Source organism: Anabrus simplex, chromosome 2, assembly GCF_040414725.1.
Source record: "Anabrus simplex isolate iqAnaSimp1 chromosome 2, ASM4041472v1, whole genome shotgun sequence".
In the NCBI taxonomy this organism is placed as follows: domain Eukaryota; kingdom Metazoa; phylum Arthropoda; class Insecta; order Orthoptera; family Tettigoniidae; genus Anabrus; species Anabrus simplex.
Genome location: NC_090266.1, coordinates 655,825,993 through 656,791,783, shown reverse-complemented (window position 1 = coordinate 656,791,783; position 965,791 = coordinate 655,825,993). Strand labels below are relative to the sequence as shown.

General features: G+C 40.2%; 1 protein-coding gene across 3 annotated transcripts; it reads left to right on the top strand.

The window, feature by feature from the left end:
* The first annotated feature begins 202,764 nt into the window (after positions 1–202,764).
* Positions 202,765–847,685, top strand: LOC136864326 (A disintegrin and metalloproteinase with thrombospondin motifs 4). Of its 3 annotated transcripts, none has more exons than XM_067141158.2 (22): positions 202,765–203,039; positions 204,042–204,222; positions 435,151–435,336; positions 506,962–507,116; positions 531,355–531,483; positions 532,298–532,457; positions 575,841–576,049; positions 607,716–607,948; positions 615,873–616,025; positions 625,182–625,331; positions 630,685–630,835; positions 677,359–677,543; positions 709,915–710,165; positions 729,261–729,437; positions 747,271–747,441; positions 765,833–766,002; positions 781,040–781,145; positions 797,431–797,557; positions 798,238–798,445; positions 807,333–807,497; positions 834,260–834,424; positions 846,184–847,685. In XM_067141158.2, the coding sequence occupies exons 2-22, from the start codon at positions 204,048–204,050 to the stop codon at positions 846,208–846,210; spliced, it is 3,453 nt and encodes a 1,150-aa protein (XP_066997259.2). In that variant the 5' UTR covers positions 202,765–203,039; positions 204,042–204,047; the 3' UTR covers positions 846,211–847,685. The 3 variants fall into 3 exon arrangements, with proteins under 3 accessions (XP_066997259.2, XP_066997258.2, XP_066997260.2); XM_067141157.2 differs by having other exon boundaries at positions 575,838–576,049; XM_067141159.2 differs by lacking the exons at positions 781,040–781,145; positions 807,333–807,497; positions 834,260–834,424; positions 846,184–847,685 and having other exon boundaries at positions 575,838–576,049; positions 798,238–798,374.
* Positions 847,686–965,791: the final 118,106 nt, after the last annotated feature.

The following is a 965,791-nucleotide window of genomic DNA, read 5'->3' as shown; positions in this document are numbered from 1 at the left end:
TTTTAAACATTAGTAAGGCAGAAATTTACAACAAACTGATATCCCTGGAATTAAAGAAAACTGTAGGACCTGATGGTGTTTCAACTTACCTGCTCAAGTACTGCTCATTTATTTTATGTGAAGCACTCTTTTATCTGTTCAACTTATCATTAAACCAAGGCGTTTTTCCAGTGGAATGGAAGAAACGATTTGTTAGTCCAGTTTTCAAAAATGGTGTAAAAACTGACATAAAACAATATAGACCAGTTATAATTTCTTCTCATATTTCCAAAATTTTTGGCTCAATAATTCTTGACAAAATCACACCTCTCTTTAGAAACATCATCATTGATGAACAACATGGATTCTTTTTAGGACGGTCAACCTGTAGCAGTCTTCTGTTATTCTATCAGTTCCTCTTGGATGCAATAGAGAACCACTCCCAAGTGGACTGCATTGATACAGACTTCTCAAAAGCATTTGACACTGTCGACCATGATATCTTGCTGCAAAAACTAACGGGCTATTGAATTAATGGGTCTCTCCTCTCATGGTTTGAATCGTATGTTAAAAATCGCCTACAGATTGTTAAAATAAGAAATCATTTTTCTGCCCCTATTATTGTTACCAGTGGAGTTCCTCAAGGGTCTCAACTTCCGCCCTTACTTTCTACTCTCTACATAAATGACATTAAAATATACTTAAGAATTCTGAATTGCTGTTGTTTGCTGACGATGCAAATATTTTTATGCAAATTAATTGTCCACATGATTGTTTAAAACTTCAAGAAGATTTACATCACCTGGAAAAGTACTGTATCCAAAATGGGTTGAAACTTAATCATGAGAAATGTAAAAAGAATATAATTTTTTTAAACAAGAAGAAAATATCATTTCAGTACAAATTTAGTAATTACAACATTCTAACTCCTGTTTTACAAGTTAATGACCTTGGTGTTTTATTCAGTTATAACCTATCGTTTAATGAACATATTGAAAATATATGTAAGAAAGCATTTCAAAGATTGGGTTGCATTACTAGATATTCTAGAGAATTTTCAAACTTAGCTACCTATCCATTGCTGTATGTGTCTATGGTACGCCCTGTTTTGTACGTAAATCACTCACTTAATTTAAATAACAACATTTATTACACTTACGATACTTAAAACACATTATTAATACATAATACTGAGTACTAATGGGCTGATGCCCTCGGTAACAGTCAGTCACATGTTCTCGTGTCCTCTCGCACGAGGCACCCAAGCGTAACAGTCTCTCATCCCCTTCCATCCACACCACTTCCGGCTGGGTGCTGAAGGGTGCTGCTATCTGTCCTAGGAAGTGGTAGCGAGCAACTAGGTGGTCTAGCCATAGCCAGGCCGGAACACGCCCTATACTAGAATACTGCACACCTGTTTGGAACCCTTCTCATCAGATCTCTATCCATAGATTAGATTCAGTACAACATAAATGTCTTCGTCTACATTCATTTAGAGCAGGATTCTCATATGATAATGTTGATTATACATCCCTACAACAGTCCTTAAATCTGCATAGCCTGTCACAACGCAGTGAATTATTGGATACACTCTTCATTTTAAATTGCTTCATTTCTTGGTGAATTGCCCACAACTCCTTCCAAAAATTAACGTACATGTACCAGACAGACGCACAAGGTTCAAGAATACATTGTCTACAAATTGGCATAGAACTAACTACGCATTCAATGGGCCAATTGAACGAATGAGGCTCTAAACAAATGAGGTTCTAAACAAAGTGGATATTGATGTATTTAACTGCTCATTGTCAAAATTTATAAATCACTCACATAATCTCCAGAATTGACTATTACTTTCCTGTGATTACTTGTAATATAACCTGTGTATATATCTGTACGTATTTTCCTACTTATACTCCATTGAACTTTCTTTTTAGTGTGTTTTGTTTCATTTATTCTTCTCTACTGTTATGTAAAATTGTATTACCGATAATAACATATTATAATTTTTAAAATATTTACACAGTCTATTAATTCTCATATTTATATACTCCACAGCCTGGTTCACACATGAGTTCTTTACAATATCATGCCTATATGTTACATTAACTACAGTTAATTAGAAATCAGGTAATTTAGAAATCTTACCTCTGAGGTTCGTGACTAATTGTCCACCTTTATATACAGCAATATAATTTGTCCCACTGTACATAGTTGTCCTTCTCTAAAAGAGAATCACAATCCTTAAGAATATCTTGTATTCTAGCACCCGGTTTTACTGATCCATACACCTCTATCCCTGGATTCTGCAGATGAGGCTTGACGTTTTCTGCCACCCCTCGTCCCTGATTGTTCGCATATGGATGGAGTTTCGGCGATGTTATTCGTAAATTAGTTTTATTCTTCCGCTGGTATTCTTGACTGCATTTCAACTTATTGTCTGAAACACTTACAATTGGGTCATCTGGATCTTGTCGCAGGAAATGGAACTTATTTTCGCACTGTAGAGTTTGTATCTGATTTTGAGATGTTCCACTTTTCTACCATTTGTTTTTTTAATCAGGCCTAAAATGTCGGTTCACCACTTGAGTCCAATGCATTTCTTCCTCACCATGCTCTTCTCTGTTTTCCAGTTTCTTGATTCTGTCTTTCAGGAATTCATTTTCGGCTTTTAGAGCAGCTAAATCTTCTTGTAGAACACCTAAAATTTTAAATATTGTCTCGTAATAGTCTTTTGCTTCTTGTCTTGCTTCACTAAGTATATCAGTTTGTTTACACTGAGGACATAGCCGCTTAGTTATTTGGATATCGGTCTTATTTGTGATATTAGCACAACGAAAATGATACCATTCATCACATTTCTTACAGTAATACCACTTTTACCACTCTGTTACATTTACCACATTTTTCCTCGCACCACTTTCTATTAGAGATACCGCCGACTCACACATAGTACAGTAGTAGCCGTCATATTGTCGACCTCATATCTTGTACTTATGAATACAGTGACAGGTTGTGTGTAATATATGTACTGTCACACAAGCATATATACAGGTATAAATGGTTTTCTACTGATCTTGAAAAATCAATAATACATATTTATATTGTACTAATCATTAAGTTTTTCCTTTTGCACAATTTTGCTTTACTTCGCACCGACACACGCAGGTCTTGTGGAGATGATGCGATAGGAAAGGGCTAGGAGTGGGAAGTAAGCGTTCGTAGCCTTAATTAAGTAAAGCTCCGGCATTTGCTTGGTGGGAAAATAGGAAACCATGGGAAACCATTTCAGGGCTGCCGACAGTGGGGTTCGAACCCACTATCTCCCGAATGCAAGGTCACAGCTGCGTGACTCCAACCGCACGGCTAACTCCGTAGTCATTAAGTTTTTTAAACTAGTGGAAAACGAAACACGAACGACCCGTACACAAGCTTTGTGATTACATAGAAACTTGGTGGCGCTTATTCAAAATGTTTGAAGTCATATCTGGCCATTTACTCGTGGTTGAAAAATTATCGAATAGGACTAATATCGTTCTTCTTGGTGGTGGTGGTGGTGGTGGTGGTGGTGGTGGTTCTAGTATAGAACAAGAAAAATAGTCTTGCATTAGAAGACCAGCAGTAATACTGAAGAAGTCAGTGACTAGATTTATCGGTGTAATATTCGTAAGTATTACTTTATGTCAGAAAGGTAACTTCCAGCATGGGGATATTTGTCCCATTGAATAACGAACCCTTTGACTCCACGTCCATAGAAGTCTCTTAGCTTTTGCGACCAGTGAGTGCAATTGTCTTATGATAATTTTATTGACTGAACCCCAACTGGTCTCTTAACGGTTACTGTCAACTTAGAATACAGATAAGTCTCTACATTAGCTCACCAGACTACGATGTGTTGACTACAGCCTTAAGAAAACTATGTCGTATAAAGGGCACACTATTCTCGTTAACGACAGACAAGATTTTGATAATAACAAGTGACAAATCTTAACGGGGTAGCGGAACCTATACTACCACAGCACACCAATAAGTTGCCTTCATTTGCCTCATTCTCCACTAGTAGGGATGAAACAGCATACTGGCATTTGTATCTTTGCTGCACGTGGAGTGAGCGTTGCAATATTTCAGAGTCACTGAGGAGCTTACACCAGTGTTCGCAACAACTGCTGCTTGTAGTCCATTTTTATTTCTGGTTAACAACAACCATATGATCACATGAACATATAAGGAAAAGTGGCAATAACGCATTCTTCGGAAATCTGTCGGTGACGTGGTATCGCTTTATGTGCTGCTATTTCACGAGAAAACTACCGCACCATTAGTTTAGTATCTCATGTCTGCAAAATTTTAACACGTATTATTTACAGAAGAATGGAAAAACAAGATGAAGCTGAGTTGGGAGAAGATCAATTTGGCTTCAGAAGAAATGTAGGAACACGTGAAGCAATCCTGACTTTACGTCTGATAGAGAATAGAACCAAGAAGAACAAGCCCACGTATATGGCATTGGTAGATCTAGAAAAGGCATTCGACAACGTTGATTGGACCAAGCTATTTAAGATTGTGAAGGTGATTGGGATCAGATACCGAGAACGAAGAATTATCTAAAATCTGTATAAAAATCAGTATATAATGATAAGAATCAAGGGCTTTGAAAAAGAAGCAGCAATCCAGAAAGGAGTGAGGCAAGGCTGCAGTTTGTCTCCCCTCCTTTTCAATGTTTACATAGAACAGGCAGTCAAGAAAATCAAAGAATAATTTGGAAAGGGAATTACAATCCAAGGAGAGGAAATCAAAACCTTGAGATTTGCCGATGAAATTATTATTTTATCTGAGACTGCAGAAGATCTCGAGAAGCTGCTGAATGGTATGGACGAAGTCTTGGGTAAGGAAAATAAATAAGTCCAAAACAAAAGTAATGGAGTGTAGTCGAACGAAGGCAGGTGATGTAGGAAATATTAGATTAGGAAACGAAGTCTTAAAGGAAGTAGATGAATATTGTTACTTGGGTAGTAAAATAACTAACGATGGCAGAAGTAAGGAGGACATAAAATGCAGACTAGCACAAGCAAGGAAGAGCTTTCTTAAGAAAAGAAATTTGCTCACTTCAAACATTGATATCGGAATCAGAAAGATGTTTTAGAAGAATTTCGTCTGGAGCGTGGCATTGTATGAAAGAGAAACATGGACGATAACTAGCTCAGAAAGAAAGAGATTAGAAGTTTTTGTTATGTGGTGTTACAGAAGAATGCTGAAGGTGAGATGGATAGATCGAATCACGAATGAAGAGATACTGAATCGAATTGGCGAGAGGAGATCGATTTGGCTAAATCTGACGAGAAGAAGAGATAGAATGATAGGACATATCTTAAGACACCCAGGACTTGTTCAGTTGGTTTTTGAAGAAAGTGTAGGTGGTAAGAACGGTAGGGGTAGACCAAAGTATGAATATGACAAGCAGATTAGAGCAGATGTAGGATGCAATAGTTACGTAGAAATGAAAAGGTTAGCACAGCACAGGATGGCATGGGCTGCTGCATCAAACTATCAAACAACAAAATTTCACGAGGAAAGTGCGTGAGTAATACAGATACACGGCAGGTTCAGGGAAGGTTAGCTCGCCTGTATAGTGACCAAGGACCTACAGTAGCTGAGTGCAAGATACGGCTCGCACAGCTGTAATCTTGCATTACGGACATGATGCTATCAAATCTGATTTGTTTAATCTGTACGTGTATAGGATTGGGAACTGTAAATACTAATATTTCCGGTATATTGGAACATTTTAAAAATTATTTTTAAACATATTAGCAAAATGTCTCACTATTCTGGATTTCAAAGTATATCTGCAATATTTACAAAAGCACAAGGAACAAAATAATAAAAATAATAGTTTTATGCAATATCTTAGTGGTTTTCATGTGAAATGTTTTATTACAACATAAACGTAATTGTGATAAGGAACATGGCACACTGATTTGCAGTAAGTTACAGCGCCTGGCAGACGGTTCACGGTCCGCTGACGTCACACGCTCCTGGCCGGCTGCGCGTGACACCTACCGTCTCTTTTTAGCTACCGTGGTAAAAACTGTAAGGAACGGAGCTACACATTTTTTGATATCACGCCTGATACCTTTCCATCCTTAGCCCTTGTCTAGTCCTTCGTTGCTGAAAATGGATACTAAGTTAGCTATTTGTTTTTCTACTATTGGTTTTACGTCACACTGATTCAGACAGATCTTATAGCGACGTTGGGAGAGGACAGGGAGGAAGCACCTCGGTCTTAATTAAAGCAGAGCCTGGCCATGGAAAAGTATCCTCAGAGCTGCCGACATCGGGGTATGAGTACATCATTTCCAGAATGCAAGGTAACAGGTACGTGACACAAACCGCGCAGCCAATACACCCGGTGTTAGAGCGACGTTAAGCACAAAGGAAAAGTGTAGTAGAGTACCAGGTCATCTGTTCACACGAACAGTTCGATTTTCATATGAAATTTTGAAGTAAAAGTGATGTCTGATGAGACTAATTGGAACTGTAAAGTTCAGATTGTGATTGGACATTTGACTTGTAGTCGAAGAACGCCAAGAGGTTTGTGTGAAGCACACACTATTATACGCCCATATTATATGTGGGGAAATTGCGGTGATCGTAGTCACTTTATCTGTCTTCCGAGAAGCACAACCTACGGCTCACTTAATCAGCGGAAGACATAACGCAGACAAAGCCCCTCAGTTCCCAGAAAGATGAGCTATTGGTTTGTACGTTGTCACTGAAAAGGCATGTCCTGGGTCCAAATATACGGGATCTGGTTCTCTATATAGATCATAGTCAGACAATGAAGTAAATACAAAAGGTGAAAAAAACAACAAAGGAGGGAAATAGGAAACAATATATGCTCGATACAATCAATTTTCATTCTTCTCTCACTAGGCAGGATATTTCACGAGAAAGTGTGGACTGCCTGGCTTACAGGATCGAACTGAATGAGGTTTATATTGAAGGTGCGTAAATGCAGCGTCCTATGTAAGAAGTGAATTTCGGCGTTTTAATTTATTCATTTCTAGGTCTAAGTTCATGTTCCTCTACCCATAGGTCGGATCCTGAAAATTATATCGAGCACGTATTGTATTCAAACAATGAGGCGTACCATACAAAATGTGGAAAGATGTGTAGTTTGCCATTGTTTTCCTCACTGGGACAGAAAGTGATGTTGCGACACTACAAGACCATGAATAACATCGAGACGCTCCTGCATTACCCAGCATCATACATAATCCAACGCTTCCATGAAGTAACCGGCATACAGACTGAGACTTTAGTGGAAGCAACATTTTGCTCTAGCCTGAGCCAAGAGACAGATATAAGAATACTGCATCTATCCACAAATAACTACAGACCGAGTTTAACACATAACAGAATTATAATAACTGGAAATGTGTACATTCGTTGAGCATTCACTTCACCACTTAATTGTCCGACTCGTTGGCTGAACGGTCAGCGTACTGGCCTTCGGTTCAGAGGGTCCCGGGTTCGATTCGCGCCGGGTCGGGAATTTTAACCTTAATTGGTTAATTCCAATGGCACGGCGGCTGGGTGTATGTGTTGTCTTTATCATCATTTCGTCCTCATCACGACGCGCAGGTTGCCTACAGGTGTCAAATAGAAAAACCTGCACCTGGCGAGCCAAACCCATCCTGGGATATCCCGGCACTAAAAGCCATACGACATTTCATTTACCACTTAATTCTGAAGAGAACAAGCCGACTTGAGTGGCTCAGGGTGGGAAAGTTCGCTTTATGAGCCCCAGGTACCAGATTCCATCCTGGCTCAGTCCGGTGGTATTTCAAGTTGCACAAATACGCCAGCTTCATGTCAGTAAATTTACCTTAAAAGAACTTAAAGGAACACCAGTAGGGTCAAACTTCAGTACCTCGGCACCTCAGAAAATCGTAAAATTACTTCAAGAGACGTAAAACAATACCGTACTACTGTATTATTATTGATTGTTGGTTTTTTTTGCGAGGTGTGGATTACTGTAGTCACGTCCTAGTTCTTGAACCAAAGTCAAAGTGTCGGTGGCCCACTAAGTGGTCCTGAGAGTCGGGATACCTGTCTCTATGGAATGGGAGTAAGCATCTCGGCAATTTTCTGAGTCACCCCCCCCCCCCCCTCCCCACTTGTGCTCCAGCGGCCAGGAATGTAGAGTCCACCGATAGTCACTAACCCGTTTTTGTAAATTTGTTTTACCTCGCAAGTAGATATAATTGGCGGTTCGGCGGCCACCTCCACCTCCGGCCTCTGGGAGAGGCCTTCGCCTCACGGAACAGCCTGACTAAGAGTGCATGCTTAACCTCACATGACCTCACTTGAAAAGTAGGGCGGTTCGTTAAGAGCGCGCTCTTAACATCATATGACTTTACGGTGGCTACGTGTCCAGGCTTAACCTCGCAGACCTCGGGTTCGACCCAAAGCCTAAGGGCATTAACCTTACAGACCATAAGTTCAACACCCAGGCTAACCCCATAAGAGTGGACGCTTAACATAACAGACTTCAAATTCGATACCCCGGGCTAACTGCATAAAAGTGCAAGTCTAACGTTACGCTGACCACGCGTTAAACGAACGTGACAAGCTAACCGCATAAGAGTGTAAGCTTAACTCAACAGACTTTAACTTCGATACCCAAGTTAACTGCATAAAAGTGCAGGTCTAACGTTACGCTGACAACGCTTTACCTAACCTAACACACACCCTGGCAAAAATGCAGACTTAACCTAACGCTGACACCGCGTTAACCTAACTTAACCTCCCCGGACTTGGAGCTGAGCTTGGAACAAGATGGCGGATATAAGGCTTTTTTTGCTACGGGCTTTACGTTGCACCGACACAGATAGGCCTTATGGCGACGATGGGATAGGAAAGGCCTTCGAGTTGGAAGGAAGCGGCCGTGGCCTTAAGGTACAGCCCCAGCATTTGCCTGGTGTGAAAATGGGAAACCATGGAAAACCATCTTCAGGGCTGCCGACAGTGGGATTCGAACCCACGATCTCCCGGGTGCAAGCTCACAGCCGCGGATATAAGGCATAATACGTATGTTTAGTCATAGGGGTGTAATGTCGGAAGGTGACTTCGGAAGCTCAGAGCTAAACTAGGAACAAGATGGCGGTATAAGGCTTAATATGTATGCTTTGTTCATAGGGGCGTAATGTCGGAATGTGACTTCGGGGGCTCAAAACTGAACTAGGAGCAAGATGGCGGCTGCATATGGGAGTGGGGAGATGGTGTAAGGCTTAATGCACGCACTTTATTCATAGGGGGCGTAACATTTGGGAAGCTTCCTTGGGGCTCGAAGCTGAACCTAACCTCCCAGGCTAACCACAAAAGAGTTTGAACTTAACATAATTTAAGTTCGATACCCGAACTAACCGCATAAAAGTGCAGGCTTAACCTTACGTTGACCAGGTGTAAACCTAACCGGTTGCCCTTCCCTACTCCGGCTCGGGCGTAACTTTACATCCTAGCTATTTGTGCAGGCTTAACCTCACGCTGACCAGGCACTAACCTAACCGGAAGCCCTTCCCTACACTAGCTTAGCGGCTACACGTTGAATTAATAGGACAACGGAGATGGCGTAAGAGTTAATACATATGATTTATTCGTAGGGGGCTCAGTATTGAAAGGCACCCTCAGGGGCTTGGAGCTGAACTCTGAACAAGGTGGCGGTATGGGACTAGGGAGCTTAATGCATATACTTTATTCACAGAGGGCGTAACGTTCGAAAGCGACTTAAGGGAGCTTGGAGCTGAACTTGGAACAAGATGGCGCCTGTGGTGACGCGTAACGTGCTGTTCGTTTTTCAATGTCTGGAACACTCCAGTTTCGATTTGAACTTTAGAGCTTATACATTTGAAATCTAAAGACGTACAGAGGCTTACAATATAGTTGATATCACCCGGAGACTAAACCCTTGTGTTCAGATCCGAAAATTGTTTGCGCTACTTACCGGGTACCTAACAGGAGTAGTTAAGACTTACCTGATATAGACTGACAACATTTCCAAGACATGTAACTGGAACATAATCTTTTTTTTTGCTAGTTGCTTTACGTCGCACCGACACAGATAGGTCTTATGGCGACGATGGGACAGGGAAGGGCTAGGAGTGGGAAGGAAGCGGCCGTGGCCTTAATTAAGGTACAGTCCCAGCATTTGCCCGGTGTGAAAATGGGAAACCACGGAAAACCATTTTCAGGGCTGCCGACAGTGGGGTTCGAACCTACCATCTCCCGAATACTGGATACTGGCCGCACTTAAGCGACTGCAGCTGTCGAGCTCGGTAACATAATCTTTTAAGACGTATGCATAAAATAATACTTATCCGTAGCACGATGCAAAAATATTATACTGGATAGCTGTGCATACGTTCATTGATGAAAGTAGAAATTAGATTACGGCATTAGGAATGGCGAATAAACGGATAGGTTTATTGAAATAAATAAATAACGTTTTCTAGTTTATCACTTACATTAACACATCTGAGATACAGTCCGGCTCCATCGCTAAATGGTTAGAGTGCTGGCCTTTGGTCACGGGAGTCCCGGGTTCGATTCCCTGCGGGGTCGGGAATTTTAACCATAACTGGTTAATTTCGCTGACACGGGGGCTGGGTATATGTGTCGTCTTCATCATAATTTCATCTTCATCACGATGCGCAGGTTGCCTATGGGAGTCAAATCAAAAGACCTCCATCTGGCGAGCTGGACTTGTCCTCGGACACTCCCGCCACTAAAAGCTATACTCTATTTCATTTCATTTTCCATCTGAGATACAGCTTTAGAAGTATATAGCTTTAAAGTGCATTGCTTAATTTACGCACACACAGTCTATATTCCTTAATCATTGTATTTAATCCATCCCAATTGGTATTACTGTTTACCTCCATTCTAGTAGTGTTGATGGTGATGTCTGCATGTGGCTACTTCTAATGATATCATACATTGCAAAGGTAGCATTTCCCAAATGAAATGTACACTGACTTAGCAAATGTCATGGGATAGTCACCTAATAGTGTGTGGGGCCTCCTCTGCCCCTGCGAACTGCAGCGAGATGCCGTGGAAGTGAGTCGACGAGTCTCTGGTAGTCCTCTGGACGCAGCTGACACCAAATCGTTTGCAGAGCGGCCGCCAATGCTGGTCTGTTCGTGGGTGCAGGATCCATGGCACGGGGCCTGCGTTCCAGGACATCCCAGATATGCTCGATAGGGTTCATATCGGGGCTCCTGGGTGGCCATGGCAGTCGTTGGACCTCCGCTGCTTGTTCCTAGAACCATTCCCGGCGGGGTCGGGAATTTTAACCAAAACTGGTTAATTTCGCTGACACGGGGGCTGGGTGTATGTGTCGTCTTCATCATCATTTCATCTTCATCGTTTCAGCGTTATCATCTTGAAACACCGCAGAACCGTCTGAGCGCTGGAAGGCCAAAAATGGGTGGAGATGGTCTCCGAGCAGCTCAACATACCGCGTACCATTCAAAGTCTCTTCCAGAACAACTAGGGGGCCCATTCCATTCCAGAAAAATGCACCCCAGACCATAACGGAGACACCAGCGCAATGGGCCACACCTTCCAGGCAGGCGGGATCCATCGCTTCATGTGGTCTGCGCCATACACGGTGCCTCCCATCGGCATGGTGCAGTTGAAATCGTGATTCGTCCGACAATATCACGTTACGCCATGGTTCCAGTGTCCATCCCTGGTGACTGGCGACAAATGTGCGTCGTTGTGCCCGATGACGTTGGGTTAACAGTGGCACCCGTGTGCGGCGCCGGCTCCCATACCCCATAGAACCCATGTTCCTACGGATTGTCCACTGGGAGACGTGTCTAGCACGGCCTGTGTTGAATTGAGCCGTGATTTGTTGCATGGTTGCCCGTCTGTCACTATTGACAATCCGTCTCAGATGTCGCCGGTCACGGTCATCAAGGTTGGCTGGACGGCCGGTCGTTCGTCTGTTGGGGACGGTGACACACGCATTCAACCAATCACGATACACTCTGGACACGGTTGATCGTGTGAAGCCGAATTCCCGCACCACTTCCGAAATCGCACTTCCCATCCGTCGGGCACCGACCACCATACCTCATTCGAACGGTGTCAGCTCACGACGACGTTCCATGTTACACCTGTCACATGCACAGTCACTGCTCACAAGGTCTCCTATATAAGTGCCGCTGGTGCAGGGGGCGTGTGGTGCTCAGACAACACACCTGCGCATCAGTGCTTCGCTATCCCATGACATTTCTTCAGTCAGTGTATATCGTAAGCAGCGTACGTTGATAGAAAAACAGATGGTAAATACATGATCAAATGCTATGGCATACAGCGTAAGCGTTTATGTTTATAGAAAGCTGTAATAGCCTTACTTACTAGTGCATCATTAGGTTCAATGCAAGATTTGCCCAAACAAGTTTTTCGTACTTCATGGTCTCTGCTTTCTTCTTTCCTGTCCATGATCCTCGATGTAGAACCACACAAACAGACACACTAATAATAATGAAGTAGAAATATTATTTTTGTAGTCTTGTGACGATATTCGATAATGGGTGGTAAGTGACATCAGTCTTGTGAATAATAAGACAATAGGCTGTAGAGTTATCAGGAATATTTTCAGATGTCTCAAATTCTAGACGAATATCGATAGGAGACTCTTTCATGGACTATTCACGGTAAGTAGTCTAGTAGTAGTCTTTTATTTTTGCTAGTGGCTTTACGTTGCACCGACACATATAGGTCTTATGGCGACGATGGGGTAGGAAAGGCCTAGGAGTTGGAAGGAGGTGGCCGTTGCCTTAATTAAGGTACAGCCCCAGCATTCGCTTGGTATGAAAATGGAAAACCACGGAAAACCATCTTCAGGGCTGCCGACAGTGGGATTCGATCCCACTATCTCCGGGATTTAAGCTCATAGCCGTGCTCCCCTAACCGCACGGCCAACTCGCCCGGTGAAGTAGTAGTCGTAGTAGTAGTCTATAAGGACATTCGTTCCTTTATTTTTAAATTCTTCAGTAGAAAACAGCAGGTGATCCTTTTTCTGGTAATAAGATGATTGAAATTTACAAAACATGTCATAGAGCAAGCCAAATCACTTTTTCTCAAAATTAATATCCATGTTTTCGTAGGTTTAAGCAAGGTTTAGTCTGATATTTCTTAATTTTCAGTCATCAAACTGAGAGCTATCATTTTCATGATTGAATTTACGATCCGTTTGAAATCCATAAATAATGCACAGAGGTTACCGTTAGTGGTTTCACGGCCCGTACTTATACACGTGGTATAGGCGTTTGTGCGTATGAGGTGTCAATAAAATAAGGAGAAATTCTTTACGTTTCGCAGAGAAGTTTGCTCTGCGTCTTGAGAAAAAAAAATCTCGACTGTTCACGAGGAAGACTTCTCAAGAATGACGTTTGAATTTAGGCGTTATAATAGAAGTGGAAATGACATGTTCATTCGTCACGAGATGGCTCACTGGACGCGGTACAGCGCTAGCGTTCGAAGCGGAAGCTCACAGAACCATCAGAATCAGTCTGAGAGGGAGTCACATATGAATGTATGACATAGACACAAGCCTGGAATGAAACATCTGGCGATGAGGTACGTATGAATTTGAAAAACATCGAAACCAAATAAAAATAGTGAAGGGACAGGGAAGGGAACTACGAACGTATATACTTAATGGCTGGCAACCACGTATTAAATTGATAGCCAGTGTCCCTGTTGAAATTGTTAGGATTTCTACGTATTTCCACAGCCTCCCGTATAATCCTGGATCTGTAGTGTCTAGTGTGGGTAAGAGATCAAGATCTTGGAACACGACACCATGAACCGACGATAGAGCGTGCTCAGCTATTGCTGATTTGTCTGGGTGGTTGAGACAAATATTTCGTTCATGTTTCTTGATACGAGTACCAATGGACCGGCATGTTTGGCCAATGTATACCTTGCCGCAAATACAAGGAATTTCGTATACCCCTGGACGTAAAAGTGGGGACAATTTGTCCTTGGTTGCACCCAGACTATGAGCAATTTTAGTGACGGTACCAAACATGGTTTTTATATTGTATTTGTGGAGGACCTTCTAAATTCAGATAGATAAGGCTGATGGGAGTGGGCCGTGTCAAGAAAACAAGGTGAGATTCTTTACGTTTCGCAGAGAACTTTGCTCTGCGTCTTCAGAAGAATTTCTCGACTGTTTACGAGAAAGGCTTCTGAAGAATAGGGTTTGAATTTAGATGCATCATCTGACGTCCCACAGGAATCAGTGTTTGAGCCTCTTCTATTTATTTTGTTTCTAAATTATATTACTACTGTCGTTGATAGCAATGTATGTCTCTTGTACGCTAACAACTTGAAACTATACAAAAGTCATAGAGTGATGGCGATTATCTACAAGAAGATTTGAAGCAAATATGCGAATTATGTAATAAGTGGTCCCTTAGAGTTAATAAAATTAAGTGCGGTGCCATGTCATTTACTGGAATATTAACACCTGTCTTTTATAGATATAAAATCATTGACGCATGTTTAAAACGTGTGGAGGGGTTTCATGTTTTAAATTTAATTCTTAGTGACAGGAATGGCTTATCCTTCGAGAAACACATCGATAAAATTATAAAGAAATATTTCAGACTACTCGGATTTGTCAAAAGAAATTGTAAAGGTTTCAGTAATATAGTATGAGCCAAAACGCTGTTTTTTTCCGCTGCTGAGACACTCCCTCGAGTATGGTTGTGAGCTGTGGCTCCCGTATCAGAAAGTCCACATAGAACACATATACCATCTCAAGAGAGTTCAGGTAAGGTTCATGAAATGGATTAGTTTTGGATTCCTGGGCATGCCACGTTCTTCAAACAGGTATGAAGAATTTGTAAATACGCTGGCAACGCGCCGAAAATGTGCGAACGCAATGTTAGCAACTAAATGCTTGAAGAGTAAAGCGGACTGTCCGGTTATACTGGGGTTGACTCCACTTCATGTTGCAAGCAGGCGAACAAGGCAGAAATGTACATTCCACCTGCCCAAATGTAGGACGGCTGCACACGAAAATTATTGGTTCATAAACCAGCTGGAAGGGTCACGCGACGTTTTCCATCACCCTTCCACTGCAATTCGAAATGCTCTTCCCAAGTGTGGAACGTGATAATTTTGTAAATTATGTGAATTATTATGTGGATAGTCTTCGGAGAATATGTGAAGATGTATATTTGTATATATATGTATACACTGGCGGAAATGAATATCCTAACACCAACAAGGGGTTATGCTAGATTAACGAACGTTGGTAGGCGTGTTTATACATCTGAAAGATGACGTTGATTCAAATTTCCCGCAAATCGCATTAGCGTGGCGCTAGTAGCGGCCCAGTGACTTTGCACATCAGATTTGCTTTAATACGGCTGTACTGTGCGAGAGCGTTAGTTTCCTGTGAGATTGGACGCAGTGACTGAGAGTGGGTCAAGAATGCCTTTACCATGACGAAGAGGCCAGTATCTACAACTCATTGCGGTTGAACGAAGCCGTATAATAGGGCTTGGTCAAGATAGATTTTCTTTCCGCGCTAATGCAGAACAACTTGGCAGGAATGTCTCTACCGTGCATGTGTGCTGGCAGCATTGGTCGCGAGAAGGTACGCTCGCAAGACGACCGGGCTCCGGACGTCCCTGTGGCACCACCAAGAAGGACGACCGCCGTATTCGGCGTATGGCTGAGGCGCAGCGGACTGCGTCTGAAGTAGCAATTCGAGCGGCAGTTGGCACCACAGTGACGCAACGAACTGTTCGAAATAGGTTACTTGAAGGAAAGCTCCGAGCCAGACGCCCTGCGGCGTGCATTCCACTTACCCCAAACCACCGCAGTCTGCGACTTCAGTGGTATCAAGCGAGAGCTCATTGAGGTTGGAGTGGAGTTCCGTTGTGCTTTCCGCTGAAAGCCGATTCTGCATTGGTGCCAGTGATGGCTGTGTGTTGGTTAGGAAGCCAGGTGAGCGCCTGCATACCACCTGCCTGCAGCGTCGACACACTGAACCTACACCGGGAGTTCTGGTCTGGGGAGCAATTTCCTATGACAGCAGGAGCACTCTCGTGGTTATCCCACGCACCCTGACTGGAGATGTGTACGTCCGGCTGGTGAATCGTCTCGTTGTGCTGCCATTCATGAATAGCATTCCCGGGAATGTTTTCCAACAGGAAAATACACACTCCTATGTAACTGTTGTAACCCAACGTGCTCTAAAGAGTGTCGACATGTTGCCTTGGCTTGCTCGATCCCCCGATCTGTCCCCAATCAAGCACGTAAGGGACATAATTGGCGAAAACTCCAACGTCATCTAGAACCGGCATTAACCATCCCTCTATTGACCGACCAAGTGCAACAGGCATGGAACTCCATCCTACAAGCTGACATACGGCGCCTGTACGGCACAGTGCATGCACGTTTGCATGCCTGCATTCAACAGTCAGGCGATTACACCGGTTATTAATGCACCAGCATGGCACATTGGCAATGGCTTTTCTCGCGCGTATATTACACTGTAGTCTTGTACTTTTAATCAATTAAATATATTGCCTCGACAAATATATTGCCAAAATTTCCGTATTCTTTCTTTCTCTCTTTCTTTCTTTCTTTGTTTCTTTTTTTTCTTTCTTAATCTGCTTACCCTCCAGGGTTAGTTTTTCCCTCGGACTCAGCGAAGGATCCCACCTCTACCACTTCAGTGGCAGTGTCCTGGAGCTTGAGACATTTGGTCGGGGGAATAAAACTGGGAGGAGGACCAGTACCTCGCCCAGGCGGCCTAACCTTATATGCTGATCAAAGGCCTTGTGGGGGATGGGAAGATTGGAAGGGCAAGGAAGAGGGAAGGAAGCGGCCGTGGCCTTAAGTTAGGTACAATCCTGGCATTTGCCCGGAGGAGAAGTGGGAAATCACGAAAAACCACTTCGAGGATGGCTGAGATGGGAATCGAACCCTCCTCTACTCAGTTGGCCCCACGAGGCTGAGTGGACCAGGTTTCAGCCGTCGTACCACTTTTCAAATTTCGTGGCAGAGCCGGGAATCGGACCAGGGTCTCCGGGGGTGGCAGCTAATCACGCTAACCAGGCTTGTAGTTGTTTGTGTTTAAATAATCGGATAGACTCACCAACAATGGAGTCATGCTTACCGGGAATAAAGACAGTTAGGTTATTTATTCGAAGTCATACTGTATATCCATTTGGTACTGTTGTTGTACTTTAATCTTGGATAATTGGCACGTGGGCTGGGTGTATGTGTTGTCTTTATCATCATTTCATCCTCATCACGACGCGCAGGTCGCCTACGAGCGTCTAATAGAAAGACCTGCACCTGGCGAGCCGAACCCGTCCTGGGATATCCCGGCACTAAAAGCCATACGACCGAGCACGATAGCTGCAGTCAATTAAGTGCGGCCAGTATCCAGTATTCGGAAGATAGTAGGTTCGAACCCGACTGTCGGCAGCCCTGAAGATGGTTTTCCGTGGTTTCCCATTTTCACGCCAGGCAAATGCTGGGCCTGTACCTTAATTTAGGCGACGGCCGCTTCGTTCCCACTTCTAGCCCCTTCCTGTCCCATCGTCGCCGCAAGACCTATCTGTGTCGGTGCGACGTAAAGCAACTTGCAAAAAAAAAAAGCCATACGACATTTCATTTCAATCTTGGAAAGTAAATATCACGTAAACTTGTTGAATTGTGTAATTACAATACATTTTGCTGAATGAATAAGAGGAATTTGAAAATTGGAAATACAGCCATTTCCATTCAAGGAATTGGAAATCGTAGCTTGCATGTTTAAACCCTGTACCTTTGTAGATTGTAAACGTCAGTTTTCTTTGAATAATTATAAGAAAATTAAACTGACTGTTTATATTGAACGCAAAATAAATCAAACCGGAATATCTCGAAAAGGTCAGCATTTTTTAACGATTATATTATTTCCTTTTTAATACTGTACCCCAATCAACATTTCGCATCTCCCAATTACAGATGAAGTAATAGAAAATTAATTTTTTTGCTAGTGGCCTCACGTCGCGCCGACAGAGATAGGTCTCATGGCGACGATGGGATAGGAAAGGCCTAGAAGTTGGAAGGAATCGGCCGTGGCCTTAATTAAGGTACAGCCCCAGCATTTACCTGGTGTGAAAATGGGAAACCACAGAAAACCATGTTCAGGGCTGATGACAGTGGGATTCGAACCCACTATCTCCCGGATGTACGAGTAAACTCACAGCCGCGTGCCCATAACCGTACGGCCAACTCGTCCGGTAGAAAATTAAATAATATATATACTGTGTGATTCAGCCATCCCTTCCAATGTAGTTTTATGCAACCCGCAATATTAATTTAGTCCTGAAAACAATTGCCCTGCTGGTATGCTCAGCAGTGTTGCCAACTTAGCGGATTTTCCGCTAAATTTGGTGGAATTAGAAGACAGTCGGCGGAGAAATATATCATTTAGCGGACAGCGAAATTTTTGGCGGAATTCTTGATTTATTATAGCGGAATTTAGTGGTTTATCCATTTTACGTTTAAAAAAAAATTGTACTCTAGTCTGACTCTGAGCTATTCCGTATTTCTTGGATGTGATGTTATGAGATCATGGTATCATAAACTTCTAATGCGTGGGAAAAGGGTACTTATCTCTTAGCTGACGAATGACGACAGCTAATGAAACTGTGAGAGAGCAGCTTTTATATTTATGCTATGAAGGAAAACCGTTTAATGAATTGGCCTGTTCTGTGTGTGGCCCTTGAGGTAGGGGATTCACCTGGTTTGCACCCGGCACTAAAACGCCTACAAGTTTTAGCTCGCCGGCTCGCAGGCAAAGGGTTTATCCCAGTGAAACTCACAGATCAGGTGAGTGCAGACATTTACATTTATTATTATTATTATTATTATTATTATTGCTCATTTTTATTGCTCATTATTTGAGATCGGATTTCATGGCGGAATTTTAGCGGATTTTAGTAGTATTTAGCGGATCTTGAAAATATAAGTTGGCAACACTGATCTACACAGCCAAACTATCGCTTTAATAACGTCCAATATCTCATCCCACATTGTTTCCGATTTCATGATAAATTATCGTCTCATAATATATGAAATTTACTGAGTGGAAATTTCTTATAACAGTCAAATAACACCAACCGTGTATTTAGAATGCTCTTTTACCCTTGAGGTCGCCTACTATAATATTCACTATGCTGACTTTACATAAATCGTCACTTGGACTTAACTGCCAAGAGCTACAATCTTCTACAGAATTGTTTTTCACAGGGAGATCTTGACTTGAAATCTTAATGTGCATCACAAAGTACTCATTTCGAACCAACCTTCACCCGGTCAGCTGTTCCGGATTGTTAGCAGAATTTCACTACAGCCTGCCTCAGAAATATCACATTTAATATACAGCCTGTCTCAAAAATTCTTCGCCATCAACAAAATATATAGCCTGCCTCAAAAATTCATCTTCATCGCCTATCACGGCGGCATTACTCATTAAATACAGGCTTCCTCTGCCTTCAGCATCTATACAACTATTATCTCAACAAATCATTCCGGCACAATCCATTTCTTCCTGTTTCACAACTTTTCACCTCAATACTCCCGTGACGAACAACTTTATAAGAAACCTTTGCATTCATTTTCATTTTTACTACAACTTTCGGACCTCAAGAATACAATAACACACCGTGATTTTCTATATCACCGACATACACGATGTCACAAAATTACCTTCCCACGAAAAAACATAACTTTATCAGACTTCACTGGATTTCGAGACAAACGCAAATCTTACTGAACATATCTATTAAATACACTTATAACATAGAAAAATTTTATCCCGCGGTAAATATTATTATTATTATTATTATTATTATTATTATTCCGACAAAATTTTCCGAACTCATACGATATTCGAAATGAAGGCATTCACCACGACTACATTATCGTTGTCGCCTTTCTAACTTTACTCAGTTTGAACACTTTCTCAAAGAATGTTAACACATTATTTAAACTTCGCATTTTATGGTTTCTCGACGTGAATTTTACTGCCCTGAAGAGTTTTACACGACGACCAGAAATATAACACATTCGCCTGATCATTATTAAATATTAATTCGACACACGCATGGAAAAATGTATTGGGACAAACAAATTCTATACTACAATATTAATGTAAATATAGTCACAGACCTGTAATCGTAGTCATCCTGGAGATTCTGGCCACATTTAGCCAGCTGTCCTCTTATTTAGCCTTTCATGGCTACAATATATATCATCTTCTTATATATATAACTTAAACTAAATAGATTTTACACTTGGTATCGATTAACACCGCAAATACCGCACTTTCTTCGCGTTTAATATGCTATGAGCACCCTTCTCAACCTGTGACTGCCGCTGCTTTCCCAGGACTCTGCTTTCGTAACTCTAATGCTGTCCAAGTGTTTCAAATATAAAACAAAAGAATCAGCCCTCACCGGCTAGCCTCCAGACTGCCTTTGACAAAATTGAAACACACACAATTGGAATACGGAGAGAAACTGAACTACGTATTTTAAACATATTATCTATGCCTTCACAGTTTTCATCGGTGGAAGCTCAGGAAACTTTCTATCACCTTCCATTTAATATTCTACTTGAACCATTGACACGAAGATATATGACATGTTATTTTGAGAATTAAACCCCGCACTTTCTTGCAGACGGGCGACGTGGGTTTCACCGTCCAGACCTTCATATAGCACTGAAAAAAGTATGTAGATGTGGTTTCTTATATACCCTCTGGGAGGACGCCACACTCTCCACGAAGCTCGGTTGTGCAATCTGCTAATTCCGCATCCACTGGACCAATTTCCTTGAAATTTCTTCCATAAATTCAGACAGACTTATAATTCATCATGGTGGTAATTGTATATTTTTCCCGCACTTGCAACGGGCGTAATGAATTTATTTCTGACATGTAATTTCGCAGTCTTTCTTCAGGAAAATGACCTCGGCACGTGTCGCAAATCCGTTAGTAGGACGCCAACTTTCCTCCAGGCTTAACTGCACTTATATTTACCCTGGGAATTCTATCTTCACGTAAGGTTTATTAATAATTTAGATCCTTTATTCATGGATTTACTATGTCGCCAAAGTCTCTCGTTATGAAGGATTTTTCGAAATTGATACATTATTCAATACTCGAAGTCAACCGAAGTATCCCGGCATTTCACGAGCTCGCGGCTCGCTTGTCACGGTGAGTTCGTTCCCACGAGATAGCGAGGTTCTTGAAATAAAAACATGGCTACTCACAAAAAAGTTGTTTGTAGCTGAAATAAATATCTGGAATTATTTTTCATCGTAGAATTATGGGTTCAGTACAGTAGCCCAATGGTTTTCTGATTAAACATCTTTTTATTTAAGCTATTGCATCAGTCGGCTCAATTACTCACTGTCCAAGTACACCGGTGATCTCATGATTCGATTATTGAGCGTTGTGCAATGATGCGACATACGAAATGAGAGAATACCGAGCGGTTCTTCCCAATATAAAACAGACAATTTCGAGTGGTCATGAGCATGACTCATAGTCATAGGGTAGGCTAGGTAATAATGTTATTGGCTTTACGTCCCACTGACTACTATTACGGTTATCGGAGACGCCGAGGTACCGGAATTTAGTCCCGCAGGAGTTCTTTTACTTGCCGGTAAATCTACCGACACGAGGTTGACGTATTTGAGCACCTTCAAATACCACTGGACTGAGCAAGGATCGAACCTGCTAAGTAGGGTTCTGAAGACCAGGCCTCAACCGTCTGAGCCACTCAGTCAGACGGGTAGGCTAGAGAGCTTAGTTTAATTAATTCTCGAATGTCAACTAGTTATAAAAATACGGATTGATTAAACTAATACGGTAAATAGAATAACCTAATAGCCTACCTGCTTACAAGCTAGGTACGTTGGAATTATATTTTGACTACCTTTTTGACATTGCTAATAAATACGTCTATTATTTAGTGGATATTATTTCCAAATGAGCTGAGCGCGAGAGTCCGTTATAGCGAACGATTCTTTCAGTGTGCCATGACTCTGTATGTATCGCTGCAGTGGAAGTTCTACTCCCTGCCAATGTCCAGTGGCGTTCCCATTATTGTGGAAGCGCGATTCGTCCGAAAACAAGATGCGCGACACAAATGCTGCATCATTTTCCAGCCTGCCTAACAGCCACTGACAGAACTCCATTCGAGCTTCAAAATCCTGCCCATGGAGCTCTTGGTATAGCTCAAGATGGTATGGGTGAAATTTATGTTCATGTGTGTGTTGTGTCTCACTGATCCGTGACTGCGTACGATTCTTTCAGTGTGCCATGGCTCTGTATGTCTCGCTGCAGCGAAAGCTCTGCTCACAGTCAATGTCCAGTGTCCCGCTAGTGAGCCGTGTGTGTATTGTGTCTCACTGATCCGTGAGTGCGCCACTTACCACTGTCTGCTGCGAGTCAGCTGATTCGTGTGCCGTGAAGCTCGCCGTTGCTGTGAATCGCTTCACTCGGACACTTGAATGAATCGATACACTGCTTTGTATCATACACTCAGTAGCTAACACTACTCAGTACACAAGGGAAGAAGTGGGCTTGATACCCCGCTAGGAAGTTGGAATGTTTAGGAACAAGACTTCAGTTTCTGGAAAGCCACATGGCTCCGTGGTTCATTATATCACTAATTCTCAAACATTGACAAGTTTACACAACGTAAACTATATTGTACATATAAGCGCAAGATTTAAGGTGATTTTATAAAATCTGAAGATGTTATTGTAGAACGAAACATGTCATTGATAGTTTAGTAGTGTTTATTTGTTTACAGATATGTTGCGGTACTATATGTGTTTTCGAAAGACTGAAATTTTTTTAAGTTGCATCAAATGCAAGTCACAAATCCAGCCAGAGGAACGAGAGGAACGTCTATTGGGAAGTCAAACATAACATACTTTACTCAGAATTTATCTTCACGTCTCACATAGCCTGTAGACTGTTTAACCTATTCCCAATTAAATCAAGGGCAATAGAGCACACATAGCACACATTAGGAGCTTAAATTTTAAGACCATCATACTCACAACGATATACAAAAGTGTAGACCTTCCTTACTAAATGTCACTAGATGAAATTCGACCTCGGCTTAGGGCATGATTTAACAACAAACTTCCGACAAAATAACTCAATTCTGACACTACTTGACATGGGAAAAGAAACAGGAATCCCAACGTCACAACCTACATTATCCTATTCAGAAAATATCTGATGCTATTTAAATCTACCACTTATAACAAAACAAGTGCAGATTATCTTTGCACTACTGAAAATAAGCATTCGCTTATCGGCTGCGCACAGCCGTTGCAACTGTTCACTTTGCCAAAATATCTCCCAAACTCGGAATGAAGTTATGAACAGTTTATAAGACAACTGAACTCCATGAGGCGTACTTTATTGTCACTCAGACCAATTTAATGAAATGTTAGTGGAAAACACGCACTTGAAATACAAGTTATGAGATTAGCATTGAAGACTATGAAAATCTGACCAAGTTCGTTTTACCTCTTTCTTGAAATAAACAAAGTCCATTTCAACTCTGTAGACTCAAAATAATCAGAGTCCCGATTTTCCCTTCACGAAACGTGATACTGTCAACGATCATAAACAGTGACTGATCACTGACCAATGACAAATAAGAGAACGACTCCTTTTCCCACCGTAGCTCTTTTATAATAATCCAAGTGACTCCTTAAGATGGCTTGTAAACACTAAAAAAATCACTACTCCGCATAGCTCGTAACTCCTGAAATGCAGGGTCCCACAACTTCTCTTCAGTTACGAAGTGTAGATAAAAAATAAAGTTAGTCCATACCACTGAAGATTATGATGACATCAACAGCCTTATGAATTAATTTACGACAAGTATCCGCAGGACTACATCTCTTTCCCCTTCTACGTGTTTTGTGTGCGAAGTTCCCACTCAGTGTCGTAATATTTTTATACAATCCACGAACTTTTATGTCTCATGCACATAAATTATTATAAGATATTCTTGAATATCTAACGTGATAACTTGACTTAAATTTATTTAAATTATATTTAAAAGCGCTCTCCTGAGGAAGACATAGTTTCCTACGCGGACAAAATTGCACGAGGAATGCTGCCATTGGTTATAGTCCAGGCAAAGAAAGCAGAATCTTCGATTAATTGGTTAGTCTGAATGAGAGTAAGAATTGTCTATCTTCCTCTTGCAGTTCCATAGAGCTTTGTGAAATTACGCTCTCCCTTGCTTGCAGCCCAGAAACAATGGGTTCAGTATGTACGTATGCATGTATTAAATATAAATGTTAATAATAATAATAATAACGTGTGATCAGTGTACCAGAGATTAGAAGACTTGCGTCTGTTATTTTATTTTACGTTGTTTCTGTTTATTTTATGTCGCACCGACTCAGACACGTCTTTTTGGCGACGGTAGGAAAGGACAGTGCTAGGAGTAGGAAAGGAGCAATCGCGGAGTTAAGTAACGTAGAGCTCCAACATTTTTCTGGTGTGAAAATTGGAAACAACAGATAATTGCCATTAGGGCTCACGACAGGGGGTTTCGAACCCACCATCCCCTGAATACAAGCTCACAGCTATGTGACCACGTGCACAGCCAACTCGTTTGGTCCATGCTGCCTGTCAGGTATGAGATTAAAATTTCTCCTTTACCTAATGCAAGGTAGGCTTACATAGATCGCAGTGAAGACGGGGGTTATGCACGTTATGTGGTCACGAGCTGGCGTACATTATACAATGTAAAGCACACGTGCTTGTTTTAACAAAATAGAGCTGAGAGAACTGGCCGTGGCTAGGAGTACCATGTATGGAAACTGCCGGTGGATGGGAGTGCACATTTACGGATTTACCTGTGCTACTTTGGAATCAGTTCCATAGAGGGAATGAGCTACCACATTTCTTTTGGATGATGTGACATTTGTTGTAGGCCTACATTCTACAGCTCTCTCACAAAACGAAGTGTAAGATAGTGCAGGATTCAGACTTATACTTTCTTGTTTTAAGAGGCAGGGGATGGGGGAGAAATTGCCCATGTTTTGTTTTTAAAGTACTCGTAGGAAGCATCTAGAGTTGAATAAACGTAATAATACATTGTTGCTACATAAAACAACCAAAGACAACAACTGATGAGTAAATTACAGAAAAATGCCCAGGAATGATAAAACACTGGCATCCAATAGCAAATTAAGTATAGAAATGGCTAATCATCACTAATCCCTTCAAATCACTTTCACAGTTCTTGCAGATTACTCTCTATGCGGCACATTCATTTACCATTTCCCATCTTCTGTCATCTTCACGTGGTTCATACGATCATCAATCAATCAATCAATCAATCAATCAATCAATCAATCAATCAATCAATCAATCAATCAATCAATCAATCAATCGGTGTACTCATTGCTGAGCGTCGTGACCTCATTTCTTCACTTCGTTAGTGACTGCATCCTTAACGAGAATTTTCCATCCTGAGCGGTCTTCAGCTCTTCTTAAGATATTGTGAAGAGGTAGACCGGTGATCTTCATTGCTTGGTCTAACCATCTACTTGTTGTTCTGCCTTTCGGTCTGGTGCCTTCAATTTTGCCTTGCAGAATGGTATTTTCTAAATTGTCTCCTTCTCTCCTCAAAATGTGGCCCAGGAACTGGAGGTAACTTTCACTAACGCGGGAAGATAAACGTTTTGTGATGCTCAGTTCTTCTATAATGGAGGCATTTGTTCTTCTTTCTGTCCATGGTATACGGAGCATTCTCCGCCAACACCACATCTCAAAGGCATCTATTCGGTTCTTGTCACTAGCCTTCACAGTCCAGGTCTCACAACCGTACAGGAAAACAGAGAATACCAGTGATTCTACCAGTCTTATTTTCACTGTTTTGGATAATGCCCGGTTCTGCCAGAACTTTGTGAGTTTAACCATTGCGGCACGACCTAGGACAATCCGTCGTTTTATTTCTTTATCACAATTTCCCGTGTTGCTGATTATGGAGCCTATACATTTTCACAAACTAATCTCCAACTAGAACAAAGAAACCGTTAACGTTTCAATGCAACAATTAGGAAATAATTCGATATAAATTTTGCTCTTCCAGGAGTCCCAACATAGTTCAATAACTTCCATATAAAATTACTGAGCTCTTGAAAACTGACCTTCATAGTCTTGCTAACTTACAGGCCTACAACTCACAAAAAATGTAAAACGTTTAAGCTTTTAGCCCTTTTCAATCTTAAAATTACGAGCGTTTTACCCCAGAGGGTTCGTCAGCTGGAGATTGCTGCACTTTTCCAAAGCGATAGCGGCTAGTGCGTCGTCGAGACTAGGACAGATGACGGGGCACTCATAATTCAGTACCTGAGTATCTGGGTACCCGTTACGGCGGTTAACCGAAACGAAAATAGCCGGATACCCGTTATATCGTGTGTGGATACGGAAACCTGGGCACGTGTTACTCATAGTATCAGCAAGGCCCCACACCGCTGGCTGCACGAAGTGTGTGACTGGGGAAGGTATGTCTATGCGCGTACCGCCATGTCGTAGGGGCTCCTCAGCTTGTCGAGGAGATCGTGTGGAATTCATACATTAACTTACATTTCGCACATTTGAAAACACCCGCCTTAGTAAATTAATGACAAACTACACCGACTACCGTGTAGCCTACACACACAATAAATATACATAATATCAAGACTGTGGTAATATTAAAAGATACCTCTGCATAAAAACTGAACAATCTATACAAATCATTCGTATAGTCCATAGGGGGCGCACATAAAAAAATAAATAAAAAACCTTTAGAAGACTGAAAAATACACCACTACAAAAATAAATATGTATAAATAAACACATATTTAAATTTCAGTCCCTGAAAACAGAAAAAAACGGTATATAGGCCTAGCGGAACCTCAAAAATAATCATGCCACTCACTTTAATATAAGGGTCATGTTGTAACTGATTTGTTTGAACATTCGGAACAGATACATGTAATTAAAACCTAGGCTCTACATTTTTGCTGTATTGAAAATACGAAGACACTGACTGCTGTCATTTCTTGATGGATGCAGTACTTTTGCATTCATCTCTTGGCACAGGCCAGAGTAAAGTGTAGCTTCCACCGAAGTCCCAGTCTCATCCATGGCTGTGACAATATGGAAGCTGCTGGGGTATGAGTGGTGCTGAGTAACGACATTCAGAGCACGGCTAGTGCGTTTGAGTGTTATGAAAGGTGCTGTTCATGGGATCAGTCGTGCTGCAATAGCACTTTCTGGTCCAGTAGAGAAAGCAATGGCAAACTACCTCCACATTTAGTCCATGTCGTGCATTTTTCAATTGTGTGGTTTGTCAATACTTGCACAATACAGAAGATTTCAAATGCGGTAGTATCTGAAAGCTCAATTTCTGGAAGTCAGGGATAAAATATCGTAAATGTAAAAATAATGATTTTGAGGTTTTGACGTATGTGACTTGTTTTGGTCGTGTGTTCTTATGGATACACTATTGTATGTCCGGCTCCATGGCTAAATGGTTAGCGTGCTGGCCTTTGGCCACAGGGGTTCCGGGTTCGATTCCCGGTAGGGTCGGGAATTTTAACCATCATTGGTTAATTTCGCTGGCACGAGGACTGGGTGTATGTGTCGTCTTCGTCATCATTTCATCTTCATTCCGACGCGCAGGTCGCCTACGGGAGTCAAATCAAAAAACCTGCACTTGGCGAGCCGAACATGTCCTCGGACACTCCCGGCACTAAAAGCCAAACGCCATTTCATTTACTATTGTATGTTTCTCAGGAATGGAGTTAAGCTAAGTGATACTATCGCATGTGTATGAACACAGCTATAAAGAATGGTAAGTGATCATACAACAGTTCAACCTTATGCCGCTCGCCATACTTCTTAATATTGTATATAATTTGCCTTGTCGATTCGACCTGCCTTAAGGGCAGCAAGATATCCGCTTCAGTAGCTTCTTTCTGCTCTCCTGTAAAGTTAATGAAATGTCACTTACTAGTCTATAGACTAGTTTAACTTTGACGTACAGATTTATTGAAAGTTTGAAATGGACTAAACAACAATTGCAGTACTGTATACCTACATGTTGATCCCATAGTTTATAAGCCACCAGTAACATGAATGCGTCATTACGCATTGTCTCGAGAGCGCCATTACTTATTGTATCTGAGCTGCCAGCGAAAGGTAGCATAAATTCTTCCTGTCAATATATGTGTGTAGAACTGTAAGATAGAGACAGAAGATCCCTATTTTCGTTCGGAGGGACTAATCATCCAGAATTCTGATATCCTTGTACGAACCGCAGCCAATGGTAGCAGTCATGAGGAGCTTTGTGACGTAGCAAACTATACTTTCCTCAAAAAAGCTCTACTAAATACAACGTCAGAAAATCCGGAATATTTTGTGATAATCTCCGAGCATAAGAGCTAAACACGTAATAGATTATAGAAGGTGACAATGTTGCAACCCGAACACCGCGTGTCAACGACATGAACTAATTCTACGGAAGAAGGAGAAGTAGTAGTTTCGGGCACGCTTATGGTTAACTAATTGCCATAATTTTCAGTACCATGTGTTGGCTATAATTTTATCCACATTTGAAACTGAAGGCAAGGTGTGAAACGCTGTGGTTCACGAGTTTGGTATTATGTTGATGTGCAATTGGCGGGAGACACGTTCAGCAAAGTGCAAATCGGGACTTTGATATTTTTGGTTTTCGAGTTAAACGCACTCAGTATAACGGAAGGCTCTTTTGGACAGAGCGAGGGCGTAACCCTCTAGGAGGCCCGCCCCACCCCTTCAGAGTGGAGAATGAAAACATTGATAGATAGATAGATAGATAGATAGATAGATAGATAGATAGATAGATAGATAGATAGATAGATAGATAGATAGATAGATAGATAGACCCGCACAGGTCGGTAGATGCAGAGTGGGTCTCGGCCCACAAGTAGCCACGGCTGGTCCGTGGTCAAACAGCTCTGCACTCTGACCGGCCAACCGAGCAGAGAAGGGGTGGCCACGGCTCTACCGTGGCTCTACGCCTCTACATTCGGGGGACGGGACGTGAGTGGACCTCACGGTTGTCCCTAACCGTCGGCTGTCCTGAGAATGGTTTTCCGTGGTTTACCATTCTCCTGCACTAAGGCGAATGCCGCGACAGTACCTAGTATAGGCCACGGCCGCCAACCCCCTCAACTTCACCGAGCATTTCCTTTCACCGTAACAAATCTCCCGGCCTGAGAGACGGCGTTACCGTCTATGAGGCCCGCCTCCCCCTTCAGGGGAGGAATTAAAACATTTTAGTAGTAGTTGTAGGTGGATGACTGCCGATTAAGGGACGAACGTGCTGGCTGAACCATTCAATGTTAGAATAAGAAGAGTATTTGTATATGAAATTGTTACTTATTTCTGTACGTGCGGTTAGGCGTGTGTATTTTTAAGTGTTAAAAGTGTTCTCACATCTTAAAAGAATGGATCAATTGGTGTCCAGCATAATGGTGTGCTAACCAGAGCCTGATGGCTGACTGAGAAGAATGGTGCGTTTTTTCGAAATTTTATCATAACCCAGTGTTAATATTGTGCATTTATCTTCATGTAAAGGGTAATTGTACGTGTTGGCGATAGGTGGTAAAGTTTAAACACCACTAGGCTTTCTGCATAAGGTCACGTAACAATACAATCAGTATGGTGTTATATTGCATTGTAGAAGTCAAATAGGGTCAGGGTTGAGTTATTGTATCATCTAATATCGTCCTAAGTTGAAGTTGAAAATAATCCATAATAATAATAATAATAATAATAATAATAATAATAATAATAATAATAATAATAATAATAATAATAATAAACATTTCCCATTGTTTCTCGTCGAGATTTATTCCGGCAAGTTTTGGTAAATTTCCAGTAGAGAAATCAAGAGGCTATGTCATTATGAGTAGTACAGTCTTTAAAATGTTAACTCATAATATGAGCTACGTGTGTTCCAGTTCTGTCAATTAAATTTGAGGAAAGATTGAATGTTTGTGTGCTACGGGAAGTCGTCAATGTTGTTTAAAAGCATGTGATATCTGACCGCATTGAGTTGTGTAGGCTCGTATGTTTGAGTTTTGTGATTTGCGCTTGAGGCAAAGTTTTTCTATCCCATTTCAGTCGCCATGAAATGGACGGAAGTTTTATCAAGGGTGTTGCTGTGAGCCACCTTCCCTTTTCAGACTATCAGTCGACTAGTTTTGAGTTTGTGGTGTTGTCATTATGGATAAGATCCAATGATCACTTATACAGAATCAAGTCAGAATGTTTATGATAGAAGGAATACCACATTTCAACGTAAACTCTAGGAGTTATCTGAGATATTTTGAATGGAACCCGAATGATATTGTAAGGTCATCCAGTGAAACGAGTTTATTCTAATAGATTTTCTTGACGGGGAAAGCGTGTTTAATCTTCATTGGATTTTAATGTCTTCTTACAGGCATATCAAATGTCACCATGTACACATTTTCCTCAATAGGATTATTTGTGCATGTCAAGTTGTAATGAGTCTTTATTTAGAATTTTTGTGGTGTTCCACCTATTGGCAACCCAATTTGTCAAATGCTAGGATATATGAGTGATCATCGTTTCGTTTTCCTTCTTAGTTCATGGGGACTGCGCCTTAGATCAATCTGATCGTCACATGGTTTTTGTTCTTTGTTCACTTAAAAATGATGTTTGTGATCACCTGAAACGATAGGATTCTAGTTAAACAATTTCTCATATATTACCGAAGTGAAGTGTTGTACGTTATGATGTTATGAGTTCTTTTACTATTTTATGATGATGATGATGATGATGATGATGATGATGATGATGATGATGATGATGATGATGATGATGATGATGATGTTTGTTGTTTAAAGGGGCCTAACATCTAAGATCATCGGCCTCTACTTTTACTATTTCTGGGGTAATGAAACTCCATTATAGTTAAGCTCACTTTAAACAGCGGTGTATTTTACTACTAAAATGGAAGGTTGGTGCTAGCTAGGATTCTACAGTCGCTGAGTTCATCTGTGAAGCCTGAGCATAGTGGTCGTAAGTAACTGGAATCACAACTGACCAGTTATTAGTGCGGTATCATTGCAACCAAGCGTGAAGTGTTAATTTTCAGACAGTGTTGCAAATGGTGTTGTTTAGATCTTTACACCAGTGTTAATCTTTTAGGGTTAGGTTGTAATTACTACAGCTAACATACTTATCGATGTTTCGATAAACCAAAGTTTAGAAGTTTTTCTTAATCAAATCAACCCCAACGCAGATTTCATGGAAAGCGTTTCAAATAAAATGTAAACTAGGGAGTGTCTAATTTCTTTTAAATGTTCATTTTGGTAATTATTGGTCTCTAGAAGCGCTTAACTACCAGAAAGGTTGTGTTAATAAATTCATTGTTGCGAGGTGAAACTCTGTCTCCTGCGCATGTATGTAATAGGGTACTGTGCAGGTGGAGTGGAGCTGGAGGAACGGTTGATAATCAGTGATCAACGATCGTACAGTGATATTATCTCCTACTGTACAAAGGAAATTGTTAAATGTTTAATCCATAATGATGGATATTAATTAATTTCTGCTTTTTCGCTTTTATTTTAACGTAAGAATATTTTTAATTTAGTTCCAAACGTCAAGTTCTTTTATTTCAATCAATGCTAACATTTCCCTACCCGAGAAATTGTAAAATGCCCGAGATTTGCAAGAGTTCGTAAGTATTTAGCTGGATTGCTGAGGAAGAGGACCTCTCTAAGGGTACAATATATAAGATTGAAATAATTACGGTAATATATTGGAATGCCAAGTGCATGCGTGGTTTTAAATCAATCAATACTGATCTGCATTTAGGGCAGTCGCCCAGGTGGCAGATTTCCTATCTGTTGTTTTCCTAGCATTTTCTTAAATGATTTCAGATAAATTGGAAATTTATTGAACATCGCCCTTGGTAAGTTATTCCAATCCCTAACTCCCCTTCCTATAAATGAATATTTGCCCCAATGTGTCCTCTTGAATTCCAACTTTATCTTCATATTGTGATTTTTCCTACTTTTAAAGACGCCACTCAAACGTATTCGACTACTAATGTCATTCCACGCCATCTCTCCGCTGACAGCTCGGAACATACCACTTAGTCGAGCAGCTCGTCTCCTTTCTCTCAGTTCTTCCCAGCCCAAACTTTCCAAAATTTTTGTAATGTTACCCTTTTGTCGGAAATCACCCAGAACAAATCGAGCTGCTTTTCGTTGGATTTTTTCCAGTTCTAGAATCAAGTAATCCTGGTGAGGGTCCCATACACTGGAACCAAACTATAGTTGGGGTCTTACCAGAGACTTGTATGCCCTCTCCTTTACGTTCTTACTACAACCCCTAAACACCCTCAAAACCATGTGCAGAGATCTGTACCCTTTATTTACAATCCCATTTATGTGATTACCCCAATAAAGATCTTTCCTTACATTAACACCTAGATACTTACAGTGATCCCCAAAAGGAACTTTCACCCCATCAACGCAGTAATTAAAATTGAGAGGACTTTTCCTATTTGAGAATCTGACAACCTGACTTTTAACCCCGTTTATCAACATACCATTGCCTGCTGTCCATCTTACAACATTATCGACGTCACGTTGCAGTTGCTCACAATCTTGTAACTTATTTATTACTCTATACAGAATAACATCATCCGCAAAAAGCCTTACCTCTGATTCCACTTCTTTACTCATATCATTTATATATATATATAAGAAAACATAAAGGTCCAATAATAATGGACTATATTATCATTGCACTTTTAAGACGTGGTTGGAAATTACTAGAAACAATAGTGGATAGCTTTTATACATTGTTGGATAGCAATTGCTTTCAATAAAGACAGGCATACACACTTGAATTTTAACACAATTTTAATTCACATCTCCATATAAACTATAACAATTTACAGTACGTTGTTGTTTATATTGTCATTGGTATTATAAAACAAAATAAAATAAAAGGGATTAATTGCAATAGGAGAAAATGGGTGAATTTGAAGTGGACGAAATGCGTGGACATATTGCCGGTGAACGGGACAAAATGGTTGAAATATCCTGTTCTCGGCTAACTCTCATGGGCGAAATATCACTGTGCGCGAAAGGTCAGGAACCGAGGAAGTAGGGGGTGAACGTCTTGGAAGTGGCAGCAAACGATAAAGTGAGCAGTATGTGCTAATTTATGTTCTTCTTTATTTATGATGCTCAGGTCACTGTGGTCGGCAGTGTTGTTGTTGTTGTTGTTGTTGTTGTTGTTGTTGTTGTTGTTGTTGTTGTTGTTGTTGTTGTTGTTGTTGTTGTTGTTGTTGTTGTTGTTGTGGTTGTGGTTGTGGTTCCATAAACTAAGCTAACCTCACCATTTCCTTCAGAACTACTGCAACCTACATCTACTCTAACCTGTTCGTCATATTCATGTTTTTACGTCTCCTACCAATTTTATTCCGGCGTTTTCCATGAAAAATAACGTAGGGTCGATACTGTAGGTATGTACATTATAAGGATTGTTCAATTGAAACAAAGGTACAGTTGCAACCAGTTGCGGCTCGAGTCGAAATATGTTGACGGTTCTGCTCTGTGACGCCCAGTCCATTGCAGTAACTGTCATAGACAAATATAAATTCGTATTCCGTACAGGTGAGCTCATGTGCATCCGTCCACCAACCCCACACAAACATCTTACTAATGTCTTATCAGCTTTGAAGTTCCCGAAAATTTACAGAAAACATACAGGTAAACGTGCTTCTGAATTTGTAAGACCCCAATTTCGAGGGATTTCGACGATATAAATCATTTATTTGTACAAGAAAACAGTTAAAAAGTTACAAAAAATAAAATACTTTCTTCCGCTTATCGAAAAATTATGTGTTTGATGATTATGTTTGTTGTTTAACAGGACCTAACAGCTAGGTCATCGGCCCAGGAAAAATTTTAGATCTAGTATCGCCACACTCATATTTACAGAGGTTTCGAGACCTGCATACAACTTTGGGAGCCGGCTGTTTTAATGGAGGGGAAACATCATCTGATAATATATATCTCTTATTATGGCCTTCGTCCTTAGGACATATCGCCGTCAACAATGTACAATGAATAAAAAGTTACAGAAAAGAGAAAAACAATTGGACAACAAGGTCAAGTGCATATATGGAATGACATAAAGTGTCTAGAACAGAGCAAATAAGAAAAAAGTTAAGCACACATGAAATGAACACACTTGTTTCTTTAGATATTTACATTACACTGAGTGGCCAAAGTCATGAGAAGTAACGAGTTGCTCCTTCGCGAGCTTTCAAAATGGCAGTAATACGGCGACGCATCGACTCTACAAGGTGTTGGAATCGTTCTGGAGGGATCTGGATCCACGCATCATGCACTGTTGGTGCGGGGTTCGTGGAGCGTACACCAGCATCGACAGCAACCCATAAATGCTCGATTACATTAAGATCGGGGATCTGGACGGCCAGTCGATGATCGTAACCTCATTGGAGTGCTCCTTCTACCACCTGCATGTCGTCACAGAGCTGTGACATGGCGCATTGTCCTGCTGAAGCATGGCATCTCCCTCGGGGTACTCTAGGGCCATAAAGGGGTGCAGATGGTCTGAAACAATGTCCACATAACGTGCACCTGTCAGCGCTCCCTGAAGCCGGAAAATGGGACCAGTTTGCGACCACGAGAACGCCACCCAGACCAGAACTGACTCACCTCCCGCCTGGACACAACCTTGTTGACACGCTGGATCCATAGCTTCATTGGGCATACACCACACTCTCACGCGCCCATTAGCTCCATACAACTGGAACCGGGAATCATCGGACCATAACACACGCCGCACACTTCCATGGCCCATTCACGTCGTTGAGCTCTGTGTCGAGGTGTCAGCAAAGGGACACGAGTTTGTCGTCGCCTGGTGAAGCCTATACTGTGCAGTTGCCTCCTTACAGTCCTGGTAGAAATGGGTTCCTGACTCCCAACATTCAATTGGGCGGTGATCTGACTCACAGTATCCCATCGGTTCTGCGGAGGCGACGTGATGTCCGTTCGTTAAGCATCTGTGGTCGTCCCGTGCGGCGGTTTACCCGAATGGTAACATTCTCTCTGCGATACTGAAGATCCACCCTCGACACTGTCGAACTGGGAAACACGGATTCGTGTGTAATCTCCGCAGTGCGACCCATTCACACCGGGCTAGTTGGCCGTGCGTTTAGGGGCGCGCAGCTGTGTGCATCCGGGAGGTACTGGGTTCGAACCCCATTGTTAGCAGCCCTGAAGATGGTTTTCCGTGTTTGCCCATTTTCACACCACACCAATGCTGGGGTTGTACCTTAATTCAGGCCACGGCCGCTTCCTTCCCACTACTAGCCCTTTCCTAACCTATCGTCGCCACAAGACCTATCTGTGTCGGTGTGACGTAAAGCAAATTGCAATTGGCCCATGCGTCGTGCGCCGATGATCATCCCACGTTCAATGTCGGTTTAAACACGATGCATTGCCATCTTCACGACACTGGTATATGTAACAGACTGTTCAGCTAGCCGCAACGCTCAGGGGTCATACATGGCACTTTTTCTAATGCGACACCCCTTCCGGTGACTTTTGGCTACTCAGTGTAGTTTTCGTCAAGTATTTGATCTCCGGTTGCCAGTAACAGCCAGGTATATGTTGGAAAGGGAATACGAAGGTGCTCGACGATCAGGTGATTCACATCTCCTGGGTTTCTTGTTGAGGTGAGCGGGGAATGAAGCATGATTGAATCTCATCCGGATGATGGTATTTACTTGGCCTCTGGTCAATCTGACGTATTGATACCATGGCTTGTGTGGGATATCTGGCTGAATGGAGGGATAGTAATGTCCCCTGTGTTGAGTAGTCCTGTTCCACAGAGCTGTCCATCCAACGAAACTTTTCCTTCTGGTATTTACATAAAAATCAGTGCAGGAGAATGCGTGATGAAAGGAATAAGCCAGTGCGTGCACCTTGTTTGGCCAGATTGTCAACCAGATCGTTGTAAGGATGTCCTGAGTGTCCTTTCACCCATAAAATTTACCCACTCTTTCCGAGCTATTGCATGCCGGATGATAATTATAATATTTCACAGATGTAGGAGTGTGTTCGTATGTTTCTTCGAGGGTGTCCCAATTTCCTGGTAGCACTTTAAGAGTCTGAAGTAATGAGTGTGTTATGAACATTTCTTGATTGTGAGTAATACAATACTATGTACATACATGCTTCAATGGGAATAGAAAAAATGGCCATATTCCTGTGTTTGCACGCAAAAGTATGCAAGGCCAACTGAATCTGTAAACTTTGCACCGTCTGTATAGACGTGGGTGTAATCTGACCAGGCAGATATCTGATAATACTCATGTTCCTGTATTCATTTTCATGACTGTCTAACTTCGAAGAATTCGCTACCATTTCGGAGTAACATCTTCATAAGTACTTGTAGAATGTTCATTCAGTTACTGATGTAATTAATTTTACAGCTTATCTCATCTTGCCGGCTGTATTACGAAGAGTGAAATACTACCTATTAAAACCTTTGTAGAAAGGAGGTTAGTTTAAACCCTTGAAATAATTCTCCGCCACAGTGTTATCTAATAGCAAAGCGCCAATCCGGTGCAGTGACATTTCATCGCCTTTCTTTCCTTTCACATCCAATAAGACAAGTTCGTCCCAAAGAGGGTGATAAATACAAAGACAAAGACACCTCCGTACAGGCAATGAAGGCCCTTGGAGGAGTGGAAGGTAAAGGTTTCCACCATTGTTAACCGCGGACGTGATGGGGTAGAGTGGTTAGCTCTACGCCCGGGCGCCTTAGCCCCCAGGAATGAACCTGGTACTCATTGTTGGGGTATGCTGAGTGAACCTCAAGGGCCATATGCACCTCCGGAATTGGAAATCTCGTTTCTTAAATTGTACGACTTCCTGACGGGGATTCGAACCCACGTCCTTCCGGGCGAACCGAGCACACCTTTACCGCCTCGGCCAGGCAGCCCCTAAAGAGGGTGATAGTCCAAGAAAAGAGAGCGTGTGATTTACAGCGGAGCGTGGGGATGAAGTGTCAACGATTCCGAGAATTGGGACGTCTCAGAGACACAGCTCCTCCAAGACACGCGAACTTACAGGCCAGCCGTGCTGCACGGTATGCAGATCGTACGATACATCATACAGAACTTTATGGGTAACTCTTAGCACCTATCGCAGAAAGCTGTAGTTAAGTGTGTTCTCGTGCTTTTAATCTAATTTCTGTCGTTCACAGATCCAGGCAAGGTTGCCAGATCACCAGTATCTGAATGGGTATCGATCTTTGGGTCGAAAACAACACACAATATGAAGGATGGGATCGCTCGACGCTGTATATTGTATCTTTCATTCTAGTGGTTCTGTAGCTCTGCAGATCGTATTATGAAGCCGCACCAGGTGACAATACAGAAAATAACTGACGGGAGAGCCAATAGGTGGTAGCACTGCATTGTTTGGTGTTTGTAGTACCAAGATGTATAAGAATAGTGCTTTGACCGTAAAAACTGTCACGAAGTGTACTTGTGCTCCACATAACGTACGTCAACACGCTGCCAACGTAACAATGGATAGTTAGCCTTGTTTCCACTGGGGTCTTATGGATCACCCGCCTTACAGCCAAAATATTTCTTCCTTGCGACAGTTCCGTCTTTGGTCCGCCGAAGAGTAAGCGATTCACCACCAATCAAGTAGTGCCCTTCATCATGGAAGGTTTAGAGAAACTTATTCACCGTTGGTATGGGTGCCTTTTCTTCCCTCAAACTAGTCCTAGGTGTCTTAAGATGAGTCATATCAATCTTCTCTTCTAGTCAAATTTCAAATTCCCCTCTCACCAATTCAGTTCAGGATATCTTCATGATCTATAGACTCTCTCGAACTGTCATCAGTATGCTGTAGTTTTCTTATAGTGTAAGTTTCTAGACACCAGTCTATGTTTCAATTGAATAACCCTTATATGAAGAATGGTTGTACCATCCAATGTAATAGAAATCCTCATAAGTTAATCACCGAAGGGGCATGTTAACGAAATGACAATGTTGTAGTTTCTGTAGTTTCCCGTTGCTCTCGTCACTGAGCCAGAAGGTGCTATTACCAGTCCGGTAGACCTGCTGAAACGTACCACGTGTATCCATTAGTCTTTGCCCGTTTCACTAAGAGATGGCGCCAGCGAACAGTACGCAGCATATAAATTTGATGCATACGTCACTTTGTTCCTCTGATATTAACCTACCAACACACACAAGTTGAGTCCGCCAAACACTAGCGTCGGTGTTGCATCGTTCAGTGGTCATGTCGACGTTTGTACCTGAACAAGAACATATGCGGCACGCATTGCTTTTCTTATTTAATCAACAGAAAAAGGCTGTGGAAAGTCATCGTTTGCTGGTAGAAACACGCTCCATCGATTAGAACATGTCAGACATGGTTTCAACAATTTAAACGTGGTGTCCTGACCACACAACACCTCGTAATCTGTAGGCCATCCGGCTGAGCAGCGGTTGCTTGGAAGGCCATTGCCCTTCGGGGCGGTTGCGCCATGGGTTTTTTGTTTTTGTTTTGGATTTCAATGTGAAAGACAATGGGCGCTATTGTGTATTATGAACTCTCGAAGCCCGGCGAAACTGTTAATGCGCCGCCAACAAATGATTAATTTAAATCATGCATTCATTGAAAGACGACCGGAATGGGCCAGAAGACATGGCAAAGTGATTTTGTTACACGACAATGCGCCGTCCCACACAGCAAAAGCAGTGAAAGACACCTTGAAATCGCTCGGGTGGGACATTTTTCGCACCCGCCGTACTGCCCCGACCTGGCACCATCTGACCGAAATGGCTCGACGAATGGTTTGCCGCAAAGGACAAGCAGATTTTCTGGCAGGATATTCATAACTTACCTGAAAGATGGGCGAAGTGTGTAAAAGCCGATGGTCAATATTTTGAATAAACAAAAAAATGAATTTGCCTTGAAAATTACGTATATTCTTTACCACGAAAACCGGCAAAAACTTATGCATACACCAGGTACACACGAACCAATCGTACAAACAACACTTTCACAGTAATCATCTCGGAGACTGGAAGAGACGTTATTAGCATCGCTCGCATCTCGGCCTCTTTCATATTGTCGAAGTCAAAGAACAAGACTCAGACAGGTTGGTACCAGCTCAAACCAGGGTCTCAGCAGAGATGTAGCAAAAGTTGTATGGACATTAAGGTTAATCACTCCTTCACCAAATCTGTTATTCGTCTATTTGTATGAATACATTTTTACAATTTGTTTTACGTCGCACCGACACAGAAAGTTCTTACTGCGACGATAAGACAGAAAAGGGCTAGGAGTGGGAAGGAAGCGGCCGTGCCCGTAGTTAAAGTGCAGCCCCAACATTTGCCTGGTGTAAAAATTGGAAACCACGGAAAACTATCTTCAGGGCAGACGATAGTGGGATTCGAACCCACTACCTCTCGAATACTGGATACTGGCCGCACTTAAGCGACTGCAGCTATCGAGCTCAGTGTGTTGATTAATAAATAAATAAATAAATAAATAAATAAATAAATAAATAAATAAATAAATAAATAAATAAATAAATAAATAAATAAAAATATTAAATAAATAAATGCATAACTAATGTTAATAAAAGTATTGTTTGCTGTTGCATCTGGTTTCTAATTAACGGTATCAGAAAACATACTGTATGTTCCTGTAATGAGAACATTTTATAGCAGATCTGAGACATCGCAATTTACGTACACAAACTATTCATAGATCCTTTTCTTTATTAAATGTGACCAGGGTCATATTTCAGAAGATGTTACGAATGTATTTCCAGAGATCATGTTCGATTACGAGGATGAAGTCAGTTGAGCCTTCGTTAAAACTTTCTATGGATTGCAAGCATATCAAATGGTGAAGTCTGTTCCTTGGGCACTACGAGACTGGAAAAAATGATTGTGCAACAAGCAGAAGCCCTTGGGGGTCCGAAAGAATACAATTTTACACGAAGGCTTATATGTTCTAGGAACACGAAAGCATGAGGTAGTTTTATGAAAACAATACAGAAATTATCCAATATCCATGTCAGCAAGCGCAACGTAAAATAGTAATAGTGTTGTCGAGAGCATCAATGTCTGGAGAATATATTTCTAAACTATCTTATGAATATCCGGGAAGAAACTTATTGAGCTATTCGGTCGACCACAAAATGTACAGCTCAGTGCATGAGTAATTCTTGTCTCCCACTTTCTATCGACTACTAACCAGGGTATGGATTTCACTTGAACAACCGGTATGCGGTAATATTCTCCCGAAACATAACAAAATACGATAGGATTATTTTTCTCAGAAATAAAATGTCAGTTGGATGTGGAAAATTTTGTCATTTGATGATTTATCAACTGCTCACACAATTCTAGATAATGTTATTGATGATGATGATGATAATAATAAGAAGAAGAAGAAGAAGAAGAAGAAGAACCGGGTAAGTTGGCTACACGGTGCAAGTTATGAAGTTATAAGCTTACATTCGCGAGATGCAAGGTTAGGTTCGAACCCTAGTGTCAGCAGCCATGACTATGGTTTTCCGCTTTTTTTCATTTTCACACCAGTCAAACGCTAGGGCTGTACTCAATTTAAAACAATGGCGGCTTCCTTCTCAGACTTATCCAGCGTCTGTGAAAACCTATCATCGTTAGTGCGACGCTAAGAGAACAGCAAAGATACCGTTGGCAAATATTGCTAAGAAGAAGAAAGAAGAAGAAGGTCTCTTCAACTACAGAGAATGTAACTCGTATAAAAGCATATTTAGGCCTAGGCAGACTAGGCAGCTGTGTAAGGTGGCGGAATTTAAACTTTTACTATTTATTTTTTATTTTTATTTCTATTCACTACTCTAGAAAAGAGAACACGAACTTAACTTGCAATGAAAATAATGGTTATGAATAACGTTTGGCAACAGTCAGCTCAAATTTAATGAACCGTCTGACAATAGTAAGAGGTAAAAAGAAGACACGCTCGATGAAGAAAGAACTCCATAAACCACTCGTTCGTCTGACTTGAGTTTGGTGAGTTCAATATGCATGTAATAATAATAATAATAATAATAATAATAATAATAATAATAATTATAATTATAATAATATATAATATATAATATATAATATAATATAATATATAATATAATATAATATAATATAATATATAATATATAATATATAATAATATATAATATATATATAATAATATATAATAATATAATAATAATATAATTATAATAATTATAATAATATTATAATAATAATAATAATTATTATTATTATTATTATTATTGTTACGTCGTCACAATGCGATCATCAGCACAGTTTTCAGTGTGATAACCTAAAAATCTTTTTTAATCTGTTTACCCTCCAGGTTTGGTTTTTCCCTCGGAGTCAGCGAGGGATCCCACCTCTACCGCCTCAAGGGCAGTCTCCTGGAGCATGAGACCTTGGGTGGGGGATACAACTGGGGAGGATGACCAGTAACTCGCCCAGGCGGCCTCACCTGCTATGCTGAACAGGGGCCTTGCGGGGGGGATGGGAAGTTTGAAAGGGATAGTTAAGGAAGAGGAAAGGAAGCGGCCGTAGCCTTCAGTTAGGTACCATCTCGGCATTTGCCTGGAGGAGAAGTGGGAAAGCACGGGAAACCACTTCCAGGATGGCTGAGGTGGGAATCGAACCCACCTCTACTCAGTTGACCTCCCGAGGCTGAGTGGACCCCGTTCCAGCCCTCGTACCACTTTTCAAATTTCGTGGCAGTGCCGGGAATCGAACCCGGGTCTCCGGGGGTGGCAGCTAATCACACTAACCACTACACCACCTTAAATTACGTATTAAAATGTGCTAGAAAACTGCTAGACTTGAAAGACTTTTTGAGTGGGAGTAACGCTCATTTTAAACCATACATTACGCGCAACGAAATCAAACTTCCTCGTTAAATGCACTCTATAGTGTTACTTGAAAACAACGTTCAAGAACTGTTTCCTAATTTACACTTGAAAACAACGTTCAAGAACTGTTTCCTAATTTACACTTGAAAACAACGTTCAAGTTCTGTTTCCTAATTTACACTTGAAAACAACGTTCAAGAACTGTTTCCTAATTTATACTTGAAAACAACGTTCAAGTTCTGTTTCCTAATTTACACTTGAAAACAACGTTCAAGAACTGTTTCCTAATTTACACTTGAAAACAACGTTCAAGAATTGTTTCCTAATTTACACTTGAAAACAAGAACTGTTTCCTAATTTACACTTGAAAACAACGTTCAAGAACTGTTTCCTAATTTACACTTGAAAACAACGTTCAAGGACTGTTTCCTAATTTACACTTGAAAACAACGTTCAAGAACAGTTTCCTAATTTACACTTGAAAACAACGTTCAAGAACTGTTTCCTAATTTACATATTGCATTATGAATATTTTTGTCAACCATTACAAACAATAGTTTTTTGGCCGAGCGCTCTTTCTCACTCCTCCAAAGACTCCAGAAATATTTACGATAATTCATATTGCGAGATAGAGTTATCAGTCTTGCCATCACCTCCATGAATTCTGACATAACACAGCAAGTCGACTACAGAATGAAGATCTGATCGACGAAATTGTAACAAAGAAAGCAGTTCATAAATCATTCGGTGCTTGACTTGAGTATGGCGAGTTCAGTGTGCATTTATTACTATTAATTATTATTATTATTATTATTATTATTATTATTATTATTATTATTATTATTATTATTATTAAACCTACGTACAGATGTAAGCTACTCTGTGGCACATTCATATCGAAATAAGGGGTAGAAATATTTTTCTCTGCCTAGGAGAGCTAAATCGCTAAATTCTCCGTTGAAGGCGTGGCGAGATGAATGCACATAATGTTGTTTCAATGAAATACGGGAAAGCAAGCCTAGAAATAGTAATAAACAGTCCTCCGGCGGTGAAATGTTATAAATTGCCAGAGCGTTGACGTAAACTTTTACAGGCATCGTGTGCAGTTACGGTTGACAAGTAATGGATCACAGTGTGAAATATAGCATTGTAAAGAGCTGCTGTCTTTATGCTGATTCCTCTTTCATATAAATGAAATATAATTCCACATTCGCTACCTAATAGTCTGTACGTGCCTCAGTGCTTATGAAGTGAATGTTTTTTTAGCATTAAAAGATATTTTTTTCTTCCTTGACTATCAGCACTTAACTCAATTGGACTGGGCGGTTCTCGGACGGCGCGTAAGAAACCTCTCTATATTACATGGAAATCAGAGTCCGTTGTGTTTAAATTCGACAAAGATCTCATGCTGTACTCGAATTTCATGGGGAAGGAGCCCTGAATAGAACGAACGTGTCCATTACGCCCGACCTCGCGTTTATTTATGTGGGAATGGAAGAGAAATCGCCACACTAGTTCGAGTAAAGACGGCTGCTAGGTGCTGCCTCTTTGTGTTTCAACTGGGAGCAATGGATTTGCGGTAGAATTTTTCTTTACCAGGGATAACCTAACCAATAAAGAAAATTATGAGAATGGTTTCGAAGCGCTCCTGTTTGACTCCACAAGAGTTTTCCTTTTTCTTTGTTGAGAGAATTTTTAAGTTGGTAGTGTCCTTAGGTTTTGTTTTCTTGCAGGTACAGGAACCGGTGGTTGGTGTAGTCATGGAGGTCGTTATTTTTACAAGGTGCTTTACGTCACACCGACACACATAGGTCTTATTGTGACGATGGGACAGGAAAGGGCTAGGAGTGTGAAGGAAGCAGCCGTGGCCTTAAGTAAGGTACAGCCCCAGCATGTACCTGGTGTGAAAATGGGACACCACGGAAAACCATCTTCAGGGCTGCCAACAGTGGGGTTCGAACCCACTATCTCCGGAACACTGGATACTGGCTGCACTTAAGCGACTGTAGCTACTGACCTCGGTAGGCCGTTGGATGAGGTAACGATTGCGGAAAGGACTTATAGATCACAGATGAAGAAAAGTTTAGGAAATTGTATACATACTTAAATGGGAATGTTAGATGGTGGTGTACCAGAAGATAGCGTCCGACAGAAAATAACATTAAATGCGAACTATGAGACGTACTTAAGTGAGAGTGTTGGATGGTAGTGTACAAAGGGAATGTGTCCGGCAAAAAAATAATAGGCTATTAAATACAAAAATGACATTACAGGGTACAAGTGTGACAGCAAGAGTAGTAGGGCTATACGGGCTCTGGGACGATGAGAGCTGCGTCAGCATTTTCCCCACGAGGTCATTGAACCCGGCCAAGGTCATAGACCTCATGACATCATGGCCATGTGGCCGGCCACGTGCTATTGTTTGTAAACAAAGCCACATGCTTTTGACAGGTGTCAAGGTCATCTTGACAGATCCAAAACTCACTTCTTAAGCACGTGGGCGTGACTAACCTCACTGCTGCCATTTTAACAGGTCCTAACCTTACTTTTTTGCCACGTGGGGGCACGGAATATGATCAAGTGAACGTGGCTAATCTAACAGCTGTTATCTTGACAGGTCCTAACCTGATGCATTTGTTTTGGCGCGGAATTTCGAATGAGTGTGCATGGCTAAACTCATTGCTATCATCTTGACAGGTCCTAACCACGTGCACTTGTTTTGGCGCGGATTTTGAACAAGTGAACTTTGCTAACCTCACTGCAGCCATCTTGACAGGTCCTAACCCCACCGCTGCCACGTTAACCATGTGGGGGCGCGGAATTCGAATAATTAACAGCTGTTAAGATGGCATGTGCTAACCATGTGCAATTGTTGAACAAGTGAACGCGGCTAACCTCACTGCTGCCATCTTAACAGGGCCTAATCTCACTGCTGCCATCTTAACCACGTGGGGCGCGCCGAATTTGAAGAGTTGACAAGATGACATCTGCCATCTTGACAGGACCTAACCTCAATGCTGCCATCTTAACTACGTGGGGCGCGGAATTTGAAATTTGATACCTTGATGGGTCTTAGCCGCGTGCTTTTGACAAGCGGAATTTTTGAACGACCCTAACCTCACAGCTGTTATTTTGACGGGACATAGCCATGTGCGACACCATTTTAGAGGGGCGTAACCTCACTGGGTTCTAGTTTCAAGGCTAGCTGCCCTTCTCAACACCATCTTAGAGGGGTCTAACCTCAGAGGATTATAGTTTTAAGGCTAGCTGCCCTTTTCGACACACCCCTTCCCAACACTATCTTAGAGGGGGCCTAACATCAGATGATTATAGTTTTAAGGCTAGCTGCCCTTCTCGACATGACCATTCCCCAACACCATCTTGAAGGGATCCTAACCTCTCCCTAAACCATTTGGAGGGTTACTAATGACCCAAGTTCTAGGCAACATGCCCTTCTCGACACCATCTTAGAGTAGGGGGTCAAAGGACACTAGTTTAAGGCTAGCTGCCCTTCTCAACATTATATTGTAGGGGACTAACTTCAGAGGACCCAATTTTTAACGCCAGATGGCCCTTCTCGACACCATCTTAGAGTGGGGGCCTAAGGACTCTAGTTTAAGTGTAGCTTCCTTTCTCGACAGCGTGACGTTACGGAGGTTAGCTCAATCCTTCCTTCCCCTCCTCCTCACAGTTTCACAGAGAGATGCCCTCCTGCGCTAGATACCCCTCCCATCCTCGGAGGAAGCCTAACTACACCATCGCTAAGGCTTTACGTCTCCATCCGACGCGTGACCTATCCTTCTGAACAAGATAAAACATGTTGTTAATCAATCCTGTTACAGAGGGACGAAAATGATGTGCCTTACTAAGAGCATCAATTTTTGTGTGTGTTTAGAACATATATGTATATAGTCTGTTGTTATCTTACAGTAAAGATTTGAATAGTTTTGAACAGAAAAAACTCACCTTGATTATATGATAGGAGGAGGGCGCGCGGTATCTTGTTGATAAAAACAAGATAAAATTAACACGCAGGCAGACGATGATGATTGCATGGAATAAAATTAACTCTCTCTCTCTCTCTCTCTCTCTCTCTCTCTCTCTCTCTCCTTATTTCGCGAATATAGCATTAACTTTATGACGCAAACAGAATAAAAATCATGGATTCGAACTCAGGTCTCTCTCTGTTCATCATTGGAATAAAAATCTGTAATACAAGCACCACATGGATTTCGAACCTTGAAAAAATCATAGATTCGAACCCTGTTCTCTCAGTTTATCGTCAGAATAAAAATCTCTCTAATACATGGAATCGACCGAGCTCGATAGCTGCAGTCGCTTAAGTGCGGCCAGTGTCCAGTATTCGGGAGATAGTAGGTTCGAACCCCACTGTCGGCAGCCCTGAAAATGGTTTTCCGTGGTTTCCCATTTTCACACCAGGCAAATGCTGGGGCTGTACCTTAATTAATGCCACGGCCGCTTCCTTCCCACTCCTAGCCCTTTCCTGTCCCATCGTCGCCATAAGACCTATGTGTGTCGGTGTGACGTAAAACAACTAGCAAAAAAATTCAGGGAATCGAACCCTGTTCTCGCTGGATTAATGAATGAATAAAAATACCTCACTCCTTATTTCGTATGCTGTCTACACATGATTCATAACACAGTTACCGTAAAAAATACATACATGGAATAGAGCACTGAAACTCTCTGATGTGTAAGATAACAACAGACTATACATGCAAACAAACACATTATTTCTTCAATGTTATACGCACCCCAACACTCTCCATCGTAAACCCGAACACACGCAAAAATACAGAATTGATTGCAGGACAAGCAAATTCTGTGAGGTAGCCCATAGACACACACCTTTAATCACTACGCGCAAACACACACTTCATTTAGCAATTATATTTTGATTACCTGAGATATTTATATGTGGAAAAGGAAGGGAGATACCTCCTTTTTCTACAGAATAGCATTGTGAGGTTTCTCCATCCGAGAAACAAAATAACTGTGAACAGCGTCCTCTCGCTACGGGGATGATTTTTTACACACACGCACACACACACACACACACACACACACACACATAATGGTAGAATGGTATATACTTACTCTGTTACGCTGAATGGCTTGGACGGCGCTGTCCTTCTTGTCGCAAAAATCTGGTTCAATCCTGTTTTCAGCTGTGGATGGAGGGAGAGGGCGAGTGGAACTGGAAATGAATTCATATTGCCCCCTTCTTACCTGGCTAACCCAGCCACTGAGCGAGTGATCCCAAGGGGGAACGTTCGCTCAAGGCTGACCGAATTTTAGAAGCCTTTGAGGAAACAAGATTGACGACCAAGCAAAAAGAATAAATTTTCAAAACAATATTTCTGACATTTATTCAATATAAGCATTTGCAGAAAAACACAAAATTATTCTTGCTGTGACAAAATTTTAAATTATTATTTCATGTTGTCGAGTTTCCTCCAGTAGTGAGTGCACAAAATTAAATTAATCTTCGTCGGTGCAAAAAAAAAAAAGGTTAGGCTCTGAAAAATAACAAACTCAAATTAGGCCTCCATCGGCTTCAGAAATTGACATTAAAAAATTGACTGAACCTCTCCTAATTCACAGTAACATTTGCAAATCAACTGGCATTTAACTTTCTCTTATTATTACAATAACAAAATTTAACTCAAAAATCCCACTTGTCCATGTGGTGAATCTGTGATTGAAATTTTAATTAATAATTATTTACACTATTCCAAGGTAGGTAACGCTAGCTTATTCAATTTATAAAAATCCTCGTGTCAATCATGAGTCTACTTCCAATGTCACAATTAATTGACACTGCTGTTGATTAACATCGAACTATTTCATTACATTTCCTTTAATAATCACAGGATCGTGTTCACAAAGTTAAATTATTCCACCTATTAAATTCTTAATTCAATCATGACTCATCCGATAATCGAATTAATTAATTAATTAATTAATATTTATTATTATTGCCTCCTTGATTTACATGTTAGATATGCAACCTAGTGCAAATTAATTTTTATCCGCGCAGTATTTGAAATCTTTGCCTTTGCCGTTTTTTAACTACATGATCTTTCGTCTGAATCAACTTTCAAAAGAAAAGAAATGTAAATCTAGTCTTTACGTTGTTATAATCTCAATAAATATTCATTAAGCACTTCCACTGAACCAACACTTTGACAAAAACAACGCAGGAGTAATCTAGGTCATCGCGGTGAATGCATGACTAGATTAAAACACAATGTGAAAAATGAACATCTGAAAATATTGCTAACTACTCTATTCATTCATTTCATTCACACGAGGGGAACACGAATTTCATATACATTATTTTACACTCGAATCCTTACTTAATTTTATCAAATCATTATTTTTACACATGGTCGGGTCATTAAAGTCAAGTAGATGAACCTAAGTCTGTTAACACACTCGACTTAGCCTATGATCAGTGTTCGAATTAGAGTTATCACTTTTAATGAGTAAATCATTTAAGAACGACGACGATCTCTCCTAATTTCAGAATAGTATTCGAGGATTTGATAGAAATATATACCGGGCGAGTTGGCCGTGCGCGTAGAGGCGCGCGGCTGTGAGCTTGCATCCGGGAGATAGTAGGTTCGAATCCCACTATCGGCAGCCCTGAAGATGGTTTTCCGTGGTTTCCCATTTTCATACCAGGCAAATGCTAGGGCTGTACCTTAATTAAGGCCACGGCCGCATCCTTCCAACTCCTTGGCCTTTCCTATCCCATCGTCGCCATAAGACGTATCTGTGTCGGTGCGACGTAAAGCCCCTAGCAAAAAAGAAATATATAATCATCGCCATTAGGTGGGTCATCAGGTTGTTAACACAGAGTCCGTGAGCCTCAATTAATTATTATTAATTCCTACATATAAGATATGCATTCAACACGTGCTCCAGATTATACTAACTCACTGTGTTCCAAAGACACCAACTACAAATTATAATAATTATATCCCTCGGGATCACCAATATTCCAGGCGCACACACTAATAGAGCACATTAAATATCTTATTCGAGAACAATTTAACACTATTTATTGCTCATGACCGTTAAGTCACTGTTTAACCCGATCTCATATTTAAATTTTATTATTATTATTATTATTATTATTATTATTATTATTATTATTATTATTATTATTATTATTATTATTATTATTATTAAATCTATCAGCCATCTCGAAATTATCTTTAAAATGGATGACACGATCCTAAAGAATTGTAGGATAATGCATGGATGACATTCAATTCAACTCTACTCGTTGAAATCACAAGCAGTTCCATCTCACAGTATCTCAAATATCACACGTAATTTAAGTTAAATTTTAACGTGAGGTCAATTATTTTTATATGTAAACCTGCAATTGAGAATCCATTCAAAAGAACAACTATAGCTAACTACTCTAATAGGGTTCACAAACTTCGATCACACAGGTAACTCGTCCACCTCGCCACCTTTAAGAATGGAAGTTTGAAATAAATCTAAATACAGCAAATACTAACAGAACTACTAACTAGAGAAGAAATATCATCTAGTTATTACACAGATGAGAAAGATATTGTGCAATAAATGGGTACTTAAATGTTTGATGCTGTTCGATTCCTGGTTGATGTCTTCACCATTCCGACACTTCCGTCTCATTCACCTTCTCCATGCCAGAATCTCCTTTACATATCTAGAAATTCACGGTGACAACGCAGTTGACGTCCCTCGGTGAGAATTATGTATTTCTTGACAACACAGGATCCATTTTGGAGTTGTCGACGATATCCGTTGAGCTGGGTCTTCGCCACGTGTAAGTTGAGTTTAGCTGTAACTGACACAACAGGCATTAAAATGTGCACGAACCAGTTGAAATTCCATCAACGCGTTGAGTATTACACTTAACTTGTGTCTATAAACTCGAGTTACCATGCAGTGAAGTTCTATTCTCAATGACTAAAGCGTCAAGTAACAGAGTAGGCTGCTGTCCGTAAAATTAAGACAAGTACGACGTAGTTCACTACACATTCAGCTGTCCATGTGACGAGTAAGTCAGTAAGGAAGGAAGTAAGTAAGAGAGTGATTTAATGTGCGCACGAAGTCTTTTACTTTCTGGCTCGAGGGTGTGTCGTTTTGAATGACGATTATTGGTTCACCAGTATCTCCTTTCATTGGCTACGACTATTCTACAATTCTGTAGAATGTACTTGCTCGCTGTGCACACGCGCTGCTGGCCTCGGGATACCTGTTAGTTACGTGGCCTCCCCCTTTCGATCGAACATCGAATAATACTTGCTGTGCTCAGAACTGGTAAAAATCCAGCTTATGCACACAGAAAATAGCTCGCTGGTGACAGAATCTAGCCCTTGACAAATAATAAAACCTCTTAAGGCTGGCCTGTAACTTTGAGCTTATTATTGACCAAATGTGACGGGGATAATATATTGTCTGTTGTTAACTTACCTTGTTTATAAAATGAATCTACACCTTTTATTGTAAGAATAAAGAAACGGAGAAGTACAGTTGTACTTTCTCTTAAAACAATAATCACTACTATTAATGATAATATAAGATAAATGTATAGTTGTTCTTCTGTCCACGGTTTCACATTTTTACTCTACGCAAATAGAAGTTTTAATCGTAGATTATATTGAAGAAAATATACATACGCTTACCTTTGAAGAAAACAATAATCACTACCACCATTAATAGTGGGTAGATGTAAGCTCGAACGTGAACACACATCACAGTACTTACTTCAAAACGTAATTGAATGTCATATTGTAAGAATAAAGAAACGGAGAAGTACAATTGTACTTCATCTTAAAACATTAATCACTACAATTAATGATAATAGACGATGGATGTATAGTTGTACTTCCGTCCGTGGTTTCACATTTTTAAACTACGCAAATAGAAGTTACGAATGAACCATCAAAAACAATAATCACTACTATTAATGATAATAGAAACTGGATGTATAGTTGTACTTCCGGTAACCTGGATAGGAATCGAACCCGGCCTCACGAACTAGCCCATAGTAAATACCAAGCAAATGCTAGGACTGCATGTGTCAGCACCCGACAATATTGTTCCGTCACAATAATGGTAATAATAATGTTATTGGCTTTTATCCCACTAACTACTTTTACGGATTTTGGCGGATGCCGAGGTGCCAAAATACAAAACAAATGCTAGGACTGTGTGGCACATCACCCAACAACATTGATCCGTCTCCTCGGTAAAATGATTAGCGATGTTACTATGCAAATGCTGGGGAGGTTTGTCTGTAAAAGATAAGGAGCTCAATCACAGAACCTTATACTCTCTTTGACTAATCTTCAACTGTCCTACGCTGTTTTGAAGGGATTGGAGCTTTTCTCATTTTTATTAACTTTATAGGGAATGTTGTCTTCAATGGTTGGATAACCATGTATATTGTGTCCCTGGGGAAGTTAATGCATGGTATTTTTATAAGGTCCTAGACTTTATTAAATGTAAAGCAATGTAATAAGGGAATTAGTGTTCATTAGATTATTTTCAGTCATCATCAAGTTACAGAATGCTATGTGTCGTCAAAAGGTCTTAAAGTTATTCCTTAAATGCTTCACATGTAAATTAGGTGACCTCCCATTTGTAGTTTTAAGATCGGGGACCAGATGATGTGGACACGACAGCGGGGTGCGAACCATGAGTGATTTAGTACGCGAGTGTTATGATTAATGTAAACACCCGATGGATAGAATCTTCCAAATAAATATGCATCTGTTTGAGATATAAGTGTGAGGGTAGGAAATCCTCTCAAATGACAATGTTCTTAAGGCTAGACCGAATATAGAAATGTGAATCTCAAATGATTATACAGTGTGTTAGTGCGAAGTAATATACCGCACCATATGTTCGTGCGAGGTATCATGCAGCACCGTGAGTAATGATGTCGAGGCTGATAAGAGCCGGATTAATAAAGAAGAAATATATTCTTTCTGTGATGATGATGATGATGATGATGATAATAATAATAATAATAATAATAATAATAATAATAATAATAATAATAATAATAATAATAGAAAGCAGCGCGCACAGAGTGCGTGACATGAAAGTGAGAGTGGCCTACAGCTAAGAGCTACTTGACGTATGTATGGCATCTTTTTCAGAGAGAGGGAGATGGTTGTAACGGAGGCCTGGCTGGCCAGCGTTTTGGAACATTAGGCGAGAAGTTTATTCTGTCTTACCACGATATAACATTCACATGCAGAATCATAGTTTACTGTCGTCGTAGTAGAATCAATATTTTACGAGATGAAAGAATTCCTCCAATTTTATTTTTTATTAAATTAAATCGACTTAGGGAATTTCAGGGAAATAATGTCGGAACGACATAGTGGAAAATATTCATTTTACTTGTACTTTCCAAAATTCTCTACGTTCCTATATACAACGATCTCGCATGTTTCTTGGGCTGCAGAACAAAATATTGGTAGGATAACGTTATTCATGTGGTATATATACGAGGTACATTATATAAAATAATATAGATTAAACATCTAAACATTTTACATCTCACTCCCCTCAAATTCTGGGATAGCTGCTTGTTATCAAGGATCCAGTCACTTATCTCCACTACACAGTCACAGAAACAGAAACTACCACCGATCGAACAATAACATACAGATTCTACATAATTAGTTCATGGCCCTGTTGAGCAAAGGTGTTTCATTTGTTATTAAGCAAGCCATACATTTTCAGTGTCGATTTCAAACACTAAGTATGCCACATATAACACAATAACATACCTGTAAATAACACACTAAAAACAAAGAATGGCATGTTTCGTTCTACATTATACCTTCCTATTCGAAAGTTTTCTACTTCGACCCTTGTATGAGCTACTTCAGTTTCTCTGCAACTTTTTAAATATATCATATAGAACTGAAGCTATAGGTCAAATTACACAATTGGCTATTTCATATATATATTAAACCTAAGTATGACGTGCGCTCAATGCACATTGGACGACCTATTATATAAACAGTTTACTTTGGAGTTAGTCCTATAAAATCAGTAGTCATCTAAGATGTTGATCTACTTTAATTAGTATACGAATATATGCATACACACAGTTATATTCAACCATGAAAGACCACACCCCACTAATTGCTACCTATTTACAAGTCTTTCACAGTAGGACTCCAGCTGAGCAGTCTTTACCTGGAACGGGCTATAATTCATCTTGACTTCGCCTCACACACCCATTCACCCCTCACAGGATACGCACGCAGACAGGCTCGAACACATGACTGCTGACCACCACAACACAGGACGACTGTTCCTTGTCTCCACTCCAGTTAGGCCCGTTAATTCACACAGTCAACACAGCCAATTTATGAGTCCACTCCACACAGTGAACTACCAATAGTGAAAAATATATAGCGCTTACATAACAGCAACAACTCAACAGTGCTACCCGGCATTACAACAACGAAAATTAACACTGCTCCAAATGAGAAGTGTCTGTTCAAAAGGTGCTACTTCCACTTCCAAAAAATAAATCAGTGGTTTATCCACATGCATTACAGTAATTGAATATTATCGATTGCCATGAACAATCCAGACCAGAAATATATAATTTCTTAAGAGTTGTACCAAAACTTATCATAGGACGTTCCATTTGTCTCTTGTTTTACATGTCTTTCTCTTTTCCCACAACTTTCTATATACCACAAAGAAATGAAGCTATAGGTCAAATTTTACCATTAGCTATTTCATTGTCTACATGAATACGGATATATATTAAACCTAAGTAGGACGTGCGCTCAATGCATGCACATTAGACGACCACACACAGACTCCACGTCGGTCTACAGTCCAGTACTCCAACACGACGCTACCCAGACACTGACTCTGGTGAACACCCACCACACACTCGACACTCCAACACAGCAACACTGACAACAGCCAGCACTACTGCCGTCCAGCTTCATCTGCTCACTCTGTGTTCACCGCTAGCCTCCTTTTATATCGTTGGTGATGGAGTACTAGAATCTTCGGGGCTCGACTTGAGATGGAATATTCTCATTTCGCTTTTGAGAAAGCACACGGAGAACCAGACAAAGAGGATAACAGAAGGGGGGAGACTGCCACTAAGCCGTTCGGCTGGGAGCTCCAAGCTGACTCACTAGTTCCTTCCCGGAAATACCGAAAGGGGGCTAAGTACAGAGGGATGGCACGTAATCATATATTTCATTTATTTGTGCGTTTCTTGTATGCGTGTTCCTCAAATTTTCCGACTTGCACATCAAAGGTAGTGAAATTTTGACAAGGCCGTAGCCAAATTTTGAATTCTTTGAAATGACAGCACCAGTTAGAATATTTGTGTTAGGAATTTCTCGCTTAGACAAAACCAGCAGTGTTGATTCATGATTATAGCATTTTAATATGTTTCTCGAATCCTCAATAGGTTTTTCTAAAATTTTAGTAAAGGAATTTCCATTTTATCTAGTATAGGTGATACATATAGGAAGAAAATAAGAACAGGAAGATGAATAGGTACAATATAATAAGAGTAAAAATAAGCAATAAGCATAGGAGCAGAAATATGGACAAGAATAGCAATAAAACAATCAGAGGAAGAATAGATTATTTTTATTAATGATAAGGATGTCCGGCTCCATGGCTAAATGGTTATCGTGCTGTCCTTCGGTCACAGGGGTCCCGAGTTCGATTCCCGGCAGGGTCGGGAATTTTAACTATAATTGGTTAATTTCGCTGACCCGGCGGTTGGGTGTAAGGTAAATCCGGGACAGATGCCGTCCCGGTAGAGATGCCGCATACACTGTAGCTAAAGGTTCCCATCGTTACAGCTAGATGCCAATATGTGTGGTTTTTCAGTTCCTAAGGAAGAACTGCTGTCTGCGAGTGTGACGAAATTTCCTCGTATATTACGCCAATTATAGCCGATATCATGAGGCGAGTTTTTGCGTGTGATTAAGTTGGCTTCAAATGCTTAAATCAGACGTTTTTAGTACAGTAGACGTCAGAAACATAACTGTAGTTGAGAGTAAGCTAATTTTGGGCCTTGATAGCCTTGAGGTATGAAAACAAGAGGGTGCGGCGTCTCTCCCTGATAGTTGGGAGAGTTGCCGCACAACAATCCGGCTGGGATGCCTCATTGCTATCAGGTTCTACAAGCGAACTGGAAACATTCAATACTTTTCAGAGTGTGCCGGTATTTTATTCGAATATTTTATCGTCTCACGATTCTTGATATACATAATCTATTTTTATTAATTTCATTGGTAACATTATTTTATTATATAAAATTATATTATTTTCAGCAAGAAAAATTTGCGACATGCCTGCTCAGTATAAAAGTAAGGGCACTGTTAAAAGACCTCAATGGACACAGGAAAATTTAAGAGAGGCAGTTAAAAGACTGAAAGCCAAGGAAATACTGATCAGGGAGGCAGAATGATACTACAGAATTCCGGAACGAACACTGAAACTTAGAATGCAGTCACGAAATCTGGAAAAGGGCTCTCTGGGTCCAGCAGGTATAGCTACTTCAATAATCACCGAAGTCAAAATGATATCCAAAAAAGGATTACTGTATCCAGTGTTTGAGTTACAAACAGTGACTGCATGAATCTTGCTCTACATATAACGACTGTTGCAGCAAAATTGCTAGAGAACAAAGTTTTAAGAAACAATCTGTAAAAACTTGTAAGAGGATAAACATCAGTTTTTGATTCAAGAATCCCGCCTTAGACATGTTTCCAAATTACTGTGTCAGGACAGAATTATATTCATTATGATTTTGATGTTTCCATTATATAACACGAGGGTCCCGTGGTGTAGGGATAGCGTACCTGCCTTTCGCCCGGAGGCTCCGGGTTCGATTCCCGGCCAGGTCAGGGTTTTTTATCTCGACCTGAGGGCTGGTTCGAGGTCCACTCAGCCTACTTGATTGGAACTGAGAATCTATCTGAGGGTGACATGGCGGCCCCGGTCTCGGAAGCCCAGAATAACGGCCGGGAGGATGCGTCGTGCTGACCACACGGCTCCTCGTAATCTGCAGGCCTTCGGGCTGAGCAGCGGTCGCTGTGCAGGCCAGAGCCCTTTCAAGGGTGTTAAGTGCCGTGGGGTTTTATATAACACAGTGAAGAATCCATTGCACATGCACATTTATAGTAAATCGAAATTAAAATAAGATTAATTTAATGTTGTAAATTATCAGATAGATTTTTTCCATTGAATGATTATATTATGTGGATATAATTGTCTTGTAGTACGTTATAGTGTTCGGTTATATTAAAGTTGAAGAAATTGGCTTAAATTTGATTTTGTCATTAATTATTTTACTTGCGGCATCTCTCCCGAGCAAAGTCGGCATCTATACCGGGATCCAGGGAGAGACGCCGCAGATGCAACAATTCCTTTGTTCCCTCCTTTCTCCCATTTACTTTCAATTGCCAATATTTTGTTCATCCCTGATCAAATGTACATGTTTTCAAATTATGCTCGATGAATTTGCAACAATTTTTAAAGTAAATATACCGAGATATAACAAAAGACATAAAAAGTGCGGCAACTCTCACGGAATTACCCTATGTGTCGTCTTCATCATCATTTCATCCTCATCACGATGCGCATGTCGCCTACAGGAGTCAAATCAAAAGTCCTGCATCTGGCGAACCGAACTTGTCCTCGGACACTCCCGGCACTAAAAGCCATATGCCATTTCATTTTTTCCAATGATAAGAATACTGAATGAGTTGATTACATGGTTTCGATCTTGTGGCTATGATCTAGCATTTGGGTAATGGTGGGTTTGAGCCCCAATATCGACAGCCCTGAATAATGATTTTCTGTGATTTGCCTCTTTCACGCCAGACAAATTCTGGGGCCGTACTTTAATGAAGTCCACGGTCGCTTCGTTGCAAGTTCTAGCCCTGTCCTATCCCACGATCACCATAAGACCTAAGTCGGTGGGACATAAAACCAATAATAATAATAATAATAATAATAATAATAATAATAATAATAATAATAATAATAATAATAATAATAATAATAATAATAATAATAATACGTCAGACTTGTGTCGATAGATTTACTGCCACATAAAATAAAACCCGCGGGGCAAAATTTCGGCACCTTGGGTATCTGAAAATTATAGAAGTAGTTAGTAGGACGTAAAATATTATTATATAATATAATAATAATAATGAATATAAGAATAGAAGAATATATTATTATTATTATTATTATTATTATTATTATTATTATTATTATTATTATTATTATTATTATTATTATTATTATTTTACGTCCTACTAACTACTTCTACGGTTTTCAGATACCCAACGTGTCGAAATGTTGTCCCGCAGGTTTTCCTTTAAGTGCCAGTAATCTATCGACTCAAGGTTGACGTAATTGAGCACCTTCAAAGACCACCGGAATGAGGCAGGTTTGAACGTGACAACATTGGCTCAGAATTCTTGCGCTCTAATATGTGAGCCACTCAGCCCGGCCCATAAGAATAGAAAAGAGAATGAGAGTAGCAATCTGAACAACAATAGGAATAAGAATAGTAAGAACGATCCTCATAACAGCAGCGGCAGTGGTATTGAGATTCAGGTTGCATCTCCTCTCCACAGAGCGCAGAAAGAACGCGAAGTTTTATAATTTCTTCCTAGAACCAACCAGTATTTCAAGTCTGTCCACACATTGTGTAAAAATATCTGATGGACGTGCGTGATAAATGATATCTTCAGCCACAAAATGTGTTTGTCACATGGCTGTATATTGCTCAAGGTATCCGAGTAACACTAATGAAGGCTTTCTCTTCTTTATACATAGTTTTGCAACTGAAGCACAGGTGAATATGTTGCCTAACAGAATGTGCTTTACAAACTGACTGACGGAATACGATACTCTTAACTTGGAATAACTACAGCCATCATTTGATTGTTCACTGATCCGTTTGGCTGGCACGCAGCCAAACGGGGTGTCCAGGGAATTCGGTTCCTCCTCGACATTTCTCCCAATTGTTTAAGAGTAGGCCTGTAAGTTCTACTTTCCTCGAACAATAATTTCGGAAATAGAGTGTTTCTATTATCAATTGTAGTCCTACCGCCCATAAATGCTTCGTTCTGTGTTTGTACAAAGAAACTACCTAAAATGAAGTTTTTAAAGACAAAACATGAAAGTCAGCAGTGACATCACAGTATCTTGAAGAGTGGAAAGCAGCAAATGAAAATCCATCTGGAATGCTAACTGCTTTGGACAAGCGTGACAGGAACTGTTATCCCAGTATCTATAAACTTATTGTGTATAGTAACAGCCCTGCCCTTTTTAATAATTGAATTCTTCATTGAAAGGAATACAGAGCTTTTTGTGGAATAAAATTGACAGTGAACGTTTAAGTGGACTTGCTGTTATGTCTATCCGCAACCCAGTGCCATTTATAGTTGAGGAGGTTGAGAGCCAATAAAAGTACGAAGTTACTTCATAAAAGTACATATCTTTCAAATTAAAATTTTAATTGACCAAACAGTGTGAATATTTGATTTGGTGTTATATTGAATATTACAATACTCAGTTAATACCTTAAATGTCTTATAAAATAATAAATATAATAAATAATTATTTATTATAGGAATTCTTATGTCTTTTTACATATAATAGAAAATAAATGTCAGTTTCTAATTTGATTCTCATATCGGCCTAGACCAAGAAGGTCTAGAAACAAGCCGGCCAATAATACTCTATCTTGAACCAGGCTCGCCTTCATAACACGATCTGCAAAGCTGCGGAACCAACAGGATAAAAGATATAATATACAGCGATGAGCAATCCCATTCTTCATAATGTGTGTTGTTATCGACCCAAAAATCGATGCCCATTCAGATACTGGTGATCTGGCAACCTTGCTTGGATCTGCGAACGACAGAACATTAGGTTAGAAGCATGAGGGCACACTTAACCTCCAGGCGCTCGCGCCTACTAAAGTCCCGAAAGCGCTCGCACTGCGGCAATTGGACCGCATAAGGAAAGTTGGCATTTTTTTCGTGTTAAAACTTTTCATTACGGTGTAAATTGGATAGATGGAAAAAGCATGTTTAATTAGTTCCTGAACTAGAAACAGTAAAATGAAAACAAAATAATAGAACCAGAATAAAGAAGGGACAATTTCCGTAGCGAGACCATATATCTTTGCCCTATTCTTCAAGTTTTCCTCCATCAAGCTCATAGCTTATTTGTAGAGGTATTCCATTCTCCGGCATAACTCCTTTGAGCAATTTTAAAGGAATTTTTTAAATTAATTGATGGCTACAATATCATGTTTACGGAAAAAAATGTCATTGGCCATCTTTTTGTTTTTCTAAAGGTGTTATATGTTGACCAAAGCAAGTCAACAGTGCCAGCACCTCCCTTTGTTGAATTGTACACAGGGATCTGCAAGGGTTTGTTTGTGTCATGGTCCATCTTATTAGTATCCTGCACTGAAGACAGTAAAAACACTGCCTTCTTCTTCTTGGTGAGGAAAGACACTAAACTGGAAGCCAAATATACCCGACTCAACTTCACGCGATTTGTCCTGGAGGAATTTGGTATCTATTTTTTTCTTTTCTTCAAGGTTCTTAAGGAAATCAGCCCGTTTTCCAACAGGTGTTCGGCCAAGGGATAGCTGCTGAAGTAGTTATCCGTGGTAACATTGCTGAAATTAGCACGAAGAATCGTCATACTGCCGGTCCCATCAGAGCCTAAATAATCTAGGCTATTAGTACGGATGCCTTTCTTGACAGATATCAAAATCATGTTAAGAGTATCGTCCAATATTTCCGCATCCCACTCTTCATCTGACAGCTCTTGGAGAGTCCGAAATATTGCATCAGGATTTGATGATAGTTCCTGTAAAGATGGACCAATGCTATTTTTAAACCCTTCCCCCTCTATGACCTACTACAAATATACTTTTCGTCCAAACCGCAAACTGATAAGAACAAAAAACACAGAGGAACAATAATTAGAAAGTAAAATATATATAATTACATTGTCAATAGCATTGCGGTTTGTAGAACAATTGCACTCGCGCAGCGGCTTCCGGACTGCACTTAGCGTCCACCCATGAGACCACTCATTTTCACACTAAACGCTGAAAGGACACAGATTCGCCAATTGTGCGATCAGATGGCGCAAATCATAGTTGAAAGTTAGCAGTAGCCGTGAAGCTGCAGTATCAAAAATTTAAAGTCCAAATGCCGCATGCGCGAGCGCCTGGAGGTTAACTACAGCTTCCTGAGATAGGTGTCTAAAGAATTGCCCATAAAGTTCTGTATGATGTACGATCTGCACGCCTTGCAGCACGGCTGGCCTGTCCGCGTGTATTGGAGGATCTGTGTCGCTGAGACGTCCCAATTCTCGGAATCATTGACACTTCCTCCCAAATCATATCCTCTCTTCTCTGGGACTTTCACCCTCTCTGGGACGACCTTGTCTTGCTGGATGTGAAAGGAAGTAAAGGCGATTTGTACTGAAATGTCACTGCTCCGGCTTGGCACCTTGCTGTTAGGTAACACTGTGGCGGAAAACTGTTTCAGTGTTTAAATTAACCTCCTTTCTACAAAGATTTTAATAGATAGTTTTTCACTCTTCGTAATACAGCTAGTAAGATCAGACAAGTCGTAAAATTAATTACATCAATACCTGAATAAACATTATACAAGTAGAGGTTAATCATGAAGATGTTTCTCCGCAATGGAAGTAAATTCTTCGAAGTTAGATAAACATGAAAATTAAAACAGGAAAGTGAGTTTTATCATAAGATGTTCTCTCTTCCTTTAAGAAAGATGACTCCCAGAGTTGTATGCAGATTTCGGAACCTCTGTAAATATCAGTGCGTCGATACTAGATCAACATTGTTTTCGATAAGCGTAAGAAGGATTTTATCTTTGTAACCTTTTTTACTGTTCATTTTTGTACAAGTCATTTATTTATATGGTCGAAGTCCCTCGAAATCGGGGTCTGACAAATTGAGATTTATTTTTCCTGTTAATTTTCGAGAACTTCAAAGCTGATAGGACATGTATTTAGGCGTTTTGACGGGGTTGGAGGACGGACGGATGCACACAAGCTCAGCTGGCACTTCCCGTATGCAATACAGATTTAGATTGGTCAATTATACTTACTGCATTGGACTGGGCGTCACAGAGCAGAACCACCAACATAGTTGAACACGAACCGTCTCTGCTTTGAACCCCTCCGATAAGAAATCCTCGTTACGCTGGCAATTGGCTTATTTACCTTTGACAAGTTAGATGCTTCTATTATATACTGTATATGCATTTTTATGAAGATTGTCCCATAGTTCACTTTTAGTTTGGATTAGCAAAGGAATGTCTAAAATAGGTTCAGTTACACTTTCAATAGTTAGTTAGTTAGTTAGTTAGTTAGTTAGTTAGTAAGCTGTACCTTCATTAAAGCCACAGTCGCTTCCTTCTCATTGTCAGCATAAGACCTAGCCGAGTCGGTGTGCCGTTAAACCAGTAGCAAAGAACGACAAGCAAACAGCATCAAAGTACCAACACTGGCTGCCTCACTTCAGATAGACGTGAAAAAAGAACACCGGTCTGTTATTCTGTTTTTGAGTTGTGAAGGTGTGAAACCTATTTATCGGACGGTTGCATATTTGTATTTTTATAGTGATAATCACCAGAAACCATACATTTTCAACCATACCTACAATATGTGGGCAGTCCTAAGTCTGTGGTAAACGGGAAAGAAAATGTAGTGGCTCCACACCATGTTATTCATTGGAGCGTCAGGGAATCATTTCGGATGCAGCCAGACTGCAAAACTAGAACTGAGCATGCAGGATGTGGTGGGTAGTGGACGTTCTTGTTAGTCTATGTGCACATTTGGGCAAAAGGCAGTACAGAGTGTGCCTACCTGGTGATGCAATATGTTTCCGAAGGAGTCAGTAAGGTCTTAGATAACTTCCTGCAGAATTGCGGCCCATTCTTGCTGAACCGCGAGGGGTCGCTGACAAGGCAAGAATTGCACAATTCATGTCGGAATTTAGCTTGAAACTTTGATCAAATTACCGATGTGCTGCAAGAAGCAGACAATTAGCTGGCTGCTACCACTGCAGGTGCCAAAGTCGAAACGGAAATCCTACGTGGCCAGAAGATAACGCGGAACAGTTGGAAATTTCCGCCTCACTGGCGAACTGTGTTTCTGTTCGCAGCTCCACTGCTGGCAGGGCTGTACAATCCTACTTATACATGGCATTCTTAAATCTAGAAAAGGCATTCGATAAAATTGACAGGACCAAGCTATTTGAAGGTGATCGGAATCAGTCTGCACTGATAAGAACTGAGGGCTATGGAAAAGATGCAGCTATCCATAAAGGAGTGAGGCAGGGCTGCAGTTTGACCCCTATCCTTCCCAATGTTTATATATAACGGGCAGTATAGAGAATCAAAGAGGAATTTGGAAATGAATCAGAATACAAAGAGAGGATATCAAAGCTCTGAGATTTGCCGATGATATTATTATTTTATCTGAGTTTGCAGAAGCTCTGGAGAAATTGTTGAATGGTATGGACACAGACTTGGAAAAGAAGTACAAGATGAAAATAAATAAATCCAAAACAAAAGTAATGGAGTGCAGTCGAACGAAGTCGGGTGATGCAGGAAATATTAGACTAGGAAATGAAGTCTTAAGTGAAGTAGATGATTGTTACTTTTACACTAGAATAACTAATCATGGCAGAAGTAAGGAGGACATGAAATGCAGACTAGCACGAGCATTGAAGGCCTTTTTCATGAAAAGAAATTTGCTCACTTCGAACATTGATTTAGGATTGGAAAGATGTTTTTGAAGACTTTCGTCTGGAGCGTGGCATTGTATGGAAGTGACACATGCACGATAATTAGCTCAAAACAAAGATAATGTAAGCTTTGTAAATGGGGTGTTACAGAAAAATGCTGAAGGTGAGATGGGTAGATCCAATCACGAACAAAAAGGTAAGAGGAGAGCGGTTTGGCGAATATTTGACCAGAAGAAGAGACAGAATGATAGGACACATATTGAGACACGTAGGACTATTTCAGTCAGTTCTTGAGGGAAGTGTGGGCGATTAGAATGGTAGGTGTAGACAAAGGCATGAATGTAACAAACAGACTGGGGGTAGATGTAGGATGTATTAGTTACATAGAAATGAAAACTTTAGCAAGGATAGGATGGCGTGGAGAGCTGCATCAGACCAATCTATGGTGTGATGGCCCCAACAACAACAGTGGCTAGTAGCACGTTTCCCTTGCTTATATGCATAATGCCGGGGTTTATTTCAGGGTCATGTAGTGGAGACAGGCTGCTAATTTGTGTGCACCTTCTCTTCTCACATCCGTCATGCACCGAAGTTCGAAGATAGCTTTCGACATGAAGGGTGTGAGAAGTTGGTCAGTAGTCTGCCTATAACTTCCCACACATGTGCAATAGGTCTTAGGTTCAAAGACTTGGCAGATCAGTGTCATGAATGGCTTCTTTAGAGATGAGTGCAGTGTGAATACCGTCAGTTTCCTCATTTAAAAAACCTGATTTGCAACGTTCGCCTTCTGAGAGTCAGCCACTGGATTCAATGATGTAGTCTCAAAATATCCGAACATGGAAATGACAGAAAATATCCACACTAAATATGTAGGCGAATGAAAAAGTTAATGTCTCTAAATATCCGGGAAGTGTAGGTGACAGGGATTTTAAAAACAAATAATTATTAAGTTTACTAGCTCGGTGCCTGTACTTCGCTACGTTGAGGTTGAATATTTTATTATTAAGTTATTCATTTCATTGGAAAGAATTTTTTGACTACTCCAACGGCCAGTGGCTGGACAAACTAAAACTGCCACATGGACTGAGTAATTTTTATGAAAAACGACACAAACAAACAATGCCTGTGAAAGATAGTATTCTATGTTCAACCGTTTGATTAAAAGACCTCAGCCCCGCTTCAAGGTGTTGGTATCTTGTTTGAAAAAGGAAGCTGGAGCATATGATTTTGAAATAGCTTGGATGGATACGAATCTTGAAGGTTCGAAGAGAAAAAAGAAATGTTGCATTTTAGATTAAAGAAGACATGGAACTTTTTCAGAATAAATTTTTACGTCATCAAAATGGACTGAAACCTATACCAACATCCTGACGAAAATGTCACAAATATTTTCACAACTCGTGGAGTCCGTGGGCGTACCGACCCCTGTCGTATATGATTGTGCGAGGCTATACGGCAGGCACACCACAAGATTGAGGTACCATTTTTTTGAAAAAGGTACGCAGCCCCAGCTGGTGCTAATAATGAAAATCTTCGCAACTTTTTGTATCACTTTATGCTTATTATGATAATACAGTATGCACGCGGGATGTTTTGAAAGAGTACCACCCTTAGAAATTCGGATATTTTGATACTCGTCATCCAGGTAGCAAAAGGGCTTGTTAAACTGTCGTCTGGAATTCGGACATTTTGAGAATATGTTTTGAGACTTGGATATTTTGAGATGACACGGATTGAATACACTGTCATCACACGGGCTAGTAGACATTTTACCCTCACAGAAATGCTGCTTTACATGAAAGCAAATACCTTCTTAAATTATAATTGCTGATGTTGGTCGCGTGTATCTCTCTGATTTCTCTAGTCGGTATGTCGTTAGACACGATAGCGACGAATACAGCAGCCAACACAAAATACCACTTCATCACTAAAGATCATTACTCTGGCATTCACCAGCATCCCTGGGTGATCTTTTCCAACACCAGGCCAGATTTACACCCCGATGCTGTCAATGGACCATTTACTACAGGGACGAAGGCTCAAGAAACTGTTGCAATTACAAACTACTAATTACCAAATACCAATCGATTATCGCGCAACGTTGGATACCACATATGCTCGAGTATATTGCTTACCATCATCAATATCAAGTGTAATAATAATAATGATAATAATAATAATAATAATAATAATAATAATAATTTATATTTTAATATTAACACAGTAATTTAAATGGCGTATGGCTTTTAGTACCGGGAGTGTCCGAAGACATGTTCGGCTCGCCAGGTGCAGGTCTTCTGATTTTATTTGACGGCCGTAGGCGACCTGCGCGTCCTGATGAGGATGAAATGATGATGATGACGACACATACACCCCCAGCCCCCGTGCCAGAGAAATTAACCAATGATGGTGAGGCCTCACTCTATTCACCACGAGAGGGTGGAGATGAGGATGAAGTTGATAAGTTTTATGAAGCACTGAGCAGCATCGTAGTCAGGGTGAAAAGCAATGACAGTATAGTGCTAATGGGCGATTTCGATGCCAGAGTTGGAAATAGAACTGAACGGTATGGGAAGGTGATTGGTAAATGTGGGAAATGTATGTAAGCTGATAGAAATGGGAAGCGTTTACTGGACTTTTGTGCTAGTATGGGATTAACAGTTACGAGTATGAATACGAATACATTCCTCAACACATGGGATGATAGGGTCACCAGATCCATTATAGACTACATCATAATCGGCATTGAATTCAGGAATTCTGTTAGGAATATGCGGGTATTCCATGGGAATTTTTTATGATATAGACCACTATCTGATCTGTAATGAATTAAGTACCTCTAGTCTTAGGCTAGAGGAGGTAAAATCTGTCAGCAGAGGAATAAGAATAGAACATTTCCCGGACGAGGACTTAGAAGTACATGGGCAGGTTTAGTGAAAATTTCCAAACCATGGACAAAAGGGGGTGCAGGATATAGAAAGAGAATGGGTGGCATACAGGAATACCGTAGATGAAACAGCAAGGGAATTCCTAGAAACAACTGTGTGTAAAGATGGGAAAAAGCGAACGAGTTTGTGGAATGATGAAGTCAGAGCAGCTTGTAAACGTAAAAAGAAGGCGTATCACAAGTGGCTCCAAACAAGGATTGATGCAGACAGGGAACTGTAGGTAGATGAAAGAAACAGAGTGAAACAAATAATTGTGAATCCAAGAAGCAGTCGTGGGAATATTTCGGTAATAGCCTGGAAAGGCTAGGTCAAGTGACAGGGAAACCTTTCTGGTCAGTAACAAAATATTCCCTACGTAAAAGGAAGACTTTCTTATGAGTCACGAACAAACGAGCTCATGGCGAGGATGACAATGATGTTACTGAAATTACGCTTGAGGAAGTGAAAAAGATGGTAAATAACTCCATCGTCATAAAGCAGCAGGAATAGATGAAATTAGACCTGAAATGGTGAAATATAGTGGGAAGATAAGGATGAAAGGTCTTCATAGAGTAATAAGATTAGCATGGAATGTTAGTGAGGCGCCTTCTGATTGGACGAAAGCAACAATTCCACCTATCTATAAGCAAGGATTGCAACAAGTATCAGTATACCAGGCAATTTGTTCACTGGCATTTTGGAGGAGAGGGTGCGATTAGTGGTTGAGAGTTAGTTGGATGAAAACCAGTGTGGTGTCAGACCACAAAGGAGCTGTCAAGATCAGATTTTCAGTATCGCAGATCTAGAGAAGGCATACGACAGTGTAAAGAGGGAAAAGCTGTTCGCCGTTCTGGGGGACAATAGGATTAAGCGTGTATTATTTAAAGCAATAAAAGGTGTATAATAAATCCATATTATGCTTACAATTAGGCTGTGGTAATAAATTGATTACACCTGTCTCTTTTCAGACCAACTTTGCTTTATAAGAGTGAAAGCTGGATGGACACAAGTAACAGACATGAAAGTAGCGAGAATGATCGCTGGTAAAACATGTGGGAACAATGGCAGGAGGGTATTCAGAATGAGAAGACGAAGCCTTATTAGGAATGAACTCGACGGATGAAACTGTACACATAAACCGGCTTTGGTGATGGAGTCACGTGAGGCGAATGGAGGAGGACAGGTTAGACAAAGACAAAGACACCTCCGTACAGGCCATGAAGGCCCTTGGAGGAGTGGAAGGTAAAGGCTTTCACCATTGATAACCGCGGCACCTTTGCCCCCACGAATTAGCCTGGTACTCCTTTTTGGTGTAGGATGAGTGAACCTCAGGGCCATATGCACCTCCGGAAGTGGATATCTCGTTTCTTAAATTTTACGACTTCCTGACGGGGATTCGAACCCACGTCCTTCCGGGCGGATCGAGCACGCCTTTACCGCCTCGGCCAGGCAGGGAGGACAGGTTACCTACTAGAATAATGGAATCCGTCATGGAAGATAAGAGGAGTAGAGGGAGAACAAGCCGTCGATCACTAGACTCATTTTCTAATGATTTAAAGCTAGGAGGTGATGAGGCCACAGAAATAGTTATAAATACAGGATTGCTGCGGCGTTTTTTAAATTCATAGAGGCGTGCAGGCTGAACGCTGAAAGACATAACACTCTATAATAAAGATGTATGTCTGCCTCTGTGGTGTAGTGGTTAGTGTAATTAGCTGCCACCCCCGGAGGCCTGGGTTCGATTCCCGGCTCTACCACGAAAATTTGAAAAGTGGTACGTGGGCTGGAACGGGGTCCTCTCAGCCTCGGGAGGTCAATTGAGTAGAGGTGGGTTCGATTCCCACCTCAGCCATCCTGGAAGTGGTTTTCCGTGGTTTCCCACTTCTCCTCCAGGCAAATGCCGGGATGGTACCTAACTTAAGGCCACGGCCGCTTCCTTCCCTCTTCCTTGTCCATCCCTTCCAATCTTCCCATCCCCCGCAAAGCCCCTGTTCAGCATAGCAGGTGAGGCCGCCTGGGCGAGGTATTGGTCATTCTCCCCAGTTGTAGCCTCCGACCAAGAGTCTGAAGCTCCAGGACACTGCCCTTGAGGCGGTAGAGGCGGGATCCCTCGCTGAGTCCGAGGAAAAAACCGAACCTGGAGGGTAAACAGATGATGATGATGATGATGAATAAAGATGTATATTTGCATAATAATAATAATAATAATAATAATAATAATAATAATAATAATAATAATAATAATAATAATCTAAATGTGTTGTTCGGACACAAAATAGCTATTTTTAAAAATAAAATGCAGTATTTATCTTACGTCTGTTCGTCGTCCTCGTCATTGTCTGCTAGGCGAATTACAAATATATCTTGGTTGCTGTCGTAGCATGTTTCATTTACTTCTCTTCTATCATAATGGTGTATCGAATAAAATCAAACCAGCTTTCGGTATCGATTGTTCCAGCTCTTTCACGCAGAAATTGACACACACTAGCACTCAAAGTTGGGGTAACATTATTATTTCCTAACATATGAATTTAGTTGAACCCAGACCTTTACTATTGGGTTTAAATAGAGCTGTCGATCGATTAAAATATTGATTGGTTAGCCGAATGTCTTTAATCGATTAATCGGCCTATTAATTGAATTTAAATCGGGCTCACTGTGTGGAAGTTCGAGAAAAACACCTGGCATAATATATTTTTATAATTCGATATGGTATAAAGAAGAAGATAGCCTATATTTTTAAATTTTTAATTCTAATTTTGTTACGTGCAACTAATACAAAATTAAAACGCAGTTAAGTTAATGTTTTAAATATATTTCAATGCTGATGATTTGAAATAAAAGTTTGAAAGTGTGAAGTTGACAGTTACTTACAGTCACACCTCTTTGTTCCAGGACATCAGACATGTCAGCACGTTGACAATTTTAGAACTAAGGGCCGCCCTTCTCGTAGTAACAATATTTCTAGCATCACTGAACTCTCTCACACAGGCAACCAAAGTAGTTGGAATGCAAAGCAATTTTTTCGCTATGCGCGTGAGATGTGGAAGCTGGACTGAATTTATTTTCCACCATTACAGAGGGTCTGCGAAATTGTCTTCTAGTTTCACCAATGACTTGTAGACTGCAATATCCACCTCAAATGGTGCCGAACTCGGAAACCTTAATGGCATGACCAGAATCCTGTTCGTCTTCGTCGATTTCAACATTCAGATTCATCTTATTGCTGCATGGTTTTACTGGAACATGCATTCCTTCCGCTTCTCTCTCCGAAATTATTTTCCACTCGGATTTCCGGTCTTTTTCTTTTTAAATACATCTAAGATATTTCAATCTAGAACCGAAGGCAGTAGCTTCGTAGTTTGTCTTCAGATTACACCGATCATTTACCCTAAATCTTCAAGGAGAGTCATTTTAAATCTAGCTATGTACCCAGGATAGACATTGGAGCAACGTAAAGATAATTTCAGGTGTGTTACTGCAGGCATTACAACACTACATGTCACATGTTCCCTACCACCACGGAGGTCTCATATTTATAAACAGGGCTTAAGACACACAATCATTCAATTTTTGTTAGAGGTCTGATATTAGAAGAGTGGGTCAATAGGACGTCTATAATGCCCCTTATAGCTTTCATAAGGCTCTCGAATATGAAATATGTTCTATTCCATCCAGTAACTACGTCCTGTTCTAATTTACTTGCAACAAGAACTTGTTCTTGAAGTTTCTTATCAAGCTGATTTTCGAGATAAGGGCTGAGTTTATAGTATCCTTATATTATTCTGTACTTTGAAAATAATGTTTACCGGGCGAGTTGGCCTTGCGGGAGATAGTGCGTTCGAACCCTAATGTCGGCAGCCCTGAAGATTATTTCCCATTTTGACATCAGGCAAATGCTGGGACTGTATCTTAATTAAGGCCACGACCGCTTCCTTCCCACTCCTAGGCCTTTCCTATCCCATCGTCGCCGTAAGACCTATGTGTATCGGTGCGACGTAAAGCCAATTGTAACAGAAGTGATAAAGTAATGTTTCGATAGCAGCTTTATTAGAACTTAATTGTGGAGTGTGGGCTGCACACCGAGAAGTGCCATACTTTGTTCTTTCAACTCCTAGAACAATATTTCTTGCATTGTCAGTAAAAACAGCGACATCTTTATCCTCTAACTCCCGTTCACGAACTACATCTTCGAACTGTTCGGTGCAGTTAGCGGCATTGTGGTTTTCTCTGATATGTTTCACTTGTAGGCCTAATGTTGAATTACGATATTCCCAATTTGAACCAATTCAATGAGCTGTAACCCCCAAGTAGGTACGGTTAAATATGGAAGACCAAAAATCCCCCACCACACTAACAAATTCTGCTTGTTTCAGTTCATTTAATAATATTTTTTTCCTCTCTACCTCATACAACTTGTCATTTATTTTTATCATGTCTCTAGAGGGAAGACGGCAAATATGAAAACTAAGAGCTTCCTGTAAAACTTCTTCAAGACCACGATCAGTGACAATGTTGATCCGCCTACTATCCTGCACAATCCACTTCACTAATTTATTCGTAATTTCAGTTTCCGTAATAGAGGGCACATGTTTCACTATTAGGTGCTGCAACGTTGACTAAGAAAATGAACTAGTAGTGACGTTGATAGACGCAGTAGGCCTACACTTGTTAAAGGATGGATAGTAAGCAAAGTCATCTCCGTACAGGCCATGAAGGCCCTTGGAAGAGTGGAAGGTAAAGGCTTCCACTATCCGTAACCTCGGCACTTGATGGGGTAGAGTGGTTAGCTCTACGCCCGGCCGCCATTTCCCCCAGGAATTAACCTGGTATTTTTGGTGTAGGCTGAGTGAACCACAGGCCGATGTGCACCTCCGGAATTGGAAATCTCGTTTCTTAAATTTTACGACTTCCTGACAGGGAATTGAACCCACGTCCTTCCGGGCGAGCCAAGCACGTCTTTGCCGCCTCGGCCAGGCAGCCTCTAAGGATGAATAGTACAAGATAATATTTAAGACTACTTGTGTTTCCGGTATAACTGAACGATTTTCTGTATTTAGTGCAAAATACTGTTATTCTATCTGTCACCTTACCACAGTCGTTTAGTTTAAATCCGAAATTCGCACCATGTTTTCCTCGTATTGGTTCATAAGCTATATTTGTAACCGAAATTCACAAACACTGAATGCCAATATATACTGTCTTCTGAATAACAATCACACACGAACTGACGTTTAAGTTGTCACATTATCTACTGTGTCTTTCTAGCAAATGATATCTGTCCATTCGCACATTACCTGGAAGTTCATGGAAATTCCTTAGCGAGAGTAGCTTCAAGTCTGCAAATATATTGCAATGGCCTGTCCTTTCCAATAGTTTGTAGAAGCAATGGTCATAACCATCGTTTTAAAAGCAGTTAAAGAGGTATTGTTGCTTTTTTGTTTCTAAAAGAAATAGATGAAATTTGGCTTACTTCAATGACAATACAACAGCTGAGGCTAGCACACCAAATGACAAATAATAATATAATACACAGGTTTTATGCCAAGCAAAACTTATTTTTCCTTCACCACAATACAGTTTAATCGGTTCAATTAATCGGCTAAGGCACGTTGATCAGTTAATCGGAGTTTTATATTAATCCGTTAATCGGTTCGATTAATGGATTTAATCGGCAGCTTTAGTTTAAAATACAGTGATAGGGAGGGTGTCCAAAAATTTTTGGTCCGTATAAGGCTGCGGCCTCCTCTGTAGCTTACCTTTTACTGATACAGGCTGATTTCATTTCCTGCAACGCAACTGCCTTGATCCACACCACGCACTACTGCCCTCACCATGAATATTGTACCCCGGTCTGGCAACGTAGCGCTCATACTAGGGAGATCGACGTCCATTTGAACGAATGTATGAGAACCATAACAGGCACACATACGCGAGTGGAAAAAGTTACACCATACTGATCTTCCACAGAATCCCCCATTCCATGAGGTCGTTACTGACTTATCTCCTTCTCGTCTTAAATCAAGGAACCCAATATGGCATGGCACAACTAGCTTCAATATCCAGGAAAAAATGGCGTCAAAGCTGGAGCTCTGCATGTGTGAAACACCAAGGCATCCAAGACCCCACAACTGGACTCCCATGATTTCACCTGAAGAGACACCAATGGTCTAAACTCAACCGATTATGAACAGGCCACGCTAGATATAATGCAATGCTACATAAGTGGGGAATTCGAGAATCCCCTGCCTGTGATTGCGGAGCCCCTTTCCAGTCAGTGCAGCACATTATTGAGGAGTGCCCTCTGAGTAAGTATGATGGACCAGCCCAAGATGTCATCAGTGCTACACACCCCCCCCCCGCCCTTTCTTAGAATGGCTAGAGCAACTGGACATTGATTTGTAAATGTGAACGTTACCAACATTCTTGTTCTTGTATATAGTGTAAATTTTCTTTTTCTTTTGTATACTTGCCGTACGAAAAAATAAATAAATGTATAATAATAATACTGCCTTGATCGGTATAGGTTTTGGCACGGGAATATTATTGTATTCCATAAACTTAATAATGCCCTAAACTTTTCTGTTCATGGAAGGAAACCGAATCACCTTTCGCGAATGATTCCTGTCCATCACGATTGCACATATTCGGTCATGTGGTAGGTTCTCCACAAGATGGGGCCTAAACCAGTTTTCGATAACTTAAGCTCTCATTTCGTCATGGCCATCACCTTTGCATTTTCCAATGTTTTCAGCCGACAAATATAAACTATCTTCTACCCAGCCCTCACTGCCTCACAGCATGCAGCACTATTATATGCTTGCCTCGCGATGTTGGTGCCTTCAAGTTTCATCACCTCATCGGTTCTTCACAATGTCATGAGTGTCGTACCAAGTTTAACTAACAAGGGAACATCGGCAATGGGTAAGTCGCCGATCGCGATGAAACTTGGAAAACACATTGAGGTACACGTAAAAATGATGTCGGCATCAATTTTGGGTGCCAACATTCATTAGAGCGTTAACTACGGGGCCTAAAGGTTGCGACATTTCAAATTCCGCGCAATCAGCGATGAATACCTGCCGGCCAATGCTAAGGTGGCACACTGCGTACTTAGAGACACGGCTCTGCACCTCCTCCCCTCCACGCGCCAATTGGTACGCCACCGCACGTTTCCCTTCGCCCCGCGCTTACCGGCTGCGGTGGCGAACCAATTGGAGCGGGGAGGGGAGGAGGTGCAGAGCCGTGTCTCTAAGTACGCAGTGTGCCACCTTAGCATTGGCCGGCAGGTATTCATCGCTGATTGCGTGGAATTTGAAATGTCGCAACCTTTAGGCCCCGTAGTTAACGCTCTAATGAATGTTGGCACCCAAAATTGATGCCGACATCATTTTTACGTGTACCTCAATGTGTTTTCCAAGTTTCATCGCGATCGGCGACTTACCCATTGCCGATGTTCCCTTGTTAGATAGACTACTCCGAACCCCTCGGAATGCAACTTCCGAAGACGGTCTATGAATTTACATCGCCAAGCTACTATGCTAGCAGATTTCATTACAGTCTGTTTTTCTCAGAATGCGGAAACAAAACCCAAGTCTTATTAATAGCTATCGTAGAGTAGTTTTTCCACAAGCAAAGTCACGCACACTTTTCAAATATTTTAACAATTCCTGTACGGTTGGTGACTTACCTGTAGAAAATAATTTATACACCTCGCGTCTCATCAAGTTGCAGGAAAAATACAGTAATCAATTTTGTTAAAAGTAACTCTATTATTACCAACTTTTTCGGAGTTGTGGGACCTTTCTGATAGATTTTCCTAATAGCTTTCCTGTCAAGTATAAAAATTTTAGCTATTTCCGGAACATGATCCTTGGCCTAAATTGTCTTTTTAACGTATTTGCATACGTTACATACCAGACGTTGACTTTGCTTACGTAAAGTTTTAGTCGCCTTTCGTTTCTTCGCAGAACTACTACTCGATTGAGCATCGCTCGTAGGTAAGGAACCACTGCTACTCGGTCGAGTATCAATGCTACTGGTGCTCGGTTGAGGATCGTTTGCGTGCGCTGGTGGATTTAATGTAGGATTTTCTTGTGCGATAATTTCCGCGTTTGTTCCCCAAGGCTTCTGCATTATTACATGAATCTAATTGCAAAACAATGCACTTTACAAACATTAAATAATGAAGTAAATATTACAAGTCTTTCGTACAGCGAACAAAAGCGAAGTCATCTCCGTACAGGCCATGAAGGCCTTTGGAGGGTGGAAGGTAAAGGCTTCCACTATCCGTAACCTCGGCACTTGATGGGGTAGAGTGGTTAGCTTTACGCCCGGCCGCCTTTGCCTCCAGGAATTAACCTGGTACTCATTTTTTATATAGGCTGAGTGAACCTCAGGGCCATATGAACCTCCGGAAGTGGAAATCTCGTTTCTTAAATTTTACGACTTCCTGACGGGGATACGAACCCACGTCCTTCCGCGCGAACCGAGTCCGCCTTTACCGCCTCGGCCAGGCAGCCCCTACAGCGAACAAAGCACGTGTGAATTGTCTGAGCTGAAAAAGAGACTGGCATATATTATAAAAAGAGTTGTATTGGCAACATCCTTCCAATCAGGTGGGTGGTCTGTTTTAGACCTATTACTTCACCATCACAATCTTTTGATCTCATCAGCTAGGATATCCTTCTTTTTATTCTTCTTCTTATGTGTGTACGCTACTGCCGTAAAAAGCGAGGAGTGAGTAGCGGTGATTATGAGGGGGCGAGGGCATTCCATTTTAGCCGGCTGAAACTAGGAATTATAGGAAGTATTTATAAAAAACAATTTATAGAAGCCCTGGTCCGCCTCTGTGGTGTAGTGGTTAGTGTGATTAGTTGCCACCCCCGGAGGTTCGGGTTCGATTCCCGGCTCTGCCACGAAATTTGAAAAGTGGTGCGAAGGCTGGTACGGGGTCCATTCAGCATCGTGAGGTCAACTGAGTAGAGGTGGGTTCGATTCCCTTCTCAGCCATCCTCGAAGGTTTTTCCGTGGTTCCCCACTTCTCCTCCAGGCAAATGCCGGGATGGTACCTAACTTAAGGCCACGGCCGCTTCCTTCCCTCTTCCTTGCCTATCCCATCCAATCCAATCTTCCCATCCCTGCACAAGGCCCCTGTTCAGCATAGCAGGTGAGGCCGCCCGGGCGAGGTACTAGACATTCTCCCCAGTTGTATCTCCCGACCCAAAGTCTGAAGCTCCAGGACACTGCCCTTGTGGCGGTCGAGGTGGGATCCCTCGCTGAGTCCGAGGAAAAAACCGAACCTGGAGGATAAACAGATTAAGAAGAAGAAGAAGAAGCCCTGTTGTCTTATCAACTAATTCTTTCCCTTGTTTTCTTTAATTAGTAACGAAATTATTAGCGGAAATACGCACAATATATCCTTTGTAGCGGCTAACCGATTTGTATAGCACCACAGATTTTGCTGCCAACGGCCGTATCCGTGTTGAAACACCGGATCCCGTGAGATCTCCGAAGTTAAGCAACATTGGGCGTGGTCAAGATAGGGATGGGTTGCCATGCGCTGTTGGTGGGGGGTAAGGGAATGGAGGAGCGAAATGGAATTGGCCACCCTCCCGCATGTAAACTCCGGCTCAGGCACACTTCTTCGGAGGTTCGGACCTGCCTTCGGGCAGAATACACCCTTACCTTACAGACTTTGCATGTGCTGTGAGGAAGGGTCATGGACATTGAGCTGTGCCTCACCCGCTTGCCCCGCTCATTTGTCAGTCTGGCAGTCTCTTTAGAGTCTGTTAGTTTCTGTTTTAGTTTGTCAGTGTGTTAGTCAAACGCTAAATGGTTTTTAATTGTACAATCACACCGTACTTCCATTTAATTGTAATACATGTGTAATTGTTGCTCCTTTGGTGAATGATTTATTGTAAGGTACTGAATCAAAATCTCAAAAATCTATTATTACCGCACTTAAGTTGGTAAACTGTCAACCTTAACTTCTCAGTTGAAATTCGCTCAGAAAGCATCAAGAAACTTACAATTTTGTAGCTTTTTTCCTCAGTTTTGATGTTATCCCCCCTCCGACCGCTATATCCCACAAACTCGAGTACTTTATGTTGTCTGCACATTTCTCCCCCCCCCCCCCCACCACCACCACCACACACAATTTCCAATCACCGCTACTGACGAGGAGGACCTGAGGAATAGGCTTGAGGCCTCAGAGGACACTATGTGATTCCCCTGGAATCTTCAATAGGGCCTAAGTCCGATAGTTGTACGCATGGTTGACAAGAAACTACTCTCTCTAGTGCGATGATGTAATTTATGCAACGCCTACAGTGGCAACGGCGTGATGCCGACATCATGCTGTCTCGCAAAATAAGTTCGTTTAGGGCCTATTTTGCCCCTCTTGGAATTAATGATCGGGCTCTTGAATAATCCTGTATGTGGATATAATCCCTATACCTCTGAATAGATCTCAAACTACTCTACCATCTAAATTGCGGATATCGATTCTGTTTTACTCATGGTGAGTTATACAACACCGGCAAGGCTTTGTATGTTGTGCGGGATGGCGGACTGATCGGTTTTCAAGAAGGAGCCCCTGTCCGGAAATGCACGATTTGGACGCTGGAGAGCGTCGAAGTCTGAGAACGGTTGTGACAATTTGTTCCGATTTGGTGTCTTAATACGGAAGGTATGCAACCCTTTAGCCACCTGTGTACTGCGGATGAACCACACAGTCCTTGGTGCGCATCCTACTGCGTTATTTGTGTACTGTCGAATGCCAGTGCAGTAACGTTTTTAACAACAGTGCGATATGTACCAGTACACAGCTGCGGAAATGACCGACATGGTGCTTGCACACAACAAAGTGGATTGAAATGATAGAGCAGTTGCAAGATTGTATGCGGATTTTTTTCCAAACAGACGTACTCCATATCATCCCACGTTCGCGGCCATCGAGAGACGAATAAGAAAGGCCGGACAGTTCCACGTAGGTACTTTCTGCCTGAGTTGTGTCCATAGTACAGTAAAGTAGTAGCACTTTGTGCTTGTTACTTGCGAATATGTACTATCCCCATTCTACTGTTTGTCCTCTGTTAGATGCCAAAACGTGATGCGCGTCGCCACCCTCGGCTAGAACACTACATTTTGAGGAGGACGTGGTGACAATATCCGAAGAAGATCCATCCACCAGCACTCGGCAAGTGGCACATGCGCTACGCACAGGTAAAAGCGACGTGTGGTGTGTTGTCCATGAACAGCAACTCTATCCATACCATCTGCAGGAAGTCCAGGCATTACGGGCGGAGGACTACCCACGACGAGTGCAGTTTGCGCAGTGGTATTTACAACAATGCATACTCCAGCCACAATTCCCGAGCTTGGTGCTATTCACGGATGAATGCACTCTTACTAGAGACGGCGTATTAAACTAGCACAACATGCATGTTTGGGCAGACCGAAAATCCGTGTGCGCAGGTGATTCGAAATCACCAACACAGGTTCCATCTAATTGGACCATATCTATTGCCAAACAGACTGACGAGACAGATCTACCTCACATTTATTTGAGATGTTTTGCTTACCCTATTGGATGAAGTGCCACTAAATGTTCGGCAGTTAACGTGGCTGCAACACGACGGAGCTCCAGCACACTTTGGTGTAAATGTGCGGAATCTCTTCAACGACGCATATCCAAATCGATGGATTGGTAGAGGTGGACCAGTTCCATGGCCAGCACAATCGCCAGATTTAACACCTCTCGACTACTTTCTGTGGGGTGGTATGAAGAGTATGGTGTATGACACTCCTGTGGCGTTAGTGGAGGACCTTATTGCTCGAGTCAACGCAGAGACTGAAATTCTTCAAAGACAGTGACGTAGGAGGTACACAGTTCGAACCCCGTTTGTAATGTGCCCGATGCACTACTCATGTTGGGTTTATTGACGGCATGTGGAATGCACACCCATCTCACACTTCCATGCGCTAAGTGTAAGTACTGTTAATTCTCTGTGGGTGAGCTAGGTCCACTTCAGCTGTGGCTAGGCCTACTGTATTGCGTGACGGACTCATGAGCTCTTCTTGGGAAAATAAGTCTCTAGACTGCAGATTTCCTTATCATGCAGTCTCACTGGGTCAAGTAATTCCCTGCCTCCCACGTTAACCTCTTAATTGCTGCCTAGGCCTAATGGGCTTCACATTTTTATAACCCGATGCGTGTACAGTCTGTCGTTAGTTTACACTTCCTGGTGTATAACCTAGCTCAATAGCCGAGGAGTTGCAATCCAAAGTCGAATAGTTTGATCCCAGTCTAAGCTGAATTTTCTGAGCGAAGTTTTTCCCATTGTATCCAAACAGTGATATAGTATTTTGTCAAGTACCACAATACATGTCGAATTCCTTACCTTATACGAACACTTTAACATAAACTAGCGCTCTCAGAAACATCCACCGGTGGGTTTCGCTCATATTTTGCCACAAGCATGTTCCCATACATCTTCGTGCCCAGAGCTCGAAGGTCAGTCCTGTAAGATGGCAGTGACTGGGGTTAACACTGTGAATAATGACTGCGTCTCAAACTGTGGCTATGAGTCAGGCGGAATTTCTTACTTTGCGTGAGAATTTTAAATCTTAGATGGAGAATTTATTCCTGTGCATAGTAGCAGGAAATAATATATAATGTTTAATGCGCAAACAGTATTTTATTATGAAAAAGTTCAACGAATATAAAACGGCATTATGAAATAAATCACCCGCCAAAGAAAAGAGTCCAGTTCATCGTAATGGACTTCAATTCAAAGGAACCCGGGTTCATTTCTCAGCCAGGCCAAGGCTTTTAGCTGCATTCGGTTAATTCCTCTAGCTCGGGGATGAATGTTTGTGATCGTCTTAACACACGTCTTCATTTACATACAGCACATTACAAACCACCACCACAGAAACACGCAATAGCGAATGCATCCCTCGGTATAGATGTGGCGCCAGGAAGGGCATCCGGTCGTAAAACTGGGGTTAACCACGATATTGCCTATCGCAGATAACTGGGAAATGCATAGGAAAAAGAAGAATACTATACAGAACCTAAAAAATTACTTGTTTTCACTGGAGAGATGTCCTCTTGAAAATATTTCGTTTCAGTGCAGCGGACTGTTTCAGAATGTGTAATACTGAACTAATATGTTTCAATAGGTACCCCACTCTCATAATAAGGTACCATTCTAGCATTTGTGCGGTGTGAGTGTCATAATCAGCGGCTCACACTGAGTTATTGAAGGGGCACAATATCGACAGTCATGTAAAACTAAACGCTTGCTTAAATTATTGAATAGGGGCCCAGTACTTCGATAATTGTCTCCTTAAAGCAGCAATAATCAAGATTATTATTATCACCATCATCATCATCCACAGCAGCTACAACAAAAACAACAGCATTGAATTAATTAACTTCATCTTCCTGGTAGTTCTGTGGCACGCACTTACAAGTGCATCCAAAACATATTTTCAAACCAAACCCCATGGCGCAACAGCCCCGAAGGGCCATGGACTACCAAGTGACCGCTGTTCAGTCCGAAGGTGTCGTGTGGTCAGCACGACGGATCCTCCCGGCCGTTATTTTTGGCTTTCTAGACCGGAGTCGCTATCTCACCGTCAATTGTAAACAAGTAGGCTGAGTGGACCTCGAACTTGCCCTCAGATCCAGGTAAAAGTCCCTGCCCTGGCCGGGAACCGAACCCGGGTCCTCCGGGTAAGAGGCAGGCACGCTACCCCTATGCTGCGGGGCGGGCCCAAAAAGCACTTTACCCTATTAAAAAGGGCTCTTAAGAAGAAAATATTTTCCCTTACAAAAATTTGGAGGTGGTTACTGCCATACTATTTATATTTTACAGAAAAATATACTTTTTGTAAACCTTCCTTATAGCATTAAGTAAATTAAAGAAGTGCAGATAGATGTTACGGTTTCTTAGAGAAGTGTACTTAATGTCACTTTCAGAAATGTAACGTGAACTGACAGCTGAGAGGAACCACTTAAATACACTTCTGTTACAGGAATATACGCATATTATATACCTTCGTATTCAGGAATGCTTACTCCATTCAAAGAAATGACAAACCGAAAAGAGAAATCTTTGTTGATTTGTCACGTCCTTAAGCATCCTCAGATGCCATCGACTTCAGCCGTTCTTGGGAAACTAAATATTTACTAATAGAAACTGAACGTGGAATCTATCTCTGATGTTATTTTGTGTATACTAAATGTATGCCACTGAGGTCACGTGACGATTATTAAGATATGCACCGAGTGAGTTGGCCGTGCGGTTAGAGACGCGCAGCTGTGAGCTTGCATTCGGGAGATAGTGGGTTCGAACCCACTGTCGGCAGTCCTGAAGATGGTCTTCCGTGGTGTCCCATTTTCACACCAGGAAAATTCTACGGCTGTACCTTAATTAAAGCCACGGCCGCTTCCTTTCTACTCTTAGCAATTTCCTATCTCATCGTCGCCATAAGACCTATCTGTGTCGATGCGATATAAATCAACTTCTAAATATATATATGCAAATGTTTTAGTGGTTATGAACATTGAAGAACATCTCCAGTAGCCTCAGTTACTGCCAGGTAGTTCTTGTATGTATCCAGGCATGACCCTGGATCCTTCGTAGAGGAAGCAGCTATGAAAGGTCTGCTCCCACCAGAAGAAGTATAAGCTGGTATACCCGCTGGGCAGGTCGGGCTGGGCTGATTCATCCAGCTTGTTCTCGTCCGCGTAAAAAACAAAACAGGAATGCATGGAATGTGAAGTAACAGGTGAGCTGGTAAGAGAAACAAGTTAAACTTTAAAATGTGCTCGCAAGGAAACGACGTCCTATGGAATGCTCACTTCGCCGGACACGGCATCGTAGGGTGGACGACTTCTCTTACATCTGATGTCAATGGTTATACTATTCCTCTTGGAGTTTGTGACACAAAAATAAATGTATGAAAATGCCAACATTGTTTCGAAACGACATAGGCTATAGAAAAAACTAGATATTTACTTATAAAAATTGAATATGTAAATCGATGTTCGATGTTCTTAAGTGTATACTGTACTAACATTTTAATAATACCAAACTTACTTATCTCTTGTAATTGTAATAATAATTGGTATCCCACCTTGGAGACCTGTGCATATTATAAATGTGGATCAGATGACAAACAGAAAAGGGAACTTCGAAAGTATATATAGTCCATTTCAATCCGTGTATGCACAATTGTGTGGGTTAGATGTTCATTTATTTCTGAGCGTGTTCGATGCCTTCTCCGCACTAGACCGGGCTGCATCATTGGTGTGGGTTGCGTGGAGCGTTCTTCGCATGCTTTTTCGGTGAGCCCCTGATTTATCATTCTAGTAGGCAATGTACAGTACTTTCTCTTTTCTGCTTGCCATCTGATCCAAATTTATAAAATACAGAAGTCTCCAAGGCAAGATGTCAGTTGAACTGTATATTCACTCCAGATCATGATAATGGACAGTCACAACCAGTACTGAAAACACAGCAGTTTCTCGCACCAGAAACACACATTAAATGCAGTCTTCACACTGTGGAAATTACCGGGAAGTTGATTTGCAGTACATTGTGAAACCTGTCTGTATTTGTACTTGATGGGAAATCGGATGCTGAATAACACACAGTACATAATATAGCCTACTTCTTCGTTTTCTACTTTCCCTTAGATACGATTGCAAATCGCAGAATTTCAGGCAATTTTCTAATGTAACATGTATATATTATTAATAATATATTTATCATCTGTGAGCATTTCATCAAAATCCTAAGTGGGAACTTCATGCACTTTCATCGCAAGTACTTGTATTCACGATATAATAAGGTATATATTGTACCCTACCGCATCTGCGTGCAATTATCATTTATTGTATAACTCATGCATGTATTAAAATTAACGCGGGGATGTGAACGAAGGGAAGCGCGCTAGAACTAGGCCACCACGCACGACGGGGACGGGTAGACCAGTGAAGGGAGTACACGAGCGGGATTTCACACATTAAACTCCAACTCTGCTAACCGAGCCATATAGATGCCAACAGCAGGTATAAAAAAAGCGGGAAGAAGCAGTAGTGGAATGCTTGCGAGATTAACGGATAATTACGCCTAGCAGCCGCATGACAGAAAATTGGAACGACAAAGCATATTGATTGGATTTATCTAGTGTCTTGAATTGATAATATCCATTAAGTTATGTCCAATATTCAAAATTTGTCATTATATAACATACCGTGGGAACCGAAGCCGATTCAACACAAAGAGTTAGCGCGGTTCTATCAGCGATTCCCCTAGCTGTGCGTCGTCCAATGGATATGATATAAGGGGGCAGGATGAGGGTACATGGAGGCTATTCTGAAGTAGTTGTAGAAAGAAGAGGTAGTCTCTGTGTTACGGTGCGCGAATCAAGAGGTACTGAAAGTGTAAGGCAGTGCGCTAGAAACATAGTTAGTACTATTTAGACTTTCGGAAAGGACTGCGGGAATACTGAATCACTTTAAAATCAAAGAAAAAGTGCAAGGACATTAATACTGTTAGAACAAGGCGTGTAAAGTAATGAGGGAACGACACTGTAAAATATGAATAATTAGAGCGCTAAAGAATGGACTAGCTCATTAATGTAACAGGGAATACCTTTCCAACTTGTTACGTGATACTGCAATCAATGACAGTATTAAAAACGCCCAGGTAACAGCAAATACTTCTAGGCTGATTACAGTGACCAACAGCGCCCAATCTAGAAGAACGAGTTGAACCGGAAGAACGAGTTGAACGAATTGAACAAGTTAATCCAGAGGAACAAGTTGAACGTATCAAACGAGGTGTACGAGTGAGAGCAGAATCGACTGAGGAGAACGAGACCATTCAACTTCATTTCGACCGAGTAGACGACATCGCCATGGATTGCAGTGGCGGGCGTGCCAGAGAAATTCGAACCATGGCCTCCCAGGGTGCAATGATTCGCTAAGTATCGTCGAAATCTAAGCGATTGAGCCGGCCTACAACACCTGAATATGATACGTCTGAACAGATATAAGCACGGGATAGAATAGCGATGTTTATGAATTTCTAATGCAAATAAACCATTCATCTGTCTAAGGCAAACCATGTGTTAGTTTAGATAGGTTCAAGACAGTTGCATGTGTAATTTTAGTGTATATAGCTTTGCTTGGGTTGTAGTTGGTTAAATGAGGGATAGGCGTTAGAGAGGTTTGATTCACTGCATATTACAACTGTTATACGTAGGTGGATCAAAAGGTTAGTTGCACTAACGCGCCGCAACAGCGCGCTGTGTGTCGCAAACGTGGGCACAGCGGAGAAAGGGACAGACACTGCCCACACGTCTTTTAGGCAAGTCGCTGTGGTGTCTCGTCTAGTATTGTGTGAATAGCGGCCAAATGTAATGGCGCGTCAACTGGACGTTCACTCCAAATATGAGGTGCGTGCGACAATCCGATTCCTATGGGCCAAAAGGAAGAATTGCACTGACATTCATCGTGAAATTAGTGCTGTGTACGGGGAGCGGGTCATTTCCCGGCAAGGTATCGTAAAGTGGTGTCAGCAATTCGAAGCCGGACGCACGGATATCACGGACAACCATCGCGAAGGCAGGCCCGCAACGTCCAGGACCCGTGCAAATGTCAACAGTGTGAATGCGATCATTGGATAGAACCGGCGCATTAAACTGAGAGAAATCGCGACGCAGCTGAACATGTCGTATGGCAGTGTGTTCGTCATTGTTCACGAGGTCCTTGGATATCGTAAGCTGTATCAAAGATGTGTGCCACGTCGTCTCACCGATGAGCACAAGGGACAACGTTTCCTATTCTCCCTGTCATTTTTGCAACGCTATGCCGCAGACAGCAACGGGTTTCTGCTGCGAATCGTCACAGACGACGAAACGTGGGTCCACCACTTCAACCCCGAAACGAAGCGAACATCAATGGAATGGGTGCACCCATCATCACCACAACGAAAGAAGGCCAAAGTTCAACCTTCAGCCGGTAATTGTTCTTTGACATGGAGGGTTTGCTGCACGTGGAATTCACGCCGAAAGGAACGACGATCAACGCGGCGTCGTATTGTTAAACGTTGCACCGGTTGCGTAAAGCGATTAAAGAGAAGTACCGGGGGAAATTGAACGCCGGTGTGATTTTGTTGCACGCTAAATCAACACCTCACAAGGCCCGCCAAACGAGAGAACTGCTGCAGCGTTTCAAGTGGCAGGTCTGGCAACATCCACCTTACAGTCTCGACCTAGCGCCATGTGACTTTCATCTGTTCGGTAAGCTCAAAACGGAGCTCGGTGGTCGACGTTTCCAGACCGATGAGGAGGTGAAGGCCGCTATCTCCGGGTGGTTGCAGAACGCTGGAGGAAATTTCTATGCATCCGACATCGACAAGTTGGTTGTGCGTTCGCAGAAATGCTTGGAGTCTCTTGGAAACTATGTGGAAAAGTGACGTTACAGTGTATGTCGTTATAGTCGTGTTGCTGTTGTATAGGTGGTGTAATAAATGGCCATAACTGGGAAGTGCAATTCTTTTTCTGATCTGCCCTCGTACTTGTCTTGTCTGGAGTGACAGTATTTTAAGAGCTAAGATCATCCAGATGATAAGGACGAAACATCTTAAAAATAATGGAATTGGGAGAAGATCCCTGAGAGGTCTAGCCAACCTAAAGAGTAGGATGTGCATGGTAGATAAATGATAAGCATATTTCAGAGGTCCAAAGAAGGGTGTGGGCGAAGTGTCACAAACGTTGTTGAATTAGAGTTTTCAGTGAAATACCGACAGGCGACGGACACAGCACCGCGAGAGGAACGATCCAGGGCCTGTTAGATGCGAGTTACTGAGAGATGTGAATAATGTAAATGTGCAACTCTGCGAGATAAGACCACGTGGCGTACTTGTTGCTACTCGTTGATCTGGGGAAAAGTTAATGTAATGAAATATTGAGCGTTATGAGGTAGGCTGTGAATGCCAAGAGAAATTGAAGCTGCGAGTTCACAGAAAAGAGCGGAATTTGCTGAGTGCTTAAGTTTCCCCCAGAAAGGGATGGCCACGGAGGTAAAATGAAGGTCGCTGTGTGAAATCTCGCCGTGTTAGGAAAGGGAGTTGTTTATGTTTCATGTAAAGAGCCAGGGTAGCAATGTACAAGCTCGGTGAATGCCTAGCCTCTCTGTATTCTTGCTGGAAGCCAATGACCGCATTCCCAAGGGATGACTGAACGACTAAGATGTTACCTACTTCATCAAGATAAGTGCGTTTTCTTTCATGTGTATTTAAAGGTGCAGCGTTTAATTTGTATATTTATTTGCTGTGTTTTGTTTTGATAATTGTTGTCATAGTAGTGTCTTTGTTACAAGAGAATTAAGCCCGTATGCTTAGAGAAGGGCTGCGAGTTTCTGAACTCATTCATTTGCATATTGGAAATCGTGCCAATAGTAGAGGCAGTGAATAATTTGGGGGATAAATTTACGGTTCTGGACGAGTGTTTATGTATTTTTTCCCCTAATTCTAAGGGAAATTTTTTAGCGCGAACTTTGGTAATCTTTGCCCATGTTTAAGGAACGTTTACGAACGAATGTTTTCATATCTGTTCAGACTAGGAAGTTCACAATTCCACAAGAGAAATAAGGTACCTCACGTCACCGAAAACCTTGTACTGAACCATATTTGTGTGGGTAACAGACCCACCATTTGATACATTTTTGCAGTGATTATTTCGGTACCAAGATTATGATTCTAAAAAAAAGGAAATTCTTTGTTTTTCGTAATAAATTTTGTCCAACTGTAACACGCTGATTCATCGTTCACAAGTCGGTCTCTTAGTTCCTCTCCTGCCTTGATCTCGTTAGTATAGTTAATGAGTTTTTATTTGACCCACTGAAGAACCGAAGAAGAATCTCTACCGTTGAGTAGCCGGATGAAGAAAGCAGGATGGCAGAAAGGTTCATTATCTGGATATGAGATAAATGAGGGTGAAGGTCAGGCGTCAGAATACAACGAATCGCTAAACATCACTGTCGGATCTTAATGCTCTTCCAAGTTGATGCTTCTAAAATAGCCCAATGGGGTTGATATAAATCGATATCATATTTGGACAGGATGTCCCAAAACCTTCCGATGGCAGTACCATAGCAACTCATGTGTGTGGTTGACAGAGTGTGACCTAGTGTTGTCGTGCACCAATACAACACCTATTCACAACACATTTCCATATCTAAGACATTTTAAGGTGTTGATGTCGACTTTAAATGGGAAAGTAGGACCACATTATGGATCTCAGCGATTGACCGCATTTCCATTAGCTCCAATACCTAAGAACTGATGTGAGCGATATAACAGTTAATCTGCCCGGTTTTCTGGTGGTGAAGAGAGGTAGTGATATTTCTGCTCTCTTTTGGTGTGGAATTCTAACAAAACTGAGAACAATTCACCTATGAGTGTCCTTATTTCTTTACTTATTGAAATAAAAAGCAAGCAGTCTGTTAATCTTAGGTGATTATTGATAACGTGATCACGCCCACAGGTTCTGCAGCTACACGTGAAATCCGAACCACAGGGGCATGAATTTTCATTTCAAAAATCCCACATGCTTAGTATGGGATTCGAACATCGGCCGCTTTAGTGAGATGACAGTGATGAAGTCACTCGTCTATCACGCTCCACTTACTGAACCACTTTCGTAGAAAATATTTATATACTGCTGAACAAGTTAGAGCAACAGTTATGTTTTTTAAGTAATTGCAATTTGGTGATCCCGAAAAATGTTATACGAGGGCTGTAAATATAGAATGAACTAACTAGTACAATACATGGCTGATGCCGCCACTCTCGTTGGGGGTCTACTTTACAAGGGCTGCGCCAGGCTAGAAATAGCCACATGAAATTATTATAGAGACTCGGTTCCCGGAGCCCAGTGTGAGAGGTGCTTTTTGTGCAAAATCTATTTTCCTTCGCATATAGACTATCCCGACATCTCATGAAGCAATTTGCCTACGCGATACGAGTCGTGTAGCCGTAAGCTTACATTTGAGAGATAGTGAATTCGAAACGCACCGCCGGAAGCACTGAAGGTAGTTTTCCGTGATTTACCACTTTCACGCCAGACGAAGCCGGAGAATGTACTCAAATTAAGGCTACGGTTTACACCGTCCAAGTCCCAGCAACTTTCTGTGCCAAGGTCGTCGAAAATTTACCGGAGTTCGTGGGACGTCCAAGAGCCAACTAGTAAGGAATTATATTGACATCATATCAATCAATTCTGTTCCTGAAAGTAATTATTAGCTTGAAATTTGAAAGCTCATCCTCTATCTAAAGCTTCATTGAATAGTAGATTTAGTACTTGATGTTGAAAATTACTGAAATTACTTTGGAAGACCTTTGTGTCTTCTACCTAGTGTAAATGTTAATGATTTTTCTTCAACCTTGTATATTTATGCACTAAACTGTGCATAGCCTTTGAATTGTTTCATTAGACGGAGTCCTTGAATTCCTTTATTAGTCGGAACGATTTATGTATTCCACAGACACGCCCATAGTTATAACACTTAAAGAGGCATTTTATAGAACACAGCAGCTAAACATTCCATTAGCTTTAATATTTCCTTTCTGCAATAAATATTATGAACATAGGGTCCAGTATATTGAGATAACGTTTAATGTAGCCTCTTCCGTTCTAAAGGTCAACAAGATTTCTCGAAATGGAAAGTATGAAGTAAAGACTGCCATCACCTTACATACAATGTCAAATAAGAAACAGAACATATGTAAACAAGCAAAGCAATGTCAAGAAAAAATAAACTGCTGATTATCAGCTTCTTTCATCATCACTTACTTCGTATCCACGTTCAGATTAACGCAACCGACTTCAACGTTCCTTTTCAGGAAACATCATTGGGGAGAGAATTGTACAATCGGCTAGTGTCTTTGTGAGATTTCCTGCCATTGCCAATATCACATACGATATGATACCACAATTTAATTTACTTTCAATATGGTTTTCAAATGCTCTACAATTTTAATTATATCAACTTTTCGTATATGGAGGGACGATCATATCTAGTGCTCTGAAACTTATCTACATTTCATCTCAGATAAACAGCTGTTGTATTCGATGCTGAAACCTTTCGCAGACCAGGAATTTTTAAAAAAAGACTAACACATAATGATATGGGAAACGAAACAATTTCCTGCAATATGCAGTCAGCATACCTTCCCGTAGTCCCATTGGACAGGTTCCATTTAACATGATCCCATTATGCATTATGTTTCTAACGAAACTAATTCCTTAAAGACAAATATGGTCTCCCGTATTTCTACACTGCAGGGACGTGCAACACACCCCTTAGAATGAGAGATGAAAAAGAGCAGTGTTTGATCCCATTAGAAACAGAAGTTGAAATCCATCCTAAAATGATAACAGTCCAAAACGGGCCAACAAAAAGCAAGACATTGCCTTGACTACCTCTTATGTGTTATTCCCCTCCTCGAACTTACATGAATTTCATTACATATTTTAATTTACATTAACACCGGTCACTGATACTGAAAATTTTAACAAGGATGGAGATAATCATAAAAGAAATGGAACGATTTAAATAAAATGCAGGATCAAAACCCACCACTATTTCCGTGAGTGATTGTTCCACTAACTTGATTCCATTCAGCAACGTACAGTTTTCTGAGATATTACTACTTACGGAATGTCACGTATGCTACATAATCATTAATTTGTCCTTGCCCAGAAAGTGAGTACCAGAAAGAAGCATTTCTTGCTACATAGCGTCAAGTGAGAAACACCGTGTGATAACAATAGACTTCACCAGAAAGAAGCACTTTCTGCTACATCATGTCACGTGAGAAACACTGTGTGATAACAATAGACTTCACCAGAAAGAAGCACTCTCTGCTACATCATGTCACGTGAGAAACACCGTGTGATAACAATAGACTTCACCAGGAAGAAGCACTCTCTGCTACATCATGTCACGTGAGAAACACCGTGTGATAACAATAGACTTCACCAGAAAGAAGCACTTTCTGCTACGAAACGTCAAGAAACGCTGTGTGATACCAATAGACTTCACCAGAGAGAAGCACTCTCTGCTACATAACGTCAAGAAGGGAACTCTGTGTGATACCAAAAGATTTCACCAGAAAGAAGCATCCTCTGCTACATAAAGTCAAGAAACACTGTGTGATACCAATAGACCTCACCACAAAGAAGCACTTTCTGCTACATAAAGACAAGAAAGGAACACTGTGTGATACCAATAGACTTCACCAGAAAGAATCACTCTCTGCTACATAAAGTCAAGGTATATTTTTTTGTTAGGGGCTTTACGTCGCACCGACACAGATAGGTCTTATGGCGACGATGGGATGGGAAAGGCCTAGGAGTTGGAAGGAAGCGGCCGTGGCCTTAATTAAGGTACAGCCCCAGCATTTGCCTAGTCAAGGTATAAACACTGTGTGATACCAGTAGACTTCACTAGAAAGAAGCACTCTCTGCTACATAACGTCAACTTAGAAACACTGTCTCATACCAATAGACTTCACCAGAAAGAAGCACACTCTGCTATTTAACGTCAAGAAAGAAACACTGTGTGATACCAATAGACTTCACCAGAGAGAAGCACTCTCTGTGATATAACGTCAAGAAAGAAACACTGTCTGACATACAGTATAACGTGTGGTGAAGAACAGTGACCTATTCGAACCCTCCAAGTCCCGAATGAAAGCTGAGATCGCTCGGAGCAGTTTCGTTAAAGGTTTCCGATGTTCACACCAAGCGAATGCATTGGCTGTGGCTATGGTCGCTTCCTTCCCAATCCTAGCCCTTCCGTATTCTTGCGTCACCGATAACCGTCGATGAGTTTGTGTGACACTAAACCACTGACAAGGAAATCAAATTTCTACAGAAATGTTACGAACGGACTGCAGCACAACGTCCTTAAAACGAACTCGCTTAAGAAGAATACTCGACTTGCATTAACACAATTTTGGTCCCGGCGGACATGGTACACTTCCTTATGGAAAGTACAATCGGTTAACACGAATTTCGAGTAAAAACTAACTGTTTTCTAGTCCCTCGCTTCATTACATATCACTTAACGCGAACTTCTGACATTTTCCATATTGTATATATGTACTGTACGAAAGTTGTTTCTCTGCTAAATATCAATAAATACTAACATATTTTCCATTCTAAGTTGAATTTTGGCTGAAATACAAGGGTACAAAACCTTCCTCCGAATATCAATGAGGTAAACAAGCGATTGCTGAAGTGTCGAATACCTATCACTGAAAAGAGTTTAAAAATAACAAATTATTTTAAAAATATTGTCAATGAAAATTCAAGGACAAACATACTGCCTGTACCTTAACATTGTACTACTACCGGGCGAGTTGGCCGTGCGGTTATGGCCTCGAAACTGTGAGCTTGCAACCGGGAGATAGTGGGTTCGAACTCCACTGTTGGCAGTCCTGAAGATGGTTTTCAGTGGTTTCCCATTTCCACACAAGACAAATGCTGGGGCTGTGCCTTAATTAAGGCCACGGCTGCTTACTTTCCACTCCTAGGCCTTTCCTATCCCATCGTCGCCATAAGACCTATCTGCATCGGGAGACCAGACTAACGAATGGTTCAACGAAAGGGTGGGGTGGGGGTGGGGCGGAGAAGCCTTTCAGAGCGGCAGTCTGTATGATTGACATATATGGCATTGTAATAATATTTAACATGGCTTAGCTGTGTTGATGCAGGTACATGGCAGAAATCAGCGGAAAACTACAGCCGAAACCAACTCCTGAGGACACGCAGCTCTCTCCGTATGAATGATGTACCGATGATGGATTCCACCCGGGTAAAATATTACCCAGGTAAAATAGTTCCCCATTCGGATCTCCGGGTGGGCAGTACACGAGAGGGAGCAATCATCAGAAAGATGTATACTGACTTTCTGCGAGTCGGAGCGTGGAATATTATAAGTTCGAATCTCTCTGGTAGGTTAGAAATCATGAAAAGTGAGATGGATAGACTAAAATTAGATGTATTGGTGTAAGTGAAATACGTTGGCAGGAAGAGCAATATTTTTTGGTCAGGCGACTACAGAATTATCAATACAAAACCAAACAGGGGAAATACAGCAGTAGGTTTAATAGTGAATAAGAAAATAGGGCAGTGGGTAAGTTACTACGAACAAAATAGTGAAAGGATTATTGTTGTCAAGATGCACCAAGCCAATCCCCACCACAATAGTGCAGCTCTTTATACCCACTAGTTCAGTGAATGATGAAGAAATAGAAAGAATATGTGAAGAGATAGAAGATCTAACATAATATGTAAAAGGTGACGAGAATCTAATTGTGATGGGAGACTGGAATTAAGTAGTAGACCAAGGAAGAGAAGGTAATACTTTTGGAGAATTCGAACTGGGGCAAAGAAATGAAAGAGGAAATCGGCTGGTTAAATTCGCCACCGACAATAATTTAGTCCTTGCTAATACTTTGTTCAAACGACGGCTGTATACGTGGACGAGACCTGGAGACACTGAAAGGTGTCAAATAGACTTCATTACGACTAGACACAGATACAGAAACCAGGTGTTTGGATTGCAAGACTTTCCCAGGAGCAGACCACAACTTGTAGGTCATAAAAGGTCGCCTGCAATTGACAAAAATGAAGAAATGCAAGGAGATGGGATCTAGAAAAGTTGAAAGAAAAGAGTATGAGGGATTGTTTCACTGATAATATTGTTCAAGAAGTAAATGAAAGAGCTGAAGGAAACACAGTAGAAGAATAGAGGAATGAGCTAAGGCTCCTGAAGAAAGGTTATGAATGAAGAAGAGATCAACTAAAAATCAATGGATAACTCAGGAGATACTAGCCCTGATTGACGAACGATGGAAGTAGCTGAATTCAAAAACTGAGGAGGGCAAAAAGGAATACAGGCGATGAAAGAATGAAATAGTCATAAAGTGCAGGACAGCTAAGGAAGAATGTCTGAAAGAGGAGTGCAAGATTGTTGAACGTTGTATTGTTGTAGGAAAGGTAGTTGTCGCATACAGGAAAATCAAGGAAACCCTTGGAGAAATAGGTGTGTGGATATTAAGAGCTGAGGTGGAAGCCATTTCTAGGGAATAAGACAAGGGAGAAATATGTCAGGAACATATCCGACAGTTGTGTCAAAATAAACAAGTAGATGATAGGGTTCTGGAACAAGAACCTCTTGATACTTATGAAATGGGAGACCCAATTTTGATGACAGAATTTGACAGAGATTTGAAAGACCTAAGTAGGAACAAGGCACTGGGAATTGATGATACAGCCCCAGAATTACTAACTGCCTTAGAAGAAACCATCATGACGAGGTTACTCCGTTTAATACGTAAGATGTATGATACTGGAGAAGTGTCATCCGATTTTCGGCAGAATGTTGTTATACCTATTCCCAGGAAAGCCGGTGCTGACAAGTGTGAAAATTGCACCATTAGTTCAGTATCTAACGCATGCAAAATTTTAACACGTATTATTTACAGATGAATGGAAATACAAGTTGAAACTGAGTTGGGAGATCAACGTGGCTTCAGAAGAAATGTAGGAACACGTGAAGCAATCCTGACTTTACGTCTGATCTTAAAGGACCGATTTAAGAAGAACAAGCCCACGTAAGTGATGTTCGTAGATCTAGAAAAGGCATTCGATTATGTTGATTGGAGCAAGCTATTTGAGATTCGGAAGGTGATTGGGATCAGATACCGAGAAAGAAGAATTATCTACAATTTCTACAAAAGTCAGTCTGCAGTGATAAGAATCGTGGGCTTTGGAAAAGCAGCTATCCAGAAAGGAGCGAGGCATGGCTTCAGTTTGTCCCCCTCCTTTTCAGTTTTATATAGAACAGGCGGTAAGAGAAGTCATAAAGGAATTTGAAAAGGGAACCTCAATCCAAAGAGAGGAAATCAAAACACTGAAATATGCAGGTGATATCGCTCATTAAATACAACAACGTCATAACTAAAAAACAGCCTGTTTTGAGTTATGCATACCAGTGTATGTGTTATCGCATGCACTTTTAAATGGCAGAACGTCATAATCTGAAGTTCAATGACGCGGCCAGAGAGAGCAGTTGTGTCGTTATTTCCCCTTCTTGCTTTGGTCCTTGAGCACGCAGCAATAACGGACCATTTGAGTTGCGACCTTGGCACTGTGTGGAAGGCATGCGCTTGTGGTTGTGCAAGAGTGACATATTTGGAGTTGTGACACCCTTGCTGTGAGGAAGGTTAGTATATTACGCTATATAATTTCCCATGCATAATGTATTATTTAGACTTAATGCAGTGTGCACTGCAAATCAACCCAGGTTATGTGTGTATTATAATGAAATATGACCATCTTGTCGTTCTTGCTACGAAGACTGTCTCTTTTTTTAAGAAACGACATCCGATTATTTTCAGTTATGCCGTTATTGTTAGAATAAGTTGTAACCAGTGCTCAGATAGGTCAAGGTAATTCTTATATAATCTCCACTGAAGCACTTCCTTTTTCCATCTCTGTAGACCATGACTTCTCGCGGTAAAGTGCTCGTTCAGCTAGCCCTCGCTGATATGGAATGGATTGAAACAAAGGGACCGGATGGGACAAAGTAGTGTTTAATGTATAATGAGCCTGTCGTTCCGACGTCCTCAGCGAAACCAGGTATACATTGCTCTTAATAAGCATCATCATAGTAGTTATAGAGCAGTGTTCATATTTTGTAGAGTTATTAATTAGCAAACTTTTAAAGTAATTAGTAGTACAGTTATTCGTTTCCCTGTTTTGATCCAGGAACTTCGAGTTGCCCGATTCGTGCATCTGAAGTTTCGACAAGGAAGTCAAGATCTCGTACCAGATCTTCATCTGCCTGTACTTCGTCATCAAATACATCAAGTAGCACATATTCTGAAGACTACGATGACGTGTTTAATGACAAAGCGAATTCTCCCAAGGATGATGGTGGACGTGATAGTGTGGACAGTTCTGATACTGCTATTTCTAGTGTGCCTGAAATCCCTGTAAATCTCAGCTGAAATATCTCCAGTAACAAACACTACGTCCCCTTCCACTGACATTAACAGTGGTTCAATAACCGGCGTGCAGGTAACATCGACCACCATATTAGCGAGTCCTTCAAAGAAAGGTGTAAAACTGCAGAGAAATGTTGCGAAGTGGAAGAGGAGCCTTTTGAAGGAAGCAATAAATACTGGACAGGCATATGAAATCCCTACACAAAGTAAAAAGGTACGATCCCAGAGGCAGATGAAGGCAGGGTGTAAGGAAAATTGCAAGCTTCAATGCTCATTTAAGTTCAGTACAGTAATGAGCGTCGACTGCAACTGTTTTCGGCCTACTGGTCATTAGGTGATGTAGATCTCCAGCGGCAATTGAAGCCTATTGTTCCTGGGTATCGCTATACTCGTGTTGGAGGCAGCAGACCTCCACGGTAACATGAATATGCATTTTATTTTTGCCTGAATGATGAAGAAGTTCCTGTTTGTAAAAAACAATTAAGATCACTCTAGATATTAATGATCGGCCAATCAGAACAGTTCTGGAGAAAGGTAATAAGGTCGCAGAGACTCTACATGTGGACACGGGAAACAGAAAACACTGGATCAATGTATACATGCTGGTATTCGGCAACATATTGAAAGTATACCTAAAATTGAAAGCCATTACACGCGGGCGAACATTTCAAGGCAATTTATAGATGGAAGCAGGTCACTTGCTGATATTCACAGAGATTATGTTGCCGTCTGCGAAACAAAAAATTGAACCTCAAGCAAACTATGCAGTGTTTCATCGTGTGCTCACGCAAGAATACAATTTATCTTTTATGCCTAACAAGGATTTATGTGTAACATGCGTTGCCTACGAAAACTCTTATGATCAAGAAAAGGGACATCTGAAAGCGAAATATGATGAACATTCGGTTGAGAAAAATTTGTCCAAGGCAGAAAATACCTGAAGTGTATGTGACATATATGGACTACAATTTGCCAAAGGGTGATGTTTCCACATTTCATTATAAATCAAAACTGAATGCCTTAAACTTTACTGTATATGACCTCAAGAGAAATTAATGTGATTCCTATGTGTGGGATGAGTCAAACGGTAATGGGGGAGTGAATGAATTAGGTCCATGCGTGTTAATGCATTTAAAGCTGAAACATACTTAACTGATGATACCCTGATAACTGTGCCGGCAAGCAAAAGAAAACATTATGTTGGGCCTGTATGTTTATGCTGTTCGTTCTCTTGGAATACATTTCATAACCCATAAATATCTCATAAAAGGACGCACTCAGATAAAAGGAGACTCGGCTCATTCTCTGATTGAGAGACAGATCAAACGCCAATTGAGAGGTGGACCTATCTATACCAATGAACGGTTTATAGCTGCTATTCGAGCTGGAAAGAAACAGGGTGAACCTTTTCATGTGCACGAATCGTGCAATGAAGATTTCTCTGATGTGAAAATCATTGCTTCTACGATTAGTCTTCTTAATCTGACTGCAGTGAAACTGACAGATGTGAAAGTTGTCAATGTTATGAGTGATTCTCCATATTCTAAATCTGCGAAGAAGTTCTACAGTGAGGATTTTCAAGAAGTGTAATTAAGGAAAGGGAGATAATTGCAGACTCTCTCCTAAAACCAGCATTTCTTTGCAAACCAGGCCTAGATCCTAAGAAGAAAGAAGACCTTAAAGATTTACAGGAAAAGAATTTCATTCAAATGGCTTAAACACATTTTTATATGTCTTTATAATCTAAGTGATAATACAAAAGCACTAACATCATCTTCATTTCACTTCTGATGACGCTCAGCAGATGCCTATTTTTCGTCGTACTGCATGATACTATTTCAGTATGCTAGGAGACATGTACGCTGGTGACATAACTATCGCCAATATGATTCCAGTTTCTGTCAAGAATGTCACATTTTGATTTATGTCGTACTTTAAGCTTAATGTTTGTAGCAACAGTGACATAAGTGCGCATGGAGTCTACTCTGAGGCTAATATTGTATTTTTTGGTAACAGTTAAAAGTTAATCTGATACACTCATAATTACAGTACTTTTGCATCCATCTCTTGGCACAGGCCAGAGTAAAGTGTAGCTTCCACCGAAGTCCCAGTCAACATCCATGGCTGTGACAATATGGAAGTTGCTGGGGTATGGGTAGTGCTGAGTAATGGCATTCAGAGCATGACTAGTGCGTTTGAGTGTTATGAAAGGTGCTGCTCATAGGGTCAGTCGTGCTGCAATAGTACTTTCTGACCCAGTGAGGAAAGCAATGGCAAACTATCTCACTCCTCATCTTGCCTAGTAGCCTCATTTTGGTGCTGCCATTGGTTTTTGGGGTTTCCTTATAACCGCATAATCTTTGGTGGTGCTATCTGAGGATCCAACCAGCCTCTGGGCTGATGACCTAACAGACACACACTCATAATTATTGCAATCGTTTACTTTGTCACATATTCAAACATGTTTGTAAATATATTTGCCTTGAAATGGCAGCCCATTAAATCTTTCAAATGCTCCCCCTGAAAAGTAACTGTTTTTGAATTACGACGTTGTTGTATTTAACGAGCGATATTGTTATTTTATCTGAGACTGCAGAAGGTCTGGATAAATTGCTGAATGGTATGAACAGGGTCTTGAGGAAAGAGTACAAGATGAAAATAAATAAGTCCCAAACTAAATTAATGGATTGCAGTCAAGCGAAGTCAGGTGATCCAGGAAATATTAGACTGGGACATGAAGTCTTCAAGGAAGTAGATGAATATTGTTACTTGGGTAGTAAAATAACTAACGATGGCAGAAGTAAGGAGGACATAAAATCCAGACTAGCACAAGAAAGGAAGGCCTTGCATAAGAAAAGCAATTTGCTCAGTTCGAGCATTGATATAGGAATTAGAAATATGTTTCCGAAGACTTTCGTCAGGAACGTGGCATTGTATGGAAGTATAACATGGATGATAACTAGCTCAGAAAGAAAGAGAATAGAAGGTTTTGAAATGTGGTGTTATAGAAGAATGCTGGAGGGGAGATGGGTTGATCGAATCACGAATGAAGTGATACTGAATCGAATTGGTGCGAGGAGATCGATTTGGCTAAATATGACAGGAAGAAGAGATAGAATTATACGACACATCTTAAGACAACCAGAACTTATTCAGTCGATTTTTGAGGGAAGTGTAGGTGGAAGAAACGCTGTGGGTAGATCAAGGTGACTATAACAAGCAGATTAGTGCAGATGTAGGATGTAGCGGTGCGTAGAAATAAAAAGACCAGCACCGGACAGGGTGGCATTGACAGCTGCATCAAATCAGTGTGTGATCTGATGACTCAAACAACAACAACTGCTATGTACAGCTGTGTGATCGACCACAACTGCGTCATTTGTGAAGTTGTTCAGAGTTCGATTGTAACTCAGTACTTCAGACAGGTGAATTTCAGATCTTCAACATCCTCCTTATTTGCAGATATTTAGTGAATTCCTGTACTACATCTGTAAGAGTTCCTCCAGGAACTGACTTCCTCTTTAACACTTGGAATTAATTGAAGTCTGCATTGTAGGTCTCCTTGCATTTCTTTTTTACAGAAGAATACGATGTTCCCCCGTCAAGAATGGAAAATACGAGCTATCCCGTACGTATGCGTATTCGACTTAGCAGAGTCTGGAAGACATCACGGCCTGACTTAGTACAGTTTTGGAAAAAAATACGATTCCCAACCCCACATAGTGCGATGACATAGGGAGTTCTGGAATAATTATTATTAGCGACACAAATAGGTCTACACATTACAAACAAGACCCAACGGATCTCTCAGTTTCATCAAAAATTGGCTTAGTAAGTTTGGAAACGAGCTCTTGCATCCGCGTGTATATATTTGGGTGTGCGTTAATTTAGACCATACTAGAATTAAAATAGGTCGGTAAAACACACAGTGATTTATTCGTAACAGTATTTTATAAACAAACCTGGCGGTTGTGATTATTGTGACGGTACTAGCGTAGTTATTGTATTTATGCCATTAAAAAAAGCAACCAGTGAGACTCCGACATAGATCTCCAGATAAAAAGTCAAGATTGTGGAGGAAGTAACATCTGGGTCAACGGAAGCTTTCAATACAACTAAGTTACTACCCGTGAGCAACAACAAACCTTTCGTGAATTCTCTAGAAATTGACGAGTGAGTATCTTTAGATTATATTTTAAGTACAATCCTTCAATAAAGCAATGGGCGCATGACACTGTATGTCATTTTATAATTGAACAACTTAATTTGAATTCTTTTTTTTCTTTGCTAAAGGTTTTACGTCACATTAACGTATCAAAGATTATCGGTGGTGCAAGGATGCGTAAGGGCAAAAGGACTGGGAAGGTAGTTGCCTTCGCCTTAAGTACACCCCCACCATTTTCCTAGAAACGGTAAACCACGGAAAACCATCATCAGGGCTGACGACGGTGGGATTCGTACTAACCATCTCCCTAATGCAAGCTCACAGCTACGCGATTATAAACCGCAGTCAGCTCACTCGATAATGTATAATTCATTTCCCATGTAGATATAAACCCTGTGGACACTCACAACAAACATAATATCTATATATCCAATTGTTTCTGAGAACAGTTAACCTGCGAGGAACTCATACGAGTGCCCAATCTTTCTTTCACTGGCTGTACATGTACAGTAGGTATTCTCTTACAGTTTAGTACAGTAATACTAAATTAATGCTGTAAATATAAACTTTGTGTCTCGTTTAGCAGGGATTCTATAAACACGAATGTTAGATTCTTGGGTCCTTTGAAATTTGTGATGATGATGATGATGATGATGATGATGCTTGTTGTTTAGAGGGGCCTAACATCTAGGTCATCAGCCCCTATGGTACGAAATGAGACGAAATGCGGTTACAATTTAAAAATAATAAAAAATTCATCCACTGACCAAAATTCAAAACGTGATGATGAGGAATGAACTGATGAATATGAATTTAAAACAATCAGTGGATAAGGCGCGCAGTGCCTCACATTCCCAGAAACAATATTACTGACCAAGGAACTGCTTCCAAAGCCCAATCCTGAATCGATTATGCTTGTCTAAATGGGCCAATACCTATGTCAACGATCCCGCATAATGGCCCTTATCGCTAGTAAAGGAGAACCATGGTATTTCTCAAGTTGCGGTACTAATCAAAGATAGCGTAAACTCACGGTGTTCCAAACATTATGGTACAACTCACAAGTATTGTACTTCGTACAGGTAACGCAGACCTATGGTGTTTCTCACACAATGGCGCCACTCGCAGCCAACGCAAACCGATGAGGCTCCTCACCTAGGTGTACTAATCACGGGCGCCGATCTTCCCGTGTGTTCCTCACATAGTGGGTACAATCACAGGCAACGCAGACCCACGGTGCCGCTCATATAGCGGTACAACTCACAGGCTACGCCCAGACCCGCGGTGTTGCTCACATGGGTACGACGCGCGGGTACTGGAAACCCCCAGGCCAGCCTCTTTACTGCTACGAATCACAAACCTATTTCGTACCTAATTTAGTGGTACTACTCGCAAGTACAGGCAACCCATGGTGTTCCCCGCAGGATGGTACTAATCAAAAGTAGTTTCATGGTTCTCTGACAATCATCCCTTGGTCGTCCCGTTTAGTCGCCTCTCACGACAGGCAGGGGATACCGTGGGTGTATTTTTCGTCTGCGTCCTCACCCACAGGGGTCTGAAATTTGTCTTAACAAGCTTTTGCTGTAGGCCTACTAAAGAGAGGACCTTCATTTCTTTACAATTGTAGAGATAATATTATATAGAATACAATAATGTTAATGGCGGACAGTGCATAGACGCAGAATTCGAGGCTCGTGGCGAACGTGAATTTAGCAGGCGAATTTTCGTAGTATGGCAGCTCAGAGTTTATTACACTATCTCTACCAGTGCAGTAGTTCCGTGTGAGTGTTAGTGAAGTGATTGGTGAAAGCGTAAGGCAAAAATTCAGTAAATTAATTATGCCACGCAAGGTGAAGCAAGTGCCAATGGAAGCCATAGTTAAGCAGGCCGTACAAGAAGCACTGAGCAGCAAGGAGACGCTTGGCACGCTTGCCAACCTTATCCAGGACCAGGTAACAAAGTTAGTTGTTGATCAATTAAAGGAGACTATTAATTTTAATACGAGTGTAATTGAAGAACTTAGGAGGGCCCTGGAGGAGCGGGACAAAACAATCAGTGATCTAAAAACTGAACTGCAGGATAAAACTGACTGTTTGGAACAATACCAAAGAAGGCAGTGCCTACGTGTGTTCGGTATACCGGAAACTGCGGACGAGAACACTGACAACTTAGTTCTAGACATTGCGAAGGAAATCGGGGTCAGTCTTTCCGTGGATGACATTGATAGGTCTCACAGGGTTGGGAAAATCCAGAACGGGCGTCCGCGACCTATAATTGTCAAGTTTGTATCATACCGTAAGAGAAACGCTGTGTTCACGAACAAAAAGAAACTTAAGGGCACGAATAAAACCATCCGCGAGGACCTAACTCCAGCAAGACTCCGACTTCTTCAGGACGCAGTCGCAAAATTTACCGTCCAAAACGTATGGTCTAGAGATGGGATCATATATGTAAAACATGGGAACCGAAAAATAGCCATTACTAATCGTTCAGATTTGAACAGTATTCACTAGCCATGAGCAGACTCCCTGCAATATAAGGATATATAGATGTTTTAGTTCACTTAAGTTAATTTTCTACATAGTTGTAGTGTTGATTTAGGTGCTAATCTTATAGTTGTAGTAGGTACTTCTTACTATCAGAGTTGTCATAACGTTCAAGTTGGCAGCATTAAGCAACCAGAAAACAAATGTCTCTAATTTCAGCCTCCTTTCACCACTGTCCCAGGCAGGTCATTACCCCGTCGTGCCAGCCCCCTCGAAGAATACCGCTAACCGTCTCAAAGACATTCTTGCGCCCTACCCTACTTCTCTACAAATAGCACATGTCAATGCACAGAGCATTGTCCCACATTTCTCAGAATTCTCCGAAATATTTTCATCCTGTAATCTGCATGCTATAATGATTTCAGAATCATGGCTGCGTCAGTCTATCCCTTCAGCACTGGTTAAAATGAGTGGATACGCTTTAATTAGGAACGATAGAGAAGGAAAGCCTGGAGGATGAGTCGGAATGTTCATACGTGACGATTTGAAATACAAGGTAATATTAAAATCGCCAAGCGAATACTCTCACAGGCTGGAGTTCTTGTTCGTAGAAATTGAAATTCGTTGTACGAAGTGTTTACTCGGTGTAGTGTATCGCCCACCGAAGACCGGAAACACAACGGATCTAGTGGAAGCCCTACAGGATTTAATATCCAGGTATGAACACATGGTTTTAATGGGAGATTTTAACAGTGACCTGACAAATGCAACTACTGAAACTAGGCGACTAACATGCATGTTTGAATCCATTCATATGACAATTCTGCCCTTACAACCCACACACCATGTTGCAACATCGCACACACTCCTTGACCTAATCGTTGTAAACAATAAAGACCGTATATTGTCACCTGGACATTTGCCTGTGCCAGGGCTTTCCCGCCATGATATGATTTACGCTGCATACTCTTTGAAGTGTCCAAAATACAAGCCTAAGATAATCACATACAGAGATTTCAAAAATTTGAACGAAGAAGCCCTCATTGAGGACGCTCTGAGCACACCATGGCACACAGTTCAGTACATAAAGGACATTGACGACAAAGTATCTCATTTTAACGAACTTCTCTTAACTTTATATGACAGACATGCCCCATTACGTACTGCTCGAGTAAAGTGACCCTCTAGCTCTTGGCTCAAGAAATTCGTGATCAAATGAAAGACAGAGACGAAGCTTATAGCTACTATGTGAAATATCCAACACAGGACAATTTTGAGAAATATAAAAGACTCCGAAATAAAACAACGCAGATGATAAAAAACGCTGAAATACGCTACTCGTACGAAGTTTTAAATACACATAACTCTGCAGCTGTATGGAAAACTCCCCGCGATAGAGGTCTAAATAAAACAAAGACTGTAATGTACCTTTGGACGATCTGAATGATTATTTTAGCTCAAGAAACGTCCAGACGAATGGAAATACCAAGAGAGCCACTATTGACAAAATATCTTCAAAGAGAAAGCATGGTGGAGAAACATTCTACTTCTCTCATGTGACTCCAGGTGATGTAAAGAGCGCCCTCAATGACATAAAATAAGGGTCTACCGGACACGACGGAATAAACCTGTCCCTTTTAAGAAAAATTCTAGACATCATTCTTCCTACAATAACGCACATTATTAACACCTCTCTTATGACGGGAATCTTTCCTGAGAACTGGAAAAATGCCATCATCAGAGCCTTGCCGAAAAATAGTACCCCTATAGCCTTTGACGATTACCGGCCTGTTAGTATCCTCCCTGTACTAGGAAAAGTACTGGAAAAACTAGTACACAAACAAATGACCGACTATCTCTTACATCATAACTTACTCGACAGATATCAATCAGGGTTCAGATCGAATTACAGTACCAACACAGCATTGGTAAAAGTAACTAACGACATTCAGCTAGCAATGGATAACGGACAAATGACAATTCTAATTCTTCTCGACCTTACAAAAGCATTTGACTGCGTAGACAAAAACATTTTACTAGCCAAATTAGAAGCGATGAAATTTTCTAATAATGTATTATGCTGGGTACGTTCCTATCTCAGTGGACGTAAACAATGTGTGTCAGTAGGAGACAATATGTCTAGATGGCTAAATACTGAGATGGGGGTAGCACAGGGTGGGGTGTTATCACCGCTTCTGTTCTCCCTATACATGAATGACCTATCAGAACAACTGACGAACTGTAAATATCACTTATATGCTGACGATATCCAATTGTATATTCATACCAAGCCGAATAACATACAAGAAGCAACCATGAAACTAAACGAAGACCTATTTAACATTAACGAATGGTCTAGTAGCCACTGCCTGAAGGTAAACCCATTAAAATCTCAATCCATCATAATAGGATCTAAAAAAGCGCATGCCAAGTTAGAAAGTATCAATATACCGGTTATCAAGATCAATGAAACACCTATAACACTGAAAGACTCCGTTAAGAACCTTGGAATAGTTTTTGATAAGTATTTAAGTTGGCCAGAGCACGTAACAAAAATTTGTCAACGTGTATTCGGTTCATTACACTTACTGCACAAACTGAGGGACTTTCTTCCTGTCAAAACCAGGAAACTGCTCGTTCAAGGACTAATACTATCAATATTTGATTATGGTGACGTAGTCTATAATAACATAAGTTATTCACTTGGTTCCAAACTTCAACGGGCGCATAATGCCTGCATTCGATTCATTCTAAATGTTCCGCTCCATTCACAAATCAGCCCATTCCTCCATCAGCTGTCCTGGTTAAGATTAAGCGATAGACGCAAGCACCATACTGTTTCTCTTCTGCACAAAATATTGCGAACAGGTAAACCAGATTACCTGAGAATAGACTTCAGTTACCTCCCTCCCTCAGGTAGAACACACGCAAGGTCATCAACACGATCCCTGTTGTCCATCCCCATTCACCACAGTAGGATGTATAACAACTCATTTGTACCGGGGACCATACGTTCCTGGAATTCCCTCCCGGCTGAAATTAGAGACATAAGCAACCTAAAGGTTTTCAAAAGAATGTGCTGGAACTTTTATCTACAATCAGAATAATTTACACCAAGAAGTACCCTCAAATGTTAGATTAAGTAAAATGAATTAAATGTAAATGTAAGATTAGTAACATTGAAAATTTTCGAGGTATAGTTTTAATAATAGTAAATACTATAAATTCATTTTTAAATGTTAAAAACAAGTTATGATACTTTACATTTTCAGTTAAATTACATTTCACGTTAATTTTAAATTATATTAAACTTATTTTTAATTTTAAGTAGTTATAATGTTCTGTTTACACAGGTGTACAATTATTTGGTTTGGCATAATAGCAGGCTTCATAGCCTGAGCCCCGCCATGTACAGAAAGACATTAATAAATAAATAAATAAATAAATAATAGCTATCTTAGAAATATAGCCATTTATTAATATGTTCTGAAAGCAAATTCATTAAATTCGGCCGACTTCCCCACATTAAAACGATATTTTGAATTTATTTATTCAGTTTTCGAAACTCGCACCTGAAATTTACGCTACCACGAACAGCAATCTGCGAAATTCAATTAAACACGCGCTGCATTGTTACTCGCTTGTTGAGTAACTGCGTGCTTCTTGTGAGAGCTCAATCTCACTGTAGTAATTCCTTATTAATGTTGTCTTTGTATATCATTCAAGGCCCCATGAAGTTTACAACACAAGTGCATTCAACTGCCGAAACTAAATGCATTGATGTATGCAGATGTTTTTTCCGTTGAGGTCAATAAATGTAACATTTTAGTTATTTTCTCAATAATATCGTGAATAACCCTTGTGTTTTATATGTCATTAAATATGTAGAAAAAACCTCATTCAATTTTCTGTCTCTAAGGATAATTCTGGATGTCAGAGGTAAACTATCGTTAAGTGACATTTCACTTTTACAGAAAAGCAGAAGAAAGATGCTGATGCGCGTATGTTATTACATTTAAGACACGTCGAATCGACAGTTCTGACCATGGTAAACTATCGTAAGAGCCAATACAATAACGAGTGCGGCGGACAGCATACGGCCGAACAGTTGCACAATCATTTACAATTGTTTATCGCTGGATTCGTTGTTTGATGGGCCACGTTTTGGAAGTATTCCTAAAGGTCTTGCATTCGAGAATTTATCATAAATGTGAGGAAATATCGGAACCTCGCAGTCTGGCTTCAGATGGGTTTGGTAGTAGAGAGACATTATTCAGTCCAACAATGCCGAGATGTCAATGTCGATATTTTTGCTTATTTCATCGACTACAAAAATGCCTTCGATATAATCCGCCATGACGATCTTATGAACATTCTTCGAGAATTAGAATTGATGGGTGGGACATCCGCATTATTGGTAATCTCTACTGCAATCAGAGTGCTGACATAAGAGTGGTTGGTCGTGTCTCGGAAGAAGTCTCAATTATGAAAGGTGTTCGCCAAGGCTGTATTCTTTCACCTATGCTTTTCAACATCTATTCAGAAAAGATTGTTCGAGATGCTCTTTACGGAAAGACTCAGGGAGTTGTGGTTAAGGGTTTCATCATAAATAACATCAGGTATGCCGATGACACTGTGCTACTTGCAACCAATCTCCAGCATCTACAGGAACTATTTAATGCTGTCACTGAAGCCAGCAGCGCCATGGGCTTGAGGCTTAATGTAAAGAAGACCAAGTGGATGGTTATAAGCAAGGAAGAAGATGGCATTCGAGTTAATCTCACAGCAGCAAAAGACCAGATCGCAAGAGTGGCAACATTTAAATACCTGGGATGTCATATCAGTGATGACTGGGATCTTGCTCATGAGATCCGATGTAGAATTGAGCAGGCCAAAACTTCTTTCCAGAGACTTAGAAAATGTTTGACAAGCCGTGACCTTTTCAATACACTACGGGCACTACTACACCGGTGCTACGATTTCAGCATTCTGTTATACGGTGTTGAGGCATGGACCCTAACTGAGACCATGTGCAAGAAGTTGCAAGCATTTGAAATGTGTACGTACCGAAGGATGGTTATAAGCAGGGAAGAAGATGGCATTCGAGGTAATCTCACAGCAGCAAAGGACCAGATCGCAAGAGTGGCAACATTTAAATACCTGGGATATCACATCAGTGATGACTGGGACCTTGCTTATGAGATCCGATCCAGAATTGAGCAGATAAAATGAACGATATAGAAGTTTTGCATTGTATGAACAAAGAACCAGAAATTGTCACTACCATCAAGAGAAGGAAGGTAGAATGTTTCGGTCATATGATGCGGAACAGTAAATACCACCTTCTGCAAGTAATACTCCAAGGAAAAATTAAAGGAAAAGGTGGTCCGGGGAGAAGTAGGACATCGTGGCTCGGTAACTTGAGCCAGTGGTTTCGGGTGACAAAACTTCCTCTGTTCAGAACACCCATGGACAAACAACAGATCATGCTACTGATCGCCAACGTTCTGTGAGGACATGTCACATGAAGAAGAAGAAGATGGCTTGATTCTCCTTGCACGTACGATAGTATCATATAGCTTATCTTCATTCCTGCGAAACATACACATACAATATTTTACCCGTAAGAAGACGCGACCAAAACAAGTCTCATACGATAAAAACCTCACAATCGTCGTTTTTGCACTGACTATAATTTACCTCTGACGTCCAGAATTGAGACATGGGCCTCGGGAGTCACGAAAATGCGATAAATTTAACGACTTGACGTGGAATATCCTATATTGGAGTAAAATTATCAGGGAAACCACAATCCCACTTACATTTCAGATTCAGCCATAATTTTAAAAAAACTGAAAGAGAATAATGTTGAAATGTACTCACATATGTGTTTTTACAATATCTAATTCCTTTACGTCGAAGTGCGTATGTTGATTTGATAATCTTGACAATTGAAACATAGAACACCAATAACTCAACTGAATAAGTCCCGCATGTCTCAAGACCTTTTATCCTATCAATTTATCTCTTCCTCTGGTCGAATTTCACCCAGAGGTTCTCATTTATCTATTTTCATAAAATACTGTACATAGTATATCTTGAGTGGCTCCGTGGCTCAGGCGACAGTGCGCCGGCCACTCACCGCTGGCTTCCGTGGTTCAAATCCTGGTCACTCAATGCGAGATTTGTGCTGGACAAAGCGGAGGTGGGACTGGTTTTTCTCCGGTTACTCCGGTTTTCCCTGTCATCTTTCATCCCAGGGGCGCCGAACTGAGTGCCTCAGACGGTTGAGGTACTGACTTTCTTACCCCTACTTGCAGCTTCGATCCTGGCTCAGTCCGGTGGTATTTGAAGGTGCTCAAATACGTCAACTTCGTGTCGGTAGATTTACTGGTACGTAAAAGAACTCCTGCGGGACAAAATCTCGGCACATCGGCGCCTCCGGAAACCGTAAAATTAGTTAGTGCGACGTAAAGACAATAACATAATTATTACATTCCAGCGGCACTCTCCAATATCGTCTTAGCACACGTCCTTATTTACATACAACATATCAGACTGCTATCCTCCGCAGAAACAAGCAGTAATGTTGGCGTCGAGAAGGCATCCAGTCGTAAAAGTGGACTTAATCAGCACTTTTCCGATCTCAAGTGATTGGGATAAAACTATGAGAAGAAGAAGACTCTTCGTTAAGGAATATAGCAATGGAAATCCAATGTCAATCGATCAGTCACACCTGATCTGTATTTAGGGCTGTCGCCTAGTTGGCAGGTTCTCTATCAGTTGTTTATCTAGTCTCTTCTTAAAATAAGTTGGGAATTTATTAATATTGAGCATCTCCCTTTGTAAATTATTCCAGTCCCTAATTCCTCTTCCTATAAATGAATATTTGCTTCACTACTTTATCTTCATATTATGAACTTTCCTACATTTAAAAACTCCATTCACCGGACAAATTGGCCGTGCGGTTAGGGGCGCGCGGCTGTGAGCTTCATCCGGGAGATAGTGGGTTCGAATCCCACTGTCGGCAGCCGTGAAGGTGGTTTTCCGTGGTTTCCCATTTTCACACCAGGCAAATGCTGGGGATATACCTTAATTAAGAGCACGGCCGCTTCCTCCCAACTCCTAGGCCTTTCCTATCCCATCGTCGTCATAAGACCCATCTGTGTCGGTGCTATGTAAAGCCACTAGCAAAAAAAATAACTCCATTCAAGCTTCTTAGAGGTGAACCTTCCACGGCCTGTTAAATCACTAGTTATTTCTTTTTCCAGGTTGAACCGTGTTATTGTTTTACGTACCTTAAGTATAGGTTGCCGACATTTCGAACACATTTCAGTATTCTTTATCAAGGCGACTGATATACTCTACTCAATCCGAGGTAGTCATCCCAGGAAGCAAAAATCAGGGTTATTCGTCGTCTGCTAATGCCATTTCACGCCATGCCTTCACTAACAGCTCGAAACATGGCTCTTTATCGAGCAATTCAACTTCTTGCTCCTAAGTCTTCCCAGCCCAAAGTTTGCAAAATTTTCGTAACGTTCCTCGTTTGTCGGAAATCACGCAGAACGCCTCGTGGTGTTTTCCATTGGATTTTTTGCAGTTCTGGTGAAGGTCCCATACACTGAATAGGGTATGGTTCCAGGGTATGGGAACCTCACCAGGATTACTTGATTCGAGACGAAAGCCCTAAATGTAGTTAGTAGGGCGTAAAATTGTTATTATTATTATTATTATTATTATTATTATTATTATTATTATTATTATTATTATTATTATCTCAGGGTGACAGAATTTGTGGACTATTTCGAAGAAAGAAAGAAAAAAGAAAGAAAGAAAGAAAGAAAGAAAGAAAGAAGATTATAAGTACCTTCACTGTGTATGCCACAGGGCAGGGAGAACTGGAGTTTGTCCTTCTGACGTACCGTAGAATTTACTTCAATCTAGTTAAGCAGATTATTTGAATAATATGTATGTTTCAGGGTCTTACAGCAATCTTGCACATTTCACCAGTCTACGTATCTGCAATATGGACAGAGACTTAGGGAGCAAGTGGTTATGGACACAATGATATTAGCATTTGTCTGGAGTTAAATTGATAGTCATGAGAGACCACTCCAAATGCAGACTATGGTGAGGCTCGAAAATGACTGTTTTATGAATGCCCTGCGCTATTCTGGTAAGCACAGTTCAAGGAAATTCCCAAAATGACAAGAGATTATGATGTAATACAAATAATTTGATGTCCTATAATTTCACCAAGTTTTAGGGAATTCTGTTTATCATTTAAAATAAGTTATCTTTTTTAATTGAGTGGCTCAGTAGAAAAGGAACGCATCCCACAAAACTATGTTTACAGGAAAGAGGAGTTTGTGTAAGACTTTTTGTTTTGTATGGAATTGAAATTATTGAAACTCGTTCGTGAAAGGAACAACATTACAGACAATCTGTTAAACATTGGCTAGACTATGATCACATACTAGGCATTTACTATACATTTTAGTGAAAAGAAGAGCAGTGAGTCTGTGGAACCTGCCCATTACGTATACAATATTCCGTTCTCAAAAGGAAAGGTTTTTGGGAATACAGCATCATTTTAAATGACTAGGTGTTGGGTCAAGTTTCGCTGACGAACTAAAGGTTATATTATTACAAGAACTAGTGAACAGAGCACTACAGTATATCCAGTTCCTCATACATGCTTTCCAGTACGAGTCTTCCTGTACTGATAAATGATGAAAAGAAACATGTTATAGAGGTGATGCAAACTGCAGTAGACTGTTTCAACTCCCTAAGTTCTGCACAGCCTTTAGTTCGGTCATATTGACGAACAAGAAACGTTTACTTATATGGCCCGGGCGTCTATCACTAGGATACCCGAAGAACATAAACAAAATATTTTGTTCCCATTAATTGCCGAGTATGGGTAGGAGCAACATGGTTGTAATTCATAATTATAACAAACGAAGGAACGGGCTGCCTGATGATAAAAATATCTCAACATCACCAGCGTGTGGCATGTGCATCTTTCCCACTAGGCCCTTCAATTTTAGAAATAGCTCCGACAGAATAGCACTGCATGAACACGAAATGTTAATACTCCAATTCAGACTACTGCAATACTTTTTAACCTGGTAAGGAAATGAACTGCATGTACCGATTAAGATCCTCTCCCCCAGAGCGTGACCTGTTCCATTCTGATACATTGCGTTAAACAGGAAGGGATTTAACGACATCATTAAATAATGTTTTATTAGCTTCATTATCGCCGGAGACACAATAATTCCCGGGCATTGAACTTCGCCGCTATTGAAAAATGTCACCATATACTTAATAATTCAATTGTAACCACGGGAGAACAGGAGAACTGAATCAAACGAGTTTGTGGACTGTTGTCCTAAACAACATATATGCGTAGCAATATCAAAGGAACCAATACTAGAAATATCAAGTTTCTCACTTAATGTAAGGCATATCGATTAACTGCGTAGGATGAAAGTTGTGTGATATTTTCGTTACCACGCGATTTTACCCTGCGAGGAATACTAACGGACTTTTTGTACTATAACGGTGTAGGTCTACATAACATCTTTACATCCTCTACTGCTTTTTCCACACCATGGGTTCGCGGGTGCGAACTGCGTCGCACAATTGGATTTGGCCCTGTTTTACGGCCGGATGCCCTTCCTGACGCCAACATTATGGAGGGGTGTAATCACTATTGCGTGTTCCTGTGGTGGTTGATCGTGTTGTGTGTTGTCTTCATATGAAGAGGAAAGTGTTGGGTCAAACACAAACACCCAGTCCCCGAAACAGAAGAATTAATCAGACACGGTTAAAATCCCCTTCCCGGTCGTAAATCGAACCCGGGACACTTTGAACCTAAGGCCTCAACGCTGACTATTCACCCATGGAGTCGGACTAGGCCTTCATAGCATAAAATATAGAAAATCCTATTTTTAGTCTTCCATACCCGAAGTAACGAAAATGTTCACAAATTTAGGTTTATATTGTCAAATCTATCAATGGCGAGCATCACTTGCATGGAAATATTGATGAGTCTTCGTTGTAACGAACTAAATTGTGATCATGGTAGTTGTTTCCATGACTGCTGTTATAAGCTGTAAAACCGCGTGACCATTATCCGCTATTACATAAAATAAATTTCATTGTAAAGCCCGTATTGTCGTTACGTATACTTTTTGAGGTTAAATCAATATTCCACCTTTACAATACCAAAATACCAAAATACCAAATTTTGGTATTGCAAAGGTGGAATATTGATTTAACCTCAAAAAGCATTATCCGCTATTGATCAGAAAAATAATGAAAATTACTTTCGAAATGAGGAGAAAAACGTTAAGGAACGATCACCCTAAAATTGAGCGAAAATGGAATCATAAATTGGGAGGTTACTTGGGGGGAGGGGGTGGAGGAGGAGAAAGCTTAAAAACCTACGCCCCAAATGCCGTAACATGGCCGAGCCGGAAGCAATGAAGCCTGCAATTTCTTAAGCTCTTATCAACAATAATATTAGCCCGCCTCGTGGCAATGGTCGATAAGGTGTGACAGCGTGGTTTACCTGTTCCAGTCCCGACATCAGAATGGCGGCCAGCACTGTCGGAGAGGTGAAAAATGAAAATCCGCAGCCTGTTTACAGTCAATGAATGGAATGAATGAAGCCCCATCTAGCGACTAGGATAGGCATTGTGCCGGCTGCCGAAGCCTGTCGCACTCCTCTGGGGCAATGATTAATGACTTAAATGTGAAATGAAGTGATACTGGAGACTGTTGCTGGAATGAATGATGACAGGAAAAATCGGAGTACCCGGAGAAAATCCTGCCCCGCCTCCCCTTTGTCCAGCACAAATCTCACATAGAGTGGACGGGATTTGAACCCAGTGGTGTGATGCCGGCTCGCTGCCGCCTGATCCGCGGAGGCTCTTTTCAAAGTGGTGGTGGAATGCAAATTATTTCTAATTACTGGATTTCTTGCCAAATCCTAGATTCAATTACAAATCTCTCTGCAGTGTTCATATGGAACGGGGGCATAGGACGCTGTTGATGGTGATTCGTCCGTCTGATGGAGACGTTAAGGCTTGGGCAGATACCTGGGTGTTATTCGACAGGAATAGGCTGCGTGCCGAAATTGGGTTTCACGCTCTCCTTACCTCATTATCATCATTACTTTATATCCTGACACGCAAGTCGTCCATTTGCGTCAAATAAAAAAGAACTGCACCAGGTGAGCGGAACATGTCCTCGGACACTGCTGTCACTAAAAGACAGACGATAAATAAATAAATAAATAAATAAATAAATAAATAAATAAATAAATAAATAAATAAATAAATAAATAAACAAATAAATAAATACATAAAAAATAACAATAATATTTAACTGACTGAAGTGTACTCTGTCTCCGATGCTGGCACTCGCCTCCAATAGATGACATTACTGCTGCAATTATAAAAATTAACCCGTCAACGACGGATATAAGTAAAATACCGGTATCTACTGTAGTTTCTCTATAAGCTACTAGTTAATGATATGTTTACTGTGTCCGGCTCCTTGGCTGAATGGTCAGTATACTGGTCATGGGTTCAGAGAGCCCTGGTTACGATTCCCGGCTGGGCGGGGAAGTTAAAAACGTAAGGTTAATTCCTCCGGCTCGGGGACTGGGTGTTTGTATTCGTCTTAATACATCTCTTCATCTACACAACACAACACAACACACTACCAACCACCACAAAAACACGTAATAATGAATACATCCCTCTACATAGAGTTGGATTCAGGGAGGGTATCCCACCATAAAACTGGGTCAAATACACATCATGTGCTGACCATAATTAACTCGAAGTAAGACCAGCAAGAAGAAGAATGATAGGCTTACTTAGTTTGTGAAGAGCTCAGGGCAGTACAATGCAGCACTTCCATAGGACAGGTCACATCAAAATACTAGAAATATAGTTCAAAATTACAATTGAATACATCTGGGAATACTGAAGAAGGGCTGATCCTATGGTTGTCGGCGACGATAGGACGGAAAGCTCTATGATTGGGAAGGTAGCTACAGTCGCTGTGGGAAACCACGGAAAAATATATCCAGGATTGCCGACGTGACGGCGGAGTTCGAACCCACTGTCCCCCGAATTAAACCTTACAGTTATGCGACACAAAGCGTGTGACCAGTTCGCGCGGAAAGTACTTCTCAAAACGTGGGCGTGCTGAAAGTGTTTTGCTTCTGCTCAGGGAGCTGATGTGCGATTGACCCTCACTGGAACGCACCAATAGTCAGGCATTGCAGTTTTCCTCGTTTTCTTTCTAGTGGCTATTTTGTACTAAAAATCAAACTGGGCAAAACTTCGTCTGTCAACTAAGCCACGCACATTAAAATGTGCACCAGTGCGTTGGAGCACGGCCAACTATCCTTTAAAAGTCCTCTGTCGAAAATATGTCGACATTACGGATTGGAGTGGCAGCTCCGATGTACACAAATTGTCGACGTTGTTTTCTACTGGCGTTCTCTGCAGTCAGATGGATTACTTATGAACAATATATTGGTTGGATAGTTGCTACATTATTCTCCTTAGATAGCAACGACCTACTTCCCTTTTAAAACATGCGTTCACTCCCTATCATAATGTTTCTTGGAAATTGGAAATTTACTGAACACCTCCCTTGGTAAGTTATTCCAATCCCTAGCTCCCCTTCCTATAAATGAATATTTGCCCCAATTTGTCCTCTTGAATTCCAACTTTATCTTCATATTGTTATCTTTCCTGCTTTTAAAGACGCCACTCAAACTTATTCGTCTACTAATGTCATTCCACGCCATCTCTCCGCTGACAGCTCGGAACATACCACTTAGTCGAGCAGCTCGTCATCTCTCTCTCAGTTCTTCCCAGCCCTAACTTCGCAACATTTTTGTAACGCTACTCCTTTGTCGGAAATCGCCCAGAACAAATCGAGCTGCTTTTCTTTGGATTTTTTCCAGTTCTTGAACAAAGTAATCCTGGTGAGGGTCCCATACACTGCCCTCTCCTTTACATCCTTAATACAACCCCTGAACACCCTCATAACCATGTGCAGAGTTGTGTACCCTTTATTTACAATCCCATTTATGTGATTACCCCAATGAAGATCTTTCCCTATATTAACACCTAGATACTTACAGTGATCCCCAAAAGGAACTTTCACCCCATCAACGCAGTAATTAAAATTGAGAGGACTTTTCCTATTTGTGAATCTCACAACCTGACTTTTAACCCCGTTTATCAACATACCATTGCCTGCTGTCCATCTCACAACATTATCAAGGTCACGTTGCAGTTGCTCACAGTCTTGTAACTTATTTATTACTCTATACAGAATATCATCTGCAAAAAGCCTTACCTCTGATTCCACTCCTTTACTCATATCATTTATATATATAAGAAAATATAAAGGTCCAATAATACTGCCTTGAGGAATTCCCCTCTTAATTATTACAGGGACAGATAAAGCTTCACTTACTCTAATTCTCTGAGTCATATTTTCTAAAAATATAGCCACCCATTCAGTCACTATTTTTTTCTAGTCCAATTGCACTCATTTTTGCCAGTAGTCTCTCATGATCCACCCTATCAAATGCTTTAGAGAGGTCTATCGCGATACAGTCCATTTGACCTGAATCCAAGATATCTGCTATATCTTGCTTCAATCCTACAAGTTGAGCTTCAGTGGAATAACCTTTCCTAAGATCGAACTGCCTCCTATCGAATCATTTATTAATTTCGCAAACATGTCTAATATAATCAGAAAGTATGCCTTCCCAAAGCTTACTTGCAGCGCATGTCAAACTTACTGGCCTGTAATTTTCGGCTTTATGTCTACCACCCTTTCCTTTATACACCGGGGTTACTATAGCAACTCTCCATTCATTTGGTAGAGCTCCTTCAACCAAGCAACAATCAAATAAGTACTTCAGATATGGTACTATATCCCAACCAATTGTCTTTAGTATACCCCCAGAAATCTTATCAATTCCAGTCGCTTTTCTTGTTTTCAACTTTTGTATCTTATTGTAAATGTCATTGTTATCATGTGTAAATTGTAATACTTCTTCATTAGTCTCCTCCTCTATCTGGACATTTTCCTTGTAACCAACAATCTTTACAAACTGCTGACCGAATACTTCTGCATTTTGAAGATCCTCACATACACACTCCCCTTGTTCATTAATTATTCCTGGAATGCCCTTCTTGGAACCTGTTTCTGCCTTAAAATACCTATATATTACCTTCCATTTTTCACTAATATTTGTATGACTGGCAATTATGCTTGCCTTCATGTTATCCTTGGTTGCATTCTTTGCTAGATTCAATTTCCTAGTAAGTTCCTTCAATTTCTCCTTACATCCACAGCCATTTCTATCTCTATTTCTTTCCAATCTGCACCTCCTTGTTAGTCTCTTTATTTCTCTATTATAATAAGGTGAGCCTTTACCGTTCCTTACCACCTTTAAAGATACAAACCTATTTTCACATTCTTCAACAATTGTTTTAAACCCATCCCAGAGTCTGTTTACATTTTTATTTACCGTTTTCCACCGATCATGGTTACTTTTTAGAAACTGCCTCATGCCTGCTTTATCAGCCATATGGTAGTGCCTAATAGTCCTACTTTTAAGACATTCCTTTCTATCACATTTTTATTTAACTATTACTTCGGTTTCTCTATAGAGCTCATCTGGTTTTACCAGAACCACATCCAGGATATTTTTCCCTCTAGTTGGTTCCATCACTTTCTGAATCAACTGTCCTTCACATATTAGCTTATTTGCCACTTGTTGGTCATGCTTCTTGTCGTCCGCATTTCCTTCCCAATTGACATTTGGTAAATTCAGATCTCCCACTAAAATCACATTTCTTTCCATGTCGTTTCCCACATAGCTGATTATCTCATCAAATAATTCTGAATCCGTGTCAGCGCTACCCTTTCCCGGTCTGTACACTCCAAAGACATCAAGTGACATCAACTGAAGTGCAGTAAGTGTTTTAAAGTATATATTCCATTCGTTATATTTGAACCTCCATAAGTATGAATATGGAACTAAGAGAACAAGAAATAAGCACGTATTCGGATGAACGGAGTTCATCTGATGATTATCCATTGCTCCTGAAGATGAATTGCGCCATTTATGTAGCAATATTGAAGACGAAATGTCGGAGAACGAGTAACAATTCAACACACGATCCCGAAAAGAAGGAAAAGGTGTTGTATACTAGGCCCATCTGCATTATATGACAAAATTCTGACAGTGGCAGTAGTCAAGTTGCGCGTCCTTATAAACCAGAGGTGCTCAGCTGGGCGCCAGTTGAGGCTAGCCCAGTGCGGCCAGGCTGGCTTGACGTGAATGCGGGCAGCTTACATAGTATTGAAATGTTATAAATAACAATTATAATAATAATGAATAACCACTGGTCCACTTTTCAGTGCAAATGACATATGATTAAAATAATAAAATATGAATAAAATAAAACACTTAATCGCCTCACGCTTGGGCGTCATTTGTAAAGACATCTGAATAAATAACATTAATAAAAATAATTAATAGTTATCGCAATAAAATAAATTAATAAGGTATATAATCAAAATGTCCGTAGTTTGGGCGCCAGAGTTCACCCGAATCGATCCCTCAAGTTTTAATAAAGCATGATAATTCTCTCTCTTCCAGGGCGTGTACATATAACTGCGTACTGGTACATCTGCCTCAGGCCTTACCTAACCTTCTGAAAACGACTAAATAGGTAGGAACTGCACCTACGTTCATAAATAACTCCACTGATTCTAAAATAACTAACTACATTTTGAATAATATCCGTGCATGAGCACCTCATCAACACACCAAAATATACATAAAATACACTCGCAGTATACTGCTGGAAGACTCCATATTTACAAAAATAAAAAAAAACAACAAAAAGGTGGGAAACAAAAGCGAGGACCAAGCTTCTGTTTGCAGTCAGTCCGTTGAACTTTAATTACAAAGCACATATATGTAGATAAATACCCTTCACGGTCTCTGTGTATCAACACAACTTGCATATTCTCACAACTGGCACTTGTTATATCACACAGATACTAAACCTTTATAATTCTGTGTTCACCGATTCTAACACTACAATACTTTTAAAGATACATCCACTTGAGCAACACACGCTTGTTGTTTCAGAAAATAAATTATGGAAAGTCTGAAATACAGCGCCCCATAGCTCTCGCTAACATACAAGACACCAATCCGCCACAAGTGATAAAAATACCAAGTGCCTAAGCACACCACAGTTTGTAGGTCAGTACCCTCACATCACATTCCACAAAATTTCACGTCATCAACGTTCCACAAAAGTTTCATCTCCTCTCTTCATCTGTTTTAAGTCAAGTCTGTTTTACAAAAGTCACATCTCCTCTCACGTTCCACCAGCATGTTTCACAAAAATTACATCTCCTCTCACGTTCCACCAAAGATTCAAATCAAGCATGTTTCACCAAAGTTATATCTCCTCTACGTAACCAAAATGTTTAAATCAACTCCTCCGCTGTTCTCAGTTATGCCTCCTCCGTCGTTTTCTCACGTCTAAATAGACCTCAGCTTCCCCCTTCTCCTTCGTGTTAGGTCTAGGTCGATCCTGGCCATCCAATCACGAGTGGAAGATCCTCTTGCAATACCACGACCACGCCCCGAACCTCTTCCGGGCTCCAATAAAATAACAAAGCCAAGTCATCGGACTCTGGGCCTTTCCACATGACTCACAGAAACTTTCCGAGTTGTAGAAAGCACTGTTTTTCCATCCGCTTGTATAAATATACAAATGAAATAATAATGATGATAATAATAATACGAATAATAACAATATCTCTAACGTCTGAATACAGTGCGAGGGTGTGATATATGTACTATCACATAACGTTGGTGAATCGACAATATCACACATTATGATTCACCACAAAGCAGACCTTCATAAACAATCGTAGAATGACATAACTGAACACATAAATTACTGTGATAAAGATATATACATTGCGTCTACTTCATTGTATTCGCACACACGAATTACAAAGCACATATATGTAGATAAATACCCTTCACTAGCTCTGTGCATCAACACAACTTGCATATTCTCATAACTGGCAGTTGTTATATCACACAGATACAATAATTTTATAATTCTGTGTTCACTGATTCTAACACTTGCTTTAAAGATGCTTTCACTCGAACTACTGTACAAACAAACAATAAAAATATTTTTTTGCAATTGGTTTTACGTCGCACCGACACAGATAGGTCTTATGGCCACGAAGGGATAGGAAAGGCCTAGGATTGGGAAGGAAGCGGCCGTGGCCTTAATGAAGGTACAGCTCCAGCATTTGCCAGATGTGAAAATGGGAAACCACGGAAAACCATCTTCAGGGCTGCAGACAGTGGGGTTCGAATCCACTATCTCCCGGATGCCAGCTCACAGCCATGCGCTCCTATCCGCGCGGCCAACTCGCCCTGTAATAATAATAATAATAATAATAATAATAATAATAATAATAATAATAATAATAATAATAATAATAATAATAATACCGAGCTCGATAGCTGCAGTCGCTTAATTGCGGCCAGTATCCAGTATTCGGGAGATAGTAGGTTCGAATCCCACTGTCGGCAGCCCTGAAAATGGTTTTCCGTGGTTTCCCATTTTCACACCAGGCAAATCCTGGGGCTGTGCCTTAATTAAGGCCACGGCCGCTTCCTTCCCACTCCTAGCCCTTTCCTGTACCATCGTCGCCATAAGACCTATCTGTGTCGGTGCGACGTAAAGCAACTAAAAAAATAATAATAATAATCCTTTCATGTATTAGTCCTATAGAAGAACTGTTACGGTCTATACAAAAGATTTGCATTTTCACGCCATCTCTTCGTGGGGCGTCCCAGAGATGATAATAACAATAATACGAATATTACGAATATGACTGCTTTGGGGATTCAGCTTCTGCCCATCCTGTTTAGGTGTTCTAGCCAATTTCTCTGGTATTGACAGATGTATTCCAACATAGGTCTGCTTTTAAGATTATTCAGCATAATAATATTATTATTAATAATAATAATAATAGTAATAATGTGCAACTAGTAATAATAATAATAATAATAATAATAATAATAATAATAATAATAATAATAATAATAATAATAATAATATGGCTATATACAAACACTCTGATTGTTTCATACATCATTGAAGAAAGTCCCTTCAGACTACTGAACACTGGCTCAAAATTGATAATATTTACATCCAAAGTGAAGATCCTCCCTCTTATATCTGCGAAGACTATGGATATTATATGTCCCAAGGACCTTACCGTCATAGGTTAGAAGCTGATTAGCAATCTTGCCTATTCTACTGTTCACAGTATACGGACCCTGATATAAATGAAATAACTATACATAAACTTAATAGGTTATCAGCATCAAAAGATGGAGAATACCTAATAAAACCTGACTATATCTAGAATCCAATCTGTCTTACACATAAATATTCATCCCATCCAGTCACGCAAGAATCATACAAAATTTCATTCAGAACATTCATACCAAATTTCACATTCAAAAAATCCCTATTTCTGAAATGCGCAGGAATCTCACTATATTTTCTTTTCCACAAACCCATAACTAATTCAGGCAAACATATCACATTCTTTATCTCACATCTCAGATCGATATTATTCGACACGTCGTTCAAATCATTCACGCAACTCCCAGCATTAAATAGAACATCACACACTCGCTTAAATAGACTCTCCTTCATCTCACGCACATTTTCGTTCTCACTTTCCTCAAACATTTCCAACACACCCACATAATCTCTGACACAATCATTTCTCACAAAATCAAACCCTGAATCAGCACACAATTTACCACCCTTCCGATGAATCGCCTTAAGCACAATATATGACGTTCAATCCGCTTTAAACAACCCTTCACAAAGAACGGCCATAGTTAACTCACACTTATCAAACGTACCTACATTAATTACCTCAAGCTCATTCACACCACACTTAGCACACGTTCCCTCACTCACCCTCGCCCTATTACTGAAATCATTACCATAATTCCCTTCGAAATCATCCTTACTACTCAATGCCCCAACAATTAATCCACTTTCACCACCTTCCATATCGGCTCCTACTTCCACTACGTTCATGCCAACAACACTGCCACTCCCAACCCTCTTACCAGAAGTTTCATTATTATCAGTCACCATTTTCACACATAATCGACCTAACCTCAATCTTCTCTCGTACACTTAAATCAAGAAAGCATCCTCATTTTGACGTATACTCCGTAAACACTCTTTACTCATTAAACAACCTTCATCATCTTCACGAAAAATCTTCACTTTCAAATTCAGAAACTTCCATTAGAAAATCAATCGTAATTATGCTGTTACCATCACCACTAGCACGAAGTAAATCATCCGACACATCTCCCTTAATTTCAACATGCCCCTATTCTCAAAATCTTTCTGATGATTGGTTTCCCTCCCCACTTTATACATTGCTTTAATTGCCTCGCTTAACTCTTTACACCTCTCATCGATCTTACTGGAAAATTCATCAAATAGCAATTGAAGCAAACTGAGAATTGAAGCCTCCCCTTGAACCCATACATGCAGAGTTTGAGACGGGTTACTCGATTCCTCACCTATCGTCACCGATTGATCATTACTGCTATTAGCCATTTCGCTACTCTCACTTAAATTGGATAGGCTCGATGTGGTGGAATTCTTTTGACGTCCCTTATCTTGATTCATAGTACAATAAACCTTAACAAAATCTGTAATTCTCAGTTTTATAATACTCGACTCGCTGAAATATTTATCATACTCCAAAATACACATCACGTACATATAAAACAATATTCACTGACATAGTTTTTAGAATCCCATCCACACATGACAAGTATACCTACGCTTATAAGCCTCACGTTGGGCAACCAATTGTAGTCTTATTATTATGTAAAAAATAGAAATAAATGAATAAAATCATTAAAATTAAATAAATTAATAAAAATAATTAATGGAAATGTCCGTAGTATTGGCGCCAGAGTTCACCAGAATGGATCCCTCAAATTTTAGTAAAGCATGATAATTCTCCCTTTCCCAGGGCGTATACACAAAACTGCGTACCTACTGGTACATCTTTTTCAGGCCTTAACTAACCTTCTTAAAACGACTGAATAGGTAGGAACTGCACCTAGGTTCATCAATAACTCCACTGATTCTAAAATAACCAACTATATTCTGAGTAATATCCGTGCATGAGCACCTCATCAACACACTAAATATACATAAAATACACTCACAAAATACTGCTGGAAGACTCCATTTTTACAACAACAAAACAGTGGGCAACCGAAAGCGAGGACCAAGATACCATTTGCAGTCAGTCCGTTGAACATGAATTACAAAGCACGTATATGTCGATAAATACCCTTCACTGTTTCTGTGTACCAACACAACTTGCATATTCTCATAACTGGCACTTGTTATATCACACAGATACTGTACGTTTATAATTCTCCGTTCACTGATTCTAACACTCGGCTTTAAGATACATTCACTCGAGCAACACACGCTTGTTGTTCTAGAACATAAATGATGTAATATCCGAAATACACATCACATCACGTACATATAAAACAATATTCACTGACATAGCTCTCACTAGCATATGAGACACCAAGCCGCCACAAGTGATAAAATTCCAAGTGCCTAAGCACTCCACAGTTTGTAGGTCAGTACCCCACGTCACATTTCACAAAATTTTATACCAACAACGTTCCACAAGAGTTACATCCTCTCTTCCACTGTTTTAAGTCAAGTCTCTTTCACAAAGGTTACATCGCCTCTACGTGCACCAAAGTTTTTAAATCAACTCCTCCGCGTTTTCTCACATCTATATAGACCTCAGCTTCGCCCTTTTCTCTCATGTTACGTCTAGATTGATCCTGGCTATCCAATCACGAATGGAAGAGCCTCTTGCAATACCACGACCACGCCCCGAACCTCTTTCGGGTCCCAAGACAATAACAAAGCCAAGTCATCGGACTCTGGGCGTTCCACATGACTCACAGAAACTTTCCGATTTGTAAATAACACTGGTTTCCCATCCGCTTGTACAAAAGGAATGACTCATATCACATATGAAGACCTTCCAGCTTAAGATAGTACGAAGAAATATACAAATGAAATAATAACGATGATAATAATACGAATAATGACAATAATATCTCAAACTTTTGAACACAGTGCAAGGGTGTGATAAATGTACTATCACAATATTCATACGTCATAGTGAAGCGAGAGAGTGAACACACTTTGCAGGAAAGCAAGGGAGCATTGACGTTCGATTGTGATTATGAAACTCTCCTCCACTACTCAGCGAAGTGCTGATTGGAATACTGTAACCGTATCGGCAATAGATATAATTAACTGTAAACTGATTGAGGAAATTGAGGCATCTTTCTAGCCTTCTTTGTCCGTATGGAAGTTAGGTTGCATTGGATTGCGCAACAGCTCCGACTTCGTGGCGCCGACTCAAGTATTCCATAGCTTGAAAAATCCCCGGAGAAATAACGCTAGCTAAGGAAAGAACGAGCAGGCAAGACACATTCTAATAACCCCGCCCACTATAAATGGCCGAAATACGGTAATGCCAACTTGCTAACTTGATTTGAGACTGGATATTTCGAGATAATTGCATTACTTATTAACGGAAACATCGGCATACCATATGTGAACATATTAGACCTCTGCCAAAATTATAAAGGGTTCTAAATACTCAGCGTTAGTCAAAATGCGTTGCATGAGGGTGATGTAAACGTTAGAAGCGTACCCACGCCAGCTGTGAACCCAGACTCCAGACGGGAATTCCCCGAAGAAGCGTCTTATTTGATTGAAGATATCTGCTAAATTACCGATCTAATTACTTTCCGCATACAATCAGATGTCATAGAATTATGAGCTACACGCTTAGACCGCATCACCGATGTCGGAGGACTCGTAGAACGCGTGATATGAAAATTGTAGTGGGAACAGTCTGCAATCCATTCTAAGAGCTTGGGTGAGTTTATTTAAGAGACCACTCTGTTGAGAGGAGAGGACTTGCCGTGAAGTGTTGACAGGAGACAGACGGTCCGGACGTGTCGCGGCTCAGCAAATCTATTTTCTTTCTGCGGGAGTGAAAAATCGAATTGTGTCGTTCCGCTTGTCTTACACACAATTTCGAGTTAAATATATAAGTAATCTACACGTTGGTCACGGACACGTATGTAAAATTCCCGGTGAGGTGGAAATAATGCGAAAATTCGAGCGGGTAAAAGACGATTGTATCGTTGAATAAACAGTGTTGGTGAAAATTTAAATTAGATTTCACCATAAGTCGCTTTAATAAACAGTGTTGGTGAAAATTTAAAGTAGACTCCACCAAAAGTCGCTTTGTTAAACACTGTTGGTGAAAATTTAAATAATATTCCACCATAAATTGATTTCCCAAACAGTGTCGAACGAAGACATGGTTAATTGAACGTCCTTTGTAGTAGCCAGTTCCAGTGGATCCGTTTTCAGGACCATGCAGGTGCCGACGGTGATCGCAACAGGAGACTTCGAACCAGTGATCCGTGTCAGCATCATGCAGGCGTAAACATTCACCAGGGGCCTCTTCGAGGCTCGAGCCATGGATATCCCAACATGACGATAAGTACAATGATTTGAAATATTATGTAGTATTGTAAATGCGGGGTTTAATTTCTTGTAAATATATAAATTACGCAGGATAGGATTGTAACAGTAATATGGATTTGTTATGAAACTTGGGAAGAATATTGAGTCGGTCTTTCTATTTATTAAGTAAGATAATTTAGATGGGGAAATACTTTGGAATATGATATAAATTTCAAATGTACATAACTTAAATCGAGAGTAACGCATGAGCATGAATTAAAGGGTAGATATCCAAAAGATTTAGAGTGCTTTAGATAATATGAGTAAAGTGTAATTTTGTTTTATGATTCCAAACGTATATTTGTTTTTCTTTTCTTTCTCCATATGGGGATATTCAGTATATATATACATAATGCATGACGGTAGGGTCATCCATATACCTTTGCTGAGGTTTTAATCGTTTGAATAGCAATGCACTCTGGTTTTAAAGAAATGTTTCGTGCTCATAATATAGAGAAATGGCTGTAGAAATGTATGTGATGTGTGACATGCCTGGGGCTAGACTACATGTCCTCCCAATTTAGATAGGATATTTTTCTTTTCTGTTAAGTAAATAATAATTTCTATAGACTGTTATTAATGGCCACGTTCATATCCATGAGAATGTTTGTTTGAGTATAAGTTAGAAGAAAACCGTAGGTTATTTTCTGAGCGAATGTTGAGTCGTGAACCCGGGTCATTTATGATAAAATTCTGTAGAAGTGTTAGGAGGAATAACGGTTTGACGTGACATAAGAGAGGCAAATGTTCAGAGTACGTATAAATGAATGAAACTTTGGAATGTGATATATTTAATTGTGGTTGAAATTAGATTGACCACGATATTTCCTGAGAAGACAGCATGATTCGCTGTTAAGAGGATTTTAAAAAAGCAGAGTCACTAGCCTGGCAAGATTGAGGCAGGACTATGTGGTGAGAGATTTATGGTCGTAGGACGGAGCGCCCCCCGACCGTGTTTGTTTAAGGGAGATCTCTGAAAAGTAAATATGTTAAGTCTGCACACAGAATGGAGAAATGCCGTGGCTTACGAAATAAGTTCGCACGAGTAAATTTCCAAATTGCTTTATGTTCATTTCTGTAAAGGATATGAGTTACTGGAACGCCAGATTAGAATGTTTGTTCCTCTTTTATGATTATCACAGATAGCGATTTTCAGTGACCCAACCTCGATGGCGGACAATGGATCTTCGGTTCGAGTCCCAAGGCAGATCCATGATTTTTCGTCACACACAATTTTTCCCATGAAATACAGTCATTCGCCTTATTTTATTTTATGTTTTTCCAGTGGAGTTTTATAGTGTGTGTATATATTTTTATTGAACGTTGTTCTTTGATGGTTATTTTATGTTGTGTACTTCGAGAGCGGGTTCTGCCCCGTGTTTCGGTCTCTTTGTTCAATGCGATGTGGGTTCGATGCCAAAACCGACAACTTTTTACTTTGTGTTGTTTGTTGTGTCGTGTCCACAAGATTAATTTTATGTTTGGTGTCAATTAGTATTTTGTTTACTTAATTAGGCGACCACTCAAAGTTGTCTCCGAAATTCGGGAGTGTTTTATTTTGTTCCGATAGAGAAGAATTAGCCTCTCACTGCTGGATACCGTGGTTCAAATCCCGGTCTCTCCATGTGAGATTTGTGCTGGACAAAGCGGAGGCGGGACAGGTTTTTCTCCGGTTTTCCCTGTCATCTTTGATTCCAGCAACACTCTCCATTCTCATTTCATAGCATCTATCAATCATTAATAAATCACTTTGGGAGTGGCGACCCCATCGTACTAATAGCCTATATATGCGTCATTCATTCCATCCCTGACCCGGTCAATGACTGGAAAACAGGTTGTAGGTTTTCATTTGCAGAGAAGAAATAGATTAATGAAAAACTGTCGCATTTACAAACAAAATACATGTATTAGGGTATATTTCAAATTAGTGTTCAAAGAATCGGTGTGCTTATCGTGAGGTCCAGAAATAGAAAGAATGTTCACATCGACGACAAAATCTTAAAATGGAATGGAGTAATATCTCCGATATATTTTGTTCAGTTCATCCGACATGTATAGTTTCCTTTGCATTATTATTCAGGGTTACATTTGATAAAATGTGTTTTAACAAGAGGAATTAAAATTGTTGAAAAGATTTTCTGCTATTATCATTTGCCGTAGTTAATGCATCCTGGTTTCCTCCGTTCTATTATTCCTGTAAGTTAGTTTTTAGAAGTTTCGTTATTATGCCGCGAACGCACCATGGCCCTGGGAGGCCGGATGTTGTGTTATAGGAACAGAGGGATGCGTGGTCGATCATCACACGGTCGGAAGGGCATTTGTTCACCCATCAGCTTAGATTTGTTTTCTCCTGATGAGGTGAGTAGTATAATAGGCGGGTTCGGCGGCCACCTCCACCTCAGGCTCCCAGTGGCCACCTCCACCTCCACCTCAGCCAGAGGCCTCCCAGATGCCTCCTCCACCTCCACCTCAGCCAGAGGCCTCCCAGAGGTCTCCTCCACCTCCCGCGGGAAATTTGAATTTGTAAACAAAGCCACGTGCTTTTTGACAGCTGTCATCGACAACAACGCATCGCTAACCTCAGTACTGCCATCTTGACGGGCCTAAACCTCAGTAGTGCCAACTTAACCTCACTAGCGCGTGGTAAACAAAGCCACGTGCTTTTTGACAGCCACGTGCTTTTTTGACAGCTGTCATCCGCCATCTTTAAACCACAAAGCACTGTGCCGCCCTCTATATCGCAGTAGCTGCAAAATTCGTCACCTGTCATCGGCAGTGCTGCCATCTTGACGGGTCTAAACCTTAGTGCTACCAACTTAACCTAACTAGCGCGAGGTAAACAAAGCCACGTGTTTTTTGACAGCTGTCATCCGCCATCTTTAATCCATAGAGCACAGTGCTGCCCTCTTTAGCTACTTACCTTTGAAATGTGGTGGCGGATAATTTGAAAAATGCTTTTTGACAGCAGCCATCTTGCATCGCAAACCTCAGTGCTGCCCTCTTTAGCTAGATACCTGTGGTAGCAGACAATTCCACGTGACAGCAGCCATCTTTAATCAAGAGAGCACCGTGCTGCCCTCTATGTGGTGGCGGCAAATTGAAAAATTCCACGTGCTCTTGTTTGGAAACAAACTCACGTGCTTTTTTTGACAGCTACCATCCACCATCTTTAATCAACAGAGCACAGTGCTGTACTCTTTAGCTAGATACCTTTGAAATGTGGTGGCGGCAATTTGAAAAATTCTATGTGCTCTTGTTGGGAAACAAAGCCACGTGCTTTTTTGACAGCTGTCATCCGCCATCTTTAATCAATAGAGCACTGTGCTGCTATCATGCGGGCAATTTCGTTAGCTGTCATCCGCCATCTTTAATCCAGAGAGAACAGTGCTGCACTCTATGTGGTGGCGGTAAATTCTATGTGCTCTTGTTTGGAAACAAATTCACGTGCTATTTTCTGACAGCTGTCATCCGCCATCTTTAATCCAGAGAGAACAGTGCTGCCCTCTATGTGGTGACGGCAAATTCCACGTAGAAACAAAGCCATGTGCTTTTTTGACAGCTGTCATCCGCTATCTTTAATCACCGTGCTGCCCGGTGGCGGCAAATTCCACGTGCTCTTGTTTGGAAACAAAGCCATGTGCAGCTTTTGACAGCTGTCATCGACAACAACGAATCGCTAACCTCAGTACTGCCATCTTGACGGGCCTAAACCTCAGTAGTGCCAACTTAACCTAACTAGCATGAGGTAAACAAAGCCACGTGTTTTTTGACAGCCACGTGCTTTTTGACAGATTTGTAAACAAAGCCACGTGCTTTTTGACAGACAACAACGCATCGCTAACCTCAGTACTGCCATCTTGACGGACCTAAACCTTAGTGGTACCAACTTAACCTCACTAGCGCGAGGTAAACAAAGCCACGTGCTTTTTGACAGCCACGTGCTTTTTTGACAGCTGTCATCCGCCATCTTTAAACCACAAAGCACTGTGCTGCCCTTTATATCGCAGTAGCTGCAAAATTCGTCACCTGTCATCGGCAGTGCTACCATCTTGACGGGTCTAAACCTTAGTGCTACCAACTTAACCTCACTAGCGCGAGATAAACAAAGCCACGTGTTTTTTGACAGCTGTCATCCGCCATCTTTAATCCAGAGAGCACAGTGCTGCCCTCTTTAGCTACTTACCTTTGAAATGTGGTGGCGGATAATTTGAAAAATGCTTTTCGACAAGCAGCCATCTTTAATCCAGAGAGAACAGTGCTGCCCTCTATGTGGTAGCGGCAAATTTCACGTGCTCTTGTTTGAAAACAAACTCACGTGCTTTTTTGACAGCTGTCATCTGCCATCTTGAATCTATAGAGCACAGTGCTGCCCTCTTTAGTTTGAAATGTGGTGGCGGTAAATTCTACGTGCTCTTGTTTGGAAACAAAGCCACGTGCAGCTGTCATCCGCCATCTTTAATCAACAGAGCACCGTGCTGCTATCATGCGGGCAATTTCATCACCTGTCATCCGCCATCTTTAATCCACAGAACACCGTGCTGCCCTCTTTACGGCTACTACCTTAAGCATGTAGTAGCGGGCAATTTGAAAAGTTCTGTTAGCTGTCAGCCGCAATCTTTAATCAAGAGTGCACCGTGCTGCCATCTTTAGTTGAAATGTGGTGGCGGCAAATTCCGCGTGCTCTTGTTTAGTAAACAAACTCACGTGCTTTTTTGACAGCTACCATCCGCCATCTTTAATCAACAGAGCATAGTGCTGCCCTCTTTAGTTTGAAATGTGGTGGCGGCAAATTCCACGTGCTCTTGCTTGGTAAACATAGCCACGTGCAGCTGTCATCCGCCATCTTTAATCCAGAGAGCACCGTGCTGCCCTCTTTATCGTAGTAGATGTAAATTCGTCACCGGCGCTAATTGCATAAGATGGCGGCTATACATAACTCCTTAAGTGTGCTTACGCAAGATGGCTGCTATACACAGGTTCTTATGAGACGCCCTTGGGATGCTTGCGCAAGATGGCAGTTATACATGGCTCCTTATGAGATGCCCTAGGGATGCTTGCGCAAGATGGCGGTTGCTCTTATGAGGCGGCTTAAGGGTCCTTGTACAAGATGGCTTGAGACGCCCTAAGGATGCTTGCGCAAGATGGCGGACACAAGATGGCGGCTATACACAACTCCTTATGAGACGCTTTAAGGGTGCTTGCGCAAGATGGTTGCTACTCTTAGCTTAGAGGCTAACGTGTCGTGCTAGTTCGATTCATTAAATTTAGGGCTTAAATGCAAAATGTTAAATATATCGAAAACGGTGCACCGTAGAGCAAAACGGACAAAATTTTTCTGCCTAATACCTAGGTTCGCAGTATGAGGAACAAGTAAAACATAGTCTAATGATGGGATCAACGGTTCGGTTCCTACTTAGGCCCTTTGGCATTTCCTCTGTTTTAGCTTGTATTGAAGCGAGTCTTCGTAACATGATCAGGTCTAGCTATGGTAGAGAGTATAACGTACCGTGCTGGTTCGATTCATTAAATTTGGAGGCTTAAATGCAAAATGTTAAATATCTCGAAAACGGACAAAATTTTTCCGCCTAATACGTAGGTTCGTAGTATCAGGAACAAGAAAAAACATAGTCTAATGATGAGATCAACGGTTCGATTCCTACTTAAGCCCTTTGGCATTGGCAGCTATCTATTTCTACAAGATAGTGGCTGCTCTTATGAGACACAAGATGGCTTGAGACGTCCTAGGGATGCTTACGCAAGATGGCGGACACAAAATGGTGACTATACATAGCTCCTTATGAGACGGCCTAGGGGTGCTCGCACAAGATGGCGGCTACTCTGATGAAGAAAGCTAGCTTAGAGGCTACTGCGCAAGATAACAGCTGCTGTTATGCATGCGGTGGAGGGCAATTTGAAATTATATGTGCTTAATCAACAGAGCACCCTGCTGCCCTCTTTAGCTGAAATGTGGTGGTGGATAATTTGAAAAATTCTTTTGACAGCTATCATCTTTAAAAACAATGGCGACTATACATAGGCTGTTAAGGCCTTATCATTCTCCTCCTCCTCCTCCTCCTCCCCCTTCTCTACCTCCTCCTCCGCCTCTTATGTCAAGGCATAGCTTTATATCGAACAAGTTTAAACCTGCATCGCGAAGGCAAGCGTGTGCAGCGATAACATTATTGTACATGTTTAGACTTTCGAAACATAAGAAGAGTAGAATCAAACGCTGTACTCGATACGACATGTGATCAGAACATTGATTGATGCGTTCAGAAAACAAAATAAGTGATCAAGACTAGAATCGAACACTGTACTCAATACATCATGTGTTTAGAATATGTCATGGGATACCCTTGTTCTAAGAAGATCAGATTGAAACATAACAAGACTAGAATAGAACACTGTAATCGATGTTGTTAACTTCAACATGTGATCAGAACATTGATTGATGTGTTCAGAACACAAAATAAGTGATCATGACTAGAATCGAACACTGTACTCGATACAACATGTGATCAGAACATTGATCGATGTGTTCAGAACACAAAATAAGTGATCAAGACTAGAATCGAACACTGTACTCAATACAACATGTGTTTAGAACATGTTAGGGGGTACCCTTGTTCTAAGAAGATCAGAATGAAACATAACAAGACTAGAATCGAACACTGTAATCGATGTTGTTAACCTCAACATATGATCAGAACATTGTTTGATGTGTTCAGAGCAAAAGTACAATTTTGATGATTTGCTTAGTGTAAAATCAAAAACTATGGAAACACACTGTGCACATATCGCGTAGCTAACTCGCTCAGTAAGCAATATTGCAAAACTACAACTTCAATGATTTGCATAGTGTAAAAATCAAAAACACACTGTACCCATACTGCGCAGCTAACTCGCTCGGTAAACGATATAGCCAAAGTATAACTTCAAATTATTTACCTTCCATCATTCGTCTTGTGTGTGATAATCAGTCGAACAAGTTATCGCATAAACATGGCTGAAAAAAAAATCGTGATAGGGTATGGAACCCAGGGGTTACATCTTATCAGAAGGGGCAAAAAGGATGAAAGGACTCTTCCTCCTCCTTACCGCACATTCCTTGTAGGGCTAATTGGCTGAAGGGCTAATGGGCAAAAGGGCTAATGGGCTAAAGGGCTAATGGGCTAATGGGCAAAAGGGCTAATGGGCTAAAGGGCTAAAGGGCTGAAGGAGCAACAACCTCATCGATCGCTATCAGCAAGAACGCTTGTACTTTGTTAAGCGTAGAAAATTAATCTTTATTTGTAAATGGTTTCATGTTCATAACAAGGAATGGAAAATCCCCGAGGTGCGACGAGTTTCGTTTTTTTAACTAGTGTTTGGAACACTGAACTTTTCAAGATGGCAAGAGTGAGGTTAGCAATGTTCTGTTGTTGGATTATAAATTCCGCGCTACAACATGCATAAGGTGGCAGCCTTGAGGTTTACTGCCGTAAAGATGACAAGAGTGAGGTTAACAATGTTCTGTTGTTGGATTTTAAATTCCGCGCTCTAACATGCGTAAGGTGGCAGCCTTGAGGTTTACCGCCGTAAAGATGGCAGCAGTGAGGTTAGCGACGCTCTATTGTCCTTCAAGTGAGGTTAGGGTTCGTCAAGAAGACAGCTGTCAAAAAAGCACGTGGCTATGTTTACCAAACAAGAGCACGTAGCCGTGACGTCACGGTCACGTAATCAATCCTTAGCTCGACGTCGTTAAGAGCAGTATTAGGGTTAGCTATGCTTAAAAGTCTTGGGAACAGAGCAGCAGTATGAATTGCTATGTTTCAAAGCGTGTACACATGACCTATCGATTTTACATGCATCGACCATCGAACTAAACTTCATCCGCTAGATTGTGCTGCTATCTTAGCATAACCTTAAAGTACAAAGAATAGCCATGTTTCAAAGCGTGTACACATTACCTATCGACTTTGCATGCAACAAATATCGTACTAAACTTCTTCCGCTAGGTTGTGCTGCTATCTTAGCATAACTTATACACATGAACTTAATGTACAAAGAATAGCCATGTTTCAAAGCGTGTACACATTACTTATGGATTTGGCATGCATCAAATATCGTACTAAATTTCTTCCGCTAGATTGTGCTGCTATCTTAGCATAACCTATACCCATGAACTTAAAGTACAATGAATAGTCATGTTTCAAAGCGTGTACACATCAACTATCGAATTTGCATGTATCGACTCTCGTACTAAACTTCTGCAGGTAGATTGTGCTGCTATCTCAGCATAACTAAGACGCATGAACTTAAAGAACAAAGAATAGCTATGTCTCAAAACGTGTACACATTACCTATCGATTTTGCAAGCATCGACTCTCATACTAAACTTCTTCCGCTAGATTGTTCTGCTATCTTAGCGTAACCTATACGCATGACCTTATGGTACAAAGAATAGCCATGTTTCAAAGCGTGTACACATTACCTATCGACTTTGCATGCAACAAATATCGTACTAAACTTCTTCCGCTAGGTTGTGCTGCTATCTTAGCATAACTTATACACATGAACTTAAAGTATGAAGAATAGCCATGTTTCAAAGCGTGTACACATTACTTATTGATTTTGCATTCATCGAATCTCGTACTAAATTTCTTCCGCTAGATTGTGCTGCTATCTTAGCATAACCTATACCCATGAACTTAAAGTACAATGAATAGTCATGTTTCAAAGCGTGTACACATCAACTATCGATTTTGCATGTATCGACTCTCGTGCAAAACTTCTTCAGGTAGATTGTGCTGCTATCTTAGCATAACTAAGACGCATGAACTTAAAGTACAAAGAATAGCCTTGTTTTCAAAGCGTGTACACATTACCTATCGATAATGTATGTATCGAATATCGTACTAAACATCTTCCGCTAGATTGTGCTGCTATCTAAGCATAACCTATACGCATGACTTTAAGGTACAAAGAATAGCCATGTTTCAAAGCGTGTACACATTACCTATCGACTTTGCATGTATCGACTCTCGTACAAAACATCTTCCGCTAGGTTGTGCTGCTATCTTAGCATAACTCATACACATGAACTTAAAGTACAAAGAATAGCTATGTTTCAAAGTGTGTACACATCACCTATCGATTTTGCATGCATCGAATCTCGTACTAAACTTCTTCCGCTAGATTGTGCTGGTATCTTAGCATAACCTATACCCATGAACTTAAAGTACAAAGAATAGCCATGCTTCAAAGCGTGTACACGTCACCTATCGATTTTGCATGCATCAAAAATCGTACTAAACTTCTTGCGCTAGATTGTGCTGCTATCTTAGCATAACATGTACGCATGAACTTAGAGTACAAAGAATAGCCTTGTTTCAAAGCGTGTACACATTACTTAATGATTTTCCATGAAACGACTATCGTACTAGACTTCTTCCGCTAGAGCATGTAGCAATCGCTTTTGTGTATCCCTAATCCAGCCATCTTGAAAAGTTCAGTGTTCCAAACACTAGTTAAAAAAACGAAACTCGTCGCACCTCGGGGATTTTCCATTCCTTGTTATGAACATGAAACCATTTACAAATAAAGATTAATTTTCTACGCTTAACAAAGTACAAGCGTTCTTGCTGATAGCGATCGATGAGGTTGTTGCTCCTTCAGCCCTTTAGCCCTTTAGCCCATTAGCCCTTTTGCCCATTAGCCCATTAGCCCTTTAGCCCATTAGCCCTTTTGCCCATTAGCCCTTCAGCCAATTAGCCCTACAAGGAATGTGCGGTAAGGAGGAGGAAGAGTCCTTTCATCCTTTTTGCCCCTTCTGATAAGATGTAACCCCTGGGTTCCATACCCTATCACGATTTTTTTTTTCAGCCATGTTTATGCGATAACTTGTTCGACTGATTTTCACACACAAGACGAATGATGGAAGGTAAATAATTTGAAGTTATACTTTGGCTATATCGTTTACCGAGCGAGTTAGCTGCGCAGTATGGGTACAGTGTGTTTTTGATTTTTACACTATGCAAATCATTGAAGTTGTAGTTTTGCAATATTGCTTACTGAGCGAGTTAGCTACGCGATATGTGCACAGTGTGTTTCCATAGTTTTTGATTTTACACTAAGCAAATCATCAAAATTGTACTTTTGCTCTGAACACATCAAACAATGTTCTGATCATATGTTGAGGTTAACAACATCGATTACAGTGTTCGATTCTAGTCTTGTTATGTTTCATTCTGATCTTCTTAGAACAAGGGTACCCCCTAACATGTTCTAAACACATGTTGTATTGAGTACAGTGTTCGATTCTAGTCTTGATCACTTATTTTGTGTTCTGAACACATCGATCAATGTTCTGATCACATGTTGTATCGAGTACAGTGTTCGATTCTAGTCATGATCACTTATTTTGTGTTCTGAACACATCAATCAATGTTCTGATCACATGTTGAAGTTAACAACATCGATTACAGTGTTCTATTCTAGTCTTGTTATGTTTCAATCTGATCTTCTTAGAACAAGGGTATCCCATGACATATTCTAAACACATGATGTATTGAGTACAGTGTTCGATTCTAGTCTTGATCACTTATTTTGTTTTCTGAACGCATCAATCAATGTTCTGATCACATGTCGTATCGAGTACAGCGTTTGATTCTACTCTTCTTATGTTTCGAAAGTCTAAACATGTACAATAATGTTATCGCTGCACACGCTTGCCTTCGCGATGCAGGTTTAAACTTGTTCGATATAAAGCTATGCCTTGACATAAGAGGCGGAGGAGGAGGTAGAGAAGGGGGAGGAGGAGGAGGAGGAGGAGGAGAATGATAAGGCCTTAACAGCCTATGTATAGTCGCCATTGTTTTTAAAGATGATAGCTGTCAAAAGAATTTTTCAAATTATCCACCACCACATTTCAGCTAAAGAGGGCAGCAGGGTGCTCTGTTGATTAAGCACATATAATTTCAAATTGCCCTCCACCGCATGCATAACAGCAGCTGTTATCTTGCGCAGTAGCCTCTAAGCTAGCTTTCTTCATCAGAGTAGCCGCCATCTTGTGCGAGCACCCCTAGGCCGTCTCATAAGGAGCTATGTATAGTCACCATTTTGTGTCCGCCATCTTGCGTAAGCATCCCTAGGACGTCTCAAGCCATCTTGTGTCTCATAAGAGCAGCCACTATCTTGTAGAAATAGATAGCTGCCAATGCCAAAGGGCTTAAGTAGGAATCGAACCGTTGATCTCATCATTAGACTATGTTTTTTCTTGTTCCTGATACTACGAACCTACGTATTAGGCGGAAAAATTTTGTCCGTTTTCGAGATATTTAACATTTTGCATTTAAGCCTCCAAATTTAATGAATCGAACCAGCACGGTACGTTATACTCTCTACCATAGCTAGACCTGATCATGTTACGAAGACTCGCTTCAATACAAGCTAAAACAGAGGAAATGCCAAAGGGCCTAAGTAGGAACCGAACCGTTGATCCCATCATTAGACTATGTTTTACTTGTTCCTCATACTGCGAACCTAGGTATTAGGCAGAAAAATTTTGTCCGTTTTGCTCTACGGTGCACCGTTTTCGATATATTTAACATTTTGCATTTAAGCCCTAAATTTAATGAATCGAACTAGCACGACACGTTAGCCTCTAAGCTAAGAGTAGCAACCATCTTGCGCAAGCACCCTTAAAGCGTCTCATAAGGAGTTGTGTATAGCCGCCATCTTGTGTCCGCCATCTTGCGCAAGCATCCTTAGGGCGTCTCAAGCCATCTTGTACAAGGACCCTTAAGCCGCCTCATAAGAGCAACCGCCATCTTGCGCAAGCATCCCTAGGGCATCTCATAAGGAGCCATGTATAACTGCCATCTTGCGCAAGCATCCCAAGGGCGTCTCATAAGAACCTGTGTATAGCAGCCATCTTGCGTAAGCACACTTAAGGAGTTATGTATAGCCGCCATCTTATGCAATTAGCGCCGAGAGATGGCTGCTGTAGAATTTTTCTTTTTAAATTATCCACCACCACATTTCAAAGGTATCTAGCTAAAGATGACAGCACTGCGGATGACAGGTGACGAATTTACATCTACTACGATAAAGAGGGCAGCACGGTGCTCTCTGGATTAAAGATGGCGGATGACAGCTGCACGTGGCTATGTTTACCAAGCAAGAGCACGTGGAATTTGCCGCCACCACATTTCAAACTAAAGAGGGCAGCACTATGCTCTGTTGATTAAAGATGGCGGATGGTAGCTGTCAAAAAGCACGTGAGTTTGTTTACTAAACAAGAGCACGCGGAATTTGCCGCCACCACATTTCAACTAAAGATGGCAGCACGGTGCACTCTTGATTAAAGATGGCGGCTGACAGCTAACAGAACTTTTCAAATTGCCCGCTACTACATGCTTAAGGTAGTAGCCGTAAAGAGGGCAGCACGGTGTTCTGTGGATTAAAGATGGCGGATGACAGGTGATGAAATTGCCCGCATGATAGCAGCACGGTGCTCTGTTGATTAAAGATGGCGGATGACAGCTGCACGTGGCTTTGTTTCCAAACAAGAGCACGTAGAATTTACCGCCACCACATTTCAAACTAAAGAGGGCAGCACTGTGCTCTATAGATTCAAGATGGCAGATGACAGCTGTCAAAAAAGCACGTGAGTTTGTTTTCAAACAAGAGCACGTGGAATTTGCCGCTACCACATAGAGTGCAGCACTGTTCTCTCTGGATTAAAGATGGCTGCTTGTCGAAAAGCATTTTTCAAATTATCCGCCACCACATTTCAAAGGTAAGTAGCTAAAGAGGGCAGCACTGTGCTCTCTGGATTAAAGATGGCGGATGACAGCTGTCAAAAAACACGTGGCTTTGTTTATCTCGCGCTAGTGAGGTTAAGTTGGTAGCACTAAGGTTTAGACCCGTCAAGATGGTAGCACTGCCGATGACAGGTGACGAATTTTGCAGCTACTGCGATATAGAGGGCAGCACAGTGCTTTGTGGTTTAAAGATGGCGGATGACAGCTGTCAAAAAAGCACGTGGCTGTCAAAAAGCACGTGGCTTTGTTTACCTCGCGCTAGTGAGGTTAAGTTGGTACCACTAAGGTTTAGGTCCGTCAAGATGGCAGTACTGAGGTTAGCGATGCGTTGTTGTCTGTCAAAAAGCACGTGGCTTTGTTTACAAATCTGTCAAAAAGCACGTGGCTGTCAAAAAACACGTGGCTTTGTTTACCTCATGCTAGTTAGGTTAAGTTGGCACTACTGAGGTTTAGGCCCGTCAAGATGGCAGTACTGAGGTTAGCGATTCGTTGTTGTCGATGACAGCTGTCAAAAGCTGCACATGGCTTTGTTTCCAAACAAGAGCACGTGGAATTTGCCGCCACCGGGCAGCACGGTGATTAAAGATAGCGGATGACAGCTGTCAAAAAAGCACATGGCTTTGTTTCTACGTGGAATTTGCCGTCACCACATAGAGGGCAGCACTGTTCTCTCTGGATTAAAGATGGCGGATGACAGCTGTCAGAAAATAGCACGTGAATTTGTTTCCAAACAAGAGCACATAGAATTTACCGCCACCACATAGAGTGCAGCACTGTTCTCTCTGGATTAAAGATGGCGGATGACAGCTAACGAAATTGCCCGCATGATAGCAGCACAGTGCTCTATTGATTAAAGATGGCGGATGACAGCTGTCAAAAAAGCACGTGGCTTTGTTTCCCAACAAGAGCACATAGAATTTTTCAAATTGCCGCCACCACATTTCAAAGGTATCTAGCTAAAGAGTACAGCACTGTGCTCTGTTGATTAAAGATGGTGGATGGTAGCTGTCAAAAAAAGCACGTGAGTTTGTTTCCAAACAAGAGCACGTGGAATTTTTCAATTTGCCGCCACCACATAGAGGGCAGCACGGTGCTCTCTTGATTAAAGATGGCTGCTGTCACGTGGAATTGTCTGCTACCACAGGTATCTAGCTAAAGAGGGCAGCACTGAGGTTTGCGATGCAAGATGGCTGCTGTCAAAAAGCATTTTTCAAATTATCCGCCACCACATTTCAAAGGTAAGTAGCTAAAGAGGGCAGCACTGTGCTCTATGGATTAAAGATGGCGGATGACAGCTGTCAAAAAACACGTGGCTTTGTTTACCTCGCGCTAGTTAGGTTAAGTTGGTAGCACTAAGGTTTAGACCCGTCAAGATGGCAGCACTGCCGATGACAGGTGACGAATTTTGCAGCTACTGCGATATAGAGGGCGGCACAGTGCTTTGTGGTTTAAAGATGGCGGATGACAGCTGTCAAAAAAGCACGTGGCTGTCAAAAAGCACGTGGCTTTGTTTACCACGCGCTAGTGAGGTTAAGTTGGCACTACTGAGGTTTAGGCCCGTCAAGATGGCAGTACTGAGGTTAGCGATGCGTTGTTGTCGATGACAGCTGTCAAAAAGCACGTGGCTTTGTTTACAAATTCAAATTTCCCGCGGGAGGTGGAGGAGACCTCTGGGAGGCCTCTGGCTGAGGTGGAGGTGGAGGAGGCATCTGGGAGGCCTCTGGCTGAGGTGGAGGTGGAGGTGGCCACTGGGAGCCTGAGGTGGAGGTGGCCGCCGAACCCGCCTATTATACTACTGAGGTGGCATTTGACTCTTGACCAAAAAAATGTCTCATACCATTTAGCAATTTGTCGGCGTGGTGGTATGGTTCCAATACATTATTTAAAATAAAACTCCATAATCGAAACAAAATAAGAACTGACTTTTTCAAGATATTCCAGTTTGATTTATACTGCGCTCGATATAGAAACAGTCAGTTTTATTTTCTTAAATTTATTCATTCAAATAAAACTAGCACGTTATGATATTACCGTTCCGAAGTGTTGCACCCATCGCTACAGACCTCACTTCAACGTCCAACAAAACGGTGAGTATGCAAACTATAAGGAACGTATTTCTCAGTGCGAACTGCGGTGTGGTTGTCAACGAAAGAAGCCACTTATAAGTGAAATAAATAAGCAGAAGCTCCTACAGTTCGCGAATGAGTATTCTGGAAAGTCATTAGACTTTTGGAACATCATTATTTTTTCTGATCGAGCGAAGTTTACACAGTTTGGAACTGGTAGAACAGGAAGGTATGGCGCAAGCCAAACATCAAACTTGCACCTCAATACGTAATCCCCACGGGAAAGCACGGAGGAGCGAATGTGATGATTTGGGGCTGCATGGCTGTGAATAGAGTGGGAAACCTGGCATTTATTGCATGCCAGGAAGTACATAGATGTGTTGCATCATAATTTAAACAGCAGCGCACACAAGATTCATCTGGAAGGAGTCTTCCCCTTCCAACAGGACAATGATACTAAGCACCGTGCAATGATAAGCCGTTAATGGTGGTTGTAGAATGCCCGAAAAAACTTCTCACTACATCGCAGAGTCCAGATCTCAATCCCAGAGTGAACCTGTGGGATCATCTAGGCAAAGAAGTGAAAAAACGCCATCCTACTAATAGAGAACATCTTAAAGAGATACTCTCAGATGCACGGTCCAACATATCTGAAGAGTACACAAAACATTTAGTTAACTCAATGCCAAAACGTCTGGAACAGGTCATCGAAGCTAAAGGCATGCATACAAAGTATTAAGACTGTTTGAACAAAGACTTCGGCAAGTGTTTCAATTATCTAGTAGTGTACGAATACTTTTTATTGTGTTAAAAGACGGGTTTATTTGTTTGTTATGTTGAGTGCTGTAAATCTCATAGCAAATGTAAAGCGAGGTTTTTTTCTTTATACATATGTCTCACTGGATGTGTTTATATTAGTTCATGGTTCTTAATGTACGAGCTATACGTTAAAATGTTGGTGTACGATTACTTTCTGTGGCTATTTTACCTAGTCTTTAGAGAGCCCTAACGGCACACGCTCATCGCCTGCCTGCCCGCTGACAGTGCTGGGCGCCCGCGGGACGGAGTGCCCACCGTGAGCACCTCTGTTATAAACGTACCATGAACAGAAATTCGGTAAAAATGAATGTCGTATGGCTTTCAGTGCCGGGATATCCCAGGAAGGGTTCGGCTCGCCAGGTGCAGATCTTTCTATTTGACGCCCGTAGGCGACCTGCGGGTCGTGATGAGGATGAAATGATGATGAAGACAACACATACACCCAGCCCCCGTGCCATTAGAATTAACCATTTAAGGTTAAAATCCCCGACCCGGCCGGGAATCGAATCCGGGACCCCTGAACCAAAGGCCAGTACGCTGACCGTTCAGCCCACGAGTCGGACATAAATTCGGTGACCATTGACAACTTTAACCTCTCCAACCATCCGCGTGTATATAAGAGCGACAAGAAAATAAAGGTTTTAATAGTGCCAAAGAGGGCAGTAATACAGAAATGAGCAATATTCATTCCAACTACACGCGATTAATATCCCCGACCCGGCTGGAAATCGAACCTGGGACATTCTGAACTGAACGTCTCGACGCTGACTATTCAGCCAAGGAGCCGGAATATGCCCGAATGAATTACAGTACATAAATATGCCCTAAAGATATTTAAACAATGTTTTATTGATTAAATTATACTTTCATTTCAACATGTTAAGAGCATTTTGTTCATTATTTGGGAAAAATCTATTGTGTTACAAATTAGGCAATTTCCTCATGAAAGTGCAGAAATAAATCAGAGTGGACTATAAGCAATATAGAAAAGATATTGAAGTGCAAAGGGTCAAAACTTCGTTCGTCAACTAAGCCACGCCCATTAAAAAACGCACCAGTGCATTGCAGCACGGCCGGTTATGGCTGCTAGCCCTCTACTCGGGAGACAGGTGGGTTTTAACCCACCGTCGGCTATCCTCGAAAGGGTTTTCCGTGGTTTCGTATTTCACTCCAGGCAAATGCCGGGTTGCCACTCTTATCAAGGTTACGGCCGCTTCCTTCCCTTACAACTACACCTGACGTGCTGACCCCAGTTATTTGGGAAGAAAGCCGGAAACAAAAGGCAGAAGAAGAATGATAGGCTTATGGAGTTTGCTAAGAGTTCAGTATAGTCCAGTGCAACAGTTATATAGGACAGGCCACGTCAGACAACACCTTCACAAAGCGGTACATGAGGTGCACCGGAGAAATCACCTATAGAACTGGCGAACGGAACATATCCACGGACACTCCCGGAGCAAAGAAGGCCACTCACTATTTAAAAAATACCAAACAAAAGCATATGACAAACGAGATGCGCATACCGTCATCTACACGTGAGACACCTGTCGACGGTAATATTTCAGTACATATTTCTTTCTTAACTACTGACTTTCTTTCGCGTCGCACCGACACAGACGACGTTGGTATGGGAAAGTGCTAGGACTGGGTAGGAAGCGACCGTGGCCTTAATTAGGTTACATCCACAGCAATTACCTGATGTTAAAATGGTAAACCATGGAAAAACATATTCAGGGCTTTCGACAGTGGAGTTCGAACCCACTATCTCTCGAATGCAAGCTGACAGCCACGTGATGCAAAACGCACAGCCACCCGTTCGGTTGTCTTTTTTTTGTATAACCCTTCTTCTGCTGCTTCTTCACCCTGGTAAGTTTGCGTGTGCGAACTGTGTCGCACATGTGGACTTGGCTCTGTTTTCTAGCCCGATTGCCCTTCCTAACGCGAACCCTATGTGGAGGGATGTGTTCACTCTTGAGTGTTCTCTGCGGCGATTCGTACTGTAATGTGTTGTGAGTATGTGGGATGAATACAAACTCCCAGTCTTAGGGACAGATGAAATAACCCTATGTGATCAAAATGGCGACCCCGCAGGGAATCGAACCCGGCACCTTTTGAACCAAAGGCCTCGAAGCTGACCACTCAGCCAAGGAGCTGCACTGTTCACGTCCACCCGCACTGCAGGCAGATACCGGGATGGTTCTGAACATGTAGGCCGCAACTGCTTCCCATCTAACGCTGGCCGCATTTCACGCAGTAAGGACATCTTAGTCACACAAATTATATACACGCAAAATACGCGGAGCTCTTCACTATGATGACTGAATGTTTCCTATGAATTATCTTTTCATCTACAGTCCTATGTTATGTCTTCCGCAATCCAAGATTTTTCTTACACATCTCCCAAGCAAGTCTTAATCAACAGAACTAGACTTGTCCGCCCCCTCCATACTATTTTTCTGCATATCTACTTTCCTACTTTCGTCACAATTCTGGCTGAGGTCGGTAGACGGTTTCTGTAGACAAACTCTTGTCATTGATTTCAAGGCGTTTGCAGCCTCCTGCGGGACATCATTCCGACAAAACAGTGAGCGTTAAAGTCGTTGGATTTTAGAAATAAACAAAACAAGGAAATAAGAGAAGTTATTATTATTATTATTATTATTATTATTATTATTATTATTATTATTATTATTATCCGCCTCTGCGGTGTAGTTGTTAGTGTGATTAGGTACCACCCCTGGAGGCCCGGGATCGGTCCCCGGCTCTGCCACGAAATTTAAAAAGTGGTATTAGGGTTGGAACGGGGTCCACTCAGCCTCGGGAAGTCAACTGAGTAGAGGGGGTTTCGATTCCCACTTCCGACATCCTCGAAGTGATTTTCAGTGGTTTTCCCATTCCCCCTCCAGGCAAATGCCACGATGGTACTTAACTTAATCCCACGGCCGCTTCCTTCCGTCCCTCCATTCTTCCCATCCCCCGACAAGGCTCCTGTTCAGCACAGCAGGTGAGGCCGCCTTTGCGAGGTACTGGTGCTCCTCCCTGTTGTATCCCCGACCCAAAGTCGCACAGTCTCACGCTCCAGGCCACTGCCCTTGAGTCGGTAGAGGTGGGATCCCTCGCTGAGTGCGAGGGCTAAACCAACCCTGGAGGGTAAACGGATTAAGAAAGAAAGAAAGAAAGATTTATTATTATTATTATTATTATTATTATTATTATTATTATTATTATTATTATTATTATTATTATTATTATTATTATTTCGTAATCTGCTTACCCTCCAGGGTTGGTTTTCCCTCGGACTCAGCGAAGGATCCCACCTCTACCGTCTCAAGGGCAGTGTCCTGGAGCGTGAGACATTGGGTCGGAGATACAACTGGGGTGGATGACCAGTACCTCGCCCAGGCAGTCTCACATGCTATGCTGAACAGGGCCCTTGCGGGGGTATGGGAAGATTGGAATGGATAGACAAGGAAGAGGGAAGGAAGCGGCCGTGGACGTAAGTTAGGTGCCATCCCGACATTTGCCTGGAGGAGAAGTGGGAAACCACGGAAAACCACTTCCAGGATGGCTGAGGTGGGAATCGAACCCACCTCTACTCAGTTGACCTCACGAGGCTGAGTGGACCCCGTTCCAGCCCTCGTCCCACTTTTCGAATTTCGTGGCAGAGCCGGGAGTCGAACCCGGGCCTCCGGGGTGGCAGTTAATCACACTAACCACTACACCGCAGAGGCGGACATTATTATTATTATTATTATTATTATTATTATTATTATTATTATTATTATTATTATTACTATTGTTGTTGTGAGTAAGTCACCAGCTGGAGCTCTTATATTCCCTTTCATTTAATTAAAAGTCAGTATATATTTCTTATATTTTCAGCCTATCCTCTGCTGCGGCTTCGTCCTCGGACTGAGCCTAGGATTATTCATCCAGCATCCAAACACACAGTAGATTAATACAGGTGAAGAGAGAGTATCAGCCTATCGCCCAGATGACCTCGAACTGGATGTTTAGATGGGATAGAATTCTATGAACTCAATGCCATTTCAGAAAAGTACCATACCAGCTTTGAAAATGTGAAACGAGGGAGAACTACAGTTGGCAAGCCTGGCAACATGAATATTGCTACCAAGATCAGTACAAAAATTCTAACGTTACAAAAACTGTTTTCGCGTTTTACTTCCGGGTGGTCATGATATGGCGAGTCCCATCACCAGGGTCATTTTCAAGATAAGGAAATGGTGAGGAACGTAAACTGCTACAGTGTGTTGTTTGTTGCAAAGGTCATGGGAAAACACAATGACACGAACGTCCCGCATTGATCTGGGGCAAGGTCACTCTCAGCCTACAATGGGTTTGACTTTGCTCTCTTTATATCCATTTATTGCAACATCTTCCCTAACCTATAACAATGGTACCGAGCAAGTTGGATGCGCTGCTCGGCTGCCGTAGCTCGGAATTTGCATTCCGGAGATGGCGGCACCTCCTTAACCTTTTCCCATCCTCTTAGTGAGCTACTGCAATTATTATTATTATTATTATTATTATTATTATTATTATTATTATTATTATTATTATTATTATTATTATTAAAGTATGAAGGCTTTCACGGCCGGTGTCAATATAATAAAAATCTTCCGGGCTGTTATGCCGTGGTCCACTCCTCTCGCTTTTCCTAGACGTTTCGACTACTGCTGCGGTAGTCATCTTCTGTGGCATCGTGTAGATACGCTCTCCTGTATCCCGCTGGCGACTTTATCCTCCCGCATTTTCCAGACCGCGAACTGTGTCATACATGTGGATTTGACCCTATTTTACGGCCGGATGCACTTCCCGATGCCAACCCTAAATTATATGGAGGGATGTAATCACTATTGTGTGTTTCTGTGGGGGTTGGTAGTGTTATGTGTTGTCTGAATACGAAGAGGAGAGTGTTGGGATAAACAATATCACCCCCGTTCCCGAGACAGAAGAATTAATCAAACGGGATTAAAATCCCCGACCCGGCAGGGAAATGAACCCGGGACCCGCGAAACCATAGACCTCAACAATGACCATTCGGACAAGGAGTCTAATAATAATAATAATAATAATAATAATAATAATAATAATAATAATAATAATAATAATGAAATGTCGTATGGGTTTTAGTGCCGGGATATCCCAGGACGGGTTCGGCTCGCCAGGTGCAGGTCTTTCTATTTGACTCCTGTAGGCGACCTGCGCGTCGTAATGAGGATGAAATTATGATGAGGACAACACAAACCAATTGGAATTAACCAATTAAGGTTAAAATCCCCGACCCGGCCGAGAATCGAACCCGGGACCCTCTGAACCGAAGGCCAGTACGCTGACCGTTCAGCCAACGAGTCGGACGTAATAATAATTAATTAATTAGTTGCGTATGGACCCTGTTGGATCACGCATTACATTTATGATTCGCCTTTCTAACAGACCATATTGCTTTCATTCTTTCGCTGTGTGCTGTTTTCTTTCTTCTGACCACTTAGTCCCCGATCTTTTAGGGACTTCATTCTCTGGCTTTACTACCCATCTATGTATCTTGTGACGGTAAATGTTTCTGTCCACTATTTCTGATGGTTCTATCTGGGCCTTTTCCAGATCATTTTTGACATCTTGTATCCATGGTACGTTCTTCAGTTTTTCGGTGTATGTCAAAATCTTGTGGGTTAGCCTTGAAGACGATAGTCTGTGAACGTGTCCATAGAATTTCAGTCTTCGTTTCCTGACGTCTGCGGCAAGGTTAGACAGTCTTTCCGTAGCTTTGCGTGATTTGAGCCTATACCCTTCTTCCTTTTTATCTGGACCCAGAATTTTCCACAAGATCTTCCTTTCCTCCTTCAAGATGTTTTCCAGATCACCTTTATTATTAAGAACCAAGATTTCACTTGCATACAGCACTTCAGGTTTAATCACCGTATTATAATGTTTGATTTTTGTATGTATGGACATGCACTTCTTGTTGTAGATGTCACGGGTTCTCCAATATGCTCTTTTGAGTTTTTGTAACCGAACTTTCTGTGCTTCCTTTTCCAACCCTGTTGGTTCTAGGATCTCACCGAGATATTTAAAGTATGGAACTCGTTTGATGTGTCCATATTTTGTTTGTAATTCCTGAATGTCGAATTTAGTGCAAATAAACTTGGTCTTTTCGAATGAGATTTTAAGTCCAGTTTTCTCAGCGCATTCCTTGAGGATTTCAATCTGTTTGATCGCTGAAATTTCACTGTCTGTTAGTATCGCTAGGTCGTCTGCGAAAGCTAAACAACTGACCTTAATGTCATCGTTCTTTCGGCCAAGTTGAATGGGTTTCCAGTGCTTCTGAACTTTTAATTCCTTCTCCCATTCCCGAATGACTTTGTCTAGAACAAGATTGAAAAGCAGTGGTGACAGTCCGTCACCCTGTCGCACGCCGGTCTTAATGGCAAAGGGCTCCGATACTTCACCCATGAATTTAACTTTTGACTTTGTGTCCGTGAGTGTTTCCTTGACGAGTCTTAATGTCTTTGGGTCAAGCCCTTGTTCTTCTAAGATGTTAAAGAGAGACTGTCGATCGACCGAATCGTACGCTTTCTTGAAGTCGACGAAACTACAAATAATCGGGGAGTTTCGGGTTGCTCTATATTTCAATATCGTCTTCAAGTTAAAAATGTGTTCAACACAGGACCGCCCAGGTCGGAAACCGGCTTGATATTCTCCAATTTTGTGTTCAAGCTCGGCGAGGGATCCCACCTCTACCGCCTCAAGGGCAGTGTCCTGGAGCGTGAGACTGCGTTGTGGGGATAAAACTGGGGAGGAGGACCAGCACCTCGGCCAGGCGACCTCACTGCTATGCAGAACAGGGACCTTGTGGGAGGATGGGAAAATTGGAAGGGATAGACAAGGAAGAGGGAAGGAAGTTGCCGTGGCCCGTATGTTAGGTACCATCCCGCCATTTAACTGCAGAAGTGGGAAACCACGGAAAACCACTTCAAGGATGGCTGAGGTGGGAATCGAACCCCGCTCTAATCAACTGACCTCCCGAGACCGTGTGGACCTCGTTCCAGCCCTCGTACCCTTTTTCAAATTTCGTGGCATAGCCGGGAATTGAACCCAGACCTCCCGGAGTGGCAGCTAAACACACTAACTATTGCAACACAGAGGCGGACATAGCCAAGGCCAACTAGTGCGGCCTTGACACAGCCTAATAATAATAATAATAATAATAAGAATAATAATAGGCGTGTCTTCTCCTTAGTCCCTCTCTTGATACGGGGTCGGGTACGAGAGGAGATTAAATTATGACATGGTTTGAGGCAGATGCCCTTCCTGACGCTATGGAGCTAATGAAGATAAAATAACTGATGGTGAATGAAATTGGACAACAAGGAGGTGGAAGGAATAGGTTGTTGTCTACGAATTGGAACCGTCCCGACATTAGCCTGGAAGTGAAAATGAGAAAACACAGAAAACCATTCTCAGGACAGCTGACAGTGGAGGATCGAACCCAAGTGTCACCCGACTGCAGAGCATGGGCTCCATGGCCGTAGCGTGTTGACACAAACGGCCATTTCGCTCGGTATAATAATAATAATAATAATAATAATAATAATAATAATAATAATAATAAAACAAAGTTGATAATAATTATTTTCATGTTACAGTTTCCCGCAAAACAAACGATGTGGCTTACTTTATTATTATTATTATTATTATTATTATTATTATTATTATTATTATTATTATTATTATTATTATTATTATTATTATTATTATTATTATTTAAATACAGCATACGTTTAAATATATCAAATACTAGCTTTTGTCATTTATCTCGTCCTATGATTTCATTTCTCTCTTTCTTAATCCGCTTACCGTCGAGGGTTAGCTTTTTCCCTGGTACTCAGTGAGGGATCCCACCTCATGGGCAGATTTTGGGTCGGTGTTACAACTGGAAAGGAGGACCAGTATCTCGCCCACGTGGACTCACCTGCTATCCTGAACAGGGGCCTTGTTGGGGGATGGGAAGATTGGAAGGGATAGACAAGAAAGAGGGAAGGAAGCGGCCGTGGCCTTGAGTTAGGTACCATCCCGGCATTTTCCTGGAGGAGAAGTGGGAAACCACGGAAAACCACTTCGAGGATGGCTAAGGTAGGATTCGAACACCCTCTGCTCAGGTGACCTCCCGAGGCTAAGTGGATCCTGTTCCAGTCCCAGCACCACTTTTCAAATTTCATGGCAAAACCGGGAATCGAATCCGGGCCTTCAGGGGTGGCAGCTAATCACACTAACCACTACACCACAAAGTATGATTGCTTTTATTAAATAAAAACATTTAGAAGAGAGTGAGGTTTTACTTTTGAAGGTAAGAATGTGATCACTCAGCTATGCTTTGTCTCTACTCTTTGATTCTACTGCTGTTGCATCATCTGGTCTGAAATTTCAGTCTGCAGTTTCTGGACTAGGAGATCATTCACTCTCGAACACAGCCTCTATCTAAATACAGTTGAACAATAAAAATTTGACGCAAGAAAATTTGTGAAGTCCTGTATCGGGTATCATCGTCCGCGGGTGAGGCGGTACAGCTACAGTAAAAAGTGATGCAACTCCCTTACTTATAAACAACGCGTTACTAATGTAATAAAACTGTCGGTACACAATGCAACTGCCCAATAACATGAACGAATACAGTGAAATGGACGAGAAACTACCATAACGGTTAAATTAAGATGTGAAGTGAGGAACACGCCTGGCAACTAAAGGTCGATGTGAAGCGCTTCACGGCGTTTTAGTGTAGGGAAAAAGTCCTTGGTTTTTACCAGGTGCTCCGGGTTCGAATAGTGTTATCGGCACGTTTTCTTTTACTGGATTCCGTTACTCTATTGTGTAACTGCACTGCATCATACTAATAGTCGTTGCATTTCAACTCCGAATGCTTGCAAGAATCGCGTAGTTTATTGTTACTGTTCCCTCGAAGGATTGTTATAGAGGTGCAAATATGCTACGTGCCATTAAGGGTGTTCATGCGAGTGCCAGTTAGCTGCAAGGAAGCGCACCCGCTTGTCAAGGTGAGAAACAGGGGTCGAGTCTTACTCTACGCCTTATGTCTTATTCTATTTTATTTCTAGAGCGTTGCGTTAACCAAATACTTGTGTATCTCCAATCATTGTGAAATCTGGTATTTTACATTTAATTGCTTTAGTCCTTAAGACGATTATCATAGACACGACGTAATACCTCGTCCAGTACTCATCGGCTTGAACAACTTGTCGGAGCCGACGTGGCGTTGACTCAACAAGCTTCTTAAAGCATCCCTATCGAGGACGATCGCCTCCCATGCGTCCAGCACAACGTCCCACAATGCACCATGCGAACGCGGGGAATGGTGGGGCCAGTATTCTTTTATATGGTGTTTCCACCTTGCCCATACATGTTCAATGGGGTTAAAGTCTGGAGTTTGAGGAACCTACTTGAGCAGTTCAATGGAGTCTTGTTCAGAAGATCAGCCCTGAATACCATCGCTAGTGTGGATTGTTAAGTTGTCGTGCACGAACCAAATTACGAGCTCATCTGGATAGTGCTCTCCCACACTCTGAACCATAATATTCTGCAGAAGGTCCAAATATTGGTCCGATAGGAGACGGTCATCTATTCGACGAACACTCCAGCCCCACTTGTAGACATCCACCCTCAAAACGACAGATATGCGGCCACTGCTTGAACGCTCGGCTATACTTTTATTTTGTAGTATCGCGTTCCTCATTGTCTGTAAACATTAATCGGCCCGTCTTCCCCGAACTGAAAGAAATATCGTCAGAGATGTTCACATGATCCCAATTACGATTTAACTCCGTCTCGACAAAGGCGTACCGATCAACAATCTCATCACTGGAGGGAGACTTTTCGAGAGCAGCTTTTCTGCATTGGAGCCCGGGTTTTCGTAATCGTTTGCGGACAATGAACATCCAAGAAAATTGGTCGCCTGCATGAGCTCCTCCGAGTTTAATAATGGGTTCAACTCTGAAGTTTCAACTACCCTGTTGCCTTCTCCTCCAGTAGAAACTCGCTTTAAACTAGTGCCCCGTAGACGTCCACTGTCCCCTGATATCCAGATATCTTTCAGTGCTGTATCCATCTCTGAGCAGACCTAGGCGAAACGCCAAAGTTGATCGTGGCCTCACGAATGCTAAAATTGCCGTGTTGGACTAGAGCCAGCTATTTCTTTCTTGAGGAATGACAATAATATGATATGTCAGTATGGAGTGAAGCATTCAGTATCGAAGTTAGCTCGTCCTGACGTCATGGCGGTGTATTCTTTCGGGAACCAGAGATTGGTTCATTCCCGGATTGGAACTTTAGCTGTTACGGTGGGCACGAATTTTGTAGCCTACAGCTGACCCACTGTGATACATGACGGAATAGCATGAACTTATAATTTCATAGTGCTCTTTTGCAAGTGCATGTCTCGAGGAGGAGAGACAGAGAAGGAAAAAGGGAGAGGGTAGAATGAGAGTGACTGCCTCGATGAGTGATGACTACGAGCCGCGTTGCAAAATGCATCCTGCTGACTGTACAAAGCCGATCATAGCCGAAGTGGATTTTCTTATATTTCACGTCTCAAGAGATCTGACATTTTTTTAAATTGTTCTGTACACACAATATGTGACCGTGTAAAGTCACGTATAATTAAGGTTGTCCGAATCTACTGTTGTTGTTATAGTGAACCATATCATATACGCTTCAGTTAATTTATTGCAACAGTGTGGCATAATTTTATTCAAGCGCTCAATATAGTCGCGGGGAATGAAGGAAGGAACCCTGGATGACCGTGCCATTGGCTGTGAGAACTCTATAGCGCTCCGGTAGGAACGAATTCCTCTAGTTGGAACTGAGCCGAAAGCCGTGATCTCGATCATGTAGACCCCATAGCTGCGTACCCACGCGAATAGCAAACTTTGGAGGGGTGAGATTTGAACGAGGGGATACATCGAACATTTGTCACAGGTTGAAAAACTTTTTTCCAGGGCTGGAATCACCTGAATTTTAATCAATTAATCCGCCACTAAGCTAAATTCTACAGATCTGACACCACACGTAGTTAAGATGATAATTATAGAGTAACAGAAGCTGATAAAACTATTTACTTGTGCCAAACTGAGATATATGCGTATTACCGCGAGCAGCCGTTAGCATCTGGCGATCTCTTGCAAAGGAAGATAGTTTGTTTGTTCGCACTTCCCCTTGGAGCCGGCGACCTTGTGAGACTATAAAGGCTGAATAGACGAGTGAAGCGTTCTCCTTTTTGCATTTTGAACGGCGACAGTGAGATGTCGTGACCGCGAGCCGATAAGACAATAACTATGAGAAGTTTCTTTTAGACTTGAACTTAAATCGTTGTGATTTAGCTCACAAGAGCTAGTGACGGTCTGCACTTATAAGTACTATACGACACACACGCGAAGTGTGAAATTTACGTGTGCTATTCGTTAATACATAACCGCCAACAAGGCCAGATAGCAATCGGGCCCAGTTTCCTTAATTTAGTACCGGGTAGATTGGACTCAAATCTAAGCGGAGGAGATGGTCAGTTATTAGCCAATACTAAGTTTTCAATCGTGCATTCGAGCACACTAAGCGGAGAAGTTGATGGTTCTAATTTAATTCAACTGTTCCAGATGCGGCCGACGTCAAGGAGACTGCAGCCATGAGCTATCCAGGAGTCGACAAGAGGACCTTCATCCCTGTGCTGTGTATCGTAGTCAGCGGCTGAGCCTGTATGACACAGCGGGATGTGATTCGCCACTGATGGAGAGGTCGTCGCCAAATGTTCTTTACGCATGTGAAGTGATGGCTAGATTCACTAGTTTAGGCTATACCAGGCGTACCGGCAATTACTGGTACATGTAAACAAAGGTCAAGAGATAGCAAATATCCTTTTTTCAAAGAAAAACTTAGGAGGAAAACAGCAAATACTCACCAAATAGTCAAGTAACAAGCCATAAACCAGAGGCAACTTAGATCCAACCAAAAGATTTGCACGGTAGAAAATATCAGAAACCATGAAAGAAAAACGCTGTGAGTTTTTCAAAAAGAACTAAATCATTTAATTACTGTCATAAGAGAAAGTTACATATGATAGTAAAGCAAAAAACCCTTGAGATTAACAGGTGCACCTTTACAAAGATTATCAGATTAACTACTTAAAATGGTAAATTGATTAATTAAATAAACTCTGAATTAAGATAACGAATTAATAACTTGGTTAATTAAATAAATCTGAATTGAAAACAAATGTATACCTAGATTCAAGGGACGCCCTCTAATCTAAAACAAGGTAATTGGTTATCAAAAATGTCCATGGACTAATTTTACTGCCTGCCTGAAGGGCTCAAAGCAAGTACCTTAACCTTTCAAACGTTTACTTGTATAATAATAAATTTAAAAAGACATCCTTTCACGAGGAATTATTTTGTACATTAGGTGAAAATATGCTAAGGTGAGGCCGCGAGATCCTCCCAGGAACCGGATCACAATAGGCAAGACAGGAAAGTTAATTAACGTGCACAGAAAGCACCCAAAACCGAAGGCGCTCACCAAAATAGAGAGACATAAGACAGGTCACTAAACGACCCCAAAAATTCACCACGCATCGAAATGGAAGAACAAGATAGCACCAAGGATGTTAACGCGCCCACCAAAAATTAGAATTAGATCATTAATTATCAAAGCAAGCAGCACTAATCATTACAGAGCGTTCACACATAAAATCAAATCAGCATGAAGCGCAATGCAGCTCAAACCACCAGGAAAAACTCCCACATTCAAATCATAAATCAATAAAGGTGAAGAATTAAGAGCCAATAGCTCCCAACTTAAAGAGACGCTCATACAAAATTTATTACTTCTCAAACATCGTTAATTCTATTTATATATTCCAAAACAACCGTTCCCATGGGCGATGGTTGCCATGGAGACGACAACAAGAGTGAGCGTTAACGAAGCATAAAAGAAAAATTTACATTAAGAAAAGGAAGTCAGAAAATAAAAAAATTAAAGAAAGAAATAGAATCCGATCCACGGAGACAATCTCGCGATCTCAATCCTTTTAATGGATGACTTTATATTATTAAATATTTCACTTCAAACCTCTTTAACATAATCCAAACTCCAAATATCTTTTATCGCCAAGAAAGTTCGTGCCCAAAAGGTTTTCTTCCACTCATAGTATGTTTAAACCGTGCAGTCAATAATTGAGAATTCCAAAACATGTTACAAAATTTTAAAATTTATCAGAACAGAAGAATCATCAATTTGGTATTTTTACAGCATGCAAAAGATAAATTAAATAAGCGTCCAAGACGAATTCATCCAGCTCCAGGAGCGAAGGAAAATAACAATAATCTTCAAAGCAACTTACGAGTTCCATAATCCATGGGCAGAAATTAAAGTTTAGCGTCGGCTGGGAACCCCAAATACTTACAATTACGAAGAGATAAAATTAGGTAGAATAATGAGCGGACGTCCACTCCAGGTCAGAAAAAATAGTAAGCAAAACACTTTAGGTCTTTAGCCCTGATCCTTTACATGTTATCCAGGCATGTTGAGGTGGGTAGATGCTCTTACAAGGAGCCACCACATAAAGCTTCCAACCATCATGGTGCTCGACAATTAACTAACATTACGCTACAAAAGCGATATTCAGCAGGAGAAAGTAGGACAGCGAGTGAGCCAAACATGAGACTCGCTCTCCGGCTGGCCCGACGGCAGACCAGTAGATAACAGGAAATAATAGTGAATCACATCGTATTTAAACGATGGAAAGTTACTCCGCTGACGGAGAAGATAAAATTACAATAAGCGACATAAGTTGCACAGGATATAAAATTAAAAGCGAGTTGGAATAGAATTCTAAAGCGATACAAATTTCAATGGTGAATCACCCAGGCCAAAAAGATGGTGGAGAGAGGCTTGAAAACGTGTCCCCACTGGGACAAGACCGTCTTTAATAAGTACATTAATCTGTAAATGTAAGCCAGAGTGGCATTTGTATTGCTCATTTCAGTAAATATAAATACCTTCAGGGCTGCTTGCATACCGAGTCCCCGAGCTGTGTGTTGTAAATATTTAGATGGGAAATAAGAGAAAGAGTAGGTTAGATATAGGTGTGTGTTTTTGGTTATTTGTATTTTATTCCAGTTTATGTTAAGATAGAGTTTTATGGGTAGATTCTTCATGGAAAATCTAATAGGCTGTACGCCACCGGTGTTGAACCGGTAGAGAAGATTACACTAGAGACAGTATATGCTAGGATGTTTTATTGCATGATGCGTGAATTTCAGCTGTGAGAAGGCACATGGGGAGACTTTCCAACGTCGAAAGTAGAGAGTAGGGTGTTTAAGTGTGGTGGCAAGCAAAATTATGAAAAGGTACCGAGGATTATTTATATGTGAGAATGGAGAATTGCCTGTGGATATTTACGGGGCTGCGATGCTAAGAGCTAGGCTATGAAGGCCATGACGTTATATTTGGAACTATGATGATGCTGAGTTAATGAACCGGCCTGTTATATATGAGACTATATAAGGCTGTGAGCCGTACTTTTGCTGGCCAGAATTTTGTGCTTATCTGTAGCACTGGGAATGGTGTCAAGGCCCGATGCACCAATTGTTCTTGCCCTAGTTAGCCACCCCTGTGACTCAGATGTACGCTGGTCAGAGAAGAGTAGTGAAAGTTTTTACAAACAGTCCCGTTATGCTCGTGAATCGCCTGTCCACAAAGACCTAGTTAGTTGTTATATTGCCAATCAGCTGGTTTCCCTGCCGTGTCAAATGCTACTGCTATGCTACATCTACATGAGATATTTGATGTCCAGTGCCTAGATATTTTGGGTTCCTGACCCGACAGCTCTAAAAATTTCAGTGTTTATATTCTGTGTGCTTGCTTTTACAGGTTTCGTTTATTATATTGTGTTTTGTATCTTGTGCCCAGTGTGCTATTTTTGTTGTTGTGATGTTGTCATTTATTTGATAATGAGGAGACATAGTCCGATGGCTATCTTTGAGAAGAAATGTTCTGACTTTATCTGTGATCATGGGTTCGGACCCATATAAGTAGAATCTGTGACCATTTTGGAAGGGTGATTCAAATGCAGTCCTGAACAAGTGTTTTATATTTTTGTGTCCGAGTGATCGGAATGTGTATGTAATTTAGGCCATTAGTAGTGGATCGGGTATTACTATCACATATCATGAACGGTTTACAAATCGAGCCCTCGGGCAAAGAACTAGGGACTTAACATAGCACGCAACTAAAAAAATGTGAACTACAATTATTCCATGCAACAATAAATTCTTCTTAATATCTCTGGTTCGTTACCCGCTTTGTTCGTAAAAGATTTGTTTAATAATGTTAATTTATTTAAAAATTCGTGTAATTTTTATTTGATTGACACAAAGTGTGTTTATTGATATCATTTTTTGTTTACTTTGATTTCTTTTTTATGTTTTTAGTTTAATAAATCCATTTTACCCGATTTAACGAGTTCTCATTCACTAGATTTACATAATGTACGTATCACCTCTCCATACACTTCGGTGTATTTTCTAAGTTATATTTTTCTTTTATTTGCTTTTTGACCTTATTCGGACGTACCACGCACTTCTACCCCTGAGCTAGGCTGAAATTAGGACACGATACGGTACAGTAGGGAGCATAATGAACAACATCAGTTCCTCTTTTACTTAGGGTAGATTTGCAAGGAAGAAACGCCTGGCTGGCTGAGATGGTGAACTCGTGTCTGGGTCAATCAGTAGGACGCGGATTCGTTTCCCTCTCACAAAGTCAAAAGAAAATAGATATGAGACTTCCACTCCTAGAGAGGCACAGAGGCTTATAGACTGAAAGCTGAAAGGCATAAAAGTCCGTAATGAAGAGTAGGTATGTATTGATTTAAAAAAGTATTGTGAGAACAATATACTCATCAACACTGCGTAAGTCGTGTGTGCCATTATGGTGATGATACATCGTTTACGGAGTGGGATACATCAGCCTCTTGTGTGTTTGTTTGTTTGTGTGTGTGTGTGTGTGTGTGTGTGTGTGTGTGTGTGTGTGTGCGTGCGAATTCTGGCTCGGCCTATCTATTTTCCCTGTGAGCGCCAATAATACCATCTTATGAGCGAATAAGGAATACCACAATAAGGCTACGCTTAAAATGGATGCATATTCTGACGAACAGTTTCTTTTACGACCACGTCCGACTCTTTCATTAAAACAATTAAAAGTTATTAGTTTCAGAGCATGCGTACTGTCCGTCCGTAGACGTATGCGCTAGTTAGAGCTGAGCTCAAATTGGCGGATACGATACCAGCTCAGTCCGGTGATATTTGGAGGTTCTGGAATACGTCAGCCTCGTGTCTGTAGATTATTTCTTAGCTCGTAAAGGAACTCCCGCGGGATAACATTCCAGCATTTCGGCGCCTCCGAAATCCGTAAGAATAGATTAGTGAGACGGGAAATTATTATTATTATTATTATTATTATTATTATTATTATTATTATTATTATTATTATTATTATTATTATATTTGCCGGGATGTGTGGCTCCGACGGTTAAGGTGCTGGTGTTCTGACCCTAGGTTGGTGAATTCGATCCTGGCTCCGGCCGGTGGTGTTAGAAGGTGCTCATATACGTCAGACTCTTGCCGTTAGATTTACCGGCACATATAAGAACTCCTGTGAGATAAAATTCCGTCACCTCAGCGTCTCCGAAAACCGTAAATATAGTAGGACGTAAAAGCATTATTATTATTATTATTATTATTATTATTATTATTATTATTATTATTATTATTGTACCGGAAGTACACCTTCTCCGTGCATTTGAACTGAGCGCCTGTTAGAAGGCCATCTGTGATGCAAACCCTGAACTGTGAATTAGAAGAAGTTTGGAAGTTTAATCTTCAAATGTCTCCACTGAATGTTAATTTAAGTGCCGATATAAATAGGTCAAATGAGGCCATGGATGTTAGGATTAAAGACTTGAAAGATGAATTTCAGCAAGGACAGATTGAGTACAGGGAGGAAACGTAAAGTAAATGGAAAACCAGGCAAATTTTATTGACGATTTTAATAAATCATTAGAGAGTATCAGGGTCGATATGACCAAATCTAGTGAGAATCTTAAACTTGACGTAAATAAACTATTACAGGAAAATCAGACAGATGTAAGGACTGAGATATGCAATTCAAATAAAGACTTAAGGGAGGACTTTTATAAACAGTTTGCTGAGGTTCACTCTAACTTACAAGTAGACACTGATCAACGATTGTGCGAGAACCGTAAGATGTATGAACATTTGTATAGCAATCAGGATAAAATGAAAAAGGAGTTAGACCAACATTTGATAGCTAGTCAAGAGGCACATAGACGTGAGAACCAAGTAGAGATTAAAACCGATTTAATTAAACAGCTAGAGGGAGACTTGTGTCGATGTCTAATAGACAGGAAAAGACCATGAAAATAATTGATGAGCAGAGGGAACGTCTATCAATTGACATTAAAGCGTTAGATTCTAAGATGGAGAGTATGTGCGCAGATATTGAAAATTCAGTAGTTCAGAAAGTGGAATCTATTGAGAAAAATATACTTCAGGGTAATGAAAATACCTTGAATAGTTTGAAAATATCTTAGGATGACACAGGCAAGAATGTTAAGGAGATGGCAGACTTGAGGAATGATTTGGGGGAATAGTAGGCAGGAAGAGTCAGGACAAGTCCAGGAGACGAAAAATAGGATCACTTCTATAGATGACAAGCTGTATGGGATAAAATGGATGCATGGTGATATAAAGAAAAAGGTCGGTTTCATCAAGAGTGAGGTTGAAGACAATGAACGGGAATTCAACAGTTGGGTATCCAGTTTTGCAGAGATGAAAAAGATTAATAGCTTGTCAGCAACAGTCCCTGATTGCAATATTAGCGACCAGATGTCAACTAATCATAAAGTATACATTAATGGTCATGGGAATAATGAAAATGTTACGATCTCAAGGACCGGCAGTTACTAACGTAATTAATACGATCAAGATGCACGAGGACCATTCTGAAAGTTCAATAGTAGTCCTAGATTAACACCAACGGATTTTTGAAAGGTTTAAGGGAGTACGTTAAGGAGGCAAAGATTCCAGAAGATAGAAAGTTGAGAGTGGCGAAAGGGTATTTTTAAGCTGCACCGTAGCAGTTGTTTACTGGGTTCAGATATCACTTCGACACATTCGACGAGTTCCAGAAAGCATTTTTGGACAAATTTTGGAACACGGAAGTGCAACAGAGTTTGCGATTGGAGTTGTATTGTCGTAGGTGTACGGCCGTTGGTCCTACGAGGTACGCAGAATTTTTTACCGCTCAATTGGTAAAGATGCGCGAATTCGAACCCCCGCCGTCACAACAAGAGCTTGTTCAGGCAGTCCAGAAGCTACTGCCTCCTGAAGTTCAGAGAATATTACTCGCGTCGAAAGCAGATACACTAATCCAAGCAGAAATGATTCTGAGACAACTAGATCATACTCATAATCAGACCGTTACGAGAGGCGGGAGATCACATTAACATCACGTAGACGTAATTGACAGCGTCCCAGAGAATAACGAAAAGGTCGGGATAGTCCAAATTAGTGTAGGCCACAGCATCAGGGGCATCAATCTGATTTCCGGATAAATTGGGAGCCACCACGTCACAGAGATGATGAATGGGAGCGCGGTATGAATAATTGGGATAGAAGACAGAAAATAAACCAAAACTGGCAAGGTTACGAAGGCCATGGTGGAAACCGTAGATTTTATAGAGGAAACAGCTATGATAATAGGCAGGACCAGAGAAACAACAGGCAGCCTTATTCTCAATATAGACCAGAGAATAGATATCGGGATGAAGCTCAAAATACAAGCGGGTTGGGAAAACAGAGGGAGGATAAGGAGAAATTGAAGGATGCCATACAGCACAAAAACATTAATACAGATTGTATTGGGGCTGAAAATTTGGCCTATCAGCAGAGCCATGATTAAGGTATAAATTTGAACCCTTCAGCTAATAGTTTTGATGGTAGCAGGAATTCGCGGGTTGTAAACAAAAATGCCAATTTACGGTGAATAACTGAAGCCACATGTATGTCTGCGGAGGGTAAAAACATGACGATTGGGTGGTCACGCAGATTGATTCGTGGATCTTAGAATCAGGTGATTTAGTTGAAGACCACCTCAAACAGGAAATCAATAAAGTCAAGAAGTTGTCTATCATTACTGTCCGCATTGGTAATATCATTGTCAAATGTTTGGTAGATATTGGCGATAGCATCAGAATTACTTCGCAAGCTTTTTCGATGACCTCGAGCTAAGGTTAAAACTGCCAGTCATATCAGTTTTGAACATTAAGATACGAGGAATCATGCCTGAAAAAAACAGTTGTTTGTAGGGAGCAGATTTATCTCGAACTACGTATTAGGAACTCCACAGGTTTTCACACCCATTCGCACCAATGTCAAAAATCCATTATAACGTCATCTTAGGATCTGATTTCATCAGAGAAACTCACGCCGTAATATATCTGGGACAAAGTCCATAAAGATTAGGATTGATGGAGGAGCGGAACTTTTCCAGATTAATGAGGATGTTTGTAATGACGAGGATGAAAGGGCATTAGAAAATGGCGAAGAGGATCTACTACACTTCAAAGTGATAAATGAACAACATTTTTCAAATGAGGTTGATCGTAATGGTGAGGATGATTTATCTCGAGAGCCGATGGCCTAGATGTTAGACCCCTTTAAACAACAAGCATCAATCAATCAATCAAGATTTATCTCGAACTACGCATTGGGGACTCCACGTTTTCATACCCATTCGTAGTAATGTCGAAAATCCACTATAACGTCATCTTAGGATCTAATTTCATAAGAGAATCTGACGCTGTAGAGGTATATTTTGAGGCCATGGGAGAGAAGAAGGTACCAGAAGTTGATGCAGCACTACAGGACAAGGAACAGCTGGGAGATTTATTGAGGAAATATATTACAGTATTCGATTCAAAGCCAGGACGAATACCAAATTTCACTTATTCTTTGGCAGTCACAGATTGGACTCCATTTAAAAGGAAGCCTTATCCCATTCGTGATAAGTATCATCCTCATGTCGGAGTTATAATAAAGGAAATGGAAGAGAATGGACTGATATCCAAGATGCCAACTCCATTCACGAAACCGCTCGTGGTGGTTCAGAAGCCAGGCGGTTCTTTACGTGTGTCCTTAGACGCCCGGGCTCTAAATGAGAAGTTCATTCCTGAGTATGACCAAGCTACCGCAATTAAAGATGTAACCGAAGGTTCAGAAACATGCCTCGTTTTACCAGCATCGATCTTACATCCTTCTATCACTACATAGAGTTGGAAGGTAAATCCAAGTTATTCACCAGATTTATCTTCGATCAACTAATCTATGTTTTTAATAATTTGGCTTTTGCACTTAAAAAATTCTGGCGCAGCCTTAATTCGTGCCTTAGAAAGAAATCTGACAGACGAAGACAAGGCGGTGACAACGCGTTATGTAGACGACACCTTACTAGCGTTGAAGAGTTTTCAGGACAACGTCAATAACTTGGAGAAGTTGTTAGAAAATCTCAGTTCGTCAGACTTCAAGATAAACCTCTAAAAACCCCATTTTTGTAAGAGGGAAGTTTTGTTTCTACGACATTTGATAGATGGTGACGGTGTCCGTCCAAATCCAGTTAACATCTAAGCCATTGAGAAATGTCCCGGTCCCATCAGATTAAAAACTTGAGACAATTCTTAGGTATGTGCGATTTTTTTGCGGACTATTTTTCTCATTATACGGAGCTGCACAAAAACAATAAATGGCGTTGGAATGTTGAGTGTGAGGAATCCTTTAGACGCACGAAGGAAATATTGTCGAACAGCGTGAAGCTTGGCTATCCTTATTTTGGAAGGGTATTCATTTTGCAGGCGGGCGCATCTACAGTAGGCATCGGAGCGATCTTACGTCAGTAATCTACGGATCAACCGGTGAAGAAAAACTACCTAGCTTTTTTCAGTCGTAAGTTGAGATCTCACGAGATAAGATACAGCGTGATAGAGTTAGGAATGCTCGCCATCGTTCCAGTAGTTTACATAATTTCAGTACGACGACGAATCCGTGATATAAGCCACGATATAAAATGAAATATAAAATAAAATGAGATCAATATGGGCCACATAAAATTGTGTAAGAAATTACTCTGGGATAAAATATAAATCCAATATCCATGATAAGGAAAACACGAACCCGTAAAGACAGTGTGAAATAAATGAGTGGAGTTGAATTCCGGGATGATAAAAATATTTAATGGATTCCGAGACGGTGTGATGCAACAGCTATCGACGTATCTCATTGATCAGTATACCACGCAAAGTGTTCACTGACATCTTATAAGGAAGGGTGCGATCTGTGGTTGACAGGAAGCTAGATGTAAACCAGTTTGGTTTCAGACCACAGAGGGGCTGTCAAGATCGGATTTTCAGTATGCGGCAGAAAATTGAAAAATGTTACGAGAGGAATAGAGAGTTGTGTTTATGTTTCCTAGATCTAGAGAAGCATATGCCAGAGTACCGAGACAAATGATGTTCGCAATACTGGAGGACTATGGGATTAAGGGTAGATTATTAAAATCAATGAAAGGCATTTATGTTGACAATTGGGATGCAGTGACAGTAGAATGAGTTCTTGGTCAAGATAATTACAGGGGTTTACAAGGCTCTTATCTCTCACCTTTATTGTTCATAGTTTACATGGATCATCTGCTGAAAGATGTAAAGTGGCAGGGAGGGATTCAGTTGGGTGAAAATGTAGTAAGCAGTCTAGCAAATGCTGACGACCTGGTCTTAATGGCCGATTGTGCAGAAAGCTTGCCGTCTAATATATTCGAACTTAAAAATAGGTGCATTGAGTATGGTATGAAAATGAGCATTTCTAAGACTAAATTGATGTCAGTAGGTAAGAAGTTCAACAGAATTGAATCTCAGATTGGGAATACAAAGCTGGAACTGGTAATTTCATGTATTTAGGACGTGAGTTCTCCCAGGATGGTGGTATAGTATGTGATATTGATTCAAGGTGCAGTAAAGCTAATGCAGTGAGCTCACAATAGGGATGTATCACGTAAAAATTGTCCGCTAGGCAGCGTAATGGTAATACCCGGTATGCGCTTTCCGCTGCTCGATTGTTTTACATGAGACTTATATGGAGTATTCCTACATTTGCGATCATCGAAACGAAACTTTTGCTTTAAATGCATTAAAATGGAGTTACCATATTCTGCTAATGTTTTCAACAAGGCGGGAAATGGTATAGGTGCAATGACGATTGCGGATTTGGAAGCAGAATTAAAGAAAAGGGGCGAAAAATTATGCGGGAAAATGCAAGAGTTGATTGAAAGGTACCAGTAAGGGATAAATGCAGCAACTCCTTCTTTTAGCATCTTTGTTAAGATTGAATTCTTAAAGTACAAATAGCATTTTGAAAACATTCCTAATACGGTATTTTTCTTTTCTTTGCCGGTTATAGGCGTACATAAGGCACGACACTGGTGTGACAGCAGTGCCTGGGGCTACATCCAGTACGACTGAACTTCCTTTCCGTGTAGCCCACGAGTTTCAGGATCTTGTTTCGGACCATAAGACAAATACCGGTATAAAAATTTCAAATTTTGAAGTAATGACTTATTTCCTGTTCAGGAAGTCTGAAATTGATGGTGCTCCAGTGTCAAATTATAGGTCACTGTGTGATTCATGGTACCGTACCACACACGGTGTTATGGCTGTTTTCCTACTTCTATATCTTCTTCCTCTCGGAGTTATTTCCAAGGTACCGGTGCCACACCATGAAAATATCGAAGGTACAGCGTTCTCTTTTAGTCTTCGTCTTTCGCCTAAAATTATTGAAATAGGTCATATTAACTTTTAAGAATGTACTACCTTATTATAAAATTATTTCTTAATTAGTACTAATTAGCTTACTTACCAGTTTCAGTAATGACATAATCTTCAACTGTAAAATGTTTCGAGCAGACTTTGATATTAGGAGTCATATATTTATTTCGTAGGTCTTGCCTACGAATCGCATGCAACCACATTTTACGGAAAGCATCATGCTTAGGAAATTGATGGTATGAATAGGGTCGACCTTGATTTTGGGACATTGGGACACAGCAATAGTCAGGCATCACAATTTTCTTGTCGTCTTTGTTGTCGTAACGATATATTAAATCTTTAACTTCAGCATTTAACTAGGTAACTTCCATTAAAAAGCATACAAACAAATGACGATCGACAAGCGCATACCGGGTACTACACGTGAGACATCTATCGGTAGTGTTTCAGTACATCCCTATTGCGATCAACAGTATTCTGTAAGAAGGACGTCAGCTGTCGAACTAAACTACGCTTACATCGGTCTGTTTTCAGACCAACTTAGCTTTATGAAAGTGAAAGCTGGGTGGACTCAGGATATCTTATTCATAAGTTAGAAATAACAGACATGAAAGTAGCGAGAATGATTGCAGGTAAAAACAGGTGAGAACAATGGCAGGAGGGTACTCGGAATGAGAAAATAAAGTCTAAGTTAGGAATTAACTCGATGGATGAAGCTGTACGCATAAACTGGCGTCGGTGGTGGCGTCATGTGTGGGGAATGGAGGAGGATAGGTTACCTAGGAAAATAATGGACTCTGTTATAGAAGGGTAAGAGAAGTAGAGGGAGACCAAGACGACGATGTTTACACTCAGTTTCCAACGATTTAACGATAAGAGATATAGAACTAAACGAGGCCACAGAACCAGTTACAAATAGAGAATTGCGGCGGCGATTAGTTGATTCACAGAGATTTGCAGACTGAACGCTGAAGGGCACAACAGTCTCTAATGAAGATGTACGGTATTATTATTATTATTATTATTATTATTATTATTATTATTATTATTATTCCGGGGTTACCCGTGGAGCAGAAAGAGGTCAAAGAAGGTGCCGGCGTGAATGGATATATATACAATATCAAAATTGAATTAAAACTTTCAAAGGTTATATTTCTTTTCGAAAAACAAACTTTACAACATATCATGTACAAGAGCAATCTTGAAACAAGATTGGGAAAGTCCAAGATTAGTGATTTTTACAAATTCTGGGCTTCAAGCCCCTAGTTTTACAATTTTACAAAAGGAAGAGGTATTATTTAGTGAGGGGCAGAAATCCCCTAATTCAAGAGCACTTGCTCCCTAAATCACAATAGAGGCACACTTTACAGTTACAAAACTTGAAGAAGAGCTAACAGACTCTCAGGTTTCCAAGCCTACTCAAGGCAACATCAACTTACAATCACTGGCCTCTCAAGGCACAACTCACAATTTAAAAATGATTTATACAGGGTATTTAATACCCAACTTACGGGGCCTTCATGAAAAAGAACAGGTTAAATAACTGGCCCAAACACAAAATGAACGGGGGCGTACACTGAGCTCCATGATAATGAAAACTTAAAAACCTACAGGGCTCTAGGCCGATGAAACAGGAGCTATTCCCAAACTACTGAGGTGACTGGCATAGAAATTATTTTAACACATTACAGGAGGAAAAACAGTTACAAAATGTAGTCACTTCAAACCAAGATGAAGGGGAGCTCGAGAGGGTAACTCACAGTCTATCTCCGATTTATAATCAAAGATTTTATGATGCCAAAAGAAAAGTTACATTTTTAAAAAGTAGGTTCATGGTTAAAGATTCGGACCTTCCCCTTGGAATAATTTGCGGAGGTAGCAAGAAAGAATATGGTTATGTGGCCATTACCTTATAGATGTTCTGCTGCCGAGGAAAGAGGCCGCCCGCCTCCTGCTTAAACACACACACTCAGATAGACGACGATCAATTGGCCAAGAAACGTGAAAAGCCGCAGTTTTTAAACCCTCAGGGAAGGTTCGAGATCATTCAAGACTAAACCAGCCACACCCTCTCAATTTAATTGGTTAATCTCAAAGTTGCACTCAGAATCGAACAAGAAGCATGTGATAGGTTGTGCATTAATTATAGAAATTTTTCATTGGCCAGATTGAAAACTGGCGTAAAGAAAAGGAAGTATTGCCAACCCAAAAATAAATGAACATAGATCAGTTATGGAAAACCTAGGAATTTGAAACTTCCTTAAACTATAAGTTCTTTCACCTTGCACCAGGGTGCATGATCATAGTTTTTAGTTGTGTCATCTGTAGAAGAATGTCCAAACTTCTTGATGAATGGAAAATAAAACAAGAAGAAATTCACTCAGTTTAGGAAACTGCACAATAACAAAATTACTTAATATTTCAGTGGAGACATCTTCTGATTAAAGTTCTAAGTTCCTGTTGTAGTAGTTTCCACTTTAGTTCGATAGAGGAGTTCATTTAGGCGCTAATTTTGAATGCGCGGCGTTGAGGTGTACCTCCCGGTACAATTATTATTATTATTATTATTATTATTATTCAACTTTGCTAATCGGCCAACTAGGGACCACGATAATCCTCACTTTACATTCGGGCATTTGTTCATTTTCCGCTTGATCCACATCGTCTTCATTAGCTCACTTATTTAGCACGACGTTCTTCTGTCCATTTAGCACCAGCTGCCCGTTTTTCGTCCCGTAAAGTCCAAAACGTCTTGATGGCTGCTCTGAAAAGATTTCAGTCTTGTGCATCCTCTGCTTGTAGGCCCAGTTCTTTAAGATTTTTCTTGACATTAACGTACCATGGCATTGCCGTTTTCGGTTTTGAGTCCAATATACTGAAGATACGTTTCGTCCATCGAGAGTCGATCATCCGTCGTATATGACCGTATTATTATTATTATTACTATTACTATTATTTAGAAATATCGTGGAACAGAGAGGCGTAAAAGGTGCCACGGTGAATGAGTGGACATGGAAATGACCAGAGCATAAGTTAAAGCACTAAATTTTGAAATTTTATTTTTTTCGTACTTTTTTATTTTAGAATTTGAGATTTGGAACAAACTGCAAATGAGTTCAACAGCCCTGATAACAACAGCGGACTATAAGTCCAAAAATCAGGTATAATAACAAGATTATATAATTATAAGGTATGAGCATTATAGTTCTGAATTTGTACACTACTATAAGAGCATAGTTGTTCCAGCAATTTTCATCCCAGGAGTCTGAGCTCCAAAAGTTACTACAGTCCAGCCTCTTAGGGGCACAAGCTTCTTAGAAAAGTATGCCTGATAATCTTAAAATACTGATTTTACAGTCACTTCTGCTTAATAGTCTTTTACACACTCGTCTGTCAATAATTACAATTTAAACTGGCGCAATGGGTTCCCAGAATGAATGGCCTTAATGTGAAAATAAAAGATTTAACACGATCGACCATGAACACAGGCTGGGAGGCGGAATACATGCACTCCCTATATAGAAACACTCAAAACCCTAAAGGGCTTACGGCCCGAAGTCGCAGAAACTAAGCCTATACTACAGATTGGTGACTAAACGAGAAATATTACATGCCAAAAGTGTTAAGAATTTAGAGTGTTAGAAAATTTTAGTCACCTCATTCCAAGTTGAACGGGAATCAAGAGAGGGTGATCACTCTTTGTTCCCTTAATTTACGCGTTTCCCAGCAGGAATTTGAAGAGAGTCCTCAGACTTGCCCAAAATCTACATTTAAACTATGACTCTAGAACATTACATTAAGAAAAGAAGTTTGAAACCTTCCTCTCAAGTTATCACATGTTAAGAAATGTCTGCCATTACCTTGAGTTGTTGGGCCTGCCACACACCGGCTTGCAGCCCTTGCCTCCTAATCACGTCACACGCACTAGACCGGAGCGATGAAGATGCCAATACGGCCCTAAAGCGCCCAGCGTTTATACCACTTCCGAGGGGAAGTTTCCAGAATTCGTTGCAGATAGGCAGGATGCCTGTACACGCCCGCAAGTTTAATTGGCTAGAGAAATATACACAAAATTCCTGATTGGTTAATAAGTAAGGAAGAAGGAAGCCATAGGAGTGTTGACAACTTTGACACATGATAAAAACGATCTTCACAAACTTAAGGTTTGACACCTTCAAAAAATTGAAATTCCCTTAAGAATGAATTGTCCTTAATCCCGCCAGATGGTAGAGACATCTAATGGTTGAAGGTCCAAATACCTTGTATTACATTAGTTTAAGATTCATAGCACATATGACCTTCTAGAAGGCGCGCAGTTCAACGGGACGGAGGTGTACCCCAGTACAATTATTATTATTATTATTATTATTATTATTATTATTATTAGTATTATTGTACCGGAGGTACACCCGCCCCATTCATTTTAATTAAGTGACTTCGATAAGGCTCTCTGTAAAGTAAAGTTTGAAACGACTATGACAAGAAGTTTGAACGTTTCTCAACAGCTGTCGCTACTATAAACTTATGTTGTGCCCTCTGGTGTGAAGATGAACTAATAAAATTCTAGAGTAATTTGCTATGTTAAGGTTTCCTAAACTGAATTTTTTATACTTTGTTTTCGGTGTGTCAACGTTTACAACACTTCTATCTCTTCCCGCCAACTGAAGATGTTGGTCAATGAAACATTTTGTACATTTATTTTTCTACCAATCGAAATTTTCTGGTATTTATTTGATTATCCAATAAGAATTGGGGGTGTGTCTGGCCTTGGCCCAGAGTTTTCTGGAACTTTCCCCTCTACTATAAATGCAGGCAATTTTTGGACCAAGTTGTCTTTGTGATCGCTCCAGTCTACAGAGTGTGTGTTAGTAACGGAAGCGGAGGCGCCTCATCCATATTCGGGAGGTCTGCCAGCTCAAGGTAATGGCAGTTTCCGTATAACCATGTGATAGTCTTTGAAGGCTACTTCGAGGGGAAGCTTTCAAGTCTTTAGTAATGTAACTTTATTTCCTAAAATGTAAATTTCAAACAAGTCGAAAGAACTTAAGAGAAATCAGGGAATAGAGAGTGAGGTACCCTCTCGTATTCTCTCCCAATTGATTTTGAGGCGACTATGGTTTTGTAAACTTTTCTATGTTGTAATTTCTGAAACTTAAATATTTTTCTCCATCTAGTCACCTCAGTAGTATAGGCTTAGCCTCTGTAATGCCGGGCCATGAGCCCAAACAGGCTTTTATGCATTTAATGTAAACTTTAAAGAGTGCAAGTCGTCGCCTCCTCATGATTTTGGTTTTTGGGCCAGTAATTTAACCTTTTGTTATTACCAAAGGCTTGGTATTATGGGTACGTGTTGCCCCTGTTACAATTGATGTCCTTATTTTTTTGTTAAAGCTATCAGACTGTTGAGCCTTTAAGACAGTGAAATTTTGTTAAATGTAGGTTGTGTCCATCCATTCATGCCCGCACCTTCTTCCACCTCTGTGAACCACGGTATCCCCGGAACAATTATTGGCTAGTTGCTGCTAATTGCTTTACGTCACACCGACACAGATAGGTCTTATAGCGACGATGGGACAGGAAAGTCCTAGGAAGAGGAAGGGAGCGGCCTTGGCCTTAATTAAGGTACAGCCCCAACATTTGCCTGGTGTGAAAATGGGAAACCATTGAAAACCATCTTCAGGGCTGCCGACAGTGGGGTTCGAACCCACTATCTCCTGGATGCGAGCTCACAGCTGCGCGCTCCTAACCGCACGGCCCACTTGCCCTGTAACAATTATTATTATTATTATTATTATTATTATTATTATTATTATTATTATTATTATTATTATTATTATTATTTAGACTATGGTTTCTTCAAATTTTGTAAGGAAGACATTATTGAAAATGTTTACCTCCTACATGTATTGCTTGACAACAAAGTACAGAGTAAGAACCAGCTGACCAAAATTCAACTTCATATCAAAACTTCGGACTCAAACTTCTGTGATGTGTAGAAAATGCGAAGGACAAATTCTTTAGATCAAAAATTGATTTTACTATGTGTATGTTCAGTCTTCAGCCCTAAGGCTGGTTGGATCCTCAACAGCTCTGCCATCAGCTGTCATAGATTGCCTAGGCATAACTGAAGAGGCATACTAGGGAAATGAGGAGTGAGGTAGTTTCCCGTTGCTTATTTTCAAATATTTGTATGGTGATTCCTTATAAGGCGGTGTATTAGAGGATAAATTTTTGTGGTGTTAGGTACAAAACTAAAGAAGTTCAAAATTTCAGTCATAATTCAGGAATACTTTCAGGAAAGGACTATCCAAAAATACTAATTACCTTCATTTTTGTATAAAGCTATAAATAACCTTTGTGAAAATACGCATTCAATACATGCGCAGAATTCTGACGAACACTAGCTACCGCGATATGGAGTGTACTATCGTCTATCGCCTATCTCTACGTCTGGCGAATAGTGTGCGCGCAAGTACTGCGGCAGTACAACGACCTTGAGCCCACGGCATACAAGGACAGTGGCCTTCTCAGACGGATGACGGAGTCATGTAGAAGCCTCGATCGTCCCACGATTCGATGAGGTCTTGCCCTGAACACGGGATCACACAGCTTGTGTGAAGTTTACCTGGCCTCCTGTATTCTGTCTGCCAGGTTACGGGCACCCTTTCTTCTCCATCCCGGCCTCTCTCCCCATTATTTGGGATCGGCAACCATGTGGATTAAGCCCAGTTTTACGGCCGGTTGCCCTTCGTGAGGCCATCCTTATACAGAGAGGTGTATTCACAATTACGTTTTTCCGTCGTGGTTGTTAATGTGATGTGTTGCATTTATATGAGGATGTGTGTTGAGACGACACGAACACCCAACCCCCGAACTAGACGAACTACCTAAATGAGGTTACATTCACCAGCCCATCCGGAAATCGAACCCCGGACCCTGTGAAGCGAAGGCCACAACACTGGCCAATGAGTCAACACCGCCGGACGAAGAGTATTCTTTCTTAAATGGGGTTATTAACGAATTGACAGGTACCTCGATCACCTTCAACTGCTTGTTTATCAATGTTAGGAGCCGGGATGAGTGGCTCAGATAGTAGAGCTCTGACATTCGACGCTCAATATGGTGGGTTCAATCCCGGCTCAGTCTGGGGGTATTTGAAGATGTTCAAGTACATTAGCGAAGAGTCGGTATATTTAGCAGTACACAAAAGAACTTGTGTGGAACGAATTTTCTCGGCCCCTCTGCGTCCCCAAAAACGTAAAAGACCATGTTATTGTCCTGCTCCTTGGCTAAATGGTCGGCGTATTAACGTTCAGTTCAGAGGGCCCTGGGTTCGATTACCGGTTGGGTAGTTTTTTTAACTGAGTATAGTTAATTCGCCTGGTTCGGACTGGGTGGCTGTATCTCTCTCAGTACACATCACACTTCAGAAACACGTAATAGTGAATACATGCCTCCATATAAGGTTGGTGTCAGAAAAGGCGACCGATCCTAAAACTGGACTGAACATTTTATTTTATAATTTTGCTACACGTCGCACCGACACACATAAGTCTTTTGGCGACGATGGGATAGGAATGGCCTAGGAGTGGAAAGGAAGTGATCGTGGCCCCAATTAAAGTACAACCCCAGCATTTGCCTGGTGTGGAAAACATATTCAGGACTGCCGACAGTGGGGTTCGAACCAGCTATCTCCCGAATGCAAACTCACAGCTACATGACCCCAAACACACGGCCAACTCACTTGGTGAACTCATACAAAGTGCTGACCCCAGGTAACTGGGGAAATGGCAGAAAGAAGAAGAAAGTTATCATTTTTAACATGAAATGTTTAACATCTTTAAAACTACGGCCAAGCTGATGTGATGCCGACTTTACAACTTAGAAAGCAAGCCTGTGAAAGGCTGTGTACGTGCCCGCCAATATGGTAGTTCTAATGTTTTACGTATAGTTCGAATCACAAGGACGTACATTCCATTTCCTACATACAGTTCGTTAGCTAGAATTCGAACCGCGGCCGCCTAGATGAGAAGCCAGAAATGACTTCATTGCGGCTAAGAGGCCCTGTTTGTCCGTTCTTTCCTGGAACCAGACACATCACTGATCGATCATCAACACCACCTGGGTACTGACAGAAAAACTCGACCACAATCGCGCCTGTAGTAGTGAATGGTGTCTGTTAAGATTAGGCTATGTAATTGGCGGCGAACGAGAGCGGGTTCTAAATACAAAGATGAGGGCAGCCAATCTGGCGGTGAACTTAGCTTCCAACTTGATGGAAATAAAATTTTCTCGCTGCCAACTTAATAGGAAGCGGCAGCATGGGACACTGCCGAAGAGTAGGTTCTAATCGTCAGCTTTCTGCCTCTGCAACATAGTTTTGAAGATGCCATCGATTGCAATTGAAAAATGAATATAGTGATGTTGGTAGGAGGTGGAATAAGGAGAAATGATAGAAAATATATAAGCTAAACTTATTTATTGCTGACAAATACTATGTACAAGAATGAATTACCAAAATTACTAGATATTATTTTAAGAAGTATACACACAAAGATGAGGAAAGCAATGGCAAACTACCTCACTCCTCATCTTGCCTAGTACGCCTCATTTTGGTACTGCCATTGGTTTTTGTGGTTTCCCTATAACTGCATAGCCTTTGGTGATGCTATTTGAGGATCCAATCAGCCTCTGGGCTGATGACCTAACAGACAGACATACACAAAGATTACAACAACAATAAAAGTGGCCATTAATAAGTTTTGAAAAAATGCTGTAACTTTCACACAGCGATTACAAATTTAGTAAACTTTTCATAAAAGTGCTGGTTACTTTCTAAACAAAGTATTACAAACATACTGGACATTATATACAAGAAGTACAGTAGATGTAAGCTTGGATTCGGGAGATAGTAGGTTCGAATCCCACTGTCGCCAGCTTTGAATATGGTTTTCCGTGGTTTCCCATTTTCACACAAGGCTGTACTTTAACCAAGGCCACGGTCGATTCCTTACCACTCCCAACCCTCTCCTGCCCCATCGTCCCTATAAGGCCTATCTGTGGTGGCGAGACGAAAAGCACATTGTAAAAAAGAGGAGTGTTTATTCTTGGTGCACCTACGCGGTAATGACCCCATGGTAAGTCCTGCTTCATCGCTTATTATCGTTAGCTGATAAAGCGAGCTTATTTTGATCAACGCTATGTATGTTGTGTAGGTGTGATTGTAGGCTGAATTGAGGTTTGTAAATGGGTGTACGGTCGGGTAAACCTGCTGCATAGTCTTTCATTTCGAGTTCAACACCTTTCACTTTATTCTAGTACGACTCTTCTGTTTCAAAAGCATATATTATGACTCTGAGTCCTACAAATTTAGTGAGAACTTTACCTTTGAGCTCGTCTTGCATGTACCTTTTTTATTGCACTGGTCAATACCATAAGGATTGTAGAGAGAATAATCGCCTGTATCAAACCAACGAAAGATATCGGCTTTAATGTCATGTTAAAAGTCAGTAGAATAAATCTTGTAGGCAAGACTGTCAGTGCAGCTGCCCTTGTGAGAATACTTAACTTTCATCTAACTTACTCATAATGGAAGGAGACTAGATGTATTTTCGCTGAATCAAGAATAACCATGTCGACATAGATGAGCATATCCATCTTGATTTGTAATCGACTCATTTCAATAGCATTACAGCTTTCATTAAAAATTACATGACGTTTGAAACTCGGTTTTGCTACTCAACGCTTTGCACCATATAACTCTTGCAATTTGATTTGTCAGGATACGATAGTCATTTTCTTATCGAAGCTTTATGCGAGTGGCATGTTGTAGTCGATCATGTAAATAGCACTGGCACTGTAAGTCTCCTTTCATCGACCATGTGGCGCCACAAAGAGTTTGCACAATATGTCCCTCACGCTCCTTCACGGCACTTCATTGAATCTTTCAACTTTTTGCTTTGCTCACTTGAAGAATATGCGCCCTGTCTAAATAAAGTCAGCATGCACATCTCTAGAAACTATTTTCCAGATCCACAGCATTTTAAGCTTGTATCACAGAAGGGGCTATTCCCTTATGAGTATGCCACTCATATCGATGTTCTTAATGACCAACCCGGCTATAAGATTTACACTGTCTTCTACCATGACGTTAAAGCCGATATGCCTCGATGTTTTGATACAGGCGATCATGCTACTATAAGTGATGAAGCATTCCAGGGAGCCCAACGTACATGGGACACATTTGAAGGGGGCGGCTAAGAACGATCATAGTCACATCTTGTTTTTTTTTCAGAAATTAAAATTTTCTCTTTCAAATCGATTATCTAATATTATAATATTGAGAGGAACATAATAATTGAACTCATTGCGAAGCATAACTTATTATATTAGGCATTACGTAAATGAAATAGTTGAAATGTATACTGAAACGAAAAAAATTGATTTCATTATAAACAAGTACAGGATATTGATCTGTTTTGTCCGTTAAACAGGGGGGATCGTCCACAAACCCCACATCACTGTCATTTTCTCCCTGCACATTGTCAGGAACTAATGCCTGGTAAAATGCTTGAGCATCAGGATTGACCAAAATCCGTGTTAAATGTATAAAGTCCTTCAACTTTTTACACTTGATTGGTAATGGTCCACTGTACAAATTCTTCAGTTCACCGGGATCCATAATTCTCATCTTTTTCCCTGTGTCTCTGTTAGGAACTACAACAGCTTGGTACCGGGCGAGTTGGCCGTGCGCGTAGAGGCGCGCGGCTGTGAGCTTGCATCCGGGAGATAGTAGGTTCGAATCCCACTATCGGCAGCCCTGAAAATGGTTTTCCGTGGTTTCCCATTTTCACACCAGGCAAATGCTGGGGCTGTACCTTAATTAAGGCCACGGCCGCTTCCTTCCAACTCCTAGGCATTTCCTATCCCATCGTCGCCATAAGACCTATCTGTGTCGGTGCGACGTAAAGCCCCTAGCAAAAAAAAAAAACAACAGCTTGATTGTAACACCCACAATAATTACTCTTGTGAAAAATTAACATTGGATGTTTTTTGTCAATGTTCATTACTCTCATTGGTCTGGTATGCACAGCGCATTTCGGAATGTACATCCCTCAAAGAAACTCTGTCCTGGCTGGAAAGTTGACTTCAGTAGCGCAGTTGATTACTTTGAAAGGTGAAGGTTTGATTCGACATTTTTTAAGCACATCCCTCCAGTCATCTGGTGTTTCAGTGTAGGATTTCTGATTAACAAGGCTCACATCCTTGTCACTCTCCATAAACGAATGCCCGCGTATCGGGAACACAACTTTCGCACTGTCGAAACGGATTTTCTTGTGGACAGTGTAATGTAGGAAGCGCAAAACTATGTAATTCTTGTTTTGGCTGGAGAAATAATCACAAAAAATTACTAAATGTCTTACTTCTGGGCTAAGCACATTGTTAACAAAGTGATCCAACATTGAGCATACATCATCTGCCACTTTTCGAGGAATACTCTCATCATACGTGTAAAAATCTGATGTACAGTTTGACAAAACATGAATATTGAATGAAATGTTAAGTTGGCGGCGATAATAAACATCACTTGTAATATTCGGTGTAGGTAAGTTCCTCTGAAAGTCCATTGTTATCGCCTCCAGTTCTAAACGCTTCCTTGACGCCTTCCTGTACTTCCTTTTCACAAGGTAAAACTTTTCACTTTGCACCAAGTGATTTTCCTGTTCTTTCTCTTTATTTTTCAGTTCGTTACACAATGATTGTTTAGTTCTTTCATCCTGACAAGTAGCTACAATTTTTCCAACACTGAAATCGTCGATTTATTCATATCACAGTGTAATGTAGGAAGCGCAAAACTGTGTAATTCTTGTTTTGGCCGGAGCAAGAATCACAAAAAATTATTAAATGCACGAGTCTTTTCGTGGGTAACCAAAAGTTATGTTAAAATTACCCACAAAAATTTCGTGGAACGTTGTATAACCTACTTGGTTATCCTTGTTGGACTCACTATACATCCCATGAAGTTTGGCTACATCTGGTTCCTCAGACAGGTACAATCGAGAAGTATCTTGTAAGGAATAGTGGGATTTTCTACCTCAGAGTGATCTGATGAAACATGTAACTTTAGATTGCGCTTCATTAAATAATTTATTAGGTCTGTTGCTATGTTTTCCTCGGCCATCTATTTTAGCTTCACCATATTTTAATACCAATATAACTGGTCCGTTATTGGACATTATAAATTACCAGCTAACTCATTCCTGGTTGCCAGCGTTTCGCCCTCGTGTGATAGGTTGGGCTCATCAGTTGGTACCTAGCACACCTACCAAGACGCTGGCTAGTGCATACCGTGGAGGCCATTGCGTAGGCTACTTGGAGCCACCGGCAGTGCCAATGCACTATGAGAGACTTTGTCCCTTTACCAACCTAGCACATAAGGGCGAAACGCTGGCAACCAGGAATGAGTTAGCTGGAAAATGTATAATGTCCAATAACGGACCATTTATATTGGTATTATAAATTTACTCATTCGCGACAAATATTTCAGGTTCGCTATGGGAATCAACATCTATATCACCATAATGTTTCTGAATAGTTTGAGCGCAGCGATTAGAAATACCATGCAGAGATAAAAATGCCTTGCAGCAAACACTAACATCTTGTAGTGTGTCATCTACACGTGCTCTAACATGATAACAGTAAGAGGAGCTATGGAAACTTGCTCCACATTAATCCTTCCGGCTGCGCCGCCACTGAACAGGAACAACAGTAAAAAGTTCACTCAAATATTGACTCTGCTCTAGTAATGGGAAGAAGCAGTTCACCTCTGGGAACTAGTTCATTCACTCTCGCTCCCAACAAAGAACTACTTCACGAACTACTTCGCGAACTGCTTCAAAATGTGTAATTTTCCCGCCAGAGCACTCTGCAACCGCTGAAGTAGTTCGTCCGCGAACAAGTTCTTTCTCATTCCCTTCACACAACGCTTCATCGCTTCGCGAGCTTTCCAGAACGAGGAAGTACACAAAGCGGACAACAGGTAGCACGCAGGTGCACTTCTCTGTAGTAACATTCATAAATGCTATAGAGGTGAACGTTCCTATTACCGGTAATGTCAGTTCACACTCTCCCGCGTCCTCAAACCCTCAGAAATGTAAGTGTAGGGAAAATCTCTTTCTTTTCAAAGATAATCAAAATTTCTGTTAAATATTGTCGACTTGAAAATGGGATGTTTTAAACATGGATTTGCTCTCCAGGAGAACCCTTTTCTTGGTGGTGATTTCATCCCCTGACTGAAACATAAATTTATAACATCTGAGCGTTGGTCAACCTTTTCCTCGCCGGTGGCGCTAAACGTCAGACTCAAACACTCTCGCTCCCAAGAAAGAACTACTTCACGAACTACTTCAAAATGTGTAATTTTCCCACCAGAGCACTCTGCAATCGCTGAAGTAGTTCGTCCGCGAACAAGTTCCTACCTATTCCTTCACACTCGTGAAATCCAACAGTTCGCGAAGTAGTTCTCCAGAGACGAGTAAACACTTCACAGTTCGTGGGAGTGAAGTATTTCCCGAGAACTAGTTCGTTCGCGAACTACCCATCACTACTCTGCTCATTATAGTCCCCCAGTTCATTGAAATGGGAGATGATACGTTTCCGTTCTTCGGAAAAAATTATTTCGAACACTCACAGTCTTTTCCAGTATAATGGGTTGTAGCGCGTAATTTCTTCATAACATCACTCATCTTGCCTGTCTTTTTTTCTTTTCTTTGCACTACGTTGCTCACTATTTGCCTGTTCATTGTCTGTGTCACTAATATCACTCAACATAATTATTACGTACGACAGCAAAGTACAATAAACAAAGAAAACACTGAGCTTGACGCTACTATTCCGCCGGTATTTTGTGAACTGACCAGCTAACGCTGTGCGTCATAATGGCGGAGTGGAGGGGAGCCATACGGACCCTGATTGGTGTTGCTCGGCAGCGCGTCGACCTTAATCCAGTAGCGGCTTTTCAGGTGCATCAGGTACAGCCCGGCTGCACTAACATTTCTCAAAACAATTGTCTATCATTTTCTGTATCCCTACATTTTCTGTTTAAAACATATTCGTTGAAAAAACCGAAGAGTGCGCTCTATATGTTGTGATTACTCAACATGCGTAGCGCTCATAGTTAAGCAACCACCGCTGTTCGCTTCACTTACGAGTGCTGCGGACTGAGTGCAGCCCTCTCAATGCTCAAAGCAGCGCGGGCTGACTTGTGACGTGTAACACAACGGTTGCCATGACAACGCTCAAGACTGTCATGAGTACGCATACGGTTGTATTTGGCGTGGTGCAGCCCAGCGAGTCTCTGGGATATTAGGTTGAACACACATGCGGGCTCCTACAGCATTGCTGCCAATATTGGTATCTCAATCTCACGCTAAAACACAATCAAACAAAGACACATTTACTAGTATATTTTGTCGCGAAAGTTGTGGCTACTGTTACATCAGCTGTAACAAGAAGCTTGTTATAAATTTGAACGTGTGGTGCACGGAGTATTCTTTCATAGTGAAAATAAATGTCCGTTGTTATAATGTGAATCGTGGCCGTGTAGCGGATTAATTGTGAGTGAACTGTAAATAACATAAGCGCATTTGAAGAGCATTTAATAGCACAGATCACACGGTGAGCTCTTGGCGTTTTCATAGTTACTATGTGAAGCGTAGAATAATTATTGTCGTATGGATGTTTGGAGAGGAAGTGCGTTTGAAATTCATTAGGGATATAAATATGTAGTATTATAGTATTTAAATCTTTTCTTATAGTGTGAAAGAATAGTGTTCCTTCCAAAGCGTGCTTTAACATGGAACCCTCCGTGGATTTAGTTCGTATTTTAAGAGAAACTCCGTTTTCGAAATGGAAGGAGTAGGTTGACATATCAGAAAATAACAGGATCCCACGACATTTGACACACACAGGTTAAAAAATGAACTTCAGTTTATCTATTCTGATTCCACCTACAAAAATACCAGTTTGGAGGAAATAATTCTGTCGCTCAATAAAAATGAACTCATGGACGTTTTCAAAGAAGCGTATAAATTATTTTAATTAATACTTACCATACCGTCTACCAGCTCCTCAATAGAAAGAAGTTTTTCGTGCCTTAAGCGGATAAAAACCTACTTAAGGAATTCAACATCGCAGGAGAGGTTGAATGCGCTGGCAACCATATCCCTGGAGAAGTCACTGCTCAGCGACTTGATGGATACAATGCCCTTTTACGATGACATCATTGATAAATTCGTTGCTTCAAAGGACCGAAGGATAGATTTAACGTACAAGCAATAGACGTTACCGAATGTAATATTTGTTTTTTAGTTAATGTTATAGTTACATTGTGCTTTTTAAAGTAGGCCTAATTGCATGAAAATTACACAGCGGATATTTGTAGACCATTATCATACCAAAAAATCTCCCCGATCCCTTATTTCCTCCTAGCTAGATTATCCAACACACCTATTCAAAATGTAGGCTACACATTTACTGCAGATGCGAGTGCTGGGCTGCACCAAATTTACAACCCACGAGCCGCCACTGCCTTAATCGCTATTAGCCGTTACCCCATATCTTTTGACGTTAATTACTGCGAGACTGGAGGGTCGTACCTTGCATTCTGTCTGTATTCAGCTACACGATACCACTCCTCCAGTCTCATGGGTTGTAGCACGTAATTTCTTCATAACATCACTCATCTTGCCTGTCTTTTTTATTTTCTTTGCACTACGCTGCTCACTGCCACTGCTAGCTCAGTTTCGTCTAGGGTTGCCAGATGTACGGTTTTTCCCGGAACAATACGGTTTTTTCTCATTTTGTTCCGCGTACCTTCGAACCATATGCCCAATGTTCCGTGTTTTTTTTAATATCGCGGTTTAGACAATAGTATAGTATCGAAAAAGTGCGCGGTTATGATGAAAATATTCTGTATTCTGATTTCTGACCAATGATCCGCCATCACAGTTGAGAACAGTGCCTCTGGCAGTGTGCTAGCGGTACTAGCGGACATGTTGAGCATGAGTCTCCTGCATTGTGATCGGAAGCAGGACGTGTGCGGTAAATAAGAAATTGCTCTCTCATAGTGTTTCCCATTAGCTGTGAGGTATTTCGACGAAAAACTAGGTATTTGTAACAGACTTATAGACTTCTATGAAGATGCGGATGAAAGTGCTATAAAAATGTCTCAACAAATTTATAACAGAATTTCGGAACATGGTTTAATGTTGTCCCAGATTTCAAGCTATACTGCTGACAACACAATTCTAATTTTGGGAAAAACATTCTGTATATGTACACCTAAAGGCAGAAAATCCAACCTTGGTCAAGTCTTAATTGTTGTGCACATGTTATTTGCAATTCATGTAAAGCTGGGATGAATTCTATGTCAATTGATATTGAAATGTTGATAAGTAAAGCACCGGTATTCGATTACTTTTCAAATTCAGCAAAAAGAGTTTTACACTTAAAATAATTATTTCAGTTTCTTAATATTAAATACACTAATTTGTTAAGACATGTGCCAACAAGATGGCTTTCTATAAAGCCTGTTATTGAAAGACTGCTGAGAAACCTCCCAGCGATAGTATCTTATTTTTCAAGTGTTAAAGACTGCCCAGTATTCATTAAGAAATATTCGTTAGGTTCCTCAGAATCAGATTCTGGTAAGCAAACACTTCTAGTAGAATTGTATCTACATTTTTCGATACATTTAGCAGATGTTTTCAATAAGGCAGTTCTTAGTCTTGAAAAGAGTGATCTGACAATCTGTGAGGTATATACTCTTATTAAAAATTTGAAAATGCAACAGGAACAGAGAATGGGGGAAATACATTTCTGGTTACAAAGTGACTTGCACATTAAGTAAATTGAATTATTTGCTTACTGGGGAAGTTAAGGTCTGTGAAAATGATTTTATAGATGCCTATGAGGTTTGTGTTAAGTATCTATGTAAATGATTTGATTTTAGTGATGATTGTAATGTTTATTCACTGATGAATTGTATAACTCTAAAAAAAAACTCGCCTCAGTTCAGCAATATTTTAAAGTTAGTGGAGACACTAGATTTACAGGAAAAGATGAATATTGATGATATGTGTTCAGAATTTGTAGAAATAGTCAATTTGATTTTCTAGTGAGAGTGGTGTTGGTGAAAAGCTAAAACTAGCTGTCCTAAGTAAAACAATGCCAGATAGGTGGGTGTATATCACCGGTTTAATTGGCCCAGAAAAACTGAAGAACATTTTGATGGTACTTAAGTCTGTCTTAAGTATATTTCTATCGAATGTATATACTGAAAGAGTATTTTCAGTAATGGCAATAAAATGGAGAGATGAGAAAAACAGATGCTCAGTAGATTTAATAAAAAATGAACTTCTTGTGTACTTCAACTATGATGAGAATTGTAAGGAATTTTTCAAGAAAGTTTTGTTGAATAAGAAACTGTTACAAATTGCTTCTTCAAATGACAAGTACTTGTGAAATGTTAATTTCAATGTAAAGACTAACGCATTATTAGTTTGTAATAAATTAAGTACCTACATATTTCACGCTGACGCTGTTATATTATTAGCGGTATTTATTTGTTAATATAACCCTGGTCTCTTCTCTTAATCATGGCTATGGTGCCTTAATTTAGCGCTATATGGCAAGGAGATGGAAGTATTCCTTATTTGCTATCTGGAATCGAGCGACTGTTCCTTATTTACCATCCGGAAATCTGGCAACCCTATTCGTCTAAAAATAGGCTATGATCGTTTTTAGCCGTCACCCTTCATTTTCATTCCACACTCGCGGCTAGTCCTCCAATCTGTACTTGAAAACTCCTTGCTGATGTGTTGAACATTTTCGTCACCTCTGTGGACAAACTATAACCTTGATCCCGTGCATTATTACACAGCTCTAGGTCTCAGTTAGGACGCTATGCTCCCCACGATTGAGTGTCTTTAGAGCTCTTGACCGATGTAGATATGATGCAATTTATGGTAGTCTTCTATCCGTGATGGCGTTGTTTATTGTGCGCACAGGCATGCCACCGCCAATAAGAAGTACCTGAGCACCTATGATTCTACACAACCTGACGCCTATCTTATTTACCTCGATGTCAATAATTTGTATGGTTATGCCCTGCCCACAAGCAACTTTTCTTGGGTTGAAGCTTGAGATAGCATTGATGTGTTGCAAACTGCTGATGATGATCCTGTCGATTACTTACTTGAAGTTGATCTGGAGTATCCTAAAGTCATTCACGATGCGTATATATATTTTCTACTTTGCCCTACGCATGAAGACGCCCACGACGTTAAAACTAAGCAACGGTTAACCACGTTGCACAACAAAGAGCGGTATATCTTGCATTATTATCTTGCATCCTCAGACAATCCCTTCAGTGTGGCTTAGAGTGCACGCGTATCCATCATGCACTGCAGTTTGAGCAACAGGCATGATCAAAGTTCTACATCGACGTTAACACCAACACACACAAGCAAAGCACCTCGATGTTTGAAACGAAGTTGTACAAATTGATGAATAATTCCGTATTTAGTTGGACAGTGATGGATGTCAGAAAATACAGAGATGTTCAATAGCAGCACAATTTTCATTAAAAGTAACATGACGCTTGAAATTCGGTTTTGTTATTCAACGTTTTGCACCATGTAACCAAATGGTCCGGTAGATATGGCGCAGAATGTTTAATAGCACAACCGAATTTCGAACGTCGTTTCCCTTAATGAGAGTTGTGCTGCTATTGAAATGAGACGCTTACAAATCAAGATGTAAGTGCCCATTTATGTCGGCATGGTTATTCTTGATTTAGTGAAAGTACGTCTAGATTCCTACCGTTATGAGTAAGTTACATGATAATTAAGTATCGTCATAATGGCAGTTGCAATTGCTTTACACCGACACTGGCATCTTGTCTATAAAGGTAAGGGTGTATTCTGCCCGAAGACAGGTCCGAACCTCCGTAGAGGTGTGCCTGAGCCGGAGTTTGCGTACAGTAGGGTGGCCAGTTCCTTTCCGCTCCTCCATTCCCTTACTCCCACCAACAGCGCGTGGTAACCCATCCAAATCTTCACCACGCCCAATGTTGCTTAATTTCGGAGATCTCACGGGATCCGGTGTTTCAACACGGCTACGGCCGTTGGCTTCTTGTCTATAAGATGTACAATAATAATGGTATTGATTCTACGTTCCACTAACTACTTTTAAGGTTTTAGGAGACGTCGAGGTGCCGGAATTTTTTCCCGCAGGAGCTCTTTTGCATGTCAGTAAATCTACCAACAGTAGGCTAGCGTATTTCAACACTTTCAAATACCACCGGATTGAGCCAGAATCGAACTTACCCAGCTGGGCTCACAAGGCCTCTGAGCTACTCAGCCCGGCTGTAAGATTTACACTACTGACTTTTACCATGACATTAAAGCCAATATCCCTCGATGGTTAGATAATGGCGATTATACACTCGCCAATCGTTTGTATTAACCAGTGCAATATTAAAGAAATAAGGTGCATGTAAGACGAGCTCAAAGGTAAAGTTCTCACTAAATTTGTAGGACTCAGAGCCAAAATGTATGCTTTTGAAACAGAAGAGTCGTACGAGAATAAAGTGAAAGTTTTCCAAAGTCCGTTGAATTCGGGACGAAAGACTATGAAGCAGGCTTACGCAACCATACACCATTCTACAAACGTAAATTCAGCCTACAATCACATCTGCACATTGTATAAATATAGTCAATCAAAATAAGCTCGCTTTATCAGTTTACGATGTTAAGTGATGCGAGCAGGCAGTTGGTAAAAACCACCTTACCATCGGGTCACTACCAAGTAAATGCACCACCATCATCAAAAGAATAAGCACTCCTTGTATGTAATGTAGGCCTATATAATATGTTTGTAATAATTTGTAATAGTTTGCGTAGAAAGTAACTAAAATGTTTGCGAACTTTTAGATTAAATTTGTATTTACATGTCAGTTATAATAACTTTTGTACAACCTGTCAATGCCCTCTATTATAGTTTTGGTAATCTTTGTGTACATACTTAGAAAAATATTTTTATTTTAAATACAGTAATAATTAGTAAATTTGGTAATTCGTTCTTCGACATAGTTTTGACAGCATTATTAAGTTCAACTAGTTTGTTTTCTCTCATTTCTCCTTATCCCTCATCCTACCAACATCACGTCCTATAAACGAACACAATATTAAATGTTCAATCATAACCGATGACATCATGAAAACTCTGTTGCTGAGGCAGAAAGCTGATGTGTAATTTTAATTAACCATGGCAGGGAAATGCCTTTGCTGGCAGGACCTAGTGTTTACAGTGCACTATGTCTTCTGGTATAGGCTAGAGCAATTTTGTTACTTTCATAGATTTGTCTCTGTCTTATCCTTGGCTTTGACAATATGAAAGTGACTGAGGTATGAGCGATGCTAGTAAAGCCAATCATTATGCAGCCAGTCCCTGCTATGAATGGTGTGAAAATGTTGCTCATAGGGTCGGTTGGTGCTTGCATTTCAGTGGGCTTGGCAGACTGATATGTAATAGCAACTCTAGCTCGGTGAGGAAAGCAACGGGGAACTACCTCACTCCTCATTTCCCTAGTACGCCTCTTCAGTGTTGCCTAGGCAATCTATGACAGCTGATGGCAGAGCTGTTGAGGATCTCACCAGCGGAATCGCTGACGGACTGAACATACATACATAGCAGGGAAGGGCAGCCTTCTGCAAAACTTATGCCACATTCTTGGGGCAAGCAGGGAATGGCAGCCTGCTGTAATACCTCATTCATCAACCCAAGCAGGGAAGGGCAGCCAGCTGTAAAACTATGATTGCTACAAGATGCATTACTTTTATTTTTCTCCTATTGACCGTCGGAAGGGGAGCAGTCGGGTCAGGGTGAGGCTGAGAAGGTATGACTGCAGACGTCACTATCTTGTCGATGAGAATCTGCTCTTCAATAGTGCCCCATGCTGCCGCTACGTGGCACCACCCTCGCCATCTTGCTTCCATGAGAGATAATTTTCGTCCCAGTAAGTTGGCAGCGAGAGTATTTTATTTCCATCAAGTTGGCAGCAATGCTCGCCGACATCTTGGCTGCTGATTTAGTACCCGCTCACTTTAGCCTTACATAGACAGCAGATTTCACAGAGATAACTAGATTCACCACTGGAAATCGAGCTTACGGGCTGAGTGGCTCAGACGATTGAGGCGCTGGCCTTCTGAGCCCAACTTGGCTGGATCGATCCTAGCTCAGTCCGATGGCATTTGAAGGTGCTCAAATACGTCAGCCTCGTGTCGGTGAATTTACTGGCACTTAAAGGAACTCCTGCGGGACTAAATTCCGGCACCTCGGCATCTCCGAAAACCGTAAAAGTAGTTAGTGGAACGTAAAGCAAATAACATTATTATTCAATTGAACTTCTGATCTTCAGACTTTGGAGTTCCCTTATTCTAAAGTAGAGTCCCCTTACACTCTTTTTTTTACAAGTTGCACTGACACAGTTAGGTCTTATGGCTACGATGGGATAGGAAAGGACTGGGAATGGGAAGGAAGAGGCCGTGGCCTTAGTTAAGGTACAGTCCCATCATTTGCCTGGCTTATACTATTGGCTACGATGTTCATACACTCAAGTTTCAATTAGAGGACTGGAACTTACTAGTGAATAGAGATACTCTCATTGTGGTTTGATCAGAGGATTAGCAAAGCCAAACACTCGGTAAGTTCTCGAAAATGCAATCTGTGTTTCTTTCCCTGTAGGTCTGATATTATCGCTAACTTCATTTGACATGACCTTGGTATCCTCTGGTTCTCCTTGTCATTCTGCCAATGGTAGAAGGAATGTGAGTGATGCCCCCCCCCCACACACACACACACAGCCAGTCGCGAACCTCTACAATCACTGCTCGTTATAGAGGGCATTTGCCACCGAAAGATTCTTGCTTACAACTGAATTACCCTTCCATGTTTTAGATTCGTGTTAGGCCTTCAGATATGTGTGTTCACCAGCCCTGTACACTGCCGTTTGAGGATCGTTCTACATACAGTGGTGGACACAGCAGTACAGAATAATGAACAAGCATACATAACATAAAACCTATTGAGCACTGAACATAAAGTGTGTCTTTTGTTTTCCTCACATAGCACCCTGGACATAAGTACAAGCACACAAACGTTCGGGACTAGTTTTTTACACTGTGGTAGTTCTTTAGTATTTTGTCGGGTTTCCTCGTCTACGAATAACCGCCTTCAGTCTCTTTGGCATGGATTGAACTAGGTTTTCAGTTACTTCGGTACCGATGTTCTTTCTCTCCAGCAAAAGTACCTCCTTCAGTTGAGATTTGCTGGAAATAGTGTGTTTTCTTACTCTTTTACGCAATTCCTCCCATAGATGTTCTATTGGATTTATGTCAGGTGATTGGGGAGGGGTATTTAAAGTATGGGGTACGTTGTAGACGATCCACAGACGAACTATTTCAGCAGCGTGTTTCGGGTCGTTATCCTGTTGGAAGTAAAACTTGCCACTTAGCCCGAGAATTACTACACTTTTTTAAAGATTTTGTTGCAGAATATCTTTGTAGACTAATTTGTCCATTATCCCATCAACAAAGACAAGTTCACCAACTCCAGGCGCTGCTATGCACCCCCACACCATAACGCCTCCACACCCCTATTTCACATATTTTGTAGTTCCCATTCTGTATTCTTCTTTCGCCATACCAAAATGCGCCCATCACCCTTAAGAATGTTAATTTGCTCTCATCGGAGAAAATCACCGTTCTCCAAAACTCTGAGTCTTTGGATACGAACGTCTTTGCAAACTGAAGGCGTTTCTTCCTATTAACTTCACTTACATATGACTTCCTTCTGGACACTCTTGAACGGTAACCGCCGCTGTGAAGAACTTTTCGGTTTGTTCGGGGATGGACTTCTTTTTCATGGTATTCTCGCAAATCTGAAGTGATTTGTGTTGCTGCAATCTTGCTGCCTTTTCACACTAAGTGCATTATAGTTCCCTTGTCCCTACTGTCGAGTTTAGATGGTCGCCCTGTTCTGTCTTCGTTTACAACTGATTTATTTTTCTGAAGCCGGCCCCGCGGTGTAGGGGAGCGTGCCTACCTCTTATCCGGAGGCCCCGGGTTCGATTCCCGGCCAGGTCAGGGATTTTTACCTGCACCTGAGAGCTGGTTCAAGATCCACTCAGCCTACGTGATTACAATTGAAGAGCTATCTGACAATAAGATGGAGGCCCCGGTCTGGAAAGCCAAGAATAACGGCCGTGAGGATCCGTCGTGCTGACAACATGACACCTTGTAATCTGCAGGCCTTCGGGCTGAGCAGGTCGCTTGGTAGGTCATGGCCATTCGGGGCTGTTGCCCGATAGGGATTTTGGTTTGTATTTTTCTGAAAGTTCTAATAATGATAATAATGTTATTTGCTTTACGTCCCACTAACTACTTTTTACGGTCTTCGAAGACGCCGAGGTGCCGGAATTTAGTACCGCAGGAGTTCTTTTACGTGCCAGTAAATCTACCGACACGAGGCTGTCGTATTTGAGCACCTTCAAATACCACCGGACTGAGCCAGGATCGAACCTGCCAAGTTGGGGTTAGAAGGCCAGCGCCTTAAACGTCTGAGCCACACAGCCCGGCTCTGAAAGTTATTAATAACAGTTCGTACTGTATAACGACTCCTCCTGACAATGTTTGCAATTTCACTGTACGACTTCTGTTGGCTACGTAAATGCATAATAATTTCTCTTTCCTTCAGAGAGACTTATTTTCCGTTCTGTCCCATTGTACTCACCGATGCCTGCGGTGTATTAAGATGACCTGAGGGTATGAACAACACTGTATCCAGACACATGAGGCATACAGAGTATGGTGTGCCTGTACTTCTGCCCTACAGTGACTTTTTTGTGCTAGTTGCTTTACGTCGCTCCAACACAGACAGGTCTTATGGCGACGATGGGACAGGAAAGGGCTAGGAATGGGAATGAAGCGGCTGTGGCCTTAATTAAGTACAGCCCAAACATTTGCCTGGTGTGAAAATGGGAAACCACGGAAAACCATCTTCAGGGCTGCCGACAGTGGGATTCGACCCCACTATCTCCCGGATGCGAGCTCATAGCTGCGCGCTCCTATCCGCACGGCCAACTCGCCCGGTTACAGTGACTCTATAATATGTACAGTGTGGCCAACGAGTGCTTCATTATGATTGGCTCCGCCATGTTTTAACCAAATGTCCCGGCAGATGATTTAAACGTATGGATTCCGCACTCTTTATGTAATTTGAGTGAGGCACTGTACCCATCCCGGGCATGTTAGGGCAACTATTACATAATTCAGTTTCACAAACAGATGCATAAATGGAATTGTTGGATAAGAACCTTCAGAAGTCATTTCCCGGGCTTGAAGTCTCGTTCTCCCTACTTTCATTGCATCAATGCTAGAGCTCAGAAGCATATGGGCAGTGGATTGTTCGTAAGAAAAAATAGGCACTACATAAAATATAACGAAAGTAGGGTTCTCTATAATTTGAGAGGAATACACTAATATTATTAAATGAGGAGAATCTTTGTTGAAAATGTTTGCTAAACATTTTATTATACTGATAAAATCACTCGGTAAGTACACGAGATCATGCCATGTTACAACACATAAACAAAGAAATAATCAAGACTGAAGCAATAATCATATCTAGTATGCCTTAATGTCCTTTTAGTTTATATACACCGAGCTCGATAGCTGCAGTCGCTTAAGTGCGGCCAGTGTCCAGTATTCGGGAGATAGTAGGTTCGAACCCCACTGTCGGCAGCCCTGAAAATGGTTTTCCGTGGTTTCCCATTTTCACACCAGGCAAATGCTGGGGCTGTACCTTAATTAAGGCCACGGCCGCTTCCTTCCCACTCCTAGCCCTTCCCTGTCCCATCGTCGCCATAAGACCTATCTGTGTCGGTGCGACGTAAAACAACTAGCAAAAAAAAAAAAAAAAAGTTTATATACAGTTGTAGTTGTCACTCGGCATACCTTAAATCATTTGATTAATACACACTGATACGTGGATTTACTTATCTATAACAGTGATACTAAATGGCATCTATTACTTTAATAGGCTGATCAAAAATGGCACCATCTTGTTGAATCATATCGTTTATTAACTATCATGGTTGTGGAATGTATGCATTCTACTGGTACATTTACTTTTACACACGAGATTGCATCGCCGTATATCAACACATGGTCTATTTGACCACAACAATTACATATTACACTGAACACATACGCGTATCCTGGGTTTACCTAACAAATTATATTCAAAGTAAAATCAACCAACGCTGGTATCGAACCCATCACCATAAAACACTTTGGGAATAATAAAACACGTAAACACATCACATAGAAAAATATCAAACATATAGCACACAATACATCTTGGAGATATGGCTTAAACAGGCCATAGTATCAGGTTAAATCCATGGTTTCCACATAAGTCGAACCCATGTACTTCAGCTTCCGAGGTAAAAAATCTGAAACTCCTATCACAAGCTAATTTAATGCATAAAAATCGGGAGGAATCCATCCTTCGCAAAATCATAAAATTATCCACGTTACTCATAATGTATCAGCATGGAATCGATACTGCACTGGCAAATGAAAGAAGGCTTGCAGGTAGACGCTAAGACTGTTGTAAACAACACAATCCCCCCTCAGACCCTGCAAATCCTTACATCGTAAATCCGTCAATCTATGACAATAGCTGTGTGCCTCGCTCTGCGGCTACAAAAATATATTGTATTCTTTCTTTCTTTCTTTTCTTTTCTTTTTTATTTCTGTTATCTCAAGTACGCATTCATTTGAGAGCCACTACTTCTTATTATTTATTATCTGGCTATATATTCAGCCTAATTTAACATATCATGACAGCCATAATTATTATAATCCTTTATTATTCCAACATCTCAAATATCTCACAAGTTTCACCTTCCCACATCATACCACCGCATCTCAAGTCCGTTCTATTAATTTACAGAGAAGACTCCATTCTGACAGTTTATCTAACTAATTAAATTTCACTCGCGTATCTATATAATTCACATATTACCTCGGTTTTAACATCTCATTATTATATAGGATTTATAAATACCTGAATCACCTTGAAGCAAACATATAGTCTATATTCAAATTGCTATGAAAATCTTTACCAGATAGTAACTTACGAAGAAATTATAAATTTAGCTAAAGCGCTATTCTTCTCAAAATATGCGCTTCATATGCACTAAGAATTTATGGGATCTATATACTAATTCATGCAAATAAGCCCACTAAATATCAATGATTATTCTTGAATCATCAAGAAACCCTAATTAAAATAATAAATAATCTTTTCCCAGTCACATGCGTGTAGTGTTCACTACATTTAATATCATTAATTATAACACTTTAATATTTACAAAATAAAAATTGCTACTGGCATGCAAATCTCGTGGTTTAATATATTCAAATTAACTGTACTTATCGAATGCTGGGTATGGTTTGCTGTCATCTCGAGGTACACTTGAGATTTTACACCATCATGATGACTGCTCTTCTTTTTTATAGTCCTTGATTCCTCTTCATCCTAACACGATCCATGTCTCGAACTGTGGTCTTCTTAGTGGAGTCTCTAGACGTTCCCTGTAGAAATGACTGCAGGCACTTAGGCGCGATTCTCGTAGGCTCCAGTTATCGGGTTCGAAGATCACTCACGAACATACAGGCAAAAATGGGAAAATCAGTTACTAAACACTGTTTATGTGCTTTCAACGAATATACTGGTGATTAGATCCGCTAATAACTTTAAATAGGTTAATCCAAATGGTGGCAAGTTTATACAAATCACTATTCATTTCCCCATTAATCACACAGTCTAACTAATTATCACCACAAGTGACCATGGAGTATGCAAACACTAATTTTATGAGGAATATCGTTCTTTAATTTTACTGAACGTCACTCACTCTTAAAATGCTTTAGATCGGTCACTATTAATTACTGAACGTAATTAGCTGTCTCACTACTTCTAAACAACCTGATGCGTTTTCCCTTTCACTAGTGATTGCATCATGAGCCGCAACTGACTGTCGTTGATATTTAAAAGATTAAATGTTGAGATAAGACTTCTATTCATCAACACTGTACATTATCTTGTACCACACGGCTTATTTCGCGATATTTTACATCGCACTGATGTGTTTTTCTTCCTCGACACAACACTTCATACACTGATATCCAAGTTCACTCCTAACGTGTGAGTACTGTGGCTACACAAATTACAATGGGATACTGCATCTAAGTCCAGGTTTTATTTATAGTATCTGGACTCAGTGGTCGGGGAGGAGGTAGACCACGCCCCTGGTCGAAATGGAGCTCCGGTAAACGGAATCTTACAGTGACGTGAAAGCAATCAAATTATAGCTCGTGACCTCTATTTTCTACTAATCTCATTTAAATTTAATACGATCAGCGGGTCATTCACAATCTCAAAAGCGTCCTTTTAGAAATTCACGCGTCATGGTTCATCACGCAAGACCTCCCACTTTTTTTTCACACGTTGTCAGATTTCGGCAATCATCTTTAGTCTGCGTACTACTATATGACAGGCGTCATTACCGATCCACTATTAAAGTATTGCATTTATATGCATCAACAATTAGCATTAAGTATGTCGGTTCGAATGAGACCTGACTCATAAATTTCCAGAGATTATCCCAGATGAAAGTGTTCTTTTTCTTCCTATTTTTAGTTAATTATGGTGAAGTGGCACCAATGAATGCGGTGTTGAATTAGTAAAGGATATTTATTTCTTGGGGGTTAACACACCTTAATTCAGCCCACTCTCCGACAACCTACATTTCCAAGCGTAGCGTCATCTCTCCTCCTCGCTCGCACGAAAGGAGAGCGCGATTTCAAAGTTCAGCAGTAATGCGCTATCCTTTTCTCGATACAGCGCAGAAAACTGCTCCCATCGGCCTGGCGTATCGCAAATCACATCCCGGTTCGGCATGTAGACTGCTAATTACGACATTATATGTCGCAGAATGTTGCGGAAAACGGCATATATGATTGACTAAACCTCCTAACATGCATGTGGCATGGTGATGAACGGTTACGGTACAGGCTACCTGTTTTAACTTTAATACTACCGAATATATGTTTTTGTTAAACAAAGGGAATTATTTAGTATTATTAGTTTCGAAATGTGTGTGAATTTACGTGTATCTGAGGTCTAAGTTTCGAAGAAAATTACACCAGGTCGTTGTGCTTATGGATGCAGAAACAGATCCGGAAAGGGTTTTAAAATGAAATTGGACAAATGCTGTTTTAAGCTTTGAAAGTAGCCCATTATAAGACGCTCCCAGCAACGAGTAGAGTTGTCTCATGCATTATAATGGTAACAATAACAAAATAGGTTAGTAATTTTATGGAGGCCAAGGCAGTATATGTTAGATTTCTCCGTTAATATTCGCCGTATCGAAAACCTGTACATAACGAAAGTTGTTTAGAATATAATTTCCGATCTTTTATGTTTCGTGCGATTTTACTGCGTAAGGAAAAATAACAGAGATTTTCACGATTACATTACATATTTCCAAATATCCCCGATAATATCTCTTTTATCTAAAACATGTATAAAACAAAATTTACAGCAAAGGTCACTCCCGACCACTTATGTCTCATTCATGAGATATGACTGATATATTCTCGAATTCAAGCTTTTGTGGCTATTCATCTCTTAAACAACGTAGTTATAAGTACCGCCTAGTATCAAGTTGAGTTTTCCTATACATTATAATGATAACAATAATAGTCCGACTCCGTGGCTGAATGGTCAGCGCACTGCCCTTCGGTTCAAAGGGTCCCAGGTTCGACTTCCGGCCGGGTGGGTTATTTTAACAGTTCGGGCTTGGGGACTGGGTGCTTGTGTTTGTCCCAACACTCCTTCTTTTTCTACCGCTTTTCCCACACCTGTGGGGTCGCGGGTGCGAACTGCGTAGCACATGTAGACTTGGCCCTGTTTTACGGCCGGATGCTCTTCCTGACGCCAACCCTATATGGAGGGAGGTAATCACTATTGGGTGTTTCTGCGGTGGTTGGTAGTGTGGTATGTTGTCTGAGTATGAAGAGGAGAGTATTGGGACGGACACAAACCCCAACCGAAGGCCAGTACGCTGACCATTCAGCCAACTTGTCAGACGTGTTTGTCCCAATACTCTCCTCTTTATATTCAGACAACACACCACACTACAAACAACCATAGAAACACGAAATAGTGATTACATCCCTCCATATAGGGTTTTCGTCAGGAAGGGCATCCGGCCATTAAACGGGACCAAATGCGCGCGCGCGCCCGTGTGTGTGTGTGTGTGTGTGTGTGTGTGTGTGTGTGTGTGTGTGTGTGTGTGTGTGTGTGTGTGTGTAACGCAGTTCGCTCCTACAAACCCACAGTTGTGGTAGGAGCAGTAGAAAAAGAAGAAGGTAATGATAACAGTAGCAAAACCAATATTAGCAAATAGAATGCTTAAAATACAGCGGATATCTACCAGTACTGACCGAACCGGGGCACAGAATTAGTCGCACATCGCGACCGCTGATCGGTAACCGAGTCCTGAATACAAGTACTCCGAGAAAAGGATAACTGCTTGTTTTCACCGTTTAGCAGGTAGAATTTTCTCAAACTATATTGTATAGTGACCGGTCTAGAAAGCCAAGAATAACGGCCGAGAGGATTCGTCGTGCTGACCACACGACACCTCGTAATCTGCAGGCCTTCGGGCTGAGCAGCGGTCGCTTGGTAGGCCAAGGCCCTTCAAGGGCTGTAGTGCCATGGGGTTTGGTTTTTTTTATTGTATAGTGATACTAATATTGAATTGCTCATTGCAGGGATCAAACCGAAGCCGTCGTTAACAGAGCATTATGCACAACTACCCCGGGGCTATGGCAGTTGCTTGTTTTCACCACTAAATAGTAGCAGGTTTTCGTTATTATTTATATTAGTAGAATTGTACAGTATATTATGTTAACTTATATTATGTTAACGTAAATATAGAGCTAGGTAATACAATTTTGACTACTCATCGGTTAATTAATTATATGTCCGACTCGTTGGCTGAATGGTCAGCGTACTGGCCTTTGGTTCAGAGGATCCCGGGTTCGATTCCCGGCCGGGCCGGGGATTTTAACCTTCATTGGTTAATTCCAACGGCCCGGGGACAGGGTGTTTGTGCTGTTCTCAACATCCCTGCAACTCACACACCACATAATACCATCCTCCGCCACAATAACATGCAGTTACCTACACCCACCCTCATTGGGGGGTCTGTCTTACATGGGCTGCAGTCAGCTAGAAATAGTCACACGAAATTATTATAACTAATCATATTATTTTCTATCTTCTGCGTGTGTTTATGTGTGTACCGATAATTCATACATACATTTCTATGTATACACTGCGTTGTATATTCTGATATCTAAAACCATGTAACCTGGAATATGGTAATGTTAATTTGTTCATTTAAATGCAGGCTAACTTTACAGTCATCACATACATTATTCAAGACAATTACTATACTATTTTATGTCAGATGTATTTTAATATAAATGTTATTATAGGCCTAGTTACCAACCCAGAATTTCTAACCTCTTAAATAATTGTGACTTGTATAAATTTTGAAGTCTTACGTCAGGTAGTCAGACTCTGAATATAACAAATACTGATAGCTCTATATACACACAATATAAGCAAAATAAATGACATCTTAAAACAATGAACTAGTCTATTCTTTATTGAAACAATAATAATATCACTCCCCTTCATCTATCAGCTGATTGAGTACTTGGCTAAAACATTGCGGCTGGACTGGACTTGGCCACACTTTACATTTAGAGTCACTGTATTCTGTTCCATCTGAGAGCACCTCTGGCGGACATATCGGCGTACTATTTTGTAGTCTGTTCGAAATAGGATAATCTCAATAAGCAGGATTATAAAGTATAAAAGGTACGTTGTTCATCAATGTATACCTGCTGGATGAGGTGCCGTTTTTATGCATATATTTATATGTACACTACTTGCAGTTCCCCTCTGCCTACATTTTAGTCCGCTACTGTACATACATCCTCATTATTTCATTATAGACTGTTGGGTAGTGGTGGGGACGGAGCGGTTCGGTTCGGAGCAAGTACTATGACGTCATTACTCGGTTAAACCGAGTACAACTTTTGTAGCGGTAAATTTAAACTTTATATTGACCTTCTAAGCTACAGTTTACATTTATAAAGAAGATTATCAATTATTATCAGTGGTACTATGCTCCGTTTTTTTCTATTATTAGTTACTTGCACATTTTTATAATGTAATATAAATTTAACACATAACATAACAAACAGTGTAATTACAAATGTGTGCTTAATATGATGCATATCAAGTAGACATAAATAAATAAACAAACATACAAATGAGTAAATAAATAAAATAAAAATTAGTTCATATGGATAAACGTACCGTTTTCCATAATGTGATAATTGACGAAACGAACACTAGTTCTCTGAAATGTGTCTAAACTCATATAATCGAAATCTACTTTCAACCTATTAGGTCATGTTACGTATATTTAGTACATGTTGAAGAGGTGTTAAGTACAGAACAAAAATGGCCAACCGGTCACCAGTGGGGATCTTAACCCACAATCTCCCGATTTCTCGTTGGTGGCCTAGGTCAGCTTTGTTCTGTTGGAAAGGATCTAAGATACAGGTTTGGCTCTATACTCTGTCCTCTACAACCCTCACTGACTGCATGTGTTCCCATACAAAAGTAGACAAACTCCTATGCAACTTATTTTTTCCTGCACTGTCTCTTCCATACGTACTGTAGGAATGGAATTACTGTACTTTCACGATGTGCAACTGTATCTTGTACCGTGTCCTTACGATGCGCCCGTTTTATGTGATTCCATAAATTCGACCTTCCTCCACCTGTACAATAGATTTTATTGCAAATTTTACAAGTAACGTATTTTCTACCTGGACTGCTAGTAAAATACTGCCATGCTTGGGAGGACTTTCGTGGCATTATTGCTTCTGTCTTATTACATATATCTATAGAAAATATAGTGCAACAACTTTAAACAAAGATATATAAGGAAACATACAAATAGAACAGACGTCTCAGTCTGGAGTCTGAACAACAGCACAGTGGTGTTGCGAGTGTAGCCTGGCTGGAAGGTTTACTGAAGCTATACGGAGTATTCGAGTTGAATCGGTGCTCCGCTGTGACGTCACGTAACCGAGTTACTCTACAGTTCTACTCGCTCCGTCCCCACCACTGCTGTTGGGCCTTTCAGCGTTCTGTCTGCTTTAAACCTCTGTGAATTGCAATAGCTAAGCTTCTCCACAATATTGTCCGACTCGTTGGCTGAACGGTCAGCGTACTGGCCTTCGGTTCAGAGGGTCCCGGGTTCGATTCCCGGCCGGGTCGGGGATTTTAACCTTAATTGGTTAATTCCAATGGCACGGGGGCTGGGTGTATGTGTTGTCTTCATCATCATTTCATCCTTATCACGACGCGCAGGTCGCCTACGGGTGTCAACTCGAAAGACCTGCACCTGGCGAGCCGAACATGTCTTCGGACACTCCCGGCACTAAAAGCCATACGTCATTTCATTTTTTCACAATATTATATTTGAAACTAGCTCCATGACTTCACTTAGCTCCACACTTCTTTATTACTTTGCTACAACTTTGCTCAATTTCACTTCACATCTTGAACACACATCCTAAGTACTCAATTTCGTATTCGGGTAACGGAGAGGGGCAGCTCCGCTCCGTCAGCTGTCCTGAGAATGGTTTCCCGTGATTTCCCCTTCTCCTGCACTAAGGCGAATGCTGGGACAGTTCCTAGTCAGGCATGTTCATTCCCACTGTCTGTACTTCTTACTACTGCTTGACCGGCCAAGCAGGAAAAGAGTGGTGGAGTACTGCGTTAGAGAAGCCGAGCTGTTTAAGACGGGAATTCCTGTCGTAGTCAAGATGAGATGTCACCGTTTGAGCCTGTAGGCGAGTGCACGGCCAACTCGAAGTCCCTGCCTGCTACACAAGACAGTGAGACGTTTAGTGCATTGGTATGGACGTACGAGTCTTGTTTTCGTGGTGGTTTGGTAGCACGTTGTTGTTATTTCAACGTTATTAGAGGTGTCCGTTCGTTTTTCCAAGCGATAACTGTATGAAAACCTATCAGTAAAAGATGTATTTTCAGCAATAGTATGTGTTAAATACTAAATTATAGCATTGTAATTTCAGCAGCTTAGTGTTAGGAAGTATTGCTAGGTTATGTGATTGGTTAGGTGAACTCACCGGCTATTATGAATTGTCTAAAGTACTCTAAAGTTTAGTATTTATTATGATTATTATTATTATTATTATTATTATTATTATTATTATTATTATTATTATTATTATTATAATGTAGTAGTGTACTGTCTGATCCTTTTTGCAAAATGGGACGAACGTGTAGTATGCCGGATGTACATCCATTTACCGTTCAAATAAGGAGGTGGCTATCTCAACATTTGCGTTTCCTAGCGATAAGGAGACGCGAGCTAAATAGATTCTTGCTATACACCGAGCTAATTTTGATCCCAGTAAATATGTCTGTGTCTGTATCAAACATTTTTCCGAAAATCGCATAATTCGAGTTGACAATGCAAAAAGACCAGACGGTTCGGTTTTAACTGCGCCTAGGGTAAAGCCAAAATGAACTGACAATAATGCTGTAACAACCATATTTCTTGGGCAGCCGTCATATATGTCTCAACCAACACCTGCTAAACGAAAATCGCCAGAAGAAAGGAGAGATAATATTTTGCAGAATGACGAACTAACCTTCAAGACTATATGCTCAAATAAGTATAATATAATGGCATTTTAAAGACAGCAACAGTTTTCCTAGTGACCATTATACTATTTTTCAAATTGTCGTGGAGAGCTACATGTTAATTGAGACCTTGATACCTGATTCAAAGATGCATTTAAAAAAGTAGAAATCGTAGGGATGTTTCTTTCAATGTTTTGATAATGAAAGTTGAAAAACCTGTGAAAAGTTTGGGTATGTTCTGCTGAGTTAATGAGTGTTGTGACCAAGATCCGCCATATTTTGGGAAATACTATTTTTAACCGTTATGCATAAATAATTAACAAAATCATGTGTTCAAACAAGCATAAAAGAATGACATTGTTCTGAGAGAAAACAATTCGCCTAGTCAGCATCAGCGTACAATCCAGGTGAGTACCCTTCAGTCGAACATTTTACAATGTGTAATATAAGTTACTACCTTGAGTGCACATATTTGTGTATTCGTATGTTTTTTCTTGATAGTGTCTCTTCGATGTCATGTGTTTATAGGCTTATTATTGCATTTCCTCTGTCACATTGTGAGAAAAAGTATCGTATCAGCAATATAGGAATTACACGCGACGACGGAGACTGAGCACTATACGCGTGACGTCACAACTATGGACGTAGCGAGTGAGATTTCAGTTGCTTGCGCTATCGATGTTAAAGCAATATAGCAAGTGTGTGTTCCGCTCTTTGAAGTAACACAAAACGCCCTGCCCATTTCTTTTTAATAACAATGATTATATTAAAATTCATTGTGATGTGAGGGAGCGACTCAACTATCTCAACAAGGTAACTGAAGAAATCTCACAACTACTACACTATTATATCAATGTTTTACATAATCAGCACTGACCATACTATCATTCTCTATGTACAAATCATTCTTGTCTATTATATATTTAATTTTCCCTATTATTAAAGAAAAAATAACGTTCTTCAATAGAAAAAGTAATCATGACTCATTTATATTCTCTATAAATTAATAAATATAAATGTATAAATAATAATGTCATTTGCTTTACGTCTCACAAACTACTATTAAGGATTTGGGAGACGCCGAGGTGCCGGAATTTATTCCCTCAGGAGTTATTTTACGTGCCAGTAAATCCACCGACACGAGGCTGACGTATCTGAACACCTTCAAATACCGCCGGACTGAGCTAAGATCGAATCTCCCAAGTTGGGGTCAGAAGGCCAGCGCCTCAACAGTCTGAGCCACTCAGCCCGGCTAACTATACAAATAACTCAATTTAATTTATTATATTGAAAGAAAATATATGAAAATACATTGCAATGTTATGGCGATGCACGCATCCATAGTATATAAAGCAAGTGAAGAGATCTCATAACCCACTGTCGGCAGCGTGGTCTCCCGATTTTCACACCAGACAAATGCCGAGGCTGTGCCTTAATTAAGGCCGCGGCCGCTTCCTCCCTACTCCTAGCCCTTTTCTATCCCATCATCGCCATAATAAATTTATGTGGATGTGGCGAACCTGACCATTCGTTCGACTGACGCTTTAATTCAGGCTCGTACGCACGTCTCATCAATGGCGACAATACGCTGCAGAAAAGCGTCTATTTCGTTGCGGTATCTGTGCAGGTGGATGCCAGCCAGTGCATACCTATGCCATTTCTGTACGTCGGTGAGTTGATGTGGAATCCAACGGGACGTAATTTTCCTCTGTTAAGACATTTCGTCAGTATGTGCCATACCATTTGATGATTGAGACTAACCTCTACGGATAATTCTCGGACAGTCCATCGATCGTCTACGGAAACGAGACCACTCACGATGTCAGTCTGATCTTGAGGAATGGACGGCCGACCTGTGTGGTGCAAATCTGCAGTCTCATTCCGACCCGCACGAAACGCCTTGACCCATCATGCAACCGTCCTACACGGTAATATACTCTCATCACAGGCTTCACGTAATCCTCGATAACATTCTGATTCATTTCTGCCACGGGCAACCTCGATTTTAACCCACGAAAGTTGATCACCTTTTGAAAACATCCTTTAGAGTCGTGAAATGGATACTCTTCACTTCAATTCCACCTAACAACAACACTCCCAACTGGATGCCCGTCAAAAGCACACTACACATCGAACACAGCACCACCTCACCGCTTCCATATCCTATGTTCGCGTACCCGATCTCCTGCGAGTGTCTGGACTACGTTGCCTCTACTTTATTTACAGCCCTCGTATTTCCCTGAGCACCCTTCCTTGCGACAGTGACTTGGATTCTTATGCTCCTATTAACAACGGGTATTAGGTCCGGAACTGCCCACTGCCGCAGAGGGCAGCTTTCTAACGTTTCTGGTTGGTTCATTGTCTTCTTCAAAGGAACCAATATTATGTTCCTTGAATGTGCGACACGCTCTATCAGTTCTTCTGAGAAAAGATTCCTGAATTCGAGAGACTTCTCCTTGATATCTTGCTTCTGTTGTTCATCATTTCCCCAGGGACGTCCTCATTCTTTTTTTTTTTTGCTAGCTTTTTTGCTAGTTGCTTTACGTCGCACAGACACAGATAGGTCTTATGGCGACGATAGGATAGGATAGGATAGGTCTAGGAATGGGAAGGAAGCGGCCGTGCCCTTAATTAAGGTACAGCCCCAGCATTTGCCTGATGTGAAAATGGGAAACAACGGAGAACCATCTTCAGGGCTGCCGACAGTGAGATTCGAACCCATTATCTCCCGGATGCAAGCTCACAGCTGCGCGCCCCTAACAGCACGGCCAACTCACCCGGTATTCTCATTCATTAACAATTAGAGAATATCATCTGAGGTGAATAACCTTTTATATATGAAAATAAAGTATTATCGCTGGATGGCTGCCAGGAGTGTCCTCAGTAGAGTACTGCCGGCTCTAACTCAGTACGTTACAAGAAAAATGAAATCAATGTCCTCAATTGTCCGGCTCCATGACTAAATGGTTAGCGTACTGGTCTTTGGTCACAAGGGTCCCGGGTTCGATTCCCGGCAGGGTCGGGAATTGTAACCATCATTGGTTAATTACGCTGCCAGGGGGACTGGGTGTATGCTTTGTCTTCATCATCATTTCATCCTCATCATGGCGCGCAGGTCGCCTAAGGGAGTCAAATCAGAAGACCTGCACCTGGCGAGCCGAATATGTCCTCGGACACTCCCGGGACTTAAAAGCCATACGCCATTTCAATGTCCTCAATTGAGGAAAAAACGTACAGAGGCCTACCACCTTCTGAGGTCAAGTTGGCGGTTTCGATCCCGATTCAGTCCGGTCGTGTCAAGGGCACGTAAAGGAACTCCTGCGGGACAAAATTCCAGCCCCTTGGCGTCTCCGAAGACCTTAAAAGTCGGCAGTGGGACGTAAAACCAGCATCAATATTATTAGTATAGTAGCTTTCCGCTCAGCTGGCAGTTGATCTTTGTACAGTGGGCCGTGAGGTGCGGGCTTCTAGACCACAAGAATGTTCTTAAATTGAAATGTATCCTCTTCTGGCTGCAAGCACTAAACTCTAGGTATCAGTAATGCTCTGCATATTGAAGAATGTAACTTTTTTTTTTTTTTTTTTTTTTTTTTTTTTTTGCTATTTGCTTTACGTCGCACCGACACAGATAGGTCTTATGGCGACGATGGGAGAGAAAAGGCTAGGAGTGGGAAGGAAGCGGCTGTGACCTTAATTAAAGTACAGCCCCAGCATTTGCCTAGTGTGAAAATGGGAAACTACAGAAAGCCATATTCAGGGCTGCCGACAGTGGGGTTCGAACCCACTGTCTCCCGGATGCAAGCTCACAGCTGCGCGACCCTAACCACACGGCCAACTCGCCCGGTAAGAATGTAACTAACTGTATTATGTTTGCAACGCTTTCGATCGGAACCTCACTGTATACGGTTCACATTTACCATGAATACACAGGGCTTCATTCATACGCTGGATTCGAGAGCATCAGGCTTGATGATAGAATGGACTTTAAATACCTGGGTGCTACGCTGAATGAGCAAGACCACGTCAAGGTAGACGTCCAGAGTCGCATCAGATCTACAGAAGATATATAATTCTCTTACCTGTCTTTGTTCCAGTCGCATCTTCGCTCTTATATCACGAAGATATACCTCTACGAAAATTGTATTCGTCCAGTACTGTTGTAGAGTTCCGAGGCATAGTCCCTGACCAAATTTGACCGACATCAATTTGCAGCTTTTGAGAATAAGGTACTAGGGATAATCTATGGTACTGAATTCATTGACGGAGTCTGGAGACACCGAAGTAACGCGGACATTCATGGTTGTTACGGAAGTCCAAATATCAGCCAAGTCATCAGCGGGAAATGAGTTGAGTGGATTGGACACGTCGATGTCGGATGACAGAGCGGCTAAAGGTATCTGGGAAGGAAGCTTGGTGAAGAAACGCCGTTTGGGAAGACCCGGAAGGCGTTGGAGAAATCATCTGATGGAAGATCTGACATTCGGAGGATTAACAGGAGGTTAACGCATATTGGCACAAGACCGTAACAGCTGGCGAGGTGTTGTGAGTGTGGCGAAAAGTCAACCTGACTGATAGCGCCAGGATAAGTAAGTAATTAAGTAATAAATCCACATCCGTGGTGTAGTGGTTATTGTGATTAGCTGCCACCCCCGGAGGCCCAGGTTAGATTCCCGGCTCTGCCACGACATTTGAAATGTGGTACGAGGGCTGGAACGGGGTTCACTCAGCCTCGGGAAGTCAAATGAGTATAGGGGGATTCGATTCCCACTTCAGCCATCCTCGGAGTGGTTTTCCGTGGTTTCCCACTCTCCTCCAGGGAAATGCCGGGATGGTACCTAACTTAAGGCCATGGCCTATTAATTCCCTCTTTCTTGTCTATCCCTTCCAATCTTCCCATCCCCCACAAGTACTCTGTTCAGCATAGCTGATGTGGCCGCCTGGAGGGGTACTGGTCCTCCGCCCCAGTGGCATCCCCCGTTTCAAAGTCTCACGCTCCATGACAGCGCCCTTGAGGTGGTAGAGGAGGAATCCCTCACTGAGTCCGCGGGAAAAACCAACCCTGGACGGTAAAAGATTAAGAAAGAAGTATAAATATTTACAGTATGCACCTTGTGGCAAATAAAGTGAATTGTCGTGTGTGGCCATCAGCAAGACTCATACATCTGTGGCCTCATTAACTATTCCCCATGGTGCTACAGGCTGCCTCCCATACAATCTTCTTTCACTCCTCTCTATCCGCTGCTCCCCTCCCTCATCCTCTGACTCCCAGCCTGTAGAGATCATCCTCCACATCATCCACCGAATATATCCGTGGTTTGCCCTTCTTTTTTCTTCCTCCCGCGTTGCCTCTGTAGATCTTCGCACCCACTCGGCTACTATACATCCATTCCCCGCGCCCTGGCTATCTCACTCATCCTTGTTTCATTCTGTCAGGATGACTGTACAGTTCTTGATTTTCCAGACTGTCAAAAATTGTTCTCACACACAGGGCCATATATCTTTCTCAGGATCTTTCTTTCCAAGATTAGGAGTATTACTTATTCGAAATATGATTGCACTTGGGTCAGGAGGCGCTGTTTGTATTGAGTAGTCATCACATGCTTCTCGCGTTACCGACAGGACAAGATGAATTTGTGGGTGCAACGAATACAAAAACCACAGAGCAAATAATTACATAAAGTGTAAAAATCTCATGTGCCAGTACGACGTAACGACCATGATATCCGATGCCCTTGACATGAAGCTAAACCAACAGTTGATTGGGGTTCTGTACCTCTCTGAGTTCTGCACTGGCATTACTCGAGGTATTTCTTGCGATAGTACCTGACTTGAAATGCCCCTGGATATCTTTCCTTAACCTACTTCCCAAATGTTATTTCCAAGTACGCACGCTAAAGTAGACACCACTGTAATGATCACGTTTCCTGAACCTCCAATATAAAAAACAATAACAAGCCGCACTCTTCATCGTTCATCCTTGATTCACGTAGGCAAAGTAGACTTCCGTTCTGGTTTTATCACTTTTACTTCTGCAATGTCCATAATTACTCACTGATCATCGCAACAGGTCCCGTCAGCCAGCACGTTCCCGTAACTTGGCGCTGTACTACCTTCAGTATCAAGTTCAGTAAGTCGTTTAACAGGAGACAATACACATGTGGAGGCAATGCATGGTACGCCCTTTCTGAATTTGCTCCTCTAAGAATATACAGTCAGGAAAACATTCTAGGATAGGAGTATGGGAGGAATAATGAAAGAAAAAACACGCCATAGATCATTAACATCCTGAAAACTAACTCTTGTAAAAAGGTGCTGTCTGCATGGTCCAAATAAGGCCATGTTTAAAGGGGAGGGGCTCCTTAGACGCCCAAATGGCCTTGTAGTATGCTATGTTTCCCTCCAGAAAAATACATTATGCACCTTTTTGGAGAAAACATCGTATCGTAGAGTTGTCTTTTATGATCATGAACCCTTACATTACAGTCAAAAGAAAGCCGTGTCATTTAATTGATTCGCGATATTTTCTTTGTCGAGACTGGGAACGAGGAGTCTCGCAGGCGCGGCTGGCTCCGAACTTACCCGATGCTCTACGAGGCTCGCGGCTGGTGAGTTGATGCTGCACTCAGTCAGTCCGCATAGTTGGGACTAGACCGGCTGTGCGGTGTAGCGTGCTAGCGTCTTGGTCTCCGTGCGTCTCGTGGAGTGACCGGAACCTCTCGTGTGTATGTGTGTGTGTGTGAACATGCTTCTCACGTAGTGTTCGCGAACTTGTTCGTATCTCCAGTGATCCGTTTCTTTGGAAAGGAAAAAAAGCTATACTATGCTGAAATTTCCTTGATTTCTGAGAGGAAGTTAGTGTTCAACCCACTGCGAAAGGACAAGAACACTACCTTGTATCCAGTGACACTACTAACCCGTGGTAATTTTTTAGAAATGTATTTTCTCTTCTAAACAAGCTGTAACTTTATCAAACCCTAATGATTTCACGATCCATATAAGGCACCCTGGGACTCGCCTTCCCACTTTTAGTATTCAGTATATGCATCTTTTATAGTTGTACATGCATTAGTGATGCACCGGCAGTACAGTGTTTTTACGGATTCCGGTATTTTAACTGTAAATAACCACCTAGATATTAAATAGCACTTTTGTCACAAATTTTCTATCGAAAACCTATGTTATAATGGCCACTTATATACTTTTTTTCACTCATGATATAGGTAGCGTTCCAGTCTTCTAGTTTCCAGCCAACCTCGAACGTCTTAGTAGTCTAATGGGATGCGTTCTGGGAGAATGCAAAGAATGCACTATTCGCTCGAAGAGAACACGAACGGAGGGGCTCCGCGTGTGTCAAAGTATTCTTGAGCGATTGTTGTGTACAACCTTTCCACTCAAGGACCCCTTAACATTGAACCAAAACAGAATTTTCCTTATTTTCTTTATGAAGTGGCTATTGAGGTGCAAAAGGAAAAGTGCTGAATATCACTTTTATCCTTTGTGTCATTGGTTCATGGATGTCATTAATAACAATCCTTTCATAACTTACTTTCTAACAGCGATAATACATTTGTAACTAAACATGAAAATTGTACATCATTATAAATTATATTAGACACCCGGACTATTGGTTAAACTGTGGAGAATAACCTTAACCTCACCGTTAAGGGCCCTCTCCATGCACATGCTTGCACAGCTGGAAGATAACTTTTTGTTCGCTCGCCTCTTCTATAGCTACAGCTGAATTAATGTTGAAAATAATTTTCTCCGATCAAAATGTGCGCTATTTAAAAACACTCTTCCATTTAACTAACAATGCCGAGGACGACAAATAACTTCAAGACTCGAATTAAATGCTTAGATTAGTTGTACAGTTAATAATACACCTACCTACCTAAGATTTACTGAGCGGTGATTGTTCCAGGCTAATATGACGTCCCGTGTGGGACAGAGGGCGTTAAGTGCAGCCGCCGGTGCAGCCATCCTCCTCCTTGTCATCCTGATAGCTGTGTCGTGGTCCGTAGTGGTGACGAGACGCGGCGCTGACGAGACAGACGTAACCCCCAGCCTTGCCAATAACTCCACCAGACCACAAGCCACCAAGAGTGAGTACTTATTGTCTCTTAAAGCTGTTTGACTAGTCCCTATGCTTGCTTTGCCAATGGACCATTGCCCTCCATTTCCTCAACTTGGTTGGAGTAGTGCCTAATATTTTGTCAGTTATTCTGGGTGACACATCGCTGCAATTAATGCCTAATTTGACCTGTATACGAAGTAACATACGTCAATACAAATGCAAATTATTATTAAATGTATAACAACGCTTCAGTTTCTACATATTTTATGAGACGACAGAATGTCGGAATTCGGTCCCGCAGGAGTTCTTTAACATGTCGCTCTTAAACACCCTCAAATGCCACCAACCTCAGCCAGTATTGAACACTCTATCATAAGAAAAGAAGGAAAACGGCTGAGTAACTCAGACTCCGAGATTGGCAATAATAATAATAATAATAATAATAATAATAATAATAATAATAATAATAATATCATGCTATTTTTAACGACCTCTATAGACTTTAAAAGACGCCAGCCTATCAGAATTTTACCCCGCAGGAGTTCTTTAACGTGCTGGAAGCAATGACATGGAATTGTTGCTTTTTAAACACCACAAAATGCCATCGACTTCAGCCCCTTCAACCCCTCTGTTTTGTAACAGGAGGACAAAGGCTAACTGACTGCGCCCCTGAGGACGGTATTATTATTATTATTATTATTATTATTATTATTATTATTATTATTATTATTATTATTATTATTATTATTATTATTATTTGATACAGCAGAGTTATAGGAAACTCGGCCGTAAAGGGTAAGAGAAACAGAGAGATAGGAAATAATCTATTATTAGATTCGGGATTTAATGAGTTCAGTGTTATAGAAAGTAAGAACGGTGTGATGAGAAACATAGCAGTCCTGAGTGGAAATATATGTAAGCCTATTGTCTTATTTTTCCAGTCCACAATGAAATTGGACACTGCGCCAATGTTGTAAACAGAACCTTACGCACGGCAAAGGCCCTGAGTTAACTACTTCTGCAGTAACCCAGAGGAAATGCTACAATGGTATTTTATTTTATTTATTGCGGTGTTTAGTGTGTTTTTTCGTTTCCTAGCCGCAGAAACGTACTAACCCACACATTTTTCTGCAAACGTTAGCTCTCCCGCCTCACAGAATTTACATGAAGGAGCTACAATAGTCTCCACCACGAGCCAGCTACTACAAATCACGGATGTTAATTGAATCGGTCGTTGGAGAAACGGTCTGCTGAAAACCTACTTTTGAGATAATAAAGGAAAACTACAGTGAATAATGGAATTATATTTTGAACGTCTAAGCGTTTCGTTTCTTTCGGCTGAGAGGTTGCGTTGTGCTGACCACACGACCCCTCGTAATCTGCAGGCCTTCAGACTAAGCAGCGGTCGCTGGGCAGACCAAGGCCCTTTCAAGGGCGTTAAGTGCCGTAGGGTTTGATTTTAAGTGTAACACATTTTTAAGTTATTTTTGTCTGAAATTTTATGTTTATTTCTTTTCACATGCGGCACAGGCAATTTCAAATTTTATTCACATGTGCTATTTCACAATGCAATGAGTATAAACAGTGCTGGGTGTTCATTGCATTTTTCTTATTCGTAAGCACTTTATTTTTAAGACTTCTGTCAATACAAGTGTTATTACAGTTTTCGGAATGGTATAAAAGCGATTATTATTATTATTATTACAAAATATTTGTTTAAGCAAAGATTGTACATTTGTTCATTTTTCAAACTTTTTTTTTTTTGCCTGTCCGCAGACAATGATCAGCGTTGTGGTATTCCTTAGTCCATAAAGTCATCATCCTTGCCAACAGTGGGCCAATTGCAGATTTCACCAAATAATATTTTGATTCCTTCGTATTCTTGCGTCCATGATTTTCTTTGCGTTTTCGAGAACAAAATCTTCCAAGTATTCAGCATCTTGCAGAAGGGAAACCTTTTCTTGTCAATGTGGGAAGTATGGGATACAGGTCGTCCAGTGAAATCTCTAGCAATGACACCACCATACATCTAAAAAATAAGCATATTGCATACATTGCGAGATATTAAAGCTTTGCTTTTCTCTCTTTGGACATTTTCCGTCATGAGACTCTAGCGACAGGACATTTGGCCACCGTGATTTGCAATTTTTACTATTCTTGTGTCCACCATATACAATGCGTGAGGAGTTTCTAAACGCAGACGGTGATTCCGCCCTTAAATCGATGTGGCAATCTTTAGATAACTCAAACATGTGGCAAATTCATTTACCATCAAAAGTGCGGATGTGGGATGTCTCTAATGACCAATTCAATTGTATAAAAAATATGCAGATTTAAATATTTCTGTACTGGTGGTATGATTTTTTGATGTCTGAATTAACAAGTAGTAGTTTGACTTTGAGGTCACCTATGAATTAGGATTACGTTTCTGTTAATGCCTCTTTGATTTGTCAGCGAACATAACCCTGTAGTAAATCATTCCCTGCTAACCAAATCTGTTACCGTGCGGTTAGGGTCACGCAGCTGTGAGCTTGCATCCGGGAGATAGTGGGTTTGAATCCCACTGTCGGCAGCCCTGAAGATGGTTTTCCGTGGTTTCCCATTTTCTCACCAGGCAAATGCTGGGGCTGTACCTTAATTAAGGCCACGGCCACATCCTCCCCACTGCTAGCCCTTTCCCATCCAATCGTCGCCATAAGATCTGTCTGTGTCGCTGCGACATAAAGCCACTAGCAAAATAATTATATTGTATTTACTCTGTGTAGGAGCTAGGGACAACGGGATAATTTGTAATGTATCTATTTTGTGTATCCTGGTCTTGTTTGATTTACTACTGTTAACTTGATATATTTACCAGTGTGTCCATTTGCAAGTACATTGGGAAAAGTGTACCTGTGCTTCAAATAATGTAACATCCAAACATTTTCTGAAGCCGAAATTTGTTGTGAGATCGAACTTTCCTGTTAACGTTCGTATAATGATGGCCACGTGTAATTTGTGCGTGTAGCTGTACTGTGTCAATGGTGAGATTTTGCTGTTGCTGAATGTCGATCCGCAAAGATTCCGTTAATGAACAGTGGAGAACGAGGTTTTGTTCTCACTTTGAGCGAAATTGTTGTGTACTTGATCAAATAGTCGACATATGTGACCAGTTACTGTAAAATAATTATGTTTAAATCATACACAAGGTCCAAACATCACTAAGAAAATTATTTTAAACAACTCTCATGAAAAGTATTTGTCACACAATTCCTTTTAAGTATTTTTTAAGAGTTTCCTGGACTTTTTCCAATCATCTAGGGTCGGCATTAATATGGAATAAGTCCAGGTTTGCGGCCGTATTCCTTTCCTGACGTCAACCCTATGTGGAGGAATATATTCACTATTGCGTGTTCCTGTGGTGGTTGATGGTGTGATGTCCTGTGTGTAGATGTGTATTAAGACGATCGTAAGATCAAGTCCCCGAGCCAGAGTAATTAATTATACGCAGTTAAAATCCTCAGCCCGCCTGGGATTCGATCCAAAGGACCTCTGAACTGAAGACCAATACACTGAAGCCAAGAAACTGGACGCTAATTTCTTTCAAAACGTATCCTAGAAAAATATTAAAGTTAAGAAATATACATCCCCCTCATTATTACCTCGTATTATTTTTCTCTTTCCCCTTCTCAAGCAACAACAACAACAACAACAACGAACCCTAAAAATTTCTGATGTCCCGTTTCAATAATTCGGTGACGAATTATTCGCAACACAATTTATTCATGTTCCACATGTATGTTTGAGCTACCAGTGATCTTTCCTTCTTAGCTCCGATGTCTGATATCTTACCAAATATGCACCTTCCCATATGTACCGGTACTGGAGTGAGGTAAAAGAAGTCATATATGCGTTAATTTGGTTAGGCTTTGAGTCATGAACTCTGAAAAAAATTCGGCAGAATTCATGTTAACATTTCAACATGTTGCTAATCACATCACACAGTACCAATTAAATCAGAATCGAAATATTTAAAATACTCAATCGTTCTTCGCAAGAAAAAACCCTGGGATAAATCCCTCAACTTCGCTGTAATGAGTTCGACTTCGTAAACATCGTCTCTCCTAGATGGATTTGTCTATTCTTAGCCCACAGGAGAACAGAAGTTTGTCTATCACCTTACTTAATATACAGATGGGAGTGATAGTGAGTGACAGTTGTTGGTTTCTCACTAAGGCGATCGCAGTTCGAATCCCAGTCAATGCGCATAGGATGATTGAAATGAAAATGTACATCCCCATTGGAATTCCGTGTAAAACAGGAGGTATCACGATATCAGCTGCCATGTAAGACAAGAAGATTGCTTGTTTGCTTTAACTTGTAAATGACGATTGGTTTGCTCTTTTCGTTGACAAAGAAGTCGTTTACAGAAATCGCCTCAATTGTGCGCGTTAATTAATGCGACTGGGCAAGTACACAGTTCAGAGATCCGTGGATTCAATCCCGGTGATTACAGTAACTTTCAATAGTGTGATTTCCCTACTTCCTGTAAGGAAATGCAGGAATGCACATTATTTCAAGTCGTAAGGCAATTATTTTAATCGTAACATAAAATTATTACAGTGACAGATGTTAGTAAAGATTTCTCAGAAACATAGTTTATCAAAATTCTTTCTCGCCCACAAGTACAAGGAGGTTGTTGATCAAAGGTGTTTTAAGATCCACAAATATATATATATATATGTAAGGAAACTGTGAGATTAATTTCAGGACTGTCGACTCCAAAATGAACAGAGTTCGGTGGCTCAAAATGATCAGAACAATTACGATTTCCCACAGTTATTGAACGTCCTTGAACATGCTCAGGATCGCCATTCCCCACTCCACACAGAGCGTGCCATTGATGAACTGATACGCGGCATTACAGTACCGCCGCAACGGAGTTTTTTTTTTGCTAGTTGTTTTACGTCGCACCGACACAGATAGGTCTTACGGCGACGATGGGACAGGAAAGGGCTAGGAGTGGGAAGGAAACGGCCGTGGCCTTAATTAAGGTACAGCCCCAGATTTGCCTGGTGTGAAAATGGGAAACCACGGAAAACCATTTTCAGGGCTGCCGACAGTGGGGTTCGAACCTACTATCTCCCGAATACCGGATACTGGCCGCACTTAAGTGACTGCAGCTATCGAGCTCGGTACGGAGTCTCTAGAGTAGGGATGGAACAGAAAAAGGTATGAGATACTCCAGGTTTTCAGAAAACAAGAAATTAAATGCGGACGTCTAAATCCTCATAATTGAAAGCAGGGTGTAAGAAAGAAAAATCTAACTTCTTTCATGTTGTAATAGTCTGAATCTATAGGTCACAAGTTCCCTTTCTTCTATGTTGAAAATGGTCAGAAATGCGACAGGCTTGACAAATAAAGCTTGTAATACAATATGCTGATAGCTTTGTAAAACCATCAAGAAAGAAACAAAGGGAAAAGTCGCATATGTCTGGCTCATTAATCCCATGTTACATTCACGGCCCCGGTCATATTAAAATTGACAGTAAGTGAAAGGAGGCTCACTGAATCTCGTGTGGTCAATTTGTCACGAAAAGTCTCCGTCCCTGGTCCCTGAACTGAAGTAGACTGCTGAGACGCAGGGCGATCGAGTTCAGTAGTACATGTGCTTTATTTTTGTGGGAATAGCCTATCATGTACCTCATCTTTCTCTTATTTGTTTAGATAGTTAGTTGAAATTAACCTTCAACTTTTGCGGTTTCAGTCTGCTAGACTACAACTATTCTGAAGTTCAAATATATCCCCTTCTGTCGTTGGTACTCGACTCTCTACCCTCCTAAACCAATTCAACAGGTCAGTACAGCTCTACCTGGTGAGAAATTCGGCTAACTTTTAGGTTACAACAAACCTTTCGCTCGGTATTTCAGACCAAAACTGGCTGCTTTTAACATGGTTATACACATTCATGAATAATATGGCAAATACATTAAACTACCTTCATTAGTAGTTTGTTGTACGTAACTGTCAGTAAGAATCATCCATGTTATTTAGTTTCTGTAGGTCCGACTCTTTGGCTGAATGGCCAGCCTACTGGCCTTCGATTCAGAGGGTCCCGGGTTCGATTCCCCGGCCGGGTCGGGAATTTTATCATTCATTGATTAATTCCAGTGGCCCTGGGGCTGAGTGTTTGTGCTGTCCCCAACATCCCTGCAACTCACACACCACACACACTATCCTCCACCACAACAACAGGCAGTTACCTACCCCTGGCAGATGCCGCCCACCCTCATCGGAGGGTCTGCCTTACAAGGGCTGCACTCGGCTAGAAATAGCCACACGAAATTATTATCAGTTTCTGTAAACAGCATTCTTACTGAAATACGTGTATAGCTTCTTTTTGTAGGTAAAATACTCTGTCAAACAAGTTCTGTTCACCTCCGCATTCTCCTAAAATATAACAAAACAAAGAACTGTGGGGTTGTTTTCTGGGAAGATGCTGGTTACAGCTCATTTTTCTTCCATTTCACTTACTATAGTATGTAGACGCTCGCGACTATTCGAAGTTAAAAAGACTCCCTCGGAAACAAATCACAACGTTACATAGTTATTTCTTTAGCTGTTCAGCTCCTTGGCTGGTCAGTATAGTGGCTTTCGGTTTAGAGAACCCCGGGCTCGATTCCCGGCCGGGTCGGAGATTTTAACCTTAAATGGTTAATTCCCCTGGCTCGGGGAATGGATTTTTGTGCTGTAGCCAACACCGCTGTAACTCATACACAACACATAACACTACCTTACACCCCAGTACCACGCAATCGCCGAGCTCGATAGCTGCAGTCGCTTAAGTGCGGCCAGTATTCGGGAGATAGTAGGTTCGAACCCCACTGTCGGCAGCCCTGAAATGGTTTTCCGTGGTTTCCCATTTTCACACCAGGCAAATGCTGGGGCTGTACCTTAATTAAGGCCACGGCCGCTTCCTTCCCACTCCTAGCCCTTCCCTGTCCCATCGTCGCCGTAAGACCTATCTGTGTCGGTGCGACGTAAAAGCAACTATCAAAAAAGTACCACGCAATCTCCTATTCACGGCAGATGCCGCTCAACCTCATCAGAGTGTCTGCCTTACAGGACTGCACCAGGCTAGCAATAGCCACACGAAATTATAATTTATTCCTTTAGCTATTGTTCATTATTTGAAGATACGCTGTTCATATCGACTGTCATAGATGAGTAGTTTGTACTTTCGTATTTACTTGAAATAAGGAGTGCTAACTTCAGCATCGTGGTTGCTCATTGGCGTTAGGTTTAACACGTAACGTTTTTTGGTGAGGCCGAGGCTCAATAACTTGGCAGTGTTGTGAAGTGAATCCACTCCAAATGAAATGGACAGGAAGCTCCTTAAAGGGTGGGGATACTCAGTGGCCTCGTGTTGATTGACCTAGACCTGGCGTGCTTTAGTGACAGAAGACAATGTGTGTGTGTGTCTGTGTGTGTGTTAGAGCAAGTTTGTTGCTTTCATAGATCTGTCTCAGTAGTCTATCATATTTTTCCTTGACAATATGAAGGTGAATGAGGTATGAGCAATTCCTGATGCAGCCATTGGCCGCGATGAATGGTGTGAAAGTGTCACTCATAGGGGTAGGGTCATTTGGTGTATACATTTCAGTAGACTTGGCAGACTGATGTGTAATAACACGTTCTGCTCTATGAGGAAAGCAACGGGAAACTACCGTACTCCTCATTACCCTAGTACGCCTCTTCAGTTCAGTGACGTCCAGGCTATCAATGATAGCTGATGGGGATCCTCTCGATATGCGTATCTTGGGTGGGTATATCGCATATGACATCAGCAATGTTAGCCATGTATACCATCCACCGTAGGTGAGGTTGGAGTTTGGTTTAGATTTTGAAGCATGTAACTCAGTAATAAGCTGCCCGACTCGTTGGCTGAATGGTCAGCGTACTGGCCTTCGGTTCAGAGGGTCCTGGGTTCGATTCCCGGCCGGATCGGGGATTTTAACCTTCAGTGGTTAATTCCAGTGGGCCGGGGACTGGGAGTTTGTGCTGTCCCCAACATCCCTGCATCTCACACACCACACATAACACTATCCTCTACACACAATAACACGCAGTTACCTACACATGGCAGATGCCGCCCACCCTCATTGGAGGATCTGCCTTACAAGGGCTGCACTCGGCTAGAAATGTATGTATGTTCAGTCCGTCAGCGATTCCGCTGGTGGGATCCTCAACAGCTCTGCCATCAGCTGTCTTAGATGGCCTAGGTATCACTGAAGAGGCGTACTAGGGAAATGAGGAGTGAGGTAGTTTCCCGTTGCTTTCCTCACCGAGCCAGAGTTGCTATTACATATCAGTCTGCCAAGCCCACTGAAATGCATACACCAAACGACCCTATGAGCAACATTTTCACACCCTTCATAGCAGGGACTGGCTGCATAAGGATTGGCATTACTAGCATCGCTCATACCTCAGTCACTTCCACATTGTCAAAGCCAAGGGTAAGACAGAGACAGATCTATGAAAGTAATAAAATTGCTCTAGCCTATACCAGAAGACACAGTGCACTGTAAACACTAGGTCCTGCCAGCAAAGGCATCGGCTAGAAATAGCCACACAAAATTATTATAGTAATAACCTTCTTCCAATCAATCGTGTCACCGAGCAATATCTCTCTATGCACACAAGTACGTGGGACTGATGACTAAGATTTCAGAAATCATCTTCTCGGGCGCGGGATACGGAATTTACGAGGGATTTTTGAATCGTGCGCTTGGACCCCCGGAATAAAGAATACATTTACATAATTATTGAAGGAACTGCCCAAGAGGATGCTATATTTTCCAGTGATAAAATACGAAAGAGAAGTCCTTGTTTATAGAGAGGGAGAGGTGTCATTTAATCTCAGACCCATCATTGGTGATATGTAATACTTATTTTGCACTGTATATTCTGATATGAGTTATTTCAAATTTGTTACTCTCATCTGGCCAAATGGGAGGTCATCAGTTGCGCTGAAAGTAGAAGTATACCTAATCAGATCGCATCAGTTGCACTGTGTTCAAATTTTGGTAGGTACATCAGTTGACCCTGATGGCCAATTTTTGCGCGGCAGAATTTTCCTTCTCAGTTATAAGGACATAGGACTCTCTGTGAAGCAGTTTCCTATCAACAGGGATGGTTAAACTTGCTGTTTACAATAATCGTACCAGTAACTTGGTACTCGTTGAAATATTTAAAATAATTGTACGGATAACTTGCTACCCGTTAAAGGGTATTAAATAAATGGAACAGAATTCGTCTTTAGTGTACAGTAAAAATTCGTGCTTTTGTGGGAAATGTAAAGCACTAATATCTCCTTGTGTATTTTGAGAAATCAGTTCTTGAACATACTGTTTGCGTGTTTTATATTTTGGTCTGACTCTATTAGCATTTTGTATATCATTAAATTTAATATAGGTACTGGTTTGTGTTTGAATCACAGTATCTACAAAATTGTAAATATGTGGATGAACAGTGTTAAAATTAAACAAAAGATCTGTATGAAACGCCTCGCATGCATTTGTAGCGCTTTCAGGAGTAGGCCTACTTGTATTTGAAGTCCAAATCTCGGGAGAAAATAATAATTTCGTGTGGCTATTTCTAGCCCAGTGCAGCCCTTGTAAGGCAGACCCTCCGATGAGGGTGGGCGGCATCTGCCATGTGTAGGTAACTGCGTGTTATTGTGGTGGAGGATAGTGTTGTGTGTGGTGTGTGAGTTGCAGGGATGTTGGGGACAGCACAAACACCCAGCCCCCGGGCCATTGGAATTAACCAATGAAGGTTAAAATCCCTGATCCAGCCGGCAATCGAACCTCTGAACCGAAGGCCAGTACGCTGACCATTCAGCCAACGAGTCGGACGGAGAAAATAATGCTCACATGCTATGAAGTTTGTAACAATAATCGACGAAATCTGTCAGTTTCGGATCGAGTGGTTGGATACTAAACATGTCCAGATTCTGCAGGATAAATGAATGTCAAACCGAATGCCCACTGTAACCGAGCGCAACTGAGTTTTTATGTAGAAATGTTTACCAATTACGTTTTTAATTATTTCGAGCGCAACTATAAAAGTGACTGAGGTATCAGACAGTAATACCATTTCTTACCCAGCCAGCCCCTTTGTTTAAAGATGTGAAGGAGCACGCGGCCGTGAGATTGCATCCGGGAGGTAGAGAGTTCGAATCCCACTGTCGTCAGCCCTGTAGATGGTTTTCCGTGGTTTACCATTTCCACACCAGGGAAATGTTGGGGCTGTACCTTAATTAAGACCACGGCCGCTTCCATCCAACTCCTAGGCCTTTCCTATCCCATCGTCGTCAAAAGACCTATCTGTGTCGGTGCGACGTAAAGCCAATAGCAAAAAAAAAAAAAATGTGAAGGTGTCACTCGGTCACTCGTAGAGTAGGTTGATGTAAGCATTTCGGTGGACTTGGAAGGCTATGTGCAAGAACAATATCTGGCTCTATGAGAAAAGCGAAGGCCAACTACAAAATTCCTCATACCCGTAGTATAACTCTTCGGTTTAATAATTTAATGTGGTCATTGCTAGCCTGATGCAGCCCTTTTAAGGCAGATCATCCGACAAGCATGGGCAGCGTCTGCTGTGTATAAGAAACTGAATTAACCGTTTATGGTTAACAATTCCCCAACCCGGCCGAGAATTAAACCCGGTGCTATGGAGAAGGGCATCTCTTCAGTGATACATAGGCCGCCTATGACAGTTGTGGTAGAGCAGTTGGGATCTAACTAGCCTTCGTTTCGCTAGTGTAAAGAAAAGAATAAAGAATCTCGTTAACCTGTAAAATGAAGCAGTTAATCATTTTACGCACTCGTTTAGCTATTGCTGGTTGGCTGATATTTTTGGGACATAGACTTAACCAAGCTTCTCGAGACAGCGTCGAGAACTAGAAACAATCTCTTAGTGTGTTAAAGTGGCTGACAGCAGAACAAATACTTGTTCTATTAACATCTAATTTAAATATTTCAATAATCTACCTCGTGGCCGATTAATTGAACTACTCTCCTAATTCAGAATCGAAAGATGACTTCTTAGCATTAAACGCTTATTTGTTGTGGAATTTTGCAGCGAAATGCTTTTACAGTACTACAAGCTGCAACGCAGAATCAAAATATAATACCTTGAACCGAGCAAGTGTCTGTGCGGTTTGAGTCACGAAGCTGTCAGCTTGCATTCGAGAGATAGTGGGTCGAATCCCACTACTGTCAGCAGCCCTGAAAAAGGTTTTCCACGGTTTACTATTTTCACACCAGACAAATGTTGGTGCTGTGCCTTAATCAAGCCTGCGTCGGTGTGACGTAAAGCAAATTGCATAATAATAATAATAATAATAATAATAATAATAATAATAATAATAATAATTTTTCATTACAATCTGTTTTACGTCGCACCGACACAGTTAGGACTCACAGCGACGATGGGACATGGAAGTCCTAGGAGTGGGAAGGAATCGGCCCTGGTCTTAATATAAGGTACAACCACAGCATTTGCCTGGTGTAATAATGGGAACCACGGAAAACCATCTTCAGGGCTACCGACACTTGGGTTCGAACCCACTATCTCCCGGATGCAAGCCACAGCTGTGCACCCCTAACCGCACGGCCAACTCGCCGAGTGCATGATAATAATAATAATAATAATAATAATAATAATAATAATAATAACAATAATAATAAATACATTATTATAGACCGTTATGACTTTCAGCGTTCAGTCTGCAAGCCTGTGTGAATTTACTAAATGTCGCCACAATCCTCTGCAACTAGTGCTGTGGCCTCATTTAGTTCTATACCTCTTATCTTGAAATCATTAGAAACTGAGTCTAACGATCGTCGTCTTGGTCTCCATCTACTTCTCATACCCTCCATAACAAAGTCCATTATTCTCCTAGGTAACCTATCCTCCTCCGTTCGCCTCACATGACTCCAATACCGAAGCCGGTTTATGCGTACAGCTTCATCCATCGCGTTCATTCCTAACTTAGCCCTTATCTCCTCATTCCGAGTACCCTCCTGCCTTTGTTCCCACCTGTTTGTACCAGCAATCATTCTCGCAACTTTCATATCTGTTACTTCTAACTTATGAATAAGATAACCTGAGTGCACCCAGCTTTCGCTCCCATAAAGCAAAGTTGGTCTGAAAACAGACCGATGTAAAGATAGTTTCGTCCGGGATTTGACTTCCTTCTTACAGAATACTGTTGATCGCAACTGCGAGCTGGGTTCGAGCCCCACTGTCGGCAGCCCTGAAGATGGTTTTCTGTGGTTTCCCATTTTCACACCAGGCAAATGCCGTGGCTGTACCTTAATTAATTCCACGGCCGCTTCCTTCATCAGTTTAGTCTTCGAAAGGCTAACATTCATACCATATTCATTGCACCTATTTTCAAGTTCCAAGATATTAGACTGCAGGCTTTCAGCACAATCTGCCATTAAGACCAAGTCGTTAGCATAGGCTAGACTGCTTACTACATTTCAACCTAACTGAATTCCTCCCTGGCATTTTATACCTTTCAGCAGATGATTCATGTGAACTACGAACACCAAAGGTGAAAGATTACAGCCTTATCTAACCCCTGTAAGTAACCTGAACCAAGAACTCATTCTACCATCAACTCTCACTGAAGCCCAATTATCAACATAAATGCCTTTGATTGATTTTAATAATCTACCTTTAATTCCACAGTCCGACTCCATGGCTAAGTGGTTAGTGGGCTGGCCTTTGGTCACAGGTGTCCCGGGTTCTATTCCCGGCAGGGTCGGGAATTTTAACCATGATTGGTTAATTCCGCTGGCTTGGGGGCTTGGTGTATGTGTCGTCTTCATCATTATTTCATCCTCATCACGACGCCCCGGTCGCTTACGGGCGTCACATCGAAAGACCTGCATCTGGCGAGCCGAACTTGTCCTCGGACACTCCCGGCACTAAAAGCCATACGCCGTTTCTTTCTTTTTTCCATAGTCCCCCAGTATGGTGAACATCTTTTCCCTCGGTACCCTTCTCATATGCTTTCTTTAGATCTACGAAACATAATCACAGCTGTCTATTCCTCTCGTACCGGGCGAGTTGGCCGTGCGATTAGGGGCCCGCAGCTTTGAGCTTGCATCCGGGAGATAGTGAGTTCGAACCCCACTGTCGGCAGCCCTGAAGATGGTTCTCCTTGGTTTACCATTTTCGCACCAGGCACCTTAATTAAGGCCACGGCCACTTCCTTCCCACTCCTAGCCCTTTCCTATCCCATCGTCGCCGTAAGACCTATCTGCGTCGGTGCGACGTAAAACAAATTCTAAAAAAAAAAATCTATACCTCTCGTAGCATTTTTCAATTACCTGGCGCATTCTGAAAATCTGATCCTGACAGCCCCTCTGTGGTCTGAAACCACACTGGTTATAATCCAACTTCTCAATCACTGATCGCACCCTCCCTTCCAAGATGCCAGTGAATGCTTTACCTGTTCCCTTACTGCTTCTGTCCAATCTGAAGGTACCTTATCAACACTCCATTTTAATCTTACTACTCCATGAAGTCATTTCATCCCTGCCTTCCCACTATACTTCACCACTTCAGGTCTAATTTCATCTATTCCTGCTGCTTTGTGAGAGTGGAGTTTATTTACCATCCTTTCCACATCCTCAAGCGTAATTTCACCAACATAATTTTGCTCCTCCCCATGAGCTTGGCTGTTCGCAACACCATCAGGAAGATTTCCTTTTACGTTGAGATGTTCAAAATATTCCCTCCACCTCTTCAGTGATTTTCCGTGATCAATTATGAGTTCACCTGAATTACCTAAAACACTTGTTCATTTCCTTTTTCCCTCCCTTCCTAAGTTTCTTTATAACTGTCCAGAAAGGGCTCCCTGCTGCTTGACCTAGCCTTTCCAGGTTATTACCAAAATCTTTCCATGACTTCTTTTTGGATTCAACAACTATTTGTTTCGCTCTGTTTCTTTCATCTATGTACAATTCCCTGCCTGAATCGGCCCTTGTTTGGAGCCATTTCTGATAAGCCTTCTTTTTACGTTTACAAGCTGCTCTCACTTCATCACTCCACCAAGTTGTTCGCTTTTTCCCATCTTTACACACAGTTGTTCCTAGGCATTCCCTTGCTGTTTCTACTACAGCTTCCCTGTATGCCACCCATTCTCTTTCTATATCCTGAACCTGCTTATTGTCTACTGTTCGAAAATTCTCACTAATTCTCACTTATCTATAAGCAAGGGAACAGGTAGGATTGCAACAACTATCGAGGTATCTCATTGATTAGTATACCGGGCAAAGTATTCACTGGCATCTTGGAAGGGAGGGTGCGATCAGTCGTTGAGAGGAAGTTGGATGAAAACCAGTGTGGTTTCAGACCACAGAGAGGCTCTCAGGATCAGATTTTCAGTATGCGCCAGGTAACTGAAAAATGCTACGAGAGTAATAGGCAGATGTGTTTGTTTCGTAGATCTAGATAAAACATATGACAGGGTATCGAGGGAAAAGATGTTCGTTACACTGGGGGATTATGGAATTAAAGGTAGATTATTAAAATCAATCAAAGGCATTTATATTGACAATTGGGCTTCAGTGAGAATTGATGGTAGAATGAGTTCTTGGTTCAGGTTACTTACAGGGGTTAGACAAGGCTGTAATCTTTCACCTTTACTGTTCGTAGTTTACATGGATCATCTGCTGAAATTTATAGAATGCCAGGGAGGAATTCAGTTAGGTGGAAATGTAGTAAGCAGTCTAGCCTATGCTGACGACTTGGTCTTAATGGCAGATTGTGCCGAAAGCCTGCAGTCTAATATCTTGGAAGTTGAAAATAGGTGCAATGAGTATGGTATGAAAATTACTCTCTAGAAGACTAAATTGATGTCAGTAGGTAAGAAATTCAACAGAATTGAATGTCAGATTGGTGATACAAAGCTAGAAGAGGTCGATAATTTCAAGTATTTAGGTTGTGTGTTCTCCCAGGAAGGTAATATAGTAAGTGAGATTGAATCAAGCTGTCGTAAAGCTAATGCAGTGAGCACGCAGTTGCGATCAACAGTATTCTGTAAGAAGGAAGTCAGCTCCCAGACGAAACTATCTTTACATCGGTCCGTTTTCAGACCAACTGTGCTTTACGGGAGCGAAAGCTGGGTGGTCCCAGAATATCTTATTCATAAGTTAGAAGTAACAGACATGAAAGTAGCAAGAATGATTGCTGGTACAAGCAGGTGAGAACAATGACAGGAGGGTACTAGGAATGAGGAGATAAAGACTAATTTAGGAATGAACTCGATGGATGAAGCTGTACGCATAAACCGGCTTCGGTGGTGGTGGGGTCATATGAGGCGAATGGAGGAGTACAGGTTACCTAGGAGAATAATGGACTCTGTTATGGAGGGTAAGAGAAGTAGAGGTAGACCAAGACGACGATGGTTAGACTCGGTTTCTAACGAGTTAAAGATAAAGAGGTATAGAACTAAATGAGGCCCCAACACTAGTTGCAAATCGAGGATTGTGGCGACTTTAGTAAATCCACAGAGGCTTACTGACTGAACGCTGAAAGACATAACAGTCTATAATGATAATGTATGTTTGTATGTTGTTATTATTATTATTATTATTATTATTATTATTATTATTATTATTATTATTATTAACTATTTGTTCACTGGTAATGGAGGTAGAGTTAGAAAGGTTCCCCTCTTCCTGAAACGACTTCCCATTTTGCTGTTTTTAATTTTTAGATTGCAGTATTTCTAATTTTCTGTACTATTTGTTTTTAGTTCTCTCTTTCTACTTCTCAAGACGTCGCTATATGTGTGAATAAATATCCCGTTGCTGGGATTTCATTTTATCTTAATTCGTATGTGAAAAATGTAAAATCTTCCCGAGATAGAAAGCGTGTATGAGTGTATTTCTAATCCAACGTTATTGAAGGTTTCTGACAATAGTTTGGCTCACGAGACGTTCAATCTAATATACTTGACACACATCGATGGTTCTATACCCGGTTATAAATCTCAGCTGACTGCTGTTCGCTTCATTATGATTGAAGCTCCAATCGCCGCTATGTTCTCCCAGTGGTTTCTCTGGCTATTGCCAATCATATTCATCTTTAACCGTAGCCTGCATTACAAACCGAAATATTTGTAGTTCCAGTTACAGAGCACACATCCTCAGATTTATTCTTTCGAAAGTAACTATTGTCTGGCTGAGTGGCTCAGCCGGAAGAGTGTGTTTACTGTTAGTAATTCTGTGCTTTTGATTCATGGGATAACGAGGTGGCAGGTAGAAACAACCTTATAATTTTGTGTGCGTTGATACCGTGATCGTAGCCACGGGACTTCTAGTTTTACGCGGTATTTAAACCACAAGGACGTATTATTATTATTATTATCATTATTATTATTATTATTATTATTATTATTATTATTATTAAACCCCATGGCACTACAGCCCTTGAAGGGCCTTGGCCTAACAAGCGACCGCTACTCATCCCGAAGGCCTGCAGATTACGAGGTGTCGTGTGGTCAGCACGATGAATCCTCTCGGCCGTTATTCTTGGCTTCCTAGACCGGTATTATTATTATTATTATTATTATTATTATTATTATTAGTAGTAGTAGTAGTAGTAGTAGTAGTAGTAGTAGTAGTAGTAGTAGTATTGTTATTAAAAATTCATTGAAATTGGAGATATCTCGGTGGCATTGCTTACTTATAGTAGAAAGCAAAGTCATCTCCGTACGGGTCATGAAAGCCTTTGCAGGTGTGGAAAGTAAAGGCTTCCACTTCCCACTCAGTGGGATAGAGTACCTAGCTCTATGCCCGGCCTCCTTTGCTCCCAGGAATTAACCTGCTACTCATTTTTGGTGTAGGCTGAGTGAACCTCGGGGCCATATTCCGCTCCAGAAGAGGAAATCTCGTTTCTTAACTTTTCGACTGCCTAAGGGGGGAACTGAACCCACGTCCTTCCGGGTGAACCAAGCACGCCTTTACCACCTCAGTAGGCAGCCCCCTTTACTTGCAATAACACAACGAAATTAAACCTACACTCGATAACAACGAATACAACAAGATAATTACACGAAAACAAAATATTACAAGAAACTATATCAAAACATGAAGTTATGTGATAACGAAAGACGGGGACTAAAGAATGATGAAATGAATACAAAACAATTCATAAAAATATTATCGACGAGTAGTAAAACATAATTACCCCCATTCGCATAAGAATTCAAACAAAATTAACAAATTATATCTTAAAATGTCCCATTGCAAGTACCGGTAGCGTAACATGATAATTTAAAATCCGTTACGCAGTTATTAATACCATATTTACAGAATATATCATAAAAATATTTCGTTACAAATAATGAGACATAATACTGTAATTACAACGCAATTGGAAAGTAACTCTCACATAACTTACGTGTCTTTTCATTTCAGAAACCACGGCCGGGCTTAGTGGTTTCGACGGTTGAGTCGCAGGCCTTCTGACCCCAACTTGGCAGGTTCGATCCTGGCTCAGCCCGGTGGTATTTGGTATTAATTACGTCAGCCTCGTGTCGGTAGATTTACTGGCACGTAAAAGAACTAATACCGGGCGAGTTGGCCGTGCGCGTAGAGGCGCGCGGCTGTGAGCTTGCATCCGGGAGATAGTAGGTTCGAATCCCACTATCGGCAGCTCTGAAAATGGTTTTCCGTGGTTTCCCATTTTCACACCAGGCAAATGCTGGGGCTGTACCTTAATTAAGGCCACGGCCGCTTCCTTCCAATCCTAGGCCTTTCCTATCCCATCGTCGCCATAAGACCTATCTGTGTCGGTGCGACGTAAAGCCCATAGCAAAAAAAAAAGAACTAATGCGGGATTAAATTAAGGCAACTCGGCGTCTCCGAAAATCTTAAAAGTAGCTAGTGGGACCTAAAGCCAATAACATTGTTATTTATTATTATTCAAAAATCAAATGGTAGGACTTGGTGATAACTCTGTGGTTACACCTCAGCTTAAGAAAGCCGCTCCCGTGGTCCAGCTTTTAGCATAGTAACATGACTCGGTTCTGGATCGAGCATGAATCAACTGAGGAGCTGTTTGATATGAGTGGCCACGGACCCGGTCAGGAAAGCCAAGCATTGCACGGCAATGAGTGCCGTCACACTGATCACGTACTACTCCAATATTCGTGCTGGGCAGAAGTCATCTTGGCAAGCCAAGGCTGTTTGTTCCAAGAGTGGAATGGGGGGCATGAATGGGATGTATTCTGCCCTGATAATACCTCGGACTGGTGAAATAGTTTCTTAATGCCACTCTCGGCGTCTTATAGATAGCGATCCACTTCCATTTCAGTTAAATAACAGGTAGGCCAATTGATTAATCACAAATAATATAGAGGTACGGTCCTCACTTCACTCGCTCGTATATGGAAGATGAGGACCCGACACAACATAAATAACACCGTGATAGCAGTGTCATTGTGTCTGACCATGGTATCCTCGTTTCGATTCTCTGTCAACGCATGTAGAGTTTTTGAAATGATAAAATCACATTCCTATGGCTCTGATTCCAAGTAAAGCTGGACGTCAGCTGGCAAAGATTACGGTATCAACAAACACCAAACACTACGTTTTGAGGTACACATTTTTCTCTTCGTGAGTAAGGCTACTGCACACCACTTTTGACCGTGACTCTGTGTTAACCAGTTCTTAACACAGAATATCGATTAACACCTGATCTTATTAAACGAGGCATTTCATGAACAATAAAGAAATAACTATTACAGTAATTAGGCACAAATGCCATCCGGCCTCGCGGTGTAGGGGGCAACGCGTCATCCGGCCGGGTCAGGGGTTTTTAATTGTAAATGATGAATATTCCTGGCCTGAGGACTGGGTGTTTGTGTCGTTCTTAACCTTCCTTTCCTCACATTCAACACTTCCCCAATTACATTTACATTCAGGTTTCTATCATACGGTGAAAGTAGTGGCAAGAGATCTACAGAGTCGACGCCACGGACAAATATCATTTCTAAAAAAAAGGCACAAACGCCAGTATCATAATGGAACAGTCTTCTGTTCAGAACAGAGGTGTTAAACTCTGCGGTAATCTATGGCACAAATGTGCTCTAGCTTCTGGTCTCTTCAAGGCAAATTTAATTATCTGGAACGTGTAGCCTATGAAGTAAGGACTTACTTTCCAGATTGTGTGGGAAGGATGAAGTCGGTTGAAGAACCCTTACAAGAAAAAATAGTTTGGTCAGTGTCTGTCTGTCTGTCTATCTGTTAGGTCATCAGCCCAGAGGCTGGTTGGATCCTCAAATAGCACCACCAAACGCTATGCAGTTATAGGGAAACTGCAAAAACCAATGGCAGAGCCCAAATGAGGCGTACTAGGCAAGATGAGGAGTGAGGTAGTTTGCCATTGCTTTCCTCACTGGACCAGAAGGTGCTACTGCAGCACGACTGATCCTATGAGCAACACTTTTCATAACACAGACACCAGTTGTGCTCCAAATGTCATTACTCAGCACCATCCATATCTCAGCAGCTTCCATATTGTCACAGCCATGGATGAAACTGGGACTTCGGTGGAAGCTACACTTTGCTCTGGCCTGTGCCAAGAGACGGATACAAAAGTACTGCATCCATCAAGAAATGGCAACAGGCAATTTGGTCAGTGATTAAATGAAATACCCCTGACAGCAAGAATAGTATGCTTACTGGTCAGCTTAGCTTACAGTAGGCGACAAGGCGTTCTCCCTGCAACTGAGCTCCTTCATGGCTGTTGGTCCATGTACAATCTGACGGCATAGGAGTATGCGCTATCCGAAATTGTATGTTCAAAGTATATTTGAGTGCACCTCAGTACGTAAGAAGGTGGTACTGTAATGTATACATAGCTTCTCTCACACGTAAAAAATGAAAGCCGGCGTAGAGTAACTGACCGAACGGACATCGAACCAACTGTCACTTATCTTTACTCCATGAATCCGACTCGGCAGGAGGGGTGTTTTGCCCAAAACGACTATTGCTCTGTTAAGTTACGTTCCGCTTAGTAAAAATCACAAGAGTAATATTGTTGAGTGAGAGTCAAACTTCAGTCAGGGGCGTATTACCTCGAAGTTTTGCCCTTTAAGGACAGCTGTCATCATACTCTGTCATGAGCCCACGATAACATTAATTTTGTATTCGCTGGACATTTATGGAATAAAATACGGCATCTCGAAGGCAATTGAGAAGACCAGGCTAATATTGATTATCTTTACAAGATTGTCATAAGGATGGAGATCAGTGTATACTGATTCTCGAATGGTGCTGTATGCTATCAAGGAAAATAATACCTCTGTGATTTCAAGATTGGAATCGGAAATAAATTGCCGTATGATGGAAATCTCTTCATATAATAAAATTCTTCCGGGCTGTTATGCCGTGGTCCACTCCTCTCGCTTCTCCCAGACGTTTCGACTAGCAGTAGTCGAAACGTGTCGAAACGTCTGGGAGAAGCGAGAGGAGTGGACCACGGCATAACAGCCCGGAAGAATTTTATTATATTGACACCGGCCGTGAAAGCCTTCATACTTTAATAAGGAAATCTCTTCGTCTTCTTCTTATTATTCTTCTTTTCCTAGCGCTTTTTCCCACACCTGTGGGGTCGCGGGTGCGAACTGCGTCCCACATGTGGATTTGGCCCTGTTTTACGGCCGGATGCCCTTCCTGGCGCCAACTCTATATGGAGGTATGTAAACACTATTGCGTGTTTCTGTGGTGGTTGATAGTGTGGTATGTTGTCTGAATATGATGAGAATAGTGTTGGGACGGACACATACACCCAGTCTCCAAGCCAGAAGAATTAATCAGAAGCGATTAAAATCCCCGACCCGGCCGGGAATCGAAGCCGGGACCCTCTGAACCGAAGGCCAGTACGCTGACCATTCATCCAATGAGTCGGATCCGTATGATGGATACTAACCCGTTAAAATGTGTATGTTGGAGTCAAATAGAAGTTTTGACTACAATCTGGCACAAAATAATTAGATCACGTAAACTATTAAATTGTTTTCACCCAATAACCTCTATAAGCCAGAAATTGCTCTCAATTGGAAGACTTCGTGTTTGGCTTGTTGACAAATGAGAACATGCCATGTCATGTCCGACTTCACGCTACTCATTCATTAGATTGGGCTACGGAGTGAGAAGGAACATTATTGCCCTGCGTGCCCCTGTTTAGTAGATTGAGTTGTCATAATTTTTTTAAAAACTAACTCTCCTTAACTTTGAAAAAGAATTCTTCAGCTGAGATCTTGAACCATTATTACCTGTGGTATACAGTTCTCAGCACCCGGACCGTTGACGTTCCACGAGAATGTCCTAAGAACGATCCCACGAGGATCCACTGGTGGCCTTCGCCCGCGTTTTTCCACGAGCCTGCGCCCACAGCTCTTCGCGCCCCGATCTCGAAAGTCAGTCCTCTCGCCACGCCAGTAAGTTGTTAAGACTTCAGTGAGTGGAGGTTGCCACTCTGTGAATAATGGCTGCGTGTTTCGGTTTCACGCACTAAAGATAATATGATTTGCCTTCTATTATTACTGTTATAATAATAACTTACTTATGTAAACCGCAAAAAAAATATATATACATATTTGGAATATCAAGGATGCTTTACAATAATAAAGTTACAGAATGCTGTTTATTGTATCACAGAGAAACACAACCTTTTACAAACTCAAACGTCGTCTTTGCAATATCTAACGCAGATAAACAGTAATAATGAACAGGTTAAATTTGTGTTTCTTGTTTTGTCTTTTGTGAAAGTTGTCCCTTCTTCTTTCTGCCTTAGTACCACGTATCCATGTATGGTCTCTACTGACATTGCCCAGGTCTCTGACACGATGTGGAATGCTTGCGATTACTACAATGACGTCGTGTTGAGAAAGAAGGTCCTATTCCATCTGAGCAACTCTAATGAGGTCTGGGAATGTCTATGGAGGTTGTGGTCGATTAAAAACAGCCGTTTTCAATCTGTCTCATGGTTGCTCAATGCAGTCATGTCCGGTGAATTAGCTAGCCAATTCATACGTTTGATACCCGCCTCCCTCATAAAGTTGCCCACTGGTTCACCTCGATGAGGGCGACCATTATCGTCGACGAAAACGAATTCAACGCCTTATTCATCCCTGAGGGGTTGTACAGATGGTCGAAGAATTTCATCGGTATACCGTTGGGGAGTTCACTTCCCTCGAATTGGTATCAGAGGTGTACGACAGCCATCCATAATCCCACCCCAAAACATTACACCACCTCCTCCAAATGCATGCACTTCTTGAACATGCGGGTTCCTACCAACGAATACTTTACGTCTCCACATATATATATAGTTGTTATTTGCTTTACGTCGCGCCGACACAGATAGGTCTTATGGCGACGATGAGGCAGGAAGGGGCTAGGCGTGGGAAGGAAGCGGCCGTGGCCTTAATTAAGGTACAGCCCCAGCATTTGCCTGGTGTGAAAATGGGAAACCACGGAAAACTATCTTCAGGGCTGCCGATAGTGGGGCTCGAACCCATTATCTCCCGAATACTGGATACTGGCCGCACTTCCACATCTTTTACCGTCGTGTATCTGTCCTAATTGAAATCCGTATTTAATCTGCAACATGACATTACGCCATTCATGCAACCCCAATTGAGATGTTGGAAGGCCCAAATTCTCCTCTGAACACGATGACGATTCTCTAGTGGAACTTGTCGAATTGATCAAAATGGCCTTAATTAGTCACTATGGAGCCGACTACGTACAGTTTGTGCAGATATACGAACCCCGGTTGCCTCCAAGAAGTCATCTCGTAATTGTTTGGCAGTCCAATTTGGTCTCTTCTGCGCTGTTATGCGGGTATACCTCTTCACCCTTGGTCGAACTTCCGTTGGTCTGCCAGTCACAACATTGGTCTTACGGTACCTTTTCCATGTTTTTGACACTGTACTTTGGGCAACCCTGCGTGCGTAATACTGCTTCCTGTGTAGGTCAGTGCCGCAATTCTGGCTCAGTCAAACTGTAAAATACGCACTGCACACGAAACGTGAATACTAGCTGAAGCTCGTACTACCAGTCTTCACCTGGAATGGCATAGTTCACCCCAGACTCAACACAGACCGTAGGCCGTATTATAAACAAGCAACTGCTATTGGCTTTACGTCGCACCAACACAGATAGGTCTTATGGCGACGATGGGATAGGAAACGCCTGGGAATAGGAAGGAAGTGGCCGTGGACTTAATTAACGTACAGCTCTGGCATTTGCCTGGTGTGAAAATGGGAAACCACGGAAAACCATCTTCAGGGGAACCCACTATCTCCCGATTACTGGATACTGGCCGCACTTAAGCGACTGCAGCTATCGAGCTTGGTAACAACAAGCAATTGAATAACTTGCAAATGTACTTACGACAGGACTGCACACGTCCTGCCGCATAACGTGTCTTAACCACAAAATTCCAAACTTTATATTCACGTGTGCTACATGTACACTGTAATTAAAATGTAATTGTTATTTTTTATGATTTTATTTGTACTTCTGAATCCAAGTTGGCGGGTTCGATATCGGCTCCGTTCGGTAGTATTTGAAGATACTTACTTATCGTATGGCTTTTAGTGCTGAGAGTGTCCGAGGACATATCGGCTCGCCTGATGCAGGTCTCTCTATATGACGCCCATGGGCGAAAGCTCAAATACGACTGCCTCGTGCTGATATATTTACCGGTAGGTACGTAAATTATTATTATTATTATTATTATTATTATTATTATTATTATTATTTATACCCGGCTTCATAGCGGAGTGGCCAGTGTCTTGGTTTTCGGTCCTCGGTGTCCCGGTTTCGATTCCCGGCCGGGTCGATGGATTTTAATCTTAAACGGTTCATTTCCTTGGCTTGGGAGCCGGATGTTTGTGCTGTCTCCAAAATTCCTGCAACTCACGTACCAAACACAACACTATCGTCCACCATACTGACATGCAGTTTCCTATAGGCCTACACGGATGACGCTGACCACCCTCATCGGAGGACCTGCCTTACAAGAGCTACATCAGGCTAGTAGTAGCCACACGAATTATTGTTATTTTTATTATTATTATTATTATTATTATTATTGTTATTATCGTCGTCCAGTACATGACGTAGAACCAATTGAGGTTTTGAATACATAAATATCAAATTACGTCAGTTTGCACAGTTTGATGTTGTAACTCCTAGCTTTCTTTTTCTCCTGAGAAGTTGAAAAACGTGATTTGACTCATTTTACCCTAGGGCAATCAATTGTTTTGTTATACAATTTGTATTAATTGATTTCCCAATATTTTGAATAACACAGACCAGGGATTCATTTCACGACTTTAATTCCGATCATTTCCTCATGTGCACACATGCGACCATTCCTCCCTTCGAACTACCCACAAACACCACACAGCCAGTACTGTATTTATCTAGCAGCTAACAAAACTTCCGCTCTTATTCTGCTCTGGCCTGTGTCCCTCCATACGTGTCTTCGTCCAACAAGAATCCTAATGGTTGACTTGTATCGTGCAAGGCAGAATGCAGACGCCGCTGATCGAGGTCCTGTCCAGGTGAAGCACGGGAAAATATGTTCTCCTTTGTCCGAAACTCCCTCTCGTCTTTTTATTTCCTCTGGCTCGAGGACTGGGTGTTTGTGTTCGTCATAAGACACTTTCCATCATCTACATACAATACACCGGCCTCAGTCCCTGGAAGTGAGCTGGAAGCCAGCAGTCAATCATATCCTGCACCCTGCTGAGTTAACGAGTTCTAAGTGATTCTTGTTTGGTGTGGAGAGGTTGCCAAACCTTTTTTCTTCCACACTCTCTTCACCCTTTACCCTTTCCTCGTGTCTAGTACGGTAGACGATTTGGCAACTGCGGCTACAGGAGATGTAGTAAATCCCTATAAAGACCAGGCTGTCGCTGTAGGCGAGGTCGTCATGTTTTGTCCCCAGGTATACTGATCATCACAGAAACACGAATACTGAATACATTCCTCATAGGATTGACGTCAGGAAGGGCATCCTACCGTAAAACTGGACCGAATCTGCTTAAATTTAAAAAGGGCCAAGAAGAAGTAGTATTGTGTGAGTTACAGGAATGTTTGGGGAGGGGGGGAGCACATACTGTACACTCAGTATCCTAACTGTGGGAACTAACCATTCAGGATCAAAATCCCACGACCCAGTCGGGAAAGAAACAGAGAATCGTGAGGCCAAGGTGCTGACGAATGACCTTCGTTGCTGGACAGCCCGCACGTTGAGCGTTGATGATGAACAACTATGCGGTAGTGCTTTTGTGAGGACATGTTGAAGTTCCTTTAAACATTCATGATATTCTACCTGCGAGACGTGTGAAATTCATGATTCATGTTGCCCCTTGACCGAGATCTACGCCGATGGCTGATTTAATGTCCTACCGTGGATATTTTAATTACTATACCGCGGATATGTGGAGTTCTCGTTCCGAAGGCTGGTTGTATCTCCACCAAATCCACCATCAGTTATCATAGAAGGCATACTGGCATAGGTGATATTGAAGAGACGTACTAGGAAAATGAGGAGAGAGGTAGTTTCCCGTTGCTTTCTTCGCCGAACTATAAGGTGGTGCTACTACGCATCAGTCTGCTAAGCCAACTGAAATGAACACACCAACTGACCCTACGAATGAAACTTGTATATCCTGTGTAAAAGATGTTACCATAACGTCCATCTGCGACATGTGGATCACCGGCTACTTTTTTCTTCTTTCTTTCTTTCTTTCTTTCTTTCTTTCTTTCTTGAAATGACGCACTGTTAAGTGATATCACTTTACGGCAATTTTATTCCACTTCTCTGTTTCTCTAGTCTATCGCCATTTGGTCCCCAGTTTCGTGTACTTCCTTTGGTTGAATTCTCTATATTTTGACATCTGTTCAACTAAGTATAACTGAAGTTAGAAACGTCTGGCGTCTGGAGAAAAGGCGTTATTCTCGTGTACGTACAGAACCTCCTCTTCTTTCCCTCCTTGCACCAGTGCACTGAAACTGCTCGAGTCCGACACAAACCATCCTGTTTTCTTAAATAATTGTGACGATGACGGGATACGAAAGAGCTGGGAGTGGAAAAGGTACAGCCTCAGCATTTGTCTGGTGTGAAAATGGGAAACCACGAAAACCATCTTCATGGCTACCGACAGTGGGATTCGAACACACTATCTCCCGAATGCAAGCTGATAACTACTCGATGACAATAAAAACTAAATAAAGGCTTAAAAATAAAGAAGACAGAGGTACGGTGTGGTGGTTAATGGGTATGTACAAGACCAAAGGTCGAAGAGAGAAAGATGAAGAGAATCGTTGCTTGTATGAGTAAACGAAGGAGGAGTCGCAGCTGTTGAGAGTCTGTAGGAGAGAAATTCACTTGGAGTCAAATGACTTTATAGCGAATCTAATGCTAAAGAGAGAAATAATTCCATGGAATTGTCAAATTATTAAATATACGGTGGATCGCACCAGGAAAGGTAGCAAAATTATTTTGTATTATAAAACATATATAGCAAAGGAAAATACATGAACCTAAAATTAGCACTAATGTAATTAATGAAGGGTAGAATACATGCTTGTCCTAAAATATATAATACTGTTTAACCTCCAGGACGAATAAACTGATAATGTGTAAAATGGATGTACAACTCTTCTTAGATCAAATTATGTTTGATGTAGTAGTAGGCAGAGTAACTGTAATTTAATTTCGCGTGGCTATTGCTAGCCCGGTGCAGCCCTTGCGAGGTACACCCTCCGACGAGGATGGGTAGAATTTGCCATGTGTAGGTAACTGCTGTTATTGTGGTGAAGGATAATATTGTGTGAGAGTTACAGTACCAACAACCAGTCCCCGAACCAAGTTACAGGTATAACACCTCGACCCGGCTTCCTCCACCGAAGGCGATTACGCTGACCATTCAGACAAGAAGCCGGAAATTATCTGTAGTAAGGATTATGTGAATGCATATACCAAAACAATTCGTATTACAATGAATAAAGCCCGGATATTTTAAAATGCATATGCACATATACAGATGCATATTTTGAACGTTAGGGCATATATAGATATATTTTTCTCTTAGGTGTGATCAATTATCTTAGGTTTCTGAACGAAATGAAAAATCTAATGAGCTCTATGTATGTTGTGCATCCCTTGGCAACACGAGAAGCCATCCCTGATCAAGGAAAGTGCTTTCATTGTCGCAGGCGGATAATGACCCCTTCCACAACAGCTATTTCATTCTTTCGGACATTCAATCCATAGACAACTACATAAGTGGAATCAGGCAGTCTTCGCCAGAAGAATGTTCTAAGCATTATCCAGCTACGTCCGTCGACGTAAAACGATCATTTTCAGCGTATAAATTAATTCTGTCCGACATCAGAAAGTCGTTGACCCCTGAAAAACTGTTAATAATCTTCTGCTACGCATCATTTTGCAAGGAATCATACATATTTGTCAATTTAACACAGAGTTACATAATGCGTTTGGTAAGTGTATTTTGTTTCATTTTTAGTGCATATTTTGAGCATATTTTCAACATTTTGGTGCATATATGCATGCATATTTTTGGAAGTTTTAGATCATATGAATCCGGGCCTTAACAATAAAGTAATACTCTGTCCTCAGTTCTGAGTGATCCGGAAGTATTCTATTGTAATTATAGATAGACCACGTCACCAACGAGGAGGTGCTCCGTAGTACCGGCAAATCGTGTCAAATCATAACCATCACAAACTGTAGAAAACCTGCCTATTTCGGTCACATTATACTGCCTGATACACGGCAAGACAGAAGGGAATCATGGATATGGTTATCCTGGGTGCTGAACCTCTGCTACACGCTAACAATGATACGAGAAATATGAAATATTACTCCATAGTGGTCGTCAGCCTTCTGCGAGGAGAAGAAGAGCCCAATTATAGCTCACCGTAGCTGCTCGCCCCCTGTCTCGTTCTCTTTATATGAGGTCATTAGCTCTTGCGTCCGGAGAGGCAAGAAATGATGCTGACGGAGGTTTTGCGACATTTTGGTTCAATAGGTGGGACGGTTATTTTGAGAATATTGCAGAAGTTGTAAGGTGACCAGGGTTGGTAATGGTAGGTAATTTTACGCATTGTAGGCTACTGTTAGGTTACTACCAACCTTTATCGTGGAGATCATCGCAATGGTTGTTACCTCCTATTCTCGAACCCTGTACTTCTAGGTGTGCTTCCTCAACCGGTTCTGAAGTAGGGCTACTTAGAGCAACATCGGGTTATTTCTTGACCGTTTTTAAATAAAGCGATGTAACGCAGTCATCCGACGTCTCCTTCTACTTTAAGTATTCGTTGAACTTAATTACTTAGTAAGAAACCGAGTGTGTTGACTACGTGGAAGAGGGTGCGATCGCCGAGTGACATCGTCGCTGGCTTGCTATAAGTTGGCCATGATGCGAGTTTTGGTCAATGCATGGGGGGGCGGGGTTGAAATTAGAAGTCATATCACTATAATTCGGACTCCGTGTAGAATTGGAAGTCCGGCTATTATAAAGCTATGAACAGTCGCGTAGAACTAAAAGCTGCCTTTTAATCTACGTTTATCTTTAAGCTTTCAAACTGGATTTGATTGATGTGAACCCTATCGTCAGCAGCCCTGAAGATTGTTTTGCATAATATGCCATTTTCAGACCAGGAATATACAGGGCTCTGTGTATCAGTGTGACGTTAAGCCAAAAGCTACTTGTTCACTGTTATCTATGTTCTAGCCGAACGTTCCGGCCTTACGAGGAACCCACCAGACTTAGAAATCGCAAAAGCACAATGTAGCTGATATGGTCGGAAGTGCCACACGTCGTCTTGTTCCCACGCACAATATTAGCTGGTCATCCGCAGGCGAACGATGGAAAGTTAATCTTTGAGTGATGTAAAAAGCATCTGCTACTGACTTAGATGATCTGTAGGAAATATGAGTTGTATTTCACGAAATGGTCATCATCAGAAGTCACAAAATGATGGAAGACTTAACCTGTACAATGAACAGCGAGTCTCTCCAGTTAAATCATAAAGGTTCACTCCATCTCAATCGAACGATAACCACTCCTGATAAACGCACATTGAATAACCACGCTACACAAGCTTGTTGATCCTGAATGATTTACCACACCAAAGGAATTTGGTTTCACTCACATAGAGTGAACGTTTGTGATCAGTGTAGTGACTCGTTCTCTGCTCATGATGCTTTGAGCGTTTTGTGAAGTATAACATATTCCTACTCGAAGGCAGTTGTTTCTTACACCACTCAAAGGTAAATTTCCGTCGTTCCCCGATTTTCTCCTAGCACCTAATATTGTTCATATGAACTAGATGCGTGGTGCTTTCAACAATATCAACAATGTTGTACTTACCAGACCTCGAAGTGAGGTATGTTTCTCGTGAGGAGCAGTAATGCTGTGAGATCGGCGTTCCGAATTCCGACGTTGAAAGCGGCTCTCCCGTAGCATATAACTCGCAACTCACTCCGGTATATTATAATGGAGAGGCCTGGTGAAGGTCTTTGAGTTGACGCCTGATAGGCGACCTGCGCTTTTGTGAGAATAGGACCCTACCTCTGATGAATTATAATGCTGAAGACGGCACACACACACACACACACACAGCCTTCGAACCATTGGAATAAACCAATGAAGGTTAAAATCCCCAACTCGGCCAGGATTCGAACCCGGGGCCTCATGGATCAAGAGCCAGCACGCTAACCGTTTAGCCTTGGAGCTGGACACTCACTCCAGTAGGGTAACATCTACTTGAATACTGTCCTAATTCTAGGTCCAAGTAATTAACGTTGTACACATTACCACAGTCCTCGCAATACTTATACATGGCTCATAACTACAGATGCCCATGGCATTATGGGCACCTGGATATAAAATGTCATAAACAACCCGCATCTTGGTTTTTCAATTTTTTTAGTAGTGTAACCTTTCCTGAATACAAATATATAAAATTCGGAGGTCGAGTCATAAGTCATGACAACAATTTGTTTCTCGCAAACAGGAGACTACGCGGAAAATCTAAGATATGCATTTGGAAACGTACGGTATGTACTTGCGTATGGTGCCACTAGATGGTGTATGTAAACAACAGTGTGGGTCTAAGCATGCCCTCAAGTTCAGTGTGTGAGTGAGAGCGTCACAGAATGGAAGTCAACAAGCAGGAGCAACGATCGTATATTAAAATAGCAGTTCTCCGCGGCAGAAATGCACGCCAATGCTATGCAGAGCTGCGGGAAGCAAAGTCAGGAAGCCATTACGTGGACAAAGGTTTGCTAACAAAGAGGACATCGTAACAGCATTTCGGAGAGAGGTGTCACACGTTAGCGATACACATGCAGCGAATGGTATTCAGCGCCTGCCCCACCGCTGGCAGCGCACAGTGGAAACCTTGGGTGATTATTTCGAAGGTCTGTAACCAGTGGAGACCTGTTCTTTGTACGTGGTATTGTGTATTTGCTGTCTGTACCATAACAAAGCAATGTTTACCAATGGCCTGTGTTCTGTCACTTTTCTACGAGAATCTCCTGAAGTCAGAATTTGTCTTCAGGCACTATGCATTAGTACATGCCCTATATTTCCAAATGCATATCTTAGATTTTCCGTCTTGTCTCCTATTCGCGGGGAAAAAAATAGTTGCCATGACTTATGACTCGACCCTCGTATATTGCACGTATGTTCTTTCAACAAAAATACATTTTTAATGGCTATAATTCTATGGTGGCTCCATTGCCACTCCTCAGCTGCCAGCTAACATTACATTTCTGAAACGGATTCTTTTTTGAACTTTGAGTGCACTTTTCTCAGGATTCGTAAGAATGTACAGAGTAAACGCAGCACACGTCTTCAACCACCCAAAAGCTACAAGAAAGATTTGAATGCAATACACTTTTCACTTTGAGGGTGATAATATTTTGTTTCTAAGAACCCATTTAATAGGGTAAAGTACATTTGCAAGTCTCGAGGTTCTTCCGTTATGACGTGCACAAAGAGAATTACGACTCACACAGTAATATTTTCCGCAGAAATTATACCTGAAGTTGTGGCAGAAATTTGAATCTTTAAATGTGATTTGTTGCTATTTACATTCCTGTTCGTGAACTAAGGGAGATAAATAGCTAATGTTTGACAAACGGTCAGTGGTCTTGAAACAAATAGTTTCTTACTTACGAACCGACAAAATGAGTCTGAAGATCTACAGGTTCAACTTCCACGCCCTTAATACGAATCAATAACAACTTGCCTCAAATCCGACGAAAGAGTGCCTCCTTCAAGCATAATAGGCTCACTTTTAGTTTGGAGTGTTAAAAGAAACACATCCCCCATACTTAATTATAATTCCTAAATGCCTATCTGCCACTTGTCAAGAAGCATTTGTCCAAACCCATCCAGTTCCTTTCATCTAAGAATCATTATCTTCTTTAAGGCCGTGGACCTGTCAAGCTTATTGAGTATTCTCTCGTATATCTAGGTAGTTAACTCTTTCTGGCTGAATAACTTCACTGGTGTGCAGAGAATGATTAAACTGGTTTTCTGTCTCAGATACAGTATTTTAGAGCAGAACAAGGCCCACCCTGCAGCAGTGTTGAGTAACCTGTATTATCCCATTCCAGGGCACAGGCTCACGGCGCTCAGGGAAGAGATCAAGCTGCTACACTACCTGTTCTTAGACACTTCTCTCACACTAAAAGTATTTTTTCATGCTACAAAAAATATCTCAGTTCTTAACAGTAAACTCTTATGATTGGAAGCACTGACCGAGTCGTTGGTTATCATAGCCAGAATACATGGGCTCATGAGAAATACGAGTTCGAAAACCTTCACTTATCCCTGAAATTTTTCGAACCCCACTGTCGACAGCTGTTTCCGTTGTTTTCCACACAAGGCAAATGCTAGGGTTGTACCTTTATTAAGGCCACAGTAGCTTCTTTCCCAGTGCTAGACCTGTCCTAACCGATCATCTAAGTCTGTGCGACGTAAAACAAATACCAAGTATACATCCTTGAAATGGCACTCTCCTATTTCCTATTTCATCTTCAGAGGTGCTGGTAATGTACTTGTCACGTTCCTGTCTGCGTCTTCCTAACCCTTGCCTCTGTTAAAAAAGCAAACACACACACACTCCACACGAACATGATAGCCACGATCTAAGTCCCTAAATGCAATTCTAACAAGCGAACTCTTTGGGTTGGACCAGACCGATTGCAATGAAACTTCGTAGGATTATCAATTAAAACACCATTAACAATAATTCTGCCGCAAAATAATATTTACGTAGCCTAGTTAAAGAATTAAACTGAATTGATGCTGCAGTTTAAAATGAAAGCATGGATCGCAATAGCATTTGGTAGGATGATCAATGAAAACATCAGAACATCACTGCACGTCGCCGTTGTTACCTAGGCAGCACACAGAATGACAAAATGAGTGATTCTGAACAGAAATACGGCATTTCCTCGTTTGTGCTTAAAAATACATATAGTAATAGCATGCGAGTTTATAAAATAGATTACCAGGACTTCATACTACGGTACATAATATTATTTTTCTTTATAAACGATACAGGTATATTAAAACCCAAATATTTCGATGTCCTCCCCTGCAAACCATGTGACCTTGCCGCGGTGGGGAGGCTTGCGTGTCCCAATGAAGCAGATAGCCGAGCCGCAGGTGCAACCATATCGGATGGGTATCTGTTGAGATACCAGACTAAGGAATGGTTCATCGAAAGGTGGGTAGCAGCCTTTCGGAAGTTACAAGGGCCGCAGTCCAGATGATTGACTGATACGGCCTTGTAATAATATTCAACATGGCTTAGCTGTGTTGATACTGCTGCACTGCTGAAAGCAACGGGAAACTACAGCCATTAACTAACTCCCGAGGACATGCAGCTCTCTCTGTATGAATGATGTACTGATGATGGCTTCCTCCGGGTAAAATATTCCGGAGTTAAAATAGTACTCCATTCGGATCTACACGAGAGGGGGGCAATAATCAGGAAGATGGATACTGATGTTCTACGAGTCGGAGCGTGGAATGTTAGAAGTTTGATCGTTGTGGTAGGTTAGAGAATCTGAAGAAGGAGATGGATAGACTGAAGTTAGATGTAGTTCTTTTAAGTGATATACGTTGGCAGAAGGAGCAGGAATTTTGGTCAGGCGACTACAGAAATTCAACACAAAATAAAACAGGGGAAATGCAGGAGTTGGTTTAATAATGAATAAGAAAATAGAGCAGTGGGTAAGCTACTACGGCCAGCGTAGTGAAACACCAAACCAATGTCCACCACAATAGTGCAGGTCTATATGCCTACTAGTTCAGCAGATGATGAAGAAATCGAAAGATTACCGGTATATGAAGAGATAGAAGATTTATGACGAGAATGTAATTGTGATAGCAGACTGGAATGCAGTGCTATGCCAAGGAAGAGAAGATAATGCAGTAGGAGAATTTGTATTGGGACAAAGGAATGAAAGATGAAGTCGGCTGGTTGAATTCTGCACCGAACATAATTTAGTCCTTACTAATACTTGGTTCAAAAGACACAAAAGACGTCTATATACGTGGACGAGACCTGGAGACACTGGAAGGTATCAAATAGACTTCATTATGATTAGGCAGAGATTCAGAAACCAGGTGTTGGAATGCAAAACTTTCCCAGGAGCAGACGTGGACTCTGACCACAACTTGAAGAAATTGAAGAGAGGAAGGAATGCAAGGAGATGGGATCTACATAAGTTGAAAGAAAAGAGTGTGAGGGACTGTTTCAAGGAACATGTTCCACAAGGACTAAATGAAAAGGCTGCAGAAAACACAATAGAGGAGGAATGACATTCGTGAAGAATGTGGCCTCTAGAGCTGCTGAAGAAATGAAAGGAAGAAAGGAAAGATCACCTAAGAATCAATGAATAACTCAGGAGATACTAGACCTCACTGATGAACGACGAAAATACAAGAATTCTAGAAATGAGGAGGGCAGAAAAGAATACAGGGGATTAAAGAATGAAGTGGATAGCAAGTGCAAGTTTGCTAAGAAGAATGGCAGAAGGAGAATTGCCGGGATGTCGAAGGTTGTATGATCCTAGGAAAGGTAGATGCTGCATACAGAAAAGTCAAGGAAACCTTTGGAGAAAGGAAAACTAGGTGCATGAATATTCAGAGCTCAGATGGAAAACCACTTCTAAGGAAATCATTATGATTAGGCAGGAACATATCCAGCAGTTGCATCAGGGTAAAGACGTTGATCCTGATGAAATAGGGGACCCAATTTTGAGGCAGGAATTTGATAGAGCTTTGGGACACCTAAATAGGAACAAGGCACCTGGAATTGATGACATTCCCTCAGAACTACTGACTGCCTTAGGATAAAACAGCATGCCGAGGTTATTCCATTTAGTGTGTAAGACGTATGAGACAGGAGAAGTGACATCCGATTTTCGGCAGAATGTTGTTATACTTATTCCTAAGAAATCCGGTGCTGACAAGTGTGAAAACTACCGCACCATTAGTTCAGTATCTCACGCTTGCAAAATTTTAAAACGTATTATTTACATAAGAATGGAAAGACAAGTTGAAACTGAATTGGGAGAAGATCAATTTGGCTTCAGAAGAAATGTAGGTACACGTGAAGCAATCCGGACTTTACGCCTGATCTTAGAGGATCGAATTAAGAAAGACAAGCCCACATACATGGCGTTCGTAGGTCTTCAAAAGGCATTTGATAATGTTGATTGGACCAAGGTGATTCTGAAGGTGATCGGGATCAGATACCGATAAAGAAGAATTATCTACAATCTGTGTAAAAATCAGTCTGCAGTGATAAGAATACAGGACTTTGAAAAATAAGCAGCCACCCAGAAAGGGGTGAGGAAAGGCTGCAGTGTGCCCCTCCCCCTACTTTTCAGTGGTTATATAGAGCAGGCAGTAAAGGAAATCAAAGAGGGATTTGGGAAGAGAATCACAATCCAAGGAGAGGAAATCAAACCCCTGAGATTTGCCGATGATATTGTTATTTTATCTGAGACTGCAGAAGATCTGAACAAATTGCTGCATGGTATGGATGAAGTCTTGGGTAAGGAGTACAAGACGAAAATAAATAAGACCAAAACAAAAGTAATGGAGTGCAGTCGAACGAAGGCAGGTGATGTAGGAAATATTAAATTAGGAAATGATGTCTTAAAGGAAGTAGATGAATATTTTTACTTGGGTAGTAAAATAACTAATAACGATGGCAGAAGTAAGGAGGTTATAAAATTCAGACTAGCACAAGCAAAGAAGGCCTTTCTTAAGAAAAGAAATTTGCTCACTTCAAACATTGATATAGGAACTAGAAAGACATTTTTGAAGACTTTCGTATTGAGCGTGCTATTATATGGAAGTGAAACATGGACGATAACTAGCTCAAAAGAAAGATAATAGAAGCTTTTGAAATTTAATGTTGCAAAAGAATGCTGAAGGTGAGATTGATAGATCGAATCACGAATGAAGTGATACTGAATCGAATTGGTGAGAGGAGATCGATTTGGCTAAATTTGACGAGAAGAAGCGATAGAATGATAGGACACATTTTAAAACACTCAGGACTTGTGCAGTTGGTTTTTGAAGGAAGTGTAGGCGGTAAGAATGGTAGGGGTAGACCAAGGTATGAATATGACAAGCAGATTAGAGCAGATGTAGGATGTAGTAGTTACATAGAAATGAGAAGGTTAGCACAGGATAGCGTGGCATGGAGGGCTGCATCAAACCAGTCTATGGACTGATAACTCAAACAAACAACACATTTTGATGTATTGATAGTAATAGCGTTAGTAAAATAGGTTTTTAAAGCGTGAAATTATGTTCATGTTGTCAAAAGCTCGTTTTCACTAGGTACTGAGCCTTGTGTAACTTTTAAAGGAAGCTATTCGTATTTTTTCTGCAGTACATATGCGACGGCTTTCATTCGACATAATTTAGCTGCTCCGAGGCGCCCAGCTTTATTTCAGCAATAAATTACAACACTGCCGTTGATTTTACGGCAAAATAATACTCATTCCTATTCAATGTAGGATACATTAGTTCACCCAAGTTTCATTGAAAACTAGCAGGTTCAATAAGAACTGTCTTTAAGTCGTGTACTGGGGAGCCAATGACGATAGCGTTCGTTCATATTTAATCCTCATGTTGCCAGTCTCTGTGGCGCAACTGGTTAGTCAATGCTCTTACGCTCCTGGAATAGCAAGTTCGATTCCAGCTGTAGTATGTCCCGTAAGAAGGTGTTCTAAGTGCAACAGCCCTATGTCGTTGGCTTCCTGCGCAAAGTATTTTGACATCCCAGCATCTCTTTAAACCTACAGTAACTGAACGGACAGTAGTATTGGTAGTGCGAATCCATAGAACATGGTACATTTGGTGTTAAAATGAAATACTGGGCTGCAACAATCTACTGTACCTGAATATATAGATAAATGTGTCTAGTTTAATATTCTTTCGATTGAAATGGTTAATTTTCCATTGAATTTGTACTATTCCACTGCAAATATGTGCATTCTTCTTCTTTATCTGTTTACCCTCCAGGGTCGGTTTTTCCCTCGGACTCAGCGAGGGGTCCCACCTCTACCACCTCAAGGGCAGTGTCCTGGAGCTTCAGACTCTGAGTCTGGGGATACAACTGGGGAGGACGACCAGTACCTCACCTACTATGCTGAACAGGGGCCTTGCGGGGGGATGGGAAGATTGGAAGGGATTGACAAGGAAGAGGGAAGGAAGCGGCCGTGGTCTTAAGTTAGGTACCATCGCGGAATTTGCCTGGAGGAGAAGTGGGAAACCATAGAAACCACTCCCAGGATGGCTGAGGTGGTAATCGAACCCACCTCTACTCATTTGAACTCCCGAGGCTGACTGGACCCCGTTACAGCCCTCGTACCACTTTTCAAATTTCATGGCAGAGCCAGGAATCGAACCCCGGCCTCCGGGGGTGGCAGCTAATCACACTAACCACTACACCACAGAGGCAATATGCACTGTTCCTAAAAATATTTCTTGGAAACATTCACAGGTCGGCGGACTTGTCATGGATAGGGAAAATGATTCATTGTCATTAAAATACGTAAAGAGGTCTGAAAACGTTTGTATATATTCCAATGAAATAGCTTGGGAGTCACAACAATCAATTACCCCAATTAAAAGTTCTGAACAGCAGCCAACACATAACATTCAAATAACATATAATGGAAGAACCCTCTTTCTGACATTGCTTTCGAGAAAATGAAAACCTACAACCTGTTTTCCAGTCATTGACCGGGTCAGGGATGGAATTAATGAAACATATATAGGCTGTTATTACAATGGGGTCGCCACTCCCAAGGTGATTTATTAATGAGTGATAAATGCTATGAAATGATAATGGAGAGTGTTGCTGGAATGAAAGATGACAGGGAAAACCGGAGTACCCGGAGAAAAACCTGTCCAGCACAAATCTCACATGGAGTCACCGGGATTTGAACCACGGTATCCAGCGGTGAGAGGCCGACGCGCTGCCGTCTGAGCCACGGGGGCTCCCTTGCTTTCGAGAATGTATTGAAAATAAAATTATATTGGCTAATCACAGAAATCAGGCATTGAACATGACAAACACAAAAGTGAAGTCCTTTCCCTATCACATCCGTAACCATGTGCAATTCATATTTTACTGTTATTAAATCACCGAATGAGTTGGCCGTGCGGTTAGGAACGCGCAGCTGTGAGCTTGCATCCGGGAGAAAGTTGGTTCGAACCCCACTGTCGGTAGCCCTGAATATGGTTTTCCGTTTTTTACCTATTTTCACAGCTGGCAAATGCTGGGGCTGTACCTTAATTAAGTTCACGGCCGTAAGACCTACAGTGACAGCCAGAATATTTTGGACAGAAGAATCTATACATGTAATTAATGCCTCTGTTATTAAAGAAAACACAAGTAAAAAATTCGAAATTACTAAACTCTGAATTGAATACACTTGTAGGTACTGTAATTATCTAAATGCTATTTGTAGATGAGTTTACATGATGGAATAACATGTCTACATATCTCGGATTTGCTGAACATGAAGAAAAGTACTGTTAACGATATTATCTGCCGATACAAATTTCAAGACAGAATTGCTAGGAGAGAAGGAAGGGCAGTAGTAAGAAAAGTGAAAAGGACTTCACTTTTGTGTTTGTCATGTTCAATGCCTGATTTTTGTGATTAGCCAATATAACTTTATTTTCAATACATTCTCGAAAGCAAGGGAGCCTCCGTGGCTCAGACGGCAGCTGAGAGGGAGTTTGGAAAGAAGATCAGTGCAAGTGCAATCCGGAGGGTGTTATATAGGAGGTGATTATCACGGAAGAACTGCAAGAAGGAAGCCCTATATATCAAAATAAATACGATCAAGCGACAGTGATTTGCTAAGGAGCATCTTAGCAAAGACATGAACTGGTGGAAGAATGCCATTTTCTGTGATGAATCGCCATTCAACGTTTCTGGCTCAGATGGGCGCATCATAGTTTGGAAACAACCCAATAAAGAGTTGAAGAAAGAAATATGAAAGTAATGATAAAACGTGGAGGGGACATGTTATGGTTTGGAACTGTATGTCGGCTCAACGAGTAGGTGAGCTGAATTTTATAGACGGAAACATGGACCACCGCCAGTATCTTCAGATTTTAAAAAGACCTGAAGAAAAGTGCAGAAAATATGGGAGTTTGGGACTGTTTTAAATTTTATTAGGACAACAACCCGAAACATACGGCCTATAATGAACGACTATGCTTGTTGTACAACTGTCCTAAAGTTGTGAATCCTCCCCCACAAAGTCCTGACATTAACCCCATAGAGAATTTATGGAATATACTGGAAAACAACATCCGGAAACTTCCTATAAATTCCAAAGCTGATGTGAAGAGACGACTGCAAGAGGAGTGGGAAAAATTGTCCCATTCCACCACAAGAAAACTCGCGGAGAGCACGCTGAGACGCCTAACTGAAGTGCTTTGCAGGAAGGGAAGAATCACGAAGTATTAATACTTGTACATGGACTCCATATTTCATATTTTTGTTGTAATTGCATTTTTGTCCGAATATTGATGAACAGGCAATTTTGGCTGAATGGTCATCGTTGAGGCTTTCGGTTCAGAGGGTCCCGGGTTCGATTCCCGGGCCGGGTCGGAGTTTTAATTGCGTCTGATTAATTCTTCTGGCCCGGGGACTGGGTGTTTGTATTTGTCCCAACACTTTCCTCTTCATATTCAGAGAACACACTACACTACCAACCACCACAGAAACACGCAATAGTAATTCCATCCCTCCAACAAGTGGATCACAGCAGGAAATGTGAACATTAACAACACGCCGTTAGAGAAGGTCAATGAATATATCTGTCTGTGCCAGCTGATGAATATGAAAAGTGATATAAGTGATATAAGACCAGAAATTTTTCGACGCATTAAGCTAGGATGGCAGGTGCATGGAAGAAACTCAACTGTCTTCAGATCAAATATGCCAGTAAATCTGAAGAAAATAGTTTATGATCAGTGCATTCTACCTGTGCTGACTTATGACTGTGAGACCTGGACACTGAACGAACTTATGAAAGGGAAACTTAGGACAGCGCAGAGAGATATGGAAAGGCCAATGCTGGGTTTTACACGGAAAGATAAGAAGAGAGCACATGACATCAAATCAGTCACTAAACTCAATGACATTCGTGAGAGAACAGCCACCTCAAAATGGCAATGGCCTGGACATATTGCTCACAGGGAAGATGACAGATGGACGAAGCTAGTGTTAGAATGGAGTCCAAGAGATCATCAGAGGCCTAGAGGAAGACCGCCAGAGAGATGGGACAAAGACATCAAGAGAATAGCTGATGCTACCTGGCAGAGAACTGCTCGAGACTGTTCCACCTGGAGAGTTCTGCTAAAGGCTTACCTAAGTCCACGACTTAAAGAGGCCACATCATGTAATGATAGAATTGGCTGATGATGTAATAGGGTTGGCGTTAGCAAGGGCATCCGGCCGTAAAACAGGGCCAAATCCACATGTGCGACACAGTTCGCATCCGCTACCCCACAGAAATGGGAAACGCGGTGGAAGTAGTAGAAGAAAAAGACATTCATAAAATTCCAATTTTTTGTGTATCATGAAATGTGCGTATTTATTTTTGGTATATGTATGTATAACTATTCATTCTGGAGTAAGCAAAATTAAACTGTGTGTATGTTTGTTATTAATCTTTTTGTGTTAAATATAAAGAATCTCTGCCTGTCCGAAAAATTATGGCGGTCACTGTACATGTGTCGGAACGATGGAAAGCAAATTGTAATAAAAATATTGATTTTTTGCACATTGAAACTTATTTAGAGATAACTGTGTTTCTCTGGATGCTCTGGTCCGAACAGCCTTCATCTGACATCCGAACTAGAACGGAGTGGAGAGAGAAAGAGAGAGAGCAGATGGCGAGTTGTCACGTTCTTTAGCTGGCTGTCTTGACTCTATACTCTATTGATTCAATTACATACTAAACAATTCTTAGGTCTAGCACGTTTAACGTCAATCTCTTGCAGTCGCTGGGACAAACTACGTTCGTTCCATAACCTCAAGCCATAGGATTGTAAAGTTTCCCTCTAATGACGTCTTCACATTTGGACCAGAGTATCCAGAGAAACAGTTATTTCTAAATAAGACGTTTCAACGTGCAAAAATTAAATACTTTTCTCTTTTATTACAATGTGCTTTACGTCGCACCGATACAGATAAGTCATATGGCAACGACGACGGGATAGGAAAGGGCTAGGCGTAGGAAGGAAGGGGGCACTCGAACTGAGTGAATTCTACCTGCCTCAACTAAACCCAAACACTCGAATTGAGCGACCTGCTGCCCAGGTAAACACACCACTGGTCTTGTCGCAATACTTTCCCCTCCCCTTTCCCTTAACTGACAGTTATTCCTGTCGGGTCACACTTATTTTTATTATTATTATTATTATTATTATTATTATTATTATTATTATTATTATTATTATTATTATTATTATTATTATTATTGGACGTTGCTTTACGTCACACCGACACAGATAAGTCTTATGGTGACCATGGGATAGGAAAGGGCTACGAGTGAGAAGGAAGCGCCCATGGCTTTAATTAAGGTACAACCCCAGCATTTGCCTGGAGTGAAAATGGGGAAACCGCGGAAAACCATCTTCAGGTTTGCCGACAGTGGGATTGGAACCCACTATCTCCCGAATACTGGTTACTTGCCGCACTTAGGCGACTGTAGCTATCGAACTCATACACTTGTTATTGGGTGTCATACCATGAAAGAAGTACCCTACAGTTCAATTAAAGTTGTTCCATTTTTAAAATAATTTGACAGTGTTACAGTTAGTGTTATTTTAACATTTCATATGATGGGAGAACTGGTGTTATCCACTCTATGTTCAGTGAGAGAGAGCAAAACAAATTCTCGTTTACAAATACTTCGAATATACTGTAAGACTTATCCTGTTGTGAAAACTACTAAAAGTAAAAGCAATGTTTTTCACTATAGGAGAAATAATATCTTCTCGAGCTGAAGGCGCCCATAGCCATGAGCAGATGGCTAACGATGTTCTTTGTCAAAAATTAATCTCCAACGCTCTAAAATGAACATCCGAGGGAGACCTAGACGAGGGGCCATCAAAGCCAAATCACAAGGAAACTGAACAACACCTTCAAGTTGTTAACTCGCTTACAAAAAACGGAAATAGTGTGTATTAGAAATAATAACCTAAGCATGATTACACATTTTTTCTAAGCTTCCGAAATCAGAGCAAGATGTCCATGAAGTGCTTAATACAATGACCGTGACAACAAAAGAAGACGAAGACTTTTTAAATCAATAATGGAGTAGAAAAGGGAATCGTGATTTATTTTTTATTTTATTTTTTTGCAATTCAAAAATGGAATTCGTGCACGAGCAGAATGTCGTTTTAATCGATGGTACTTTCGAGCACGCACCCAAGCATTTCCGACAGTTGTTAATCCATGGTCTGGTCTTTCGAATGTTACGAGGCAAGAAGAATCAATCTTATTTTGACATGTTTCAACTGATTAAAGAAGAACGTCACCAGAGGGAAGTGAGTTTCAAACCAAGAGCAGTTTCAGTAGATTCAGAGTGAGCGATCTTTGAAAATATACGTCCAACCTTTCCGGGGAGGGGGGGACTCATTGGTTGCCGATGTCATATTGTCGAGTCGTATTAAAGTACATTTTTGATAAATCTATTTATAAAGCACAAGGGAATCCGTTCCATGTTTGCTTCGCTTACTAGCTAGCCATGTCGTAATACAAATACTGTTGTCTTTTTGTAGGTGGCGGAAAGTAAAACAGTTAGGCCTGTCAACAAAGTATAAAGAATTATTTAGGTCTTCTTCCGAGTTGAACCGTGTTCTTGTATTCTGTACATTACGCACAGTTGCCGACGTTTCTAATACATTGCAGTATTCTTTGTCAAGGCGACTGAAATACCCCTACTCGATCCGAGGTAGTCAGTCTCACAGGCAGCAATCACTGCAATCAACTGAGCTTCGGAACGCGACGAGCCATCTAAATAAGAGATTATTTGTGAAGATTTTATTTTATTTTCCCATTCAATCGACAGGAACTAAAGACAAATATGTTTTAGAATCAACTTTCAAATTATTGTAACTCTGTAAGTATTGAGAATGGCACACGTGTTCATTTGATATTTTTTTTACTCAAAATGTCTTCAGCAGTCAACTCCGTAAGTGGCAGTACCTCTTCATGAATCACCGTGTGTTGTGTAAATCAACTCCAGTCATGTGCTAGATAACTAAATACATTATTATTATTATTATTATTATTATTATTATTATTATTATTATTATTATTATTATTATTATTATTTCTTCTTTCTTAATCCTTTAACATTCCATGGTCGGTTTTTCCCTCGGACTCGGCGAAGGATCCCACCTCTACCGCCTCAAGGGCAGTGTCCTGGAGCGCGAGATTTTGGGTCGTAGATACAACTGGCGAGGAGGACCAGTACCGCACCCAGGTGGCCTCACTTGCTATGCTGAACAGGGGCCTTGTTGAGGGATGGGAAGTTTGGAAGGGACAAACAAGGAAGAGGGAAGGAAGTTGCCGTGGCCTTAAGTTGATACCATCCGGGTATTTGCCTGGAGGAGAAGTGGGAAACCACGGGAAACCACTTTGAGAAAGGCTGAGGTGGGAATCGAAACCATCTCTACTCAGTTGACCTCCCGAGGCTGAGTGGACCCAAATCGAGCCCTCGTACCACTTTTCAAATTTCGTGACAGAACCGGGAATCGAACCCGGACCTCCGGTGGTGGCAGCTAATCACGCTAACCACTACACCACAGAGGCGGACATTATTATTAACTCAAAGATAGTACAAAATGACACTCATATGAGCTTTAACTTTTAGTTCCGAGTATATTTGTTCGATTGTGTATACAGTATAATTCGCATGATAACGTGTGCTGTTGTAGGAGCAACAGTGAGTGTAAAAAGTATTCGTACGACCCCGCATGTTTTAGAAAATAATGAATTTTTCACACGTTGTTTAGGTAGGTTTGTGGATTGAAAAAATCATTCATGCAGTATTCAAGTACCTTTATTCATTTCATAAACAATATGAAAACAAAACATTGTCATAAACTTGTAAAAAAAATCACATATAATAAATTTTCGTTTGAGGACCCGCAAAAAGTATGCGTACGACCCGGTCTTCTGTACATTTCTCTATTAGTCCGTTGAAATCAATATTTTTTAAGGATTGCCCTTGGCGGCTATGATAGCTTGGTTGCGATTGGGCATTGATTTTACTAAATTAGCACAGTAGGAAGGGGGTATTTAATCCCATTCTTCCTTGAGAGCATTTTGTAAATCTCTCTTGTTTGAAATTCGTCTAGACCTCATTTTTGTTGTAAGGTAGTGCCATAAATGTTCAATTGAGTTTAGGTCAGGGGACTGGGGAGGGGTTTCCAAGCGTTTGGAAGTGTTGTACAACAACCAGAGCTGGGTATCTAGCACTGTGTTTCAGACCATTGTCCTGCTGAAAAAAGTAATAACTTCCCAGTCCCATTTTATCTGCACTGGCAGGTAAGTTTTGCTTCAAAATAGTTATGGACATTCGATGGTCCATCTTGCCATCAATGAAATGAAGATTTCTTACTCCCTTAGCACTCATACACCCGCACACAATCACTGAACTACCCCCATGTTTCGGGTTCCGGTTGCCGTCACATTTGGAGACTCCCGTCTGACCAGAAGATGTACGTACTCTCATCAGTCCAGACAGTCTTGTTGAAGACCTCCAGACCTGTGTTTCGGTGCTCCGTAGCAAAGCGTAGCCGTTTCAGACGATTAACCTTGCTCACATAGAACTTCTTAAGTGCCCGACGCCTGTGGAAGTCCATTTGAAGAAGGGTGTTGCGCACTGTCGACTCACTCATACTAATACCTCGCTGTTCCAACTCAGCAGCAATTTTCGGGGCACTGCATCGCGGATTTTTCTTTATTTCTCGGACAGGGCCTGGGTCAAGGCCCGAGAACTTCCAGTTCTAGGCTTATCATTGTAGCATTTTGTCTCGGAAAAGCGGTCAATGATCGACTGCATGGTTGACTTAGGCCTCCCAACTGCTTCTGCGATCCTTTTGAGTGACCCTGTCTTGTTGTGAAGGCGGATGATGAATTTTCGTTCGCTGTGAGTAGTTTCTGGACTCTTTCGCCCCATTCTGACAACGCGTGATTGCACTCGAACGGTGTCCTGTCAACAACTGAGTCGAAATGAGTGAATGGGATACGTCCGAGCCACAGCAGCATGCACAGTGTCATTAGCAGGGAGTGGAGGGCTGATTTTATTCGCGAAAACGGGGGTCGTACGAATAATTTTTGTGGGTCCTCAAACGAAAAAGTATTGTCTGTGATTTTTTACAAGTTTATGACATGTTTTGTTTTCATATTGTTTATGGAATGAATAAAGGTACTTGAATACTACATGAATGATGTTTTTCAATCATAAACCTACCTAAACGTATGAAAAATTCATTATCTTCTAAAATCTGCGGGGTCGTACGAGTACTTTTTATACTCACTTTATATACCGGAACTGAAAACTTTCCAAGGTGTATGTGCTGAGAAAGTAGATATTAAATACAGTATACCTGCTATTCGAACATTGAATCTCCGAAGGGTGAAGTTATCATTCTATATTTCGTAGGATTGCCCTTGGCGGCTATTATAGCTTAAACAAATGAGCGAGGAGACCCTTTAAACCTGGGGTTAGTGTACTCGGGAGACATCTCAGCAGTGGAGAGGCACGGTTGCTGATTTAAGCTCTTCCCAAGGACGGTTGTAATCAGGCAACTGTAGGTGTAGATAAGTGGTTTCAGTGACGGAGAGGCGTGTACGTATCCTTACCTACTGCCATTATATCGCTTTCTCCTCAGTTCCCGACCTCCGTGTCTGCATCGACACGAAAGAAATGTCTCCACACATGTCTTCCTTCCTTCCATTCCTCACCTTATTCACAAAATATCGTTATTTACTATTCTTCAACTAAGCAGGAGTTGGTGTGGCGGGGGTAGGGTGGTGATTTAAAAGTGGTTCAAACACTGGTGAATGCATGTGGGATTGTTGAAGTGAAAAGCCACGCTTGTGATTCGGATTCCACGTAAAAATAGATGTCCCGTGGCAATGGTCATATTATGAGCAATCGCGTAAGAGTACAAGCTTGTTTGGATTGGGAATTGAAATCTGAATACTTGCACGGTGTATGTTACGGAGACTGGATAATCCGCGCTTTACCCGACAACTTCGGATAAAGCATGGAGTTTGATTTCACTTTCATTCCCAGCTCTACTTGGTTAAAACGCAAACTACAGGGAGAGAACCAAGTCCGCTTACTCCCTCTCTATTGTCCTTGTACTCATGTATAATCTTAATATAACGACTTATTCCAGAGTGTCTGTGTGCAAGCACACTATCGCTTTCATAACAGACTATGATTCTCCTCCATGTACAATGCGATATTCTCCTCGACATTGCTGGAGTAATGGCAGTAAATGCATTTACCATTATTTATCGCTGGGTTCTTCTTGCACATACGAAAGTCTCACATAGCTTATCTTCATTCCTGCGAAACATACACATACAGTAGTGTATCCGTAGAACGACGCGACCAAAACAAGTCAAATACGTCAGTTTACAGCTAACGTCCAGACTTGACCTGAACCTAAAATATCTTGCTGGAATCCTACAAGGTGAGCTTCATTGTAATAACTTTTCCTAAATCGGAACTGCTTTCTCTATCAAACTAGTAAGTTGTTTCGCGAACATATCTAATATAATCAGATCAAATGCTCTCCCAAAGTTTACATGCAGCACATGTCAAGCTGACTGGCCTGTAATTATCAGCTTTAAAGCTTATAACCCTTTCTTTATACGCAGGGGCTACTACAGCACCTCCTTGTTCGTTTGGTATAACTCCTTCCTGCAAACAGTAATCAAATATGTACTGCAGATATGGTTCTATATCCCAACCTTTAGCATATCCCCAGAAATGTTATCAATTCGAGCTGCTTTTCTAGTTTTCAATTTGTGTATCTTATTGTATATTTCTTCGTTATCGTAGGTGCATTTCAGTACTTCGTCAGTATTAGTCACCACCTCGACCTGGCCGATATCTTCGTCTTTACATACTGCTGACTGAATAACTCTGCCTTCTGTAAATCCTCGCATATATACTCCCCTCGTTTATTAATGGTTCCTGGAATGTCCTCCTTGGAACCGGTTAATCCCTTAAAGATAAAAAGTTCATTTTTTTCACAATCTGCTATACGCCGCACCGATACAAACAGGTCTTATGGCGACTATGGGATAGAAAAGAGCTGGGAGTGGTATGGAAGCGGTCGTGGTCTAAATGAAGGTACAACCCCAGCATTTGCCTGGTGTGACAATGGTAAACCACGGAAAACCACCTTCAGGGCTGCCGACAGTGTGATCGAACCCACTATCTCCCGCATGCAAGCTCATAGCTACGCGCCCCTAACCGCACGGCTAACTCGCTCGGTCACTAAAATGTTTATGGCATCCGGGAGATACTGGGTTCGAATCCCACTGTCGGCAGCCCTGAATATGGTTTTCCGTGGTTTCCCATTTTCACACCAGGCAAATGCCGGGGCTGTACGTTAATTAAGGCCACGGCCGCTTCCTTCCAACTCCTAGGCCTTTCCTATCCCATCGTCGCCATAAGACCTATCTGTGTCGGTGCAACGTAAAGCCACTGGCAAAAAGAAATTATGACTGCCAATTATATTTGCCATCATGTTATCCTCAGCTGACTTCTTCCCGACATTCACTTTCCTAGTAAGTTTGTTTAATTTCTCCTTATTTCCACAACCATTTCTAACACAATTTCTTTCCAACCTGCACCTCCCCCTTAGTCTCCTGACTTCTCTGTTATAATACACCGGGTCTTTACCTTTCCTTACCACTTTTAAAGGTACATTTCCGTTTTCACATTCCTCGACAATTGCTTTAACCCATCCCACAAACTATTTACATTTTTATTTATCATTTTCCATCAATCATAGTTAATTTCTAAAAACGTCCTCATGCCTGCCTTATCAACCATATGGTACTGCCTAACAGTCCTAAGTTTACGATCTGCCTTTCTATCACATTTATTTCTTAAGTCGACGAAAATAGCTTCGTGATCACTTATACCATCTGGTGATTTGCTTGCGTTTTTCATTTCCTCTTGAAAGGGAATCGAACAATCTTGTTCGGCACTTGATGTGGATTTGGCTCAGTTTTACGACCAGATGCCCTTCCTGTCGCCAAACTTACATATGGAGGGATGTATTAACTATTGCGTGTTTCCGTGGTGCTTGGTAGTGTGGTGCATTCTCTGGTGATGAGAAGTTTATCAAGAAGAACATATTATTATTCATTGTTTTTTATCTGTACTTATTACTCTGTATACGCTATGGGGTACATGCTACTGCGGGTGATTTGTGAAAGGGAGTCCTAGTACTCATTGTCTCAGTCAGCCCACATTAGGCAACGTCCAACATCGGACCCCGAGCTATACCTGTTATGACCAGGTGGATATTGCTTTGGCAGCTTGCTTTAGCTACGGAGGCCCCTGATCGGCCTGGGTGGCATTCTGGGACGATGTTTCCGGGCATGGCTGGAAACAAACGTCTCACGTCTTCCCAGGGTGGTCTACCATCCAAGTCTTTAAATTGTGATTCCCTGAGGGGGGAAGGGGGCAACCCTCTGGGAACAAGCGCAGCGTGTAGGCATGGGATCCAGCTTCCCTAGGTTCCTGCTTGCTACCGGAACCAATAGGCAAGATTCTAAGCTGTGAATTCTATCTTTTGCAGTAGACACATTGAAGGTGTCTTCGGCGAACCTGAACACTTAAAGAAAATGCACAACGGTAGCTCGTTATCGAAGACGCGCATTGCAATTCAGACTGATTAGTTGCTCAAGTGCGACCACTGGCGAAATCCCCGTCAAAATGGAAGAGCACAAATCCTTGAATTTGGTTCGTGGAGTCATCATCCACCGCAATCTCATCTTGAACACTGAGAAAGAGTTGATGGAAGAGAAGATGAACCGTGGCGTGGCACACGTCCGGCGCATTGCGCGTAAAGTTAACGGCGAAGACGTTGCCACGTGTGCATTCATTGTCTCCTTAAGATTGTCAGTGTTACCAGAGAAAGTCAAGGTTACAACTTATCGTTGCGATGCGGGGCCGTACATCCCGCCTCCCATGTGGTGTTATCAATGCCAAAGATTCGGACAGATGATATCTCGTTGTTCGAATCCGTATGTGTGTGGTACATATGGAAGAGAAGCTCATGGCGCGGAAGAGTGCACACCCCCTAACAAGTGCACTAACTGTCCTGGTCTTCATTCTCCTTGAGGTGGAATCTGTCCAGTCTATCTCAGTGAGAAGAAGATCCAGGAGATCTAGACCCTGCGTGGTCTCTTCTACCAGGAAGCGCGCTGTAAGTTTAATTCCATGAATGCTCCTTCAAAAACAGTAGAGTTTAGTGTGATAACACAGAGTGTACTAGGTACGTCGTTTGCTTCGTATACACCTGCGAAGATCGCTGCGTTCAAGGCGGCAGTTGTTGGGGATTCGGTATGAACAGGTAAAGACTATACTACTTTCAAAAGTGACATATCTTTGTACATCCTGCTCTCTGGGCGGTGGCTATCTTGTAAATAATGTAGTTGAATAAAACAGTGTGCAACGCAAGGTATACGTAACTTATTCCCCATCTATTCACAACAGCAGTTGTTCCTGTGAGCAACGCCGCAAAGAATGAAAGCTCGAAGGTGGGGTCTACCCAGCCTTCGACCACACAGGAGGGCGGAGGGGGGAGAGGGCCAAGTCTGTCTTCCCAAGAGGTCGGCGAAAGAGGTGGCATTGTCGATCAGGGTTGGGAATAATTCTCCCAGCCCGTCTAAACAAGAAACAAAAAGCCGGGAAGAGGCACGCCCTTACCAAGCGCTCCCCCAGCCGTCCTGCGAATAGGGAAATAAGCCCTCCATCCGGAGGGCCTGGTTTAGTACCAGGAGATCCACTTGCCGGAAAACTGCGCGCTCCCTTCGTAGGAGGATACCCCGCTCCCGAAAAGCGTCCAAAAAGCTCAAGGCGTACATCAACTTCTCCGGTAACGAGGTGATGCGCGTCGGACATCTATCTCTACCTTCGGATGGTGATGTTAGGGTAGGTTAGAAAGCGCCTCGCCGCTTGAAACCTAACGTTCCACACTACGACACTGTTACAGTGGAATTTTAACGGTTACGACAAGCACGTTACTGAGCTACGCCAGCTAATCAGTCGGTTCTCATTGAGTATAGCCTGTATTCAAGAAACTAATCTCAGAGAAGGTTTTCAAACGGCCCCTATAAATTTTAGGCTATACTCGATGGAATGGGATTATGCCAAGCGGGCTACCGGTGGCGTTGGTATTTTCACTCGTTCTGACATCAACAGCGAAGCCATTCCGTAAAGGACTCAGCTGAAGGCATTAGCGGTATGTGTTTCGTTGCCTGTCATAACGACAGTTTGCAATGTTTATTTTCCACCCGGCCAGCTCCTCACTATCAATGATATAATTGATCTTATAGATTAGCTCCCACCTTCTCTCCTCTTATTGGGTGACATTAACGCCCATCAAACATTATGGGGCTCTGAAATTCCTTGCCACAGAGGAAAGGGAGTTGGAACAGCTAATGGGAGAGCTGGATGTATGCATTTTGAATACAGGTGGACCATCACATTTCAGCGTAGCGCACGGTAACTTCTCCCACATTCACGTTAGTCTATGCAGCCGTGCGCTCGTTCCCCTGCTTCGGTAGGATGTACAAGATGACCTGAGTGACAGTGACCATTTCCCCATCATTCTTACTTTGTTGAAACAGAAATCTATCGATCTCCTCTCTGACGGAATCTTAAAAGTGCTGCTTGACCAAAGTTCACATCACTAGCTGTCTTCGTTATGAATAGCCGAAGCGTAGACGACATTATAACCTTTATCATACAAGTTATTCTTGCTCATCTTATTCTGAGAATCCTTGATGAAAACTCGTTCCTCAGTGGAACAAAGAATTTGCAGCAGCTATGAAACAACTACGTCGCACTCATAAACGCTATCGTAGGAAAACCCACTGTGGCCACCTTGGTAACATTAAAAGAATTTCACGCTAAGGTACGAGTTATTATTCGACAGAGTAAGAAAGCTTTATGGGACATACATGTGTCGTCCATGACGTCACATACACCGTCATCTCATGTGCAGACTAACCTAAGACGCTTTTCGGGTGTACAAGGACCATCCTTAGTTCCGTGAATTTCCATTGCAGACAGTATCGTCACTGATTCGCCCACGCTTGCTAAGCGTCTAGCAAGTCATTTCGCAGATGTGTCTGGTTCCGGGAATTACCATCCTGATATCCTGGCTCTGAAGCTGGAGGCAGAACGTCATCATCTTAGCTTTTCCTCTCTAGCTTCAGAAGACTGTAACGTGCCCTTCAAGGAGTGGGAACTACGCAGCGTCTGGCGCTTTTCAAAGACACAGCTCCCGGGCCAGATAATGTCCGTAACACCTCAGCGAGGATGGCCTGTTATATGTTCTCGGGGCGTTCAATCGAATCTGGATAGAGGGTGAGCTTCCGTCACAGCGGCGAGAGGGAATAGTAAATCCCCTCCTCAAGTCTGGCAACGATCCTGAGTATGCAGGAAGTTACAGACTTATTTGTCTCACTGTCAGTGTAAACTGTTTGAGAGGATGTTTAATCGCAGATTTTTGTGGTGTATGGAGAAGAGAGGACTTTTGTCCGAGTACCAATGTTGTTTACGAGCTGCCCATTCAACCACTGACCACTTGGTGCGCCTGGAAATTTCTATCCAGGATGCATTTCTCCGAAAGCAGCACTTGGCGGATGTTTTCTTTTTTCGAATTGGAAAAGGCAATATGACACCACATGTCGTCATGAGAAACTTTCAGTCCTGCATGAATGGGAAATTCCGAGGTAATTTTCCGGTTTTTATTGTGAAGTTTTTGTCCTTCCGTCTAGTCCTTGTCCGAGTAGGGATGGCATATTCGCAGTATCATATTCAGGAAAACAAGACCACAGGGGTCGGTTCTCATTGTCACTCTTACGACTGCCATAAACGGTATTGTCGCAGCTGTTGGTTCAGGAGTAATACCATCGCTATGTGTGGACGATTTTGCTTTGTTCACAAAGTATAGCAGTCGCAGAGCGACAATTACAACAATCTATTAGGAGAGTGGAACAGTGGACCTATGATCATGGCTTTAGGTTTTCAACTGCGATGACCTCTGTTGTTCACTTCTGCCTGAAGTGCACTCTTCACTCCCATCTTGTGCTTTACTTAGGGGTGTTCGTTCTTCCTATAGATAACACATGCCGATGTCTTAGGCTCCTTTGCGATAGTAAACGATAGGAGCGATAGGAACCACACGTGCGTCAGTTAAAAGTGGAAGGCGATAAGAAACAAAATATTTTGAAGTTTCTTAGCGGCATTACTTGGGGGGGGGGGGGAGGCAGACCGCACGGTGCTCCTAAAATTTTATAGGAAACATACTTTATCCAGGTTAGACTACGGCAGTGCAGCATATGAATCAGAAAGGTGAAGCATCCTTGTGAAACTGAATAGCACCCACCACAGCGGAGTTAGTTTAGCAACGGGATCATTCCGTACAAGCCCCTTTGCTAGCCTGCTCGCTGCATCTGGTGTGCCGCCTTTACACCTGAGGCGCCAAGAAATATTATTGTCCTATTCAGTAAATTTGCGACAGATGCCACTTCACGCAAGCTATCACTACGTATTCAACAATGGAAACCGTCGTCTGTATGCTGCTTATCCACGAGCAACGCAGCCGGCTGGTATACGTTTGGATAGCATTTACAGATCTTCTGATGTAGATTCAGTTCCTTGTTCTGTTGGACGACCAAGTAAGGTACCTCCGTGGTCTATTCGACGACCTGGTATTATCCTGGATCTGCTTACCGGGCCTAACGTAAACACGCGCACATCCATTTATCGGAGGCTCATCCTGTCCGTTATTGTATGGTATTCAAGCTCAGTAGTTATTTCCATGGATGGTTCGAGGACAAAAGCGAAAGTAGGGCTGTGCGTCGTTGTTAATAATGAGCGGTCCCTTATTCCTCTACCGGAAACCTGTAGCGTGTACACAATAAAGCTCTATGCTATACTTGAAGCTTTGCAGTACACCCTGTCAAAAGAACGCCGGCACTTTCTACTGTGTACTGAATCCTTGAGGTAGTTAGTCTGTTGATGCACCTTTCCCTGGGCAGCCTCTGGTGCAGCGGATCCAGGACCTGATGGCCGGGTGTTGGAGTGACAGCACCTGAATCACGTTCTTGTGGCTCCGAAGCCACATGGGTGTAGCGGGAAACGATTTAGCTGATAGGGCTGCCAAGGAGGTGGTGGCATTGCCCCCGGTTGCCTTACAAGTTTCCAGCCAGTGATATTCTTTCTCAGCTGAGATATTAGGTAATGTCCCATTGAGAGGTGGAGTGGCAGGCCACTCCTCTTTCAAATAAGCTGAGAACAATTAAATGAGCTACGTCGGTATGGAAGATTTCCCTTCGGGTTTTTCGAAGAGAAGTAGTGGTATTATATCGTCTTCGGATCGGCCACGGTATAGCAACGCACTCCTACTTACTGAAGGGAGAACCCTTTCACCCCACCCCGGGGTGTACTTGCGGCGGTCATCTTACCATGGTACATATCCTTTGGGATTTCGTGGGCCTGGCCGACTTGCGCCATAGGTTAGAACTTCCGAATACAATCTCCCTCATCCTACAAGATGACGAGCAGTCTGCAGACCTCGTTATCCGTTTTGTGATGGAGAGTGGCCTGTTTTATAGTGTATAAAAGTATATTTATTTGTTATTAATTTTTATTTTATTATTAACTACGTTTTATTATATTCTGCTTTAGTTAGTCTTTGTATATTTTAATGTGTTTTTTAACTTTTAATTTGAATGATATATAATTTTGCTTCAGGGGCAATACCTAAAGCTATTCTATTTTAATATACTTTTATATTATTTCACAAGTTAATAAGGTATTGCGAATTAGATCCACTCATCATCATTTGAAAATTATGTTGCTCTAAACATAAAATTTGAATGAACGGAGATTGTTTTTAGGTTTAATTAGGTTTAATTAGAAACTATGGTTCTCTTCCAGTATATCTTGCAGGTCCTTTTTCTTCTTCGTGACTGGCAGGTCATCTGGATATACAGGAAAGAAGTCAAAGATTGAAAATATCTCACCAGTTCTCACATTTCTTGGCAACAGTGCTGGATAATATTGAAGTGTAATTAGAGTGTTGTGGGTTTTTTGACGTATACACTACGTACATTACTTTTCCTGCATCTGTTTTTCGTAAATGTGTGTATATCACTTGTATACTACGATCACCACTCTTGTCTTTGCATGTCAATTTTGTTCATGACAAATTCAGTGCAATGTTTGTTTGTTTGTTTGTTTGTTTGTTTATCCTTTAACCCCGTTTCTTTATACGGGGTCGGGGATGAGGTAAGATGAATTTATATGGCATGATTTATGGTCGAATTCCCTTCATGTCGCCAACCTCAGTTAAGAGCTAATGAAAATGAAATGAACGATAGTGAATGTAATTGGGTAAGGAGGAGGAAGGAAACGGCTGACGCACATAAATAGGAACTGTCCCGGCATTTTCCGGGAAGTGAAAACGGGAAACCGCGGGAAACCATTCTCAGGACAGCCGACAGCCACGCGTCTTCCGATGGCCCCATATCCACAGCGTGTTAACACGCGTGACCACTCCGCTCAGTTAATGATTTAAATATTTCACAGCTGTAAATATCAGAATAACCTCTTGAGGAAAATAATCATGAACAGTTGTTTTCACTTTGCAACATTGTAGTCATAGCTCATGCGGAAAGGAAGTGTAACTTCTGTTCCGAGGTTTTTATAGTGCATTTCGCTTTCATAATTTCCAAATGTTCTGACTCTCTGTTGTGATTGTTCAAACTAAGTGCAAATATGGATCAAGGACACATCATAGACCTCCTTCCCGTAAATTACTCATTTTTACAAAAATATAACACCGACGTTCGTTCACGAAAACTCATCAAATAATGATGTAATGAAAACCATTGAACTTTCTCTTTAGACACACTAGAATATGTGATATTCTACGAAGAAACTACACTTTATATGTTGTCCCATCTTGGACGATGTTATGACACAACCTTGGCCTAGAATAGTGGTGAAATTACAGGATGATGTGAGTGGTGGCGAATGTATGCGTTTATGCAAATGCTATTGTATGCAAGTGTACCCAGCACCATTTGAATTTGAAGTAAGCGGACTCCATTCAAAATGTTTATTAATTATAAAGGTGTCAGAACAATAGGCATGATTTTAAACATGTTATTTTAAGGAGGAACTTCGAAAACAAAGTTTTCATTGACCTTCAATAACGAAACTAACACGACGTTATTGTTCTTCTACACAATAAATTTAACTTACTTCCACCAAGGCAAATAATTGTTAGAAAGAGGTAGGAATCGTAATCCTTTTAGATATTTACACAATTTTTGGTGGAAGAAATGGCCATTATCAAGTTTTGCGAATTACACTATTCTCCGTATTATTTATAGCTAATTCTTACATGTACTTTTGTACATTTAGTTTTTACATCATTAAATATGGAGTTAGTTACCAGGATTGTAGCCGCCTGTGATGTGATTCGATACACGCCATGGATATTTGAAAGAGGTTCTCCTACGCGGATGTACATGCGTTGATGTTAGCGGCTGTCACATTTTGAGCAACTGTTGCAAGATGCAAAATGGTACGTTAGCTCATGTTTGTCAGTGACATGATACTAAAAATAATCATTCTGTATAAGTTCGTGAAACTATTAAATTGGTATGTATTCGTTATTCTTAGGATACAGTCACACGACATAATTTCCTTAGAATGCCAATTAAAAAACATTCATCACCTAGTAGGTGAGCGAGGTATAGTCACTAGCTTCTCAGTTCTCACCAAGGCGGTTACGGTTCGATTCCCGACCAATGCATGTGGTATTTTTTAAAAATTAAGAAACACCTTCCTTTTGTTCGGATTCCACGTAACACGCTGTCGGCAGTCCTTGAAGATGGATTTCCGTAGTCTCCCATTTTCACACCATGCAAATGCTGGGACTGGACCTTAATTAAGGCCATGGCCCTTTCCTATCCCATCGTTGTCATACGACCTATCTGTGTCGGTGCGACGTAAAGCAATTTAAAAAAATCCACGTAAAACTGCAGGCTTGCTTGCTTTGTTTAGTAGAGATGTACAAACTAGAAGAGCACTTCATTGATTCCACGACTGAAAACATTTGAAATGTAAAATATTGAGTGAGGGAGTGGAGAAAATTCTCCATCACCGGATCCCGACACTGCACCACTCTGAGTGGAAATATGTAAGACAATCTGGTGTATCAAGAAGCTGCGTACTTACAATACATGATCTTCGAGGAACTAATCGGTGGCATACGTTGAAGTCCATCAAGGAGGAAAGGGTTCATTTTTAAGATTGGTAATAATAATGCATTAAAGTATGAAGGCTTTCACGGCCGGTGTCAATATAATAAAAATCTTCCGGGCTATTATGCCGTGGTCCACTCCTCTCGCTTCTCCTAGACGTTTCGACTACTGCTGCGGTCGTCATCTTCTGTGGCGTCGTGTAGATACGCTCTCCTGTATCCAGCTGGCCACTCTACCCCACCGCGTGCAGAGTTTACGGATAGTGGACAACTTTACCTTCCACCCCTCCAAGGGTATTCATGGCCTTTGTGGAGATAACTTTGCTTTTCCTACTAGTGTGCGTCTGAAAAACAGCAATGGATATATTAAAAATAAATTGTTTGAATTAATGGAATGATGAAACTCACTCGGGATAATGAAGAGGTTTTGATGTTTAATTCACATTCAAAGAAGATTTCTAACAATATATTACTCCATTCCACTTTAGTATATTATTGTGTTGAATTTAACTGTTTACAACAATTTCCGGTACTTAAACACGTACACATTATGCATAGGTACATGCCTGTGTCAGGAGCCGATTACATAGATGTTAGGCCCCTTTTTGAAACAAGCATCATCATACTTGTGTCACTTAACATGGAGAATCACAGCGCAATGTCCAAATGGCAGAGGAATTATTTCGAAGGTTGAGGGCAATCTAATCCCGTAGACCTAGTCCGTATTGAATTCTTGACGGTCGGTACCAAGCGTCGGGGCATCCTTCAATTGCAATTACTTTGCACCTAGTCAATGCAAAAATTACAGTTTATCATTGAATGCAGCGTGTATCAAAATTCAATACTCAAACTTCTGGGTATGGTAGAAGAGACCGAACTTTTTGTTGTTGTTGTTGTTGTTGTTGTTGGTGGTGGTGGTGGTGGTGGTGGTGGTGGTGGTGGTGGTGGTGGTGGTGGGGAGGGTAAATGACCATGGGCCTGATACAAATTATTGACAGAGAAAGTCAGAACCTGTACTGTAAATTATAAATTAATTATGACTATTCTTCAAAATCATAAATATGACGTATTGTGTTAAACATGTCATGACGTCAGAATACCATGTCTGTAATGTGACAATACGCAGTACGGTTTCGTTCGTTTAGAGCAGGACAGAATGTACGTATGAGAGTTCGTCGCTGCGTACAACCTATAGCACATGCATGGAGTTTTTGAACGTGTACGACAGGTAATGGGCCATCGTTGTAGATCGTGTATAGCAGCAGGAAGACGCAATTTTTGAACAGTTTTTTTTAAGATTACAATTAAATTGACACGTAATAGTTTTATTATTTAACTAAAGCAAACCAAACCAAACCCCATGGCCCAACAGTCCCGGAGGCCCTTGGCCTACCAAGCGACCGCTGCTCAGCCCGAAGGCGTGCAGATTACGAGTTGTCGTGTGGTCAGCACGGCGAATCCTCTCGGCCGTTATTCTTGGCTTTCTAGACTGGGGCCGCTATCCCACCGTCAGATAGCTTAGGCTGAGTGAACCTCGAACCAGCTCTCAGATCCCTGACGTGGTCGGGAATCGAACCCGGGGCCTCCGAGTAAGAGGCAGGAACGCTACCCCTACACCACGGTGTCGGCTAGATTTTTCTCCACCAGTTCAAAATGTACTTCAGCTGTTGATTTCCGACTTACCTGTTTTAGTCTCCTCTATCATCCCTAGAAGTTAGTACTGAATTTTGATGCATTCTGTATCTGTAAACTACACACATATTTATTGAACATTTACAAGAATTCGTACTTATATTTTCAGCACTCGGAGACACGTGTGTTTGGAATGCTGAAGTTTATTATTATTATTATTATTATTATTATTATTATTATTATTATTATTATTATTATTATTCTTGCTATTGGCTTTACGTCGCACCGACACAGAGAGGTCTTATGGCGACGATGGGAAAGAAAAGGCCTAGGAGTTGGAATGAAGCGGCCGTGGCCTTAATTAAGGTACAGCCCCAGCATTTGCCTGGTGTGAAAATGGGAAACCACGGAAAACCATCTTCAGGGTTGCCGACAGTGGGATGCGAACCCACTATCTCCCGGATGCAAGCTTACAGCCGCGTGTTCCTAACCGTACGGCATCTCGCCCGGTATTATTATTATTATTATTATTATTATTATTATTATTATTATTATTATTATTATTATTATTATTTCTAATTGCATGTGTTACATTAAATGTGAGAAAGTAACAAAGATATTTAATTAATCATATTTGTTATACATTAGAAGCCTCCGTGGCTCAGGCGGCAGCGCGTCGGCCTCCTACCGCTGGGTTCCGTGGTTCAAATTCCGGTCACTCCATGTGAGATTTGTACTGGACAATGTGGAGGCGGGACAGGTTTTCCTTCGGGTACTCCGGTTTTCCCTGTCATCTTTCATTCCAGCAACACTCTCCATTATCATTTCATTTCATATGTCAGTCATTAATCATTGCCCCAGAGGAGTGCGACAGGTCTCGGTAGCCGGCACAATCCCTATCCTCGCCGCAAGATTCACTCCATCCCTGACCCGGCCAATGACTGGAAAACAGGTTGTAGGTTTTCATTTTCATTTGTTATACATTGTTTTATATTTGCATCCGGTTCCTTGGCTGAATGGTCAGTGTACCGGCCTTCGGTTCAGGGGGCCCAGCCTTCGATTCCCGACCAGACCAGGGATTTTAGTCATGTTTGGTTAATTCAACTAACCCTGCCGCAAGGTGATCGTGATCGTCTTAATACACATCTGCATACAACACATAATACTAACATAAACACGCAATAGTGAATTCATCCCTCTGCATGGGGTTGGCGTCAGGATCTGCAGTGGGATACACTCATCCCCGGGAACACAGCTGAGAGGATTGGGTTAAAATCTCACAGGTGGCCATTTGAACTCCTGGAATGGTGAGATGGTACCCAGCTTACTAACTAATCTTAGCCTCAATTAATTTGTGGTATACGTACCAGTATAAATACCACAGCTACACAAACATACATGACATGTTTTCACATGCCCCTTACGTGAATCAGTTCTTTTCCCTAGCTGTTTCCCCCACTTTCTTGGGGTCGGCACTTCGTGTGGATTTGGTCCAGTTTTGCGGCCGGATGCCCTTCCTGGCGCTCATTGTGAAGGGATGTGTTCCTGAAGCCATTAACACTGTGGTGTGTTGTGTGAAGATAGATGTGGACCATATGCAGTTAAAAACTGCCGCCCAGTCTAGAATCGAACCTGGGACCCTCTGAAGCGACCATTCAGCCAAGGAGTCGGACCAGTAACATATTATGCAATATCGATGTATATTTCAGCCTTGAAGCCTGCCAGTATCATGCGAGAGTAGGCGCATGTAATGTGGATTGAAACTTTCCTGTTTGTCAAATGCCTTATCGTGTTACTGCCGTTCAGCATCTGTGTCGGGGGTTGGGCTCTGGAGGAAGGCCAACAACCTCAACCCCAGACAAGGAACAACGAGAGTGAGGTTGACGCACCGAACGAAGTGCCTCAAGGCCTTCACGCAGGGTGTGTCCAAGGAGTTGGACGTGTGCCTGCCTGCACAGTGTAGGCCAGTAGTCCATTATCAGCTGTCTTTGCGACTTGGCTTTCTGTTCTTCACAAAAGGAGATCCTTGGGAGTGGGTTATGAGATGGTTATGAATGCGCTAGGAGAACACAAATACTACTTGTCTCACCCTTAAATGTACTAATTGGTCAATCAAATAGGGCTTTAATAACAAGAATTAAAGGCTGAAATTTAAAAGTGCTAAAAGGAAAGTTTTTCGAGATATTGCTATAGAAATGTCTTCTAGTCTGACTCAATGGCTCAGCGGTGAGCGTATTAGCCCTTTGACTTCGGGATCCCGAGTCGAGATATTTAAATCTTAAATGGTTAATTCCCCTTTCTCGCGGACTGGGTGTTTGTGCTGCCCCCACTCACAAGTAACATGCAGTTTTCTACACATGGCATGTCACCCACCCTCGTCGGCGAGTCGGCCTTAAAGGGCTGCAACCACGCTAGCAACAGCCACACCATTTCTTTAAAAAACTACTACTAAAATGTTTTCATTCCTCCCCTGAAGGGGGAGGCGGGCCTCCGTCTCTCGGGGCGGGAGTTTTGTTATGGTGAAGGAATTATTATTATTATTATTATTATTATTATTATTATTATTATTATTATTATTATTATTATTATTATTATTTGCTATTTGCTTTACGTCACACCGACACAGATAGGTCTTATGGCGACGATGGGACGGGAAAGGCCTAGGGATGAGAAGGAGGTGGCCGTGGCCTTAATTAAGGTACATCCCCAGTATTTGCCTGGTGTGGAAATGGGAAACCACGGAAAACCATCTTCAGGGCTGCCGACAGTGGGGTTCGAACCTACTATCTCCCGGATGCGAGCTCACAGCTGCGCGGCCCTAACCGCACGGCCAACTCGTTCGGTGATGGTGAAGGAGATGCTCGAAGAAGGTGAGGGGGTTGGAGGCCGTGGCCTAGATTAGGAACTGACCCGGCATTCACCTTAGTGCAAGAGAATGGAAAACCATTCTTAGGACAGCTGACGGTTGGGGCCAGCCGTGAGGTCCAGCCCTGTCCCGTCCCCCGAATGCAGAGGCGTAGAGCCACAGTAGACCCATGGCCACCCCTTCTCTGCTCGGTTGGCCGGTGAGAGAGCATGGCTGTTGGACCAGCCGTGGCCACTTACGGGCAGAGACCCACTCTGCATCTACCGACCAAAACAACCCTGTTTAATAGCCTATAACATCCACAGAAAACCACTTTTAGGATGGCTGAGGTGGGAATCGAACCCATCTCTACTCGGTTGACCTCCCGAGGCTGAGTGGACCCCGTTCCAGCCCTCGTACCACTTTTCAAATTTCGTGGCAGAGCCGGGAATCGAACCCGGGCCTCCGGGGTGGCAGCTAATCACACTAACCACTACACCACAGAGGTGGACTGAAGTATATTTATTCTCATTTTACGGTCGGATGTCCTTCCTGATGCCAACCTTATGTGTAGGGATAGATACTGCGTGTATCAGTGGTGATTAGTAGTGTGGTGTGTTGTGGGTTTATGAAGAGGAGTATATTAAGACGAACTCAAACACCCAGTCCCCGAGCTCGAAGAATTGACCCTGTGCGGTTAAAATCACTGGTGCGGTCAGGAATCGAACGCGAGGCCTCTGAACCGAAGTCTGATAAACTGACCATTCAGCAAATAAATTTAATAAACAAAGTTTTTAAATGCCATCGCTATGTTCAGTTAGCCGTTCTTCGCTAGCTTAAATATAAGGAAAGTTTATGATGGTTTGCACTCAACCAAGTTTCACAAAGAAAGTATAATTCCTTCTATTATCGAAAAATACAAATGTGTATCTGTATTCTTTGTATTTCAAAAGCTCCTCTGAAGTTCAGATGAAGTGTAATTGAGGAAGCTGACTTGTCAACCATCTGTTGCAAACTGGTTTGATTAACAATAAGGTCCATCTTACACTCAAGAAAAACTAGCTTTGGGACCTCCATCCAAGCTTCTCTGGAATCTAAAGACATGACGGGCGCCACGGCTGGTTGTCTAGACCAGAAACAAACCAAGGTCAGAGGACCGGGCAGCAGTTCCACTGATTCATTGGCACGCGTGCTTACAAGAATGACCTCTAAATCAGTTTTCCAACGTATTATTATTGCCCAACGATAAAATCTTGACTAATAGTGTTTTGCTACTCTTGAGCTTGACACTTTATCACCTCTTAAACAAAGCAAAGCAAAGGAAATTATATTGCATACATAACAAGTTTTCAAAATGTATCAGATTCAAGTCTACATCTGTATAGTATTTCCTCACTTTGATTTCTATGGCTTTGTATACATGGAGTCAGGGACATTGGAATAGGCCTACATAATGGACTGCAACGAGAGCAGACCGCATGAGTGCAATACATCTGTAACTTAAAGTATTTTGACCATGTAATCCCACTGTTAACTCGACTCACCTGGCTGGATTCGCCTTCGCAAAATACTATACATCTCAACTCATCTATCTGAGAATTTTCTTGAAGTACTTTTCTTCATATCGTGACAGAAATACTTGATCATGCATTACCAACCTCCTAGCCTTACCTGCTCACAGATCGACGTCGTATGACAACTCCTTCACTATTTTCACATTTTATGAATGAAATTAGAGCACAGATTCAATGAAAGAAGCTGTGTGGGAGTACTTGTATGGCTAAACCTGTGGGAACTTAAACATTGTTCTTAGAAATTCACACTTTTACTTTTAAAAATGTCACGATGTTACTGATTCATGCTAATTTGACACTTCCTTATTTGTATCGCATCTTATTGTATCTTAATTATTTCACTGTCATTTCATTATTTTCCGTTGTTTATTTCTTAGTTATCATGTTTTCGTTACAGTGTTGGAATAACTACACACATTCATCTCGTAAGAGAAGACCATCTGGACTTAATCTTGCCAGAATACGTCAATCAATCAATCAATCAATCAATCAATCAATCAATCAATCAATCAATCAATCAATCAATCAATCAATCAATCAATCTACTCGTATCTATCTATCTATCTATCTATCTATCTATCTATCTATCTAAGCTGCATCCTGTACTAAGCATAAACTTTTCGAATATCACCCAGTTCCCTGTCATATTTCATCTTAGTTTACGCTTCATGCGAAAAAGACCCAAATCTGTATCGGCATTCCGTCGGCCAATAGGGAGGAGCTTACATATCACGTACGCGTTTTAAGGGTTGGCTGCTGAATATTTTGAAGTTAAAGTAACTTAAAATTTAAGTAGTAATGTATAACTCAATATATTATTAAACATCTATTTATTAATGGCGGCGTAAGTTCGTAACCTGTTAAGTGTTTCCACCGTAAATGGGCGTTCTTAAAAAAAGTCTTAATCACGTATTGAATTCAGAATATATTTCCTCCTGGATACAATATGATGCAGACATTTAATTTCAACGGGTAACAACCAGCCAGCTAGTGAATTTTAGCTAGACTTTTGCATTCTGCACCTGCCTTTTGTCCAAATAATTACAACCACACACTCTCCTATGGGCACCACGACGGTACACATTATTGGACCCTACCTATGATGAATATTTATGGTGAAGACTGCATACATACCCAGCCCCCGAGCCACTGAAATTAACTAGTGAAGTTTAGAATCTCCGTCCCGGTGGGCAATCGAACCCAGGAACCCTTGGACTGCTGACCAGCTCGCTAATCAAGGAATCAGACAATATTATAAATAAACACATCATTCCCATCCTTTCTTACTATTCAGCCAAAGTTAATTTTGTAAAACTCTGAGATACTATAATTTTTCTCCGTATTTTCTGGTTCTAGCTTAAGCCTATTCCTGCTCTCCGGAGAAATACCCAAATGGGTAGAAACATTCTCTTTAAACATCACAAGACGTAAAGGGGCAACATTTTAAATCGGGCAATAAACTAATGTTAATTAATGTCCACATGAGCAACAGTCTGCACATTGTTGCCAAGATTACTGCCTTACATATCATTTGCTGCATGTTATGCGTTTAATTGAAGTCAAGACAACTCGTAAACGGTATACCCCTCAAGAAACTCTAAATATGCGCTTAGCATTGAAATCTGCACAAAGGTCCAAGATATCGACATATATACAGGAACAAACATGCTTCATTCATCTTAATTGAACACGAAATATGAACAGTAGGTCTACCTAACAAATGTTTACAGTAAGACCACCAGCGAAAATCGGTTAATGAACACCTCGCCTTGCATTTATGGTACGAATTGGTCTGGAAATACTTTTTGACTTATTTGTGTTGATATCCAACGTACGAAAAAGAACCGTTGAAATATCGAGTACCCACTTTTAGGTGTCAAGGCCACCCTGTTCACTAAATTACAGCAGATATTATGGACACTTAATATTTTTCTAAGTATCTATCCAATAGAGTGTATATTTCCGTAAAAGTTTAAACATGAAAGTAGTATCAGGTCGTCTTTCTACATTTTTTCATGACACTTACTTCTTATTTCTGACGGTGATTGTAACCTCAAAAGTTAAGACGCCAGTCGGCGATAATTCTCCATCTGTAACATGTATGGAGCTTTGTGATCTGTTGAGCAAAACCTGTATTGCGTGAGGAGTACAAGTTCGGTGACGGTAGCTCATTCCAAAGATGTTTGAAGCATTTCTTAATACGGTGTTAGTTGTTATTGTTTTAAGTGTGAAATTGTAAAAGGAACATCCCCAGACGGAAACGACCCTATGATACTTTTATCTGTCGGCTTTAATGCCAATATACAGTCTGTTGAATAGTTATTTAGAAAAAGTAAAGTATCCCTGTACCTTCTGTAGTTTAGTGAACAGGATGGCATTTACACCCATAAGTGAGGTATTTTTATAGGTTCTCAAAATGTTTGAAATCTTATAACTCGTAAACTTCATTCGATACTTTAAAGATTGTTTTTCATTAATTGGATATCAACACGAATAAGCCACAAACTATTTTGCAGACCAGTTCGTACAATAAATGTCTGACCAGGAGCTCATTAACTGATTTTCACACTGGCGTTTTAAACTTTTGGTAGCTACTGTAATTACTAAGTTTTATTAAGATATACAAAAAGCAAAGTCACCTCCGTGCAGGCCATGAAGGCCCTGAGAGGGGTAAAAGGTAAAAGCTTCCACTATCCGTAACCTCGGCACTTGATAGGATAGAGACATTAGCTCTACGCCCGGCCGTCTTTGCCCCCAAGAATTTTTTGCTAGGGGCTTTACGTCGCACCGACACTGATAGGTCTTATGGCGACGATGGGATAGGAAAGGCCTAGGAGTTGGAAGGAAGCGCCCCAAAGAATTAACCTGGTACTCATTTTTGGTGTAGGCTGAGTGAACCTTAGGGCCATGTGCACCTCCGGAAGTGGAAATCTTGTTTCTTAAATTTTACGACTTCCTGACGGGGATTCGAACACACGTCCTTCTGGACGCCTCAGCCAGGCAGCCCCTTATTAATATATTCGGACGCATGTGTTACTTACCACACTGACTTCATCCTCGCAAACTATGGTAGACTGCTGAACGGCACTGGCTATCCTGAGTGGTGTCTGTTCCACATCCATTGTAGCAAAACCTTATCTCTAGTGCCAGTTCTCCTTGTAAGCCACACAATGATTGAATTTACCCCTGCTACACTGACACTGACGTAATTGTTCTCCTCTGCCTATACATAAATTGGAATATAGTGCATCATTAGCCTAGTCGAAAACCATTGATGCCTGTCCCTCCTATTCTGTGATTAGATGTGTTGCAAGTGACATGTTCTAGTGTGTGTGTGTGTGTGTGTGTGTGTGTGTGTGTGTGTGTGTGTGTGTGTGTGTGTGTGTGTGTGTGTGTGTGTGTGTGTGTGTGTGTGTGTGTGTGTGTGTGTGTGTGTGTGTGTGTGTGTGTGTGTGTGTGTGTGTGTGTGTGTGTGTGTGTGTGTGTGTGTGTGTGTGTGTGTGTGTGTGTGTGTGTGTGTGTGTGTGTGTGTGTGTGTGTGTGTGTGTGTGTGTGTGTGGTATTCGTTTATATTTTTAGTTCATTTCAAGTGCTTGAGACCCGATGTAAAGTTTGATAACCTGTATGATTGTGGTGTTTATAATAATGTGTAATAACATTGGAGAGCCGGTCCCGTGGTGTAGGGGTAGCGTGCCTGCCTCCTACCCGGAGTCCCCCTGGTTCGATTCCCGGCGAGGTAAGAAATTTTTATCTGAATCTGAAGGCTGGTTCGAGGTCCACTCAGCCTACGTGATTAGAATTGAGGAGCTATCTGACGGTGAGATAGCGGCCCCGGTCTAGAAAGCCAAGAATAACTGCCGAGAGGATTCGTCGTGCTGACCATACGACACCTCGTAATCTGCAGGCCTTCGGGCTGAGTAGCGATCGCTTGGTAAGCCAAAGCCCTTCAGGACTGTAGTGCCATGAGGTTGGTTGGTTGGTGGTTGTTAATAATGGAGAGGAAGTGGTCGTATCCTGTGTGTAGGATCCATCTCGATATCTCTTGGAAACTGAACAAGATAGCTATTTCTATATTGACTGGTGGTGGAATCTTAACCCACGTCTCTTCTCAGTTATCCTCACGAGACTGACTTTCACGCCTGTGTTAAAGTGTTTCGGCAATCAATCCCGAACCTAGTGGCACACGGAAATTCAGTGTGTGGACAGCAATGATTTCATTATGAATTCAAACCATATTTCCTTTTATTCCTTTTTTTAGCATACGGATTAACGTGCCTGGAGTGTCTGAGGATATGTTCGCTCGCCAGTTCTGTAGCTACTTTCCCCGGTACAACCCATGGGATTGAGCTGCCTGAGGGTGTTGGTGTACTTGTACGGGTTAGGAATGGAAAGGAAGCGGCCGTGGTCATAACAAAGGCACCGTCCTTGCATTTGCCTGGAGTTGAAATGGGAAACCACGGAAAACCCTTTGGAGGATGTCCGACGGGGAATTAGATCCCTCCTATCTCCTGAGTACAGAGCTAGCAGCCATAACTGGCAGTGCTGCAATGCACTGAGCTAACCCTCTCGTAGTTCTTCTTCACGATCTTTTCCCAGGTAAGTCTGGGTTAAGCCCTGTTTTACGGCCGGATACCAACTCCAACCCTATGTGGAGTGATGTATTCACTATTACATGTTCCTGTAGCAGTTGGTAGTGTGTTGTATGTTCATGAAGAGATGTGTGTTGAGGCGAAGACAAATACCCAGTTCCTGAGCAAGAGGAATAACCAAAATTTCCAAATTTAGCGTTTAGAGTTCCGGGTCATATTTTATTTTGTTGTTTAATATCAACCCTCCATCTGCTCCGTCTACATTTCCAGTGTATGGCTAGAAGACACCACAACGCGACTCTAGTTGCCCAAACTCTCCGCTTCAATTCTTTTCTCACTCTTATTGAATGTAATTCTAAATGCCTTCCTTCTAAATTTCTTGATGGTCGATCCTAGGATTTTCCATAAAGTTTAACCTCTCATACACTCCTGGAAATATATTTGTGAGCAAATGTGCCTCTGTATATTTTCGATCACATGCTAGAAGGAAACTGTCCTCAGAGGTTGTGTGAGTTGCACGTGCACTTTGTAGACTACTGCGTGACCTGAGTACAGGAGAGCCTTAGATTTCCATGTCAGCTCAATTCAGCTGCAAATCAGTTTGACGAGAAACCTTTCGCTTTGTACGCCACTCCGCTAGTAGAAACGTTGGCTTATGTAACAACTGAAGGCCCATTCATTGCTGTTCCTTGGCGGCCTTCATCTCTTGAACATTCACAGGAAGAAGTTACCATGAATCAATTCAGATAACCTGCATGAAATATCAAGAGAAATTACGCCGTGGATTGACCAATCGATCAGCCATGGCTAGGGCAGTAGCGAGTCAATGTCTTCTTTGTTATGAACTTTTCTGCGTAGAAAAGGATGCGAACTCTGTCCAAAATGTAGCTCTATGGTGTCTCTACAAGGTGATTCAAAAGGTTGCGCAGAAACTGAAGTAGCCCATAGAGGGGTCGAAGTACAATAACTTCTGAATAGGAACGTATAGTGCAGGACGAAACCGCGCACCAGTGAAAGCCTGGGAATACTGAGAACGACATAATGAACAATTTATTTATTTTTCAAGTTGGCAGCCCTGGAGCTGGTTTTCCGTGGTTCCCTCTTTCACACCAGGAAAGTGCTGGGACTGTACCTTAAATAAGGCTACGGTCGCTTCCTTCTCACGCCTAGCCCTTGCCTATATCATCGCCGCCATAAGACCTATCTGTGTCGGTGCGACGCAAAGCAAACTGTAAAAAATATTTATATATATTTTCCAAAATGCTCTATAGACTTTAAAAGTACAGCTGATAATAAAAAATGAACACACATTGAAGCTAGATACTGGACTCTGCTGGACTCTGAATGTTGCTTGCCAATGTGCTCCGAATCGTCACCCGCCACATTTAATAAAGGCATCACATTGGCGTAGTTAACTCGGACGCACTCTGCCATATACACCACACATCGCACGAACATCATCAGCAAACGACTATCACTTCCTTGATTGTCAGTTCCGAATTGATTAGGAATGTAGAGCATTTTGGAAATATAAATAAAATAAATTGTACATTATATTGTTCCTGACATTCCCAGGCTTACCCTGTCGCAGGGTTTCATCTTAGACTACAGTGGTACGAATAAAACACTGACTGTTTTATTGAACTAATTTCCTCAAGGATGACGCAGTCAGTATACACACACAATTATATTCGCCATGAATGATAACACTTCACTAATTACTGGCTATTTACAAAAGTCTCTTGTCCTCACAGCGCGTCTTCACCATGAACGGGCAATCCTCCGTAATCTTGACTGAGGGGTTCCACCATTCACTTTGCTGCACACGTAGCGCAGTTAATTCACACAGCAGTTCCATGTAGCGAGGCTCGAACGCACGTCTGTTGGCTATCACAGTGCACGACTGCTGTACACATGGTCCGACTCCAGACAAGACCGGTAACTTGCACAATCAACTCACGTAACTGCTCCACACACTGAGGGTCGAGCTGTGCGGCAGGTCTAAGGATTTCTCGCCGTATGGCCCGGTGACCGACAAGGCCCGTGCTAGTCACAGCACATGTAACACACCAGGTTTTACCTATAGGCACTGTCTGTTACCGCCTATGGGTTTTGTCTTGATCCTTATTACCAACCTTCAGTACCACGCAACCTAAAACCAAATCTGCCCGCTAGCATGTTTGACAAGGGGACAGACCGATACTTAAATCTTCTCTTCAGTCTCTTTCTTCCTAGATCTAACAGCATGTCGTCGGAGGCGATGTAGATTTGTGCTAATCGGCACGCGGTGGGAGCGGGCTTCGCCCTCACCCCCCACCGAAAAAAAAGAGGGTGTTGTGTTGAGTAGTCAGTTACGAGCCGTGAGTTGAGCGCTCGGTGTGTGCAGCAGCAATGTAAACAATACTGTACATATATAAGCATGTTTCAAGTGATTTGATAGAACCTGAGGATGTTCTTTTAGAACGAAACATGTCATTCTTTGTACAATAGTGTGTATTTTACAGGTATGTTTTAGTGTTAATAATAATGGCGTATGGCTTTTAGTGCCGGGAGTGTCCGAGGACATGTCCGGCTCGCCAAATGCAGGTCTATTGATTTGATCCCCGTAGGCGACCTGCGCGTCGTGATGAGGATGAAATGATGATGAAGGTGACACATACACCCAGCCCCCGTGCCAGGAATCGAACCCGGGACCCCTGTGGTCAAAGGCCAGCACACTAACCATTTAGCCATGGAGCCGGACGTTTTAGTGTTATAATTTATATTGTAATTGCAGTGTCGACACTGAAAAGTATGGCTTCATTCTTATCAAATTTGTGTTAGTGGTCAAATAGCAGTGTTCGCCTGTCACAAGCCAATACACGAGGGCCAGTCCTATCAGGCAAAGTTTGCGAGCAATGTTGCTATTGTATGGGTAGCTACTTCCTTTGTTTTGTTCTTTTCTTATAGGGAGCCAAGAATGGAGTGGGTTTGAGTTGACTGAGATCGGCATTGGCCTCGCTTAGGTACAGCAAAGTAGGAATCTTGAAAAACCTAGCAGATTTCAGTGATACAACGTCGTCCTATTCTAAAGATAAGGTGCTCAATCCCAGTTGAGGTCGGTGGTATTTGAGGGTTTTTCAATGTGACAACTCTGCAGAGTTGGTTTATACCATGTTAACCTTCAAACTACCAAGATCCAACAAGAACAAAACGAACAAACCGCTTGACGCATCCGGCCTGATTCGCCTTGGCCTACTAAGCGACCACTGCTCAATCCCGAAGGCCTGTAGATTACGAGGAGACTCGTGGCCAGCGCGACGAAACCCCTTGGCTATTATTCTTGTGTTCCTAGACCGGGACCGCTATCTCACTGTCAGATAGCTCCTCAATTGCAATCACGTAGACGGAATGGACCTCGAATCAACCCTCATATCCGCGTATAAATCCCTGACTTAGCTGCGAATAGAATCCAGGCTGTTCGGGTAAGGGTCATGCTCACTAACCCTAAACTACAGGATCTGCATTTAAATAATAATAATAATAATAATAATAATAATAATAATAAAGCGAACTGTATTGTCTTTAACACAGGAGAACAAAACACAAAAATAAATACTAATGACTTCTGCTTCGAAAGTGTAATTATAACTTCTCCTTTATTATTATTATTATTATTATTATTATTATATGAGAATAAGCCTATTAAGACTGCGCAAAGTACTTAGAGGCGTACATTTGCCTTCCTCCACCCATATTTCTTTCATTCTTTTACTGTAGGCTTCCTTTCTGTTCTGTCTACATACCAGGTTGTTCCAGTCTTCTTCTTTGGTCTTTCCTCTTGGTCAACTTTCCATTTGCGAATTGTGAGTTATTATTACCTTGCGTGTTTCTAGATCCTTATCTGATAAGATACGGTGTTTGCAGTGTTCTGGTAAGGGCTAGAACAAGTTAGTTAACGTTTATCTACCGAGAGAGCTGGCTGCGCGGTTCGTACCGTGGAACTGTGAGTTTGCACTCTACAGATGATGGGTTCGAACCCCACTGTCAGCAGCCTTGAAGATGGTTTTCAGGGGTTACCTATTTTCACACCGGACAACAGCTATACCTTAATTTAAGGCCAAGGTCGTTTCTTTCCCAGTCCTAGCCGTGTCCTATCCCATCGTTGCCATACGATTTTCCGAGTCGGTGCGACGTAAAACAAACAGAAACAACTACACTTACTAAAATTAAAAACAGTCTACATCAGCACACATTTCAATTTTGATGATGATGCTTGTTGTTTAAAGGGGCTTAACACTTAGGTCGTCGGGCTCCATTTTAATGTTAGTAACCGTATCAAGCCTTTTGCGATGTTTAAAATGGCTTTAATTTTTATGGTGATTATGATTTATTTTATCGACATATCTCTGTTTTACCACTGGGTTTCAAAATACGATATTAAAGTGGCTTAGATATGAGCGACGCTAATATCACCTTTTGCCGAATTCCGTAGCGGACAACGTAGGTTCGTTCACGGCTTGTCCAAGTATCTCAACCTTACCTGAGATTCGGAATCGGGTTCACTCAGTCGTGAATACATTTGAGGAACTGGCTGACATCACAGACAACGAAAACGGTGCTAAATGAGTAGTTGCGTCAAATAATAATAATAATAATAATAATAATAATAATAATAATAATAATAATAATAATAATAATAATATCATATGGTGCAGGTAATTTGATCTGATACCATTTGGCTGCCTGCCTGTCATTTCCGACGTTCTGTTTTTCTTTACCAGCTTGCCATCCGATGGGCGATCTATGGGTGATAAAGTGTACATGTGTCACCACAGATCTTTTACATGCCGACATCGTACAACATGGAATACCGAATGGACTTTTTCCGTCCTTTAAAAATCCAACTACTGTACCTCTGTCGGGGTTGATCCTGCAATCTTGGGATTCAGAGTCCGGCATTAGATCACTGATGCACGCTGTGTACGTGAGTCCCGAGGTCCTTTAGGACACACATGAAGAGCTGACGGGACTGATGTCCCTCTTGCGGAGAAGTGTGCAAGGGGAATGAACTTCTCGAGTGGTACAAGGCGCTCTTTGTGAAGTGCTCTGCCAAGCAGTCTATCACCGAGAGGGGGAGACCTTGACCGCGTCTGGGGTCTGTCTTAGCATGGTCGGGATCGCCTGTAGCAGAGAAAACACTCGATTGCTTTTTTGTTGGTCATCAGTCCGCCTACTTGTGTGAAACTCGTGGTGACGTACGGAGGTGATGGCTGAAGACATTCTGAGCAAACACGTTATACAAACCTGTGTCCTGTTCTCGGTGTTACAACAGTTTTAAAGATGTTTGTAGAAAACGTATGTTTCGTTGTATTGTTGAAATAAAATAAAATGAAAAAATGAAATGAAATAAAATAAACCCTTCATAAATAATCCATTATTTAACTGGCTCCTGTTCTGAAGCACAACCTGTGTTTCGAATTCGTAAATGTGTCTTCCGCCTAATGCTGTATTTTTTCTTCTGTCTCTTGGCACAGGCCAGAGTAAAATGTAGCTTCCACGTAATTCTCAGGTCACATCCATGGTAGTGACTGTATGGAAGATGCTGAGGTATGGATGGTGCAGAGTAAAGACATTCGGAGCACACAACTACTACATCCGAATGTTATGACAAGTGCTTATAGGTCAGTTGTGCTGCTTTATCACTATCTGACCCACTGAGGAAAGTAGTGGCAAACTGCCTCACTCATCGTACCTAATACATCTCATTTTGGCGCCAGCATAGGTTTTTGCGCGGTTTCCCTATAACCACAAACCGAAAAATTGGCTGTGCGGTTTGGGCCACGTAGCTATCAGCTTGCATTCGGGAGATAGCCGCTTCGAACCCCACTGACGGCAGCCCTGCAGATGGTTTCCCGTAGTTTCCCATTTTTAAACTAGGCAAATGTACCTTAATTACGAGTACGGCCGCTTCCATCCCATTCCCAGCCCTTTTCCATCCCATCGTCGCCATAACACTAATTTGTGCCGGGTGCGACGTAAAGCAGACTGTAAAAAAATTAAAATAAAATAAAAATCTATAACCGCATAACCCATTGGTAGTGCTATTCGAGGATCCGACCAGCCTTTGGGCTGATGACCTAACAAACAACGAACTATCGCTTACAGAAATGTAAATCCTCAACTTCAAAAGTACATGTTTCTTCCGAAATTTTAAGCCACTCGATACATGAATTGCTTTTCCATTTACAGTTTGTTTTACGTCGTACCGACTAGGACAGATCTTATGACGACGATGGGATATGAAAGGGCTACGACTGGGAAGGAATTGACCGTACCATTAATTAAAGTACAGCCCCAGCATTTGGATGGTGTAAAGATGAGAATCCACGGAAACCCATCTTCAGGGCCGCCGACAGTGGGGTTCTTCTGAATTACAATTTGCATTATCACCTTATAGTCGCTCAATAGCCAGGCTCGTTAGCTGAATGATCAGAGCACTGGCCTTCTGTTCAGACGGCCCCGGATCCGATTCCCGACTGGGGCGAGGATTTTAACTGTTATACTTCATTCCTATGTTTCAGTTGTGGTTGTCTTAATACACAACTCCATCTGAAGTACTTATTTGATTACTGTTCGCATGATTGAGTTATAGAAATGAATGGAGAGTTGCTATAGTAGCCCCCAGTGTACAAAGGAGAGGGCGATAAGCATAAAGCAGATAATTTCAGGCCAGTCAGCTTGGCATTTGGGAAACCATTCTTTCTGATTATAAAGACACGTTTGCGAAATTACTAACGGGTTGACAGAAGGCAGTTTGGGTTTAGGAAAGATTATTACAGAGGGACTTTGATTTGTAGGATTCCAGCACCCACTGTAGTTGCGGGACCGCAAACGAAGAATACACTCACTGTATCCCCTGCCTGTCGTAAGAGATGACTAAACGGGGCGACCTAGGCGCGGAAATGGATTGTGGCTTTAGTACCTTGTGTTACCTGTGGATGGGAGGGACTGAATACATCTACAGGTAATCGCTGCCTATGTAGAAGGCGACTGAAAGGGTGATGTGGCCGTCGGACCCCTCTTGAGGGTTAGTTGTAAACCGAATCAACATTTTTGATGTGCGTGCTGCTTTGGGAGGGGTTTCTTACGTGTGCGACTAAGCTCGAAAGCCGGACGGTATCCCAATACTCCAGTCGGGTGGGAGTGCCATGTACTTCGCAGTAGTATCCTCCTGACAACGCAGGTCCCCGAACAGCCGAAAGCTAGGACATAGTATTATTATTTTTTTTAATTTTTTTATCTATACCTGTCATTCTGTATACGCTATGGGGTACCAGTTATTGCGGGTAATTTGAGAAAGGGCTCATTGCCTCAGTCAACCCGTATTAGGCATCGTCCAACATCGGACCCCAGACAATACCTACTACGACCAGGTGGGTATTGCCTTGGCTGCTTGGTTCGGCTACAGAGGCCTCTGATAGGAGTGGATGGCATTCGGGGAGGATGTTTCCGGTCATCACTGACAATAACATCTCAAGTCTGCCACGTTTTATTACATTTGGCTACGTTTTGTTCTATTGACTCTGTTTTTAGTTAGCCTTTGTGTATTTTAGTGTGCTATTTTATCTTTATATGACTAGCTGATGTACCCGTGCTTCGCTACGGAATTCTACATTGTATACAGAATTCTGGGTTAGGTAGTGTACACGTTGTGAGCAAGATTGTATTAAATTGCATAGCTCTTAACGTTACCCTAGAAACGCGACGGGGAAGTCATCAAACATCTTTTCTCATATGAAGACTGAGTTAGGGAATTTTCACTGTAATGGTAGACCCGCTTGCATACCATCAGTCACAATCAGGTCGGGGAGTTTTCAGTATAATGGTAGACACTCACTCTCCACCTGCCTTTTTACATCCTCAGAAAGACTGTCTTAGTGGTTTTCCCAACTGGAATGAACATACATAACAATGACGTCAGTAGGAATGGCGCGATGAAAAGCAATGCTTTCATATGAAATACTCGATCAAATGGAAAACCACACATTTTCTCACTTTTAACGAAGAGGACTGCACTGCCGATCTAACAGTCCAAAGTTGCAGAGCTGGAATGACCAAGGCGCAGACTGCCGTGGGCCGTGAACACTCTTTGTCCCTTTTTGATGGGGAGAGGGTCGAATAGTGGTGACTCCCAGGGCAAAAACTATGCCCTTTTACTAATGTTTCCTAGGAGTACCGATGAGTCGGAAAGTATCAATTCACTACACTGACGGCGGAAAAATCTGACTTGGAGGCAAATGTTTCCTCCAAGCCAGAGGAGAAACCACCTCTTCATTGCTGATTTGGAATAAAATGAATGTAGAATTTAATAAAAATGAAGAGGAAGAAGCTTTCCTTTAGTGAATTGTGCTGCTGTAATTTGGAATAGCCTTAATTGTTATTCTAGACCATGCCATACTACTACTACTACTCTACTAAGTGAGACTCTGCCTTAAGTATGCCTACTGCTCATTCAAAACAGCGAGTCAGAGTAGGGATCGAATAGCTAGAATACTATGATGTACCACTGTGTGTGTCGTATCAGCTGTATCAGAAAATGTATGAACCAGAAGAATGGCATGCTAAAGAATAAGTTTTCGAACTCCCTGGCTATTTCCCGCCAATATCCCGTCAGGCTGTTATACTCGGTACGCAGCAGTAATCCCATCTATCGGAGTTGAGAGGCAGCATAAGAGACAAAGAACATCACACCAAACAATGGTCAGTGTAATGATATTGTTGATCAATGTTATGCGCTTTCGATATTGTAGGCCTTCACATTTAGTTTTCTTCCGACTCTGAAATACCACTCTTATCATAGTCGGTACGTTAAAACTGAATAAAACATAAATGACCGGAAATTGTATTCTCTATAACTTTTGTTATGCATTACTTTTCGATAGGACCAATGACATAGGTACTTAAAAATTACATTATAGGCGCCTTCCCCTAAACTACAATTTCACCCAGGGTGAATACAATTGTTTATAGTTTAGACTGTAGTTTCTTATTGGCCGACTCTACATACCGATTTTCATTAAATTCTTGTTTACATATTTCCTCGTGGCTCGGCGTTGATATGGACTTAGCAACAAAAATACAATTTCATGAATATCTGTGTTATCATATCCGGTACGGTAAAAATGTATAAGACATAAATGGTCAGAAATGTAATTTTATATAACTTTGGTTATGAAGTATTTATCGATATGACCGCTAATAATATCTATATTTTTGAGAACTCAATTTTAGGCGTCCCACTAAACTACCATTTCACTAAGCGTTAATTAAATTATTAATAGCCTATATTGTAGTGGCTCATTCTCCGACTTTCGCACACCAATTTTCAATGAGATAGGACCAGTAATAATGCAAATATTTAAGAATTAAGTTTGTTTCTTGCTAGTTGCTTTACGTCGCGCCGACACAGATAGGTCTTATGGCGAAGATGGGACAGGGAAGGGCTGGGAGTGGGAAGGAAGCGACCGTGGCTTTAATTAAGGCACAGCCCCAGCATTTGCCTGGTGTGGAAATGGGAAACCACGGAAAACCATTTTCAGGGCTGCCGACAGTGGGGTTCGAACCTACTATCTCCCGAATACTGGATACTGGCCGCACTTAAGCGACTGCGAATTAAGTTTTAGGCCTTCCCTAAACTACAATGTCACTCAGCGTAAATAAAATTATTTATAGCCTAGATTCTAGCAACTTATTCCCCGACTTTGTATACCAGTTTTTATCAAGATATGACCACTAATAACATAAATATTTGAAAATTAAAGTTTAGGCCTTCCCCTAAACTACCATTTCAATCAGCGTGAATAAAATTATTTATGGCCTAGATTGTAGCGACTTATTCCCCCACATTTCATACTAATTTTCATTAAATTCTCTTTAGCCATTTTCTAGTGATGCGTGTACATACTGTACATACTGTACAGACAGATAGACAGACAGAAATTACGGAAGTAAAAAGTGCATTTTCTTGTTACTGTGGACATGACCGATACATAAATGCCATTCTTTTCAAATTCTGAGCAATGTACAGACAAACCGCTTAATTTTTATATATAGATATCGTGTAAGGCAATGCCTCGTCCTATTTCAATCTATTTTTATAATTTTATAAGGAAATAAGACATTGCGAATTTGATCCACTGATTATTTTAAATTCATATCCATTCACCATCATTTTTATATTCTAGTCAGTGGATGAATTTTAAAATTTTAACTATCATTATATTTTGTTTCATCGTGTACAATTAGAGGCCGATAACCTAGACGTTAGGCCCCTTTAAACAACAAGCATCTTCATCAGGATTCCAACAAGATATAGCAGATGTTTAAGATTCAAGTGGCAAATAGACTACGTAGCTATATACCTATCCAAAGCTTTTGAAAGAGTAGATCATGGCACACTACTGACGTAATGTTGGACTAGACAAAGGTGTGATTCGATATGTGGCTAAATTTTGGAAAACAGATCTCGGTTTTTCTTTTTTTTTTCCTTTTTTTGCTTTACGTCGCACCGACACAGATAGGTCTTAAGGCGACGATGGGACAGGAAGGGGCTAGGAGTGGGAAGGAAGCGGCCGTGGCCTTAATTAAGGTACAGCCCCAGCATTTGCCTGGTGTGAAAATGGGAAACCACGGAAAACCATTTTCAGGGCTGCCGACAGTGGGGCTCGAACCTACTATCTCCCGAATACTGGATACTGGCCGCACTTAAGCGACTGCAGCTATCGAGCTCGGTGGAAAACAGATCTCAGACTATTAAAACCGAACAGGTTAGTTCAAGGCATTGCGTCAGGGTCAGTTATGGTTGCTAGCTCTGTACTCAGGAGACAGATGGGTTGAAATCCCCCGCCGACCTTCCTCGAAATGGTTTTCCGTAGTTTCCAATTTCAACTGCAAGAAAATGCCACGATGGTACCTTTCTCAAGGCCACCAACACCCTCATACAACTGTACATATAGCTCACCCTCATGGCGGGCACCGGGGAAAGCAGCTACAATAATGGCGAGTCGAACATGTCCTAGAACACTCCAGGCACTAAAAATCATACGCTAAAGAAAAGAGAGACAAAGTAAAGTACTGTAGGTGAGGCATTATCTGATCTGGTAATGCTAAAAGAGGGTTACTGCAAGGCAGAATTATTAGACCTTTATGTCTTTTTACTTATATAATATGAGTAAAACAAATGGAATCAGAGATAAGGCTTTATACGGATGGTGTTATATTGTATAGAGTAACGAATAAGATGCAGGATTGTGAGCGACTGCAAGAAGATCTCGAAAATTTTGTGAGATGGTCAGAGGAAAAGTCCTCTGAGTTTTAATTACAGCGTTCATGGAGTGGAAGCACCTCACGGGGATCACTCTTAAGTACTTAGATGTTAATATGAGGAGATCAAAAGTTTTCGGTGACGGAGGGATGGGATGGGAAAGGGATAAGATTTGGAAGATAGCGGCCGTGGCCTTAATTAAAGGTACAGCCCTAGCATTTGTCTGGTGTGTAAAGAAGAAACCACGGAAACCCCTCTTCGGGGCTGCCGACGATGGGATTCGAAGCCACCATCTCCGGAATGCAAGCTCATAGCTACGTGACCCTAACCACACGGCCAACTTGCTAGGTAGGAGAGATCTTTGGGGTAATCACACTGACAGGATTGTAAATGAAGGTTACAGAACTCTTCATATTGTTATGAAGGTATTTAGGGGTTTTAGTAAGGATGTGAAGGAGAGCACCGATCGTAGCTATGAGCTTGCATTCGGGAGGTAGTGGGTTCCAACCCCACTGTCGGCAGCCCTGAAGAGTGTTTCCCGTAGTTTCCTATTTTCACACGAGGCACATGCTGGGGCTGTACCTTAATTAAGGCCACGGTTACTTCCTTCCCACACCTAGCCCTTTCTTATCCCATCGTCAGCATAAGACCTATCTGTGTGGGTGCGTCGTAAAGCAGACTATAAAAAATTGTGAATGGGAGGGTTATATATCACATCAGTTAGAGTATACATTTAGTATATGGTATTCCCACGAGTATTACTTAATTCGACAGTTGGAAAACAACCAAAGGAAATCAGCACTTGTTTCCTTGGCGTTTTTCGATCAGAGGGTAGCATTACGAAAATATTGCAAACTTTGGGCTGGGAAGACCTAGGTCTAAGGAAACGCTCGGAATTGTCAGCGGAGATATGGCCTGGAATGACCTTAGCATGCCTAGACCAATAAACTTCAATGGAGTTTAAAGAAGTATAAATGATCATAACATGAAGATAGTTAGAATTCAAGAGAACAAATTGGTGCAAACATTCGTTTACAGGAATTAGGGATTGGACTAATTTACCAAGGGAAATATTCTATACATTTCCAACTTCTTTGAATTCATTTAAAAATAAAACGACTACCGGTAAGTAAACAACTGATACTGAAGTTGCCACCTCGGCGACAGCCCTTAATGCAGATCAGTGGCGACTGATTGATTCAGTGAGTGAATGAATGTCACTGTCCGCTCCGATACACTTACCTGCATGCTTATGGAGGGTGCGCGTTGCTCTACGTAGCTGTACGATGCAAGTAAGGATTCAAAGCACATTTTGAACTCAGAACACGTACCAGTTGAATAAAGGATTATTTGTGAAGAGTTAATCTTATTTCATTTTATCCTTCATACGACGGGAACTAACAAGAAGTCAGTGTCGGTGCTACGTAAAACGAGTAGCTAGCCAATATGGGAAAAATTAGACACGTGTTATGATAAACCTGGTTGTACTGGACGAAGATGTCGCAACGGCCTAAATCTGTTTAAATATGTATCCGTGATATATCGCATCTTTTAAAGGAGCTTGTCGTTGCCATTCAGAATTTTCTTTTACCAATGTTCGTATTCTTAAGATGCATGGAAATTACGTTGTGGCCATTTTATAGAACTGTTAAACTTTAGAAACCAGTGGCGAAGCGCGAACTAAGAAAGGGGGTAGACAGAGATTTATATTTTTATTTAAACTATTTTAAATATATTATACACGGAATTTTGTTTTCGGCGCATACAGATCTGTATTCAACATTATATTAATGGCTCTGAAACTAAGACAAACCCTATAACAACTTATAACCCTACGTGCATTCGTTTAATTTTTAAATATAGACTAAATAGGCAGCGGGAAATTGTCAAATAATAACATACTTTCAGAATTAAAAAATACCTATACAGTATAATTCATTGTTACGTACATTTAATAAGAGAAATAAGAAATAAATAGAATTTCGTACAAGTCACCTTAAACAATATTCTTGTAAATGAGTTCAATCCGCCTGTCCTTCATTTCAGCAAATGCATCTATTACTCTCATCTTAAAGTCAGGCGTCTTTCTATGATGCCTCAGCAGTTCCTTCTCTATAGCTAGAGTTCCCAAGTTAGACAGTCTGTGGTTGGTCATAGAGTTCCTTAAATAAGTTTTGATTCGTTTCAAGGCACTCATAGTGCATTCACTAGAAATTGACGTTAACGGAATGGACAGCATCAAGTTAAGCAGTTCTGTTGTTTCCGTATTCACACTCTGGAGTTCATTGTTAAGACTGTAAGCCAATAGTTGCTGCATTTATAATACCGTACTAATATTGGTAGGCAAGAAAATGCATGTAATTGAAGGGTTTTGATGCTATCATTCATTTATTAGGTATGCGTTTGTTATAATTCGTATCGGAATGTTACTGTTTTACTTTTAGACGTGTTTTATAATAAAGTAAATTCAAATTAATTGCATTAAAAGCATGCCTGAGATGGTAGCCAATAAGAGCACCTTTATTACCGAGATTCAAATACTAGCCAATGAGAGCAAGAAGAGACGCTGGTAAGTCTGTCTACTGGGCGGAGAAATCTCGCTATAGGGAAGACATAGTTCCACAGTCAGCACCTACAGATAACGTTAGTGTTTCCCTATCTGAAAGCTTTGAAAATCAAAGGAAACATACACAGAATGGACAGCGTCTACTTCCACCTACGTGCTTCGTGTAACTGATGCGAGCCCGGGCATTGCTGAAGTGAGACGAAAATAAGTAAAGCGAGGAATACAATAACGTCATGTATGTGGAAATAATTAATGTTCTAAAAAAGAATTGAATTAACTGTACAATATTTCGTTCACAAAATGTTAAAGTTACACGCTGTCTTCCCTGTCTCCCCTGTCGCTTCGCACCTGGTAGAAATTGTTCCAAAATGGGTTTAATATACTTTCAGTAATGTTGGAACACGGAATATATTTGCTCCTGTTGATTTGTTGATAGAAGTTGAATATATTCAGAAAGAAGGAGTAAAAGTCTTAGTAGGTTCGAATCCCACTATCGGCAGCCCTGAAGATGGTTTTCCGTGGTTTCCCATTTTCACACCAGGCAAATGCTGGGGCTGTACCCTAATTAAGGCCACGGCCGCTTCCTTCCAACTCCTAGGCCTTTCCTATTCCATCGTCGCCATAAGACCTATCTGTGTCGGTGCGACGTAAAACCCCTAGCAAAAATAAAAATTAAAAATAAAACTCTTAGGGGCTGATGATCTTCGATGTTAGGCCCCTTTAAACAAGCATCATCAGCATCGAGTAAAAGTCTAGAGAATCGTATCGAAACACCACAATTGGTAAAAAATTAGTATTAGCGCCTCCAAGTGGTACAAATTTAAAACTGACTTTGGGTTCCACACAGCGAGTTACAATTGAAAATGAGAATGCCTGCACTTCAGCCTGCAACGTAACTACTAGAGGCTCGAAGGGGTGCCACAACTCAAATAAAGTTTCAAAGGTGTGGCGCTAGAATTACCGAAGGTTGGAGTGTAAGGAAATTAAATTCGAAGACCTCACTGAAGCAATAATAAAAACAAAGCCTCTCAGTAAATACATATACGAAGGGTGTTTGAGAGTTTCGTTCGAATGGCTTTGCGTTCCACACAACTACCACAACACGAGCAGAAGGCGATAAATTACCAAACACAACCGCTATTGTTAACAAGAAACCAACAGTGGACCTGGGCGTAGTACCGGTAGCGCGCGTAGAAAGTCGCTGGTGTTTGCTTCTCTCTGACAGAGACGCGGTATTCTCGAGGTTAAACTTTCAACATCATATTCAATACATATCGAAGATGTGTTAAGTACAGAACCAAAATGGCCAACCGGTTACTAGTGGGAGTCGAACCCGCAACCCTCCTATTTCGCGTCAGATGCTCTCACCAGTTGAGCTACGGTGGTCTAAGTCACATTCGTTCTCTTGGCACTGCTGCCATCTAAAATATAGAGTGCGATTATGTCTACCGTTGTGGAGCAGCTCAGAACGAAATGCTACTGAACATGACCAAATATATTGAAAATTTATTTCGAGTACAATGTGGTCGTAAACATTAAATATTCGCTAAAATTGTGGTTTTTTTAACTCCTACCGAACGAACTGATATAAAACTAAGAACTGGGATATTCTTGATATTGAACCCTTGAATTTACCGTTCCATCGTTGGTCGTCTGCCTCGGCTGCTTCAGTAGTGCAATATCGTACTCTCGGATCTTGGGGCCGATGCGAGATTTTTTCTCTCACTTCATCGACCAAACAATAGGATTCAGAGAACATAACTACTTCAAATAAGGAGCAAAAATGAGCTTACTAAAATATTTATTCAATGTAAATCAGGATTATTTATTTATTAAATCGGCAAGAAACGCCACTCAAAATTTTCAAAACATGTTTTAACGCAGTCACAATGCATAACGTGAATGGTAGAGTTTTATTGAAATAATTTATTATTGTCTTTCAAAGACTGAAAACGTAGTGTAAAATTCGGAGACAGAAAAATCCAGAAAACTAAAATAAATCCTGAAAATTGGGCACCATTGATCCAAAAGATAACTGAGAGTTGATCCACACGATCCGTGGAAAATCTGACCTTCAACAAGTAGAATTCCATATATATATTTAATTCAGGTTATCCACCAGTCGACTATCCTAACGGATATTGGAGCACAACCCCGAATGGATACTTAATAGGATCAAATCGACTATCAGTTGCTTTGGATAGGTTGCGAAAAAATTTCTTTAAAACATGGTGTTCATTACAAGTTAACAGCAATTGTCACAATCAAAAAATAAAATTTCACCCTGTATTGTTATCTCGTGACACCCTTAAGTTACAAAGGAACCCCAATGCTGAATATGAATCATCCCAGATAGATGTTCAGAAGGAACCAACAACACTTGATCCGGTGAGATCTTACGTTACATAGTTCTGAAGGAACAAAACTGCGAAATGCAGGAAAACATTAACTCATTATGCATTTAGGAGAAATTCCAAACACCGAAGTTAAAGAAAAGTGATAAATCACTTGAAAATATTCTTAGTAAACCAACTTTCAGGTTATGAAACAGTTACGTTGTTAAATTTGTTAAATACAAGTCCACAATATAAAACAAACAAAAGGTCATCTTTCCTATTTTCTATAACTACGACTGCAATTACAAATCTCTCTACCTGCACTTAATTGACCCATTATACTAAACTACAAGTGATCGGTAGATCAACGTTTCACGTAAAAAATGTGAATAACGAATAATGAAAATAAAATAAATTAACAGCTAACGAATCGAAACCGCATGCGTAGTGTAAATCCTACATAAATGAACTAAGTGTCAACATACGGCACTATCATAATATACCGGTCACCCGAACAATAAATTTTAAAGTAAAGAAAAAGTAAATAAATATGAACAAAAGTTCATCGAACTTGAACACACGCGGCTAAGTAGTAGTGATCTGTCTCCATTAGCTAGCTTTCCACGTGGGACAACCCTTACATTCAGGCCACTACTGATGCAACGCTATTACGGGAGCACCTTCTGGCTAGTAAGAATTATGCCGAAAATATCCTAAATAGTACCTGATAAAATCTTTCACATTCGTATCCACTACTACAAACACTAGCATCGTTCAAGTCGATTCGCAAAAATGCCTCACTTATGACTTGACTATGCACAGACGACGCCCTACTCCTGTCGTTGAGCCCACGTTACAGTGTCTACTCATCCTTAAGTTATATAATACATGCGACATCCTAAATCTATCGTTGAGCCAACATTATGGTACCTACACATCATTCATACTGCCAGGCGAAATCGAAACTTTTAACACAATGTCCGGATATTTAAATCTGATCCTCGTTGAAACTCTAACACATGAAGTGAAATTCGCTGCATTAATGAACTCGAACCTGGAAATATTACTGTGTCTATTTCCTACAATAAAGCGTGAAACCGAAATTAAACAACATGTTGGAATAGTTTAATCTATTCCTCAATACAATCTCAACACACGCAGTCAAGCTCGCTAATTAAAAATAAACTCAACTCTCGTTTGATATTATATAATATCACTGAAAACAATAATCACTACCAGCACGATATTCACGGCATAACTTGAGGCATTGTCACCACTCCAAACATCTATCACCGTGAAATATTCAGTGAAGTAAATTCCCATCGATCTACGCAAGCTAAACTCTAACTTTAATAAAATTCATTTTTCACACCCGCACTGTTTCCAGTCAGCGATATCTTCAACTCGTAAAGATACAGAATAGAATTCAGTTTACAATAATCAAGTATTATCTTGACTGTTTGTAAGAATGTATTTTGTTCGTGAGGTCGGCTATCCCAAAATGCACTTGACTGGTATCAAATGGAACTGTCACTTGCACTTAACTGCCGTTATCTACTGTCTTACATAAAATAGTAATCATGAGAGAACTTCAACTTGTACTTAAAGTAGGCGTTACAACGCGCTCACTTGGATTTGACAACCCTTACATTCATCAATCGTTCTGGATTGCTGCAGGACATCGTTCCTCTTATACAGCCTGTCTCAGAAATATTACACCTCAACCTATACACCATGTCATAAAAATTCCTCTCCATCGAAATACAGGACCTCTTACCCTCGCCTTCCCGCTTATTCTTCATCACTCATGAAATACAACCTTACTCTGCCTTTAACATCTTCCTAACTATTCTCATAATAGTTCATTTCCATTACAATCCATTTCCTTCTTGCTTGAAACTTTTTTAATACAAGCGATCCCATGACCAAACAACTTTATAATGATCTCACAATTAACTTCTCGAAATTTTTCCTGACCTCAGGAGCACATAGCATACCGTGATTTTCTGTATCACAAATACACGGTGTCACAAAGTTTAAGTTTCCAAAAAATGCCAACTTTATCATACTTCACTGGATTTCGATATAAACAGCATATCTCACTTGGCTGCTGAACGCATTATTACCATCATCTCAAATTTATCATGACGAGATTATTTTTATTATTATTTTTATTATTATTATTATTATTATTATTTTGTTGTTGTTGGATACATCGTTATTTGACTTTATCACACTCATAAATGTTATTTTATCGTTATCATTATTTAACTTTCACCGGCCCGAACATTATTTCATTGATTTTCATTGCAATATTTAACTTCACTTTTAATTTTTTTAAAGAAATTTAAACACATTTTAAAGTATCGCGCGCTGACATAAATAATATACAATTCGCCTCCACGCTAGAATAACGACAAGGCATATCCTCGTCGTAACACTTTAATTTTTCACAGGCCACATATACAACGCGATGTTATGATTCATTAATTAATTAATTAATTTAAAGGGACAAGCATTTACATTTCTAACTACAAAACATTATATTTAAATTAGACAGATCTGTAATTTCATCGTTGGCGTGGCGTTATCTCGGCTTCATTTTAAGCCGGCAACCTCGAACTTAGCCTCTCATAATTGCACGACACATTCTTCGCTTAAACACTACCTTATAAATACACTGGTTCTACACTCGGCTTGAAGCAACACACATTATGTTTTTATATAACACTTTACATAAATTTTATTCTGTACACTTATATAACATTTAATCCTCCCCGCTTCTTGTCGAGAACTCAAATAATACAGTTTGTGGAGACCTCCAACTCCTTCCTCTCCAAGTGTTTCACAGGTGTGACCGACTTTGAGACAAAAGCTTATCTCCGCCTGACTACAACAGTCCTCCCTTACCGATTACCAAAATAACATTGACTGCAGTAATTCACAAGAGCTATCTATGAATCTGCTGTCTCCCTACGCAGAAGTTCAGGAATCCTACAATTATTTAGCTTATGATTTTCTTCTCCGACCGGGATGGATATCTTGAATACAATGTTTCAATATCTCATATGTCTCCATTCACCATTTACTACTTGGTAATATTCATCCCTCCAATCAACAGGCTTTAGAGATTCTACAAGTGTATTTCGCACATTTTAAGCCTTCTTCTTAGTGTCGTCTGACGCAGGTTCACACTCTCGGTCAATAATTGAACGATGACTGACGCTCTTGGTTGAGGAGGGGTTATTTATGCATTTTTCTAAGGACGCTCTGCTTTGCGTTAACTACTATTGTGCAATCATTCCATTTGATGGCCACTGGACCGATTTCTTCGAGACTCACCCCAGATATTCCACCTATTTTTCCAGTCATGATGGTGTTGTTTGCTGATTTTTCCTGTTTCTTTAACGGGCGTAATTAATTAATTTCGTGCACGAGGGTTACCGCGCAATTTGACTGTATGTACTTGACACGTGTGTTCCTCTCAGCCAAGGTAGGTGCTACCGTCTCTCCAGGCCTAATTAAATACATCTCCACCCTGTGGACATTAGCTTTATCAAATATTTCCCAAAAGTCTTAATTACTTATTCCTTTGTTAATTACCGAGCTCGATAGCTGCAGTCGCTTAATTGCGGCCAGTATCCAGTATTCGGGAGATAGTAGGTTCGAACCCCACTATCGGCAGCCCTGAAAATGGTTTTCCGTGGTTTCCCATTTTCATACCAGGCAAATGCTGGGGCTGTACCTTAATTAAGGCCACGGCCGCTTCCTTCTCACTCCTAGCCATTTCCTGTCCCATCGTCGCCATAAGACCTATCTGTGTCGGTGCGACGTAAAGCAATTAGCATTAGCCTTTGTTAATGACAGTGCCTAAATCTCTCGCAATGAGGGTTATTATCCAGAATTTCATTATTAATTACCCGAGGTCTTCCAAAATGTTCAGACATCGTTCGAAGTCCGGTGGGCCGCTTCCCGCGTTGAGTTGTCACGCCACAGAACGTGAGATGAGCTTGCAATAAAAATATGGATGTACTCCATCTTGTGGTTGAAATGTCAACAAGGTGGAATTATGGTTTCAATATGCCTATTTTAATATTGGCGAGTTTCTTGGAAAACGAATCTGCACATTTTAAGTTTATTCAAATCAAACCAGAACGATACACAGATAATACTTTCGTCTCCCCATCCCATTATAAGGACAAGAAACGAATGTGAGGACGGACACTACACTGGTTTATGGCGGACAGCTTTTCATTTTCGACATTTCATATTGTTTAATGCTTTTAAAGTCCTGTTTTTAAATATGTGGCTAATTTAGGATCATCTTATTCAATTTTGGTTTTGTAAGTTCTTCTAACCCCCCGAAGGCCCGGGTTCGATTCCCGGCCCTGCCACGATATTTGAAATGTGGTACGAAGCCTGGAACGGGGTCCACTCAGCCTCGGGATGTCAGCTGAGTAGAGGGAGGTTCGATTCCCACCTCAGCCATCCTCGAAGTAGTTTTCCGTGGTTTCCCCCGTCTCCTCCAGGCAAATGCCGGAATGGTACCTAACTTAAGACGGTCACATCATTCTCTCTTCCTTGTATTTCCCTTCCGATCTTCCCATGCCCCACAAGGCCACTGTTCAGCATAGCAGGCGAGGCCGCCTGGGCGAGGTACTGATCCTCCTCCCCAGTTTTATCTCCCGACCCAGAAGTCTCACGCTCCAGGTGGTAGAGGTGGGCATCGCTCGGTGAGTCCGAGGGAAATACCAACCCTCTATGGTAAACGGAGCAATAAACCGAGGAAAAATGAAAGTTCTACTAATTAACATTAATAAACTTTTGGAAACACTTCATTTCCTTAGAAATACTACAGACATACTGAGTGACAAGGGCGCCCATACCCCGGGGCAAGGTGGGGCCGCGGCCCCCCTCTAGCTCTCAGGGAAAGGCAAAAATGTAGTGTAGTCACGTGTTTTCCTTTCAAGAAAATGATTTAAAAGTCAGTATTACGTAAAAGCGGTAGTATCGTCCACCACCAACAGGCAAGGAACACTGTGGGTTATTCTACCGCACCCGCCATTTATCTTCCAAAATATTAAAATGTCATATGGGCGCCCATGCTGAGTGATCAGCTGAAATTCCCAAGTTCCCGAGTACAAGCGTGACTGAAAGGCAAGAGTAAATTATTATAGAGATTTCTTGGTTAGATATAACTACACGTTGTCAATAGAAAAGTGGACTTCTATGGTGAAACGCGATTTCCTCAGGGGCTTCTGCAGCGGATTTTGGCTTAGAATGTCGGTACCATTTACATCACTAGCGGGGACGGATGAATGTGTTCCTTACTCTAGCTCACCGAGTGAGTCGACTACATGGTGCGAGGCGTGTAGCTGTTAGCTTTCATTCGCGAGACTGTGGATTCGAACCCCACTGTCGACACACTTCAATATGGTCTTCCGTGGTTACCTCTTTTCACACCAAGCAAATGCTGAGACTATACCTAGCCCTATCCTATACCATTGTCACCATAAGACAGCAACACAGAGTCATGTTTGTCCTTGAGATTACCCCACGATGTTACGACCCAAGCTTAGTTTACGTGTAGTTTAATGATGAATGTTTTCTCGAGCTGGCCAGGTGCACAGACTGGTTAAGCGAAGGTCAAAAGAAGACAGAGCATCTACTAAGTATTCCCGAGATGGTGCCACACTCTTCAGATAAAAATAGAATATATTAATTCTAGCGTATCAATTTATTGGACATGGTTCCGCTTAAGGCAGACAAAGTGTGTTGACCTCAAGTCATCGTATTTGAGGTGACACGTGCCTTTATCCAGCTCCATTGCATTTCCACCACACCTTCCTTCTTCCAAGGACATTTTGGGTGTTATTCATTATTTCGTATTGATAACCGGAGTTGGGAAGTAATTAAATAATAATAATAATAATAATAATAATAATAATAATAATAATAATAATAATAATAATAATAATATTTTTATACGTCCCTCTAACTGCTTTTATGGTTTTCGGAGACGCCTGGAATAAAAGTAATCTGATTGATGCTTGTTGTATAATGGGGCCTAACATCTTGGTCATCGGCGCAGTAATCGAATCGGGGCCGATGACCTACATGTTAGGCTCCTTTAAAAACAAGCATCAATACATAATAATAATAATGGTTTTAAGTCCCACTAAGTAATTTGACGGTTTTCGGAAACTCTGAGGTGCCGGAATTTTGTCCTGCAGGAGTTCTTTTAAATGCTGGTAAATTCACCGACATGAGGCTGGTGTATTCGATCACCTTCAAGTACCACCGGACTGAGCCAGGATCGAACCCATTACTCAGTCCGGCGCATCAACGAAAATGTGCTTCTTCTTCTTCTTCTTCTTCTTCTTCTTCTTCTTCTTCTTCTTCTTATTATTATTATTATTATTATTATTATTATTACAATGTCGTGTAGTGGTGATATTTCGTCTGCCATTATACGTATTTACCTCGATTGATACGAGAGTTAACAGAGGTGAAAACATATTTCCATGTGTTTATCCTATAATAATAATAATAATAATAATAATAATAATAATAATAATAATAATAATAATAGCTAGTGATTTAAAGTCGCACTCATTCAGATTAGGTTTTCGGTGTCGGTGGTGGGGTTCGGACCCACTACCTCCCGAATCGAAGCTCATAGCTACACGGCATGTACCATGCAGCCAGCTTGCTTGTTATTATTATTATCATCATCATTATTATTATTATTATTATTATTATTATTATTATTATTATTATTATTATTATTATTCACCACTTGGTGTCATAATTTTTTGCTCTGAAACATGTACCCTTGCACGCAGAAACGGCGTATAGAAACGGCGATAGTATATAATTTCATCTGACCTCATCCCCGACCTCAGGAAACAGGACAAAGGGGCATACATTCATACATACGTACTCTATATAAATTTAGGTTGGTAATGAAGTGTCAAACTGACCCGCCTTCTCCAGTGCCAACCTCCTTTCGCTTTTACATAGCCCCACTTGCAGCAATATGATTGACAAGTTATTTGCTTCCCCCCAATGGATGGCCATTTAAAAGCCTTCCCTCTACACGGCCGAGTCTCGAATAATTACATTCGGCTACACTATCCCTCTGCATTTACTCCAGCCATAGCATGTTTCGTTAAAGTAAGTTACAGTGGCTCAAAAAAGTATTGGTCTGTCGAGATATACTACATATGAGGACGAGGAATCTAAGGGAATGATGATAAAAATTGACATATACTAGAATCCCTGATTATTTATCATCTTGTGTAACATGTACATTGTAAGAAAAACATAATTCTTCCATGTCCATATAACTAAAAAGCCATAACTTAAAACAACCATTTTCACTTGCCACCAAAAAAGTATTGGTCTCAATTAACATAACGCAATTTCTTGATCCTTCTTGAACGTTTCAGTACTTGCTAGGTCCTCCTTTCCTCTTTATAATCTCAGCCCACCTATTTGGCATCGATCGTACCAAGGTTTCCGTAGTTTTCTGTGGTATATTATTCCATTCGGCGAGTAAGGCTTCTTTCAGGTCAGCTTTGTTTGATATTGCATACTTTCTCACGTTTTGCTCCAAATAGTGCCACAAATTCTCGATGCGGTTGATGTCGGGAGATTGTGGTGGAGTTTCCATCCAACGCGGTGTATTATATAACAGCCATAGCTTCGTGTGCAGGGCTGTGCGACTGTCTTACATACCTGCATATGTATAATTCCATTATATGCACCATTATTTGTACCATAGAGTTCCGTTCATACCACGGCTATGGGCAGACCAATACTTTTTTGAGCCACTGTATATCTGACCCCCTTTTTCAGTTTACACCCAACATAAACATCATAATTGATTCATTCCTCTCTCCCCGGATTTACTCCAGTCCAGTCGTTGAAGGGAGTCAAGTGTTAGGTAAATGTAAAAACATTACGGAAGAAAAAGCGCCATTGTGATCTACGAGAATGGGCCACATTTTCTGCAGACAAATGTACATGGCTCATATCAGCGTACACTGTACGTACACTAGATTGCCTCTTTCAGGAAGGTAAATCTTTCAAGGGTATAAGTGAAATTATTGGAAGAGCTGTTACAACTGTTAACAATATTGTGTACAGGTACAAACAAATAAAGACAATAGAAAATAGACAAAGAAGTGGCCGTCCCTCAAAGTTATCAGTACAAGACAAACGGCAAATTGCGTAAAGTGGCCCAAAATCCTCAGCTAAGTGCGCCGAAGATAGCAGCTGCTTTATAACGAGATGTAGGAGTGCAAGTGTCATCTGAAACCATCCGAAATGTGCTACGCGAAAGAGGATATGCGAGCAGAAGAGCCCTTAGAAAGCCGTACATTAGTAAGGCTAACAGAAAGAAGAGACTTGCGTACGCTAAAGAGCACAGGAATGACAGCTATGAGGATTGGAAGACAGTCGTTTTTACTGATGAGAGTAAATTTACCCTCTTCAGGTCAGACAGACGAGTGACTGTGTGGAAGAAGACGAATTCTGAACTTGAAGATAAGAACCTGACAGCTACTGTGAATCATGGAGGTGGTTCCCTGATGGTGTGGGGTTGCATGAGTGCGAATGGTGTGAATTAGCCTTTATTGAAGGGTTTATGGATCACAAAGCATATATTGACATCCTCAAGACACATCTTCCATCAAGTGTACAAAAAATGGGACTCTCAGCAAAGTATACGTTTACGCAAGATAACGACCCCAAACACACAGCCCTGCACACGAAGCCCTCCTTTCCACAATTTCCGCCATCGCGGCTTGTCGCGTGTTCCTATTTCGGTAGTTTACACCAAGTAAATTCCATAAAAACTCGTATATTCCACTCAACTCTATCATTTGTAAAGTTTCGTCTTCCACGAATTTCACTTTCACACTTAAAACGAAAATGTAACACTTTGACACAACGTGACTCCAGCCGAAAAACAGTCCTCACTATACTATTATAGCTACTTTTCTACAACAACAACTACTACTAAAAGGTTACATTCCATACCTGAGTTCGATTCGGGCCAGGTCAGGGATCTGAGGGCTGGTTCGAGGTTCACTTAGCCTACGTGATTACAATATAATGTTAATAATGTTATTATTTTTATGTCCGACTAACTACTTTGACGGATTTTCGGAGACGCCGAGGTGGCGGAATTTTGTCCCGCTGGAGTTAGTTTACGTGCAAGCAAATCTACCGACACGAGGCTGACTTATTTGAGCACCATCAAATACCACCAGACTGAGTCAGGATCGAACCTGCCACGTGATTACAATTGAGAAGGTATTGTTGGTCAAGAAAGCCAAGACTGACGGCCGGGAGGAATCGTCGTGCTAACCACTCGACACAGGGCTGTAGTCGAGGGTATGCGCGGGTATACGCCGTATGCCCTCTGCTTAACTACTGATTTCCTGCGTACACTCGTGTACTACTTTGCTTTCTTTCCTTATTCATTTCGCCATTCAGTCAGAGTTTAACCCTCCAGCTTCGCTCGTAATCGTGAACATCGAAGGTTCAGCTTGATGAATGACATTTTCAGCCATCATTTATTTAAGGGAAGAGCATTCGTGGCTCAAGTGGCAGCGCGCCGGCCTCTCACCGCTGGGTTCCGTGGTTCAAATCCCGGTCACTCCATGTGAGATTTGTGCTGGACAAAGCGGAGGCGAGACAGGTTTTTCTCCGGGTACTCCGGTTTCTTCTGTCATATTTCATTCCAGCAACACTCTCCAGTATCATTTCATTTCATCTTTCACTCATTAATCATTGCCCCAGAGGAGTGCGACAGGCTTCGTCAGCCGGCACAATTCCTATCCTCGCCGGATGGGGGCTTCATTCATTCTATTCCTGACCCGGTCGAATGATTGGAAACAGGCTGTGGATTTTCATTTTCATTTATATACGGCTACCACTGTTCGTTGCTTCCGTCTCCAACTTCATGTTTATATATTCAAATGACTGACCTTGCCCGATTTAAGCCTGAGAAATATACGAAGACGTGGCTGCAAAACCACACACTAATTCGAGAGTATGTTCAGTGGAGAGTGTGATCGTAAATCAAAAGACTCGCCTTGGATTACTTTTTAATAAATAACTAAAAGTAGGTCCAGTAGAAAACTACTGAAAATAAAAACCTACAACCTGATTTCCAGTCATTTCCGGGTTAGGGAATGAATGAATGAATGAATCATATATAGCAGGGGTGGCCACTGGCCTCAGTTTTGAGAGCCGCAAATTTACGAGCAAATTTAGGAGACAAAAGTGCGAGCATGTTTACAAAATGGTTTATAAAATGAAGACACGTTTTTCACTTTATAACAAATGAAGGAACATTTATTTTTTACACTACACAGAATATTATTGTTCAGATACACATGAAGGAATGAGATTTTACTTTTGAGAAGTTCTTTTTGAGTGTTCATTTTTGCTGTTAGATTTTTTGAAATCTGGCTGATAATTGGTGGGCGCAGTTTGCACAATTTCACATAAATGTTAATCAGTTAGTTCAGATCGATGTTTAGACTTAATGAATTTAAGCCGCACATCGCTGCTGCTGACTGCCGACGACCGCGAGATATTGTTAGTTTCCAGTAATTATATCAATTAATTTTACTCAAAGCTTGGTATCAAGAGCCGCACGAGACTGACTCAAGAGCCTCATACGGCTCGCGAGCCTCGTTGTGGCCAGCCCAGATATATAGGCTATTAGTACGACGGGGTCGCCATTCCCAAAGTGATTTATTAATGACTGATAAATGCTACGAAATGAGAATGGAGAGTGTTGCTGGAATGAAAGATGACGGGGAAAATCGGAGTACCCAGAGAAAAACCTGTCCCGCCTCCGCTTTGTCCAGCATCAATCTTACATGGAGAGACCGGGGTATGAACCACGGTATCCAGCGATGAGAGGCCGTCGCGCTGCCGTTTGAGCCACAGGGGCTCTAGAAAACTACTGTCTAACCAAATTAAGATTTTCAAACTAGTGAATTAAAATATGACATTTTTTTCTTTGCCATCATAACATGTCTTCTATAACTTATGTCTTATTTATGACAAATTGAGAGAATTGTGTTGTGACTAGCTGTAACCAACTAACTCTAAAAGCCAGTGTGATCTGGCATCCGGGATTTGTCATGCTCTGACCTATACCGTGAGAACATTTTGGGACTACAGTGCTGACTCGACAGCTCTTAATCTGCAGGCTTTCGGGCTGCGCAACGGTCGTTTGGAAGGCCAAGGCCCTTCGGGGCTGTTGCGCCATGGGGTTAGCTTTTGTTTATCTGACAGTGGAGAGTTTGAGATGGATGAAATTAACGTGTAGTGTGAATAATTATCTTATACTTCGTGAGTGAATCGCAGTGCATAAATCATACTGATGTCAAATTCATCAAAATTAAATGTTCCTTTTTTTAGGTTTAACAGTCAAGACATACATACATACATACATACATACATACATACATACACGTTGTTGTTCTCCATACCACCCTATCCTGTGCTAACCTTTTCATTTCTACGTAACTGTTGCATCCTACATCTGCTCTAATCCGCTTGTCATATTCATATCTAGGTTTACCCCTAGCGTTCTTACCGCCTACACTTCCTTCAAAACACAAATGAACAAGTCCTGAGTGTCTTAAGATGTGTCCTATCATTCTATCTCTCCTTCTCGTCATTTTTAGCGAAATCGATCTCCTCTCTCCAATTCGATTCAGTATATTTCATTCGTGATTCGATCTATCCATCTCACCTTCAGCATTCTTCTGTAACACCACATTTCAAAAGCTTCTATTATCTTTCTGTCTGAGCTGGTTACCGTCTATGTTTCACTTCCATACAATGCCACGCTCCAGATGAAAGTCTTCAGAAACATCATTCTAATTCCTACATCAATGTATGAAGTGAGCAAATTTCTTTTCTTAAGAAAGTTCTTCCTTGTTTGTGCTAGTCTGCATTTTATGTCCTACTTAATTCTGCCATAGTTAGTTATTTTACTACCCAAGTAACGATATCCATCTACTTCCATTAAGACTTCATTTCCTAATCTAATATTTCCTGTATCACCTGCCTTCGTTCGACTGCACTCCATTACTTTTGTTTTGGACTTATTTATTTTCATCTTGTACTCCTTACCCAATATTTCATCCATTCAGCAATTTCTCGAGATCTTCTGCAGTCTCAGATAAAATAACAATATCATCGGCAAATCTCAAGGTTTTGATTTCCTTTACTGTCTGTTCTATATAAACATTGAAAAGTAAGGGATGGGGGGGGGGGGGTTGTTGCAAACTGCAGCCTTTCCTCACTCCTTTATGGATTACTGCTTCTTTTTCAAAGCCCTGGATTCTTATCACTGCAGACAGATTTTTATACAGATTGTAGATAATTCTTCGTTCTCGGTATCTGATACCAATCACATTCAGAATCTTAAATAGCTTGGTCCAGTCAACATTATCGAATGCCTTTTCTAGATCTACGAACGCCATGTACGTGAGCTTCTCCTTCTTGATTCGATCCTCTAAGATCAGACGTAAAGTCAGGATTGCTTCACGTGTTCCTAAATTTCTTCTGAAGCCAAATTGATCTTCTCCACCTCAGCTTCAACTTGTCTTTCCATTCTTCTGTAAATAGTACCTGTTAAAATTTTGCAGGCATGAGATACTAAACTAATGGTGGGGTAGTTCTCACACCTGTCACCACCGGCTTTCTTGGGAATAGGTATAACAACATTCTGCCTAAAATCGGATGACACTTCTCCTGTCTCATACAGCTTGCACACAAAATGGAATAACCGTGCCATGTTGGTTTCTCCTAAGGCAATAAGTAATTCAGAAAGAATGTCATTAATTCCAGGTGCCTTGTTCCTATTTAGGTCCCTCACAGCTCTGTCAAACTCTGACCTCAAAATTGGGTCTCCCATTTCATCAGCATCAACAGCCTCTTTTTGTTCCAGAACCAAATCATCTATATTTTTACCCTGATACAACTGTTTGATATGTTCCTGCCATCTTTCTGCTTTGTCTTCTTTCCCTACAAGTGGCTTTCCATCTGAACTCCTAATATTCATACACCTAGTTTTCCTTTCTCCAAAGGTTTCCTTGATTTTCCTGTATGCAGCATCTACCTTTCCTAGGGCCATACAACCTTCCTTATCCTGGCACTTCTCCTCCTGCCGTTCTTCCTTAGCAACCTTGCACTTTCTAACCACTTCATTCCTTAATCGCCTGTATGCTTTTCTGCCCTCTTCATTTCTAGCATTCTTGTATCTTCCTCGTTCATCAATCAGGGCTAGTATCTCATGATGAGTTATCCACTGATTCTTAGTTGATCGTTTCTTCCTTTCTAACATTTCTTCAGCAGCTCTACTGACGTCATTTTTCATGACTATCCACTCTTCTCCTATTGTGTATCCTTCAGCATTTTCATGTAGTCCTTGTGCATCATGTTCATTGAAACAATCCTTCACACTCTTTTCTTTCAACTTATCTAGATCCCATCTCCTTCCATTCCTTCCTTTCTTCAATTTCTTCAACTTCAGATGGCATTTCATGACCAACAAGTTGTGGTAAGAGTCCACGTCTGCTTCTGGGAAAGTTTTGCAATCCAACACCTGATTTCTGAATCTCTGCCTAATCATATTGAGGTCTGTTTGATACCTTCCAGTATCTCCAGGTCTCGTCTACGTATACAGCCGTCGTTTGTGGTGTTTGAACCAAGTATTGGCAAGGACTAAATTATGATCAGTGCATAATTCAACCAGCCGGCTTCCTATTTCGTCCCTTTGTTCCAATTCGAATTCTCCCACTGTATTACCTTCTCTTTCTTGGCATAGCACTGCATTCCAATCTCCCATCACAATTAGATTCTCGTCACCTTTTACATATTGTATTAAATCTATCTCTTCATATATTCTTCTGATTTCCTCATCATCCGCTGAACTAGTAGGCATAGAGATGTGCACTATTGTGGTGGGGGTTGCTTTGGTGTTTATCAGTAGCTTACCTGCTGTCCGATTTTCTTATTCATTACTAAACCAACTCCCGCATTTCCCTTGTTTGATTTTGTGTTGATAATTCTGTACTCGCCTAACCAAAATTCCTGCTCCTTCTGCCAACTTATTTCACTTAAACCAACTACATCTAACTTCAGTCTATCCATCTCCGTCTTCAGATTCTCTAACCTACCACAACGATTCAAACTTCTACCATTCCACGCTCCGACTCGTAGAACATCAGTATCCATCTTCCTGATTATTGCCCCCCTCTCGTGTAGCCCCCACCCGGAGATCCGAATGGAGTACTATTTTAACTCCGGAATATTTTACCCGGGAGGAAGCCATCATCAGTACATCATTCATACAGAGAGAGCTGCATGTCCTCGGGAGTTAGTTAATGGCTGTAGTTTCCCGTTGCTTTCAGCAGTGCAGCAGTATCAATACAGCTAAGCCATGTTGAATATTATTACAAGGCCATATCAGTCAATCATCTGGACTGCGGCCCTTGCATCTTCCGAAAGGCTGCTACCCCCCTTTCGATGAACCATCCGTTAGTCTGATTTCTCCATCCGATATGGTTGCGCCTGCGGCTCGGCTATCTGCTTCATTGGGACACGCCACCCCACCGCGGCAAGGTCACATGGTTCGCAGGGGAGGACCTGCATGCATACATACATATTCATTATAGACCGTTATGCCTTTCAGCGTTCACTCTGCAAGCCTGTGTGAATTTACTAAACGTCGCCACAATTCTCTATTGGTCACTAGTTCTGTAGCCTCATTTAGTTCTATACCTCTTATCTTGAAATCATTAGAAACGGAGTCTAACCATCGTCGTCTTGGTATCCCTCTACTTCTCATACCCTCAATAACAGACGGAGTCCATTAGTCATCCAGGTAACCTATCCTCCTCCATTCGCCTCACATGACCCCAACACTGAAGCCGGTTTTTTTTGCGTACAGCTTCATCCATCGCGTTCATTCCTAACTTAGCCTTTATCTCCTCATTCCGAGTACCCTCCTGCCATTGTTCCCACCTGTTTGTATCAGCAATCATTCTCGCAACTTTCATGTCTGTTACTTCTAACTTATGAATAAGATATCCTGAGTCCACCCAGCTTTCACTTCCATAAAGCAAAGTTGGTCTGAAAACAAACCGATGTAAAGATAGTTTCGTCCGGGAGCTGACTTCCTTCTTACAGAATACTGTTGATCGCAACAGCCAGGTTCTTGCATTAGCTTTACTGCACCCCGATATAATCTCACTTACTATATTACCATCCTGGGAGAACACACATCCTAAATACTTGAAATTATCTACCAGTTCCAGCTTTGTATCACCAATCTGACATTCAACTCCGTTGAATTTCTTACCTACTGACATCAATTTAGTCTTCGAAAGGCTAACTTTCATACCATACTCATTGCACCTATTTTCAACTTCCAAGATATTAGACTGCAGGCTAGTCAGAAAAATTAATAAGTGATATTTTTGACAATTAAATGAAGGGTCGGGGGAAAAAACCAGGCAAGTCACGTTTTCATCGAAATTGAGATATTGTTACAGTCCGCTTCAGAGTGATCATGCGCATCTATTGAGAGGTCGGAAATGGAAAAAAAAATCAGGCAAGTCAGGAGAAATTAGCACTCAAAGTTTCGCTGTTAGGGGAAAGAAATAGGGAATTCAAGCACAAAAGTTGCTTTTTCTCAAGTTGTACAAATATTGACTCTCCTGCTTTTTTCCCCTGACCCTTCAAATTTTATTTCTCAACATTTCTTTTACAATTTTTCCTGTGTTACTTACGCTTTCAGAATGTATACTTTTATGAAATGCTCACACTTTTCTGAATTAGGGAGATATTTTCATTGGAACATGTGTTAAATTATTTGCGGGTTGATTTCTTTAATATTTTGGTTGCAAAATCACAAAAAGTAAGCTGAGCTCCTCCGTGCAGATCTCCGCGGAATGGCTGGCTGCAAGAGGGTTAACTGGAGTGGTTACTAGCCCATGACATTCACTTCCTCTTGGAGTAGTATCGGTCAATGTCCAAGTTCATTAGCTCTGTTCATTGTTCAGCTTTGTTGTACAGATATCTTAAATTTCAGCTGGAGATAACAGACATGACCTGTACCGAGAATAATATTGCTGGTATCGATGTCAGGAGGCTATCATTACAGCTTAGGCTTTCACGGCCGGCGTCACCATCAATATACGAGACATATGGCCTGTGGGTCGCGGTCAAATTAGGTTCCTAGCTCCTAACGCTTGTGCCCGATATTTTCATTGGTCAGTTGAGTTGGTTCTTTGCACCTAACTTTTCACCGGAAGCTGTGCCCGAGATTTTGAATGGTACACTGAGTTGGGTTCGTAGTTCCTAGCGATTCATTCGAAGCTGTGCCCAGCAATTTCAATGGTCCGCTCAGTAGGGTTCCTAGAAACCTAACTGTACCACGGCCTACAAGCCCGAAAGAGCCTTCAATATTCATCAGGTGGCTATTTTTAAAAAGAAAAAATATATTCCGTTTTACAATAGGAAATAATACTGCTTTTCTATATTCATCAGGAGGCTATTTTGCAAAAGGAACTAATAATGACACCTGTTTAACATTCTTTCGATTGGTATGATATTTTAGAGGTAACGAGGTACTGGAAATTTTGTCCAGGGTATTTATTTAACGTGCCAGAAAAGCCACCGACCTGAACCTATGTTGGGAAGACAACGACTAACCGACTGTGTTACTGTGGTCGACTACAGATAAACGAACATGAATGAGGATTATTTGTGGGGTGTAATAGCTGTTTGATATTGTGGTTCTAATACAGGACAATACACGTGGGGTATTTACGAGATGGAATGTCACGTCCCTGTGGTGCGGATTCCATATCAAACTGCAGGTCCCCTGGCTATAACCACGATATGAACAGCCATGCAGCACTGCAAGCTTCTTTGCGATTTGAGCAGATGCAGAAAAAAAATTATCCGCTAGACTGTTGAGAGGTAGAGAAAATCTCAAGGGACGATGATTTCTCTCTGTATTCACTGACGAATCATGTACTTGGATAAGGTTGCAATGCAAGCGTAATATCCTTGAAAAGCAGTTTTATGTGATTTTTAATGTTGTGATCATAGGCTACTGGATAAACTGTTTGATATCAAATTTAGAAATCCAGACAACGGGGACGTGTTTTGCATTTCAGAAATTAATCATGCATTGGCTGGGAGTCGAACCGCAGCCATCATAATGAGAGACCAATGACTATCACGCCCTCCTCTACCCGCCCCCTCCAAAATTCAGACGCAGAGGTGCCAGAATTCTGTCCCGAGAGAATCATTTTTACACACGAGACTGATGTAGCCTATATGAGTACCTGCAAATACCTCCGGACTGCTACATACCGCGAGATCGAGCCCGTTAATTGGAGCTCAGAAGTCAGGTGCTCTACCGTCTGAGCTACTCAGACCCGCACGTGGTGTGTTTGTGTATGTATGTATGTATGTATGTATGTATGTTTATTATTGCTACGGGTCTTATGGCGACGATGGGATAGGATAGGCCTAGGAGTTGGTAGGAAGCGGCCGTGGCCTTAATTAAGGTACAGCCCCAGCATTTGCCTGGTGTGAAAATGGGAAACCACGGAAAACCATCTTCATGGCTGCCGGCAGTGGGATTCGAACCCACGATCTTCCGGATGCAAGCTCACAGCCGCGCGCCTCTACCCGCACGACCAACTCGCCCGGTATGTATGTATGTATGTATGGATGTGTATTCATGTATGTAGCCTATGTATCTATGTATATATGTATCTATACCATGATGCGACACACTTGGTTAAGTTTATTTCCTATCACTCTGCAAGCTGTGGCATATGACACTATTTGTTATTGAGGTTATTTCAATCATTCTATATTTGTAGTGGTGATTTACTGCAGACTATTTCTCCCGTCTGACTGGCGAAAGTCTGAAAACGCAGCCGTCTTCATAGTCCTCGCGAGCTAAAGATAGCCTGTTAAGTAGCAGCTTGGGGGCATGCGCCTCGGCTGACTGCACATCTCTTGAAGCCAAAACCTTACTTACTTTAACGAGTGGTATCTGGTTTCCTAACTCTCGTTCTATATGAGTACAATGCAGTCAGCAGTTGTAAAATTATTTCTACTCTACTCTGTGTTGGTCCGAGAAAGCGTACAGAGGCGTAAGGAGATTAAGAACGCTCTCTGTACTTTATGTTTAAGAAAACGAGTCTCAAGACGTGAGAATGGTGCCCGAACCTGTTGAAAATCTCAGTTGAGATGTCTCATTTATCACTAACAAATTATTCTTTTCCCCGGTTATCTGGAATCGGCACTAATGCGGATTAAGCCCTGTTTAACGGCCGGACGCCCTTCCTCTGTGGAGGGATGTATTCGTTATTGCGTGTGTCTGTAGTAGTTAGTAATGTCGTAAGTTGCGCGTCGGTGATCACAAATACTTAGTCCCCGAGCTGGAGGAATAAATCAAACGTGTTTAAAATACCTTGCTCAGTTGGGAATTGAACTCGGAGCCCCAAGAACCGAGGGCCACTACGCTGAACCTTCAGTCAAGAAGCCGGACGTTAATCCTTAACAATGGACATAGATTATTTACAAAACTTACATCGACGTGAGGTCTCGGTGACCGCTTAATATTATTGCTGCTCTGGAGCGTAAAATACTAACAAAAGGAGTCAAAGCCAGTTATTACGTTTCTAACTCTATTTAAACTGTCAAACATCTCATTATCCTTTGTTCATTTGACAGCTAATGGAGATTTTATGTTCATAAATCCTAATCAACGCAAACAGACGTTTTCAAACTGCAGGCTTTGAAAGAAATAGCTGTCATTTATCATTCTAACTTGAACATTAATGTAGTTCAGATTTTGTTGCCTTTCTGCCAATAGAGCAACATTATTGCGAGTTCTCATTCAACAACCGGGTGAGTTGGCCGTGCGGTTAGGGGCACGCAGCTGTGAGCTTGCATCTGGGAGATAGTGGGTTCGAATCCCACTGTCGGCAGCCCTGAAGATCGTTTTCCGTGGTTTCCCATTTTCACACCAGGCAGATGCTGGGGCTGTACCTTAATTAAGGCCATGGACTCTTCCTTCCCATTCCTAGACCTTTCCTATTCCATCGTCGCCATAAGACCTATCTATGTCGATGCGACGTAAAACAAATCGAAAAAAACTCGATCAACATATCAAGATTATCTGGTGAGTACTAGACGTCGGTCTCTCTCCACTGTGCTCCGTTTCAATGAAAGTGCGGTCACTGGGAACGCTATAAAACGAAACTGCTTATTATGGTGACACTAACAACAGCAATATGAACATGGTAATAAGCCGGGAAGGTATTATAAACGATCACGCTTTGTGAGGGATAAGTGAGGAGGAGAACGACTAGTTTATTTTTCTGCCCCGGTCACACAGATCATGCTTACGGGTCAAACAGTTCTTGTGCGCTTTGTTCAGTTTTTAAGAGTCTTTAGAAAATAGTTGAAATATCGTTAGAGGAAATATTCTAGCTGTTAAGTTTTAGGACTTGGAAGGTGGTGGTCGTTTTATTTATAGGAGTCTCTGACATTGTAGGAATCATCTTTATACACTTCAGCATGTATGGTGTTTGTTCTGATGGATTCATTTCTAATTACAGGAAAACTTCGTTATTATTTTATCATTATAATTAACAAATACATTGCAAATGGGAAATATCCCGGTGGTAATGGTCACTTACAGTAATGTAATAATAAAGTAAATTTAACATAATTACCCAACAACAACAACAACAACAAACAAACAAACAAACAAACAACAAGAGTACAACAAGCAAATATATGGAAAGAAAATATTACAAGAATTACTACCAGTTTAACATTCTAAGGGCCGGCCCCGTGGTGTAGGGGTAGCGTGCCTGCCTCTTACCCGGAGGCCCCGGGTTCGATTCCCGGCCAGGTCAGGGATTTTTACCTGGACCTGAGGGTTGGTCCGAGGTCCACTCAGCCTATGTGATTAGAATTGAGGAGCTATCTGACGGTGAGGTAGCGGCCCAGGTCTAGAAAGCTAGGAATAACGGCCGAGAGGATTCGTCGTGCTGACCACACGACACCTCGTAATCTGCAGGTCTTCGGGCTGAGCAGCGGTCGCTTGGTAGGCCAAGGCCCTTCAAGGGCTGTAGTGCCATGGGGTTTGGTTTGTTTGTTAACATTCTAAATCCAGCATCATGTACAGTTCCATACACAACTTAATTATTTCCAATACTTAAAACCATGGCTTACAAAACTATAGGTTGAGCTTACTACTAGCTTAACGTTACAAATTATACCAAAGTATGGTTAAAAACTAATTACCCAACAACAACAACACCAACAAGAGTACAACAAGCAATTCCATGGAAAGCAAATGTTACAAGAAATACTACTAGTTTAATTTTCTAAGTTTAATTGTCTAAGATGGTTCATGTTTGTGGGTTACTGTAGTCACGTCCTAGTTCGTGAACCATGAGCAACGGCTGAGTGGCCTAGTAAGTGGTCCTGAGAGTCGGGATACCAGTTGCTATGGAATGGGAGTGGGCATCTCGGACATATTCTGAGTCGTGGCCCTCCTTGTGCTCAGGCGGCTAGGACTACACAATTCACCGGTGGTCCATAACCCGTTAGAGGAGAGATCCTCACTTGGACTATGTGCAAGTAGGGCAGCATCCTGCTTCATGAATTTACCGAGCTCAGAACACTTTAAGTAAGCCTCGGACCTATGGGAGTAATGGAGTCCCACTCCCATTTGACAGGCGAGGGATTCCTTGGAAACAACTTGGCGAACGAAATGGAATTCGATGGGGAGCTATCAATATTAATGGGGCTTATGGAAGAAAGAAGGTAGAACTTGCTGAGTCAGCAAAGAGGATGCATCTGGATGTGCTAGGAGTAAGTGATATTCGGGTAAGGGGAGATAAGGAGGAAGAGATAGGAGATTATAAAGTGTACTTGACGGGTGTTAGAAAGGGAAGGGCAGAGTCTGGGGTAGGGCTCTTTATCAGGAATACCATTGCACGCAACATAGTTTCTGTTAGGCACGTAAGTGAGCGAATGATGTGGGTAGATTTGTCAGTGGGAGGAATTAGGACAAGAATTGTGTCCGTGTATTCACCATGTGAGGGTGCAGATGAGGATGAAGTTGACAAGTTTTATGAAGCATTGAGTGACATCGTGGTCAGGGTCAACAGCAAGGATAGAATAGTGCTAATGGGCGATTTCAATGCGAGAGTTGAGAATAGAACTGAAGGATACGAAAGGGTGATTGGTAAATGTGGGGAAGATATGGAAGCTAATGGGAATGGGAAGCGTTTGCTGGACTTCTGTGCTAGTATGGGTTTAGCTGTTACGAATACATTCTTCAAGCATAAGGCTATTCACCGCTACACATGGGAGGCTAGGGGTACCAGATCCATAATAGACTATATCTTAACAGACTTTGAATTCAGGAAATCTTTTAGGAATGTACGAGTTTTTCGGGGATTTTTCGATGATACAGACCATTATCTGATCTGTAGTGAACTAAGTATCTCTAGGCCTAGGGTAGAGAAAGTGAAATCTGTCTGCAAACGAATAAGGGTAGAAAATCTCCAGGACGAGGAAATTAGACAGAAGTACATGGATATGATTAGTGAGAAGTTTCGAACAGTAGACAGTAAGCAGGTTCAGGATATAGAAAGTGAATTGGTGGCATACAGGGATGCTGTAGTAGAAACTGCAAGGGAATGCCTAGGAACAACTGTGTGTAAAGATGGGAAAAGGCGAACATCTTGGTGGAATGATGAAGTGAGAGCAGCCTGTAAACGTAAAAAGAAGGCTTATCAGAAATGGCTCCAAACAAGGGCCGAGGCAGACAGGGATTTGTACGTAGATGAAAGAAACAGAGCGAAACAAATAGTTGTTGAATCCAAACAGAAGTCATGGGAAGATTTTGGTAATAACCTGGAAAGGCTAGGTCAAGCAGCAGGGAAACCTTTCTGGACAGTAATAAAGAATCTTAGGAAGGGAGGGAAAAAAGAAATGAACAGTGTTTTAAGTAATTCAGGTGAACTCATAACAGATCCCAGGGAATCACTGGAGAGGTGGAGGGAATATTTTGAACATCTTCTCAATGTAAAAGGAAATCATTATGGTGGTGTTGCAAACAATCAAGCTCATGGGGAGGAGGAAAATGATGTTGGTGAAATTATGCTTGAGGAAGTGGAAAGGATAGTAAATAAACTCCATTGTCATAAGGCAGCAGGAATAGATGAAATTAGACCTGAAATGGTGAAGTATAGTGGGAAGGCAGGGATGAAATGGCTTCATAGAGTAGTCAAATTAGCGTGGAGTGTTGGTAAGGTACCTTCAGATTGGACAAAAGCAGTAATTGCATCTATCTATAAGCAAGGGAACAGGAAGGATTGCAACAACTATCGAGGTATCTCATTGATTAGTATACCAGGCAAAGTATTCACAGGCATCTTGGAAGGGAGGGTGCGATCAGTCGTTGAGAGGAAGTTGGATGAAAACCAGTGTGGTTTCAGACCACAGAGAGGCTGTCAGGATCAGATTTTCAGTATGCGCCAGGTAATTGAAAAATGCTACGAGAGGAATAAGCAGTTGTATTTATGTTTTGTAGATGTAGAGAAAGGATATGGCAGAGTACCGAGGGAAAAGATGTTCGCCATACTGGGGGACTATGGAATTAATGGTAGATTATTAAAAGCAATCAAAGGCATTTATGTTGACAATTGGGCTTCAGTGAGAATTGATGGTAGAATGAGTTCTTGGTTCAGGGTACTTACAGGAGTTAGACAAGGCTGTAATCTTTCACCTTTGCTGTTTGTTGTTTACATGGATCATATGCTGAAAGGTATAAAATGGCAGGGAGGGATTCAGTTAGGTGGAAATGTAGTAAGCAGCCTGGCCTATGCTGACGACTTGGTCTTAATGGCAGACTGTGCCGAAAGCCTGCAGTCTAACATCTTGGAACTTGAAAATAGGTGCAATGAGTATGGTATGAAAATTAGCCTCTCGAAGACTAAATTGATGTCAGTAGGTAAGAAATCCAACAGAATTGAATGTCAGATTGGTGGTACAAAGCTAGAACAGGTCGATAATTTCAAGTATTTATGTTGTGTGTTTTCCCGGGATGGTAATATAGTGAGATTGAATCAAGGTGTAGTAAAGCTAATGCAGTGAGCTCGCAGTTGCGATCAGCAGTATTCTGTAAGAAGGAAGTCAGCTCCCAGACGGAACTATCTTTACATCGGTCTGTTTTCAGACCAACTTTGCTTTATGGGAGCGAAAGCTGGGTGGACTCAGGATATCTTATTCATAAGTTAGAAGTAACAGACATGAAAGTAGCAAGAATGATTGCTGGTACAAATAGGTGGGAACAATGGCAGGAGGGAACTCGGAATGAGGAGATAAAGGCTAATTTAGGAATGAACTCGATGGATGAAGCTGTACGCATAAACCGGCTTCGGTGGTGGGGTCATGTGAGGCGAATGGAGGAGGATAGGTTACCTAGGAGAATAATGGACTCTGTTATGGAGGGTAAGAGAAGTAGAGGGAGACCAAGACGACAATGATTAGACTCTGTTTCTAACGATTTAAAGATAAGAGGTATAGAACTAAATGAAGCCACAACACTAGTTGCAAATCGAGGATTGTGGCGACGTTTAGTAAATTCTCAGAGGCTTACAGACTGAACGCTGAAAGGCATAACAGTCTATAATGATTATGTATGTATGTATGTATGTATGTATGTATGTATGTATGTATGTATGTATGTAATTGTCTAAGTATTTCCAGTGCTTAACACTACGGCTTACAGTACTATAGGTTGAACTTAACATTACAAGTGATAATAAAGTAATGTTAAAAACTAATTACCCAACAACAACAACACCAACAAGAGTACAACAAGCAATTCCCTGGAAAGAGAATACCTCAAGAAAAAACTCCTAGTTTCACAGTCTGATGCTTATCAAAAATTATAGTAAAGAGATGTGTATTAAGCGGTAAAGCGTGCTATACTGAAACCACCTCTAGCGTTGCGTCATTCCTATAAAATACTTTTTAATTTTAGTGCACGGACACTGTGGCACATTCACTAATGCTCGTAAGTGATGACTAGGAGGATACAGTATAGCATAATCCGAACACTATGTTGTGATTTTGTTGCATACTTTATTTCGATGCTCTGATCCCGCCTTCCTCCCAACGACCTTGCGCCCATTACCTTTCAAACGATGAAAGTCAATGAAAAAACTAATTTAACAAACCTCGTAACCGCAATATTTATCAGACTAAAATATAATTTGTTATAACTGAATTTGCAGTTGCATTTGCCCCACATTACCTGCATATTTGGAATTCGAAACGAATAATTTTCTTCGAGACGACGCATTCCGGAGAATTTCTAAATATTGCTACTAGCTTATCAGAACTTGGACCCTTCTCAGAATACAAAGTATTATTATTATTATTATTATTATTATTATTATTATGATATTATAATTATTAATCATTTCACATGAAAAGTGTGGGAATTTATTTATTTATTTATTTATTTATTTATTTATTTATTTATTTATTTATTTATTTATTTATTTATTTATTTATTTATTTATTTATTTATTTATTTATTTATTTACATGCTTTAATAATTTCTGTTGACTATTACAGCCGGCTGCAGACCTCCAATAAGTGTGGGCGGCGCCTGTCGTGTATGGGAAACTGCATCTTATGAATAAGCGTGCTGTGTGTGGTGTGCGGGTTGTAGGAATGTCGGAGACTGAACAAATCTAGTTCCCGAACCAAGGATATTAACAATCTACGATTGAAATCCCAGGACCCATTCGGGATTCTGAGTTACTCATCCGGGCAGAAGAATGTAATTTTGAAAGTTAAGGGAGGTTTCTGGTTACCAATGTTCGCTAGTACAATGCGTTCGCTGGGTAGTTGTTATTTGATAAAGATGTTGATTCCCATAGGGAACCTGGCAACCAGGAATGAGTTAGCTGAAAAATGTTTAATGTCCAATAACGGACCAACTATATTGGTATTATTCGTTGTTATATGCCTGCAATACTGTATGTGCAACTACTAACCCCCAACGCATACTCAATTCCTGATACAAAATCAACGGTAAAGTTTCGTGATATGCCCTATTGAATCTTATATGTCTGTCCTCCACATCACAAGTAATTGCTGACCATTGGAAAATATTTTGGAACTGTGCCAGTCTCTGTAATTACGATAGGCAGTTTGAAAATACGTACCACTGAGAGGATCAGATTCAAAATCCGTTTAACTTTTCTTTTTTTAAAGTTTTCATTACCCTCCCTGAGGGGGAGGGGCGAGCCCCCTAGAGCGTAACGCGCTCTCTCGGGCCGGGAGAGGTGGAGAGAACAGTGAGATGTGTGGAATGAAGAAGGTGGGAAAGGCTGAGATAGGTTGATAGAGGAGAAAGGGTGGAAATGTTGGGGGGTTTTGTGTGTGAGGAGTGAAGGTTTAATTGAGAGTGCTAGGATGGAGTTGAAGGGTTAGAAGGTGGAGGGTTGCTGTGATATTACATAATGAGTTGGTGAGGAGTCTGAGGAGTTCAAACTGCGGAGGAGGTTGATAGAAGAAATTAGTTGGGGGTAGGGGTGGACGGACGGATTGATTAGGTTGAAATGGAGGAGGGGCTGACCGGGTGCGACGTCGTGTGTTGGTAGGATGGAGAGAAAAAGGTTGGGGTGGGGAGCGAGAGGGTTCTACCTTATGGAGATGGCGGTAGATGTAGGCACCATTGCTGATGAGTCGCTGTACATCTTCGTCGGTGGGCAGATGGAGTCTGACCATATAGGTGGGACCAGAGGCGTTCATGATTCGAAAGGCTCGGCGAGCTGGAACACCTTCTGCCTGTAGTTCGTGTAGTATGTCTCGGTCGGAGAGGTTGGGAACGACTCCGCGTATTACGCAGCTATACATGACTTGAGAAGACGATGGTGTCAACGTTGGTTGTGCGGAGCCAGCTGAAGTGGTGACAGGCGTGGCAGGTCCTGCGTCTGTGGCGGGAGAAGATGGCGGTGGCGGTGATGATATCTGCGGTGGTGCGGTTGCTCCGATGGCGGAAACTGCGTCGAGTGGCTGAAGACTAGGTTGAGCAAGAGTTTGACGGTTAGGGAGAGTGGAAGTATTTGCTGGTGACGGGCGTTGAAAGTAACTGGGCGGGTCAGGGTATGGAGGCAAGGGACATGAAGTCGTAAGGAGAGGCGAAGGATGGGAATACGTTAGAGTCGTGATGGGAGGGTAGGTAAAGTGGAAGATAGAAGTCGTCGTCGTCGTAGTGGTGGTGGTCATAATGGATAGAGAGGTAGGTAAGTTGGGGAGGCTGACTTCCAAGTTTTGGTGTCTGCCGTTTTGCTTTTTTGTAGCCGGTTAGGAACTGAAGTATAGATGTGGAGCCACCCGGTCGGGCAAAAAATCTCAGGCGAATTGTCTGCGAAGAGTCGAGATATCCGCGTCCTGTTGTGAAGCGGTGTGTGTCCTCGAGAAGTGTTGCCGTTTAACTCTTTAAGTGCTACATATATCCAGATGCATAAACGTCTCTTTGCTTGGCGCAATTCTTACACATTATTATTTTATAAACTGCATTCTCACCATAGAGATTGTCAATGTGCTAATGGTTCTATAGACTATCACAAGACAGCAGGTAAATCTACTTTCAAGCGCTTCAAACAGCTCGAAAGTGGAACTAAAAAGGTCCACGCGTAGCGACGAACCGTTTTGTCAATGGCATTATCGCATGGTAGAATTTATGACAGGCCGTTTCGTCAATAGGACTCTCAAGGTTAATGCAGTTTGTCGATGACAGCGTGTACTCCGGAACAAGCATGTAACTATCGGCACCAAAATATACCATATACCCCGATCGAGAAGTTATGGAAGAATGGGCTCCATTGCAAAACCTGCTTAATTCACAGAGGTAGAATGAAAACTCCGGATCCAAATGTAGCTAATCCAAAACCAATATGAATGCAGATCAGAAAATACAAAAAATAGATCAATTATAAACTCATAAATCCTCAGCAGTATACTCAATTGATGACGAAGTTTGGAACAGATGGAGAGATGGGTAAGGAGTAATTTCCTTGCGACTGGAAGGAACAGATCGGCGTAGTCATGAAAAGTTAACCTTTTCGTTTCCGGATCCCGAATCCAAATGAATGTTCCTAACGCTAAAAAGCGGATTCTTTCTTATGGGAGCGGAAAATACGTATTATGCAGAAGTAAATATGATTCAAAATATTTTGGAAAAATAAAGGAAAAGCATGTACCGCTGTACCACTTCAAAGAACACCCATTGGATTTTTCTGTTTCAGAAACAAACGTCCAGGGTGCGAAGATGATTTTGGTCAAACACTTCAGAGATTCATGGAGGAAAGATCCTGTTTTGAAGTATTATAGATATAATGTCCGGCTCCATGGCTAAATGGTTAGTGTGCTGGCCTTTGGCCACGGGGGTCCCGGTTCGATTCCCGGCAGGGTCGGGAATTTTAACCTTAATTGGTTAATTTCGCTGGCATGGGGTATGGGTGTATGTGTCGTCTTCATCATCATCATTTCATCCACATCACGACGCGCAGGTCGCCTACGGGTATCAAATCAAAAGACCTGCATCTGGCGAGCCGAACTTGTCGTCGGACACTCCCGGCACTAAACGCCCTACGCCATTTTTTGTAGATAAAATATTGACCTCGCCAGAAGATGAACTTCAGTAATTTTTTCATGTTGTGTGACCTCCTCGGTTATTCACCACAGCATTTTACTTACTAAACCCATGAGAAATGCGTTCCTTTCTTACTCTAGATTGTACTATTGTAGAAATATGACGGTGTCCTAATAGTGATATTGCGAACTCCAAATAGCCAATTTCAAATGTTGAGAAAGAGTGAATACTGTCGCCTTGACGACAAACGTGACCACCGTGACGTACATGACACGATAAGACAAGCTATGGAAGTTCCTGTCTTGAAAAATACTCCTACCTCTGCCAGGATGGAACCTGCGATTTTGAGTACAAGAAGTTACGGCAGTTCCTTCGTTCTAGCATCAATGAATCTCTATAAATTAAACTGAAATGATGTCTGTCTGCTATACTAAACAACAATACGTCTAAACCTCTGGGCGGAATTTCATGAAATTTTGCACAAGCATTCTCTGACGGAACAGTCATATGACTGTTTTATTTCAAAATATTGGCTTCACAGATGGTTTTCACAGAATCGCGTAGAGGTGGTGAATGTGTATATCTCGCTCAATCGCGTCAACACTACAGGATCAATTGAGCTGAAATTCAGTACGGATACACATGGTGTTTCAGGAGGGATAGTAAATACTTAGGGAAGCAGTAGCATGGGTCACTCCGAAACAATGATCATATAAATATGTGTCCAATTAGCAATATGTGCATTAAAAATGCTCGATAAATCATTTATGTTTAACTGTTTCATATTATGTAAGTTTTTTGCATCAATAAGTAATTTGGGTCGAACTGTTGCATATTATGTAAGTTTTTAGCATCAATAAGTAATTTGGGTCGAACTGTTTCATATTATGTAAGTTTTTTGCATCAATAAGTAATTTGGGTCGAACTGTTGCATATTATGTAAGTTTTTTGCATCAATAAGTAATTTGGGTCGAACTGTTGCATATTATGTAAGTTGTTTGCATCAATAAGTAATTTGGGTCGAACTGTTGCATATTATGTAAGTTTTTTGCATCAATAAGTAATTTGGGTCGAACTGTTGCATATTATGTAAGTTTATTGCATCAATAAGTAATTTGAGTCGATCTGTTGCATATTATGTAAGTTTTTTTCATCAATAAATAATTTGGGTCGAACTGTTGCATATTATGTAATTTTTTGCATCGATTAATACATCAGTAAGTCATTTGTGTGTCTTTAATATCTTTTGTAAGGTGGTTGTACCATACAAAAAGCTGTAATCACACACGCACTGCACATTGGACACACGTTTATAATATGACCGTTCTTACCCGAAGTATTCCACACTGCTGCCTCCCGAAACATTTACAATTCCTCCTGAAACACGCTGTATCTCAGATATTCAGCTCACTCACCAGCCTATTCTGAATGTTCAGTTATTAGCTGTTTCAGAATGGCGGCCATACATACGCAGGTATTTATTGAACGTGCGCATGTTTAATCCGCTTAAAACGAGAACAATGCGCAAATGGTTAGTCCTATCACAAAATAAAGGGCAGCGCTTGTACTTAAAATTCACTTTTCTGCAAATATAAGGTCAAAAACAGTTACTTTGTAAACTTGTTTTCCAGGAAATTACGCTTTTGTGTGTTAAAGTACGCGTTCCAGAGCACCTGCCGGCCGAGCGCTATTAGGCTGGCTGTTTGGCCAATTCCTAGGCACAGGTTATCAGGTAGATTTAATGTACAGTGAGTATACAGGGTTGTTGACCACAATATCTGCAACCTCTCTCATAAAGATCAACTACTTTATTCAGTACCTTTGTCGTCCGACTCGTTGGCTGAATGGCCAGCGTACCGGCGTTCGGTTCAGAGGGTCCCGGGTTCGATTCCCGGCCAGGTCGGGGATTTTAACCTTAAGGGGAGTCGGAAACCAAAACAAGTTTAAAACATGACATTTTTCCAAATGTTGCCTCATTCAATTATTTGGACTCTGCTGATTAAAATGGTCTACAATTTATTTTAATAGGACACATGGAAGCATTTTAAAGATATATTTTAAAAATCAATGCACAAGTGTCAAATTGGGAAACTTAGACATGTTTCAGTCCGCCTCTGTGGTGTAGTGGTTAGTGTGATTAGCTGCCACCCCGGGAGGTCCGGGTTCGATTTCCGGCTCTGCCACGAAATTTGAAAAGTGGTACGAGGGCTGGAACGGGGTTCACTCAACCTCGGGAGGTCAACTGAGTAGAAGTGGGTTCGATTCCTACCTCAGCCATCCTGGAAGTGGTTTTCCAGGCAAATGCCGGGATGGTACCTAACTTAAGGTCACGGCCGCTTCCTTCCCACTTCCTTGTCTATCCCTTCCAGACTTCCCATCCCCCCGCAAGGCCCCTGTTCAGCATAGCAGGTGAGGCCGCCTGGGCGAGGTACTGGTCATCCTCCCCAGTTGTATCCCCGACCCAGAGTTTGAAGCTCCAGTACACTGCCCTTGAGGCGGTAGAGGTGGGATCCCTCGCTGAGTCAGAGGGAAAAGCCAACCCTGAAGGATAAACAGATTAAGAAAGAAAGAAAGACATGTTTCTTTTTGAAAATATAAATATGTGGAACCCTTTACTCCAGAAGGCTGTGGTTTTCACTGTTCTATTCCTGAATGTTATGCGCAGAGGTTTCCGGCACTGGCATAACAAACATTTCAATAGTTTTGATTACCGGGCGAGTTGGCCGTGCGCGTAGAGGGGCGCGGCTGTGAGCTTGCATCCGGGAGATAGTAGGTTCGAATCCCACTATCGGCAGCCCTGAAGATGGTTTTCCGTGGTTTCCCATTTTCACACCAGGCAAATGCTGGGGCTGTACCTTAATTAAGGCCACGGCCGCTTCCTTCCAACTCCTAGGCCTTTCCTATCCTATCGTCGCCATAAGACCTATCTGTGTCGGTGCGACGTAAAACCCCTAGCAAAAAAAAATAGTTTTGATTCAATAGAGTTGGAATTTAGGCACTGTTGTGGGTAAATGTGTGCGTGAACATTCTGTTTTACTTTGAAATCATATTCTGAAAAATAACTTTTTTTCACGCGTTTGACCCATTATCTCAGAAACTACACTGAATAGGCAGTTCATTGTTTGCAGAGAGTCACCTTGTACCATGATAAAGCTACTGAACCAGATAAAAGGACTTCACATGTATGGTTTCTGATTTACATACATTTTTAATTTGGAACGTATTAAACAAATTCATAACTTTACAATTGTTTGCTCCAACCATTCCATCCTGGTTCAGTACTTATGGAAAGGGTGTAAATACAAGTAGTAAAAATATCAATGCTCTAAACTTAATACTTCCTGAGATAACGGGGCATCTTTTCTGTCCAATTAACATTATCAAGATAGGGCTTTCCGACTCCCCTTAATTGGTTAATTCCAATTGCCCGGGGGCTGGGTGTGTTGTCCTCAACATCCCTGCAACTCACACACCACACTATTCTCCACCCACAATAACACGCAGTTACCTACACATGGCAGATGCCGCCCACCCTCATCTGAGGGTCTGCCTTACAAGGGCTGCACTCGGCCAGAAATAGCCACACGAAATTATTATAGTACCTTTGTCGAAATGTAAACATGGATATAAACTCTTACAGAGGAACCCGAGGTCCTGGGTTTAGTTACTCATAGTACTCTGCCTAGGGCGCTGATAGCCGAAGACCATCGATCGTCACTGGATTCTCATAAAGGCGACCACGGTTCGAATCTCAGCCAGGGTGTGTGGGATTTTAGACAGGAGAAGTCACGTCTCTGTGGCCCCCTGGCTATGAATACATCAACCGTCATTTAACACTACAGGCTTGCCGTTTGCTTAGTACTCCTCCTTACTACTGGAACAAACTGAACTCGCTCATCAGAGGCGCGATGGAAGTGTTTTGAAATGTCAAAACTAGCCATTACATTCACAAGTATTACAACTCCGTTTCTCTTGACAAGTGGCCGACCTGTCTACGGTAGCTAATCTTAGGAGTGGAACGACACTGGCGCCATGGCACTTGAACGAGTGACCGCGTGCAGCTGGGTATCGAAGAAAACGGAAGTATGTGAACTCCTCGTTAACATTCTAGTTCTCTTGAGGAGGGAGTACATTGTAATGTATGAATAGAGGATCAAATACCCCGCTACGCTCGTGTGGTGTGGCCTTGCTACCTCGGAGAACTCGTCGCCTTGTTACATATCTCTAACGGCCCAGCACAGATAATGCCAGCCTTGACCCAAAGCCAACAACAGTCTTAGTAATTTATTTGCTTGGCTGTGTCGCGCGGGAAGCAGGTTCTTGGATCGAACACAGACCATCAATTGTCTCCTCCATCCTTCTAAAACCGTCATAGTCCAGCGCTTTAAGACACGTTCCGTGATATGAAGATGAAGTCGAAGATGACAGGTTGGATCTAAAGCCATAGTGAGCTCCTCGGCGTGGGCATTCCCAGGAAATGATTTCATTCATTCCAATTAATTTTATGTGCTGTTAGTTGAATGTGTTAAAAGACAACCCATGGCTATTCTGAAGAGTTACCTCCCCCATCTCCTCCTCTCAACTCACGCTAGGCAAATACTGACATTGTACTTTAATGTTTCGATGCACCTGTCCCAAAGTTAAGCCCAGATAGTAAGTTGCGCACTCTTCTACAAACTTACATTAACATAGAATATACGATTCATGGACACTCAGCAGCAGGCAGCTAATCAACAGAGTTGAGTATTAATTAAGTAAAAAATCGAATTATTGTAACAATTACATTCTTAGTCATTTTTAGTCGTAATCGTTACTTTTTACAAAATGTAACTTTTACATGTAATTTCTTCTTCTTTATATGTTTACCCTCCAGGGTCGGTTTTTCCCTCGGACTCAGCGAAGGATCTTTTTTTTTTCATTAGCTTTACGTCGCACCGACACAGATATGTCTTATGGCGACGATGGGATAGGAAATGCATAGGAAGTGGAAGGGAGCGGCCTTAATTAATGTACAGCCCCAGCATTTGCCTGGTGTGAAAGTGGGAAACCACGGAAAACCATCTTCAGGGCTGCCGACAGTGGGGCTCGAACCCACTATCTCCCGATTACTGGATACTGGCCGCACTTAAGCGACTGCAGCTATCGAGCTCGGTAAGCGAGGGATCAAACCTCTACCCCCTCAAGGGCAGTGTCCTAGAGTGCCAGACTCTGAGTCGGAGGACACAACTGGAAAGGATGACCAGTACCTCGCCCAGGTGGCCTCACCTGCTATGCTGAACAGGGGCCTTGTGTGGGGTTGGAAATATTGGAAGGGATAGACAAGGAAGAGGGAAGGAAGCGGCCGTGGCCGTAAGTTAGGTACCATCCCAGCATTTGCCTAGAGGAGAATTGGGAAACCACGAAAAACCACTTCCAGGATGGCTGAGGTGGGAATCAAACCCACCTCTACTCAGTTGACCTCCCGAGGCTGAGTGGACCCCGTTCCAGCCCTCGTACCACTTTTCAAATTTCGTAGCAGAGCCGAGAATCGAACTCGCATTTAATATTTTATCACAGTTAATTTTAATTACGAGCAGAATATAATTCACCTCCCATGTAGATACAAACCCTGTGGGCATCCGGCCGTAAAACAGGACCAAATCCACATGTGCGACGCAGTTCGCACTCGCGACCCCACAGGTGTGGGAAAAAGCGGTAGCAAAAGAAGAAGAAGAAGAGGAAGAAGACGTAGATACAAACCCTGTGGATACCACAACAAATATTAATTATAGGTTCAATTGTTTCTGATAAAAGTTTACTTGCGAAGAACCTCTACTATTTCATGCCCTCGTTCTTATTCGAGCTATTGTACAAAGTGAATTTAATTTATTGCCATTTCCTGGGAAATAATCAGTTGATCGAAGACGTTTTGTCACAATATTAAAAAAATAATTGAAGAAATTCCGCCAAACAAGGGGCACTACGACAAAAGAAGTCCTGAGAATACTGAAATGTGTATACTTTTGCTAACTCTTTAATGCAGCGCTAACTCAGGATTTCGGCGCCGTTAGGATAACAAGGGAAGGTTGTGACCATATCATTAATTAAGGTCCATCCTGGGCATTTGCCTGGTGGGAAAATGGTAAAATAGAGAAAACCATTTTCAGCGCTGACGATGATGAGGTTCAAACCCACCATCTCCCGAATGCAAACCTACAACTACCTTATTCGACAAGTACCGCGGCTGATAAAACAAAGCGGTACCGTACTTATCAGAGGAGGGATACCATCTTCTGTGACTCCTTAGTGAATAATATTAATGTCAACATTTCGTCCTGATTTTCATTATACAGAATTGTACTTTTAAAATCATTATCAGCCGTTAGGAATCCCTATTAATCCGTCGAATTATTATTTGAAACATACTTATTCCCAATTTATTGGGGCCAGCACTTAATGTGGGTTTACGGCCGGATGACCTTCCTGACGCCAACGCTATCACTATTGCGTATATATGTGGTTATGCATGTATAGTGCCTAGATTAATAATAATTAATTAATTTCGTGTGCTATTTCTAGCCGAGTGCAGCCCTTGTAAGGCAGACCCTCCGATAAGCGTGGGCGGCATCTGTCATGTGTAGGTAACCGCGTGTTATTGTGGTGGAGGATAGTGTTATGTGTGGTGTGTGAGTTGCAGGAATGTTGGGGACAGCACAAACACCCAGTCCCCGACCAAGGGAATTAACCATTTAAGGTTAAAATTTCCTACCCGGCTGGGAGTCGAACCCGGGACCCTCTGAAACAAAGGCCAGCACGCTAACCATTTCGCCATGGAGCCGGACAGTGCCTAGATGAAGAGACATGTATTAACACGAAGGCGTGTACGCTGACCATTCAGTCAAGGAAAATGGTTTCTTTATTAGAGACATAATTCCATATCTTGAAATTGTTTTATACAGCATTCTTTCTGTTATTTGTCACTGCTCATCCCAAATGTCAGCCTATCATGATGTCATAGGCCTTTGTTACGTGGTAGTTGACATTCACTTCATATGAGAGTGGTCATAATGTTAACCATACCATGGAAAGACGTGAAGGATCACGTTACAGTTTTAAGTCCAGAAATATAAGTCAGCAGTGTATCACTGCTCCATTACTACAAGAGACTGCACGTTCACTTGGCCAGAACTGAAGATTTAGTAACTTGTGACCCCGTTCGATCATTTTCGGAGAACCACGAGGCTGGCTTGGGCGAACGAACCTGTCGGAACTTATTTCTAGAAAGGAAGTTGAGTGGCTGCTTAAGGTAATGAAACTATTAGACCAGGCGAGTTGGTCGTGGGGTTAGGAGCATGCGGCTGTGAGCTTGCATCCGGGAGATAGTGGGTTCGAATCCCACTGTCGGCAGTCCTGAATGGTTTTCCGTGGTTTCCCATTTTCACACCAGGCAAATGCTGGGGCTGTACCTTAATTAATGCCACGGCCGCTTCCTTCCCACTCCTAGGCCTTCCCCGTCCCATCATCGCCATAAGACCTATCTGTGTCGGTGCGACTTAAAGTAAATAGCAAAAAAAGTTCATATAATTCACGTTCTTAAGTGTCTAGATGTTTACCAAAGTGAGCGTTAAACTTGATGTAGATATTCAAGTGCAATATAGTAGAAAATAAACTGAAAAAACATATTACTAGTCTTTGTTTAAAAACTCAAAAAGATCCAAGGAAATGTTGCATCAAAAGGTATTCCGCCATCAACACCCAGAACTGTCTTATTTTTTAATGAATTTACAAATTAATGAATTATATGTCCGTGAGGAAATTGTTCCAAATCATCCCAGCGGGCGAGTTGGCCGTGCGGTTAGGGGCGCGCAGCTGTGAACTTGAATCTGGGAGATGGTGGGTTCGAACCCCACTGTCGGCAGCCCTGAAGTTGGTTTTCCGTTTTTTCCCATTTTCACACCAGGCAAATGCTGAGGCTGTACCTTAATTAAGGCCACGGGTGCTTCCTTCCCATTCCTATGCCTTTCCTATCCCATCGTCGCCATAAAACCTACATGTGTCGGTGCGACGTACAGCAAGTAGCCAAAAGAGTCATTCCAATAATACCCCATTAGTAAACGGCTGCCTCGCTGAGTGGCGCAAACGGTTGAGGCGCTGGCCTTCTGACCCCAACTTGGCAGGTTCGATCCTGGCTCAGTCCGGTGGTAAAAGAACCCTTGCGGAACTAAATTTCGGCACCTCGGCGTCTCTGAAAACCGTAGTAGTTAGTGGGACGTAAAGCTAATAACATTATTCTTAGTATAGTAAACCTCTCAGTGAAGACATTCAAACTGAATGATGTTACTAAGCTACAACAGAATATGCGTCAAGGACAAACATGAACGTATTGATAAACTTCGAATTAACCCTCCAAGGAAAACTAGGATTCAGTTGTGATTAGATTTTCAAAATATATTCTTTATTCCTATTTTACTTTTAATGTTGTGATTAAATGTACATAACAATCTTCTTCTCCTTCCACGTTACCCACACTGTGGAGGGGTCGCAGATGGATCTGTGCCACACGTGTAGATTTGGCCCTGTTTCATTACGGCCGGACGTCCTTCCTGACGTCAATCCTATGTGGAGGGATGCACTCACTATTGCGTGTTTCTCTATTGGTTGGTAGTGTTATGTATTGTGTGTGCACGAAGACTACCCCTATACTGAGGCAAAACAGAGGCAGTTAAGGTCTCTGACTCGGCCGGGAATCGAATCGAACGCGGGCCCTCTGAACTAAAGGTCTCGAAGCTGACCATTCAGTCAAGGAGCTGTACTCAAAATACATAACAATATGAGGTTTAATTTATGTTAATTTCAAAAATAGCTTTTAAGTTTAATATATATGGGTACTGTAACTCTCAACCGGCAAATTTCTTTATGAAAGAATGTTTCTGGGATTCAGAATTCAAAATCAAAGGCACGGAACATCTCATTCTACGTGAACTACGAAGCACTGAGATGTGACTTCTTGTTTCATAAATTCCACATGCTTTGACCATGACTCTCGGTCATAACGCCCACCCCCACCCCCACCCCATATAAGCGAAGAAACTTTTCGATCCTAGTGTTTTTATGTACCACAGCAAACCTTGCTTATATTTTATCTTCAACAGTCACATAAAACTACAACCATGTGCACTGAGTGGCTCAAATGGTAGTGCTGGCTTTTTGCTACTTGCTTGCTTTCTTCTTCGCTTATTTTTTCTTAATAGTATTTAATGATTCGACACTGACGGACGCCCTTTCAGATTACTGATAATACATTAAAAATAATTGCAAGTACAGATTAGGCCTGTATGGAACAGACGGCAGTATTCATTCCCATAACTTGAATCCAGTTTACTAATGGGTCCTTCTGTGACGACAAACGTGAACACTTGGAAGGAATACGATACAGTCGTTCATACACAAAATATTCGATTATCACAAGAAGTTTTCTGCAGTAAAATACCTTTAATCAGTAATAATAATAATAATAATAATAATAATAATAATAATAATAATAATAATAATAATAATAATAATAATAATAATAATGTCCGGCTAGTTGGCTGAATGGTCAGCGTACTGGCCTTGGGTTCAGAGGGCCCCGGGTTCGATTCCCGGCCGGGTCGGGGATTTTAACCTTCATAGGTTAATTCCAATGGCCCGGGAGCTGGGTGTTTGTGCTGTCCCCAACATTCCTGCAACTCACACACCACACATAGCACTATCCTCCACCACAATAACACGTAGTTACCTACACATGGCAGATGCCGCCCACCCTCATCGGAGGGTCTGCCTTACAAGGGCTGCACTCGGCTAGAAATAGCCACACGAAATTAATAATAATAATAATAATAATAATAATAATAATAATAATAATAATAATAATAATAATAATAATAATAATAGTTTAATATTATTTTGTTTTAAATACTAACATTCTTGAAATATTGACAGTAAGAGAGATGGATATCAGGATCCAGGGTTTGGGATTTCAGTGCACGCCACTGACACATTTAGAAGTTGTATCGGTATATAAGAAAAGTTTATGATTTAGGGATGCATTAAGGTATCGGAATAAATCGATTGCTGGCTCACGGTTTAGGGGTAGCGAGCTTGGCTCTTACCCAGAAGCCTTACGTTTGATTCTCGGCCAGGTCAGGGTTTTTCCCTGGATCTGAAGGCTGGTTCGAGGTCCACTCAGGCTACGTGATGATTACACTGACGGTGAGATAGGGCCCTGGTCTAGAAAGCCAAAAATAACGGTCGAAGTATTCGTCACGCTGACGTCGCGGTGGCTTGGTACGGGCTGTAGCACCATGTGGAATAAATTGATTAACAGGACGGTAACACAGAGGTTAGACAAATATATCAGTTCACCAGCACATTCACAAATCATCTGATTCTTCAGTCGGTAGGTGCGATAGGTGACATGAAGTTGTTGAACGTTTCACAGGGTAATGAAGGAGGGCACGAGAGATTTTCTACAACTCGTTAAAGAGAGCCCACATGTGTAGAGATGAACTCGTCGCTTCTTAGGAAGCTTGACTGAAACGGAATGTTGAGGTCCCCGGAACACCTGAGGCTGCTGTGCAAGTGATGATGTAATGAGGAACAGAAAGTAATAAGGTCGTCGAGTAATGGCGGGCAATGTGGCATAGATCAGGGATTGTAAGCGCAGCCAAACAAAGAGTTGATTCCGTCACCGCTTCCAATCAGCGAAACTCTTTTCTTTAAACATTTGTTTATCTATTTCGCGCTGTATTACATGAATACATCAAGAAGAATTATAGTAAGGTATCTGTTATTTTCGTTTATTTTTTTATGGAAATCAGTGTTATTTTAAAAATAAAATGAAATGGCGTAGGCCCCCATGACTTTTAGTGCTGGGAGTGTCCGAGGACATGTTCGGCTCGCCGGGTGCAGATCTTTTGATTTGACTCCCTTAGGTGACCTGCACGCCGTGATGAGGATTAAATTATGATGAAGCCTACACATACACCTAGCCCCAGTGCCAGCGAAATTAACCAATGATGGTTCAAATTCCCGACCCTGCCAGGATTCGAACCCAGGACCCCTGTGGCCAAAGGCCAGCACGCTAACCATATCAATCAATCAATCAATCAATCAATCAATCAATCAGTCAATCACTACTGATCTGCATTTAGGGAAGTCGCCCAGGTGGCAGAACCGGACTATTTTAAAAGTACTTCACGTAATTTTTTAAATATAATTTTGCTTCATTTTAAAATTAATTTAAGTCATTTTGAAGGTGATTATGTTTGTCAGTGGTACCATGGCACATTTAAAAGATTTGGGGATTTTCAGGAGTAATTTAACATGTAATTCAGTAATCAATAATCAATAATCTAATTCGATTGCTCTTAAAGAAAACGAAATATATTCTAAATTGGTATCTAAAAGAAAATTTTTACTTCAAACATTTCTTACATTTTGCCATAATTCCTTTATTTTTTCAGACAGGATCATGACATTTGACGTTGGAGTGGTACATATCTTTATACAGATACTACTTCATAAGTTTTACAATATTACAAAAATGTTTGTGAACATGTGCCCTTTTGGTCATTTATTGAATGACAAAATCTCTCGCGGCACTGCTTCCATGGTTATGAAAATGTGACATGTTATAGTTAATAAGCTGAAGAGGAATATTTTTAATAAAAATATGGAAGTGGATTCTCATCAAAGCCGGGCTGAGTGGCTCAGACGGTTGAAGCGCTGGCCTTCTGACCCCAACTTGGCAGATCGCTCCTGGCTCAGTCCGGTAGTGTTTGAAGGTGCTCAAATATGTCAGGCTCGTGTCAGTAGATTTACTGGCACGCGAAAAACTCCTGCAGGACTAAATTCCGGCACCTCGGCTTCTCCAAAAACCGTAAAAGTAGTTAGTGGGGCGTAAAGCCAATAATATTAGACCCTATTATGAATTCTCATCAAATAGGCGAAAAGACTAAAATTGGTATTTTTAAATTACAATACATCTGCTCTGTTCCGGCTCCGTAGCTAAATGGTCAGCGTACTAGCCTTAGCCCTAGAGGCCCGGAGATTATAACAGCGTATGATTAATTTTTCCGGCTGGGGGACTGTGTGTTTATGTTCATTTTAATATACCTCACGTCACCTACATACACCACACTTCCAACTATCATACAAACGTGCAATAGGGAATATATCCTTCCAAATAGGTAGATGTCAGGAAGGTCTCCCGACCGTAAAACTGGGCTACATCTACATCACGTGCCGTCCTGAATAAATTGAGGTAAAAGGCCAGGAAGTAGAACATATACGCTACAGTACCTGCAATGAAGTAAAAATCCACTGATATGTATTTATTTTCCTTAAAGCCTAATGTTTGTACTCTCCACTGACATTATTTCCAGGTCCGGAAAATTGTCGCCACATGCATTTTTAAGTTTTGTAGATCTCCCTGATATATTTGTAGATATTTGAGAAATATTAATAAATGGGAGAAATTTCATATTATTGCTTAGAATAATAAATTGTACTTCTGTACCAAATTTCATTACTCTGAGATGTTTAATAATGGAGAAATGCATGTATTTCTGCAAATTCACTTATTTAGAATTTTAATTTGACAGAACATCTGTCATTTATCCGCTCAATAAAATATGCTGTAGAGTCATAACAACTTCAGATAACATATTGTTTCATTACTACTCATTATCATTGGTGGACAGCACTGTTTATTAAAATATTACTTCTCCGACACACAGGGTGTAGTGTGATCCGTTGCCAAACACTGGGGGCTTTCGGGGGAGACTTCCCTTTCCCACGTGACCCCCAACGGTTGTGCGGGTTGGTATCAAACATTTTGGCGTGCTAACGAATCGCTTTTGCCCGGACTGCAAAGATTGTGCCGGTCTACTACTACTAAAATGTTGTCATTCCTCCCATGAAGGGGGAGGCGGGCCTCTTAGACGGTGACTGTCTCTCAGGCCGGGAGATTTGTTACGGTGAAGGAGATGGACTGTCCCGGCATTCACCTTAGTGCAGGAGAATGGGAAACCACGGAAAACCATTCTTAGGGTAGCCGACGGTTAGGGCAGCCGTGAGGCCCAGTCCTATCCCGTCTCCCGAATGCAGAGGCGTAGAACCACGGTAGAGCCGTGGCCAACCCTCCTCTGCTCGGTTAGCCGCTCAGAGTGCAGAGCTCCTTGACCACGGACCAGCTGTGGTCACTTGTGGGCCGAGACCCACTGCATCTACCGACCTGTGCGGGTCTGTCTATCTATCTATCTATCTATCTATCTATCTATCTATCTATCTATCTATCTATCTATCTATCTATCTATCTATATTTTCGTTTTCCACCCTGAATGGGTGGGGCGGGCCACCTAGAGGGTTACGCCCTCGCTCTCTCCAAGAGATGCAGGTGGGTTGGGGAGATGCGATGGAAGAAGGAGGTAGGTAAAGGGTGTGAAGAAGGAGGAGATGGGAGGGGATTTGGACACTTAGCTAAGGCGTTGGCAACTTTATTTTATTTCATTATTCGTTACAAGGTCGGTTTTCTTTCTCTTTTTTCATGCACATTTATATCTCTCTCTATATATAAAATAACATGTCCTAACTGACTGACTGACTGACTGATTCATTATTGCCCAGCCAAAATTACTGGACATAAAGAAATGAAATTTTGGGGATGCATTTATATTAGAGTATACGCGCTAAGGGAGGATTTTTGTATATTCCGTCGCTAAGAGGGTGGAAAGAGGGGGGGGTGAATTCTTAAAATGAGGGTATCTATATCTCAAAAACTTAAAAGTTTACAGACGTAAAAATTGGTATTTGGAATATCCTTTAAAAATAAAGAAACACATATTTTTTGTTTTCGTAAAATCTCATTAGGGGGGATGAAAAGAGGGGGAAAATGGGTTGAACACCTATTATGAGGAGACTTATATTTCAAAAACATAAGATGATACAGACATGAAATTTGGTATTTGGAATCACCTTTGAAAAGAAAGAATAAAGAAACACGTATTTTTGTGTTTTTGGATAATCCGATGAATAGAGGATGAACAGGAGTGACAAACGGGGTGAAATTTTAAAAAGACTATCTGCAAATTATCTGAGACACGTTACATATTACAGATTTGAAAACTGGTATTTGGAATTTTCTGTAAAATTAAAGAAATAGAATATATTTTTTCGGAAAATCCACTTAAGGGGACTGAAAATTTTTGAAAATTAGCCTATCGACAGTATATCTCAAAAACTTAACATTTTTCAGACGTAAATATTGCTATTTGGAATCTCCTTTAAAAATAAGGAAACACGTATTCTTTTTTTTTTTCGGAAGAAACCATTAACGGGGGTGAAAAACTGAAAAATTAGTTGAATTATTTGTATGAGAATGTACACTATGTATATACCAAAAACTCTAAGGAAGTTACAAACGTGAAAACTGGTATTTTAAATCTCCTTTAAAAATAAACAAACACGCATTTGGGGGGAGGGGCGGAATCAACTTGGTACGGGGGGGGGGGATGAAAACGGAGATGAATTCCTTTTACGAGGATACTTGTATCTCAAAAACTGAAGATGTTAAAGTCGTGGTAATTGGTATTTGGAAGATCTTGTAAAGAAACGGGTACTGTTCGTTTATAGAAAATTCACTTGAATGGAGAGTGTGGAAGGAAGTAAAAAAATCGAATTCATTTTTTGTAGAAACTTATATCTCAAACCTGAACGTTACAGACGTGGAAATTGTTATTTGGAATCTCCTTTAAAAATAAAGAAACATACATTTCTGGGCGAAATCAACTTGGGGCGGGGGCGGTGAAAAGGGAGTTTAATTCCTCTTCATGGGGATACATACACCGGTATCTCAAAACTGAAGATGTTACAGTCGTGATAACTGGCATTTGGAAGCTCCTTTATAAGTAAAAAACAAGTATTTTTGGTTTTCGGAAAATTCACTTAAGGTGGCAGGGTCAAAGGAAGTGAAAGATTTTAATTCGTTTTATGGAGAAAGATCTCAAAAAATTAAGGTTGCACACTTCAAAATTTGGATTTGGGATCCCCTTTAAAAGAGAAACACGCATTTTTGGAGGGGGGAGGGGGAATCAACTTACCGAGCTGGGGTGAAAGAGGAGCTGAATAATTTTTATGAGGATACTTATACCTCAAAAACTGAAGATGTTAGAGGCATGCAATTCTGTATTTGGAATCTTCTTTCAAAGTAAAGAAACACGTGTTCTTTTTTTCTTCGGTAAATCCACTTAAGGGGGGGTGAATGAATTGAAAAAATAGTTTAATTCTTTGTAGGAGGATGCTTATATATAAAAAACTAAAGATGTTAAATACGTGAAAATTGGTATTTGGAATCTCCTTTAAAAGTAAGGAAACACGCACATTTGGGGAGGGGGGAATCAACTTAACGGGTAGGAAAAGGGGGGGGGGAGGTGAAAAAAGAGTTGAATTATTTTTATGAGGATACTTATATCTCAAAAACTGAAGATGTTACAGACGTGAAAATTAGTATTTGGAATCTCCTTTATAAATAAAGAAACACGCATTTGTTTTTGTCGGAAAATGGACGTAAGGGGTGTGAGGTTGAAAATAAGGAGTTGAAATATGTTTATGAGGATACTTTATCTTAAAAACTAAAGCTGTCACAGACGTGAAAGTTGGTATTTTGAATTTCCTTTCAAAATAAAGAAACACGTATTTTTTGTTTTCGGAAAGTCCACTTAAGGCGGGAGATGGGTGGAAGGAAGTAAAGAAGAAGATGAATCATTCTTATGAGTATATATTTATCTAAAAAACTGAAGGTGTTACAGACGTATAGACATGAAAACTGGCATTTGGAATCTCCTTTAAAAAGGATGAAACACGTATTTTCTGATTTTCGGAAAATCCAGTTCCGGGGCTGAAAAGAATTGGAAAAGCGGGTGAATTTTTAAAATGAGTACCGGTATATCTCCATTATATGTCAAAAACTTCACATGTTAGAGACAAGAAACTTGGTATTTGGAAGGTCCTTTAAAAATACAGGACCGGGCTATTTGCCCGTGCGGTTAGGAACGCGCAGCTGTGAGCTCGCATCCGGGAGATAGTGGGTTCGAACCCCACTGTCGGCAGCCCTGAAAATGGTTTTCCGTATTTTCCCATTTTCACACCAGGAAAATGCTGGGTCTGTACCTTAATAAAGGCCAAGGTCGCTTCCTTCCCCACATCTAGGCCTTTCCTATCCCATCGTCGCCATAAGACCTATCTGTGTCGGTGCGACGTAAATCAAATAGCAAAAAAAACGGGAACCTGTACGTTTTTGTTTTCGGAGAAGGCACTTAACAGGAGGTGAAAAGAAGTGAAGAACAGTTGAATTGTTTTTTATGAGGATACTTATATCTTAAAAACTGAATATGTTACAGACGAGAAAATTGGTATTTGGAATCTCCTTTAAAAATAAAGAAACATGTATTTTTGTTTTCGGAAAATACACTTAGATCAAGTGGGGGAAGGACTGATGAAAGGGTTGAATTCTTTTTATTGGGATACTTATGCATATCTCAAAAACTGAAGATGTTACAGATGTGGGAATGGGTATTTGGAATCTCCTATAGAAATAAAGAAACGTGTATTAATTTTTTCGACTTGAGAGAAGACTGTTTCTCACATGTACAGTTCTATGTCGCATGGTCGTCTTAGCATCAAAAGGTAATACCAAAAACATGGTTTACAAAGAATTTATGGGGTAATATAACTCAGTTTTTGGGTGAGTTTTTATATTTCAGGAATTTTCAGATAATGTCTTAGTGCAATGCCGAGGAACGATTACTTTGATCAAATTACGAAATCCACGCAAGCGAAGCCGCGGGTAATTGCTAGTTATATATGAAATAACTTGTCCTGACTGACTGACTGACTGACTGACTGATTCATCATCGCCGAGCCAAAGCTACTGAGCATAAAGAGATGAAATTTTGAGGATACATTTATATTATGCTGTAGGTGCTCACTAAGGAAGGATTTTCGGGTATTCCGTCGCTAAGGGGTTGAAAAGGGGGTGGAAGTTTTAAATGAGGGTATCGGTATCTCAAAAACTTAAAAATTGGTATTGGGAATCTCATTTAAAAATAAATAAACGTGTATTTTTTGTTTTCGGAAAATCCCATTAAGGGGGATTAAAAAGGGGGGAAAATGATTGAATACCTTTTATGAGGATACTTATATCTCAAAAACTGAAGATGTTACAGACATGAAAATTGGCATTCGGAATCTCCTTTAAAAATAAAGAAACACGTATTTTTTGTTTTCTTAAAATCCAATGAATAGGGGTGAACGGAAGTGACAAACGTGGTGAATTTTTAAACAGAATATGTCTAGGCCTACAATATATCTCAGACAAGTAACATTTTACTACAGACTTGAAAGCTGGTTCTTGGAATCTCCTGTAAAAGTAAGGAAACATAGATAATTTGTTTTCGAAAAATCCACTTAATGGAAACTGAAAAAGGGGTGAATTTTTAAAATGGCCATATCTATAGAACATCTCAAAAACCTAACAGGTTTCAGATGTGAAAATTGGTAATTTAATCTCTTTTAAAAATAAAGAAACGTGTATTTTTTGTTTTCGAAAGAAACCACTTTTTGGGGTAAAAAGTACTGAAAAGGGTATTGAATTAATTTTATTAGGACAGTAATATCTCAAAAATTGAAGCTGTCACAGACGTTAAAGTTGGTGTTTTGAATTTCCTTTAAAATTAAAGAAACACGTATTTTGGTTTTCGGAAAGTCCACTTAAGGGAGGAGAGGGGTGGAAAGAAGTGAAGAAGTTGAATTATTTTCGTTAGAATACTTGTATCTCAAAAACTGAAGGTGTTACAGACGTACAGAGGTGAAAACTGGTATTTGGAATCTCCTTTAAAAATAATTAAACACGTATTTTTTTAGTTTTCGGAAAATCCAATTAAGGGGCTGAGAAGAATTTAAAAAAGGGTGAATTTTTAAAATGAGTAGCGTTATATCTACAGTATATGTCAAGAACTTTACATGCTACAGACAAGAAACTTTGTATTTGGTAAGTCCTTTAAAAATACAGGAACATGAACGATTTTGTTTTCGGAAAAAGCACTTAACGGGGTTGAAAGGAAGTGAGAAATGAGTTGATTTATTTTTATGAGGATACTTATATCTAAAAAATGAATGTGTTACAGACGTGGAAATTGGTATTATGAATCTCCTTTTAAAATAAAGAAAGGTGTATTTATTTTCGACTTGAGACAAGACTGTTTCTCACATGTGCTGTTATATGTCGCATGGTCGTCTTAGCCCCAAAAGGCAATACCACAAACGTGGTTTACAAAGAGTTTCTGGGGTAAAGGAAACTCTATCTTTCGGTGAGTGTTTATACTTTAGGGATTTTCAGATAGTGTTTTAGTACAGTGCCGAGGAACGATTACTTTTAACAAATGACGAAATTCACGGGAGCGAAGCCGCGGGTAACTGCTAGTATATATATAATTTTCACTGTTTAACAGTACTTGGGCTATGAACATCAGTTATTTTTTTCATTGTTTCCTTGGTTCCTTCGCCGAGGTGCTCTATTTTGAAGACAGGGTAGCAAATATGTGAAGAATGGCGTTTAATTTCCCTGTTGCACTCACAAACCTACGGTGAATAGAATGTAAGATCGGTCGGTGATTGCAAAGACTGCAGTGGGTGCGATTCTATGGCATAGTTGCTTAGATGCTGGAGCTGAGGGGTCTGTGAATGTGTTCAAACAAGTCCTTCCAATGGTGTAAAGTTGAAGTGCGAATTTAGGCCGGAATGGGTGGTTAAAAAGTGAAGATTCAATGTTTGATTTGCTGAAGCTTGTGAGTGAGAACTAAGGGTCTCTTGTAGGTGTGGATATTTAGTAATGAAGTAGTGACAAAGAGAATTAGAGCCTCGACTGTAGGTGATGGAAAAAGGGAACGCCTAGGTGATGTCAGTGGATCAATTGTTCTGATAGGGGCTATAAGTTCCGGTTGATTTTGAGGAGTTGCAGGACGGCGACGGCAGCGGCGAGAATAAACGGCGTGATTACCTCCACAGGTATGGCAGTGGAGGGTTGATGCGTGTTGGGACACGTGGGTGTAGAGTGAACTCGATTGCAATGGCCATATTTAAGGGTCTTGGCAGTACACTCAATGGTACTATGATTGTTGTAGATGACACAGCGCTCATACCGGATGGCTTGTGGTGGTGGGGTGCGAGATGGTTCCACTTTATGGTGATGCCTATGTGTGGAGACTCCACTGGCTACGACACGGTCGACATCTTCGGGCGATGGCAGAAGAATTCTCACCATATAGGTGGGACCCGTGGAGTTCTTGATTCTGAATGCCTTCTTGACTGGGATGCCTTCCGCGTGGAGTTCGGAGATTATGGTTTCATCTGTGATAGAGGGGTCAGCACCTCGTATTATACAGCTGAGAAGGCGGTAGCGTGGTGGGGAGGGTGGAGTTTTGATGGGATGAGGTGGGATTAGTTGAAAAGGGGTACCTGATCCAAGTTTGTGAGCTCCTCGTGCAATGGTGAGGTGAGTAGCCACGGTGTCCCCATTAACTTGAATGACTGCTATATCCTCACGGCGCATATTAAATCTGAGCAGGGTGGAGAAAATGGCGTTGGGAGGTCGGAACTCGGGAGCAGGGTTGGAGAGTAGATATGAGTGCGTTTCTGAGGGGGTTTGGAGTAAACGAGAATGATTGATGTGCCGGATACAGATGAAAGTTCGAGCGGAGAGGGGGTGATGCAGGTGGTGATGGTGGGAGTAGAATTGGGAGGAATGTGCAGACTGATGGCGTCAGTGGACTGCGGCGGCGCAGACTGTGGAGAAAACTTCTTAAACTGGAATTGAAATCTAGTGTTGCCCCCCAGCGGACTTGGTGTCATGGGAAGAAATCTGACCTGGTGGTCTACTACTACTACTAAAATGCTTTCATTCCTCCCCTCAAGGGGAAGTTTGGGCTCTCAGACGGTTACGCCGTCCCGCAGGCCGGGAGATTTGTTGCGGTGAAGGAGATGCTCGGAGAAGGTGAGGAAGTTGGCGGTCGTGGCCTATACTAGGAACTGACCCGGCATTCGCCTTAGTGCAGGAGAACGGAAAACCATTCTTAAGACAGCCGACGGTTGGGGCCGGCCGTGAGTTCCAGCCCTGTCCCGTCTCCCGAATGCAGAGGCGTAGAGCCACGGTAGAGCCGTGGCCACCCCTCCTCTGCTCGGTTGGCCGGTCAGAGTGAAGAGCTGTTGGACCACCGACCAGCCGTTGACACTTATGAGCCGAGACCCACTCTGCATCTACCGACCGACCTAGTAGAAGACTACGACGAACAGGTGTTTCATTCCCGTCTCCCGGGCCGGATATGTGAAGAGAACTGAGAGGTGCGTTGAATGAGTAAGAGGGGTAAAACGATGTGAAGAATTGAGAGAGGGAGAAGATGGGCCCTCTTGGCTACGGTGATGAGAAAGAGGATGTGCGCTAGGAGTGAAGGTTAGGTGAAGGTTCCAGGGTGGTGATAGAGGGTTAGGAAGTGCAGGTGTGTAATGAGATTGTAGAGGGAAGCGGTTAGGAATCGTAGGATTTCGAGCGTCGAAGGTGGGTGGGGGAAGAAACTAGGTGGAAGAAGGGGTGGACTGACGGGTTGACGAGGTTGAAAAGGAGTGGCTGGCCGGGGGCGACTATGAGTATTATTAGGGGGATGTCAAACAGGTTGGGGTGGGGAGATGGAGGGCTCCACTGTATGGCGGTGGCGATAGATGTATGCTCCGTTACTGATAAGTTGTTGTACATCTTCGGCGATCGGGAGGTTGATGCGAACCATATATGTCGGGCCGGAGCTGTTCTTGATGCGGAAGACGCGACGAACTGGGACGCCGTCAGCTTGGAGTTGATGGAGAGTGGTTCGGTCTAAGAGAGCAGGATGCACACCGCGGATCACATAGCTGTACATGTTGTGGAAAGTTAGTGGTGGCTGCGTTGTCGATGGTGGTACGGCGGCTGCTGCTTCGTCGGCAGGTGAAGGTGGCGAAGGCGGTGGTGCGGCTGTAGACTCGGATATTTCGTCAGGCAGGTACTGGTGTTAAGGTTCGTCAGGGGTAGGGGAGAGAGGGAGGGAAGAAGTCATGAGTGGTGAAGGATGGAATATAACAACAGTTGTGATCGGAACGTGGGAAAAGAGATGGGTGGATGTCGTGGCGGTCGTTGTAACGGTAGTGGCGGTGGTGATGGTGATGGGGGTATGGTAGAAATGAGACGGAAACTGTTGTTGTGGTGTCCACTGTGGTGGTTTGTTTGCTACGTCGTTAAAATACGGAGGACTAGGTTCTACTCGGAATCGTTGGCTGCCAATGTAGATTCCGTTGAGGATGAATAGCTGAGCGGCTTCCGCTGTATGGTGATGAAGAAGGACCCGACGTGTAGGAACGGAGTCTTGCAGTATCCTGGATACGTTCCGAGTCGGGACGCCAGCCAGGCGGAGTTGTTTGAGGATGTCGGGGTCGGAGAGGGCTGGATCAACGTCACGGATCACACAGCTAGACATGTTGTTCGGGGGGGGGGGGCTGACTTCCAACTAGGTGTCAGCCTGTTTGCTTCGTTGAGGTCGGCGAGGTAGCAGAGTTAAAGGTGGTGAGCCACCCGGCCGAGAAAAAACTAAGAGGAGTTGCACAGAGAATTTAGCAGTCCTGCTTAGAGAGGTCGATGAAAGACCGACCTCGTAGTCAGGGGATGTGTTTCTATTGTTTCTGTTACTGTGGTTGGCCAGCAGGTGTCAGGTGCAAAAGCAGAACTAAAATTCGCTGTGTGTCGAGAATGGAAACCACGAAAAACCGTTCTCAGGACAGCCGACGGTTGAGGCCAGCCGTGAGGTCCAGCCCTGTCCCGTCTCCCGAATGCAGAGGCGTAGAACCACGGTAGAGCCGTGGCCACCCCTCCTCTGCTCGGTTGGCCGGTCAGAGTGCAGAGCTGTTGGACCACGGACCAGCCATGGTCACTTACGGGCCGAGACCCACTCTGCATCTACCGACCGACCTGGTAGATGACGACGACGAACAGGCCTGTACCTTTCCAAGGGAAGCAATTATTTTAGAATGTTCCATACATGTGTGTAATGTGAAATTGCGTGCTAGAACGGATTAAATGGAACATCTGACTGAATCTTTCCATATAAGTAGATCCAATTACGTTGAGAATTATCAGCAGTGCAATTTGTTGTTATTATTTGATGTTCTGTCTGAAGCATCAGTGGCTCAGGCGGCAGCGCGTCGCCCTCTCACCATTGGGTTCTGTGGTTCAAATCCCGGTCACTCCATGCGAGACTTTTGCTGGACAAAATGGAGGAGGGACAGGTTTATCTCCGGGTACTCCGGTTTTCCTTGTCCTCCTTCATTCCAGCAACACTCTCCAATATCATTTGATCTGTCAATCATTAATCATTGCCCCAGGGAAGTGAGACAGGCTTCGCATGCCGGCACAGTTCGTATCATCGCCGCTAGACGGGGCTTCATTCATTCAATTCTTTACCCAGTTGAAACGGGAAACAGGCTGTGGATTTTCATTTGGTATTCTCTACTCAAAGAATTAGTTACGAGCCATTTAAAATATTTTACTTTTATAATTATTGTGTGTCAAATAATGTGACAACATTCTTAATAAACGCCCGCTTGTCCTTCTGAGACCATGTTGTCGGATTCGATGACATCTCAGTCCGATGGTATTTGAAGGTGCTGAGGTACGGCAGCCTCGTCTCGATAGATTTACCGGATCGTAAAGGAACTCCACTCCAAAGGGACGAAATTCCGGCATCATGGCGTCTCCAAAAACCGTGAATGTAGTTAGTGGGCTATTATTATTATTATTATTATTATTATTATTATTATTATTATTACTATTATTATTATTATACATTTCGATGTAATTTTTTCTCCTTCTCACACCTTGTACACACACCAGAAAAAAATATGTTTAAAAAAATCCACAACAAATTTTTCAGGTGGGGAAAGGTTTCTAATTCTTCTTCTTTATCGGTTTACCCTCCAGGGTCGGTTTTCCCTCGGACTCAGCGTGGGATCCCACTTATACCGCCTCAAGGGCAGTGTCTTGGAGCTTTAGACTCTGGGTCGGGGGATGCTACTAGGGAAGATGACCAGTACCTCGCCCAGGTGGCCTCACCTGCTATGCTGAACAGGGGCCTTGCGGGGGATGGGAAGATTGGATGGGATAGACAAGGAGGAGGGAAGGAAGCGGCCGTGGCCTTATGTTAGGTACCATCCCGGCATTTTCCTGGAGGAGAAGTGGGAAACCACGGAAAGCCACTTCCAGGATGGCTGAGGTAGGAATCGAACCCACCTCTACTCAGTTGACCTCTCGAGGCTGAGTGGACCCCGTCCCAGCCCTCGTACCACTTTTCAAATTTCGTGGTAGAACCGGGGATCGAACCCGGGCCTCCGGGGGTGGCAGCTAATCACACTAACCACTACACCACAGAGGCGGACAAAGGGTTCTAATTATGGCTTGAAATGGGTAAGGAATAATCTGGTATCCAGACACTTGGAAGATGTTAAGTAACTAGGAAAGCTATTTCAAAGACTGTGGATAGTAAAATTCGAAACCACCTGACTCTTGCGTTACTACTCTCGCTAAGCATTCAGTTCAGTCTTAGATACTGTAGATGTAAATATGAAGGCACATCTGGCAAGAGCTGGTTCGGTGATGAGAAAGGAGATACTAGTCTCACTTGTATTGGAGCCGCGATTCGTATATTTAGCTTCTGAGTCATTACGCACCGCTACTTAATCCACAAATAGTTGCCTTAGTACAAGTGTTTCCGGCTGCTCGCGTGCTGGCTGATCTGGAGTAGCTTTGATAAGCATTCTCAGTGTCCACCTTCCTCGTCATCAGTGGGACAAGGTTTAGGTCGGTTAGCTCGGCGCGTCGTAGCGAGAATCCTTGGGCAATACAGATTTAAAGCCAGAATTCACTCACGCAGAAGGTACAGGTTGCTGGTAACTTACGATGTCCTAAACATCTCTCTTGTAAGAGAGTTGAATTGGTCATCTGAGAAATCTCACCACTCTACATTTTATGGAATGAAAAATTAAATGGCGTTTGGCTTTTAGTGCCGGGAGTGTCCGTGAAAAAGTTTGGCTCGCCAGATGCAGTCTTTTGATTTGACGTCTTTAAGCAACCTGCGAGTCATGATGAGGATGGAACGATGATGAAGACGACGCATACACCCAGTTACCGTGCCAACGGAATTAAACAATGATGGTTAAAATTCCCGACCCTGCCGGGAATCGAACCGGGGACCCCTGTGGCCATTTAGCCATGGAGCCGGACTTTTTTTATAGAATATCACTTTGCCACTTATTTGAATCCTCTGAAGATAGCCACATTGATGCAAGGAGAAACCCCACATGTAATTATAATATTAACGGCAGAGTCGTTGTTTTGACATTGGTAGTGCGTTGAGAAACCGCACATGTACTGTAGATGTGGTGTTTATTTTTAAAAGATATTGTAAGACTTGTCATTTAAACCTGATGGGTGCAAAATGTCCAAAGAAAATGACTCAAATCTGTAATATCTCAATTTTGCTAATAGTTCGTTCCCTTGAGATGCCTGCTGCTGCCATTCCCAGATATATTACTGTAGGAGATGTGTCCCATACTTTCCTCATTGGCAAAACAGAAAGAGCCGGGCCGAGTGGCTCAGGCGGTTCAGGCGCTGGCCTTCTGACCCCAACTTGGCAGGTTCGATCCTGGCTCAGTCCGGTGGCAGAAGGTGCTCAAATACGTCAGCCTCGTGTCGGCAGATATATTGACACGTAAAGGAACTCCCGCGGGATTAAATTCCGGCACTTCGGCTTCTTCGAAAACCGTAAAAGTAGTTAGTGGGACGTAAGGCAGTTCACATTATTGAAAGAGAAAGAAAGCGGAGTCCGTTTTGCAAGATATTGAATACCCGGAATCTTGTGTTTGCGACAACATAAAGAGAATCGTTCACATTAGGAAACTCCCAAATATCGTTTGATAAAATCTGCAATTGGCTCATTGTTGACAAGAATGATAATGTTGATGTTATGGAGGAGACACCACAACACTGAAAACTGTCTGCAGACAGCCGCCAAAATGTGGGAGATTCAGTATCGGTATTCGAGTTTGAAGAATAAACAAACACACCGTCTTTGTTAAAAATATCTTGTAATAATAATCTCCTTTATATTCTTATACAATCTGTAAAAATATTTGTGCTGAGAGAAGTCTTGAAAGTAAAGTGCTTGTGATCTCAAACAAACCGATCTGCGGCCGTGAAAGCCATTTATGATAAACCGAGCGAGTTGGCCGTGCGCTTAGGGTCGCACAGCTGTGAGCTTGTATTCGGGGGACAGTGAGTTCGAACCCCATTTTCGGCAGCCCTAAGGATGATTTTCCGTAGTTTCTCATTTTCATACCAGGCAGCTCTTTTCCAGGACAAAGCTTAACACATCCGATCTGAGAGCACGACTTAAAGACACGCTCTCGATATGCGTGATGGGAATTGCGTCAAGCGTCAAGCCGGAGGATTGTCTCGAAGGCTTACAGCTGGAATTCATGTTAACACCTGACTGAAAGAAGAATATAAAGGAATAGATACCATTGGATTTTTCTTATTTGTTTTATGTTCCATTAACTATTTTTATTGCTTTCGGTGACGCCGAGGTGACGGAATTTTGTCCCGCAGCCGATAAATCCACCGACTACAACTAAGGCCAGGAAACATAATCGATATGGACCTGCTAAATAACGAACGCTATTACCATGCAAAATTAAACAACAGTGTCATCAGCCGTTTTCGCGAGAAAAGACTGTCTATGCCACCAAAAGATAACAAACACCAAAGAGTTTCGCTAATACTCAATGTTCCTTCCGTCTCCGGGACCTGGGCAGCGGTAAGGCGTATTTTGTTCACTATACTCGTGTGATGTATAGGATATTTCCTCGTATAAATGACTAACTTAATACTCTGTAATGGCATCTTGAAGAAGTAAATACGTCACAGATCTCGGGGCTGTCGCGAGAATCTCGAGACCAGTTCTCCTGAGCTGCGATCTGTGATGCAGCGATATTATGTGTTTTTAAGTGCCGGATCATCCCAGAAGTATTTCTGCTGACGTATTTTGTTTCTTTTGAACAAACAGTACAGCGGACTACACTACCGGTGACGGTTGAGAGTAGTTACCTTTCAGCACGTTAAATAACTCCCGAGGAAGGAAATGTCCGCACTCTGGAGTCGCTATGTGGCAGCTCTTCAAAATAATTCCCCACCCACGACTTACGTTGAGTTTCGGACATCGTCTTAAAGTTGTCGCGAACAATTAGCCACATGCACCGTCATATATCTAAGTACCTAATTATGACGCGAATACTCTACAACATTGTAAGGAATTATTTCCTTAGTCACCATACAGTGATGTCGGCAAGCACTGGTCAAATAGATCTTGACTGTGGGGTCTGAAATTATGAGTGATAACAGTGTACACCTAGAACAGTCGTCAGTTCCTGTACTTAGCTTACGCATTCGTGTACTTTATAATTATGTTATACTGCGTCAATAATAGGCACTTAGGCCTAGTCGCTTGTTGACACGTATTTACGGCATGGAGAAGGCCCGTGGTTGGCTAAAACAACATTGAGCTCAGTCTACCTGTAGACCTACAACGCGCTGCTCGTCACACAGTGAGGAGACAACGCTATCGAGATCTCTCAATATTTCTCGCGAGGAACAGGCTTGCGCTAGTCTCAAGAAAACTCGAGATTGCCCATCACTAACGTTTGCGTTTAATTTCATTGTGAATAGGACGTAACACATTCTAAATTGCAAAGATGGTATCTCGCTTTCCTTTTCCGCGCTTGGTCGTCAAAGTTATTCATCCGGTATTTCTGTAGTCTTGTCTCGAAGTTAGTCTTTTCTACTGGGTCGAGCTGTTAACCCCGCACACAACCCCCAACCTAGAGTACCGGGGAACCTGCTGTTGCGGCTGCCATACCTTAGCGAAGATATTCACCTTTAGGCATCCTCCTAGGACAGACACGTCAGTCGCTACGTATTGAAAGAAGTACACGCCGCGCCGTGCGTATGGCTGTGCCGTGTGCGTGTTGTCACTTCCCCTCCTTTCGCGTTTCTGGAGGAGAGGCACGAGAGCGACTCCAGGAGTTTTTGCTGTGCCACTTAGCGTCAAATCGGAGGATTGTCTCGAAGGCTTACAGCTGGAACTCATGTTAACACGTGACTGAAAGAAGAATATAAAGGAATAGATACCATTGGAATTTTCTTATTTGTTTTACGTCCCATTAACTATTTTACTGCTTTCGGTGACGCCGAGGTGACGGGATTTTGTCCCGCAGTCGGTAAATCTACCGACACGAGGCTGACGTATTTGAGCACTTTCAAATATTACCGGACTGAGCCGGGATCGAACCTGCTAGCTTGTACTCAGAAGGTCAGCGCTCTAACGTCTGAACTGCTCAGCCCGACTCATTGGGTTTTACCAGACCATTGGCCCCACTCGCTTCCCGAAATTTCCTAAATTTGCAGCTGATATAATACAATATTCTGAGCCGTATGGCTGTATGCAGCTCTTTTCCAGGACAAAGCTTAACAAATCCGATCTGAGAGCTCGATTGAAAGACACGCTCTTGATATGCGTTATGGAAATTGCTTCGACTCCGAAGTTCACACCTAATTTTAAAAGACTAGTTGTCAAGAAGCATCAAAAATGTTCGACTAAGTATTCCTGAAGTTAGCCGTTACTGTGTTGTAATGGAGGAAGCAATATTAACCATTCCGTGTTGTACACTACCTATTTATTTAACTGTAAGTAATACCATTAGGCATTTTGTGTTTTTATTCTTTCAGTCCATAATATGTCTCTGTTTTCAAAGAGTGAAGCAGCATAACAGGCTTTCTTAGTTACCAGGTAATAAATTACAGAAGTAAAACTACCGTATTATGTAATCACTGCTGTGTACACCCCTCCCGTGCTCAGGCCAGCTAAGCAACAACAATGTAGGTGCGTACAGCAGTCGTCAGCGTGCAAGTGAATTTGACAAGCCTACCCTAAGGGTAGGATTTGCTCATTGCGTGAGTTAGTAAGCCTATCCAAAGGGGTAGGACCTGCTCATTACGTGAATTGGTAAGCAAAGGGTAGGCTTTGTTCATTACGTGAGTTGGTTAGCCTATCCTAAGTTGTAGGATTTGTTCATTACGTGAGTTGGTAAGCCTACCCACTTGAACGAATGTCTACCTCTTAGTCCCGTTTCCTGATACGGGGACGAGATGAGATTAAATTATAAGCGAAATTTTTTGCGGGCGGATGCCAATTTCAGGTGAGGAAGTAGAGAAGATGAAATGAATGTCAGTGAATGAAAAAATGGGTAAGTAGTGTGGCCTATGGATAGAAACCCTCCAGACATTTGCCTGGAAATGAAAATGGGGAAACTGCAGAAAATCATTCTCAGGACTGCCGACGGTAGGGTTCGAACTCACTCGTCTTCCCAATGCAGAGCTTGGCTCTATAGCTGGCTAAGCCCACCCACTTCAGCATTGCCCAATATATGCCAGAGACATTTTAGTTGACATCAGTGCCTCCAGTGGGACTCATTTACCAGCCAATCACCTTCCACATTTACCCGGCTGGGGCCAGCCCAGAGTTGAGTGGCTGGGCTCGGACATCGTAACAAGAAGAAGTATCTCTTACGGACAATGTACGGAAAAGTAGCCAAAATAGTCAACCACAGTGACATACTTGGTCGAATATTCTTATTCGTTCCAAGAAAGCGAATTTGATCCCGGCTGAGGCCAGTGACGGTTGCGTGTTGTTAGCTTTCGGCACGTTAAATAACTCCCGAGGAAGGAAATTTCCACACTCTGGCGTCTCTTAAGGTCTAGAGCAATTGATGGGGGCGTTCCTTTATGTACCTAACAGGCACCATTCCATATCACCTATATTAACACGCATGACTTTGTGGTTTTCAGTTTCCATTTTCCCAAGTTGAACACTTTACAACATTCGCAGTCCATCGGTGCGGCGGCTGTAAGACAAAAGTAAGCCGTTCAAAGTATTCTTGCACTCATTATTCTCTGTATTCGTGGTTTGAGGAGCGCTTTCCTTTCAGCACACTTCCGAATAATTCCAGAAACAGTCAAAGTGAGTGCGGCTCAGTAAGGGGAATACGCTGCGGACCTATTTGAACCTGCCACCCTTCTTGTTTACATCCTGACAGAGAGGGCATTCTCGGAAAACAGACTGAAGCTTTTGAGAGCTCCTTTCAACTTAATTGCACCTAACTTGTGAACAAGACTAATCATATCGAGCGGCGTGAATGTTTCAACACTTACTCAGAATCGCCAGAGCCGGCTAGGACCAGTCTTAATCGTTTGTTACAACCTTTTGTGAATTTTTCATTAGCAGTACAACTTTAATCTTGGCTGACTTGGGCAAGAATTTCCTGAGCGGTGATTTTGAACGTAAACGGTGTCCTAACGTTACTTAATAATGTTACTGATTTTTACGTCCCACTAACTATATTATTATGTTTTTGGAGACACCGAATTGCCGACATTTTGTCCTGCAGATCAAATGTTTCGGTTCGGGCAGCCCCGAGGGTCGCCTAGTGAGATACCAGTTCCTCACCTGGTCTGTTCAGAAAAATAAGTATATGAATAATAAATTTATAATTAATAATAAGAATATAGTGAAATTTGCAACTGTATTATGCGTTACCGTAATATGGTATTTGGCTTAAATCCAACCCTCGCGTGCGTGTTTGACCAGGGTAGGCGTAAGTCTTTCTAAATTGTTTCGTACCAGCGACAAGGGCCAGGAATGGGTGGTCATCCATCCAAACCCTGACCACGCCCGGTGTTGCTTAAGTATAACCGGCCCATGCCGTTGGGTTGTTCGCATGAATATAATCGTATATTCAGGTATGTCGTTGTTTAAGACACGATTTGAATTTAGAGAGGCAGCATGTGTAAATAGCAGCTTTTGTGGTTGCGACCCGTCCCGGTGTCCGGTTAGTTTCGTTATTTTACGTTCCAGTAAATCCACCGACACAATAGGCTGACGTATTAGAATACCTTCAAATACCACCAGACTGAGCAAGGATCGAACCTGCCAAGTTGGGTTCATTAGGCCAGCGCTCTACCTCCTCAACAACTCAGACCGGCTAACGTGACTTAAAATTTAGAAGAGATGAGGAGGGTAGCATAACTTTTAGGAACCCTCAAGTTCTGACTGATACGTGTAGACCGAGCTCGATAGCTGCAGTCGCTTAAATGCGGCCAGTATCCAGTAATCGGGAGATAGTGGGTTCGAGCCCCACTGTCGGCAGCCCTGAAGATGGTTTTCCGTGGTTTCCCATTTTCAGACCAGGCAAATGCCGGGGCTGTACCTTAATTAAGGCCACGGCCGCTTCCTTACACTTCCTAGGCCTTTCCTCTTCCATCGTCGCTATAAGAACTATCTGTGTCGGTGCGACGTAAAACAAAATAGCAAAAAAAAAGATACCTGTAGAGAAATAACCGCAAATCAAACTGATGTGAGGATAATTATTGATGAGAGAGAGATATAGAGAAATTAATTTCGTTCAGCTGAACTGAGTGTATTATTCTCAATTCAATTCTCGGTAGTAACCGAGGCAAATGAACATCCTTATGTGGCACCTCTTAATTGAATAATAATGTTATTGATTTTTACGTTGCACTAACTATATTATTATGGTTTTTCGGAGACACCGAAGTGCCGGAATTTTGTTCCGCAGGAGTTATGATTTCAAAACATTGTGAAAGACAAACTACTGCTGCTGCTGCTATTACTACTACTACTCCCGCATTCTTTTCCAACCCTGGTAGATTCGCATGTGTGACATAATAATAATAATAATAATAATAATAATAATAATAATAATAATAATAATAATACCGGGCGAGTTGGCCGTGCGGTTAGGATTGCGCAGCTGTGAGCTTGTGTCCGGGAGATAGTGGGTTCGAATCCCACTGTCAGCAGCCCTGAAGATGGTTTTCCGTGGGTTCCCATTTTCACACCAGGCAAATGCTGGGGCTGTACCTTAATTAAGGCCACGGCCGCTTCCTCTCCATTCCTAGGCCTTTCCTATCCCATCGTCGCCATAAGACCTATCTGTGTCGGTGCGACGTAAAGCAAAATAGCAAAAATAATTAATAATAACATTTTTTGTTTGCTGTTTAATATCGCACATAACATATTCTCGATGCTGATGACTGATATTTCTTGAGAAATAACTGCCTGTCAAAGTGATATGAGATTAATCGGTGTTTATGGCGTCGCTGGGATGGGAAAGGCAAGGACGCATCCGTGGCCCTAATTGGAACCGTCTTCAGGCCTGCCGATGCTGGGGCTCGGATCAACCATCCATAGAGCAGGCTCACAGCTGCACGACTCGGTGATAGCGATTGAATGGACTTTAAAGAACGGAATTCTTTTCTACTCATGGAATATGGAAAGACAAGTTTTGTAATTTACTGAGATCATGCAATGTCGTATGGCTTTTAGTGCCGGGATATCCCAGGACGGGTTCGGCTCGCCAGGTGCAGGTCTTTCTATTTGACTCCCTTAGGCGACCTGCGCGTCGTAATGAGGATGGAAATGATGATGAAGACAACACATACACCCAGGCCCCGTGCCATTGGAATTAACCAATTAAGGTTAAAATCCCCGACCCGGCCGGGAATCGAACCCGGGACAGTACGCTGACCGTTCAGCCAACGAGTCGGACACTGAGATCATAGCAAAGCAAAGCAAAGCAAAGTCATCTCCCTACAGGCCATGAAGGCCCTTGGAGGGGTGGAAGGTAAAGGCTTCCACTATCCGTAACCTCGGCACTTGATGGGGTAGTGTGGTTAGCTCTACGCCCGGCCGCATTTGCCCCCAGGAATTACCCTGGTACTCATTTTTGGTGTAGGCTGAGTGAACCTCAGGGCCATATGCACCTCCGGAAGTGGAAATCTCATTTATTAAATTTTACGACATCCTGACGGGGATTCGAACCCACGTCCTTCCGGGCGAGCCGAGCACGCCTTTACCACCTCGGCCAGGCAGCCCCTACACTGAGATCATGCTGAGAATAATTCGACGAGACAAACAGTTCTTGTCTTCACATAGGATTCAAGTCAGAGGTGTTCACTTTCCATGACGGAAATATCCCAACAAAGGGATGGTAGAAGACAAGTGGTCAGTTTTCATTATCATCTGGATGACAGTACACGGCTGTCTCTCAGTGATGACGAGGCAGTGTTCAGTGGCGTGAGGCGTAAAGAGAGCTGGGGAAGTTGATGTAAGCACAAAAGATGCTCCTTGTGCATTTTCTTCTACCACCGAGATAATCTCACAGAGGGTACCGAACTCCACGAGCGGATATCGTTATTTTCAGCGACAGACTTCAGTCACGCATTTCTACTGACGTATCTCAGAGATCTGAGGTTCCAATACTGGCACCGACAGCAGCTATCCTGTGTAAGGACATTCCACACTTGACAAATACTGTCCCACACACACTCACCACTGCATACTGGCATATTATCAGATACTCGTTGGCTGAATGGTCAGCGTACTGGCCTTCGGTTCAGAGGGTCCCGGGTACGATTCCTGACCGGGTCGGGGATTTTAACCTTCATTGGTTAATTCCAGTGGCCCGGGGGCTGGGTGTTTGTGCTGTCCCCAACACCCCTGCAACGCACACACCACACACAACACTATCCTCCACCACAATAACACGCAGTTACCTACACGTGGCAGATGCCGCCCACCCTCATCGGAGGGTTTGCCTTACAAGGGCTGCACTCGGCTAGAAATAGCCACACGAAATTAAAAAAAAATTAAAATTAGACAGATACCTGTGACCGATGGCCAGAAAATTGTCAAAAGCTGATATTATCATAATTCTGTCTAATGTTTGGCTTAGTGCCCTGTTACGGTCTCTTACCATCTCTTCCGGGGTCCCTCAGTGGATCTTCCGCTCCATGGTATGTGCGCCTCCGTAGCACTATTAGCTGCCATCATCGGGGGCCCGGGTTTGATTCCCGGTACTGCCAGAGATTTAAAAATGGCACGAGGGCTGGTATGTGGTTAAAATGATACATGCAGCTCACCTCCATAAGAGGTGTGGTCTGAAAAGACCGCACCACTTCGGGATGAGGATAAGGACGTACCCTTTATTGTCTGCCTTAGTGTTCTGGACCTTTCCATTCGATGGATATAAAGTCAGTTCTTTCTGTAGAATTGTATGTAGTCTGATACGGGAGCTATTTTCATTTATTTGGTTATCTAGTCATTCCTTTTTTTGATCTAATCAACGGCAGCCTGCGCTCTTTCTCAGAAATTTCATCTCAGCTGTGCTAAGCCTTCCTGCTTCCAAGAAATAGCCCAAGCCTTGCTGATATGGGTGCAGAATGGTTTCACCACAGCAGAAACACACACACACACAAAATGACCGAGAGGACAGATGAAAACTCTTAGAAATTCCAGCTACTGATGAGCCTCCAAAACTGACAATACTGCAAAACATAAATTATTCAGTAAAAATCTTCTTTTTTTGCTACGGGCTTTACGTCGCACCGACACAGATAGTTCTTATGGCGACGATGGGATAGGAAGGACCTAGGAGTTGGAAGGAAACGGCCGTGGCCTTAATTAAGGCACAGCCCCAGCATTTGCCTGGTGTGAAAATGGGAAACCATGGAAAACCATCTTCAGGGCTGCCGACAGTGGGATTCGAACCCACGATCTCCCAGATGCAAGCTCACAGCCGCGCGCCTCTACGGGCACGGCCAACTCGCCCGGTAAATCAAATTTTAATTGGCTGGGTACAGAAAATACTGAATGGAAAATAATGAATTGTGGTGTACGGCAGGGTTGTCCTCTGTCGCCATTGCTTTTCAACATGTGTTAATCTCAGAGCGACCCAAAGTGGAAACTGACAGTGCATGGCTACATCCTACAGTACTTCGAATTAGTACATTTCTCTGCACCCTCCTTTGTGCAAATGACAAAGTTCTTATTTCCAGTAGTGAAGAGGAATTGCAGTACTAACATGGGATATGTCTAGGTTGGACCAGACACATTCCAATGAAACGTGGGTTAAGGATCAGTTATATCCTCAATTTAATTATGATAATCAGCTGCCGCGAAGTAATTGGTACTGTTGTTATTCATTACTGAAAATTAATAGGGAGTCGCGAAGCAGTTAGCAGATGAACATGCATTTGCGTACGGCGACTGTGGGGTAGGAAAGTGCTACGAGTGAAAAGTAAACAACCGTGGCCTTGTAGTATAAAATCATGGTCAAGTATTTATAAAAGTGCATGCCACAAATTTTCATTAGCACAAACGAGGAAACATTTGCCTTGTGTGAAAATGGGAAACCACGGAAAACCATCACACTATCTCGCTAATGAAAGCTGACAGCTACGTGATCCAAACCGCCTAGCCATTCGCTCGGTTACAAAAATATACGGATAGTTGTATTTCAAAGCAACATAAAACGCTGTCTACTGAAAATGGGATTTTTATCATGCAAACAAAATTTCACGCTCAACAAGCCTATTTTACTAATACGTACGGTTTTTGTTTCTTTTTAGCTTATGGCTTTTAGTGCTGGGAGTGTCCGAGGACATGTTCGGCTCGCCAGTTCTGTATCCGCTTTTCCGGGTGAGCTACTGTACATGTACTACTGTACGAGCGTGACAGTATATGGGTATATAACAATATTAGGGTTATAATACCTCTGTATATTTTTTACAATTTGCTTTACGTCGCACCGACACAGATAGGTCTTATGACGACGATGGGACAGGACGGGGCGAGGAGTGGGACGGAACCGGCCGTTGCCTTAAGTAAGGTACAGCCCCAGCATTTGCCTGGTGTGAAAATGGGAAACCACGAAAAACCATCTCCAGGGCTGCCGACAGTGGGATTCGAACCCACTATCTTCCGAATACTGGATACGGGCCGCACTTAAGCGACTGCAGCTATCGAGCTCGGTCTCTGTATTGTTTATAATAGAAAGTGAAATATTATGTAGTGTAGAATCATGGTCTTGTATTTATAAAAGTGCATGTTACAAATTTTGATTGGCACAAACGAGGAAACAGTTGAATTCCTGTTCAGAATCACTCAATTATTCATTCTGTGGACACCCTGTGAAGGAACGTCAGGCGTTCAGCGATGTTTTCATGTCTTCATTGGTCATCCCACTAAGTTGTATTGCAGTCGATGTCCTCGAAACACCACGTTCCATTTCAAACTCCAGCAACAAATTAGTACTTTATTCGATGCTGTTGCTGGCGAGACGTAGTGTTTACACTCTTGTACATCTTCTCGTATGGCCTAGATCAAATTTGTTACTTTCAGCGACCTGTCTCAGCCCCATTCTTGGCTTTGGCGATATGAAAATGACTGAGGTATATGCGATGCTAGTAACGCCATTCCTTATACAGACGGTCCCTGTTATGAACAGTGTAAAAATGCCACTATACGGTTGTTTGGTGTGTGCATTTCAGTGGCTTAGCAGACTGATAGGTTCCAATAACTTCTGGGTCGGAGAGGAAAGCAACGGAAAACCACCACACTCCTCATTTCGCTAGTGTTCCTCTACATTGACGCGTACGCCATCTACTGCAGCTGATAGGGGAACTGCTTAGGGTCAGTCCAGCCTTCCTACCGCTTTACCCCCACACCTTGTGAGGGTGCGAACTGCGTCGCACATGTGGATTTGGCTCTGTTTTACGGCCGGATGCCTTTCTTGACGCCAACCCTATATGGAGGGGTGTGTTCACTATTGTGTGCGTCGATGGTGGTGGATAGTGTGGTGCTTTGTCTGAATATGAAGAAGATAGTGTTGGGACAAACACGAACAATCAGTCTTCTGCCCCTATGGATGTAATATTAGGCCACACTTCGCACACATGTATTTTATAGACAACCTACAAACAACGCGCCATGCTGGTGTGTACGTACTGCGGATGTTATTGAGTACACTCTGTAGAGCTCTGACGGCCGTTTGCCGTGGATTTGGAAGTAGCAGCGATCCAGAATGAACTCATTAACCATCCGCAACAGCGAATGAAACCTTTATACACGTGGAGGAGTACATTAGGTCTACGCCAGCTTCCTTTTATAGCCCTCGATTATCATGACTAGACGCTGATTTTTGTACATATTGTATAGGTATCTGATCCCGATCAATTTTAGAATCTTAAATAGCTTGGTCCAATGAACATTACTGAACGCTTTTTCTATGTTACGAATGCCATGTACATGGGCTAGTCCTTAATTGTATCCTATAAATTCGGACGTAAAGTCAGGATTGCTTCACGTGCTCCTACATTTCTTATGGAGATAAACTGATCTTCTCACAACTCTGCTTCATCTTGTCTTTCAACCCTTCTGTAAATAATACGTGTTAAAATGTTTCAAGTGAGAGACACTGAACGAATGGTGCGGTAGTTTTCAAACTTGTTAGCACCTGTACTTTCCTGGAAATAGGTATATTTCCCTTTATTCATCTTCAATTTAAGTGCCTAGATGGTAAGTCAATAAGGCCTAAGAACCGACCCTGAGAAGTAAGGATTTTCGCCTTGCCACTCTTTGTAGTCCACCGGGTCATCTGCAAAAATGTAAGCACTACGGAAATTCCTCCGTTGGTGGCCACGGTATGATACTTATCATATCACCCTCATCAAAATATATTTCTCAAGATCCTTTCGCCAATCCTATAAAAACAGTAAATATTTCTAACTGTAACAGATGCAACCACGGATCGTCTGACGAGAGCTTCTTTAATTTTGATTATTACAATCTACATCCGGCTCCATGGATAAATGGTTAGCGTGCTGGCCTTTGGTCACAGGGGTCCTGGGTTCGATTCCCGGCAGGGTCGGGAATTTTAACCATAATTGGTTAATTTCGCTGGCACGGGGGCTGGGTGTATGTGTCGTCTTCATCATCATTTCATTCTCATCACGACGCACAGGTCGCCTACGGGAGTCGAATCAAATGTCCTGCATCTGGCGAGCCGAACTTGTCCCCGGACACTCCCGGCACTAAAAGCCATACGCCATTTCATTTCATTACAGTCTAAAACATTTCAGACTCAAATAAATAATTAAATAGTTATGGAAGAACGAAAACCATTAGAGAAAAATAAAACCTCTGGCCTCCCGGTTGGCCGCTGCTCAGCCCGAAGACCTGAAGAATACGAGGTGACGCGTGACCAGACCGACTAATCCTCTCAGCCGAATTCTTTGCTTTGCTACTGAAACCTGTGATGGCTGAAATGTACAGACATAGAAATATATTTCTGTTTGTACATTTATTGTACGAATGATCGTCAAATAATTATTTTTAATGGTCAATTCCCGGTTTCTGTTTTGTCTAGAGTGACTAAGTTGGTGTCTAAGTTGGTATTTGAGTTGGAAGCAAACTTGAAAGGAAACTAGGCTACATATTCTTAAGCAAGGAGAGGGTTTAGAGGGGTCACTTATTGCACAGCTGTTAATTCTGAGACCTCTCCAGAAGTAGAAATCTCGTTTCTAAAATAATCTTTTTGAAGGGAAATCGTACTCATGCTCATCTGGTTGAATCTAGCACGCCTTTACCACCTCGACTAGCCAGACCCCCAATCGTGTGAGTAGTTCTTTAAAATATGCATCACGTAACGGTTGAAACACAATTCACTTTCGGGAGATAGTGGGTTCGAATCCTGCCGTCGGCAGCCCTGGAGATGGTTTTCGTGGTTTCCCACTTTCATACTAGGCAAATGTCGGTTAGATAACTCTTACTGAATGTAAGATAGATAGTATTTTTTCGTCGCCGTAAGACCTATCTGTATCGGTGCGACGTAAGGCAGATTGTAAAAAAAAAAAAAAAAGTACTTTTGTTTAAATGTTGGCTTACGGTTTTCACCACTTATCCAGCCTATATTTGTAATGCCTCATTATTTGTTGTTTACTATTGCACCCATATCATGATCATCTTCGTGTTATGGGTGCACTATATGTAGGTATATATGAAACAACGTGATGAAATTAAACTCATATTGAAACGACAATTATATTGCTAGGGACAACACACACACACACAGCCCCTGAGCCAGTGGAATTTACCAAATGAGGTTAAAATCCGACCCGGCCGGGAATCGAATCCAGGGCCCCTGAAGCAAAGGCCAGAGCGCTAACCGTAGTTCTTACTGACGTAGCGCGCCTTGCTCCGAGATAGATGCCGAGCTGAAGGACAACAACCTGACAGCTATCTATTAGATGAAATGTTTCGTTGTTGCTTGTAGCTGTGTTGCTCTTGACAGCAAGGCCGCCGTGACTACTGCCATTGCATGACTAGATGAACCCAGTCACGATGCAGAAAATAGCAATCCAATCTATGTAGTATGGCAATTGTCTATACAATTTTATCGGTCGGTTGAGAAAGGAAATAAGTAACTTTCTCTCACTTTTCAGGGGAAGAAAAAAGAACCATATTCCTTGCGTCTTCCTTGTTTTGTCCACATCAAATAATAACTTCCTCTGCAGTGGTCCCAATCTATAAACCACTCGCAATTGTACAAATATTTCTGAATGATAGTATTTTATGGTACGATAAAAGTGAAATTAAGTTAAACAGACAGGTACTGTGTGTGACTATGTGTTACCCTTGTATGAGAACAACCACTTTAAACGCAGTGCTTGTCAGATTCTAAACAGCGCTTGAAGTCACGTTCGCATTTCTAACAAAATTCTAAATTCTGTTTTCGTTGATTTGGGTGCTCATATTTCAGCATCACCACTCTGTTTCATTTGCAGACTGTTCATCTTCTTCACTCGATTCTCTAGCAGCGATCAAATTAAGTACCCACTGTGAATTACTGGCACGTGTATGCACATACGATTAAGTTCCTTAGACTGATACCTTTTTAACTAGCTGATGTACCCGTACCGGCCCCGTGGTGTAGGGGTAGCGTGCCTGCCTCTTACCCGGAGGCCCCGGGTTCGATTCCCGGCCAGGTCAGAGATTTTTACCTGGAATTGAGGGCTGGTTCGAGGTCCACTCAGCCTACGTGATTAGAATTGAGGAGCTACCTGACGGTGAGATAGCGGCCCCGGTCTCGAAAGCCAAGAATAACGGCCGAGAGGATTCGTCGTGCTGACCACAGGACACCTCGTAATCTGCAGGCCTTCGGGCTGAGCAGCGGTCGCTTGGTAGGCCAAGGCCCTTCAAGGGCTGTAGTGCCAAGGGGTTTGGTTTGGTTTGATGTACCCGTGCATCGCTACGGAATTCTATACTGTATACTGCATTCTAGGTTAGGTAGTGTACACGTTGTAAGATTGTATTAAATTTCATAGCTCTTAACGTTACCCTAGAAACGCGACGGGGAACTCACCAAACGTATTTTCTTATGTAAAGACTGGGTGGGCCCTCTTGCCTACCATCAGTCACGATCAAGTTGGGGATTTTTCATTATAATGGCAGACATTCACTCTCCGCCTTCCTTTTCACATCCTCAGAAAGACTGTCTTAGTGGTTTTCCTAACTGAAATCAACATAGGTCATTACAATGGTGCCAGTAGGAATGTCGATATTAAGAGCAATGGTATCATATGAAATACTCGATCAAATGAAAAACCACACATTTTCTCACTTTTAACGAACAGTACTACGCTGCCGATCTAACAGTCCAAAGTTCCAGAGCTGGAATGACCAGGCCGCAGACAGCCGTGAGCCGTGAACATTCCTCTGCTATCATTCCGTTAAGTGTGGACGCTGCTCATTCCAATCAGTGCCTCAGAGTAGGGATCGAATTGCTGGAATACTGTGATGAACCAGTGTGTTACATGCCAGTAGTATCAGATGTATGAACCAGAGGAATGGAATGCTAAAGAAGAAAGTTATCTAACTCCACGGCTATTTCCCGCCAATATTCAGGCAAGCTGTCACATTCGATAAGCAGCAGTAAGCTCATCTATCGGAGATGAGTGGCAGAATAAGAGACAGAGAACATCACGACAAACAATAGTCAATTAATGTTGTTGTTGATCAATTGTATGAGCCTCCGATATTGTAAGCCTTCACATTCAGTTTTCTTCCGACTCTTAAATACCACTCTTCCATAGTCGGTAAGGTTAAACTGAATAAAACATAAATGTTCGGAAATTTTATTCTATATAACTTATGTTATGTAGTAGGCCTACTTTTCGATAGGGCCAATAACATAGGAATTCAAAAATTAAATTTTAGGCGCCTTCCCCTAAACTATCATTTCATTCAGGGTAAATACAATTGTTTATAGCTTAGACTATAGTTTATTATTCTTCGACTCTGTACAGCGATTTTCAATAAATTCTGTTAACCCATTTTCTCGTGGCTCGGCGTTGATCTGCTTTTAGTAAACATTTTTAATATATAGATAATAATTATTACTAAGATATTACTAAAATATTTCGACATTTTTTTAACCTCATGTGGAGGGATGTATTCACTTTTGCGTGCTCCTGTGATGGTAAGTAGTGTGATGGGTTGTGCGTAAAAAAAAAATAATAATATAATAGTAATAATAATAATCAGCGTATTCACCGTCCAGAGACATGAGACTTTCATACTCACGTTAGTTTTTGAGGGGAAGGCGATAACACTGATCGCCAATAATATGACCCTTATAATTATCCCAGTCAGCAACAATTTTTGCAACAGTGTGCACACGCAGTTCACGGTGACGTTTTTCGTTTTGATATTAACAGTTCGAAACTGCTTTAAATAAGCCATTACCATCACCTAGTATAGGCCTTGGTACAATCCTTTGGGTTTCCATAACAGTAAATTAGGTGGACAATATTTATGACAGAAAAGTGAGAGGGAAAAGACCTGTAGGAAGGCCAAAATGTGAAATAGGAAGATGTAGAAGAACAGAAATTCTATCCGAACAAAAAGAAATGGCGAACGCTTGTACACCATACCCGGGAATGTGGGGCTGGAAAATGATGATGATGATGATGATGACGAATGTTGGTGTAGTCGACGTGAAATATTCTCGACAAACCACGAGTGCGCAACTGATCGCTCAGTTATGTAGACTACAGCGAGGAGACATCATACCAGGGCGTGTGCACTCTTTGGAATTCCTATCACGCACATGACCGGCAATGGAGCAGCAGGTGGCCTTGAAGTACTGACGAGCGCTTTGGCCAATCAGAATGCTACATTTTCATTAATAATTTAACAATATACGGCAAGATATGTTTATGATTTTAAAGACAATCTGCAAATCAACATGCTAAGACCTTTCGCCAGAATGCTTTACGTTGTTGATCGGTTCAGCCGTTCTCAGAAACTCGCGTTAACAAATATAAGCCTAGTGTGTTTAATATGTAGATTGCGGAACACGTTTCCAGAAATATAATTTTGAAAAAGTTGGACTTAATTCCTTTCTCCACTCGCTAGCTGTTTTCAAACAATCATTCAGTTATTGTTTTCTTAAATATAAGAATCATACGTAAGTGCGTTATTAGGATATTTGCTAATCAGTTTCTTAATCAAATAGTAAATGAATCACAAATGTGTTCCATTTGCAGGTGGATACCGCTGAATGTAGGAAATGCCGCTAAATAACCAATACTTCCGTTCAGTGCCATGCTCCATAAAAAAAATCTTCAAAACATCCTTCTAATATGCATATTTATGACAATTTGTATTACAATCCTACTGTTATATGGTGTTTCACATAACCAGGCTTAACCTCAGGAGGGGGTAGACGATGAAAACAATGTTCCGCACTTTTTTTTGTTTGTTTGTAGAAGTTGAGCTATTTACTGCCGCTATGTCACGTTTCTAGAGACTGCATATTACTTGAGTGGTGCTGCATTCTGCCAGGAGTTCGTGGGTTTAATTTCCTATCAGAAAGCAGAACAACTTAGAAACGCATTTACCACTTCTGGCGAGGCACGTGATTCTGGGCTTCAGTTAGCCTACAACCGAACTGTGTTCCATGTCAACTCCCCGGGATAAACCACATGGAGCTAATCATACTGTTTCACTGTTTGTGGAGGTTACACGAAGTTTAAGGAAGTCATTACCTTCCACTCAATGACCTGTGAGGAGATAGCCCCAGGTTAACTTTTTTCCTTTTTTTACAATTTGATTTACGTAGCACCGACACAGGTAGGTCTTATGGCGACGATGGGATAGGAAAGGGCTAGGAGTGGGAAGGAGGCGGCCGTGGTCTTAATTAAGGCACAGTCCCAGCATTTGCCTGGTGTGAAAATGGAAAACCACGGAAAACCATCTTCAGGGCTGCCGACAGTGGGGTTCAAAGCCACTATCTCCATAATGCAAGCTGACAGCTACGTAACCCAAACCGCGCAACCACTGGCTCGGTCCCGGCTTAACTCCTGGGAACTAATCGTACTCTCTCACTGTCCGTCACCAGTGTCGTCCAACCTGGCACACTTGACACAGGTCAATAAATGCACAGAAAGTTTGGACAATATTTAACTTCTTGTGCCCCATATTTGTAAGTCTTTGTCATATTTTGATATTTTAGGGCACAAATGCATGCACATTTCGTGAGTTTCTAGGTCACAGAAACCCGACCTTTACAATATTTTATTATTATTTCCAGGTATGGCCGTCTTCCGCGACGTTTCCCCCATGGTTCTTAGTCTATGGGTCATCTCCAAATACAGGTGTTATTAATGACATATGGCGTTTTTAAGTCATACACCCATTTAAATTACAAAAGCACAACTGACACAATTTATTGTTGCTCGTTTATGACAGTAAACTTTTTTCTTTTTTGCTCATGGTTTAAAGTCGCGCTAAAGTAGGTTTTCGACTACAATGATGTAGAGAAGGGTTAAGCAGGAAAAGAAGCGGCAATGACCTAATGAAGGGAAATCCACTATTTGCCTGGTGTAATAATGGTAAACTACGGCAAGCCATCTTGAGGGTTGCCGATGGTGGCGTTCGAACCTACAATCTCCCGAATACAAACTCACAGTTACAGCTCACTCGGTAGTCGTTTATGACTGGTAGAATGACAACGATCGTACCCGCAATGAATTTTTTTTAAATGTACATCCGACTGAAAAAAATATTTTTTCAAGTAACTAAGGAGGGAAGGAGGTATTGTAAAAATTGACAAGTATACAGATTGTAGGACAAATGCCGTCCAATAATAACAGGGCCGTGCTTCGGCCGGGTCGGGGATTTTAACCTTAATTGGTTAATTCCTACGGCACGGGGGCTGGGTTTATGTGTTGTTGTCTTCATCATCATTTCATCCTCATCACGACGCGCAGGTCGCCTACGGGTGTCAAATAGAAAGACCTGCATCTTGGCGAGCCGAACCCGTCCTGGGATATCCCGGCACTAAAAGCCATACATTTCATTTTCATTTCAGGGCCGTGATGAAGGAGATCAGTGCAATTAGAAGGAGGATAGGAACTTACCGCCTAACTCTTAATGTTCTCCCAGATTCAAATGGGGCAAGTAATGCAATGTCGTTTTAGACGAAGTTTTTTGTTATTTGCTTTACGTCGCACCAACACAGATAGGTCTTATGGCGACGATGAGGCAGGAAGTGGCTAGGAGTGGGAAGGAAGCAGCCGTGGCCTTAATTAAGGTACATCCCCAGCATTCGCCTGGTGTGAAAATGGGAAACCACGGAAAACCATCTTCAGGGCTGCCGACAGTGGGGTTCGAACCCACGATCTCCCGAATACTGGATACTGGCCGCACTTAAGCGACTGCAGCTATCGAGCTCGGTTTTAGACGAAGTCTGCGGTCCTAACGAGCCCTCACGATGTCTTGCATCACAGTTATGTTGCGAGACACTCTTTTTCAGTGTCTAGTGATCACTTTTTATCAAAAAATATTTTTGGCGTGTAGCTTTTAGTGCCGGGAGTGTTCGAGGATATGTTCGTCTCGCCAGTTCTGTAGCTGATTTTCCTGGGTGAGCTACAGTACATATATACAGTAGCTGTGCGAGGGTGTTTCCTACGTCATAGGTGTAATTGCACGGGCTAGCAATAGAAAGGAGTGGCACCATCCCGCTATGTGGTTGGAGTTGAAATGGGAAACCACGGAAAACCATTTCGAGAATGGTTGACGGGGGATTCGAACACACCTGCCTCCGTAATTTGACGTGCCGCAACACACTGAACTAACTTGTTCGGTTCTAGTGGTCATGAAAGGTCGAGATCCATTAAAAATCACTGTCGAATTTTTGCACGAATACAATACTCCCTTCACTCACACCGTCCTTCGAAAGTAAAAGATTGGACTGAGAGTATGCAGAACTGCCACCTTACTTTCCCCCAGTTGACTCTAGAGAAAAACTGCGAGTTAGAAGGCTTTTTCCTATCCTCATTTATTTGTCCTTTTTTATCACTATTGGACGGCATTTTTCTGTTTTGTGAACCTAGTTAACTTGGAACACAACGCGGAAACTTCTGATAAAGATTATGGTTTTCTTTCTAGTGGCTTAACGTCACCTTAATTAACGTAGCTGGTGTGAAACTGGGTAACCACGGAAAGCCATTTTCAGGACTTCCGATAGAGGGGTTCGGATCCACCATGGCCGGAACCGCGCAGCCGTTCGCTTGTTGATTATACTGACTGATTTCCTTTACTGTATTAAGATAGATTAGAAGTGAGTTTCATGAGGTTTGAATTCACTACCCATCAAGTGTGATAGGCTACACGTGTGTTGTATGGCGGGGTCACTTACCCTTGAACTTCATAGTACTGTACCTCTGGGCTTCAAGGCCTCAAGAAGGCCATATCAACACGCACCCTAGTTTTTTTCTTTATTTTTCTACTTTGATGAAGTTTGATTTACGCACTCGGTCCTTAAAGAACTCTACGTATTGCATCAGCAACATAAAGCAGCCCATTATACACTAATGTTCATATAAAACAAAACACGTTGAAAGACTAGAGATAGGAAGTTCATATTCACGGGACTTGTTCATTAGAATGTTCTGCAGGAACGATGAGCATTTCAGTCAACCTAGGTTCAGCATGTGTCATGTTGCCTAGTAGGCACTGGGTCCTCCATGGGCACTGATACCTTGTTCCATGCGTGACGGCATCGACGCGTATAAGGCGCGAATGACGTCGTGGATATATAGCCATCCATGCTGCATTCACGTGGTTCCACAGTTCATCTTTGGTGGTTGGCACTGGGTCACAGCGCCGCGCCCGTCGTTTCACCATATCCTAAATATTCTCGATTGGCGACAAGTCCGGTGATCGAGCGGACCAGGGCAACATCTGACATCCTGTGACACCAAGAAGACACGTGTTCGTGCAGCAACATGTGGTCGCACATTGCCCTGCTGAAATATGGCATCTGGGGTGTCGTGCAGAAATAGTATGGCTACGGGTCACAGGATGTCATTCACTTAGGTGAAACTGGTCACAGTGCCCTGGGCACGCACCAACTGTGATTTGTGGTTGTAACCAATAGCACCCCACACCATAAGGCCTTGAGTTGGCGCTGTATGTCTTGTGCGAATGCAGTTAATGTGATGCCTCGTTCCCTGTCTGCGGCGAACCAATATACGGCCATCATTTTCAAACAAACAGAACCTGGATTCGTCCGAAAACACTATCTGCTGCCGTTCCTGTCTCCAGTGACGTCGTTCCATACACAGTTGCAGTCTAGCATGTTTATGCACATTAGTCAAAGGTAGGCGGAGAAATGGACAACGCGCCGGTAACCCAGACCGTAATAAACGGCGACGGACTGTCATTCCTGATAGTGTACGATGTGATACACTGTTCCACTGTTGCGCCAGGGACGAGGAGAACGCAATCTGTCCTGCAATGACATTCGGATGAGGTGTTGGTCTTCTCCGGGAGTGGTCTATGTGGTGCGACCAGACCCATCTCGTCGTCTCCTACAGCCTTCTATGAACCATTCTGTACACACCCGTTGCACTGCCGACGCACTTCGTCCTTCACGAGTAGCAATTTCCCGCATTTCCAGGATGTTCTCTCATGCCAGTAATGCACCCTGTTTCAAACTCGCTCATTTGACGGTATGGTTCTCGCACACGTCTGCGAGGCATCCTGCACGTCTGCTCAAGTCACACTGATCCACTAACTTCGGTTGATAGTGACAACGAGGGCCGCAGGCACATTTTACCAGTCGGTGGTGGTGTGCTGAACATTCTGAGATAGGTCGTTGGGGCGGGGGTGGATTATCATCAAATGGCATTCTCTCTCAGGATTTATCTTATTGTAATAACATAATCCCCTTTCATTTATTCTCTCTCTGCGCGCGCGTGCGTGCGTGCGTGTGTGTGTGTGTGTGTGTGTGTGTGTGTGTGTGTGTGTGTGTGGTGAGAGAGAATCTATTGTGCTGTCTGAATTGACATATCTTTACAAAAACAGACAACTGGGAGGAGGGAATAATGGACTCGACCAAGGAAGGTAAGAGAAGTACAGGGAGGCCAAGACGACAGTGGATGGACTCAGACTCAATTTTAATGATCTAATCACTAAGGGTATGGGGTGTGAAAATAAATGAGGCCACAGAGCTATTTGGAAGTAGGAGATTGTGGAGGTGGTTGCTTAATTCAAAGAGGCTTTGAGACTGAACGTTGAAAGGTATAATGTCTATAACGAGGTATACGTGTATGCAAGTGTGCCGGCTCAGAATCCGGGGGTAATTTTGGCCATTAGCAAGTCCATTCAGATAACATTGGATCGGTGGTAGAGTGCCGATCTTCGGGTCCCAAGATCCGGGGCTCAAACTCGGAATGTTGAATGGTGGAAGGAAGTCCGTTTGGTATTCCATGTCGTACAATGTCGGTACGTAACAGTCGAATGTCGAAATTCACACGCAGGTAGCTTTTTTCTATTATTTGCTTTACGTCGCACGGACTCAGGTATGTCTCATGGCGACGATGGGATGGGAAAGGCCTAGGAGTGGGAAGGAAGCGACCATGGGCTTAATTAAGGTACAGCCCCAGCATTTGCCTGATGTGAAACCACAGAAAATCACCTTTAGGGCTACCGACAATGGGGTTCGAACGCACTATATCCCGGATGCAAGCTCACAGCTGCGCGACGCTAAGCGCACGGCCAACTCGCCCGGTTGCAGGCAGCTTCGATGGTGTCATATCAAAATTCCTGTACAAGGTGACATATACGTTATTATTATTATTATTATTATTATTATTATTATTATTATTATTATTATTATTATTATTATTATTATTAATTTCTTAGAGTATTCATCTAGCGAAAACATTGACTACCAACTGGCAGTGTTGCCCTTGGCTGATCATTTTCGGGCCCGGCAAGTCGTGTTGTCAGAAGCATACAAGAGGGGTAAGGAGGTAGACGCTAGAGAATGCGGGGCTGTTAAGACATTTCATTACCGACTTAATCGCCATTCCTATGTGGGTCACATTTTCTTCACGCTTATAACTACCAGCTTCATTCCAGCGTCATCATTGTGCTGGAATACTGTGCTGGGAAATCTAAAAAAACAAGGTACAGTCGAACCTTGATATCTCGATGCTCCATTACTCGATTTTCCAGTATCTCGAAGTAACTTATTTTATTTATTTTTTTGCTAGTGGCTTTACGTCGCACCGACACAGATAGGTCTTATGGCGACGATGGGATAGGAAAGGCCTAGGAGTTGGAAGGAAACGGCCGTGGCCTTAATTAAGGTACAGCCTCAGCATTTGCCTGGTGTGAAAATGGGAAACCACGGAAAACCATCTTCAGGGCTGCTGACAGTGGAGTTGTTCCTTGTTTCACTACTGTATGTATCTTCTAAAATGTTATTATAATAAGGGTTATAATTAAAGCAATGCCGTAAAATAGAGTTTGTTTGTATATTTTTAAACACTGTTAATTTTTTTTCTTGTAGCTTTACGTCGCACCGACACAGATAGGTCTTATGGCGAGGATGGGATAGGAAAGGCCTTGGAGTTGGAAGGAAGTGGCCGTGGCCTTAATTAAGGTACACCCCCAGTATTTGCCTGGTGTGAAAATGGGAAACCACAGAAAACCATCTTCAGGGCTGCCGACAGTGGAATTCGAACCCACTATCTCCCGGATGCAAGCTCACAGCCGCGCGCTCCTAACCGCACGGCCAACTCACCCGGTGTTAAAAAGAAAATATAATGTATTCAATATAAGCCCTTAGGTACATATGTTTCAGTTATGTGCTATACATGTTCAAAAGCGGTATTCTCGATATCTCGAAATTTCGATAGCTCGAAATAAAATGTAGCTCCCTAGGTGATTCGAGATATCGAGGACCCACTGTTATTAACTTTGGACAACACGCGCGACCAATCCGCTCTGTGATAACGCACTACGGCTGTGAATTCGAAACTCACCGTCGGGTGTCCTGAGAATGGCTTTTCTGTGGTTTCCCATTTTCTCTTTTTACCTTTATTATTTTTACTTCAAATGTATTAGCTCCACTATTGAGCGTGAATTGTAACTCATCAAATTACTTGTCCCACTTATGAGCGTCAATCTTAACATTACGAAAATTGGTAATACCGGTACCGAGCTCGATAGCTGCAGTCGTTTAAGTGCGGTCAGTATGCAGTATTCGGGAGATAGTAGGTTCTAACCCCACTGTCGGCAGCCCTGAACCTGGTTTTCCGTGGTTTCCCATTTTCACACCAGGCAAATGCTGGGGCTGTACCTTAATTAAGGCCACGGCCGCTTCTTTCCATTCCTAGGCCTTCCCTATCCCATCGTCGCCATAAGACCTATCTGTGTCGGTGCGACGTAAAGCCAATAGCAAAAAAAGAAGGTAATACCGGTAATTATAATTCTATTAATTCTTGTACCACAGCTGACTGTAATTATCACTTGGGGTCTTCAAGTGAAATGAAAGTGAAAACAAAACAAATACATGAATATGTAAGTAAATAAATAAATTATGATCATAATTTATCATTTTGTCCGCCTCCGTGGTGTAGTGGTTAGCGTGATTAGCTGCCACCCCTGGAGGTCCGGGTTCGATTCCCGGCTCTGCCACGAAATTTGAAAAGTGGTACGAGGGCTGGAACGGGGTCCACTCAGCCTCGGGAGGTCAACTGAGTAGAGGTGGGTTCGATTCCCACCTCAGCCATCCTAGAAGTGGTTTTCCGTGGTTTCCCACTTCTCCTCCAGGCAAATGCCGGGATGGTACCTAACTGAAGGCCACGGCCGCTTCCTTCCCTCTTCCTTGCCTGTCCCATCCAATCTTCCCATCCCACCGCAAGGCCCCTGTTCAGCATAGCAGGTGAGGCCGCCTGGGCGAGGTACTGGTCATTCTCCCCAGTTGTATCCCCCGACCCAAAGTCTGAAGCTCCAGGACACTGCCCTTGAGGCGGTAGAGGTGGGATCCCACGCTTAGTCCGTGGGAAAAACCGACCCTGGAGGGTAAACAGATGATGATGATGATTTATCATTTGCCGAAAGTGCAGGTCAGAGGTCACCACAGGTTCCCTTAATTTAGAATATTAATAACGATCATAATAATTAATGGTAGAGCTTAAAGGGTTCCTCTCAGGTAGTGTTCTTAAAAGCCGAAAGACTGATACTCTGTTGACTAGGCCTTACCTAATACTCCCTACAAATTATAGAAAATGGTGGGAGCATACAAACAAGGTTAACGTAAATGACTTTAACTATATATATAATAAACAAAACAAAAAGGTACCAATGAGAATTTACAATATTTCTGCATGAATCAGATCAGCCGTAATGAGTATTCTTTTCCATTTACTTTCCTCCTTTTCAATGCGTGGTAACTCTCTCCAGTACATCTCTGCTTCCTTGACAACTTCAGTCACAGCCAATTTCATTAAAGGAAACAATTTCTGACCTTCTCTTCATTTCACACCGAACATAAAATAGTTCATTAGTTCATTCTTGTTTCTCTGAATTTACTTGAAGCCAGTAATAAAGAGAAATAGTAAAGGCTAAGCGGAGTCAAATGTTAGTTGTGTGATGTGGAAACATTACGTAAGAAGAAAAAGCTATTGTGATCTAAGGGAATGGACCAGATTTCCTGCACGGAAGTGTACTCAGTATACCTACTGTAGGTACGGCACGCCAGGCAGCCCCCATGCTTGGCGCAGGACAGTCCCGGGCTCCGAGCGCTGAGAGAGAGCGAGTAATGAGGGCCTTAGACGCCATATCTTACAGCACATAAAAAGAATTCCAGAATTTAAAAAATCGGCAAAAAAATAAAACAGGATAAAGTTGTCCTTTTCTTCTCCATTTACGACGACACCAGACATTTCTCTGATTTCACCAATTTAGTGATTTTTTTTTTTTTGTTATTTGCTTTACGTCGCACCGACGCAGATAGGTCTTATGGTGACGATGAGGCAGGAAGGGGTTAGGAGTGGGAAGGAAGCGGCCGTGGCCTTAATTAAGGTACAGCCCCAGTATTTGCCCGGTGTGAAAATTGGGAAACCACGGAAAACCATCCTCAGGGCTGCCGACAGTGGGGTTCGAACACACGATCTCCCGAATACTGGATACTGGCCGCACTTAAGTGACTGAAGATATCGAGCTCGGTAGAGTAGTGATTGTTTGAGCAGAATGAATGCGTAACCCTGCTTCTAACGTAACACAAGATCCAGTTTTAATCTCATTCGGTTCATGACTAAGAATATATGTTCGCTAAGATATTTAGAGCCAAACATAGTAATTAATTTGGATACCAATGGTGGATGCGCGGAAACTGATTTTGTGTATTAAATATTGTAACAGCCATCCTTCAAAATTGTTCTACATTGAGTCTTTGAAATTTGATAAGTCTGCTCAAAAATTTACAGAAAAATACGTCCAAAAGTATTTAATTCCGGTGACATTTCTTCGATATTTTAATTCATTGTCTAATTGTTTACTAGCTTACTGAGCCAGCTGGTTGCGTAGTTAGGGTCGCGTATCTGTGAGTTTGAGTTCGGTAGGTGGAGGGTTCGAATCCACCGTCGGAAGCCCTGAAGCTGGTTTTCCGTGGTTTCCCCATTTTCACACCAGGCAGTTTCCCGCTCCGTGGCTAAATGGTTAGCGTGCTGGCCTTTGGTCACAGGGATCCCGAGTTCAATTCCCGGCAGGGTCGGGAAGTTTTAATCATAATTGGTTAATTTCGCTGGCACGGGGCTGGGTGTATGTGTCGTCTTCATTATTATTTTATCCTCATCATGAGGCGCAGGTCACCTACGGGAGTCAAATCAAAAGACCTGCATCTGGCGAGCCGAACTTGTCCTCAGACACTCCCGGCACTAAAACCCATACGCCACTTCATTTCCCCAGGCAGTTCAGGCTATGGACACTACTTTCCCATCCTTGCACCATGCTTAGCGTGAGTGGGGCGTTAAACCACTAAAAACCCCATGGCACAACAGCTCCGAAGGACCATGGCCTACCAAACGACCGCTGTTCAGCCCGAAGACCTACAGATTACGAGGTGTCATGTGGTCAGCACGACAGATCCTTTCGGCCGTTATTCTTGGCCTTCTAGACCGGGGCCGCTATCTCACCGTCAGATAGCTCCTCAATTTTAGTCACGTAGGCTGAGCGGACCTCGAACCAGCCCTCAGATGCAGGTAAAAATCCCTTACCTGGCCGGGAATCGTACCTGAGGTCTCCAAGTAAGAGGCAGGCACGCTACCTCTACACCGCGAGGCCGGCTTGTTAAACCACTAGCAATTTAAAAAGTTTACGGGCTTCACAGTAACTAACATTGTTATAGTCGGACAAGTCACATGGTTTTAAAGGATGGAATTCTTCAAACCCTTTCTCCTGTAATTGTTTTTCGAACAATGTAAGTTGTATCTTAAAAGGATGAATAATTCGTTTTCTTTATTATCTTCCACATAGCGCACATTTTTGTCTTGCAAAGAAACATTTAAATCACTCGGATGGTATGTAATGTCGGCTGGGAAGGGAAGTTCAGCAACACAGCTCTTGTGTTCTTCCATGGCGACAGCCGCAGCGAGAGACAGTAGTGGGGTATCAGCCCTGGGCCAACACAGTGCAGCGTCAGGGCTCCCTAGCCCTCGAACGCCGAATTGGATTGGCCTGTGGTGCGTAGCGAGTGCGAAGATTATCTTGGAAAGTTGCACCACTCGGAGTCACAGCAGCTACCCCATGACGAGTTTACACAAGGTTTTCCAACAATCGCTCAGAGAGACTTTTGTCCCAAACTTTGGCAGAAGTCACAGTCGCGTTAAACATACGAGTACACAGGGCTAATGTCCAACATATCCCTACCTGTTACAACAGCCATCTTCAAATTTTTTTTTTTGCTAGTTGCTTTACGTCGCACCGACTCAGATAGGTCTTATGGCGACGATGGGAGAGGATAGGGCTAGGAGTGGGAAGGAAGCGGCCGTGGCCTTAATTAAGGTACAGCCCCAGCATTTGCCTGGTGTGAAAATGGGAAACCACGGAAAACCATTTTCAGGGCTGCCGATAGTGGGGTTCGAACCTACTACCTCCCGAATACTGGATACTGGCCGCAATTAAGCGACTGCAGCTATCGAGCTCGGTCATCTTAAAAATAAAGTATTAGTAATATTCGTCAAAAGAATTTAGCCTAGAGAAAACTACGCCGTCACTTAATTTAAAGAGTGGTTTCTATTTGCTATGTAGCTCAAGGCAAGAAGTTAATATTCAGAGACAAAGTAAGTATGCATCTCATCATAGGATCAAGTTTCTGTGTTTGCAGGCGACCCATATTGGGCGGTACAGTAACCCACATTGAACAACCTTATTGTCACTCTACCATTACAACGTAATCGACGTTCTTCGTTTGACGGTGCTTCAGTTCTCGAAGTACTTAGTCTACACTCTGTGTACTCGAAATTCGTGTTTATTATTATTATTATTATTATTATTATTATTATTATTATTATTATTATTATTATTATTATTATTATTATTATTATTATTATTATTATTATTATTATTATTAGCTGTAATGTACCTGTCATTGATGGGTTCATTTTCACTTAGTGAATAAGTTGGACGTGCTGTAAGGGTTGCGCAGTTGTGAGCTTGCATTCGGGAGATAGTTGAGTTCGAACCCCACTGTCGGCATCCCTGAAGATGATTTTCCGCGGTTTCCCATTTTTCACACCAGGCTATACCTTAATTAACGCCACGGCCATTTCCTTCCCACTGCTAGCCCTTTCCTATCCCATCGTCGCCGAAAGAAGTGTCTGTGTCGGTGCCAGGTAAAGCAAATTGTAAAAAATAATAATAATCATTTTCTATTTCCTTAATGTCGCACCGATACTGAGATGTCCCAAGGCAACGGTGGGTTTGGACAGGGCACCGTAGCCTTAATTAAGGTACAACCCCAGCATTTGCCTGGTGTTGAAACGAAAAACCACGGAAAACCATTTTAAAGGCTGCCAACAATAAAGTTCAAATCCTCTATCTCCCGAGTGCAAACTCACAGCTACGTGACTCAAACCTCGGAGCCAACTAGTTCGGCGTTAACTTTTATAATCGCCGCAATAAGGCCATCTGTGTAGTGTAGTACAGGAGCAGTGGAAGAGACGGAGCACGCCTCAACTAACAACAGTCAGTCAGTTGTTGCTAAGTTTGAGGACCTTAGGGCGTTGTTGTCCATCGTTTCGTTATTTCTTCCGGCTCTGCGATATTAGGAGATTGGAGGCCTAAGCTTTCAGTACCATCTCTACCCCTACCCAAGGCCGCACTAGTTGGCCTTGCCCCACCCCACTTATGATTTCTTGCTCCGTCATTTCTCATTCCTTAACGCTTTTCTCATTTCTACAGATGTCCGACTTGTTGGCTGAATGATTACGTACTGGCCTTCGGTTCATAGGGTTCCGGGTTCGATTCTCGGCCGGGGAATTTAACCTTCAGTGGTTAATTCCAATGGCTCGGGGGTGGGTATTTGTGCTGTCCCCAACATCCCTGCAACTCACACACCACACATAACACTATCCTCCACCACAATAACACGCAGTTACCTATACATGGCAGAGGCCGCCAGCCCTCATCGGAGGGTCTGCCTTACAAGGGCTGCACACGGCTAGAAATAGCCACACGAAATTATTATTATTTATATAGATATCTTCATTATAGTCCTGAACATTACGAGCTAATAGTGACGCGGATTTGCGGCAAAGACAATCACGACAACAACCACCACCACCACCAGTTTGTTCGTAACAATAACAATAAAAAATATGTCCATGTCAACGATGCTCGCCGTTGATAGACTTGGCAGTAAAGGATCTAATTTCATGAATATCTGCATTATAATAAACGAACCACGCTCGATATGCGAGCTCTCTGGGCCGTATGCTCGAAATGCTCCATTAATCTCTAAAAACGTAATTATCTGGCTAAATATTTGAGTTACGAAGAAAATGCATATGAACATTTTTGTACGAAATTCGCAGGAAATGATTTTTTTGATACAACTAACAGCTGTGTAATTTTGTTTTTTATCTGTCAAAGCTTATGCAGAACACTGTAAGATTCTTTTTCCTGGACAACTGCTAGCCTCAGGAAGAATTTGCATTTGAACTTTTTTGTAGAAAATTACATCACAAATAGTCCTAGAGGGCCCCATTTTTAATAGCAGCGTTTTCTCTTTCAAGGATCTTAGATACACATTTTTTTCGGCATGCTTTACTTTTTTAACTAACTGATCCCCTGTTAATCCAGTCACAGTATATGTAGCCTATAACGACCTGGGAGGAATAAGTTCTGTAGGGGTGAAAGAATTACTGAAATCAATTGAGTGGTTCCCGAGGTTACCCTCCAAATACAAACAAACTCACAAACCTTCGCTCTCTATAATATTAGTATAGATACTAGCGTCATTATAAGGAAGTCAGATATGTCAAATATTCATGACGGATGCCTGTCCGAGTACAAAATGAAAATAAAGTAGCGTAACTGAACGAGAATTTCAACCATCTTTGCTTTAAGAAACCAGGTATCTTCTTCTTTATCTGTTTACCCTCCAGGTTCGGTTTCTCCCTCGGACTCAGCGAGGGATTCCACCTCTACCGCCTCAATGGCAGTGTCCTGGAGCTTCAGACTCTGGGTTGGGGATACAACTGGGGAGGCTGACCAGTACCTCGCCCAGGCGGTGCTATGCTGAACAGGGACCTTGCCGGGGATGGGAAGATTGGAAGGGATAGATAAGGAAGACGGAAGGAAGCGGCCGTGGCCTTAAGTTAGGTACCATCCAGGCATTTGGCTCGAGGAAAAGTGGGAAACCACGGAAAAACACTTCCAGGATGGCTGATGTGGGAATCGAACCCACCTCTACATAGTTGACCTCCCGAGGCTGAGTGGGCCCAGTTCCAGCCCTCGTACCACTTTTCAAATTTCTTGGCAGAGCCGGGAATTGAACCCGGCCCTCAGGGGGTGGCAGCTAATCACACTAAACACCACATCACAGAGGCGGACAACTAGGTATCTACCGTATATAATTCTACATGGCTACTTGACACGTGCAGCTTAGTGCACTATAACTCTATTCACTAGAGTCCGAAGTTGACCCTTCAAGAAATTACTTACGTCCCACTAACTACTTTTTCGGTTTTCGGAGACGCCGAGGTGTCGGGATTTAGTCCCGCAGGAGTTCTTTTACGTGCCAGCAAATCTACCGACTCGAGGCTAACGTATTTGAGCACCTTCAAGTACCACCGAACTGAGCCAGGATCGAACCTGCCAAGTTGGGATCAGAGGGCCAGAGCCTCAACCGTCTGAGCCACTCAGCCTGGCATATTACAACATTAAAACCCTTAAACCCTGTTTTAAGCCACTACTGAACGCTTTAATAGAAGTGATTAGGGGCTGCCTGGTCGAGGTGGTAAGGGCATACTTCGTTCATTCGGAAGGACGTAGGTTCGATTTCCCACCAGGACGTCGAAAAATTTCAGAAACGAGAGTTCTACTTCCGGAGGTGCACATGGCCCTGAGGTTCACTCAGTCTACAACAAAAATGAGTACCAGGTTGATTCCTGGAGGCAGAGGTGGCTAGACGTAGTGCTAATCACTCTACCCCACCAAGTACCCAGGTTACGGATTATGGAGGGGTGGAAGGTAAAGGCTTCCAAGGGCCTTCTTGGCCTATACGGAGATGACTTTGCTTTGTTAACAGTAGAAATTAAACGGCATAAGCCAGCCATATCAAGGTCACGGGCTGACTGATAGCTCTTCTTGCATGAGAAAGAGCTGCTACGAGCGCTAGCCCAGAACGTTATCACATAGCGGAATCCTAGAGGGGTGTATATTACACGATCATAACTCGGTACTAGTGGAGTGCGATAGGCTTCGGCAGCCGGCACAATATTCATATCCTCACCGCTAGATAGCAACTTCATTTATTCCATTCCTGACCCGTTCGAATGACAGGAAACAGGCGGTGAATTTTCATTTTCAACTACGGTACTCCGTGCAATACATGTATATATTCTTTCATGCCTTTGCTGGCGGGACCTAGTGTTTACAGTGCACTATGTCTTCTGGTATGGGCTAGAGCAATTTTGTTACTTTCATTGATCTGTCTCAGCTTTATCCTTGGCTTTGACAAAATGAAAGTGACTGAGGTATGAGTGATACTAGTAATGCCATTCTTTCTGCAGTCAGTCCCTGTTATGAATGGTGTGAAAATATTCCTCATAGGGTTGGTTGGTGCATGCATTTCGGTGGGCTTGGCAGACTGATATGTAATAGCAACTTCTGGTTCAGTGAGGAAAGCAACGGAAAACTACCTCACGCCTCATTTCCCTAGTACGCCTCTTCAGTGATGCCTAGGCCATCTATGACAGCTGATGGCGGAGCTGTTGAGGATCCAAACAGCCTTCGGGCTGAAGACTGAACATACACATCAGGACATACATAATTAAATGTGTTCAAAACGGCATTTGTATAAAACAACTTGCTTTGTAATCATCGTGTACTAGAAAAAAATAATTACTTTAAAGTTTGCCCATAAAGTATGAAGTGCGAAATAAAAGGCATTTATTTTTCAGGGGCTTGAGATGCTCAACTCTCCTGTGAACATATATGAAGCAGAATAATGCTGACTACTATGCCGCTTCTGTAGCAAAACATCATGTTTTTATAAATTTAAACAAAGGGAAATAGGCTGCCATAAAAGTAGTATCTCCTCAAGTAACTGTGTTGATGCGAAAGTACATAAATACAAACACACACTAACAAATTACTGTGTTAATCCGTATGCCACAGCCTATGTAGGTGCACATTTCAATTACTACGTGTGGACCAAAACAGGTATCTGGAGTATATCACCGCCAGACGTGCGCAGACCTGAGTCAGCAGCGTGGGGAAGTACAAGCCGAGTGAGTGCCCGCGTGCACGGGCACTGCACTCACGGTGGGCGAGGTTCACACACGTGGCGTAAGCTATCACATCTGCTGTATAGCTTGTACGTGCCATAGCTCATAACATTTTATGAAAAACACGTTTCTATCAATTTCGATGTGGCAATACAGAATGATATGATGATGAATAGGCATATTTGTAATTGGTCGTAACTTATTACGTCTTCTGTGATACCACTCCACCATCTCCTCTCAAAACTAAGTGGCCACTTGGACCAGTCAGATATGCGACTCTCATGCGACAGCTAAAGAGTTTGATATAGCTTGTACAGTACAGTAACATGCCATAAAAGTGAATAGCTAAGTGGTCTCCTCGCTACCTAAGAGGGCACAGGGCTTTTAAGCTGGACCTCATTCACTGCCTCTTACCGCTGTTCGTAAGGTACGCATAAGAACAACCTTACAAAAATGGTTAGAGACACAAATTGCTTATTGGTGTATTAATTGATGCAGAAATCCTGCATAATGTGTAACAGTTCAACATAAATGACTTATCTGTTCATCATCTTATTGATGTACAAACCTATGTCCTTTGGGATAGTTCACGATACATGTTGAAAAAGACCACCACCTACTTCATTGCACTATTTAGCTCTTGGCAATAGTACTTGTTCCTCGTCGGGTTTGTCTCAGTGTTATTTTATGAGGTCAGAAGTAAGAATAACGCGAGCGACCAATTTGTCTCTTGTGTTTACTGTATAGCTAGTGGCTTTACGTCGCACCGACACAGATAGGTCTTAAGGCGACGAAGGGACAGTAAAGGCCTACGAGTTGGAAGGAAGCGGCCGTGGCCTTAATTAAGGTAGGCCCTACAGCCCCAGCATTTTCCTGGTGTGAAAATAGGAAACCACGGAAAACCATATTCAGGGGTGTCGACAGTGGGATTCGAACCCATTATCTCCCGGATGCAAGCTCACAGCCGCGCGCCCCTAACCGCACGGCCAACTCACCCGGTTTTACTGTATAGACTTCGCTTTTCATCCACCCTCAAAGATAAAATTTTCTATGTAGTAAGATCTGGGACCATGGTGCATCAATAAGTTACTTTTGAAATTTTAATTTAATTTTTGCAAGTTTTTGTCTTTTGAGTACTATACACACAGCTGTAATTTCACATACATTGTAAATGTTCACATATTTAAGACAATTTGTACTTTAAATATTCTATACAACTGCTCCCGAAATACACTGACTGACAGACCAAATGCAACACCAAGAAGGAGTGGTCAGAACTTTATGCCAATTGCAGGGTAGACTGACGTCACTGAGGTATGCTCATGATGTGAAATGCGCCGCTGTGCTGCGCACGTAGCGAACGATAAATGGGACACGGCGTTGGCGAATGGCCCACTTCGTACCGTGATTTCTCAGCCGACAGTCATTGTAGAACGTGTTTTCGTGTGCCACAGGACACGTATATAGCTAAGAATGCCAGGCCGCCGTCAACGGAGGCATTTCCAGCAGACAGACGACTTTACGAGGGGTATGGTGATCGGGCTGAGAAGGGCAGGTTGGTCGCTTCGTCAAATCGCAGCCGATACCCATAGGGATGTGTCCACGGTGCAGCGCCTGTGGCGAAGATGGTTGGCGCAGGGACATGTGGCACGTGCGAGGGGTCCAGGCGCAGCCCGAGTGACGTCAGCACGCGAGGATCGGCGCATCTGCCGCCAAGCGGTGGCAGCCCCGCACGCCACGTCAACCGCCATTCTTCAGCATGTGCAAGACACCCTGGCTGTTCCAATATCGACCAGAACAATTTCCCGTCGATTGGTTGAAGGAGGCCTGCACTCCCGGCGTCCGCTCAGAAGACTACCATTGACTCCACAGCATAGACGTGCACGCCTGGCATGGTGCCGGGCTAGAGCGACTTGGATGAGGGAATGGCGGAACGTCGTGTTCTCCGATGAGTCACGCTTCTGTTCTGTCAGTGATAGTCACCGCAGACGAGTGTGGCGTCGGCGTGGAGAAAGGTCAAATCCGGCAGTAACGGTGGAGCGCCCTACCGCTAGACAACGCGGCATCATGGTTTGGGGCGCTATTGCGTATGATTCCACGTCACCTCTAGTGCGTATTCAAGGCACGTTAAATGCCCACCGCTACGTGCAGCATGTGCTGCGGTCGGTGGCACTCCCGTACCTTCAGGGGCTGCCCAATGCTCTGTTTCAGCAGGATAATGCCCGCCCACACACTGCTCGCATCTCCCAACAGGCTCTACGAGGTGTACAGATGCTTCCGTGGCCAGCGTACTCTCCGGATCTCTCACCAATCGAACACGTGTGGGATCTCATTGGACGCCGTTTGCAAACTCTGCCCCAGCCTCGTACGGACGACCAACTGTGGCAAATGGTTGACAGAGAATGGAGAACCATCCCTCAGAACACCATCCGCACTCTTATTGACTCTGTACCTCGACGTGTTTCTGCGTGCATCGCCACTCGCGGTGGTCCTACACCCTACTGAGTCGATGCCGTGCGCATTGTGTAACCTGCATATCGGTTTGAAATAAACATCAATTATTCGTCCGTGCCGTCTCTGTTTTTTCCCCAACTTTCATCCCTTTCGAACCACTCCTTCTTGGTGTTGCATTTGCTCTGTCAGTCAGTGTATTTACTATTCCTCGTAATACATCCTATATATATATTTAAATATCGCAGTGTCTCCGAACACTTCAGGTATTCTCCCCATTTAATACTCCATTTACAAGACCAGCAGTTAACACTGAAATGAAGAGATCGAGATAATCTCTTGCACTAAGGCGACTGCCGGGACAGTTCCTAGTATAGGCTACGGCCGCCAACCCTGTCACCTTCTCCTGGCCTGAGGGGTGGCGTCATCGTTTAAGAGGCCCATCTCCCCCTTCAGGAGAGGAAAGAAAACGTTGAGTAGCGGTACAAGACCAACTACAATATATCAGACCTTAACCGACCTATCGAAACTGTCCATAATGGCGGCAGCTGGAGTGCTAGCATGGGTTTGTTTTAATTTGTGTAAGCCGTGTTGTTACCAAATATTTACGGAAATTTGAATATTATTAATCGTATATTATACTTATTTATAGTCTTAAGAAGGTTACAGATCCTCTTTCAGTGCCGTAAGAAGCTATTTGTTCTCAAAGAGCTTATTTATTCCAACAATATCGGTGGTGATAAGGTTAATGTTGATTCTCGTGTTCTTCTCTGACAGTTTTTTCTTCATTTTTATTTTTTATTTTTATTTTTAGTTTCCTATGCAATATGTTTATAGTTTAATGTGCTGTGTGCCTGGATGTAAGTAAGAGCTTCAGTGTTCCCGTTTCCAAAAGACCTAGTATTAAAACAAAATTGGGTTAAGAGCATTCGTAAGGAAAACTTCAAACCGAATCATAGGACTAAAAATGTTGTGTGGATTAATCATTTTATCATTTTTGAAATCAAATGTATTGTTAGGGAAGACATTATATACCCATAGAAGATGGTGATCTAATTCGAGTGCCGCGCAAACTTCCGAAGTTTAAACTAATGATCCTAGCATTTGCCTTATCAGCCAACGTACCTTACTACAAAGAACATTAAATCAGTCCCAGAATTCATGACTAAAATTTATGATTTAGCGACTAAATTAATCTTAAACGGTGGCGCAAGAATGTAATAAATTTTCAACGTTTTACAATAAACATGCGTAAACTAAACCTAACCTCATTTCCCGTGAGTGAACATGAGGATTGTGTTCTTTTATATAAAATACAATTACGCCATCAATTCTGGTGAGTTTTAAGCTGACGAGTGCTTTAGATGGTCAAGTGTATCATACAAATATCGCTTGTACCTACTCAACAATACAGGTGGATTTTGGAGGGTTGAAATTTTGTTGGAGAAATTTGTTTGCGTGTTTTACATAATGGGCTGTGGTTAATGGTGGTGTGACATCTGTATATCGTATTTGCTGACCGGAGATTCATATGTGAAATATTTTTATACTCTCTGTCTGTTTCAACCTGACGTTGATACAATAATTCTCCCTTCGTTATTTTCCCCTCTGAAATTTCATTTAGACTTACAATACGCTATAACGCTACTTTTGGTGTTTAATTATTCATATTTTGAGTTAGTGAGTTGCATTTCATGACGTTCGACTTGTGATATTTTCTTTAGGTGACTCGAAATAAACATGCATAACCTTTCCCTCAACCTCTCATATCGCACGCCGATGTCCGCCACGTTTATTCTGGATTACGGTCTGATGTCATTGTAGTTGGTCTTGAGCGGTAGTAGGTCGAGATGTTTGGACATGCCAACCTTTCCCATGACTTTCTATATTTGTGTATATTGAGAAATAACATTTGTTTCCGTTTACTTTTAAGACTGAGTTTCAAATTGCATAGTGTTATACGAGGTGAAAACTCATAAACTTCCAAGGACCTCCTTACTCGTTTCTTGTAGGTTGGTATGAAGAAACACAATTCTCCAAGTGTTTCCTTTTTTTTTTGTGTGTATGGTGGAAAATGTATTCATAATCCTTAAAGGAAGGATAAGTAAATACGTTGCTCGTTTAGTTTCATAGACGTTAGGGTCCATGTAAACGTATCGTTATTCGTGTGAATGTGGTAGACTCACGCTATCTGCTTTGGAGTTCTTAGTAATTCTTGCCTTTGAAAAACAGCTTCATTGGAAGTCCCGCTATCAACAGAAATACACATGTGTGCTCTTGGAAGAGATTAACATTTCCAACCTTGGAATAAAACCATAATTTTTGCTCCTAACATATTGCACTCTCTCTCTGTATCGAAACTTTATAAAAAAAGCCATTGTTGTCTAACAAGCAAAATGTTGGAAGTTAAAAACTGCGCTAACCTTCTTCTGGTCTCGTCCTGAAAACCTAGAACTGGTTGAAAGCGCATTTTTTTTTGCTAGTTGCTTTACGTCGCACCGACACAGATAGGTCTTATGGCGACGATGGGACAGGATAGGGCTAGGAGTGGGAAGGAATCGGCCGTGGCCTTAATTAAGGTACAGCCCCAGCATTTGCCTGGTGTGAAAATGGGAAACCACGGAAAACCATCTTCAGGGCTGCTGACAGTGGGGTTCGAACCTACTATCTCCCGAATACTGGATACTGGCCGCACTTAAGCGACTGCAGCTATCGAGCTCGGTGAAAGCGCATTTAGACGTGTAGTAAAACTTCGCACTCGATAAAGATATGCAGCGTATAAACACTGAGTTTATTAACCCGGTTCGCGGTATAGTGGTATTTATATTAGAATAAGAGTTTGTAACGCCATCTCTGGGAAAGAAAAGTTATTCAGCAGACATTGACCCTACCATACAGCCATATTATGTTAACACTTGAAGCCAACATTTGTGTATCTTTTTTTTTTTTTTTTTTTTTTTTTTTTTTTTTTTTTTTTTTTTTTTTTTAATGTTCCAACTATAGCTCGATGATATTGATTCGGATTGTCAGGATCCTTAAAAATAAAATTAGACGGGTAGCGTATAATACTATCGACTAAAAGTATTTCATTATTATTTACACTTATTTACGAAGTGCATTCACGTTCCAGTTTTCCACTTCACACAGTTTGTACTCTCGAACTTCGTAGAACACACAGCCCTCCGGCGCGTCGGGCCCCTGCTTTCTGACAGAGCTTCTCACAGCGCAGCAGTCACTCCGCAACTAATACGTCTTGTTGGAACTCCACATAGCCGTCTGACGAACTCATTCCTCGCTAAAGCATTCCTCAAGGACTCACTCATGCCTCGCTGACTGGTTCGTGACTGCCTCGCATTCACTCGCGACTGGCTCAAGACTGACCGCACCCCTATAGTTACGCTCTTTACACAGGCCAGTGGAAGATTCTCACAGTTTCCACTTCCTGATCATTCCGGTTATCTTCTCCATTGTTCATAGTTTCAAACATCTTCCAAAGGAGTTCCGCCAGCTTCTTTATGGCGTGCCTCAACAATTTGCCGGAGCTGTTGTTTTGCTCGCCGCTGGTCCTGTCCATACAGTCGCCAGCCGCTGGCTCTTGGCCTTCATTGTCGCAAAATCTGTCAACGATGAAGTGGCTGCGTGTTTTCCATAACGACTTTCTCATTACAGGGAAAAATAACATTCTCAATACCATATTTCCTCATTCAATATTGCACGAAGTTCCAAGTACGCCATACTTGCCATAATTCATTTAATTGTTTCTTTATTAATCAAGAGAGTTGCTGTACTTTCGTGAGCAATCTATTCTTCATATAATGGAAGATAAGAAAAGAAAATATTCTCATTAAAATAACTATTTTCGAAGCGCATTTCTGTATAGATCGGCGTGAAGCTAGGAAGCGAAAATAAGCTGAAACCACGAAAAGCAACACTATAGGAAAGATACGAATAATACTGGCTTTACGTCCTGCTAACTACTTCAGACAAGCAGAATTCCTGGAATATTGTCCCGTCACGAGGCTGGTCTATTTGAGCACCTTCAAATACCACCGGACTGAGTCGCCATCGAACCCTCCAACTTGAGCTCAGAAGACCAGCGCTCTAATGTCTGAGCCACTTAGTCTGGTATGAAAGAAACTAAGAATGGCAAATGAACTCTTGCTTTGAAAGTTAAAAGTTATTCCGCTTCCTTTAAGTTGTTCGAAATTCACGTTTCACGCAACAAGGTTTTCATAAGATTATTCCGTTCTTGGAGGTCATGTGTACGCAGACTGTATCACCACCTCATAAGTATTTAAGAGCGAATTGTAAAATTGTGAATACAGTTTTTCGACAATTTAAAATATCGTTTCTGCTGTAGTAGGGAATATGGCATGCAACCTTCACCGTAGAAAGCGAGAACCTGATCAAACACGCTATACAGCCGGCCAGAGAGAAAGTGGAGAGAGAATTGTAATGTTCTATTGGTTTTGACATACCACTATCTACTTGTACGGTTTTCGGAGACGCCGAGGTTCGGAATTTTGTCCGGTAGAAGTTCCTGACGTATTTGAGCACCACTGGACTGAGCGGGAATCTAACCTGTCACCTAGGTTCAGAAGACCAGTCATTAGAGAGATAGAGAAGTGTGGGTCTGCTTGTGAAGAAAGAATGCTCAAAGTGAAGTGAGCTGATTTCTATCCTTCCTTCTTTATCGCCCTTGGCCTCTGGTGATGGTTATAATTTGGTGCGCGTGTTAGCGTGAGAGGCGCTGTTTTCAGCGGAACACGTGTCCACTGTTTATATGTTTCACACGAACTGCCCTCGTGTAGAAATGAAACGTTGCTTTCCATTAAATGGGCAATCACGAATTCGCGCATCTTCTCGAAGGTAAGCAGTTTGGCGTGTGGTTCCTTCACTTGAAGTGTTGTGCTTGTCCTTCTGCTACACGTTCTGTCAGCTGAACGAGCCAGGTGAAGTAACAACCACCTCCGAGATACTCAGAGACGCACGCAAACACACGCTAACGGCGTTTATGCTAATTGCTTTATTATAACTCGCGTTGTGATTTATGTTGCGGACTGCGAATTCTCATTATAGTCGTCCACTGGGAACACCTCCCTCAAGGGCTTCATGGAATATGAGTTAATATTAACAGTAAAATAGCAGACTGCTTAGCGTCCTTGTGCCTTTTAGACGTCCACGCACGATCATTAGAATTTAGGGTGGAAAGGGAATCGTGTAACGTTTGACCGTAGAATTTGGCATCGAGAAAAGACAAGAGGGGCAACGTTACATGTGTTCGTCTTCCATGAGGTGTGACTTACTAAAAAATCACTCCTGCTCGACTCGCATTTTCTCGGGAACTGATTGAGATGTTTCTGTGGTTAAACATTCTGACTTTACTGGCTTTTCCTAATCAAGGAGAACAATTAATTAACTGTAATTTCATCATGAAGAAATGTGGACGATGTATACCGCCCCAATACGTACGGTGTTTGATCATCACAGATAGTAATTCCATAGGAACGGTTTTTCAAGCACCCTTGCGTCTCTGATTATACGTTGCCAGGTTATCTTTACGTTGGTTGCTGCTGATGATGATAATAGCCATAATATGCCATTAGGGAAATAACCTCAACACTCATTTAAAATTCAACGACGTTAAAACGTTGAAAAAATATGATAATAAGCGATATCTTTATATCACATGGTCATTCGTGTAAAGAAAAGACACCGGGCGAGTTGGCCGTGCGGTTAAGGGCACGCAGTTGAGAGCTTGCATCCGGGTGATAGTGAGTTCGAACCCCATTGTCGGTAGCCCTGAAGATTGTTTTCCGTGGTTTCCCATTCTTACACCAGGAAATGCTGGGGCTGTACCTTAAGGCCACGGCTGCTTCCTTCCCACTCCTAGCCCTTTCCTATCCCATTGTCGCCATAAGATGCGACGTAAAACAGATTGTAAAAAAAAAGAAAGGACAAGAAACGACTCATCTACTTCGGACGTTTTCGCCTCTTAAAACTTCTGGACCTATAATGTTTTTGCGGCAATATAGCAGTAACATACAGCACCAAAGCCTCGACCCATTCGAAAACTAATTATTGCATAAATACAGATATCTCACGTAATTCAGTGTTTTCAAAATGCTAAAATATCGGCGTTGCATACAGACGTTGAAATGCTTCAGTAGTCGACGACTATTGTACGTTTTCAGTGCTTTTACTCTGCAGTCTTTCTGTCATCCTTCACAGTCTGGGCGCAAGGGGAAAGGGGTGTGGGAAGACATGGACATAACCGACCGTACGAAAATTGCATGAACACAGAGTAATTCCGCAACGAATGCAAGGTTGAACTAACACTCCCTCCTCTTTCAACTGAATGGAGCGATTGAAACGGTAGAGGGCTGTAAAATCGTCGCTGTATATATTTTACGTATGTTGAGTTGTGTGTTAGCAATCTCTGCCAGTTTTGGGTATTTTTATAAGCGAATATAACACAGCCCATGTTGAAATATAAGTCTTAATACGCAATTTTATCTTTTAGAGTGTGGGGAACATAATTTATTGCGTCACTACCATGCTTTTATTACAACAGGTGGATAGTGTTAGTGAAAGCGTGGCCTTTAAGGGTGGCGAATGTGTTTTCGTTTGTTAGATTGGTGTTACCAACTATGAACTAGCTTATGAACTATTTGGAAGCTTGTCATCTTGTAATACAGCCAGCAGCATGGCTGACTTACAAGACTCATTCGAATTTGCACTGACCTGTAAATGAAAATGCATGAAAACCTACAACCTGTTATCCAGTCATTGGCCGGGTCAGGGATGTAATGATTGAAACATGTATAGGCTGTTATTACAATGGGGTCGCCACTCCCAAGGTGATTTATTAATGACTAATAAATGCTATGAAATGATAATGGAGAGTGTTGCTGGAATGAAAGATGACAGGGAAAACCGGAGTACCCAGAGAAAAACCTGCCCCGCCTCCGCTTTGTCCAACACCAATCTCACATGGAGTGACCGGGATTTGAACCACGGTATCCAGCGGTGAGAGGACGACGTGCTGCCGTCTGAGCCACGGAGGCTCTTGACCTGTAAATATGATTATATTTTACATGCAGTTTAACATTTATTTTGTCAAATAGGATGAAATGAAATGTTTTAACTATCCCTGTATTCTTGTTCTTCTTGCATAGGTCTTTACAGACATACTTTCTGACCAGATTGAAATGCACTGAAAAATTCTAAAATATTACAAGTACGTTTTGAAAAAAGTAATTTAAGTTGCTGCTTGATATTTGTAGACATCCAAAATGAGGGTTGTAACAACTGAGCACCAGATCTGGGATAGGAGTTGGGAATCAGTAGATACTGTAAGACTGAATCCCTATGACATTCCTCCTGCCTTCTATACCAAGGAAAAAGAATACACGCAGAAGTTTTGACGCGTTGATGGTTGGAGAGTGACTTCTTCACAACACATTATAGGAAGAAAAAAAAAAAAAAAAAAAAAAGCAAAATTAAACCCCATCCGAATACAGAAACGTGTATTGTGGCATAGTGATTTTGTGTGTGACAAATGTTCATAAGCAACATTTTTATTGGTGGCCGTATTACAAGACTGTCCTCTGAAAACTGCCTGGTGTGTTCCGTTACACAAGGATTGCAAAGAAACAGGAGAATTTGACTCTCAATGAGTTGACATATTCATCTTCGCTCTTCAGTTGTGTACATGTAAGCCGGTACTGGGCTGCTCTGAGAGCCGTCTATTTACAAGTCTCTCACTCTTCCTTACGGCACAGCAGGCGGTCCGGCCCAATGCTGTACCTGGGGACGCTTAATTCTTACTTTCACTTCCCTAAGTCCAGTCACCTCATACAGCAGCTATGTGTAGACCGCTGGATCTGAACACAGGGCTACGGGCTATCGACACACGATGACCGTTCGTTGGTTCGACTACAGAGACAGTCCTCCGGTAATTCACACAGTGTCACCTGCAGCGAACAACAAAACAGCTCAACAGTATTCAACAGCAGGACGATACTCACAACAGCGAACGTTAACACAGGTTTGTTTACCCTCACACTCATGATAGCAGCTTCCCTCGCTGACTCACGGTGATCCTCAGTCCACAGAAATACACAAACACACAGCACTCTCAGGTAGTACACGTCTTCCGTTCCGTCGTCTCCAGTCCACCTACTCACTGGATTCTCCGAAACCACAACAACCGCAGCACCTAGCGACAGCCAACACCTCTATCGCTCTCAGCCCAGACACCGAACCCCAACACACTGAATCTCACACTGACGCAGTCCGACTCGTTGGCTGAATGGTCAGCGTACTGGCCTTCGGTTCAGAGGGTCCCGGGTTCGATTCCCGGCCGGGTCGGGGATTTTAACCTTAATTGGTTAATTCCAGTGGCCCGGGGGCTGGGTGTTTGTGCTGTCCCCAACATCCCTGCAACTCACACACCACACAAAACACTATCCTCCACCACAATAACACGCAGTTACCTACACATGGCAGATGCCGCCCACCCTCATGGGAGGGTCCGCCTTACAAGGGCTGCACTCGGCTAGAAATAGCCATACGAAATTATTACCTACTAATGGCAGATGCCGCCCACCCTCATCGGAGGGTCTGCCTTACAAGGACTGCACTCGGCTAGAAATAGTCACACGAAAAAAAAAAAGCACTGACACCACCATGAAGTCCAACACTACTCTGAGTCCAGCATGAACACTGACTCCACCACGGAGCTCAGCACTGACTGACCGTCCGTGGCTAGCCTCCCTTTTTATAGCTCAGGTAATGGAAACCAGAAAATTCACGAGGTGGCTAGAGGTGGAACATTCCCGCTCAGTCTCCAAGAAACTCACAGGTAAACCAGCCGACGAGAACAATACACGGAAAGGCCGGCTGGGAGATCCCAGGTCGTCTGAGTCACTAGCCCCTTCCTGGAAGTACAGAAAGGGGTACCACGGGGCTGGTACGTAACAATAGTTTATTAGCACAAACGAGGCAACGGCCTGATTTCCTTGGTTGCTCTTGTTCCTTCCTGGTACATATTCTCCAAAGTACTTGAACTTTTCTACCTTCTGCACGGTCTGTTCTGGTGTTTTCCAATCACGGGTGGTGTTCAGAGTGTTAGTCCTTTCGTAGGCGATCCGCAGCCCTACACTTTTTGCTATCTAGCTCATGTTGTTGAGGTTTTTTTCATTCTCTTCCGTCTCGCTTACTACAGCTATGTCGTCCGCAAAGCCTAAGCAGTCCACATGTGTTCTGTTATCCTCCCCGTCCCCTACATTTTGTTGCTTATCCTCCACTTGAATTACATTTTCACGTTCAGATGCGTAAGTTCGACGTACCTTTTCCCCAGCAGCCTAACAAAGTTCAAAAGATTCATGCCTGTCGTTATCGCGTGCACTTACATATCGTCTAGCTCATACTGCCTGTGCAGCTTTGAAGCAACGCTGACTTTCAGACGGCGCTAGCGGACATACTCGTAATTTTACAGATGAATGGCATTATAAGTGTTGAAACATGCACATCATATTCTAAACATGTTCCCAGTCGTTTGTAGCCATTCAAGCTACGGTATTTCCCTTGTAAGTAGAAGGAAGTATCTCCCGACAGCTAGTTCAGTCAAGAAGCACTTCGCTCAAAACTATGAGTGGTTCCCATTTCCAAATTTGTAGTGAAAGGGGTACATTTTATTCGCTTTAAACCAGTATTAGTTGTCTTCTCTGCTTAAGGATATCGAGTGTGAATTTCGGGGCTTGTCTTTTTATTAAGTTATTGTTCTTTTCGCTTCATTGTTTCGAAAAGCTTTCCACTTATTCATGAGATTACATTTTAATGATTCAACAACGTATTCATTTTTTATAATTTGAATTATTTGGTGTGTTTTCACAGCTAAATTTGCGAGATACGGCGGAATTCATGTTAATTCTGTGTAAGTTAAATCCCCTTGCTGATCCATCTCACGAGATAATCAGTATAGTTGCGACTAGAAGCGCTTACAGGCTTGAGAGGTGATGCTTGAAATGAACAGCATACACACAGTGTGTTCAAATCATTGCCGGGTTGACTGGCACGTAAAAGAACTAAATTCCGGCACCTCAGCGTCTTAGAAAACCGTAAAAGTAGTTAGTGGGACATAAGGCCAATGACATTATTATTATTGTTCAAATTATGGCCACTTTCAGCTTTCGGAGGATTGCTGACTACTCCCACCGAGGCTACTTATATAATTTAGAATATCATTATGGTACGGGAAGATAATTTATAGTGCAGTTTGTTCGTGGCGGTAGCAGTTCGTGGAATAAAGCGCGCACTCTAGGGTACATCAACTGCTGAATTTATTATTCCATATGTTTTCTACTGAATCTTCAGTACACAAGTCAAAGTGTAATAAGTAGTGGGATATTACTACTGTTACGTTCTTTCTTCAGGTTTGATCGTGTCGTTGTTCTATGCACTTTGCCGACGTTTCGAATACACTAGAGTATTCTTTATCAAGATGACCAAGATTGTGAGCAACTGCAAAATTACCTCGATAAAGTTGTGAGATGGACAGTAGGCAATTGTATGGTGATAAACGGGGTTAAAAGTCAGGTTGTCAGTTTCACAAATAGGAAAAGTCCTCTCAGTTTTAATTATTGCGTTGATGGGGTGAACGTTCCTTATGGGGTTCACTGTAAATACCTAGATGTTAATATAAGGAAAGTTCTTCATTGGGGTAATCACATAAATGGGATTGTAAATAAAGGGTACTGATCTCTGCACATAGTTATGAGGGTATTTAGGGGTTGTAGTAAGGATATAAAGGAGAGGACATATAAGTCTCTGGTAAGACTCCTACTTGAATATGGTTCCAGTGTATGGGACCCTCAGCAGGATTACTTGATTCAAGAACTGGAAAAAATCCAAAGAAAAGCAGTTCGATGTGTTCTGGGTGATTTCCGACAAAAGAGTAGCGTTACAGAAATGTTGCAAAGTTTGGATTGGGAAGACTTGCGAGAAAGAAGACGAGCTGCTCGACTAAGTGGTATGTTCCGAGCTGTCACTGGAAAGATGGCGTAGAATGACATTAGTAGACGAATAAGTTTGACTGGTGTCTTTAAAGGTAGGAAATATCACAATATGAAGATAAAATTCGAATTCAAGAGGACGAATTGGAGCAAACATTCGTTTATAGGAAGAGCATTTACGGATTGGAATAACTTACCAAGGGAGATGTTCAATAAATTTGCAATTTCTTTGAAATCATCAAAGAAAAATCTAGGAAGACAACAGATAGGTAATCTGCCACCTGGGCGACTGCCATATATGCAGATCAGGATTGATTGACTGACTGATTGATTAATTGATTGATTGATTGATCGGAGGTAATCAGACGGTCCAGGGAGGTAAAATCAACTAGTGGAGTATTATAATAGATTAAGTCTGATTAAAGTGGCTGTCAAATATTATCAAAGTTTAGTATTAAGGGAAATGGTCACTCTTTTCTAGAACTAAAGTCTCCTTCTCTTCTTTCGTTGTTTCTTTTCACTTCAGGGCGTCTGGGACGTGAAAAGTCATAAAAGAATTCACAGCATGGTTTTTCACTTCTTTGAATAGAGGGAGATTTCCTGAATCCATATAACATGTGTATGTTCCTGCAGCTGAAGTGTATTTAAATGGCTATTTAAATATGGCAGCACACTGCCACTCTTCTCAGCTGTCAGCTAATATAATGTATGTTTTTCCGTAAATGACATTCTCTTTTAACCTTTACGTACGCTCTTGTCATGAACCATACGAGCCAGAGCATTCAAGCTGAGTATACTTCTTTAGTTGAGTAAAAGCTAATTCCAAAAAGGTTTTTTTTTTTCCTTTTGGCACAAATCAGCTACAAAATTTAGAGGGGATACTTACTTTTTGAAAGTCCATTGAGTAAAATACTCTTTTGAATACACTTGTAAGTGTTTATTGTAGATTCCAAAGTTATTAACTTTTACAAAAAGGAATAAATTATGACTCTTAAAGAAGTGTCTTCCGTGACAAGTATACCTAAAACTGTGACAGAAATTTAAATTTGTGAAGGTGATATGTTGCTGTTTGTATCTCGGTTCATGAATTAAGGGCGATAGACAGTTGATACTATGCCCGTACATTTCCCTAGTTATGTTTAATGGTGAACAAAATTTGGTAGTCTGGAAACAAGTAGTTTCTTAGACATGAACCTACAAATTAAACACGTCAAGTTGCCCCTTAATATATCGCCGTTGCGCCTAGAAAATCCGCTATGTGATAATATTTCAGCTTAGAACTCTGACCACGAAGGTTCTGTCATCTAAGCTTCAGTACTGCACGAACTGTATAAAAGTTTCGTTCTAAGTGATACGTGTGCTGCGGGTTAGTATTTCTCCCCTAAACAATGTCACATAAAGGAATGTCGAGGCACAACGATGATATTAGTTTTTCCTTTCTTCTGTATTTAGGTGGACTCTACCCCGCCTCCTTCCTTTGGAGCATCCTTAGTAATGACATATTTTTAATCAAGAAAACAAACCAAACCACATGCCGCAACAGCCTCGAATGGCCTTGACCTACAAAGCGACCGCTGCTCAGCCCAAAGGCCTGCAGATTATGAGGTGTCACATGATCAGCACGACGAATCCTCTCCTTCGTTATTCTTGGCTTTCTAGACCAGTCAAGAAAACAACGGCTTTTGGATACATTAAATGCATCACTGACATTGCCCCAAGGACTATCGTTTGGAATGGCGAGTACTGCAGGAATACGAACGGATAACCTATGAACCATATTATGTTATCACTGACTAACAATAACGTTTTTACAAGCTATGCTAAATAAGCAAAGAAATAAATAATATATTATCTACTGAGCCGATTATATAATTCAAGATTATAAATTACATCCATGATCTTCTGGATGTCAATGTGTTATTACTGCCGTTGGGAACTGAGGACGTTGTGTACAGTCTGTTCTAGCTGATAACATAATATACAGCCTAGTAGAGGCAGAGGTCAGAGTTTCTTAATCTTACTTAGACCACAGCCTGACAATTTCCTGTGGAAATACATCGGTATAGATGTTACTTGACTGAATGGTCAGCGTCAAGACCATTGGTTCATAGGGTCCCAAGTTCGATTCCCTGCCGGGTCGGGATGTTAACTGCGTGTGATTAATTCCCCTGACTCGGGGGGGGGGGGCTGTGTGTTCATACACAGACAATACACTAGTAACCGCCATAGAAACAAGCAATAGTGAATACATACCTTCACATGGGGTTGGCGTCAGGGAGAGTATCCGGTCGTAAAACAGGACGAAATCCACATGCACAGCACAGTTCGTACCTACGATCCCACCGGCTTATGGGAAAAGCAGTGTAAGACGAAGAAGAAGAAGAATTGTATCGACCCGATCAGTTTTCCCAGCTAAACAAACGAATCGCGGATCAGCCATCCTCAGCCTAGTTTACTTGCGGAGGAAAAGCCATTTCCTATCCACTACCCCAAACGAACGGACGGTTAGCGACGAATAACGCTTCTGAGCTTAAGAGATATTATGGGGATATTTGTTCTAGCACAGTTCCGCCAGAGGCTTGATGCAGTCCGAATATTTGGTGATTTCTCATCAAATCTCCTAAATGCTTGCCTAGCGAAGTCTTGCCAATACAATCATCCTGGATTATGAACTGTATTTTAACGTCATTGTGAAGAAAGTTGACAACAGACTCACAACTAAGAAACATCCTCACGCTAAAATGTGTCGAATGCAAATGACGACCTTGATAATATAATTGGCGCTCAACTGATGGCACAGTCATCGGCGATTCCGTTTCTAATGCTCAAAGCTCCTCTGAACCTCCCTCAACTGTGTACACTTCCTTTCACGAAAAAAAAAAAAAAAACACAGTGATCGGCTGAACAGTTTTGGAGTCCCCGGGTACCAGCACGCCCGAAATAAAGCAATTACCGCAGAGATGTCTGAAACCACCTCCAGTAGTATAAGTGCTGCCAACATTTGTACATGCTCAGTCGGAATTTTGCCCTCTGACTCAATTAGTAACAAATTATCTTCATATTTAAACTCTAACTAAACGTATGTATGTTTGTTTGTTTGTTTGTTTGTTTGTATGATTTTAACTCGAGAACAGGTGGACAGAATTTTTATGCGGTTGCCAAGAGAATATCCCGAGGAAGTTTTCCGTGTGAAAAATATTAAACTGTGAAAACAGAAAGCTGAGCAGTAATGGTTTCTACGAACGAACTGGAAGAAAATCACGCAACGCGAACACTTGTTCGGTTTATGCTGCCTAAATCGTTAAGGACCTCCAAAAACTATAACCGTGGACATTGTAGAGTATAATAATGTCTACAAAAAATTCCACGAGGCCACATATATATCCTTAAAAGGTTGCCCACATTAACAGGTTTTATACTTGTTAACAGTAGAAATCCTACGCTAAGTACTGGAAGTGCGTTCCTGAGACTCTGCTTAACGTTGCCTAAACCGTTGAAGATATCCCCAAACTAAGTGTGTAAGTACTATCGTGTAAATTGTTCAACGAAAGAGAACACATACGCACCTTTAAACATAACAGGTTTGATATTGCACTTACAAGGGGACCAACGGATCACAGATATTTTTCATACTTTCAGAAGAACCCTCGAATATGAATGTACTAAAGCTTTTGGGTCCGATATCCAGGCATTCTCGAGAAAATCGACTTTGACGAATTCCAAGTTCTTTATATAAACTAAACGTTCACGGATTGATGAACGAGCGTGCAGCTCAGTGACTGTCGCCCGGGTATCGCTTGTTCAAGTCCCGCTACATCAAAGTTTGTTTTCTTTTATGTTTCATTATACGTATATTCTAACTAAGAATATTTGTTGTGGCCAAGCATATGGCTGCGCGGTTTGGGTCACGTAGCTATCGGTTTCCATTCGTGAGATAGTAGGTTCAAAACCAACTGTCGGTAGACCTGAAGAAGGTTTCTGTGGTTTCCCATTTTCACGCCAGGCAAATGCTCGGGCTGTACCTTAATTAAGGCCATGGCGGCTACCTTCCTAATCCTAGCCTTTTCCCATCCTTCCGTCACCGAAAACTTTCCATGCATTAGTGAGACGTTAAACAACTCGCAAAAAAATTCTCTCCCGCGAATAAAAGCTAGTGTAACATAACATACAAGTTGCTCGTAATTCTGTTACAAGGGGCTTTTAAAGTAAATTTTGTTCAAGTCTCGTTGATATCAATGTTGCCAGCATCACTTAATAATAATAATAATAATAATAATAATAATAATAATAATAATAATAATAATATGTGTTCCTTATAGCGTTTCAGCGTTCAGTCTGCAAGCCTCTATACCTTTACTAAATGCCGCCAAAATCCTCTGCTTGTAACTAGTTCTGTCGTCTCGTTTAATTCCATACTTCCATAGTTCCATAGTGTGGTTTTTAGTGCCGGGAGTGTCCGAGGACAAGTTCGGCTCGCCCGGTGCAGGTCTCTTGATTTGACTCCCGTCGGCGACCTGCGCGTCGTGATGAGGATGAAATGATGATGAAGACGACACATACACACAGCCCCCATGTCAGCGTAATTAACCATTTATGGTTAAAATTCCCGACGCTGCCGGGAATCGAACCCTGGACCCCTGTGACGAAAGGCCAGCACGCTAACCATTTAGCCATGGAGCCGGACGATAGAGTTCATTATTCTCCTAGATAAACTATCCTCATACATTCGCCTCACATGACCCCACCATCGAAGCTGGTTTATGCGCAAGGCTTCATCAATAGCAATCATTCCTAACTTAGCCCTTTATCTCCATATTGTGAGTACCTTCCTGCCATTGTTCCCACCTGTTTGTACCAGCGCTCATTCCCGCTAAATTCATGTCTGTTATTTCTAACTTATGAATAAGTTTTTGTGTTTTCAACGTGACATTCAGTTCTCCTGGGTTTACCGTAAAACAGTTGGTCTGAAAACAGATCGGTATAAATATAGTTTCGTACGGGAGTTGACTTCCTTCTTACAGAATACTGTTGATCGGAATTGCAAACTCACTGCATTAGCTTTGCTACACCTAGATCCACTCTCTCTCACTATACTACCATCTCTGGAAGTTACACATCCTAAATGCTTCAAATGATCTCTGAGTACCATTTTTGTGTTTCCAACCTGACATCCAGTTCTCCTGGGTTTCCTTCCTACTGACATCACTTTATTTTTGGAAATGTTAATGTTCATATTATACATACTGTTTTCGAGTTTCAAGATATTATAATGCAGGCTTTCGGTACAATCTGCCATTAAGAGAAAATCGTCGGCGTAGGTCAAACTGCTTACTATTTTCCACCTAACTGAATCCCTCCCTGCTACTTAATACCTTTCAGTAGATGATCCTTGTGAGCTATGAACAACAAAGGTGAAAGATTACAGCCATGTCTAATTCCTGGAGGTACCTTCAACGAAGAACTCATTTTACCATCAATTCTCACCGCAGCCCAATTGTCAACATAAGGGCTTTTGAATTGCTTTTGGGCCGATGACCTTCAATGTTAGGCCCCTTAAAACTGCAAGCATCATGATAGGTCTTATGGCGACGATGGGATAGGAAAGTCCTAGGAGTTGGAAGGATGCAGCCGTGGCCTTAATTAAGGTACAGCCCCAGCATTTGCCTGGTGTGAAAATGGGAAACCACGGAAAACCATATTCAGGGCTGCCGATAGTGGGATTCGAACCTACTATCTCCCGGATGCAAGCTCACAGCCGCGTGCCTCTACGCGCATGGCCAACTCGCCCGGTGAATTGCTTTTAACAATCTGCCTTTAACCCCATAGTCCCCCAATAAGGCGAACCTCTTTTCCCTCTGTACTTTTTAATTTGCCTACTCTAGATCTATGCAACATAAACACAACTATCTATTCCTCTCGTAGCATTTATTCAATTACCTAACGCATGCTGAAAATCTGATACTGACAACCCCTTTTTCGTTTGAAACCACACTGGTTTTCATCCAACTTACTCTCAACCACTGAATGCACCGTCCCTTTCAACATGTCAGTGACCACCTTGCTTGGTATATTGATCAGTGAAATACCTCGGTACTTGTTGCAATCCTTCCTGTTCTCTTGCATATAGATATGTGCAATCCTATAAACTTCCCACGTGTTTCACCTGGTCAGTGGTCTCCCTTGACCAGAACAGGTGATTTCGTCCAATCAGAAAATACCTTACTGACATTCCATGTTATTCTATGAAGCCGATTCATCCCTGCCTTCCCACTGCATTTCACCATTCCAGGTGTAACGTTCATTCATACCGTTTATGACAATGGAGTTTATTTACCATCCTTTCCACTCCATCAAGCGTAAGTTCACATACATCATTTCATTTCTCTTGCACATAATTCATACCCCTGGATTTTTTCAAGCACTAGTTTCATTTTTTCATTGCATTTAATTGAATTTTAAATTTCATTTTCTCTCTTTTCAGACACGGTTCAAATATATGTATTTACTAGAGAAGAGATACTTAAGCGGTGATGATGAACTGACGATGATTCGAATTGAGAATGGGCAGTAAGATGTAGTGGAAAGTAGGAGAAGTTTCACAAAAAAGGCCGTTAAGACCTAAAAATGGTTAAAAAGGACCAATCAGCCAAAAATTCCGAAAACTGCAAAAAAGACAAATAAAACTCACCATTTTCTGACCTACAATGACCCAGAGTGAACATACATTGTGTTGGGCCTCGTCTTCGGACACTAGAGGGGAAAAAGGATTTTTCCTCAACTTCCGAGCCCTACTCTTCACCTTCTCATATCCTTCCTGTTGACTCAGATAATGATATTACTCAGTGCTTCACAAAACTTCATCCTCCTCATCCTCATCTGCACCCTGGCATGAGCCACTTCTCGTCCTGATTCCTCCAACTGCCAAATCTACCCACATAATTCGCTAATTTACGAGCCTGACGTAAACTATGTTTTGTGCAGAAGTATTCCTGATGAACAGACCTAGCCCATACTCTGCCTTTCTCTTTTTAACACCCGTCAAGTACACTTTATAGAATCTGTTCCCTGTTATCTCCCCTTATCCGAATATCATTAACTCGCGACACATTCAGACGTATCCTTTTGCTGACTCAGGCAGTTTTACTTTCTTCCATAAGACCCATTAATATTGATAGCTCCCTATCGAATTTCATTTCCTTCATTAGGGGCCGATGACCTCGATGTTAGGCCCCTTTAAACAGCAAGCATCATCATCATCATTTCCTTCACCAAGTTGTTTCCACGGAGTCCCTTGCCTGTCAAATGGAACTGGGACTCCGTTACTCCCATAGGTCCGAGGCTTGCTTGAAATGGTCTGAGCTCGGTAAATTCTGTGAAAGAGGATGCTACCCTACTTGCAAATAGTTCCAGTGAGGATCACTCGTCTAACGGGTTAGGGACCACCAGTGGATTCTATAGTCCTAGTCGCCTGAGCACAAGGAAAGCCATGACTCAGAATATGTTCGAGATGCTCACTCCCTTGCCATGGGAAGGGAGTGACTCTCAGGACCATTTACAAGGCCACTAATCCGTTCCCCATGGTTCACGAACTAGGATTTGACTAGAGTAACCCACCCCACAAACCTAATAATAATAATAATAATAATAATAATAATAATAATAATAATAATAATAATAATAATAATAATAATAATATGATCTCGGCTACCAGTTTGCGGACCTTCTGTAGTCGTGCTACTTAGCCTGCCTGCATACGAGTATCAACGTTCCGATGTGCTGCTCTCTCACAGCCAAACATAAATAGGTGTGAGTTTTTTTGTGACTGAGTTTATATTTTCGAGCTGAGGCAGAGTGATCCTACCCTTCAAAGCTAGTCTACCTCCTATAGACTGAGGGTAGGAAAATCAGATCCACTGAGGCAGCCATGAACACGTCATGATAGACGCAACGTAAGAATGAACTAGAGTACGTTACTTCTTAAAAACAAGATTTCTGACGTATCCGGGCGGAGGGAATCAGACAATAAGAGCGCTGGGCGTCTGAGCCCAGGTTTGCGGGTGCGATCGGAGCTCAGTGCTTAAATGCGCCAGCCTCGTGTAGGAATATTTACCAGCAAATGAAGGAACTCTCGCGGGACAATTCCATCACCTCGGTGTCTCCGAAAACCGTAAAAAAAGTTAGGGGTACAATAACATTAATTTTGATGTAGAATGACCGCTCTTGTTTAGTCTGGCACGTCGACATCAGTGGTGTAATAAATTCTTCTTAGTATTTCTCCTTCCCATCCCAAGATGGAGGGTGCGATTCAAACTGAGGTAGGTGGCATTCGACGGTGTCCATGTCATTGGCTCCCGGCACGTTAAAGAACTGTGACAGACAAACTTCGACGTGGTCTTTTAAAATCTACAGAAATGAAGAAACAGCAAGCATATTAATGATACTATTATTGGTTTTACGCCCGAATAATCTACTTGTATGGTTTCTTGGAGGTGCCGAAATGTTGTCCTGCAAAACTTCATTCTCGACGAAAATGGCGTACTTGAGCACGTTAAAATTTCTTGAGGCGCTGGCTTTCTGACCCCAGCTTAGCACGTTCGATGGTGGCTCAGTCCGGTGGTATTTGAAGGTGCTCAAATATGTCAGCCTCGTGTCGGTAGATTTACTGGCACGTAAAATAACTCCTGTGGGACTAAATTCTGGCACCTCGGCGTCTCCGAAAATCGTGAAAGTAGTTAGTGGGAGGTAAAGGCAATGTCATTTTTATTACTTTCTTGCCTCCTGTTTTCTGAGATCACACGAAGCACAACCGTTCCTCCACCCCGCTCTAATTACAGTGTATTCAAGTTAGTGCAGGCTGGCAGTCAGGAAATGAAGGGTCACACACTGACACAGGTAATCCTTCTAGCTGTCTTTTATTTCCATTTTACTATAGATAACGAGGTCTTTAGAATGGGAACTGGCGTCCAATTTTGACAGAAGAAATCACCCTGGAACTCTGCACTTACGCAGTTTTGTTCTTTTATTTTGAACATTTTAATCAGCGCAAACTTTGGACTTAAGGTTATCTCCTGTGGATTTAAAAATGGCAATTTGTATTTAGCATCTGCTAATGTGTTGTGGGTCACTATCAAGCTGGAGCCTATGGATGGATTTATCATGTTTTCAATCATGCGCTTTACAAATAAACTACTGCAGTCTCGCAACAGTGTTCATTGAGAATGCAGACAGCATGATGAAAGAAATGGCACGCCTCTTCTGCGTTACCAGCCACGAGGGCAAAGTTCTTGCGCTGAGAAAGCAGGTTGTCCATTTGCCAGTTTGCACTGGGAAGATCTGAGCAATGTTTTGAAGCCAAGAATTTCAGAGCCGCTTAGTTACAGTCTTCAGACCAGGATAGGCTTCCATTCTGTTAAATGGTTACCACAATGCAATGGAACACATTCAGCCATCTCTGGATTATCCGTCGCCTAAGAAAGTGCTAACGCCACTGCCCTTGGATACATTTGGAATCGTCGTCGGCGGTTGCAGAGTAGCTTTCGTAGGCTACAAGTGGCCACGGCTGGCCCGTGGTCTGAAAGCTCTGCACTTCGAACGACTAACCGAGCCGAGGACGGATGGCCACGGCTCTACACCTCTGCATTCGGTAGACGGAAAGGCCTGGTCCCCACCGTCTGCTCTCCTGAGAACTGTTTTCCGTGGTTTTTCATTCTCCTGCATTAAGGCCCGCATTAATGGCCCGCCTTCCCCTTCAGGGGAGGGATGGACACAATTTAGTAGTAGTCGCCGGAATCGTGTCTGCCATGAGTGCATAAATACCTTCTGCTGGAACTTAGATCTGTAGGAGGATGGGGCCTTGTGCGGCGAAGTGAGGATAGTTTACCTAGGAGAATAATGAACTCGGCTATGGAGGGAGGCCAAAGCGGCTATGATCAGTTTATTTACGATTTCGTAAATGCTGTGAAACTAACCAGGCCACGGATCTAGTTGCAAAACAGAAGACTGTGGAGGCATTTAGTTCATTTATAGAGGCGTGCAGACTGAACGCTTAAAGATGTAACAGCCTATACTATTTTGTCTCTATTTGTTTTACGTCGCACCGACACAGACAGGTCTTATGGCAGTGATGGAATAGGGCAGGGCTAGGACTGAGGCGGACGCGACCATGGCTGTAATTTAGGTACTGCCCCAGCATATGCCTGGTGTGAAAGTGGGAAACCACAGAAAAACATCTTCCCACGAACATAAGCTCACAGCTACGCAACCTAAACCGCGTAACTTACTCCTTCGATTAATGAATACGTACTGTATGTTTTGTACATTTTATATCGAATTGGGCCTACAATGAAGGTATTTTACGGAAGATCTGTTCACCTGATACACATTGCTTAACTGTACGTTATTTCATCAAAATATTAAAGGATCATGAACGGTGCCATGGAGAAATATTAATTCCAGTTTAACATTCAATGGAAAAACACATAAAACAAAATATCAACGTTGTTTACAGAGCGCGTAGTTACATTTTTAAATATAATTATTTGAATATTTGCTGCGTAAAATCACATTGTCCAGAACAGAGGTGATGGGGAGAATAGTATGGTATTGATTACATAATTGCTGAGAAGAACCGAGCTCGATAACTGCAGTCGCTTAAGTGCGGCCAGTATCCAGTATTCGGGAGATAGTGGGTTCGAACCCCACTGTCGGCAGCCCTGAAGATGGTTTTCCGTGGTTTCCCATTTTCACACCAGGCAAATGCTGGGACTGTACCTTAATTAAGGCCACGGCCGCTTCCTTCCCAGTCCTAGCCCTTTCCTGTCCCATCGTTGCCATAAGACATATCTGTGTCGGTGCGACGTAAAGCCAACAGCAAAAAAAAAAAAAAATTGCTGAGAAGATTAAATAGTTCAAGATGCAACTGATTCCATAGATCGTGTGTCGTCATTTTGTGTGTAATAGTAAGAATGCTGAAAAACTTTCTACAGCTTTGACGATTATGTTACAGCCCACAGTTATGCTAATATATACAACTGGAGCAAAGGAAAGTGTAAATACTTGCAAACTCGGCTAGAAAGAGACGGGGGATCTACAATTTCAACAGAAAGAAGGGGAAGGAGAAAAAATAGTAATTCTGTAGTAAATATCAGTGAAAAATATCACGAATCTATGTGGAAATTTCTTTTGTCCAAAGAATTACTTTTTTTTTTTTTTTTTTTTTTTTGGTTTCTCCTTTCAACTAGATAACGGCTCTAATAGTCTATTCGTTTTTCCAGAATTTCTAATATTTAGGTCGATAATAGTATCACTCCCGGTCTAGAAAGCCAGGAATAACGGCCGAGAGGATCCATCGTGCTGACCACACGACACCTCGTAATCTGTAGGCCTTCGGGCTGAGCAGCGGTCGCTTGGTACGCCATGGCTTTCGGGGCTGTTGGGCCATTAGGGGGGGGGGGTGGTAATAGTATCAATAATATCGTATTGTCTGTGTTGCATTATACACATCAGTACCCACATTCCGTTCCTCTTATCACATCACTCCACTGAGCTAGTCACATCAGCTAGCGGGCCTCATTGGCGCAGTCGGTTATTCATTGTTGTTCTGTCCCCAAGATAGCGGGTTCTATTCTACTTGAGGTCGATGGCATTTGAAGGTGTTCAAGTGTGTCCCTAACCCCCGGCACGTTTAAGAACTCACAAGGGTCAAAATTCCGACTCTTATAGCTATTGAAAGGGACCTTAACGAAATACCGGATGTAACACAATTCAATATTCAAATGTTTCCTTTTCTTCTTCTTCTTCTTCTTCTTCTTAATCTGCTTACCCTCCAGGGTTGGCTTTTCCCTCGGACTCAGCGAGAGATCCCACCTCTACCGACTCAAGGGCAGTGTCCTGGAGCATGATACATTGGGTCGGGGGATACAACTGGGGAGGATGACCAGTACCTCGCCCGGGCGGCTTCACCTCCTATGCTGAACAGGGGCCTTTGTGCGGGATGGGAAGATTGGAAGGGACCTTAAGTTAGGTACCATTCCGGCATTTGCCTGGAGGTGAAGTGGGAAACCACGGAAAACCACTTCCAGGATGGCTGAGGTGGGAATAGAACCCACCTCTACTCAGTTGACCTCCCGACGCTGAGTGAACCCAGTTCCATTTTTCAAATTTCATGGCAGAGCCGGGAATCGAACCCGGGCTTCCGGGGATGGCAGCTAATCACACTAACCACTACACCACAGAGGCGGTTCCTTTTTTTACAATTTGCTTTACGTCGCATTGACACTGATAGGTGTTATGTTGATGATGGGGTAGGAAAGTGCTAGGAGTGGGAAGGAAACGAACATGACCTTAATTCAGATACAGCCCCAGCATTTGCCTGGGAAAGCCACGGTAAACCATCTTCAGAACTGCCGACAGTGGGATTCAAACCCAATATCTCCGAAATGCAAGCTGACAGCTTCGTGATCCAAAGCGCATAGCCACTCATACTTCTAGGGATGGTAGAACTGTTACCCACCACATCGAATGCAGGCGTCGAACAACTTTTGTAAACAACAATAATTGTCCAGTGTCTTTCACTGTGTGCACACACGATTATTGCCAGTTCTGAATTGTTTAGGAATGTAGAACATTTCCGGAAAATAAAGAAAGCAAAGTGTCTACCACGTTGCTCTCGACATTCGCAGGCTTGTCCTAGACTATACTGAACGTCCCTGATCGAAAGTTGTTGTACTCAGACCAGTCTGTGGGCAATTTCATTTTCTGCGCAGCCGGGATGAGTGGCTCAGACGGTTGAAGTCTTGGCAGGTTCGATCCTGGCTCAGTCCGGTGATATTTGAAAGTGCTCAAATACGTCAGCCTCGTGTCGGTACATATACTGGTACATAAAAGAAATCCCGCGGGACAAAATTCCAGCACATCGGCGTTTCCGAAATCCGTAAACGTAGTTAGTGGGACGTAAAGCAATTATTATTATTATTATTATTATTATTATTATTATTATTATTATTATTATTATTATTATTATTATTCAAGTTGCTTTATGTCCACCGACACAGATATATCTTATGGTGACGATGGGACAGGAATGGGCTAGAAGTGCGAATGAAGCGGCCGTGGCCTTAAGGTACAGCCGCAGCATTTGTCTGGTGTGAAAATAGGAAACCACGTCAAACCATCTTCAGGGCTGCCGACAGTAGGGTTCGAACCCACTATCTCTCGAATACTGGTTACTGGCCGCACTTAAGCCACTACAGCTATCGAGCTCGGTATTATTATTATTATTATTATTATTATTATTATTATTATTATTATTATTATTATTACAGTTTCTGCGCAACCTTTTGAATCATTCTGTATACTGTACATTTATTGTGGATATGTATGGGCATCTGGAGTATTTCTCGCTTTCTGCGTCGACAGATGGTCTCGAATCCTACAAGCGGTCATTTTTGATACATTTCTTTTTCATTTCAATTTTCCTTTCGCTATAGGTCTACCTTTATTACAGACACTGAGGCATTTCGAGTCATCTGACGTGATAACAGATGATAAACAAGTGGGATTACCGTTCACGGTGTCCGTTAAAAACAGAAATAAGAACAAAAGATCACTCCCAGGGAAATGTAGGAGACTGTCTGATCGTTGGGAGGTAGTTAAATTGCGCCCAGTCCGTGGGAGACAGCACTGGATGGCCTTCAGCCCGCGGCAAGTAGGAAGCGCTTCATCAGCAGGTAACAGCTCGACAGTCGTGCCTTCCTTTACTACGTACAATAGATTGATGAAAATAAGGTATCTGTACACCAGTGGAACGTGGGATCTATTCCCGTCTACATTGTACGTGGAAGACTCTTACTTCCAGTATCCCTGAAGTTAAACAGATAATCATACGTTATAAAACCAGTATAATTCGGGAGATGGTAGATGCAAATTAAACCGTCGGCAGCCCTGAAGATTATATTCCATGGTTTCCCATTTTCACATCAGAAAAATGCTGGGGCTGCACCTTAATTAAAGCCACAGCTGCTAGCTTCGCAATCTTAGCCCTTTCCTATATTTGCGTCGTCAAAAACCTTCAATGTGTTACTGTGACCTTAAACCCTAGGAAAAAGAAGGTACACGTTAACTATGCACACGATACGTTAAAAGAACGGAAGTGAGAATTTAATGTTTACTGTAATTCCAACCTCTATACTTGCCTTAAGACATTAGGAGCACTAAATAGATAGCTAGTATAAGGAGTAATATCGCAGAATTCGCTATAACTTTACCTGTCTCTTTGGCTGAATGGTCAACTTAGAGGCCTCCGATTCTAAGGTTTCTAGGCTCGATTCCTGGAAGGGGAGGGTATTTTAGCCGCGTCTGGCAAATTCCTCTGATTCGGTGACCGGGTGTTTTGTGTTGGTCATAATTTATCACCCAATGTACCGCACTGCCAACCACCACAGAAACATGTGATAGGCATAACTTAATCCCTCGAGGTAATGTTGTCGTCGGGAAGGGCATCTGGCCATAAAACTAGAGAAAGTCCGCAATTATGACACTGACCGTACCCGCGACCCTAGCAGAGTGTAGAAATAGTGAAGAAAGAGTGACAGAAGAAGATTACCAGTTACCATTTCCTTATAAGAGACTACGTTTACTATCGCGTCCGGATGTCTGATGGCAGGAATTGGTGCATTCTTATCATCCTAAAGAATAATATCTTACCTGTAAATATCTGTTGATCTGATGAGGAGAGTTGGGGAGCTGTCACAGGTCTGTTCCAGTGGCGAAGCGTGCTAGTATCCACTGTTACGACTGGTAACAGTTTGAAAATACAAAAATCGAATAATCTTTAATATTAATATTTAATATTTTTGTTTCTTCACCTGGACGTGTCGCGAAAACTCTGTTGCAGCAGTCTGCTACCGTCAAAGCTGAGCGAGAGGCTGTTACCACCCCATGCAGTGGTTACGCTTTGAATCTCTTCTAACAGCTAGGCGAGTATTACTGCTCCTGCGCCGAGCAAAGCCCCTCTCCCCTTGACACTTAGATGTATCCTACTACGTTCTCCGCCCGTTGTTACCACAGTGGAAAGTGGAAACAAAAGCTTATAACGTCGGTGCTGGGCTGTTCCGTCCGTTCGTTCCGCCGCGCTCAACAGTGCATAGTTATATTATTGTTTTATTGTTTTCTATTATAATACGATGTGACTTATCTTGTTAAAGTGTGAATTTTTATTTACTTCATGTTACGTAAGGATAGCCTATAGGATTGCAGAACGTATTAAACATTAAAATGACTGCTGTCGCTTCCGCCTCGAAAATAAGTGAGTTGCCGGGCCCAGAATGTTCATGTATAATAGAAAGCTTAATGAACGCTCCATTTTCGTTAAGAACTTTTGAAGAAAAGAAAAAATGATTGATAAATGTATACCCACGCCTTCTCTTAAAAAATGTTCAAGGAATCGAAAAGAACAGTACGACATTTTCATGACACGTGGTACATAAATCTGGACTGGTTATGTGGTTGTGCAAAAATGATTAAACTGTACTGGCGGTGTGGACAATTTAGACAGTTTCAGAGTTTTAAAGAGACACCATGAGGTGTCTCAAGCACACATCAACGCCGTTGCCGATATGATTCAGTTCGGAAGGTCCAGAATAGAGTTCGGTTTGAGTACAGCTTACAGAAAGAATATTGACGAACATAATAAGCTTTTAAAAATAACAGTTACTAGCATTAATTTCTAAGAAAGATGACGTATTTCGGCACCACTAAGAAACATCTACAGTTTCCTCAGGACTTTCATCTGATATACAAAATGATAACATTGAAGCCATAGCTACTTTCATGACCAGCGAAATTAAAGACGAGGTTAAGAAAGCAAACTTTATTTCCGTTATTTGAATGAAAGTACAGACGTTTCTAACAGAGCACAACCCTCGACTGTATTTAGATATGTTAGCCCGAAGGCGAAATTCAAGAGAGATTGTTGAGATGCAGTGATGTAAGCGGTGACCGTTCTGCTGTTTCTCTCTCTAAACATCTCCCCCTGTAGGTGGAGGCAGTAGAATAACTCCCACGGTATCCCCTGCCTGTCGTAAGAGGCGACTAAAGGGGGCGCCAGGGGCTCTGAACATTGGAGCGAGGGTTGGCGACCGTGGGGCCCTTAGCTGAGTCCTGGCATTGCTTCCACTTACTTGTGCCAGGCTCCTCACTTTCCCTACCCTATCCGACCTCCCTTGGCCAACTCTTGTTCTTTTCCGACCCCGACGCTATTAGGTTTGCGAGGGCTAGGGAGTCTTCCATTTTCACGCCCTTCGTGGCTCTTGTCTTTCTTTTGCCGATACCTTCATTTTTCGGAGTGTCGGCCCTCTTCCATTTTTTCTCTCCTATTAGTGTTATATAGAGGATGGTTGCCTAATTGTACATCCTCTTAAAACAATAATCGCCACCACCAGCTCTCTAAGCATCTCTTTGGAGCGTTACAAGAATTTCAGTGTGGTGAAAAGTTAGTAGCAGAAACATTTGATAGCACAGCAGTGATGGCAGGACAGCACAGTGGGTTGCATAAGTTAGGGATAAACATGACCAGACTCTGTTTGTTCACTGCTATGGCAATAGGCTTAACTTGTTATTACAGCAATCTGTTAACCACGTCAAGGAATGCAAAGTATTTTTTCAGACCTTGTCCGGATTAGCAGGGTTTTCTTCATCATCCCCTAAAAGGGCCACTGCTCTTGACAAAGTAATACAAAGACGATTACCAACAGTAGCGTATACCCGTTGAATATATGCTGGTAGGTGTTGAAGTTGTGTTCTCTCTATACAGATCTCCTTGAATTCTTCAGAGAAATGAAAGATAACGCAGACGAATGGGACGGTGTAACGAGAATTCAAGCTAAGGGTTTCTATGTTACCCTGCAAGACTTTGATTTCTATTTCCTATTAAATTTATTTGCTGAAGTGCTTCCTCAATTTCATGTTTTGTATCAGATCCTTCAGAATAAAATATGTGATATTGCCTTCTGCTCCAAAGGGATCCAGCAATTTAAAGCGTTTTTGCAGGCAACCAGAAATAGTTTTGAAATTATGTGGTCAAAGTTGCAAGACAATGAAAGGAGGCAAGATTAGCCTCAAAAGCGCCAGAGAATTGATTTTATAGGAAGTAATTGTATTTGGAAATAATTGACATCATATCCGTAGAACTATCAGATAGATTTTCTGATACTAACAAGCTGGAGTTCCTTCAGTTAATTGATATTGACCAGTTTAACAATTTCGCGAAGGAGTTCCCGAACAGTGCCTGTCAGTTGTTAGTGAAGACCTATGGACGAAATTTTGACTGCATGAAACTTAAAAGTGAACTGTCTGTCCTCTGCACGAAGCCGGACCTTGTGAAAAATATTGCATATGACCTCTACCAATATTTGCACACCAGTGGTCTTAAAAAAGCATATCGAGAAGCAACGAAATTGATTGACCTCATTCTCACCATCCCGGCAACAAGCGCTTCCGCTGAAAGAAGCTTCACTCCCTTAAAAAGGATACGCACCTTCCAAAGCAATTCACAAGTACAGGACAGGCTCTCTGCACTTTCTTTGACTGCGATTGAGAAGAAATTTCTGCGTGACTTAATGAAGAGGCCTACTTTATACGATGCTGTGATAGATATTTTTGATGCCATAACATGCCGTCGTATCGACCTGAAGTACAAATAGGAAATACTGAGGTAAGCCTTGAAGCTCCGTTGGAAATTAATTTAAAACTTTATGTTTATGAGTACATGAGTAGCCCGCCATATGTTTTTCATGATGCGAAATATTTTTAATTAGTGCATAATCGAGACTGCTAGTTTCTATGATGTTGACGCTCACTAGTGTTCAACATAGTATGTGCCATTTCATCATTTTCAAATGATGTTATCTTATACAAAAGTAATATCAATTATCAAGTCTTTCACTTTTATGAAATGACATCTGTACTGCTCATAAAAATGCTGCGGTGTGAGAGACAGTATATTGTACTCTCAGAAGGAGTGTGGTAACACTTTTCCAAACATCACGCGTGTCCACTGCTCTGTTCCTTGTTGCTCCTCTACGCACTGCTTGTGAAGTTCGGCCCGGGACAACTCTAATTCATGAGTATAGGATCCATTTTAGTTTTTTGAAATTATAGGTAATTCAAATGGCTGATCTCATCCGCCGCCCACGTCCCTGCACTCATCACAACATTTCCAAAGTTGGCTACGCGGTTTGGCCCATGTAGGTGTGAACATGTATTGTTCGACACCTTGCCCGAATGGTCAGCGTTGAGGCCTTCGTTTCAGAGGGTCCCGGGTTCGATTTTCAGCCGGATCGCGGATTTTAATCGCTTCTGATTTTCTGGCTCGGGATTGGCTGTTTGTGATTGTCCCAACACTCTCCTCTTCATATTCAGACAATATGCCACACTACCAACCATCGCAGAAAGACGCAATAGTGATTACATCCCTCCACGCATGATTGGCGTCAGGAAGGGTACCCGGTCATAAAATAGCGTCAAATCCTCATGTGCGACACAGTTCACATCCGCGTCCTCACAGGCGTGGGAAATGCGGTAGAAGAAGAAGAAGAGGAAGAAGCAGAAGAAGAAGAAGAAAAGTTATGAGCTTGTATTAGGGAGATAGTGGGGTCGAACCCCACTGTCGGAAGCCTTGAAGAAGGTTTTCTGTGGTTTCCCATTTTCACCAGGCAAGTTACGGTCACAGCCGCTTCCTTTCCAGCCCTAGCCCTCGTCGCCATAAGACCTATCTGCGTCGGTGAGACGTACAACAGATAGTAAAAATAAAGTACCACACTTCAGAACGACTATATTTGTCCCCGAGAACTCGTATGGTTTACTACGCCGAAGGAGTTCGTTCTTCATTCAGGTGGCGTGGACTTTTGTCATCAGTGCAGTGACTTGTTCTTCATTCGCTGCTCAATGGTGCAAGTGAAAAGTCTGCTTTGATCACGACACTTTGTGAAATGTAACTCCTGTCTCCTGTAGACTATCTTCTTATTCAGAAGCAGATGTCTTCCACACCAGCCAATGGTTAAGTTCCCACCAGACAAGATTTCCCATTATTACTTCACATGTGAACTAGGCATTGTATGGAGCTTTCGAAGATATCAGCGACATTGTATTTAGCCGACCTCGAAGTGCGATAGGTTTCTCGTTTGTACCGCGGTAGCGGATAGTGGAAGCCTTTACCTTCTAGTCATCCAAGGGCCCTCATGTCCTGCATGGAGACGGATTTACTTTTGCTTTTGTGATCTGGCAGGTCCATTGAGACAGAGTGATGCAGTACATTACACTTGAGATTATTGGGTACAACAATGCCAGATAAGATTACTAATGATATACTTATTTATTTTTCATCCAGGATAAAGAGGGGCACCGGTAGGAGGCTGTTACCTTCCCTCCTGGTCTAGATAGATACTTTCAATGAATCCAATAGTTTGTAGTCAAGTTCACATCTTTCCTAGTAAAACGAATCCGCGTATAGATTTCAATACTGTAGGGACGTCAAGCTATTTTCGTGTGGACCAAAGGACTCTCTCTACTGGAGAAGCCTCTTCAACCCCTTCACTTCAGAGGAAACAATGGCTTCTAGAAACTAACCTATGGAAGTTGAATTTAGGATCGTATATGGAATTTAATTTCGGAAGGTGGGGGTGCGGTTGGAAGAGAGCAAGAGACAAACCTGCATAAAATTACGGATCAGAGCTATGAACGAGGCAGAACCAAAATACACTGACATATAACACGATAGTTTCAAGAGTTCTTTTTCAAAACAAATATAATATATGGGTTGTAAGTCAGAAATCTGTTTTGTGTGGATGTTACAAATTTTGCGTAACATTTGTTTATATATTTTGAATATATTTAGAAATATTTTGAATGTTAAATTTCAATCCTCCCTTTATGAAACAAGTATTTTTCGTAGAACTTCGCATTAGGCTGAAGAGACGAAAAAAATCACTGGCCGGCGTCAAAGTCAACCAGAGAAGTCGTATTTTAAGAAAACTTTCCTTATGATAAAATAAAATTTCCCTTTCTGAAGCGGTACTGATTTTAGATTAATGTGTGTGACTTACCTTTCTCATGAAATTATTTCACTTCTGTACGGCAAGGAAAGAAGAAATTTCAGGATGGGTCAGGGCTCCCTTGCAACCACCCCCGCCCCACCCACTGGCTAACGTCGTCTTCGGGTTGCTTGTTGTTATGTGTGTTGCAGCAAACAGTTCAGTAACACAGAAGATCTGACTGAGTTCTTATGAGTACATTCTAAACATTCAAGCTCCTCAATTTCAACTTGGCTTAGGAATATCCATTATGTATCCCCGACACTTTGACAAATTGCGATTCAGATGGCGAGAATGAACCTTCATAACACTGCACAAAACCGGTATGCAGTGCATCATGGATTAATGGTCGGTAAATGCCACTGCCTTGGGGCTTGAAAAACGATTATGATTATCCTTTCGTATGTTTCCAATGAATGACCTTCCTTGTTCTGAGCAACAACATGTACAGTCTGAACAGTATTACGGCCCTCTCAATCCTCCATGTGAATAGCGCATAGCTTGTTGTGTGGCACAGCCCATCATAAATAGCAGTTCAGGATTTAGGTGCTTAAAAATACGAGAGCCTTGTGTTATTAGATTTACTGCATCACGAAGTAACCTCTCTTGGGTCATAATTCTGGCACTGCGACTTCTCTTGAAACCACTGGCAGTTGATAGGACACTGAATGCGTACCGTTTTCATTATAAATATGTGAATTTTTTGTAATGCCCAGGCACTTGGATACGAGTCCATTCCGTGATGATGGCGGTTGTAATGCAGCTAATTACATCTTGTACTTGTTTCTGTCTCCATGTTATTTGTTGATGATGATAACGATATAGGGAGGGATGATAGCTTGCTCATGTCACACACCATCAAGGAATCTGCTCAATGCTTATTTTAAAACGCCCCCATCCACGGACGTCCGAGCTGTCAGCGGAGAGATGGCGTGGAATGACATTAGTAGACGAATAAGTTTGAGTGTGTTTATAAAAGTAGGAAAGATCACAATATGAAGATAAAGTTGGAATTCAAGAGGACAAACTGGGACAAATATTCATTTATAGGAAGGGGAGTTAGGGATTGGAATAACTTACCAAGGGAGATGTTCAATAAATTTCCAATTTCTTTGAAATCATTTAGGAAAAGGCTAGGAAAACAACAGATAGGGAATCTGCCACCTGGGCGACTGCCCTAAATGCAGATCAGTATTGACTGATTGATTGATTGATTGATTGATTGATTGATTGATTGATTGATTGATTGATTGATTGATTGATTGATTGATTGAATCACCATCAAGAACCTCATATTCCCTCACTCCATATCAGCACTGCGGTGAGTTCTGGAATTGAATCCAGGCTTGACTACTACTCCGCTAGATGGTCAGAGAACGAACCTGCTACTAGAAAGAACAGAAAGAATCGTAATTGAACGAGTCTAGACAGTCTCAAACTAGACTCATTACTACCCAGTCACAGTGGGCGATATTTGAACAGTGGACTGTGTGCATCAAACCAAACTTGAAACTCGATAACAGGCTGGGTTTACCAGTCCACTCAGTAGTTCAGTAGTGGTGATCAAACTGAGAGTTTTGACTTGTTTCTGCTTCACATGTGTGCTTAAGGGTATGAACTCACTCAGCTCTCATCACTCTTTCCTCTTTACACAGGAAGCAGAGAGATACAAAACAAACCCATATATTTCAATAGCGGCGTTTATGCTGGCACTTCACTCAAAACTTGTCTCGTCTCTCCGCTCTTGCCTCAAAAATCAAATTGGTTTGATTTTGAAGCAATGGGCTTCTTGAGTGCGGTTCTGTGATTTGTTGGCTCAAGGCCAAGGCCGTCTTCTCACAATATTATCGGCCTATGTTCATTGAAAGTAAAATACCAGGAATAAATTAGTAGGCTACTTATTTGATATTATCTTTATACTCTACAAATTTAATATTTCGATAAAGTACGGATAGAATAATATTACATTACTAATTCTTACGTTATTGTTAATGAACAGGTTTTGTTCCGTGGAAATAGGGCTGACATGATAGTTGCTGTACTTCCGTGGTTTCACATTGCCTTCAGTTCGTTTTAGCAAATATTGAAATGTCTGCATTTTCTTCTTCTACCGCTTTTCCCCACACCTTGTGGGGTCGGGAGTGCGGACTGTGTCGCACATATTGATTTGATCCTGTTTTACGGCCGGATGTCCTTCCTGACGCCAACCTATGTGCAGCGATGTAATCACCATTGCGTGTTTCTGTGATGGTTGACAGTGTGGTGTGTTGTCTGAATACGAAGAGGAGAGTGTTGGCACAAACACGAACAGCCAGTCCCCGAGCCAGAAGAATTAATCAGGCTCAATTTAAATCCACGACCCAGCCGGGAATCGAACCCGGGATCCTCTGAACCGAAGGCTTCAACGCTGACCATTCATCCAAGGAGTGGGGCATTGAAATGTCTGCATTGACGTTCTCAAATAGTTGTGGAATTTCTGTGGTTCTTCCTTCACTTCGTGATGAAAATGAAATAGCGTATGGCTTTTAGTGCCGGGAGTGTCCGAGAAAAAGTTCGGCTCGCCAGACGCAGGTCTTTTGATTTGACTCCCGTAGGCGACCTGCGCGTCGTAATGAGGATGAAATGATGATGAAGACGACACATACACCCAGCCCCCATGTCAGCGAAATTAACCAATTATGGGAATTGAACCCGGAACTCTTGTGATCAAAGGCCAGCACGCTAACCATTTAGCCATGGAGCCGGACAGTTCGTGATATAAATGGTGGAATTCACCAAATTTCTGCCTTCTTTTGTTAATTGGATGCGCGCTGTACCTTCCGTCAGAAATTGAAATCATGTAATGTTTGCTTCCTACCGGAATACTGCTACTGTAAATAACCTAATCCCATGGCACTTCAGCTCTGAAGGGCCTTGGCCTACCAAGCGACTGCTGCTCGTCCCGAAGGCCTGCACATTACGAGGTGACTACTGCTACTGTACTTAACCATAAAAACAAAATTAAATTTAAAGAAGACAACGCGATCGTCTCGTGAAAGCTGCACAATCATAACAGAATGGAAAAGGTTTCCTCGTTAATGAAGAAAGAGGGAGGGTCCCCCACCCGGTATGAGCGTCTTTGAATGATGACTGATGGGCGCTGAGTGAGGAGCAATCCACCCGGCATGTTCGTGCCCTTACGGGTGTTATGTACAGTAATGGAGCAAAGAAGAAGACTGTACAACAGCCCAGCACCAGTGCGCCATTGATTGAGACTTTTGAACATCCGAGCTTCTGAGCTGCTCGATCTGCCCAGACTCGTTTCTGCTCATCGTGACTAGACAGTATGGAGAGCTCGGGGGACTCACTTGTTCAGTGAAGCGGAGTGTATTTTCGAGTTGGGTTCTTTCGAACATTCATTGACCAGAGTGTTCGAGCTCTAATCTTTGAACGAGTCTATGCGTTGTTTTGCACAGCTCTGTTGCGTACCACCACCTCTCCTACCCTTTCGACCAATATTCTGATAGTGATTTTTTTTTTCACTAATGCGACTCGAACTAGCTAAACACGATGCGAGACCATAAAGACTGGACAATTTAACGATCATGTCCACTAGGCGGGCTATATTATGGTGTAAATATATTTGACAATTCAAAATGCGTATCATTGCTAAGGAAATAGTTATTATTTCTTTCTTTCTGAATCTGCTTACCCCCCAGGGTTGGCTTTTCCCTAGGACTCAGCGAGGAATCCCGCCTCAAGGGCAGTGTCCGGGAGCTTCAGACTCTGGGTCGGGGGATACAACTGGGGAGGATGACCAGTACCTCACCCAGGCGGCCTCACCTGCTGAAAAGGGGCTTTGCGTGGATAGGAAGATTGAGAGGGATAGACAAGGAAGAGGGAAGGAATCGGCCGTGGCCTTAAGTTAGGTACCATCCCAGCATTTACCTCGAAGAGAAGTGGGAAACCACGGAAAACCACTTCCAGGATGGCTGAGGTGGGAATCGAACCCACCTCTACTCTGTTGACCTCCCGAGGCTGAGTGGACCCCGTTCCAGTCCTCGTACCACTTTTCAAATTTCGTAGCAGAGCCGGGAATCGAACCCGGCCCTCCGGGGGTGGCAACTAATCACACTAACCACTACACCACAGAGGCGGACTAGTTATTATTTAAAAAGAAAGTAACTATTTTCTGCTGAACAGTACGTGTCTGTCACGTTAAAGACCTGATTGTTCTTAAGAGTTACAAATGTTCATCAGCTAAGTGTTCCTGACGCTAACTGGTGACATATTGTTTTCTTCTTCTTCTTCTTCTTCTTCTTATTCCACCGCTTTTTCCACACTCTAGTCGGGACGTGGGAACGAACTGTGTCACATATGTGGATTTGGGCCTGTTTTACGGCCAGACGCCCTTCCTGACACGAAACCTGTGTGTGGAGGGATGTATTCACTGTTGCATGATTCGTTGGTGAGGTGTCTCTTGTTTATATAGAAAGCTGTTTTTTTTGCTAGGGGCTTTACGTCGCACCGACACAGATAGGTCTTATGGCGACGATGGGATAGGAAAGGCCTAGGAGTTGGAAGGAAACGGCCGTGGCCTAAATTAAGGTACAGTCCCAGCATTTGCCTGGTGTGAAAATGGGAAACCACGGAAAACCATCTTCAGGGCTGCCAACAGTGGGATTCGAACCCACTATCTCCCGGATGCAAGCTCACAGCCGCGCGCTCCTAACCGCACGGCCAACTCGCCCGGTAAGCTGTGTTTTGAGACAAACACAAACACCCAGACTCCGAGTCAGAGGAATCCAGACGCAGTTAAAATCCCTGACCCGGCCGGGAATCGAGCCTGAGTTAGTGTCAGGAAGGGGGTCCGGCCATAAAACTGGGATTAATCCACATTGTTCCCAACCTGAAACAATTCGGGAAAGGCCAGAAGAAAAAAATTGAAAAATAAGTTCTTATATCTTTCCCTTTAAAATATACACTATCTGAACAATGGGCGTAGCCGTGTTGAAACACCGGAGCCCGTGAGATCTCCGAAGTTAAGCAACATTGGGCGTAGTCAAGATTTGGATGGATTGCCACGCGCTGTTTGTGGGGTGTAAGGGGATGGAGGAGCGGAAAGGAACTGGCCACCCTCCCGTACGTAAACTCCCGCTCAGGCACACCTCTGCGGAGGTTCGGACCTGCCTTCGGGTAGAATACACCCTTACCTTACCCTAATTTACTCTAGTAAACAACAACAAATGATCCATTGTACTGTTTATAAGGAGGCAGGGAGATTCATATTGCCCATTGCATCTAAGGAACGGTATTGTCAGGTGAGCTTAATGACTTTCATTTTTTAGAAATTAATGATTGCCACATAAACAAGAAATCTGTAAGGGATATTTCGAACATCGTAATCGTAAATGTCCCCAAATCGACTGTCAGTGATGTAATTGATAAGTCGAAACGTGAAGGTACAGCCACAATCTGGTCGGTCAAATACAAGTATACTTAAACCCAGAGACCAACGAACATTAAAAAGAGTGGTGTGAGAAAATCGTCGGTTGTCTGGGCAAATAATCTCCAGGAAATTTCAAAGTACTATGCAAAGTACAGCCAGACTGTGCGTCGGGAATTAAAAAGACCGGGCGAGTTGGCCGTGCGCGTAGAGGCACGCGGCTGTGAGCTTGCATCCGAGAGATAGTAGGTTCGAATCCCACTATCGGCAGCCCTGAAGATGGTTTTCCGTGGTTTCCCATTTTCACACCAGGCAAATGCTGGGGCTGTACCTTAATTAAGGCCACGGCCGCTTCCTTCCAACTCCTAGGCCTTTCCTATCCCATCGTCGCCATAAGACCTATCTGTGTCGACGTAAAGCTCCTAGCAAAAAAAAGGAATATGGTGTCACGGTCGAGCAGCTGCCCATAAACCAAATATTTCTCCTCTTAATGAAAAGCGCCGCCTGACGTGGTGCAAAGAGGGACGCCACTGGACACAAGAACTGAGGAAACCGGTAGTCTGGAGTCATAAATCATGTTATAAATTGTGACATCTGATGGACGGATTTGAGTGTGTAGAATGCCCGGCGAACGCTGTCTGTACCTGAATGAAGTTTGGAGGAGGTGGCATTGTGGTGTAGGGATGTCGCTCGTAGCATGGAGTCTGCCCTCTTGTTAGACTGCATAGCACTGTAAAAGCAGAACGATGTCAACACAGTGTGAATGCTTTCGTACTGCCTACCATGAGAAATCAGTTCGGTGATGACCATTATTTATATCAACATGCTAACGCTCCGGGTGGGTCTGTAAGGTAATGGTTGAAGGATAATAATACTCTACAAATGGACTGGCCCGCCCAGAGTCCCAATCTAAACTCAACAGAACACCTGTGCGATGAGTTAGAATGGCGTCTTAGTTCCATACCCCACCGTCCATTTGGGAAGAATCGGATGCCACTCCCATGGAGATGTTCCGATACCTGGTAGAAAGTCTCCCCAGCAGAGTCAGGGCTGTAGTAACGGCGAAAAGCGGACCAGCATCATATTAATGTCGACTGTTGGAAAGTTGCGCTTTTCTACAGGTTAACAACCAGCACCTGCAAGTGAGTGGATCGGAAAAGTAGGAAGCGGAGTTGTCAGTTTTCTTTCTGCAGTGCAGTCACTCATATGGAACTTGTGACACGTGCATTCACGATACGACAACACCACGCGGCGCTGATAAGGAAGTGTTCTTCGGTTTACAGCGGACACCGCAGGGCTTTCACTGGTGCGGCTGGTCTACTGAAGATGTCAATAGGGAAGGAACATGGCTACGTTTAGAGCAAACTCTGTCTTCAGTCTGAGGGAGGTGTCCAGATACTTTTGATCATATAGTGTATTTGCTTTAATTCTGACTATTAAAATGACTGTATCTATTCAGTAGTGGACTGCATGGCAGGACGCCACTGTTATCACTAGGGTTGGGCACTATGTCCCTGTTTCGACACACCGTGCCGGTGCACAGTTATGTTCCGATGTTTCGGAACATTCTCAAGCGAAACCGAGACAGTGACTCGCTGTCCCGTCAGAAGCGCCACTATGCACTTCCCTTCACCTACTTACTAGCTGACTGTCGATACCGGCTCTGTGACACCACTTGCTGGAGTGTTCCTTGTCCCGTCACATCCTCTTTGTTCTGTGAGTTCACCGGACGAGTTGGCCGTGTGGTTAGGAGCGCGCAGCTGTGAGCTTGTATCCGGGAGATAGTGGGTTCGAATCCCACGGTCGGCAGCCCTGAAGATGGTTTTCCGTGGTTTCTCATTTTCACACCAGGTAAATGCTGGGGGCCACGGCCGCTTCCTTCTCACTCCTAGCCCTTTCCTATCCCATCGTCGCCATAAGATCTGTCTGTGTCGGTGCGACGTAAAGCCACTAGCAAAAAGAAATGTTCTGTGAGTTCCGTTGCACCGGCAACTGGTCTTCGGTAGATGCGAATAACGCAATGTGTTCTGTTTTATTTTCAACTCCTTTGTAAGAGTGCTTTCATTGGAACCTAGTAATATAACCGTACGAAACACGGTAGACTTTGCATAATGTCGCATCGGATTCCTGTTTAGGACTTTTTTTACTAGAATAAAACCGGACAGAGTGAAATGCAATTTATGTTCTTCTTCGCCTTCAAAGGGATCTTCGACCAACACAATGACAAGACATTTCAAACTTAAACATCCCACAATTTTGATTTTCGTGTTCTGCTTGCATAGGCCTATTGTGTTTAAGTTGTATTTTCATGTTCTGCTTGTATAGTTTTAATCTTCTGCTCCGCTTGTATATAGTGTTTAATTTTTATCTTCTTGTTTTCCTTGTATAGGTTAATTTTTATTTTCGTGTTCCGCTTGTATATTATTATGTACGTAAATAGAGTACCGACGAATATTTCTTCAACTGTGCGAGTATATTTTAATTGGTGAAAATAACAGTGTGACATTTGTAAATACATCTACTGTCAGTGTAATTGTGACAGGTGTATTTCAGAATTAATGAAAACATTCTTATCTTTAAAACAACATTTAGACATGATTTTTGGGTGCATATTCCAGAGTTCCGACTGCTTTTTCACGAGGCGTGAAGTTTTATCCTGGCCCTAATTACAATACAGGCCGAAACATTCAGCTGGTGAAAATATCCTTGGATTAGTTACTTTTAAACACCTGTACCGCCATTATGATCGTGTTATATGTATTTCATATTGACCAAAAAAGTCTTAACCTAAAATCAGCCTTTAAACGTGATTATTGGCACGAATTCCAGTGTTCCGACTGTTCCTTCACGTTCCGTGCAGCTTAAATGCTGGCCATAACTACACACAGCACGTCCGGTACAGCAGCACATTCGCGCTGACGCGGACCATGTCATGTTGCCTCACGAAGTTCTCTCTACTGCGCAGTTACAATGCCGTGTTCCGGCACACTGTACCGAAACACTCCACCTCAAGATCCCAATGTTCCGGAACAACTGACTGTTCCGGTCGGCCCACCCCTAGTTATCACTTGATTCAGTCTCCCCTTACCACTGCTACACGTACGCTGCTTGAAGGACATGCCCGTGCAGGCGAATAACTCCAGCGTACAGGACAGTGCACTGAGATTTTGGCTGCTGGGCGAATCCATTTTTAAACATATGGACCATTATTTTCTAGGTAACGGTTCAACAATGAAACAGTTGTCAAAAGCACTTTTACGTGCAGACTAGTGTCCTGCAGAAACATTTAGGCCTACTCGTCCAAACTTTTCATAGCTGACCGATTTTACTCCTGTGAATACTATACCTTGAGAAGGAACACCGTGTAGCTAACAGAATTCAGCCAAATACGGTGGTTTAGTATCTGTACGTACCGAAATTACGTCTTTTATTTCATTAAAAATTAGCTAGTCTATTACATTATTACATTATCAGAGCCAGTTGCTAAGACTTCTGGATCATGTTTTACAGTTGTATATGTTTTTTTTTCTTTCTGGTGTAAAATGTGATTTTTGTCCTAACGTGGTACGGGTTCTTAGGTCTTCTTCTTTTCCTAGCACTTTTCCCACACCTGTGGGGTCGCGGGTGCGAACTGCGTCGAACATGTGGTTTTGGCCCTGTTTTACGGCTGGATGCCCTTCCTGACGCCAACCCTATATGAAGGGATGTAATCACTACTGTGTGTCTCTGTGGTGGTTGGTAGTGAATATGATGAGGAGAGTGTTGGAACAGACACATACACCCAGTCCCCGAGCCAGAAGAATTAATCAGAAGCGATTAAAATCCCCGACCCGGTCGGGAATCGAACCCGTGACCCTCTAAACCGAAGGCCAGTACGCAGACCATTCAGCCAACGAGTCGGACGGTACGGGTTCTTAGGTGACTATGTAAATTTTACCCAAGGGCATTTGAAGTTCGTTACTCGTACAGTATTGTAAGATTTATGATATACGTAGGGGGATCTATTTTTCTTATAAATTATTTAACGATTGTAATTATATGTTAATTTTTTTTGCTAGTTGTTTTACGTCGCACCGACACAGATAGGTCTTACGGCGACGATGGGAGAGGAAAGGGCTAGGAGTGGGAAGGAAGCGGCCGTGGCCTTAATTAATTAAGGTACAGCCCCAGCATTTGCCTGGTGTGAAAATGGGAAACCACGGAAAACCATTTTCAGGGCTGCCGACAGTGGGATTCGAACCTACTATATGTTAATTAATGACTAGTATGCAATAATGGAAAAAAATGTTTTTTCTCTCTCGTAATGAGTTGTTGTTGTTGCTGTTGTTACTTTGTTGGGGTGGTGAATGTGGTGGTGGTAGTAGTGCGATGCTACGGCACACTCAAGAAAGCAGAAGGAACAAATTTCACATGGAAAGGAGTGAACAGAAGCAGATATTTCATACTGTTTTAGTACACCATACTGCTTCACAGAAACGTTAGTGGTTTGCCGATATAGCCGGGCGTCAGCCTATTTCATTTAACCTATGGTCATAGCGAGTAGAAGAGACAGTGTGAGCTCGTTAAGTTGTTCACTGTTGGCTAGTAAACTTATGGAGAGTGTGGTGAATCGTCCGCTAGAGGCAGCACCATTGCTGTGTGAGGGTTGGTATCTGTAGTTGTAATATGTTTATGTTCATTAGTGGTTTTCTATGGAGGCAAGGACCTAAGTGTCGTGCATCATTGTTATGTGAAAGCGAAGCGCGTGTGATTTGGTGATGGTATTCATTTAATTAGTATAAACATAGTGCTGAGCGTATAAAACAAACATACCGAGGAGGACCAAATGCCCACTTGCTCCGTTCCAGGCTGTAAGTCCGGCTACAAAACTTCTAAAGGTAAACACTTCTTCAAACCACTTAAAGGTGAAGTAGAATTTTCCAAATGGGAAAAGATGATTCCCAGAAAAGACAAAAATCTTTCTGATAATTGTTATGTGTGCGATTCATACTTTTCTGCTGCATTTATAGTTTTCTTTTCGCTATTGTGCTTTACGTCGCACCGACACCGATAGGTCTAATGGCTATAGTTAAATCAGACTCATATGTAGTACAAGGTGAACAGGTAGAACTTCCTAGAGGTAGATGGAATCTGAAAACTGGCGCTGTCCTCATATATTCCCCAGTTTGTCACATATCTCACGAGATAATTAAATAAACGAAAATTACCCCGTAAAGGACATCCTCCGAAGATGGAGAAAATTTCAGGAAAAAAATCTCGCAGGCTTCACCGGGAATTAAATTTCGATGCTCGTTCTGAGAGTGCTAAAAGAAATGAAGTAGGTTTAGACACAACTAAAAAGATAATAAGTTAATTTACTAAAGAACTAAAGTGACAGGAACGTCATTTAATCATTATCCGTAATAAAATGAAAATAGCTAATACCAAGATTTTGTTGCTAGAAAAACTACTAAGAGATTCCAAGTCAACACAGTTAAATTATTTAAGTGATCCGACAATAAGCAGAAAGAAAACTGTGATTATTGACACCATGGTCAAACAATGACAGCTAAGAAATACGAAAGAGATGATATGAGATATAACAACGAATTTCTTTTAGATAGTCTTCTAAGTAAAATGATGAAGAAGAAGAAGAAGAAGAAGAAGAAGAAGAAGAAGAAGAAGAAGAAGAAGAAGAAGAAGAAGAAGAATGTTATTTGCTTTACGTCCCACTAACTTCTTTCACGGTTTTCGGAGACGCCGAAATTTTGTCCCACAGGAGTTCTTGTACGTGCCAGTAAATCCACCGACATGAGGCTGACGTACTTGAGCACCATTGAATACCACCGGACTGAGCCAGGATCGAACCTGCCAAGTTGGAGTCAGAAGGCCACTTCCTCAACCGCCTGAGCCACTCAGCCCGGCTATGTAAAATTAAATCACCTAAGGGGTATAGGCACATGCCTTCACTTTCCTTTGGAGGCTAATCTATGAATATTATTTAAAGGCCTAAAGTGCCCTTACAGGATGAACACCCATGCCATTTGTGCTATCGCTATTTCCGCGATGAGAAGAGTGAAAACAATCCCGCGGAAATTCCCTATTGACGTAGTAAAACCAAGAGAAGAGGTTCAGTTTAATACCGACTTATTAAAAATTGGTCCGCCTCTGTGGTGTAGTGGTTAGTGTGATTAGCTACCACCCCCCGGAGGCCCGGGTTCGATTCCCGGCTCTGCCACGAAATTTGAAAAGTGGTACGAGGGTTGGAACGGGGTCCACTCAGCCTCGGGAAGTCAACTGAGTAGAGGTGGGTTCGATTCCCACCTCAGCCATCCTGAAAGTGTTTTTCCGTGGTTTCCCACTTCTCCTCCAGGCAAATGCCGGGATGGTACCTAACTTAAGGCCACGACCGCTTCCTTCCCTCTTCCTTGCCTATCCTTTCCAATCTTTCCATCCCCCACCAAGGCCCCTGTTCATCATAGCAGGTGAGGGCGCCTGGGTGAGGTACTGGTCATTCTCCCCAGTTGTATCCCCGACCCAATGTCTCACGCTCCAGGACACTGCCCTTGAGGCGGTAGAGGTTGGATCCCTCGTTGAGTCCGTGGGAAAAACCAACCCTGGAGGGTAAGCAGATTAAGAAAGAAAGAAAGAAAGAAAGAAAAATTGACGGATTCGTAAATAGGCCTATAGGAGCACACACCCAAGAACACGGGAAAAATAAACTCTCAGATCATGCGTTAGTGTTCATGTTTGTGCCCCTGTTACATATTTGGGTTCAACTGGCTACTGTGTATGCAAGCGCGAATTTCACGCCTGATGATATTTCTTCACAATTTTAATCCAGGTTGTCTTACAACTGGAGAAAATTAGCGCCAGAATGATTGGTTTCACCTCAGACGGAAGAAAATATGATAAAAAGGTGTAGAAGTGTTTAGGAATAAATGGGAAAGAAGGGAAGACCATATGCTCTATTTATAACCCTATTGATTCTAGTAGGAGATGCAGTACATATAATTAAGTGCTTCAGGAATGATATCCACAACAAACGGCAAGTCTATTACAGTCATGAAGTTGCAGACTTTAAATCTTATCGACATGTTCTCGAAACGGATAAATTTTCAGGTTTCAAAGTCTGCCACAAACTAACATCTGAACATACAGACTCCAATGCATTTCAGCGCATGAACGTAAGACTTCCTTTTCATCTTTGTAATTATGTTGCAAATGACACAACGTTTTATAGAAAAATAAACTCGGATAGTTTGAAGATAGCGAACTGACAGAAACGTTCACTATGGAATTAAATAACTTAATGCATGTACCGTATTATACACTTCTACCTCAGCAGGGCTCTTTATAAAGATTCAACAGGGCATCAAACCCTAATAAAATGAAGAGATAACCTAGGTGGGAACTATCATACTTTTACTTCAGAAAGAACTCGTGTATCAATCAATCAATCAATCAATCAATCAATCAATCAATCAATCAATCAATCAATCAGTCAATCCTGATCTGCATTTAGGGCAGTCGCCCAGGTGGCAGATTCCCTATCTGTTGTTTTCCTAGCCTTTTCTTAAATGATTTCAAAGAAATTGGAAATTTAGTGAACATCTCCCTTGGTAAGGTATTCCAATCCCTAACTCCCCTTCATATAAACGAATATTTTCCCCAATTTGTCCTCTTGAATTCCACATGTATCTTCATATTGTGATCTTTCCTACTTTTAAAAACACCACTCAAACTTATTCGTCTACTGATGTCTTTCCACGCCATCTCCCCACTGACAGCTCGAAACATACCACTTAGTCAAGCAGCTTGCCTCCTTGTCCCAAGTCTTCCCAGCCCAAACTTTTCAACATTTTTGTAGCGCTACTCTTTTGTCGGAAATCACCCAGAACAAATCGAGCTGCTTTTCTTTGTTCTTTTTTTGTTTTTTTTTCAGTTCTTGAATCAAGTAATCCTGGCGAGGGTCCCATACACTGGAACCATACTCTAGTTGGGGTCTTACCAGATATTTATATACCCTCCCCTTTACATCCTTACTACAACTCCCAAATACCCTCATAACCATGTGCAGAGATCTGTACCCTTTATTTACAATCATATTTATGTGATTACCCCAATGAAGATCTTTCCTTATATTAAGACCTAGGTACTTACAATGACCAGCAAAAGGAACTTTCACCCCATCAACGCAGTAATTAAAACTGAGAGGACTTTCCCTATTTGCGAAACTCACAACTTGCCTTTTAACCCCGTTTATCATCATACTATTACCTACTGTCCATCTCACAACATTATCGAGGTCATTTTGCAGTTGCTCACAGTCTTGTAACTTATTTAATACTCTGTACAGAATAACATCGTCTGCAAAAATCCTTATCTCTGATTCCACTTCTTTACACATATCATTGTATATCAGAAAACATAACGGTCCAATAATACTGCCTTGAAAAATTCCCCTCTTAATTATTGCAGGGACAGATAAAGTTCGCCTACTCTAATTCTCTGAGTCATATTTTCTAGAAACATAGCCATCCATTCGGTCACTCTTTTGTCAAGTCCAATTGCACTCATTTTGGCAGTAGTCTCCCATGATCTACCATATCAAACGCCTTAGATAGCTCAATCGCGATACAGTCCAATTAACCTCCTGAATCCAGGATATCTGCTATATCTTACTGGAATCCTACAAGTTGAGCTTCAGTGGAATAACCTTTCCTAAACCCAAACTGTCTTCTATCAAACCAGTTATTAATTTCGCAAACATGTCTAATATAACGAGAGAGAATGCTTTCCCAAAGCTTACGTGCAATGCATGTCAAATTGACTGGGCTGTAATTTTCAGCTTAATGTGTATCACCCTTTCCTTTATACACAGGGGCTACTATAGCAACTCTCCATTCATTTGGTATAGCTCCTTCATGCAAGTATTAATCAAATAAGTACTTCAGGTATGGTACATTATCCCAACCCATTGTCTTTAGTATATCCCCCGAAATCTTATCAATTCCAGCTGCTTTTATAGTTTTCAACTTCTGTATCTTACTGTAAATGTCACTGTTGACATAGGTAAATTTTAATACTTCTTTAGTATTAGTCACCTCCTCTATTTGGACATTATCATGAAACCAACAATATTTACATACTACTGACTGAATATTTCTGCCTTTTGAAGATCGTCGCATACACACTCCCCTTGTTCATTAATGATTCCTGGAATATCCTTCTTGGAACCTGTTTCTGCCTTAATGTACCTATGCATACTCTTTTTCCCTAACATTTGTATGACAGCCAAATATGCCTGCCATCATGTTATCCTAAGCTGACTTCTTTGCTGGATTCCATTTCCTAGTAAGTTCCTTCAATTTCTCCTTACTGCCACAGCCATTTCCAACTCTATTTCTTTCAAACATGCACCTTCTTCTTAGTCTTTTTACTTCTCCGTTATGATATAGTGGATCTTTACCATTCTTTGCCACCTTTAAAGGTACAAGCCTATTTTCACATTCCACAACAATTGCTTTAAACCCACCCCAGAGTCTGTTTACATTTTTTTTTAACCGTTTTCCACCGAACATAGTTACTTGAACTCCCTCATGCCTGTTTTAGCAGCCATATGGTACTGCATAATAGTCCTAATTTTAATATCTTCCTTTCTTTCACATTTATATTTAACTACCACAAAAAAACAGCTTCGTGATCAGTTATACCATCCATTACATCGGTTTCTCTATAGAGCTCATCTGGTTTTACCAGCATCATATCCGGAATATTCTTCCCTCTAGTTGGTTCCATCACTTTCTGAATCAGATGTCCTTCCCATATTAACTTATTTGCCATTTTTTGGTCATGCTACCTGTCGTTCGCATTACCTTGCCAATTGACATTTGGTAAATTGAGATTACCCACTACAATCACGTTCCTTTCCTTATCGTTTCCCACATAGCTGATTATCTATCAAATAATTCTGAATCAGCGTCTGCGCTACCCTTTGTCGGTCTGTACACTCCAAAGACATCAAGTTGCCTATTATCTTTAGAGATGAGCCTTACACCTAGAATTTCATGTTTGTTATCTTTAACTTTTTCGTAGCGTACAAATTCTTCTTTCACCAGAATGAATACTCCCCCTCCTACTATTCCTATACTATCTCTACTATACACACTCCAGTTCCGTGAGAAAATTTCTGCATCCATTATATCATTTCTCAACCATGATTCAACTCCCCTTACAATATCTGGTAAGTATATATCTATTACATTACTTAATTATATTCCTTTCTTTACAATACTTCTACAGTTCAGCACTAACATTTTAATGTCATCCCTACTTGATTTCCAGTTTCCTGTTTCATTATCACTGCTCCTAGGCCACCCCGTTTCCCTGAATTTACCTCCATATAAACCTTCTAAACAAATTTCGTAACTTATATGTACCACTGCGGTTCAAGTGAAGGCCATCTGAGCGCATTTCCCGATCTCCTACCCACCCATTAGGGTCTAGAAATCTCACTCCCAGTTTCCCACATACCCACTCCATAGTCTCATTTAAATCCCCAATCACCCTCCAGTCAGTATCCCTCCTACACAGTATTCCACTGATAACAATCTCCGCTTCCTTAATCTTCACCCGTGCTGCATTTACCAGATCCCACACATCCCCAAGTATGTTGGTACTTATACCTGCTTGTCTTACGTTGTTAGTACCCACGTGAAACACTACCACCTTCTCCTTTCCTCCTCCTTCTCTTCTACTTTCCTCAACGTCTACTTTAACCTAATTCCTGGATAACACTCTACCCTGGTACCCTTTCCTCCACGCACTTCCCCGACATGTCTAACAATGGAATCCCCCATGCCCAGTCTCAACCCTGCCCACCTCATTTGATCCCCTCCCCTCCTGGTCAGTCCTATCGTTCCTGGCAGCTGCAGAAACTAACTCCTCCTCCCTTTTCTCCATCCCATGACCCTGTTCCACCTGTCTTTTCCTATCCACTGATCCACATTGCCCTTTCCTACCTTTTCCCTTTCTCCTACTTCCACACTTCTCAACAACAGTTCCCTGTTCCTCATCTTCCCTCGGTTGTTCTACTTGCAGTGACTCGTACCGATTTCTCACAGACACCTGTCCTGAATTCTGATCCTGAATGGAGCCCTTACTCTGCAATCTCCTTCCCCTGAAAAAATTAGATTATTTGTCTTCTACAATTCTCCCCTTTCCTTCCTATCCCTCTTTTACACCTACTGTATCCTGTACATTGTTTGAGGGAGGCCTACTTTCCTTCCTGTCCTCTGAGAGAATTCTAATTATCTTCCTCAAACTCTCCAACTCCTCCCTCAGAGCAACAACAGGTGTCCGAGTGTTTATAGAATAATAGATACCGATATATGCTCACAGCAAAAAATTTAATGAAGATCCGCTAGAGCGGCACTTTGTACATTACGCTCATTAAGTTGTGACGATCATCCTTCAATAACAGATTTTCTGAATTTACACACGTTGCAGTCTATTTATATCCCAACAACACTTGACCTCTTATCGGGTAGTAATTGTGAGCTCAAATCGGAATTGCCATTGACATCTTTTGTCAATCAAATGATAACACTGGCTAAGAAGACTGAAGAGTCAAATAAGGCTGTAGTAGAGAAAGCTCAGAATAAAATAAGGCAAGCACTAGATTTTACTGACAATATGAATGACCTCATACTGGACCGGGAGAACAATTTAGGCCTACTTAATACTGATGTCCACAGTCTTGTTATGGAGTGTTTGATTTATCATCTTGGAGGATATATAATACACAACGCATTCAAAGTCAAAAAAGCAATAAATATGTCAGCCTGCTTCACGGAAAGCCTACAGAAGGAATACTACTATAGCAATAAATACAGCAATGGTTAGAAGAGACTATAAGACACGCGTCTGGAGCAATCACAAGCGCTACTGGAGTCTCATCAACACAAAGAGAAGGACGGAGCGGATTCCTGCCATCGTGAAGCACAACGAAACAATAGCAAACGGTGTCGATCGCAATGAACTGTTCAGCAGGAATTTCCTCTCCAACTTCTCCCTCCCTCACAAAAACAATCACTCCCTCCCGTAGGTAAAGTTTCAAACAGAACCCTATCGAGTATAACTACCACACTAAGTGAAGTTCATAACCTCCTTCAAACTCTTCGTACCGATAAAGTTACCCGTCCCGACACTATAAGCCCTCTTTTCTTGAAAAACACTGCCGGCAACATTTGCGTACCACCTCTCTCTAAATTATTTAACAGATGTTTCGCCACGGGCTGATTTCCTAGGATCTGGAAACAGGCAAATATTGTCCAACTACTTAAATCAGGCAACAAATGTAATGTTTCATCTTACCGGCCAATTTCTATTCTCCCCACACTATCCTTTATCTTTGAATAAATTATACACCAGCGTTTTCTCGCATTCGTCTCGCCCTATATCTCAGCCAATCAGCATGGATTCCTACCAGGTGGCCGGGCTGAGTGGCTCAGACGGTTGAGGTGCTGGTCTTCTGACCCCAACTTGGCAGGTTCGATCCTGGCTCAGTCCGGTTATATTTGAAGGTGCTCAAATACGTCAGCCTCGTATCGGTAGATTTACTGGCACGTAAAAGAACTACTGCGGGACTAAATTCCGGCACCTCGGCGTCTCCGGAAACCGCAAAAGTAGTTAGTGGGACGTAAAGCAAATACCATTATTATTTATACCTACCAGGTGGCTATTGTTTAACAAACCTGGTCACTCTGCATTGTTTTGCATCACATGTCATTGCAGCTAAATCACAGCTGGATATCTGCTACGAAGACATTTCCAAAGCTTTCGATTATGTAGACCACACTCTGCTGCCCCATAAACTCTCCGAACGATTTAATATACATGGCAATCTTCTAACCATTCTTGCTGGCTTCCTACATAACCGTTGGCAGAGACTGGTAATATCAGGCACATCATCCTTACGGATGCCAGTCGCCTCCGGTGTCCCACAAGGCAGTATTCTTGGCCCTTTGTTGTTTTCCTTGTTTACGGACGATCTTCGGTCCAAACCCAATGAAACAGCAAATACCCTACTTTATGTTGACGATTACAAGATATTTAGGGACATCAGAAATCCACGAGATGCAGGTCTTCTACAGTTCTCACTTAATATCCTCTCGAACAGGTGCCGTACTTTGAAACTTATACCTGTCATGTCTCCGACATGGCGCACTCCACCATCCCCGTACGGAAGGGCGAACGGTTCGAATGAGAGTCGAACCGCGACCTCTCAGTACGATAGAGATATAAGAAAAACGGGTAATAGATTTAAGAAAAGGGAAACTCAATCACAAAACCTACAACGGTGTCATAGGGAAGTGCGTAATCAATAAAGTGTCTAGTGTTCCGTATGATAAAGAAAAGTATATGAGAATAATTTAATACATGGATGTAAAGCCATAAAGGCAATGAAGTTCACGAAAGCTTGGAACAAGCCAGGTCATGGCGAAATATTAGGACACATTACAGGATGTTTATACCAGCCTTATCATTGGTATGTAAATATTCTAAAATCAGTAGCTGGGAACTTCAAAGGCGCACGTACACAGTGGTATCCATGTTCTCAATATTTCTAGAAAGCGCGATAGTAATATCCTCCCTTGCTGAGGGAAACGTTATCGAATGAGGAAGGGGCAACTCAGAATCACTAGCAGGGCGAAGTCGATTCCCAAGTAGTAGGTTCGACAAAAATAAGAGATTATTTAAGGAGGTCCAGAGGGCGAAATAAGGAGACAGTAGTCACAGGCAGTCAGTCAGAATCTTAGAGTTAGAGAGGTTGGTCGAGTGACGGTCCGTGGAGGAGGCCGAGAAGATAGCCTATAGAATTTACGGGAGACAGGTGGAAGAAGACCAAGAGAGGTCGATCTGAGAACTTGACGGGAATAAGCTCTAGAAAGAAAGGGGCTTGTCTGACTTGCACGGGAAGTTGGTTATGGGTGACCACGGACGGAGACGAACAACTTAAGTAGCAACATACGCAGTGAAGTAAGAGGGATTTGGACTAATCACAAGGCAAGGGAATCGTGACTCTATTAATGTATCCTTCAGGGCCTCTTAAAATGAGTTATCCCAGTTGCTATAGGAAAGAACTACCAAAGACTACTAGGTCTCAATAGCCACCACATTAGTCAGACTGTAATTCTAGAGCATCGTACGGGCAGGTGAAGGCAGCCTACTACATACCCAATCCACAAAAATGCAGCCACATGACCATAACCGTACGCCAATCTCCTCTACCGACATCATTTACCTATTCGAAAGCCTATAAGACTTGGGTGTAATATTCGATATGAAATTACAATTCAAGAACCACATACAAATGCATACAACCAAGGCTATGACATTTCTAGGCGTTCTCTACCGTTTCACTGACATTTCTGATCCCACTGCTCTTCGCCACTTCTTCCTTACGATCATTCTACCTCTCTTGAACTACTGCTGTCCGATTTAGACAACAGCCCCCCCCCACTCCAATATTAACCAGTTAGATAGAGAAGTGTGTCCTTTTCTGCAATGAACAGAAACACCAAGCTAAGAAATCTGTCTGCGCAGCAGGTATTAAGGGCTGCACATCAAATGCCCTGAGTTTCCACCACGGAATCGTAAATGGGCATTACCGCTCGGAAATTTCATCTCGCTCTTCGCTCTCCACGTTCCTTCCCGCTCCACATTCCCCACACTCAGTACTCAATACTTCAACGATCTTTTCTAATCCGCCTCACGACTCTCTTTAGCACTATTAATAGGAGACAAGTACATCAAGTTAAAGTATATTCCAGAGGGGTGTAAATAATATCTTAAGGATAAGTTGATGTAAAGTGGTTATACCGCTATCTTGACCCGCGACGATTTGGCTGTGAACATGGCCATCCTTATGGTTTTTGATTTGGACAGTTGTTATTAGTGTGCCTAATCTTATCTTTTGTTATGTTTGTTATACTTTATTATGAAAGTTTATATTTGTTCATTAGTCTGATGACAGCACAAGTGAAATGCGATCAGTGTAGCTGTATCTTGTGCTCCGTGAAAAAAGTAAATAAATAAATAAATAAATAAATAATTAAATAAATAAATAAATGACAGCACTTTCCTCACCCATCCTTCAGGAGTCAGTTTTAATGTGTTCGTGAAAATTGCAAATGTAGTAGAACAAAAACGCCCATATCAGCATAGTCTATGAGGCGATATATTTTTTCGAGTGTTTAGCCAGTTTACACAGTATCACTATAATTCGAAAGAATTAGGGTGCTGTGATCACCAAGTTGTGGACATTTCCTTTAACTGGTTTTACATTATATGAAGTGTCCATTTTATTTTGTAGTAAGACAGATGTGAAAGGAATTGAAATCTTGGAAGACCGCAAAGTCTACCCGAAAACTATCTATGCTATCTGACAACTGACTTCTAGAATGGCAAGCAAACACATATTTTGCATGCAATAATTGCCTCTTATTCTTATGCTGATTGCTGACTTGTAAGCTCACACACATTTAGTGGAGGAAGAGACGCCTAGTGGAGGAACCGATGAACTGGGGGAGAGATCACACTTTCTCTTCTACTCGCTGTCTTTATACTCGGTCATGCAAGACTCCTGACCAAGACCGACTTCAATCCTCAGACCTTAATGCTACTCTCGATCGTTCAAAGGTGGCGAGTCGAGTAGCCGGACTTGTTGGAAATTCGGGTTTGTTTTGGTTTGTTGTTATCGTATTTAGTCTGTGTAATTTCATGAAATATCATGATAAATGTTGGTTTCTTTGTAGAATATAAGTATGTGAGTGTATTTATATGAGTTATTGGACACTTAAGATCTGTGATTATACGGAGCAATGTGAGAATGTGTTTGTTTTGATCGTGTTGTGAACCAGGTTTAAGTCTAACTATGGCAATGCCTCTCATACGGAATAAAACATTAAGAGAGCAATGGATTAGGAATATACATCGTTATTATTTTGAAGTCGATGACAAAACTGTAGTGAGCATACTTCATTTTGAGAATAAGTCTGAGGTCAGGGAAGACTTTTCTTTAATTCCCAACGTTGAATCTATTCGTGTTTCTCGAAACATATTAATTTAGATAGAATATAATTGATATTGCAATATTCCGTCAGTGTCTATGAGCTTCAAGGTGTCGATTGATTTAGATGCAAGTGAATTTTACAATAAGCTATGCTTGCCAACGAAAATGTTTGGTTGGATCTTGGAGTATAACAAAATTTATAAGTGTGACAGATGGAGCAATCATTATACTGTTACACAGAAGAAATAGTGACTTGGAGGGATTAGCTGGGTTTGTAACGCAGGGTTTTACACCACCAACACCTTCCGATTCATACTGTGGTTAGTGTTATCAAGCAGACCTCACCGAACTGAGCTCGTCCATTTGGTTAAATATCAGTGTTTAGAGTCAATAGAGTTTTTGCACTCATGCTCTGTAATGGGTAAAAACCTATTATATCTTTAGTGCCTGAACGTTTCATTACTAAGGTTACCATCATTGTGTGAAATGCTGTTATGCCATATGTCAAAAAGTAGTTCGTGGAACGTAAAGCCAATAACATTATCATTTCGGGTGTACTTCCCTTTCATTGGGTGCTGAATATAAGAAATTTTTCACCACTTCAAAACTACGGCACAAGGCGAGTTGACCGTGCGGTTAGGGGCGCGCGGCTGTGAGCTTGCATCCGGGAGATAGTGGGTTCGAACCCCACTGTCGGCAGTCCTGAAAATGGTGTTGGTGCGACGTAAAGCAAGTTGTAAAGAAAAACTACGGCATCAAATTATGTTTCATAGTTCTCATAAGAGCGAGTAAATTGAGGAATTTCGCACCTTAATTTATTTTGAAACATTCAAAATGATGTTACAAAGATCATTATAACACTTTTATCGTGTATTTCCATCTAAGTGAAATCTAAGAGAAAACGTTATTTGACTAATTGAAATTTCTAAATAATCAGTTTGTTGTTCTCTTTTCTAGTAGAATATATGTGATTCCACTTGATTATATGTGGTGCGTACTTGTTATCGAAGCGTTTTCTTACGTGAAAAAGTTATTTTTCCCTGTAATATTACATTTATCGTGTTAAATTACCGCCGTTTGTATAATATGTACGTGATATTTTCGTGTTTAACCAATACCAGCAGTCTGGCTACTTCGGCCGCCATGTTGTTTTTTATATTACGGTCTGAGAATTGGAGTCGGTCTTGTCCTGACAATCAACTTTGTACGAAACGGGTCTGGATGCACTTGTATCTCACCAAAGTACAGATAAGTGAAATTGTCCTGTATGGTTCTTAGAAACCAATAACTGAACTTAAAGTATTTGAAGAATCTGAGAGACAAATTTATTAACACTTTCTAAGCTGATGTTTATGTTTCGTAGATCAAGATAGCCGGGCTGAGTGGCTCAGACGGTTAAGGCGCTGGCCTTCTGATCCCAACTTGGCAGTTCAATCCTGGCTCAGTCCGGTGGTATGTGAAGGTGCTCAAATACGTCAGCCTCGTGTCGGTAGATTTACTGGCACGTAAAAGAACTCCTGCGGGACTAAATTCCGGCACCTCGGCGTCTCCGAAAACCATAAAAGAGTAGTTGGTGGGACGTAAAACAAATAACATTATTATTATTAGATCAAGATAAGGCATATGACAGAGTACCAAGGGTAACGTTGTTAGCCGTAGTAGGGGAGTGTAGGATTAGAAATAAGGCTTCGATCACATTGGAGGCACGCTTGTGCAAGTAATTTGGTGGCGCGCGCGTGCACATATAAACAAAATCTGCAAGAGAGTGACAGAAACAAGTGGTGACTTGTCCATCGCCGTTCACACTGCCCGCCACAAGCAAGTGCACGCTTGCGCAAGCTTGATCCGACTCCACGTCGAAACAAAAATATTTGTTTTGTAGTTGCAAGCGTGCGTGATCTCGTTTGTTTTCTGACCATCGCGGCTTCTCTTCAGGTGATACACACTTTCGGAAATTAGATTGCCTCTTTATTCTAGGTGTGATTTTGTCCAGTTATAGTAGAAAGTATCTGGTATCATTCTGAAGTATTCAAAAAACTTATCGGGCTGTCTAAGCAAATCGTTGAATATTCGTCCATACTCCCCATCTCCCTCTCTGTCCAAACAATTGCTATTAGTATTATTTGTTTTATTTGTATTCGAAATTATAAGTTATGTAGTCATCTAGTGGTTAAGTGTAAGAGAGGGCCTCGAGCCCTAACTTCGCCACCAATAAAGGCATTATCTATCTATCTATCTATCTTTACCCACTCTTCCCTCATTTCCTGCTCATCCAAAAATAAAAACTTTAAAACACCATTTTCCAAAACAATGTCCTCATCGTCTGACATCTCCATTTCGACTGACCTGTTTATAATAATTAACTTGCACCAAATACTGTATTATTATTATAATATTATAATATATATTATATATAATATAATTATATTATAATTATATATTATATATTATTATTTTTCTTTCTTTCTTTCTTTCTTTCTTTCTTTCTTTCTTTCTTTCTTGATCTGTTTTCCCTCCAGTGTTGGTTTTTCCCTCGGACTCAACGAGGAATCCCACCTCCAGCGCCTCAAGGCTGTGTCCTGGAGCGTGAGACTATCGGTTAGGGAATACAACTGGGGATGAGGACCAGTACCTCGCCCAGGAGGCCTCACTTGCTTTGCTGAACAGGGGCCTTGTGGGGGGATGGGAAGATTGAAAGGGATAGGCAAGGAAGAGGGAAGGAAGCGGCCGTAGCCTTAAGTTAGGTACCATCCCGGCATTTGCCTGTAGGATAAGTGGGAAACCATGGAAAACCACTTCGAGGATGGCTGAGGTGGGAATCGAACCCTCCTGTACACAGTTGACCTCCCTAAGCTGAGTGGAACCCGTTCCAGCACTCGTACCACGTTTCAAATTTCGTGGCAGAGCCGGGAATCGAAACCAGGCCTCTGCTTGTGACAGCTAATCATGCTAATCACTACAGCACAGAGGCGGAAATAATAATAATAATAATAATAATAATAATAATAATAATAATAATAATAATAATAATAATAATAATAAGTTAATAATAGTTTGTGTAGCCTCCGCAGAGACCTGGTACAGGTCTTTCGAGTAGGCGCCCTGTAGGCTACCTGCGCGTCTTTGAGAATTGGGCCCGACCTGAGATAATTCCAGTGATGAAGACAGCATAAGTACCCAGCCCCCGAGCCGAAAGAATTAACCAATGAAAGTTAAATTCGGTGAATGAAGCTGTACACATAAACTGCCTTCGATGGTGGGGTGATGGGAGATGAGTGGACGACGACAGATCACCTCGGAGAATAATGGACCCTGCAAGGCGACAATTGTTAGGTTCGGTTTTTAATGGTTTGTTGATGAGAGGTGTGAACTAAATCAGGCCACGGAGCTAGTTGCAAGTAGGGGACTGATGAGGCTTTTATTTAATTGTCCGGTTTCTTCGTTGAATGATCGGCGTACTGGTCTTCGGTTCAGAGGAACCTGGGTCCGATTCTCGGCCGGGCCGCAGACTTCAACTGCGTATAGTTGATTCCTTGGTTCGGGGACTGGATATTGATTTTGTCCTAGTACGCTTCTCTTCATCCACACACAAGATACCAGACTACCAGCCACTACAGAAACACGCAGTGGTGAAACATCCTTCCACATAGGGTTGGTGCCAGGAAGGGAAACCGGCCGTAAAACTGGGCCTAATCCATAGCAAGTGCCAACTCAAAAGGCCAAGGAGAAGACATGCTTAATTCACGGAGGCTTACAGACTGAATGCTGAAGGGCATAACCGTCTCTAATACAATTTCACGTAGCTACCAGATGTATGCATACACCTATGTCTTTTCCGGTTTCGCTAAGAGATGGCGCCAGCGAACAGTACGCAGCATCACATACGTCAGTTTGTTCGCTTGACATTAACTAACAAACACACGCACGTTGAGTCCGCCAAACACTGGCGTCTGTGTTGTATGGTTCAGTGATCATATCGACGTTTGTGTCTGAAAAAGAACATTTGCGGCACTCATTGCTTTTCATATTTAGTCAACAGAAACAGGCTGTGGAAAGTCATCGTTTGCTAGCAGAAACATATGGTGAACACGCTCTGTCGGTTAGAGCATGTGATACATGGTTTCGACAATTTAAACGTGGTGATTTCTATGTGAAAGACAGTGCGCGCTCTGGATGATGACCCAACTCAAACTCAACAGCAAGTGGCAGAAGCATTAAGTGTGTCACAAGAAACAATCAGCAGAGGTTTACGAGCAAAGGGGAAGATCAGTAAACTCTGTAAATGGGTCCCACACGATTTGAATGAACGGCAAATGAAAAATCGCAAAGTCACTTGTGAAATGCTGCTTCAACGCCACGAAAAAAAAATAATTTCTGTACCGAATTGTGACGGGTGACAAAAAAAATGGATTTAATTTGAAAACCCGAAGAGGAGAAAATCGTAGTTGGCACCTGGCGAAGCCGGTCCTTCAACACCAAGGACAAATCGTTCCGTCAATAAGACCATGCTTTGTGTTTGGGGGGACCAGAGCGGTATTGTGCATTATGAACACTTGATGCCCGGCGAAACCGTCGATGCACAACGCTATCGCCAACAAATTACTAATTTAAATTACGCATTGATCGAAAGACGACCGGACTGGGCCAGAAGTGATTTTGTTACACGACAATGTGTCTTCTCATACAGCAAAAACAGTGAAAGACACCTTGAAATCGTTTGGATGAGACATCCTTCTGCACCCGCCGTACTGCCCCGACCTGGCGCCATCTGACCCTCACCTCTTCGCATCAATGGGGCACGCGCTCGCAGAGCAGCACTTAAGCAATTTCAAGGAAGTTGCAGAATGGCTCGACAAATGGTTTGCCGCAAAAGACAAGCAGTTTTTCTGACATGGTATTCATAACTTACCTGAAAGATGGGCGAAGTGTGTAGAAGTCGATGGTCAATATTTTGAATAAACAAAAAATGAATTTCCCTTGAAAATTGCGTGTTTTCCTTACCAAAAAAACCGACATACACCTGATATTGCTAGCCATGTGTAACCCTTGTAAGTGGACCCTGCGACGAGGATTGGCATCATCTGCTGTGTATGGGATACTGCTTTTTATCGTGGTGAAGGATAGTGTTGTGGGTGGTTTATGAGCTGCAAGGATGTTGGGGAAAGCACAAATAGCCAGTCCCCGAGTTAAGGAACTACACATTTAAGATTAAACTCACCGACATGGTCGGGAATCAAACCCTCGGCTGTCTGAACCGAAGGCCACTACGCCGACCATTCAGCTACGTAGTTGGACACTGTCTATAACACCGCCTCTCAAACGCCCAAAATCTCACGCGTGCAAAGTGAAGCGCAGAGGTCCTGTGCACAACGCATCCGTCCCACTCGGCACGGCTCGGACCAGCGCGTCGTCTCGGGACGACTCGGCTAAGCTTGGCTCAACTCTGCTCGGATTTGGAGCGCTACGTATCAAGTGAGGAAGAGGGAGTCAGGCGGACCTAGCGGGACATGCGTGGGGAAAGAGAGAGACAGAGGTATTGCTCCAAACCGAGGAGTGGGGGTCTGCACTCTGGTCAACCAAGCTAAGTCGTCTTTTGCATCGTGCACCGCGCAATGAACCCAGATAGGCCCTGGTTTATAATGAAGATGTATGTATGGACTTTCTAAACAATAATTTATTGCACATGTGGAATTCTCTGTAATAATTTCATATTTTATATCGTTGGTGAAGTGCTTTCATCATAACGATTTGATTTCAGAAGTAGAGAAGTGCCTAATACACAGGCCACAGCGGATTCTCTAGTAATCCTTAGCCCATTCAGTCACTAAAGCTCGCATCAGTGATGACTTCATAGCGATTTCACACGGGCGGTTAGCCACGAAGGTCTCAAGTCCAAGACCGCGTACATGTAGCAGTAAAATAGGGCAGCAATGCGATATTTGTAAAATGATTTAAGGACGTTAGAAGAGGGCTGTATAGGATAGCTTAGGCCCTATCGTAAAGCAGTCATTCCCGAACAAGAATGAGTTCAAAAGGATTTAAACTCAGATCCTACCTGATTCTTTTTAATGGATATGATATTTCTCCAGAGCCATCACATTGGAGAGCCTGTTGTGGTCGGCATGTAGAGGCAGGGAAATCTTGATATTTTGTTTACATCTAGAAGGTACTCCAAAACAGCTGGAAGGACGATGCTCTCAAACATTGAGAGTTTTTTGGGAAACCAGGGTTGTTCCGTTTCCTGTTTCCAGGGCATCTTGTTTACATTCGAAAGGCTGCAAGCTGTAAAGTATATTTATTTTATACCTCATTATACTGTGGAAGACAGTAGGAGTGGTGGTTCATAAAAGTGAACTGTTAAAGACCTCTTTGATTCAAGTTTTAGTTCTTAGCAGTTATAGGAATTTTAAGCACAAATACGGAATAAATAGAATAATTTGAAGGTTACCGATACAACGTCCTGAAAAATGTCCATGTTAACAATTCTTACTAGTATTCTATTAACAAGAAGCTGCACATTTGTCTTAGATTTATACAGAAATATGCGAGGATGCGTTCAAAAATTGGGTGCGAGTTTTAACTATAAGTCCTCTTGCGTGGTGTAGTGGTTAGCGTGATAAGCTGCCATCCCCGGAGGCCCGGGTTCGATTCCCGGTTCTGCCACGAAATTTGAAAAGTGGTACGAGGGCTGGAATCGGCTCCACTCAGCCTCGGGAGGTCAACTGAGTAGAGGAGGGTTCGGTTCCCACCACAGCCATCCTCGAAGTGGTTTTCCGTGGTTTCCCACTTCTCCTCGAGGCAAATGCCGGGATGGTGTCTAACTTAAGGCCAAGGCCGCTTCCTTCCCTCTTCCTTGCCTATCCGTTCCAATCTTCCCATCCCCCTCCCCCACAAGGCCCCTGTTAAGCATAGCAGGTGAGGTCGCCTGGGCGAGGTACTGGTCCTCCTACCCAGTTATATACCCCGACCGAATGCCTCACGCTCCAGGACACTGCCCTTAAGGCAGTAGAGGTGGGATCCCTCGCTAAGTCCGAGGGAAAAACCAACCCTGGAGGGTAAACAGATTAAGAAAGAAAGAAAGAAAGAAAGAAAGCATCAAAATTGAACTTTCACCGAAATGTCCGAAATCATGCTTAATTCATCACTATCGCAGTCGATGATGCTTTAAATGTACAAATAATCCGTTTTACTGATATTCTCTTGACGGATCGGATAACAATATACAACAGTCTCAATTGATCTTGTGTTCAGTTAAATTTGAAAACACAGAGCGAGTTGCCGTGTGGTTTGGACCGCGCAGCTGTGAGCTTGCATCTGGGAGATAGTGGGTTCAGACCCTACTGTTGGCAGGCCTGAAAAGGGTTTTACGTGGGTTCTCATTTTCACACCAGGCAAATGCTGAGGCTGTACCTTAATTATGGCCACGGCCGCTTCTTTCCCACTCCTAGGCCTTTCCTATCCCATCATCGCCGTAAGACCTATTCTGTGTCGGTGTGACGTAAAACAAATTGTAAAAAAAAGAGGAAAAAATGAGAGCTGAGTAAAATATGATTAGTTTCATTTTAATAGCCGAATAAAGAATGGTTAATGGTTTTTCTTATTGTTTCAGTTCCGTCTAAAGCAGGCGACCTGCGGAACAAGCCTCAAAATATGGAGTATGTTATTCCAATCAAAATCTCACCCCCTCCTCTTCATGAGGACGATCTGCTCTATGGCGGCGAGGATTGGGACATGTCCCCATCGTGGACTCTGCAGCCAGGGAAAGCGGCTCCAGTAAAGGATGGAACTAAACCAGGTAGGGCCAGTAATGAACTGGCGAGCTAAACATTACCATTGTTACAGCTCATTGTCATGCACTTCGTGTAGTTCATTTGTTATCTTCACTGGCGGTATTCTCAGATTGTCACCCATTCCAATGTGTGTATTGTGTCCCAGCATTGAAAGTTTCCTATTCATGGCCAAGATACAGACATAATTTTGAAACAGTCGAGTTGTGTTTATCAATCATTGCACAAGCTTATCAAGTATAATATTACAGTCGAGTTGTGTTTATCAATCATTGCACAAGCTTATCAAGTATATTACAGTCGAGTTGTGTTTATCAATCATTGCACAAGCTTATCAAGTATATTACAGTCGAGTTGTGTTTATCAATCATCGCACAAGCTTATCAAGTATATTACAGTCGAGTTGTGTTTATCAATCATCGCACAAGCTTATCAAGTATATTACAGTCGAGTTGTGTTTATCAATCATCGCACAAGCTTATCAAGTATATTACAGTCGAGTTGTGTTTATCGGTCATTGCACAAGCTTATCAAGTATATTACAGTCGAGTTGTGTTTATCAATCATTGCACAAGCTTATCAAGTATATTACAGTCGAGTTGTGTTTATCAATCATTGCACAAGCTTATCAAGTATATTACAGTCGAGTTGTGTTTATCGGTCATTGCACAAGCTTATCAAGTATATTACAGTCGAGTTGTGTTTATCGGTCATTGCACAAGCTTATCAAGTATATTACAGTCGAGTGGCTTCCCTCTTGCACAGTTTGGTCTCTTACCCGTTTCTTCAATGCTAGAAGTGAGCAATTGAAGGGCAATCTTCTTGAATATTGTCATGAGTAATTCTATGAAAAGAATAGGAGTTTAGAACTTCGATAAAAGACGATAAAATGGTATGAACTTCAGTTCAGTGGCCGAACATCTATGATCTACGAAATTTTGGTGCCAGAGATCTGTTTGCATAGCTGTTGACTACGTGGAGGCAAGAGGGCATGTGCTCCCCATCGCAGGGGAAATTGTCTATATTGTAAATGTGTGTGTTTAGATAAATACTTGAAGCTATTCTATGTGATTGTATCAAGTGTTAATTTCGTATTGTCTCGTTTGTAGCGTTTACCACTGTTATTACTGATGCGTGACAACATCAAAAAAGGCAGAGCGATTTTTTCGTTTGACAACATGATACAAGCTGCAGAAGGTTGTGTACGCTCTCGATACGGGTGCGATTGTGTAGCACATGTGGATATGGTCCTGTTTTTATGGTCGGATGCCCTTCCTGATGCCAATTGTATATGAAGAGATGCATTCACTGTTGCATGTTTCTGTACTGTTAGTGTGACGTGTTGTGTGTTTATGAAGGGGAGATTATTGGAGCAAACACTAACACCCAGTCCCCGAGTCAGAGGAATTAACCCCACGCGATTTAATTTTCCGACCTGGCCGGGAACCAAAGAATACTACAATCATAGTCAATTTTCCTGTTGAAGGCAATCCAATTTTCACGTTTGGTGTTCCATTTTGTGATGGTGTAGAAGCTTGTTGGGAAGTCGTAACTATACTGAAACGAAATTACGATAGGAAGATGATCAGATCCTCCGGAGTATCGTCGTGCTTCTCAAGAGAGGTTGGCAGCAATTGCAGGAGAACGGGTGGTAACATCCCGTGCTGAAGATCGATGTGCATGGTGAGATATAAGGGTAGGATTGCCGTCGCTGACTGTAACCAGGTGGAGGTCGTCCATCATATCACGGACGGCTGTCCCAGCGCGGTCCCCAACAGCACATCCGCAAGCAACACTATTTGCAGTAATCATACAGGGTGAATCACTTAAAACTTGCACCTCAAATATTTCTCAAATGGAAGGTGCTATTGATGTGCTAGTTTCACAGAAATTAAGTGTAACCAAGGGCTCATAATTGTAGTCGAGACACAGATTTTAATAATTATTAGAATGTGTATTTTTTAATGGAGCAATGCCATTAACAAAACAAAACTAGAGTAAATTAAAATCTCAATGGTGGTTTCTTCAGGATTCTACTACAAGTTGAATGTTATTAAAAAATGTAAGTATTCTGGCTCTGAATGGCCCTGTGTATGTGCCACGGGTAAGTTTTGTTTGAACAAGATTGTCATACAGCACAACGACGATATTAGACTTAAGTGAATGTGGTCATAACGATGAATAAGGCGAATTCGTTCTAGAAGGTCAGTTGTTCTTCTCAAATGCTCTATTGACAGACGTAAGTTCAGATGTTCCTTATAGGAATATTGATGTCCACATCCACGTAAAGTATTTGCTGTAGATGACCAAACATATTATCTCAAGTCCCTGTAGTAAATAAGCAGTAGGAGGAACAAAATCGAGTACAGTTTTATGAAAGTTTTCGTGTGTCGGTCAGTCGATTCCGATCACCCTATTTGTATTTATGCACACTTATACAAGAAATGAGTCATCGCCGTGATCCAGCACTGGAGCTTCCCAATTGGTTTACCATGTTCGATCTCCGGCAGTGTAATGCTCACGATGTCTGTAGCCCCTCGAATATAGCACAAATAATGCAACAATAGGTTATAATTGATATATTTAACTGTGTTATATTCTTCAATGCAATTTCTCATTAATTTTCTTGCTTAAGGTACATAAACTTGAAGTCAGATACGAGTCGTTTTAATAAAATCAACTCTGTTGCTACTAGCTGTTGAGGGGTGAGTTTTGTTATTAATGCCATCTAATGGGGACGAGTGGCAGCAGGAGAGACAAAGCACACCTATAGTCAATCAGTATAAAGTTGTTGTTGTGCACTTCAGTAGCTTAGGTTTTACGTCCCACTTACTACTTTTTAACGGTTTCTGGAAGCGCCGAGGTACCGAAATTTAGTCCCGCAGGAGTCTTTTACGTGCTGGTATATCTACTGACAAGAGGCTGACTAATTTGAGCACCTTCAAATACCACCGGACTGAGCCAGGATCGAATTTGCCAGCAGGCCAGCGCTGAGCTACTCAGCCCGGCACTTAGCACATTGCAGAAGATCAAATGTTTTTACCGGCTTGGTGCAGGTCTTTCGAATTAACACCGGGGACCTGCGCTTCTGTGAGGATTGAGGCCAATCTAAGATGAATTCCAATGTTGAAGATGCTCGAGGCTCCGAACCTTAGGAATGAACTAATGAAAGTTAAAATCACCGACCTGGCCGGGAATCGACCCCTTGGACCAAAGGCCACCATAGAGCCGGACAAGTAAATTAGTGTCCTCGCCCCGAGGTGGTGCAGCTCTTCTCAGGCACACCCCTAATGGAGGTGAGCTGTATGTACATACCGGCCCTCCTGCCATTCTTAAATTTCTGGCAGTGCCGGGAATCGAACCTAGCCCTCCCGAGGACGGCAGCTAATAGTGCTAACCGTTACACTACGGAGGCGGTCATCTTCTTAACGAAATGGTCGCGCGCTTATAAAAACAACCACTGTCATCGCCAGGCAGGCTAGTTACATGACGACTGAGCATTGTTTCCACGTTACCGATGGACTTCACAATAAACAAACAGCACGGCGCAACAGCCCCGAAGCCCAATAAATTACAAGGTGTCGTGTGGTCGGCACGACGAATCCTTCCGGCCGTTATTCTTGGCTTTCTAGACCAGGGCCACTATTTCACTGTCGGGGAGCTCCTCAATTGTATTCATGTAGGCTGTCCTCAGATCCAGGTAAAAATCCCTGACCTGGCTTGTAATCGAAGCCTGGGCCTCCCGGTAGGATCCAAATACCTTCATTGTTGTATCGCATAGGGTAAACATGTGTGATATATAAACAATTCAAAATTAGATTTTCTCTCATTATTGTTTGTGCACTTTTCATATAGAACTAATATTTCCGGAGATTCTTGGAGGTCTTTGTCCGGCTTCCTGGTTGAAAGGTTACCAACGAGGCCTTCAGTTCAGAGTGTCCCGGATTAGATTCTCGGTCCGGTCGGGAATTTCCATCGTGTTTCGTTAATTCCTCTGATTCGGGGCCTGGTGTTTGTGCTTGCCTAACACACTCGCCTTCTTCTTCTTCTTCTTCTTCTTTATCTGTTTTCCCTCCAGGGTCGGTTTTTCCCTCGGACTCGGCGACGGATCCTACCTCTACCACCTCAAGTATAGTGTCCTGGAGCTTCAGACTCTGGGTCGGGGGATACAACCGGGGAGGACGACCAGTACCTCGCCCAGGCGGCCTCACCTGCTATGCTGAACAGGGACCTTGCGGGAGGATGGGAAGATTGGAAGGGATAGACAAGGATGAGGGAAGGAAGCGGCCGTGTCCTTAAATTAGGTATCATCCCGGCATTTGCCTGGAGGAGAAGTTGGAAACCATAGAAAACCACTTCCAGGATGGCTGAGGTGGGAATCGAACCCACCTTTACTCAGTTGACCTCCCGAGGCTGAGTGGACCCCGTTCCAGCCCTCGTACCACTTTCCAAATTTTGTGGCAGAACCGGGAATCGAACCCGGGCCTCCGGGGGTGGCAGGTAATCACACTAACCACTACACCACAGAGACGGACCACTCGTCTTCATAAACACACATATTGTGACCTTTCACGCATCTCTAAATTCTGGGTTCTCGTTGAAAAAGTTATGCCTCGGCTTGTGTCATGCGGAGCTGCAAAAGATTCCACTCTAGGGACGTGAATGTTCATCGAGTTGGGTCACAGAATTGTATCGTTGGCTCTACGTTGATGTGACTAATATATAAGGACGTTTATTAGTTAATATCTTAACTCAAATCATCATAATATACCTTACTATATTAAATCAAAAGATCGGAGATATTACTTTTCGTGGAAGGATGTTCCGTTTAATGACTAACATTCAAAATGACAACTACAATATTAACAATATAAATGCAACAGAAATGGATGTTAGGAGTGACTGAATATAACGTTAACCAAAAGAAAACAATCTCAATCTTTGACTCTTGTTAAAAGTTCGTTTCGCATCATCATGATCTCACTATAATAGGTTGGTCACAACATCAACTATTAAACTTTGAAATTCATCTTTAAACCCAAAAGGAAAACCAACTTCGCATTGCTGAAGGCTTAATTGATAAACAAGTCCATCATTGTCATATCTGTCTTTTAATTGATGGTTAAAAATGATAACATCTTGTCGACTTGGCACACCCATTCGTTGATCTCAAATACGTCTTAACATCCCGTTATTGTCTTAAATCATCGCTTAATCCCTCAAGAATTTATGTAAACAAATTGAACGCAACGATAACCTATGCATATTACTACCATTCACGTCACATAAAGATCAAAGATACACAGGACAACATTTAGAACCTTTCAAAAATTAACATTGAACAAATAAAATGAAATTGACCTCTTCTGAGCTCCTTTGGCATCTGCACCTAAACAACAATATCTGAAAATTTAATCATCAACTACAATGGTTCAAGATCTACGATGGTTCCGCAGCTCTGGTGTCCTCCGTGAGAACTACTTCAGATCTAAGCGTCAATTCAATGATCTATAAGAAAGAATTCAGCTAGCAAGACAATCAATCCATACACTACACATTAGTAAAGATTACACATCCCATTCGTGACATGGTTCTCGACTATAAAGTGTCATTAACTGATGAAGATCTTACATCATCTTCCCATGTAATGCGCAATTACCTATACTGTACTTCATTCAAATATCTTTGACGATCATCCTACGAGTGTCATCGATACGCATCAAAACATCGACGCCCAAGTAATCACCATTCATTATTGCAAATCAAATTCATACGCATGACGAAATCAATCTTTACCACATTAAATATCACCAGGACCTCTACATCTCATTACTCCATTAAATCCTTAATCTCAATGAAACATTCGTCGACGATCCATATAACATTATTCAAACACATTATTCGACGACCCTATCACAATAAACCTTTCATCATTACTTTATACACATGTTATGCTTATCGAATTCTCATTCATTTTATAATATACTCAGGCACTTTACATTACGATGACTTTTTATCTTAACACAATTATCAACACCATAACATCGCGTCAATATCACAGTCACACTAGCGAATATTATGCCTAACATAAAATACGATCGTAGATGACTCTAAATCACTCACACATCACTTCTCGATTCCTTCAAACACATATTTGAACCATAAATTAAATTAAGATTCCTTATAATGACACTATTTCATCACCTGCCTTATCCATGCCTAAATCTTACCTTGTGACACTTATTAGCGACCGCATAGATTCTCATAATTCACAGCACCATATATCGTAACTTTCAGGATTATTCACGTCACAATATATAACATTGCTGCCCATCGTAAAGCAATGATTGACGACTCAACGGTTACCTTCAAGTTGTATCAGTGAACATTTCACATTTTTTTTTTACATTGTAAAATAAACTACCCTAGTTTAAGCATCTACATAGCGGGATAGTAAGACATTGACTTTGAGTACTTCTCGGTTGTTGGCTTCAGGACGAGGACTCCTCTCATTCTCTGGCATTGGTATGTTATCCGTTGGTATTTATCCCAGTACTCTTCAAGACTTTTAAGACCGTGCCATGCTTTAGCAAATCATGCTGAGGTTTGCGAACATCTTATAAATATTTCCATTGGTACTTGACTTCCTGATACCTGAAACTTGTAACATAATGTTAGTGCAACGTTACACACATGAATATTATTTACAATATTTTTATATCACACTTGCCTTAATATTTTAGAGAACCAGATACGTATCTTGCCTCTTTACAAAATTATTCTTATTTCAAGTGATTCTATCGTAATACAGTTCAATTTTCTATGTATCTGATTTCTTTCCTAACCGTGTGCAACCCTTGCTACAGCTTTTGGATCTTTCAACAAACTGTAATTTTTCTCTTATTTCGAAAACAAAATCTAACACTATACTCTAATAATAAAGGTTTGCTTTCGCAGACTCCTTCATATTCCGTAGCTCCCATATGTTTTTGACGTTACTGATGATGCTTGGTGTTTTAAGGGGCCTAACATCGAAGGTCATCGGCCCTTTTTTGACGTTAAACATCTGACGTCGTGATACAGAGTACTCCTACACAATCATTAACATCGGCGAAGGAATTCATTTAACAATCCGTCATATGATATTTTGGTTTACCAATCGACTATTTCATCAGTTTCGATTCTCGAACTATATCGGACTAGATAGGCAAGGTATAGCCATCATATATAAATTGAACTTGGCCCATTTAATCCAACTCATTCCATGGCCTCCGATATATTGTCTTTGATATTTCTCGCCATTTATTTACACTTATTAATATTTTCTGAAGGAACTGCGATCTCTATTTAATTCTGCATTTCCTACTACGACGTACTATTATCAATCGTAATTTAACGAGATACCATGGGGTTCTGATCTTGTCATTCTTGCCTATATCTACAATCAGTTGCCTGTTATTCATGTAGTTGAGCGAGTTATTTGAGCTTCCGACATGCTCGGACGTGTAATAACTGGACGTACGATTTCATTAGTCTTTATCTTACCATAAACTTCCAATGTCTCTACCGACATGCATTGGAAGGTTATAATATATAGATTTACCATTTGCTTTACGTCGCACCGACACAGATAGGTGTTATGGCGACGATGGGATAGAAAAGGATTAGGAATGGGTAGGAAGCGGCCGTGGCCTTAATTGAGGTACAGCCCCAGGACTTATGTGAACATTGGAAACCACGAAAAACCATGTTCAGAGCTGCCGGCAGTGGTGTTCGAACCCGAACGCAGGCTCACAGCTGCGCGCCCCTAACCGCACGGCCCGACTCGTTCGGTATTCATATACACACTACACTAGCAACCACCACAGGAACACACAATAGTGAATGTATCCCTCACCATAGGCTGGCGTCAGGAAGTGCATGCGGCCATAAGACACATGTGAGAGACAGTTCGCACTCGCACCAGGAAGTAGAATAGGCCGAGGAAGAAGAATATCACGACTTGGAAGTCTGTTAATAATCGCGAATATCTCCGCTATTATTCCTCTCATGTTAAAGGAGCATGGGACAATAACGATCGTAAATGATATTTTGCACAACTTGTATTATGTACAGTTATTCGATCGACAGAGCTAATATTTGACACTTTCTGTTTCTATCGCCACTGTATACTGATCAACATCCCGGCTGTCCCTGAACTTATATTCCGAGTTTCGGGAAATTCTGTATAGCCGTTTACCCGTGATGTGCAAACAAACAGAAAATACTTCCGATTTATAAACCTAATCTGAGATTAAAGCGAAGGATGATACAAAACTGTGAAGAGTAGAGATAAAATTATACTTGTATTGATATAGAGTTTGTATCTGTTTAGTTCTTTTCTCTATCTTTGGTGTAATACTTAGTGAAGTGACATGCTCTCCGCTCCTCCGTAGGTTCTGTGCTTTCAAACGAGTTGCGTGTACACTTGAAGAATCTGCCTCGCTGACCAAGCTATATCCAGTCTAGCCTCAAGGAAAACAGCTGTGGTCAGTAGCACTTTGTTCGCGTGGCCTGTAGCACTTAGGATTAGGATTCGTTCCAGCGAGTTCTTGACTAAAAGTCTCATTTTTATTCGAGGCCATATTCTTCATAATGAAATACCGGAACCCGTTAGTCTCTGAAGATAAGTTACATTGCGTGTGGTTGGTACCTGGGTGGGTAGCCCACGTTCTGTGGCTAGAGAGGAGCGGACAGGAACTATCCACCCTATTATCGCAAGTAAACTGCGGCTCAGAATGACTGATCAGTGATCCCCGGTTTAGCTGGGGACGATGAATGTCACCAAAATCCATGTAAAAATAAGGTGCTTTGCTTGGATGAATATTCTTCGTCTCTGAATAAAATCAGCCACGAACGAATTTTCTTCAGGACCATAGTGTTGTAACAGTAATGTTTTAAACCAGGAACCCCAAAAATGATATAGGCTACTTTCAAGCTACAGTGAACAGCAAATAAGTAATTTCTCTTTGAAGATCGACAACATTAAGGAAGCTTAGGTCGCGAAATTGCTGTTCGACGTTCTGATCTTTTCATCACGTAGCTGTTAGCTTGCATTCGTGAGCTAGTGGGTTCGAACCCCTCTGTCGGCAGTCCTGTAGATGGTTTTCCGTAATTTTCCATTTTCACACCAGGTAAATGCTAGGGCTTTAACTTAATTAAGGCCACGGTCGCTTCCTTCCCACTCCTAGCCCTTTCCTATCCCACTGTCGCCATAGGATCTATCTGTGTCGACGTGGCGTAAAGCAAATTGCAAAAAAATCATTTGTTTATCATAGAACATTAATTTAATCTCTTGGAATCAAGTTAGACAATTAATGGGCTATTTATTTATAGTTCTCCTAAATGAGGACGTCAAGGTAATAGAGTAGTAGAGCACCGACTCCATATCGAGATCCCACATAATACGATTCACTGATCGACACCTGTTCTTAGTGATTCTCAAAGGTATGTGAAGGAGTGTGGTGCATCACTACGTTAAAGCAAGTTAGGTGGTCTTGAAGAGTATTTCTCACGTCGGAGCCGGCTTCTGCTCGCCTGTTCTCATCTTACTTCGTATATTGCCCTTAAATCTTTACTCCCATTGTTGTCACTCCATCGACAATTGTCATATGTTGTTGCTGCTCTGATGGCAATATGTCGACATCGTACGTGTATGTTATTTGCTACCATTTCTTGCCAATTTGGGAAGACTTTATTCTTAGCCTTCGTATAGACAATATCATCCATAGTTCCAGCGTGAATGTATTATAGATATTCTACGTAGTTTTTAATAATAATTAATGTTATTGGGTTTACGTCCCACTAACTACTTTTACGTTTTTTCGGAGACGCCGAGGTGCCAGATTTTAGTCCCGCAGGAGTTCTTTTACGTGCCAGTAAATCTACCGACAAGAGGCTGACGAATTTGAGCACCTTCAAATAACACCGGACTGAGCCAGGTTCGAACCTGCCAATTTGGGGTCAGATGGCCAGCGCCTCAACCGTCTGAGCCACTCAGCCCGGCACGTAGCTTCCCTGAATATTATTACTGATATAAGTTATATATAACCAACCAACTAACCCCATGGCGCAACCGCCCCGAAGGGCCATAGCCTACCAAGCGACCGCTGCTCAGCCCGAGGGCCTGCAGATTACGAGATGTTTGGTCAGCACGCGATTCCTCTCGGCCGTCATTCTTGGCTTTCTAGACTGGAAAGTTATATATACTGAGCGATATTGATTCTGGAAACTAAAGATGGCAGTTATCATGATTGCTTAGATGAATATTCTTCGTCTCTGAATAAAATCAGCCACGAACGAATTTTCTTCAGGACCATAGTGTTGTAATAGTAATGTTTTAAACCAGAAACCCCAAAATGATATACTTTCAAGGTACCGTGAACAGTAAATAAATACTTTCTTTTTGAAGATCAACAACATTGAAGGAAGCTCAGTTCGCTAAATTGCTGCTCGACGTTCTTATCTTTTCATCACGTAGGGCCTATAGCACTTGGGATTCGTTCCAGCGAGTTCTTGACAATTTTTTTTAAAAGTTATCATGATGTTAGGGGTGAAACATTGTTATCAGAAATATAATCTGATAATGGTGACAGTGGAGGTGATGATATATTTCTGGATATTTCCCTCCGAGAGATAATTGTACTTAAGAGTAACCTGAATGTGAAGCATATAGGCTTAGTGAATATATTAGTCATGTTATTTCTGATGAAAAAAACCCGAATGTTTATAGACATCTCACGCTAGATATATGCAATCCATAGAACGCTTGTAAGACACAAGAATATATATTTTGGGTGATTGATAGCTTCAAAATTCTTTGCACAATGTTGTATTCCGTAAGAAGTTGCCAAACAGTAATTGAACTGGGTTAACAATAAATTCGCAAAAGTTTACTGTAGGGCAGATGTTTAGATTAAAAGGCAATGAGGAGGATCACATACATCTCTCTGCCCTATTCACTCCAAACTCCCTCACTTCGTGTTGTCCCTCTGCCCCTGACTCGTATCAGTGTAATTAAGAAACACTAACGCTGGATTTTAGAAAAGGAAAGTGCCGGTAAATATTTTAAAAAAGGTCATTACAAGAAATAAACTATTTACCTCTAATCATCATTATGAACGATCTTGTCGGATAGCTGGCTGTGTTGGTCGGATAATAATGGAGTTCGCAATTATTGTTGTACGCATTTTTCATTCTCTGTTCGAAAATCTGCACTTCCTCGGGCGATGAAACATTGGCAGTGAGTCCACGAGCTGTATGAGTCTGCTCCTTTCACTTGTTGAGAGTAGAACAAAGACGTGTGTGCCCTTCACCAGTACAGTTATTGAACTGTCTGCTGGTGGTCATTCCAATGTTGAAGGTCTCGACCGCCAATGGCCTCTGCATGACTAACAGCAACACAGCCAAACGGAAGATGCCAGTAGTCCTCAAGGTCGTTTGTTTCTCGCATCACCACCAGCTTCGGAGAGGAAGTACAAAAAATATGAGCAGTCATCCGATTCCGAGTTAAAATAGGGCTTGACTAATATCTAATAGTGGTTGACCGTGAACCTCAGTCTAGGTCACTTCCTCAAATATCGGCGAGAACTCGAGTGAACGCGGAACTTGAACTTAATTGTGTTTATCGAACTTCTTAGATCCTCCACCTTTACCGAGCTCGATAGCTGCAGTCGCTTAAGTGCGGCCAGTATCCAGTAATCGGGAGATAGTGGGTTCGAACCCCACAGTCGGCAGCCCTGAAGATGGTTTTCCGTGGTTTCCCATTTTCACACCAGGCAAATGCTGGGGCTGTATCTTAACTAAGGCCACGGACGCTTCCTTTCCATTCCTAGGCCTTTCCTGTCCCATCGTCGCCATAAGACATATCTGTGTCGGTGCGATGTAAAACAAAAAAAAATCAAAAAAAGATCCTCCACCTAGGCTTCGAAGTGCTGTCCACTTGTATGATCGAGTTCATGGCGGAGAACAGTTATTACACTGTCATAAATGTGAAGGTTAATTCTCCTTAACGTCATTAGCATGGGGAGGACATATGGAGAGCCGACAAACGTTTTTATTACTTAGCAGCATTAATTAGAGTACGTTCTTAAAGAAGTCACAACGCTGTTGTTAATTGATAGTCCGGCTTCTTGGATGAATGGTCGGCGTTGCAGCCTGCGATTCAGGGGATCCCAGATTCCATTCGCGGACGGGCCGGGGATTTTACCCACATCTCGTTAATTCCTCTGCCTCGGGGACTGGATGTTCATTCATTATTTATTTACCATAAACCTTTACAGTATCTATGGAAGGCCAGGGGAAAAGGACAAGCCCCCTACACGTAGTGCCCCCTGACCTTGTACTCGTCGTAATATACTTCGCTTCATATACACACTACGCTTCACGCTACCAGCCACCACCACCACCACCACCACCACCACCACACACACGCAACGTGAATATATCCCCATACATACGATTGATGTAACCAAGGCATCCGGACGTAAAACCGGGCCAAATTCAGGTCGTCAAGTGCCGATCCTAAAGAATTTGGAAAGGTCCAATTATACAAATAGTAATAATCGGAAGAGAAGAAATGAAATGGCGTATGGCTTTTAGTGCAGGGAGTGTCCAAGGACAAGTTCGGCTCGCCAGGTGCAGGTCTTTTGATTTGACTCCCGTAGGCGACCTGCGCATCGTGATGAGGATGAAATGATAATAAAGACGACACATACACCCAGCCCCCATGCCAGCGAAATTAACCATTTATGGTTAAAATTCCCGACCCTGCCGGGAATCGAACCCGCGACCCCTGTGACCAAAGGGAAGCACGCTAACCATTTAGCCATGGAGCGGGACGGAGAATAAAAAAAGGATGATTACTATTTACTGAAAGGTATAAATCGGCAGGGAAGGATTAAGTTGGGTCCTAATGTCAGATTGTGCTGAAAACTTGGGTTTCACAATTTGCAGGCATTTGCTTTATCTCTGTTAGGACTATTTTAACCGGCAACGTGGTCTAGTAGTTTCCCGCTCGATTTTACAAAATTCGACTCCACCTCTCCCACATATTAAAGACTACCTTGAGGATCAGGAACGGGATGTACCCATCTTTGCAAACTCAACTAAGAAAAAGTGCTTAAAAATGCCAGAACTAGCTTTTCGTAGTTTCTTGCTTGAAAACAAAAATAAAAGCTGTTTTTACAAGTTGCTTTAAGTCGCACCGACACAGATAGGTCTTATGGCGATGGCGGGACAGGAAGGGGCTAGGAATGGGAAGGAAGCGGCCGTGGTCTTAATTAAGGTACAGCCCCACCATTTGCCTGGCGTGAAAATGGGAAACCACGGAAAACCATATGCAAGGCTGCCGACAGTGGGGTTCGAACCCACTATCTCCCGCACTTACTGGCCGCACTTAAGCGACTGCAGCTATCGAGCTCGGTAAGGAAAAAGCTAAGCCATCTCTGTACAGGCTGTGAACGCCGTTGGAGGAGAGGAGGGTAAAGCCTTCCACTATCTACAACCTCTGCACTGAGTGGGTTTGAGTGGTTAGCGCCATACACGGTTGCCTTTGGCCCCGGGAATTAACCCGGTGCTCATTTGTGTTGTAGGCTGAGTGAACATCAGGACCATGTGCCCCTCCAGAAGTGGAAATCTCGCTCCTAAATTTCTATTCCTTGGTGGGGAATCGAACCTACTTCCTTCTAATTTAGCCGAACATTACGTTTCCGCCTCGGCTAAGCAGCTCCTAGTTACTTTGATTCAGTTCTAGGTGAATGCTGGGATGGTACCTAGTATTTAAGACAACCGCTTCCTTCCTTTCATATTACCTATTCATATCCCAGTCACAGGTTGTATTACCACCGCTTCCTAAGCCTCGTAGAACACAGCGTGCCCGGGCCAGAGGTTGAAAAGAACAGCTTATAATGTGAGAACTGCTCAGCACATATTATTATGTAAGTGCTCAAATGATTGACAAATTCTCTGAGATTTGATTATCAACATTTCATGTCATTATCTGGTCGTAAGCCACGCGTGCGCGGAAATTACGCGAAACGCGCTTGTGCATAAATCTGAGTATGAGAGGGACGCGCTAGAACTATCTGGTTAGGACTGCATGAACAAGGAGCGAATGGTCCAGAAACCAATCAAAGAGATTACAGATTACTCCTTCCTCCACATGTCCCGCCCCACAGATACCTCCCTGTTCCACATTCCAGCAGGATGGTGCCCCACCTCACATCCACACTGATGTTACAGAGACTTTTCATAGATGTTTAATAGGAAGTGAAGGCCCTACTTCGGCTCCCTCGATCTTCGGACTTGATCCTTTTAGACTTATGCATGATTTTTTTTTTTTTTTTTGCTAGTTGCTTTACGTCGCACCGACACAGATAGGTCTTATGGCGACGATGGGACAGAGAAGGGCTAGGAGTGGGAAGGAAGCGGCCGTGGCCTTAATTAAGGTACAGCCCCAGCATTTGCCTGGTGTGAAAATGGGAAACCACGGAAAACCATTTTCAGGGCTGCCGACAGTGGGGTTCGAACCTACTGTCTCCCGAATACTGGATACTGGCGCATGATGGTTTATTACAGAAAAAAAGTTCAAGATCTGACTGACTTGAGACAATGCATCATTGAATCAGTCGAGCTTACAATGAACCAAATGTTTACGAACACGTTACAAGAGTTAATTATAGCTTAGATGTCTGCAGAGCGACAAGAGGGTGCCCCACACTGAAATGTACCAAACTGCATAACAACTTTGAGTTACTCGGTACAATGTTGTACAAATAAATTTAATACACCTTATGGGCGCTAAAATATAAGCTGCATTTTTGTACACTTTGTATTTTAACGAAATTAAGCATAACGGTGGACATACGTCTATGTCACGTTTCACGTATATTCAGAGAAACAGCAACGAAGTTGAATGTTCTTTTTTTTTTTTTTTTGCGTCGCACCGACGTACAATGTCTTATGGCGACGGTAGGATAGGAAAGGCCTAGGAGTTGGAAGGAAGAGGCCGTGGCCTTAATTAATGTACAGCCCCAGGATTTGCCTGGTGTGAAAATGGGAAACCACGGAAAACCATCTTCAGAACTGCCGACAGTGGGGTTCGAACCCACTACCTCCTGGATGCAAGTTCACAGCTGTGTGCCCCTAACTGGACGGCCAACTCCCCTGGTAAGTTGAATGTTGTCCGCAGACCGGGCTACATGGTATGAGGAACATGGAATTTTATTTCATGTATCTAGCTCGTTGTATAAGCACGCACACAAATTAATAGATAAAGCAAAGAATGACATACTTTTAAATTAGTCTAACATTTGCCAACCTACTAAGATTTTTTCTGAAAATTATATTGCTTTAAATATAAAATTTGCATTAACATAAAATGAATCTGCAATGAGTAGGTTGTTTTTAGGTTTTGGTAGAAACTACTCTGCACCTCCTTAAGATATTTCAGTACTTCTTCGTTTTCTCGTTCATAATTGGTAGATCATCTCAACACACAGGAACAAAGCCAAAAATTTGTCACCAGTTATCACAAATTCAGATGACACACACACACACACACACACACACACACAACTGGATAATATTGCGGTAGAATTAGTGTGTTGTGAGATTTTCCGAGGTATGCGCTACTTCGTTACTTTTCCTACCCTGCATCTGTTTTTAATCACTCTATGTTCTTTACTTGGCGATAACTTTACGATAGCCGTTCTCGTCCGATTGTATGTTAATGAAGTGTTAATGAGAAGTTACATTTAGAATAAATCCGTACTCCAAAATAGCCTCTTGACTAGAGTAATCATGAACAGCTGTTTTCAATTTGTGACGTCGTAGCCCGCATGGGAAGCGAATGTAACATACACTTTTGTTCCGAACGTTTTAAAGCATATTTCATTTCAGAATTTCTGAATAATGAGACAATCTGTCGCAGTGTACTCAAACTAAGAGCAAATACGGACCAAGGACACATCACAGACCTTCGTTCCGTAAATAATTCAATTTTTCCAGATATTACAAGAGTTGCTTGCAACTAGTCGTTTTTTTTTTTCTAACTCCTTCATATACTACGCTCATTTTCTAGAACAAGCGAACTTTCTGCCAAGAGTAAAATGACACTCAAACTGCTACATAATGTGAAGTCTAATTTTAGACCCAGAAACAGTTCTCTCTTTACAGCTCCGCTACAGTGTTCGTGAAACGTTTGAATCACTTGAATCATTTACGTAAACACCAGAACGGACAGTATTGGGTCGGCAGTTGACGTAGAGAAAGTTACAGTGTTGCGAACATTAAGTTATAATCATTTAAATAATTCACATACAGTATCTTAAATATTCTCTCAAACACCAGGACAGACGTATTGGCTCAGCAGCTGACGTAGAGCAAGCCTGTTTAATATCAACAATGTGCCCTTATGACATCCGTAATTGGTATTGATGGATTCAGCCAATCCGCTGTCAATACGGTTCTTAATTTACTGAAGTACTACAATCGTTTTTACACTAAGGATTCCAAATTTGGTATCTCAAGTAGATGACTGGTCATTAATGTCCTGCTCGTTCTGTTTCTCTGAGGGCTGATGACCTCGAGGTTAGGCCTCTTGAGACGACAATTATTATTATCATCATCATCATCATCATCATCATCATCATCATCATCATCATCATCATCATCATCATTTCTCTGGAATAGTTAATTTCAGTGTTCCAGCATCCATAAAACAGTCCAGTCACATGTTCTGAGAAAGAAAAATTGATAGGAGTACATCTTCATTATAAACTGTTTTGCCTTTGAGAGTTCATTTTTCAAGCTTGCGAAATTAACCTTGTGCCCCCGCGATCCTCTATTTGTATCTAGCACCGTGGTCTCGTTTAGTTATACACCCCTTAAATTTTGAATAATTAAAATAGACTAATGATCGTCGTATCATACTCCATGGCAGAGTCCATTAGCATCACATGACTTCACCACAGAAGCCGGTTTATACGTTCAAATTTCACCCATAGACTTAATTCCCAGCATAGCATTTATCTCCTCATATTGTTCTCACCTGTTTGCACTAGCAATCATTCTCACTACCTTAGTGCCTGTTACTTATTAATAAGATATCTTGAGTCCATCCAGATTTCACTCCCGTACAGCGAATTCGATCTGAAAACAGAGATATATAAATAGTTTCGTCCGAAAGCTCATTTCTTTCTTACATAATACTGTTGATCGTAACTGCAAGCTCAGTGATTAGCTTTCACCAACTATACTGTCCGGCTCCATGGCTAAATGGTTCGCGTGCTGGCATTTGGTCACAGGGGTCCCGGGATCGATTCTTGGCTGGGTCAGGAATTTTAACCATAATTGGTTAATTCTGCTGGTTTGGGGGCTGGGTGTATGTGTCGTCTCCATCGCCATTTCATCCTCATCACGACGCGCAGGTCGCCTACGCGCGTCAAATCGAAAGACCTGCATCTGGCGAGCCGAACTTGTCCTCGGACACTCCCGGCACTAAAAGCCATACGCCCTTTCTTTTTACCAACTATACTACCATCCTGGGAGAATACACATCCTAAGTATCCGTACTTGAAATAACCGACCTATTCCAGTTTTGTATCTCCTACTTGACTTGTCTCAGAGGTTTCTTCTCAAATGACATCTCGTAAGTCTTGGAAATGTTACTTTTTATACCATACTCTCTGCCTGTTTCTCAGAATATCCTGTTTTTAAATGGAGTTTTATCATCAAATGGATCTTAACGGTGTACAACTCCAGCACTACCAAGATCATTCTAAAGGTTTGTGTTTTTGTGCCGTTCAAATATCGAAAGGCAAATAATAGGTACTTTGGGAGTTTCTATAATTTTAGAGCTTGGAATGTGTTGCAGAGTGTGAACGAACGGAAATATTATTCTTACATTTTCTAGTTGAATATATATTCTGGAATCTTTGGATCGGTTTTTGATATAGCAGTTAAAGTGGACCTTAATATTTGCTCCTTTTATTTAACAGTTAACATTTCATTAACTGCGTCTAGCCAAAAATGTATATACCGGGTGGTCCGCCCCTTTTTTTTTAGATACGCAACCCAACGAACTCACCCAACCAGTAGAGTCCACTGAAGCTCATCAAGCTGCTGGTTGTAACGCTCTGGGTTAACTAGATATTCATAACTTTTCAGAATTAATTACAGAGAATTGAGAATCACAGACCCAAATTGCCGTAACATCAGTATGTGTCATACAATCTAGATGAAATAGTTGAAAATGCAGTGAAAGGAATTACAATAATGTGCTTTGAGCCACGCGGAGGATTTAGTGGATGGTGCAAAGGCCAAGAAATGGGAGAGTATTTGAATGACAAGGTTTCGATTACAGCTCCCTCGAAATGGAAGAAAAATCATAATATCGAAGAGGCAACAATATATGTATATTAAGAAAACCTTCCATGTAAAAATGACAGTGTTTCGTCATTAAAACATCATTTAAAGACTTTATGGTTCCAGACCATGAAATGTCCTAACATAAAGAGTAATCAGTTTGTTTGTTCGTTTTTCCAATAGTACATCAAATACTCTCATTAAAGGGATTTAATGACCCGACAGGGTAAACATTTAAGAAAATAATTCTTCGACCTATTTACAGTGAAATGGTAAACATTTAAGAAAATAATTCTTCGACCTATTTACAGTGAAATGGTATAATGCGAAGGACATAGGAGATCGCAGGAAAGACTAGAACGTTATTACAATATCTAATGAATAATGCCAAAATTGTTTTGTCCTATAGACTATTTGATAAGGCTAGGAAGTCCATATGCAAATGATTACAGTGAAACAAGGGAGAGAGAACATGAACACATTAATGTAAAGGAACACGTAAAGCCCAGAAATAAACACATGATATAAACTATTAGAATGCCCTCAGCCCTTTCGGGGACTCAACAGAAGTACATTAACAGGCTCGAAGAAAATGCGACGAAAAATCAAATATGGAAAACCACGCATAACTGAGAAATTAATTCAATTTGTTAAATATAAAGTTTTTTTTTTGCACCGACACAGATATGTCTTATGGTGACGATGGGATAGGAAAGGGATAGAAGTGGGAAGGAAGCAGCCATGGCCTTCATTAAGGTACAGCCCTAGCATTTGCCTGGTGTGAAAATGGGAAACCACAGAAAACCATCCTCAGGGCTGCCGACAGTGCGGTTCGAACCCACTATCTCCCGAATACTGGATACTGGCCGCACTTAAGCGACTGTAGCTATCGAGGTAGGTAATACAACGTTTAGTTATATGTAAAGTACAATGAATTATCCAAAATTCTGAACTTCCTATGACAGGAAAATTAGCCCGACTATGTTGAGAGAAAAAAAATATTATAAACTTCAGATAAAAATTGCAGTTAAGTTTCAGAGACACTCAAGCGGCCATTGGTTCCCCCTTACAACAGGCAAGTAAGAGAAGAATGATTTATAAACTGTTGTAAACAAGCAGGCTGAAAATGCCCCACTAAAGGGCAATGTTTAACAAAAGTTTAAAAGCATTAAGCAGGTCTATGTCAAGCTAGTACCATTAGATACTGAATCGCCGGGAACACAACACAGGAGTTGGAGGCAAGATTTTTGAAAACGTCTTTCAAGCTAGTTAAAGTTGAGTTACCTCATTCTTACCCCTGCCTTGGCATGATGACGAGAATTTAAAGCATAGGTGACCTAGGGAGACCAGCCAAGGAGAATTTCAGTTCCACCTGAGGAGAACTCCGCTCGTAGCCAGGGCGATGTCACATCCCAACTACTTTTACAGTCCAACTAGCCCCGTATTTACACAAGCCAAGGCAGGGCATAGAGAAGACGAGATGGTTCCAGAACTAAGAGGAGCAAGTTGAGTCTGACATGCGACGAAGTGACGCCATAGTTCCGGCGACAACATAATTGTGAGCGATGTGCAGTGTAGGTAGCGAAGCAAGCAGACGTTGAACAGGCAAGGAAGTTCGTGAGTTTTCGTAGAATGTTTACTGTACAACAGAGTGGATTTGACGATGTCTCAAGTGGACACAAACGGTGTGGCTGGTGGCACAAGGTAAACAGATGATGTTACAGAGGCAAGGAATTTTGCATTGTCATTTTCATATTATCCCTTAGAATGTATTGAATCAAGTTTTAAAAATGGAAACAGTTAAATCAAGCTAAGTACATTTGATTCGACGGTCCGGTCGCTCTACAACAATCAGCTCTCACCAGCGAGCTGGGTTTTCTTGTAGGCACGAAAGAGATCTACCCTAGCGGAATCAAGTTGCTGAGTTGACGCATGTCCTGGCATGGCGGGTGTGCGTGGTGTGTGTGCCTACCTGGAGATTAATAGCGTCTTACGGCTAGAGACCAGCTAGCTAGGGTAAGGTAGGATCGCGCCATAAATTAGTTGTAATAGTTGACACTCGAGGTCTTTAGCGCCACACACAAGAGGCTCCAACAATAAGAAGAATATTTTCCCACGTCTGTTGGCGCTGTACCAACGAGTGAATTTTTATTTGGTCCTGGAAAGGACCGTTTTCATCGGATATTTCGTAGCCAGGTTGGACTACGACATGATGGTTTGTAGGTAGCAAGCGTGTGTCCTACATATTCAGCGCAGCAAGTGCTCGAAATGTTGACTACGTTGGTTCATACAGAACTTAGACACTGGATAATGGAAAAAATGGCGTAAGGCTTTTAGTGCCGGGAGTGTCCGAGGACAAGTTCGGCTCGCCAGATGCAGGTCTTTTGATTTGACGCCGGTAGGCGACCTGCGATGAAATGATGATGATGATGACGACACACACACCCAGCCCCCGTGTCAGCGGAATTAACCAATGATGGTTAAAATTCCTGACCCTGCCGGGAATCGAACCCGGGACCTCTGTGACTAAAGGCCAGCACGCTAACCATTTAGCATGGAACCGGACACTGGATAATGAATGTTGTTTACAAAAGCTGCCCTAACTGTCGCCCACCGCGTTCGGCGCAGGCATCACATCGAGGCAAGTTTTCGTCCTAGACTACACGTTCCCGTTAAAAACTTGATTCATACAGTATCTACCTCTCTGTGGGCCTACTTCAGTTTCTGCGCAAACTTTTGAATCACTCTGTACAGTTTGAAATATATAGAAAACTGATTTCTGTTTTTATTCTTCATGCTTTCGAATTATTTCACCATGCTAATCATACTACTACTACTACTACTACTACTACTACTACTACTACTTATTAACGTCCCTTCGGAAATTAAGAGACGTTAAGAGACGCCAGTGTGCCAGAAAGGACTTCCTTTACGTGTCATTAAATTTACTTGTCCAAGTACTTTCAAATAGCGACGGACTGTGACGGGATTCCATCTTGCAATCAGAATTATAGGAAGCGAGCGCTGATTTAACTATGGCTGCCTAGCCGAGGCGGTAAAGGCGTGCTGCGTTCACGCGGAAGGACGTGGGTTCGATTCCCCGCCAGGAAGTCGAAAAATTAAGAAACGAGATTTCCGCTTTCTGAGAGGTGCACTTGGCCCTGAGGTTCACTCAGTCTACACCAAGAATTAGGTTAATTCCTGGGGGCAAAGGCGGCCGGGCATACAGCTAACCACTTTACCCCACCAAGTGCCGAGGTTACGGATAGTGGAAGCCTTTGCCTTTTACCCCTCCCAGGGCCTTCATTGCCTGGACGGAGATGACTTAGCTTTTACGTAGAAACCTGCACAACATTACACAGTTCCGAACTACTTCGCTTATGGAGTATATCATCATCATCATCATCATCATCATCATCATCATCATCATCATCATCATCATCATCTGTTTACCCTCCAGGTTCGGCTTTTCCCTCGGACTCAGCGAGGGATCCCACCTCTACCGCCTCAAGGGCAGTGTCCCGGAGCTTCAGACTCTTGGTCGGGGATACAACTGGGGAGAGTGACCAGTACCTCGCCCAGGCGGCCTCACCTGCTATGCTGAACAGGGGCCTTGTGGAGGGATGGGAAGATTGAAAGGGATAGACAATGAAGAGGGAAGGAAGCGGCCGTGGCCTTAAGTTAGGGACCATCCCGGCATTCGCCTGGAGGAGAAGTGGGAAACCACGGAAAACCACTTCGAGGATGGCTGAGGTGGGAATCGAACCCACCTCTACTCAGTTGACCTCCCGAGGCTGAGTGGACCCCGTTCCAGCCCTCGTACCACTTTTCAAATTTTCGTGGCAGAGCCGGGAATCGAACCCGGACCTCCGGGGGTGGCAGCTAATCAGCTAACCACTACACCACAGAGGCGGACTTTATGGAGTATATACCAATGGTATACCCTGTTATGAATTGTGTGAAAATATCGCTCAAAAGGGTCAGTTGGTGCATGCATTTCAGTGGGCTTGGCAGACTGATATGTCATAGCAACTTTTGGCTCAGTGAGGAAAGCAACGGGAAACCACATTACTCCTCATTTCCCTAGTATGCCTCTTCAGTGACGCCTAAGCTACCTATGACAGCTGTTGGTGGAGCTGTGGAGGATCAAACCAGCCGTCGGGCTTAATACCCAACATACCAATAGTATATAAAGCAATGAGAAGTACAAAATACTTACAAGCCTCGTACGATCAATTCTATCAGGTCCGAGTGTTTAATGTGCTTTTGGATTCTGTGTCACTGCGGTGCCTGAACTTGCAATCGACTGAATTTAGCACTAGGAAGCAATGCGTTCGAGAAGTAAACCACCCCAGCTTAAGACGAATTATAAATTGAGAATTAACAGATATCCATTTTAGAGGAAAAGCAAAGGTGTGTTTGGATCCCACCTGTCTCCTGACTCCCAATCTGCTCGACGATGGAAAAGAGGGAGGGTGATAATAATGCTGTTCTATTAGTTTAGACGTCCTCTCAACAGTCGTCGGCTTTAACAGACGCCCGAGAGCCGCGATTATGCTAAAAAACGGGTTCTCGTATTCTCACTATAGTGCTTTTACTCAAAGAATAGCAGGATAAAATTGCGTCTTGATGCCATACATTCTATCTCTCAAAGTCTCTCGGATATTGTGCTACGTGGAAGGTTTTGTGCATTCTGTGCCCAATGAGTGGCATCGCCAGGTGTGCGCAAGGATCTAGACATCTCCCTCTTGGACGTTTAACGTTGACTTTGCCTTTTTTTTAGACCATTGCTTCTTCTAGAAACTTAATGTGTCCGATATAAGAAATGACTGAACAATTTCCTTGGACAGATCTGTTGTGATCTTCACTTCTTTTCAAATTGAGATATTAGTCCGCTGCTGCGTCTGTGGCATTCTCATGGTCCAGGTTTCTCAGGCATATGTGAATATCGGAGTTATACGTGATTTTTATAAATTCAGTTTATCGTCTTGAAATATCGCTGCGTCTTCCAGATTTTACTTAGTCTGTTGGTAGCATTTAGAGCACTTATTCTCAGTTTTCTCTCCTTGTAGAGCACTCCTGTCTCTTATTACTGAACCAAGGTACGCACATTTTTTGACTACGGTACTTCGAAACCCCACCGAAGGAGCACGGTCAATTAACATCACTTTGATCTTGCGTCTGCTTACTAGTCCAGGGTTCCCATGAGATTTCGAAGCTCTGTATCGCTCGATGCTATAATACATGTATCGTCAGCGTACCTCACATTTGAAATGAACTTTTAATTTATTACCTCGTGTTGAGTAATAATTGTTACGTGGTCATACGGCTGTCAGCCCCTATGAAACCACGTTCGGTATTTCCTGGAAGAAATGAGTGAGTAAGGCTTGGGAGCTCCAGGCTAGCCTGCGGGCGTGTGACGGCCTTTGCTTCTATTGTGCTTTCCGTCTCATGTCCCCGTGGATTTTCTGGAAGGTGAAACGAGAACACTCGTATTCTAGCCGCTCCCCGAAAATTCTAGAACTTCATCGCCACGTATATAAAAGCAGGTTCGCGGCGAATAGGCGGTTGTTGAGTTATGTTGTTATTGTGGTGAGTGTTAAGTAGTCAGTAACGAGCCGTGAGCTAAGACCTCAGTGTGTGGAGTAGTCACGTGAGTTGACTGTGCAGGTTATCGAACTTGGCTGGAGTTGAGCCAAATGTACAAAGCTCGTGTGTTCGAACTTGACTGCATGCAGCTACTGTGTGAAGTGATAGCGGTGCGTGCGAATCGAAGCGAAAGGCGAGAACTGTCATCAAGATTGCGAGGGATTATCGTTCCAGGTAAAGACTGCCACCTTGAAACTCGGTGTGAGGACAAGATACTTTTACAAATAGCCACTAATTAGTGAAGTGTTGTCATTTATTGTCGAGTATAACTGTGATGTGTACTAATTGGGTCATCCTAGGTTAAATTTGTTCAATAAACCAGTCAATGTTTTATTTGTAACAATATAATAAATGCCGAAGAAATGTTGAGCACAGAACAAGTATGTCCAGCGGGACATCACTGGGAACTGCACCCTCAACCTTCACTTTAGGCATCGGATGTTGTAGGTCATGTTTACTCTGTTAAAAAGGATCTGAACTACAGTTTGGCACTGCTGTCGGCAGGGGCGGCTGGCGAAGTAGTGCTGGCGTGCCATGGCATCACTAGTGTAATAAAGCAACAATACTATATATTTTTTTTCTCTCACGAACTGTTTACATTAAATGTACGGTATATTTCAAGAAAATGTATGCATATCTTATTTTGCCTTCATTTGAACTAGCACGCAAGTTGACATGCTCTCTGGCAGCGCTTGTGGGAGTATGCGAGACAATCTCACGGGCACCGCTTCCGAACATAAAACATTGCACAAAATGCTATTTAGCTTAGTTTGGCTTCTGTTTTATGTGTGTTGCTAAGGGCTGAGAGAGTGCCAGTGGCCGCATGACACAAAGCTTCAATTTCGTGCGTTAGAGTGCAGCATGCACAAACACATTTGAAAACTGCTTTATATTTCAACCACTAGGAACGCCACAGTACAGCATATGGCAAGCACAACACCGAGCGCTGCCATGGTAGCGAATTTGTCACTGTATCTGACGACTATTATATATATTAACAAGATATTCTTTGTTCTTTCGTGTTAATATAGACACCTAGCGACGTTTTTAAAAACTCATATTAGCGACAGAAATAAATATCTCTTTTTGCAACGTAATAATCTGAGAATTTTGCAGTAAATTTTGTTCGTTTAATTCACGTAAGTCGATAGCACAGTTAGCTTTACCTACTAGAGCGCAAGCACAAAATATCAACATTTGCAAACTCTTCTGGTGTTTATTTTATGTGTTCATGAACGGTGTCTTTAAATTATATTTGTGTTGAATCATATAGGCTGCAGCAGATATCCCTTCCAAATATATATATATATGGTGTTTGGTCAGAACATGTTATCTCCAAAAATGCTGTTTTAAAATATAAGAATTTCTGTTTTCAATTTTAATTTAAAAATCAGAGGTGGCACAGATATAAATGCAAATGAAATTATGCATTAGCATGTTTTTAAAAGTTATATTCATATGCTTATACTTTTACAAAGTTTCTAAATTGCATTAATTAATAAGAAATGGAGTTATCATGAACTGACCAAATTATGTTGCCCATAATCAGAACATGTTGTCTGCGTATTTATTTATCTTGTTAATACAAATTGACTATAATAAATCGTATGCAAGTGGAAATCAATATAAAATGGAATAAGTATTATAACTTTCGTATCAAATTACATAATATATTTCACTTTTAAGCATCCTACATGCTTCATAACTGTACCGGGCGGTACACCTCCACGCCGCTAATTCAAATTTTGCGCCAGTTGAAACTCCCCTACTGGAGGAAGTCTGAACTTTATTTAAGGGGTTAATTTTCAAGTTTCTCAGAAGATGTCACTACTTGGAAATTTTGTAGTTTCTGAACTGGGTCGTTTTCGACGTATTTTTGTTTTTCCGGTAGTAAGAAGTGTGAACTTTCTCTTCTAGAGGACACTACTGAAGAACTACAAGGGTGCACCCTAGTGCGAACTGAAAGAACTGTTTTTTGGAGAAATTTTTATTTCAAAAGTTTGTTTCTTGTTAAATTTCTTTCTGTTATTGTTTAAGTTGGCTGTATAACCCTTTCTTTCCCCTTGTTTTGAATTTAGCCAATCCCGAATTTCCGTAATTAATTTATAACTAATCAGGTGTATCTTCTCCAAAGGGGATATGTTGCTTAACCCTAGCCAATAAAGTTTTTGTGGGAGGGTGTTCTCATTCCTCAAACGCCTCGAACTTTCCGCGGGAGTATATAAACTGCTGATTTTAGGGTCTCCGGGCCACTTCAGTACCATCTTTCAGTGTGTAAAGTACATAGCAGGGGGCGGGAAGCGCCTCTTTCTTCGGGCAGCAGTTCAACAACCAGGTAATGGCCGTTTAATAACTTCTTTTCTTGCTAGCTCAGCAGTTTAACTCTCGGGGCGGGTCCGAAGCGTTTCCACCATGTAACTTTTCCCTAAAATGTAACGACTCTTAGCATCTATTCTCTTTTAAAGTTACATATTGGGATAGAGAGTGCTTAACCCTCTCGAGCTCCCACTCATATTGTTTTGAGGTGAACTTATTTCTCACAACCGATTCTTCCTTAATGTAATGTAAATTGTTCTTTTCTAAAGTCACCTCTGCAGTATGGGATTAGCCCTTGCATTAGCGGCCTAGAGCCAGATTAGGTTTTAAACGAAATGTATTAGGAGTGCAGATCGCCTCCTCTCAAATTGTTATTTTAGAGGTCATGTAATTAACCTTTTTCTCACTTAATAGGCCTCAGTAGGTTGGGTATTTTACCCCTGTGTCTATGTCCTTAGAGGACAACTTGAAGGTGGAGTTTGGTGTGGCCTTTGATAGGCTTAAAGTTTGAGAGCGTGTGGCTCTTTCTCGAAAATTGAGTGTTGTATGCCTCGAGGAGGCTTTTCTGTGTAATTTAGAGCAAGTGCTCCTGGGCATGAATGGGGTTTTCTGCCCCTCTGTTAAATCTTGTTTTGGGGTAAAGTTGGGCTAGTTGCCCAAGAATTGCGAGTTCGGGGCTCGAAGCCCAAATCCTGTAAATATTGTAATTGTACTTTTGTTGCCTTGCTACTCTGTACCTGCCATTCGTGTTATTTCTGAATTTTGGAAAGAAAATATAACCTTGTTAAATTTTAAATTAACTTTAATTTCGTAGCCTGAGACCTGTTCACCCCCGCACCTTCTTTCACCTCTACCTACCACAAAACTTGGTAACAATAACTATTAAGAATGGTTCAGTATGTCCATCTGAAAGAAAAACGAAGTACTTTGTTTTAAATGAACTCTTCATCACTATCACTATCATTCACATAGGCAGTAACATCATCTGAAGCATTACTTCCCTGGTAGAATCTATGGTACAGAGGATCGATAAGCAGATCATCACAATTCTTCTTCTGAATCTTCACCTGTTCCTCATATGCAACAGGCAAGTGCATGTTTTCTTTTGACCGTTGTCCTCTTCTGTTTATAGTAAATAATCTGAAAGACGCCTCATTATGAAGTGAATACTTGAATTTAAATGTGAATTCACCAAACTACTTGGTGACATGCAGACAGAAAGGATTACGAAAAAATTGACTTTTTTCTGTGCCAAGCTTCCTACGAGTGAAACAACATTGCATAGGGGTCGAAAACGAAAAGAAATCATTCTGATTCATCTGAATCACTATTGATGTGTGTGGCCTGGACTAAGTATTTGTGGCAGATTCCTTTTAAAAATTTCTCGGTTACAAACTTATTCATTTTTATCTTGTCTAGTATTTGAAGAAATCCCAATACTTGCTCATTGCTGCGGCTTTTAAGTGCAGCCTCTACCATTCTTTTGCCATGAAAGAAGAGGCTCATTATTGATGTTAAAACAACATATGCATCAGAAACAAGAAGTCTTAACAAATGATTTATGCTATGAACTAAGGATGCTATGCTTGACAGCTAAAATCAAGAAATGCCAACCTATTCAGAACCATTTAATTTGATCCTAAAATAATAACTCCCTTTGTTTACATTATATAAGGTGGACAATGGTTTGTTCTATTCATGATAAGTGCTCTTGTCAGGATCTGACCAAAACTCAATTGCAACATTGACAGTTATCAGGTTTAGACCAACGCTGTAGTGAGGGCTTAGGAGCAGATGGAGATATCAGGTCTATAAAAAACGAAAGAGGATTGTTTCTTTTACATAACTACTGTCTTAGCACAGAAAGGCCATTTTTGGAGTTATCATGTTCTGACCAAATTTCAGTTTAGCGGCTACTGACATTGTGATCAAGTATTTGTGCGCGCGCGTACGTTGGCGACAGCTATGATTATTCATTCCTATGTGAGGCAAACACGTGTTACTTTCAGTATCGTTATTATTAGTTGATTTGAAGGTGTGTTTTGAGGTTTTGGAACAAACACTTTTGGAAAGTAGGCCCTACGTATGCCTTTTTTTCATTTTGTTTCATAGATAGGTTATTAATTTATAAGCTATAAATTTCATTTTTGTTCCATATTGAAGTGCAATTATAGGAATAAATTGACCTTTCCAATACAGTATATCAAGTAAATGATATTACATAAGTCTTGGGACCAGTTACAGCCACTTATACTAGAATCATGAAACGATAAAAAAATCAATTATTTGGATCTAATGATCAACATACAACCCGGTTCACTGAGCTATAAGATTTTCAGAAAACCAACGCAAACCGCTAACACAATCCATCAAGGTTCCATACACCCACATGCCCATAAATGTGCAGCATACCATAGTGTGGTACACCGCGCTTTTAGCATCCCGCTGTCTAAAAAGGAACTTAAAAACAAATTAAACACCGTTCGCAATATAGCTAAATTTAATGGATACAAAAGCTCCTTTATAGAGAAAATCATTAATAAACATAAACACCAACCTTCAACCTCCTTAACAAAAGAAAAACTCTCAACAATTATTTATCTACTTTTACGTTTAATAAAAACAAGTCTAGTCAAAATAGCCTTAAAAATTGTAACAGAAACATATAATTTTCATAATACAATTCTATTAGTCATATCAATAAGTTCACCAAGTCAGGTGTTTATAAACTCAATTGTAATAATTGTAACGCATCTTATGTCAGTCAAACAGGTAGGAGCTTCCATACCACCATAACAACCTTAACTTATAGCATGTTAACGCCCTGAAATATAACAGATCTTCGGCCATGGGATAGCACATGGGTGATAGTAACCAAAAGTTCATTAATATCAACCAAGACATGGAAATTCTCAAAGCTATACAAAAAGGCCCCCTGCTCAACATTACGGAAAATTGTTTTATCAATCTGGAACAGTTTTCAATCCTAACTTCAATCTAAATGAAATTTAAGAGAAATCAAACATTTTATTTGACCTTTTAATTCCTATCTTTAGTAATCATGCCTCAAATAAAAATAATTATTTTATAATCTGTTTAAATTCCCTCTCAGCAGCTGTCTTTCTTTCCTCATCCTTCCGCCCCACATTAGACATTCCTTCTCTCCCTCTCCTCCCCTCCCCCTTCCACTACTTCCCTCCCCTCCTCTCCCTATCTACTCCTTTTTTCACATGGCCTTCCTGCTTCCTCCAGGAAGTCAGTGCTTGTTCTGCATCAGACATGAGAGGTGAGTCTCATAAATAATTTTTCTCCTTTTTAATTTATTTTCTTTATATTTATTAATTTCTAATTCTGGATATCATTTCCAGATTTACTTCTTTGCCTGAGGTCCTAAGTCAACTTAAAGACATCATATTGTGACACGAAGATCATAACCTTAATTTTTGTTATTATACACAGTTCAAAGAAATTAGGGGAACGTGCTTTTGAACCTATGTCATGCTCCAGAAAACAATACCTCACACCCAGGTAAATTTCCAACTAAACCTTTATTCTTTACCGTTGAAGTATGCAAAAGAACATCGATGGATTCGCGTTCATTTTCAGAACACGAACGGAAATGTCCAATTAGGGGCGAAAACAAAGTGATAACAATCCTTCAGGGTGGATTTTTATCACAGTTGGAGAGCTTCAGTATGGTGTATGTCCTCCACGAGGATTTTGTCACAGCTTGGCACCTACGTGGCAGTCCGGGTCCATGGCTAAATGGTTAGCGTGCTGGCCTTTGGTCACAGGGGTCCTGGGTTCGATTCCCGGCAGGGCCGGAATTTGAACCACCATTGGTTAATTTCCCTGGCACGGAGGCTGGGTGTATGTGTTGTTTTCATCATCATTTCATCCTCATCACGACGCGCAGGTCGCCTACGAGCGTCAAAACAAAAGACCTGCACCTGGCGAGCCGAACCCGTCCTGGGATCTCCCGGCACTAAAAGCCATAAGCCATTTCATTTCATTTCACCTATGTGGCATGCTCCGTACAAGTCGACGGAGGTCACGTTGCGGTATCAGGTCCCATTCTTCAATGAGAGCCTGTTCGAAGTCTTGGAGAGTCTGTGATGGAACAGGACGCCCACGAACACTTCTGCCAATCCCATCCCACATATGCTCGATGGGATTAATGTCGGAACTCACTGCTGGCCATTCCATCTCTATAATATCCAGTTCTCGCAAGACGCCCCTGGCGATGGGCGCTATATGATTCCTGGCATTGTCTTGCATGAGTACGAATTCAGGGCAACACCGTATACAGCAACCAACACATGCTGCAGCAGTATCTGCTCAATGTACCGCACAGCGGTAAGATTACCACGGGCAACGACAAGATCCGTACGGCCATCAATACTGATGCCACTCCAAACCATCACAGAACCTTGTCCGAATGGGTCGCCTTCCTGGACAACATTTGGCATGTACTGCTCACCACAGCGTCTCCAAACACGTTGACGTCCATCACGCTGTGTCAGGAGAAATCTGGACTTGTCTGCGAACAACACAGGTCTCCATTGCCGAAGTTACCAGTTCGGGCAAACAGAAGGCGAGCTGCGCGATGTTGCTGCGTTAAATGGGGCACTCGAACAGGACGTCTGGGTCGTAAGGACACTTCTCTTAACCTGTGTCTTACTGTCTGGTCAGACACCGTGATTCCAGTGACCCTCCCGAGGTCTTGTTGCAGTTCTCTGGCAGTTGCTGAACGACGCCGCAACGCACAGATGGTCAGATATCGGTCATCCTGTGGGGGTTGTCATACGTCCACGACCTTGTCCAACCCCCCTTGTGAACTGGCCTGTCTGATTGTAGCGATTTCACAAGCGGTGAATAACTGACGGAGAGACATGGAGATCCACAGCAACACGACGAAAAGTCCTTTCTTCCTGAATCAAAGTGACGGCCCTTGCGACTTGAACCTCGTTAAGATATCTCATGGGATGTGCTGGTTGACGTACAACGTGCTCAGATGGCCACAGTAATCTGTGAGCTTCACAACGACACACGGACGCGCCGCTATTCACTTTGTTTTTAGGGCTCACCCGACAGTTTAATGCATGGCTACACCTACAGATGGATTATAACTTAGATTTGACATACCCTAAGTAGCTAAGGTCTCAAGGTATGCTGTACGACCATTGGAACCCCATCTACCAAATTAGCGTTCACATACCAGACGTTACAAAACATGTTCCCGCAGTTTTTTTGAAATGTGCACATATCTTAATGTTATAATTATTCCTTCAACATTGTCTTTGTCTGTTATACATATGTTATAGTTATTACATAATTTGATTTTTTTTTGGCTGAAGATGGCCATTAAGTGGCTGAAACTAGTCCCAAGACTGATGTAATATAATTTACTTGATATATTGTGTTGGAAAGGTGGACCCTCTCGTCAATTTATTCTTATAGGTTATTAATTTCTTCAATACATTTCTTAAAACCGGAATTTTAAGACAAATGCATGTGGATTAAAGTAAATATTTATATTAGTTTCTCAATTTATAAATTCGTTTCAGTTGATACTTCATTAAAAGTACGGTCTTGTACAATAGCAGAGTCAAATAATGTGATTTAATGTAACTTAGAGCTTAGGTAAAATATGCACTGTCTGTACTTGCAACTTTGAAAGATTTATTTGCAAATTTTGAATTTGCTGACCGAGCGAGTTGGCCATGCGGTTAAGGCCGCGCAACTGTGAGCTCGCATATGGGAGGTAGTGTGTTCGAACCCCACTGTCGACAGCCCTGAATATGGTTTTCCGTGGTTTCCCATTTTCACACCAGGCAAATGTTGGGGCTTTACCTTATGTGCTATTCGCTTTACGTCGCACCAGCACAGATAGGTCTTATAGCGACGATTGGACAGGAAAGGCCTAGGAATGGGAAGGAAGCGGCCGTGATCTTATTTAATTACAGCCCCAGCATTTGCCTAGTATGAAAATGGGAAACCACCGAAAACCATCTTCAGGGCTGCCAACAGTGGGGTTCGAACCCACTATCTCTCGGATGCGAGCTCACAGCTACGCGTCCCTAACCGCACGGCCAACTCGCCCGGTTTTACCTTATGAACCTTATGTAAAGCCACGGTCGCTTCCTTCCTTGTAAAAAAAAATGAATTTGCCGCCACTGGCTGTCAGCACAACTGCAGAGTGCGTACACCTCCATCGGGGCTGTCCAGTAGACTACCTGCTTTATGACGAATTGTGGTTTACACACCCTTAAATGTCGGGAATCGAACCTCCAGCCCCGAGCATGAAAGGGGGGCACCTATCAAAGTACGTTACGTAAGAGCTTGAGAGGAAAGTGGAGATCAGTACTAAGCTGTGGAGTGTATCTGAATCGTGATAGGAGTGAACTTTGTGAGGCATGTTAATTTCAGTTCCTTTAGTATTCAGTAGTATTATTACGTACTGTGAACAATTTTACTCGCTTTTTTGACGATACCACTCTTGACTGCTACGTGGACCTGATGGTAAAGAACCGCGGCGTGTGCTATAAGTAGTTCTATAAATGTGCTGCAGATGGCAGCATTATCCACTATTCCGTTCAGCGCAACAGACAAGTCAGTGTGCGTGTGGTACTCGGACTAGTTTCTTTCCGTCAATATTATAATTGTTGTGAAGAATCTAATTTGGAAGTTTCATGGAATTTATGTGCTTTAACAGAACTACGCACCACGTAATGCATACGGTATTAGAAATGTATGTCCGTCAAAGTTGGTAGACGACAATTCTTCACTCTTAAACAATGCATTGGTTACAGTTGACTTCCACATTGTGTAGCGTTCATCCCCAAACATAGTGGGTTCGATTCCAACTAAATTTGGTGGCATTTAGATGTGTTTAAATGCGACAACTTCTTCGTTGATTTCCAGTAACGCTAAATAACTTCTGTGGGACAAGTGTTCGACACTTTAACCCATACCACTATTAGTTATTTAAAAAAATAAATGCTAATGTATTGTGTGGTCGTTTTAATTCATTGCAGTAACTTGCAATTCTCCGTCTTCTAACGTGAGGGAGAGTATGTGGGCTGTTATATGCGAACTGTTACATTCATAATGATGATATTAATTTGAAGTTTCACTACTTGTACGGTTCTTGGAGACGCCGAGGTGCCAGAGTTTTGTCTCATCGGAAATCTATCGACACGAGGTTGGTGTATTTGAGCACTATAAAATACCACCGGACTGCGATCAGAAAGCAATCGCTTTACCGTCTGAGCCACGCAGCCCGGCGGAAACGTTACTTTATGTAGGCCTACAGTTGGTATCGATAGCTCGGGGTATAAAATATAGGTAATATTCAAACATCTTTTCCTGGAGCGTGGGGAAGCCCAGCGATTAAATATAGCCTACTTATAAGGGAACTGTTCGTGTCGGACCAGACACCTGGTAGGATAATCAATTAAGACGTCATAAACTTCATGGTAATATTCATTCTGCCGCAAAATAAAAGTTACTTAAAAATAGTAATTAGTTGGTGCAGTTTTAAATGGAACGTGGTTTATCGAAAGAACTTGGTAGGGCCAAGACCAGCTATGATTCTCAGACGTTATTGCGACTCTCGATTGTACCAAAATGGCGGATCAAGTGGCCGGAGTATGTTGGAAACGTAGGTTCGCTGTTTCCGTAGGTGTAATTTAATGAAATTTGACGATAATATTTTCTTTGTAGGATGAAATGAAATGTCGTATGGCTTTTAGTGCCGGGATATCCCAGGACGGGTTCGGCTCGCCAGATGCAGATCTTTCTATTTGACTCCCGTAGGCGACCTGCGCGTCGTGATGAGGATGAAATGATGATGAAGACAACACATACACCCAGCCCCCGTGCCGTAGGAATTAACCAATTAAGGTTAAAATCCCCGACCCGGCCGGGAATCGAACCCGGGGCCCTCTGAACCGAAGGCCAGTACGCTGACCGTTCAGCCAACGAGTCGGACATAGGATAAAAGTGATCGAGTGTATTTATATGAGTCAGTGGACAATTAAGATCTGTAGGTATAGGCAGTAGAGTGAGAATATTGTTTTGAAATGGGTTGCTCGTGCTATGTGCCGGGTTGTAAATCAAACTATGGCAATGGCCTCATACAACTATGTTTAAGTTTCCTAAGGAAAAATGTGGATTAGGAATATACATCGGGACTATTTTGAAGTCAATGATAAAACAGTAGTGTGCACGCACTATTTTAAGAATAAGTTTGTGGTTACGGAAAACGTGAGTATGAAAAGCTTCCATCAGTGTCAATTTGCTTGAAAGTGTCGAGTTATAAGAATCTGTGCTTGCCTGCGGAAGAAAATTGGCTGATTCTTGGAGTGTGACGGAAATGAGTGCTGGCCTTCTGACCCCAACTTGGTAGGTTCGATCCTGGCTCAGTCCTCTTGTATTTGAAGGTGCTCAAATACGTCAGCCTTGTGTTGGTAGATATACTGGTACGTTAAAGAACTCCTGCGGGACGAAATTCCGGCACATCAGCGTCTCCGAAAGCCGTAAAAGTAGTTGCCGGGACGTAAAATCTATAACATTATTAAATATTCAGGAGAATATTACTCACTTGTTTATGATCCTAATAATGGTGTTTTTTTGTGCTGTTTGCTTTACGTCGCGCCGTCACACATAGGTCTTATGGCGACGATGGGATAAGAAAGGGCTAGGAGTGTGAAGAAAGCGGCGTTGGCCTTAATTAACGTACATTTCCAGCATTTGCCTGGTGTGAAAGTGAGAAACCACGGAATACCATCTTCAGCGCTGCCGGCCATGGGGTTCGAATCCACTATCTCCCGGATGCAAGCTCACAGCTGATCACCCCTAACCACACGGCCAACTCGCCTGGTCGTACAGAGTGTAACAGCCTGCCTGAATATTGACGGGAAGTAGTTTGGGAGTTAGATAACTTTGTTCTTTAGCATGCCATTCGTTTTGTTCGTATCGTTTCTGATACTACTGGTACGTAACACACTGGTTCTTCATAGCATTCGAACTATTCAATCCCTACTCTGAGACACTGATTGGAATGAACAGTGTTCATATTTAGCGGAATAATGGCAGAGGAGTGTTCACGGCAGTCTGCGGCCTGGTCATTCCAGCTCTGGAACTTTGGACTGTTAGGTTGGCACTGTAGTACTGTTTGATCGAGTATTTTATTTGATTACATTGCTTTTAATGGCTACATTCCTACTGACTTTTTTGTAATGACCTATGTAGACTTCAGTTAGGAAAACCACAAAGCCAGTCTTTCTGAGAATCCCGTAGCGAAGCACGGGTACATCAGCTAGTATATATACACTGACTGACAGAGCAAATGCAACACCAAGAAGGAGTGGTTCGAAAGGGATGAAAGTTGGGGAAAAAACAGAGACGGCACGGACGAATAATTGATGTTTATTTCAAACCGATATGCAGGTTACACAATGCGCACGGCATCGACTCAGTAGGATGTAGGACCACCGCGAGCGGCGATGCACGCAGAAACACGTCGAGGTACAGAGTCAATAAGAGTGCGGATGGTGTCCTGAGGGATGGTTCTCCATTCTCTGTCAACCATTTGCCACAGTTGGTCGTCCGTACGAGGCTGGGGCAGAGTTTGCAAACGGCGCCCAATGAGATCCCACACGTGTTCGATTGGTGAGAGATCCGGAGAGTACGCTGGCCACGGAAGCATCTGTACACCTCGTAGAGCCTGTTGGGAGATGCGAGCAGTGTGTGGGTGGGCTTTATTCTGCTGAAACAGAGCATTGGGCAGCCCCTGAAGGTACGGGAGTGCCACCGGCCGCAGCACATGCTGCACGTAGCGGTGGGCATTTAACGTGCCTTGAATACGCACTAGAGGTGACGTGGAATCATACGCAATAGCGCCCCAAACCATGATGCCGCGTTGTCTAGCGGTAGGGCGCTCCACAGTTACTGCCGGATTTAACTTTCTCCACGCCGACGCCACACTCGTCTGCGGTGACTATCACTGACAGAACAGAAGCGTGACTCATCGGAGAACACGACGTTCCGCCATTCCCTCATCCAAGTCGCTCTAGCCCGGCACCATGCCAGGCGTGCACGTCTATGCTGTGGAGTCAATGGTAGTCTTCTGAGCGGACGCCGGGAGTGCAGGCCTCCTTCAACCAATCGACGGGAAATTGTTCTGGTCGATATTGGAACAGCCAGGGTGTCTTGCACATGCTGAAGAATGGCGGTTGACGTGGCGTGCGGGACTGCCACCGCTTGGCAGCGGATGCGCCGATCCTCGCGTGCTGACGTCACTCGGGCTGCGCCTGGACCCCTCGCACGTGCCACATGTCCCTGCGCCAACCATCTTCGCCACAGGCGCTGCACCGTGGACACATCCCTATGGGTATCGGCTGCGATTTGACGAAGCGACCAACCTGCCCTTCTCAGCCCGATCACCATACCCCTCGTAAAGTCGTCTGTCTGCTGGAAATGCCTCCGTTGACGGCGGCCTGGCATTCTTAGCTATACACGTGTCCTGTGGTACACGACAACACGTTCTACAATGACTGTCGGCTGAGAAATCACGGTACGAAGTGGGCCATTCGCCAACGCCGTGTCCCATTTATCGTTCGCTACGTGCGCAGCACAGCGGCGCATTTCACATCATGAGCATACCTCAGTGACGTCAGTCTACCCTGCAATTGGCATAAAGTTCTGACCACTCCTTCTTGGTGTTGCATTTGCTCTGTCAGTCAGTGTATATAAAATAACTGGTCCTGACTGACTGACTGACTGACTGACTGACTGACTGATTCATCGCTGAGCCAAAACTACTGGACATAAAGAAATTAAATTTTGGGGATACTTACATATTAACATGTAAGTGCTCGCTAAGGGAGGATTTTTGGATATTCCGTCGCTAAGGGGGTAAAAATGGGGGTGAATATTTAAAATGAGGACATATATATCTCAAAAACTAAAAAGTTTACAGACGTAACAATTGGTATTTGGAATCTCCTTTAAAAATAAAGAAACTCGTATTTTTTTGTTTTCGGAAAATTCCATTAAGGGGGGGTGGGGTGGAAGAGGGGGGGGGGGAAGTGGTTGAACACCTTTTATGAGGTGACTTATATCTCAAAACTGAAGATGTCACAGACATGAAAATTGAAATTTGCAATCTCCATTGAAAATAAAGAAACACGTATTTTTGTGTTTTTGGATAATCCGATGAATAGGAGGTGAAAAGAGTGACAAACGGGGTGAATTTTAAAAAAGGCTATATCTGAAAATTATCTTAGACACGTAACATATTACAGATTTGAAAACTGGTATTTGGAATTTCCCGTAAATGTACAGAAACATAAATATTTTTTCGGAAAATCCACGTAAGGGGAACTGAAAAAGGGGGTGAATTTTTAAAAGTAAGGCATCTACAGTACATCTCAAAAACATAACATGTTGGAGACGTGAAAACTGGTATTTGGAATCTCCTTTAAAAATAAGAAACACATATTTGGTGGGGGAATCAAATTGGTAGGGAGGGATGAAAATGGAGGTGAATTCCTTTTACGAGGATACATATATCTCAGATGAACATTTGTATGTAGATATACCAGTACTCATTTTAAAAATTCATCCGGTTTTCCAATTCCTTTCAGCCCCTTAATTGGATTTTCCGAAACAAAAAATACATGTTTCATTATTTTTAAAAGATATTCCAAATACCAGTTTTCATGCCTATACATCTGTAACACGTTCAATTTAGAGATAAATGTATACTCATAAGAATAATTCAACTTCTTCTTCACTTCTTTCCACCCCTCTCCCGCCTCAGGTGGACTTTCCGAAAACAAAATAGTACGTGTTTCTTTATTTTGAAATGAAATTCAAAATACCAACTTTCACGTCTGTAGCAGCTTCAGTTTTTAAGATAAAGTATCCTCTTAAACATATTTCAACTCCTTATATACTTATTTTCAACCCCACACCCCTTACGTCGATTTTCCGTAAAAACAAATGCGTGTTTGTTCATTTTTAAAGGAGATTCCAAATACTAATTTTCACGTCTGTAACATCTTCAGTTTTTGAGCTGTAATTCTCCTCATAAAAGGTGTTCAACCACTTTTCCCCCTTTTTCACCCCCTTAATGGAATTTTCAGAAACAAAAAAATACGGGTTTCTTTATTTTTAAAGGAGATTCTAAATACCAATTTTTACGTCGGTAAGCTTTTAAGTTTTTGAGATATAGATGTCCTCATTTTAAACATTCACCCACCTTTTCACTCCCTTAGCGATGGAATATCCAAAAATCCTCCCTTAGCGAGCACCTACATGTTAATATGAAAGTATCCCCAAAATTTCATTTCTTTATGTCCAGTAGTTTTGGCTCGGCGATAATGAATCCGTCAGTCACTCAGTCAGGACAAGTTCTTATATATATATATATATATATATATATACAGTATAGATAGACTAGCAAGATACCCGTACTTCGCTACGGTATTATACTGAAATTTATAATTAAATGCTTAACGTTTTATATAATAATAATAATAATAATAATAATAATAATAATAATAATAATAATAATAATAATAATAATAATATAAATTCGCGATCTGACTCGTTTCCTGAGAGAATCCGCCAAAATTCGCGATCAGACTCGTTTTCGGAGAGATTACGGCAAAATTCCTCCCATTTTTTAATCTTTCTGTCCAGCAATCGATTTCTTACTTTCCGGGCTGGGCTCAGGTATTCCACCCTGTCAGTTGGGTCCCTAAATCTTTGCCATCTTTTCCTATAAGCAAGTTTAATATGGATCAAATCCTTGAGGAGATCCGGCGTGGTGTTGTCTTGGGTGCCTTGGCGGTACTGAACCCGCGGCCGGACTGCATTCGTAGTCATTACCCGTCCAGGATCCGTTTCCAGCGCGGTCCGCACATTTTGACGACGGTCCAGAACATTATTATTATTATTATTATTATTATTATTATTATTATTATTATTATTATTATTATTATTATTGTTGTTGTTGTTGATGTTCTGGACCCCACAGCAAGATGCAAGACCGCTATTTGGTGGTAAATTACTTCTGCTGCCATTGTCGCGCGTAGGCAAGTGCGCGGTATTTCTGGCGATACGAATGACATACTTCCGTGCATTATTGACCTTATTATAGAGGTGAACAATTGTATGGCCAATCTCATTCCTATCGTTTATTTCAAATGTGTTAAAATTTTTATTTGTATGCCAAGAGAATCTACTGTAATCCAAGAACGTTCTCCAAAGGAAAAGATGGCTCTTGAAAACGAACCCAGGAAAGATTAAAAATGATCGGTTTATGATCAGAATAAGTGCATTGAAAATCCACAGCCTGTTTCCAGTCATTCGACCGGGCCAGGAATGGAATGAATAAAGCCCCCCATCTAGCGGCGAGGATAGGATTTGTACCGGCTGCCGAAGCCTGTCGCACTCCTCTGGGGCAATGATTAATGAATGACAAATGAAATGAAATTATATTGGAGAGTGTTGCTGGAATGAATGATGACGGAGAAAACCGGAGTACCCGGAGGAAAACTTGTCCCGCCTCCGCTTTGTCCTGCACAAATCTCACATGGAGTGACCGGGATTTGAAACACGGAACCCAGCGGTGAGAGGCCGGAGCGCTGCTGCCTGAGCCACGGAGGCTCCTTATAAGTACATTATGAACAGTAAAATCAATTGGTCTCACCTCCTTTTTCACCCCACCGCCGTTAAGATGATTTACCCCCACCCCCGGCAAAAAAGGCGTGTTTCTTTATGTTTAAAGGGGAAGACTCGAAATACCAATGTTCACGTCTGTTACCTTCAGTTTTGAGATATAGGTATCGCCATAAAAATAATTCACTTTTTTCACTTCCTTTCACCCCCCCCCCCCCGCTTTTTAAGTGAACTTTCCGACAAAAAGTACTTGTTTATTTAACAGTAAAGGATCTTCTAAATACCAATTATCACGTCTCTAACATCTTCAGTTTTTGAGATATATGTCCTCATGAAGGGAATTCAACTCATTTCACTCCCACCCCACCCCCAAGATGATTCCCCACCAAAACGCGTTTTTCTTTGTTTTTAAAGGAGATCTAAATACCAGTTTTCAGGTATGCAACAACTTTAGTTATTACTAGATGTAAGTATCATCATACAATTAATTCAATTAATTTTTCAATTCTTTCACTTCTGCCCCCCCCCCCCCCCTCTTCATTGGATTTTCCGAGAATACGTGTTTCTTTACTTTTAAACAGATTCCAAATACCAAATTTCACGTCTGTAACATCTTCCGTTTTTGAGATACCAGTATCTTAAAAGAATTCAACCCCATTTCCAGTCACATTTACCCCCCACCACCACCCAAGTGATTTTCCCGAAAAATAAAAATACACGTTTCTTCATTTCAAATAGAGATACAAAATACCATTTTCACTTCTGTAACATGTTCAGTTTTTTAGATATGCTGTAGAAATCTCATTTTAAAATTTCACCCGCTTTTTAGTTCCCCTTAAGTGGAGTTTCCAAAAATAAATCACCCATGTTTCCTTACATTAACAGGAGATTCCAAATACCAGTTTTTACGTCTGTAACATTTTACGTTTCTGAGATACGCTGTAGATATAGTCTTTCTAAAAATTCACTCCATATTGTCACTCTTGTTTAACCCCCATTAACTGGATTTTCCAAAAACAAAAAACAAAAAAAATACGTGATTCTTTATTTCTAAAGGAGATCCCATATACCAATTTTCAGGTCTGTAATGTGTTCACTTTCTGAGTTATAAGTATCTTCATTAAAGGCATTCAACCCCTTATTCACACTTTTTCACCCCTCCTATTGGGATTTACAGGAAACCAAAAAATACATGTTCCGTTATTTTTAAAGGAGATTTTAAATATCAATTTTTACATCTGCAAGCTTTTACAGTTTTGAAGTATAGATACTCATTTTTTAAAACCACCCCCCTTTCACCCCCCACTATTTGGATTTTCAAAAAACAAACATTACACATTTCTTTATTTTTAAACTGAAAAATTAGTTGAACTCTTTATGTGAGCATACTTATATCTCATAAACTAAAGATGCTAAAGACGTGAAAATTGGTGTTTATAATCTCTTTAAAAATAAAGAAACACGCACCTTTGAGGAGGGGGAATCAACGGGTAGGAAGGGTGGTATAAGAGAGTTGAATTACTTTTATGCGTATACTTATATCTCAAAAACTGAAGATGTTACAGACGTGAAAATTAGTATTTGGAATCTCCTTTAAAAATGAAGAAACACGCATTTGTTTTTACGGAAAATCGACGTAAGGGATGTGGGGTTGAAAATAAGTAAATAAGGAGTTGAAATATGTTTAAGAGAATACTTTATCTTAAAAACTGAAGCTGTTACAGACGTAAAAGTTGGTATTTTGAATTTCATTTCAAAATAAAGAAACACGTATTTTTTTTGTTTTCGGAAAGTCCACTTGAGGCCGGAGAGTGGTGGAAAGAAGTGAACAAGAAGAAGAAGTTGAATTATTCTTATGAGTATAGATTTATCTCTAAAACCGAACGTGTTACAGATGTACAGGCATGGAAACTGGTATTTGTAGTCTCCTTTAAATATAATAAAACACGTATTTTTTTGTTTACGGAAAATCCAATTAAGGGACTGAAGAGAATTGGAAAAGCGGGTGAATTTTTAAAATGTTTACCGGTATATCTACATTATATGTCAAAAACTTAACATGTTAGAGACAAGAAACTTGGTATTTGGAAAGTCTTTTAAAAATACAGGAAACTGTACCTTTTTGTTTTCGGAGAAGACACAACATGGGGTGAAGAAAAGTGAAAAATAGTTGAATAATTTTTTATCAGGATACTTATATCTTAGAAACTGAAGATGTTACAGACATGAAAATTGGTATTTGGAATCTCCTTTAAAAGTAAAGAAACATGTACTGTATCTTTGTTTTCGGAAAATACACTTAGATGGGGGTGAGGATGGGGGAAGGGCTGGTCAAGGGGTTGAATTCTTTTTATAGGGATACTTATGTATATCTCAAAAACTGAAGATGTTACAGATGTGGGAATAGGTATTTGGAATCTTCTTTAAAATTAAAGAAGCATGTATTTATTTCTTCGACTTGAGAGAAGACTGTTTTCACATGTACAGTTCTATGTCGCATGGTCGTCTTAGCCCCAAACATGGTTTATAAAGAATTTCCTGGGTAAATGAAATTCAATTTTTGGGTCAGTTTTTATACTTTAGGAATTTTTATATAATGTCTTAGTACAATGCTGACGAACGATTACTTTGATCAAATTACGAAATCCACGCGAGTTGGGTATTCAGCCCGAAGGCTGGTTTGATCCTCTGCAGTTCCGCCAACAGCTGTCATAAATAGCCTAGGCGTCACTGAAGAGGCGTACTAGGGAAATGAGGAGTGAGGTAGTTTCCCGTTGCTTTCCTCACCGAGCCAGTCGTTGCTATTGCATATCAGTCTGTCAAGCCCACTGAAATACATGCACCAACCGACCCTATGAGCGATATTTTCACACCATTCAATACAGGGACTGGCTGCATAAGGAATGGTATTACTAGCATCACTCATACCTCAGTCACTTTCATATTGTCAAAGCCAAGGATGAGACTGAGACAGGTCAATGAAAGTAACAAATTTGATATAGCCCATACCAGAAGACATAGTGCACTGTAAACACTACATCTCGCCAGCAAAGGCATTGAATTTCAGTATAGTAGATAAATATAAAAACTGTCCGATACTTACGGAATTAGGTTTTCACACAATTTTTCATTCGTCGCCATAAGACCTATCTGTGTCGGTGCGACGTAAAGCACCTAGCAAAAAAAAAAAAAAATCATGAAATGCACGCAATTCACCTTAACAAACAACAGCTGACAGAAAATTGGAGGGAAGACCATCTAGAGACACCTGGTGGAGTGAAATGAAACACCCAAGTATGTAATTGCCATCTAGTATCAATTTTTGTAACTAATTGATGTATATTTCTTTTCAAAAATCTTGTCGAGTCAATGACTTCAAGCACTTAAAAGGCACGAGGTGGACACACAAAATATTAATGCAAGCTGATATTGATGCAATATGTTCTGTAGAACCTAATTTAACTTTTAAACAAAATACAGTTTAGTAAACCAATGAAATATAGCCTCTTTGTTGTTTTGACATGCATTAAGTAAAATGTGTAGGTGGGGATATTATTTTGGACCGAACTATGCTGGCCGGGACTAAATTTTAGCACCTTGGCGTCTCCCAATACCGTAGAAGTAGTTAGTGGGATGTAAATAACATTATCAGACGTGCCAACTCCCCTGACTTAAGCGGGAGACTCACTATTTTTGGTCCTTTCCTCCCTCTCTCCTTCCGAGTCGGTGCAACGTAAAGCAAACTGTACAGAGTGGGAAACCGTGGAAAACGATCATCAGGGCTTGGGGTTCTAACCCATTATCAACATTCAAGTCATGAACTTAATAACGCCTCCTTTTCTTTGCCAATTTCCCGCCATGGACTATCTAGGAGGAATAAAAAAGCGGTTGGTGGTAGAGACAGTTGTTGGACACGAGCTGTTTAGACCGACCGAACAACGCGGTTTGTGGCAATACTCACTCGCTAGGCTCGGTCTCCTCCAGTTTGACACGCATCGCTCCGCCTGCAGTGTAAAAGCCGCATAAGAGTATAACAGGCTGTGCATTGCTTTTGCGTTTATAGTTTTGCTGCAAAATTTAATTTGAAGGAATTAACTAGCCAACACGTCTTTTATTGTGTTATTAACAAGACTAATCTCCATGGGTGAAAACTGGATCCATAGAAATACTACAGTTGAAGTTCCTTAATGAAATTATTGAAGCAATTTAAAAAGCAGACATATTACATATTTTACTCCATTTTGTCAGTAGAACATTAGCTGCCTCTGTGGATCAATGGTAGAGTGTCGGCCTCCGAACCCGGCAGAGGTAGTCGGATTTTTGAAGGGCGGGAAAAAGTCCATTCGACACTCCATGCCGTACGATATGGGCATGTAAAAGATCTCTGGAGACAAATTTGGTGTTTACCCGATAAAACTCATTAAATCTCAGGCACAGACGCCCAAGAGAGTTTCGGTTTACTTGGTCTGCCATCTAGTGGGCCTAGAGTAAAACGGAACGTCGAAATTGGCGAGCAGACAGCAAGATGGCGTCAAATGAAAAAGGTCTGCACACGGTAACTGAGGTCATACGATTATTATTATTTTTTTTTTTGCTAGGGGCTTTACGTCGCACCGACACAGATAGGTCTTATGGCGACGATGGAATAGGAAAGGCCTAGGAGTTGGAAGGAAGCGGCCGTGGCCTTAATTAAGGTACAGCCCCAGCATTTGCCTGGTGTGAAAATGGGAAACCACGGAAAACCATTTTCAGGGCTGCCGATAGTGGGATTCGAACCTACTATCTCCCGGATGCAAGCTCACAGCCGCGCGCCTCTACACGCACGGCCAACTCGCCCGGTACGATTATTATTATTATTATTATTATTATTATTATTATTATTATTATTATTATTATTATTATTAATAATAGAACATTTAGTACAAATTTACATGTCTTGATGTCCTATTTTTTTGTCCTGCTTTTCGAAGCTCCTGACCTATTTCATCCTACTTCCTTTAGCTGGACTGGAGTCCTACGTTTCATTTCTTTGATTTGTTAACCCTATAGTCTATCTGGAGGCGACAATTCTCGCAAAACCAAACGTACATTTTGTAAGAAAGTATTTTCCATTGCTCACAGAGGAGCGACGTGGAACATTTCTTCGTAATTTCCTGTTTTTAAAGTGTCCATCGGGGATTTTGTTGTCAGATATATTTGATAGCGCGACGATAGGACGGAAAAGTTTGATGGTTGTGGTCGCGGAGGAGGAAGGGGTATTAGTCAGGCAAGTCCCGTATTTTCCTTTGAAAGGTCTTGCCTCTACCGAACTGGATTGGTACCGTACTGTCGTCTACAGGACAGTTCGGCAAACATGCGGCGTGCTGGTACCGGTACCATGCATGTGAGCTACAACTCAGCTGCTTGCGGGTGTTGCATGTGGCCCTTTTGAATATCATGATGACGAACCGAGCTGGCACGACTGCAAAAGCACGATGCACACCTCTGCCTGGATGCTCTTTGGAATTATTGAAATATATAACAACAATGATAAACACTAGCTCTATCTTGTGCTGGTTCTCATAAGCACGCCACTATACGTAAAGAGTGCGCGCTAATGGCAAGTGTTTTCGACTTGAAAAGCGAATAGATATAATAGCTACGTTGGAAACTGGTAAGGACACTCAAAAAAACCAAGCAGCAGCGGAAAAAGAAGACGACGCCCTCCAAGATGCCTTCGCTCCACAGAGTGTGTCGAGTGTGTCTGGAAGACACAGGAGAGGCTTTACATAAATGTGCCGTTTGCAAGGCGGCCTTCCATGAACATTGCGTGGCCCTAATATTTAATCCAGTAATAGCAAAAGCTATCTGCCCCGTGTGCAAGAGTGTAACGCCTTTCGTAAAGTTTATTTCGTTAAATAGCACGTAGAGTATTCTAGTCATAAATACGTTCCTGTTTGTACCGAAACTCAGTACAATGATTCAACAGTTGCTGCAATTGTACACACTATACCAGGATTGGACCTGCAACAAACCTGTTTTAGGGCATTAGCATGAACAATTCTGCTCTCAGAAGAAGATTAGGAAATGTTGGGATTTTTATGTAGACTTTTATGTAGATAATTTGTTATAATGTGAATGTTTGTTTTGATGGTATTATGTGTTGTACGGTAGATTTATGTTCACCTTAGATGTTTTGAGATATTATTAGTCACTCAAGAAGAGAATACATCTGTTCTCGAAACATGTACGATGGTAGAATGTAGACTAGTAAATAAGTAAACCTCTAACCCCATGGCACTACAGCCCTTTAAGGGCCTTGGCCTACCAAGCGACCGCTGCTGAGCCCAAAAGCCTGCAGATTACGAGGTGTCGTGTGGTCAGCACGATGAATCCTCTCGGCCGTAATTCTTCGCTTTCTAGACCGGGGCCGCTATCTCACCGTCAGATAGCTCCTCAATCACGTAGGCTGAGTGGACCTCGAACCAGCCCTCAGGTCCAGGTAAAAATCCCTGACCTGGCCGGGAATCGAACCCGGGGCCTCCGGATAAGAGGCAGGCGCGCTATCCCTACACCACGGGGTCGGCAAGTAAACATCTACTATTGTATATTAAATTTATTGACAGGTGGACCATACCGTAGCCCTGTTTCACAGGATTGATGAATGTTTGTAGTCAATACATATCATGTTGTTAGGATGAGTAACACTGAGTGTTGATTGTTAAGATTGCTAGCAGTTACCTTTTGGCTTCTATTTGTGAGGAAATATTTAACTAATGATAGTTATGACCCTTAACTCTATAGTCCTTACAGTCATTTAGAACCGGGCGAGTTGGCCATGCGGTTAGGAGCGCGCAGCTGTGAGCTTGCAACCGGGAGATAGTGGGTTCAAATCCCACTGTCGGCAGCCCTGAAGATGGTTTTCCATGATTTCCCATTTTCACACCAGGCAAATGCTGGGGCTGTACCTTAATTAAGGCCACGGCCGCTTCCTTCCCATTCCTAGGCCTTTCCTATTCCATCGTCGTCATAAGACCTATTTGTGTCGGATTTGTGTGTGGGATGGAGACTGTATCAGAGAGAAGCATCGGTTAACTGTGTTTGTACATGCACAGGCTGAAATGCCACAAATCTACACTAATGAAAATGTGCAAATATCGTGTACATTTACAGCTTCTGCGATGGTAGTGCTCCTGCTGCTGTCGAAGAATACCATAGGTTTTTCCAACACATCGAATTCCTGATCATAGAGTGTTTACAAGAGTTTTCAGCACATTGCTTGAAACAGATATTCTTCCAAGTTTCCATTTTTTTTTTCTTTCTAAATGTATAGTTGAACAGCCTGTGCAGGAACAGTAACACATTGTTGAAATGGTGCAGCACCCAACGAGCCCACAAACACGTGTACATGCGGAAAACTTGTACCCATTTCAAAATGTCAAAGAGGTTGGCTGGATAAGACACATACATGCATGCCACTAGCCCAAAGACAAATATACATTAAATGTGTCCTATCATGGGAACCATTTGAAATAGGGCACATGTCCATATGAAGAATTTTACTTCAAGTGATCATTCCTGTCATATCCCTGAATATTGACCATTCCCCCTGGGACATTCTGTATATAGGTACTTTTGGTAGAAACAGTTACATGAAGGACATTCCAGGAATCATTAATGAATAAGGGGAATGTATATGTGAGAACTTACAGAAGAGAAAGGTATTCGGTCAGCAGTATGAAAATATATAGTTGGATATAAGCAGTGATGAGAAGAGCTTACAAGAAAAAAGTCATTTAGCTGAGAAATATTTTACTCAGTTGCAATTACAAATGACTCTTTCAACAAGTATTCATTACAATTACTTTACAGAATGATAGTCTTAAGGAAATCACCGATTTTTTTTGTATGGGGCTGTAATAATACCAAGTTTGCAAGGAAAATATATTACTAATTTTGTGTAGTCATTTTAGCATACAGAAATCATTGTTAATTGAGACTAATCATGAGAGCTTGAAACTTTTGAAAGTATCTTTCCCCATTGTTTTTGATGTCCAGCTCCTTGGCTGAATGGTCAGCGTAGTAGTCTTCTGTTCACAGGACCACGGGTTCAATTCCTGGATGGGTTGGAGATTTTAAACCGTTTTTTTCCTCATATTTAATTTCAAACGTATGTATGCTTCTGAATCCAGTTGTAAAAAATCTACACAAGTAAGTTCAAAGTGACTTTTAACAATTAAAACTTTTTTATATCATGTCAGAAGCACAAGGTACTGTCCACTTCGAAACCCCATTTCTTCTGGTTGACCCTGCACCACGTGACACCAGAGCGCAGTCTATTCAGTACACTATAAATTGAGGATAGTTATGTCCACCTTTTCAATACAAAAACAATGTGAGGTCATTAACACATCACATATTTATTACCTTTCAAACATTGGGACCGGTTTCGGCATTATTTGTATGCCATCATCAGCCATAGGAAACTTAGTGACAAGGCCTAAGTACAATATTAACATAACTTACAACATACATATATGTATATATAAAAATGAACATATTCTTACAATGACTATTAAAAAATTTTTGGTGTACACCATAAAACCTTATATTAAAATTGGTAGCATATTTTATGCGATATATTATGACTTTATACAATAATTTGACTAAAGTTAAAGCTTATTGTCAGTTTTTCTAAATATTACCAAATGTTAAAAGAGCATCCAGATAACAATTTTCAATCTTTAAAAACTTTTATAACTCCTAGGCGTTAAAGATAATAGTACATTTGTTTGGTCGATAGTACTAAATTGACATGCATTAAAATGAAATCGCCTACTGTCAGATGGGAAACAGTGACCTATTTGTACTAGGTATGGAGATAAGTTACATTATAAGTATTCAGTGCTCTCCAATTCACCCAATCTGTAACATGGCCAAGAGGGAGTTCCTCTTTTGGGGTCATCCACTGACTGATACTCGTATGTTGACTACTGGCGCGCCATTCTTGAATTCTTGCTTGCTGCGCAGTTCCTGCAAGTGTTTCGGTTACGCTCAAGAAGCTTTTCCTAGACTTAAGGCATTGGCGTGTTGGCTCATATCCAAACAAAGGGTGGGCTTCAGATGTCAATACCTTTCTCTTTTCTTTCTTGGCTGCCACTTCACTGCGGATATTGGGAGGTGCTATCCCTGCAAGGCAATACACTTTTTCCAAAGGTGTAAGTCTCAAACATCCAGTAATAATGCGGCAGGTTTCGTTGAGTGCTACATCAACTGCTTTGGCATGGCAAGATTTGTACCACACCGGGCATGCATATTCAGCTGTGGAATAGCAGAGCGAAAGGGCATATGTCCTCACTGTGTCTGGTTGTGCTCCCGAAGATGTTCCAGTTAGCTTCCACACAATATTGTTTCTAGCAGCCACTTTCTACTTGATGTTCAAACAATGTTTTCTGTAGGTTAAGGCATGATTCTGAGTGACTCCGAGGTGCTTCGGAGTAGGATTGTGTTGTAATGCTATGTCTTGCCAAGTGACCTTCAGAGTTCGGGAAGCTTCTCTGTTGTTCAGATGGAAAACACAGGTTTGCGTCTTAGTTGGGTTTGGTGTTAGTTGATTCTTCTTTTAATAGCCAGTGAGAGTGTCTAGAGTTTTGGACAATGTTTGTTCAATCGTCTCAAAGTTATCCCCCTGAGAAGTGATGACACAATCATCAGCATAGATGAAACTATTCGTCCTGGCAGGAAGAGGTTGATCATTTGTGTGAATATTGAAAAGCATTGGTGCCAACATGTTTCCCTGAGGTAGTCCATTCTTCTGTATCCTCCACCTGCTTCTTCTTCCCTGGAACTCAACGAAGAAACTTTGATTTTGAAGTAGGTTTCTAATGGCACAAGTCAGATGAAAGTCCTTTTTCACGCTATATACCTTTCCTAGGAGAATTAGGTGATTAACAGTATCATATGCTGCCGAGAGATCTATAAATGCAGTTCCTGTGATTTTCCGACTGTCAAATCCATCTTCTATGTGTTGACTTAATTTTAACACCTGTAATGTGCAGCTTTTCCCTCTCCTGAAACCAGCTTGCTGTGGAATCAGAAGTGGTTTGATTTTATCAGTCAACCTATTGAGGATTAGTCTCTACAGAATCATGAAAAGATGACACAATAAGGAGATTGGTCTGTAGCTTCTAGGGTTATTTTTATCTTTGCCTGGTTTTAGAATGGCTATGACCCTAGCCTTCCTCCATATTTTAGGTATCATGGAAAACTGAATGCAGTTGTTCATGAGTACTACCAACCATTACTTCGCAGTAGGACCAAAGTTCTTAATTTGTTCCATTCGAAGGTCATTGAGTCCTGCTGACTTGCCAATCTTACACTTACTGAGAGCTAATTCCAGTTCAGTTAGTGTGAAATGCTTAGATAACTCATTGCTCTAGTCTGGTTGTCTAACTATAGGATTCTTCCCTATTTTCATGGAAAGTTTTGGTTTTCCATTAAGCAAAAGTTGGTGTGTTTTTTGATCTGTACTCACATTGGCATGTGTGTTAGCTTGCGTAGGATCATTGCTCAAGCGTTTTAAAAGTCTCCAAGCTTCTTGACTGCTCCGACACATATCGACTTCAGACATCAACTTCATCCATGTCTCCTTCTTTGCCTGGGAGACAGAGGAAAGAACACTTTGTGCTGCTCTCATCCAACATACTGGAAAACCTTTTCCAGTCAGCCTTTCAAAAGTTATATCTCTGTCTGAACTGAACTTCGTGTGGTCTTATGGATGAAGAGAGGTGACATATTAGTGGCCGGTGTTGTGTTCTTGGGATTGGTGAGCCCATTTCTTTAGAACATTGCTGCACAAAGCAGCTGCTCACAAAGAGAAGATCTGTGTTATACCCTCGGTGCCATCTTCCACTGTTGAAGGAGGAGGGAAGCTTACTGTCGTGAATAAGGGAAAGCTCCTGAGATTCAGCCCATGAAATGACAATCTCTCCATTCTCATCTTCTTAAGCATATCCCCAGATGTGACTACGGCTGTTAAAGTCAGCGATTACTATTGACTTTGTGTGTTTACCAAACTTTGCAGGTGGTGAAAAAGAAAACTTTTCATTTGGAGTCTTGTACACAGATGTAATGGTCATGTTGCTTAGTTCCATGGTGATTATTTCAATGTCGTTATCTTCAGTATAATGAGTGCTGCTGATCTGGAGACCTGGCTTTACAGATACAGCACTGCCATATTTTGCATGTGGCCTTTCTGCAACTAAAATCATTCCTGAAATCTTTGGACATTTCTGATGTTCATCCCTATGAATTTCCTGAATGCACAAGACATCACATTTCGGATCTTAGCATAGTTTTTGTAAGAGTTCTTCTGGATATTATTGTCATGGATGGCTCTGAAAAGAGCCGTTTCTTAAAATACATTTTTAAATTGATTAGTTCTGCTTCTGGTGTGAGAGAATCAGCCGTCTAGGAAAGTCCTAGTCCATTGCCCAGGAGACACCCGGATGTATAACAATATCACATGCAAATACACTAAACTAAGTGAAGCCCTGTTTTTCTCATCATTCCAGGAAGCATTCATAAGACTATACTCATTCCACACTTGCATTGCTGCCTGGAAGACACAATATAAATTAAACAAAAACTAATAGTGTGTTCACTGATACAACATTTTCTTTACATTTCTCCACAACAAATATCCTCCTGTCTGCTAAACCTAATTTTTCACTGTTCCAGTTCTTAAATAATAAAGGTGTTCTTTAATCCACCTATTCAATACTTTAATTTCCACTTATAGGGGTTACATAAACAGACTATCAGTTAAATGGGACATGTTTCGCCCTCAGTTTAGGGCACCTTCAGCCTAAAAACAATCTTCAAGAGTACACCTTATATTAATATAGAAGCTAAAAGTTTAGCCAGTTTCTAAAATTCAGTACATAAAAATGTGAAAAATGATACATTATACAAAAATGTTAATGGAAACACTGTCAATGATTAAACCATGAACCACTTTGTCAGAGACTAAAACTTATTCTGTTAAAAATTTCAATTAAATGGTTCATTTAAAATTGTTAGTGGAATACCAAAGTGACAATGACATAATGCCAACTAAAAGAGGGCGTATTAATACGAGACTCAGAGCCAACAGAAGGGCGGCTACCAACGCAACAGTAGATAGCAAATGCCAGCTTTCAACAAACATAGAACATTTTCCAGTATCTACTGTCATTTCCTGACAAGGTCTCGGAGAATAATATTGCCTACCGGTGCTAAGGGCCCCTTCTGCAATAATTCAACTGATGCTTCAGTTTCATCTTATGCTCACAATTTCATCAGCAGCCTTGAACGTGTTGTATTTATGACATTAATTTTTGTGCTAGTGTTTCACGCCCTCATGTCATTGTCACTTTGGTATTCCACTAACAACTTTAAATGAACTATTTAATTAGAAATTTATAATGGAATATGTTTTAGTCTCTGACAAAATAGTTTATGGGTTAATCATTGACAGTGTTTCCATTAACATGTTTGTATAATGTATCATTTTTCACATTTTTATGTACTGAATTTTAGTAACTGGCTAAACTTTTAGCTTCCATAGTAATATAAGGTGTACTCTTGAAGATAGTTTTTAGGCTGAAGGTGCCCTAAATTCACGGTGAAGCATGTCCCATTTAACTGATAGTCTGTTTATGTAACTACTATAAGTGGAAATTAAAGTATTGAATAGGTGGATTAAAGAACACCTTTATTATTTTTGAACTGTAAATTTTCAATATGGACCAAAAATGAGATTTATAACATGTAATAAACTGTTCCAGTTCTTTCCATGCAATATATTCACAGCTTCTAAAAGTTGATTAAACCCATCAAAAAGTATTGTCACTGAATTGTTCTGGAAGTCTCTTGTACTTTTTAAGAATCTTTATACACTAGAATCTCGTTTATCCGGCCCTCATTAATCTGGATCTCTGGTTCATCCAGATCAAAAATAATAAATATTTATTTTTACTTGTACAGTATTTCTTTTATGGCGTTGACTCATCCTGAATGTCTTTTCCGTCAAGGATAGTTAACGACAGGAATTGAAAGTAATTCGGCCGCGATCTACCAGTGGTACCATCCTGGTGTTCGCCTGGAATTGAGAATGGGAAATCATGGAAAACCATTCCCAGGACGACTGAGGTGGGATTCGAACCCACGCTCTTATGAATGCAACACACTATTAATTCACTGATTGTGAATTCGAAAATGAAACCAGTGCTCCATCAGAAGAAACAATGACTCGTGGAGAGGCAACAATGCAGTTGGACAAACTGATGACCTATTTAGAATCCTTGACTGAAACCACACCGGCAGAACTGTTGTTAGTAAAACGTCTTCGTGATTGTGCTGAGCGCAAATGCTCTTCAAATGTAAAACGGAAAAACTCACACATTATTTTAGTGCATAAAACAGTCATAAATGTACAAAAGGTGTTCTGATATTTTTTGTACAATTTAAAAAAAGTATTACTGTACAACTTGTGTTAATAGATTATATAACATGTGCTGTATTTGTTTTTTAGTGTTTGCCGTATTATCTGGATTTTTGATAACCCGGATCAGTTCTGGTCCCACTTAATCCAGATAAATGAGGTTCTTGTGTACTTTCTTCAACTTTTCTCCACACAGGCTTCTTGTTCAGAGTTATCCAGTCAAACACTTCAAACTCTTCGTTATGCTCTGTCCATCTCCTAATATACTCAACACAGTTATTGAAAAATGAATCAGTGGCGCATGAAAACTAGGACAATTTAATGACACCCTCTTCCTCCAGTTTTCTTTCACATCAGTTGCAAAAAATTTATAAGATCTACAGTTTTCCAATTTAGCATGTAGTTCGTTAATTTTAGACATAGACTCTGTAGTTGAAATGTTCTCAGACTGAAGGAATTTGATGGATTCCTCATAAATCTCCAGTTGACTTCTTAATGCTATTTGCTTTACGTCCCACTAACTACTCTTTTACGGTTTTCGGAGACGCCGAGGTGCCGTAATTTAGTCCCGCAGCAGTTCTTTTACGTGCCAGTAAATCTACCAACACGAGGCTGACGTATTTGAACACCTTCAAATACTATCGGACTGAGCCAGGATCGAACTTGCCAAGTTGGGGTCAGAAGGCCAGCGCCTCAACCGTCTGAGCCACTCAGCCCGGCAGTTGACTTGTTAGGAACTTCAATCAAAGAAGAGAAATAGGGTTCTCAAAAAACGTTTTGAGAACATTTGGATCTCGGTCTATAGTCAAGGAATATGCTTTGAGACCGTCATATATATCTATAATGGGTTTGATGGCTGGCAGTAATGTCATCCACTTTGTTTTTGCATGGGTAACAAGATTTTTACCGGGTGAGCTGGCCGTGTGGTTAGGGGTGCGCAGCTGCGAGCTTGCATCCGGGGGATAGTGGGTTGGAACCCCACTGTCAGCAGTCATGAAAATGGTTTTCCGTGGTTTCCCATTTTCCCATCTTAATTAAGGCCACGGCTGCTTCCTTCCCACTCCTAGGCCTGTCCTATCCCATCGTCGCTGTAAGTCCTATCTGTGTAGGGGCAACGTCAAGCAAAATTGAAAAACAAGGTTCATATATTCCACCTCTGCAAATGAACAAAATTCTTTCTATGATACTGTTCTGACAGTGTAAATATGAAAATACAGTACCTTAAAAATCAACTGGAAAAGAATCTACTGCTGTCTGAATGCTGTTGTGAAGTACATGTGCACTGTACCTTATTGCAATTAATTGTTTATCAATTTTATTTCCTAATTTGTGGTAAACATTGTTCCTTCCATTCCTTTCTGTGAAACCTTTCTGTGTTATTAGCAGATATTGCAACAACTTTGTCCAGTATAACATATATGGTCAAAATTTTAGTCAGGTATTCTACCTGAGTTTCAGCAGTTCCCTTCGCAAGATTGCTAAATTTAATAATCTTACCTTTGATTCCCAAAGGAGCATTGAGATATCTCACAAGCACGGTCACAGTTTCTAAATGTTTATCATTGGAGGGATCAATCAACACAGAAATGAACCCTTTTACAACTGCTGTGAAAGCAAAAGGGGCCAACACATTCATGAAAATCTTTTTGCGTATTGTATGTCTACAAGTAAAATTGTTTCGGTTAAAAACCTTTCTTACAATTGAAGAAGTGCAATCCATAGAATGTAAGCTATGGTATGTTTATGTCATTGTACCTTCCTCTACTGCAACTTGTAGTTTCCCTTTTCCTGCAAAAATGTGCTTGCAAAAATCCATCATTTTTTTTCAGCGATGATCATAACGTGGCGTCTTTATGTTTCTTCTTGCTGACGTGGTTGTTGATGTCTGCTCTCCCAGTGGGTGCTATTGAAAATGTGGACTTAAACTACATACACTAGACTTTAACTTCAAATTTTGACTTTCGAATATCTTGAAAGTTTTATTTGAGTTTAACACTGAATGCACATTTCCTTGTAGGCATGTTGGAAATACTTTACTCTCCTGAATATTCCACAGTTATTTATTAAAGTTTCATGTGAAAAATATAGAGCACGTGTTATACTTTCTAACAAGTGGTAAACATACTCTGTGGTTTGCAATGATTGATTTTGCTATGAAGGCAGGAACCAGACATGCTAACATCAACATTTGAACATGCCAACACTTGAGACACTGTCTTCATGATGATAATTCTAGGAGGACGATGATCACAACTGTTGAGGTAGTGCTAGTGACTATCCTAACCGAAACTGAATTCGCTTTGATATTTTAAAATAAAATCTGGGACATTTAGACGTCCCAAGAAATTTTTTTCGGGAGACAAGGACAATTTCTGAAAAAAGATGGACTGTTCTGGTAAAGCTGGAATTCTCTGGTCACCCTGCTTATCCAAGGCTTTTGACATGGTAGATCATGGGAGACTCCTGACAAAAATGAGTGCAATTGGACTAGACAAAAGAGTGGTTGAATGGGTGACTAAGTTTCTAGAAAATATAACTCAGGTAATTAGAGTAGGTGAAGAATTATCTGATCCTGTGACTATTAGGAGGGGGTCCAACACGGCAGTATTATTGAGCCTTTATGTTTTCTTACGTATATAAATGATCTGAGTAAAAAAAATTTGACTCGCAAATAAGGCTTTCAACAGATGATATATACTGTATAGGGTAACAAATAAGTTACTGGATTGTGAGCAGCTGCAAAAAAAAAAAAAAGACCTTGACAATGTTGTTAGGTGGACAGCACAAATCAGAATGATGCTGAACAGGATGAGAAGACTGGTTGTAAGTCTCACCAAGAGGAAACTGCCTCCCAGCTTTAATTACTGTGTCGATGGGGTGAATGTACTTCATGAGGATTACTGTAAGTACTAGGTGTAGTTATAAGGAAAGATCTTCATTGGGGAAATCACATAAATTAGGTTGTAAATAAAAGTTACGAATCTCTTCATATGGCTGTGTGGTATTTAGTGGTTGTAGTATGGATGTAAAGGAGAGGGCACATAAGTCTCTGGTAATACCACAATTAGAGTGTGGTTCCAGTGTGTGGGACCCACACCAGGATTACTTGATACAGACACTGGAAAAGATCCAAAGGAATGCAGTATGATCTGTTGTGGGTGATTTCCAACAAAAGAGTAGTGTTAGTACATGTTGGAAACTTTGAGCTGGGAAGATTTGGAAGTAAGGAGACGAGCTGCTCAACTAAGTGGAAAGGTTTGAGCTGTCACTGGAGAGATGGCATGGAGTGACCTAGACGAATAAATCTGAGTGGAGCTTTTAAAGGTAGGAAAGTTCATAATATGAAAAGAAAGATGGAATTGAAGGGAACAGATTGGGGCAAATATTCATTTATAGGAAAAGCAATTACAATTAGTGAATGGAAAAATTTATCAAGGGATTTAAGAAAGGACAATGTAAACAACCAACTGGGAATCTGCCACCTGGGTGACAGCTCTAAAGGCAGAGTATTGATTGATTTATTTATTTATTTATTTATTTCTATCCCTTTTTCTACATACTGTAAATATGATTTAATCTTCAGATAGTCTGGAAAAAACCCTTCCTCGAATACCCAGTTTATGAGTGTAGTCATTATGGGGGAGCACTGTCAAATTGATCATTTATTTTAAAAAGGAGTTGGAGAAACAATAATAGTCTTCTTTTTTTAAAGAACCGGTACTTACAGTAGTTCTGTAACTATTTTGTCAATATCACCCAGTGTAACCTTCCCGTGTAAATTTTGATCTGTCAGCTAAATTACCTCTGTGACTTTGTTGGCTACCTAACATATTCATGACTGTAGGTATAGCTGTAGGTTGAGTCTTGTCCCTGTCTAAAGATCGAATACCAGGATATGCAATAGTCTGTACTGAATTCACAAAAAGTTATTTAAGACATCTTGTTCAATGGGTACTGATTCCTTCCTTATGTTCCTGTCTATTTCCTTATTTATAACTGCCCAGGCAGCTTTACACTTACTTTTAGAGTTTCTAAAACAGATTTCATTGGCCCTAATATTTGCTAACTTAATTTCCCTCCTGTACATTTGCTTTACATTGCTGTACCTGTATTTTACTTTTGAACTACCCTTTTTAGATTCCTTATAAAGGATTATCATTAGTTTTCTAATGGCTCCAAGAGAGAAAGTATACCACTTGTACCCTTGCTTACTTGTTGTATTGTTTGCCTCATTTAGTATCTTATTTCTCTTGGGAAAGCATATATTCAGAAAAGCACTTACTTTAACTATAAATCTTTCAAATGCTTCGGGAACATTGCAGCAGTTTAAAATTTCATTCTGCCAATCAGTTTCTATTAATTTGAACCTCAACCTTGTGATATTTCCTGCCTTTAATAACTTGAAACACTTAATCTGCTTGGTATTATATCCTCCCTGACTTGCAAATGGAAATTTAAACCAGAGAACTTTATGGTCCGCCAATAGAGGCTCTATGACCACATATGTCAGATTATTTGCACAGTATGTAAATTTGTCCGGTCTCAAAAGCCAAGAATAATGGGCGAGGGGATTTGTCGTGCTGACCACAGGACACCTCGTAAACTGCAAGCCTTTGGACTGAGCAGCGGTCGCTTGGTAGGCCATGGGGTTTGGTTTTTATGTACATTTGTGATTATGTGGTCTAGACAGGTATTATTCCTAGTAGGCTGATCATTTAAGAGATAAAAGTTGTATGACCTTAGAGAGTCACAAAGAAGATTCTTATCATTTGATTCCTTTAGAATGTTTATAATGTTGAAATTCTTGTATTTTTCTAAGTAATATAACTTGTAAATTTTTCAGTCTGTGCGAACACTAAAAGTACGAGGGTTACTTTTTAACTAAGGTCCAGTCGGCTGTAGCTTTGTAAAGTTGTTGAAATACGCACACTCAGTGTCTCCCGGCATGCCTTGGGGATGAGTTGACACTAGTTGCAGTTGTAACATCATTGTGTATGGTTCAGTGTGGGCAGTTGAAATGTTTCAGATAACTGAGTGTTCCGCCGAGTGTGAAAAGGTCTGTGATTCGATTTTTTTACAGCAAAGAACATGTCAGTTGCAGATATTCATTGCTGGATATGTAAGGTGTACGGCCCAAATGCAAGGTGCGTGAATGGGTGAGATTGTTCAAGAATGGGCAGGACATTGTCCATGATGAACTGCGATCGGGTCATCTCAGATGATATGGTGCGCGTAGTAAACGCAAAAATCCATTAATACCGACATTTCACGATTTCCACATTGTCACTGCAATTTCCACAAGCTTCAAGGTCAGCGCTATACAAAATTGTTTCTGACACCTTACAGTTCAGAAAACTGTACGTGCGATGGGTTCCCAGACTGCATACTGAGGAACTGAACAGCAGAAGAATGGCTTGTGCTTTGGCCTATTTTGTCCCAATGCAGTAAGGAAGAAGTGCAAAGTTTGGACCACATTGTCACAGGGAATGGAACATGGGTTTCGCATTTGACTCCTGAATTGAACCAGTAATCAATGGAATGGTGACGCACGTCATCTCCAGTCATACTAAAAGCCAAACAGACAATATCAACACGCAAGATTATGGCCAATGTGTTTTGGAACAGACATGGTGTCCTGTTAGTCAAATTCATGCCATGAGGGACAACAATAAACTCAGCTGCATACTGCCTGACATTTAAAAAGCTTTGCCATGCTATACAGAATAAGTGACATAGCCTATTGCCATCTGGAATTTTGTTTTGCTGCATGACAATGCATGAGCTTCTTATGTTGCTCAAACTCAAGAGTTAGTCCGATCTTTTGGATGGGAACAAATGAACCACCCAGAGTACAGCTGAGTGATTATCATCTGTTCAGTTCTCGCCAGCCAGCGGTTTGACACCGATGAAGAAATGAAGAGAGGAGTTGAAGATTGTCTTCAATCACAGGCGGCAGAGTTCTACGATGAAGGGGTATAGAAATTGGTGGAATGCTATGATAAATGTTTAAACAAACATTGTAAATATGTATAAAAATAGTTTAATATGTAAAAAGGAGACATAATAAAAAGGTTTTGGTAATATCATTATTACAACATTTGTTTCTATTGACAAACGGACCTTACTTAAATAGTAGCCTTCGGTACACTTGTGTTGTTTTTTTTGGTGGTAGAAGTGATGATGACTTAGGACATTGAAACAGTAAGATTGACACACACCATCAAATTCTATCAAATCACTTTCAAACCATGAATATGCATTCTGTACAAATTTGTTGCATTGTATAAACTTTTCAGTGATTGTGAATTGGTGATATTGAAACAAGCGAGACAATTTATGAATGTAGAAGTCTGTTGTTGGCTGCTGCTGCCTAAATTCATGGAATGTAGTACAGAGAAGAATAACCTGACCCACATTCCAAACGTACTTTGTGTCAGAGTTACCTCCAGTGGGATTCGTTAAAAGCTAATGAAAACAATAGTGTGAAATGTTCTTTTACTATTTGAATTAATTTAAAACCATGCCGAGCCTGTGGTGGTGGTTATGCAATATTGATATGACATTCTGAAACAGCTCCCAAAATTTCAACCATTATCAGCAGAACCACTCAGAATGATTTAATTGAATAATGTGGGGAGTTAATACTTACCAGAAAATTGTTGGTTGTATTAAAAGTGGTAGTGGTCAGTACTTTACAACAGCAGTGGATGAGACAATTGACAAATGTACCTGTGAACAATATTAACATTGTGCTTTAGGTGTTAAGATATGCAAAGTATTACTGTAATGGAAGATTTTATAGCATTTGTAAATGTCAGTGACCTAAAAGGTAAAGGACTAACAAACACCATACATACTAACCATACCTGATGTCCAAAGCCAAGCTCTATGTTCACCATCAAACATAAGCATTGGGGTGTAATCCACCCTAGCAATTATTTCTTTTCACAAAGGTGCAAATATTTTGTTGTTCTCAGCTTCTTGGTAACTTTCTGTCTGCACCGTCATCACATGTCTATGAGAGATCAACCATTTCCCATGTCAATGTTACGTACGTCATGTAAATTTGACTGGGGTGGAATTCACCCCATGGGTACGTTTGTGTAACAGAATCTGGTTGAGTAAATTTTGCGACTAGTTTGCTTTTTATGCATTAGTCATATATTGTTGTCTTGTATTGAATACTGTTTTCACTCTTGGTGGAATCTGTATTGTATCTCTTACTATGGGAGAGGAATTGAATTTTTCTCTGTAACTGTGGGAATGAACAGACTTTGTTTTATTTTTGAGTGTCTCTGGTTTAACAACTTCATCACTCCACCTGATTGGAGAAATTTTGACAACTTAACCCCTATAAGGGCAGTTTTTAAAATCATCATCAGAAACATCCAGAAGGGCTTCAATTTGAATATTAGAGTGTTGACAAAAATTTAAAACTACAGTATTTTGTGACAAATACCTGTTCAGATTATACCAGGTAGTTCACCACCCCTTGTGATCTAGTATTATGCAACCTACTATGTTTGCTACAATTCTGAAATACATTGGTCCCTCTCCTTAAACTGGGGAAATGTAATGAGATTTGTGGTTATGAGCTAGAAAACAGCAGGAATCGTGAGAGCAGTAACAAAGAACATATACCTTGCAAAGGGAGGTGCACACACAGACCAGGAACAAGTACTGTATAAGCTGGGAACTGCCCGCTGCATGTTAAGCCTTGCAATAGCTCACTTGGAGCGGTCCGAGATCTGAAAGTGAACAATGCTCAAGGGTTAGGAGGTTTCAATCCCATGCAAGTATTTTTTTTTTTTTACAGCCAGTTGCTTGGGACGTGGCAATGTTGCATACTTACTAGTTTCCACAGACTGATTTGTTTATTTGGCCCTGAAAAGGGCCATTGGTATGGTAGCATATGGTATGGATCTGGGTTGAAAGAGGCTAGGAAACCTGTGACAGGATTTCAGTTACCTAGGTCGTTCAACGCAGCACCTACTTGAACAGACGACTGGTCGATACTGGTCGATGCTGTAAGGTCCATTGACAGAATGCCACCTGGGCCTTGAAATCATGACCATGGAGCTCCTGGTGTAAGTGCTGATGGTACAGGTGACACTGATGGGTATGCAATATCTGCATAACAGACGCCCGGCTGACGTTCGTCTCCTATGCAAATAGCCCGTGTGCTAGTGTGAGGGTTATGCTAGATAACATCCAAGATAATCTCTTCATTGTGAACAGATGTCACGGGATGATCTCGAACAGGCATGTCCTTCCCAGGGATTAGTACCTCACAGACGTCTTTCCACACTTTGAAATGTCGTCCCTGTTGGTTGTTGTATATCTGGATAGCATTCTTGATACAGACATTGTGCCTGCGATGCAGTCTGCCTAGCTTCTCCATAGATAAGATACTCCTTGCTGGAATACAACATGAGGCAGTGAATAAGCTTTGTGTTGTGTTATGACTTGCCTTGAAGGAGGGGAGTTTGTGCAGCTACATATGTATGTGCCATTGTATATTCATATCATTCCAATGGGGCACACTTTACCCCACCTGTGGTCAAGAAAATATTAAACATGTACGACATAGCTAACTGGTGCCCTTGTCCTAGCCACAGACTATCGCCACCCCATCCTTGTCCAACCCAGCTTCATACCATATGTCACACTACATACGACCCTTTACAGGGCCAAATAAACAAATCAGTCTGTAAAAGCTATCAGGTATGCAACCTTACCACATCCCAGGCAATTGGTGTTAAAAAATACTTGCGTGGGATTCGAACTTTTGAGCATTCTCCAATATCACATCTCTCACCACGCCCTTGCTATGTGAGCTACTGCGAGACTTCACATGCAGTGGGTAGAGTTCCCATCATATACAACATCTGCTCCTATTCATTGTATGTATCTTCTATTGTAAGGTACGTGTTCTTTGTATCTGTGCTTATTTTACGGGTTCATTTGAGGTGCTCAGAACGAATTAATAGTGGCGCTCATAAATCCCGCTGTCTTCTAACCCGTAACCACACATCTAGTTATATTACCCCAGTTAATTATAGTAAAAGCAGCGAGATGCATAAGTGTAGATCTCAATGGGCTGGTAGGCCACCCAGTATATACCAAGTGTAAGCCAGTGAAATATGCTATAAATATCAGTATCATTAGATATGTAGATGTGTGTAGTTTCTAGGCTTACAACATGGTAGTATATGTTGGTGTGCAACCAGAGCAACATTATTCCTATCCCAAAAATTACCAGAAAAGGAAAGAAGGGACAAGTATTTGATCCTGTTTGGATTTTCAAATAAGAAAAGGATAGAGAAATTAAAACATTGTGCTATCATTGTAACAAGTTGATCCGCATGGTACTCACTTGTGTATTCTTCAAGAATGCATTCATGAGTATGAATTTCCACATTTCCAGGCCATCATACTTACTAGTTTCCACAGACTGATTTGTTTATTTGGTTCTGAAAAGGGCCATTAGTATGGTGGCATATGGTATGGATTAAAATACGGATTTATATTTTCATCTCTCGCATGTTCTGGCCATACTGTTGTTTGTGGATGAGCAGTTGTAACAGAATTCAGTAAACATTGTTAAATGGGCTGATTTTATATGTTGTCATTCTAAAAAAATCCTAAAGAAATGCTGTAAGATCTAGAATCAAAGCACACTGTTAGCAGCTCTGCAGATAGTTTTTCATGCTTTCCCATTTTCACAGCAGGCAAATGTGGAAGAACATTGCATTCTCTCTTAGGAGTAATTTATGGCAATATGCTGGATAGCATCCAAGACGATCTCTTCATTGTGAACAGATTGTGAGTATTTAAATTTTTGTTTGGTGAAAAACAGTTCTTCATGATTTGAAATTGTCTTATTATAAGCAAATTTTAGTGCACCTTATCTTAGAATTTTCTCTAATGAGCATATATACTTAAAATCCTGTAGTTTTCTTTATTCATTCATCCTCATTTAATAAATAAACATTAAGAACCATTTCTAAAATTAAGCTCAAAGGACAAAGAATTTGTCATCCCTGGATAAATCATTACAAGCATCATTTAATACCATATATCTCTGCCTAGCCTCCATGGCTCAGACGGCAGCACGTCGGCCTCTCACCGCTGGATACCATGGTTCAAATCCCGATCATGCCATGTGAGATTTGTGCTGGACAAAGCGGAGGGTGGACAGGTTTTCCTCCGGGTACTCCAGTTTTCCCTGTCATCTTTCATTCCAGCAACACTCTCCATTATCATTTCATAGCATTTATCAGTCATTAATAAATCACCTTGTGAGTGGCAACCCCATTGTAATAATAGCCTATATATGTTTCTTTCATTACATCCCTGACCCGGTCAAAGACTGGGAAACAGGTTGTAGGTGTTCATTCATTCATTCATTCATTCATTCATTCATTCATTCATTCATTCATTCATTCATTCATTCATTCATTCATTCATTCATTCATATCTCCGCCTTTGGATTTGATAACCGCCTGGATTCAGTTAGGAAGTGAGTCCACAACGTTCCGCAGGTACATCGCATCCGGGTTAAGCCATTAGCTGCAAATTTGATTGTGCAATTCCACCAAATTGCAGGGATGATGATGTTGGCATTTTACCTACTGTTCTAACATGTCCAACAGATTTTCAAAGGTGTTCAAGTCAGGTGATTTTGCAGGCCAATGGACATGTAACAGGGTGGTGGAATGTTCATAAAACCAGTCACATATGCATCCAGCTCAATGAACTCTGCTGTTGTCATCTTGAAAAATTGGGGTATCAGTAGCATACTCACCATGCAGATGTTGACTGAAAGGCAACACTTGATCATCCAGAATATTTAACACTTGAACCGCCGGAACATTGAAAATGACCACTACACATTTTCAAAACTCAATTTTGACTACAGTTCTTATTGTACGATTTTGAACTCCAGTGACTTTTCCTGATTAGTGGTCAGAAAAATCCATATTAAACACAATTAATGGATGGGGCGTTAGTAACGGGTATACCTACTACCGCCGGAGCGGTCATTTTGACCTCTGCGTTAATTATCGTAATAAAATGTATTATAACTCGTATCTCTCATTGAGTTATAATCATCTGCTCAAAGTTATGCTATCAACAACGGTAATGTTCAAAAACTTAAAAATGGAACTCAGATATATTACAAATTGTACAAGCATTATTTCCTCTGAATCTCTGGTAGTGTTGTCTTTTATCAGATTGTAACAGTACAGTAAACATGTCTCGTAAACCATCAGTTGCTGAGTCTATTGCATAACTTTTCTGAAGATATGTCTGATGTAGAATGTGGTCCAGATATAAAGGACCTAAGAAGAGAAAATGCATACGAAGATTACTACCAATCAAATGATAACTCGGAAAGCAGTGATTCAGATCACACTGAAAACTGGATTGTTCAGGCTGAACGTAAGTTGATATTCCGAATTCATATTATAATGATGCCTCACATACAATTAGTACTGAGGAGTTTTCAATAATTATTCTATTACAGCCATCGAGCGAGTAACCCGTAAAGCATGGTATCATAGGGGATGCGACAACCAAGGTAAAAGCCTCCCATAGCCAGATAATGCGTCATTAGGTAATGATGGCATAACGGAGTGGACTGTAGCAGACTTTGGGAAGACTATACCTGGTAGGTTTGCTCGCCATACCCCCTCGAAAGAAAATCCATATTCATAGCGGCATATTTCTGACGACAGTGTAATGAGTGCATGGCATCTTCGTTTTTGATGAATCAATATTGAAACTTATAAATCAATGTACAGAAACAGAGGCAAACCAATAAATGAGGAACTGTGCATATCGAAAACTAAAATATAATAATTTCAGTAGCGACGGTTCAAGATATATAGTATATTCCGGTGGTTCTAGTGTTAAATAAACATACTGGTTCATGTTAGTGGTCACCTCACTGAGCGGGCCCAGTCCATGATCCGAAAAACACCCCCAAAAATCACCGAACCACCTCTGGCTTGAACCTGACCTTGCACACATCCAAGATGAAATGCTTCATTTGGCCTTTGGTGCACTCGACAATGTGCATCATTGGAATACTGGCAAAAACATGATTCATCAGACCACATTACGTTCTGCCAGTCAGCTAGTGTGAGCAATGGCCTCCATATGTTCATTGCATGCAGTTCCCGTCGTTATGTACTGTCGCTAACAGGTTGGGATGAACCTTCATGCACTGACTGCAGCGATTTTGATTCACAAACTGTAAAATGCATCTCCCATTCCTCTCAGTCAGGACCTTTTTCCGACCACAATTCTAACGTTATGTTTCGTGGCCACATGTTTACTTGTAGACACACTGAACAGTCCTTTGCGAAACACTAAAGTCCATCAACCTCACGCACCGTATGGCTATGGGCACGGCCAAACACGATTACCCTGTTTTACCACTCTGTCACATCCTTACATCTACCCATGTTGACATACACTGTCCACTTGAAACATCAATGTCTTTCTGATCGCTACTGCCTTATGCTCACATAGAGGCAGTGTGCGTGAAGTTGAGCACGGGACTTATTTGCTACGCCATCTGTGCAGGCTTAAAACATCACAGAACCACCTCCGGCTTGAACCTGACCTTGCACACATCCAAGATGAAATGCTTCATTTGGCCTTCAGTGCAATCGATGATGTGCATCATTGGAATACAGATAAAAACGTGATTCGTCAGACCATATTACGTTATGCCAGTCAGCTACTTGTGCACATTTGATGATTTCTTGCCCACTGAAGATGCACAGCTTTATGTGCTAGTGTGAGCAATGGCCTCCATATGTTCATTGCATGCAGTTCCCGTCGCAATCTGTGTGTGCGCACTAGGGTGACTAATTTTTTGTCCCGTGAGGAGTCAGTAAGCTTTGTGTTGTGTTATGACTTGCCTTGAAGGAGGGGAGTTTGCGCAGCTACATAATGTATCTGTCATTGCACAAAGATGCAAGAAATCTAAAATTTTTTACAAGTTGAGAACATTCTTATAAATATGGTTTTAGTAACATTTCAAAGCATACAACTTGATTATAGCCAGTTATAGCCTTTTGTTACATAAAGTATCCTAAAATGGCCAATTAATATAAGATCTTTCATTTTATAGGGTTAAAAAGTCTGGGGTGTAATGCTCTCTGCATGAGTGATTGCGTCCTGAAATTTGGTGTGCGTGCTTGTGGTTTAATCTGTAGTCCCATTACAAAAGTGCTGATTTCAGCTGAATTAAATGGGGGTTCATTGTCACAGAGCAGTTCCTGTTGAAAACATTAGGTACCAGAGGTATGTGATAGCTCACAAAACTAATACTTTTTACTCAATTTGTTCACTGCATTACATGAGAACTTTTCCATTAAAAGGAATCAACTATATCTAACAAAATCCTTTTACCTTATGAATCTTGAAAATCTAAATGGATGTGTTGTGAAAATTGCAACTTATCAAACTTTTTTTTTTTTTTTTCTTCATTTGTTACATTCTGCATAACCAGGCACAGCTCACAACTTCTTACTTTTCTTAACATCATCGTTCAGTTTTGACCAGTATGCATAGCAGCATGCTATAAGTATTGTTTATTCCATGCACTGGTGATCATGCAACAATTCAATCACTTACCATCTCAGTTTCTAGGGTATTACGATATGATTATTGATCATCAGATACTGAAGCATCTCTCAGATTAAAATACGGATTCATACTTTTATCCCTCACATGCTCTGACTATTCTCTTGTTTGTTGGATAAGCAGTTGTAACAGAATTCAGCAAAAATTGATAAGTGGACTAATTTTGTATGTTGTCAATCCAAAAAAGTCTTCTGTCTTAAAGAAGACAGATTGTTTAAATTTTGTAAGACCTAGAAGCAAAGCCCATCTGTAGGCAGCCTTGAAGATGGTTTCCCATTTTCACACCAGGCAAATGCTGGGGCTGTGCCTCAATTAAGACCATGCCTACTACTTGATCCGTCCCCCATAATTCCAACCCCTTGTCCACGCCGTGGAGGATGGGCAATGGTATAAAGTAGGGGATAGCCTGTAAGGGCGAAGTACAGTGAGGACCTTGTGTGCCCCAGAACCGCTATGGTAGCTGTGATGGTCTTACAGGAACCCAGAAAAGTAACGGCTAATGGGGCTCTAGTGAAGTCTTTAATGGCAGCTGAGGTGGAGAAGGAGACCTTTGGTACAGCGAAGTTGGTGGAGGAGGCAACCCTCCCTCTTGGGGTTAAATGAAGAGAAAAACTGCTGCCTTGTGGTGAAGAGAGACCTTCAAAGGCTAAGGAAGACAACCCCAACAGAAAACAGCATGCTTCAGGTGGCTTCAGGTGGCAGCCCCACCATCAGGCTTGGGTGCTGTGGGCCAATAATTCGCAAAACCTTAAATTAAACCATTACAGAAACATCAACAAAGAGAAACCGGACTGATCGAAAGATGACAAATTTTGGCTTGCAAAAGTAACAAAAATTGGATTTTGGAATGTGAGAACTCTGCGGGAAAGTGGAAGACTATGACAGGCAGTGGCATGTATGAAGAATTATGGCCTGAACATCTCAGGATTTAGTGAGGTGAGATGGAGCGAGTTTGGGGAATTAACCACCCATGATGGAGCTATATTTATATATTCTGGAAGACCTGTGGGCAGTGGAGTGAGTTGTGAAGGTGTGGGTGCATTGATGGACAAGGAGGCTAAGAGGAGCCTTATGGAGTGGTATCCAGTGTTGGCAAGGATAATTGTATTACGTTTCAAGACCAATATGAGAAATGTTGTGATGATAGTGTGTTATGCACCCACTGAGACAACAAAGGAAGAAGACAAAAATGGCATTTTATATGCATCTAAATAGCACGATTAAGAAACAGAAGAGGAAGGATACCATTATAGTTGGAGGAGTATTGAATGCAAAATGGGCCAGGATAATGAAGGACTTGAGCACATCATGGGAAGGCATGGCCTAGAAGAACAAAATGAGAATGGACAACTCTTTGTGAACTTCTGTTCCAGCCATGATCTGGTTATTGGTGATACTGTATTTCCACATAAGGATTGCCATAAAGCGACCTGGGTATCGCCGGATCATAAGACAGAGAATCAGATAGATCATGTGGCGATTGGATGAAGGTGGAGGTGTTCACTGTTGGATGTGAGGAATAAGAGAGGTGCAGACATCGGTAATGATCATCATCTTGTTGTGGCTACCTTTAGGATGAAGATCCAGACACAGAAAAGAAGGACAGAACAGATAAGAAAGCAGTGTTATGTTGGAAAGCTAAAGGATGACAGTAAGGTGAAGGAAGTCTTCAGAATAAACTAATGAATCGATTTCAAGCACTCGCTGAGGTGGAGGACGAAACTGTTGAGAAAAAGTTGGTGAAGATTAAATCTGCCTTTACAGAAGTAAGTGAAAATATCCTGGCTTTAAGGATAGGAGGAAAAAAGACTGGATGACTGAACAGACATGGGAAATCATTAGAGAGAGGAGAGAGATAAAGGAGGCAATGAACACATGCAAGACACGAGCAAGAAAGGCAGAACTCTAATCAAAATATGCTGCAAAGGATAGGGAAGTAAAGAAAAATGTGAGGAGGGATCATAGGAACTGGACAGATGACCTTTCTCAACAGGCAGAAAAGGCAGCCAAGAAGGGAAATCTCAAAGAACTCTATACCATCACCAGAATTCTGGCAAGGAAGCAGATGCAGGAAAACTGTCCAGTCAGGAACAAAGATGGAACCCTCTTAACTAACCTTGAGGATGAACTGAAACGATGGCAGAAATATTTTTCTGCAGTTCTAAACTGCTCCATAGAAGATCAGTCAGATGTGGGGGAAGAAGTAGTTCAGTCTGACCCAAGGATTAAAACCTGCTTTCCAACAGTTGAAGAAATCAAGAAAGCATTGAGAGAGTTGCATATTGGTAAGGCAGCAGGAGTTGACAACATTCCATCAGAAGTCATGAAGATTGATATGGACATCACTGCCAATATATTGCAGCCTCTATTTGAGAAGGTATGGGTTACTGGAGAAATGCTGGCAGACTGGAAATGTGGGTTGTTGGTGAAGTTGCCAAAAAAGGGGGATACGTCTAATTGTAACAACTGGAGGGGAATTACGCTTCTCTCAATCCTTAGCAAAGTCTTCACCAGGATTCTGCTGAACAGAATTAAAGAGTATGTCAACTTAAGACTCTGACGAGAACAGGCAGGCTTTCGTCTGAACCGCTCATGCATCGACCAAATAAACACCTTGAGGATAATTCTGGAGCAGTGTGCTGAATGTTCATCTCACCTCTATGCAGTGTTCGTTGACTTTGAGAAAGTTTTTGACTCTATCAACAGAGAAGCCATGTGGAAGGAAGTGAAGCATTACAGAGTGCCAGCACAAATTGTTGATCTCGTTCAGGAAACGTACCGTGATTACACATGTATAGTCATGCATGGGGACTGTATGTCTGAGCCTGTATCTGTACATTGAGGAGTTCATCAAGGATGTATCCTGTTGCCAACTATGTTCTTGGCTGTGATTGACGCGGTAATGCAGAACGTGACTCGAAATGTGAAATGTGATATCCAATAGGGATTAGTTAATAGGCCTGAAGATCTGGAATTTGCTGACGATTTGTGTCTCCTGTGTGAGGCACATGGAGAAATGCAAGCAAAGCTCGAATATTTGGTAGAGGAAGTGAAAAAGGTGGAACTAATGATCAACTCAAAGAAGACCAAGGCCCTAAGGATTAACACCAACAAATCAGACCCATTTGTCTTCAATGGTGAATCTATAGAGGAGGTGGATAGCTTCACTTACTCGGGCAGTGCAGTTGCCAAAGATAGGCAAGCTGCACCAGATGTCTCAGCGCATTCAAAAAGCATATGGTGCCTTTGTTCGGCTCTATCTGGTGTGGAAGAACAAGAGAATATCTATCAGGACCAAACTCCGCAACTTCCGAAGTAATGTGAAGTCTGTTCTGTAATATGGGTCCAAGACTTGGAAAGTAACTGTAGTAATTACATCCAAGTTGCAGACCTTTGTTAACTGCTGTTTGGGAAGGATTCTTAACATCTACTGGCCAGAAGTAATCTCCAGCCATGAACTCTGGAGTAGGATGGGAGGGAATGTGATGGCCATACAGGTAAAGCAGCGGAAATAGAGATGGATTGGGCATACACTGAGGAAGGGGAACGAAGCAATTGAGAGAGAGGCACTGGACTGGAACCCGTAGGGTAAAAGGAAGAGAGGGAGACCCAAGCAAACGTGGCGAAGATCTGTTTACATGGAATTGATGGAAGAAGGCAAAACCTGGAGTGAGGTAAAGAGGCTGGCTGTCAGCAGGACCAGATGGAGATGCTTTGTTGATACCCTATGTTCCATGAGGAACAACAGGAATTAAGTCAAGTAAGTCAAGTCCACTACTTTCCCAATCCTAGCCTTTTCCCATCCTTACATCACTGAAAATCTAAAATGGTTAATTTAATTAATTTAAACTACCAGCAAAAATATATATATAGAATCAAAAGAAAACAAATAACTGAGAGGGTGTGGGAAGCTATGGTGTATGGATGAAATCTAAGGTCTCTGAAATGATCCATAACGTTAGCTTCAAGGTTCTTGTTGGTATACCTGTGCTATAATTACTCTTACTCATGCATTGTTGGATCAGCCATGACATTGTGTACATAGTTTTTGTATCAGCCAGACTCTGTGTTAATCTGTTTTCCATGGTGATATTCAAGCAATTTGTGATCGTTAATGTTGGAAGTCTACCAGGGAGTCCAGTTTACAGTAATATTGTGAATTGCTCGGAAATTATTTAAAAAGGGGAAAATGCTGTGCTTTCACAGTTGCAGGGCATTTTATTCAACTGGATTGCAATTAGTGAAATGTTTAAAATTAATCAATTACAGTAGTGCTACATAACCGTGTTGGATAATATCTACATTAATTTTATTTATCATATTTTTGGACGAATTAAGAGTAACATTTTAAATTTCCTTTCACACACATCATTATTTTACTTGTAAAGTATTTCATTCCTGTGATTGCTATTTATTTGCAGTAAATAATTGCCCAAATTTGTTTCAGCCCTACATACCCCACTGCATGTGGAAACTGGACATTTCCGGCATAAAGCGGCAGAATTATGGGATCCTCATCCACAGTATAAATTTACTGCTTTTGGGCATGTCTTTCATTTGGTACTGGCTCAAGATTCCAGCTTTGTAGCTCCAAATCTTCAGGTATGATATATCTACTTTAATTGATCAAATCCAGTCTGTGGTATTTCTTTATCGTGATAACCATAAACAAAAAGTAGATGATGTGCATACAATGCAAAAGTTTGGTAAAATAACCATTCTGATTTTTTCTTTTCTAAGATTTAAAGTCTGGTGATCAGCAATATCTTTTTACTTTTCCTTCTAAAAGAGGAGACACCCTCAGAATGGTTGAGAGGGGTGAGGAAATGAGATTCTCAGTCTCCTGTCTCCTTCAAAACCAACTGAATTATGGAATGATTATACTGCAAAGTATCCTATAAAAATCTTCAAGACCATAAGGAATTCTGTCATTCTTCCTAGCAGTAATTGATGGAAACTTTACGTCCATTCTTCTTTGCCTTCTCTGTGTTTCTGAAACATGTAATCAGGCAGTAGAAATAAATGGAATGGAATCTGTTTTGAGAACAATATAATACAGACTTATTAACCAACAGAAAAAAATAATTATGTCTTTCAAAACCATAAAAATAGCTCATGGGATGTAAAACAATTGCATTATTATTATTATTATTATTATTATTATTATTATTATTATTATTATTATTATTATTATTATAAACATTCTGTTAATGGTAAAGAAAAATATTGTTTTAATTATAATTCTCTACAATGTGTTTACCAAATATGCATAAAAGGTAATACAGCAGAATTATCTCCATTTCCTTCATTAATTTTCTTTATCATGAATCATTATCAAGTCCAGGTAATGTGCAAATTGACAGACACCATTTGCTAGGAGGACACTATAGGAAAAGTGACACTTTTAAACCTCAATTCTTGTGTGGTTGTTATTCAGAAGATTGTATATATTCACATTCAGAGTTTGTGAACTTCAGTTACAAATATGGCTTATGAACCAATATGAGGAAAACTTGGTGAACATTTCAGAATTAAACTTTTTTCTTTTGTTCTTCACAATTTGCTTTACATTGCACCGGCACAGATAGGTCTTATGGCGACAATGGGATGGGAAAGGTCTAGGAATGGGAAGGAAGTGGCCACATCCTTAATTAAGGTACAGCCTGGTGTAAAAATGGGAAACTACAGAAAACCATCTTCAGGGCTGCCGACAGTGGGGTTCGAACCCACTATCTGACGAACGCAAGCTCGCAGCTGCACAACCCTAAACGCATGGCCACTTGCTTGGTGATTTAAACTAAATGATTGTGGTAAGATGACAGATAGAAAAACAGTATTTTGTAAGAAATGCAAGAAATCATTTTGTTATACTGGAAGTATAAGTAGTCTTCAATATCATCTTAAACATACACATCTTTTCAGAAGTGAATCTGTGTCTATCAGTGTCACTACTTGTTCATCTTCTCAGTCAATGTTGGAGCAGCTAGTAGTGAAGCATGTCCTCTAACAAGGAAATAAAACCAAACCAAACCCCAAACCCCATGGCACTACAGTCCTTGAAGGGCCTTGGCCTACCAAGCGACCGCTGCTCAGCCCGAAGGCCTGCAGATTACGAGGTTTCATGTAGTCAGCACGACGAATCCTCTCGGCCGTTATTCTTGGCTTTCTAGACCGGGGCCGCTATCTCACAGTCAGATAGCTCCTCAATTCTAATCATGTAGGCTGAGTGGACCTCGAACCAGCCCTCAGGTCCAGGTAAAAATCCCTGACCTGGCCAGGAATCGAACCCGGGGCCTCCGGGTAAGAGGCAGGCACACTACCCCTACACCACAGGGCCGGCTCTAACAAGGAAATAGAAACTGCAAATAAACTAGTGAACGGGACTGTACAGGATAGTAGGCTGGTCAACACTGCATGTGATCATGGTCTTGAAGAGGGTTTACTGGAAGCTCTCAATTCTCAAATTTACCATCTTCCCTCTAAAAAAATAAAAAATAAAAAATAAAAAAATGATTTAAGTGAACTGAAACAAGCAGAATTTAACAGTCTTATGGGAGGATTTGGGTTTTCCACATCTAACCATAGCTACTTGGGGATTACAGCTCACTGGATTGATTCAAATGGGGAATATCATAATTCATCACTACAAGCTAAACGTATTATACAAAACCACAATGCTGCTAACTGCATAGAAGAGTTCGAAGATGTAGTTTGTGAATGGTGTTTGAAGATAAAGTTCTTGTTGTTTGCATTGATAATGCAAGAAATATTGTTCTAGGAGTTGATGCTTGTTGCTTGTTGTTTTAAGGGGCTTAACATCGAAGGTCATCAGCCTTTTAGGAGTTGAAAGAACAAAGTATGACACTTTCTGGTGTGCAGCCCACACTCAAAAATTAAGTTCAAACAATGCTATAAAGGATGCTGCTATCAAAACATTACTTTCAAAGTACAGGGAAATAGTGGGACATTTTAAACTCAGCCCTTATCTAGAAAATAAAAATGATATAAAAAACTTAAGAAACAAGGCCTTGATGCATGTAAATTAAAAAGGGACATAGTTACTCAATGGAATATCATATATTTCATGTTTAACGTACTTATGAAAGCTAAAAGGGAACTTATAGATGTCCTGTCGACCCACTCTTCTAATATCAGACCTCTAACAACAACTGAATGGGAGAAGATAGAAAAAATGATTTTGTGTCTTAAGCCATGTTTAGAAATATATCAGACCTCGTTGGTGGTAGCAAATATGTGACAGGTAGTGATGTACTGCCTACAGTAACACACTTGAAATTATCTTTACGTCACTCCTGGGTACGTAGCTAGATTTGAAAGGACTCTTGTTGAAGATTTAATGGCTAGGATAAATGATGGGTGTAATCTGAAGACGTACCAGAAAGCTACTGCTCTTCGTCCTATATTTAAATATCTTAGATGTATTAAAAATACAGGACCAGGAATCCGTGTGGAGAAGAATTTCGGAGAGAGATGTGGATGGAGTATGAGTTCCAGTAAAACCATGGAGCAAGAAGAGGAAACTCAATTTTGAAACCAATGAAGACAAACAAGATTCTGGTCATCGCATTTTGGTTTCGAGTATGGCACCACTTTTGATGAAGATTGCAGTCTTCAAGTAGTTGGTGGAACTAGAAGATAACTTTGCAAACTCTCAGTCCAGCTTCCACATCTTGCAAACATAGAAACAAATTGCTTTGAAATCCAGCTACTTCAGTTCCATGTGAGAGAGTGTTCAGTGGTTCTGGAAATATTGTCTCTAAAAGAAGGATGCCCTTAGTTCTGAACATGTCAATGTACTGACATGTCTGAAGTCCTGGATTAAAGAGGTGTGACTGTAAAGTAACTGATAACTTTACAATTTCAAACTTTTGTATCATTGAACCATCAGCTTTTTAATATTTTATTACTTGCATGCCAACAATACAATTAAAATTAAAGAAAGATCATCTTCCTTTTAGCATATTGAATTATAAAAATATATTATGCCAGGTGGTTTTCTCAAACTTATACTATGTGAACACCATTAAAATTTGATTAATCAGTTAAAGGCATTCAGTTAACTGATCAAAATTTGTAATTGTTTGATAGTTCTAATAATAATAATAATAATAATAATAATAATAATAATAATAATAATAATAATAACAAAAACTACAAATACACTTCCACAAGTGGCATTAACAGCACCGGAAAATTTCTGGTAGAGTAGCCAGCCCATTAAATGATCATTAAACAACCCCTATATAATTTCCAAAACAATTAAAATACAACAACAACAACAACAACAATAATAATAATAATAATAATAATAATAATAATAATAATAATAATAATAATAATAATAATCATTAACTGACGTTGCCATCATGCTAGTAAGTTGAAGATAATGGGGAGATTGATCTTTGTCAATCTCATAGTTACAACTAAGGTATTGAGCCTCAGAGGTTGCCTCAAGATGTTTTCTGGCTGTGCCTGTTTTTGGTCCGCGAGAGGTATTTTATTTCCCTCAAGCCCTCCGGACAAGTCCGGCGAGCCCCCCGATCCGCCACCTGGGACGCGCCCGATAGGGGAACAGGCAAAGGGGAACAGGACGAAACCATTCAAGATAGAATGAAATTTAGAAGCTTAGTAAACAAACATAAATTTGCAGAGAAACCAACAAGAAAAAATACAGGCTGGACAGAAACACGCAGAAAGGAACACAGTGAAAAAATGAAGAGATATTGGGAAGAAAAGAAGAAGAAACATTGTGCAAAATAAGTTCAAACGCGCTCCACAGCTGGGCACAACGAATCAAAAAAAAAAAAAAATAAAAAAAAAAAAATAATAATAATAATAATAATAATAATAATAATAATAATAACCGAGCTCAATAGCTGCAGTCGCTTAAGTGCGGCCAGTATCCAGTATTCGGGAGATAGTAGGTTCGAACCCCACTGTCGGCAGCCCTGAAAATGATTTGCCGTGGTTTCCCATTTTCACACCAGGCAAATGCTGGGGCTGTACCTTAATTGAGGCCACAGCCGCTTCCTTCCAACTCCTAGCCCTTTCCCGTCCCATCGTTGCCATAAGACCTATCTGTGTTGATGCGACGTAAAGCAACTACCAAAAAAAAAAAATTAAAAAATTTTAAAAAATAATAAAAGTACAATTCAAAGTAGCTGGTGACATCACTGGAAAAAAGATGTAACAGAAAGCTACTAACAAAGTAGCCAGCTGGCCTCACACCAATGACAGAGCATTACACCACTTCACACTTTTTGTTGGATTAGCAAGGAAAGAGGTTGTACTACTGGAGCACTTCATTAAGATAAATTCTAACTTGTTAAAGGGTATAAACAGAGTTTAAAAATAAAATATTTCTACATTTCTAAACAATTTTCATCAATTTTTCTAAAAAAGTTTGATTTAATAGAATCTGATGATATTTTTTCAAGAGCAAAACTTCTCATTCTTTATTAGTATGCTTTTTACAGGTATGTTATACATTTATAGATGTTATAATTAATGTTAAACAGATTGAAAAACTTTAAGTTACCGTACATAAACTGAGCCGACACTTAAAAGAATGACTTCCTTCATAACAAAAAAAAAATTGTGCAAGAGCCCCAAAGGGCTATGACCTACCAAGCAACCACTGCTCGGCCTGAAGGCCTGCAAATTATGGGGTGTCGTGTGGTCAGCACGATGAATGCTCTTGGCCGTTATTCTTGGCTTTTTAGACCGCCTTCTTAACAAAATAGTTTTTTAAAAATAGGTACAGGACTTAAAGCACTCCTCATTACGTAACAGACATCAGCATCAAAGAGAGAAAGGAGAAGATTGGACATACATGTAAACAGAAAGGAACTAAGACAAGCTTCACATCTTTACGCATCTGTCATAATCATGAACTCTTTCCTTGTCTATCTCAAATTTTCCTGATCTGTGATAGCTGAACAACTTTGACACTAGCTTCTTGCAAAAGCAGCCATAGTTAATAGTCAACTGAAAAGAAATTTTAAGAGTCCTATGTCTGCGGTACCATATCAGATGGGTATCTGCTGAGAGACCAGACTAACGAATGGTTAATCGAAAGATGGGTGACAGCCTTTCGGAAGTTGTAACTGCGGTAGTCTAGATGCATGACTGATTTGGTCTTGTAATAATACTTAACATGGCTTAGCTGCGTTGATACTGCTACATGGCTGAAAGCAACGGGAAAAGCGATGGTAAACTACAGTCATAAATAAGTCCCGAGGACATGCAGCTCTCGCTATATGAATGATGTATTGATGAGAGCTTCCTCTCAGGTAAAATATTCTGGAGGTAAAATAGTCCCCATTTGGATCTTCGGATGGTTAATACATGAGAGGGGGCAGTCATCAGGAAGACAGATACAGTACTAACATTCTGAGAGTTGGAGCGTGGAATGTTAGAAGTTTGAATCCTTGTAGTAGGTTAGAGAATCTAAAAATAGAGATGGATAGACTAAAGTTAGATAGTTGGTATAAGGCAGAAAGAGCAGGATGTTTCATCAGGTGACTACAGAATTATTAACACAAAATCAAACATGGGAAATACAGGAGTTACTTTAATAATGAATAAGAAAATAGGGCAGCAGGTAAGCTACTACGACCAACATAGTGAAAGGATTATTGTTATCAAGATAGACACCAAAACAATGCCCACCACAAAAGTGCAGGTCTATATGCCTACTAGTCAAGCAGGCGATGAAGAAATCGAAAGAATATTTGAAGAAATAGACGATTTTATACAATATGTTAAAGGTGGCAAGAATTTAATTGTGATGGGGGACTGGAATTCAGTGGTAGGCCAAGGAAGATAAGGAAATATAGTAGAAAAATTCAAAATGGGACAAAGGAATGAAAGAGGAAGTCAGCTGATTGAATTCTGCACCGATCAGAATTTAGTCATTGCTGATATTTGGTACAAACACTACAAAAGACGACTATATACGTGGATGAGATCTGGAGACACTGGAAGGGTATGAAATTAGACTTCATTACGATTAGGCAGAGATTCAGAAACCAGGTGTTGAATTCCAAGACCTTCCCAGGAGCAGATGTGGACTCTGACTAGGGTCATACCCGGAGGGGGTTATTAAGGGGTTTGAAGCCCCCCACCCCCACCATCGAGCTTTTGCAAAAAGAAAATGAACATAAACTAACAATAAACTAAATAAAGATTCATAGACAATTGTAGAGCCAACATATCTGTTGAATCTCTTTCCTAAGAAGCCTCAAAAGATGGATGTTATATTGTAAACTGAACATGCCATTCATGTAAAACTGTTATCCTTGATAGTACTGTTCTTGTTCTGTATTTTAATGTAAGATTTTGTAGTGCACTACAATCTGAATATGAACAAAATTCACATGTATTAGTGTCCTAATAATGGCAAGGCATGCATGCGCACACCATACCAGCACCTTCATTGTGTTCTACCATCATTTTGTAACTATAACCTACCCCCTCCCCATCGGCTGATCCTGACCCTGACCACGATTTCTTGGTCATGAAATACCATCTGAAGTTGAAGAAATTGAAGAAAGGAAGGAATGGAAGGAGATGGGATCTAGACAAGTTGAAAGAAAAGAGTATGAGGGTATGTTTCAAGGAACATATTGCACAAAGACTAAATGAAGAAGCTGAAGGAAACACAAGAGAGGAAGAATGGACAGTCATGAAGAATGAGGTCAGTAGGCTTGCTGAAGAAAGGTTAGAAGGAAAGAAAAGATCAACTAAGAATCAATGGATAACTCAGGAGATGCTACACCTGATTAATGAACGGCAAAAGTACAAGAAAGGAAAAAAAAAAATGAGGACAGAAAAGGATGCAGGTGATAAAAGAATGAAGTGGACAGAAGTTGCAGGACAGCTAAGGAAGAGTGGCTGAAAGAGAAATGCAAGGATGTTGAAGATTGTATGGTCCTAATAATGGTAGATACTGCATACAGGGAAATCAAGGAAACCTTTCGAGAAAGGAAAACTAAGTGTATGAATATTAAGAGCTCACATGGAAAACCACTTCTAGGGAAAGAAGACAAGGCACAAAGATGGCAGGAACATATCCAACAGTTGTATGAAGGTAAAGACATAGATGATAATATGGTTCTGGAATAAGAAGAGGCTGTTGATTCTGATGAAATGGGAGACCCAATATCGAGGTCAGAATTCAACAGAGCTTTCTGAGACCTAAATAGGAATGAGGCACCTGAAATTGATGACATTCCCTCAGAATTACTGACTGTCTTAAGAGAAACCAGCATGGTGAGGTTATACCATTTAGTGTGTAAGGTGTATGGTACAGGAGAAGTGCCATCCGATTTTCAGTAGAATGTTGTTATACCTACTCCCAAGTCGGCCGGTGCTGACAAGTGTGAAAACTACTGCACCAATGGTTTAGTATCTCACACCTGCAAAATTTTAACATGTATTATTTACAGAAGAATGGAATGACAAGTTGAAACTAAGGTAGGAGAAGATTAGTTTGGCTTCAAAAGAAATGTAGGACACCTGAAGCAATCCTGATTTCACATCTGATCTTAGAGGTCCCAATTAAGTAGGACAAGCCCACATACACAGTGTTCATAGGTCTAGAAAAGGCATTTGATAATATTGATGGACAAAGCTATTTGAGATTCTGAAGGTGGTTGGGAGCAGATACCGAGAACGAAGAATTATCTACAATCTGTATAAAAATCAGTCTGCAGTGATAAGAATCAAGGGCTTTGAAAAAGAAGCAGCAGTCCAGAAAGGAGTGAAACAAGCTGCAGTTATTCCCCTCTCCTTTTCAATGTTCAGGCTGCAAAGGAAATCAAAGAGAAATTCGGAACGGGATCCACAATCCAAGGAGAGGAAATCAGAATGCTGAGATTTGCCGATGATATTATTATTTTATCTGACACTGCAGAAGATCTGGAGAAATTGCTGAATGGTATGAACAGTCTTGGGGAAGGATTACAAGATGAAAGTAGATAAATCCGAAACAAAAGTAATGAGTGCCGTCGAACGAAGACAGGTGATGCAAGAAATATCAGATTAGGAAATGAAGTCTTAAAGGAATTAGATGAATATTGTTTCTTGGGTAGTAAAATAATTAACGATGGCAAAAAAAGTAAACCCCCCCCCCATGGCACTACAGCCCTTGAAGGGCCTTGGCCTACCAAGCGACCGCTGCTCAGCCCAAAGGCCTGCAGATTACGAGGTGTCGTGTGGTCAGCACGACGAATCCTCTCGGCCGTTATTCTTGGCTTTCTAGACCAGGGCCGCCATCTCACCGTCAGATAGCTCCTCAATTCTAATCACGTAGGCTGAGTGGACCTCGAACCAGCCCTCAGGTCCAGGTAAAAATCCCTGACCTGGCCAGGAATCGAACCCGGGGCCTCCGGGTAAGAGGCAGGCACGCTACCCCTACACCACGGGGCCGGCCAAAAAAAGTAAGGATGACATAAAATGCAGACTAGCACAAGCAAGAAAGGCCTTTTTTAAGAAAAAAATTTGTTCACTTCAAAGATTGATATAGGAATTAGAAAGATGCTTTTGAAGACTTTCATATGGAGCATGGCATTGTATGGATGTGAAACATCGACGATAATTAGCTCATAAAGAAAGGGGATAGAAGTTTTTGGAATGGGGTGTTACAGAAGAATGCTAAAGGTGAGATAGATAAAGCGAATTATGAATGAAGGGATACTGAATCGATTTGATGTGAGGAGATCAATTTAGCCAAATTTGATGAGTAGCAGAGAGAATGACAGGACACATCTTGAGACACCCAGGGCTTGTTCATTTGTTTTTTGAGGGAAGTGTAAGCAGTAAGAATGGTAGGGGTAGACCAAGGTGTGAATATGGCAAGCAGATTAGAGCAATTGTAGGATGCAGTAGTTACATAGAAATGAAAATATTAGCTTAGGATAGAGTGGTGTGGAGGGTTGCATCAAATCAGACGATGGACTGATGACTCCAACAACAATAACTTGTCTGTGGTTCATATTCCATGCAAAACTGAGGTCCTGTGGCTTTTAACTTAACACCTTCACTGCTGCCTTAATTAAACCTATAAATCGCCCCAAGAGCTGATAAGTTTTCCTTCAATAGGCCTAACTGAATCACTTAAAATGACATGCATGGGCATCATCAGTGTATAGTACGGGAATCAGGCGTCATGCATGCACGTCAGATGGCAGTGAACATGTTAATCGTGTAAAATTCCGAACTTGCTTCTACCAGATCTATATTTTTCATCCCCTGGCAAGCTAATTTCAGCTTGCCAGCTGACCCTAGTTTTGGGAAAATTGGTAAGCAAATTCCCGGAACTTGTTATGCAAGCCTAATATCCAGGTTGATATGAAAGAGACATAGCACAGCAAGCAGGCTGCCCTCAAAGGTTTCCTATTGTAAATGCAAAAGAAGGGTCAAAACATTTTCAAGCAGTTTGGAAACATTATTATTCCAAACAAAAGAATAAGCCCTAAGCTGTTCGTGGATTCAAATGTGTCTGTTGCTGCATAAGCAAACAATTATTTATATTATCACTCAACTATGGAAAAATGCCTCATATTCTCACTATAGAAATTTAGTGGTTTTGATGTTTCTTTCAGTATCTATGAACAGAATGTTAAGGCATGGAGTTTGAAGTGACTGTGATGTTTTTTTAGGCCACATTATTAATAAAAAGTTAAAATCATGAAAGAATATACATTTCTATGGATCCTGCTTATTCTTCAGAATATTTCTAACAAATTTGTCTATTTTCCTGTTACATACTGTATGCTCTGAAATGAAAAGAAACAGATTTCTTAAGTTTTGATAGAAATATATTTTTACGTTTCAAGGCATTCCTATTCAAAGGAAGCTTTTAATTTCTAGAATAAACAATATTAAAGTAATTTATAGGACTCAAACTACAGCCTTTACTCTACTTTTTGCTGTATGCTTTTTCAACAAGCCATTCGTTCCTGAATTGTCCTGAAGTGTTGTACATTTTTCAACCCTGTTATCCCCACCCTTAAAACTAAGGATATTCTAGTTTGGTACTTCACTATCTTTATGCCAACACTGAAGTTAGGTGCTGTATCCAAATCCTATTGTTAGTCCTTGTAATAACTTAATAGCAAATTTATTTCTCAGATTTGCAAGTGTATTTATATATCAATAGAAAACAAATTTTTGTTACTTGATGCTAAGAAAGTTCAATATAGAAGTTATTAGCACAATACCAAATGTTCACAGATCTTTAAAGTTTGCCCAAGAAGTTCTATTGTAGAAATATATCTTTATTTGCAAACCAAAATACAGGCATGCAGATGATAACCCTAATTTCTACCAATATTTCTGATCACTCAGAACTTGTTGAAAACTCTTGCAACCAGTAGCACAAAAATGGTAAAATTGGGGTTTTCCCATGCTCTTGTATAAGACCAGACAGGTTTCATTCCAGAAAGAGTCTTGAGCTTATTCCTTTGTTTAGAATTATAATGCATTTTAACCTTGGCCATCCTGCATGTTATATTCTGGTCTATTGTGGCAATGTGTCATTTTGTCAAAGTTGTAAATGACATCTTTCATTGTGAAAACATTTCATTTGTTGAGCAGACACAAAATACTTCCAACGTACCTAAAGCAACAAGAATCAGAATGTTTAAGGCTGTTTGCAAACATTATTATTCTAAACAAAAGAATAAGCCTTAAACCATTGGTGGATTCAAATGTTTCTGTTGCACCAGCAAACAAGTTACTGAAAAGCATGGGAAAAATCTAATAAATCATGTATGGAATGTTTCTCATGCTACTGATTACAAGTGCTTTCAGATGCAGGAAACATTGGAAGATAAAGATGTACAATTTCCTGTGTGTCTGTATTTTTGGTTTGCTAATAAGGAGACTTTTCTAAAATGTGCCTGACTTCCTCCACTTGCATCATTTATCTCCTACTGGAGTTTTCAGTATAACAAAATGCATACAGTAATGAACTGGTGCACATGAAATGTCTGGAAGGAAAGTGCCACTTTTGAACCCTCATAAATATAATACATCAATTACTGGCATAGTTAAAGTAGTTTCCTTCAGCATCACATGCATTTTGCCAATAGGTTACAAGATTCTGGATCCCACAGTGGTTTGAAAAGCAAAGAAATCTGCAATGACCTGGCACACACCTGTGTCTTCTCCATCATAATGGTCCAGATGCCAGAACAGAGTCATCTCTGGAAGCAGGGCCCAATGAATATAATAGGTAAGAGAGACATCTGTAGTGCAAGTGGTGAATTGTTCAGATCACCTTCCTTGCTGATATGCTGAAGGAAGAGAACACATCTGCTAAAGAAAGCTATCTGCTTCGAGTCAGTATAGTCAAGAATTTCCTACAGTGATTCATAATGACTATTCCAGCTACTCTTAAGGAAGGATCGATGGCTCACACAGGTAGCCCACTTACCACCAGCCCTATTCGTAGAGTTGCTTTAGATGATTTTTTAATAGTCCATCCATATCCAACCCTGTGTTGAATGCCAACAGTTATCATAAAGTATTCATCATTTCATACAGGTTATAATGAAACACAATATTCCCTTCTGCCTAATCTTTGTAAGTTCATATGAGAATTTTACATGTAGTGTATAATAAAATCATCTGGCACTTATATTTCTTAATTTTTCCCAAAGATGTAAGTACTAAAAAGGTTTTCATCCTACTTAGATATCAGGAAAGCACAGTGTTGTTGATAGCACCATACAATGTCCAATATACATTTGGGTGGTGTAAATAGCTTTCACCTCTGAATGGGAAGATGATCTATAGGAAACAGAATTTACATTTATAAAGTGGTGATCATGGGAGTTCAGAGAATGATCACAGCAGACTTTTAACTTGCACCATGAGCAAACAAAAATTTGCTCCATCAGAATGTAAATGTGAACTCTTTAAGTACCGTTAACCATTCAAGACATCTTGCTCCGTTATGTTATAATGTTCTAAGTGTTGCCTTTCATGTTTTGACAGCCTGAAAAACTTATAAGTTCTATTAAATGTGTCAGCACTGGAAAAATGGCATCCCTCCTAACAACATAATAAGAAAGCTGGATAGACACAACAGAAGGGAACAAAGACAAAAAAAAAAAAAAAAAAAAAATTAATACAGGTGGTGAAAGACTAGGAACACAAGACAAATGCAAAAGAAGAAGAGGATAGGAACATGGCCATGAGTTATGGTGCCCTCTTCATAGATTTTAGGTGCCCACCTAAGTTTGTACCTTTTATTTTAGATATTTTTGTTTGATAAATAAATGGATAGTTGGCAAGTATTATTTGAAATAAAACTTCTTTGTCGTGTTATGCTCATTAGCTTAGAAAATTGAAACTTAATTCTGTTTGGTACTGGCTTCAGTGTTCTGCATACATTCAGTAGACATATACCAGTAGTAAAAATTGTGTTGGTAACACTGTGTGAGTCCATATTGATTTTCATCTCGACAACTGTATATGTACAGCAATCTCCAGTTAAAGTTGGGAAGGCGAACATATCCCCAGGTGGCAGCTTCTGATCCCAAAATATGGCCCGTCCTAGTGATAATTGAGGGTTGTCAGTCGAGGTTTCTTCCCTCTGGATGCAAAGGGCACGTGTCATTTAAAAAGCTAGTGAGCGCTGTCAAGAGCATGGTTATCATATTTTCCGTTGATTATTTAAACATGTTAGCATTTAATTTATTTTTATAAAAAATGTATATATTAAAATCTGGTCATGAACCACTGCACAAACCATTATCGCAGAATATTTTGTTTCATGCATAACCCATCCAGTGGTCACAGAAGTTAGAAGGAAGAAAGAAAGAAAGAAAGAAAGAAAGAAAGAAAGAATTGGCAAATAAACTAAACAAAGAACTTTCAAGTAGCCGTAAATGATCACCGCGGGCTATTTATACACACAAATAAAAGGTCTCCCAAAATACAAAACTTACATTCATATCAAAGTAGGCCTATTAAAATATTACTTTTATGCTGCTAATATCAGTGTCTTGCTTCCAGTAAAGAAAGTAAAATCATGAACTAGGGACTGGGATGATGATGATGATGATGATGATGATGATGATGATGATGTGCATTTAATGTCCCTTTTAACTAATGCAATTTGGACCAAATGCCAGCATTTGTGGTTCACCTAGCAGACAATGACAAGGGTGATGAATAGAGGTAAAGTAAATACTGCATTTCATTTTTAAAAATAGGTAAATTTGTTGGCTATTTTGTGTCCAAACTACACATTTTGATGTTTATTATTATGTTAGCATTTATGTTAGCATTTAATTTATTCTTAAGAAAAAATATAAATATGAATACCTGATCACAAACCACAGCTCAAACCAATATCGCAGAATATTTTGTTTCATGCATAACCCGTGTGGTGGTCACAGATGTTAGAAGGAAGGATGATGATGATGATGATGATGATGATGATGATGATGATGATGATGACGATTTTTTATTATTATTATTATTATTATTATTATTATTATTATTATTATTATTATTATTATTATTATTATTATTATTATTATTATTTCTGGATCCATGGCTAAATGACACGGGAATGTTTTTGTACTCCATAAACTTAATAATGTCCTTAATATTGCTGTTCATGGAAGGAAAGCGAATCAGTTGCCGCAAATGTCCATATTTAGTCTCGTGGTATGTTCTCTAGAAGATGGGACCTACACCAGTTTTCAATAACTTGAGCTGTCATTCCATCATGGCTATCAGCTTTGCAGTCTCCAGTGTTTTTAGTCAACAAATAAAGACAATTCTCAACCCAACCCTCACTGCCTCAAGCATGCAATACCAAAATATGCTTGCCTCATCATGTTGGTGCCTTCAATATGCAATTACAAGTTCCATCATCCCACCCTTTCTTCACTATGTCATAAGGATTGTAGCAAGTTTCATCTAGATCAGGCATGTTTAGGTTAAATGCATGCCAGCTGAGCTGTGTGCAGGGTGTCATTACTCCTTTGCGGTTTCGACTGGCACACACTGACTCGAGCAGAGAAATTCAAAGGAGATGCTTTAGGGGTGCACAGTATTCCTTCCTTCATTGCAAACAAGTGTGCTACCTATAAATGACAGCTGTCCTTTACCAGTATCATTAATAAGGCTCTGTAAGTTGTTAATTTACATGAAATATTAACAAACACAATATTGATATATACAAAGACAGTAGGATTGTAGGCTATGTAAATACTACACACATGAACAAAATATTAAATGAAAAATCAAATTCTGACATGTTCAAGATACATTAAATTAATAAATTAAGAGTATTCTCATTGACAAAACAGAGGTGTGATGCAATAACTTAAAAGCTTTCTGGTTATTTTATTTATTTAATCATATGGCGATTATAACTACAAATTCATAAGTCCAGGTCTAAGTGTTTCAGCCACTCTACAGCACACTCTGAAAGATGAAACAGGTCACTGGGGCTTCCGGAGTAGGCATGAAGAGGGCAGCGCAGGATGACATGGTTCATGGTCTGCTCCTCTTCACTGCACTTACGTATTGGAGAATCCATCCAACCCAACTTATGGCATTAGAAATTGCAGCGTCCATGCCCAGTTCTCAGTCTGTTGAGGCGACACCATAGTTTCCTTGGGAGGTTGAATCCCTTCATTTTCTGGGTTGGATTTAGGTCATGAGCATTTGTTCCAGATGTTGAAATTGACCACTCATCCCGCCAGCTCTCATTTAGATTTAAATTATCTCTCAAGAGTCAGACGGCGAGTATACTTGCTGGTCTCCTAGATTGAAGTCGTCGTGACGATGGGTAATAAAATTCCTGGTGAACTGGTAATGAGAGAGATGACCGGATCTTCTCTCCTTCTCTCAGCAGAGCTTCCTTTCTCCTCAGGTAGGGTGGTGGGATATGACTAAGTATGGGAAACCAGTGGCGAGGTGTTGACTTTACAGTACCAGTTATGCAGCGCATGGTATCATTCAGCTTAGTATCCACTTTATGTATATGTGTACTTTCCAGCCATACCAGGGCGCAGTATTCCGCTGCAGAGTAGACAAGACTGAAACTCGTTAATCATAAGCAGTCAGCCGAGGCTCCCCAGGAACTGCCACAAAGGTTGTGCAGGATGTTATTCCTTGTAGCGATTTTGTGAGAGAGCTTGGTGAGATGTTCTTTGTAGCTCAGAGTTCGGTCCAGTGTGACTCCTAGATATTTCGGGAATGGGTTGTACTTTAGTTTTTCACCATTCTGGTGAGCACTGGTGGTGCATCATGATTTTGCTTCCTATGAAGAAAAAAAAAAAAAAAGTGCCTAAATGTGACCCATATATGCTCACTGCTTCCCTGAACCCTGCTGACGTTTGCCGGCAATAATTTGGTTAATCTTAGGCTTGATGATGCTGGCAGACACTATTTTCATTACTGCATTGAGATGTACGTCTGTTAGCCGAGATTGGAATCGAGATTTGTTGATCTTCATCCTGGAAAAGAACTGTTTACATCTGTAAGTACTTTCAAAGATTGACAAGATTTCTGCCACAAACTTTGGGAGTTGTGGGGGAAATCATAATGGGAAAAGTGTTTTGTAAAAGTCAGTAATTTCCCTTTCTTTGTACCCTAGCTTCAGCCATGCGTCACATCTTAACTATGTAAGTTCCAGTTGTAAATAGTGGGGTGTGTCTTCTGGTTGAACACTGAACGGTATGGAAAAGAGCTGCAAGATCCTGAAACCTCCTATCCTGTACTGATGGGCATGATACTGCTCATAATGACACCTAACATTAAATTTATTGCAGATGACATGCCTTTTACACACTAAGCACTGAGTTTCAACTTCATGTTCACGACTTAGGAAACAGTGCGACCTTTCCGGATCAAATTGACCGTAACTTTTTGTCTTACCACTCTCATCTAGAGAAGTTCTGCCCACGTGCGGGTGAGGTCATTTCTAGGCCATGCAATGTCTTACTGTGATCACTGTTTGACATGCCTGATCCAAATAGACAACTCTGCACCCCTCAGAATGCAACTTCTGGAGACCCGGCAGCCCCGGGGACAGGGGTTTTTAATTGTAAATGATTAATATCCCTGGCCTGGGGACTGGGTGTTTGTGTTCGTCCTTAACGTTCCTTTCCTCACATTCAACACTTTACACTTCCGCCATTTACAAAACAGATGCAGCTTCCTCACATATACAGTAAATGGTGCAAGTAGGGGCAAAAGATTTTACTAGGTTGACGCCCTGAACAAATAGCATTTAAAAGAAAAATATGTTTGCCGAACTGTTTGAGTGCCGGTGGGTATACTTTGCCTGTCTCAACTTGCCTACACTAAGTTAGCTGATGCTATGCAGTGCTATGTTAACTTTAACAATATCAGTACCAGTGCTTAAAATAAAATTTGCAGATTTTGTATATAAATACAGTGGACGCTGCTTATTATGATCACTCTGGGATGCAGATAATTTGATAACATTAACCGGCTGATAACAGTAACTGAAAAATAAAAATTGAGTGGTAATCTACTGTATTTATTCATAATCTACATGCACTACAATGAAACAGATACCAGTACACAGCACTGCAATACCATTAACTGTTTTCAGCTATGTAAAATAGTCTCTAATCATTGTTTGCTTCTGGTTGTCCCTCAAAAGTCCATTAATATCTAGCGTCTGTCTCATTTCAGCATTCATTGGTGTTCAGGAAGTTTTGGCAACATCGTCATCATCGGCATCACTAGCTCATGTCTAATTCTGCGGAAGTAACTGCCTCACCTATGTCGTCTTTGTCCGTTTCGCATCAGTAATGATGCCCTCATCAATGTTCATCCATTCCTGAAATTCATCTTCCGTTAAGCCCGTTGGACAAAGTTCAACATCCTCGTCTACTTCCGGTAACTCTCCTAAAAATCCCCCATACCGGAAACAGTTCCTTATTGTATGTGTTGAGACATTATCCCATGGCATGGCTAGAAGATGCAGGGCAACGAGAAGGCTGGTTGTTTTGGCAAGGGCATTGGCACTAGTTTTATGTGAGTCCTCTATGTTTTCTAAAATTCTTGTGTGCATTCCATGGCGATAATACGCTTTCATGGTGCGAATGATTCCTTGATCGCATGGTTGAATTAATGAAGTCATATTCGCCGGTAAGGAAACCACATTGATGTTCTTGAGCTCACAATTCACAATGTGTGCTGCACAGTTGTCAACCAGCAAAACAATTTTACGGTCCAACCTATTATCCCACTTCAGTAGCCATTCCTTGAAAATCAGGCCAGTCATCCATGCATTAGAGTTGGAATGATAGTTCACTGGAAACTTATTGATGCCTTTGAAGCAATGTGGGTTCTTACTTTTCCCAATCACTAACAGCTTTTACTTTTCACCAGCCATACTCGCACAACATAAAACTCTTACTCGTTCCTTGGAGATTTTACAGCCTTTAGCTTTTTCATATTTGAAGAAGTAAGTGTGTTCAGGCAAGGCGCGATAATAGTCGCATACTTGAGAACGAAATCCTGGAAAACAAATTAATATGATAACATAAACCGAATTCAAGATCACAATAAACAGGAGATTTTCAATGTTTTAGTATTTTTCCATATGGGACTTCATAAAAGTGATTATATAATATGGTTGATAACATTATCTGTGATTATAATAAACAGTGTCCACTGTATATACTAATTATGAATTGTTATTAAATAATTCCATTAATATCTTCATAAATCGCTTTTTAACAATAGGCTCATTTTGTAGAAAGCCTCAAAATTTGATGCTCAAATATAGAAATTTGTAAAATAATATTATAGTTTGTGTATTGTTTATTGTTTTGCTAGTGGCTTTATGTTGCACCATCACAGATAAGTCTTATGGCGACGATGGGATAGGAAAAGCCTAGGAGTTGGAAGGAAGCGGCCGTAGCCTCAGTTAAGGTACAGCCCCAGCATTTGCCTGGTGTGAAAATGGGAAACCATGGAAAACCATCTTCAGGGCTGCTGACAGTAGGACTCGAACCCACTATCTCCCGGATGCAAGCTCACAGCTGCACGCGTCTACCACATGACCAACTTGCCCGGTGTTTTGTTTATTTATTTTATTTTTATTTAAAATATGTTTGTTCTCAACATGTCACTAATACATACATACATACATACATACATACATACATACATACATACATACATACATACATACATACATACATACATACATACATACATAATGCCTTTCAGCATTCAGTCTGCAAGCATCCATGAATTTACATAACGCTGATATAATCCTCTACTTGGAGCAAGTTCTGTGACCCCTCTTAATTATCTTTAAATAATTAGAAAATGAGTCTAACTGTAATCTTCATGGTCTCCCTCTACTTCTCTTACCCTCCATGACTGAGTTGATTATTATGCTACGTAACCTATTCTCCTCCATTCGCCTCACATGACCCCACCACAAAAGCCAATTTATGCATACAGCTTCATCAGTCAAGTTCATTTCTAACTTAGTTTTATCTCCTCATTCAGAGTACCTTCCTGACAATGTTCCCACCTGTTTATACCAGAAATCTATCTCACTACTTTCATGTCTGTTACTTCTAACTTATGAATAAGATATCCAACTTTCACTCCTGTAAGGCAAAGTTAGTCAAAACAGACCAGTGTAAAGATAGTTTTGTCCAAGGAGCTGACTTTCTTCTTATAGAATACTGTTGATTGCAACTGTAAACTCATTGAATTACCTTTGCTGCATCTTGATTCAATCTCACTTACTATACTACCATCCTGGGAGAATACACATCCCACATCCTAAATACTTGAAATGATCTACCTGTTCCAGCTTTGTATTTCCAACCTGACTTTCACTTCTCTTAGATTTCTTACATACTGACATCAGTTTAATCTTGGAAAGGCTTATTCCCAGGTCATACTCAATGCACTTGTTTTCATGTCACAAGATATTAGACTGCTGGCTTTCAGCACAATCTGCAATTAAGACCAAGTCTTCAGCATAGGCCAAACTTCTTACTACATTTCCATCTTACTGAATCCCTCTCTGGCTAGATCATCCAGGTAAACTATGAACAGCAAAGGTGACAGATTTCAGCATAGTCTTATCCCTGTAAGTACCCTGAACCAGGAACACATTTTAGCACCAATTCTCACAGCAGCCCATTTGTCAAAAATTTCCTTCAGTTACTTTTAATAACCTGCCCTTAATTCTACAGTCCAACAGTATGGCAAAAACTTTTCCCTCATTACTTCTCTAGATCGATGATGATGATGATTGTTGCTTTAAGGGGCCTAACATATAGGCCATCAGCCCTGTTCTCTAGATCAATGAGACATTAACATAACTGTCTATTCCTCTTGTTGCATTTTTCAGTTACCTGGCACCTGCTGAAAAACTGATCCTGACAGCCCCTCTGTGGTCTGAAACCATGCTGTTTTCATGCAACTTGCTCTCAACCACTGAATGCACCCTCCAATCCAATCAATGAAATACTTCGATAGCTGGTACAATCTTTCCTGTTCCCTTGCTTATAAATAGATACAATTACTGCTCTTGTCCAATTACAAGATACCATATTTACATTCCATGCCAATCTTATTACTCAATGAAGCTATTTTATCTCTGCCTTCCCCATTATATTTCACCTTTTCAGGTCTAATTTAATCTATTCCTGTTGCTTTATGACATTGGAGTTTATTTACCATCCTTTCTGCTTTATCAAGTGTAATATCACAAACAACATTGTCGACCACCCCATGAGCTTGATTGTTCACTACATCACCAGAAAGATTTCCTTTTATGTTGAGAAGTTTCTCAAAATACACTGACTGACAGAGCAAATGCAACACCAAGGAGGAGTGGTTCGAAAGGGATGAAAGTTGGGGAAAAAACAGAGACGGCACGGACGAATAATTGATGTTTATTTCAAACCGATATGCAGGTTACACAATGCTCACGGCATCGACTCAGTAGGATGTAGGACCACCGCGAGCGGCGATGCACGCAGAAACACGTCGAGGTACAGAGTCAATAAGAGTGCGGATGATGTCCTGAGGGATGGTTCTCCATTCTCTGTCAACCATTTGCCACAGTTGGTCGTCCGTACGAGGCTGGGGCAGAGTTTGCAAACGGCGTCCAATGAGATCCCACACGTGTTCGATTGGTGAGAGATCCGGAGAGTACGCTGGCCACGGAAGCATCTGTACACCTCGTAGAGCCTGTTGGGAGATGCGAGCAGTGTGTGGGCGGGCATTATCCTGCTGAAACAGAGCATTGGGCAGCCCCTGAAGGCACGGGAGTGCCACCGGCCGCAGCACATGCTGCACATAGCGGTGGGCATTTAACGTGCCTTGAATACGCACTAGAGGTGACGTGGAATCATACGCAATAGCGCCCCCAAACCATGATGCCGCGTTGTCTAGCGGTAGGGCGCTCCACAGTTACGGCCGGATTTGACCTTTCTCCACGCCGATGCCAAACGCGTCTGCGGTGACTATCACTGACAGAACAGAAGCGTGACTCATCGGAGAACACGACGTTCCGCCATTCCCTCAAACAAGTCGCTCTAGCCCGGCACCATGCCAGGCGTGCACGTCTATGCTGTGGAGTCAATGGTAGTCTTCTGAGCGGACGCCGGGAGTGCAGGCCTCCTTCAACCAATCGACGGGAAATTGTTCTGGTCGATATTGGAACAGCCAGGGTGTCTTGCACATGCTGAAGAATGGCGGTTGACATGGCGTGCGGGGCTGCCACCACTTGGCGGCGGATGCGCCGATCCTCGCGTGCTGACGTCACTCGGGCTGAGCCTGGACCCCTCGCACGTGCCACATGTCCCTGCGCCAACCATCTTCGCCACAGGCACTGCACCGTGGACACATCCCTATGGGTATCGGCTGCGATTTGACGAAGCGACCAACCTGCCCTTCTCAGCCCGATCACCATACCCTTCGTAAAGTCGTCTGTCTGCTGGAAATGCCTCCGTTGATGGCGGCCTGGCATTCTTAGCTATACACGTGTCCTGTGGCACACGACAACACGTTCTACAATGACTGTCGGCTGAGAAATCACGGTACGAAGTGGGCCATTCGCCAACGCCGTGTCCCATTTATCGTTCGCTACGTGCGCAGCACAGCGGCGCATTTCACATCATGAGCATACCTCAGTGACGTCAGTCTACCCTGCAATTGGCATAAAGTTCTGACCACTCCTTCTTGGTGTTGCATTTGCTCTGTCAGTCAGTGTATTACTGTCCAGTGATCCCCTTGGGATCTACTATCACTTCACCTGATTTACCTAAAACACTATTAAATTCCTTTTCACTTCCCCTTCTAAGGTTCTTTATTACTGTCCAGAAAGGTTTCTCTGCCGCTTGATCTAGCCTTTCAAGATTGTTACCAAAATCCTACCACGACTTCTTGGATTCAACAATTGTTTGTTTTGCTCTCTTTTCTTTTTTCTTTTCTTTTTTTTTCATCTGCATCAGTCCTTGTTTGGAGGCATTTTTGATATGCATTTTCTTTTAACAAGTAGCTCTCACTTGATAATTCCACCAAGATATTTGCTTTTTCCCATCTTTACTCTTGGTTGTTCCTAGGTATTCCTTTGTCCTTTCTGCTACAGTATCCCTGTATGTCAGCTGTTATCCTGTACCAACTTACTGTCTAATGTTTGGAACTTTTCAATAATCATATCCATGTACTTCTGTCTAATTTCCTCACCCTGAAGATTTTCTACCCTTATTTGTCTGCAGACATATTTCACTTTCTCTATCCTAAGCTTAGGGATACTTAGTTTACTACAGATCAGATAGTGGTCTGCATCATCAAAAAATCCCCAGAATACCCACACATTCCTGATGGATTTCCTGAATTCATAGTCTGTTATTGTATATTTTATCATGGATCTGGTGCCTTTACCCTCCCATGTGTAGCAGTGAATAGCCTTAAGTTTGAATCCCATACTAGAACAGAAGTCCAGTAAATGCTTCCCATTCCTATTAGCTTCAATATCTTCTCCACCTTTTCCCATCATCTTCTCATATCCTTCAGCTCTATTTCCAAATCTCGCACTGAAATCGCCCATTAGCACAATCCTATCCTTGCTGTTGACCCTGACTAGGATGTCACTCAATGCTTCATAACTTGTCAACTTCCTCCTCATCTGCACCCTCACATGGTGAATAGACTGAGACAATTCTCGTCCTAATTCTTCCATTTGCCAAATCTACCCATAGCATTCACTCATTTACGTACATAACAGAAACTATGTTGCATGCAATATTATTCCTGATGAACAGTCCTACATCACACTCTGCCTTCCCTTTCTAACAACCATCAAGAACCCTTTATAATCTCGTATCTCTTTCTTGTTATCTCCCGTATCATTAACTCCTAACACATCCAGACACATCCTCTTTGCTGACTCAGCCAGTTCTGTTCTTCCATACACTCCATTAATATTGGTACCTTCCCATCCAATTCCATTTCATTTGCCAAGTTGTTTCCAAAGAGTCCCTCGCTTGTCAAATGGAAGTGGGACTCTGTTACTCCCATAAGTTTAAGGCTTGCTTAAAATATTCTGAGCTCAGTAAATTCTGTGAAGCAGGATCCTACCCTACTTACACGTAACCCCAATTAAGATCGTTCCTCTAATGTGTTAGTGACCACTGGTGGATTGATGGTTCTACCTGCCTGAGCACTAGGAGGCCCAGACTCAGAATATGTCCAAAAAGACCACTACTATTCCATAGCAACAGGTATCCTTACTCTTGGAGCCCCCTACCAAGCCACTCAGCCACTGCCCATGGTCCATGAACTAGAACATGACTACAGTAACCCACACCAGTATACATAAATAAAAAACATTAAAACACAAATATAAAAATAGGCATTTTGCTTGGCACTCCCAGAGTAAAATACATTTTCGAAAATAGTTCTTCATGCTTAAGATGTTTCTTGCCTATGATATAGACATTGTATTGCGATTCTGGCAATATCATCAGCATTATGCTTTCCTGACCTTAAAATGGGATGGGTTCCTTGTAAGATAGTTGTAGAATAGTACTTAATTACTGTATATCACAAAGCACTTTGCAGAAAATTATCTTCAGTATCAACACAAGAGACTTATTTTGCAGAATGTAATTTTTATTGACACATTCTTTGCAATAAAACATTAGATACCAGTTGTTTTAGAGTGCTGTAGTCAAAATATTTTAACTCTTCCAGTGAGATTGCTTGTGGTGGCGTTTGCTGCATATGTCAGATTTTTGAACAAAATAAGGAAATGCTATATTGGCACATACGGCAGATGCCTTTGTATTGTGTGTCATGTGACTCTGTAAGACCACTTTATTCTGGATGTGGGGTATTTATGTTTACCCCAGAAAGCAGACATTTCATCTGCACTGAACATATAACTTACACTGATGATATAACTGAAACTGAATAATATTGTGTCTATTGAAGTAGGAATATTCATCAGGATTTTTTTATAAAAGTTGTTTAATGAATGCAAAAAAAGAAATATGTTCCAAAATTTTTTTAGTCCATAATTCCAATGAGTATTTTAGTGCCTTCATTGAAGAAGCCAGGTACATGTACATTGGACTGTTTCTCAATCCCTTGACCTGTTTTGTAACTTCGTATTATCTCTGGTGCAGGTTCAAATTTTTACTTTATACAGATATGATACAAATATACTTGCAGGAAAATGTGGGGTTGGCTAAGTAGTCATTTATCAGGCAAATTTATGACAGATTTGTGTGCTGTTTTCTATATTACTTAAATCTCTTGTCAATAGGTAATGCACCTATGGCATAACTATACTACAAGAGAATCGGAGCCATTACATGCCACAGCCTGTTTCTACACAGGAAAAGTCTCTGGAGAGCCTCAGTCTTCAGTAGCAGTGAACCTTTGCCATGGAATGGTAAGTTGACCTCAGCAACATATACTGCATTCTTCAGGTCTTTAGATATCTTACTCCTAGTTCATATATTTACCTTCATCAAACAAGGGTTTACTCCAATTTGGTCGACCATTACAAAGTTCATTGAGAAATTTCTGCATTTATCACAGACAGGAACAGTTTTCGAAGGCTACTCATAAAAAGATGGATTCACTTATTATATACTGCTTATATACTGCTTACTCCTGGTTCATACATTTACTTTCATCAAACAAGGGTTTACACTAATTTGGTTGACCATTACAGTGTTTATTGAGAAACTTCTGCATTTATCACAGACAGGAACAGTTTTTGAAGGCTGCTCATAAAAAGATGGATTCACTTATTATATACTTCTAAATTTGACAGGTCATTTTATTCTTTTTCATTTTTATGTTTGTGACACCGTAGGTGCCTAAGACAGTTTTGAGGTTGGTGTTGAGGATGAACGGCTTTCAAGAGACTTTTACAGCTACGTTCAAATGCCTGCCATAACTGCCTTTTTGGACCCTGGACTTTCCCTACCCCCTTCTTGACCCTGACCTAGCTGGGTTAATGTTTACTCAATTTTGGAACTACATATTTCTGTTCCCTTCCTTTCGACAAAGACTTGAGAACTGTTTGAAAAGAATGGCAGAAAGAGTCTCGCTTCTCACCGAACACACTTTAGTGTTTAATCTCTGCATTTAAGTATGCACAGATCACTATTCTTCGTGGGAAAAATTGATTTGTACAAGAAGTTGTTTGTAGTTTTGCATTGTTCAGGATAAAATAATATTTTATTTTTTTCTTTCAGACTGGACATATACGGACATCATCAGGAAATTACTTCATAGAGCCAATGGAGAAAGTGTCTGATCATACGAAATCAGTAGTTCATGCAATGTATATTGTACCAACACGTATGACAACAAATAACACGGCAGGCTATGAATCTCACCGTTGTGGATTTACTGGTGAGTACTAATTCTCTTTTAACTGACACCTGGAAATGATGCAAAATAGTGTGTGGTTACAAATAAAACCCTGTCTGTTTTATCACTTTTATTTCAGGATGACCCAATAAATGCACACACACAATTTCATTCAACCATGAATGACCAGACTCCACTCACTGTTGGCTGTTCTCTTCACAGTCGGTGGCCAGTTAGATGGTATACCTCGACGGGTGATAATCCTTATTGACAGGCTCACCTTACTTTCACTTGTTCTCACAAGTCAGTCACGCCATACAGCAGCTGTGTACAGAACTCAAAGGTGCACGATGACTGTCCCTTGGTTTGACTCCAGAGGAAGTCCAGTAATTCACGCAGTCAAATACAGTGAGCAACTTAATACTGACAGCCAAACAGCAACATTCCAGCACTGAAATATTCCATACTACAACTACAGTTAACACTGCTCCAATTCTACTCATATCACTATTTTGCACACAGAGTCCAAAGCAGTCTACAGTCCACGGTAGCATGCACACACACGCACAGTGTACTCACAGTATCCCATTCCATATGCGACAATACTCTGACTCCAATGGGACACCAACAGCAGGCAACACTACTACAGGGGCCAATGACCTGCGATGTTAGGCCCTTTTAAACTAAAAACATCATCATCATCATCAACACTAATACAACCGAGCTCGATAGCTGCAGTCGCTTAAGTGTGGCCAGTATCCAGTATCGACAGTCCGACAGAACAACAACTCCTCATTCAGACTCCGCTGGCAACAGCCAACACCCGCTTTTGCCCCAGCCCAGCAACCAAACTCCAGCACTCACCCCAAGACACTGATAGCCTCCTTTTTATAGCTCACGTGATGAGTACTGGAATATTTGCGATACCGCTAGAGAAGGAACATTCTCGTTGCATCTCCCAGAAATGCACGAGGAAACCAGCCCTCTAGGCTAGCTGGGAGCTCCCTGGTCATCTGACTCACTAGTCCGTTCCAGGAAGTACCAAAATGGGCTACCATAGGGCTTGCACATAGTATTAACAACTATGAAGACTTAAGTTTACAGTACATTAAAACTACTATTTCACATTAATCATGGATTCTCTAATTTATCAAAATTATATCTGAGTGGAATATTCTCATAAAATATAATTTCAAGAACTTTTGTTAGGGATGATGGAAGTACAAAATTCTCACAAATTACAATAACAGAGAAAATGTAGAAAACCTTGTGTCTAACAACAATGGAATATTTCAAAATTTGTGAGTGATATTAACTTCAGGCTCTATGCTTAGACTGGGCGAGTTGGCCGTGTGGTTAGGGATACGTGGCTGTGAGCTTGCATCCGGGAGATCGTGGGTTCGAATCCCACTGTCGGCAGCCCTGAAGGTGGTTTTCCGTGGTTTCCCATTTTCACACCAGGCAATTGCTGGGGCTGTACCTAAATTAAGGCCACGGCCACTTCCATCCAACTCCTAGGCCTTTCCTATCCCATCGTCGCTGTAAGACCTATCTGTGTTGGTGTGAAGTAAAGCCACTAGCAAAAAAAGGAAAGAAATCTATGCTTAGAACAAAGCTCCATCAAAATGCTGTCCATCAGGTATACAAATTACACAGTGAAACTTGGGCGATTTGAATCAGAATAGTCCAGAAAAAATCATCCATATGAACCAAGAATTTTAATTATATGTTATGTATTGTAGGTCCACACTGATATGATTTGCTAAGGTCCGTAGAATATCAAAATGTATCAGTAATACTTAATAATCTTTTATCTTGATATACAAAAACACTTGCATGACCCCATAGGGCTAGTCGACAGGAGTAGTCTATGTGCCAGCACCGGGTTTCTGTCTCTTCCTTCCTACCATCATATATCATGTCATTCATTCAGTTTTTCATTAACTCCTCTGAGGAGAATGCCATCAGGAAGGGCATCCAGTCATAAAAACTGGCTACAAAGATTCATCTCACTTCATACTTAATCCTATACAGAAACAGGACTAGGGTTGGACACACATACAAAAACACTTTCATAATATGTAGAGGAATTTGGATAATTGGACCACTGGTTCAAGACACCTGCTGGTTATTATGACTACATGTATAAGAACTAATCTAATTAAATATACAATTGTGGTCAGTGTGCCACTTAATTGATCCAAAATTTACATTATATTATTACTTAATGTTTGACTGGATGTGCTTTATGTAACACTGTTAAACAATAGGATTCATATGTTTGTTGAAATTTTCCATCAGCAGCATACTGTGAGAACACTGAAATATTTAATTATGACCTTGCATCCTGTTCCATTCACCATCCTTTTACTTTTTAGAAAAAGCACAAAGCTGTAATATTTCATTATTCTTAGACTGTATACTTTGCCAACACATTACAAAAATCTAATGGCAATGTTTGGATGATACCCGCCATCTTCATAGACTGGTAAAGGAACATAAATGATGAAGTGCACCAGAATGATAGATCAGTTATACTGTTTCTGGACAGTTCTACTACACACTCTTGCATAGATTGCCTCTGTGACATTCAGTTAGACTTCTTGCTGTTCAATATCACGTCCTTAATTCAACCGATAGATATGGGTGCCATGAAGAACCTTAAGCTCACATGTGACTCTAAACTGCCGAAAGCTATCAAAGACAATCTCCTGATGTCATTGTCTAGAGCAGGGATGGCGAACCTATGCCACGCGTGTCACTAGGTGACACGCGAACACGATTTCGGTGGCACACCACATGCACATATTAACGTTTTTATGTACGTCTTGTACTATATATTATACATATTCATGCATGGTATAGTTACAGTGTTTCAGGTTTAAGAAATATATGCTGAAAATCTAAATTCTAGTTCCATTCGGACATGCATTATGGCAACAGTTCAACACTGATAGGTCCGGAAGTCAAGTGAGATAAATGGCAGATGCGTCCGATGAACCATTCGCTCACCCACTTGGCTTGTGTGTGGTTGCCAGCATCGCGTAATTATTTGTAGTGTGTAACTGTTTATTGTTTCGAATTTTGTAAGACAAATAGTTGCCAAGAGATTATCTCAACTTCGAGATTTGGAGAAACTATCACACTTTATTTCAAAACCTCATATTGCACAAATGAATGCTATTAAGGCTAATTTTTTGAGTTGTTAGATATTGACAGTTTAGAAATGGAGTTGACTGAATTTCAAGAAATCAGTACATCGATGAACAAATCCCTACAACTTGGTGAAGAATTGGTGAAAATTATGTGTGCTGTTGATGATAAATATTCTTTCCAGAAGACAAAGAACTTAATACTTGAACAGCGGAACAGCCTCCCACAGATGTTTTCGGCCATGAAGAATCTTGCTACAGGGTTAGTTACTTTGTTTGGTTCATCATACGCCTGCGAACAGCTATTTTATGCAATGAACGTGTGAAGTCAACTGTTAGAAACCGTCCTAGTTCAGAACAAAGTGCTTCTTGTGTGTTATTGAAGACAACAAGTTAAGACCCTAACATAAATTAATGACATGGCTACTAAGATTCAGCAACAAGTTTCACACTAAAGTTGAGAACGACACTGCACTTAAAAGTCCTTCGGCATATTAGTATTTTTGATTTCTATATCCAATAATACTCAACGACGAAGTGTGTTACAATGGACGCTTTTTATATTTAAACAAAAATAATGTTAGGTATTCCTAAAACTTACATGTTAAAAAATGTATTTGTGCAGTATTGGCAAAATATGACCACAGAACATGCAATGAAATGTATTATTTTACGGTATATGTGTAATAACATGTAATGAAACATAATTTGGAATTACGGATGGAAGTCGGTGATAGGTTTGGGTGGGGGGTTGTAGCCATTCCAAAGGAAAATAACAAGTGGCACAGTATACAGTTGAGAAAAATAAACCAGACATAAAATGGCACACTAGTTGGAAAAGGTTCGCCATCCCTGGTCTAGAGCAAAGGTGACTGCGAAAAAAAGGTGGTCCATTTTGCAACAACAACAACAACAACATTGATTTTACTTCTGGCTAACTACTCTTTACACCGAGTGAGTTGGCCGTGTGGTTAGGGTTGCACAGCTGTGAGCTAGCATTTGGGAGATAGTGGGTTCAAACCCCACTGCTGGCAACCCTGAAGATGGTTTTCGGTGGTTTGCCGTTTTTACACCCGGCAAATGCAGTACCTTAATTAGGGACACAGACGTTTCCTTCCCTATCCCATCACCGCCATAAGATGTGTCTGTGTAGATGTGATGTAAAGCAAATTGAAAAAATAATCAGAACCTATTCTTTATGGTTTTTGTAGACACCGAGGTGCCAGAATTATGTTCCATGGAATTTTTTTTACTTGCTGGTAAGCACAAACCTGATGTATTAATAACAATAAGAAGCACGCGAATGAGTATTGAGTTTAATGGGTTCACTCTTTGCTATATTCAGATAGTGTTTTTTGTCTATTTTTACACTTTAGAATGAGGTAATGATCACAGACATCATTGCACAGTATGCAAATAACAAACCAGATGTATTTGAGCCTCCTTAAATACTACTGGACTGAGGTAGGATTAAACCCACCAACTTATCTTAAGACCAGCACACTACCTTCTGAGCTACTCCGCCTGGCATCTGTTTTACAGGCAATGTAATATGTAGCAGACCATTGGCAGCTCAGTAGTTTAGGGGTAGCACAACTACCTATTACCCAGAGACCCTGGATTGTCCGAGGATTTTGGATGTTACCAGGCTGACTTTTTAAAATTTGTTGTATGCGTTGAATATATTGTATGCCTGAAGGATTCTCAGAGATAAGTAAGACATTCTGTGTTTCTTATCGGTGCATATTTTTATTCATATTGTTACCTTTGATTAATAATGTTTCACACATACTTTTCATACAAGAAATTCTCTACAGTATAGTTAATTATATTACAATTTAATGAATTGCCCATAAGTTTTTCTTTTATGCACCAAGGAGTAGTGCATGGTTTATAGAGCCAATGAGTCATTATCCTGAATGCACTGTATTCATTCTGAAGATAAAATAGCTTTTTTTTTACAGTTACATGAAAAATTTGTAAAATTTAGTCTGCTTATTTAAATTTAGTTGTTTGCATGCATTTAAATTACTCAAATATATGTATGCAGTAACTCGGTGACAAATAAGACAATGAATGAAGGTGTCTTTCATATTTTAAAAGTACTTTAGAGCATTCAGATTGTTGTACATGTTTACCTGAATCTCCAACATGGGTTATTTTGTTGATAATAGCTGAAAAGTCCATCATTTGTAACCTTTCTACAAAGCCATGTTATCTGAAATCAATCAATCAATCAATCAATCAATCAATCAATCAATCAATCAATCAATCAATCAATCAATCAATCACCACTGATCTGCATTCAGGTCAGTCGCCCAGGTGGCAGATTCCCTATATGTTGTTTATCTGGTCCTTTCTTAAATTATTGCAAAGAATTTGGAAATTTACTGAAAATCTTTCTTGGTAAATTATTCCAGTCACTAACTCCTCTTCCTATAAACTAATATTTGCTCCAATTTGTCCCCATGAATTCCAACTTTATCTTCATATTGTGATCAGTGGCATATGTTGGGATCAAGACGTGGGCTACCACTAGACTTAGGTTACCCCTTTTCGATTGTTGGTTTAGTGAACGCCAAACCTTAATTTTGAGCTGCAGCCAATAGCTAAGTGAGAAGCCTGCTGTGTTGTCAAGGCTGCTTCATAAGCTAATGCCCTGGGCCCTGCTACTGTCAATACTCAACACCTGATCGGTAGAGATGGTAGCCTAAGGTTTAGCAAATTAAAGTCCGGCTATGTTGCTAAATGGATATAATGCTTGCATTTGGCCCGATGGCCCCGGTTCAGTTCACAGAATTAAACCCCTCATATTCTTAATTCCCCTGGCTTGAGGACTCTTCGCTATTCATTTTATCTACATTACGTCACCACAAAGCCTATATAGATGCCATGCGTTATTATTATTATTATTATTATTATTATTATTATTATTATTATTATTATTATTATTATTACTGTTGTTGTTGTTGTTACTTTATTATTATTATTATTATTATTATTATTATTATTATTAAAATGTTGAATTTTACAGCATTACCAGCAGTTGTACCCATCATTCACTGGTTTCTTAGCTTCCTCAGGAGATCAGTGGTGGTGTCCAACCCATGATCACGGCTCGATTCCAACCAACAAAAGAGAACACTAAACTTGGAGTATTGCATTTCTTTTGAGCACATCTACCGGTAGCTTTAAAAAGAAAACTATATTACTGCTATAACAGCAGCCCTGCATTGTCATCCTACAAGCCTGTAGATGTAAACGGGAGTGAAATATCAGAACTCTGTCATCTATATAATTCAGAAGTATGAGGTGAGGAAATATATATGAAGAGGAATGCATGGTTGATAGGAGTGGCAATCTGACGGACCGAAGCCTAACAATCTATCCCCACGGTCCCCGCACCTATCTGGCATACAGCAGCAAGTCGCATGAGAAGGGTCAAGGGGAGAATAACGCAGAACGTGGGCTGTGAGATCATTCTCCGACGCCTTGCTCTCAGAAATATGTGCGACGTTTCTTCTCATTGCTTTCAAGCTGTGTAAATGGAATAATGTGTCAGATGCTTACGTTATAACGTGCTTTAGATTTCCGTTGTTCTCATTTGAAGTTTGGGCTTCACCAACAGCCTTGATAGCCCTCAGTATACGCCACAGATTGTGATCCTTCCTACTTACACCACTGAAACGTATTTGTCTACTAATGTCTTTCCACACCATCCTTCCACTGTCAGCTCAGAACATACCACTTATAATACCAATATAAATGGTCCATTATTGGACATTATAAATTTTCTAGCTAACTCATTCCTGGTTGCCAGCATTTTGCCCCCGTGTGCTAAGTTGGGCTCATCAGTTGGTACTTAGCACACCCACCAAGATGCATGACCAGTGCCTACCATAGAGGCCACTGCATAGGCTACTTAGAGCCACCGGCAGTGCCAATGCACTATGGTCAAGCAGGCGTCAATTTTTGGTAATAAGACAAAGTCTTTTCAGTTCTTTATTCATATCATTTATATTGAAGAAAACATAAAGGCCCAGTAATACTGCCTTGAGGATTTCCCCTCTTAATGAATACAGGATCAGACAATGCTTCATCTACTCCAATTCTCTGAGTTCTCTTATCTAAAAGTTTATACACCCATTCAGTCACTCTTTTATCTAGTACAATTGCACTCATTTTTGCCAGTAGTCTCCCAAGATCTACCCTGTCAAATGTCTTAGATTGGTAAATTGCTATACAGTCAATTTCACGTCCTGAATCTAGGATATCTGCTGTACTTTGTTGGAATTCTGCAAGTTGAGCTTCAGTGGAATAACATTTCCTAAACATGAACTTCCTTCTATTGAACCAGTTATTAAATTTGCAAACATGTCTAATATAATCAGAAATAATGCTTTCCCACAGCTTACATGTAACACATGTCAAACTGAATGGCCTGTAATTTTTGCTTTTACTCCTGCCTTTTTCTCATGAGCATTTCCTTCACTTTTATTCACATGGCCCATTGTCTCAGTTGAATCATCACAGGTGATCAGGTGAAGGGATTTTGAGGTTGGTGGGTAGGGGAAAAAGCCCATACATGCTCATCCATCAGTTCAACACTTTCACACCTTTAGTTGCTTACCCTAACATCCTATCATCAACAAACCATTCAATGTCAACTTCATAAAAAACCAAGCCCCATATTCATTAATGCATTTCACTATCCCACCACCCATTCAACCAACCTCATACCCTCACACTCCATCATCGAGCAATCATGCTCTATCAACTTGTTCATTGCAAAACCATGTCCACTCACAATCACTCACTCCACCTTATGCCACATAACAGGAATCATCCTGAATTTGCAGTAAAATCTTATAACATCACTCTCCATTACAGCCAAGAGGCTGTAACCTCATTCCTCAAAACGTCACTTTCTTTTACCTAAATCCCTCTTCCTTAATGTCTCCTTGAATCTACTCGCATCTCCCAGCCAGAGAGAGGGTGTTACCCTTGGAGATGCTCACTTCCCCATCAGGAAAACATTTCATGATGATGATGATGATGCAGCTTTGAGCTCCCGAGATACCAACAACTCTCCACGTTAAATAACCAAGGAAGGGCACGGACTAACAATATTTTTTCTGGTGGGAAGGGGGGGGGGGGGGGGGGGGAAGTCTGCCACCTTCGCATCACGATGAACACTAGCTAAATCACCTCTGACATGCTGTTGATTCTAAGAAGAGAAAGAGTGGGGAATGTCAGCCTATCCCCGTGCTCAGCATGTTACCAGACAGATAAGGTGATAAAGTACAATAGTGGTGTAATAAGGTTGCAAGGGCCAGAGCAAAACCACATAGGCAGAAATGGAAAACTGCCTGCAAATAAACCATGACAATTTTGTGTATAGCACATGCAAGGATGTAAGCTGGATGTTCCAGGCATGTTAGTGAGGAGTGTGTATCAGGCACAATACATGTCCATTTCCTGCAGTGTTTGTTCGGTTAGGGGGAGCAGCCGTCTTGGCACTGTGGGATTCAGTGTTGTCTGGGCTGCAGAGCTACAGGACAAATCTCATGGTCCAGCAGTCAGTGTTTCCTTGTGCCAAGTCTCCATTGGGGAAGAAAGGGAGTACTGCCAGTCAAGCCTGTGGAATACAGGGGGTATCTTCTTCTTCTTCCTTTGGCGTCCTGACATTGCAGTGGTGCACACTCATGTCACTGTAATATAAATGTATAACAAAAATAGAAGGGAAACATGCAAAATAATGAGCATATGCAGGGTTATTCACCTAAGATGTTACACGGAAATAATATCTAAACCATTAAAGATATCAGTATTCTGTTTTTATATTCGTAAATGATACCCTGGGGCTTGTAGAATAATATGCTATGTATTCTCATGGGGTGATTAAAAACTGAGATATTGATCCTAACTCCATATTTTTAAACAGAACAGCACAAATACATACAGCTGGCCTAAAAGTTCAACTGCGTACAAGTTCAAATATGTAAGTATTTTCAAAATCGGACAATTACTTTTTGAGATATCAATAAGAACAGCATGCACACTTTTGCATGCTACATCAGACAATGTGCTGTCGGGCAAGGACATACTGATGCGCAAGCAGTTTCTTGGGTGTGATTCCAATCACAGAATGGATACCAGGCATGTAAGCATATTGTACACATGTGATGAGTTTGCAGGACAGGGAGGGTTGATGTTTTTAAAAGGAATAAAATAATTACTTTGACTTCAGATGAACATAAAGAAAGCTATAATTGTCACCGGTTTGAGTGTACAGTACATACTAATACCATGTGTTTATCATTATATTATTTTTAGGCTGAAGATGTCTCACAAGGAACAGATGAAATATGTCCCTTTTTCAAATAAAGTTAAAAGGAATAACACTGTATTGTATTGTAAAGGTGGAGTCACTCAATTAGTAAGACCACCTATCTTGTTGATGGTGTAGCAGTGTGAGCTTTTTGTCTAGGATTACCCTTAGTTATTTAGGTTTGTCATGGCACTCTATTTGTTAGTTAAATAGTGTCAGGGGTTTTATATTAGCTGGCCTATGCGTGCATCTGTTTTTTCTGCATAAACATCACTGCATAGCACTTGTCAAAATTGCCCTTTATGTGCCATTTCATTAGGCATGGTTCAAGAGAGAGCGAGAGAGAGAGAGAGAGAGAGAGAGAGAGAGAGAGAGAGAGAGAGTGTGTGAGAGAGTGTGTGTGTGTGTGTGTGTGTGTGTGTGTGTGTGGAGGCACGTTGTAGTGAGTTCCGCTATCAACATGTCGTTCGCATAGATAATAAATAGGATTGGGTTGATCGGTGAGTCTTATGCTACACCCACTCTGATCATATGTGTACTCCATAGTGTATTGTGTACATCTACTTGGAATTCACAGCCTTCCAGATATGATTTAGTAAGTCTTATGTATCCAGGATGAAACTATCTATCAGTTTTGCCAACAGGCCCTTGTGCCATACTTTATTGAAGGCCTTTTGGATATCTAGGAAGACTGTACCCATGTTCCTTCACTTGTTAAAGCTGAGGGTTATATTTTTCAGGAAACACACAAGCAGTTGTGTCGAGGACTGTCCATTTGGAAATCCAAAATATTCATTTTGTATTATATCCCTTTCCTTAATGTGTGCTATGAGCCTTTTCATCAATATTTTCTCGAAAACCTTCCTGATGGTGTCTAGAAGGCTTATTGATCTGTAGTTGTTAGGATTTGATTTGTCCTTTCCTGGTTTCCCGAATACCAGTGTTTTCATTCGTCTGCATTGTTCAGAGTAGTAATATATCCTGAACACGGCATTGTAATTGTTTGTGATTATCATGAGGGATTTCCTGTTTAGTTTGTTTAGGACAGCATTCTGAAGTTCATCAGGGCCTATTATGCATTCACTTTCTGGATATTAGTCCTCTTAATCTCTGGTCTGGGTGCTTTGATGAGAAATGCCTTGAGCCTTGATCTCTATTCACCTGGTCAATTCTGGATCCAATGTTTCTTCATTTGAGGTGAAAGCTGCATTGAGTGCATCAGCAATGACCTCAGCCTTCTCACGGGTCTTGCGGACGAGTTTGATGTGCGGTTAGGGTTGTGCAGCTGTGAGCTTGCATCCGGGAAATAGTGGTTTCAAACCCCACTGTCGGCAGCCCTGAAAATGGTTTTCCATGGTTTCCCATTTTCACACCAGGCTGTACCGTAATTAAGGCCACAACCACTTCGTTCACATTCCTGGGCCTTTCCAATCCCGTTGTTACCATAAGACCTATCTGTATAGGTGTAACATAAAACAAATTGAGGAAACTGAGGATGAGATCTTCTAATGTTCTTAGCTCTTTGTTCTATTTGCTGGACCTGTGTTATTGTAGTGTTGTTTGTATTTCTGTGTTCAACTGGTTCTTCATTTCCCTGCTGAAATTGTAGTGATAAAGAGCCCAGCTGTGCCTCTGCCTATCTTGCCTTCGAATAACTTCTTTTATTGCATCCGGGATTTTGACGGTTTGCTCTTAGATGTAAAAATACCTGTGTTCACAATAAGTAGCCTACATCTTCTTTCTTTTTCTTCAGCATTTGTCCCTCCTGCTGGCAGGGTCTGCTATATGGATTTGTTGCCTCCATTTAGATCTGTCCTGGGCCATGTCAGGGTGGAGATTGCCGCTCTTCAAATCTTTGTGAAGGGTATCGGCCCATCACTGTTTGGTCATCCTTTAGGTCTCCTATCAGCGACTTCTAACATGTAACCTGTCTTCACGATAGTGTCGGCGTCTGCACTTAGTACATGTCCAAACCATCGCAGACTCTTGTGCATTTGTTCTTGAACTGGTGCAAAATGCCAAATCCCTCTCTGTTGGATTCAATGGAGATGCGATCCATTTTAGTGATGCCAGCTGTTTATCTCGGTATCTTAGTCTCCATGACTCCCAGTCGACGCACTGTCTCAGTCTTAGTCGGCCAACATTCACAACCATACAGTACAACAGGTCGGTTGACAGTACGATAGAATTTTGATTTGAGATTATCGTTCATCCTCCGGTCGCAAGTAATGCTGGTGTTGTTCTCCATTTTGTCCAGGCTGCGGATATCCTTGCATTGACCTCTTCAACAAGTTGACTATCATCAGTGATCGTGGAGCCAAGATACTTGAATTTTGTCACTCGCGGCAGGTCCGCACCATCTACCTAGATGGTTCCGATTGCAGTAAGTAGCCTACGTATTAAATATAAATCAAATAAGTTGCTTTATGCATCGATACAGATAGACCTTATGGCGACAATGGGATAGGAAAGGTCAAGGAGAGGGAAGGAAGCGGTTGTGGCCCTAATTAAGGTACAACACCAGCATTTCCCTGGTGTGAAAATGAGACACCACGGAAAACCATCTTAAAGGCTGCTGACGGTAGGATTTGAACCCACCAACCCCTGAATGCAAGCTCATAGCTATGCAACCCCAACCGCTTTGCCAACTTGCTCGGTCATCTTTGAAAATATGTTTCTTCTATCAGCAGAGGATTTTTTAAATAGTCATATTTCGTATAGGCTACCCGAGATGTACAGTAGCCCTCTGGTTTTGATTCAACATCTTTTTATTTAAGCTACTGCATCAGTTGGATCACTTACTCACTGTCCATGTACACCGGTGATTTGGTATTTCAATTATTGAAGTCTTGTGCAATGATACGACATAGGAACTGAGAAAATACTGAGCGGTTCTTCCCAGTATAAAACAGACAATTTTGAATGGTCATGAACATGGCTCATAGTCATAGGGTAGGCCAGAAAGTTGAGTTGAATTAATTGTGAAATGTCAACTAAGTTATAATACTGGTTCATTAAAGTAATAAATAGAGTAAACTTAGCCTACCTATTTACTAGCTAGGTACTTTGGAATTATGTTTTGACTACCTTTTTAACACTGCAAATAAATCCATCTATTATCTAAAATTCCCTGTAAGAAGAGGACACTGAATGCAAGTGGGTATTGTTTTCAAATGAGCTGAGAGCGGGCTCTGTATGTCTCGCTGTAGCGGAAGTTCGGCTCTCAGCTAATGTCCAGTGTGCTGATAATGAACTGTGTGTGTATCATGTCTCACTGAACTGTGAGTGCGCCACTCATCTCTGTCTGCTCCGAGTCAGCTAAATCATGTGCCATGAGCTTGCCGTTCCTGTGAATTGATTCACTCGCATACTTGAATGAATCGATACACTGCTTCGAATCATACACTCAGTAGCCAACACTCATGTCATGTTTCCTGTGTATTAGGTCCTTTCTCACTGGAACTGCCACATCCCCTTTGAATGTTTCCCTATCATGCCTGTGTACCTTGTATCCTCTTACTGTAAAATTGGTATAGAGGGGGAGAAATGTCTTGGTGACCAGCACGACATGGATCGCATATTTAACTAGAAAGCCTTCAAGTTAGATTTTATGGCCTCTTATGCCTTCACAGTTCCATATAACTCAAAGCCCGTGTACTGTTTGTATATTTCTTGTATTATGTGCAGCCATTTTAGGATTTATTTATTAATAATTCAATGAATTTATTATTATCTTTAGCCACTTGAGACAATCATCCTCTGCCACCTTTTTCAGAAAGTTAAGAATTACTGGGAATAGCTGGCTGAGAGATAAGTCTGTGCAGAGTGATTTCAGAATGCCGCCATTTTCTTGAGGGTCCCTTGCGGCTTTTAGGCAAGGTGGGGGATCTTGGCCTTGGTGGTGGACTCTGTCTGGATAGCAGATGCCTTAGGTTCTGTCCTGTTTAGACTGCACATTTTGTGAGGAGAGGAGCTGGCATCTGGGCTTCCTCCAAAATCTGCTTGGTTTCCCTACAATCCCTGCTTTTTCTGTAATTTGTTGTTGGAGTTGGGCACTACATTTCGTAGTTCAGTCTTCATTCCTGGGTGGTTTGGTTTGACCCGAGTCTAGCCTTGGGTTCAGCACTTGCCTGTATTTTTCGTTTGTGAAAGTGAAATTCTTTTTCAGTTCTTGTGGAAATAAAAGATTATGGATCTGGCAGTGACACGAGGTTTCTAACATGTCCTTCTAAAAGTGTGTGTGACATTATTTTCCAGACTGAAAGAAAAATTAATGAAAAACCGATCTCATCTAGGTCTATATGGGGCAATCATTTTTAAGTGTTTGAAAAGAACTTTATTTCTTGGTCCACCTATTCAATACAGTATCATCTATTTATTAAAAATGAATAATCATATATAATGTTAGGACATGTTTTGATTGCCATTTGGACCATCTTAGTTGAGGAAAACTACAAAGTAAAGTGGGCTGTATACAAAAACATAAAAACACAAAACACATTAAAACAATCCTTGAAAAGCATGTTATGCTATTTTTAGTCTTCAAAAGTTCTTCTTTGGCTGGTCAATTGGAATATGATGAAGCTGTTGTTAAAATAAATGGAAGCAATGTAGAAAGTACATCAAATTAGGCAGGAAAGAAACTATTTCCAAGTAGTGCAGTGGACGTTGCTGTCATTACAGAGTGTTCTTGATTATATAATCGTTAATGTGGAACATGGTTCAGTATTAGGTGGTGTGATTATATAACACTTCTCTACTTGGTAATATCAAATCTAGAAAAGAAAGAAACAGAAGATAAGAATTGAAATGGTGCTTGTGAAAAAGACGTGAATAATTGAAGCGTTACTCATGATCACTCTTCCAGCCCCTGGGATTGACTCTTCCATGTAATGTTGGCAACTGAGTGAGTGCAAGCAGGTGATCACCTTGAGCCATCATTGGTGAGGGGAAGCAGCAGACCGGGGAAAAGGGAAAGAGTTGAAGGGGGTGGGGACTGTTTGCTTGTGGCATGCTGATAAATATTTATTTGTCTGTAGTTGAGAATTTATTTCTATTACTTCATCAAATAAAATATTTGCTTTTTTTCAAAATGTTATTATGGTTGAATCTTGACAAAGAGAATATCTAGTGAGATCACTCACCGCGTTCAACCTTTCATTGTGAGGGAGCATTTTGAGCAGCACTGTCTCAATTATGTACAGGTCATTGGAGTAAATAGTGATGGCGTAGTTTCGCATATTGTCCTGTGGTCGTTTACACTTGGGGAAGTTCATGTTACAGGACCCGTCTGAAAGGGTAGAAGTGATAGGACAAGCATTAAGCATTGTTCTCTGACCTTATCTGCATTCCCTATGGTGTGTTGTCCTGCTTTTGTGCTCCGTGAAGTCTACTTCTTGGCTCTCCAGTATGGGGGCCGGGGCCTGGGAAGTGTGGGCTTCCCATGTCAGTGCGGCCATCTCTCCCCTGCCCTAGTTGGCCTTGGTGCACTGCTAGACGATAGCCTCATCAATCACCAGACGTGGGTCATCGGAGTCTGGGTCCGAGGCTTAGCCATGCCAGCCTGGTGGGTCGGCAGGTTCCAGCAGATCTAGCAAATACTCCTCCCCCAGTGTGAGATACAGCTCTTCAGGGTGGTGCCCTGATTCCCAGTTACTCTCCCCAGCCACATGGTCACCTGCTTCATAACCACTGGACAGTACTCGTCTAACTGCCACCTCTACATGATAGCATGTCGGCTGGTTAGGTCCTCCCTTGACTGAAAGGAATGACCTTGTGGTCATGGTAGTAAGATAGTAGTGGTAGTTGTTGCAATTGTGTGTACCATGGAACAATGTAGTGTTGGCTTAGTAGTATGTCCTCCTCCAAATGGATACCTAGTTCTTCAGGATTTGAACCTGGTACCTGGTCTCCCTTTTCAATCCATAGGGACTTATCAGAACCTTAGGGTGATTGGAGAGGGCAGGGAGTGGTTTGGCAGCTCAGCGCTGAGTTCCCAGCGTTTACTTCATTGTGGCTGTTTCAGCTTCAAATCAGGGCCTGGAACTTGGCAACCATGGTGGGAGACTTGGGTCTGCCTCCCTTCTTCGCGCTGGTATGGTGTGTGTAGTTGTTTTCTCTGTGAATTAGCAGGTGTGAGCTTATGTGAAGTGAATGGGGCCATGGGCTGTATAATGCCCTAACCAAACCCTAGGCACTGAGAATCAGTAGCCAGTTGGGAAAGAAGTGTATTCTTATACTCGTAGAGGCAGGCAATGCACCAGCACTACCTGAAGGCGATGAGAAGAGTCAGACTAAGCTAAGTGAGAGGCATGTTCGACCTTTCCCTTTCACAGTCAGCTTGATCCTCAAGCAAGCCTTATTTTCTTTGGGGTGCCCTCTGAGCCCGCAACACCCGTGTGGTGATCAACATAAGCTACATCACCTCTGATATGCCGTTAATTCTTAGAAGAGAAAGAGTCAGTAGAGAGGATCGAAAGGAGTGATACTTTAGGAATTATCATCTAGTTTCCATGCTCAGCATGGTACCATGCAGAGATGAGGTGATGAGGTATCATAGTGGTGGAATCAGGCAGTAAGGGCCAGGGAAAAACTACATAGGTAGAAACAGAAATATGCCTTCATGTAAAACCTGGCATTTTGTAAATAGGACATGCAAGGACATGGGCTGGATATTCCAGAGGTTATGTTAACCCCTTAACTGGGGAGTAGTTTCATAACGTCAACCAGCCAGTGGGTAATTATTCAGCGCAACATGTACTTTTGGAATGGGTACAGTAGCGTGCGGCAGATGTAAATACTCAACAGAAAAATATATTTTACTAGATTTATTTAAATTATTAGTGATATAGTAGAAATTCAATATACACAGTGTGTTCATACAAAAGTGAATATAAAAACAGTTCCTTTCATTATTATGATGACATTTTTCAAGTTTTCAGATATGCATCAATAGGTTCTACATACTTTCTGGTCATAGGTCATTCAGAAATTGCGCACCGTGTGGTAAATACGGAAGCATGGGCAAGCACAAAGTGCCACGTCACATTCCTCACAGCAGTAGACAGTTTCCCATCGCCTCTGGTTTGACAGGCAAACAACACAATGTTTTCTCGAGTGATTCCTACTTCCGGTCGGCGGGTTCTCAGATTATTGAGTCTTTCCTAACCAAGCCATGTTCATGTCACACGGAACAGTTTACCACCATATACAGACCAATTTACAAAAAGTTATCAGAACATGAACAATTGACTTCGCAGAAAAACTGTATTTTAACAACAACGACAACAACTCGCAAATTTAGTAATTTCAGTGTACACATACAGAAATTCTTTACGAAGAATTTGGTGCGGACCGCACGAGGCAACACGAGACAGCTGTCACACTGCTGTCGCACTGCTGCCTAGGCGCAAACTACCCGACTGGTGTGAGACCGGATAAAAATGAATAGGACAGCAATAATCACATCTAATATGAACAGAATTAGTTTTAAATTATGATAGTAGATGGCAGAAGTGATTAAGAAGAGCCAGATGCCTATAGGCAGCTAACCCTACGTAAGAAGACATTCAGAAGTACAAGAACGCCTAAAGGCATCAAACCCAATACTCGTGCGACAGCTGTTGACGCCTTTAGGCATCAAACCCAGTTAAGGGGTTAATATTGGAATGGTGTATCATGCCCAAGCCATGTCCATATTCCATTCTGGTGTTGTCTCAGAGGATCAGTCCATCTTGGCACCACTGTGACTAGTGTGGGCCTAGGCAGCTATGAAGCCATGTAACAAGAAATCCTAGGACCTGCAACGCTGCCTGATCTCCATGGGGCACCTGGTACCAAGTCTTCAGTCCTGGAGAGTGAGGCCACGCCCACCGGGACAGGGCTTTATGGCAGTAGTGGGTACATGGCTGCAGTCCTCCTTCCTCTCTACCCATCCCATGGCCCAGTAAATGGGACAACTGCAATGAGAGGCTGTGTGGCCTCCTGAACAGTTGGCACATACTGTCACCTCCCTATGGGCTGAGCAAGTTGTGTGGTGGTGGTCACCAGAACAGCAGTTACAGCATACTGGGAACTCACAGCTAACCTGATGGTGACCTCACTTCGTACAGTGGAAGCACTGCAAGAGTTATTGAGGGGAAATTCTCTCTCTCTCTCTCTCTCTCTCTCTCTCTCCTGATTGCTGCTTCCTGTTGGAGTCCTCTCCTGTGTGGTCCATAATTTGACTGCTTCCCTGGGTGCAGTCGTGGATTGTGGCTGGGTGGCCCTCCGCTTGTGGGCTCTCTTCTTCTCCTTCATCTTCTTCTTTCTTTTCCTTCTCCTAGTGCGGGGGCTGCATCTTCTTGGTGATGGTGGTGAGGCCTCATCCTGATGGTGCCCTTTTTCATAGCCTTGGTGGCATGAGGGCATGGGCTGTTCCACTCTTGCTTCATCTTCTCCTTCCTGACTGGCAGTAGTTTCAATGGCTGCTGGCACCTTGGTCTGTTCCCTGTCCTGTAGGGCACATTCAGGTATCTGCATTGTAAAGCTGATGCTATCAGACCGTGAGGCATGGGTAGCAACCTGCAAATACCAAGGGGCAACCGTCTCCACTTCTGTGCTGTTGTCCACTATCTGGGGCACTTTCCTCGATTGTGCTCATGTGGGGAGCCCTTCTTGGGTGGCCTACACAGGTTGAAGACATTCCTGGCTGGTGGCCTTGGTCGTTTGTATCCACTTAGAAGAGAAGGGCAGGGTGGTGGGGGATCACACTGTTATTGTGACGCCATGGTGTGTGTCTGCCAAATCTGATCCTGTTCCTTACAGCTGTGGCCTCCATGAGGTCCAAAAGGCATGAGTCTGTCCCCACCTGCTTGTTTCTCTGCCTCCTGGTGGTCTCCTTGGTAGACATCATCATCTTTTGCCTGGTGACAGTTGGTGTCCCTGGTTCCCCATCTGCACCAGGTGGGTGGTCTGTCTGCATGCCATTGTCTGTCTTGAAACAGAGAGTCTTACCTTTTTTTTTTGGAATTCAGATTGTCTGGAACTGTTTGAATGTTTGTCTGTAACGTTCGATGTCTGTGGGATCCTTGGGGTGAAAGATTACGCCCCAGTGCAGAAGAGCCTCGATGCTCATGGCAGACGTGCGGCATTGGAGTAGATGTGAAAGTATGACATAGCGCTGATTATGCTGTCCTTCAAGATTTCACCCTCAGACTCTTTCAGCTTTTTGTCATAATAGACCAACAGCGCCAGCTTGCCTGGTTCAGCATGACCGGGCTGTAGCCTGACGTCCTTCACATTCACAGACCAGAACATCTCCTTGAGTTCATCCTCAGTGTAACCCATGGCTGTAGGTGCTCCTGTAATAAATGCCTGAAAGAGTGTAGTACTTAAAAGTACTTGACAAATGCTTGTGGCATACTGACAAGAACACTGCACTGACAAATTGCTCCTGATGTGTACTGATAAATACAAGTTCCTGGTAAGGAGAGTGGCTAAACAAGGGGCACATACATCGTTTCTCTTTCACAGTCAGCTTGCTCCTTTCTAACGATACTAGAAAAGGTGGTGGTAATTATGTGCATTGAAGCATAAGAGAGCAGAGAGGGACAAGTTGGGGTATCCTAAGTTTTCATACACAGTAGTTTGTACACAGAATCTGATGTCAGCAGCAGTGACATAAGCTGGTCCCATGGTGAGGAGAAGGCAGTTAGGATGCCAGTCACACTGCAAGTTGGACGAAGCGATGATAATGTTTTTGTACTAGTGACGAGGCATAGTGAGACATGGTTCTTGCAATTGGAATCACTAGGTGGACAGAAGAATGAAGGTAAGCCATATTGACCACAGTTCCAATGGCTGAGTTTATTTCACGAGTGCACTACAATGCCAACAGTAATAAATCTTACTTGATAGTGTGTGTTACAGGAAGAAAATTGTCTTATGCTTTTTATACTTGTTAGTGTGCACACTGGTAAGAGAAAAGAATTGGCTACATTATTTATATTTAGCTTACGTTAGTATGCCTCTTGGCACTTAACAGGGTTTTCTCTTTGTTTGTCTCTACCAAAAGTAACCTATGGTGGTTGCCACCTCTGTAGTGTAATGGTTAGTGCTATTAACTGCCATCCCCAGAGGTCAGGTTTTATTCCTAGTACTGTCAGAAATTTAAGATTGGCAGGAGGGCTGGTATGTGGTATGAATGTACAGTTTTACCTAGGGTAGTTCATCTTCAGAATCTAACCATCTTTCAGGCTTATACTTACATGCACACACCAAATTATTTCTTAACCCAGATTTTGAGCAAGAAGTATGAATGTGACTATATCAAATCTAAATGCCTAACCTCCTGTAATGTTAAGCATTCTTTCTTCTTTTATGAACAGTGAAGATAAAGTATGATTGTAAGTTATTTGTCACACATTGTACTAAATATATTTAGTTGCTATTAGGGACAACCTGATTGAAATTCTGAGGAATTTGCATAACAAGTGGTGAGCTGTGTGTGCAATATGAGAAGAGTTTGACAGGCACTGGGCGAGTTGGCCATGTGGTTAGAGTTATGCAGCTGTGAGCTTGTATTTGGGCTATAGTGGGTTCGAACTGCACTGTCGCCAGCCCTGAAGAAAGGCCACGGCCATTTCCTTCCCTCTCCTAGCCCTTTCCTATCCCATCATCACCATAAGACCTATCTGTGTTGGTGCGACATAAAGGAAAGTGTCAGAAAATAAAATTAAAATTATTACTATTACAGCGAGTTTCTCTCGCTGGTTGGCCGGCAGGCGCACCCAGCTTATCTGCCTCCCATTGACTCATCACTTCCCATACACAGCGCAGCAACAGCTTGGGAATGGCCGTACTTAACACGTGTATTAAGTGTTGATCTGTCGCTCCAACTGTTCTCAAGTTGTGAAGTGTTACTTCGGAGTATAACTCTCATACTGCCTCCACATGTGTACACGGTAGAGGAAAGGGTATTATTGTACGATAATTATGTGAAAACAGAGTCTTGCAGGGAAGTCGTTAGGCGATATGTAAAACAATTCCAGGTGTACGCCCATCACGTAGAGAGACTGTGTGGAAACTCATAAACAAATTGAGAGGAACTGGTTCTTTACTCGATAAGAAGCGAAGTGTTAAAAGTTAACAAAATCGCAGAAAGATTAGAACATAAGCGTACAAAGTCCCTAAGATGACTTGGACACGGAGTCGGGGTTTGGAAGAGCTCAGCATGGTGGGCTGCGAAAATGTTAAAATTGAAACCATACAAGATAACTGTAGTACACGAACTGCATCCACGTGATCATGATAAGCAGGTACGTTTTTTTAATTGGATGTTGCAAAACGTTCATGATCCACCCTTTATATTTTTCTCTGTCGAAGCATGGTTCCGTTTACACGAGCATGTTTCTATGCAGAATAACAGATATTGGAATACAGAAAAACCCCATTGCATATATGAAATTCCTATACACGACAAACAGATCGAAGTATGGTGTGCAGTGACTGGATACAGAATTAAAGGACCTATCTTTTTTCAGGGCACAATTAATACACAAAGATACAGGGATAATATACTGAAACCATTTTTTGATGAACTGACTGACACTGACTGTTGAAATAGATATTTTCAGCAAGACTTTGCCGCCACGCAGACAGCTAATGACACATTAAACTTAATTGAGAACATTTTTGAAGACCGTGTTATTAGTATGGACTTATAGCCATCACGGTCCCCAGATTTAACTGTTTGAGTCTTTTATGTACCGGGGAGCTTAAAAAATAAAGTGTATGCAAGAAACCCACACATGTTGGATGAGAAAGAACCTATCCAGAGAGAAAGAGCCTCAATTGTGGAAGACGAACTTGTGCATGTGAATCTGAGTTTCCTAAGACAATGCCAGAAATGTGTGGATATAGGAGGAGAACATTTCCAACATCATAAGGTATGAGCTTATTTTCTTAATTCTTAATTACTAAATTTTTAATGCCTATTTTCTTAATTTTAATTGTTATCTCATGTCATGCACAGATAATGTGAGCAAAGTACTGTCCTTGTTGTTATGCCGCGGAGCGGAGAGTAATGAGTCGACGGGAGATAGATAGGCTGGGCACGCCTACCGGCCAGCCAGTGAGAGAAACTCACTGTATTATTATTAAAAACTTAGAAAACAAAATACTGTGTAGTTGATATACTCCTCATCGGGAAGTTGTATTATTATTATTATTATTATTATTATTATTATTATTATTATTATTATTATTATTATTATTATTATTATTATTATTATTATTATTATTATATGCTGAAATATATCAAATGCTAACTTTGGTACTTAATATTATTATCTTATGATTGCAGTTTATTAAATAAAAACATACGTAAGAGGGTAACATTTTACATTCAGACTTTTTCATCTGGTCACCAACACAAACTGCTATGCTTAGTCTCTACTCGCTGAGCCTGCTGTCCTTGCATCATTTGCCCTGAAACTTTCACATTTGCACATTATGCATTCTGGTGGCTTTTTAGCTTGCCAAAAGTAAAGTAGAGGATATAATCGCATAATATAAGGATATAAGCGCATAATCTTTGGTGGTGCTATTTGAGGATCCAACCAGCCTCCAGGCTGATGACAATAATAATATTATTCGTTTTTTATGCTCATCCAGAATTTCTGAGGGTTTTGGACCATACTTTGTTCCTCAGGTAAATTATGTATGACTATTAGTTCTACTTTAAATTCAGAATATTTATGAATTTTTTTTTTAATATTCAGGTGACTTTAATATGAAGTATTCAATTAATTTTTGTTGAATTGGGATTCATGATACCTAAAGTATAAGAAGTTGTGTCTATTTACAGGCAGATAAGAGCAGAAAATTTACAGGGCAGGCAAAATAGTTGGAAATGCATGGATATTTTCTCTGAAAACTTCCAAATATTAGAAGGAATAAAATGCAGGACAATGGAAAGACAATCAATAAGATACAAGACCAGAAGTATTTTGGAACCACAGACAATTTGCGTGAGTATTCAGAGAATTTTCAGATGAAGCAGCCCATTGACTAATATAAAGCAGACCCAGTATTCCAATAGCTAAAATTCTAAAATGAGATGTGTCTGAAGGGTAAAGAAATAGACTTCCAACAAAGGAATCCAATCAGTGAAGGGCATTGCATGAGGGGAAAGTAATAAATGCAAAACATAAGATATGGCTGTAGAGGACGCTTGTTAGAGTGCAGCTAGAAAGATATGGATTTTTCTCTTTTCTTCTCTGGTACTAAATCTTAGGTTATTGGGGATTTTCTTTTAACACTTAAATGAATAATAAAAATGTTATAGTAAAGGGCAAAGTGAGGTAAATCCTTTTGGCCAAATGAGCAGTGCACTGCTTACAGGAAAAGCACATCAATCATTTGGTATGCTCTGTCATATTTCATTGTGTTTATATTTTTTGCTGGTCACCTACTAGTGAAAAGGATCTTTGACAGTTGATGCTTGCAAAGAAACTGAGACATCAAAAATAAAATAACACTTACTTACTTACTTACTTACTGTATGCTTCCAGTGGAAAAAGTGGTAAAAATGATGATATGATGGCACCCTAACCACAATAAAGAACCAAGAAAATGTTTGCTAAACGCCTTTCAGCATTGAGAATTGTCACATCTTGCACACATGACAGCAGCACATTGTCATGCCATGCTCTGGATGAGCCTGAAGATGGTACCCTGGGCGATGGCTCTTCATTCTTCAGTCTTCCAATTCCTGCAGTGTGCCCTCTCGGATGATAGAGGGCTGGCCTTCTGGGTCCAATTCGGCAGGTGCGATCCTGGCTCATCCGGTGGTATTTAAAGGTGCTCAAGTACGCCAGCCTTGTGTCGGTAGATTTACTGGCACGTAAAAGAACTCCTGCAGGACATAATTCTAGTACCTTGGTGTCTCCAAAAACTGCAAAAATAGTTAGTGGACATAAAAAACAAATAACATTATCAGTCATCAGCCTGGAGGCTGGTTGGATCCTCAAATAGCACCACCAGAGATTATGTGCTTATAGAAAACAATATATACCTATATCGGCACCATAATGAGGGATACGATGCTTGATGAAAAGTAAGTTTCCCATTGCCTTTCCCAGTGGGCCATACTTTGCTATTGCAGCACAATTGGCCCTATGAGTTACACCTTTGATAACATTTAGATGCACTAGTTAGGCTCTGAATGTCATTACTCAGCACTACCCTTATCTCAGCAGCTTCCATTCTGTCCCAGCCATAAATACACCGAGATCTTACCAGAAGCTACATTCTACTCTGGCCTGCACTAAAAGACTGAATTTTGTTGTTTTGGAGACTACTGACAGTTAGGTCCTAAATGTATTTCATGCAGTTTTGGTCTGAACTGTATGGTGATCTGTCCGTGACCTGTACTCGAACATCTTCAATTAATTGCTTGGTAAATAGAACAGAGTGTGTGTATGTGGGGGGGGCTCTATTCTGCATTAATGTAAAATTTAGTTTGATATCGCACGTGATGTTTAAAACACTATTCTGCAATCATTTTCTACTTGCGGCACACCACAAATTATTCATGACTCAGTGGAGCATACTAAAATGTTAATCCTCTCATACTCATGTGATATGACTCCCTTAATATAATTATGTAATGACTGTAATGGATTCGTCTTCTTCTTCTTCTTCTTCTTCTTCTTCTTCTTCTTCTTCTTCTTCTTCTTCTTCTTCTTCTTATTATTATTATTATTATTGCTCCTACTACTATTGCTACTAATCAGAAGTGGATACATGCATTTAAGAAAAATAACAGAGCTTAACTGCGCTGTATAAGCACTGTAGAGAATACTTAGCTTTTGGCTTCTCACCCAGAAGGCTGAGGTTAGACTCCTGGTGATCCTGGGTCGAGATTTTCATCTCAAGGATCATGTGCCATCGGGAAGGACAGCTGTTCTTAAAACTCCAGCCAAAACAAAACTGAGCCTGAGTTGCTCCAGCGACCCTAGAAATAACTGAGTTAAGCTGAAGAAAAATTTCACTATAAAAAACACACATTTGCTACTAATAAAGTATGCTGGCTGAGTAACTCAGGTGGAAGAGCGCTTTCTTTATGAGCACAAGATGGGGCATTTGGTCCCGACTCATTCTGGTGGTATTTGAAGGTGCTCAAATATCAGCCTCGTGTCAGCAGATTTACTGTCATGTTAAATAGATTTACTGTCATGTTAAATAGCTCTTGTGGGACAAAATTCCAGCACCTATACATCTCCAAAAAAACTGTAAAATTTAGTTAGTGGGATGTAAAACTAATAACATTGTTATTACTATTAAAGTGAATAACTCTGTTCACACTTTCAATATAATACCTGTGCTTGCTTAGCTGCACACAGGAGGTTGATCTGCGGTGGAATCTTTGACAGTCCGAGCTTCATTGCTTCATTGATGGATTTTAGTCTCTCCCTCACTGAGGCTTTAATTTCAGTCAACATTGAGTTACCCATTTCACACAAATATGTGGTTGAAAATGGCAGTAACACGTTAACTTCCATCTTGGAGATAGCCTGATGTTCGCTCCTTATTGCAGACCAAAATGTACCCGAAGGCAGTTTGAGAAGTTTTAATTTCATTGTTCACCATTTAAATCTGCCAGATCCTATTGTTTATTATAGAGAAGATGTTTGGATGGAATGGATCACGAATCTAGTAAAAATCTTTAACGCTCCCTTCAAAATACATTTTGAATTGGTATTGCAAGATTACTAAGTGTTCTTTAGTGATGTTTGGCAACACTTTATAACCATTAGCAAGTGGCCATATAGATGAGAACATCTCAAAAATCTCATTTTCAATTCCCAGTTCATTGAAAAATCCTGAATCTTATTTATAGTAATTAGTTTATTTTCATTCCAAACTTGCATTTTTCTGTTCAGCTCATTCAAGTGTACAAAAAATTCAAAAATATATGCCAGCTTAGATATCCATTTATCACTTGCAAATCCACATACTCATCAGGGTGCAAAATCATGAAAAATTGGTTGTAGGGGAGAGGGTTCTGATTTCTGCATATACTTATTTAGAAAATTCAGTCTGCCAAAAGCACTAATTATTATAAGACATAAATAACACACCTGTAAATTCACACACACTCTCTCTCTCTCTCTCTCTCTCTAATAAACAAAAGATGACATGTTTCATTCTGCAAGACCATCCTCAGATTCTATCATATCAGTTTAAATCATCTGTACATATGTACAATATTGTTTACAATGTATAACTCTTACAAACTCCGCAATCAGCAGATGCATGACGTTCAAGTGGACATAAAAACATAGTTATTGATGGTTAAAACCCAATGGATGGACATGATCAAGGTTGATCTATTTACCAGAGGATGGACAGTGGATGATGTTCTCCATGACAAGTTGTATATGGACAGGAAGAAGTGGAAGAGGCTCATGAACAGTACCTGGGAAATTGGAACTGTACAGTGATGATGATGATGATGATGATGATGATGATGATGATGATGATGATGATGATGGTTCCTCTCATGAGAACTCATCTGTAATTGAGACCTTCGACCTATTATAGGGACACATGGACAGAAAATGTTTGAGTTTTTACTCATGGACAAGAGGCTCAGCCTCGCAACATTGAGACTGGAACACACAAGATAACATGTCCGTTTGTACTTTCCATTTTACTTTATCATGAACTTTTAGCAATATTTTAATGTTATTCCATAATTTTAATCTTAATGTTATTTTCATTCAAGGCATTTTACTGAAGATGACTCGTATTGAGTTCAAACATTTCTAATTAACATTCATCTTTCAAGATGATATTAATGTATGTTTCTTTATTTTTAATAGAGATAAAAGATACCATTTTTCACTTCAGTAACATGTTAAGTATATTAGATATACTGTAGAAATGCTTATTTTAAAATTTCACCCCCTTTTTAATTCCCCTTAAGTGGAGTTTCAAAAAACAAATCATGTAGCAGTCACTCCACAATATCAACACTCGTAAAGAGCGAAGAAAGGTGGATAAACTAGCTCCTATAAGAGATGTTTTTGAAATCATCATCAAGAATTTTCAGAATGGATTCTTCCCTTCAGAATATGTAACATTTAATGAAAAGTTAGACCCTTTTTGAGGAAAATTTCCATTCCTGCAGTACATAAAGAGTAAGCCTGCAAGATATGGTTTTAAGATTTTTGGACCTCGCAGACTCTCGATGGTTCTACACTTGTAATATAGAGATGTATATTGACGTGCAGCCAGAAGGACCATATCGTGTATAAAATTCTGCAGCTGATGTAGTGAGACGGTTAATTGCCCCCATCAATGGCAGTGGACGGAACATATTTTTAGACAACTGATTTGTGAGTGTAAGGCTTGCTGAAGGAACACAATCTCTCTTGCACTGGAACTATGCGCCTTAATAAGCGGGAACTGCCAAGGGAACTAACAGAGAAAAAGCACAAGGAGAAATATTCAAGTCTCTTAGCATTTTCTAAGGATATGTACACAACTTCTTATGTTCCAAAGCTGGGAAAAGTAGTTGTGGTCACGTCAACAATGCATCATGACGACAAAATCGATCCTGAAACTGGTGTTCAACAGAAACCTGTCATGATCACTGATTACAATTTAAATAAGGGTGGTACTGATGTCGTTGACAAGCTCAGTGGAACATATACAGTACTGTATATAGAAAGTGTAAATGTTGGCCACTCACAGTATTTTTTGGGTTGCTAAATGTTGCAGCCATAAATGCTCTTATTATTTACAGGAACAATACTGGATTACAGAATACAATAGTCAGAAAATTGTTTCTCAAAGAATTAGGTATGCAGCTCACGAAAGCACATGTAGCATCTCGGGCTACTATACAGACCCTACCTGTTCATCTGAAGGCAGCGGTGAAGCGCATCAGTGGTAGTGAAGTTGAACCCTCCCCCAAGAAACAACTGAGAACTTCTAGTCGCTTTGAAGTTTGCCCTCGGAAAAAGGACAGGAAAACTTGAACATCATGCTGCAGTTGCAACAAGCTTTTCTGCACGGAACACAGAATCGTGTATTGTGAAGTGTGTGCTTCTGAGTGAAAGACACAACACCACCTCCTCCTCCCCTCCCAATCCCCACCATATTTTTAAAGCACAGGACATTTAAGAACTATACTATTGATTAAGATATATGAATTGTCATTCAAAATTCAATACTTAACTAATATGTATTTTTGATACATTTCTTTCATGAGAAACATTCTTTCTTATTTCGAGTTAACTATTTCCTTTGCGAAGTTCAGCCTCCATGATTTCAGATTTTTTCAAATAAACATATATCTAAAGTGCATTATTTTGTTTAATTTATTATTCTGTTCACCATATTTAAGACATAAAGTAGATTTCTTAAATATTTTACTAGGATCTAAAATGCATTTATTAGAAACTAGCAAGATACCTGTGCTTCGCTACGGTATTATAATGAAATTTATAATTGAATGCTTAACATTTTATATATAATCCGCCGAAATTCGCAATCGAACTCGTTTTCTGAGATAATCTGCCAACTCGTTTTCTGAGAGATTACAGCAAAGTTCCTCTCATTTTTCAATCTTTCTTTCCAGCAATCGATTTCATACTTCCCGGGCTAGGTCCAGGTATTCCACCCGGTCAGTTGGGTCCCTAAATCTTTGCCATATCAAATCCTTGGTCCTTGGCCGACTGCAATCATAGTCATTACCCGGCCAGGACCCATTTCCAGCGCGGTCCGCTCATTTGACAATGGTCCAGAACATTATTATTATTATTATTATTATTATTATTATTATTATTATTATTATTATTATTATTATTATTATTATTATTATTCCTTGTCTGGAACCCACAGCAAAATGCAAGACCGCTACTTGGCAGTAATTTACATCTGCTATGTCATTGCTGACATTGTTACCAGCACCATCGTCGCGCGTAGGCAAGTGCGCGAGATTTCTGGCGACACGAATGACATACTTCTGTGCATTATTGACCTCATTATAGAGGTGAACAATTGCATGGTCAATCTCATTCCTATCGTTTATTTCAAAAGTGTTTAAATTTTTATTTATATGCCAGGAGAATCTACTGTAATCTAACTTTATGTTCTCCAAAGGAAAATATGGTTCTTGAAAACAAACCCAGGAAAGATTAAAAATGATAAGTTTATGATCAGAATAATTACATTATGAACAGTAAAATAAACTGGTCTCAACTCTTTTTTTTCACCCCACCGCCTTTAAGTTGATTTACCGCCACTAATTTCCTGTACATGGGACAGAAATTGAAGTGTCCTTATGTTTAAAGAAGATTCCAAATACCAATGTTCACGTCTGTTATCTTCGGTTCTGAGATATAAGTATCCCTATGAAAAGAATGCACTTTTTTCACTTCCTTTCACACTCCTGCCCCCTTACGTGAATTTCCCGTTAAAAATACTTGTTTCTTTAATAGTAAAGGATCTTCTAAATACCAATTATCACGACTCTAATATCTTCTGTTTTTGAGATATGTGTCCTCATAAAAGGAATTCAACTCCTTTTCACCCCCGCCCCTCAAGATGATTTCCCCTAAAACGCTTTTATCTTTGTTTTTAAAGGAGATCCCAATACCAATTTTCACGTCTGTAACATCTTTAGTTTTTATTAGATGTAAGTATCCTCATACAATTAATTCAATTTATTATTCAATTCTTTCACCCCCTCCCCATTCATTAGATTTTCCGAGAATACGTGTTTCTTTAATTTTAAAGCAGATTCCAAATACCAATATTCACATCTGCACAATCTTTCATTTTTGTGATAATAGTATCCTCATACAAATAATTCAAGTAATTTTTCAATTTCCCTCCCGCTTTAGGTGGATTTCCAAAAACAAAACGTACATATTCCTTTATTTTTAAAGGAGATTCCAAATACCAAATTTCACGTGTTTTGAGATATCAGTATTTTCAGTCACTTTTACCCCTCCACCCAAGTGTTTTTTCAGAAAACAAAAAAATGCATGTTTCTTTATTTTTAATAGAGATAAAAGATACTATTTTTCACTTCAGTAACATGTTAAGTATATTAGATATACTGTAGAAATGCTTATTTTAAAATTTCACCCCCTTTTTAATTCCCCTTAACTTAAGTGGAGTTTCAAAAAACAAATCACCTATGTTTCTTTACTTTTACAGGAGATTCCAAATACCAATTTTTACGTCTGTAACAATTTATGTTCCTGTGATATACTGTAGATAGTCTTTCTAAAAATTCACCCCAATTTTTTCACACCTGTTTAACCCCCATTAATTGGATTTTCCACAAACAAAAAATACGTGTTTCTTTATTTTCAAAGGAGATCCCAAATACCAATTTTCAGGTCTGTAATATCTTCTGTTTCTGAGATATCAGTATCCTCATTTAAGGCATTCAACCACTTTTTCACCCTTTTCAACTCCTATTGGGATTTTCCGAAAACAATTTTGTGTCTCTTTATTTTTGAATGGGATTCTAAATACCAATTTTTACATCTGTACACTTTAAAAGTTTTGAGATTTTTAAGATTCACCCCCCCATTTTCACACCATCCCCCCAAATTAATTGGATTTTCCAAGAACAAAAAATATGTGTTTCTTTATTTTTAAAGGAGATCCCAAATACCAATTTTCAGGTCTGTGATATCTTCAGTTTCTGAGATATAAGTACCCTCATCAAAGACATTCAACCCATTTTTCATCCCTTTTCACACCTCCTATTGGGATTTTCCAAAAACAAAAATTAAGTGTTTTTTATTTTCAAAGGAGATTCTAAATACCAATTTTTAGATCTGTAAACTTTTAAAGTTTTGAGATATAGATACACTCATTAAAAAAATTCACCCCCTTTTCACTGGATTTTCATTGGATTTTCCAAAAACAAAAAATACATGTTTCATTTTTTAAAGGAGATCCTAAATACCAATTTTTAGGTCTGTAATTTCTTCAGTTTCTGAGATATAAGTACCCTCATCAAAGACATTCAACCCATTTTTCATCCCTTTTCACACCTCCTATTGGGATTTTCCGAAAACAACATAATACGTGTTTCTTTATTTTTAAAGGAGATTCTAAATAATAATTTTTACATCTGTAAACTTTCAAGGTATTGAGATATACACTCATTTCAAAAATTCACCCCCCTTTTCACTCTCCCATTAATTGGATTTTCCAAAAACAAAAAAATATGTGTTTATTTTTAAAGGAGATCCCAAATACCAATTTTCAGGTCTGTAAAATCTTCAGTTTCTGAGATATAAGTATCCTCATTAAAGGCATTCAACCCCTTTTTCACCCTTTTTCACCCCTCCTCGTGGGATTTTTCCAAAGCAAAAAAATACGCGTTTCCTTATTTTTAAAGAAGATTCTAAATACCAATTTTTATATCTGTAAACTTTTAAAGTTTTGAGATATAGATACACTCATTTTTACATTTCACCTCCCTTTTCACCCCTTTAGCGAAGGAATATCCAAAAATCCTCTCTTAGCGAGCACCTACATCTTAATATAAATGTATCCCGAAAGTTTCATTTCTTTATGTCCAGTAGTTTTGGCTCGGCGATGATGAATCAGTCAGTCAGTCAGTCAGGACGAGTTATATATATATAGATATGCAAGTCTATAAATGCAAAAATGAGGTATGCATGATTCATTTTGTAAATACAGCTGAGAGGAGTTTCAAAGGAAGTATGCCCCTACATGTCACAGAAAGAGTCATTCTCACATAATCTATCTTAAAATATCCAATTTATACAGTAATTCACATTTTACAGTACAATGATATGTGGGGTGAAAAGCACCTCAAGCGTGTGTCTGTGTCCTAAAATCTGGCGCATGTGCTTGAGAGTTAAATGAGTCGATACTGAAAAGTATGGATTCCTTCTTAACAAATCACAATGCAGAACCGTTTTGAACAAAAAATTGATAATAAAATATGTCAAAGGAAAACTAAGCTTACCTCAAAGAATGATTCTGAGGTCACATTTCTCCCCACTGCTTTCCTCTGAGTAGCATTTGTCTACCAAGTTAGCTGTCCATTCCAACTGGGGCCAGCGAACGAGCCGCATTCAAATGTACGTTGGGAAGGGATTCATTCTAGAAGCATGTTTATCAATTATTACACACATTTTGTCTAAAAAGCAAACCAATTTGAACAATAAATTAGAGAACCTCACACTAACCTAAAAAATGAACATTATTCTCATAGTGTTAATACCAATCATGTTCTTCATCCCCTATCATAAATGTTTAGTCTTAGTGAAACAGATCAAAACATCTTAAATAAAGGTCCAAGACATAACAGGCCTAAGTTTTCAAAATTTAAAGATACAATTATCACTATATCTGAAGTGGAACAAGCAATATCTAAATTGCCATTAGACAAGCAGAATGAGCTTAGATATGAAGTCAGGAAAACAGTAGGTACTCGAAACAAGATCCTAAAATGCCATTTTCTTGAACAAACAATTTATAAATCTCAAGCATAAGAATAAAGATAACAACTTAACCATTACTAAGCAGATCAAAGAGAATGCTAGTGTTTTAATGTCCAAAAATGACTATATTGTAAAGATGGACCCATTCTGTTCTGACAGTAGTTTTTCAAAGGTCAATAAAGATCCCACTACTAAAATTTAGAGGAATTTTGAACAAATTCTAAAGAACTGTTTTTCTTCTAAGTGATAAACAAATGAATAAATTCGTCAACATGAACTCCAAACAGCTAGTGCCTTACCCATCATTAATTTTAAGAACAATCCAACTTATAAAAATTTTCAATTTATCCATATTATTCTTTAAAAAACCTTACTTTTTTACTAACAAAACTTCTATCAAAAATTCTGCCAAGTTTTGCAATATTGCTTTAAAAAAATTAAAATTACAACAGCATCATACGTTACATTCTTTTGATATCTCTGACGTGTATTCTAGTATTCCCATAACAAGCACTATCAATTTAATCAAGGAAAATCTCTTCAACCACAATAAATTGAATAGAGAAGAAATCAAATAATTATGACCATCTTGAAATTTGTTCTTTCTAATAATGTTTTTCCTTTTAATAACATCATTTGCCAGCAAAATAATCTTCCCATGGATGCACCAGCTTCTACCTAGAAACAACAATAAAGGGGTTTTCTTTTGAATAAGATATGTTGATGATTTTTTAATAACTGACCAACAGTTTCCTAATAGTTCTATAACTTTGGAGTAATACAATCCTTTAGACCCATTAATTAAGTATACATTACAGTCCAAAACTAATAGGTCACTTAACTACCTGGATATTACCATTACAAGAAATGAGAACATTCTGTCTTTTAATATTTTCACGAAACTGACCCAAACATGAAATACCATCAGACAGGATTCCCTTCATCCAGGACCGGGCGAGTTGGCCGTGCGGTTAGAGGCACGTAGCTGTGAACTTGCATCCGGGAGATAGTGGGTTCGAATCCCACTGTTGGCAGCCCTGAAGATGGCTTTCTGCGGTTTCCCATTTTCACACCAGGCAAATGCTGGGGCTGTACCTTAAGGCCACGGCTGCTTCCTTCACATTCCTAGGCCTTTGCTATCCCATCATCGCCATAAGGCCTATCTGTGTTGGTGCGACGTAAAGCCACTAGCAAAATAAAAAAGCTGCATCCAGGAGGTCATAAGAGAGGTACTTTTTTCAGTCTGGTCCATAGAGCATTTAACATTCCCCTTTCTCACAATAACTCTAAGGAAGAAATCAATACTATTTATTGCATTGCTGTCAACAATGGTTATAAATGAGGTTTTGATGACAGAATAAAAAATAAGTCCTCTAACACTCTTATTAGAGAACCAAAAATAAAAAGAAAGGTCTCCCTCTCTTTCACATAAAATAAAGATAATATTTGCCAGATCACTAATCAGTCAATGACCACTGATCTGCATTTAGGGCTGTCACCCAGGTGGTAGATTGCCTATCTGTTGCTTTCCTAGTATTTTCTTAAATAATTGCAAAGAATTTGGAAATTTACTGAACATCTCCCTTGGTAAATTATTCCAACCCTAACTCCCCTTATTATAAACGAATAATTGCCCTGATTTGTCCTCTTGAATTTCAACTTTATCTTCATATTGTGGTCTTTCCTACTTTTAGAAACACCACTTAAACTTATTCATCTTCTAATGTCATTCCACGCAATCTCTCTACTGACAGCTCGTAAATGAATTTACTCATTTGGGACAAATATTTCAGGTTTCCTATGGGAATCAACATCTAATCATCATCACAAACCACTTACTTGAGCAGCTCGCCTCCTTTCTCCCAAGTCTTCCCATCTCAAACTTTGTTACATTTTCGTAACACTACTATTTTGTCGGAAATTACCCTTAACAAATTGTGGCTGCTTTTCATTTAACTTTTTTCCATTTCTCGAATCAGGTAATCTTGGTAAAAGTCCCATACATTAGAACCATACTCTAGTTGGAGTCATAACAAAGATTTATATGCCCTCTCCTTTACATCCTTGCTACAACCCCTAAATACCTTCATAACCAAGTGCAGAAATCTGTACCCTTTATTTACTGTCCCATTTATGTGATTACCCCAATGAAGATCTTTTGTTACATTAGCACCTAGGTACTTACAGTGATCCCCATAAGAAATTTTCATCCTATCAATACAGTAATTAAAACAAAGAGGCCATTTCCTATTTGTGAAATTCACAACCTGACTTTTAACCCCATTTATCATCATACCATTGCCTACTGTTATCTCACAACATTATCGAGGTCATTTTGCAGTTGCTCACAATCTTGTAATGTATTTATTATTATGTATCCGGGAGATAGTAGGTTCGAATCCCACTATCGGCAGCCCTGAAAATGGTTTTCCGTGGTTTCCCATTTTCACACCAGGCAAATGCTGGGGCTGTACCTTAATTAAGGCCACGGCCGCTTCCTTCCAACTCCTAGGCCTTTCCCATCCCATCGTCGCCATAAGACCTATCTGTGTCGGTGCGACGTAAAGCCCCTAGCAAAAAAAAAAAATTATTATGTACAGAATAACATAATCCACAAAGAGCACTATCTCTGATTCCAGTTTTTTACTCATATCATTTATATATATATATATATATATATATATATATATATATAAAAGAAAAAATAAAGGTCCAATAATACTGCCTTGAGGAATTCCTCTCTTAATTATTACAGGGTCAGATAAATTTTTGCCTACTCTAATTCTCTGAGACCTATTTTCTAGAAATATTTACACCCATTCAGTCACTCTTTTGTCTAGTCCAATTGCACGCATTTTTGCTTGTACTCTTCCATGATCTACCCTATCAAATGACTTAGGTAGGTCAATCACTACACATTCCATTTGACTTCCTGAATCCAAGATACCTGCTATAACTTGTTGGAATCCTACAAGTTGAGCTTCAGGGAAATAACCTTTCCTAAACCTGAACTCCCTTCTATCAAACCAGTTATTAATTTTGCAAACATGTCTAATATAATCAGAAATCATGCTTTCCCAAAGCTTACATGCAATGCATGTCAAACTGACTGGCCTGTAATTTTCAGCATTATGTCTATCACCCTTTTGTTTATACACAGGGACTACCATAGGAACTCTCCATTCATTTTTTATAGCTCTTTCATGCAAACAGCAATCAAATGAGTACTTCAGATATGGTACTACATCCCATCACATTGTCTTTAGTACATCTCCAGAAATCTTATCAATTTGAGCCACTTTTCTAGTTTCCAACTTCTGTATCTTATTGTAAATGTTTTTGTTATCACAGGTAAATTTCAATACTTCATTAGTATTAGTAATATATATAATTATATACTGCCACGTGCCATTGGGGGCACAGGTACAGAAGTGCCTCACAATGTTATAAATGTGCTTGATATATCGCCAACCGCTGGTTTAAAATTACTATCAGGAACCTGGAAACCATTTCTTTCAATGGAAATGTGGCTCCTATCTGATCTCTTCGGAATGTGAGCAGGTTGAGTGTGCTACCGACCCTTATTACCTGTAGCTCATCATCTCAAGTGGCATGGTGCCGACAATTCATTTGCCTGTCTTGCCATTGTTGGCTTTACGTCGCACCGACACAGATAGGTCTTATGGTGACGATACGTGAAGAGCTTAATAGTAGCACACCTTGACTGGTTTTAAACTTCAATCCTCTTTGTCTGTCTGCACAGATTTCTGTAATAAATATGGTGTATTTTATGTATGAAAGGAAATGAAAAATGTCTTACATAGAACAGACAGTATCCTGCTAGTCAGCAGAACGTTGGAAACCATTTTTAATTATTGTGGGGAAACAACCATAAGCAGAGGAAGTGGTGGTGGTGGTGATGATGATGATGATGATGATGATGTTTGTTGTTTAAAGGGGCCTAACATCTAGGCCATCGGCTCCTGAGCAGACGAAGTATTGGAGTATGTAACATGTGTCACAGATTTGTCCTAATGCAAAATACAGACCGGGTGAGTTGGCCATGCGCGTAGAGGCGCGCGGCTGTGAGCTTGCATCCGGGAGATAGTAGGTTCGAATCCCACTATTGGCAGCTCTGAAAATGGTTTTCCGTGGTTTCCCATTTTCACACCAGGCAAATGCTGGGGCTGTACCTTAATTAAGGCCACGGCCGCTTCCTTCCAACTCCTAGGCCTTTCCTATCCCATCGTCGCCATAAGACTTATCTGTGTCGGTGTGACGCAAAGCCCCTAGCAAAATACAGACACTTAAAATCCTTATACAGTATATCGTTACTGTAATTTCTCGAATAATTAACACCCTTGCATAATTTACGCATCCCAATATTTTTGGATCCAAAGTGGAGAAAAAGAAATGTTCCCATATTTGACCCACCCACTTTTTCGAACACCCATCACGCAGCTCCGGATGCGTTTTGAAATAAAGATGTCAACTACTCGAGTAGCAGCCTTCCTATTGCGTAACCGAGCATTCCAAATACTGGGCAACATGCTATTTTCAGCCAGTAGAAAATACCACTGCATTAGTTCAGTGAGTGAATCAGCAGAAGTGGCTAGCGACACTCTATTCCAGTCTGGTACAAACATATTTTACATGCATTTCGGGTGCGGTACATGTGCTTTCTGTGATCTCAAAACTGTTTATTAACCTACAATGAGCAAGTATTCAAGTAATATGACATCGTATTAACTCGCAGTGATCAGCTACACTGAAACATATGGGAATAGGGCAGCAGGGCGCATGTATTCAGTTTCTGAATGCAACGTGCACTACTGGTGGAAACAGAAAATTGCTCTTCAAGCGACCAACAAGTTTCGCAAAGCATTTCGTGGACCAAAAAGTGGGAAGTTTCTGCAAGTAGAGAAGGATCTACTTAAATATGTGATTTTGTTATGCAACGATGGGTATGTCATTTCTCACTAAATGCTATATATGAGGATGAGAAATAGCTGCTGCACGTGGAATCAGTGTCTCAAATTTTAAGGTTAGCTGATGCTGGATGATTAATTTTATGAAGAGAAATGGGCTCTCTCTTCGACGAAGAACAACATTATGCCAAAGAATGCCGAATGATTTCAACCAAAAAGTAATCGATTTTCACTGCTTTGTGATTGAGAAGCATAAAGTTAAGGAATATTTGCTCTCCCAAATATGAAACACAGATCAGACGCCAATAAGTTTTGACATGCCACAAAGTCAAACAGTCGATATGATAGGGACATAGAGTGTTGGGAAGCGAAAAACATCAATGCACTGTAATGCTTGATGTAACAACTGATGGCAGAAAGCTTAAACCATGCGTTGTTCTAAAACGAAAAACCATGCCGAAAGTAACATTTCTGCAAGGGATCCATGTTTGTATCCAGGAAAACAGGTGGATGGACGCATCACTTGTAGAAGACTGCATACGAATGGTTTGGGGAAATCGAGCAGGGTCCCTCCTTCGATTTCTGCAAGGGATCCATGTTTGTATCCAGGAAAACAGGTGGATGGACGCATCACTTGTAGAAGACTGCATACGAATGGTTTGGGGAAATCGAGCAGGGTCCCTCCTTCGATGCCCGGCCCTTCTCGTAATGGACAGTTTTCGTGGCCACCTGACGGAGGACACTAAGAAGTTACTGGAAACCATGAAAACCGATTTGGCAGTGATTCCTGGTGGACTGACATCGGTACTTCAACCCTTGGTTGTTTCGATAAATAAACCAAACAAGGACAACGCTGAGCTATACAGTAACGCCTGCAATTCTGTTAGACATTTCTGTATCGATTTCAGGACTTTACAGATCGAAATGGCAGCTGAATTTTTGTACATTGCTTTCTTATGGACCCCTCATCCTCTCTACAAAATTTCATTGTTGATTTCGATATGACAATATGGACAGTTCCCTTGTCAGAATAATAAATATAAGGAAAACTTACAATTCTTGGTAACCTTGGACCCAGTACAAAAAGTAAAACACTCAATATGTAACTAAACCAAACAAATTAAGAAACCTCCTCAATTAGAAAATCGGGCCGATGACCTTAGATGTTAGGCCCCTTTAAACAACAAGCACCAATTAGAAAATCACAAATTAAAGACAGTTTTCAATGCAGTCACATGAGTCAGTAATGTTTGGTCCTACACGAATGCTGAGTCATCCTTGAATGTGACACGACATGCTCAGTATCAAATCATTGATTTTTTTTTTTTGGCAAACGGTCTCACTCATTGATGGCAGCACCTCTTTTAGGGCCTGAATCATTAGCGGTGGATATTGATGGTTTAAAATTGTTCTTTTAGATAGGTCCACAGTTGTTCTAAGCAGTTCATGTCTGGGGAAGATGCTGGCCAATCTATTCTGTAGATCCCATGTCCCTCCAGGTATTCATTTCCAGCTGCTTCATGATGTAGAAGAGGATTATCATCCTGTAGAGTAAGCCCATCTCCTGTAGTCTCTGCAAAACCACTTACTATGAGTTGGAGAATGTTGTGTTCTTGCCTTGCGGCCATCATGTTTCTTTGAATGTGAATCAGTGGGGTACTGCAGTTGAATGTGATACCTTCCCAGAATAGTGCAGAACCTCCAAGCTCCTGGTGATGTTCTACAGAGAATGATTCATTGTAACAATCCCCTCTTGCCGTCCATGTGCACAGAGAGTTGTCATCAGGGTGTAAACTAATTCGCACTTCATCGGTGAACAGCATTCTGGATCATTGATCTCGTGTTCAAGTCTGATGTGCTCTAGCTCATCAAACATGAGCCACCCTGTTATGGCATTGAAATGGAGGTGTTCTGAGGTGAGGCTTTCTTGAATACAGTCCCCATCATGGAGTTTAGTGCGCAATATTTGTGTACCTAAAGTAACTTCTGTGGCGCCTCGAAGCTCGTGGCACACAGTAGTAGCTGTTGGAGTAAGGTGTCTTGTGGCTGCATATATACTGGTCTTGAGCTGCTATTGTTTTGCATGGATAGCCTGCATGAAGTCAATCTATTACTGAATGGGTGGCTTGGAGCAGTTTCCACAACCTGGGGCAACACTCTGATTCTCGAGAACAATGTTGGTACCGTCAACTTATCCCATGGCGTGTTGCATCAATCTGCCATAGACAGTGATAACTTGGTATTTTAGTACACAATGCACAGAAGCGAGGCACACTAACAAGATTGCTTGGATGTCATCTCAGTTCTAGTATACTGCATTTTTTTACCAGTCATGAGTTGAATGCCCCTAGTTTGAAGAAGGTAGAGTTACCATTATTTAAACAAATTACTTACTAAAAATCACAGGAATAGAACCAGCTTTTGGGTGATTTTGCACTCTTTATGCATTCTTTGCACTATTATTCTTTGGTAAATAATCTGTGTGATGATTGTTAAAAGTGTATTTGTTTTGATGTGTGTCACTTTTGAGGAAATTTGAGGTGTCCTTGTGTGATTAGTAATACCTATGTCTTCACTGGAAACACTCCCAGAAAGTGTAGAGTGATTGTGGCATTATCTCAGAATACTTCCATGGTACAAAGAGAGGTAGCTACTAAATTGGATGCTTTTATAGGCACTATAAATATAATACAGTGGCACAAACAGACTGGCTTAATTTCACCAAAGCAAAAGGGAAAATGTGGCAGGAAAAACAATATTATGCCAACCCTCCTCAGAAGAAGCAAATCAAACCTCAGGTTCCCTGCTGTGGACTTAGCTCATGAATTGTGGGGAAGGGGTGTGAATTTGCATGTTTCTAATGTTCGTCGTAGACTTCTGGCAGCTAGAAGGAAAGCTCACAAATCTGTAAAGAAGAACATTCTAACAAGAGAAATGTGCAGGAAACATCTCTTGTTGGTATGTAGTCACCAGGATTGGACAATGGAACACTGGAACAAAGTACTTTCCTCTGATGAAAGTCACATTGAAGTGCAGGGGCAGAGAGTTGGTTATGTGCACCTCGCAAAGAATGAGCCAACAACTTCAGCACATTTGCAATACACAGTAAAGCACCTCATGAAGATGTTTTGGGAGTGTTTCATGCATGAAATACTGGGAACCTTAGTACCATGTGATGGGATGATGAATTCTGACCAGTACATCCAAATACAGGAAAGGAGAGTTGTTGGTGAACTGCAGAAGAGGTCTCCAGATGGTGACAGAATTTTTCAGCAAGATTTGGCTCCTTGCCATACTTAAAAGAAAGAGAAGACATTCTTCAGTGCGAACAATGTTTGTGCCTTAGAATGGCCAAGGAACTGACCTAATATTAATCCAATAGAAAACTTGTGGGCTATTTCCAAAAGGAGACTCAGAAAACTTGACTGTTCCACAAAAATATGCATGATAGCATTTCTAGTTACAGTGTAGTTTCCTGATGCAGAACTTAAAAATATGTTCTCAAAGCTTGTGGAATCTATGGTAAATCATGTAAAGCTACTTATAAAACAGAAAAGATATATCATTGGTTTAGAAATAGAGGAATTTAACTCCAAAAATGTGAAATGCAGTTACGTTTCTCTGTTTCTAGACTGAAGATATATACTGTACAGTTAGCAAATGTTACAGGTAGGTATTATGTAAGTGCAAAAAAGTATAAAATATGTATGTTGCTGTCATGTTCTGATTAATTTGTACAAGACTATACACAGACTCGCAGAACCCAAACCTGGGATCACTTAAGACCAAACATGGCAACATCACGCAAGTTAATCACTTCAAGTACTTGGGAAAAATTAACAGAAACACTGGCAATGAAAGAGTAGCCAACAAAACCCATGCAGAAAAATTATGCAAAGTCTTCACAATCATCTGAACTATGTAAACAAGAAATCACTTTCCACAAAGTCAAACTCCATCATTACCACACAGTCATTCTAGAAATGCTCTAAGCAACTGAGTCATAATAACCATCAACATCAAAAACATCGAGAAGATAGAATAGCAGATAGTGAGAAAAATATTCTGACCCAAAGTTCAAGATGATATTTGGATGCACAAATGCTCAGAAGAACTTTATTCACTGTCCAAATGATTCATTTCGGTCGCACGGAAAAGATTTATGACATTTTATGAACATATACGAGGATTGGGGCAAAAGTCATGGCAACTATTTTTTTTTCTCGTAGATATGTGAACGGATCACAAACGTATATGTGTCATGTGGAAGTTCTGCAGGCATGGCATGTATGCAGAACAATAGATGGCTCTGTGATAGCTGCTAGTAGTGCAGCGAGGGCTGTGAAATCAGTCAGTTGGTGAGTGTCGTGCGAGATGGAAGTAACCTGTGTTGAGCAGCGCGTTTACATCAAAATAGCCATTCTCCGAGGGAGAAATGCGATGGAATGTCACAGTGAATTAGTGGAAGCCCTTGGGAATAATGCCCTACCATACTGTATAGTAGCACGGTGGGTAGGAAAGTTTCAGCAAGAACGTGTGTCAACCAGTGATGAGCAACGTTCGGGATGGCCTGTCAGTGTGCCGACCGAAGTGGCACATGCCGTCATCGAGCAGCTCCTGGATGAAGACAAACGATGGACGCTACTGGAGTTAGAGAGGGCAAATGGCATCAAGAAACGCACCGTCCACAGGATATTGCATAATGAGCTGCAACTGCGCAAAATTGCATCGTGGTGGGTACCGCATGCACTGACGGAAGTTCAAAGGTGGGTGCGCTATGCAATATGCTCCGACCACCTTGCACGCTGGCAACAGGATGGCGATCAATTCTTGTCACGAATAATCGCCATCGATTAATTTTGGGCCAGGGCATACGAACCGGAACTGAAACGTCAGTCCGCGGAGTGGAGACATGCTGGATCACCAAGGAGGCAGATGGTCCGTCAGAATCCTTCCCCAGTCGAATTGATGGTGATCGTCGCGTATGACGTCAGGGGTGTCACTGTTTGCCACTTTGTTCTACATGGCAGAACAGTGACCGCACAGTACTACCGGGACTTCCTGGTGCGACAGGTACGATGTGGCGTTGGGGAGAAACGTCCGGATCTTGTGGACAGTGCAATAATCCTGCATGACAATGCAAAACCACATAAAGCAGAGTGTGTAGGGCAGCTACTGCGACGTTGGGGATTGGAAGAATTGGAGCACCCACCGTACTCTCCCGACATTTCGCCCTGTGACTTTGATCTCATTCGAAAGATTAAGGAACCACTACGTGGTACGTGGTTTGCAACATGAGAGGACATTGCTAATGCTGTGCGCCAACAGGCGACCCGATTCACACATAGTGCGTCAAATGCTGAGACTGATGGTATTCATCGCCTCCCACATCGTTGGCAGCGTGTAGTGTTAGTAGCAGGGGACTACTTTGAGAGTCTTTAGGCCCAGGTTTGTCATGTCAACTTTATGTGTACTGTGTTGTCATTCTTTTGCACCAGGAAGGCCGTATTGCCCTGTATACTACAATAATAAATTAGTGTGTTACGATATTTCAGTGCTATTCATTGTCCACACATGTAGTTAACACCTTGTCCTTTCGTCTGTATATGTCACATTTTCCAACTGGACTGGTATCTTCAAGAAAAAGAATAGTTGCTATGTCTTTTGTCCCAACCCTCGTAGCACGAATGGATGTCCCGCGATTGAACAGAAACTCTTCATCTACATCAGTGGAACCCAACAAATCGAACTATGATGGCTAGTAGACATGCAAAAGGGGCTTGCATATGTCAATATTGATCCACTGACAACAGCAGAGACTGTATATAGACAGAAAATCAACTCGTAGAAGTTCACAACCAAGGAACCAATAGAAAGAAATTTGAAACTTAAAAATGCGTGGACACAAGAAAGACGACAGACCCATTGTGAGAGGATAAGGAAGTTTTGGGAAGATATTAAGAACAAGACTAATACCGGTACTAACTAATGGTTCTGTGTGATCTTTAGAGGACCAAATGTGTAGTAGTAGTAGTAGTAGTAGTAGTAGTAGTAGTAGTAGTAGTAGTATGAGGTGACTGCATAGTTCAGAGCATACAGCTTATAGCTTGCATTGAGCTCCACTGTCAGCAGTTGCCAAGGCTGTACTTTAATTAAGACCATGGTTGCTTCCTTCCCAGTCTTAGCCCTGTCCTATCCCATCATCATCACAAGATCTGTCTGTGTTGGTACATCATAAAACCAACAGCAAGAAATAACTGAACTTCATGCTCATGGAATCTACTTAATGGTGTGTGAAATACCATTAAAGAAGTATTTGTTTCAATATTCACACTAACAGTAATATTTAAAGTGAAAGAGAGGTAAATCTAGTAAATCTTCTAATTGCTTTGAAAAGACAGTATCAGCTGATAAGTAGTGACATCATTTACATGATAAATAAAATTTTACACCTTTATAATGAATTTTGCTTCAGAATCATCTGAAATTGTTTTTTTTTTCTTTTTTGTGACTCCAAGCAGGTGAGGAATCAACATCACATAAGGATGAGTGGCATGCTCCAATCAATGAACGTTCAAAGCGTGCCGCTCCTCACTATAGCCGTAACGGTAGAAAGAAACGACCAAAACGCAGAGAATATGTTGTAGAAGTTATGGTTGTTGCAGACAAGAAGATGGCAGAATACCATGGTTCTGAGTTGAAGGATTATGTATTAACACTGATGTCAATTGTAAGTGATGTGTCTATTATTCTGATATTTTTATAAGCTAAAAGGGTTACTTGGAAGCTGATGCCTTCATTTCAAACAATATTCAGTATCAAGTAGTCTATGGCATGCAAAGTGGCAAAGCTACAACAAAATAAATGTGATGTATGGTTTGGAAAAGACAGATATTCAAGGCTTTAATTGAATGTGTAAGGCCTAAGATCTTAACAAAACCTTTTCTAGTATGTCAAAGACAGCCCATATCTACCATCTTGCTAATTCTGATTAATTTCCCTGCCATTTTCCATTGACTTTGATCATGTTGTACATCACTTTTAACTTTTAAGTAAAAAGGAGAGATTCCTCAAGGAAACATCATGCTCATGGGATTTTTTTATAATCATATTGATACTGGTATATAATATTTATAGAATACATACAAGAGAAGGACGTATCATTCCACTTTGACTAATTGCATGTATATGATGTGGAATACGAGATAAACTCAAGACTTGAAAGTATAATGTTACACTGTGAAAACTGGAGGCATTAGTAACGAAGTGACTCTCGTAAGTAATTACATTGAACAAGGTGTAATATCAGGCTTCCTGTTCAGAATTGTAAATTAATTTTATTTAAACCCTTACCCTGTAATTTTACCCACAATATTATGAAGTAAATTTGGTGCTTACTGGGGCACAAATTGATGTGAGTGGCAAATACAGTCTTAGAAGTAACCTTAATCTCTTCAGATCACTGCATATTTGTCAAGAATATTTTTCATAGTTAAATTGAAGACTTCTGTTCATTGAAATGAAATGGCGTATGGCTTTTAGTGCCGGGAGTGTCCGAGGACAAGTTTGGCTCGCCAGATGCAGGTCTTTTGACTTGACTCCCGTAGGCGACCTGCACGTCGTGATGAAGATGAAATGATGATGAAGACAACACATACACCCAGCCCCCATGCCAGCAAAATTAATCAAGTAAGGTTAAAATTCCCGACCCTGCCGGGAATCGAACCTGGGACCCCTGTAACCAAAGGCCAGCACACTAACCATTTAGCCATGGAGCCGGACTTCTGTTCATTACAACATATGCTTCTTTTGAACCTACATCATGAAGAGAGCTGAGGGAGATGTACTTCTATTGCAGAACAGAACCACTTTCGTACTCAGTTTTGAGTCAATAAAGAATCACTACTTGCCACAATCATGATACGTTACTAAGCCAGTTATAAGACCATTAATCATCATCATCATCATCGGTTTGTCCTTCCAACGAGCCGGGTAGGGTGTTTGAAAACGAGCGTCTTCCAAAGTTGCCTATTCAAAAAGATATTGTTGTCCGTGACAGATTCCCAATTCCATCTCTTCTCTCCACATTTTCCCTCAGTTGGTCCATCCATCTTCTTCTTGGTCTTCCAGCTGGTCTTCTACCTGTTATTCTCTTTTCCAAATAAGCACATGGTAACCTTGTGCTATTCATTCGTTTAACATGCCCAAACCATTTAAGTCTAGATGACCTAAGTCTTTCCTCCATCGATTCATTTAGACCTAGGTTAGATCGGATCTCATCATTTTTCACGTGATCAAGTCGTGTCTTTTGGAGGGCAGGTCTAAGAAATTTCATTTCACAGGCTTGAATCCTATTACAATCCTTTGATGTTAGTGTGCAGGTTTCCAGAGAATATGTAAGGATGGTAATGAAATATTACTTGTACAGGGTCATTTTTGTTCTTTGTGAGACCTTCTCATCCCATAGTAGGTGTCTAACGATACTGTAAAAGTTAAAGCCTTTCGTTACTCTGTTTGTTATTTCTATCTCAGTTCTGTTATTACTAGCCATTATTCTTCCTGAATATCTGAATTGGTGTACTACTTCAACTTGGTGGTCCTGTATTTTTATGTTGCTTTCTGTAAGATGTCTGCTGATTTTCAATGCTACTGTTTTGATGGGTTCAATTTCATTCCATAATCATCAAACTTCTTACACCATGCATTCAGATTATTTTGCACTCCCTCCTCTGTTTCATCCCATATTGCCACATTGTCTGCAAACGGCAGAGCCTGAAGATCTTTATTACCTTCTCCTTTTAGTTCCTTTAAAATGGTATCCATAACTGCTATGAATAGAAGGGGTGATAAGGCCTCTGTTGTACTCCTTTGGTTGTATTGAACCATTCAGAGTGACCATCTCCAATACTGACACAGCTTTTGCAATTAGTATATACTCAGAGCATTTGGATCTACCTAATAAGGTACTCCAATACACCAAGTTTTCTAAGACTTTTCCAAATAGTAGATTTAGGAACATTATCATACGCCTTTTCAAGGTCCATAAACACAATAATCAGGCCTTTTTCTTTTTCCCAGTGTTTCTCTGCCAACATCCTCAAAGCAAATATCAGATCTGTTGTGCTTCTTTCAGCCTTAAAGCCATGTTGTTCCTCTTCTAAGATAGGCTCTAATATATCCCTTACTCTGGCTTCAATGATCATCTCCATAATTTTAAGGCCGTGTGATAAGAGGGTAATGCCTCTGTAATTTCCACTTTTCCGTATACTCCCTTTCTTAAAGATAGGAACTATCACCCCTGTTGTCCAATCTTCAGGTATTTCATTATCCTTCCATATTGTTCTGAGAACTCTATACAGCCACTGTATTCCTGGCAGACCAGTAGCTTTAATCATGTCAGCTGTAACTTCATCAGCTCCTGCTGACCTACCAGTTCTCATTTATGGAGAGCTTGTTCTCCTTCTGTCCATGTAATTGGGATATCTTTGTCTATTGTTTTCTGTCCTACATCATCAACAGAGATCTCATTAGGGCAATTTACGAGCTTATCAAAATACTGTCCTGTTGTATCCGTGATATCTTTCATATTGCGAACTATATTCCCATCTACTGTCTCCAGAGCTGTAATTGCTTCTTTCTATGATCTTTTACTTTTTACTATTCCATATATCATTTTCATATTCCCTTTACTGTCTTCTTCCAGTTTAGTTGTAAATTCTTCCCAACTTCTCTCTTTTTCTTCCCATACAATTCTCTTGACTTCCAACTTCCTGTATCTATATTCGTTTGCCATCTCTCCAATCTCTCCATCTCTCTTCTTCTGTCAGACTTAGTCACATCAAGAACATTTTGGCTTTATTCCTTTCCATTATGGCTTCTTTCACTTTATCATTCCACCAAGATGTTCTTTTCTCTCTAAATCTTCTGCTTGTTCTTCCACATATTTTATCTGCACTACCAACCAGACTTGCTTTAAAATCATTCCATTCTTCATTACATTTCTTTGTGTCTGTTATTGGTATTTTAGCTCTGATTTCCTCTTGGCAAAATCATTTATGTCTTTCAGTGTTGAAAAACTTTTATGCCATTTCCTATACTCTGAATTTTGGGCTGTTGCTCAGGTGGCAGATTCCCTATCAATTGTTTACTTAGTCTTTTCTTAAACAATTTTAAAGAAGTTGGATATGTATCAAACATCTCCCTTGGTAAATTATTCCAATCCCTAATTCCTTTTCCTATAAAGGAATATTTATCTCAATTTGTCCTCTTGAATTCCAACTTTGTATTATGATCGTTCCAACTTTTAGAAGCTACATCAAGCATATTCATCTACTAATGTCATTACATACTACCTGTCCACTGATGGCTTGAGCAGCATCTCGAGAAGCAAATCTCCTTACTCCCAAGTCTTCCCAACCCAATGTTTACAACATTTTTTTAACACTACTCTTTTACATGTTATAAACTTCCTTTTGTCGGAAATCACCCAAAACAAAATTGTGCCACTTTCCTTTGGAGCTTTTCCATTCCTCAAATCAAGTAATCCTGGTAAGGGTCCCATCCACTGGAACCATACTATAATGGGGTCTTACCATTGACTTAAGGGTGTATCAGAACTATACCAGCAAGAAAATCAGGGACGCTCTTCGTGTTATGTTAAGAATGATGATGCAATCGGATTGGCAGAGAAAAATTTTTTTTTTTGAGAAAATGAGGTTACCATATTACTTTCGGGCGTGCGATTCAAACTGACGAACTTGCCGTATTTGCTATGCCAGAGAGCCAGCCGCTTCCTGTTGCTGCGCATCAGAGGAGGGAAGGGTTGGGAAGTGTGAGACAGAGGTAATGCATGACATACCACACATCCTGAACAGAGTCCCAAAGTCACTGCTACACCTTTGTGAACTGTGCATTGAAGTTTTTTTTTTTGCTTTACGTCGCACCAGCACAGATAGGTCTTATGGTGATGATGGGATAGGAAAGGGCTAGGAGTGGGAAGGAAGCAGCCGTGGCCTTAATTAAGGTACAGCCCCAGCTCAATAGCTGCAGTCACTTAAGTGCGGCCAGTATCCAGTATTCGGGAGATAGTAGGTTCGAACCCCACTGTCGGCAGCCCTGAAAATGGTTTTCCGTGGTTTCCAATTTTCACACCAGGCAAATGCTGGGGCTGTACCTTAATTAAGGCCATGGCCACTTCCTTCCCACTCCTAGCCCTTCCCTGTCCCATCGTCGCCATAAGACCTATCTGTGTCGGTGCGACGTCAAGCAACTAGCAAAAAAAAAAAAAAAAAAAAAAGAAATGGGAAACCACGGAAAACCATCTTCAGGGCTGCCGACAGTGGGGCTTGAACCTACTATCCTTCAGATGCAAGCTCACAGCTGCGCGCCCCTAACTGCAAAGCCAACTCGCCTGGTGTGCATTGAAGTAGGATTGTGGGAGGGTATTGAAAATCTACTGGAATCCAAACATTGAGCATACTATTTCCTTCGTTGATTCCTTCATTCAGCGACCAACAGATGATAGAAGAATCAATCTTGTGCATTCCTTGACTGAGAAGTGTGTCCTAATTACAGTGTGTGCTGTTACTGCTGTTCAATAAGTAAACTATAGATACTGCCTCTAAGAGACAAGAACAATCCTGTGCGAGTCGAACGATGAAACTTGTGCATACGTGCGGAGCACTATCTCTGTCTCCATCATACACCCCACTTCCCCTCCCTCCCCTTCTCTTCACTGAAGCTCGGCAGCGGCTTGTGCTCTGGCATAGCCAATACGGCGAGTTCGTCAATTTGAATCATGTGCACGGAAGTAACAAAGTACCCTCATTTTCTCGAAAAGAAAAATTTTCCCAGTCAATTCAATTGCACCATTATTCTTAACATAACACAGAAAGCATCCCTGAATTTTTGTCAGTAGCAATAGTAAACTACCTCGCTCCTTATCTTGCTTAGTATGCCTCATTTTGATTTCTGCCATTTAGTTTTGTGGATTTCCTATAACTTCATCGCCTTTCGTGGTGCTATTTGAGGGTCCAACCAGCCTCTGGGCTAATGATCTAACGGACATAGTTGTGATACACCCTGTATATGCTCTCTCCTTTACATCCTTACTGAAAATCCACAGCCTGTTTCCAGTCATTTGACCGGGTCAGGGATGGAATGAATGAAGCCCCTACCTAGCGGCGAGGATAGGAAATGTGCCAGCTGCCGAAGCCTGGCACACTCCTCTGGGGCATTTACATCCTTGCTACCAGCCATAAATACCCTCATAACCATATGAAGAAATCTGTAACCTTTATTTACAACCTCGTTAATGTGATTAACCCAATGACGATCTTTCCTCATTTTAACACTTAGGTACTCACAGTGTTCCCTATGAGGTTTTTACACCCCATCAACTCAGTAAGTAAATTTGAGAGCATGTTTCCTCATGGTGGAACTTACTACCTGAATTTTCACCCCATTTACCAATATACTACCAACGGCCATAGCCGTGTTGAAACACCGGATCCCGTGAGATCTCCAAAGTTAAGCAACACCAGGCATGGTCAAGATTTGGATGGGTTGCCACGCGCTGTTGTTGGGGGGGGGATGGAGGAGCAGAAAGGAACTGGCCACCCTACGATACGTAAACTCCAGTTCAGGCACACCTCTGCGGAGGTTTGGACCTGCCTTCGGGCAGAATACAATCTTACTCTTACCAATATACCAATTGTGTGCTGTCCATCTCACAACATTGTTGAGGTCATTTTGCAGTCGCTAACAATCCTGTAACTTATTTATTCCTCTATACAGTATAACATCATTTTCAAAAATCCTTATCTCTGATTCTTTACTCATACTATGTATTCATATATATATTGCACCCATATATTTCAAGAGTTAAATACTAGATCGCCTAGTTAGAGTGTGGATAAGACATTTTTCAATGCTAGCGGTATAGATTTGACTGGGTAGAGGGTCATTTGGGGCATTTTTAATGGCGCCCAGCCTTTGTGCGTTCTATTGGGCAACCAATGTGTTTGGCTCAAGGTTTAAAGACTGAAGTTAAATAGGAAGCTCTGTTTGGAGAGCATTTCCAACTGTGGTGTCAATATGAATCGCAAGGGTGGGTTCAAGTGAGTTGCCTTGGAGATATCATTTTGGAAGGCTTTATCTATGGATCATCTATGGCAGGCATCGTCAGTCGAGAGCGAAATGCCTTCGGAGCCAGTTTGCTCCCCGCTCTCGAGGAACGAGAGCACCTTAGCGGGCAAGTAGGGGAAGAAGTAAGGGAAGTGCATAACGTAGTATGTACTGAAGGCCAGTGGCACAAGTACAGTACAGTCACGGTATGCAACCCGCCTGACTGCTGCTCTCTTGTCACGTGACAAACACCCGCCCTGAGCAGAGCAAGTAACACCAGCTCCCTAGAGCAACTACGTGATGACGTCTGATCTATGGTAATGTTATTTTGACACTCTTAGTTGGGTTATCATTTATTTGGTAATTTCTTGATGATGGATGGTGACTTGGATTTTTGCATTTGAGTCAGGTTAAAATTTCTGTACAATGAATTAAAGCTGTTAGAGAAAAGACTCATGGGGTAGGATATTTGTTCATTTATTCATGATGGAGGGTAGTTTATTGTGCTAATTTCTGGATGCTGAACCCTTCAGCTTAATGGCATGCATTTATATAAATAATTATGGAAGAGTTGCGCAAGTTGATTTTCGAGATAGACAGTCAAAACCTAGCTTACCTCGGCACTTGATGGGGTAGAGTGGTTAACTCTATGCCCTGCTGCTTTTGCCCACAAGAATTAACCCGGTACTCATTTCTGGTGTAGGCTGAGTGAACTTCGGAGCCATGTGCACCTCCAGAAGTGGAAAACTCGTTTCTTAAATTTTACAACTTCCTGACAGGGATTCAAACCCACGTCCTTCGGGGCGAACTGAGCACACCTTCACCGCCTCGGCTAGGCAGCCACTCATGTTAAAATCAAGCCATGTTAAATTAGAAGAGAAGGTTATAAATAGCCATGCTAAATTAGAAGAGAAACTTACAAATAACCATGCTAAATTAGAAGATAAATTTACCGATGGACAGGCCAAATTGGAAGAGAATTTTAAGAAAGCCTTAGTTGAATTTAAGAAGGATCAGATTGAGTTTAGGGAAGGTCTTGAAATCAAGCAGGCGAGTTTAGAGGAGCATGTGATTAGGAATCAGGAAGCTCTACAAAGTAATCACGAACGTTTAAGTAAAATCTTAGATGAACTTTGTAAACAGAATAGTAGTAAGTGGAAGAAGTTAAAAAGGAAATAGAAGTGAAATTAAATTTTTCCAATATGAAGGCAGAAGTAGATGAGACAATTACACATTCAGTCGCAACTATGAGTCAGGAGTTTAATGGGAAATTAGCCCAGATCAAACAAGATTTTACGAATAATCTTGATGAATACAAAATGAAGGCACACGAAGATATAGGCAAATTAGGATTGAGGTTAAAGGGACTAAAGATAAAGTCGGAGCTTTGAAACAAGTTTGGGTGAAGAAGTTTAAAGGGCTAAGTGACAACGTACTCCAAGTGGACAAAGAAATTATATTACAAGTGGGAATAGCCAAAGAGAAGATACCAGAAAAATTTGAGTTGTTGGAAACCAATGTTGAGGAAAATCAAGAAGAGGTTCATGAAATAAAATAATGGGTAGAACAGAAAACAGTCAAATCACATGGCAAAATCTCTCGAATCTGAGGAATGGTAACAAAGGCTTCTGAAGAAATAGTAAGCCGGAAAAGGAACATCTAAGGAAACAGGTAGATAAACGATTATTGAGAGTAAGGAATAAGATATTCCATCAGCTTGTGAGGTTAAATGAACTAGTTCTAATCAGAAAGTCAGCTGTGTCGGATCCTGCAAATAAGTTTTATGTGAAATTTGGACCACTGTTTGTTGGGCCCTGTTGAATTGTTAGTCTTCGGGAATAACATATACCAAGTGGAAAACTTGGATAAGACTTACAATGCTATCCATAATGCAGTCAACCTCTGAGTCTATTACCAAGAGAAAGAGGGAAACATCTGATTGGACTGAATTGAAAATGATCAGGTAACCACTAGATAGGAAAAAGGCAGGAGAGCCAATGAATGCCAAGCAGAGTCAAGAGGCAATATTGGATGATCCTGATACGATGAGTTCTGAGAAGAAACATCAGTAGAAGAGGAGGAAGGAGAAGAAGAAGAAGAAGAAGAAGAAGAAGAAGAGGAGGTAGAGATCACCTGAGTTATCACAAGATGGAAGAGAGGATATTACTATCAGGAAGTAGTCATAATAAAGGAGTGTGGTTAAGGATTATGTAATATGCAGCTACATTAAGAAACAGAAGATAGCTATTTACAGTGAGCTAGCGACTTTTTTTTTTTTTTAAAGATTTTATCTGCCGATAAATCTTTAGCCAACCACGGAAGAATATGTTCCCATATATTTCGAGAGTTAAATACTAGAACGCTGAGTTAGAACGTGGATCAGGGGCGGCTTTTCAGGTGAAGTAAGTGAAGTGCCACTTCACCATTTATTTTTACTAGAATGATTTTAAAAAATTTATTTTTCTTATGACATTTGTTGGTTTTACGGAAAGAACATTTTTTTGTACGGCATTTGGAGCACCAAGAGCTCGCATCACTTGATGAGAACCAGGGGAACTCACGAAAGTGCCGGCTGTCGGCCACCCACAGTAGGGCACGTGAGATTGAGTGAGGACGAGAGATTCCGCAGCTAGCTCTACCTTCCAAGTGCCATTTGGCCTTGGCAGTTGCCTTGACAACTGTGATGTCATCCGCGTACTTTCCTCGTAGCTGAATGTGCAAGTGAAGTTGCCCTAATATATCGGAATGTTTCGTCTTCCCTGCGTCATCCTGTGTGAAGTATGAGTACTTACGCATCGTGGTTCATTCGTAGTGTTGTGTTGTTTTATTTAAACATGTATCCTGTTTATGACATAGTGTGTATTTTATTAGAAACACCTTTTTCACGTTTGGAGAAACGAAGATCAGAATGAAGTTCTACGTTTTGGTCGCCCTACTGAATCACTGCAAATTTTTGCTACAAAAGAAGTGAAACATTCCAGTAAATCTTAGTTTCAAACGATCGTAGTTTAAGGAATTTCCATGGTTGTGCTCCTCTCCAGCTCTACAGAAATTGTTTTGTTGGCTCTGCTTGCTTTGTAGCAATCAAAATAACGTTTGGAATAAAGAAGGATTTTCAGCCCTTTTGAACATAACACGTTCTTTACATAAGCACTCAGACTCTGCAGAATATATAAAATGCCAGCTAGATTTGAAGACTTTGGAAAGAAACCAAAATATGATCTCTGATGTCCTAAAGGAAAATGCTAGACTGTATATTGTACAGTTCATTGAAAATGTATGTTTAAATAGGTTTTTCCTTCAGTTGGTAATATAAATTTTCTGGTTTCTAGTGTCAGTAAACAGCTGTGCGTCGTAAATGAAAACACGACAAAATGTTCAGCTCTTCTTGAGGGTGCCGCACCTCCATAATTGTTAGTCTCCCGGTCAGATCTTATCTCTACTTTGCATTGTAGAAGAGCAAAGGCAGCCACATGGTTGCCGCGCTATGACGTTACACAGCGCTCCGGTCTGTATACATTTTTGGTCATGTGCTGGACCCTCCGCCAGTCACAGGTACAAGGTACGAGTACAAAACAACCAAAAACAACACGTAGTTCCTAAATCTGTCGCTCGAAACAGAACGGGTTATAGCTTTTCACCATACGTTTCTGCCACAAGCCGCCACTGACGTGGATAAGACATTTCTCTATGCTAGTGGTATAGATTTGACTGGGTAGCAGGTCATTTGGTATAGGCTAGAGCAATTTTGTTACTTTCATTGATCTGTCTCTGTCCGATCCTTGGCTTTGACAATATGAAAGTGACTGAGGTATGAGCGATGCTAGTATTGCCATTCCTTATGCAGCCAGTCCCTGTTATGAATGGTGTGAAAATGTTGCTCACAGGGTCGATTGGTGCATGCATTTTAGTGGGCTTGGTGACTGATATGTAATAGCAACTTCTGGCTCGTTGAGGAAAGCAACAGGAAACTACCTCACTCCTCATTTCTCTAATACGCCTCTTCAGTGATGCCTAGGCCATTTATGACAGCTGATGGTGGAGCTGTTGAGGATCCAACAAGCCTTCAGGCTGAGTACTGAACATACATACATACATACATACATACATACATACATACATACATACATACATACATACATACATACATACATACATACACACCAGAAAATATAAAGGTCCAATAATACTGTCTTGCAGAACTCTGATCTAAATCACTATAGGATCAGTTACTGCTTCAAGTTCTCTATTTCACTACGTAGCAAGCCATTCGGTCACTTGTTTGTCTAGTCCAATAGAGCACATTTTCTTCATTTGTCTCCCATGATATATCCTATCAGAAGCTTTGGATAGGTCAATAGTGAAACAGTTATTTGACCTCCTGAACCTAAAATATCTGCTATATCTTGCTAGAATCCTCCAAGTTGAACTTCATTGAAATAACTTTTCCTTAACCCAAACTGTCTTTCGTCAAACAAGTCAGTAATTTTGCAAACGTGTGTCTAACATAATTAGAAAGAATTCTTTCCCAGAGCTTACAAGCAGCAGATTTCAAGCTTATTGACCTGTAGTTGTTCACTTTATGTTAAACACCCCCTCCTTTATATATTGGGGCTACTATAGTGACTCTTCATGCATTTGGCATAGCTCCTTCATGCAAACAGTAATCAAACAAGTTATATACTTGAGATATGGTACTATATCCCAACCAATTGCCTTTAGTATATTCCCAGTATATTTATCTCTCCAACTGCTTTTCTAGCTTTCAACTCTCATGCCTTATTGTAAATATCCTTATGTTTTCTAGCTCAATTTCTGTACTTTGCTAGTATTGGTCACCTTCACTACCTGGATATTATCATTATGTTTAACTATCTTAACATACTGCTGATTAAATACTTCTGCTTTCTGTAAATTCTCACATAAACTTCCCTTAGTAATTTATAGTGGGATTTTATCATTCCCTAAACCCAGCTCCGTGGCTAAATGGTTAGTGTGCTGGCCTTTGGTCACAGGGGTCCCGGGTTCGATTCCCAGCAGGGTCGGGAATGTTAACTATAATTGGTTAATTCCGCTGGCACGGGGGTTGGGTGTATGTATCGTCTTCATCATCATTTCATCCTCATTATGACTTGCAGGTCACCTACGGGCGTCAAAATAAAAGACTTGCATCCGGTGAGCCGAACTTTTCCTTGGACACTCCCGGCACTAAGAGCCATATGCCATTTCAGTTTATTATTATTATTACTATTATTATTATTATTATTATTATTATTATTATTATTATTATTATTATTATTATTATTATTATTATTGTGTTGTTTTATTTAAACATGTATCCTGTTTATGACATAGTGTGTAATAATAATAATAATAATAATAATAATAATAATAATAATAATAATAATAATAATAATAATAATACAGCAATTTATGTTATCCAAAGAGGGAAAAGAGCATCAGGGGTGAATGGCTGGACAAAGAATAACCCAAATTTCAAGTATTCCTAACAAAAATCAATGAAAAACTTTATTTATTTTCCTATGGATTGATATTTTCAAACAACAGCAATGAGCGTATAACAAAGGAAAGTATCACCTTAAGCTTAGAAGTTCTGATGTTTACACAAGAGGAGCTTGTAAGCTCAGAAAATTTTACAATGTGGATGCTCTTAAGCTGAGAAAACTTCCAGTTTTTTGGGAGGAGAACTCCCTGTTTGTAATAGCCATACATGACATGATATTAGAAGAAATTTGATTTTGTAAATTTCCTTTTTAAAATAGCCCTCATTCTGACCCGTAGGTCTCATAAATTTACACTTGCAGAAAAAAGGCTAGCCTATACATGATTTGAAGTGGTAGAAACGATACAGAAGCCATAGCTTCTATCACAACTTTACATTACATGGGTCTTGAACCCCGGGGTCCAGCTCACAATAAATTTTACAAATGCCCTTTATCGGGCCAGTAGTTCACATTAATAGCAGTTGTCTGAGACCACAGACACTTGAAGCAGAAAATACAGTACTTACTGCTTTTATTAGGTGATCAGTCAATACTGTACCTGGCCCCTACCGATAGAGTCTCTGGCGATAAATCTACAGAGTCGTTATCTGGGTTAAAATCAAGTGGGCATCAAAAATATATAAATGACTTAGTGGCATAAAAGGTAGGAGAATATGGGTGTCAAATAATCACAATCAAATGAGAAAAATATTTTAAATTTTAAAATCAAAGGTTTTTTTTATAATCCTGATGATGATGTAAAATGATGCAAATATACAAGGTGAATACATAATCAAATTTCATATAGTTCGACTTTGGATTGTTGATCATTGTTCAAACTTTAGGGATGAGACCAAGTATAACCATTCAAAAAGAGTCTATTTCGTGACTTCATGTGTACGGAATATTAAGTATTGACAACTGAAGCTACTCCCAATTTTACTGGGCAAACAACACCATAATACTCAAATATAACAAATCTGAGTGACACCTAATCTAACATTAACTGATTTCCCACTGGAATAACCTTAAATAATAAACATAAACAAATACAAACTTCAGATGCCTTGGGTTCAATCGAACCCCTACCCGAATATACACGAGCCCGTCGCACCATTGGTAAATACCAATGACGACGCTGAATGACATCACAACACAATTAAACAGAAAACACTTGAGACATACAGAAATATATACACAACACAGTGAAACACTAATCACCAGTCCCAACATTTGTGAGGCTGCCAGTTGCACACCCAGAGCCAAACCCAGGATCCTTGATGTTTGCAGGGATCCTGAAATCCCTACTAATGATTTTATATGCATGAAAACAATTCAGAAAAAAAAAAAAAAAAAAAAAAAAAAAAGAAAAAAAAAAAGAACTGAGTCATTGATTTCTGACTTCTATTTAAGTTGGCTGAGGAAATGAATCAATCAACATTCCACACAGGAACAAATACTAGAAACCTTTACATGTGACAGAATGGACCACGATTTCACGGTGTGGGGTTGAAGGCACAAAAAAATACAAAGGCACATACACTAAGAGACAAGTCCCCAGTCACTCACCCTCCGTAGGCGTGCCAACAGGACATAAGTTGTTGCTGTCAAGGGAAGAACAATCTCGTCCCTTTAAATATCATATAAATACATCAATTCACTTAATAAAATAAGCACCCTCATTTCAACAAGGTAATTCACAATTCATTTCTTATTTCTCAATTCAAAAGCCTTCACATGTGCCCACCCACAATCTGACTTCGAAAATTCACACCATGAGTCCTGCCTTCAACTCCATTCTGACATCATCGCCTGATGCATTTTTCAGCAGGTCAATTCATTTGCTCCACACACTCTTACACGCAACTGGACCGTTCGTAACCCAGCCGACACAGAAATCTAAACAACACAACACGCTTTTTCATTCATTATTAATATTAATCTTTTAAAATGGGCCTAATCTCTACCTGATGGGCCTCCGTGACTTACACGGTCACTAATTCTTTACTTTACGTGACTTCATGATGATGGAATCTCTCACGATAATTACAAACAAGCACAATTGTAACTTGACACAATTCAAAGTGTAATTAAGGTCCTATTGTTATCGAAAACTCATGTTATAGTCGTTCACAATTTTTTAAAAAATGGGACCTAGCTATATATTTCATTGGAGGTCGTCGCTTGGGCTCTTTGGGTGATTCCACAGTAACATTTCTTCTTTCATGCAGGATAATATATACTGATATTACTTAGCATTCATGATAGGTTAGCCAGTTGAGTACTAGCCCCTCTTACATGAGCAATCCCAAGAACTAATGATACTCACCATTATATTCAAATCAACTACACAGAAAAGTAACCCCAAGGGATACTAGCAGTATTCCCTAAATAAAATGCAAAAGGAAAACCTTCCCACAAACAAATTTTCCCATATCTACAAATTAAGTCAGTCAGATTTGTTACTAAAATAAACTCTGTGCCATGCCCTTGCATATTTACAATTTAACTAACTAAGAATCCCTATCAATTAATAGCTACAGCATTATAAAACGAAATCTCCGTACCCCTCATGTCATGCATAATAGAATGGTATTACTGAGCCTTATTGTCCCTCGATGACACCTCGGTTTAGTGTTGACTCATGTCCACGTCGATAGCTGTTGATTCCATCTGCTGCCTGCGACTGCTACAGAAAAACTCCATAGTTCTAGGCACTGGAAATCTTCATTATCTGTGGCACAGATACACACATAGTTATATACCTGTTCCATTCGTCTGCGTCACCACGCACTAATCGACCCGAACTTTGATTCAGTGTCTCGGAATCAAATGGATTAATACAGGGTATATTTTTAATCGTATCGTACAGCTTATTGATAGCACGACTCTGAATTAACCCCTGTATCACTGCTCATAGTGATGCTTGTAATAATACTCATCTCCCTTCTTTGTCTCGGGCGACGGAAGTAATAATAATAATAATAATTTTACAAGTTCAAATTATTGTTCAAAAATCATCGAATAATTCCACCATGCACTTAGTTATATCCCTCTTCTTAGTTCTGTTCATACACCACTCGAATTAAGTTGTTTTGAACATTCTCTGCATTAACAGTACTCAAACAAAAGGGACCTGGAGCCGGATTCTGACACACATCTGTCCCAATTTTACAATTTACAAACTTCATCATATAGATCCTTATTGATACACTTTAAATTAAGAACTAGTGTTAGGTTTAATGGTCCACCCAATCAATACACTTCACTTTACAAGTGAAAACTATTTAATATTAAAATATATAAACATAATTTGGAACATGTTTCGTCTAGTTTAAGACTTCTTCAGCCATAACGTCTCGTAACAGATTACGGTACTCACTGTTGCTGTCTAATAATTTAAAAAATGGAAGAACCCATGTCCTTTAAAAACTGTTTGAGAATACAGTAAAGACAATAAATACTATTTACATAAAACTGTCCATCTCTTCTTGTAAAAAATGTCTTCAATGTTAAAATTTGAATGAAATTTCTTGAAAATATGACATGCAGTGCTGGTAGCTGGTAGCTTCAGTGTACTGACTGAGGGAGATTTGAACTCGGGCCTCAGAATAGCTTTAATTCTGATGAAAATTCCTTTCAAAAAATAAAGCATTTCTGGTAGAAGGAATCTAATGCTTCTGAGATAGCCTGTTGAGTGGCAAAGATCTGTGCTGCATGACCACCATATTGACAGCTTAGTTCTTATGAATATTCCTTTCAAAAGACAAGGCCATCAAAGTTGGATAACACGCACAGTAGTGTGGTGAGAAGCAAGTTACAGCGGGTCTCAGATGTGAACCGGCTATAGGGAGTGACGCTGTGTCTCGGCATCCGCGTCGGCGATATCCCGCGTAACCGGACTCCTTCCCCTCACCATGGATCTCCTCTCAGCACCATGGCACCATGTTATCCAACAGCTGTTGACAGGTCTTGAAGGTCCAATGAGGATCGGGATCGAACCCAAGAGTCTGACGCCTGATAATCGATTACGTGCAATGTGGAATTATTGATTTAGCATTTAATTTCACTTCGGTCCTATGAAGATTAAAGAAGTGTATAGGCATCGTACAGAATGTCAGTAAGGTCTGGTACGATGCTTCTTTACTGCTCTGCACATTTTGTGAATTTGTACCTTCACTGAATATTACTACTCAACACAGTTCGTAGAATTTACAAGTTCCAGAGTTCAAAATGAAAGAAGAAGATTAACACAGTTCAACACAAACGAAACGATTGTCGTTCGATGCACTGTTCTAGTGCACCAAGCCCACTTAGCGAACACAGTCCAAAAACTTCAAGTCTATTTTGTCACCAAGGCACAGATTCATAAAAATAAATTCTATTATTAAAGCACAGTTTTAACAAAATAAATTCTGTCACTAAGGCACAGTCTTATGAACCTAAAAGGCATGATTATAACGTGATCAACATAGTTCGAAGGAAAGAAATTAACACTGTCCAGCAAATAAATGACACATTCTTTAAAAATTATTATGATGCAGTTCGTTCCAAAAGACTGACAACCGAGCTCGATAGCTGCAGTCGCTTAAGTGCGGCCAGTATCCAGTATTCGGGAGATAGTAGGTTCGAATCCCACTGTCGGCAGCCCTGAAAATGGTTTTCCGTGGTTTTCCATTTTCACACCAGGCAAATGCTGGGGCTGTACCTTAATTAAGGCCACGGCCGCTTCCTTCCCACTCCTAGCCCTTCCCTATCCCATCGTCGCCGTAAGACATATCTGTGTCGGTGCGACGTAAAGCAACTAGCAAAAAAAAAAAAAAAAAAAAAAAAAAAAAAGACTGACATGAGTCAAATGGTCTCATTTGTTACTGAACTATCATGTCCCTGAATATGTACAATGACACAGAAATAAACTATTATGTATAATTACAATAAACAATGTTTTATTATAAACCACCTATTCAATACATTAAAATGTTATTACATTTAGAGTTTCCCCATTAATATAAAGTTATAAGCAGGACATGTTTTGCTGCCTTATTGAGCATCATCAGCCAATCTAGAATCTCAAAGGTTGGTTTATGTTTACAACTAATGACTTAAAAACTATTTGTACATTTTACAATCTTAAACTTATTTTACTAATATCATAGAAGGCAGAATCATTGGTAGCATTCCTCATTAACTAGAACTTCATAGTAGAAAAGTTGATAAAAATACATTCATTTAAAATTATGGTAGAATAAGTTTGGTCACAAATATTTACAAACATTTGGTATGCCTAAAATCTTGAAGAATGACTTGTGATTTAATCTCAAGAACTTATGATTAGGTCATAGGTATTTAAAGTTAAAAACATGAGATCGGGCTAAAAGTTTGTTAATCTTTGAAGATAAGAGTCCATGAAATTCTAAGATTTTGTCATCTTGTTGATTGTAACATGTGGCAGGTTAAACTTTACTCTTTACGAAGTTTGAACTTTTATTGTTATTTGACACCGGTGATGTTATTGATTGAGTATGTATTTGTTGACATCAATGACCAAAGCTTTGAAGCAATGAATTAAAATGGAGCGTAGGACATTCCAACAAGTGATAGCCTATTTAACAACTTGTAGCTACATTCTTCGTCGAATCACGTCCTTTTTAACTATGCTCCATTTTAATTCATTGCTTCAAAGCTTTGGTCATTGATGTCAACAAATACATACTCAATCAACAATATCACCAGTGTCAAATGACAACAAAAAATCAAACTTCGTAAAGACTAAAGTTTAACCTGTCACATGTTACAATCAACAAGATGACGAAATCTTAGAATTTCATGGACTCTTATCCTCAAAGGATAACATAAACTTCTAGCCAGATCTCACATTTTTAAACTTTAAATACCTATGACCTAATCATAAGTTCTTAAGACTGAATCACAGGTAATTCTTCAAGATTTTAGACATACCAAATGTTTGTAAATATTTGAGAACAAACTTATTCTACCATAATTTTTAATGAATGTATTTTTATCAACTTTTCCACTATTAAGTTCTAGTTAATAAGGAATGCTACCAATGATTCTGCCTTCTATGATATTAGTAAAGTAAGTTTAAGATTGTAAAATGTACAAATAGTTTTTAAGCCATTAGTTGTAAACATAAACCAACCTTTGAGATTCTAGATTGGCTGATGATGTTCTATAAGGGAGCAAAACATGTCCCGCTTATAACTTTATATTAATGGTGAAACTCTAAATTTAATAACATTTAATGTATTGAATAGGTGGTTGATAATAAAACATTGTTTATTGTAACTAAACAGACTTTCAATACAGATTAAAACATGAGGTTAGTTACTCGTAATAAACTATTATGTGGCGAGTCCACCCAGTTTATGCCAGTTGATAATAATTAATGATTATTTGCTTGGAGAAATTAGTCCCATTCTCAAGAATGTTAATTACTCGAACTGTTCAAGTTTTAATACACAAGTCTACCAGCTGTTGACGACTCAAATTATTATATCACTTCCTATCTCGCATAAAAATAGAGTTCAAGTTTCCACCTTTGACACATAGAAATTTGTACGTCCACAGTCGTGAACCCTTGTACTTTCCGTAAACACAACTACCGTCGGCAGTCTGCCGAACAGAGTAACGATCTCTGACTGATATATTCCGCAGCTAGCCCCCACACCAAGGCAGTTGGGAATACACACAGATACTGATCTAAGCTAACTCAACTACCTCCTTTTATACCTGTAGTCCAGGCATCGTGGCTTCTGATTCGTCAATGTTCTATCTTCAATTTCTCGGTTATCCCACCGCCAATTTTGATGAAATTTGATATTCTTCCCTCTGCTGTTATGGGCTACACTATGATGTAATTGAAATTTTTGTATCACACTCGGTTCTGGGAATCATGAGATGGAAGGAATCGAATGTTCAATGGCTACATCATATGTCCTTGGCTGGCTTTCCATCAGCGAGTAGGTTGCATGCATAGCTGCTACAGCCATCATCTGCGCACACGGTGGTCTTTCCAAACCTCTCGTACAGCTGTTGTTACGAATCGTGCTCGTATGCACCAGAAATAAATACTTTGATAATGAATGTTGCTGTGACATTCCCGTTTTTGTGTGTGTGTGTGTGGGGGGGGGGCAGGCTTGTTGAATCCTCAACAGACCTAGCAACAGCTGTCATGTGTAGCCTAGACTGCACTGAAGAAGCATACTAGGAAAATGAAGAGTCAGGTAGTTTCCTGTTGCTTGACATGCATACCTTAAAGAAAAAGGCATATTTCACATTCAATTCACTAATCACTGAAAGCTTTCAACAGAATGATCAAGCAAGTATTCATGTAATAAGAAACATGATCAACTATATGCCATTATTCTGGCACTATTTGACAACATCCTGGCATAAAATACACTACATCCAAAATAATCCTTCAGACATCTTATTGCTACTTAGAGTTGAATCAACTTCTCACTCTTTAGTGTTATGCCAATAGATGTAAAATTATTCTTGCCCTTGAGTATGCAGTAATTGGCTCAAAAACCAAAGAAGAACTGCACTGACAGGAAATATTGTTAAAAGAGAACTTCATGATCATTCTGGACAAAACTACCGAGCAAGTGGCTGCATGGTTTGGGTGTCGTAGCTGTCAGCTTGCATTCAGTAGGTAGTGGGCTCGAACCCCACTGTCGGCATCTATGAAGATGGTTTTCTGTGGTTTTCCATTTTCACACCAGGCAAATGCTAGGGGTGTACCAAAAATAAGGCCACTGTAACATTCTTCCCACTCCCAGTCCTTTCCTATCCCATTACTGCCATTTCATCTATCTGTGTCAACACGACATAAACTAAATTGTAACAAAGAAATTTAAAAAAGTGAAAGCACTGCCATATTGAGATGGGAGGAATTATAGAGAATGTATTCCTCCCTTTTGTCTCAGAAAAGAAGAAGGTATGAATAAACAACTATAATAAATGTTTGACTTTTTTACTAGAAGGTTCAAAAAGTTTCCTGAATAATTTCTCTTTTGTTGCTGAAATGAATAATGCTATCTGGGATAATTTTGCATTTATTTTTGGCAGCTTTTATGACGTCTGCCTCTGTCACATAACGGTTAGCACTATTAACTACCATCCTCGGGGTCATGGGTTTGATTCCTGGTACTGCCAGAGATTTAAGAATGACAGGAGGGCTGTTTTGTGGCTAAAATGGTACATACAGCTCACCTCTATTGGGGGTGTGCCTAAAAAAAGAACTGCACCACCTCAGGATGAGGATACAAGTTTATTTTAGCACCTATAATGTTGCTTATGTATAAATTTCATGTTCATGTCCATTGTTGTCTCTGTATGGCAACTTCTTTCATTGTTTGTGTGTTAATTGTCCATTGCATTTGAGAATATCAGGTACAGACCAATGTTCAAATAACAAATTTTGTGTTTTGTTACATAAATCTTCTTCAGGGACAGAGACAGAGAGAAGCTTATGGTGAAGTAGCAATGAAAAAATGCAGGTTTATGCCTGGCAGAAACATTTTTGTTAAGACCATGCAAGTATTATCTTTGATTGTCTTCAATTTGTACAGTGATCGAACTTCAGTCATGACAACTGAAGCAAGTGGTCAGTGTGTGCATGATGATGTGAGAGATGACAGGTGAAGAACAATTGAAGAAATATCAGCAGAGATATATCACAAAAATGTGAACAGAAGCTGGTCCCAAAAATATTGACACTTGAACAGGAAGAAACATGAGTGATGTTTGCTGGGGACCTAATCAGTGTGGCTGACCAAGATGATGATTTATTTTCAAACACAATCATTAGAAATTTGTAAATGATATTGTGAAAGGGGAAAATATAATAGTAGTTAAATTCTACCTCCGCATTTTCTAGAGTTCACAAAAGTAAGAGCTATAGCAATTATCAAAGGCTCTTGAACTATACAATTTACTTGCTAGGTTATCCCTGGAATTAGCAAGATTACCGTAATTTTCATCCTGACCACAACTGGGCATTGCCGGCCCCGTGGTGTAGGGGTAGCATGCCTGCCTCTTACGCAGAGGCTCCGGGTTTGGTTCCCTGCCATGTCAGGGATTTTTTTACCTGGATCTGTGGGCTGTTTTGAGATCCACTCAGCCTACATGATTAGAATTGAGGAGCTATCTGATGGTAAGATAATGGCCCTGGTCTAGAGAACAAAGAATAACGACTGAGAGGATTCGTCGTGCCGACCTCATGACACTTGTAATCTGCAGGCCTTCGGGCTGAGCAGCAGTCGTTAGGTAGGCCAAAACCCTTCAGGGCTGTAGTACCATGGGGTTAGTTAGGTTAGTTACAACTGGGCATTATCTGTCACATGTAAACATACACACACAAAAAACTTAATAACATTTTATTTAGAAATTGTAATTTTGAGAGAAACTTTCGTATAAAGCAATTTTTGACTCTTTAAAATGAACATTGGCAAGGTTCTCACACAGACTGAATGAATCTTTTATGTTTTCAAAGGAATGATTGACTTTTCCAATTTCCTTTACCCTTTCCAAATTTAACTATTTTCATCATCAGTTCAAAATATGAAGTTCTCAGCTACTTCTGATGAAAGTGGCATTTTACCCATCCTGAAAACTAAGATGACCTTGTTGCTATTCAAGAGGGCATCTAGCTTTTTATTTCGTTTTTATTTAAATGGTGATGGCAATATTGTAAATCTTTGTCAGAGCTTTTCTCTAAAACTATCCCTAACTTTAGGTCTCATTAGATGTCAGCTCCATGTGCGTGAGAGGTGATGGCAATATTGTAAACTAAACTTCCTTCGAAGGAGATTTCTTCGGTGCAGCCTAGCATCGACAAAATCATTTTACAGTGACAGCAAAACATAGTCATTGAGAGTACTTGAACATAAGGAGTGGGACAAGTAAAGTCATCGGACAATGTCAACATTTCTGTATAACCATAATAGCACTTACATACTTTATAATTTGTGTAAAGGGTCACAAAAACAATTTTTTAGCATGAAAATGATGTGGACGATAACATTACTAAATTTCTTATAAAATTAATCAATGGAATATGAAGTGACACACTTCCTTAATTTGGACAACTGCCGGCAGGTATAAATAGTAAATGGATATGCAGCTTCAAGCAATATTGAATAAAGGTCGGTAAAACCAGGTAGATGGGTAATTGTTGAGCTATGAGGCAATTGTTCCACTTCCAAGCGAGGAATGAGAAGGAAATGATGATAATAATGATAATGATGTCACTTGAACTGCTATAATTTTGAGAGTTTGGAGTACCAGATTTTCATTCATAAAAGGTGCCGTTGAATATTCCAATAAAACCACTGACACAGGTCTGTTTCATTTAAGCATTTTCAAATGCCAGTTGGTTGTATTGGATTCCATGCTACAATCCTGAGCTTAGAAGGAGAGCATCTAACCAACTGTGGAGAGTATATGCTATATCAGTCTAAGGAAACAATCATTAATAAGCTTTCTTAAAAGTACTTTGACCGAGCTCGATAGCTGCAGTCGCTTAAGTGCAGCCAGTATCCAGTAATCGGGAGATAGTGGATTCGAGCCCCACTGTCGGCAGCCCTGAAGATGGTTTTTCGTGGTTTCCCATTTTCACACCAGGCAAATTCTGGGGCTGTACCTTATTAAGGCCACAGCCGCTTCCTTCCAATTCCTAGGCCTTTCCTATCCCATTGTCGCCGTAAGACATATCTGTGTTGGTGCGACGTAAAGCAAATAGGAAAGAAAAGTATTTTGATTGCATAATCAGGTTGTGACTTCCCCTCTTTGGGAACAATAATTGAACGAGAAATGCAACCATGCAAGCTAAGGGCGCCAATCTTTAAGTTGATGACTTAAAGATAAAAATTTATAATCAAGCTTGGACGGACTCTTATCACACTAATCATTAAGCAGGAGAATTAGAAATCAAAAGGCTAATTAAGGCAGATTGATTAAAGTAAACTAGGAAAATACTATTTATTATATTGAATATAAATGACGACGGTTTAACGAGAACTGAATTTAAAATAGGAAATGAATTTAACAAAAAGTTGAATGACTCTACTTCGCGAAAACTTGCAATATTTTTAACTCGCTTGCTCACCATGTAGTCTTGTTCTGCTGGTCCTTGGAAAGCTTCCATCCTTGTAGCTGGGACATCACCGGTCGTCTTTGAGATATCTTCATCTGCAGCTAAGTACCATTCCTGCCTTGCAAATTGCATCAACCACTAATTGGATGATGGCTTTGAAACTATCACTCCCTGTTATGCTCTATCCCATATATTGGAGATGAGCCCTAAGTCATAGTTAGAAAAACCTCCTTGAGTTATGTGGAGAGGATACTCAATTAATAATCGTTCCAACTTTACTGAAAATGTGCACTGAAGTTTCATTTCTATCTAGTTTAATACTACCTATTGTCTTAGACTGGTATAAACTGGTCTAATACAGAGCTGTTCGTACTTCCTGATGAGAGTGGCTATACACCCATCATTCAGAAATTCCTAAGTACCACGTCGTGGTAACGAAGTAATGAATGTAGAAGTGATAAACTATCACACTAGTCCACTATGGTACAACAACCATAAGACAAGTTATCAGACCTAAAGCGAGATACAAGATAGAAGAATAATCAAGAAGAAGATTGATGCCAAGAGCTCCAACACGCCCTTTTATAACCTTTTCTGGCTCTAATTACAGGTCGCTACACGTGGTCCAATCAGTTGACACGTCTCTCCCCACTCCAGATATTAAAGTTGATGGGTCCCAACCATGATATCAACTGTTCTTCTATTAGCCCTTTCACTCAGTATCCATGGCAACATGACGCTCCTTTGAAAATATAGGCGGTGATCAGTTTGAATTATTCTGGTCGAAATACAGTAGCTGTCGTTACAACGCTTGAACACGTGCTTGCTTTTCCCAGAATTTGATGTCTAAATTTGTCCTTCCTTCTTCCTCAGTGATGTGGCAAGATAGAGGAAAATCTACTGCAAGTTAAATTTAAACGAATGTCGCAAGAATCTAAGTTAATATTAGGATATTCAGCCCTCGTTTACAAGTCGTAGTTACAAAGTAATGAAATGATAGTGAGCAAATGATCAACCATGAATTATAATAAAATTACATATCGAGATAAATATCATGACGTTAAATTCCTGAATTAATTACACATAATAAAATTAACATAATTACACTGGAACGTTACAAGGTCTCATTTTAGTTCAACTCCATGTGTATGGCAGGTGATAGATAATAACTGTTAATAGTTAGTCAACCAAATGTAATTGTGGCCAACAGTACAACTCTCATATGTGAGAGTAATTCTGGATTATCGAGGAAAGACTAGGCTCAGGCCATGCAAACTTGTGTTTGATTCAAAGAGATTGGTGATGATTAGCAAGATATATCTTCTTCCTTGCCTTCTTTCTCCAACACTTTTCCTACCTGAGTGTGATTATTATTATTATTATTATTATTATTATTATTATTATTATTATTATTATTATTATTATTATTATTATTATTATTGAATGCTATCCCTTGTGGAGGGATGTATTTGACCATTACATGTTTTTTTGGTGGTTAACATTGCGGTGTGTTGTGTATAAATGAAGAGGTGAATAACAAGATGAGAACCAACATCCAGTCCCCAAGTAAATGAGCATTGTATTCTTGGGAGTAGATAGTTGTCAAATTTTAAATCCAATGGCAAGCAGAAGATATTTTTCTGAGCGATTTTGCTCAACAAACTCCAGATTTTTCCAAGGAATTTATCTTCAGTACTAAGTAAACTTGTGTCCTCATCCTGAGAGGTGGTGAAACTCTTTTCAGGCACACCCCCAATGGAGGAGCCTGAGCCTCCCAGAGTGACTGCTGCCGGTTCGAGCGGCAGCTGTGGATTTATTTGAGATTCCCGACCTCATTGGGTCCCTAATCTCAATCTGACATGTGGCTCTTAGAGCATAGACTAGTGGTTTTATTTGGTACTTAATTTCCAGTATTTCAGGGAGGTAGTGAAGTGGCAAATGTGGAGGTATTGAAATTTGGTGGTGGCAGTTACCTGCCGATGTTTGCGACTTAGGAAGAGGAGACTTATTTGTACTTTGAAATGTGCTAGCCATCAGTTGGGTGCTTATTGGGAGGTTTATAGGGGAATAATTTAAGGCATGCATTATTGGTTATTGGGGCATGCAGTATTTCTGGGTGGGAATAGGTCTTGGGGTGGGGTACTTGAATTATGTAGTGCTGGTTAGTAGGGAGAGAAGATATTTTAGAAGATCTATAGTGGGGATGGTTTGTGATGTGCGGTCTAGATAGTGCGTGGGAGGGAGGTTGAGGTTGAGGTTTAATAGAGATGGAAGTTCTTGATCAGCTGATTGTGGGTGACAGAGGTGTTTGCTCACAATGTAGTGAGCTTTTATTGCTTTTTTAAGGAATGGGCGGCCTGGATATGAGGCAGCATGTTTGCCTTTACAGTTGGTGCACTTGGCCTGTTTTCATGGGACTGGGTAGACAGTGTGATGGTGATGATCACTGCATCTGTTGCAGCAGGTCTAATTTATGCAGCTTGCAATGGAGTGGCTTAAATGAAGACAGTTGTAGCACATGAAAATTAGTAAGGGTTGTGGGCGAGGTTTGTTTCAATTTGTGCGGGTTCGATTCTGGGTAGGTGCAGGTTGGCAGGCAGCGGAGGGGGATGTTTGTGGTTGTGACGAGGGTAGTGACTGTTGAGAGGTGTGAAAGTTTTGAGAAGATTTTAACTGTAGAGAATCAGTTTGAGTGGGTTCTCTGGTTGCAGGTTGTGTGATTATTGGATAGGTTTGGATTTCCTTTTCTATGGATAGAAGTGAGGTTTGGGTGCTGATGTCCATTAGGGACGGTGGTGAGGTAGTTTGAGAGCCGCATTCACAAAATATAGGACCATCCCCTGATGTTTCTTCTTCTTCTACTTCTCTGTCTTCTTCTACTTCGGTTTCTTCTTCTTCTGGTTTTTGGTCAGGGTAGGCGTATGAAAGGCAAAAGATCAGGGGTCTTCAGACATCTTCAACCTTTTCCGGTCCAACATTGAGGTGACCTCGACATCATGGCGTATTGTAACTGGTCCAACGTCGAGCTCACCTCGACAGTATGTTTCTTTCTACATGAGAAGTTATTTATTGAAGTTCTTTGACCTGATTGAGGTCGATCGATATCCCTGAAGTTTCTAGAGCAAATTTTTATGCACAGAAGAAGCCGTTCTGTTATCTCCATGGATATAATACGAGATGTATGTAGCCGTGTGTCGTCATAGTTACCCGCGGCCTGTCAGCTGTGTTTACTGTTTATAGTGAGTAGTGCTGCACACGTGTTGTACTAGGCATGTTTATCTGTGAAAGCGAATTGTCTCGATTGAATTTGTGATATAAAATCGGCAAATATGAATGAAGAAGAAATATGTATGCACGTTTATTTAGACAGCAGTGACGATGATTATTTATTTGAATTAGACGAAGAGCTTAGAGAACTGTCAAGTGAAGATGAAGGTGTAGTGAACTCCAGCATTGCAAGTGAATCTTCAGCGACTGGACCTGTGCGTAAAAGAAGCACGGAATGATCCAGGACCATCATATGCTGTTTCCGAAGATTCAGAAGAGGAAGTTCCAGTGACTGCTACAAAAGCAAGAAGATACATGAATGTAATGGGCAGGGGTATAGGAGGGGATACAGCATACAGCAATGATGACGCTTCTGAGGTCAGTTTTGATAATTTCAGTAAAAGTAATGCTGAACATACTTCTGTACATACAAATGGGAATGAAAATGGCAATATTGTTAACCGGAATGTAACATTTCATGATAGTGAGCCACCTAGACTAAGTTATTCATCAGGTCAGAAAACTAGAAGACCGCAGGTTCTGCTTATCTGCATCACTCCACTTCAGTTTATTATGTTGTTCCTTCCTCCTGCACTGACGACGAAAATGATTATGGAAACTAATTCCTATGCAATATGATGTACGGTAATAATCATAATAATAATAATAATATAGTTGTAATTACTAATAAAAATTCTGAGTTCAATCTGACTAGGCAAAAATGTGCAAAATTAATTTAGACCACACTGTTGGAACATGTGACAGAAAATTGAACTGCAAAGGGTTAAGTGCTATTATTTATGTGTGGAGTTTTTGGCCATGATAGTCTTGGAGAGATGTAATCATTAATATATTGTTATGCGTTTCTTCTATTAATGCTACGTGGGTTTGAATGAGATCTCTGATGGTGCCAAGTATTGTGCACCAACTCAGGGGCACAGGTCCTACGAGGCTAAGAGGAATGACAAGTACATTGCAGTTTGGTGAGATTGGAAACATTGAGTTATTTCGTTTATATGTGAATGGGTATTCAATATTGTGGTCCTCTATTTCAGAGTTGCGGTTAGATGCGGTGTCGGATTTTTGAGAAAGTGCTGGCGACAGGGATTGGCTGGAATTTTGAGAACAGGGGTTTAGGGGTGGGGATACCTGGGTTTCTTTTGTGGAGTTTTCATTGAGGGCTGTGTAGCTTCTGGTTTGGTATTTTCTGGTTGGGGGTTGAACAGGGGCCTGGCTACTACCACCAAATTTAGAACTTTACATACATAAGAAAGGTTGAAACCTTCCCTTCAAGCTATCCGCAAGAGCGTCTAAACATGTTTATGAAATTTCTGCCATTATGTTAAGTTGCTGGCCCTTCAGAATGCCACCCGCACTCCTGCCTCATTATGGACACACCACACTCACATTAACTGCAGCAATTCAGACAATACGGCCCTAAAGCACCCAGCTTTTATAGTATTTTTGATGGCAAGCTTGCAGAACTGTTTAATGATAGGCTGGGTTCCTCTACACACCCCCAATTTTAATTGGCTAGAGAAAATATTTACAAGTTTCTGATGGGTTGATTTCGACAGAAGAAGGAACCAGCAGAAGTGTTGGCAACTTTGATACATAAAAAAAAAAAAACCAATCCTAAGAACCAGGTTAACAAACATCAAAAATATAAATTTCTTTATGAAATAATTATAGTTTACCCCACTAGATGGAGCAGTTAAACCTATGGTAGAGACATCAAACCGTTGAAGACCAAAGTATTCTGTAATACAACAGTTCAAATTTGTTTACATAGATGGCCTTACAGAAGGTGCGCATTTTCACGGGCCAGAGAAGGTGTACCTCCGGTACAATAATAATAATAATAATAATCATCATCAACATCATTATTAATTTTACCTTTTCTTGATTTTAGTGACCACTTGTTCCTCAGTGTAAAACCTTTAGCTGAGAACGAAGTGGCATGATTAACATACCGTATGCTGAATATTTTTAAATGCTAAGAAGATGGTTTATAGTGCCTATTTTTGCCATTTTAGTGTGTATTTTGTGATTTTCAAGTGTGCATTTACCTAACTATTTTGGGTATTTTTAGTGCCTATAAATGCTCGCCCTGCTAATAACAAAAAGTCTTACTGTTTCTATGAAAACTCTCATAGTGAAGTATAGTGTATGGAATATAATGTAGAGCACCTTCTATGTGTGTTAACACCTGCACTTTTGATGAATCACCATGAAAAACCAACAGTCTACTTAAAGATGTATTGATGATTATGCAGTATATAACCTGAAATGAGACAATGTACTATGTTTGATCCCTATGACTTTAGTTTCATCCACAATATATTGCAGTCTTTCCATGTCCCAGCTATCTTGTTCTTTAAATTTTATCTGTAAAATGTTTGTTCCCTATATTTCCTCTGCTCTCATTCATCGTCCATTACACTAGATTAGTAGTTCTCAACCTCAGTGAATTTGTAGCACAGCAAACTCCCAGCTCTGGTACAAATAGACAATGCAGTATCCTTTTAGGATCCATTAATGTTAACCAGATCCTCTAGTCATCACACGAATTAAATGTACACATTTTTAATACTGAATGTACACTCATCAACAAAAATAAAATCATGGTTGAGGATGGAGTTTTCATTTTGCTGCAAAACTTGGCATACAGTTACATCTCCAGCAAATAGTCAAATGATTAGTACGTGGTAGGATATTGACAGGATAAGCTGAACGATCTTACCACCAGAGGTCATGAACATGCTGCTACCCATGGTCTGTATATAGGCTCACAGAGGCTATTCTTATGTAGTGGTATGCTGTTTCTGGTTGTGTCAATCTCGTCGACTACTCAACATACCTCTACGATGCACCTGAAGAGCATTTGCCCAGTTAAAAGTTTGAAAAAGGGTGCATTATGAAAATGCGCATGGCTGGATGGTTGAATCATTGAATCACCCATCAACTAGGCTGTTTCAGTATCACCAGATTGTTAGGGCATGTTTGGAATAGTGGATAAATGAGAGTACAGCAGCTGGGCTCGGGACACCCTCGACTGACCAATGGGAGAGAGGATCGTCTGATCGTCCGACAAACACAAGCAAATCCAACCGTTATTGTGTCCACCATCTAGGCACATGAAGCACTTTCATTATAGGCTCCTATGTCTGCCCAAACCATCTATGGGCACTTGACTGAGTGAAATTCAGTCTTATGTAGCCCACACCCATCCACTGTCGTCTCCATTTACAGTGGTGTCATGAATGACAAACCTGAACGGCTATGAACGAATCCAGGTTCTCCTTATGCACTGATGATGGCTGTGTTCGTGTTTTGTGGCCTCGCTGTGAGTGCCTCAATTCCGCTTTTGGTGTGACACGACACATTGCCCCCACTGCTGGTGCACTGGTCTGAAGGGCCATTGCTTATGACAGTCAGTCAACCCAAGTAGTGATATGAGGGATATTAACAGCACAGTGATATCTACTGTTCATCCTGCAGCCACATATGTTACACTTTATGGCTGGGATTTCAGAAAAATTTTAGAGTAGGATAATGTCCCACGACACACAACAAGGAATGCCTCCGCAACATTCATTCACATTCATGGTCTGCCAGATCACCAAATTCATTACCCTTAGAATGTCTGGGACAAACTTGGGTGCCAATCTCAGCAGCCTAGGTGTTCACACACACTCTAGGGGACTAGTTGCAGTAAATATGGACAGATATGCTGCAGAAAATCTTACGAATCCTGTATGCCTCCTCCATGCATGCTCATATCACATCTTGTTTTCAAGCTACAGGTTAACCTACAGAGCACTAGAGCCTCTCTTCAAGTATACAGTTTTCTGTAATTTTCTGCAATAAATTATAATTTTGATCTGTATTTTAACTACTTCCTTACATCAACATTACAATCATCCATATCAAGTTTCATGCAATTCTGAATGCTCCTTAGTCAATTATTATTTTAATAATGAGTGTATTGTTATGTTTATTTGTGATATTTTATAATAAGTAGACTATAAAATTGGCACAAGCCACAAAGGACAAAACTCTATAAAAGATAAGTTTGGAAAATATACAAATGTACTAAATATGAATCTGAAATTGCTTACTTCAATTATTCAAACTCTTATCAGCAAAGCAAAGCCACCTCTGTACAGGCCATTAAGGTCCTTGGAAGAATGGGAGGTAAAAGACTCCACTACCCCCAACCTTGGCACTAAGTGGGACAGAGTGGTTAGCTCTATGCTCAAACACCTTTGCCTCCAAGAATCAACCTGGTACTAATTTCTGGTATGAGCTGAGTAAGCCTCAGGGCCAACTTGTTTCTAAATATTTAGACTTCCTGGCAAGGAACTGAACCCACATCCTTGTGGGTGAACCGAGTACATATTTACCATCTTGGCTAGCTAATCTCTTAAACTCTTGTCAGATCAGTAGCAATAAAATTTAGTAATTACCCCACATAACTTAGTAGCTGGCCGCACAGTCTAGGGATAGTGAGCCTGCCTCTTACCTGAAGTATCCAGGTTCAATTTTCCGGCCAAGTTAGAGATTTTTACCATGATCTGAGGGCTCTTTCGAGGTCCGCTCAGCGTACGATTGATGTGTTATCTGACAGTGAGGCAACTGTCCCAGTCTAGAAAGCTAGAAAGCCAAGAACAACAACTGAGAGGATTTGTTGCTCTGACCATACGTCGCCTCCTAATCTGCAGATCTTCAGGCTGGGTAGGGGTTGCTTGGTAAGCTAAGGTCCATCAGGGCTCTAGCACCATGGAATTTTGAGTTTTCTTTTTCTTGTTTGGAATTTTAAAGGTTGTGTTGTTAGTTAAATTCAAACTCCTTAATTAGTCATTCATATCTCAGCACTTTTTTATCCCCATTTCGTTATTCACAGATAAGATTCTACCAAATACTGGAGAGCTCTAGTTCATAAAGAGAGCTTAAAGTTAAAAAGGAAACAGCCACATCAGTTGTATTTGCAGTAACCAGAGTTTTAAGGTTTCAGACGTGTGAGAAACATATTTTTAATGCATCTTGCTGATACATACTGGCCACATTTGGTTAAAACTTCCTGAAATTGATCTCAGGGCCTCATACTGGCTCTTAGACTGGTGGTTGAGTAATACTGATGTAGATAAATTTGAGTGTGCTACAACATATTTCATCCAGGAAATAGGTTTGTAAGAACATCTAACTCTTAAGGAAATGCTGTTAAATAGATACTTAAAAGCTAGTTAAGGTACTTTGTTATTGCATCTTTTTTTTTTTTTTTGCAAACAGAATTTACTTAGCTTCCATATAAACCTGAGTGAAAATTGTCTTCAGTTTCTTTACTCATATAACCTGCTTTATAAAATATTTCATCCTAGGTGGCAAAACTTTACAAGGACCCATCAATTGGAAACCCAATATCTATTGCGGTTGTCACACTGGTGGATGGCGATTTTCAGTTTGTTTCCCACGACACTAGTCCATATGGCCGGAAGCATGATGGAACATCAGCTACAGCTTTAATGAGAAGCTTCTGTTCTTGGCAGAGGAAACACAACCCTTATGATGATTCACATCCCAAACATCATGACACTGCACTCTTGCTGACAAGGTAAGAATTCTGAAAGTCCGATGTAAAGAAATAAATTTTATGAGTGCTTTATATTTCATTTGCTGTTTTGAAAATAAACCTACTGAGATCATAATCATCATCATTTAGAACAATTTGATAGGAAAATTAGTGGCATGAATACTGACTTGTAGAATAGTTATTTACAACATTAGCTGTTCTGAATGGTCATCTCACAATTTTAGTCACTGTACTGTAATCATAATCATGATTAATTACCGCTATCCACATGCAAAAGTCGGAAGAGTATGCATGGGTACATTAAGGCAGAAACAGATTACAGAAAGGACATTCCAGGAATCATAAATGAACAAGGGGAATGTATATGTGAGGATTTACAGAAGGCAGGCATATTTAGTCAGAAGTATGTTGGCCATAAGGTTTGAGGAAGTGACGAATACTAGCAAACTACAGAAATTTAGCTAGGAAAATAAATATATTTACAAAAAGATACAAAAGTTGAAAGCTAGAAAAGCAGCTGGGAAGGTATGATTTCTGGGAATATACTAAAGGCATTGATGGGATATTGACCAACATTATTCATTTTTCTTCCAAACATTTTTAAATTGTCATGTAAGAATTCACAACAATTTCACATATTTTTATAATACTCACATTTCTGTATGTAACATTTTGACTAAAGCAATCAGGATCTTTTAAGCATGAGAGTACGGCTGATGATGCCCATATAATGGGCGAAACATGTCCCATCAAATTCGTATAACAAGATGTAAATCTTAATTTTAAGAACCCAACTGTATTGAATAGGTTGATCCTAATAAACTTATGTAACATTTTAAAAACTAATGTACAGTTCAATACGGACCAATCATGAAATTTATAACATGCAAGTTGTATGTTCCGAGCTGTCAGCGGAGAGTTGGCTTGAATGATATTAGTAGATGAATAAGTTTGAGTGGTGCCTTTAAAAGTAGGAAAAATAACAATATGAAGATAAAGTTGTGATTCAAGAGGACAAATTGTGGCAAATATTCATTTATAGGAAGGGGAGTGAACGTAACTTGTGTGATATTTGTCTACACCAAAATAAAATCACATTGAGAACGATAAATATCAACAGAAATAAAATAGCATATCATGAATAGAAGTATATACATCAGAGGAAGGAAATAATGTTATCAGTAGGTTTTTGCTTGCATTATTGTCATGAAATCTATGTGTAGTACACAATTTCTAAATACCATTTGTTAAACAGTGCTTGCATGTCATATTTTTTTCAATCCTGTGGTTGGTAAATGTATAGATGCTACTTGTTCATGCATTAAATTCAACACTGATTGTCTGTGCATAAGTGGTTTAACGTTTAACATTTAAGGTTTCTGGGGCAAAGATTTGGAGGGTACTCTACAATGTTAGTAACATGAGGCAACACTATGTGGCGCATGCAAAGTGACTCTCCTTTGTTTAATACTTAGATTTCCACTAGTAGCACTGAGGTAAGTAGAGGTGAGTAGAATAGCAATGCTGCCAACTGTTAGTTGTTGGTTTGATTTGGCTATACTTTCTCTTTTCCTTGCTGTGCGGACAGTATGCACCATGGCGATAGAAAGGAGCCTCTCCAAGGGAATGTGGCCCCGAAGGGGCCACTGTCTTCATGACGGAGATTGTCCTGGATGTGCAAAAATACGTTAAAGCTAATAAATGACCTTTATTTCTCGCTGTAAGCTTTGAGATTAAAGGAGGAATTGAGAAAGTGTAAGGTTATTGTCCAACGCCATGACACTTTCAAACTTCGAGGGCCTCTTTAGTTTTTTTTCTTTTGCCGTGGTTGGTAACGTTGGCCAATGCCCATGATCTTTGGCAGGAACAATGGATAATGGCACCTGGACCACTATTTTAGGTTATAAAAGTAAATATATTTCTAGGGGCAGGCGGGTTTGTCCCTGGCAAGCGTATTGAACACATCTCACTTCCACAATCATTTTTAGGTGAGAATAGCAGCATTTAAAGTAACAAATTATGTCATAATCCTTGCGGAGTAGCCTATGAATTTCCACTGTTTCTGGAATGGGAAAGGGCTAGGATTGGAAAGATAATAGCTGTTGTCTTAATTAAAGTCTAGTTCCAGCATATGCACGGTGTGAAAATGGTAAATCATGGAAAACCATCTTCAGGGCTGCCATTGTTGTTGCTAGAGTCCACCATCTTCCGAATGCAAGCTTACAGCTACATGACCTTTCCACCTCAGTTGGTATTTTCACAGAATCAATAATCAGAATGTGTACCTGTAAGAATTACATACCCTACTGAGAAGGAATGATAAAATTATTGAACTGAATCAGTAGTCTGGCTCCTTAGTTGAATGGTCAGCATAATGGCCTTTGGTTCATAGGGCCCTGGGTACAATTCTCAGTTGTGCTGGGGATTTTAGCCACATCTGGTTAATTTCTCCTGGTCAAGGGCTGCATGTTCTTGTTCACTTAGTACACATATTTATTGATATATAATACATCACTGGGGACACTAGAATTTCTTGAATGAAATTGTGCTGAATTCTTGAGTAAAACAGAGAAAAACTTCTTGAGTAGCAAGGGAACATTCTTGGGTAGGTAATTAAAATTAAAAGACAAATTCTTCAATAATGTGGATCTTGTTGTTGTTTGAGTCATCAGTCCATAGACTGGTTTGATGCAGCTCTCCATGCCAACCTATCCTGTGCTAACCTTTTCATTTCTACGTAACTGCTACATCCTGCATCTGCTCTAATCTACTTGTCACATTCATACCTCGGTCTAACCCTACCATTCTTACCGCCTACACTCCCCTCAAAGACCAACTGCACAAGTCCTGGGTGTCTAGATGTGTCCTAACATTCTATCTCTTCTTCTGGTCAAATTTAGCCAAATTGATCTCCTCTCCCCATTTCGATTTCCCTTCATTCGTGATTTGATCTATCCATCTCACCTTTAGCATTCTTCTGTAACACCACATTTCAAAAGCCTCTATTCTCTTTCTTTTTGAGCTAGTTATCGTCCATGTTTCACTTCCATACAATGCCACGCTCCAGTGAAAAATCTCCAAAAACATCTTTCTAATCCCTATATTAATGTTCGAAGTGAGCAAATTTCTTTTCTTAAGAAAGGTCTTCCTTGCTTGTGCTAGTCTGCATTTTATGTCCTCCTTACTCCTTCCATCGTTGGTTATTTTACTACCCAAGTAACAATATTCATCTACTTCCCTGAAGACTTCATTTCCTAATCTAATATTACCTGCATCACCTGACTTCGTATGACAGCACTCCATTACTTTTGTTTTGGACTTACTTATTTTCATCTTATACTCCTTACCCAAGACTCTGTCCATACCATTCAGCAATTTGTCCAGATCTTCTGCAGTCTCAGATAAAATAACAATATCATCAGCAATCCTCAGGATTTTTATTTCCTCTCCTTGGATTGTGATTTCCTTCCCAATTTCCTCTTTGATTTCCTTTACTGCCTGTTCTACATAAACATTGAAAAGGAGAGGGGACAAACTGCAACCTTGCTTCACTCCTTTCCGGATTGCTGCTTCTTTTTCAAAGCCCTCGATTCTTATCACTTATTTTTATACAGATTGTAGATAATTCTTCTCTCTCGGTATCTGATCCCAATCACCTTCAGAATCTCAAATAGCTGTGGTTGTTATGGATATAAAAATGCAGGCAGTATTTTCAAATATTTATATCTTAACTGCAAAATTATCACTACAAAAGACAGAAATTGCAAACATAAAGGCAAAAATGATATTTACAAACTTAACCTCCCTGCTACCTTCATGCTTTACATTCATAATTGTAGGATGGCAGCAATTCCAAATTTGTAATTACTGTATAAAATTAGTTCTGAAATTGGTCAACACACAAGAATTGATTGAAAAGAATCTTTCACAATTTACATTTGATACTGGAACCCACAGTGCCCTTAATGCACCATCGACAAAGGGTTGATGATCCTCACGCACTGCCTGAAGAGCATCTTCCACCAACATTTCAGTGTTCTTCTTCAGAATATCCTGAAGATCCCTATGTGCGAGCACTCCTTTATCAATGGGAATACCCTGCAGTGATGGTGTTTTGCTGAATAGGGCCCTCAAATTATCTCCTGCTGCAGACTGTGACAACACATTCTGCCTGTAGAAGAGCTGAGACACTGGCTCCAAAAATGTACGGGCCTTGTCCCCCAGCATCAGGTTGTCCAACTTTGTACGCATATGGCCTGCAGTCTTCTTTATTTCCTCCATCGCTCTGCCACTGAGATCACCTTTCAGGGCATCCAGCAACCCCTTGTAAACGCTTCCTCAAATTTTGAAGTTTGGGATACACTTCTTCAGCAATTGGTTTGGAATTTGTCTCCAGTCTAAGCATGGATTTAATGAAAAAAATGTTGCACAAAAAGCACTTGTAACTCCAATTTCATTATATTCTGCACATGCGAAGATGAGTGGTGAATGTTTCTTTTCCATCATTGGATTGGAAGAACTCGAAAAGAATGGCCCACTTATCTGCCAGCCGTTCAACTGCTTCCAGCCAGGAATTCCACCTTGTGGTAACAAGAATTGGAAACATCCCAGCCCCCAATTCTTTCTCCTACAGGAACTGTCTTTCTGGCATGAAGAAATGTTTGCTTAACGGAAACAACTAATTTGTTCAGGGATGACAGACATTCTTTCATCACAACACCAACCAGATTGACCTTATATGCCCAGCATTGAATGTGAAGAGAGTCATCTGGCAAGAGGAGTGACAACCGAGCCAAACACGAGGCCATGTATTTGGTCGAGTCAGTTTAAGGCTACAACTTCTTCAAAGTTCACTTTCTGTCCTGCAGTACCTCTGTAATTCTTCCAGCATATGTCCATCCATTCACTGCCACCACATACTGGTCCTGTGATCTGGAAGTCTTCCCATCTTGTCAGTTGTTTCATGGCACATGACAGCAACTCGTTTGTTCTGTACAGGTATAACAACCTTTTCCTTCCTCGAGTTTGCCAAGAGAGGCAAATATTCTGTATGAAGAACATTACTTCCTGGAAGGTCTCCATCACCTAGTACGTTCTTCTTCAACCATTCCTTGAAAGCTGGATGATCTATCTTTTCCAAGGGAATGTTAGTTGATATCATCCTCTCTACGGTTGAAGAGACAAAATACAATTTGGCAGCCTAATAAAGTCAGAAGCAAACAATTAATCTGTGCAATTAAATTATGTACAATTTATACATCACAACCAACCATCACAGATACACGCAATAGTGAATACATTCCTCCACAGAGGGGATTGGCAGCAGGAATGGCTTTCGTCCATAAAACGGGGGCCAAATCCACTTGTGCGACATAGTTCGCAGCTGCGGGAAAAGTGGAAGTGGAAGGAAAAGAAGAAGAAGATTGAATATTAAGGATTAATAACTATTGCTCACAGCTTAAGCGAGAAATTAATGTTACAAAATCCTTGCCAATATTGCCGAGCTATATCAAGATGCTTTGAAACAAATAAGATTAATTGTCATACCTTCCAGAATTACTACAGTCGTGCTGCTTTTCCTTCACTCATTTTTCATTAATTTCTAATAGAGTATGCAGTTTAAGAAAAGCTTCATAGAAAAAATATCTAAGGTGAATTTTCTCCATATGTCGCCGCTTTAAAGCAACTGTATTGTGCACTGCACATGCATCTTTCAAGCAAAGTTTTAACATGGAAGTGATTGATCTCTGTTGTATGCTACTTGGTCAGAATGCAACAAAACAAATACGCAATAAGATACCGATACTGCATTCATTATTTGTTGTCTGCTACGTGCATGTCTTTGCTGCTTCCACGTGGTGGTAGCTAGAAATGTGCTTTTTTACACAGTCAGAAGTTTCTCATAGTATTCTTTTATTGTAAAAGCTACAGAGCATTACTTCTCCAGACCTCTTCATTCCATCCTGCAAGAACTGTTTTATTCATTCATTTAAGCTCGCTTTCGGTGGGATGGTGAACTATTTCGATAAACTAGCGTGCATGCGTACTTATCCTTGCTGCTGATCAAATGGAATTGAACTGAAGGAGAACGTGCAAATGGTTGATGAGCACTTGAAAACAAGCCACCCCATGACGCAATGCTTCAAGTGAGAATCACAGAATTACCAAACCAACGACTATGTGTTACGCGCCCGTGCCTTGGTCGTTAGGATATGAACTTTATATTATAGGAATCACAGAATAAACAAAAACACATGCACATTCGGGTATTTCCATATATCTTCGTATCTTCACCGACAATGTTTCGCGCCTTTTCTTGAAAAGGTTTTAATAAAAGTTGGATAACGTTGTGATAAATTTCACAAGTAAATCTAAAAATTCATATACCGACCCGAAGTGTCAAAATTTCATGAATAGACAGTGTGTCAAATTACATTTAAATTTTTAACACATGTTCTATGTGCCTTTCTCCCATCATATTTAACACTTTTGAAAATTTTGTGAGGTTTGGAGTGTCCCTACACATCACACTACCAACCTCCACAGAAACACACAGTAATGTATATATCCCTCCACATGGGGTTGGCATCAGGAAAGACTTCTGGCAGGAAAAATGGACTCAATCTACACTGTGGTGAATCTAGATAACTGGGAAATTAAGGCCAGCAAGAGGAGGAAGAAGGAGAAGACTAAATTGACTAAATGATGCAAATAATTAATGGTGCTGTTCTCCATTTGTATATTTTGTGTTTTGTAAGTATTTTACACATTGCTTTTGTTCACTTAAGATAGCTGGGCTATCTCATTAAGTCAACTGACCAGTTTTGCTCCATTTATATCTATAAATATATTAGTGGAAAAGAAGCTATGTGTGTTACATCAGTACAGATATTTCAAATATTAATTCTATTTTCTTACTCTCTTATTTGTCAAGATAATATTGTGTTGTTATCTATACATGTGATTTGTTTCTTTTCTGTCATACTCTTTATCTATTGGCTAAAGTATCACAGTCTTCAGATATGTACAGCTCAGTAAGCTGGGTGGCATAAAGTAACAGGTGCTTCAGAGAAGTAGATTTTCTGTCCTAAATCCTGATGTATTGGCAACTGCTCTGCTTTATCTGTTAGCAGGATGAACGACTCTAAAGGTGGAAGCCTCAAGCAATGGAATGAAGAAAAAAGTAAATAAACAGTTCTGTTTCATTACTGTAGAGTACCATTTTATTTACCAAATATGTTCAAAATAACCATTCTTTTGACCCACACAAAGTACTATATGCTTCATAATGCTTTCTTGCACCCTTGATTGCATGAAAGGTGCATCACTTTCTCTTGCTACCCTAATCCTTCCCACAATGTCTTTATCCCTGTTGTCAGGTAATGAAGTGTAAATTATGCCATCCATTTATTCTACATTCCCCATACACTGATGGCATATTCATCCACTCATCATTACTATAACACCCCTGTTCCATTCAATAACAAACAATTAGTAATGCTCTACTGTGAGTTCATTTGTAATATTAACAGCTACCATTTCCCTCATGCGTAAAGTGCTTTAATCTCCATCAAGTGAGTCATAGAAAGACTTGTTTGTTTCTAATGTGAACCTGCCATACTCACCTTTAGTTAGAGTAGGTCATCTCACTGCAGAGGTGAAGCAGAGAGCTTGCCCACACTCAGGAGTTTGGACTGAAAGTCTACTTCTCCAAAGTAACTGTTTCTTTAGGCCACCTAAAATATGTATCTAAATCATACAGTACTGTCCCCTATCTAAATCATACAGTAAAGCCCCCTATAAGAGATACTGGTTCATGGAACATCAAAGAAAGAAAGAAAGAAAGAAAGAAAGAAAGAAAGAAATATGTTACTAACTTGCACTTATACTTAAATTGGCCTTCTGTTATTTCAGTTTAACTAAAATCTTTTATTTTTTATTCTAGAGAAAATATCTGTAGAAGTCCTTCTGAATATAAATGTGAAACATTGGGCTTGGCAGAACTTGGAACAATGTGTGATACAAATTCAAGCTGTGCAATTGTTCAAGATAATGGTCTCAGTGCAGCCTTTACTATTGCACATGAAATTGGCCATGTGTAAGTATACTTTTTAAATAATCAGGGTATTCTGATTCCTTCAAATAATCTGTTATAAAAATTGGTGTTCTGCAGTACAGGGAATGCTCTCTTCACCGGCAAGCTCAGGACTGCACCCTTGTTCAGAAAACAAAATGGCTGGTTAATTAATGATATTAAAATAAAGGGCTTATCCAACATTTTATAGTACTATGTTTTAATTTAAGATGTTTTAAATAATATTTTGAAATGTATTAGTCTGACAAATTATTGTAAGCCATGAGCAATACAAAACGCATCTTGTCTGCAAGTGGGGCATGTTGTGAGGCAGAATGTGCACTCGCGACCATAGGAAACTGCAAGCAACATTCTTCTCAGGGTCGGCGGGTTAAGAAGGCGTCCGCTGTAAGTGAAAGCATATAGATGTGAGCTTCAAGGCATGCTTACAATTGCGTCTCTGATGTAATTTTGACCAGATGTACTACCAAAAGGAGTCAAACAGATGATAGTGTATCCCTCACTTGCTTGATAGGAATGAGTTTGAGACTTTATGCTGCCCAGTCCAGGATTTAGATTCAACATTTCCTGAAAACACACTATTGTGCATCACACAATATGAAACTGTGTACAGCTGTGCTGGAGTAAGCATCTACTTCTGGAGGAGGGGATAAATAGCATGGCAAGTTCAGCAACCAACATTGTTTTGCAAGCACTAGCCCTGTTTGGGCCTTAGTACAAATGCTATCCTGCATTAAGATAGACTTTCTTCCAGATCTAGTTATCACAGACATCTGTTGGGAGTAACAAATTCTCTTCAGGTTCCATCCATTCCCTACCTCTGGTGTTTTGAATCTAAACATAGACTTATCTGTGATCAGAATAGCATTCCACTGTTAGTCATTGAAATGTTCTGCCTGCCAGAAGAATTTAAAGCAAGGCTCCAGTGCTTAGGGTTAAGTTATCTCCTGCGGCAGAAATTCTGGAAGTTCAGTTGGCGCCTTTCATCCATTTTATGGAAGTATGTACAAAACCCACATTGCTCCAGAAGGTTTATTAGCTGTTTGGTTCAGTTGGTTAGGAGCTTCAATCCACTGCCAGTGGTAGTAAGATTGAATCCTGGCACAATCAGCTGATATGTATGCTTAAATAGTGGAGACTCATGTTGCTAGATTAACTGTCACATGAACGAATTCCTTTCAGGTAAAATAAAATCTGGCATGCCTGCATTTCTCAATATACTTAGTTTTTCAAGGGATTGTAGATTTGGGGCGTAATAACTCAGCAATGTCCATGCTAGTTTCTTACCGAGGTGGCCATGGTTAGATTCCCAGTCAATCTGTATGGAATGTTTGAAATTAAAAGTCTCTTCCTGTGGTTCAGATTGAGAAATAAACTGTAGGTCTTGTAGCTTATGATCACGTGACCTAAAGTTGCACAAAAGTATATTTTTGATTTTGCTTTTGACTAACATTATGACTAGCAGCATGAGTATTTGAACAAGGAGCAATGGGATTCAATTATATTTACAGTTAAGTCTGGTTTCAGTATCTTTTTTTGCTAGGGGCTTTACGTCGCACCGACACAGATAGGTCTTATGGCGACGATGGGGTAGGAAAGGTCTAGGAGTTGGAAGGAAGCGGCCGTGGCCTTAATTAAGGTACAGCCCCAGCATTTGCCTGGTGTGAAAATGGGAAACCACGGAAAACCATCTTCAGGGCTGCCGATAGTGAGATTCGAACCTACTATCTCCCGGATGCAAGCTCACAGCCGCGCGCCTCTATGCACACGGCTAACTCGCCCGGTGGTTTCAGTATCTACAGCATAGTATCATCACTGTCACTATCTCAAGTTACAGTAACGTGACTGTCCTTTAAGATCTGTGGAGCCAGGACACAGTCATCTGCAGCCATTGTCCACCATCTGTGATCTAAACCATGCTCACTTTCTAACATAGCTCATTGCTCAGAGCACAGAACCAGTGCTTCATAACAGTAGCTAGGACTATTATGAGTTAACTCAAGAGCTCTGGTAGTAATCTTAGTTCATAATAACTTTCTATTGATATCCTTCACTACAACTTGAGATAGAAACGGAAATGTATAGGAGAAGTCCAAAGTTCTCAGGAAAGGTATAAAATGTAACTAAGCAATGGTTGGAAATTGCACATTTTCATAATATTTTGTATTTTCTTTTTTAGAGAATTTTGATTGATTTTGTCAGGCACATTTTCATGTACAGTAGAAGTCCGCTATAGCGAGTACGGCATATAACGAGAACTCCGTTATAGCGATGACTTTTTCTGACCCTTCAAAATTCCTATATTAAACTGTGTATCGTCCTTCGGTTACAGCGAGAACCCTATCACTGGCGCATCCGTTATTACGAGCGATTAAGCTCGCGCGAATTTTTCCGTTACCGATATTTAAGCACCTCAGCGATGATATTGCATGCGATCGATTACCTTCGGCATCGTTTCCTCGCTATGTGCACTAGCGATTTCTCTCGTCGACATTCGAAGGTGATGTCGGAGTCGATTCGTAATATCCGTCGACAACTGTTCCGTAAAGAAAACTCGAAATGAGAGAGAACATATTTTCGTAATAAATGCGTAAATAACGTATCCGATAACGGTTGTTAACTCGTTAAAAATTAAGGCTGACTAAACGACCGCTTAATTTTGAGGCTAAATACTGCAATTAAGTAAGAATTAGATACACCTCGAGATATGGCAGAGTGCTTAATTGATTTCAGAGGTTAGTTTATATTTTGTCGCGTCTGCTTAAATTACGGAAAGGCTATTATGAAAATTTATAGCGAAAGGTATAATTTCTCTACTGGCGCTTGAAGTGTGTTTTCATCATACGTATAGTACGGTTAAGTTACGATGCGTGACGCTGTTTGAATAAGAAAACTGAAACGTTTGCAACAAAATGCTATCGATCATCTTCGGTACGGTATCGTTTTCTCACTTCGTGCATTTGCGAGCTCTCTCGTTGACAATGAAAGGCGATGTTGGAGTTGATTAGTAATACCCATCGACTGCTGTTCTCTAAAGAAAATTTGAAATGAAAGAGGAAAACACGTTTTCGTACCGTAATAAATGCGTAAATACCGTGGCCGATAGCAGTTGTTAGCTCGTTAAAAATAAAGACTGAAGTAAACGATATCTTCATTTTAATGTTATATACGGTACGGAAATTAAGTAAGAATGTGATACACCTCAAGATATGGCAAAGTACCTACATCACTGATTTCAGAGTTTTTAACTTTAAATATTTCATATCTTCTCGCGTCTAGTTACGGCTATTTACATGTAAATTTTTCGCGAGGAGGTTATTTCTCTGCATGCGTTTCAAATATGTTTTCATGATAGGCTACATATATGTTAGGTTTTGAAGAAGAAAGCTGAGGTGTTTGCTACAGAAATCTCTGGAGTGATACCGTATTTCTCCGAATCCAAGACTTTTTTTTTTCTCAGAATCTCATGCGAAAACTCAAGGGTTGTTGCATTCGCGGCCTAACAGTAAGCTAATGGATACCACTGGCAACTACCGCGGTAACCACGCTGCTTCTTTTCACACGCGCACAGAACTCTTTGACAATAAACGACCGCCTCTTTGCTCTTTACCGGGTACCACACATCGCTAGCCGCGACAACCGGTTCCGTGCAGAGCCTGTGTGTTTCTCAAATCTGCAGAATGGCATCAAAGCATGCGACCCTTCGAATTCTTAGAAGAGCCATGGCTACTCAGTGGCAGAGTCATAACGCGTCTATTGTACTTGATGCTTAGTGAAATTAAGGTTTATAGACAGCAGGAATATTTTCGTGATTGTAAAGATACGTGGAAAAGGTTTTTCCGGCAAATTTTCAACGGGTCCTAGTCGATATCATGATGCCAATTTTAAGTTAATGTTTTTTAAACACTCGGAAATGTAGAATAATTGTGCAGCCGAAAGAAAATACGGCATAGGCCTAACTAAAGCCAATATTTGGCGTTAGCGTGAAGACAAAGAGCTAAAAAAAATGCGCACTGCACAAAAAATTCATTCAGTGGTCCGCAACAAGGACGCTTTAAAGAAGTCGAAGATGAAATTGTGAGGTATGTGCACGCAAAACGCAAGGGCGGAATGGCCACACCGTGGCGCAATAAACTCGTTCGTTGACTTTCAACGTTCGCGATTAGGTCTATACATCGCTAGCCGCTGAATTTGGCCGAACCCGACACGTGAGACGTGTGTGTAGCGGTAGCCGGTTATATCTGACGCTGCGCAAAAGTAACAGTTTTGTAGACAGCAAGAATAATTTCCTGATGGATCGTTGTATTGTAGAGACGCATGGAATAGGTACTGTCGGAAAATGCTCTCTTTGGTATTATGATGCCAATGTTAAGTTAATGGTCCTTAAACCTGCGGAAATAAAGAATAATTGTGCAGCCGCAAAAAAAAAAAAAGAATACGGCGTGACGAAAGTCAATGTTCGGCGTCTAAAAATGCGTAGGCCTACTGTACAACAAGGCATTCATATGATTTTACAAACTTCGTTTTGAGCCTGATTTAAATTTTTTAAAGGAAAAAGTGGGGTTCATCTTGGATTCGGAGAAATACGGTACTATATATTTTTTTCAGAATGAAATTAAACATACACTTTCACGTAGTATCGCATTGCGAAAAATTACAAACAAGTAAGCCATAGTGTGGATATCATCTGCGAAAACGCAAGTTTTGAACAAACTGATTGCCGTTTCACACCGATTTTAAAGTGCGTGAAGAGTTTTCCAACTTTTATACAAAAATCGCATATAATGACAATCCGTTATAGCGAGTAAATTTTTCGCTGTTATGAATTCTCTCTGTAACGGACTTCTACTGTATATAGATAGGGTTCATAGAATTTTTGAATGATATGGGACATTCCTCATTTTTAACATACACCCCTTAAAGAATCGTAGAAAGACCAAATATCACACCACCACCTTGAGATCTCAAGATTTTTATTATATGTTTGTTTAGAATTTGCTTTACATCACATTGACATACATAAGTCTTATGGCGACGATGGGATAGGAAAGGACGAGGAGCAGGAAGGAAGCAGCCATGACCTTAATTAAGGTGGTGTGAAAATGGGAAACCACAGAAACCATCTTCATGGCTGCCGACAATGGGAATGCAAGCTGGCAGCTACGTGCCCCAAACCACATAGCCAATTGCTCGTTTGTTTTATTGTACTAGAAACCAAATCAGTCAAAATGTGGATCGTTAGACATTTTTATAAATAATCACACATCCCTCCATATATGTGTCCATGAAATAGGACCAAATCCTTATGTGTGAAACAGTTCGCACCCACGACCCCACAGATGTGGGAATAGTGGTAGTAGAAGAAGTAGGAACTTAAAATTATTAAATATTATTATTGATTATCAATAAAAATTATTAAAAATTATTAAAATTATCACCCAGAAGAACATGGGAAGACTTGTTTTAGCTTTTGGTTGTTTTTTCATGTTTAATGTACTGTTGTACAGCAAACTTCCTTTCTGCAATCATTTTAACACTGCAAATTTACAAAATAAAACATGCCCATCTGTTGTAAACATGTCTTTTCCAAATCTGTTTACTAGCTGAATTGAAAATACACTGTGGTGCTTTCACTTTTGACATATTTTTCTTGCACAGAACTACTTGGGAGGATAATTCTGTACTGAAGCAGAAAGTTGTTGTTTCCAATCCCTTCTCGTTTCCATTTGTTCTTGGCCCTGAGGTACGCGGAGGTGAATGGCTGGCTGTAGGGGTAGGTGTGAAGACTGATGCATTCCTTGCACTTGAGACATATTAGGAAATATTTTCTCCCAATTATCAGAGTTCTGTTTTATTTTCCTGCCCATATCTTGGAAGCACAAGATGCACAGGTATAAAGCCTTTCCTTACCCTTTCTTACAAGGGAACTGTCCATATTGTCATATCAAATTCGACAATGAAATTTGGTAGAGAAGATGTAGGGTCCATAAGAAAGCAATGTACAAAAATTCAGCTGCCATTTTGATCTGTAAGGTCCTGAAATCAATACGGAAGTGTCTAATAGATTGCACACGTTAGCGTATAGCTCAATGTGGACAGCCCTGGTGACCAGCTGAAGAAACTGGGTTACCTTAAGCTTTCTGCGCTAGCCAGTTGACACACGTTCCTTTGAAAGAGCAGTCATGAATCCGGCTAGTGTTCTAGAGTATGCTTTACATTATTTCCTTGAAAAAAAGTTTCTTTTTCCTGTGATATAACTTCGGAAGAAAGGGAGATGGGTCGACATGTGATCGAACTAATTGAAAATCATCCCATGGGTGCCAGCATCATCTCAGAGTCATGACTGGAGAGAAATAGTGACAGTGAAAGTGATAGTGGAAGCAGCGACACCTCATCTGCATTATCTGAAACAGAAGGTAGCACACCATTGCCAGGAACAAAATGTGTTACGGATCCGATTTTGAGCCCCGAGTCTGATTCCCATCAATCCAGTAAAGAGACACCGCAGTCACCTAGCAAATCTACTAGTTCAAGCTGTGCTTCCAGTCCACAGAAGAAAGTGAAACAAACTGTAGACCTTGTGTACCGTGTAAATTTATGGTTAAATATGATGATGATGATGATGATGATGGTGATTCTTGTTGTTGAAAGGGGCCCAGCATCTAAGATCATCAGCCCCTACATTTAAACAAGGGGGGTAAGAAACGGCTTTCATTAACCACTGTTCGCAATAGTTGTAAGGTGACGTTACTATGACAGTTGTATAGGTGGAAGATTCAATTAGAATCTACATCAGTAAGCCCCATTGAACACAGGAAATTGATGCATACAAAATTATTATTTTCTCGCTTTACAGAAGGCAGAAGACTGAAGCGGAATGTATGCGATGAAGACCTGTGACTGTGGGCCTTGGAAATTTCAAGAGAGATATCAATGGGGCAAACTAATTTTAGCGCATGTGCCAGCTGGTTGAGTCGTTTTAAGAAAAAGTACAGAATAAAAAGTAGAAAAATTATGAGATTTGTATACCATACGTATCTACAAGAAGAAGACAAAAAAGATAAAGTCACAAAGAAATTTGTGGAAGCAGCTACAGAGCGATTTTTAGACCACACCCCTTCTTCAATATACAATACTGATCAGAGTGGTTTCATGCACGAAATGAAAGCGAAAAGGACTCTGTCCGTTGTTGGTGAGAAACGTACAGAAACAGTTGCTCAATCAGTTAGTGCACTCACCCATTTGTACACAATTATGCCTAAAATTAATATGGCCGGTACTCTTTTCCCAAAATTATTCAACTGGCAACTGGAACTTTTGGTCCAAGAATTTCCAAAGAAATGTTTCATGTCAGAAATATAATTGTAACAGCCACAAAATCAGGGGATATGGGGAAAAAGAAATTAAAGTATTGGTTTAAAGAATCCTTCTTCCCATTTACGGAAGAGAAGTGTTTGCTACTGCTAGATTCCTCGACTACTTATAGTGATAAGAGCTGTCTTGAAGACATTCCTCCAGGCAACACTACAGAAATTCTCCAGATTCTTCCCAGCACTACAGGGAAAATACAGCCCTTGGACAAATTTTAATTCCGGCAGTACAAGGCTTTGTATCGCCACTTAACAGTCATTCTGCTGACTTGTGAAGACTTTCAGTTTGATGTTTATCAGAGAAACAGCATACTGAAAATGCAGTCCTTCATTCATTTTCAATTTTCTTCCCCACGGTTCAAGGACATGATTAAATATTCGTGGTTTGCAACCAATTATACAATGGAGAGACCTCCCAAGTTTGAAGTGCCTGTAAAATTTTGCCTTCAAACAAGTAAAGAAAACTGTGAAGAACAATGTGGCCTCAAAGTGCATATTTGTTGTGCATGGTGCCAAAAATATTTTTTTTTTTTATTATGCGATTAACGCACCTCATTTATGTTTCACATTCGTTCCGTAACAATAAAGTGACCTTGGCACGTGGCAGACTGCCGGTTCGTTCTCTCTCTCTCTCTCTCTCTCTCTCTCTCTCTCTCTCTCTCCAGCACAACTGCAACTCCACTTCTCTGTGCGAGCCAGCAAAAAGCAAGGGTTGTTCAGTAAGCTACATTGTTACATGGATTTTATATCAAGATTTCTAAACCTTTCAGTTCAAAATGGCAGCTACATTTTTGTACATCGCTATTTTATGGGTCTCCTCATGTTCTCTGCAAAATTTTATTATCAATTTCGATATGACTGTATGGACAGTCCTCTTGTTAGTCATGAACAACCGCTGTCAGTTTGCTTGGTCACGAAAAATATTTAGCAAATTTAACCATATACAAGAAAAATGTATAGCCTACTTTTTTTATGTTGTCACTTGTGGACTTTTATCAGGCTAACAATTACGAATACGTGCATCAATAAAAAAAAATTTTTAAATGATCTGAAATTTCTTCAAAATGCTATGTATTGACCTAAAACCTTATTGAAAGTTGATATCACAGAAAAATGAATTTCCATACTACTGAGCAACATCCCAGTGCAAATGAAAAAAGATGGCATTTCAACAACATCCCCCCACTAGTCATCAGGAAACTGTTTCCACAAATCTTCAGTGAATAGGCACTTTCTTTTGGGCACTTTTGAACAATTTTCTTATAAATGTTGGCTATATCCAGGCAATTCTACTGCCATTACACCACAAAACAAAACTAGGATATGTATCAACTACGAATCTGGAAGAGAGAACTGAAGCGTCTTGATACTTGACGTACTTTTGGTAATCTCTGAATACGCACATTGTGTCAACCTCTGAATATAAACAGACACACCATTCACATTTTATAAATGGAGATTTTCTTATGATCAAAATTGTGTCTATGATATAATAATGATTATTTTAAAGTCATGGTAGGCAAAACTGAAAAAATCAATACTTATTCACAATGCTCAACAAAATATGGGACATTTTGGCATCCCTGCAAAATAATTTGAGACAAGGGAATAGGATTTTGAAAAAAGGGACTATCTTTTATTTTAAGGAATGAATTCAAATCCTAATCTTAGATAAACAAGCCTAAGAAAATTTTTTTGACTTGGAAACAGATTTATTTATTTGAGCCTGTCTTTTAGATGTAAGTTCTTGCTATAATATTAGCATTATAACATAAATCAATTGTTACAGGTTAAATATGCCTCACGATGATGCTGAGGATTGTAAATTATTCAGCAAGTCTCATATTACAAACAACGTCATGTCACGCATGCTGGATGGTACAACTTCTCCATGGTCCTGGTCTGCTTGTAGCAGACATTTCCTTACTGAATATCTGGAGTAAGTATTGAAAGAATGTCATCATTATTATGTAATTAGTTAAAGACGATGGACAGTACAATACCTGTGCTTTCATAAAATGATCATGCCTGCAGACACAATGGTAATTATCTTAGATATTTAAAATTATGTTCTGAATACCTCAAATGCTCAGTGTTTGACATTTATTCCTCAAAAAACTATTTATACTGCCTACCTGTATGTTCATCTTTAAGGAACCACTCCTTGTTTTATCTGGAAGGAAAATAGTTTAAATATTAAAATTTCCACTGTCCACAAGGGGAGATTCATTAGCACATTTATTACGGTTACCATAAGACCACTTTTAAAATGAACACCTTATCTTTCTCTTTTCAGAAAAGAAACCTACTGTACTTTTTCATCAAAATTAAACTATCTCTAATAACTAAACTACTAATCTTGTAATAAATGTTAATATAATGCTTTTCAAGGAAAAATAATCTTTTGTAGAAGTTTTTTTATAATGTGTTATTTCATAGTTTTAAGGAATAATTTTATACATTCACACTCCCCACAGAGCATTTTTTCTATGCTGTTTTTCAGACCTGTTCTTAAACCAGAAATACTTTAAGAAAAAGCAACCTCTTTTAAAAGGTCCTTTTCATTTTCAACACTAAATGATAAAACTGAATACTGCTGAGATACCACTATACTGCACACATACTACACCTTTCATATTTTGAAGTGTGGACTAGTTCTGTCACATTATGTAAAAGAAGAAACATCAGTGCCACAAATAACAAAAATGCACACTGCGTAACCAAATGCATGATATGTGCATACCTTCAAATGAAACAGAAAGAGAGTGTGAGGAAGAAGCACACCTGCAATTCTATTAACTCAGCAAGGGTAACTACTTACACACAACTTGACAGTCGAGTAATTGCTAAGCAAATGTGCAAATATGTACTACAGGCGCTCGTGTTTCACGATGTCTTTCCTTTCAGTTTCCAAAAAAAAAAGGAGGACACTTCTCTATTCCTCCAAAAATCTTTCCAGATGCCTAAAGAGATGGTGATTGTGATGGTGACCAGATTATTGTTTTAAATAAAGAGAGAAATAAAGAGAGAGAAATTTGAAAGACAGGAAGGCAGAGGAGACATTAAGAAAAACTACTCAAGTAGGATTACCATATGTGTAAAATGTAACTTTAAAGCTTTTCAGTGTGTCAAAAACAATCATTATAACACATACTACACTGTAACATACCTATAAAAAAATACACACTATTAAACAAAGAATGACATGTTTTTTTCTACATGAACATTCTTAGATGCTATCAAATCACTTTAAATCATGCATATATATGTATATATACAATATTATTTACGTTGCATAAACTTGTGAACTGGTGATATTATGAACAAGTTTGTAGTAGTCCTCCACTGACACCTTAGTAACTTTTAGAAATGTTTCTGTACTTATCCAAGCCACTAATAATTGTCTGTCATCCTCAGCAACAGCATTTGGACTGAAGCCAGTCTCCCTGCTCTGATCCTGGCAGCTAAGAGTAGGGAAGTGAGAGGAAATTCTGCAGGCAACAACTTTGTTCCTTGGAGAGGGTAGGGGAAGCAGGGGGTCAAGTGGAATGCTGCAGGCATTGGCTCCGTTCATTGGAGAAGGGAGGGGAAGGATTGCTTCTTCATCTTATGTATTTTTATGTGTTAGGGAGTAAATGTAAGTTAAAAAGTTTGATGAAATAAAAGTATGAAATTAAATTAAGGAGTATTTTATAAGATTGGATATGATATTTAAACTTAATAGCATACATCATCACTGGCTGCTCCCTAAGCATCCCCCTGTGGGTAGGGGTGGTAGAATAATAACCACAGTATCCCCTGCCTATTGTAAGAGGTGGCTAAAAGGGGCCCCAAGAGCTCCCAACTTGGGATCATAGGTTGGCAACCACAGGGCCATTAACTGAGTCCTGACATTGCTTCTACTTACTGGTGTCAAGCTTCTCACTTTCATCTGTCCTATCCGACCTCTCTTGGTCAACTCTTGTTCTTTACTAACCCTAACGGTGTTAGGCTTGCGAATCCTAGAGAGTCTTTCATTTTTATGCCCTTCCTGGCCTTTGTCTCTCTTTAGCCGATACCTTCATTTTTCGAAGTGTCAGTCCTCTTCCATTTATTTTCCTCTGATTAGTACTAATAGAGCATGGTTGCCCAGTTGTACTTCCTCTTAAAACAGTAATCACCACCACCACCATCCCTGCTCTAAGGTAGCTCATCAAGGTTTGAGAAGTAATGTATGTAGAAGAGTGTTCCTATATTGCCATACCGTACGTGACTTAATTAGAAGGCCAATGTATTTGAACTTTTCTAATATACTGTAAATAGTACATAACGAAATATCAATTTCATGAAGCTTTTATATAATTCAAAATTCATATAGTGGTATTCTAATTAATCCAATATCTAATAATACAATAGAAAAGTAGTAGGGAAATGAAATATGAATCCAGAAAGGACAAATGATGTTGCACAGTTCCTACTAAATTGTTCCCATTATACATAAAGGAGATGAAAACAATGCTGCTTATCTTAGTCTTGCAGCAATCCTTGCTTAGCACAAACATTGAGTAACTCTAAAGAATTGTTGATGAAACATTGTGAGGAGTTCAAAAATCTAACTTGACTGAACAATTTATTGAAGGCACAATTTGATGGTGTCATTCCTTGTGAATAGAATGATATTATTCTCATCTTCAGGAAGTAGTCAAAATAATGATAAATAACGCTATCTTGCTAAAAAAAAAAAAAAAAAAAACCTTTTTTGTGTGCTTCAAACTAAAATAGGTGGATTTTATTAATATCATAATGCTGAATTCAAAAATGAATTGTTAAATAACAATTGCTCAAAATGTTATTTTGTCATTATGAATTATGCATGCAGAGTAGCGATATAAAACATAAAAACTAAACAAGTTAGCAAGCAAAGTAAATGATACATAAATTGAAAGCTTACTCACATTTACTTGGTCATATTTTCCTGTTTCCCATAGAATTTACTTTTTTTTAAAGTTCATGAGTGCTCCCTGGAAGGGTCGTCATGTTCAATTGACCAACAGTAATCAGCCATCATATTTACATAGCAATATCCCTGGTAGCACCGTTCTACATCTCTGAGATCCTTTCACCTTGCTCTTCACTTATGGCTCCTAAATTTGGAGGGAAGTAGTCCAGATGTGACACTGAGAAATGAAGCTTTAGGCTCATATTATAACCGAGTTGGTTAAACTTGTCCAACTTATTTCTTGCACTTTCTTTTTATAGAGGGTCCTTGATGTCACCAAAGAATTTTGTCACTGCTTCTCTAAATGTGTTCCATGCATTTTGGTCATCGTTTCTGTGAATTTTTTGTCTATCATCCATTTACGAATCGCTGTTCTATCGAAAACTACTTCCTTAATTTTTGCATCAGATAATGTGGAAAATTTTGTGCACAAATATTTGAAGCATGGACTATTTTGTCTAGTGCCTTAACATACTGTTTCATCATTCCCAATTTTTCACAGTCAACAAGACTTATATTCAGGACATTTTTGGATCCTGGTTGAAGTTGCTCTTTTTAGGCCAATGTAGAGTATCCCAAAGTTTATTCCATGCCCTGCTATCCCATTTGCATAGGAGAGAGATTTTGTTTAGTTTTTTTGTTGTCCCAACAGCAATCCAACAACCTTGAAATCATTGCAGAATTGCCACTCACGCTTGTGATATTTAATTCCTTCAAGCACCAACTTTAATGTCTCATATGTTTTGGACAGCTTTGTGGAGTGTGCAAGTGGTATGAAAGCCAGAACGTTGCTGTTCTGAAGCGAAACAGCCTTAAGACTTCTTTTGGAAGAGTCAATGAAAAGGCACCATTTGCTAGGATCATATTCATTCTCTCCCAATTGATGCAGAAGATTGCAAACATCCATACAAAATAGAAGTTGATCTTCTTGTGCCTAGTATTTTTGAACATTTTTCTTACAATTTCTGTACCAAGAAAATGTAACTCCAGATGGCAATATATTCTTTTCATTTAGTCTTGAGCTAAGTTAACTCTAAATCCCATGTCAAATCATTCAATTCAGATTATGTAAATTTATTTGTTGGTGTATCATACTGATGCGATTTCTTCAGCGTCCGATTGCAAGGAACTGCTTTCAGTTTCATCACTCAAGCTACCAAGTGGAGTATGTGCTGGTAAGTCAGATCCATGAGGAACATGCCAAATAACTGACTAGAAGTTTGGATATTAATTTTTTTTTGTTTTTCTTACTGTAACCGACAACGTTGGTTATACAAAAATACCCATCGTCATAATGATTGTTCTGCTCTCACCATTGCATCAGTATGGCAAATGGCATTGCATTTCGTTTGCCCTCATATCAGTAATGAAGTCCCTCAACACAGGTATTGCATGCAATATGAGGAACGAAAGATTTGTCTTGATCTCCCTCTTTCAATTGGAAGTAAGAAAAATAAGGTTTCTTCACAAATAAGTCTATTTGACACAACTTGGAATCGAATACATAAATTTCACAAATGTAGCAAAACTTTTGAGGACTTTGTTTTCACTGCCTTCTTTGCATTCCTGTACTCTAGCTACGATGACCTTAAAGTACTACATAAACGTTTTATGAATAACAGTCGATTGAAACACACTTTTTATGTTCACATTAATGCAAATATACACAGTTACAAATGAATGTAAAAGATGCACTAAATGAGTACTTGTTGGGGTACGTCTCATACACAACTGACTATATCAATCTAGCTTATCTTGAAAAGGAATGATGGCCCAACATAAAAATTGGATCAGGGCTGGGGTATAAAACAATTCTGTTTATATAAGTGGTTTGAGATAGCAACTCTACTCTCCTATCTGCAATCCAAGTTCCCTCGTGCTCTTAATATTGTGTATCAAAATTTTTAGAAAACAGAACTGAGAACTTTGACCCTCGCTTACGTCTCAATTTGCTACCTTCACACATGGGAATAATCGAGTGCTTCCCACCCTTGATGCATAATATACTCTTATGCCAATGTGAGTTGCATGAGAACATCTCTCATCATTACATCTTACGAATGTAGATACTACAAAACAGAATTGTGTCAAAACTAGACGTGATGTGAAAAAAAAATGACATAATTTTCATACTCAGGGTATTGATTTCCATAAAAAGTATAAATTTTCTATTTTGTCATAAAATCATGTTGGCTAGTGTAATTCATTTTTTGAAATACAAACAAATTATGCTTCAACCTCTCAAAATATGATGTCCATAATTTCAGAATGTACCAGGAATTCTTATGATGTTTTGCGATTGTTATTATTGCAGGGCTGGAAAGGCAGGATGCCTTCTGGATTCTCCTAGCAACTCAAGATACAATACAGAGTTTTCTCCCTACAATTTGCCTGGAGAGAATTTTACTGTGGATAGACAATGTGAACTTGTATTTGGTGCAGGATCTAGGAACTGTTCATACATGGTGAGAAAATTAAGTCAATATTTCACAATAAGTTAAACTAACATTCATTGCTATACAACATATACTTTAACAGATTTTTCAGCATACAGTATACAAGTATACAAATATCCTGTCAATAATTACAACATTCTGCTGAATTTTCTTCCTTTTCCCATTTTGTATTCTAGTGGTAGTGCTTATAAATTACATGCTAATATATTTTCTGTAGTCAGTGTAATGAGTATTTAAATAAGTACGTCCTTTTTCACAACGTTCTTCAGTAAGGATGATAGACCATTTCAGTTAAAGCAATGGCAATATAAGAAGCTTCTCTAAGTTATAACTAGGGAGTGGATTTTTATGTGCTAAAAATGTGAAAAATACTTATTTTTTTATGTATTGAAAAACTTTAAAGTATGTGATAACAAATTAAAATTATTTTCCTTTAAATATCACATAACTACTCATGCTCAAGAAGTAAATAAGTATAACGTTTTATATTAGAATATGGTGCTACCAAACGTGCTCCTTAAGGCAAATTGGTGTCAGTGTATGGAAACGTGCAGTATGGTATACTAATTTTTGATATGCCAGAGTAGATATTATGAATGGTTATTTTTTAAAGGGTAATGTTTTGTTTAAATATGGCAAAAGCAACCTATCATCTTTGAAAAAATGGTACCAGTTCGTACTCACCCATCACACACTGGAATATTAGTTGCTGGAAGTAGTCTCAGAATTGCAGTGAACGACAAAGGTCATCTCCAAATTGTCCATCACAAATGCATGCTGATTAGGTATCTCTAAAGAACGCCTTATACTGCGAAAAAGATTACTCCACATCACAGGCAGTCAGACGTGCATAGTTAAAGGGAGGAATTTTACCAACACTAACGCCATCAATTTTGCCAACATGAGCACCCTCTAACACATCAGAAATTTGGCACATTGTTTGAAATCCTCTGTTTTTCCTGAACAAATGTTGATATTTGACCTTTTAACAGTCCCTGTAAATCTAATTTATTTTCAACAGGGCACACTTCCTTCACTGTTTCGGACAACAGGTTAGTGGGTTTTTCAAGTATGTCTGTAGTTTTACACAAGAAGCTTAGATTGACAGATATAAACGGCAAATCATTTTTCAAAGAGCTGTCTTTCAGTACCTCTTGAAGAATCTCAATTGACGACGCGTCATTTTTATCTAGTGCATTCACAATGGATGCAAAACTTTCTAAATTGTCTGCGTAGTATACCACAGCGCTAAGCCAGGTACCCCACCGCGTAACAATAGGCAGAGGAGGAAGCGCAAGATCCGGGTTTTTCTCTTTAAACAGATTGATTCTTGAGGGTGCTTTTACCATACAAAGACTTTTTTGCCATTAGACACTAATTTATCCACTTGAGGGTATCGAGCCCACACAGTTTCACATAACTTGTGTAGAGCATGAACAACGCAAGTTACGTGTATCATTTTTGGAAAGCTCACAGAAAGGCCTTCAGCTGCCTTTTTCATGTAAGCTGCACTATCAGTAAGGAAAAGCAATACAGTGTTATATTTTATATGTTTTGGCCAAAGTAAGTGGATGGCTTCATTGAACAACCTAGCTACAGTGACATGGTTTGCAGCAAGCATTTCTTTACATGCTAGCAAATAAGAATTTTCACAAGCAGTTTTGTCATTCTTCAACACACCAAATACAATATTTCCTACTTTTCTGCCACTTAAATCAGTGGTTTCATCAATGCTCACCCACAGTTTTTCGCTATCACATACTGCCCGAATTCTCTGTTCATAACATTTTGGGAGATAGTTTTTCCTTAATGTGGATTCATCTGGAGGCTCAAAATGAATGTACTTTGTTAGAAAATTTCTCAGTCCCACATTATTTATTTTGCCAAGAGGAATGTCAGCACAAACAAATACTCTGTACATATCTAAATAATACTGGGAATATTTAGATGGGCCTGCATTTGAAGTAGTTGGTTCAGCTATTAGTAATTGTCGCGAACGCACCTGGGTTACTTGGGAACGTTGATCTGCACTTACTGTTTTACCACATGGTTGGCAAAATAATACTTTTCCATCGGTAGTGAAAAAGCTTTTAAATTCCACTACATATTGTTGAAGATGCGACCTTGTACTCGACTTCTCTTTTGGCATTATTTTGCAGGTTACGACACATGCATTTACAGTGAATCACTAATTCAATGAAAAGAATAGCAGCGGACACTGAAGGAAATAATTCTTAGAAATCCATACAAAATAACATGACCACAGGAATGAGATATGGACCCGAACAGCTAACGTTACTCTCAGGAGTGATGAAATCCCACTACCTAATGGTGGGGCAATATTCTTTCCAGTTTCCCATGTCGTTACGGTATTATGTCACTTTATCTCTCCGTGATTGCCTTTTGCTGATATTCTATAAACAAAACCCGAGCGGGCTGACTCATAAAAGTGAGTTGGAATGACATCATGCAAGGAAACATCTTGTGCAGCAAATCAAATCGCTGTCTAAATGTAACGATGTAGCCAGTGACCAGCAAGTTTTAGAACTTCTGGAGGGAAGTCTATAAATAGCCAAAACATTCAGATACATGATATTAAATACACTGTTAAAAACAATACCATAATCATAAAATGAAAATATGAGCATTTTTTATAACACAGAAGCATTTTAAATTTTATTGATTAACAAATATTGCCGATTTATGTGCTTATCATAGATTTTCTTAAAATATGTATTTACATTTAAAAATTGTGAAAATATGTGTTTTTATGTGAAATAAGATTAAAGTTTTACACTTGGGGATGCACAATAGGAATAATGAACTTTGTAACTTGCGTTAAAACTTACGCAAAAAAAAAAAAATAAATACATAAATATCCGCTCCCTAGTTACATACAACACCAATTTTCTGAATGAAAATGTATTATATTTATAAACATGGATATTCACTAAACTGATGTCTGTTAGTAAAATATCACATGCACGTTTTGGGACTGGTGGACAGTGACAACAATTTTTTTTGCACTGCCAGCAAATAAAATCTGAAATAATTAGTAGTCAGCAGTTTATTAAAGTACCTGAAAACCAAATATGTTGAAATGGTAGCTCTTATGAACAAGATAGTAATAATGAGAAAGAATGTACAGTAGTGTACAAGGAAATGTTGATTGATCAAACCTGATTAAAATAACATAAAGAATTATTATTATTATTATTATTATTATTATTATTATTATTATTATTATTATTATTATTATTATTATTATTATTATTATTATTATTATCCTACACTGTGGGATCTTGGGTGCAAACTGTGTCACACATGTGGACATGGCCCTGTTTTATGGCTGGGTGACCTTCCTGACACCAACCTTATGTGGAGGGCTGTATTCACTATTGTATGTAGATGATGAGGTGTGTATTGAGACGAATGCAAATACCCAGTCCCCAAGCCAGAGGAATTAAGCAGCTGCTTCTAAAATCCCTCACCCTGCCAGGAAAGGAACCCAGGACTCTCTGAGTCAAAGGATGTGATGCTGAACATTCAGACGGAGAGCTGGAGATAAAGAATAATACCTATACATTTCTAAGTATAATTGATTGAACATTCTACCACGTGCAGAATCATAAGAATTATATATTGCTCTCTATTTTTGGAATCTTATAGTGAAACCAGTTTATATCTTTATTTCATCACAGTAGCATCAATTGGAATCATTTTCACACACTTATCCCTACCACGACTGTTTTCCTACTCTTGCATGATGATAACAACAGATATTTCTGTTTTCTTTGTTCCCATAACTTTTGAACCTTCGTCAATCTAAAAGTGTTACAGTTTAGAATGTACGTCTACATCATGACGTAAACTGAGGTTTCAACTCGCTCCTTCTGAAATGTTCAGTGCAAAGCAGTGGTGTAGCTACATTTTATGAACTCTCTGGTAAGGCATTCCTCAAGGGTCTCCTCTTAATTTTGACTGATAAAATCAATACTCATATTATAAAGAGAGGAAGTTTGTGAGTTGGTTTGTATGTAGAGGCTAATCTTGGGAGTTACTTGACTTATTCCAGTAATTCTTTCACTATTGGAAATATTTCTCCCCGATTGTTATATCATCTGCAGGTAGTTTAAGAAACTAGAGTAAGTAAAAAAATTGTGCATCTGGGGCCCTTAGAAATGAATACTGAGCCTGAACTGTTAGTCCTACTTAAAAACAGAGCCCATTAAGCATGCTTAGAAATATTTTCTTCTTAAACACAAAAAATTCTTATGAATTTCTTCCTAACTCTAGCAGATTTTGAGGAAAACGGCTTTTTGGCACATGCTTAATTTGATAAAAACCCAAATAATGGGTAAATGGTTAGTTCCATCAAAATTAATGAGCATAAATGCAGGATGTAGAGATACGTTTTCTATTAGAATATTCAATATTCACACCCACTTATACTCTTATGTTTTGCCAGGAAATTGTGCTTTTACTTGTTAAAGGAGTGTTTTGAACCACTGGCATAGCCAAGGGGGGCCCAGGGGGGCCGGCCCCCCCACAAAATGTTTCCTGAAACTAGAGCGAGGATCAGCCGTTGTTTTTCGTACGGTACGAACAACTTAAAAACTTATGCCGAAATGTTAAATTAACGTAGCGACAAAGAATCTACTAGCAAGGCGCAATTGGGCCATACATAATTATCCACATTTGTACTGCTTGAATGAAAGGAAAACACTTAGGATTGTGATGCACAGGGATATTTCCCTGTAGAGGCCTCAGTATTGGGAATGTAACCGTATGTTGGCAAATATCAAGACATTAGGAAAGGGGCAGTTAGCAAGGGATTACTCAGTAGGGGGCTGGAACCTGATCACCGAGATAACGGGGGCCATGGCCAAAACAACTTGCAAGCTTACAACATCGTGTCAGCTTTTGTACATCAGTTCCCGGAGAGAACAAGTCCTAGGAATCCTCGGGTTGTACCGTGGTTGAGAGATGTGCTGTGTTTAAGTTGCAGCATTGGGAAGACTGTGACAGGATTGTGAGCTGCACTTAGTTCCTCATTTTGTGCCATATAAGTAACTTTTTTGAAGAGGGACTGTTTTGTCACTGAGAACCCAAAACTATGTGAATCCTCGGTAAGTTATGAGAAAGTTATTTAAAAATTCTAACCGTAGAAAGACAATCGAGGATGCATGCCTAAGTTCGATAGGTAGGCCTATATATTTTGTCAAATGCCCGGGGACTGATTGGAACCTCAAATGTCACCATCAAAACTATTTTGTAATTGGCGGGCGTGATAACTCACTTCCAATGGTTCTATCTTATCATCAGTACGGCCCAGGCTTGAATCGCAGTTGATGCATGAAACATTTTTAAAATGGGAAGTCGCGTTCTATTGATACGGATTCTACTTAAAACACTAGATCCCATCTCTTACATTTTTTTATACTTTTGAGCCATAAGTGCATCATTTATGGTGGTGTATTTTGGGTATCCATCCATACTTCGGGCTTACCCTGTACCTTAAATAATGAGTGGATGCAGTAGCGTACCCACAAAATAATTTCAGTGGTTGGGGTGTAAGTCCAGGCCAGTAGCATGGAAGGGCTTGTGAAAAGATGTTTTAATTTTTATTTACAATTTGCTTTACGTCGTACCGTAGGTCTTATAGTGACGATGGGAAAGGAAAGGGCTAAGAGAGGGAAGGAAGCAGCCGTGGCCTTAATTAAGGTGAAGCCCCAGCATTTGCCTGGTGTGAAAATGGGAAACCACGGAAAACCATATTTAGGGCTGCCAACAGTGGGGTTTGAACCCACAATCTCCCGGATGCAAGCACACAGCTGTGTGCCCCTAACCGCTCGGCCAACTCACCTGGTGGATTTGAAAAGAAAGCACATCCTACCGAGTGCGGTGATGGATCTTCAGTAGATATTGATGGTTTTGATTTTTACCATGTACTATCATAGCTTCTGTACTCTTAACATAAACCGGCTGCATTGTTGAAACTGTTCGAAAAATTGGTAATATCGTTCTTCGTTTGTGAGGAAGTAGAATCTTCATTTAATTTGTCTTCTTATAAAAAGGAACCACTTTGATACTTCACCCCGTGAGTGTGACTACCTTCCAGTTCGTAGATATTTCGATTATGGGAGACTCAAGGCCAACTCTGCTGCACCCAAACAAGGCTGTATCTTCCCCATCCCATCTCTTTCTTAACTCTGTCAGAGCCAGGAATCAAATGCAGGATGCCTTAAGTCAAATTGTAAAATAAGGGATTTTTACCTGGATCTGAGGGCTGGTTCGAAGTACACTCAGCCCACGTGTTTATAATTGAGGAGCTATCTGACGGTGAGATGGCGGCCCTGGTCTAGAAAGCCAAGAATAACGGCGGAGAGGATTCATCGTGCTGACCATATGACACCTCATAATCTGCAGGCCTCCGGGTTGAACAGCAGTCGCTTGGTAGGCGATGGCCCTTCGGGGCTGTTACACCATGGAATTTGGTTTGGAAAAGTGAACAGAGAAGGAAGCGACACCCCTGCATGGCTCTTTAGCTTCCAGCTAGTTCTTCTGTCCGGCCTCGTGCATTTAGGACAGTTGTAAAACGTACGCCTTAATAAATGCTCCTCATAAAACCTTTGTAAAAATACTAACTGCATTGATTTATAACAATAATCAAAAACGCCTCCTTTTCATGTGGCTCAGTTGGTTGAGTTGCTGTCCTTCCGAGTCCGAGTTCGCAGGTTCAAATCCCGGCTTGGGTCGGTGGCCTTAAAATGGTGTTGAAATGGCAACAGCTCCATGTCGTTGGTTTCTGGCACGTTGGTAAAAATTATACATACGAATATTAGCATCACAAAACTGTAACTTTATAGTATGGTACTATATTCTGTGTCCCAGGCTTGCGAGGGAAAGTAATTAACACTATGCTTTACGTCGCACCGACACAGATAGGTCTTATGGCGACGGTGGGATGGGAAAGGCCTAGGAGTGGGAAGGAAGTGGCCATGGCCTTAATAATTATGGTACAGATCCAGCATTTGCTTGGTGTGAAAATGGGAAACCGCAGGGAAACCATTTTCAGGGCTGCCGACAGTGGGGTTCGAATCCACTATCTCCCAGATGCAAGGTCACAGCTGCGTGGCCCTAACCGTGAGGGAAACTAATAGGACAAGGTAGACCCTACCTAGCATATGTTCTGACGTGTATTTTTCCTTTACCAACTAACAAAGTATCTATACCCATACGCTTTATATTTTATATTTATTTATTTATTTATTCATTCATTCATTCATTCATTCATTCATTCATTCATTCATTCATTTATTTATTTATTAATTAGTGCCTTCTGTAGAGTGATGAAGTTAGGGCTCCAGGCCCCCTCGTACACTTATCCACATACTAATCATAATCTTAAATAAAATACTGAGATACTTAAAATAATTAAAACTACATAAATTAATGGAATTGAAAAAAAAATTTAAATAAACCACTAACTAAATAAAGCCATCCCCGAGGTATAGGGGTAGCGTGCCTGCCTTTCATCTGGAGGCCTCGGGTTTGACTCCTGGCAAGGCCAGGGATTTTTACCTGGACCTGAGGGATGGTTCAAGGTCCACTCAGCCTATGTGGTTAGAATTGAGGGGCTATCTGATGGTGAGATAGCGGCCCCGGTTTAGAAAGTCAAAAATAAAGGCTGAGAGGATCCGTCGTGCTGACCACACGACATCTCGTAATCTGCAGACCTTTGGGCTGAGCAGCGGTCACTTGGTAGGTCAAGGCCCTTCAAGGGCTGTTGTGTCATGGGGTTTGGTTTGGTTTTACTAATTAAAATTAAAACTAATTAATATTAAAAAATCTTAAAAATGACTAATCCTCAGGCACGCACACATTCATACTTCAACCCTTCAGTCAGCTGTCCTCAGCAGGTAGTCTCGGCAGATGACCTTAAATCGTGATAAAAAAAGCTGCTTTCTCTGACTTGAGCTGGCAGGGTATTCCATAATTTGGCGACAGTCACCACAAATGATCTATTCATTTTATTTGTGCGGTGCAGTGGAATAGAAAGAATGAATCTAGAATGTGTATTTAAGTTGTGAAATGATGATAAAAATTTGAATTTAAAAGAAATATACAGTGGCTGACTTTCAGCTAGCTCTCTAAACACCATTGTTAAAGTGTGTAGCTGCCACCGTTTATCAAACATCAGCCATGAGACAGCCTGATAGTATGGGGTGATATGAATATCGCACCTGATATTGTAAATAAATCGTTGTCAGGAATTCAGTGCTCATTGAACTTTGAGTGTTTCTTCTCTCGTCATGTCAACTAAAACAACGTCACAATATTCAAGAATAGGGAGAATGAGTGTCTGTATTAGTTTGGCCTGTAGCTCAAATGGAAATACATCCCTCTGCCGTTTAAGAGGGTGAAGATCTCCAAAAATCTTTTTACGTATTTCTTTCATGTGATCAGAACAATCAGCTGTTTCATTCATCATTACGCCGAGATTTTTACCCGTTTTACTGTAGGGAATAATGTTAAAATTCAGTAGGATAGGCACGATTGTGACATTGTTTGAGCAGCTCAGTAATTTTAGTGATCCAGTTATGATTGTCTGAGATTTTGTGCAGTTTATTATAAAAGCATTTCGTTGTGCATATACACTGAGTCGTCGGAGGTCAGTGTTAGTATCTTGTCTAGCAGTGTCTATATATTGTGAAGATGGTCAGCATAGAGGTGGTGTGTGTTATTTCCTGTCACAGATGACATGTCACTGATATAAATACAGAAAATTAGGGGCCCTAGTATACTGCCCTTTGGAGCAACACTAAGTTTCAGTTTCCATTTAGAGGCATTGTCGTTTGCTGTTTCATGCTGTTGACGGTTACTCAAATAAGAACTAAAAACCTTAAGCGCAGCCAGGTCGAAATTTAGCAGTTCCATTTTCTTTATCATATTTGGAATTAATGTAGTGTCAGAGGTGCTACTGAAGTCAAAAAGGAAAAGTGTAGTGAGCAGTCGTTTGTCCATAGCGTTTCTAATGTCTTCAGTAACCTTCAAAAGTGCTGTCGCGGTACTGTGACCCTTCTTAAATCCTGATTGCAAAGGGTCAAAAAGAGCATTTTTATTTAGGTATTCCAGAACTTGCTTGTATAATAAATGTTCAAAGGCTTTAGAAAGCGCAGGGAGTACCGGTATAATATTGGCTGTTTCCAGACAGGAGGGAAAGTTCCGTTTAGTAAACAGTACCGGTACTTCAGTATGTGCGTCAGTATAGGCAGGACAGCACCCAAAATGTTATGTATAAAAGTAATAGAAATATCATCTTCACCTTTTGTCTTTGATTTAATCAAGTACAAAGCCTTTTTAACCTGATTTTCCATGACACTGTGAAATGTGAATGGTGGATTGGCTGGAGGGGAGGGTGGTGTGTCGGTGCAGTTAATTGGGGTGGGTTGAATATTTATTCTACTAAAGTAATCGTTCAGTTCGTCAAGTGGAATGTCAGGAGTTGTCTGTCTCTGTTGATATTTTCCTATTCCCAGAGCTCTAAGTTGGTCCCATGCGCGATTAGAATTTAAGTTGTTAGCTAAATTCCGGAAATATATACATTTTTGATTTTTGATTAACTGCTTTGTGCAATTTCTTAAGATGCAGTAAGATTCGAAGTCTGTGTCATCTAGGGTTTGTTTATAATGTCAAAATAACGACTCACGTTGGGCCATCATTCTCTTGGCTTCATCATCTAGCCATGGACAAGAAGGGTGAGAAACCTGTATTCGACGTGCGTGTGTATTTCTTTGCCGCATTACTTGTCTAAAATGTCACTTCTTTATTGCTTATCACATGGCCATTATTATAATAACATTACCGTATTTATTCTAAACCAGAATATTGCATCTTTACTCAAACTGTTTATTCTTACATTCATTTCACTTGTACTCAGAATATATGAAATGCTGCAGTTATGTTGGTTTGGGAGTAACAGAGGTAGCGAGGACGGTGGGGGGGAGTTGTCGACCAAGGAGTCCAGACACTCCAAGAGTTTTTATGAATGTACTTTTATTAAGCATTTTATATATAATGTATATTAATATTAGCTTCCGGAGTCTGACTCATTGTCTGAATGATCAATGTTGAGGCCTTCGTTTCAGAGGGTCCCAGGTTCGATTCCCGGCTGGGTCGGGGATTTTAATCGCATCTGATTAATTCTTCTGGCTCTGGGACTGGGTGTTTGACCCAACACTTTCCTCTTCATATTCAGACAACACACTACACTACCAACCTCCAAAGAAAGACACAACAGTGATTACATCCCTCCATATAGGGCTGGCGTCGGGAAGGGCATCCTGCCGTAAAACAGGGCCAAATCAAGATGTGCGACACGGTTTACACCCGCGACCCCACAGATGTGGGAAAAACAGTAGAAAAAGAAGAAGATTACTATTAGCTTCCAGAATCCGCACGAATCCGCCACTCTTACTTGGATCCATGGACACTCATTTCCTTTTTAGGTATTCTACACCACCTAAATTCTGGAAGTTTGGACACCTATCAAAATAAAATTCTGGATGAATGTCCCCCCCTACAAACTGAAATCCTGGCTACGCTACTGTTTTGAACATACGGGCTGAAGAGCTCACACGTCCAGTCCAGGGTCAGAAGATTTGTAGGTAAAATGCAAGAGCCAATATAGTAAAACCCTCTCAAATATTTCGAAAATGAATTACACAGTACAGAACTTCATAATAATCTCTATATATAAAATAACATGTCCTGACTGACTGACTGACTGACTGACTGACTGACTCATTCATCATTGCTGAGCCAAAAAACTGAGCTAAAGAAATGAAATTTTGGGGTACAAGAATATTACAGTGTAGATGCCCACTAAGAGAGGATTTTTGGGTATTCCATTGCCAAGGGCGTGAAGAGGGGAGCAAATTTTTAAAATGAGTATATCCATATCTCAAAAACCTAACACTTTAAAGACGTGAAAACTGGTATTTGAAATCTAGTTTAAAAATAAAGAAACACATAATTTTTGTTTTCAGAAAATTCAATTAAGGGGGTAAAAATAAGTGAAAAAATGGTTGCATCCTTTTTACGAGGATACTTATATCTCAAAAACTGACGGTGTTGCAGAAGTGAAGATGGGTCCATGGAATCTTCTTTAAAAATAAAGATACTTACTGAACCCTTTGGTCCACTCTGAAGGATACCTACCTTCCTTACCTATCAGCAAAATTTCATGAGATCTGTCTCTTGGGTCGTATCGGGTTCTTTGTCACTTGCTGAGGTAAAGGTAGGGTTCAGTAATCCTAATCTATCTACTCAAATGTAAGGTCTTATTCATAAAATATTTGTATTTTATTTTGGAAAAATTTACTGAAAAAACCCCTAATAATTTGAAATCCATGTATAATTCAGACCCTATCTTGTCCACTCCACCACATTAATTTTTTTACACAGTGGGACCGAATGCTGGTTTGAGCCTTTGACTTAACTGCCTGATGGGCATCCTAACTAGACACCATTGTCTCAATTATTAAATAAAGAAAGGAAGGTCTGGAAATCCTTAAATTCCGCTTCCATGTGAGACTACATGTACCATCATAATGATTCTTGATGGTCCAGCCCTCGTAACATGAACTCTGGACTCTGGGTGTAATTAAGTTTCTACGCTGAAGGCTAAACACAATTAAGTTACATCGGTTGGTGACCAAAGTTTCCACTTTACTAACCCCAGCCCATTTTCTGCTCAATCAATCAAAGTCAAATAATGTAATAACAACAATGCTCACAAAACTTTGTGACAGTAAAATCCATTACCTTCGGATCTGTCCCCAAAATCGTTATGTTAACATTTAAATATTCCCAGAAAAATAAACTAAGATTTCCAGAATGCATCTCCAAGTTATTCGCTTGCTTTGAAGTTATTTCACAAATACGGTTCCACTGAATTTAATAATTAAATAAATTAAAATGATATTGAAATCTTAATGAACAACAAATTCTATCTCCACGGATGAATGGTTTCTTTCACAAGTCCCTACTCAGTGTTTGACGCAGTTATATTCAATTCATGTTTAATGTTTATCATCTGGCATTATTTTGTAGCTGGAAATTTTTTTACATCATTCATTTCCAGTATTATATCTTGTTTCATGATATCACACTTTAAATCTAACCTAACCCTGGCCATTATTAATACTTGGATAACCCTAATAATCTAGTACAAACTAAAAGAAACTCACCGTATAATGTAAGCCGAATACGATGTCATATCTTGTCATAACATTTCATAAAGTTTGTGCACCCTCACAAACAAAACAATCATCACTACCACCACTCTATATTTTGGACAACCCTGAAATTGGCTAACCTCGCTCATTATACTCTAACTTTAGGGTTTCAGATGTACATTACAATCTCAAACAAATTCACAGTATCTAATAACCTACACGTTATTCCCAGATGAAAATTTCAACTAGATCCCGTAGTTAATGATCCCCGCTTCCAAGAATGCAATCTCATTTCAATACATAACACTCTACACGTCTTCCGTTTATACTAAATGTCTCCTATCGATCAGCTGGCGGTATCGAAACAGACGACCCTCCTCTGTCTGTCAGTTTCAACATGAAACACCTGTAATAGTTATACATGACTGGCTTCAAAGAATGAACCCCTTTGACTTCGCAAAATAGAACAAAATACGATATTCTGACCAAACCAAATATGCACATAGATTTACTTTAAAATGTCCCACAATAATTGTACACATCGCAAATTAATACTGGCGTGGATTTTCGTACTCTACTTTCCATCCCAAACATTATAAAATCTTCCTCGGGCTCACACCAAAGTCCCGGCATCACCTACAGGCTTCCAATCACCTGATTCGCAAATCCTATCTCAACTCATACGACAAATCTAACATCTGTTCTCAAACTCAACGACTCTCACTGACAAAAGAACTGGAATAAAAATCCTTACTAGAATCAACAACGCCCAATAATGCACAATGCTTTAATAATGAATAGCTTTGCATAAAATGATCTCGTATTTTAAAACTGGATTTTCACAAAAGTGACTGACAAATTTACTGTTATTATTGTCACTCAGACACGGTTTAAACCGACATAGAATATGTTACACTTCGTGACAAAATCCACCGATCTGCATTACTCAACACTACACACAGTGTTTCCATCGGATTGAAAATGGGTAACCACGGATGCCTTTCGCACCAATTCCATAAAATTTCAACTGAAAATTTTACGTCGAATAAACATCTTAATTTGACATCACAAAATATAAGCAATAAAATACACGGAAATGACTATCTACTTTGGACGTGATATCACTTCGAAATCCTCATTAGTAACTTTTTACAACATTACACGGCACTCGCAATACTTAAAAAAATTTATCCAAGCAGAAAATAAAACAGATTACCCTTTTCGTCATATTCTGACATTCACAAAGTAACATATGGGTGACCAACTGCGTCGTAAATACCCACTTCAAATACATATAAGTCTGACATCATGAAACAAGATATAGTAGGCTGTAAGATGGCATATCACCTACCTTAAGTCACTCCCGCATTCATCTTTGGGCTCACCGGTGACCCTCTGTCATTTATTTAGCGATTTTTACATTTTTGGCTGTACATTGCATTTTTCTTCCTTTTTCCTGGAAATAAAGCATTAAAAAAAGAAGTGCCCTTCACTTGTCATTTTTGTTGATCGCACTCCACTGATAGTATTTATTACCTGCACAAAAATTACTTTCCTTACCACACACAAATTTATAAATACTTCTTCGGTGTCTTGACTGTCCTTTTTATACAATTACTTCTGCTCAAAGAAAACTATCTCCACATAGAGTCAAGACCCCAGCCACATCGGCTAAAATCTGTTGGTTGGACTTAGTCTACTTGTCGATTGATTTACAGAACAGTTCAACCCTCTGTCTTCAGCCTCACAATACAAAATGCACGAGTTTCAACATGGCGTCCCTTCTATATTTATAGACAGTACCCCCTCTCTCCAGGCATTTTCCCTTTGTCGTCAAGAAAATTGGCGTAACTTTTTCGACTTAAATGAATTGTATTTAAAATAGTTTTTGACGTAACCACATACTTGCTACATTGCTAGCGGTAGTGTTCCTGGACATTTAAAATTTATTCTTATTAAATTAACTGGTTAAATGACCTCATTTGGTAGGCACTATTTTTTCGTCAACTTGGCATGGGTAAGCTAGACAGGCGTCCATCTGAAATAATCCCCAGAAATGACTTAGCAGTCTCAAATCCGTCTTACTAAAGACCAAGTGTCTTATAGATAAATACAGCACCCTCATTATATTGCATTCACCACTAATTCTTTCATTTAATTATATTTATTCAACATAAACTTTCTTCTCTATCTTTCCACATTCGACACTTGCGGATGACGTCGCATCTCAGAGCGTGGGGTGGAAAGTAGCTACCTCCTTGCCACATGTCACTCTCGTTATATATATAACATTTTGAGCTTCCTATTACAATTGACATGGGGCCACCCATAATAATTTTCATACTTAAAAATTCTTATGGCACAAAGGTCATGGGTTCAATATATTCTTCATTTTTGGAAAATCCACATAAGGGGTTAAAAATAAGTGAAAAATGTGTTGCATCCTTTTTATGAGGGTACTTATATCTTAAAAAAACTGAAGGTGTTACAGACGTGAGGTTACTTGTAATCTTCTTTAAAAATAAAGAAACATGCATTTTTCGTTTTTGGAAAATCCACTTAAGGGGGTTAATAGAAGTGAAGAAATATGACTTTTTAAAATGAGTATATTTCAAAAACTTACTAGTTACAGAGCAAAAACTGGTGTTTGGAACTTTCTTTATAAATAAAGAACACTTTTTTGTTTTTGTTTTTGGAAAATCCATTTGAGGGGAGTGAAATGGACTGAGAAAAGGGTTGAATAATTTTATGAGGATACTTATATCTCAAAAACTGAATATGTTAGAGATGTAAAAAATTAGTCTTTGGAATCTCCTTTAAAACTAAAGATACACACATATTTTGTTTTTGGAAAGTCCACTTAAGGAAGGTTAAAATAAGCAAAAATGGGACAAATTTTTTAAATGAGTATATCTCAAAACTTAACATCACAGGCATAAAAATTGGTATTTGGAATTTCCTTTAAAAATAAAGAAGCACATACTTTTTATTTATGGAAAATCCGCTTAAGGAGGAGAGGGCGAAAAGGACTGAAAATTGTGTTGAATCCTTTAATGGGGATACTTATATTACAAAAACTGAATATATTACAGACATGAAAATTGGTATTTGGAATCTCCTTTAAAAATAAAGAAATATATATTTGTTTTCAGAAAATCCATTTATCGAGTGTGGGGGTGAAAAAAAGAAAAGTTTTTATATTTCTTTTTTGAGGATACCTCTGTCTCAAAATGTGAAGATGTTATAGATGTGAACATTGGCATTTTGAATCTCCTTTAAAAATAAAGAAATACATACATTTTTGTTTTTGGAAAATCCAATTAAGGGGAAGAAAAATTGAAAAATTGGGAAATTTTTTAAAATGAGTATGTCTCAAAAAAACTTAACATGTACCAGACATAGAAACTGGCATTTGGAATTTCCTTTAAAAATAAAGAAACATGCATTTTCTGTTTTTGGAAAATCCACTTGGTAGGAGGAGGGGGTGTATTCAAAAGAAGTGAAGAAGGAGTTGAATTATTTTATGAGGATATTTATATCTCAAGAACTGAAGATATTACAGACATTAAAATTGATATCTGAATTCTCCTTTAAAAATAAAGGAACCTGTACTTTTGTTTTCAGAAAATGCACTTAATGCAGTGAGAAGAATTGAATAATTTGGTGAATAAGTGAAGAATGAGTTGAATTCTGTTTATGTGGATACTTAGATCTCAAAAACTGAAGATGCTACAGACGTGCAAATTGGTACTCGAAATCTCCTTTAAAAATAAACACAAGATTTAATTTTTCGTAAAGTCCTCTCAAGGGGAGGGGGTTGAAATGAAGTGAAGAAGGATACTTATAACTCAAAAACTGAAGATGGTACAGACATGAAAATTGGTATTTGGAATCCTTTAAAAATGAAGAAAACCTTTTTTTTTTTCCTAAAAACCACTTAAGGGGATGAAAAGAATTGAAAATGGGTGAAGTTTTGAAAGGAGTATATCTACAGCATTTCTCAAAAAGTAACATGTTACAGACATGAAAATTGGCATTTGGAGTGTCCATTAAAAATACAAGAACATGTCGTTTTTTCAGAAAAGCCACTTAACGGGGATGAAAAGAAGTGAAGAAAGAGTTGAATTATTTCTATGGGGATACTTATATATTAGAATCTTAAGATATTAGATACATTAAAATTAGTATTTGTAATCTCTTAAAAAATTAAGAAACACATATTTTTTTTTTTTATTTTTTTTTTTGGAAAATCCACTTAGATGAGGAGTGGGGGAAAGACTGATAAAGGGGTTGAATTCTTTTCATGGGGTTACTTATATCTCAAAACTGAAGATATTACAAATGTGGAAATAGGTATTTGTAATCTCCTTCAAAAATAAAGAAACATTTTTTTTTTTTGCTTTGAGAGAGGACTGTTTCTCACGTGTACAGTTCTATGTCACATATTCCAGAGTTAGCTCCGCCAGTAGCCTGATCATCTTAGCCCCAAAAGACAATACACAAACATGGTTTACAAAGGGGTTCTGGGTTAAATGAAACTCATTTTCTCGGTGAGTTTTTGTATTTTATGGATTTTCAGATAATGTCTCAGTGCAGTATCAAGGAACGATTACTTTTATCAAATTATGAAATCCACATGAGCGAAGCCGCGGGTAATGGCTAATATATATATTAAACTCTTTTACAGATATTCCTCATCTTACCCACCTCTCCCAATATTTTAAAAATTGGTTATGTTATTAGTTCCTCTAGCTGCCTCTTCTTTCCTTTGGAAGCATGCAGTAACCATGGATATAAGTTCATCGATGTTATCTTTTTTTAAATGTACTTCCATTACATTAGTTGATGCAGAATGGTTTCTTTCAGCAATAAAAACTATTTTGTCTCATAGGAGCCTGAGTTTTGGTAATTGTATTAATCTAAACTACTGACCTACTCCATCTGATTGGAGTATGAGTTAGAATACTGAGATTTTGAAGATGATGCTTATGGTAATTTGTAATACATAGTGCCAGGCTGAGTGGCTAAGACAGTTGAAGCGCTGGCCTTCTGAACCCAACTTCGCAGGTTCGATCCTGGCTCACTCCGATGGTATTTTAAAGTGCTCGAATACATCAGCTTCGTGACGATTGATTTACTGGCACATGAAAGAACTCCTGCAGGACAAAATTCTGGCACCTTGGCATCTCCGAAAACTGTTAAGAGTAGTTAGGGGGACGTAAAACCAATAACGTTGTTATTATTGATATTACTTTAAATTGTCTCTTTCTAAATCCGAAGCATCTATTTTTCATATTTTGCCTGCATTTTGCCGGAGTATTTTGACAACTTTGAGTACTTAAACATCCGAGGTCTAGTTATAACTATCATTAGAAGATATATTAGCTTCTTCCCTTCTTGACTTTTTTTGTGTGTGGATTTGGCCCAGTTTTACTGTTGGTTCCCTTCCTGACACCAACCATATGTGGAGGGAGGTGTTCACTATTGCATGTTTCTGTAGAGGTTGGTATTGTGATGTGTTGTATGTAGATGAAGAGAAGTGTATTAAGACGAACACAAACTCCCAGTTTCCATGCTAGAGGAGTTAATACAATGCAGTTAAAATCCCCGACCTGGGGCCCTCCTGAACCAATGGCAGTGTACTGTCCATTCAGCCAAGGAGCCAGACAGGACATTAGCTACTTAACTAAATCAAAATTACAAATGTGTAAGTATTAAATAATATAGGGTTGCAGTTTTCAGCTCAGTTGATTGATATCTGTTGATTGTGATATGTACTTGTTTATACCATACTGATGATTTTTTAAAAAATGTCATTATTAATCATCTTAAATGAAATGGCAAGTGTTGCCATACCACATCTGACAATAAGCAGAATTATCCTGTAGAAAAATAATATTAAAATATCCTCTGAACAATAGGGAAGAGCAAGGCAGAAATAAAATTGTATATAAACTTCAACAGCAAGATTTTGAGAATTCCTAGCTCGAGCTCTTACCCACACTAGACACTACATGTCCAGGATTATACAGAAAGCTGTAGAAATACGTAGAAATCCTAACAATTTCAACAGGGACACTGGCTATCAATTAAGTAATACCTGGTTGCCAGCCATTAAGGATTTATGTAGGTAGTTCCCTTCCCTGTCCCTTCACTATTGTTATTTCGTCTCGGTGTTTTCCAAATTTGTACGCTCCTCATCGCCAGATGTTTCATTCCAGGCTTGTGTCAATGTTATATGTTACGTACACATGTTATGTAACCCTCTTAGACTGATTCTGATGGTTCGGTCAGCTTCCGCTTCGAACGCTAGCGCTGTGCCACATCCGGGGAGCCATCTGGTGATGAATGAACATACCCTTTCCACTTCTATTATAACGTCTAAATTTCAAAAGTCATTGTTTAAGAAGCCCTTCTCATGAACAGTCGAGATTTTCTTCTGATGCCACAGAGCAGTTCTCTGCGAAACGTAAAGAATTTCACCTTATTTCCTTGACACGGCATGAGCCCAAAAGCCTATACATTATCATGTCTATAAGTATTGGCCGTGAAAGCATCAGTGGCAACATGATAAAACATTATTTACACTGACTGACAGAGCAAATGCAACACCAAGGAGGAGTGGTTCGAAAGGGATGAAAGTTGGGGAAAAAACAGAGACGGCACGGACGAATAATTGATGTTTATTTCAAACCGATATTCAGGTTACACAATGCGCACGGCATCGACTCAGTAGGATGTAGGACCACCGCGAGCGGCGATGCACGCAGAAACACGTCGAGGTACAGGGTCAATGAGAGTGCGGATGGTGTCCTGAGGGATGGTTCTCCATTCTCTGTCAACCATTTGCCACAGTTGGTCGTCCATACGAGGCTGGGGCAGAGTTTGCAAATGGCATCCAATGAGATCCCACACGTGTTCGATTGGTAAGAGATCCGGAGAGTACGCTGGCCACGGAAGCATCTGTACACCTCGTAGAGCCTGTTGGGAGATGCGAGCAGTGTGTGGGCGGGCATTATCCTGCTGAAACAGAGCATTGGGCAGCCCCTGAAGGTACGGGAGTGCCACCGGCCGCAGCACATGCTGCACGTAGCGGTGGGCATTTAACGTGCCTTGAATACGCACTAGAGGTGACGTGGAATCATACGCAATAGCGCCCCAAACCATGATGCCGCGTTGTCTAGTGGTAGGGCGCTCCACAGTTACTGCCGGATTTGACCTTTCTCCACGCCGACGCCACACTCGTCTGCGGTGACTATCACTGACAGAACAGAAGCGTGACTCATCGGAGAACACGACGTTCCGCCATTCCCTCATCTAAGTCGCTCTAGCCCGGCACCATGCCAGGCGTGCACGTCTATGCTGTGGAGTCAATGGTAGTCTTCTGAGCGGACGCCGGGAGTGCAGGCCTCCTTCAACCAATCGACGGGAAATTGTTCTGGTCGATATTGGAACAGCCAGGGTGTCTTGCACATGCTGAAGAATGGCGGTTGACGTGGCGTGCGGGGCTGCCACCGCTTGGCGGCGGATGCGCCGATCCTCGCGTGCTGACGTCACTCGGGCTGCGCCTGGACCCCTCGCACGTGCCACATGTCCCTGCGCCAACCATCTTCGCCACAGGCACTGCACCGTGGACACATTTCCTATGGGTATCGGCTGCGATTTGACGAAGCGACCAACCTGCCCTTCTCAGCCCGATCACCACACCCCTCGTAAAGTCGTCTATCTGCTGGAAATGCCTCCGTTGATGGCGGCCTGGCATTCTTAGCTATACACGTGTCCTGTGGCACACGATAACACGTTCTACAATGACTGTCGGCTGAGAAATCACGGTACGAAGTGGGCCATTCGCCAACGCCGTGTCCCATTTATCGTTTGCTACGTGCGCAGCACAGCGGCACATTTCACATCATGAGCATACCTCAGTGACGTCAGTCTACCCTGCAATTGGCATAAAGTTCTGACCACTCCTTCTTGGTGTTGCATTTGCTCTGTCAGTCAGTGTATTTAATTTAACTTTTCTTTGCTAGGATGAGATGTCTCCCTCTTACAACTGTATATGGACTGGCCATTTATATATACTGGAAAATTATTTATCATAAAAGTAGACTTACTAAATTCGTTCTACTTCTCCAAAAGCTCTGGGAATGGGATTGTTGAAACTCATTTTATTGTTCCTGTCGAACGATCTTTACCACAGTTTCAGCACTTAGAGTTTAGTTCCTAATCTTCTTCTTCTTCCTCTTCTTTTCCCACACCTGTGGGGTCATGGGTGCAAACTGTGTCTAAGTTTTTTCTCCTCGTGCGGTCAACATGCCAGGAACAGAAAAGTCAAAACTTGGGAGGAAGCATTACTTTCATGCAGGCATTGTAGAATGATGTGGTTGTTCATAGTGTGGTATGTTGTCTGAATATGAAGAGGAGAGTGTTGGGACAGACACAAACACCACACAAATACCCAGTCCCTGAGCCAGAAGAATTAATCAGAAGTGATTAAAATCCCCGATCCGGCCAGGAAATGAACCCGGGACCCTCTAAACTGAAGGCCAGTACGCTGACCCTTTAGATAATGAGTCAGGCAGTTTAGTTCCTAATATCACTTGACATATTTTGCACAGATTCTGTAAATAACTTATTGTTCACACTCAAAATGTTAAGTAATAAAATAAACAAAGAAATTTCATTTTATATTAACTGAAATATGAAAAACATATCATTGTGGAAGAAACCGGGGGAAGATACAACTACATATATTTATTACGTGGCTGTGGTATGTAGTTTAGCGGAGTAATAAATTTGCACAGATTACTGCTTGCTCGTCTAGAGTAGGTCTTGACAAGGATAAGGCTCTTCTTTGATAATGTCATTTTTTAGTGGAGAATAGTCTTCTTCGCGGTTCAAAATTGATTCTTTTCAAGAATATGGCATGTGTGTAGACAATGTGTTGTATGTTGTCATTGACTTCTGGGCCCATATTGTAGGCATTATAGGTTGAAGATGTTTCTCAGCAATTTCAGAATCTTCAGTAACCTCAACTTCTGCAAGAATTTGTTCAAACATTTCTCTAAGTTTTCTTTGTTGTACATCATCCGAATTTTTCTTCAGGGGATTGCGAATCTCATTTATGAGTCTTTCTTCTTCCTCTTTAGATGGGCGTTCCTGAATAACAAGGTCATTTTCTGTGCTGGAATTGTCTGTATTTTTTTCTTCAGCAGACTGCGTTACTATCAGACGGATATGCTTACACATATTGAATTTGATGGCTGACTTGTGACAGCTACATATATAGACATGAATGCAGACTTTAGATTTACCGCATGTTAAATTACACTTTCAGTCTCTTTCATCTGTTTTCTTAACTTCATATATTTCATGTCTATTGGCAGATGGTACTCTCCACAAGTCACCATCGCAGCTAAGATTTTCAGATGAAAGAGACAGTGCTTTAGTATGTCCAAGTCTTATCTCAGACAGTTTACTTCTTATTTTACCTCTGTATAAGTAAATGCGACGCTCGAAAATTTTATCTCTTATGAACCGCATTGGGATATCGATGCTTATGTCCACTCTTCTTGGGTTCTTCCCGCCCATATAAATGTGCTTGATAACTCCATGCATTTGCTACAAATGCATGTTTGGTATTGAAACCTGCATGGAGGTGATGGCAATACGCCCAACTAGAAACACAGTGTTTATAATGCAGCTCGAAATATAGGGCAAATTCCAGAGTGTCCAAATCACTTTTTAAATCAGTTAATGCTTGACTTAACATCCTCAAAAATGCATCTGAATCTTTCTCTTGTAGCAGAATTCTTAATATCTTGTAAGTTTCAGCCTGCTTTTCCCTTCCTTTAATTTTACTAAGATTTTTTTCTCCACGCACGGTCAGCATGCCACGAACAGAAAAGTCACAACTTGGGAGGAAGCATTACTTTCATCCAGACATTGTAGAATGATTCTGCCATGTCCGATATGAAAACTTTAGGCTCAAGTTTTTGAGACATAGCCTCTCACAAAACCGACATGAATATTTCCATGACTGTCATGTCAGATCTGTTACTCAGCATGAAAGCACACAGGAACCCTTGGCATTTTTCATTGATAACTAGCAGTGTAGTCAGTTTAAATCCATATGAATTCATCCCATGGGTGCTATCAAGGCAAATGCAGTTAGAACCATATTTTTAAAGCATTTCCCTTTGTGATTCGTTCATAAGAATCAACACGAAATCCTCTATGTTTAACTGAGGATTCGAGGAAGGAATGCTTTGTGCTCTGTAGAAACGCACTACATCTCCTAGTGTATCCACCACACGGATTCAGGCTTCGACACTCGTGCAATCATTTCGATGCCGTACTGCCTCATATTTTAAATTATACTGTTGTTCGACGTTAAACAGATCTTTCATGGTGAGAAGATGTATGCGATCAATATCTGAACAGCCTATAGAAAATCGAACATCATCAAGAAGTTTATCAAAGGGAATTTTCATGGCTATTTTACTTACTATATCTTCCCTCTCTAATTTTTTCAGCCTCAGATGATCCAGTTCTGGTTGGTGACCGACATGTGTTTTGCAGAAATTGATAACTGTTTTTCCCGATGAGCTGAATGTAACATCTATTTTCGATAGACAATGGCCGTTTATTTTATTTGTTACTAAAAGTTTATCATGGTGTACATTCTGCCCCTTGGTCTTAAAATAACCATCGCAATGACAAACAAAAGACATTCTTATAGAACCATCAATTTTACTTAACTATTTAGAGTGCCATGTGACGTACTGACAGACATGTTCTTTCTCAGTCTTCGCCTTCCAGCTGTAAAACTCCTCACTACTGGAGAATTCCAGAGTTTTGTGTGATATAGAAATGTCATGATTGTTCGTATAATGTTGCACTACACCCATTCTTGAGTCCAGTATATCTGAACAAATTGGACATCTCACTTCCACTGATACACTGTCTGTGTGTGGATTTACGTGCTTCGCACTTAGATAACACTTTAAACTGTACTTATTATGAGTGCTAAAACTGCAGAAGTCACATGTAAATTTCACTGGATCACCTGAATGTTTCATCTTAAAATGACAATTCAAGTTTTTTCTATAATTAAAGGAGGTAGAACATACTATTCACACAAATTTATTCACGACTACTTTATAATTAAATAATACACTAGCTTAATAATTTCACTACAAAATTCTCAAAGAAAAACTTCAATCCTCGTTTTTACAAACTTCATCTAACTGCCGCACACTACAGATGACTACTGCATGCTACAGATTGGGAGCGAGCATCTTTCTGCGTGGGGTCTTCGGGAATGCATACACTACAAGAAAAGAAAGAAAGACTCGTGTATAATTATAGTATGTACCGGTAGAACATACAGCACATGCAAAGTTATTCGTCACTATTTTAGAATTAATTGTAATACACTACCTTAATTAATTACTTGTGATGACACGATATAATTAAATAACACACTAGCTACTGTAAATTATTTCACTCAAAGATTCTCAAAGAATGAAATGTGAGCGGGACTTGTGACGGCGTGATGCGTTCGGCACTACGAGCCGAGTGACACCGAATATAACCAATGCCGGCTCCTGAGTGTCAGGCGCTAGACAAAAGTGCATCTGTCCGGGCATATACGGAAGGACCCAAGCTGACCCGAGTTACTGCTCTCCCGAGCAGATCCGAGTGGCTGCTCTTTGTCAGCCTCTAGAACTAAGTGATTTTTGGCCGTTACTTCCGCCGAAATGAAGTAAGTGCAGAAACAAGAGATAGTGCTGGCAACAGCAGTGAAAATGAATGCAATGAAACACACAATGAAGGTTATGACCAAGGTACTGGCGTTCTGGTGCTGCAAAAAGAGGCTTTCCTTGTTGCAAGTTGAGGAACAAAGAACATACGTGGCCCTATTTTGGCGTGGTCTCATATATTCGTTCAAGGGATGTGGATGTCAAATACTTGCACCCACATGAAATCAGCAGTAAAATGTTTGTGTTCCCTGACATCCCTGATGAGGATACAATAGCTAAAGAACAAATTTCGAAAATACTTCCAGCCCGAGTTGAGGAGAGAGGAATGTTTATTTTCAGAGAAAATGTTTTGTAGATTTATAGGCCATGGCAGCTACATGTTCATTGTATCGACCCTTTTTTACATTACGATTTCTATCATTTGTAATAAAAATTATTAAGACATTTTAGTACGATTTCTGTGCAGTTTATAACTATTACTATTTCATTTAGACCAGAAAATTTTACATTTAACTTGTCAGAAAGTAAAGATCGATCAGTAACATATTAAATTTATCATTACAATGATTTTAATCAGCTATTCATATTTTGGACACCCTCGGAACACTTTAAATATCACAACACTATAACAGAAAGAACGTAGAATTAAAATAAAGGACTATTTGTGTCCAAAATGTCCTAATACACTTTGAAACTTCAGACAATGGTTTAAAAAGCATGTACGTCCGAAGTACGTACGGGGTGAACGGGGTGAATTTCGACACTACTTTTTATTTTCTCAGGAACACATATGTTGGCATATATTTTTCGTTTGTAGGGTATTGTATTAATTGGATATATTCCTTATTATTAGGATGAAAAATAATACGATTCAAGATTCCCTTCATGAGTTAAGATGAAAACAACCTCAAAACCCTCCAAAATCACCCCGTTTGACGGTACGTTTTAACAAAAGAAACCTCCTTCACAGAGGGCATCAAAGATGTATTTGGACTACAAGACAAGCCAGCAAACACAATCCTACTGGAAAAGAGGAAACAAAAAGCAATGCAAGTCAGCCCAGAAATATATGACACTGACACAATGAAGACTGAGGAATGGAAAGGATCTAATTTCAGCATGCGGCACTTCTTCTTCTCAAGCTACGCTGTGCACAGCTTCCATGAAATGATCAGCGCAAAGCTGCCTGCCATAAACCCAACAAAGCCTGCAGGTGCTAAATATATGGTGAGGTGTGCACTCAATACCATTTGAAGGACAGCATAAAGAGAAATCGGCTGCTCAATCACCACACCAAAGACTGAACTGAAAATTGACCAAAATTATAATGACAGGTATATATTTATTCATGTATATGCACTTTGTCCTTCATATTACATGATAATCTAATAGGAAGTTTCCTTCCAAGTGCCTCAGTTGAACACAAACATCATTCATGGCTCCGGAACATACTGGCTATTGGTTTCCCTCTTTCAGGAAATTGCTTTTGATAGAGGCATTGCAACTGAAATAGCTTCTGTCAGATATGATCATAGATAAGTAACACATCAATTAATTTGTCAATGGAATACAATGTGAGTATCGATTAGCAAAACAATAATATTCATTTGCACTACATGAGTGAATGAATAAGCTTTGTGTTATGAAATTTTTAAATAGCCATGGAGGTCAGGCAATGTACGCATGCTTATTGCCTCAAAGGAGACATACTGCTGTACATAGGTACGATGAGGCTGAAAATTCCTTCAAAAATATATCTGTATAGAACAGGATTCAAACAACAAATCTACTTTTTAGATCTCCAAGACCTTACCGATTCATCCACAATGATGACACACTCATTGCTGGCAAAAAACATGTTACTTATGCATGTGCCTTTGACCTCAACATCTGATTTCATTGTTGTACCTCGAATTCACGTCTTACAGCATTCATTTAGGTTTTATCATAATAGATCACTTTGCACAACATACTAATTTGATTACATTAGCAGGACTAGTATTATAACAAAATGTTATAAACAGTATACGAAGGTAATCCCCAAAATAAGGTCTCCAATATTTTTATAAATACATAGGCCTGTTTATTTCTACAATGGTTTACATCATTTTACAGCTTGAACATTTAGCTATTTTTCAACATAATCACAATTTCGGTCGATGCATTTTTGTAGACGCTGTGACAGTTTTTGTATGCCCATGTCATACCAGCTCACCGCCATGCTGTTCAGGAAATTGTGAACCTCATCTTTCACCTTGTCGTCGGTGCTGAATCGCATTCCAGCCAAGTGTTCTTTCAACTTAGGGAACAAGTGATAGTCACTGGGCACCAAGTCAGGACTATAGGATGGGTGGATGATGATGTTCCACCGAAACTGTTGCAGGAGAGCAACGGTTTGCCGGGTGACGTGCGAGCGAGCGTTGTTATGGAGAATGTTTACGCCCTTGCTCAATATTTCTCTTCTCCAGTCCTGAATTGCCCGTTTGAGTTTTTTCAGGGTCTCACAATACCTGTCACTGTTAATTGTGGTCTCAGCGGGCATAAATTCAACCAAAAATACCCCTTTTCGTTCCCAAAACACAGTTGTCATGACTTTACCGGCAGACTGTGTTTGCTTGAATTTCCGCGGCTTTGGCGAAGAGGGATGCCGCCACTGGGGTGATTGTTGCTTGGTCTCAGGTGTAAAGTGGAACGCCCAGGTGTCGTCACCTGTGACAATTGAGTCCAAAATGTTGTCCTGGTCGGCTGCAAAGCGTTGAAGAAATGCGCGGGAAGAATCAACTCGTTGTCGCATGTGGTCTTCAGTCAGCATGCGTGGCACCCATCTTGCGCACACCTTCTGGTATTTCAACTTTTCCGTTAAAATTTTGTGAGCGGCGCTTCGAAAAACCCCAGGAACCAAAGTGTAGAGATCATCCAGGGTGATCTGCCGATCCTCACGCATGATTTGCTTAACCTTCACGACTGTCTCGATGGAAATTCAGTCTCCCGCTCCTTTGTTCGTCGTGGATTTCAGTCTGACTGGCTGCAAACTCTTTACACCACTTACGAACATTTTTGTCATCCATGCATGACTCACCATACACTTATTACAAGTGACTATTTTTATTTTGATCGTATTGAAATTCAATATATTAATTTTTTTTAACAATTAATTTATTGAAAACCACCTGTTCAATACTTTGAAGTCTTTAAGACTATGATACAATCATTATATTAAGGTTTAATCATATAATGGTACATGTTTCACCTGTCATCACAGGCATCATCAGCCATAAATTCTATACTCTTAAGTCAGAGCTCTAAAGTGGATATTTTATTAAAACTATTCTTAAAAACTAATTGTTTACAATGTCCGGCCCCGCGGTGTATGGGGCAACGCATCTGCCAGTCACCCGGCGGCCCCGTGTTTGATTCCCGGCCGAGTCAGTGGTTTTTAATTGTAAATGGTTAATATCCCTGGCCAGGGGACTGGGTGTTTGTGTCGTCCTTAACGTTTCTTTCCTCACATTCAAAACTGTACACTTCCGCAATTACACTTACACGCAGGTTCCTATCATATGGTGAAAGTAGTGGCAAAAGATCTGCAGAGGTTGATGGCACAAACAAATATCATTATTTTTAGAAAAATGTTTACAATAATATACATTGATGTATAGGAACATTATGGTCACATTTGGAATGAATTGGTTGATCATGTTCTAATGGGATGTCTTATTTATGTTCCCATCAAATGGCGATAATATAAAAAATATTGACACTCATAATGTTGATACTGGGTTGGCAATAGAAGTCAAATGAAAATCACAATATTTACACAGATTTTTTCAGTATATACAGGAGATCACGATGTTCAGCTTAAAATGATTTGTGGGTTGCTAAAATCTTCTATAGATTAAAATCTTTACTTTAATGAAACAAGAGTTTTTTATTAATAATATTCAAAGTAAAGTGCTGGTTAGGAGGCAAGATAGCTAGTAGAGGATGCTTGATTCAAGTCTCATTTCAAGAACAAATTATTCCATCTTCTCTTAAATATGCAGTATGCTCCCTAGGTTGTAAAGCTTATGAAGTTATCATCCTTGTAAGTCTGAAGAGGAGTTCAATTGGATTCTTAGGTGTAATGGCTTGTGAAGTGTTGAAGTCTGTGAAATAGACGAAAAAGTGTGTTAGTGCTATATTGGCATTGTTCACTACTGGAATTAATCTTCTTGACACTTACCCTTTAGACTTTAAGAGAGATGCCCGGCAGCGTTGCTCATGTGAGGTGGTCTGACAGTTGCTTTACCTCTATTCCTCGTATTGTAGGGGTGTGTCATTGTTGGTGGGGAGTGTGTTGGGTGAAGAGGGGTGGGCGGGGCGTTAAGATCACTGTTGGTACGCGTAGGGGAAAGGTTGTGGCCAGGTAATGGGACATTGGCTGCTGTTGATATAGGGGTATTAATGCTGGATTTATAGTTGAAGATTTTTAAAAAGTTTTACTGTTTGTGTAAAGAGATGACAATAAGTTAGGAATTTGCTTGGTGACTAGACTTGAACCAAAAGAGATAAAATTCTCAAAACAACTCTGCCAAAACATTCTCTAACAGTTTAGGACCAGATCATTACTGCCCATCCAGTTATGATGTGAAACAGTTAATCTAATACTACTACATGCTGAGAAACAATGATTTACTGTCAAATAATGGTACTTTGTAGGTTTTCAAATCTATAAACGCCAATCTAAATTAAGTGAGCGTATCACAAGTATGTCCTGTTTTTATCACTTGCACTGAAAAACATGTGTGGTAGATACAATACTAAAATTGTTATTGTTCTTTACAAACTACAGAACTAGGATAATATTTTTAATGTTGGACTATATTATGGAATTCTGTATCGATAACCATAATCAGCAAGTTAATTGTACTGTCTGTATGTAATATTGTGCTCATGAATTATGGAGAAGTCATCTACTGTACATTATCAGACATAGAGAAGTATGGGTTATATATGGAAATTCCATTATGCAAGTAGTTAGCTGTTATAAGAGAATGACAGAAGGCTGCATTACATAAATGTGCTTTATCAAACTACTTTTATAAAACATCACCTCCTTGGAATTGCCATGCCCTCCCTCACCTCCCTGCCCTTATTGATTTCAAGTATTCTTAACAATTGCCATGGGCCTCCCTGTCCTTAGTTACTTCAAGTATTCTTAACATTTGTAAGGGAATTGGTATAGAAACTTAATGTGGCATGATCATTTTGCACCTTACCCTTATGATGTTTTGACTACTGTGATACAGGTGATAATATAAACCTTCTCAAGGCAGAATGGTGGTTTGGTAGGGTTACTTTCTCTTGTATTGGTGAAGGCATGCAGTTTTAAATATTTATTGTACTGTGTAGTGTGTCTTTTCTGAGTATTTAGAGGCTAGGAATCCTTACAAAATTATGAGGAAATTGCAAATTTCTGTAGAAATTGAATAGGATGAAGTAGGCAACTATTATCCTTGTAAGGATACGGTTTCAGTAATACCTTGAAAGAAGACTCAATAAATTGATTATATGGGAACACGTGCATAAGTAGAGTTTAAAAACAAAGAATGCCTTCATAAAATACTAGCCAGTCTGCTAGGTGGGCCTATAATATACTATGAGACAAACTGAGAATTTGAGAACATCTGAATAACGAACCTGCATGGACAGTGTATTCAAACATCTCACTATGATTCAAACCATCTACCTAGAGAGTTCTCACTGTGGTTTTCACTTCTCATTCCAGGTGAAAGCTGGAATTGAGTCGATTATAAAGGCCATGATTCAACACCAATCAAATCCCAGCTCTGAATTTCTTTCCTCGGTTGCTGATGGTCACTGAAATGAGTGGCATTAAACACCTAGCAACAGGAAAGTACTAGAGTTAGTAAATGAATCTAAGTGAAAATTGTTTGCTTTTTGCAATATAGAATAAAACTCATACACCATAATAATCAAATCCAGTGGCCATTGATGTCATATAAAGCTTTCAAGAAAGACACAATGGATTGTGATGCAGACCTACCTGTTAAGGTTAAACAGAAGTTTCCTGTTTATGAATGACTTTATCTTTGGATTACAGTAACAGGCAAACATTTCTTAAACATAGTTGAATTTGATTTTCAATTCAGTTGATTGACTAGTAGTAGAGCTACTTCTGTGTTGAGATACCTACCTTGGTTAGAATCTAATTTGTTTGTTTTTGATTTCCTGCATTTTTTTGTAGAACAAACAAATTTCTTGAATCGGTGATTACTTATGGTTTATTTCACGTCCATTTTAAATCCAGTTTGTAGCAGCTTTATTGGGTTTTGTATTAAGCTGTGCCAGTATAAGAATAATTTATATATGTTGAGAGGTAATATTTCAGGAAATTAAAATAAGATCACTTTAATTATGAAGGAAAATAATGAGAATTCATAACAAAATTGAAAATATTGGCATTTAAAGCCAGTTTCAGGTGGAATATTATAATAAGGTTGCATTTTGTAATTGCTCGTATGTATCACTTTCTGACTACAGTCTTCTGGTCTAGCTTGATTTACAAAATGCATACATTTCTAAAAAAAAGTGACCACAGATTTTCAACTCTGAAAAATATTGATTACTTATTTTCCAAAAACTGATAATTTTGAATGAAAGAGGAACAGAGGCTTGGAAGGCATTACAATTTATTTACAGGATTAAAGCCACTTGAAAGTACCCTCGCTTCATGATTAAACACTGAAAGGAAATTTGAAATGGAGCAAAACACACTTCCCATTATGGTATAAGAACACGTCCATTGAGAGAAATAGTAAACTAAATTAAACTAGTGTCCTTGTCTCAAGGTGGTGCAGATCTTTTCAGGCATACCCCCAGTGGAGGTGAGCTGCATGTACCATTTTAACCACATACCACTCCTCTTGCAATTCTTAAATTTCTGTCATTACTGTGAGCCGAACCTTGGCCTCTGAGGATGGCAGCTAATAGCATTAACCAGTCATGCTATGGTGGTGGACATTGAGACAAATGATACATAGCCAGGTTACAGTTTCAAAACTCTGTTCTTTATCATCCATACACGATTCAGCATTAGAAAAGACTTCACTTTTTTCATTATATGGACATGTTATTTGAGACATATGATACACAAAATCACCCAGTCACTTAGTCACCACTGATCTCCATTTATGTTGTACTGAATCTAATCTATGGATAGAGATCTGATGAGAAGGGTTCCATACAGGTGTATCACAATCAAGTATAGGACATGCTATGCATACATTCAGCAAATGATAGATAGCTACGTTGGAAAATTCTCTGGAATATCTAGTAATCCAACCCAGTCTCTGTAACGATTTCTTACAAATATTTGCAATATGTTCATTAAATGATAGATTATAACTGAATAAAACCAAGGCCTTTAACTTGTAAAACAGGAGATAGAATGCTATTAAAAAATTTGTACTGAAATGATATATTCTTCTTGTTTTCAAAAAGGATATGATTTTATATTTGTCATGGTTAAGTCCCAACCCATTTTGCATACAGTACTTTTCCATATGACTTCAATCTTCTCGAAGATTTAAACAAACAAGTAGGTAATTAAGTTCAATAAAACTTTTTGCATCATCAGCAAACAAAAGCAACTCTGAATTCTTAAATACATGTTTATCCCATTTATGATGTGAGTAAAAAGTAACGGAGCAAGGTGAGATCCTTGTGGAACTCCTCTGGTAACAATAATAGGGTCAGGAATATGATTCCTGATTTTACCAATCTGTGTGCAATTTTTAAGAAATCATTCAAACCAGGAGAGAAATGGCCCATTAATTCCATAAACTGTTAGTTTTTACAGCAAGATACCATGGTCAACAGTGTTGAAAGCTTTTGAGAAGTCTGTATAAATGCAGTCCACATGAAAATTATTCTCTACTTCATCTGAGAGGAACTGATAGAATAAAAGAAGATTGATACTGTATAGGCTTTTGGGCTTATGCTGTGTCAAGAAAATAAGGTGAAATTCTTAACGTTTTGCAGAGAATGTGCTCTGTGTCCTCAGAAGACATCTCAATTATCCACGAGAAAGGCTTCTTAAACAGTGACACTTTGAATTTGGACATTATGATAGAAATGGAAATGGTACGTTCATTCGCCACCAGATGGCCCCCAGGACATGGTACAATGCTAGCATTCGAAGCGGAAGCTGACCGAACCATCACAGCCAGACTAAGCGGTTCACATAATGTGTTTGTGTAACATATGACATGACAGGTGTATGATATAGACACAAGCCTGGAATGAAACATCTGGCGACAAGGAACGTCCGAATTTGGAAAACACAAAGACGAAATAACGATAGTGAAGGGACAGGGAAGGGAACTACCTACATAAATTCTTAATGCCTGGCAACCAGGTATTACTTAGTTGATAGCCGGTGTCCCTGTTGAAATTGTTAGGATTTCTACGTATTTCCACAGCTTCCCGTATAATCCTCGACCTGTGGTGTCTAGTGTGGGTAAGAGCTCGAGCATCTTGGAACATGACATCATGACCCGACAATAGCATGCTCAGCTATTGCCGATTTGTCTGGTTGGCTGAGACGAATATTACATTCATGTTCTTTGATACAGGTACCAGTGGACCAGCATGTTTGGCCAATGTTTATCTTACTGCACCTGCAGGGAATTTCGTATACCCCAGGATGTAAAAGTGGGGACAATTTGTATAGCTCATTTATACGTAAAGATATCTTTAATGCTGGGTGGTGTCTATTGAGGGGGGGGGGGGGGGGGGGGGGCAGTGCTTTCATTACTAGATTTTATTTCATTGGAACTGGAGTTAGCGTAAACCAAATCAAGAAAGTGATTCAGAAAATTTGGGATACAATTAAACTGATTTAAATGGAGATAAGAAAATGCGTCCATAACTGAGCTGGATTGTGCCATGTGGTTACCTACTGACATAATGGCAGAAAATACAGTATTTCATTGTTTACTATCCAATTAAGATGTGGTTGATTGTAGTCCCCGATAAGGTATAATAAATGATTGTTGAGATATGATGTAATATTTTCAATAGCAATGCAATGGTCGAAATATCTTTGGACAGGAGACCTGGGTGGAATGTACGCAGCACCAATGACTAATTTTGTGGTATTAAATGTCAGAGACACAAACAACTGATCAACTGTGCTATTGTGTGGTATCAGAATAGGTTTAAATCTCTTATTAATACAGATCAATATACCCCCATGGGATTATTTCATACTCATTAAAGATATACCACATCTGAAAATTGAATAAGTCTCTCTTGCTAGTTCCTTTTTACTACTTTCATCATATAGGTCTGTTTCAGTTCATAGATGCACTGGTGCCGGAATACACCAGCACAGAGCCTGAAATCTATTTGGAAAGGTGGAACATAGTCTGAAACATACTCCCATTTAAAATGACTGAAGTTTCTTTGTATTATAACATTTTAATGTTTTAAATATCCTACATTATTTCAAAGGCGAACAGTGAAGAACTTCCATATCTAATCACTACTGCCAACTGTATTTCTACTTATACTGCTTCATCAATCTCTGGAATGTGTAATATTGAATATTACTTCAAACTTCCAAATGTGGCAGAAGTTGATAACTGTAGGATACTTCAGACTCAATAATTTCAGTATACCAGATGTTTACCCATCATAGAACTTGCACCATCTCTACATATAGCAATCAATTTTTTTTTTTTTTAAGTCATGTGAGAGGTCACCAGAATATATCAGTTAAGAAAGGTATTCATTTTACTCTCGGGAGAAGCAGACTCCAATTATTATTAGAGAAATTTAAAGAAAAATATTATTGGTTTGTCACCACAGAAAGATACACGGATATACTATTAAAACTATCTTTGATGATATAGTTGTTAGTTCATCTCTATGTAGTATAAAGTCCTCGATCCTGTCTGTCTGTCTATGAGGGCTAATCTCAAGAACCACTGGATGGATTTTGATGTTTTCATTATTCTATTAAGCATTTCTCAAGAAAGGTTTATGTATAGAAATATTCATCTGCAACTAAAGGAAGCCGAGAAGTAACTAAGTGAAACAAGCCGAAGAAAAAAATGGCCTTTCACACAATTTTTAGCTTATACTGGCTAAACTGTTAGAGATACATCTATATTATGCAGGTAAGAATTCTTCAGCACAAAAAGTTGTACAAAAAAGTCTGGAATACAGTATAACTCTCTTTAAAACATAGTCCATTATAAGCATTTATATGTTAGGCTACAGTAAATATTTAAGTGAAGCAAGTCGAAGGAAAAAAACGGTTGTCCGTGCACATGTTTAGCTAAACTGTTAATGACCGGGCGAGTTGGCCATGCGCGTAGAGGCGCGCGGCTGTGAGCTTGCATCTGGGAGATAGTAGGTTCGAATTCCACTATCGGCAGCCCTGAAAATGGTTTTCCGTGGTTTCCCATTTTCACACCAGGCAAATGCTGGGGCTGTACCTTAATTAAGGCCACGGCTGCTTCCTTCCAACTCCTAGGCCTTTCCTATCCATTCGTCGCCATAAGACCTATCTGTGTCGGTGCGACGTTAAGCCCATAGCAAAAAAAAAAAAAAAAGAACCTGCTATGATGCAATAATTAAGAGTTTTCCAGTGATCTTTCATTATCTGTATAAAATCTATGATGAGCTATCAGAGCGAGATGGAAAGCGAATATACGTTGTAGTAGATTGCATTAAATAAAACTGTATTTATCACGTAACAATGAAACTGACCAACAAGGAATTCTCAAATGTCACAGGACAGTGAAAGAATGACTTTGCAAAGACGAAGGGAGTCATCTTTCACCAAATTTACTGTGCAGGTTCATGTATATTACTCAGTATACATAGCAATCAATAGTGAAGAAGCTGTTCATTACCCTACAGAATTTCTAAATTCTTTACATCCTTCCGACTTGCCACCACATAAGGTGATTTTGAAAGTGGGGGTGCCTATTATATTGTTCCATAATCTACACCCACCAATGTTATGCAATGGGACATGATTGGTAGTGAAAAAGTTTGAAAAACTGAAGTTACTAATTTAACTGGGTGTGGCAGAGGTGAAATGATCTTAATACCTGCAATCCCTACAAAACCTTCAGATTACTGGTCGAATTGGTCATGCGGTTAGGATCATGCAGCTGTGAGCTTGCATCCGGGAGATAGAGGGGTTGAACCCCACTGTCGGCAGGCCGGAAGATGGTTTTTTGTAGTTTACCATTTTCACACCAGACAAATGCTGGGGCTGTACCTTAATTAAGGCCATGGCCGCTTCCTTCCCACTCCTAAGCCTTTCCTATCCCATTGTTGCCATAAAACCTATCTGTGTCGGTGTGATGTAAAGCAAGTTGTAAAAAAAAAAAAAAAAAACAACCTTGAAATTTGCCTTTTGATTCCAAATTAGTCCAATTTCTAATGAGACTCTGCTTTGGCATGACAATAAACAAGGCATGGCTGGAGATGATCTCAGTAGAGAATGTTTTTCTTATGTACAGCTTTATGTGTCCCTTTCGCATGTTACATGAAAACAAAATCTTCTCATGTTCATCACCGGAGGGAAAACGACTTATGTCGTATACACGGAAATCTTATAAGTCCTCGATTAAAAGTAGCCTACTGTGCAGGGTGTTAGTAAGAGTGTAAACTGGAGTGAATGCATTTAAAATTGTCATAGATAAAAACCATAAGTACCCAAAAAATAATTATTGTAACATGTAGTTTTTTTTCTTCTTGCATTTCTGAACCGAGATAATTAATTATACTAGAGGCTGATGTATGATTCTGGAGGCCTATATCCATATCCAGTCCACTGGCTATCTATAGATCTAAATGCGATTTTTGGCTACACTGAACGCTGTACAAAAATCCTTATTGATATTTGCATGCGGTTTACTGAGGTTTTGACCTATTATTAGATGTTGTAGGGCCTAATGCTGCTTCTCTGCAAGGTTAACATTATCTATGATTGTTCTGTGTACCTTGTATTTTTATGATCAAATATTTTCTTACTCAGTGAAGTCTGCAGTTCCCCTTTCTTGCTTCTGTAATACATAACCTCAGTGTTTGCCCATTTTTTGAAATATAAAGCTCTGATTCATTTTCAACATTCAAACCAATTTCTATTCCATTTGTACAACACTTTCATAGATTAGAACAGGGTGTTAGTAACATGCATTTAAGATTGTCATAGATAAAGACCATACATACCCAAAAAAATCACTATTGTAACATGTTGTCAAGTTTTTTTGGGGGGGGGGGGGGGCGTCGACCTATAGAAATATTTTACCCGTAGTTGGTGGGTTACCATATAAATAAAAATTTGACTCGTAGCTTCTACACTAATATTTATTAATTTGAATAACCACTTACACACAAGTATACTGTTACACTCGTTAGCGCTCTCTCTTATTCTCTCTGTTTACTCACACAGAACACCAGTTACAGGCTAAGACAGTTACAGGGCACAGTTCACATGCACTGTACACTATCACTTGTACACTCAAAATCTTTAGTGTATCATCACCGAAAATATTTATTTCAGGCAAGAAATCAGTACAGCCCTCAGAACCACCCAGTACCTGCTTACACATTCTCTCTCATTGGCCACAACCATTAGACGCGTTAACACATGCACACATCTGAAGGGTGAGAGGAGGTGGAGAAAACGAAGTACGAGGATATCTAGCATGAATGAAACACACGTGGAGGGAAAGGTACTTGCTTGCCCATCTGCCCACACATCCCACTGGCTCAACAATGAAGGGAGAGGGGAATGAAAGGACGAACCACATGGCTCCTTCGAGGCAACAGACGTAATGTGTATGTCAACTCATTGAGGGTCAAATTCTCCAGTTTCTTTGTAATTCTTGTGTGCAAAGTCTGACTGAAATGTTAGCGATCTCGACTATGACTTCATTATCATATGGCATAGCGCGCAACCACTGTAAGAAAGAATTACCCTTATTTTTTGTCAATATAGGCCCTGTTAACTACTACTACTACTACTACTACTACTACTACTACTACTACTACTACTACTACTTTTTATCCTGAAAAACCAAAGTAAAAATAACCTGGCATTAAATATAAGGCGTGTTTTTTAAGTAAGGTCCGTTTGAAAATAAGTACACAACGAAAGGTTATTTTTTAAAAAAAGTAAATTTATTTTCAGAAAGTATATACTTCACTCTATTTTTCGACATAGTTGCCAAGTTTGTTCAAACACTTATCATACCTCTTAACCAATTTTAAAATACCCTCTTCATAGAAACTTGCTGCCTGCTCTGATAACCAAGAGTTCACTGCCATTTTCACGTCGTCGTCATCATTGTAATGGTTGCCACTGAGGTGATGTTTGAGGTGGAGGAACAGATGGTAATCGCTCGGTGCAAGATCAGGACTGTAGGGTGGGTGGTCTAAAACTTCCCAGCCAAAACTGTCCAATAAATCGCGGGTCTGACCTGCAGTGTGAGGTCATGCATTGTCATGGAGAAGGACAATTCCCTTTGTCAGCATGCCGCATCTTTTGTTTTGAATTGCTCTGTGTAGCTTTCTCAGGGTTTGGCAGTATGCTTCTGCATTGATAGTGGTTCCTCATTGCATGAAGTCGACCAACAAAACACCATGCCTATCCCAAAACACCGATGCCATGATTTTGCGCTGGGACAGAGTCTGTTTGGCCTTCACCTTTACAGGCGAGTGTGTGTGTCGCCGTTCCATGCTCTGTTGCTTTGAATTGGGCGCGATATGCGAAACCCATGTTTCGTCTCCAGTTACGATCTGACTCAAGAAGCCATCACCTTCTTCGTCATAACAAGTCAAGAACTTCATCACACACTCAAATCTTTGGTTTTGGTGGTCCTCTGTTAGGAGTTTCAGGACCCAACGGGAGCACAGTTTCCTAAACTTTAGATGTTCAGAAACAATGTTGTAAAGCACTGATCTCGACATGTCAGGAAATTCGTTTGAGAGCCCTGTTATTGTGAAGCGCCTGTTTTCACGAATCTTCGCTTCAACTGAAGCCACAAAATCATCTGTAATCAAAGAAGGGCGACCGGAGTCGTCCTCATCATGGACGTTGTCACGGCCATCTTTGAATTGTCGTACCCACTTACACACTTCGCTTTCGCTCATAACAGTATCATCGTACACTTCGCAAATCTGTCGATGAATTTCTGCAGCAGACAGGTTCCTTGCTGACAAAAACCGTATCACTGACCGAACCTCACATGCGGCGGGCGAGTTGATGGTCTTAAACATTTTGAAAGCACAGAACAGACCCATACAGGTTAGCTACAGAGCTGAAACTGAGCACGGTTGTTCCCGAGGCATGCCGGTACACGATGCACGTGCTCATTGCGATATGCGCGTGAACTACTAGCGTCTACAACAAAACGGACCTTACTTAAAAAACACGCTTCGTATTTATGATTATCAGAGACACAAGGGGGTTTGGAAAACCGTTCCTATGAAGTTATTGTCAGCGCTCATCAAACCATTATATGCCATATATTGGGGTGGGATTACGTCCTGCACACTTTATCACAATTAAATTAGAGTTAATTACTTGTTTTCCTTGATTAGGAAAAGCTAGTATAGCCAGAATGTTTAACCATAGAAATATCTTAATCAATTGCCAAAAAAATGGAGTTTGGAGTGATTTCTGAGTACACAACGTCACAAGCCACACCTCCTGGAGGACAAACACATGTGATGTTGCCTTGGTTACTTCTTCTTCATCCTCAGGGTTGGCAAAAATCGTAGCCCAAACGTTATGTGTTTCCTTTTCCACCTGGAATTCTTGTGATCGTGTTTGTACCCTACGGCAGTTCACTCGTAACTCAGTGCAAAATGTCTGCGGGCAGACACATCACATGCGCGCAATTATCTCACAAGTCTATACATGGTACATGGTTCACATTCAAACATTAGTCTTCTACCTACGTCCCATGTCACTCCTCTGCTGTGTTCCTTCTCACCGCTTTTCTGGACTATCCATATCTGCCGTCAGTTCACTCATAACAACAGGTCAGGAACAGCTTATATAGGATACGTTCTTCCTTGGGGTCATATATCTTTCTGAGGAGCAACAGTAATTACAAATCTCTTATCAGCTGTTCCCTATTTAGGCATTAATTTAGTGCAATGAGTTTGGGGTGGATTTGCTGTTGATAATGCCACTCTTACTCGATTCTTTACCTTCCATTTTGTTCTATCATTTGTTCTAGCTGTAATAGTTATAATTCATCTCTTATTTCTTCATCAAACAGGATCAAATAACCCTTTAGGTCTCAACAGAAATTCAGATAAAATCCCATTCCATCCTTACTTCTCCTTCAAAGATATTTTTGGTTTTATCATTATAGTAGCCATTTTACTATTACTAACTCTTTTTGACCTAGGTCCCCAGATAGAAAAAGTAGGGAGAATACTGTCTGTGAGTGGGGTAGCTTCATCTTACGGAGCTGCTGAGGAAACAGTAAAGTGTTACAAAGCTCTGTCTGAACATTTCCTAATGTATCAGATGATCAGATTCAAAGTTCTAAAGATCGTTCAGTGTATAAAGGTCTCTATTTGTAAATTTGTTCACATGAGTTTGTGTTTAATCTAGCACTAATAAGTGATGTTTTTTATGAAGTTAGAATAATGAAATTAGAATAATGAATGAGTTATTGCAGAAAGATTCTACTAGTCTGATTAGTGCTCCTCAGCGCTGTCATTCACAGGAGCTCTTAGACTGAGCTCAAAAGGAACTGGCTTGCTTTTGTCTGCCAACTTTATATAAGGAGATGAAATATTCTAGAATGCTACGGGAGCTAGATACATCTAGGAACCTCTCAAAACAGAAGCCTCCAGGTTTTTCGCTCTTCTAATTTCCATCCCAGTCTCATGCTGCCACGATGAGGGGCCAGCATTGCGCTAGGCTTGTCCACGAGTGGTATATTTGAGGAGGAAGCGGGCGGGCCATACGAATGATGTCACTAGCCCACCCAAAGTCGCACATTGGAATGGCGGATGCTATAACCATTGAAGTATCAACTACTGGCAAATGACCTAGGTCCCCAAATAGAAAAAAGTAGGGAGAATACTGTCTGTGAGTGGGGTAGCTTCATCTTACGGAGCTGCTGAGGAAACAGTAAAGTGTTACAAAGCTCTGTATGATTTCCTAAAGGCATCAGATGATCAGAATCACAGTTCTAAAGATCGTTCATTGTATAAAGGTCTCTATCCGTAAATTTGTTCACATGAGTTTGTGTTTAATCTAGCACTAATATGTGATGTTTTTTATGAAGTTAGAATAATGAATGAGTTATTGCAGAAAGATTCTACTAGTCTGACTGATGCCTTTAGAATAATTCATAGAAAGAAAAAATGAGAGAATGCCCTGTAAAATATATGAGGGAAGCTGAAATTGGCATACAAAATGGAGATTTTGGTGATGTTCCATTTAAAAGAATTCCATCTTCTGTGATGAAAAAAAAATTGGGATACATTTCTCCAGAGTCTGTCTGAGAAACTGAAATATAGATTGCAACAATTTCCTCCAACTGTAATACCCAGAGTGAGGGTGCCAATACATCAGAGTTCAAAGCACTGATTGAACAGTAATGGAAGCTCATTACATGGCCAGTAGAAATAGATATTCCATGGTTTGAGGGAGAGAACAAATATGCATAACTATGTGAAAGTTTCTGCATGTCATTCGACATGGCTCATGACGACTTTAGGGATTTCATAGACAGTAATGGTAAATGTGTGAAAAAACAGTTTGGATAAAGCGAGAATGGCGACAACATTGCCAATAACTAGCATTGACTGTTAGAGAGGATTTAGCACTTCAAATGTCACCATGACACCATCCAAGAAGTAATTTGTGTAGTTTGATGTTCATCAACTTATTAGTTGCCATGAGTTTTGTGGGATTCAACACCTTGTGTACAAGAATGGTTGCTGAAGCATAGAACTGCTGATGACACAAGAATCAGACAGTATCAGTTTCAAGAAAGTGGTAGATAAAAGGCTTTTTGGAAGCTCTTTTGACAGTGATTAAATTTTATTACTGTTTGTAAGTAATTTTTCATATATATTTTTATCATGTATGTTATTTTATATTATTTAGAACTATATTATAGGTCAGTTTAGTTGGTATTATTATTATTATTATTATTATTATTATTATTATTATTATTATTATTATTATTATTATTATTATTATTATTAAACACATTCTCTAGAAAATTAGTAAGATGTCCAATAACTTATAGACAGTGCTATTGCCAAATATGCCTTAAAATGGAAACCAGTTTCAACCAACAAAATTATTTTAAATAACTGATCAACTCTTAAGTTAAAATAACACAACAAAATAATTCTAATGTTTTGTATAGCTGCAGTGAACAGTTTTCTTGCCGTTCTGTATTTGATTTTTCTTAAAATATACAGTGGTATATTGAGACAATTAAATACTTAGAACTAATTTTCCTTTCTTAATTTGCAGAAATCCCTGCTAAGTAACCCATTACATGCTCATTGATCTTTAATTTGTTACTTCACGAGTGAGTCGGAAACATATTTCTGGTACTACGGCAACCCTGTTTCAGTTAATGTCATAAAAGTCATAGTCAGCTAAACATGAAGATATTCTGAATTCAGTTTGCTTCAAAGTCCATTAACATCTTGATAATGTCCTCCAAAGTGTTCAACTAATCATTTTATTGATGTCTTTGGTGCCTTCCTAGGATAGTGTGAATTGATTCCTTATCAGCAAGCTGCATATCCTTACTGCTGTAGGTTATACTTTCTAAATCATTTACTGTATCACTTCATCACTTCTTCAGTCAAGAGTCAGTCTTAACAACAAATCATAAAAATATATATTTTGAATGTAGTTAAATCCATTCTGGAAATAATTTGATACTGAAACACACAATTATTTTAGTTATTCTTCTCCTTAATCAGATACTTTGAAAAAGAAAGTTCCATGTATAGATTTGAAATATGGTTATTAGCCCCATGAACTTATGTAAATTTGAAGGTTGTCCAATAATCAGCATTGTTGTTGCTGCTGCTCTTGTTGCATAGAGCCAATGTTAGATCCCGCAAAGCAATGGTGAGCATCATCATTGTGTACTTGTGTCTTTAGAACAATAACAGAAAAGAAGAGCCCATGGTTTAAAAGACAGAAATCATCCTTATGTTTGTCTGAAGTTAATAGAGGAATTAGTGGAAAGACATCTGAAGAATGGCCAGTAGTATGATTTGCAGCCCTAGCTCTTAACTCTGTAAAGTTGTCGTGGCAATTGCTTAGATGCTCCAAGCTACAGTGATCAGTCTGGACAAAACATTATGAAGTATGCTTCAAGAATAAGTGTTGAAACATAAAATTCAGAGGTGAATACTTTAAGCATTTTGTTTCAGAGTTTTTTTTTTAAAGGAAAACTAGCAGTTATCATTGAATTTACGTGAAAAGTTTGTTATAATGGAAACCATTTCTCTCAAGTTTCAGCTCAGTTAATTTATAGCTGTGAGGTTCTTCAGTCTGTCAAAACTAATTTAGTATAACATAAATTTAGAAAATACCTGAAAAAGAAAACATTCATTAACAGATAATACCTGAAAACAATATCATTAATTAAAAGCAGAATGACAGGTCTCGTTCTTGAATGATCATCATCAGACTCATTCAAATCACACTTATATTTGCCAGGCTGAGTAGCTCAGATGCTTGAGATGCTGGCCTTCTGTCCCCAACTTGGCATGCTTGATCCTTGCTGTGTCCGGTGGTATTTGAAGGTGCTCAAATACGTCAGCCTCATATCGGTAGCTTTACTGGCAAATAAAAGAACTCTTGCAGGAAAAAATTCTGACACCTCCATGTCTCCTAAAACCATCAAAAAGTAGTTAGTGGGATGTAAAAAGCAATCTGATTATTATTTTAATTAAAAAATAAATTATGAATTGATGAATTTTATTAAGAAATGTAAAACACACTGAGTGTTTGCATAAATCTGCACTTTGTACTCAGTGTTGACATGACATCCCTCTAGTACAAAATTTTCTATGGCCCAGTACCTGATTTATGTCTGCATGGAGCTCTGACCACACTTAATTGCATCACAGCTCATAAATCACACAATGGTCAACTTGAATGAAGTGTAATAAAATTATTCTTTGTTCAGCTCTGTATGATGGTGGCCTCCTTATACATTATTTATCACCTATCAGGAGTTTCCTTCTCCATACATATTTGGTATTACTAATGTCAATTACAGCATATCTATACACATCTTATAGTCTCTTATGGATCTCTGAACCTTTGATTATTCCTTACATCTATCCTGTTCCTACATATCCGAAAGAAAAATATTATGAATGCTTGCAAACATTCTTTTGCATGTGAAATCCTAGGATGAACAAATACACAAATTTTACACTGGTGGTGCTGGTGGTGGTGCTGGTGGTGGTGCTGGTGGTGGTAGTAGTAGTTTTAGTAGTAGTTGTTGTTTTTGTTGTTGCTTTTACATCACACCAGCCCAGACAGGTCTTATGGTGATGATGGGATAGGACTAGGCTAAGACTGGGCAGAAAGCAACAGCCCCTTGGTTTGGTTGGCAGGCTCTTCTGAGAATCTGCAATCTTTTACCTTGGAGGCTGAAAAGGGATGTAAGGAGTTTGATATAGAAATTAGCATTTTGAGTATGAAAGTCATGTCAGTTAATAGAAACCTACGAGGGCTGGGCTGAGAGGCTCAGACAGTAGAAGTACTGGCCTTCTGAGCCTGAGTTGGAGGGTTCAATACTCGCTCAGTACGGTGGTATTTAAAGGTGCTCAAATATGCCAGCTTCATGTGGTTAGATATACTGGCACATAAAGGAGCTCTTGCAGGACAAATTTCTGGCCTTTTGGCATCTCTGAAAACCGTAAATCCAGTATTATTGTGAAGAGTTAAGACAATCACAACAGCGCTACTACATACCTGATATAAATGCAACTTTCCAGGGCCAAATAAAAATCTATTCTTTGGAAATGTGTAGGAATGTGGCAGTACTATGTCCACAGTTACAGACATAACAAAAAAAATTTAGAGCCTGGGATTTGAACCTGTCTGTGCAGGACGTTGGTTTGTAATTTAGCGGTGCGTGCTTTTGCTGTCTAAGCAAGTGTAAGGCCTGGTAATCAGTGGTAAGTTCACAGTGTATACAGTATCTGTTCGTAGACTTAATGTTCACTTCCCATTGTAATGTAAATGTTATTTGCAGCTGTGATCATTTCATGAATTCAGTTGAGTTTCTGTCACTGAATTACCATCTGTATTGTCGAGCTTAAACCCAAACATATCGTTGTACTGGTCCTGTACAGAAACAGAGGCCGATATTTTTTAAGTTATCTATAAACTACAGGTTGCATAAAACTAAATTATAAGGGGCTGATGGACCACTCTATGTAGTAAATATGGTTTCTGCTGTGTGCAATATCTAATTGCTTTTCTCTTTTGTAAATTTATACTGAGGAGTTGGTTGTGCGGTTAGGGCTGTGGAGCTGTGAGCTTGCATTGGGGAGATAGCAGGTTCGGAACTCACCGTCGACAGCCCTGAAGATGGTTTACCATGGTTCCCCGTTTTCACATCAGGCAAATGCTAGGGTTGTACCTTAAATAACTCCACAGCCACTTCCTTTCTACTCCTAGCCATTTCCTATCTCATTGTCGCCATTGTTGTATATTTATATTCACAAGATTTCTGTCTCATGCTGAAATATCTCTTAATTTATAGATCTTAATCTCATTACAGTTTGATTTTATAAAATGTGTGTATTTTGCCTATCTGATAAGAGGAAATTTTACAAAGTTGTCTTTATATTCAGTGGTCTAAAATGAACCAACTAATTTTGAATTGTCACATATTCTGAGTTTCCAACACCAGAGTGATAGTTGATGTATTGATTGATATAAGGGAAAACAGTATCTAGGTTTCATTATAAATTTAGTTGTTACAGACTCTCTGCAGTTCCCAAGTTTCTTTAGTGGAATATATATATATATCATCTTTAATGTAATCCTAAAGGGTAATTCCATAGCACAATATTTGATGACGTGGTAGTCACCTGCAAAGTGCCGCATTGTGGGGTCCACTGTGACAAATTCAACAGTTGGGTTATTACTGTACATAAGCATCCTGTTCTCATAATCTGTAGATAATCTAAAGTTTCTCTAAGGACTTCTTCTTCCTGACCTTTTCCAAATAACTCGGGGTTGGAACTATGTCTAGATTAAGCCCAGTCTTACCTCCGGCTGCCCTTCCTGACACCAATCCAATGTGGATGAATATATGGATACATGTTTCTTTGGTGGTTTTTAATGCAATGTGTTGCATGTAGATGTGTATTGAGATGAACTCAAACACCCAGCCCCAGAGCTAGAGGAATTAACCAGACACAGTTAAAATCCCTTGCCCAGTCAAGAATCAAACGAGGGTCCTCAGAATCAAAGACCAGCACACTGACCATTCAGCCAATGAGCCGGCCTAAAGTTACTCTAAGTACTAAGTATATAAATTCCATGTTGAAATGATAGTAAAATGTGTTCAGCATACCATAAACTACTGTTATTCTTAAGAGATGGCAAAATGCCAGAATTTTGCCCTGAAAACAGGTTCTGTAACATGTCTGTAAATTTATTTTATTGGGCTGTCACGTTCAAACATTTAAATGTCACCTTACTGCATTAGAACTCTACCTTACAAGCTCAATCTGCACTGCACAGTTATTTCTCACTCACACATAGGAAACAAGATCATCCAGATAGCATTTTGTCAAAACACTTTTTTTAAAAACTGGATATTGCATTCAGTATCATTAGTGACATCTTGCAACTTTATTTGCAATCTTATTAGTTTCCCTTTACACTGATACCATTCAGGTATAACAAACCTGAAATGTGTGCCCATTCTAAATCAATTGAATAATTTTGAAAGATCTTTATGTTCGTATTTTAAGATTTCAAGGCCTGGAGTACTGAATTCACATTCTTTTCCAATTTGTGAGTTTTCACTCCAGTAATGAGACATCATGTAAAATTTAGTTCCCTTCTTATTTTTCCTTTTTTTTAATTACTTCCAGTGTAATTTCAGCAGTAGTATTTATTTATTTCCTCCAGTTAATGTGATCAAAATTGTTAAGCCTACACATGTATGCTCTTCTGCATGTGTTCACTGCTGTATTCTAGCAAGTCATTGTTTTCAAAGAACACACTTTCATTTTTCAGGTATATGTTCTGTACCATTCTGTGTTATGTACATGATAATAAGCACTATTTGGTCTATTCAACAATGTTTCACCAACTTACACACCAGGTATGATAGATTGAAAAAGTAATTCCTGGTTATGGTATGAATGCCATTAACTTTCAAATAAAGTAAATTGTAGTTTCCCCTGATGTAAACAAAACTGAAACAACATTAATGGCAATGCTCTCTTTTAGCCAGTGTGTGAGAGGTTGTGGTGCACCACAGGTTTGGAAGAGAATCAAGGCTGCCGAACAAAACACATGCCATGGGCTGATGGAACTACGTGCAGCAAGGGAAAATGGTGTCAGCGAGGAGTCTGTGTGCCAAGAGACAGATATGCCTTGATGCCAGTGAATGGTAGTTGGGGACCATGGCAAAAGTTAGTTATTATTGTATAATCCTGCTTTATTATTTTTGTCTTCTATTTTTATTATTATACTCTTCAACATTCTTTGAAACACATTTGTCCCCGATTCTTAAAATTTCATTAATGGAATGCCTAACTTAATTAATTTTCAATCTTTTAAATAAATGTTTGGTGCAATGTAAAAATTATCATCTTAGTTGTGTAGTTACCAAGTTCTATGAAACATTGGTATTTAATTTATATGATAATTTGTACTCTCTTGTCACCAAGTTCCATGAAATTACTTACTCTTTGTCTTCTACGTGAACATTTTCCCTCATTTTTGAGTCTTGCCATAGTAAACAAGCCACTGACTCTTAGAAATAACTTAAGCTGAAATTCTTTCAGGGAGTAGTTTATTCTTGAAAGTCAGAAATTTGTACAGTACTCAAGATCTAAGTACAGTGAATTCACCAAAACACATTGCATTTTAATACTGCTGCCAAAAATAGAAAGCCTAGATTCCAGTACCATAATAAATAAAGACATATATTTATGAATGCTTGATCAGATCATAATATTTTTACATTGTCTTTTCATGTCAGCATTATACCAGGCGGCCCGCGAGCGCCGTACTTTCTTCTTAAAAATGTCCCACATGCACTGGTGTTGCATGGGATGCCTAATCACTTGTTTTTGAAGCAGCGCTACAACGTGCTGTATTTTGCATGTTGTGAAACAAATAGCAGTCATCTTACTGCACACATTCCATAACAGGGTGCATTTGAAAATATGCTAAAGATACAGCTAAGAAAATTTAATAACTTATTAAGTTATACACATGCAGATATTCCACTCTAATAAAAGAGTTGTTTGTATGAAACAAAAACTAATAATGTTTGGCAAACTGCTTGTGCAGAAGGCAGACGTCTGTTTGTAATATTTGGAAACTCCTGGGCATACCATCTGCAAGCTTCGGCTGCATTCTAACCAGATTCTCCATAGATTAAAATGATATCTGTGTATTCATCGTTGCTGAACACACCAACCATTGCCGATATGCAGATGGAAAATATAGTGCTGCTGTGCTATATACCTGCCTAGTACTATGCGGTTGTAAACGAGGTTTACTTATGCAAGGGGTTGCACGGATAGCGCTGAAGAACATGCTGTGAGCAACCGTCCTATCGTTATTTCTTCATATTCTGATGTAACCTGCCTGCTGGTAGTAGTGCCCCTGTGAAAATCTGTTAGTAGGCATCCTATTCATTATTTGTTCATGCAGTGCATTTCTAAGTAGAAAGTACGGCGCTTGCGAGCCGCCTGGTAGATGATACCAGTATTATATGATATCAATGTATGAATATTTGAGTATGAAAATATGTTTTTGAGATTCTGCACTCTCCTTGCTGCCATTCTAACTGGATTTCCATATAAAATAAAATGTATATAAGTAAGAATTATTCTGACAGTGAAATGGACCGTTTTTTTTTTTTTTTTTTTTTTGCAATGCTAAAATCAAATCAAATGTACAGTGTTAAAATAATTGATGCTAGTTATTCTTTTTCAAACTTTGATCATAAGTACTTGTCTGACAAAAGCTATTCTTGTGAAAGATAAATATTTAAAGAAGTATTTTTGTAAAGAAGCCTTATGCTAAGTACATTAGAATCTCGATTATCCTTTTTAATGAAGGGGAGGGGAAGAATGGATAATCAGGAAAGGCAGATAATCCATTTGACTTGTTCTTACCTTATTTTGATATTCTTTTAAAGAAGTCTGTAACTTTCTTCTGAACTTCACTACAGGCTATACCTTTTTTTCTGATGTCCCTTCAAATTCTACACAATAAAATAATGTCCCAGAATGAAGTGTCACCTTTTTGCTCCATGAACTAACTACATGAGGGTTTCTGCAGATTCAAGTTTAGTTTGTAGAGGAATACAGGTTTGAGGTGGTAGCTTCTTCCTCGCCGCTGTCATTATTATCACACAACATAACAGCATCACATGCAGGATCAGCAATAATGTTGTCAAACCAAGGCCTGAATAAAGGTTGAATTTGCCCTAGGCTAACATGCTTATAACACCCTCCCCTAACTCAAAGTATAATGATAAATGCAGATGACTAAAATTCAGTATTTCTGTTTGTTTTACATTGATTATAGTCACATTATAGTAAATTATAGTGTTAATTTTTCCTTTCATAATGCATGTACTAAACTAATAATAAACATGAAGTACAATGAAATACACAACTTCCATTCAGCAAGTTCCTGGATTTGTGTGATAGATGAGAAAGTTACAAAAATGTACATAGATTTAACATGAATTCCTTTCATTTAAAATTGTCATTGAAATGTTTTAGTTCACGATTTTAATTCGTCACGTCACATCATGAATATTTTTTTCTTGCTTAAGATGAAGCAATATTTTTCTATATCATCACTGAAAATCAAATTATTCAGGAAAATGCTCTCAATATCTAAATAAACATGCAAGAGTTCCAAAGTTTTTCTTAATGCAAAATTGACAGCGAGTCATTTTTTAATCTCTTGAACTTTTCACTACTACAGTTAGTAACTGCCATACTAAGGAAAATGAGCAGAATAATCTCATCATTCAGATGATGATGATGTTGCTTGTTGTTTTAAGGGGCCTAACATCGAAGGTCATCGAAGGGAAATCATCATCACAAGGCTTTAATAATGCCAAGAGTTCCTTAGCTTCGGATCACTTTTCTTTTTATGCTGCCAGATGGACAGACTAATTCAGGAAAAACCTCGCCAAAATCCGTGTTATACTTCTGGAGTTGATTCACTTTGGCTCATATTCAATCATTTGTCATGTGCAGTAAAACCCATTTAAGGTGTCTGAGGTGACCAGATGACAAAAATCCACAAATTGGTCTTTAAGAGGGGTGGTCCTCTTAAAGGGGAAAGTCTTCTACTACTACTGCTACAGTACACACAAGGCTTGTGCATAATTACAACTACACTACTGTACAGTACTATAATGAACAATACAGTACAGTATTTAGAACTTTATTTACTAATTATATCAGATGTAATCTACAGTACATGTACAAGAACAGTACATCAAGAATTCTCCTTCATGTATTCCATTATTGAAATCCCTTGACACAAGTGTGGATAAACCACTTGAACACAGCATCTATTACAGCCTCACATGGTTGCGAAAGTCTGTTCCTTGAGTCTTTATTTGCATTCTCCACCCATTTCTTGATTTGCAACTGCATTTTGAATGTGAATTTGGCTTTTTCCGCGTTAAAATGATTCACTAAACCACGTTGCGAACGTCCTTTTTCACTTTCTTTAATCATAGAAATTCTTTCTTCTAGAGAAAGAACATGCATTTTTCTCTTTGACATGATGATGTGCTCTCAGTTTGAAAATAGAACAGTCACTAGTGCATTCCTTTAGCATTTTAATACATAGTACAGTAGCTTATTACCTACTCCCACATACATACAAGAGAAGAGCAGGTTACTCATAGTCAGTGGTCAATGACCTTAAGCTAAGGGTTTAATATAAAGCAGCTGCAGGTCATGCTCTTACAAGGGAGATTTTTTCAAGCAGCCTTGAGTCAGTATATAGCATATGAGGGGTGGGGGTGAAAGTACAGTACTGATAGGATGAATGCATAGAATTACAGAGTGATGCAGGAAAAACGATTGTCACCACCGCTTACTTGTTCATGCAGTTTCCTGTATTTCTGAGAAAATAGAATTGATCCTATACAAGTGGTTTGCAACTTGGGGTTGTGAGACAAATGTAGTCATCTTCAAGGGATACATAAGACATTTTAAGTTTAAAATTAGTGGTTGTTGGTCTGGAAAAGGGGTGGTCATCTTAAAAAAGTGAAAATACATTGGTCTTATGAGAATTTAACTCCATGCTGGATAAAAGTGGTCACTAGTAGGGGTGGTTTTCTTGAAGGAGTGATCTTCTGGAGAAATATATATTATATTAATTAGCATAAAAATCCAAATTGATCATGTAGCTGTTTTTTAAATACTTTTTCTATACAAGTTGCTTTGCTTCACACTGACATAGATAGGTCTTATGGTGTTGATGGGAGAGGAAAGGGCTAGAAGTGGAAAGGAAGTGGCCATGGCCTTAATTAAGGTACAGCCTCAGCATTTTCCTGCTGTGAAAATGAGAAACCACAGAAAACCATCTGCAGGGCTGCCAACAGTTGGGCTTGAATGCAAGCTCACAGCTACATGAAGTTGTTTATTTTCTGTCTGGCTCCCTGGGTGAATTGTTGGTGTAGTGGTCTTTGGATCACAGAGCCCTGGGTTTGATTCCTGGCTGGGCTGGGGATTTTATCTTAGATGGTCAATTCTCCTGCCTTGGAGCCTGAGTGTTTGTGCTGTCCCCAACATCCATGTAAGTCATACAACAAACACAACACTATCCTTCACCACAATAACACAGTTTCTCATACACAGAAGATGCCATCCACCTTGGTCGGAGGGTATGTCTTACAAGGGCTGCATCTGGCTAACAATATTTATTTGTTTACTTTCTTAGGCAAACGACACATTCTTAACTGAAACAGAAGGGAATGCAAACAACGAACTGAATATTGACTGATGGGTATGGTACTAGTAAAGTGGAATGGTGGAGGGTATACAGACAGGAGGCAGTGTTGCCAAAATGTCCACTGCTGAGTTTTGACTCTGCTTCTCCACAGTTAAAGGTTAACAGAATTTTTTCACAATTTCTGGGGACAAATGCAAACACAAGAGTAGCTGAGAGTAGCTACTGATAAGGCTGTGTAAGAGTAGGAACAGAATATAATTTTTATTCAGTCCTTAAGTATGTTACATACAATAGATATTGTCAAAAAATAACACCACAATACACATGCACAGATTAATAACAATACAGTATGTAATTCCAATATATAAGAAACTCATTAATTTCAAAGTATTCCTACACTAAGTAAAAGGAATGCTTGAATAATCACTTCTTAAGCTTATTTCTGAATATATCAGGTGGTAGTTTCTTCAGATTTGATGTCAGTTTATTAAATATCTTCAAATGAGCAATGAAATGGCTGGAACCCTTCTTTTGTAACCTATAGCAATGTACATTGACTTAGCTGACTGGGTACTGTATTTATGAACATCACTTCTGAGCTTGATTTTGTCTGTTTCTGCATTTATTTTAAGAAGTACATTATAAATATATGTGTTCACAACAGTCATGACAGAGAGCTTAATAAAAAGAGCCATCATAGGAGATTTTGTTACAATACATAATGCCTTTTACTGGCAATTTCAGAAAATTGGCTTCAGTTTAACCACAGTAGACTTCCTTAGTGATAAATACTGTGAAAAATGCAAAGTAGGCATTTTATAAGATATTTACTCGAAATATTATCTTTGATAGCTCTCAAGTGATATGCTACATTTGATAGTTTACTTGAAATAATGTCTATGTGAGCATTCCAGTTCAAGTTTGGACTTAAATGTATTCCCTATAATTTCACATGTTGATTATAATGATTTAATTGATTTTTATTTAAATTAAATATAATTGACTGTCAAGGAACCCTCAGAAGTGCGAGGTCACGAGCGGCCAATGGTATTGAACGCGTTTGAAGCCTCATCTATCGTTTACCTCACATGCGCAATATTGGCTGCTGATGGCAAGAAGGGGTGGAACTGTAGGTATCCAAAAGTGAATAAAGCATGAGGCTATGAGACGCAGTTTAATGGCACAGTCGAAACATACATCACAACAGTGCTGTACAGCTCACAGCATTGGTATAAACAAGTGCAATGGCAGTCATAAACAAAGAAAACTTTGTCTCATATCTACAGTAACAGTTACAGATGTTGACATTCCATTAGAAAGGAGCAAAAATATTTCACAGAGTGAGAAGGAAGTGCCAGATGATATATTGGCATTTTTGCAAACATGAGTCAGTGGAATGTATAGTGTCGTATCCTCTCGACTATGTGGACAATGCACATGCAGATTGTACTGATGGTGATACAGGTGAAAGTGATATAGAAATAGATATCCAGGCATGTAGTTCATCATCCATGTCGAAGCTACAACTCCCGGCTCCAGTGAAGCATAGTAAACAATCGTTGTCCAGTAAGTGGGTACAAGACGCAATTATGTACATGAATAACAATCCACAACATAGTAAAAAAGCTATTACTAACAGATTTCAAATAAGTCTGCAGTAATATGACCGTATGGTGCATTAGAAAAACTGTAGTATTTCAAGGGAGGACAAGGTGAACATGTTAAAAAGATTGTTTGCACGATTCAAGGATGCTCGAGACAAGTTACACGATGTGCATGATAGTGATCTACTATGTTATGGGCATTAGATTGTGCAGGACACAGGTTACAGTGACTTCAAGGGATGTAGTGGATGGTTGCACAATTTAAAATGGAGCTACAGCACTGGGCGACGCAGAATAACGAGATTCCAAACAAGGCGGCAACTTAACGATGCACAGCAAACTGCAGAATCGGCTCAAGCATTTGTAGATGAGGTAAAAATCCTTATCCCATCATTTAGTGTGGAATTCACTTTCAACACCGACCAATCAGTATTTGACGAAGAAATGCATACAAAAGGCACCCTGGCAGTTGGAGGTAACAAAAGAGTTATAACATGAGCAACGAACGTCGATGTCCTAACGCATGCATATACAATTATGCCTACTGTTAGTCTGGATGGCAAATTGGTTGGAAAGTTATTTATTGTGCTGCAAGAAGTTGGAGATTGTCTGCCTCCTACGATTCTATCGCGTGTCATGGACCCAGCAAGGACATTAGGGAACTTTTAAGTCACAGCAAGTAAGAGTGGGGAAATGGGCTTACCAGAACTACATCTATGGTATGAACACTGCTTTTGACCCATAGTTGGTGAAAATAACTTGCTGTAGCTTGACTCATGGTCTGCCTATAAAAATCATACTGTGTTAGAGAAAATCATCCTCCCTGGAAAGTATGTGACATTGCAATTCATACCACCTGGAACCACGGGACAAATTCAATCTCTGGATGTCTGTTTCTTTCCTGCCTACAAAACATACTATCACATCATCTGCAGCTATGCCATAAAAGGTAGCCAGTTTCACAATAAACAATAAACTGCACTTCAGACTGGTTCACATTTGGTTGCATGCCATCACTTTCCATCAGTTCTCGTCACCACGTTATATCAACATGATTATCTATACATTCTGTATGAGTGGATACCTAGCTCATCTTGTAAACAATTTATAACTCCCAAGGCGTTCACCTTTGATTTTCCTGGCACCAAATTTTGTGATCATTTTTCATTCGGTGCTCATGGTACAAGTTACAGGTTTGTTTTGAACATTTTTGTGAATGTCAATCAAGTCCATTTTGTGAAGTGTAACACATAAATTCCATAGAAGGTTGATCTCTGCACCGCCCGGACTCTCAATTGCTATCACCCTCCTATGCACATTGTGCGTCATTAGCAGCTAATATTGTTTCTTGTCTCAATTGTTACTAAAGCACCTCCAAATGCCCCACACTAGACATTGCACCTGCGATCTCACTCTCATGAGGGTTCCTTGTGAGTCCTTCTATCATTTACTCTGAGTTTATTCACAGAGAACCACTCAGCTGTCATGTTCAAAGTTTGCTTACATTCCACATTGAGCTCTTCAACTATCTTAGCACCGGGCAAGTTGGCCGTGCGGTTTGAGGTGCGCGGCTGTGAGCTTGCATCCGGGAGATAGTGGGTTCGAATCCCACTGTCGGCAGCCCTGAAGATGGTTTTCTGTGGTTTCCCATTTTCACACCAGGAAAATGCTAGGGTTGTACCTTAATTAAGGTCACGGCCGCCTCCTTCCAACTCCTAGGCCTTTTCTAACCCATCGTCGCCATAAGACCTATCTGTGTCGGTGCAACGTAAAGCCATGAGCAAAAAAGAAAAAAAGCAACTATCTTAGACTCATTTAAAAATGTAGTATCATTTCCATATAAAACTGAACAAGCATTAGACCCTATATTATCAGGTAAGCCATTTATTAGCACAAGAAATGGTAAAGGACCTAGGACAGAGCTTTGTCCATGTTGCATATGAAGTTCAGTTGATCAAACTCCTCCCAATTCAACCACTTAGTTTTGATTGCTCATATAGGAAACCATAATGTTCAGCTGTTCTTACTTAACACCATAGTAATTGTCCGACTTGTTGGCTGAATGGTCAGCATACTGGCCTTCGGTTCAGAGGGTCCCGGGTTCGATTCCCGGTCAGGTCGGGGATTTTAACCTTCATTGGTTAATTCCAATGGCCCGGGGGCTGGGGGCTTGTGCTGTTCCCAAGATCCCTGCAACTCACACACCACACATAACACTATCCTCCACCACAATAACACGCAGTTAACTACACATGGTAGATGCTGCCCACCCTCATCGGAGGGTCTGCCTTACAAGGGCTGCACTCAGCTAGAAATAGCCACATGAAATTATTATTATACCATAGTAATTCAATTTTAAAATTAAAACTGAATGGGAGACACAGTCAAAGGCTTTTCTAAAACCACACAGAGTAACCTGACCAAATTTCTTGTTTTCTAAAACTGAAATTATGAGGGATTCTGTTGCTTCAGCAGTTGATTTACCTTTGTGATAGCCAAACTGGTTCTTACATAGAAGGCTAAGATTCAAAATAAAATACTAATTGTTTTGTCATTACAAATGCTAAAATTTTACCCAAAATAGGAATAACTGAAACTGCTCAAAAACTACTGGGGCCATTACCTTTGTGAAAACAGCATATTTCTGGCTACAAGGGAAAACCCCATTCCTTAAACAATCACTTTATACTAACAGTGAGAGGTTTCAAAATATATGGAATTATAGTTTTGAGGACGTTATTTGGCACACCATATACATCTTTACCAGGTGTATGCATAAGTTTTTGCCAGTTTTTATGGTAAAGAAAACATGTGATTTTCAAGGGAAATTTATTTTTTGTTTATTCAAAATATTGGCCATCGGCTTCTAAACACTTCACCCATCTTTCAGGTAAGTTATGAGTACCATGCCAGAAAAACTGCTTGTCTTTTGTGGCAAACCATTCATCAAGCCATTTTCCAACTTCCTCAAAATTGCTGAAGTGCTGCTCTGCGAGCGCATGCCCATTGATGCGAAGACGTGATAGTTAGATGGCGCGAGGTTGGAGCAGTACGACGGATGCAGAAGTATGCCCCATCCAAGCGATTTCAAGGTGCCTTTCACTGATTTTGCTATATAAGATGGCACATTGTTGTGTAACAAAATCACTTTGCCATGTCTTCTGGCCCATTCCGTTCGTCTTTCAATCAATGCGTGATTTAAATTAATCAGTTGTTGGTGATAGCGTTGTGCTTTAATGGTTTTGCCAGGTTTCAGGAGTTCACAATACACAATACCGCTCTGGTCCTACCAGACACAAAGCATGGTCTTCTTGACAAAGTGATTTGGCCTCGGTGTTGAAGGACTGGCTTCGCCAGGTGACGGCCATGATTTTCTCCATTTTGAGTTTTCAAAATAAGTCCATTTTTCATCAGTCGTCACAATTCGGTATAGACATTATTTTCTTTCATGGCGTTGAAGCAGCATTTCACAAGCGACTTTGCGATTTTCCATTTGCCGTTCATTCAAATCAGGACCCATTTACCTAGTTTATTGATCTTCCCCATTGCTCATAAATGTCTACTGATTGTTTCTTGTGACACTTTTAATGCTTGTGCCAATTGCTGTTGAGTTTGAGTTGGGTCATCATCCAGTAACGCCTGCAATTGCTTGTCTTTGCACTTTTGTGGTCTACCAGAGCACGCACTGTCTTTCACATTGAAATCGCCGCATTTAAACTGCTGAAACCATGTCTCGCATGTTCTAATCACTGGAGTGTGTTCACCCTTTGTTTCTACCAGCAAACGATGACTTTCCACAGCATTTTTCTTTTAATGAAATAATAAAAGCAATGCGTTCTGTAAATGTTCTTTTTCAGGCACAAATGTCGACATGATCACTGAACGATACAACACAGATACTAGTGTTTGGCAGACTCATCTTGTGTGTGTTGGTAGGTTAATGTCAAGTGAACAAACTTACGTATGTATCAAAATAATACGTTGTGTATTGTTCACTGGCACCATCTTTTAGTGAAACCGGAAAAGACTTATGCATACACCTGGTACTGTCAGAATATTTTAAAGTACCCAGTATACACTTTACTTAAATTTGTCACTATGTTACATACTATGTCCTGCTCAGGAACAACTATTCTGCTGTTGATGAGGTAGCTCAATGCATCCTTATCAGTGGCAGGAATATTGTCATAATTATTATTTATAGATTGAATAAAGTATTTATTGAATTCATCTTGGATAATCTCTACTTTGGACCGCTACATTGAACACTCTTATTGCTCTCTCTGTTGATTACTTCCCATTCTGCTCTACTTTTATTACATGTACTTTCAATGTAACATTCATTAGCTTCCTGTTTTGCTGCCATTATAGCTTGTTTATACTAAGTCCTTGTATTTGTGTTTAAATCAGTTGTGGTGTGCTGTTGTATCTTAAATGTTGAGCATCCAGTATCAACAAAAACAATAACAATATGCATATCCTCTTTCTAGAGGAGCAACTAACACTAGTGCATTGACCAAGTTTTGTAACAGTACAGGGTGTAACCTCATGCTTTAAACTTAACAAAGGTAATGACCATTTGGTAACTATTCAACAATATTACATTAAGCGTAACTTGGCCTATTCAAATGATCATGATACCTGCCCCTTATTTATAGCCTGTAGGTGAAAATGGGAAACTATGGAGCATTATCTTCAAGATGGCCAGCAGTGGAATTCAAACTACTCACCACCCGACTGCAGGAAACTCGCCGGAATAGTGTCACTGAGAGTTGTGCCATGCTGCTCGGGTTGGCCAGCCTCTTAATAAATAATACCATTATGTGAACACAACTGCCTGGCAGCATAGCTGAATGGTTAGGGTACTAGCCTTCCATCTTTGAGGCTCCAGGTTCGATTTCCCTCCGGGCCAGGTATTATTACATTAACAAGTGCATTTCTGTGGCTCAGGGGCTGGGTGTTTCTGTCATCTTAATCACTTATACGCAGCACACAACAAGACGTGACACTCATCACCACCACCTTAATGCACAGCATTTCTCTTCTAATGGTTGGAGTCACGAAAGGCATGTGGCCATAAACTCTGCAAAATCTCCTACAACCCCTCATCCCACAGGAAAAACTGGATAAAATGATGTCTAATAGAAACAATTCCAGTGGCATCACTGCTTGCTTCTCATCTAGGCAGTCCACATCTGATTCCAGGGCCAATACATGTGGGATTTACAAAAGTAAATGTCATATCCTATGAGTCAAATTCCACGTAAAAATTGAGGTCTCATGGTTTATAATCACAAAAGTAAAGGTCATGGGAAGCTCTAAGCATAGTTAACCTTTTTAGTAGAAAAAATGAGAACACTATGGCAAAGTATTTTTGTACCTTTTATGGAGTGACACACTTGACCAGAATGGTCATTTTTTGGTACACATAGCTAGAGCAGGTGTTCAAAATGTCCACCATTGGTGGTAATACATGCTCAGCACTTTTGAAGAAAATTCTCTTGAACCTGCCTCGGTACCTCGTGGTTTTGACTGATGTCCTGAGCAGCTTGCAAGACATGTTCCAAGAACTCTTGTAGGATTTGCACTTCTCTGTGATGCACGTTAAATTTCATGTACCCACAAAAGGAGTAATTTAAGGGATTTAGATGAGGGCATCTTGCCGGCCAGCTGATAGGGCCCAAACACTCAATCCATTGCTGCAGAGGATAGGTGGCGTCCAGGAGGTGGTGCACTGATTTGTTAATGGTTGGGGGCACTCCATCCTGTTGGAACCACATGTACTGTTAGGTATGGAGTTGAACATCCTCTAGTAGTAGTGGTAGAGTGCCTTCCAGGAACTGTAGATAAGACAGTCAGTCTATGAGGTAATACCGCAGGTCCTATGATAATGCCTCCCCACACCCCTGCCCAAAGGTTAATGGAAAACCGAACCTGGTGGTGGGAATGTCTCATACCATGGGAACTGTTCTCCTACAACACGTGTGTTGTGAAAATTGAAGATGTCACTCCTCATAAATGAGGCCTCATCTGTAAACAAAATATGATTCATGAAGTCTTCGGGTTGATGATAGACCCGTTCATATAAGGCCATGCGCGGTGCATAATCTCTCTCTGATAGGTGCTGAATACCCTGGAGGTGGTACGGATATTGTTGGTCTTCCCGTAATTATCGCAGGATAATCCAATGGAACACTCCTACCATGCTGCAATGTGGTGAGTACTCCTGCTAGTGTCCTCTGCAATATATTCTAGTGTGCCGCCCTCTGCACAAAGATCATGTCACGGCTCACCAGCTTCACACCTGGGCATGACATTCCCAGTGTCACTATTCTCTTATAGCTTGTACAAGACAGCTTCTTACTAGAAGAGATGAGAATGAAGTGAAGCTGTTGACCTAGAGAGCTCAGACTCTGGACTAGGATAGACAACCTCTCACTAGAAGAGATGAGAATGAAGTGAAACTGTCGACCTAGAGAGGTCAGACTATCAACTAGGATAGACAACCTCTCACTAGTAAAGACAAGAATGAAGTGAAGCAATTGACCTAAAATAGACAACCTCTCCCTGGAAGAGATGGGAATGTAGTGAAGTTATTGACAAAGAGAGGTCATGTTATTAGACTAGTATAGACAATCTCTGACTCGAAGGGACGAAATGAAGTTCTGATAAAGTGTGGGCAGGTGCAGTTCTCCACAACACTAGTTTATTTCTTCTTTCTGCATTCCTTAGAACTAAACTGGAAGTGAGAGGAAAGAACATTCATCCTGAACGAACGTCGGCTAATGTGGACATCATTCCCAGCCAGTCGTCTGCTTTCTGTCCTACTTAGACTTCCTATACTTGTCTGGGAAGATTTTAAGATTGTAGGAGGATTGGTATGTACATTTAGCTCACCTCCAATGGGGAAGTACCTAAAAAGGGCTATGCCACTTCGGGACGAGGATACAAATTTACTTTTGCAAAAAATGTTGCAAACTGTGGGCAGGGAAGACTTGGGAGTGAGGAGATGAGCTGTTTGACTAAGCGGTATGCTCCAAGCTGTTAGAAGGTCATTAGTAGACAAGAATGCTTGAAGTAAGAAAACTCATAATATGAAGTTAAAGTTGGAATATAAAAAAACAGAGTGAGGTAAATATTTGTTTATAGGGTGAGGAATTAGAGACTGGAATAATTTACCAAGGGAAAACTTCAATAAATTTCCAGCTTCTCTGAAATGAGGAGAATCATTTCAAAACATATTACATGCACTCAAGGTTTGATGCGGTTTCTCTTTAGCGCTGTTGAGTTAGGTCAGTTCATTTTGTATTCTTTCCCACAGGAATTTAGTGCTGAAAAGCATGATTTGGATCAAATCGTATTATGTGCACCACGGCTAATGGTTCAAAACATATTATGTTCATGATATGATCTGCGCACTTAATACAATTTAAAAAATGATTTAAGAAAGGTGTAGGTAATCAAGTGATAGGCAGTTTGCCACCTGGGCCATAGCCCTAAATGCAGATCTGTAGAAACTGTTTGAATGATAGATATTAATGTAGGAAAGATCAATTCAATTGAATTGAAGAGGTAAGTTGGGACAAATATTTGTTTATTGGAAGAGGAATTAGGGTCTGTAATTTATCAAGGAAGATGTTTGATAAATTTCCCAGCCCTTCAGTGTACATCTCCGCAGCTGCACAAGCATTCCATCCTACTTTGCTGTAAATTAAACCTACAGCAGTCATGCCTCTCACAAGGACCATTTTATGCCACAAATCAAAATTCTATTACATAGTGCTTGTAGTTGACGAAAGAAGATTTAACAGAGATGGAAATTAATACGTATTCATTAGTTTATTAAATTAAGTAACAAATATACATCTTAATATTAATTTGGAAACAATATACTGAACCCTTGAACGTACCATTCCATCGTTGGTCGTCTGCCTCAGCTGCTTCGGTAAAGCAATATTGTACTCTTGGATCTTGGGGTTGTTCCGAGTTTTTCTTTTTTCTGTCACTTCATCAACCAAACGATAGGGTTCAGAGGAGAGCATAACTACTTCAAATGAGGAGCAAAAATGTGCTTACTAAAATATTTATTCAATTTAAATCATGATAATTTATTTATTAAATAGGCAAGAAACGTCACTTATTTTCACAACATGTTTTAACGCAGTCACAATGCATAACGTGAGTGGTAAAGTTTTATTGAAATTGTTTATTATTGTCTTTCAAAGAATGGAAATGTAGTGTAACATTTGTAGACAGCAAAAACCAGAAAAGAATTTTAAAAACCTGAAAATTGGGCAACATTGATCCAAATGATAACTGAGATTTAACCCACACGATCCGTGGAAAATCTGACCTTCAACAAGTAGATTCCAGACTTATATTTTTAAGGTTATCCACCAGCCGACTATCCTATCGAATATTGGAACACCCCCCCGACTGGATCCTTAATCGAACCAAATCGGCTATCAGTTGCTTTGAATAGGTTGCAAAATATTACTTGAAAGCATGGTGTTCATTACAAGTTAACAGCAATTGTCAAAATCAAAAATAAAATTCCACCCTGTATTGTCATCTCTTGACACCCTTAAGTTACAGAGGAATCCCGATGCTGAAACATGCATCACCCCAAAGAGATGTTCAGAAGGAACCAACAACACTTGATCCGATGGCATCTTACGTAGCATCGTTCTGAAGGAACAAAACTGCGAAATGCAAGAAAACATAAATTCATTATGCATTTAGAAGAACTACCAAACACTGAAGTTAAAGAAAAGTGATAAATCACTTGAAAATGTTCTTACTAAACCAACTTTCAGGTTATGAAACAGTTACATCGTTACATTCGTTAACATACAAGTCCACAATATAAAACAAACAAAAAGAAATCTTTCCAATTTTCTATAACTATGAATACAATTACAAATCTGTCTACCTACACTTGTCCCATTAAACCAAACTACAAGTGATGGGTAGATCAGCGTTTCACATAAATAATGTGAATGGCGAAAAATGAAAATAAAATATATTAACAGCAGAAGAATCGAAACTGCATTCGTAGTAGAAATCCTACAAAAACCCACTAAGTGTCAACACACAGCATTATCATAATAAACCAGACACCCAAACAATAAATCTTAACGTAAAGAACCTGCTAATATCTTTCACATTCGTATCCACTACTGCTAAGACTAACATCGTTCAAGTCAATTCACAAAAATGCCTAACTTATGACTTGACTACATATGGATGACGCCCTAATCCTGTCGTTGAGCCAATGTCACAGTGTCTACTCATCCTTAACTTGCACAATACATGCGGCATCCTAAATCTATCGTTGAGACAACATTATGGTATCTACACATCATTCATACTGCCAGGTGAAATCAAAACTTTTAACACAATGTCCGGATATTTAAATCTGATCCCCGTTGAAGCTCTAACACAGGGGTTTCCAATTTGTAATGGCTCAAGGGCCACTTTGGAAACCTTAGTCATGTTCGTGGGCTGCACTTGAATAGGCCAATTTTCGTAAAATTTTGCAAGTAGTACAGAAGCACCATTGTGAAATAATATGCATTGTTCAATTGAAAGGAGGGTTTGATAATTTTAATTGCTTAAAACATTATTTTAAATTTGCATAAAAGAGTGAAATTGGGAGCTGGGCTGAGTGGCTGTGGCGGTTGAGGCGATGGCCTTCTGAACCTAGCTTGGCGGGTTCAGACCTGGCTCAGTCTGGTGGTATTTGAAGGTGCTCAAATACGTCAGCCTCGTGTCGGTAGATTTACTGGCACGTAAAAGAACTCCTGCTGGACAAAATTTCCACACCTCGGCGTCCCCGAAAACCATCAAAAGTAGTCAGTGGGATGCAAAAATAACAACATTATTACTTGAAATTTGGATTTTAAATGTTTTAAAATTAAAAATAATCTATTGAGAACAAGTGAATACTTGAAAAGAGGAACTCGTATTAAAGAATAATTAGTTTTGACTTGGGTCTATATGGTGTATAAAAATTAATACGTTTTTGAACGAGTTATTAAATATTTTTGTGACTTTTCTTCATATTATTTCTTACAGTGCTCTCGCGGGCCGCAAAAATGGCTTCGTGGGCCACATGCGGCCCGCGGGCCGCCTTTTGGAAACCCCTGCTCTAACACATGAAGTGAAATATGCTACAGAAGAAATGAACTCAACTCTCGTTTGATATTATGTAATATCACTGAAAACAATAATCACTACCATCGTGATATTCATGGCATAACTCGAGTGTGAGGCTCCAAGTGATCTGAAATGTCACCACTCCAAACATGCATCATCGTGAACTGTCCAGTGAAGTAACTCCCCATCGATCTACGTAAGCTATACTCTTATTCTAATGAAATTCATTTCCACACCCACACTGTTTCCAGTCAGCGATGTTTTCATCTCATAAAAATACAGAATAGAATTCAATTTACAATAATGAAGTATTATCTTGACCTTGTGTCAGAATGCATTTTGTTCGTGAGGTTGGCTATCACTAAATGTACTTCGCTGATATCAAATAGAACCGTCACCTAAACTTAATTGCCATTACCTACTGTCTTACATAAAGTAGTAATCATGAGAGAACATCAACTTGTACTTAAAATAGGCATTACACTGTGCTCACTTGGATTTGACAACCCTTACATTCATCACTCATTCTGGATTGCTGCAGGACATCATTCCTCTTATACAGCCTCTCTCAGAAATATTACACTTCAACCTATACACTGTGTCACAAAAATTCCTCTCCGTTGAAATACAGGGCCTCTTATCCTCAGCATCCTGCTAATTCTTCATTACTCACAAAATACTGGTTTACTCTACCTTTAACATCTCCCTAACTCTTCTCATAATATTTCATTTCCATTACAATCCATTTCCTTCTTGCTTGAACTTCTTTTAAATACAAGCAATCCCCTGACCAAACAACTTTATAATGATCTCACAATTAATTTCTCAAAATGTTTCCTGACCTCAGGAGCAAAATAGAATACCGTGATTTTCTGTATAACATATACACGGTGTAACAAAATTTAAGTTTCCCAAAAATGCCAACTTTATCATACTTCACTGGATTTTGATATAAACCGTAAATCTCGCTTACGTAACTGCTGAATGCATAATTACCATCATCTCAAATTTTATCCTGATGTGATTATTATTATTATTATTATTATTATTATTATTATTATTATTATTATTATTATTATTATTATTATTTAGATTATTATTATTATTATTATTATTATTATTATTATTATTATTATTATTATTATTATTATTATTATTATTATTATTATAGGATATGTGGATATTTGACTTTATCACACTCATAATCATATCATCGTTATTGTAAATTTCATATATTTAAGTTCAGTTTTAATTTTTTTAAGAAATTTAAACACATTTTAAAGTCTTGCGTGCTGGCATAAATAACAGACACTAGAATAAGGACAAGACATACCCTTGTTGTCGCAACACTTAAATTGTACACACGCCACTTATACAACATGATGTTATGATTCATTAATTAATTAACTTAAGGGGACAAGCATTTACATTTCTAACTACAAAACATGATATTTAAATTAGGCAGACCTGTAATTTCGTCATTGGTGTGGCGTTATCTTGGCTTCATTTTTACACCAGCCACCTTGGGATTTAGCCTCTCATAATTGAAGGACACATTCTTCGCTTAAATACTACCTTATAAATACACTGATTCTGCACTTGGCTTGAAGCAACACACATTAAATTTTTTATTTAGCAATTTACAATAAATTTTATTCTCTACACATATACAACAGTTAAACTGCCACGCTTCGTGTCGAGAACTCAACTAATACAGTTGGCAGAGACCTCCAACTCCTTCCTCCCCAGGTGTTTCACAGGTGTGACTGACCGTGAGACAAAAGCTTATCTCCGCCAGACTACCACAGTCCTCCATACCGATTACCAAAATAACATTGTCCGCAATAATTCACAAGAGCTATCTATGAATCTGCTGTCTCCCTATGCAGAAGTTCAGAAATCCTACAGTTATTTATCTTATGATTTTCTTCTCCGACCGGGATAAATATCTTGAATACAATGATTCAATATCTCATTTTTCTCCATTCACCATTTACCACATGGTAATATTCATCCCTCCAGATTCTACAAGTCTATTTTGCATATTTCAAGCCTTCTTCTTGATGTAGCCTGATGCAGATTCACACTCTCAGACAATTGAATGATGACTGACGCTCTTGGTTGAGGAGGGGGTATTTATGTATTTTCTAGGGACACTCTGTTTGGCGTTATCTACTATTGTGCAATCATTCCATTTGATGACCACTGGACCGATTTCTTCGAGACTCACCCCACAGATTCCACCTATTTTTCCAGTCATGATGGTGTTGTTTGCTGATTTTTCCTGTTTCTTAACGGGCGTAATTAATTAATTAATTTTGTGCACGAGGGTTCCTGCGCATTTTGACTGTATGTACTTGACACATGTGTTCCTCTCAGCCAAGGTAGGTGCTACCTTCACTCCAGGCCTAATTAAATACATTTCTATCCTGTGGACTTTAACTTGATCAAATAATTCCCAAAAGTCTTAATTACGGTACTTATTTCTTTGTTAATGACAGTGCCTAAATCTCTCACAATGAGGATTAATATCCAGAATTTCATTATTAATTACCCAAGGTCTTCCGAAATGTTCCGACTTCGTTCGATGTTTGGTGGACTGCTTCCCGCTGTGAGTTGTCATGTCACGGAACGTGAGATGAGCTTACAATAAAAATATGGATGTACTCCATCTTGTGGTTGAAATTTTGACAAGGTAGAATTATGGGTTCAATACATAGAAAGTCAATAGGTGTCAAATAATTAATTTGTCTATGAAAAGGAATTGTACATTAACAACACAAGCATATGTGAAATACACATGGCATATGAGGACTGTACATCAGGAATAAAATGAAACAAAGAGTATAAATAAAACTCCAATCAGGCACTTTTCAACACAGTCAAAAAAGCACATTGAGACAACAAAGTAGAGGAAGTTAGGTTCAACTTTGGAACTCAAAGAAATAAGTTAGGGATTGGAGTTAGGGATTGGAATAACTTACCAAGGGAGATGTTCGATAAATTTCTAATTTCTTTGAAATCATTTCGGAAAAGGCTAGGAAAGCAACAGATAGGGAATCTGCCACCTGGGCGACTGCCCTAAATGCAGATCAGTATTGATTGATGATTGATTGATAGATTGATTGATTGATTGATTGATTGATTGATTGATTGATTGATTGATTGATTGATTGATTGATTGATTGATTGATTGATTGATTGATTGATTGATAAATAAACTGAGAAGACATGGAATTCTTCTTCGAAGTCGGCTGTCTGCTCCTCTTCTGCAGAGCACTCTGCTAGAATATCATGAACAATATGATCTAAGTTTTCAACATTGATTCCTCCTTCACAATTCATGTTTGCTCTGAAAAATTAAAATTTCAATAAAGTTTGTGAACTGAAATTTGAACCATGTTTTTTAAGTAAGTAACCTTTTTAAATATGGCCCTTGCAGTGCATCCGGTTGTCGATCGACGTATGCACGCTCAGTATGTTAATCTGTGGGCTAACCATAAATGCTGTTATGGAAGCATTCATCTGTATTTGTGTTTGTTCCTGCATATTGAAAATGCTTATGATAATTACTGGTCCCGCTGAGTGTGAAATACATGCTGCGACTTGTTTTCTAAATGCAAAATATATGAAAGCCATTGAAGTTCATCAGCAGATTAGTGAAATACATCAAGAACACACTATGAACAAAAGAATGGTAAGGAAATAGGTTAGAGCTTTTAAAGAAGGCCATAATAATGTCCATGGTGAGAGGCGTAGTGGGCAACCGTCTGTCATTTCCAAAGACTTGATGCAGAAAGTTTTTGTAGATGTACTTCTGTTTTACTGTACTAAAGTTTCTTTCAGGATAAGATTCTTAAAACATTCTGAATGCAGCAATATTCACCTGTGTTATTACTAATAAATGGGAAGATATGGTAATATATCATTCATTTGGACAGTGATTACAATGCATAATTCTTTAGCAGCTATTGAGAGATCTAGAGGTTTTGATGCAGGTTTTCCAAAACATGTTTTTATCTTCCATGACAGTGTATCCCTGACTGCACATTTCTTTGCAGTTCTGTTAAACATTCTCTCACAGTGATGGCATTAACTTTTCTGGGTTGCAATTGTTTGAAAAAAATACTGTGTGTAGCATCAGTTGCTGAAAGTATTTTTGCCAGACCATAAATTCCAGATTCCTGACATTGGACAATAGGCCAGTGCTTTCCTAGCAGGCTGTGTCAATGATACACACTCCGGTGCCAATTTCTTCTAGTCCAAGTAGTGTTACTAGTTAGTATCCAGTGATATATTACAGCCAACTGCTACCGAGGTAGGTAAGATATTATACGACCATTTCTAAAGTGCTAGTCTCTCAACAAATGATGCAGTGACATGATTACAATTTGCACATACATACAACACTTGTTTCTTTAGCACCAACTTGGTGATCCTTACACCACTCCCAGACTGCTAACAGGCTGCATGGTCTTCTAAAATATTAACTTACTCCATTGCTGAAAAGAGGGACGTTTGAATTATGAACTGAATCTGTTTTAATTCAGTGAAATTAAAATTGTTTGCATGCTAAGGTGTTCCTGAAATATTTCCATTGATATGTTTATCTTCAGACATGCATATTCAGACCAAGCTTCGCTTATATGTACAAGGTTAAAAATATTTGTTTACATTTTTCTCATTATTACTTTGCAAATCCTAGTAAAAATTGGAAACCGAACAATTAATATAAACACATAATTATTATTAGATAGGTTCAAGATATTTTGCTAAAGAGAATGAAAAGAAACAAAAACAAAGGGTTGAATTAACACATTCTAAGTCATGGTAAAACAATTAAAAACATTTTTTTTTAACCATCCACTGCTGAATGTAGGCTTCTTCCATATTTCTCCAAGCATTCCTGTCACGATCCACTTGACACCATCACACGTGAACAGCCCTAAAGGTCGATCTTTCTGGATCTTGTTCGACCATGAAGAGCCCATAGGTTTACTGTCACCAAAATTTATGTGCACTTGAGTGTGAAGGTTGTTTATGAAATAACCAATTTGGCTAGTACAGAAAATCCAATATCATCTTCATCATATTTCTCATTTCATTTCATTTTATGTTCATGTAGGTTTGAAATTTTTAATTTATATTTTAATATTTTTTTATCACAGGTGGAACACAAAAAGTGCCTGTTTTTACAGATATTTCAACCATATGTCAACTTGAAGAAATTGTTTCTCAAAAGCCTTCTTTCACATTTGTCCGAGCATACCTGTCTTGATTCACTTGATACCATTATGTGAGAACAACCCTAAAATTTGGTCTTTAAGGATCTCATCAGGCCATTAAGAAGTCTTAATTATATGAATTTACTGTCAACCAAAATTTATGTGCACTTGAGTTTGAAGGTGGTTTATGAATTAACCAGTTCGACTAGTACAGAAAGTCCAATATCATCATATCAATATCCAATACCCTTCATATTCAATATCTATATCATTGAATCCAAATTTGAATTCAATATACATTGCTTGTAAATTTCAGAACTTTGTGTTCCCAAGAAATAAAAATGCTGTTATCAATAAGTGTAAGGTAACCATTCCATGGCTTGGTGCAGTTGGAAAATTGCATTCTTGGTCATGTTGTAATCTTTATATACCCAATGGTTATGGTGTATGACTGTAAAATCAACAAATGAATTCACTTTCTTTATATCATTTTGTATTTGTACAAATCAGTAGCTGGCTGGTACAGGAAAAGATGTGCAACGTTGCAGCGATGGGACAGGACATCGCACCATGCATTGCCTTGTTCAGAGTTTAATCTACTGATTACAAGTTGCATGTAACATTTGCTTTGCTGTTTCCTTAAATCTTTCCACTGGTATTTAATAATTACTTGTGATGAGCTTCATTAATTCAAACAAGACCTAACGAAAAGCATTTCCCATCAGCTTTTCTCATGAGATCTTTGGACTTCCAAAAGCAGCTCTAAAAATTCTTCTTGTTTTTATGTTATATTTTGCTATTTTATTTTTAAAATCTTTTATTTGCATGTATCTATTTACAGTAAGTACATTGGTTTGAGCTGGCTTACAGTTCATCACCAGAATAATACCATCATCAGTTTCTAATTTCTAATATTTTACACCTTGGTCTGTAAAAAGATGCAGTGATATTCAAGTGCAATCAGCTGATTTTTGATCAATTTTTCATGTAGCTTCTCACCCGCTAAAGAAGATTTTTTTAAAAATACAAACTTTACTCGCAATCATTTGAAGCTTAAATTTAGTAAATGGAGGTCTTTTATGAATTTGCACTTGCCAACACACTGATCATGACTGAACTGAGTTGATAAGAAGACAGAAAATAGGAATTTAATTGTATGTGGAAAAGCGAGTGTGAAAATGCAAGGAACATTATGGCAGGTAGCAGGGAAGAGGTTTGCTGTACGTAAATATGAGATGTTCCATGTGTCCTGAGCTACTGTAGCAACATCTCACAGCTTTCCCAGCACCAGCCAGCTACTGATCCATATCTTTCTACTCAATACAAAGACAAACTGATATGAAAAGTGAATTCATTTACATATTTCACAGACATACAGCATAACCACTGAATATATAAAGATTATAACACGACCAAGAACACAATTTTCCAACCACCCCAAGCTGAGAAAAGGTTACCTTACAAAATCGATAGCAGAGCTTTTTCTTGGAAACATAAAATTCTGAAATTTATGAACAATGTATAAAACATACCAATGTATATTTTATCAATATTTGGATTCGATTAGATAATGGATTTTTGAGAAACAATTTCCTAAATTTGATGCACAGTTGAAAAACATTTAGAAAGGGGCACTTTTGCTTTCCATCTGTGATAAAAAAAATTATGAAAATATAATTTTAAAATTCCAAACCTACATGACCTCACATGGAATGAAATGAGGAAAATGGTGTTATTGAATACTCTGTAGGGATATTGGTTATTTCATAAACAACCTCTATACTTGAGTGCACATAATATTTTGGTCAACAGTCGTTGAAGACATATGAAGGAAACTCATAAAATTTCTATTCTTCAGATATAATTATTATCATTGGATGTATTTAGTCTGAATCATAAATGAAATGTAACTCAAAAACTTTTCAGTCTGTCAAATATAATAGTTCAATAAACACTATAACATACCTTTAAAAAGAAATTACAGCAGATTAAACAAAGAATGACATTTTTCATTCTATGAGAACATCATCAGATTCTGTCACATCACTTTAAATCATATGCATGTATGTACAATATTGTTTACATTGCATAATTTAGTCAGTGATTATGCATTTGTGATGTTATGAACAAATATGAACAAATAATGAATGTACTAGTCCTCTAATCAATGTGCACACATTCACATCACCCCACCTACCTCTTCTTCCCTCTCCATGTAATGGAGTTATTGCCTACTAAATTTCTTCTCACCCCCACCCCCCCAGTTAGCTACCAAGAACAAGAACGGAGATAAAGAACTGGCATCAGTCCAAACATAATTGCTGTAGATAATGGACTTCGGCAGCTAAGTACAAAAAAATTTCCAAAGTTTATGAAAGTGACAGTAGAGGAATAATACATTAATTATTTGTTTATATTTGTTTATAAAATCACCAATTCATAATCACTGACTAGTTTATGCAATGTAAACAGTATTGTACATATACGTGCATGATTTAAAGTGATTTGATAGAATCTGAGGATGTTCTTGTAGAATGAGCTATGTCATTCTTTGTTTAATAATGTGTATTTTTTTACAGGTATATTACAGTGTTATATATCATGTTTTGAACTAGTGTATTCAACAGACTGAAAAGCTTTTAAGTAACATTAACTAAGTTGACACTAGAAAGTATGGTTTCCTTCTTAATAAAATAGATGAAAGTGACAGATACAATAATTAATTAATACATTCTAAATAGACAAAGCTAATTTAATAAATGAAATTCATATTTATGTCTTACTTGGTTTGACAGTAATAACAATTGAAGACCTGAAATAAATAAGGCTCTAAGCACCAAAGTTACTCCTTTTAAGATATTGTGTGAAATAGAATCTACACGCCAAGCCTAACAATATATAAAATGCTCGAAGTGCAACGAATGATGGTGTAGTAACTATCTATCAACAGATGGCATGCTCTATCCTCCACACCAGTGCCTTATATACTTTAAAGTCATTTTCCTCAAAACTATTATTTTGGCACTTAGAGCCTTCTTTATTTCAAGTCTTCAATTCCTTTTTGCAAAGAAAATAGTGAACAGTGACATTCATAAGAATTAACTTATAAAGAGGTCACGTAAGTAGATATATGCTCAGTATAATAGAAATTTCAAAGTAACATGCAAAAGATTATTAGTCATAATTAATTAACTGACATTATAAAGTATGCCATAATGCTATTAATAATCATATTGCCGACTACTTTCTCCACTTATTTTGTTTTTATTTTATTTTTAAGAGAAAATATGTCTATATTGATATTTATTCTTCCCATAAAGTACAATGATTCTCCCTCTCAAGATGTTTTTACTCATTCACTTCCATATCCAACCACAATCGGATTAGGTTTCAAGTGCGTAAAATACCGTATCCGACCTTAGTCAGATTTGAATTCACACCAACTTTTTATGTTCAAACGTACGTTAGATGATAGAGTATATCAGATTGCCGGTAGATAGCGGGTAGATGAACATTTTTACTACAGCTTGGTTTTTCTAAATGCTATATATTTGGGGCGTCGACTTATAGAGATCTTTTTCCCCTACTTGCACCATGTGATATGAACCTGCGTGTAATTGGAATGGAGGAAGTGTAGAGTGTTGAATGTGAGGAAAGGAACATTAATGACGACACAAACACCCAGTCCCCAGGCCAGGGATATTAAACATTTACAATTAAAAAAACCCTGACCCAGCCGGGAATCAAACCCGGGGCCGCCGGGTGACAGGCGGACGCGTTGCCCCTACACCGCGGGACCGCACACAGTTTGGGGTAATTTCCTGCATTGTGGGATGCATGATCTAAATAAACACGTGCCAGTCCTGAGGTCTCTGAAGTGTGCGGTTGGAATTCAAGAAGGCCTGAGCGCTGAAATGAATACAGGGTCTCTCATATAAACTAAGACCGTTGAAGCGGCGTTTTTACTCTCCGATTGGGGTTCTGCAGTATAGGAGGCGCGTGCATAGTTCTTGACCTTGCAAGCAGCCTGCATGTGTTTGACCCAGCAAGCATCAGTCACCAGTCTCAATTTCAGCTGTTAACATGGTGAGACAGTCATCGTTGCAATACCGTATTTTCATATGTAAAATTTCTGGTTTCAACTTAATGGTCATGTGAACCGTCATAACTCTCGCTATTGGTATGCAGAAAATCCTAATGATGTTTATGAAGTCCCTCATTATGAAGATTGGTGTTTGGTGTGCTGTTAGTGTAAAATGAATAATTGGGCCTAATTTTTTTTTTTTTTTTGAGATGATAGTAAATGCAGAGAGGTGCCAAGATGACATTTTGATGCTGTTCTTCCATCAGTTAACGGAAGAAGAAAAATTGCGTGGGTGGTTTCAACAAGATTCAGACCCTGCTCAAACAGCAGAAGATTCCCTTCTTACAATCTGGCAAGTGTTTTCAGGCAGAGTGATCAGTGCTGGTCTATTTCCCTCTCGTTCTTCAAATCCTCACACATTGGAGGAACTGAAAGAAAACATTACGAATGAAATCAGAAACATGACAGTGGCAGAACTCGCTCGCAGAAGTCACAATGTGGTTTCCAGATACAGTGTCTCTATAACCCAGGAAGGACGACACTTCCAGCATCTTTTATAAGGTAAGGTAAGGGAGTGAACGTGTTAAATAGAAAATAGAAAAACATAGCTATCAAGATAGAAACTTACAAGCAGGTCATGTAGGCTTAAGTAGAGATATGCTCAGTGTAATAGAAATTTCAAAGCAACATGCTACAGCCACGGCTACTTCTTGGAATTTTTATAATCTAATCCATCTCCCCTGTTGTCTGATAAGAAGTTCTTGCGTAGTTAGGCCTATATACCTGAAAATCATGTATTCATTGCTGACACACCAGCAATAAAGAGGCAATAATGAATGAACTCGCAGAACTGTGTTATGCGTGTAAAAGGAATGTTTCATATTGATCAGAAACTGGGTTGACACTGAAATGTTATGATATAAAGTCAGTTGCGACAGATATCTCCGTGCCTGCGGTTATTAAAAACTAGCTGTGTGCTGTGCATTAAGAGGTTCAAACGCGGCGCTCGCAGACTATTTTTTGCATTTATTTCAGTCTTGTGTCAGCCACAATAATGAACACCAACAGTAATTATGATCACATACACAATTGACACACATAGTTAATTTCAATGTAATATGATATGATATCATATGTATTGGCATGTGAACTGCATGTGGATTGTTCCTTATTGTGTTGTATACATATTCTTCCTTATCACCAGTTGTCACTGGAGCATCCCGAACAAGTGGGTCCCTTCCAATGGGCATCGTTTGATGCAGTTGCCTTTTCACTTTGAAACGTATCTGCAGTCGATAGCATTTACCTACGAAATTGTTCTTGGTATATGTGTTGAGCTTCTCGCATCTTGTAGAGTTATATCATATCCATGTATTCATCACCTGAATATATAGTGGCTGCCTGTACAAGAACTATGCGTAGACATGTTTGGCTTACTGCAAAGGCCAGTTTGCTGTAACCATTCCCAATAAGTGAAGTACAATCTTTACTTATTACTTGGTTGAATTGGTACATCATAATGCTGACAATGGTATACACAGTGCGTTTGTTCGTAGTCAGTGTTTCTCACTCACAGCTCCTTCCATATTGTTGGGCCTCCTCTAGGTATTACACCTCATTCCTGGTTACACCAATGAGCTTTAGATCACTGATAACTGTTCGTTGCTAGGTGTTCCAGGGGTGGCCTCTGTTTCATCTGACTCCTGGTGGGACCCAGTGCATGGCAACTCCGGGTATACGATGTTGGGGCATATAGAGGACTTGGCCAGCCAATTGAGTAGCCAGGTGTTTACTGATGATATTTACTAATGTCTAATTTATTTATTATAACTTTGTTATAATGATATCTGAGATTTCAGGAATGCCAAATCTTCAAAAAAGATGCCTACCCAGGTTCAAAATTAACATAGAAAAAGGTATAAGTGATGGAGGATTTAAACCCTCACTCTTCTATGAAGTCAGAAATCTATCCTGCTTTGTTCCACACAGCTATAGGAAGTATGCAGCTCTGTGAATTAAGTCTCTATATTAATATGGAGATCAAGGTTCTTACTTCGAAATATTGCTTATGTGTTATAGCATTATGGCCCAGTTTTAAACCTTTATTGAACATTGTAAAAGTAGTAGAGTAATAGCATGGCATAAGCTATCATGACTATTGTATACTATTTACATGCCATAGTTTATAACATAATTTGAAAAAAACATGTTATTGTCAATATTGAAATGACGAGACTGTATCATGGTGGTGAATGAGCATGTCTATAATTAGTTTTAGCACATCTTCTGTGACTCCGCTCTGCTATTTTCCCTCAAAAAGACATGGCTACTTGGAACAATCAGACACATAATTCTCTAGCGACAGCTGTAAGGATGGTTGTAGTTTGTACAGTTGAGTAAAATAAGAAAAAGTGGGTTCTGTTCTAAATTAAAGGCTACAGTGTTTTTAATATGGGCCTTATTCAGTGCCTCTTGTATGGTTTTTGCACTGTGCCAGGAAGCTAATATCAGGCTACATGTACATAAAATTGCTGTTAGATGTCGCATAAAATATGACTAAGATGATTCATCCAGTGTATTATACATTATATTAAGAAAAATGCATTTGTTTTGTAATCTATATATATAAAATAACTTGTCCTGACTGACTGACTGACTGACTGACTGACTGACTGACTGACTGGCTGGCTGACTGACTGACTGACTGACTGATTCATCATCACCGAGTCATAACTACTGGACAGAACGAAATGAAATTTTGGAAATGGACTTATATTAGAGTGTAGGTGCTCACTAAGGTAGGATTTCTGGATATTCTTTCACTAAGGAATGAAAAGGGGGGTGTATTGTTTAAATGGCATATTGATATCTCAAAAACTTAAAAGTTTACAGAAGTGAATATTGGTATGTAGAATCTCCTTTAAAAATAGAGAAACACGTATTTCTTTGTTTTTGGAAAATCCCCTTAAGGGGAGTGCAAAGAGGGGTAAACAGGGTTGAATACCTTTTATGAGGATACTTATATCTAAGAAATTGAGGATGTTACAGACATGAAAATTGGTATTTGGAATCTCCTTTAAAAATAAAGGTAGGTATTCTTTTGTTTTAAGAAAATTCAATTAATTGGGGGTGACAGGAGTGAAAAAGGAGGTGAATTTTTAAAACAAATTATATCTACAGTATATCTCAGAAACTTAAATTGTTAAAGACGTGAAAACCGGTATTTGAAATCTCCTGTAAATGTAAAGGAACATAGATAATTTATTTTTGGGAAATCCACTTAAGGGGAACTGAAAAATGGGGTGAATTTTTAAAATGAGAATATCTACAGAACATCTCATAAACTTAACATTTACAGACGTGAAAATTGGTATTTTTAATCTGTTTAAATTTTTTTTAAATAAACGTGTATTTTTTGTTCACATGAAATACTTAAGGGAGGACTGGAAAGGGGATTGAATTATTTTTATTAGAATAGTGATATCTCAAAAACTGATGATGTTACGCAAGTGAAAATTGGTATTTTCGAGTCTCCTTTGAAAATAAAGACACAACGTATTTCTTTTTTTCAGAAAATCCATTTAAGGGGGTGAAGGAATTGACCAATTATTTGAATTCTATGTATGAGGATACTTATATCTCAAAAACTAAAGATGTTGCAGATGTGAAGATTGGCATTTGGAAGCTCCTTTAAAAATAAAAAGCATGAATTCTTTTGTTTTCAGAAATACACTTAAGGGAGGTGGTGAAAAAATTGAAAACTTAGTTGAATTATTTGTATGAGGGTACTTATATCTAAGAAAACTAAAGTGGTTACAGATGTGAAAATTACTATTTGGAATCACCTTTAGAAATAACGAAACATATGCATTTTTGGGAAATTTCAACCTGGGGGGGGGGGGGTGAGTGAAAAAGGAGATGAATTATTCTTATGAAAGATATATATATCTCAAAAACTGACCATGTTACAGTCTTGATATTTGGAAGCTCCTCTATAAGTAAAGAAACAGATTATTTTATTTTTGGAAAATTCACTTAAGGGGAGGGTGAAATGAAGTAAATGAAATTGAATTCTTTTTATGGCGATACATATATAAAAACTAAATGTAACAGACATGAAAATTGGTATTTAGAATCTACTTTAAAAATAAAGAAACACATTTGGTGGGGAATCAACTTAGTGGGGGCTGGGAGGTGAGTTGAATACTTTTAATGCAGATATTTATAATGCAAAAACTGATGATGTTACAGACATGAACATTTGTATTTGGAATCTTCCTTCAAAGTAAAGAAACACATATTCTTTTGCTTCCAGAAAATCCACTTTGGGGGGGGGGGGGGTGAATGAATTTAAAAATTAGTTGTTTTCTTTGTATGAGGGTACTTATATCTCAAAAATTAATGATGTAACAGACATGAAATTGTTATTTGGAATCTCCTTTAAAAACAAAGAAACACATATTCTTTGTTCTCAGAAAATTACTTCAGGGGGTGAAAGAAATTAAAAATTGTTGAGTTAGTATGAGGATACTTATGTCTAAAAAAACTAAAGATGTTACAGATGTGAAAATTTTTATTTCGAATCTCCTTTAAAAATAAAGAAACATATTATTTTGTTTTCGGAATATCGACTTAAGGGGATGAGAGTGAAAATAAGTAAAGGAGTTGAATTCTGTTTATGAGGATACTTATATATCTCAGAAACTAAAAATGTTACATACATGAAAGTTGGTATTTTGAATCTCCTTTAAAAATAAAGTAACATGTATGTATTGTTTTTGGAAAGTCCACTTAAGGGGCGGAGGGGTGGAAAGAAATGACGTTGAATTCTTTTTATGAGGATACTTACATCTCAAAAACTGAAGATGTTACAGATATGGAAATAGGTATTTGGAATCTCTTTTAAAAGTAAAGAAACATGTTATTTTGTTTGTTTACGACTTGACAGTACTGAGGAACGAGTACTTTTAACAAATTACGAAATCCTAGTAATGCTAGTAATATATATATTTATAAATATGCTGGGATGGTAAACATTCACTTTTCTTTTTTGTTGTAAACTAAGGAAGATCTTTGTTTATTTGGGAGATTTAAGTCTTGATGAGGGTTTTCTGTTTTGTTGCTTCAAAAATTAAAATTGTAATAAAGTTCACTTAGATGGTTCTGCAATTACATTGACTTAACCCTAGACCGGGCGCGCCAATTTCTGTCACACTACCGGGCGCGCGGTTGACTTTGTCAACCAGTTACATTTTCAGTCGTTTACTGGCTTCCAGTCGCATGAACATTTCATTTAACGGCGTTTTATCTTTTGTTTCAATGTTATTCTCCAAATAAAATTTAAAATTTGTAGTAGTGATTAATATGAATGTACTTAAAATGGATGATCATGAACACGTAAACTAATTCTGATAGGGACATGAATACTGCGCCTATTTAAAACGAGTTAAGCAGTAGATACATAATTAAATTGAAATAATGATCATATTTTAATATTTTGCACAATAAATGAAATGATCAGATATAATAGCAAAAGTGACTGGATGAAAAATAAACTTTATTGCCATGGCCATGAAATCTTTTACACCTTATCCCCGAACAATGTCATAATTTCACTGCGGTTCGCAAATTTAGCATCGCACTCACGGCTGTAAATCACTTCATCCCGCTTCCCAGAAATGTACAGGTTACTCCAGTGTATTAGTTCATCGAACATCTCAGCGTTTATCAACTGCATTAAACAGTCAATTTCTGTTGATACCTTCCTCGCCTCCCCATCCAGTCCTGGCAGTATTATTCCTTGCTTTTACCCTCGTAGTAAGTTTTGAAAAGTCCATCGTGGACCACATTGTTCCTCCATCTCTCCCGAAGATAAATTTCCTTTCGTTATCGTCTCCATAGATCTCACTGTCCGCATCGGCCTCCTGCTACGTATCACTGTTATGATCGTGATCAGATAAGTTTATAACCTCCCCATCCGAAAAATCCGAGGCAGATTCCTCTATTTCATCGGACAACTGGCTCAAAATGACTGGTATGTCTTCATCATTGACAAAACGAGACCTAAAATAGAAATATACTATATGTTATTACTCCTGACTTTGCCTTATTACCCGAAAAGTACAGAGGATAGGAAATTTTAAAGAAATAAAAGTTACTTACATGACCAGGCAAGCGGTTGACTTTGTCAACCAACTTCGGGTTCCAAGAGTTCGCTCGAAATAATTACATACGTATCGCTTCCACTGTTGTCAAAACTCGACTGAACTGAAGGTTAAGAGTAAGAGCAAAGGTATTGGTTGCGAGGTGGTGAAAGACTGACAGTTCTAGGAATTACGGCGTAAAATAGTGCGCTGGTTGACAAAAACAACCAGCGCGCCAGGTCTAGGGTTAAATGTTCAGAGATATTAAATTATGTTGAGATAGAACATTAAGTACATTGCTGGAAAATTTGGGAGAGGTTTGTACTATTACTGGTAAATAACAGTGTAAATGAAGTCCATTTAATCCATTTCAGTAAAAGAAAATTTTCAGTAACACTTCAAAAGTTATTGGTATTTCTTACAATAAATACTATTTCTCATTTTTGAGAGTAATATGTCCTTTCTTATTTAATATCTAACCCACCAGACATGTCCATGATCAAGTTATGTTTTATTATTTTCACCATTGAAACTGATTGCATATTCTGCTAATTATATTAGTAGCAGATCATTTTACCTTTGTATCAACAGACATTCATTTTGTTTTCTATCCATTTGTTTAGATATGGAGAATGTTCTCGTACATGTGGGGGAGGAGTGAAACGATCAATTCGCGAGTGCAACAATCCACCTCCAGCAAATGGTGGTAGATACTGTATGGGACCTCGAATGAGGTTTCAGTCTTGTGCAACAAAGGAATGCCCAAAAGGTGCTAAAGATTTTCGTGAGCTTCAGTGTGCTGCATATAACAACAACACTTTTGGATTCAGAGGCTTACCAAAGGATGTTAAGTGGGTGCCAAAATATGGAACAAGTAAGTTAATTTCATGAAATAATAAAATTATAATAGTTCAGTGATTCAGACTCAGTCCACTGTGGATTTTCTGTGACAATCCTGAGTGAGAATTTCCTTGGTTTTTTTTTTTTTTTTCCCATGCAGATGAGATGGAGTATTTTATTTAGTCTCTCGGGACCTTAGAAACACACACATTGGTTCACATTCACACCAAAGAAAATATTTACTAACTAGCGAATGTACCCGTGCTTCGCAACGGTATTCTACATTGTATTCGAATATCGAAGTAAATAGTGTGCATGCAGTAAATAAGATTGTTTTAAAATTGCATGTCTCTTAGCGTTATCCAAGAAAGAGCATGGGGAGGTCCCCGTACGTTGTTTCCAATGTAAAGTGTTTGTTATGGATTTGTGATATAACGGCAGGCTCACTTGCCTACTGCCATTCACGATCGAGTTGGGAAGTTTACATTATAATTGCAGGCCCCATTGCCTACTACGCGGACAGAACCGATTTGGGGAGTTTTTGTTAAAATGGCAGCCCCCTTTCCTACTTCCAGACAGATTACAGTTTTGGAGTTTCTATTATAATGGCAGGCAATTACCCTACTATCACTCAAAATTGATTTGTGCAGTTATCATTATAATGCCAGGCCCATTTTCCTACTTCCAGCCAGCTTACTGCCAGTCACACCAAGTTGGTGAGTTTCCATCAAAATAGCAGGCCACTATGCCTAATGCCAGTCACATTTTAGATGAGGACATTTCTTTGTAATGGCGGGCACCCTTGCCTACTGCCAAACACAATCGGGTAGGGGAGTTTTAAACAAAACTCCATGCTCACTTGCCTTCTGCAAGTCAAATCGAGAAGTGAACTCATCATCATCATCATCATCATCATAATTTCCCTTTATCCAGCTGTAGCCGGGTAGGGGCAAATATGGTACCTCTCCACTTTCTTCGGTCTTTCCACCACTCCTCCTCCAACACTGTGTCCCAGTCCAGGTTTCTTTCTATAATGCTGCGTTGGATGGTATCCTTCCATCTCAATCGTGGTCGTCCACGGCCTCTCCTTCCTTGGATTTGCATTTCATTACAATTGTAGACCTTCCTTACTAATGACAGTTACACAGGAGTTGGAGAAGGAACCCTTTCATACTGCCAGTCAATGTCGGTGTGGGGAGTACTGATTACAATAGCAGACCCACCCTTTCTCGATCGCTACAAATCGACATCAGTGAATATATATAGATCGACATACGAAAGTATATGCGTGTTTACAATATTGAAGACCTTCATTTACAGATTAACTGCTACTAAACGTACGTCATATCGACAAAGGATTATACCATAAGACACGCCGGATTTAGTGGCCTAAATGGCTGGTCCTATGATATGTCATCTATTCTTGGGTCAGATTGAGTTAGAAACGTGGAACAGGGTAACGTTTTTGTAAGATTATCTCACATTACATTACTTTTCGGATAATTATGTGACAGCTACATACATAGCATTTGGCTCACATATGGCTACTGGGTGGGCCAATTTTTGTGAAGAGTTTGATGATTCTGTATTTCATATAAGTAATCGAAAGTATGAATTATGCATGTGAAAATTCCAAATTGACTTAACATAGATTAATAGAGAAAAATCAAACGTAAAAGGGATACAGATACGGCAAAAAGTCATAAGACCAAGGTTGTAGATCATTCCAAATTGAACAGAGATTGTGCAATCTGTTATGTGATAGGAATTTCCGAAGGTCTGCACCATCATTAAAATTGCCTACATATTTCGATATTCTTCGGGGATAAAAAGTGAACAATTTAATGATCTTGGATGTTTTCCGTTCGTTACAGGCTAAAACGTATAATTTTGTCAAATTTCAATTATCTTCTTTTTCTTCTGGCAGATTATGCCGCATTCTGGATTTTGGGCGAGGCGGGTAAAAATTAGGACTTTCAGGAAACTAAACCAAAAATTATGCAGATGGTCATTATTACCCCTTAAAGGGAAAGCTGTACGAAAATTTCGCCAAAATAGTCAGTGTTAGAGGCACACAGTCGTTACGATTTGATTTATATAGATAAGGAATCTGCTCCATGTAAAACACCTTTTTGGCTATGTCCGCTGGACTTAACCTGCAAAACTGACCATTCATGATATCTCCCGTATTAATCCTCCTGACGAAAGAATGCACATGAAAAAAAGGTTTAGAGGTGGAATTCCATCACGTTTGGTCGATTTCCAGTCAGGTTGGTCTTGTTCTGTATATGTTGTGGAAGAGTTAAATCACCATTTCGGTTCCCTATAAACCGCCAGTCCATTCCGGAACATGAAATGTTATTTACGTTTAAAACCTACCTTTGGACAGGTGGGTGCTAAATATAAATTTTGGTTCGAATGTCTTCAGTAGTTTTCAAGTTGTAAGGAATACGCTTTACACGCACCCGCTCGTGAGTTAAGTCCGATGGGACTTGTACAGAAAAATGATATCTCCCTTATTAATCCTCGTATCGAAATGATGCACATGAGAAAAAAGGTTTAGAAATTAATTTCTACCAAGGCAGGTAGATTTAAATTAACGTTGGTTGTGTATATTTTGTGGAAGTGCAAAATCACTGTTTCGGTTTTGTATAAACCCCCAGTCAGTTCAGGGATTTAGAAACAATATTTACCCTAAAACCTATCAAGGACAGGTGTATTCTAAATGAGTCTTGGTGGAAATACATCCAGTAGTTTGTAGCACTTGCGTACATACGGCGTAATTAAGGAAGAAAATAATACAGTTAAGAAAGTTGAAAGTAATAGAAAATGGATTATAACTGAGGACAGCCGGATAACGACAAATATGTAAATGCCAAGTTAATGTATTGGAAAATCAAATGCCCCTCAATAAATTATGCTAGTGTGAGTTATGGATATAATAAAGTGGTAACAGAGGAGAAATTTAGGTCCAGTGATTCCTAGGTAAACAAATAATAAGAAGATGACTAATGGTGTTATTACTTAATCTATTCGAGGGCGGTTATAACATCCAACGATATTCCGCCAATATCCCGCAGATAGGCCGATTGACGCCTCTCTTGCCTTCTACCCAAGGAACAACCACGAATTTAAAAGCATGATGAGGAAAATGGCAATACGTTACTTCCCTGCTGGCATGCAGTCAGAGACGTTGCCATGGTAACCTGTAGGTTCGTTGTCGGTCTGTCGGTCACTCAATGCAGAGCATGATACCAGCGGAAAATTGTAAATTTCTCCGTCATGTGAAGAGTAAGGTAAATTATGAACATAACGAAAGTTGTTTATAATGAAGAGACGTTTCACGTACGGTAAACGAAGTTTACAGAAAATCAATAGTATAAGAGAAAATGGAGGAAAACCATTCAGGTTTTCCTATAATGGTCTATTCAAAGATTTTAAAATGATATGCATATCAAAACCTTCCCCGGGATGAGTATACTCTAAATACGAAGCTTGGTTGAGATCTATCCAGCCGTTTCAATGTGATGGTGGTTTTCCTATAAACCCCCGTCTATTCAAAGATTTTAAAATGATATGCATATCAAAACCTTCCCCGGGATGAGTATACTCTAAATATGAAGTTTGGTTGAGATCTATCCAGCCGTTTTGACGTGATGGTGGAAAAACCATTCTGGTTTTTCTATAAACCCCCGTGTATTCAAAGATTTTAAAATGATATGCATATTGAAACCTTTCCCAGGATGAGTATACTCTAAATATGAAGTTTGGTTGAGATCTATCCAGCCGTTTTGCCGTGATGGTGGTTTTCCTATAAACCCCCGTCTATTCAAAGATTTTAAAATGATATGCATATCAAAACCTTCCCCGGGATGAGTATACTCTAAATATGAAGTTTGGTTGAGATCTATCCAGCCGTTTCGACGTGATGGTGGAAAAACCATTCTGGTTTTCCTATAAACCCCCGTGTATTCAAATATTTTAAAATGATATGCATATCGAAACCTTCCACGGGAGGAGTATACTCTAAATATGAAGTTTGGTTGAGATCTATCCAGCCGTTTCGACGTGAGGGTGGAAAAACCATTCTGGTTTTCCTATAAACCCCCGTGTATTCAAATATTTTAAAATGATATGCATATCGAAACCTTCCCCGGGATGAGTATGCTCTAAATATGAAGTTTGGTTGAGATCTATCCAGCCGTTTCGACGTGATGGTGGAACAGACAAACAAACAGACACGAAACATAAAAACCACCGATTCGGTCTTGAGTTGACCTAAAACGGATAAATATCTGAAAAATTGGCAAAACAAAAGAAATTACAGACAGCGGACCCACTACAATTTTATTTATATAGATACAATAAAGGCATAGAGCTGATACCAAATTATCCGTCTACCTAGTCATGTAAAATGATCATTATGACAATCAAATTACTGAGTTCTAGTTTGGGGGGGCAAATTCTTGTGTTTCATCTGTGTATTTAACCTTTTCTCTCTGGCTAAATGAGAACCTTGAGGACAAGTGCCTAGCATGGCTCACTATGCCTGCTGTAAAGGATACTTTCAGTGCACTAATTTTGAGATCCCATCCCAAAAATTTCTTCAGAAATTAATTAACTTGAAAATTTCATTATGAACGACTGTGTCTTGCTTATTATACAATCCAGTTACAGAAATAATAAGCACAATCAATGGATATTTAGACTAATGTAAAATAACACTGTACTCATATATACTTGTCAGAATCCTATATCTGTATGAGATTAATCTTCCACAATGTGTTTAATCTTTATCCCTATTTGTTTGTAAACATTTACCCATTTGTCACCAGTATATATTACTACATGATTATCAATATTCAAACTCATTTGTGTAACAAACAACAGAAGTGCTTCATTACTGTGTAGTTAATGGGTAAAATAACTCTAACACCCAACCCATATCCATTTGGTCACGTTGTTATGTTGTATGTACGCTACCTTAATCTTAACCCTTGTAAAACCTTCAATTATTATCTTTAATATATTTTAATTACCTTTCATGAAAAGCTAAGTATGACTAACATAAGATTTCCCTGTAAATATGTATTGTAAATTCGTATAACCTTAAGATCTGTTCAGTCCAAAACTGTAGAAAACTCTGTAATATTCATATACTGGGTATAATCCACTATCATTCTGATACATATAGAGGTTTCTGGAAGCCTACCATGATGTTTTATTATCCAGATACATGTGGAAACTTTAGGAATTATGTAGACTTCTTCTTCAGGTTTTTCATGTTGTAGTTGAATATTCGAGTTTAATCTACACTGGAGTACTCCGATCTTCTTCGTCTTCAGTGTGGTGTATTGGCATCACCTACCATGTTATTGCAAGAACATAAGGGTGTGTCTACTTAGTTGAAACGAAACTTGTAAGCAGGAGTTAGAATGACATGTTGGTGGGTATATGTACCTTCAAACCACCAAGGGTTTTTACAAACGGTAGGTTGCAGATTACAATAAAATTTCCCTTTTAGTTTTTGCAGATTTTTCCCAGTGATTAGACCATTGTTAAGGGATGTCATATTTTAGTAGTGATAGATAGTTTGTAAATGGGATTGAAATATTATAACTAATTCCTGCGCGATCAGCAGCCTCCCTTGCCAGACGATTAGTTTGCACCTTGCCAGCAAGATTTGAATGACCGGGTATCCATACTAGAGTGATAAAGAGAGCAGCTTTCTCTAAATCATATAATAGTTTTCAGACATTAAAAATATACCAATTTGTTGAAACCTTATCAATTTGGAATGCTGTTAAGGCACTAAGGGACTGAGTGAAAATTTTTGATTTATTAGGTTTAGGTATTTTAAATATATAAGGGCCTGTCTAAATGCAAAAACTTCTGCAGTGAATAGGGACAGGATATTAGGCAAAATAAATTTGCGTGGAAGACTTAATTCTGGAATAAAGTAAGCATAACCAGCACCTTGAAGGTTTTTAGAACCATCTGTATAAATAGCTAATTCATGATGATGATGATGTTTGTTGTTTAAAGGGGCCTAACATCGAAGGTCATCGGCCCCGCTAATTCATGACCTAGTGGGATAGTTGAATTCACTTGAAATGGGATATGTTATGTATGTTTTTGTTGATTATATTTGGGAAAGTTTATGTGGAAGGTGTAATAATATGTGGTTTATAGTATGAAAGATGATGTGGAAATACATAGTTGGGTAGAGAAATACATTGTAAGATATTGTTTCCATAATGATGGATCTGTCATAATCTATTAACTTCATTTTCTGTATTGATAATTCCAGTGATCACAAGTATAAATATTGGACTTACTGCCTAATCAATACTATTATTTATTATAAGGTACTTAAAAGATTTTTACATTGCAGTACTGGTTTCAACCCTATGTGTGAGTCATCTTCAGCTGCTGAAGAACCTTGATCTTATTAAAAATAACATATAATATTAAAACACTACTTGTTCTAATTTTAGCCACTTCAGAATTAGTCATTTAAAATTAGACAAGTAGTGTTTTAATATTATATGTTATTTTTAATAAGATCAAGGTTCTTCAGCAGCTGACGATGACTCACATATAGGGTTGAAACCAGTACTGAAATGTAAAAATCTTTTAAGTACCTTATAATAAATAATAGTATTCATTAGGTGGGGATACCGTGGTTCAAATCCCGGTCATTCCATGTGAGATTTGTGCTGGACAAAGCAGAGGCGGGACAGGTTTTTCTCCGGGTACTCCGGTTTTCCCTGTCATCTTTCATTCCAGCAACACTCTCCATTCTCATTTCGTAGCATCTATCATTCATTAATATATATCACTTTGGGAGTGGTGGCCCCATCGTAATAATAGCCTATATATGATTCATTCATTACATCCCTGACCCGGTCACTGACTGGAAGACAGGTTGTAGGTTTTCATTTTCATTCATTAGGTGGAAAGTACAATCTTTATACTTGTGATCAGTGATGGATCTGTCCATAGACTATTACCAGAGCCAGTTTGTTATCATTACTTCTTGTGTTTTTATGAAAATATTAAAAAAGAAGTTGAAGTTTTGGGAGCAGCATATACTGTGTCAAAGACATCTTATTTAATTTATTTTTTAAGCCAAGTATATTCTTCGTATAGCTAGTGGTTTTTCACCAACTTCTGTTAATAGGGCATTAGTGGGCATAGTTTAGAGTGCTCATATACAAGGTCTAATGGCTCTGTATTGAATAACATCCAATTGTTGAAGGGAGGTGGTGGATGCTGTATCAAAAATGTGACAGCTATATTCTATCCTTTCTCTAATGGTATTTCTGCAGAAGGAAAGAGCGATTGCTGGATCAGCACCCCAAAGTTGACTGATAATTGTTGTATACAAGGAACTTCGTATACAGTAACACAACATAAAGTTTATTGCTTCAATAGTTTTCTATAGTATTTACAAGAAATATAACTAAACTTTTCTTGAAGCTTGATTAATGGCACACAGTTAATGCTGATATTAAAAAGGTAGACTGAAGGGCTGTGGCGTATATACATTTATACAAGGTGAGAGTCCTATATACACATTCAATCCTATCTTGATGAGATAGTCTGTTCCAATGAGAATGTCCTTGGATAGTCGAAAACTATCTGCTGAGTAATAACGAGTGTAACTCGTAGCGAGAGTTCGTATTAACAGGAAGCTAGTATTAGGCTTAGACTTGCAAGGAACTTGCATTAATATTCTTAATTAGCAGAATGCTAAGATTGACGTCGGAGCACTGGTGAGGACTTGAGGGAGTAGCTGAATGCTTGACTCGGGGCTCGACGTGGCTACAGGGATCAGGGAAAGTGAGGCAATGTCCAGAGGTGAGACCTCACGGCCAGAAATCAGTCCACCTGTTCAAACACATTTTAAAGAGGATGCCTCTGTGTCTGACTTGCTGTGTGGTCTGGTTGTTGGACACTGGGGTAGTCCTAGAGAGGCGAGGAACGTTGCTCCTTATATAGCGCTGGCTGACGTCACAGACGAGCATGCCAGGTGCAGTGCAGTCACCTCGTAGTCTCTGGAAACATCGGTGATGCGGCGGGCTGCGGAGCTTGTAGGCGTGGAACTTTAGGTGCGGAGGACACACACAAAAATAATAGAGTTGATAATATTAATAAAATTATTGAACTTATTTGAGCACATGAAAGTAGTTCTGTATTTCCAATTTAATTTATGGTCTATATGGATTCCTGAATATTTATGGATGGTACAGATTGGAATAGTCATGTTGTGGGAACAAATGGGTGTTTGATCATATGTTTGTTTATGAGTGAATATCATTGCAGCACTTTTGTTGGTTGTAATTTGGAAACCATGTTGTAGAAGCCATGAGTTGGTTATGTTGAGTGTTGAGGTGATATTTTTACGACATACATATAGACTGGTATTATTTGAATAGATTAGAATATCATCAGCAAAAGTTATTATTTGTGCAGTATTAGATACAAGTGTTTCTAAGTCTTTTAAATAAAGTGCAAAGAAAGGCCACTAAGGACATCACCCTGAGATAGTCCTTGAGATGCATAGCGAATATTATCAGATTGATAGGGAGCCTTGATGAGTAATCTTCTGTTAATTATTAACTGTTGCATAATGTTCATGAAGCTATTAGGTAACTGCATATTGTTAAGTTTTTTGTAGAAAAATATGAATGTTAAGATTGTGATATGCTCCTTTGATGTCAAGAAATATGGCTGTAGTATGATGGTTTCATAATTTTGCTAGGAGAATGTTGGTAAGAAATATATTTTGTGCATCATAAGTACTGCATCCCTTAATATAAGCATATTGGTGTTTAGGTAGAAGATTTAATATTCTTAACACTAGAATAGCCGCTGTAAGAGGAGTGGTGGTGCTGGTGGTGATTATTGTTTTAAGAGGAAGTACCATCTGTAAGAGGATCCGTAGCAAAACTTTTCGGATGCAGGATCCTAGAGTGATGCTATGATAATTAAGGCATTTCATGGGGTACTTATTGTTTTTTAACAGAGGGATAATGCAGAAATTATTCCACTCTGCAGGTGTTTGAGCTGTTATTAGGATGTTGTTAAAGGAATATATTAGGGTTTCTTTAGACTGAAAGGGAAGCAAATTAATCATCGTGTAGCTTACACAGTCAGGTCCTGGAGATGTAGAACATTTCCTGTATATGCTAGCTTCAAATTCTACAAAGTTTATGATTGAGTTATAACTTGAAATTTTTTATTATTTACATTTGGAGTGATTATAGAGCGGGGACAGACAAAATCACATATGAGAGAGTAATAGAATGCTTGAAGTGTGTTATTAGAAATGAATTCAGATTTGTTGCTATGTTTCACGCTAGTTATGTATGTTATCGCTGTCCAGACATCTTTTGATGTGGACGAAGTATTAATATTACAAATGATGGTTTTCCAAGATTCTGTATGCTTATTATTGAGTACTTGTTTCATGATTGCAGTATATTTTTTTATATAATTCTGGAAGTTCATGCTTAAGCCTGTACTGTCATAAGTATTATGCTATGGTTATTGTGAATAAAGAATCATACGCCAAAAAAAAAAAAAACAGAAGCCTTCTTCACCGAGAATTCATTCAAAGTTATAAAGAAGGATCTGACTAACAATATTCAGAGAAATTTAAAGCAACTTCTTAAACAGTTTTTTTTTTTTCAGTTTTAATGAGAGAGTCTCAAAATATACTTAGTATGAAACCAGGTAACCCCACAGCTAGGGCACTACCAAAGGTGCATAATGAGGATATACCTAAAAGACCTATCATATGTTTTAAAAATAGTCCTACATACAAGATATCTAGATATATCCACAATTTAAAAAAATCATTATAGATTCAAGAGTAAGTCTACTAGGAATTGAAAAGAATTTTGTGTTCGGATCAAAGATTTAAACATGCAGTCTGACCAGAAGATGTACTCTTTTGATATTAAAAATATGGTCTCTAACATTCTGTTATCAAAAGTGATAAGACTAGATACAGTAAATTAAGCAGGCAAGAGGTAGAAGAGTTTATTAATATTTTAGAGTTTGTCATTGCTAATAATTATTTTACCTTTAATTGTCAGATTCATAACCAGAAAGGTCTCCCCATGGACACCCTAGCTTCCGGGATCATAATGGAAATCTACATGGATTTTCTCGAAAATACTAGGATTAATAACATCAAAGGGATAAAATTTTGGTTAAGATATGTGAATGACACATTTGCAATAATTGATCACAGGAAGTATTGGAGCAATTAAATAGAATGGACTCGCAAAACAAAAATTCTTCATCTGAAAGCATGAATAATAAGGCATTCAATTTTGTTTACATTATGGTCATTAAAGACTCAAATAAGCTTAGATATAACATTTTTAGCTTAACATCCCACAAACTACTTGTACGATTTTTGGAGACACCAAGATGCTGGAATTTAGTCCCACAGGATTCCTTTTACATGCCAGTAAACTTACCAACACAAGGCTGATGTATTTGAACACCTTCAAATACCACCAGACTGAGCCAGGATCGAACCTGCCAAGTTGGGGTCAGAAGGCCAACGCCTCAAAAGTCTGAGCCACTCAGCCCAGCAAGATTCTCTTAAGGTCCTTTTGAATTTTATTTGTAGGATCTTTAGGTATTAGAGAAAAGCTCTTATCGGAAAAGAAATGTTCAGTTTTACTAATATAAATATTCCTATTTGTTAAGACTGTGGTATCTCCCTTACCTGCCTTTGTAACTACAGTATTGTGTTATTTTTAATTTCCTCTTGCAATTTTGAAGCGTGTTTAATAGAGAGATTTTTCAGAAAGTTTTGCTGTGAATGAGTTCTGTAATTTTTTCTTGATTTCATATCTCATTTCATCTTGTTTTTCATCAAGAAATTTGCTAATGGCCAATTAAGTTTCTGCTATGGTGTTTATGGTGTTATTCTTGGTGGAAGAGTTTGTCCAGTTTTGTTTCAGTCCCTTATTAAAAATATTTAATTCAATCTTACTTAAATCTGTACCTGTAAGATTCATGACTGGTGGATAGGAAACATGGTTGACTTGTTCTTGTTGAGGAGTGTGAATGTTATGTATAAGTTATGGATTGTTTAATTGGCTTTCAAAGTTTCTAGGTTTTATTTTACCCTTGTTTCTCTCTCTCACACTATCCCCCTCCAAATCTGCCTGGAATCAGTGAAAGAGAATCTGGGAATTTTTAGGATTTTTGTCTTATTAACATTTGAAAAGGGGGTGGGTAGAGAATTGGTTGATGAATTACTAAGGAAATTGTTCTATTTACTTGTGAAAACTGGTGGTTTTGTACATTTTTTAATGAATGTTTGTAACAGGAGGAGCCTAAAACGCGTGTCTTATAAAGGCAGACACAGCAATAGTGATCTTCAGGAAACTAACATTTTAAGTCTTCCATTAAGAAATAACAGTTGAAATCAAGGCTTTGGGAAAACCACTTCCCCTTCTGAGCGTTTCTCAGAATCGATGTAAAGGTAAATCATTTTTATAGAGTACCCAGCAAGATACCCGTGCTTCGCTACGGCTTTAAAATGAAAGTTATTATTCAAAGTTTTACAGTTTGGAGAATCCACTGTCAGCTGAGCCTGTAAAATACGTCCTCGATTCGTACGTCAAACTGTTTTGAACCCCATACGGAAGAATTTGAATGTTTTAAATGATATCTTATTTAACATCTAGGATGTAAAAGCAACCAAACTGTGAAATTTTGTATGTTGAACAGTAATGGAGGAATGAATACTTTTATAAATGGTGAATGTTTTGAAATATTTATTAACATTTGGATAAAGAAGACCACCCTTCTTAAAAAAAAAAAAAACATTATATTCCTGCCTGAAACGGTTTTGGAAGAAAGGATATTGTGTCTTTGAGAGTCAACTACCATCTAAACCCCTTAGGGAAGAAATATTTTGAAGTATACAGTATTTTACACCCAGAACATAAAAAAATATAAATTACAGTTTTGTACGCCAAACGGTTTTGGAGGGATGAATAAGTTAGTTTATGGAGCTAACCTCATTTAACACTTTAGCGGTGGAATGTTTAAAAATATTTCCTATTTCACAACTAGGATTTAAAATATACACCACTATTTGGAATTTTGTCTTCGTATGTTAAACTGTTTTGGAGGAAGGAACTAATATATTTGTTTTCAGATCTTAACTCCCATTTAACTCTCTGAGGGGTAAAATTTGTTTCAAACCTTCTGTTATTTAACACCTAGGACTTCATTTGACATTTTAACTTCGTAATTCAAACGGTTTCATATAAATGTATATTTTTGTCATCATTCCCTATCCCCCACTCAAAACTCCTTAGGGGTATATTGTTTTAAGTCCTCTTCTTATTTGTATCCTCATAAATAGAATACAATTCCTTTCACACCCCCCTTAAATTGATTTAGTCTCCCACCAACAAAAAATGTGCATTTCTTTATTTTTAAAGGAGATTCCAAATACCAGTTTTCACGTCCGTAACATCCTTCGTTTTTGAGATATAAGTATCCTGATACAAAGAATTCAACTAATTTTTCAATTCATTTATCCACCTTAATTGGATTTTCTGAAAGCAAAAGAATACATGTTTCTTTATTTTTAAAGAATATTCCAAATACAAAGTTTTGTGTTTGTAACATCTTCAGTTTTTGAGATATAAGTATTCTCAAAAAAAATATTTCAACCCCTTTTCAGCCTTTATACACCCCCTTGAGTGGATTTTGCAAAAACAAAACAACACATGTTTCTTTATTTTTAAAGGAGATTCCTTGTACCAATCTTCACATCTGTAATAGCTTCAGATTTTGAGATACCAGCATCCTAATAAAAAAAATCCACCCCTCTTTGAGTCCTTTTACCAGCCCCCCCCCCCCCCAAATGATTTTTCAGAAAACAAAAATGTATGTGTTCCTTTATTTTTAAAAGAGATTAAGAATACCAATTTTCACATTCGTAACATATTATGTTTTTGAGATATACTCTAGATATAATCATTTTAAAAATTCACCACCTTTGTCAGGACTGTCGCCAAACGTGTATGTATATTGATACATGCCAAATAATTCAATATCAACTCGCTTATTGTGCCCTTATTCTCACGTCTCAACAAACTACTACAGGACATGCCTTAATACTACTATCTTACATTATAGGTACTAAGAAATGTAACAAAATTTACCATGAAAGAGCATTATAAATATAGGTATGATTACTGACTTGTAGACCAGGGTAGGGGTAGCGCATGGTCTAGGTAATCCTTCCCCGTAACCACACCATTATCTCGGCTGGAACCCGCTCTCATAGATAGCTCTCCATGCTACTATTGTTACTACCTGGATTTTCTTTTAGAACCATTCTTACATCTTCATGTAGATCACACCTGAAACAAGCCAGCATTAGTTTACCAAATCCACACAGAATCATTATTATATTCAACAATGCATACACTCCTTGATATACATAACTATTCACAAGATACCAACATTAACTTCTCAAGTACAGCATTGGTTTCCATGATTGGCTCTGTATAACTGCTAGTATTTCATTACTATTTGCCACTATTAACACTCGTTTATAATGTACGTCACATATTTTGACTCCTTTTCACGACTTAGATTGTATACACATCAACTTTCATCAATATGTTCTCACAATCTGCTTGCTTTAACAACGACCTTTTCCAAGCGTCACATACATTGACTACACACCAACAGCAAACTAACAACAATGACAAAAAGCTCTGTATTCCACCTTTTTCATTAGAACAAAGACATGGAACAGAAGTATATTACCTTAGATGTGCAAGTTCATCTTAAGAACATAGCAATGCCTATCGATACATAGGTGTTGCCACCGTCACTCTTACCAACTCTCGATATTTTACCTTACATGACGTTACCCTGTTTGCATTCCCTTTGGTTTCGTCTTATATAATACACTCTATAATCTACACACAACTTAAATTTAACATTATATACTGTAACTGTAAAAGTTTGTTTTGATGGCTAGCAGAACACAAGACTCAGCACAGGGATGACCGGTCCTTATCTGAATTGTTACAGAGGAGAGGGAAGTAAGATAAATATAATGGAACACTAATTTTTTTAAAAAGTTTATTCATAAAATAAAGTCAGAATTTAACATCACCTCAGCACAGCAGTTACAATGAGTACTTCTCCTTGGGGTTGAACTGGTCCTGATACATTGCGGGGTCGCAATGTTTGCTCATGGTGCCACCATCTTCCGAGCCATCTCGAATATCTTGGAGGTCTGGATGGTCTAGGAGCACTCGTAGTCTCAATTGTAACGTGGCACTGGGGTATGAAATGGACTCAAAGTAATTGGTCTGCACACATGAAATTATGGTTAGTAACGAGTCACAAGCTCCACTCAATTGTCTTCACAGTGGGATTTCACTAATTAGTTAGAAGAACACAGTCATTGCTGATGGATTAAATTGAACTCCAAATTAAACTAGTGATGTGTTAATCACGTAAAACAAAAGTCACCTTATTAAAGTTAAGTGTGAGAATATTGTTCGAATAACGATGTAGGAAATGAGGTATCCCGTTGTAATACTTCACACAATGTCAAATGAAAAATAAGTTCCGTGAATTTAGTCCCATTCACTATCGAAAATGACAAAAGAAAACGCTGTCCTTCCTGGAACTGTCCTGGGTTCAACACGAGTCTTATTGGGATAATTATGGAATGTTAAATGCACCAGATTGTTTAAATACTGTATTGAGTTTATGCTCACTTAAGAATCTGGACACTTGTAAAAGAGAATCAAAGTTCAACGACACTGTTAAATATGATTAGTTATATCAGTCGTTCGTAACATAGACGTATAGTTTGAAAAATGTTCCAACACCTTTGGTAGCACAACTATGCACTGTGATGCTTCACTACCATAAATTCAATAACCTGAACAGTCTAAAATATTGGATTATATTCCACTACTAGCACAGTTTATTATTTGTCAAGATCAAATAGAAAATCATAGACAGTTTGACGTCTCACTGATGATCACGTTTCAACACTTTCAGTGTTCAATGTAAAGTTAATCACTTTCATTCAAATACGAACATCAAATTATATTAACATAACATCGTATTGGTGAAAAATATAAGTTTCAGTCGCACTGTTCTCGTAAATGATAACACTCCTCAACTGTTGACATCTCATTAAGGTGCAGTTTCTGTCACCACACACACGACACTGAAAATATTGTAAGTCTTGTAGTGCGTCGTAATACGCGGATTTAAACTTTCGCAGAGAGTCGAACTGACGACTTACATTGTGACCGCAGAATACCCAACAGCCAGCCGTCCGATTTCGGCTGTGGTACAAGGTGAACTGGCTTGACAAGCGAAATGCCTGCCTATTTATTCAGTATCCCCAAGAAATTGTAATGGCTAATATCTTTTGTAATTTTCAACAGATCTCCTTGAAACTTGGGAATCGGGATTATAAAACATTAGGCTACACAGTGGTATAGTTCATTTCTTCATATCTTAATTCATTTAGAAGAAATTCATGATGGAAAAGAATAGAACATTCCATCGTCTGACGTAATACAACCTTCACCAAGTTCTCCAGTTGTGAAGTTTCACTTCCCCGCTGCTTGCAGCTGCCATGCTCGCAGGGGAAGCATGTTCGGCGGGTAACATAACTCCACACACATCGGGGACTTTAACTTGGAACCGTGTTACGGATATAATACATAAATTTACACATCTTCACGCTCAGAAATGAATATAAAGTCTCTGCCTTCACGTTCACTTTCTTACGTTCTGGACGTATATAGATGAATGCAGGTCCAGGCTGTTCCGGCGCCATGTTTTCGGGCCTCATGTTCTCAGTCGTCACTCGCGCTGTTGCGCTCGTTCCACATGGAAACGGCACAGTATAAGTATCCCCATAAAAAGAATTCAACTCTTTCTTCACTTCTCTTCACCCAAACCACCGCCTTAAGTGGATTTTTCGAAACCAAAAATTGCGTGCTTTATTTTTAAAGAAGATTCCAAATACAAATTTTCATGTCTGTAACGTCTTCAGTTTTGAGATATAAGTATCCACATAAAAAGAACTGAACTCCTCTCTTAGTCTTTTTTACACCCCCACCCCACTGAAGTGTTTTTAGCAAATACATGTTACTTTTATTTTTAAAAGAGATTAAAATTACCAATTTTCACATCTGTAACATGTTAAGTTTTTTACCCGCCAGCAAAATGGTTTTTCCAAAAACAAAAAATAAATGTTTCTTTATGTTTAATAGAGATAAAAATATGATTTTTCACTTCTGTAACATGTTAAGTTTTTGAGATATACTGTAGACATGCTCATTTTAAAATTTCTCCCCCCCCCCCCGTTTTTAGTTCCCCTTAAATGGAGTTTTCAAAAACAAATAACCTATGTTTCTTTACTTTTACAGGAGATTCCAAATACCAATTTTTACGTCTGTAACATCTTACATTTCTGAGATATACTGTAGATGTTGTCTTCCTAAAAATTCACCCCATTTGTCACTCCTGTTTAACACCCATTAATTGGATTTTCCAAAAACAAAAAAAAATACGTATTTCTTTATTTTTAAGAGAGATTCCAAATACCAATTTTCAGCTCTGTAATATCTTCATTTTGTGAGATGTAAGTATCCTCATTAAATGCATTCAACCAATTTTTCACATTTTTTCACCCCTCCTATTTTGATTTTCCGAAAACAAAAAATACATGTTTCTTTATTATTAAAGGAAATTCCAAAGACAAATTTTCATGCCTGTAACATCTTCAGTTTTTGAGATATAAGTATCCTCATAAAAGTAATTCAACACTTTCTTCATTTCTTTTCACCCACCCTACCCCTTTAAGTGGATTTTCAGTCATTTTACCCCCCTTAAGTGTGTTTTCTGGAAACAAAAAAATGTGTGTAACTTTATTTTTAAAACAGATTATGAATACCAATTTTCAGGTCTGTAATATGTTAATTTTCTGAGATATACTCTTGATATGTTCATTTTAAACATTCACCCCCTTTAACACTTCCCCTTAAATGGATTTTCAGAAAATGAATTTTGCGGCTTCTTTACTTTTACAGGAGATTTCAAATACCTGTTCTCATGTCTGTAATGTGTTTTGTTTTTGTGATATAATGTAGATATACTTGTTTTAAAAATTCACACCCTTTGTCACTCCTGTTCACCCCCTCTTAAGTAGTTTTTCCAAAAACAAAAAAAATACATGTTTCTTTATTTTTAAAGGAGATTCCAAATACCAATTTACATGACTGTAACATCTTCAATTTTTTAGATATAAGTATCCTCATAAAAGGTATTCAACCCCTTTTACACCTTTTTGCACCCCCCTTACAAGGATTTCCCAAAAAACAAAAAATATGTGTTTCTTTATTTTTCAAGGAGATTCCAGATACCAATTTTTACGTCTGTAAACTGTTAAGTTTTTGATATATAGATACACTCATTTTAAAAATTCACCCCCCCTTTTCACCCTCTTAGCGGCAGAATATTCAAAAATCCTCCCTTAGTGTGAGCGCCTATATTGTAATATACAGTAAATGTATCCTAAAAATTTTATTTCTTTATGTCCAGTACTTTTGGCTCGGTGATGATGAATCAGTCAGTCAGTCAGTCAGTCAGTCAGTCAGTCAGTCAGTCAGTCAGTCAGTCAGTCAGGAAATGTCGTTATATACACTATGTGATCAAAAGTATCCGGACACCCCCAAAAAAATACATTTTTCATCTCAGGTGCATTGTGCTGCCACCTACTGCCAGGTACTCCGTATCAGCAACCTCAGTAGTCATTAGACATCGTGAGAGAGCAGAATGGGGTGCTCCGTGGAACTCACGGACTTCGAACGTGGTCAGGTGATTAGGTGTCACTTGTGTCAGAAGTCTGTACGCGAGATTTCCACACTCCTAAACATCCCTAGGTCCATTGTTTCTGATGTGATAGTGAAGTGGAAATGGGAAGGGACACGTACAGCACAAAAGCGTACAGGCAACCTCGTTTTTTGACTGACAGAGACCGCCGGCAGTTGAAGAGGGTCGTCAAGTGTAATAGGCAGACATCTATCCCAACCATCACACAGGAATTCCAAACTGCATCAGAATCCACTCCAAGTACTACGACAGTTTGGCAGGAGGTGAGAAAACTTGGATTTCATGGTCGAGCGGCTGCCCATAAGCCACACATCATGCAGGTCAATGCCAAACAATGCCTCACTTGGTTTAAGGAGTGTAAACATTGGACGATTGAACAGTGGAAAAACGTTGTGTGGAGTGACGAATCACGGTACACAATGTGGTGATCCGATGGCAGGGTGTGGGTATGGTGAATGCCCGGTGAACGTCATCTGCCAGTGTGGGTAGTGCCAACAGTAAAATTCGGAGGCGGTGGTGTTATGGTGTGGTCGTGCTTTTCATGGAGGGGGCTTGCACCCTTTGTTGTTTTGCATGGCACTATCACAGCACAGGCCTACATTGATGTTTTAAGCACCTTCTTGCTTCCCACTGGTGAAGAGCAATTCGGGGATGGCGATTGCGTCTTTCAACACTATCGAGTATCTGTTTATAACGCACGGCCTGTGGCGGAGTGGTTACACGACAATAACATCCCTGTAATGGACTGGCCTACACAGAGTCCCGACCTGAATCCTATAGAACACCTTTGGGATGTTTTGGAACGCCGACTTCATGCCAGGCCTCACTGACCGACATTGCTACCTCTCCTCAGTGCAGCACTCCGTGAAGAATGGGCTGCCATTCCCCAAGCAACCTTCCAGCACCTGATTGAACGTATGCCTGCGAAAGTGGAAGCTGTCATCAAGGCTAAAGGTGGGCCAACACCATATTGAATTCCAGCATTACCGATGGAGGGCGCCACAAATTTGTACATCAGGTTCAGCGAGGTGTCCGGATACTTTTGATCACATAGTGTATATAGATTAAAGCCTCAACTTTATTTTTGCTGCACACATTCAGTAGCAACAGTATCGACTTCCAAATTTTTTTGCTGAGTTGATTGTTTATTTTATCCGGTGAATTAATTATCCTCCTTCTTTCTCTTTTACAGGTCCAGAAGAAAGGTGTAAGCTCTATTGTCGAGTGATGCATAGTAGTTCATACTATAGATTGAAGGATAAAGTTATTGACGGAACACCATGCGGTCCTGATACATTTGATATATGTGTAAATGGCATGTGCAAACCAGCTGGATGTAATCATGAATTAGGTTCCAAGGCAAAACTAGGTAATGATATATTAATTCCTTTTTTTTTTAAATAGGGTTTTATATCTTCAAACCTGACTCTTAAATCAGGATTGCCAACAACTGAATTTGGTTTAAAATTATAATATAAATTAATCACATTAAGCAGACTTCTTGACTTATTAACCCTGAGAAACTGTTTATGACCGAGCAAAATTTCCCTTTTTGTTGTATTTACTATTCTGAGTTTCACATTAAATAATATATTGGCTCCACATCAACACAATGGAATCTGATATATGCTCAACTTTTTTTGACAAGTGTTCTCTCATTGATAGAGATTGACAAATCAAAATTCAGAGGCTATATCTGTTACCTGTGTGCCCTGTACATTCTGCAGTTGACCAATTAATCAATTCATCAAAGAACCAATTAAATTTCTTGCTTTAGTAGCCATCATCACATTGGCAAGTCTGTCAATGATGAAATTTGCTTTAAGAAAACAAAAACTAAATCCCTATGGAAATGTAATCCTTGTTGTTAAGTTATCACACAAAGTCTGAATAAAATGTTCAACAGGATATTCTTACATTTGGCCCTCCTACGAGAAAGTTTGGACATACATGGTTTGAAACAAGGTATATTCCTTGATGATGTGAATGTGAAGAGAAAGTACCTCAGAACATGTACTAAATTTGGTCACAAATATCCACTCACTTTAACAGCCTCAAAAATCAACCAGTCTGCATATTATTTTTAAAAAATGAGACAGTGGAATCATCTTTATTAAAAAGGGGCAGCCAGTTGATCCGTAGGTAGCATTTATTTACGCCATACTTCCAATATTCCTGGTTTATCTATCAGACAAAGTTTACCTGACAAATTTTGAGTGTTCATTATGGTTTATTTTTGTTCTTGTTGTGGTTCCTTCTCAGTAGCAGTGCTTCTGAAGATCCTTTCAGGACTAACACTATGTTTAATTTAATACATCAGTCTGTAGAGAAAAAGTTTGCCAGAAGTCCATGAAGAGGAAGGTATAATTCCACGCACTCCCATCAATAAGCCTATGGCTGAAATTTCCTCAAGATCGTACTTCCTCATAAATTTACTGTTTTTCTGCATCAGCATTACTGTAGATTTGAAAGCGGACCATTGTGTACTTCTTCATCAACTTTGAAGCCTTTTCCTCTCAGTGTTTCAGTTAAAGTTGACTGGATCTTATGGTGTCTAACTCTCTGCAGAACTTCTCGTATCACTGGAATGATCTTAGGATCATTTTTCTCTGTCTCTGTGGCATTGTGCACAGAAGTTACCATCACCAAAAGAGTTTGCCATGCAGTTAGGGTCACGCAGCTATCAGGCTGTCAGCTTGCATTCTGGAGATAGTGGGTTTGAATCCCACCATCGGTAGCCCTGAAGATGGCCGCTACCTTCCCAATTAGCAGTTTTCCCATCCTTCCATTGCTGAAAACCTTCCATGTGTTAGTGCAGCGTTAAACAAGAAGGGAAAAACAAAAATGATGATGACATTATCATAATAGGGATAAACAAAGAATCCACTTTGGAGCATTGTAATATGAATGTATCCCCAAAATTTCATTTCTTTATTGTAATAGAAATAAAGGATATTCCTCGATGATGTGAATATGAAGAGAAAGTACTTCAGAACATGTACTAAATTTGGTCACAAATATCCAGTCACTTTAGGGATAAACAAAGAATCCACATTATTCCCATAGTGGATCAAATGACAGAGACTTCAACCGTCATTTTGATGGTCTCTCACCATTCTCTTCATGAAAGCCCATCATGATTGTGTAGCTAAATATTTGCTGGAGTGTACACTTTGAAAAGTGTTACCCATTTTCCTTTATGAGGTAGAGTACTTCGTTTATCGAATTCACAGTTTCTGAGTTCTGTGTAAACCTTATTAGTGGCAGGCATGTTATCTTCTTGTTTAACAAGTGTTCTTCTCTTATAGCAAATTCTGACAGACACTTCAAACTTTCTTTCCTGAGTTCTTGATTGGACAAACTGTAAAAGTTACTGGAGAGTTCAAGAATTCTGTGGTTTCCTGTTTATACATCAGGAAAATGCTGGGGCTGTACCTTAATTAAGTCCACCTTCCCACTCTTAACATTTTTCCCATCTTTCCATTGCTGAAGACCTTCCATGTGTTAGTGGAGATGGCCATCCTATGTTGAACAGAAAATATCAGGGCCTTTAAATCTTTTCTCTGAATATAACATTGAGTTGGGAACATCAATGAAAATTTCCTTTACAGCATTTCTGATGAGTTTGTCCACATTATTAAGGAATAATTTTGAGATTTTTTCTGGTGGTGGTGTTTGAAATGGATACATGAGGCTGGGTATTATTTTGATCAGACTGTAGCAAAGGGGAAAAACTAAGAATTCAAGGTTTGAACTCAACTTGCTAATTACTGCAGTTGAATTAAATTTCAGTTCATCTGTAAAGGTTACTCCATGATAGCGGTTCTGATCTCGATGCTTTAACAATGGAATACTACATGCATCATCCATAAGTGTTGGCTCTTCTTTATATCTTTGGAGATGTTAAATGCTATTGACTTGCTCAGGTTTATGGCGAGCCCAATTACTCTAAATCATCCGATAACCATTTTCAAATGTTTATTCCTTTTATGATAATATCATCAGCAAAATCCATCACTGTTAGATTCTTCTCCTATGGAGCTAAGGAGTATCCATGCTATGAGCTGATGGCTTCCTCTGTTAACTCATCAAGTAAGTGGTCTGTTACAAGGTTATAGAGAGCTGGGGAAAGAGGTGGTCCTTGCATTACACCTCTCCTTAGATGAACTGATTTTGTCTTCCATGCACAGATTTTTATTTTATTTTTTCTCTCTTGAAGGTATAAAATGGCATTTATGGCATCGGCAAGTTGAGAAGAGACTCCATGGCTTTGAAATGTTCTGGCCAAATGATTGTGCTGAATGTTAACAAATGCTTTTCAGATATCGACACAAATGATACAAACATCTTTGCTCTAGAGTTTAATATCATTCAGGTTTGCTGCAAGGATAGCAGTACTTGTATATGCAAATTGGGGTTGCCTGTAAAGCCCCAATGGTGAGGGTTGTATGTTATGTTCCCTGAAAGGCACATATCTAACTAACTCTCTATGATCCCATGGAAGAGAGGACATATTGTTATTGGCCTCCAATTGACGACTTCATTCGGATCTCCATCTTTATTCAGTGAATTTCTCTCATCTGCCTCCCATTGACTAATCACTTCCTGTTACGCAGCACAGCAACAGCACGGGAATGCCCACACTTCGCAGTTCAGATCCGTACTTAGAACGTGTTGATCTGTTGTTCCAACTGTTCTCGAGTTGTGAACTGCTACTTCAGGGTATAATTCCCATAATGCCTCCACATGTGTACATGGTAGATGAAAGGGTATTTATGTACTATGTATCATTTTGTGAAAACAGAGTCTTGCAGGGAAGTTATTAGGCGATTTTTAACACAATTTCCAGGTGTACGCCCTCCACATAGAGAGACCGTGAGAAAAATCATAAACAAATTGAGAGGAAATGACTCGATAAGAAGCAAAGTGTTAAGAAAAAAATGTGTATTTAATGAGGGAAAAGTAAGTGAAATTGCAGAAAGATTAGAACATACACCTACAAAATTGCTAAGATGACTTGGAGCAGAAGCCAGAGTTTGGAAGAGTTCAACCTGGCAAGCTATGAAAATGTTAAAATTGAAACTATACAAGATAACTGTAGTACACGAACTGCAACCACATGATAATGATAAGCGGGTACGTTTTTGTAATTGGATGTTGCGAAACGTTCGTGATAAAAGATTGATCCACGCTTAATACTTTTCTGTGACAAAGCATGGTTCCATTTACACAAGTATGTTTTGATGCAGATATTGGAGTACAGAAAACCCCCATTGCATATACGAATTTCCTCTACATGACGAACAGATTGGAATATGGTGCGCAATGAATGGATATTGAATTATAGGACCTATCTTTTTTCAGGGCACAATTAATGCACAAAGATACAGGGATAAAATACTCAAAACAATTTTTTTTACAAACTGACTGACAATGACTGTCGAAATGGATATTTTCAGCAAGACTCTGCCACTGCACATACAGCTAATGACACATTAAACTAAATTCAGAAAATTTTTAAGACCATGTTATTAGTACGGACTTATGGCCATCATGGTCCCCAGATTTAACTATTTTTGACTTTCATTTATCGGGGAGCTTGAAAAATAAAGTGTATGCAAGAAACTCTCACACGTTGGATGAACTGAAAGAACATATCCAGAGAGAAATTGCCTCAATTGTGGAAGACAAACGTATGTGTGTGAATCGGAGTTCCCTAAGATGATGCCAGAAATGTGTGGATGCAGGAGGAGAACATTTCCAACATCTCCTGTCATAAGGTACGAGCTTATTTTCTTAATTACTAATTTTCCTAATTCTTAATTTTAATTGTTATCTCATGTCATGCACGGATAAAGTGAGTGAAGTGCTGTCCTTGTTCCTATGCCATGAAGCAGGAAGTGATGAGTCAACAGGAGGCACCAACCGATGAGAGAAACACACTGTATATCAGAATAGCCCTTGTTATTTTCAGACAAGCAGGAACTTGCCCGCTAATCAGAATTCTTGAAGCAATCCCAGCAATCAGCCAATCCAATCATCAATCATTGTCATTGATCTGCATTTAGATCTGTCGCCCAGGTGCAGATTTCCTACCATTTTTTTTACCTAGCCTTTTCTTAAATGAACTCTGAAATTTTTCAAACATTTCCCTTGATAAATTATTCCAATCCGTATAAATGAATATTTGCCCCAATTTGTCTTCTTGAATTCCAATTTTATCTTCACCTTATGATCTTCCATACCTTTAGAAGATCCACTGAAGCTTATTCATCTACTAATGTCACTCCATGCCATCTCTCCACTGACAGTTCAGAGCATACTACTTAGTCGAGAAGCTCACTCTTTACTCCCAGGTTTTCCCAGCACAAAGTTTGCAACATTTTCGTAACACTAATCTTTAGTCGGAAATAGCCCAGAACAAATTGTGCTTCTTTCTTTTTGATCTTTTCCAGTTTATGTATCAAGTCATCCTGGTGTGGGTCCCCCATACACTTTAACCATACCCTAATTGGGGTCTTATCAGAGACCTATATGCCCTCTCCTTTACATCCTTACCACAACTCCTAAATACTCTCATAACCATATGAAAAGATCTGCAACCTTTACTTTCAACCTCGTTAATGTGATTACCTGAATGAAGATCATTCCTTATATTAACACCTGAGTACTTACAGTGATCGCCATGATGTATTATAACCTCATCAACACAGTAATTAAAAGTGAGAGGACTTTTCCTTTTGGTGAAACTTACAACCTGACTTTTCATCCTGTTGACCATCATGGCACTGCCTATTGTCCATCTCACAACATTGATGAGGACATTTTGTAGTCGCTCACAGTCCTATAACTTATTTATTACTCTATACATTACATATTCTACATTCCATATCTGTACTCATATCATTTATATACATAAGAAAACACAAAGGAACCTGTGGTTTCCCATTTTCACACCAGGCAAACGCTGGAGCTCTTAATCAAGGCCATAGCCAGTACCTTCCCATTCCTAACTCTTTCCCTTTCTTCCATCACTGAAAACCTTCGTGTTGGTGTGACGTTAAACCTCTAGCAAGGAAAGAGATACTAAACAAAGGACACCAGCCAATTGCTTGCGCTGTACCTTAATTATGGCTCCAGTCACTTCCTTTCTTGCACCTAGCCCTTTCCTATCCCATCATTGCAATAAGACGTGTGTCGGTGCGACGTAAATCAAACTGAAATTAAAGAAATCATAAGGTCCAATAAGACCGCCCTGTGGGACTGCTCTCTTAATTGTTACAGGGTCAGATAATGCCTTACCTGTTCAATTTTGTGAGGTCTATTTCCTAGAAATTTGGCTACCCATTCAACCACTCTTTTGTCTAGTCCAATAGCCCTCATTTTCATCAATATTCTCCCTGTCTACCCTATCAGAAGCCTTGGATAGGTCAATTACGATACAGTTCATTGACTTCTTGAATCTAAATTATCTGCTATATCTTGCTGGAATCCTACCCACTGGGGCTACAATTGCAACTCTCCATTCATTTGGTATAGCTCTACCATGCAAACAGTAATCAAATAAGTTATTTCAGATATGGCACTATATCCCAACCCTTTACCTTTAGTATATCCCCACAAAAATCTTATAATTCTTAGTTTCTTTTATAACTTTCAACCTTTGTACCTTCTTGTAAATATCATTCTAGGTAAATTTCAGTACTCCACCAGTATTAGTCACCTCCTCAGCCTGGACATTATCCTTACACCCAATTATCATAACATACTGCTATCTGAATATTTCTGCCTTCTGTAAATCCTCACATATACACTCCCCTTGTTCATTAATGATCTCTGAAATGTCTCTCCTGGAACCTGTTTCTGCCTTTAAGTACCTATACATATCCTTCCATTTTTCCCTAAAATCCACGTGACTGCTAATTATGTTTGCCATCATAGTATTCTTAGCTGACATTTTTTGTAAATTCATATTTCCTTGTAAATTCCTTCAGTTTCCCCTTACTTCCACAACCATTCCTAATGCTTTTATTTTCCAGCCTGCACCTCCTTCTTAATCTTTTTATTTGTCTGTCAAAATACATTGGGTCTTTACCATGCCTTACCACCTTTAATAGTACATATCTGTCTTCACACTCCTCAACATTTACTTTAAACCCATTCCATCAACTGTTTATATTTTTTGATTAATTTACCACTTTCCATTGATCACAATTACTTTTAATACAGCCTCATGCATTTCTTATCAACCATATGGTTTTGCCTAATAGTCCTATGTTTATAACTTTCCTTTATATTGACCCTTTTACCCTGGCTAAACCCAGTCGGTGAGCAAGAGATCCCAAGGGGGAACGTTTGTTCACTGGCTGACCTTATTTCAGAGGCATTTTAAAGGAATAGGATTGACGACCAAGCAAAAGTATAAATTCGAACAACATTTCCAACATTTATTATATATAAGCACTTATAAAACAAGCAAAATATTCTTGATGTTAAATTAATATTTTCACAAAGAAGATTTTTGATCAGAGTGTACATAAATTAAATTTGATCTTCATCTGCATAGGCAAAGGTTGCATTCTGGAAAACAATAAATTAAAAAAAAATGTAGGCCTTCACTGGCTTCAAAATTGAAAATTAAATGGAACTGTGCCTTCCCTAACTACTTCTAATATTTATATAATAACTGGCAAAAGACCTTCTCCTACTTTCAATAACAAATAAATTCAAAATTTCCAGTTATCCACGTGGTAATGATATGATTAACACCTCTCTTATTGATGCTTCATGCAATTTTATCTAATCACACAATTGTGTTGACAGGGGTTAAATGATTCTAATTATTCAATTATTAACAAGTTATGACTTCTTTAAATTAATTAATGAGTTATCAATCATTATCTCCTTGAGTTACTTATTAAATATTTAATCTGCATTGATTATTGAGTATTCAACCTAATCACAGATTAATTTTAACTGCTCGTTATTTTAAATCTTTGCCTTCGCTTTTAAATTAAATGATCTTTTTAATCTGAATTAAATTCAAAAGAAAGGGAAAACCTAAATCTTGATGTTATGTTATTATAATTTCAATAATATTTCATTAAACACTTCCACAGAACCAACAAATCAACAAAGACAACGCCAAAATAATCTGGATCACTGAGGTGAACCCATGACCAGATTAAAACATAATGTGCAGAATTGAGATTAGAAAAAATTGCTATCATATTCACACAATACATTCACACCATGGTTACACGTAAGTTTATGTACATTATTTACAATTGAATCCTGGGCATATTACTATCATTACATGATTTTTATTCTTGGTCAGGTCTGTGAAATCGCATGGATGAACAGAGATTAATTAAGGACACTCAACTTCGCATGTGGTATGTGATTGAATTAGAGTATCACTTTTATAGAGTGAATTATTCAGGTACGACGATGATTAGTCCTAAGTTAAGAGTATTATTCGAAGATCTGATATAAAACAGTAATCACTACCATTAGGTGGGTCATCTTAAATTACTAGCATGTGGTCCATAAGTGTCAATTAATTAATTTTATTTTTACACATAAGAAATGTGCCCCAAAACGTGCTCAAAATTCCACTAACATGCCACGTTCTCAAGACACAAGCTTAAACACATTATAATCTTATCCCACGGGATTATCAATATTCCAGGCTAATTCATAAATAGAGCACATTAAATAACTTATTCAAAAATAATCCATCACTTTTATAGCTTATGGCCATTAAGTCAATGTTTAATCCGATCCTGTAATTTAAATTATTATTATTATTATTATTATTATTATTATTATTATTATTATTATTATTATTATTATTATTATTATTATTATTATTGATGATTACCTCTATCAACTACCTCAAAATTAACTTGAAAGCAGATGACACAATTCAAAAGAATTGTCGGACTATGCACAGATGAAAATCAATTCAACTCTGATCACTAGAACCACATTTAATTCCATCTCACAGTACCTCCAAATATCACAATCGTAGTCTAAATTGAATATTAAACACAAGGTCAATTATTTTTAACTATATATCTGCAATTGAAAAATCATTCAGAAGACCAACTACATTTAACTAGTCTAATAGGGCTCAAAATCTCGTTCACGCATGTAACTAGTCTACCTTGCCACCATCCAGAATGGAAGTATGGAAATATATATAAATACTGCAAATTTTAATAGAACTACTTGCTAGAGAAGAAAGATCATCTAGTTTCTACACAGATGGATAGATATATTACAATTAAATGTACTCAAATTTTATGATGAGGTTTGATTCCTGGTCGGCGTCTTCTTCATTCCATCGGCTCCGTCACGTGCACCTCCCCAGTGCTAGAATCGCCTTATATATTTAGCAATTTCATGATGGCACAGGAGTTGACATCCCACTATGAGAATTATGTTTCTCTTGATGTAACTGGATCCATTTTGAGGTTAATGACAATAGCGATGACTTGAGTCTTCTCCTCGTGCAGGTTGAATTTGAGCTGTAGCTAACACAATCAAATTATAAAATGCACCACCCAGTCAAAACTCCAGTGAAATGTTGTATGTTACACTTAACTTATATTTGAAGCTCAAAAATACACCACACGGCAATGTTCAACTATTGTAAGTTGCAGAGTAGGCTGCTGTCCATAACAGTTTAGCCTCGATGATTAAGATGTAGTCGAGGTTGAAGTCGGCTGTCCAGAAGATGAAGTAATAAGAGGGTAAGATCATGTGTGCTCGAAGTCTTATAGTTTTTCGGCTCGGGGTGTGTCATTTTTCTGATGAAGGTTATTGATCTGTAAGTGTCACATTTGATTGGCTGAAACTATTCTGGAATTTTGTAGAAGTAATCGCTGACCCCCTGCACACACGCTGGGCATGCCTCGAGGAGCCTGTTGGCCACGTGATCTTCACCTTGCTGTGATCGGCAATCAATACTTTGCTCTTACTAGGAACTTGCCAATCCAGTTTATTACACACTGAAAATAGCTTGCTGATGACCAAAATCTCACCCTTGTTTTCTAATAAAATGTTCAAGACCGGCTTGTAGATTTATGCTTTAAATTCACCAAATTTGACAGGGACAATATGGCATTTATTTTTTTAAGTTCAACTAACACAGCTTCATGATCACTTATACAATCTAATACTTCAGTTTTCTATAGAGCTCATCTAGTTTTATCAGCACCATGTCCAGAATATTTTTCCCTCTGGTTGGTTCCATCACTTTATGATTCATCTGTTCTTCCCAGATATCACTACTCACTTATTTACTATTTGTTGGCCATGGTTTCTGTCAATCACATTACCCTCACAGTTAACGTTTGGTAAACTAAGATCACCCACTGTAATAATGTTCCTTTCTGTGTTGTTCCCCACATAGCTGATTATCTTATCAAATAATTCTTCATCAGCATCGGTCTCACCCTTGCAGGTCTGTACACCCCAAAAACATCAAGTTGCCTATTATATTTAAGATGTAAACCTTATACCTAGAATTTCATGTTTCTCATCCTTTCATAGCATACAAATTCTTCTTTCACTAGTAACAATACTCTCCCTTCTACTGTTCGCATACTGTCTCTATGACAAACACTTCAGTTCCATGAGAAAATTTCTGCATCCATAATATCACTACTCAACCATGATTCAGCACCTATTACAAAATCTGTTATACAATATATTAAATTACTTAATTCTATTCCTTCTTTTTTACAATACAAATTACTAACAATTTTACATCATCTTACTTGACTTCCAGCTCCCTGTACTCCCATCAACCACTCCTTAGTCAACCACATTTTCTTGAATGTACCTCTCTATTACCCTTCTAAACAATTCACCGCGCAAGTTGGCCATGCAGTTAGGGGCGTGCAGCTGTGAGTTTGCATTTGGGTGGTAGTGGGTTCAAACCCCACTGTTGGCAGCTCTGAAGATGGCTTTCCATGATTTCCCCTTTTCACACCAGGCAAATCCTGAGGCTGTACCTTAATTAAGGCCATGGCCACTTCCTTCCCACTCCTAGACCTTTCCTATCCCATTGTCGCCATAAGACCTATCTGTGTCGGCATGACATAAAGCAACTTGTAAAAAAAAAAAAAAATTAGCAAACCTGCTACCTTATATGTAAAATTGTGGTTCAAGTGAATGCCATCTGAGCATAGATCCCTGTCTCCTCCCCACCCATTCAGATCTACAAATCTCACTTCAATTTTCCACATACCCATTCCACCACGATCACCCTCCAGTATCCCCTGATAACAATCTCTGCCCCACTTTGCCGGGCTGAGTAGCTCACATGGTTGAGGTACTGGCCTTCTTACCCCAGCTTGGCAGGTTTGATCCTGACTCAGTCCGGTGATATTTCAAGGTACTCAAATATGTCAGCTTCATCTCAGTAGATTTACTGGCACATAAAAGAACTCCTGCAGGACTATATTCTGATATCTTGGCATCTACAAAAATCATAAATGTAGTTACTAGGATGTAAAGCCAATAACATTATTATGATCCTGCTCCCTTAAACTTCTCCCAGGCTGTCATAATCTGATCCCATACATCCCGAACTATATTAGTCCCCATTCCTGCTTGCCTTATGTTGTTGGTACCAACGTGGAAAATATCCACCTTCTGCTTACGCTACCCCATTCCTTCTACTTTCCTCAACATCTGACTTAACCTAATTCCTGGTTCCCTTTCCTCCACACACTTGCCTAACAATGGAGTCCCCCCAAGGCCAGAGCCTCAACCCCACCCACCTCACTTGATCCCCTCCCCTCCCCTCTTGGTGTTTCTTAACTTCTCTGACAGCTGCAGAACAAACTTCCACCTCCCTCTACTGTTCTACCTGCAGTGACTCACACTGATTCCTCAGCGATACTTCTGAAATGGCTTCCTGATGAGTACAGTTAGCCCTCAATTTCCTTCCCTTTAAAACATTAGCCCACCTGTCTTCCACAACTTCTCCCCTTCCTTCCACTCCCTGTTGTCTACCAACTATACCCTGCACATTGATTGAGGGAGACCTACCATCATTCCTGCCTGCTGTTAAAAGCCTTATTATCTCTGTCAAACTCACTATCCCCTCCCTCATTTTCCTTGATTTCCACTTACACCCACAGTCCCTACACCTGGCTCCCTCAGCCATTCTTTCATTTTCTTCATACAAATATGAAATAATATAAAACAGAAATAAAATAGGGTATTCTGTAAAATAGCCAATGCCATAAGCTCTTTCATCCTCTATTGCTCTGACATGGTCAGGCCCTGGAGCTGTGTCGACCACTATTATGTTCACCGACATATTAATTTCAAACATTACCATCATTGACAGCTTGCAAAAATCAAACTGTATACTCATCATATACTTTTGTAATTTCATCCATTGTTTTTCTTGTTTTGTACAGTAACAATTTTACAGATTTTTAAGTAACATACTTGCAGTTCATACTGACTTACTGGATATATCTACCTGTTGACCCTAACTTACTTATTTCAAGGCCAATTGTTCGAGCCAAAAAGTAACATTATCACTTTTCTCTCCCATGATGAACAAACCCTGAACAAACAAAACAGGCATGAGAAAAGAGGAAAAATAATCTCTCTACCAACTCACACCAACGATAAAAGGCCATACATTCTGTATGGTACTTACAAGGGAGTCAGCGCAAGTTGCGATTGCATTTTCAAAGAAAGTTTTGGTTTTAATGTAAGAGTTTTACATGTACAGTACAAATATGTGCACAATATTTGCCATTGATAACTACACTGCACATTACAATCATGGGCATGTTCAGTCACCGAGTTCAAAAAATGGTTTGTTGGTAGCTCTTGGCAAAAGATTACGAGGATGAACATGTCCACAGAATATAAAGTGCCAGAAACAAAGTTGCTTATCACACTTATGAATGCCTGCATTAAGCAGTCTTCTAAGTCACACTGCTTTTGAACAGAAAAAATACATTCGAGGGGTGTCATCATATCCAGCTACAGTCCAGGAGTACTGAACAAAGTCTGCGAAGACTGGAGAACAGAACTGATTGTGTAGAATACACATTAGCAAAAAAAAAAACAAAAAACGAATCCCTCAATGATAGTGTGAACTGATAACTGTTAAGGATACTATGATCTTCAATCCACTTCAGCACCACCTTGAACTGTCAGAAGAATAGCACATCAAGTGGCTGAATGTAAGGTGTACACCCAGGAGGAATGGTCTTGACTGTATATACCAAGTTTTGAGGTCGGATAGCATCGATATGAGTTCTGTCACGATATGTCCCGAGTGGATCAACCAGAAGAAGAGACTCCTTCACTGCATATGGGAAGCAGACATCTTGAAAGAATGATGTCAGGATTTGTTTCGTGACTAGGCCGGACTTCGAGGCAACTTGAATCAGATTTTGCGGTTTCAGCATGTGTTGCTCAATTGAACTCCAAACTGACCTATAGGTTCCTAGTAAATTATCACATCTTTGGAGACACGTATCCACTTGCTGACATAACGGACTAGATGGTGCAAGAATGAGTTGTTGCATGATCACTCCGCACCAAACTTCTTACCGAGTTCTCTCCCTTAAAATGCAGAGTTCGCAATGAGTGAAGTTCTTTCTGTATACCACTTTGATCGGTATTATAAATCTGTATACGTTCCATGGTGTTCATTAAGGACATTACCTCATTACAAAACTTGTCACATATTTCATTCATGTCACCATCTGTATTCCAGGTTTTAGTGGTTACACATTTTGTTATTGCCCGTGAGGCAAGATGGTTGTCTATTTAAACATTGCAACCCATCCATGGATAGATCCAGTGAATTGAATCAGTTCAATTTCTTGGGTCTTTTCCAAACCCCAAGCACGAATATCCCTGTTGTGAACATTAGCGCCTAGAACAGTTCTTGCCAACCTGAATTTTTCAGCTACATGATCGTCAAGCACGTGAAGTTTTGAGTGCTGGCCTTTCTCCCCTTTTTCTACCACGTGATTTAAATATCGTAGATGATGAATGTCTTGCACCACATGATATGGTTTCTGTACTGTATTGAAGCTTAATCTTTTAGATTTCCCAGAATCCTGGAATGCAATTATCTCCTTTGCCTTTTCAAAAGATATATCACCCTACTTCTTCCTCTTCGGTGGGCTTGGCAGATAAGCAGACGACTGGCTTCCATCATTTCTTAACAACTCTTCTTCACTGTCAGATTCTGAATCATCCATAACTTTTTCACAATCAGACAAGTCTTCTTCTGCATATTCATATTCTTCAATATAGTCTATTATATTTTTGTGATGTATATTATTACCATTGGTTGCCACTCTTTCATCTATCACATTGATTATGATTGCAGCTGCATTTCTCTCTTTTACTGTAATTTCTGTGGATCTTCTTTTGTGTTTGTAGTGGCTAACAATCATGCTCACTATATCTGCAGGATTCATTACCATATGATTACATTGACAGTGAGAGTGATGTGACTTGCTACAAAATTGGTAACACCACAAACGGACGGATTAACTGCCGAGGTTGATGCAACACAGATGGTGGTCACTATTATACTAGTTTCCTTGCTCTTATGCATCATGTATGTCTGGTTCCCCTAGATGCCGCATCAAACACTTCATCAGGTGACCTTCGGTAAGACACGGCATGTGTCGACCCTAGCATACGCTGCAAATAACTACATTAACTAGAGAAAAAATGTTTACGATGACTAAAGTTACTTAAGTTATGATATCATGTAAGGTATGGTCCATTGTGAGCAGAATATCAAATCTTCGTAGCCTACAGTGTAATTGGCGATGGGGGGCCGATGACCTTCGATGTTAGGCCCCTTAAAACAACAAGCAGCATCATCATCATCATCATCATCATCATCATCATCATCATCATCAATTGGCGATGGCACTTAGTTTATATATTTTTGTAAACAGCACCTCAAACGTATTCATACAAACCACAACTCAACTGCAATTGTGATCGCAACTGGTGCTAACACCCTTGTTAGGTCACAAAACACTCGTAACATTTCTCTCACCGACTTGCATAACCACTTTTCCAGCATCTTCTCCATGGCAAACACTTCAGAAAGAGAAGAGTATTCATTTCAGGTGAACAAATCTACCCAGGCAGTCTTGAATGAAATTTTACAACCAATTGTTCATGAGCCTCAGCCTTCTGGGTGAGAAGCCAACAGCTTACCCTATGAGCTAATCAAGACCCCATGCAATTTCTTTAAAATTCTGTAAAAATTAAAGGTTTTTCATTTGGAATATACAGTCTTGAAGAATATTTATCCTGATTCTATCTCCAAGTTGTACGTACTTCGGTTTTCACTAATTTGTATTCTATTTCTCATTTCATATTTTATGTAGCTGTTTATGTTGTTTTATTTAAAATGAAGTCCTGCTAACCATAGCCTGTGCTAACATTGTTGCATTCTTAATCATTAAAATACACTCATGTCCATAAATTAAGGGATCTTCAAGATCCATGAGCAATCATTGCATCATGGCAACATGTGAGGACTAAACTGTGGCTTGACAACATGTAAACACATGACAAGCCTGGCAGCTCAGTACGAGACCGATTAGTGTGCGTGAAACAGTCCTTGCGGGCAGAGGTCTCAGGTACAGCGGTTCTGACTGTGAGTTGTATGCATTTGGCACACAGTATTTGAGTCGTAGGGAAGCAAGATGGCACAGAGAACACATTTGGATGGCGTTACTCGTGGTCGGATCATCGGTAGAACATAGGCCAGCAACAGTCAGCACCAGGAGGGCCAGGAGGTAGATGTTGCCTGTAGTGACATTTCACGCCTGTGGAGAAGATTCCAGGAGGAAGGAAACATTCAATGTCAGTACAGGCAATATTGACCACATGCTACAACCCCACGTTAGAATCTATATCTTTCCTTATGTCCTCGAAGACGTTCAACCAGCACAGCACCTGCACAGGCTAGAGACCTCACAGCAGCCTCTGAGTCACACATCTCTTGTCAAACTGTGTATTGTTGGCTTCGAGAGATTGCTATGTATGCTCATCAACCCACCAGATGCATTCCTCTTACACAAAGGCACCGTGTGCCTTTTCAAATTTGGTTTCTGACCCATCTTGATTGGACCCAGCAACAGTAGAGTAGTGTCCTGTTCACAGATGAGCCATGGTTCAGGCTGGAGTGTGACTCTCGCTCTATGTTCATCTGACATGCCCCTCAGATGCATTACAAATCTGCCAATATTGTGGAAAGGGACCCATATGGCGGCACCAGTATTCTCGTCTGGGACAGTATCATGTTGGGAGCACGTACCCCACTGCATGTGTTTCCCAGTGGTACTGTGATGGGTGTTGTCTATAGGGATGATATCTTGTAACAGTATGTGTGCCTTTTTCGTGGTGCACATGGACCTGGGTTCCATCTGATGGATGATAATGCTACCCCCACACAGGGCTAGCCTTGTGGATGAGTACTTGCAACGCGAGGACAACGCACGTTTATAGTGACCAGCTCATTCCCCGGACCGAAATTTGATAGAACATGCATGGCATGCTCTAGGCCAAAGGATTGCAGCCATAACATAGCCACCATAAACCACTGTTGACCTCCAAAGGGTGCTTGTCCAACAGTGGGATGCGTTACCATAGTGACTTTCAAAATATATTTTTAATGTGGGGGAAGTCTGTCGAATGTACATAATAAATATGTTTTCAGAACATGTTAAGAGTAACAAAATTGCTAAGACAGTTATTACTGAATTATACGTAAAGTTATCTTTACTAACTTGTAAAAATATCAAATTCTTATCCTTATTAGTATGATCATAATATTTCTGTAAAAAATTGACTGTCGGAAAAATATACTATATTCAACAGTTAACACAATGAAAACTGTAGAACACAGGAAGCTGATATTTTGCAGAAATGAATTCATTACTGCTTTAGTTTTCCAAGATATTACTTCAAAATTGTCCGGCTCGTTGGCTGAATGGTCAGCGTACTGGCCTTCGGTTCAGAGGGTCCCGGGTTCGATTCCTGGCCGGGTCGGGGATTTTAACCTTCATTGGTTAATTCCAATGGTTCAGGCGCTGGGTGTTTGTGCTGTCCCCAACATCCCTGCAATTCACACACCACACATAACACTATCCTCCACCACAATAACACGCAGTTACCTACAAATGGCAGATGCTGCCCACCCTCATCGGAGGGTCTTGCCTTACAAGGGCTGCACCCAGCTAGAAATAGCCACACGAAATTAAAATTAATTTTAACTTCAAAATTTAAAAAGATACTCATTTTCCTTTTGCTGTCTGCTTTCTTGTGGATTAAATGTGGCAATCCTCCTGGTTTAAAGAAGGCACTGATATTGTAACTTAGTCCCTTTATGCTAAGTTTCATGATGAATGTAATGAAATATGACTCAAGGTAATCATTAAGTGGTCCTCACTCTGCTGAAGACCATCAGCTTCTCAAATTCCATGTGATGGCAGTACTTTACGTTTACTTGTTAAGATTGAAAATTCAATGCTAAACAATATAATTATAACAAAATCAAAATGAGATGTATTTGTACAAACCATAAGTTCATAATTGGCTTCATGAATTCAAGACATCTGACATGAAAAGTATGTACACATTAATAATGACCTTTAAGGGTCTAACCGAATAATTGTCAAGAAACATTTTCAAATATTGGAAATGAACAGACAAATGTCAAATGAAGGAACATGAAGAGGAATGCATAATAGGATGAACACATGTGCCACATACAGAGATTTCTTATATGCAATTTAAAAGTTCATCAGCTTCTAAAATTTATGATGATGACCTCATATTACATAGAATAGTTCAGCATTAAACCTAATACTACTAAGTACAGTAACTAATTATACATTCCAAAGTACTTGATGACATTTTGTAAAAGGCTTGGTTTAGGTTTAGGCTTCAGAAATGAAAGGTGCAGATTATAAAGATATTGTCATTTACTCCTCATTAAGATTGCTGGGATTCAAATTTTCATTGATGCATGTTGAACTTATTTCAACAGATATTATATTACTTCTGTTCAGATTCTATAACAAAGATTTTTGTTAGTCATTAGTCAGTCTTTTCCTGTCTCAGTTTAAAATTATTTTTAAATTTTATATTTCTTACCATTTTTGTTTCAGACATGTGTGGTCAGTGCAATGGAAACAATACCAGCTGTCAGAGGATAGTCGGAAGTTTTAACATATCCAAGGATGGTTATAATGACGTTGTTAGAATTCCTGTCGGTTCAATTAATGTAGATGTTCGGCAGATTGGATATCAAGGGTCTAATGCAGATGGTAATTACCTTGGTAAGTATAGCGCTATGTAATAACTGAAGGCAGTTTTTTATAAACTTATAAACATTTCAGAGTTTTAATAGTAACTTGTAAGGAAAATTATCATACCAATTCACTTATGGAATCTCAAGACCTTTATGGTGAAGAGAATTCCTTCTGCCCTCTTTTCTATCAGATTGTGTCTAAAATTAAGTTGTAAAATGAGAGCTTTCACCAGATAACAAGATCAACGATGTAACAAAGATGGTGGAAAAGTAAACACCTCCATGGCTGATATCCTGCCCCTTTGAACCAGCCAGATATTGACTTTGATGCATCACATAAATGGTTCCAAGTGGATAACATCTTCAGTGAAACAAAAGGACCCATGGTGGCCACAAAGTGGTTGCCACAAAACTCTACCGGAAGTCTATCGTCAAAGACTAAGATCTACCAAACGACCTGTTTTGAATGTGTAACGTGACCAGAGAAAATATAGAGCACATAATAACTGGCTGCTCTACCCTAGCCCCTGTTGAGTACACCCAGTGATATGACAATGTAGCCAAAGTCAATTGTGAGTGGATGTGTTTGGGCAAGGTCATATCATACAACTATTTACAATAATTAGGAGTGGAAAGTCTACTGGAACAAAAAAAAATACAGATTGGCAAAACGAGTTGCAACCAACCTAATATTGTATTGACAGACGAGGTGCCAAAAGTCATATATCTGATCGACATTGCAATCCCAGCTCCATAGAATATCCAAAAGAGGTTCAGGGAAAAAGGCACAAATACCTGCCTCTGGGCAAGAAAATAAGAGAGATGTGACATCAGGATAGAGTTGTTGTAGCTGTTGTTGTTCCAATAGTGGTGACAGAACCAGGACACCAAGCAAATGGCTGTGCGGTTTGGGTCAAATAGCTATCAGTTTGCATTCAGGAGGTAGTGGGTTTGAACCCCACAGTTAGCAGCCTTGAAGATGGTTTTCAGTGGTTTCCCATTTTCACACCAAGCAAATGTTGGAGCTGTACCTTAATTAAGGCCACGGTTGCTTCATTCCCACTTCTAGCCCTTTCCTATCTCACCATCGTCAAAAGACCTATCTGTGTCGGTGTAACATAAAACAGATTGTTAAAAAAAAACCAGCACAAATCCCCCACCATCTGTATGATGCACTTCATCAGTGAAAGCTTAACAATAACATCTATACTGAATTGCAGAAGATAGTGGTTTTTGAAACCTACTGCATTATGAGGAAAATGCTGAATAGGGATTTGAAGGCTCCATATATGAAGACATTCAGAAGATCAATAGTGTTCCACTAGGCTTGGATAGTAATCCTGCCTAATGCAACTGAACACCAGGAAAAACCAGGAAGACCTGAATAATAATAATAATAATAATAATAATAATAATAATAATAATAATAATAATAATAATAATAATAATAATAATAATAATAAATGATGACTATGATCATGTTTTTTATTGCAAAAGGTGACCTCAATTATTAACAATCTGATGTGGATCTAAAGAAGTGTCCTACCCAACAAGGATGGTATGTGCTCATTGCACATTAATTCCAACCAATAAAACTTTAATATGACATGAAAAATTACAAGAAGAGAAGTTTAGAAAATTTCTCATTTAATGAATTATTGAATGCTCAGAATAGTTTAACAAACTGAAATCTTTCTCTATTTAAATTTTTTTTTACTCATGTAGCTTATCTCTCAAATTGACATTCTTCTTTTGTAAGTCTATTAAAATTTTCAGGAACATCATTCCAGTTAGAACTTCTTTTCACTTAAACTTGCAATTCACTGCTAACTGATATAGAGATGCCAACTACTATCAATTTTCAGTAGTTTCAGTGATTTTCTCACGTATATTGCAGCAATATGGAAGTGGTACAGATTATTACAGATTTTTATACATTCAAAATGCTATTTATAAATTCTCAATTTTTCCCATGAACATGAAAGAAAAAAGTATTGTATGTTGGTGATTTGTTGGAAAATAGTTAAGAGATAGTTAAGATACGGAACAATTTGTGCACAAGGGAGACATCTTTGCTGAATGCAAATTCCCAGCATATGCACTACAGTTCTGTTCTATTACCTGTGATTTAGTAATAAGTTGCTTGCATTACTACGTCTGTTGCCTGCCTTTGTTACAAAGTGATGTTGTATAGTGCAATCATCTACTGTATTTCGATGAAGTAAAGAATGACATTAAATTAACAGGAAGACTTTCAACAAAACATAAGTACAAGGACAGAAGAACTCTAACAGTTCTCCTGGTGAGGGGGGGGGGGGGGGAAAGCAAAAATGTCCTCTTGTTCTAATGCATGCTATCAAAAATCAGTTTACTGAGAAGAACCTCAGTGAGCCAAAAAAAAAAAAGGAAAGAAAGGAACAGTGAAAATACTTCAAGAAAAATTAGTTCTAGTTTGTTTATGAATGTAATACTTATACATTTAACTTGAAGGGGGAGAAAAAAAAAATCTTGATATTCTTTGAAATTGCACAATGTAATTTGAGTGTTTTAGTCCCTCAACACCTTTTCTCAGATTCACACTATTGGTGACTTCCAAGGATGGCATCTATGACAATATAAAAAAGTTATGTGTGGAATTTTCTTAGAAAATATTGACATTATTTCTAAACCTTCATCATAGATATACGTTACAATTTATTGCACTAGGCTGAAGCAGTGCTAATGCTTGTTTACTGTAGTGGGTACATGACAGCGGACCCAGCAGCAGGCACATCAGTGGTATAAGTACAGTCATCACATGACTCTCGCATTACCGATAGGACAAGATGAAATTTTAGAGAAGTGAATTCAGAATGGAATATATGGTGATAATTCAAGGACTGGTGATGTTAGCATGAAAGGAATCATGGTTTCATAAAGGACTGACTAAGCAGTTGAAGATTTAGTGAGCTTTGATACCTGCTGACGGAGCCAGATAACAGAGTATCGGATGTAAAGAAGCAATAGTTCCTAACATGGCCGAGTGCAGTCGTATTGTGACAATAAAGGTCAAGAGTGTGCGGGGTCAGTGGACGATGGCGTTACTGGTGGAGTAGCAACAACGTGGATGAGCCAGCAGTGTGGAAAACAATAGTGATGGAAAGTTGTTGCAGATCATGGTAAGGAAGCTTCTAGCAGAAGCTGGAAGCAGGTTAATAATGAAGAATGTGCCCAGGATGATCTGGAAGTGGAAATTAAGAGAATCTTCTGTGGGCCTTGTAAAGAGTGAACCCAGTAAGACCGGGTCAATCTTAAGAGAGTCAGTGTTGCATCAGTCATGAATGAGTTGCATGACAATCGTGAGTTCTCTGCATCATCAAGTACGGTACTGTAATGAATCCAGACGGTCGTGATTACACAGCATGCGGCAAGCTGGGAAGTGAGCTGTTCTCTAACAAGGTAGTACTGCTAGAGGCCTGTTATAGAACAGGTATTCAACATGTGTGTGTGGGGAAAAAAGAACTGTGTTGACTGGAAAACTCAAACAGGAGTGGACTTTAAAGAGTAGTTTAATAAATTTAATTGATAGTGAAACACACTACCTCTCAGAGTATTGATTTTAGTTTTAAGGATCCTGATAACCTACCGCAACTGGTGTGAGAAGCGGGATTTAATAGGCAATGGGTTTCAGTATGACAACATTTATAGTGTAATTGACAAGATGGAGTCTGGCTTTTGGGCATTATTAGATTAGCTCAGTGCAATGTAGCAAGGACTTACAGTAGAGTTTAAAGGTAGTCAGGACGAATTTAAGTTACAGCTTAAAGCTAGTCATGATGAACTTAAGTCAGAACTACAGTCCAGTGAGGATGAACTTAAGGAACAATTTAACTCCTGTCAGGATGAACTTAAAGCCAAGCTGAACAAATTTAAGGGGGGACAGTACAATTTAGAGGAGGAGATGCATGGTCTTGAGGTAAAATAAAAAAGTGACATTATGCAGAAGGTCTAGAGCCCAGTGTTCAAGGCAAGAGATGGGTGATCTACAGGAAAAGATTATGACTCAAGAAATCATACCAAGGCTTACTAGCGGCAACAATGGTACCAGCGTTGCAAAAATGAAATCCACGCACTTCAATGGGTCTACATGTTGAGTTACATTACGGACCCAGTTCAAGAGTGTGACCAACCAAAATGTGGGGATGCTGGAGGGGAGGGCTGTACAACTCATGACCGGCCAGCATGGATGAGCGATGGAGTTGCTACACAGTGTCTGGCCAGACACAATCTACAAAGAGATTGTGACACTACAGTGACCACTGTCTGGCTCCATGGCTAAATGCTTAGCGTGCTGGCCTTTGTTCACAGGGGTACCGGGTTCAGTTCCCGGCAGGGTAAGGAATTTTAACCATCATTGGTTAATTCCGCTGACATGGGGCTGGGCGTATGTATCGTCTTCATCATAATTTCATCCTCATCACGATGCGCAGGTCATCTACGGGCATCAAATCAAAAGACCTGCACCTAGCAAGCCGAACATGTCCTCGGACACTCCCAGTACTAAAGGCACACACCATTTCATTTACAGTGACCACTAGCTGGCAGCTTCCTGCCGCAACCGGTTGAAGAAGAGGACATATCATACTGGTGAATTGCTGCAAGAACAGCTGTTTCGCAAGATGTTAGGTGTATTAATACTGGATCATGTACAGATGAAGGCTGCCTACACATTTCTCATTGAGCTTCATGATGCCATGATATGGCAACACCTGATGCTCAGTGTCTCACCGGTCTCAAGGATGCCCTCACCATTTCTTTGAGGGTGGAAGCAGCAAAGATGATGGCTATTTCAATGCTATCAGTGAGGGTATGATCCGACTGGGACAAAGAGAAGCCATTGCCACCAGCCAGGGCGCCGAAACTTCAGAAGAATCAGTTGCTTGCAATGAGGTGAGCATGGCCATCAAAGGATTGACTGCCTGCAGCAAATACAAGCTGCCAGGGGAGAAAGGAAGTCTGCTTGTCACCACCAGAGTGATAATCACTGCTGTTGGGATATTGAGTCTCTAGGGAAATTATCTGCTGGAAATGTGGTGAGCATGGCCATCTGAGAAGGACCGCTGGCAGGAGACCGCCCCCCACCCAGTGGAATAGTGGAACTTGAAGTGGTTGATGTGGACTTCACCTGGGCCGTACTGGTACTAAGTTGTGTGCCGGTACAAATTCTCAATGTGATGTTGTGGGACCAACGTATACCTAGTAAGATTGAGTTTAGAATGTGTGAAGTGGTCGCTTGCATTATACCAGCAGATGACTAGGAATACAAGCAATTTATACTAGGGATGCAAACGATAAGCTCCAGAGCATAACATCTGATGCCGGAAGACACCTAGAGGAGAACCCATTCAAGGAGTTCAACAGGATGATCTTAGAGTTCTGGGACATCTTGATGGTAATGGGAGGTGACTACAGGCTGACCAACAGGGAGTTCAATCACATAAACGATTGTGACACAATTCTTATCTATCAACCATCCCATCGAGTACAACTGGCTAAGAAGACAGAGACTGACCAGATGCCGAGTGCCATGAAGCAGTGTGGGATAATCAAAGAATTTGACAGTCCATGGTCATTCCCTGTAGTGCTAGTAAAGAAGAAAAACACCAAGTTCTGCTTCTGCACCAGTTATCAGAAACTAAGAACGACTGCTTTTCATTATCCCAAACTGACAACACACTGCTCACCTGCTTAGTGGTTCTCAATCCTGGATCTGAAATCAGGATATTGGCAGGTGGCTCTGTACCAGTATGATGAGGAGAAGAATGTGTTCTCTACAGGCCAGGGGTTGTGGCCATTCACGTTATATTCTTCAGATTGTGTAATGCACCTGCAACATTCGAGTGAATGATGGAGTCCATGCTAAGAGTGCCCACTCACGATGCCTACCTGGTTTACCTGAATGACACCTTGGTAGGACACATGTTTTTGGAACACCTGGAGAACCTCAGTAAAGTGTTCCAGAGATTACAAGGTGCTCACCTAAAATTAAACCCTATAAAATGCCAAGTATTCCAGCAGGAGGTATACAACCTAGGCCCCATTGTCTCACCCAGAAAAGCTAGACGATGTTAGGGACTGGCCTGTGCTGAAGGACAAGCAGAAGCTGAGGTGTTTTCTCAGCCTCTGTACCTACTACCAGAAGATCAATGGCGGCTACACCACCATCTCAAAACTGCTCATGCAGATCACAGAAGGGAAGAGGCTATTCTGATGGTCACTGGAGATAGAGGCTGTTTTTTGGTCACTCAAGGAGCCTGGAAAGAAGTTCACTGTTGTCACTGATGCCAGTAATGTACGGATGGGTTGAGGTGCAGTCACAGATGATCACCGGACCAGGAAAGGTGACAGCATACTACACGGAAGGTAATACAAATGACAAAAGACTTGACCAATAAAATGATGGTAAATTAGTTATTCCGGGAAAGTGTCAGAAAGTGATAGAACCAACTAGAGGGAAGAATATTGTAGATGTGGTACTGATAAAATCAGATGAGCTCTATAAAGAAACTGAAGTGTAGATGGTATAAGTTGTCATGAAGCTGTTTTAGTCATAGTCAAAATAAGTGTGACAGAAAGGAAGGTTATAAATTATAGGACTATTAAGCAGTATTAGATAGTTGATAAGGGAGGCATGAGGTAGTTCTTAAAAAGAAATAATTATGATCATTGGAAAATAATAAATAAAATTATAAACAGCCTATGGAATTTGTTTAAATCAATTGTTAAGGAGTGTTAAAAAGGTATACGTACAAAGGTGGTAAATGCTAAAGGCACCTTATTATTTTATTATTATTTTCTTTCTTTCTTTCTTTCTTTCTTTCTTTCTTTCTTTCTTTATATAAACACAAACAACCAATAGAGATATCCTCCATTTACAGGTGGCTCTTATACAATGTTATGTACATAATAAGGAACAGAATTTGTGAAAAATAACAAGAAAGAGGTATTAAATAAAAATTGAAAAATAAGAGAGAAAAACAGGGTAAATAATAAAACAAATTCAGTACACTTGTTATTTGCACCGGCATTATTAGCATAAATATTAATTTTACTACACAGTAATACAATTATCTTCAGTAATATTTTTAACAAAGAATCTATTATACTGTTCTTTTGTTTACACTAACTACAAATTAATGATATACAGGGTCTTTTCTTTAGCATGCTCGGCAGCACCACTCAGAGCATGGCATGGCTGGTGCAATGACGCTCGGTCACTAGCCGGTATAATGCGTGCTTTTTCTCCCCACCACTCATGGCAATTAACACTTATAGAAATCCATTTTTAGTGAAACTATTAGTCTAAAACCTACCTGGCATTACATTTGATGTTCAAAATGTTGTCCCTCAGCTGTCAAACACGCCTGACACCTCGTAAATAGGTTTGCAGAAACTCGAAGAATCTCAACTCCTGTGATGTTCGAAATAACTTGTGTAATGTTCTCTTGTAGTTCTTCTCTTGTGTGAGGATTGTTCACATACACTTTTCCCTTCAGCATCCCCCACAGGTAATAATCACAGGGATTTAAATCAAGAGATCTAGGAGGATAATTAACCACACGATCTTCGAAAACTTCCCGTATTACCTCCATAGACCAATTAACAGTATGTGCCGTCACATTATCTTCCATAAAGTAACCATTACTCCTTTCTTCTTCTGTCAGCTCTTGAAAGAATGGTCTGAGAATGAGGTCTATATATCGATCAGCATTTATTGTTTCGCGGAAAAATATAGGCCCTATAATTCTGCGAGCACTTATTATGCACCAAACTCCTATTTTTATATCATGAAGTGGACGGATATGCAGCTGGTGGGGATTTTCTGCACACCAGTAGCGATTGTTTTGACTATTTACATAGCCAGTTAAGTGTAGCCATGCTTCATCACTATAAAAGAAAAGTTCTGGGTCAACATACCTATCGTGAACTGACTGAAGCAACCAGTTACAATACCGAACCCTAGCGAAACTGTCAGGTCCTCTTAAATATTGGGCAGGGGTGGGTTTGTACGGTTTTGCTTTTAACAGTTTTGTTGCTTTGTGGGCAGAAGATAATGACACATTAGCTTGTACGGCGAGACGCGACAGGGATTTTGTTGGAGTTCTTTCCAAGAGAGCTCTTAATTTGTCAAGCTTTTCCTCTGTTAAAACGGTTCATCTCCTGCGTGATTTCTTGTTAAGAATGGACCCGGTGATGCGGAACTTCTTTTCTAATCTACGTACCGTACTCCTATGGGGAGGGAGGATTCCAGGAAATTTGCAAATGAATCGAAAGCGGCATTCTGTATAAGAAGAATGCTTCTCATAGCACAACACAATGAATATACACTGTTCTACTGTATACATCACTCGTTGAACACACGATTAGTATTCCTACAGAAACTACGCTATTTTAAAGTGAACACATAGAACACGCTACCAATGCCGCAGATGAACTGAACTATTGCTGTGTGTGCAGCAATGGTTATCGCTACCGTACTGCATTAGATCACCTTAGCCGGTCATGAAGCAATATATCTCTCGGCAAATGAGTCACCCAGCCGCGCTATCGCCTTCCGTGCATGTTCTCCTGAGACGCGGAGCAGGCCATAAAGAAGATCCTGTATTACACAGGCTATAAAGAAATTAACTTTCCCTATTTCCTTTCTTGCAAAGTAAAGGTATTTAGCCTGGAAATATGTGCACACACAACACATCTATGACGTAATGATCCTATACCAGCCAGACAAGTTCCACCTGCTGTCAGTAGTGCAGTATCCATAGCAATGCTCGCCCACATATGGCTGATCATCCACCGTATAGTCCTGATCTTGCTCCCAGTGATTTCTATCTTTTCTTACACCTCAAGAAATTCCTGTCCTCCTGTCAGCATTTTCACTTGGATGAAGAGCTTAAGAAAACCTACAAAATTCAAAATACATAAGACCCTTATTAGACCTGTAGTGACATATGGCTCAGAAGCCTGGAACCTTTTAGTTGATGATGCAAATAAATTAGGAATATTTGAAAGAAAGATTATTAGACAAATATATGGTCCAATTCAAGACCAGAATGGTTGGAAGATAAGGACGAATGCTGAAATACAGAACATATTAGACCAGAAGGATATAGTTAGATTTATTAAGGCACAGAGACTGCGATGGCTTGGCCATGTGGAAAGAATGGAGGAAGATCGAATGCCAAGAAAAGTAGTTAAATCCCGAGTAGATAAAAGACGGCGACAAGGAAGGCCCCGTAATAGGTGGAGCGATGAAGTTGAAGTCTACTTGAGGGCAATGAACATTCGCCCATGGAGAGCAGCTGCTCAGGATCGAAGTAGATGGTGGACTATCCTAGAAGAGGCCAAAGCTAGTAAGTACGTAAGTAACTAAGAAGAGCTTAAGACGAATGTCACACGCTGGTTCCATTCCCAGGCAACAGACTTATACAACACCAGCTTACAAAAGTTGATCCCACGATATGACAAGTGTCTCAATTCTGGTGGTGATTATGTCGAAAAATAGCTCCAACCTTACTGGATTGGGTGCCAATAAAGACTTTCATGTAACTATGTTGTCTTTACAAAAAAAAGAAAAAACAGGGAAACTTAATTTCTGGATGGCCCTCGTATTTGATTTTGGTTCAGAAATTACAGTTTCCACATAATGCATGAAGTTTCGGAGAGTCGTAAGAAAGTAAATTCTCTGATTACATGCAGAAATTTTGTTATAAAGATTACACCTTCCAACAACTGGAGAAATTTTGTGGCTCTCTGTTTTAGTGTTCACCATAAAATGTTTGTCGTGTCCATAACTTTCTAATTTTCATATTAAAGTTCACTCTAGCAAGTAGCTCACCGTCAACAGTCACATTATTTATCAGTTTGTACAAGAGTATTTGTTGAAGAATCTCCCTTCTATTACACAATGATGAAAGTTTAATTTCATTTAGCAAGTTTGTGTATAAATCCTTTTCTTTCAGTTCTGAAGTATGATGTGTTTCTTAATACAGAATATGGAGAAACTTTTTCTGAAATTTTTCAGTCTGATTTATATGGGATTGATAATGAAATGTCCACACAACACATGCATATTCAAGTTTACTATGCTCAAATGTATTATAGAGAGTAATTAACCTACGGTACCAACTTTTTTGAGTTCCCTTGAATTGCAAACCACAAAATAGAAGGATGTGTAAGATTCATTTGTAATTTTTTTAGGGTACCCTTTAAAGGACAATGTACTGAAAATCAAAACCTACAACGTGTTTTCCAGTCTTAGACCAGGTCGGGGATGTAATGAATGAGCCATATATAGGCTATTATAACAATGGGGTTGCCACTCCCAAAGTGATTTTATTAATGACTGATAATTGCTATGAAATGACAATGGAGAATGTTGCTGGAATGAAAGATGACAAGGGAAACCAGAGTACCCAGAGAAAAAGCTGTCCCACCTCTGCTTTGTTAAAAGACAATGTACTACCCATTAAAATTCTGAGATCTTTTGCTAAATTAGACTTTCCTGAAACAATGTTATCCATTAATTAGTATTGTAAAAGTGGAAATTCCTCAAAAAAGAACCATAACACTTGTTAAGGTTGACAGCCCAGGCTAAAAAATGAATTTCATTTCATGATACCCATTTTATATTCAAATAGTACCATTTTATATTCAAATAGTATTGTCGATTTTTTCCTTGAGAAAGTTACTCCGAGATGCTTACTGATATTAAAATTCATTTTGTTGTTCCTACTCCAGATATTATAATTGATATCAGTATGTACAATTTAACATCATCAACATACATTAGACATTTTGAGTACCTGATGACCTTTGGAAAGTCAATAAATATTGTGAACAAAAGAGGCCCTAAACTGGAACCATGAGTTAGTGATGGTAATGCTCTCGCTTGAGACTGACATCACAGATCAGACCGATTCTCCTGTGCTGTGATCTGTGTGATGTTCCAGTAACTGTGAGCATAAGCTTGATAGTATATCATGAGCAGTTATTGCATGAAATAATGTTCTCATATAGAAACGTGTGTTTCGATAAATTTTGTGAAAAGCCTGGAAAAGTACTGCATGTTTAACTATGGGTCCCTTAATACTATTAACGAAAGTGAGAACAGAATGTCAGTATCTTAAATGGTTCACGAGTTATTTGAGGTGGACATCTTAGCTTAATAACCCTATATAATGTATTAATAACTGTAGATAGGATGTACACCTGCCAGGATATCTTGCAATTGTTGTCAACAGGATAGCTTCTTGTGATGCAGACTGAGCCAGAGGTGTTCTCTGTGACAATTCCCCTTTGGTTATATTATGTATTTTTAAGTGCTGGATCATCCCAGAAGTATTTCTGCCGACATACTTTACCGTACTTCTTTGGAACAAACATCACAGAGGAATGTGCTATGTGGCATCTCTTCAAAATAATCCCACATCCACTACTTATGTTGTGTTTCGGACATCGTCTTAAAGTTGTCGTGTATAATTAGGCACAATTACGCATTGCACCGTCATATACCGAAGTACCTAATTATTATGCGAATACTCTATAACATTGTAAGGAATTATTTCCATTGTTACCATAATGTCGGTAAACAGAAACACAGGTCCAGTGGGTATATAATGTGGGGTCTGATAAATTATGAGTGATAATAATATACATCTACAATACCTGTCAGTTTCTGTACTTAGCTTTCTAATTCATGTAATCACTGCTGCATACAATGCCAGAATGCGTATCCTTTGTATTTATGTTACACAAGGTCAAAACTGACCTCAGTAGAAATGAAAGAAATTAATGGTCTACTCGCTTGTTGACACGTATTTATAGAATGGAGAAGGTCCATGGTTGGCTATTCGCACACTTGGCACAAACAACATTCGGCTCCTTCTATCAGTAGACCTATGACACACTACTCACCACACAATGCGGGGACAATGCTCTCAAGATCTGTCAATATTTCTTGTGAGAAACAGGTGCTTGCGCTAGTCTCGAGAAATCACGAGAACCTGTCTCAGACTGTCCATCAATACCGTGAGGCAAATCAGATGTAACATGGAATACAAATTATTTTGTTTGGAGATATATTACAAACTAGCAATTACCCATTGCTTTGCTTGCGTGGATTTCGTAATTTGATCAAAGTAATCGTTCCTTATTATTGTACTAAGACATTATCTGAAAATTCCTAAAGTATAAAAACTCACCCAAAAATTGAGTTTCATTTACCCCAGAAATTCTTTGTAAACCATGTTTGTGGTATTACCCTTTGGGACTAAGACGACCATGCGACATAGAACTGTACATGTGAGAAACAGTCTTCCCTCAAGTCGAAGAAATAAATACATGTTTCTTTATTTTTAAAGGAGATTCCAAATACCTATTCCCACATCTGTAACATCTTCACTTTTTGAGATATACATAAGTATCCCCATAAAAAGAATTCAACCCCTTGATCAGTTCTTCCCCCACCCTCACCCCCATCTAAGTATATTTTCCAAAAACAAAAATACATGTTTCTTTATTTTTAAAGGAGATTCCCAATACCAATTTTTACGTCTAAAATGTCCTCAGTTTCTAAGATATAAGTATCCTCATAAACATTATTCAACTATTTTTCACTTCTTTTCACCCCCCCCTGTTAAGTGCCTTCTCCAAAAACAAAAAAGTACAGGTTCCTGTATTTTTAAAGGACTTTCCAAATTACCAAGTTTCTTATCTCTAACATGTTAAGCTTTTGACATATAATGTAGATATACTGTACTCATTTTAAAAAGTCACCCGCTTTTCCAATTCTTTTCAGCCCCTTAACTGGATTTACCGAAAACAAAAAAATTTGTGTTTCATTATTTTTAAAGGAGATTCCAAATACCAGTTTTCATGCCTGTACATCTGTAACACCTTCAGTTTTTGAGATAAATGTATACTCATAAGAATAATTCAACTTCTTCTTCTTGACTTCTTTCCACTCCTCTCCCACCTGATGTGGACTTTCCGAAAACAAAAAATATGTGTTTCTTTATTTTGAAAGGGAATTCAAAATACCAACTTTCATGTCTATAACAGCTTCAGATTTTAAGATAAAGTATCCACATAAACATATTTCAACTCCTTATTTACTTATTTTCAACCCCACACCCCTTACGTCGATTTTCCGAAAAAAAACAAATGCGTGTTTCTTCATTTTAAAAGGAGATACCAAATACTAATTTTCAGGCCTGTAACGACTTCAGTTTTTGAGATATAAGTATACTCATAGAAGTAATTCAAATCCTTTTTCACCCCGCTTCCTACCCATTAAGTTGATTACCCCCTCCCCAAAAGTGTGTGTTTCTTTATTTTTAAAGGAGATTCCAAATACCAATTTTCACGTCTTTAACATCTTCAGTTTTTGAGATATAAGTATCCTCACACAAAGAATTCAACTAATTTTTCAATTCTTTCATCCCTTTTAAGTGGACTTTCCAATGACAAAAGAACACGTGTTTCTTTACTTTGAAAGAAGATCCAAATACAAATGTTCGTGCCTCTAACATCTTCAGTTTTTGAGATATAAGTATCCTCATAAAATGAATTAAACTCCTCTTTTAAACCCCAGCCCGTTAAATTGATTTCCGTCCCCCCTCCAAAAAATGCGTGTTTCTTTATTTTTAAAGGAGATTCCAAATACGAATTATCACATGTTTAACCTTAAGTTTTTGAGATATAAGTTTCTCCATAAAAAGAATGAAAATTTTCACTTCCTTTCACCCTCCCCGCTTAAGTGAATTTTCCGTAAACCAAAAAAACTTGTTTCCTTATTTATAAAAGAGCTTCCAAATGCCAGTTATCACGACTGTAACATCTTCAGTTTTGAGGTATATGTGTCCTCATAACAAGGAATTAAACTCCTTTCTTACTGCCCCGCCATCAAGCTGATATACCCCCCCCCCCCCCCACAAAATGTGTGTTTATTTATTTTTAAAGGAGATTCCAAATACTAATTTTCACATGTGTAACATCTTTAGTTTGAAAGATATAAGTATCCTCATACAAAGTATTCAGCAAATTTTTCAATTAATTCACCCCCATTAAGTGGGTTTCCAAAGACATAAGATTACGTGTTTCTTTACTTTGAAAGAAAATTCCAATTACAAATTTTCATGCCTCTAACAATTTCAGTTTTTGAGATATAAGTACCCTCATGAAAAGAATTCAACTACTTTTTCACTCCAACCACGCCCGTTAAGTTGGTTTCCCCCCACCCCCACCCAAAAAATGCGTGTTTCTGTATTTTTAAAGGAGATTCCAAATACCGATTTCCATGTCTGTAACCTTCAGTTTTGAGACATAAGTTTCTCCAGAAAAAGAATTGAATTTTTTACTTTCTTTCACACTCCCCACTCAAGTGAATTTTCCAAAAACAAACTACCCGTTTCTTTAAAAGAGCTTCCAAATACCAATTATCATGACTGTAACATCTCTAGTTTTTGAGATATATGTATCCTCATAAAAGGAATTCATCTCAGTTTGAATCCCCCCTACCAAGTTGATTCCCCCACCAAATGCGTGTTTCTTTATTTTTAAAGGAGATTCCAAATACCAGTTTTCACATTTGTAACATCTTTAGATTTTTTGGTATATATACATTCTCATACAAATAATTCAACTAATTTTTCAATTCTTTCACCCCCCACCGTTAAGGTTTTTTTTCCAAAATCCAAAGAATATGCGTTTCCTTATTTTTAAAGGAGATTCCAAATACCAATTTTCACGTCTGCAACATGTTAATTTTTTTAGATATACTGTAGATACGCTAATTTTAAAAATTCACCCCTTTTTCAGTTCCCTTAAGTGGATTTTCTGAAAAAATATTTATGTTTCTTTACATTTACAGGAAATTCCAAATGCCAGTTTTCAAATCTATAATATGTTACATGTCTGAGATAATTTGCAGATATAGTCATTTTAAAAATTCACCCCGTTTGTCACTCCCATTCACCCCCTGTTCATTGTATTTTTCAAAAACAAAAAAAATATGTGTTTCTTTATTTTTAAAGGAGGTTCCAAATTTCAATTTTCATGTCTGTAACATCTTCAGTTTTTGAGATATAAGTCTCCTCATAAAAGGTGTTCAACCCATTTTCCCCCTCTTCTCACCCCCCTTCATGGGATTTGCTGAAAACAAAAAAATACGTGTCTCTTTATTTTTAAAGGAGATTCCAAATACTAATTTTTACGTCTCTAAACTTTTAACTTTTTGAGATATAGATATCCTCATTTTAAAAATTCAACCCCCTTTTCACACCCTCAGCGACGGAATATCTAAATATCCTCCCTTAGTGAGCACCTACATGTTAATATGAATTTATCCCCAAAGTTTCGTTTCTCTGTGTCCAGTAGTTTAGGCTCGGCGATGATGAATCAGTTAGTCAGGCAGTCAGTCAGTCAGTCAGTCAGGACAAGTTATTTTATATATAGAGATTGTTTTCCCCCAAGGAGATAAGATGATATTAACTTCATGTACTATCAGGAAATGCCATAATTAGAAAGGTTTTCCAATGATTTATCACGATCCACTCTATCAAAACCTTTAGAAATGTCAATGTAAATCACATCTGTTTGATCCTTACTATTCATTCCGTTAAAAACATCATGAGTAAAATTGGCAAGGTTAGTAACAGCGAACCTACTCAAGAAAGAAACACGTTGGAAGAAAGTAATGTAACGTATTACACGAACAAAAATTCGGCAATAAATTACTTCTTCAAAAACCTTCGCCAGAGCACGCAGTATTGAAACAGGTTTATAATTTTCCAGCTTTACACTATCACCAGAGTTAAAGATTAGTAACAGCATCCCACAATTTCAAAGGTTATAGATCTCTTGCACATGCTCATATCTCCAGGCTAAATACGATTACTTTAGAAGAAAAGAAATGGGAAAAGTTCATTTCTGTATGGCCTATGTAATATATCATTATTTTGTAGTTAAGAAAATTGTTTTACTGTGTAGTAAAATTAATATGTATAATAACTATGCTGGTGCAAACAACAAGTGTACTGAATTTGTTGTACAGTAGTATTTACCATGTTTTTCCTCTCTTAAATTCCATTTTTTATATAATACCACTTTCTCATTATTTTTCACAAACTCTGTTCCTTATTATGTACATTACATTGTATGAATGCCACCTGTAAATGGAGGATGTCTCTTTTGGTGGTTTGTGTTTGCATAAATAAATAAAGAAACAAAGAAATAATATAGTGGGTCTTCAGCATTTATCACCTTTACATGTACATACCTTTTTCACACTCCTCAACAATTTATTAAAATTAATCCCATAGGCTGTTTATATTTTTATTTTTATTTTCCAATAATCATAATTACTTCTTTTTAAGTTTGATTGTCATCGGGGATTATAAAGTATTGACCAACAAATGAATTACCGGTACTTCAGCTGTTTTGATGCTATGAGCAATAACGAAACCACATTCGCAAGCAGCAATTGACATAGGCACTGGTCAGTTTTCGTGTATTAATGCTTTCAAAACAACTAACTCATGTACAGTTTTTGAGCCTATCTTACACTCCCTCCATTGTAAAACCAGTGTCACTATCTAAACCTACCTCAGCTGCTTTGTATACATCATAATTACAAACCACTCATAACACTATGTTTTTCTTTATCAAACACTGAAAAACACTTTATTACTTCACTTGAGGAAACCTTCTTTTCAATTCATCATCTAAACCATGAATTATTTGCCTCCTTACTTTGTCAAAATCTCTGTTTTCACCTTCTTCCTTATGTTCATTTTCATAGCATGTTAATAATTTTGTTTGGAAAGTATCAAATAAACATAATCATTCTCATGCATTTCTTAAAGATTCCATATTGAAAAATTAAGTTTATTTTCTATTTCACCATAAGAAACCTATTCCTGTTGCATTGTTGTACTAATGAGGGACAGTACACATGATGCATCTAACTGAAAAATGAGCACTAGAATGATGCACGGTGAGTCTTTGAAAATGGCTAATAAACAATCATTTTCACTAGAAAGCCAATGAATATAAAAATGTTTGTTTACTTTCAAATAGTCTGTAATACCTGTAACTACCCCAGTACTCTATGTCTAAGTTTTACAGCTGTAGAAAGTTTACTGAAAAGTTTATAAAGTTCATCATTCAAAATTATGAATAGCATTCACAAAACTAAAACTTGTTCTGAAACAAGGTCCATTCTGTGGGCCATACGATGTACACTAATCAAGTGCAGAGAAACATTTAACCTTATTGTAGCTAAAACACCTACACTGCCACTCCATTTGAACCAAATCCCACAAGTTTTTCTTCAAGCATTTAAACATCTATGCTGTCTTCTGAAAAAGCTTGGATAATTTTTTCTTCATGTGACCTTGTGCCAGTACACAGGATACATCCAAATGAAAACCCAGCAAGAGAATATTTTTTTCTTTGTGATAGCTTTGTACCAAACCCTGTTAATTTAAAGCAGTCTCTATCAACTCACTGCTTTCTGATTCAGAAATTAGGTACTGCATGATGCACAGGAAGTTTTTGAAAATGTCTAATAAAGAGTCATTCTCATTTTTCTTCATGTGACTTTCTGCCAGCATTTTCCTCAGATACTAGTTTATAGAAACAACAGCATGCATAATTTTGTTTGATAACATAAATGCAACATACAAAAAAAGCCTATACAGAAAACCTGTTCATAGATTCATTCACAGTAACTGGAAACCAGTCAGTGACTTTAATAAAATTCAATAATTTCAAACGTAATTGTTCTCCTACTATCTTGTCTTTTTTTAGATTTGTTCTGCATGTCATCTTCACTCACTGATGGATTATGTCTATCCAGTACCAGTAAGGACTGTATATTTCCATTATCACTTTTTACAATGTTGGTAATTAAACTCTATTTCACTGTATGTTTCATTACTAATACATGCTAACAAGGTTCATCATGGAATTGAAGTTGAGCAGCTGGCAGTTAATATAAACTTAAATAATTGAAACTTCATTTTGGGTTGTAGTTGTAGTATAAAAGTTGCTAGAAATGGAATTGCTATAATGTGCATAGCTGCACAGTATACCTTCCATATTGCCAATCTATTATTTGTATAAAACATCTATTATTGGTGATATTTTCTTGAAAATACATATAGTAAAACACATTATTTTCAGTAACATCTGGTTTGTTATTTATTATTATGGTTTTATAAAGAAAGGACTCCCCAGGAAATTTTAGTTGGGGCGGGGGAGGTATTTTTAGAATAAAATCATTGATGGAGGAAAAACTCCACTGTCCGTTCCATAATTTCACATTCTGTTAATTTACCACAATGTATTGTTTATAATTAATTTGAAAACCATCTTTACAGCTCTCTTAGATGGAACCACAAGGGAGTACATTTTGAATGGTGGTTTTGTACTAACAGTGTTCCGAAAGATCATGTCAATCAATGGAGTCAAGCTAGAATATTCTGGATCAAGTGCAGTTATCGAGCGTCTCAATTCTTCTAAGCCTCTCAAAAAAGATATTATAATTCAGGTAAGGATAACTTCCATCTTCTCCACCACATATTACTTATCATAAGGTCAAATATCACAACTTCAGTTCACAAAGATTGAGTTTGGAAGTGTCAGTTTGTAGAAGATGAAACCCATGCAGCCTTGACCCAAGGGAAAGCAGGCAGAGGCAAGATCAGCATATCATGTGTTAGCAAGTGGGCATCGAGACTCAGTTGGTTTATTAGAGTGCAGCAGCAGTGGACACGTGTAACTAGAGCGTGGTGTTGGTTTGGGCATGAAAGAATACCATGGAATTCAAAGATATATTACTTCACTATATTCAGTTTTCTTTTCCCCTTAATGCTAAGAACAAGAGATAGTTAGCTAATATAATTGTAAAAGTAAGAATTGGGTAATTACCGAGTGGAGTGGCCACATGTGTTAACATGCTACGACTGTGAAGCCAGGCTCTGCGTTTTAGAGACGGGTGGGTTTGAACCCCACTCTTGGCTGTCCTGAGAATATTTTTCTGCAGTTTACCAATTTCACTTCCAGGAAAATGCTGGGACAGTTCCTATTCATAGGCTACAGCCAATTCCTTCCACCTTCTTACCCAAATTAATTCCCCATCACATCTTCATTAGCTCCTCAACTCAGGTTGGCATCTGGCCATAAAAACATGCCATATCATTTCATCTCACTTCATCTCCAACCCCGTATCAAGAAACAAGACCAAGGGATAGACATACAATAAGAGTTGGGTGAGTACAAAATTTAGTAACATACATGGATATTCTGGAGTGGGGGTGTGCTGATGAACGATAGCATTGCCAGTGCTGGCCCATTGCACTTGTGATAATTGTTGTTGAAACTTGTCAAATTGATGTTACACTAATGGTACCGGTAACATTTTATATTACAATGCATTCATTTCTACACTTCACACCTGGAATAAACTGAATGGTTTTTACATGGATTTTTGTTCTTATTGAGGAAAAGCATGTCAATTTAGGGACGGACTTCCTCTTTAAAAAAATCTCTCTCTCTCTCTCTCTCTCTCTCTCTCTCTCTCTCATTTGACGACCTGAGTTATGTACAGAGAGACAGACAGAAGGTTGTTTGGGATATATCTGAATCATTTTAAAATTGTTCTTACCACTGGTTATCTTCGGCCAGTCCTATATTATAGTTTCCATTGTACTAAACTACACTGAAACATGCACATCCCTCACAACAAGCTTTCCAAAGACCAGTAAGGGTGCATGGAGGACGGATGTTTCTTATGTTGTATCAAGCGTCGAAATGCACAGAAATCCACAGGATTGGATGTCCTGAATTTATTAGGGTAGCACAGATCCCTGTTAATTGCTCTATCTCCTGAGAAATGCAGAGAAATGTTCTGGTGGCATGGCTTGATGCCTTATCTATTCAAGTGTGGACTGTGGAGTGTCCCTTCAGTATAAATGTACGCACGGTCACTACGAAGGATTGAAACGAGGCAGCATTTACTTTCACATTATTCCTTTTCATTTTGCATGTAGGTAACTTCCCTATATAACCAAATCTGGTAACAAACATGAAGTCCATTGGAAGTGTGTCTTGTCAGTGGTGAACAAAATTGCTGTGCGCCTTAATATTGACGTCATAGTTTGTAATCCACCACATGTGACCACAGGCATTTAGATAAATGTATGCTTCATCCAGTGTGGCCATATTCTTCCACCTTGACCCCACCATGTGTCTTTCATGAAGTATTCTGCAGTTGGTCCTGCGTTCAGCAAAATGGAACAAGACAAGGTGGTTAATTGCAAGCCTTACTATTAATTGCAAGCCTTACTAATGCACTGCAGTCAGTGATAGTTGCAGATGGTCCCTTGTGGCAGACGGAGAAACATTCATCCTCCTGACTATCTTTTGTTGGGTTGTTGAAATTCTCCTGGCACACAACTTGCTGTATGTCTCGAAGTCACTAGGCTAGTATAGGGATCCCATTCGTCCTGTTTTACTGGGGACAGTCCCATTTATTTACAAAAAGTCCCACCGCTATGCTTTTTCTTGATCTCAAAAAAGGGCTTTACTTGTGGTGAAATGAAATGGTATACGGCTTTTAAGGCCGGGAGGTGCCCGAGGACTTTGGCTCACCAGGTCCAGGTCTTTTGATTTGATGCCCATAGGCAACCTGTGTGTTGTGATGAGGATGAAAATGATGATGAAGATGACACATACACCTAGCCCCCGTGCCAGCGGAATTAACCAATGATGATTACAATTCCCGACCCTGCCGGGAATTGAACCTGGTACCCTGTGACCAAAGGCCAACACGCTAAATATTTAGCCATCGAGCTGGACACTTGTGATTATCTTACTGAATACTCCCCTTCCTACCATTCCTAACCTATCTCTACAACACACAGTTCAGCTCCTATAGAAAATTTCTGCATCCATTATATCATTTCTCAGCCATGACTCAACTCCTATTACGATATCTGGTAGGTATATATCTATTAAATTAAAATTACTTCCTTGCAAATACTCAGAATTGATGATGGCAAGCTTTACTATCTGCTGTCAGAAAATTGTGGGTTGAGGAGATAGAGAGTTTTATCTGCATAGTTCTAAAAACTACTTCCTCCAACATTTTTGACTGCAAGCCCTTTCCACTTGCATTGGGTTGTTACATAGACCCTTTTCAACTGAAAAACCTTAAATTTTCCATTTTGGCACTGAGACCCTTTTTCATATATACAGATATGTCAGTATATAGCAAATAACCCATCGCATGAGTCTTGGCTTTTTACATGTGAGCGTGCTGGTGTGGCATGCCAGGTTCTAGTGAGGAGAAAGGAACACTGCGTATTACAGAGTTATTAACAACATGCAACAATGTATAAATCAGTATTATTTTAATTTGTTTTAAAATAAACAAAACTAATTTAAATGAAATGTCTTTTACATATATATTACGATAATTCATTAATGAGTGGAATCTGAAGTTGAACATGTAATTTCATCAGCCGTATCAGTTGTCTCTCCTGCCAAATCGGTTGAGATACCATCCAATTCCCTAGCTGTGCTGGTATTGGGTTCCTGAACACTGTCTTCATCACCACTTTCCAAACCAATATTTATCACTATTCTCTTAATATCCTGTTTCATTAGTACATCATGGCACCAGAATTCTTTCTCGATATCTTTAACTTTTGCACACTCTTCTTTGGTCACTTCTTGTATACAGTGGCATGTTACTTCTTTCATAACAGATAGTGAGAGTGTGGAGGGATTTTTGCAGCTTTTTCTGTTTCACTAACTTCCAAATGAGCTTGATTGGATATGGCTCCCTGTGATAGGGAAGTAATCTCACAACAGTAAACCCATTGTCTTTCAAAATCCTTTCTACCGTGTACACAGGTTCCAATTTAATTTTCTTTTACAAGTTCCATCAACTGACTCTTAGTCATGTTGTCAGTCACAGCAATTTTGTTGTCCTTCAACCACAACACTAAAATGTCTCTGCGAGCAGCACGTGTGGAGGTTTGTTTTCCTGAATGGTATGGTGCGATGCATTGTCAAGGACTACACTGCAATCAGGCAGAAGGTTTGAGGTGAGTCACTCCTGCAGCCACTTAGTATAATTTGTGCTGTTCGTTTTGTGATGGTAATCAGGTGGTTGTGATTTCAAATTGTAAAACAACTCTGCACCCATTTCACCATCCACATGAACCACAACAGCTCTTTGTCCTGCACTTTGGTTCAGCATAACCCATGGAATGTATTTGTGCTGCCAGCTCTCCGTATAGTGGGTATGAACACATGTCTCATCTATGTACACAACAGGCATTTTAGGACAATTTTCATTCTGTCCCAATGCATGGAGAAATGCTATGTGCTATGCAGCTCTATCGCTATACTCCATCAATATAAATCTCATATATTTACAGCTTCTATAATTGAAACCCATATCAGTCAATCACTACTGATCTGTATATAGGGTAGTAGCCCAGCTGTCAGATTCCCTGTCTGTTGTTTTCCTAGCCTTTTCTTAAATGATTTCAAAGAAATTGGAAATTTATTGAACATCTCCCTTGGTAACTTAATTGAATCACTATCTCCATTCCTATAAATTAATATTTGCCCAAATTTGTCCTCTTGATTTCCAACTTTATCTTCATATTGTGATCTTTCCTATTTTTAAAGACACCATTAAAACTTATTCGTCTATTAATGTCATTCCACGCCATCTCTCCACTGACAGCTCAGAACATACCACTTAGTCAATCAGCTTATCTCCTTTCTCCGAAGTCTTCGCAGTCCAAACTTTGCAACATATTTGTAATGCTATTTGTTTGTTGGAAATCAGCCAGAACAAATCCAGCTGCTTTTATTTTGATTTTTTCCAGTTCTTGAATCAAGTAATCCTGGTGAGGGGTCCCGTACTCGGGAACCATACTCTATTTGGGGTCTTACCAGAGATTTAGTTGCCCTCTCTTTTACATCCTTACAACAACCCCTAAACAAACTCTTAACCATGTGAGAGAGATCTGTACCCTTTATTTACAGTCCCATTTATGTGATTACCCAAATGAAGAACTTTCCTTATATTAACAACTAGGTACTTACAGTGATCCCCATAAGGAACTTTCACCCCATCAGTGCAGTAATTAAAAGTGGGAGGACTTTTCCTCACAACCTGACTTTTAACCCCGTTTATCATCATACCTGCTGTCCACCTCACAACATTATCGAGGTCATTTTGCAATTGCTCACAATCTTGTAACTTATTTATTACTCTATACAGAATAACATCATCCACAAAAAACCTTAAGTCAGATTCCACTTCTTTACTCAAATCATTTGTATATATAAGAAAACATAAAGGTCCAATAATACTGCCTTGAGAACTTCCCCTCTTAATTATTACAGGATCAGATAAAGCTATGCCTAATCTAATTCTCTGATATCTGTTTTCTAGAAATATAGCAGTCCATTCCATCACTCTTTTGTCTAGTCCAATTTCACTCATTTTTGTCAGTAGTCGCCCATGATCTACCCTATCAAATGCCTTAGACAGGTCAATCACGATACAGTCCATTTGACCTGAATCCAAGATATCTGCTATATCTTGCTGGAATCCTACAAGTTGAGCTTCAGTGGAATAAACTTTCCTAAACCCAAACTGCCTTCTGCTGAGCCAGTTATTAATTTTGCAAACATGTCTAATATAATCAGAAAGAATGCTTTCCCAAAGCTTACATGCAATGCATGTCAAACTGACTGGCCTGTAATTTTCAGCTTTATATCTATCACCATTTCCTTTATACAAAGGGGCTACTATAGCAACTCTCCATTCATTTGGAATAGCTCCTTCATGTAAACAATAAATAAGTACTTCAGATATGGTACTATATCCCAACCCATTGTCTTTAGTATATCCCCCGAAATCTTATAAATTTCAGCTGCTTTTCTAGTTTTCTACTTTTGTATCTTACTGTAAATGTTGTTGCTATCATAGGTAAATTTTAATACTTCTTTAGCATTAGTGACCTCCTCTATCTGGACATTATCCTTGTAACCAACAATATTTACATACTGCTGACTGAATACTTCCGCATTTTGAAGATCTCCTGGTACAATCACATTCCTTGCCATATCGTTTCCCACATAGCTGATTATCTGATCAAATAATTCTGAGTCAGCATAAGCGCTACACTTTCCTGGTCTGTACACTCCAAAGACATCAAGTTACCTATTATCTTTAGAAATGAGCCTTACACCTAGAATTTCATGTTTGTCATCTGTAACATTTTTGGAGCTTACAAATTCTTCTTTTACCAGAATGAATACTCCCCCTCCTACCATTCCTATCCTATCTCTAAAATACACACTCCAGTGCTGTGAGAAAATTTCTGCACCATTATATAATTTCTGAGCCATGATTCAACCCCTATTACAGTATCTGGTAAGTATATATATATCTATTAAATTAGTTAATTCTATTCCTTCCTTTACAATACTTCTAAAGTTCAACACTACCATTTTTATGTCATCCCTACTTGTCTTCCAGATCCCTGTACCCTTATCTCTGCTCCCTAGACCACCTTGTTTCCCTGAATGTACCTCTCTGTAACCCTTCTAAACAAATTTCCTAACTTATACGTACCACTGCGGTTTATGCGAAGGCCATCTGAGCACAGATCCCTATCTTCTATCCATCCATTAGGATCTAGAAATCTAACTCCCTGTTTCCCACATACCCACTCCATAGTCTCATTTAAATCCCCATTCACCTTCCAGCCAGTATCCCTCCTGCACAGTATTCCACTGATAACAATCTCTGTTTCCTTAAACTTCACTTAAATTTTTTTATGAATCTCCAGAATGTGTTTCCCTCCTGTAAATGATATTTTTCTTTTGACGACATTAAAAAATTTACGTAAAGTGAGGATTTCTTTGCGAACTTCATAAAATTTCAGAAATGTTTGGTGCACGACACTCTTATTGAATTCGTCAAGCTATCTCTTCTTCTGACAAGGACAACTTGTACCTGGGGTATGAATCACAGTTCCATTTTGTGTGGCTTTCTCACACTATCTATCAATATTATGCACAATCCTTTCACTTTTGCTGATAGCTGTAGAAGTCCTTTCCACAGCTTTGTGTAAAGGGATTACAAGATCCTCACCTTTTCCTGTTTACAAAATGTTAGAATATTATATACAAACTTCCTACTCTGAGATCAATGCACTTTGTGCAAATTTTTGGGGGGCATATGCATTCTAAATACAACATGTCTGATTTTGTATAATTTCCTTGAATGTTTATAAATTGTAGCAAATTTCATTGTGATTCGTATTGACTCTCGAGAAAACAAAGACACACCCGATCACAAGCTAAACAAAGTGAAACTCAACAAACTGAATAATAAACCAAACTCAAGTCCCAAACCTCAGAAACAAGAACAAAATTTCCACACTCCATCTATTAATTTAAGTGTCATCACATTGGACAACAGTTAATTACAAATTTTGAATGAGGCCAACTGGAATCTACCACTAAATTCACACAATTTGATCAACATGACAGTTGAATCAGAGGTAGCTTTGAACAAATTGAACCTTTAAAAACTGGAAGACATAAAGCACATAATCAAAAAGAAATTAACCAACAACATCAACACAGCAACACCTAGAAAATCACCTAGTACAAAGACACACAACAAACAATTGTTAAACCTCAGAAAGATAATCAAAGAAAACAATCTGATCGTCACCAACGTGGACAAGTGGAACACAACTGTCATTTTAAATAACAAAGATTACATTGAAAAACTGAAAAGCTCTTCTTCAACAACAATTTTACGTAAGGAAAATCGTGAGTTGTATTGAATAGGTGGAAAGGAAATCAATTTCTTACATTTATCATAACAATTCTTTTCATTAAAAGAACACATTAAAATATTCAACCACAACTTAAAACAGATTCTCAAAGAACACTACTTGCATATTAAACAACCAAGAAGTGACAAAAATGTTGAACATGAACCCTAGAATTCCAATGGCAAAAGTCTTACCAAATATTCACAAGACAGACATGCCCACTTGGCCCATCATAAACTTCAGAAACAGCCCAACATATAGACTTTCACAGTTCATCAATAAATTTCTGATAAGGCATTACCACTTTCAGTCTAAAACATCTATCAATAACACAACAGAATTATGCAGTAGGACCAAAGAAATTAAGATTTCACATCACACCCTTCACTCATTCAATATCATGAATGTATACCCTAAATTCTCGTCAGCAACACTTTCAGTTTAATCAAGGACAACTTATTGAAGCACAGCATATTAATCAAAACAGAAATAGAGGAATTTTTAGCCATTTTAAATTAATTTTAAGTAACAGCAACTTCTCATTCAACAACAACATCTATCAGAAATTGAGGCTTTCCATGGGTTCACCGGCTTCTGGGATTTTGGCCCAAATATATCTAAATTTCTTGGAGGACACCAAAGTAATAAACATCATCATGATGTATGTGGATGATGTTTTGCTGTAATTGATGAACCAGTCACTAACATAAACACAATTTGAGAACAATTCAATAACTTAAATCCATACATAAACTTCAGAAGACCAAAATTCAATCAATTTCTTGGATCTCACAATCCCCAGAAAAGAGAATAATCTTGCTTTCAACATATAAAGAAAACCCACACAGACTATCAACATCATTAGAGAAGATTCCACACACCCAGGTTGACACAAAAGAGCAGCCTTCACAGAGCATTTAACATTCCGTTATCAAAGAAAAATTTCAGCAGAGAAATTGATACGTTTCACTCCATAGCTAAAATGATTGTTACGCAAAGTCTTTTATCAATAAAATCATCAATAAAATAAATTCCAAACTGAACTCCACTCTAGTCATGGATACCAAACCCAGGAAAATTTACTGGTTCACTAATAAGAACTGTACCGGGCGGTACACCTCCGCGCCGCTAATTCAAACATTGCGCCAGTTGAAACTCCTCTAATGGAGGAAGCTTGAACTTTAACTTCCACATTAATGCTAAGATTTCCCAGAAGATGTCATTACTATAAATTTTGACGAGTTCTGAACTGTGTCTTTTTCGATTTATTTTTGTTTTCTCTGTAGTAAGAAGTGTGAACATTCTCTTCTAGATGGCACTACTTAAGAACTACAATTGTGCACCCTAGTGCGAAGTGAAGGAACATTTTTTGAAGAAATTTAGTATGTATAAGTTTGCTCTTTGTTAAATTTCTTTCAGTCATTGTTTGAGTTGGCAATGTTAATCCTTTCATTCCGCCAGTTTTGAATTTAGCCAATCCCGAATTTCTTTAATTAATTTTTGACCAATCAGGTGTATCTTCTCCAACATGGATATGTTGCTTGACCCTAGCCAATAAAGTGAGGGGGGTGTGGGTTCTCATTCATGAAACGTCTCGAATTTTCTGCGACGGTATATAAACTGCTGTGTTCCTGGTCTCGGTGCCACTTCAGTAACATCTTTCCTAGTGTGATTATATAGCTGGGGGCGGGAAGCGCCTCTTTCTTCGGGCAGCAGTTCAACCATCAGGTAATGGCCATTTTATAACTTATTTTCTTGCCAGCTCAGCAGTTTAACCCTCGGGGCAGGTTAGAAACTTTCCTCATGTAAACTATATTTAAAATGTAAAAGACACTTGGTATAAATTCTGTCTCTTTAACTACAAATTGGGATAGAGAGTGCCTAACCCTCTCGAGCTCCCATTCATTTTGTTTTGAGGTGACTACGTTTTTATAACAGTTTCCCTTCTACTCGTAATGTCATAACATTTTTCAATCGTGTCACCTCCGTAGTATGGGATTAGCCCTTGCATAGGCGGCCTTGTGCCAAATCGGATTTAAAGAAATGTATTAGGAGTGCAGTTTCGCCTCCTCTCAAGTTGGTATTTTGGGGGCCATGTAATTGTCCTGTTTCTTTAATGAATAGGCCTCAGTAGGTTGGGTATTTTTACCCCTGTTTTCATGTGATTGGAGGACAGCTTGAAGGTGGAGTTTGGTGTGGCCTTTGATAGGCTTGAACTTTGAGAGCGGGTTGCTCTTTCTGAAATTTGGTTCCTGTGTGCCTCGAGCAGGCTTTATTGAGTAATAGGGAGCGAGTGCTCCTGGGCATGATTGGGGTCTTCTGCCCCTTTGTCAAACTTTGTTTTTGGGTAAAGTTGGGCTAATTGCTCAAGAATTGTGAATCTGGGGCTTGAAGCCCAAAATCCATTAATTGACCGTAATTGTACTTTCTTAACTTGTGGATATACAAATGAGTTCCTGTTATACTTGTTGTTTCTTGATCTTGAAAAGAAAATATAACCTTGTAAAATTTTAAATCAACTTTAATTTCGTAAGTTGAGACCTGTTCATCCCAGCACCTTCTTTCACCTCTGCACGTCCACAATACACCGTAACAAGAACGTTTACCAATTAATGAATATCTTGAGAAAACACATCAACATTGCTTACAGAACTACCAATAACAGCACCAGTTTATTCCATAACACTCACACAGTCAAAAGTATGAACAAATGGCTCAATTTGGGGTTCTATAGTCTTAATTGCTATAAATGTCCTGCAAGTTATTTTAATTTTAATATACATTATGTTGAGCATTCAAAGGCAATTAGATACAACAAATTTTGTGCAATGCGCCAACAAATGACAGTTTAATAAGGAATTTACAACAATAGAACACCACCTGGATGTTTTACACATTTCACAAAAAGACACCTTCCTCAACATATTGGAGAACATACACATTCCACATGAATCAATATCTCAACCCATCTCACAGTTTAAATGTAATCAATGTCACTATTAATAACATACTAAAAAATATTATCCCATTAATTTCTGATAATTATTTCATAAAGAATAGGATCAATACTTCACAAGTCTATTCCATTCATGATGCAACCCACTTGACACATTAACTACCACTCCCAGTCCAATAATGGTAGTTCAATACCTGACAACAATAGCACTCGAACTGTTGCACATTCACAAGCTGCGGGCAACTTCTAATCCAGCAGGACCAACTTCTGAGTAAGTTTCCAATCTAAAATTTAAAGTAAAGTTCTCTAGCATCTGTATTTATTGTCACTCTCAGACCGTTTACATCTTTCGAACATTCATCTGCTTTCAAAACTCATCCATTTGAATAATTTGGGCCATATTGTTGATGACAATGATAGAACATGAGAAGATAGGAAAGTATCCAGTTTGTTTCCCAAGAACATCTATCATTCAAGTCAAGAATTTATTTTGACAAGTTAATAACATGTCGATCACATCATAGTCAATAACTGCATTTTTCAGCATCTCAGGTTTGAGTTTTTCACTTCTACACTAGTGCCCAAAAGTTAAGCATAATCACTAAACGAGGCCATACTGCCTGATAGGAATGTCAGATGGATTGCTGAACAAACGGAAGCTGAATCACACACCATATGCCACACAACTTGTCCAAAAAAAACAATGTCAGAAAGGTTCTGATAGCTAAGGTACACCTTTGACAGCAACTAATAAAACTTGGCAATGTCTTCCACAACAAAATATGCTGTTAATAGGGTGTATGGTTACCCCTAACGGCCACACATGCTACGTAGCGACGTGGCATGCTCTCTGTCAAGTGGTCCAAGAGCTCTTGTGGCAGTCGATCCCATTCCTCCGAAAGGGGAATGCGAAGGTCTTTGAGAGTCCTTGGTGGAGGCTGACGGGATGCAATTCACCTCCCCAGTGCATCCCAGGCATGTTTTATAGGATTCAGATCTGCAGACCTCACTGGCCAGTCCATGCAATGAATGTCTTCCCCAGCCAGAAATTCATCCACCAGAGCAGCGCAGTGCGGTTGGGCATTATCGTCCATTAAGAGGAAGTCTGGAGCAACCGCACCTCTGAAGAGTCAAACATGTGGTCTCAGTACCTCATCCCTGTATCTCCGAGCATTAACAGTGTTCCTCGGACCACCCATGGAGATGTGCAGGCCCGTACGGCCATTCAACATGATGCCGCCCCACACCATGAAGCCACCACCACCACCATACTGGTCCCGTTCCACGATGTTCCTGTGGTTATATCGGCCACCCAGTTCTCTCCAGATTAATGTGCAACAGGAATCGTTCTGTAAACTGAAGTGGGATTCATCTGTGAAGAGCACATGCCTCCATTTATTCATGGTCTAGTTTCGATGTTGACGGCTCCACAGTAAACGGGCTAGTCTCTGTGCTGGAGTGAGCGGGACGCACACCGCTGAACATCAGGCAAACAGCCCTGCTGTTCTAAGCCTCCGGTACACAGTTTGCTGGGAAACGGCAACCCCTAAGACGGCTGCAAGCTCCGCTGACAAATGTCTTGCAGGCGCACTCCGATTTCGTTGGGCGGTTAAGGCCAGATATCGGTCCTGCTGTGGGGTGGTTACCCTTGGTCAACCTGGTACTGGCCTATGACTAACATTTCCTGTGTCTTGAAATCGTCTCCAAAGCCTGGAAATGACACTTATTGGCACATTCAAGGATACGGCGACTACGGTCTGTGTCTGGCCTGCTTCCAGGAAGCCGAGTATTCTACCCTGCAAAACGGGGACAAAATGGCGTCATTCTGGCATTATATTTTCACGTTCACCATGAGGCTACACTCCGCACACTATAACAGGGCAAACAAGACTAAGGGAATATGGGGCGCAGGCACTGGCTGTGTTTACCTTGCGGTTATGCCCTTAGTCAAAGCAGGAAACACTTCTTTCCTATACAGAGTGAACACGTAACATTGGTAGGTGCATATGTCATGCGATTTGCGTCCAGACACTCCCGGATAAACTCCCGTGCGCACCCCATCTCTTCCACTCTATCCCACTTTTTCCCACACTCAAACCCATGCGCTCAACCACTCCCGGATACACTCCTACACGTACCCTATTAATTCACTCTATCCCTCACAATCCCACTTTTTCCCACACTCAATCCCACATGTCCAAACACTCCCGGATATACTCCCGCACGCACCCTAATAATTCCACTCTATCCCACTTTTTCCCACACTCAATACCACATGTCCAAGCACTCCCGGATACACTCCCGCAGGCACCCCATTGATTCCACTCTATCCCACTTGCCCCACACTCAATCCCACACGTGGCATTATGTTGTCACGTTCACCACGAGGCTACACTCCGCACAATATAACAGGGCAAACACGACTGAGGCAATATGGGGCGCAGGCACTGGCTGTGTTTACCTTGCGGTTACGCCGCTAGTCAAAGCAGGGAACACTCCTTTCCTGTACAGAGCGAACACGTAAGGTTGGTAGGTGCATATGTCGTGCGATTTGCTAGCAGTACCAAGAATAACCCAGGACTCAAAGAATAGCAGCTAATTGTTCTAATCATATCACTATGGAGGGGGACACTTGGCCAGTAATAAATGAGGATATAGCCAACAGGTAAAGACATACAGAAAGTCATAAAAGTGGAAAAATGGAGTGATAAAATGGAGAAAATAATAAACTGTAAATGTTCAGACATATTAAGCAGATGAGTGAGTAAAGAATGTCAAAACAAACTATGGAATTATAAATGGAAGGAAAGAAAGGCTGAGAATGACTTGGAACATCATGGCTGAACCCGGTTAAGAATAGCATAAGGCGATGGGAACTAGACTGAAACATAGTGGTGAATGAGTAATGGTGGAGAGGAACTGTACTTGATCTCATCTGGATAAGAAGATTATTATTATTATTATTATTATTATTATTATTATTATTATTATTATTATTATTATTATTATTATTATTATTATTATTATTATTATTATTATTATTACAAATCACTTGTTGGTTATATTTATGTTCTATATATGATATAGAAATAAATTTGATATCAGTTATAAAATTTCAATAATTAAGCCAAATTTTGTGTAAAATTTGCAACTGCACTATAATAACTTTTGTTCTGTGAATCTATATTAGTCATAAAGTTTGCCTGCTTTCAGTAGCGGAGATTAGGGGGGTGGACTTTTTGGAGAAAATGTTACATTTTTATTTTCATTTTAGCTGGCTGAAACTAGGAATCACACAAATTATTTAAAAAAGCAATTTGTTCAAGCCCTATTGCTTTATAAACTAATTTTTTCCTTTATTTTCTTGAATTATTAACAAAATTATTAGCAGAAATACGCACAAAATGTGGTTTGTCCCGCCTAACATATTTGTATAGTGCCACAGTAAGTAGTGGAGACTTTGCATGTGCTGTGAGGAAGGGTAGCAGGGGTATTTTCTTATTTTGTTTCACCCTCTTTGGGGTACATTGAACCGATCATTTCTCTGTGTGTTGTTCTTTTCTTAGTGCACAATATTTCTTCATTCTTTCTGATCTTAGTTCCTCTCACATATATATATGTGTTGCCGAGGTCATGGACACTGAGGTGTGATTCACCTGCTTGCCACGTGCATTGGTCAGTCTGGCAGTCTCTTTAGTGTCTCTTAGTTTCTTAGTATATAGTCAAATACTAAATGATTTTAATTGTATAATCACACCATACGTCTGTCTAATTGTAATAAATATGTAATATTGTTCCCTTTATGAAAGTTTTATTGTGTAGTATTGAATCAAAATCTTAAACTATTACCGCACTTAAATTGGTAAACTCTCAACCTTTACCTCTCTCTCAAAATTTGCTCAGAGAGCATCAAAAACTTACCATTTTGTGGCTTGTTTCTTCAATTTTGATGTAATTAACCCCCCCCCCCCCCTTGCTATATCCCACAAACCCAGCTACTGTCTGTTGTCTGTATATTTTTTTGCCCCCGTACTTTTAATTCCCAATCGCCGCTACTGCAAAGGTACCAGAGGCCACTCTATGCTCTAGATTTTTGAGGACCAACTAGATTGCAAGCCTGTATCATGCTACCCATGGACTATGGAGAAAGAGGACAGGAAATCTGTTTCAAGTACAGATGAATTCTAGGAATTACAGCACTTTCCTGCCCAGTCCTAGCTCCAGTTGATACTAATATGCATGTAACACAAGTTATCCGATACAATTCATACAAGCACTTGCAGCTCCACTGGCTGAGATGTGATTTCCTAAACGAGTGTAGCTGTAGGTTGTCTTGAATTTCTTCCTCTTGCAGTTCATGGGGCTAATAATCTTGTTATTTTGTTTCTTAAGACTAGCCTCCTTTACCATTACCACCACTTGCAGTTATAATCATTCTTATGTTTTATTATACTTAGAAACATATCTTCCTCGCTATGGAAGGCTCATACAAAGTTTCTAACCTCTTAACAGCAAACAGGGTAATGTGTTGAATCTTTACTTTGCAGTGAGTCCTGAGAAAGAATTTTGACACCCATAGACTGGAATTGAATGTGATATTCAGACATCACCTCAGTATTCGTAGATTGTTGAAATATTTATTTGGCTCTCTTAACATCAATGTACAGTGTGTTGAAATTCTTCTTGAAGTGTTTTCTTTCTCAAGTGGACTGCTTTTACAACTTCACATCTTTTCCAATTTGTTTCAGATTCTCTCAGTTGGTAAACATCCTCCTGATATAAGTTACGAATATATGATCCGTTGCCATTGGAAACACAATGATACCTGGACAAAATGTGACAGACCATGCAGTGGTATGCTCTTTTCCCTCTCCTTATGATGATAATTTTATATACTAAATCAACGTCTCATCACTGTTCATTGTCCAAATTTTGGTTGTTAATGTACAGTATGTATGAAATGATTGTGATTGCAATTTTCTCCATCGCCAATATTCCATTTTGCAGTTATGCAAAGTATAGTGTGTGTTTATGTTATTTCATTTCATAAGCTAATTTTTTTTTTTTTTTTTTTAAACTGAAATTTTCATTGCAACTCTCCTTTGTTGTTCACAATTCAAATGTTAATGCCAGGCTGAGAGGCTCAAACCCTAGAATGCTGGCTTTCTGAGTCCAGCTCAGTCTGGTAGTATTTGAAGGTCTAGTTAGATTTACCGGTACATAAAAGAACCCTTGCGGAAAAAAATTCTGGCTCCTCAACATCACTGAAAACCATAAAAGTAGTTAATGCCTGTACACAGAATCTGTGAAGTATGGACATGCAGCATCACTTAGGAGAGGGGATAGCCTAAGAGCACATGATCCCTGTACTTTCTCTCAGTTAGTCTGCTCTGAGGGTCTTGAATACTGTTTTGTGCATAACACAGATATATAGAATACATGCCAAAACACTGATGCAATGCATCTGAGTTCTCTCAGGCTACAGTTATTTGAAAATAATAGTATACAGCTTTTTCATTTTCAGCAAGAAACCTGTTTCATTTTTGCATATTGACATGTTGTCCGCTTCTAGACCAATAGCCAAATGTGTAGCAGCAATATGTTATGTTTACTCTCCCACTCTATTCCTTCCACACTAACTATTCATTGTACCAGTTGTCTATGATGTGCCTGCACAGAAGGCTTATTTTCTCACGGTTGCTTCACGTATTCGGTGTACAGAATTCATTGAGATTATGATGATGATAATGATTATTATTATTATCATTTTTTTTTTTTTTTTGATTCATTACACCCAACTAAGGTACATGTGTAAACTTATTTAGCACAACGTTTCTTCTTGTCCTTCCCAAAATCTCTTCATCCTTTCGCTGTGTTTCTTTTTGTGTTCTTCCGTCCATCCTGTAGCTTGTCTTTTAGGTTGATCAGCAAATTTGTATTTGTTTATGAGACTTCTGAATTTTTTTCTGTTTTGCATGATTTCTTCATTTATACTAATTTCTTGAAGATCTTGTTTATTTCTGTAAGCCAGTTGTGATTTTTTAGAGATACTGTGAGATTTAAGAGCATTCTTTGTTAGCCTATTGTTATCCATCATGATCAGGTGACCACAGAATGTTAGTCTTCTTTTTCTAATGACATCTGTGATTTTTTCTGTTACTTGATAGATTTCCTGTGATTTCCTTTTCATCGAAATGCCATTTTCACATTTAGGTCCTAGAATTTTCCTGAGAATTTTCCTCTCTTGTTTTTCAATATTTTTTATTTGTGATCCGCCACCAATTATCAGAGTTTCTGATGCATAAAGGGCTTCTGGTTTGACAGCTGTGTTGTAGTGTCATATTTTGCGTTTTGGGATATAGATTTTTTGTTGTATCAACTCCAGACAATTTTGTATGCTTTATGTAATTTTGTAATTCTTTCTTCGTTTGCTTGCTGATTTATCCTGTTTGGTTGTATAATTTTGCCTAGGTACTTGAATTTACCTACTTGGGAAATTTTTCCATATCTAGTGATTAGAGGACGGTTGTTCAATCCTAATTTTTTACCTTCCATATACTTAGTCTTTTCATATGAAATTTGCAGACCTGTTCTTGCCGCTATTTCATGAAGTTTTTCTACGACTGGAGTGCTTCTTGTTTGTTGTTGGAGAGGATTGGCAAGTCATCTGCAAAGTCGAGGCAATGAAAGTGACTTTTGTTTTGAGGAGTCTACCAATATTGAGCCCTTTAGTTTCATTTGTCCATTCTCGAACCACTTTTTCCAGAACTAGATTGAATAGTAGTGGTGATAATCCATCGCCTTGTCTGACCGCTGTTGTAGTTTTGAATGGCTCTGAAATTTCTCCTAAAAATTTAACTTTTGCTGTTGTGCCTGTTAGAGTTTGCTTGATCAATTCCCTTGATTTTCTGTCGAATTGAAATTCCTCAAATATGTTGAATAGAGTCTGTCGGTCTATTGAATCATATTATTATTATTATTATTATTATTATTATTATTATTATTATTATTATTATTATTAATACCGGGCGAGTTGGCCGTGCGCGTAGAGGCGCGCGGCTGTGAGCTTGCATCCGGGAGATAGTAGGTTCGAATCCCACTATCGGCAGCCCTGAAGATGGTTTTCCGTGGTTTCCCATTTTCACACCAGGCAAATGCTGGGGCTGTACCTTAATTAAGGCCACGGCCGCTTCCTTCCAACTCCTAGGCCTTGCCTATCCCATCGTCGCCATAAGACCTATCTGTGTCGGTGCGACGTAAAGCCCCTAGCAAAAAAAAAATAAAAAAATATTATTATTATTGCCGGCCCCGTGGTGTAGGGGTAGCGTGCCTGCCTCTTATCCAGAGGCCCTGGGTTCGATTCCCGGCCAGGACAGGGAATTTTACCTGGACCTGAGGGCTGGTTCGAGGTCCACTCAGCCTACGTGATTAGAATTGAGGAGTTATCTGACGGTGAGATAGCAGCCCCGGTCCCGAAAGCCAAGAATAACGGCCGAGATGAATTGTCGTGCTGACCACACGACACCTCGCAATCTGCAGGCCTTCGGGCTGGGCAGCGGTCGCTTGGTAAGTCAAGGCCCTTCAAGGGCTGTAGTGCCATGAGGTTTGTTCTTTGTTTATTATTATTATTATTTTTTTTTTTTTTTTTTTTGCTAGGGGCTTTACGTCGCACCGACACAGATAGGTCTTATGGCGACGATGGGATAGGAAAGGCCTAGGAGTTGGAAGGAAGCGGCCGTGGCCTTAATTAAGGTACAGCCCCAGCATTTGCCTGGTGTGAAAATGGGAAACCACGGAAAACCATCTTCAGGGCTGCCGATAGTGGGATTCGAACCTACTATCTCCCGGATGCAAGCTCACAGCCGCACGCCTCTACGCGCACGGCCAACTCGCCCGGTATTATTATTATTATTATTATTATTATTATTATTATTATTATTATTATTATTATTATTATTAACAATCAAGGATACCTTCTCCATTACAACATATGTGTAAGATTCTTCAAAAAGTATTTAAATATCTCTTGCAACATCTAAAGTGTTGCATGTTATGAGTTAAAGAAATGGGTGAAGGGGAACATCTCTCGAGGATAGCACAGCACACAAGCATGCACCCCACCCCCACCAACACATACAGAATCTCTCTCCAGATATTTGTGTACCTGAATGGTGCTAGGTATAGAAAGGCATAAAGAAGAAAGACAGGAAGGTGGTAGTTATACAGGAAGGAGGATAGAAGAAATTTTAGACTTATCTCATTTGGCCTGCTTACTTTCCAGAGCAATCCTTCCAAGCTGCCTCCTATCAAACATAAACTGACCCCATCAAACTCCTCTTATTTCAAGAGTCTGCTCAAACATAGTCTTCTGGCACCTTCAAACATTCAACCACCTTCTGATACCCTGGCTACACTTGCTGCTCCACACTGTCTTGAATCTGTCATCCCACCCTTTCATGAACCATGTCAAAAGGTTTCAGCTTCTGCTGTTCCAGAAACTTGCTCTAATTCAAATAATTTCTAATACCAACTTTACAAGAAAACCCCACCTCTACTTTCATTATAAGGTCATAAAGTTATCACTAAGTGGCCCTGCACCATCCCTTACAAAGAACAAACCCTGTGGCACTATAGCACTCGTGGGCCTTGGCCTACCTGGTGACTGCTGCTCAGCCTGAAGGCCTGCAGTTTACGAAGTGATGCATGGTCAGTGTGATGAATCTTCCTGGCTGTTATTCTTGGCTTTCTAGACCAGGGTTACCATCTGACCGTCAGATAGCTCCTCAATTGTAATCAAATATGCTGAATAGACCGCAAACCAGCCCTCAGATCCAGGCCGGGTATCGAAACCAAGGCCTACAAGTGAGAAGCAGGTACACTACCCGTAGACTGCGGGGCTAGCTGAACCATCCTTTGCCTACTTCAAAATTTTATAGTTTTCTGCTCACCAGTTTCTCACAACCCTTAATTCTGTAACTCTCTTTCAAATTAACACAATACGACCCTTTTTCACATTAAAACAATCTGAAAAAATGTGAGTATCAAGCCCTCAAAAGTCTGCGAACTTATCTGACACCTCATCCTAATGAATGATGGGACCTTGTCTCTTGTAATAAATAGGAATAGTGAGTACATACTTCCACATGGGGTTGGGTTAGCTTCAGGAAGGACATCCCGCCATAAAATAGGTTCATGTCCAAATGTGTGACACAGTTTGCATCTGCAATCCCTCCAGAAAGACAAGTGGAAGAAAAGAAGAAATAATATGCCAATGGGAGTGGCCTCGTGGCTGGGACCTCCCTGAACTATATTGGTCAGTTTGCAGCCCCTTGCAGAAGGTTCTTGGACCTGCTGCTGGGCCAGGTTATTTTGGTTTAATTTAGTTTAGTTCCTTGTTTTGCATCAATCAAATCCTTGCATAAATGCTACAGCTGACGAAGCAGACCTAAGTACAGTAGTAATAATGGCATGTGGCCTCTGGAGAGGCCTGGTGCAGGTCTTTAGAGTGAGCGCCGTATTGGTATACCTGCAAATCTGTGAGGATGGGAGTTATGATGTTGAATTCTAATGCTAAAGCCCCCTCGAGCCATCAGAATTAAACAATGAAGGTTAAAATCCTCAACCCAAGCAGGAATTGATCCTGGGACAACTCCTTGGACCAAAGGCAAGCACGCTAACCATTTAGCCATGAAGCCAGACAGTACAGTAGCGAAGCAAAGATAAAGTAGTAAAGAGTGTGTCATATTTTCATTTTAAGAGTTTTCAAATTTTTTGAAAGAATATTCTGCATTAGTAGAAAAGACATTACAACATTAACACGGGAATTATGTGGTGTGTCTGAGCACGGTATCTGTTATATTAGGGGATAAATAAAAAGGACTGATGGGGTCAGATATACACAAAAATGATAAAAAGAGATTGCAAATCATTTCAGGGCAACATCTGAAGTTCATTCAAAAAATGCACAAAACATAGCGTGATTTAAATCACGCTGAATGAAATGGTAGTTTGGGGGAAGGCCTAAATGAGCTACCTCGCATAGACAAGGTGCCTTCTCTAACAAACAGTTAGTTAGAATTTCTGGATTTCAAGAGAACAACTTTTTATAAATTGCTTGAAAAAATTTATTTTAAGTACCATATGGAAAGAGAAATAATGTGATGTGATAATTGATAAAATTATAAAGTGCTGTGGAGGAGATGCTGTTTGAGTCCAGAGAGGCAATAATAAGCAATGGGGTGTAAAATGCATTACTTTGGACAAAATCTGGGTTGGTGAGGGTTACATTGCTTCACATGTCCAGACAGATATCACTGTAGTTTCAAAGAAACAGTTTTTGTATCATTTCTCAGTGAGGGTTTGGAAAATCCCTTAGGCAAAGGTGATGTGCTGACTCATAACATCACTCGCTCACATACGGCTTGGCGCTCAGCAACTTTTCTGCAGGAGTTCAGCTGGGAGGTGTTTGCTCATTCACTGTACAGTCCTGATCTTGCTCCCATTGATTTTCATCTTTTCTTGCACTTCAAGAAATTCCTGTCCTCCATTAACCATGAAAAGCTGAAGATGAATGTTACACACCAGTTCCATTCCAAGGTGGCAAATTTCTACAACACCAACTTACAAAAGTTGATTGCACGATACGAATTGTGTCTCAATTCTGGTGGTGATGTATGTCAAAAAAAAGCTCCAACATTGCTGTATTGGGTACCAATTAAGTTTTTCATGGAACTACTGTATGTTTCCCTTTTTTTTTTCTTTCTTTAGGGAAACTTAATTTCTGGATGGTCATCGTAGTAAAGTAATGATTGCTTGAAGTATAAGACAAGAGGGAGTCATGAAAAGAGGAAGAAGGACTTACTTTACATTAGATGTTCTAATATCACAGTCATAAGAAATATATATGTGAAGGCCTTTAATATTGAAAGTCCATAAAATTGATCAACAGTAACATTACATTAGCTACTGTTTGTTCTGACAATCTTTGTCTCTTCTGCTGTCTCTCATCTCTGATAGATGGGATTACTCTTGCATCCCGAGCAGAACAGCCAGCCTGAATATTGGCAGGAAGTAGCTGGGGAGTTACATAACTTTATTTTATAGCATGCCATTCCTCTGGTTCATATATGTTCTGATAACTACTGAATGTGACACACTGGCTTATCATAGTATTCGATCCCTGCTCTGAGGCACTGATACAAATCAGAAATGTGCACACTTAATGGAAAACTATGCAGCAGGGTTCACCACTGTCTGTGGCCAGGTTATTCCAGCTCTGGAAATTGACACTGTTAGAATGCCAGCATACTATTCCTGAAAAGTGAGAAACTGTGCTGGCTTTTTATCTGATCGAGCATTTCCTATTATAGCATTGCTTTGAACCAGTACATTCCAGTTGGCTAATATTGTATAAAGACAAGAATACTGACATCATTATAATGATGTATATTGAATTCAGTTTTATATTTGTCCATGTCTGTTACAACATCACAGGGAAATGAATGATTGGATTTTAATGAAAACTGGTATTTCAGTTTAGAATAAAGTGAAGTAGGATCTTAGCTATAAGTTGTCCAAAAAATTTCACCAGAAGAGAAAAATAAGGGAAATATCAGTGGCAGTCATGTGAAAGTTCAGCCCAAGAGCTGATAAATAGCTCTATGTATTGTAAAGAGAGTTACTATGGAAATCGTTCAGACAACATTTTAAAGGCTTTGTACAGCTGTCAGTTTCGATAATATTTTCTCGATACTTGGCTTTCTTTTATACTGGAAAGAAGATATCAAATAATGATCAACGGGCTGCGTGGCTCAAACGGTTGAGGCGCTGGCCTTCTGACGCCAACTTGGCAGGTTTGATCCTGCTTCAGTCCGGTGATATATGAAGGTGCTCAAATACATCAGCCTCACATTGGTAGATTTAGTAGCACGTAAAAGAACTCCTGCGGGACTAAATTTTGGCACCTCGGCATCTCCGAAAATCATAAAAGTAGTTACTGGGACTAAAAACAAATAACATTATTAAATAAAGATCAGCAATGATCAGTATGCTGAATGGACTTATACTTCAGTTGCTACATTCTTCAGGTGACAGAGTAGGAACTCTACTCAGGATGTGGTTAATGTGGTATTCCCATGTCAGCTTTGGGTCAAGATGTCAAAAAGATTATATGCTTTAATTCATTCTCTTGATTTTTGAGGTTAAATTTAGGTTTTGAGTTTTCTCTTCATTAAGGAGTTCATTTACTTTAAAGTATGATTAACTTCATCTAATGTGTATTCATACAACAATAGTTGCTCTAAATTTTTGCATGAGCTCATGAAGGTAGAGTCATCCTTTCACAGCCAGTCATATTCCTTCAATTAAGTATAAAAGATTCACATTTCATGTAGTTAATTTGTATCATGAAGATATACTGAATTCTATTCAATTAGATCTTATCTCCAGCTAGAGTCTCAGGACAACACAAATTTAAAATACGTACAGTCAGATTGCTGTTAATGTGCCTGATCTGATTCCATAACATATTTTTGATTAAGTCATTACTAAGGCTCAGATAATAGTGTGATTAAATATTTTTTATTTAACTAAATATATTCATTTACATACTTTTGCCACTTTTGTAGTTAAATACATATTTCCTATATTCCAAGGTATGTTCTACTTCTTAAATGTTCCCTGCTCACATTTTCGATCCTTGGCAATTCTAGCAATTGGCTTCTCTGTTTTGTCAGTGCACATTTGTCTCTGTATTCTATTTCAAGACATGAATTTCCCAGTCATTAAGGACAGCAGGGGGTGGAGTCATCAGAGTCCCATTAAGCTCCTTTGCCACTCCACTAGGCTGTACCTTAATGAAAAATTTTACCTGGAATTGCAGTGGTCTGCCAAACTTGTAAGACATAGGCTGACAGTGTGGAGTAATAGTTTCAATGAATAAGATGCATCACAAAAGTCCGAAGATTGTTACTTTGAACCGTTTTATGTGGGAGTTTGGAGATGTTTTTAAAACAAATGGAAGAGCTGGCATGCATTCACAAGTTACACAACATATTGTGACAGCAAAACACCGGAAATGTGCACCGTTGAAGAAACTGACACACCTTTGATTCCCAAGATGTAAGATGTGAGACCTGGTCCAGCAAATAAATCAATAAATCGTTAATGATCTGCATTTTCTTAAGTGATTGCAAAGAAATTGGGAATTTATTGAACATCTCCCTTGGTAAGTTATTCCAATCCCTAACTCCCCTTCCTACAAATGAATATTTGTGCCAATTTGTCCTCTTGAATTACACTTTATCTTCATATTGTAATATTTTCTACTTTTAAAGACACCATTCAAGCTTCTTCATTTCCACGCCATCTCTCCACTGACAGCTAAGAATATACCACTTAATCAAACAGCTCATCTCCTTTCTTCCAAGTCTTCCCAGCCCAAACATTGTAACATTTTTGTAAAGCTAACTCTTTTGTCGGAAGTTCCCCAGAACAAACCGAGCTGCTTTTCTTCGGCTTTTTAACAGTTCTTGAATCAAGTAATCCTGGTGAGGGTCCCATACACTGGAACCATACTCTAGTTGGGCTCTTACCAGAGACTTATATGCCCTCTCCCTTATATTCTTACTACAACCCCTAAATTTAAAGTAAAAAACATTAAATACACTCATAACCATGTGCAGAGATCTGTACCCTTTATTTACAATCCCTTTTATGTGATTACCCCAATGAAGATCTTTCCTTATATTAACACCTACATATTTACAATGATCCCCAAAAGAAACTTTCACCCCATCAACGCAGTAATTAAAACTGAGAGGACTTTTCTTATTTGTGAAACACACAACCTGACTTTTAACACCTTTTATCATCGTACCATTGCCTACTGTCCATATCACAACATTACCAAGGTCATTTTGCATTTTCTCACAATCTTGTAACTTATTTATTACTCTATACAGAATAACATCATCCACAAAAAACCTTAAGTCAGATTCCACTTCTTTACTCATACCGGTATCATTTGTATATATAAGAAAACATAAAGGTCAAATAATAATGTCTTGAGGAATTCCCCTCTTAATTATTACAGGGTCAGATAAAGCTTCGCTTACTATAATTATTATCGGAGTTCTATTTTCTAGAAGTATAGCAACCCATTCAGTTACTCTTTTGTCTAGTCCAATCACACTCATTTTTGCCAGTAGTCGCCCATGATCTACCCTATCAAATGCCTTAGATAGATCTATCACGATACAGTCCATTTGACCTCCTGAATCCAAGATATCTGCTATATCTTGCTGGAATCCTACAAGTTGAGCTTCAATGGAATAACCTTTCCTAAACCCGAACTGCCTTCTATCGAACCAGTTATCAATTTCACAAACATGTCTAATATAATCAGAAAGAATGCTTACCCAAAGCTTACATGCAATGCATGTCAAACTGACTGGCCTGTAATTTTCAGCTTTTTGTCTATCACCCTTTCCTTTATACACAGGGGCTACTATAGTAACTCTCCATTCATTTGGTATAGCTCCTTCATGTAAACAATAATCAGAAAAGTACTTCAGATGTAGAACTATATCCCAACCCATTGTCTTTATATATCCCCCAAAATCTTATCAATTCCAGCCGCTTATCTAGTTTTCAGTGTTTGTATCTTATTGTAAATGATGTTGTTATCATAGGTAAATTTTAATACTTCTTAATATCAGTCACTTCCCCTATCTGGACATTATCCTTTTAACCAACAATCTGTACATACTGCTGACTGAATACTTCTGCCTTTTGAAGATCCTTACACACACACACACACACACACACACACACACTCACACTCACACTCACACTCACACTCACACTCACTCTCTCTCTCTCTCTCTCTCTCACTCTCACTCTCTCTCCCCCCTTGTTCATCAATGATTCCTGGAATGCCCTTCTTGGAACCTGTTTCTGCCTTAAAGTACCTATACATACCTTTCCATTTTTCACTAAAATTTGTATGACTGCCAATTATGCTTGCCATCATGTTATCCTTAGCTGGTTTCTTTGCTAGATTCAATTTCCTAGTAAGTTCCTTCAATTTCTCCTTACTCCCACAGCCATTTCTTACTCTATTTCTTTCCAACCTGCACCTCCTCCTTAGTCTCTTTACTTCTCTGTTATATTATAGTGGGTCTTTACCATCACTTACCACCTTTAAAGGTACAAACCTGTTTTCACATTCCTCATCAATTGCTTTAAACCCATCCCAAAGTCTGTTTTCCTTTTTATTTACCATATTCCACCAATTATTGTTACTTTTTAAAAGTCGATATAGATATTGATTCCCATACGGAATCTGAAATATTTGTCCCGAATGAGAAAATTTATATTACCAATATAAATGGTCCATTCTTGGACATTATAAATTTTCCAGCTAACTCATTCCTGGTTGCCAGCATTTTGCCCTCGTGTGCTAGGTTGAGCTCATCAGTTGGTACCTAGCACACCTACCAAGACGCTGGCTAGTGCATACCGTGGAGGCCACTGCATAGGCTACTTGGAGCCACCGGCAGTGCCAATGCACTATGGGAGACTTTGTTTCTTTACAAAAAATTGATGCCTGCTTGGCTATCAGATGATATAGATATTGATTCCCATAGGGAATCTGAAATATTCAGAATACTTCTGCCTTTTGAAGATCCTTACACACACACTCCCCTTGTTCATCAATGATTTCTGGAATGCCCTTCTTGGAACCTGTTTCTGCCTTAAAGTACCTATACATACCCTTCCATTTTTCACTATGGGAATCAATATCTAAATCATCTGATAGCCAAGCAGGCATCAATTTTTGGTAAAGAGACAAAGTCTCTCATAGTGCATTGGCACTGCCAGTAGCTCCAAGTAGCCTACGCAGTGGCCTCCACGGTATGCACTAGCCAGCGTCTTGGTAGGTGTGCTAGGTACCAACTGATGAGCCCAACCTAGCACACGAGGGTGAAACGCTGGCAACCAAGAATGAGTTGGCTGGAAAATTTATAATGTCCAAAACGGACCATTTATTTTGGTATTATAAATAATATTTCAGATTCCCTATGGGAATCAATATCTATATCATCTGATAGCCAAGCAGGCATCAATTTTTGGTAAAGAGACAAAGTCTCTCATAGTGCATTGGCACTACCGGTGGCTCCAAGTAGCCTACGCAATGGCCTCCACGGTATGCACTAGCCAGCGTCTTGGTAGGTGTGCTAGGTACCAACTGATGAGCCCAACCTAGCAAACGAGGGCGAAACGCTGGCAACCAGGAATGAGTTAGCTGGAAAATGTATAATGTCCAAAAATGGACCATTTATATTGGTATTTTAAAAGTCCATCATGCCAGTTTTATCAGCCATATGGTACTGCCTAATAGTCCTACTTTTAAGAGCTTCCTTTCTATCACATTTATTTTTAACTACGACAAAAGCAGCTTCGTGATCACTAATACCATCTATTACTTTGGTTTCTCTATAGAGCTCCTCCGGCTTGACCAGCAACCCGTCCAGAATATTCTTCCGTCTAGTTGGTTCCGTCACTTTCTGAATCAGCCATCCTTCCCATAGTAACTTATTTGCCATTTCTTGGTCATGCTTCCTGTCATTTGAATTACCTTCCCAATTGACATTTGGTAAACTGAGATCACTTGCTACAATCATGTTCCTTTCCATATTGTCTCCCACATAGCTGATTATCTTATCAAATAATTCTGAATCAGCATCACCGCTACCCTTACCCTGTCTGTACACTCCAAAGACATCAAGTTGCCTATTATGGAATTAAACCATTAAAATAAGAAGTTGGCAGCTTTAATCTGATCAACACATTCTTTAAAGATGAGCCTTTCACATCAAATTGCATGTTTGTCATTAACTTTTTTGTAGCTTAAAAATTCTTCTTTCACCAGAATGAATACTCCCCCTGCCTACCATTCCGATCCTACCTCTACGATACACATTCCAGTTCCTAGAGAAAATTTCTGCATCCATTATATCATTTCTCAGCCATGACTTAACTCCTATTATGATATCTGGTAGGTAAATATCTATTAAATTACTTAATTCTATTCCTTTCTTTACAATACTTCTACAGTTCTACACTAACATTTTTATGTCATCCCTACTTGATTTCTAGATCCCTGTACCCTTATCATCACTCCCTAGACCACCCCGTTACCCTGAATGTACCTCCCCATAACCCGTCTAAACAAATTTCCTAACTTATACGCACTACTGCGTTTAAAATGATGGCCATCTGAGTGCAGATCCCTATCTCCTACCCACCCATTAGGATCTAGAAATATCACTCCCAGTTTCCGACATACCCACTCTGTAGTCTCATTTAAATCCTGAATTGCCTTCAAGTCAGTATCCCTCCTACACAGTATTCCACTGTTAACAATCTCTGCTTCCTTAAACTTCACCAGTGCTGCATTTACCAGATCCCACACATCCCCAGCTATGTTGGTACTTATACCTGCTTGCCTTATGTTGGTGGTACCAACGTGAAACACTACCACTTTCTCTTTCCCCTCCCCTTTCTCTTCTACTTTCCTGAATATCTGCCTTAACCTAATTCCTGGATAACATTCTATCCTGGTTCCCTTTCCTCCACACACTTTCCCCACATGTCTAACCATGGAATCCCCCATAACCAGAGCCTCAACCCTACCCACCTAATTTGATCCCATACCCTCCTGGTCAGCCCTATCTTTCCTGATGGTTGCAGAAGCTACTTCCTCCTCCCTTTTGTCCCTCCCATGACCCTGTTCCACCTGTCTTTTCCTATCCTCTACTCTTCATTTCCCTTTTTTCCCTACTTCCACACTTCTCAGCAACAGTTCCCTGTTCCTCATCTTTTTCTGTTGTATTACCTGCAGTGACTCATACCGATTTCTCACAGACACCTGTCCTGAATTCAGATCCTGAATAGAGCCCTTAGCCTGCAATGTCCTTCCCCTTAAAACATTAGACCACCTGCCTTCTACAATTCTCCCCTTTCCTTCCCATCCCTCTTTTACGCCTACTGTATCCTGTACATTGTTTGAGGGAGGCCTACTTTCCTTCCTGTCCTCTAAGAGAATCGTAATTATCTCCCTCAAACTTTCCAATTCCCCTCTCATACTCCTTAATTCCTGGCCACACCCACAGTTCCTACACTTGCACTCCTTAGCCATTCTTTGCAGGATAATGAAAAGAAAAGAAGAAAAGAAGTTAGTACACAAAGATCACATGACAATAGGGTAATTCTTATACTACTACACTAGAATACTAATTAGTTGTACTATATTTTCATCCTACAACACCCTAACAGGATGAGAACTGCCATTAATTACAGAAAATAAGCACTCTAATTTCTAATAAGATACTACAATACACGACAATAATTTTTAAACTACGTTCAGACATATCTGCCAGTTCTCACAGTGTCTTTGTTAAGTATTTCACCGGGCGAGTTGGCCGTACGCGTAGAGGCGCGCGGCTGTGAGCTTGCATCCGGGAGATAGTAGGTTCGAATCCCACTATCGGCAGCCCTGAAAATGGTTTTCCGTGGTTTCCCATTTTCACACCAGGCAAATGCTGGGGCTGTACCTTAATTAAGGCCACGGCCGCTTCATTCCAACTCCTAGGCCTTTCCTATCCCATCGTCGCCATAAGACCTATCTGTGTCGGTGCGACGTGAAGCCTCTAGCAATGTTAAGTATTTCTTGTGACTTACATACCCATTAACAAACTGCAGCATTCAATGCCACGTGAAACATTAGAGAAGTACATCAAACTTCCTCCCACCTAATGAGTCAATGCTATGTAAGTACTGTTTACAAAAATTTTACTCTGAGACAGTGCACATAATTCATGGTGAAATTGGCAACAACACAGCATGGATTGCAATGGATGAGATGACTGATACTACTGACCGTACGTAGCCAAGGTCATACTCAGTGCTTTAAAATTCAATCCATCACTGTCATTTTTACTGACAACAGTTCATCTTGAGAAAACTAATTGTCATACACTAGCTAAAGCTTTTAATTGTGCTGTGTTGCTTCTGTAGTTGATGGCATCTGACATGATAAAGTGCATCTCTTGATGTCATATGCTGCACCTTACATGGTTAAAGCATTCCAAGAGTTCAAAGTTCTGTGTAGCAAGATAATTCATTTAACATGTGTAGCACACAGTATGCACCATGTGCCGCTACCTGCACAACCAGTGTGCACCAGGTGGGATAGTTGGTTGGATCCTGCGAGCTATTATGTGAACAATTTTGAACTTATAAAATCAGTCCTCGAAGAGCTAAACAAAGATGACGCTTTGTGCATTATTGAGTCTTTAAGTCTTTAAGTGTGCAAAGGGAGTTCAAGGAGACTTGGTATGCTTTCTTAAGTTTCACAATCATAAAACTTGAAAGGAAGAATTTACCACTATAGTCAACCTTGCAGGTCATTCTTGAAGTCTGTGAGAAGCTTCAGAATTCTCCCTGGGTGCCCAGGGAACAAGTTTTGGCAAAATTAATGAACGTCTTATCAAAGAACTCAGGTTAAAATAAACTTGTGCAAATAACTAGTGTCCAGTAGTAATGTCCTTTGCGGCAATGGAGATCTGGAGCCCAACAAAGAAGAATTTTCACTGTCAGACATTGTAGGTTTTAAATATGCACCAGTAATTTCATCTAATGTGGAGAGAAGCTTTTTGCAAAACTCTTTTAACTTAAAATAGGCAAAGCTTCCTTTTTCAAAACTTAAAAAGCTGCTTTTTGTGCATTGTAATGCTAAAGCATAGAATGTGTAATGTATTTTTTCTTTTGCATTTACAATGGCGTGTACATTTTTTTACATTAAGCATGGCTTCATTCGTGAAATCAAAGCAGTTTGTTCTTTCTGTGTGTACATGTATGTTAAAAGCAAAATGCTCCATTATAAGCAGTTTTGTGTATGGCACTGAGTGGTATAAGTAGACTGTTTCCATTTTGCATTATTTTGTTCTACACATTGACAATCAGTTGGTGGAATAACTAGTATGTTCTTTGTGTATGCCTATATATTATCACTTGGAAATGGTAAAATCCTGTGTATATTTGTGTGTATATGTTCTACATGTCTTGCACATCAAAATACTGTTTAGTATTCTTTCTCTTTAAGTGTAAGTTGATGATGAATACCAAATAGTGAATTTTATTATATCTGATGGCTGTGTTTAAGCATCTAACTATGAGTGTTTGCGTAGGCATGCCCGTGTTAAAATTTAATTTACTTTTATATCAATAGAGCATATTTAGGTACTCTAGTAGTGGTATAAGGCAAAGCAATCAAGGTTCTGAAGTGATCTTTTCTTCCACTACGGTATTTAGAATAAAACTGCATCTTATAAATCTAATTCCGTATTGCTGGCTATCATTTTACAAATAAAAAAGTCTTATACTGTTATCCTTTTCAGTGCAAACAACCATCTGTCTATATAGATTATATTATCTATGTAGAGAATTTAGAATAAAATTTGAAAACAGCACGTACATGCTTTTGTATTACCCATGCATAGTAAGTATTGTAGGATTCGGAAACTGCGGGAAGGGCCGGCCTGTTAATTGAGATTTACGTCTGATGGGACATGTGTACTATGAACTGGTTCATTCAAGCAGCTGGATGTTCCAACTATATTTTCAAGTAACCTCAATACAGTATCAAAGTTACGTTTTATTCTTCCAGGTGGCAGAGTAAATTGGATCACTGTTGGGTGATTTATGGCTGAGTTTTAATTAATTATGTCTGGTAAACACCATATGTGTCACCGGGGATCTATAATTATACTAATTACAGTAAAAAATGAAGAACATATTTTGGAAACTTAATCACATATTTTCCACTTTTTAAGCACAAAAATAAATACATATTTATGAAAAGTTAAGCACTTAATTATACGAGCCCTAGTCATTGCATACTCTTCCTTCCCCCCCCCGCTTCCTTAATTAAATTCCTTGTCATGTTTACTCCTACCTTCTTGCAGAGTTCATAGTTTAACAATTGCTGCTATTCAGCTGGAGAGTTCCATTATTCATTAATAAGTGTGTATTTAGTTACTGAAATAAAGTTACTAATTCTATTGTTCCCTTTTAGGTAACATGTATCGAAAGCCTGTTTGCTCACTCCTCGACGGAAATGAAGGAGTGCCTGAAAGTTGCTGTGCCGAAATGCCAAAACCAAGGCCACAAATCAAGCATTGCAATACTCATTGCTCTATAAGGTAGGAAAATAACTGAATTAAGTACCAATTAAGTGCTTATGGAGATTTAGAAAAGATTTCCAATAATGATAATAATTCTAGTTAGATTTAGATTAAACTCAAAGTTGTGAACTCTTCAAGAAAACTGTAATGTTGAAACCCAATCAAGTTTGTTGAGATATCTTTAAACCAACAGCTATTGAAGGAACATCACAAGTTAAAATAGTAGTAGTAGTAGTAGTAGTAGTAGTAGTAGTGTTCTCCCCAGAAATTTTCATTAGCAGGGTGGCAGGAATAAGTAACCAGGTGGGAAATACAAGGTAAAAAATGACAAAGAAATGTTTAATTTGCCAAAAATAGCCTAATAGCGTTTGCTACTAAATTATTTTTATGTCACCAGCCTTGAAAGAATGAGAGGAACTGTGGAAAATTGGTGAATGGGGAGTTGCAAGCTTTATTCTCTTTAGATGTGACTTGGACTCTTGATATTATTCATTATTATCTCTCATTAAAGAAACCATTATTATCATTCTACCTGAGCATGGTTTGCATTCTTGCTTGGATAAAAGTAATTCGTCCTTAATGTACACATCTGGAGTGTTATTTTTGGAAAAATGTTATATATACCCATGATAGCAGTATTTAACTATTGCCATAAAATATTTTGGTTCAAACTGATGAGAATTAATGATCTCTTTCAGGTGGAGAAAGACACCCATAACAGCGTGTTCAAGTTCCTGTGGTCGAGGATACAGGACTGTCTCTTTCCAGTGTGTCCAGGAATTCCCAAACCACCAGAGCAGAACAATAAATAATAGCATCTGTGCTCAACATTTTCCAATGCCCTCAACCACAGAGGAATGTGAGGAACCATGCAAAGGTCAATGGAAATTTGGTGAATGGGGAGTAGTAAGTTTTATTCCATCTAGATATCTCTTGGACTGTAATTTAACCCTTAAATTATCATTTCTTACAAATTTTGATGTTTAAACATTACTTTTCAATTTTCTGGAAGGTTTATAACAAAGGAAAACCGTTTTTAAAATTTAATGTTGGTAGTTTAAAGAGCAAATAGATTGTTTTGCATGTTACATACACTGCCAGCCAAGTTTCTGATCAAGCATTGAACTGTTAAAAGAGAAGATTGAGATGAAAGGAAAATAATGCACATATGCAAGGAATTTACAAGTATGTTTTCTAAAACTAATTTCTAACTAGAAAATGAGGTTTTCACGTCATATCTCATCAAGGAACTGACAATATGTACAAATTTACTCCCACAGATCATTGGAACACATCAAACTTTCTTCTTATGAAAGAACACCCCCTTTTCGAAATAATGTTTCTACATATTAGGTCATCATTAGTACACACTAAAATGATATTAAGTACAGAACACACCAGTGGGATTTGAACTCACATATGTACTATATGTCTTGAACATAACCTAATACATTGAAAGTTTATTTAGAGTAGAATGTGGTTCACAAGAACTCTCTATTTGTCCATCTATTCCATTCATTTATACATTTAATAATCTTTCTAGAATAATTTCTAAAAAAAAAAAGCCAAACCCCATGGCACAACAGCCCCGAAGGGCCATGGCCTACGAAGTGACCGCTGCTCGGCGCGAAGGCCTGCAGATTACGATGTGTCGTGGTCAGCACGACAAATCCTACTCGACCGTTATTCTTGGTTTCCTAGACCAGGGCCGCCATCTCACCATCAGATAGCTCCTCAATTGTAATCACGTAGGCTGAGTGGACCTCGAACCGGATGACCGATCCAGGTAAAAATCCCTGACCTGGCTAAGACGAACCCAAGTCCTCCAGGTTAAGGGGCAAGCATGCTACACCACGGGGCCAGCTAGATTAATTTTTAAGTAAGACTACTGTCAATATTTTTAACATGCACAACACTCAGGTCATGTAAGAATTCTAGATTTTTAGGTTTTATCTTAAGCAGTTGTGAAGATTTAGTGACTTAAGATGGCTCAAAAGAGCTGAAACATGTACCAGTACCCCAGGGTGCAAAATCGCATGGGGGATGGGAGGATTTTCACCCCCACCGATGATTTTATCTCAAAGGTCCCCCCCCCCTCCCCAACTAAAATTCCCCAGGGGGATTCTTTCATTATAAAATGAGGAAAATATAACACATATATTACTGAAATCAATGTATTTTACTGTACATATTTTCATAAAAACATCAACAATGTATAAATGAATGGAATAGATGGACAAATAGAGAGTTCTTGTGAACCACATTCTACTCTAAATGAACTTTCAATGTACACTGACTGACAGAGCAAATGCAACACCAAGAAGGAGTGGTCAGAACTTTATGCCAATTGCAGGGTAGACTGACGTCACTGAGGTATGCTCATGATGTGAAATGCGCCGCTGTGCTGCGCCTGTAGCGAACGATAAATGGGACACGGCGTTGGTGAATGGCCCACTTCGTACCATGATTTTTCAGCCGACAGTCATTGTAGAACGTGTTGTTGTGTGCCACAGGACACGTGTATAGCTAAGAATGCCAGGCCACTGTCAACGGAGGCATTTCCAGCAGACAGACGACTTTACGAGGGGTATGGTGATCGGGCTGAGAAGGGCAGGTTGGTCGCTTCGTCAAATCGCAGCCAATACCCATAGGGATGTGTCCACGGTGCAGCACCTGTGGCGAAGATGGTTGGCGCAGGGACATGTGGCACGTGCGAGGGGTCCAGGTGCAGCCCGAGTGACGTCAGCACGCGAGGATCGGCGCATCCGCCGCCAAGCGGTGGCAGCCCCGCACGCCACGTCATCCGCCATTCTTCAGCATGTGCAAGACACCCTGGCTGTTCCAATATCGACCAGAACAATTTCCCGTCGATTGGTTGAAGGAGGCCTGCACTCCCGGCGTCCGCTCAGAAGACTACCATTGACTCCACAGCATAGACGTGCACGCCTGGCATGGTGCCGGGCTAGAGCGACTTGGATGAGGGAATGACGGAACGTCGTGTTCTCCGATGAGTCACGCTTCTGTTCTGTCGGTGATAGTCACCGCAGACGAGTGTGGCATCGGCGTGGAGAAAGGTCAAATCCGGCAGTAACTGTGGAGCGCCCTACCGCTAGACAACGCGGCATCATGGTTTGGGGCGCTATTGCGTATGATTCCACGTCACCTCTAGTGCGTATTCAAGGCACGTTAAATGCCCACTGCTACGTGCAGCATGTGCTGCGGCCGGTGGCACTCCCGTACCTTCAGGGGCTGCCCAATGCTCTGTTTCAGCAGGATAATGCCCGCCCACACACTGCTCGCATCTCCCAACAGGCTCTACGAGGTGTACAGATGCTTCCGTGGCCAGCGTACTCTCCGGATCTCTCACCAATCGAACACGTGTGGGATCTCATTGGACGCCGTTTGCAAACTCTGCCCCAGCCTCGTACGGATGACCAACTGTGGCAAATGGTTGACAGAGAATGGAGAACCATCCCTCAGGACACCATCTGCACTCTTATTGACTCTGTACCTCGACGTGTTTCTGCGTGCATCGCCGCTCGCGGTGGTCCTACATCCTACTGAGTCGATGCCGTGCGCATTGTGTAACCTGCATATCGGTTTGAAATAAACATCAATTATTCTTCCGTGCCGACTCTGTTTTTTCCCCAACTTTCATCCCTTTCGAACCACTCCTCCTTGGTGTTGCATTTGCTCTGTCAGTCAGTGTATTAGGTTATGTTCAAGACATATAGTACATATGTGAGTTCAGATCCCACTAGTGTGTTCTGTACTTAATATCATTTTAGTGTGTACTATATGTACTAAAGATGACCTAATATGTAGAAACATTATTTCGAAAAGGGGGGTGTTCTTTCATAAGAAGAAAGTTTGATGTGTTCCAGTGATCTGTGGGAGTAAATTTGTACATATTGCCAGTTCCTTGATGAGATATGACATGAAAACCTCATTTTCTAGTTAGAAATTAGTTTTAAAAAACATACTTGTAAATTCCTTGCATATGTGCATTATTTTCCTTTCATCTCAATCTTCTCTTTTAACAGTTGAAGACAATTCCACAAAGTTCTGCTTGGCTTGCAGATAATTCATGCAATAGCAATATGTGTGTTTAGGGTCATTGTTTTGTTGGAAGACAGACCATACCCAACAAGTTGCTGTCCAAACTGAAGAGCATTCCAAGATAGGATGGAATGGTAGCCATTTTTGTCCAGTATTCCATGAATGTGGTTCAGCATACCAACTATATTAAATGTGAAACAATACCAAACCACCACCCACTTCTTGTTTCACTGTGAGTGACACAGTCAAGATGTAGATTTTATGACACTAAATGTTAAACGTAAGCTTGTTGCCATAGCCCAAAACCTCAAACGTGGACTCATCTGTCCACAGCACACTTTTCCGGTCCTCAACTGCCCGTGGCCTTAATTAAGGTACCAGGTGTATGCATCAGTCTTTTCTGGTTTCACTAAGAGGTGGTGCCAACGAACAGTACGCAGCATCACATACATCAGTTTGTTCGTCTGACATAAACCTACCAACACACACAAGTTGAGTCCACCAAACACTAGCGCCTGTGTTGTATCATTCAGTGATCATGTCGATGTTCATGCCTGAAAAAGAACATTTGTGGCACGCATTGCTTTTCTTACTTAATCAATAGGAAAAGGCTGTGGAAAGTCATTGTTTGCTGGTAGAAACATATGGTGAACACGCTCCATTGATTACAACATGTGAGACATGGTTTTGATAATTTAAACGTGGTGATTTCGGTACAAAAGACAGTCCACACTCTGGTAAACCACAAAAGTGCGAAGACGAGCAATTGCAGGCGTTACTGGATTATGACCCAACTCAAACTCAGCAGCAATTGTCACAAGCATTAAATGTGTCACAAGAAACAATCAGCAGATGTTTACAAGCAATGGGGAAGATCAGTAAACTCGGTAAATGGGTCCCACATGATTTGAATGGACAGCAAATGGAAAATCGCAAAGTCACTTGTGAAATGCTCCTTCAATGCCATGAAAGAAAATCGTGGCTGTCACCTGGCGAAGCTGGTTCTTCAACACCAAGGCCAAATCGCTTTGTCACGAAGACCATGCTTTGTGTCTGGTGGGACCAGAGCGGTATTGTGTATTATGAACTCTTGAAGCCCAGCAAAACCATTAATGCACAACGGTATCGCCAACAAATGATTAATTTAAATCACGCATTGATCGAAAGACGACCAGAATGGGCCAGAAGATATGGCAAAGTGATTTTGTTTCACTACATCACGCTGTTTCACACCTTGAAAGACACCTTGAAATCGCTTGGGTGGGACATCCTTCCGCACCTGCCGTACTCCCTGACCTGGTGCCATCTTCACATCAAAGGGGCATGCGCTCGCAGAGCAGCACTTCAGCAATTTTGAGGAAGTTGGAAAATGGGCCAGCAAATGGTTTACCATAAAAGACAAGCAGCTTTTCTGGCATGGTATTCATAACTTACCTGAAAGATGGCTGAAGTGTGTAGAAGCCGATGGCCAATATTTTGAATAAACAAAAAAATGAATTCCCTTGAAAATTACGAGTTTTCTTTACCACACAAACTGGTAAATTTATGCATACACCTTGTACAGCACCAGCATTTGCCTGGTATGAAAATCGGAAACCACGGAAAACCATCTTTAGGGCTGCCGACAGTGGGGGTTTGTACCCACTATCTCCCGAATGCAAGCTGATAGCTATGTGACCCAAACGGCACAGCCACTTGCTCGGTAGAAGTGGCATTTCAATTGCAATTCACCCACAAAGATTAGCAGCTTTGCGGCAATGCTTGACTTTGGTCAGTGATATTTGACTCCCATGGCATACGTTGAATTGTGCTCTAATTTTCCTGTCTCATTTGTTGACTATAACTATATACTTGTCTTCAGTTTTTTACATAACTCGGGGCCTTCCAGATCAATTTTTTGTCTTGTTTAGACACCATTTTATCCATAGGCAAAATGGTGTTACTGACTGTTGAATGAGGGATTTTGAGCTTTTATAGCAATTTCCAGTATCGTATATTTTTCTACACAAAGAGTATTAATTGCTGAGCATAACTCTATGCTGAGTGTCTTTGCACAGTCCATCATTTGCAAAGAAAATATAAAAATCATACTGTATTTGGTACTGCTAATGACACAATATTAATAAGACCTTTGATTGCAATAATATAATAACTATGTTATAATATAACACAATGCTCATGATTTCTTTGAAGATCAGACCTGAACCAACTTCCCTTCTAATAAAGAAACCAAGCTGTTGCACCAGAACACTTAGTCAAACTACAAAGAGCACACTGACTGAGCAATAACTTGTTGATGCAAGAGACGGGCAGCAAGCTGTGAGGGGCAGGACAAGTACCAAGCATGTGTGACCTTGAACGACCTCACATGTAATCACTGGTGCCAACTTATTTAGATACATGTTACACTTCAACCAACCTTTGAAACTTGGTTACAATAATATTATTTGCCATTAAACCAACATTAAACATATTCATGCGGGTACATACATTTTGTCCAGAAATATTTGGCCAGCAGTGTATATGCTACATCACAGGTAAATATTTGTTTCACAATTGACATATTACTATGTATAATATACCGTACTGTATTTATACATATACAAGTGCTCTCTCTCTTTTCTTTATGCTTATTTGCTACAAATAATTTACATATATGGCATGTGTTCATTCACTGATAAAATTGCAGATGAACCCATGATTCAGACTGCTTTCTTCATTTATGATTTTCTCAGTGTTTCACTTTGGGAGCACTCCAGGCTACTGGTGGAAACCTGTGTAGCATTTCTCTGTTGAAAAAAAGAAACACTTAATATTTTTTGCAAGAAACTACTGCATCGATTTCATTATTCCCTTGGCCAGTGTTCTGTTGAATGAGCGCATGGGAAGAGCACACTAGCTCACAAAATTCCCTCCAGAAGCACCCATATCAATATCTAAAAATCTTGTTGCAGGTATGCTACACTATGCAATTAAAGGTTAAATTTATAAATCGTAGTTCATTGTATTTCTTTTGCACCTTAGCCTAGGTAAATAATTCTATTTTGTGTATTTCTTACTGAACTAGACTATCTTACCTCTAGTCCTGCATACCCATTTGTTTAACTTTTGCAGATGATACTAATAAAATCATGCTATTGGGCTTGCATCTCATTAACTACTTTTACAGTTTCTTGAGATGCCAATGTAGTAGTAGTAGTAGTAGTAGTAGTAGTACCACCGGGTGAGTTAACCATGTGCTTAGGGGTGTGCAGCTGTGCGCTTGCATCCAGTAGATAGTGGTTTCGAACCCCAGTATCGGCAGTCCCGAAGATGGTTTTCCATGGTTTCCCATGTTCACACTAGGCAAATGCTGGGGCTCTACCTTAGTTAAGGCCACGGTCGTTTCCTTTCCACTCTTAGGCCCATCCCATCCCTTCATCGCTATAAGACCTATCTTTGTCCGTGCAGCGTAAAGTAGATTGTAAAAAGAAAAGAAAAAGTAGCAGTAGTAGTAGTAGTAGACTCCATTACACTTCACAGTATGTTCTGGAGCTGCAGACTAGCACTGCATCCTCCTATATGCTCATCTGATTCTAAAGGAATGAAGGTAAAAAGTCCAGGGTATCTGCTTCCTTTCTCTGCTGGGAGTGGTTCTATTCTATTGGCCACCTAGTAAACAATTTGCAAAACATGACGAGCTGTGGAACAAAGCAATAATGAGACTCAGGCAACCTCATGATTTGACACTTGTTTGTTCCTTTCCAATCATCATTCATTCTTTCAACTTTGAACAGAAATATATAGAACAAAATAAGATTTACACTAAAATTATATTCTAAAAATGAAATGCTTGACTCAGACTGATCTGGAGGAGGCTCGTACACCACCGCATCCGGCTTGCTGGAGCGAAGAAATGATGATGATGATGATGATGATGATGATGATGATGATGATGATAGGCCTAAAAAACGTATCCAGCTATTATGCTGTAAACCAGCTAAGAACTAATCCTCCAAAGACACAAGCTTATGCCTTTCATCTGAAAAACGAACTAACAGATCACAAGCTGAATTTTGCGTGGTCGGTTATCGAGCTACAGTTCTGGGATACTCCAAAACATCTGGGAGTAATGCTTGACAGCTCCCATTTTCATTAACTGTGAACAGAAAATCTCCATCTGGTATAAACTGGCTGGATCAAAGTGGGGTGGGGTAGTCAACCACAAACTATCCATATATCAGCAATGGCCCTTTGTTACTTCATCACACAGTATGCATGCCTGGTTTGGTACTTGTCATCTCATGCCAAATGGGTGGTTGTGGCCCTCGTCTGTTGGTGACAGGCTGCTTAAAGTCTACTTCAGTCAACAAGCTCTATCAACTCGCAGGGATTACACCACCACATATTCAAAGAGAGTGGCTGCGAACAAGGGGAGGACAAGAGTTGAACGATAAATTGCTCATTCACTACATGGCCATGTACCCCATGCTCAGAGACTGAAGTTCAGGCACAGTCTTTTTATGAACATCTTGGGAACTAATAAGATCAGCTGAAAAAGCAAAATTGCAACTATGGAAAACCAGGTCTCCCATCATCTCTGGACAGATAGCAGTAGATGAATGGCTATAAAAACTGGACAGCATGGAAATATCAATATACAACGAACAACATCAGGGCAGGCATTGTCGTGCATCAGTTTGAAGTTTTCACCAACAAATGAAGCGAAGGGGATTACACACTTTGTTAACACTCCTCAATATATTGGTGTGCATTCAGAGCACCTCTAACAATGATGATAGGCTCTGTTTGCACCTCAAAGCTGATACCATCCCAAACCATGACAAAGCCACCACCAAATGACTTCCTCTCGGAGATATTATAGGGTGAATATCGCTCCCTAGTCATTTTCCATACTCTTTCCCTACCATTAGGTGACTGGAGATGAAATTGTGACTCATTTGTGAAGAACATCACTGAGGCTGCTCAGTGCTGGAGAGTAAGCTGGCAGGTCTTCTTGACCTCTTACTGTCTTTGCATTGCAGTCCTCCCACTAACAGTAACGTTTCTTATTATTCTGAGATGATTTCTGGCCTGGACCGTGGTAGTGTGGCAATCTCGTAAGACCCAAAGGACCGGGAACCCGCCAACCCTGGCAGTTGTAAACCTTCAATGGCCTGATTTGTATTGTCTCTGATAGATACTGAATTCACAGAATTGTCATGGAGCATGCTGAACACTTCCAAATGTGCTACCAAACGTTCATCCTCAATTAATGTAATAGCTTTTGCAACATCATTTAGGCCAAGAGGCATCTTTATTCAACAAATGTGAGGAAATAAACTGAAGAAATGTTGTTACATGTGACAAAAAATGTACTAAATGTTTGATAATCTACCAGCTTCTGCTTTGGTATCACAAAAGCTTTTAAGGGTTAAGATTTTATTGCCTGTGGATACAATGAAATCTGTGCAAAGCACTTAGGGTTGAAAAATGGCTCATGGAGTGGTATTTATGATCTCTGATCTCCAAAATTGCTTTATACATGTCTCCTAGGTCATAAAACTTTCCTAAAAGAAAGGTGCCCCTGTATATTATTGTTTATTTGTTTCCGATTCAATTTTTACAAAGTGATACAGGTTTTTCTTGCCAGCCAGTATAGGCTGGCAATTGTTATTACTACTCTTACTCCTGATTCTTTCTTATAGATGTGGATATGGAATTAATGATAACCTTATTGGCATTCTTTTTCCAGTGTACAAAAACCTGTGGTGGTGGGTACCAGTACAGACTGGTAGAATGTGTAAATGAATCTGGCCGTCCAATAAATGAATCATTATGCGACTCCAGTGAGCGCATCACAAAGCAGGCATGTAGCAGGGAGGCATGTCTACACTGGGAGCTAGGTGAATGGACTCCTGTAAGTAAATGATATTAAAGGACTGTATTCTTGAATTTGAATGGTTACATGTTCATGCACTCTTCTCTTAGAGTTGTGAGGTAGCTTGAATGCTTCTTTAACCCTGATTCTAATTTATTATGGTATATTTCATTTGAGATACTGTAATTTGTCATATTGTACATTTCTTTATTATTTTATGAAGTGATGTTTTGTTTCTGTCTTTTTATGAAGGTATTAAAAGCATTTGGTGTAGATTTCTTTATACCAAGCAAGTAGCTGTGCAGTTACTGTCATGTAGCTATCAGCTTGCATTCAGGAGATAGTGGGTTCGAACCTCACTGTCGGCAGCCCTGAAGATGGTTTTCCATGGTTTCCCCATTTTCACACCAAGCAAATGCTGGGACTGTACCTTAATTAAGGCCACCATCTCATCCTTCCTATTCCTGGCCCTCTCCTATCCCATCATTGCCATAAGACTTATCTGTATCTGTGTGAAGTAAAGCAGATTGTAAAGAGAGAAAAATGTCTTTATTGCTGGAATGTTTGCATCACAGTTTACTCTCAATGTAGTTTCTGTAAGTAGGGTTATATAACAATTACAGTGTTATCTAGTGTGTAATATTATGAGGAGTAAGGAAACGTTTTAAGCACTCCAGTCTCTTTACCACAAATAAAAGTGCTCAGACAACGTTCTCTACTTGAAGAGTCCTATTCATAAGTTGAAGTGCCTCACAGTCTTCTCAAGTAATCACCGTATTTACTCGTGTATTAGACCTTTCCCCCTGGCTTTTCGAGATGAAGAAAAGGAAAAAAAGAAATCTCACATACAAGACCCCCCAACGTAATTCATCAGAGAAGGACAGCGATTCCGCTTCAAAACGGATACAAGTCGTATTGCAGCTCTGATTACATCACACAGATTTGCGAATAGTTTCGTCCGTATGACCCACACAATAAAAACACCTGTCGAAGTCTTGCAGTACATCTCTATTTCGTAGTTAATAAATCTCTTCCTCCATAGCGTAAGTCTACTGCAACTCTGATGAGGTCACACAACTAGGTGAACAGTTTCGTGTCCGACGAGCGCATTGCAAACATGCATCAGTCATGCTATATGTCTGTGTTTTGTAGTTAAGAATGTCCACCAGCGTAATGGTTAGCACAATTAGCTGCTGTTCTCGGGAGTTTGAGTTTGATTTCCAGTACCATACTGCCAGAGATTTACAAATGGCAGGAAGGTTGATATGCAGTAAAAGTGGTATATGTAACTCCCCTCCACTGGGGGTGTGTCTAAAAAGAGCTGCTCCATCTTGGGATGAGGAAACGAGTTTACTTTAGTTGTGAAATATTCACGGTTGTTGCTAGTAATATAGCAGGCAAGATTGTTAAGAAAGTGATTGCTTAATACCTTGTAATTCGGGCCAATATAGGTATTTTTTGGACAGAAGTAAGTTTTTAAAACATGATCAAAACTATCAAATCATTACGATTGTTTTACTTGCCAACATACCTAATCTATATACATATATAAAATAACTTGTCCTGACTGACTGACTGACTGACTGACTGATTCATCATCGCCGAGCCAAAACTACTGGACATAAAGAAATGAAATTTTAGGGGTACATTCATATTAACATGTAGGTGCTCGCTAAGGGAGGATTTTCGGATATTCCATCGCTAAGGGGGTGAAAAGGAAGGGGAATTTTTAAAATGAGGATATATATATCTCAAAAAGTTTACCGACATAAAAATTGGTATTTGGAATCTCCTTTAAATATAAAGAAACACGTATTTTTTGGTTTTTGGAAAATCCCATTAAGGGGTGTGAAAAAGGTGGGAAAAGTGGTTGAACACCTTTTATGAGGAGACTTATATATCAAAAACTGAAGATGTTACAGACATGAAAATTGAAATTTGGAATCTCCTTCGAAAATAACGAAACACGTATTATTGTGTTTTTGGATAATCCGATGAATATGGGGTGAACAGGAGTGACAAACTGGGTGAATTTAAAAAAAGACTATATCTACAAATTATCTCAGACACGTAACATATTACAGATTTGAAAACTGGTATTTGGAATTTCCAGTAAAAGTAAAGAAACATAATTTTTTGTTCCGGAAATTCCACTTAAAATTATCGTATATGCAATATATCTCAGAAACTTAGCACGTTGGAGACATGAAAATTGGTATTTGGAATCTCCTTTAAAAATAAGGAAACACGCATTTTTGGGTGGAGGGAGACCAACTTAACGGGCGGGGGTGGAGTGAAAAAGGAGTTGAATTCCTTTCATGAGGATACTTATATCTCAAAAACTGAAGATGTTACAGACATAAAACATAAAACATAAAACATTCAAAGTAAAGAAATACGTAATCGCTTACTTAAGGGGGGTAAATTAATTGAAAAATTAGTTCAATACTTTGTATGAGGATACCTATATCTCAAAAACTAAAGATGTTACAGTTGTGATAATTGGTATTTGGAAGCTCCTTTATAAATAAACAAGTTTTTTTTTTGTTTTCGGAAAATTCACCTAAGGGGGGGCTGGTGAAAGGAAGTGAAAAATTTTAATTCTTTTTATGGAGAAACTTATATCTCAAAAACTTCAGGTTACACGCATGAAAATTTCTATTCGGAATCTCCTTAAAAATAAGGAAACACACATTTTTGGAGGGTGGGAATCAAGTTAAAGGGCTGGGGTGAAGAGGAGTTGAATTTTTTTAATGAGGATACTTATATCTCAAAAGTGAAGATGTTACAGACGTGAAAATTAGTATTTGGAATCTCCTTTGAAAATGAAGAAACTCACATTTTCCCCGGAAAATCGACATAAGGGGTGTGGGGTTGAAAATAAATAAATAAATAAGGAGTTGAAATATGTTTATGAGGATACTTTATCGTAAAAACTGAAGCTGTTACAGACGTCAAATTTGGTATTTTGAATTCCCTTTCAAAATAAAGAAACACGTAATTTTTGTTTTCAGAAAGTCCACTTAAGGCGGGTGGAAAGTAGTGAAAAAGAAGAAGAAGTTGAATTATTCTTACGTGTATACATTTATCTCAAAAACTGAAGGTGTTACAGACGTACAGACATTAAAACTGGTATTTGGAATCTCCTATAAAAATAATGAAACATATATTTTTTTTGTTTCCGGAAAATCCAGTTAAGGGGCTGAAAAGAATTAGAAAAGCGGGTGAATTTTAAAAATGAGTGCTGGTATATCTACATTATATGTCAAAAACTTAACATGTTAGAGGCAAGAAACTAGGTATTTGGAAAGTCCTTTAAAAATACATGAACCTGTACCTTTTTGTTTTCGAAGTAGGCACTTAAAAGGGGGTGAAAAGAAGTGAAAAATAGTTGAATTATTTTTATGAGGATACTTATATCTTAAAATCTGAAGATGTTACAGATGTGAAAAATGGTATTTGGAATCTCCTTTAAAAATAAAGAAACATGTATTTTTGTTTTCGGAAAATACACTTAAAATGGGGGTTGGGGTTGGGGTGGGGGAAGGACTGATCAAGGGGTTGAATTTTTTTTATGGGGATACTTATGTATATCTCAAAAACTGAAGATGTTATAGATCTGGGAATAGGTATTTGGAATCTCCTTTAAAAATAAAGAAACATGTATTTATTTTTTCGACTTGAGAGAAGACTGTTTCTCACATGTACAATTCTATGTCACATGATAGTCTTAGCCCCAAAAGGTTATACCACAAACATGGTTTACAAAGAATTTCTGGGGTAAATGAAACTTGATTTTTGGGTGAGTTTTTATGCTTTAAGAATTTTCAGATAATGTCTTCATACAGTACCGAGGAATGAGTACTTTTATCAGATTACAAAATCCTCGCGAGCGAAGCCACGGGTATCTGCTAGTAAATAATAATAATAATAATAATAATAATAATCATGATATAATGTTAGCACTGTTAACAGAGCAGTTGTTTACGGAGCGGAGGTTCTAGGCGCTTTCAATCGGTGCCTCCGGAGAACCTCTGATTGAATGACAAGCACGTAGTTTCAACTTGGTATGGGAGAAATGAATGAGCATTTGTACAGGAATTTATAGCCTGTCGCTATTATTGTGCGAAACTACGCCTCGTCACTCTCCGTTAATACTTTAATTATTTGGAGATATTACAGATAGCATTCTTATGTACAAACATAATTATGTATCAGAACCTCCGATTGAATGACAAGCGCGAAGTGTGAACTTGGTACGGGGGAAATGAACGAGTATTTTTACAGGAATTTATAACTTGTCATTATTATTCTGTGACACTACGGCCCTCCCTTAATACTTTAATTATTTGGCGATATTACAGATAGCATTCTTACATACAAATATAATTATGTATCAGAACCTCTGATTGAATGAGAAGCACGTAGTGTGACCTTCGTATGGGAGAAGTGAACAAGCATTTTTACAGGAATGTATTACTTGTCGCTATTACTGCGCGAAACTACGCCCTTCCGTTAACATAATACTTGACTTATTTGGCGGTATTACAGATAGCATTTTTACATACAAACGTAATTATGTATTATCTTAAATATAAACATGTTATAATGTAGACTTTGTTCGTGACTGTAAATTTATTCTAACGAATACCATTTCATGCAGGGCCGAGGACTCGAACAGTTGAGGTGCTGGCCTTCTGACCCCAATTTGGCAGGTTCGATCCTGGCTCAGAACGGCGGTATTTGAGGGTGTTCAAATACGTCAGCCTCGAGTCGGTAGATTTACTGACACGTAAAAGAACTCCTGCGGGACCAAATTCCGGCACCTCGGTGTGTCTGAATTATTATCATCATCATCATATTATTATTATTATCATCATCTCATCAATTATTATTATTATTATTATTATTATTATTATTATTATTATTATTATTACATTTCACCACCGGACGATAGAGTATAAGCTCTAAAAAACGTATTGCAGAATACAACTTAATAAAAATTGTGACTGGTAACAGTATTCATGATGATGATGATGATGATGATGATGATGATGGTGATGGTAACAGTATTAATTATTACATAATTATGCATCAGCATCAACAATAACCACAACAACTTTCTTCCTTCACAATTATCGTTTGTTTCCATACAAGAAGACAAAGGACGCCAGCTGCTTCTAATTGAAGAGAGTTTCTTTTCTTGATTATAATTTCCCCAGCCTTATAAAATACTCTCTCCGCCAGAACGGATGTTGCTGGTATGGAAAGATACCATAAGACTACATCACTAATGCTGGCACTTTTGTTTTCTTTGTCCCAATATATCACTGTATTGGTAGTTGGAGGCACGGGAGCCTTCTCAATGTACTGATGGACACATATCATAACGTCAGTCGCTGAAGTTGATACCCTCTCAGTGTTCTTCTGAAATAAGAAGTTCAGTAACCCACCCCCGAATGAGTTGGTCTCTGCCGCGCCTTCCTCAGGAGGGCGATGCGCTAAGTATCTTTATACATGCTTCTTAATAAATGCAACAATTTCCTGTTCCACTTGCTTTTGGGTCTCTTCAGCCTTTTCTGCTGATTGAAAAGCAGCCTTTTTGAAGCGTGGCCAGCAATAATAATAATAATAATAATAATAATAATAATAATAAACAAAGTGTATTGTGTAAGTTCTTCACAGGTAGGTTCTACACTTTTCTGAGAAACAATTGAACCTATATATTGTTTGTTGTGAGTAGCCACAGGGTTTGTACCTACAGGTACATGCGATATGAATTATATGTCAATGATAAATTTTCTTGATAACAAATATTAAATGCAAGATGTATTAATTCTGAATGACTATACATTCTTTGTTAAGGGGTATTGTATGGAATATCGATGATACAGATCAGTTTTTGTGTATACAGGCAACTCTTTTTATTGGCTGGATACATTCATGACGTAAGTTTGAAATTACAGCCCAATACGTCCATACAGTCGGAATTAGTGCTGTGAATAGGAGGCAGCCCTCCGGTTAACCTTTGGAGCTCCATAACTGCTTTGCCTCCGTCGCTAGTACCGGAGATCACCGAAGGAGCGCTGTAATCCTATTATCTGATTCAATCAACAGGAGGACCGCCTCCTCTTCACAGCGCTATATTATGTCCCCACTTACTTTTAATGATTTTCAGAGACGCCAAACAAAACATACTAGGGTATGCGTTAATTAAAAAAGTGGATACAATGAACGTACAAAATCAAACATTACGATAATAAAACGCATTACCACCACACCTGTAGATACCCATAAATGCGGCAAACATTCCTGTTATTTATTTTTATTCTTTTGTTTTGGAACTTTTGGCACTATCTGGCCGATAGCATGCCTAACCTAAACAATGCGGTCTCTCTTATCTCATTTACAGCTGTCTAGGTAAATCCTGATATGATAAATGTAGAGAACAAGCATGAAATATACTTTAAAATAAGGGTCTGGCTTTCAACAGCCAAAGTTATCAAAAGAATGCTTCCAGTCACTATGTATTACATTCGAAAGTACAATTCGTACCATACGCTAGTTACTAACGGGGAGGGGGGGGTGGGTAGCATGCTTTTATAGCACAGCTTTATTCAGAAAAAGTGACTTCTGCTGCATATACACCAACTAAGAACATCAGAGACCATCTCCAGAAAATATTTGGGAATAGATTCATACTGTTTAGACTCTATAGTTGGGAACAAAACTATTTTTAAAAGGTTCAAAAATATGGGACCTCAAGTGCTCTCGATTGCAGTGCATGGCTGACGAAATGGCAGTTAAGATGATGTCGCTTGGAATGAAGACAGTGATCAGCTTTACTCAGGTTTACTGTGGGGTAGGCCTACTGCTCAACTGACAGAGACAAATGACTGGCCATTGAATTATTTTGTATCAATCTATATATATAAAATAACTTGTCCTGACTGACTAACTGACTGATTCATAATCACCGAGCCAAAACTACTGGACATAAAGAAATGAAATTTTGAGGATACATTTATATTACAATGTAGGTGCTCGCTAAGGGAGGATTTTTGGATATTCCATCGCTAAGGGGGTGAAAGGGGGGGGTGAATTTTTGAAATGAGTGTATCTATATCACAAGACTTTAAAAGTTTACAGATCTAAAAATTGGTATTTATAATCTCTTCTAAAAATAAAGAAATATGTAATTTTTTGTTTTTGGAAAATCCCAATAGGAGGGGTGAAAAAGGGTGAAAATGGGTTGAATGAATTTAATAAGGATATTTATATCTCAGAAACTGAAGACATTACAGACCTGAAAATTTGTATTTGGGATCCCCTTTAAAAATAAAGAAACACGTATTTTTTTGTTTTTGAAAAATCCAATTAATGGGTGTGAAAATGGGAGTGAATTTTTAAAATGAGTGTGTCTATATCTCAAAACATTAAATGTTTACAGATGTAAAACTTGGTATGTAGAATCTCCTTTAAAAATAAAGAAACATGTATTTTTTGTTTTTGAAAGATCCCAATAGGAGGGATGAAAAAGTGTGAAAAATGGTTGAATGCCCATTTCAGAAACTGAAGATATTACAGACCTAAAAGTTGGTATTTGAGATTTCCTTTAAAAATAGAGAAACTGTATTTTTTTGTTTTTGAAGAAGCCAAATAATGGGGGGTGAAAAGGGGGGTGGAATTTTTAAATGAGTGTATCTATATCTCAAAACTTCAAATGTGTACATATGTAAAAATTGGTATTTTGAATCTCCATTAAAAATAAAGAAACAAGTATTTTTTGTTTTCGGAAAATCCCAATCGGAGGGGCGAAAAAGGGGTTGAATGCCTTTAATGAGGATACTTATATCTCAGAAACTGAAGATATTACAGACCTGAAAATTGGTAATTGGGTTCTCCTTTACAAATAAACATGCATTTTTTTGGAAAATCCATATAGTTGGGGGATGAAAAGGGGGGGTATTTTTTTTTTAAAGTTTACATATGCTAAAATTGATATTTAGGATCTCCATTACAAATGAAGAAGAAGCACGTATTTTTTGTTTTCTGAAAATCCCAATAGGAGAGGTGAAAAGAGGTGAAAAGGGGGTTGAATACCTTTAATGAGGATACTTATGTCAGATACTGAAGCTATTACAGAGCTGAAAATTGGTATCTGGGATCTCCTTTAAAAATAAAGAAACACATATTTTTTGTTTTTGGAAAATCCAATAAATGGGGGTTAAACAGGAGTGATAAATTGGGGTGAATTTTTGGAAAGACTATATCCACAGTATATCATAGAAACGTAAAATGTTACAGACGTAAAAACTGGTATTTGGAATCTAATGTAAAAGTAAAGAAACACAGGTGATTTGTTTTTGGAAACTCCACTTAAGTGGAACTAAAAAGTGGCTGAAATTTTAAAATGAGAGTTCCTACAGTATACCTCAAAAATTTAACACGTTACAGAAGTGAAAAATGGTATTTTATATCTCTATTAAAAATAAAGAAACGTGTATTTTGTGTTTTCAGAAAAACCATTTGGGTGGGGGTGGGGGTGGGGGTGGGGGTGGGGGTGGGGGTGGGGGGTAAAAGTGACTGAAAATGAGGTTGAATTATTTTGATTTGGATACAGATATCTCAAAAACTAAAGATGTTACAAACGTGAAATTTGGTATTTGGAATCTGCTTTAAAAGTAAAGAAATACTTATTCTCGGAAAATCCAATGAAAGGAGGGGGGGGGGGGGAAGAATTGAAAAATTAATTGTATGAGGATACATATAACTAATATAAACTCTAGTTGTTACAGATGTGAAAATTGGTATTTGGATCTCCTTTAAAAACAAAGAAAAACGCGTTTTGGGGGAGGGAGGTGGGACTCATCGTGGGGGTCGGGAGTGAAAGGGAGTTGAATTCCTTTCATGAGGACACATATCTCAAAAACTGAAGATGCTGGAGTCATGATAATTGTATTTAGAAGATCCTTTACCATTAAAGAAACAATTTTTTGCCGGAGAATTCACTGGGGGGGGGGGGGGTGAGCGTGAATGGGGGTGAAAACAGAGTGAATTATTTTCATGGGGGTACTTATATCTCAAAAGTAAAGGTAACAGACGTGAACATTGGTATTTGGCATCTCCTTTTTTGGGGGGAGGGGTAAATCAACTTAATGGCAGTGGGGTGAAAAAGGAGTTGAGACCAATTGATTTTACTGTTCATAAAGTACTTATTAGGATCCTCTGTGGCTCAGACGGCAGCGCGCTGGCCTCTCACCGCTAGGTTCCGTGGTTCAAATCCCGGTCACTCCATGTGAGATTTGTGCTGGACAAATCGGAGGCGGGAAAGATTTTTCTTCGGGTACTCCAGATTTCACAGTCATCATTCATTTCACCAACACTTTCCAATATCATTTCATTTCATTTGTCATTTATTAATCATTGCCCCAGAAGAGTGTGACAGGCTTCAGCAGCCTGCAAAATTCCTATCTTCGTCGCTAGATTGGGGCTTCATTCATTCCATTCCTGACCCAGTCGAATGACTGGAAACAGGCTATGGATTTTCATTGTACTTATTCTGATCATAAACTGATCATTTTTAATCTTTCCTGGGTTTGTTTTCAAGAGCCACCTTTTCCTTTGGAGAACGTTCTTAGATTACAGCAGATTCTCCTGGCATAAAAAAATAAAAATTCAAACACATTTGAAATAAACGATAGGAATTATATTGTCCATGCAATTCTTCACCTCCGTAATAAGGGCAATAATGCACGGAAGTATATCATTCGTATCATCAGAAATCCCGCGCACTTGCCTACGCACGACAATATTGCTGGTCATATTGTCAGCAATGACAATGGCAGCAGATATAATTTACCGCCAAGTAGCGGTCTTGCATCCTGCTGTGGGGTCCAGAACATCAATAATAATAATAATAATAATAATAATAATAATAATAATAATAATAATAATAATAATAATAATAAGAAGAAGAAGAATGTTCTAGACCGTCGTCAAAATGTGCGGACCGTGCTGGAAACGTCGCTATAAGACACATCTGTGTCGGTGCGACGTAAAGCAAATAGCAAAATATATATATATAGTGTGCTGGAAACAGGTCCTGGCCGGGCAATGACTATGAATGCAGTCCGGCCGTGGGTTCAGTACCGCCAAGGCATCCAGGACAACACCACGCCGGATCTCCTCAAGGATTTGATCCATATTTAAAATGCTTATAAGAAAAGGTGGCAAAGATTTAGGGACCCAACTGACCGGGTGGAATACCTGGACCTAGCCCGTGAAGTACGAAATCGATTGCTTCAAAGAAGGATTGAAAAATGGGAGGAAATTTGCCGTAATCTCTGAGAAGACAATTCAGATCGCAAATTATGGCGGATTCTCTCAGAAAATGACTCAGATCGTGAATTTTGGCAGATTATATATAAAACATTAAGCATTCAATTATAAAATTCAGTATAATACTGTAGCAAATCACGGGTATCTTGCTAGTATTGCATAATATGATAATATAATACCATTATCCCTTTTCTCTATGGGGTTGAATATGAAGTGAGATGAATATTCGTAGTGAGTTTTTACGACCGTATGCCCTACCTGATGTCAAACTCATCAGAGGAATTAATAAGATGAAATGAATGACGTAGTATGAGTAACTAAAACTGACTACATTTACTATAACTTATATGTAGGTCTTAAAGTCGGGTTCACCACTTATTGTCTTTTTACATTTAGAAATGCTGCCTTCCAACAAAAATAGCCAGTTTAACTCGAATATATTCATGAGTTTCTTAAAGAATAGTGTAGAATATTTACATGTAGAATTTATAGCTCTTTGTAGCCTAAAAATCATATGTTCACTGCACAAAATTTGAGGTTTTCACATATTGGACTGCCCTTTACATTTTTTGGCTGTAAAAGTGGAAAAAACAAAGGGGTCTAATACATGAGTAAATATGGTATATGTAGGATTTAATCCACTGCTAATATTGCTGTTGATTTTCCTCGATTTGTTCCCAGCATTGCATGCAAAGTGAAGCTGTAGTTTTGCAGATAGCACTGACCACTATTTAATTTGTAAACCCAGGGAAATATTAATCAGTATGTAAATACTCTAAATATTGTTCTTTAAACGGGTGTTTAGTATGAAGATATATTTTGGATGGTGAAAAAAGGAAAGAGGTTATTCTTCAGGAGGGGTAAAACACTCAAACTAAATATTGATAAATGGCATCATGTTGCACTGGGGGCTTCAGTGGCAGTGCCATTATGACATGGCCCCATGGCCATTAAAAAGCATAAAAGCATTAAAATGTCAATAAGAATAAGAGATATTCTTAAAATTCTTCAAATGAGCGTAATAAAATTGAAATATCCTGCCAAACACATCTATTGGCTAAAGTAATCTTTATGCTTCCAGCCTTATTTCAACAGAAACTCGCCAATTCTTGGAGTTCTATGAACTGTGCCAAATCTCCTTTGGCACAGCTGGAGTCTGTTTTGAGTTCTAATTAAATTGGGTGTATCTAAGCCTTTTCTTTGATCAGATTTCAAAAATTTGGGAACGAATTTCAGTTTAGACATTCTTTTAAGAGGCTATGTCTTTATTTATTTTGCTAATCTTGACCTTAAGGTTGAGATATTTGTTTTACTTATAATTAGCCTGGTTTGTTTTGATATTACATGTAGTTATTCTCATGTGTGATCCGTATTGAACTAGACTTAAGTCAGAAGTGTTACAATATTTATTAATAACCAACTTTTCAATACAAAACACAGTTCTTCTGGTTAAAATTTATATCTTGTCATAGAATCTAACTCCCATAAACAGGTGAATATTATACAGCTTAATTTACAGAGCATTAAAAATCCCTCTTAAACCTAAAAACCTAAAAAAAAGAACTCAACTATATAAAGAACTTGACAAAACTTAACAGATATAAAATAGAAATGATTAACCAATTAATTTATAAGGTCAAACTTAAATTAACAACAAACCTCATCCTGCACAGATCTAAAAAATCTGAGTTCGCCACCTTTTTTATTTATAAAACGCTATTTGTTCAGGGCGTTGATCCATGTGGATCTTTTGCACTTACTGGCACCACATTGTATGAACGCGTGTAATTGGAATGGCGGTAGTGTGGAATGTTGTGTGTGAGGAAAGGAAGGTTAAGGATGTCACAAACGCCCAGTCCCCAGGCCAGGGATATTAATCATTACAATTAAAACCCCTGACCCGGCCGGGAATCAAACCCAGGGCTGCCGGGTGACAGGCGGACGCGTTGCTCCCTACACCGTGGGGCCCCTCTTAATTATTACAAGATGAGATAAAGTTTCACCTGGGGCCGATGATCTAGATGTTAGGCCCCTTAAAACAACAAGCATCATCATTACCAAAGCTTCACCCACTCTAATTCTCTGAGTTCTATTTTCTAGAAATATAGCCACCCCTTCAGTCACTCTTTTGTCTAGTCTAATTGCACTCATTTTTGCTAGTAGTCTCCCATGATCCACCCTATCAAATGCCTTAGACAGGTCAGTCGCGATACAGTCCATTTGACCTCCTGATTTGAAGATATCTGCTATATCTTGCTGGAATTCTACAAGTTGAGCTTCAGTGGAATAACCTTTCCTAAACCTGAGCTGCCTTCTATCGAAAGCAGTTATTAATTTTGTAAACATGTCTAATATAATCAGAAAGAATGCTTTCCCAAAGCTTATATGCAATGCATGTCAAACTTACTGGCCTGTAATTTTCAGCTTTATGTCTATTACCCTTTCCTTTATACACTATAACAACCTTCCATTAATTTGGTATAGCTCCTTCATGCAAAAAATAATCATGTAAGTACTTCAGATATGGTACTACATCCCACCCCATTGTCTTTAGTATATCCCCCAAAATCTTATCAATTCCAGCTGCTTTTCTAGTTTTCGACTTTTGTATCTTATTGTAAATGTCGTTATCACAGGTAAATTTTAATACTTCTTCAGTAATAGTCACGTCCCCTATCTGGACATTATCCTCGTACCAACAGTCTTTACATACTGCTGGCTGAATACTTCTGCCTTTTGAAGATCCTTGCATACACACTCCTCATGTTCATTAATGATCCCTGGAATCTCCTTCTTGGAACCTCTTTCTACCTTAAAGTACCTATACATAACTACCATTTTTCACTAAAATTTGTATGACTGCCAATTATGCTTACCATCATTTTATCGTTAGCAGACTTCTTTGCTAGATTCAATTTCCTAGTAAGTTCCTTCAATTTCTCTTTACTTCTGCAGCCATTTCTAACTCTATTTCTTTCCAACCTGCCCCTCCTTCTTAGACTCTTTACTTCTATGTTATAATATAGTGGGTCTTTACCATTCCTGACCACTTTTAAAAGTACAAAACTGTTTTCACATTTCTCAACAATTGCTTTAAGACCTTCTCAGAGTCTGCTTACATTTTTATTTACCGTTTTTCACCGATCATAGTTACATTTCAAAAACTCCCTCATGCCTGTCTTATCAGCCATATGGTACTGCCTAATAGTCCTATTTTTAAGAATTCCTTTCTATCACATTTATTTTTAACTACGATAAAAACAGCTTCATGATCGCTAATACAATCTATTACTTCAGTTTCTCTATAGAGTTCGTCTGGTTTTACCAGCACGATTTCCAGAATATTCTCCCTATAGTTGGTTCCATCACTTTCCGAATCAGCTGTCCTTTCCATATTAACTTATTTCCCATTCATTGGTCATTACCTTCCGAATTGACATTTGGCAAATTGAGATCACCGCTACATTCACATTCCTTTCCATATCGTTTCCCACACAGCTAATTAATTTATAAATAATTCTGAATCAGCATCAGCACTACCCTTTCCTGGTCTGTACACTCTGAAGACATCAAGTTGCCTATTATTTTTAGATATAAGTCTTACACCAAGAATGTCATGTTTGTCATCTTTAACATTCCCGTAGCTTACAAATTCTTCTTTCACCAGAATGAATACTCCCCCTCCTACCATTCCTATCCTATCTCTGTGATGCACACTCCAGTTCTGTAACAAAATTTCTGTATCTAATATATCATTTCTCAGCCATGATTCAACTCATAATACAATATCTGGTAAGTATATATCTATTAAATTACTTAATTCTATTCCTTTCTTTACAATACTTCTACAGTTTAACACTAACATTTTTATGTCATCCCTACTTGAGTACCAGATCCCTGTAACCTTATCACCACTCCCTAAACCACCCCGTTTCCCTAAATGTATCTTCCTATAACCCTTCTAAACAAATTTCCTAACTTATAAGTACTACTGCAGTTTAAGTGTATGCCATCTGAGCGCAGATCTCTACCTCCTATCTACCCATTAGGATCTAGAAATCTCACTCTCAGTTTTCCACATATCCACTCCATAGTCTCATTTAAATCCCCAATCACCTTCCAGTCAGTATCCTCCCACACTTCATTCCATTGATAATAATCTCTGCTTCCTTAAACTTCACCCATGCTGCATGTACCAGGTCCCACACATCCCCAACTATGTTAGTACCAACGTGAAACACTACCACCTTCTCCTTTCCCTCCTCCTTTTCTACTTTCCTCAGTATCTGCCTTAACAAAACTCCTGGATAACACTCTACCCTGGTTCCCTTTCCTCCACACACTTTCCCCACATGTCTAACAATGGAATCCCCCATGACGAGAGCCTCAACCCTACCCACCTCATTTGATCCCCTCCCCTCCTGGTCAGCCCTATCTTCCCTGACAGCAGAAGAAGCTACTTCCTGCTCCCTTTTCTCCCTCGCCTGACCCTGTTCCACCTGTCTTTTCCTATCTTCTACTCTACATTCAACCTTCCTACCTTTTCATTTCCTCTTACTTCCACACTTCTCAGCAACAGTTCCCTGTTCCTCATCTTCCCTCTGTTGTTCTAAATGCAATGACTCATATTGATTTCTCACTGACACCTGTCCTGAATTCTGATCTTGAATAGAGCCCTTAGCCTGCAATCTCCTTCCCCTTAAAATATTAGACCACCTGTCTTCTACAATTCCCCCGTTTCCTTACCATCCTTTTTTACACCTGCTGTATCCTGTATATTGTTTAAGAGAGACCTATCATTCTTCCTGTCTTCTTGGAGAATCCTACTTATCTCCCTCAAACCCTCCAACTCCTCCCTCATACTCCTTAATGCCTGGCCACACCCACAGTTCCTACACTTCCACTTGCACGTTACACATTTTCACTGGTGCACCATGTTAAACAAAATTTTTTACAATTATTGACAATTAGTAAATTCTCTTGGATTATCTCCAGCCATAGCATCTCTTGTAGGATCGAACTGCTGGGACACTCACTGATCACCCCATTATTGAAGATCACCTTATTACTTTCACACATGATGTGTTTAACTGCTATAAACAAGAAGAAAATTCACAGCACTTGAAACACTACACATCTACCATCTTGAGGAAACACTATTGTGATAGACATCCATTATTCTCCTTTTTTCATGCAGTGTCCATTGTGAAATGTTAAATTTTCCAGTATAATACTTTTTTTAAATTTCATCATATTATTATGATCCACAAATATTGAAATACTGTATTACAGTGATCAGCAATGTATGTATCTTAGTGTAAGCGATGTACACTACTGCAAGTAAAACTGGCTGTTTGCATGGAAATAAAAGAAATGACAGTTGGGTCATTATTTTCAAACCTACCTTGCCAAATACAGGAAATTATTGTCCAAATGAGGAAATATCAAAGAAGGGCACCCTTTTTGGATACCATGGAAAGTGTTGAAGATGCATTGCAGAAGTTAGTATAAATGTTGACCAAGCATAATCAAGTGTGTAAACCTAAGTACAGCAGCTTGGAAAGTTGGTGTTTATGCTTAGTGTTCATGGTTCAGAAGCTTTGTTGAATGTATATTCTCCTTCATGGGGTACAAGTGGCTTGATTTGAGAAATAGATTCTCAAAGTCCCTAATAAATATGAACATCTGATTTCAACAAACATGAAAATGTCATGTCAAGAATTCCATTAATGTTATGTTGTTTAGCTCATCAGTCCATAAACTTGTGTGATGCAACTGTCCATGCTACCCTATTTATTTCTACATAAATGCTAAATCCTATATCTACTCTAATCTGTATGTCATATTCATGCCATGGTTTACCCCTATAATTCTTACTGCCTATACTTCCCTCAAAAACTAACCGAACAAGTCCTGGTTTTCCTAAGATGTGTCCTATCATTCTATCTCTTCTCCTCGTCATATTTACCAAATTTTGTTCTCCTCTCACCAATTTGATTCAGCACCTCTTCATTTGTGATTTCATCTACCCAACTTGCCTTTCAGCATTCTTCTGTAACAGCACATTTCTAAAGCTGTTCTTTTTCAGTTATTAATGATCTGCATTTAGGGCAGTCGCCCAGGTGACAGATTCCCTATCTGTTGCTTTCCTAGCCTTTTCTTAAATGATTGCAAAGAAATTGGAAATTTATTGAACATCTCCCTTGATAAGTTATTCCAATCCCTAACTCCAATTCCTACAAATCAATATTTTCCCCAATTTGTCGTCTTGAATTCCAACTTTATCTTCATATTGTGACCTTTCCTACTTTTAAAGGCACCAGTCAAACTTATTAATCTACTAATGTCATTCCACGCCATCTTTCCACTGACAGCTCAGAATATACCACTTATTACAAGTAATGAACAAGATTTCACATATTTTTCATAAGAATATACCACTTAGTCGAGCAGCTCATCTCCTTTCTCTCAAGTCTTCCCAGCCCAAACTTTGCAACATTTTTGTAATGCTCCTATTTTGTTGGAAATTACCCAGAACAAATCGAGCAGCTTTTCTTTGGATTTTTTCAGTTCTTGAACCATGTAATCCTGGTGAGGGTCCCATACACTGGAAGCAAACTCTAGTTGGGGTCTTACCAGAGACTTATATGCCCTCTCCTTTACATCCTTACTACAATCCCAAAATACTCTCATAATCATATGCAGAGATATGTACCCTTATTTACAATTCCATTTATGTGATTACTCCAAAAAATATCTTTCCTTATATTAACACCTAGGTAATTACAATGCTCCCCAAAAGGAATTTTCACCCCATCAACGCAGTAATTAAAACTGAGAGTTCATATTTGTGAAACTCACAACCTGACTTTTAACCCCATTTATCATCATACCATTGCCTGCTGTCCATCTCACCAGGAATACCTAATAAAAGAAATAGATGCTGTGCAGAGGAAAGCAGCAAGATTTGTAACAGGGGATTTCAGGTGAAAAAGAAGTGTATCAGAAAAGTTAGATAAACTTGGTTAGAAAGCTTTAAGTAAGAGAAGGGAGAAAATAAGACTTACAGGATTACATAGAGCCTATACAGGAGAGGGATCTTGGGGAGAAATCCGTGAGAGGCTTCAGTTGGAAAATAATTATACAGGCAGGGCTGATCACAAGTATAAAATTAGATGGGATTTTAGCAGAAATGATTAGGGTAAATTTTCATTCCTTGGGAAGTGCGTGAAGGAGTGGAACAGTTAACCTGGGGAAGTGTTCGATCCTTTTCCAAAATCTGTATAGATATTCAAGAAAAGAATAAAGTGGAACAGAGGAAAGAAATGTTAGAGGGCATTTGACATGTGTAGATTATTGTAAATGAAGAATTTTTGTGAATAAATTAATTCCATCACGTTGTTTATGGAGACTGGACAGCTGAAGTAGGGGACTGCCTGTAGGGGTGAAGTACAGTGTGGACTTTGAGGGCCCTGGGACTGCTACGGTAGCTGTGAAGGCCCTTCAGGAACTCTGAAAAGCAGTGGCAAAAGGGGCTCTGGTTAAGATGCAGCAGGTCGTTACGCACGTTAGTTACCAAAAAATGGGTAAAAAAGAAAAGCAATGTACATTTAAATCTTATAGCAATTTTATAGTATTTTTGAAGTGATTCCACATACTGTATATGAGTTGATTATGTGTGTAAGTTACAGAAGATATTATGAGTAGAATTTTTTAAATAATATAAATTTATTAAGGATGAGCTGTGTGTTTAATAGAAAAATTGTTAATGTAAATTGTATAATAGTGTATTTAAGGGAGAAAACAGTCTTCTTTTCTTTCTAATTTCAAATGTAGTTGTTGATAAAAATGTATTTTTTGTACCATTTGCCACCATTTTTCCAAATAAAGTATTTTGATTTGATTTGATCTCACAACATTATAGAGGTCATTTTGCAGTCGCTCTCAATCTTGTAACTTATTTATGCCTCTATACAGAAGAACATAATCTGTATATATGTATATATATAAAGGTCCAGTAATATTGCCTTGAGAAATTCCCCTCTTAATTATTACAGGGTCAGATAAAGCTAGGCCTACTCTAATTTTCTGAGTTCTATTTTCTAGAAATATAGTCACTCATTCAGTTACTGTTTTGTCTAGTCCAATAGCACATATTTTTACCAGTAGTCTCTCATGATCTACCCTATCAGATGCCTTAGATACGTCAATTGTGATACAGTCCATTTGACATCCTGATTCCAAGATATCTGCTGTATCTTGCTGAAATCCTACAAGTTGAGCTTCAGTGGAATAACCTTTCCTAAACCAGAACTGTCTTCTGTCGAGCCAGTTATTAATTTTGCAAACATGTCTAATATAATCAGAAAGAATGCTTTCCCAAAGCTTATATGCAATGGATGTCAAACTGACTGGTCTGTAATTTTCAGTTTTATGTCTATCACCCTTTTCTTTATATACAGGGCTACCAGGGGCGTATTTTCCTTGAATGCAAGGCATTCATTGCATGCGTTATGATAACACAAAGAACTGTCTGATGTACGATTTTAGGTTGTTTCAAGTCGAATATTAATGATTTCATCTCTCAGAAGTTCAAAATGTCCGCGCAACTGTACTGGTTCCGTTGCTTGACTACGTGTGGTGCTGGTGTAGTCTCGCCCTCTACACCACTCTAGGAAGAAAGAGACAGCGAATGGAAGAGTTCAGGAAGAAAGGCATTCAATCTTAAAATTGCATTCGGTGGCAGACGTAGTTCTGAAACCCTCCAAACGATGTCGCTGCAATTGAAACTTGGTCAGAATTTGTCACCCTATATCCGTGCTACCCTCTGCCATCTGTTAGCAACTTGGAGAAAGTCGGCATCTTTACAGCGAACGGGACCCACAGATTACCCCCCAGCGAGAACCCAACATGACAAAACTGACCAATGCCACTGGTGTGACTTACCTCCAGTGCTTGAGTTGTGGTTAACTAGTGAGTTAATTCATTGTATTTTCGGTGTTTTATTATATCTTGCGCAGATGTGGTATTAACGATGGATGAGTCTAAAACGGATATAATTGTAAATCAGTTTGAAAAGCCATTTACTGGCCGTTCGTTTAATGAAAAGATTCAAATAGTTAAAGCCGGGAGACCTCAACCTTCCCTCGTAAATTTCTTCCTCTTCTTCTTCTTAATCTGCTTACCCTCCAGGGTTGGCTTTTCCCTCGGACTCAGTGAGGGATCCCTCCTCTACCTCCTCAAGGGCAGTGTACTGGAGCTTCAGACTCTGGGTCGGGGGATACAACTGGGGAGGATGACCAGTACCTCGCCTCACCTGCTATGCTGAACAGGGGCCTTGCGGGGGATGGGAAGATTGGAAGGGATAGACAAGGAAGAGGGAAGGAAGCGGCCGTGGCCTGAAGTTAGGTACCATCCCGGCATTTGCCTGGAGGAGAAGTGGGAAACCACGGAAAACCACTTCGAGGATGGCTGAGGTGGGAATTGAACCCACCTCTACTCAGTTGACCTCCCGAGGCTGAGTGGTCTCCGTTCCAGCCCTCGTACCACTTTTCAAATTTCGTGGCAGAGCCGGGAATCGAACCCGGGCCTCCGGGGTTGGCAGCTAATTACACTAACCACTACACCAGAGGGGTGGACCCTCGTAAATTTAAAAACAGAAAACAAGAATTGTGTACGCACGCTCAATCCAGAAACTTACAGTAAAACTGTTTGGCTCGAGTTCACCAACATGTAATTAGGGTGAGTAGAATTGAAATTTACTTAATACGTTGTGTTAACTGCATGGTTACTAGTTGCATGCCTCAGTGGAGATTCCAGGATACGCCACTGAGGGCTACTATAGCAACTCTCCATTCATCTGGCATAGCTCCTTCATGCAAACAATAATCATGTAAGTACCTCTGATACGGTACTACATCCCTACCCATTGTCTTTAGTATATCCCCCAAAATCTTATCAATTACAACTGCTTTTCTAGTTTTCAACTTTTGCATCTTACTGTAAATGTTGTTATCATAGGTAAATTTTAATACTTATTTAGTATTAGTCACGTCCCCTATCTGGACATTATCCTTGTAACCAACAGTCTTTACATACTGCTGGCTGAATACTTCTGCCTTCTGAAGATCCTCGCATACACACTCCCCTTGTTCATTAATGATTCCTGGAATCTCCTTCTTGGAACCTGTTTCTGCCTTAAAGTACCTACACAACAATAACTTAAATTTTACAAGATCCACCTTTTCAATAAAAGATATGTTGTTGATAAAAATTACATCATTTATTAAATGGTACCGGTTTCAACATCCATGGACGTCATCATCAGCCAAATAGGGACATTATACAAAGATACACATTAAAGTTAAAACACATAAAATTGGCCCTCATAATTAAAATTATCTATAACAAGTTAAAATATAAAGCATATTTATGCTAAATGTCCAGGTTTGATTATATAATTAGTACAAGATTGATAACTTGTTAGTCACTAATAAAATAAAAATCTGAAGTTGGGAAGCCTCGTAGAAATAAGTTCAAAGTCATTGACAGTTTTAATTTTTTTTAGATTTGGGTGCTTTGTATAGCATTGGCATCAACGTATGTAGAGAAATGTATGCTTATTGCGATCCAGTAATGTTAAATACGTTGAAAGAATTGGATGATGTTCCTCTGTGAGCGTAAAAACAATATTAAGTCAGTAGATAAAACATATAAAAGCCATCTTCGTAAGTACGATGTTATGTCGTATTTCTTTGGAGCGAGTGACTCTTGTGACTGGAACTGAATGTTGAAGAAGTTAAAATATTCTCGATCCAATGCGGGCCTGTAGTATGAAAGATAAAAATGAGTTAACTCGGATAGTGGAAATGGGGCAAGAAAGTAAAGTTTTATGAAGAGACTCACCTTTTGGTTGACTGGTTGCATGTATTGCGGAGTTGAGTTTAAGAGGAACTGACAAGGGAAAGGAGTAGACCGGCTGGGGAAGGAAGGGGAGAGGGAGAAGTGTTAGGTAGGAGGAGGGGGAGGGGCGATAAACGGGGCGGGATCAGCGGGTCTTGGAAGTGGAAGGGAATATCGCGTCAAAGAGTTTTGTCCTATCTGAAAGACTGAGCTATTTTTCAGAATTTTGAACAAATTAAGCACTGCAATGAGAACATCAAACAGGATTTTCGGTTTCTCAGAGATGTCATTTAAATTAGTTCGAATTAAAAAATTGGTGTAAGTGAATGTAGCAGCTTTCGGTAGTATCTAAAAGAGAGCCCTTGCTAAGTGTGTCAAGGATCTCAATATCCTGCTCTATTCCGTAAAATTTGTGCTTAGCGTCGTGAATATGCTGGCCTACCGCGGAAAATCTATTATATCTAATTGCGTTCGTATGTTATGTGTACCTAATTTTTATGCTATGGCCAGTTTGCTCAATATATGAGCTGCTACAGTCATTGCATCGAAATCTGTATACACCTGATTTTGAGAAAGGGTTAGATCTATTAATCATGCTGGAATTGTGTAGAATGTCTGAATTTCTATTGCTAGTTCTAAAAGAGATGTTAACATTATGCTTCTTAAATATATTGGGGGGAACCGATGACCTTCGATGTTAGGCCCCTTAAAACAACAAGCATCAAATATATTGGTAGCGTTATATATGGTTTTATCAAAAGTGAAAGTCGAAAACAATCTTGGTTTTGATTTATCTTTTATTAAATTTGATTTTGAGCGATGCTTAAATTTATTGATTATGCATTCAATAAAAGTGTTGTTATAACCATTGAACTTAGCTATAGCACGCATAATCAATAAATTTAAGCATCGCCCAAAATCAAATTTAATAAAAGATAAATCAAAACCAAGATTGTTTTCGGCTTTCACTTTTGATAAAACCATTTATAACGTCACCAATATATTTAAGAAGCATAATGTTAACATCTCTTTTAGAACTAGCAATAGAAATTCAGACATTCTACACAATTCCAGCATGATTAATAGATCTAACCCTTTCTCAAAATCAGGTGTATACAGATTTCGATGCAATGACTGTAGCAGCTCATATATTGAGCAAACTGGCCATAGCATAAAAATTAGGTACACATAACATACGAACGCAATTAGATATAATAGATTTTCCGCGGTAGGCCAGCATATTCACAATGCTAAGCACAAATTTTACAGAATAGACCAGGATATTGAGATCCTTGACACACTTAGCAAGGGCCCTCTTTTAGAGACTACCCAAAGCTGCTACATTCACTTAGACCAATTTTTAAATTCAAACTTTAATTTAAATGACATCTCTGAGAAACAAAAATTTTTGTTTGATGTTCTCATTGCAGTGCTTAATTTGTTCAAAATTCCGAAAAATAGCTAAGTCTTTTAGATAGGATGAAACTCTTTGACGCGACATTCCCCCCCCACTTCCAAACCCCGCTGATCCCACCCCGTTTATCGCCCCTCCCCTCCTCCTACCTAACACTTCTCCCTCTCCCCTTCCTTCCCCAGCCGGTCTACTCGTTTCTCTTGTCAGTTCCTCTTAAACTCAACTCCGCAATACATGCAACCAGTTAACCAAAAGGTGAGTCTCTTCATAAAACTTTACTTTCTTGCCCCATTTCCACTATCCGAGTTAACTCATTTTTATCTTTCATACTACAGGCCCGCATTGGATCGAGAATATTTTAACTTCTTCAACATTCAGTTCCAGTCACAAGAGTCACTCGCTCCAAAGAAATACGACATAACATCGTACTTACGAAGATGGCTTTTATATGTTTTACCTACTGACTTAATATTGTTTTTATGCTCACAGAGGAACATCATCCAATTCTTTCAACGTATTTAACATTACTGGATCGCAGTAAGCATACATTTCTCTACATACGTTGATGCCAATGCTATACAAAGCACCCAAATCTAAAAAAATTTAAAACTGTCAATGACTTTGAACTTATTTCTACGAGGCTTCCCAACTTCAGATTTTTATTTTATTAGTGACTAACAAGTTATCAATCTTGTACTAATTATATAATCAAACCTGGACATTTGGCATGAATATGCTTTATATTTTAACTTGTTATAGATAATTTTAATTATGAGGGTCAATTTTATATGTTTTAACTTTAATGTGTATCTTTGTATAATGACCCTATTTGGCTGATGATGACGTCCATGGATGTTGAAACCAGTACCATTTAATAAATGATGATGTAATTTTTATCAACAACATATCTTCTATTGAAAAGGTGGATCTTGTAAAATTTAAGTTATTGTTTTGTAATCTCTATTCAGTATGGGCCAAACATGAAATTCTTGACTTTAAATTAAAGTACCTATACATACCCTTCCATTTTTCACTAAAATTTGTATGACTGCCAATTTTGCTTGCCATCATGTTATCCTAGTAAGTTCCTTCAGTTTCTGCTTACTTCCACAGCCATTCCTAACTCTATTTCTTTCCAGACTGCACCTCCTTCTTAATCTCTTTACTCCTCTGTTATAATATAGTGGATCTATACCATTCGTTACCACCTTGAAAGGTAAAAACCTGTTTTCACATTCCTCAACAATTGCTTTAAACCCATCTTTCTTTCTAAGCTAGTTCTTATCCATGTTTCACTTCCAGCCAATGCCACGCTCCAGATGAAAATCTTCAAAAACATCTTTCTAAGTCCTACATAGTGCTCAAAGCGAGCAATTTTTGATTGTTTAGAAAGAACTTCCTTGCTTGTGCTAGTCTGAATTTTTCTTTTTGGTAGTGTTTCATTGTTGCACTAACACATCAAAGGTTTCCGGCAGTGGAAGGATAGGAGAGGGCTAGGATTGGGAAGGTAGCAGCCATGGTCTTAATTAAGGTACAGCCCCAGCATTTGCATGGTTTGAAATTGGGAAATCGTGGAAAACCATCTTCAGAGCTGTCAACTATGGGATTTGAACCCACCATCTCCCAAATACAAACTCACAGTTACATGACCCTAACCACACCACCATCTTGCTCGGGAACAGTCTACATTTTATATCCTTACTTCTGCCTTCATTACTTGCTTTACAACCCAGGTAACAACATTCATCTACTTCCTTTAAGACTTCATTTCCTAAGAGGATATCTCCTGCATTATCTGATTTATTTCAACTGCACTCCATTACTTTTGTTTAGGATTTATCTACTTTCATCTTGTACTACTACTCCAAGACTGTGGCCATACCATTGGGCAATTTCTCCAGATCTTCTGCAGACTCAGATAAAATAATATCATTGCCAAATCTTAGAGTTTTGATTTCCTCTCCTTAGATCAGGGCTTCTCAAACGCCCAAAATCTCACGCATGCAGACAGTGGTGCAGAGTTCCTATGCACAGTGCATGCGTCCCACTGGGCTTGGCGTGGCTCGGACCAACGCTTAGTCTCGTGGCTACTCGGCTCAACTCGGCTCAACTCGGCTTCGATTTGGAGTGCTTCGGAGCAAGTGAGGTAGAGGGAGACAGGGGGAGCGAGCGAGACAGGTGTGGGGAGAGAGAGAGAGAGGCAGCGCTATTGCTCCAAATCGAGGAGTGGGGGTCTGCACTCTGGTCAACCAAGCGAAGTCGTCTTTTGCACCGTGCACAGTGCATGCACCGGGTGCATGCACCGGGTGCATGCACCCTGAGCAGCCCTGCCTTAGATTGTAAATCCCTTTCCAAATTCCTGTTTGATTTCCTTTACCACTTGGTCTATATAAACATTGAAAAGGAGAGAGAACAAATTGCAGCCTTGACTCCCTGCTTTCAGGATTGCTGCTTCTTTTTCATATTCCTCAATTCTCATCACTGCACACTGATTTTTGTACAGATTGTAGATAATCCTTCTTTCATGGTATCTGATTCCAATCGCCTTCAGAATTTTGAACAACTTGATCCTATCAGCATTATCAAATGCCTTTCCTAGATCTTGTGCTTGTGCTTGTGCTTCTTAATTTGATCCTCTGAGATCAGACAAAGTCAGGATTGCTTCATTTGTTCCTTCATTCCTACTGAAGCCAAACAGACCTTGCAACTCAGGTTCAACTTGTCTTTCCATTCTTCTGTAAATAAAAAATGCTAAGATTTTGCAGGCATGAGATACTAAACTTATGATGCGGTAGTTTTCACACTTCTTTTTTTTTTTTTTTGCTAGTGGCTTTACGTCGCACTGACACAAGATAGGTCTTATGGCGACAATGGGATAGGAAAGGGCTAGGAGTTGGAAGGAAGCGGCTGTGGCCTTAATTAAGGTACAGCCCCAGCATTTGCCTGGTGTGAAAATGGCAAACAACGGAAAACCATCTTCAGGGTTGCCGACAGTGGGATTCGAACCCACTATCTCCTGGATGCAAGCTCACAGCTGCGCGTGGGACACTTATAAAGACAATTTACAGTGTGTAGACCCCCCAGGCTGAAACCATAGTACGGCTCGCATTCCCCCTGTTCTGGCAGTTTTTTCTGTTTCTTTTTACTCAAATGTGGTGTGGTGTGTTTGGCCAGTTTGTAACAAATAAAATTTAATGCTAAAAAATTAAAAATTAAATTGAAGGCAGTTTGTTTGAAATGTGAGTGCTATAACTAAACATGCTAAAACATAAATTCCCTGAACAGTTCATTAATCAGTTTAGGTTTGTACAGTATTTGGTTTGCCTACATACTTGCATACTGTACTTTACACTACTGTTGTTAAGTTACCATCAGGGTTAAATAAATAACTTGAGAATATTGTAAATTGTTTATTGTTATTTATTTTTTGTGGTGTGGGCTCCTAGGCTGCAACCTAGTCATTCTACCCCAAAATCCAGTCCTTTTACTACCTTGTGTGGGACAAGGAATACTGGTAAGTCAGAAAGATAATTAAGCTATGGGATGTCACCTTTGATGAATCGCTGAAATTCCGAACCATGAGAAGATGTGTTTAAAATGGCCTTTCTCAGAAATTTCTATAATAAAAAGCTATATGCCAATTCCTTGAGTAGAGAGGAAGCTTCTTATTAGGAAGCTGCAAGATTTCATATAATCACGAGTGTGATAGCTGAACCCACGTCTTACACTGTCTCTGAGCTACTTGATGCTCGCAGTCATTTGGATAAGATCAAATTTCTGGTGGCTGTAGTATCTCTCATTTCATATATTTCACTGTCTATTTCTGTAATATTTCTTCTTAATATAGATATCTCTATTCTTTAATAATTATATGTGTGGAAAATTGCTCCAATTGTTGGGTTTCTTCAGAAAATTTTATACTGAGACATACATTATACATTGTGTGAATTTGTGGTGTAGCTATACGACAGACTTGAAGAAACACAAGAGGTACTAAGAAATTTTTTGTATATTGGTTCCTTAACAGTAAAATCATACATACAGTAGTCGTTTTCCATCTATTTCATCTACTGAGCTGTTCTCTACATCTTAAGTCTAAGTTATACAGTTGTGTTATATCATGATTGTTTTCTTTTTCCATCAGTGTTCAGTCTCATGTGGAGTTGGAGAGCGGCATCGATCTTATTGGTGTAAGCTGAATAATCTTATTGTATCACCACAAGAATGCCGTATGCTGCCCATTCCTTCACACAGAGAGAGGTGTTCTGTGGATTATTGCAGTGTGGGCAGGTCTGGATCATGGCAACAGGTTAGGAATAATATCCTTTATGGAAAGTACAGGGTTTCTGGTAAATGGTAGAGCAAGCTGAAGGGGCATGAAACTTAGCAGTGAAGGAAATATAATAACACAGTTTGTTTCAAAATCCTATGACATGTAGTTATAGCCCGTTGAAATTGTGGTTGGCGTGTGGCATGAACTCGACTTGGCACGTGCTTGGTCAAGCAGTGGCTCTGCTTGCATCTTTTGTTCTTTGTATATAGGAGAGGAAGCCAGCTGATGAAACCATGTGTGTCCATTTTCCCAGGACTGTTACAACATAGCCACATGCAAGTACTGTGCAATGTTGCAAGTTCATTTTTTCTCAAACTGCACTCAGTGTAAAACAGTCTATAAAAAGCTGATAAAGTCCATTCACATCCAGCATTCTCCTGAGCTTGACTTGTTCTACTATTTAACAGACACCTGTATACTGCACTTGTTTCCTATATATTGATAGTTCTATCCTCATCAAATGAATATAAAGAGAAAAGTTGTTCAGCAAGTACTCATTTTGATAATATATATCTTTTTTATTTATATACCTTCCTAGAATATTTCCAGACTACCACAAAGACAAAGAGTACCATAACCAATATATATATATATATATATATATATAATTTTATGAATGTTAATTAAAATTAAAGTAGCTTCAAGGTGGCCGTTAAGGTCCAGAGATGTGGTTTGTGAAGATGGCTATGGACCCCTTTAATGTGGCTGTCGCAATTGAGTGGAGGAAGTCGGTACTTAGTTAAAATCTTTTCAAGAAGAAGTTCACGAGCAGCTGTGAAATGGTCCTTCGAGCACCGATCATGACACCAGTGGTGCTTATAGACTCGAGATTGTATTTGTCTTTGTAGCAAAGTACATTGTTTTAATGAATGTTAAATTTTCATGGCCGCATTGTATTCAAAATAAATTTTAAATGTATTAGATTATGTTCAGTACTTACAGTATGTACCAAAGAGATGTTAAGCTGAGAAAGAAAGTGACCAGTCAGACACCAGTGTGATTTGAACCCACAATCTTCTGGAAAAGGAAAGGAACACAAGCTATGAAGTGCACAATAGTAATAAATTATATAAGGAGGCAAGCAGTTCCAATTAGTGGAACATGATAGATTAGTGACATTGTCATAGACTTTTTCTGCAATGCCTGTTGTACACTATCAAATTTTTCTTTCAATTCAATTCTTCACAAGGAAAAATGTCAAATATTGTGAAAGACTGTTCAACATTGCCAAAGGTTTGAGAAGACTTGAAAAAGATTTGGCAAGGTTCAATAACATTTTATTCTAAAATGGAGGAAAGGCAAGCAGCAGTTGCGGTTCTTGGACTAGCAGTGGGATATATTCTTAAAAAGAAGAGAAATGTGCAATACAGCATAATTTATATGGGGAAATGATGAGTGTGGTTACCATCAACATAATTTTTGCAATTTTTTGTGGCATTGCCATGACATAATTTGGAGATCTTATGTTATGTTATATAGCATTTAGTCACATTATTTGAATAAAAAATATAGCAGTGCAATGGATATTCATATCTTATTACATGAAAACATACTAGGAGTTTATTATTATTATTATTATTATTATTATTATTATTATTATTATTATTATTATTATTATTATTATTATGTCCGACTCGTTGGCTGAACGGTCAGCGTACTGGCCTTCGGTTCAGAGGGTCCCGGGTTCGATTCCCGGCCGGGTTGGGGATTTTAACCTTAATTAGTTAATTCCAATGGCAAGGGGGCTGGGTGTGTGTGTTGTCTTAATCATCATTTCATCCTCATCACGACACGCAGGTCGCCTAAGGGTGTCAAATAGAAATATGAACCCCTTTTCTACTAGCTCTCTACATACATGGTACATGATGTCAATATGTTTTGACCTTTCACTCACAATATAGTTTTTACTCAATTTAATTGCTGCTGCATTGTCAGCAAAAACTTTACAAGGTATATCAATAAAGCTTTCCAGCCCTAGTTCTGACAGCAAATATTTCATCCAAGTTACTTCTCGAGATACCTCTGCCATTGCCATGTATTCAGCATCCATGGTAGATCTAGCAATACAACTCTGTTTCATACTATACCATGATACTGCTCCCCCTGCCACTGTGGTTACATACCCACTCACTGATCTTCTAGACTTAGTATCTCCTGCCCAATCTGCATCACAGAACACTTGTACTGACTCCTCACAATTTTTGAAACACGACTTTAAATCTCTAGTACCACTTAGATATCTCATGATATGCTTCACTTCTTTCCAATCTTAGGTTTTTGACGATTTTGACTAACTTTACTTACCGCAAATGCAATGTCAGGTCTAGTATTATTTGACAAATATAGCAAACTTCCTACTGCACTGCGATAAATGGTACAATCAAATTCCTGCTCATCATTTTCAGCTGCTGAATACCCACTTGGTAAAATACGGTAGTCTTACACAGTTTACAGTCACTCATGGAAAAATCAGCAAGTAATTTGTCAATGTATAAACTTTGACTCAACATAACCGCTTCTTTTGTCTGTTCTATTTTTATTGACAGTAAGTTTGTTGCTTTCCCTAGATCTTTAATCTCTAACTCATCTGCCAACCTTATTTTAACCAACTTAACAACCTCTTTGTCACCTATTGCAATAATGTCGTTAACATACAAGCCAATAATACAACTCTCCTTTACATACACACATGGTTCTTTGATACATCTCTTAACCCGCGGTTACTCGCATGGTGAGCGCGGCGCTCACCTTCGTAGTATATTGCTTCTTGTTGGAATATTACAAAACCTACACCTTTGTAAGTCCCTGTACCTTTGTAACAGATTATTATGAAGGGGATGTGTCAGTCATTTTCATTATCTTTGAAGATAAACACCCGCAATTCATTATTAGGCACGGAAGTGTATGTTTGGTGAGCGGTGCGGTCAGTAGCGAGGAACTGTGCTACTTATATTTCGCTCATTGTAATAAGCCAGGTTTTGTTTTATGCTTGTGTTTAATGCGAAATGTTTATACTGTGGGTGTTAGACAATATTTACAAGTTATTGTGGCATGCAGTGATCAGGTACTTTCGTGGTTGTGTGAAAGGAAGGAGGGAAGGTCTTGAACATCGAGACTGATGGTATGAAACAGATGAGGTTTATGGAAGTGATCATAACTCTGTTTCATAGTGTCTGCAAGTTCTGGGGAAGGAAAGGAACTTTCGTTTATAGCAAACTGTGATATCAATGCACATAGCTTGTTTTACGACCGGATGCCCTTCCTGACGCCAACCTCAGTTGAAGAGCTAATAAAGATGAAATAAATGATGGTGAACAAAGTTGGCTAAACAGGTGTAAGGAATCGGCTGTAGTCTGTGAATAGAAACTGCCCCGGTATTTGCCTGGAAGCGTAAACAGAAAACCATTCTCAGGACAGCTAACGGTGGGGATCGAACTTACGCGGCTCCCGAATGTTGAGCTTGCCTCCATAGCCACTCCACTCGGCCGTGTTCCTAAATAAATAACTATCTCAACTGGACATATTAAAAATACCTCCATATTCATATGGATATATTATAGCCTTTAAACACAAAGGTGAGCGCTGCGCTCACCAGCGAGTAACGGCGCACGTAAAGACCTAGCGAGTAATGCCGGGTTAAAATCTAGCCTTCTTATTATAGCATCAACACAAGCATTCCAGTCTTTACTCGAATTATGTAGTCCATAGATGCTCTTCTTCAATTTACATACATAGTTTTGGACATCTTTTTCTACAAACAATTCTGGTTGTTCCATGTATACAGTACAACTGATTTCACTATTTAAGTAAGCAGTAGTTGCATCTAGATGTTCTACAGTACAAACTTTACGTACTGCAATACCTATTAACAGTCTCATTGTTTTCCTCTTTATAACAGGACTAAATGTTTCATCAAAACTAAGGTTCATGTATCTTAAAACCTTGACCAACCAACCTGGCCTTATATTTCTGAATGATACCCCCACTGTCATATTTCGATGAAAACACCCACATAGAACTAATTATCTTGACATTTTCTGGTCTTTTTACAATTTCCCAAACATCCTTCTTTCTCATCTCATTGATCTCCACTTTCATGGCTTCCATCCAGTTAGCAGACTCTTGGCTTGACATAGCCTCCTTAAGGTATGTTTTAACGTTTAGAAGGAAAATCCACAATTCTTAACCGATTTTTTTGAGTTTCGTACCATAAAACAAAAAATATTAGACTAACAGTTTCGTATAATGCAATCAAAATTTTGTGCCTTATCTTCACCCAAAAATTTAGTTTTATGAAAAAACACACAAATTTTCAAAATGTCATAAAATTTCCAAAAATGTTATAATCTTGAAATTGTTTTCACCATGTTCAAGTATTTCATTCATAGAATGTTGTGAACTAGGATCTTCTAATTATCAAAAACAAAAAGGGAGCTACACATAATTTTTGACAAAAGTTTAAAAATAATTAATCACCCGTGTTACAATGGCTATTAAAAAAATAATAGCAATAACAGTATTCACAATATTAAGAAAGTACTAGTTTATAACATTCCCACATTCATTAGCTTTAATTTAATCTATCATTGATTTTTCTATATCAATTTTAAGGATATTTAAATTTATTTGAAATGTGGGAAGCTGTGCAAAAAATTACATTCAAGAAAAACAGCACTGAAGTTTTAGGACTAAGTCATGAACATAATCCACTTATTTGGGCACCTATAAACTTGCCTGCTCCATAGGTTGGACCCACTTTTAGAAGTTTCTTGTCTTCTTTTAGTTTTCTTCTGCCTCTCAAGTATTACCTCCTCTGCTTTTGTTCTGCAGTACTTTGATTTGCACCTTTGTGCAACCGTATTGCATCAACTTCAAGTACACCAGATGATGTGTAGGCCTACTTGCCAGGAGCAATTCCCATCCTCTTCAGTTTTTCTATTTCCACTCCGTTCTCCCAGTTGAAATGGCAAACAGCATCCATCACTCCTAATTTTAAGGTATCAAGCCCCACATTTATGTCTCCTTAGGACACCTTCTCCATACCATGGCATTGAATGACTTATAATTTTGAGTCAATCCATGCAAGGACTTAGCATTTCTGGGTCGGTGAGTCACTCATATACAGGCTTCACTGCTTGAAGAATGCCAAACGACAGGCCTGGTTTGAATTAAAATTGTTCTATCTCATTCTTTGCTTTAGCTCACTGATATGAGCACCAGCTGTCAGTTCCTACAGGACACCAATGGTGGGTGGGACGGTCCTCTGTTGCTGTCAAATGGTACAATGTGGCCCATATGCCATTTGACATGGCGTGAATACTGCTTGTGTTGGAACGTAAAGCAATTCCAAATAATTTTGCATCTTATCGATGAGTGCTCCTGTCAGTTGCGGAATTCATAATCACAGTTGCTGCAAAATAATGCAAGGGACATTCCCCAATCAAATCTCAGAATTTCTAGGTTTTTTGCAAAAACTGTATTACAGCTGAAGCAACTAGGGCAGGCTAATGCAGATAATATACGTGTAAAGCACTCTATGTCAATAATGATATTGTAAATGTCACTAACACTATCAGACTCAATATTTACAGACGAAAGTTTGGACTGAGAATCACTAGCAAATGATTCCCTTACATTAGGCCTACCTTCTGTCTCACTATTTGTACTAACAGCAGAAGTAACACTGACATTCACCTTGCTATGTCTGTTTCCATGAAATTTTCTCTTTTTCTTTGCTCTACATCGGCTTTTAGAACCCATTTTATACACACTAACAGAGAAACAAACTCCTTGGTCACAATGTGAAAGACCATTTGGCCACAATGAAGTTTTGTTTATATCCGTTGCCTATCAATGGAATAAAAGTCTTTGGAATATACAAGTATTGACATCTGTTAGTCAGAACTATGAACTATGTACTCAGGAGGCATGTCACACCAAAGAGGTAAATTTGAATAAGAAAATCTGACAAGATGTTTACATGTAAGCAGGACACTGCATCCACGCCCCGTATCACGCGCGTACGTGGCTCTTTAAATCTTATTTTCGGATACTTACAGTTGGAATATTTGTATGAATTATATCTCATTTTGAAGTAAAGACTTCAAGCTTTCATTTCCAGTGAAAAAATTAAAATGGCATTTTTGGGCGAAAAAGGCGATTTTGAACGTTAATACATACCTTAACTGTTCTTGGTTCCACTACATTCGCATGTCTAACTTCCATCACTGCCTTACAATCTGCACAAGTCTTACCTTTCTTCTGTCTTATTGACCTTCTCAGACTATTCCCTGGCTCTTGTATTGCTATAGACTCAACCTCTAGTTGTTCCTCTCTGGTCGTTGACTCAACAGCCAATGTTTCCTCTCCGTCCTCCTCTGTGTCTAACTCAGTCCCTAATTTTATCTCTGGATCTTCAGTGCACAGTATGTCAAAGTATGTTTCACTACCCTCTACCGTTGGTACATTTATCTTTTCCTTGATATCAATCCCAGGACTTTTCACCTTAAAGGGAAATATCTGCTCCTCAAATACCACACTTCTCCTCACTATTACCTTTTTCCTTTCAAGACTCCATAACCTATATCCATCTTTAGTACCTGCCTCATACCCTATCATAACGCATGACTCTGCTCTGGGATCTAACTTCCTGCTGTCTGCCCTCACAGCCCACGCCTGACATCCAAATACTTTCAATCTACCTATTTCTTCCTGATCCAACTTCCTACTGAACCACAGTTCATACTGTATCTGAAATTTTATTGCTGAGGATGGGCACCTATTTCTTAAGTACACTGCAGTCATTACTGCTTCTCCCCAGAATTCCTTTGGTAACCCTGACTGGATCAATAGACATCTAACAGTATTAAAACATCGTTCTATTTTGCCTTTCTGATAATCCATTTTGTTGTGAAGTATAAGGTACAGATCTCCTATGAGTAATACTACATTTTTGCAATTGTGCTTGAAACCTGCTACATGTATACTTTGTACCATTGTCAGATTGCACTACCTTAATTCCTACACCATGTAACTCCACCTCCATAGCGTAACGGTTAGTGTTATTAGCTGCCGTCCTTGGGGGCCCAGGTTCGATTCCCGGTACTGCCAGAAATTTAAGAATGGCAGGAGGGCTGGTATATGGTTCAAATGGTACATGCAGCTCACCTCCAATGGGGGTGTGCCAGAAAAGAGCTGCACCACCTTGGGACGAGTTTACTTTACCATGTAACTTTTCTGCATTTGCCTGATACCTATTAAACACCTCCAATACTTCATCCTTATTTTACATACATACAGCCACATTAAATCTGGAGTATTCATTAATCATAGTTACAACATATTGAGATTTCCTAAGTGATGGTGGACTAATTCTTCCAACTACATCAGTGTGCACAACATCAAGTGGTTTTTCTGCCTTACGCTCACAAAACTTAGGTACTCCCTTGTTACTTAGTTTCCCTTGAATGCATACAGAACAAGTATTAATATCATTACTTCTTTTCAATTCTAACATAGGCAATTTAACAAAGCTTCAGAATGTGCATGTCTATATCTCTCATGCCACAACCTAACCTGCCCAACACTTTTAAATGCTACATTGTTATTACATTCTTGATCTATTATTTGATCAGTCACTCACATCTACAATATCATTTCTCCCCTCTGTCTGTACTACATATACATCATTCCTCCTGTTTGCAGTAAACAATGTTTCATCTCCATGCTTATCTACAACCACTGCTTTCTCATCTACAAATCCTACTTTGAAACCTTTGCTGGTCAACTTAGCAACTGATATTAAATTTGCACCTAAGTTTGGTACATACAACACGTCTGTAAATGTAATTGTCCACCCTGTGGACATTTTTACTTTCACCTTACCTATACCTTTGATATCCAGCTTACTGTTATCTCCTATTTCTACATTCCTGGTTACATGTGTTAACATGTCTATAAACATCTCCTTTGTTGGACACACATGATGGGATGCACCTGAATCGAACAGCCAATCTTTAAATTTCTCAGTTCCTACAGAAACTACCATGCTCATTGCTTTATCTACTACATGTATAATTTCTGAGCTTACCACCTTTCCACTCGCATTCACTGATTTCCTCTCCTGCGATGATTCGTCACTCTTCATTGTTGGACATACTTTTGAATAATGTCCGGACTTACCACAATTGAAGCACTTTTGGGTACTGCAACAATATTTAGATACATGTCCCTGTTTACCGCAATTGTAGCAACTATATTTTCCTCGTCCCATGTCTTCTTTCTTGATATCTCGCTTCTGTTGAACAACCATGGCTTGAGCTTCATCCTCCTCACGTTTTCCAGTGTCGTAAGCCTTTCCTCCATTTTGTTGAAGTTTCCTTCTGCTTTCCTCCGTGAGTAATCTCGCCTTCACCTTCGAGATGGTCAGATAAACCACTCGACTTAATTAATATGAATTACCAACACATAACCTCAATGTTGTTTTTCCTTAAAATATGTACAAGATATGATACATGACATTTTATTTTTATGAGAAAACCACAACAGTCCAACACTTACTTTGGTTCTGTTCAGTCAACGTCCAGGCCGGTGAAGCATAGGTCAGTATAGGTTTATAAAAGGACGAGTATAAAACCTTCTTGCACTTCATTGGCACATCTTTGTTCCATACAACATCTCTCACACACTGGTAGGAGCTTGCAGACTGCTGTATTCTTAAATCAATTTCCCCATCCAAATTTTCATCTTGTGACATCATGCTACCAAAATATTAAAAGTTTTCACTACTTCAAGAGGTTCATTTCCTATTTTTATCACTCCCTTGGATTTTCTGTTACCTCTCGTCATGATTGAATTCTTACTTTTTGCAGTACTTGCAAAACCTGTAATATTGGTAAACCTGGTCTTAAAACTCGCCTAGGTCTGTTGTCATCTGAGCAAGCTTCTTGCCCTATGTTTTTACAATTTATATTTGTAAATAAACTTATAGGTATTGACTAGGTGGAACCAATATACTAGTTTTTCAACCTATATAGCATATCACTGATTTAAAAATTTCCTTCATGTCACAAATCTGTTCAGAATATTAATCTGAAATATTCCTCCTGAGAGATCACTAATTTTGATTATTCATTGTATATTCTGGTATACTTAGTCCAACCTACAAACAGATGAAGTACAGATCATTCACAGAAGAACTTGATAGAGATTTGATGAATTATTTCACTTAGTGAAAATAATGTGATGTTGTCATTTCTCATCGGTTTGAACAAAGCACTGAGTAACATGCTTAGGCAGAATGGGAACAAATACCGTATATCCAAAATTAATCTGCGCATTTTCTTTTCCTGGATTTTAGCACAGAAAAACATGGGTGCATGCGTTATTTGAAATACGATTGTTACCACTTTGCCTCAAACAATGGATCGCATTATACTATAGTGTTGACTGGCCTTGGCCCTGTGTGGCATCGGTAGCATGTTACAAGTAAAGTGTGAATAAGTAAGAAATATTAAGTATGGCTACAAGTTCTCATTATCGTTTGTTCAAGGCTAAAGAAAAGATTAGGGTTATTGAAGATGTAATCGCTGGGCATTTTGCAGCCAAAAAGCAAAGCCTCCAGACCTTGAAAAATGTAATGTGATTATGTAGATGAGAAGAGACAATGAAGATTTGCAATTACAAGTGAAATGTGCCAACTGAATGCTTTCACTGTAGCCAAGGAACTAGACATCGTTGGCTTCAAAGATAGCCTGGGCCTTTTAATTCATAACTGATTAGCCTTCCAAAGGAAAATGAGCATCGTTCAACAGCTTCTAGATAATTATGAAGAAAAGGTAATGAATTTTCATCCCTACTTAATAAATTTGTGCCAAGAACATTTATATATACTATCATAAATTGGTAATGCGGATCAAACGCTGATCTATTTTGAAACACTACTCAACACCTCTTCCAAAAGTATCAGTGAAAGACGTACTGTTGAGTTTGAATCCAAAAGGATGGATGGACAGAGACTTTGTGATTGACTAGGTGATGCATGTTTGGCAACGTCACCCAGCCGCACTGCAGAATTTACCTAACATGTTTTGTCATGGACAGCTTCCATGGACACACAACACAAGAAGTATGGCAGACGTTGCAATGAGGGAGAACTGATTTGGTGATTATCCCTAGAGGCTTATCATCCATCCTCCAACCATTAGATGTGTTTATAACCGGTCCATTCATTGCAGTACCTAAACAGCGATCATGTGCAATGGATGGCTGATCATAAACACGAGTTCACACAGTGTGGAAAAACCAAGCAGCCAAACGTGACTTGGATTTGTGAGTGGGTAAAATGCGCATGGGACTCCATTTCACTACCACTGGTGGAAAAATCCATCAAAAAAATGCAGTATCATGAATTCACTTGACAGAACTGAGAATGATTCTTTCACTAGTGATGACAATGATAGTGGTGATGAATAGAAGTAAGGAAGCGTGCAATTATTGACTTACTTCTTTATTGCTCATATTAACATGAAATTGACAAAAATTGTAATTTGCATTCTTTTTTGCTATTCTAGATAGTGTTATAATGCTTTTGGAACAGCCTATGTAGATCATGATGCATTTCTTAAAACAAATGTATATTTTATTCAGTTTTGGAGTACATCATTATGTAGAATAATTTATTGTAAATAAAACACAAATTACTGAGCGAGCTGGCTGGGCGGTTAGGGGCATGCAGCTGTGAGTTTGCATTTGGGAGACAGTGAATTCAAACCCCATTGTTGGCAGTCCTGGAGATGGTTTTCTGTGGTTTCCCATTTTTGCAGCAGGCAAATGCTGGGACTGTACCTTAATTAAGGCCATGGTCGCTTCTTTCTGATTCCTACCCCATCACTGCCATAAGAACTACCTGTGTTGGTGAAAAATAAAGCAACTTGTAAGAAAAAAAACCCACACAAATTAAGCCAGTTTTTTCTTCAATTTTCTCTCCTACATAACTTTGTGCCGAAAGTTATATTTGTTTAATTTTATGGATTGTGCATACCTTCCCAATATGCAAGTCCCTGACATGGGTGCATTCCTGCACAACTACATTTTGTGTCATTTTGAAAATATTTGAGGTTGCAGAGTTAAGTGAGACAACCTGTGGATGGGTATTGGATTTAGTTTTAGAAGAGGAATATTGATTTTTATTTCATTTGTTTTACAGTACATTGCATCCACATAGGTCATTAAAGTGATAATGAGATATGATAGGTCTAGGATTGGGAATAAAGTGGCCATGGCCTTACTTAAGGTGCAGGCCCAGTATTTGCTGGATGTGAAAGTGGGAAACAACAGAAAACCATGTACTCAGCTGCAGACAGTGAGGCTCAAACACACTATCCCCAGAATGCAATCTCACAGCGGTATAATCCAAACCATGCAATCAACTTGCTCAGTAGTAATACTGATAAACTGGTATGTTTTTTGTACAAACATTGTTGTTTAACAATTGGGGTTGAGCAACATGCAATGAGATTGGCTTTTCCACCTGTTTCCACAATCTATCTGTTATTGGAGTCCTCACTTAGTGTGGTTCCATGGCTTAAACAAATTACACTCCCAAGTCAGTACCTATTCCTCCATAATGCATTAAGGAGGCAGCTTTGATCAGTGAACCATTTTTCTTGTTTTCTTAAAAGTACTTATAAAACATTTACATATAAATGCTAATATATTGCTGTTCTTGTCAACAGAAGCCACATTACGAAAACATCAGCTGATTGATGGAGCCATGCTGAACCAAATGATGGTAACTTGCAGCTAGTCAACTACTAGATCATGCTGAGTCAGGACTGCACTCCCCAGCCAATTATTCAGCTCATCGGTCAACCAAGCACTCCGCTGTTCTGTGTTCTGATACTTCAATCAGCCAAATAATCGTCAGTAACCTAATGGTAGTCAGCTCACCGAGGCTCTGAAATGTGAAAAATAGTTGGCTTACTGGACATATGAAACTGATTCTGGAGATCTAGTGGAAAAATTATTGTACATAGAGGAGTAAAATACACCCAGTGATATCAGTTGCTGGTGTGTCACCTGTATTAGGATGTACCTTAAGGTCACTCTACTTTGACTGAGTACTGTGCTGTAATGTGTATATATTTTTCTTCAGATAGGCACTAGATGCACACAGTGACCAACCTATATTGCAGCTTCAACCTACCCTCATAACCATTACTGGTCATCAGTAGTGCATTTGCCTTCTTCTACTCTAATGCCATTAACATTGAAATATTCCGGTCATGCAAAACAGTGCCAGAATTCTTACCAAAGAATAAGTTCTTTCATTGACTCTTAAAAGAGAGCATCTGCCTGCAAGAACTCTCATTGAAGGCTAAGTAATAAAATCTACCATCCTTTGCTATTGTTTCCTGATCACATAATACGTAATACAAACATCACAGATCAGAAAGAAAGGTGTTAATTATGTCACTTACTGTATATTTTATATTTATTGGTATTGTTAGAGGCAGATGGTTTCATTCTGTCAAGTCAGGAAACTACTTAATGGGTTTTTTTTTTCAAGCTGAGCACATTCCAATGCAATATAAAATGTACATAGGAAATCTGAATCAAAATACTGTTATGCTTCACAGAAATCATACATTTCTCTACTCATTTTAGCTGTTGTCCCTTGATGGGATGATTACAATTGTAGATAGTGTGCAGGGGAATGATGTAATATGACATCTGTCACAATAAAGCACTGTTGTGTAGCATTAGGGAAATGAACTGATTGTGAAGAAGTGCTCATTTTAGGTTTCTCAGTGCTGAAAATCTGTTGATACTCTGCTCAACCTACTCTTTTTCTAGCTAGATTTTAAATGTTACTCTGAAGTGTGTTATATCCATTTTGAAGGCCATCAGCTATGTAAAGAAGCACTAGGGATTGAGATGTGCAAAGCTACGAGACAGAATGGTAATGAGCATACTTGTAAGATTTTTGAAAACAAGGTCATTAGTTCATAAGATTGATTTTTACAATAAAGTACTGATTCTGAAAGAGAGTAACTTAAAAGAAAATGAGCCTACTTGCTAGTCTCACAAGCAGGGAATATATTGTTACCAATAAATGTATGAGAAATGAATGTGTATGAAGCTAATTTGTTTTAGAGATGTTGCTGGCTCATACTTTCTTCTGACCTCCCTTTCTTTATCAGTGAACCAAAATCTACAGTCTTAAGGAGTTTTTATTCCTATCTTACTTAAATATATGCGTTAAGAAAATATTCGCTTGGGCTGAACCTTGATTAAGGCCACGGCCGCTACCTTCCCAGTCCTAGCACTTTTCCATCCTTCCATTACCAGAAACCTTTGATGTGATAGTGCAACGGTAAACACTTAGCAAAAAAGAAGAGAATGATTCAAAGCCTGTTTTACCCATTTTAAGAAGAAATGTTCCATCAAACCTGACAATACACAACTTGATGCTGTTGTAGAAGATGCAAGTCACCCTATAAAAGTGAAAAATAAGTCATCTCCTACTGCACATACTTATAACATGGAAGGGATGGCTTGGCAGGTTGCAGTGAAGATCATGTACTCCAGAGAATATCATCTATATCTTCACACCTAGTCATATATGCATCTACTAGAAAGATACCCGTGCTTCTCTGGTATTATACTGAAATTTATAATTTAATGCTTTATGTTTTATATATAATCTGCCGAAATTCGCGATCTGACTCGTTTTCTGAGAGAATTTCCGATCTAACTCGTTTTCTGAGAGATTACGGCAAAGTTCCTACCATTTTTCAATCTTTGTTTCCAGAAATCGATTTCGTACTTCCCGGGTTACTTCCAGGTATTCCACCTGGTCAGTTGGATCCCTAAATCTTTGCCATCTTTTCCTATAAGCATTTTTAATATGGATCAAATCCTTGAGAAGATCTTGCGTGGTGTTGTCTTGGGTGCCTTGGTGGTACTGAACCCGCGGCTGGACTGCATTTGCAGTCATTACCCGCCCAGGACACATTTCCAGCGCGGTCCGCACATTTTGACGACGGTCCAAGATATTATTATTATTATTATTATTATTATTATTATTATTATTGTTCTGGACCCCACAGCAAGATGCAAGATGGCTACTTGGCAGTAAATTACATCTGCTGCCATTGTCATTGCTGAAAATGTGACCAGCACCATTGTCGCACATAGGCAAGTGCCCGGGATTTCTGGCGATACGAATGACATACTTCCATGCATTACTGACGTTACTATAGAGGTGAACAATGTCACGGTCAATCTCATTCCTATCGTTTATTTCAAATGTGTTTAAATTTTTATGTATATGCCAGGAGAATCTACTGTAATCTAAGAACATTCTCCAAAGGAAAAGATGGCTCTTGAAAACAAACCCAGGAAAGATTAAAAATGATCAGTTTATGATCAGAATAAGTACATTGAAAATCCACAGCCTGTTTCCAGTCATTCGACCGGGTCAGGAATGGAATGAATAAAGCCCCCATCTAGCGGTGAGGATAGGAATTGTGCCGGCTGCCGAGGCCTGTCGCACTCCTCTGGGGTAATGACAAATGAATGACAAATGAAATGAAATGATATTGGAGAGTGTTGCCGGAATGAATGATGGCAGGGAAAACCGGAGTACCCGGAGAGAAACCTGTCCCGCCTCCGCTTTGTCCAGCACAAATCTCACATGGAGTGACAGGGATTTGAACCACGGAACCCAGCGGTGATAGCCGGCGCGCTGCAGTGTGAGCCACGGAGGCTCCTTATAAGTACATTATGAACGGTAAAATCAATTGGTCTCACCTCTTTTTTTCACCCCACCGCCGTTGATTTACCCCCCCTCCCCCCCCAAAAAAGGAGGCGCATTTCTTTTCGTTTAAAGGAGATTCCAAATACCAATGTTCACATCTGACACATTCAGTTTTGAGATATAAGTATCGCCATAAACATAATTACCCTTTTTTCACTTCCTTTCACACTACCCCCCTTAAGTGAATTTTCCGGCAAAAATACTTGTTTCTTGAAAAGTAAAGGATATTCTAAATACCAATTATCACCACTCTAACATCTTCAGTTTTTGAGATATGTGTCCTCATGAAAGGAGTTTAACTCCTTTTCACTCCTGCCCCCAAGATGATTCCCCCCTGAAGAAAAAAAAAAAAAAAAAAACGCTTTTTCTTTGTTTTTAAAGGAGACCCAAATACCAATTTTTACGTCTGTAACAACTTTAGTTTTTATTAGATGTAAGTATCCTCATACAATTAATTCAATTCATTTTTCAATTCTTTCACCTCCCTCCCCCTTCATTGGATTTTTCCAGAATACGGGTTTCTTTACTTTTAAAGCAAATTCCAAATATAATTTTTTCGTCTGTAACATTTTACGCTTCTGAGATATACTGCAGATATAATCTTTCTAAAAATTAACCCCAGTTTGTCACTCCTGTTTAACCCCCATTAATTGGATTTTCCTAAAACAAAAAATATGTGTTTCTTTATTTTTAAAGGAGATCCCATATACCAATCCACATTAAAAGCATTCAACCCCGTATTCACCCTTTTTCACCCCTCCTATTGGGATTTTCAGAAAACAAAAAAAATACTTGTTTCTTTACTTTTAAAGGAGATTCTAAATATCAATTTTTACATCTGTAAACTTTTAAAGTTTTGATATATAGATACACTCATTTTAAAATTTCACTCCCTTTTTCACCCCCCACTATTTGGATTTTCCAAAAACTAAAAGTAAATGTTTCTTTATTTTTAAATGAGACCCCAGATACCAATTTTTAGGTCCGTAATATCTTCAGTTTCTGAGAAATAAGTATACTCATTAAAGGCATTCAACCACTTTTCACCCCTTTTTACCCCTCCTATTAGGATTTTCCGAAAACAAAAAAAATACGTGTTTCTTTATTTTTAAAGAAGATTCCAAATACAAATTTTTACATCTGTAAATTTTTAAAGTTATGAGATATGGATACACTCATTTTCAAAATTCACCCCCTTTTCACCCCCCATTATTTGGATTTTACAAAAGCAAAAAAAATACGTCCCAAGTACCAATTTTCAGGTCTCTAATATCTTCGGTTTCTGAAATATGTCGCCCCATTAAAGGCATTCAACCCCTTTTTCACCCTTTTCCACCCCTCCTATTGGGATTTTCCAAAAACAAAAAAATACGTGTTTCTTTATTTTTAAAGGAGATTCTAAATGCCAATCTTTACATCTGAAAAACCTTTAATGTTTTGAGATATAGATACACTCATTTTAAAAATTAACCCCCCTTTTAACCCCCTTAGCGTCGGAATATCCAAAACTCCTCCCTTAGCAAGCACCTACATGTTACTATGAATGTATCCCCAAAATTTCATTTCTTTGTATCCAGTAATTTTGGCTCGGCGATGATGAATCAGTCAGTCAGTCAGTCAGGACAAGTTCTTTTAATATATATAGATATGCATAAAGTAATGTGTCCTGACTGACTGATTCATCATCGCCGAGCCAAAACTACTGGACATAAAGAAATCAAATTTTGAGGATACATTCATATTACAACGTAGGTGCTCACTAAGGGAGGATTTTTGGATATTCCATTGCTAAGGGGGTGAACAGGGGGCTGAATTTATAAAATGAGTATACCTATATCTCAAAAACTTAACAGTTTAAAGATGTGAAAATTGGTATTTGGAATGTCCTTTAAAAATAAGGAAACGCACATTTTTTGTTTTCAGAAAATTCTCTTTGGGGGGGGGAAGTGAAAAAGGAGTTGAATACCTTTACTGAGGCTGCTGATATCACAAAAACTGAAGATGTTACAGTCATTAAAATTGGTATTTGAAATCTGCTATAAAAATAAAGGAACACATATTCTTTCGTTTCTGGAAAATCTACATAACAGGGGGTAAAGAGGAGTGACATAAGGGGTGAATTTTTAAAATGAGAATATCAATAATATATATTACAAAAACATAACATGTTATAGATGTCAAAACTGGTATCTGGAATCTCCTGTAAAGGTAAAGGAACAAACATAATTTGTTTTCTGAAAATCCACTTAAGGGAAAGTGTTAAAAGGGGTAAATTTTTGAAATGAGCACATCTACAGCACATCTAAGAAACGTAACATATTACAGACGTGAAAATTTGTATTTTTAATCTTTTAAAAATGAAGAAACATGTATTCTTGTTTTCGGAAATACACTTAAGGGGTGGGGGAATGAAAAATGGGTTGAATTCTTTTTATGAGGATACTTATATCTCAAAAAACGAAGATGTTACAGATGTGAAAAATGATACTGTATTTGGAATCTCCTTTTAAAACAAAGAAACACTTATTCTTTTGTTTTTGTAAAATCAAATTAAGGTGGGTACACATTTTTTTTTTTTTTTTTTTTTTTTTTTACAATTGGCTTTACGTTGCACCATCACAGACAGGTCTTATGGCGATGATGGGAGAGGAAAAGGCCTGGGAGTTAGAAAGAGGTGGCCATGGCCTTAATTAAGGTACAGTCCCAGCATTTTCCTGGTGTGAAAATAGGAAACCACAGAAAACCACCTTCAGGGCTGCCAACAGTGGGGTGCAAACCCACTATCTCCCGGATAAATGAATTGAAAAATGAGTTGAATTCTTTGTTTGAGGATATTCATATCTGAAAAATGAAGGATGTTACGGACAAGAAAATAGGTATTTGGAATCTCCTTTAAAAATAAAGACACACATATTTTGTGGCGGGGGATGTGGGTGGAATCAATATAAGGCAGTGTAAAAGAAATTGAATTCTTTTTATGAGGATACAAATAAGAAATGGAATTAAAACAATACACCCCTAAGGGGGGTTTGACTGAACAGTGAGGAATGATGACAAAAATATGTAATATGTTGCACCCCTAAAGTGTTAAATGAGATTAGCTCCGTAAACGAAATTATTCATCCCCGCAAAACCATTTGATGTACAATGTTGTAATTTTACGAGAAGGGTCTTCTTTTATGTCCTAGGTGTAAAATATCTTATACTTCAAATTATTTCTCCTCTAAGGGGTTTAGATGGTGGTTGACTCTCAAAAACTCAATATCCCTTCTTTCGAAAGTGTTTCAGGCATGAACCTAATATTTTTATGAAGGGTGGTCTTTTATGTTGTAGATGTTAATAAATATTTAATAACATCCACCCCTTAAAAAAGTATTCATTTCTCCATTACTTCTCGATGTACAAAATCAAAATTTCACAGATTGTTCGCTATTACATCCTAGATGTTAAATAAGATAGGGTTTTAAATCATATTCTTCTGTATGCTGTTCAAATGAGTGTTAAGTCAGAAAATAAATAATCATTCCCCCAAACCGTTTGACGTACAAACTGAGGGCATATTTTACAGGCTCAGCTGACAGTGGACTCCCCAAAATGTAAAACTTTATATAATAATAATCAGTTTAAAACCATAGTAAAGCATGGGTATCTTGCTAGAATATCTACATATATGAAATTACTTGTCCTGACTGAATGATTCATCATTGCCGAGCCAAAACTACTCTACATAATGAAAAAAAAATTTGAGTATACATTCTTATTACAATGCAGGTGCTCGCTAAGGGAGGAGTTTTGGATATTCCATCACCAATGGGGTGAATTTTTAAAATGAGTGTAATTATATCTCGAAAACTTAACAGTTTAAAGACATGAAAATTGATATTTGGAATCTGCTTTAAAAATAAAGACAGACCTTTTTTTTTTTTTTTGGAAAATCTACTTAAGGGGTGGTGAACAGGAGTAACAAAAGGGGTGAATTCTTAAAATGAGTATATCTCAAAAAACTTGACATATTACAGACGTGAAAATTGGTATTTGGAATCTCCTGTAAAAGTAAAGGAACATGCATAATTCGTTTTCTGAAAATCCACTTAAGGGGAAGTGTTAAAGGGGGTTAATTTTTTAAATGACCATATATAAAGTATATAAGTTTTCAAAATCTTAACAGGTTACAGATGTGAAAATTAGTATTTTTAGTCTCTTTTTAAAATAAAAGTAACACGTATTTGTTTTTGGAAAAAAACACTTCAGTGGGGATGTAAAAAGGACTGAAAAAGGGTTGAATTTTTTTTATGAGGATACCTATATCTCAAAAACTGAAGATGCTACAGACATGAAATTTTGTGTTTGGAATCTTCTTTAAATATAAAGAAACTCGAATTCTTTTGTTTTATGGAAAATCTAATTAAGGGTGGGTAAATGAATTGAAAAATGAGTTTTATTCTTTGTATGAGGATACTTATATCACAAAAACGAAGGATGTTATGGACGTGAAAATTGGTATTTGGATCTCCTTTAAAAAAAGAACATGCACTTTTTGTTGGGGAGGGATGTAAAAAGAGTTGAATTCTTTTTATGAGGATACAAATAAGAAGTGGACTTAAAATAATAGACCCCTAAGGAGTTTTGACTGTGGGATGAGGAATGACGATAAAAATATAAGTTTATATGAAACCGTTTGAATTACGAAGTTAAAAAGCTCAAATGATATCCTAGGTATTAAATAACAGAAGGTTTGAAAAATAATGGAAGCCCTTAGAGAGTTAAATGGAGGTTAAGATCCGAGAAATCTTCCTCCGAAATGGTTTAACGTACAAAGACAAAATTTTAAATCCAAGATGTGAAATAGGAAATATTTTTAAATGTTGTTCGGCACTATGGCTAAATTGTTAGCAGGCTGGCCTTTCGTCACAAGGGTCCCGGGTTTGATTCCCGGCAGGGTCGGGAATTTTAACCATTATTGGTTAATTTCGCTGGCATGGGGGCTGGGTGTACATGTCGTCTTCATCATCATTTCGTCCTCATCACGACGTGCAGGTCGCCTAAGGGAGTCAAATTAAAAGACCTGCATCTGGCGAGCCGAACTTGTCTTCGGACACTCCCGGCACTAAAAGCCATTCGCCATTTCATTTCATTTCATTTCATTTTTAAATATTCCACTGCTAAATGTCAAATGAGATCAGCTCCGCAAACTAAATTATTTATCCCTCTGAAACTGTTTGGCATACAAAGTTGTAATTTTACGAGAAGGGTCTTCTTTTATGTGCTAGGTGTAAAATACTGCATACTTCAAAACATTTCTCACCTAAGAGGTTTAGATGGTAGTCGACTCTCAGAAACAAAATATCCATTCTTCTGAAACCGTTTCAGGCATGAACATACCTTTTTTATGAAGGGCTGTCTTCTTTATCCTAGATGTTAATAAATATTTCAAAACATTCACTCCTTAAAGTATTCATTCCTCCATTACTGTTCGACGTACAAAATCAAAATTTCACAGGTTGAGCGCTTTTACGTCCTAGATGTTAAATCAGATATGGTTTAAAACATTCAAATTCTTCTGTACGGGGTTCAAGTGAGTGGTAGATTACAAAACGAAGAATCATTCCCCCAAAACCATTTGATGCATGAACTGAGCACGTATTTTACAAGCTCAGCTGGCAGTGGACTCTCCAAAATGTAAAACTTTGAATAATAACTTTCATTTTAAAGCCGTGGTGAAGCATGGGTATCTTACTAGTTTATATATATATATGGACAGAGAGAGAGAGAGGAACAAGAAAATTAACATATAGTAGGACGAACACCATGGCAGTTCAACGTGGGAAGAGAGAGCTGATAAATGTCACTGATTATACATCCCACTAACTACTTTTACGGTTTTTGGAGGGAAGAGAGATCAAGAGAAGAGGACATAAGGACTAACATGAAAACACAAAAGGACAAGGATAATCTCATCTTGACACACTGCCGTCTTCAAATAAAGCGGCACTCTCTTTATCAATCCCAGTTCTTCTACATCCATCTCTTCTCTGGCCTCGAAAAGCTTGCTTCTGGTTCCCAGCTTTATCAGGAGGGTGGGCACATTCATTGAGGGGCCATCATGGTAGATTTTTAGTCTTCATGGGGGAAGTGTAGGATAAGAAAAAAGCTGGATAAGTAAAGGAAAAGGCCAGGAACGTAAGACAAACGTAAATACATGTCGTTAAAGATTAGGAACACAGGACAAACACAAATGGAGAAAAGGATCCTGATGGGATATCTACACATCAGATTCCTTCAATGGTCAAATTATTTGCAAAGAGTGTTGAAGAGGTAAGTTAACCTGTCATGCAGTAGTATAGCTATCCCTAACAAAGAATCAGTCAATACTGATCTGCATTTAGGGCAGTCGCCCAGGTGGCAGATTCCCTGTTTGTTGCTTTCCTAGCCTTTTGGAAACTGGAAATTTATTGAACATCTCCCTTGGTAAGTTATTCCAATCCCTAACTCCCCTTCCTATAAATGAATATTTGCCCCAGTTTGTCCTCTTGAATTCCAGCTTTTGAGCATGAAAGTATTTCAATGTTTATATTTGCTTCCCACTTGGACTACAACATTACTCATAATTCAGCGTGTGATTTAAAACATGTTCATCTCTTACAATTAGGAATGGGAAATGAGGGTATGAGTCTCAAGAAGTCCAAGAACTTGTCTATGTCTTGCAGCGGAGACATGTCTCATGAGCTTCTCGAGAAGAGTAAGCACACTTCTTACATTACGCAGTACACTGAGAGCAATAACGTGCCGTGATGTCTCAGTCAACTGGACAGACAGTGTATAGCATAGATATATGATCAAGTGGAAAGATAAGTGGTCGGACACCTCACTTACCCCAAGCAGCCAACAAGGCGGGTAGTAGAATCTGTCTATATACTGTACTGCTCTTCCTCATTCCTTCTTTCAGTGTAGTAGTTATGATTTTACAGCTAAATACACAGTTTATGTAATTAAAAAAATTATGAGAGACAACATCATTCAAAGGAACAACAAAACTAGTTTCTTATTTAATGAAAAATAATATTTTACTTCTTTTAGAAAATTTCCTACACTGGAATTTATTCTACTTCCTTTTCATTTTGCAAATAAGCAGTTATATTAATATTGGCAAAGAAGATGTGTAAAAGATGTAAAACAGGGATGGGAAGGAAGGGGGGCAGTTGTAGAAGACAGGTGGTCTAATGTACACTCATGTTCATAAAAACCAGAACATCTTGAAAGACTAGAGATAGGAAGTTCATATTCACAGGACATGTGCATGTGTATCTTCTGAAGAAATATTAGCATTTGAACCATGTCGGCCCTCAGGTTCAAGATCCACATCGATATCTCGTTGCAGCACCACCGACTGGTAAAATGTGCCTGCTGCTCTTATTGTCGCTATAAACCAAAAGTAATGGATCAGTGTGACTTGTGCAGATGTGCAGGATGCCTCGCAGACATATGCAAGAACTATACCGTCAAACGAGTGAGTTTGAAAGAAGGAGCATTATTGGCATGAGAAGACGTCATGCATCCATTCGGGAAATTGCTGCTTGTGTGGGAAGAATTGTGTCGGCAGCGCAATGGGTGTGTAAAGAATGGTTCACAGAAGGCCGTAGAACACGATGAGATGGGTCTGGTCGCACCACCCAGAGAAGATCATCACCTCATCCGAATGGCATTGCAGGACAGATCTGCGTCCTCTTCGGCTCTTGCGCAGCAGTGGAATAGTGTAACACATCGTACACTATCAGGAGTGACAGTCCATCACTGTTTATTACAGTCTAGGTTACTGGCGCGTCGTCCACTTCTCTGCCTGACTTTGACAAATGTGCATAAACATGCTAGACATGTATGGAACGATGTCACTAGGGACAGGAATGGCAGCAGATAGTGTTTTTGGATGAATCCAGGTTCTGTTTATGTGAAAATGATGGCTGCATTTCGGTTCACCGCAGACAAGGGGAAAGGCATCACATTGACTGCATTCGCACAAGACATACAGCTCCATACAGGAGTGAAGTGCTATTGGGTACAACCACAAATCACAGTTGGTGTGTGTCCAGGGCACGGTGACCAGTTTGACCTATGTGAATTACATCCTGCAACCCGTAACCATACCCATTCTGTACGACCACATGTTGCTGCACAAACATGTGTCTTCTTGTTGTGTCAGGATGTCAGACTGTTGCCCTGGCCCGCCTGATCACCGGACTTGTCGCCAATCGAAAATGTGTGGGATATGGTGAAACGACGGTGTGACGCTGTAACCCAATGCCAACCACCAAAGATGAACTGTGGAATAAGGTGAATGCAGCATGAAAGGATATACCCCAGGACACCATTCCCGCCTCATACGCGTCGATGCCATCACGCATGGAACAAGATATCAGTGTCCATGGAGGGCCCAGTGCCTAGTAGGCAACAGGACACATGCTGAACCTAGGTGACTGAAATGCTAATTGTTTCTGCAGAACATAATAATGAAAGTGTCCTGTGAATATGAATTTCCTATCTCTAGTCTTTCAAGGTGTTGTGTTTTTTATGAACATGAGTGTATTAAGGGGAAGGACATCACAGGCTGTGCTCTATTCAAGATCAGGTTTCAGGACAGGTGCCTGTGAGAAATCGGTACGATTCACTGCAAGTAGATGAACAGAGGGAAGATGAGGAACAGGGAAGTGTTGCTGAGAAGTGTGGAAGCAGAAAGAAAGGAAAAGGTAGGAAAGGTTTTTAAAATTTTTTTATTCACGCTAAGTGAAATGGTAGTTTACGGGAAGGGACAAAATTTAATTTGCAAATTTTATCAATCAATCAAACAATCACTACTGTTCTTGCATTTAGGGCAATCGCCCAGGTGGCAGATTTCCTATCTGTTGTTCCTAGTCTTTCCTTGAATGATTTCAAAGATATTGGAAATTTATTGAACATTTCCCTTGGTAAGTTATTCTAATCCCTAAGCTGCCTCTGTGGATCAGCGGTAGAGTGTCGGCCTCCAGATCCCAAGATAGCGGGTTCAAACCCGGCAGAGGTAGTCGGATTTTTGAAGGGCGGAAAAAAGTCCATTCGACACTCCATGTCGTGCGATGTCGGCATGTAAAAGATCTCTGGTGACACATTTGGTGTTTACCCGACAAAATTCATTAAATCTCAGCCATAGATGCCCAAGAGAGTTTCGGTTTACTCGATCTGCCATCTAGTGGGGGCTTAGAGTAAAACGGAACGTCGAAATTGACGAGCAGACAGCCAGATGGTGTCAAATTGAAATGTCTGCACACGGTAGCTGAGGCCATATGATTATTATTATTATAATACTATTATTATTCCAATCCCTAACTCCCCTTACTATAAACAAATATTTGCACCAATTTGCCAAGTTGAATTCCAACTTTATCTTCATATTGTGATCTTTCCTACTTTTAAAGACACTACTCAAACATATTCATCTACTAATGTCATTCCACGCCATTCCTCCACTGACAGCTCAGATTATACCACTTAGTTGAGCAGCTCGTCTTCTTTCTCCCAAGTCTTCCCAGCCCTAACATTGCAACATTTTTGTAACGCTACTCTTTTGTCGGAAGGGCTGATGATCCTCGATGTTAGGCCCCTTAAAACAACAAGCAAGCAAGCTTTTGTTTGAAATCACCCAGAACAAATCCAGCTGCTTTTCTTTGGATTTTTCCAGTTCTTGAATCAAGTAATCCTGGTGACGGTCCCATACACTGGAACCATCTCTATTTGGGGTCTTATCAAAGACTTGTATGCCCTCTCTTTACATCCTTACTACAACCCCCAAACACCCTCATAACCATGTGCAGAGATTTGTACCCTTTATTTACAATCCCATTTATGTGATTACCCCAATCAAGATCTTTCCTTATATTAACACCTAGATACTTACAATGATCCCCAAAAGGAACATTCAACCCATCAACGCAGTAATTAAAACTGAGAGGACTTTTCCTGTTTGTGAATCTCACAACCTGACTTTTAACCCTGTTTATCATCATACCATTGCCTGCTGTCCATCTCACAACATTATCGAGGTCATTTTGTAGTAGCTCACAATCTTGTAATTTATTTTTTACTCTGTAGAGAATAACATCATCTGCAAAAATCCTTATCTCTGATTCCACTTCCTTACTCATATCATTTATATATTATATAAGAAAATATAAAGGTTCAATAATACTGCCTGGAGGAATTCCCCTCTTAATTATTAGAGGGCAGATAAAGCTTTGCCTACTCTAACTCTCTGAGATCTATTTTCTAGTAATATAGCAACCCATTTAGTCACTCTTTTGTCTAGTCCAATTGCACTCATTTTTGCCAGTAGTCTCCCATGATCCAGCCAATAAAATGCCGTAGACATGTCAATCGTGATACAGTCCTTTTCACCTGAATCCAAGATATCTCCTATACCTTGCTGGAATCCCACAAGTTGAGCTTCAGTGGAATAACCTTTCCTAAACCTGAACTGCCTTCTATCGAAGCAGTTATTAATTTTGCATACATGTCTAATATAATCAGAAAGAATGCTTTCCCATAGCTTACATGCAAAGCATGTCAAACTAACTGGCCTATAATTTTCAGCTTAATGTGTATCACCCTTTTCTTTATACACAGGGGCTAATATAGCAACTCTCCATTCATTTGGTATAGCTCCTTCATGCAAACAATAATTAAATAAGTGGTACTATATCCCAATATTTTGTCTTTAGTATATCCCCAGAAATCTTACCAATTCCAGCTGCTTTTCTAGTTTCAACTTTTGTATCTTATTGTAAATGCCATTGTTACCATAAGTAAATTTTAATACTTCTTTGGCATTAGTCACCTCCTCTATCTGGGCATTACTCTGTAACCAACAATCTTAAATAGTGATGACTGAATACTTCTGCCATTTGAAAATCCTTACATACACAGGCCCCCTTGCTTATTCCTGGAATGTCCTTGTTGGAACCTGTTTCTGCCTTACAGTACTTATACATACCTTTCCGTTTTTCACCAGAAATGTATGACTGCCAATTATGCTTGCCATCATGTTAGCCTTAGCTGACTTCTTTGCTAGTTTCAATTTCCTAGTACGTTCCTTCAATTTCTCCTTACTTCCACAACCATTTCTAACTCTATTTCTTTCCTACTTGCCCCTCCATCTTAGTCTGTTTACTTCTGTGTTATAATATAGTGTGTCTTTATAGTGTGTCTTTACAATTTCTTACCACCTTTAAAGGTACAAACTTGTTTTCACATTCCTCAACAATTGCTTTTAACTCCTCCCAGAGTCTGTTTACATTTTTTATCTTTTCCACTGATCAGAGTTACTTTTTAAAAATTCCCTCATGCCTACTTTATCAGCCATATGGTACTGCCTAGTAGTCCTACATTAAGAGCTTCCCTTCTATCACCTTTATATTTAACTACGACAAAAAACAGCTCCGTGATCACTAATACCATCTAATACTTCGGTTTCTCTGTAAATATCATCTGGTTTTATCAGCACCACATCCAGTATATTCTTCCCTCTAGTTGGTTTCATCACTTTCTGAATGAGCTGTCCTTCCCATAATAACTTATTTGCCATTTGTTGGTCATGCTTCCTGGCGTTCGCATAACCTTCCCAATTGCCACTTGATAAATTGAGATCTCATGCTACAATCACATTCCCTTCCATATTGCTTCCCACATAGCTGATAATCTTATCAAATAATTCTGAATCAGCATAGGGCTACTCCTTCCTGGTCTGTACACTCCAATGTCATCAAGTTGCCTATTATCTTTAGAAATGAGCCTTACACCTAGAATTTCACATTTGTCATCTTTTACATTTTCGTAGCTTACAAATTCTACTTTCACCAGAATTAATACTCCCCCTTCCACCATTCCTATCCTATCTCTACGATGCACACTACAGTTCTGTGAGTAAATTTCTGCATCCATTATAGCATTTCTCAGCCATAATTCAACTCATACTACAATATCTGGTCAGTATATATCTATTAAATTTCTTAATTCTTTTCCTTTCTTTATAATACTTCTACAGTTCAACACAAACTTTTGTATGTCATCCCTACTTGAGTTCCAAATCCCTGTACCTTACCACCACTCCCTAAACCACCCCATTTCCCTGAATGTACCTCCCTGTAACCCTTCTAAATACATTTTCTAACTTATATGTACCACTATGGTTTAAGTGAAGATCCCTATCTCGTACCCACCCATTAGGATCTAGAAATTTAACCCCCAATTTCCCACATACCCACCTCCATATTCTCAATTAACTCCCCAAATCACCTTCCAGTCATGCTTCCTACACTGTATTCCACTGATAACTATCTCAGCTTCCTTAAACTTCACCTGTGCTGCATTTACAAGATCCCACACATCCCCAACTATGTTGGTACTTATACTGATTGCCTTAAGTTGTTGGTTCCAACGTGAAACACTACCACCATTTTCTTTCCCCTCCTCCTTCTCTTCTACTTTCTTCAATATCTGCCTCAACCTAACTCCTGGAAAACACTCTATCCTGGTTCCCTTTCCTCCACACATTTTCCACACATGTCTAACAACGGAATCCCCCATGACCAGAGCCTCAACCCTACCCACCTCATTTAATCTCCTCCCCTCATATTCAGCCCTATCTTCCCTGACAGCTCCAGAAGCTATTTCCTCCTCCCTTCTCCCCCATGAACCTGTTCCACCTGTCTTTTCCTATCCTCTATTCTACATTTCCCCTTCATACCTTTTCCCTACTTCCACACTTCTCAGCAACAGTTCCCTGTTCCTCATCTTCCTTCTGTTGTTCTACCTGCAGTGACTCGTACCAATTTCTCAGTGACACCTGTCCTGAATTCGGATCATGAATAGAGCCCTTAACCTGCAATCTCCTTCCCCTTAGAACATTTGACCACCTGTCTTCTACAATTCCCCACTTTCCTTCCCATCCCCCTTTTACATCTACCGTATCCTGTACATTGTTTGAGGGAGGCCTACTGTACTTCCTGTCTTCTGAAGGAATCCTAGTTATCTCCCTCAAACTCTCCAACTTCTCCCTCATATTCCATAATGCCTGGCCACACCCACTGTTCCTACACTTGCATATGCCTTTCACCGTTCAGTCTGCAAGCCTCTGTGGTTTTACTAAACATTGCAACTAGTGCTGTGGCCTCATTTATTTCTCTACCTCTTATCTTTAAATCGTTAGAAACTGAGTTTAACCATTGCCATCTTGGTCTCCCTCTACTTCTCTTACCCTCCATAACAGAGTCCATTATTCCCCTTTGTAACCTATTATTCTCCATTTGCCTCACATGACCCCACCACCAAAGCCGGTTTATGTTTATAGCTTCATCTATCAAGTTCATTCCTAACTCAGCCTTTATCTCCTCATTCTGAGTACCCTTCTGCCATTGTTCCCACCTGTTTGTATCAGCAATAATTCTTGCTTCTTTCATGTCCGTTACTTCTAACTTATGAATAAGATATCCTGAGTCCACCCAGCTTTTGCTCTTGTAAACTTATTATGTGCAAATAAAAAATGAAAGGAAAGAAATATTGTCTAAGATAGTACACAATGATCACAGGACAATAAAGTAATTAATATACTACTACACTACAATATTACTTAGTTGTACTATATTTTTATCCTACAACACTCTAAGAGGATAAAAACTGCTGTTAGTTACCGAATAACAAAAGGAATAAAATAAGTACTAATAAATATCATATCAATAAAATAACATAGTTGGGGATGTGTGGGATCTGGTAAATACAGCATGGATGAGGTTTAAGGAAGCAGAAATTATTATCAGGGAAATGTAGCATAAAGGATAGGAAAAGACATGTGGAACAGTGTTGTGTGAGAGAGAAAAGGGAGGAGGAAGTAGCTTATGCAGCTGTCAGGAAAGATAGGGCTCACCAGGGTGGGAGGGGATCAAATGAGGTGGGTAGAGTTGAGGATCTGGTTATGGGGGATTCCACTGTGAGACATGTGGGGTAAGTGTGTGGAGACAAGGGAACCAGGGTAGAATGTTATCCAGGAATTAGGTTAAGGCAGATGTTGAGGAAAGTAGAAGAGAAGGAGAAGGGAAAGGAGTAGGTGGTTGTGTTTCACATTGGTACCAACAACATAAGGCATGCAAGTATAAGTACCAACATAGCTGGGGATGTGGGGTATCTGGTAAATGCAGCACGGATGAAGTTTAAGGAAGCTGAGATTGTTATCGGTGGAACAGTGTGTAGGAGGGATACTGACTGGAAGGTAATTGGGGATTTAAATGAGACTATGGAGTAGGTATGTGAGAAACTGGGAGTGAGATTTCTAGATCCTAATGGGTGGGTAGGAAATAGGGAGCTGTGCTCAGATGGCCTTCACTTAAACCGTGGTGGTACATATAAGTTAGGAAATTTGTTTAGAGGGTTATAGGGAGGTACATTCAGAGAAATGGGGTGGCCTAGGGAGCGGTGATAAGGTTACAGGGATCTGGAAGTCAAGTAGAGATGACATAAAAATGTTAAGGTTGAACTGTAGAAGTATTGTAAAGAAAGGAATAGAACTGTAGAAGTATTGTAAAGAAAGGAATAGAATTAAGTAATTTAATGGATATATACTTACCAGGAGTTGAATCATGGCTGAGAAATGGTACAATGGATGCAGAAAGTTTCTCGCAGAACTGGAGTGTGTATCATAGATATAGGATAGGAATGGTAGGAGGGGGAGTACTCATTCTGGTGAAGGAAGTATTTGTAAGCTACTGTAAAAATGTTAAAGATGACAAACATGAAATTGTAGGTGTAAGGCTCATCTGTAATGATAATACCGGTAATCAAATTGATGTCTCTGGAGTGTACAGACTGGAAAGTGTGGCACTGATGCTGTTTTGGAATTATTTGATAAGATAATCAGCAATATGTGAAACAATATGGAAAGAAACGTGATTATAGCGGGTGATCTCAATTTACCAAATGTCAATTGGGAAGGTAATGCAAACAACAGGAAGCATGACCAACAAATGGTAAATAAGTTAATATGGGAACCAACTAGAAGGGAGAATATTCTGAACGTGGGGCTGGTAAAGCCAGATGAGCTCTATAGAGAAACCAAAGTAGTAGATGGTATTAATGATCACAAAGCTTTTTTTGTTGTAGTTAAAAATAAATGTGATAGAAAGGAAGATCCTAACAGTAGGACTATCATGCAGTACCATACGGCTTATCAACAGGCATGAGGGAGTTTTTAAAAAGTAACTCTGATCAGTGGAAAATCATAAATAAAAATGTGAACATACTCTGGGATGGGTTTAAAGCAATTGTTGAGGAATGTGAAAACAAGTTTGTACCTTAAAAGTGGTAAGAAATGGTAAAGACACACTATATTATTGCACAGAAACAAGGAGACTAAGAAGGAGGTGCAGGCTGGAAAGAAACAGAGTTAGAAATGGCTGTGGAAGTAAGGAGAAATTGAAGGAAATTACTAGGAAATTGAATCTAGCAAAGAAGTCAGCTAAGGATAACATGATGGCAAGCATAATTGGCAGTCATACAAATTTTAGTGAAAAATGGATGGGTATGTCTAGGTACTTTAAGGCAGAAACAGGTTCCAAGAAGGACATTCCAGGAATCATTAATGAGCAAGGGGAGTGTGTATGCGAGGATTTTCAAAAGGCAGAAGTATTCAGTCAGCAGTATGTAAAGATTGTTGGTTACAAGGATAATGTCCAGATAGAGGAGGTGACTAATACTAAAGAAGTATTAAAATTTACCTACGATAACAACATTTACAATAAGATACAAAAGTTGAAAACCAGAAAAGCAGGTGGAATTGATAAGATTTCGGAGGATATATTAAAGACAATGGGTTAGGATATAGTACCATATCTGATGTACTTATTTGATTATTTTTTAGCGTGCTGCTCTTTGGTCACAGGGGTCCCGGGTTCGATTCCCGGCAGGGTCGGGAATTTTAACCATAACTGGTTAATTTCACTGGCACGGGGTCTGGGTATATGTGTCGTCTTCATCATCATTTCATCCTCATCACGACGCGTAGGTTGCCTACGGGCGTCAAGTCAAAAGACCTGCATCTGGTGAGCCGAACTTGTCCTCAGACACTCCCGGCACTAAAAGCCATACGCAATTTCATTTTTACCAAATGAATGGAGAGTTGCTATAGTGGCCCCTGTGTATAAAGGAAAGGGTGATAGACATAAAGCTGAAAATTACACACCAGTCAGTTTGACATGCATTCCATGGGCAGTCCTCTGATTCTAGTGCTCACAAATTTCTTTATAGAAAAGTTTGAACAAATAGCGCTCGAGGCCGCACCACTGCAACCTAAGGTGTGGTTGTGCTTCATAGATGACACCTTTGTGATCTGGATCCATGGAAAGGAACAGCTAGAGCTGTTTCTACAGCATCTGAATAGTATTAACACAAACATTCAGTTCACTACGGAGACAGAAATTGAAGGAAAACTCCATTGCCTCGATGTTTTGGTGATGAAGACGTCCTGTTTAAACTTGGGATACACAGTGTATTACAAGCCATCCCACACAGACCGCTATCTTCAGAAGACATCCAACCACCACCCATGACAAAAATACGCAGTGATTAAGACGCTGGCCGACCATGCTAGGAGAAGTTGTCAACCTCAGCACTTAAACAAGGCGCTCAGCCACCTCAATATGGCCCTACTCGCTAACGGGTACAGCCATAAAGTTATTCAGCGAGCACTCCATCCCAGACGTCCAACAACCAGGGAAAAAGAAGAGGAGTGGCTGGCAGCTAAAGCCTTTCTACCGTATATGGGAAAAGACTGACAGAATAGGGAGGCTACTGGAGTCCCATGGAGTAAAATCCAGATATAGGCCGACGAAGAATATCCATAAACTACTGAGGTCTGCCAAAGATAAGTGCCATCCTTTCTCCACAGCAGATGTCTACAAGATCCCGTGCAGTAAAAAACGGAGCATCACCACATGATTGAAGGAGCACAACAGACATAGCCGGCTGGGACAAGCAGACGATCATCAGTCGCTGAACACTCGCTGCTAGCCGGACATGACATACAGTACGATGACACCAAAGTGCTGTCAACTACTGTGTCTTATCATGCCTGGCTTCAGAGCAAAGCCAATGAAATTCTGAAGCACACCAACAGATTCAACTGTAAGAAGGAATCTGCTATTTGTTTTACGTCGCACCGACACAGAAAGGTCTTATGGCGACGATGGAATAGGAAAGGCCTAGGGATGGAAAGGAAGCGGCCGTGGCCTTAATTAAGGTACAGCCCCAGCATTTGCCTGGAGTGAAAATGGGAAACCACGGAAAACCATCTTCAGGGCTGCCGACAGTGGGGTTCGAACCCACTATCTCCCGATTACTGAATACTGACCGCACTTAAGCGACTGCACCTATCGAGCTCGGTAGAAGGAATCTGAATGGGTAAACAAAGCCTGTTTTCCAGTCCTGAAAGTCTTAACCTCTCAGTGTGGGACGACTTTTACTATCTGGCTACCCTGTGCTGCGAGAGGTGTACAGCACCAAGCATACTATGAGTGCAGCTTTCAGTTAATCAGGCCTAAATGACAAGCGGTTCAATGAATTTTACCAAAATGTTCAGTTTGTTATTAGTGCATAAACACACAAACAGCATAATTTACTGGAATTACCTAAGGTCAGTGAATTGGAGGAATCTTCTGATGCTTTCAAGTCTAACAAGAGATAAGGGTTAACCAAATATAGGAGTAGCTAGTACCCGTTTTTTGAGAAAGAAGATCTTAATACAGGTTTCTGACTATGCCCATTAACATACACAATGCAAAAACTACAAACATTTCCTCCACAGAAACCTGTAAACATTCATTTACCCTCGATGAGAAAGGAAATAACATACCGTGCGACCGCATGTGATGTTGAGCATAAATATCTACCTATTCTACTGTCATATTTATGAAATCGACAGTAGAAAACAACTGAACATATTTCATACAGAATATAAGCAGTTCTTTGCAGCATTCTGAGACCCATAATCTGCCGTAAAAATCTCCCTTTGCCCTCTGTAATTATCCATGTCTTCTCACAAAAAATCCCACCATCAATAACATTACGGCCGATATTTTTCCCATGTGTCAAAAGCAACATCAATGTCACAATTACTACTTTCATTCTTAAATTCTATATCCTAGTCCTTGTTTAAGGAAACTAAGCTTTCTGTACCATCACTTGGTAAAACGCTCGTTAATTTTCAAATTTGCGATCACTAGAAAATTTTTAGCTACCATTATGTCAGAACTTATTGGATTTCCAGACGCGATATATCATATGTAATCGATAAAAACTCTCTAGATATATGCATCAAATGAAAGATCGATGCTTTGTCCATAGATACATCTTATTTCATTTGTAATAGCTTAAGAACTATTCGCTAGATAGAAGCACAAAACAGAAGCTGCTACACACGTGCAATGTACGTCACTCCACGACAGAGAGCGTCGGGGAGTCTGCGTGCAGTGTACGGTACTCCACGTTGAGTGGTTAAATCCGGAAGGACACGATGGCCGAGGCAGAGCAGAAAAAGCAACGGGTGATCAGTTACCTGTCTCCGCCAAGGCTTGTCGATGTACATCGGGCTCCTTAATGCTTAAACCATTGGCCGAAGAACAGCCAAACAGCGACCCCCCCCCAGCATGGTGGACCAATAGGCGAGCAGTGTACCATAGCCTGCACTGTATAATAAGGTGGAATTATAACACTACTTCATTCCACTGAGAGCTTCACTGCAATCAAAGTCAGTTGAAACCCTTGACAATTGCAGGTTATACATTTCTTTTCTTTTTTTTGACCTTATTGAAGATTTACTTGTGATGCAAATTCTTATAATTTTATTAAATACCACCTATTCAATACATAACAATATATAATAAGCTAATGAGGACTTACATCTTTATTAAATTGTTAATATGGTACATGTTTCGCTCCTTTTTTGTAAGCATCATCAGCCAGTTATCATTTACCCAAGGTTTCATAAGATCATGAACATATTCTATTGAGCTAAAATATGCCTTGTAAGCATGAGTGACAAATCTTATAATATGTTACAAATCTTATACAATAAAAATTATGTCTTTAAGTTAAAACACATTTGTCTGAAATCTGAGTGTTAACATTGTCCTTTAAATTTATTGACGAAACTCATCTGTTGAAAATCCTATTTAAAATCATTTTTTAAACCTTTTGAGATCTGGCTAATTGTATTGATTCAGTTTTACTTGACTTGTGCAATTGTTATTGAACCTTTGTTAACTATATTAACAATTTTTTGCTGTTGATAATTGCCTATATTATGAAAACTTACATTGTTCTCAATGTTACTGGAGTAACACTTGTACAAAATGTATTGGCATTAATCCTATATTGTCAATACGTCAGTATTGTTTCTGAATGAACTTGTTGGTAAAATAAAAACATTCTAATGTGGAGTAGAATTTGAATGAACACCGTATGTTTCCAAATTGAGCTTGTTGACGTATCTGTAATAAAAATAAAAAATATGTTTAAGGCTTCGATTATAATTCTGTATGCGCTTCTTATCGAAAGAATTGTTGTCACTTACCCTTCCTGTTGCTGTGTAATTGTCTAGTGTTACTCACAGCCTCTTGAGAACTACTTGTTGTTCCGTTTGCGCTGCTTGTTTTATATGAGTGAGTGTGGATGAGTTTGCACTTTGATGGGGAGTAGGAAGGGGGAGTGAAGGTAGGCGGTGCATTGATAGCTACAGTCGATTGTGAAGGGGAGTGCCTATGAGAAGTGAGGGGAGGGGTCGAGTTTGTTTGTGTCAATAAGCTACTAACGTTTGTCGGATTAAAATGATTATAGAATTTTTTTATATCAGATTTAAGCATTTGTATTAATTTTGGTAATTGTACTAAGAGTGGGTTCTTTACTTCAATTTCATCATCTAGGTTTTTATTCTTGTATTGCTGATCTAAATGAATATATATGTTTTCCAATTCCATCATTTCTTTTCCTTTTTTTACTCTTCTTAAAATTCTTAAATCCCTTTCAGTAGTTGTAAAAGGGTGTCCAGTTTCTTGCATGTGTGCGCCCATTGCAGAATGTTTTTTGTGTTTTGCTGCATTTACATGTTCAAGATATCTTATCACTAGGGCCCGGATTCATATGCACTAAAAACTCCAAAAATATGCATGCATATATGCACTAAAAATGTTGAAAATATGCACAAAATTATGCATTAAAAATAAAACAAAACACATTTACCAAATGCATTATTTAATTTTAACTCAGCGTTATGTTGATAAACATGTTTCATTCCTTGCGAAATGTTGCATGGCAGTAGGTTATCAACAGTTTTTGAATGTTTTCAGATGTCAATGACTTTCTATTGTCAGACAGAATTAATTTATACGCTGAAAATGATCGATCTACGTCGACGGACGTAACTGGGAAATACTTGTACTCTGGCCCTGACTGCTTAGGACATTCTTCTGGCAAAGACTGCCTGATTCCACTTATGCAGTTGCTTAGGGATTGAATCTTCTTCAGTCCTGGGTTTGAGTCCAACACCGCACTGAGTTTCCTTTTACTTTTTTCTCAAGTTGCACCAGAGACATCATACGTAGGGGTGCATCGCAAGTTTCTAGTCCCTTAATCACCTTTGAAAGTGACGAATACTGCACATGAATGAAACTGATAATTTTATATACAGTTTCAGATTCAAATGCGCACTTTGCTTCATGAACACATGCAGAATGACTATCATCAATACTTGTAACCACATCTTTCGCCTGCCTGAGTGGCTCAGACGGTTGAGGAGCTGGCCTTCTGACCCCAACTTGGCAGGTTAAATCCTGGCTCAGTCCGGTGGTATTTGAAGGTGCTCAAATACGTCAGTGTCATGTCAGTAGATTCACTGGCACATAAAAGAACTGCTGTGGGGAAAAAATCCAGCACCTTGGCGTCTCCGAAAACCGACAAAGTAGTTAGTGGGACGTAAAGAAAATGACATTCTTAACTACATCCTTCACATGCCTAAAGCTCTCCTGGTAGGACGATACTGCGGATAACCTAGTCCCCATCTTGTGAGAACAGGTTCCGGCAGAAGAGAAACCTGAGGCAGATGAGTTTTGTACAACTGTACACGAGCCGGTATCTTTTAAGAACAGTTTTTCCCAACTTGAAATTACTTTATCAACAGATGGAAAGAGGATACGTATCTCTTGTGCTATACGATTCAATCCATGGGCCAAACATGTGATACAGGTATGGATGAGATTTGGAAAAGAAAAAAGAAATACTCGTAGAGACTGACCAGCTTTCATCATACATGAAGCTGCATCTGTGATTAAAAGCGCACTTTGTAACAATCGCTCTCCGATTCACTAGGCCACAGAAGTCGCAGGAAATCGTTAACAAATCTTGCAACTGTAATGCAGTTGTTATTTTTTCTAGCACTATGCACGAAAGTAAATGAGGTTTGCCGGGTCCTTCTGGACATAATTTACTCACTGTGAAGTTCGCATTGTATCGACTACACTCATATTATCGACCACACCATCTCAAATCCTTGACAGAAACGTGCAGTGAAAGTAAATAGTTCCTCCTAAGGGTAGATTCATCTGGTAACCTTTGACTAGCACAATACTTTTCAAGAAAAGAGCGTAGATGTGGATTATTCAATTTATGCATACAAGAGCTTTACAAATATCAGATGAAAATGTACTAACTTCAGACCCTGTTTTCACGTTGGTTAAACGTAGCTGTTGTGTAATCTTACTCTGTTCTTTTGACCTGAGATGTGAAGTTGTTTCCGAATGCTGTACAATTTGAATTTTGTAAATCGCATTTTACACCCATGTCACACACTTGACAGTACACCACATCACCGTCACTTGTATAGTCACTATTGCCTGATATCTACTGTTTAATTAAAAATTGATGATGATGCTTGTTGTTTTAAGGAGCCTAATATCAAAGGTCATCGGCCCCTATTTAATTAAAAAAGACCTTGAGTTCGTATCTTTAGGTATTTTTATAGTTTTATCTGGTAAAACACTGCAATAGACTGCAATAGACTAAGAGCAAGTTAACAGATGAACACACTTGTTTAAGCAAACCTAATGAGGCTACTGTAAGCAGAAAGGAATGTCAGAAAGAAGGAAATAGCCGGTGTGAAAAGAGTAATTATCTGTCAACCTGCTTGTATTCCGACATGGAAAGCACTTTCCTTGTTCAGGGAAGACTTCTCTTGTTGCCAAAGGATGTGCATCTTACAGAGTCAATTAGATTTTTCATTTTGTTCAAGAATATTAAATAATCGATCACCCTTATGTGAAAAATATACCTGTATATGCACGAACGTTCAAAATATGCATTTTTTTAAATCTGGGCCCTACTTATCATAAAGCTCCGGCCAGTTTGGCCAACATACGAATAATTGAACTCTGCACACTCAAGCCTATAGATTCCAGATCCTTGATATTTATTGCTATTTATATTAACTTTATTGTGATTTTTAAAAAATATTTCAGTTCGTGTTTTGGGTTTTGAAGGTGATATTAATATCTCGTTTTTTGATGGTATTAGTGACTGGGTATATGGCTGGTTTAGTAAATGTAAAAGTTGCAAACTTGGATTTCTCATTTTTATCTGGTATGAGATTTGTGGCCAATTTTATTTTCACCTTGTTATTGATCTTGTTAAGCATTTCTATTTTATAACCATTATTTTTAGGGCTCTATAAACCAAACTTAAAAATGCTGCCTGTTTGTGAGAATTGGGGTGGAGTGACTTGTTGTTAATCATCATTGGAGCAATTGTCGGCTTTCTATAAATTTGGAAGTCGAATTTATTTTCTGCTCTCTTTACATTTATATCTAGAAAACTTAATGAATTGTCACTTTCTTCTTTTTGAGTGAATTTTATATTACTGTCTAAATTATTTAAAAAATCCAAAATATTATCACTATTATTCAGTTTACTGTCTATTATGACAAACGTGTCATCCACATATCTCAACCAAAGGTGTAGTCCTTCTATGTTATTCAATATTTTAACACGTTACGTTCCACCAGTCAGCTACTGTCCACATTTGATAAGTTCTAGCCCATTGAAGAAGCTCAGCTTTTTGTGCCTATGTGAGCAATGGTCTCTTCTGAGGTGACCTACTCCAAATATTCATTGCATGCAGTACTTGTTGCAATGTTCTCTTGCTAACAGGTTGTGATGGACCTTCATTCACTGACTGCAAGAATGCATGTCAGGTTTGGAAGCGATTTTGATTAACAAGCCGTGAAATGTGTCTCCGGTCCCTCTCAGTCAGGATCTTTTTCTGACCACAATTCTGAAGTCGTGTTTCGTGGCCACATGTAATACACCACTGCTTGTAGACACGTTGAACAGTCTGCTGTGAAACGCCAACAAATCTAGCATCTTCATGCACCGCATGGCCATGGGCACGGTCAAACACAATTGCCCCCTTTTTGCCGCTCTGTCACATCCTTACATCTGCCCATGTTGACGTACACTGTCCGCTTGAAACATCAACAACTCACTGATTGCTACTGTGATATGCACACGTGGAGGCAGTGCTCATGCGGTTGAGCACGAGACTCATTTTTTGCGCCATCTGTACAGGCTTAATGATCCATCTCTATGTGTGCACTAGGGTGACAAATTTTTTGTCTGGTGAGCTTAGTAGTAAACACTGAGCAGAAAACAGGCACAGAATACAAGATTGGATGTTGTACAGTCACTCTAGGACAGCAGTGTGCATCCCAAGGGGAACAGCTTTGCTGTGAATGTGATAGAGCTGGGCAAAACGTTGTGTAGACTTGTTCAAACTCATTTATAAGAGATGGGTCTCGCTTAAAGCTTCCTGAACAAGCACTCTGGTCAATGAACGTTTGAAAAAACAGAGCTTGAAAAGGCACACAACTTCGCTGAACAAATGAGTCTACCAAGATATCCCTGGTGTCTGATCACAATGGGCACAACGAGTCTGTGCAGAATCAAGCAGCTTGGACTTAGAAGTTTAAGTGCCTCACTCATTGGTACACTGTTGCCATATCTTCAATTTGCACTATCACTGCATATAACACTCGTAACGTTCACATGTGAAGCAGAAACAAGGCAACAACACACAGCTAGTGAATGATTGAACAACTCAGTGAACTGGCATGAGTTGTTTTTGAGTTTAGATTGACTCACACAGCTCTTATCACCCACTTAGACAGTACAGCAATGAGTCAGATCCGAGTCTGACCAGACTCGATCATTTATCTCGCTCCATTTGTTATAGCAGTAGGCTCGTTCTCTGACCAAACGAGCTGAGTGGCAAAAGTGGAGAGGTACAATCTGATGGAATGATCTCAAATTTGTTCAGTGCACAGCTCTAGAACGCAATGTATAGTAGACAAGCATGCAAGTAGGTGGGGAGGGGGGGGGGGGGCAGGGTGAATTGAGGAGTTCACACCAGAGAGAAATTCAAGTTAAAAGTAGTAAACAAAACAGTGAAGTAGTGAACAAAATAAAGACCGAGCAAGCAGCTATGTAGTTTGAGTCAGTGTGAACATTTCTAAAGATAGAACTAGCCCATTGCAATCAATTCATCACACTTCTGTATCCTAAAAATTCCATTCATCTCAGCCATTTGCTGCTCAAACAAATAAATCTACCTTAAGATCGGAATCAGTTTCGATCAACTCTCCACAACTACTTTCTTCCATTTGAGATCTGTCAGAAACTCAGATTATCGTCTATTCAATTTCATCAACATCCTAATGAATCCCTGCATGATTACCTGGATTCTATTACAATTTTTTCAGACACGTTAGCTACTACTCAGCATCCTCAAGTGATAGTTTTGATACTGCCATTCTATGCTTCCCTTTCATTCGGGCGAGTTCATGTAACACTGTCTTTCCTACTAGAATTTCATTGACAACTAGTACACTTATAGATCATTTTTACATAAACATAGTCTGCAAATATAAAATATATAACATAATAAATGATCTGAGTGATCACAATTTATTAATCTTGGATATTAATATTACACCCAAAATGAATACACAAAGAAATTATGTAATTCAACCTACAAAATACCATGTCCCATCTATGGAAAAATACATGTCTCAAACGCCATTAACTATAAATGAAGAGGATAGCTCGGATATCATAACAAATAAATTAATGACATATTTTAAAGAAAGTACTGCTTTAGTTAAAACTGAAAGTCCTAATCTAAATAAGAACGTTAGACCCTTTTGCCCATGGTTTACTTCAGAGCTGTTAAATTTAATCAAACAAAAAAATAAATTATATTATAAAATTAAAAGACAACAGATGAGATTTAGTATGGGATGTGGCTATGTTTCACAGCAGTTAATACAAGACTATAAAGACATACGTAACAGGGTTACTAGAATGAAAAGAGATCTAGAAAATAATTATTATATCAATAAGTTAAACAGCACAAATAATCAGTGGAAAGTTATTAATAATATTCTAACAACTAATAACAGTAACAATGAAGAAATACAACTGAAAGTAAATGATAAGTTGGTGACTGATTCTAGTCAAATTTCTACTATATTTAATAACTATTTCACTGATATGGGTCTGTCTTTAGCTAAGAAAATTCCTCAGTGTAAATACCCTCACCTTGAGCCTGGCCCATCTAATTCCTTATTTTTACCCCTACTAATGAAAATGAAATTGAACAAATAATTAATAATCTTAAAAACAGTTGTAGTGTTGACTGTTTTGGTATTAGTAATATTCTTGTAAAGAGACTCTCCAAATTTATTATACCTCACATCACAAAATTAGTTAACAAATCTCTATCAGAGGGTAAAGTACCAGCCAAACTTAAAATCGCCAGAGTTGTACCAATCTATAAAGGCATGGATAAATTTGATGTAAGTAATTACAGACCAATCTCCGTACTACCTCCTTTATCTAAGATTTTAGAACAAGTGGTTAAAAAAAGATTATTAGATTTTTTGTTAAATAATAAATATTTTTATCATTTTCAGTATGGTTTCCTACCACACTCGAGTACCAGTAATGCTATTGAGGATATTATTATTAAACTACAACAAGCTTTAGACTCAGGTATGTTAGCAGCTGGTTTATTTATAGATCTTAAAAAGGCTTTTGACACAGTTGATCATAAAATTTTATTACATAAATTAGAAGCAGCAGGCATTAGAGGCATTGCATTGGATTGGTTTGTTGATTACCTCTCTAATAGGGAGCAGTTTGTTACATGTAATAATAATCAGAGTAATGTGAAGGTGATCTCAATTGGTGTGCCTCAGGGTTCTGTGCTTGGGCCTTTATTGTTTCTTATCTTCATTAATGATATTGGTCACCTTAAATTAAATGGAAGACTATCCATTTTTGCTGATGACACTAATATTTTTTATACAGGCTCTAGCAATCATGAACTTGAACAAAATATGCAGCAGGATATTCGATTACTTGAAACATGGCTTAATTCCAACCGATTAACTATCAATCTAACAAAAACAAACTACATAAATTTTCACAAACCTTTATATGTATTAAATTTGGATAAAAATCTGCTTTTCTTCAATCAAAGAGTAATGAAAGTGCACAGTACTAAATTCTTAGGACTGATTATAGATGAAAATCTGTCGTGGAGTAATCACATGGAGACTATCTGTAATAAAATTATCCCTGTGATTGGTATCCTCAGTAGATTGCGATATAAGTTTTCTCGTGGGTTGTTGAAGGGTATTTACTATGCTCTTATTGAAAGCCACATCTCTTATATGATACATGTCTGGGCATGCTGTAATAAAGAATTTTTTGGAAAGGTAGAGGTCCTTAGGAAGAGAGCACTAAAAATAATTTTCAAACTGCCCATTCTGACACCGACTAAAGATCTGTATAAATATTGTAATATATTATCACTTCCAAACCTCCGCATAAAGGCTTCTATGATTATGATCTATAAAATTCAAAACAAATTAGTCTGCTCAAACACATCAGTAATTACCAATTCACAGATTCATAATTATGAAACAAGAATTATTTATAATATTCACTACAATCAGATTCATTCCACTAGTTATGGTCAAAACTCTCTTTGGCATTTTTCTATAACTATGTATAACTCGCTTCCAAAAAATATAAAAATGTTACCAACTTTATCTATCTTCAAAAGTAATTTAACTAAATACCTGAAGTAGTATGGTAATTATGGTTAGGAAGCTTTGTCCTATCTTATCTCTTACACCATGTTAAATTATATACTTACTGTATTTTATTTTGTAATCAGATTGTGAATATAGCTGCCATTGTCATTTATTTGTATTGCACCAAGAAGAGCCTTGGCTCAGTTGCCTATATATTGAAATGAAATTAAAAAAAAAAAAAATAATCCATTCAGTCCTCCCACTTCGACTTCTCATGTATAAAATCTTACTCGAACTGTCACATTAAATAACTACAGCAACTTGTCATATTACACAACTGCCCCCCACCTTCCCCCTCCCTTCCCACCCACCAAGTTTTCTGTTTCTACTCAACCCTTGAATACTCTACCTATTGGTTCACTACTACAAACCTGTACTCCATCTGTTACTAGAATACAAAGATCCAGACCATCTTCCATCATTTGCTATCTCTACAATGGAATTAGACACTACACAAGGAATTGTTCCACTCCCAATTTTGGAAACAAGTACCCCCAAATCATTCAAATTGATCAACTCCTCTCCAAATTTTCTGATGTCATTTCTGACCAACTGGGAGCTGTCTCCAACTATCAAGCTCATATTTATTTGACCAATTTTATGCTTGTGCATTCTGCTCCATATTATATATATTTTTACAAGCTGCTTCACATCCCACCGACACAGATAGGTCTTATGGCGACGATGGGACAGGAAAGGGCTAGGAGTGGGAAGGAAGTGGCCTTAATTAAGTATAGTCCCAGCATTTGCCTGGTGTGAAAATGGGAAACCACGGGAAACCAACTTGAGGACTGCCGACAGTGGAGTTCGAACCCACCATCTCCTGAAAGCAAACTGGTATGGAGGCTTAAACACAAGTTTACAAAGTTCAGATAGTGATCAGAGTGAAGTATCAAAAGAAACTTTTAAAAAAGAATAGTAGTCAGTTTGATGATATTGTTACGTGCCAGCCCGGTGGTAGCCCATTTTGGTACTTCCTGGAAAGGACCAGTTAGTCAGCCAACCTGGAGGGCATGGCTGGCCTTTCCATGTATTGTTCTCTTCATCTGGTTTCCCCATTAGACTCCGCGAGTTACATCAAGAATGTTCAATCTCTGGCCAAATCACAAATATTCTGGTACACATCACCCGAGCTATTAAAAGGAGGCTAACTCTGAACAGTCAGTGTGGGACTCAGAAGTGGAGTCAGTTTTGAACTTGGTGCGTTGGGGTTTGGTGACTAGGCTGAGAGCAACAGCAGTGTGGGCTGTCGCTAGTGTCTCACCAGAGTCTGAACAAGGAGGGGTTATTGCATTGTAGTGTCAAGTGAGCAGGTGGACTGAAGACGGCTGTTGGCTGCCGTCAGCGTATCATCGGGTATGGGACGGAGTACTGTACGTGTGTATTTCTGTGGACTGAGGACCGCTGTAGTCAGCAGATGGAATAGCTTCCGTGAGTGTAATTAGAACAGGGTCAATGGACATTGTTGTAAGGAGTATTGTCCTGTTGGTTAGCACTGTTGACCTGTTGCTGCGTAATTATCAATGTTTAGTACTTCACTGTGTTTGACTGTGAGAAATACTGGACTGTCTCTGGAGCCAAACCAAGAAACAGTCATCGTGTGTTGTGTGGCCAGTAGTCTGTGTTGATCGGGTGTGAGACGGAGTAGTGTGGGGTGACTGGACTGGAAGAAATTAATGTATGGTGAGCCTGTGAAAACAGTATTGGTCGGGTGGTGAATATTTGAGGAAGTTAGCAAAATTGGGTGATAAATGAGGATTTATGTGGGAAAATTAGTAGTCAAGGGAGCAATTGCAGGAATTAAGTAGTAAAATCAGTGGTCAGAATTAAGTAAAGTAATTAAAAGCAGGAATTAAGTAGAAAGATTGAGGATTAGCAGAGGGAGCTTTCTAATTTAGAAGACAGGGTAAGTTGGCCGTGCGGTTAGGGGTGCACAGCTGTGAGCTTGTACCTGGGAAATAGTGGATTCGCATCCCACTGTCAGCAGCCCTAAAGATGGTTTTCCATGGTTTGCCATTTTCACACCTGGAAAATGCTGGGGCTGTACCTTAATTAGGACCACGGTCACTTCCTTCCCACTCCTAGGCCTTTTCTATCCCATTGTCGCCATAAGACCTATCTGTGTTGGTGAGACGTAAAACAAATTGTGTAATTTAGAAGAAGTCTTGTCAGAGAAAATAGAGGTAAGATTTTCTTGTCTGAATCAGGAGTTAGAAGACCACAAAGTTGACAATGAAGAGAGGTCAGGTGATATAGAGGAAAGGCTGGAGAAAAACAGGTGAAACAAGAGTGGGACATGAAGCCTTAAAGAAGGAAGTAGAACTCCAGACAACTCAGTCAAAGGATCATTGTGTGCAGATGAGAAATGATAAAGTTGAGTTACGGAACGTTATTGAGGAAAGAGTAGAAGGTTTTAAATTAAGCATGGCAGAGTATTAAAGAAGGTACTGCCATAGACACTTAAGAAAATAAGGAAAGAACTAAAAGGTTAGAGATTGAATTTTTTAGACTATGGTCAGGAAGGTCAAATCTCATGGACATAGCTCAACAAATAGAAGTAGTTAGGGAAGTAGAGTTGTCTAAATGTAATAACAAATCATATGGTCTCATGAAAGTTTTAAAGACTTATCAGGCAACAGTTTGGGAAAGGGTTATTGATGGCCGGTAGTGGAGGCTCAGGTCTCTAATGCTCATCTGTTGGGTAAGCAAGTTGTGGTAGGGAAAGGATTACTTGCTTGGAAGTGACTGACGATTTTAAAGTCAAGTATTGGAATAGTGAAATTAAAGGGAAGGCTAAGGACACGATTAATTTTGGCAGGTACAAAGCTCAGGCAGTTATGAGAACGACCCAGTATTTTCTGCAACATGTGCGACTCAGTCAGAATTTTGATTTGAACTCTTCTAAGCAGGACATAGTGAGGAGACTGCTGGCACAATTCTTAGAGGAAGTTAGATTGGCTGCTTGTATGCAGAAAGTTGAAACTATCAAGCAATCAAACAACTGCTGGAAAGATTTGACCTACTTGGTCCACAGCAGGGTTATCAGAGAAGGAAGTATGAACAGGAAAGGAATAATAGGGGTTTTCAAAATAGGAATAATGATCAGTAAAGGGAGTTAAACAATAGGGGAGGGAATAAAATAGACAGCTGGAAAGTAGGAATCATGTGAGACAGGTGGAGAATAATAGGGAAATGGGTGCAATCAGGCATCAGGATTGTCAGAACCCTGTTGGAGGTGGTTTCCTGTCATCATAAAAATTTAAGCTAGTGAGGAACAAGTGTGAGGTGTTGGACACTAAGTTTCATAGTCAGAGAATACTGTTGTCACATGCGTTATGATGAGTGATGGGACTTACAATGTTGGATGTTCAGGGAGACCTCTTTAATGGTAGCAATTCTAGCAGAGATAATGTGCATATTTTAATTAATCCTGTCATTGAGGCAGACATACACGGGGAGAAGATTAAATTATCCTTACATTCAGGGAGCCAAAGGTCAAGTATTAATCTTGGATATTTTGAGACTATTTGAGATAGATGTGTGAGAGTGGAAAAAGTTCTGGTATAGAAAGGTGCTTTTTCTGCTGTTGGTAATAAGTTGCAGAGAATAAGATCAAGTTATTGTAGAGACAAATTTTGAAGCAGAGTAGTTTAGTGGTACCTAACTTCATTTTTCCCATTATTTTATGTTTGGATTTCCTGAATGAGAGGAAATGCAAGTTAGAGTGTTGTAATGCACATGTGACTTTACAGTCTGAGGGAGGAATGAAACCTGTTGGGCTGACTTATTGCATGGAAGAAAACCAGTTTATGTATGAGACATGTCATATTCAGTTTGTTGAGGAGAACCAGGTATGTTCAATGAGAGAGAGAGAGAGAGAGAGAGAGAGAGAATTCATTCAGCCTTTTGAAGAAAGAGAAGAAGAAGAAAAAACTGTAGTGTTCTAAGTAGAAAGAAGAAGATAATAAATACACAGGAGGATATTGAAAAAAATTGTTGAGGCTATAGGTCTGGAGAGAGACCACAAGAAGAAATTATTTTCTATGAACTTCAATGAAATATACTCTGACAAACCTGGAGTGGCTAACTCATACATATATGGGTTTAATATCATAGTGCACTCGCTCAAAGCCCGAGTCCCAACTAGCCTTTATCTCAGGGGTGTTATGGTTCAAATCTAACACAATTAATAAACAACAACAAAAAAATATGAAGATACAGAATTTCCAATTAAATATATGGGCGCCATCCAATTAGTACTACAGGGTTGAACGGGGCATTCAAATTATTAAGTTTAAGGCTCATCATAAAAACAAATAAAAATACATTAAAACAGATCAAAAAAAAAAAAAAATTGGAGGCTCCGTCCTAGGAAAGGAGGAAAGGGGATGGATACTTTAAATGGTCACCAAGGGTTTACTATTCTACAAGTACAAGAACTTGGAACTGTCTCCTTGCAAATGCTTAAGGAGCATTTTATTTAAATTAACTTCTGGAACACACATAAAAATTTTGACCCTTATTTTGCCCATAATTTGGCAAATCATTCCTGAAAATTTAATTAATAAATTTGACACTGTAGACCACCCATCCAAGTGGGTGGTTGAACCGTAGATTGCCGAGGGTTGAAACATGACCCTCGTGACAACACCATGAACAATTATGGTCGAGACCATTTACCTGTTGGCGAGGTGGGTGCGATCACATGAATTATGTGGGAAGGAAACGACAAAGGGACTGTAACCTAAACCTCCACATGTAGGGATTTGCTATCACATTCAACATCATAAACTTGGCTTACTTGACATTATTATGTCATTTCACCAGATGACTTCACTAGTCTCCATCAACATCATCATCCAAAATAATTCACAACAGAAAAATAATTTAAATAAATTTTCTTTATTATTATTATTATTATCATTAGGAGCCTCCGTGGCTCAGACGGCAGCGCATCGGCCTCTCAACGCTGGATACTGTTGTTCAAATCCCGGTCACTCCAAGTGAGATTTGTGCTGGACAAAATGAAGGCGGGACAGGTTTTTCTCCGGGTACTCCGGTTTTCCCTGTCATCTTTCATTCCAGCAACACTCTCCACTCACATTTAATCGCATCTATCTATCATTACTAAATCACTTTGGGAGTGGCGACCCCATCATACTAATAGCCTATATATGATTCATTCATTACATCCCTGACCTGGTCAATGACTGGAAAACAGGTTTTCATTATTATCATTACTGGAGATCATCATTATTGTAACACTTAATCATCATTGATTTAATATTTTAATTTCATTTTTTACAAGTAATATTATGCTCAGAAATAATATTGTAAATTCTTCTTCTTATTCTTCACAAAATTATTATTATTATTATTATTATTATTATTATTATTATTATTATTATTATTATTATTATTATTATTATTATTATTATTATTATTATTATTATTATTATTATTATTATTATTCCAGGATTTTCATGGATCACAGAGGTGAAAGAAGGTGTAGGCTGGAATGGGTCTATCTATGTTAGTCAAAAATTAATTTAAAACTTTAATATAAAGGTTATATTTCTTTCCAGATCTTAAATTTAACAAAACTCTTCACTTGGTGAAAAGAACAAGATTTCACGTACAGAGCAATTTTGGTACAAAACAGGAAAACCGAGAATTGGTAATTTACATTTTTGAGCTTCAAGCTCATAATTTACAAAGGTCTCAACATCGCTAATGTTGCATTTAGTTAGATAGACAAGGAGAGATATCTCCCAAAACACGATTTTCAAGAGCACTTTGCTCCAACGGTTACAATTTACGGCCTTTCAAAGGCACCACTCAATATTACACAATTATCTATTACATCACCAGAAAAGAGCTTACATGTTCTACAAATTCTACCAAGGAGACTGCGCTCCCAACCCTTACAGTCTGATTAAGAAAACCTTTAAGTTTACATTAGAGATTAGAGCGTCTTTGCTCAATAAAATTACATTTCTAGGCCTCTCTAGGTACAACCTACAATTTACAACATCATATCGTTTGCAGTTTCGATTTACACAGGGGGAGTGAGTACCCATTCTGTCGGGCCTTCGTGGATAATAACAGGTTCAATTACTGGCCCAAAAATCAAAATGTATGGAGGCAAACACTTGCGCTCCTCGAAATCAGAAATTAAAACTCTACTTGGACTTGTGGCCCGGTGATGCAGAGGCTAGCCATAAACTACTGAGGTAAATGAAATGAAATGGCGTATGGATTTTAGTGCCGGGAGTGTCCGAGGACAAGTTCCGCTCGCCAGATGCAGGTCTTTTGATTTGACTCCCGTAGGCGGCCTGCGCGTCGTGATGAGGATGAAATGATGATGAAGACGACACATACACCCAGCTCCCGTGCCAGCGAAATTAACCAATTAAGGTTAAAATTCCCTACCCCGCCGGGAATCGAACCCGGGACATCTGTGACCAAAGGCCAGCACGCTAACCATTTAGCCATGGAACCGGACACTACTGAGGTGACTAGATGGAAAAGTTAATTTAAAATTTACAAGGGAAAAGCAGCTACAAAATCTTAGTCACCTCAAGATTAATTGAAGGAGAATTCGAGAGGGTAATGCACTCTCCACCCCCGATTTACAGTTTAAGTCCTTAGGACTTACATGAAATTTTACATGAGAAGGAAAAAAGTTTACATTTTAGGAAATTGACTGTTACATACCTTCCCCTCGAGTTCAGCTTGGGGAGATAACTACAGAGATAGAAAACTGGTGGCCATTATCTGGGCTGGTGTTCTGCCTGCCGAAGAATGAGAACCTCCGCCTCCTCTCTTAACGCGCGCGCACACACACACACACACACACACACACACACACACACACACACACACACACACACACACACACACACACACACACACACACACACACACACACACACACACACACAAGGGAATATTGGCAATGGTTAAGTCGCCGATCGCCATGTAACTTGTAAAACACATTGAGGTACCGGTACACGTAAAAAAGATATCAGTACCTACCGTATCAATTTTGGGTGCCAACATTCATTAGGGCATTAACTAAGGGGCCTAAAAGTTGCGACATTTCAAGTTCCGCGCAAACAGCGATGAATACGTGGTGGCCAATGCTTAGCCGGCACACTGGTGGCACACCTCTGCACTCCCCCCTACGGTCTCTCCTTCTGGTTCGCCACCGCAGGTTTCCCTTCTCCCCGCGCCTTATCGCCTGCTTAGCTGTCGAACAGAACCGGTGCTACACTTTGCGTACTCTATCAGCCTTCCTCATAACTCTCCTTTGTAATTTCTACATTGTATTAGTCAGTTTACTATTTGTGAAATGTTCACGAAAACGTTTGTGACGATTTATTAAGCGCAAAGTTGTTGAGCGTGTCAAAAATTATTTTTTTATCTTCAAACAAATCACTGAAGTCACGGTGAAGAATGTCCGCTAAACTTTCGGGGCTGCAGCTTTATGGTGCGATTGAGGACGAGTGTTAAGCAGCCAACTGTTTTCAAATAGGTTTTGACACTCACGTGGTGATGTCACACTGCGTGACATGGGCCGTAATTACGTAGATTGAAGCGTGGTCTTTGGCACTGCATGTGCAATTTTAGATTTTAATTTTCAGGACTGGAGCGTCTGATATGTTGATACCGATAACTCTCTCGTTCTTTTAAACACACATTTGTGTTCTCTGTTGTTTCTGTCAATACATATAACATGTATTTGCATTATTTTCATTTTATTTTTCAGAGCTTATAAGTTGCTGTCTTGAAGGTGACAGTCTCTATTTTGAGGACGTACAAGTTTGACGTACAGGTCTGATCAGTCGGATGAAAACAAAAAGGATATTGAAATAAGCGAGCCAGAACCGGGATAAAGCCAACACAGTGCCATTTCGACGGACACCGCAGACTTACACTATAAAACAAGAGCTGTCAACTACCGGAGGAGTGGAAAACGGAAAAATCTGAAATTTGCAACTGTGCAAAAGAAAATCCGTCGTTTGCGTAGTGAGGCAAAGCTCTCCGCCTGGAGAAAGGTAGTGGTTGAAGGAGACTCTCTCCGAGACAAATTTGGTCTCATTGCGATGGATTGCAAGGAAAAATTTGACGCGGAGTTCCGTACGTCCACCATCCATGACGTCACAATCAAACAGTGGGCAATGCAAGTGCTGGCTCGCTATATTCAATATCCTTTTCGTTTTCTTCCGACTGATCCGACCTGTACGTCAAACTTGTAACGTCCTCCAAATAGAGACTGTCACCTTAGAGACAGTAACTTATAAGCTCTGAAAAACAAAATAGAAGTAATGCAAATACATGTTGTTATATGTATTGACAGAAACAACGGAGAACACAAATATTAGTTTAAAAAAACGAGAGAGTTATTGGTATCAACGTATCGGACGCTCCAGTCCTAAAATTGCACATGCAGCGCCAAAGACCACGCTTCCATCTACGTTATTATGGCCCATGTCACACAGTGTGACATCACCCCGTGAGCGTTAAAACCTATTTGAAAACAGTTGGCTGCTTAATACTCACCCTCAATCGCACCATAAAGCTGCAGCCCCGAAAGTTCAGCGGACCTTCTTCACCGTGACTTCAGCGATTTGCTTGAAGATGAAAAATAATTTTTGACACGCTCCACAACTTTGCGCTTGAGAAATCATCGCAAACGTTTTCATAAACATTTCACAAATAGTAAACTGACTAATACAATGTGGAAATTACAAAGGAGAGCTATGAGGAAGGCTGATAGAGTACGCAAAGTGTAGCACCGGTTCTGTTCGACAGCTAAGCAGGCGGTCAGGCGTGGGGAGAAGGGAAACGTGCGGTGACGAACCTGATTGAGCGACGGAGGGGTGGAGGGGAGGAGGTGCAGAAGTGCGGCACAAGGCAGTGTGCCGGCTAAGCATTGGCCACCACGTATTCATCGCTGTTCACGCGGAACTTGAAATGTCGCAAATTTTAGGCCCCTTAGTTAACGCCCTAATGAATGTTGGCACCCAAAATTGATGCTGATATAATTTTTACGTGTACCTCAATGTGTTTTTCAAGTTTCATCACGATCGGCGACTTAACCATTGCCGATGTTCCCTTGTTAGTAATATGACGATCAATAAGACAAGTAAAAAAAAGCGACAGCTTTTATACCCGAAAGGAAGGTTTGAGAAGGCTATGGACTAAATCCGGACACACCCTCTCATTTTATTGGATAGTTGAAAAGTTACAAGAAGCCTATGATTGGCTGAAAAATAAATACACAAAATTTCTGATTGGTCAGAAACCAATGCTGACAGGATGAGTAAGAAGTGTTGCAAACCTTGAAGTATCAAAAATAAGGAAAGTCAATTCAGTTCAGAAAACTTATAAACACAAAGTTTCTTTAAATATCCAGTTATTCCACTTTGCACCAGAGTGCATGACATCAGTTCTTTAATGGAGGCATCTATGAAGAAAAGTCCAAACTTCTTGAAATAGTTGTTGCAACCTGTGATACATCCAAAGAAACAAAAGAAATCCAGTCAGTTTAAGAGACTTTAGAATAAAATATTACTCTATCATTTTAGTAGTGACATATTTTGATCAACTTCTTACATTAGATGTTTCACTTTTTATATGATAGATAGCGTTCTTCAAGGTGCTTCATTTAAATGCACAGGGTTGAGGTGTACCTCCCGGTACAGACCTCGCCCTCCAAAGGTCCTTCCTTGGGGAGACACAGTAGAACTTTGTAAAATATTTCACAGATAGAAAATTTCTTGCTGCAAGTTCATTTTAGAGAAAAATATTTTGAAACCCAATCATGACGTCTTCCCGCAGTAGTTTAAGTCCATAGTGCCTAGTTCAAGTTTGAAGGCAAGATCGGCCGTCGCTGCCGATACCAGGGTAGTGTCCTCCGGACCCCCTAAGTACCCTCAAATACACCCCTCTCGCTACTATGAGAGGGGTAGTCATGGTGATGGTCGCAGCAGACCAGATGTAGAAGTACTGTTCCAAGATGGGTTGGCGGTTGAGTTACCGCACCTCAGCATTTGCCGGACAGGAGGAACTCCGGCGTGCCGTCCGGAAGGAGACTGGACCAGAGTGAAGTGGGCCCTTACCCCACGCCGGCATCGTTCGCCAGATGTTGAGAAACGGCCGCCGACGGCTGAGAGGGCACTGAAACAATAATTAACTCGGCGACAAAGATTGTTTGATGGAGTGAGAGCACTATATTTTTTTTTGCAGGTTGTGATGAGGCGGGCGGCAATGAGGATGAGTGTGTGTCAGTAGACCAGTATTTGGAGACGGGGGCTAGGTCATTTCCACCAGGCCATGGCAAACAGGCACATTTTAATAGAGGGAAAGGTTGTACAAGATAATTCCCTTATGGTCGGGGCAGAAGGCCTCCATATTACAATATTAAGTTGCCTAATAAACTTTAAGATCCAAACAGTTATTGAAGAAAGATAACCTTCTCTTACAGCCAAGATTTAGTGGCCTATGTACAGAAGAAGGAATTTATACTGGTTTCACCTGAGAAAGGTGAACCCTAAATATCCTGTCAGTGGCTGGGTTGCTGACTAATATAGTGACAGGGGTTAAAAAATCTAAAATAATACATGGCCCATGAAATCTGGGGGCAAGCTTGCTCGCAGGTACAAAATTCTTGACCATAACCTGATCTCCAACGATTAAATTGGTGGGCCTCTGTCCACGATCATATCATTCTCTAACCTTTTCATGAGAAGCTTTAAGGTTACTTTTAGCCTTTTTTCCATAGATCTCTAATATTATCAGGATCTATTGTCTCTTGCAATATGCCATTAAGTGACCAAAGTTTAGAGAGCAACATGTTGGGAACAAACTTGAACATTAGAGATGCCGGAGTGAACATGTGAGATCCATGAAGAGCCAAATTTAGGGCAAACGATAACCAATGTAACGAAGCATCCCACCTGGAATGATCTTCATGATGAAAAGCGATCAACGCCGATCGAAGATTACAATTGACCCGCTCAGCCAGAGATGGTTGAGGGTAATAAGCAGACGTTGTCTCATGTGAAATAGACAGGTCGATACAGAATTTTCTGAATAAGTTGGATGTGAAACCTTAGCATTGTCGGAAAAATATATTGACAGGGACCAAAAGAAGCAAAGGTAATATTAAGACAAGAAATTGTTGACTGTGTGGTTGGTAGATTAGTCGGAAACAACCATGAAAATCTAGTAAAGCCATCTACACACACCAGAATGAATTTATTTCCGTTCCCCTTTGATTGGGGGAAAGGTCCAACGTAGTCTATATATAGACGCCCCATGGAGCGAAATGCTTGATGTGATGACAATAGCGCTAGCTTAGTGGACAAGGTCGGCTTACTAAGCAAGCAAGGTTTACAAGCCTTTACCATTTCTCTAATTTCACCGTCCATACCCTTCTAAATAAACACATCTCTGATCTTTTCCCGAGTTTTTGAAAATGCCTAAATGACCCCTCCCCTAATGGGGTCTCATGATAGTACTTGAACAACACGAGTACAAGAACAGCTGCAACCAGTACTTACATCTTCTGATTGTGCCTCGAAGGGCAACATAAAAACCCTGTTCCTCAATACATAAGGGACAACATGTTTCCCAGAAGAGAGGATTTCCATAATGGGAGCCAGCACTGGATCTTCACGTTGACATTTCTCAATATCCCGAAATAACATAGGGGCATCAGTCAGAATAGCACTAATACACGAAGGTATGGGCATGAGAAGAGAAGAACTATATTCCTGTTCACTGGTTTCAACCTCATTGGAAAACTTGCGGCTTAGTCTATCAGCTATTACATTTTCTGATCCTCCAGTAGATGCCTAAGATCTAGCGACATTTCACTCTGGGTAGGCGAAATAAATGAACATGATACAGAATTACATTTCAAAAGAGGAATATTACAGTTACTAGCAAACTTGAAGGTGCATGACTTGCTCTGAATGTCGAGCACAAGACCAGTATTGGACATGAAATCGGCCCCCAACATTACAAAGCAAGACAATTGTTTAGCGACAAACAACTTCACTTTCCTGGTAAACTTTGAAATACGAACTTTATCAAAAATGAAACCTAAAATTTCTAATGGAGATGAGTTAGCCGAAACACATTTGACAGAAGAAGGACAATAGTCTGAAAATTTACAACAGGTTTTTTATTTAGAATACCATTATTCATAAATAATGGAGCTCACACTTCCAGAGTCTAATAGAGCCGTGACGGGTTCGTCATTTACTTCAATTTACTTCAATTTTCAGAAATGGCACGAATACAGGGGTCTCTGCCGCAATTCTGAGGCATTCTCTGGGGCCTTCGAATGATAATTTAGAAGAAATTTCACCCTTAAGGGACACTGAGACTGAAATTTCTAATTCCTGTAAAAATTAAGATATCACGTTAATATTTGTTTGGCTCGAGGTATGTACTATTGTGAATATCTTTACTAAATTTGATCAGTGTAGCTTTACTAGTTTCATAGATATTAATTATTTTCTAATATTTATATGCAAATTATTCAAATATTCTAAATGTTAAGCGTATCAAAATGATCCAGATAGCACATTTTTAAGTAATGATCTAGTACCTTATTCTTATATAAATGAAACTGTGCATCATTTTTAGATTGTATTATTTACTATGTAGAGGGGACTTTATCCCCTGTTGAAGTTTGTTTTTTTGTACAATTATTGAAATTTTAAGTTTGATTTTGTTTTACAGGCAAACCATAATTTCAATCATAAAAGTAATGCACACGTTTATTTATAATGTACTAAGGAACATTCATGTGAATTTTCAAGGTAATAGCATCATATCTGTAATCCATATGACATATTATAATCTGAAAATGTGAAACTGAGAAAATAGTATTTTTCTAAAGTCATGCATATTTTTTTTAATATTTCAGTTGACTTACTCATTAGAACTGTCCTGCAGCATCAGTCACACTCTCCGTCTTCCGTTTTCCAGCCTCTTTCTTCATTTGTGTGACCTTCACCTTCCGTCGAGTTGATTTTTTCTTCTCAGAGGACGATCGCTGTATTTCATACTTTCTGGGAGCATCAGCCTAAGGACTGATTTTTCTGTCACATAATAGACTGAAGTTCTTTTGATATCCGACTTCAAGTCTATTGTTGCACTGCACCCCTTATTGAACTCTGCCACAGCACTGCATACTTAATTTCAAGTCTCTTTCTTGATAAAAAATTTCCTTTGGACACTTTCTCCAGATGCTAGAATGTAGACTTTCGTTCTGATTCTGCGTGGCACCATGGACACATCGGGATAGTACTCCATCAGAGGCCAGCCTCTGATACACAGGCATAATCTTACACACTAATGGCTCAGAAAGTTCGACCAACAGTTTATCATGACTCTGAGGTACCATACCTTCTGCTATGCTTTTGTTATAGAAGCACCAATCATCTAAGCCTTGGGGCATTTCTTATGTTGGGGCTTACTGTTGGTGGATATGTAACAGTAGAGTGTGACAGAGATAGCATTTTTCATGTTTGCAATATTAAGTGTGATTTGTACAATATAATTCCTGTAATAGCTAGTAAGCTTGGTAATTGTAGCATTAGTAAGACCACCTGAACGGCCACCTAACTGCACACCCTTCACTTTCCAAGTTTGTAGTATCTGTCTCAAACCTTTTCCCATTCTCTTAGCAATGTGGTTTACACACTCCTCCTTCAGTACTGTGTTGGTGCCATACACCACATTTCAAAATTATGTGATGAAAAACGTATAAATGCGTGTGCATGATAATGTTCGGTGAGAATCGAATAGGAAGGGGCGTTTAAATGGCTGTGCAGCAGGCATTTATGTCCCGCTGTGCCTTTAAAAATGGCGGAACGTGGAAAATTATATCGCTAATTTATCCGCAATGGTCAGGGGTAGAGCATTATGTGAAAATCGAAAAATTGAAATATTTGATAAAATATGCCTAAAACTCAGTCCCAGTGTCCCTTAACAGAACTTTTACTTGGTTTAACAGGGACTGAGCCTCGGGAAGGCGAACATGCTGACTCAGCCGATGACACTAGTCATTTCCTATTACCGGTATCGTGATTATCGGAGGTAGCACCGGAAGTTGAGCAAGATGGTGTGCTGTTAAGAATTGTGCAATTCTTAGCAAGATGAGCAAATGAGCCACATTTATAGCAACCTTGAGTTGGACCTGCTCCGTTCCTAGTCGCACTAGATTTTATCAAGGGACATTTGTTTCGAAGATGTTCCGTTGATCCCCATGCATAACATTTGCAAGTTGGAAAGGTTCAGCGAGGTGGTGACCGAGAACTGTTGAAGACGGAGGGGTCTCCTTAGCGACCCGTAATGTGTCAGCGTAACTTACTCCTTCGGCTGACACAGCCATTGCCTCTAATTCAGAGAATGTTTGAGGTCGAGATGCAAAACTTAGATACGGTACGACCTATAGGGCGGAGAGATACCTTCGACAATCGTTTGCACTATTTGGTCTTCGGGGAAATGAAGAGCGAATGCCCTGGTGTAAACCTTAATATCTTGAATAAAGTCTGCAAGGTTTTCGTTCAAACGCTGTACTCTAAAATAGAACTTTTGAATTAACGATGGCATGGCTCTAGCGGGAATAAAGTTTGCCAGGAGGTGGGCGTGGAAATCTGATAGAAGATCCGTCAGCTTTGCTTTTACTATTTTGTTCGAGGGGACGCCTACAGAATAAGGGTGAATAATTTGAAGTATTTGAGAATGAGAGAGAGCAAATACTAAGGCATGGTCTTGAAATTCCACTAAAATCTTAAGAAAGAAATGACCTCATTAGTCGAATTTACTGAAAACTTGGAAATGCCCTTAAGCAACATAGCCAGTGGGTAAGGCAAACTACTGAAACCGGGTGACGTAATAGGGAACTGCAATGAAGGTGAAGGAGGTTCGACCACAGCATTAGTCATAAAGAGCGGTGGAAGTTTTCTTGGATGACCAGACTTTATTTCTGATGGGGCAGATGTTTGCTGAGTGACAACAGATTTCCTACTCTCAATAGATTTACTAGGATCCTCTTCCGTAGATAAATTTACCATAGGAACTTGGTTGGCCTTAGGAGTAGCGGCCCCGGTCAACAATTGACTAACTCTATTCGACATATCAGAGAGGGGTTCTAATAGATTGCTTGCTTCCTTCGCATGACCGTCCTTCAATTTTAGGAGACAATAGGTCCCTAGCCCTATTGTAGAAATGAAACAGCCTAGCCTGCACTCGTTTAAGTTGGTTGGCAGATGGATTACTCACTTCAAAGAAACTAACTACAGAAGCTAGCTCGGTGGTATTGTCTGTGATAGTGGAGAGAGCCTCATCAAATTCTTTCTCCCCGAATACCGGGATGCAAATGGGAAGTTCTAACTACTATTGAAATTCAGTAATATCTGCCACAACCGTGTCTCCAGATTGTACCTTCCTAATTAGAAGCTCATAAATCAATTCACCTTGCGCAAGTACCCGAGAGCGAGGACTTCGCGAGGACCAGACATGTTGACAGGAAAATGAAACAATTTCGAAAATTTACAGCAACCGAGAAAATTCTTAGAGCTCGGAGCGAATTTTACGTTCTGTCGTCAAAAGGGCTTTACCTAGACTCATTCAACCACGCCCTGCTACCACCTGTTCCGGGTTTTTTGTGGATCATAGAGGTGAATGAAGGTGGAATGGGTCTATCTACGATATTCAAAGATTAATTTAAAACTTTCATATAAAGGTTATATTTCTTTCCAGATCTAAAATTTTAACAAAATTCTTCACTTGGTGAAAAGAACAAGATTTCGGGTACAGAGCAATTTTGGTACAAAACAGGAAAACCGAGAATTGGTAATTTACATTTTTGAGCTTCAAGCTCATAATTTACAAAGGTCTCAACTTCGCTAATGTTGCATTTAGTTAGATAGACAAGGAGAGATATCTCCCAAAACACGATTTTCAAGAGCACTTTGCTCCAACGGTTACAATTTACGGCCTTTCAAAGGCACCACTCAATATTACACAATTATCTATTACATCACCAGAAAAGAGCTTACATGTTCTACAAATTCTACCAAGGAGACTGCGCTCCCAACCCTTACAGTCTGATTAAGAAAACCTTTAGGTTTACATTAGAGATTAGAGCGTCTTTGCTCAATAAAATTACATTTCTAGGCCTCTCTAGGTACAACCTACAATTTAAAACATCATATCGTTTGCATTTTCGATTTACACAGGGGGAGTGAGTACCCATTCTACCCGGCCTTCGTGGATAATAACAGGTTCAATTACTGGCCCAAAAATCAAAATGTATGGAGGCGAACACTTGCGCTCCTCGAAATCAGAAATTAAAACTCTACTTGGACTTGTGGCCCGGTGATGCAGAGGCTAGCCATAAACTACTGAGGTGACTAGATGGAAAAGTTAATTTACAATTTACAAGGGAAAAGCAGTTACAAAATCTTAGTCACCTCAAGATTAATTGAAGGAGAATTCGAGAGGGTAACGCACTCTCTATCCCCGATTTACAGTTTAAGTCCTTAGGATTTACATGAAATTTTACATGAGAAGGAAGAAACTATACATTTTAGGAAATTGACTGTTACATAGTTAAAGATTGGAACCTTCCGCTAGTGTTCAGCTTGCGGAGATAACTACAGAGATAGAAAACTGGTAGCCATTATCTGGGCTGGTGTTCTGCCTGCCGAAGAATGAGGAGCCCCACCTCCTCTCTTAACGAACACACACACACACACACACACACACACACACACATTTTATCTCCACATTTAAATTTAACTTGCTATCATTCTATAAAATCAGGCACATGCCTTATTCACAAAGTATTAATATTAAACACTCATTTATATATAACCCGTCCATTTATCACTCCAATACTTCTAACGATTATTATTATTATTGCTGTCTACTGGCGAAATTTCGCGGTACACATAATCATTGATAATTACATACAAAACAATCGTACTTCAATCCAGTCCCACAACATTGAAGTTCACTGGCAACCCTGTACCTCTAGATAATCTTACAACATGCCTTAACATCGATAAAATTTACGAGAAACATCTCTGGAGCAATTCTAATATAAATCTCAATTTATCTTTAAGTGAAATATGCTCCTATACAATCAATCGTGAACACTTCAAGCACTTGAACAAATCAAAATCAATCCTAATTTACTCTACTAAAATAATCAAGAATATAAAGAGTGATTGATACAATTATTTTCATATTATTTTTTCCCTTTGTCTATCTAAATTGTACGAGCCGTGAAAACGCATCCCTTGACTTTGAAGTTACATATTAAAGGATATGATGTCCCCCGTTAACGTTTAGCAAATCTATATACGGTAATTTAATAGGAATTTGTACTCATCTCAGCCTGTAGTCTGCCAGTCCGAACGAGGAGCCTCATGGCCCTTCGCGGTTTATCACTGAATTCTGTAAGGTATCATGTTAGCTTGAAGCAGTAATCCAATGCACTTTGGAACTTCACACATTGTTATGTATTAAAATTTTAACATGTGACAATTCTACACCCAGAACTTATTTAAATGAAATAATACACTTCTGGCCTTATATCCGACCCGCCTATTTTACACATGCATATCTTCGATCCTTCGCGGCACCATAGAACTGGTGATATTAACGCGATCACCTTAACGGCCCGGCACGCACTCAGTTTCCGAACTCGGCACTCCCGTAATATTGGCGTACTTGTCTACTAATGTCCGCTAGACTGACCAGATCTTGTTCCGAATCTGCAAGCCTTCGCAAATGTTTATGAATTGCTATAATTTTACAGGTAGGCAATTATTGCTGGTGACTCTAAACTTTATGGAGTCGATTGGCTACACTATCCTAAAGACATAGTAACCGCTCAACGTGTCTAGGCGACACGTACTGACCGCTTGAAGAAATCATTTCAAGTGTTTGGGCAGCACGTACACTTACGCGTGGTGATGGTCTGAATACACAATTTCAAGAGTAAGTTTTAAGCCGCAAGGACTTATATTTATACGAGTTTCATCCCCTCTCCGGGTTCAGGAAAGGTCACGATAGAGTGAGAAGCTCCAGTATCTCCATTTGCGTACACGCAGCCCTGCCTGTGACTTAAAAGTGTTGTGGTACACTTATGTGATAATATATTTCTTGCCTCTGTGTAAAATTTCAACTCATTTCTATCGATGGTAATTATATAATTGTGAATGTAGCTCCTGTAATATTGGCGGGCAATTTGGCGCTATTTGTCGTGTCCCTTGTCTTCAACCAATCAGCGAGTAGCGTCACTAATTTCTAAGATTTATGACAGTAAATCTTCATTAATCAATAACATTTAATATTGGGTCATGTTTCTAAAATTTTCCTGATTACGAATCTATATTCAGTTTTCCTTTATAAATTTTATCCTATAACATAATGTTGGCTTGACTGCTCCTCCCCGGAAAATTTTACTACTGGCCCATATCTAAACAGTATTTGAAATCTCATGTTTTTCTTTCACTGCCAACTGCAAGCTTCAAATCCGTCCCCAGCCTTGGATTTTCCATGATGTCATTTCCAAGAATCTTGCGTGATGCGTTTTCCTTGATTTAAATATCGCCTGTCACTCGAGACTCAGGCACTGGATTTTCCGTTGACTCGAAAATAACCATCCCGTCCTTTTTCCCTCTTGCTAAGATTTCTCAGAATATTAATATCAACTTGCCATTGTGTTCCACAATCTCCAGTGGAGACAGAAGTCTGTGTAGGTTTCACGAACTAGCCGGTAGACCTAAAATATATAATGTCTGATATTCTGGCACGGTGAATATGAAACGTATTCCTTTAATAAATAATTCTAATTGAATGACGCACCAGGGTACCGTACAATAGATAGGTATAGTTTTAATAGCTCTCAATACCATATTTCACAGGCTTACATTAACGTAACCACAAAGACGAACACGAAATGCTGTCAGTTGTTACAGTTATTCATTCACATCTACACTAAAAAAAAAATGGAAATTGCAACACCCAGGAGTGGTGCTGCATTGCTGCAATTGAACATGCAGGACGAGTGTTCGGTTGTGATTCGATGATTACACCTTCAGCTCCCCCTGACCGCAAGTTTGGACAACAATCAATACAGGATGTGCCCACCACGAGCTGCAATACATTGATGAACTCCTCGAGGCATGGAGTCAATAGGCCCTGGATCGCTTCTTGGGGAATTGTGGCCCATGCTTGCTGCACAGCACAGGTCAGTTGTTCCAGAGTTGTGGGTGGTTGAGGACGGTTGGCCAGTTGTCGACCTATTATGTCCCACACATGCTCAATAGGACTGAGGTCCGGGGATCTGGCGGGCCATTCTAAGGTTGTGATGTCGTGGAGAGCTTCTCTGGAGATGCGTGCAGTGTGAACCCGGGCATTGTCCTGCTGAAACATTCCATTAGCAATGTTTGCCATCATAGGGACAACCACTGGATTGAGTACCCTATCAATGTACTGTCGAGCAGTCATAGTGCCCTCAAGAAGCACTAATTATGATTTCACATTAAAGCCAATAGCTCCCCAGACCATAATGCTTGGTGTTGGCCCTGTGTGCCTCTCGACAATAAGATCTGGGCGGCCCCTCTCCCCGGTACGTCGGCGCACACGATTCCGGCGATCACTGCGGGCAAGATAGAAGCGCGATTCATCACTAAAGACGACCCTGTGCCATTCGTCGACCCACGTCGATCTTTCTCGTCACCAGGCCAGCCTTACATGTCGCTGTTGTGGGGTCAATGGAACACTTTCTGCCGGGACACGGGCTCGTAAGCCAGCTGCACGCAGGCGATTACCAACTGTTTGTTGTGTAACATGGGGTGCCACAGCTGCTCGAATTTGCGCAGCTGTTGCATGGTGTTCCATCCGGGCCATCCGAATGATGCGGCGATCCTCTCTCACAGTTGTCTGTCGCGCTAGGCCTGTGCCAAGTCTAGGAGTGTGGGTACCTTCATTTGACCACTGCTGCCATACACGTTGTACCGTAGATAACTGGCGGCCAATACGTGCAGCGACAGTCCTTAACGATAATCCAGCCTCACACAGCCCAATTGTCCGAGCCTACTTAAACCGCAACAGTTGTTGATAGCGTGCTCTTCTCTGTCGTCGAGGCATGTTTGACGGGGAACACTTCACTGCACAGACTGAAAGTCAACTACGCTACACTAGAGTCCGTATACTGGAGTTGATTCCTCCGCGATCAATCACGTGGGGAGACCTGTAGCAACAATCCGATGGGCTGAAACATTGATAGTTTACATATCTACATGGCATCGTTCCATATCTTGAAAATCAACACAAACGACCAATGCCTTCATGGTGTAGCAATTTCCATTTTCTTAAGTGTATTTACGAATTAACCTACACACATAAACTTAATCAAAGTATCGAGCACTATAGAGAAACCGAAGTAATAGATGGTATTAGTGATCATGAAGCTGTTTTGTCGTAGTTAAAATAAATGTGACTGAATGGAAAGTCTTAAAAGTAGGCTTATTAGGCAGTAAAATATAGCTGATAAATCAGGCATGAGGCAGTTTTTTAAAAGTAACTATGATCCGTGGAAAACGGTAAATAAAAATGTAAACAGACTCTGGAATGGGTTTAAAGCAATTGTTGAGGAATGTGAAAACAGGTTTGTACCTTTAAAGGTGGTAAGGAATGGTAAAGACCCACCTTATTATAATAGAGGAATAAAGAGACTAAGAAGGAGGTGCAGACTGGAAAGAAATAGAGTTAGTAATGGCTGTGAAAGTAAGGAGAAATTGGAGGAGCTTACTAGGAAATTGAAACTAGAAAAGAAGTCAGCTAAGGGTAACATAATGGCAAGCATAGTTGGGTGTCATATATTTTTGGTGAGAAACGGAAGGGTATGTATAGGTCCTATAAGACAGAAACAGGTCCCAACAAGGTCATTCCAGGAATGAACAAGAGGACTGTATATGTGAGGATCTTCAAAACGCAGAAGGATTTAGTCAGCCGTATGTAAAGGTTGTTGGTTACAAGGACAATGCCCAGATAGAGGAGGAGACTAATGCTAAAGAAGTATTCAAATTTACGTATGATAACAATGACATTTACAATAAGATACAAAATTTGAAAACTAGAAAAGCGGCTGGAATTGATAAGATTTCCGGGGAAACGCTAAAGGCAATGGGTTGGGATATAGTGCCATATCTTAAGTACTTATTTGATTATTGTTTGTTTGTTTGCAGGAGCTATACCAAATGGAGAGCTGCTTATAGTAGCCCCTGTTATGAAGGAGTGATAGACATAAGGCTGAAAATGACACGCAGTTTCACATGCGTTGCATGACAGTTTTGGGAAGGCATTCTTTTTTATTATATTAGACATGTTTGCGAAATTAATAACAGGTTCGATAGACGGCAGTTCGGTATTAAGAAAGGTTATTCCACTGAAGCTCAACTTGTAGGATTCCAGCAAGATATAGTAGATATATTGGATTCAGGAGGTCAAATGGACTGTGTCGCGATTGACCTGTCTAAAGCATTTGATAGGGTGGATCATGGGAGACTACTGGCAAAAATAACTGTAATTGGACTAGACAAAAGAGTGACTGAATAGGTTGCTACATTTCTAGAAAATAGATCTCAGAGAATTAGAGTAGGCGAAGCTTTATCTGACCCTGTAATAATTACGATGGGAATTTCTCCCTCAAGGCAGTATTATTGGACCTTTATGTTTTCTTATATATATATTTACACAAATGATATGAGTAAAGAAGTGGAACGAGAGGTAAGGCTTTTTGCGGATGATGTTATTCTGTATAGAGTAATAAATATGTTACAAGATTGTGAGCAACTGCAAAATGACCTCGATAACGTTGTAGATGGACAGCAGGCAACGGTATGTTGATAAACGGGGTTAAAAGTTAGGTGTGAGATTCACAAATAGGAGAAGTCCTCTCAGTTTTAATTACTGCACTGATGGGGTGAAAGTTCCTTTTGGAGGTCATTGTAAGTATCTAGGTGTTAATATAAGTAGAGACATTCATTGGGGTAATCACATAAATGGAATTGTAAATAAAGGGTACACATATCTGCACATGGTTTTGAGGGTGTTTAGGGGTTGTAGTAAGGATGTAATGGAGAGGTTATATAAGTTTCTGGTAAGACCCCAACTAGAGTATGGTTCCAGTGTATGGGACACTCATTAGGATTACTTGATTCAAGAACTGGGAAAACTGCAAAGGAAAGCAGCTCGATTTTTTCTGGGTGATTTCCGACAAAAGAGTAGCGTTACAAAAATGTTTCAACGTTTGGGCTGGGAAGAACTGGGAGAAAGAAGACGAGCTGCTCGACTAAGTGGTATGTTCCGAGCTGTCAGCGGAGAGATGTCGTGGAATGACAGTAGTTGACGAATAAGTTGAGTGGCATCTTAAAAGTAGGACAGATCACAATATGAAGATAACGTTGGAATTCAACAGGACAAATTGGGGCAAATATTCATTTATAGGAAGGGGAATTACGGATTGGAATAACTTACCAAGGGGGATTTTCAATAAATTTCCAATTCCTTTGTAATCATTTAAGAAAAGGCTAGGAAAACGACAGACAGGGAATCTACCAACTGAACGACTGCCCTAAATGCAGATCAGTATTGATTGATTGATTCATTGACTGATTGATTCACTGACTGACTGATTGATTGATTGATTGATTGATTGATTGATTGATTGATTGATTGATTGATTGATTGATTGATTGATTGATTGATTGATTGATTGATTGATTGATTGATTGATTGATTGATTGATTGATTGATTGATTGATTGATTGATTGATTGATTGATTGATTGATTGATTGATATCACAAACAAAACACTTCACTCCGAGAACATCAACAAAGCTGCCGTTGTTGTCAACTGCCGATCAGTTCAATATGGAGACTGTAAACACTTCATATCATTACGAAGTCACAAGTATAGTCTTGCTACACCATAACTCTACTGAAGAATAACTCTTCGGTACCATGAAGACCACCTCCTTATATACGTGCCTGGCCGGGATTCCAGAAAGATACGTTACAAAAAATACTTTCTCGAAAATTCTAGAGTGCTTAACAACATTGTTATAATGTACAGAATATTCTACCATGAACCTGTGCCATTCTGGAAGCTACAGTGTATTTCAAAATACCGTAGTGGATTACAAATTATACATACAGGTAAGAATAAAATATATAATGTTAATTTATAGGTATTTACATTAACTGAACTCATATAAATATTTATGTACAGCAAATGTTTCGTGACTTAACCTCACAAACAACGCGATCGTATCGTAGTAATAATACAAATACTAACTGGATGTAAAAATTCATAACTATACATTACAATTAATAATAATAATAACGATATAATAATAATAATAATAATAATAATAATAATAATAATAATAATAATAATAATAATAATAATTAGAGCTCGATACTTGCATTAATTTCCCATGGGGGAGAGAATATTGTTTTCAGGTTATATCCGTTTATCACACTTGCGTCAACATTAAGGCAGTTGAGGCATTAGATGTCAGCCGATGGGATTATTGATAGGTCTTCGGGTCAATATGTCAACACTCTCGTAACAGGGAAGAAGGATGGTTCAGTACGTGTGCGTCTAGATGCTTTACAGATCAATAAGCATATCACAACTGACCAAAAGGGTCCTGAGACCCCAGAGGAGCTAGTGCAAAGGTTTGAGAGTAAGCCAAGGATGGCGACCATGACCTAAGTTCTACTTTCTGCCAGGTCCCTCTGAGACAAGAAGACAGAGCACTTATAAGCTCCTTTGCATCAAGAGAAGTTGTATCAGTTTTATCGTATCCCTTTTGGTACAAAAACATCTTCAGGTCTGATATGACCATTGGATGTCGCCCAAGGATCTTAAACTATAGAGTATACTACGACTTACAATGACAACTTGGTGATCACTTCACGGTCATTCAAAGAACACTTAGATCATTTGAACACTATCTTCAACAAATTAATTCAATTTGGATTCACTTCAAAGTTAAGTAAGTTATGTCTAATTTTTGTATACAGCCCATTACATTTCTTGGACATAGATTACAGCGGACAGGGTAACCCCTGAATTGACTAGATTAGAGAGGATTTTTTCTGCTAGAACTCCTAGGAATGCTTGTCAGCTTAAAGCATGATGGCAAGTGGACATATTTGCCCAGGCATAGTGAGCATTTGCGGCGTTAAGTAATGAATTCCATGAGTCAGAGACATTGAAATACCCTAAACCTGTTGAAAGGTTAGTTTATATTATGACCGATGCTTCAGATCCGGGTATAGTAGGAGTGTTGAGTCAACGTGATGAGCAGGGGAACTGGGATATCATTTTTCTGGCTAGAAGAGTGCTTAACCCAGCCGAGAAACAGTATACAACAGTGAGAAAGAGTTATTGGGCATTGTATACTCATTTGGTAAATTTAGGATTTACTTGATGAGTCACAAATTCACCATCTATACAGACCACAATGCTCTAACCATTATTAAGACTTGTAAGTTGACATCTAGTAGTATGTCTCAATGGATTTTAGTCACTCAGGAATACGATTATGACAGTTCGTTTGAAGGGGACGTATAACATCCTAGCTGATTATCTGAGTAGACACCCAGCTGACATGGAGAGCAAGAGTGAAACAGAAGAGGAAGCAAAGATATTACAGTAATATGTATTTAAAAAGCAGACAACTTTAAGGAAGAAAAACAAGCATGAAAAAGGAACAGTGCAAGGATGCCAAACTGAAAGAAATAAAGAAAGAATTGGAGGAAAGGAGAGACATAGTCCGTGGGAATAAGAGTTATAGACTTAAAAGCAATCTCATATCCAATTCCTAGATGGCCTTAATGAGCTGTTATGCATTTATTTGTATGATCCATAGATGAAGTCACGATATGGTCATGAATATATCTTTCTAGTTAAGAATGCTTTCACTAAGTATGTTTAACTGTAAACTCTATGCAGAGCCACTGGTAGGGCCTGTGTGGGTAAGATCGTCGATTATAACATACAGGAGTTTGGTACACCTAAGCAGATTTTATCTGACCATGGAACCAAGTTCATATCCCGGATTTGGAAGAATGAGTTGAGAGGCATTGGTGTGCACGCGTATTAATCTCCCATACGCTGCCTTAGGGTAATATGTCCTAAAGAGTTATACGTGAAATGGTCAGAATGTTTCGTACATATATCAGTGAGCAGCATCATACCTCGTATAGTTAGCTGGAAGATGTGGGGTGCATTTGTAATGTAACGAGGCATGACAGAACGGGGCTAACACAAATCGGACTACATCTAGGTAATAAACCTAAGAGAAAGCTGGCAACAATCTTAGGTCTTTCGCTTGTAAGGAAGTACCACAGGTGGTGGTCATCGAGTTGGCAAAGACGAATTTATGGAAGGCGGGTGAGATGACTAAGAATTAGCAGAGAGAGGCAGGGGATAGTTTTCAAGTACAGGAGGTTGCCTTCATGAAAGCTCTTCAACTATCTTCTAAGATCAGAGAAAATTAGTCGGCACCTACAACAACTACAACCTGAAATGCTTTGTGAAGTGATATGGTAACATGTCCCAGGAAATGTAAGTAACATGATGTAAACATTTTTGGAATTGTCTATCATGAACTACTGTGTACTCCTAAACCATTCATCAGCAAGGTGTGATTTTCTCACTGATCCGAACGTCAATTTTCACAAATTAAAGGGGAGCTTTGTAACTGTATTTGATACAAAACCCCTAATGTGTAACCATGAGAACTCCACGATTTAATTAATCTGTAAATTGATGTAATTTGATTACTTTAAGTTATAAGATGAGGACATCATCATCATCATGTCTAATATTTTCAAAATAAGTGAAAATGTAATAATATAACAATTTTGTTAGTTCTTACAAGGAAGCGTACCCACCTATTGTCGCGCATATTTTGAATCTATATAACGTGTTGAATTGACAATATCAAAATATGCATACCATGATAATTACAGCTGCTATGGACAAGAAACATAGGAACTACGAGCTGCCAAATATAGACTATGAGTACACATAAGGACAGGAATCATTGTGAAGATTAATCCAAATGGAGCTGAATATTGTAGATATATTTTCCTTTCTCCACAGAGTCTACTCCTACTTTCTATTTAAGCTCCCTGCCTTAGGTACTTCCCTGAGTACAGTCTCTCCGTTGATACTCTACCCAGTATATTATTCTTCGTCCCGATTTGGACTCTCATTTTCCTCACGCCGCCTAATATACCCTCAACAGATCCTTGGTCTTCACACTGCCCAGTATTCTGCTGATCTCCCCATGCGAACTTCACTCTGATAGCTCTTATGGAGCTTCTCTGTACGAACTTCCCTCTGATCTTTCCTATGGAGCTTCTCCCAGCAGGGACTCAACCACGTCTATGGAGCTTATCCTCTTTATGCATCCCAAAATTTCAGTTTAAATTATTTAGTCTGTCTTTCTAGAAGTTACCGATGTTCTCCCAAATAATCCCCACTGCTGCACAAACCTGGCGTGTTTCAATCTCATTGGTTCTCGTGATCCACCCACCATTAATGGGCGTTGGTTCACACAACTGTTCTGGAAGCTAGTTGAAAGATGTATTTTTCTACACAGTCTCAAAATACTGCGTGTCTATTCTTCCGATGTTTTTGAGAACTATCCCATAGGGCCTCATGTTATATTGTAAGTTCCTGTACTGGCACCTGCCTAACTGGAGATTCTGTTTCACAATGTTACACACAACACTGGTCTTCTATTTCCAATAAGGCTGCTACTTCATACAGAAATTTATACATGAAATAATGCTCAAACACACTCAAATATCACCGCTGCAGACTTGCTCACTACATCAACACTTAAAGCACTTTTTCTTAACGCTGGAATACACTTTTCTTAAATTTAGGTACAATTCTCCAGATCTTTCTCTCTTGGAGGAGGTTGCGAATTCGAGGCTCACTCGTGTACGTTGCTCCACAAGAAGGGATGGAAGGGCGCATTATGACCCGTGGTCATGACAAGTTATTATTCCAAGACATTTCTTCTGATATCTCAAGCTATATATTCGTTAGATCAACTGTATTGATGACTTGATAAGGCATCATGCCACCAAGAGTGTGGACTTTGTAATGATATGTAAATTACTTACTTATCTATCACTTGTGTTAGTGAGTATAAGTTGGCATTTATTGTTGAAGTCTGTGCTAGGTGGCAGCATAAGTAAGTATAGCCCAGTGGAGTATAAATCATGTTGTGTGAAGTCTGGGAGCTGGGGAATATCAACAGATTAACTCCAACAGATGCTTGTGGCCAGCTACGAGGCCTTGGACGTAAGAGTGAAACATAAGTGTGACAATTTTAGGTTAGGGATCATACTGAGTAAATGAGTGTGATAAGACTATGAGGCACGTGGTGGTTCCTCGTCTTTATATAAGCTAGCTACCTCAGGTTTGTAATATGTGCAAGTGCTATACAAAATATTCTTTGGAGGTATTTGTTGAATATATATATATATACACGGCACATAGGAACTGAAATGTTTATGTCTGTATAATCTTTGTTGTATGCGACTGATTTATCATACGAAACTAATGAAGGTTACGAGGAAGAAGTTCTGCGATGTTTTTGGAAATGGGGAGAAGTTGTGAGTTTGTAGATTATTCTTCATTGGTATTAAATTCAAGAAAAGAAAAAGTAAATAAATGCAATGTAAATTTTTAATCTTATACCAGTTGTACAGTATCATTTGAAGTAATTCCACATACTGTATACCAGTTGACGATATTTGGAAGTAGTACAGCAGATATTATAAGTAGAATTTTGTAAACAATATAAATTTATTAAGGATGAGCTGTGTATTTAATAGAAAAAATTGTTAGCGTAAATTATATAATATTGTATTATAGGAAAATTTTATTCTCTTGTTAATTTAATATTTAGTGCTTGACAATAATGTATTTTAGTGTACCATTTGCCACCGGGGTAGACACCTCATTTGCAAATAAAGAGATTTTGATTTGAATTATGTTTATAGTTTTTTATATTTTCTTGTGGCATGTTACCTAGATTTAATTTTAGGTAGTTAGGTGGTGTTGGGTAAGGTTAGGAAGCAAATTTGGAGACTCGTCATTACATGATCAACACCCTGGGATGCAGAAAATACCTTATGTTATACAAACTGGATTTCTTTATTTCTGTAATTGCATTACAGTGGTGCAAATTTCAATTCTTATTCTAGTAAATTTATTTAATAGTAAGGGGTTTGTGCACTTCAGCAAATTCGTGTATATTTTTAGTTTAGCCTGCTAATGCCCATCGGGCAGATAACAATTAAGGTTCATCAAATGGTAGTATATTTCATTTTAAGCCATGTTTAGGCAAGGAATTTTGAATATCCTATTAGTAAAGTTGTAAATATCACCCAGAAGTTGGGTTAATAAATTTGAGGTCTAGTAAAGTTGCACAATGTTCATGTATCCACAAAGACGCACACAAATTGCTGTCAGTTGGTACACTTATTTATTTCACCTTAACTTCACACAAATATACATATAACCTAATAACTGTTGTCACAAACAAAACACACACATCAACAAACCGCCATCTTTAACGAATGCCTACCACTAAGCACACTGCCATACGGAGACCACAACCTTAAAAGAATTGACTGCTTACAAGCATGTCATAACACGTGCTCAAAAATTTTGCACCTGCCCAGGCCATAATTAATTATTTCAGTTCACAAATACGATAGTTCAATGGAATCTGTTGAATGAGATCTTCGGGAAACCACCCCGGAAACGAAATCTCATCACCCCTACTTTCAAAGTACCCTCGGCTAAACTCAAGAGCATACGGGTCGATAGTCTGTTCGCTATAAAATGGGCACTACATTAATTGTCTACAGAGTAGGGGAATCTAAACATGAGAGGAATACCACTTTCACTACCAATTGGGAAGAATGGTGTTCCTTGCTTTAACAACACAATCTTTAATGAACTGAGAAAAGCAGATATTGAATTATATACACGAAGATATGCCACAAAATTTTACATAAAGAAATAATAATTTGAATTATGTGCCGTGACTTGAATGTCTTTCAGTCTCTATCTGATATGTATCTTTGCACTTCATACTATAAACGATATCGAGGAGGCGTCCTCTTCTAACTAATACTTGATCGTTGACACTCACTATGTTATTATACACTGATTAGTTAAACAAATATACATAATAAAAAGGCACATCTCGTAGAATAAATACTTCTATTCACAATTCCGGTATCATGGTTTCATAGTTTCACAATTTATGGATCATGATGGTTGAGACATTTAATAAAGCTATATTACGCTCACTTCCAAGACACGTGAAAGTCACATCACAGCATTAGCCTATTAAATTCTGTCTGAATATATTTATGAATTATCAAACTGACGCATAACTCTTGTTTCACCAGGATATTCTTAAACACTATCTGACAATACAGATTTCAAACAACGTTGTTTCCTGTAGGGCAATACATTCAACGAACAAATAAGCACATAATTTACGCTCTGAACACTAGCAATTATCTGAAAAAGAAACATAAGGAATACCACATTTTATATCCAATACGGCGTATAGAAGTTATGACATTATGACACATCCAGGATCACTGACAGTGACCATAGTAATCACTGCCGCATGGGATCGAAGCCATGCTCTTCAGTCATCCGGAGTGCTTTTTCCTGAAATTCCCTTTATCGATTTAATTACATAAATAAAGAAAATGGGAGGATTTATTTCATCTCGTGACATATTGATTCTACAATGACGGTGGTAATCTATGATTTTGCATGTGAATGTTACATCGTGGTAAGGCATACGAACAGCTCGCATAATGTCCAAACAGTGGCAAGGCGAGACTTCGCTCAATTCGTTCCCTCTTTCAAACAAGGAGCCATAAATCTGTCAAAATGCTCCCGGCTGGTGGGCCACATTCCCTCTTACCTCCGCACACAACGCGACAGTTTCCATTATTATTATTATTATTATTATTATTATTATTATTATTATTATTATTATTATTATTATTATTATTATTATTATTATTATTATTCTCGCAAAGGAATGTCTCTCTTCTTTAATAATCCGACTTCTATCAGCCTCAATATCATTCTCTGGTTTATATTAGCCTCAATACCATTATCCCAGGTGCGACATGTCACTTCGCACGAACATATAATCATTTGGAAATTCACATTTCTATCCACGGTTCATCCTGCCGGTCACTGACCTGCGAGATGGGCTCTCGCTCTCACCCCGATATCTCAAACGCATGCAAATTTATACAGAAGACTCTATGCTGCGGGGATTTAAATTAACGGCAACACTCGCGTACTAAATCATTCATGGTTCGCACCCCGCTGTCACGCCTTCACATCCTCTTGATGAGCAGTCTTAAAACTACATATTGGGAGAGTCACCTATATTACGTGTGAAGAACTTTCTGACGACTCATAACAATCTGTAAATTGATGGTGGCTGGAAACAATCTAATGAACACTAACACTTTTTGTTACGATACTTCACTATTAATCAAGTCTAGGACCTTGTAACTACGTCATGCATTAAATTCCCCAGATGACAATAAAATGAATGGCTACCCAACCATTAGAGGACAAAATCCCTATAAAATATATTAAAACTAAGAAAACTCCAATACCTTTGAAACAGCTTGAGACAGTTACCTATACTCTAATTTATTTACATGCATAAAGTTATCTATTTATAGTTATATGGTGATACAACATTCATGCCTAGAAGTTTGGAAATGTACTTATCGCTTCAGCTTTATGATCAGATGTCATCAGCCAGATACATCCATATCACTTAGGAGGTCATCACGGTGGCTTCAGTAGTGTGGAATCCTGGGTTCGTCTGCTTCTGGGTCCCGTTCATGCTGTCTGGGTCTTCAACTGGCGTCGGACGATCTAGAAGTTCTCTGTGGTAATAGTGATTGACACAAGTGTAACAGCTAGAAACTCCTCCTGGCTCTGACGATCTTGCTCGTTCATACATGCAAATGAGGACATTATTCAATTACTGCTATAGTAATTTTATGCAACATACTATAACTTGCGACGACCAGGATAGCTTATAGACTCAAGTGTACTAGCTTGCTAACGATATTGTCACTGTAGCCCGTTATCTATTTCCTATCATTTGCCTAACGTAGTTAATAATAATCAGTATTGAAGCATCACACGTTCTCTTGAACACAGTCTCTGGATGCAAGAACGCTTCTGATTAGTGTATCACCTTGCGTATTATTGATGCTACACTTGCCTGATTCACAGCATTTACTATTTATAGGACATATTATTCACTGGGTTTTATGGTAATTAACCGACACTGTCCATTCCGTCCGTATTACACACATAAGCCACTATTTCGTCTAGCGAAATTCTACTTTCCGGACACGCTATCGTTTCGTTATCAGCTTTCCTAGATAACTTCCTTTCTTTGTCTGACTCACGTATTAATTACGTAATCCGTACACAATAAAACATCTTAATCTACCACACGGTTCAACGTAAGTGAATAGCACTCGCTTAACAAGATTTGTGTTGTTTCTCTCATGACATAAAATTTCACAGTAAGTGAATACATTCATAGCTCCGTAATACTCGGGGAAGTAATTACACAGGTCAGTAAGTAATGCCGTGCTTACATATAACCGGGTAACAAAGTACATGCAAACCGCACAATATGATGAACACACTGCGTATACCCGCATAAGACGTAGAGCAAAGTGATGTTTAACGTAGACTGTAGAATGCAGTAAGACGAATGTTTGACTTCCAGTTGCTCTTCCTTATACAGGGTGAAGAAAAAGTCCCGCACGTGGAGGTCAGCATGCGGTTCCTCGTCGAAAGTCACGACAACAGTTCATCTCCAAAACCTAGTCCCATAAATAGGTTTAATAGAAATGCGAGTTAAGAAACGAGGCTCTTGGCGGCGCTATAACGGTGTGCAGCGTGATCAACAACAGGTCGCATGAACTCGGCGCTTTGTCGGAGATGCCTCATTAGCTCAGTGAGACGAGGTAATGCCATAAATGCAGGTTGTGCGGACGCGCCGATGTTCGAGTTGCGTTCACGCCAACTCCTTTTAGTTAATGTATCAAATTGTATCCAATATACACCTCCAATATGCAATACACTATGATCGGTCTTTCCGTCACAGTTACCTTTATTTAAACATTCAAACATAACACCTTCCAGACGTAAACGACCACTTTGTTTCGTCCATGGCACAAATAAATCCAATATGTAGAACATAATAGTGGATACAGTAACATCGTCTCTATTCAATGCGGTAGAAGGAAACACAATACAGTACAGTAGGTATGCTACACTGGTTTACCCATTATGCTATGCACAATAATAATGCTATAGAGTACGTGTGACGTCCAGTTTTATCTTCACAGAGCCTGTACGCACAATTACGAGCAACGTTCACTTCACAGCAGATGTTCAAAGCAAAAATCTTGCATTTGCAAACACTTCGCCACTCGCTGGAGCACACTTTGCCGGACCCTACGCAACAAACCTGCATCCACCATTGCCGATGCAACATGCAACGCGACCTATTAGGTCCTGAACAGCCATGGGTGGAGTACTGTAATCCTGTTCGATTAAGTGTCCCCACAAATAAAAATCTAGTGGATTAATGTCCGGGGAACGTGGAGGCTAGAACATTGGACCTCCATGACCAATGCATTCCCCTGGAAACGCTTCATTTATCCAGTTACGCACAGTCATTCCAAAGTGTGCTGATGCACCATCATGCTGAAACTATAGATGTCGCCGAACACCAAGTTGAAAGTTTTATAAAGCGTCAGGCAAAGTATTGCCCAGAAACGTACGATAGCGGGGCGCATTCAAATTGTCCGGCAATATGTTAGGGCCTAAAAGCACTCCTCCCACGATTGCAGCCCACACGTTTTTGCCATAGCGTGCCTGCAAGCCACGTTCACGGGTGACATGTAGGTTCTGGTCAGACCAATGATGACTGTTGTGATGGTTGAAAATACCTTCCCGAGTTAAGCTATATTCATCACTCCATATCACATTCTTTATAAAATGCTCTTTATCTTTAACTTGTTGCAAAAGCCATTCACAGAACTGTACTCGTTGAATGCGGTCTTCTAGCCACTGGTGTTGAGTTAACATGTAATGATATGGATGCAGTTTTTCGTCGTGCAACACGTCAACAACCAGTGTTTGAGATACATGGAACTGCCTTGCAATATCACGGGTACTTCGCCGAGGTGATTGGTGAACGGCCTCAAGAATGTCGTCCTCTGTCTGTGGAGTACGTCTGTTCGTTGGACGACCTCTGTCCTCTACTTGTGGACGAAGATTACTTTTTTCCGCAGGCGTTGCTTAAGGCGACGAAAAACATTATTATCGGGATGGCGCCTTTGAGAGTACCGTGCTGCATACTCACGAGCAACAGCAGAAGCTTAGTTATGGTATGCACCCAACACTCAAAGTATATCGACGTATTCGCCGTTTGTGTACTCCATCAGGAAGCCGCCCTACATGCACTTGTCAGGACTTGAATGGATCACACTGTCATGTGTTCAACTATTGCCATGTGACAACAGTGTCAGTGAGCTGCAACGGCGGGTACGGTAGAGCGGGATGATGCACGTTTCTCTATTACATTCCGATGCGCTGCAGGATGTGAAAGCGTTGCCAGCTTCTCGTTTTCGACTTGTTTTCCAACAGCACCAGATCCGGTTTGGCTATAGAAACTTTTGTCTTGCAATGGGATGAGGAATCGTATGCCGACTTCCAAGTGCGGAATTTTTTGTTCATCCCGTTCCAGGGTATTTGGGGACCGCAGAGGTGAAAGAAGGTGCCGGGGTGAATGGGCCTAACTACAATGTCCAGAAAAGAATTTAAAACTTAAACCGAAGGTTATATTTTCTTAAATTCAATCTTAGCAAATTTTCATAACAATGAATCGTCAGGTACAATATCAAATTTTGAACAAGACAAGAAAATCCAAAATGTAGAGGCTTTAAAAATCTGAGCTTCAAGCCCGTCGCTTTTACAATTCTTCAACTTTACAAATAGCACAAATTTATACAATGGCAGAAATCCCCTAATTCATGGAGCACTGGCTCCCAAAATACAATATCCAGCCTTCAAGAGACATTCAGTAATCTTACTTTGAAAAAGACCTAACAGGCTCTCAGTTTTCCAAGCCCAACCAAGGCGACATCAACTAACACATCCTGTCCTCTCAAGGCACGACTTACAATAGAGGAAAAGAAAAAAATGATTATACAGGGGTATTTAATACCCAAACTACTGGGCCTTCATGTACAAGGAATACCGGTGAAATAAATGCTCCGAACAATAAATGAATGGAGTCGTTTGCTTGCGCTCCTAGATATGAACTCTTGAAACCTAAAGGGCACTGGGCCGATGAAACAGGGGCTATTCCCAAACTACCGAGGTGACTCGTGTATAAAGTAATTTACCACATTAGAGAATAAAAACAGCAGTAGTCACCTCAAACCAAGATGAAGGGGAGCTCGAGAGAATACATCACTCTCTATCCCCGATTTACAGTTAAAGATTTTATGAAGTTCTTACATAAGCTGGCAGAAGTTACATTTTCAGAAAAGTAGGTCACATAGGTGTTGATTCGAACCTTTCCCTCGGGTTAAACTGCAGAGCTAGCAAGAAAGAAAGATGTTATGTGACCATTACCTTATAGAAGCTCTAGCAGCTGACGAAGAGGCCTCCCGCGTCCTGCTTGGCACACATACCCAGTAAGATTATGATCAGTTGGCCAAGAGACGCGAAAATCCGCAATTTATAAACCCTCGGGGAAAGTTCGAGATTATTCCAAATTAAACTAGGCACACCCACTTGTTTTATTGGGTAAGTTAAAGGTTACATACAAAGTCGGAGAAGAAGACTGTGATTGGTAGGAAATTAATTATAGAAATTAGGGATTGGCTGGATTCAAATCTGGCGGAATGAAAAGATAAATATTGCCAACCCAAAAATAAATGAACATCAATTAGAAAACTTACGAACACAAAACTACTTTAAATCAAAAAGTTTTTCACTTCGCATCAGGGTGCATGATCATAGTTTTTTAGCAGTTACATCATTGGAAGAATGTCCAAACCTATTGATGAATGGCAAACAAAACAAGCAGAAATTCACACAGTACAGGAAACTTCACATTAACAAAATTACATCAGATTTCAGCAGTGACATCTTCTGTGTAAATTTATAAGTTGGTCTAGTTTCAATTTCACTGTTTCACCAGTAGATGAGTTCTTTTAGGCGCTAGATTTAAATGCGCGGCGTTGGGGTGTACCTCCCGGTACAGACCTCCCCCCACCAAATGTCCTTTCTAGGGGCGACACAGAAGAATTCTGAAAAATTATTTTTAGTTGAAGAAAATTTTCTAAGTTTTTGTTGATAGGTAGAAGGCAGTTTAACTCCAGCTTTAGAGACTCTTTGTTGTAGTAGAATATGAAATACATGTTGATAAATTTGACGGCAAGTCCTGCCGCCGCTGCCGATATCCAGTTGAGGTCGCCCGGACCCCTCAAGTACCCTCAGATACACCTTTCCCGCTACTATGAGAGGGGTAGTCGTGGTGATGTACACCGCAGGTTAGAAGTATATTTACAGTCCACAGATGAGTTAGCGGTAGGGGCACCGCACTTCAGTCTTTGCCGGGAAATGGACTCCGGCGCGCCGTTCCCAAGTAGTCTTCACGGGAGTGGAGTGGGCCCGTACCCCACGTCTGTTGCAGTGCGGCGGCGAACGGCTGCGGGGCACTGAAACAGTAAGATCTCAGCGACAGAAAAGTGTTGTTGGAGACTTGAGTTTTAGAGGGTACGATCTATATTGGTGATGCTGAGGGGCGGGCGGCGAGGAAGATGTTTGTTTGCCAATGGTATAGATATGGAGGAGACGGGAGCTTGGTAATGGCCACAAAGGAATTGACAGCAGAAAAACCAGAGGGGAAGATCGTACATACAGATCATATATATAACAAAATATTTTGGGGCAGAAGGCCTCCAAAAAAAATATAACCGTCAAACTGCTGCTAAACGTTGATGGCTAAGTTAACAATGGCATTACACAGGTTTCACCTGAGATAGGTGAACTCTAAAGATCCTCTCCGTGGCAGGATTACTCACTAATAAGGTAACCGGTTTCAAAAAATCCAATATGATGCACGGCCCATGAAATCTGGGGGCAAGCTTGCTCGCGGGAACAAAGTTTCTAACCATGACTTGATCTCCTATTTTTAACTTGGTTGGCCTCCGTCCACGATCATATCTTTCCCTAACCTTTTCATATGACACCTTAAGATTGGCCTTAGTCTTCTTCTATAGATCTCTAATATTATCGGGATCTATTGTCTCTGGTAGAATTTCATTAAGTGACCAAAGGTTAGAGAGCGGCGTCTAAGGCACAAATTTAAACATCAGAGAAGCAGGAGTGGACTTATGGGACTCATGAAATGCCGAATTTAAAGCAAAGGCCAACCAATCTAGGGATGTATCCCACCTGGAATGATCTTCATGATAAAACGCAATGACAGCTGTTCTAAGATTCCGGTTGAAAGCTCAGCCAGAGATGGTTGAGGATAATACGCCGATGTGGTTACATGTGATATAGACAGATCAAAACAGAATTTACGGAAGAGGTTGGAGGTAAATGCTTTAGCATTATCAGAAACTATATGTTGACACGGACCAAAGGAAGTGATTACGATATTTAAACAAGAAATGGCGGACTGAGAGGTAGCCAGCTTAGTCGGAAATGACCAGGGAAACTTAGTGAAACCATCTACACACACTAGAACGAATTTGTTGGCGTTCCCCTTTGATTGGGGGAGGGTCCGATGTAGTCGATATAGAGGCGTTCCATGGGACGCGACGCTTGATGAGAAGATAATAGACCTAGCTTAGTGGACAAGGTGGGTTTACTAAGCAAACAATATTTACAACCTTTTACCAATTCACGAATTTCACCATCAATACCTTTCCAAATAAACATCTCCCGTCTAATGGGGTCTCATGGTAGTACTTGAAGATCATAGGTACAAGCACGGCTGGAACCACAAGTTTCATCTTTTGATCGTGCCTCGACGGGCAACATAAAACCCCGTTCCTCAACACATAAGGGATAACATGTTCCCCAGAAGAAAGGGTTTATAAAATAGGGGCTAGCACAGGATCTTCACGTTGATATTTTTCAATATCCCTGAACAACATGGGGGCATCAGTTATAATGGCATTAATGCCCGAAGGTATGGGCCCGGGAAGGAAGGAACTATCTTCCAATTCGGAGGTCTCCACATCATTAGCAAACATGCGGCTTAATCCATCCGCCACAACATTTTCATATACTCTGATATGCCTAACATCAAACTGGAAGGCCGAAATCCTGATAGCCCATCGGGCTATACGTTCAGTACGACGCGGCCTAGCTAAGACCCAACTTAAGTCTTGGTTATCTGTTTCCAGGTCGAACTTGACGTGTTCCAGGTAGAGTCAGAACATCTCTAGTGCAAATAAGACTGCCAAATCATCAAGCTCATATATGGAATACTTGGCTTCTTGAGCCGATAGTGTCCTAGATGCATAGGCGACGGGTCGCCTTCCGAGTTCAGTTTCTTGAAGAAGCACAGCAGCCACCGCCGACGACGAGGCGTCGGTTTGAACGGTGAATTTCTTCGAGAAATCAGGCATAGCAAGGACACTAGTGAGCAATTCAGCCACGGAGAGGATCTTTAGAGTCCTTGGCACTAGGATAGGAGGCAGACCACACCTACTTGCCGAACATAGGTCCGCTAATACCTGCTTCAGAGCGTTGAGTGATGTCACAAATGAAAGTTCATGTATTCTTCTTTCTACTGGTCGAATATCATTTTGATCGCATCGTAGGTTGGTTCACAATCGCTAAAGCATCATTATATAACTTACAGTAGGGCAAGCCATGCCGTGGGGATTTCTGAATTTGTGTCTCACCGTCAAGACCCAAACATCTGTTTGTCATCAATTGCACCTGCATAAAGTGAGTCATTAGTGATACATTAATTATGTAAGACATTCTTGATATCATAAATCGGTATAAAATTCCCTGTTTCGTATGAGTCGTTACTCGCCAATATATATCACGAAGTTTTGAATTATTATTATTATTATTATTATTATTATTATTATTATTATTATTATTATTATTATTATTATTATTATTATTATTATTATTATTAATGACAGCAGAAGACTATAGGTTTGTACCATTGGATTTTAGGGAAAATTGCAGAGAATTATTATTTCAAGCGTTGAAACGCCTTAATAAGTACCTCCTTTTGACCTACATCTGCTCTCGTGTGTAGCGTGGGTCTTCTCTTCTCTTCTCTTCTCTCCTCTTCTCTTCTCTTCTCTTCTCTTCTCTTCTCTTTTCTTCTCTCTCTCTCTCTCTCTCGCAGAGTGAGAGCGCTTTTCAAGTACCCCCTGGTGCGAGCTCCCTTTTATCTCATTAAGCGCAAATAGACTGTGGCTCTCCCAGCCAGAATAGTGTCACTCGTGTCCCGGATTGGGCAAAACATGCTGAATATGACACTATTTATCGTAGAATGTCGCGGAAAACTGCATATCGTATTAGAACGATATTATGACGTACTCATTACGATGTACTGAACGGTTTCAGTATACTCCTGTGAAACCATAACTCCAACTAAGTAATAACTCTCTCCACCATCAAGAACACCTCCTTATATACGTGCTTGGCCAGGTTTCTTAGAAAGATACATTTTCTCATAAATACTAGAGTGCTTAAGGCCCATATATAATGTACAGAATATTCTACAGAGTTCTCGTCGCCGAGTGCCATTCGGGATGGGTTACAGTGTGTTTCACAAATTTTAGTTAATTAAAGTCATACATACAGGTAATAATAAACCGATCGTAAACTAATAATGATACTAATAAGTGGATGTGCATCACAAGTCGTAATAATAATAATAATAATAAAAATAATAATAATAATAATAATAATAATAATAATAATAATAATAATAATAATAATAATAATAATAATAATAATAATAAACCAAACCAAACCCCATGGCACTACAGCCCTTGAAGTGCCTTGGCCTACCAAGCGACCGCTGCTCAGCCCGAAGGCCTGCAGATTACGAGGTGTCGTGTGGTCAGCACGACGAATCCTCTCGGTCGTTATTCTTGGTTTTCGAGACGGGGGCCGCTATATCACCGTCAGATAGCTTCTCAATACTAATCACATAGGCTGAGTGGACCTCGAACCAGCCCACAGGTCCAGGTAAAAATCCCTGACCTGGCCGGGAATCGAACCTGGGGCCTCCGGGTAAGAGGCAGGGACGCTACACCTACACCACGGGGCCGGCTAATAATAATAATAATAATAATGATAATAATAATAATAATAATAATAATAATAATAATAATGATAATAATAATTCGATCTCGATATTTGCATTATTTACCCACGGGTGAGATAACATTGTTTTCAAATTACATCAGTTTATTACACTTGCGTCAACATTCCCCTATAATTTGAAACAATTCCCAGTCTGTCATACTCGCCGACTTTGCCTCGGTCGTAGATTGTATCTTCTCTCTTCCTCGACGTCGCTGGATGTGCTCTCCTCACCTTGACCGGATCGTGACATGTCAGGGTTCGGAGTTACCACCCCGCCGTCTCTTCCTCGATGATAGTTGGGGCAGTCTCCTCATGACCAGACTGTGCTGTGTCATTAGTAGCCTCTCCTCCAGGTGGACCCGTGGCAGTACCAGGCTTACGCAGTATGTGCAGCGGTTGGATGATCACCGAGACTTCGATGCATGGACCTTGACAGGAGGGTTGGTCTTTGGTAAGTAGACCCCATGGCCAAGCTGATTATCCACCTTGAGGGGACCAACTCACTTAGGTGCGAGACTTGCGTGAAACCCTCCAATCTTATTACTGACTGGATGGTTCGTCGCAGTAGTTAATGGCCTGGTAGGAAGATCTGGGTCTCTTCGACATCTTCAGCCTTGGCCTGGGTAAGGGACCTCTTCTCGGCAAATGCTTGCATCTCCTTGATGTTCTTCTGTTGCTGGTGATGCCACTTTGCCAGGGAAAGAGTTGCATCATCTTGACCAGAAGTGGGTGGTGGGCGAATCTCCCAATCCCCGGTGCCGTATAGCTGTCGATCAAGGAACAGCTCCGATGGAGAATAGCCGGTGACACGTTAGATGCGTCGTCGCAGGGCAAAGAGTGACTGCGGTATCTGACGGTCCCACTGTCGATGTTCTTTGTCTTTTAGGTGGACCTGTAGCATCCTTTTTAGCTCCTAGTTCCGTGTTCTGTTGGAATGGCCCTTGGGTTGTAGGTAGGGGCGTACCTGCTCTCCATGCCCCACTTTGTCTTCATTTACTGTCACTTACTTGACGTGAATTGACTCCCGTTGTCTGACAGAATACACAGTGGGTAACCGTAACGGCTGAATACCTCATATTGTAGAAGGCTGGTGATGCGTCCCGTCGTGGCTTAAGGTATCGGAAAGGCCTCAATCCATCTTGTGAAGTGTTTGATGATTATTACGAGTTCTATTTTACACCGTGGTGTTCTAGGGTAAGGACCCATCATGTCCAGGGCTATGACTACCGAAGGGCGTTGTGGCAGTCTTCCTCGCTGACTGGAATCTGCCTTCCTGTTGCTCGCCTTGGTGCAGGCACAGATGTAGCAAACATTCACATAGTCCAGGATATCTTTCCGCATGTTGACCTAGAAGAATCTTCGTCGGATAGACTGATATGTCTCTTCGCCACCTAGATGTCCGGTTTCTGTGCTGTCGTGGAACTTCTCGAGGATGTCCGTCGTGTGCTATCTGGGGATCACCACTACTGCGGGCGTGTCGGAGAGGTGCGACTTGTACATCAAGAGTCCTCCGTCAACATGGAAGTTCTTGTAGCACATCTTGAATTCCCTCGGGACAAGTCGACTATCGTAGTTCTGTCTCCAAATCCACTGTGTCATGGTCCTACAGGGCTTGTCTTGTTCTTGCCACTGTTTGATTACTCCCAGAACTAGTTCCTTCCTGATGGTCATAGGGACAGGTTCCTGCTTCAGGTTCCATCGCCGGGTGCCTAGATAAGCTGTCTACTAATATGTTCGTCGGTCTTGGGGCGTGTCACACATCGAGATAATTCTGCGATTAACAGAGCCAATCGCATCAATTTAGATTTTGAGCCAGAGACCGAGTTCAACCATTTGAGAGCGGCGTTATGAGTGTAGGGCTGGAACTTCCTTTCCTCCAAGTAGCTTCTGAATTTGCCTATGGCGCACACCACGGCTAAGGCTTCCTTCTCGGAAGTACAGTAGCGTTGTTCGGTGAGAGAGAGCTTCCTGCTGGCATAATCAATCGATGATGTCCCTTCCACCGTCGCTCCTCTCCTGGAATAACACTGCTCCTAAGCCAGAGTCGCCGGCGCCGTCTGCAGGCACATCTTCCGTTTAGGGTCGGATGGGTTAGACCGGGAGCGTTGGATATCGCGGCCTTAATATCTTGGAATGCTGCCTCCTCCTTTTTGGTTCATCGGAACGGGCGGTTGTTCTGGAGTAGATCGGTGAGTGGTATTGCCTTCTTTTCATAATGTAGCACGAAGCTGCTATACCATCCACACAAGCCAAGGAACTGACGTACTTGCCTCTTAGTCCACGGGCGTTCATCTTCTTCGATAGCTCGATTCTTCTCCGGCCTTCAGATGTTAGGACATGCCCAAGATATTCTACGCGGGTCTGGGCGAAGTGGCACTTCTCCAGTTGGAAAGTCATTCCATGAATCTTCAGTCGTTCCAGTACTTTCCTCAGATGTACAAGGTGTTCTTGAAAATTCTTGCTGTGAATTAAAATGTCGAGATACACTTGGCGAAAATCTCCGACATATCCTGATAATACCTTATCCATCAGTCGCATGAAGGTGGTAGGAGCATTCTTCAATCAGAAAGGCATGACTGCAAACTGGCACAATACTCTCGGTGTCATGAAGGCGATCAGTGATCTAGAAATTTCCTCGACCTCCACTTGAGAGTATCCGGCGTTGGGTTCCAGCGTGCTAAAAACCTTAGACCCACTTACTTCTTATAGCGAGTCTTTCAGGTCAGGCATCACTAATGGTCTTCTCATTCAACCTGCGGAATACCATACATAGTCGATACTCCACAGTCTTCTTCATTGGTAGGACGATAAGCGAAGCCCAACAGGATGCAGAGGGTTCGATGAGACCTTGCCCTTCCGTCTCTTGAATTCCCTGGATGACGAAGTTGCGCTTAACCGGGTTGATTAGATATGGACTTTGCTTGATGGGTGAGGAAGCGTTTCATTCAATGGTGTGCATTACCGTGGTAGCCCGTCCTATTTTATTGGTGATGACTTCCGGAAAGTCCTTTAAGGAGTGTCTCAGCTCCTCTTCTTCACTCGGTTGAAGAAGTGTTAAATGGATATATCCCAGTTCTACGCCGACTTCCGTATCCTTGCGAGTGCGGAGATTTCCATCGTGCCAGGCGACCCTGAGACGTCTGTCTTTTCGCATAAAGACTTCAAGAGCTGCATACACTAGGATCACCTTGTATTCCACCAGGAAGTCATGACCTAATAATTATGATATCAGGTAACATGTTCTGAATCACTGCAAAGTCAATTACAATAGGCATGCTCATACATTTAGCGGTTAAGTTAGTCTGTCCTTGGATGGAATCGGTTACCCCGTCCGCTGCTCCCACTACCCTTTTGAGGTGGTGAGACTTCTGAGGCTGTAGTAAGCTGGCAACAGTCCCGTGGACAAATGAATGGCTTGTTTGGATGTCGAGTATGGCTAGAAATTCCTCGTTGCCAATCCTTAATATGATAGCTGGGCGGAGTTGGCCTATTCTACCTATTCTACTCTCTATCTGACCAATCCTTCTCCTACTTGACCAGGGTTGCTTATCTGTCAGGTCTTGAGGTGCATTCCTGTTCCCGGTCCAATACCCCCTCAATCCAGAATGGGCCGGATCTAGTTTTCCGACGTCAAGGCTGGGCACTTGTTCTTCAGGTGTCCCGCTCTTCCACAATGGTAGCACTTCCTATCTGAGCTGGTCTCTTCCGTAGCTTTGCTCTTGCTGGGCGATGATTCTGTGCAGATCATCAAAGGATCTCGGTTGTGATACATTCACTAGGGGTAGAAACTTATCGTGGAGTAGCTCTGTGATGTCGGGTAAGATGTCGTTTTCGCTTCCTTCCGGGAACAGACGCTTGAAGATTTGGTACTTCTGTAGGACGAAGGCGCTATCTCTCATGCCATTGGGTTGTGCCTAAGGCAGTAGCTTCCTTTCCACGGAGCTCTTCACCCCTTCGGAATTAAACCTAGCGAGGAATTCCCTCTTGAGTTCCATCCAGTTTAAGTTTAGACCCTCCAAGTTATTCCACCAAGTAGCGGGTTTTCCCTTTAATCGCGGTGTGATGAGTTGCACGAAGATGTCTTCAGGTAGATTAGTCCTTCGTAACAGACTGATCGATCCCTCGATGAAGCTAGTCAGGTTCTCTATAATCACCTTCGGATCTAGGTGTGCTCTATTGCTAGTTAGGTTTGAGGGGTTTAGAAGTGTTGTGATACGTCCTGTTTGCGTTAATCTATCTCCTACTACGTGAAGGATGTTTCCTTTATATTCTGCATATCTCCCTTGTATGTCAATAAACGGTTTTCTAAACTTCCTTCAACAGCAGACACACGGATCCCAAAATTTCTCTCGACGATAGAGGTACGGCTTTCCAAATCTCCCTCAACAGTAGAAATCCTCCCCTCAACCTGTTGCTTTATGCCGGAAACCTGGATTTCCACCTCCTCCTTGAGGTTCGAGATACCCCCTTCCAGCTGGCTTACCCTACTATCAATCTCTTCAACTTGCCCCAGTTTTTACCTGATGTCTGATATCTGCTGACTTAATCGATTGGTGACGTCGCTAATTTGGGATGTAATTTTATTATCTACGGTTGAAATGTTCTATTCTAAGCCGTGTTCAACTTTGTAAACCTGCGTGTACACTTGTGATATTTGTCCGGTTGAAACTGAGTTAGCTTGAGAAATTTTGTCATTTACTTTCGCAATTTGATCTGCAATCTGTCCTGTTAGGCCGGAACTGACATCTGAAATTTTGTCTAAAATTTTTTCATTTAATGCCTGCATTTTCATAGTCATTAAGTTAGAACACATTTTGGGAATATTTACCTCATCTTCAGATGTTTTGTCTGGATCTTCGTCGACTTCGATGAAAAACTTTTCGCATTCTTCTCATTTTTCAGCGAGATCTTCCCGTAAACGCGTCTGCAGTGATTTCTCTTTTCCGTTCGTCGGGAGATTTCTCTTGGTGAGTTCGTCTTTAAGCTGTTTCTCCGACATATCTTCTAGTATCACTTGCATTTTGATCTATATCCCGTTAAACTCGTAACTCCTTACGTCCTGTCCCACGGTCGCCGATGATGTATCCACAAAGACGCACACAAAATGCTGCCATTTGTACACTTATATATTTCACCTTATCTTCACATGAATACACGCATAACCTAACCAACTGTTGTCTCAAACTAAATACACACATGAACAAACTGCCATCTTTAACAAATGCCTACCACTAAGCACATGCCTCACAGAGAACACAACCTTAAAACAATTGACTGCTTACAAACATGTCATAACACGTGGTCACAAGTATACTCCTGTTAAACCATAACTACAACTAAGTATTAACGCTCTCCATCAACAAGACCACCTCCTTATATACATGCCTGGCCAGGCTTCTAGAAAGATACATTTTCTCGCAAATTCTAGAGTGCTTAAGGACCAGATATAATGTACAGAATATTCTACAGAGTTCTCGTCACCGAGTGCCATTCTGCATGTTACAGTGTGTTTCACAATTCTGTAGTCGATTACAAATCGTATATACAGGTAATAATAAATTATACAGGTTCTTACATTAACTGAACTTATATAAATATCTATATACAACAAATGCTCCATGACATAACATCATAAGTAATGCGATCGTAAACGAATAATGATACTAATAAGTGGATGTACATCACAAGTCATCATAATATTAATCATAATCATAAAATAATAACTATTCGAGCTCCATAGTTGTATTTGTTACCGTGTTTTGGTGGATTAGCAGAGGTGAAAGAAGGTGCGGGCTGGAATGGGTCTAACTGCAAGTCCGAGATATGAATTAAAAATTTAAGGAAAGGTTATATTTTCAATACACAGCAAAATTTAACAAATGTTTACATAGAATTTGAAAACTTAACAAGTCAACAACTAACCAATAATCAGGTACAAGACCAGAAAAGCAAGGATTTAGAGACAAATTAATGATCTGGGCATCAAGCCCCACCTTTTACAATCTCTGAGCTCTCAGCTCACAACCACAAAATACCAATGGGCAGAAAACACCTAATTACATGGAGCACTTGCTCCCCCCTAGTAATATCAAGCCTCCTAGAGGCACTTTTCCAAATACCAGAAAGAGCTGAGCGCTCTCAATCTTTCAAGCCTATCAAAGGCAACAACCAACATTACTATCAACTGCCCTCAAGGCACACCTATCAAGAAACAGGGGTATCTAGTACCCAATCTACTGGACCTTCATGGAAAGGAACAGATTAATTAAATGGCCCCACAAAAAATTCAAGAACTGTGAGCTTGCATCCGGGAGATAGTAGGTTCGAATCCCACTATCGGCAGCCCTGAAGATGGTTTTCCGTGGTATCCCATTTTCACACCAGGCAAATGCTGGGGCTGTACCTTAATTAACGCCACGGCCGCTCCCTTCCAACTCCTAGGTCTTTCCTATCCCATCGTAGCCATAAGACCTATCTGCGTCGGTGCGACGTAAAGCCCCTAGCAAAAAAAATCAAGATGAAGGGAGGCATGTACTTGCACTCCTACATGAAAGCTTGTTAAAACCTAAGTGCGTTAAGCCGATACACAGGGGCTATTCCCATACTATAGAGGTGACTTGTATACGAAAAATTTTAACACATTAATGAAGAGATGAAAATCGGTTATGAAAACGTAGTCACCTCAAATCCAAATTGAAGGGGAGCTCGAGAGGGTAAAGCACTCTCTATCCCCGATTTACAGTTAAAGTAATAAGAAAATGTTTACATAAGTCGGCACTAAGTTACATTTTTAAACAGGTAGGATACTTTGAAAAGTTTCGAACCTTCCCCGGGGGTTAAACTGCTGAGCAAAAAGGAAACAAAGTTAAAAGGCCATTACATTTGCTGAAGTGCTGCTGCTCGAAGGGAGAGGCGCAACCCGCCCCCTGCTATACTTCCATACACTACGCTAGATGTTGTTGAAGTGACGACGAGCCATGAAAATGAGCAGTTTTTAAACCCTCATGGAAGATTCGAGACCTTTCATGAATAATTAAGACACACCCACGGGCGTTTATTGGTCGGCTAAAAGTTACAAGTCAAAAATGAAGAAGAAACCTGTGATTGGAGGGAAATTAATTACAGAAATTACTGATTGGGTAAATTCGAAACAGGCGGAAAGAAAGGATTAATATTGCCAACCCACCAACGAAAGAACGAAATTTAGTAAAGACAACAACTTTTGAATACAAAATATCTTCAAGGAAAGTTCCTTCACTTCGCACCAGGGTGCATGATCATAGTTTTTGGTAGAGACATCTGTGAGAGAATGTCCACATTTCTTGATAATTAATAAACAAACACAATTCGAAGTTAACACAGTGACATCTTCTGATAAGTGGTCGAATTAATTCAGTTTTAAAGTTCAGAGTTTCAGCTGTAGAGGAGTACTTTAAGGCGGAAAATTCAAATGTGCGGCGTATAGGTGTACCAACCAGTACAGACCCCCACAAAAGTCCGTCCAACGGGTGACACAGAGGAATGTTGAATAAAATTATTTTCCAAAACAAAAGTCCAAGTTTTGTTTAACCCAACTTCAAGAAAATTTTTGCTTCCCTGGTGATAGATTTGTTGACGTACATGGAAGAAACATTGATAGATAGAAGAAGAATTTTGAAGAAAGAAAACATTTTTTTATTCAGAGTCCATTTGGTGGATGATGAGATAAATTCCAGACTTAGAGTGTCTTTCTTGTTGTATGCTGCCAAGTACATGTTGTTAATTTTGACGGCCAGACCAGTCGCCGCTTCCAATGTCCAGTAGAGGTCGCCCGGACCCCTCAAGTACCCTGAGATACCTCTCTCCCGCACTATGAGAGGGGTAGTCGTGGTGAAGGACGCCACAGATGTGACGTTTGTTTACAGCCCCCAGATAAGCTTGCGGTTGGTGCGCCGCACTACAGCCTGTGCCGGGAGATAGACTGCGGCGCGCCGTACACAGAAGGTCATCACGGTAGTGGAGTGGGCCCTTACCGCACCACTGTGGTGGTAAGGCGCCGAAGGGCTGCGGGTCACTGAAACAATAACATCTCGGCGGCAGAATTGTTGTTGGAACTAGTGCTTTAGGGTACTATCTTGGAGGAAAGGCTGAGGGGCCAGCGGCGTAGCAATTTTTTTTTATATTTACATATTTTTTGCTAGTTGCTTTACGTCGCACCGACTCAGATAGGTCTTATGGCGACGATGGGACAGGAAAGGGCTAGGAGTGGGAAGTAAGCGGCCGTGGCCTTAATTAAGGTATAGCCTCAGCATTTGCCTGGAGTGAAAATGGGAAACCACGGAAAACCATTTTTAGGGCTGCCGACAGTGGGGTTCGAACCTTATTTTTACAGCCACTGGTATGGTTTAGCAGGAGACGGGAGCATGGTAATGGCCGCAAGGAAGAGACAGCAGAGTGACCCTAGGAGAAGGTTTTACATATTTATACAGAGCATGTGAGAAAACAAAGGGCAGAATGCCTAACATTAATGTTACCGAGTTTTTGTGGTAGTTAAGCATGAAAGAAGGTGCTGGGTGGTGAATAGGTCTCAAGCTACTAAAGAGAAATTAAATTTTAAAATTTAACAAGGTTATATTTTCTTTTCAAAATTAGGTAACAACAAATAGAACAGGTACTTAGTAGCCGAAATACAACTTGAAATGTACAATTACAGGGATTAAAGAATTTGGGCTTCGAGCCCTGAAAACACAATTCTTGAGCAACTAGCTCAACTTTACGATATACCAATTTCAACAAAAGGGGCAGAAGACCCCACTCAAACCCTGGAGCCCTTGCTCCAAATTACACAGCAAAGCCTCCTCGAGGCATACAACTCTCAGTTTTAGAAAAGAGCCACTCGCTCTTAAAGTTAAGCCTCTCCCAGGCCACACCAAACTCAACTTTCAAGTCGTCCTCAAAGGACATATACACAGGGGTAAAATACCCAACCTACTGAGGTCTATTAGGTGAGAAAAGATTAATACATGACCTCTAAAATACAACTTGAGAGGAGGCGAACTTGCACTCCTAATACACTTTGCTTTTAAAACCTAATCTGGCTCTGGGCCACTAACGCAAGGGCTAATCCCATACTACAGAGGTGACTTAGAGAAGAACACTTTACATTACATAAACGAAGAAAAGTTTGAGAAAATAAGTTCACCTCAAAACAAATGTGAGTGGGAGCTCGAGAGGGTTAGCACTCTCTATCCCAATATGTAACTTTACAAGAAAAGAAGAAAAGAGTAGTTACATTTTAGGAAAAGGTTACATGATGGAAAACGCTTTGAACCCGCCGCGAGAGTTAAACTGCCGACCTAGCAAGAAAAGAAGATATTAATAGGCCATTACCTGGTAGTAGATCGCTGCCGAGGAAAGAGGCGCTTCCCGCCTCCTGCAATGTACTTAATACACTGAAAGATGGAACAGAAGTGGCCCGGAGACCCCAAAATCAGCAGTTTATATCCTCTCGCGGAAGATTCTAGGCGTTAGGGGAAATAAAACACCCTCCCACAAAATCTTTATTGGTTCGGGAAAAGAAACCCCTACATAGAGGAAAAAGAAACACATTATTGGTGGAAAATTAATTAAAGAAATTCGGGATTGGCTAGATCCAAACTAAGGGGAAAAAGAGGGGTATACAGCCAACTTAAACAATAACAGAAAGAAATTTAACAAGAAACAAACTTTTGAAATAAAAATTTCTCCAACAAAATAGTTCTTTGATTTCGCACTAGGTTGCACTATTGTAATTCTTCAGTAGTGTCATCTAGAAGAGAAAGTTCACACTTCTTACTTCAAGCGAAACAAAAACACATCAAAAGTGACACAGTTCAAAAACTCAAAATTTTCCACGTGGTGACATCTTCTGAGAAAGTAGAGAATTAATAGAATAGATAAAGTTCAACCTTCCTCCAGAAGAGGAGTTTCAACTGGCGCAACTTTTAAATAAACAGAGTAGAGGTGTACCGCCCGGTACAGACCTCCCCCCCCAAAAGTTCCTCCAAGGGGTAACACAGAAGAACATAAGCTTTGTTTCCAAAATAAGGTCCAAGTTTTGATGTTGATATTAAGATTAATTGGGGGAAGCATTTATAAGATTTTAGTAATTTGGTTGGTTGCAATTTCAAAATTTTGTTGTTGCCGGTGCAGTAAAGTTTTTATGTTTGTAGAAGTTGAATTTCTGAAGATAAACCTTTAATGCTTAAAAGGTGAAGAAAAGTTTTTGCAATGTCCACCAAATATTGTTGTTAAATTCCCAAATGTAATTATTGTTTATGGTGACTGTCCATGTAGTTGATGTAGATTGAGTCGGATGGCCAGACCGGCCGTTGCAGCTTGCGTCCAACGGAGGCCGCTCGGACCCCTCAAGTACCCTGAGATACCGCTCGCCCGCACTATGAGGGGAGCAGAGGTGTTGAAGTACGCCGCGCCCGCGGTGAACAGATACAGGCTGCGGGCATGTAGCAGGTCGTGCGCCGCACATCAGCCTTGGCCGGGAGGTGAGCTCCGGCTCGCCGTGCACATGTCGTCCTCGCTGGAGAGGAGGGGGCCCATCCCCCTCCCCAGTCGCTGCGCGGCGCTGCGCGGCTGCGGGGGCGCTGAAACATTAAAGCTAGGCGGCAGAATTGTGTTGGACAATTATTTTCTTTGAGGGTACAGGCTTGTAGAGAGAGTGAGGGGCCAGCGGCGTGCAGATATTCATGGTATTCATTAAGCCACTGTGTAGAGTGGAGCAGGAGACGGGAGCGTGGTAATGGCCGTGGCAAGAACAGGATGGCAGTTTAACGGGTCGGGGCAGGTTTTACATAAGGCTCACATCTAAAACCAAAATATTACAGAAGGGGCAGAATGCCTTAAAAGTGAAACTCAAAAAAAATATAACCTTCATATCCTTTCAAAATAATATGGAGCAAGTTAACACAGAAATTACACCGGTTTCACCTGGGACAGGTGAACTCTAAATATCCTCTCGGTGGCTGGATTACTTAGCAATAAGGTAACCGGCGTAAGAAAATCGAGAATGATACAAGGCCCATGAAATCTGGGGGCAAGCTTGCCCGCGGGAGCAAAATTTTTGACCATAACCTGGTCACCTACCTTCAAAGTGGTGGGTCTCCGTCCACGATCATACCTTTCCCTAACCTTTTCATGAGACACTTTAAGATTAGCTTTAGCCTTCTTCCAAAGATCTTTAATGTTGTCCGGATCTATTGTCTCGGGCAGAATGTCATTCAGAGACCAGAGGTTAGAGAGCGGCGTGTTGGGAACGAACTTAAACATCAAAGAAGCTGGAGTAAATTTGTGAGATTCATGAACCGCCGAATTCAAAGCAAAAGCTAACCAATGCAGGGACGTGTCCCACCTAGAATGATCTTCATGATGATAGGCAATAAGTGCGGACCTGAGATTGCGGTTAACCCGTTCAGCCAGAGATGGTTGAGGGTAATAAGCAGATGTAGTTACATGCGAGATGGACAAGTCAAAACAGAATTTACGAAACAGATTTGATGTAAAAGCTTTAGCATTATCAGATACAATGTATTGGCACGGACCAAAAGAAGCAAAAATAGAATTTAGGCAAGTAATGGTGGACTGAGCGGTAGCCAGCTTAGTCGGAAATAACCAGGAAAATCTTGTAAAACCATCTACACACACAAAGATGAACTTGTTGGCATTACCCTTTGACTGGGGGAAGGGTCCCACATAATCGATATACAGGCGTTCCATGGGGCGCGACGCTTGATGAGAAGACAAAAGGCCTACTTTAGTGGACATGGTGGGTTTACTGATCAAACAAGATTTACAAGCTTTTACAAGTTCTCGAATTTCACCGTCCATACCTTTCCATATGAACATTTCACGAATCTTTTCACGAGTTTTAAAGATTCCAAGATGCCCCCCCAATGGGGTCTCATGATAGTATTTGAAGATCATAGGTACAAGAACCGCTGGAACAACAACTTTCATCAACTTATTATGCCTCGAAGGGCAACATAGAACACCATTCCTCAGAACATAAGGGACAACATGTTCCCCAGAAGAAAGGGTTTCCATTATAGGAGCCAGCGTCGGATCTTCACGTTGGTATTTCTCAATATCCCTCAAAAGCATGGGAGCACCTGTTAAGATGGCATTAACACCAGATAGTATGGACTCGGAAGGTGATGAACTATCGACCGGTTCGTGGGTCTCGACGTCGTTATGAAACATACGGCTGAGTCCATCAGCAACAACATTTTCGGTACCTCTGATATGTCGTACATCAAATTGGAAGGCAGAAATACGGATGGCCCAACGGGCTATACGACCAGTACGACGCGGCCTACCTAAGACCCAGCTTAAGGCTTGATTATCTGTCTCCAGGTCGAATTTGACATGTTCCAGATAGAGACGGAACTTTTCTAAGGCGAATAAGACTGCCAACCCTTCGAGCTCATAGATGGAATACTTGGCTTCTTGAACCGATAGAGTCCTAGATGCATAGGCGATGGGACGCCTCCCTAGTTCAGTCTCTTGAAGAAGGACTGCAGCTACAGCTGACGACGACGCGTCCGTTTGGACGATGAATTTCTTCGAGAAATCAGGCATAGCAAGTACAGGGGCATTACAGAGAGCTAATTTAAGATCTTCGAAAGCGGCTTGTTGAGAAGGTCCCCACTCGAATTTGATGCCTTTCCTACGAAGAAGGTTTAAGGGCGCCGCTCTATTAGCGAAGTTAGGAATAAACTTCCTGAAGAAATTCACCATACCAATGAATCTAGCGATACCTTTGATGTCCTTAGGAGGTTTAAAATCACGGATGGCCTGTGTTCTAGAATGATCGACTGCTACACCATCAGGTGACACAATATGCCCTAGGAATGACATAGAGGGCTTAGCAAAGGCAACCTTGGACAACTTAACAGTTAACCCAGCCTTACGAAGGCGATTGAGAACTTCTCGCAAATGATCTAGATGTTCTTCAAAGGTTTCGGAAAATACGACGACATCATCCAAGTAGTGATATAAGTACTCAAATTTGATGTCGGAAAAGACCCTATCTAGTAGCCTAGTGAGCACAGCTGCCCCCGTGGGGAGCCCGAAAGGCACGCGGTTATATTCATATAAATTCCAGTCCGTGGCAAACGCTGTAAGATGTTTAGACTCTTCGGCAAGGGGAATTTGATTATAGGCCTGATTCAAGTCCAAGATGGTGAAGAACTTGGCCTTACGAAACCATGAAAAGCAAGAATGAAGGTCGGGAAGGGGCACAGATTGCAACACCACCTTCCGATTGAGAGCCCTGTAATCAATGACAGGCCTGAAGCCTCCTTGGGGTTTCGGGACTAGAAAAATAGGCGAAGAATACGCTGACTTAGAGGGCCTAATAATACCATCCTTCAACATCTGATCGATGATTTCTTTCAGAGCCTTCATTTTAGGTGGAGATAGCCTATACGGTGGAAAACGGACAGGAATTGAATCCGTGACCTCAATTTTGTATTCAATAAGGTCAGTAACACCAAGAGTATCAGAGAACACCTCGGGAAACGACTGACACAGTTTCCGAATACTATCAGCCTGCTCCTCAGGTAGATGTCTAAGGTCTAACAACATCTCATCCTGGGTAGGCGAAATAGATGAACATGATACAGAATTACACTTTAACAAGGGAATTCTACAATTGGACGCAAATTTGAATATGCACGACCTACACTGGAGATCGAGCACAAGACCAGTGTGAGAAATGAAGTCCACTCCCAATATGATGGGGCAAGACAAACGCTTGGCCACAAACAATTTGATCTTCCATGTAAACTTAAAAACCCGAATTTTGACATGTATGGAACCTAGAATTTCTAATGGAGATGAATTAGCCGAAACATATTGAACAGGAGAAGAGACATAGTCAGGGAGTTTACAAACAGATTTCAATTTAGAATACCAATCAGCCGAAATAATGGAACAAACACTGCCTGAATCTAAGAGAGCTGTTATAGGCTCGTTATTTAACTCAATCTTAAGAAAAGGAACAGGTGCGGGGGTATCCGCCGCAATCCTAAGACACTCTTTAGGGCATTCAAAAGATGAATTTGAAGGCTGGTCGTTCTCTGCATTTACAACCTGTTTACTAGGGGCTAAATCTCGGGAAGATGGATTAGTCGGCTCAGCCGACGCCACTAGTCACTTTTTATTATTGGAATAGCTGGAATTTGCACCAGAAGTTGAGCAGGAGGGGGTGCTATTTGAGTTTGGGCAATTCTTGGCGATATGTGAGAAGGCCCCACACTTAAAACAGCCTTGTGATGACCCTACTCCATTCCTTGTCCCACTTGACTTGATCAGAGGACACTTATTCCGCAGATGGTCAGGCGACCCACAAGCATAACATTTACGGGGATTGACTGGTCGGCGAGGTGGAGGCCGAGTGTTACTAAAGGAAGGCGGGGGTTCTTTCGCCACACGCAAGGAATCGGCATACCTAACTCCTTCCGCAGAGACGGCTAATGCTTCCAGTTCAGAGAAGGTTTGCGGGCACGCCGCGAAACACAAATATGACCTGTAGGGTGGTGAAATCCCTTCAACAATAGCTTGCACGATCTGATCCTCAGGGAAGTGGAGAGCAAACACCCTAGTATAAAACTTAATATCTTGGATGAAGTCTGCCAGGTTTTCATCCAAGCGCTGTACCCGATAATAGTATTTCTGAATAAGGGAGGACCTGGCCCTAGCCGGGATGAAGTTAGCTAGCAAATGGGCGTGGAAATCCTCAATAGAAGATTGCTCGGCAATGGCTCTAACTATTTTGTCAGATAGAACACCAATAGCATAAGGATAGATAATTTGCAAAATTTGACATGGGGAAAGAGAAAACACAAGGGCATGATCCTGAAATTCCACTAGAAATCTTAAAAATGAAATTACGTCACTGGTGGTGTTGACGGAAAACTTAGAGATACCTCTAAGCAACATTGCCAATGGATGAGGCAAGCTGCTGAACCCAGGTGTCATAGTCGTTAAAGGTTTCAAGGGCAAGGAAGTTAATTCAGAGCGGATGTTACTCAATGACGCACGGCGTTCAGATTCGTTGTTCGATGGGGCAGAGATAGTTTGAGCAGCAACGGTTATCCTATTGACTTCTCCCTGAGGAGGCTCTTCCTCGTTACCTACATTCACCGTGGCGGGTTGATCAGTTTTGGGAGGAGCTTCGCCGGTTAGCAATTGAGTGACCTTATTAGACAATTCAGAAATAGTTTCAAGGAGCGTATTAGCTTGCTTCCTCTGAACGTCATTCACCTTTAGAGACAATAGATCATTAACTCTATTTGCAAAGTGATACAGCCTGCCTTGCACACGCTTAATTTGATTAGGAGATGGATCGTTTTCATCAAAAAAGCTGACTACCGATGCTAGCCCAGTAATATTCTCGACAATCGTGGAAAGAGAGTCGTCAATTTCTTTCTCTCCCAAATTGGGGATGGAAATGGGCAAATCAAGGGACTCTCTAAGCTTGTTAGTGTCTATCGCAACCGTGCCTCCAGATTGAACGTTTCTGATAGTTAACTCATATATCAACTCCTCTTTGCGCAAGTAGTTAAGGAGGAGAACATCGCGAGGGCCGGGCATGATGACAGAACAATTTTGAAAAACTCAAAAAATTCCAGCAACTGAGAAAATTGTTAGAGTTCGAATCAAAGCAATGTTTAGCCGTCAAAAGGGGCTAAATTGAGACCCATTCAACCACGCTCTGCTACCACTTGTTACCGAGTTTTTGTGGTAGTTAAGCATGAAAGAAGGTGCTGGGTGGTGAATAGGTCTCAAGCTACTAAAGAGAAATTAAATTTTAAAATTTAACAAGGTTATATTTTCTTTTCAAAATTAGGTAACAACAAATAGAACAGGTACTTAGTAGCCGAAATACAACTTGAAATGTACAATTACAGGGATTAAAGAATTTGGGCTTCGAGCCCTGAAAACACAATTCTTGAGCAACTAGCTCAACTTTACGATATACCAATTTCAACAAAAGGGGCAGAAGACCCCACTCAAACCCTGGAGCCCTTGCTCCAAATTACACAGCAAAGCCTCCTCGAGGCATACAACTCTCAGTTTTAGAAAAGAGCCACTCGCTCTTAAAGTTAAGCCTCTCCCAGGCCACACCAAACTCAACTTTCAAGTCGTCCTCAAAGGACATATACACAGGGGTAAAATACCCAACCTACTGAGGTCTATTAGGTGAGAAAAGATTAATACATGACCTCTAAAATACAACTTGAGAGGAGGCGAACTTGCACTCCTAATACACTTTGCTTTTAAAACCTAATCTGGCTCTGGGCCACTAACGCAAGGGCTAATCCCATACTACAGAGGTGACTTAGAGAAGAACACTTTACATTACATAAACGAAGAAAAGTTTGAGAAAATAAGTTCACCTCAAAACAAATGTGAGTGGGAGCTCGAGAGGGTTAGCACTCTCTATCCCAATATGTAACTTTACAAGAAAAGAAGAAAAGAGTAGTTACATTTTAGGAAAAGGTTACATGATGGAAAACGCTTTGAACCCGCCGCGAGAGTTAAACTGCCGACCTAGCAAGAAAAGAAGATATTAATAGGCCATTACCTGGTAGTAGATCGCTGCCGAGGAAAGAGGCGCTTCCCGCCTCCTGCAATGTACTTAATACACTGAAAGATGGAACAGAAGTGGCCCGGAGACCCCAAAATCAGCAGTTTATATCCTCTCGCGGAAGATTCTAGGCGTTAGGGGAAATAAAACACCCTCCCACAAAATCTTTATTGGTTCGGGAAAAGAAACCCCTACATAGAGGAAAAAGAAACACATTATTGGTGGAAAATTAATTAAAGAAATTCGGGATTGGCTAGATCCAAACTAAGGGGAAAAAGAGGGGTATACAGCCAACTTAAACAATAACAGAAAGAAATTTAACAAGAAACAAACTTTTGAAATAAAAATTTCTCCAACAAAATAGTTCTTTGATTTCGCACTAGGTTGCACTATTGTAATTCTTCAGTAGTGTCATCTAGAAGAGAAAGTTCACACTTCTTACTTCAAGCGAAACAAAAACACATCAAAAGTGACACAGTTCAAAAACTCAAAATTTTCCACGTGGTGACATCTTCTGAGAAAGTAGAGAATTAATAGAATAGATAAAGTTCAACCTTCCTCCAGAAGAGGAGTTTCAACTGGCGCAACTTTTAAATAAACAGAGTAGAGGTGTACCGCCCGGTACAATTAATATAAAATATAACCTTTACACCATTGCAAGACACAGATGGCAAGTTAGCAATTACATTACACCGGTTTCACCTGAGACAGGTGAACCTTAAAGATCCTCTCGGTGGCTGGATTGCTCACTAATAATGTCACCGGGGTTAAGAAATCCAAAACGGTGCATGGCCCATGAAATCTGGGGGCAAGCCTGCCAGCGGGAACAAAGTTTTTGACCATAACTTGGTCTCCTACCTTTATATTGGTGGGCCTCCGTCCACAATCATATATTTCCCTAACCTTTTCATGAGAAATTATAAGGTTGGCCTTAGCCTTCTTCAAAAATCTCTAATATTATCTGGATCTATTGTCTCAGATAGAATATCACTAAGAGACCAAAGGTTAGAGAGCGGCGTGTTGGGTACAAACTTAAACATCAAGGAAGCTGGAGTAAACTTATGAGATTCATGAACCGCGGAATTCAAAGCGAAAGCTAACCAATGCAAGGACGTGTCCCACCTAGAATGGTCATCATGATGATAGGCAATTAGAGCCGACCTAAGATTACGATTGACCCGTTCAGCTAGAGATGGTTGAGGATAGTATGCAGAAGTAGTCACATGAGAGATGGACAGATCAAACAGAATTTACGGAAGAGATTGGAGGTGAAAGCTTTAGCATTGTCAGAAACAATATATTGACACGGACCAAAAGAAGCGAATATGGAATTTAAACACGAAATGGTGGACTGAGCGGTAGCCACCTTAGTCGGAAATAACCAGGAAAATCTAGTAAAACCGTCTACACACACAAAGATAAATTTATTGGCATTTCCCTTTGATTGGGGGAAGGGTCCTACGTAGTCGATGTAAAGACGTTCCATACGGCGCAACGCTAGGTGAGAAGAGAGTAAACCTAACTTAGTGGACATGGTAGGTTTACTCAGCCAACAAGTTTTACAAGCTTCTACCAATTCACGAATTTCACCGTCCATACCTTTCCAAATGAACATTTTTCGGATCTTTTCTCGAGTTTTGAAGATGCCTAAATGCCCCCCTAATGGGGTCTCATGGTAATACTTGAAGATCATAGGTACAAGAACAGCTGGAACCACAAATTTCATCTTCTTATCATGCCCCGACGGGCAACATAAAACACTATTCCTTAATACATAAGGGACGACATGTTCCCCAGAAGAAAGGGTTTCCATAATAGGAGCCAGCAGTGGATCTTCACGTTGATATTTTTTAATATCCCTAAATAACATGGGAGCATCTGTTAGAATGGCATTTACACCCGGGGATATGGGCTCGGGAAGTGAAAAACTGTCTTCTTGTTCACAGGGCTCGACATCATTAGAAAACATACGGCTTAGTCCTTCCGCCACGGCATTTTCAGAGCCTCTTATATGCCTAACATCAAATTGGAAGGCCGAAATTCTGATGGCCCAGCGGGCTATGCGACCAGTGCGACGCGGCCTACCTAAGACCCAACTTAAGGCTTGGTTATCTGTCTCCAAGTCGAACTTGACATGTTCCAGATAGAGGCGGAACTTTTCTAGAGCAAATAAGACTGCCAAACCTTCAAGTTCATAAATTGAATACTTGGTTTCTTGAGCCGATAAAGTTCTAGACGAATAGGCGATGGGTCGCCTCCCTAGTTCAGTCTCTTGAAGGAGGACTGCAGCCACCGCCGACGACGATGCGTCGGTTTGGACGATGAATTTCTTCGAGAAATCAGGCATGGCAAGAACAGGGGCATTACACAGAGCTAATTTGAGATCTTCGAAAGCGGCTTGTTGAGAAGGCCCCCACTCAAATTTGACGCCTTTCCTACGAAGTAAGTTCAGGAGCGCCGCTCTATTAGCGAAGTTAGGAATAAATTTCCTGAAGAAATTCACCATGCCAATGAATCCGACAATTCCTTTGATGTCCTTAGGAAGTTTGAAATCACGGATGGCCTGTGTTCGAGAATGATCCACAGCGACACCATCGGGCGACACAATATGCCCTAGAAATGACATGGAAGGCTTAGCGGAGGCAACCTTGGACAACTTCACCGTTAACCCTGCCTTACGAAGGCGACTCAGGACATCTTTCAGATGATCTAGATGTTCTTCAAAGGTCTCAGAAAATACAACATCATCAAGATAATGGTATAGATACTCTAATTTGATGTCGGAGAAGACCCTGTATAGCAGTCTCGTAAGCACGGCTGCTCCCGTTGGGAGCTCGAATGGCACGCGGTTGTATTCATACAAGTTCCAATCCGTGGCAAACGCTGTAAAATGTTTAGATTCTTCAGCCAGAGGTATCTGATTATAAGCCTGATTGAGGTCTAAGATGGTGAAGAACTTAGCTTTTCGAAACCATGAAAAGCAAGAGTGAAGGTCGGGAAGGGGCACAGATTGTAACACCACCTTCTGATTGAGAGCCCTATAATCAATCACAGGCCTGAAGCCACCTTGGTGTTTCGGAACTAGGAAAATAGGCGATGAATACGCCGACTTAGAGGGCCAAATTATACCATCTTTCAACATCTAATCTATGATCTTTTTCAGAGCCTTCATTTTAGGTGGAGATAACCTATAAGGAGGAAATCGGACAGGAATAGAATCCGTAACTTCAATCTTGTATTCAATAAGGTCAGTAACACCAAGAGTATCAGAGAAAACACCTGGAAACGACTGACACAACTTACGAATACTTACAGCCTGCTCCTCAGGTCTAACAACATCTCATCCTGGGTAAGCGACATAGATGAACATGATACAGATTACATTTCAATATGGGGATTTTATAATTAAAAGCAAATTTGAAGGTGCACGACTTGCTCTGAATGTCGAGCACAAGGCCGGTGTGAGACATGAAATCCGCTCCTAATACAATGGGGCAAGACAAGTGCTTAGCCACAAACAGTTTAACTTTCCAAGTAAATTTAGCAATTCTAATTGTGGCATACAGAAAACCTAAAATTTCTAACTGGGAAGTGTTAGCCGAAATGCATTGAACTGAAGACGAACAAAAATCAGGAAGTTTACAAACAGATTTTAATTTAGAGTACACTCGGCCGAAATAATGGAACACACACTGCCAGAATCTAATAGAGCAGTAACAGGTTCATTATTTAACTCAATTTTGAGAAAAGGTACAGGTGCGGGGGTATCCGCAGCAATCCTAAGACATTCTTTGGGCCTTCAAATGATAAATTAGAAGACTGGGTTTTCCCTGAGATTTGGTCGGATTTAACCTTGGCTGAGCCTGAAGAAGGTGGGCACGCCGACTCAGCCGAGGCCGCTAGTCACTTTTAATTATTGGTGGAAGTTGCAGCCGAAATTGAGCAGGAGGGAGTGCTATTAGAATTGAGGCAATTTTTGGCAACATGGGAAAAAGCGCCGCATTTAAAACAGCCTGGAGGTGACCCTGCTCCATTCTTTGTCCCATTGGATCTGATCAAAGGGCACTTGTTTCCGAGATGGTCAGGCGACCCACAAGCATAACATTTGCGGGGTGTGAGGGTTCGGCGAGGTGGAGGTCGAACATTATCTGAAAATGGAGGGGGCTCTTTCGCGACACGTAATGTGTCCGCATATCTAACTCCCTCGGCTGAGACAGCCATAGCTTCTAATTCGGCAAAAGTTTGCGGACGCGACGCAAAATACGCTCAGGTATGGTGCGTGACTTTCGCTTCACTTCACTAGCTGCACTCCTCCACGTGCCTCCTATTTCTTGGGACTCTCTCTCCGGCCCCATCTGGAGCACTCAGTAAGTAATTTGGAGCACTCCCAAAGGCAACATGACCGGACTGGCTCCGTGGAGTCCTGTGTCAAAGGACGAAGCAGGTTCTATTATTTCTTGTGGACACTGCCGCTGATGTGAGCCTCATACGAGAGGGTTGTGCGAAAGGGAGAAATAGATTAGCGCAAATCAACTACAGAATTGCATGGGGTGACAGGACGAACCTCCCGTACTAAGGGAAGTGCCACTATGGAAATAGGAATCCCTTCCCCCGAATTTTATGTTACGTCATGTTATGTTGTAAGATTGTATGCAGATGACATAATTGTTTATAGGGAAATAAATACCATTGAGGATTGTTCAGAATTACAAAGGGACCTTGAGAGTATCCAACAATGGATTGAAGATAATAACATGAAGGTTAATGGAGGCATATCAACTGTTACAACATTTACAACCAGGAGTTTTAAAACTGAATTTGAATATACTTTGGATGGGGTAGTTATCTCAAAAGATGGAAAGTGCAAATACTTAGGTGTAAGATTTGAAAGTAATTTGCACTGGAAGGGTCATGTGGATGACATTGTTGGGAAAGCATACAGATCGTTACATGGCATAAGGAGACTACTTAAAGGATGCAACAAAGAATTAAAAGAGAAAAGTTACTTAAGTATGGTTCGTCCATTATTGGAATATGCAAACAGTGTTTGTGATCCTTACCAAGAATATCTAGTAAAAGAAATAAATAGTGTGCAGAGGAAAGCAGCAAGATTTGTAACAGGGGATTTCAGGAGAAAGAGTAGTGTATCAGAAATGTTAAAGGAACTAGGGTGTGAAACTTTAAGTAAGAGAAGGGAGAAAACTAGACTTACAGGATTATATAGAGCCTATACAGGAGAAGCAGCATGGGGAGATATCCGTGAGATGCTTCAGTTGGAAAATAATTATATAGGCAGGACTGACCACAAATATAAAATTAAAAGGAATTTTAGCAGAAGCGATTGGGGTAAATTTTCATTCATTGGGAAGGGTGTGAAGGAGTGGAACAGTTTACCAGGGGTAGTGTTTGATCCTTTTCCAAAATCTGTACAGATATTCAAAAAGAGAATAAACAGCAACAGAGAAAATAAATGAAATGTCAGAGGGCATTCGACCAGTGCAGGTTAATGTAAATAAGAAATGTGTGTGAATAAATTAATTCCATCCCCTAGTCTAAGGAGTTTGGACAGCCAAAGTAGGGGACTGCCTGTAGGTGTGAAGTACAGTGGGGACTTCGAGGACCCTGGGACCGCTACGGTAGCTGTGAAGGCCCTTCAGGAACTCTGAAAAGTGGTGGCAAAAGGGGCTCTGGTTAAGACGCAGCAGGTCGTTATGCTACTTAGGTTCCAGAATGGGTAAAGGAAAGAAAAAGTAAATAAATGAAATGTAAATTTTAATCTTATACCAGTTGTACAGTATCATTTGAAGTAATTCCACATGCTGTATATCAGTTGACTATATTTGTAAGTAGTACAGGAGATATTATAAGTAGAATTTGTAAACAATATAAATTTATTAAGGATGAGCTGTGTGTTTAATAGAAAAAATTGTAGTGCTTGACAATAATGCATTTTAATGTACCATTTGCCACCGAGGTAGACACCTCATTTGCAAATAAAGAGATTTTGATTTGATTTTGATGTCATGTTCCCTTTGGGAGTGCTCCAAATTATTCGCTGAGTGTTCTCAGGATACCTCTTACGTTTTCGATTGTCTGTTGATGGTTTATTAGGGAGAGACCTTTTACAGGAGAGTGTATTAAATAATCGTGATGGTTATCGGGAGATCTTCGGAAGAAGGTTTCCGTTCGGTTTGAGTGTTCGAGAAGTGTGTAGGGTAACTGTACTCCATAGTGAATTCCCGATCAATGTAGAAGGCAGAATAGAAATTGGCGTGCCGGGTCAGGAGAATATGCTTCAATTTGTGCTGGATACTAGAAGCTAAGTATCTCTCATGAAACGGCAGTTTGTGCCACGTGAGTCAAAGGTTGTAAGGGAGACTATCCCGCAGTTAACGAGTATAGATTCAGAAAGATTCAGAAGCAGAGGGAGAGTAAGACTTCCAGTGGGAGACTGAAATGCTGATAGTAGGTGAGGATGTACTCCTTAATAGCGATGGAATCATTGGGAGAAATGTACTTTAGGATAGTATACTGAATTTTAAGGAAGGCTATGCTATTGTAAAGGGAGTTCAATACTACATGACGGGATATAGTGCTAGAGTGCATAAGATCTGTCTCGATCCCAGGACAGAGACGATGACTGAAGTAAGACCAGACAAAGAAGAGGCAGAAGGTGTGATTGATAAGCAAGAAATTCTGCCAGGGGTATACATATCGAGCTGTATAACGAAGGCTTGTAATCATAAGGCTTTAGTTAGCGTGTTGAAGACCAAGAGAATCTGAAGTTACGTTTGAGAGCCCATTATTTAGTATTCAAGATTTCGAACCCGTCGAATTCTCTGAGCGGCTACGTTAGAAAAATTAATCAGGTAACTCAGGTGCATAAAGGTAGCAGAAAACCCCGAGAATAGAGCGTAATGGATCAATTAAGAGTAGATCATTTAGCACCTAGGGACAATGAACAATTGTATGCTTTACGTGCTGCACACAATGACTTATTTTTTAGAGGGTGATAGGTTAACACACACGATTTGCTACAGCACGAAATTCGAATTAGAGAAAATCAGCCTCCAATTAACGTGAGACCTTATAGTTTACCCTACGTTCAGAAAGAGGAGAAACAAAGGCAAACTGACAAAATGTTAGAGGATGAGATAATTACTCATAGTACCTCTGCTTGGAACGCCCCTTTGTTACTTGTGGCCAAGCGTATGGACACTTCAGGAATGCAAAAATACCGTGTAAGCATAGATTATAGAGCGCTGAACTCCGTCTCCATAGGCTCTGCCCATTCAAACCCGTTAATATCGATGTTATGATATACATTAGGGAAGGCCAGCTATTCTTCAACGATGGATTTAACATCAGGCTACCATCAAGTCCCGTTGATGCCCGAAGACCGTGAGAAAACTGATTCTCCGCCTTAAGTAAACATTAGGAGTACCTACGAATGCCGATGGGTTTGAAAGGCGCCCCTAGTACGTTCGTGAGGCTAATGAATTTAGCTATGTCAGGGTTAATCGGTGTAAGGTGTGTGATCTATCTTGACGACATTTTAATGTTTGCAAATTCTATTGATAACATAATCAGAGACTTAGAGACGTGTTCCAGAGAATTAGGGAACACCGGCTGACAGCCAGATAAATGCGAATTCCTTTGAATGGAATGGTAATTCTTGGCCACGTTATTACGGCAAATGGGGGTACAGCCAGACGAACAAAAGATTGAGGCAGTGATAAATTTTCACAGACCTACAACTACTAAAGAGTTAAAAGGATTTTTAGGTTTGAGTGGGTACTATAACAGGTTCATCCCAGAGTATAACAAGATAGCAAAACCTCTATATGAAATTCTAATGAATAATGTTCCTTATGTGTGGACAGATAAACAGGAGACAGCTGTCTGTATTATGAAACAGAAGCTGACGGAGAGACCTATCTTACAGTACCCAGATTTAGAGAGGCCATTCATCTTAACGACGGATTCCAGTGGCGAAGTTCTAGGAGCGGTTCTCTTGCAATGCTAATTAGGCAAGGACTTGCCAATAGCATACGCTAGTCGAACTTTAAATAAGGCGGAAAGGAACTGTTCGGTTACCGAAAAAGAATTACTTGCTATCGTCTGGAGCGTGAAGTATTTTAGGCCATACCTATTTGGACAAAACGGTCGTCACGGACTACAAGCCTTTAGAATGGTTGTTCAATTTACAAGACCCGTCTTCCACGTTAATGAAATTTAGAATCAAATTAGCCGAATATGACTTCACCATAGTACACAAGACAGGGAAGACGAATAAGACCGCAGATGCGTTAAGTAGGATTCCCACTACGCCTGAGAAGGCAGTGAGAATAGTAGGTTCTGAAATACAGGAATCCCACCAAGAGCTAGGTGAGCGAGAAAAGGTCGATAGACAGAATGATCTCAAGGACGCGAGAGCAGAGAGGTCAGGAAATGAGGATCTAGCTCAGGACTCTTAACTCCGAGGATGCGGAGGCAGAGGAAGTCGAGTCTGGTGAGGAGAAGAGCTCGCCGAATTCTGTAACGAAGGAGTTAACTAAGGAGACGTTAGCTATCTTACAGGATGAGCACAATTCCCTTGTTGGTGGTCATCAGGGTATTACTAGAACTCTAGCGCGAATTAAATTTGTTTACCAGTGGCCGAACATGAAGAAGGACGTAGAAGCCTTTGTGCGCTCATGTCCTTCATGTCAGAAAATAACATTGTAGGTCCAGGAATTACGGCGCCAATATTACTGACACACCTAGTACCGTATTTGAAAAGGTGGCTTTAGACGTGATGGGCCCTCTTCCTGTAACCAAAAGAAAGCAAAGATATATACTTACCTGTCAATATCACCTGTCTAAATATGTAATAGCCAGTCCAATGGTTAATCAAGAGGCAGATACCATAGCAAGGACTCTAGTGATGAATGTGATCAGTATTTCTGGAATTCCAAGTGTTATTTTAACTGATATGTTTAGTAATTTTATGAGTCAAACGTTCAAAAGACTGTAAAATTTTGAGGATAGAAAAAGTCCATACTACAGCTTACAGGCCGCAGTCAAATGGAAGCGTAGAACGAGTGCACAGAACGCTTACCGAATACCTGAGACATTATATATGTAAAGATCAGAATGATTGGGATAAGTACTTACCCACTGCCACTTTTATGTATAATACATCGCGACACACCATCACAGGATTCACTAAGTATGAATTAATATTCGGGCAGAAGGCGAACATACCGGGTATATTGTAGAAAAGACCCGAGGTAACCTACGAGTACCAACATGTTGTAAAAGACAACCTGTAGGTTACAAGGGAATCAAGAAATCGCACGAAAAACTTTAATCCAAAGTAAAGAGAAAGAGAAGCAAAGGTATGATAAAACACAGCATGAAGTGACAATTCAAGTAGGCGATTAGGTATTGCTTAGAGATGAGATGTTACGGCGAGGAAGAAGTTCCAGATTTTCTCAGCCGTATAGGGATCCGTATGTTATAGAGAAAGTTGAAGGCGTAAACTGTCTGTTGAGAATTAGTAAAAAGGGGAAGGTGATTAAAGTACATAAAAATAGACTGAAACTATATATCTAGATTGGATTATGATATTAAGAGATACGGCTCCTTCATTACCAGTAACCGTAAAGGTAGTTGGTACACAATACACATTGTGTGTAGCGGAATGTACTACTTGTCAGAGGGACTGTGTGATGCAAGGCCGCAGTCCAGATGTCACCTCGCAACACCGGGAGACCATAGTTTGATTCCCCAATCTTCCTGTTATATATGGGAAAAGCCACTAGAAATTAGAGAGAGTAGTCATTTACATAGTTAAAGCAATAACTCGAATATGAAACATGTCACTCAAGTGCATCACTTTGCAGATCTTAAAATTACCGGGAAAGGCCATAACTGTAAATGAAAGAACACGTGTTATGAATGAGCGATAGTAAGAGCCTACAGATGTTGACAAATGGTAGACTAGAAAAAGTGAGAGTGAATACTGTTCACCCTAGCGAGTTCAGTGCAGTCAGTGGAGTAGACCCATTACCCTATGATCAGGTGTTTCGATGAATGAGTCCACTCCCTCGCGTCGGAGTAGACGAGGAGTGATTCAGTTTGCTCGTGTGGCATTGGGCTAGCACAAACAACACGTAGACACATAGAGATGTAGAGCGAAAGACACATACACATGCAGAATCGTGCCACGGTCAGTTCTGTCTCTCGTAGTAGGCGAGAAAAGAATATTCTTTTCTTTCCATCTTATGCCCTTGTGCTATCTGCCAAGGCGAATATAAGATACCTTCTTCTTACTTTTCTTTCATTTCCAGTAGAGCATAGCTGGTTCACGGTTGACTAGTTGAAAGGAAGTACAACAGTACCACTGAACCCAGTGAACACAAGGTCACCAAACGCTATGAACCATAAGTCCAAATAAGCGCAGGCTTCACTACCATCGTCGGGTGAGGACCTCACTTTCTAGAGTAGAAGCAGTGACAATGTAAGATGAATTTGGAGAGTCAGATTGTTTCAAAAGTAAACAGCAAAGAAGCATCTTAACCATTTACTAGCTTAAACAGGATTATTGTAAGAGAGAGGTCATCTATAAGTCAGCATGATGAACTCTCAGGTGTATATATTGAGCGCGAGGATTGATTGATGAGATTGGGCATCTCATACATGGAGAGCTTGGATCACTATTGTAGTGTTCGTATTTTTAGTGTGTTATAACTCTATGATGGTAGATTCTGCTGAATAATTAATTAGTGCATTATTGCAGAGGACATATTTGTAGTGTTGATAAGCGATGGGAACGCAAACTCACAGAGTGTAGCAAGAACATTCTTTCAATTGCAGGTCAACCCTTAGAGGTACGAGATGGAGACTTCCACACGGAAGGTAGTTTCGGTCATGACAGTCATTCACATATTAGCATATGGGATTCTATATGGGAGATGCGTTAGATATCTTGTAATAGATTTTCAAGTGTTACCATATGAGAAAACCCCACGGATATTCTTTAAGGATCAAGGAGAAGTGGCAATATCCACGATAGAATGGAAACTTTTTTGTTAGTGGGTCTACGTCACACCAATACAAATATGTCTTATGGGGCTTATGGGATAGGAAAGGCCGAGGAGTTGGAAGGAAGCGGCTGTGGCCTTAATTAAGGTACGGCCCCAAAATTTGTCTGGTGTGAAAATGGGAAACTGAGGAAAACCATCTTCAGGGCTGCCGACAGTGGGGTTCGAACCTACTATCTCCCGAATACTGGATACTGGAACTGAAGATATAGGGAGAGATTTTCAAGAGACTTGGGGAGAAGCAGTGGAGAATCTGTGAAAGACGCGTGTGCTAGTCGGATGTGGCCGGGCGCCACTGAAGAGAATCGTTCCAGATATAGGGAAGAAGAAGTGTGGCAGTAAACTATAGTAGAGAGAATCAGTGAAAGACGTAGATGATAGGTTGCCACAGAGACACTTAGAGCTGCAATGACTTAGTTACTCTTCATAGCTGTGAGCCTAGAGACTGGAAATGATCATCGATCTGTTTGCTAGAAAGGCTCGAGTAATGTAGTGTGCCTTTCCTCTCGATAATTTAACCTTGTAACCAGTACTGTAGGGAGATTGGCTAAGCTGAAGATGGAGTTTGGAGGTGCCAAGTTTGAGTTCTGGGTTTGCACTTCCCTTCAATTAACCATCGTGATGCTCAAGGCGACTGTGGAGTCTTGGAGAACAATCAAGGGAGAAGACAGAAGTACGAGAAGAAAGAAGCCTTCGAACACGAGCTGAGTATTCGCCAAGTTTCCCAAAGCTTATCATTACTGAAGTGAAGAGTGTAGAGAAAAATTTGGGAGACAAGGACTTAATAGGAGTCTACCTCAAACCAAGAGTTGTACGTAATTGTAAAAAGATAAAGTATATTGTAGAATTTGTAATATGTGTTAAGTTTTAAAACAATACAGGTGAAGGGAGTTGTTGTGCTGGAAAGTTAGTCTTGTCATTGCTTAGAGTAAGCTCCCGAAAAATTCCGAACCCAAGTCCTCAGCCTGTCCAATCCTTAGGATCACGATAAATCTAACAAGAGAAGTATCACACCTTTCATATTGAAACCTACATTGAAATTCCAGTGGCACAAAAGACATTCTGTAAGGACATTATGTATATATTTTTAAAGAAATATTCCATTTTAAACTGCAAGGCCCTGAAATTAGTGCCAAACCAGACATTTAAAGTACAAGCAAGTAAACACTTCAAATTACTGGTTAGACTAGAGGTCCCTGCTGTCTATCTGAAGGTCATGCAGAGAATATTGGAGGGAACGCATAGAGACTGGCCATGTCAGGAGGAAGGAAGTGAGCTGTCTGAGTTGACATCAAGATCAGCTGTTTGATGACATTTGATTTGGTGTTAGAAAAATAATTACCTAGTCTAGCCATAAATTCTGTTACAAATTTTGACACACACTGTACAACCAGTTTGGCAGGTAAAGAACTACCTGTATGCACACGTTAACCTTGAACCATTGTTAACTTGTCTGTGCAAGAGGAAGCATCTAGCACCAGGTTTCAACATGGAATGGGGTCATTATGAAAATCATTTTGCAGTAATAGCATTGCATAAAGTTGGAAAATCTCCACGTGATATTTTCAAGATGCTGAAAAAGCTGAAAATCAGTCATATGTTTGTGTAACGGACCAATGAGCGATTCACTGCAACCGGGACTGTAAAGGATCGTCCGAGGGAGGGTCACCCACGCAGTGTCGGGATTCCAGCAGCAAAAAAATGCAGTGGTGGCTCGTATTTGGAGAAATGCGGTGTGGAAGCAGGCTATCATGGCCCGTAAAATGAACATTTTGAAAAGGTCAATGTCAAGGCTTCTGTCAGAGGACCTTGGACTACGGGCTTATCGCCGACGAACAGGACATTACCTTGACGCGCACCTAAAGAAGTCGAGAGTGCTTAAATGTCGACATCTCCTGCAGCGTTACGCACAAAATGGTCATCGAAACATACTCTTCACCGATGAAAAGGTATTCACTATTAAAGAATCTTTCAATGTGCAAAATGACAGGGTTCATGCATCACCATCATTATTTTGGGATGCCAGTAAAAAGGTTCTGAAAGTTCAGAGGGCCCATCATCCCTCCTCTATGATGGTGTGGTGGGGAGTGAGTTATTCTGGCATTACCCAGCTGCATTTCTGCGTAAAGGGTGTTAAAACCAGTGCCACAGTGTACGAAAGCACAGTTCTGGAGCACAAATTTCATTGTATAGAACAAGTTTCTGCGTGGACTGTATCGGCCCTCCCAATGTCTTCCCCCACTCAACTCACATGTTCAGTGCACATGCAATCATCGTGCTGGCAGCTCTTGTTTTTGAGCTCTTGTCGCCAGTTTGTGAATGTTACGCTATCATACTGATGGTGTAACTATTTTACGCAGTGTTGTGTTTCAGTTTAAGTGTGTTATATGAAATATTCGTTGTTGTTGACTTAGGGTTTTGAGAATTAGTGCCATAGGCTATATTAAGTATATCTTTTTATTCATTTTTGACAAGTTTTACGCTGTTTTTGCTAGACTACTAGTTTTTTAAAATAAAATGGCTTTGTCACCATTGGAGATTGACAAACTTCTAATGATGATAGTTTTGATACCGATGAAGATGGAGATAGCGGAAGGGAGTCAAAAAATAATATTTTAGCATCCTCAGATAATGAATTTTGTGAACAATTGAAGAGAAAACGTCATGGTCATTCAACTAATGAAAAGGATTCGATGTACACATCAGAAGTGGTTGGCCTACACAGCACTACTACATAAGTTCTTGACACCCCTGGTCCCTCTGGTAGTTGTGGGACAAAATCTGTTAGAACTCTATCTGCTGAATCAAGACCTGATAGTAGTAATACTACTACTATTAGTGGTTCTTCAGGATCTGCAAGCTCGACTCCACAATGAACAACAAAAATAATCAAAGGATAAACAGTTATTCCTGGACTGTCTTACGATCTCTCTACTACATATTACTGTCTTATTCCTACCTTTTGCTGCCGCAATTCTCTTTGACCGCTCTGCTGCGGCCTTTCACTAATCTCCTGTTGTGCTCGTCTGTTATCAACTAGTCCGCTGGACACGAGACTGTGACGTCGTCACTCACGATACGCTGTGGCCACTGATCTCTATACCTGGATGGCTGGTAGCTTGGGTAGCAGTAAGCCGAATAGAAGATGACTGGCGTCGTAACATGGCAGCGAGCGCATGGTGCAATAGACCACGAGGAGCGCGCTTGCTTTGTTTATGCTTAGTTCAGGGACGCCAGGCCTCTTGATTGTAGTTTCACGAGTGTTCTGTGCTGTGTTATTGCAAAGTAAATAGTAGTGTATTTTACGAATTTAGATTCGTTGCCTTGTAGTATGCTTGTGAATTACAAGATTAAATTTAAATATGTATGTGTTTATCTGAAATATGAATGAAGAAACATTCTACGGGGTATTAACGTACCGCAGTATTCAGCTTATGGATGTACAAACAGAACCGATCAGCAGAAGGAGTAATCATTTCATCGGGGAGTTTTAATAATAATGTTATTTGCTTTACGTCCCACTAACTACTTTTTTAAGGTCTTCGGAGACGCCGAGGTGCCGGAATTTAGTCCCGCAGGAGTTCTTTTACGTGCCAGTAAATCTACCGACACGGGGCTGTCGTATTTGAGCACCTTCAAATACCACCGGACTGAGCCAGGATCGAACCTGCCAAGTTGGGGTTAGAAGGCCAGCGCCTTAACCGTCTGAGCCACTCAGCCCGGCTCGGGGAGTTTTATACTGTACATAAGAATCTTCCTAGGGTAGTGTTTTGAGTTTTAGGTTTATTGTATCTTATTTCGCATATTCCGGGAGCAAAATGGCAATTAATTTTGTAGGTTTCCTTTCTCGAGACCCGAACATCTAAGATCATCGTTTAGGAGTATCAGGCGGGAGAACTGAGAGCCTTCTAAAACAGCTGTTCTCTGCTCGGATCACTTAGAGGAAGACTGTTTTGATAGAAATGGACAAACTGTACACCTTAGAAGTGATGTACAGCCAACTGTTTTCAATTTTGCTGAACATTAACTGCAAGTAAAGATTTACTTATACATATATTTTTTTATTTCTCATAATTAAACTGACGGTTTCGATGAAATAATTGACGTGACCTTATAACAATCTTAGAAAATGAAGTCTGGAGGAATTCTAGACCTTATTTACATCAGTAATAATTATGGGTTTCAGACACTGGAGTGGTGGGAGAAGGGAAAGTGTGGTGGGTGTTTGGGGCTATTCCATTATAGTATTCGTGGTATTTGGGACTCTTTTAACTGGTGTTACATATTTCTGATGATGACTATCAATATCGCTTTGCTAGCTGAATTTAATTAAAGAGGTCTGTAATAGTACATTAAGCTGCAGGTAATGTGATATATTGACTAGTTTTGAATATTTGCTGATTTTATAAATGTTTACATTTGCTTCAATGATATTTTAATTTGATAATATGCGCGTTATTTCCTGGAAACAGGAAACATAAATTCATTATCAAGCACCGATTACGATATGTCGAATCTAGGCCTGTATATTGAGCTACGTTTATAGGTACATCATTTCAAGAATGCATAATTTCGTGGCATACATGTATACAATTTACAGCAATGTTTCCAGAAACTGGTTTTCACTCGTATTGTGTTACCGATCGCTAATCGCATGTATTCAGCACCTAAGTTAATATTTGCCGGCCGTTATTATACACTCATTTTTATTGCTATCCCGGAGATTTACTGACCTCGGAATGACGTGTCAGTGATCCCAATGTCCTTATGCTTTGAGTGAACATGTCTCTATATTTTTAATTATTCCAATGCGCCATTAATTGCGACTTAAAATTGACTATATTACCATTCCTTCCCCCATAAGGAGAGCTCGAGGTTGGGTACGCCAACATGGCGAACCGCGCGTTCAACTTGGCGTACTTTCTCCTGCAGCGGACACCTGCCATCAGCGATCCATGTATAGAGATCAGTGGCTGTGGCCTTCTCCACCTTTGCTGTGCGTGCCTGTGCTACACATACAGACATGTGATCGTGACGTCATTTCTAGAACATGCTGGCGTTCTCTTATCTTAAACATCTAGACTTTTCCATCCTGTTTTATATTCTCGGGCTCCACCTCTCACTAATGAGTCCGTCTTTGCAACGGTGTGGTGGAGCACCGAAAATCTGTGCCATCTCTAAATGGCCATTACCATCTTGGCCTAACATCTGCTGACAAATTGGTGAGCAAGGCCTATGTATACGTTACTTGGACGTTAGACTTTTTGGCCTCTTATCTACTTTGCTCTTGCCAGCTTATACTGGTGTTAAAAGTTAAATATGCAGACTTCATTCTTTTTTTAACTTAACTTTTTAAATGAACTATACTCTGTGTATCAAGAGGAACTCTCCTTCGCCGTATTCTCTTAAATCTTCAATTTATACAGATAATCTGCGTATATTGTATATTTGTATTTAGTATGTTTTCTCCTTGTATCTTAATAAAATACAAATGTTGTCCCGTCCCCTTATGGCCCCAGGGAAAAGCGAAAATTATTTCCGCCCTGGTGGCACCTTCCATATTATGTTGGCAAGCCTTCCTCCACCCTGCGCACTTGTCGCGTTGTCTCTCCACCTTGCCCCTCCTCTCTCCTGCAGAGGGATGACACGGTGTTCGGAGGGAACTTGGTTCAGTTCGCTTGGAGCGAGCAAGCTGCTTAGTCGCCTAGCCGTAAGCGTGGAGGTAGGAGAAATGCTTGTCAACCAACTTCAGGCTTAGGGAGGGAGTTGTTTAATATTCAGAATGTTACATATTTGTTCTCTTGTCAGTAGAGGCTAAGGGCCTCAGTAAATAGTAAGAGGGCTTATTTCTGAACAGGCTAATGTGTTAACTTGGTTTTTAAGTAATTCAGTATGTTGTCACTAAAGGACATTGTTCCCGAGGCCGAGCCTCGATTTCTTGGTAAAATGAGTGTAGCCCTCATGATAGTTGAATCGGTATGTGGCCTTAGGCCCCTGTAATTGCTAAGAATCGAGAATTGTAGTATTTGAATTGTCGGAGGGCAGGTCCCCCAATGAACACGAACTTTAATCTTGTTCGCACTTACTACTGTAATAAATGTTCAGCATTGTACACGACTCGGTTTTCGCTGACCGTGTTATCGCTTCCCTTGCTCGTTACTGGTATTCAGCCTTCGGTCTTAAAGCCCGCACCTTCCTTACTTCCATATCGCTGCCAATCCTTGGTGCACTCTGGACAATGAGAACTTTCATTTGGATCACTTATATTACCTGCTTGTGACATCTATTGCTAGCTCTGCACTTGTAAACATTCTTTAGTGGTTACCTACCCGGCGAAGAAAATCTTTTCTCTAGTTTTGATCCTTGTTTCCTTTTCCTTTCCCTTTCTTGAATTTTCCTGATGATGATGATGATTGTTTTAAGGGGCTTAACATCGCAGGTCATCGGCCCCTAATGAGACGAGATGGACGACATGATGTATGATAGGTAAAATTTAAAATGTATCCACTGACTAGAGTTTAAAAAAAAGTGAGGAACAAATGAGTATGGGATTAAAACAGTCAGTGGATCTAATTCGCAATGCCTTATTTTCTAATAAAATAAAATAAAATTAGGCAAAAAGGGAATAAGGCATTGCCTGGTAGTACAGACATATTCTCGTAATTCGTAATTCTCCACGAGCGCTCTGTGTAGGCATCAGTTAGTGCTGCTTTCTGTCATACGATACGAGAACCAGTTGTTCATGGTATATATCTCGTTTGAAAGACGTTGTCTCGACCTTTTATCTGAAATATGTATCGAGTTGGTTTGTTTCGTCATAAATGTTATTCCCCTCATTCAGTTTCGTCCTGTTGCTTTCGGTCTCGCTGCAGCTTCATCAGTCCGTGTGACGCACGGCGCTCAGCTGTGGTATGACTGACAGTAACGTGCTTGAAATATTGCATAATTTAGATGAAAGTTTAGTCGGAAGTAGTAGTGATAGTATAAGCAGCAGTGATAATGAAATAGATGATGTACCAGTGGTAAATGATGAGAGTGACGATGAGGAGGAAACAGTACTTGAAAATTTCGTGTAAGAGACTATAGATAATTATACAGGTCAAACAGAAGTTTTCAACGGTGAATACTGCTTGCTAAATTCTCTAATAATACTCACACAGGTCACAGAGACAAATATTGAGCAATTACCTTATCGGGTTCAGCTGGTGAAAGGTTTGTTTACAAAATACGCTCGCTCGGGAGGGGAACGAAATATTTAAGGCCGGCGCGCATCAGATAATACAGTTCCAAGGTTGCAGGAAAGATATTTTATCAGGAAATTGCACCCAAGAGTTGGAAATCCAAACCTCAGAGACATTGTATCCTGTGTTCAAAACACGGCGAAAAGAAGACGTCAGTGTACTGCTGCCAGGAGTGTGACTTGAGTTCCTGTCTCAAAGAGTGCTTCGAACTCTATCACACGGAACTAAATTACTAAGGAAATGTGAAACAATTATGTAATTATCTGCATGTGCATAGTTCTGTCATAAGGAATTCCAAATTTCGTGAAAATCGGGCTACTCTTATACTTGCAGTAACGCTTTAAGTGAATCGATGTATTTCAGTCGCGCGTACTTGAAATCTCATCCGGCCGCGGGGTAGGAAGCTATTTAAATGGCTGCGACGCTGAGGGGTTAAGAACTTCTGTTTTAGCCTGTCGATTACTCACGTCACGACTTCCCCTTACTATCCCCAGCCTTCGTACGCGGAGAGAGTTAATAGGAATTTACGCTCGGCCCTCATCGCTTTCCATCACCACGATGTTCAGAGGTGGGACACCTCCTTGCCGTGGCTGGCTTATGCTTTTAATACTGCGGTGCATGAGGCGCACCAGTTTTCCCCTTTCTCCCTCATGTTTTCGTTTCTCCCGAACTCGCCGCTTTCCAATTTGTGGCATATTAATGACTTGTTGCCTGAGAGGGTGGATCCTCTTAATATTCGCGCGAACTGGAAGAAAGCTAAAGAGAATCTTCAGGTCTCCTACCAGAGGAAGGAGCGCTACGATAAGGGGCGTCAGCCTACCAGCCTGGCTGTCGGGGATGAGGTATGCATTAAGAATTTTGTTCCCTCTGGGAAGCTGGCACCCAGGTTCCGTGGTCTTTTCCGGATTATTGATTTTCTTACCCCGGTCACCCTGTTGGTGAGAGACCCCGTGACCGAGGGAGTTTTTCGTGTTCATCTTTCTCAGCTTCAGTCTGCTCAGTGAAGTTTTTTGCTTTAATTGGTTGGCGAGAACCGATACGTCTGTGGTGTTAATTTCTGCGGGGTTTGTTCCCCTGTTGCTTTACTAACTTTTGTATTTTATGGGGAGTTGTATTTTACTTAGTCTGTAAGAGTTTTTAAATTTGGTATGTGAGCCCTCCTGCAGCGCTACCTTGCCTCCTACCTCCACGCCCGGCGCGCTGACCCGGGATTGTCTCCCTCCACCATGACTCTTCGATCTTATCGGCTCTTGTGAAGACAAAACTGCTGGCCTTAAAACTTGTATGTTTCAGCAATGGAGGTTCCATCTTCGCCGTCGCTCCGTGAGAAGGGCCCCTCATGTGGGCGTGTTTTGGCATGCGCTGACTCCATCGGCCGTCCTTCCGGGCCGTTTTTCTGCATGTTGTATGTTCTGCGCTGGCTAGCATCCGCCGCCAGTTGTGGCACGCATCGTCCATCTGGCTTATTGCATCTTGGTGTGCCTGGTTGCCGCGTGTTCGGCATTCGTCATTCATTTTGAGCCATGCCAGTTTCGTCGTAACTTGGACTTGCAAGCCGGTAGCTAGCCCGGCGATTCTACTCCAACTTATTCTAATCTTGTTATTGAGATGTTCATCTTGAAATATGGATTCTCACGGACTGGCTTTTATTGCCTTTGGCCAAGCTAAAAGGTGTTTACCTAATGAAATGTTAGGCCAGTTGTTGGTCTATCCTAAGCAAAGACTCTTTCTCCAAGTGTTTTTTTAATTGCTCAAGCAAACTGTTATTTGTTTGAAAAATGAACCTTTTATCAAGAGCTTTTGTGGTGTCTAAGTAAAAGAAGAAAGACTTTTTCCAACCTGGTTGGAAACTTAGGGAGGGAGGTCTGTACCAAGAAGAACTCTCCTTCGCCGTATTCTCTTAAATCTTCAATTTATACAGATCGATCTGCATATATTGTATATTTGTAGTTAGTACGTTTTCTCCTTGTATCTTAATAAAATACAAATGTTGTCCCGTCCCCTTATGGCCCCAGGGAAAAGCGAAAATTATTTCCACCCTGGTGGCACCTTCCATATTATGTTGGCAAGCCTTCCTCCACCCTGCGCACTTGTCGCATTGTCTCTCCACCTTGCCCCTCCTCTCTCCTGCAGAGGGATGGCACGGTGTTCGGAGGAAACTTGGTTCAGTTCGCTTGGAGCGAGCAAGCTGCTTAGTCGCCTAGCCGTGAGCGTGGAGGTAGGAGAAATGCTTGTCAACCAACTTCAGGCTTCGGGAGGGAGTTGTTTAATATTCAGAATGTAACATATTTGTTCTCTTGTCAGTAGAGGCTAAGGGCCTCAGTAAATAGTAAGAGGGCTTATTTCTGAACAGGCTAATATGTTAACTTGGTTTTTAAGTAATTCAGTATGTTGACACTAAAGGACATTGTTCCCGAGGCTGAGCCTCGATTTCTTGGTAAAATGAGTGTAGCCCTCATGATAGTTGAATCGGTATGTGGCCTAAGGCCCCTGTAATTGCTAAGAATCGAGAATTGTAGTATTTGAATTGTCGGAGGGCAGGTCCCCCAATGAACACGAACTTTAATCTTGTTCGCACTTACTACTGTAATAAATGTTCAGCATTGTACACGACTCGGTTTTCGCTGACCGTGTTATCGCTTCCCTTGCTCGTTACTGGTATTCAGCCTTCGGTCTTAAAGCCCGCACCTTCCTTACTTCCATATCGCTGCCAATCCTTGGTGCACTCTGGACAATGAGAACTTTCATTTGGATCACTTATATTACCTGCTTGTGACATCTATTGCTAGCTCTGCACTTGTAAACATTCTTTAGTGGTTACCTACCCGGCGAAGAAAATCTTTTCTCTAGTTTTGATCCTTGTTTCCTTTTCCTTTCCCTTTCCCTTTCTTGAATTTTCCTGATGATGATGATGATTGTTTTAAGGGGTCTAACATCGCAGGTCATCGGCCCCTAATGAGACGAGATGGACGACATGATGTATGATAGGTAAAATTTAAAATGTATCCACTGACTAGAGTAAAAAAAAAAAGTGAGGAACAAATGAGTATGAGATTAAAACAGTCAGTGGATCTAATTCGCAATGCCGTATTTTCTAATAAAATAAAATAAAATTAGGCAAAAAGGGAATAAGGCATTGCCTGGTAGTACAGACATATATACATAATTTATGTTAGACGTTAAAATAACGCATTAAAATACGCAACACAAACTAAAATGAAGTCAATGGGATAAAAGTGCAATTGACACAAATACACTAGGGCAGGGATGGCGAACCTTTTCTAGCTAGTGTGCCATTTTAAGTCTGGTTTATTATTCTCACCTGTTGACCGTGCCACTTATTTTCCATTAAGGGATGTCTACAACCTACCACCCCACCCCCCCCCCCCCGTGACTTCCTTTCTAAATTCCCGATTATGTTTCATAATATATTATTTATTTATTCTTTTTCCGATTCATTTATTTATTTATAATGCATATATCTTGTAAATACATTTGATTGCGTGTTCCGTGGGGCTGTACCTCAATTATGGACACGGCCGTTTCCTTCCCACTCGTAAGCCTATCCCATCGCCGCCACAAACCTATCTGTGTCAGTGGGACATAAAACAAATTGTAAAAAGAGAATTATTAGATATAAAAATCAAAAGTACTAATATTTCGAATGGACTTCACTTCCTCCATTAGCTGCATTTATCTTTCCATGTTGTAGTTAGTACGCTCAACAATTAAACTCATTTCTCCCTCATCACATTTCCATAAGGAAATCTAAAAAAAAAAAAAAAAAAAAACAACAGCTATCCTTGTTTGTAAGGTCACATTCATGCTTTCATCAAAACATACTGCATACATCTGGGAGTTATCCAAATTAGCTTTCAACTGCTCTGAAACTTCTTCACTCATTTTTATTATTCTATCCTTGACAGCAGTTCAGCTGGCTGGCATTCTTTTAATTTATTCTGTTAATTATTAGTTGTTTTTTGGGGAAGTTTTCAAATAATGTGTTGACGTCAAAAAGAAACTTTATTTCAACAACTCACCGTCAGAAATCGGTTTCCCATGCATGCTGTACTATGCAGTAAGATAGATAGAAACAGCCGCACTGATATTATTCCTTGACCGGAAAGATGATACAAAAGAACTAGTTTGTTTTGTGTAATGTTCGATATTTTGTGAAATGAACTCTCTTCTTTCTTCATTTGAAAGGGAACAAACATTTGAATGACCAGTCTCGAAATTGCGCTTTACATTAAATGTGGGGGATACAACTGTTTTCGAACAGGGGCAACACATCTCTTTATCAGTCCGAATTCACTTGGCTAGAAAAATACAGTCACCACCTTTGTTATGTTTCTGTTCTTTGCGGCACCAAAAACATGTTTGCGATGTCCGTATACAAAACCAACAGAAAACGACACTATCTCACTTGACTTTCGGACCTATCAGTGTAGCAGTGTTGCCATATTGCACGTCCGAATGGAACTAGTATTTAGATTTTCGATATTTATTTCTTACACGTGAAACACTATAAGATATGCTTTGTTTGTAGTACAAGACGTATATATAATATATTATGTTCATGTGGCGTGCCACCGAAATCGTGTTCGCGTGTCACCTAGTGACACGCGTGGCATAGGTTCGCCATCCCTGCACTAGGGCAAAGGACATCATTATACATGATAAAATAGACCACTATCCCTCATAAAGCGGATGGCGAGGTCTGCTGACTGCTCGTCATCTCGCAAGATAAGGGAGATTGTACTCGAGAGGTTAAGACTACGGCGAAGACCGACCAGGTCCATACACTCCGTAAGGATGTGTACCAAGGTAAGATGATCGCCGCAGGTACACACCGGAGGGGGGTTCTCCTTTCAAAAGATGCGAGTGAGTAAGGATATGCATTTTCCTTGATCATTACACTGTTTTCTTTGATTGGAGTTCTTTCACTATTTATTATACACTACTGTAATTGTACCTGTTTCTCACCATTTGTTATTCTATTCTCTTCTTGGTGTTCTTAAAATTCTTGATATTGTAAATGTGGCATATTTTGCTCGCTTTTCCGTGCCTTTCTCTATATCTTATTGTTGGGCAAATTCATATCCTGGTGTATGCTATCTTATCGTGTGATGTTTATTATTTACATATTGATTATTAAGTATATGTATTTACATTGTTAATATTTGGTTCTCTCTTGTCCCTTGTGTGCGTTTGATTACTACCAAATACAGTAGAGACAATACGCGACACTGAGCGAGATATCGAGGGACAGCTATTGGAGCTCTCTCTAGCGAGTAGACCTGAAAACTACTGATTCTGTCATAAGAGCACTTGTATTTTTGTGTGAAGTTTTTGGTGTTATTTATGCGTTTTCAGTGAGTTGACATAATTAAATAGTAGCGTGTGTCATTCCTTGATATCTCCTCTCAACATGAGGGGAAAGGCATGTGCTGTGTTTGGCTGCAGTAACTATGAAGTAGAGAAGAATGCGCGGTCGTTCTTCAGGTTCCCTCGTGGCAAGAAAATGTAAGTAATATTGTGTTTGTATATATATTCTTCCAGTGACAGATTTTTATAGTACTTCATAATCTTCTGACCTGCTCAACCCATATTTTAACTGGCTTAAAATGTAATACGCATATTTTATTGTATAGTGCAGCAGTTAACCTTCAATACCGATGTGTTGTTGTAGGTGTGATCTGTGGGTTTTGAAATGTCACAGACGTGATTTGGATAAGGTGTACAAGAAAGAAGGGATGTTACGCTTATATAAGAATTATAAGATCTGTTCAGATCATTTCCAGGCCAGCGACTTTAAAATTCCTCGACTCTACAGCCAAGGGTATGTTACACTTTTACTCTAATTGCACGTAAATATTCCTCAAAGCATTACTATCGACAACATTTTCATACTTTTCTTTCTTTTATCCCTCTTCTCTGATTAAAGCCAGGATTTTATAGATTATCTTTCTGTTAGTAGGCTTCATGTTAAGAGGAAAATTGTCCAGCTATTAAATGTTGATTCATTGCATCATATGTGTAAGGAATGTGCCGATATTTTTATTGACAAGTGTCTTAATGTGAAGATACAATGTTTTTAAATGAGAAAAAAGACAAATCCAACCGTAAGAGTTCAGGCAGGAATGCTAAAGCTAAAAAAGTAATGCATAAATGAAAGATTTTTTTTTTTCTTTTTTTGCTAGTTGCTTTACGTCGCGCCGACACAGATTAGGTCTTATGGCGACGATGGGACAGGGAAGGGCTAGGAGTGGGAAGGAAGCGGCCGTGGCCTTAATTAAGGTACAGCCCCAGCATTTGCCTGGTGTGAAAATGGGAAACCACGGAAAACCATCTTCAGGGCTGCCGACAGTGGGGTTCGAACCTACTATCTCCCGAATACTGGATACTGGCCGCACTTAAGCGACTGCAGCTATCGAGCTCGGTAAAATGAAAGATCAAGCCATTCCATAGCAGTCCATTTCACTTCTTGTTTATATGTCTAATTTCAGTCTTTGAATATTAACCTTTTAAATAATTCTTTATTTATCCAGAATTGCTTTAGCAACTTCGAAGTTAATATCTCAAGAACACTTTCTTTCTAGACGTAATTTATGACTTTTTATGCACTAAAATAATGTGTGGGCCTTTTCTGGTTTACGTTTGTATTGCGTTTGCACGGAGCATGATCACAAAGACTTTTTACTAACATCAGTTCTGCCGGTGTGGTTTCAGTCTGGGATTCTAAACAGGCCATCAGTTTTTCCAGCTTCATTGTTGCCTCTCCATGATGGAGTGCCAGTTTCATATTCAAATTCACCATCACTCTCCTCATTACCTGCCGAGGAACAAGAGGTAATAATTTATTCATCTGTCGTTATGCCGTAGCCTGAATTACAGTAATTTTGCAACCAGTCATTTGCATCGTTCACATCTACGTCTGAGCATCCTGGAATGCATTCAAATGTGTCAAGGAACTCTGAAGAGTCCACGGTTTTCCATTCTCAATTCCAGGCGAATGTTGGGACGGTACCTTTGGTAGACCACGGCCGACTTACTTCCAATTACTGTCCTTAACTATCCTTGGTGGAAAAGACATTCAAGAACAATCGACCCCGTAAAAGAAATACTGTACAAGTAAAGATAAATTTTTATGATTTTCGATCCAGATAAACGGGAGATCCGGATTAATGAGGGCCGGATAAACGAGGTTCTTGTGTACTTAAAATATTTGCAACAACTGAAAATCCTCCAACCATAAGTACAAGAAATACCCCTAGAAATATTCTAAATATCTGACAATGGCATAAAAGTAGAAGTAAAAATGTTCTAACCCCTTTAGATGCGTTTCAGTTGTTCTTTACTGACACTGTGGTAAACTCAGTCGTTACTCATACAAATTAAGAAACTGTGAGAAAACAAGCCAACTACAAAACAATTCAGTTTTCAAACAATCAAACCTCTCCCACAGAGATAAAAGCACTCTTGGGCATTCTAATATTCTCTGCTCTCCGCAAGGACAATAGCCTAAATACAGCTTGTTGATGATGATGCTTGTTGTTTTAAGGGGCCTAACATCGAAGGTCATCGGCCCCCTAAATACAGCAATAATGTTTGATCCTTCTGTAAGTGGTAATGTTTACAGAGTTTGCTTTAGTGAAAAGCAATTCCAGTTTTCATTAGATCGTCTCAGATTCGATGACAAAACTACCCGAGCTGAGAGAGTAGCGATGAAATGCTTCGCACCTATAAGGGACTTTTGGGAAGCTTTCATGAAATCATGCATAGACAACTATGAGGCTAGCCCGTATCTCAGCACTGATGAGCAACTGCTTGCATTTAGAGGCAGATGTCCATTCAAAATATGTATGCCAAAAAAGCCAGCTAAATATGGGTTAAAAATTGTTATGGTTTGTGATGCTGGTTCTAAGTATATGTTAGTTGCTGAGCCATACTTAGGGAAACAAAACACAACTGTCGAAGGTCCTCTTTCCCACTACTATGTGAAAAAGTTAACGTCTCCATTTCATGGATCGAACCGCAACATAACAATGGATAACTGGTTCACAACTGTTCCGCTGGCTGATGAATTGCCCAGGGCTCCTTATAAGCTGAAACTTTTAGGAACGATCTGCCTAAACAAACCAGAAATACCTTTTCAGCAACACGACAACACTTCTATCGCACAAGGGTAAGAAGAACAAGGTAGTTTGCCTTATTTCCACAATGCACGAAGACAAGGGAGTGAACGAAGATGGCAAAGCTGTTATGATTGATCATTACAACCAGACCAAAGGAGGAGTAGATACTCTTGACCAGATGGTTTCAGTCAGATCTAGCGTAAGGAAAACAAAAAGATGGCCACTCTGCATTTCTTATGACTTGATCGAGTTGAGCACAAAAGGCGATTAAAACTGTCATTCATTGGGGGAAAAACACACTCACATTGTACTCATGGTAATGATTTTTTTCAGAAATTTAGAGTTTTACATGTTAAAGTTTATATTTATAATTGTATTTTTGATCCCTTTATGTTTTTTGTTGATTATTGATGGGTGGTTCAGTCTTTGATGTACTTTATGGCTTTAAATTTTTTATAGGATGTATTTTATCTAGTGATTTTGGTAATTTAAGTGATTGTTTTGGGGGAGATATTTTATCCTATGGACTTATTTTATTTTTTTGAATTTGTGCATTAATGATTACAGCAAGAGAGTCGGTTTACAGTGTTAAATTTTATGATCATTTATTTCAAGTTTATGTTTTATTTTTGTTGCTAATACTATATTGTACTGTATTGTATATTTTCTTTTTATTTATTTTTTGAAAGTATTTTAATTCCAACTTTATTTTTAATTTTGGGTTGAGGGTATCAGCCTGAACGACTTCAGGCTGGGGTATATTTATTATTTTATACCTTATTAGCATCATTACCTCTATTAGTTGGATTATTTAATGTTTACAGAATTTATGGTAATTTAGATTTAAGATTACTAATAAATGTAAGTTTGTTTAATGTTATGTTTTATTTGGCTTTAATTTTGGCTTTCTTAGTAAAAATTCCAATCTTTCTTGTTCATTTATGATTATCTAAAGCACACGTAGAAGCCCCTGTTTCTGGATCTATAATTTTGGCAGGTGTATTATTGAAGCTAGGGGGATATGGATTATTACGTGTTTATTCAATAATATTTTCGTTGGGATTAAAATATAACTATATTTGAGTTGCAATTAGTCTGATTGGAGGAGTGTTAGTCAGACTAGTATGTTTATACCAAACAGATTTAAAGGCTTTGATTGCTTTTTCTTCAGTTTCTCATATAGGGATTGTTTTGGGCGGTCTGATAATGTTGCGTATTTGAGGTTTTAGTGGGAGCTATATGCTTATGATTGCCCATGGATTATGTTCATCTGGATTATTTGCATTAGCTAATATTACGTATGAGCAACTTGGTAGACGAAGAATATTGGTAAGTAAGGGTTTAATGAATTTTATACCTTCAATGGCTATGTGGTGATTTCTTCTTAGTTCTTCAAATATGGCTGCACCTCCTTCTTCAAATTTAATAGGTGAAATTGGGTTATTTAATAGATTAGTAGCATGATCATGAGTGACCATGGTTGCTTTAATGTTATTTTTTAGAGCAGTGTATACACTATATTTATATGCTTATAGTCAACGTGGTATAATATATTCTGGAATTTATTCATGTTCTAGAGGATAAAGACGTGAATTTATTTTATTACTACTTCATTGATTACCATTAAAGATTTTAGTATTAAAGGGAGATTTGTGTATGTTGTGACTGTGTTTAAATAGTTTAATATAAAATGTTGCTTTGTGATTCCAATGATGTGGCCAACTACTTTAAACCATTTTATGATCATTGTCTGTTTGTTTTTGGAGTTTTTTATTTTTGTTTGTTGTGAGAATAATTTTAATTATAATAGGGTTTTATTATATATAATTTAGTGATTTTTGTGGGAAGTATTAAATTTAAATAGAAGTTCAATTGTTATGACCTTTTTGGTTGATTGGATGTCACTTTTATTTATAGGGTTTGTATTGTTTATTTCAACTTTAGTGATTTTTTATAAAGATGAATACATGCACGGTGATTTAACTATTAATCAATTTATTATTTTGGTACTGATATTTGTTGACATATTCGTACACTATAATGCCACAGTCAACATGGATGGACCTATAATTCCCTAACAATTTATTGTGCTTCAGGAACCAGCAGAAATATTTGCTCCAATAATTTTTAAAAGATTATTTAAAGCTGAAAACATTACTGCTACTGCCACAAGAAAGCAAGCTTGTAGTTTCACATGACTGTTGATATCGTGATCATAGCCATGGCATCTCGAGTTTTACGTGGAATCCAAAACACAAGGACTTTACACTTCAAAAATCCTGTACAGATTGACTGATAATTGAACTGCGGCCACCTTGCTGAGAAGTTAATCATAAAATCAGGGAAAATAGGAAACGGAGAATTGAAAAAATGGTTTAGAGAAGACAAGTATGTTTTCTGAAGACAGTTTTTCCTACATTCTGATTCCTGGACTACATACAGTGATACAACTTGTCTCAAAAATATTCCTCCAGGCAAGACCATGGAGTTTCTCCAGATTCCTCCTAGTACTAAAGGAAAAATTCAACCTCTTGACACAGTTCTTCTTTCCAGCAATGGAAAGCTCTTTAACATCAACCAACAGAAATAATATCATGGAGATGTTTTTACAGGGACAGCACCCTGAAACTACACTCTTATATACCATCAGTTTTCATCCCCAAAGTGCTGGAACATGATAAAATATTCCTGGTTTGCAAGCAGATATACAACACACTGATGTCGCAGAGCTCATAGTGTCTGTGAAATGCTGTGCTTCACTCCATTTGAAGCAGGGATGACCATTTGCACAGTATATAGAGTTCCTACTGCAAGATTTCGGCTTAGATTTTGGGGCCTTGCAGTATAAACTGGCAGCTTAATTATTGGATATGTCTTCTTATGGTACATCCCCTCAGTCACTGGAATTTCAAGGTAGGTTACAGCACGAAAGGGATTGGTGCGTCCCTTCTTAGCCCCTTATATAAACCAACATCATCTTATATTCTCAGAGACTGGGAGGAAGTGACAAATAATAACAATTCCTCTACAGAGGTTTAACTCTAAGAAGTTACCTGATTTACACATAGATGAACATCTAATGAGTTTGTGACAGCACTGTTCTCACATCTAGGTTGAGAAATAGTAAGTGACCACCAGGGAGAACACAAGTGCAATGTCTTTAGACGTTTGGTGGCAAAATATGGCATGTTCAGAACACAAGTGGAGCAAGTCCATTTTGTGAACAAATCGAGATAATGAGTGCATTGGTTTGCTTAGGCTACTCTCTTTCTATTTTGCTATCAGCAAAGCTCTGAAGTTTATTATTGGCCAGAAGAGGTAGAGATTGTTTATGCACCGAGTAGAATGTCATTTGACTTCGGGGCACCAGTGGTATAAGTCCTCAAGGTCTGTTACTTGATTGCAAGTATGGACTTAGACGTATCAAGCAGTAACTCGTGCACAACAAACAAAATTTCAAGTAAGATCCCATTTTTTACAATACTTAATCATTACTGTTTTAATTATTTGTATTTTATTATTTTATATATTTGATGGTCCTGCGAAGTAAAGCTTGTCATGAGTGAAAATGCATAATAATATCATTTACAAATTTACATTTTAAAAATTATTTATGTATTTTCATACAGAGCATATTATACGCAGTACATTGACATTCTGTGCTTCACTCCATTTGAAGCAGGGATGATGGCTTACGGGTAAAAGATAAAAGGACACATTACATGGTTAGAGACCGAATCATGAGGAGGTGACATACTGCCTTTGAAGATTGGGAAATATATATTTAAAAGAGTAGAGGAGTTTAAATTCCTTGGTGTATTAATCTATGAGCAAAACCAAGGGCAACAGGAACAAGAACATAGAATTAAGAATGAAAATAAGGCATTTTACTCTATGATCCCTGTATTAGCTCCAAGTTTTTAACACGGAATGAAAAAATGATTATCTACAAAACAATTATTCGACCAGTAATTCTGTATGGTTCCGAGACATGGAGTATAACCAAGAAAGAGCAGCAACACTTGCAAGTCTTTGAGAATAAAGTTTATAGAAAAATATTTAGCCCATGGTTCGATCATATCTCTCAAAAGCTGACAGAAAAGATCTAATTATGAGATTTACACCCTCTCTCAACAACACACTATAATGGGCATGATAGAATCCAACAGACTGCACTGGGCTGGACATGTACTGAGGATGCAGGATAACAGAGCACCAGTAGATCTATACAAGGGATCTCTTAATGGGAAAAGACCTTCAGGTAGACCCCGGAGCACCTGGAAGAAGGAGATCAACAAGGTATGCCAGACCCTCCAAACTGATAACTGGGAAGAGCAGGCTCAAGACCAAAAAGGATAGAAGAGGATTGTGAGATCGGCACGGGAACTTCACGTCCCTCAGAGGCCTACAGAGTGAGTGAGTGTTTTCATACAGCGATTCCTTAACCTGGATCCGCCCAAGATTGAATTTTTTGAGAATAAAGTTGTAACTTTTAGCGTTGGATACCGTGCGCGCGGTTTCAATAATAAGAGTCCAAGAAGACTGTGTAGTTTGCCGTGCCATATATGGCACGCTGGGCGGATTCAGGTTAACACACGACTAGTTTAGTCAAGAATCTAAAAACCCATGCTTCAGTTTATGAAACCATAGTTCTTTATTCAGACTTGCGCACTGGCCAAAATAGAAACATTAAAACTGCTTTATCACTATTGAAGTTAACACAAAATCCTGACATGGGAGTGAAAAACATTTGTCACACGTTTATACCTCATAACTTCCGAATGATACAGATTTTGGTATTATAGGGACTGCTAGCAAAAATGTCAGTTTACTGTTACACTGCAAGACTGGATAGAAATGTGCAACAACCTAAATGAAAAATCTCCTAAGTTTGAAGTAATAGAGTGCAAAAGATGATTACTTATCAACTGATCCATGGGAACGTGCTATGGCAAACAGAAAAAGTACCATAGAAGGGGAACAGTTCAACTGCCTGAATATTCGGTGGATTCGTTTTGAAAAAGAATCCCACCTTAGCTTTAAATTTAAAATGTCATTGGATTCAGGAGAAGAACAGCACTGTTTCTTTAGAAAAGAAAAGTCACGGTCGACCTCGCTCAATGTTATCCAACACTAAATAGAATTACCCCACATGCTGTAAAATTACAGAAAAAAAAAACCATGGAGAATTTACTGCCATTTGTTCCACTGATCCATCATGCTTATTTCATGCAAATTCCTGCCGAATCTCAGACAAGGTCTTTGAATTGCTGTTGTGAAACAGAAGGGGATGATCATGGCAACGACAAGATTTTGTACGATTTAAGTATCAAGAAAATTTCTGAACTGAACAAGATGGAGGTATTATCTTTTATTTTCCTGACAAGAAGTCAGAACATTATGCAACAGGAATATTGCATAAGAGATGAGAACACAAAACTTTAATGTAATGATGCCACTTCACACGTCTCTGTACAAAATTTTGTAAATTTACTGTTTGAACTCATTTTCCCCATCTTTCTTTCTTTCCTTAAAATGAGAATATTACTTCTGTTGTGTCAATGCCAAGAGGAATAGAGTGACTTTCGTAAGGATGAGTCTATGTACCCCAAGTTTTGTAAATGTATAGATTTTAGTTCTGTTTATAAATAAAGCTTCCAATCTTGTTATATTCTTAATAAAATATTTGTATTTTAACAACACATTCAGAATATTCACAGCACAAGTGAACCCAAACAATGATTTCTAATGTTTCTCATTCAAACACTAAAAATAATCATGCAGTACTTGTCATAATCTTCACATGGAAGGTTTTTTCATCGTACCATGAAATTCAATCATCACAAACTTGGTGGAATTTGTAAAAGCCCGCCAACGTTACGGGTCTAATCATCCCTGAATAGATTTTATCCACTTGTGCTCTGAATGCGCCATGTAACTACTAGAAGGAACTTGAGTAAGTTGTGAAGTGTGATCAACCAATACAGTCATGTCGCTGAGAATATTCCATGATTTAATAATAATAATAATAATAATAATAATAATAATAATAATAATAATAATAATAATTTTGTTCCTTCTTGTTTTCTCCTATCTGCCTACATTTACTTGAGTTGACATTTGTTTGTTCCTTTCCACAATCTGTGAAGTATGATCAAGTGCATTTATGCAGGCCGTCATAGAAAAGTTAAGGTAATGTTACAAAGGTAAACATGAGAGATGCAATACACATGGTACAGTAGCACAAGGAATACATTCTGTATTTCAACGTTAATATTTTATTAGCATGCGAGGAAGAAGTCTTTAGTAAGAAGTGCAGCTGGAAAGAAGTAAAAATTCAGGCAACATGGATGAGGCAATCTTCAAAGTGAGAAGAGGGCAGAGAGGGGCATTTCTTCAATAGACAAAACTTCAAGGCACTCTCCCTACTCAGTCTTAGATCAATTTTTATTCTCATTTAAGTTACATTGAAAATGCAATCTTTAACGTGTAACATGTATGGTCTTGATATTTTTCTAATTCAGACCCAGTTGAAAATTTACTGTTGTTT

Bases quoted from the DNA above. Each gene is read 5' to 3' on its own strand.
- LOC136864326 (XM_067141157.2), top strand. From the start codon at position 204,048: ATGACGTCCCGTGTGGGACAGAGGGCGTTAAGTGCAGCCGCCGGTGCA. The intron at 747,442-765,832 runs GTAAGTATAGCG...CCATCTTTACAG, and splicing joins TGCAGATGGTAATTACCTTG to CTCTCTTAGATGGAACCACA. The intron at 766,003-781,039 runs GTAAGGATAACT...AATTTGTTTCAG, and splicing joins AAAAAGATATTATAATTCAG to ATTCTCTCAGTTGGTAAACA.